Genomic DNA, 1,153,433 nt, shown 5'->3' with positions numbered 1-1,153,433 from the left:
ATCCACCCTTCTTTTACAATTGCTATGGTTACCTGTTCCTGCTCCACCCCTCTCCGCCATGGCCCTGGCTTTGGTCCCCAATTATTGACCCTGGCCAGCCAGAACAGAAGCAGCAGGGACAGCAATGTCCACTACACTTGAAGTGAAAAAAAAAAGAAATTATAAACATGTATTTAGACTAGAGGTGAACTTTTCCCCAGCTCGCTCTCCTTCTGCAGCATCTGTGCACTTGGATCTGTAACTTTTGGACATTTGATATTTGCCCCACCCCCAGTCCCAGAGTACTTATGTATCTATCTTTAAATTGTAAATTACTTATTTATTCATATTGATGCCTGTCTCCCACTCCAGATTCTAAGCTTGTTATGGACTATACTCTCCCAAGCACTTAGTACGGTGTTCTGCACATAGTAAGCACTCAGTAAATACAATTGATTGATTTAAATGATTGAGAGAAAAGGGGATGAACACAGGGTGCAGGAGAAGGGCCAGGAATCCAAGGGGAACAGGGAAGACTGGGATAGGAAGGATGGGTTAGAAGTACTCCATGGAAAATGGCTAAAGAGGAAACCTAAACCTCAATTATTTTAAGAAGTGGTTTCAAGCTGGAGACTACACCCATGTTGAAATATAACTACTTATTTCCTCCCTCATTTATTAGTTGTTTTCATGTTTGCATGTTTTCGCTACCACAGTCAATTCCTTGTTTTTTTCTTTTGTTCCCACTATTTGTAAATAGTTTACGCCTTTTTAGAAATGATATTTAAGTACTTATTCTGTGTCAAACACTGTTTTAAACTCTGACTACATACAAGTTAATCAGGTTGAACACTGTCCCTGTCTTAAGTAAGGCTCACACAGTCTAAGTAGGAGGGAGAACAGGTATTGAATCCCCATTGTACAGTTGAGGAAACTGAGGCACAGGAAAGTACATTGACTTGCCCAAGGTCACAAAACAAGCAACTGGTAGAGCCAAGATTAGAGCCCAGGTCCTCTGACTTCCAGGACTGTGCTTTTTCCACTAGGCCATCACGCTTCTTGTCTCTTCCATTATATTGGAAGATCCTTAGGGCCAGGAGTTAGGTCTTTTGCATCTGATGCACACTCCAAAATGATTAATACAATGTTGTACACAGAGTAGGTTCTCAATAAATGTTATTGGTTGATGGAGGGAGAGATGACCCCACCCCTCAAGACCCTCCAAGCAATAAAACTATATGGTTCTAGGAAATGATAATTTTCATGGAGGTAAGATAGGATTAATTTTGATATTCAGGCTCTTCTAGGCCTCATTTTCTGCTACTGAGAGCTCATTCACCTATCAATCTATGAAACTCAGTGAAAACCTAAAGAGGGCTCAACATTGAATTAAGTGCTTGGGAGAGGCTGCGAGGCCTAATGGATAAAGCATGAGGCTGGTAGTCAGAAGGACCTGGGTTCTAATCCTACTTTCCCCAATTGTGTGAGTTTGGGCTAGTCACCTCAGTCTCCTCTTCTGTAAAATGGGGATTCAGCCCCATGTGAGACATAAACTATGCCCAACCTGATTAGCTTGTTCCTACTCCAGCGCCTGGCATGTAGTAAGCACATAAATACCATTAAAGAAAAAGAAAGCACAACAGCAAGAGGTCTCAAAGAGCTAGTAATTTAATGACAGATCAAAATTATCGACAAAGTGAAAGCAACAGGAATTAGTACAAATATATCAAGATTAAATCATGAATAAATAGTTGAGTGTGGAAGTAAATAAATACATTTTTTGTGAGTGAATACACTGGGTCAGATTAACCCTCCTTTGGGCTCAGTAATAAATGGTTTTGTGGGGCGTATGGGTGGAGTGGATTGCCACTCTGTGCTGTTGCATTGTGCGGTAAGATGACACCATTAGGTTGTGCTGTAAATCATGTTATTTGTTCACACTACCCTATCACCCATTTTTAGATTCCTGAAGGGTTGAAATCTAAGCCGCATGGCCTAGTGGATAGAGCGTGGACTTGGGAGTCAGAAGGACCTGAGTTCCAATCCCAGTTCTGCCACTTTTCTGCTGTGTGACCTTGAGCAAGTTACTTCACTTCTCTGTGCCTCAGTTACCTCATCCGTAAAATCCGTTAAGACTGTGAGCCCTAGGTGGGACAGGGACTGTGTCTAACCTGACTACCTTTTATCTACCCTAGCACTTAGTACAGTGCCTAGCATATAGCAAGCACTTAACAAATACCACAATTATTTTATTACTATGAGGGCCAGGCCAGGAGCTGTCCCTCTGCCCTCACCTCCTCCCCTACCCAGCATTCTCAACAGAAATTTGGATTTTGGATTTGAACCTGAGAATAGGGACAGGGGAAGATCTGACATTGAGATTTGTAGGGATGGAGAAATTACAGTTCCATGGATGTGTTTATCTTCAGCTGTGAGAAAATATATTTTATAGACCTGGTTTTGGGCAGGCTACAATTCATTTCTGGATTTACACAGTCGATACTCAGGATTTATTCAATAATAAACTAGCCTGTCCCTCACTAGCCCTTCGGGGAGCTCTTCTGGGTTGGGACAAGGTAAAGGTGTCATTATGTGTAACTGGGATAGATTTTCACTTCTTTCCACTCTCTCCCCACTTCTCAGTCAGAACCATGTCTGACTGGAAAAAAAATGGAAATCTGGTCCTCAAAGCCCTTTGTTTTGTCTTGACAACTGTCATTCGGATATGTAACAGTTGTGTTTTGTTTTAAATGAATATGATTCAGCCTGGAGACTGATTGATAGGCTAAATTATCTACAGCTGGCATTTCACTCTTCCCTCGCCTTTGAAAGTTTTCAGCCTTTAGATCTGTGACCTCCGAGGAAGTGGAGTGGTGAAGAAATATTCAGGGTGATGAAGCTTTGCATATCTTTAGGCTGTGTTGCCTCAACATTAAATTGCAGATAATAAAGGATGCTTTCTTCCTCTAAGGTAGCTTACCATCTGTGTGCATTTTAATTTCTTTTATCTCAGTTGTTAAGGTGGCAGGATAAGTTCCATCATTTAATTTACTATGGTTTTTCAGGAGTTCCTAACTTCTCTTGGATAATTCACTCCAGGCTTGAATTTTACATTCATGGGTTCCATTTCTCATCTCTCCTAATCCCTCAAGTGTCTCTCTTTGGTGTGTAGGACTTCCCTTTGTAGTTAGTGTGAATTTCACACGTGGCAGGGGTGCAGAAGAGGTTGAGACCTGAACTCCTTTACTTGATGCCCTCCAAGCTATAGAACTGTTTAATTTGAAAAGCAGTGAAATGAGTTTCTAGGCTATCAGTGAGTCTAGTTCTGCAGTAGATTATACCCTAGCTGAAACAATGATCATGAACCATCTTTCCCTCCATCCCTCAGGTGTAAGATGGGCTTTAAGCAAGAAAAAAACACTGATTTAATTATCATGCTGTAAGAAATTTTAGAAGCTAAAGTAAGCACAGGGCACTGTGGACATGCTCCATAAAAGCAGAGAGATATTCTCTGAATATCTCCAAAGGCAACTTAACACATTCCAAAATTAAAATTTACAGGCTAGTTGAAAAGGTATCAAAGTGGCTGGAGTAAAAAAAAACTTTTTGTTTAAGGATATGAACCAAATTTCATTTGAACCGTCTGTTTTCACTTGCCTGTAACTTTCTGAAAATTTTGCCTTTGATCTTAAAAATTTCCATGCTTGGTCTCAGCCCAAGGATGAATCTTCTTTGTTTTCTGGAAAGTTTGAGCAAGATGTGTTCAGCAGCTTTTTAGTCATGAGGGTGAAAATAAAATGACCCTTCATTTTCAGGATAAGTTTGAGGATTATGTTCTGTTCACTGATAAATGGCTTTGAACTTTCTGTGCATTGAATTTCTTTACATATTTAACCCTTATTATTAAAGGTGATTTACAGATAAATTGTGACAGTGACTTGTGTTTGTGGCAAAATTCATTTTTTGAGAGTATTCAGTGCACAATTTCCTCATTGTAAATGTTTGGACAGTAAAGTGATTTCCAGTCAATTTTAGCCTATTTCTATCTCATTCAGTTTCTTCCTAATTCTGTTTCCAAATCTTTACTCAATCTAGTTTTTACAGCTGGGGCAACTTCCCTGTTCCTGCTTGCCCTCTCTCTCTAGATAATAATGATGATGATGTTTATTAAGTACTCTTACTATGTACCAAGCATAGTGAACAGGTTGGACACACTTCCTGTCCCAAACATGGAACATCATCTAAAAGGGAAGTAGAACAACTATTCAATCCCCATTTCATAGATGAGGGAAATGAATCATAGAGATGTTGAGATACTTGCCCAAGGTCACACAGGAGACAAATGGAGGGGACAGGATTAGAACACAGGTCCAAGTCCTTTGCTCTTTCCAATAGTCTACAATCCACCTCCTCATAGATACCATTGCTAAAGTTCTCCCCTTCCACATTTTCCCACTTGCCAATATGTTTCACAACTCATTCCCAACTCTTGAACTCATTCTTATGATTCCTGCTGATTAGGTATTTTTCTGCAGTCTTATCCCTTTCAGATTATAAATTTTAAATATTACTGTTTAACTCACTCCTGAATTCCTGGTATCCTTCCTGTAGGCACTCAATGACTATTTCCTGATTAACTCACCAGTTATTTGGAACTGTGGCTCAGTAGGCAAAGATTCTGCCTCTACAGGATTCTCCTGTGTCATAGCAAACTCTCAGGCTTTCAGCCATAGGGAGCAGATGAAGCACATGGCAGGGAGAGATCTTTGGAACCTTAATTCTGACTAAAGTCACTGTTCTTAGATAAATGGGAACATAAGGATTTAAGAATATGGGTAATGTCATTACTGAGTCTGCCCGGTAGTCTGCTCAGTTCTAATTCCACCTCTGAAAATGGTGACAAGAAGCTTGGTGGAACGATTTGATGGTTGCCTTCTTTACGCAAATCTTTCCAGTACACACAAATGTGTATATAGCAGCATGGCATAGTCGATAGAGCATGGGCCTGGGAATCAAAGCGTCATGGGTCCTAATCCCAGCTTTGCCACTCATCTATTGTGTGATCTTGGACAAATCACTTAACTTCTCTGGGCCTCAGTTACCTCATCTGTGAACTGGGGATTGAGGCTGTGTGCCCCACATGGGACAAGGGACTGTGTTCAACCTGATTGGCTTGAATCCATCCCAGCCCTTAGTACTGTGCTTGGCACATAGTAAGCACTTAAGAAATACCATCATTATTGTTATTATTACCATGCCTGGCATTAAGTAAGCACTTAACAAATACCGTAATTAATATTATTATTATTATTCTTAATGGTGCTTCCTGCTACCCTTTCTCAAGTTTCTGGAATAGCCTCTCCAGTATAGGGAGGGACATATAGATATGCCACATTCCCAGGAACCTCTACAGTCAACGTGAACTTTTGTTGCTTTGGCTTAGATTTATACCCGATTTTTTAAGCCTTGCCCAACAATACATGACTTGTTTCGGTGCTAGGTAATACATTCATTCATTCAATCATATTTATTGAGCGCTTACTGTTTGCAGAGCACTGTACTAAGTGCTTGGGAAGTACAAGTTGGCAACATATACAGATGGTCCCTACCCAACAACGGGCTCACAGTCCTTAAATTGAATTTCATTTGACCCAAAAATATACGCAAAAGGCATTTACAAAACTGAATTTTGAAAAGCCAAGAAAGACATCAATTATAGTTCCCAGAGCACAATGAACTCGCTCCAACTGCACATAGTCCCATTTTTATGTCTCTCCAGGACCACATTGAGGGATTGTGAAGTACTGCGTGCATGCAAAATGACACATTAGCATATTGAAAGCATTTAGGAATCAGGAGGAGACTATGTTTGGAGGGAAAGTTTGAACAAAACACATTCAATTATGCATGACTGAAGAAAACCAATACTTTCCTGGCTTTAAAAAGTAATGAAAGCTAAATGGGATGAGCCCAGCAACACATGGATCAGGTTAAAATTAAGGCTAATATTTAAGAGCTGAACTCTTATTTGAATATCTTGGGCATTTGGAAGAAATTCTATAAATGTACCTAATTATTCCATTGTCTTGTCTTCCATGGGAGATGTGGTGTGAGGGGAGAGGAGGGAACAGGAGTGTGTGTGATAATGTATGGTCACAGCCACTGCTTTGCTTCCAGGAAGGATGCTGCACAGCAGCTTTGGATTTCCAGACCAAAGATAACTTCTCCAGACTCGGTATAGGCCAGTGTCTTCTTCCAGGTGCCCCTAAGTCTTCTTTCACAGGAAACCCCTTCTTCCAGCAGTAACTCTGAGAAAGAGCTTCTTCAACCTAGTCAATGCTTTCTCATCTCTGAACTGGGGAAACTTCAGCTTCCTGGCCTGAAGAGGGGAATCAACCTCATTTATTAATTGATTCAGACACCCAGGGACCAGATATATTAATGGCAAATGGAATTCAGTGTCACATGTAATCGTCTGATTCCTTTTCTCCATATGAGTAAGCCAAGTAACAAAGTAAAATAGCAAGTCCTTGGTGAAGCAGGGAGTAGAACCCAAATCATGGTTTCAGTTGAGAGTCCCTCTCGTGATACTACTACTACTACTAATAATAATAATGATGGCATTTATTAAGCACTTACTATGTGAAATCACTGTTCTAAGCGCTGGGAAGGTTACAAGGTGATCCAAGATCTCCTCCTGTTTGTGGGAGGGGAAGGATGGGCAGCACAGAGAGAAAGGGTCAGTCCCTTATCCAGGGTGAGCATATTTGTTAAATAGGAAGACAAGGACCATATTGGCTCTCAGGGAGTATTTTGGGTGACACTGAAAGGAAGTCTTCAACACCAAAATTATTCTGGAAAAATTGGGCTATCTGGTCACCAAAACTGAAGCAGCACTTTAATAGTGGGAGATGAGGCAGAATATTGGAGGAAATTTGGCAATGACTGGAATAAGTTTTATTACCATCTAAGGGGAGTTGCGTAAGTGGAGCAGATTGAAGCTATAGGCAAATCAATCATAGGTATTTGCTGAGCACTTACTGTGTGCAGAGCACTGTCGTGAGTGCTTGGAAGAGTTCAGTACAACAGAGTTGGCAGACACAGTCCCTGCCCAGAAGGAGCTTAGTCTGGAGGAAATCCAGTAATGGTTCTGCCACCCTCTTTTGTAGGTAGGACATTGTCTCCCAGAGATCTCAGTTCTCATCCTAACATACCTACTGAAAACATATAAAAGGGGTGCTCTCAGTTGGACCAATATCAGAAGAAAAGTTTAAAACACTCCTATACCTGTCCCCAAACTAAGAGACGAAATTGTGTTTGTTACCAAAGGTTCCTGTGATTAACACAGCATAACCACTTGGAAAGGAATAATAAAGGGAATGGTAAGCAGCATTTCCTAATGGAAAGAGCACGGGTCTGGGAGTCAGAGGACCTGGGTTCTAATTCTGGCTCCATCTCATCTGCTGTGTGACCTTGGACAAGTCACTTACCTTCTCGGTGTCTCCACCTTCTAGACTGTGAGCCCGTTGTTGGGTAGGGACTGTCTCTATATGTTGCCGACTTGTACTTCCCAAGCGCTTAATACAGTGCTCTGCACACAGTAAGTGCTCAATAAATACAATTGAATGAATGAATGAATCTGTAAAATGGGGATTTAATGCTCCTCCTTCTAAGTACGACTATGAGCCCTGTGTGGAACAGGGACTGTATCCAAACTGATTATCTTATATCTACCCCAGTGCTTAAAACAGTGTTTGACACAAGGTAAGAGCTTAGCACATACCTTTAAAAAACACAAAAAATTGCTATTTACCCTACTCTAGTGCTCTACAAACCTTTTTACCCTTTGATCCTGGTTCACTAAGTCAATTCCATCATACCTTTGCCCCATAAAGCCTATTGGACATTTGACACTTTATCTGTGCTTTGATGTACAGGTTTGGCATTGTGTCGGTTTGGGAATTGCAGCAGAAATAAGTGGCATTGGAGAAAGAGGTGAAGGTAGAGAGCCTAGGAAGCAAAATAGGTCACTGCGTCTTGTATATATAATTTGGAACTTTGCTGTTACCATCGACACCACACAGCTCTTCACAGCTTTACCCCTGGTTTCTGTGTCTCATGAGAATCTCAGGCCACAGGCAGTAGTATTCACTGGGCTTCATACTGTCCATTTCGACTAGAATTTTGCCTCTGATAGCAGTGACTCTCCTTGACGTAATAATTATGGTACTTGTTAAGCTCTTAATGTATACCAAGCGCTGGGGTAGATACAGATTAATAGTTGGACACAGTCCCTGTCACACATGGGGCTCACAATCTTAATCCCCACCCTACAGATGAGGTAACTGAAGTCCAGAGAAGTTAGGTGACTTGCCCAAGATCACAAAGCACACATGTGGTAGAGTTGGGATAAGAACCCAGGCCCTTCTGACTCCTAGGCCCATGCTTTATCCACTAGGCCATGCTGCATCTCCAACGATCCATCCTCTCCAACGATCCCTCCTCATGGATAAAAATGAACTCTAGCTTTCTCTCTAGTAACCCACTAAGGATCTCTTGTCCATGAATTTGTCCAAACTCCTCTTAAAGCAACCGATATTTCCGACCTGGAGAACATCCCGTGGAAATGAATTCCATATGCCTCCCACCAGCTGGGTGTAAATGTGTTCCATTTATTTCTTTTGAACCTACCACCTTCAAACATCAGTGGTTGCCCCCTCATCCTGGTATTGGGGGATTTGGTGGAAGGTAATTCTGTGCTGACCGTATCCTCACCTTTCATGATGAGAACTGCCGCAATCCCAGCCCCCAGGGATACCAGTTATCCTAACTCCATGCCTGAAGTTAGCTCAGTACTAATGTAGAGAGCAGAAGAGCACTGACTTAATTATTTACACTCTCCCTCTCTCTGCACAGTGTTATCTAAGCCAAGCCAGAAAAAAAAAACCTCATTCAGCAGGAAAAATGTCACCTCCAAAGTGACCTTAGCTTCAATCTTCTGAACACCTCAGTTGGTGTTAGGACCTTTCCGTGGAATAGACCCTGTGTACAGTTTGAAGCCTGCTACATAGGTGAACTTGGAGAGGGCTCCAAAAGAGAACCGTGAAACCTACTTGAAAGTTGTGGGAAGGGAATGTATCTATTAGCTCTGTTATAATGCACTCTCCCAAATACATAGTACAGTGTTCTGAGCACAGTAAGCACTCAATAAATACCACTGATTGATTGAAAGTTGGACAATAGAGCCTATGAGATCGTTTAGCATGGAGTGCAAAATAATTTAATAAAAATCTCCCTTGCCCGAAGGGATGTTGCATGACAGATGGTGATCACCCATTCTCCACTTCCATTAATCCTGGCTCCGCCACTTGTCAGCTGTGTGACTTTGGGCAAGTCAGTTCACTTCTCTGTGCCTCAGTTCCCTCATCTGTAAAATGGGGATGAAAACTGTGAGCCCCACGTGGGACAACCTGATCACCTTGTATCCTCATTAAAAGCAGGAGAAAGAGAAGTGGGATGAAATTTCAGGGAGGGATTTAGATAGAAAAAAAGTTCAAATTTCCCTGGAAGTCCCTGGCATGTATACAGAGAAAAATGGTGAAATCACCTAGATTTTTAAGAAAGGGTAACTATCTATTTCTCTGTATTTCTTTTGGATTTAAGAACAATCCTGAAAGAAGGCTAAATATAGTTCCATCCTGAGACTTATGATTCATGTTATGAGCCCATGAAAATTAGCATTTGGATTCATGTTGGCTAATGGAATCAAAGGAGGTCAATAATAATAATGGTATTTGTAAAGTGCTTATTATGTGCCAGGCACCGTATTAAGTACTAGGGTGGATATAAACAAATCGAGTTAGACACAGTCCCTACTCCATGTGGGGCTCACAGTTTCAATTCCCAATTTACAGATGAGGTAACTGAGGCACAGAGAAGTGAAGTGACTTGCCCAAGGTCACACAGCAGACAAGTGGCAGAGCTGGGACTAGAACCCATGACCTTCTGACTCCCAGGCCCGCCCATGCTCCATTCACTACACCATGTGCTATGACTCAAAGAAAAGAGGATTGTACATATGTAAAAGGATTAATAGATTTAGTGTTAAAGAATGCTTAGAACACACCAACAAATCTATGTTTTCTGAAGCTCCATATTTCCATGAACAGATTAAAGCCAGATATTTAAAAGCTGGGGGCGAAGGGGGGCTCTGTGTGTGTGTGTGTGTGTGTGTGTGTGTGTGTGTGTGTGTGTTGCATGCATATTTGTGCTGAACAAGGATACTTAGAAAATATGGCCCTTATGTCAAAATACTTAATTTAAATTGAAGGATGCAAATATCCACCCCCAAAAGTCTGTTCTCCAGGACAAATTTGTGGATTTTTTTCCCCCTCCATTACCCTTTTGCCTTCATCTGAACCATTTTTAGAATTGATTCAACATAAGTCATATTTGACCCCACAGTCTATTCTTCACCTCCACCATTGTAGCAGTAGAAAAATTCAAAGTTAATTAATTATACAGAGAGGTCACCATTTGAATAAAAAACCTTATTGACATGGTTTCCAAAGAATGCCAAACAGTAGGGCACAAGAAGAATAGTAAGTCTAGCTTTTCTCTGAGAAATGAACCCAGCTTTACTTCCAAAGGGAGTTCAAATGAGAGGGAAAAATAAGACTTAAGGGATGGCATGTAGCTAGGGACTCTGCAGTTAAAAGACTGTAAAAAAATCAAATTTACTTATAATATACCAGATTGACCATGTATCCAGGTCAATTATCAAGTCAATCTTTGCTCATGCAGTCATATATTGAAGGCCTGGGTGCATTCTGCACTTTCAGTGATGTCTAAACAATGTCCCCAACTCACCTGCTATGTCTGCAGTGACAGAGACCTCAGGATCTCAATTTTCCCCACTAATGTGGCCTCAACTGCAGCAGCCTCAGCTCCATCTTCTGCAAGAGCAAGGCCAAAATGACAGTCATTGCCATCCAGACCTAAGAGAATCCCTCTTTTCACCCTCGTAGCCGTTTTGAAGGTGATACCAGAGCCATGGAACAGACTGTAGCATGGGAGGACAGGTGCTGGCCATACCATGTCCCTGTGTGCATGATCCATCCCCCCTTCTCCCTGGGCCTCAGCTCTATGGAGGTGAGGTGGATCATAGTTCCCATGGCATTGGCTTTAGGGAGTGAAACCATTAGCTTTGGCTATAGAACTTTTGGGGTTACACAGAAAGCTGTAGTTAGCCCCCTCTACCTTTTGTGCTGGAAAAGGGCCAGATGTAGAACCATAATGTTGGGTCCACTTCTTGACTTTGTCATCACAGAGCAATTCTTGACTAGCCCCAGTGCCTTCTAGGTACCTGTTTATCTAGTGAGCAACAGACCTAGGCCCGAGGCTCTTCCAGTCCCCAGATCTGGATCCCAGTCAGCATGTAAAGACAGCTGCCTCATTCCTGGTTACCTGGACAACCTAGGGGATGCTCTGAGAATGAAATGGATATCTGAGTTCTGGAGTTGCTGTGGCAGATGAGTAAATTCTGCAGGGCTGGTTCACACATCCCCTTGTGTTACTTACAAGACAGAACCACAGGCTACCATTCCAGCTCTGTTGGTCTGTGCTGGACCAGCACCAAAATCTCCCATGCTCAGCTGATGGCACGGCAGCTGAGGAGATGGTAGATAAGAAGGATACAATATGGCCATGAATGTCAAGTGCCATCTTCCCTTCTCTTTTTATCCCCTATCCTCTTTCCCTCTTGGTCACCTTGACCTGCTCCCTTTATTCATCCCCTTTCTCAGCCCCACAACACTTATATACAGATATGTAATGAATTTATTTATAGTAATGTCTGTCTCCCCCTTTAGACTGCAATCTCTCTGTGGGCAGGGAATGTGTCTGTTTATTGTTATATTGTATTCTCCCAAGCACTTAGTACAGTGCTCTGCAGCACTCAATATTTATTATAGAGAAGCAGCGTGGCTCAGTGGAAGAGAGCCCGGGCTTTGGAGTCAGAGGTCATGGGTTCGAATTCCGGCTCCGCCACATGTCTGCTGTGTGACCTTAGGCAAGTCACTTTACATCTCTGAGCCTCAGTTACCTCATCTGGAAAATGGGGATTAAGACTGTGAGCCCCACGTGGGACGACAATCACCTTGTATCCCCTCCAGCGCTTAGAACAGTGCTCTGCACATAGTAAGCGCTTAACAAATGCCATTATTATTATTATTATAGACAAACTGACTCCTGGTTCTCTTTTTCTCTCCCTCCTTTTACTTCTTCCTCCCCTGTTTATGGCCCCCTTTTTCACTTTCATGGGGATTCTGCTTCTCTTCTTCCTTTAGGTGGGGGAGTATTTGTGGTCTATGTGTCTATTATATGTCTATAGGTTTGTATCACTCTCTTGATCCACTCTAAGAAACCTTTTTCCTAGTTAATGGTATTTATTGAGCGCTTGCTGTGTGCAGAGTACTGTACTAAGAGCTTGGGAGAGTACCTTGCAACAGTGCGTATAGATACGTTCCATGATCACAACGAGCTAAAAGAGCCAAGCTTAATAAGCAAGAACTTAAATGAGAGTAAGGAATAGGGTCAAAGAAACTTCCGCTAACCATCTATTTTTGCCCTGGTTTATTATTGGAATCCCTCAACTTTAATTTATGAATCAATACATTTTGGATCAGTGGCCAAATGTATGAAAATTTTTTGGTGAGATTTATGAATGTGATATAGCTCTCTGGTGATGTTCCTTGCCCTTCTCCTGTATCTGCATTGCTGCAAAGACATCTGTGCTCAGCTACATTTTGGACTAAAGTCACATGATGATCAGGGAGAGGGTGTTTAGCAAAATAGGCTTCTGTAACCTATCTAGAAGGACTCTGGCTAGGATCCTGCCAGGAGTAGAAAACAATGAGATAACTGCGCAGTTTCCGTTTATCAGAGCTCTCACCTTTCTTCTTGAATATGATAATTATGGTGATCTTTGAAATGCTGTGGCATTTCCTCAATGTTCCATATGCTGGGGAAGAGCTCATGCGGAAAATCCTCTCCTTACTTGTAGATTCTCCAGGAATGCCATCTGACCCATGTGTTGTACATTTTCTCACAGGATTGGTTGTAATCTCAACTGCCTCAGAAATAGAAGCAAAGGTTTTGCCTTCTCAAAGGACTGTTGCTAACTAGCTGAGATGTGAGACTTCTGTGGTCAGCACTCCCACTTTAAATAATAATAATAATGATAATGATGGTATTTGTTAAGTGCTTACTACTTGAAAAGTACTGTTCTAAGCACTGGGGGGAACACAAGGTAATCAGGTTGTCCTACTTGGGGCTCATTGTCTTAATCCCCCTTTTGCAGATGAGGTAACTGAGGCCCAGATGAGTTAAGTGACTTGCCCAAAGTCACACAGCTGACAAGCGGCAAAGCCAGGATTAGAACCCATGACCCCTGACTCCCAAGCCCGGGCTCTTGCCACTAAGCCAAGCTGCTTCTCAGGGGAAGGGGAAGGAAGAAACAAGATACTAATCTCCTTTCTCAGAGTCTCTCAGAACAGGGAGCCAGGAATAAGGTATGGGAAGTAGCATGACCTAGTGGAAAGAGCACAGACCTGAGAGTCAGTGGACCTGGGTTCTAATCCCACTTCTACCACTTGTCTGCTGTGTGACCTTGGGCAAGTCACAACTTCTCTGTGCCTAAGTTCCCTCATGTGCAAAATGGGAATTCAATGCCCATCACTTGCCTAGTCAGACTGAGCCCCATGTGAGACTTAATTATCTTGCACCTAAACCCAGCATTTTGAACAGTGCTTGACACTAAGTACTTAACAAATATGACAAATATAATAATTATTAGTATCACTTTCATCATTATTATCATTATCATGATTCCTGTATCAGTAAACTCCTTGTGGGCAGGGCTAGTATCTTATAATTCTGTTTCCCAGGTATTTATTAGTGACTTGGGCTTATTATTGTTGGACCAATTGATGGATTGATTGATCTCAGACCTAACTTAAAAGCTCTCAAACCTCAATTGGCTGAGTCTTCTACTTCATGTTATCCATATAATTCCTGAAGTTAATAACAAAAATAATAACAATAATAATATTGTAATTGGTAAGCATTTACTATGTGCCAGGCACTGTACTAAGCACTATATCAGCAAATCAGGTTGGACACAATCCCCGTCCCACATGGGGCTCACAGTCTCAATCCCCATTTTACAGATGAGGTAAATGAGGCACAGAGAAGTGAAGTGACTTGCCCAAGGTCACACAGCAAACAAATGGCAGAGCTAGGACTAGAACCCATGACCTCCTGACTCCGAGGCCCATGCTCTAGCCACTACGCCATGCTGCTTCTCAGATACTGATTCTCAGATTGATCCCAGATACTCATCATCTTTATTGGTTTGATCAAATTGGATTATGCAAATCAGAGAGAGCCTATTGGAAAGAGTAAAGCACTAGGAGTCAAGAAACCTGAGTTTTAGTTCCCCCGAACCCCTGCCACTTGCCTGCTTTGTATATGACCTTAAGCATGACAGCTACCCTCTCTATGCCTCAGTTTTCTCATCTGTAAAATGGGAATAAGATACTTGCTCTCCTGTATACTGAAAGATCTTTGTGGACAGGGAATTCATTCAGTCATTCATTCAACTGTATATATTGAGTGCTTACTGCCTGCAAAGCACTGTACTAATTGATTGGGAGATTACAATATAACAATAAACAGACACATCCCCTGCCCACAGCGAGCTAACAGCCTAGAGGGGAAGACAGACATTAATATGAATAATAAATTACAGATATGTACATACGTACTGTGGGGCTGGAAGGAGGGATGAATAAAGGATTCCAATTATAGTGTTATGCTGTAACCTCCCAAGTGCTTAGTACTGTGCCCTGCACACAGCAAGCACTCTTAAATGTGATTGATTGATTTTTCTCCTTCCCTCTGAGCCCTTGTTGGCCAAGACAAGGACTGATTTGATTATCTTGTATCTACCAGGAGCTTAGTAACTAGCAAGTATTTAAGAAGCACCAGCCTACATTTATCCAGATCATAACATGTCTAGACTATTAGCTAAAATAATTGAAGATGAAGAAAAAGACATGAGGAGCTCCAAATAACTCATAGGAAATGTGTGTATTTTGAATTTGGTTCACAGTCTAAGGATATGGAGCCATGCAAAAGTTCAGAGTTTCTGTGGAATCACAATGGTTTATTGAAACCTAATGACTTCATTGGTGACTTCTGGAAATTTGGGGTCAGGAAAGAAGCCAAAGGTATTGTCTAGAAGATAGCTAACTAGTATTATGTGCGTGGGTTAATTTAGATGACCAAAAAGCTTGGTTATCCAAACAAAATGTGCTTTGTCCAGATCAGATAGGTCTTTGACCAATTTGGGTTGACTATCCAAGTTCTCCTGGGTAATTTTGTTGTTTTACATCTAAGGTAGCCTGCTTTTAATGGTATTTAAGTGCTATTTGTCAGGCACTTTTTTAAACACTGGGGTAGATACAAGCTAATAAAGTTGGACACAGTCGATTTCCCACGTGCCTCACAGTCTTAACGCCCATTTTACAGATGTGGTAACTTAAGTACAGAGAAGTGAAGTGACTTGCCCAAGTCACACAGCAGACTAGTGATGGATCTGGGATTAGAACCCAAGTCCTTCTGACTCCTACGCCCCTGTTCGTTCCACCAGACTACGCTGCTTCTCTTGGTTCAGATAACTGACCCACTGGATAACCAGCATTCCAGTACCTGACTTTCTTCTGTCTTTATCTGTCTCCCACCACAACTAGGCCATGTGTGACACATGCACCATCTCACAGGGTTCCGCTGCTCCTCAGAAAACAACACTAGGCAGTGAGTCCTCCCTGACTTGGCCAATGAGAGCGATCCTGGGCTGCTTTCAGCTGGATCTTGCTCTTACAAATTTCACCGCCTAAGCAGAACGTTGTTGTTTTGCTCTTTGAAAATATGCAAATTACTTGCACGGGAAGCATGATTAATTTTTCATTAAAATATTTGTTTAAGGACCCAGTTCAAATAACAGTGCCAGGCACTGTTTCTCTTTCACCCCGCCTCACTTCAGAAAAAATGAGTCACTTGTTTAAGTTTCTGAAAGTCAAGGAAGAGAAAATAAACAGATGCCTCAAAGGAAACAGCAAACTGGTATTGTTTTAATCAAAAGCGCAAAGCGAAAAGGGGAAAAGTTGGAGCTAAAGAAAAGCACACTGAAGTTGCAAGTAACCAAGAATCCTTTAAGATTGCTGCAACCCACCTCTCTTCTTATTCTGGAGTGCATTTCCAAAGGGTTCTGCAGGGATTTGAGCATGCAACCTTCACCCACTTGACTGAAAGTCATGTTACACATATCACATTATAGACTTAAAACTTCCATATTAAATGGTAAGTTCCTCAAGGATAGAAACTCTCTTTGTAACATGTCCAGGGCTCGAAATAAAGCCTAGAAGCCATTCCTAGCATCAAATGGCAAGACAAGAATATAAAGGATGAAGTCGTGGAACAATTAGATCACCATCACTGGGGCAAGACTTGCCATAATCAACCTTTTGTTAACTTGTGAAAAACAGGATACCCAAACAGACACTTTAAATTCACCACTGATTTTTTCTTTTAAAAAGTTTTCTCTGCGATCAGTGTTGGATGTGCCCTCTTCTTGGTCCCCATAGAGTAACTGCTTGGGCATTCTCCTGTCATCCATTCTCCTCACATGTCCCATTCAGTGCAGTCATGTTGCAGGGAGCATTGTTTAGCTTTCTATGTGCACACTAACTGATTTGCTGACTGCCTGTCCTCACCTGTTGGATGACAAATGAAGTGGAACCTGGCTGTAGTCATCCAAGCCAACACCATGCAAATGGATGTCCTAACCCAAGGGCCACCCAAGCCCATGTCCCAAGCTTTGAGACTGACTCAGAATCTGGTTTGGGTGTTCGGTATAGTAGTAGCAGTTGTCGTCATAGTAGTATATATTCAATCATATTTATTGAGTGATTACTGTGTACAGAGCATGATACTAAGAGCTTGGAGAGTACAATATAAAAATAAACTGACACCTTCTCTGCCTACAACAAAATTACAATTTAGCAGCAGTAGTAGTAGTTACATTTATTGAGCAGCCCACTTGTTGTAGTGCACTATACAATGCCCACAAGACAGTCTTATTGAAAGTCCATCTCCTCCAAGAGGCCTTCCCTGACTAAGCTCTCCTCTTCTCCCACTCCCTTCTACTTTGCTTCCTTTATTCACCCCATCTCCCAACCCCACAGCACTTACATATATATCTGTAATTTATTTATATTGATGTCCTTCTCCCCCTCTAGATTGTAAGCTTGCTGTAGGCAGGGAACGTGTCTGTTTATTGTTGTATTCTCCAAAGTGCTAAGTACACTGCTTGCTGCACAGAGAGCGCTCAATAAATATGATTGACTGACTGACAGTCCTTTCCCACAAGGAACTTGCTCTCCAAAGTGGGAGACAAAACATAAAATGATTACCAACTAGAGAATTCACAAGTAAATAAGGTGGATGTGTGTGTTTGTGTGTTTGTGGGGTGTAAATAAGTTCATATTTCAGACTGACTTTACCAAAGCAGACACATTTACTCCTATCAGCCAAATGACTTTTGTCTGAGAGAGCTTCCTGCTGACACACATTGTGGTTGGATTGGCAAATGGATTTCTCACTTCATTTTTCCCTTCATTGGAACTATGTCTCCAAATGAACAAGGAGGAATGTAGGCAGGCCAGTGGTATCCTGAGCAACCCTTCAGCAGTCAGTTCTTACTTTTAAATTTTTCTTTCTTTATTCATGGTCTTTATTGAGAATTTGCTTTATAGAAAGCACTGGAGTAAGTGCTGGAGTAAGGTAGCTGGATTATTATCTCAGACCTGTTCCTTGGTGTACAAAAGGCTGACAGTCTAAAATGGGGAGGGGGCAATCAGCGACAAGCATGTAAGCAAGAAGAATGTTATTATCAAGTGCCGTCAAGTTATTTCCAATTTATAGTGACCTTATGGATATATTTTCTCCAGAGTGTCCTGTCTTCTGCCATAACAATAACAGTGTTAACAAATAATGATAATAGTAGCATGGCCTAGTCTTGAAAGCAGCGTGGACTAGTAGGAAGAGCCCAGGCCTGGGGCTCAGAGGACTTAGATTCTAATCCAGGCTCTGCCATTTGTCTGCTGAGTGACCTTGGGCAAATCACTTAACTTTTCTGTGTCTCAGTTGCCTCTTCTGTAAATGGGGAGTGAGGCCTCCCTCTGATTTATACCTGATTATCTTGTTTCTACCCCAGAGTTCTTGGCATGTAGTAAGAGCTTAACAGTTTAAGAGCTCTTTTTTTTTAAAAAAAAAAAAAGAGCTGTCCACCATTACAGTTTGAAGAGTCTTCAGGATTTTCACCACCCTGGCAAGGTTATCTCTAAATCCAACAGAAATAACTTCTGGGTTATGAAACTCCAGATGACTTTGTATCATCTCTTTAATGAGAGCCAACTCCACATCTCAAGGTATGATATGACAGCCCTTTTCTATGACAGCCAATGAGGCTTCTAATCCTTTGGACTATCTGGGAAGACCTTCTGAATCCCAGAGATGGGATGGTGTTGTCACTTTTGAGAGGCTCTAGTTAGACCATATGCCCAGGCCTGAATTCAACCAAGGGCTCAGTGGATCAGAATCCAGGAATAGCATCCAAATTATGTTATGGAAAATGTGCAGGCTGGCTAATGAGTTACAGATACTGGGAGAGACTCTCTATATCCTCAGCCCCACAGCACTTATTCATTCAATCATATTGAGTGCTTACAGTGTGCACAGCACTGTACTAAGCACTTGACATGTGTACATATGACACTTATGTACAGTTATTTTAACTGTTTCCTCCTCTTGACTGTAAGCTACTTATGGGCAGGGAATGTGTTTTCCAACTTTCATACTGTACTCTCCCAAGTGCTCAATACAGTGCTCAATAAATACCATTGAATGATTGATTGATAATAAATACAATTGACAGATTGAGTGATTAATTAGAACACCAGAAGGGAGGAAACAGTCTCTGGGTGAAAACACACCCAAAGTTCCAAGGGGTGGAATAACTTGGTCTGATACTAACTGGGTCTAAAACAAATTGCTGTTTCTATGGCAGCGACTAAAGAGTGTGCCAAAACCCCTCTTATTTTAAACAGAGCCTTAAATTTCACCATACTTAGCTCCCAGTTCAGGGCTTTAGATTTGTTTGGCCTCAACCCAATTAACAGTATCTCAAAGATACATAGGTATGAGTGGTTCAGGCATCAGGAATGAGCCTTCAAGTCAATCAGAAGATTCACAGCTGTTGGCAAAGCCATTTCAATCATGTTACTCCATGATTCTGTTACTCAGAATTTTGCCACTCTGAGTTCTTCATCTTTCCCAGTTCTGGGCCCCAGGTCAGGAGGCCTCAGCCCAGATCATCCCTGAAATAGTGTCCTCTTGTTATTCTTATCGCCTCAAACCCGGGGTCTGCAGTACTCTCAGAAGGCAGGGTTGGGACTAGGCTTAGCTCTGGAGTTTGGCTCTAATTCCCATGGATTCTGGAGAATCCAAAAGAGTCCAGAATCCTTGGGAATTCCTAGGCCGGACCAAGAGAATTCTAGGTCTGACTCCCTGTCCTCCCAAGACAGGGAAACTGGGGATGGGAGGGAGTGTCTTATCCATGCATCCCATTTCAGCCTCACACTTTAGACTGCAAGATCATTGTGGACAGGGAATATTATACTGTATTCATTCAGTTGCATTTATTGAGCACTTACTGTGTGCAGAGCACTGTACTAAGGTCTTGGAAAGTACAATTTGACAACAGAGACAATCGCTACCCAACAACAGGCTCACAGTACAGTACTCTGCACACAGCAAATGCTCAATAAATACAATTGAATGAATGGATGAATGAATCCTTGGGCACCAACTGAACTTTCTCATGGTGGCACTCTCCTTCTCCCTGCATCAGCCCCAGTCTTCAAAGTGTGAGAAAACTGAACTGGAGAGAGAATGAACGAATGGATTAACTTGATCATTTAGGTCCTGGTTACTGTAAATAGATCTGAAACCTAATGTTAAAACAGAAGCGTGGCCTAGTGAAGAGAGCAGAGGCCTGGAAGTCAGAAGGACCTGAGTTCTAATTCTACCTTGTCACATATCTGCTGTGTGGCATTGGGCAAGTCACTAACTTCTCTGTACCTCAGTTACCTCATCTGCAAAATGAGGATTAAGACTGTGAGCCTGCTCTGGGTCAGGGTTATTAATCAATCAGCTAATCTAACCTGATTAATTTGCATCTACCCCAGTGCTTATAGTAAGCGTGTAACAAATATAATAAAAAAAAACTCCTGGCGATCAGTTTCATAGTCTCCTCATCAGCTAGCTCTTTCTTAGCGATCTGCTCTATTCACTTAGTGCTCAGCTTGTGCTCCTCATTCATCCCAAGCTAACCTCTTTGCTGCCCCACCTTCTCAGCTCTATTATTTCTACCCACTTCTCACACTTTTCCTGAGGTAAGGAACTCCTTTCCATCAGGTTCACCAATCCATTTCCTTTCCTTCTCCCAAGGCCCTGAAGGAGTCATTCTCTGAATGATCTTGTACGCCTCTCCTCTCCTTTCCTTCTTGCCCCCTTGAGGTCCTCAATCAATGCTGTTTAGCAATACTGTACTGATACTGGTATTGTCCCAGATATGATGACAGTGTATCTTTTTTGAACAGGAAAATGAGTACCTTAATGACAAGCTGCTTATGGATTTCTAGTCTCCAAAACCCTTCTGGTCCTTTGGCTAGCATAGCAAGTTTCATCAAAGTATTTTGGCAACATTTTATAGATGGTTGAACTGATACCTACACAGATTAAGCAAAATTCCCTCCTCACAGAGGGAACAACCTTGGACTCGATGCTGAATATCTAATTCTAATTTTGTAGTTACATGCATAGAAAATACCCACCACCATCTCTTAGTATTACCACATATGGAGACCAGAGATGCCAGATATTGGAGAGAATGAAATCACATCTTCTTTCTTAATAAGTATACGATTATGTGTAACAGTTTTTAATTAAACTTATTCTAATATGCAGAGAGAGTGCATGCAAAGTGTTAGTCAAATACGTGTATAAGATTCCAGAAATGAGGATAAAATGAAATGATGGCTGCTTTCAATGTACTTAATATAAATGGGTATTTGTTAAGTGCTTCTTAAGTGCCAAGCACTGTGCTAAGCACTGGAGTAGGTACACCATATGTGGTTCAAACACAGTCTCTGTCCCAGATGAGACTCATGGTCTAAGTACGGGGGAGAGCAGGTATTTCACCCCCATTTTACAGATGAGGAAATTAAGGCCTGAAATACTGGTGTGAATTGCCTAAGGTCACACTGCCAGCAAGTGGAAGAGCTGGGATTAAAACCTAAATCACCTTTTAAAAACTTCAATGTAATTATCATCTTTTTAAGATGAGGACAAAGCTTCATTTCTAGTATCTCTTTCAGAATAATGGCATAATTATCTTTCTAAACAGATTGAAAAGTTGGATTTTCAGTTTCACATAAGGTCCTCAAAACTGTGTCCCTCTAATTAAACACATTATCCAGACGTAGATGCTCACAATGTTTTACAAGCTACTACCTTAAAGATATGAATGAAGCAAGCTTGGGGTTGCTCCAATAAAGGGATTCCAGTAAAAAGTCTTGGGATGTCAGCTTCCATGCTAGATAATTGAATTTGGATGCTTTCACATTGCCCACTGGGCTGCAGGTAGCCATTTTATGAAATGGCAGAGACATCATTTTACTTTCCTCAATCTTCATAAAAAGTAAGTATCAGGTGAAATAGCATCCTATAGGAATATCAGGGCTAAAACTACCATTTGGGTGTTGGTTAATTTCCCAATTATGCTTTATGACTGAGCTAAGAAACTATCAACTATACCAACCTCCAGGTGAAACTGCATTTACCTGCCTTATAGTATAGGCTTGAAGAAACTTCTGAAATAATTTTTGACTGCTTCATGGGATCCCTGAGAAAACTGGCTAAAATATAAAAAGTTGTCCTGCCATTATGCCAGACTATCTATCTGTAGAATGCTAAGAAATGGTATTTGTAAACAAAAACAAACCGTGACTATTCTTCTGCCAAATTCTTCAAGTAACCTATGATAGTAGACAGAACTTGTCAAGTGACTCTCAAGTGGGTGTAGTTGCACTTCAGATTTGATGGTTTTCCCCATAATCATTAAGTTAAATTGGGATAAATTAGCACTCACATTTTCTTCAGCATCATATTGGGAAGGGTAATAGTGATAATGCTAATTTTAAATAAAATTCACCCATACATGTCAAAGTGCAGTACCATATTGTTTCAATTTTTTCCATTACAAAATGCATTATTGATAGGATCCAGACCCTGGGCTGCTTTAGTACTTAGGTGTCTAAGCATTTGCTTGGAAGAATTGCCTGTCACTAAAGTGAAAAACCATGTCACTTGTTGGGTCCTCTGGGTGAAAAATAATGCCAAAGTCTTTGGAGACTTTTCAGTTACTTTACAAGTAAACCTTGTCAGTTTTGTACTAAATCTCACTCCAAGCTGGAAAAATGAGTTTCTTGAAATACTTTATGTTTGTGCTTCAAGTTTAAGACAACTGTCTTTGTGGAAAAGTTCTAGAGTTCTGTCAGAACCATATAAACTAAATGTGGAAGACTCAGTCTGAACAGACTCGGTGGGACTCAAAGGAATACTGGAAAGAAATTGAAGAAAGAAATGTAGCATGGAACATTGAACCAACTCAGATATTGTGAATGTGACTATATAAGAAAGCTTACATTCACATAGGCAAAATTGTATAGGCTTTTTTTACTGATAAAATTATATAGTTTATGAATTATATATATGAATTATATGTTTATAATTTTATCAGTAAAAAACCTATACAATTTTTTCTGATGATGAAATTTTAAAATTTAGAGATGTTTGAGCTCATAGAAGCAACATGCCTAGTGACAAGAGCACGGGCTTGGTGGTCAGGGCCCATATCCATTGTCTTCAGTGGAATTGCCCATAATGATTGACAGAGGTCAGCAATGGCCACCTGAGTTGCCCACCTCTTTCCTCTCCTCTGCCCTCCACTGCTGTCTCAATTTGATTAAAATAGCTCTGGCCACATCAGGGAGATAGAGGCAAGTACACACTGGGGAAAGTGGAGTGGCCACATTCCGACTGCCATTGCTCTGGGTCTACTAGAACCTCAATCTGTTCCTGGTAGCAAATTATGGAAACATTCATGCAGGGTATGGAAGAGTAAGGTGGTATTTTGTTGAAAAGTAAAGTAGGAATGGCATTCCAAATGGGGAGCTTTTGATGTGTACATACAAAACTCATGGCACTTAAAAATGTGGCTTAACTATAAAATATTTTTAAATGACCTGCATTCTGGTCTTATTGCATCACTCTTTTGTTTTACCCGTGACTCTCTGGATGGGAAGCGTGACAGAAAAGCCATCTTCTTAACTAAAAGCACCCGTAAATTCCCACAGGGTGTATCACAAACACAACTTTTAGGAGCATCAAGCAGCAGGAGAAAGGAAAAGGGGGAAAAGTGAATTAAACAGTCTCATTTTTTATAAACAGACCATTCAAGTTGGTGTGTGAAGGAAAGGCTGGAGAGAGGAGAAAAAGGAGTGGGAGACATAATGTGAAGCAATATGGCAGAGTGGATAGAGCATGGACCTGGGAGTAAGAAGGTCATGGGTTCTAATCCCAGCTCCACCACTTGTCTGTTGTGTGACCTTGAGCAAGTCACTTCTCTTCTCTGAGACTCAGTTACCTTATCTGTAAAATGGGGATTGAGACTGAGCCCCACATGGGACAGGGACTGTATCCAACCCAATTTTCTTGTATCCATCCTAGCACTTGATGCACATCTTGGCCCATAGTAAGCACTTAAATACCATAATCACTTTTATTATTATTATTCTTACCAACAAGAAGCGTGACCCAAAGTGCATTAGAGAGTATTTAAAAAACAGTGTAAAGAAAATACAGGAGAAAAAAAAGCACAATCCAGCTAAAGGAAAGAACTTAAGTGAGGGGGGTACGTGGGTTATTTTGTAAAAAGGGTGGGAGATTTACCATCTCCAAGAAACAGAGTCTGCTGTGTGACCTTGAGCAAGTCACTTAACTTCTCTGTGCTTCAGTTCCCTCAAGTGTAGACTAGGGATAGTTGTTCTTCCTTTTACTTAGATTGTGAGTCCCATGTAGGACAGGGACTGTGTCCAACCTAATCAAATTGTACCTACAGTGCTTAGAACAGTGTGTTGACACATAATAAGCACTTAAATGCCATATAAAAAAAGGCAGGGAATGCGTTTATCAACTCTATTATATTGTACTCCCAAGCCTTTATTACAGTGTTTTGTGCACAGTATATGTTCAATAGATATGATTGATTGATTGAAAATTGTTCTTTTTTCTTTTGAAAGCTGGAGTAAAAGTGTAATTTAAAAACACTGATTTCAACAACCTAATTCCCTGTTATCTGCTGCCTTCTTCTTCATGTTAGCTGATGATTTTCTTAAATCAATCAGTGGTATTTATTAAGCTTGAGAGAGTACAATAGAATAAAATTCAGTACCTCTTCCCATCCAGGCCTAACCACCAGCAACTTATCTTATCGGTTAATTCATTTGCTATTGATCTTTCTATCCATACATATCATTTTTACAAAGATTGCCATGTTCTTTTACTCATCACCTATTTCGCACTCATCAACCTACGTGTGTTTGTCTTCCCTCATTAGACTGGCAATTTCTCTAGTTTAAGAATCTTGGACATGTTTCTGTATGTCCCCCACCTACATTGTAGTGCTCTGTACACGGTAGTTGTGCAATCAGTCCAATTAATGATGATGCATTTACTGTTTTACGAATAAATATTTCTGGCATTTTGGCCAAAACGTCAGGATGATTCAAACAAACAAACGAAAATCAATGCCAAAGAATCCCTGCAGGGCAGTTTAGTGTTTGCATCTCAAAAGCCAGCCTGCTTCTGTCAGGTCTCATCCAGAGTTACCCCCTGCTTCTGTCCGCACCCAATCTCTTCACTACATCCCCAGATGGGCGCTAAAGGTCACCATCGTCACTCTGTCAGGTGGCGGTGGCAGAGCGATTTCGGCTCCTCAATTTCTCATCCACCACAAAAGAGCTAGAATTCTGCTGAGGTGAACAGGAAATGGGCAGGGGGTGGGGGAGATGATCAAAGACAGATTACTGTTGTTAATGACTTTGTTTGGCCAACAGGGCTTGGCACTGGAGTCCTGATTTCCTTTTTGTGTCCTTGTTGGCAGTTGAATGGGGATTGAAAGTAAACAAGATTTACTTGGTTTGATGAAAATTTCCGACATGATTAATCAACAATTGTTTCTAAGTGCACCAATGAGGACATTCATTTTGTGAGAGTGAGGCTGTTATGATCTTACTGCTCTTCTGAAAGCACCAATTCCACATCCAACACCTTCTGTTGCTGACAGCCTCCACCCTGCTTCGTTTCTTTTCCTCCCAAAGACTGAGGCCAGGGTCCATCTAGTTCCACTGCCTTATTCCAAGACTGCCAGGAAGCAGGTGACTTCCTTTTCCCTCTACACTGTGTCTGTTATATTGTTCTTTCCTAAGCGCTTAGTATAGCACTCTGCATATAGTAATCCTTCAATAAATATGATTGACTGCCTGACTTTCTTTTCCTCTATGTGAGGAATCAGGCAATATGCAAAATGTTAACACTGTACCCCATCTTCCCGGGATCCAGTTTGAAATGGGTGAGAGCTCCATTGTCCTCTAATTTCCTTCCTTGGATCTCTGCTAAGAAGATTGGGAAATCGCTGTGCCCTCTGCTTGCGTGCTGGAGGATACTAGGGAGAGGAGTGTACAAGGTCCCAGCAAACAGAGGCTTAATTATTTACATGTTTCCAACTAGCATTTTTCTCCTAATGTAAGCTGGCAAATTCCCAGAATCTTTGTCTGTTGACTTTATAGAGGAATTCTGTTCTAGAGAATAGTGCTTTCGAAGCATCAGAACTTTGGAGCTCTCAGTACCATACAGTGTTTGAAATTCAGAAGTGAATCAATCAACCATATTTACTGACCACTTACTGTGAGCAGAACACTGTACTAAGCACTTGGGAGAGTACAATAATAATATTGATGGCATTTATTAAGCACTTACTATGAGCAAAGCACTGTTCTAAACGCTGGGAGGGTTACAAGGTGATCAGGTTGTCCCACTGGGAGCTCACAGCTTTCATCCCCATTTTACAGGTGAGGTACCTGAGGCATAGAGAAGTTAAGTGACTTACCCAAAGTCACACTGCTGACAATTGGCAGAGCTGGGATTTGAACCCATGACCTCTGACTCCAAAGCCCGTGCTCTTTCCACTGAGCAACACTGCTGTTACACTATAACAATATAACAGGCACATTCCCTGCCCACAATGAGCTTATGAAGAAATGTACATGGTGTGGATTGAGCCTTATTAATTGTCAGAAATGAAAGAAAAAAACAGTCTAGAGATCATGGAAACAATCAGGTTAGCCCACTGAAAGAAAAGCCTACTTTCAAATGAATATCCAACCTTTACTAACATGGGAATAAGACCACACTCAATTTGTTCCTCAACTTCACGTGCTTTTCTCTTTTATTCCTATAAGGTGTGAAGAAATTAGCTACTTGAGATTTAATTCAGTAAAAACAAATGTTTCTATCTTGGCTCACAGTGGACACTCAACTAGCTCCCAATGCTATGAAGTCTGTTTTCAATAGGCCAATTTAAATCCTCAGTTAATTGTGCCCAAACAACACATAACACAAAAGTGTCATTAATAAAATATTTGATCAGTTTCAGGTTACAATAGATACAATTGACAAATCTGGTATAATAAATCTCTTTTCACCCTTTACATTATGCTGCAGTTATATGGGTGCTTACTCAACATAGCAATACTGACAAAAGATTATTCCCCAGTAATATTAGAAGCAACATGGCCTAGGAGAAAGAGCTCAGGCCTGGTTGGGGGGAGGGGGGTGTCAGAGGATCTGGGTTCTAATCCTGATTCTGCCACTTATCTACTGTGTGACCTGGGGGAAGTCACAATCTTTTGTGCCTCAATTTCTGTAAAATGGAAATGTAATTCCTCTTCTTCCTCCTATTTAGACTGTGAGTTCCATGTGGGGCAGGAACTGTATCCACCCTGATTATTTTGTATCTATCCTAGCACTAAGTACAGTGCTTGGCACAAAATAAAGGCTTAACAAATACCACCCTCCCATCCCACATAAACTAATTTAAAAAAAAGAAGGAAAAAGAGAGCCCAGGCAACTTTCCTCATATTTGTCTGGTAGCTCCATTGACTTAAACAACCAGGAACTAAAGGGTTTCGTTTGTTTATGTGTGTTTTCTGCCTTGCCTTATCTTATCCTCATGTTACAAAAATTCCATGGATGTAATTAGAGTCATACATTAAAGAAGCAGCGTGGTTTAGTGGAAAGAGCATGGGCTTGGGAGTCAGAGGTCCTGGGTTCTAATCCCGGCTCTGCCACTTATCAACTGTGTGACTTTGGGCAAGTCACTTAACTTCTCTGTGCCTCAGTTACCTCATAGCTCCATGTAGGATAACCTGATCTACCCCCAGCATTTAAAACAGCGCTTAACAAATACCATCATCATCATCCATGCTACGAAAAGCACTAAATTATGCTCTGCATACAGTAAACCCTTAATAAATACAATTGAATGAAATTACATTAATGCTGCTATGAAATATTACTTGTATTTTTTTTTCTTTATTTTGAAAGATGTGTATCCTCTGGGCCATATTGGACAAAGGTGTGTTTTTATAGTTTTATAATTTCCAAGGAACATCAAAAAGAACTTCAATGCTCTAAGGAAAATGGTGATTCCAGAGCTGTAGTAGTAGGAGTTGTTCCATTTACTGCAGAAACAGGATCATATTTCTGGTGGATTTAAGACCTTGGTGGAACTTCTTCCCTGTAAATAGGCAGTAGAATGATAAGGGATTGAATATCCCATGTTGTTACAGGTTGTGCAAGGTTATCTAGCAAGAAATGCCAGGAGGTCTCATCAACCTAGTGGCTCTCCAGGTAAGATCTCCTCAGTTTCCCACTGGTTGATCCAGGATATCTTCCTGTGAGAATGCCTGAGATGAAGCACCATGATTAAGTGGTTAAAGAACGAGCCTGGGAGTCAGGAGGACCTGGGTTCTAGTCCCGCCTCTTCCACTTGCCTGTTGTGTGACCTTGGGCAAGTCACTTCACTTCTCTATTCCTGTTAGCTCATCTATAAAATAGGGACTAAGACTGTGAGCCCCCTGTGGGACAGGGACTGTGTCCAACCAAATTACCTTGTATCTGCTCCAGAGTTTAGTAGAGTGCCTGGTACATAGTAAATGCCTAAAAAATACAATTTAAAATATATATGAAAAGTCTAGATAGTTATCTTATGCTAGACTGACAACTGTCCTGTCTCCTAGAGCAAGATTACAACACATTTTTCCACATCATCCAGTATATTTGAATGTTCTTGACAACAAAACATGTGAGACTTAAATTTGATAAACTGAGAATAAAAATAAGACTTACTGAATGGATAGTGAGAATTCTTTTTTTAAGAGTGTAAGCTCTCTGGGAGCAGGGAACATGCCTTGGATTTCTGTTGTACTTTACCAAGGTCTTAGTCAAGTGCATTACACTAAGTGGGATCCGTCAAACTACCAATGCTTAGCTTGTGAGCCTCAAATGGTACCTCATTATCTTGTATCTAACCCAGTGCTTAGTTTCATGCTTGGCACATTTATTTATTTTACTTGTACATATTTATTCTATTTATTTTATTTTGTTAATAAGTTTTGTTTTGTTGTCTGCCTCCCCCTTCTAGACTGTGAGCCCGCTGTTGGGTAGGGACCATCTCTATATGTTTGCCAACTTGTACTTCCTAAGCACTTAGTACAGTGCTCTGCACACAGTAAGCGCTCAATAAATACGACTGAATGAATGAATGAATAATACTACAGTTTTTACCATTACAACTACAGGTAGTCATTTTTGATACATTTCTCTGCTCACGTACCCTGATAAAAGCAGAAGAGCCAGTATCTTGAAAATCTTTATCTCATTTGCCGCATATTATTAGTGAGAGTGCAACATTTTTCCTGTTCTGATCCACATTATATGCTAGACAGGGAAATTGTAGCTTCATCAGATACAGTTTGTGAATGGATAAATTGAGGTGGTGTGGCATAGCTTGGCCAGCAATGAGTTGCTGACCAAATGACAACATTTGGTGTCCAGTTCAATGGTTTAGTACCTTGCCTGCAATGAGCAGTATGTTCTACACTTATAATAATAATAATGATGGCATTTATTAAGGGTTTACTATGTGCAAAGCACTGTTCTAAGTGCTGGGGAGGTTACAAGGTGATCAGGTTGTCCCATGGGGGGGGCTCACAGTCTTCATCCCCATTTTACACTTGAAATTATTAAACAATAAAGGATTAAACAATATTAAACAATTATTAAACAATAAAGGCATTTTAATGGAGAGGTTAAACTGTAATTTGATTAGCTGCCTGGGTTCAGTCAACAGAGTCGATGTCAAAGTGTTTCTTGATGAACAAATTTTCTTTCTCAGTTAAAATGTTGGTGAAATGAAAATCCACGTGGATGAAATTAAGATTCTAACAGAAACCATCTTATCTTACCTTTCCTCATCTTATGAGGAAAACAAGATCTGTGCATAAAAGTCATTAACATTAATGGAAGTCACATACATGTCTTTGAGTTAATGGAATCTACTGGAAGAGTTTAGTAATGATGATTCAGAAAAGGCAAAGAAGTTTTGCTGACTTAGAAATAAACATGGCATGAAACTATCACCTCCTTCCTTTTCCTAACCTTTAGTAAAGCCAGCTATGATGACGTGCTAAAACATTTCTTTGTTTTCTTTTTAGTGCCCTGCTGTCCTCCCAAGATACAACTGGAACCAAGAGTCAACATTCTGTTCCAACAGTTGCCTAAATGTTCTGATCAGATACTTTCCGCAGTTGAAGCAGAGTCGCTGTTTACTTCAAAATGCCTTCCATGAGTCAGAGAAACATGACAGAAATTGCACTGATCAGCTCTGCCCTTACCAGGAGCTAGAAATTCCATCATCTGTGCCAAATAGCTTCATCTCAGACTTGAACTTATGATTCAAGCAGCTATGAGTTCCAATGCTGAGCTCCCCTTTTCTGGATCCAGATGATCCAATTCTGCTTAGTCTCAAGATGGAAAACTGTTTCTCTAAAGAAGGAATTTGTATCAGCAGGGCACTCTTGACAAAAGTGACCCTTGAAATATTCTATGGGTAAATACATAAATCTCCATCACTTGTCCAATTATTTCCTAATCTTGATGATTTTCACCATATCTAGTGTTAGTCTTCAGCTGTGTTATCAGGTAATAATAATAATAATGGCATTTGTTAAGTGCTTACTATGTGTGAAGCACTGTTCTAAGCCCTGGGGTAGATACAAGATAATCAGGTTGTCCCCTATGGGGGTCACAGTCTTAATCCCCATGTTCCAGATGAGGGAACTGAGGCTCAGATAAATTAAGTGGCTTGCCCAAAGTCACACAGCTGACAATTGGCGGAGCCAGGATTAGAACCCATGGCCTCTGACTCCAAAGCCCGGGCTCTTTCCACTGAGCCATGCTGTTTCTCTGGCATTTGTTAATCACTTACTATGTGCCATGCACTGTTCCAAGCGCTGGGGTAGATACAAGGTAATCGGGTTGCCCCACGTGGGGCTCACAGTCTTAATCCCCATTTTACACATAAGATAACTGAGGCTCAGAGAAGTTAAGTGACTTGCCCAAAGTCACCCAGCTGACAAGTGGCAGAGCCGGGATTAAAACTGTTGACCTCTGACTCCCAAGCCCGTGCTCTTTCCACTAAGCCACGCTGCTTCAAAAGAAGAGTGGCTAAATGTGGGGAAATCAGCCACAGAAGTGACTGGGGTTTCTGAACTCAGATTCTGCCAGATCATCTATAGGAAGGTATGCAGCAGAAGAATCCCGTTGCTGGGTAGGGACCGTCTCTATGTTGCCAATTTGTACTTTCCAAGCACTTAGTATAGTGCTCTGCACACAGTAAGCATTCAATAAATAGGATTGAATGAATAAATGGGCCCACATAAGTCTCTCCATTTGACACAAAGTACACCAAAAGTAAAACACGAAATGCCAAGGCAAAGACAATCTTTCAAGAGAATTGTATCCACTAAGGAATTGATATATGGAAATACAATTGTGTTTGATCTCCTCTTTGTAAAAATAGGCTTCCTAAATTGCAGTGTTCTTGGTAAACCTTGAATTAAGGAAAACTCACATTGTATCACACACCTCATGACACCTTAGCGCAACCATTTCTTCTAGTAGTAGTAGTAGTAGCATTTATTTACCACCTACTAGGCATGGAGAATGCAAAATAAATAAGAGACCCTTTCCCTGATAATAAGGAGCTTACACTCTAGTGGGGAAGACAACCATTAAATTATTTACAGTGCAATCAAATTTGAATAATGATTATAATGATGGTATTTATTAAGTGCTTACTATGTGCAAAGCACTATTCTAAGCACTGGATACATATACAAGTATCAAAACTGAGAATGAGTATTGGTAGGTTCATAATGCTAGAGATGGCTGGTACCTTATATATCATAATTAAATGCGGACGTTGTGTTGAAAGAAAACAGTGGACTTTCAGGAGGATTTGGAATACAGGGAGGTTGGTGGTCTAATTGATTTGGTTTTTACATACTACACAGTTAGAAGAACTTTCCCTAATTCTGTGACTGTATTCTAGTTAAAACGTGAAGCGAGAGCACACATAATTTTCAGATTAACTGTATTTATTAAGCCAATGTTAGTACTCCAATCAGTCAGTGGTATTTAATGAGAGCCTACTGTGTGGAGAGTATTGTAGTCTCTGTGAGAGAGATTACATTGTGATTACAAGTATTGTGAGAGTATCAAGAAGCAGCATGATTAAGTGGAAAGAACCCGGGCTTGAGAGTCGGAAGGTCATGGGCTCTAATCCCGGCTCTGCCACTTGTCTGCTGAGTGACCTTGGGCAAGTCACTTCACTTCTCTGTGCCTCAGTTACCTCATCTGTAAAATGGGGATTAAAACTGTGAGCCCCACGTGGGAAAACCCGATTACCTTGTATCTACCCCAGCACTTAGAACAGTGCCTGACACATAGTAAGCGCTAAACAAATACCATAATAATAATAATGATACCATACTATTATTATGGTATTTGTTAAGTGCTTACTATGTGCCAGGCACTGTACAAAGCTCTGGGGTAGATACAAGGTAATTGGGTTGGACACATTCACTGTCCCACATGGGGCTCACAGTCTCAATCCCCATTTTACAGATGAGATCACTGAAGCCCAGAGAAGTGAAGTAACTTGCCAAAGGTCACACAACAGACAAGTGACAGAGCCAGGATTAGAACCCATGATCTTCTGACTCCCGGGCCTGTGCTCTATCCATTGGACCATGCTGCTTCCTGGAAACTTGTATGCTTGTACTAAGCACTTGGTATAATAACTACTATTATTATTATTATTATTGAGAGCCATCAAGTTGTTTCTGCACAGTGCTCTGCACACAGTAAGCACTCAATAAATACGATTGAATGAATTCACAGCAAGTCTATGGATATATTTTCTCCAGAATGTTCTGGCTTCTGCCATTACTGTGCTACCAGTTCTTCTGCTGTCGTTACCGTTTCTATCCATCTAGCTGCTGGTCTGCCTCTTCCACATTTTTCCCTGGGCTTTTCCTAGCATTAGTGTCTTCTCCAGAGAATTAGTGCTCCTGATGATGTGTCCAAAATATACTAATTTAAGTCGTGTAATTTGGCCTTCCAAAGACCACTTTGGCTTAATTTGCTCCCAAACCCATTTGTTTGTTTTTTAGGAAGTCCATGGTATTTACAAAATAATTTCAAAAGAATCTATGCTTTTTCTCTTCTGTTTTTTCACTGATTAAAAAAAAGCTGAATTCAGCTTTTGGATTCATACACTGTCACTGGCAATACCATAAAATTGACAATTTGTATTTTTGTGGCAATTGTTACATCAGAAAAGCATTTGGTAGCATGCCATAAAATTAAGAGATATCAATCCCTGCCCTCAAGGAGCATACAATCCACCCTCAAGGAACATCCAGCATTGCCAGGAAGAAGAGATAGGGGTGAGATGGCAGTTTAGTTGAACACTATGGATCTCACAAACTCTATGTTCCTCAGATTGGTCAATGTTTGTAGCTGTCTAGGTTGAAAGCAAAAGGACAGCTGTAATAAGTTCTGTTTCTAGCATGGAATAAATATTTTCATTGGCTTCGAGAAAACTGTTGCCTGAGATTGTTGTCACAACACCTGCAGATACACCGGGGCCATTATATTTTCATAATAATAATAATGATGCTATTTGTTAAGTGTTTACTATGTGCAAAGCACTGTTCTAAGCGCTGGGGGGGGATACAAGGTGATCAGGTTGTCCCAAGTGGGGCTCATAGTCTTAATCCCCATTTTACAGATGAGGTCACTGAGGCACAGAGAAGTTAAGTGGCTTGCCCAAGGTCACACAGCTAAGTGGCTGAGCCCAGATTCAAACACATGACCTCTGACTCCCAAGACTGCATTCTTTCCAAGGCAGAGCAATGCACTTTATTACAGTTGATAAGACATCTAATTAAAGTGTGAGTCCAGGTGCAAAGAATTTCAGAGAAATGGTCTTTCCAGCTCCTCAAGGACTTCTATATTATGTCCCCAAACTACTAGTGCTCTGCTCACTATAGACATGCAATAATGAAGATGCTGATGCCACTGAGTTGCAAGAGAAGACTGGGAAGTCAGCTCATCTTCTTTGTCTTCATTCAATTGTATTTATTGAGCCCTTAATGTGTGAAGAGCATGGTACTAAGCACTTGGGAGAGTACACTCTAACAATAAGCATACATATTCCCTGCCCACATTGAGTTTACAATCTAGAGGGGAGACAGGCATTAATATAAATTATCTCCATTTCCATTTCCACTTCCACAACGATGAAGTAAAAAAGCTTGTAATTTCCTGGTGTGCTAACTATGCCAAAGCAAAAGTCAGCCACTGGCCTGGAACAACCTCTCTCTTCAAATCAAATAGACAATCACTCTCCCCACCTTCAAAGCCTTATTAAAAGCACATCTCCTCCAAGAGGCCTTCCCTAAGCTTACCTCATTTCCTCTTCTCCAACTCCATTCTGCATCACCCTTGCACTTGGAGTTGCATCCTTTATAAACCCTTCTCTCTTTCCATAGCATTTATGTACATGTGCTTAATTTGGTTATTTATATTCGTGCCCATATTCCCCTCTGGACTGTAAACTCACTGTGGGCCAGACGTGCCTACCAACTCTGTTATTTTGTACCCTCCAAAATGCTTAGTACAGGGTTCTGAGTAGAGTACGGTAAGTGCTCCATACAGTTGATTGATATAAACCATAATTCTTCTTCTATGTCTCCATCACCAAGTGAAATCTCTTCAACTGTATGTCTACATCTTCAAATAATAATGATGGTATTTGTTAAGTGCTTACTATGTGCCAAGCACTGGAGTAGATGCAAGGTGATCAGATTGTTCCACATGGGGCTCACAGTGTTAATCCCCATTTTACAGATGAGGTAACAGGCACAGAGAAGGGAAGTGACTTGCCCAAAGTCACACAGCTAAGGAATGGTGGAGGTGGAATTAGAACCCACAACCTTTGATTCCCAAGCCTGTGCTCTTTCCAGTAAGCCACGCTCTGATCAGCCTCCTCCACCTAACTGATATGATTTCATTTTGCAAAAAAGACATCTCTATAGCATGTCACCAAAATACCTGACTAAAGCATGGATCTCTACTCTATTGTACTATACTCTCCCAAATGTTCAGTACAGTGCCCTGCTCACAATAAGTGCTCAATAAATTCTGCTGATGGAGTTGAATGAAGACCATTCATCTAGATGACAGGAAGCAGTATCATCAATGGATGGACTAATTAATAGGTTCCAAATGCAGCTTCCTAGAACATGGCATAATGAGACAACTAAGCATTCTGTCTCTAGAGGAAACAATTAAAAAAAGTTACAAAGTAGATTTTCTTGCAAAGGTTTTACCCAAGACTTCCAACACTGAAATAATGCTGATTTGAAAAACCAGAAACGCACCTCTGGTTTAGCTTTCATGCAACACTTCTTTTATTGCCAAGAATTCTGAACTTCACAGCAATATAATTCGAATGTCTATCAGACTGTTATGGCTTCCCATACTTCCACCCTCTCAACTTTAAAATGAGTGCTTCCATTCAGGCAAAGTAATCCACTACCACACCAGTTTCTATGCCTTCTCTCCAGTACTCACTCTTCATTTAGTGTTGCCATTTAAGCAAGACTGTCTGACGCATTTCCCATCTGTTTACATCTAAGCATTCACTAGTGGAGAAACCAGGTGTCCTATCTGCATTCACACACACACACACACACACACACACACACACACACACACACACACACACACACACGCCACAAGAATTCTTTAATGAAATATGAAATAAACCAAACTACCAACAGTAATTTATCAGGTGTTGTGTACCTCATCACCTGGAGAAAATTGTTTCAGCATGTGGAACAGATAAGAAACTGTAGGTGCCAAGGTCTCTTTCAGGGGAAAAATCCATCTTAAAACAAAGAGAAAGGGAAAGAGTGTGTACGTGGGTGTGTGTGTGGGGGGGGGGGGGGGGGAGAGAGAGAGAAAGAGAGAGAGAGATGTACAGAGACAAAGGGAGAGACTGAGAGAACTGTTTAATTCCTATTATGGTAATTTACCTGCCCTTTCTTTAGTAGTTGTTTCATTTGCTCTCATTTTCTAAAGGATGGGGTGGAGAAGGGTTTGCAGGATTAAAAAACTACATGATAATCAGTGAAATAAAATGGAACCACATGGGGGAAGAACAGTTTAGATAAGAGACAAAAAACTAAATTGATTCACTGCTCTGTAAGAATGAACTTTAACCTCTCTTTAAATTTCTCTCTGTAGTTCTTCCAAAGTTCCACATTATACCCCCTTGCATTTCCTTTTTATCACTCAGCATACCATTCTTTCCATTGAGAAGGCTTCGAACTGTATATTATATTTGAGTCCCAGTGGAATTCAGAGGCTGCAGAATTCTGGGTGAAGGTTTCTCTCTCCTCTTCCCCTTTGACTCCAAATAATCTCTGAAATTTTTCAAAACTGTAGTGAGGAAGGTCATGGAATGACAGATTTTCTTCAGAGCATGTTGAGCAGCCAAAGGAATCCCTGTGGATTTTTTTTGTTGTTATAAGATCTACTGCAGAAACAGAAGATGGTGATGCAGTTGGTGGAGATTTGGAGCAGTTGGAGTCTGGGGCAGAATACACTTCACACTTTGAGAGGTAGAGTAGCCAGGAAAGTGATGAGGCTGGCTATTTTCAGGTATGTTTCTGACATATAATTTTATTCTGAAATTATGGAAGAAGTTATGTCTTTAATCCTGGTTTAAAGTCGCAAAGGCCCTAGAACCTTGGTAGGATTATTTCTTTGATTACTGATTACAAAGGTGCATGACAGTAATAATGAAGACTTTTATATCAGAAAAGAACACCTGAATTGATGTTTAGCTCCTGAAGAGTTTTAATGACTTCCCACAATTCACCTAAAATGTTTTATAGGTATAAAAAAAGAGAGAAAGCAGTCCTCAGATAGACACACACATTGTGTGCACAATTAGCACTGATGGAAACTATGGAGTACATGTGCATAATTACACTTTGAGATCTATTAATGAATAATGATTTATGTAAGTATCATTTATGTGTATTAAGGTACATATTTTAAAATGCTTTAAAGGACTAAATATGCCTTTTATCTTTCAATTAAGTGTTTCAGTTTCCCCAGAAGAGTAGACAGGGACTTTTTTCAAAAGTGATCCCAAATCAAGATTTATTTTTACAGATTACAGTTTAGCCTATTACATATAGGTCACTTGGAAACCGCGAAGATATACAATTATTGAATTTTTAAAAAATGCTTACAATCATTTTCAGGGATTTAATGATTTTAGGAAAATGTAGGGTCAAACTCCAAAAGGAATATTATCATCATCACTATCTATTGGAGTGCCCTGTTTTAGAAAAGAGGGTTACCCTTTAAAGAAAAGACGTAATCACCATTGGTAAAGACTTTACAGTCTACTGGGGAGAATAGAATGATAAATACTAACAACAGATATGAATAGTACATATGCCCTTTTAAACAAGACTTGCTTAAGATAATTTGGAATCATGGATTGTGGGTCAGAGTTTAGAATGGCAGATAGGAAGCCAATAGGAGGGGATAAATGTAGAAAGTTTCCTGAGGGTGGGCCTTGAATATGCTCTAAAGAAAAAGGATAAAGGGAGAACAGAGAGAGGTAGCCAGAGCAAAAGCTACGGGGGAAAGGAGGGAGAGACCAGAGTGAAGGAGACGGCAAAGATGAGCTGTCAGAAAAGGATTCCTTGTAGGAGGATTTTTAAACACCAGGGTGGGAACCAAGGGTTTACGAGAACTTCCTTCTCTAAAAGCCCTTAAACAGGAAAGAAGTCAATCTGTCTGAGATGGCTTCAGCCCAGAACCTTCCAGTCATAGCATCCATGATTCTTCCACATTAATCCAGGAAAGCAGCAATACACTAAATGCCCAGACAAGTTCCCTGCCCACAAGGAGCTGACTCATCTCCATTCTGTTCTTTGGTAAAGGCTCTCTTGGGAGTAAGGTTATTTTCAGCATATTCAAACCATGACTATTCTCCAGGACATAAACTCTGTATGTCACACAGCATCACATACCTTACTACAATGAAGCAGTGTGGCCTGGGAGCAAAGGACAGAGCATGTGCCTGGGAGTTAGAAGACTTGGGTTAATAATAATAATAATAATAATAATTATGGTATTTGTTAAGAGCTTACTATGTACCAAGCACTGTTCTAAGTGCTGAGGTAGATACAAGGAAATCAGATTGTCCCACGTGGGGCTCACTGTCTTAATCTCCATTTTGCAGATGAGGTAATGGAGGCACAGAGAAGTTAAGTGACTTGTCCAAGGTCACACAGCAGACAAGTGGCAAAGTCACAGTTAGAACGCATGTCCCCTGACGTCCAAGCCCGGGCTTTGCTACGAGGCCATACTGCTTCTCAGTTCTAATTCTGGCTCCACCACTTACCTGTTGTGTGATCTTGGGCAAGTCACTTCCCTTTATGCAATTCAATTTTTTCAACTGGAAAAAGGGGTGATTAGATGTCTGTTCTCCTTCCCCCCTTAGACTATGAGCCCCTTGTGGTACAGATACTGTGTCCAACCTGACTCTCTTGTAATAATGGTGGTTTTTGTTAAGCACTTACTGTGTGCTAAGGACTGTTCTAAGCACTGGGGTAGATACAAGGGGATCAAGTTGTCCCACGTGGGGCTCACAGTCTCAATCCCCATTTTACAGATAAGGTAACTGAGGCACAGAGAATAATAATAATAATGATGGCATTTATTAAGCACTTACTATGTGCAAAGCACTGTTCTAAGTGCTGCGGAGGTTACAAGGTGATCAGGTTGTCCGAGGGGCTCACAATCAGTCCTCATGTTACAGATGAGGTAACAGGCACAGAGAAGTTAAGTGACTTTTCCAAAGTCACACAGCTGACAAGTGGCAGAGGCAGGATTAGAACCCATGACCTCTGACTCCCAAGCCAGGGCTCTTTCCACCAAGCCAGGCTGCTTCTATCCTAGTGCTTAATACAGTGCTTGGCACATAATAAGTGCTAAACAAATGCCGTTATTATACACATATGAGCAGAAGGCATTGTCCTATGTGGATCACGGATGAGTATTCTAATTGGCTCAGAGATGTTTCCCAGGAGGCAAATGATTGAATGGGCTGTGCATAAGCATTTAGTACTATGTTCTGCACCCAATAGTTTCTCACTAAATGCCATTAATGGATTAGCTGATTGATAGTAATCAGGTTCCAGCACTAATCAGTGGAGAAGGCAGAGACAGGGGTAGGAAAGGAACTTGGGGTAAGGAAGAAACGAAGGAAGGGGCACCAAGAACACTGAATATTTTTGTTAGTGTCCTTTAAAGTAGAGGCAGCTAAATTTGTAAAGAAATGAGTAGCTCAATGTTTTTATTTCTTATTTTCTTATAAATCTGCTTTTAAGAGGAAAAATAAGGAACCAAGCTTTCTGTATTGCTAATATCGTCCTTTATTTTCTTCTAAAATAATGCTCAGATATATTCATTTCAGGAAAAAAATTGAAAAAATGCAGGCTTAGCAATGCTTTTACAGCTTTTCAATTAGATTATTCCTTCCCTGCTGTTTATATAATAATCCTTTCAAAGCTTAGAACTTGATCCAATTTATTCTCCATATTCTTTTTCCTCCATCCAAAACAATCTCACTCATTTTTCAATATGGGGCTATTTATGAGTATTTTAAAAGAAAAAAGGGTAAAATAATAATTTGATAAAACCATTCATGAGCATTTATAAAGACCTTCAAAGGTGATTTATAACTAAAAGTTACCACAAATCTTATCTTCAATGGAGTTCCTTTTATAAAAAGGCTCCAAAATGGAATTTAAGCCCTAAAGTAGCTCTGCCCTACTTTCATTATTTAATCACTTATTGGCTGTGGCCAGTTTTCATCTGGTAAAGAAACATATATAGGCAATGAGTGGGAAAAACATTACCAAACATATTGTCAATGCATTTTAGAATAATATCTGAAGACATCTGTGTTTGGCTGGTGCTTGATATTTTCACGGGCCACTTAGAAACAATTTCCACCAAGATTCTTGCACATGAAGGAGGAGATGGAAACTATGTAAACTTGAAGCCCACAAAAAATGGGATATTCTGAATGAAATGGAGCTGTTATCCCTCTCACGTTCAAAGGCCTGCGTCTAAAAGGCTATTTGACCACAGACAGCATTACACTTATTTGGACAACTTAAAGGCAGTTTTTAAAACAAACAAAAAAACCAAAAAACTTTTTCAGAGTCCTTGTGCATCTCAGCCATCTTAATGTCACACAATACCCAGGTAACATCAATGGGATTGGACATTAGTTTTTTGATTTTTTTTTTTCAGTCACAATTCAGAAGCATTATCTCGATGTGGTGCAAACAGAATATATTTCTGGGAGATTTCATACTCATGCAACCCTTTTTATCGACTCAATCTGCCTGATTAATGTCCACCTTCTGGGAGTGTTGGCAACAATTTGTGGCCTCCCTCAAAATTATCAGAAACTATGCTTAATGACCAAATAAAACCTAGTTCAGTAGATAAGTAATTCTAGGGTGATTAACTTATGGTATGTGTTAAGCACATACTGTGTCAAGCCCTGTTCTAAGTGCTGGGGTAGATACAAGTTAATCATTGTCCCACACACGGTCTCACAGTCTCAGTAGGAGGGGAGAACTGGTACTGCATCTTCCTTTTACAGATGAGGAAACTGAGACACAGAGAAGTTTAGTGACTTAACCAAGATCACACTGCAGCCAAGTGGCAGAGCCAAAAGTAGAACCCAAGTCCTATGGCTCCCAAGTCCATCCTTCATCCACTACACCACGTTATTTCTCTTTGAGGTAAACCTGTAATCCCTTTGAGGAGGGTCTGCATTTCTTAATCTAATAATGTATCCTACTGAACCTGGACTATCTTGGTTTAGAATACAGGTAGATGTGTACATTTTAAATGTTCTGGAAAATTAAATGCCTGTTACTGGGGTGTTTGTTAGAAGAGATATTGTCCACAGTAAGCTCAGTCACAATTTTTCTCAGAAGCCAAGGTGTTACATTAAGACCTTGCCAACAGAATATATGTACATAAGATTAAGTACCTAAACTTGCCACCACTAACCTGGAGCTGTCTCCAAAACACTTATTATAGTGGTCAGAACGCAGTATATGCTCAATAAATACCATTACTGATTGATTAACTGATTGATCTATACAACTTGTCTATACAACTGCAGCTCCCTTATCCACAGCTGTCTGCCTGGTCCTTAGGAATACCTTGACGTCGTTTTCTTCTCTCTTTCGTATTCCCAATTTCCAGAATGTCAACAGGGCTGGAATCAATCGACTAAGCAATGTTATTTATTGAGTACCTACTGTTTGCAAGGTACTATACTAAGCACTTAGGTGGGCACCTAGAAGTACAAGATACAATCTCTGTCCAACAAGGGGACTACCGCATAACTGAAGAAAGTCCACGATGCCATCTGAAGAAGAGAGGCACATGGTCACCTCAAGGCTCCTAGCATGTTTTGAAAGCAAGACTAGTAGTTCACTAGTAGTTCTAGATCCAGGAAGATTAGTTTTTTCTGTCCTGGGCAATAGTTGTCATCATCACCATCATCATAATCATTAGTATTTTCTGAGCATCTACTAATATGCATATCTGGGAGTTTTTGTCCTCTTTGGAAGATTGGTGTTAGAGTTAGATTGATTCTGTGAAGATTTGAATCAAAGAAGGGACTTTCCACCAGAACTTATTCCACATGACACTATAGGTCCCTTATTGTCAACATCATAGGCTTTTCTCATCCTATATAGTCTTTTTTTAAAAGATTTGGTTCATCCATTTCCCCGCTATTCAGTTTACACTTGTGTAATCTACCTAAGTCCCCAAACTCACTTTGGAAGAATGGACTATCCCATAATTCACCTTGGCATTTACAAAAACTGAAAGACACACATAGTAAGGGATGTTCTTCAGAGAATGCATCTGCAGGGAAAAGGCATTTGGATAAAATAACTTTGGGGTCATGAATCTATATGGGACAAGCCTAATGCTAAGTGGAGCCTTGTGGAGATGGATACCCAAAGTAATTGCATTTCAAACAAAGGATCACAGATGTTTGATTCTGGGAAAAATGATACAAGGAAGGATCTACATAAACACATTGAAAGATAACATTTTGCTTCAAATTATGTAGCATACACCCATCTCAAGTAGTGTGATCCTTTTTAGAATATTTTCATTTTCAAAAATATTTTCATTTTAGTCCATGTTTTCATCCACCTGACTCTTACTTTATTTTGGACAATTTATAGCTTCCCTTTTCCAGCTGCTTACTATTATCACCTGCGATTGTAATCCCTTCCTTGGCTGCACACATAATCACCCCCTTTATTTAGGAACCTGGATTTTTACCCTTTGATCCCTCAGCTTGTCTTTTGTACCTCAAAGTCTCTTTGTGTCCTACTGTACACCACTTGACGACCTGCTTTCTTTCAGGCCTTCTTTATAGTCTACCCCAAAGCATCTTCTATTGTAAACGATGTTCAAGTTTTTGCTTTCTTGCCTCTAGCTTCCAGGTCCTGTAGCCAAAAATAAAGATGATTTCTCATTCTTCTCTCTCTTTTCTCTTGAAATATTTGTTTGATTAGAGAACGGAACCATTTATAGTCCAGTTAAAAGACATGAAAATTGAAGTGAAATTTGAAGTAAAAAAAATACGGCCAAGACTCTTGAAGAGAGACAGCCTTCCACTTATTTAATGAATAAAGCAATTTCACAAAATTAGCCAACATCCATGAGGCATAACTACTGTGGCTAGTGACCTGGATTTATACAGGACAATCCAGCTTTCAAGTTGCTCACTCTCCCAGCTGGTACATATGTAACTCTTTATGTAACAACTTTATGCACAGTATTCATATTTTCAGCTACCAATATCCCTTCCACATCAGCTTCCACTGATGAGTTTGAAGGGCCAAAAGTGCTGTCTGTATTCAGAGGGATGTGAGAGGAGAACACACTATAACTGGAGCAACTGGGAGGAGTTGGAGGGCAAGGAGAGAGTACATTGGAGAAACAGCAAGCATGACCCTAGAGCCGTTAATAGGAAATCCTGTAAAGTGGCAGAGAAAGTGCTTACCAACTCTGTTATAGTGCTTAGTACAGTGCTCTGAACACAGTAAGTGCTCAATAAATATAACTGATTGATCGAAAAGCATGGGGAAATGTTTATCATTTGCATATCTGGCTGCCCACCCACTTGTATTCTTTAGTTTATTGTTAATGTCTCTGTATGGCTTCCTCTGGGGTTTATCCTTGTTGATGATGTCTGCTAAGAGAATGAGTTCCCAGAGGATGAGTTCCCTTTGACTTGCTAGTACACAAATATTGCACCTGCTACTAACCCAGAGGACAAAATATTTTATATACATCTATGTGCATGATACATTTATTATTTCTTTAAGTATATTTATGTCCATCCCCTCCTCTAGATTGTGAGCTCATTGTAAGCAGGGAATGTGTCTGTTTATTTTTATACTGTACTCTACCAAGTGCTTAGTGCAGTGCTTTGCACACAGTAAGTGCTCAATAACTATTATGGAATGAATGAATTTATATATGTGAAAATATAATTATCATGAATAGAATTTATTCAATATTGAATGTTTGGAGAGCACTGATCCAAGCAAAAGCTTTGAAAGGAATGAGACATAATTAAGAAAAACAGAAAACAATATCAGGTGTTGCAAATAATAATTAAAACAGTTGCAACAGTAGACCATAGTCAGAGTAATGGTGCTATGCTTCCCAGACCCTGTTTCAGCTTTTCTGTACTGTATTATACAATAGTTTGTGTTCCTTTGTGTTTTCTAAATTTTCAGTGTACAATAGCACTGAGGAACAAATGTATAAAACATTTTACTAGTGATGTTCATAACAATAATACTATATTATATATATAAAATAACAATAATGCTATATTTTATATATATATATATATATATATACACATATGTATGTATAGATGAGATGCAGTGTAGTCTTCTGGGAAGAGCATGGCCTGAGAGTTGGGTTCTAATCCCAGCACCACCACTTGTCTGCTGTGTGACTTTGGGCAAGTCACTTAACTTCTCTGTGTCTCAGTTTTCATCTGCAGAATCAGGATTCAATCCTTGTTGTCCCTCCTACTTAAACTGTGAGCCCCATGTGGGACCTGATTATCTTATATTTACAACAGCATTTAGTACAGTGCTTGGCACATAATAAAAACAACACAATTATTATCATTAATATCATTATTATTAATAATGATCTAGGAGTTAGTATTCCAAAGCATTAGTGGAGGTACCTTTAAACCAACCCCACTCTGACCCCTAAATTCCCCTTAAATCAGTGTTACTTCTAATGCAATTTAACCTGAGGTTCTTTATGAACAGAACTCTAATGTGTATATACCAGACACAAAGGTATCCAATGCTATGCATGAAAGACTCAGAACAGTCCAGCAGAAAACCTGATTATCTGATATGAAACTGGATGACTGTCAACCTTATATGTGTGTAGACCACTGATTAGGGCTTCTAATCTTGGAAAGATGAAGGCTGAGAGGAAATATGATTGAACTTCACAAAATCATGAAGGATGTAGGCAGGATGGGAGAGAATTGCTGTTCACCAAAATTGCACAGTATCAGAATGAGGGATACTAATATCTTACTACAACCCCACCCTCACACTTTGCTCTTCTAACACCAACTTATTCACTGGGCTTCAAATCTAGTTTTCTCACCACCAAACCCTTGCTCACATCCTTCCTTCAACCTGGAACTCCCTCCCTCCTCATATCTGAAAGAACACCACAATCCTCAGCTTCAAAGCTATACTAAAATCATATCTCCTCTACGATGTCTTCCCAGACTAATCTCTCTTTTCTTCACCCTATTCATCCTCTCTCTGGGTCATCTAGGTACTTCTTGGGTCTCTATGTCTTAAGCTCTTTGATACCCCACCCAACCCATAACACTTATGACCATATCCTTATTCTGCTGTGTCCCCTACCTGTGATTATTTAATATCTGTCTTCCCTGCTAGATTGTATACTCCTGGTGGGCAGAAATCATGTTTATTTATTCTATTGTACTGCAATCTCTCAAGTGCTTAGAACAGTACCATTGACTGATAGATTGACTGACTGAAATTCAAAGGTAGCAGACAAGATAAACAAAAGACAAAACTTCCTCATTCAGCAAGCAACATATGTGTGGACTAAGTTTCTACAGGAATTTGTTCATGCTGAAAAGTTCAGTAGGTTTAGGAGGGGCTTGGATAAAAAGTGATCAAATTCTGTGAACTCAAATTGGGACAGGGGTTGGAGCCCGGAGATGGGGCTGGAAAGTCAGAAAAATTAGAAAAATAGATGAATAGTCAGAAATGAATAAAATAGACAAAGGCAGTGGCAGAAAAACTAGAAAAGAGAGGGAAAGAGATTGAAAGAGAGAAAAAATAATAGAGAGAAAAGTCAAAGAGAGGTTGGAGACAGAGGGAAGTAACAAAGAGAGAGAAGTTACAGGGGAGGGCCCAAAGAGGCATAAGGAAAGCAGGGACAGAAGAAATAAAGACTAAGAGATAAAACCAAAGGAGATGTAGGGATGATTTGCCCACATACACACTGATACACACACACTCACGCATACAAACATGGGGTCACAGACACAAAGATGTACATAGACATTCACAGATATACACAGGCTTAGACACAAGCATGTGGATGCATAGTGACACAGACACAAGTGTAAATTGCCTCCTGACCATAAGATTGTTGTTAGCAACATATGTGTCTATCAGCTCTATTGTACTGTACTCTCCCAAGTGCTTGGTGGAGTGCTCTACCCATAGTAAGTGCTCAATGAATATGATGGATTGATTTCTCAAGACTATAGTCCTGTCAGCGGGGATCCCTCTTAAAACCGGCAAGTGGAGAAACCCATGTCACTTCCACTCATTTCATGCCCATTAGGTACTCAAAGCTTCCACTTCCCAGCAAATACATGGCACTGCCAGTCAGCCCTTCTACCAGCACAGGCCAAGCAAAAGTTGGGTGTGACCAGCCTGTTGCCCCCAAGGCTAGCTCTTCTGGATGAATGATGGCTGTTTCAGACATGGTTAGATGATGCTTAACCAGCCATTCTATCTCTGGCCCAGAGAGGCAGTTCAAAAAATAGTAGGAATTGAGGCAGCACAGTAGCAGCAATGGCTGCTGCCCCTACTGTCATCTCTTTGCGGAAGAGATTCTCTTCCAACCCACTGGATCTCTCCTTATGAGGCTAGCAGGGAGAGGGTGAAGGAAGGCAGAACAAACCCCCAGAATTGGAAATTATAGTCATCTGTTTTGGCTAGGTTTACAAACAGTCCAAAAATCGATCAGTCAAAATCTATCAGTCTTATTTATTGAGCATTAACCTGCATGAGAAATGTATTAAACTCTTAAGGTTAATCTGCCATGGTCAATCAATTCCTCAGTCATATAGTGAGTGCAGAACACTGTACTAAGTGCTTGGAAGAGTACAATTAAACAGAGTTGGTAGACATGTTCCCTGCCCACAGTGAGTTTACAGTTTAGATGGGGAGACAGACATTAATATATTATAGCTATGTTCAAAAGTGCTGTGGGGCTGAGGAAGGGGTGAATAAAGGGTGCAAACTGAAGTGCAAGGACAAAGCAGAGGGGAGTGGGAGAAGAGAAAATGAGGGCTTAGTCAGGGAAGGCCTCAGATGAAATGTGCTTTTAATAAGATTTTGAAGGTGAGAAGAATTATTTTCTGTCAGATATGAAGAGGAAGAGTGTTCTAGGCGAGAGTCAGATTGTAGGTGAGAGATCAGTAGCGAGATAGATGAGATTGAGGTGCTGTCAGAAGGTTGACGTTAGAGGATTGAAGTGCAGGCTGGGTTGTACTAGGAAATCAGGGACCTAAGATAAGAGGGAGTAAGGTGATTGAGTGCTTTAAAGCCTATGGTAAGGAGTTTCTATTTGATGCAGAGGTAGATGGGAAACCACTGGAGGTTCTTGAGGAGTGGGGAAACATGGACTGAAAGATTTTGTAGAAAAATGATCCAGGAAGCAGAGTGAAGAATGGATTGGACTGGGGAAAGACAGGAGGCAGGGAGGTCAGCAAGGAGGCTGTTATAGTAGTCAATGTGGCGAAGAATAAGTGTTTGGATTAATGTGGTAGCTATATGGATGGTGAGGTTAGGTCAGATTTTAGCGATGTTGTGAAGGTTGAACTGAATGAATTTGGTGACAGATTAAATATGTGGGTTGAATAAGAGGGATGAGTCAAGGATAATGCCAAGGTGATGAGACAGAGAGGATGGTGAGGCTGTCTACAGTGATGGGAGAGTCAGGTGGACGACAGGATTTTGATGGGATGAAGAGGAGTTCTCCTTTGAGGGAAATCGGAATCTACAGGAGGATGGATGTCAAACAAGGAAGCCATCATGTTGCTCCTGTAGCCCCTGTCAGAGTAGTAGTGGTAGTAGGAGTAGGAGTAATTCTAGTTGTAGTATTAGTAGAAGTAGTAGTAGTGTTAGTAGTAGTGATATTTATTAAGTAGCCACTTGGTTAATTGAGGTATTTGATAATTGAGATATTTATTAAAAACTTTCTCTACTAAATGCTGGGGCAGATACAAGATACTCCAGTCGGACACAGTCTCTTCCCCATAGGAATCTCATAGTCTAAGAAGGAGGGAGAACAGGAGTTGAATACCTATTTTACTGTTGGGGAAACTGAGTCACAGGGCAGATAAGTGACTTGTCTAAAGTCATAGAGCAGGCAAGTAGCAGAACTAGGATTAGAACGTAGGTTGTCTGACTCCTGGGACCATGCTCTTTCTATTAGGCCACACTTAGCCCCATCCCTTAAATATTTAAGTACTCAATCCACCACCAAACCACTTATTTTTTTTATGGCATTTATTAAGCGCTTACTATATGCAAAGCACTGTTCTAAGTACTTAATACATAGCACTTATGTACATAGTCTAATACTTGGTCACTTCCCTTATTTATAATTTATTTTAATGTCAGTCTCCTGTTACTAGACCTCAAGGGCAAGGATCTTGTCCACCAACTACATTGTACTAAGTGTGAAATTCAGTGCTCCAAACAAATATTAGTGCTCAATAAATACCATCAATTGACTGACCGATACAGTGTCTTTGAGAAAATTCTTGGGAAACACAAAATGAAAATGTGACATGTTCTCTATGCAAAAGGAGCTTACAGCCTAATTGGAAAAACAGACATAAAAATACTTACAACCAGAGTGTTCAAAATGAAAAATTGAATATAGTTTTTTTCATGGTATTTGTTAATCAATCAATTGTATTTCTTAAGCACTCGTGTGCAGAGCACTGTGCTAAGCACTTGGGAGAGTACACTATAACAGAGTTAATTAATTAATTATGGTATTTGTTAAGCACTTACTATGTGCCAAAGACTGTTCTAAGCACTGGGGTACATACAAAGTAACCAGGTTGTCCCAAGGGGGGGGGGGGGCTCACAATCTTAATCCCCATTTTATAGATGAGGTCACTGAGGCACAGAGAAGTTAAGTGGCTTGCCCAAGGTCACACACCTGACAAGTTGCAGAGCCACTATTAGAACCTATGACCTCTGATTCCCAAGACCATGCTCTTGCCACTAAGCCATGCTGATAGATGCATTCCCTGCAGTGCTCACTGTGTGTCAGGCAACGTACTAAGCACTGGTGTAGATATGGGCTAATCAGGTTAGATACAGTCCCTGACCCATATGGGGCTCACAGTCTTAATCCCCATTTCACAGAAGAGATAACTGAAGCACAGAAAAGTTAAATGATTTGCCCAAGGTCACAGAGCAGGCAAGTGGCAGAATAGGGCTCCTTCTGAATCCTGGGTCTGGGCTCTACCCACTAGATCATGCTGCTTCTCATGTAGTTGAATAAACATGGCTAAATAGAGAGCTGAGAATGGATATAACTAAGTTCATAAGTGCTGGAGTTTCTTCTTAGGTTTATCTGCCTCAGGCAAAACACTGGAGGTAGAAGGATCATTAGTCTGACCCTTGTCTGATAATGTTTATAATCTTAGGGTTCTAAGTGATGATGAGACAGACATTATTGAAAGAAGAGCAATGCTTCAATGTTGGAGTCAAAAATATAGCAGTTTTCTAGCAATTATTACTCCTATAGAGGATTAAAGATACCATCAGCTAAGTCTCGCTAAGTAAGGAATCCTCATTCATTCAATCCTATTTATTGAGCGCTTACTGTGTGCAGAGCACTGTACTAAGTTCTTGGGAAGTATAAGTTGGCAACATATAGAGACGGTCCCTACCCAACAGCGGACTCACAGTCTAGAAGGGGGAGACGGACAACAAAACAAAACATATTAACAAAATAAAATAAATAGAACAGTAAATATGTACAAGTAAAATAAATAGAGTAATAAATCTGTACAAATGTATATACGGGTGCTGTGGGGAGGGGAAGGAGGTAGGGCAGGGGGAGGGGGAGAGGAAGGAGGGGGCTCAGTCTGGGAAGGCTTCCTGGAGGAGATAAAACTATGATACTAGAAATATTCACTAGCGACCTCTCCATGTAGGTTTTCACGTGTAAAATGAGAATAACAATTCTCCTTTCCCCGGCTTTTCCTGCCTGACTGAAAAATGATTTGCGGAGGGAACTTTATGATGTCTAGACAAAAAGGTGCTATTAATTTTGGCTTTATTGCGGACTTAAACTACTGTACTTTAGATGTCTTTGGCACATAGGTCGAGGATTGGCCAAATCATCAGTGATCTAAAAATGTGTTTGGCAAGGGAAAGAGACTTAGTACATTTCTAAAAAGTAATTGTCATTTCTATTTTTGAAAATTTCAACTGTGCAGTCAAAGAAAAGCAAAGGGTTCAGAAAAGTTTTCCAAAAATGGATATTGAGAAAGCATGAGATATTTCCATCTTCACAATCACGTCATCCCACCAACCATTTCATCACTTGGAGGCATATTATACAATTATGCACTATTTATACATTTGACTGCCAATTTTTTTTAAGTATTTGTATCTGCGGTAATAAAATTTTACCTGCTGTACAAAGTTGAAAATTTCTTTCTGCCTGTGAGCTTCCCTGTTGGACTGTAAACTGCTTGAAGGATGGTTATTTCACTCTGCTGGCAGGATCATTTTTCTAAAATTTTTTTTAAAAAATTCAGTACATGTCTCCCCACTCCTCAAAAGACTAGCGATGTTGCCTAGTGGATACAGCATGGTCCTAGGAGTCAGAAGGAACTGGGTTCTATTTCCAACTCCTCCACTTGTCTGCTGTGTGACCCTTGGCAAGTTACTTAATACTGAGAGCCCTATGAGGTACAGGAACTGTGTCCAACCTGAGTAGCTAATATCAGCCCCAGTGCCTTAGTAAGTGCTTAAAGAATACCATAAAAAACCCTCTGAGGATTCCCATCCACCTCTGCTTCCAACAGATAGATCGGTCTACCAGCTGTAATGCACTAAACCAGCTCCCCTTCCTTACCTCACTGATCTCCTAATCCAACCCAGCCCGTGTACTTCACCTCCTTTACTGCCAATTTGATCTCTGTACCTTGATCTGGAATATCTTGCCAACGAACCCTTGCCCACATCTTCCCTCTGGCATGAAACTCCCTCCCCCTTCATAACTGTCAGACTCACATCTCCAAAAGGCCTCTTCCCTGACTAAGCCCTCATTTGTCCTACTGGCCCTCTCTCCTACTTCACCTATACACTTGGATCTGTATCCCTTTAGGACTTGACAATCACCCTACTTCCAGCTTCACAGCATTTGGGTACAAATCCTTATGCTCGCCATTTCCCCCTTCTGTAATGTATTTTACTGTCTCTCTCCCCTTCCAGACTGAAGCAGCATGGCCTGAGGGAAAGACCAAAGGCCCAGGAGTCAGAAAACCTGAGTTCTAATTCTAATTCCAGCTCCACCATATACCTGCTGTGTGTCCTTGGGCAAGTCACTTAACTTCTATGTGTAATTCCCTCATCTGCAGAATGGAGATTCAAATCCATTCTACCCCCCCATTTAGATTGTGAGTCTCATGTGAGACTTAATTATGTTGCATCTACTTCAGTACTTAGTACATATAAATCACTTAAAATCATTATTATTATTCTTGTGCTCCTTGTGAGTATGGATTGTGCTACCAACTCTATTTTATTGTACTCTCCCAAGTGCTTAGTACTGTGCTCTGCACACAGTGAACACTCAATAAATATCATTAATTGATAGAGTGATTCTATTTGTATGGTATTCTGAATTCAATAGGCACTCAAGAACTATAGTTTCTCCTTCTACCTCTCGGGTGAAGTCTGAGCTGAATCAGAAAATTCAAATTCCAGGCCTGTTCCTCCTATAGTTATGTGCCTTAATTTCCCCAATCTGAAAGCAAGATTGATAATAATGATATTACTAATAATATTATGATAATGATGATGAAACTGCTTTTAGCTTCCTTAGAGGTTGCTGCAAAGAGAAATGTAATGAGCTCAGTGCTCTTTGGAAGGTAAGAGCTATACTGTATTTTGTCTATTTTCTCCCCCAAAAATGATTCCTTAAATGGCACACTGCTATTACCTACAGTGCCATTCGTCTTGGCTCAGTAAACTTCTAGTGAACTTGAAGATTCAGGAAATTTTATTACAGTTCTTCGTTATTTATTTTCCAATTAAAAGAATAGAAATTCCATTAACTCATCAAAATTTGAAAAACAAGTCCATTAAGAAGAATATTGGGGGCAGATGTTGCATTTGGAGTGGAGGATGAATATCATTTCCAACTAACTGGAAGCCAGACACTCAAACAGACTCTTCCAATAAGTGGAGTTTCCCCTAATTGCTGATTCTTTTTATTTTTTCACAAGTTCTGCCTTTAAAGGAATGGTGGAGTTACACAATCCCATCAACTGAGTTTGAATTTGAATGTATGGTGGATCTAGTAAGCCAAAAGGGAGCAGTCAGCAGTTTAGTCTTAGAGAAGCAGTAGGAACTAGTGGAAAGAGCAAAGGCCTAGGAATCAGAGGATCTGGGTTCTAATCCCAACTCCACCATTGTCTGCTATGTGACCTTGGATAAACCACTTAATTTCTCTGTGCCTTATGTTCCTCATCTATAAAAGGGGGATTAACTATCTGTTCTTCCTTCTACTTACACTGTAAGATCCAAGTGGGGCAGGAATTGGGTCTGACCTGATTTTCTTATATCTAACCCAGTGCTTAGCACATAATGTTTAACAAATACCACAATCATTATAGATTAAGACCTGGGTTCTAATCCCTTCTCTGCCACTTGTTGGATGTGTGACCTTGGGCAAGTCACTTAACTTTTCTGTGCCTCAGTTATCTCATGTGTGCAATGGGGATTAAGACTGTGTCCAACCTGATTAGCTTGTATCTACCCCAGTGCTTAGTATGGTGCCTGGCACATTATCAATCATTCTATCATATTTATTGAGTCCTTTCTGTGTGTAGAGCACTGTACAAAGCATTTGGGAGAGTATAATGAAACAATATAACAGACACATTCTCTTCCCCCAACGATCTTACAATCTAGAGTCTAATACAGTCTACCATCTAATAAGCACTTCAATACCATTCAAAAAAGAAAAACAAAGAGTAAGTGTGGATCTGGGAGGTGGGATTGTTGGCTTCTCATCCCACCTCTGCTGCTAGCTTGCTTGTCTGGCCTTAAGCAAATCATTTAGCTTTCCTGTGCCTTAGTTTAACTATAAAATGGGAATAATGGTACCTGCCCTTCTTTACCTCACAAGACGTGAGGATAAAATGAAAAACTGATGTTTATATGCCAAGAAACACTGAAAGATCTTTACAAATTCCCAGTGCATCAATTATTATGACAGGGAAAATTCCTCTGGCCTAACCAGTAAGAAATGGGTCATGTTTTTGTTAGTTCATTTCTATAGGGATCTGTCTGATGAATGAAAGAAGATAGATGCAAGACCACCCCTGCTCTATTTAAACATTCTGGCAATGCAGATACTTTAACTTCTCTTTTGGGGATGATCTACAACTGATCTCTACTATTGAGGATGCTTTGCTCAAGGGCAAAGCTTAAAAATTTGCTCCAAACTGAGAGCTCTTTGAGGACTACCGATACAATAATCATGTGGTCAATAGTTAACATGGCAAAAGGTGACTGCACAAAATTTCCAGAAACTGTGTCTTTGGGTTGGATCTTGTTGAATCCTGATCGCCACATTATTCCCAGCTAAGTCCGGATGTTGCTGAAAGCCACATTTCTAAAAATTACAACCACAAGACCTATGTATTGTGCACTCTTGTCAGCGATACAGAGAGACTCTCCCAAGACCCAGGAGGTTTTCCATTTCTGCTTAAGTGGAACTGTGAAATGTGAACGTCTTGACATCATCCTGCAGATATTTCCAACGAGACCCACAGTAGAACTTGAATCACAAAGGAAAGCTGATTCAAGGGATTTACTAGTTCTGAAATCGCTGAGAAAGACTCTTGTGGTTTTGAACTGGTTCCCTGGCAGGAGCATCCTGAGGCTCGGTAATCTCTGGTGGGTTGACAATGCAGAAAGGGAGGTGAGCAGCCACTTGCCTCGGCAAACAGCCTCCCACCTTCAGAGGCAAAACCTTCACATGACTCTCGACACCAAGGGGGCTCTAGAACAATGAGACCCCCCTGAGCCTGCCAGTCCAGAATAACCAGTGGTAACTCAGACAGATCCTTGATGCCCTGAACCAGCAAAGTTGTAGGGCCCACTTTGGAATGTGGCACTGAGGCCAAAAATCACACGGGTCTCTTGGTATGTTGCAACCAAGACCTGGGGTGGACAGCTGTTCCCCAAGCTAAATTGTAGCTGACTTTGTGTCTCCTAATACCTTTTCGTAACCAATACTCAGGATTTAAAATACCTTTCCTTCCTATTCCAAACAATAATCCTCCTCCTCTTTTTTTCCCCTCTTCCTGCTCAACCTTCTTCTCTTCCCCCTTCTTCCTACTCCTCTCCAACCTCTTTCTCCTTCTCTTTTTATTATTCCTTCTCTTTCTTTTCTTCTTCCTCATGGTTGCATCATGCAGCATTCTCAACTTCCAAGATTTTGGAGTTTGAGAACTGGGTTTCTTCCTTTTCAGATAAATATTGTTAAATCCTGCGGCAGAGAAGCAGTGGGGCTTAGTAGATAGAGTATGGGCCCAGAAATAAGAAGCATCTGAGTTCTAATTCTGGCTCCTCCACTTATCTGTGGTGTGACCTTGGGCAAAATACTTAACTTCTCTGCCTCAGTTACCTCATCTATAAAATAGGGATTAAGATCATGAACTCCATGTAGGATAAAGACTGTGTCTAACCTTGCCTTGTATCTAGCTTGTATTTATCCCATGCTTAGTACAGTGCCTGGCACATATTAAGCATTTAACAAATACCTTAAATAATTTGTTAAAAAGTACTTATTGTTTTCATTCATTCATTTACTGGGTGTTAACTGGGTGCCTAGCTCTTACTGTGGATCCCTAGGTCTAAGTGTCCTTAGGTGTGCATTCCTGGTTGTATGTTTGGTCCTTAGTGGCATCTGATAATAATTTGGTTGTGTCTTTCTTATTCCTGCCTTTTGTATTTCACCCATCTCTTGGAAGCCTTGCCCAAATTTGCCTCACTCTCTGTTCACACAGGTCTGCTAAACAGGAAGCTGGCACCAGTGCTCAATTCTGCATTTTAAAATACTGAAGCTCCTCTCAGAGTGTCCATTGGTGTTGTCATTGAATAATGAGAAATAAATGATCCCCTTTTACAACAAGGAGGGAAGAAGTTATTTTACAAGAAACCTAATGTCAAGTTAAAGCTGGTTTAGGACTCCCCTGATGTTCATTTTAAACACACCATTAATTTTCCCAATTTGCCATCTTGCTTTCCTCAATTTTTATAGAGCAAATTCTCTCTGTAGACTCTCCACTTTGAGGTACCTAATTAAAATTCCCCAAATCCCTAAAGATATGACAAATTAATGCAGGCACACTAGTACCAGTTCCTGGGTATTCTGGACTTCATTCAGAACAATGCATGGGGATGAATGCAGGGAAGACTTAAACCTAATACCATGACTATGAATGTTTCTTAAAAGTTTTCAATGAAACTGATACAGTGAGTTCACAGAGTAATTTCCATATAAGAATTTCACAGGGCACACTTGATTAATGCTTGGAGAATCCTATATGAGAAAAGTAAGGCTAGAGGAGGGTATGCTCATTTCACAGAATATGAAACTAAGAAACAGAATGAGTTGATCACTTTTTTTTAATGGTACTTGAGTGTCCACTCTGTGCCAGGCATTCTATTAAGCACTGGGGTAGATATAAGCTAATTGGATAGGGCAGACTCTATGTCCTACATGGGGCTCACAGTCTTAATCCCCAATTTACAGATGAGGTAACAGCAGACAAGTGACACAGCCAGAAATAGAAGTCAGGTCCTACTGACTCCTAGGCCCATGCTCTACTTACTAGACCACATTTCTTCTCACTGATAAAGGTCACTCAATGCAGCCATGGTAGATTCAAGAATTGAGCTCAGCCAGTGCTGCAACACCTTAAACTTCATCATCATCTTAAATTGTGAGGCCCATGTGGGATAGGGTCTGTATTATTATTACCATTACTATTATTGTTTCCTAATCCTTGGAGAAAGTTAGAAGTGTTAGATGGTCCATTTGCTAAGCACTGAATGCTTGTTGAAGAGCGCAATCGTCACATGATTCCATCAAGTACCATCCATATACTGTGCTACCTCCCCTATTTGTAATTGATTTTATTGTCTGCTTTCCCTAGTAGACTTTAAGCTCCTTGAGGGAAGGGATCATGCCTACCAATCCTAGTTAATTGTTCTCTCCCAGGCACACAGTTAACACTCAATTAATACCACTGGTTGATTGACCAGAGAGAGGTAACTGGGCTGGATGGACCATAGTTCTGACCCAATATTGACAATGCTCATAGTCTTAGGTTCTCTAAACAGAGGTTTCAGTTCTTCACCTTTCTACATATTGATTTGTAAAGAATGGTAATAACTTGGCTTTCAGAGAGCCTGATCTCTCTAAAGCAATGTTGCTTTATTTAAGAATGTGGGGACTCCTACTGAGACTCCTACTTTTACCCTCATTTTTGATGATCAATATGTCAACAAATGTTAGTCTGAACTGAAGTATCTTTCTTAAGATAAAAAAAACCCATAAATGTGCAGACTTGACTTTCACCTTGATTCTCTCTGAGCAACAAAGAAATGCAGTATATACAGTTATAGAACCCAGGCTAGGAGAGGGAGTGGATTAATTATTCAGAATATCTCAGGACAGAGTCCCTGAATTGATCTCGATGGCAAGCAGATATTTATTTGAAGACCTTTTAAAATGGGAGAGCACCAGAACCTCGGGGTTAAGACCAAGACTGAGCCCTGTTACTTCCTTGAATTTATAGAGAATTCTAATTTTTCAAAGTCCTTTTACACTCTCCCAACAGCCCAGGGAGACAAGGAGATGCAGACATTAACATTGCCATTTTACAGATAAGGTTACTGAGGCTCAAAGCTGCAAAGTGACTTGAATAACATTAGTGGTTGGAGAGCGGGGGCTAAAACCTAGTCTTCTGACTCCCAAACTCATTCTTTCCCCGAGACCACATTGCCCCTCATTGCTCGACAGACACATAATAATAATAATTATGGTATTTATAAGGGCTTATTACGTTCCAGGCACAGTACTAAGTGCTGGGATGGATGCAAGCAAACTGGGCTGGACATAGTCCTTGTCCCATTTGGGGCTCACAGTCTCAATCCCCATTTTACAGATGAAGTAACTGAGGCACAGAGAAATGAAGTGACTTGCCTAAGGTCACACAGAAGACAGGTGGTAGAATTGGGATTAGAACCCATGGCCTTCTGATTCCCAGGCCTATGCTTTTTCCACCATGCCATGCTGCTTCTCAATCTTGTTGGAGATCCCCACTCAAAATCTCCTCGATGCAGGGGTTAAGGATGATTCTAATTTGTCTCTGATCAAGTCCAAAGTGGTATTTCCAATTTTTTAAAATAATGATGATGATAATTGTAACAACGATAATGAATAGAGTTTGTCAAGCACCAAACTAGGCACGGAAGTAGACAGAGTTTAAGCAGATCAGACAAAGTCTTTGTCCCACATGGGGCTCACAATCTAAGGAGGAGGGAGAACAGGTATATTGCCCACATTTTCATACATGAGGAAACTAGGGCAAAGGGCAGTTAAATAATTTGCCCAAAGCCACACAAAAGCAAGTGGTAGAGCCATAATTAGAACCCAGGTCTGCTGACTCCAAATCCTGTGTCCTTTTCATTAGGCTATGCTGTTTCTCATCTAACACCCACCTACCTAATTCCACCTCTATGAAGATGATACCCAAATCTATATCTCCAGCCCTGATCGATCGCTCTTTCTCTCATCTCTCATTTCCTCCTACCTTCAAGGCGTCTCTAATCGGTTGTCCACCCATCACCTCAAGCTTAACAAGTCCAAAACAGAACTCCATATCTTCCCATTCAAACCCTGTCCTCCTGCAGCTTTCCCATTACTGTAGACGACAGAACCATTCTTCCTTTCTCCCAAGCGCATAACCTTGGCATTGTCATTGACTCCTCACTCTTATTCAACCCACACATTCAATCTGTCACCAAATCCCGTCAGTCCCACCTTCACAACATCACCAAAATCCATGTTTTCCTCTCCATCCAGACTGCTACCATGTTAATACAGTCCCTCATCCTATCCCACTTGGATTTCTGCATCAGCCTCCTTGCTGACCTCCCTACCTCCTGTCTCTCCCCACTCCAGTCTATACTTCACTCTGCTGCCTGGATCATTTTTCTACAAAGATGTTCAGGACATGTCACCCCCCTTCTTAAAAAACTCCAGTTACTGTCCATGCACCTTCGCAACAAAAACTCCTCACCATTGTATTTAAAATACTCAGTCATCTTGCCCCCTCCTATCTCACCTCGCTTCTCTCCTTCTACAAGCCATCCTGTACACTTCACTCCTGTAATGTTGACCTTCTCACCTTGCATTGGTCTCACCTGTCTCACTGCTGACCCCTCACCCACAACCTGCCTCTGGCCTGGAACACCCTCCTTCCTCAAATCCCACAGACATTTAATCTCCTCCACTTCAAAGCTTTATTGAAGCCATATCTCTTCCAAGAGGCCTCCCTTAAGCCCCCCACTCTTTCCCTACTTCCTTGTGTGGCACCCTGACTTTCACCTTTTGTTCTTTCCTATTCCCAGCCCCCCAGCACTTACATACACATCTGTAATTTATTTGCATTAATGTCTGTCTCCCTGATCTAGACTGTAAACTTCTTGTGGGCAGGGAATGTGTCATTTATTGCTGTACTGTCTGCTCTCTAGTGCTTAGTATAGTGCTCTGCACACAGTAAGTGCTCAATAAATACAGTTGAATGAATGAATCTTCTAACAAAGAAAGTAATCTAATCTGGTGGAAGTGGAGGCTGGGATAAGCTTTGTGTACCCCTTTTCCATTAATCAGTGGTATTCATTGGGCATCTAGAGAAGCAGCGTGGCTCAGTGGAAAAAGCATGGGCTCTGGAGTCAGAGGTCATGGGTTCAAATCACAGCTCTGCCAAATGTCAGCTGTGTGACTTTGGGCAAGTCACTTAACTTCTCTGTGCCTCAGTTACCTCATCTGTAAAATGGGGATGAAAACTGTGAGCCCTCCGTGGGGCAACCTGATCACCTTGTGACCTCCCCAGTGCTTAGAACAGTGCTTTGCACGTAGTACAAACACCATCATTATTATTATTATCTATGTGCAAAACACTGTTCTAAGAACTTGAGGCAGTACAACAGAATTAACAGGCATATTCCCTGCCCATAATGACCTTACAAATAACCAAATTGCTATTCATTTATTTGTCCTTTCTAGAGTCACGGGGACTGCATTAATCATTTTGATTATTTGCATTCCTCTGAGACAGTCAACTCCTTCAGGCCAAACACCAAAGCCCACTCAGTCCTGCCCACACACCTCCTCCGGCAGTCCTGAGGTTCACTGCCTCCTGTCCTTTCTGAGTTCATCCCACCACCACCTGCTCATCTTCTGCCCAGCAGCAGCACAGCTGTGTATGTTGGCCTCACAGCCTGTTCCCTCCAAGAATACAACCAAGGTCCACAAATGCACACCAGCCTCTAAGCAGAATCTGCTCTTTTTCCATCTTTTAAATCTTTCTTTCATTCAGTTTTCAATTCAAAAGGCCTATAGTCATCAGAATAATTCATTGACTTTTTCCCTGAGGGCAATAAGCTCAATAGACCATCTTGCCTTCAAAAATAAATCATTATTAGTGGAACACCAGGGGACAGATACTAGTCATTGAGCATCCTGATGATCTGAGTTGCATGAAAACAAACCCAGCAGAGCCCAGGGTGGATTTGCCAACTGGGAAATATGAACAATTGCTGCTTGGAGATAGATCTTGTGGTCAGCCAGCTGGAAGTGAAGCACTTAGTACAGTGCCAAGTGCATAGTATAGCACTCTGCCCAAAGTAAGTGCTCATTAAATAGCACTGTAGATAATGATGAAGTAAAGGGGAGGAATAGAACAGAGAGCAGCAGAAGCTCAATAAAGTGGTCCTCCATGACTCCTCTAAACAATCATGGTCATGAAAATGTGACTACCACCCCAGAACATTCAGTCCAGTCTTAGCAACACTCACCTTGAAGAGAATTTCAGAGATCTGAGTTTTTCTTCCTAGCTCAACTAAACATGCTGACAGACCAGTATCCCTTGCTGTGCCTCAATTTCATTATTTTCCACTGATATTTGATTAGGAAAATTATCCAGCCAGTCTGTTGGTGTTCTCAAACTTATCTCTTCCCTCATTCTTGCTCCTGGCCTTCTCAGCAGTCTTTCCACTGCTGTTTCATTTCATTATTAAAGGAGAAGCTGAGGTTAGATGGAGCTATGGAAACCAAAGGGTTCTTTTGTTTGTTCGAATGGTATTTGTTAAGACCTTGATATTTGCCAGGCAGTATACTAAATGCAAGGGTAGATGCAGGTTAATCAGGTTGAATACAGTCCATATCTCACATAGGGCTCACAGTCTTAATCCCCATTTTACAGATGAGGTGACTGAGGCACAGATGATTTAACTAACTTGCCTAAGGCTACACAGCAGACAAGTGGCAGAGCTGGGGTTAGAATCCAGGTCTTCAGACTCCCAGGCCCATTGTTTATCCAATAGGCCATACTGCTTCCTAAGCTTTGGGTGGGATTTAGGGTAAACCACAAATTGGTATTTATTAAATGCTATTTCATTCTTTTCAAGCAAAAACCTCATAAGGAATGAAGGACAAAGAGGTAAAAGAGAAAAACAGTGGCAGGCACTGCACACATTTAGCTCAACAGATTGAGATATCCCTTTTCATGTAACAGTGTGGCCATGATAGTGTGTCCCATATTGACCTTTTCAGATACACATGAGCAAAAGATGGAAAAGTTAAGAGTGGTTTCTTTCGAAACCCAGCAGCACAGAGGAATGGAGCTGGTTGCATCTCAGAATAGACTGTAAAGGTCTTAACTCGTAAGAGACCAAAGCCATGAGAGGGGGTATGATTCAAAGGTTCAAAATCATGAAACATGCGGTCAAGATGAACACAGAATTGCTGTTGTCTCAGCAGCATAGAATCTAACATTATAACAAGAAGACCACCATCAGATTTTAAGAGGTTCAAAACAAGGAAAAGAAAAAGCTGATTCACAGATCAGATGGCAAGCATATGTGAAGACTGAAAATATCAAAAGGAAAAATTCCAGGATGAGAAGTCCATAGTGGGAAGAAAGTTAAAGATGTTACATTGATCAATCATATTTATTGAGTGCTTACTGTGTTCAGAGCATTGTACTAAGCACTTGGGTAAGTACAATGTAATAGGATAGGTAGATATACTCATAAGAAGCTTAAAGTCCAGAGGGGGAGATAGACAATAATATAAATTAATGAATTATGGATATGTACATATCCATACTGTACTTATGTGCAGTGGGGCTGAGGGTAGGGCAAATAAAGTGTGCAAATCCAGGGGCAAGAGTAATGCAGAAGGGAGTGGGAGAAGAGGAAATAAAGTTTTAGGCAGGGAATGCCTCTTGGAGGAGATGGAGAAGAAAGGGTGGATTTTAGTGGTGCAGTGAAGGTTGAACCATCAGGATTGAAGGCTTGCAGGTTAAATAGAAACATGGACAACCAACTGGTCTATGGTAGCTAAGTAAGGGGAAAAGTTAAGATTGCAAGCACATCAGTTACATGGGGATGAATTTCCAGAAGCGCAACCCATTACGCTGTTTCTCCAAATATCCTGCATTTGTAGCATTTGAGGCAGAATTTGGGCATGTATGGACAATTTGACTGACTTATGCATGTTTATAATGTCTCATGGCTCCTGGGGGGATGCTAATGAGCAATACTGAAAAGTTGAATCAACCTGAGACACTTGATCCATCCTCTATCTGAACTTATAGACTCCACCTGAGCCTTTAAGAGAAGAGTCTGAAAAATCTTCCATGTTATTCATTGGCCAGACATCCATAGTACTTTCCATCAAGGCTTGTTGTCTTAGGCTCTTCCAGGTCTTCCCTGAAAGCACCAACTGACAGCCACCCCTCAGCTGACTAATAGGGAGTTCAGGATTTTAGGGTCTCATTAGTTTACCGTTTTACGTAGAAAGGGTAATTGGAGCAATAAAACAGCTTTGCGGACAACCAGACATGCTGCACCACTGTCCATGGCTATTTCCTGGTCTCACAGAAGCAAAGATTGCAAACACATTGATTGGAGAAACAATCTCTACATCAAGTTGATATCCATACTACAAACAGCAAATAACTCAATTTTTATTTTTCATTCTTGAATTTTAAATCTGGTGAATCTCATAATCTTTATGTCTTGGGATTTGCTCTGGAGTATTTCTTAGACTTGAAAGGAGTCGGTATGTACTACCAGTTTGGGACAGATAAATGTACCCCATGATGGTATATTTGGTCAATTTAACAATGAGGAGTTTTTATTGCTCATGACTATTTATTGACAATCTTACTGTTCTCAGTGAAAATGTCTTCTGCAACTTCGACCCTGATCAAGTCCTCCTCAATGGTTCATAGGCTTTAACTTTTTAAACAAATGCATGCTATAAATGGTAGTAGGTGAATCTATTCATTTAGAAATACAAAAACAAAAATCACTGAAAAGCATAGCCTGCTTAAATTGTCTTTTATTTTCTCCAGGCACTAAGGAAACTCTCCATCTTTTTCTCTCTCATTCATCCTCTATTTCTTCTTCATGGATTTTCTCTATTTTCTCTCTGCATCCTTTGCTCCCTCTCCATCATTTTCTCTATGACAGAAGGACCTAAAGCAGTTATATTAAATATATGTATATATATATATATATATATATATATATATATATATATATATAAAGAAAACCAAGGTAAAAAAAAAAACAGCTAAGTGCTCCAGTCTGTGTTTCATGGAACATCCAAAGAATTGCAGTCACTTCAAAAAGCATGTGGCATTCAGATGGATTTCCAGTGCAGTATCCTTAATGTTAAGCCCATCAGGAGACAGTGTTTAAGACAATACATTCAGAAAATTTCCCTTTCATTAGATTGTTCATGCCTTATATAATTAGAGAAATCTCCAACATGGCCTGGAAAACAAACAAAGGAAAAGGAAAAGGAGTGTTGAAATGTGCCGAACCAGGTTGTCTCTCTTTTTCTCCTCCAGATGACCGTTTTTATGTGCTTTCAAGGTTTTTATTCTTCCGCTGCTCTTGCTTTCAGTGCTGTGGAGCCAGAATTAAGCAGAGAGCTATTTCATAGGGAATGTTTCTCATTTCCTACACAAAGCCAGCAATAAATTGTGACTTCACAGTTAGAACAGCACCAAGGAGTTCAAATTAGATTTGTGTCGTGACAAGTATTACCTTCTTTCTTCCTCTCTCTCTTTTTTTTCCTCCCTCTCTCCCACCATATTCCCCCCACCCCCCACCCCCCAATCTACAACTCTAGAAGATGAAGAGAAGGCTTTATTTGTAATTGTTTTATTTGGTCTAAAATTCATTAGTGCTTATTTTATTAGAGAAACCCACTGGTTTTCACCTATTGCCCTAAGATTCTGCTGTTTCTATCTTCCCTCAAATTAATCCCATGAAGTTGGGAATGCCTCCCACTGGTAAAAAAGAAATTATTTTTCATTTGAACATAGTCCTGAGTTTTAATTTTCATTTACCATCACTGGTATCCCTTTCTAAAGATCCCAAAGCTTATGTTCACCTCAATTTTCATTCCTACTTTGGAAGAGACAAGAAAGCACGTGTACACCTTCTGTGAGGGCTGAAGGACAGAGAAGACAGTCCTGCACCTAGAGACAAAATAATCACATTTCCTTACCATGTGGGAATCATATCTTTAAATGGGGAAATGTGAGGAGCCTTAGGGATGCAAAGATAGCTCTGGGGAACAGGGGAAATAGAAAGGGAACAAGGGAAATGAATGTTTCTGAAGTGAACACTGCATGTTTGAATAAGAATGTGGACTGTCTGAGAGCTCCAAGGTGTGGTCAAAACAGCCACACTGAGGGGTTTTCTGTTCTTTGGGCAAGATATATTCGGGTCTTGGGGAGAAATGGGAGTGTCCCTTCTAGAAAGAGATATGCCTGGCAATAAAGGTAAATCAGCCTCAGAGATCACCTGGGGAAAAATGGGGAACCCAACAAAGAAGAAAGTTAGACCCAGTGAATACCAGGGTCACATCCAATGACCAAACACGTTGCTTATTGAAATGAATGGAGATTCAGCATTGGGTGGAGAGAAAAAGGGAAGAGTGGAAAAATAAGGGTGACATGATGAAGAGTGAAAAACACCTTAGGGACCATAAAACGGTCTCCTGGGACTTAACATGTCTTCTAAATAGCTCACTGGCCTTCTTCGTAATGAACATACCTCACCACATTTGTGGTGCCACCTCAACATCTAAGTCCCTTGGTAACTCATTCCCTTTTATGGTCTTCAAGGGGGGAGATTAAATATCTATAAAAGCCAAAAGTGAAAAGCACCTAAATAAAGAACAGATGCCCCAAAGTAATCCAGGATGAATACACAAAGGAGAGAGAGAGAGAGGTTGAAATCATTCTGGCCCCCCACTATCTGATTCATTTCCCACTAAAGGAGGCTTTCCATTGTCACATGGTAAAGTTTCATCAATGACAATCCACCTTTGTCACTCTAGTTGGCCCAGGGTTTAAAATCCAACTGTGAACCAAAGAACAACTGTTGATATGATTTAGCTGCTTCATAACATGAAGATAGGGACATTTTTGTCACTCCTTAAGAGTAGACACTATTTTCCACAAATCTTTGCAAGGTCCTTAGTTGTTCTAAGTCTGTTAGTAAAAGTGAAGATGAGGCTCATGTTTCACGGAAAAGAAAGCTGACTGTGGAAATGAGTGTAGCAGGATATTCATCTCTGTTGCTGGAAAGAACCCTAAAATCTGAATATTTTCAAAGGAGTACTCCCAGAAACATAGTGACACATCCTGAAACTTGATTTCTCAGTGCCTCAGTTTCCTCATCTGTAAAATGGGAGTTCAGTGATTCTTCTCCCTCCTAGTCTTTGAGCACCATTTGGGGTAGGCTTTCTGACTGAACTGATTATCTTGAATCTAGCCCAGTAGATACAAGCATGTGACACATAGTAAGACCTTAATACCACAATATTAAAATATTGTATGAACAGAAATAATAAATGAAAGACAAATGCCACAGCAAGAACTCTGTATATTTGTAGTCCTTAAAAATCATTTGAGGCCATCAATTGATGTAGGCTCTAGCTGCTATTGAATAACTTTGGCTAACAGGAGAAATGTATTAAAATCTTGAGGCTAACCCAAAGTGATCAATCAATCATATTTGAGCTCTCTGTGCAGAGCACTGAGCTAAGCTCTTGGAAGAGTATAATATTACAGAGTTGGTTCCCTGCCCATAGTGAGCTTACCATCTAGAGGGGTATACAGACATTAATATAAATGAATAAATTACAGATGCTTACATAAATAATGTGAGGCTGAGAGAGGGGTGAATAAAGGGTGTAAATCCAAGTGCAAAGGCAACACAGAAGGGAGTGGGAGAAGAGGAAATGAGGGCTTAGTTAGGGAAGACCTCTTGAAGGAGATGTGCTTTTAATAAGGCTTTGAAGGTGAGGAGAGTGATTGTCCATTGGATATGAAGAAAGTAAGAGATATGAGATCGAAGTACAATGAGTAGGTTTACATTAGAGAAGCCAAGTGTGCAGGCTGGATTGTAGTAGGAAATAATAGAAGGAAGATAGAAGGGGTAAAGTGATTGAGTGCTATAATGTCAATGGTAAGGAATTTCTGTTTGATATGGTGGTGGATGGAGTTTCTTGAGGAGTGAAGAAGTATGCACTGAACAGCTTTATAGAAAAATGATCCAGGCAGCAAAGTATGGACTAGAGTAGGTAAAGACAGGATGCAGGGAGGTAAGCAAGAAAGCTGTTGTGGAAATCAAAGTGGGTTAAGATAAGTGCTTGGATTAATGTGGCAACTGTTTGGGTAAAGAGGAAAGGGTGGATTTTAGCCATGTTGTGAAGGACGAAGTTACAGGATTTGGTGACAGATTAATCAATTTATTTATTGAGAGCTCACTGTGTGCAGAACACTGTACAAGTGTGCAGGAGAGTACAATATAAATAAGTAGGTAGGCACATTCCCTGCCCTCAGTAAGATTACAATATAGAGAGGGATTGACTATGTGGGTTGGGAGAGAAAGGAGTCTCTAGTGAACAATGCACAAGCCTGAGAGTCAGAGGATCTGGATTCTAATCCCAGCTCTGCTACTTGTCCACTGTGTTACTTTGGGCAAGTCACTTCACTTCTCTGAGCCTCAGTTACCTCATCTGTCAAACAGGGATTAAGATTGTGAGTCCCATGTGGAACAACCTGATCACCTTGTACCTACCCCAGCACTTAGAACAGTGCTTGGAACATAGTAAGCACTTAAATACCATCATTATTATTCTCTGCCTCAGTTACACCATCTGTAATATGGGGATTAGTCTTCACCTGAGCACATGGACAAAAAAAATCTCACCACCAGTGTTGTCTCTAAACATGTATATCTGTTTTTTAGCACCTCATGCCTCTATAAACAAAGGAATTCAAGTAATGGGGCCAAATTTATTTTAGGAAACAGATTCAGCCCTAATAGTATTTTACACAGCAGAAACAGAGTAGCCTAGAGGAAAGACCACAAGCCTAGGAGTCAGAAGGACCTAGGTTCTATTCCCGGCTCAGATGCTTGGGCAAATCATTTCACTTCTCTTTGCCTCAGTTATCTCATCTGTAAAATGGGGATTAAGATTGTGAGCCCTATGTGGGACAGGGACTGTGTCCAACTTGAGTATCTTGCATTTACCCCAGAACTTAGTAAAGTGCCTTGTATATACTAAGTGCTTGAATACCATTAAAAAAACCCACTTTAACTATTTTAAAAAAATATACCTTTAGGCATTGGAAAATTGATTATAGTGACTACTTCTAATCATTTTTGTAAAAACCATTACAGGTCTTGGAAAACAGTATTCCTTAAGTCTTCCACTATCTGTGGCTATTATTTATTTATTGTTTTATGAAGCACCCATCCTTGACAGCTGCAGCTCTTAAAATATCAAGCAAAGAGCATTTCTAACATTGAAAACAACAGGATGGAGAAGGGAGGCAATGCAGGAAGAGGAGGGGGAAGAGAATAAAAGGGGTAAGTGAGGAAAATCAAAGAGGGGGTAGTGGAAGAGGAAAAAGAGGTGAAGTGAAGAGAGGGAGCAATAGTAGATTCAGACATTTACTCTTGTAAACAGCCTAACCTCCTGAAATTTTCCCATTTCAAGAATAACAACATAAAATTGTGCCAGTGGAGGGCACAAATTCTTCCACCTGGAGAAATCATCAATGGTTTCAGACTAGGGGAACCTTGCTGTCAGAGTCTTCACCTTTCAATGATGCTCGTTAAGTGGTTACTATGTTCCAAGAACTGTACTAGGAGCTGGGGTAAATACAGGATAATCAGGTGGGACAGTCCCTGTCCCAAATTGGGCTCACAGTCTAAGTAGGAGGGAGTAGGATTTAATCCCCATTTTGCAAATGAGGCACAGAGAAGTTAAGTGACTTGCCCAAGGTGACAAAGCAGAAAAATGCCAAAGCCAAAATTAGGACCTAGGTCTTCTTCCTCCCAGGCCTGTGCTCTATCCCCTAAGTCATGCTGCTTCTCACATCTTCAGTCTGAGGTCTTTCTTCCACTTACCACTGTAGGTTTCATCCCACAGTTGAGGAAACATCATCATCAATGGTCTTTATTGAACACTTACTATGTGCAAAGCACTGTACTGAGCACTTGGGAAAGTTTAATGTAACAGAAGTGGCAAATATATTCCAGTTCAGAAAACACCTTCCGGAGCCCTGCTGGTGAGGCACCAGGTTTTCTTTATTGTATCCTTAGCTTGCCACTTTTCCCTAGCCCCAGCCACTGCTTCTCAACTCCCTCCTCAACCCATACAAACTTCAGGAAGCTGGAAAATCTAGACACATTATTGTCACTGTGGTGAGATAACATTATTACTGGCCCCAATCCCATGGTGACTTGTGGTCATGAAACCCAGAAACTGGTATTCTACTCTGAATACCTTCTACTAGCTAACATTAATGAGCTAGGAACAAACTCCTCCTCCTAACCATCTCTGGTAGTCTTACATATCCTTGCCTTTGATCAGATTATTTCCTAATAAAGAGAGAATTCAGTGATTCTTCACTTTCTAAACTCTTTAAAATCGTGGATAATGGTATCTGCTCCCCATATGCTTCATAGGGCCCTGGTAATGAAAGCTGCTTATATCTGAGGAGCGATGCCAATGAAGATAAAAGACAATATCATTTACAGTAATGTTACCTAGCTTCTGCCATCTCTTAGGGCAAGAATAAATATACAACTAAAAGGAAGGTCAGCATCTTAGACAGTAATGTAAACATGCCAAGTATAGAGAAGCGAATTTACATTATGGTATGTGGTTGTGAAGCATATTTTCAATAGCCATCATGGAAGAAGTAAATAATACTAATAATAAGGTAATAGGATACTGGAAACCTTCACAAAGCCCCCAGATTGCTCCTCAAGCCAACTCAGCACATTTAACTTGTTTATGCTATTAAAATTTCTCAGACATTTCATTCCTTTATGCTACTGTATATCCCTGAAGGATATTATCTCACATTGTTAAATCATGAAAAAACATAATTCATTTTGAAGAAATTACAGCCTAACAGTGAATTACAAATGAAGAAGGAGCATATTTATGGATTCGAATCATGGCACCCTATATATGTTGAAAAGAGTTGGGCATTTGAGTTCATTGGATAAAAGCAGGTCATTTAAACTTTTAGTTTATGGCTTCTTCAGTGCTTCTCCCCACAGTTCTCTCTCTGATTCTTTTTTCCTTGCTCTTAGCACAGGTGATGGACTGCTTGAACAACAGGGAGTAAGTAGAGCAGAATTATATTTAATACACTGAAGGAGGACTCTCCAATCACCTATAGTTTTATGACTCTCCAGTTTTAAAACTCTGGAGATTTCTTGTTTGATCTCCGGTTAATAGCCCACAGGCGCAATTTCAAAAAGCTTTCACCTCTCGCCCTCTTCCTGCTATTCCAGCCGCCATTTACGTAATTCTGTTTCCATGTATCCAATATAACTTTGTTACGGATGTCAGTTTGGGGAAAATTGGAAGTGACCCAAAAAAGATATATATTTAAAAGGACAAAAAACAGAAACGCAAACATCCTATTTTGTTTTATAAAAAAAGGGGCAATTCCAATCCAATAGCTAATTAGTTTTATTTATTTTTTCAATTTCCAGCATTTCATCTGGGAGCACTTTGCAGTAAAGTTAATTGCATGTTTTCCTTTTGTTGTGTGAACTTGTGGGCCAATTTTTTTTCCTCTTCTTTTGTTGTGGTAAGTGTAGATTTCTTCAGAAAGCTCTAACAGTCCATTCCAGCCTGTGAGAAAGATGCCATATCTTTTTGATCAAGAGGTAGATTTGCAATATTCCTGTCAAGGAACAGTGTGGAGGAAGTGGTCATCCTAGTCCTCTAATTCAGCATTTCCTAATTTAGGAGGATAGTTTTTTGTTTTCTGTTTTTGTTTTTGTCTAATAACCTTGTCCTGAATGCTCTGCTCTCCCTGAATCCGACTTCTGGTTTGGTCAGGGCTAGCCCTCAAAGAAATCTTAGCCACACAGCTTACAAGCTGAACTCCAAATTTCTCATTTACCTCACCCGCATATGTTGGGTAGGATCCCTTATTTGGCTTGTTTTTTAGGTGACATGATTGGTCAAATTCCCAGTACAACATGTATAATTCATCTATCACAGAAACACCAAGTCTGTCTACCATACTGTTCAGTCAACAAAATAAAACTTACTCGCATGGGGCAAGCAATAGCCTGCATAAGGAGTCAGGTCTCGAACTGTGACCAGAAGGCTAAGTAATTTAGGATCTGTCAAACAATGAAGTTAAGCTAGTTTTAGAGTTAAGAGCCCCCACTGAGTACAGCATGTCCCTGTCTCCTCAAATCTCAAGATTGTTAGTTTAAGTTCTATGACTAAGGTTTCCAATGTCAAGACCCAAATCAAACCTATTTTCTGAAAAGCTATTTGAAGGATAATTTATTTATAACTAAAGTGATGCCCATTTGGGAGTCAGAGTACATGGAATTTCTATTTAAGGGCTATCAATAAAAATCAATCGTATTTATTGAGCACTTACTTTTGCAAAGCACTGTTCTAAATGCTTTATTGGTGAGGTGAATATCAAATGTCCAAAGGTCACAAATCAAAGTGCATAGGCAATTCAAGAAGGAAGAGTGAGCCAGGGAATTGGGGGCTTAATTAGAGAAGGCCTCTTAGACAAGATGTGATCTTAATAAGTCTTAGAAGGTGGAGAGAATTGTGTTCTGGCATATATAGAGGAAAAGAGAGTTCCAGATTTAGGGAAGGATGTGGGAAAGGGGTTGTTTTTACTGTAAAAAAGAGTTGTTGGACTCCCTGCCCACAAGGAGCTTGCAGCCTAGAGGTGGGGGCAAACCAATATAAGTAAATTATGGATGTGTTCATAAATACTGTGGGGCTGAGAGGTGAATAAAGGGTGCAAATCCAAGTGCAATGACAACACAGAAGAGAGAGGAAATAGAGCAAAATGACAGCTTAGTCAGGAAAGGCCTCTTGGAGGACATGATTTTAGTAAGGCTTTGAAGGTTGGGAGAGTGCTATTCTGTCACACATTGGCAGTGAGGAAGGGGAGGGGAAGGCGTCATTCCAGGCCAGAGGCAGGACATGGGTGAGGGTTTGGAGGTGAGATAGATAAGACTGAGGTATAGTGAGTAGTTTGATGTGATGAGTTGCAATAGGAAATCAGCAAGGTAAGATGGGAGGGGGCAAGGTGACTGAGTGCTTTAAAGCCAGTCGTAAGGATTTTCTGTTTTATGCAAAGATGGATGGGCAACTACTGGAGTTTCTTGAGTAGCGGGGAAGCATGGACTGAATAGTTTTACAGAAAAATTTTCCGGCCAGCTGGATGAACTATGGACTGGAGTGGGGAGAAACGGGAGGCAGGGGCATCAGCAAGGAGGATGATGTAGTAATCAAGGCAGGGTAGGATAAATGCTTGGATTAATATGCTAGCAGTTTGGCTGGAGAGGAAAGGGAAGACTTTAGCAGTGTTATGAAGGTAGAACTGACAGGATTTGGTGACACTGAATATATGAGTTGAATGAGAGATGAGTATCAAGGATAATGTCAAGCTTGCAGGTTTATGAGACAGGGAGGATGGTAACAAGTGACAAGATTCATTTCTGGAGACAACATAATCTTTAAATGAAGGACTTGGTGACAGCACATAGGAGTTCATTTTAAAGAAGTCTTACTCCACAGTGCATAACTACCATGGTTCCTCATCCTTGATATTTCAATACAAACAAGTCATAGACATTATATGCCTCAGAGGACTGAAAGCCTAGGAGAGGGGGCTTTTCGCTTCCCTCTCATGTATTACAATCCATACTTAATAATTATGGCACTTATTAAGTATTTACTGTGTTAAGTGCTTGCATAGATACATGATAATCAGGTTGGGCACAGTCCCTGTCCCACGAGGGGCTCACAGTCTAAGTGGAGGGTGTAGAACTTAATCCCCATTTCTCTAACGAGGAAACTGATGCACAGAGAATTAAGTGACTTGCCCTAAGTCACACAGCAAACCATTAGTAGAGCAAAGATTAGTCTCAATCTTTTTTGCTGGCTCCTCTTTTGCCTCCCACTCCTGTGTGAGTCCTCGAGGCTCAGTTCTAGGTCCCCTTCTATTCTTCACTCCCTTGGAGAACTCATTAACTCCCACGGCTTCAATTACACTATGGGGGTGATTCCTGAATCTACATCTCCTGCCCTGACTTCTCTCCTGCCCTGCAATCTCACATTTCCTCCTGCCTTCAAGAAATATCCACATGGACGTCCCACTGATACCTCAAATTAAACATGTCCAGAGCTGAATTCCTTATCTTCCCACACAAACTATGTCCTCCTCTTGTCTTTCCCATCACTGTTCACAGCACCACCGTCCCCATTATTTCGCAAGCCCATAATCTGGGCATTATCCTCGACTCATCTCTTTCATTCCACCCACATATTGAATCTGTCATCAAACCTTGTCAGTTCTACCTTCGCATTACCAAAATCTGCTCTTTCCTCTCCATCCAAACTATCATGCTAATGCCACATCCTATCCTGACAACTACATCTGCCTCCTGTCTCTTCCCACTCCAATTCATACTTCACTCATTCATTCAGTTGTATTTATTGAGCACTTACTGTGTGCAGAGCATAGTACTAAGCGCTTGGGAAATACAAGTTGGCAACATATAGAGATGGTCCCTACCCAACAATAGGCTCACAGTTTAGAAGGGGGAGACAGACAACAAAACAAAACATGTGGACAGGTGTCAAGTTGTCAGAACAAATAGAATTAAAGCTAAACGCACATCATTAACAAAATAAATAGAATAGTAAATATGTACAAGTAAAATAGAGTAATAAATCTGTACAAACATATATATGGGTACTGTGGGGAGGGGAAGGAGGTAGGGAGGGGGGATGGGGAGGAGGAGAGAAAAAAGGGAGCTCAGTCTGGGAAGGCCTCTTGGAGGAGGTGAGCTCTCAGTAGGGCTTTGAAGGGAGGAAGAGAGCTAGCTTGGCGGATGTGTGGAGGAGTGACAGCTACAATCAATGGTAATTACTGAGCACTTCCTCTGTGTAGGGCACTGAACCGAGCACTTGGGAGAGCACAATACAACAGAACAAGGTTCATTTGTCAACAAAAATGTTCAATACATGTCTCGACACTCCTCAGGAACCTCTAATGGCTGCCCATCCACCTCCAAATCAAAGAGAACCTACTTACCATTGGTTTTAGAACACTCATTCAGCTTGCCCCATCCTACCTCACCTCACTAATCTTCTACTACAGCCCAGCCAGCACACTCCACTCCTCTAGCACCAGTTTACCCACTGTGCCCTGATCTTCTGTATCTCCCCACCACCCCTTTCCTAAGCATGGAACTCCCTCTTCCTCCATATATGCCAGACAACAATTCTCTCCACCTTCTAAGACTTATTAAGGTCACGTCTTGTCCAGGAGGCCTTCCCTGATTATGCTCTCTTTTCCCTGGCTCACTCTTTCTTCTTGCATTGTCCATGCACTTTGATCTGTGCTCTTTGGACATTCACCTCACTTCACCCCCAACCCCACAGAATTTTTATACATATTTTTAGATGATATATTATAAATTACTTATATTAATGTCAAGAGAAGCAGCGTGGCTCAATGGAGAGAGCCCGGGCTTTGGAGTCAGAGGTCGTGAGTTCAAATACCGGCTCTGCCACTTGTCAGCTGTGTGACTTTGGGTGATCTCTTCACTTCTCTGGGCCTCAGTTACCTCATCTGTAAAATGGGGATTAAGACTGTGAGCCCCCCGTGGGACAACCTGATCACCTTGTAACCTCCCCAGCACTTAGAACAGTGCTTTGCATATAGTAAGCGTTTAATAAATGCTATTATTATTTTTATTATTATCCCCTTTCCAGACTGTAAGCTCATTATGGACAGGGCACACGTCTGTTAATTCTGTTGTACTCTCCCAAGCATTTCGTACAGTACATAGTAAGCACTCAATAAATACCATTGATTGAATGATTAGAACCCAGTTCCTCTGACTTCTGGGCCCATGCTCTTTCCACTAGGCCAAGCAGCTTGCTGTGGCCTAGTGGCATTGGTCAGTAGTTGACCAGAACTTAAAGCAGTGACCGGATAATAGTAAGTGCTTAAGAAATACCATTAAAATAATTACCAGAAGCTGTTGCTGGTAGCCGGAGGGCTTTGCTTGGTTGGCTCATGGTTTATTCCCAGAGGACAGGTAGTTCCACCCATCAGAACCAACATCCCATTTTAAGTAGAGTGATAAAGGGATGAGGATGTTGCTCTTGGGGTGGGAGCATTCAAGGATGAGGTTAGGCTGGAAAACTTTTTAGCAGAGATGGTGCCTAGAGCCAGAGAGCCTGAGAGGTACAGCCAGAGACTGAGAACACAGTGACCAAGAGAAAAGGGGTAATCCCCCTCTAGACTGTAAACTCATTATGATCAGGGAGCATGTCTATCAACTCTGTTAAACTGTACTCTCCCAAGTGCTTAGTACAGTACTCTGCACACAGTAAACACTCTATAAATACAATAGATTGATTGAAAAGGAAAAAGAGCCAGAGGCAGTAAGAGGAACAGGAATAGAATCAATCAATAAACCAATGGTCTTTTAAGAGCACTTACTGTGTTCAGAGTACTGTATACTTCGGAGAAGACAATAAAGTTGGTGGACACAGTGCTCACAAGGAGCTGTGGAGGAGCTAACATTATAGTGGATCTTTCAGACAGGTAAACAGAATGATGTGCATACAGAATTAAGAGACTTCCCCAGGTGATGCACATTTATGTATTCTAAATAGCCACATCTATCCACAGATGCCCACTCCACTGTGGCAATGGGATCACCTATCCCCAGTAGCTTTACATACTAGACAGCCAGATTCAACCAGTTAAGGACTCTGAAAAAACTTGAAAGTTTCCAGTGAGGGCTGAAAAGAGCCAAAATGATGATATTTTGGCCTGCTAGCTGTTTGAACCATGTCCTTTCCCCATACTCACCCCCAGTAAAATCACCACTATCCCTTTGCCTTTGTACATAGAATGAAATGTTAGCATCCTGGCACGTGCAAACATGCACATAGAAACATAAAGCCAGAAACACTTTCTAGATGATACTTTGATGTAGGGCAGCCAACAGGAAATTTGGCTATGGTAAGGAAAAGGCATCTGACACCACCACTCCTATTCCCTCCCTCCATTCTCACTGGATCTGTGGCTGGTTGCCCTTGTCCACCTGAAACCAAGGCAAGACAGACTCAGATAAAGCCAAATGGATATGAATGTGAACCTGGCATGACAAGTAAAAAAGCAACATGGCCTAGTGGATAGAACACAGGCCCAGAGGACCTGGGTTCTAATCCCGGCCCCACCACTTGTCTGCTGTCTAACCTTGGGGAAGCCACTTCACTTCTCTCTACCTCAGTTACCTCATCTATAAAATGGGGATTAAAACAGTGTGCCTGATGTGGGACAGGTATTGTGCCCAAACTGATTATCTTATATCTACCCCGACACATAGAATGGTGCTTGACACGTAGTAATTGCTTAATACCATCAGGGAGGACGTTATCAGGGGTGAATTCTTTTCCCCCCTCTAGCAGCTTCTGAAATCTCTCTTCCCTCCTTCTTTTAAGTGTGAGGCTCTCTTGAGTGACTGTCACACTCAGCTACCGCAGTTCCAATTCTCAAGTGTTACCCAACTTAATAATAACAATAATAGTAATAATAATAGTATTTGTTATTCATTCAGTCGTATTTATTGAATGCTTATGGTGTGCAGAGCACTGTATTAAGTGCTTGGGAAGTACAAGTCGGCAACATATAGAGATGGTCCCTACCCAACAATGGGCTCATGGTCTAGAAGGGGGAGACAGACAACAAAACAAAACATGTGGACAGGTGTCAAGTCACCAGAATAAATAAAAATAAATCTAGATACACATCATTAACAAAGTAAATAGAATAGTAAATATGTACAAGGAAAATAGAGTAATAAATCTGTACAAACATATACACAGGTGCTGTGGGGAGGGGAAGGAGGTAGGGCAGTGGGGATGGGGAAGAGGAGAGGAAAAAGGGGGCTCAGTCTGGGCTTTCAGTGTGTCAGGCACTGTACAAGCACTGGAGTGGATTCAAGCAAATTGGGTTGGGCACAGTCCCTGTCCCACATGGGGCTCTTTGTGGGCAAGGAATGTGTCTATCGTTGTATTGTACTCTCTAAAGCTCTGCACACAGCACTCAAATGCTATTGAATGAATCAATGGGGCTCACAATCTCAATCCCCATTTTACAGATGAGGTAACTGAGGCATAGAGAAGTGAAGTGACTTGCCCACAGTTACAAAGCTTGATTTGTTTGTATCCACCCCCGCGCTTAGTATAGTGCCTGACACATAGTAAGCACTTAAACAAAAGCTATTATCATCAGGGTTAGCAATCTTGGTCCCCTCAAAGCACTCAAATTGACCATCTTATTGGAACAATGTGGCACTTAAGGGGCCTAAATCCCTGACAATCATTCCATTTGATTTCTTTCTTGAGCAAGATTAGGCCCCAAATACTGAGTGCTGACACTTTGAAGAAAATCCAAAAGTGTTTTTGAACACTAACCTGGACAAATTAAAGGTTAACTATGTATAAGCGCTTAGTACAGTGCTCTGCACACAGTAAGCGCTCAATAAATGATTGATGATGATGATTCCTTCTTTCAAATGTATTTATTACTCCTCTTACTGCAATTACTACAATCAGCTTTTCTAAATGAAAAACTAGGGAAAATGGGTAACTGAAGTTAGCCCTTTCAGGTGAATCCAGCAAGCCATAGAAATCCAAAAGTTACAAAGTCAAAAGATATTTCCTGAATACTACTGGGGATTCAAAGCCCAGTAATATATGAGAATGAGCATAATACTTGCCTCTAAAGAACTCAAAAATCAAATAAATGATTATTTTCCAGCTGAAAAGACCTAAAGAAAAAAATCCATTGGTGAAGTAAATGACTTAAAAATCCCTTCCAATCTCCTTTTCTTCGATACTAACGTTCTGTATAATCTCTTTCAAAATTACCTAGCATACTTTTCTATCACTTTTTTTTCTTAAGTCAGGGATTTAAGGGCAACACAAACCTGGGTGAGAGGGGAATAAAAAGACATCCTTATCTGTTTATATTATATGGATAGTAGGTCAAAAATAGTTATCAGTTCATTTGGAAATTGAATTTAAAACACCATCAGATGTTCCATTTTTCAGCTGAATAAAACTATATGGATTTCTGGAAAAATATAGATTTAACACCCTTGGAACTGTTACTTTAATATAAGCTTTATATTAAAGAGAGGGATGAATAGGATCAATGTATGGAAAATAAAGGGCTTCCATCCTTACTGCCATGGTATCATCTGCTCTTCCTATAATTTGTTAATAGATTTGTTTAGCTCCAGAGCCATCTCACTTCTCATCAATGCTAATAAGCCTTTAGTCTTTAGTCTTGACGTACTTTAGTACGTCAAGCTTCATACTGAGTTGCTGGTCTACAAAGCCTCTATAAAGTCTATAATGCCAATAAAGGGGTATCCAACTTTCTAAATAGGCTGTTCTCAGTATTTGTAAATATTTTTTGTCTGCCTGTTCACCCCCTTAGATTGTAAACTCCTGAAGAGAAGTAATAATAATAATGCTTACTGTGTGTGAAGCACTGTTCTAAGTGATGTGGGGGATACAAGGTGATCAGGTTGTCCCACGTCAGATGCACAGTCTTAATTCCCATTTTACAGATGAGGTAACTGAGGCTCAGAGAAGTTAAGTGACTTGCCCAAAGTCACACAGCAGACAAGTGGCTTAGAACCCATAACCTCTGACTTCCCAAGCCCGTGCTCTTTCCACTGAGCCACGCTGCTTCTCTAATCATCTTTCTTCTGTTGTGCTCTGCCTGGTCCTTAGTAGGGTGCTTCTACCCTTTAAGAACTTGATATTCACCTCTCCCTAAATACCACAGCACTTTTGTTTTGGTATTTTTTAAGCACTTACTATGTGCCATTCATTCATCTGTTCAATCATAACGAGTGGTTACTGTGTGTAAAATACTGTACTAAGTGCTTGGTAGAGTACAATATAACAAACAGACAAATTCCCTGCCCATAGTGAGATGTCAGGCATTGTACTAAGTGCTGGGGTAGATACAAGCTAATCAGGTTAGATACAGTTAGTATCTACAGTACAATTAGATACAGGTTAGTAACGCTTAGAACAGTGCTTTGCACATAGTTAGCACTGTAATAGAATCCAGATCCTTTTGACTCCCAGTGCCGTACCCTACTAGGCCACGCACCTCTCCATAATTTGTTTTTAATGTTTGTCTCCGCCTCTAGACTGTAAACTCCTTGCAGACATTCAGTGTGTCTCTGTTGTATTGTGGTCTCCCAAGTACCAGTGCTCTGCACACAATAAGTGCTCAATAAATACCAGATGGATTGACTCTCACTCAGTAGGTAGATGAGGATGAATAGAAGGAGGAGGAGGAGAAGAACAAGGAAGCAGACAAAGCTCTTGTCCCACTACCATACTTTCAGTGTATGTGACTATGTGTACAACCAATACAGGTAACAGACTAAATTTCACCCTCAATGATCCAGATATCCTTGCATGAAACAACAAGGTCCAAGAGTTTTTTAGGAGATGCCAAAAATCTGGATAATTTGTATGTATAGGTATACCATCTGGCAAAATTGTATGGTCAGAATATAGCGATATGCAATGACTGATTTCCTCTATAAGTTGGGGCTTTTGCCTTCAGCTAGAGGTCAGCAGCATTAAATATACTGGACACGTTACAGAGAAGAGATACAACAACAGGTCAAGAGGAATATTGTCCTATGACCATGTCTATGAAAAAAGTTTAAAGACTTAAAATCATTTACCCAGAAAAAGTAGAAAAAGAGTATTGAAGAATCTTTAAGGGCAACACCATATGTTTTTAGCAAGAGTAAGGGTCGGTGTGTATTATGTTTGTTATTGTTATATAATGTACAAGACTAAACAGGATGAAATTCATTTAAATTAGACTGAGGGAAGAACTTACTGATTAGAAAGATGAAATACACTGAAACAGACTGTAAATGACACTGAAGAATCCTAACTTGGTGAACATTTTAAAAACAGAAACTACATGGGTGAGTAGGTTATTTGACTTCTTGACATCACTTCCGACCTATTGCTTCCTTAGTAGAAGCAATAGCATTTATTGAGTACTTACTGTGTTCAGCGCACTGTTCTAAGCACCAGGAAAGAATAGCCAGGTGGGAATTAGACCTAGTCCCTGCCCCTCAGAGGGCTCACAATCTACAAATAATTCTTTGATTCATTTTAATACTGAGGAATTGTATGGCTAAAGACTTTCTCAATGATAACAGCAAGTGAGTAGATTTGCTAGTTGAAAACTCATTTGGATTCTTGAGCCAGCTGTGCTGTAGCCATAGCGTATAATATTCTTTATATAGTCCTTCAAGACAAAACACTTCTGAATGGCATGAAGTATAGCCAAAATATGAGCAAATTCCCCCATTATATCAGAATCTCCTGCATAGCAAATCCCCTTATCACATGTGCCAAATATCAGAAGTGTTGCACAAAAGGAAAAATGTGTAGATAGGAATCAATTTCTGTCTCCCTCCTACTACTCCATAGCATTTATGCCTATGCTATAATTTTACTTCTGTTCAATGATATTGAATGCTTACTGTGTGCAAAGCACTGTACTGCACATTTGGGAGAGTACACTATAACTGAGCTAGTATATGAATTCCCTGCCCACAATGAGACGATGTGAAGTCTAGTAAAAAGAGCACGAGTCTGGGAGTCAAAGGAGCTGGGTTCCAATCCCAATTCTGCCACTTGTCTGCTGTATGACCTTGGACAAGTCATTTAACTTCTCTATGCCTCAGTTATCTCAACTGCAAAACGGGGGTTAAGATTGTGAGCCTGATGTGGGACATGGACTGTGTCCAACCTGATTATCTTGAATCTATCCCACTACTTAGTAAAGTGCCTGACACATGGTGAACACTTAAATACCATTAAAATGGACTTTCAATCTAGAGTGGGAGACAAACATTGATGTTAATAAATAATTTATAGATGTGCACATTGGTGCTGTGTGGAGCTGAGGGTGGGGTGACTACCAAATGCCCAAAAGGGGCAGATCCATGTGCAATAGACAGATCCAAGTGTAATTTGCTGTCATGCTTGTGTTATGCTCGTTATATGGTACTCTCCCACGTGCTTAGTACAGTGCTTTGCACCCAGCAAGTTCTCAATAAATATGATTGAAAGAATGCTCTTATTCTACGTCACTGTACATAGTTGTTTGAATATATCTTTTACTATCTTTCCATTAGCAACTCTATTCTACAGAGAAGCAGCATGGCTCAGTGGAAAGAGCACGGGCTTTGGTGTCAGAGGTCATGGGTTCAAATTCCAGCTCTGCCAATTGTCAGCTGTGTGACTTTGGGCAAGTCACTTCACCACTCTGTGCCTCAGTTACCTCATCTGTAAAATGGGGATTAAGACTGTGAGCCCCCTGTGGGACAACCTGATCACCTTGTAACCTCCCCAGCACTTAGAACAGTGCTTTGCACATAGTAAGCACTTAATAAATGCCATTATTATTATTGTTACTGTACTCTCCCTAGCACTTAGCACAGTGCTGTGCACATAGTAAGCACTCAAATACCACTGACTGATTATGCTACAAATTCATTTGTAACTATAACTCCAAATGTTATGCTCTACACAGTCATGTCAGTAAACATCTGCCTGCCCTGGCAGATCTTCAATTTACTGTTTGTGGAGATTTCTCCACATAGGTTGAAATTCTTAATAGCCTCACTTGCATTTCATCCACTATCCAATCTCACATATGCAGCTCTGCCCTCTATATTATCCTTCCCCTACAAAACCCTGTTGACTATCACTTAAAGGCTGTCCTGGGAAAATTTTGAAACATATATAAATGATGCAACATCAGAACTCTGAGTGAAGCTGGTCAGTTTACAGGGCACTAGTCTCCAGCTGGACTTCTAGCTTGCTTTAAGGGCTTGAATTTCCTTTTTCAAACAGAAAATGCTTAGCCATGCTCAGTTTAGATCCCAATCATTCTGTGACTTGTAGTTAGGATGTCACAGAATGAAATTATATCTATGCCAGCTCTTAGTAAAATGCTTGACACAGAGTAAGCACTTAAATATCTTGGCTTCACAGACTCTGTCCTCTCCTGGTTCTCCTCATCTCTTCAGTTGTTCATTCTCAGTCTCTTTTGTGGGCTCCTCCTCCCCCTCCCATTTCCTTACTGTGGGGGTTCCTCAAGGTTTGGTTCTTGGTCCCCTTCTGTTCTCAATCTACACTCACTCCCTTGGTGACCTCATTCGCTCCCACGGCTTCAACTATCATGTCTACACTGATGACACCCAAATCTACATCTCTGCCCCTGCTCTCTCCCCCTCCCTCCAGGCTCGCATCTCCTCCTGCCTTCAGGACATCTTCATCTGGATGTCTGCCCGCCACCTAAAACTCAACATGTCCAAGACTGAACTCCTTGTCTTCCCTCCCAAACCCTGCCCTCTCCCTGACTTTCCCATCACTGTTGACGGCACTACCATTCTTCCCGTCTCACAAGCCTGCAACCTTGGTGTCATCCTCGATCCGCTCTCCCATTCACCCCTCACATCCAAGCCGTCACCAAAACCTGCCGGTCTCAGCTCCACAACATTTCCAAGATCCGCCCTTTCCTCTCCATCCAAACCGCTACCCTGCTCATTCCAGCTCTCATCCTATCCCATCTGGACTACTGTATCAGCCTCCTCTCCGATCTCCCATCCTCTTGTCTCTCCCTGCTTCAATTCATATTTCATGCCGCTGCCCAGATTGTCTTTGTCCAGAAACGCTCTGGGCATGTTACTCCCCTCCTCAAAAATCTCCAGTGGCTACCAATCACCCTACACATCAGGCATAAACTCCTCACCCTCGGCATCAAGGCTCTCCATCACCTCGCCCCCTCCTCCCTCACCTCCTTCTACAGCCCACCCCGCACCCTCTGCTCCTCGGCCACTAATCTCCTCACCGTGCCTCGTTCTCGCCTGTCCCGCCGTCGACCCCCAGCCCACGTCATCCCCCTGGCCTGGAACGCCCTCCCTCCCCACATCCACCAAGCTAGCTCTCTTCCTTCCTTCAAGGACCTACTGAGAGCTCACCTCCTCCAGGAGGTCTTCCCGGACTGAGCTTCCTCTTTCCTCTCCCCCACCTCCCCCTCTCCTTCCCCCACACCTTACCTCCTTCCTTTCCCCACAGCACCTGTATATATGTATATATGTTTGTACATATTTATTACTCTATTTATTTTACTCATACATATCTATTATATTTATTTTATTTTGTTAATGTTTGGTTTTGTTCTCTATCTCCCCCTTCTAGACTGTGAGCCCACTGTTGGGAAGGGACTGTCTGTATATGTTGCCAACTTGGACTTCCCAAGCACTTAGTACAGTGCTCTGCACACAGTAAGCGCTCAATAAATATGATTGATTGTAAAATGGGGATTATGACTGTGAGCCCCATGTGAGACAGGGGCTGGGTCCAACTTGATTAGCATGTAGCTACCCCAGCACTCAGAAGAGTTCCTGGTATAGAGCAAGTGCTTAACAAATACCATAAAAAAAAAGTGGTCAGCAACAATATGGTCAGCTCAATTTACCTTAACTTTCTCTTTGAATCCTTGTCCAAATAAGCTGATTTCCACTCAGAAATATATTTCTGAGTAAATATATTTACTAAGCGCTTAGTACAGTGCTCTGCACACAGTAAGCGCTCAATAAATACGATTGATTGATTTCCTGTTTTTTTCCACCAATTAACAGATTCATCCATAGGAAATCCTAGGTGTTTTCTGCCTACAGTGTTATAGTGTAAACAGTGCCACAGCATGCTCACTATGTTAAGTGCTTACTATGTGCCAGGCACTGTACTAACTGCTGGGGTGCATCCAAGCAAATCAGGGTGGGCACACGCATAGGGCTCACAGTCTTATTCCTCTTTTCACACATGAGGTAACAGGCACAGGGAAGTGAAGTGACTTGCCTAAGGTCACACAGCAGACAAGTGGTGGAGCCAGGATTAAAACTCATGACCTTCTGACGTCCAGGCCCATGCTCTATTCACTATACCATGTAGCTTCCATATCATATCCTATTTGGAAAGACATGCATTGGTAGAGATACTCTCCCAAAATTGGAAGTGTTCACCCCACCACCAACCCACAGTCCTTATGTACATATCTTTACATTATAAATTATTTATTTATATTAATGTCTCTCCATCTAAACTGTAAGCTCATTATGGGCAGGGATCATGTCTGCTAATACTGTTATACTGTACTCTTAAGCTGTGTGACCTTGGGCCAGTCACTTAACTTCTCTATGTCTCAGTTACCTCATCTGTAAAATGGGGATTAAGACTGTGAGCCCCACATGGGACAACAGATGACCTTGTAATCTCCCCAGCGCTTAGAACAGTGCTTTGCATATAGTAAGCACTTAATAAATGTCATTATTATTAATATTATTATCTGCAAAATGGGGAATAAGACTATAAACCCCATGTGAGACAGGGACTGTGTCCAACCCAATTAGCTTGTATCTACCCCAGTGCTTAGAACAGTGCTCTGCATATAGAAAGCCCTCAAATACCAGTGATTGATAAGTTCCTGAAAGCAATTTCCTATCAGTGTTCAATCCAAAGCACTTACTGAACACCTGTATTATGGAAGAGGTGAATGCATTTACTGAAATGCTGCTCTCTCCACCTCCATAACCATCCTGGATTCCTTGCTCCCATCTCTGCTGTTATCAGGCTGCAGGATTTTAAGGAGGACCTTATCACACTGGCTACAGTTGGGGAGAAAACAGGACCCCATCCTCAGTCTGGCAGGAGCTACTCCAGCAGAACTCCTCCACTGATGGAAGACAGAGCCACCGTTGGCCAGCCTCTGCACCAGCTCTAAGCCTTAGGGTGCTAAGCCCTTTCTTGGCAGCTGGGTGGAATGTAAAGTTCTCCCCCGCATCCCACCCTAGTCTCCTGCACTGTAAATTCTCCAGCCCCAAAGAACATAGAATCTGGCTTCAATTGGTCTCTGTTTCTGCCAAAAGCCCTATGGAGGTTTTGTTTTTAAGAATCTTCCAGTGGGCCCATAAGAAAAACAACTCAGAAAGAGTCAGAAACCTGGCCAGAAGATCAGCAAAAAAATGCTATACAATGGAAGCGGTGGAAAGCATATGCCTTCCAGCTGGGGGAATCCAAATACGACAAATTTTATGTTTGCTACACAACCTAACGTACAACTGCAGAGGGAGGAATAAACAACAACTGGGCATTGCATAGTTTGTCAAAGTGGTTGCAGAGCTACTTGGCTCCAGAGAGAATGGGCTGGGTAGAAAGGACCACGGTGAGAAAATTGTCCACTCTCTTGTGTTTCGATAGTCTGTTTTCTACTCTGTGGCTGTTTACCGTCCTGGCTACCTCATCAAAGCAGTGTGGCCTATAGGGAGATGAGAGCATAGTAGGTTGACTCCAACTTAGTGTGAGAGTATATCAGACTGCATGTTGCAACAGATAAAAAGAACCAACCAAAAATAGAAACTTAACTCTCCTATTATGTAAAAAAGCATAAATGCATAGCAATGAGTACCAGGAAGCTCAGAATTAGCACACAAATTCTGTTTTCCATACTCTACACCAGTGCACAGAATTACGAGCAGAACTCTTTTACCCATTAACACTATTATGACCAGCCTGAGACATATGACTGGAAGAGAGGTATTCAGTTAAGTTCGAGATAAATTTTGATTCATTCATAAATGTGAGGTCCAAAATGATAAAAAAAGATACATTGAGGATAGATGTCTAGGAAGCCAACCATCCCACTGGTCCTGCAAACATCCTATTGCTACAGGTGGCAATCAACATATTTACTGGGCACTTACTGCATGCAGGGCACTGTACTAAGCAATTAGGCATGTACAATAAAATAGATTTGGAAGACATTCCCTGGCCTAAATGAACCTAAATTCTAGAGGGCAGAATATTGAGCCTAGTGGGATGTACTATTTTTATGTTCTTATGCTGTTGAAGGAGTGACAGGGTGAAGTCCAATAACAATAATAATAATAATGGTATTTGTTAAGTGCTTACTGTGTGCAAGGCACTGTTCTAAGCACTGGGTAGATACAAGGTGATCAGGTTGCCCCACGTGGAGCTCACAGTCTTAATCTCCATTTTACAGATGGGTAACTGAGGCACTGAGAAGTTAACTGACTTGCCCAAAGTCACACAGCTGACAAGTGGTGGAGCTGGGATTAGAACCTGTGACCTCTGACTCCTAAGCCCTAATATACTTGCTTGCCTACAAGATTTCTGGACTGAATTCCTCCTTTTCTTCTCTTTTATCCTCAAGTATTTATCAGTTACAGGTGCACAATACTTTGAGGCACTAAATACTGTTATGTATGTAAAGACACAGAAGAGAGGAGAGGAAGTGGACAGTTAATTAATCTTGATAGGGTTTATTCTGAGAGTGATCAATTTTCCCTCTGTAATTTAGCTATGGATCACGACCCAGGCTTAGGTCTTATCTGTCTTCTCTTCCCTCTTCCCTTATTCTTAACCACTTCCTCCTTGAAATCTGACCCTCAATTAACTGTAGTGGTGGGGTGAAGCAGACAGAAGTAGGGGAAACAGAAGCAACAAGTCCTAGTGGATAAACCCAGGCCTAGTGGATAGACCCAGTCAGAAGGACATGAGTTCTAATCCCAACTCTGACACTTGACTGCTTTGTGACCTTGGGCAAGTCATTTCATGTTTCTGTGCCTCAGTTACCTTATCTGTAGTGGGGATTAAGACTGTGAGCCCCAAGTGAGACACAGACTCTGTCCCACCTGATTTGCTTGTTTCTATCAATCCTGCACGAGTCTCACAGTTTAAGGAAAACAGGTATTGAATTACTGTTATTATTACACTTAAGTGCTCACTATGTGCCAAACACTGTTCTAAGCATTGGAATAAATGCAAGGTAGTCAGATTGGACAGAGTCCCTGCCCAATATGGAGCTCACAGTCTATGTAAGAGGGAGTAGGTTTGAATCCCAATTTTACAGATGAGGCAACTAAGGTACAAAGAAGTTAAGTATTTGCCCAAAATTACCCTGCACACTCTGCAGGCAATCGGCAGTGGCAGGATTAAAATCCTGTGCTCCTGACTCCCAAGCCCATCCTCTTCCTATTAGGCAATACTGCTTCTCACTTTCAAAAATGTGGGCCACGAATTCTAAACTCTCAGACAGTTATAAAACATACATGATTCGAGTCCTTCCCCTTTAAGATACTCAGGCCCCAGTAAGTATCTTCTAAAGAACCACCCAGATTTTTCTTTGTGTGTTTGATTTGTAAATTTCAAAAACTCATGAAATCTGCTTCTTGGTCAAAAGTATTTAGTGTCAGTATGTCTGTCATTTTCTTTTTCTTAAATTTCATTTCTGCCTTAAGATCTTAACTCTGTTACCTAAATATATTCTGAAATCTTGTAAACAGTGCAAGCCACCTTGCGGAGCAGAAACTGAACCAGTTCTGCTTTAGAGCCAAGTGAGAGATTGAGACGAAAGCAGTGGTTTAGACCGATGATCCCAAGGGTTAAAGGTTGCAGGAATTACAGAACCTGCCTCTTTATAAGTTATTCCCTGTTGCTTCAGCCTAAGAGACAACCATCTCATAAAGTGCTTACATTTGCATCTTGAGTGCAGACTCCAGTGATAGAAATCTGAGTATTTCTGGTAAATGTCCTGTGGGAGAAAATTGGTGGCTTTCTGCTGTCACACTGCCAGTCCACTCTGATGCTTCTGTGCCTCCCAGATTGGATAGACTTAGCTATTGGGTACATGCTCTATTTCATTGTGGTTGTAATCTCAATGTGGCCATTACTTTGATATTGCCAAGTACTATGTATGCTTTGCAATGTTTGGAATTGCAGAGAAACTATATTTGACAAGCACTCAGTCCTTCTAAATTCCCACTCACCTTTTCTTCCTTTGCTGCATCTTTTTCTGTTTCCATCTTTAAATTTTGTTTATCAATAAATGATATTTACTGAGCACTTACTATGTGCAGAGCACTGTACTAAGGTCTTGGGTGAATACAGCACAACAGAGTTGGTAGACACGTTCCCTGTCCAGGAGAAGCTTATAGTCTAGAGGGAGAGACAGACAGTAATATGAATCCCTTTCACTGCTGTGTCTTCCCTCCTTGATCCTGAGTTTATATAACTTTTACCCACTCTATGATTCCTCTTATCTCACCTTTCCCAAAGAAGGGCCTCAGCAATCCCTCATTTAATTGATTATGAATAATAATTTCATTACTATGATTATTAATATTAATAATATTTATTAAGCACTTACTAGATGTCAAGCACTGTACTAAGCACTAGGGTAAATATAAGATAATCAGCTCCCACAAGGGGCTCTGCAGACTAAAGAAGAGGGAGAACAGGTATTGAATCTTCATTTTGCAGATGAGGGAACTGAGGCACAGAGAAGTTAATTGACTTGTCCAAGGTCACACAGCAGGCATAGGGCAGAGGCAGGATTAGAACCCAGATCCTCTGACCCAGATCCAGGGTCTTTCCACTAGGTCATGCTGCTTCCCAATGGAGAGAAACTATAATCAATAAGGTACCTTTGATCAGATTCTCTCTTCCATGGATTGTTATTGTCCGACTTCTGTCTGCCTGAAGACAGCACCCACTTGGAACCAAAGACTTTCCAGAGGGCAAGACACTCAGCAAAGTGTTAATGCTTGTACATGATTTGAGTAAAAGTGGTCTCAGCCATGGGACCAGGTGGCAGGGTTATGAACTGCCAAAACTGAACTATCCCATGTCCTGCACACATTAAGCATGGAATAATAATAATTATTAATAAAATAATCATTTTAATATTTAAGCACTTACTATGTGCCAAGGCCTGGGGCAAATGTAATATTGGACACAGTTCCTTTTCCACATGGGGTTTATATCTATAAAGGAGGGAGATCAGGGATCAAATCCCCATTTTACGGAGGAGGAAATGTGGAGACAGAGAAGTTACTTGCCCAAGGAGCAAACAACTGATGGAGCTGGAATTAAAATTCAGACCCGCTAAGTCCCAAGCCTGCCTGTGGTTTATACATTAGGTCACACTGCTTCATAATCTTGATTCATTCAATTTTATTTATTAAGCGCTTACTGTGTGCAAAGCACTGTCCTAAGCACTTGGGAGAGTACAATATAACACACACATTCCTGCCCACCATGAGCTCACAGTCTAGAGGGGGAGACAGATTAATTGAGTCTAATTGTTAATATTCATGATTTCCTCTTGTTAATTTTCAGTTTCTTACCACTCTCCCTTTATGCTGGGTTATTTGGTAAGCACCAGTAACTCATGTTTCCATTTAATAATAGTAATGATGATGATGATGGCATTTATTAAGCACTTACTATGTGCAAAGCACTGTTCTAAGCTCTGGGGAGGTTACAAGGTGCTCAGGTTGTCCCACAGGAGGCTCACAGTATTCATCCCCATTTTACAGATGAGGCAACTGAGGACCAGAGAAGTTAAGTGACTTGACCAAAGTCACATAGCTGACAATTGGTGGAGCTGGGATTTGAGCCCATGACCTCTGACTCCAAAGCCCGTGCTCTTTCCACTGAGCCACGGTGCATTTCTGCAGTGTCATGACTTAGTACTAATCATTCTTGATAAAATAAATTTATTCTTAATAAACAGTAATGGCTGCTATTACCTGCATGCTGGGAGGGCACAGAGTAGAACAATTATCTACAATGAGGATCTACCTCTCCTACACCCAAACATGTATTCTCCCTTGGTCCCTACTCTCTGGTCTGAACCTGAAAGCATCCAGAGCAGGTTTGGAGCTATGCAAGCCGAGTGGTCTGTCTAGGGCTGTCAAATGTGTCAATCCACCTCTGGTTAGAGCTCCTTCCAGACAATTGCTGACCATCAGTATCTGAACAGTAGGAGTGATTGAGATGATACAGGACACAGAACCCCATTAACGTCTATGTGCCTCTGTTATCTCATCTGTAAAATGGGGAGTAAAACTATGAGCCCCACATGGAACTGGGACTGTGTCCAACCTTATTAGCTATCTACCTCAGCACTTAGAACAGTGCTTGACAGAGAGTAAGCACTTAAATACCATCATTATCATTATTGGTCCAGGCACTTAGGAGACATGCACGTAAACAACACGTTCTCTCTCATCAGAAGACTACTAATCTAAAGCCTCTCAGGATTCCTAATGAAGCAGAGAGAGTTTCAGAGGTGCAAAGAGCCAGTCTTGCACCTTAAGGGTCAGTTCATGATATTTGTAAGAATGCTAATTGCTCATGTGGGCAGGGAATGTGTCTGCTTATTGTTACATGTACTCTCTCAAGCAGTTAGTATAATGTTCTGCACACAATAGCCCTCAGTAAATACAACTGACTGATTTGGATAATGATTCTCTGGATAAGTAGATCACACACAAACACTCTTTGATGATGCATGGCATAGTGGCTAGAGCACAGGCCTGGGAGTAAGAGGGTTTTGGGTTTTAATCCCAGCTCCATCACTTGTTTGTTGTGTGACCTTGAGCAAGTCACTTTACTTCTCTGGGCCTCAGTTCCCTCATCTGTAAAATGGGGATTGAGACTGAGCCCCACGTGGGACAGGGACTGTGTCCAACCTGATTTGCTTGTATCTACCCCAGTGTTTAGTACAGTGCCTGGCACATAGTAAGCACTTAACAAATGACATAATTATTATTATAAATATATCACCACTATTTATATAGATTAGGATTTCACAACCACAGTAGGTGTCCAACAGAATGTTAAACTAGATCCCTGGTCTGGTAGATCCCTCTTCCGCATCTGTGGATTTGTGACCTACGGATCACACTTGGATCTGTGTCCGTTGGACATCTTTCACTCTACAGGACTAAAGTACATATATTTAAATTTTATATTATAGATTATTTATATTGATGTCTGCCTCCTCTTCTGGACTGTAAACTCGTTGTGGGCAGGAAATGTGTCTTCTAGGTCTGTTGTGTTGTATTCCCTTAAGTGCTTAGTACAGTGTTCTGCAAATAGTACGTGCTTAATAAATACCACTGATTGATTGATACACATTCCTAACAAACACAGGGTAACCTGTCCTTTTAAACTCACTTTCCATAGCAGCTCTTCTTTGAGCACACTCTCTGTAGGATCAAGCCCTGGAAGTTCACCTTGCTGACCTCAGAGTTCCTGGAAAACATTAGCTCCTGCCACGGAGTGCCACACCCCAAGTCCCTTCTGCCCAGGCACATGAGATGGAGAGTCTCTAAGATGACTCTGGAGCTTTTTCCACACTGGGCTAACAGCTTGTCTTTGCCCAAACCCTCCCCCATTATTGGCTGTACTCCAGATAATATCATTAGGTAGATGACTGACACCTGTTGCAAAAGAGCTTTCCCTTTAGGATCTGAAGTGTAAGTGGTTTCTCTGTTCTTAATTATTATTAATTGCATTTAAGTGCTTACTAAGTGTCAGGCATTGTACTATGCACTGGGATAGATACAAGCTAATCAGGTTGGACACAGTCCCTGTCCCACATGGGGCTCACAGTCTAAATCTCAATTTTACAGATGAGGTAACTGAGCCCCAGAGAAATTAAGTGACTTGTACAAGGTCATACAGCAAACATGTGGCAGAATCAGGATTAGAACCCAGATCCTTCTAGCACCCAGGTCTATGCTCTATCCAGTTCTCAATTTCCTATAGGCAAGGCTAGCCAAGCTTCGCCTATATTTTCTCCTGGAAAAAGGCTTATACTTTCTGGATGGGAGCTCCCAACCCCCAACTCTAGTGCCCTTTTCAGAGGTATGCATAGAGGGTATTTTAATGGGATCATAATCAAACAATACATCTGCCTATGGTATTTATCAAATGCTTACTGTATGCAGAACACTGTATTAAGCTCTTGGAAGACTCCATCCGAGTTGGTAGACATGGTACTTGCCCACAAGGAGCTTACCAGTCTAGTAGCATCATCCAGGCTCCAGCAAAATCACCAAAGTGACTCACATACCCGTAATCATTCTCTGTGACCATGCCTTCAGCCCATAGGCCAGGCCAGACATTCAGTATAGCAATCCTGGCGGGTGACTGTAAGCTCGTTATAGGCAGGGAAGGTGTCTGATTGTTGTTATACTGTACTCTCCCAACTGCTCTGCACACACAAATGCTCAATACAATTAATTGATCGACCTCATGAGAGGCAGCCTCACTGTTTTTACTCACAAGCACAGGGAAACAATTGACTCCTTCTGTAACTCTAACAGCCCATTCTATCCCTACCACACAAGGGTCAGACTTTATCCCTCTGCATAACTCTACATTTCCAATCTAACCTCCAAGTGTCCACCACACCTCAGTAAGGCCACGTTTTTTTCCAGAACCATGATTCATCAAAGAATCTGACACCAATAAAAGGTCAATTAAACTAAAATCACACTCCTGACATACACTAAAAACAGCATGCAATGTTCATCATATCAGATTTCCAAAGCACCCTGATTCCATCACCTTGCCCCCTCCTACCTCACCTCCCTTCTCTCCTTCTCCAGCCCAGCCCCCACACTCTGGTGCTAACCTCCTCACTCTGTCTCATTCTCACCTGTCCCAATGTCGACCCCTGGCCTAAGTCCTACCTCTGGCCTGGAATGTCCTCCCTCCACACATCTGCCAAACTAGCTCTCTTCCTTCCTTCAAAGCCCTACAGAGAGCTCACTTCCTCCAGGAGACCTTCCCAAACTGAGCCCCCCATCCTCTGTTTCTCCTCCCCTCCCCATTGCCCCCACTCCCTCCCTCTGCCCTACCTCCTTCCCCTCCCCACAGCACTTGTGTATATTTGTACATATTTATTACTCTTTTATTAATGATGTGTATATATCTATAATTCTATTTCTTTTGATGGTATTGATACCTATTTACTTGTTCTATTTTGCCATCTGTCTCCCCCTTCTAGACTGTAAGCCTGTTTTTGGGCAGGGACTGTCTCTATATGTTGCCGAACTGTACTTTCCAAGGGCTTAGTACAGTGTTCTGCACACAGTAAGTGCTCAATAAATGATTGAATGAAGGATGAATTTGCTGGCCTATTTTTTGAGACCACTTAAAATATGCCAGACACTATACTACATGGTAGCATAGATATAAGAATCAGTTGGACACAGTCCCTGTCCCATATATGGCACAGTCTTAATTCCCTTTTTGCAGATAAGGTAACAGGCACAGAGAAGTGATTTGCCCCAGGCCAAACGGCAGACAAGTGGTTTTGGGATTAGAACCCAGGTCCTCTGACTCCCAGGCTCAAGCTCTTTCCACTAGACCATGCCATTTGTACATTTTCGGTACTTTGCATTCTATAATATTTTTCACCTAGAATGATTCTTAACTCTCATTAATCCCAAATGAGGTAGAAGAGGCTAAACAAAGGCTAACTACTTTTTTGCAGTGGAAAGGAAAAATTAAACCTACATTGAGTACTCTCACTTTACCTATCATTATTACTATTTAGTGAGTTACATAGCACAGAGAGGAATAGCAGTCAGGACTTCTTGCTCTCCTCAGTTGAAATCCCCCAAAGTGACTAAACACTGCATCCTTTGAAGCTTTCCATTTTTATTTATACCTGATTTCTCATGTATTTCCCTGTTCATAATGGTTTCTTCTTCATAGCCTAATCAAGGGGAATCTTTCCTAGAGGCACTCAAGGCACACAAAGTAAAGGCTGAAATAAATTATGTTAAAATGCCCTTTTACTCCCCTTGGCTAGCAGTCACCTAATATCATAAGGTTATGTGCTGTTAAATGTTATAAACTTATAAGGGCTTTTTGACTGATCCAAAAGCCAAAATGAAAAAGTAATCCACCAGAGAAAAACTGCCGATAATTCTCTACTCTAAAATGGGGTAAAATAAATGTGGGTGGTTCCCATCAGAAAGGCCAAACCTGCCTTGTTCAGCAGTATCTTAACTAGTTTTTCAACAGCTCTCTTCCTGCAATCAATAATGGCCAGAATTTTAAGTCATTGTTAAGGAGTTCAGGAAAAAAAAAAACAAAACACAAACATCTGGTTGACAGAGCTGCCAAATGTGCATTCTTTCTTTTCTTTAAGACTCAAAGGAGTCTTCCAGCTCCTTTGTTTTCTGCCTGGAACTTTAGCTGCTGAAGAGCCATAGGGCACTGGTTGAAGAGGATGTTGAATTTAAGGACAGCCAGGTTATTATCTTACACTGTCAAGGTGCATCAGATGCAACTTTCCATTTCCCCTTCTCAAAAAGTAATATTTTGAGGCATCAATTGGTAACTTCAGTTACCTCAATGATAGCATAAAATTCCAAGTGTAAATTATGTCAGTCTAGTGCAGAAAACCTGCAAATATTGAACTAGACTTTAGGGTGTTGCACTTTTGCGTATTTTTTTGGAGGCTGATAGAAAAAAAAAAAGCTGGGACTGGTTTCCGAAATCTCATGTACAATAAGGCAAGACGTTGTATGTTCTCTTAATGCCTGATCTTTCCCTGGTTTAACCCAGGGAAGTTCTCTTCCAAGTTATAATCACACTCTCCTTTTAGAGAATTTCTCTGGCTCTGACACACACACGCATCCAGATTGAAAAGCAGTGTGAAATGCATCCAGGAGATGAGTACGCTTACATTTAGGAAAACTAGGACAAATCTAAAACTATTGAAAGCTTAATGTATTGGATGGATTAAGTGTCTTTTTTTAAATCACAACATTTGGCACTTAAAATTCAAATTCCTCTATTTGATGTTTTACCCCACTCTTTATTCCCCAAATGTGTGTGCGTGAGTGAATCTGCGTTAAAAGTCAGAGAAGAATAGTATTGGCTTTGGGCTTTGCAGAGTGTAGGCAGATGTTGCACAAGGATTTCCCACCCAGCTCTCTCTTTGCACAACCCATCATGACCTGCAGATCCCTGAGAAAAACAGGTTCCTGGGAGAAAATATCCTCACCCACCTCTCAGACAAAGAATCGTTAAGCGCTACTGAATAACCCAATCCAAATTGCAATTACCTAATGCACACCATTGAGCAGGGGACCGAGACTCCCTTTAGGGAAAAAATTTCTATAAGCAATTTAAGAGTCACTCTGGATATCTACCCTTTTAGCCAATATGGTATCAGCCAAGCCTGTGTAGTTAGAGGTTCAGAGAGGTTTCTGGCTGGATTTTTTTTTTTTAATATCCTCATGTGTCTTCATTTTGGCAGATAGGACAACACAAAGCCATCTGCCCTGGCAAACAAAGAAGATGGAAGGAAGCACTCTGCACATAGTCAAACGAGGGGAAGAATTAGGAGCATTGTTCTGGTGGCAGAACAGTGAGGAGACTTTGTAGACTAAGACCACCCTATAAGATGTTAGAAATGCTTACTAAAGGATAACTGATAATGGAATGTCATGGCTGGTGCCAGGTTTTATCATAAGAAAAATAAAGAAATCAAAACGTAGAGCGAGATCAGATAAATGGTAAATTGCAGTTAAAAAAGGAATAACCCAGTAACTTCCCGAGTATTCATTTAGATCCAAGTGACTAATTTTGTGAGATTAATTAATAATATTGTGTCATTTAACCATTTATTATGTGCCTAGTGCAAGAATAGATTCAATCATATCAGATACAGTGCTTGTCTCTCCACGCCATTCACAGTCTACAAAGGAGAAAAAAAAAAGGCATTTAATCCCCATTTTACAGATGAGTAAACTGAGGTATAGAGAAGGTAAATGATTTACCCAGATTCACACAAAAGGCAAGAGAAAGATTCAGGATCATAGCCCAGTTTTCCTGGCTTCGGACCCATGCTCTTTCCCATGGACTACACTGCTTCTCATGCTTGGAAAGGAAATGTGAATTACTGGGGTAATCTATATTTCATGAAAATGAGAGTATGAGTATCTGAATAGAAAAGCCAAGAAACACCTATCAGCTGCTCAAAGGCCTTCAATTGTTGCCCTTCACAGCAAACAAAAACTCCTTACCATTTGCTTCAAACTCTTCACCATCTTTCTCCATTTCACACAGCAACTCTCTTCACCAACTATGCAGCCTCTCACACTTGTCTTCTCTACCAAACTCACCTCCAAGACAGTGGTTTAACCTGCCCCCCTCACCTGCCTCCAACTCTTTGCTCAAGCTGTTCTCCGGAGCCTTAACTGCCCCCTCCCTTCCACACTAAATTTGCCTCACCTGAAAAGCCCTCTAAGCACCCTTCCTCTTTAACTAGGTCTTGCACCCTTCCTCTTTAACTAGGTCTTCCCTGATTAAGTCCCAACACTCTGAGTTGATCACTCCAGCAGCCATTTCTAGCACTTTCTATATTTCTGTAGGTCATAGTTGAATATTTAATTATTATTTATTCTGATTCTACTGTTTGTATTTTTACACCTACTTCCCCCATTAGAATGTAAACTCCTTGGGAGAAGGGAAACTGTTTTGTGCTCCTGTGGATCTTATCTAAATGTTCAACATGGTATATTGCAGTCAGTGGATGCTCAATCAATCAGTGCTATTTATCGAGTGTTTACTATGTACAGAGCACTGTACTAAGCATAATGCTGGGAGAGTACAATGCAACAGGATTGGCAGACACATTCGATGCCCATAATGAGCTTACAGTCTAGATATTAAAGAAATGCCATTACTTACACAGCTGTAATTTACTTATTTATTTATGTATGTTAATGTCTGTCTCCCCCTCTAGACTCTGAGTTCATTGTGGGCAGAGAATGCGTCTATTATTATGTTGTATTCTCCCAAGCACTCAGTACAGTGCTTTGCACACAGTAAGCATTCAATAAATACGAATGAATGAATAAACAGTCAAATTTCCATTCCAGCTGGAATTTCAGTCTTCAGCTGATACATAGTTCACATTCAGACTTTCCTGAAGAAACTACATTGGGCCTCAGGCCTGCCCATATAAGCATGTGGCAAAAATAGAACTTTCTTTAGAAAGATTCAGCTGAGAATAATACCCATTTCCAGCAGAAACACAACCTAAGCCTACAATGTTTTCCAGGAAGCAGAGCTCTAATGTTAAGTTTCTGAGTAATGAAAGTCAAGTCTGTTTTGGAACAATTAGTCAGAGCAAGGGCTACAGAACAATTAAATAAAAAATGAGATTCTTTCCCAGACTTCCCTAAAGTTGCATTTGAAAGCAGATGCAGAGCCTGGAGGGTAAGTCTCTTTTAGTATCTGGTATGCAGAGAGATGGAAAATTCTGGCAACAGATGACTGCTCGAAATGGAAAGCAACAAGGCTAGAAAGGGGTAGTCATGTCAGCAGGGAGCCTACACTGAGTCATTGAGAGTCAAAATGGATCCTGTCAACATAAAATCGACTTCCTAAATGGCCTCACACAATGCTCTAGACTATAACCTCAGGGAGCGGGGAACACGTCTACCAACTCTGCTGTACTGTACTGTCCCAGTTGCTTAGTACAGTGCTCTGTACACAATAAGCACTCAAGAAATACCCCCAGTGATTGATTGAGAACTACAAGATGTAGATGGTCATGGGAGTCAGAGCACACAATATAGTTGACCCTTTCAGTTGGGAGAAGCAGTGTGGCTTAGTGGAAAGAGCCTGGGCTTGGGAGTCAGAGGTTATGGGTTCTAATCCTGGCTCCGCCACTTGTCAGCTGTGTGACTTTGGGCAAGTCACTTCATTTCTCTGTGCCTCAGTTACCTCATCTGGAAAATGGGGATTAAGTCTGTGAGCATGGGACAACCCTATTACCTTGTATCTACTCCAGCACTTAGAATAGTGCTTGACGCATAGTAAGCACTTAACAAATGCCATCATTATTATTTATTATTCAGCCCAATGGCTCCAACTCAACAACAGGAAATATTTGGGGGCAAATTCTCTGTGGGAGCATCAGTGAACTTGTTTCATCCTTCATGAACAAAGCCATCACTCAATCTCATTTACTCAGTGCTTTGCCATGCGCAAAGCACTGTACTAAGCACTTGGGAGAGCACAATATAACAAAATAACAGAGTGGGTAGGCACATTCACTGCCCCCTCTGAGTTTCGAGTTTAGAGCGGGAGACAGACATTAATATAAATCAACGAATTATGGATATGGACATAAGTGCTGTGGGACTGAGGGAGGGGTGAATAAAGGGTGCAAATCAGAGAAATGTAGTAGATCATCCTTCATTCAGAAATTTTGCTTCTAGCAAAATGTGAGTTTTCCAGACAAAAATCTTTCCAGCGCTTTGCATTTTCACCATATTTTTCTAATCCTCTCAAATCCTTTTCATCTCTCCTTTAAACCATGCTTCTCACTCTGCTCTCAAGCCCTGTGAACTGACAGTTCTATTTACCTCCACTGTCACACTCATACCAGTGAGCAGAGTGGCTCAGTGGAAAGAGCCCGGGCTTGGGAGTCAGAGTTCATGGATTCTAACCCCAGCTCCGCCACTTGTCAGCTGTGTGACTTTGGGCAAGTCACTTCACTTCTCTGGACCTCAGTTACCTCATCTGTAAAATGGGGATTAAGACTGTGAGCCCCATGTGGGACAACCTGATTACCTTGTATATCCCCCTGCGCTTAGAACAGTGCTTCACACATAGTAAGCGCTTAACAAATACCATCATTATTATTATTATTATTATTATTATTATTATTATCCATTCCTCTGCCCCTTATGCACTCTTATGCCCTAATCCAATTACTTGCAGATTTATATATCCATTGCTTTTATTATTCAGAGTTCACCTTCACACCCTTTTTACTGTTATACTTTTATCACCTGTGGCAGAGCGTCACTCTCTCCACCTTCAAAGCCTTAGTAAAAGCACATCTCTTCTAATAGGCCTTCCCCAACTAAGCCCTCATTTCCTTTTCTCCCACTCTCTTCTGTATTACCCTTGCACTGGGATTTATTCAGTCCTCAGCCCCTTAACACTTATATACATATCCATTATTTATTTATCTGTCATCTATCTATATTTATTTTTTATTTATGTATATTAAGGTCTTTCTCTCCCTCTAAACTATAAGCGCAATATGGGCAGGGATGTGTCTACCAACTCTGTTATACTGTACTCTCCCAAGTTCTTAGAACAGTGTTCTGTGCCCAGTAGACCCTCAATAAATACAATTACTTGATTGATTGATTGACTAATCAATTTCTGCCTAGGTCTTCCCCATTTGGTTGCAGCTCCTATTGGACAGGAATTGCTTTTTATACTGCTTCTGTATGACCCCAACTGTCAAGTAAAATGTTTTGTTGATAATGATGATGTTGATGATCTCCAAGGGGAGTAAAAATGTAGGCAATTTTTCAAATGTCTTGTTTCCAGACAAACTAGAGAGTAAATCTTAGTTTGCTTATAAAAAAAGTCTTCCCATTTTCTAAGGGAAAGGAAAACAATTCTACACATGCAAGTTCAAAAGTCTAAAAAGACTATCAGGGCGAGGAAACCTGGGTTTATATTTCTAGCTTTGCCATTCATTTATTCATGATACTAGAAAAGGTTTCTCATCTGTATAATGAGGATTAATTGGTTAGAGTCTGAAAAGCAGTTTGAGCTACCTTGGAGAAACACTATACAGAATGTATTTGTTAGAATATTGCAGGAAGACAATTATAATGACCTAGTGGTCTTAGGGATATAAACTCAGGTGACCCTCATGACATAAAACAGCCAGCACAGGAGGCATGATTTGAATTCATCTTTGTGGTTTAATCCCCAGAGTTTGTAAAACACACAATTAAAACACATTACACTAGATTTGTATTTTTGGATTGTGGTCACTCTTCTTTCAAGGCCTCGTTTCAGATATTTCCAATAGTAGGGGCACCATTTTCTTACTTCAGTTTTGGCCTATTTGTTCAAATCTGGAGGCTTTTCTGGAACATTAGCTCTGCAGATGAAGAATGAAATTTTCCACAAACCACATAGAGGAAGATTTTTAAAAACTCATTTAAAGCTCAATGGTTGAAAAATTGCTTTCCCTTTTCAATAACAACCGGTTATTAACTAAACTGTGAAATGTGAAGTCATTTGTTTGAAAAAGAAATAGGAACAATCATTTGTGTCTTTAGGGTCTTTGCTTTTCAGTAAATTGGACAGATTAAATTGCCACATTACGATGGAGGTTTGAAATAAGTCCAATGAATATTTGATTTCTGGGTGAAAATTCCAAGGAAAGACTATAACGCTTGCTCACATACCTGAGTTAAATATGCAGGTATGGAAAGTGATTATTTCCATTGTGAGCTTTGTGAATTTCATTATTATTATCAAATGCCATCGAGTCGTTTCCAATTCATAGGGACTCTATGGATGTATGTTCTCCAGAATATCCTATCTTCTGCCATAATCAGTAACTTGGCTAGTGGATCTTCCCTTATCATTGTTATGGTTTCTATCCATTTAACTGCTGATCTGCCTGCCTCTTCCGTGTATTCCCTGAACTTTGCCTAGCATTAATGTCTTCTCCAGAGAATTAGTCCTCCAGATGATGTGTCCAAAATATGCTAATCTACTTTGAGTCATTTGGCTTTCCAAAGACCATATTGGCTTAATTTTCTCCAAAACCCATTTGTTCATTTTTCGGGCAGTCCATAGTATTCGTGAAAGCCTTCTCCAATACCACATTTCAAAAGAATCGTAATCTGAGCATTCTAGTGTCCTGTAGATGTAAGTTTTCAATTAGCTTTACACTGGGTCTGGAGTTGTTCTTAAATCCTGTACTAAAATGTAATCCAATCATTTGTTTTTTCTCTAAACATGATTTATTATGTAATCACCATACATTCAATGAGGGGGAAAAGTAAATTCAGTTTTCAACCAATCTTGACTCCTCTATCCATTATTTGAAGCTCTGACCATTGTATCCTTCTGGTTTACATTTTGGCAGCAGCTCACTTTGTATTTCTATTTTTATACAATCGTTAGTGTTCACTTTCCCCCAAACTTTTAATAGATTTTCAATTGATTCCTTACACCTTATCCCGAAAGGGCAAGAGATTCTGGAAGCTCCTGGTGTTTCATTAATCAAAGTGCTTTGTGCTTGGCCTTTAAAGCAAATTTTTTGCCGAGGTCTTTCTTTAAATAAACAAAAGTTTACTGGAAGCATGTGCTATTCAGAATTGCAGAGAACTGATTAATAATCTGAGGTTTCGGGTGGTAATGAGTGGGTCAGCTAATCAGCCAGGCCCTGGTTTAACAAATATGAAGCAATCTGGCCATGCATCTGACACCAAGACAGTTCAGTGCCTGCATATAATTTGTTACTCATCTTGGGCAGCCACTGCTGTTTTGGGAGTGGTGTTTGAGCAAATCATGGATTGATGATTTGTAAAAAAATGGCAGGAAATACTGGAAGCAGGATGGCTTTGTGGAAAGAATATGGGCCTGGAAATCAGAGGACCTGGATTCTAATCTTGGCTCTTCCAGTTAATAACTGTGATATTTGTTAAGCGCTTACTATGTGCCAGGCACTGTGTTAATTGTTGGGGCTGGTAATTGTGCTGAACGCAATCCCTGTCCCACACAGGCTCACAGTCTTAATCCTCATTTTCCAGACAAGGTAACAGGCTCAGAGAACCAGGACTAGTACCCTGGACCTTCTGACTCCCAAGCACATGCTCTATCCACTAAGCAATGCTACTTCTCTAGAGAAGCAGCGTGGCTCAGGGGAAAGAGCATAGGCTTTGGAGTCAGAGGTAATGGGTTTGAATCCCAGCTCCACCACTTGTCAACTGTGTGACTTTGGGCAAGTCACTTAACTTCTCTGGGCCTCAGTTACCTCATCTGTAATATGGGGATTAAGACTTTGAGCCCCCTGTGGGACAACCTGATTACCTTGTAACCCCCCAGTGCTTAGAACAGTGTTTGGCATAGTAAGCGCTTAATAAATGCCATTATTATTATCATTATCATTATTATTATTATTTTCTGGTTGCCTGCTATGTGACCCTGGCCAAGTCACTTAACTTCTCTGTGCCTCAGAGTTCCCATCTGTAAAATGGCGATTCAATATCTGATCTCCCTCCTACTTAGACTGTGAGCCCCAAGTGGGACAGAAACTGTGTCTGACCTGATTCACTTCTATGAACCCCAGCACTTAGAACAGAGTTTGAGACACAATAGGTGCTTAAAATTTGTTATTATTGTTGTTATTATTATTGTCATCATCATCATCATCTTGAACCTAATGAAGCTCACTCAGGGTCAGATTATTCTGAAGAGAAGTTCATTCATTCAATCGTATTTATTGAGTGCTTACTGTGTGTAGAGCACTGTACTAAGAGCGTGGAAAGTACAATTTGGCAACAAATAGAAACAATCTCTACCCAACAACGGGTTGAGTTTGCCCATCATCACTGGCAAAGGTGTCTAGTGGACACAGACAAATGCATGCCCAGTCTCCCAAAAGGCACCTGAAAAATTTGGGAATACCATCCCTTTAAATCAATGAATGAATGGTATTTATTAAGTGAATAATGTATGTAGAGCACAGTACAAAGTGTTTGTGAGAATACAATAGAGTTAGTAGACATGATGACTGCCCTAAAATGGCTTACAGTTTGGTGGGGGAAGCAGAGATTAAAATAATTTACAGATGAGAAGAAATCAAAAAAGGGGCTATTTATAAGAGTTAAGTAATAGGGCATGTAAAATACATACAAAGTGCTATGGGAGATTGTGGGTACACAAATTATGATGCAGAGGTGCTGAAGGGGCAGTTGGGGGGATAAAACTCGGGGAGTTAGAAATTAATTATGGAACACCTCCTGGAGAAGATGTGATTTCAGAATAGCTTTGAAGATGGGGAGAGCTGTAGTCCAGCATGTTTGAAGGGGAAGGGAGTTTCAGGGGCTGAAGGTTATGAGTAAGAGATGAGAGGCAAGATCAATCAATCAGTCAATCAATAATAGTGTTTATGATAATGATGGTATTTGTTAAATACTTACTATGTGCCAGGCACTGTTCTAAGTGCTGGGGTAGATACAAGGTAATCCGGTTGTCCCACATGGGGCTCACAGTCTTAATCTCCATTTAACAGATGAGGGACCTGAGGCACAGAGAAGCTAAGAGACTTGTCCTAAATCACACAGTTGACAAGTGGCAGAGCTGGGATTAGAACCCATGATCTCTGAATCCCGTGATCTTTCCATTCCTGTGATTTTTCCACAAAGCCATGCTGCTTCTTCCGCTTTATTGATCCCTGTTCACAAGAACATTTTTTTATGGTATTCGTTAAGCCCTTACTGTGTGCCAGGAACTGTACTTGGCAATAAATTAATCAATCAATGGCATTTATTGAGTGCTTCTTTGATCATAGTGTATGTTGTACACTGTACATACTGTACGCTTGGGAGGGTAATAATAATAATAATAATGATGGCATTTATTAAGTGCTTACTATATGCAAAGCACTGTTCTAAGCGCTGGAGAGGTTACAAGGTGATCAGGTTGTCCCATGGGGGGCTCACAGTCTTCATCCCCATTTTACAGATGAGGTAACTGAGGCACAAAGAAGTTAAGTGACTTGCTCAAAATCACACAGCTGACAATTGGCAGAGCCGGAATTTGAACCCATGACCTCAGACTCCAATATAATAGAATTGGCTGACACTATCCCTGCCCATAATGAGCATATGGTCTAGTGGTGGAGACAGATATTAATATGAAAAACTACATAAAATAAAAATACATAAAATAAATAATATGTAATATGAAGATACATACATAAGTGATGTAGGGTTGGGGGTGGGATAAATATCAAATGTCCAAAGAACCAAGTGCATAGACAATGCAGAAGGGAGATCAAACTGGGGAAAAGGGCTTAATCGGAGAAGGCCTCTTGGAAGAGATGTAACCTTAATAATGCACTGGGCTAGATACAAGACAATCAATTTGGGCTCAGTCCTTGTCCCACATAGGGCTCACAGTCTTAATCCCCATTTTACAGATGAGGTTACTGAGGCACAGAGAAGTGAAATGATTTGCCCAAGTACGCCCAGCAGATAAGTGGCAAAGCCAAGTCTAGAACCCAGGTCTTCTGATTTCTAGGCCCGTGCTCTATCCACTAGGCAAAACTGCTTCTCTGAATCCCAGCAAATCCTTTCTTTCTAGTCCCAGCAAATTGTGTCTTTCACTTGGAGCTTCCCTTAACTTCCCCTCATAAATCTCAGCAAGATATCTATACTAGGAATAATGTTCCACTCCCATATACTCTTACATGCATGATGATTTATTGAACAAGGTATTCCTCCTTCATGGTGGGGGGCAGGAGGGAGGAGAAACTGGGCATGCTACATCTTGGTGCTGCAAGTCAGAGATCCTGGAGTAGAAGAACTATTAGGTCATAGAGTTCTGTCCTCAGGGGTCTGAGCAAGATTCTTTCCAAGAACGAATTAATCAGCTATCAGTCCAGCCCAGTTTTAAATAACAAAAGTGAAGCTGCAGGGGATGTGGAGTAATGGAGAAGAGAAACTAAAGCATCCATCTGGAACAATGTAAGACAGGAACTGAGGGACACATTCAGAAGTGAAAATGCAAGTGGAAATAAATTGATCTCTACATTGAAGGTGTATAGCTGGCTTTAACAGGGGAGAATGTGAAGGAGACTAGGTTTAGGGATGAATGTGGATTCATAAATCCCTTGTTTCACTTAGGAACATTTGCCTGGTGTCATTTCCCATTCCCAGGATGACCCTTTAGGATATGTGTTGGGTTGGAAAACCACTGACTGCTTTGTGTTCAGCCTCACAAGCTGAGACACATTAAGAGCGTTGCTCTCCCAGCATGCTGTGCTTCCTGCTATCACCTCCTGTTGCATGAGCACACTGTCTAACAGAAATGGTCAATAACCTCAAGAATAGCCAAAACCAGAGTTTGGGTTTTTTGAATTCCCTTTGGAATGTTTTAATAAGAGATTATCCCAACCACCATCTGGTTTATCTATAAATCATTTCTCCAGGGACTTATAAGACATCATTTAAAGTGTCCAAGTACAGTTAGTTTTCAGCTATTCTAAATAATGGCCACAAAACAATAGTCATGTTGTGGACCAAAATGCACAGGACCTGACTGAGACCAATGTGTGAGTGTGAAAGGCATTCTGGGCAAATGGTAAGAATAATCCAGGGCCTGACTATGGTTTGTTTTATTTTTATTTATGGTAATTGTTAAAGGATTACTATATGTTATATTGAACTCTCCCAATGCTTAGTACAGTGCCCTGCAATCAGAAATCAGTAAATATGACTGATTGATTGATAGATCAAGCTCTGCTCTAAGCACTGGGGTGGATACAAGTTAATGAGGCTGGATACAGTCAGTCCCTATAGCAAGTGGGGCTCACAGTCTAGGTAGGAGGGAGATTAGCTATTGATTCTCCATTTTGCAGTTGAGGAATGAAGCACAGAGAAGTGAAGTGACTTACAGTAGGCAAATAGTGGAGCTGATATTAGAGCCCAGGTCCTTTGGTTGACAGGCCTGTGCTTTAACCAGACAGTCATAATGCTGCCCCGACTACTGCCAGGTGCTTGGCCTGGACAACTTTCCCTAGCGCATAGAAGGCTGCACTCCCATCCAGTTTTGTCTCCTTGTCACCAATTCCCAGAGGCCTCAAACCTAGGGTCATGGTTTTCCGTTTTATTTTCTTAAATTTTTCATTATTTCTTATACCCTGGTAAGAAAAGGAAAATCCCCAAAAAGAAACTGGAAATTTAGAAGCAGCATCAAGGAGAGCTGTGGGGTCTGTTATCCCTGATGGAATGCAGTCTTCTGCTCCATGAGTAGCCATTTGTACACCCATGGGGAAACATATGATCCATCTCTCAGTGTCACACCTGGAGAATTTCCAGCACTCCACCAGCTTTGACTACAGGAGGGAGAGTTAAGCAGAGGCATACCCATTCCATTCCTACCTTGGGCAGTGGCTAGCGAGTGGAAGGCAATCTGCTACAAATCAAAATTCACCTGTGCTGGGCAGCAGCAGCATGGGAGAGAATCGAAGGCAGAGACTCAAATTTACTGCACGGAAAGAGGCAGTGGTAAACCACTTCTGTATTTTTACCAAGAAAACTCTATGGATACGCTACCAGAATGACTGCAGATGGAAGTGGGACATTCTGGGAGAGATGTATCCATGGTGTCACTATGGATCGGAGACAACTCAACAGCACAAGACAAAGACAAAGTAAATGCATTTACTTTTTGATTATGCATTGCCTCTTCATTCCTTCTAATTACTGGAAGTATGCTTCCTTAACCAGAAACATCTTGAAACCTTATGTCTTGTCATTTTTTTCAACTGCTTTATAATCCTGGATTTTTGATAATACAATAATTTCCTTAGCAACCAATTGTACTATAAACAACAAAGGACGATGACTTCACTTCAGGGCTCAGCACGAACAGAAGCTAGTTTGTTTATTTGGGAATTCACTCCTTTCCAAGCAAAAAAGAAATCTATCACAGTAGCAAAGAAAATATAAAAAATACACTCCTTTCCAAGCAAAAAAGAAATCTATCACAGTAGCAAATAAAATATAAAAAATACCCGGGCAAAAATATTTTATTTTGGTGCCCAATATGTTCTTTTAAAAATCATTCTATTATGAGAATCCAAAAAGAGCAAAATGCAAACAAACAAACAAAAAGCATGGTTTTGTAGGGCTTATTCATGCAGCTTCAGCATTCAATTTTCTGTTTTCATTTCAGGAAGCATAATCACTGACAAAAAATAAATACACTGGGGTGCTGAGGAGCACATGATAACCTAATTTAAATTTTGTGATGAAAAATTCACAAGGGTCATCTGGCTAGGTTGTTTGGCCCAGAACCTCTGAGCCTTAAGGAGATGGTGTGATATAACAGAGCTATCCTACCTTCCCCAACTATCCCAGCTTCAGGTGGGCACTGAATCAGCCCCCTTCAAGCACCCTGAGGGATGTTTGTAGTTAGAAGATCATCCCCTCCTTCTGAGGCCACTCTGACATCTTCTTAGGAAATTGACTTAGTTTGGTGATGAAGGAGTATCAAGTTCCATATCAAGCTACAGGGCATTAAAGCTGTGATGGTGTCCAACATTCTAAATGGGTGTGACCAAGGCCAGATTTCAAGCCCGTTTCGTTCTTGGGCTATTTTTATACATCATACATTATACTGCACATGCTGCTCCCCTCTTCCTTCTGCACTTCAAAACTGCAGCCAGACCTTCTCTAATAATAATAATTGCGGTATTTGTTGAGGACTTATGTGTCAGGCACTGTACTAAGCACTGGAGTGGATACAAGCAAATTGGGTTAGACGCAGTCCCAGTCCCACATGGCATTCACAGTCTCAATCTCTATTTTCCAGATGAGGTAACTGAGGCACAAAGAAGTGAAGTGATTTGCTTAAGGTCACATAGCACACAAGTGGTGGAGTCACCCTCCCCATCTTGACCCTTGCCCAGTGTAGCATCAAACCAAGATCTATGGATCTCACACTCCCACACTCTCACACTCATGTGTGCTCACTAGGGCAGGAAACCCCATTCTGACCCTAGCCACGGGGACCAGGCAGGTGAGAGAGTTAACAAGATGGAGCAAGTATTTGCAAGAGGAGAGTGAACAAGTGAGAAAGAGCACCTATGAGCAAGAGTCAAGGAAATCCCTGCTGGAAAAACCCAAGTCCTCCAAACCTTCCACCATCCCCCATCCATACATGACCTTTCCTCTACTCCAACAGATGTCAACAGGCATTTAGGATGAGGAGGGAAGACAAGGGGATTCTTCCACCATGCCTTATCTGCTGGTTCTGGAGGACATCTAAGCTCCTCTTGTGAGCTGCTTATCTCCCTCCCTCAGGTGGACTAAGATTATTTAAGAGAATTAAGAACTAAGAGTTATCAGTCTGGCCCAGGCAGAAGTTGGCTACCCAGAACAGGTTGCCTCATACCAGGGACTCTGCTCCTAGGAGGATGTGTGCTGGTCATGGTGGAAGAGGCAGAGCAGCCCCTCAGGATCGGAGCTGAGCTCTGAGAGTGCATCTCCACACAATCCCCCACATTGCTCCTTCAACAACCCCCCTGAAATTAAAGGTGGCTGATGAGCACAGACAGAATATTAGTCAACCGAGTTGGGGAGAAGATCAGGAGAAAGAGGATGGCAGGTAAACTCCAGCACCTCCCCATCATTTCTGAAATTGCACAAGATCATTGTGGGCAGGAAACGTGTCTACCGACTCTTTTACATTGTACTCTCCCAAGCGCTTAGAACTCCTTTCTTCAACTCCTTTCTGCATTCCCATGACTTGTACCCTTTACTCATCCCCCCTCTCAGCCCCACAGCACCTATAATAACAATCTTGGTATTTTTTAAGTGCCTACTATGTGCCAGGATATCTGTAATTTATTTATTTATTTATATTTATGACTGTCTCCCTCTACATACTGTAAGCTCGTTATGGGTAGGAAAAGTGTCTGTTATATTGTTATATTGTACTCTCCCAAGTACAGTGCTCTGCACACAGTAAGTCCTCAATAAATGCAATTGATTGACTGACTGCCCTGCACACAGAAAGTTCTCAATTAAATATGATTGATAGATTGGTTGATTGATTGGCCTACTTGAAAATAATAATAATAATGATGGCATTTGTTAAGTGTTTACTATGTGTAAGGCACTGTTCTAAGCACTGGGGAGGATACAAGTGATCAGGTTTTCCCACATTCATGCATTCATTCATTCACTCATATTTATTAAGAATTTACTGTGTGCAGAGCACTGTACTAAGCACTTGGGAAGTACAAGTTGGCAACATATAGAGACAGTCCCTACCCAACAGCAGGCTCACAGTCTAGAAGGGGGAGACAGAGAACAAAATAAAACATATTAACACAATAAAATAAATAGAATAGTAAATATGTACAAGTAAAATAGAGTAATAAAAATATACAAACATATATACAGGTGCTTTGGGGAGGGGAAGGAGGTAGGGTGGGGGGATGGGGAGGGCAAGGAGGGGGAGAAGAAGGAGGGGGCTCGGTCTGGGGCTCACAGTCTTAATTCCCATTTTACAGATGAGGTCACTGAGGCAAAGAGAAGTTAAGTGACTTGCCCAAAGTCACACAGCTGACAAGCAGTGGAACCAGGATTAGAACCCATGATCTAGGACTCCCAAGCCCATGCTCTTTCCACTGAGCCATGCTGCTTCCAATGTCTGGTTTGGGCACCATCTTAGTACAGTAATAATAATTATTATTATTATTATAATTATGGTATTTGTTAAGCACCTACTATGTGCCAAGCACTGTTCTAAGTGCTGGAATAGATATAAGGTAATCAGATTGTCCCAAGTGGGGCTCACAGTCTTAATACCCATTTTACAGATGAGGTAACTGAGGCACAAAGAAGTTAAGTGACTTGCACAAAGTCACAAAGCTGATAAGTGGTGGAGCTGAGATTAGAACCCACGACCTCTGACTCTCAAGCCCAAGCTCTTGCCACTAGGCCACGCTGCTTCACCATATTTGTCCTATGTGGTGGCCCAGGTGATAGGATCAGGAGGTGAGTGATTGTCATCTGAAGTGGGACAAGCTCTAGTTTTGTGTCTCTAGAAAGTATATAGGGCCATCTTTGCCCTGTGGCCTGGGGTTGCCATTCCTAAAACCCTAAAGCCCCTGTATTAATCCAGCCCTGCTCAGACCCCTGGAGGACCGCAGAAGGCACATCCATCTTCTTGAGCTCCATCAGTATTACCTGGGAGCTTTTTTTTAATCAATCAATCAATCAATCAATGGTAGTCATTGAGCACTTATTTTTGGCAGAGCACTGTACTAAGTAGTAATAATTTGTATAATAATAACAATAATGGCATTTATTAAGTGCTTACTGTGTGCAAAGCTCTGTTCAAAGCACTGGGGAGGTTATAAGGTGATCAGGTTGTCCCACGGGGGACTCACAGTCAATCCCCATTTTACAGATAAGGGAACTGAGGCCCAGAGATGTTAAGTGACTTGCCCAAAGTCACACAGCTGACAATTGATGGGGCTGGGATTTGAACCCATGACCACTGACTCGAAAGCCCGCACTCTTTCCATTGAGCCAAGCACTGTATTAGTACAGTACTAGAACAGTACTTAGGAGAATACAACCGAGTTGACAGGTGTGTTCCCCGCCACAAGGAGTCTACAGGAGTAAATTCACTAATTCTGAGCTCTTGAAGCACAATCAGTCATTTAATTTAAGCAACGCTCATGGCAACAGAGCTTCATTGGGCTAGACATGTGAGGAGAGCAGATGACAAATATAACCAAAGAGCAGCTCTATCTTGAACTGAAATTGGGCATAAGCAGACAAAATGGGCAGGAAAATCCTTTAAAGATATCCAGGAGCAAACACAAACAATGAGCACAGCAAAATAATTCTAGAATTCTTTGGGAAAACAATCACAGCAGGAGCCAGTCACATGCTGTGATTAGAAGGATGGCTTTCTTTGAGCAGCAGCTTGAAGAAGATTGAGAGACCAAGAGGAAAATTACAGAATAGTTTTACAAACAGTGACAAACACATCCGCAAGAAAAGCCAGTTGTTGAGTAGGGATTGTCTCTATTTGTTGCCGAATAAATAAGACTCAATCAATCAATCAATCAATCGTATTTATTGAGCGCTTACTGTGTGCAGAGCACTGTACTAAGCGCTTGGGAAGTACAGTTAGCAACATATAGAGACAGTCCCTACCCAACAGTGGGCTCACAGTCTAAAAGAATGAATGAAAAGGAGATAGCTTGCTTACATGCACACAGTGTCTAATGCTTTCATTCAATCAATCATATTTATTGAGTGCTTACTGTGTGCAGAGCACTGTACTAAGTGCTTGGGAAGTACAAGTCGGCCACATCTTCTAGACTGTGAGCCCACTGTTGGGTAGGGACTGTCTCTATATGTCGCCAACTTGTACTCCCCAAGCATTTAGTACAGTGCTCTGCACACAGTAAGCACTCAATAAATACAATTGAATGATTATAGAGACGGTCTCTACCCACATCTCACCCTCAATGACAATTACAGCGTCACCACCCATAAGTCAATTTCAAATTCACAGGGTCACTCTATTTTAATTTCCCTGTTCACTTTAAGTGAGGGAGGAGTTAGTAAAGGTGTCTTTAAAATTCCAAGCAGGCTTCGCAGAGCTTTCATAATAGTGAGCTTTAATAAGGTATGATAACCGATAGAATCTCAACACCACCAAGCACTGTGAGGTAGCACAAGCTTTAGCATGGCAGAGGACCAATTTTACAAGTGCTCAGGGAACAAGGGGCAGCTGTCATTCATCAGTCTTACCCACGATAAAGGGGTAAAATGTTCCGACGAACACACTGCCTTCAATCCCAAAGGGTTGTTCAAAGGACCATTGTCGAGGAACGCAAAATGATAAATCTAGCATGCTCTGAAGCAGTATATAACAAATAAAATCACAAATTCGTTAGTAGGGGAACAGCAGGAAATCTACGGTCTTCGGCTTCAGTCTAACAACTTGGGTAAATTTACTGGCAGGAGGGAAGCTGACATTTGGGCCTTACCAGGTTAAGGGGTAATGCTTAAAGCAGAGCAAGGAGCGAGCCCAAGCTTTTAGGTGTTAATGATTTCCTCAACTATTGCAGGGAAAAAAAAAAACCCTTCAACTCAGGCCTTTTCAGATAAATGGATTGGTTTTGTGTTAAGTTCTATGTTCTTTAACAGTTTGATTAATGATCTGGAAGAGGTAGTAAGCAACACACTAATGAAATTTGCAGATGACATCAGGTTAGAAAGTGTTACACACAAACCAGTCAAGGTAGAGCAATAATACAGTGAATCTCAAGAACATAAAAAACGAAGTTGGTGATTGATAAAACTAACAAAGAATGTGTTTGGACTAAGGGGGATAGCTTTTATATATGCAGTGCCTTTACTACCAGGAGCGCCAGTAGATTGCTTCTCATTTATCACCAGAATAGCTTTATAAAAAAAGTAGATCACCATATCACCCTTGCTGTTGAGTGGGAAACTTAGAATTTAATTGATTTGCTCAGAGTTCTCCAAAATGGAGCTAGGCAGAGAGTCTAAATTTATACACCATCATCATCATCATCATCAACAGATAGCATATGAGAAGCAGCATGGCTTAATGGTTAGGGCACACGCCTGGGAGTCAGGTCATGAGTTCTAATCCCAGCTCCACCACGTCTCCTGTAGGACCTTGGGAAAGTCACTTTGCTTCTCTGGGCATCAGTTACCTCATCTATAAAACGGGGATTGAGACTGTGAGCCCCACATGGGACAGGGACTGTGTCCAACCTGATTTGCTTGTATCCACCCCAGTGCTTAGTACAGTGTCTGGCACATAGCGCTTAACAAATGCCATTATTATTATTATTATTATTATTATTGCATATATTAACTCAGATTCCAATATTTAAACTGCTAATCAGTGTTGAAATGAATCATGTCACTGAGCTACACTCCTTCCTCCTTCATAATGGGGTGGGTATTTGGTGGGGAGAAGGGATAAGTGACTCTCAGCTCAGTAGGAGAGGATCAGGGCTGAGATGACAAACATGTTTGTTAAGCACTTACTATATGCCAAGCACTGTTCTAAGTGCTGGGGGAAATACAAGGTAATCTGGTTGTCCCATGTGAGGCTCACAGTCTTAACCCCCATTTTACAGATGAGGTAACAGAGGCACAGAGAAGTTAAGTGACATGACCAAAGTCACACAGCAGACAAGTGACGGAGGTGGGATTAGAACCCACTACCTCTGACTCCCAAGTCCGGACTCTTTCCACTGAGCCGACTGTGAAACCCTTGTTGGGTAGGAACCATGTCTATATGTTGCCGACTTGCACTTCCCAAGCGCTTAGTACAGTGCTCTGTACACAGTAAGCACTCAATAAATATGATTGAATGAATGAATGTTTGGCAAGTATCATATAGGATAGGCTCTCCAACTGTGTTGCCCTCCAGTCAATCATTTGATGGTATTTACTGAGCACTTACAGTGTGCAGAGCACTGTACTAAGTACTTGGGAGAGCACAATACGACAAAGTTGATAGACATATTCCCTTCCCACAAGGAGTTCACAGTGTAGAGGAAGAAACAGGTAAGGGGCAGTTGCATTAATGGGGAGACAAAACAATTCTAGAGAGCCATATATAATAATGATGTCATTTGTTAAGTGCTTACTATGTGCAAAGCACTGTTCTAAGCACTGGGGGGGGAAGAAAGGTCATCAGGTTGCCCCACGTGGGGCTCACACTCTTAATCTCCATTTTACAGATGAGGTAACTGAGGCTGAAAGAAGTTAAGTGAATTTCCCAAGATCACAGAGAAGACATGTGGCGGAGCTGGTATTAGAACCCATGACCGCTGATTCCCAAGCCCATGCTCTTTCCACTGAGCCACGCTGCTTCTGCCTCCTGAATCAACCCCCTCCCTGACCTCATTGCCTCCCATCTCTCCCCCCTCCAGTATATACTTCATTTCGCCATTCTGATCATTTTCCTAAAAAAAATTCAGTCACTATTTCCCCACTCCTCAAGAACTTCCAGTGGTTTCCCAGTCACCTCCCCATCAAAAAGATACTCCTTGCCATTAGCTTTAAGGCACACAATCAGCTTTCCCCATCCTTCCTTAACTCTCCTACTATAACCCAGGCAACAAATTTCATTCCTCGAAATCTAACTGATTTGCTGTACCTGAATCTCATCTATCTTGCTGCCAACTCTTTGCCCACATTCTTCCTCTGGCTTGAAATTCCCTCTCACTCCTTATCTGACAAAAAAACTCTCTCCCACCTTCAAAAGCCTTCTAAGACTATAGACATATATCCTCTATGAGGCCTTACCAGACCAAGCTCTCAGTTTCCCTACCCTCCCTCCCCACTTAGTCATTTATGTACTCTTATCTGTACCCCTTATGCAGTTGATATTCACCTCACCTTCAGCCCCATAGCACTTAGGTCCATATCATTACATTCTGCCATTTTCCCTCTTTGTAGTTCATTTTAATGTCTGCCTCCCCCTCTAGACCTTTTGGGCAGGGACCTTGCCTGCCAATTGCACTCTCCCAAGCACTTAGTACAGTGCTCTGCACACAGTAAGCACTCAATAAATATCATTGATTGATTCATTTATTGAAAGGAATGTTATTATCATCATTATTATTATTATCATTGTATTTGTTAAGTGCTTACTATGTTCCAGGCACTGTAATAAGCTCTGGGGTGGATATAAGCAATTCAGGTTGCCCACAATCCCTGTTCCCCATGAGGCTCACAGTCTTAATCCCCATTTTACAGATGAGGTAAGTGAGGCACAGAGAAGTTAAGTGATTTACCCAAGTCACACAGCAGACATGTGGCAGAGTCCAGATTAGAACCCAGGTCTTTCTTACTCCCAGGCCTGTGCTCTAACCACTAAACCATGCTGCTTTTCAACATATGAGAAGCTATCAACACCCGAGAAGCAGCATTATCTAGTGGATAGAGGACAGATCTTGGAGTCGGAAGGTCATGGGTTCTAATCCCAGCTCTGCCACTTCTCTGCTGTGTAAACTTGGACAAGATTCTTAACTTCCCTGGGCCCCAGTTCACTTATCTGTAAAGCAGGGATTAAGACTGTGAGCTCCGTGTGGGACAGGGACTGTGTCCAACCTGCTTATCTTGTATCCACCCCAGCACTTAGAAGAATGCCTGGAACATAGTAGGCAGTTAACAAATGCCACAGTTATTATTATCAATCAATCAATCAATTGTATTTATTGAGCGCTTACTTTGTGCAGAGCACTGTACAAAGCGCTTGGGAAGTACAAGTTGGCAACATATAGAGACAGTCCCTACCCAACAGTGGGCTCACAGTCTAAAAGGGGGGAGACAGAGAACAATTACTACAATGACTCACAAACTACTAGCTTCCTTTTATCCCTTAACTCCAAAAACACACCAACTTAGATATACACCAGATCTCATCATCTCTCATCATCATACCATTTCTCAGGTCACCAACTCTGAAATGCCACTCTCGGTCACTTCTAGCCCACCCCATCCCCTGCTATCAAGCATGGCAGTAGAGAAAAGAAAGAAAGGGATGGGGGGGGGGTGGGGATGGAATGGTGCATAAGTGGCACTGGGGAGCAAGGAGGACCCCAACTCATCCCCTTTTCCCAGTGAGTCTTGAGAAAAGGGTGAAGATGAGACCCCATCTAGAGAGAGCAGCAGGGAAGACCATGTCATCTGGGGAGAGACATTTTTCAGAGATGGTGAGGAAGAGCAGTGATTGGGTCAGGTACAGGTCAAGGAGAAAGGGAAGCTTTCCTATGATGGAGTGGAGGCTCCACATGCTGCATCTGGAGAACGCTGTGGGGATGTCCTGCATTTATGTACACATCCATAATTTATTTATTTGTATTAATGCCTGTCTCCCCCTGTAGACTGTAAGCTTATTGTGGGCAGGAGACATGTCTACCAACTCTGTTGTATTGCACTATCTCAAGTGCTTAGTATAGTGGTCTGCACACAATAAGTGCTCAATAAACACCATTGTTGGATTGATAGGTCAGAGTCCTGCATTTTAATACTGGATCCATCAGTTTCCTGCTGTGTGATCCTGAGTGATTCACTCAACTTCTCTGTGCCTCAGTTTCCACATCTGTAAAATGGAGGTTCAATATCTGTTTCTCCACTACTCCCTCTAGACTGTGGGACAGGGACTGAGTCTGATCTGATTGTATTGACATCAACACTTAGCACAGTGCTTGGAACATAATAAGCACTTTAAAATATCATGGGGTCAAAATGGCTAAAGTTTGAAAATCTTTGAAGTAAAGAATAAATTATAGGCATGCACTCCTCTTTCCTCGTCAGTGATCAGATGTTATATGGCACTCCCGAGAAAAGATATCAATGTAAAGAAAAGCTGAGCTGCATTAGACAACATCTTACCTAATGTTTGTTCTAGCCGTTTAGTCCAAAAATTTCTAGTCTCTCCTTCTCCCTCTACACCTGCAAAGATCTCCTCTGGTATTGTTAATCACACAAACGACACCTAATAAACCTGCCCAGGGCCTCCTGCTCTTGAGAACACAGTTGTTTGGGCAGATTTAAAGAGTGATGTCTGCTTGACTGACAGCTGTTACTGCTTTATAGAGAGCAGCATATGTTCACACCATAAAACAGGAACAATAGATTTGAAGAGATTGGTGAGAAAACATGGAGGAGGAGGAAGAGAAGGAAGAGGAAGGGGATAAGGAGAAGGAGGAAGAGATGAGAAGAAAGAAGGGGGGAGGAGGAAGAAGGGGGAGGAGGAAGGGGAGGAGATGGAAGATTAGTTGGAGGAGGAGAAGGAGGAAGAAGAAGAGGAGGAGGAGGTGGTGGAGGAGGAAGAGGGAGAAGAGGAGGATGAAGAAGAGAAGGAGGGGAAGGAGGAGGATGAAGAAAAGAAGGAGGGGAAGGAAGAGGAGGAGGGGAAGAAAAATGAGGAGGGGAAGAAGGAGGAGGAAGGAGAGGAAGAGGAAGAGAAGCAGGAGGAGGAGGAGGAAGAGAAGGAAGGGAAGGAGGAGGAACGAGAGGAGAAATGGAGAACAGTAATGACATCTCTTTAACTCTCCCTGTTATATCTGTATTGCTCCATTTTTCCGAATGATCCTCTAGCAGAAGCTTCGAGTGACTGCCAAATTGTCAACAACAACTCTCTCCTCGACCCCCTCCAGTCTGGCTTCCGTCCCCTTCATTCCACGGAAACTGCGCTCTCAAAGGTCACCAATGACCTCCTGCTTGCCAAATCCAACGGCTCATACTCTGTCCTAATCCTCCTCGACCTCTCAGCTGCCTTTGACACTGTGGACCACCCCCTTCTCCTCAACACGTTATCTGACCTTGGCTTCACAGACTCCGTCCTCTCCTGGTTCTCCTCTTACCTCTCTGGTCGTTCTTTCTCAGTCTCTTTTGCAGGCTCCTCCTCCCCCTCCCATCCTCTTACTGTGGGGGTTCCCCAAGGTTCAGTGCTTGGTCCCCTTCTGTTCTCAATCTACACTCACTCCCTTGGTGACCTCATTCGCTCCCACGGCTTCAACTATCACCTCTACGCTGATGACACCCAGATCTACATCTCTGCCCCTGCTCTCTCCCCCTCCCTCCAGGCTCGCATCTCCTCCTGCCTTCAGGACATCTCCATCTGGATGTCCGCCCGCCACCTAAAGCTCAACATGTCAAAGACTGAGCTCCTTGTCTTCCCTCCCAAACCTTGTCCTCTCCCTGACTTTCCCATCTCTGTTGACGGCACTACCATCCTTCCCGTCTCACAAGCCCGCAAACTTGGTGTCATCCTCGACTCCGCTCTCTCATTCACCCCTCACATCCAAGCCGTCACCAAAACCTGCCGGTCTCAGCTTCGCAACATTGCCAAGATCCGCCCTTTCCTCTCCATCCAAACCGCTACCCTGTTAATTCAAGCTCTCATCCTATCCCGTCTGGACTACTGCACTAGCCTTCTCTCTGATCTCCCATCCTCGTGTCTCTCTCCACTTCAATCCATACTTCATGCTGCTGCCCGGATTATCTTTGTCCAGAAACGCTCTGGACATATCACTCCCCTCCTCAAAAACCTCCAATGGCTACCGATCAATCTGCGCATCAGGCAGAAACTCCTCACCCTGGGCTTCAAGGCTCTCCATCACCTCGCCCCCTCCTACCTCACCTCCCTTCTCTCCTTCTACTGCCCAGCCCGCACCCTCCGCTCCTCCACCACTAATCTCCTCACTGTACCTCGCTCTCGCCTGTCCCGCCATCGACCCCCGGCCCACGTCATCCCCCGGGCCTGGAATGCCCTCCCTCTGCCCATCCGCCAAGCTAGCTCTCTTCCTCCCTTCAAGGCCCTACTAAGAGCTCACCTCCTCCAGGAGGCCTTCCCAGACTGAGCCCCTTCTTTCCTCTCCCCCTCGTCCCCCTCTCCATCCCCGTCTTACCTCCTTCCCTTCCCCACAGCACCTGTATATATGTATATATGGTTGTACATATTTATTACTCTGTTTATTTATTTATTTATTTTACTTGTACATTTCTATCCTACTTATTTTATTTTGTTGGTATGTTTGGTTCTGTTCTCTGTCTCCCCCTTTTAGATTGTGAGCCCACTATCGGGTAGGGACTGTCTCTATGTGATGCCAATTTGTACTTCCCAAGCGCTTAGTACAGTGCTCTGCACATAGTAAGCGCTCAATAAATACGATTGATTGATTGATTGATTGATTGTTAGTTTAGGGAAAACATTTCAGAGAATAATCCTTTAGAATTTATCAAGACCATCATCTGATATGTGAGGCAAATATTTCCCTTGAGCCATTGGAAGCATCTAGGGTCAACAGAAATTTCATACATAAAAAAGAGATGCATGAAAGTAAGTAGAAGAATCTATTATTGCAATGTAACTAATATGGAGGTTTAGAACAGATAGAAATAGAAACTAAAGTAGTAACGATGAATTCATTAAACAGTTCCACGGAGGAATACACTGTTCTAAGCACTAAGGAAAAAGACCCTCATTGTGGGTGGGGAATGTGTCTGTGTATGTTATATTGTACTCTCCCAAGGTCATAGTACAGTGTTTTGCATATAGTAAGCAAGCAATACGTAAGATTGAATGAATGAATGAAATACAAAGTAAACTTTTTCATACATGAATCTCTGGTCCATGGGGGAGTACAACTGGGTTGGGTAGAAGACAGGCAGGTAGGGAAAGGATCATAGAGCAAATTAAAATTAATAACAACAAGAAAGGTCTATCTTTCAGATTTTGAATATTTTTAATTGGAAAATAGCATCATTGAACAACAATGCAAGTGCAATTACATGTAATCTGAGTGTTGATATTGAGTTCAACTCAATGAAACTTGACCTGAGAAGAAATAGGTCGAATGAATGCACATAATAATGATAGTAATGGTATTTGTTAAGCGCTTACTATGTGCCAAGCACTGTTCTAAGCGCTGGGGAGGGGTACAAGGCAATCAGGTTGTTCCACGTGGGGCTCACAGATTTAATCCCTATTTTACAGATGAGATAACTGAGGCACAGAGAAGTTAAGTGACTTGCCCAAAGTCACACAGCTGACAAGTGGCAGAGCAGGGATTAGAACCCGCAACCTCTGACTCCCAAGCCTGGGCTCTTTCCACTGAGTCATGCTGCTTTTCTGAACATGAATAACTACACTTTAGTGTAATCTCTGAGAACAGACAGGGTAGGTTGAGATACTGAACAAGGGCAGAATGTCTCAATCAATCAGTCAATCAATTAACGGTATTTATGGAGCACTTACTGTGTGCAGAGCATTGTACTAATTGTTTGGGAGAATTCAATATAATAGAGTTGGTAAACATGCTCCCTCCCTATAAAGAGTTTACAGTCTCCCCTAGAGAATTGGACAAATTACCGCAATACTGAGCCACTTGAGGAAGCTCCTAGGATGAAGTTCCTGGGCTCCTCAAGGCCATACGTGAAGATAGTGGGGCAGGATCAGAGGCTGGGTTGAGGTGAATTTAAGCAGTAAACTTCTGCTAAATCTCCCTTTGCCAAGCTGTGTATCCTGTCCAACAGACTTTCGGGAAAATTGCCCAATTTTCATAGGGTTTTGCAACCTAAATTGGGGTCTTGGTCTAGTTATTCTTAAATGGAGATGTTTTCTGTATGTATATCTCTGCTCCTCATCCTGCTGCACTGTATTTTGGAAACATGGCCTTATTTTTACAGATAAATTACTGATACGGAAAGTAGCAGAGTATAAAGGATAAGTACTTAAGTGTTGTAGGACTCTGGGTGGGATGAATAGCAAAGTGCTTAAGGGATAAAGACACAAGAGCGTAGATGATGCAGCAGTGTGGCTTAGTGGAAACAGCACGGGCTTGGGAGTCAGAAGATGTGGGTTCTAATCCCAGCTCCACCACTTTGCTGTGTGACCTTGGGCAAGTCATTTAACTTCTCTGTGCCTCAGTTACCTCAAGTGTAAAAAGGGGATTAAATGTGTGAGCCCCATGTGGCACAACCTGATTACCTTGTATTTACTCCAGTGCTTAGAACAGTGCTTGCCACATAGTAAGAGCTTTACAAATGCCATAATAATAATAATAATAATTATTATTATTATTAGAATGGAGGATGGAGAAGGGAACGAGGGCTTAGGCAGGAAGGCCTCTTGGAGAAAATATGGTTTTAGTAGGGCTCTGAAGGTGGGGAACATGGTGGTCTGTTGTATATCAAGGGGGAGGATGTTCCAGACCAGAGGGAGGATGTGGGCCAGGCTTTGGTGGAGAGAAAAATGAGTTCAAGATACAGTGAGTAGGTTGGCAATGGAGGAATAAAGTGTGTGGGCTGGGTTGTAGTAGGAGATTAGCGAGGTAAAATAAGAAGAAGAGAGCTGATTTAGTAATGAGGAGGACTGATTGAGTACTCTTCAATGCTTTTCCATCCAGTTTCCTACCTAATTTTTAATATCACAAGTAACAAGATTTTTATTGGTTCCTTAGGAAAGCTGTGCTAAAATCTTAGACATCACAATTTCAGGAAAACATCGATTGTAGCCTTTTAATCCTAATTATAACTTAGGTTTGCTTTAATAACCTGTATTTGGGGTTTCCTCTACGTACCTATTTATGGATTATGGCCATGGCCTCTTCCCTTATCCCTGAGTGTATATGACTGCTGGAAGTTAGCTCCTTCCAGTTTCTTTACAAATCAGTATACCCCTTTTTCCTGTAATTTGCCTACTCTCTCAAGCACCAGAGTCAACAGCAATGACTCCAAGAGAGGCATAAAGTGGAAAAAACCTGGCTCTGACTCTGGCTCTACTTTCCACTTTTACAGGGAGAGATTTTCTCGGGAGTACCAGCCCTATACCCAGCATGGTTCTTTAAATTGACTGGGGAGTTTTGTGAGGTAAAAGATAGCAGTGGCAGTTGTATTGACTGAATAATGGTCAGCTATAATGAATGCTAAACACTATTGCCTGACCCTGGACCATTCTCCCCAAAGAGCCCTACTAAAAGGGCTTTGAGAGAGTACAATATAATAGAGTTGGTAAACAGGATCCTTGCCCTCAAGGAATTTACAATCTAGTGGTAGAGTTTATGGTATAATGGAAGAGTTTATAATCTAGTGGAAGGGTTTACAGCCTCGTGGAGGAGTTTATAGCCTAGTGGCAGAGTGTACTGTCTAGTGTCAAAGTTTACAATCTAGGGAGATATCTCCAATCTATGGAGGAGTTAACAGTCTAGTAAAGGAGTTTTTAATTTAGTGGAAGGGCTTACAATCCAGGTGCACTCAGAATGTGTCTCTTTTTGTTTCTACTAGTATTTGTTTAGTGCTTACTATGTGCCAGGCACTGTTCTAAGCAGTGGGGTAGATACAACCTAATCAGGTTGAACACAGACCATGCCCACATGGGGCTCACATTATTCCCCAAAGACTCCTTCCCATTTCATTTTTTTTCATTACAAGCTCTTTCCATTGTCCATCAGCTCAGTGGTTGGATGGTGGTCTCCTCTTCCCATTAGGGAGGCCATCAGCTCATGTCTTTCCAGTTGCAAGAAGAGAAGAGACTCTCAGTAGTCCTTCTCCTACCCTTGACCATGTATTCTGGGTCAGGAAGATTTATGCCTGATAATCTGGAGGGTGGTCCAGCACCTTTGTGTAGCTGAATGAACCCCCTTAACAATAATAATTGTGGTACCTGTTATGTGGTTACTCTGTGTCAAACACTCTACTTAGCACCAGGATGTATACAAGACAATCAGACAATAATTAGTGTCCCACAAAGGGCTCACAATCCAAATAGGAGAGAGAACAGGTATTTCACCCCAATTTACAGATGAGGAAACTAAGGCACAGAGATGTTAAGTGACTTGCCCAAGGTCACAGAGTAGGTAAGTGGGAGAGTCAAGATTAGAATCCAGGTCCCCTGATTCCCAGGTCCATGCTTTTTCCAGTAGACCACACTGTTTCTTGAGACAAGCCCACGTAGAGAAGGAGTGTGGTGTAGTGGCGAGAGCATGGGTCCGGGTGTCAGAAGACTGTGAGCCCCATGTGGGACAGAGAATGTGTTCAACCTGATCAACGTGTATCTATCCCATTGCTTAGAACAGTGCTTGGCACATAGTAAACACTTAAGTGCCTTAATAATAATAATAATTATTATTATATTGAAGCTCCTGAGTATTAGTGTAGAAGAGGAGATGTAGAGAAGGAAAGAGAGAAGAGCAATCATATTTATTGAGTGCTTACTGGGTGAAGAGCATTGCATAAAGTGCTTGGGAGAATACAAGGAATCAAAATTGCTCTTAAGAGTGAAGGTGGAACCAGGAAGGCAGTAGATGACAATGATTAGTAGTGTAATGGGTGATTAAGACTGAGGAAAAAGGCTTCAGAAAAGGTCAATAAGGCTCCCTCATTGACCCAGGTGATGGATTTGCAGAGTCTCATTCATTATTGTAAATCTCCCATTAACAATTGATTGAGTTATTAGCTATTGTTAATGACTCTCCATCTGTCTTGGGATGATGAGTCCTTGCTTTCTTCCTGAATGTTATCCCTACCAATAGGCCAGAGTTGAGGGGGAAGAATTTCTCATCCAGATGAGGAGTGGCTGGAAGACGAGTGTGCTCTCTGGCTGCACTCGAGGGTGGCATTTGACAGAGGCAGGGTTTGGAGCACTCATGCCAGCACACAAAGCTTGGGGGCATCATTGTGGGGTGTTTGGGACCCTTCCTCAGCCTGGGGTCCTTGGCTACAGCCCCATGAGCCCCTTCTTGAATCCAGCCCTGACCTCAAAGGAAGACGGGATGGTGTGAAAAATGCACTGAAGGATGAGAATTAGGATAATTCCTCCCTCCATCTTTCCCCAAGAATTGGGGGAAGAGAGGGAAGGTGAGGGTCTTTAGGACAGAGTGGTGAGCAGGTGAAACTCTAGTTTTGATGATGATGAGAAGTCAGTCAGTCAGTCATACTTTTTGAGCACTTACTGTGTGTGTAGAACACTATACAAGCACTTGGGAGAGTGCAGTCTATTGACTTGTTTTGTTTTGTTGTCTGTCTCTCCCGTCTAGCCTGTGAGCCCGTTGTTGGATAAGGATCGTCTCTGTTGCCGAATTGTACTTTCCAAGCACTTAGCACAGTGCTCTGCACACAATAAGCACTCACTAAACTGAATGAATGAATGAATAAAACAGATACATTCCATGCCCACAATGAGCTTACAGTCTTGAGAAGGAGCCACTAGGAACAGGAAAAGAGTGAAGGAGAATTTTCATACAGTGACAATGATGGCAGGAATGGTATTCCATGGGCAATACAAAGATAGGAAAGTAGGATAGGGGACTAGAGAAAGATAGTGTGAAGGGTGGAGACCAGTTTGATGGGAGTGAGCTTTCAGGGAGAGGGTGCTGAGGATGGGTACTTTGGAGAAGCAGTGAAAGAGGACAACAGGGATGTTTGAGCAGAGGTAGAGGTGGGAAGGTTATGTTTACTATTTATTTTGTTAATGATGTGCATATGGCTATAATTCTATTTATTCTGATAGTTTTGACACCTGTCTATATGTTTTGTTGTCTGTCTCCTCCTTCTAGACTGTGAGCCTGTTGTTGGGTAGGGACCGTCTCTATATGTTGCCAGCTTGTACTTGCCAAGCACTTAGTACAGTGCTCTGCACACAGTACGTGCTCAATAAATATGATTGAATGAATGAATGTTAAAATCCCAGGGATTGAGTGAATGTAGCTTCTCAACTTTGTAAGACGGTGAGAGTATGTTGATGTATGATGAAGATGCATGTAATCATCATTTTAAAAATTCAAATTTACATTCATTTCAATGAACAATTAACATTCATTTCAATTAAAATTCATTATATTTTATTTTTGGGTTAATTGTTATATGCTAAATTTATCTGCTTTTTATTTCTCAACAAGGCATGCTACTAAAATAGAAGACATTTCCATTCAATTAATATTCCAAAAATATGCTCCAGCACCACAAAGCAGATTATGCTAAATATGAAAACCCCAATGGGTGTTTTTACTAGGAAAAATCTTTTGCACCTCTTAGAAGATTGGAATTTCTTTCATATGGGTCTAAAAATAAAGAGGGAAATGGCCACTTTTTTTTCAAACATCTACATCTTAAAGGCATTTTTTTTCTTTCTCAAAGCATTTAGAAGTGCAAAAAGTAAACTAAAATTATACCAGTAATCCATGTCTTTATTCAGACATAAAAATGTTTCAGTCATGCAAATAAGACTGTGCTATCTTTGTCTCTGTATAGGTTTCATTTAGAAAATATTCTTATTCTCAGAAGTAACCTTTGTCCCTTAGAAATGTTCTTATCAAAAAAATTCCAGCTCCGCTTTTCACTATGTTGTAGCATTAGCTATTTTACTATACTAAAAAGAAACAGTCTGTCTTTCAACAATAGAAAGGAGCATATAGTTTTACCTTGATTTGTTTTTCTGGAATTTTTCTGGATTATTCCTGTACGCTAATTTCCATAAAGGACTTTTTTTTCCCCAGTTAGAGTTCTTTAAATTATTTTTAGACTTAACTAAACTGGAATTGGACAGAACTTTAAGAGTTAGAGAATTCTGAATTTTTGTTCTGTTTTGAAAATGAAGTAAATGGAATTAGGAATGATTGAAAACAATATGTTCTAAGTATAAAATAGCATTCTTTTGTAAACTAATCAATCAATCACTCAATAATTAGCATTTATTAAACACCTGCTGTATGCAGATCCATGCACTAAGGACTTTGGAGGATATAATAGAAATAAGTACACATGATTACTGCCATCAAGGAGCTTACAATCTTGCAGAGTTATGGACCTGGGGAGATGAGGAAGAGGTTTGCGGGAATTCCCAGCTGATGGTTTCAATTTTGAAAGTAAAGTTTCTGACAAAGTCTTTGGGATGAGAAATGAAAGTGCTTGGGGCTTTCAGGACAGGGTTCAAGATCTCAAATAGTTTGTAAGAACAATGAGTCAGTGAAAAAAGTGAAGTAAGGTTCCTGAGTAGAAGAGCGGGCAGAGTTATAGTAAGTAAAGATGAACTGGAAGTGGCAGAAGTAATGCCTGGATTCCCTCCACCACAGTTGGTGGCCAAAGTGCAGGAGTGAAGTGCATACTGTGGACATGATTCAGGGCTGGGGGTTATTGGTTAGAGATTGACAAAAGGATAGAAAGGTGAGGTAGTTCAATATTTTTTTCTGTACAATAAGTAATCCTTTTAAATATTAGTCTTTGGTAAATTTTATAGTTAATCTTCAAATATTTCCGTCTCTCTTCTGAGGAATATCATTAAATTAGGTTCAATAATACAAATTGAAGGTTATTGTGGTAAATGTGCTCAACCTATCTTGCACAAATATTTTTATGGAATCAAAAATTAATATCATAAATATAATCATGCAAAACTAGTGTGTAACATTTAAAAAATTAATTCCTCAAAGACCTTCACTAGGAGTAAAATTTGCTTCACTATTTCCATGTTAGTTTTCTAATTGGTCACTGGGGTATGTGGGGTCAGTGTTTGTTAATGAAGGACAAAAAGGTCTCTTCAAAAAATGACACCCTAAATCTGGAGTCAAAATTATAGGCTGCAGGGAAGTTCCAGAGATATCCTTTTCCTGCATCAATGTTCCATCCCATTGCAACCATATGACCATCTGATCCTAGTCCTCCCAGCCACTAGGGGACAATTGATTCCACAAATGATTCTTTTTTCATAAACCCAAAAGATGTGAGTCAAGTGACTGTCCATTCAGAGATCATTCATTCATTCATTCATTCATTCATTCATTCAATCATATTTATTGAGTGCTTACTGTATGCAGAGCACTGTACTAAGCACTTGGGAAGTACAAGTTGGCAACATATAGAGACAGTCCCTATCCAACAGTGGGCTCACAGTCTAGAAGGGGGAGATAGAGAACAAAACAAAACATTAACAAAATAAAATAAGTGGAATAAATATGTTCAAGTAAAATAAATAGAGTAATAAATAAGTACAAACATATATACATATATACAGGTGCTGTGGGGAAGGAAAGGAGGTAATATGCGGGGATGAAGAGGGCGAAGGGGGAGAGGAAGGGGGGCTCAGTCTGGGAAGGCCTCCTGGAGGAGGTGAGCTTTCAGTAGGGCCTTGAAGGGAGGAAGAGAGCTAGCTTGGCGGATGTGCAGAGGGAGGGCATTCCAGGCCAGGGGGATGATGTGGGCCGGGGGTCGATGGCAGGACAGGCAAGAACGAGGCATGGTGAGGAGATTAGCAGCAAAGGAGTGGAGGGTGTGGGCTGGGCTGTAGAAGGAGAGAAGGGAGGTGAGTTAGGAGGGGGCGAGGTGATGGAGAGCCTTGAAGCCAAGGGTGAGGAGTTTCTGCCTGATGCATAGGTTGATTGGTAGCCACTGGAGATTTTTGAGGAGGGGAGTAACATGCCCAGAGCATTTCTGGACAAAGGCAATCCGGGCAGCGGAGTGAAGTATGGATTGAAGTGGGGAGAGACAGGAGGATGGGAGATCGGAGAGGACGCTGATACAGTAATCCAGACATGATAGGATGAGAGCTTGAATGAGCAGGATAGTGGTTTGGATGGAGAGGAAAGGGCGGATCTTGGCAATGTTGTGGTGGTGAGACCAGCAGGTTTTGGTGATGGGTTGGATGTGAGGGGTGATCGAGAGAGCGGAGTCAAGGATGACACCAAAGTTGCGGGTTTGTGAGATGGGAAGGGTGGTAGTGCCATCAACAGTAATGGGAAAGTCAGGGAGAGGGCAGGGTTTGGGAGGGAAGACAAGGAGTTCAGTTTTGGACATGTTGAGTTTTAGGTGGCAGGCAGACATCCAGATGGAGATGTCCTGAAGGCAGGAGGAGATGCGACCCTGGAGGGAGGGAGAGAGAGCAGGGGCAGTGATGTAGATTTGGGTGTCATCAGCGTAGAGATGATAGTTGAAGCCGTGGGAGTGAATGAGGTCACCAAGGGAGTGAGTGTAAATCGAGAACAGAAAGGGACCAAGAACTGAACCTTGAGGAACCCCTACAGTAAGGGGATCGGAGGGGGAGGAGGATCCTGCAAAAGAGATTGAGAATGAACGACCAGAGAGATAAGAGGAGAACCAGGAGTCTGTGAAGCCAAGGTTGGATAGTGTGTTGAGGAGAAAGGGGTGGTCCACAGTGTCAAAGGCAGCTGAGAGGTCAAGGAGGATTAGGATAGAGTATGAGCCGTTGGATTTGGCAAGCAGGAGGTCATTGGTGACCTCTGAGAGGGCAGTTTCTGTGGAATGTAGGGGATGGAAGCCAGACTGGAGGGGGTCGAGTCGAGAGTCGGTGTTGAGGAATTCGAGGCAGCACATGTAGACAACTCGTTCAAGGAGTTTGGAAAAGAATGGTAGGAGGGAGATGGGGTGATAACTAGAAGGTGAGGTGGGGTCAAGAGAGGGGGTTTTTTTTAGGATGGGAGAGACCTGGGCATGTTTGAAGGCAGAGGGGAAGGAACCAGTGGAGAGTGAGGGGTTGAAGATGGAAGTTAAGGTGGGGAGAAGGGATGGAGTGAGAGATTTCATGAGATGAGAGGGAATGGGGTCAGAAGCACAGGTGGCCGGAGTGGCAGCACTACTCACTACACTCAGCACTACTACAGATCAATATTCTGAACAGAAAAATTTAAAATCTTAGAGACCCATTTAGAAATGGAGTGATTATTTTTTTATCTTTACAAATACAGAATAAAGGAATATACTTTTTTGGTTTAAAGGATAATTAAAAAGTGTCAGATATCTATCCATATTACAAATGTCAAGATTAACATTCATAACTGGTTTATACATTTATGAGGCACACTCTATTCTTCCTGCTAACCTCATAATTCTGTTGGCACATTGCAGCAATGTACTTTTATTTAGCAGATACATTTCAGAATTTATTATTTTCTATTTAATTTCTATTCATTTCATTTTTATGAACATGAAATAGCTTCTTCTCATAGTGTGTGAAACATAATAATACCTTGTTTTATTAAGAGAGTAATGTTCCTCTTCTGATGTTTCCTTACTCCTATAAAGCACTGCAGCACTGTATGTTGACTGGCTGGCTACAGTGCTTTCAAGCACATAAAATAAATATCAAAATTTATAAGAATCCACTAAATTTTGGGCACACTGAATTGTGTTTTTGGACTGTGCTCTTCTAATCTTTTACTGTAAGACACAATTTTTGCAATCTCATCTGATGCTTTTTTTATAATTAACCTAATCTGAATATCAAAAATTGTAATTGGAGTTCTAAAATTATTTATTGGATGATACTCCCTTATAATAGCAAAACCCAGTAGATTCATTTTGAAGTGGATAGACTACTATTCTTTAAATATTTCAACAATTTTAAATGTTACAAATTAAAACTTCCTTAAAATAAAATTTCCCTCAATCTTTTAAGAATCATTTCTTACTGGTTTCCACTGTAGGTAGGGCATTAACCAGAGTTGGTACCTGGGTGGCAGAAAAGCCTGGGAGGTATCCCCTAGATTAACAAGGATAGAGAGATAAAGGGATATTCAATTCTTTGGGGCCTGGGCACCATCATATGTTCCTGACAGCAATGATAATTGAATCCCACTTTCAAGTTCATAGTAGAATGCATGTCTATTAGCATTCTAATAAAAAATTAAGCATTATGCTAGTCTTCATTTACGTTTAATCCAGCCCTTTCTGAAAATGTTCAGTGGAGAAATTGAAACTCCAGAAAGCTTCAGAATGACATCACTGAACCTATCAATGAGAAAGTCAATTGAAAATCTGTTCTTTCACTTTCATTCTTTCATATTCTCAATAGGCAACTGTTCAAAATCAAGAAGCATATGCTCCAATCACTTTTGAATGCAGAATAATAGACATGTGTATCCTGCTGAAGGGATTAGGAGTATTTAACCTTTGAGAACCATCCTGTTTGCAATCAGCTCTTCCAGAGTGGAAGTTTACTGATACTTGGCCACAGCAGTGAGAAACACATGGAAACTTGTGATTTGAGGCGGAACCCCACTAAAACTTTCAGCAATGATGCATTTGATTTGAAATCAGAAAAGGGTACCTCGCTGGCAAATCCTACCTTTCATCGGTTTAGGTGTGGGAATATTTCTCATTAGGAGGTGAAGCAGGAAAGTTATGGAAGACTTCTTTTTTGATTTTGAGTCAGATCCTCTATTGGATTTGGGGCTCGGGAATCAGGTAGAAACTACTGCAGAGTTCCAAACTCAGCTGGAAAATTTTCCCTATGACTGTCTTCCTCTGTCAGATCCCGGGACTTGTCAATATGTATTCCCTGACAGTCAGATTTCCATGAATGACTTCGACGTCCAGGCGCTACAGTTAGATGGTAGTGCTGAATCGGACAGCTCCTCGTTGCATCAGGACGAGGAGCTAAAGCAGGCCACAGTAGTCCCTGCTCACCCCAGCAAGGTGCAAAGACGCGCTGCGAACATCAGGGAAAGAAAAAGGATGCTCAGTATCAACTCTGCCTTCGAGGAACTCAGGTGCCGCGTCCCAACTTTCCCATACGAAAAGCGCCTGTCCAAAATTGACACCCTTAGGTTAGCAATTGCCTATATTGCCCTGCTCAGTGACATCCTAATCTCAGGCTGCGATCCCAAAGTGTACGTGGAACAGTGCATGAAAAACGGATTTGAAAACCAGAAAAATGCAATCTGGAACACAAGTGGTAAGTGTGTTATTCTAATAACGAAGTGATTTCTGAGACCGGTGGTAAAGATAAGGCTCTGATAGCCGATTGTAGAATGCAATCTTTGTTTTTCACTATTTTACTTAGGGATAGTCACATTATAACAAAATTACGTTGAAATAAAATCAGGTGGAGTAATGAAATAAGAAAAGTATGCTGCAATCTGCATACAATATTACCTCAGTTGTTCTTTTAGTTGTTGGACAGCAGACTGTGAGCCCATTGTTGAGTAGGGATTATCTCTATTTGTGGCCGAATTGTACTTTCCAAGCACTTAGTACAGTGCTCTGCACACAGTATGCGCTCAATAAATACGATTGAATGAATGAATGAATAAATGAATTAAAGTTTTAGCATGGTAAGCAAATAGCTGTAATGGTTTTGCCTTTGGTGTGAAACATTACTTTTTAAATTTTTAGCAAGGATATTTTGAATTTAAATAATATATATGTATATATCATCTATATTTTTCCTAATTTTTAAATTGTTATTTATTTATTGTCTCATTTGTTCAATTAAAAAAACATATTTTATTTTTAAGCACAAAAGCAATGGACACAAAATAATTTTTGGTATCCAATCTACATCAAATGGAAATATAAAAATTCTCAGCCACAGAATAAAATGTTCTTGAAAAGTATTAAATTTGAAAACCTCCTTAACAAATCCATTTAATGAGTTACCTTAATCAAAAGGCCCAGAATTTCAATGACTTCTTTCAAATGGAAAGGGATAGATCAGAAAATTAGAAAAAGCAGTGATAGGCATGAAAGAATTTTATTCATCCAGGCCTATTAGATTTATCAACAGGAGAATAATAGCTAGAAAATTCAAGAAGGTTACTCCACTTAATACTTGATTTAATCTTGTAATAAAAAAATCCACTTGTACTAAATTCCCAGCTGCCTAAAACTTTTAGCTTTTGCGAAATACTGATCTTGAAAGTAACATGAGTAGAATTAGTATCACCTCTTTACTGGGCCTAGAGTTAACAGTTTTTGATTTTTTGTTTTTCTGAAGACCCTCTCCCAGGATGAGATAAATTAATTAAGTTCTTGTATGGATTGCTTCCTTGGATGTCCTGAATGATTAAATTGTTTAATTCATATTGAAATACATTTTAAATGGAGGTATTTGTTTTACTGTTTTATTCCACCATAATTTTACCCTTTCTCCCCCTTCTCCTTGTAGATTTGACAGCCCGCCTGACTTGGATAAAATGGGATTAAAGGATAAATGGTGGAGAAAGAAGGACGGTTTCTCTAAAGCAGGTTGCTCAAGGCAATGGACACCTTACTATAGGGTAGCAGCTGTTACGTTCCCACTACTACAAGTGGAAATCACTGGCATTTCAAATAAGTGCTGAGGTGTGGGTTGGGGAGGATAATTTGTTTTTTTTCACTTGGGAAGAAAAGAAATTCCTTTATGTTTCCCTTTTGTGGTTATTTTTTGGTGTATTTTTCTCTTGCTTTCTGATTACCCTTTCGATCTATTATGCTACAGAGTCATTTTGTAAAATTTAGTAGTGGTGTGGAGCCTGTAATCTGAGGACTTTGACTTTAAAATATACCTATGGTAGGATATTCTCATTTCATAGATGAAAGTTTGGGGACCAAGGTATTTTGAAGGACTCACCCTTGGTATATTGATATGCTTAAACCCAATATTCTCACCCTTTCTGAATTAGACCACTTTTGTCATTATTTTTAAGGTTAGATCACCTTTTGACGTATTTCTAGTCTTGTACGATGAAAAAGTAAGGAAATGTCAGTATAAAAGAAAGAAAATTTGAGAACCTAAAATATTTTCTTTTCCATTTCAAAGTTAAATAATTTACATTATAATTATGTCAATTGTTGACTTAGCATTTATTTCAAGTCTTGAGTTCATGTGCGTGCTTGAGAAAATGAAAATAAGTGTATTTTTCTTCTAAAATGTTTGATAAGGCTCCTGAGAAGAATGTTTAGTTTTATCCTCTTTCTAAAATATATTTTCTACTGAATTATTATAGAAGATAGATCCATATGTACTGAAATAGAAAGTACTCATATTAAGATAAACAACGCAATGAACACCGTATTAAAGAGAAAATGCAAGAGGAAACTTTTTGTGACTATATTAATGTTTCTCTCATATGAATGAGGAAAATAAAGATACTGTAAAATGCAATATTGAGGTTATGAGACTGCAGGCTTCTAGGTATATTGCAGTTAATTCCTAAATTCACTAAAACACTCCATAAAGAATTAGACTAATTCTCTTTTGATGTGCTTTGGAAAGAATGACAGGTAATTCTTTAAGGATAGTGAGTCAATATCTCTCCATCATAGTTTCCAGTAAAAATGGAAATAGGTTCATCTTTAGCAAATAATATGCATTACATCCATAATTCTATTCAACCTTAATAGTTTTACACTTGTTTCTGACAGGCACAGTTGTTCTGTATTTTTATCATGTATTCAAATTTGATGAGGATTTAGTTTTTTTAAAAAAAATATTATTTCTATCAATATTAGTAATTGGGCAAGGGTGTGGTGCAATGTGAAGTACACACAAAAATTTTTCATACAAAGCAAATTTATTATACAGAATATGTTAGAGATACTAATCTTGCCTCAGTGACTCTGTGATCAGTATCTATTTTAGACTTGTTGGCTAGTTTTACTTTCCTTGGTGTTCTCTTTTCCTTTTTTTTACTTTCTTCTGGCTGTTCTAAAGTACACTAATATAGGTAGTAGACTTGGTCCTTGTTCACACACAGACACAGATATCATGCATCAGGCTGAAGTCCTATATGCATCTGGGCTACTGAGCCCTTTAGGAAACTAACTCAGGTTGTATATAGGGCAGAGTAGAGAAGAAATGCAACTTTTAAGGTGAATATAGACTATCCGTCATTACAGTCAATCAATAGTCAACCAACAATCAACAAAGAAACCAATTCCTTACTATGCACAGAGTATCATACCAAGAGCTTGAGGGAGTACAGTACAAGTGAGTTGGTAGAGAAAACCCTGGCCATCGAAGCATTAATCCCTGTTACAAAGATTTCTTCCTTGGGCACTCCTGGGCACTACTCTTCACTCATGAAGCACAATTAAAGGTCATTCAAATAGGATTACAATTGAGTGATGGAGACATATGGAATGATAGAGAAGCAGCATGGCCTAGTGAAAATAGCCAAGGCCCCAGAGTCAGAGGACCTGGGTTCTAATTCCGGCTCCACCACTTACCTGCTCTGTGATTTTGGGATTGTACCCCATATGATTATTTTATATTCGACTCCAGTTCTTTGAAAATGCTTGACACATATTAAGCATTAACAAATATTATTATTATCATTATTATTGTGTGAGCTTGGTCAATGGTGACATAGAAGGGAGAGAGGATTACAGCAGTTCACTGGGATTGGCCCAAGATGCTCCCCTCCTGCTGGGAATAATATATGCTACTATGTGATACAATCAATAAATTTATCAATGACCAAGTTTAGAAGAAGTAAATGTGAGAAAATGGAAAGAGAAAAAAAAATTAGAGAAAGAAAGAGGAGAGTGGAGGAAGATAGAGATTGTGAAGCAATTATTCTTTTGAGAAGATTTAAAAGTTATACTATTAATGGTGAAAGTGAGAAATGAATCTGACATGTTTTCATAGTTAAGACAAAATGAACAAAATGTTTTAAAATTTTTTTTTGGTTCTCTTTGATTTCTGGATTCTAAAGATAAGAATAGTAATACTATTTGTTAAGTGCCAACTATGTGTCAAGCAGTATACTAAATGCTGGGGTAGATGTAATATGATCAGGCCCCAAATGAGGCTCACAGTCTAAGTAGGAGAGAGAAAGAGTAGTGACTTGTCCATAGTTCCACAGCAGACATCTGGCAGATCTGGGATTAAAATCCAGATCCTTTGACTTCCAGGATGGTACTTTTCCCACTAAGTCATGCTGCTTAACTACTGAGAACCAGGATTATTTCTATAATCTATATAATGGCTTTTGTATTTAATCAAAACTGGAAAATTGACCAATATGATTTTTCCCATGATTCCAAATTGGTAAGCACTAAAAGTTTTATAATATTAGTGGGCTAAACTTGGTCCAATGAAAAGCAAAAGGCCTCAGTTCTCCTTCTAAATCCTAAACTCTATGATAATTTGCAAATTCAAACAATTGCTACTTCTGTAATAGTGGATAATAGTTATTAGGTCTAGGCAGTGTTTGAAAAGTGTTTTAAAATCTTTAGAAAACACCTACTCTGATGAAAACAGTAACAGTAGCTCTTTTCAAAATATGGAAAAATGATGCAGTCATTACAAGTCTTTCCAAGTTGGGGTCAGGTGTTTCGTTGTTTGGGAGAGACTGCATCACTCCTTCAGTCTTTTCCTAGTGATCAATACCATCTGTGTAGGAGTTCCAGTGGTTCTTTAAGATACCTAGCATCTGCATTTTCAGTACCAGAGGCTGTAGTAATAATAATGATAATTGTGGTATTTGTTAAGCACTTACTATGTGCCAGACACTGTACTAAATGCTGGGGTGGGTACAAGAAAATTGGGTTGGATGCAGTCCCTACCCCACATGGGGCTCACAGTCTCAACCCTCCATTTTACAGATAACTGAAGCACAGAGAAGTTAAGTGACTTGCCCAGGGTCACACAGCAGAGAAGTGGCTGAGCTAGGATTATTCATTCTTTCATTCAATCATATTGATTGCATGCTTACTGTGTGCAGAGCACTGTACTAAGTGCTTGGGAAGTACAAGTCAGCAACATATAGAGAAGGTCCCTACCTAATAACGGGCTCACAGTCTAGAAGGGGGAGACGGACAACAAAACAAAACATGTAGACGTGTCAAAATTGTCAGAATAAATAGAATTATAGCAATATGAACATCATTAACAAAATAAATAGAATGGTAAAAATGTACAAGTAAAATAAATAGAGTAATAAGTCTGTACAAATATATACAAGTGCTGTGGCGAGGGGAAGAAGGTAGGGTGGGGGGATGGGGAGGAGGAGAGGAAAAAGGTGGCTCAGTCTGGGAAGGCCTCCTGGAGGAGGTGAGCTCTCAGTAGGGTTTTGAAGGGAGGAAGAGAGCTAGTTTGGCAGATGTGTGGAGGGTGGGCATTCCAGGACAGGGAAAGGACATGGGCCAGTGGTCAATGGTGGGACAGGTGAGAAACAGGCACAGTGAGGAGGTCAGTGGCAGAGGAGCAGAGGGTGCAGCCTGGGCTGTAGAAAGAGAGAAGGGAGGTGAGGTAGGAGGGGACGAGGTGATGGAGAGCCTTGAAGCCGAGTGTGAGGAGTTTTTCCTTGATTTGTAGGTTGACAGGCAACCACTGCAGATTTTTGAGGAGAGGCGTGACATGCCCAGAGGATTTCTGTACAAAGATAATCTAGGCAGCAGAGTGAAATATAGACTGAAGCGGGGAGAGACAGGAGGATGGGAGATCAGAGAGGAGGCTGATGCAGTAATCCAGTCGGGATAGGATGAGAGATTGAACCAGCAAGGTAGTGGTTTGGATGCAGAGGAAAGGGTGGATCTTGGCCATGTTGTGGAGGTGAGACTGGCAGGTTTTGGTGATGGATTGGATGTGTGGGGTGAATGAGAGCGGGGAGTCGAGGATGACACCAAGGTTGCAGGCTTGTGAGATGGGAAGGATAGTAGTGCCATCTACAGTGACAGAAAAGTCAGGGAAAGGACAGGGTTTGGGAGGGAAGATAAGGAGTTCAGTCTTGGACGTATTGAATTTTAGATGGCAGGCACACATCCAGATGGAGATGTCCTGAAGGCAGGAGGAGATACGAGTCTGCAAGGAGGGAGAGAGAGCAGGGGAGGAGATGTAGATTTGGGTGTCATCAGTGTAGAGATGATAGTTGAAACTGTGGGAGCGAATGAGTTCAACAGGGGAGTGAGTGTAGATAGAGAACAGAAGGGGACCAAGAACTGACCCTTGAGAAACCCATACAGTAAGGGAATGGGAGGGGGAGGAGGAGCCCGTGAAGGAGACTGAGAAGGAATGGCTGGAGAGATAAGAGGAGAACCAGGAGAGGATGGAGTCTGTGAAGCCAAGGTTGGATAGTGTGTTGAGGAGAAGGGGGTGATCCACAGTGTTGAAGGCAGCTGAGAGTTTGAGGAGGATTAGAATAGAGTAGGAGCCATTGGATTTGGTAAGAAGGAGGTCACAGAACCTTCTGATTCCCAGATCTCTGCTCCATCCACTAGACAACACTACTTCTCAAATAGAAATAGACTGTACAGATAGATCCAATAGCTGTATGTGAAACTAGGTGCAAAAGCACTTTAGTTAGAGCCGCAGACCCCTGATATTGTCAACTGAAAACAATGAAAAGGAAGACACGGCAAAGACATATGATAGCTGCAAGAGGTATTGCTTTTAGAGAAATGAGAGAACCTGGAAGACCAATATTTAAGCCTTCAAAACAAAGCACAAACTTCATCTGTTCTGGGTGTTCCTCTTTTGAAGTAACAAGACGGTGGCTGAAATTGGTAGAATGAATTTTCTGGGGTCTTCCTGTGGAATTCTGCTGTAGGGGGCCATTCAAATTATAACCCAGTCATGTAATTGAATCTCAGAGCTGGCATGTCCCTGTATTCTATGAAAGCAAGAACCAATGTGGCCAAGTGGAAAGAGCGTAGACATGGGAGTCAGAGAACTTGAGTTCTTATCCCAGCTCTGCCACTTGTCTGCTCTGTGACCTTGGGCAGCTCACTTAACTTCACTGCGCTTCAGTTTACTTCATCTATAAAATGGGGATTAAGAATGTGAGCCCCACAAGAGATATGGACTGTGTCCAACCTGATTATCTTGTATCCACCCAACACTTAGTACAGTGCCTAACACACTTAACAAAATACCACTAAAAATGTGATTAATTAAACTATTTGTTTCAATTGGCCGTCTAGTCATTGTTTAAATATCTCCAGGATTTTTTGTATTAGCAGAGTTGGTATTTGAACCTGTTTTCCTTATGGAAAAATATCTTTTACTAATGTGGTCAATCAGTGACATTTATTAAGTGCTTACTGTGCACGGAACACTGTATTAAGTGTTTGTACTTGAAAACGATACAGTTCAGAAAAAGCATCTGATAACAAAACTATCCTGGGAAAAATATAGATACAAGGTTCAGCAGTAGAATGGAAACAAGAGGAATAGAAAATGCTCTTGAGCTCTTTACCTGATTTAGGGTCTGTGGGGATGCACTAATATCTCTCCTTTCTTAGTCTTGGTCTGGTGGAGAGTTTGCCTGCCATGCTGAGATTTTTATTCAGTCAGGCAGAAGAATGAGGTGGATATCACTCTTGTTTGTCCAAGGGAAAAATACTGCCACAGAGGGAGATTATCTCCAAAGCCACTAGAAAGAATCTTAAAGAGGTAGCTCTCACACCTCAATATTGCCAGGCTGTATGATGGCAACTTGAAAATATTCTGTCCTGAAGTGCTAATTGGAAGAAAAAAATAACTGTAGCTTTCTAGTGAGATGATGAAGCAGAGTGGCCTAATGGATAGAGTATGGGTTTGGAAATCAGAAGGACCTAGGTTCTAATCCCAGGTCTGCCATTCGTCTGCTGTGTGACCTTGGGCAAGTCACTTAATTTCTCAATGTCTCATTTGCCTCATCTCTAAAATGGGGAATAAGACTGTGGACCCCATGTGTGGCAGGAACTTTGTCTTATCTGAATAACTTCTATCTACCCCAGGGCTTAGAACAGTGCCTGGCATGTAATAAGTGCTTAATAAGTACTATTATTATTATAATATGCATTTCACTAGGAAAATTAAGACATGTATATTTTGAAACTATTTTTTCAAACAGACACTACTTTCATCCATAAAGACACAACTAGAGAGAGAGCCAGGTTGATTCTGTGACCTTGCCTGCCCAGTCGCAGCACAGACTTTGAGCTCCTTAGCAGGGAATGTGTCTGTTTGTTGTTACATTGTACTCTACCAAGTGGTTAGTATAGTGCTTTGCAAATAGAAAGCACTCAATAAATATGATTGAATAAATGAATGAGAGATGAATCTCACATGCCATGTTTTCATAGCTAATTACAGTACATGTAAAGATTGTCCTTTGCAATACACTCAGTTCTCTGATAATGCATGCTTCCATTACACATTTTTAAGAGATCGCTGTTAGAGAATTAGGGAATATTCTTTTTACACTACTTCCCTGTCTGGATAGATCCCAATACAAAGAAGAAATGTTTGTGTGCCTATAACTACCATTTAAAACGTACATCCTATAACTCAAGTTTACTGAATGCAAGATTATTCAGGAATGTGACCCCTGGATTGCCTGAATTCTCCACTGAGGTTCACCGCCTCAGAGTGACCATGGGACTCTGATCATGCTGAGCTATATTGTTATATTGTACTTTTCCAAGCACTTACAGTAAGTGCTCAATAAGTGTGATTGGCTGACTGAGTGAATACTCCTAACTAGTTAGTCAGTGAGAGATGGCTCTGAGATTTAAATAATTAATTAATTATAGCACTCGAGTATAGTAGTATAGCACTTCCTGTGTGGCAAGCATTGTTCTAAGTGCTGGGGTAGATACATATTAATCATGTTGAACACAGTCTCTCTCTCACATGGGGCTCACAGTCTAAGTAAAAGAGAATATGATTTAATCCCATTTTACAGACAAAGTAATTGACATAGGGAGTTGTTAAGTGGCTTGCCCAAGGCCACATAGCAGACACATGGCAGATCCAGAATTAGAACCCAGGTCCTCTGACTCCTAAACCCATGGTCTTTCCTGTAAGTCATAATGCTCCCACTGGAAAGAGCTTCTCAATGGATATGCCCAATAGACCTGGTCTGGAAGCCTCGTAGCACTAATAATAATACTAATAATTGTGGTATTTGTTAAGCACTTATTATGTACCAGACACTATTCTAAGCACTGGGGTGGATACAAGTAAATTGGTTTGGGCACAGTCCCTGTCCCACATGAGGCTCACAGTCTCAATCCTGATTTTACAGATGAGGTAACTGAGGCACAGAGAACTGAAGTGATTTGTCCTAGGTCATACAGCAGACAAATGGCAGAGCTGGAATTAGAACCCAAGTCATTCATTCATTCATTCATTCATTCAATCACATTTATTGAGCACTTACTGTGTACAGAGCACTATACTAAGTGCTTAGGAAAGTACAATACAGCAATAAACTGTGAGCCTTTGAGCTCCCTGTGGGCAAGAATTGTCAGTCTTTATTGCTGTATTGTATTTTCCCAAATGCTTAGTACAGTGCTCTGCACACTAAGCACTCAATAAATATGACTGAATGAATGAACAGTGACATTCCCTGCCCACAATGATCTTACAGTCTAGAGGGCCTTCTATCTCCCAGGCTTGCGCTCTATCCAGGAGGCAATGCTGCTTTGCTAATCTACTATTATAAACTAAGATATCTAACACAAAATAACATAAGTGACTAATACCAGAAGTGAACCAAGATGTCTGCAGCTCTATCTCTCTTGGAAAGCGAGCCTCTTCCAAGAAATTCCCAGATCAGATACAGGTCAGAAATCCACAGGATCCCAACTCCAGCTTGTGGCCGTATCTGGCTTTCCCTAACCTACTGTCTCTTTCTCTTCTTTTCTCCACTGCAGCAGCTGTTCAAGAGGAACTAGAATTTTTTTTTCCCAGCACACTGGCTTTTTTAACTAGTAAATTCCTCCAACCAGGAGTTCACTAAGAGATGCACAAAATGTTCCCCAATTCCAGGCTGGAGTTTTTTTGGGGCCTTCTGGCAGCATAAGATTCATAATTAAAAACATACCCAGTGTTTCCGGCTAATTTGGTTCCCTGCCAAGACAAATTAGAATGAGTTGCTCTCCCTACCCTGGAGCTAACTCTGCTGACCCTATGGTCTTTTTGAAACCATATACATGCTGCTCACTCATTAGACTTCTAACTTAGGAACAAAAATTGCATCCTCTTTAATAACCATGTGGGGTAGTTTTCTTTTGATAATTAATCCATGTTTTTTTCTCAGTGGAAAGGGGAGAGGGAGAGATCCTTCCTTTATACAGCTGAGGATTTCAGTTCAAGCACCTCTACTCACTGGCCAGAAGACCAAATGGTTCCATCTGAAGCAGTCATTAATCAGTCGTTCAATTGTGCATATCGTGTGTATGCACTGTACTAAGCAATCAATCAATCATATTGACTGAGCACTTACTGTGTACAAAGCACTTTACTAAGTGCTTAGGAGAGTACAATACAACAATAAACATGCACACTCCCTGCCCACAATGAGTTTACAGCCTAGAGTGGGAGAGCTGGTCATCAATACAAATAAATAAATTACAGATATGTACATAAGTGCTGTGGGACTGTGAGGGAGGAAAAACAAAGGGAACAAGTCAGGCAGTGGGTGAAGAGGAAAGAAGGGGCTTAGTCTGGGAAGGCCTTTTGCAGGAAATGCACCATCAGTAAGACTTTGAAGGCAGGAAGAGTAATTGTCTTTCAGATATTAGGAGGGAGGGGTCCTAGGTCAGAGGCAGATGTGGGTCAGGGGTTGGCGGTGAGGCAGGGGAAACTGAAGCACAGTGAGAAGGTTAGCATTAGAAAAGTGAAGTGTGCAGGCTGGGTTGTAGAAAGAGAGTAGCCAAGTGAGGTAGGTGGGGGCAAGGTTCTGGAGTGCTTTAAAGACAATGGTAAGGTTTTTTTGATGCAGAGGTGGAAGGATAACCACTGGAGTTTTTTAAGGAGCAGAGTGACGTATCTTGAACGTTTTTGTAGAAAAATGATCCAGGCAGCAGAGTGAAGTATGGACTGCAGTGGGGAGAGACAGGAGGTTGGGAGGTCAGCAAGGAAGCTGATGTAGTAATCCAGGCAGGATAGGAGGAGTGATTGTATTAATAAAGTAGCAGTTTAGATGGAGAGGAAAGTGTCTTTGGTGGATGGAGAGGAAAGTGCCTTTAGTGTTTCAACAATAATAACTGTGGTATTTGTTAAGTACTCATTATGTGCCAAGCACTGTTCTAAGCACTGGATTAGATACAAAGTAATCCGGATGGACACTGTCCATGTCCCACATGGGACTCACAGTCTCGTGCAATGCCATGCAATCTGAATGCTTCTGATGAAATCATCCAGTCTTCGAGTGACTGTGCATAGGTGGAGAGAGAGAGAGAGAGAGAGAGAGAGAGAGAGAGAGAGAGAGAGGCAAAGAGAGAGAGGTGTAGTGGATAAAACCTGGGGGCTTGGGAGTCAGAAGGTCATGGGTTCTAATCCTGACTCTGCCACTTGTCTGCTGTGTGGCCTTGGGAAAGTCACTTCACTTCTCTGTGCCTCAGTTACTCATCTGTAAAATGGGGATAGAGGCTAAGCCCCACTGGGACAGGGACTGGGCCCAACCCAATTTGATTGTTTCCACCTCAGTGCTTAGTACAGTGCCTGGCAAATAGTAAGCACTTAACAAATACCACAATTATTATTATTGCAGAGAGAGAGAGAGAGAGAGAGCGCAAGCTCTGTTTTGCATTAAAAGATGATGATACTGACATTTTTATTAGAGTGAGGGAGTTAGGTAGATAAGACCAATACAGACATAATTAACAGACCCTTCTACAATATATCTCTCTTTCACACACACAAACACATACACACTGCTCTTCCCAAACATTCTTCTTGAATGTATTTCCTCCTAACTCCCCAGGAAGTTTTGAAGGACACCCTTCAACATTAGAAGGCAGCTGGACTATTTCATTCCCATCATTCTATATCTTCAAGGCTTGGCATTTTACATTTTAATTTTAAGGAGCATTTTCACATATGTCTGTTCTTAGCATCTCCAGGAGTAATGGCATGTTTTTTCGCACAGGCAGGTAAACTGAAGCCCCGAGTGATAAGGCAACTTGCACAGGTCCAGTTACCTAAGCAGAATTAAAATCCCTAAACTCCAGCCTCCCCAGTCTCAAGAGGCAATCTTTCATCCCATCAATGCAGTTGTTCCAGCAAGCATTTTGGCAGAAAGCCAGAGAACTGTTGCCAGGATTCCTGTAGCCTTCAGAAAGAAGTGGTCATATTAGGTAGGAAAACCAAAAGTGTAAGCACCTCAGAGCATGTATAAGCTGTAAGTCTGGTCCAATAAAGAAGCAGATCAGTTTTCCTAAATCTAACATCCAAAGCCTGTTAACTAGGGTATTTGCAATAGAAATATTACTATCTCTTAAAAGCGAGGAAATACAACTGTATCAGTCAATCTAGACTCCTGGAATACATTCAGATAGTGAACTAGTAAACCTCTAACTTCTACTAACTTCGGCTGAACTTTGGAACTCTTGTGCTGGAAGTCAGAGGATCATCATCTGAACCCACTTCCTATGAATTTCCAGATTTTTGAGTCACTACAAAGGAAAAGATTTCAAACCCTGACAAGATAAGAGGAAAGGTGTATTTCATTCATCTGGGCCTCATTTATCTCATCTGTAAAATGGGGATTAAGACTGTGAACTCCAGGTGGAACATGGATTGCGTCTGACATGATGATGATGATGATGATGGCATTTGTTAAGTGCTTACTATGTGCAAAGCACTGTTCTAAGCACTGGGGAGGATACAAGGTGATCAGGTTGTCCCACATGGGGCTAACAATCTTAATCCCCATTTTACAGATGAGGTAACTGAGGCACAGAGAAGTTAAGTGACTTACCCAAAGTCACACAGCTGACAAGTGGTGAATCCAGGATTTGAACCCATGACCTCTGACTCCCAAGCCCATTCTCTTTCCACTGAGCTATGCTGTTTCTCATCATCTTGTATCCATCCCAGTGCTTAATACAGTGCTTGACATATAGTAAGCTCTTAAGAAATATCATTAAAAAAATCAAAACAAAACAAAACAAAAAACCTGTAACTGCAGAAAGGCCACCATAGCACAGCAAGGTCACCACTAAGGTATACTCAGTGCCAGAGACCGAAGCAAATCATTTCTAATAATATCTGCCAATCCTTGCCTTATCTCTCTTGGACTTTCTCAAGATGAAATTAAATCATGCTTCTGATCCCAGGTAAGATAGAAATCTAAATAACTAGATACCTATCATTCAGGCTGGATGACTGCATTTTTCCCATGTAAAATAAGCTCCAAATGGATCAATTCTTCCCCTGAAGCAGGACAGCCTATCTGGAATGTATCCTTGGAAATAGAATTGATATCTTCCACCTGGGGCTCCGAAAGAGAGGAAATTTGTCTATTAAAGAACTCAAATTTGGAGATTTTTTTTTAAATGGCATGTGTTAAGTGCTTACTATGTGCCAGGCACTGTACTAAGCACTGGGGTAGATACAAGCTCACCAGGTTGGATACATGTCCCACATGGGGCTCATAGTCTAAATTCCCACTTTCCAAAGGAGGTAATTGAGGCACAAAGAAGTGAAGTGACTTTCTCAAGGTCATATAGCAGACAGGTGGCAGAGCTGGTATTAGAACCCAGAACTTCTGACTCACTGTCAAGAAATAAAGAGTATGATCATTTGATTCAGCACTTGAAAATCAGCATTTGTAGATCCTCGAGTGCTACAAAAGGGCAAAATGTTCTTTAAACTTGCATGATAACACCATGCCAACAGATATAAATCAAAAGTTATGGAATTTGGCTATTTTTTCTTGATATGAGTAAAAAAAAACAGATGTTTTGATATGACCAGGGTTAAGAGAATGTGCCAATTTAACTGGAGAAATAATTGCAACAGTCACAAAGATCTATGTTGCTTCTAAGTACCTCCATAACCATATCTTTCTTCTCTCTCCTAATAATAATGATTATGGGACTGTAAAGCACTTACTATGTGCCATGCTCTAAACTAAATGCTGGGGTAGAAACAAGTTAATCAGGTTAAATACAGTCCCTGGCCCACACAGCTCAGTCTGTGGAGGGAGGAGGATTTAATTCCCCTTTTAGAGATGTCGGAACTGAGGCACAGAGAAGTTAAGTGATTTTCCCATGGTCACACAGCAGGCAATTGGAGAAGTCAGGATTAGAATACAGGTCCTCTGACTCCTAGACCTGTACTCTTTCCACTAAGTCACACTGCTCTATGCTCTCCTCTTCCACCTTTTCCCCTTCTTCCCACACATAGGAATTGGTCTCATATTCCCTCTACAAAATATTCCCTGGACTTTCCTGAGAAAAGAGAGATGTTGTTGAAGAAGCACAGGCTCTTCTTCCACCCTGAAGCTCTCCCCTCATTCTTCAAAGCCAATTAGAAAAGTGAAGCTGAAAGGAAGGAAATTCTTTTAGTTGCTTGGTCCTTTCTGGCTTCCACCAGTTCCTCCTAATGACTGAATGAGCATAGGACTCCCTGGATTTTCTTGATTCCTGGTAGGCCAATCCAGGCTTGCTCCCTATCGCTTTCATGTTTCCTTCACCTTTCCATCATTTGTCTAGTCTTTTCTCACCATTTTGTTTCTGCTTTTAGGACTGACTTTCTACGTGGTTAGGTCCTGGCCTTGGAATCCCTACCCTTGAAATGTCCGGTTTTTTTTTTCAAATTTCTGCTCAAACTATTACCTCTTAACCTTACCTCATTGATTCTATCAGTCAGTCAATCAATAGTATTCATCAAGTGTGTACAGCAATGAACTAAGTGTTTGAGAGAGTGTAATAAAATTGAGTGTACATGATCCTTGCCCTTAAGTAGTTTACAGTCTATCAGGGGAAAAAGACATATAAATTGTAGCTAGGAAGAAGTAACAGGGTATTTAAGACATGTACATAAGTGCTGTGGGGTGGGATTTGTGTGTACTTAAGGCAGCTGGAGACTACAAAACAAGGTGATTAGAGTTTAATCAGTGCAGGTCTCTTGAAGGAGATGTGATTTTCTAATGGCTTTTACCCTATTGAAGTTCTTTCCCCTTGTTATAAAAACGCAGTCATCTTATTAGGCTCTGTAAATAGAATTTTCAGATAGCTGGTACAGAATGCTCTCATTAAAGCAATAATATTGCAATAAAAAAGAGTGCAGTAATCTAAATTGTTTTTAATGAGGACATCTGAGCTAAACAATCCATCCCACTATCTTCCACAATTTTAATATTGGCAATAATGAGTTCTGTTTGATAAAAGAATGGTCTCTAGTTTAATGCCCAAACCAAAAACACTTCCTTTCCTATTTTTTTAGAATTACATCATCAATACCTATGTTAAACGAACCCTTCAAACGAGCTTAGAAAAAGCTCCCATGGCCTTCCTTCTAAACTTGAAAGGAGTACTTACTTCACAGAGGAGGTATAAAGGTATGTGAAGTAACTCTCTGAAGAATCCCACAGTTCGACACAAGGAAAGTAAAAAAAAAATAATAGCTTCGCATATGTTCAGCCCTTTCTTCCAAATCAGTTGCATGTATTGCCCTCTTGTGGTAACAGATATGCAGCTCAGAGAATAGCAGATGAGATTCTCCTTAGATAGACATGAGAATAAAACAGGTATGTAGTATTCTTCCCTAGTGCTCTGTAAAACATAGCGATTTCTTTAGGAAAAAAGAAATTTTTGTAACATTTATTTATCCATGTTCCATACACACCCACACATTAAAGCAGTTTGCATGCCAAGGTAGAACACTGTTGTTAGAAAAGGAGAATTTGGTTGTAGAATTGGTACTAAGTAGATTCTTGTTCTGTGCCTGGCTTAAGCGGTGATCCACTCTGATATCTTGGGCAATTCCTAGTCTCCCCATCAATGAGATTTGGGATAATCACATCAGCTCCATACATGTTCCAGGCAGTGTCATTACCGGACAATAACTGTCCTAACACCCGGAAAGTATTTTCTAATTTTTGAAAGAAAGATTTTATTCAAATCCTTGGTTAGGATGTAGTGCAGTTTGCTGTACATAGTCACTAAGTCAGAGTGAAGGGAGAGAGGATTCAACAATCTCTGATAATTTTAAGGGGCCAAGTGGTCGCTAAACGTTCTCAGAAAATGTTACAACATAAAGTTCTTTCCTTGCCTTTCGGGGCTCTAGGGATCTTTATCAAAGTAATGAACAATGTTATAACCTAGACTGCAGCTAGGAGGGTTTGCCATTTGAATTTTGGTTCTGACTCATAAGGATTAAAAACCAGATACTGTCATATAATAAGGTTCCTTAAAAGGCTCTGAAAATGCAGAAAACCTCCTTGCCTGCAGAAAAGGCCATTCCCAAATTAGCATTTACCAGAATCTCTAGAGGAAAATAAACTATATGAACTGTAGCAACAATTATTCTGTACGGGAAAATGCCCATGCTATTGAGCTAATCCATGAGTCCATTTGAAGAAAATATCAAATCTGCCCTTGATTATGTTACATGTTTACCATTCACCCTCCTCAGTTTCTTTTATTTCACCTCCTCAGTGAAACTTTTAAGTCATGCTTTGTACTCTCTTAAAGTAATATTCCTAAAATGTTTCTTCCCTTGCATCATATGCTTTGACTAAATGTAAGAGATATAAAAAGGAGAGGTCAAAATAGACTTAAAGAAATTGTGTCTTTTTAAAGTTGTTTCCTTAGACATCTCTTCCACCCTCTCTCCCACCTCTTTAGGATCACTAGCACTTGTCCTTTGACCTGAAATTAAGTTTCTAAAATAACATTACTGTGATACCTACCATACATTTAAAATAAGTGAATGAAATTTTTAGGAAATATAGCTTCCTATGAAACCATTGTGGCTTCAGCTTTTCATTGACTGAAGGCATCATTTCTTTTAAAAAGGCTATAATCAGTAAGGGCACTCAGAACCATAGGTTTTTTTTTTTAAATATAAAGCAGTCATCTGAATCCAGGGGTATGAATATTTTAACTCTAAATATTTAATTCTTATCTCACTGAATTATATTACCCCTTCTTGGGGATTAAAGAACACTATTTCTACTCACAAAAGTGGAAAAAACCTAAGACCTGCAAACCCTGTAGTTACTTAACAGGAGAGAGATGAAATATTTAGATCTATCTTCAGAAAATAATCATGAGGAATATGAAAAGTAATCCCTTTCTTTCTCTTTTATATTATCCCTCTAGCTCTTATGTTCTATTCAGCACAATAGCTTCAGACCCTTAAACCTAATAGGTGGGAAACTAGTTGGTTTTGTAAACATTGGTAGGTTATTTTAATAACGAAGATATGTAAAGTTGGAAAAAGCAAACTAAACATACTTTAATTTTAAAAAAGTTTAATCAAGTTAAATTAAGTTCAGTTCCATTTAAGTAAAACAATTAAATATGCGCTTATTCTTTGCCTTGGTTTTATGAACCAAGTTGACTTTCTTCAGAAAATGAAAGCATGTACAAATGACTTCAATATTAAATAGATTCAATATGAAAAAAAACTATAATACAATGGTCTATGTAATGGGAAAGTTATCTCCATTTCTGGAAAGTATTTCAAATAATATAGAGATTTTAAGTATCATTCATTTTCTCATTTCACAAGACTTTCAAATTATCTGCCTGAAGAATGTCTAAATTACAGTGGTTTCAGTTATATTATTTTTTTAATTGAAAAATATCCAGTAACAACCCCAGATTCCATGGTGAACTTTATATGGGCAATTTTCTAGCTAATAGAATTAGTTTTAACTACCTTAGAATTTATTCTGATTTTGGTTCTTAGAAACCTATGTAGTGCCTAAATTGGAGATTTATTTTTTTTTCCTTTGGAGCACTTAATGAACTACTAAAAATAATAAAATTAACAAGAAGCTGAACATTGCAAGCCAATTTGCATTCAATTAAAACTGAATTTGAAAATGTAATGGGAGAAAATGCAGAAAAGACACTTGAATGATTTTCTTGCTTTGCAAGGTGAGAGTTTAAAGCTGTTTCATTATTAGATTAAATTTAATTTCATGATTAAAAACCAAATAAGAATGATTTAAAATGTATTATATTTGGTAAGTTTTGTTACTTTACCATTGATTTCTATCTCTTGTTCAAAGCATCAGATGTGTTGTGCCTTGAAAAAAGTAGCATTTCCAATCCCTGACTGCATACAGAATATTGCCATATATTCTGCATATATTCTCCCACCACGACTAACTCAGCAGAGATAAAAAGCAAGGTTTCCAAATCCATATTCAATAAAAAGCAGTATGGTTGATGCAGTACACTGATAACCCTAACAAAAATAGTACATTCTGGACTTCTGTGTTTTCGTGAATTTGTCTGGATGCATTAGAAAGGCAACTTTTTTTTTCTTTTCAATGGTAAAATTTTTTCAAGTCAGGGAAAATAAAGTCTGCATTGAATTAGCAGTGGAAAATGGGATGATATCTTTCCAAATCTTCCTAGAGAAGAAAGTTCCTTTTTCCTGAAGTTCTAACATTAGCATATTATCAGAAAATGCTTCAAAAATATGACCAGGTATAGATACAGGAACACTGATTATTTAAATCTAGTTGCAGATGCACAGACTGTGCAGCACCTTAACGTCTGCTATATTTGGAAAATGCTTGCTTTTGCAAGATAAAAGTAGCATTTTCAATCTCCTTTAGACCTAATTGACTACTCTGCAGGTAGATGATCAAATCACTCAGGATATATCTGCTAAATGAATTTTTCTAAATCCAAAATTAGTATTTTTTAAAATATAATATTTAATTTGATAAATCAATTTTTTCACAGAACAATCCTATATTTAAAGTTTCCATTAGACTATTGCATGCACATTGACAGCATCTCAATACGTCAGAAATGAAATGTCATTTGACCGCATTAAAAGCATATCAAAATTTATTCTTAGCAAGATCTTCTGTAATCTTATCTACTGCTATCATTTGTTTTTCAGGTCACAGATTCCTGTAACCATTTAATTTAAAATTAGGTGCTTTGAAAAATCTACAGCTTTAAGAAAAATTAATGAAAGTGGAAAAATAAAAGAAATGGATATCAACTTTTAATTGTCATTGCTATTTGATATTGTTGATTTCTCCATTTCCATTTATTATTCTGGTTTATTACTCTAAACGTTAACTGATTTCTCTGCATTTATCTGCCTCACCTATGCAACTTTGCAAAGCATTCAAAGTTGCTACTGTCCTTTGAAAGAAAGCAAGTTTATGAACTTGTCCGGTTTTATTACAAGGGTTAAGCCTCTGGGCTCAGCTCCAATAGGCTGGCATCTTAGCCCGGCACTTTTTCTGCTTGTAAAATACTGCAGGTGTGTTTATTGTAATCAGTTCTAGCAAAAAGAAACTGGTTGAGAGGTTTAAATATAATTAGCAAGGTCTCTACTCGTTCCTTTAATCAGCACCTCACACCTCACTGTTTAATATAATAGGGAAAGTAAAAATAAACAACAAAGGACTTCCCCTTAAAATTAAAAAAAATCCTGCTGGGTAACAAGAATCAAAACTATTATTATTTAATACAGAGGAATTTCATTTGGTTATACTGAAACTACGTCTTCCCCTGAAGGTTTATTTTTAAGAGTTTTTAAGGGTAAGACTATTTCTCTGGGGAAAAACTAAAGTATTATGCAATGAGTGCTTCATTATTTGCCCCCCAAACTAGCAAGCAACATTTGTCTCAACCCCCACTCCTCTTTACTATAAATAGTTTTTGAAAGCTCTTGTACTTAGTTTTAAAAAAAAACTCCACATGGGAGCCAGTATATCACAAATAACATTTTCCCACACTAAGCAGCTTGACATTTATTAAATTTTAATGTTTTACAAAATTAGCATCAATTTTACACTGATTTCAACTTACTTTGACTTAAAAAAATGTTATTAGCCTCTTAATAGATGATCATATTGTTCAAGCTAGTATTATTCTACTGCGAATCCTATTTTACTGCAGTATTGAACAAGTGAAATATTCTTAATAAAAAAGAAAAGACATATTTTTAGTGCCCTGGTGAATAGGCAACTTCTCTCCATGACCCAACCGCATATTCTATTGTCCCCGACTCCTCAAAAATCTTTCCAAAAAGTGTTAAAGCTTCATTCCTTACAGAGAAGAGAAAGTTAACTTTCCTGCAACATGTTTATTGATACAGAATGTTGGAGACATGACTGACAAGTCTTTGCTTATAATCAAGTCACTTTCTTCGCAAATTTATGGAATGTAGCGTGCCAGAGTTTAAAGGAAAAAAGGCTCTCACCATGGTAACAGCACATGGGGATTGCAGATCATGGATATCCCTCTGGGAATTGGAAGACCAAGAGAATTTTAAGCAATAGCAACTTTGAAAAAACTGCCTCTTTGTTCTGCCAAACATATCTACAAAACCACAACATACTATATAGTATTCTTCTGTGATTTAAAAATAAACACCTTTCAGGACCTGACCAGCATCAACAAATAGCAATGCATTAGGTGGACATAGGAATCTCTAACCCAAGGGTAGAAAATTCCTTTATAAAATAATCTTTCAGTTGGTTTCCTGGGTAAAACGTTGGTTCTCTGGTGCCACTTCTGACTTGTCTCATGTGACCTTTCAGGAGGCATCAAAGGTCTCTGGGCTTACATTTCTCCATCTGTGAAATTATGTGTGATAGCACAGGAAATTTTCATTCTGACAGAGCAGGTCAGGAACAAGGACTTTCCAGATTTATATATTTTTTTTTTCATAGGAACAAACTCGGGAATGGAAAACGTTTTTTCTTCTGTCACAAACTCCTCTCTCAGCACACCTCATTTGCTCCTTAATTAGAAATACATTCTGAATTTAAAAGGAAATAAACTTAAGCGTTAAACAGAACCTCAACAAAACAACAAGCAAACAGTAGAAGCAACAGCACTGCAATTCTCTACCCTTGTTTCAGGCCTGAAGTGAATAGAAGGTGGTGGTTCTGAAAAAAGGCAATTTACAGAAACCAGTGTTCAGAAATACTATAATGTTACTGTATCTAAATACTGCTTATCTGAAAGGTATACTAAGTATTTAATTGTTTTAAACTCAGGTTAAAAAACAGTGTGCCTGAATAATGTGATCAACAGTTAATAGGTTTCCTTCAACACCTCTATGAGGGGACAATGATGTTTTTTATATTGCAAAATCCAAATATCAATGATTTACGTCTCTACTGAAAACCAATTGCCCATTTCAGAATGATTAAGTAAATAGAATATACTGAACAGATCAATTTTGCATTCTTGGTGGGTTTTGCTTCTATTGTTCTCTCCAAAGTGTTTAATGCAGTGCTTTGCACTCTGTAGGGTCTCAACAAATTCCTTGATTGATTAACTGATTGAAGAGTGATTCCTAGTGAGCACTAGTTACTCACAAAGATGTTTTAGGGTCTGTTTGATTAATAAAGAGGGGATAAAGCCAAAGCCCACTAATATTTCCAGTAAGATTTCTGATTCTCCTGCTAATTGTAGGAGGAAAATCACTTTTCATTTCCCAGTCCAAGTTAGCATTTTTGATAGAATAAATTAAGTTATCAAAATAATTATTTTAAGATACTAAAACCAATTTTTAATATGTGAAGTATTACTTGTAAACAAATTTAATCATTTGTATCAAAGATTAATCAGAGTAACTAAAGCAAATGTAACACCTAATGATTTCAAATTAATTTCATAGGAGTTTTGATCTTGTGTGCCAGGATACCAGAATCAGTTTGAATTTATTATTTTATCACAGTCGTTATTATTATTTATTCACTTTATTATTGATCTGCATTTTGGATATATACTGCTATTAATACTTGTTAACTGGGGTAACCACAGATACAAATCTATTATTAGGGCTTCAGGTGGGACTCAACTTCCACATTTTAGACTTATTATAACCCCAATGTAGTATAGAAAGCAAGTTATATCCCACACAGCCACAAAGCATTTCAAGAATAGCTTAGGCCTGCTACAAAAATAAATGGATCCCATTTCAGATCATACAAATAGAAATAATGGTATTTTGAGATTGGACCCATAATGTCAAGCCAATACATTATGTCAAGTTAATAATGGATTCCATTAAAACCTTTGAGGATATACAAGAATCATTTGTTGAGTAACAAATAGTGCCCTAGTCACTGATTCACATTAATAAAACTGACATAAGCGATTTAAAAGGAACCCAAAGCTAGGAAAACCAAGTGCCCTTTAAAGACAGATTTATGAGCATTTAGGAACATTTATGAACATCAACTAAAGTTACCTTGATGGGAAAGCCAATATTTTGCAGGTAAAATGTAGATGGAGGGGAGACTCTTTTATTTTTTGCCCTTTCCTGGAACCCACTCCCCTTTCAAATTTTCCATATCACAGCTCTCCCATTTCAAAAGCTTCCTAAAATCCCACCTCTTCCAAAAATCCTTCCCTAATTAATTCCAAATCCCCAAGTCAGGTGAACCCAGCAGAATTTTTGCTTTTATTGCCAGCCTCAGCTCTTATCTATATGCGTATCCTCAATTGTACATTCAACTCTTTAATCAGCTATTTCATCCTGACATACTAGTGCTACCACCTGTTATATATTCTTGCTGTTCCCAGAATTTTAAATACTTTAATAATTTATGTTTGCCAGTAGTCCTCGGTGGATTGTAAGCCCATTGAGGACAGGAATTGTGTCTTTTGTTCTGTAGTATTTTCCCAAATATTTAGTAGAGTGCTCTGCATTTAGTAAGCCATCAATAAATAGCATTGATTTAGGGTTTCTCAGCATTTTCTCATGTGATTTTATTAAATTGAACCTCTTGACACTTGCATCTCTTTTTTCACTAATTGTGAGCTCCTTGAGGTTAGGCATCATGCACACACCCTCCACTATACTCTCCCAAGTACTTAGCACAGTGCTGTGTACAGAGTAAGCATGCAATAAACACCACTGACTGATTGATTGATTAATTCTAGAACAAATAGAGTAGCTACAGAAACCCCAAAACTAGGGCCAGACAGACAATACCTGCAAGTCATGAAGAGTATAACCAACCAGAACTTGAAACATAAAGCAGTCATCCAAAACAATAAAATTCAATTCATTTTATTATACTTCCACTCTCTTCCGGCTGCCTTAGAGCAAGTATGCCATCCAGTCTCATGTCATGCTATGTATGATCGGCATGACTTTCTGACGTTTCAACACTATCTTATTTTCTTGCATTTCATCAAAGCCATTCTTAGAAATACAGCTCATCATGCTGTATAAAAACAGTTTAGTGCAAATGCATGCTGTGACATCTCCTTTCTGCAGGAGCTTGAGCAAGAAGAGAGACTCCAATACCCCAGTTCCTCCAAGTCCTGAATACTAGATGACTAATTTGAAATTTCACTGCATGCCACTGGACTGCCTTTATTCCAAGAGGCCTTTTCCCAATCACCTTCTAGTGCATCATTGATCTATGTTTGTTAAAATTTGAATATAAGAGAGTCTGCTGATGGTGAACTGTTACTGATGGTAATATTTTACCAGTACCCTTCTTCTGAAGAGCAGTCAGTGGCCTCCAAATATGATCTCTAACAGGACCATGCAACAACTACAGTGCTCTTTTGAAATGTTCTACTGTTCCTCCAATGTTCCTTTAAATGTCCCTCCCCCCCCCCCCACCCCACCCCGTCCAAACACACTTACATTATTCTTAAGCAGAACTATGGAAGATTATAACTCCACCAGCTAAAGATAGAGACTAACCTCTGATATGGATTGAACCTGAGATATGCAGACCAAGCCAGGCTCTCTAGTTATTGGAAGACCTCATCAACTGTGTCCAGTTGGCTTCCCTGATCAATAAATCAATAGTATGCATTGAGCACTTACTGTATGCAGGGCACTATATTAAGTGCTTGGGAGAGTACAAGACAATTAAGTTGGTGATCACTTTCCTGCTCAGCTCTGAAGCAGTCAGCTCATGTTCTCTTGTACACTTTTCTGGAGAGAGGATTCCAACCCCAACCTCACCCTATGTTGATCTCCTGAGGATGCCGAGGAAAACAGAACTCTTTCTTTTATGGTATTTGTTATGCACTTGTTGCAAGCACTGTTCTAAGCTCTGGAATAGAAACAAGTTAATCAGGTTGAAAACAGTCCACGCTCCACATGGTGTTCAAACTCTTAATACCCATTTTACAGATGAGGTATCTGAGGAAAAGACAAGTAAAGTGACTTGCCCAAGGTCCCACAACAGATAAGTGGTGGATCCAGAGTTAGAACCCAGGACTCCTAGTCCTGTTCTACACTGTTTCTTGGCATCTCTTGGAATTTAGTTGTGCCACTATCACAACCAAGGAAGGAGGCCAGTGAAGAATATCATATTGCTGTCTCCTGCAAATGCTGTTTCATTCAGTTATTCAATCGTATATATTGAGCGCTTACTGTGCGCAGAGCACTGTACTAAGTGCTTCCATAGCCATCTTCACTTGGAACAGAATGAGCTTGTGGCCCATCTCAATTTAAACCCCCAGCTTTGGATTCACTGGCCCCCTTCTGTCTCCTCCCTAACCACCTCTGGAGTCTCAGGACTGGGTCATAAAGAAGACTGCTTCTGGCTGCAAAAAAGCCATTAAGAACAACTGGTATGGTATTGTTACTGAATTCAGTTTTCCTTTTGACAGCCAAATGGCACCTGAAAATAACACTGGTGCTCAATGCTTATAGATCAGCTTCTTGAGCTTGTGGGAATTTGTTATTGTATTTGTACACTCCCAAGTGCTTAGTTCAGTGTTCTGCACACAGTAAGCACTCAGTAAATACCATTGATTGATTTTTGGAATTCCATTTAGAATTTTAGATTCTCTAAAAGTTAAATTCATCTGGATAAGATCCTTATTTTCTATTCATTTTTGCCTACCTCCTTTATACTCTTCCCTCTCCCATCTCCTCTCTCATTTGTACAATCTAGCAGTCTATTCAGTGATGAAGAGGAAGATGAAAAAAGAGGAAAAAAGGAAGAAGGGGGAAGGAGGAGGAGAAGTAGAACAAAGAGTGGGACCTCAACTCAGCACCAGGTTTTATCTTGGGGGGCAGTGTGGTCTAATGGGAATTACACAGAACTAGGAATCTGGAAAGCCAACTTCCTATTCCAGCTCAGCTACTGGCCTGCTGTGCGACCTTGGGTAAATCACTTATTGTTCTTGTACCTTAGCTTTTTGACATATATAATGAGGAGAAGATAATTCCCCTCCCACCCTCTTTGATTGCAAACCCTGTGTAGGTCAGGAATTGTGTCCAATCTAATTATCTTGTATCAACCCCAGAAGTTAGCATGTAGTGTGCTCAGTGATTATTCTTATTTCTTTCCTTTCATCCTTTGGAATTTGCCTGACCGGCTAAAAAGGAATCTGGGCTCCTAGCCCCCACAGTCCTGAATTATTCCTCTAAATCTACGCTCTCTTTAAACCTTTGACTAGATATTCATTAAGGGGATATCATTTCCTTGAGTTTCACGTACGTTTTCTTGATTAAAAGGCCTTTCAATGTGATTTATTTTGGGTTATTTGATAACAGGGTCATAGAGCAGTTAGAAGCCTACTTCTTAGAGAAGTCTTACATTATACACTTAAAAAGTAAATGTTTACCCAAAACAGAGCCTCTTTTACTGGAAATATTTTAGCATGTAGAGAATTATTTATGTTAATTTAGGCCACAGCTGTGAGTAGGAAAGTGTCCAGGCGAGCCTTCACCAGTCAAACAGGAGAGTGGAATTGAGAAAAGGAGCACACATACACTCCAAAGATGGATCCTCTTTAAGAAAATTTTATTTTAATGAAAGGTGCCAGGCAAAGGCTGTTATTGTTTGTTGTTTACAGTATTTGTTAAGTACTTTCTAGGTGCCAGGCACTGTACTAAGCACTAGGGTAGATACAAGGTAACTAGGTTTGACACAGCACATATTCCACATGGAGCTCACAGTCTTAATACCCATTTTACAGATGAGGTAACTGAGGCATGGAGAAATTAAGTGACTTGCGCAAGATTACAGCAGACAAGTGGTGGAGTCGGGATTAGAACCCAGGTTCTGACTCCAAGGCCCGTGCTCTATTCACTAGGCCATACTGCTGCTCCAACATTTCTATTCTTTCCTACTAGGATGGTGTCAATTCTCCTGGCACTTGAGAATCTCCACAATGGAGTTTCTGTAACCTTTTGCTTCACCTGCTACACTGGCATACCAAGAAGATAAGATCCTCATGTTTTCCTTAAAGAGGAGGGAGGGAAAGAAACTGGGAGGCAGGGAGGGAGGAAAAGAGAGAGGAATGGAGAAAGAGAGAGAGAGGGAGAGACCATTTTATATTTTAACCCCTAATCAAATGCTTCACAGGCAGGACAAGGTCTCCTTCTCCCAAGTGGTATCTTCAGAAGCAGAGTGGGCTGGTGGATAGAGCACAGGCATGGGAGAAGGAAGGACTTGGGTTCTAGTCCCAGCTCTGCCACTTGTCTGCTGTGTGACCACGGGCAAGTCACTTCACTTCTCTGGTCCTCAATTCCTTCATCTGTACAATGGGGACTAAAACTGTGAGCCTCATGTGGGACAGGAACTGTGTCCAATCTGATTACTTTGTATCTACCCCACCCCTTAGAACAGTGCCTGGCACAGAGAAAGCACTTAACAAATACCACATGGTGGTATGGTGGTCTGTATGGCCTTGTCTGCAAAGTAGGGAGTGGCCAATCAATCAATCAATCACATTTATTGGACACAGGAAAAATTCTGACTAAGCTGCTGTGGGCAAGATAAGGAACATAAACATTGCTTTCTCCTGCTGTTATTTATTTAGAGAATGAAGATCATAATTATTACAAGAAATATTACATTGCGTGACTTTGTGATGGGCTATTTTTTCAAAATTGCCTGTTGTGGAAAGCAGTGTTGTTTGTAGATAATTTGTATTGTTTCTGAAGATGGTCACATTACGGTGGTCAAAAGTAATTGTTATTCATCATAAGTAAACGATTCTGGTTTTCTGCCAGTCTTATGTTCATCTCCAAAACATAATGGTGATTTTCTCCAAAACACAATTATGTGTTTTAATTCTAAGAAAAACAATGAGTTCAAATTAATAAGAAGAGACAGTTACATTCTCTATTTCTATGTCAAAGGAAAAATCTCTATCTCTGACTCACAGTCCCAAACTAGAATTAAACTAAGGCAATGACATAGGTCCTAGGGGTAAAGGCCTTTTAGTTGATGCTTCAAAATCATCTGGTCTTCCTTTTATTAACAGGCTGAGGTAAAGGGCAGTTCCCTAATTTATGCCAATTTTGTCACAGCTAAACATGTGTGAATGTTTTTTTCTTTACTTAAGATAGGAGAGGTGTGGTTAAAAGAAAAAGTCTGCAATTTAAAATAGTCTTAATCCTTGCATTGTTGTAAGTATTAACTTGAAAATCAACTGCCATTTGAGCACAATGAGCCTTCTCAAAGACAACACAGTCCTACCAGTCTATCATTTCTGAGGAAAGTGGAATTCTTCAAAGGAGTGTGCCATATGTTAAATACAGTTTTAAATAAGGTAAAAAAAAACCTAAGAAGCTAAATATGTACCAAACCATTTTTAACACATTATATTAACAAGATGATTTAAGAAGCAGCATGGCATAGTGAGAAGCAGTGTGGCATAGTGGAAACAGCATGTGCTTGGGAGTCAGAGGGCATGGGTTCTAATTCCAACCCCGCCACTTGTCAGCTGTGTGACTTTGGGCAAGTCACTTAACTTTTCTGGGCCTCAGTTACCTCATCTGTAAAATGGGGGTTAAAACTGTGAGCCCCATGTAGGACAACCTGATGACTTTGTATCTACCCCAGCGCTTAGAACAGTGCTTGTCACATAGTAAGCACTGAACAAATACCATCATCATTATTATTATAACAGCATGTCTGAAATCTAATGCCAAGAGAATTTCCATTTTTGGCAGGGTGCACCACTGTGGATGGGCTGAGCAGATTTAACTGCCTCCATCACGGGTATCGTGGAAACTAACTGTTGAAGGAAAGCTGTTGTGTGATTTGTAATTAATTGTTTTATTAATAATTAAAATATCTCAAACTATGATATGACCTTTGGATGCCTTCAGCATCCTGGATTTTGTTTGGAATTCAAGAGACGCATCTTAATTAATCCCTGCTGTGAATGGCTCAATGGGTGGGCTGGTGTTAACCCCATTTTCCAGATGAGGAAAGTCAAGCCCACGATTTACACTGTTAGTGGCAGGGCCAGGAAATAAAAGCCCTAGGTTTCCAAGCTATCACTTGCTTACCTTCTCAACCTATCACTTTATCCCATTGTGACAAAGGGCTAGATCACCACATTCAGAGAGTCCACAGTTTGTCCTAGGAAACCATCCAGAAAGAGAACAATTAATCCTAAGAAAACACCTTCTCCACAAAAAAAAAAAATGGAAGAAATCCACCAAACCACTTCACGTAAGCCAGCAAACCTTAACAATTTTGCTAAGGCTGACCTATGCCAATCTTAATGGGTAACCAAGAGATGAAAGGTTATTGAGGCCTGTTCCCACAAAATCCTGACCCAACACAGATTTGGCAAAAGAAGGAATTCTCTGTTTATTGTTTTACATTTTTGTATATGGCTTCAATTTCCTTCAGCAGATAAAGAACAGCAGTAGCTTGGTACTGGTGATGGTTTTCAGGAGTCCCAGTTGATGGTTGTTTTAAAGAGTGGAGAGTTCTCCGGCACTTGATTCTGAATTAGTCTCCAGGAACTAAATCCACCTCCAACTACATCAAAATCCCCTCATGGTGTTGCTTCTTCCTCTATCAGGTCTGAGGAGAGTATATGTGGAGATTTTGTCCCATTTATGCACAGCTCTTCTGAAAGAAGGAAAGCGGTGTGGCCTAATGGAAAGAGCATGGGCCTGGGAATCAAAGGATGTGGATTCTAAACCCAGTTCTGCTACTTTTTTTTCCAGTGGTATTTGTTAAATACTTACTGTGTGTTGAGCACTGTTCTAAGCACTGGGGTAAACACTAGTCAGTCAGGTTGGAAACCGTCCCTGTCCCAAATTGTGCTGTGTATCCTTGGAAAAGTTACTTAGCTTCTCTATGCTTTAGTTTCCAACTATAATATGGGAATTCAATACCCATTCTCCCACCTACTTAGACTGTGAGCCTCATGTGAGCCCACTGTTGGGTAGGGACTGTCTCTATATGTTGCCAATTTGTACTTCCCAAGCGCTTAGTACAGTGCTCTGCACATAGTAAGCGCTCAATAAATACGATTGATGATGATGATGATGATGATGTAGGACAGGGACTGCGTCCAACCTGGTTAACTTATATCTATCCTAGTGCTTAGAACAGAGCTTGCTACATAGTAAGTGCATAGTGAATGCCATAATTAAAGAAAATTGATTTTTTCCCTATCAAAATTAGTAATCATAATCATCACTTGGTTTAATTATTCCAAAATTTTCTCTGAAGCAGGACTTCAGCCTCTGTGCAGAAGTTGGAAAAAGTTGGGAAATAGGGAGCAAAATAGAACTACTAGTGGGACCCAGTTGATGGAAGAGACTGAGGAATCAATCAATCAATCATATTTATTGAGTGCTTACTTTGTGCAAAGCACTGTACTAAGTGCTTTTGAAGTACAAGTTGGCAACATATAGAGACAGTCCCTACACAACAGTGAGCTCACAGTCTAAAAGGGGGAGACAGAGAACAAAACCAAACATACTAACAAAATGAAATAAATAGAATAGATATGTACAAGCAAAATAAATAAATAAATAAATACAGTAATAAATATGTACAGACATATATACATATATACAGGTGCTGTGGGGAAGGGAAGGAGGTGAGATGGGGGGATGGAGAGGGGGACGAGGGGGAGAGGAAGGAAGGGGCTCAGAAGCCATGGAGCATCATCCCACCACAGAGCAGGGGGTGCCACTAGCCCAACATTTCTGCCATATTTGGAGATGCCTCCAGTCAATCTATCAATCAATCAGTGATATTTGTTGAGTGTTTAATATGTGCAGAGCACTGTACTAAGCATTCAGGAGAGTAAAATATAACAGACTCATCTGCTGTGAGACCTTGGGCAAGTCACATAACTTCTGTGTGCCTCAGTTACCTCATCTGTCAAATGGGGATTAAGACTTTGAGCCCCATGTGGGACAGGGACTGTGTCCAACCTGATTACCTTGTATCTACCTCAGTGCTTAAAATAGTGCTTGTCACACAGTAAGTGCTTAACAAATATTATTATTATTATTTAGGTGCATTCCTTTGCCACAGTGAGTTGAATGTCTAGAGGGAGGGACTGGCATTCATATGAATAAATGATTTAAAGATGTGTACATAGGTGCTGTGGGGCACATGCCAAATGCCTAAAGGGCACAGATCCAAGTGGGTTCCTGCTTAGATGCAGTGTGACTGTGGAGCCTAGGTAGGCAGGAGAGACCCTAGTCAGGACAGGAATGATCAGCACAGACATCAGGGTGAAAAACTTCCATCAAGGCCAGACTATTGTTGCCTCCGGGCCCGGAGTTGCTAAAACACCTCACACTAACTAACTCTTGCCTGTGTTCAGCTACCGTTGCATCAGCCTCATTCTTTAGGTGCTAGAAAAGAATTCTCACCCAGCCAGAGAAATCACCACAGGTGGTAACAGGGGTGCAGCTGAAAGCAGCTATGCTCTGGAGCATATCAATCCATAACATTTATTGAGTGCTTATCATGAGCAGAGCACTGTACTAAACATTTGGGAAAGCTGGTAAACATGATTCTTGCCCACAAGGAGCTTGCTTTCTATAGGGGGAGACAGCTATGCAAATAGAGAAGCAGCATGGCTCAGTGGAAAGAGCACAAGCTTTGGAGTCAGAAGTCATGGGTTCAAATCCCAGCTCTGCCAATTGTCAGCGGTGTGACTTTGGGCAAGTCACTTAATCAATCAATCAATCAATCAATCGTATTTATTGAGTTCTTACTATGTGCAGAGCACTGTACTAAGCGCTTGAGAAGTACAAGTTGGCAACATATAGAGACAGTCCTTACCCAACAGTGGGCTCACAGTCTTAACTTCTCTGTGCCTCAGTTACCTCATCTGTAAAATGAGGATTAAGACTGTGAGCCCCCCGTGGGACAACCTGATCACCTTGTAACCTCCCCAGCACTCAGAACAGTGCTTTGCACATAGTAAGTGCTTAATAAATGCCATTATTATCATTATTATTAAATAAATTATGTAAACTACATGTAAATTTGTTACATTTGAGAAGCAAATGTGGTTCTCATCTGGTGGGTAGAGCACAAGCATGGGAATCAGAAGAACCTATTCTAATCCCAGCTTTGCCACTTGTCTGATGTGTGACCTTGGGCAAGTCACTTAACGTCTCTATGCCTCAGTTAACTTATCTATAAAATAGGGATTAAGTCTGTGAGCCCCAACCGTGTCCAACTTGATTAGTTTGTGTTTACTAAGTGCTTAGTACAGTGAAGCAGTGTGGCTCAGTGGAAAGAGCATGGGCTTTGGAATCAGAGGTCATGGGTTCAAACTGAGGTGCCTCAGTTACCTCATCTGTAAAATGGGGATTAAGACTGTGAGCCCCCCATGGGACAACCTGATCACCTTGTAACCTCCTCTGTGCTTAGAACAGTGCTTAGAGCAGTGCTTTGCACATAGTAAGTGCTTAATAAATGCCATCATTATAAGAAGCAATGTGGCTCAGTGGAAAGAGCCCAGGCTTGGGAGTCAGAGGTCATGAATTCTAATCCCATCTCTGCCACCTGTCAGCTGTGTGACTTTGGGCAAATTGCTTAACTTCTTTGTGCCTCAGTTACCTCATCTGTAAAATGGGGATTAAAATTGTGAGCCCCAGAGGGGACAACCTGATCACCTTGTATCCCCTGCATCACTTAGAACAGTGCTTTGCACATACTAAGCACTTAACAAATACTATTCTTATTATCATTATTATTATTTTTACAGTGTCTGGCACATAGTAAGTACTTAACAAATACCATTTTGAAAAAATGTAGTGTCAAGACATTGTGCACTTAGCCTAATGAGCTCCCCTCTACCTCAACACCATAATCTTCCTTCACTCTCTCTCAGCCCCCTTATCCTTTTTCTCTTTGCCCCCCCCACCCCCCACTTTTCCCTCTCTGTCTTTCTCCAGCTACTTTTATAGATTTGTCTGTTTCAGGGATAATTAATAATGAGAAACACATTGCCATGACTGTGGTATTGGCCATGCAGTCAAGTGGTACATTACTTTAAGTGTTCTTTAAATTCTTCAACATATTTTTTATCCCAGAAAGAGTCAAACTAGATATTAAAATATTAAAAGAGATCTCCATTTTAGGCATCTCTTTTGGTACTTTCCACTAGGGACACTCACAACTACTAGATGGCACCCATAAACTCTTTCACTTGCTGTTGACTGCTTGAATGGAAAAATAAAGTGGGGCAGGGTATCAAAATCCCCCTAATGGTCTAATGAAAACTTCTTTGAGCTAATTGTAGAGGTAAGTTGCACATGTAATTTTGTACTTGTAAATAACTGCTGCTCATTCCAGCTGCCACCCAAAATGTTTGTTAAAAGAAGAGATTTGGAAGCTTAATCATCACTATCCTGGTATTCTTAAAATAAAGAAAACAGGCCCTGAGTAAAATGATTAGAAAATCTTTCCACCTCAAAAGCATTCTGTTCATTTAGTATGCAAATTCTTGCCTTTCTATACAAGTTCAAACACTTTAGCCCCCTAACTGGTGGTGTTTCTTTTAACAAAAAGATTTCAGAAGAGCGATAGCTTGGTATCCTGCTTTTAAAAGGCACTCAGTTCATTCCAGAAGGGGGAAATCTGTCTGTAACCTGCCCTGAGACATTTCACAAGCACTAATCTCCATTTCCAATGAGAACCTGGGATCAAAAATGCAAAATGGCTAAATTTATAAGAGACAATCCTGCAGTTTGAAAGGGTTGTGTAGACTCAACATACCTCTTATCTGTTCTAACACTGCCAATTAACTATTAGCCAATTAATGCTAGTCTTTTTTTGTCATGGTTCAACCCTGAAGACCTGAGAAGCATCAACTCCAGGCACTTACATTTCTATTTCAGTAAAGGCGTATCCTGGAGTGAGCCTCCTAGAGAAGCTAATCTGATAGCAGGTGCTGTGGGTGTGAACCACAGAAGCAACATGACCTGGTGGATAGAGCAGGGGCCTAAGAGTCAGAGTTCCTGGGTTCTAATCCTGACTTTGCCACTTGCCTGCTGTATGACCTTGGGTAAATCACTTAACTTCTATGTACCTCGGTTACCTCATCTGCAAAATGGGGACTAAAACTGTGACCCCTATGTGGGACAGGGACTTGTGTCCAACGTGATTTGACATGTATCTTCCCCGATGCTTAGCACAGTGCCTGGCTCATAGTAAGTGCTTAATGCATATCATAGAAACAAACCAAAAAAACCCGACCAAACAAAAAACATGATACCAGGCACCTCAGTTCCCCACCAGCCTGTTTAGATAAGCGCTGCTCTGAGTCCTCTTCAATGACGTCCAGGGTGGGCATTAATGAGTTGGAACTGAAAAAGACCAAAATGCTGTCTGTGAAATCAGGCAGACCCATAGTTCTCTGGGTTTGCCAGTGTGGCTTCTAAAGTAGGACAACTACTTTATAATTTCCAAATGGAAATCCTGAGTGCAAGGAACAACTCGGCAAATATCTGGGTGGCAGGTGATGATAGCTTTGCCCTGAGCACATTCTGACAAAAGAAGGACTTCTCCTTTAGAAAATTATTTTCTGAACATATGCCTTCCTGTGCTTTCCTGGCTAACGTGCAGCGCACCTAGTTACATCTTAAAGGTGGTAGTAGCAAACTTCACAATGGGGTTCCAAGTCCTGGGCAATAGGTGTGCACCCTGAAACAGGTAACTAGGCCACACAGATTGGGTGGTCTTAAATTGTTCATTTTTCAATAGTCATGCTAAAAGAAAAAAAAGTCTTTAAACTGAAATATCACGAGATTCCTCCCAAAATGGGAAAGGCCCAACAGAGAGGTGACTTTGAATTGAAAAAGCATCATAAATTCCCAAGGACACGATACCCAATTTCTGGCTGATTTACATTTTTCATACCCCTAAAATGAGAAAATGTTCAATTTTCACATCTAAAATGCAATCAGTTATACAAAACAGATTTTTTGTTTATTGTTTGAGCTCCAAAGTAGGACCAGGGGTTCAGAACTCTAAAATCATTACCTCTGCCTGCAGGAGCAGTCACTTTTATGAAGTAATGCTAATGAGTCTTGTCACATTGCTAAGATACAAAATGAAAATGATGAGAGAGAGAATTCATGAGGAATGGCTATTAGATGAGCAGAATTGTCAGGCTACTCATTGGCTGGAGCAGGGTATTCTTGATTGAATCTATCCATTTTCCAACTTTGCAGCTTTGTTTCTTTGCAGCTGGCCTGAGGTTTGTATTTGACTTTATACTTACCAATCAAAGCAAAGCTGGAAAGTACATACTAATTACTAATTTAGATAATAGGTCTCTGCTTTGATGTTTTTCTTCTCCCACAACAATATTTATTGAGGGCTTACTTTGGCCAGAGCACTGTACTAAGCACTTGGGAGAGTATAAAACAGTGGAATTCCACAGTCTGTACCAGTTCTAGCAAATACATGTACAGAACAAGGAAATATTAATGAAATCATGTGCATGCATTGAAGTGGCAGAAATCAATCAACCTATTGTATTCACTGAGCACTTTCTGTGTGAAGAGCACTGTACTAACCACTCGGGAAAGTACAATATAAAAGCGTTGGAAGAAACATTCCCTGGCTACAAGGACCTTACCATCTAGAAGGGGGGAAATATATTAAAATAAACTATAGATATCAATCAGTCGATCAATCAATCACATTTACTGAGTGCTTCCTCCTTGCAGAGCACTGTACTAAGTGCTTGGGTTATAAGCCTAAGTACTGTGGGGCTGAGGGTGAGGTGAATAACGGGTACAAATCCAAATGCAAAGGTGACACAGAAGGGAGAAGAAGTAGAGGATGTAAGGGCTCAGCTGGGGAAGGCCTCTTGGAGAAGATTTGATTTCGATACCTCTTTGAATGTGGGGAGAATGATAATTTGTCATATAAGAAGGGGGTGGGGGTAGTTTCAAGCCAGTGGCAGGACACTAGCAAGCTTGATAGATAAGATCACAGTACAGTGAGTAGATTGGCATTAGAGGAACCAAAGTGAGCTGGCTGGGTTGAAGTAGGAAATTAACGAGGTCAAATAGGAGTGCTGATTTGTACTTCCCAAGCGCTTAGTACAATGCTCTGCACACAGTAAGTGCTCAATAAATATGATTGAATGAATGAATGAATAGAAGTTGTCATAGTGACTGAGTGATTTAAAGCCAATTTTATGGAGTTTCTTTTCGATGCAGAAAGCTCTGTAACTATCCTAGCACCAGAGAGTAGTAATCTCCATTTTAGTTTCAACTCTCTTTAGTATCTGACAAATGATGTTGATCAAACCATTTTAGTTCCTTGGAAAACAGCACTTCACAGTCTTTTTGGCAGTTATCCTTTGGGTGCCTTAATTTATCCATTTAGAAACAGTGATATTGGTCACGAACATCTTTCAGAGTATGTCAAAGGATCCTTGAGGGCAGGGATCCTGTCTACCAATTCAGTGCCCCTGAGCACTTAGTGTAGTGCTCTGCATGCAGTAAGTGCTCAATAAATATGCTTGATTGATTCTGCACACAATAAGCTCTTAATACCTTTGTTTGATTGGTCCAGCTCAAATCCCTCAATCACCATCAGATCCATGGATGAAAGGGTTATTTAAGTAAAAAATATCATTGTTTTCCATAATTAAAAACACTTTTATAGACTGTTGCTTCCTTCCTATTTTGAATAACAAAGAAAATCTGAGATAGAACCACATCTGTTGACTCTTCTCAAATATTTTTGAAAACGGGGTAAAGGGAAAATATGAAACACTAGCAGCATGACGCACAGAGACTGAGAAGACTATTGAAGTTGTTGCCTCGCAGATGGCCAGTGACAAATGGATGAACATGGTTCTATTTCTGCACTTAATTAAATCTAACCAACCAGAGAAGAAGCATTCATTTTCCTCCCAGTTTTGGCAACACTGGGGAACTTGTGCTCCTTGTTCTATAGTCCCACACCTTTCCTCAATCAAATATCAACTCCAAATGGGACCACAGAACTGAGAAGCAGCATGGGCTAGTGAAAAGAGCACGGGATCTGGGAGCCAGAGAACCTGGGTTCTAATCCTGGATCCACCACTTGTCTGCTGTGTGACTTTGGGCAAGTCACTTAACTTATTTGTTCCTCATTGCCTAACCTGGAACTCCCTCTCCCTCATATGGCAGACCGTCACTCTTCCTACTGTCAAAGCATTATTTAAGTCACATCTCCTCCAAAAGCCTTCTCTGATTAAGTCCTCTTTTCCCCAGCTTCTTCTCCCTACCATGGCATCTATAGACATGACCTATTTGAAATTCTTCCCACTCCCAGCCACATAGCACTTATGTACATACCTTTAAATTATAAATTATGTATTTATAATAATGTTTGCCTCCCCCTCTAGACTGTAAGCTCACTGTGGGCAGAGAACATGTTTGCCAACACTGCTGTATTACACCCTCCCAAGTGCTTAGTGCAGTGCTCTTTACACAGTAAGTGCTCAATAAATGCCATTCATTGATTGATTGCTTCATCTGTAAAATGGGGATTAAATCCTTCTCCCTCCAATTTATAGTGTCAACTTATGTGGGAAAGGCACTGTGTCCAAACTGATAAATATGCATCTACTGCAGCACTTAGAATATTGCTTGACACTTAGTAGTGCTTAACAAATACTATGAAAAGACCTACTTAATTATGTCTTAACTAGGAAAAACCTCAGGGAATTGTGACATAATAATATGTCTTCTGTAAAGAGGAATTGTATTTGTTGACCCGGCATAAGGCTTTGAGAAACCAAATCTGCAACAATTTCCAAACTGAGGCAATGCAATGCAGTGATCTTACTGTTTTAGAAAGTGGATCTTTGGGAGAACTAGAATGGAGAGATCATTGCACATTTTCCATCTGCTCAAACATGAAAAAAGAATCCTGTGGTTAATGAGGAATGGGATGTGAGGTCCAAATGATTCTGCAAAATTAGGTATTAGATAATGGTTTTTCTTCTATGTTTTATATTTATGTCAGGTAGGGAATTTTCAAAACATCTAGAATCATGGTTGGAGTTTTTATCAAAATAATCTTGGTGAGGTTTTCTTGTTTTGACTGTAATGTGCTAAGGAGTGGGGGAAGAGGGTTCTCAGAGCAGCTTTAGTAGTTGCACAAACAACATCAGTTGTTAGCAATCATCTCCTCGGAAGACTCCCACACAGGGAAAGTGTTTGCCTACCTGGGAAAAAGTAAAAATTACCAGTGGTCCCATCTAGATGCCATTGAATCCAAAGCCCAGTAAGCTCTAGGAAAAGAGATAAACAGGATGAAGTCTGAATCTCGGTGTGTTGAACCAGGAAGCAGGGAGTCTGGATCAGTGATGGTTTAATAAAACCACATGATGTGCTGAAATAAGCCTAGCAAAAGGCATTGCAAAAAACTATATCAGCATCCTTCTGAAAGATGGAGGCTGTTTAACACTACTGAGGATTTAATCCAGGAAATGTTTCCTTTTGTAACTGGGTTTTGTGGGTAACTTTTTGAGCATCTGGAGGGGGCAGCCAGTTAGATGGGAAATTCTGAAATATCAAAGAGCTCTTGCTGGTTATATGTTCCATAAAACAGAACAAAGATGTGGACTCTCGATTACCAAACTTCTGCTAGTACTGATCCTGGAGAAATGTATTGGCGGGTGTAGGCTACGGATAGGCCTAGGTGACCCCTGAATTGTAGCCAGTAAACTCCTGGAGTGAAAATTGAGGTTGATGAGTTTATTACTCTCTCATTCCATTACAAATGAGGCTAGAAGAGTGAACAGAGCATTATATGCTAAGCCCCACAATGCAGCAGAATTTTTCTTGATACACCCATCTTTTGTCCTCCTATTATTAATCTGAGGATTTTTAGTTTTACTTTTTCAAGCACTTAGTACGGAGCTCTGCACACAGGGAACACTCATTCAATATCATTGATTGATTTAGTTTGACAAATGCAAAACCTTTAACTTAGATTTTACAAAGTTTGGGGAGCAATTTAGGAAGGAAAAACATCTTTTTTCTTAAAGTATGGGGCCAAGATGTGCTGTGAGCATATGAAAACCATTCTCCAACCGGAGCAGACATATTCAACCCACGCGAACAGAAATGATGGTTGGGAAAATCAGGAGACGAGAAAGCGGTAATGAAGCTATTTTCTTGTTACGAACTTAGGTCCAACTAAAATGTCAAAGCTCCTAAAAGGAGCATCTGTCCCAGTGTTTGACAGCTACCATATATCTCTGTGGCTTTCTTCATAGAAATGAAATGAAAATTGGGAGTAATCAAAAAGTAAAACAATATGCTAAAAAAAACTGCATTTCCAATCCTAGAAGAAAAAAGAAACTCAACTAAACCAATGGTACTGGCTAGTTTTTTTCTAAAATTCCATTTATTCATTGAAAATACTGGCTAGTTTTTTTTCTAAAATTCCATTTATTCATTGAAAATGTGGGGACTCACTGTGACTTTTGTTTACGTGCAGGTTATTTCTACTACCTTGAAACAAAGGCATTGCCTTATGTTTTAAGATATCTCAGGTATGGAAGCATTTCCTCCAATTCCAGATATCCACGTTGGCACTTTATCCCAGATTTTGAGGCCTTGAATCCAAAGAGTAAGTAACATAACCTTAGTGACAAGGTCTTAGAGATCAGTGCATTCAGATGTCGCCTGCAGCCATCTGCTGATTCCCTAACTAAACACTCTCCTTGCTAATCCTAGAACCTCTGAACTTCAGAGCCCTTAGAACCACAGCTCCACAATGTTAAAAAAAGGGTCAAAAGTTAAGGAGGTGGAAATGCAGTTTTTTGTGTGTTGACTGAGATATGTGGGGGACAGCAGTGTAACAGGACAGGTGTCCCAGGAAATATATTTTTTTCCCACATATTACTTACCTGCAGGCAGTGGCCAGAACAAAAATAAGTATCACCTGTCCAGTCCAGGGAAGAACATTAGCTAGAGTTGAGATGAAAGTTTTTTTACTTCTATTGTACCCATCTTGGCTGTAGTCTGTGGCTCTTAGTTTAAATTCATTTAAATTACAATCAGGATAATTGTCTTTGGATTCTAAAAATCCAGCCTGATCATTTAGGTGGAAGAAATGACATTTTAGAAGAATACTCAATGTCCATGTGACTCGAACTTCAGGTCACAGATAATTAGTTCATTTGGTTGACTTGATTTTTAAAGAGAACTTCAAATCAAATTACGGCCATTAGGTAAAAGAGGCCATCCTTTACTTCATTCTTTTTTCTTTTACACTTTTGGTCCTTTTGCTCTTGGATTAGCAACAAAGGATACAGTTGACTTTGTTGTAATTACATAAGAAAGCAATTCCCTTGGTACCTTCAGAAACAAATTACCATGTTTAATTTTTGAACTTTAGACTAACATCGTCCTATCTTAATAGGCACATAATCACAGGGATTAGAGCATAGGGCTTCAAATCAGCCATTCAGTAATCAACCACCCCACCATCATCTCCCAAAAAGCAACATTTGGTCTTTTTAAAAAGCAGCACATCTTGTTCCACCAAACCTTAGTGCCCAGGTTTCACATTAATATCACTTTTCTCTAGAATGTCCATCTGAAAGTTATCTGATGTATCAACCACCATTTGTTACTTCTATCCACAAATGGTATGGGCTCAGTTTGCTTTACTTCACCATTTTATCTTATCTACAGTCTGCTTCCTTATCCTTTAAAGCCTAATAAATATTGAAGACTCAGCCATATAATGTCACTCTAAAGGGACAACTGAGCTGTATTTCTTAATAAAGCCCAATTATCTTAAGTATTTAACCACTGTCTAGATAAATGCATAGCATTTCTCCTTTACCTCCTATGCCTCTTGCTTACATTGCCTTCTTCAGGTCTCAAATAACTGTAAATGCAAGACCTGTGTTCTAGTGATACACAGAAGTCCTTTTATCATTTATTATTTTTCTTTCTATTTATTATTACATAATGTTATTATGTATCATTTATATTAATGTCTGTCTCCCCCTCTAGATTGCTAAGCTCCTTGTGGGCAGGGAACTTATCAATCAATCCATCAATCAATTATTGCGTTCAAATCCCGGCTCTGCCAATTGTCAGCTGCGTGACTTTGGGCAAGTCACTTAACTTCTCTGTGCCTCAGTTACCTCATCTGGAAAATGGGGATTAAGACTGTGGGCCCCACATGGGACAACCTGATCACCTTGTATCCTCCCCAGCGCTTAGAACAGTGCTTTCCACATAGTAAGCGCTTAACAAATGCCATCATTATTGTTATTATTATTATCATTGAGTGCTTCATATGTGCAAAGTACTGTGCTAAGTACTTGGGAGAGTACACTGCAACAGAATTAACAGACATGTTCCCTGTATATAACGAGCTTACAGTCTAGAGGGGGAGACAGATATTAATATGATTAAATACATAATTTATAGTCAATAATTTAAAGATCTGTACATATGTGCTGTGGGGTTAGGGGTGGGGAGAATATCAAATGCCCAAAGGTCACAGTTCCAAGTGCATAGATGATGCAAATGGGAGAGTGAGTCGGGGAGAAGAAGACTTAGTTAGGAGAGGCTCTTGGAGGAGATGTGACCTTAACACATCTAGCAATTCTGTACCCTCCCAAGCACTTAGTACAGTGCTCTACACACAGTAAGAGCTCAATAAATATGATTTATTGATTAAATTCTGAGTTCTGAGGGTAAGGAGAGAGCTGTATCTGTATTATATGACCTCTATGACTTATTAAATGGCTTTGACACACTACTTAACCTGTCCATGCCTCTGCTTTCCTAACACTGCTTTCCTCCCATATTTTATTAATGTCAGGGAAATTCAAATGGGTTGGTGGACACTTTACATCTTTTGGGTGCACAATCTAGGCTACTTCCTTTTGCATCTGACCTTAATTAGATATTTTCAAAGTTGTGCTTTCTAGATGTTCTTTGGATTTGAAAAAGATGCTCCTGACCATCATATTAATGTTGGCTGACAATTCTGTCTAAAGTGGGTTTCTGTAATAAGTGTCTCTTGCTACTCTGGATATCTTTGGTCTGGCTTTTATCATCTGCATAAAACCTCTAGTCTAAGATCACTCTATCTCCTCAAACTATTCAAGATCTTAAATATTCTCTAAGAGCCCTTCCTTCCTATACCAATATTATAGTCTTTATGAAATATTGTCCAGAGAATTCCCACACAATGCTGCATCTCCCCAAAATGTGGCTCAGTATGTCTCAATGCCATTTCTTCCCAGATCACGAGCCCTTTCTCTTAAAAAGGTATTGGTCATGTGATTTGACAAATTAACCATGTGCACAGTAATATTTGAATATTCACCCAGTCCATCGCCCACATCCTGCCTCTGTCCTGGAACACCCTCCTTCCTCAAATCCGGCAGACAATTACGCTTCCCACCTCAAAGCCTTATGGAAGGTATAACTTCTCCAAGAGGTCTTCCCAGACTAGGCCCCCCTTTCTTCTTCTCCCACTCCCTTCTGTGTAGCCCTAACTCCCTTTGTTCTTCCCCCCTCCCTTCCCCATAGTACTTATGTACATATCATTAATTTATTTTTTTGTATTGATGCCTGTCTCCCCATTTTAGACTGTATGTTTGTTGCAGGCAGGGAGTGTGTCTGTTAGTTGTATTGTATTTTCCTAAGCACTTAGTACAGTGCTCTGCACACAGTAAGTGCTCAATAAATACAATTGAATGAATGAAAAGTCTTTGGATTTCAAAGTGGCTTGTATACAGGTGATCAAATCATGCCCTGACCAAAGTTTAGATAGATTCCAATTTCCAGACTAGCTACACAATATCCAGGTTTTTTCATTCACATTATTTGGTCACAATTTCCATTCTAATTGATTTGCTAGGAAGTTCTTAGAGAAGCCTTTCTTCAGTAACACCCCTTCCCTTACAGTCCAGAATAGTCAGATGGCAGTGCAATCCTAGCCAGTTCGATTAAATGTCATCCACAAAACAACCAGAAGACTTGTCTGTGAAGTGTCACTGAAGAATCATAATTTCCTTTTACCCAGGGTGCAAGACACTTTTGCAGAAGGTGTTTTTTTCACTGTCTTAGCATGATTATGAGTCAGAACATCAGAGTAGATTTAGAGCTAATCTACGAACACACATAAAGGCACTGAAACACAGTAACTATAATAATTATGGCATTTGTTAAGCACTTACTATGTGCCATTCACTGTACTAAGTGCTGGGGTAGATACAAGTAAATTGGTTTGGACACAATCCCACATGGGGCTCACAGTCTCAATCCCCATTTTACTGATGAGGGAACTGGGGACCAGAGAAGTAAAGTGACTTGGCCAAGGTCACACAGCAGACAACTGGTGGGGCCAGGATTAGAACCCACTACCTTATGGCTCCCAGGCCCATATTCTATCCACTACACCATGCTGCTTCGAAGCAGTTTGTGTCCCTTGTCTTTCTTGATAACCTAATTACCTACCTTGATCTCATCTATCTCACTACCGACATCTCTCCCACATCCTCCCTCTGGCTGGGAATGCCCTCTCTCTTCATATCTGACAGACGATTACTCTCCCCACCTTCAAAGCTTTATTAAAAGCACAACTCCTCAAAGAAACCTCACCCGGCTAAGCCTTCATTTCCTCTTCTCCCACTCCCTTCTTTGCCGCCCTTGCATTTGGATTTGCACCTTTTATTAACGCCTGCTTCAGCCTCACAGCACTTTTGTCCATATCCATAATTTATTTATTTACATTAATGTCTGTATCCCACTTCATACTGTAAGCTCATTGTGGGAAGGGAACATGTCTACCAACTCTGTTGTATTATACTTTCCCAAGCGCTTAGTAGGGAAGCGGCATGGCTTAATGGCAAGAGCAGGGGCTTGGGAGTCAGACATGGGTTCTAATCCCGGCTTCACCACTTTCCTGCTGTGTGACCTTGGGCAACTCACTCAACTTCCCTGTGCCTCAGTTATCTCTTCTGTAAAATGTGGATTAAAACTGTTAACCCCTCGTGGGATAACCTGATTACCTTGTATTTACCCCAGAGCTTAGAACAGTGCTCAGCACATAGTAAGTGCTTAACAAATACCACGATTAAAATTATTATTATTATTATTACAGTGCAAGGTATCCTGAGAGGTACAACTCCAAAGTTCTCTGTGGACTGGAGGAAAGGTGTGGTACCACTTTGGGCCGAGAAGCGAGGAAATTTTGGGGTGCAGCTTGGACTACATGGTGTTGGTATTCATTAAGCGCTTACTATGTACCAAGCACTGTTCTAAGCGCTGGAATAGATACAAGCTAATCAGGTTGGACACAGTCCCTGTCCCATATGGAGCTCACAGTCTTATTCCCCATTTTACAAATGAGGTAATTAAGGCACAGAGAAGTTAAGTGACTGGCCTGAGGTCACACAGCAGACAAATGGTGGAGGTAGAATTAGAACCCAGGTCCTTCTGACTCCCAGGCCCAGATTCTATCCATTAGGCCATGCTGCTTCTCATTAAGTAGGTTCTGGTTCTAGAAGGGATCCATGTATTATTATTTCCTCTAATTATCTGCCCCTTGCACACTAGGCAATATGGAAATAAGCCAATTTTATTTTACTTATTTATGGCTGAAATGAAATTCCCTAGTTGACAGACATCCAGAAACACTTCCTTCCTCCTGTCCCTTCAGAGATTTTGCTAGTGCTTGCAGAACCACTCCAGTCTCCAAGAAGATAATTTAATTTTCTTTGATGTATTTCAATCTCCTCATTTGTTTCAGCTCCATGATCAGATACCCACACTTCTGTGTTTGTACTTAGGGTATTTCTTCTTAGGAGAAGAAATGAGTCAATACTGTTTCCCTCTTCTAGTAGGTTTACCAAACAAAGAATATCTTGTTCTTGGCTCGAATTTGTTGGTCTGATTTCATGGCCCTGTGACCAACATATTCTCAACCTAAATGCACTAAGTTCATTAGTAATCTAGCAATAAAGGCTAGTTCAGCAAAGGCTTTTGATAAACCCTTGCATAAAGAGATCTGTAATTGGTTAGTAGAGGGGAAATTATGGATGGAGAATCAAGCAGAGTGGCCTAGTGGAAAAATCCTGGGCTTGGGAGTCAGAGGACCTGGGTTCTGCCACTTGCCTGCTGTATGAACTTGGCAATTCACTTAACTTCTCTGTGTCTCAGTTTCCTCAACTGTAAAACGGGGATTTCATTCATTCATTCATTCAATTGTATTTATTGAGCACTTACTGTGTGCAGAGCACTGTACTAAGCACTTAGGAAGTACAAGTTGGCAACATATAACGGTCCCTACCCAACAGTGGGCTCACAGTCTAGAAGGGGGAGACAGAGAACAAAACATATTACCAAAATAAAATAAAGAGAATAAATATGTACAAATAAAATAAATAAATAGACTAATAAATACATACAAACTTATATACATGTATACAGGTGCTGTGGGGAGGGGAAGGAGGTAAGGCGGGGGGATGGAGAAGAGGAGGAGGGGGAGAGGAAGGAGGGGGCTCAGTCTGGGAAGGCCTCCTGGAGGAAGTGAGCTCTCAGTAGGGCCTTGAAGGGAGGAAGAGAGCTAACTTGGCAGATGTGCGAAAGGAGGGCATTCCAGGCCAGGGGGATGACGTGGGCCGGGAGCTGATGGTGGTACAGGCGAGAACGAAATCTGCATCTCTGCCCTTGCTCTCTCCCCCTCCTACCAGGCTCGCATCTCCTCCTGCCTTCAGGACATCTCCATCTAGATGTCTGCCCGCCACCTAAAACTCAACATGTCCAAGACTGAACTCCTTGTCTTCCCTCCCAAACCCTGCCCTCTCCCTGACTTTCCCATCACTGTTGACAGCACTACCATCCTTCCTGTCTCATAAGCCCTCAACCTTGGTGTCATCCTGGACTCTGCTCTCTCGTTCACCCCTCACATCCAAGCCGTCACCAAAACCTGCCGGTCTCAGCTCCGCAACATTGCCAAGATCTGCCCTTTCCTCTCCATCCAAACCACTACCCTGCTCATTCAAGCTCTCATCCTATCCCACCTGGACTACTGTATCAGCCTCCTCTCTGATCTCCCATCCTCTTGTCTCTCCCCACTTCAATCCATAGTTCACGCCGCTGCCCAGATTTTCTTTGTCCAGAAATGCTCTGGGCATGTTACTCCCCTCCTCAAAAATCTCCAGTGGCTACCAATCAACCTACGCATCGGGCAGAAACTCCTCACCCTCGGCTTCAAGGCTCTCCATCACCCCACCCCCTCCTACCTTACCTCCCTTCTCTCCTTCTACAGCCCAGCCCACACCCTCCGCTTCTCTGCCACTAATCTCCTCACCGTGCCTCATTCTCGCCTGTCTCATCATCGACCCCCAGCCCACGTAATCCCCCCAGCCTGGAATGCCCTCCCTCCCCACATCCGCCAAGCTAGCTATCTTCCTCCCTTCAAGGCCCTACTGAGAGCTCACCTCCTCCAGGAGGCCTTCCCAGACTGAGCCCCCTCCTTCCTCTCCCTCTACTTCCCCTCTCCATCCCCCCTGCCTTACCTCTTTCCCTTCCCCACAGCACCTGTATATATGTATATATGTTTGTATGTATTTATTACTCTATTTATTTATTTATTTATTTTACTTGTACACATCTATTCTAATTATTTTATTTTGTTAATATGTTTTGTTTTGTTCTCTGTCTCCCCCTTTTAGACTGTGAGCCCACTGTTGGGTAGGGACCGTCTCTATATGTTGCCAACTTGTACTTTCCAAGTGCTTAGTACAGTGCTCTGCACACAGTAAGCACTCAATACATACGATTGATTGATTGATTGAATGAGGCACGGTGAGGAGATTAGCGGCAGAGGAGAGGAGGGTGTGGGCTGCGCTGTAGAAGGAGAGAAGGGAGGTGAGGTAGGAGGGGGCGAGGTGATGGAGAGCCTTGAAGCCGAGGGTGAGGAGTTTCTGCCTGATGCATAAGTTGATTGGTAGCCACTGGAGATTTTTGAGGAGGGGAGTAACATGCCCAGAGCATTTCTGGACAAAGACAATTTGGGCAGCGGCATGAAGTATGGATTGAAGAGGGGAGAGACAGGAGGATGGGAGATCAGAGAGGAGGCTGATACAGTAATCCAGACAGGATAGGATGAGAGCTTGAACAAGCAGGGTAGTGGTTTGGATGGAGAGGAAAGGGCAGATCTTGGCAATGTTGTGGAGCTGAGACTGGCAGGTTTTGGTGACGGCTTGGATGTGAGGGGTGAACGAGAGAGTGGAGTCGAGGATGACACCAAGGTTGCGGGCTTGTGACATGGAAAGGATGGTAGTGCCATCAACAGTGATGGGAAAGTCAGGGAGAGGGCAGGGTTTGGGAGAGAAGACAAGGAGTTCAGTCTTGGACATGTTGAGTTTTAGGTGGCAGGCAGACATCCAGATGGAGATGTCCTGAAGGCAGGAGGAGATGCGAGCCTGGAGTGAGGGGGAGAGAGCAGGGGCAGAGATGCAGATTTGGGTGTCTACAGTGTAGAGATGATAGTTGAAGCCGTGGGAGCGAATGAGGTCACCAAGGGAGTGAGTGTAGATGGAGAACAGAAGGGGACCAAGAACTGAACCTTGAGGAACCCCTACAGTAAGGGGATGGGAGGGGGAGGAGGAGACTGCAAAAGAGACTGAGAATAAACGGCTGGAGAGATAAGAGGAGAACCAGGAGAGGACAGAGTCTGTGAAGCCAACGTTGGATAGCGTGTTGAGGAGAAGGGGGTGGTCCACAGTGTCGAAGGAAGCTGAGAGGTCGAGGAGGATTAGGATAGAGTATCAGCCACTGGATTTGGCAAGCAGGAGGTTCATTGGTGACTTTTGAGAGGGTAGTTTCTGTGGAATGTAGGGGACGGAAGCCAGATTGGAGGGGGTCAAGGAGAGAGTTGGTGGTGTACCTGTTCTCCCTCCTTAAACTGTGAGACCCATGTGGGATAAGTACTGTGTTCAACCTGATTAACTTGTATCTACCTCAGTACTTAGAACAGTGCATAACACATGGTAAGTGCTTAATACATGCCATTTAAAAAAATATCAGACTGTACCTCATTGCCCTCAAGATGGATATCTAGGAAGGCAACCCTAACATTATTTTATCATGTGACCCATTGCTTTTGACCAAACATTAGACCAAATGGGCAATCAATGAAAAACAACAAGGGCACAGCTTATAAGTTTTTATGGTCTTTGGTGGGCTTTCAGGTAAATTGGATTGCTTGTTCAATGTAAGATTTCCATTTGCAAGTGAAGTCAGGTTGGAGGTAGGGGGCAAAGAAAGGAAGGAGAGTATTCTGCAGTCACCAAGATGTATACTTTTTCAACTGTGGTGATAGTTTGGTGGCACTGAGCTATACATGCTCCCCTCTGTGACCAGAAACATATATTGTGAGATGGCTAGCAAGAGGTGGAAGTATAGTCTTTTTCCAAGGAAGCAAAAATCTGAACGGGCCCCTCACTAGCAAACTCTACTTGACTCTTCCCCATTTCATAAGCCACAAGGAGTGTGCCGCACAGGTTGGTCACGTGCTTTTTGCTAAACCCAATGCAAATAATCATTTCACGTAGGTGGGTACGTCATGTCTGGGATAGAAGCATGGACTTCAGCTGTGTCCTAGAAAAGAAATATCTTTAGAGTTTCAGTGGGAGAGGAAAGGGGATGAAACCCCAGTTAACACTGAAAAAAAGCTACCCAAAGGCCAGATGGGAAAGATTCGGTACTCAATTTATTTTCAAAAGAGCAGATGTGGAAGACCTGAACAAGCCTCCCTCAGAAACCTGAGCAAAAGCAACGAGTTTGCCTTATTCAATCAAGTTCAAAAGGAAAAGTTCTCTCTCAATATTCCTTTGTCCAAATGTAGGTTCAGATGGGGGATTTTTAAAGGTGATTTAGTATTTTGAAACAAAGGCAACTTTCCCCTTATTCCTTTCCCTCAGGGAAGATTTGCATTCTGGCTAGGCTAGGCTAGGGACTTTAACTTTCGAAGTAGCTTGTGATATTTACTAAGTGTCCTCCAATCAGTCCTCTCTCAGCCGGGAACAAACAGCCACAAAAACTGCTCACTCCTTTCCTTTCGCTAGTTTTCCAAACCCAGTGCCCTCACATCCATCTCATCCAAGCAAGAATGCCAACCAGATTCCTATCTGTGGAACGGAGTGAACTGTATTCCCATAGTCCACTTCTGCCAATGAATGGGCTGCTTACCTTGTCAGCGTTTTTCTCCAGCATCTCTCCAGCCAAAATAGTAGCCTGCGACCATTCTTGAAGGCATCATTACTTGAGCTGTGATAATAATTATGGTATTTGTTAAGTGCCTATTATGTATTGAGCACTGTTCTAAGTGCTGGGGAAGATGCAAAGTAATCAGGCTGGACACAGTCCAGCATTTCAAATCCCAGTTCTTCCTCCTGAAGTGAAATGAAGACAAGTCGTGACTTTAACAATAGATCAGAGAGCTTATTATTAGCTCAGGTCATGACTCTGGGAGTATTAGTATATTTAGATTCCTCATTTGAAAAAGCTACCACTAGTTTTCACCTCGCCTTTGGTTCCCGCCATAAATAATGTGCAATGAGGTAATGCATATATGCCCGCTAACATTTTTAACTGAATTCTTTATGTTTATCTTCTTTAAAAAAAAGATGATTTAAGGTTAAATTCCTATCTAATCCTCCCACTAATGAGAAAACTTTAAATTTTCCAAGAGAATAGCTGTGGTATTTGTTAAGTGCTTACTACGTGTCAAGCACTGCACTAAAACACTGGGGTAGACACAAAATAACAAATTCAGACACAGCTCCAACCCCACACGGGGCTCACAGCCTATGTGTGGGGATCACAGCTTAAGAATTGTGAAGCAGTGTGGCCTAGTGGAAAGAGGTGGGCCTGAGATTCACAGGACCTGAGTTCTAATTCATTCATTCAATTGTATTTATTGAGTGCTTACTATGTGCAGAGCACTGTACTAAGTGCTACTCTGCTACTTACCTGCTGTGTGACCTTGGGAAAGTCACTTAATTTCTCTGTGACTCAATTAACTTATTTGTAAAATGTGCATTAAATCCTTCTCCTTCATCTTGGACAGTGACTGTCCCATGTAGGACAGGGACTGTGTCCAGCCTGATTACCTTGCAACTTCCCGAGCACTTAGAACAGTGCTCAATACATAGTAGGCATTTAACAAACACCGTAATTATTATCACAGCTCAACTAATGATGCCTTCAAGAATGGTTGCGGGCTACTATTTTGGCTGGAGAGACACTTACTAGCTTCCCAAGTGAGGGGAGAGTTGCCCACAGTGAACCACTTTTCTCCTCCTGACTGCCAGAAGGAGAAGGAGGATGGGCGGCAGTTTGAAATGGAGCTGTTTCCTCTCCCAATAGCTCCTACCTGGGTCCCAGCCCACTTCAGATGCATTCAGCTACACTGCATGACCTGCAGAGATTGTGGACTGTAGCTCTGTCTGGATGAAGTAGGAGAGAGTCTTGGAATTAAGGACTGCAGCCGCTCTACAAATAAACCTGCAAGCTGAATCCAGGCATACACCATAACTTGGAAAGAGCACAAGCCTGGGAGCCAGAGGACCTGGGTTTCAGTTCCAGCTCCACAACTTTTTTTTTTAACGGTATTTCTTAAGCAGTTACCATAGGTCAGACACTATTCTAAGGACTGGGATAGGTACAAGTCAGTCAGTTCAGACACAGACCCTGTCCCACATGGGGCTCCAAGTCCAGGAGGGATTTTTTTTTTTTAAGGCATGGTCCCAGTTCCCGAAGAGGTATGCTCTTTGAAGAAGAGGCATAGGGCTAATTTGTGAAATGTGGGAAAATCGTTTTTGTTGTTATTGTTGCATGACCTTGGGTAAGTCACTTAACTTCTCTGTGCCCCAGCTACCTTATCTGTAAAATGGGGATTAAGACTATGAACCTCATGTGGGACATGGATTGTGTCCAACCTGATTTTCTTGTATCCCCACCAGAATTTAGTACAGTCCCTGGAACATAGTATGTGCATAACAAATACCATTAAAAAGTCCCAAAAAACTTGTTCGCCTTTGTTAATTAATCAATCGATCAGTGATACTTATTCAACACTTACTATGTGCAGAGCTTGAGAGAGTACAGTACAACAGAATTAGTGGACATGTTCCCTGCCCATAACAAGCTAACAGTTGTCCTAACCAAACACTTTACACCCATCACTGATCCTAGTCATTAAGGTTATTGCTGAATGAGAGCCATTGACATAGCCACTAGTCAACCTTTTAGGTGAAATTGATTGAAATAGATGATTAAAAACTTCTGGAGGGCAGGAATCATAGTTACTAATTATATCATTTTCTCTCAGTGCTCAACAAAGTGCTCTGCACATAGTAGGTGCTCAAAATTTTTAGATCTTGGACAAGTTACTTAACTTCTCTGTCCCTCAGTTACCCCATCTGTAAAATGGGAACTAAGACTGTGATCCAAATGTGGGACAGAGACTGTGTCCAAACTGATGTTTGTATCTTCCCAGCATTTAGAACAGTGCTTGTCACCTAGTAAGCACTTAATGAATACCATTATTATTATTTAGATTGAAGAAGGTAATCCAGAAGGCTGAGAGAACTGTCTTATTTGGCTGGTGCAAATTTTGGGGACCAACTCCTGGGTTACTCGTTTTAAGGGATGGAATAACATCTAAAGTACCTCCAATAATGAGAAAAGTCAACCCCTTCAACCATCAAGTTACCTCCAAATAAAATAAAGAAGGAAAATGAAATAGTTTGAATGCCCTTCTTTCCTTAAGAAATAATATTTTCATTTTTGGTATGCCAAACCTTTAGCCACTGTATCCCATTCTGTAACGAATATTCCATATGCAGAAATAGGAAACAAGAGAGAAGAACAGTGGTTCCAATGGAGCCTCACAGACATTCAATTTGGATGGGGAGTTAGTGGTAGGCCAGGATAAATGATCTGTAAGAGAAATGTTGCTTTTGGAATTGTACTTTTGCCTTGATTTCACAAGTACCATTTATTTGTGCATGTGAGCAGGAGGATCAGGAAAGAGGAAACTAAAATATTGATTCTTTGAGCAATACTGTCTGTTCCTGAGCACCTTAGCAAACTTATCAAGGCCTACCAAATCTAAGCCTCCAATTCTAATGCAGCCCTAAACACAGTCAGTAAAGAAAAAGGTACATTGCGTGAGTAAGAATAGATTAATCAAAGAAGTGATTTCCTACAAGGTATGCTGCTCTGCCTGCCACTTCTAAAGATATTAATAGTACACTGTTTAGAAGAAAATGTTGGCCAATTTTTTTGCTTTTGCTAACTTAATTCATATAGCTAGGCTCATTAAAGAAAGGATATGAAGGTAACATTAATTGCAAAAGATTTCAAGTTAGGCAGTTGGTCAAAAACATGGGATGGAATGAAAGAACCAAACATAAAAAAATTTGGGCCATCAGTGGAAATCTCTACCCAGAGTGTGCTTTGAAGGCCAATTTTCCAAAGAAAATTCTCTTTTTGTGGCTGAATCTTTCCAGAATATGATTCCCTTGGATTTGAATGGTGTGTGAAGATGCAGCCATTATCTTGACACTCCAAGGCTTCCATTTCCTTCTGACCCAAGAACCCTGTTCTCTCTACTACTTAGGCTGTGATCCCTATGTCTCATTGGCATATAGTAAGTACCTAAAAATATCACAATTATTATCACTATCGTTATTATTGCTATATGATTATTATTACTAGAAAGCAGCATTGGGCTGGTTGACAGAGAGTAGTAAAGGCTCCGTTCCCTCTATTCACAGTCATCCCAAGTCATCCTAGAACCCAACATGGTCTCTGGCTGATGGTGGGGTAGGAGGAGGAAAGAGCAAGGAAGAGGAGGAAGAAGTTCAGGCTTGCTAAATCCCAGACTGGAGCTGTCAGTGGCTGATTGTCAGGTCAATTAGGAGTATACATTCCCAAGCACCTCAGCTGATTGCTTCACCTCCTTCTAGGGCATAATGGCAATCCCAAGTCCAGGTAGAAAATTCCTCCCCAGTCTCTTCTCTCCTTAGCTGGAGTAATAATAAACCAGATTATCCCTTTTAAGAGAATGTTGAATCAGTGACTTTTATGCAATATGCTTACAGGTTTGATATACATAAACATATGTGACCCTTGCAGGTTTGCCACACTTAAACATATATAGCCCCCACAAAAAAAGGTAACTTTTCCTAACTGAAGAATGAGTAGTTGTAATGTTTCATGTTCTCCTAAAATAATATTTTCAGGATTTTAGGAAGAGAGAGAACACATTGACTCTTTATTGAGTAGAGGAGGAATTGAGGGCGCAGTGGAAGATATAAGGAGGGGGAGAAGGATTCAGTAAGCAGATGGGAGAGGAGAGGTCTGACTATTAGCAATTAGAGGAAAGGACTTTGAATCTGTTGGCCCACCAGCCTTTCTCCCTGCTTGTTCAATAAAGTAAAAATGGAGTAAAAGAGCATGATTGAAGCTTTAGTCTCCACCACTTAGCTTAGGAAAAGTCAATAACTCTTTCCCATTCAGAAAATTAGAGCATTTATTTGGACTTTTCCTACTTCCCAGGAGATTGATGAAATGCTCCCTGAAAAGATCTCTGCTCTCTTTAACACTGAGTTTAGAAGAAATAAAAAAAAAAAAAAACACTCAAGGGAATAGCAGTGTCTGACTGAAGTGACCCTAGTATAACGTTGGATGACAAGTATAGCTAGACTAAACCATATCACCAGAAGCGGTCCCAAGAAAACGCCCTCTTCCTTTTCTCAGCTCAATATACTAGTATAGGAAAGATGGTCACAGCTTTTCATCCTGTAGATACAAGACATTCATGACTGAGGCAATTTCTGCTATGGAAAAAAATACTTGGCACTGAAACTGCCCTTCAAGTGGGAAGTGGGAAGCACATGAATTTCTGCCACAATATCTTCCCTCTTAGACAGTTCCTCCAGGAAGGGTCAGAGTCTAATTCCTTCTGTACAATAAAAATTTTCAATAGCCTTCATTGCCATTCAGAGCACTAGTTATTCTACTTGAGTTATTTGACAAGCACTCACACTTCATATAAATGTAATATATTTCTGTGTGAATATCTTTAGTCCTTTGCTTCCCAAGTTGAGACTGCTGATTGATGTAGTGTCCTATCTGTTTGTGAATGAAAATAAAAAGCCTGTTGCAAGACCAACAAACCTACATTTCAAATAAGACTAATTAGATTTTTATTTGTGATTGGGGCCATTTTATTCTCATATTTCAAACACCTATACTGAATGAACAAAATGACTAACCCCATATTGCAAATGGTGGAAATGTGAGATTCAGAAAATCAATGGCCATTTCAAGATAAAAATTAATCAGTAGTATTTATTAAGCCCTATGTGCAGAATGCTTTAGTAAGGGCTTGGGGGACTATAAAAGTGAGCAGACCTGATCCTTGCCCTCAAAGGGGTATAAGTAGAAAAGTAGCATGGCTTAGTGGATACAGCACGGGCCTGGGAATCAGAAGGACCTGGGTTCTAATCCTGGCTCCACCAAATGTCTACTGTGCGACCTTGGCAAGTCATTAAACTTTTCTGGGCCTCTGTTACCACATCTGTAAAATGCGGATTAAGACTGTGAGCCCCAGGTAGGACAACCTGATTACCTTGTATCTACCCCAGTGCTTAGACCAGTTCTTGGTACACAGTAAGCACTTAACAAATACCATAATTATTAGTATTATTATCATTATATATTTTAGGGCAGTGATACTGGTGGGGGAAGGGAGGGGCAAATAACTAGTTGACTCAGTTGAGCACAGACAAGCCTCTTGAGTGTTGGCTTTTTTTTTAAATTTATTCTCAAATCATCCACCCTCTCTGAAGTACAGGAAAGCTTCATCAAGGATCTGCTGTACTTTCCTAGTTCTCAGTACACTGCTATGCACTCATTAGCTTCTCAATAAATACCACTGATTAATAGCTCACTCTCTTCATGTGAATACAAACATGCATAGGGCCCATGTGACTTGAACATCTATGTCCAGACTATTCCACCAGGGCTAATTGGAATGATTGAATTGTGCTGTACTGTGAGGTTTTAGAAGTATTTTTCCCTTCTCCCCTTTGCCCTCAGTTCTATATACATAATGGAGGTTTCATAAAATACACTGCATTCACTGAAAGTATTTCTTCCAGTTTGTCACATAGTCAGCACTTTCAACCACCATATCACATTGCACAATTTGCTATGTGAATTATGGGAAACTTCCCTTTTCCTCCTAGAGCAGAGGTATAAGTCACTAGTGAAAACAAGCCTAGATGGGCTCACAGGCTGTTCTCTGATGTCATGCTTCTAATATGCAACCGAGTGGAAAGCAGAGAAGCCCTCAAAGTTAGGCAGAAGTGACACATACAGCTATGTTGCTTCTGCAGCATAATCATTCTACCCCAGCTAATTCTAGATGGAAATTCTCTACTCACAACTGATAATGATTGGACCTCACCAATGGCCATCTCTAGCCAAGACACTTTAAGGAAAGTGTCAAAAAGTCATGATGAAAATTAATGTCGATTTCTTTGACTGGACTATCTATGCAGTTGACTCCTGGAAGCAAATTAAGAAGTTAGGGTTTTTTAAGTGGAACAACTAGGGTGATACCAATGGTTTGGAATATTTATAATGGCTCCATCAAGTTGATATTTACATTCACAGAAGATGCTTCTATTAATGGATGAAATTTCACAGCATCTATCTGCCCAGTAATTGCAACAATGGTTGTCAGTCAGACAATGCTAGGGGATTCATTACTTTTAGTCTTTGTCACAGCTTAGTCATGATCTATACACCCACCCTACCTGGGGGACCCAGAAGGTTCTGTTGGGGTCCCCTTCTATTCTTCATCTACACCTTCCCCTGGAGAATTCATTCACTTCAATGACTTTAATTAACAGCTTTATGAGACAATTCCCAAATCTACCACTCCAGCCTTGTCCTCTTTCCTTCTCTACTGCCTCACATTTCCTCCTGCCTTCAGGATAGTTCTACCTGGATGTTCTGCACACACCTCAAAGTTAATTAGACTGTACACTCATTGTGGGCAGGGAATGTGTCCATATATTGTCATATTGTACTCTTCCAAGCGCTTAGCAAGGCCCTGCTGAGAGCTTACCTCCTCCAGGAGGCCTTCCCAGACTGAGCCCCTTCCTTCCTTTCCCCCTCGTCCCCCTCTCCATCCCCCCATCTTACCTCCTTCCCTTCCCCACAGCACCTGTATATATGTATATATGTTTGTACATATGTATTACTCTATTTATTTATTATTTTACTTATACATATCTATCCTATTTATTTTATTTTGTTAGTATGTTTGGTTTTGTTCTCTGTCTCCCCCTTTTAGACTGTGAGCCCACTGTTGGGTAGGGACTGTCTCTATATGTTGCCAATTTGTACTTCCCAAGCGCTTAGTACAGTGCTCTGCACATAGTAAGCGCTCAATAACTACGATTGATGATGATGATGCTTTACACAAAGTGAGCACTCAATAAATATGATTGAATGAATAAATGAATTAATATGTTCAGAACAGAACTCCTCATATTCCTATGCAAACCCTGTCCTCCCCAAGACTTTTCCATTACTGTAGACATCACCACCTTCCCTGTGTCAAAAGCCCATAATTTGAGCATTAATCAAACATGTTTATTGAGCACTGACTGTGTGCAAAATACTCTACTAAACACTTGGGAGAGTACAATATATCAGATTTGGTAGAAATGTTCCCTGACCACATGGAGTTTACAGGCTATAGGGGGAAATAGACATTAAAATAAATTACAGATGTATACATAAATGCAGTGGGACTGAAGGTGGGGTGAATAAAGGGTGTAAGTCCAAGGGCAAGGGTTATGTAGAAGGGAGAGGGAATAAGAGAAATGGGTGATTAGTTGGGGAAGGCCTCTTGGAGAAGATATGATTTTAATAAGGCTTTGAAGGTGGAAAGTGAAATAGTCTATTGGATATCGAGGGGGAAGGAGGTCCAGGCCAGAAGCAGGTTGTGGGCGAGGGGCCAGTGGCAAGAGAGACGAGATTGAGGAGCAGTGAGTAGGTTGCCATTAGAGGAGCAGAATGGCCAGGAAATCAGTGAGGTAAAATAGGAGGAGGTAGGATGGCTGAGGGCTTTAAAATCAATGGTAAGGAGTTCCTGTTTGATGCAAATGTGTATGACCTTCTACTGGAGGTCATTGAGGAGTGGGAAGATGTAGACTAAAGATGTTTTAGAAAAATGATCCAGGCAGCAGATTGAAGTATGGATTAAAGTGGGGAGTGAGGAGTCAGTAAGGTCAGTGTGGAGGCTGAAGCAGTAGCAAGGTGGGATCAATCAATCAATCGCATTTATTGAGCACTTACTGTGTGCAGAGTACTGTACTAAGCACTTGGGAAGTACAAGTTGGCAACATAAGTGCCAGTGCTTGGTTGGGAGTAGTTTGGACGGAGAGGAAAGGGCAGATTTTAGTGATGATGTGAAGGTAGAACTGACAGGATGTGATAACAGATTGAATATGTGGGTCGAATGAAAATGTTGAGTTCAGGATAATGCCAAAGTGATGGGCTTGAGAATCAAGAGGGTGGTGGTGCTGTCTACAGTGATGGGAAAGTAAGAGGGAGGACAGGGTTTGGGTGAGAAGATAAGGAATTCTGTTTTGGACATGTTAAGTTTGTGGTGTCAGCGAGACATCCTAGTAGGGATGTAGTGAAGGCAGGAGGAAATGCAAGGATACAGAGATCAGTCCCCTGAGCATACTAAGCTCTCATTAAATACCACTGATTGCTTGAGTGATTTATGAATTATTTTGAACACAAAATATTCTTATAAAAGGACTTTACTGATTTGGAGTTTTCAAAAAGCTAGCTCTGTTGAGCCAGAGTTGTCTGGCTCAAAAACATCTATTTTTAACAGCTACACTCTTCTTAATAAATAAATTCTTTCTTCATTCCACATTTTGGATAAAATGCTGGAGATCAGTCAATCAATGGTATTTATTGAGTGCTTACTTTGTGCAAAGCACTGTAGTAAGTGCTTGGGAGAATACAATGAGACTGGTAGACATGATCCCTGCCCTCAAGAACCTTACAATCTAGTGGTGGAGACAGACAATAAAATAAATTACAGTTACGGGAAGCAACTGAGTGCAAGGATATGTGCATAAGTGCTGTGAATGTGAGCATGGTGGGAATCTTTAAGTGATCAGCAGGAGAATGCTGGCATGTGTGCTAGAACAGTGCTTAGAGCTTAGAACTGTGCTTGGCACTTTGTAAGGGCTTGACAAAATTAAAATTAAATTATATAGGGGGAGGGAATTTCAGGTAGGAGGGAGGGAGGGAGAAAAGGGTCAACAGAGAGTTAGGCTAGCCACACTAGGACAGTGATCTTGACTCCTCTATGTCATTCAACCCACATATTCAATCCATCACTAAATCCTGTCAGTGCCACCTTCACATCATCACTAAAATCCACCCTTTCCTCTCCATCCAAACTGATACCATGTTAATAATAATAATGGTATTTGTTAAGCCCTTACTATGTGCAAAGCACTGTTCTAAGTGCTTGGGGGATACAAGGTGATCGGGTTGTCCCACTTGGGGCTCACAGTTTTAATCCCCATTTTACAGATGAGAGAACTGAGGCACAGAGAAGTTAAGTGGCTTGCCCAGTGTCACACAGCTGACAAGTGGTGGAGTTGGGATTTGAACCCATTACCTCTGATTCCCAAGCCCGTGCTCTTTCCACGGAGACACTGAACCTCCGGATATATAATATATATATAATCACTCATTGTATCCTGCCTGGATTACTGCATCAACCCTCTTGCTGACCTCCCAGCCTCCTGTCTCCCCCCACTCCAGTCCATACTTCAATCTGCTGACCAGATCATTTTTCTACAGAAACTTTCAGGACCTGTCACCCTGCTCCTCAGAACACTCCAGTGGTTGCCTAACCACCTCCTCATCAAACAAAAACTCCTCACCATTGCCTTTAAAGCACATCTTGCCCTCTCCAACCTCCCCTTGCTTCTCTCCTTCTACAACCCAGCCTACGCACTTCACTCCTCTAGTGCTAACTTTCTCACTGTGCCTCGATCTTGCCTGTCTCACTGCCGACCCTTCGCCCACGTCCTGCCTCTGGCCTTGAATGCCCTCCCTCCTCAAATCTGATAGACAATTACTCTCCCACCCTTCAAAACCTTATTGAAGGCACATCACCTCCAAAAGGTCTTGCCAGACTAAGTGCTGCTGTTCTTCACCTCCCACTCTGGTCTGCATTGCCCTAACTTGCTCCCTTTGCTCTTCCCTCCTCCTTAACTATATATCTGTAATTTTATTTATTTGTATAGATGTCTGTCTCCTCCCCTCTAGATTTTAAAATAGTTGTAGGCAGGGAATGTCACTGTTTATTGTAGTATTGTATTCTCTCAAGCACTTAGTACAGTGCTCTGCACACTGTAAGGGCTCAATAAATATGATTGAATGAATGAATGAATCAGTCGGTGTTACAAAAGCAAAGTGTGTGGATTGGGTTGTAGTAGGAGAGGAGCAGGGATAATCAAGTGAGAGAGGGCTGTTTGGGTGCCTTGAATACAATGGTGCTGAGTTTCTGTCTGATGAGGAGATAAAAAGGCAATCATTGGAAGCACTTGAGTAGAGGGGAGATATGCCCAAAATGCTTTTTGGGAAGTTATTCCAATAGCATGCATCTATCTAGAGAAAATGCAACTGCAATGTCAGTAAAAACAATGTGTGCAACAATCCATCAATGTTATTTATTTGGGTGCATGAGAAGGGGGCTAGTCACAGGAGGCTAGAAGCCACATAGTCTGTGGTTACAGCATGGATATGGGCATCAGAAGCATCTGGGTTTTAATTCCAGCTCTGCCACTTGTCTGTTATGTGACCTTGGGCAAGTAACTTCACCTCTCTGGGCCTTAGTTCCCTCATCAGTAAAATGGGGATTAAGACTGTGAGCTCAATGTGGGACATGGACTGTGTCCAACCTGATTAGCTTGTAGATACCCCAATGCTTAGAACAACACCTGACACATAGTAAGCACTTAAAATAATGCCATTAAAAACAAACAAACAAAAAACTAAAGGGAGGCAAGCATACCCTGGCCAACCATCACAAACCTTTTGCCAGCTGGATCATTTTTTACTTCAGTTTGGGTACTTATCAGAACAAGTCACTGGGAGAATAAATAATAATAATAATAATAATGGCATTTATTAAGCGCTTACTACATGCAAAACACTGTTCTAAGTGCTGGGGAGGTTACAAGGTGATCAGGTTGTCCCTCGGGGGGCTCACAGTCTTAATCCCCATTTTACAGATGAGGTAACTGAGGCACAGAGAAGTTAAGTGACTTGCCCAAAGTTACACAGCTGACAATTGGCTGAGCTGGGTTTTGAACCCATGACCTCTGACTCCAGAGCCTGTGCTCTTTTCACTGAGCCACGCTGCTTCTCTCAGCCACGCTGCTTCTCCCTATCATTAAACTACCACTGTCTCTTGTCTAGCTTCAATTTCCATGGATTTCTAAATAGTATCTGGGAAATCAACCTGACCTGCAATTGAAGGGTTTAAAATACTTCAAACCAGAAGGATTTTAGATGAATTCAAATTATTCAATTTATACTATAAAATCAGTATCGGTAGTACTGAGCATCTACTGCATTAGGTGTTTGGTGAATATAATAAAGAAACAGGACATAAGATTCCCTCAGTGAACTTACCATCCAGTGGAGCAGGCAGACACACTTGGCAGATAGACAATAGGCAAAAAGGGGAGGGGAGACTCAAATCAGAGGTATAAGTAAATAAATAAATACATATGTGAGTACTAAGGTGGCTAAAATGGCATGACTGGAAGGGTATGGAGATTAGTCAGGAAAGGTCCTCCAGAATCAATCATTGCCATTTATTGAGAACTTACTGTGAGTGGAACACTGTACTAAGCATCTAGGAGAGTATAATGAAACAAAGTTGGTAGACGGTTCCCTGCCCATGAGGACCTGACTTTTTAGGAGTATTTTGGAAGGGTGAAGAAAGCTAGGTGAAGGAGGGGTCAGGAGGTTCCACATGTCAGGTGTGAGCAATGGATCTGAGGTAGCACAGTTGAAAGCAAGGGACAGTTAAGAAGTTTGCTTAAGGAGAGAAAGGAGCACAATCTGGGATAGAGCAGGAGAAAAAAGAATAGAGAAGAAGTATGGTCCAGTGGATAAAGAATGAGCCCGGAAATCAGAGAGCATGAGCCTGGGTTTTAATCCTAGCTCTGCCACTTGTCTGTTGTGTGACCTTGGGCAAGTCACTTAAATTCTCTGTGCCTCAGTTCTCTCATCTATAAAATGGGGACTAAGAGTGTGAGCTCCATATGGGACATGGACAGTATCCAACCTGATTATCTTCATTCATTCATTAAATCATATTTATTGAGTGCTTACTGTGAGCAGAGCACTGTACTATGTGCTTGGAAGTCAAAGCCCTACTGAGAGCTCACCTCCTCCAAAAGGCCTTCCCAGACTGAGCCCCCTTTTTCCTCTCCTCCTCCCCATCCCCCCAACCCTACCTCCTTCCCCTCCCTACAGCACCTGTATATATGTTTGTACATATTTATTACTCTATTTATTTTACTTGTACATATTTACCATTCTATTTATTTTGTTAATGATGTGCATTTAGCTTTAATTCTATTTGTTCTGACAACTTGACACCTGTCCACATGTTTTGTTTTGTTGTCTGTCTCCCCCTTCTAGACTGTGAGCCCTTTGTTGGGTAGGAACCGTCCATATATGATGCCAACTTGTACATCCCAAGTGCTTAGTACAGTGCTCTGCACACAGTAAGCACTCAATAAATACGATTGAATGAATGAATGAATGAATGCAATACAACAATTAAGAGAGACAATCTCCGCCCACAACAGGCTTACAGTCTACAGGGGGGAAGACAGACATCAAAACAAGTAAACAGGCATCAATATAAATAAGTAGAATTACAGATATAAGTATATATACCTGAGTCTGGGGCTCCCAGACTGAGCCCCTTCCTTCCTCTCCCCCTCATGCCCCTCTCCATCCCCCCATCTTACCTCCTTCCCTTCCCCACAGCACCTGTATATATGTATATATGTTTGTACATATTTATTACTCTATTTATTTATTTATTTTACTTGTACATATCTATTCTATTTATTTAATTTTGTTAGTATGTTTGGTTTTGTTCTCTGTCTCCCCCTTCTAGACTGTGAGCCCACTGTTGAGTAGGGACTGTCTCTATATGTTGCCAACTTGTACTTCCCAAGCGCTTAGTACAGTGCTCTGCACACAGTAAGCGCTCAATAAATACAATTGATTGATCGATTATATACCTAAGTGCTGTGAGGAGGGGGTGGGGGGAAAGGGAGCGAGTCGAGGTGACACAGGGGAGATGAGGAAAAGGGCTTAGTCTGAGAAGGCCTCTTGAAGGCAATGTACCTTCAATAGGGCTTTTAACGGGGGGAAGAGTGATTGTTCGGCGGACTTGAGGAGGGAGGGCATTCCAGGCCAGAGGTAGGACATGGGCCATGATGGGTCAGAGGAAAGACAGGAGAGATAGAGTGACAGTGAGAAGGTTAGCACCAGAGGAGCGGAATGTACAGACTGGGATGTAGAAGGAGAGCAGGGAGGTGAGGTTAGAAGGGGCAAGGTAATGGAGAGCTTCAAAGCCAATAGTGAGTTTTTGTTTGATTAGCTTGTATCAAATCCAGTGCTTAGTAACAATTACTAGTATATAGTAAGCACTTTAAAAATACCTTAGGAAAAACAAAAGAATGGAGCAGATAGGGAATAGGGAGCCAGCTGATGGAATATCTTGAAGCCAGTGATCAGGGTTCTTACTTTCGATGAGAAGCAATGGGGAGACAGCAAAGATTTTTGAGGAAGAGAGTGAAGTCCTTCTGACACTACTTTGGAAAGACTGGCTTAGGCTGAGCCTAGTTGCTCTAGTTACATCTGTAAAAAGTTATAAAAAAACCCCAAACCCACTAATATCTTTTCTAAAGTATCCTTGCCATTTTTCAGCAAAACAGCTTTCTCATCAAACTAAGAGCTAAGGACTTCTTCGAGCCAATGAGAGGACTCTGGAAAAACGTCCACTTATCTTTCTCAGTGCTTTTTTATTTCAATCAAAAATCAGTTGCAGACAGTTAACTTGTAAGCCTCATATCTGAATGTAGGATCAGAAGACTTAGATTGTCTCTTTCTGTGGAACTCTGAAGAGCTGTTTGGTGGCTGGGACAGAAAGGTTCCTTCCATTCATATTTTTCTAATTCAGAGGTTTGCTTGCCTGCTGTTATGAATGACATTTATTGAGCACCTACTACATGTTTTTTCACCTCATCCAATAATGAACAAACAGCAATCACCTACTACATGTTTTTTCACCTCATCCAATAATGAACAAACAGCAATTCTTATGAAAAATCTTGTTTTCCTAATGAACTGTAATTTTCTGACAATGTTTGGGTGTGGGAAAAGGATATTGGACTTCAGATAAGATGGCATTTATTAAGTGCTTACTATGTGCAAAGCACTGTTCTAAGCGCTGGGGAGTTTACAAGGTGATCAGGTTGTCCCATGGGGGGCTCACAGTCTTCATCCCCATTTTACAGATGAGGGAACTGAGGCCCAGAGAAGTGAAGTGACTTGCCCAAAGTCACACAGCTGACAAGTGGCAGAGCCAGGATTTGAACCCATGACCTCTGGCTCCAAAGCCCGGGCTCTTTCCACTGAACCACGCTGCAACAAGGATCTGTGATATGTAGACATTCTTCAACTTCAGTGCACAAAACAATCAGAATAGCGATAAATCTAATGCTCACCTTGAGGCTGCAATCTGCTTTAATCAAAACTGCAGACCGATGAGGTTCAAAGGCTGCCAAGCATGACCATTAGTGAGAAATAGCAAGCAGGGAGTAGAATAGTCCAAGTGATTTGTAAAGAATTATGAGATGCTGAAACACATTTCCCCAGTGATTTTTAAGCAAAGGGCAGGTATAGGTAGAGTCTCTCTGCAGTAGTTTAAGTAGCCCTGTCAGAGGCAGGAGGTTGCATTAAATGACCCCTGAATACCCCTTCATGCATTATTATAAAAACCATAGTAATAAAGCAGGACTAAATCAAAATAAAGTTATTATTTTGTCACAATTGCCACCAAATTGAATATTTTTCTAAGTACTCTCTTAAACTGATTTATTTTACAGTCTGTCCATCAGAGCCTCTCTCCCCACCTTTTTTTGATGCTAAACAAATAGGAGAAAAAAAATGTTGTTTGAAAAAAATATATGTATTTTTCTAAATAAAAGAGGGCCTGATCTTATCCCCAGAATGAGTTCTCTACGTAGGCAGTCTGAGAAACGGGCTTTATATAAAATGTTCTTGCTTTCATTCAGGAACTAGGGCAGGATAGAAACAGAAAAACACAAACAAAATAGCTTAAAGATTTTCTCTTTTCGAGTGGGCTTTTCAGCTTCAATAAAGTGGCCTAGTTCCTGCCCTGACCAGACATGCTTCCTTGACAGTTCTGTATTAGGCAAGAGCCTAATTGAGACCGGGTCACCTGGGAATATTTTCAAAGGCATCAAAGCCATAAAACTACCTCCAGTCCTAAAACCCAGAGCTAACTGCCAGAGAAAGAAAACACTCTGAGCCACTTCAAACAGGTCATGAAACTTTGGGGTTCACATCTTGAATGACTGTCTTGGTGGAAGCAAGAGGTAACTGACAATAATAACTTGAAACATGCACATTTTCTCTGTATTCAGCTTTCTGCGTCAAAATCCTTCTCCAGCTCCTTCAATTTTGTGACATTTCATTTTTTTTTTCAGCGCGGGGAGGTCACCGTGATATTATCTCTAGTGAGATCTGTGTATGACTGAAAAATCCAAACCACTTAAACCTCAAACACTAAGAAAAAAATCATTTTCTGAGAGGATCACTGAAGAACTTGTCGAGGGGAAAATCAGGAAGCAAATATTTCCCTTTAAACTACGCCTTTGCTTGTGCTTAATACTCTAGGTGACAGAGACATTTCAGAAAACTCCCCAAAATGTCACCTTAAGTATCAATGGAAGGAGCAAAAATCATGAAAAGACTGTCAAAATCCCACCTTAATAGCTGTTCTCCTACTTAGATTTATTTTAAAAAGCTCCCCTTACTTCTATTGCTTCTGCTCCAAAAGCCCTCAGCTGACTTTAATGAGGTGTTATGTGAACAGGTCTAGAAAGAGTGAAACTCCCAGAAAAAGTGTGAATTTTAGACAAATGAATCTGAAGCTTAACAACCTCACTGCAATAATCAGTATGTCTTTTCTAAAAATGTGCATTTAAACCTGTGTCCAGATATATGTAAAATAAAATAAAATCACTCATGCAGATGGCATAACAATTTCACATTTCAATAAAAACAATACTGCATTTTCAATGTCATCATTTTTCAGTATGTAAGATAGAATAATATTTTATTTAATATTTTCTGTATTGGAAAGCCCTTTGGTTTAAATATGGGCATGGATTTTAAAACCAGCTTTAAAAGAAATGGCAGGTTAACCCTTTTCCGGCCCTGCTGTCAAAGGTGGCCACTGTCGTGGATATTTTACCAAGTGATTTTAGAAATATCTTTGTTCCCAGTCTCTGGAGAAATGTGATCTGAGATTTGGATATGAGCTGCTCAAAAAAGTATTTTGCTGCCCTAGTCACCCCTGAGACCTATGTCGACCTCCCCTCAAAGACAGAAGCTTCAGTTCTCACTTTTCATTTTGAGCAGAGGGGAATATTGACGGGTCAAGGTGAGCTGTAGATGGTGGAGAGGAGAGGGACTGGCAGCTGTGGTGGGTGAAATCCCAACAATATGGGCAGAGGTTAGTCTCGGCCCAGCCCATCCCGTCCCTGTCTGAGTCGGATATCTGGGATTCAGGCTGTTGAGAGGGCTGGCCCTGCTACTACCTAACACAAGTGGAGCTGGCTGAAGTGGGATTGCTCTTGCATCATCTCTTCCCTGTTAGCTCCATACTGTTCCCCTGCCTCTAGACTGTAAGCTCAATGTGGACAGGGAGTGTGACTGTTTATTGGTGTATTGTACTCTCCTAAGGACTTAGTATAGTGCTCTGCAAAAAATAAATGCTTAATAAATACAATCGAATGAATGAATGTCTCTTAAGAAGGGTGTGGGCAAGAGACCGGTGGATAGCAACCTTACCTCGAAGCTTCAGTACTCCTCCAAAAGGCCTTCCCTTAGTCCCCCTTTCCCCTTCTCCCACTTCCTCTGCATCGCTTTGACTTGCTCCCTTTATTCATTCCCCCTGTCCCAGCCCTACAACATTTATGTACATATCTGAATTTATTTATATTAATATCTGTCTCCCCCTCTAGTTTGTAAGCCCCTTGTGGGCAAGAATTTGTCTGCTTATTGTTATAATTTACTCTCCCAAGTGCTTAGTACAGTGCTCTGCACACAGTAAGTGCTCCATAAATGTAACTGAATAAATGAGTGAAAAATGCTTTCATTTCTAAAGCCCCAGTTCTGGCAATGAAATTGCTCCTCTTTCCTGCTGGATTTGAGTCTGGTTCCTGGCTTGGCCCTGGATCCTAAAGAAGGTGAGGGCAAGCCTGATGGGGAATGCCAAAAGCAAGAGTCCCCAGAGCCTCAAATTCTGGTCTTGAAGGCCAATATGGATCAGCTAGAAGGTGATGGGCAGCTCTGGAGCAACAGTAGGAAAGAGCCAGGATCCTTAAGGACGAGAGTATTTCTACGGCCAAACAGGATAAGATTTGGGTAGCCCCTGATGGCTCTAGAGAATATCAGACAATGAGTTGCTCGTGACATTGCATACATTAGACCAGGCAAGCAGAGTTCTGGAATGACATTATATGTGCCATTTTGTGACAGTTCACAGTTTTCCTGAATCTGGAGCATTTCCCAGTCTCAAAACCCCTGATCTTCCCTTTCCTACAGAACTATGGCATTCCCTTTCTGGGTTGGTATGAAATCCGGTGCCACTTCCAGGCTACAGAAACTGGGGGCAGGAACAGAGGAGGAGAGAGACAGAGCACTGAAAATTAAAATATCAAGGGAAAAGGCAGCTGTTGCCATATGCAATTCCAGAGATAAAGATAAAGAGAGAGAGAGAGAGAGAGAGAGAGAGAGAGAGAGAGAGAGAGAGACTCAATGCTTGCTGAACTATCCAATATAAAGCCCGTCAGTTGTCGAACTTAGCCAGGTGAAATCCATTCTTAACTGTGCCCAGGGCCAGAGAGGACCTATGGCAAGAAGCAAGGAACTGGAGAGAGGCAGGGCCCAGCACTTAGTACCGTGCTATGAACACAGTAAGCACTCAGTAAATACAATTGATTGACTGACTGACAACGGTTTACCAGGAGAGGAGCAAGACAGAAGTGGAGCCACAGTCTTCTTGGCTGCTTCCCATTCCAAGACACTTGAGGTAGAATGTGTACCCTGCCCCCACAGCTGTCAGTTAACTACATCACCCCCACAGACCTAATTTCAGGAGGCAATCACTATCCCTCTCACCTCCAGGCCCACTGGATTAGAGAGGGCTGAGGGAGACCACTTCACCCCAAAACCCAACGGGGACCTAAAAAGCACCAGTCATGAAGGGAGACAGGGCCAAAAAAAAGCCCACCATCTAGAGAATTTAAGTGGTGGGGCAGTCTTATCTCCAGGTCTGGGATGCAGATACAAAAGCCCTCTGGACACCGTCACTCTCGTTTCTACCAAACTTTCATTTTGAGCTAGATTAAAAGCTTTTTGAGGAGAGAGATGGCGTCTACCAAACTCATTGCTCTGTAATCTCCCAAGTGCTTAGTAAAGTTCTCTACCCTCAGTCAGCATCACAGATCAATAGATTAATTGAGTACTGGGGAAAAAGGTGGGAGGAAAAAGAGCAACAGAGTTAGAGAGATAGACAAATCCAGAGAGAGAGAGAGGAGAGACACTTGTGCAAAACATACCCAGTGGCCCAGAAGGGGTACATTACAGAAGCCCCAACATTAACCTCTGAGCTGTAGCTAAAACTTCCAGTTTAGCCCCACAGCCTGGCTTGCCTTTAGCAATAAGCAGGGCATTAAAAGGCCATGGAAGTCATCCTATGCTCTCTCCTCCTGCCAGCCAGCTCCAAGCAGTGAGGAGAGACGTGAGTGAAGGGTTAACCCAAAACAAAGTTGATGCCCGGGTGTGGCTAGAAAATATAATTTTGACTTCTCCCCTTTGGAGCAACTAAGTATTCCTCTCCCCTTCCCTTCCTCTCCCCCAGCCTGCCAGTTTTCCCCTGCCTTCTTTGAGAAGTGGGTTCACTAGAAATGATCACATCGCTATTGGGAATAGCCCTAATTTTCTCACACAAAGCCCCGTGCTTTGCACTTTAAAGTGTCTCATCTGACAGTGCTGGTGGGAGCTAGATTGGGGTGGGGAAGGGATGAGAGAAGGGAAGAGGAAAAGACTGGCAAACGGGCTTCTACTTCGAGGTGCAATCCCCAGATTTCAGTGAAGTGTAATCCAAAACTGTGAAAGTTTTAGCAGGGGGGATGAAAAAAAAGAAAAAAAAACATCCTCCCACTTGCCTAAGCATCCAATCACAGCAGCGCTCTGCACCTCCCTCACTTCTGACAACTATTTAGCAACTGAGCCCAGCTAGAGTTTCCAAAAAGTTAGAATAACTTCCTCTCTTTAAGACCTCAACTTTTGCACAACCCGTCCTTGAAATAAGAGAAACTTGGAAAACGTTTGGTCAGCAGAACTTCTGTTTTTCCAAAGGATCTGTCTCAGGAATTTAAAATACATTTAGACACACACACACACACACACACACACACACACACACACACACACACGGGAGGGAGAGAGAGAGAGAGAGAGAGAGAGGGAGGAGAGAGAGAGGAAGAGAGAAAGTTTGTCTTAAGTTTCTTCCCCTCCCTCCTTGCAGGAAGAATGGAGGAAAGTTCCAGTTCTCCTGTCTCTCCTGTGGATAGCTTGGGAACCAGCGAAGAGGAGCTCGAGAGACAGCCAAAAAGATTTGGCAGGAAAAGAAGATACAGTAAGAAATCCAGTGAAGATGGCAGCCCCAATCCTGGAAAACGGGGTAAGAAGGCCAGTCCCAGCTCCCAGTCTTATGAAGAACTTCAAAGCCAGAGGATCCTGGCCAATGTCAGGGAGAGGCAGAGGACGCAATCTCTCAATGAAGCATTCGCAGCCCTGAGGAAAATCATCCCCACACTACCCTCGGACAAACTCAGTAAAATTCAGACCCTCAAGCTTGCAGCCAGGTATATAGACTTCCTCTACCAGGTTCTCCAGAGCGACGAAATGGACAATAAGATGACGAGTTGCAGCTATGTAGCCCATGAGAGACTCAGTTATGCCTTTTCTGTGTGGAGGATGGAAGGAGCATGGTCCATGTCGGCATCCCACTAGCCCAGCACCCGATTTCTGGAAGAGTGCAGCTGCCAAAGAGGTAGGCACCCATTTGTTTTTATCTCTCACTCCCCTTAACCTTCCCCCCATCTTTCTTCCATCCAGTATCCTTAGGGAACTGAGGGAGAAAGTGTTCTCTGCAAGGGATTGAAGGGGTCAGATCTACCACAGCAGTTGATGATGGGTGGATTAAGCTCAGGGCACCCAGGCATTTTGGGTGGAGAGAGAATGGCAGGGCTCTAGGCATGAAACATCTCTACAGAGAGGCATGTTTCCAACCAGTTTCCAAGAAAGCTGGCAGGGTTCGAAATTTGGGGTGTAAGTAATTAGTCTAGACACCGGAAGAAAATAGACTTCTCTCCAGAAGCAGGCTGTTTCTCTGATTCTTCAAAGTCACTGAGCTGTCTCCAGGTTCTCCGAATCTGAATGTGATAGAGAATTTGACTTCCCTCCTCTTCTTTAAAACAAAAAGGAAAGAAATTTGATGGTTAGACTCTGGGATCTGCTCCGATTGCTACTGTTATGCTGCTTGCTGCCTTGTATAGGTTTCCTAACCTGAACTATGGTGAGATTCCGCCTGGAAAAACTAGGCAAGGGACAGATCTTTAAAAAGGACAGAGGGCATTTCTTATGGAGCAAGAACTTTTTTTTTCCTTTTCTTCCTTTAAATGGGGAGATAGGGAAAAACAACTAGTAAAACATGCTGACAGGGAGATCTGGAACAGCTGCTCTTTACATCAGAGAGGGTCTGTACCCTGCAAGAATCAGCACCGACTAGGCGGCCCTCAAAGGATTCTTCTTAGTTTTGTTATTTTTTCAAAAGGGGTGTAGTTGGTGCAAGAATTGTTTCTCATGTGGGCATTTGGGATCTTCCTAAAGTCCTGTTCCTACAGCAGATGGGCTGTTTGTGTATGGCTGAGATTCTGTTGGGTCAGTGCCCTGTTCCCCACCCACTTACAAATAAAGATAACGCAAACATTTGTCATGCTGGTAGTGAGTTAGTCCCTCATCCTCCTGAAGTCCATTAACATTAAAGCCAGAATCAGACTCCTAGGGCTTATCCTGCTTTCAAAACACATTTTCTGACTTTATTCGGAGAATTGAATTCTCACTACCTCCCATTTCCCTTGACTGTAAACCATATTCATCTCCTTATCTTCCCTTTAGTGTGTGTGTGTGTGTTTGTGTGTGTGTGTGTGTGTGTGTGTGTGTGTGTGTGTGTGTGTGTGTGTGTGAGCCCTCATATATGTTGGTGTGGAGTATCTGGAAAGTGGGATGGGGGTGGGGTGAGGAGGAACAGAGTGAAGGGTAGATATGCTGATCTAAACAAGAGGAAAGCTTTAAATCAGATCAAAGTCACTACCTTACGGAACTTATTTAACATCTCCTATAAACCCTGAATATTTGAACACAGTTTCAAAGCTCTTAGGGTTTCCCACCCTCATGCTATTCGGGAAAGTCAGACAAGAAAGATCCACAGTTTGGAAACAGGTTTATTGGAAAATGATGGTATTTGGTTGAGATGTGTCCTCGGCATCTTACGGTAGGTGGGAAGGGAGGAAGGAAGGGGAAACACTACCATTTCAAGGTTTCCCTCATACACACTTTGGGTAAAAGGGGCCTCAGGGTGTCCTTTACCCACTAGTACTGGCCAGAATACTTCAAAAGGTCCTTCAGACAAGATTTAACTGTGAAGATACAAATGGCTTATTGTCATCTTCAAAAGGAGTCTCATGATTGAAATGCATACAAGAACGTGACTCAGAACAGGTTAATAGAAAGTCTAGAGAAGTTTGTTTTATTTTTTGTTTTTTTTTAATGGGATATTCTTGCTCCATGTGGTTTAAAAGCTTTTTGGGTACCTTCAAAATGCCTTCGTGACTGTCCGTTCCTTTAGTCAAAAACAAAAGAAATGGAATTATCCTAATTTCTCCAAGGTAAAAGAAGCTGTCACCCCCAAATATGTATCTCTCCTTCTGGCTAATTTGGCTCTTTAAAAATGACAATCTGTAGCTGAAGGGCCCCTAACAGACATTAATTCACCTAGGCATTCTGGAGATTTTGGCTTCTCCTGAAAATCTCTCTGAACAAAGCAATTCTTTCAAAGCAATAAACAGTGACTTCATAAAATTATCATTCCCCATTAAGATAATGATTCAATTAGAAAAAAGGAAGTCGAACTAAATATTTAAACCAAAAATAATCTCCTCGTGGGAATCTCCTCCTGTCTTTGTCAAACAGATGTAAAATGTCCCAAACACATATTTCTCTGGGAATGAAAGTTTAGATTGGCTGAGTACTAAAACACTACAATGGAATAATACATTAATTCTGTTTTTTGTTTCCTAAATTATGAGCTGCCACTAGTTGATTTTCTTTATATATTAGCTTGTGAAAATTCTTCCTAATACAGCAAGCTGTCCAATACATCAGAAGCAAGATGAATCAGGCAAGGCATCTTCTCTTTTTTCTTTAACACACATGCTGTTTCAGAATGTCATCAGAATTATAATTAAAGTTGTCCAGGCAAGAAAACTTTTGAAAGTGAATACTAATAGATATTTCCTTAACATAAGAACTTGGGAGAAAAGATTAGGATTTCATTTGAAAAATGATGGCATTTCAGAGTAAACAAAGACCAGAAACAAAATGCATTTTAGGAAACATACACGCATTTAGCTTATTGGCCAAAGTGTTTCTAGCTGGCTATATTAATAGAGTATATTTTCACACGCCCTTCTAACAAATGTGGTCTATTACCTTCCATTTCTTATTTCATATGTACTGTTTTCTATTTTGTATTCAGCCCTTAAAGCAAATTCTTAAAGCTATTTTCATGCCTTGAAACATAGCATAATTGTACCTTTGAAAATGGCCATAAATGACCATTAAAACCCTGATTAAAACCTACAGTTCTTTTCATCATCAAATTGCTTTTAAGCTCAGAAAGAATGTAGTATGCTATGAGTTTGGTTTTCAATATTAACCCAGATTTCTATGTCCTTATGCATCTGCAAAAGCTTTGTTCCATTCTAAAACATTAACCAAACTGCTTTTTGGTTTGCAGAACAACACAGGAAATGGCTAAACAAATTTGGTACTAATGCTTTACCCAGGCTTTCTTCTTTGGCTAGGATTTTAGAGCAGAAATGGTGGACAAGAAATAACTTTGAATGGTGACTGGAAACTACTTATATTAAAAAACCGCAGTGTTGTAGTAGCAGTAGTAATGGTAGTAGTAATAGTAGGAGTAGCATTGTTAATAGAAAATCAAAGACTTAAGGTCAGGGATGATGCCACCTGAATTTGAAGAACAACAGTGGAGTGATTAGTATTGGTCCAAGGGTAAGAGGTTTTCCAGTGCTGTTCCATGTAATTAAAATGAATGTCTGTACACTACGCAAATCGAGCGGTGTTCGATGAGGTAGTAAACCCAACTAAAGGACATTTTCTGAGAACCTTTGGACCTTTTAGTAGGAAATGTACCATGACCACCCTCTCTCCGAGCCACACCTACAAACCCCTGGATCAAGAAAATTAAAACCTTGAAGGACAGCGTCTCTATTGCTGTATTAAAATGCCAGACCATTTTGGAAAATTTTTTTCCATTCTGTGTTTTAGTATGAACCATGGAAAGAGAGTAAGTCAAGCTTTAATTGAGTGAGGAATGAGAGAAAGAAAGGAATCAAACCTTTTAAAGCAAAAGTGAAGCAGTAATTTGGTTATAAACTCAAACCAGGAAGGTCTGGTTTGGGGCACAACCTTTTTCATTTGAGCTACTGACACTAATAAACCTGAAAAGTCATATTTTTTACTCCAGAGCTGTTAACTCTCATCATTTAGCCTTACACAAATGAGACAGATGCTAGTGTTATTACCAGTGAACCAAATTCCTCTGGTGGGTGTCTTTTCCTTTCAAAGTTTCTTCATTGCTTCTTAAATTTGATCATCTTAGAAAAAGTTTCTTTAGTTACTTCATTCTGGCATTCCTTCTTCATGGCAAATTGTTATATAATAAACTCTTTTATTGGTGTGGCATGCTCCTACTAATCACTTTCTTAATGCATTGTTAATTTAAAACTAAATATTGTATGTACCCATTGTTTCAAAGATAATTTGGAGGCAGGGCTTTTGTCTGTTTTTTTCAAGATTTGAGCTTCACACTAATTCATTGTCACTGGTGTATTTGAAAGTCCTGTAAGCACATTTTAAAATGTCGGTTTATGTTTGTGTCTTTGCCTGGGAAATGATAAATCTGCTGTAAAATATGTACCAAATGCAACACTTTCATATGGGGAAGGGACAAACACCGAAGTCGCCAACTTGTACTTCTCAAGCGCTTAGTACAGTGCTCTGCACACAGTAAGCGCTCAATAAATATGATTGAATAAATGAACGGATGAATGAATGAAGTGAGAATTTAATCGACAAAATCAAATGTGCCCCTGGAAACAATACTGAGTTATAGGATACATAAGTAGAAATAAAGGCAAAATGTGTTTTTACACAAACAAGATGCTTCATTCCAAATCCATACCATTTCTACTGATGTACCTCTGCAAAATAATGCCTCTTTTTTTTAATCAGTTGCATATGACTTGTGGCAATTTTAATACACCCTTGTATGGTAACATTTGAAAAACACCTATAGCAAGCTACTCCCTCCACTGCCCGCCAGCTCAGGAAATATTTCCCAGATGGAAGCTCACCTGAAAAGCTGACATTATATTTGATCTTGGGGTAAATGTCAGTGTATTTCAATTCCCATAAAAAATGTGCACACAACAGTACAGCTTACATGGCTTCATTATTAGGTGGATAAATCAATCTTCAAACTGCAAGAATATTGATTGTTCAATATTTGAGGAAAAGAAAACAAGAAAGGATAAATCGGATCATACAATTTAAAAACTGGATTGTAATAATTTTGTGCAGTTGATATATATGTGTATATATCAATTGGGTGACTGTGTAAAATTATGCAAACACTTAGAAACTTAATTTAGGAATTAAACTTTGAAATCAATTTAGTAGAATTAATATATGTCTAAGTGGTTATGAAGATAGGATACACAGATACTAATAACTCATTTCTCATAACTGATGAAAATTGGGAACTGATGCCTGATGGGATTTTCTCCAGTTGGTTACTTAGTTATATCATCAGGAGAAATAATGGATTGGAAAAGGCTGTGTGGAGGTTCATCCCAGTGGACAGTGGATTAGTCAGTAACAATCCATTTTTCACCCCAAGAGGAGGTTTTGATGTGCTTCACATTTTTTCATCATTCTGTTCTGAAAAGCGGTCCCTAGTTTTCCAAAGTGAACATGGCTCTTTAACATTTTGAATATAATAGAGCCGCACTCAGGAACAACAAGCTGGATCTTTGAAACCAAGGCTGTAGCTACAGGATTGGACCTTCTGTCCCTCTGGGAAATCATTTTCCCTTCAGGCCATGGTCACTAGGTAGCTGGAGCATACAAAACCCAGCTGGAGCTCACTGATCCAACCATAAATCACCATTGAGGTGGCCACACAGAGCTAGTGTCTCCTTCTCACAGATTCAGCGAGTTCATGTGTATTTTGCAGCGGTACTTTCTCTTCATCTGTCCAGTTCTTTGCTCTATCCTCCTCTTCCCCTGTTGTTAATATGAGTCTTATCTTTAAATTTTGGATTGGCTAACATCCTTTGCATTTCTTCCAAAAATACCCTCTTTTTAATCTAAGGAAGTAGAGTAAGGTCTTTGAAATGCTTTCTGTCCCCATCTCTAATGGCAGCTATTCAAAACCAAAGACTAACTACTGACTGTTCAGTCAAAAAAATAGATGCAGTTGGTATCTTCTCGTACATTCAATTCTAATTCCTGTTTCAACACTGTAGGGTTCATGTTAAAAATATGTAAAGCCTTGGTGTGTGTGAGTGTGAAAGTATTTTGATTGCAGTGTTTCAAATGAAACAGTGATTTGCACTCATATAAAGGACTTTGGGAACATAAATCAGAAGTAGTCATGTTGACCAACCCTCGGCTTCCCATTTTCTGTTTTACATGGCAAACTCATTGCAGGAGTTTTTATGTAGAGTATGGGAACCCTAGGCCAGAGAATATTTCCCCCACTGGGTAGTTTGCAAAAATTGGTAGGAGAAAGGAAGTCAGAAACGTGTCTCACTGAAATACGCCTCCCATAGAAAGAAATCGTTTGCAGAAAGGTTTGCTGCACACTGGGCACAGTTAATAGCTTTTCATTGCCCTCGGACTGAAATTCTGTCCCTGCATTTCTGTCGGAGAGCTTGTATGTGTGTGTGGCTCCCACTGAGGTTAAGGAGATTTTTGCCCACTTTGGAGGGAGGCGGGAGGACATCTTGTAAAATAAACAAACTCCCTAAAAGAAAACATCGGCCGGCAGTTTACAGTCTATAATTCTACCACCACAGTAGGTTTCTTTGTGTGTTCTGCTTTGATTTTAAATCTGTAAGTCAAAATGCAGGCAGGCATGCGTATTTTTTTTCCATCAAGAGATCAATTTCCTTCAGGTTGACAAGTTATTTTAAGACATTCACTAAGTAGGTTTGGTGCACAGGATTTGCCAAAGTGATTAGATGTCAAATGTGAGAAGTCCCACTTGTCACTCTAGTAGCCCAGCACTTGTAGTGGGGAAATGCCCATCACCCAATCTTCTTCCTGTTTTCAGGCTTTAAAATCAATGTAGAAAGACAAGGGAGAGACATCTACTTGGTCAATTTGATTTGTATTCATTGGGTTAATGGCAATGAGCTTTACTTTCTAGCTTTAATTGAACATTTAGGATAGTCCTGTATTGGTAATAAACCCCAGGGAAGGCCTTATCAGTTTCTTTTATAGCCGTCCTTTGTATGCAAAAAGGACTCTGCTGACAGTGAAATTTGCCTATTTAAGTTTGAATGAAATTCACCTATAAGTTTGTGTGCTACTTGAGAAGGCCACATTTTGAGTGAACAAAGGTTGTTCCTTGCTGTATTGTTATGATTAGTATTCCGGCATCTGGCTGTTTTCTCTCTTGCCGTCTTGTCCCATTTTTTTGAGAAGCTTTGACTCGAAAAGGGCCTCTCCTCTGCAATTGAACCCCAATTTTTAGCTGGAATGAGCATTTTCTGGGACTTTGTTTTAATCTATCAGTCACTCATATTTATTGAGCCCTTACTGTGTGCAAAGCACTGTACTCAGCACTTGGGGCAATACAGTAAAGTGGAGTTGGTAGAAATGTTCCCTGCCAGTAAGGAGGAGTGAGTCCTTAAAATGTTTCCTCTGTCCTCCTTGCTTTACATTTTCCAAATTCAGCTACATCACAGGAGCTGTTTGGGTACTCTCTGTTGCTCATTCTTCTCACATGTCCCACCTAGCATAGCTGTGCTATGGTGAGCATAGTTTTAATACTTGCAGACCAACTTTGTTCTAGAATTTCACTGTCCTCAATTTTGCCTTACAGTTTGATATTGAGTATGGCCCACAAATGATTCTGGTGGAACTGCTTAGGTAGCCAAATGTGGTGCCTCCTTTAGCTCTCTCACAGTCAAAGAGAAAGTTAGACAACATTTTAGCTCCGTAAACCTTAAGTTTTATCTGGAGTTGTACACCTACACTGCCGTCATCCACCAATTGCCAGTTCCCTAAAGGACGTTCTGGCCTTCTGTTTCCAACTGCCTTGTCTATCTTTGAACTGTTGGTCAGTTTCCTGCTTGGGTAACATAATTCTGTGACAGTTTTTAGCTCTATGTTGTAAATATAAATTTTTGTTCACGTGTATAATCAAGGTATTTTTTAAGTGCTTACTATGCGCCAGATTCTGTACTACGCACTAGAGTAGCTACAAGATAATCCAGTTGGACCCAGTCACTGTTCCACATAGGGCTCACAGTCTTAATCCCCAATTTACAGATGAAGTAACTGAGGCACAGAGAAGTTAAGTGACTTACCCAAGATCATACAGCAGACAAGTGGAGAAGCAGCATGGCTCAGTGGAAAGGGCACGGGCTTTGGAGTCAGAGGTTGTGGGTTCAAATCCCGGCTCCGCCAACTGTCAGCTGTAAAATAGGGATTAAAACTGTGAGCCCCCAGTGGGACAACCTGATCACCTTATAACCTCCCCAGCGCTTAGAACAGTGTTTTACACATAGTAAGTGCTTAACAAATACCATTATTATTATTAAGTGGCAGAGCCATGATTAGAACCCAGGTCCTCTTACTCCCAGGACCATGCTCTTTCCACTAGGCCATGCTGTTTCCCTGGTGCAGGCTGATACATCGGCTTGGTTTTCTTTAGACATCGTCAACCCATAATGCCTGACTGATTCAGTGAAGCGGTTTACAATCAGGTTTTCTTGGGTGTGGGCCTCTAGGGCACTGTCATCTGTATACAGTTATTCTTGAATGACTATTTCCAGGACTTCGAATGATGTACAAAGTCTGTTTTCTTAAGAGATGCCAGGGCTGTGGATGAAAAACAGAATGAAAGGAGGGAGGAGAAAAAGGGGCAGGAGAAAAGCCATAAGGAAAGGACCCATAGAAAATGAAAGAGAGAGATCTGGCACCGCTTAGTTTTGATCAGTTTGTACTGATATTCGGTAAGATATTTCCTTGAAATGAAAATAAACCACCAGTATATGGTTCGGTCCAGATCATAATTTTCAAGTGGTTTTATAAGCTTTTCTCCTTCACCATATCTGTAAATTGTGCTAATTCCCATTTTCCAGTGAAGATTAATTGCTTACCAAAATTTCACTCGTGAAATCTCACAACCCCTGCATCATCCCTTCCCACTCCTCCTTACGCCCTCTCTGATTTTGCTGTCTAGGGACATTTAATTGATTAAAATTTCACCAATTTATTAATATTTTTTCTCCACCTGAGATCATAATTTACCATAAATAATAATAATAATAATGATAGCATTTGTTAAGCACTTACTGTGTGCAAAGCACTGTTCTAAGCACTGGGGAGGCTCCAAGGTGGTCACATTGTCCCATGGAGGGCTCACAGTCTTCATCCCCACTTTAAAGATGAGGGAACTGAGGCTCAGAGAAATGAAGTGACTTGCCCAAAGTCACACAGCTGGCAATTGGCAGAGCTGGGATTTGAACCCCTGACCTCAGACTCCAAAGCCCGTGCTCTTTCCACTGAGCCATGCTGCTTCTCTATGTAGTCATGATGTTCCAAACCAATTGTGATATCATCACACACTGGGTTCTTTGGCTCCAGAAGAGCCAAAATTAAGAATAAGATGAATACAAATCTTATTTTTATGTCATTGTTAATATAATAAAAATAGGAAGCATAATAGGAACTGATGTATTAGCAGATATTTTCCCCTATGCAGAATGTTCAAATTTTCATTTAATACTTAAACTATAGAACCTTGAAAAACTATCTTTCATTATTACAGAATGACATCTTGCCTGTATTAACACCAAATTAGGATTATCTGGTGTCTTTGTACTTGTGTTCCTCTCCCCAACATTAGGTTATAAATTTCTTCCAATGAATTCATAATAATAGTAATAATTATGGTATTTGTTAAGTGCTTACCATGGGACAAGTACTATCCTGTAAATACAAGATAATCAGGTCAGACATACAGACACAGTCCCCCTCTCATATGGGGCTCACAGTCTAAGTAGAAGGGAGAACAGGTATTTTATCCCCATTTTGTAGATGAGGAAACAGGCACAGATCAGTGAAGTGACTTGCCCAAGTGGCAAAGCAGGGATAAGAATCCAGGTCCTTTCAATCCCAGGCCTGTGGTCTTTCTACTAGGCCGACCTGCTTCCCAAATGGCATTTCAAAATGGTTCTTAACTTCCCTGACAAATAAATTGTTCTGCAAAATGACTGATCAATTAGAATTGTGAAAAATTCTTAATTTTTCAATTCATCTTAATTAAATCAATCACTTCCATTTGTTTCTTTTTTTAAAATCCAGGAACTTTAGTCTTCCCCCCTCATCCTAGAGAGTGGTGATGGGCTCCCTTTCCCCCCAAGAAGTGGGTAAAAATATTGCAGCTACGGAAATACAATTTGGCTGGCTGCTGATAAGCAGGGAAACAGTTAAAATTTTCATCAGCTCATCCAACATGCTCTACAAAGACTTGTCCTTCATATACTGCTTGCATATGTGTTTTATATATGCTTTTGCCACATCCTGAATGATCTATACACTGTGGCATCTGAAAGTACTGATTTTGATTTTAAACACTTTGATCATTTCTTGTGTAACCTATTTCCTAAATCTTAAGCAGTTTTTTTAATCAAGTAATCATTAATATTTATACTCACCTCTTTACTTCTATTTCATCCCTAAATTAGGTTTTTATAAAGTAGTATAGGTTTAAGGGTTAATTTTCAATTTACTAAGTTTTGTTCTTTTGAAAATAAAATGTCCTTTCAAGAATACTTTTTTTCATTTTTTAATTGGCATTCATTAAAATGCTTATCAAGTTGGACACAGTCCCTGTCCCACATGAGGCTCAAAGTCTTAATCCACATTTTACAGTTGCGGTAACTGAGGCACAGAAGAGTTAAGAGATTTGTCTAAAGTCTCACAGCAGAAAAGTGGCAGAACTGGGATTAGAACCCAGATCCTTCTAACTTCGAGGCCCACGCTCTATCCACCAGGCCATGCCGTTTCATGACTTTGACCACTATGTGCACTGCTGATTGTGAATTAGAATTGTAGTTCATCACGATTCCCACCAGCTAGATGAGAACAAGAGAACAACGGCACCAAATTTAACCAAGGTCAAGATTTTCAGAAGCAACTGCCTCCTACAAAGTTACTTAAATAATATCAAAAATGAAGCAAAGTATTTCTAGAAAAATATAGAGAGAATATACCGAGACTCCAAGATTCCTTTCCTCCTCCCTTAATTTAAAAGCTAAAGGTACAATCACATAACTACATTTCGCTGAAGAAATCTCCAACTCATTTTAAGAAGCAACTGAGCCCTAGAAAATTTGTAAATGCTCACCCTCAAAATATGTACAGAAAATGTAACTTGGTTCTTCTGCACTGAGAGGAATCAATAAATGTTACTTATCTGTTTCTTTATATTTATATATGAACAGAGGAATTCCTGAGAGCAGTGACCTAAAATTCACTTCTTAAGAGGCAACAAACTTCAAAATGAGTGGACCAGCTTCATAAAATCAAAGCACAACAGCACTTCCCTGAAAATCTCTCCAACACTATTCTCAAAACTCATTTTGATAAAATCAAATAGACGTTTTATACGGAACCAAGCCCATGCTCCTTGACAATAACCATAAACCCAAAAGACTAAAAACTGTTTAACAATTCATCATCATCATCATCAATCATATTTATTGAGCGCTTACTGTGTGCAGAGCACTGTACTAAGCGCTTGGGAAGTACAAGTTGGCAACATATAGAGACAGTCCCTACCCAACAGTGGGCTCACAGTCTAAAGGTGTGGAGAAAATGAATGATTACTATGTTCATAAGCTCTGCATCAATGAATTGTATTGATTGTATTTAATTGTATTTAATGACCTAATTATGCACACTTTAGCCATAAATACTTGCTTGTTATTTTTGAATAGTAATTTAATTGTTGAGGAGCTAAGTATTTAGTGCTAACTTTTCAGGTAGATACAAGATAATCTGATTGGATACAGTCCCTGTCCCACTTGGGGCTCACAATCTGATACTAATTTATAGTTGAAAAATCCATTTCATCCCCTTTCTACAAATTCTAAAATCAATTTGCAAGTTGAAAAACCTTTACAGATTTGACATCTCTTAATGGCACTGACAAGAGCATTTCTCAATCCATGCTAGATTTGGATTTGCTGTAAATAAGGTTTGTCACAATTCAATATGGAAGGGCTGCAAAAGTTAAATAGAACTGATAAGAAAAAGGTGCTTTTACCAGGAGCATTCATCCTTATGTTTGTTTCCTTGATGATCTGGAAGTTTATCTGGTGGATCGATACCACTTGGAATTGTCAAAGGACAGTTTGCCTACCTGCCTGCTCTCTAGGTATGTCACCAAGGTTACCTAAAACTTTCATTCATTCAGTCGTATTTATTGAGCACTTACTGTGGGTAGAGCATGTACTAAGTGCTTGGGAGAGTACAATATAACAATAAACAGACACATTCCCTGCCCCAAACAAGCTTACAGTCTAGAGGGGGAGTAGTAGCTGTAATAGTAGTAGTAGCAGTACCCCTCTGTCTAGACTGTAAACTTGTTGTGGGCAGGGAATGTGTCTATTTATTGTTGTACTATACTCTCCCAAGCGCATAGAACAGTGCTCTGCACACAGCAATCACTCAATAAGTATGATTGAATGAGTGAAAAGTATTTATTAAGCACTTACTAGGTTTAGTGCACTGTGCTAAGTACTGGGAAAGAATATTCAGTTGGGAATTAGACAAGGTATCGGTTCCTTTGATGACTCAAATTTAAAAGGTGCTTGTGGGAAAGGGAATTGTAGCTTGTTAGCGAGACCCCCATATTAATGACAGGTTTCTTATGGCAGGATTGGAGTTTGCAGTCTTTCTGTCCACAACAATATTCCCACTTATCTTGGGCAATTAGGACAAATCTTTCAGGTGAAAAATCCATTTTATTTTCCAAAATGCCACTACTTACTGCCACTATAGCCATTGTCACCCATTTCTGACATCATTTTCTCTTCAGACTCATTGTTAAAGACCAAAATGATTTCATAATCTCTACTCAAATTCTCTCTACCCCCTCCATCTCTCCATTGCTGTATAAACTCTGTTCTTGAGGGGGAGGCAGAGTGGGACAAGCACAAGATGGGTGTTCAATAAATAGTCAAGAAAGAGGCAGAATAGAAAACCCTGAAATTAGGGAAAAGTAAGATGAGGTAAAAGGTTTTTCATGCATACTACCCCTACTTCCACCAGTCAGATCAGAACCTCTCCCTCCCGCTCCTCCAAATCCCTGCCATCCTCCAAAACTGGCCTTAGAACCAAAGTCAAGAGATCTTACCTCTTGATTGTCTCATCTCTCAGCATCATAAGTGTTTCAGAAGTGAAAAGTTATTTGACTCTTTGAAGAAAGAAGTAGCACTCACTGGCAGCATGCTGGATGCTGGATGCCATGCAGTTTTTGCAAATCTACACCATTGAATGGTGCAATTTTTTGCATACCATCAGTCAACGTTGCCAGAAAAGGAAACTTCATCAAAAGATGAGGGGAGAAATGGGGCCAACAAGAACTTTGGGATTGGAGGTATGAAGAGAAATCCAGCCCAGGAGAACTTGGGGAAGGAATTGGAATTATTTTTATTATATTTGTTAAGCACTTAACGATTCACTCATTAACTCAATCATATTTAATGAGTGCGTACTAAGCGCTTGGGAGAGTACAATATAACAATAAACAGACACATTCCCTACCCGTTAAGTGCTTACTATGTGCCAGGCACTGTTCTAAGCACTCGGGTAGATACAAGATAATGATAACAATAATAATAATAATAATGGTATTTGTAAGTTCTTAGTATGTGCCAGGCACTCTACTAAATTCTGTGGTGGATACAAGGAAATTGGATTGGACACAGTCCATCTCCCACGTGGGGATCACAGTCTCAATCCCCATTTTACAGAGGAGGTAATTGAGGCTCGGAGAAGTGAAGTGGCTTGCCCAAGGTCACACAGCAGACAAATGGTGGAGTCGGGATTAGAACCCATGACCTTCTGACTCCCAGAACCACGTGCTATCCACTACATAACGTTGCTTTTATAACCAAGGTGGATGTAGTTCCTGTCCCTCATAGGCTCACAGTCTTAATCTCCATTTTACAGATGTGACAACTGAAGTATGGAGAAGTGACTTGCCCGAAGTCACACAGCAGACAAGTGGCGGAGCTGGGATTAGAACCCAGGTCCTTCTGACTCCCAGGGCTGTATTTTATCCACTAGGCTATGCTGCTTCTCTTTCTAGATATTTTGCCATCCCCAGAACCTCAGGTCTAGATCCTCACTGCTCTGCCTGCTGGCTGACCCTCAGCTAAGTGATGGGTTCCCATCTGTCCTCACTGAACCTAGGGGGGCAGCTGGAGGTGGTCAGAGCTGGGTGTTAGTGTGTCAATCACTGTTCTAAGGACTGGGGTAGATACAATTAATCAGGTTGGGCACAGTTCCTGTTCCACATGAGGATCACAGATTAAGTAGGAGGGAGAACAGGTATTGAATCACCATTTTACGCTTGAGGAAACTGAAGCACAGAAAAGTTAAGTGACTTGCCCAGGGTCACACAGGAAGCAATTGGTAAATCTAGGACTTGAAACACAAGTCCTCTGATTCCCAGGCCCATGGTCTTTCCACTAGACCTCACTGGTTCTCATGAAGTGGGATGGGGAAAGTCCCATCTATCAATCGATCAGTGGTATTTATTGAGCACTTACTGTGTGCAGAGCACCATACTAAGCACTTGGGAAGGTACAATATGACAGAGTTGGTAGACATGTTCCCAACTTGACTCTGAATCTTGACTCTGATGGTCTTTCCCAGTTTCCTTGCCACAGAGCTGTGTGAGGAGAGACTCAGCCAAAGGGCATTCCTACAATTGCTTTCCCCAGCTTGGTGTCACCATCCCTTTTGCACCTTCTCACCTACACCTCCACTAAGATTCTCCAGGTGGTGTTCTTCCCTGCCCCCAGATGTGGTGGTTAAGAAACTCTTGATGCGGGTAGAATAATTTGAGAACCAACAAGCACATTCATGACATTAATAGAACAGATTTTCCTCATTGTTGGTAAGTGAACTGACTCCAAGAAAGGAAGATACTGAATCTGATGGAAATGCTAGAAAATGTACAGTATATTTGAACCACTTTGAATAAAGTAAACCAAGCAGCAGTCTGTGTTCCACTTGCTTGTATCTAATGTGTTTCATGGCTTATGATAGATGTTTCTGCCCTTAGATTTTCAGACTTCGCCCATTTTGAGAAAGGCTTTCAAAGAAGGTAGAAAAATAATTCAATACTATATTTGAGCACTTATTCTGTGGTGAGCACGGAATATCAAGTATCAGATTTATTCTTTCACATGCCTTCATTAGCTCTCAAACATTTGACCAAAATTACCTGAAAATAATTTCATTTCTTAATATGTCACGTTCCACTCCATTTTTTTAGTTGTTTGTTCGTAACTTCTTAGAACATTCTCCCAAGTGTTAGTAGTCTGAAATTTCTCGATTAAAATTGAGCCCTCATTTCAATTCAAGCTTAAATTATTTCTGTAAAATAGATAATATTGAAGAAGAATTCCCATTTCAACTGCTTAAGAAAATATTTTCCAATATGTTCTCTAACTTTGTGGCTACTTCATAACATGTGCTTGTAATTTTCTATACCCTCAAAGCTTCTAAAAGGAAGGACATCTTATTCAAAAAGTATTTCCTTGATGGATCATGAAGTTTCCTTGGTCTATTTCAGGCCATATGCTTCAGCTACTTTTCTGAAGTTTGCTATTTCTGCTCTGTTGCCTATCTGGGATCAGATAATCCTACAGCTCCGTGGTACCGGAGTGAAGGTAGGCTTCCTGTTCGAGGCTCAAAAAGCTTAAGGCATCTTGCTTTCTGTCTCCTAAACAGAGCTACCCCCTTACATCACTGCTTTCCATTTTAAAGTCATTGTCTGTCATATTTACATGCCAGAGTTCTTTTAGGGTGTCAGGCTCTCCTGCACACACACCAAAGGACTCTAGCTAATTAGCACCCATCCTATCTCTGTTTACCCCTTCACTGTCAATGGGAGTTGTTGGGATAGGGGCACTAGGAAAAGCAGCAGAGAGAGCCTGGAGAGAGTTGGAAATGATAAGTTGAGTGTCTCCCTGGTTGAATTGGGCAAATGAGGGAGAAAACGTGAGAGAGAAGCTATGTGATCTAATGGATAGAGCACAGGCCTGGATGTCAAAAGGACCTGGGTTCTAGTCCCAGCTCTGCCACTTGTCTACTATACGACCTTGGGCAAGTCACTCAACTTCTCTGTGCCTCAGTTAGCTCATCTGAAAAATGGGGATGAAGGACTGTGAGGCCTATGTGGGACATGGACTGTGTCCAACCTGATTACCTTGCATGTACTCCAGTTCTTCGAACAGTGCATGGCATATAGTAAGCGCATAACAAATACCATTAAAAAAAGTGACAGAACAGAACTCCCCATTGGTAGGTCTCTCTCTGTACCTCTCCTCTCCATTCACCTTTTCCACCACTGCTCCTATGGCTCCTATCTTGCCAACCACTGTGGCATCTTCTGTGACTCTTCTGTCACCTGAAAGTTCTTTGAGTGATGCTGCAAGCACTGGAGCTCAAACTTCTGGAGGTGAACATTAATGAGTTTGTGCTTAATGTAGCTCTGAGGTGTTAATATAAGTTGTACTTATGCCTCATATTACAGATAGAGGAAACTAAAGACATGAGAGCCAATAAGTCAGTTGGTGTGAATTATCACCTGCTTTGGGTGCAAAGAGCTTGTAGTTGTGTAGTTTAAGCCAAGGTCTTCTAATGAGACTCCCAGTGGAGGGGAGGGGAGAACCAGGTCTCTTGACTTCCAATATGCAAGTCACACTTTCAGATTCTAATGCCTCCATTCTTACTGTTTCCAAATACAGTAAATCCATACATTTATCCATCAATCAATAGTATTTATTGAGCACTTACTGTGTGCAGAACACTGTGCTAAGCACTTGGGAGAGCACACTACAGTAGATTTGGTAGATGTGACCCCAGCCCTTAAGGAAATCTATGAAGAGCAACTGTGGAATTGAGGGTCAGGATATCAAGGGTGGGGAACCAAATTAATTGTAAGGCACTCCTCTCTTGTTTGCTCTTGCTTGGCTTCCTTTCTGCTGACAATTGTCCATCTAAGGGGGCAGTCTAGGTGGTGAGTTGGCTTCTCTAACCATGAGGACCACTTTCTAGCAAGTCACCCTTACTGTAACCCATCTGTGACAAGCCACACTCTGAGTCCAAGAATTGGGGATCAAATTGCAGATGGTGTCCATCTCTATCTTTGGGTAATTCAACATCTTTCAGTTTTGAGTTAACCATTTGTAAAAGCAAAAATCAACTTTACTCAGGACATAAAAAGCCTTCATTCATATATAAAGTCCTTGGAAAGACTTGAATAAAAGGAGCTTGGTAACTTTTTGATATTGTATATCTTACCTGCAGCTGCTGATGGAACACCTGTTAAACAGCATTCTGCTAATGCTTTGCAATATAGAAACACTTAATTCAATTGCATTTCTGGCATGCAGAAGCAGTTAGCCTAAAACCCATATTTTTTTAAGATTAGTTCACCTTTTGCATATGGTTTCATTAGCTACCTGCATCAGCAATGAGTTCTGGAACAACCCACCTGAGGGTCCCTGCCTTCAAGGGCTGAAATGTAATAAATAAGCTTTTAAATATAATCAGTTTGTTCAATCTCCGTGTGACCTTGGTCAAAATCTATCCAGGGTATTTAATGGGATAGGTAGCCAATACATATTTATCTATACCAGTAATCTGGAATATTCTAATAATAATGATAATTGTGTTTATTAAGTAAATGCTCAATAACTACAGTTGGTTGATTATTATGAGACAAACCCTATACTAAGCACAGGAATCGATGCAATATAAGCAGAACAGCCTAAGTGTCCATTCTACAAGGGGCTATACCACCCTTTTTTAGCATCAGGGAAGAATGAGGATAATAGCTAAGTATTGTCTTCAAGCTATGTTGGGGACTTCCAGGGGAGGGGCTTCAGAAGGCAATGCCACTGAATTAAATTTCTACTGGGCAGTACAGGGCACTAAGAGGAGCCCTTGGGAGTGTGAGACCAGAGGCTGGTGTCTTTCTCCCCTGTTTCCACACCTTTTCTTTCTTCATTTTTACCTGCTTCGTCTCCAGTTGTTTTCCCTCAGAATCCTTGAATCCTAGAACTGGAGGCAGGTGAATGCCTACATTATTCAGGACAGATGGTTTTCTAATAAGAACCACAGCAGCTGAGATTTCATAAACTCCCTCATTAGATTACCTTAAGGATCTATCACCTGGACAGTAAAGACAGTTTTCTATGTTCTAACTCAACTCTCTCTCTCTTCCTGCAAATCAAATTCATTTCCTCTTTGGTTGTCTGTGACCATGGGGTCAGGCATCTTCTCACCAAAGCCCTTCATTTATTAGAAGACTTCATTAAATCAATCCCTAGCCTTCTCTTCTTTAGACTTCAATTACCTTGCTTTCTCTATCTGTTCTATGAATGATTATGATTCATCACTCATCTCTTGACTTTCTTTAATTTTTTGCCTGCCTTTCCAGCATGCAGTGGACAAAATTTGACCCAATAAAGTACTCTTTCAACTCATTCACCCATCCTCTACTTCCTCCCACCTCCATCTACTATCCTACCCAATCTCTGGCTCTTTTTGAACTACCTAAGATCTCCAGTTCTGTTGTCAGTCAATCGGTGGTATTTACTGAGTGCTTATTCTATTTGGAGTACTGTGTTAAACAATTGGGAGAGAGTAAGATAGAACAAGTAGACATGATCCCTGGCCTCAAGGAACCTACACTCTAGTGAGGAGTTTACATTCTATCAGGGTCTTCCCATTTTAATAATTCTCTATTCTTTATAGCCCAGTGTAGAACAGGGACTGTGTCCAATCTGATTATCTTGTATCTACCCCAGTACTTAGTACAGTGCTTGGCACTTAACAAAAACACAATTATTATTATTCCTACCTTATCCATCATTTCTTACCAATGTATTTCTCTTCATCTCTACTTGAACAATCTAGTTTGCTATACGGTATCTTTTCATTGTCCAATTTGGACATGACATGATGTAAGAGTTAGGGAACAGGGGTTGTAATGACTGGGTATATGCATGTGTGCTAAGTGAGTTAATACCTATATTTGTGAGTGTGGGTGTGTACTGTGGCTGCTGAGGTTATTTATTTTTCTCTTAAGGTCGGGGGAGGGGGCCAAGAACGGGGTGGAATCCTTAAGTTGTGGTACTGGTGGGGGTTCCTCAAGCTGTACTACCGGCTAATTAATCTTTTTGCTGAGATGAATGCTTAGAGGAAGAGGAATTAAGAAGACAGATGAGAGTAGCAACAGAAACCAGGGCCCTGACTGGAAACAATCCCCTGCTTTTCTCCACCTATTTTGTTTTGTGAGTTCTAGTTCCCTCTAACACCAGTAGCAGTGGTGATGCTTGGTTCCAGCACAACTCTTCACCAGTCTTTGACTACAGCATGCCCCTAGCTGGCCTTCCTTTCTTCTGTAGTTGGTGATCCATAACTCTAGCCTCTTCCCAATATGTCTGCAATATTGGGCTGCTGCTTATGTGAGCCTGGTCCCTTCTTCAGCATGATGATATTGTGGTGGCATGGTAATAAGCCAAATTCAGCCATGTGAGCAGGCAAATGTCAGTTAGTCAATCAATCATATTTATTGAGCACTTACTGTGTGTACAGCACTGCACTAAGTGCTTGTGAGAGTACAATATAATAATATTACAGACACAGTCCCTGCCCACATTTATCCACCAGAGTAGCACAACACTGAAGCAGAGAAGGGAGAAAGAATGAGGCATCACTGAATCTGCCTGCTTTTAAGACAAAATTTAGTCCTTTTAGGGAAGGTATTCAGATTATTCCCCAAACATCCACGAAGGTGAGGAAGGTGACTTCAAGAGAGTGGACTCTCTAGGGTAACCAAAACCCTGGAAGATGGATGAGGAGGTTCCCAGGTAAAGGAAGGATTTAAGGGGCTATGAAAATGAATATTCATTCATTCATTCAATCGTATTTATTGAGCGCTTACTGTGTGCACCGCACTGTACTAAGCGCTTGGAAAGTACAATTCAGCAATAGATGAGACAATCCCTACCCAACAACGGGCTCACAGCCTAGAAGAGGGAGACAGACAACAAAACAATAACATCAATAACATCAAAAAAACAGAATTACAGATATATACAAAGCATTAATAAAATAAATAGAATAAATAAGTACAAATATACACAAGTGCTGTAGGGTGGAGGGGAGATAGAGCAGAGAGAGCGAGTAGGGGTGATGGGGAGGGGAGGAGGAGCAGAGGAAATGGGAGGCGAAACGCTAACTATGAATGGGTAAAGATAAATAGGAAATTACCTAGTGGCTTCAACCCCTACCAATCGATCATATTTACTGAGCACTTTGTGTGCAGAAGAGCACTGTACTAACCTCTAATGCTAGAGTGGTAAAAAGTACTTTAAAATAGGCCACCTTCCTAATAGCAACACTCAACAAATGTTTTGCTTAGGGCAATCGAAAATACCGCTCATCCAGTGTCTCTGCCTTTGCCCCTGTCTTTGATTTAACTCCTTTGCTTTGGTTGGGTGTCATCTCCATTTCTTTCTGCCTTCTGCTGTTGTGTGTGCTAGTTTCAAATAAGTCAGTCAGTCAATGGCAATATGTGTCTGGATGAGAGGCAGGGGAGAGAGAGCAGGAACATTGAGGGTTCAGGAAGGGTTTGAACATAGCTCAAGAAGCCAAGAAGGAAGAATGAAGCATCTAAAGAGGCTAGTGGAAGCTAAATAGAGGAAATAAAATAAAAAAACCCTAGAGAGGGGCAGAACAAGATGGGGGGAGGGGGGAGCTAAGAATATAAGTCTCCTTTACTCTTACAAAAAAAAAAAAGAGATTTCTTTACAGGTTCAGATAATACATGGTTCATATGTTAAAAGATTTTTTTAACATAATTCAGTGATGAACAGAAGTTGGAACCGATTTGAATGAAAAAGGAATCTTCTTTGAAAAAGATGAAGGAGATAAGTACAGTGAGAGAAGAAAGCTCTGTAAATAAAAAAGCAGCCCATCAAAGGTCCTTGAAAACTGCAACAGCACACTTGTAGTGATTACTACAAGGGCCAGGCAGCTGTATCCTCTTTACTAATAAATTATGAACGGGCTGTGAGATTATTAAACTCACTGCTTTAAGGCAGAAAAATGGAAAGTACACCATAGCCACCATCCTATTTCCTCATGTTACTGATCTTGCTTCAGGGGGGCATTTTCACCGCCGAGAAGCAATGTAGTCTAGTGGATAAAGCATGGACCAAAGAGTCAAAAGGTTTTGGGTTCTACTCCCAATCCTGCTACCTGTCTACTGTATGACCTTGAGTAAATCACTTAACTTCTCTATGCCTAGGTTAACTCCTCGGTAAAATAGGGATTAAGACTGTGATTCCCTCGTGGGACATGGACTGTACCTGACCTGAGTAGTTTGTATATACACCAGCACTTAATACAGTGCCTGGCATGTAGTAAGCACTTAACAAATGTCATTAAAAATTTAAATTAAATTAAACAAAAAAAAACCAAGGCACATGTGAATGGCTTTACCTAAAACTCTTTTAGGGCGGGGATCATGTCTATTAACTCTTGCTATACTCCCAAAGAGTAGAGTGCTCTGCTTAAATACTACTGGTTGATTGAAACAAGGCCATGTTATAAGAGGACATTTGCACGTTATGGTTAGTCATTCTCTTTTCAATGTGAAGAAGCATTTTATTGGAGGATTTTGTTAGGTTTTTTGGTTGGTTTTTCTTTTGAGTAGGAGGGAGCTACTTCAGCAAACACTTCACTGTCTTTTGCCTTGAATTAATCTACCAAAAGTATGCAGTTGTGACAGAAGCTCACTTCATTCCCATAAGAAAATCTTTTTATGCTTAGGCTGCACATTATTATGGCCTCTACTCATCACTGACTAGCCAAAGAACTTGGGGTGAAATCTCTCACAATAGGGATGAAACAAGTCAACGTTATTAATCTACAACAATCACCATCCACTTTTATTCTGTAGTGTTTATCTATCTCAGGATCCGGCATTCCTGGCAGTAGCGGCCAAGTTAAAGCCCAGCTGCAGAAATAAATGATTATTGTAAAATTGTCACATACGCACATTCACTTTGAATAGAGCATTATTCATATTTTACAACACACCATCCTTATTTTTCCCAAAGGGGCTATACTTGTTCCATTCTGTTTTTGCTGTGTTTGCCTCTCACCTAAGCTCTTTATTAACTGTTCCAGGTAGCTCATGATAGTCATTCAACATTTCTCTTCATACACTGCCTATATACAGCATCTGAGGTAAAACCAGATGATAAATGAGTGGAGAAAATGGTCTTTATTCTTTTCCAGTCTCCCTTGGCCTAATGAAATAACAGTCAAGAAATTTAGAAGAAAGATGTTGTTTCTTGCCCCAAAGAGTAACCAAATGTATTCCCTGTGCTTGGGGATGGGGGAAGGATGGGAAAGGGAGGAAAGGGACCATGACTATCTATGTCTGTTATCTTATAAACTTAAAATTCCTTCCCAGGGATTCTTCCTGTAGGACTACTGCCAAACGGTAGGCAAAAATCCCAAAGAATTCACTTTATCTGGCAATCTTAAGGGTTGTGGAAACTTAGTCTGCTTTTATAAGAACTTCATATATATATATATATATATATATATATATACACATATATATATATATATATATATAATATTAGGTGCATGCATATAATTATAGATAAGTGTATTCACATATGTCATTAGTCTTTCAGACAGTGGTTGCTCTTGCATAACCTGCATTAAGGAAAACTCAGATAATAGTACACAGCCCATGTCAGATATCCTTTGCATGGTGCACCACTCCTTCTTCTGACAGCCCATCTTTGTGCTAAATCCAGAAAGATGTGCACTCTCAGGAGAACATTCCCTAACTCTGCTGTGCTGCTCAGTTCAAAATGAATAGAGAAAAGATACGTGGCAGAACTTAGTGTATATTTTATCTGTTCTGGCTCATAGATGACATGATGATGTTGGGCTCTTTATCAGTGTTACCAAGCAGGGCTAAGGCTGATGTGTGGCATGTACATGTAAAGATTGCTTTGTGCTTCATTATGAAATTTGTGATCCACAGTTATTGGCACCATTTCTTTCTTGGTGTTCCAATCTTACAAAAGCTTCTGTGGTAAGATGATCCTGGCTCCACCACATGTCTGCTGTGTGACCTTGGGCAAATCACTTAACTTCTCTGTGCCTCAGTTACCTCATCTGTAAAATGAGGATTAAGACTGTGAGCCCTATGTGGGACAACCTGATCACCTGGTATCCCCCCCAGCACTTAGAACAGTGCTTTGCACGTAGTAAGTATTTAACAAAAGCCATTATTATTATTATTATTATTATCTCATCTCTACTTGCAGCGTACCAGTTTGGTGTGTCCTTTGCATTCATCGCTATTCTACAACTGTAGAGATTTTGCCTCATTGGGTCTTGAAAATGTTTCTTCTGTCCACCTTATGGTCTGCTGGAAAATTTTCATCCAGGAACCAGAAAGTTTTGATGCTAACAAGAGTTATATAATTCAAAGACATAGCACATCACTGCCTATATCTGACAATCATCTTATGCATCAGGAGAAAGCAACATTAAATCTGTCTTCAGATCAATTCATAAAATATTCAGGCACACATAATTTTTTCCAACCCACCCAATTTTTTACTACCTCCCTTCCACAACTAATAATGTATCTGCTAGTGGAGGTATTCAGCATGGTAGCATTCTCAAATTCTGGGCCTGTGGTGTCCTAATAATTTTCATATTTGCAACATACATTTTTTCCTTGTATTACAAAACACAGCAAGAAAACCCTTTTGTAGAAAAAGAATAAGAAAATGTACAGAGGAAATCTACATCACTTATGTAAATTTTAAAAAGGCAAAAAACAATAAAGTAGCAGTTTTGTCTCAATGGAAAAGTTTTACGTGCCTTTTCCTCCAAAAATATTGTCCACTGCCAAATAATCCTACATTATAATCTGCATCTGCCACTAAATACAAGGGACATTAATCATTTTTTGGTCCCACAGATCTAAACTACAGCAGTACTGATTTGGAGAGACAAAGAGAAACAAAGCAGTTAAACAGCTTGGTGTTAGTCATTCCAATAAGCTTGTACTTGTTGATTCAGAACTCTACTTGGGGAGCAAAAGCAAATGAAAGTCAGAGCCAATTTCTCTCTGCCTTCTTGCTACTAAAATAAACAAACCAGGAAGGTTTCAATGAGAACAGCAAGAATACCAAAAAGAGAGCCAAGCAGTTCGTTTGACACACTATTTCAAGCCAGCCTTCAAAGAGGGACCCTGAGAGGGGCAAAAACCAAGCCGAGATGAAAGGCATCAGCAGACCCACAAATTAGCAAAGTAGATAGAAAAGACAATGAAGATACAGTGCTTCTCTGTGGATGCCTTTCACTGGGAACCAGTCCAAGGAGTCTAATACCACAAACAGCAGGAAGAGAAGAGCAAAAGGAAGTAACAGAACAAGTTGCTTGGAGTGAGGTGCTGGGGACATGAAGTGTAGTTTGCAGCAATTTGTTTAGCATTTCCCTTTTGCATATGCTAAGTTTCAAATTATGTGGTCATTTGAGCTACAGTCTCTCTCTCTCTCTCTCTCTCTCTCTCTCTCTCTCTTTCACGATAAGCATGGCTCATCTCCCTGCCTCAAACATACACAAAGTTTGAACAAGACATATCTCATATAATCTCAAACCTTTTATTAACTCTGAGGGGGCAGGGGTGGGGGTGAAACCATCTTCCTAAATATTACAGGGAGGGCTGAAAGGAAGAGACAAGTCCAGATTTCTGCTTCCATTTGTTGGCTTTAAAGAAAGTGTCTTAAAATTCTGACCCTATTTCCTTCATATCAGCTGTGATTTTCAGGAAGAGACGTATTCCATTCTCTCTGGCTCCCCTCTCCAGTGAGATACAAAGCGCAGCAGGGGAGGGTGTAGCAGCGGAAGGCCCAGACCCCGAGGGATTCACACAACGAGTGGGAGTTTTTAGGAAGGCCAGCATCTGCTGATCTCAGAGAACAAGCAAGCCAACTCTGAACAAGGATCTCGTGAAGTTCACTTGGGCCAGTGCCACAAGAGGCCTCCTAGAAAAGCAGGATTGAGCCGAAAGGCTGACCACAAACCAGCCAGTCAGGTGAACTTCTCTGAGTGTCCAAAAACATGTGTCAGAGATCCAGAGCACTATTAAGGGGCCACCTTTCTTCCCCTTGAAAATAAGCTGTTAGGGTGAACAGTTGCAGTACACGGGCTATCATTGGAGTCAATACCATATTTGTTACTAGTCTAGAAGCTGTTTCTTAAAGTGCTGGAGAAATATGGAATCTGCTTAAAATGACAGGTCATATGCAGGACTAATAAATACTATGCATTATTTGAAAGCTTCACCCCAGTGAAGCTAAGGCTGTTCAAGCATTTTGTGTATATGACCAGATATATTTTACACATGTGCACAATAAATTTTATCTTTTCTATAGCAAGCAAGTATGTGTGTGTGGGAGGGGAGATCCTCAAATAAGGGAGCTGCTCAAATACTTTAAGGTCAGTATTCACAAACCCTGATCTCCTGTGCATATTGTCACAATGAACCATTTTGATAAACATCTTAGGGATAGGAGGTCTTTAACTCTAGCATGTAATATTGCTAGATTTTGGAAAGGGGAAAGGTTGCTTAAGAGCCTTTGCCTGGAATTTTCAAAGCAGTGGGAGGAGGTAGCATGGTTTAGTATAATAAACAATGGACTGAACATCAGTGGATCCATGTTCTAGTCCCAGCTTAAGTCACTGTGTGACCTTATAATAAGAATAAGAATAATAATCATGCCATTTGTTAAGTGCTTACTATGTGCAAAGCACTGTTCTAAGCGCTGGGGAGGATACAAGGTGATCAGGTTGTCCAACGTGGGGCTCACAGTCTTAATCCCCATTTTACAGATGAGGTAACTGAGACACAGAGAAGTTAAGTGACTTGCCCAAAATCACACAGCTGACAAGTGGTGGAGCGGCATTAGAACCCATGACCTCTGACTTCCAAGCCTGGGCTCTTTCCACTGAGCCACGCTGCTTTCCACGCTGCTTACGAGCCCTGTGTCTGATTAGATAAACTTTTTCCACCCATGATGCTAAGCACATAATAAGCACTTAGTAAATATCACTATTTTTATTCTTTTTTTAATGAATGGGAGAATTAAAACATTTTCATCGAACCATAGACTTTTCGGATATTAGCTAGGTAAATTACCCCAGTACGAAACCCAGGATGGTGAAGGGGAGAAGGGGAAGGAAAGATCATTGCCATCCTCATTGACTTGATTTTCCCGTAATGTTTCCATAATGTTTGTGTGGGAGGAGGACCCCCAAATTTCTGGAAGGAGCTTGCTGCTGCAGCCGGAGCCTTGACTCCTTCATGACTGAGACCAGCTGAATGCTGATGGAGGAATGGGCAGGGAGTCTGTCTCTTAGATTGTTGTATTGTACTCTCCCGAGAGCTTAGTACAGCGATCTGCACACAGTAAGTGCTCAATAAATACAATTGACTGACTGACAGATTGGTCAAGATTCATTTCCCTTTTACCTTTTCAACCCTCTTTTCCAGCCACCTCAACCCTTTCTACCTCCCAGATCCTCCCTGACACACAGACTCACAGAAACATTCCCAACGCAGAGAGAATCAGAATCTGGTTATTGAACAAGCTGACTGAGGTGAAAGCCACCATCAATATTCATTCCTTCATTCATTCAATCGTATTTATTGAGTGCTTACTGTGTGCAGAGCACTGTACTAAGCACTAGGGAAGTACAAGTCGGCAACATACAGAGACAGTGCCTACCCAACAACGGGCTGGCTTTTTGTGGACCCCTTTTCCCAGTGTCTGGGGAAGATTCAGAAAAAGTATAAAATTTGATCTTTGCCCTCTTGAAGCTGAGTATTATAATAATTGTGGTATTTGTTAAGCACTGTGCCAATGCCATTCTAAGTGTTGGTGTAGATACAATACAACCAGATCAGGCACAGTCTCTGTCCCACCTGGGGCTTACAATCAGAATAAGTGTCTATTCTCCATTTTTCAGAGGAAGAAACTGAGGCACAGACAAGTCAACTGACTTGCCCAAGGTCACAGAGTAGACAAGTCGAGGTCCTGTGCTCTTTCCACTAAGCAACACTGCTACCTAATGGGGAGACAATGCAATGTAATTAAGGAAGACAAGGACACATCAATTGGTGATAATAAAGTAGTTTCAAGCAATAGAATGAGTACAAATGATAAACACAGGTGGGTAAATAAATCACTAAGTAAACAGATATACACAGGAATGCTGAGCTGGAGGGGCAAAAGAGAGGCAGGAAGGCTGGAGGATTAATCAGAGCATTCCTCCTGGAAGGGGTAGTCATTTAGAAGAGGTCTGAAAGAAGAGAGGAATATAGTTAGAGTAAGGTAAGAGGAGAGGTCCCTTCAGGCAGTATCCAGGAGAACTAATTTTCTAGAAACCAGAATCAGAAATCAGCAAGCCAGTGGTGGGTCGACAGTGGTGCCATTTCAAATCTGTTATCTTTCTGACCTTGTACTCTGAAGTGAAGAGAAGCAGCCTGGCTTAGTGGAAAGTGCATAGGCTTGGGAGTCAGAGGTCATGAGTTCTAATTCCAGCTCTGCCACTTGTCAGCTGAATGACTTTGAGTGAGTCACTTAACTTCTCTGTGCCTCAGCTCATCTGTGAAATGGGGATTAAGACTGTGAACCCCAATGTGGGACAACCTGATAACCTTGTATCTATCCCAGAACTTTGGACAATGCTTGGCACATAGTAAGTGCTTAACAAATACCATCATTATTATTCTTCCAGATTGTGAGCCCATTGTTGGGTAATGATTGTCTCTACCTGTTGCCTTATTGTATTTTCCAAATGCTTAGGACAGTGCTCTGCACACAGTAAGCACTCAACAAATATGATTGAATGAATGAACTCCCTGCCACTGCAGATGCTGCCACATATGACTGCCTGCTTTATTCCCCAAACCACTCTGTGCCACGATTTCATCCCAGACAGCACTTAGGCCCTCGGTACTCCAGGGTCAGTGCTCACATCCTGTTGGGCTTTTCTTTTCCTGTCACTGAGGGAATTCCAATCCTCATCATGCTGGGTATGTCTCTTATGGGAAATACATCAGTCTCCACTGGTGTAAACCAGACTGAGAGGCCAAGAGCCTCTGTCGGTGTCTGACCAAGTGGACAAACAAGACTGCCCTTCTGTGCTTGACTAAGTGAGATTGTCTATGCAGATGGGTCTACCTGTCTGCATATCTGACTGAGTGACTTTGTGGGAATATCTGTCAGTCTGACTCAGTTGACAGGGAGAGAGTGGGCCTGGCTGAATAACTGGGGAGGAAGGGAAACCTGAAAAGAAGGAGAAGAGTGGAGACCCTGGAGTTAAGGAATGTGGCGGAAGGGCACGTCGGAGGTGAGAACTGAGCTTTAGTGCAGCACTTAGTACAGTGCCTGGTCCATAGTAAGCACTTAACAAATACCGTTAAACAAAGTAAGAGACGGGTGACTGGGAGAAGTACATATCCTGGGGAAAGGCAAAATATGTTCTCCCCCAACTTAGATTGTGAGCCCTAATGGGATAGGGGAGTCTAATCTGATTAACTTGTATCTATCCCAGTACTTAGAACAGTGCTTGACACATAGTAACCGCATAACAATTATTATTATTATGATAATTATTATTATCATCATTTCACTTTGCTGTGTGACCTTGGGCAAGTCACTTCACTTCTCTGGGTCACAGTTACCTCATCTGTAAAATGAGGATTAAGAGTGTGATCCCTATGCGGAACAGGGACTGTGTCCAACCCGATTAACTTTTATCTACCCCAGTGCTTAGAACAGTGCTTGGCACATAGTAAGCACTTAACAAGTATCATAATTACTACTTTTATTTCTGCTAGTATCAAAATCAACATACAAAATAGTTTTACCAAAACATAGTTTATGTACAATTTGGTATTCATCTGAGTGGAAGAGGAAACTTTCTAGGTGTTAATGAAAACAAGAAGTCCCCAAGTGAGGACTTTCTAACACTACCATTCCCATTAGAAGGATCTAGATGCTACATCAGACTATCTAAAATGTAGAAAATAAATGCCAGTGCAATCTTTCCCAAAGCTACTCTCATCAGGCTGACTACACTAGTGCACTCCGATTGCTTAATTTGGTTCCATTATTGTAGATTCTCAGGAAGTGTTTCAAATATTTCAGTATTTGTTCATCAAAGCAATCACCACCTTTCAGCTATGTTATGGCTCTAAGAGCGGTGGGAGTCCCTAAATTTAGAGAAGTTACAAAAGGCAACACAAAAGTCAATTTCTCAGGGCTGAATATCAGTCTGTCATTCTGAGCCTCTCTAGGGTGGCAGGAAGATCATTTAGTCTCTGAATAAGTGACTCAAATTGTCTATCCATCACCATCAGACTGAGTGGAAACATGAGATTCTAAACTGAAAAAAAATACAGACACAAACCCTTGACTGTCTCAAAAGAAGTCAAAAATCCATCTTCCTGGAGACCAATATCATTCACTTCATAAGTCCCTTGAATCCGTTTGATTTAAAATTTGGGAGTTTTATGCTTAAAGCTACAGCTAAATTCTCCATGAAACATCTGTGAAGTTGCCCACTTCGTGCTGTTTCCTATACCATACTTACAGTAGTCAGGCTCTGACCACAGTAGTGATGAATGACATCTGAGAAAGTCTACAGAAGGTAATTTCATTAGCAGGATGTGGGAAGGTGGAAAATTTGGCAAAGGGGCAGTTGGCATACAACAGCATTTTGGTATGGGTGTAAAGTAATGGGCACTTTTTTTGAGGCATGCTTAAACTGCCCTTCTATAGTCATGGCCAACTGCCTCTTTTAGTGTCTCTCTTTTAGGGGGCTAGTACCTCAACCAGATTTTCAGTGATGCTCCCTCAACTCATGTTACAAAGGAGGATGCTAAAGTCTTCAGGAATGTGGAGCAAAAGGAGAAGACACATATTCTCCCCCAGGCTCTTCTTGAACATTTAGTAGCCAGTGACTTAACAAGTATGCAGGTGAGAGAAGGGATATGATTTCCTAAGAAACTTATGTTTTGCTCATACTTAATCTGGCAGTGCCTTTCTGGCTATGATTAAATATGTTGAGTTATGTATTTCTCCTCAGATTTAAGGACCCAGAGGCTACAGAGTGCAGGCACATATGAGCCAAAACTTTCATATAGTTAATATTATTATTAGATCCCTCGTTTGGCCTCATGTGAGTTATGAGCCCAAGGAAGCCAGGCTAAAAATAATATTCTGCTGACACCTGCTGCGTTTTTTTCTGTGTAAATCATTACTTTTGTTTTATTGATTAGGAAATATTTCAGGAAAGAACAGAAAGAACCCTGTAGTTTGGAGAGGGGCTACAACTGCGGGGCAGGAGGGAGAGTTTTATTTTTCTTGGTTTTCTTCCACCTGGTGCAGAATGTTGCTCTGCCTGTGTGTTGGTTACCTAGGAAATAGCTGTCCAAAAACACTTGATTGACTGTGTTGTCAGATTAATGATCAGCACTGTGGGCAGAGTTTCAAGGAGTAGATCATGCGTGATCCACTTAAGAAAAGTAAATGTTGGACAACTTAAAATTGTTTTTTTGAAAGAAGGAAAACTATGGGAAGCACCAGGGAGTAGAAACATTCTTTTGAAAAGTTTATTAAGAAATGAATTTTGTGAGCTCATTTGCTTTTCAGAGGGAAGTGTATCCATCTAGAATGAGGGATTCTTTTTTTGGCTTTGTTTTTTTTAATAAGAGAAGATTGGGTAGAAATATAAAGTAACTTATTTCAGCAGCCAAATTTGAAATGATATCAAACTCCTTGAGGGCAGAGATCATGTCTACTAAGTCTACTGACTCTCCTAAATGCTCAGTACAGTGCTCTGCACAAGTAAGGGCTTTATAATTTCTATTGATTAATTGTGGCATCAAATGGCCACATGGTTTAGGCTCTAAGCTCACCTGTAGATTACACAAGCACAAATCCTGAAGTAGAAAAAGGTGACATTTACTTGGGTAGTTGTATTCTTAAGCCAAAAAGAAATTCTAAAGATTAATTAATGGTATTTGTTGAACACTTACTCTATTCAGAGTACTGTACTAAGCACTTGGGAGAGTATAATACAACAGAATTTGTAGACATGATCCCTACCCACAATGAACTTAAAATTTAGAGGGGGAGAAAACATTAAAGAAATTACAGGTCAGGGAAGCAGCTGAGTTTAAGGAAATGTACATAAGTGCTGTGGGCCAGGGGGTAGGGTGAGGATAAAAGTGCTTAAGGTGTACAGGTGAAAGCAGATAAATGATGAAGGAAGGTGGGCTGATACAGTAGGGAAAAGGAATGTTAGTCAGGGAAGGCTTCTTGGAGGAGTCATGATTTGAATAGGGCTTCAAAAACTAGGAGAGTGATATTCTGTTAGATATAAAGGGAGAGGGAGTTCCAGAAAGGAGGGAGGATGTGAACAAGTGGTCGGCAATGAAATAGAGGAAAAGGAGGATTCCCACCCTGTTTGGAATGGCCCCCACTGCCTCCAGTTTGTGGCCCCCTCCCCCTATTGTGTGGAAGAAGGGAGTGAGACTTTGGGCCCTTCGAATCACCACCACCAAAGCTCTCAGAGTCTCTGCTTCTGTATAACTTCACAATGGTGGCCCTATTCGCTTCCCACTTCATTTCACCATGGAACAATTTCTTGAATACTCTGTTTCCATGCATTCTCATATGACCTTCCCCTCAAAGCAGTAACTTTAATTCTGGTGGATTGGCTGCATTCTAGAACCTCACTGTTGGTAATCCTGTTCTGATATTCAATGTTGCAAGTGTTTCACAGGTCTCCCAGACTCATAAAAAAGTTACACATGCTTGCAATAATTTAGTGGATCTTAGTTCAGTAGAGGTCTGAGCCAATCTCCCTCCAGGCATAATGGACATCTTGAATGTCCCTCCTAAAACTATTATTGGAAAACTATTCTCCAACTTTAAAGCCTTATTAAAAGTCCATCTCCTTTAATAGACCTTCCCTGATTAAGCCCTCAAATCCCCTATTCCCTCTACCTTCTGCAACACCCTTGCACTTCTACCCTTTATTCACCCCACAAAACTTATGTACCATAATTTATTTTAATGCCTGTCTCCCCCTCTAGACTGTAAGTTCCTTGTGGTCAGAGAACATATCTACCAACTCTGTTGTGCTCTCCAAACCACTGAGCACAGTAAACACTTATCAAATGCAATTAATTGATTCACTGATTGATTAACTAGAAAGATTCTGGCATAGCAGTCAGCATTAGATAGCCCAAGCAAAGATTTAGCAGTCTTGTTGGAAATGAAGAGCAATGAAACTTTACAGCAGCTCATCTGGTCTATTCTTTCACCTTTCTTCTCAAAGATGATCATTATAATATCATTGTTGAAGCCTAGGGAGATTTCTTCAGTGTTCCATATGTAAAGGAAGAGCCAGAGCAGATGTCTAAGCAATAAATTCCTGTACTGCCTGTGGTTTCCTGCAGGAATATCACTGGATCAAGTTATTTGCCATTTTTAATGGCTTTGACTGTGAAGGCCTCTCCCTCAGCAGTTGATGTAAAGGCTGGGTCTTCACATTTTGGTAAATTCTCTATGCTTCATTGAGCTCAATCATCATTCTTGAAAGGTGTATTTAGAAGATAATTAGAGGGCTGTTGTCATCTTTGCTGGATTCTCCTCCTTGTCTGTGATTCTGTGATGACAAAAAAGCCCACTTACTCTTAGGAGGCATTATGGGTAGAGTGAATGGGGTGGGATTTTTTTTTTGTAGGATGATTCAGTCTTGTTTTGGTGTCAGTCAGCATTGCCCTAGATTCCTTTACCACTGTCCACATTTGCTGCCTGCCTTCACCTGTATGTTATGTTATAGGCTTCCAAAGGCCTCCTTTTCAACAATTTCATATAGATAAATGTATTGATGATGGACTTCTTAATTGAAAGCAGTTTTCTACCTCTGAGACATTTTTATCAAATCAATTTGGTGCTGTCACCTTACCATATTAAAGCTAGGACCAGCGCCTGGCAGACGGTCTCTAAGAAAAGGACCAATTTACTATTTTTATTGGTATTCTTATCTGGGAGACCTTGCTTGACTGAAGGATTGCTGGGATCTTGAGACTGTAAATTCCTTGGGGTCAGGGAATGTGCCTACCAACTCTGTTATACTGTACTCTCCCAAGCACTTAAAACAGTGCTCTGCACACAGTAAGTGCTCAATAGATTGGATTGATTGACCGATTGATGCTGCTGTGGAACTCCTTAAACTAGGCATCTTTATTCTCTGGGAGTTTGATGTCAGGTAGGTTTGATGGTTTGGATGCTGGCCCACAGTACATTGCTTGTACTGCCAGCATAAGTTAGTATAGAGGAAATGGCTGGTTCATTGGAGTTGCTATCTCATGTGGTAGCAGTGAGGATCAGATAAATACTTTTATTGCATGTTTCTATGGATCTAGTACTGTGCTCTGTGTATAGGAGGTGGACAGTCAATAAATTCTGATGATTGCAGTCTACACAAACAATCTCCTTAAATACATTCTGGAGCCATATTTTCAAGCTATAAAAACTTTGGTCCACAAATGTATTTCCCTTTCCCAGGCTGACCTTATTAAACTGCATGAGTTGCTTGGTAGAACTGTCCAGATGTTGGATGATGGAAAATATGCTAAAACAGGTACATAGCACTTAAATGAGCAAATTTAAAAAAATCAATCAATAGAATGAATGAATTAAACCTTGTGGTGTGCATTATGTTCTAGGAGTCTAATTGGATCCTAATAGAATCAATCAGTCTATCAGTGGTATTTATTGAGTACCTACTGTGTGCCAAACACTCTTCTAGGTGGTTGGGAGAGTACAGTATCATCTAGTGGGTAAATATGAGCCCTGCCCACAACAAAACACTATTGTCTAGATCTTGAATGTTCCTGTAATGTAGTTCTCTTGTTTGGAAGGTAGAATATCAGCTGACAATGGAGCCCTTAGTGTGCATACTACAACTGCTATGTAGTTTTCCAATAACACGTGTCATTCAATGGCTTTTTTCTCCTCTGATGGGCAGTAATGCTATCGGTACACTGAAATCTCCATTAATAACCTATGCTGCTCTCCTATCTTTGGTAGCTTATTCTCGTGTCTCTTGAGCACGACTCAAAGAATATCTGTAGATGCTAACCACGTGAAATTCCCCACTGTAGCACAGGAAAGTTTTTTCCATTCATTCTGAAACCGATACCAGCACTAGTAGCACAGCAGCTATTGGCCTTTTTACTGGATCAGATGATGAGACAGCAACAGTCATTATCCTGGAGGCCAGAGATTTGGGGAGTTGGAAAGTTTTATTTAATTGCTGCAACTGATTGAAAAGTCATCTGTTCAGTGGTTTTGGTAACTGAAAATAAATAAATGAAATGAATTCCCCTGGAGGATTTTGGAAAACAAAATATCTAGGAACAGCAATAGACTCAGTGGGTATGCTAAATATTTCTGAGACTAACACTGAAAGCCTGCAGAATTTTTTCTCATTCTACAAGAAATGCATGTCGTAAATCCACATGGGTGACTTTAGACCAATGTAAAAGTATTGTGCACCTCCTTAGAGACTTGCTGATTCTATAAAATTTGGATCAAGCCACTGAGCATCCATTATTCTAAGCATTTATTATTCATGCTGATGTAAACTTGGGAGGTGGATGTGTGTGCATCCTTTTCAACAATACCTAAAGTGCTCCTATTTGACCTCAGCACCTGCATGAATATACACATTGGAAAAGAATACATCCCTATGTTAATCAAATGAATAACATAGAGGGTCTGTTGATATAGATTCCTTGAACAAGTTTTATCATTATAAATATTGCCACAAAGTCAATCTATCTAAAAAGTACTTGTACCAATTTCACCACTAAGCTTACTTAGTTTTCCAATTTTCATAAATCCTCTTTTCCTCCTACCTCTCCAGTCACTCCTCAGTCTCCTTGCCTGACACTTCTTCCTTACCTTGCCCTTTAACTGTGAAATTTCCTTAAAGTTCAGCTCTGGGTCCTCCATTCCTCTCATTTTGCATTCTGTCAGGAAGTTCATCCATTCACATGCTTTCAACCACTGCCTCTATGCATCTAACTCCAAAATCTGCATCTGCAGCCTTGATCTTGCCCTTGCTCTTCAAATGTGTATTTCTTCCTGCCTTTGGGACATTTCCATCTGGATGACCTGACAGCACCTTAAATTCAATATGGCCAAAACTGAACTCAACTTCCTTCCCCAGCTCTCGCTTATTTGTGTGCCTAATTATCTCATCATCCTCAACAACACTGCTATGCTCCCTCTCCTAGAAGTTTGCAACATTAGTGGCACTGATTCCTCTTTCTCTTTTTCCTCCCACCTTTAGTCTGTCTTGAAGTGCATTTGGTTGGCTCTTTTTAACATTCATGGATCTGCCCCTCCTCTCAGACTCCTTTCAGACTCCTTCTTGTTATGAGCTCTCATCCCCTCCCAACTGCACAACTATTAACAGTGTCCTTACTGTTTCTCATTCCTCTTCAAGCCCTCAGTCTGTTTCATACAGCTGTATTGATCATCTTGGTAAAATACCGACTAAAACACATCACTCTGCTCCTCAAAATTCTCCAATGACCCTCCATTTTTTTGTATATAAAACAAAAACTCTCTACATCCTAGTTTGGGTTCTTTACTCCAAGACATTGTGTCCTAATTTCCCTCAATGCTCTTCTGCCTTCAACCCACTGACTGAAATAGCCTCTCCCCTTAGGTTTGCCAAACCAAATCCCTTATCTCCTTCAAATCCTTCCTAAAACTACACCTGCTCCACTTATTCCTACTTTCCTTGTCATGTCATCTTAACAACCACCCTTAGTAATTGTATGCAGATTATTAGTAATAGTAGTAGTATTAGTATTATACTTTTTACTGTATGTCAAGCACTATTCTAAGTGCTGGAGTAGATACAAGATAATCAGAATGGACACAGTCCCTGCCCCGAATGAGACTTTTAGTCTAAGTAGGAGGGAGTAGGATTTAATCACCATTTTACATATTAGAGAACTGAGGCACATTCATTCACTCATTCATTCAATCATATTTATTGAGCGCTTATTGTGTGCAGAGCATTGTACTAAGCACTTGGAAGTACAAGTCGGCAACATATAGAGATGGTCCCTACCCAACAACGGGCTCAAAGTCTAGAAGGGGGATGGTAAGTGGCTTGCCTGTCACACAGCAGACAAGTGGCAGTGACAATATTAGAAGGCAGTCATATGACTTCTAGGCTCGTGTTCTGTCCACTAAGCCCCGCTGCTTCGCATCTGTCTGTCTGTTCCATTTGTTCATTTTTTTTTTTTTTTGGCCTATCTTCATTTTGCCCAGAGAACCACCAATAGCTTCTCAAATGCCTCCAACTCTGGTCATCAGGGCCACCACCAATGAAGCAGCTTTCTGCCTCTCCCATCTCACTGCTAGGCGGAGTCCTCGAAGCCAACCATGTTGGGCCCTTAAAAGCCTGGGTGCATGTAGCAAACATGTGATATTTTAACCCTAATGTGCAACAAATTTCTCCACCTAGAAAATGGCAAATCTGATTTACTAAAGTATACCAACTCTGCATAATAGCCTTGGGTGTCTGTACACTGGATTGCTACCCTTCCTAACAACCTGACACATTATTAGTGATTCATATGGTTAATATAATAATTATAATGGTATTTGTTAAGTGCTTATTATGTGCCAAGCACTGTTCTAAGCACTTGGGGAGATACAAGGTAATCAGGTTGTCCCATGTGGGGCTCACAGTCTTATTTCCCCTTTTACAGATGAGGTAACTGAGGCACAGAGAAGTTAAGTGACTTGTCCAAAGTCACCCAGCTAATAAGTGGTGGAGCCGGGATCCAAACCCATGACCTCTGACTCCCAAGCCCATGCTCTTGCCACTAGGCCATAATCCTTCTCTAGTTTTCTTGCTACTACTAATATGAATATGAAACAAACTGGGAGACAGATATTTACCCAAATAGGTTCTTTTCATCTAATAAAAAGTCCAAGTAGGGAAAGAGTGGCCTTCATAATACCCTAAAAATTGTCCAACTCAAACAAGTTTTCTTGCATCCAGAGGTAGGTGAATTATTTAATTAGGTTACTGAAGATTTTCTGGAAGAATGGTGTGGATGACCATAGCCATCTTGTTGTCCTCTCAGCCTATTTCCTACTTTCTCCTGCTACCATGAGGCATCACTCACTGCAGAATATGAACTGCAATGGGAAGCAGTGTGATCTAGTGGGAAAGAATCCAGTCTTTGGAGAGGACATGGTTTCTAATCCCAGCTCTGCCACTTGCCTGCTGTGTGACCTTGGACAAGTCACTTAACTTCCTTATTACTCAATCTCCTCATCTGGAGATTCAATATCCATTCTCCCTTTCCTTGAGACTGTAAACCCCATTTGGGACAGTTCTCTTCTATCTACCCAGAGCTTAGTTCAGTGTACGGCACACAGTAAGCACAGTTATTATTACCAACCCCTGTAAATATTTCATTAAAATGTCTTCTGAATTTTCTGGAAGTTGCTTTACCTAGAACACTGATCTGAGAACTTAGAAACCTGGGGGGCCGAGCCAGGGCCAAGGTCAGTCAGCATTCCACATCCCTGGCAGGAGGAGCAGGGAGACACTTAGAAAGCAAAACTAACTGTCACTGTGACATTTCTGGAAGTTTCTTGCACCCCTCCATCAGCAGATCAAGCCATCCAGGACTTTGTCTGGGGAGGGACTGGTTAAGAAGAAAGATTTCTACACTAGAAAATAGTTCCATTCCTTAAATTAATCTCCTCCTCTTTATCCTCTAAGCTGAGGATCTTAACATTCAGTCTTGTCCAGGACCACCAAATTCCTTCACTGTCAGAACATAGTGGGGAAACTCTCTCCTGAGTCTCCAGACAACAGACTCAGGGGACAAAGTTACCCTTTAAAGGAGACTGTCAGAGAGAGTAATAATAGCATTTGTTAAGCACTTACTATTTGTCAAGCACTGTTCTGAGAGCTGAGGTAGATACAAATTAATCAGATTGGACACAGTCCATTTCCCACATGGGGTTCACACTCTTAATCCCCATTTTACAGGTGAAGAAACTGAGGCCCAGAGAAGTGAAGGGACTTGCCCGAGGTCACACAGCAGACAAGTGGTAGAGCTGGGATTCGAACCCAGGTCCTTCTGACTCCCAGGACCATGATCTATCCATTAGGCTATGCTGCTTCTCAAAAAACAGACATGGACAGAAGTTTGTTGGATTGGGAATGAGCGAAAGGTATCATTTGAAGAGTGTAACCAATCAGCCGGATGGGAACTTTGTTGTTGTTAAAATTCACTAGGTAGCAAGTTCCTTGAGGGCAAGGATTGTGTCTTCCAACTCTGTTGTATTGTACTCTATCAAGTGTATAGTACAGTGCCCTACATGCATTAAGTACTCAATAAATTGCCTTGATTGACTGATTGATTGATTGAAGGGCCCACTCCTTCCGGTATTTCAGATCTGTGACATCCCTTCCCATGACACCCTCAGTCCTCAGTGGGACTTTAAAAAAGGCTGACATTCAGCTTGACAAAATGGAACAAAAGCTTGCTCATTCTCCTTCCATATCTGCAAATGAAATGGGTATTTCCCCCCTATTCATTCATTCAGTCGTATTTACTGAGTGCTTACGGTGTGCAGAGCACTGTACTAAGTGCTTAGAAAGTACAGTTCAGCAACAAAGACAGACAATCCCTGCCCACACTGTGCTTGCAGTCACTGCTCACATTAGTAAAAGCAGAGAAGGATTTTCTCTGGTTAGGCTGCTTTTTGCATTCACCTTCAATCTCCAGGAACGGGACATTCAGCCTCCTGAGTAGTTTAGATCTAGGATATAACTAAGATCCCTCTCTCTTACCTTGGTGAGGAAATGACTGAGGTAGTGATTGCAAGTTGATCTTTTAGCGTATTTTCTGGGTAGGAACATTGTTTTCCAAGTCTAAGGGATCTCTTATATTGTTTCCACAATTCAGCATCAACACTTTCATGTGCCTTGAGATCTCCTATGTCAGATATTGATCCTGCTGAGTGAATCTGCCCAGATCCACAATAAGAGCAGTCAGTCAATCAATCATATTTATCGAGCACTTACTGTGTGCAAAGCACTATACTAAGTGCTTGGAAGAGTATGATAGAACAATAAACTTACACATTCCCTGCCTACAAGGGGCTTATGGCCTTATCAGTATTAATTATTTAATGGACAAATTTGCACTGATTATGGTAGCACAGAATTTTTGTTTTTGAATTAGGCTTGGGAGTATGAAAGCAAGTTTGGGGGGCTTGAAACAAAGTGATTGTCTGATTTATTTGTCTATGTCCAAGAGGAGGGTAGATCTTCCAGAAAGAAATATATCTCGCATCTGTTTCCGTGAGCTCCCTGGCAGAAAGTCTTGTTTCACTCTCTCCTATGATGTTGCTTCCTATTGGGCAAGGTCATATTCAACAAGTACAATTTTCTTTTCGGATTAGCAGGTATTTTTGCCATGTAAGGTTGAAATGTTCTGTGACATATTTGCCATTTCCTCTGCATATGGTAGGACTGTGTCCAACCCAATGTGCTTGTATCCACCCCAGCACTTAGTACAGTGTCTGGCACATAGTAAGTGCTTAACAAATGCAGCGTGGCTCAGTGGAAAGAGCCCGGGCTTTGGAGTCAGACATAATGGGTTCAAATCCTGGCTCTGCCAATTGTCAGTTGTGTGACTGTGGGCAAGTCACTTAACTTCTCTGTGCCTCTGTTCCCTCATTTGGAAAATGGGTATTAAGATTGTGAGCCCCATGTGAGACAACTTGATCACCTTGTATCCCCCCAGCACTTAGAACAATGCTTTGCACATAGTAAGCGCTCAACAAATACCATTATTATTATTATTATTATTACTAAATGCCACAGTTATTACCTACCTGCATATGTACAAGTGAAATATGACACAGAAGCTTGGGTACTTTGGTGAGCCCTTTTTGGTCAAAGCAGGCAATTTTTAGGGACAACCCCATTTCGGGATCAGTCCGTGCCTAAATAGGGTTGCTCAGACACCTGGAATGATACCCCCAAACATTTCTGCCTTCACAGTAATAGTAATTGCATTTATTGAGCACCTACAAAGTGCAGCACATATTACTAAGCAGCATGGCTCAATGGAAAGAGCAAGGGCTTGGGAGTCAGAGGTCATGGGTTCAAATCCCAGCTCCACCAACTGTCAGCTATGTGACTTTGGGCAAGTCACTTAAATTCTCTGTGCCTCAGTTACCTCATCTGTAAAATGGGGATGAAGACTGTGAGTCCCACGTGGGACAATCTGATCTGTATCCTCCCCAGCGTTTAAAACGGTGCTTTTCACATAGTATGCACTAAATAAATGCTATCATCATCATCATCATATGGCAGCTACGACAGAATCCCAACACACATTCCTTACCCACAAAACACACTAGAGAAGCAGCATGGGCTTCGGAATCAGAAGAACCTGGGTTCTAATCCCCGCTCTGTCACTTGTCAGCTGTGTGACCTTGAGCAAGTCACTTCATGTCACTGTGCTTCAGTTACCTCATCTGTAAAACAGGGATTAAGACTGTGAGCCCCATGTGGGACAGGAACTGTGTTCAAGCTGATCAGTTTGAATCTACACCAGTGCTTAGTACAGTGCCTGGCACATAGTAAGTGCTTAAAAAATACCATTTAAAAAGGCGGGGGGGGGGGGGTAGAAACAGACATAGAAATCCCAAGTATGCATATATGTAAAAGTGCTGAGAGGTTAAGCATAAATAATGGACACCTGAGTATATATCAATATGTAGATATGTTCTATGGACACTACTTAGTCACCTATTCACTTTATCAATTTCATACTCTTGCCATTATCAGTTGCATCATGCTCTCCTTCTTGCTCCCACTACTTGTAAATAATTTATCTGCACATATGATAAATACTTTTAATTAATAGAATGACCACTGTATAAAACTGGGATCTCTTCCACTGAAGTGGAAGAAGAGGTCCCTCTCCATTTTCGGTGAACCTCACCCCTAAAGAAGGGAAAACTCCATTACCCCACCCTCAGCCCCACAGCAATTAGGAACATATCTATAAATTATATATCATAAATTATTTATATTAACATCTGTCCCCCCCTCTAGACTGCAAGCTTGTTGTGGAAAGAGAAAGTGTCTACCAAACTGTTGTACTGTACGCTCTTAAATTCTTAGTACTCTTCACACTGTAAGCACTCAATAAATAACATTGATTGATTGATTGTTCCATGATTCTGCAGTTCCTGGCCTCTTCCAGTAGCACATTATTTTTATGCCAGAGAGGGGGGAAACTATCCCAGACCTATGCTAAAACTGGCCTCCTTTTTAGCAGGGATAATCTTAATCCTGAGACGTGTGCCCTGATTCTAATCTAGACTAGTTATTTCCCACTGGAGCACTAAATGGCCTCAACAAAACCTTTAATCTCTCTAAATCCAGCACCACCATGTTCTAAAAAATGGGTGACAAGAAAGCCATGGGTCTCTTCTCAAATCAGCACTGAACTGGTCACTTCAGAACAGCCAAGAAAATTAATAGTGTGGAGATCAGATTCCAGTTTTACCTCCCAGTGGCATCTGGGAAAGAGACCAACAAGTTTCTCTCCCCTCTTGCACTCCTGCCAAATAGAAATGTAAAAGTTGTGCCCAGTTTCAGAAGTTTCTGAAACACTTCTAGAGCTTCTAAAAAAATCAAACCACTCATTTGAACCACTAATGAAGAAAAATGGGTAAAATGTGCCAGTCCATCTCTAACATACTTTAGAAAGCCTTCAATCACAGAGCTGTCTTTAAAGGTTTGAAAATGACAGTTCTGACTGAGATTTCAGCAGTGTGGATGATAAGAAGAGTGTGTAACTAACAAGCTCTCCTGTAGTGTGTGCCTGGAACCTTGCTATATGATAATAATAATAATAATGGCATTTATTAAGCACTTACTATGTGCAAAGCACTGTTCTAAGCGCTGGGGAGGATACAGGGTGATCAGGCTGTCCCACGGGGGCACTCACAGTCTTAATCCCCATTTTACAGATGAGGGAACTGAGGCACAGAGAAGTTAAGTGACTTTCCCAAAGTCACCCAGCTGACAAGTGGCGGAGCTAGGATTTGAACCCATGACCTCTGACTCCAATGTCCGGTCTCTTTCCACTGAGCCAGGCTGCTTCCCTGTGATGATAACAGTCATAGGGCCGGTTTCAGACACTAAGCTGCCCTGAGATGGGAAAAAATAATATCTCCCTCCCCCCAGAGCAGCCATGCTAATGTTTGAGGCATAAATAATAATAATAATAATGGTATTTGTTAAGCACTTACTATATGCCAAACACTGTACTAAGTGCTGGGGTAGATACGAGATAATCAGGTTGGACACAGTCCCTGTCCCAGGTAGGACTCACATTCTTAATCCCCATTTTACTGATGAGGGAACTGAGGCACAGAGAAGTTGAGTGACTTGCCCAACGTCACACAGCAGACCAGTCTTTCTGACTCCCAGGTCTGCGATCTATTCACAGGGTGATACTGCTCCTGCATTGTTGGTGTTATGCTAGACATATACCTGTTGAATTTAATATGGCAAGTCCTTCCATGTTCACCTCAATTACTGACCCTAGATAATTTCTTGGTGTAGTAGGAGGGTGGACCTCTCCCTAGCTGCAAGTCCCTGTTAGAACAAGCACTGCTTCCTCCTTGGGCAAAGGAGAGTTGATCCCTATCAAATATTCTACCACGGTTTTCCCCCTTCGAACCGAGTTCTCTGAGGTGGCTGCCACTCTTGCTTAACATCTGAAGGCAGTCCTGAATACCTGCTACCCACAGTGCCTGGGACTTTTCATTCCTGACCCTCGTATTCTCCTTGAAACCTCTTCTTTGAGTAAGGATCCTGTTTCCAAGAGCTGTTCGCAAGCCTGATATGTCTAGCACTGTTGTCTCCCAGATATCCACCGCAACCCCACATTCTTATTTTAACCTTTCAATCTTTCTTTAGTCACTTTTTTGGATAGTTCCTCACTCCAACTCACCACAGATTAGTTACTTGGATCTGGTGTTGTCATCCATTCTCTTCACTTCCTTAATATTAAATATGGCAGTTTGGGAATGCTGTTGGGACTGCTTAAAAACTGGATGTGCCTTGTGTTTTCAAGGATTCAATCAATCAATAGATTGTATTTAATAAGCACTTACTTTGTGGGCAGGGAATGTGTCTGTTTATTGTTACTTTGTACTCTCCCAAGTGCTTTGTCTAATACCATGCACACAATAAGCACTCAATAAATATGTTTGAATGAATGAATATATGCAGAGCACACTACTAAGCAGTTGGAAGAGTTCAATAAGACAAAGTTGGAGGATGTGTTTCCTGACCACAATAAGCTTACAGTCTAGAGGAGGAGACAGACAGTGATATAAATAAACACAGATAAATTAATTGCAAATTGTACACAAGTGTTGAGGGGCTGAGAGAGGGGTGGATATAAAGGGTGCCAATCCTCAGAGTGATGTAGAAGGTCAAATGGTGCAACTATACTATAAATCTTCAGTTAGGCTTGGAGTTTGATGCCAAAATGCTGTCAAACTGTCACTAGCCTTATCGAGTCACTGTCCACTGACATGCGTCCCTTGGTCATGAGCAATATGTTACCTAAGCAGCAGAATTCAGGACTTGGGCTTCTGAACTTGATTATTCATAGGTCTTGCACTGCCTAGTGTATAGGGTACGGACATGGGAGAAACAAGGATCTGGGTTCTAATCCCAGTTCCACCACTTGTCATTCATTCAATTGTATTTATTGAGCGCTTACTGTGTACAGAGCACTGTACTAAGTGCTTGGGAAGTACAAGTTGGCAACATATAGAGATGGTCCCTACCCAACAGAGGGCTCACTTGTCTTTTTTAAGACCTTGGGCAGGTCACTTCACTTCTCTGGGACTCAGTTATCTCATCTGTAAAAGGGGGATTGAGACTGTGAACCCCATTTGGGACAGGTACTATGTCGAACCCAATTTGCTTGTCCACCTCAGGGCTTAGAACAGTGCCAGGCACATAGTAGGGGCTTAGCAAATATCACAGTTATTATTATTATGAATATGAACCCAGAAGCCACCCCTGTTTCACGGGAATGGATTAAATTATGAAATCCTGTAGTTCTGCTGGGCACGGTGATAGCCTCTGAGCTTGTCCTAAGGGTTCATGTCTGGAGTAGCTCAAGTGAAGAATATGAGATGGGGGTAGGGAGAGAGAATATGTTGGGCCTGGTGGTAGTTAAAGAGAAGGCTAGAGCTCATTTTCCCTTTTTCCAGTCTTTTTTTATAGTGTCTGTGTTCATTTTGTTTAGTTTTGTTTTTTATGGCATTTGTTAAGTGCTTACTATGTGTCCAACACTATTCTAAGCTCTGGGATAGGTCGTAGTTAATTAGGCTGGACACAGTGTCTGCACAACATGGGGCTCACTGTCTAAGTAGGAGGGAGAGCAGGTATTTAATCCCCATTTTACAGTTGAGGGAACTGAGGCATAGAGAAGTTAAGTAGCATGCCCAAGGTCACACAGAAAGCAATTGGCAGAGCCAGGATAGAATCCAAGTCCCATGATTTCCAGGCCCATACTCTTTCCACTAGGCCATGCTGCTTCTGCTTTGGTCTGAAGCTAAGAAATTTTAAATGTAACTGTATTTTACAGCCATCTCCTAAAAGTGAAAGCAAAATGTTCAAATGAGGTCCTGTTGTTCCACAACTCAAAGCCTCCATCAAACTCTCCCCCCAAAAAACTTATTTTTAAAATAACTAAAAACAACTAAAAATAGCTAAGTAATCAAAAGAGAACCATGGCCTAGTGGATAGAGCACAGGCCTGGGAGTCAGAAGGAGCTGGGTTCTAATCCTAACTCCACCACTTATTTGCTGAGTCACCTTAGATAAGCCACAATTTATCTATGCCTCAGTTCCCTCATCTGTAAAATGGGGATTAAGACTGAGCCCCATGGGAGATATGGACTGTGTCCAACCGATTCATTCAATAGCATTTACTGAGTGCTTACTGTGTGCAGAGCACTGTACTAAGCACTTAACCTGATTAACTTGACTCCGCTCTCTCATTCACCCCACACATCCAATCCGTCACCAAAACCTGCCGGTCTCACCTCCACAACATCACCAAGATCCGCCCTTTCCTCTCCATCCAAACCGCTACCTTGCTGATTCAATCTCTCATTTTATCCCAACTGGATTACTGCATCAGCCTCCTTTCTGATCTCCCATCCTCCTGTCTCTCTCCACTTCAGTCTATACTTCACTCTGCTGCCCGGATTATCTTTGTACAGAAAGGCTCTGGGCATGTCACTCCCCTTCTCAAAAATTTCCATTGGTTGCCTGTCAACCTTCGAATCAAGCAACAACTCCTCATTTTTGGCTTCAAGAGTCTCCATCACCTCACCCCCTCCTACCTCACCTCCCTTCTCTCCTTCTTCAGCCCAGCCCGCACACTCAGCTCCACTGCCGCTAACCTCCTCACTGTGCCTCATTCTCGTCTGTCCAGGCGTTGACCCCTGGTCCATGTCCTTCCTCTGGCCTGTAATGCCCTCCCTCCACACATCCGCCAAACTAGCTGTCTTCCTCCCTTCAGGGCCCTGCTGAGAGCTCACCTCCTCCAGGAGGCCTTCCCAGACTGAATGCCCCTTTTTCGTCTCCTCTTCCTCCTCCCCTTCCCATCACCCCCCTCCCTCCCTCTGCCCTACCCCCTCCCCTCCCCACAACACTTGTAATTATTTGTACATATTTATTACTCCATTAATTTTATTTGCACGTATTTACTATATTTATTTTATTAATATGTATATAGCTATAACTCTATTTATTCTGATAGTATTGACACCTGTCTACTTGTTTTGTTCTGTTGTCCGTCTCTCCCCTCTAGACTGTGAGCCTGTTGTTGGGTAGGGATTGTTTCTATGTGTTGCCGATTTGTACTTCCCAAGTGCTTAGTACAGTGCTCTGCACATAGTAAGTGCTCAATAAATATGACAATGAATGAATGAACTTGTATCTACCTCAATGTTCAGTACAGTGCTTGGCACACAGCCCAAGTACTTAGTACAGTGCTCTGCACACAGTAAGCTCTCAATAAATACGATTGAATGAATGACAAAAAAGAAAAAACTAACTCTAATAACATTGTTTACATTTTCCTCAAGATTAAGTGTTTCATTAATCCTTAGCTATAGTAAATTTCTGTTCCCAAGTATCACTCCCAAAAGCCAAGGGTAATGAATATTCTGTGAGTTCTTGAAAGAGTATCCCTTTTGAAATCCCACCTGACAAATGTAGCAAAAGTCTCAAATCCTATGCAGGATGGTCATTCAGTGTTCTGATCGTTTGAAACCAAGTCTCAGTCTCCTTGTCACTTTCTAAGAGACTTGAAGGACCTTCAAATCCCTCTGAGCTTCCACTTTGGGAGAAAATGGGGACAGTGTTCACTGGTGTAAAGCTTGGGGTTAATTGAAGGGGCCCTGTATAATTAATGCAAAGTATTTGGACAGGGGAGATTTTTCATCTAGGGATTGTAAATATGAAGCTTCTTTCCCTAGGAAGAATCACCCCTCATGTTGAGAAGAAGCTGGGTAGTTAGAATTCAGTTGGGACAAGCTAAAATCCTCCCCTGAAATTTTTAGCCAGATTTCTTTTTACCACATTCTTCAACTTTAATATGTTCAGTTGATTTAAATTCCACTCACTGTTCCTTTTGCAGCTGCTGGTCTCTTAAGGGCCTTCGTTGGCTTATTTGATATTGAACAGAAAATGTAAGGAAAGAAATAGCAGAATAATAGAGAGAAGAAGGGACAATGCACAGTAGAAATAGTTGACAATTTACCCTCTCTGGTTTGATATCTCTTGATTCTGGTGGAAGCGAAGTAGGTTTTGAGGTTAAAGCACAGGCAGTGGCAGTATTGCTCTCTGAGCAATCTAATTCTTCAAATTTCTACATGGCTGAGGTGAATTAGAGGATATATTTAAGACTGTTTAAATGTTTAAATGTTTGGAGAGCTCATTCATAGAAGGCATTTTGAAGATGTGGTATTTTGCGAAAAAAAAGATGCTTTTAGGAGTGAAAGACTGAAAGGATTGTGCTTTTCCAAGATTTCCTATCGTAAGATGTTCATAATTGTGGTTTTTTTCTCTGTTTGCATCTGCAAGATTTCAATAGTGGATGGTTGATAAGAATTTATTCCATTAAAGCCAGAAAAGCATAAGATATGAGTATCTGGTTTCAGTCTATCCTATCCGCAGCATTTCAACTGATTGATTTTTTTCTCCAACTATGGTTTTCTGAATTCCTCTCTCCTTGCTTCCTCCCTTGAGCAATCTTCCCATTGAACTCTCTGCCGTTAAACAAGAAAGCACCACCAGCAATCAAGGTTTTATCCATTTTCTAGGAAATGTTTATTTTCCATTTATAAATAGAATATGGAATTTATGCAATGAAGCGCATTAGCCCAGAAATGGGCTAATAAACGGCAGCATGACCTCATGGAAAGAGCACCAGATTGGGAGTCAGGAGACTTGGGTTCTAATCCAGCTCTGCCACTTTTCTGCTTCTTAAGTGATTTTGGACAAATCATTTAACTACTCTGCTTCTCTGTTTCCTTATCTGGAAAACTGGGATTAAGTATTTCCTCCTTAGAAAGTGACTCTCAAAGAAGGACAGGGACTACATCTTATCTGATTGTATTGTATCTACCTTGGGGCCTGTCACAGTGTTTGTCACATAGGGAGCTCTTATCAAATACCACAATTGCCCTAATTAGATGGGTTAGTTGTGGCTAAAACAACCATCAGCTGTTTCAGTAGGGGGTCTATAGTCAGACTCCCTTAGCTATTATTCTTCACATTGACCCATATTAAACTTCCTGAAGATGCATTCTCATGCCTAGAGAAGGAGCATGGTCTAGTGGATACAGCACAGGCCTGTGAGCCAGAGGTCATGGGTTCTAATCCTAGCTCTGCCACTTGTCTGCTGTGTGACCTTGGGCAAATCACTTAACTTCTCTGTGCCTCAGTTACCTCATCTGTAAAATGGGGATAGGGACTGTGTCCAACCCAATTTGCTTGTATCCACCCCAGTGCCTGGTTCATAGTAAGCACTTAACAGATACCGTTATTATTATTATTATTATTATTATGCCCAGAGGAGACCCAAATGCCCTCTGAATTTGTTTTTCAGTTTTGCATCTACCAATACTTGGCCTGAGGTTATGGTTTCTATTCTCGCTACATCTAACATGTGGAGACATCAGCAATAGATGCCAAAGTGGTGGTGCTTTAGCCTAACAGTAATGAGAGTCAAAATTCATTGCCCAGGGATCCAGGAGACCAGCAACCAGGGTCTATTTTTACCACCTCTAACAACATGCTTGCAGTCAGTAAATTGTATTTATTGAGCACTTACTGTGTGCAAAGTACTGTACCAGCGCTTAGAACAGTGCTTTGCATATAGTAAGTGCTTAATAAATGCTATTATTATTATTATTATTATTATTATTATTATTATTACTAAGTGCTTGGGAGAGTACAATACAACAATAAACAGGCGCATTCCCCACCCACAATGAGCTTACAATCTGGAGTGGGGCTGGGGAGCTGAAACAGTGAAGAAAAAGAAAATCCATCCCATCACTAAAGAATTGTGTCCCTACTTCCGTTGCTGTTTCATTAATGTGAATGTGATGCTGTTTCATCAATCTCCTTGTGGGCAGGGATTACCTTCACTAACTCTGTTGTATTGCACTTTCCCAGGCACCTAATACAGTGCTGTACCCGGCAGTAAGTGCTCAATAAATACCATGGCTTGATCAATTCATTCATTCATTCAATTGTATTTATTGAGCGCTTACTGTGTGCAGAGCACTGTACTAAGCGCTTGAGAAGTACAAGTCGGCAATATATAGAGATGGTCCCTACCCAACAACAAGCTCACAGTCTAGAAAGGAGAGACAGATAACAAAACAAAACATGTAGACAGGTGTCAAAATCGTCAGAACAAATAGAATTATGGCTATATGCACATCATTAACAAAATAAATAGAATAGTAAATATGTACAAAATGAATACAGTAATAAATCTGTACAAATATATACAAGTGCTGTGGGGAGGCGAAGGAGATATGGCGGGGGGTGGAGAGGAGGAGAAGAAAATGGGGGCTCAGTCTGGGAAGGCCTCCTGGAGGAGGTGAGCTCCCACATATTCTTATATTCTACTATTGATTAATCACCTTCACTAAATATCATCATGTAATTTAGAGATTAGAGAGGAACGTTTTTCTCAAAAAATAGTTAAAATGTAAGACTAACCTAAAGCCCAGATTATTAATGGCTTTCACATGGAGACAGAAAAACACATAAATAAGTATGTTTGAAAGATGAACAGAAAAGCCCCTTTTTTATGGCCTGCCAAGACCTCCTTCAGGGGTCTGTTTCCCCAGTTGCTAGTGAGATGACATTAACACCTGAAGCCATGTAAATAGTCCAGTTCCTCTACTCTGTTTAAGCGCTAATTATGTCTTCAACTTTGGCAGGGGAAACACCAGGAATCTGAACTAGAACTTGGCAAACTGCTCTTTTTCTTTTTTTTAATCCCACACCTTTACAGTTCATCTTTTAAACACATGTGTTTGTGACTTTTAAGTCCACCAGTATTCACTGGTAATCTAAGGAGTTTGGAGTGGGGGCAGAAGGGAATAGAAACCTGTAAGAGTCCCTTTTAAGATGATGATTTAGGGAATATTGATACTATTGAAACAACTATGTTGCTACTCCGATGTTCTAGTTAGTATACATTTCACTTCTAACTAGATAAAATATTCTAAAACTGAACTTCTGCCAATGAATGTATTTGTGAAACCCTATGAACTGTGTGGCATTTAAATCTAAGAATACTGCATTCATTTGAGAAGCAGCATGGCATAGCGGAAAAAGCACGAGCTTGGGAGTCAGAGGTTGTGGGTTCTAATCCCAGCTCTGCCACTGATCAGCTGTGTGACTCTGAACAAGTCACTTAACTTCTCCGTGTCTCAGTTACCTCATCTGTAAAATAGGGATTAAGACTGTGAGCCCCATGTGGGACAACGTGATCACCTTGTATCTACCCCAGTGCTTAGAACAGTGCTCGGCCCATAGTAAACACTTAAATGCCATCATTATTATTATCATTATTATTACCTCAGTGATCTAAAACACAAGACTGTAAGCTCCTTGTGGACAGGGAATGTGTCTGTTTATTGTTAAATTGTACTCTCCCAAGAGCTGAGCATAGTGCTCTGCACCCAGTAAATGCTGAATAAATATAACTGAATGAATGAGCTCTATGTGGGACCTGATTATCTTGTATCGACCCCAGATCTTAGTACAGTGCTTGGCATGTGGAAATAGTAAGCACTTAAATATTATTATCATTACTAGATGATATGTTGCCAACTTGAAATTCCCAAGGGCTTAGTACAATGCTCTGCACACAGTAAGCGCTCAATAAATACGATTGAATGAATGAATAGATAATTTAAACCCTTAGCTCTACTCTTTTTTCTCTACTTGTCCAAAGGAAGGCAAACTTTGGCCTAAAGGAGACTTGTTTGATCTGAGAAGCATTATTGCACAGTGGATAGAGCATGGGCCCGGTAGTCAGAAGTTCATGGGTTCTTCCACTTATCTGCTGTGTGACCTTGGGCAAATCACTTCACCTCTCTGTGCCTCAGTTAACTCATCGTAAAATGGAGATTGAGACTGTAAACTCCATGAGAGACAGGGACTGTGTCCAAGCCGATTTACTTGTGTTCATTCTTTCATTCAATCGTATTTATTGAGTGCTTACTGTGTGCAGAGCACCGTACTAAGCGCTTGGGAAGTACAATTCGGCAACATATAAAGAAAGTCCCTACCCGACAACGGGCTCACAGTCTAGAAGGGGGAGACAGACAACAAAACATGTAGACAGGTGTCAAAATCATCAGAATAAATAGAATTATACCTATATGCACATCCTTAACAAAATAAATAGAATAGTAAATATGTACAAGTAAAATAGACTAATAAATCCATACAAATACATACAAGTGCTGTGGGGAGGGGAAGGAGGTAGGGCAGAGGGGGGCGATGGGGAGGAGGAGAGGAAAAGGGGGCTCAGTCTGGGAAGGCCTCCTGGAGGAAGTATCCACCCCAGCACTTAGTACAGTGCCTGGCACATAGAGCTGAAATGCCACAGTTAAATACCACCGTTATGAAAGATCTCAGTGACAATGTATGAGGTACAAACTTCTCTCCCTCGGCTTCAAGGCTGTCCATCACCTCGCCCCCTCCTACCTCACCTCCCTTCTCTCCTTTTCCAGCCCCTCCCATACCCTCTGCTCCTCTGCCGCTAATCTCCTCACCGTGCCTCGTTCTCGCCTGTCCCGCCGTCGACCCCCCCGCCTACTTCATCCCCCTGGCCTGGAATGCCCTCCCTCCGCACATCTGCCAAGCTAGCTCTCTTCCTCCCTTCAAAGCCCTACTTAGAGCTCACCTCCTCCAGGAGGCCTTCCCAGACTGAGCCCCCTCCTTCCTCTCCCCCTCCTCCCTCTCCCCCTCCTCCTCCGACCCCCCTCCTTCCCCTCCCCACAGCACCTGTATATATGTATATATGTTTGTACGTATTTATTACTCTATTTATTTATTTTATTTGTACATATTTAGTCTATTTATTTTATCTTGTTAATATGTTTTGTTTTGTTCTCTGTCTCCCCCTTCTAGACTGTGAGCCCGCTGTTGGGTAGGGACCATCTCTATATGTTGCCATCTTGTACTTCCCAAGCACTTAGTACAGTGCTCTGCACACAGTAAGCGCTCAATAAATGTGATTGAATGAATGAATGAATGAGGTAGAGGATCTGCACAAAACGCTGAGGAGGGTGGGAAACAGGATTGAGGAACATTTCCTGAATTTCCAGCTGCCCTAGGCTGATTTGAAAAGATAACCACAGAAAGCAAGTTCATTTCAGACACCAGGAAGCTAAGCCTAAGCTCATCACCCAGAGACCAGATATTGTGGGTTTTATTATTGTTTGGGTTTGTACCTTTTGGTGTGAAGTGGTTTGTTATTGAGTTTTCTCCTTTTTTGCTGAGGAGTGTGGGAAGTGAAGTTTGTAGTATCCTTGAGGTATTTCACCCTTCACTTGTGGTGTGGATTTTTCTATGAGTACGATATGAATTCTTTCAGTGAGAATCATGTGCATGATATTCATTTATTCAATTGTATTTACTGAGTACTTAGTACAGAGCACTGTACTAAATATTTGAGAGAGTACAATATAACAATAAATAGACATATTCCCTGCTCACGAAGCACTATATCTTCTTATTGGCGTGTTCAGCTCCTGTACAGCCAATGAGAACAAGTGAATTTCTACCTCTTGGCTTTAAAAAGGTGGCCAAATTCCAGCCAGTGTAAGTCTCAGCATGGAAACTATCCTCAGTGTCTGGTTTTGCCATTCTAAGATCTTAAACTGCAGTTAAAAGTGCAATTCAAGTTTTTTTTAATGAACAGGAAAGCTTCCTTTCAGTTCAGGGTGTAATCGCTGATGAGGTCTGACATTAATGAAACATCAACTATCTGTAATGACTCTACTAGTAACTTGCTCTGTTATGTAAGCCAGGTTGCTTTCTCTGGGATTGTTTTCCCATTCCAGGACATATAGAACAGTCCATTTCATTGGGAAGTGGAAGGCTGCATGAGTTTCTGAGTCTGATGGCCTCTGCTCTGCTGCTCCTTGTGCTTCTCCAATCCAATGCCCACTTCGTTCATTCAATCGTATTTATTGAGCGCTTACTATGTGCAGAGCACTGTACTAAGCACTTGGGAGAGTACAATATAACAATAAACAAACACATTCCTTGCCCTTAATGAGCTTACAGTCTACTCCTGGGAGTTGCCCCTGGACACCCAACCACCCCAGGGTGATTTTTCCACCTGCTCAATCCATCTTAGAGCGTTTGTACAGAAATGCTCTGGGCATGTCACTCCTCTCCGCAAAAACCTCCAGTGGTTGCCTAGCAACTTTTGAATCAAGCAAAAACTCCTCACTCCCGGCTTCAATGCTTTCCATCACCTCACCCACTCCTACCTCACCTCCTTTCTCTCCTTTTACAGTGCTTTGCACATAGTAAGTGCTTAACAAATGCCATCATCATTTTACTGCCCTGCCTGCACACTCTGCTCCTTTGCCGCTAACATCCTCACTGTGCCTCGTTCTCGCCTGTCCCACCATTGATCCCTGGCCCACGTCCTACCTCTGGCCTGGAATGCCATCCCTCCACATATCCAGCAAACTAGTGCTCTTTCTCTCTTCAAAGCCCTACTGAGAGCTCACTCCCTCCGGGAGGCCTTCCCAGACTGAGCCCCCACCTTTTTCCTCTCCTCCTCTTCCCCATCGCCCCCTTCCCTCTGCCCTACCCCCTTCCCCTCCCCACAGCACTTGTGTATATTTGTACATATTTATTACTCTATTTTATTTGTACATATTACTCTATTTTATTAATGATGTGTATAGAGCTATAATTCTTTTTATTCTAATGGTATTGACACCTGTCTACTTGTTTTATTTTGTTGTCTGTCTCCCCCTTCTAGACTGTGAGCCCGTTGTTGGGTAGGGACCATCTCTATATGTTGCTGATTTGTACTTCCCAAGTGCTTAGTACAGTGCTCTGCACACAGTAAGCGCTCAATAAATATGATTGAATGAATCTACTGTGCTCCTAGAAAGGGTCAGAATGGATGGACAGCTGGGAAAGTCATTTGAAACACTGAGCAGGAGAGTTGGGAAGCCTCCAAGGGACTGAGGAATGGGGAATTGCACCCCAGAAGGCTAGAGGAAAAAGAAGGTTCTCTGCTATTTTCTTGCGGGCAGGGATCATGTCTATCAGTTAATCAATTGCATTCACAGAGCACTTACTGTATGTATGGAGCACTGTACTAAGTGATTGGGAAAGTACCATGTGAACTGAATTGTCTGATGTGATCCCTACCTCAGTTTACAGTCTACACCTCTACCAACTCTATTGTATTGTATTCTCCCAAGCACTCAGTACAATTCTCTGCACACAGTAAACATGCAATAAATGCCATTAATTAATTAATTGTCATTTTGTGGTGATGCTTCCCAGAATCAGTGAAAGTTTACTTTTTAAATATTTGCTACCATCCACATGTGAAGCAGTATGGGACTGGGAGTCGGAGGACCCAGTTTCAAATCCTAGTTCTATCTCTTGCCTGCTGTGTGACCTTGGACAAGTCACTTAACTTCCCTGTGCTTCAGTATCATAATCTGTAAAATGGGAATTAATTATTTGTTCTCTGCTCCATTTAGATTGTGAGTACCATGTGTTACAAGGATCATGCCTGACCTGATTATTTTATATCTACCCCCTCCCCCCCTCCCCCCCCCCCGGCCAACCACTTAGTACACTACTTGGCATACAGATTATTTGAGATTACTGTCAGGCTTCATACTCAGATTATATTTTTCAATCAATCAATCATATTTATTAAGTGCTTACTGTGTGCAGAGCACTGTAGTAAGCACTTGGGAAGTACAAGTTGGCAACATATCTTTCATTCTTCAAAAAGTTTAGCAATTACATTACCTTTGGAACCGTAAATTTTCTTCAAGCACATTCAAGCCCCTTTAGTCAGATTCTTATATCTAGAATGAAATGGGAGTAACTTAGAATAGCCTTTAAGATATTATTTTGCATAAAATTCAATTTAATAATAATAATGTTGGTATTTGTTAAGCGCTTACTATGTGTCAAGCACTGTTCTAAGCACTGGGGGGGATACAAAGTAATCAAGGTTGGCCCACATGGAGCTCACAATCTTAATCTCCATTTTACAGATGAGGTCACTGAGGCACAGAGAAGTTAAGTGACTTGTACAAAGTCACACAGCTGACAATTGGCGGAGTCAGTATTTGAACCCATGACCTCTGACTCCAAAGCCCAGGCTCTTTCCACTGACCCACACTGCTTCTCTAATGAATTTGGTTCAAAATTGACCTACCCTCAAAGTCAATTAAGTGTTCCATTAGTGATATTATTTGATGTGACACTAAGGGTTTCTCTTCATTCAATCCACATCCAGGTTCCATTTTTGAGTTTTTATGGGTAAGATTGGGACTGTGAGAATAGGAGACTGTTGTTTTCAAAAATAGCTACAAACTTCAGTTGACAAACAAAATTCTAATAGAAAGAGTTTACATTTTGTTTCCTATTCCAGGGCATCTTGCAAAAAGAGAGAGCATGGAGACTTTTATTCTGAAATTATACATGGAACAAATATTAATTAATTAAATCCTGAAAAAAATATTGTCTGATTGACAGATGCTAAAGCATCTGCAAACCTTAGGAAAGACAGCTGCACCTAGGAGAACTAAATCAACTGATCTGCAGCCTGGCATAGTGGAAAGAACTTGGGCCTGGAAGCCAGAGCATCTGGGTTCTAATTTTGGCTCTGCCACTAACCTGCTGTGTCAGTCAATCATATTTATTCAGTGCTCACTTTGTGCAAAGCATGTACTAAGCACTTGGGTGAGTATGATATAACAATAAACAAACACATTCCCTGCTCACAAAAAGCTTACATGACCTTGGGAAAGTCACTTCACTTTTCAGTGCCTCAGTTATTCTTCAAATGCCATGGAGTAGTTCCGACCTGTAGTGACTCCAAGGACACACCTTCTTCAGAATGTCCCATCTCCTGTCATAAGGTCATTCTGATGTGTGTATCCATATGTACACATTGCATTCTGCAAAATGGGGAGCCAACATCTGTTCACCATCCTGCTTAGACTGTGAGACACATATGGAATAACCAAGTTCCACATGGGTCTCACAGTCTAAATAGGAAGGTGAACAGGTGTTGGCTCCCCATTCCGCAGAATGCAATATGCATATTCAGTGCTTAATTCAGTGCTTGGCACGTAGTAGGCACTTAAATATTATCAAAGATATTATTATTATTGTTATTCTGCAGAATTCTCTGGGGAGACAATGAGTTCTACCAATAAAATGCAACCAAGAAACAATCTCAGCTATTCAGTAACATGGGCAGCCATATATATTAGCAAATCTGTTTCTGGAATGCTTGTTACAGAGGGTGAAAGATTGGCTCCCCAATCATCTGATTTTGTCTACCTACCATATTGGATGTTCCCAAGTACTTAGTACAGTGATCTACACATACTGAGTGCTCAATAAATACCACTGATTGATTCTCCCCCATTCAACATGGCCCCATACAAACCACTGGGACCAGGTCAGACCCAAGTGGATGACCTACTGGGGATCCATAATCCTGGGTTGAGTATCTCCTTAGTCTTAACCGAGTCACTCAACAGTCTCAATGAGGGGCTTCAGGATTTCCTTTCCCATTGGAGGTTCTGAGCTTATGATTCTAGAGTCTTGTGGGTGCAGAATGCTCAGGCAAGTTCCAGTCAATGCAATCTGAAAGCCCCTTGTGAGAAAGGAAGCTGAATTCACCACAGTTTCCTCGGGGATTCTCAGGTCCAGCATCTATCAATGATTCAGTCAATCAACTGTATTTATTGAGTGCTACTGTATGCAGAGGACTGAAGTAATCACTTGGGAGAGTATTGTATAATAGAGATGGTAGACATAAGCCCCATCCACAGTAGATCTTACAGTCTGAAGCAGGGGACAGACATTCAAATAAATTACAGAGAGGAGAAATGGGTATGTACAAAAGTTCTGTGAAGGTTAAGTGGTACAACTCCAAGTCCATAAGCAAACAGGGGAAATGGAGTTTTAGTCAGGGAAGGCCTTTTGGAGAAGATGTGATTTTAGGAGGGTTTTGAAGCTTGGGAGAATGGTGGTCTGTCGGATATGAAGGGGAAGAGATTTCCAGGCCAGAGAGAGAATGCAGGCAAGGGGTCAGTGGTGAGATAGATGAGAATAGGTAGGTTGACATTGGAAGAGCAAAGTGTGAGTTCTGGATTGTAGTAAGAGGTCAGCAAGGTAAAGTTGGAGTGGGAGAGCTAATTGAGTGATTCATTCATTTTGACCCATGTAGGTTTAGTCTTTTTTTTTCAAGGTATTTATTAAGCACTTACTATATGTCAAGCACTGTTCTATGTGCTGGTATAGACACAAGTTTATCCCTGTCTCACATAAGACTCACAGTTAAAGTAAGAGGTAGGGGGCTTGAATCCCTATTTCACAGTTGAGAAAATTGAGGCACAGAGAAGTTAAGTGACTTACCATTTGTAACACAGCAAGTAATTGGCAGAACTAGGATTAGAAATCAGGTACTCTGACTCCCAGGACCATATTCTTTCCATTAGGCCATCCTACTTTTCCCACATAAATTCCTCCAAACACAGGTACTAATCCTGCAGGAGAATTCCACACTGGCCTAGTTCTAGCCAAAAAACTCACCACGGACTGGGGGATTCCTTTATTTTCTGTTTCACAGGGAGGGAAAGCTCCATATAGCCATTGCTTTTTCATCATTGTCATTTTGAATCACCCGAGAGCCGAAGTTTGGTATACTCCTATAGTGGTATTCTATGGTATGGTATTGTATGGTTCTATAAGCAGAATTTCCTCCTGATTTAAACAGCATTATCATAAAAACAGTATTGATAGACATAGCAGAACAAGTCTACTATTAACCTGGGTGTCACACTCACTTTAGGGCACAAATGGACTTTAATAAACTGGACATAATTACAATCTATTTCCCAGCAATAAAGTATTTTTGGAAACTGAAATGGTTCAATAAGACATGTTAGTTAAATCTTCAAGAAGCCAGTGAGTTCTGGAAAGGTTTTATATAAAGCCATATATATATATATATATATATATGAATCCACTTATAGTGGTTTTCCTGTAGCATGAAACAAAAGGAAATAAAGTCAATATTATATTTACCATCCCCACATGAGTTTACTTTATACTTATTTAAAGATGGTTCATTGAGCCTGAAAAAGACACGGTGGCTTTTTTCTTTAGCTTCTCCACTAAGGATGCCAATTTTATTTTTTTTTAGTTTCAGTCCAGCAGTGCCAGTCTATTCTTTTTCCTGCAGCTGAAGGGCCAAAGTTTCTGTCTCAGAGCATGGAATCTAATAAAATCATCTCTCCAGTCCCCACCCCATTTTCATATGGTCCCTCTAGTTGCCAATGGAGAAAAAAAACACATTAGGCTGGATTAATATCACTGGTCTCACCAGGAATGGAATTGCTAATTTTCTTCTATTCCATTATCCGACAAAATACTCACTTCTGAGGAGATGAAGTAGAAATACAGCATATAGGAAAATGCAGATGATCTTATTCATATTAACTCCCTAACATGTATTTAATTAACAGCTGGTTGCAGACCCTAGGTGTGGGTCAGAGAAAACAGAACAAGGGTCTGAAAGTCAGGAAGACCTGGGTTCTATTCCTGACTCTGCCATTTATCTGCTGCGTGACCTTGGGCAAGTCACTTCACTTCTCTGGGCTTCAGTTACCTGTAAAATGAAGATTAATCAATCAATCAATCAATCAATCAATCGTATTTATTGAGCGCTTACTGTTTGCAGAGCACTGTACTAAGCACTTGGGAAGTACAAGTTGGCAACATATAACATATTAAGACTCTGAGCCCCATGTGGGATAGGGACTGTACCCAAACTGGTTTGCTTGTATCTACCCCAGCACTTAGAACAGTGCCTGGCACACAGTATACACTTAAACACCACAATTATTACCATTAGAGAAGCAGCGTGGCTCAGTGGAAAGAGCCCGGGCTTTGGAGTCAGGGGTCATGGGTTCAAATCCTGGCTCCATCACTTGTCAGCTGTGTGACTTTGGGCGAGCCACTTAGCTTCTCTGGGCCTCAGTTCCCTCATCTGTAAAATGGGGAATGAAGACTGTGAGCACCCCGTGGGACAACCTGATCACCTTGTAATCTCTCCAGCGCTTAGAACAGTGCTTTGCACAAAGTAAGCACTTAATAAATGCCATCATCATTATTATTATTATTATTATTAGATCTCACCAACTGGCTGTAATACAAATGAATATAACTGGCAATTGGTCTCTCCTTCTTTTGTGCATACCAGGAAGAAAAATTGAGTAAATATTCTTCCCCACTGGGATATGATCTTAAAGTACTCTTTTTCCATCTTCCCCAGAAACCAGCATAGAAAACTTGAATCATTTTTCTACCTCTCCATTGGGATATTACAGTTACATTTAATTTTATTCTTTTTGCTGAAACAATCAGAATACATGACCACCCAGTTCTATCTCTTTGGCCATGGAGCTAAATACACACACCCTTCCCACTAGATAAACAAGATAGGTTGCATGTGTGCAAAATGTGGAGTAATATAGAGACCACCCTATAGTAAAGAATCTTCTAGCACAGAGCACTTACGTCAGTGACTGATCTGACTGACTTCTGGAAATTTATCCTGTCCTACATAGTAAAGTCACTGTGCCAAAGCAACCTGGAATTTCTACAAGAGATGATTGGGTTTTAGGAGGATGAAGGGGAAACATATCAAAAATAACACCCCTAATAGATATATGAGGAAATGGGTGGAAAGGAATGGTCTAAGCAAAGAAGAGAGGGATGGGGGAAGGCTGAGACTATGAAAGGTTTGTAGGGACTTATTAATCAGTAAATTTGAGGTTCTAAGGACCAGGGTTCTAAGGGCCAGGGAGCCACAAAACAAGTCTCAAGATTGGTGGGTGAAGAAAATGGGAATGGAGTGATTAGAAAGGCAGGTACTATGTCATTTTTAGTAGGATGGATAGCCCACTAATCATCAGCTGATGCTGTGAATCTTCTCTTATTTCTACCAACTGCTGCTTTCAGTTGCACCTAGAAAAGCCAAAGGTGAAGTGGGTTTCTTTGTTGTTGTTCCAAATAGGTTTCACTGAGGTCCCTCTGAGTCATAATCATTTCATCCGTGATTGCTCAGGGAAATTGCCAAAATGACATTAAAATAAATGGGTAGGCAGCAGACGCTGTAATTAACCCAGCTAAAAGGAGTGGGGCCAGGGCAACATAAACCAGAGTAATTTAACACCAGGGATTGGACTACTATCTCTTTTACTCCACTTAGTTTCTGGGTAATTTCGAATACTTTAGCCTCCCAGGCATGTATCACATTTAATTTGGTTTCTCCACACCATCTCCTTTTCATATTAGAGGAAACAGAATTTGAATTCCAAGTACCACAGAGAAAGTGACACCAGGGATGGAAATAGAAATCCTATTCAAATATGGAGCCAATAAGGCCTATTTCTACCTAAACGTGATGGATTGGGATCAGAACCAGACAGGTTTGGCTTTGGAGAGTCTGTCTTGAAGATCTGGGCATCTGAGGCCTGAGACTCATGCTTCTTGACCCCTTATTTCCAAGAGACTTTCAAGTTTCATGGAATCACAGGACAAGCAAGTAAGCAAATGCAAAATTGGTACCAAGAAACCAGGAGCCTTAGGGATCATATGTAGATGCTCTACTGAGTGAACTTCAAGAATAGCTCCAGTTGGACAGTCATTCCCAAAACACTACAGTGTGGCCTAGTGGATAGAGTATGAACCTGGGATTCAGAAGGTCCTGGATTCTAATCCCAACTCTGCCACTTGTCTGCTGTGTGATCTTGGGAAGGTCACTTAACTTCTCTGTGCCTCAATTAATTCATCTGCAAAATGGGGATTGAGACTGTGAACCCCATATGGGACATGGACTTTGTCCAACTTTATTAAATTGTATCTATCCCAGTGTTTAGTAATAATAATAATGGTATTTATTAAGTGCTTACTATGTGTCAAGCACTTTTCTAAGTGCTGGGGTGAATACAGGGTAATCAGTTTGTCCCACGTGGGGCTCACAGTTTTAATCCCCATTTTACAGATGAGGTAACTGTGGCACAGAGAAGTTAAGTGACTTGCCCAAAATCACACAGCAGACAAGTGGCAAAGCCGGGATTAGAACCTACATCCTCTGACTCGTGCTGTTTCCCACTAAGCCATGCTGCTTCTCAGTGCCTGGTGCATAGTAAGCACTTAACAAATGCCATTATTAAATATTACCCTGATTGTCCATTGAATCACCCAGGGTTGATCAATCTGATTGTGAGAAAAATCAGAGTACATCCTCATCCAAAGGGTCCCATGATTGTACTACAGAAATGGGTCATTAGGATAAACCAGGATATAAGGAACACTTTTGCATGCAATTTTTGGATTTTTTTTAAATCCTGAACTGCCTAAAATAATCTAACGAAGATTATTCTAACTAACGAAGAACTGACATAAATGTCCACACCTAGGGAAAGGTAACTAGTTTCTCTCCTAACAGTCTCTTAGACCCTGAGCCCTTTGTGGATTGACTGTGTCAATCTGATTATCCTAAACCTACTCCAGCACTTAATGCATTATGTTTAATACCAGCATTATTACATGGCAATTAATATTCCAAATTGGTTATTTAAATACAAATCATGCAAAGCAACACCAAGGAAATAGATAGAAACATACATTTTCATTCCAATCAGAATGATCCCATGGGTGATATATCTTGTTTCATTTTGCCTTTATTTGCATTGTTGTGAAAAGCCTGCACTGTACCTTAGGTTTGCAAAGAGAATGACGAGAGCTGTTGGAAAGTTCTTCTATTTTACTATTGGGCTCCACCTAGGTTTTTCCCTGGGGAGATCAAAACGAGGGCCTCTTTGCTGCAATACCACAAGCTCTTAGTGAAGGCTAAGGATGCGATGATTTGATTATGGATTCCAGAAGAGGGACCCGAGCCATGAGTGCTGGCAGCTCAGTATTGGGGAAGGGGGTGGAAAAGAATGACAAAGAGGAGTTGCTGACACTAATCACGTCGCATATCAGCAGATGATATAAGGGAAGGAGAAGTGGGTACTGCCGTGTGCTTCTATATTGTGAGCCCATTGTTGAGTTGGGATCGTCTCTATATGTTGCCGCTTTGTACTTCCCAAGCGTTTAGTACAGTGCTCTGCACACAGTAAGCGCTCAATAAATATGATTGAATGAATGAATGAGCACTGTGTTACCCTGCTCTTCCTTTAGAGAAATGGGCTCCTGGCATCAATTCTACCCAGGTGTGTGAAGTTAGGGCATGGAAATCCCACAGTGCAAAGGCAATCAGAAAGCTAAAAATGGGGCTTTACCACTGCAAAATCTATGTATATGATTTCTTCTTACTTGCAGGCATTGCAGCCAAGAATATAGTCTAATCTCAAGTAATCTCATGCCTTTGTGTGGCTCTTTTCACTCTCTTGTTTTCAGATATTATGCAACAGCCACACCCTAAAATACAGCTCAACTGGGGAGTATTAAAATAGTTTCGTGCATGTGAAAGAGTTGTGTAAGCAAGACATGGGTACCCAGTGGGGAGTTGAGGGTTGATGTTTGGGATTAAGAGGAGTCCTGGTGCCCTGCAGCCTTGTGGCTTCTGCTAAGTGGCCAAAAGGGGTCAGAGGTACATGTGGGGACAACAGAGAACATTAATAAGAAATTAAAATAGAACTCAAGCGGCACCAACCAAAGCAGTGTGGCTTAGTGGAAAGAGCACGGGCTTGGAAGTTAGAGGTCGTGGGTTCTAATCCCAGCTCTGCCACTTCTCAGCTGTGTGACTTTGGGCAAGTCACTTAACTTGTCTGTGTCTCAGTTACCTCATCTGTAAAATGGGGATTGAGTCTGTGAGCCCCATTTGGGACAACCCGATTATCTTATATCTACCCAAGCACTTAGAACAGCCCTTGGCATAGAGTAAGTGCTTGACAAATACCTGACCAGCACTGCACTGGCTATCCTCTCCAATTTTTAAGTGTTTAGTACAGTGCTCTGCACACAGTAAGTGCTCAATAAATACGATTGAATGAATGAACCGAGTGGTATAACACCACAGTTACCATAGGGAAATTACTTCAGTGGGCAGACCAGTCTAGCAGGCAGCAATCAGGATAGGAGTTGTTCTCCTTGGGCAAAGCCTTTGCCAAGATCAAGATACCAAGAGGCAAATTTGAAAACAGGCCAGCCCTGTGTAAGACAAACAGATCATTACACAAGATATTGCATAAGATGCACATCAGTATTTTCAGCCACAATCATATATATGAATCAAGTTTCCCCATCAGTAGCCTAATCTTTGGCAGTGAAGGACAGCTTTACATAAATATAAAATCATGCAATATATGGAATTGGGAGATTCAGGTATATTTAAAACTGATGCCACATAACCCTCCCCTAGTTAGTCACAATTTGCTATTTCTTGCCCCCTTAACCCCAAAGAATGAGCTTCTTTCTTGAATGCCATCCCTGCCTCCTCAACTATCCTGTGGGATAATATAAGCCCTAGAAGGTTTAAAAGATTTTGGGAGCCCAAGTCTGTACTAAAGGAAAGAAAGTCTGCCTTCCAAAGGAATTTGGAAAATAATTTGCCCTCAGGAATTCCATGTTGAACTCAGGGAACCTCGGTGTTCTCCTAAGGCACTTAGTACAGTGCCTAACACATAGTAAGCACGTAACAAATACCATAAAAAAGGCACAAGGAGAGCACAAGCCTGAAAATCTTTTCCAACATTGCAGTATGAAAGAGGAAGACAACTACATGAAGACCATTCACAAGTAACTAGTGTTATTATTACTACTACTAATAATAATAATAGTGGTATTTGTTAAGCACTTACTAAGCATCGGGGTGGATACAAGCACATCAGGTTGGACACAGTCCCTGTCCCACATGGGAATCACCTCATCTGTAAAATGGGGATTGAGACTGTAACTGAGGCAGAGAGAAGTGAAGTGACTTGTCCAAGGTCACACAGCATGCAGAAAAGGGACAGAGCTGGGTTTAGAACCCAGGTCCTTCTGATTCCCAGGCCTGTGCTCTATCCACTAGTTCATGAGTTTTGACTAAAAGCCTGAGTGCAGACTGTGTTTACCCAGTTCAGTGTATTGTACTCTCCCAAGGGGGAGTTCAGTGCTCTGTATCCAGTTAGTGCTCAGTGATTGACAGAACACTGTCTAAAGCACTTAGAAAATGTATAAAGAAATGAGATTGATTCCTGCCCTTGAGGAGTTTGTGATCTAATACTTACAGTGGGTGGAGAAAATGGCCAACACAATACTTGAGTCTGGGAGAACCAAGGGGAAAGGGCATAGGCAAGACACTCTGCCAGCCCTGTACTGAAGGTCCTGGGGTCTGTGGCTTCCTAGGGTTTTCAAGGAAAACAGTGGTGAAGCTGGGACTACTGTTACCCTTTTGGGACTGATGATCTAGATGAAATTCTGACCTCCAAATCAACTCATATTTGTGATTTAATCCCTGGCATCCAGACCTATCATCGTGCTAAAGTATTTATCATGGATGCAAATTCTAAGAGCTGTTCACTGGCCTTTTCCTGACTGGCAATTCTAACTGAGGCTCATTAAGCCAAGACCAGAGAACACACATAACAAACCTGTTCCCAAGCTAGTGTGAAATTCTTATCCTTCCAGGCAACTGGGCTGCTGAAAATCACCAGGGAACATTGAAAACAAGCTATCAGCATCATAAGGTCATTCCAAATAGGATTCCTTATTTAACACGAATAGGAGGCAAGCCAGGGGTCAGAAGCGTGACAAATGGAGCTCAAGGAGAAGAGATCAGAGAAGATGGAGCAAGCATGAAACACTGCTCTGATGGTGCTTTTTCTCCTTTTCTCCTTACCCTTCCCACAGCTCTCATCCACTCCCTCCTTCCCCCACCTTTCCTGGTCACAAAGAAAAGAAGGGAAAAAGAATAAGGAGAATAATAAAGAGAAGGGATTTCTGGGAAAATCCCATTTTAAATGATATTTTCTTTTGAATTGAATAATTAATATTTTCTTTTGAATTGAATAATTGATAATTGCAGGCAGGTTGGGGGTAGGGGAGAGAGAGAGAGAGAGAGAGAGAGAGAGAGAGACAGAACATTTAAAAAAGAAAACTCACAAACTGCATTCCCAGCTCCAAATTGCAAAATGTCAAAGGGAGACATAAATAAAGACTTGTTCAGAATCCTAAGCATCTTCCTTATAGGTTCAAATAAAATACACTACAAATTTGACTACAGTTTGACTACAAATTTAACAATCCTTTCTGATCACACAGACTCTCCTCTAGTTTAGCTGGTTTTTTCTTCCTTTAACACTTTGCTCAGATGAGTCAGTTTTTCCTTTCTGCCTCAGCCTAAGGCAAAGCTCTGGTATTTAGTTTTTTTCCCATTATTTCTCTCTCACCTCCAATGTCTAAGTGCATTTTAACTCTAGTATTCGACAGCGCGGTGCCTTGAAGGAGCTCAAAGCATTCTGGGTAGAGGATTGAGCTACATGACACTCATTGACCTTAATGGGTATCACATGGCTGAAGTATCCACATGTTTCTTTGAAAAACCATCCTGGAATATTTTAACTGATTCAGTTTTAGTGAAGTTTTAAAGGCCAGCCCCTAAGAGAAAGATTTCAGTTCTTTTTTTTACCCAGGTGATCTTAACTAATGTTGCCACTGGGCCTACAGCCCTGGAAGGAACTATCCGAAACTCAGTAACAAAGTGGTTACTCTCCGTGTTTTAAGTTTCCAGTCCATTCTTTGTAGCTCATCAAAAAAATAAAGAGTACACTAAACTTTAGAGATACCTATTTTCACCACACCCATTTCTCCTTCCCCACACAGGCTGAAATGCCTTCACAATAGAAGGAAACTGATCCTTTGAAGAGAAAATTTAACAAATTTAGCATATTCTCCTATAAATTGAAGGGGAAAAATAATCTCTACCAGACGTTCAGCTTCTGTTCCTGGATCATTTTCTTAGGGAAATGTGATTTTCTTTTCCCTGCTGAGGGGAAATGTCAGGAATCATGACAGCCTGCCCTTTCCATTCCTCAGAGACCCTTGTCCAAATCTCCTGAATCATTCTGCCCCTCAGTTTACCTATCTGCAGGGCTGTCTTAATGCCCCAGTGAGCCCAGGGCTCATAAATTTTACGGGGCCCTCCAAATGACCTGTGATGTCATTATATCCCACTGCATAAGACTACTGATTTAACTGATTAGAGCCTGGGAGCCAATCCCTCTGCTGCTCCCCTGGCCTCTCTTATAGCCCAGCCTATTGGTAATACCTAGCAGGGCTATTGATATTTTGGGCCTAGGCCAGGGACTTCTTACTCAAGGCCACAGCTGGTCTGGCTCTGCCCATGTGGGCTCCCTTGCAGTAAGGGTTTGGAAGCAGGGATGGGGGCAGCATGGCATAGAAGATAGAGCACACCTAGGAGTCAGAAGGTCATGGATTCTAATTCTGCCTCCTCTACGTGTCTGCTGGGTGTCCTTGGGCAAGTCACTTCACTTCTCTGGGCCTCAGATACCTCACTGGTAAAATGGGGATTGAGACTATGAGTCCCAGATGGGACAGGGACTGTGTCCAATTCGCTTTACTTGTATCCACACCAGCACTTAGTACAGTGCCTGGCATAGAGTAAGCACTTAACAAATACCACAATTATTATCATTATTATTATCATTATTATTATTCTTAGAGAGCAAATGAGGAGTGATCCTCCACCCCTGTTTCTCCACCTGGAAGGCCTGTGGGCTCCCTCCCTTTATCCAATTTACTGGAGCTGAGCTGGAATCTTGAGGGGTGGGTTCTCAGGGCTGCAATTTCCATGTCCTCTTGTGTGCTGCCTCCAGCCACAGGCCAGAGGTGTAGGATGGGGAGGACTCCCGCTGCAGAAGGAGGAGTGATTGGGCAGAGGGATGAGTGCTCCATCTGGCCACTTTAGGCTCGCTTTTGCTGGAGGTAGAGCTGAGTGTCCCCTCTCAGGGTCACACCTGAAGAGTTTCCAGTACTCTACCAAGTCTCAGCTACGGGAGGGAGAGTCAAGCAGAGGCATAGCCATTCCATTACTAGCTTGGCCAGTGGCTAGCAAGTGGAAGGCAATCTGCTACCAGTCAAAACTCAACCATGCTGGGCAGCAGCGACACAGGAGAGAGTCGAGGGCGGAGATTCAAGTTTACTGTGTGGAAGGAGGAAATGGTAAGCCACTTCTGTATTTTTACCAAGAAAACTCTATGGATACACTACCAGAATGATTGCAGATGGAGAGCAGGGCATTCTGAGAGAGATGTGTCTGTGGTGTCGCTATGGATTGGAAATGGCTCGATGGCATAAGACAAGACAAGAGCTGAGTGTGGTGGCAGCTAGTTCAGGGGGAGTCATATTGTTGGGTGTTTGGGGAGCCTTGGTCCCAGCACAGGGAATCCTTGCATTAATCTGGCCAGGTCTATATGGCAAATTACAACAGTAATAAGAATTCTGAACATCCTTTTCAGGGTGCTTATATTCAAGAGATGTTCATGCAGGCTCAAAACAGGACTTAAGAAACATAAGATACTCCTTTTTTGACCCTCTCCCTCATGGCCCGTCTTTACATGATTTTCCTCTTGGCTATTAGTTCAGAAGTTGAGGTGCTCCCTCTCTCTTGCTAAAGATTCTTTCCTTTAACTCTAACTTTCTGATGCACCAGCCCACATTCTTTCTTTCTCCAGGGAGCTCCCATAATCTCCTCTCTTTTTATTCACTGTGTGCTCCTAAATGCTCATTCTCTCAGCTTTGCCAAGCCCTGCTTTTTGTTTTCTCTCTGAGTTGGAACGAAGTATTTAGAGGAGATTTGCATGCCCTAACCCCTTTTCCCATTTTTAGAATCAAACTGGGGAAAAAATCAGAGCACTTACCTTGTTTTTGTTGGGTTTTTTTGTTTTTCTATTTCATTTTCAGTCGCCTCAGTGTTCTTAAATTCTTTCTGAGTCTGAAAACCTGAGTCAGGGAATAGAAAGAGAGCTTGGTGTGTGTTTAGTAGTAGTTACTGAGCCTAGGTGAAATTTAGAAACCTATCAGAAAGTTGATGTTTGAAAATTCAAGTATTTGATGCTCACAGCCTCAGGCAGCTTAAAAGTAAAGCCAGAGTACAATGGACATGAGGCAAGTTCAAGTGGAATTTCTTCTTAGTTATTTAAATGACCCAAAAGACACTCCTGTTGATGGGACATCTAGTATCGTATCAATATTCCTTCATAGTTGTATATAAGCATATGTGCATGTATTTCCTTTCAAAGATGAAGGAACTGAAGGTGAGATAGTAGTCATGCAGGTCACCATTTCTGTCCCCTGTCTTTGCATCCCTGTAGAGAATATCACAAGCTCCTAGCTTTAGCATTGTCCTTGACTAATCTCTCTCATTCCACCCACATATTCAATCTGTCACCAAATCCTGTGAGGTCTACCTTCACAACATTGCCAAAATCTGCTCTCTCCTCTCCATCCAAAACTACTACCAGGCTAAACCTAGCACTTATCCTATCCTGCCTTGACTACTACATCTGCCTCCTCACTGACCATCTGGCCTCGTATCTCTCCGCACTCCAATCCATAATTCACTTTGCTGCATTTTCCAACCAAAATGTTCAGGCCAGCTCTCCCTACTTCTCAAAAACCTCTAATGGCTATCCATCCACCTCCGCCTCAAAGTGAAACTCCCTACCATTGGCTTTAAACCACTCAATCAGCTCACCCCATCTTACGTCACCTCACTGATCATCTACTACAGCCCAGTCCCCACACTCCACTCTTTTAGCCCCCACATACTCACCATGTCTATCTTGCTGATGACCCCTTTCCCACATCCTCCCCCTAGCTTGGAACTCCTCCCCCTCCATGTACACCAGACCACTGCTCTCTCCACCTTCAAAGCATTATTAAGGTCACATCTCCTCCAAGAGGCCTTCCCAACTAAGTCCTCTTTTCCCCAGCACTCTCTCCCTTCTGCATCATCTATGCACTTGATCTGTGACCTTTGGACATTTGATACTTGTCCCACCCCCAACCCCACAGCTTGTTATAGGCAGGGAACTTGTCTGCTACTTCTGTTATACTGTACTCTCCCAAGCACTCAGTACATTGCTCTGTAAATACCATAGATTGAGTCTGCAAAGACAAAACACTATTCCACATTGGGTCTACACAAGATGGTTCTTTGCTGGCCCGAGGTACTTGCCCCATAATATGCACCTCACTATTTTAAAGATGGCTTCCCGGCAACTGTATCTTCACAAAGCCTCCATTGGAGAAGAGCAACCCTCATCCAACAGCTTCCTGCCAGCTTGCTCAGCAGAAAACATGTCCATCAACTCTATTATATTGTAGTCTACCAAGTGCTTAGTTCAGTGCCCTGCACAGAGTAAGTGCTCAAAAAATACTATTGATTGATCGATTGAGTTTTCAGGAGTCTCTCAACAGCCAGTCCACTACTACATCACATTACTTAAGATTTCAATTCACTGTGACTTTAAATGCTTCCTTGTCCACACCTCTCTTTCCCCACTTCACTTCACAAGGCAGCAGCTCCCTGGCTATCCTGCTCTGACTCACTGTCCTACCTTGTTCCTCCAGCACAGCAGTGAGTTGTGAGAATTACTTTAATTCTCTTGAACCCACTGTATTCAAGGACTTCCCAGTTGTTAAATTATCCCATCATTTGATGTTGACTGGATTCATGGGTGGTGATGATGAAACTGCCCTAGAAGCTGGAGGTGTATTTATAGTCAGTCCAGGTCTCACGGTGAAGTAAAAGATTGGACATCCCTCCAGCATCATAGATCTTCATTTGGATGCCACAGTATCACCAAACTTTGCCTGTTTTCATTCTGTTTTCTATTTCTTTGTAACTCCACAGGATACTGGATAGAGCTGTCTAAGCTGTGGAATTTGGAGATGGCATTAAATAGTGTGCTGCTGGTTTAAAGTTTGGTTGTGTGATGGTGTAGGGTATAGGCTCCTATATAATGTTGGCTTTGCAGTACTATGTTTGAGGATTGTCTGAATGGGCACACGGTTTGCAGTACTGGGTCAGTCCATCCACCTGCACCAATAAGATAGAATATCTTCTCTAGCAAAGGTCTCTTTGACAATGAATGAATGAAGCAATCAATCAGTCATATTCATTAAGCACTCACTGTGTGCAGAGCACTGTACTAAGTGCTTGGGAGAGTACAATATAACAGAGTTAGTAGATATCTTCCCTTCACAGAATGAATAATGAAGGTAGCTCTCATGTAATAATGATAATAATAAAAATAATAATAATATTTATTTATATATTCATGTATTTAAAGAAGTGTAATACCATGGTCAGCATCTCTATATGTTTGGTAATAATTAACAATATGGAGGCAAACGTTCACAAGAGGCAGCATGGCCTAGTGGAAAGAGCCATGGACAATAATACAGGAGACCCAGGTCTTCATCCCAATTCTGCCACTATATGTATGTCACTGGGCTGTATGTCACTGGGCAAGTCACCGTCTCTGGGCTCCAGTTTCCCCATCTGTAAAATGGGGATAAGACAGACTGTGAGCCCTGTGTGGGAGAGAGACTGTGTCCGATCTGCTTGTCAGCTGTGTAACTTTGGGCAAGTCACTTAACTTCTGTGTGCCTCAGTTACCTCGTCTGTAAAATGAGAATTAAGACTGTGAGCCCCAGGTGGGACAACCAGATTACCTTATATCTACACCAGCACTTAGAACAGTGCTTGACATATTCATTCATTCATTCAATCGCTTTTATTGAGCACTTACTCTGTGCAGAGCACTGTACTAAGCACTTGGGAAGTACAAGTTGGCAACATATAGAGACAGTCCCTACCCAACAACGGGCTCACAGTCTAGAAGGGGGAGACAGACAGTAAGTGCTTAACAAATACCATCGTCATCATTATCATCATCCAACCTTGTATCTACCTCAACACCTCAAGTGCATCATAACTGTCATAATAATAATAATAATGACATTGACAAATTATAAATGGATCCACTTGGTCCAGTCTCTCCAAAGCCTGGATTTAATGAACATCAAGTAGGACTTGGAGGAGAAGCAAGGAGTAGGAGGATGGAGGATATTAGAATGGGAATGAGCCTTGAAAAGAATTGAAAGTCTTAATTCTGGTATAAACAGAGAGACTTCAGCAGTGGGTACTCAAACCTGTCTGAATTAATTCAAAGAGGAAACTCAGATTGCAGTGTGTATGTTTTACACACCAGAGTCTCCCTCTCATCTGCTCCCATGTTAGTGAACTTTCTTTCTTCTGTACTCATCCTCTCCAAATGACTAAAGCCAAGAACATATCGGATGTGACTCTTTGTAAATCCTGCCCACATCATGGTAGCACTCTCCTTCACCCCCTCCAATGTCAGAATGTGAAGCTCCTCTTTCTTTCTGGCTCCTAATGGCTGCTCATCTGGAGCAGGGATGAGAGGAGAGAGGGATAAGAGGAGGAAGGCAACCTCCAAGCCAGGGATGAGAACGAGAGGTTTGCTGCAAGCAGAACCTACTGCTACATTGCAGAAGCAGGGGAACAAAGAGAGGAGAAAATGAATGAATACCCTTTTACTCCCTAACAATGAAAGGTAGCCAGAACATAGCCTTGTCTGTTTCCTTTTGCTTTGAAAGAAAAGAGAGAACATTAACAGCAATTGGGGTTCAGAGCATTGCCAGTGAAGAGTTAAAGAACAAGTGCCTCTTTTCTGGTCCCCAGTTGACCCTTTTCAAACTCTAGAGCCCAACTAATAGAACAGTGGCAGTAATGGGAGAGGTGATTCCGACTGGGAGTCCCATATGAGATAGGGACTGGGTCCAACCTAATTAACTTGTATCTACCCTAGAGCTTGGAACAGTGTTTGACACATAGTAAGTGCTTAATAAATACCAAAAGAAAACAAATAACCAAACAAAAAGTGATCAGCCTCATTTGAGACATAAAATGAATTTAGAATTGGATGAAACAAAGCTGTATTTGAAGTTGGGGGCAGAGGGGGAGATCTACTTATTTGTTTTTTTTAATGGGGATGACTTTTTTGTAAATGGGTAAGGGGATGGGTATGGACCAGACAAAGGTGGGAAGAAGAGTTTGTTTCTGGAGACCAAACCTAACCTTTTTCTGTGAGAATAGCTGCCCCTTTTCTTTAGATTACCCATGAGCTTCCTTGGCAGACCTCTTCATTAACATCTTCAACACATGTGCAAAGGTAGCGTTATGTGATTGACTCAGGGATACCCTTACCCCATTCACTCCTAGGTCTGGTGCCAAAGTTTTTTTCAGCTGGCTGCACTCTGGGCAGACCACTGTACTATTTGTCAGGATTTACTACACCAAGATGTCTGCAGAAAGACTTAGTCATGCTCTCCACCTCCATCCTTTATGCACGTCAGTCACACATATGCACCTCATACACAAAACTACTCCTCCTTTCAAGTTTGCTACACTCCAAACATTTAAGCCTTTTTAAGTAGTCCTGGGCAGAAAGTCAAATACTGAACTCTTTGTAGAATCTGGTTGTAATTAGGTAATTAATAATAGAGGGAAGAAAAATCTAAATGGAAGCTTTCCTTAGTGGGAGGAAATAATTATATATAGCTTTTGATATATGAGCTGAATCAGCCCTCTAAGGGGAGATATAGTGTCATTCATGAAAGCCAAAAATCATATGGGCTGTCCTACAGACAGAGGTAGGTTTACGAGAGTGAGAGAATCCAGGAACTGGGCAGATACATAGCAACAGGTTCATTTTTCTTCTTGATCTGCAGGCATGAAAACTTCCCTTTATTCCATGACCCCAGCAATGCCTTATGATAGGAGATTAATTCCCTATTGTGGATTCAAACCATCTGGGACTCAAAAATGCACAATATACAAGAGCAGTTCAGCTACCTGAGTCATATTTGCTGGTCTGCCTCTACAGCTATAAGACTGTCAGAAGCAGAAGTTGGAGTAATTGGGCAAGTAGGCAGAAGGCCTGGGTTTTAATCCCAGTTCCACCACTTGCCTGCTGTGTAACTTTGGGCAACTCAGTTTATCTGGGCCTCAATTACCTCATCTGTAAAATGGGGATTAAGACTGTGAGCCCTATGTGGGATATGGATTGTGTCCAACCTGATTATCAATCAGGGGTATTTATTGAGTGCCTAACTATGTGCAGAACACTATTAAGCATTTGGGAGAGTACAATACAACAGAATTAGTGGTTATGATCCCTGCCAATAATGAGTTTATATCTTTTATTTATCCCAGGGCTTAGTACAGTGCCCGACACTTAGAAAGTCCTTAGCAAATACCATTTAAATAAATGTTGTGGTCAGTAGCAGAAGGAGATCAAAAACACCAACAATATATTATTTCCCCAGAAAAGGCAACAGAATTTTAATCTGTGTTGGCTAAATGGGGAAAGCATGTGACCCAGATAAGTGACAGTGTTCTTCTTTGTATTAGGTTGGTCTGTGCCCCAACAGACCTCAGATATCTACTCTGTTCCTGCATCACAAAAGAAAAACCAACTTTAAGTGGGTACCTGAGCCAATATCTTGATAGTCATTCAGTGGAATCAGAATTGGGTACCTAATTCTTTATCTTAGCCAATCATTCAATCAATCAATCAATGGTATTTATTGAGAACTTACTGTATGCAGAGCACTGTACTCTGCACTTGAGAGAGTATGATACAAAAGAGTTGTTAGAAACATTCCCTGCCCGCAGCAAGCTTTCAGGACTAGCCTGAATCAATACAGCCTTTCTCTGGCTTTAAGCTTCATGAAAGTAAGGAATGAACTAACGGGGCCTTGGAAATTATCTACAAGTAGAAGAATGGAGGTGATTTATGGCAGGCATTCAGATTCAGTTTTCCCTGTCCAGAAAGCAAATTAATCCTGCAAGGCTGCCATGGCAACACCTGCTCACTAGGGAAGTGATCTCTTTAATGGGAAATTAAGTTAAAAATCCATCTGAGACTTCTCTAGATAAGGGGTGGGAGTTTGACTTCCATTAATGGCTTTTTTTTAGGCTTTAGAATTATGCTTTAAGTTGTCAGGACTCAGTGGATTTGACTTGGAGCGACGGAATTGGCTCTAGGTCAAAGATTTTAAGCTCAGGTCAGGAAAACCTGTTTTATTTTTGGGAGTTTCAGTTTTACCCCAAACGTCATCAGAAATACACTGGGTAGTACATTGTTGAGGGGCTACTTGGAGTGTAGTGAAAAGCAAAAAGAAATCAGAGAAGCAGCATGGCTCAGTGGAAAGAGCATTGGCTTTGGAGTCAGAGGTCATGGGTTCGAATCCAAGCTCCGCCACATGTCTTCTGTGTGACCTTGGACAAGTTACTTAACTTCTCTGAGCCTCAGTTCCCTCATCTGTAAAATGGGGATTAAGACTGTGAGCCCCCTGTGAGATAACCTGATCACCATGTATCCCCCTCAGTGCTTAGAACAGTGCTTTGCACATAGTAAACGCTTAACAAATACCATCATTATTATTATTATTATTTTCACTAGATTTGCCAAAGACATCCAGTTCTCTCGGTCAATCAATCAATTAATGGGATTTAGTGAGTGCTTACTGCTTGTTGAGCACTGTAATAGGTACTTGGGAGAGTTTAATACAACAGAGTATGTAAACACAATCCCTGACCACAAGGAGCTGACAGACTAGAGGGAAAGGAGAATATTTCCAGTATTTAGTGCAATGCTTTGTACAGTAAGCAATTAATAATGCAAATGAATGAATAAATGAATATTTGCTCAGCTCAGACCAACTTAGACCCAAACTGATATCACAACACACTGACCAACCTAAGAAAGAGATTTAGTTTTCATCCAACATCATTTCAAATTTTTTTTCTGGAAATATTGAAGTGTGGCAGGTCCCATTAATATGATCCCAACGACCTAAAATGGATTCAATTACAGTGGATAGGAATTACAGGAAGCATGCCTCAGCCTTCTTGAAATGATTTCTGAATTCAGAAAGTTGTATCCAAATTTCAGAGAAATCAAAGATTTGACTCCTATGAAGCAGAGGATGGTTGTTGCCTGTCACCCTTCTTAATTCAATTGAGAAAGTCTTCCTAGCAGTCATCCATACTGAGTAGAGGCAATTGTTCTAGAGGGAGATGAGAGAACTAAGTGAAGAGACCCTGGATCAGACATTCCCTACCTACTCTTCCTGCCTTTCTTTACGATCCTCTGGAAATGCAGGCAGGTAGGCTGGGAATGGCTGAAGAAGAAAGAAGTGAGAAGCTATCAGAGCAGACACCAGGTTGTCAATGTTTCTGGCCAGTTCAGGATCTTCCTTCTTCAGCTTCAGCTTGATGAGGGCCAGGGAAGCAGCTTGGCCTAGTGGAAAGAACATGGGCCTGGGAGTGAAATGATATGGGTTTTAAGTCCTAGCTCTGTCAACTGCTTGCTCTGTGACCTTGGGCAAATCACTTAACTTCTCTGTACCTCAGTTATCTCATCTGTAAAGTAGAGGTTAAATCCTCCTCCCTCCAGCTTGGACCTGAGCCCCATGTGAGACAGGGACTGTGACCACCTGATAAATTTGTATTTACCCCGGTGCTTAGAACAGTACTTGCCACATAGTAAGCATTTAAGAAATACTATTTAAAAAGAGGAAACTCCTCTTTCTTATCCCACAATGGTCTCTCTCTCTCTTTCTCTTTATGTAGAGCAGGTAAGAGAACAGGCAAGGACTTACGAAGGCACACAATAATGTAAATATTGTTAGGGTGGAGATAGCCATATAAAACTCCAACCACTCCTAATATGGGTCATAGAAGCAGCCAAGCAACAAAGGAAAACACTTGGATTCAGTACGGGAACAGGAGAACTTGGATTTTGCAAGCCAAAATCCTATCTGATTGTGTGGTCAACCCTATTTGTCTAGGAAAGGATATGTTTAGGTTTGGTTCTGTCATTTTTATGGCAGCATCATATGTCAGATAACATGACTTTCTCAAGGGCAGGTCGCCTTTTATTTCTGTCATATCTTCACAAACACTTGGTACAGTGTTTGGCTCCATTAATGCTCAACAAATGTGTTGAAGATATTAGCAAATGATGGTTAATTATATTATCCAAAGAAATTTGCATAAGCAGCAGTTAGTATTTATATGTAATTTCTCATGACATGGGAGGGATTCTCATAACCTGCAGTGATCTTATTAGTCTGCACACTGTTATCAACAGCATTTTCTCCAAATCTCAAGGACAAATGTGTATGTAATTGGGATGTATTTTGAGCTTAACAAATTGGCTTATAGTATTATTTGCTGCTACAGTGGGAGAATACTGCATGCAGTTTAATACCTAAAACATGACTGCAAACAGGTTGTCAGTTAATAGTCATGGAGAAAATCTTGGTTCAGGTTGTGCTGGTGTAAGTGAGACCAAGAAACTGGAGATTCCAATTCCAAAGTACTTGGAGAAGGTTCAACGATTAAATGATTAAGATGATTAAAAGGTTGGGAAATGAGCCCTGTAAGCAAAAGCCAAGGAATCAGGGTTGTTTAGCCTGGAGAAGCAGAGACAAAGGGAAGTGATAACAGTAATCAAATACATGGAGGAATTTTCTCTGGAAGCTGGTGAGCAGCTGTTCAGCGTATCTAGCAAGGGGAAGGCACAAGGGAAAACCCTGAAACTGCAGCAGGAAGGATTTAGGGTAGATCCTAAATCAGAAAGGGTGCCATGACTTCAAAGGGTGTGAGACACAACCCTGGAAGAAGTCACCAGAATGTGTGAGACTGCATGTACATTTCCTCAAAAGATAGGGAGAGTCCCCATTCTGTTTTTCTTTCCAGTCCTAGTCTTTAAGAACTTCTTCTGCTTATCCAACCTAAACCTTCTCTGGAGGAGGTTATTTTTTTAATGCAACCTGTTTATCTTTTTAATTTAGACAACGATCTTCCCAGAAAAGGTAAATGCAATCCCACCTGTAGTTAGAGGTTTGCCTAGGTGATCTCTCGAGTTCCCTTTCAGCCCTATGGTTTTATGATCTGTATTGCCAAGTTAGCATGCTTTGGTAGAACTGAACTAGTCTTATTTGTATAGGGGAAGAAGAGACTTGGAGCCAATCATTTTCCTTTTGAAGAATCCCTGTGTCTTCAACAGCATTTTCACTGCCAAGGAAATCTGAGTCCGAGTCTAAGGCTGAGCATGAGTTATCAGTGAGCATTGACTCGCCATTGGCAGTAGCTGCAATGATAGCGCATCTACTGTGAGCAGAACACTGTGCTAGGCACTTGAGTACATATGTCAGAAGCAAATACATAGTCCCTACCCTCAAGGAGCTCATAAGTTCCTTATTTAATACTCTCATGATGAGATTCATTATTTGGAAGTACACCCGTGTAAGTTTTATACTATGTGCTTCAGACATTTCCAAAGGGATTAGAAATCTACTCTTGCATTGTACTCTCCCAAATGCTTAGTTCAGTCTTCAGCACACATTAAGCCCTCAGTAAGTACCATTGACTGATGGATTGATTACTCTCGTCATATTCCTAGAATGGTGCCTAAGAAATCCCAGAAATTATGAAAGCTTTCCTTCTCTGAGGATATCTTCCCTCATAGCTTTACCAAAGTGTACTCTCACCCTCTACTAGTAGTACAGGAGAGATCCAGGGTAAGGGAAGAGAACAGTCTGGTCCTGGGGTCATTTTACCTGGGGGAAAGGAAGTCAAGAGATGACTATGAGTGAATCCAAAGGATGAAGTGAATCCAAAGGATGAGAGCAAAAGGTTTGCTTACCAGCTGTTCTACACCTCTACCGTACAGAATGAGAAGAAGCAAATTTACCCTGCAGCAGGGCAAAAGGAGGTTAGGTCAACTGAACAATAAGGTTCGTCCAACGTGTGACTGAATGATCCAAGGATTTTTGCAGGCTCTCCTTGTCTGGTCTGTAAAAAATAAGTTGGATGTGCATGTTGGGTGTGGTTCTGCCTGAAGCCAAGGAATTGCTCTAGATGTCATGAGAGCCCCACCCAACCCAGTGATTACGTCCAGTAGACACGCGTGAAAAAAGCCAAAGTGACTCAGCACTTCAGGTACATGTCCGATCAGAAATTCACCTCTGTCCTTTCTTTCCCCCTTCTTTTCTAGACTGTCCGGTGTGTCTGAGGCTGAAATAGAATTGGGATGAAACCAAGTTTATAGCTTCTAAAACCTTAACAACCTCAAGGAAACTGGTCCAAGGGACCATGCTTGACCTCTCGGCTCTAAACTCACCCAGAGAACTGAGAATGAGTGGAAAATCAGTGCCAAGGCTAACGATCCCAAACTTCACTGCATCTCTCCCAAGAGACATTCCAGAAAAGAGAAGTGATGGACATGTTCGCCTTGGCGGCTGTTGTTGCTGTTGTTATTATTATTGTTCTGGGATTGTTTTTGGAAAATCTTGATTCAGGAACACATTTATGACAAATCTTGGTTTAGGAATTTTCCCCTTTACTGTGTTCTTTTTTAATGTATATTTTTTTAATAAAAATGAATTTTTGTACAGTTCTGTCTTAACTGGACCAAGGCTCTCAGAAAAAAAAAAAAGTGGATCCCCCATTCCTTTCCAAAAGTCCTGCATGATTATTTCAAGTAAGCCTGGAATTCACAATCTCACACCCTCCACTTTTTTTGTTTCCCTCCATGATTTGCTCCGCTCTGCTTTTCCTTTTGGTATTTTCTGTTTCAGTGTATATGTTGCTTATTTGTTTTATTTATTGAGATATTTTAACAAGCTAAGAGACTGCAATGTTGCTGTGTATACTGCTTCTCTTACCTATAATAATAAAAATGTCATGCAACTACCTGTCTTTGTTTCTTGATTTATTTATTTTTTTTCATTTTGTGGAAGAGAGATCATTTGAAAAGTCTAAGCAATGGCCGTAAAGTTTTTGTTTTGTATCTTTTGGGGTGTTACTTTGAATGTGTCTGGAAAACTGGAGTACTTAATTTCAATCTCAATTTCAAGCCTTCAAGATGACTTCAAAGAGCTACAATGTTCCCTATATTGGAAACCTAAAACTTTGAACTTTATTTTAACTGGAAGAATAAAAAAATTTCCCCTGTGCCTCTCCCACGCTACACTACTACTCCTTTCTTCAAAACCTTAAACTTCTAAGGGGAAGCAGTATGGCCAAATGGAAAGAGCAAGAGCCTGGGAGTCAGAGGACCCAGGTTCTAATCCTGGCTCTACCTCTTTCCTGTTGTGTGACCTTGTGCAAGTCACAACTGCTCATTGCCTCAGTTTCCTCTTCTGTAAAATGGGGATTCAGCATCTGTTCTCCTCCTCTAGACTTGTGTGCCCTTTGTGGGACAGGGACTGAGTCCAAACTGATTAACTTTTATCTATGGATTGCTTTGCACATATGAAGTATTTAACAAATGCCATAATAATAATAACGTAAAATTACCTCTTCCAGTGCCTATTAAGCCATAACAATCTATATAGTCTTTCAGGTCAATTATAACTTTTGAAAAACTGGTTATCATGGAGGAACCTCAATGATGATGATGATGATGATGGCATTAGTTAAGCACTTACTAAGTGCAAAGCACTGTTCTAATTGCTGGAGAGGATGCAAGGTGATCACGTTGTCCCAGGTGGGGCTCACAATCTTAATCCCCGTTTTACAAATGAGGCAACTGAGGCACAGAGAAGTTAAGTGACTTGCCCAAAGTCACACAGTTGACAACTGGCGGAGCTGGGGTTTGAACCCATGACCTCTGACTCCCAAGCCTGTGCTCTTTCCACTGAGCCATGCTGCTTCTCTAATGCCAAAGTGAGTAATGATACTGTAACTGAAATTTAGTTATAAAAATGATCAAGATTGGTAAACAAAACCTGAAAGTTGTCTGTAATTGAGGAGAGTAACAAGCAGAAAGGACACCACCATCTTCATAATCAGAACATATTGTAGACATCTCAAGTCAAAGTATTTATTTTAGTAGTGACTCGATGATGATTTTTTTCCCTGCTATTTGAAAAGTTTACTATGTGCCAAGCACTGTATGAAGCAATGGAGTAGATACAAGAAAAGTGGGTTGGATACAGTCCCAGGGATCTAAGGGATTACCCAGGTCAGGCCTAGTGGGAGTTAGGGGACCTGGATTCTAATCCCAGCTCTGCCACTTATCTGCCATGTGACCTTGAGCAAGTCACTTTACTTCTCTGTGCCTCAGCCTTTTTTCATCTGTAAAATGTGGATTGAATATTTGTTCTTGCTCCCCCTTAGACTCTGAGCCCATTTTGGACAGCGAATGAGGCTGATAGCTTATGTTGCATCTATTTCAGCTCTGAGTAAACTACTTGGCCTATAATAAGTTCTTAATGAATACCACTATTATTATTAATACTAATTGTTTATTATCATTTTTACTATGATCAATCCAGGGACTATGCAGGGATATATGATCCAGTCCCAGCTCAGAGGGGAAGTTTAAATACAGCATTGCAAATTGGCATCTTCAGAATGAACCCTTTGAAGATACCCACTTTAGAATTTCAATCCAAAGAATGTTTATCACTTGGCCGAGTTCAATTCAGGGAGCATGCCCCATTGCCATTGCTAGGGCTGTTTTTAATGAGTCTGTAATTCTAAAACACTCAACAAAACAATAGCATTCATGAAAACTGCCCTGTCAGCCTTTAGCAAGATGCAAGGCTGATTATAAGATTTTCTATCAGGGCATTTCAGAAAATCTGGGCAATGCACATGAAGCTAAATGAGATGCAAAAGCCAATGAAATTTGAAAGATATGCTGACAGCCAAGACACCAGAATTTTACATTGCACTGAGAACTACAGTTCAAGCCCAAGGAAAAAATTGTACAAGTGAGCAATGTTGGTGATTACACTCTCTTTTCTGCCTTCAAGGGTGGAAGCAGCTATCTTCCTATTACCATCTAGCTTCCACTGGAGGATAGAAAGAATTGCTCTAGCACACCCGTGCTGGGAAGAAATATTTCAGGTAATGAGTCATAAAAATGCATTTAGTGGTTGGGCCAATGATAGTTCCACTGAAAGTAGAATACCCTGCAGTTCTCCTGAACGAGTGGCATCTGTCTCAGGTAGCTCTACAGGATGCACAGATTTCAAAACATCACCGCCACTTCTCTGCTGTGTGACTTTGGACAAGTCATTACACTTCTCTGTGCCTCAGTTCCCTTTTCTGTAAAATGGAGATTAAGATTATGAGCTCCATGTAGGACAGGGACTGTGTCCAACCTGATTAGCTTGTATGTACCCCAGTGCTTAGGACAGTGCTTGACACATAGTGAGCTCTTAACAAATACCATCAATCATTCATTCATATAAGTAAAAAGACCAAAAAAATCCTGACTTGTCTTCTCTGGTGTTTTTAATATTCACCACCATTTTAGGGTTGATTCCAAAAAAAGAGGCTGGAGAATGTACCCCGACTTTCCATGCAATATAAGATCCCTTCATTTTATACCATTACAATTCTGCATTAGCAAAATACATTCACCCACAAGCATTCTTCCTACTGCTAATGCTGATACTATTAAACTATTATGGAAATATTAATGGACAAATAGGGATAGCCCATTTGCAAGTACTAACTGACACTGTTATTGTTCACATTAACCAGAAAAACAATCCCAATTTCCATGACTTCCAGATCCCCTGGTGTGATTTCTATGACTGCCATGCTACTTTCCATCCCTAGGTACAAGGATCAGTAACTAAGGACCATGGAAGGACAGTTCTTGCCTCTCATCCAATTTGGGAGGCAGAGAGGTCTAACAGCATTCTGCAATCATTCACCTGTACCGAATTTCCACTTCCACAACTAAATTTCTAAGGCACCTTTCCCAGTTCAGCTGCTCTCTCTGATCAGTTCTTCCACATAAAATAGAGGTAGTATCATTTTGAGCACCTCTTCCAGAAACATTATTTGGAATTAACAACTGATGACTAGAAGGAATTAAGCTTCTTGGAGGACTATTAAATGAGTATAAAGCACTGTTCTTTTCAAACCTGGAGTTGGAAAAAACAAAATTTGAATGAACGGGTGTTGATCAAATGATATATACATTATATTAATAATGTGGTAGTATTTAAAGTAGTTACAAAATAATATGCACCTATCTGACCACATTCCTCTAATATGTTATTTTCTTTGCAAGTTTTTAAAAAGCCCTCTATTTATTTTAACCTGAAGAATGTAGCAAGAAATAAAAAAAATTAAACTGATTAAAAATCTTTTCTAAAAGGTAAACGACATATCAGTCTGGGCTTCTGGTTCCGGCAAAACCAAGCATACTATTCCAGGAGGTGAATTTTGTATAGTCACACAAAAATGCAGTTTATAAAATATTTTCCCAGCACATATCCAATGTCATGACTCTTGAGGCTGCTATGACAATGGGATTTAGGTGAACCCCTCCTGATACAATTGCTTAAATCATGAATGGCTTTAGACACAGTTAAATTTACTTTACAGTTTCCAGAAGGAAGTAAGACTGAATAGACAAGTCAACAGTAGTAAATTATTCAGGTTTTTGAGGTGAAAAATACATTTAGACTTCAAGAATCCTCCTAGTCAGGGCAAAAATGTACTTTCGACTTGAAGCACCTGGGTGATTGAGGATAAAGTGTACTTTTTGGCTTCAGTTATCTGTTCATTTTGCTAGTGTAGGCCATACAAGGAGACAGCAGAAAGAAGGACCGCAGGTTTTTCATCTCCGAAAAACTTAGCTTTCATCTGTGAAAAATGTTTTCATCTTGAATTTCGGTAAAGTATCCCAAGAGACATCAGGTCTTGAAATGCATGCAATTTTTTTTTTCATTCTTCTGGACCCAGCCCTGATGATTTGAGGGCTGTGGCCAGCAATGACAAGAGAAGGGCATTTATGAATTGAACATACATCCATAATGTGCAATGTCTGCTTTATTCCAGCTCGACCCCAGCTGTTGATGTTTCAGACATGATATAAAGGTGCCTCCTCCCCTTCCTCCCGTTCCCAGTGGAATCTACATTGAACAGTGGCACCCCAAACATCCTGTATGCTCCTGGTTTTCATTTTCACCTTTGTTATTAATATTCTCATCAGCTATTTAAGTATTTCAACCAATGATTTTATTCTACTTTTTAAGAAAGAGTTCCATTTTCTAAAAGTATGTGAAAGTACTGAGAAAATAGTGCACTATTCTTCCTTCTGAGGGAGCTTCTATGACAGAGAAGTCTTCTGATTATATTTTCCATTATTCCTCTTTACATTTGTCTACAGAAAGCTGCAGAATTGTCAATCTAGTCCCAAGTGGCGCAGAGCATATCAAAAGGCATAAACTGACTTACCTCACTAATCTCCGTCTACAAACCAGACCATACACTTCACTTCTCTAATGTCAAACTAATCACTCACTATACCTGGATCTATGAGGCTCACAATCTACACTAGAGGGGGATTTAATCCCCATTTTACAGATGAGGTAATTGAGGCACAGAGACACTAAGTGGCTTGCCCAAGTGAGTAGACACATGGCCTAGTGTAAAGAAATATGGCTTGGGAGTCAGAGGACCTGGGTTCTAATCATAGCTCTGCCACTTGCCTGCTGTGTGACCTTGGGGAAGTCACTTCACTTCTCTGTGCCTCAGTTACCTCATCTGTAAAATGGGGATTAAATCCACGGACAGTCCACGGATGTGACCAACCTGATTATCTTGTATTTACCCCAGTGCTTAGTACAGTGCCTGGCACAAAAAAAGTGCTAATAAATACAATATTATTTTCTTTAAAAAAAAGTTCTCAGAGATGACAAGCAGCAGAGCCAGGATTAATCAATCAATCAACCAATCAGTTGTATTTATTGAGCACTTACTGTGCGCAGAGCAGTGTACTAAGCACTTGGGAAGTACAAGTTGGCAACATATAGAGACAGTCCCTACCCAATAGTGGACTCACAGTCTAGAATGGGGAGACAGAGAACAAAACCAAACATATTAACAAAATAAAATAAATAGAATAGATATATACAAGTAAAATAAATAAATAGAGTAATAAATATGTACAAACATATATACATATATACAGGTGCTGTGGGGAAGGGAAGGAGGTAAGACTGGGGGGATGGAAAAGGGGACGAGGGGGAGAGGAAGGAGGGGGCTCAGTCTGGGAAGGCCTCCTGGAGGAGGTGAGCTCTCAGCAGGGCCTTGAAGGGAGGAAGAGAACTAGCTTGGCGGATGTTGGGAGGGAGGGCCTTCCAGGCCAGGGGGATGACGTGGGCCAGGGGTTGACGGCGGGACAGGAGAGAACGAGGCATGGTGAGGAGATTAGCGGCAGAGGAGCTGAGGGTGTGGGCTGGGCTGTAGAGGGAGAGAAGGGAGGTGAGGTAGGAGGGGGCGAGGTGTTGGAGGGCCTTGAAGCCGAGGGTGAGGAGTTTCAGCCTGATGCGCAGATTAATTGGTAGCCACTGCAGATTTTTGAGGAGGGGAGTAACATGCCCAGAGCGTTTCTGGACAAAGACAATCTGGGCAGCGGCATGAAGTATGGATTGAAGTGGGGAGAGACACGAGGATGGGAGATCAGAGAGGAGGCTGATGCAGTAGTCCAGACGGGATAGGATGAGAGCTTGAACGAGCAGGGTAGCAGTTTGGATGGAGAGGAAAGGGCGGATCTTGGCAATGTTGCGGAGCTGAGACCAGCAGGTTTTGGTGACGGCTTGGATGTGAGGGGTGAGTGAGAGAGCAGAGTCGAGGATGACACCAAGTTTGCGGGCTTGTGAGACGGGAAGGATGGTAGTGCCATCAACAGTGATGGGAAAGTCAGGGAGAGGGCAGGGTTTGGGAGGGAAGACACAGAGTTCAGTCTTGGACATGTTGAGTTTTAGGTGGCAGGCAGACATCCAGATGGAGATGTCCTGAAGGCAGGAGGAGATGTGAGCCTGGAGGGAGGGGGAGAGAGCAGGGGCAGAGATGTAGATTTGGGTGTCATCAGCGTAGAGATGATAGTTGAAGCCATGGGAGTGAATGAGGTCATCAAGGGAGTGAGTGTAGATCGAGAACAGAAGGGGACCAAGAACTGAACCTTGGGGAACCCCCACCGTAAGAGAATGGGAGGGGGAGGAGGAGCCTGCAAAAGACACTGAGAATGAATGACTGGAGAGATAAGAGGAGAACCAGGAGAGGACAGAGTCTGTGAAGCCAAGGTTGGATAGCGTGTTGAGGAGAAGGGGGTGGTCCACAGTGTTGAAGGCAGCTGAGAGGTCGAGGAGGATTAGGATAGAGTATGAGCCATTGGATTTGGCAAGCAGGAGGTCATTGGTGACCTTAAAGAGGGCAGTTTCCATGGAATGTAGGGGACGGAGGCCAGACTGGAGGGGGTCGAGGAGAGTGTTGAGGAATTTGGTGTTGGTGTTGGTGTTGAGGAATTTGAGACAGCGCGTGTAGATGACTCGTTCAAGGAGTTTGGAAAGGAATGGTAGGAGGGAGATGGGGCGATAACTAGAAGGTGAGGTGGGGTCAAGAGAGGGTTTTTTTTTAGGATGGGAGAGACATGGGCTTGGGGAGAAGGGACGGAGCGAGAGATTTCATGAGATGAGAGGGAATGGGGTCAGAAGCACAGGTGGCCAGAGTAGCACTTGAGAGGAGGGTGGAGAGCTCCTCTGAGGATACTGCTGGGAAGGATGGGAGAGTAGCAGAGAGTGTTGAGAGCCGGGGGGTTGGAGAAGGGGGTGGAGTGACTTTGGGGAGGTCGGACCTGATGGATTTAATTTTATTAATGAAGTAGGAGGCCAGATCATTGGGGGTGAGGGAAGGAGGAGGGGGAGGAACCAGGGGCCTGAGAAGGGAGTTGAATGTACGGAAGAGCTGACGGGGATGATGGGCATGGGTGTCAATAAGGGAGGAGAAATAGTTTTGTCTGGCAGAGGAGAGGGCTGAGTTAAGGCAGGAAAGGATAAACTTTAAGTGAACGAGGTTGGCATGGTGTTTAGACTTTCACCAGCAGCGTTCGGCAGCTCGAGCATAAGAGCGAAGGAGGCGGACAGTGGCAGTGATCCAGGGCTGTGGGTTAGTGGTACGAGAGCGGCGAAGGGAAAGGGGAGCGAGTGAGTCTAGCTGAGTAGAAAGGGTAGAGTTGAGAGCAGTAATCTGATCATCAAGACTGGGTAGAGAGGAGAGGGAGGCAAGGTGGGGTGTGAGGCGCTCAGAAAGATGGATGGGGTCAAGAGAGCAGAGATCTCTGTGAGAGAGTAATATGGATTTACAGGGGAAAGGAGTGTGAGTGAGGAGGCAGGTGAGAAGATTATGATCAGAGAGAGGGATTTCAAAGTTGGTGAGGGTGGACACAGTGCAGCGGTAGGAGATGATGAGGTTGAGGGTATGACCAAGTTGGTGAGTGGGCGAGGTGGGGTGGAGCAAGAGGTTGGCCGCGTCAAGGAGAGATTGAAGGCGGGCGGCAGAGGAGTCATCAGGGATATCCATGTGGATGTTGAAGTCTCTGAGGATCAGAGTGGGCATGGAAAAGGAGAGAAGGAAGGTGAGGAAGGGGTCAAAATCGTCAAAGAATTTGGAGGTGGGGCTGGGGGGGCGGTAGATGATGGCTACAAGAATCTGGAGGGGGTGGTAGAGGCGAATAATGTGGGCTTCAAAGGAAGGGAAGGAAAGGGAAGGGGGAGGAGGGATAGTGTGAAAGCGACATTGTGGGGCGAGAAGGAAACCAACACCTCATCCTTTTTCGGTGAGTCTGGGGGAGTGGGAGAAGAAGAGGCCTCCACTGGAGAGAGCAGCAGAAGAGACCGTGTCGTCCGGAGACAACCATGTTTCAGTTAGGGCGAGGAGGAGTAGGGAGCTGGAAAGGAATAGGTCCAGGCTGAAAGGGATCTTACTTAAAACGGAGCGGGGGTTCCAGAAGCCACACTTGGCAGCAGCTGTCGAGGGAGGGGAGGGAGGGGGAAGCGTGCGAGGGGTGGGGAGGGTTTGGATTGGGATGAGTTGGCAGGGGCCTAGGCGGGGAGAGTGGGAAGAGGGGTGGCGATGGGAAAGGAGAACTGGGATGGGGTGGGGGCGGGGAGGAGGGGAGGGAGGGGGCTGGGTGGGAGGAGTGGAGGATTGGCGCTGGTACAGAGGGATCCTTGGTAGGGGGGGAGGGGGAGTGGTCTTGGTGGGGGAGAGGGAGGGAAAAAGCTGGGTGGGAGAGGGGAAGGGGGAGAACCTAGGTCTTCTGACTCCCAGGCCCATAACAATTCAAATAGGCCTCACTACCTCCCTAATTAATTTGAAAACATTTGGGGAAAATAAGGTAGGCTACAAGTTATTATTGGTATCTTTAATTACTGAATTATTAGAAGACAAGAAATGTCTTCGATAACTTTAGGTGCTGAATAAACAAAAAATGAAGAGAAAGAAAAGTAGGAGATAAAAGGAGATGATAGTGATAAAATGCAGAGATTGGGACGATAAAATAAAAACCCTCTTGATGGATCCTAGACTCTCTGAAGCCGTGCTGTAATTAGCTAAACAAGGAATAAAGAATGCTACGGGAATGGTAATTCCATTTGATGAGGGGCGTTCATCTAACAATCAACACAAAAAAGGGCATCCAACCAAAGCACCCATCCTCTGCTTGAAGCTGCTGCCTGAAAGAAGGAATTTTCTGAGCAAGTGTGAGAAGCTGAGAGGCATAAAAAATCCTTCACTAATTTCATCTGTACCAATTTTGCCATGTCATCATTCACCATGATTTATGATAATTCGCCTTTGAAGGTCAACAGATGTACTTCGGAGGGGAAAATAACCCAAATATAAAGATGTGTTTTATAATCTCTGCTGCTTTAATAAACAATTGACTATTTCTGCCAGAGTTTCATCCAATCCCCCATTTTTCTTCTTTAAATTGTCTTAGAGAAAGTTTGTTTTAGCCTATGAATGCATTTTGGAGAGTGGTAAATGTAGAAAACTATGAGGTCCTTTCCTGTTGTCATTTCAAACCCTGCCAGGGAAAGTTTTATCTTCCCTTCTAAGTAATTTTCAGGACTGTTTAGGTCAAATCAAATATTTGCTAAGCTACAGAATTTAAAATAGTTCAAGACTGCTTACAGAGGACAGAGAGACCTCCCAATTTAACCTATGTAGTGCAATTTAAAAATGGAAATGAGCCTATATTAATGTGAGCTAATTAAAATCGGGGCTGAAATGTGCCTACACCCTACTTTAACAAAGCGTTGTTTCTAGTCATTTTGCAGCAAATTAGATGCATCTCTGCACACGTTGACAAGCCAAATAACGGTTTGGGAGTTTGCCAAGTTCTCAAGACTTGGTACTAGAGGACAAACTAGAGGTCAAGTTACTTGAAGATGAAACAATACAAGACTTTGATCTCCAGAATTCTAGGGGTTTTACTGTTGTGTCTTGTTTGGAGACACTTGCAGGGAGATAATCATCTTCTGACCTTCCTTTGCAGGAAATATGGAAATGAAGGCTGATTTTGTGTGCTGTAGTGCAGAAAGGTTCATTCTTCTTTTAAAATCTTTCAGAGCAGGCAGTAAATAACAGGATTTCTTGTGCCTCTGTTTCTCCTGCTCTTCTCAGCAGGTTAAGAACAAATTGAGGCCCTTGAACTAGGTCTGGCATTAGATTTCTTTATGCTTCTCTGTCTGTGGTGCTGGGTTGTCTATTTAAAATGCTGCTTGCTCATAGCATTAGAGCATCATGACAAATTTGAAATCAGATTGCTTAGATGTGCCTTTGAAGATCCCAAAAGGAAAGATCAGGAAAGAATCCAATTTCTGCTAGAGAGTTGGAGGGTTTTCTAGGATCTCTTCAAAATCCTCTGGTAACACCTGTGAGAAAAGAGGGTTTAGTTATGGAAGGCCTCTTGGAGCAGATGTACCTTCAATAAGGCTTTGAATGGGGAGAGAGTAATTGTCTTTTGGATAATAATAATAATTATTATTATGGTATTTATTAAGCACTTATTATGTACCAGACACTGTACTAAGTGCTGGGGTTGTTACAAGCAAATCAAGTTGTTGGACACAGTCCATGTCCCTCATAGGGCTCACAGTCTCAATCCCCATTTTACAGATGAGGGAACTGAGGCCCAGAGAGGTGAAGTGACTTGCCCAAGGTCACACAAGTGGTGCAGCTAGGATTAGAGCCCATGACCTTCTGAATCCCAGGCCTGTGCTCTATCCACTATGCCATGCTGCTTCTCTGCTACGAAGAGGGAGGGAGTTCCAGGCCAGAGGCAGGACATGGAATAGAGGTTGGAGGCAAGATAGATGAGACTGAGGTACAGCAAGTAAGTTGGCATTAGTGGAATGAAGTGTGCAGAATGGATTGTAGTAGGAGAGTAGTGAGGTGATATAGGAGCCGACAAGGTGATTAAGTGCTTTAAAGCTGATGGTAAGGAGTTTCTGTTTGATGTGGAGGGCAACCACTGGAGGTTCTTGAGGACTGGGGGGACATGGACTAGAGATGGAGAGATCAAGTGTTTTCCAGCTTGGTGGGTTGATGAGATGAGGTGGAGCAGGGAGTCAGAGGATGTGAGGGTTGAGAGGAAGTGGGAAGTGGAATGGTGATTGGGAATGTCCACATGGACCTTGAAGTTCCCAAATATCAATGTAGGGAAGGAGAGAAAGGGAAAGAATGTGTGAAAGGGATCAAAATGGTCGGGAAAGTTGGAAGAGTGCCCTGGGGAAGGTAGAAGACTGTGACTAGTAACTGGTAACTAGACACCCACTCTAACTGGGAAGCTGAGCAAAAGTGAAGCATTGAGAGACTAAAATTACTCACTTAGGGTCATGCCGTTATCCTTCAAATTACTTGTCTCACCAACCAGTGCCACCTCCATACCTTTGAGCATAACAGTTCTCAGTAAAATAGGGAAGAAAGAAGTTATACGGAATTATCCTCCGACATTCAGCCTTCATTTTCTTAATGTAATGAGATCCAATTATTGTATTCAATTTTGATTGTCAGGAAGTTAAACATAACCAAGAGACTTTCTCTGACTAAGCCTTTACTTCCCTGTCCAAGTCTTCCCTTCTATGCTGCCTGCGTACTTGTATATCTTCCTCTAAAACACTTTAATAGTCACAATTCCCCCAGCCCAGAACTTAGGTACTGATCCAATGCTTAGAACAGTGCTTTGCACATAGTAAGCACTTAACAAATACCATCATTATTATTATCATCCATCTGTAATTTATTTCAATGTCTGTCTCCCCTTCTAATCTGTACACTCCTCATGAGCAGGGATAGTCTATACCTATTCTTTTGTATAGCATTCACCCTACTGAATTTTCTGGCATGAAAATTGCCTAAACAGGCAATTATGTTTATCAATACCCAAGTCACTTCTGATTAACCTAACATTCTGTTTCATAAAAAGAATGAAAGTATCAATAGGAAGGAGAAAAATAACCAATATTACCAGCACATCATATACCTTCCATAAAATAAATATGTATTATAAACATATATAGAATACTTACAAGCATAGTGCCTGAAGACATATATACAGATATATGGGTGTATATACACTCAACGTAATGAATAAAGACACCAGAGGTAACTGAGATTTCATTAAATTTTAAACCCAACATTATGTCTGATTCTTCTTGCCTCAGGGAAATCTCGGCTTCCTCCAACATTTGTTCTGCTTCTTTGGATTTCCAGAAAATACAAGTTTTCCTTGAGAAGCTGATTTTATCTCTGCCAGATAAAATGGTTGCCTCAGTCTTTTCCTTTCAGAATGTTTGCTTGAAAGTCTGCCCTGAAGAGTGGATCTGTTGTCACGGAAAATAACACAGAGCTTGAATAATAAAAGCTGTTGCCCTTCTTAACCAGAAATTCCTTTTATTCCTTCCCTAAGTCATATTGTGCCTGTAAACATTACCTCTCTCTGTAGCTCTGATTTCTACTTTTGTTTAAGTGGCTTCTTACATGGGGTGGGTATTGGCGGCCAGGCAGGAGACATATGTGACATTACATGGGTTTCACTAGGCCTGGAGGGTAGCATCAATCGATCAGTCAGTGTTTATTAAGCCCTTACTATGTGCAGAGCACTGTGCTGAACTCTTTGGAGAATGCAATACAACAGAGTGGGTAGGCACATTCTTTGCCCACAACAAGCTTACAGTCTAGAGAGGGAGACAAACATTAATATAAATGAATAATTTAAAATTTATAAATATGTTCATAAATGCTGTCTGGAAAACACCAAATGCCCTAAGATCACGGATCCAAATGTACAGATGATACAGAGGGAAAGGGAACTGGGGAAAAAAGGGCCTAATCTGGGAAGGCCTATTGCATGAAACATTTTGTGAGAGTAGAGCAAGTTTAGGTGATTTTAGAGCATTTCTCCAGGGGGACAACTGATGTCTCTCCACTTTCTCCAGACCCATTGTTTCTCCACCCTGGTCCCTGAGAACTCAAGCACCGCATTTGAGTCATGAAACTCAGGAGCAAGAGCCACAGAAGAGGGAGGCTCAGGGATGAAAATTAAAATTTAGAATACATGAAGGAATCTAGTTCTGAATCTGTACTAGACAGGGGACAGAGTAACTGAAAAACAGAATGTCCACTGTAAAAAGGGATGAATGGACATCCTATTTTGAAAAGAGATTGCCTACTGAAGTCATTTAAAAATAAAATAAGACTGACCCCTACTTTTAGATATAACCGTTACCCAATCCATTTCTTGGGGGAGAAAATGAAACGACTTTTAGAGGTAACACATTCTAGATCTTCCTTACCCATATTAGAGCAGGGAACTTTAGAAAGGCTGCTGAACAAAATAGGTATTAATATCAATGCCATCATCCTGAGACTTTCCATAAATTCCCCCAGATCTTTTCCACTGGGTACTACCAATGACTCCATAGGGAATCAAGGAACAGCATGGCCTAGTGGATAGAGCCCAGGTTTCAGAAGAATTTATAAGTACCTGAGTTTTATTCCCAGCTCCACCATTTGCTATGTTTCCTTGGGCAAATCATTTAACTTCTCTGTGCCTCAGTTACCTCACCTGTAAAATGAAGATTAAAGCTGTGAGTCCCATGAGGAACCTGAATGGTGCCCAACCTGATTGATTGTATCTACCCCAGTGCCTGGCAAATAGTAAGGCTTAACAAATACCATTAAAAAAAGGGACAGCCAGAAATATCGAACCTGCGAACATGCCATTCCTACTGAGCATTAAGTTCTAACACCATATTCTTTGTAGACCCATCTCCTCAGGAGATTGAGATACCATCCATATGATACAATAATAATAATAATAATGGCATTTATTAAGCGCTTACTATGTGCAAAGCACTGTTCTAAGCCGTGGGGAGGTTACAAGGTGATCAGATTGTTCCACGGGGTGCTCACAGTCTTAATCCCCATTTTACAGATGAGGGAACTGAGGCCCAGAGCAGTGAAGTGACTTGCCCAAAGTCACACAGCTGACAATTGGCAGATCCGGGATTTGAACCCATGACCTCTGACTCCAAAGCCCAGGCTCTTTCCATTGAGCCACGCTGCTTCTCATCCGACAATCTGACACCAACCTGGATCACGCCCCAAGAACCAGTCATACGATAATGACAATAATGATAATAGTAATAAAAATTGTGGTGTTTGTTAAGTTCTTACTATGTGCCAGGCACTGCACTAATCATGGAGTAGATGCAAGTTGGAACACAGTCCCTATCCCACATAGGGCTCACAGTCTTAATCCCCATTTTACAGATGACATAACTGAGGCCCAGAAAATCGAATTAATAATAATAATAAAAATAACGGTATTTGTTAAGTGCGTCCTGTGTGTCAAGAACTGTTCTAAGTGCTGGGGTAGGTACAACCTAATCAACTTTAACACAGTCCCTGTCCCACATGGGGTTCACAGTCTTAAACCCCAATTTACAGATAAGAAAAGTTAACTGACTTGCCTAAGGTCACACAGCAGGCAAGTGATGGATCTGGGAATAGGACTCAGGTCATTCTGTCTCCCAGGCCTGTGCTCTATATTTAGGCCATGCTGTTCTCTGAAAGAAGCAGCGTGGCTTAGTGGAAAGAGCATGGGCTTTGGAGTCAGAGGTCATGGGTTTAAACCCCAGCTCCTCCAACTGTCAGCTGTGTGACTTTGGGTAAGTCACTTAGCTTCTCTGTGCCGCAGTTCCCTCATCTGTAAAATGGGGATTAAGACTGTGAGCCACCTGTGGGGCAACTTGATCACCTTGTAACCTCCCCAGCACTTAGAACAGTGTTTGGCACATAGTAAGCACTTAATAAATGCTATTATTATTATTATTATTATTAATGGATGAGATCAACATCACTACACCCCAGTAGAGTCAATTAGGGTTGGGGGCCTTCGTGACTTAGTTTTACTGACGGACTAAACCACAATAGTCAGTATCACAGTAAAAAACATTTATGATCATACAGAAAAACAAGCACAGTGGAAAACACACAGAAAAGCATCAAGCACAAGGGATCCTGCTTCTTTTAAGCCATCAACCCAGTGGCAGTGAGATCCCTGACACTACTTAAGCCCTCAACACAGGGACATTGAGAATTTCTTATCGTGGGATGATCAGTTCCGTTTGGTGTTCAGGTCCTTAATGGGCCAGACCAGCATGGGCATCCCCCTGCCAAGAGATCCCACGGCCCGGGCTGTCCCTGTCTTTGGGGACAGTGAGCAGCCAAGTACGGGTTGAGATCACCATGGGCATCCCCTGTTTAGAAGGTCCCCTTCTGTCCCGGATGTCTCAGTTGTGATTTTGGATAACAGCAAGTAGCAACGACCTGCGTTTCCCCAAGCCTTTTATACTATACTTGTTGACTGTTGCATCAAGCTTCTTCCACCTAATTATCCGAATCAAGCAATCACAGTTTCTTTGTGTTCCATTCTCAGAAGCGGTCTCGCCTGGCTCTCCGAGGGGGTGTCTTCACATGGACCCCTATCTGTCTGGCCAGTTGGGATCATAGGAAGTGATATGCCGAAGGACATTGTTTAACAAGTTTTTAATGCAACGTTCAAACTGCACTCTTGACACTTGCATTCCAGGTCTCCAGGGGATGCGACTGCTTTGCCAGAGACTCCGTACCTCAAGGCTGTAACATGGGTCCACTTCTCCTTGTCCCTGCTAGAAAGGTCAGCTCCGGAGGAAGGGACCCAAAGCAATTTCTGCATTGGACGTGTGGACTGGGAGTGGGAAGGTGGTGAGAGGTGGAAATGGAGCTAAAAAATGCCCTTATGGGAGAGGGAGAAGCAGGAGAGGAGGGAGCCCTGGAAAGTTCCGCTTCCCTCTTCCCCAGCACTGCCCTCTTGTTGCAAGATCTGACATCTTCATATTTTAAATTACTCAATCGTATTTATTAAGCGCTTCCTGCATGCAAAGCACTGACCTAAGCTCTCATGAGAATACAATATAACAATAAACAGATGCATTCCCTGTCCATGATGAGCTGAAGACAACCGATCAGGTGATGATATAAACTTCTCATTTATCAGATCATCTAGAAGGATTTCACCTGATTAATGTACTGTAGCACAAAATGTGCCAATCCATCATGAAACTTGTGGAAGGAATGACCACATAATAAGAATAGCAACTGTGGTATTTGTTTAGCGCTTGCTATGTGCCAGGCACTGTTTTAAGCACTGGGGTAGGTGCAAGATAAGCATTTGGACACAGTTCCTGTCCCACATAAGGCTCCCAGTCTTGATCCCCATTTTACAGATGAGGGAACTGAGGCACAGAAAAGTTAAGTGACTTGCCCAAGGCCACACAGCAGATAAGTGGCAAACGATTCCCACTGACTGTGGTCCCACCTTAGAAATCCATTTCCATTTATTGCCATGCAGCTATGGGCACAGTTCTGATATCCAAACTTCAAGTTCTTTCCCTTGCATTGTCGAATTCCTATGTTTGTACTGAGTGTCTGTTTAGGAGGAGAGCACATATAAGAAATTGATGGAGACATTGCTTATGAGCTGTTGAATCCACTAAAGCTTTCATTCCAATAGCTCCCAATTTGCTCTTCATTGACACCATCCCTAGTGCCTCAGGGGATCAAAACACCTCTGTCAGAGACAGCTCCTAAAGTTAAACAGATTGTACTGTCCCATGACTGAAGAAGCCATATGGATTGAAAAATCATCTGGTATTTTTTATTCTCGAATTCTTTAAGAGAAACTCAGCCAAGCATTCAATAATGATGTGTGGCCTGGTTGGAGAATTTTGAAATGAACAGGAAAAATTCTCCATGAGAACAATCAGACACAATTTGGCCTCTCTTGGAGTGATGGGATTTTGCACTGGATCACAAAATACTTAAATAGCTGACCGGCATGATAAAAATCTCCAATTAGATAGTATCTTTACAGAATTTTAGTCATCAAGAACTGGGTGCATAATGAAGGTGTCAGCCCTCCTGAAGAGACTGCTAACTGGGAAAAGCTTCTCAAGCTTCTTTGACCTAAATTTGGTCCTTGGGAAAGGGAAAAAACGTTGTGAGAACATGCACCAAACTTTGTCAACCCTCTTCTTTTGATATTCATCATTAGCTTCATATGGGTCAGAGACAGAGTCTGAGCTAATTATCTTGTATGTACTCCAGCATTTAGTACAGTGCTTGGCACATAGTAAGTGCTTAATGTGTATTTCTATTAATATCTGCTTCACCCTCTAGACTATAGTATCACTGAGCGGGAACATGTCTACCAAGTGCTTAGTATAGTGTTCTGCACAGTATAAGTGCTCAGTAGAGGCCTTCCGTGATTAAACCCTCTTTTCCTTTTTTTCAGCTCCCTTCCTGCGAAACACTCACTTGTTCCCTTTATTCATCCCCCCTCCCAGACCCATAGCACTTATGTGCATATCTGTAATTAATTTATTTGCATTAATTTCTGCCTCCCTCTCTAGACTGTAAGATCTCTGTGGGAAGGGACTGTGTCTGTTATATTCTACCCTCCCAAATGCTTAGTTCAGTGTTCTGCACACGATAGCACTCAATAAATCTGATTGACTGACTATAAATATGACTGATTGATTGATTTTCCACATTATTCTTAGCTAACTGGGCGTCACTCCAGACCCAGGTAGTGTAGAGCAAGCTGAGCCAGGGTTATTGATGTTCACAGTGTGCAGCAGAGGCAGTAATAATAATAGTAATAATTTTGGTACTTGTTAAGCACTTATTATATGCCAAGCATTGTTCTAAGCACTGGTATAGATACAAGTTAATCAAGTTGGACACAGTCCCTGTCTCACATAGAGCTCACACTCTAAATCCCCATTTTACAGCTGAGGTAACTGAGTCACAGAGAAGTGAAGTGACTTGCCCAAGGTGACTGGAAGCAGGATTAGAACCCAGATCTTCCTGTCTCCCAGCCTGTGCTCTATCCACTAAGCCACAGGACACTGGGCAGGGAGGGGCACAGAGACTTTTCTGTCCCATGGGACTTTTTACAATCCCTGCTGCTACAGATGGAATGTCCTCATGGAATCTATTAGTAGGGGGGAGTCGAGTAACCTTTGCCCTGGTCCTGCAAACCACTGAGGACTAAACTAGCCTCACAGGAGACAGGGCTAGGCTAGGGGTCATATCCTTCTGGAGGGGTCAAGAGGTGGAGTGGGCATCTTATTTTTTTTAATGGTATTTACTAAGCACTTACTATGTGCCAGTCACTGTACTAAGCACTGGGGTAGATACAAGATAATCAGGTTGGACAGTCCCTGTTCCACATTGGACTCACAATCTTAATTCCCATTTCACAGATGATGTAATCAATCAATCAATCAATCAATCGTATTTACTGAGTGCTTACTGTGTGCAGAGCACTGTACTAAGCACTTGGGAAGTACAAGTTGGCAACATATAGAGACAATCCCTACCCAACAGTGGGCTCACAGTCTAAAAGGGGGAGACAGAGAACAAAACCAAACATACTACCAAAAAAAAAATAAATAGAATAGATATGTAGAAGTAAAATAAATAAATAGAGTAATAAATATGTACAAACATATATACATATATACAGGTGCTGTGGGGAAGGGAAGGAGGTAAGATGGGGGGATGGAGAGGGGGGGCGAGGGGGAGAGGAAGGAAGGGGCTCAGTCTGGGAAGGCCTCCTGGAGGAGGTGAGCTCTCAGTAGGGCCTTGAAGGGAGGAAGAGAGCTAGCTTGGCGGATGGGCAGAGGGAGGGCATTCCAGGCCAGGGGGCTGATGTGGGCCGGGGGTCGATGGCAGGACAGGCGAGAACGAGGTACGGTGAGGAGATTAGCGACAGAGGATGTAACTAAGGATCAGAGAATGGCTTGCCCAAGGTCACCCAACAGATTAGTGGCGGAGTGGGATTAGAATCCAGTAACCCTGACTCCCAAACCCATACTCTTTCCACTAGGCCACACAGTTTCTCTTCTCATCTCATCTCCCTATTTTCAATCTCCGGGGGCAGCCACTCCCCTGATGTATCTGGAGTTGGCATTTATGTCTAGTAGCCTTGTACTATACCAAAAATACCTGGGCCAACAGCAACAGTTAATTTCTTCCTACAAATCCATAATTTGGATGACATGCCTTTCAAGAGAGGGACTTCTCAATTTGTTTAGCTGGGAGAGGTACAGTGATTGGACTGACACTTTAGGGAACTGGGCATTTGAGAAAGGATGGTCATTAGTGCCATTTAAAAATAAAAGAGATTAAGATCCATAGCATAGTGGAAAGAGCATAGGTCTGGGAGTGAGGGGAACTGGGTTCTAATCCCAACTCTGCCATTTTCATTCACTCAGTCATATTTATTGAGTGCTTACTGTTTGCAGGGCACTGTACTAAGTCCTTGGAAGCAGCATGGCTCAGTGGAAAGAGCACGGGCTTTGGGGTCAGAGGTCATAGGTTCAAATTCCAGCTTCGCCAACTGTCAACTGTGTGACTTTGGGCAAGTCACTTAACTTCTCTGTGCCTCAGTTGCTTCATCTGTAAAATGGGGATGAAGACTGTGAGCCCCCCGTGGGACAACCTGATCACATTGTAACCTCCCCAGCACTTAGAACAGTGCTTTGCACATAGTAAGCACTTAATAAATGCCATTATTATTATTATTATTATTACAATACAACAATAAACTGACACATTTCCTGCCCACAATGAACACTTGTCTCCTTTGTGACCTTGGGCAAGCCAATTCACATCTCTATGCCTCATTTACCTCATCTGTAAAATGGGGATTAAGACTGCCAGTCCCATGGGGAATGGCAGTAGTAGTAGCTTGTATCTACTCCAGTGCTTCGTACAGTGCCTGGCAGCAGGTAATCACTTAAATACTGTTTTTTAAAGTGGCATCATGCCAGGCATGCAGAGTAGCATGACATCCTTCTTCACATTTGGGATTTCTTGCCTATCTGGGAACCTAGGACCCCATCATAGCATCAGGAAACTTTGCCGCAGGGAATGCTGCACCATTGCTTAGGGAACACACCTAGATGCTCTAGGGCTTCCTGCCCCCTGAGGATCCATCAATCAGCACACCCTGAATCCAGCTTACAGGAAGAGCGAGCTTCAGACTGAGCCATCATGGATGCCAAGACAGAAAAAGTAGACTTAAAAAAGGAATTGCTCCAAAACTAATTAAGAGGAAACTTCCACACGTGAAAAGTCCCTCTAAGCAATCTGAGAGAAGAGGTAGTAGAAGTGGTGCTGGGGACAAGAACAAAGGGGGCATCTGGGAGCAGGGACTGGAGACAATGGATGCTGTGTCATGCAGGGGGTGGGCAAATAATAATAATAATAATGATGACATTTGTTAAGCGCTTACTATGTGCCAAGCACTGTTCTAAGCACTAGAATAGATACAAGGTGATCAGGTTGTCCCACGTGGGGCTCACAGTCTTAGTCCCCATTTTACACATGAGGGAACTGAGGCCCAGAGAAGTCAAGGGACTTGCCTAAATATGACTTGCCCAAGTATTTATGAAATACTTCATAAAGAGAGGATTGTGGAACACACCTAGATCAGTCTGTCGGGTGGAGTCCAGCAGCCCCATCACTTGTGCATAACGAGGTGAGGCAGGGCCTGGCTGTTGGGTAAGAGCTCAGGGACTGACCCAAATAAATGTTTTTATCCCAAGAACCTGACTCCTTGATAGGTTCAGCATTATCTGGCTTCCAGAGCAAAGTATGAACTGAAGAGGAGAGAGACTTGAGGCAGGGAGATCAGAGAGGAGGCTGATGTAGTAGTCAAGGTAAGCTAGGATCAGTGTGGTAGCAGTTTGGATGAAAAGGACAGAACAGATTCTAGTGATGTCGTGCAGATAGACCCAGCAGGATTTGGTGACAGATTGAATATGTGGGTTGAATGAGAGAGATAAGTCAAGGATAATGCCAAGATTATGGGCTTGTGAGAGAGGGCGGAAGGCGGTGTTTTCAGGGAGAGGATAGGGTTTGGATGACAAGTTGGAAAATTTTGTTTCAGACATGTTAAGTCCGAGGAGTCAGTGGGATATCCAAGTAGAGATGCCCCGAAGGCAGGTGGAAATGTATGACTAGTGAGAAGAAGAGAGAGGGGGCTGATGAGGTAGATTTTGAAATCATCTGCATAGAGATGGTAGTTGAAGCTGTGGGAGTGAATGAGTTCTCCAAGGGAGTGGGTGTAGCTGGGAAATAGAAGGAGATCCAGAGCTGAGTCTTGAAGGAACCCCACCCCAGAACCAGTGAGATGGTAGGAGGAGTCAGAGAAAGAGATTGAGAAGGAGTTGCCAGAGATATAGGATAATCAGGAGAGAAGCAGCCTGGCATAGAGGATAGAGCATGGGCTTGGGGATCAGAAGGTCATGTGTTCTAATCCCGGCTCTGCTATTTGCTTGCTGTGTGACCTTGGGCAAATCATTTCACTTCCCTGGGCCTCAGTTACTTCATCTGGAAAATGGGGATTGGGACTGTGAGCCCCACGTGGGCAGGGACTGGGTCCAACCTGATTTGCTTGTATCCACCCCAACGCCTACTACAATGCCTGGCACATAGTATGCACTTAACAAATACCATAAATTATCAGAAGAGGATTGTGTCAATGAAACCAAGGTTAAATAATGTTTTGGAAGAAGTGGGTGGTCCACAGTGTCGAAAGCAACAGAAGGATTGAGAAGGATTTGGCTGGAACAATGACCATTGTAACTGACAAGAAGGTCAGGGGTGACTGTAGAGAAGGTCATTTCTATGGAGCAAAGGGGAAGGAAGCCAGATTGTTGGGATCTGAGGAGAATTTGGAGGAAAGGCAAGTGAGGCAGCAGGTGTAGACAACTTGCTTAAGGAATTTGAAGATGAATGGTAGGAGAGAGAAGATAGGGCAATAACTGGAGGGAGCTCTGCAAAGGGTAAGAACTCAATAAATATGATTGATTGATTAGCTGAGTGATGTCCTATACACCATTTTGTGGAAGTAGCTGAATTTGATAGAGCATAAGGTAACAATAATAACAAAAATGTTATTTAACAAGTGCTTGCTTTATGTCAAGCTCTGCACTAAGTACTGGAGTAATAACAATAATAATGATGGTATTAAGCCCTAACTATGTGCCAAGCACTGTTCTAAGCACTGGGGTAGATACAAGGTAATTTGGTTGTCCCACGTGGGGCTCACAGTCTTAATTCCCATTTTACAGATGAGGTCACTGAGGCACAGAGAAGTTAAGTGACTTGCCCAAAGTCATACAGCTGACAAGTGGCAGAGTCGGGATTAGAACCCATGAACTCTGACTCCCAAGTCCATGCTCTTTCCACTACGCCACACTGGTATATACAACTTAATTAGGTTCCACATGGAGCTCACAGTCTGAATAGGAGGGCCAACAGGTATTGAATACCCATTTTGCAGAAGAGGAAACTGAGGCACAGGAAAGTTAATTGATTTGCCCGAGGATGCACAGCAGACAAATGGTGGAACTGGAATTAGCACTGGGCTCATAGTAAGTGCTTGATATATACCACAATTATTATTCCTTTCTTCCTTTCTCCTTCTTGTTCCATCTGGCTCCTGTGGCTACTACATTCACCAGACACTTCAGCTGTTGCTTTGGTGGCTTCCACATGTAAGATGTTCAGGGGGTGAGTTGGGGCCAACTCACTTAACTCTCTGTATCTCAGTTTTCATAACTACGTCACAGGTGTGTAATGAGGAGGTTGCAAAAAATCTGGAAAAGAGCCAAAGTCTGTGACAGAAATTGGATTCTTTTCTGATCTTTCCCTCTGGGATCTTCAAAGACATCTTTAAGCAATCTGACTTCAAATTTTTCATGATGCTATAAGTTCTGTGAGCAGACAGTGTATCAGATAGATAACCCAACACCACAGAAATAGAAACATAAATAAACCTAATGCCTGACTTGGGTCAGGGGCCTCAATCTGTTCTTAACATGCTGAGAAGAGGAGAAACAGATACACGACAATGCAGTAAGATATAAAAAGAATATTCATTCCCACCCACTGCCTTCCTTAGGCACTGTGTAAAATGGATCATCTACCCTAGCAGAAGCAGCATTGCTTAGTGGATAGAGCACGGGCCTGGGATCCAGAAGGACCTGGGTTCTAATCCTGACTCTGCCACTTGTCTGCTTTGTGACCATGGGCAAGTCACTTAACTTTTGTGTGCCTCAGTTACCTCATTTGTACAATGGGAATTAAGACTGCTAGCTCCATGTTGGACTGAGTCCAACTTGATTAGCTTGCATCTATCCCAGTGCTTAGAACAGTGCTTGACTCATAGTTAGCTCTCAACAAATACCATCATTATTACTATGATTCTTATCTCCCCACCTTTCCCTGAGCAAAGAACACACATGACAGAAGATATTCATATCCAGATGAGAAGGCTCATTCAAAGGTAGTACTCTTGAACCAGGGCAGGTTCACAGAGAGAAGTTTCTTCAACATGGCTTCTCCTCTCCCACACCCAGAGAAGCAGTGTGGCTCAGTGGAAAGACCCCGGGCTTTGGAGTCAGAGGTCATGGGTTCAAATCTGGGCTCTGCCATTTGCCAGCTGTGTGACTTTGGGCAAGTCACTTAACTTCTCTGTGTCTCAGTTACTTCATCTGTAAAATGGGGATTAAGACTGTGAGCCCCCCGTGGGACAACCTGATCACCTTGTAACCTCCCCAGTGCTTAGAACAGTGCTTTGCACATAGTAAGTGCTTAATAAAATGCCATCATTATTATTACTATCCATTACCCACATTGTGCAACATCTTCCCTACCGCTACCAAAGTAATGGAAGTCAGAGAGGAAAAACTCAGTTGGCCATCAGGGGTCATTATGCGATCTACGCATTTGGATGAAATGACTTCCAAATGAATGAATGAATCAATCATATTTATTGAGCATTTACTCCGTAAGTGTTGTATTAAGTGTATTAAGTGCTTGAGAGAGTACAACAGAGTTGGTAGAAACATCCCCTGCCCACAGCGAGCTTCCGGTCTAGTAGGGAAGACAGACGTTAGTATAAATAAATAAATTATGGATATGTACATTAGTGCTTTAGGGCCAAGGGAGGGGTGAATAAAGGGTACAAATCCAAGCGCAAGTATGACGCAGGACACAGTAGGAGAAGAGGAAATGAGGGTTTAGTCAGAAAGACCTCTTAGAGATGTGTTTTTAATAAAGTTTTGAAGGTGGGGAGAGTGATCATCTGTCAGCTATAAAGAGGGGGGGCATTCCAGGCCTGAAGCAGGAGATGGGAGAGAGGTTAGTGGTGAGATAGGTGAGTCCAAGGTACAGTGAGTATGTCGACATTAGAGAAGTTATGTATGAAGTCTTAATTGTAGTAGGAAAGTGGCGAGATAGGTAGGAGGGGGCAAGATGATTAAGTTCTTTAAAACTGATGATAAAGAGTTTCTGTTTGGAGTGGAAGTGGATGAGCAACTACCAGAGGTTCTTGAAAAGTGGGGAAACATGGACTTGATTGTTTTGTAGAAAAATGATCTGGGCAGCAGAGTGAAGTATGGGCTGGAGTGGGTAGAGACAGGAGGCAGGGAGGGCAGCGAGAAAACCGATTCAATAATCAAGGTGAGACAGGAAATCATGCTGAAGACTACATTTTGAGAAGCAATTATATCCCTAACTGACCTTAGCAGCTTTCATAGCTGAAAATCAAACAAATTCAGCAGTGTTAAATGAAATTGTCCTTTGAATTTGAAGATGGCACAACTAATCTCTGTGTGTGTGTGTGTGTGTGTGTGTGTGTGTGTGTGTGTGTATGAAAAGAACCAATGAGCCCTTCCACAGTTGCCTTTTAAATGCTGCTGCACTTTATATTTCCAGCACTAACAGTGGTTTCAATTCCTCTTCCTAGAAACAAAATCTTCCCCAAGACTCTACTCAAGAAGGGCCATCCCCTTCTAATTGTTGCAAAGTAAGTAACCACAGAACTATCCAACTAAACGAGGAAGAGAGCCAGCCAAGCCAAGGGCTCTGCCTTTCTTGGAAATTATCATTATGCTTTAATCAAAGACTTACTTCCATTATTTTGCTGACCCTTCTCCAAACTGCTCTGACCTGAGGACATATGTACTGAGATCCTTTCTTATTCTGTTTTTGGCTGGAGTGCTTCCAACATGACTCACAGCCTGCCTCTCCTCATTAATTAGTGTTCTGGGAATTATGTCGGTCTTTGGGGTAGCCTCCTAAAATTAATAAAAGTGTATCGTACACTTTGAAACACAGTAAAAACAATGGTCCAAGCCAATTCCCTCTGCACTGGCACAAGGGCAATCTGAACTTCGATTCTCTCCAACTCTTTGCTTCTTTTTCTTAATTAGCCAGCAATTCCCCAACCGGAATGGGATTTTCTTCTTCCTGAGATCTGGTTGTTTCCACTTCAGGATTTTTTCCCTGATGATTTGCCTCTTTTTTTTCTCTCATGGACTGTAACATCCCAATTCCCTACATATTACACTCCATCACCCCTCTGCCACACACACACAAAGTCCAAGGCCGTGTGAGTGAGATTACTAGGGCTTTCTCCATTTTCATCAACCAAAAACTGCCTCCTTCCTGACAGATTTCTGCCTGCCTCTGGGAGAGTACAGAGCAATTTGGGTAAATTATCAGAGCACTCGATAGATTGATGTCATTGCTCCCACTGAAGGAATCAAAGTGGGTTTCACTTGGTTCATAAGGTGTGAGTTCACACTTCATAGTCTTAACTCCAGTTGGTAGCCTCTAAAAAACAAATGAACCATGATATTATTGTTATTATTGATAATAATAATAATAATAATAATAATCACAGTTTTTTTCAAATGTTATGTGTCGCCAATTTTACTAAACACTGGAGTTGATAAAATATGAAGAGATACTTTACAAACACTGTCCTACATGGATGTCACAGCTTAAAGCAGGGGACTAGTATTTTCTTCCCATTTTACAAGAGAGGGAACTGAGGCACAAAGATGTCCAGTTCACACAGTAACCAAGTGAACCCAGTATTTGAATCTAGGTGCTCTGTCTGAACCATTCCCTTTCTCTATGCCACACAGCCATTATCATCAAGTTAAATGAATGGCACACTTCTTTCTTACTCCAAAATGAATCCAGACTTGCCTGAGGTCCAGCCTATGTCTATATTCTGATTTGGGTTTGAAATACAGCTTTTGATTATATTTTGTACATGTTTATCTTATTCCATTGCTGATCTATCTACCTATATGTTTTGCTTTTTAGGACTTCAATAGTTCATTGTTTTTGGAGGACATCTTGTAGCTTACTAAAGAAGCTAAAGAGAAGGAAGCAGAAATTTGGTAGTTGTCAAAAGCAATCAAACACCCAGCCATGAGATGCTTTGGAAAGACAAAATCCAGCTAGAATTCAAGAAAAAACTATCAACAAAGAATATACCAGCCACATTGATAGGCCAAAAGTAAAATGGAATAAAAAAACTAACACAGAATCCATATTATTCCACCAGGTCTGGATATTTTAGGCTTAACTGGCAAAGCCTTGACTCCAACCAGAAGGCTTGGATCTGGAAAATAAATGCTTTGACAGATGGAACTGGCTTGATGTGAAGATAAACTTATATACCATCACCCAGGCCAATTTGCTTTTCTCTCTCAAAGTCTTTCTGCTGCCACATAGCCCAGATTCTAGATAAAAAGTTCATTCTGAGAGAGTTTGGATAGCCTCTAAACATACTAATTACACCTGCAAAGACTGATGTGGCCTTCACTGTCTAATTATCTCAATAGGGTGGGTGGAAAAAGAAAGGTAAGCTGTTCAAGAGCCTCCTCTAGACTTTAAACTCCCCCTTTAGACTGTAAGATTGTTTTGGGCAGGGAATGTGTCTGTTTATCATTGTATTGTACTCTCCCAAGGCTTAGTACAGTACTCTGTACATAGTAAGTGCACAATAAATATAATTGAATGAATGAATCTATTATGATAATTCTGTATTCTGTCCTAAAATGTGTATAATGACATACTCTTGGGATTGTATATAGGAAACTGAATTTAAAATAGCCTCTGCCCACAAGGAGCTCATAGTCTGGGACCAGGGGTGGGAGGGGCAGAGGGGGCAGAAAATCAGAGAGGAGACCAACTCAGAAACCATTTCACAATTAACCATTTACCCATTTAGAGAAGCAGCATCGGCCTAGTTGATACAGTGCAGACCTGGGGCTCAGAAGGACTTGGGTTCCAATCCTGGCTTTGTCATTTCTGAGCTTCATGACCTTGGGCAAGCCATTTTACTTCTTTGGGCCTCAGTTAACTCATCTGTAAAATGGGGATTAAGACTGTGAGTCCTATGTGGAACAGGGACTGTGTCCAACCCGATTTGCTTGTATCCACACCAGTGCCTAGTACAGTGCCTAACACGTAGTAAGCACTTAACAAATACCACAATTATTATTGTTATTAGAAGCTGCTTGGTCACATGAATCAAGGCAGTTCTGTGATTTCCCTTTCCCTTTCTCTCTCTTCTCACATCTGTAACAGAAAAATCCCTTATGTAGTGACATTTAGGAAGTTTTCACTTTCTTTTACCCTCCGATCCTTCCGGCAAGTGAAGGTGGCTGACTCTTAGAAGAGTGGAAGAAAGTGGTCAAGGGAAGACATGGTTCAGGCCTCAAAGACTCCATAAAATCCCACCCCGGGGGCCAAGGGCTGGAATCAGGCTCCTTCCTCAACCCACCCTGAGGCCCAATGGGACTATTTTCCCTCCATGCTATGTTCCAAACCAGGTCGAGCAAATTGACTTAATCACCGGCTCCCCTTAATGCTCTGAGCACCAGAGTAGGGCTATACCTAATATTCATTTTTCTCTGAATTTCTAAGGGTCCAGAATTCTTCCTAAGACAGCTATTAGTCAATCACTGACTTTGGGGTTATGGATCAAACACAGTACTTTTGCATTACTCTGCAAGCTTCATTATTGATCAATTAATCAGTCAATGATATTTACTGAATGCATACTTTGTGCAGAGCACTGTACTTGGCACTAAGTGCTTGGGAGAGCCACAATACAACAAAGTTGGTAGATATGGTCCTTACACACAGAGAGCTTACAGTTTAAGGAGGAGACAGTGAATCTATCAATCAATCAATCAATGGTATTTATTGAGTGTTTACCATGTGCAGAACTCTGTAGAAAGTACTTGGGTGAGTACAATATAACAGAATTGGTAGATACGTTCCCTACCCACAAAAATCTTACAGTCTGGGGGGAGACAGACATTAATATAATTAAATTATGGTTGTGTATAAAAGTGCTGAGGGGCTGAGGGAGGGGTGAATAAAGGGTGCAAAATTAAATGCAAGGGCAATGTGGAAGGGAGTGGGAGAAGAGTAAATAAGGGCTTAGCCAGGGAAGGCCTTTTGGAGATTCATTCATTCAATCATATTTATTGAGCACTTACCATGTGCAGAGCACTGTGCTTTTAATAAGGCTCTGAAGGCAGAGAGAATGATCATTTGTCATATGTGAAGCGGGAAGAAATTCTAGGAAAGAGGAAGGACATGGGTGAGAGGTCAGTGGCGAGATAGAGAAGATCAAGGTACAGTGAGTAGGATGGTGATAGAGGAGTGAAGTTTGCGGGCTGGGTTATATTAGAAAATCAAAGAGGTAAGATAAGAGGAGGCAAAGTAATTGAATGTTTTAAAGTATAAGACTGTGAGCCCCACGTGGGATAACCTGATCACCTTGTAACCGCCCAGCGCTTAGAACAGTGCTTTGCAGATAGTAAGCACTTAATAAATGCCATCATCATCATTATATTATTATTATTATTATTACTGAGCGCTTTCGGTAATTCATAAACCGTGATATTTGTTAGGCGCTTAGTAGGTGCTGAGCACTGTTGTAAGCACTGGGAAATCGTCATGACTGAGCATTTTGTAACTCAAAAGCAACCTATTTACTGAGCGCTTTCATAAATCTGTCAAAGCAGCCTATTTACGGAGTGCCCTTAAATCCATCAGATTGTCTTATTTACTGAGTGCTCTCCTAGATTGGTAAAAGCAGCTTATTAACTGAGTGCTTTCATAAATCTGTCAAAGCAGCCTATTTACTAGCGCCCCTAAATCCGTCAGATCGTCTTATTTTCTGAGCGCTCTTCTAAATTGGTGAAAGTGTCCTATTTGCTGAGTGCTTTCGTAACTCCTTAAAATCAGTCTACTGAGCGCACTCAGAAATCCGTCAAATCAGCCTATTTACTGAATGCCCCTAAATCCGTCAGATCATCCTATTTACTGAGCGCTCGTAAATCCATCAGATCCTCCTATTTACTGAGCGCTTTCAGCAATTCGTCAATGGTGGTATTTGTTAAACGCTTACTATATGCTGAGCATTGTTGTAAGTGCTGAAAAATCGTCGACTGAACTCCTTAAAATCAGCCTATTTACTGAGCTCTCCTAAATCCACAAGATCCTTCTATTTACTGAGTGCTTTTGGAAATCTGCCAAATCGTCCTATTTACTGATCGTTCGTGAATCCCTGAAACCATAATGACTGAACGTTTCCGTAACTTTTTAAAATCAGCCTATTTACTGAGCAGTCTCGTAAATCCCTAAAATCAGCCTATTTACTGAACACTCTCATAAGTCCATCAAACTGTCTTATTTACTAAGCGCGCTTGTAAATGCTTTGTTGTCTGTCTCCCCCGTCTAGACTGTGAGCCCGTTGTTGGGTAGGGACCGTCTCTATTATGTTGCCAACTTGTACTTCCCAAGCGCTTTGTACAGTGCTCTGCACACAGTAAGCACTCAATAAATGCGATTGAATGAATGAATGAATAAAGTGAATGGTAAGGAATTTATGTTTGATGCGGAGGTGGATGGGCAACTACTGCAGGTTCTTGAGGAATGGGGAAATATGGACTGAATGGTTTGTAGAAAAATGATCCAGGCAGCAGAGTGAAGACTGGACTGAAGTTGGGAAAAGCAGGAAGTAAGAAGGTCATCAAAGAGTCTGATGCAGTAGTCGCGGCAGGAAAGGATAAGTTCTTGGATCAAATAATTTATAGGTATGTACGTATATGCTGTGGGGCTGACAGTGGGGTGACTATCAAGCATGGCTTAGTGGCTAAGAGCAAGGGCCAGGGAATCAGAAAGATATGGGTTCTAATCCCAGCTCCACCACTTGTCTGCTGTGTGACCTTGGGCAAGTCACTTCACTTCCTCTGTGCCTCAGTTACCTCATCTGTAAAATGGAGATGAAGAGTGTGAGCACCATGCGGGCCAGGGACTGTGTCCAACCTGATGATCTTGTATCTACCTCAAAGCTTAGAACAGTGCTTGGCACATAGTAAGTGCTTGACAAATACCATCATTATCAAGTGTCTAAAGGGTACAGATTCAAGTGCAACGGTGAAGCAGAAGGAAGAAGGAGTAGAGGAAAAGAGGGTTTAGTTGAAGAAGGCCTCTTCAAGGATATGTGATTTTAATAGACCTTTGAAAGTATTTATAACAAATAAATGAGAGACTCTCAGCGAGGCTGAATGAACAACAGCAGCATTGCCAAAGTGATGTTTTCCCTGATGCCTTGGCAAAATTCCTGGGGTCTCGAGTTCTGTGGTCACATATACCCATTCCAAAGAACAGAGGGTGAGGAAATTCTGGCTGTGTGAAGTCTTCTCAACTCTTAGATCAATAATAATAATAGTAATAATGGTCCCTGTTAAGCACTTACTATGTGCCAAGCACTCTTCTAAACCCTGAAGTTTTGATACAAGCTAATCAAGTTGCACACAGTCCCTGTCCCACGTGGGGCTCACAGTCTCCATCCCCATTTTACAGATGAGGTAACTGAAGCACAGAGAAGTAAAGTGACTTGCCCAAGGTCATACAGAAAACAAGTGGAGGAGCCAGGATTAGAACTCATAACCTTCAGATTCCCAGGCCCAAGCTCAATCCACTACAGCATGCTGCTTCTCATGAGAAGCCATGGTTGTGGCTGCAGCTGAACCTGTCATGACTTGAACTCTGACCCTGAAACTTTGCTCTTCTAGCCCACGATACCATGTTGCTTTTGCTGCGTTCATCATTGTCCTTATCTTTTGCATTCTTTTTCCTCTTTTTCATCTTTCCTTTCTCTGTCTTTGCTAACTCTCTCCCCCAGTTCCCCTTATTCTTAGATTGTGAGCCCTTGAGGGCAAGGGTCTCTAAGTCTCATACTAAGCGCTTAGTACAGTGCAAGTGCTTAGTACAGCGCTTTGCACCCAGTAAGCACTCAATAAATACAATTGATTGTATGAAGGAATTTATGTAGGAATGAATCTGCCATCTGTTGTAATCTCCCAAGCGCTTAGGACAGTGTTCTGCACACAGTAAGTGCCCAATAAATACAACTGATTGATTGATTGCGTATTTTCCCCAGTGCTCTTACACATATAATAGACATTTAATAAAAACTATTACTAGTAAGCCCATTGGATCCACTTGCATTTTCATTCATTCATTCATTCATTCGATCGCATTTATTGAGCGCTTACTGTGTGCAGAGCACCGTACCAAGCACTTGGGAAGTACAAATCGGCAACAGTGATGGTCTGCACCCAACAACGAGCTCACAGAGATTCCCTGGAGCTGTGAGTTTTTCTCTCAGTATGCAAACAATCCAGATGTTGACAGCTCAAGACAGTAATTCACTTATAGTTCAACAAAAATGCTTCACTCCCGTTCAGGGGTGGGAATACTAGGTTGTCTTTCTTTTTCTAGTTGTTTTTTTCTAGGTTTTTTTTTTTAGATTCATTCATGGCTTCTTTCTGAAAACAGATTTCACCCACAACACATGGATATATTAACATATATATAACATATTACCTTTTAAAAATCAAAACCAGCCCTGCCACTTGCCTGCTGCATGACCTTGGGTAAGTCACTTAACTTCTCTGAGCCTCAGTTTCCTCATCTGTAAAATGGAAATTATTAAATCCTAGTTCCCTCCTACTTAGACTCTAAGTCTCATGACTGTGTCCCACCAAATTTTTTTGAATCTACACCAGATCTTAGTACAGTCCTTGACACTTAGTAATCACTTGGAAAATACCATTAAAAAAAACCCAGTAAGATGGGTTCGCGAGAGATACGCTACTTTCCTGTGTGGCATTGATGCCATAGGGCCTGACTCTTTTCAAGTGATAGAGCTTCAACAGGTTCTGATACCATTCAGTGATTATAAGAGTAAAAACTCATCCATGTTGAAGTCCATATGAGAGGAGAGGCATGCGAAGGTTTTTGACACACGCTTGATCATTCTTAAGGTCATTCTCTTATATGATAACATCTATGATAACAGAAGAGAGACTAGTGAGGCCTAAATGGGGTGAGGATGGAAGGTCATGCAACTTTAAACAGTTAAATGTTCTTGTTAAGACCATTGCCTACACAATACTCACTCACTCTCTCTCTCTCTCTCTCTCTCTCTCTCTCTCTCTCTCTCTCTCTCTCTCTCTCTCTCTCCCTTTCTCTCTCCCTCTCTCAGTCACTCACTCTTCTGTTAGGAAACATCTTCCCAAACCATCTCCAGATTATTTGAAACTCACAACCAGAATGTAATCAAACTTGACAAAAACAACTCCCAACTAGCCCGCACTACTCTGTTTTGATTTTTCTAAGGGCTGCCCCATAACTGAAATGCTGGCAGCCCTGATTTCTGCGCTTTTTCGGCAATAAAATTCCTTCTTCTTTTCTTTGGTTTCCAGCTGACTAAGATGTTCAAAAAGCGCAATACAAAACACACAACCTCCTCTAAAGAATAAAACAACATTGAAAATCAAGGCTCGGCTTCTCAGCGCCCCAGGAGAGAAGGGTATTTTTGTTCTTCCTGATGTGCTTTCTAACATTCTCTGTTCTCTCCATTCAATCAGCAGATGCCTTTCCCCACACGGAGCTCCGGCTTTAAAGAGTGTTGGCAAGTATCGGGCTTCGGAGAGGAGGAAAAAAAGGGGGAAAATTGGAATTTCCGTGATCTGGACTGAGCAGCCCCCATGGGCCTGAACAGCTCTGAAGTTAAGAGTTCCTCCCCACCTCCCCCCCGGCTCCAGTGGGCCGTGGACTTGGGGGTTTGGAGACGGCATGTGATTTGTGTGGAGTTCTCCGCTCGGCCTTCCTCTCTGTCGTCTCCCTGGAAGGTGGGGCTCTCGATGATGACTCACCTCAGAGAGCCTGTTTACAGAGGCCATCGGTATGGCCACTCGGTAAGAGGCTTTCCCACACAGACAGACAACACCCCCCAGCACACTACTCCTAAATGAAAACATACTTCAAGCTGCGGGCTGAAGAGCCTCTGCTTGCTTCCAGACAGACCCTGCGTTCCAAAGGATGCACTCGGCCCTGGCAGTGCGTGTCGTCCTCTGGCCTAGCCCTGGACAGGCCACGGACAATCTGTCCTTGGAGGTTTCACCTTTGCCTGCACCCCACATAATCAGAGACATTTTATTCAGGCAGAAAGAACAACCACAACAACTAATTTCTTGGCCTTTTTGAGCTACGTGACTAAACAGAAAACAGCCCGTTCTTTACCAGTTGAGATAATCTAACCTTGGCTGGCCGCCCTTTTATCAAGACCAACACACAGCCTCTGATTCAGCCTTCACTGGGGTCACTACTCTGCGATTGAGGGTCATTCATTCATTCAATTGTATTTATTGAGTGCCTACTGTGTGCAGAGCACTCTACTAAGCACTTGGAAAGTACAAGTTGGTGACATATAGAGATGGTCCCTACCCAACAACAGGCTCACAGTCTAGAAGGGGGAGACAGACAGCAATACAAAACATGTGGACAGGTGTTAAGTTAGGACAGGGTCCTGATGCAGTTTATTCCTGCTGGGCCTTCCACAGTCTCTCTGAAACCAATACACTTCCAAGCTCCATCTGTTCATGCACTGTATGAAACTTCAGACTCGTGGCCAGTAAAAGCCACACCCATTTCTCATTTCACTGAAGGAATGGCTTTTGGCCTAAATGAATCCTCATCAGGCTACTACTCAACAATCCGTTAATCAATGTTATTTATTGAGTGCTTACCCTATCCAGAGCACTATACTAAGCACTTGGAAGAGCAGACACATCCCTGGTCTCAAGGAGCTTACAACCTAGAGGGGGAGATTGACATTAAGATAAATTACAGAGAGTTTAAATATATGTATATTAAGTTCTGGGGGGGACGGGCAGAGGGGGGAGTTCCAAAGTGCTTCCAGGGTACAGACTCAAGGGAGAAGGAAATAGGATGAGGATAGGAGAGATGAGCCAGGGAAGGCTTTCTGGAGGAGACGTAATTTTAGTCAGGCTTTGAAGATAAGGAGAATTGGAAAGGATTGATTAATAATAATGATAATAATAATAATAATGGCATTTATTAAGCACTTACTATGTGCCAAGCACTGTTCTAAGCACTGGGGAGGTTACAAGGTGATCAGGTTGTCCCACATGGGGCTCGCAGCCTTAATCCCCATTTTACAGATGGGGTAACTGAGGCACAGAGAAGTTAAGTGACTTGCCCAAAGTCACACAGCTGACAAATGGCGGAGCCAGGATTTGAACCCATGACCTCTGACTCCAAAGCCCGTGATCCTTTCCACTGAGCCACGCTGCTTCTCTAAGCTAATCAGCTGCTTCACGCTGACTAGAGAGGTTTGGGCCCCTTAGAGGTATATAATTTGACATATAAATCCTCAAGCTGTTGGCATCTAACCACAAAAAAATATAGAGACAAAATATGAGAAAACAACACCCCATTAGAAACGAACTATCCAACACAATTTAGGGTGAGCAAGGACCATATTGAAGCCCAGAGGAGGCATAGTAGTCCTTCCTAGAGTCAATCTCCCTTTTCCTTTGTCAAGCAACATAACCTAAGACCTACAAAGCAACTATAGGGACAACAAGGCTCACCAGGGCTATTGAAGAAGAGTGGGCTGCCAGAGGGGACGTTGGTCTAATGGAAAGGACCCTAGGTTGGAAACAGGAAGCTTAAGGTCTTTGTCTCTCTTTGTCACTTACCTGCTGTATAACCTTGGCTTAGTCACAAATTGTCAGAGTCTCGGTTTACCCATCTGCAAAATGGGAATCATAAGTATTCACAAGATAATTGGTTTATCAGAAATGTGCCTGACTTGGGCAAGATATTGTTTTCGTAATATTCAGTTTTAAAATGGCATTGTATCCTTTTAATTGACTCTTCCACCTATAGAATGGAAGTAACCTGATTAGCCTAGAAAGCATTTTAAGGATTGATCCCTTATAGTGACCTAGGGCTGGAAAAGGAGCAAGAGAGAAGAAAAACATATTAAAAATTGTTTCTTTTTTGCCCTTATGTTGAAACTTACATGGTTTCAACTCGAGCAAAAAAAATCAATTGTTATCGTAATGCTTTGATTCCCGACTCTCAAATTACTAATTCAATTGTCATTCATTCATCTCTCTTTTAAAGTTTTCTCTTCCTTCAATCAATCAATCAATCAATCAATCGTACTTATTGAGCGCTTACTATGTGCAGAGCACTGTACTAAGCGCTTGGGAAGTACAAATTGGCATCACATAGAGACAGTCCCTACCCAACAGTGGGCTCACAGTCTAAAAGGGGGAGACAGAGAACAGAACCAAACATACCAACAAAATAAAATAAGTAGGATAGAAATGTACAAGTAAAATAAATAAATAAATAAATAAATAGAGTAATAAATATGTACAACCATATATACATATATACAGGTGCTGTGGGGAAGGGAAGGAGGTAAGATGGGGGGATGGAGAGGGGGACGAGGGGGAGAGGAAGGAAGGGGCTCAGTCTGGGAAGGCCTCCTGGAGGAGGTGAGCTCTCAGCAGGGCCTTGAAGGGAGGAAGAGAGCTAGCTTGGTGGTTGGGCAGGGGGAGGGCATTCCAGGCCCGGGGGATGACGTGGGCTGGGGGTCGATGGCGGGACAGGCAAGAGCGAGGTACAGTGAGGAGATTAGTGGTGGAGGAGCGGTGGGTGCGGGCTGGGCTGGAGAAGGAGAGAAGGGAGGTGAGGTAGGAGGGGGTGAGGTGATGGAGAGCCTTGAAGCCCAGGGTGAGGAGTTTCTGCCTGATGCGCAGATTGATCGGTAGCCATTGGAGGTTTTTGAGGAGGGGAGTAATATGTCCAGAGCGTTTCTGGACAAAGATAATTCGGGCAGCAGCATGAAGTATGGATTGAAGTGGAGAGAGACACGAGGATGGGAGAGCAGAGAGAAGGCTAGTGCAGTAGTCCAGACGGGATAGGATGAGAGCTTGAATTAGCAGGGTAGCGGTTTGGATGGAGAGGAAAGGGCGGATCTTGGCAATGTTGCGGAGCTGAGACCGGCAGGTTTTGGTGACGGCTTGGATGTGAGGGGTGAATGAGAGAGTGGCTTCCTTTGGAAGCCACTCTGCCTCTTCCTCAAAGACAGGTGCCAAATATTTTTCAGATGCCCAAAAATTCTCCTTCTAAGGGTCTCTTTCTCCTCTCTCTGCCAATCATCTTTTCTCTAGAACTAGGAATGTTACTCTGAATCTCTCTGAACCCCGATGGCAATGTTGGTGAGTGTCAAAAGGGCTTATTTTTCTTGCTGCCTCAGATCAACCCAATCTAAGTTCCTCTGTTGTCCAGCTAAGCCATTCGAGAAGCAGCGTGGCTTAGTGGATAAAGCCTGGAAGTCAGAAGGGCCTGGGTTCTAATCGCAGCTCCCCCATATGTCTGCTGTGTGACCTTGGGCAAACCACTTAACTTCTCTGTGCCTCAGTTACCTCACCTGTAAATTAGGGATAGGAGTGTGAGCCCCTTGTAGGGCTGGGACTATGTCCAATCTGATTAATTTATATCTACCCCAGTACATAGAACAGTGGTTGGCACATAGTAGTAAGTGCTTAACAAGTACTATAATTATTGATCCCTTATAGTGACCTAGAGCTGGAAAAGGAGCAAGAGAGAAGAAAAACATATTAAAAATTATTTCTTTTTTGCCCTTATGTTGAAACTTACATGGTTTCAACTCGGGCAAATAAAATCAATTTTTATTGTAATGCTTTGATTCCCAACTCTTAAATTACTAATTCAGTTGTCATTCATTCATCTCTCATTGTCATTCATTGTCATTGTCATTCATTCATCTATTATATTAAATAATAATATAACTATTTTTTCTCTCAATAATTATGGTTATTTATTAAGTTCTTACCATGTTCAAAATACTGGGGTAAACACTGGGGTAGATATAAAACAGTTAGATTAGGCACCGTTCCTGTCCATATGGGGTTCTCAATCTGAGAGAAAGAGAGGCAGGTAACGTCTCCATTTTATAGATGAAGAGACCGAGGCACAGAGAGGTTAAGCTACTTGATCAAGGTCACCCAGCATGTCAGTAGCAAATCTAGGAATCGAAACCTGGGCTCCTGACTCAGTTCCATGCTCTTTTCATTAAACCATGTCACTTCTTCCTCTTCTTCCTCCCAAATGCTCATTCTCAGCACTATTTTGGAGCAAGTCCACATCACCTCGCCCCCTCCTACCTCACCTCCCTTCTCTCCTTCTACAGCCCAGCCTGCACCCTCCGCTCCTCTGCCACTAACTTCCTCACTGTACCTCATTCTTGCCTATCCCACCATCAACCCCTGGCTCATGTCCTCCCTCTGGCCTGTAATGCCCTCCTTTCACATATCTGCCAAGCTAGCTCTCTTCCTCCCTTCAAAGCCCTACTGAGAGCTCACCTCCTCCAGGAGGCCTTCCCAGACTGAGCCCCCTTTTTCCTCTCCTCCTCCCCAGCCCCCCACCCTACCGCCTTCCCCTCCCCACAGCACCTGTATATATGTTTGTACAGATTTATTACTCTATTTATTTTCCCTGTACATATTTACTATTCTATTGATTTTGTTTATGATGTGCATTTAGCTTTAATTCTATTTGTTCTGACAACTTGACAACGGTCTACATGTTTTGTTTTGTTGTCTGTCTCCCCCTTCTAGACTGTGAGCCTGTTGTTGGGTAGGGACCTTCTCTATATGTTGCCAACTTGTACTTCCCAAGCGCTTAGTACAGTGCTCTGCACACAGTAAGCGCTCAATAAATATGATTGAATTAATGAATCCAGGAACTCTAAACCTGCCTAATCAATCAATCAATTGCATTTATTGAGCTCTTACTATATGCAGAGCACTTTACTAAGTTCTTGGGAAAGTATAATACATCAGAGGTGGAAGACACATTCCCTGCCCACAGTGAGTTTACAGTCTAGAGGGAGAGGCAGGCATTAATATAAATAATGCACCATTAAGAAAAAAAAAAAGTCCACCACAAGTAGATTGTAAGCTCATTGAGCACTGGGAATGTTTCCACCAACTCTGTTGTATTGTACTCTCCTAAACACTTAGTACAGTGCTCTGAAAACAGTAAGCACTCAATAAATGTTACTGATTGATTGATTACACAGACCCCCTTAAGGCCAAAACATATGTAACTTTTAAAAGTTTTTGCTCAGCTCATCACCAAAAGCTTAAAGTATCAAATTGCAAGTGATTTTGTACTAGGCAATATACAAAAATCCTGCACATCTTGAGTCAACAATAATAATATATGAGGTACTTGTTAAGGGTTTACTCTGTTCCCAAACACTGTGCAAAGCATTGGGGTACATACAAGTCTCTGCCAGACATGGGGCTCACAGTCTTAGGGGGAGGAAGAACAGGGATTAAATCCCCATTTTAAATTTGAGAAAACTGAGATACAGAATACAGAGATGTTAAGTGACTTGCCCAAGTCACACATCCTTTGTCTTACCATCAGCAACTTACCATCAGCAATAACCTGCCCAAGGAATCAGCTGAATTAGAATCTTACTGAACTTCTACATGGTCTTACTCAGAAATGCTAGAAATTCCTCAAGATCTTCCTTGGGTACACTCCTCTCACATTATACATATATCTAAGAGACAGAGTGGCCTAGTGGAAAGAGCACAGACCTGGGAAGCATGTGACCTGGGTTCTAATTCTGGCTCTGCCATTTGTCTGCTGTGTGACCTTGGGCAATTCACTTCACTTCTCTGTGCTTTGGTTTCTTCATCTATAAAATAAAGATTAAATCCACAACCTAGACTGTGACCTCCATGCGGAACAGGGGTTCTATGCAACTAAATGTATTGTATCTACCCTGGCACTTAGAGCCTTTGAAATATAGTAAATGCTGAACAAATATTAGCATTATCATCATCATCATCATCAATTTTCTTTAAATGTTATTTCTTATGAGTATTTAACCCTATATACGCCGTACAACTTTTAATTTTTTTGAAAAACAGAGAAGAAAACTTCCCCGATGCAGAGGAATGTACTCTCCTAAGCAAGCATTTAGTACAGTGCTTTTAATGCACTAGGCAGTAATTGATTAACTGAGGAAAACAAGGCTATCATTAGTTTAAAGAGTGAAAATTAACTATAGTTTTAATTTTTAAAATGTTTTTCTAGTACTCCTTATTAAGGAAAATTAGTGCCAGGCCTCCTTTGAGTCTGAGGGCCTGGATAAATTGATCTTCTGGCTCACTTCTTGATTGATTATGGCCAAGACTAAGAGATCCTACCATGTCCACTTACATAATAAAAATAATAATTTTGATATTTGTTAAGCACTTACTATGTGACAGGCAGTGTACTAAGCACTGTGGTGAATACAAGCAAATCCAGTTTGACACAGTCCCTGTCCAACATGTGGCTCACAGTCTCAATCCCCATTTTACAAATGAGGTAACTGAGGCCCAGAGAAGTGAAGTGACTTGCCCAAGGTCAAACAGCGGACAAGTGGCAGAGCTGGGATTAGAACTCATGACCTACATATGTGCCTTGTGGACCAAGTGACAAGCATTACCCCACCAATTATTTTGGAGTCAGGTTATGTGGGGAAGAGAGAAAGTTTTTGACATTTGATAGATCAGGCTAGCATTTTGCTGAACACCACAGAGGCCACCATTCTGTTTTCACAAGTTCGGGATCATTGGAGCTGCGCAGTTCTGATAGCTCTGAAGCCATCCATCATTAGATGGATGAGAAGAGTGGGGGATTCCCAACTTGCTCAAACCCCAGATTCTCAAGGGAAACTGCCGTGTTCAGGAGGCAAACAGACTTGTCCAATGCCCCACTACTATTCTAGAACAAGGATGCAACGGTGCTTCTGAGGGAGACTACCTTTTGTCGGTCTAACATCGAAGGCTGCTTCTCATAAAAGCCTACGGGGAAGCCTTCTGAGCTGGATGGAGTCACCCCATAACTAAAGTAGAGCAAGGGCCTAGGACTCAAAGGACTTGGTTTCTAACGCCAACTGTGCCACTTGTCTGCTTTGTGACACTGGGCAAGTCACTTCACTTCTCTAGGCCTAGTACAGTGCCTGGCACACAGTAAGTGTTTAACAAATACCATTATTATTATTATCATTATTATTATTATTATTATTATTATTATTATTCCAGGATCATGAAATATATAGAATTTGAATTCCATATATTTTAGATTGTGAGCACCCCCCTCCTAGATTGTTAGGCCTCTGAGGGACAGGGACAAAGTTTAACCCCCATCTGTGTATCCTCTCCCAGTGCTTAGTACAGTGCTTTATATACAGTAAGTGCTTAATCTCTACTAATGCTATTATCATTGAATCTTCTCTAAAGAAAACAGAAATCTTCCCATTAATTTACAGCAACCTTAGTTGCATCAGACCATCACTCACCCTTGGCACTCACAAACTTTAATTGTATCTTCAGCACTTGTGAATTTCATTTATGTATTTATTCATACAACTATTTATACAGCTGTTTTATCCTTATGTGTTTGTGCTACTTCCTGCTTAAATTTGTTCGTTCTTGGCTTTTGCTCTCTGTAAAACATTTTGAATGTGCCTTCCCTATTCAGTTGTAAGCTCCTCGAAAGCAGGGACAACCAATCTGATGCCAGAGTGGACGAAAGCTGCTTCTGGAAATATAAGACTAAGAGGAAGACCCCAGTTCTTGGCTGCCAGATGAAAGAGGGAAAGACCTCACGATATGAATGGGAAAGATGCTTTATTTTCAAGGTTAAGTGAGGTATCATCAGCAACCAAGGAATTAGACCCTTTAAATCCATTCAAGAAGAAAAAGTTGGCAAAAAGGAAAAGCTTGGAGAAATGCTAACTGCATAGTAGGAACGAATCAATTTTTTTTTTTGGAAAACACATATAATTTCCAAACACTTAATTGGAAACAGCAAAAACTAGTATTAACCATATTTTATCACTTCTACAGACGGCTTCCCTTTTCATTAGGTAGTGGAATTATGAAGGGAGTCTATCTAGAACAGCTGGATGAACCTTTCCAAGTGCTGGGGAATTCATTTAGCAAATATCCTCAGTTCTACCAGAGCACATGTTTTCACTGTGTGTTTTAGAGAGAATTCAACAACAGAATTGTGATTCTGCAACTATGTGGTGTGAGAAGCAGTGGCTGGGTGCCAGCACATAGCATTGGACAATGAATGAATTCTACAGCACAAATTTTCCTTAATGCTAGTTTCAGCGAAAATGTAGCCCCCATGTTATAAGAGGACTGAATGCATATTAATGTCAATATAAATATCCTTCTGGGTTCAAAGAAAACTACTGAAGGTGAAATCAATCAATTTACTGAGTGCTTACTGTGTGCAGAGCAGTGTACTTGGGAGAGTATAATGCAACAGAGTTAGTCGTCATGTTCCACGCACACAACAAGCTTACATGCCACTTGCCTATTGTGTGATCTTGGGAAAGTTACTGAACTTCTCTGGGCCTCAGTTTTCTCATTTGTGAAAAGGGGATCCAAGTTCCTTCTTATTTAGATTGTGAGCCCTATGTGGAACAGGTGCTGAGTTCCATCTGAATAATTTGTTTCTATTCTAATGCTTGGTAAATATTAAGCACTTTATAAAGAACATTATTATTAATATTACATGTTCATTCTCATAGGTCCTCAGATGAGGATGTGAGACAGGAGGAAGTCTGTTTTTTCAGTGTCAGTGATGAGTGGAACTAAGTCAACCACACTCTCACCTGTGGCTCATGAAGTCAACAGTGAAATGGCCGGAGAAAAAGAGGGCCTAGTCTGCCATGATGATGAAGAATATCTCTCTGAGACTGTCTAATAATAATAATTGTGGTACTTGTTAAACACTTATTATGTCCCAAGCACTATTCTAAGTGCTGGGGTAGATGCAAGGTAATTATGTTGGATGCAGTTCCTGTCCCTCACAGGCAGTGGACCTTACTACCTTTTTCCCTGGGTAATAAACTGCAATGAAAATGCATCCTTGATGACGATGATGAATTACTTTCTTGACATCTATACTTGGAGGTCTTGTTGTCACCCCAAACTCAATATATCAGAAACAGAACTTCTTAACTTTCCACCCAAACTCTGTCCTTCCCCAGACTTTCCCATCACTATAGAAGGCACCACCATACTTCCCATCTCAGAAGTCCATAACCTTGGCATTATTCTTGACATTATTCTTGGCATGCTTCTTGACAGAAGCAGCGTGGCTCAGTGGAACGAGCACGGGTTTGGGAGCCAGAGATCATGGGTTCTAATCCCGGCTCCACCACTTATCGGCTGTGTGACTTTGGGCAAGCCACTTAACTTCTCTGTGCCACAATTACCTCATCTGTAAAATGGGAATTAAGACTGTGAGCCCCACGTGGGACAACCTGATCAGCTTATATCCCCCCAGTGCTTAGAACAGTGCTTTGCACATAGTAAGCACTTAACGAATACCATTATTATTATTCTTGACTCCTCTATCTCATTCAACCCACATATTTAATATATCCCTAAATCCTGTCCATTCAACCTCCACAACATTGCTAAAATCCATCCTTTCCTCTCCAACTAAACTGCTATCACCTTAACCCAAGCACTTATCCTATCCCACCTTGATTACTGTATCACCCTCCTTGCTGAACTCCTTGTCTCCTCTCTCCCCAATCAAGTCCATACTTCACACTACTGCCCGGATCATTTTTCTACAAAAACGTTCAGCTCATGTTTACCCACTTCTCAAGAACCTTCAGTGATTGTCTATCCACTTCTACATCCAACAGAAACTCCTTACCATAGACTTTAAATCACCTTACCCCCTCCTATCTCACCTCGCTACTACAACCCAGTCCCCAAATGTACTCACTGTACCTCAATCTCATCTATCTAACTGCTTACCTCTTGCCCACATCCTGCCTCTGGCCTGAACGTTCTCCCTCTTTGTATCCATCAGACAATTACTCTCCCCTTCTTCAAAGCCTTATTGAAGGCACATCTTCTCCAAGAGACCTCCCCTAAGCCCTCTTTTCCTATTCTTCCACTCCCTTCTGCATTTCCCTGACTTGCCTCCTTTATTCATCCCCTCTCCCAGCCCCACAGAGCTTATGTATGTATACATAAGTTATTTATTTATATTAATGTCTGTTTCCCCCATTTGACTGTAAACTCACTGTGGACAGAAAGCGTGTCTGCTGCATTGTTATATTACACTCTTCTAAGTGCCTAGTACAGTGCTCTGCACATAGTAAGTGCTCAATAAATATGATTGATTGATCAACTGATAGAACTAAATTAGGCAGAAAATGACTGAGATTATGTACTGGCCTGCATTTATCAGGACAAATACTCAACTGAGGATCAACTTATGTTGGCAATTTGTACTTCCCAAGTGCTTAGTACAGTGCTCTGCACATAGTAAGCGCTCAATAAATACGATTGATGATGATCTCTATCAGTGACAAAGAGTTTAATTTTCCAATCATAATCCATTTACCAAATACTGGCACTGCTGAGATGAGCAAAACATGATTTTTCTTTCTTCTAATGATAATAATTGTGATATTTGTTAAGTGCTTACTGTGTGCCAAGCACTGTACTATGTACTGGAGTAGATGCAAGACAATCATCAGACTCAATCCCTAGCCCACATGGGGCTCACGGTCTAAGGGAGAAGGAAAACAGGCATTAAATCTCCATTTTATAGATGAGGAAACTGAGGCACAGAGAAGTTAAGTGATCTGCCCAGGGTCACACAGCAAATAAGTGGCAGAGCCAGGATTAGAACCCAAGTCAGCTGACACCCAGGCCCTTGATCTTTCCACATGGCCTCACTGCTTCTTACTAGTAGAAATCATGATAAAAACATTTGTAGAAACCCTTCCAATAACATAACCCTGTTTGGGTTTGATGGGCAGCATTATTAAAGAAATGCCTTTAGACTGTAAATTTGTTATGGGCAGGGAATGTGTTCGTTATATTATTGCATTGTACTCTCTCAAGCACTTAGCACATTGTCCTGTCCTTAGTACAGTATGCACTCGATATAATTGATTGATTGATAGCTGTGTAAGGCTTTGAAACAGGTGACTACCGAGAGATTGCTTTAATACCAGGCTTCATAAAAACCCACCCTCTCATTCTAGGATAATCAGTTGTACATCTATTCTATTTATTTCATTTTGTTAATATGTTTGGTTTTGTTGTCTGTCTCCCCCTTTTAGACTGTGAGCCCACTGTTGGGTAGGGACTGTTTCTATATGTCGCTTGCTTATCTATTCTATTTATTTCATTTTGTTAATATGTTTGGTTTTGTTCTCTGTCTCCCCCTTCTAGACTGTGAGCCCACCGTTGGGTAGGGACTGTCTCTACATGTCACCAGCTTGGACTTCCCAAGCGCTTAGTACAGTGCTCTGCACACAGTAAGCGCTCAATAAATGCGATTGATTGATTGATTGATTGATGTGAAAAATCTTATTATTGGATAGTCTGTCAGACTCCAAAAAAATCAAGAGACTTGGCTTCTTTTCCTGACTTGCAGAAAAGTCTTAGCCATGCTATTTCAGCATTCAATAAAATCAATCACTGGCATTTATTGAGCACTCACTATGTGCATAGGACCCTACTAATCACTTGGGAGAGTTTAATTCAATGGAGTTGATAAAAAACAATCCCTGCCTTTAAGAACCTTACAATCTAGTGTACTAATCGTGGGCAAAGTAAAATTTTCCCATTCTACGTCACTGGGATAATTATGAGAATTATTATTAATAAAAATAATTATAGTAATCATTATTATGGCATTTATTAAGTGTTTACTACTGTCACAAACACTGTAATAAACCCTGGGGTAGATACGAGATAATTAGGTTGGACTCAGACCCTGTCCTATATGGGGATCATTGTTTAAGTAGGAAGGTGTAGGAGTTAATCCCCATTTTACAGATGAGGAAACTGAGGCATGGAGAAGTGAAGTGAATTGCCCAAGGTCACACAGCAGACAAGTGGCAGATTCAAAATTAAAACCCAAGACAACTGACTCTCAGGCCCGGGCTCTTCCTATTAGGCCACAATGCTTCTCTATGAGTGAATAATAATAATTATTATTATTATTTTAACATATATTAAGTGGTTACCATGTGCCAGACACTGTTTAAAGCACTGGGATCATTACAAGCAAATTGGGTTGGACACAGTCCCTGTCCCACACATGGGGCTCACAGTCTTAATTCCCATTTTTCAGATGAGGTAACTGAGACACAGAGAAGTGAAGTGATTTGCCCAAGGTCACCCAGAGGACAAGTGGCAGAGCTGGGATTAGAATGCAGGTCCTTCTGACTCCAAGGCCTATGCTTTATCCACGGGGCCATGCTGAGTGGATTAATTTTCCATTCAAGCGCTTTGTGCTCCTCAGAAATGATCTCTATCATATTACTGGGTGAGCCCTCTCACCACTATTTGGGAAATCAAGATTTTTACTCAGGCTCTAAACAAGACTCGTTCATCATTCTTACGGACAATAGTGAATGCCAGAGGTTGGTTGCACACTGGCATCCAACAGCAATTTGCTTTGTGACTTCACTCCCCACCTTCGACCACGACCCAGGTTTCAGATCAGCAGGATATGTGTTGTCCAAAACCATCAACTCTATTAGGAGAACAGAGCCTTAAACAAGGAAATACCTGAACGCATCTAAGTTTGCTCCAGCTGGGAGCCTCTCACTGAATCACTTACAGTCCGCATCACGGAACTGGTTCAGATGATTTGGCAAAACCTCATCAGGAAAAGTCAAAGGGTCAGTGGGGGAGTGTTGGATGTATATAGAAGAGAGCAAAAGGCTAGAGGTCAGAATTCAGGTGCAATTGCTTGAGTGTGTGTGAACAATTTGCACAGGGTCTGGCTTCAATCAACGCTCCCATTCCCTGTCTCCCTTACAAACACCCCAAATAATCTGCCCTCCCCCACAAAAAGAACAAACTGTTTTGGATCAGATCCTATTTTTTAAATGACCAAAGACCCGATTATTGAATATCCCATTGTTTTTATGTGGATTAGTTTCAAATATTGAAGGAACCAGCAGATGAGAAGGCATGATATATTTTCTTAGGAAATATCCTAACAAAGGCCTGAAACCATGACACTCACACCAGCTGACCCCTTGTGTAAAGATGCAATGAGCCTTTGCTTCTAAAATAATATACAGTAAGTTGTGGGTATTGGCAGCTAGTGGTGCCTGATTATAGGATGGTTTTTGCATGGTCCATTAAATTTCCTTGGTAAAAGATACGAATCCCATATACTCACAGAGAGTGTTCATTTCAATCTTGTCATTGAAATTTGCAAATGTTCCGGTCTGTACGGCCTCACCAAATTGAGGCATTTATTTATTTTAAAACTATCCTTCAAGGAGGAATAAAAGTCAAACCATACTTAGGAAGTTCCATTTGGGTGTCCTTAAATATTCAGCTATAGGGACTATGGATTTCTTGGCCTGAGGGTTTTATTGGGCATATAATTAACTGGATAATCTCCAGATCCAGAGAGAACATTTAGAAAAGCTAGACGTGTTCCAGAGGATAAACAACGCCTTTACTGGGTTGCACCAATGTAAGGCAACTGAAGTCCCTTGGGCAGAATCATCCCAACGAGGAGGGGGAGAGCGGGGGAAGAGGGGAAGGTGAGTACTTCTGTTTCATCCATTAAGGGTCACACTTCAGGCACAGCACCCTATAGTCATCTCCACTGATCCCCAACTACATGGCATAGTAGATAGAACATTGGCCTGGGTGCCAGAAGGTCATGGGTTCTAATTCTGACTCCACCACTTGTCTGCTGTGTGACCTTGGACAAGTCCCTTCACTTTTCTGTTCCTCAGTTACCTCATCTGTAAAATGGGGATTGAGATTGTGAACCCCATTTGGGACAACTACTGTGTCCACCCGATTTGCTTGTATTCACCCCGGCACTTAGTGCACTGCCTGGCACATAGTAAGCACTTAATAAATGTCATTATTATTATTATTATCATCATCATCATTATTATTATTCCATGACAGGGACAAGGACTGTGTCTGACCTGATTATTAAGTATTATTATTGTTATTATTAGGGCATGTGTTAAGTGCTTACTATATGTTGAGTACTGTTCTAAACGCTGGGGTAGATACAAGTTATTCAAGTTAGACATAGTCCCTTTGCCACATGGGGATTCAGAGTCTTAGTTAGAGGGGAAACAGGAATTTAAATCCCCATTTTACAGTTGGGCAAACTGAGGAATAGAGAACTTGAGTGACTTGCCCAAGGTCACACATCAGGCAAGTGACAGAGTGAGGATTAGAACCCAGGTCCTCTGACTCCCAGACTCATGCTCTTTCTATTAAGGCCATGCTGCTTTTTGTATCCACAGTGCTTGGCACTAGGTAAGAGCTTAAAAAATACCACAGTTTTTTCATTATTAGAATTCTCCATAACTGCTGCCAAAGCTATCAATGACTTTGTCCCCCCAGCACCCACCTCACCTGGCTACTTTCCTACTATAACCCACCTACTTACTGTACCTCAGTCTCATCTATCTTATTGCCGACCTCTCGCCCACATCCTGCCTCTGACCTGGAATGCCCTCCTTCTTCATATCCAACAATTAATCTTATGTACATATTGGTAATTTGCTTATATTAATATATTAATATTAATATATTATATTAATATATATTGATATATGTCTTCCCCTCTAGACTGTAAGCTCGCTGTGAGCAGGGAATGTGTCTGTTATATTATTATACTGTTCTCTCCCAAGCACTTAATACAGTGTTCTGCACACAACAACACTTAATACATAGGGTTGATTGATTGAGAGTACAATACAGAATGTAGACACTATCCCTGCCCACAAGCACTTATAGTTTAGAGGAGGAAGACAGACATTAAAACAAATTTCAGCAAGGGAAGCAACTGAGTCACCTGTTACAATATTCACTTTTGTATTGGTCTCTTTTTGGCTACAAAATGTGCTGCCAAATGATGCTTCATGTATCTTCTACAACATTATAATGCCTTTCTTATGTCCTTCAAAAATTTAATCTTCCCAATTATCAGCTGTACTCTTCTTGCAAGTCACATATCACAGCCATAACTCCAAGACCTAAATGCCAGATATTTAAACTTGGAAATATGACGAGCAGTATGGCCTAGTGGAAAGAGCATGAGCCTGGGAATCAAAGGACCTGGGTTCTAATTCTGACTCTACCACCTGCCTGCAATGCGACCTTAACTTCTCTGTGTTTTAGGTACCTCATCTGTAAAATAGGGATTAAGACCATGAGCTCCGTGTGGGACAGACACTGTATTCAATCTGATTTACTTGTATCCACCCCAACACTTGGTACAGTGCCTGGAACATAGTAAGTGCTTAACAAAATACCCTAGTTATTATTATTGTCATTATTAATTAAATGCCATTACTGTAAAATCACTGTGGACAGGGAATGTGTCTACCAACTGGTATTGTATTCCACCAAGAGCTTAGTACAGTGTTCTGCACAGTAAGTGCTCAATAAATACCACTGATTGACCAATCAATGACAAGTAATCAACTACAGAGCAATCATTTTTACCGTCCAATCTCCCTCATCCATAGAGCAACAGAAATTCATTTTGATCCGATGGATCAATGGAACTGTTACACTTCCAATATTTCTTTCCCATAGCAAAAATATTGCTTGACAGTTTTTATTGTTGATTTTCTGCAATTGTATGAAATTTTAGCCCCTTTCACTAGTTACTTAACTAAAAACATTCTTAGTAAACTCTTTCAACTACAAAGGTAACCACCCACACTGATTTGTTTAACATTTACATGAAATCTTTGAACAGTGGGGTCATCTCATTTATTCACTGTGATGCCACCTTAAATCAGAGCTGCTCAAGGAAATTAAAGGATACAGTCTTTGGATGTTAATTTGTCATCCCTTTTCATTTTAGTAAAGAAACTGTATTTCTAAACACATATGTAGCAAGGGTCCGAATATTTATATGAACAGAAACCTTCCCTCTATTTTCTCTATTTAGAGTCTAACCCTGTTACTTATAAGCTCTTCCACTTCCCCTTTCTTCCCTTAGAGCTGAGAGAGCTATAATTCACCCTCCCAGAAGTTTATCCTTTCATCATTCTTTCAAGAAGTTGGCATTTCTCCTTTATTGCGTTTCTACATTTTATTTCTAATGGCCAGGGTCATTCTTCTTCCTACAAAAAATGTTGCAAAACAGTCTACTACAAGGTCCAAGCATGGTTGTACGTTTGAGGAAATGAGGCTCCTTTTGGGAAGGGAACAGGTTTACCAGCTCTGATAATAATAATAATAATAATAATAATAATAATAATAATAAAGAAGGACAAGGAGGATGAGGAGGATGAGGATGAGAAGGGGAAAGAGAAGAAGGGGAAGAGGAAGGATAAGGAGAAGGACAATGACAAGGACTGGGACAAAGACAAGGACAAGGAGGAGAAGGATAAGGAGAAGGAGAAGAAGAAGATGAAGAATAAGAACATGAAGAAGAAAACAAGAAAATTTGTTCAGCATTTATGCATCAACACTGTGCTAAACGCTGGGGTAGATACAAGGTTATCATGTCTAACACAGTTCCTGCTTCACATGGGGCTCACAGTCTAAGTAGAGGGGAGAAGAAGTATTGAATCCCCATTTTACAGATTAGAAAACTGAGGCACAGAGACGTTCAGCGACTAGCCCAAGGTTACCCAGCAAACAAGTAGCAGAGTTGGGATTAGAACCCAGATCCTCTGACTCCCAGGGCCATCTACTTTCCTCTAGGCCTTGCTTTTCCTCTATGGTACTGTGCTCTCCCAAGCACTTAATACAGTGCTCTGCACACAGTAAGCGCTCAATTAATACCATTGATTGACTGATTGATTGATTGATTGAACTGTGGGACTACAGGAAGATATCTCATTCAGTTAGTTTTCAGTAGTGTTGGCAGGGAACCTTCCCCTGTGGAAGGTATTAGCTTATTTGATAATAATGATGGTATTTATTAAGCCCTTACGATGGACTAAGCTCTGGGATTGATACAGGATAATCCTATCAGACACAGACCCTGTTCCATATGGGGCTCATAGGAGAGAGGGAAAACAGTTATTTTACAGTGGAGACAACCCAAGGCACAGAGCTAGACGACTTGCCCAATGTCACCTAGGATATCAGTGTCAGAATCAGGACCAGAACCCAAGTTCTGACTCCCAACATCAAACATATCTGTAACTTATTTTAATGTCTGTCTCCATCTCTAGACTGTAAGCATGGAACAAGTCTACCAACTCTGCTGAACTGTACTCTCCCAAGTGTCTAGTTCAGTGCTCGGTGGATGCTAAATGCTCAAAATACCATAGACTGATTGATATGAGGTCGTGCTTCCATTTTACATTTACACATTGACTTTTGAAATAGGATTTTATTGTATCACATTAGGGTTGTGGTTTAGGCCTTTTGGTGGAACTTTTGCTCTATTTTATGTTTATACCCAATTATAGCCCATAAGTGGAGGAGCTGGTGCCATTGTCTTCAAAGCTGATTTATACCAATGCAGACAAGATTGTGAACCCTGCATAAAATCGCAACAACACATACATGGTCTATCATTATACATGGTTGGTAATAGCTACCATTTTCTCCAAACATCACTATACACCATTAAAACCAAAAAAACAAACAGAAGTGGTTTTACAAGACCACATATATTACTTTGAGGTAGGTGAATGTATCATGACATCTGATTTGGGTTTTTTTCCACTTATGTCTACCCCTACACTGAGTAAGTGCTTAACAAATATCACAATTAATATTACTACTATTTTGAGCATTTTGGAGAGTACAATAGAGTAGCCTTGATCTCTACCCTCAAAGAGCTTACAATCCAGTGGAGTAAGAAGGACATTAAGAATAATTTACAGAGAGCAGAAGGTAGAATGGGGTATGTACATGAATTAATCCAGAAGTAACAGGGTAGATAAGATCTGCATAAATAAGTTCTTTGAGAAGTTGTGAATACAGAGGTACTGAGGTGTCACAGAGGTGCTGAGGTGGCAGTTTTCGGGGATCTTAGCCTGGAGAGGTTAGATATTAATCGGAGAAGACTTTACGATAGGCATATTATTTCAGAAGTGCTTTGAAAATGAGGAGAGCTGACCACTGCTGGATTTGAAGGGAGTTGGAGTTCCAGGTAGGAAAAAAGGAATGAGCAAGAGGTGAGGCGAGGAACAGATATGTTAACCAGGAAAAAACGGGTCACTTTGAGAGGAATGAAGAGTGCAAAGCTGGAATGATTTCCTACTACAACCCAGCCCACACTTTGCTCCTTTAATAATAATAATAATAATGGCATTTGTTAATAATAACAATAATAATAATAATGGCATTTATTAAGAGCTTACTATGTGCAAAGCACTGTTCTAAGTGCTGGGGAGGTTACAAGGTGATCAGGTTGTCCCGGGGGGGCTCACATTTTAATCCTCATTTTACAGATGAGGTAACTGAGGCACAGAACCAATTTAACTAGCAAAGATGAACTTTAACTTTATCCTTAACTTTAACTGCTACTAACTTTAACTTTAACAAACTTTATCTCTTGTTAAGCACTTACTATGTGCAAAGCACTGTTCTAAGTGCTGGGGAGGTTACAAGGTGAACAGGTTGTCCCACGGGGGGCGGTCACAGTCTTAATCCCCACTTTTCAGATGAGGTAACTGAGGCACAGAGAAGTTAAGTGACTTACCCAAAGTCACACAGCTGACAATTGGCAGAGCTGGGATTTGAACCCATGACCTCTGACTCCAATGCCCGTGCTCTTTCCACTGAGTCACGCTACTTCTCTAATGACAGCCTACTCAATGTACCTCAGTTTCGTCTATCTCACCACATACCTTTCACCCACATCCTGACTCTGGCCTGGAACACCCTCCCTCTTCATAACCAACGATCAGTCTCCTCACCTTCGAAGTCTCATTAAAAGCCCATCTCCTCCAAGAAGCCTTCCCAGACTAAACCCTCATTTCCTTTTCTCCCACTCTTTTCTGCATCGCCTTTTGCACTTGGATTTGCACGCATTATTCACTGCTCTCTCAACCCCACAGCACTTATGTACATATCATTAATGTATTTATTTATATTTATGTCTGTCACCTGCTCTAGACTCTAAAGGCAGGGAATGTGCCTATCAACTCTGTTATATTGTATTCTTCCAAGCACTTAGTACAAGTGCGCTGCACACAGGAAGCACTGAATAAATATTATTGATTGATTGATTGGGTGTACTGGGAATAGAGCACATGACCTCTCTAAGAGTTTCTTTTCAGTAAGGTCATCCCCAAGTGGGTTTCCAGGAGTGTCAAATTACAGAGTATGACTGCTCTGACTATTTAACTCTCATTATAATATCTTTCTATGAGCTCTTTTGTGAGCACTATTGGATTATCATGTTGGTACTGCTTACAGTCAGAAGTGAAAGTAAGGTAGAAGGGTCAGGAAAGGGGCAGGGGTGAAAAAACAATGGCCAATGTACCTGTTCCATCTTGAATTATTTCAGAGCAGACACTTTTTGAGTGCTCACTGTGTGGAGAGCACTGTACTAGGCACTTGGGAGAGTTCAGTACAATGAAGTTGATAAAACTGATCCATGTGCCTGAGAAGATTAGTAGAGGAGACAGTCAGGCAGTCAGTCAGTCCATCACATTTATTGAGAGCTTCCTATGTGCAGAGCACTCTACTAACGGCTTGGGAGAATACAATTTAACAATATAACAGACACATACCCTGCCCACAACAAGCTTACAGTCTAGAGGGGAGACAGAAATAAAGGATTTGCAGGAAGGAGGAAGCTGCCAGGTGAGATCCCAGGGTGTCATGCAGCTGGTGGGCCCTTGCCATGAGTCAGCAGGCTCCGGGCAAGGCCTGGCACCATTCAAGAGTGGGAACAGGGGAATGGCAGCCTGTATTTCTGCTATTCATGTTCATTCAGCCCACAGGACTCAACCTCCAACCAGGCTGAACACCTGAGGTATTCTCCTTATCCACACCAGTCCCCAGATTCAGTCAAACTCATCACTGCCACGGTTTGACAGGCCTTTCTTTTCTCCCCCTTCTTTGAAAATGGTATTTGTAAAGCACTTACTATGTTTCAGGCATTGTACTAAGAACTGGGGTAGATACAAGCTAAGCAGGTTGGACACATTTCTGTCTCACATAGGGCTCATGGTCTTAATCCCCATTTAACAGAATGAGGAAACTGAGGCACTGAAAAGTGAAGTGACTTGCCAAAGGTCACACAGCAGACAAGTGGTGGAGCCATAGAACCCAGGTCCTCTGATTCCCAGGCCCATACTCTTTCCACTAAGCCATGCTTCCCATCCCCCCATCACCTGTACAGAGCTCCTGGTCCCATTGGTTTGGCCGGATCTCTTAAATGCCTTTCCCCTCTCTCCCTTTTATTCATTCATTCAATGGTATTTATTAAGCACTTGCTGTGTGAAGAACACTGTACTAAGCGCTTGGGAAAGAAAAATACAACAGTGAACAGCGACAATCCCTGCCCACATTGAGCTGACAATCTAGCAGGACTCCACTTGGACTTTTGGTACCTTCTCTCTTCATGTTGCCACTCCAGAATTTTCCTTGGCTTTAGTACTTCTCTTCTTCTACTTCAGTATGTTGACTGACTTTAGAGATGGATTACAGTTCATTTCAATTTAACATTGGAGCATGACATCGATTTAGCATAGATGATGAAAAACCGTTGAGCATTCAGCACCTTTCTGCTCAATAGAATGTGAGAGAGAACACTTGGAAAGTGAAGTAGGTATTTGCATATCTATACAAAAAACGGATTCCAAAATGTTCATTATTGATCCTTATTTACATTCATACTTGATCCTGTAATTATACTTACTGTGCTTTGCATCACTTCTTAAAAAATGTTCAAATTTTTGTTTCTTCAGAAACCCCCAGTGCATTTTACATTGTGTCTTATGGGGAACTCTACTTAGTTTAACACTCTTCCACTTAACGCTCTATTTTCATGGAACAAATTAAAAGGGGGTATCACATTGCTGAGGGGGGGCAAATTCAAATGAAAACTGTTTTGCCAACTTCCATTCCATTGTTAATGTTTTTCCAGAAAACATAGCTACAGATCCACAAGGTTTCACCTCAACTACTGCCCTCACACCTCTTTTATACCCCTTTCCCTCATTTTCTAGTCCCTCTCACTTGTCCCAAGAATAGACTTGGTGCTGGAGTGCAGCAACTACAGAGGCAGCAGCTGGGGCCAGTGAGAGGCGAATCCACTTCTGTTGATGCTGCTGATCCCAGGAGTTCTTGCAGAGCCTTTTCTGGCTGTGTGAGTGGAGGAGGGGAGGGGGTGTCTGGCAGGGGACTGACAGCAACAGGGGCAGTTCCTCTCCTGGCTGAGCTGTTCAGGGCTCTCCCCCTGCCAACAAGCCCAGAACCTTAGCCCTGGCAGGAACTCTCGATGGCAAACGATTATGGAGGGTAAGCACAGTCTCAGTGGCAAATCGACATCCCCTCCCCCTAGTCCCTGCTCCAAGAATTTATGTTTCAAAACAAAAAGACAATGGAAATGTGTTACCTCAGCCGCTGGAGAATGCTGAGGAACATTTGAAACTCCAAATCGCCTTTTCTTGCTACGGAAAAAGGGAAGATCAGTGACTTCTTTCCAAGTGAAGAGCCGAGACATTCCAGCATTTGGAATTATAGTTCCTGTTATTTCAACAGAGAGCTCTGAGGTTGGGAAATTGAGCAAGGAGGGACAAAAAAACAGATCATGGGAACCCACCCTCTATCTCTTCCAGCTTACGTCCTCTCTAGTAAGATGATAGTGTTTAATGATAATATTTGTGCTATTTGCTAAGCTCTTACTATATGTCATGCACTGTTCTAAGCACTGGGGTAGATACAAGATAATCAGGTTGGAAACACTTCCCATCCCACATAGGGCTTGTAGTCTAAATGAGAGGGAGAGCAGGGATTCAATTCCCATCTAACAGAAGAGGAAAGTGAGACCCAGAGAAGTTAAGTCACTTGCTCAAGGTCACACAGCAGGCAAGTGGCAGAGCTGGGATTAGAATCCAGCTCCTCTGACTTCCAGTCCCATACTCTTTCCACTAGGCCACGCTGCTGCTGGCTATCGTGCCATGCTGTTTCTGGCTATCGTTGTCAGTTTAGCATTGCAAATCTGAGCTATCATCAGCCTCCCAGTTTAGGAAAGAGCATTTAACCCCAGAGTTCTTGGTCAATAAAGCACACCTATTTGTTAACTAGAAGGAAAACCAGTGCGCTAAATGAAAATTTATGTGACAAGTCTTCTGAGCAAGGAGCGGGGGAGGTGATGGGTTTGTTTAAAAGGGAAAACATCTAGCTTTAAACTGACCAGCCACCTTTATGACCCTGATCCTAATGAAGGGGAAAGAATCTTGCTACATAAACATGTCACAGCAGGAGTCTTAATAACTCCATCTCCTGTTACTCTGCAACCCCAGAGATCAGGAGAAAGAAGTAGATCTGATCAGAGAGGGCATAAACTAGAAGAGCAAGAGTTCCAATCGCTTTCTGGAAGAAAAGAGGGATCACTTTGGGTTCAGTTTCCACATTCTTTCTTGCGTTCCTCTTAAGTCTTGAGACATCTGGCTGAGGTAGCGGAAAAATTAATATTCTCATCTTTTCATTGAGGCAAACAGCCTTCTATTGGCAAAGCATTTCATAATTTAGAGGGCCCACCTTTCTCTCTGGCCTTTCCAACCCCAATCCCTGCTCTCAGTTGGGTGCACAATGACAACTCTTTAAAGAAGGAAAATATATCATCCCTCACTCACATTGCTCACCTTAATCAGGGCCTGGAACTTGTAGGAACTGTCAGCAGCCATGTGAAGGAACCAAAACTCTGAAGTCGAAAGTTTTCTTTTAAAAAGATCATGGAAGTTAATATTGGTGAGTCAATAACTTCTGAAAAGAAAAAGCAAACAAATTGTTTCATTATCATTATTATTATTATTATTATTATTAATGGCATTTATTAAGTGTTTACTATGTGCAAAGCACTGTTCTAAGTGCTGGGGAGGCTACAAGGTGATCAGGTTGTCCCATGTGGGGTTCACAGTCTTCATCCCCATTTTCCAGAAGAGGTAACTGAGGCACAGAGAAGTTAAGTGACTTGCCCAAAGTCACACAGCTGACAACTGGCGGAGCTGGGATTTGAACCCATGACCTCTGACTCCAAAGCCCGGGCTCTTTTCCACTGAGCCACGCTGCTTCTCTGGCACTTAACTATGTGCCAGATAAAATGCAAGTACAGCCTCTGTCCCCACATGAGACTCACAGTCTAAGGGAGTTAATATGGAAACAAAGTCTGAATCCCATTTCTTTCTGCATCACCTATGCACTTAGATCTATGCCCTTTAAGCACTTGAGATTTACCCCAGCCTCATCCCCACATCACTTACATACAGACCCGTAATTTGTTCATTTATATGAGTATCTGTCTCCCCCTGTAGACTGTAAGCTCCTTGTGGGCATGGAGTGGGTCTACCAACTCTATTACATTGTATACTTTCCCAAGCGCTTAGCACGGTGCTCTGCACACAGTAAGTGCTCAACAGATATGATTGCATGAATGAATGCACATAGTAAGCAATCAATAAATAAGATTGAATGAATGAATGTGCACAGTAAGTGTTCAATAAATGCCATTAATTGATTTACAGCTTCCTACCCAAAACACTGTATATAATTGAAATAAGGCCAATTAGACTTTCTTTAACTGATTGGGTCTACCCACATGAGGTACAGGCTAGAGAGTCCAGCAACACCAGTAGGTGATAGCTTCTAGTTGTCTTTGGGGGGAGCTACCCTGAACCCAGATATTTCAGGACCCCTTAGTCTCCTTATCTATTCCAGTCATTGTAACTTCTCTGCCCCACCAGTTAGAAAGTCAAAATGAATATGAACTGGTAACTTCATTTGAACTCTACCAGGTACCAATTCTCAAAAAAGTCAGGCAGGAAGAGGGTTAAACTTTATTCCTGTTTTAGGTGATTAATGGCATGTGGGTAGAAGCTCTGAACCATGGTTTACATTTGATAAAATAAATGTGCTAAATGAGTCACCTGGGAACTGGTTAACTATTGTGAACTACCTTTTAAGAGACCAGTGGAAAGCATTCTATCAGGGCAATGTTAGGACAATTGCCCCACTGCTGCTGTCTCTGCAGTTCTCTTATTATAAATAATTCAGCATCCAAAGAGCAGATTTTACTGGATCCCCAGAGAATTCTTAGTCTTGAGGAACTGCGGGATGGGGGATGGGGGTCTATCAGCAGTTATCATCAACTTTAAAAACAGTTCCAAATCCTAAAGAGGACCAGAGTAAGCTTCACCCTGAAACTAAACCATAGCTCATACTCTCCAGGGTGAGGGGAAGAGATGTAGGAGTGGATGGAAGCAGGGTGGAATTAACCTGGATGGAAAGTCGCTTTAAAAATGGGTAGCTCCTCTTCCCATTTCCAGGCAGAAGGTGAGGCTTCCTGGAAACTGGTTTGCCCTAGACTACCAACTCCATTGAATTGTACTCTCCCAAGTGCTCAGTACAGTGCTCTGCATACAATTAGAGCCCAATTAATACCACTGATTGATTGATTCATTGACTGACACCAGCCTATTGTACAAGAAAAATGGTTCCTAACCACTGTGGATTTACTCTGTCCCTCCCTTTCCACAAAAATACAGACAGAAAGAAAAAAAAAGGATCTGGAGGAAATTAACCTCATCACAGGGCCACAACACTACTAATAATGGTTCAGGAAAGACTGACAATTCCGTGGGTGAGGGAGGGAAAGGTGGGGAATGGGAAGGATCTGCCCATGTTGGAACTGGAAAATGTCTCCCGGGAATGGCACTGCCTTTAGAGAACAATGTGATCCTCTCCAGGCCTGAAAGTATTCCCGGATTCCAAGAAGATAAAAAAAATCACGGGGCTTGTATTTCATTTGAGGGTTCACGGTTATTTATTGGAAAAACATCTTCTGTGGCAGGAGGGAAGGCAGCCAGAGTCAGCTCCTCTCTCCTCCCCACCATGTCACAGAGGAAGCTGGCAGACTGCAGCATTCCAGCCCTTTCTTAGATCCTTAAGCAGGTCTTCTTTGCCTGCAAATGGCAGGCTTGCTTGCTCAGGTCAAGCAAAAGGCAGATTTTTCACAGCCCCTGCCTTTTGGAGATCTTCCACTTTCATGCCAAGTTCAGAAGGCCTCCTCTAGGAAAAGGTCCCTTCAATATGAAATGAGGGTGGCTCTTCATCAGGACAATTGCCTGCTCCCACCAGGAAATGACTTTCAAACATATGAAAAGAGCTGTGGGCTGCTTCACATACTCCGGACCCAGGAATATGCTGGTATGTTGTTGTTGCTTTAAAATAATTAGGTTCTTTTAAATAACTTTAGGGACTTTTGACTCTAGGCCTATGTTAAAGTTGGTCTTTGGACTACCAAAGGACATACCAGCCTTCCTGATTCCTTTTTCTAATCCAGGAATGGAATCGGTCCTCCAGCGTCGAAGAAATGTTCACCCTGTCATATTTCACTTGGTGGGTCACATGAGGAGAAAAAGACTTAAAAAAGCTGCTCAACAACTGCTCTGTGGAAAAATGAACAGGGGAATGCTTCACATGGTAGATAAGGAGCAGAAAAAACTCTTAAAAGACTCAATGTAACAACAGAAAACAGATCAGTCTGGCACAGAGCAATCAGAAAACATGTGACCAACGTGGAACAGAGGCTTCAGAAAGATCTTGACACCCAGAAAGAGAAGTGCCAGGGACTGTAGATACTAAAGTAACTGCATCATGGGGCAGTGTGATCTAGTGGAAAAAGCATGGGTCTGGGATTCTTTCAGAGAACCTGGGTTCTAGTTCCAGATTTGTTATTGGTCTACTGTCTGACTTTGGGCAAGTCACTTAACTTCTCTGAACCTTAGTTTCATCATCTATATAATGGGGGTCATCACCTGACTTTCCCCTACTACTGCCCCTTCCTCTCCATCCAAATGGCTACCACACTGATCCAAATATTTAGCATATTCTGTCTTGATTACTGCATGACCTTCTCCCTTTCCTTTCTTCCTCCTAACTCTCCTCTCCAGTCCATACTCTGCTGTCCAGATTATTTTTCTAAAAAAAACAGTCAGCAACTCCCCCACTCCTTGAAAACCTCCAATCATTGTCCATCCATCTCTGAGTCAAATGGAAACTCCCCACCATTGGCACTAAGGCACTTAATCAGCTCTCTTCCTCCTACCTTAACTTCCTGATCCCCTACTACAACCCGACCCTACACTCCGCTCTTCTAATGTAAACCTACTCATTGTACCTCAAACCCATCTTTCTATCTGCCAGCCTCTTGCCCATATCTTCCCTCCCACTTCATATACGGCCGTCTTCCCAACTTCAAAGCCTTATGAAAGTCTTACTAAAGTCTTACATCTCCTGTAAAAGGCATTCTCTAACTAAGCCCTCACTTCCCCTATTTGGCCTCCTTTCTGCATCTGCTATTCACTTGGGTCTGACCCTTTAAGCACTCTGATTTTCACCTACCCCTATAACACATGTACATATCTGTCTGTAATTCATTTTAATGTCTGTCTCCCCCTCTAGTCTGCAAGCTCCTGTGGACAGGGGTTGCGTTTATCAACTCTGTTGAATTGTACTCTCCCAAGTGATTAGCACAGTGCTCTGCACATAGTAGTTACTCAGTATTTGATTTATTGAATGATCATATAGATGTTTTGAAGACAAAAATGAGATAGGTGATGTCATAGCACTGAAGAAAATTTGAAAAGCACTATTTAAATCTCAGGGCAATTCAGGACCACAGTGTGGAAGGATCCATCATTTATATATTTTGTATCTACCCAAGCGCTTAGTAAAATACTTGGAATATAATAATAATAATAACAATAATTGTGGTATTTGTTAAGTGCTTACTACATGCCAGGCACTATATTAAGCACTGGATTGAATACAAGCAAATTGGGTTGGCACAGTACCTGTCCCGCATGGGTCTCGCAATCTCAATCCCTTGTCTACAGATGAGGCAACTGAAGCCCAGGGAAGTGAAGTGACTTAACCAAAGTCACAGAGCAGACAAGTGGCAGAGGCAGAATTAGAACCCATGACCTTCTTGACTCCCAAGTCCATGTTCTATCCACTGTGCTATGCTGCTTCCTTAATAAATACTATTACTATAATTATCATTGTCACTATTACATATTGAACTTGATAGCTGACAAACAGCAATATCTCCCAAGTGTAGCATCAACATTAATCTAAAGGGTATATTATTATGTAATAATAGATTCAAAGAATATATCCAAAGAATCCAGGCACTCTTCTAGGCTCTGGGGTAGATAAAAAGTAATCAGGCTGGACACACTCCATGTTGCAAATAGGCCTCACAGTCTTAATCCAAATTTTGCAGACGAAGTAACTGAAGCACAAAGAAGTTAAATGACTTACCCAAGGTCACATAGCAGAAAAGTGGCAGAGTAGGGATTATAATGATGATGATGATGGTATTTGTTAAGCACCTACTATGTAGCAAGCACTGTTCTAAACGCTGGGGTAGATACAAGGTTATCAGATTGTGCCACGTGGGGCTCACAGTCTTAATGCCCATTTTACAGATGAGGTAACCAAGGCATAGAGAAGTTAACTGACTTGCCCAAAGTCAAACAGCTGACAAGTGGCAGAGCTGGGATTTGAATCCATGACCATTGCTATAGCTCTTTTATTACCAAAGTGCTCTCAAATTAATTCGTTTCAAATCCTCACAACATTCCTGTGAGGTGGGGGAAGAAACAAAGCAGGTATTATTACCCCCATTTACAGATGGATAAACTGAGGTACAGACAAGTGAAGTGAGTCTCCCACGGTCACACAGCAGACTAACGGGACAGGTAGGACTCGAACCTGGGTCCTCCAGCTTCCAGACCCGTGCCCTATCGCTTCCCCATGCCACTTCCCCAGGTCTGTACTTTATCCACTAGGCCACGCTGCTTCCCAATTATAATAATAATGATGGCATTTGTTAAGCACATACTATGTGCCAAGCACTGTTCTAAGTGCTAGGGTAGATATAAGGTAATCAGGCTGTCCCACATGGGGCTCACAGTCTTAAGCCTCATTTTACAGATGAGGTAACTGAGGTACAGAGAAGTTAAGTGGCTTGCCCAAGGTCACACAGCTTACAGGTGGCAGAGTCAAGTTTAGAACCCACATCCTCTCACTTCCAAGCCCATGCTCTGTATGCTAAGCCAAGCTGATTCCCTAATAATGATGATAATAAGAATATTTGTAAGCACTTACTATGTGTCAAGCACTGTTCTAAGTGCTGGGGTAGATACAAATTTTATCAGGTTGGATACAGTCCCTGTCCCACATAGGACTCAGAATTTAGTAACCCTTCACTACTGTGAACAGCAAGTCTTAATCATCTATATATCTTCCACTATAACTATATAGTTCTTCTGGAGTACGGTCATCAGCATGGAGTAGTTCTTAAATGTGTCATCTAAGGATTTGCAATAAAGTCCGTTCTTGTTGAATTGCAAGTTTTTCAGAGGATCAGAACTGTATACTGATACTAACTTCCATAATCTTTATTGAGTCCATGAGCAAGGCTTGTAGCAGAACTGGTTTATGGATGAGTTGATGTCTTGGTTGCTGAAGAAGAAGGGCAGATTATTGGAATACTTTCATATTACATCATCATCATCATCATCATCATCATCAATCGTATTTATTGAGCGCTTACTGTGTGCAGAGCACTGTACTAAGTGCTTCTGTCTTTTACCTTTACCCTCATGTAGAGCCCTCAAGACTGTGAGCTCACTGTGGGCAGGGAATGTGTCTGTTATTGTTATATTATACTCTCCCAAGTTCTTAGTTCAGTGCTCTGCACACTGCAAGCAGTCAATAAATATGACTGACTGACTGACTCTGGTCTTGAATTAGCATGCCACAGCTCCGATTCCTTTTACGCCTCCAGGAAGTAACTAGGGGTCTATATAGAGACGTATGGAGCTCCCATAGCCTCTCTAGAGGATTTCTGCCTTCACACTGGACTAAAGGTGTGAACTTGGAGGCAACCCCAGGTTTTCTTTTCCACAAATGTACAAATCAATGCCACGCAATTTTATGAATAAAATCACAGATGACATTTTAAATTGTGAGTGATCTGAAAATACGTTTTACCTGCTTTCCAAAAAAAAAAGAATTTAAAAATGAGGAAAAAAAGGAGAGAAAAATCACTGGGTAAAAAACATAAAGGAGGCTTTAAAAGGAAGTATATTTTAAGGATTGGCTCACATTTTAAAAATGGGTGTCTCTCTTTTGGTTGTGTTATGACACGGCACTCTTATTCTGTGAAAAGTCTTATAGTGTGCTTTCCATAAAACACATGTCTGGATAATGCTAGTCTGGGCCTAGCAACAGGGCAATTAATTCAATTGTATTTACTGAGTACTTACTGTGTGCAGAGCACTGTACTAAGCGCTTGGGAAGTACAAATCGGCAAGAGATAGAGACGATCCCCACCCAACAATGGGCTCACAGTCTAGAAGGGGGAGACAGACAGCAAAACAGAACAAGTAGACAGGTGTCTTCCTGTTGCCCCCACCCCCCCCAACCCAGCAGGCAGAAGGGCAGGGACACGGACCCCTGAGCAGGCCTCGACCGGACTAAAGACAGAAGGCCCGCCCACCCTCCTCCTCCTCCTCATTCATTCCATCATTCATTCAATCGGCAATACAAGTAAACAAGCAAAATCATAATAAGAAAGTACCTTTCTTTCACATTCCTGGAGTCTATAACCATATTTCCCATCGATTTCATGGGGTTAATCTGTTAAAAATAAATGCAAACGATACTAATTAAACCATCTTCTCCTTATATGAAGAGTACTGATGAGTTTAACTAAATCAGCCTTCACACAAGACCCTGATGGATGATATCAGAGACACAACAGGAAATAGAATTTGTCATAACTTTTAGGTAAGCTTCTGAAGTTCTGTGTGGAGCTTGGATGTCACTGAGCCTGGATTAAGGAGCAGTTAAAGTTAAGGGCATCCACTTGCCAAACCTGTAGTTCGCTGGGTCCCTTCCCTCACACACCCACCACTCACCCACACACTCCCTTCCCCTACCATGCCTAGGATATCTTGAGCCCAGAACAGCAGCTAGGGAAGAGATAACATAAACAGACCCCTAACAGACTGGGAACTGCCGAATCTAATAATAATAATAATAATAACTGTATTATTATGTATTGTGTACTAAGGGCTTTCTCTGTGCCAGGCACTGTTCTAAGCATTGGGGTAGATACAGGGTAATCTTGTTGGTTACAGTCTCAGTCCCTCATGGGACTCACAGTCTTAATCCCCATTTTGCAGATGAGGTAACAGGCACAGAGAAGTGCAGTGATTGCCGAAGATCACACAACAGATGTGCAGAAGACCTGGGATTAGAACCCACATCCTTGGACTCCAAGGCCCATGCTCTTTCCACTAGGCTGCACTGCTACCACTTTGCCCTGTGGTTAAAGTAGCCCTGGATGGAATCAAACTTTAAAAATCCAGTTAAGTTAACTGTGGTCTGTTACACACTTACTGTGTTCCAAACATTGAACTAAGTGCCAAGGTAGAGGCAACGTAATCAGGTTAGACACAGTCCTTGTCTCACATGGGGCTCACAGTCTAAGGGAGAGGGAGAACAGGTACTGAATCCCCCATTTTGCAGATGAGGAAACCGAGGCACAGAGAACTTAAGTGACTTACCCAAAGTCCCAAAGCAGGCGGAGCTGGGGTTACAACCAAGATCCATGCTCCTTTCACTAGGCCAAGGTGCTTCTCAGATTCCAATCTCTTTTTTCACTCCTTTCACAGGCCTACTTTAAGAGACTGAAAGCACCTGAGGAATAAGAACTGAAAGAATCAGAAGTTAAAAATGTGATAGTGACCGGAAGAAAGGAAATGCAATGGGTGGCATAAGTGCCAAACTTTTTGGGAGACCGGTAAGAGCCAAAAGGAATATAGTCATGCACTGTTTCTCAATCAGCAGTCTCCTTAAATAATTTCTTCTCCTGGTTCTCACTCCTGCAATTGGCAAAGCGCAGTAGCAATCACTTCATTCAGTGCTTGTTAGGAAAACTACGTAATTGTAACTGTGCAGTTCGTGTCCAGTTCATATGAAGTCTGTCTGATTTACTCAACCCTGCCAGATGCTTTCCTTTGGTTGCTCTTAAATTAGAAAGGGAGCCAATAGAGATGATGCCATTCAGAAGACTTCTTAAATCATTCATTTTTTCCTTCCTTTTTTAATCTTCTCATTTACTTTTCTTCTTGACTATTTCAGGGTGGTATGAAACTAAGAGAGGAGGTAGACCTTAACAGGACTTCTTGAAAGCTCTTATGAGCTGGCAGGGTTGAAGTAATATTACAATAATTTTTATTGAGTACCGCTTGGGTGCAGTGCACTGTACTTGGGAAATTTGAGACAGGATGTATTACTGGCCTGTGAGAAGCTAACACTTCAATGGGGAAGAATGGGTATATTCTCTACCCTTACCAACTCTGAAATTCTTCTATCCAACCACAACATCATCTGCCTTCTTTCCCTCACACCCACTCCCCACAATCAGTGCTTTGCACATAGTAAAGGCTCAATAAATATGATTAGTAATCGATCCAAAGACCTCCAATCTCTTGTCCCTCTCAATTTTCTAAGTTCAACATACCCCATTTGGCCCCCATGCCCAAACTACCTACTCCACTACTTAAAGACTATTGCTTAGTCTAGATTTCCACATATCAGGCTGACCTGTCTCCCACTGCTGCTCGTGTCTCCCAACCCCACCTCTTCTGAACTCCTTGAAAACTCATTGTCTTGCACTAAAACAATTCACCAACATTTCAGACCACTAGCTGTACTACCCATGCCACTTGGACTACATATTTTTTAATAAACTTTCATCCATAATTCCTCATTAGACTTCTAAGGAAGATTAGAATTCACTTTGAAAAAAGCTTTAGTCTGATTTCTTAATGTGAGCTGCAGTGTAGAGTGAAGGAACTCAGACTGAAAAAAAAGTATTTTGTAACTGGGTCACTGAGTAGATTTTAAAGTGAGCCAACAAGACTCTAATTAAAGGCTTTGACTTGAGCTTCGCAAATATACTGTTTATAGTTCTTCAGAGGAAAATGACTGTAATAACCACCTTTGTAATTTCAAAATTAAGATTACAATCCTCTCTTGCCTCTGCTCCAGAAATTTTTTGTGGTCTGTCGTTAAGCAAAACGTAAAACTCAAAGACAACATGAAAATGATATAAGACAGCCTCTAAAATATATACAGACCATATTTAGCCTGATAGCAGCTGGGAGCACTGTATATAAAGAAATCAATACAATTTTAATTAAAATTATATTGTTAGCTCTAGTTAAAAGTCCACAGAGTGTGTTCAAAACACTAAAGGGGGAATAATGGAACACTTTAATGCTTTCGAAAACTTAAGCAACATAGTTTTCTTCTTTCTATTTATCTGAAATTGAAAAGATTATTATTTTTTGTTCAGTAAACGTCTAGGAGTTTTCAGAGCCATAAATTGGAAAACCCAGAAGGTAGGCAGTCTATGAAATAAGCAAAAAGCAGTACTTCCATCATGGTTTTTTTAAAGTGGCGAGTCGCAGACACAGTCACAGTCCCAGACATTTCTTTTTTGTTGATGTTTAGGCAAGGGGGAGATGATTTGATTTTCAATCGGGGCCTGCTGTGGGAGAGATGGGTTTTTGGTCAGTTGATGCTCAGGGGAAAGAGGAAAGGGAGGAGGAGGAGGAGGAAGAGGAGGAGGAGAGGGAGGAAGAGGAGAAGGAGGAAGAGGAAGAGATGTTGTTTATGTTAATGTCTGTTTTCCCCTCTAGACTGTAAGCTCATTGTGGGCAGGGAACATGTCTACAAACTCTGTTGAACTGTACTCTCCCAAGCAGTTTGTATAGTGCTCTGTACATGGTAAGTGGTCAATAAATACCACTGATTGATTGATTGAGGAGGAGGAGGAAGAGAAGGGAATGGACAAAAAGGAGGAGAAAGAAAATGACATGGAGGAGGAAGAAGAGAAGGAAAGCGACAAAAAAGAAGAGAAAGAGAAAGAGGTTGAGAGGAGGAGGAAGATGAGAAGGTGGAGGAGAAAAAGAAGGAGGAAGAGGAAAAGGAGAAGGAGGAGGAGAAACAGGAGGAGGACGAAGAGGAAGAGGAGGAAGGAGAAGGAGCATGGCCTAGTGATAGAGCATGGGCCTGGGAATGAGAAGGACCTGAGTTCTAATCCCAGCTCTGCCACTTGTACTCTGTGTGACTTTGGGTAAGTTACTTAACTTCTCTATGCCTCAGATACCTCATCTGTAAAATGGTGATTTAGACTGTGAGCCCCATGTGGGACATGGGCTGTGTCCAACCTAATTAGCTTGCATCTACCCCAGCACTTAGTACAGTACCTGACACATAGTAAGCACTTAACAAAAACCATAAAAAAGGGAGGAGGAAGAGGAGGAGGGGGGAAAAGGGTGTTGATGAGAGGGAGGAGGAAGGAAGAGGAAAGAGGAAGGCAGAGGGGGAGAGAGGAGGAGTCTATCCTGACCTACCCAACCACAGAGAGCTTCTTGAAGCACCTTAGGGACAAGTTAAAGCAACATGGCTTGGCTGCTATTCAGCTGGAAATTGTTAAAGTCATTAACCACTGCCTGGAAGGAGATGCAGAGGAGGGAATGGGAAGAGGGAACAAAAGTGATGAGGAAAGGATTTACTAGATAGCGGTGAAGAGAGAATGTGATAGAGAAATGGAAAACAAAAATGTTGACATGGCCTACAGGGTGGAGAGATGGAGTTGGGGAGGCTGGCAGCCAAGGGGCTGAAAGGAAGACATCAGTCTTTTAAGAGAAGCAGCATGGCCTAATGGAAAGATAATGGGCCTGGAAGTCAGAGAATCTGGGTTTTAATCCCAATTTTGCCATTTGCCTGCTGTTTGACCTTGGGCAAGTCATTTACCTCTTTTGTGCTTCAGTTACCTTCTCTGCTGTACAATGGGGATTAAATCTTCCCCTCTCCAACTTGGACTGTGAATCCCATGTGGGACAGAGACTGTGTCCAATCTGATAAACTCCTATCTACCTCAGTGCTAAGAACAGTGCCTGACATGTAAAAAACACTTAACAAGTATCATTTTAAGAGTTATTAAAGAAAAAAGCTACATGGTTTGGCTGTGAATAAAAATCCAGAAAGGGACACAGATTCCTTTCCTGATGGACAAATGAGAAGGTAGTGTTTCTGGCAGAGTTCAGGAACCCTCTGCAAAAGATCAGATAAGTTCATGAGAATGAGCTGGACATGAACTTGACTAAGCAGTTGGCGCTCTTATTCATTCTCTGAATCATGTTTATTGAGTGTTTTTTGTGTGCAAAGCACAGTACTAAGTGCTTGGGAGAGTACAATATAACAATAAGGACACATTCCCTGTACACAATGAGTTTACAGTCTAGAGATGAGCTTAAAGTCTAAAGGCTTTTTATCATTCCTGGTTTCAGTGAAGAGGGTTAGAGAAAGAAGGGGAAGATGCAGAGACAGCAAACTCAAAGTGAGATAGGGTTGACCATCAGGGAATGCTAGAAGTCATATTTTGGAAGAAGTCTGGGGTACTCTAGACTGTAAACTCATTGTGAGCCGGGAATGTATCTACCTACTCTGTTATATTGTTATATTGTATTCTCTCAAGTGCTTAGTACAATGCTGTGCACACGGTAAATGCTCAAAAAATATGACATTGATGGGTGAAATAGATTATTGATTCGAGGGTGTTTATCTAGATTCAAATTATTAAGTTGGTCTTTACCACCATTGCGTAAGGCCTCCAATTTGTAGCTCCATCATCTGGATTAGATTATTTTGTGGGTTAGAAAAATTCAATTTAAAGATTGACAAATTCATAATATTCCTTCATTTTAATATATTTTTATAGGCAGCTAAAAGCTTGCCTGGAAAGCAGTAGAATAAATTCCTTCAAAAAGATGGAATATGAAAAACATAATGCTGTACTGGCCTCCTGGGTTTCTGCTTTTTGTTAGTGCGCTTGTAAAAGAGCGTACCAACTCCTTGGCAGCACTGATGGAACCTGGGTGGTGTGCAACCTATTTAATGAGATCCACCAACTTTAAAAGCAGAACTCTCTGAACTCAGCAAAGATAAACTAGCTGCTGTGGCCATTCATGAGCAACAATAAGGTTTCGGAACATTTTTATTGCTTTGGAACTGGTCCATATGACCTTACTGGGACCTGAATTGAACGCAAATAAGCATTTATGTGGACTAAAAACTCAGTTTCACCTTTTTCGTACAAAAAAAACCCCTCCAGTTTTTCTCAACTAGGAGTAGGAATCACAGACTAAAGCAAGATAGGATGACTGTTTTGACAGGAGGCACTTTCTACACCAAATCCCAAAATAAAACTGAGAGTTTGGCCACTTAAATAGACTGAGTGAAAATACTCTCATTTTCTACACTCAGTGCTGTCCACGTCTGTTCTTAGCAGCACTACAGGGACTAAAACTCTTCCTTTTAGCCTGCTTTCCTAGTTGTTGCTTTTGGCCTTGGAACAGCTAAGTAACAATAATTAGCAGATGGAAAGAGACTAAAGCAAACAACAAATGGTTTAATAAGCCAGAGACAATGTTTTATGGACTTCCACAGTACGCCCACCCCATCTAACTCTCCAGCAGGATGTCAAATGACAACACATTCAAGCGGTGAAACATCAAAATTGGATGAGATCAGACAAGCTCACAAAGGACTTCCTGTTTAGACTTGTAAGGGGATGAAACGATGGTCGCCACCTCTATGCTTGGGCCGAAGGCCTTAGGACAAGGCTTTGGGCCCTCAGCATCATGGTGGTGCCTTTGAAAACTTATCTGGGGACAGTGTGCCTGGAGGGCAAGGGTGGTAGTGATCCAGAGTGCACTAAAACAGGCTAATTTCTGTCCCCCGGCCATTGGGTAGAAGCCAAGGAGGGGCTGAGGAGTTCAGCCTCCAGGCCAGACTGTGACATCATCACATCAAGCTGCTTCCTTGGCATTCAGGCTAGAAAATTGTTTTTCCTTTTCTCCCCCCGCGGATGGTGCCAAGGGTTCACACTTACTGTGATTCTTCCATGAATGCTGCCACTGCCCCCTCAGACAAAGAGGGGAGAGGAGCAGATGGGGAGGAAAACTGGGAGAGATTTGGGGATAGCTTGTAAGGCAGCTGAGACTGGAATCCCACAGAGATCTCTTCTAGATAATGGCAGGAAAACTGTTCCTACTTTGGGGTTGGGAGGTGAACTTGGCTACTGCAAAGATACAGTACCTTTCAGCCTAAGAGTTTGAGGTGTTTTACAACGTTTACAAACACAGAACTATTTTCTCAGCAATCCTGGGATGTTAAGATAAAGAAAATGAGGTTTCGGACGGATAAGGCTCTTGTGTGCTGCAACTAAAGGAAAAACCACCCCTAGAATCCAGGAATATCAATTCCTATTCCAGGATCTCAGTTATTAGGCAAAACTCATCCTATGAAGAGGTCATTATGACATAAAACAAACACACATGTCTGACGTCCCTCTCAGGAGGTGAAAGTTAAAGGAACTCCGATTTAGCCCTTTTGGGGGTGTCATCCCCAGCCGCAAAGAATATTGATCTGAGTAAGCAGTTTTAGGAATGAATTTTGGCTTCTTTCTATAAGGCAACCTGGAAATCTTCAATGCACGAAATGTTTGAAGGGGCAGACATGAGTCAAAGCAGAATGGACATGAAACAGGAAAGCACCTCAGATCCGCATAGCACTTGTTCAGTCAATCAATCAGTCGTATTTGTTGAGCCTCACTGTGTGCAGAGCACTGTACTAAGTGCTTGGGAGAATAAAACGTAATAGAGTTGGTATAATCTCCAGTGCATCACATGGGCATCTAACAGCACTTCTTTGATGAAGGCTCATCTCCTCCAAGAGGCCCTCACTGACTAAGCCCCACTTTCTTCTTCTCACAGTCCCTTCTGTGTCACCCTGATTTACTCCCTTTATTCATCCACCCTCCCAGCCCCACAACCAGCAAGTCACTTAACTTCTCTGTGCCTCAGTTACCTCTTCCGTAAAATGGGAATTAAGACTGTGAGCCCCCTGTGGGACAACCTGATTGCCTTGTATCCTCCCCAGTGCTTAGAACAGTGCTCTGCACATAGTTAGTGCTTAATAAATGTCATCATTATTATTATTACTATTATGTATATAGCTGTAATTTATTTATTGATATTAATGTCTGTCTCCCCTCTAGGCTATAAGCTCACTGTGGACAGGGAAGCAGAGTGCCTTAGTGGAAAGAGCACAGGCTTGGGAGTCAGAGGTCATGGGTTCTAATCCCTGCTCCGCCACTTGTCTGCCATGTGACTTTGGGCAAGTCACTTAACTTCTCTTTGCCTTAGTTACCTCATCTGTAAAATGGGGATTAAGACTGTGAGCCCCATGTGGGGACAACCTGATTACCTTGTATCTACCCCAGAGCTTAGAACAGTGGTTGGCATATGGTAAGTGCTTAACAAATACCATCTTTATTATTATTATTTATTTTTATATTGTATTCTCCCAAATGCATAGCACAGTGCTCTGCACACAGTAAGCACTCAATATATACAATTGAATGAATGAATGAGTCTTCCACACTGCTCCCACCCTTAGTAGATTCCCTAGTCCCTCAGAAATATCAGTCTTGGATTTCCTTCAAGAAAAATGAGGGAGCCTCATGAGGGAGAGAAAGTTTTCTACCTCTGTCATCAATGATTATAGCAGCTGCTCTGGAAACAGTTGCTACTTCAGAACTTTCCTTAGAGATTTAGAATCACAGAGAGGAAAATTACACCCAGGAAAACTGACCTTGAGGGGCCACAGAGAGTTGAAGGTCACTCTGGGTGTAGTGCCCATAATGAGGATCACAGGAAGCATATCATCTTGAGTTACAGAGCCTCCCATCAGGAAAAGAAAAGCAGCATGGCCTAGTAGAAAGAACATGGGCCCGAGAGTCAGAGGACCTGGGTTCTAATTCCAGCTCCACCACTTGCCTTCTGTGTGACCTTGGGTAAGTCACTTAGTTTCTCTGTGCCTCAATTCCCTTATCTGCAAAATGGGGATTCCATAGCTGTGCTCCCTCCAACTTAAAAATGTGAGCCCTACCTGGAACTTGATTATCTTGTAACTATCCTAGCATTTAGTATGGTACTTGGCACAGAGTAAGCGCTTAAATACCATTATTGTTAATATTATCAAAAGTGAAAATAAAAGTAGGTTATCAAGTAGGAATTGGCAACCTCCAGCTTCAAGACCATCTGGCCTGGAACTCCATCCCTTTTTATATCTGAAAGACCAATATTCTCCCCACCTACAAAGCCTTATTAAAACCTTATCTCCTCACCCTTTTGCAACACACTTGCAATTGATTTGTACTCTTTATTTACCCCACCGTCAGCCCCACAGCACTTATGAACATGTCTATAATTTATTTTAATGTTGTTCTCCCCCTCTAGATTATAAACTCCTTATGGGCAGGGAACGTGTCTACCAACTCTGTTGTACTCTCTCATTCACTTAGTACAGTGCTCTGCGCATAGCAAATGCTCAATAAATACCGTTGATTGATTGATTGATCACATACTGCATGCCAGGTGCTGTACTAAGCACTTGAAAGTAAAGCAGATATTGGGGAAAAGTGGTCCATCACATTTTTCTGGAAAGATGTCCCCATCCTGCATATGACCTGCCACAGGGATCCATGTCCAACCGACCATTAGCTGGCCCTGGAGAAATCCAGCACGGGATCAGGGTAACATTTGATAGACATCCAAACCACTTCCCCAGATTGTGATTTGCTGCTCAAATGGAAGAAAGCAACTGGGGACTGTGGATAAAAAAGATACTGTGCATGAGAAAAAGAGGAGCAATCCAGCAGTAAAATAGCATGTGTTTATGTGAACTGGCAAGATTTTGCTCTATTTTTTTAATCCTAAAAATCTATAAAATCATGAGTGATGATTTAGAAGCAAAAATTGTTGCAAGAAAAATTGATTACATAAGAGAGCTGAACATTCCTCAACAAAGTCCCGTGGTCATCATGACTTGAAATTACACAATAGTGACCAGAGTGAATAAACATATTCATCAGCATTTGAATTAAAAGAGGAGAGTCTATGTTAAGGAAAAGATGAAAAGAGGGGGCAAAAATAATGGGGGCAAAAATAATTTTAACTTAAAACCAATTGATCAATCAATATTTATTGAGCACTTACTGTGTACAGAACACTGTACTGAGCACTGCAACTGAACAATAAATGGGAAAAACTTTCAAGTATTTATTTGTAACGGAAATCTTTTTGGTCCTTTCCATACTGGAATGTAAAAGCAAAGAAAAAATGTTTATTTTATGATACTCCAAAATTATTTCTAGACTGCATGCATTTCAGGAGAGTAAGAAGAAAGATTCTTTGGATTGTAAACCCCTTAAGGGCACGGGGCTCCTGTCTAACTCTCCCAAGTGCTTAGCATAGTGGTCTGCACACCTTAGGCACTCAAAAAATCTTTGAATGATGTAGTGCAGAAGGGGATTTGCAAAACAAATGAGCCAATTGTACACAAATAGCCTAGCCTCACTATTCTTATATAAAGGAAAAAAGGTAAGCCCCACCAAGTCCTAGGTGGGCAAATATGAAATGCATCCCTTCCCAAATTCACATCTTATCTTCAGTCTACCAAGATTAATTGGCTTCCTTCAGGATGCAGTGGAAAAGCCTGGTAATGGGAGAGTTTCAGTAGATGCAATTTTTGGACACAGGGCTTCAATGCTGGGATCTGGGCCAGATCCTGGGAGGACATACCCAGCTTCAGAGGCAGTTTACTACACATCTACTGGCTGGACGGGATCGCCAGTGGTGGAGTCTTGGGGCAATTGGCTCACCAGGATTGGTGTCATTTGGCTGAGTGGGACATGCATTCATTTATTCATTTATTCATTCATTCAATCATAGTTATTGAGCTCTTACTGCCTGCAGAGTACTGTTCTAAGTGCTTGGGAGAATACAATACAACAATAAAAGGACACATTCTCTGCCCAAAACAAGCTTACCCATTGGGAGCTGGGGGGTGGGGACTACAAGGGTAGGGTGCCCTCAGCAGTTGTGTCTGAACTGGGAGATGTATGTTTAGCATAGTGGAAACACCACAGGCCTGGGAGTCAGAACGTCATGGGTTCTAATCCCAGCCCTGTCACATGTCTGCTGTGTGGCCTTGGGTGAGTCACTTCACTTCTCTGTGCCTCTGTTACTTCATCTATAAAATGGGGATTAAGCTTGAGCTCCATGTGGGACAGGGACCATGTCCAACCCAATTTGCTTATATCCCCCCCAGTGCCAGGAACATAGTAAGCGCTTAACAAATACCACAATTATTATTATTATGTGGTTCAGGGGACAAAGGAAACGATTATGTCTTTTTTATAGTATTTGTTAAGCACCTACTATGTGCCAGGCACTGTTCTAAGCACTGGGGCAGATACAAGTCTGTCCAGTTGGATAGATTCCCTGTCTCGCATGGGGCTCACAGTCACAATGATGTGGGGCTAAGGTTAAGCATGGTCTCAGCAGTGCAAGTTGATGGTGGACTGATATTCCAAAATGAATGACAGCACTTTAGGGAGGACTTGCTCTCCATGAGAGGAGACTTCATAAGTATTGGGGTGCTGAGGAACGGGCTGCGGGGGGGTAGTGAGGGAGGGACAGGGGTAGAAATGGGCCTTGGATGAGAATGAGTCATTGATGAAGCAGGGATGCATCTTTGAGTTCAGGTAGTGTGACAGAGGACTATCAATCACATAGAGAAGCAGCGTGGCTCAGTGGAAAGAGCATGGGCTTTGGAGTCAGAGGTCATAAGTTCAAATCCCGGTTCTGCCACTTGTCAGCTGTGTGACTTTGGGCAAGTCACTTCACTTCTCTGGGCCTCAGTTACCTCATCTGTAAAATGGGGATTAAGACTGTGAGCCCCCCGTGGGACAACCTTATCACTTTGTAACCTCTCCAGCACTTAGAACAGTGCTTTGCACATAGTAAGTGCTTAATAAATGCCATCATTATTATTATTATTATTATTATGTTTCCCAGCCACACTCACATGCACGGGAAAGCCCTGACTGTCAGTGGGGTCATCTTCCAAAATGAAGGATAATGGTGTGTGTTTCAGTGGTCTGGGGAAGGCTTTAGTAACTCTCCTGGCCAAGTGACTGGATATAATGTGGTGAATCATTTTAAACGCCTATTTAAATGCATTGTGAAGTTGAGAAATGTTTCTGCCTATTGTAGCTGTCAGCAGAGACTTTATAGTACCCGCTATAGTAAGAGTACTCCAATCATCTTTCTAGTCAATGAATAAATTCTTCTTAAAGAGGCAGAAACCAAATTCTGAATTGTCTTTGATTAATGAAGGTGGTCTGGGACTCAAATTTGGAAAGAACTTCTACAATCACAACATAATTGATCTTTCATTGCTCAAGCTGAATATTATTTCTCTCTTTTCCTCATGATTACTTCCTTTCATTTCCTTATAAATTAGGTCTTCTTTTCAAAGATGCTCACTAATTTGCCTAGTGATAGTCCATTTGCCAGGTATGACAGGTGCAAGATAGCTTTTGCTTCCTTTACATAAAATTATTTTACCTATTACCTGTAAGTTTTATTGATTTCTTGGGAAAAAAAACATCACATTTTATCACTGACTTTTCATTATTATTTAGGATGTGGAATGCATCATTTTTGGACAACCAGCTGAATTCTAAATATAAGTAGGATAAGAGGGAGAAGATGTCAGAGAAGATGGAGACCCTTGGTCAGTAGGGAACTTGTCTGCCAATTCTGTTATATTGTACTCTCCAAAGTGTTTAGTGCACACAGACTAATTACGACTGATTGTTGGAGGAGCTGTAGACAAAGAGACGGAAGAATTATTATTTAAAGTTGGCCATTCCCTGTCTCTTCCCCCATCATATGTCAGGAGATCCTCTCCTTTCCATATTTCCATAGACACAATCAAAGTTGAAGTTTCTAAGGAATATACACCACCCCTTGCCTTGGTAGATGAAGAAATCACTGGAGTTGCTAGGAGACCAGCTCTGAAGATGACTGTGAACTTGATAAAGATGGTGAATATTTGTAATGTGGAATGCCTGTTTAAAAAATGGTGGCCAGCCCTTGATTTGATTTGTCACCTGAGTTTTCAAGGTTTAATAAGATACAAAAAATAAAGAGAAAGAAACACTGGATTTCTCTAGAGTTTTGAAAGATTCCAAGTTCTGTACAATGCTTTAAATCCAGTTTCCATATCACAGGATTACAAATTACAATCCATGCAGCATTTTGTGAAAACTGAATGACTAGAGTGAATGAAAGAGGAGCTAGATAAACAAAGACACTTCTCCAGCCATTCTCAATCCTCTCAGAAATCTTAGACACTGGAATTTCATTTTAATATAGAAGCACACAAAAAAAGGAAAAACAGAGTAACTATTCAAGCCTGGATAAACACACAAACTTCCATAAACATACAAACCAACTTCCATAAATGCCCAAAGCTTTATAACAGCAAAAGTCTTGTAGAGTCTGAATATATTGCTTACAGTCCACAACATGGAAGAAGTTGAAGCTTGTTAGGTAGTGACAAAAAGAGAGAAAGAAAGAATAATAATAATAATAATAATAATAATAATAATAATAATAATAATAATAATGGCATTTATTAAGCGCTTACTATGTGCAAAGCACTGTTCTAAGCACTGGGGAGTTACAAGGTGATCAGGTTGTCCCTCTGGGGGCTCACAGTTTTAATCCCCATTTTACAGATGAGGTAACTGAGGCACAGAGAAGTGAAGTGACTTGCCCAAAGTCACACAGCTGACAATTGGCAGAGACTTGGGAGTCGGAGGTCATGAGTTCTAATCCCGGCTCCACCACTTTTCAGCTGTGTTACATTGGGCAAGTCACTTAACTTCTCTGTGCCTCAGTTACCTCATCTGTAAAATGGGGATTAAGACTGTGAGCTCCATGTGGGACAACCAGATTACCTTGTATCCCAAACAGTGCTTGGCACATAGTAAGCACTTTTTTTTGGGGGGGGGGGGGGCGAGCAGCGTGGCTTAGTGGAAAAAGCCCGGGCTTGGGAGTCGGAGGTCATGGGTTCAAATCCCAACTCCACCACTTGTCAGCTGTGTGACTTTGGGCAAGTCACTTAACTTCTCTGTGCCTCAGTTACCTCATCTGTAAAACTGGGATCAAGACTGTGAGCCCCAAGTGGGACAACCTGATAACCTTGTATCTATCCCAGCACATAGAACAGTGCTTGGCATATAGTAAGCACTTAACAAATACCATTATTAGTATTATTATTTCTGAGTGTGAGTACTTGTTTTTCAATGCTAAAGTATGTCATATGACAAACATCTATAACATAGCTAATCAACAGTAGGAACCCATTTATTTAATATTGGGAACTGAGAGTACAATCTATGCTTAGCCAAATGTTTAAATCTCATAATTACATTATCTTATAGCTGTGAACTTATTGAAATCTTTATATACCAAAAAGAAGACTTCTGAAAAGGTTTTAGAACAAACTATATTCCATTCTCATGAGCCCCAAAGCTTCTTCCCTCCTCTCCTCTCTCCTGTCATATCATCTTTAGTATTGCAATATTTTAATATCCCAGACACATTTTCAGTATGCTTCCTACCTCTGCTGATAACACAATGAAATGTTGTTGGAGTGAAGCGTTTCTCACCTGAGCTTCCAGATGCTGTAAAATTCTTGCTTCAACTCTTTCTGTAGAGTGAGGAATTATTTTCCTGGAATTAAATCATCATCATTAAAAACAATTATTGAGCATCTACTGTGTGCAGAACAATGTATTAAGAGCTTGGGAGAGTACAAATGAGTTAAAATATATAATTCTTGTCCTCAATAATTTTACCATCATGTGCAGAAGACAGACACTGAAATCAATGAATTGATCAATCATATTTATTGAGTGTTTACTGTGTGCACAGCACTGTACTAAGCCCTTGGGAGAGTACAATACAACAGAATTGGTATACATGTTCCCTGCCTTCAACAAGCTTACGTAACTAAAGATAGAATGAAGAAGGAGAAGTAGATAAGTCTCTACATAGGTGATTAAATAGTAGGATCCTGCCTATTCATTTCATTAATTCAATTGTATTTATTGAGCATTTACTGTGTGCAGAGCACTGTACTAAGCGCTTGGGAAGTACAAGTTGGCAACATATAGAGACAGTCCCTACCCAACAACAGGCTCACAGTCTAGAAGCCCTATAAATACCACAGGTGGTTGTGAATACACAACTACATAATTAGTACAGAAATGCTGAACTGGTTGTTTGGGGGACACAACCAGAAAGACAAATCAATTAGGGAAGGCTTCCTGCAGGAAATATGATTTTTAAAAATAACATTTTTTGAGCACTTACTATGTGCCAGGTACTAAGTGCTGGGGTAGAAACAAGCTAATCGGGTTGGACACAGTCTATTTCCCACGTGGGACTCACAATCTTAACCCCCATTTTACAGATGAAATAACTGAGGTACAGAGAAGTTAAGTGACTTGCCCAAGGGCACACAACAGACACTTGGCAGAATCAGGATTAGAACCCAGGTCCTCTGACTTCCAGGCCCATTCTTTAGACCACACTGCTCCTCTATTAAGCCACCGTGCTCCTCTATTTCAGAATGACTTTGAAGATGAAGAGAGTAATCTGGCAGATGTGGAGTAGGTAATTTCAAGCAGGAAGAAGGGAAATGAATAAGAGGTCAGAGGTGGAAAAGAGTTGGCTACCTTGCAAGAAATGAAGCCATTGAGATGGGGTGAAATAGGAGAAGAGAGTATAAGTAAGAAGGGGAGAAGAAATTTAATGCTTTAACAATAATAAAAATAATGATGATAATAATAGTGGTATTTATTAAGTACTTACTATGTGCCCAGCACTGTACTAAGCGCTGGATAGATACAGTATAATCAGGTCCCACATGGGGCTCACAATATAAGTATGATGAAGAACGGGTATTGAATCCCTATTTTGCAGATGAGTTAAATAAGGTATAGAGAAGGCATAGAGAAGTGTCTTACCCAAGGTTACACAGCAGACACGTGATAGAGCTAGGATTAGAACCCAGGTCCTCAAACTTCCAGGCCTATGCTCTTTTCCCTTGGCCACTTTCAATCAATCAATCAATCAATCGTATTTATTGAGCGCTTACTATGTGCAGAGCACTGTACTAAGCTCTTGGGAAGTACAAATTGGCAACACATAGAGACAGTCCCTACCCAACAGTGGGCTCACAGTCTAAAAGGGGGAGACAGAGAACAGAACCAAACATACCAACAAAATAAAATAAATAGGATAGAAATGTACAAGTAAAATAAATAAATAAATAAATAAATAAATAAATAGAGTAATAAATATGCTCCCATTTGCTTTGCATGGCCTGGGACTTTGCTTCCCAGGCCATGCTGCTTTTCAATAATCTGGAGTTTCTCCTTGATGCAGAGTGGAATGATCAATTTTTGGCACTATCCTCGACTCATCTGTCTCATTCAACCCACGTATTCAATCTGTCACCAAATCCTGTTGGTTCAATCTTCACGATGTAACTAAAATCTGCGCTTTCTTCCCCATCCAGACTGCTACTACACTGCTCCTTATCCTTTCCCACCTTGACTACTGTATTAATTAATTAATTAATTCGTTCAATCATATTTACTGAGCACTTACTGTATGCAGAGCACTGTACTAAGCGCTTGGGAAGTACAAGTTGGCAACATATAGAGACGATCCCTACCCAACAAGGGGCTCACAGTCTAGAAGGGGGAGACAGACAACAAAACAAAACATGTGGACAGGTGTCAAGTCGACAGAACAAATGGAATTAAAGCTCAATGCACATCATTAACAAAATTAATAGAATAGTAAATATGTACAAGTAAAATGAATAGAGTAATAAATATGTACAAACATATATACAGGTGCTGTGGGGAGGGGAAGGAGGTAGGGCGGGGGGGATGGGGAGGAGAGGAAAAGGGGGCTCAGTCTGGGAAGGCATTCAAATGTATTTATTGAGCATTTACTGTGTGCAGAGCACTGTACTAAATGCTCAGAAGAGTACGACATAACAACAAACAGACACATTCCCTGCCCAGAATGAATTTACAGTCTAGAAGGGGAGACAGACAATAATACAAACAAATAAATAAATTACAGATATGTACATATTGTATCAGCCTTCTCATTGACCTATCTGGTTCCTGTCTCTCCTGATTCCAGTCCATACTTCACCCTGATACCTAGATCATTTTTTTAAAAAGACTGCTCAGTCTGTTTCCCCACTCCTCCAGAACACCTAGTGATTTCCCATCCACCTCCTCATTGAAGAGAAATGCCTTATCTTTAACCTTAAAGCACTCAGATAAGTTGCCTGCTCCTATCTTAACTCACTGATTTCCTATTACAGCCCAAACCACACTTCACTCTATTACAAACCTACTCACTGAGCCTCACCCTTGCACTTGGATTCGTATCCTATATTCACCCCAGCCTCAACCCCAAAACACTCAAGTACATATCTGCAATTCATTTCAATGTCTGCCTCCCTCTCTAGACTGTAAGTTCCTTGTGGGACAGGGAACATATCTACCAATTCTGCCATATGGTATCCTTCCAAGGGTTTAATACAGCGCTTTGCACAAAGTGGTCGATAAACATGATTGACAGATTGAATGATTAGTTGATTGGAGTTATTTGAGGAGTAGATATGGGCAGAATAACTTGTTTTAAAAAGTGATCCAGGCAGCAGAGACAATAAAGGACAAGTTGTCCTTTATGGTATTGTTACACTTGGTACTTGCAGACTGTGAGCCCACTGTTGGTAGGGACTGTCTCTATATGTTGCCAACTTGTACTTCCCAAGCGCTTAGTACAGTGCTCTGCACACAGTAAGCGCTCAATAAATATGATTGATTGATTGATTGATTGATTTGCAGAACCTGGTGATGTGTTTTTTTTTTCCTCTGTGGCTTCTAAAAACCTTTGTTCAAACAATACTCTGCACCTTCTAATTGCAGGATAGCCAGTTCCTGCATGCTTTTATTGCTTTGCCATATTGTTACAGTCAATCAGTGGAATTTACTGAGCCCTTACTGTGTGCAGAGACTGTACTAAGCACTTGAGAAAGTAGCTTACAGACTGCAGGGAGAGAGACATTAAAATATATTAGAAATAGGGAAAATAGTGGAATATAAGCATATTTAAATAAGTATTGAGAGACAGGGGTGAGTACCAGAAGTGATTAAAGGATACAACTGCCATGAGCAGAGTCCATGCAGAAGGTAGGGTGGAAGGGGGAAATAAGGGGCTTGGTCTGGGAAGGCCTCTTAGAGAAGATGTTATTTTAAGGGGTTTTCAAGATGGGGAGAGAGGGGAGCTGCCAGATATGAATGGGGAAGGAATTCCAGGTCCAAAGAGAGACTGTGGACAAGGGGGTAGTAGTGGAATATTTTCTGTCCTGTCTGAGTTTTGTCACTCTACTTCAGCACTTCCTGCAGCAGTTCTCTTGTGGCCATTCATCCTCTTCACATCACCCCCCAAGAGAAACTGAGGTGTGTCAGTCACTTCAGAGCCGGTGGACTGACTTCATTCCAGAATCTCATGGCTTGTAATCCTGCCTTTCCATTTGCTGCACAGTTTGGAATTTAGGAGATAGACCTGCTCAAGAAGCCAATTACTACTACTAATAATAATAACAATAATTGTTAAGCACCTACTATGTGCCAAGCACTGTTCTAAGCACTGGGGTCGATACAAGGTAATCAGGTTGGATACAGTCATTGTTCCACCCAGGGCTCACAGTCTTAATACTCATTTTACAGATGCGGTACCTGAGGCCCAGTGAAGTTAAGTGACTTCCCTAAGGTCATACAGCAGATATGTGGCAGAGTGGGATTAGAACCCAGGTCCTTCTGGCTACCAGTCCCATGCTGTATCCTCTAAGCCATGCTATTCCTGCTTCTCTAAATCTGCCTGTGATAAGTCCAAATCTCCCTAGCATAGAGAAGCAGCATGGCTCAGTGGAAAGATCATGGGTTTGGGAGCCAGAGGTCATGAGTTCTAATCAAAGTCATACTTGTCAGCTGTGTGACTTTGGGAAAGTTACTTAACTTCTCTGAGCCTCAGTTACTTCATCTGTAAAATGGGGAGTAAGACTGTGAGCCCCACATGGGACAAACTGATCACCTTGTATCCCACCAGCACTTAGAACAGTGCTTTGCACATAGTAAGCGCTTAACAAATGCCATTATCATTGTTATTATTATTAAAGATGGTTGGACCCTCTGTGTCTTCTCAGTTTAGTCAACCAGTCAGTGCAAGTTTTATAAACAACAATTTGTTTAACCGATTAAACTATTTACAAGCCAGCCTATGTTCAATTATTTTCTGTTGCTTCCGCCCCATCCTCTTCTCTGTATTCTCTTTAGAGAAGCAGTGTGGCCTAATGTAAACAACAATAACAATAATGGCATTTGTTAAGCATTTACTATATGCAAAGCACTGTTCTAAGTGCTGGGGAGGTTACAAAGTGATCAAGTTGTCCCACGGGGGGCTCACAGTCTTAATCCCCATTTTACAGATGAGGTAACTGAGGCCCAGAGAAGTTAAGTGACTTGCCCAAAGTCACACAGCTGACAATTGACAGAGCTGGGATTTGAACCCATGCCCTCTGACTCCAAAGCCCGGGCTCTTTCCACTGAGCCACGCAAGAGCTTGGGAGTTAGAGGACATAGGTTCTAATTTCAGCTCTGCCACTTGTCTGCTGTGTTACCTCAGGCAAGCCACTTAACTTCTCTGTGCCTTAGTAAGCTCAACTGTAAAATGGGGATTATGACTGTTAGCCCCACGTGGGACAACCTGATTACCTTGTATCTACCCCAGTGCTAAGAATACTGCTTGGCACACAACAAACACTTAACAAATACCATAATTATTGTTATTATTATCTATTTTACAGATGTTACAACTGCTTTGTATGTCTCTCAACCTCTCTGTCAAAAAGGCCCACATGATGTTTCCACTCAGTTGTGATGTCAGGCACTCAGTTGTAGCCCATGCTCATTTACAGGCAGGATAGGGAACTCTCTTGGGGTTCCACACTAGTGCACCCTGAGATTATTGTCACAACCCGAAGATGTGAGAAAGAATCAGCAACCCAGCTAGCCAGACCTATAAACTAAGGCTGGCAGCTGAGGCTTGGAATGGTGCCAGAAGTTTCGCTCTCCATCAGTGATCTCAAGACCCCAAATTAGTAGGTTCCACACACACAGGTTGTTCAGGCATATTCAGGAATAAACAGATAACCAGTGTTTACTTAGGTAAGGAATTAAACAGCTTTAGTAGTTGTAGAACTGAATCTTATCCTTAGTCCAACTCCTTCCCTGGTAGTTTAATTTGCTGACCCTAAGCCTTCCTGGAAAACACTAGCTCCTTACATCTGTTTCACCTGAGAACCACTGTGGCCTAGTGGGAAAAGCATGGGCCTGGGACACAGAGGACCTGAGTTCTAATTCTAGCTCTGCCAATTGTCTGCAGTGTAACCACGAACAAATCACATAACTTGTCTGTATCTCAATTTCCTCACCTGTGAAATGGGGACTAAATACCTGTTCTTACTTTGACTAAGAGTACGAGTCCCATGTGGGACAGGGACTGTGTCTGACTTGATTATCTTGCATCATTCCCAGTGCTTAGTACAGTGTTTGGCACATAGTAAGTGCTTAATAAATGCCATCATTATTATTGTTATTATTTCCTCCAATGACTAATGTAGATTCTCCTCAGCAGGGCCTCAGAGTTTCTGCCCCACTTTCCTAACTCTCCGCCTTGTCCGCATTTCCCTCTGTAATGGGCTGTTTTCCAGCTGATGTGACAAGATGAAGGATTGACATTCTAAGGAAAAGCTTTTCTCCTGGGGACGGGGAAGGGGAGAGAGGGAGAAGAGAGAGAGTGTGTGTTGGGAGAGGAGAGAATGCTAATGAGTGAGCTAATTCCTTGTTCTAGGAGGAGTTGTAGCCTCACCAGTTGAGCTATGATTCACATTTTATTATTCCTTTGAATAGGGGTCAGGTTCAGAGACAGAAGGTGAGACTCAAATGAGCCAGCAATTCTTCTTACTAGAAGTTTGAGTTTACTATTTGGTGGAGAAAAAGTTGTGATTTCAGGGTAAAGTAAGGGTTTGGATTTGGCAGGGAGAGTATCCTTCTCCCTTGTGGCTGAGACCTAATGGAAGTGGTTGAACAGCTGAGCATAATATAGTTTTTGTGAAGAGGCAATGCAGCATCTGAGTGAATAAAGTGATTAGAGCCCACAGTACTTCCCATCAGGAATGGCTTGGTTTGAGTTGGGAGGTATTGATTATGTGCTTACTATCTGTCAACCACTGGAGTAGGGACAAGATAATCAGATTGAGTACAATCCCTGTCCCACATGGGGCTCCCAGTATAAAAAGGAGGGAGAACAGGTATTTAACCCTCATTTTACAGAAGAGGAAACTGAGGCCCAGAGAAGTTAAATTGCCCAAGATGACACAGCTGGTGAGTGGCAGTCAACTTCAAAGCCATAGCCCCTCACCCCCCCAAACACACACACAGCCATAGCCCCTCACCCCCCAAACACACACACACACACACACACACACACACACACACACACACACACACACAGTCTGGTGCCTTTTCCATTAGGCCGCATTACTTCTCTTGGGGGTGTTATCCCCTTCCTTTTCTAAGTTAAAATGCTATAAAAGTAAATGTCCAAGGACATGGATTCTTCTGGTGGTGTTGAGGCCAGAGTGGCTTTGGTGGTATGGTGTCTGAGCAGGCCTATTTAGGTACACACAACCAATCCCTAATTGATGGGGGAGACTAGAAAAGTTACCCCAAAAATTGTTCCTCACTGATCATTAAGGCAGAGGCCAACCTGCCAGGAATGATAATTGAATTCCCACTTTTTGCATAACACTGAACTAAGCACATTGGGAAGTACACAACGTGCAGCAGCATGGTGTAATGGAAAGAGAACTGGCTGGGAGTCAGAAGACCTGGGTTCTCATCCCGCTCTGCCTCTTGCCAGCTGGTGGACCTTGGGCAAGTCCCCTAAATTCTCCGAGTCTCAGTATAATGGGGATGAAATGCCTCTTCTCCCGCCTACTTTGATTGTGAGCCCTATGTAGGACAGGGACTGTGTCTGACCTAATTAACTATATCTGTACCAAAACTTAGAACAGTGCTTGACACTAAAGTGATTAATAAACACCATAATTATTACAACAGCAATAAAAGGTGTGATCCGTATTCTCTAGTAACTACAACCTAGTGAGAAAGACAGGTGTAAAAGTTATTTACAAACAGTGGGAGTGGAAAGATGAAAAAGGATATAACAGATAGGAACCCAAATAGCCTGAGAGGTGGCAACTGGATAAATACTTGAATATGCCATTAAATACACATATATTCATTCATTCTTTCAATCGTATTTATTGAGCGCTTACTGTGTGCACTGTACTGTACTAAGCGCTTGAAAAGTACAATTTGGCAATAGATAAGAGACAATCCTTACCCAACAACGGGCTCACAGTCTAGAAGGGTGAGACAGACAACAAAACAATAACATCAATGACATCAAAATAAATAGAATTACAGATATATACACAGCATTAATAAAATAGACTAATAAATATATACAAATATACACAAGTGCTGTAGGGTGGAGAGGAGATAGAGCAGAGTGAGGGAGTAGGGGCGATGGGGAGGGGAGGAGGAGCAGAGGAAAAGGGAGGCAAAACGCTAGCTATGAATGGGTATATATGCATAAGAGGGTATATATGAGTTTAGTACTTAATTGTCAAGGATCAGCAGGATTGACCTGTGGATAGAGCACAGGCCTAGAAGTCAAAAGGACCTGGATTCTATCCCAGTTCTTCCATTTGTCTGCTGTGTAACCTTGGGCAAGGAAGTTAACTTCTCTGTGCCTCAGTTACCTCATTTGTAAAATGGGGATTAAAACTGTGAACTCCATGTGGGACATGGACTGTGTCCAACTTGATTAACTTGTATCTATCCCAGCGTATAGTATAGTGCCTGGAACATAGTAAGTACTTGACAAATACCATTAAAAAAAGGTATAGTAATACTTTACATACCCACATACATACAGAGGAAAAGAATTGTCAGTCACACATTGGTCCTTTCAGTCATACTTATCCATAAGGCTAGGATCTCATCCTCAGTAGCATCATTTTTTTAATATAAAGGAACTGTGTGTGTGTTTTGCTATGTATTTCATGCACCAATACACACACAGTTATGTGTACATGGAATACAGAGCAAAAATATGGAAACACTTTTCAATTATTAATAATAATAATAGGAAGAATGACCGTTTTTTTTTTAGTGCTTACAATCGTGAGCCCCCTGAAGGACAGGGACTATGACTAATTTCCACCTATGTACTCTTTCCCAGCACTTAGTTTGGGGCCCTTCACACAGAATGTACTTAATGATACTATAACTACTACTGCGTGTCAAGCATGGTACTAAGGGCTAGGGTAGATACAAGATAATCAATTCAGACACAGCTCCTGTCCCATGTGAGGCTCACAGTCTAAAAGGAAGGGAGAAATAAGACACTGAAAAATGAAGTGACTTGCCCATGGTCAGGCAGATAAGTGGTAGAACCACAATTAGGATCCAGGTCCTCTGACTCCCAGGCACACGCTCTTTCCATTAAGCCACGCTGCCTCTCTACAAATGCACACTTGAAAAATGTATTTTGTAAGGGAGCTTCACACAATGTAGATCTCAGCAGACAAGAAAATAGAATTAGTATTAAATGAAATCCTATGAGGAATATGAGCCAGATAATGTGCCTTTCAATAGAGAGGAGCAGTGTGTCATCCAAGACATGAATAAGGCCATTTCCCCAGGGGCTGTAAAAAGAAAAGAACGGCACAGACACACATGTTTTCTCTAGGGTTGTGTATCTTTGTGTGAAAGTTTAAACAAATACATCTTAGATCATTTATCTTCCTCAAAGGAGAATGAATCAGGAAATATCTCCTGGGGAAACTCTAGTTATTCAATTCTATTTTTAAAGATTGGGAAATTATGGTAATCTTCAGTCATCTTCATTGCAAATAGTTTTTAACTTTCCCAGTTAAAACTGTACTACTTTGTTTGTCTCTTTTCAATTTTGCCAAACTTATGTTTTAATTAAACTACATGTTGATTTACACATTTAATATGTATAAATCCTAATATAATTGTAAACCCTCAGCGAATTCTTTGACCTTGTGCTTCCATTATAAAAAATCAAATTCTGCTTTTCCACCATCATTAATCTTTATACCACCCAGAGAGGAACATTTAATGTGCTTATTGGAATGTGAAGCACAAAAAGTGTGAGGCCTTCCTGTAGATCAATAGCAAGGCCACACACCCTACTGGAGGATGCAATTCCCAAATCCCAAACCTAGAGTTGTTGCCCTCCACTAATAATAATAATAATAGTAATAATAACTGTATTTACATAGTGCTTACTACATGCCTAGCAATAATAATAATAATAATTAGCAATTAAGGTACTCGTTAAGCACATACTGTATACCAAGCACTGTCTAAATCCATTGTCTCAAGTTCCACTCCTTCAATTCTCTCCTTGACCCCCGCTAATCTGGCTTTCCTTTCCCTTCACTCCCCAGAAACCACTTAATCAAAGGTCACCAGTAACCTCCTTCTTGCCAAATCCAATGGCCTCCACTCCATCCTAGTCCTCCTCAACCTCTCAGCTACCTTTGACACTGTCGACTACCCCCTTCTCTTGCAAGTATTATCCAAACTTGGGTTCACTGGTACTGTCCTCTCCTGGTTCTCACCCTATTTCTCTGGCTGCTCATTCTTAGTCTCTTTCACAGGCTCCGCTTCCGTCTCCTAACCCCTAACTGTGGATGTCCCTCAAGGTTCAGTTCTAGGTCCCCTTCTATTCTCCATCTACACCCACTTCCTTGGAAAACTCATTGGCTCACCCAGTTTTGGCTATCACCTCTATGCTGATGACACACGAATCTACATCTTCCTCAACAACAACTCTCTCCTCGACCCCCTCCAGTCTGGCTTCCGTCCCCTTCATTCCACGGAAACTGCCCTCTCAAAGGTCACCAATGACCTCCTGCTTGCCAAATCCAACGGCTCATACTCGGTCCTAATCCTCCTCGACCTCTCAGCTGCCTTTGACACTGTGGACCACCCCCTTCTCCTCAACACGTTATCTGACCTTGGCTTCACAGACTCCGTCCTCTCCTGGTTCTCCTCTTATCTCTCCGGTCGTTCTTTCTCAGTCTCTTTTGCAGGCTCCTCCTCCCCCTCCCATCCTCTTACTGTGGGGGTTCCCCAAGGTTCAGTGCTTGGTCCCCTTCTGTTCTCAATCTACACTCACTCCCTTGGTGACCTCATTCGCTCCCACGGCTTCAACTATCATCTCTATGCTGATGACACCCAGATCTACATCTCTGCCCCTGCTCTCTCCCCCTCCCTCCAGGCTCGCATCTCCTCCTGCCTTCAGGACATCTCCATCTGGATGTCCGCCCGCCACCTAAAGCTCAACATGTCGAAGACTGAGCTCCTTGTCTTCCCTCCCAAACCTTGTCCTCTCCCTGACTTTCCCATCTCTGTTGACGGCACTACCATCCTTCCCGTCTCACAAGCCCGCAACCTTGGTGTCATCCTCGACTCCGCTCTCTCATTCACCCCTCACATCCAAGCCGTCACCAAAACCTGCCGGTCTCAGCTCCGCAACATTGCCAAGATCCGCCCTTTCCTCTCCATCCAAACCGCTACCCTGCTCATTCAAGCTCTCATCCTATCCCGTCTGGACTACTGCACTAGCCTTCTCTCTGATCTCCCATCCTCGTGTCTCTCTCCACTTCAATCCATACTTCATGCTGCTGCCCGGATTATCTTTGTCCAGAAACGCTCTGGACATATTACTCCCCTCCTCAAAAACCTCCAATGGCTACCGATCAATCTGCGCATCCGGCAGAAACTCCTTACCCTGGGCTTCAAGGCTGTCCATCACCTCGCCCCCTCCTACCTCACCTCCCTTCTCTCCTTCTACTGCCCAGCCCGCACCCTCCGCTCCTCCACTGCTAATCTCCTCACTGTACCTCGCTCTCGCCTGTCCCGCCATCGACCCCCGGCCCATGTCATCCCCTGGGCCTGGAATGCCCTCCCTCTTCCCATCCGCCAAGCTAGCTCTCTTCCTCCCTTCAAGGCCCTGCTGAGAGCTCACCTCCTCCAGGAGGCCTTCCCAGACTGAGCCCCTTCTTTTCTCTCCCCCTCGTCCCCCTCTCCATCCCCCCGTCTTACCTCCTTCCCTTCCCCACAGCACCTGTATATATGTATATATGGTTGTACATATTTATTACTCTATTTATTTATTTATTTATTTATTTATTTTACTTGTACATTTCTATCCTACTCATTTTATTTTGTTGGTATGTTTGGTTCTGTTCTCTGTCTCCCCCTTTTAGACTGTGAGCCCACTGTTGGGTAGGGACTGTCTCTATGTGATGCCAATTTGTACTTCCCAAGCGCTTAGTACAGTGCTCTGCACATAGTAAGCGCTCAATAAATACGATTGATTGATTGATTGATCTCCAGCCCTTATTTCACTCTCTGTCTCTGCAGTCTCATATTTCCTCCTGCCTTCAAGACATCTCTACTTGGATGTCCTCCCATCACCTCAAACTTAGTATGGCTAAAACTGAAATCTTCCCACCCAAACCCTGTCCTCCTGTCTCACTAGCTGGTAACCTTGGCATTATCCTTGACTCCTCTCTCTCATTCAACCCACATATTCAAGTCACCACTAAATCCTGTCAGTTGTACTTTCACAACATCACTAAAATCCACCCCTTTCTCTCCATCCAAACTGCTACCACATTAATGCAAGCACTTATTCTATCCCAGCTTGATTATTGTATCAGCTTCCTTGCTGACCTCCCTGCCTCTGTCTCTCCCCACTACAGTCCATACTCTGCTGCCTCAATTATTTTCCTTTAAAAATGTTCAAACCATGTTTCCCCACTCCTCAAGAAACTCCAATAGTTGCCCATCCATCTCTGCATCAAACAAAAACTCCTCAGCATTGGTTTTAAAGCACTCAATTATTTTGCCCCCTTCTACCTCACCTCACTACTCTCCTACTACAACCCATTCCACACACTTCATTCCTCTAATGCCGACCTTCTTTCTGTACCTCAATCACATCTATCTCGACGCCAACCACTGGCCCACATCCTACCTCTGGCCTGGAATGCCCTCCCTCCTCATATTGGACAGATAATTGCTCTCCCCTACTTCGAAGCCTTACTGAGGCATGTCTCCTCCAAGAAGCTTCCCTGACTAAGCCCTCCTCTCTTCTTTTCCCATGCCCCTTTAGCATTACCCTGACTTGCTCCCTTCATTCATTCTCCCTCCCAAACCCACAGCACATATCTATATGTCTGTAATTCATTTATTTATTTATGTATATTAATGTCTGCCTCCCCCTCTTGACTGTGAGCTCACTGTGGGCAGGATATGGGTCTGTTTGTTGTTATATTGTACTCTCCCAAAAATTTTGCACACAGTAAGCACTCAATAAATACAATTCATTGGATGAATGAATGAATGAATGAAAGCACTGTTCTAAGCTCTGGGATAGCTACACGTTAATCAGGTTGGACACAGTCACTACCACACATAATGCTCATACTCTTAATCCCCATTTGACAGATGAGGCAACTGAGGCCCAGAGAAGTTAAGTGACTTTCCCAAGGTGGCATAGCATACAAGTGGTGGAGTCAGCCAGGATTAGAACCCAGGTCCTTCTGACTCCTATGTCCATGCTCTAATAATAATAATAATAATAATAATAATAATAATAATAATGACATTTGTTAAGTGCTTACTATGTGCAAAGCACTGTTCTAAGCGCTGGGGAGGATACAAGATGATCAGGTTGTCCCATGTGGGGCTCACAGTCTTAATCCCCATTGTACAGATGAGGTAACTGAGGCACAGAGAAGTTAAGTGACTTGCCCAAAGTCACACAGCTGAGAATTGGCAGAGCCTGGATTTGAACCCATGACCTCTGACTCCCAAGCCCGTGCTCTTGCCACTGAGCCACACTGCTTCTCTGCTTCTCTATCAACTAAACCATGCAAGTGATGGTTTAGATACAAGGTAATTAGGTTAGACATTGTGCCTGTCCCACACAGGGGTCACAGTCCATTATTTATTCACTTTATTTTATTCATTGCATTTTGTTGAACACTGGTGAAAGATACAAATATTATCAATGAGGGATTATTAAAATGATAAATCAAAAAAATTACCAAGCAACATGGACCATAAACGATTTTAAGACCTGCAGTACTTACCTGCTAAAAGAATGGCTTCGGCTATTCACCATTCCAGCAAGTCCATCGCCAGACCAACAGTCACGATGTTTGAAGGTGTTTGGAAAGCATTGCCTCTGTCACTTCACCAAAGCGGATCCTGCTGATGGCGTCATATAATTTTATGAGATTCATGAGGTCTGGGTGTTACCTCCGGAAAATTTTCGATACCTGTCAAGGATCAAGTCTACTTTAGCTGATTTTGAGTTTAAAGGCCTGCAAACTCACACCTCTCCTGACTTTTTTTTATGGCATTTCTTAAGCACTTACTATCGGCCAGGCATTGACCTAAGCACTGGGATAGATACAAGGTAATTGGGTTGGGCATATGCCATGTCCAACATGGGGCTCCCAGACTAAATCCCTATTGTACGGATAGGATAGCTGAGGTACAGAGAAGTGAAGTGACTTGCCCAGTGTCAGAAAGCAGATGTGTCAGAAAGTGTCAGAGCCAGGATTAGAATCCAGGTCCATCTGACTCCCAGGCACGTGCTCTATCCACAAGGCCATGCTTCTTCTGACTTGCTCGTACCTGTGGCAAAGTTAAGACTCAGTTCACTCAGTATTGAGGCGCCCATGAAGTGGGAGCGTGTCAGGCTTGTGAATGAATGAATGACTGCATGAACATCCACCTGTGGTGACGTACCTAGTAGTGTGTTGCAGTCGATCCTGAGGTCTTCTCCATCATTTTCTCCTCCATCCTCCTCTTAGCCCAACCTCCTCCTGCCTTGGCTCCTCCACACCATTCTGTCCTGAGGGAAACACAGTGGCAGGCTGGACGGCCCCTATTTATTGGGAGAAGAAACTAGCTAGAAGATACTGCACACCCACAATTTAGTGGTCCAACCTGTAGACGCTTGCATGGAAGTTCCTAGTCAGTCTGGGTAAGTAGCTTATTTTTGTGAGTCCAGGACAGGTATTGGTGGGTGGTCTGAGGGTGCAGAGCAGGTGGTGTTCAATAATGTCCCCATGCAGTTCTCTAATCTAAGGCCACTTTGATAAATCTTCAATAGTCCTTCAGAAAGGCTTTGATCCCACATATTCCTTATTTTAAGCTGCACATCAGGTGACAAGATTTTGTAGATCTTTGTTTTGATCATAAATAGTTGTAAAAAGACAAAAAAACCCAAAACACTTGTAATTAAATTGCCCTAATTTGATTTTGGAGTTGCCCCATTAACCCTGAGTGTCTTGGCTCACTGATCAGCACAGAAAATGTTTGTTTTAGTTTTTGTCTCATTTTAAAATGGTATTTGTTAAGTACTTACTTTGTACCATGCACTCTCCTAAGCACTGGGGTAGATAAAAGATAATCAGCTTGGACACAATCCTGTTCACAATCCCGTTGTGATGGAGCTCACAATCTAAGTAGGAGGGAGAATAGGCCTGGAATCCTCATTTCACAGTTGAGGTAATTGAGACATCGAGAAATTAAGTCGCACAGCAGACAAGTGGTGGAGCTAGGATTAGAACCCAGATCTTCTCATTCTCAGGCCAGTGCTTGTTCTACTCTGCTTCCACTGCAGGTGACCCTCACCATGTCATGCAGTTGGAATTTCAATAGGGTTTAAAGGAAAATTTTGGGACTTCCAAGTGCCAAACTTTAGTTTCTCCATTGAGCCCTATCGGGGATCAAAAAACCTAACCAGTTTTCATTTCCAAAATGGCCTACCTTCTCTCTATTTCACAACCTGGGTACAGGCAGTTAACCAGTGACAGCAGCTTTAGAGAATACGTCCAGTTTGCACAGTATAGTTACTGCCTTTACACACGAGGAAGAATGAACTGTTACTTTTATCCTGGCCCTATGTACATAGGCTTCTGAAAACATGTACATGTGGTAATGAAAATTTTAATGCCAAGGAGATTGTAATGTACTGTATCATAACAGCAACATCATAACAGCAAAAAGCTCTTGGGGAAAATTCACTAATGCATCAGTTTGGATAAGTATCAGAACCAACAGCAGAGTCTTAAGAATGACGTCTTTCATTTTAAAAGGTGATACTGTTATTAGTGTTACTTTCTATGGGTAGGAATATCTATACACATATATGAAAATGCTTCATGTTCCTACAAATATAGTTTTCCTTATAATTCAGCTTCCTGTTTTTCAATCCTGTAGGGTGTCAGCAACTTGTGGGCGGGAATCATATCTACCAACTTCATTGTATTGTACTTTCCCAAATGCTTAGCTCAGTGCTCTGCACACAATAATCACTCAATAAACACCACTGATTGACTGATTACTTTCACTTGCTTGTAGAGGTCCTAAAAACGGTCTTAGACTGAATTTTTCTTCATTACTGAGGGGGTATAGTTTGAGAAGAATATAACCCATGACTATTTTTCAGCCATTTTTGCCTTGGGTCAGAGTCCAGTAAAAATAAATTTTCTTTCCTTTCAAAGAAAAGAATGTTGAATTAGTGTTAATTGACAATGATGAGGTGTATTTACTGGCAAATAATGACATCTTCCTGAGTGCCTTGCATTGTCATGCATATGTAAATCTTAACTGGATATAACAGAGATATTTTGGGTATTCATTGGTGCACCTTTTCCAACTCAGTGAACTCCCAAACCATAAGATGGTATTTCACGTATGTTACATGAACAACCACCTCATTCCAGTGATTCTCCCACATTTCTTGCTGGTGAAGGAGTCCAGAACTGGCTGGCTTAATCTTTCAAGCCTTCCTCACAATAACAGCCTTAAGCCAAACAGCATACACTGCATTAGCTCAGTCAGGCACAGTCTTTCATGCCCTTCTTCATTTTTTCCTCTTGACTCTCAGTGGAAGAAAATTGGCTCTTGTCTTGATTGTTGCTTTTCAACAGTAATGACAGAAATCAAGAAAGAGATCTCTGCAGGCCCTGCTTTATAGAACAGATTTCCATCATGCCATTAATATTTGGCTTGTTCTCCAGAGTTGAAACCTTATCATTTTTGTCTTTACTCTTACTCTGGGTCATTGTGACCTCTGGCTATTGGCTTTGCCTGGAACCTGTGGTTTACCACTTACGGAGCTGTTCATTTAATCTTCCTCTTTCCCCCTACCCACACCCCATCTGTGTCTAGCCAAGGCCCATACCACTATCTCCTTCAAGCCATCAGATAGGATTCCAATCTAATCAGATAGTTACCCCTTTATCCCTTTAAAATAAATCCAAGTGCCTCTGGAGTGTGTTAGCCCTGTGATGTAATATCTTGGCCCATCATTTGCATGGTTGATTTTTGCCAGTATTAATCCTGTAAACACTTTCAAAAAGTCTCTAAGGGATCCTTAGGGAGGTAGCTTGCAGAGGGGTTTTTTGTGGGTTCTTTTTTTTTTATAAAGCTACTGCAGTCCAGCAAAGTCCCACCCATGCAACTCAGCTCACACCAGCAGCATTGTTCCAACACTGTGGAGGCAGAAAAGCACGACCTGCAAGGTATTGGCTGCAGCTGTGTTTGGAAGCAAATTTTCCTATTGGCTGTAATGCCAAAGCAGAGTCCAGTTGGCTCTCCAACCCGGAAAGAGAAATCCAGGAGGCAGGGTTTCCTCCGTTCTCCCTGAAACAATTAGGAAAAACAAAAGGCCTAACTGGCTCATCCATCATTTGTTTGGATGTGTTGTGCGTTCATCTCAGTGTGGGTGTTTGGTGTCACATGGCAAGAACAGAACTCTGCTAGGGAAGAAGGCCAATCTCCACTGAGGAAAGACCAAAGCCGACAGACTATCCAAAAGTCTCATTCAGGAGATGTAAACAAACAACAATGGGCCTCTTCTGACACTCAATCACACATCCATCATTCTGTTTCTGACCCCTTCTGCAAGAAGGGGGACAAATTATACTGACACCCTTTTGGGGTTCCAATATACACTCACCACAGGAGACTGGAATTTGGATTAAGGCAAAGGAAGCACTCACTACACCGTATTTCCTCAAGAATTTCACTTTCTTGTCAAAAAGGTTCGAAGTCAGGTCATATTTTTTTCCCTTCTTGCTTTGAGCTGACTTTCCAGCTATTCCTTCTCCAAGCTCGGGTACTCTACAGGCCCATGGGGAAAGGTTATTGAAGATTAATTTTCTCCCACCACCCCCACCCTGACATCCCAGGGGGAAAGCAGCCCAGAAAATCAAAGATGATGCACATTTTTAGAAAGGGTGGTAAAGAAGATAAGCAGGCAGCATTTGCTTCGGGTTCATTCATTCACTCAATCAATCATATTTATTGAGCACTTACTGTGTGCAGACCACTGTACTAAGTGCTTGGAAAGTACAAGTCGACAACAGATAGAGACAATCCCTACCCAGCAACGGGTTCCACTTTGGTGTGTCAAGCCAATGCTTCACCTGAATTCCTCTATATGGACAATCCCTGAGAGCCAACCCAAGACACATGCCACTCAAACCCAACTAACCACACCACACCCAACCAATGGCAGGCCTGCAATGTTGATAGGACCTTTCAGATCCCACTTAGCCTCCATTAAATCAATCAATCAATCGTATTTATTGAACATTTATTATGTGCAGAGAACTGTGCTAAGCTCTGAACAGACATGTTCCCTGCCCACAATGAACTTACAGTCTAGAAGGAGCTTAAAAAAGGAATGTTTTGAGGAGTCAACAGGACGTCTAGGTAGAGGTCGCTTCAAGGCAGGAGGATATGCAAGACTGCAGAGGGGAGAGTTCAGAGCTGGAGAGGTAACTTTGGAATCATCTGCATAGAGATTGTAGTTTAAGCCATGGGAGTGCATAAGAGGAGAACCAGGTGAGGACAGTATCAGTGAAGCTAAGGTTGGATAATATTTCAAGGAGAAGGGGTTGGTCCATAGTGTTGAAGGCAGCTGAGAGGTCAAGTAGAATTAGGATGGAGTAGAGGCCATTAAATGTAGCAAGAAGATAGTCACTGGTGACTGTAGAGATAGCAGTTTCCATGGAGATAAAGAGACAGAAGGCAAATGGGAGGGTCGGGGCCATCAAGGAGTCAATTGGAAACATGGAAATGGAGGCAGCAAGTGTGAACAACTCACTCAAGGAGTTTTGAGGGGAACGGCAGGAGGGATATGAGGTGATAACTGGAGCATGTTTGCAAGCACTGGAAAAGAAGTCACTGAAAGTGTGTAGTTGAAGATGGCAGTCAGGGAGAGAAGAAGGGAGAAGGCAAGTTTTTTGATAAGGTATGAAGGTATAGGAACAGAGGTGCAAGTGGAAGGAATAGATTTTGAGAGGAGGTGAGAGATGTCCTCTTGAGATACTGCTGGGAAAACTGGGAGTGTTATAGAGGGTGCAGGAGGAGGGAGGGACTGGAGAGGAATAAGGGAGATTTTAGGGAGATCATGCCAGATGGTTCAGTTTTATCAATAAAGTATGTGGCCAGGTCAATAGGGGGGAAAGATGAAGGGAGCAGGGGGACAGAGAGTTTGATGAGGAAGTTTAGTGTATGGAATGTCCAGGGTGCAGGCAATGGGTATGGAAATCAATAAGGATGGAGGAGTTTTGTTGTCGGCCAGAGGAGAGAGTGGAATTAATACAAACAAGGATGAGTTGTGAAGAGTGAGGTCAGCCGGATGTCTGAATGTCGACTATTGCATTGTACTCTTCCAAGTAGTTAGTTCAGTGCTCTGCACACAGTAAGCACTCAGTATATTCCAGTGACTGACAGATTAATCTCCATGTTACTGATGAACAAATGGAGGCACAGAGAAGTTATGTGACTTCCCAATGTTACACAACAGGCTAGTAGCAGAGGTGGGATTAGAATCTGTGTCTCCTGGATTTCAGTCCTGTGCTCTTAATAGGCAGTACTGCTTACACAATCGATTCTACCCAAATCAAGAAAATAAATGGAATCTGAGCTTCTCTCCTTCAAAAAACCATTTCAGGTGATATTTTTAAAGGTGGATATTCACCTGTTCAGTTTTGAAATAAATATATCTAGAATGTTTCAGTGGTCAAAAGTCTTTGGGCACAGATATCAACTGGAATATATAAGCCTTAAGTTGCACGTTTACTTGTGGAAAAATGGGAAGAAAATACAATTGGCTTGAAAGTCTTGTTTTGTTTCTTCTCTGTCTGACCTAATTATCTTGAATTTACAGCACTTAGTACAGTACTTAGCACATAGTAAGCACTTAACAAATACCACAATTACTATTATTATTACTATTATTATTATTATTGTTATTACTCAGACTATCACTTTTATTTTCTTGCACCAAGAGCAGATGCCAAGGTGATTTAGCACAGGAGAAACTCAAACAATATTAATTAAAGTATGTCAGTACCATTATTAATTAATCAATAGTATTCACTGACCACTTACTCTCTGTAAAGCATTGTTCTAAGGACTTGGGAGAATGCAATGGAGCTGGGAGATATCATCTCTACTCCTTAGAGATTTGCAGTCTAGCAGAGGTGAAAGACACTAAAATAAATTACAGGCATTCATTCATTCATTCAATCGTATTTATTGAGTGCTTACTGTGTGCAGAGCACTGTACTAAGCGCTTGGGAAATACAAGGAAGCAACAGAGTTTAAAGATGTGTATAAAGGGATAATAATAATATCTGTGACCAAATACTGTACTGAGTGCTGGAGTAGGGACAACAGAAGTAGATTGGACAGAGTTCCTGTCCCACATGGGGTTCACATTAGCAGTGCTACTCTCTGCAAGTTGTACTGCTGGGGAAGCGGCATGATATAGTGGATAGAGCACTGGCCTGGGAGTTAGAAGAACCTGGGTTCTAATCCCAGCTCTGCCACTTGTCTGCTATGTAATCTTGGGCAAGCCACTTCACTTCTCTGTGCCTCAGTTACCTCATCTGTAAAATGGGGGTTAAGACTGTGAGCCCCATGTGGGACAGAGACTGTGTCCAATCTGATCAGTTTGTATCTACTCCAGCATTTAGAACAGTGCTTGACACATAGTAAGCACTTAGCAAATACCATCATCATAATCACAATTTGGAGAGGAAGGGGGCTTATAGCTCTTCATCAACAGTTGTTTTTGTATGGTATTTGTTAAGTATTTACTCTATGTCAGGCACTGAACTAAGCACTGGGATAGATACAAGCTAATCAGGTTGGACTCAGTCCCACATAGGGCTCGCAGTCTTTATCCCCATTTTACAGATGAGGTAACTGATGCACAGAGAAGTTAAGTGACTTGCCCAAGGTCACCCAGCAGACAAGTGGTGGAAACAGGATTAGAACCCAGATCCTTCTCACTCCCAGGTCCGTGTTTGATCCACTAGACCACCCCTGCTTCTCACTCTGCACAATGGACCAGATGCATTTCAAGAGGAAAATCTGATTTGCCTAATCTCTTCTGTCTTTGACCCCTCTCAGGTACCCAGGCTTTACAACAAGTAAAAACTCTTCATAATTGGCTTCAAGGCTGTTCATCGCCCCAGCCCACCTTTCATATTTGCTCTCTTCATGGGCTACTCCCCAGGCCACTGTCTTCATTCCTCCAAGGCTGACTTTCTAACTGTACCTCTCTCTCTACTCTCCTACCTCCACTCCCTCGCTCCTGCTGATCCCCTAGCTAGATACTCACTCCTTCCTCAAATCTGACAGACCAGAGCCCTTTCCAGATTCAGAGCTCTTCAGAAATCCCATTCCCCCCCCAAATAAGCCTTCTCCAATTTTCCAGCATCTCAAGTCATCAATACATCTCTAACACTTACAATATGTAATTAATTATACCTAGATAAAAATAATAATTATTAATTATAGTATTTGATAAGCACTTACTATATGCCAGACACTATACTAAGGGCTAGGGTGGATACAAATTAATTGGACCCAGTCCCTGTCCCTCATAAGGTTCACAATCTCAATCCCCATTTTAGAGATGAAGTAACCGAGGCCCAGAAAAGTGAAGTGACTTGGCCAAGGTCACACAGCAAATAAGTGGCAGAACTGATATTGGAACCCATGACCTTGTGAATCCGAGGCTCATGCTCTATCCACTATGCCAGATGTAATACATTCATTCAGTGGAACTACTCTGTTTTAAATGCTTTTTTGTTAGTCTTCCCATTGGAGTATAAATTCATTATGGGAAAGGAATGTGTCACTTCTATGTTTTTGCACTTCTCAAATATGTAGTACAGGGCATTGCACCCAGTGGACACTCAGTAAATATGATTACTATGATCAATCTCTTGATACCATTTATTGAGTGTTGTGTGCAGAGCATTGTACTAAGCACTTGGGGAAGTATAGTACAATAGAGTTGGTGGACATGCTCCCTGTCCTCAAGGAGCTTACAGTCTATGGGGGAACAGTCATTAATATAAATTACAAATGAGCAAAGTGACAGAGTATAGGTTTATGTCCCTAAGAGGGGTGGGGCTGGGGATGGAGTGAGTATTATTGTGCTTAAGGGGTACAAACCCAAGTGCCCAGGTGATGCAACATGTGGGGTGGGGAAATGAGAGGTTAGTCATGGAAGACCTCTTAGAGGAAATGTGGTCTTAGTAGGATTTTAAAGGTGGGTAGAACTTTGATATGTCACAGAAACACTATGGACATGTTACTCCCCTCCTCAAAAATCTCCAGTGGTGCCAGTCAACCTACGCATCAAGCAAAAACTCCTCACTCTTGGCTTCAAGGCTGTCCATCACCTCGCCCCCTCCTACCTCAACTTCCTTCTTTCCTTCTACAGCCCAGATCGCACCCTCCACTCCTCTGCCACTAACCTCCTCACTGTACCTCATTCTCACCTGTCCCGCCATCGACTCCTGGCCCACGTCCTCCTCCTGGCCTGGAATGCCCTCCCTCTGCCCATCCGCCAAGCTAGCTCTCTTCCTCCCTTCAAAGCCCTACTGAGAGCTCACCTCCTCCAAGAGGCCTTCCCAGACTGAGCCCCTTTTTTCCTCTCCTCCTCCACATCCCCCCGCCCTACCTCCTTCCCCTCCCCACAGCACCTGTATATATGCTTGTTCAAATTTATTACTCTATTTATTTTACTTGTACATATTTACTATATTTATTTTGTTAATGATGTGCATCTAGCTTTATTTCTATTTGTTCTGATGACTTAACACCTGTCCACATGTTTTGTTTTGCTGTCTGTCTCCCCCTTCTAGACTGTGAGCCCGTTGTTGGAATAGGGACCGTCTCTGTATGTTGCCAACTTGTACTTCCCAAGCACTTAGTACAGTGCTCTGCACACAGTAAGCGCTCAGTAAATACAATTGAATGAATGAATGAATGAATATGAAGGGTAGGGACTTCCAGACCTAAGCAAGGATGATAGTGTTTAGTACTAATGGGAATACTACTACTATTACTAAAACACATGGTTCTTGTCCTCAAGGAGCTTATAATCTAATGGACTAAATTTTTCTGTGGAAGAGTGACTCTCCTGGAAACAACATGTTCATGTAAAATTAATGAAGGATAAATAAAGGGGTAGCTAGAACCTCTCATCAGGAATTACAGATGCTATTTGAATTTATTCCATTTTTCACAGTCCATAAATTTGATTCCTTTCTCTGTATGCTCTTAAGCAAGTCATTTTAACCTCTCTGAAGCCCAAATGATGAAATCATTTGGCTTACTAACAAATGGAGATGCTGTGTGACATAATGGATCAAGACCTATCATGGAATTAGGAGAGTCAAGCTCTGGCCCCAAAATATTACATCCAATTTTCCTCTCTGGAAAAGTAAAATCCCAAAGACGGTTATTTTTAACTAACCAGCACAGGCGTTTTGCGATCTGCTTCAAATCTAACCAGTTAACCACAGGTCTTGCACTTATGCTTTCGACTGGTTGCATACTTTGACGCGAAGAAGAGTCCTACCTTGCGTTTTAGACTCTTACTAATCATTTCTTCCTTGGGATCGTACAGAGCATGTCTTTAAGGCTGACGTCAACAAACATACCTGCTGATTTAGAAAATGGACCCTGTAGTTTTGATATTGTCAGCTACCCTGATTTTCCAGGCATGAAATCAACAACAATGCTGATTCAAATGTCTCACATCAGCCAAGAAGCACCAGACATTTTGCAATATTATCTGCTCAGCTAGAGCTTCAAATGCAATTCCCAAATGTCAAGTTACAAAATGTCAACCCATTAGCCAGATCTCTTCAGGGTTTCTGTGAAGTGGATCCTGAAAATTTCAGGGGAGAGGGAAGCCATCCACTAACAATTCCAATAGTTTTTCTCCTATAGATTGCATCTTTATGCAGCCACCATATTAACCACTTTACTAGTAGCTTTGAAGATGAGTCATTTTGGCAGCATGGATACTGTTAGCATCAAGAAAAAAATGATGAGTCGGGGGGGAGTTATTTTCACATTTGAAAAAGACACAACTGGCAGTGAAATTCACCCATGAGCATGTGTGTGGTTGAAAAGGCTAATGTGGGACCCATACACTTGGCCATTTTGTGCCCTCCAAAAGGCTATCCCTTCTTACATTGTCATATTTAAGCACTTAGTACAGTGCTCTGCACACAGTTAGCACTCAATAAATACGAATGAATGAATATTTCATCTTTGCAGCACCTGCCACTGTTTTCTCTTTTACCTGACTGCCCATCTGTAATCAGGATTTTGCTCCAAGAGAGTCACTTCTTTCTGGATAGAAGTGCACCATAGTTGTCTAGCCTCAGCAGAGCAGTTTTAGCTAGGATGCAGCGTTGTCTGAAGCTTTGTTTTACTAAGTCTTTAAATCATTTCCTCTACTCTCCTTGCTCTCTCTTTGGGGTTATTGATGGCGGGGTAACTGGGCCTCTCAATCCAATCAATCAGTCAATCAATTGCATTTACTGAGCACTTACTACGTGTAGAGCAATGTACTAAGCTCTTGGGACAATACAACAGAATTAGAAGACATGTTCCCTGTCCATAATGAGCCTATAGTCTAGATTGACAAACGTTAATATGAACGAATAAGTAATTTATAATATATAGAGATATGTACATAACTGCTGTGGGGTTTGGGGTGGGTTCAATATCAAATGTCCAAAGGTCACAGAAGTGCATAGGTGACACAGAAGGGAGAAGGAGCCAGGGAATGGAGGGCTTAATCAGAGAATAATCAAATATTATAATAATAACATTTGTTAAGCACTTACTATGTGCCAAGGATTGTACTAAACACTAAGGTAGATACAAATTGATCATGTCAGAAACAATCCCTGTTTTATCTTGTGGTGTTTGTTAAGCACTTACAATGTGCCAGGCACTGTAGTAAGCACTGGGTTAGATACAAGGTCATCAGGTTGGACATAGTGGACTTCCTACATGGGGCTCAGTATCAATCCTCACTTTACAGTTGAGATAACTGAAACACAGAGAAGTTAAGAAGTTAAGTGACTTGCCCCAGGTCACACAGCAGACATGTGGTGCATTCCACATGAAGTACAACCATTTAAATCTTCATTGAAAGATGATGAAACTGAGGCCCAGAGAAGTTAAGTGACTCGTCCAAGATCACATAGCTGGCAGGTGTCAAAGCCTGGATTAATTAGAACCCTGGTTCGCCGACGCCCATCTTTCATTCATTCATTCAATTGTATTTGTTGAACACTTGCTGTGTGAAGAGCACTGTAGTAAGTGCTTAATAATAACAGCATTAAGTGCTTTCTATGTGCCAAGCACTGTTCTAAGCTCAGGGATCGATACAAGATAATCAGGTTGTTCCACGGGGGGCTCACAGTCTTAATCCCCATTTTACAGATAAGGTAACTGAGGTACAGAGAAGTTAAGTGACTTGCCCAAAGTCACACAGCTGATAAGTGGCAGAGCCTGGCTCTGATTCCCAAGCCCAGGCTCTTTCCACTAAGCCATGCTGCTTCTCCATTAGTCCATACTGCCTTTTCAAATCTCCTGAGATTTTCTGTCTGCATAACTTTCTTTTGGAATAAATCCCATATGCCCACTACCAGCTTAATGAAGTAGCATACCTTCTGGTTTGTTTTCAACCTATAAGCTTCAAAGCATAGTCCTTCATCCTGGTTCTGTGGGGTTTGGTTAAGAACAATTCTATATATGCCCAGTCCACACTCTTCATGATTTGATTTGCTGAAGCGTACATGAAATAACATGATCTAATGTAAAGAGTATGGGCCTGGGAAGCAGAGGACCTGGGTTCTAATTTTGGCTCTTTCATGTGCTTATCATGTCACTTAACTCTAAGTTTCCTCGCATATAACATGGGGATTCAATACCTGTTCTTCATCCTACTCAGACTGTGAGCCCCATGTGGAACAGCATCCCCGTCTGACCTGATACCTGATTATCTCAAATCTACCCCATATCTTATTACAGCATTTGGCATGTAATAATCAATCAATCGTATTTATTGAGCGCTTACTGTGTGCAGAGCACTGTACTAAGCGCTTGGGAAGTACAAGTTGGCAACATATAGAGACAGTCCCTACCCAACAGTGGGCTCACAGTCTAAAAGGGGGAGACAGAGAACAAAACCAAACATATTAACAAAATAAAATAAATAGAATAGATATGTACAAGTAAAATAAATAAATAAATAAATAGAGTAATAAATATGTACAAACATATATACATATATACAGGTGCTGTGGGGAAGGGAAGGAGGTAAGATGGGGGGGATGGAGAGGGGAAGAGCTTAACAAATAGCACAATCATTAACATTAGATTGAATCTTGTTTCTTCTCCATCTTCAGCTTTCCAGACTGAAGAGTCCTAATTTTCCAGTTTCACTTCATATGGAAACTTCTACTTCCCTTTGATATTTGGTAGTTCTTCTTAATACCTTTCCCAACTCTATTTCATTTTTATTTTGCCGTTTCTTTGGCAACAAGAACTTAATAACACATTCTAGTTGGGGATGATCATGGTTTTATATAAAGGTGAAACTGCACTTTTTGTGGTGTTTGATGCCCTTTGGGGTGATGTCCAGCACAGCCTAGTGGAAAGATCACGGGCTTGGGAGTCAGGGGACCTGGGTTCTAATCCCAGCTCTGCTACTTATTGCTGTGTGACCTTGGGCAAATCACTGAACTTCAACTTGCTTCAATCTGCAAAAATGGAAGCAAAACACTTATTCTTCCTCACCCTTAGACTATGGGCCCCTTGTGGGACAAGGACTGTATCTGACCTGATTGTCCTGTACCAAGATCATCAGTGTTTAGTTCAAGGTGTCCCACAGTAAGTGCTTAACAAACAGAATGGCCCAGTGGAAATAGTGAGAACCTGGGAATTAGAGAATCTGAGTTCTAATCCAATCCCTGCTGTGGACCTTGGGCAAGTCACTTAACTTCTCTATGCCTCAGTTTCCTCATCTCTACACTGGGGATTGAATACCTGTCCTCCCTCCTACTCAGATTGTAAACTCCAGGTGGGATAGGGACTGTGTCTAGAGTAATTAAATTGAATCTACCCCAGCTTTTAGAACGGTGAAAAGCAGTATGGCCCAGTGGATAGAGCACAGGCCTAGGAGCCAGAAGGACCTGGGTTCTAATCCCAGTTCTGCCGCTTGTCTGCTGTGTGACCTTAGGCAAGTCACTTCACTTCTTTATGCTTTGTTACTTCATCTGTAAAATGAGGATTAATACTCTGAGCCCCAAGTAGGACAGGGACTCTGCCCAATTCAGTTGGCTTATATCCACCCCAGAGCTTAGTATAGTGCCTGTCACTTAATAAGCTCTTAACAAATACCACAATTATCATTATCATTACTATTATTATCATATACTAAGTTCTTAGAAAATGCGATCATTAACAAATACCGCAATTACTATTCAGATTACTTTTTTATCGTTGCTGCAGATTGATCTAATGATTTTGAAAGAGCATTCAACAATGACAATGAGACCCCTAACCTGATTGGTGACAGTGAAATCCAAACTTGACATCATGCACTTGTACTCTGGTTTGCTATTGTGTTGAACACCCATAGAGTGCACAGTTCTGAGCTAAGCACTATGAAGGGAAACTACAGAGGGCCCTACGCTAAACTAACCAGACACTAAAGAGCCCTAAACAAAAATTAAGACTTCCTATTTTCAGTCTAGTGGGGGCTAGGCACTGCCAGATTGCACATCAAAAAGCTTTCTTTTTCTTACCCTGCAGCAGGAACAAATGCCAGCATGGTTTAACTGGAGAATTTTACAGCACACCATCAGGAATAAATTGCTTAGCAGCTCCAGAACTTCAAACCAGGGCCCAGAAAACAAGGGCTGGGAGGGATTAACACTTGATCCAGTGCATCATGGTGCCAGCTTCTTTTTCAGGAGACCATGAAGGAAAACCAATGAAATTTGCAGATGCATTTAAGGTGACTTACTCTATGTTTCTCCTTCAATCCCTTTCAACTCTAATTGGGGAAACAGGCTATGATCTTGAAGCTCAATCACTTTTAACCCAGAGCATAATGTTCCCAAACTGCACTTCAAATTGATTTACCATTTATAGATAATGCAGGGACCTGGAAGAGGCCAAATTCAAAGATGCTCAGATGAAAGAAAGCACACTCTCCAACTTAATGGGAGCAATTCAAGTTTGACTTCAGCACCCCAGAATTTGGCTAAGTGGAACCTAGATACTAAGCCAAAAAGCAGATACAGCCAAAATGATTTGTTATGCTGTTGAAAGGGACATCATTCAACTACTGCGTTGGAGAGCAGCAGTCCCATAAAGTGGCAAAGACGTATGGGAGCATTAAAATGCCTCATCAGGCACTGAGGAGGGGACCCAAAGGTGGACTATTCAAATGCATTCAGGATTTTAAGGCTTTAATTTTATTCAAAACATATTGATATCATTTCTGAATTGGCCAATCCAATTCTTCTGTGGGCCATGAAATATTGAAACAGCAATGAACAATAAAACCTCATCATACTCCTGCACTTAAAAATTCCTTACCTAACAGAATTTTGTATCAAGTTGAACCTAAATGACCTCTGTCAGTCTGTGTCATCCACAAATGCTGGGCACGGATTCTCCAATCTGTCAGAATGAAAGAAGTATTTCACAAGGGTCCAAAGTGCTGTTCTTCATGATTATCCTCTGGTTTCATGACAAAGATAGTACATCAATGACTTGGTCAAAAGTTGTCCACCATTTGGATGTGATGGTCAAAACAGTTCTGTATTTCAAGCTCTAAAATAACAATAACAATAATAATTATGGTATTTGGAAAGTGCTTACTATGTGCCAGGCACTGTACTAAGCACTGGAGTGGATAAAAGCAAATTGGGTTGGAAACAGCCCCTGTCCCATGTTGGTCTTGTAGTTTCAATCCCCATTTTACAGATGAGGTAACTGAGGCACAGAGAAGTGAAGTGACTTGTTCAAGTCACAAAGCAGAGAAGTGCCAGAGCCAGGATTAGAACCCATGACCTCCTGACTCTCAGGCCTGTGCTCTATCCACTATGCCATGCTGCTTCTTTAAGCTAGTCAAGTCTCTTTATATCGCCCAGCCACTGTATCCCTACATTAGCTGTCTTTAGTATAGGAAATTTCCCCAAGTTGAGTCCTTGGAAAATATTTAGCTGGAGTCTTCCATTTGGGAATAAGCAATGTCCCCACTCTCTCTCCCATCCATCCTCATCCCACTTATATATTCATACTGGAGAGAAGAGCAATTTTTCTCCTCCCCATCATTCTTCCACCAATTAAGCAACCTTACACTGGTCACCTTACGTGGGTTAATAGCTTGGGGTGGCAATGAGAGAGAGTGGCATTGTTAGTCTCATCCCATGAAAGGCCATGTGACCTTGTACAAAAAGCATGGGTCTGACAGTCTCTACCATTAGCCTTGACATTACTTTGGGTAAATCACTTACCTCTCTAATTTCAATGGAGTTACTAATGCCTACTTCTTCCTACATCACAGGGATAGTGTAAGAATAAAATTGAGATAATTATTGAAAAGATTTCTGTGTTAATTGAAAGCATGATATATATTCATTGTATGGTTCTTATTATAAGCACTTAGAACAGTGCTCTGCGTGCAATAAGTGCTCAATAAATAACACTGATGCATGTTTTTTCCCTGGGTATTTAAATGAGGCATAGTTGGTTTCCCCATGGAGCTAGGGGTTAAAATGTTGGGAGGGAGGGCTTATTGTAGATTGGCTTAATGAAATGACTTTGGGTCTAATAATAATGTTAGGTGTGTACTTAGCACCTTCCTTTCCAAGATTTCAAATCATATTTCAGTCCTGACTGAATTAATCTCCATGACATCCTGAAGATTGGCCTGGGGCCGAGAAGACAGATGTGTGGCTTGTAGCCTCCACAATTGATTACATTTGTGATCTTTGCTTGGGTTAGCAACTGCTGATTCTGCCTGTTGCCAGTTCCAACAATACTGCTCTGTCTCTCCTCCAGGAGATGGTTATTGGCTCAGTTCAGCAACCCCCTTGCTAATTCCTGCATAACAGCACTGTTTGATGCTTTCCATCTAGTGATTTATGCCACAGTGCTTAGAGTTCCCTTGTGATGTGTCCACAAAGCATTCTTCAGTCAACCTTGCACATCCTTTGTCTTTCCATTCAAGACTTCATTTTTATGATCCTGCCTTGCCCCTTGATGTCAAGTGATGTCACACAAACAGTTTTCAACCACAAGACAATATTCATCCCATTATACCTTGGCTGGGTGACACTTGCAAGAAGGATGGAGAGCAGCAGGATCCCCAAACGGCTGCTCTTTTGTGAGTTGAACTGGGGAAACACTAGAAAAGGACATCAGAGAAAACACTCTAAAGCCCAGTGGAGCAAAATTGCAAATAATGTGATCTAGCCATGAGTTATTCAGTGACAACAATAAAAGACCGATCAGCCTGGGGACAGATCATTAGAAATGAGGTGATACTCTTAGGATAGAGGTTGTTTCAAGAAGACACAAGAGAAAGAAACAAAAACAGTGCCAGAGACTGTATGTAACAATTGCATCGGTATAGTGATGGACAATTTTTACATGCACGCAATGCGGAAGGGATTGCCATTCATTCATTAGTATTTATTGAACACTAACTGGGTAAATAAGGTGGTCCCTGATCTCCAGAAACTAAAAACCTAATTAGGAAAACAGGTAGACACAAATAGACTACATACAATCTGAACAAGAGAAAAACAGACACACAACTGGTAACAAAAAAGAAAAATGAATTAATAAATGATACAAAATGGTCTTAGCCACACTTGTTCCTCTGTGGAGCCTCATACAATTTTCACCTGCAATAGTGACATCTTTGAGCCTGAAGACTAGCTCCCTAACTATACAATCAATCAATCAAACCAATCATATTTATTAAGTGTTTCCTCTATGTACAGCACCATTCCAAGTGCTTGGAAGAGTACAGTGGATTTAGTAGGTGCCATCCCTGCTCTCAAGAAGCTGCACTCTAGTGGAGGAAACCGACACAAAAATAAGTTACAGCTAGGAGGAAGCAATGGATTACAAAGATATATACAGAAATGCAGTGAGGGGATGTTGAGTCCTGAAATTCTATGATGATACAGGAGTGCGGAAGTGGCAGTGGGGGCTGAAGTAGGGTGGGGAGATGAGAAAATATTCAGGAAAGACCACTTAGATTAGATGTGATTTCAAAAGATCTTAGAAGATGGAGAGGGGAGTCAGAAAGTACCCATCCCTAAGTACCCAGGACTTTACCATATCCTCCTATACTCCAAACTCTGCTCTGGCCGTCACTGAACTGATAACCCTGAGTCATGAGGACCCTGAAATTCTGCTCCTCTAGCCACTCTTAGCCCATATCTCCCTTTTCCTCCCTATCCATACAGAAGGCCATTACTTCTCTGCCCCTGCCTCCCCCTCTCCAATCCAAACCTCACCCTGCCACAAAGGTCATTTCTCCAAAACATCATCCGCTACCCTGCTGCTTCAATCTCTCATCCTATCCTGACTGGATTACTGCATCAGCCTCCTCTCTGATCTCCCATCCTCCTGTCTCTCCCCACTTCAATCTACACTTCATGCTGCTGCCTGGATCATCTTTGTGCAGAAATGCCCTGGGCATGTTACTCCCCTCCTCAAAAATCTCCAATGGCTGCCAATCAATCTGCACATCAGGCAGAAACTCCTCACCCTCGGCTTCAAGGCTGTCCATCACCTCGCCCCCTCCTACCTCACCTCCCTTCTTTCCTTCTACAGCCCAGCCCACACCCTCCGCTCCTCTGCCGCTAATCTCTTCACTGTGCCTCGTTCTCGCCTGTCCCACCATTGACCCCTGTCCCACGTCCTCCCCCTGGCCTGGAATGCCCTACCTCCGCACATCTGCCAAGCTAGCTCGCTTCCTCCCTTCAAAGCCATACTGAGAGCTCACCTCCTCCAGGAGGCCTTCCCAGACTGAGCCCCCTCTTTCCTCTCCCCCTCCCCATCCCCCCCGCCCTACCTCCTTCCCCTCCCCACAGCACCTGCATATATGTTTGTACAGATTTATTACTCTACTTATTTTACTTGTACATATTTACTATTCTATTTATTTTGTATCTGATGGCTTGACACCTGTCCACATGTTTTGTTTTCTTGTCTGTCTCCCCACTCTAGACTGTGAGCCCGTTGTTGGGTAGGGACCGTCTCTATATGTTGCCAACTTGTACTTCCCAAGAACTTAATACAGTGTTCTGCAAACAGTAAGCTCTCAATAAATATAATTGAATGAATGAATGAATTAACACTTATGAACTTATCTATTTAAAATATAATAACAATAATAATGTTTATTAAACACTTTCTATGTGCTGGAGCAATTAGTCTCTGTTCCCCCACAGGGATCAGAATCTAAGAGAGAGCGAGATGCACGTATCTTATCCACCCCCACCATTTGAGAGATGAAGAAACTGTGGAACAAAGAGATTAAGTGACTTACGCAAGATCATCCAATGGGCCAGTGGCAAAAAGGAGGCTCAGACCAGTGTTTCCTGATTACCAGACTCATGCTCAGGGAACAAAAAAATCCCAGCAAAATCTACAGGAAAGACTTAATATGGGTGTGAATTAGAAAAAGGCAGGAAAATGGCAGGGATTGAGTACAAAGGACAAAGCATTACCACTATAGGGCAGAGAGCACATTTGTCTCCATCGAGTCAAGGATCTGAGGGAATTCATCTTGTCTGTTGTGTGACCTTGGGCAAGTTATATTACTTCTCTATGCCTCAGTTACCTCATCTGTAAAATGGGGATTAAGACTGCGAGCCCCATGTGTGACATGGATTGTGTCCAATCTTGAATCTACCCCAGATCTTAATATAGTGCCTGGTTCATAGTAAGCAGTTAACAAACATCAAGTATAATCAATCAGTGGTATTTCGTGAACACTTACTGTGTGCAGAGCACCGAGCTAAGCACTTGGGAGCATATAATACAAAAGAGTTAAAAGAACTTCTCCCTGCCCACAGTGAATTTATAGTGCAGAAATGAGCTTACAGCCTAGAGGACCTACAGGCATTCAGTGATGGATAAATAAATATTTATTTATCTTACTTGTACATATCTATTCTATTTATTTTATTTTGTTAGTATGTTTGGTTTCGTTCTCTGTCTCCCCCTTTTAGACTGTGAGCCCAATGTTGGGTAGGGACTGTCTCTATATGTTGCCAATTTGTACTTCCCAAGCGCTTAGTACAGTGCTCTGCACATAGTAAGCGCTCAATAAATACGATTGATGATGATGGAGTGGTGACAGCCAAAAAGGAGTCAGGTCTGATACTGTAGAGAGGAAGCTTTCGAGTGGGTAGCAAGGAGCTAAAGCAGTCACTTCAGAAGAGTCCTTTTCAGAGAGGATAGTTTCCCTTGGGCTTTTATTTTTGTGGCAGAGAGAAAAAATTGGGATTGCTTTATATCTAGGCCCACAGAGTACAGCTCCTTAATTAGATACAAAAAGGATTTCTTTCACCATAAGGATTTCTTTCTCAGGAAGAAGAAACATTAATTTATTGTGACCCAAAAGCCAAACAGCTCAGGAAACCACTCTCTCTAAACAGTTAATGGCTGCCTAAACCCATTCAGTAAAACACAAACACCTGGACAGTTGGATGGTCTGTACATTCAAAACTCAACTGTATTTAGCACTGGTCATGCCAAGGGAGGCTTGAAATGCCCAAATAAAGACTTAGTCTGGACTTGGAATAGTATGTAAACAAAAGATAGGGTATTTTAGAAAGGGGATGTATTGAGACAAAGCTGGACTGGCTAGCTAAAGAACAATATATTCCTTTATTTGCAAACTTTAAGCTCTTTCATTCATTCATTCAATCGTATTTATTGAGCCCTTACTGTGTGCAGAGCACTGTACTAAGCACTTGGGAAGTACAAGTTGGCAACACATAGAGGTGGTCCAACCCAACAGTGGGCTCACAGTCTAGAAGGGGGAGACAGACAACAAAACAAAACATATTAACAAAATAAAATAAATAGAATAAATATGTACAAATAAAATAGAGTAATAAATACATACAAACATATATACACATATACAGGTGCTGTGGGGAGGGGAAGGAGGTAAGGTGGGGGGGAGGCGGAGGAGGGGGAGAGGAAGAAGGGGGCTCAGTCAGGGAAGGCCTCCTGGAGGAGGTGAGCTCTCAGTAGGGCCTTGAAGGGAGGAAGAGAGCTAGCTTGGTGGATGTGCGGAGGGAGGGCATTCCAGGCCAGGGGGATGACGTGGGCCGGGGGTCGACGGCGGGACAGGCAAGAACGAGGCACGGTGAGGAGGTTAGCATCAGAGGAGCGGAGGGTGCAGGCTGGGCTGGAGAAGGAGAGAAGGGAGGTGTCATAGGAGAGGGCGAGGTGATGGACAGCCTTGAAGCCGAGGATGAGAAGTTTTTGCCTGATGCGTAAGTTGATTGGTAGCCACTGGAAATTTTTGAGGAGAGGAGTAAAATGCCCAGAGTGTTTCTGGACAAAGACAATCTGGGCAGCGGCGTGAAGTATGGATTGAAGTGGGGAGAGACAAGATGATGGGAGATCGGAGAGGAGGCTGATATAGTAATCCAGACGGGATAGGATGACAAGCAGATTGAGACATATCTAATTCAAGAAGTTGGGGGGGGAGGATCTAATGTTGGGTTTCTCTCATCTGAGGGAATGCTTGCACCTCATCTCCTTCTACTTATCTTTCTTAGAGAATCTGAAAGCCACACATATGGCAATAATACCAATGAAAGACTGTTTAAGCAGAAACCCATCAACAAATATGGTGCCCAGGCAGTACCACTCAACTCTTTGGAGGTGTATGAGGATGGTATTAAAAAAGATATTCCTGATATCCTTAGATGGCAACCATTTGGAATCCTCAAATCACTTTATTTTGTAAGTTTAGATAGTTTCATTCTTGGGGTAAAATTAATAGCAGACATGCTGAGGGACACACTGACAATTTCTGTTCAGTGGCTACAAATGACTAAAACCCCCCTTTTTTTCAGGTGTGTTTGTTTAGATATAGATATTTCCCTCTAAGAATTTACAATCAAATGGGTTGGTAGCCTTGAAAAAGGAACTCAGTGTATGTCGGTTCGAAAAACAAATGTCACTGATTTATGGGATTTTATATTAAGACTTTGTGATTTTGTTGATCCATATGGCAAATCTGTGTATGTGGTTGGGATATAAGCAGGTTCCATGTTATACATAAATGCATGTTACATAAAAAGTTTATATACACATTACAGCTTGCATGACTTACGCATACATATGAATTATATATGCTGTAGTATTAGTAGTAGAAGTATTAGTAGTTGTAGCAGTAGTGGTAATAGTAGTAATAGCAGTAGCAGCAGCATTTGAATGCCCATTTAGTGCCCTGTACTAAGGTACTGAAAGTACAGACTGGTGAAATCACATTCCCACCCAACAGGGAGCTAACACCCTTAATGGGGAGAAACAAATGTAAAAATGTTTAGAACCAGAGAAGTAAAAAATAAATAGAACAGACATGTTTGAGAATTAAGGAGGAGGTTCCTAACTGCTGGAGTTGGTTGAAGGGATGATTTGGCTTAGAGTGCTGAGATGTTAACCAGGGAGAGGCTACTGGAGAGGGTAGGATTTTAGAAGGAAAGTAGGGAGAGCTCTGGTCTGTCTGATGAGTGAAGAGAAGGAGCTCCAAGCCAGGGGAACAGCATAATAATAACAATAATAGTAATAATTATGCTATTTGTTAAGTACATACTATGTGTCAGGCACTGTACTAAGCACTGGGGTGGATACAGGCAAATCAGGTTGGACACAGTCCTTTGTCTCACATGGGACTCAAATCCCATTTTATAGATGAGGAAACTGAGGCACAGAGAAGTTAAGTGACTTGCCTAAGGTCACACATCAGACAAGTGGCAGAGCCGGGATTAGAACCCATGAACTTCTGACACCCAGACTTGTGCTCTATCCAATACACCATGCTGCTTCTCATGAGCAAGGGTACAAAGGCAAGAGAATCAAGACTGAAATACAGATAGAAAATTGGCTTGGGAGGAATGAAAAAAGTGCATCGCGGAGCCAGTGGAAGGTTTTGAGGAGAAAAGAGATGTGGGCTGACCAATGCCTTGGGAAGATGATCTATATGTTAGCATGCAGTATTGATTGGAAAGGGGAAAGGCTGGAGGTGGGAGAACCGCAAGAAGGATAATACAGTAGTCTAGCTGTATCAGGGTGAGAGCAGTTTGCATGGAGAGAAGATGAGGATCGGGGAAACATAGCTTGGGACAAACCAGCAGGATTTGGCAGTGGATGTGGGACTTGAGCAATAGCCAAGGTCCAGGATGACGCCAAGGTTGTGGGCTTATGAGATGGGGGTGGTGGTAGTGTCCTTGACATATGTCAAAGTCAGTGATGGGGGTGGCTTTAAGGGGATAGATTTAGTGGGATAGATTTAGGGGATAGACTAGATGGTGAGGCTCGTGTAGGCTCGTGTCTGGCCTGATTAACTTGCATCAGCATTTAGAACAGTTCTCTACGTATAGTAAACACTTAAAAAATGCCAAAACAGTAACAGTACTAGATGAAGAATTTGGTTTTTGACATTTTGAGTTGGAGGGACTGGCAAGACATCCAGGTAGGGATGTTCAAGTAAGATGAGGAAATGCTGGACTGGAGTCAGATGAGAAGTCAGGGCTAGAGAGATTTGGGAGTCGTCTACCACCTAAAGCCATGTGAGTGGGTGAGCTCCCCAAGAAAGTGAGTTTAAAAAAAGAAGAGAGGATCTAACAGACTCCCCACAGTAAGAGGGTGAGAGACAGAAGAGGAGGCAGTGAATGGAACTGAGAAGTGAACAGAAATGTAGGAAGGGAAACAGGATGGAACTATATCAACAAAACTGAGGCCTGAGAGTGTTTCAAGGAAGAGGGTTTGGGTCACTGCATCAAAAGCAATGGAAAGATCAAGGAGGAGGATCAGGATGGGGTATTGAGAGTGAAGCCATTAAGGAAAAGAATATCAGCACATATTAGCTTGATTCCAGAATCTAAAAGTGCAAAAGAAACCAAAACTTCTAAGTTGGTACAATACTCGAAGTTATACCACCTCAAAAGCCAGCAAGGGTGGTACTGAATTTAAGACTCCTGCTAACCTAATTGTTCCAAGTACACGGCTGCAACCCTTTAGGTTTAAAATGAAATAAATCAATTTCCATATTTAATTGGGAAATAGCTTCTGAGTCTGCCCTGTGGTTAGCAATCTGGTCTCTCTATTGTTCCAACCATGACCATGATTAGGCATTAGACACAAGGGATGACAAATTAATTGTGAAGGAACCAACAAAGCGCTATTTGAAGGCTATTGACTTTCATTCAAGTGTGTCAATTAATTTTAATAGGCTTTTCCATAGAACGCGCATCACTGAAGGAGAGGAGAAAAGAAAATTAAAATATGCTCATGAAAAGGTCAGAAAAATTCATTCAATCATATTTATTGAGCACTTACTGTGTGCAGAGCACTGTACTAAGCGCTTGCCCTGTACTAAGCGCTTGCACTAATTGTGACATTTCTGTACTATCCATGCTAAACTCTGACCCTTTTTGCTCACCGCCCATGCCATGTTTCAACTTGTGGGTCCACAGAAGAGAGAAGACAGGATCATTCATGGAGCATGAGTTAAAAGCCAGCATGACCATCCATGAAACTGGAAGTGAGCAATTTCCCAAAGGAATTTTATAGTATCCTGAGGTCAGAGAGGGGTCCCTTTGACCAACCTGGTGGTAGCTCTGTTTTCAGTGTTCTCCACCTATTCAGATCTTAGTTCATATATGGACAGTCCCAGACATAGTAAGTCCAGCTTCCTGGATGTGGTGTTTTTTAACAGGACCATTTTCAGGAGGGTTAGGGTGAGTGATGGCCTCTACCCATTTTTCCTGTTTCAATTCCTGTCAGCCTAGGGTTAATTCAGCTTCCATAATCCCATTCACTTAGAGTAAACTGGGAACCACAACCCTCATCCCCTATGGCTTTGTCCTCCTGACATGCAAGGGCAGAGGGTAAGTCAACTTTCATTAATCAATCTAATTGGGAAGAACGCCACTAAATCATCCCATGCTTCACTATTAACTCTCGTTCTTTCCAGTTTACCCACTGAAGTGGGATCCACTGTAGCTCAAAGGCAGATCTGGGAGGGGAGGGGAAAAACACATTTGCAGTTTTATGTTTCTTCCTGTGCTTTTTTGTTTAAAAAAATAAATAGAACCCGCTCATTTCATCCTTGTCCCCATCTGTTTTCTTTTCTCAGATAAAATCTATTTTCAGCCAAAAGTATGTGCTCCATTTTACCCACAATCAACTCCTCCAAAGTTTGGAAGAGACTTATAACTGTGGGTGGGTTGCAGCTGCAGTACCCTTTTATTCAGCTAACTCAGCATCCACGCATGGGTGTCATTAGAAGTATTTAGGTATTTGGGATGCCTCCTGTTTTTACAGAGCACAGTTTTTTTAAAACTGTGGTTCAAGCGACAGAATGACTTTCCTTTTCCCAGACCCACAGATGCAAGTCCTGTACACATGCCAAGCACCCCCAAAAGGCACTTTCAAACCTTTTAAAACCAGCTTTAACATGTAAATTTGTGGGTCCACCACCATTATGGCCTTCGTTCATACTCCAGAGGGAGAGAAAGCTTTCCATGGCCCTGCGACTGCTTGGTTCTGTCGGCTTGGGGTCTCAGCAAAAACAGACATGTCTTGGCAGTCCATGGCAGCACACCGCTGCCAGGGACTGGCCGAACTCTAGCAGTTTCTTCTGGAACATCCTCTCAGACTTGCCGATTAAGGAGATGGATTTATTTTAGTTGAATCAGAAACCCACCAGAAGCTACTTTCCCTCATCGAGAGTGTGCCAGAAAACAGAGGAGCAAAAGTTCCTGATGCCTTCGAGGCCAGTGGTCAATGAGGGGTTTGAGCATAGTCTTCCCACAAAAAGGTAGCTCATTGAGGGCAGGAAATGTGTCCATTTATTGCTATATTGTACTCTCTCAAGTGCTCAGTACTGTGCTGTGCACACAGTAATCGCTCAATAAATATTATTGAGTGAATGAATGAATGAATGAATGAAGGCGAGAATGCATTATAAGGCTGTCGGAGAACTCCAAGCTTCAGCTGCCCGGAGCAATATGAATGTCTTACCCAAGGAGCATATTTACAACCCCAAGCCCCAGAAGTCCACTAGAGGAGGAAAAATAGGTACAGGTCATTGCTAATTCTGCTTCTCTGCCTTCCACATACCCTAAGTCCCCCAGAATGTCTTTCCCCTTTGTAACCACAATCACCACTTTACAACCTTTGCTCCTATCACCCCACTAAGTCAACAAGGCACGGGGATTATTTCCCTATATGTCTCTCAGTGAGGTTCCCCCAAATCCAGTCAGATTGGATAACAAAGATGAAGCCCAAGCTTCAAACTTACTAATGTGTCACAACACTGTCTGATGTGTGACATTGGGCGGGTCACTTAGTTTCTCTTTGCTTCAGTTACCTCATCTGTAAAATGGGGATTAAGACTGTGAGCCTTCTGTGTGATAGGGACTGTGTCCAATCTGATTAACTTGTATCTACCCTCAACGCTTAGTTCAGTGCCTGATACATAGTAAGCACTTAATAAATGCCATTAAAAAAAACACCTCCAGGTCATTGAGTTGATAGCTTTCACTGATTGAGAAGAACCCTGATATAGAAGAAATAGGAGGATTCTTTCTAGATATGATTTTCAAATAACATAGGGTTAAGCAAGAGAAAAGATGCAGGGAAAAAAATTATGATAGTACAAAACACCTCTTTTAATCAATAGCGAGCAGTGAGGACAGAAGACTTTTCTGAAAGTTGAAGTGACTTACTGTGAGTTTACCCCAAAGGCCAATCAATCACTCGACTAGGTGCTTGACGTTTGAGAAGACGGTTTATCCCTGAGCGTGAAACCAAGAGAAATTGATGCATGAAATAACGAAAACCACAGTACTCACTTGCCATGAACCAGATCTTTCATTTTACTTTTATTCTTCCCAAGACACATAGTTCAACTTTATGGGGGTCCCAGGGAGAATGTGAATCTGAATCAAACTGATATTAAAAAATATTGGCAGGGTTTATAGAACGCTAGTAAAATATTGGGGAAGAATAAAAATAATGAGGGATTTAAACAACAAATAAAAGGATGGAATTGGAGAAAGAGGCTGTTCTAAATTACAAAGACTCAACGTCATCCACCCTCACTCTATAATGCTCTGGGGTAACTGAAAAGGGGCAACAGACTCTAGTAGTCAGTATCATACAAGGTGGTTGAGATTTCCCCCAGGCTTTAAGGGACTGTGACTGTAAGAAGTTGGGATTAACCAAAAACTCTTTACAACTGAGAATAGCCTCACCATTCTCTCATTGTACACTTCTGATGCGAACTTGGTATTTTTCTATTGTTTTATACACACCCACATGCAAAATCATTTGCACCATTCTTTGACACCCTAGAATCCATCACAATTCACATCCAAGAGAGAGGGTAACCAGAATGCCAATTTGCCTGGAGGCGCCCTTCGTTATCCTTTCAATATAGACAAATTAACATTTCAAGTTGCTGCCAAAGCTCCATTTCACCAATTCTTTCCCATTGTCTTCTCCAGAAAGTGGAGTAACAAGTGTTTTCTATGCAGTGGTGCGATACAAGTGGAACCAGATGTTTTACTAAAACCCAAGTTACAGCAGGCAACACCCTCCCTACCTCAACCCCCCCACCCTAGACAGCTGCCATTACTCTTCTCTGCCAATTCTCATAGCTTTGCCTGGAGTCGCCTGACTCCCACAGTGCTTGCGGGGAAACCATCAGTATTAATTATTCTGGGCATGCTAGGCCCACTTAAGATGGAAGCAGCATGGCTCAGTGGAAAGAGCCGGGGCTTTGGAGTCAGAGGTCATGGGTTCGAATCCTGGCTCCACCACAAGTCTGCTTTGTGACCTTGGGCAAGTCACTTAACTTCTCTGTGCCTCAGTTACCTCATCTGTAAAAATGGGGATTAAGATTGTAAGCCCCACGTGGGACAACTTGATCACATTGTATCCCCCCAGTGCTTAGAACAGTGCTTTGCACATAGTAAGTGCTTAACAAATGCTATTATTATTATTATTATTATTATTTGTCAGATTGGGACTTCAGACCCAGGATGCTCAAATGGGGACTCCTGGAGACAAGGACAGACCAGGGTATTCTGGGGCCCATTTCATGGTCCTGATTCTCTCTTTAAGGCACTTTCCTCCCCCACCATTATTATTATCATTACTATCACTATTACTATTATTATTATTATATGTTAAGCACTTACTATGTGTCAAGCACTTTCCTAAATGCTGAGCTAGATTCTAGTTAATTATCTCAGTCCCTGTCCCACATGGGGCTCCACGTTTATGTAGGGGGTAGAGGTATTTAATCCCCATTTTACAGGTGAAGAAACTAAGGCACAAAGAAGTTAAATGACTTGTCCAAGTCACACAGCAAGTGACTGGCAGAGCTGGAATTAGAACACAGGTCCTTTGACTCCTAGGACCATGCTCTTTCTCACCATCTTTGTTATTCTTTCTTCCTCCCACCTTGGACCAGGAGAGCAGAACTCACCTTTTTGTACTCTAGACAAACTGTGTTTGCATCTCTGAAGCAAAGGTGTCACATGCCCAAAGCGGTCCTGGGTTGAGAGGGAATCACAGGATCTATCCTCTCTTGCTTCTCATTTATAGAGCTGCTGTCTGTCTGTCTGTCTGTCTGTCTGTCTGTCTGTCTGTCTCTCTCTTCATCCTTGGATTGGGTGATTCCTGAGGGCTAGGGGTCATTTTTTTCCCTATGACTGCAATCTCCCTAGTGCTTCCTTCTGTGATTTATGGCAGTAAATACCTAGCAAGATTGATGTTTTACCAGAGCTCAGGTCAGAACTCATGAGAGAAAAGTTGGGTACCTGTGAGAAGTTTTGGTACAATATTTGGAGAAATAAAATATTAAAATTAAGGTCTAGAATTTTGTGTATGAAATAATCTTCTATGATCCTTCCATAATTATAGCTCCACGATTTTAAAAAACCCACATTTTTATTGCATTATTGCTCTTAATGGTTGCCACTACAGAATTACTGATTTTATTGCAGCACCCACATAGTCATCTTCATCCCTTCAAAGAATATTTCAGAATTCCCAAATTCTAAAATCTTTTTTTCCACTATATAACATGAGAGGGGGGCTTTGGATCGCACTAGACCATAAAGATTAAAGCATTGGTAAAGGTCACTGGAGGATGTGGGTTGGACTGGAAAGAAGGAAAAAGAGGGAGAAAGAAAAAAGGAATGAAAGGGAAAAGATGGAAGGTAATAAAGGAAAAGGGAGGAAGGAAGGAGCAAGGGAGAAAGCAGGAAAGGGAAAGAAAGATAGACTACTCCTGCAAATAACTTCAGGATTTGGGTTGAATGTTGAGGAGGACAGAGGTGCAAGGTGATTGGGGAACAAATTATCAAAAAACAACAAAAAAAAAACCCCAGTACTCCCAGAAAGCATCATATCTCCTTCAGGAATTACACCTCACCCTCTTTCCCTCCCAGTCTTATAGCTGTGAAGCAGAGCAGCTGTGAAACACGGAGCTAGGTACCTGAGTTCAAGAATGAGGCTTGAAGAGCTCAGTATTACATGGTTACATAAGCACACTGGATCTCTCAGACAGTATTTGTCTATGAGAAAAGTTCAGAAAATGCTGTTTCCTCCTTTGTCTCCTTTCTCAGGGTGAAAACACTTTACACATATTTGCACATTGCAGTGACTTCCAAAAAATCAATTTGATTAGGTTAATAATGTGTGAAAGTATCTTTCACAGTTGATCTAAAGGGACAGAAAGCATCTCGTGGTGAAGCAACATTGATTCAAGCCTGGAAATGCGGTTCTACCTTCCCCGGGGGCAGATTAGACATTTCGTTTATAAAGCAGTTCTTTACAGAGCATTAGGCAGCAGGGCCATTTCTGGTCTGGAACTGTGGTATATTATCCATAGATCAGTTTATCAGACTGCAAGAACACAGAAGTCGGTTTCATTAGCATCTCAAATACAAGCCCGAATCCACACACCAGCAGAGGTCCTGGGGCAGGCCTCAAGATCATTAGACAGGCGAGGCAGGGTGCTGCAAAATAGCTAATTTTGTTCTCCATCTAATAAATTAATTGAAAAATTATGTCCCGAGAATGTGCAAATGACTCCAGTATGGGTCTTGATTGTAAGCCGTTTCTTCTACTTCACAGTCTTTCCGGCTAGGATGCTATTTCATGCTCCACACGGGAGTTCGGTCTTCTTGGCTCTCAAGGGACCTCTAAAATTAACACTGTGTAGAAATGAGACATGGGCTGAAAAAGAAAAAGAAATTATGGGTTATTTCAAATTGCCCATTGCATTCTGAAGTTTAGTTTTTTTGTTTTGGATTTTTTTTTAATTTCGTGCATTTGAAGAAATGTTTGAGACAGATTCTGCTCCTTAGGGAGAAATTATTCTGATTCTAGTTCAGTGATTATTTGCAACTTGGCAAAAATCCCTCTAGCTTTAGATCTATTGATTAAAACCCATTAAGAATGATGGGTTTTGATGCTATGAATATCTTCAATGGTAATGGTGTCCTGAAGAACATTTGATATGAGTTACAGGGATTAAGGAGCAACTGCTTTTCTAAAAGATCTTTTCCTTTGTTATTTATACATGACCTATCCTCAGCCTCCATAAAAACACAGAGCTTTCTGTTCCACTTTTTCTTCGGTTCTTTCAGAGCCACATCACATCCTGGTGAAACACAGGGAGCACTAAAAAATTGGGGAAGCATGAGAGGGAAGAGAAAGCTTTGACTCTTTTGGGTTACATAAACCAAAAACTCTTGAGTTTCATTCCTACAGCAAAGAAAAGAAAATCTTGGAAAGTAAATGCTTCCCAGCCAGATAGAAATGCTGTATTTTATTCCCTGTTAATTCATAATGAATAAAAGACAAATGATCATATGTTAAAGCTCTGCTCTCCACTCTGGATCCTATAGGCCATAAGGTCATGTACCAGCCCATTCTTTGCAAATATTACAAACAACCAAAGGTCTCCAATGGTGATCCAATCATGAATGTGGTCCCTAAATTCTTCTACACAGCACACGGTCCAGTGAAAAGGCAAGGTGATACAAAATTAAATGGAAGATTAGTTCGTACTTGGGAGACAATAGAATTTGATTCTAATAAGGCATTATTAGATCAAACTGAAGTGCTGAGAACAAGTATAATGTCCAAAATTCTGTATGGCCATTACTATATGAGCCAGACCTGACTTCTAAAGCAGTTCAATCAATGACTCATATAAGACATGCTCAAACATCAAACGTCAAATCAGGATCACAAAAACTGAAGGCCTGAAATCCAGTCAGTCCAGTAGCATCACAGCGATGCTCAGCATAGCTTAACTTCACTGGGGGCACAGCATCTGCTCAGCAGCACTACTTCTCTTTTATTGACACCCACGCTGATTCATTCGTTCAATCATATTTGTTGAGCACTTACTGTGTGCAGAGCACTGTACTAAGCACTTGGAAAGTACAATTTAGCAACAGAGACAATCTCTACCCAACAACAGGCTAATTTTTCCAGACCTTCACCTCCTTAATGAAGCCCCCAGTACACCAACCTCTACCCTCTCTTACCCTGGTGACCTTGCCAACTACTTTGAACTAAATAATGATTACAACAAAAATAATGACAATAATAATTGTGGTATTTGTTAAGCACTTACCATGTACCAATAGAATGGGCTTTGGAGTCAGAGGTCATGGGTTCAAATCCCAGCTCTGCCAATTGTCAGCTGTGTAACTTTGGGCAAGTCATTTCATTTCTCTGTTCCTCAGTTCTCTCATCTGTAAAATGGGGATGAAGACTGTGAGCCCCTCATGGGACAATCTGATCACCTTGTAACCTCCCCAGCGCTTAGAACAGTGCTTTGCACATAGTAAGCACTTAATAAATGTCATCATTATTATTACCAAGCTCTGTACTGAGTGCTGGGATAGACACAAGATAACCAGGTTAGACACAGTCCCTGTATCACATAGGTCTCCCAGTCTGAACAGGCATCAAAAACCCATTTTACAGATGAGGAAATTGAAGCATAGAGAAGTTAAGTGATTTGCCCAAGGTTGTACAGCAGGCATGTGACAGAGCTGTGATTAGAACTCAGGTCCTCTGGCTTCTCAACCCGAGCTCTTTCCACTAGGTCATGCTGCTTCAGTTCAGACATGAGCACTCCCGCCCCAGCCTAAATCTACCACCCACTCAGGTCAATTATAATGAGGATTGGAAAGAGGTAGAGCGAGGGAGGGGAAATCTTCAAGGAAGTAATGGTACATTACTTTGCAATTTCCTAGTCTAGATCAATGTATACATATGAAAATTATATTTGAATGATGACTTTCTTAAGGGCACGTGGGAAAGATCATGTGCAAAAAGGTCAGATGTTGATAAAAGTAAATAAGACATTCAGGTTTTCAACGGAAAATGTTTGATTAAAATAATAATAATAATAATAATAATAGCATTTGTTAAGCACTTACTACGTGCCAAGGACTGTTCTAAGTGCTAGGGGGGATACAAGGTAATCAGGAAGTTAAGTGACTTGCCCAAAGTCACACAGCTGAAAAGTGGTGGAGATGGGATTAGAACCCATGACCTTTGAATCCCAGCTCCACCACTTGCCTGCTGTGTGATCTTTGGCAAATCACTTAACTTCTCCGTGCCTTAGGTATCTCAAATGGGGATGAAGACTGTAAGCCCCATAGGGGACAGGGACTATGTCCAACCTAATTAACTTGTATCTGCAGAAGCAGCGTGGCTCAATGGAAAGAGCACAGGATTGGGAGTCAGAGGTCATGGGTTCTAATCCCATCTCCACCACTTTTCAGCTGTATGACTTTGGGCAAGTCATTTCACTTCTCTGTGTCTCAATTACCTCATCTGGAAAATGGGGATTAAGACTGTGAGCCCCGTGTGGGACAACCTGATCACCTTGTATCTCCACCAGCACTTAGAACAGTGCTTGGCACATAGTAAGCACTTAACAAATACCAAAATTATTATTATTATTGTATCTGCCCCAGTGCTTAGAACAAATCTTTGTACATAGTAAGCGCTTAACAAGTACCGTTATTATTATTATTGTTATTCCCATGTTAAAGATGAGAGGACTGTGGCACAGAGAAATTAAGTGACTTGCCCAAGGTCACACAAGCAAATGGAGGAGCTGGGTTTATCATCATCATCATCATCAATCGTATTTATTGAGCGCTTACTATGTGCAGAGCACTGTACTAAGCGCTTGGGAAGTACAAATTGGCAACATATAGAGACAGTCCCTACCCAACAGTGGGCTCACAGTCTAAAAGGGGGAGACAGAGAACAGAACCAAACATACCAACAAAATAAAATAAATAGGATAGAAATGTACAAGTAAAATAAATAAATAAATAGAGTAATAAATATGTACAACCATATATACATATATACAGGTGCTGTGGGGAAGGGAAGGAGGTAAGATGGGGGGATGGAGAGGGGGGCGAGGGGGAGAGGAAGGAAGGGGCTCAGTCTGGGAAGGCCTCCTGGAGGAGGTGAGCTCTCAGCAGGGCCTTGAAGGGAGGAAGAGAGCTAGCTTGGCGGATGGGCAGAGGGAGGGCATTCCAGGCCCGGGGGATGACGTGGGCCGGGGGTCGATGGCGGGACAGGTGAGAACGAGGCCCGGTGAGGAGATTAGCGGCAGAGGAGCGGAGGGTGCGGGCTGGGCTGGAGAAGGAGAGAAGGGAGGTGAGGTAGGAGGGGGCGAGGTGATGGAGAGCCTTGAAGCCCAGGGTGAGGAGTTTCTGCCTGATGCGCAGATTGATTGGTAGCCACTGGAGATTTTTGAGGAGGGGAGTGATATGCCCAGAGCATTTCTGGACAAAGATAATCCGGGCAGCAGCATGAAGTATGGATTGAAGTGGAGAGAGACACGAGGATGGGAGATCAGAGAGAAGGCTGATGCAGTAGTCCAGACGGGATAGGATGAGAGCTTGAATGAGCAGGGTAGCGGTTGGGATGGAGAGGAAAGGGCGGATCTTGGCAATGTTGTGGAGCTGAGACTGGCAGGTTTTGGTCACGGCTTGGATGTGAGGGGTGAATGAGAGAGCGGAGTCGAGGATGACACCAAGTTTGCGGGCTTGTGAGACGGGAAGGATGGTAGTGCCGTCAACAGAGATAGGAAAGTCAGGGAGAGGGCAAGGTTTGGGAGGGAAGACAAGGAGTTCAGTCTTCGACATGTTGAGCTTTAGGTGGCGGGCAGACATCCAAATGGAGATGTCCTGAAGGCAGGAGGAGATGCGAACCTGGAGAGAGGGGGAGAGAGCAGGGGCGGAGATGTAGATCTGGGTGTCATCAGCGTAGAGATGGGGTTTACACCCCAAGGTCTCCTGACTCCCCATCCTTTTTTCTTTCCACTAGACCACACTGCTTCTCCAAAGCAACATGGTCAAAAAATTCTTTTCCTAAATATCTCATATAGTGTTCAGCCTATTAAAGGTACACAATAAATGCAGTCACTGCTGTCAACCAGAAAGTGATATTCATGTTTCTTGACCATGAAATATTCACCAGAGCGTTTCACTTCACATGGGTGGTTGCAGACACCTTTGCCAATTGTTATGCATTGATTAGTGATGGGTTTTTCAAAGAAGATATGAAAGACATCTGTGTACAAAATAATCACCTTTATATAGTCCCTCCTCCATAAGATTTGCCCTACGATACTGGGACAGGACCTGAACACAGAACTTGCACAATCAATATTGCAAATAATGAAAATCTGTTGATGATGAAATTACTTTTGGGGATAAGCTCTTAGTAGGCTAGAAGATTTGAACATATCATCATTACCAAGTACTTACAAAAAAATCACTGGGTTCTAGTGCTGTTCTAGACCTGCCATTTACATTTCAGCCACTTCCTAACTGATCCTGGGGACTACTGTTTTAGACTATCATCATTTTTCTATTTATCAGGTATACAACAAAGTCCATGAAGCTCAACACCTGCGGTTCAGAAAACAAGTTTAACTTCTGAATGGAGTTGATTCTCAGAACTGAAAGTTTTCCTAGATTTCACCATTTGAGGGACACAAATGTTCTCTGATGTCTCACTGTGAAAAATAACCAGATTCCTTTTCCCCACAGGTCCTGAATTAAATTGATAATTTTGGATGGACACATCCTGTTCACTCTAAACTATCGTGAGGAAGAAAATTTAAGAACTTCCATGGTAACTGTGATCCTGTAGTCTAAGCTTAGAAAAAAAGCATAAGAATCCTGAAAAATACCTTTTTTTCACATTGGGCTGACAAACTATGGCAAGAATGTTGAGCTTGTTTCATATATATTATTCTTCCCTGAGAACTTCTGCGTATGATTAGTTATTACTGAGCTGGTGTTTATAAATCTATAGTTATTTATAACATTGGTCATGTGGCAGAAGTTACTACGAGTCTCAGTGGGTAGAATATAGAACATTCATTTATTACAGGGGGAGTAGTATAGTCCTTATAGAAAGCCAAGCCAGAGGCAGTCATTCTGAATTCTCACTTGGCTCAGCATTTGCCAGTTCTGTGGTACAGTAACTAACTTTCAACTCAATTTGATCATATTTGTTGAGCACTTACTGTGTGTAAAGCACCGTACTAAGCGCTTGGGAGGGTACAATATAACAGCAATCAGACACATTCCTGCCCACAGTGAATTCACAGTCTAGAGGGGGAGACAGACATTAATAGAAATAAATAAATAAATTACAGCTATATACATGTGTGCTGTGGGGATGGGAAGGAGGATGAATGAAGGAGCAAGTAAGAGCAGTAGAGAGGGAGTGGGAGAAGAGGAGAGGAGGGCATAGTCAGGGAAGGCTTCTTGGAAGACATGTGCCTTCAATAAGATTTTGAAGTGGGGAGAGCAATTATCTGTCAGATATGAGGAGGGAGGGCATTCCAGGCCAGAGGTAGGATGTGTGCGAGAGGTCAGTGGCGAGATAGATAAGATCGAGGTACAGTGAGGTTAACATTGGAGGAACAAAGTTTGTGGATTGGGTTATAGTAGGAGAGTAGAGGTGAGGTAGGAGGGGGCAAGGTGATGAAATGCTTTGAAGTTAATTGTGAGAAATTTTTGCTTGATGTGGATATGGATGGGCAACCACTGGAGTTTCTAGAGGAGCAGGGAAACATGGTCTCAATGTTTTTGAAGGAAAATGATTTGGGCAGCAGAATGAAGTACGGACCGCAGCTTGGAAGAGGGTCCCAAAGGCCTCCAAAAGGCCCTGGTTTCCTGGAAATTCCAAGAGAGGCTCATGGAAGCCTGACCCCATGCGTGCTAGGTGGGCAAGATGCATCCAGGCTGCTGCTAAAGGCCCAGCCAACAATACTCCACCTGTAATTGTCCCCAAGCGCCTTCCAGGGAGAGAGAAGAAAGAACTTGCTCCCACCTATCAACCCACTCCACATCTAAGCTCTTGCTCCTAGGAAGAATGGTGCCAGATTGTCCCTAATGGGACACTGTAGAGATCCTCCTGAGAGGAGTTCAAGCTGGGGGACTTGGAGAGAACTTGTGGCACTGCACAAACCATTAGCATTCCTTCCCACAGGTCCTCCTACATTAAGTCTAGGGACCGAGGCTCATCCGCCACTCCAGAGAGAATGGATTGGGCATTCTGTTGAACTTTTGAATATCATCACTCCATGAGATTTTTCTTGTAATTTTCTATTGTGAGAAGATTCCTTCCTCACAAAGATGAAATCGCTGATTAAAAGGTTCAGAAACTTTTCAGTTCAGAAAAAGTCAGTTTGCTAAGCCAAAAAGTTTTTTAATGCTTTCCAAAGATATAAATGTCTTCATTTCAATGGGATGGGAGACTCCATCAGACCTCTCCCAGGATTCTAGCTCCTTAGAGAAATGCTAGGATTCTTAGACCCTTTATAACTTAGTCCCCTAGCCTACGTTCCATCCCACATCCTATCATTAGACATTCTTGTGCCTTTCCTTCTCTCAACAAATGGCTCTCGAGTGTGTTCAAACCATCTCAGTAAAAAAAAAATGCATTTGGCTGGCAGTAGTTGTTGGACAACACATCCAAATTCAAATTCATTTGATGAGGCAGATTTTTTTCCAAAGGCAGATCCTCCAAATTTCCTTTGGCTTTTTCCCTTTTATCCTTTTGCCAGCCTCTCCTACCAAAATACCTTGCCATAGAGTAATGGTGATAACGTACCTCACTTGCAATTTAATTTCTTTTTCTTTTCTGTCTACTTTTCCTTCTATCATCATCATCACCACCATTATCCACCACCAACATTTACTGTACTCAAAACTTAGAAATTTAAACAGCAGAAGAATAAGACACAATCCCTGTCCTTGACAGGGTTACAATCTAATAAGAAAATAACACCACTTTGAATGTGAATAGTGCTTTGGTCTTTCTAAAGACACTTTCACATCTCATTTTCCACCTCATAATATTAATGTGATGTAGGGAGAGGAAGATATTATCCCCATTTCACAGATGTGAAAACTAAGGCCCAGAGGGGTTAAATGATTTATCCAAGATTGTCCAATCCATCAATCAGTGGTATTTATTGAGTACTTACTGTGTGTGGAGAACTGTACTAATCCCTTGGGAGAATACAAGATGACAGAGTTGGTAGACATCATCCTGCCCACATCAAGCTTAGTCAAGAGGGGAAGACAGACACTAATATAAATAAGTAAATGTAAGTTATTTGAGGCTGATGGAGGGGTGAATATCAAGTGCTTCACAGTTGCAGATTCTAAAGCATAGATGCTGCAGAAAGGAAAAGGAATGGGGGAGAAGAGGGCTTAATTGGGGAAGGCCTCTTGGAGGAGTGTGACCTTAGTGATGATTTGAAGGTGCAGAGAATGTGGTCTGGCATATGGGGATGGGGAGGGAGTTCCAGGCCAGAGCCAAAATGTGGGAAAGGGGTTTTAAATGAGATAGATGAGATCAAGGCCCAGTGAGCAAGTTGGCTCCAGAGGAACAAACTGTGCAGGTTGGGCTGAGGTAGCTGAGGTAGGAGGGGATGTGCTGATTGAGTCCTTTAAAGCCTGTGGCAAAGAGTTTCTGTTGGATGAGGAGGTGAATGGACAAGCACTGGAGGTTCTTGAGGAGTGAAGAGACATGTACTAGACTGTGAGCCCACTGTTGGGTTGGGACCGTCTCTATATGTTGCCAACTTGTACTTCCCAAGTGCTTAGTACAGTGCTCTGCACACAGTAACCGCTCAACAAATACGATTGAATGAATTGAATGAATGAATGAATGAACATTTTTGTAGAAAAATGATCCCAGCAGCAGAGCGAAGCCTGGACTAGAGTGGAGAGAGACAGGTGGCAGAGAGGTCAGGGACTGAGTTGGACTCTAGTTCCAATTACCCTGACTTCTAGATCCGTGTTCCGTCCACAAAGCTGCACTGCCAGCCTTCCAATTATTTTAGATTTATTTTGATTGACCTGGGGCACAATTAGTTCTGCATATACATCAAATTCAAAAGCAGCAAACCACTTCTTTCTCTGAAACCATGACTGTAATACTGTCTTCATAAAATGTAATAGCTCTAAGTGTTATTTCCTTTTCCTTGCCTCTTGCTCATTCTCCTGACCCACCAGCTGTTTTCTTTTTCTTTTTCTCTTTTTGACTCGGTCTTTTGCCAGTGTCTTCAGAAATAGACTGTCTGGTTATTCTGGTCTAATTCTTTCTTGTCTTTCAGTTTCTTACCTGGCTATCAATTTCCTATTAGAGTTCTAGTCCCCACTGTGAATAATGTTCTCAGAACTTGAATAAACATCACTCGCTGAAAACCTGCTGTGTATTGTCTTCTTCAGATCCAGGTTCCCCAAAGTAAACAATGTGATCTTCCAGCCTCTCCAGTGCCATCTGCCATTTCTATCTGGGTGACCAAACTGCCCGTAAGTCTCTTTTCCTCCCCTTCTCCTTTCTGGCTCAGCTTTGAGCCTCATCCATCAGTTCCCACCCCTTGTCTTTGCCATATTATTCCCATAAATACTTTTGCCATTTATTTTCAGTACTGCTAAGGGCCCTGAATTCCTCACGTTCTCCCTTTCCCTTTTCTTAAATAAAAGTCAATAATCCATGAGCTTGGACTTTGTTAAAGGTCCTGGCAGAGATTTTTAATACAATATGGGGAAAAGGGGAAATGATAGTTGCTTTTTTTCCCATAAAATCCCAATTGCAACTATCCCAGCATTCTCTTCCCTTGGAAACTCTGTGATACTATCAAATTCCTTGGCCATTATTTTTGACTCTGCAACCTAGATTTCTCCTTTTGTCAAGAGTTCCTTATACCTCCTTCCTTTATAGCCTGCTGCCCTCTTTTTTTATGATGTCCTCTCCCATTATTTCTAACTTATCTCTTGATCTTCTCTTAGCCTCTGTATTTATCCCTCGATACAGGGCAAATGCCCCCCCCCCCCCCCCCCCGGCTTCCTCAACACCCCCTCCTAACTTGACTGGACATTCCCTAAAAGGAAAATTGAATTCCTCTTGCATGCTCTTCCTTCTCACTACAGAACCTCAGTGATTTTCTGTACTTGTTCTTCAGTCTTTATCATTTAATTTCCTCTTTTACTTCTGTCCTCTTAGTATGTCTTGTAGACCCCTTTTCAGCTCCAAATATGGGTTTTGTTCTTTCAACTGCCCTCTACATTGTCTTTCTGTCTTTCAGCATCTCTTCTCATCCTAGAATCCTTAATAGGAAACAGCATTTCCTTCCCTTTGGACCCACTTCCCCCTGCAGACCTGGACCTCAGCTCTATCTATCTTCAAGATCCTGGGTGAGGGGCATGTGGGTCATCCCTGCTGCCTCTATTTCCTCCACCCCTTGCCCCTTCTGTTCCTGGGCATGGAGAAAATATGCCTTCCTTGGCCCACACATCTCAGAAAATATTGTTTAATTCAGACATTTATTACTTCTGTCCTAAAACAAGAGTATTTACTGAACACCAGCTAAGAGCAGAACACTGTACTAAACACCTGGAAGCATACATTGGCAATTAAAGCCCAGTTCCTACTCTCAAGGGGTTTATAATTTAATGTCCTGCATGCTGTTGTGTAACATCTCTTCATGCCTTGGAGCATTTAAGCTGGAAACACACTATCCCTAAATCCATGCTAAATCCTGGTTTATGGCAGGTGTGTGCCTACCCAATATCTGTAGAAATATTGTCCTTCTCCCAGAGGAAGACCTTTAGGTGTATGTAGTTTGCCAGCCTTCCACAGTCTAATCTTACACTTTAGTCCCTTGTCCACAGCCTTGGCTGGTTTCTAAGGCTCTGCAGAGCCTCTCAGCCATAGAACGATGTCGCCTCTAGCAACCATTTCTTTTCTAAATAATACATAAACAATCTTTATCCTTGGCCTGCTCTGTGGTATGACTGTAAAGTCACGCCAACAGGCCCTTTTTTAATTTCAGATATTTCTTCCAAAATACATCATACGTTGTCCAACTCCAAAAGCTTATGTCATACGCTTTCATCCCCGGTATCTGAATCATGGCAGAATGTCTCTCAACACCATCCCAATGGGATTTAATAGTCAAGGTTCCCATAGCCCGATCACTATGGGGGACTTAACTGATCTCCCTTTGAAGTCTTACTCTGACAGCCTGTCCAAGGCAGGTTGTTGAGTGGTTCTCCTTTCTGCCACCTTCCCCTCAGTGGCTCTGCCCCCCATCTTTTCCCATCCTTGCATACCTTTCCTCCTCCTATTTAATTGTCTATCTCTCCCTCTAGACTGTAAGCTCACTGTGGGCAGAGCACAATGCCTACCAATTCTATTAGACTGTACTCTCCCAAGAGCTTAGTACAGGGCTCTGCATTAAGAGGTTCATCTGACACCCAAACAGCTCCAAAAAGGCTACCTCTCCTTTGGTTCTCCAAGCCACATGGTGTTTCTTTATTTCATATGGCTGCTTTCAGATAATAGAACGTGACCATTGTAGCCGTTGTTAGAGGTTGGAGGAAATCAGCGCTGGACATAGAACTGGACAGAAAGTCCCTGACTACTCTCATGGGAAAGAAGCCAACCCGAGTCCTTCAAAAGGTCACCCCAGAATTTGGTAATAATTTGGTGGCTCAGTTTGCATAGGACTCAACAGCCATCTTGCTGTCCTTTCCTTCTATTCCTTCACAGATGGCTTCTACCAAGACTCCTTTCCTACTTCCTGCCATCCTCCTCCATCCTTCCTCCTCCATATCTGTTGGGCACTGCCAAAATTTGGTGACACCAGAGGAAAGCAACTCCAGACTCTGATCCCTCTCTCATTCCTTTATGTGCCGAGCTCTGCTCTTCCTCTTTCTCCAACAACTGTTTCAACTTCTTCCTCATTATCCTTTACCTCATCCTCTCACTCTTCTCCTGGGAAGCAAATAGGTACTCACAGAAGGTGAAGGGCTTTTTTTCAGTGTCAGAGGGATAGCAGGATTGGGGGCTCTATTACCATGACTTGGTTTTAACAAGTACTTCTGAGTCCTTACTCTGTGCCAAGCACTGGGCGAAACATTTGAGGGGGATGAAAAAGTAATAAAATATACCCATCTTCAACTGCAGTATTTAGTTCAATGATTGGCATATAGCAAGCACTTAGTACCACAATTACTACCTTGTAGCCAACGAGAAAGGGATCTCTCATATCCTTATCTTGCCTCCAGCTTGCTCACCCATTACTCTCAGAAATAGAGTGGTCTAGGGAAGCAACATGGCCTAATGGAAAGAGCATAGGCCTCAGAGTTGGAGGACCTGGGTTCTAATCCTGGTTCTGCCACTTGCTTGCTGTGCGACCTTGGACTAGTCACTTAACTTCTCTGTGTCTCAGTTTCCTCATCTGTAAACTGTGGATTCAGTACGTGTCCTCCCTCCCACTTAGATTATGAGCCCCATGTGGGACAGGGACTGTTTTCAACCTGATTACCTTGTATCTAGCCCAGACCTTAGTCCAGTACTTGGCACATAGTAAGTGCTTAAAGAATACCATTATCATCATCATGACATCTTTTCACTCCCCTTCCCTCCACTGACTTCTGTTTTTGCTCTAAGTCTCTCTCATAAGGATACACCCTGCCCCACCTACAGTCAACTTGTCCTAGCTTAGCACTGGCTTTCGAATATGCAAAAACAATTAAACCCTGAGCATTTCTCTCTAAACTATGAATCTCTGGGAAACAAGAACTGAAAATATGCTTCAGCCCTTCTTCCAATTCAAAAGACCAGTGCCTGTTGTTGAAGCAACAACCCCTGCTATTTTCAGCTTTCTTTCTATTTTATTTATGGTATTTGTTAAGTGCTTACTATGTGTGAAACACTGTTCTAGCGATTGGAATATGAACAAGTTAATCAGGTCATACACTGTCTCTGTTCTGCACGAGGCTCACAGTCTAAATAGGAGGGAGAATAGGTATTTAATCTCCATTTTACAGTTGAGGAAACTGAGGCACAGAAAAGTTAAGAGCCTGGCCCAAGATCATGCAGCAGGCCACTAAGTGGCAGAGCCTAGATTAGAACCCACATCCTCTGACTCCAGGCCAATGCTCCTTCTATTACGCCACACTGCTTGACTGGATACTTCTGTTTTGGGGGTACCTCCAATGCTCCTGGAAAGCAGCTGACAATCAGGCAGGTTCCTGGGCCTGTGAGGAACTCAAAGTCTCCAGCTCCTAGGAAATAAGGTAAATCGATCAATTTTTCAATGGTATTTATTAAGTATGTACAGTATGCAGCACTGTTATTAAGGGTTTGGGAGAAAAGCAGCATGACCTAGTGGAAAGAGCGAGGGCTTGGGAATCAGAGGACCTGGGTTCTAATCCTAACTCTGCCAGTTAGTAGTCTGCTGTGTGACCTTGGGCAAGTCACTTAACTTCTCTGTGCCTCAGTTTTTTCATCTGCAAAATGGGGGTTCAGTGCCTGTTCTCCCTCCTACTTGGACTGTGAGCCCCAAGTGGGGACAGAGGCTGTGTTTGAACTGCTTAACTAGTAACTATCCCAGCACTTAGAGCAGTGCTGGACAACAAGTAAAGTGCTTAAGAAATGCCATAGTTATTATGACAATAAATCAGATTGGTAGACATAGTACCTGCCCACAAGGGTCAATCAATCAATCATATTTTTGAGTGTTCTCTGTGTGCAGAGCACTGTTCTGGACACTTGGGAGGGTACAATATAACAATATATCAGAGTTGGTAAACATGTTCCCTGCCCACAACGAGCTTACCATCTACAGCTTACAGTCTACAGACTCATCCAAAGAGATTTCAGTCACCTGTACAGAGTGTGACTGACCCTCCATTTGCTGCATCCAAAATGAAATAGATGAGCAAGCTGCTATCCTACTGTGAAAGACGGGTCAATTCTGAAAGGTGTATCTCCAGACTGTTGAGCACTATGCAAACTGAGCCATCGAGTTTTTACCAAGTTTTGGGATGATCCTTTTAAGGGCTCAGGTTAGCTTCTTTCCTGTGAGAGTAGCCAGGGACGTTCTGTCCAGTTCTATGTCTAGCCTGGATTTCCTCCAGCCTCTAACAATGGCTATGATTGTCAAGTTCTATTATTTGAAAGCAGCCTTATGAAATAAAGAGATGCCATGTGGCTTGGAGAACCAAAGGAAAGGTAGGCTACAAGCCCACTGCATCTCCCCCCATTAGGCAAGGTGGGAATCATCATCAATCGTATTTATTGAGCGCTTACTATGTGCAGAGCACTGTACTAAGCGCTTGGGAAGTACAAATTGGCAACATATAGAGACAGTCCCTACCCAACAGTGGGCTCACAGTCTTTCCTTGTGGTGGATTACCTCCTTACAAATGCTCAAAGACTCTCCCATTATTTATTTCCTCATCGCCCACAGTAAATCACCACACAATCATCGGTGCTGCTCCTTTTTGAGCTCACCTGGAGTATGAACAAGGCTAAGAACCATCTCTTTGCTTCTATTCACAAAGTCACGTTGGATTTGTCAGGCCTGGAAGCCTGACCAGCCCCTCGCTATTCCCCACATTCTCCCACTAAGCAGACCAAAAAAACTGTTCTTTTGGGTTCTCAGCAACAACGTATGGCAGTTGGACACATTTCGGTTACACTTCAGCATCCAAGGAGAAAGAATGAAGACATTCGTCAGCTGTGTGGTCTGAATTGATTTTCAAAGGGCAGAGCAACAGGGGATCAAACATGCACTACTGCTCGCAGTTTCCATACAAGAGTCCTTCAAGTCCCCTGGAAAAGCAGAACACATTTTTGGCACGAGCCTAAAAATGACCCCCTGCGTGTATACGCACATATGTATATACACACACACACACACAGAAGTAGGTCAACTTCCAATTCCTTTCTTTACAGCTCTGAGAATACGCTCACCAAACACAAATTGTTGATCTGTTGCCAGATTTAATCCTCACTGAATAGCACGCAGAACATAAAGGAGACAGTCGGCCTTCTGGCAGCCATCTAGAGCTTACGTTGGTCACTTTCAAATGACAGGGAGTTGCCTTTTCCTCTGATGGGGCAAATAACGCAGCCCAGGTTTGGGGAATGGCAGCCCATGGAGATAAGAGGGAGATGGGGTGTTCGAGAAATAGCCTGCAGACCGTGATTTATGGCCTTGGATTATTTTCCTTGGGATTAATCAATTTCTGGCTATAAAAATTCCATGACTAAACAAGCAGTTACTGACCTACTTCATTTCACAGAGAGATCCAAACTCTACTGCCAGAGTTACTTTGATTAACCGTTTTGGAACCAGGAAGCATATTTCTTCCACTTAGTGTCGGTAAGTGGGTGCTACCACCTTCATCATCATCGTCAGTGGTATTTATTGAGTGCTTACTATGTGCAGAGCACTGTGCTAAGCCCTTGGGTGAGTACACTACAAGAGAATTGTCAGACATGTTCCCTGCCCACAATGAGCTTAAAGACTAGAAGGGGAGGCAATGTGTGTACATCTCGTTCCAGTTCTGTCACCCAGGTGGGGAAGAAAATTAGCAGGCCCGCTGCGACCAACGACAGTTGTAGGGATTGAATGCTGGAAGAGCAAGGCCACTGCTGTTGTAGTGACTGAATTTGCGAAGGAAAAAGTTGTTGCAGCAAAAACACAAAGATCAGTCAATGGTATTCATTGAGCAGTTACTCTGTGCACAGCACTGTACTAAGGATTTGGGTGAGTTGACTACAAATAGAGTTGGTAGAGCTGGTATTTGCCCACAGGGAGCTAGTAGGGGAGACAAACATTCAAATCCATGGCAGATAGGGAAATGGCAGAGCATAAGGATTGGTACATGAGTGCTTCAAGGCTGGGACTGGGGTGAGTATCAAAATGCTTTAGGGGTACAGGCCCAAGTGCTTCAGCAATGCAGAAGGGAAGGCAAATGGTGAGGGAAATGAGGGGCTAGTCTGGAAAGACTAACTAGACTGTGAGTTCCCTTTAGGCAGTGAGCTCACTGTGGGCAGGGAATACGTCTGTTTATTGTTATATTGTCCTCTCTCAAGCAATTAGTACAGCACTCTGCACACAGTAAGCATTCAATAAATACAACTGAATTAACTGGAATGAATGAAAGCCTCTTGGAGGAAATGCGGTTGCAGTTGGGCTTTGATGAGGGGGAGAGTGCTGGGTGTGAAGTGGGAGGGGGTTCCAGGCTGAAGGAAAGACATGGGTAAGAGGACATTTGTGAGACAAATCAATCAATCAATCAATCAATCGTATTTATTGAGCACTTACTGTGTGCAGAGCACTGTACTAAGCGCTTGGGAAGTACAAGTTGGCAACATATAGAGACAGTCCCTACCCAACAGTGGGCTCACAGTCTAAAAATGAGATCGAGATACAGTGAGCAGGTTAGCTCACTCAGCTTCTGATTCTCTAGGTACTTTAAAAGCACAAGAGATTTCCCCACCTGGCTGTTTTGGAAAGCAAATCACTTCCTGCTTTTTGAGAGTTCACCCCAAGTTTTAAGTTGGCCTATTCCACAGTCATTCATTTGGAACGAACTCCAATGGACAGGTGCGTGTGCTCCCTCAAGTAGAACACCAATGCAGCCAACTGCTTTGTGATGTTGGGGTTTGGACAGGGAGAGCAGGGCTGGCCGATCCCAGCTAGAGTACTACCATCAGCTGGGCTTCCAATGGTGGGTGTTTTGGAGTGGAATGACTTGCTGATATCACAGCTTCAATTCTGAAATGGTTCCAGCCTGACCTGTCACTTTCTGGGGCCCCAAAAGGACTCCCTTTTTCACCCTCCAATTGATGGCCCCGGGAGTGGCACCTCCACTTCCCTCGCTCGAAGCCCTGACTTCCCCTCCCATATGCCAACACTGACCGGGGACTCAGGAAGAAAACTTCCACCAGGTTCCCGTGGAGTAAGCAATGATTTCTCAGCAGTTGTGGCTAAGCCGTCACACCTTGGAAAACTTCTTAAGATGTTATTCATACATTCATTCATTCAATCGCATTTATTTATTGAGCACCTACTGTGTGCAGAGCACTGTACTAAGCACTTGGGAAGAGTACACCATAACAACAGATACATTCCTTGCCTACAGTGAGCTTACAGTCAATAAGGGGAGACAGACATTAATATAAATAAATGAATTATGGATACGTACGAAAAGTGTGGCTGGGAGGGGGGATGAATAAAGGCAGCAAGTCAGGCCGATGCAGAGGGGAGTGGAAAGAGAGGAAAGGAGGGCTTAGTCAGGAAAGACCTCTTAGAGAAAATGTGCCTTTAATTAATTCATTCATTCATTCAATCGTATTTATTGAGTGCAGAACATTGTACTAAGCGCTTGAGAAGTACAAGTTGGCAACATAAAGAGATGGTCCCTACCCAACAACAGGCTCACAGTCTAGAAGGGTGAGACAGACAACAAAACAAAACATGCTACAGGTGTCAAGTCGTCAGAACAAATAGAATTAAAGCTAAATGCACATCATTAACAACATTAATAAGGCTTTGAAGGTGGGGAGAATAACCATCTGTCGGTTAGCAACTATGAAGTAGCATGGCCTAGTGGAAAGTCAGATGACCTGGGTTAATAGCAATTATAATAATAATTATGATATCTGTTAAGTGCTTACTTTGCGCCTAGCACTGTTCTAAGCACTGGGGTAGATGTGAGGTAATCAAGTTGTCCCATGTGGGGCTCACAGTCTTAATCTCCATTTTACAGATGAGGTAACTGAGGCACAGAGAAGTTAAGTGGCTTGCCCAAGATCACACAGCAGACAAGTGACAGAGCTGGGATTGGAACCCAAATCCTCTGATTTTTCCACCAAGTCATGCTGCTTCTCTAATCCTGATCTGGGCTCTACCACTTGTCTTCTGGGTGACTTAACTTCTCCCTTCCTTACCTGGTTATCTTGTATCTACTCCAACACGTAGTGCTTGGCACATAGTAAGCTCTTAACAAATGCCACACACATTATTATTATTATTATTATTATTATAATGGTGGCTCATCTTGTTTACACTAACATTCTCTTTGGCTACTTTTTCCTGTTGATATAACAGAACAGAAACTTCCCATTAAAAAGCTTCCATGATTTTCAAAATTTTCTAGTGTTGATTTAGGATTTTGTAACAACAAGCAATAGGCTAGCATATTAGAGGGATAAAATTATCCACAAATATTCATCTGCAACTCCTCATACCTGGGATCAATCGCTTTGAGATCTGTTGGCCTCCAAAATAGTAATAATAATAATTAATAATAATAATAACAATAATAATGGTATTTGTTAAGCGCTATGTGCCAAGCACTGTTCTGAGCACTGGGGTAGATACAAGGTAATCAGGTTGTCCCACGTGGGGCTTGCAGTCTTAATCCCCATTTGACAGATGAAGGAACTGAGGCTCAGAGAAGTGAAATGGCTTGCCCAAGGTCACACAACAGACAAATGTTGGAGCCTGAATTAGAACCCTCAACCTCCGACTCCCAAGCCCGGGTTCTTGCCACTAAGCCATGCTGCTTCTCTAAAACAGTGAAAGGATCTCAGTCTTTCCAATATTTATTCAGCTTCCCAGACAGAATGTGAAAACCGAGCATTTGCTTCGCTCTCCCAATGTCTTTTCTTTCCTGCTCTAGGAATCTAAGTCAGTGCAAATTAGCAAGGCCTAAGTAAAGAATGACTAGAGGTTAAAACAAGTTTCTTAAGGGGGCAGAAATGAAAAGAATAGAAGAAAAATCTTTGCTCCTGAAATGGAGAATGTTTAAAATGCTTATCTCCTACTTATTAGGTCTGATTTGTAAATGAAGAAATCAGTTGAAAGAATAGCATATTAAAAGTTTTGCTAACTTCAGTTGATTGTTCTAAAGTGAGGGCAAACAAAACCTTTAATAGGCCATCCTGCATTGTTTGGCACACTCCAGTGGGATTTGGATGAGAGGCATGTAAGGAATGACTAAGAGAGATGTTAGATAGTTCATCCATAATTATTTGCAAAGTGGTCAAGCGTATACTACTATTACATGCCTTATTGAAGGTATGTCTCCTCCAAGGGGCCAACCCAGATTAGCCACCCTCGCTTTTCTCTTCTCCCACTCCCTTCTGCATCACCCTGACTTGCTCCCTTCATTCATCGCCCCCTTCCAGCTCTACAGCACTTATGTACATATCTGCAATTTATTTACTTGTATTGATGTCTGTCTCCCCCTTCTAGACTGTAAGCTCGTTGTGGGCAGGGAATGTGTCCGCTTATTCTTGTATTGTACTTTTGCAAGCATTTAGTACAGTGCTCTGCACACAGTAAGTGCTCAAATGAATGAATGAACATTATATCCATTAAATTTGGAACTGTGAGCTCCTTGAGGGCAGGGATTGTGTCTATAAATTATATCGTACTCTCCCAACTGCTCACTATCCTCTGCACAAAGAAAGAGCTCAAAAAAAACCTCACTGAATGATGATTCCTCCAAGTATCGACAAGGTCCTTCCAAGCAAGGCTGTGTGTGCACGCAAGCACACACACACACACTCTCTCCCTCTCTTGCAGGCAATCTAAAGGAGTCTTTGTTTAAGGCACAATGGGTAAGGATTGCAACAGGAAGACAAGTTTTGAACGATGATTCAGAAAGATGACCCGAGCAGCAGACGGAGGATGGACTGAAGCAGGGAGAAGCTGGAGGCAGGGAGACCAGCCAGGAAGCTGATAAAATCGTCCAATTGTGCTATGATAAGTGCTTGAACCAGGGTAGTGGCTGAACGTCAATCACTAACCTGATGACATCAGCTGATTCACAGCCAACCCTAGGGGAGGAATTGGACAAGGCATTGGGAGCTAGATAAGTTTATATAAAACAGAGCTTGGGAGGAGGAAAAAAGACCACGCCTGCTCCCAGAAGAGAAAGAAGTTTATAATGGGCTTTTCATCAGGATGGTTGGGTTTCTTCAGAGTGAAATACCAAGAAAGGACTTGTGGTATTTGTCAAGTGCTTACGGAGTGCCAAGCTCAGTATTGAGAATTTGGGTAGATTTAAGATAATCAGGTTGGACACAGTCCCCGTCCCTTGTGCTGTTCACAGTCTAAGTAGGAGGGAGAACAACGTGGCCTAGTGGATAGAGCGCATGACTGGGAGCCAGAAGGACCTGGTTCTAAATCCTGGACTGTCATTTTCCTGCTGTGTGACCTCGGGCAAGTCATTTCACTTCTCTAGACCTCAGTTACCTCATCTGTAAAATATGAGGATTAAGGCTGTGAGCCCCATGTAGGACAGGGACTGTATCCAATCTGATTAGCTTCTATTTACCCCAGTGCTTAGTACAGTGCCTGGTACATAGTAAGCACTTAAATCGCATAAAAAAAACAGTATAGGCTGTGGAAAGAGCATGGGCCCGGGTGTCAGTGTGCATGGTTCCTAATCCTGGCTCTGCCACTTGTCCACTGTGTGACCTTGGGCAAGTCACATAACTTCTTTGTACCTCTGTTACCTCATCTGTAACTTGGGGATTAAGAATGTGAGCCCCATGAGGGACATCTCTGTCCACCTTGATTATACTAGTTACTATACTATACTAGCATTGTATACTATACAATGCTTGGCACATTGTATGTGCTTAAACAAATACTATCAAAAACAAACAGATATTGAATCCCCATTTCACAGATAAGTTGGGGAAAGCTTCTTGGAGGAGATGTACCTCCAGTATGGCTTTGAAGGCGGGGAGAGTAATCATCTGTTGGAAATAAAGGAGGAGGGTGTTCCAGCTCAGAGGCAGGATGTGGGCCAAAGGTCAGCTGCAAGATAGATGAGATACAGTCAGTAGGTTGGCATTAGAGCGGCAAAGTGTGCAGGCTGGGTTGTAGTAGGAAAACAACAAGGTAAGGTAGGAGGAGGCAAGGTGATGCCGATGAAAAGGAGTTTCTGTATGATGTAGAGGTGGATGGGCAGCCACTGGAATTCTCTGAGGAGTGGGAAAACATGGACTGAACGTTTTCGTAGAAAAACGATCCCTGCAGCAAAGTGCGGACTGGAGGAGGGAGAGATAGGAAGCAGCTGGGAGGTCAGCAAGGAGGCTGATACAGTAGTCAAGGTGGGATAGGATAGCACTTGGATTAACATGGTATGCTCTGAGGGAGGGGTTCAAATGGGGTGTCCTAGTTCTTAGATGCCTAGTTCAATCATATCTGAGTGTTTACTGTGTGCAAAGCATTTGGGAGAGTACACTATAACAATAAGCAGACACATTTCCTGCCCACAACAAGCTTACAGTCCAGAGGTGATACAAGTCCTATATTACCTGCATATATGTATATGTTTGTACGTATTTACTACTCTATTTTTATTTATTTATTTTATTTGTACATATTTATTCTATTTATTTTATTTTGTTAATATGTTTTGTTTTGTACTTATTTATTACTCTATTTTATTTATTTATTTAATTTGTACATATTTATTCTATTTATTTTATTTTGTTCATATGTTTTGTTTTGTTCTCCGTCTCCCCCTTCTAGACTGTGAGACCGCTGTTGGGTAGGGACCGTCTCTAGATGTTGCCAACTTGTACTTCCCAAGTGCTTAGTACAGTGCTGTGCACACAGTAAGCGCTCAATAAATATGATTGAATGAATGAACATGGTAGTCCCCTGGGTGGAGAGGATAGGGCTGATTCTAGCGATGTTGTGTAGGTTGAACGGACAGGATTTTGTGACAGACTATTTGGGTTGAATAAGAGAGATGAGGTGAGGTTACGGGCTTACAATAATAATGATAATGATGGCATTTATTAAGTGCTTACTATGTGCAAAGCACTTTTCTAAGTGCTGGGGAGGTTACAAGGTGATCAGGTTGTCCCACGGGGGGCTCACAGTCTTAATCCCCATTTTACAGATGAGGTAACTGAGGCACAGAGAAGTTAAGTGACTTGCCCATAGTCACACAGCTGACAATTGGCAGAGCCGGGATTTGAACCCATGACCTCCGACTCCAAAGCCCGGGCTCTTTCCACTGAGCCATGTAGTGCTGTCTACAGTGACTGGAAAGTCATGGCGAGGACAAGGTTTGGGTGAGAAAATAAGGAGTTCTGTTTTGGACATGTTAATTGTAGGTGCCAGTGGGACATCCACATAGTGATAACCTGAAGGCAAGCAGAAATGCAAGAAAGAGTGATCAGGAGTGGAGATAGAGATTTGGGAATCATCCACATAAAGATGGTAGTTGAAGCCATGGGAGCAAATAAATTCTCCAAGGGAGCGGTTGCAGATGGAGAATAGAGGACTCAGAACTGAGCCTTGCGGGACTCTCACAGTTAGGGGGTGAGAGGAAGAGAAGGAGCCTAGAAAGATACTGAGAATGAATGGCCAGAAAAATAGGAGGAGAACCAGAGAGGACAGTGTCAGTGAAGCCAAGGTTGGATCATGTCTCCAGAAGAAGGGGGTGGTTGACAGTGTCAGAGGCAGCTGAGGGGTTGAGGAGGATTAGGACAAAATAAAAGCTCTTGGATCTGGCAAAAAGGAGATCATTTATGACCATTGAGAGGGCAATTTCTGTGGGGTGAGTGTGGTGGAAGCAAGATTGTAGGTGGTCAACAAATGAAATTAAGGTGAGGAAGTGGAGACAGCAGGTGTAGACAACTTGCTCAAGTACTTTGGAGAGGAATAGTAAGAGGAAGATGGAGTGATAACTGGAGGGAACCTTGGGGTCACAGGAGGTTTTCTTTGGAATAGGGGAGACAAGAGCATGTTTGAAAACAGAGGAGAAAAGGCCATTGGAAAGGAAACATTCAAAGATGGTAGTCAGGGAGGTAAAAGGAAAGGGGGCAAGTGCTTTGTCAAAGTGCAAAGGGATGTGGTCAGAGGTGCAGGTGGAGGGAGAGAAGGCAGGGGATCTCCTCTTGAGATACTGCTGGGAAAGATGGGAGCATTGAAGAAAGGGCAATACAAGTGAGGGACTGGAGAGGAGCAGGGGTGATTTTAGGGAGATAACACCTGATAGTTTCAATTACCTCAATAAAGTTTGTGGCCAGGTGATTATGGGCAAGAGATGGGGAGGCAGAGGGGTAAGGGGTTTAAGGAGGGAGTTAAACATCTGGAACAACTGGTGAGGGCAATGGCATGGGAGTCAATAAAGATGGAAAAATAATTTTACTGGGCAGAGGAGAAGGCGGAGTAAAAGCACGCGAGGATGAACTTGAGGTGACCAAGGTTGGCCTGACATCTGGATTTGCAGCAGCAGCGCTCTGTGGCTCATGGACAGGAATAAAGGAAGCAGATTGTGGGCTAGTGGTATGAGATCAATGAAGGGATACGGGAGCAAGTGAGTTGGGTTCAGTAGAGAAGCAGCGTGGTTTAGTGGAAAGAGTACGGGCTTGGGAGTCTGAGGACATGGGTTCTAATCCCATATCTGCCACTTGTCTGCTACATAATCTTGGGCGAGTCACTTAACTTCTCTGTGCCTCAGTTACTTCATCTGTAAAATGGGGATTAAAAGTGTGAGCCCCACGTGGGACAACCTGATTACCCTGCATCCACCCCCGTGCTTAGAACAGTGCTTGGCACATAATTAGCACTTAACAAATACCATAATCATTATCATTATTATTAGAGAGGGTGGTGTTGAGGACATCAATTTGGTCATCAAGGGAAGGTAGTTTGGTTGTGGAGACTAAATGGGGCACGATGACTTGAGAAAACGGCATGGAGTCCAAAGATCTGAGGTCTCTGCGGGGAAAGTGGACAGATTTCCAGGCACAGAATGTGTGGGACAGAAGGCAGGAGAGGAGATTGTGGTCAGCTAGAGGGATTTCAGAGTTGTTGAGAGTAGAGATTGTACAGTGACATCTGATTGTATTTGGGTGACAGGGAATTGAACCTGTCAGTTTTGGACCTATGGGTCAGGTTTGGGGAATGAGGAAATGGGGAAATGGGGATGGAAATTAGTAATGGGGACAAAAAAATCTGAGGATGATTTGGATAAAAAGGAGCCATTGTCACACAGCAGTGGAATGTATGGCCGATAAAGTCAGGATTAGAAGAGACACCAGAGCTACTTTAGGGTTTTATTCCAGTTAAGAGAGTAGAAAAAGCCCGCTCTTTTATCTTACTGCATAACACCAACCCATTCTATGTTCCTCAATCTCACCTGTTATACTCTCCCAAGTGCTTAGTACAATGTTCTGCACACAGAAATGAATAACACTGATTGACTGCAGTTGACTCCTCCTGCATGCCTGTATCTCTTTCCCACTTCATATCCAAAAGATCACCACTTTCCCCATCTTCAAGACCCCTTCCTCCAGGAAGCCATCCCTTACTATTCTCTTCTCCTCACCCTTTCTGCATCACCTATACACTGAGCCCAGACCCCTAAGCACTTTGCTACTCACCCCACTCTCACACCACACAATTTTTGTACTTCTCCTTACACTCTGTTACCTCCCCTAGCTATAATCTGTTTTAAAGGTTGACTCCCTCACTAGATTGTAAACTCAATGAGAGCAGAAATCATGTCTACCTACTCCGTTAAATTCTCCCAAGCACTTAGTACAGTGCTCTGCATACAGTAACTGCTCAATAAATACAATTGTTGATTGAAAGGGCAAGGGACTCTGGTGTCAGGAGACCTGGATTTAAATCCCAGCCCTGTTACTGCCCTGCTGTGAAAGTCAGTTAACCTCCCTACTCTCCTTACCCCTGTGTGAGGCAGGAACTGTATTTAATCTGATTATGATTTATCTACTCCAATGCCTAGCACACAGTAAGTGCTTAGTAAATACCATAATTAACCTAGAGAATTGACATCAAAGATACAAAAAAAATCCCTGGAAATATGAGTATATGAACTCTGGTAGCTAGTCAAACTTAACCTTGGGGAAATCTCAGTGGGCGTACGCCAAATCCCCTTTTTCCTTTCATGCCACCTGTGAACCCCCAGAGGATGGCAATGCACCTTGAGGACAGAATTGCATAAGTGAATACCTTAATTTTGAAGTTTTATGGGTAATAACCCAATGACCACCTTCCAAAATTAATCCTTCATTGTGACAGGATTGATCAATATTTTTCCAGTAAACTGGCTTGTTCCAAGGAGAAATAAAAACAGAAACAGCCCCAGGTTTGACTAACAATAAATATGTCAGCACAATAGGACACAATCTTGGTATGTGAATGGAGGGCGGAGGGTCAGTCCTACCACAGGTAAACTTCAGCAACAGAGGCATCTTGCAGGCAAGGTAAATGTAGACATGAATCAGTGTTCAGAAGGAAGGGCAAAACTAATTATTGGCTGCATAAAGGGGTCAGGCCAAGGAGCCTTTGACAAAAAAACTTAAGAAATGTTAAAATCCTGAAATCTACTGGATATTTTATACTATGTCTAGTATTCTGTGATCACTTGCAAGGATAGAATCAGGAAGATGATGCTTTGGTGGATTTTAATCTTCAATTTTTCAGCTAAACAGGGTTGATAAACATTCATTGTAAGAAGGTCACCTATTCTACAGCAGAAACCCTTTGGCTGTTTCTAAAAGAAAACTAGAGACCTGGAAGTTTAAAAGAATCAATTTAACCTTGTATATTGAACAACTGAATGTAGAGCTATTTACATAGTTCACCTTTCCAAGAAATAAACCCCACTTTATTTCTCCCATGAGGCTGGAATTTCAGGAGAAGCGTATTCAAATTCACTGCTTCCAAATACCCAAAGTAGAATCTCTGTGTGATCAAAATTAAGTTCAAGTACCAGCAAAAAACAAGAGTTTGACTGCATACATTTAATGAGATGAATTACCTTCATAAATATTGCTAATGATCTTCCAAACAGGCTCACTCAGACATTTCAACAGACAGCTTAAACGCTTCCTTCACACAGTGAAAAGTCAGGGATGTTTTCCCACTATTATTTCAGAGTGAACAAGAATGGAATGGAAGGCTGTATGCTCCATTAAAAAATGAATCCATAAACGAAATGCAGGTTGTACTAAGGTGAAAACGAGAGCAATTTCTAAGACCAAAGAGACAAAGGCATTAGGATGGCCTGAACATTTCTGTATTAGCAAAGGCTAGTCTTTGATATCAATCTATGGGTGAAATGCAATTGTTTAGACAGATTCTTCTCTCGATGTATATTTTAAACATTCCCAAAGATAACAAAGGCTTTATCTCTGAAATTCTAAAGTTGAGCAGGGTGAGTCTTTAGACTGTCCGACCATTTCAATTATGATTTGCAAGACAGACATGAGAAAGTATCCACAGTGTTTGCGGGGGGTAGGGGAAGGGTAGAGAGCAGCTCTGAATCGATGTCATTAGCCCCCAGATTGCTTGGAAATCAATCAGACAAATTTCACTTTGCTCTTAAATACCAGTCCCCACAGCCTACCCAACGAGCTCAGCATAATAAATCAACAGATGAAGAAAATCACTAAAAGAAACAATGGTGGTACTATAATTAACTTTTTCTTTTTATTTACACCACAAGAATAACAGGTTGTCATAATGTGGTACAAAATACTGGACTCCTAATAAGGTTGAAATAGAAGTCGGTACTGTCAGAGAAAGACACCATTGGCCAGTGAAAAATAAACCAAAAACAAAAACTAGAATGAGAAAACAAAAAAAAAACAAACTAAATTTTCCAACTCCACCGAGCGAAGGAAAGGACCATCAGAAAAGTTCAGCACTTAAAGTCGGGTCCAAATGATAAGAGTGAAATTGTGTCTAAATTACAGAATAAACTGGTAGCTGCTACCAATGGTGAGACCATACTGAGCATGTATAGGTATAAAGTAGAATATAATATAGTTACAACATTTGATACTACATATCTGTAATAAGCTCTTGGGTGAATAATGTTTCGACCCCCCTGCCCTTTATATATATATATTATATATATATAAGTTTGTCATCCTCATAAATTGGAAAATAGCGCCTCCACTATGGAGCACACAAAAAAAGTTAGATTTATTTTCTTTCAATAGGATACTTTTTAATCAATATCAAAGACAAAGTGAAGCTGGACTGAGAACAAGCTCAGCTTCATAACAATGAAGAAACATTTTTTTTTCCTTTCGATGCAAAGTATATTTTTAAACCACAGTGCTTGCACAGTACACGACTGCTTATTTTAAAGTGAAATCTATCAATACATCATCTAAAAGTAATTAAAAAAGTTAACACAGCTGTGCTGAAAGGTTAACTCTTTAAAGTCCATGTCATTTTTCATCCGAACGAACTATTACAATCGCTGACAAAGGGTGTGCCCACCTTACCCCCACTTAAAAGAAATTAAAAGGAAAAAAACCCAAAAAAACCCTCAAAAATCATTTTCAAAGACACAGGCAGTTTACTTTTTGTGTTCTGCGTAGTTTCCCTAAAACACTGTTTCCACATAAATACAATAAACTCTATTATTGGTATGTCACAAGTGCTAGATAAACTTTTTTTCTTAAAATGACAAATGTTTAAGTAGTCCTTTTTCTTTTTTCTTACAATAAAAAGCAGATTTCTTAAGAATAATTTCAGTAAGACGCAAACTTTTTTTCCCCCACTCTCCTTCCATGTTTTGTTTGACAGAAAATGTTCCACCTCTGTATCTGCAGATGCTATGAGAGGAAAAAGAAACAGGTCTTTTTTTCTTTCCCAAAGCTGCCAAGTTTGGCGTGCAAAATCTGTATACAATATAAAGACATGCCAACCTTACAGACCATGCAACCTCAAGGTGTAGGAAACTTAAAAAAATATATTCATATATATTTATATATATATTTATATATATATCAATGCCCGTAAAACATGTGGGCCCAAGGTTTACAAAAGGAAGGATGGAATGAATACATGACTGTGACTAATAAAAAAAGGAATGTTTCGTATCGAAAACAACAACAACAACAACAACAAAATCTCAGCTGCTAGTACTGGGTACCGCGAAACTCAGACTTGTTTGTTTCAGACCATGAAGATATTCCTTCCTTCACAAACGGCTAAAAGAAAATCAAAATGGCAGGGCGGCCCTTGTTAAACAGACCCCACTGAACCCAGAGTGCCTAGAAATGGGGCCTATTTCCAAATGGGCCAGCTGGATTGTGAAGGGGCCACCCCAATGGCTTAGGAGCTGGACTGAGAAGCAGCTGCGGAGGTCTTTGCTGGTGGAGCTCAGGCACATCATGGAGGTTCAACACGCTTGGGCTCCAAAGGGTGGCTTTCTGAAAGGGAAACGGTGGCAGGTGGCCACTAGCTGCTTGAGCACATCCTACTAGCTGCTCCCGAGGGTGTCCACAGTGTTGCCCTCTAAGCACGAGGGCTTGCTCTGTGAGCGCGGCCGCCCAAGGTCAGGCAGGGCTCTGGCAACCTTTCCAAAGGTGGCAGAGAGGCAACTGGGTAAGGAAGGAGAGCGATTCATCCAAAGAGCAGTGGTCCCCACAATGAAGAGCTGGGGGAATCCCCCCCACCCCGTCACGTTTCGGCACCAGATATGGCCACACGTCGGGAGGGAGCGCTCGGCTTGAAAGGCCATTAAAAAAGAAAACCGTGACACGAGAAGGCCTTACCAATTTCTACCCTTCTGGAGCGGGTGACCAGTGAAAGATGACACGTCTCTAAAGGTCCTCGGACTGACAACAAAATTCTGCTAAATGAGTCGAACACACTGAATCTGAAAGTAACATGGCACCAGAAAGGCCCAGTTTTTCCCAAGTATCGCAAGCATGCAAGCCCACTCAGCTCGGCAAGCAACCGCTTTCACCGAAGGAAGAACGTGGAGCGGAGACTGATTTTCCTACTGTGATCAGTATCAGGCTGAATTACAGAGAATGATATGAGAAAGTCTCCAAGAAATGTGGGCTCTGCATATTTTCTACAGAACTGGGCAAAAATTTCATTGGCAGAAATCAAAGGATCCCACAGTGAATTGAAGTTTAGACCTATAGCAGCAAAGTCAGACATCTACAGAGAAATTTCATCTTTGTGCTCAACTCTTGCTGTTGTGGAAATGTTAGACCCAGTGAATTAGGAATTTACACGTTTTGGGGTTCGCGAAAACTCAATGCAAGTAGTGTCTATCTGAAAACACCGCCATACGGACCAAAAAACCAAAGCTCAACAATCACTTTGAAAATGGGTTTCAAATGGAAAGAAAACTTGACATCTATTCCTGCAAAATAAGTTATTGGTAAGTGACCCTGTCAGTTGTAACAAAAAGGCAATAAAAAGAATCCAAAAATAAAACGTAGAAAATAAAACAAAGGATTCTGTTCATTCAGATGAGGGCTCTGTACTATCCTACTTTGTATTGGAAGGGTCTCTGTGTCCCTTAGGTCTGCTGAAGTCACCTAGTGTAAAATTGAGCATCTGCTGCTGCCTTTTTAGAGAGGGCTCAAGCCATTGGTAGTAGGAAAAAACCTCAACAGGAAGAGGAGATAAACTATGGATCCCCTTTCAATGGTGATATTCTTATGAACCATTATCTCCCAAGGTCTTTGGGGAAAGAAAGATTGGCTTCTATCTTGACAATGGTATCTGGGGAAGAAGTTTTCAGATGATTTTTGTTAACGCTAGTTGCCCAATATTGTCTGGCAAGCCTTCCACAGTGCAGCTACAAAATGCCATATATAATCCTCATCACAATCTAAACGGAGGATATAATACATCACCCATTGTAATACTACTATGTTAAGGTAAGAAAACTCCTTACTTCTTTATATAGCTACTATAACAGAACATAGGAATTATACAATCATTGGTATCATTATACAAAAGAGACCATCAGATCCCCCTTTTCATTAAATGCTCACTTTCTGAAAATAAACTCTGACAAACTGCAACAGTTCTTTACGCCTGCAGAAAGCTGTTCACTGTACAAAAAAGAAACTAATAAAAAACTTAAAAAAGTTTAAAAAAATGTACAAGCAAAAATTAAGGAAGGAAAGGGGGGTTTAGATCATATTGCCATTCAGGAAAAAAGAACTGTCAAATGGAAAATAAATGTATAATTCACAGAAACAAGGTTTGCTCAGGATCTTTCTGGTGAAGTATCAATACAAAAAAAAAAATCAACTGCAAATTTATATTCCTTGCTATAAAAACTCATTTGTGTGTGAGGAAGTTTCCATTAGAAAAGAAATCAAACTAGAAACTTTAAATTAAAATACATACTTCTAGGGTAGTTGCCCAGTGGCTAATGTGTTGGCGATCTGAAAGCTTTCCAATCCATAGTTCAAAAATACTCTCAAGTTTCCAACTAGATCCCCCTCCAAAAACACCTTTACATTCCAATTCTCAAATAAGTCACTCACTAGGGACCTCTCAATGGTTACTTTTACAGTCTGCATTTATTATATATATTTTTCTATAAATGCATTATAAATATTTTATCAAGATTTCATAAGAATCAAGTTTCTAAGCTTGGAATACATTTGGAATATACATTATACATATATATATATTTATACCTAAAATTTAAGCAATACCTCATGCTAATTGCTTTTAATAAAAAGCATTCCAATCTTAAAACTGCAAGTGTGCCTATTACATGCTTCAACAACCAAATTGATAGGTTCAACTGCTATATAACGTAGGAGAGAAAACACTTTAGAGTTGTCTTAAATTTGCTGAACTTCAAACACCCAACAGTATTTGCCACTTTGTTGGCAACTACCTCCATTTTTTTTGTCAAACAGCAATAAAACAAAATGGAAAAATCCAAACTCGGAGACGACTTTGGAGAAGCTCCAGCCGGCGCCTGCTTTCATTGATCATGGCAGCACAAGCCGAAGACTCTTCCTTGCTGATGGCAGTTCTTGGCTTCACCAGCCCAGGGAAAATCTTTCCCAAACTCCTGCTGTTTATTTTTTCTTAAGGCATTGTTCCTCAAACTCCAGAAAAAACAGCCCCGTGGAATCCATCAGATCATTAAAAAAAAGGCACAAACTCTCAACCTCAGATGGCTTTGAGAAACTAAAGCCGACTCTTCTCGGGCTATCTTTTATTTTCTTCTATAAAAAAAGATTAGTCTTCTTTTCCCCTCTCCCCATTAAAAATACACCATTGTACATTGTCATGGTTTCAAAGAGAACGTCTGTGACCCACAGGCTGGGTGAGAGCCATAAAAACAGAAAAAAGAAAAGAAAAACCCAACGAACACGCTACAAGATGAGTCGAGTGGTTCAAACGGAGATTGTGGAATTGTGGGTAATCAAACTTTAAGCACCAGTTTTAATCAAGTTTGTTTTTGTGTTATTAGATCTTTGATTTTCCTTTTTCTTTTCTGTTTGTTTTTGTAAAATTTGGCAACTCTGCCAAAGACTTCACTCTCTCCTTATGGTGTCCCATTTGGGGACAGCTAAGAGTGCTCAGCTTTTCATGTTCGTCTTATGAGATTTTGCTCTTCACCACCATTTGTTTCATTTTATATGTTATATACTGTGTGTGTGTGTGTGTGTGTGTGTGTTTGTGTGTATGTGTGTGTTTGCAGAAAGACTTTTCCATTTGCGTTGTTTTACACCTGGTTGTCCTTTTGTATTCTGGAAGAACACCATGACAGGACGCAGGAGTAACATGAGAAATTTTCTTGGCAGAACTCCAAGACAAAGACGAACAAACAAGAGAACGGCAGCTTCAAGATGGATGCTACAGGGGTGGCTCCTCCTCCATTGGTTCTTCATCGGGTCTGCAAGTGGTTTCCCAAAGATGGGAGACAGAAAGCCATTTGGAAAGGAGGGGGTGGAGGGAAGAGAGAAGGATGAAGGGGAAAGCAGTAAAAGGAGAGAAACATGATACAAATTTGGGTTACAGGAAATACATTGGGAACAGTCATTTTACACATTTCTCTTTCCTGATCAAACATATTTTGATGAAATAGCTACCACCCAAATCGCTCACCCTCCTCTCTTCCTTCCCTCTCCCTCCTGCACTGCTCGGAACTAAGTCAATCTGTTAGGGATTAAACTTTCTTCCAAATATTTCTAAGGGTTTGTCACAACTGGAAATAGTTAGCCAGGCCTGCCTCTGTTTTCTAAGATATCGAAGTTGTTACCCCACAGAGCAACCACCCTTTCCAGGCAGATATTAGCTGTTTCGGCCTGGAGACGCTACAGCGCTCACTCAACTATGATGGGAAAAGTATTGCTTGCACTGATGAAATTGGCCTCACTAGGATGAAACTGAGTGACCGTCACAAGACAAAGGCACTGGATCCACTGCAGAAATAGTTATCTTGAAAATCTCTTAGATATAATTCCAATAACAAAGAAAATGGAGAAAGGATTTAGGTGGTAATGCTGTCTTCCACTGCTCCGAAGGGTTGACGCACAGCCTAGTTGCTTTCAGCTAATATACAGCATGGTGCTACTGGGGGCATCCTTCTAAAGCTTACTAAGGTGAATAAAGTTGGAGGAAAATGGAGGCACTCACCTCTTTTCAGCTTGCTTAACACCGACTGACAGCGAGGCCATAGCAGTTACAGTCTCAGCCTCTTCATTCTCACATTTCTGAGCCTCAATTAGGGAATATCCCACTGTTGAGGAAAAGCGCTGCAGTGAACGCCAGTACTTGCCTAGAAGACACACAACCACAACAAGAAAACACAGTCAGGTCTGATTCTTCACTTTCACAATTTCTCTCTTACTGATGCCTGGCTAGGACAGACTGCCTCCCTTAGGCCATTACTTCTTCAAGCAAGTCCTCAATTTGAGATGATCAGATTCCCATTTTAAAAATCAGTATGGAAACACTAGTAGTATTAGTGTTTATTAAGTGCCTGCTGCATGCACTAAGCACTGGGAAAAACTGCACAGGTGGAAATTGCAAGGTGAGAAGCAATGCTATCTATTGGATAGAGCTTGGGCTTGGGAGTCAGAAGGACCTGTGTTCTAATCCAGGTTCTGCCACTTGCCTGTTGTTTGACCTTGGACAAGTCACTTAACTTCTCTGTGCCTCAGTTCCCTCATCTGTAAATGAGGATTAAAGTTATAAGCCTCATATGGGGCAGGGATTGTGTCCAACCTGAATAGCTTGTATTTAGTACAGTGCCTGACACAAAGTAAACACTTAATAAATACCATTAAAAAAACAGACAAGGTCCTTGTCCCTCAGGAGGCTCACAACCATTAACTGCCCCCCCAAAAAACACCCAACAATGCCCCCCTGCCAAAAAAAACCTGTTGTTTGAATGAATGGTAATTTACCTGTTAATCCCCAACCCTATAAGTCATGTCTCAAATTGTTTCAGGATACAGAGATATAAATAAAAGAAAAAACATATTTTAAAAGTGTAAGGTTCTGAGACTAGTTCCTGTTTTCATCATAACTTTCCCCAAAGTGTGTAAAAAATAACCAAAAAAAGGAATGAGAAAGGAGAAAACAGTTTCTATACCCTTAAGGCTAGAGCTTATTGTGACAAATCCAAAACGTCCAAGAGATGGCAGGAGATACTAAGGAACTGCGAGTAAAAAATTGGCATTGAACTAGCAAAACTTAAACGAACAATCAATAGTACTTATTTAGGGCTTGTTCTGCACAGAGTGCTGCACAAAGTGCTTGGGAAAGTACAATACACTTTGTAGACAGGATTTAACAGGGACATGACTGGTGTGGAGAGGAGGGGGCATCTTGGACTATTTTCAGAATTAAGGGATTTATCCCCTTAAATTAACTGGGCTATTCTGAAATGCAAACTCATGGCTAATAATAATTGTGGTATTTATTAAGTGCTTACTATGTACCAGGCACTGTACTAAGCACTGGGATAAAAGCAAATCGGGTTGGATACAGTCCCTGTCCCACGTGGGCCTCACAGCATCAATCCCCATTTTACAGATGAGGTAACTGAGGCACAAAGAAGTGAAGTGACTTGCCCAAGGCCATGCAGCGGATAAGTGGTGGAGCCTGGATTAGAACTCATGACCTTTTGATCCCAGGCCTGTGCTTTATCCACTATGCCATGAAATTAGAGTTAGGTAATACAGCTTTTGGGGGCAGAGAAGAGGAAAGAGAGGGTGAAGAGTTGTTCCCCTACTGCTTCACTCAGGCATTCAGTATTACCCCCTAAGCACTTAGGTCCTCCCCACCTCCCTGCACACCTACAGATGCTTGCATTCAGTTGCTTCCCTTACCTGTAATTTATCTTCATGTCTATCTCCCTCATTAGACTGCACGCTTCCTGTGGGCAGGGATCATGTCCACCAACTGTATTGGATTCTCCCAAGTGCTTATAGTGCACAAAGTAAGCACTCAATAAATACTGTTGATTGACTGATTGAGTGATTGGAGAAGGAGGAGGGGTAGAAAAATGAACTACTTCTAGGGTATAATATTTCATCAAGTAGCTGCTAAACATTTAAAGTCCTCTAGTTTTTCCATGTAGTGGAATCTTACACCAGGAAGTACGGCATTCTTTTAGTCATCCCTCTTGAAAATTAATGTGTATATATATGATATGGAGCGTTTAATGAAGAATGGAATTAGAAATCTATAACCAGAAAGGTCAATCAGAAGGCATGATTCCATCTTGCCCTCCCTAAACAAGGCTAATAATCATTATTATTATGATGATATTTGTTAAATATTTACTATGTATTCTAAGCATTGGGGGAGATCCAAGTTAACAGGTAGGACATGGGGCTCTCCTATACGGGGCTCACAGTCTAAATAGTAGGGAATACAGGCCAATTGCGCTCTCATTTTACCGATGAGGAAACAAACACAGAGATGGAAAGTGAATTGCCCAAGATCATGCAGTGGACAACTGGCTGAGTCTGGATTAGAACTCAGGTCCTCTGAATCCCAGGCCTGTGCTCTTTCCACTATACCACAATGCTTCACAGTTTCACCTCAGGACACAGGAGCTCACAACAGTGATGGTGCGAGCGGAGCGGGTGGAATTACGACTTTTAGAAAATCTAACCTTGACCCCTTTAATCCACTGCAGCCATATAGCAGTGCCAAACTTCTGTCTTTTCGCTAGAACACCTTGGTTCCTCACCTAATTACTCGGTTGCAATATATTTCATACTTAATACCTACATACCTTCTTCATCCATTCTTCAGTTGTCCTTTCCACCTTTCCCTACACACATCACTACCATCATCTACTCCTCATTTCTCACTCCCTTCCTGATCGATCAATCCATCAATGGTATTTATTGAGAGCTTACTATGTGCAGAGCACTGTTCTAAGCACTTCGGAGAGTACAACAAAAATAACAGAAACATTCCCTGACCATAATGAGCTTACAGTCTAGGGTCTACAGTCCTGATCCCACCTTCTGCTCTCCCTTGGCCTCTTCTCACTCTATTTCCAGCCCAAATATCAATGTAATGAACTTACAATGCAGTGAATTTACTTTTGAAAATGAAAAAGTGTGATTGCGAGTGACTACACTTCCAGACCTGTATCTGCAACTGAGAACTTTCTGTTTTTGAACCACAAGCTTTGAGAAAAAAAGACCATATCTTGGCTAAACTTGACCTAGTGTTAGATCAGGGCCAGGAAGGTTATGAAAAGGCACTGCATGGTTTTTAAGTAGGGGAAAAGTAATAACTATCCAGCTTTTGCACCATGAGATTGAAAGTGGGGCCACTTGACTGTATAACCCCAACCTAGGACTGAACGAGATTCCCAAGCCAAGTAATGACCAAAATTCGAATTTAATCGGTACTACAATTAGAAAACACAGCAACAGAAAACTGCAAAAGTTGAGGTTTATTAGGTAATAGTTAAAGTCACTGAGATTCACAGCTGCAAGGGCCAACCCTGAGGTCTGAATACTAGAAATCAGGTACCATGTGCTGTGCCATGCAGCTCCTCACTAGCTTTCCTTGAAGAAATGGATGAAAAAGGGCCTAGTCTAAAATAATCCCTAAATTATCTCACCCTATCCTTTCCTTTTACGCCAGGTATAGCATGTTCTGAAATTCCACATGGAAATCTTATACTGCAGTCTTAGCAAAGAGCTCATCTCCAAGCACCAAGCAGACCTGCACAAAAAATTACAAATCCCTGAATTCCTCTACACATATTCCTTAGGAGACCTGGCTCTGCCTCCATGGGTTGGGGGTTTTCATGCAGGGAATGTGTCTGTTATTAGTGTTGTGTTATACTCTCCCAAGAGCTTAGTACAGTGCTCTGCACACAGTAAGTGTTCAATAAATACGACTGATTGATTGATTGACTGATTAGTCAGTTTCCTCCCACAGTGTTCCAATGTCTTCTGGGAAGTGTTGGCAAAATAAGCTCAGGTTCCCTACCTACAACCCTTCCACAAGTCCTAATTCAAAAGGATTTTAAAGCACCCTGTTCAAGCTGTAGCCTTGCTCTCTACCATTTTTGCAAAAGTCAGCCTGCCAAGAGAGGAGTCACCTTGTCAGCATATTGCAACTGTTTGGACTCTGACTTTAAGATGGAACCACAAAGTGATAATCAAACCAACTTGGAGTAGATCTAAGTTGGATCTGTGCTTCTGACCCCATTCCCTCTCATCTCATGAAATCTCTCGCTCCATCCCTTCTCCCCTCCTTAACTTCCATCTTCAACCGCTCACTCTCCACTTGTTCCTTCCCCTCTGCCTTCAAACATGCCCATGTCTCTCCCATCCTAAAAAAACCCTCTCGACCCCATCTCCCTCCTACCATTCCTTTCCAAACTCTTTGAACGAGTTGTCTACAAGCTCTGCCTCGAATTCCTCAACACCAACTCTCTCCTCAACCCCCTCCAGTCTGGCTTCTGTCCCCTACATTCCACGGAAACTGCCCTCTCAAAGGTCACCAATGACCTCCTGCTTGCCAAATCCAACGGCTCATACTCTATCCTAATGCTCCTCGACCTCTCAGCTGCCTTCGACACTGTGGACCACCCCCTTCTCCTCAACACGCTATCCGACCTTGGCTTCACAGACTCCGTCCTCTCCTGGTTCTCCTCTTATCTCTCCGGTCATTCATTCTCAGTCTCTTTTGCAGGCTCCTCCTCCCCCTCCCATTACTCTCACTGTGGGGGTTCCCCAAGGTTCAGTTCTTGGTCCCCTTCTGTTCTCGATCTACACTCACTCCCTTGGTGACCTCATTCGCTCCCATGGCTTCAACTATCATCTCTACGCTGATGACACCCAGATCTACATCTCTGCCCCTGCTCTCTCCCCCTCCCTCCAGGCTCGCATCTCCTCCTGCCTTCAGGACATCTCTATCTGGATGTCTGCCCACCACCTAAAACTCAACATGTCCAAGACTGAACTCCTTGTCTTCCCTCCCAAACCCTGCCCTCTCCCTGACTTTCCCATCACTGTTGACTGAACTCCCATCCTTCCCGTCTCACAAGCCCGCAATCTTGGTGTCATCCTCGACTCCGCTCTCTCGTTCCCCCTCACATCCAAGCCTTCACCAAATCCTGCCGGTCTCAGCTCCGCAACATTGCCAAGATCCGCCCTTTCCTCTCATCCAAACCGCTACCCTGCTTGTTCAAGCTCTCATCCTATCCCATCTGGACTACTGCATCAGCCTTCTCTCTGATCTCCCATCCTCATATCTCTCCCCACTTCAATCCATACTTCATGCTGCTGCCCGGATTGTCTTTGTCCAGAAACGCTCCGGGCATGTTACTCCCCTCCTCAAAAATCTCCAGTGGCTACCAATCAACCTGCACATCAGGCAGAAACTCCTCACCCTCGGCTTCAAGGCTGTCCATCCCCTCGCCCCCTCCTACCTCACCTCCCTTCTCTCCTTCTACAGCCCAGCCTGCACCCTCCACTCCTCTGCCGCTAATCTCGTCACTGTGCCTCGTTCTCGCCTGTCCCGCCATCGACCCCCGGCCCACGTCATCCCCCGGGCCTGGAATGCCCTCCCTCTGTCCATCCGCCAAGCTAGCTCTCTTCCTCCCTTCAAGGCCCTACTGAGAGCTCACCTCCTCCAGGAGGCCTTCCTAGACTGAGCCCTTTCCTTCCTCTCCCCCTCGTCCCCCTCTCCACCCCCACTGTCTTACCTCCTTCCCTTCCCCACAGCACCTGTTATATGTATATATGTTTGTACATATTTATTACTCTATTTATTTTACTTGTACATATCTAGTCCATTTATTTTATTTTGTTAATATGTTTGGTTTTGTTCTCTGTCTCCCCCTTCTAGACTGTGAGCCCACTGTTGGGTAGGGACTGTCTCTATATGTTGCCAACTTGTACTTCCCAAGCGCTTAGTACAGTGCTCTGCACACATTAAGCGCTCAATAAATACGATTGATTGATTGATTGGGTCCAAATGGGCCTTGTGCAGTTTCTTTCAAGTAACTATTCCAGGGACCCAGGGATACAAGTGCCAAAGGGAATTTGCTGGGAAGAACTTGGAGCCAATATATACTCACTGTGGATTTCAATGACTTTTTCCATTGAGTGGACTGCGTTCTCATTTGATCTTTGTTGTAAAACCTTTTCTGGGAGAGGATCAAGCTGGGGAAACAGGAATATCACAAAGATTTTTAAGATCATTTCAACAAGTTGTTCTTGAGGAGCAGCTCTTCAATCACTTTTCTTTTCTAAATACATATGGTGATCTGTAGTGAAATTAATTAGTGCTTAACACTTGCTGCTTTGTATTATAAGCACACAACTCTTTAAACTGATACTGGATTTATTATCATTCCTCTTTTAATTTCTTTTGGATTACAGTAACAGTCTAGAGATGGAAAATCATACGAAGAAATCCCTATATAAATACACACTAAAAACAGAAACTATATGCTACTATATTTAACCAAGGGAATGAAAAGAAAAAAAAATAGATAACATCATCACATGTCAATTAAGATCACGTTGAGCACTTCCACCTGACTGTTTGGGGAAAAGCCTTAAAAGTCTGTTACGATGGAATGTCACAAATGATTTTCTATCTGCCTTCTTTCAGAGGTTTCATAAATAATGTACTATTGGCACAAACTATTTCACCAGACCAGAAAGTAACTAATTTAATTCTTTAATTTAACAAAGTGATTGCTCCAATAAATAACTGGACAATTTAATGTTTCAGACACTGGGAAACTTTTCTCCTCCTTGTCATCTCTTTAGTTAACTACAAACTGGGATGAGACCTCATCATCAGTGTCATAAAGGTAACTCAGGACAAGCTATTTTTTAAAAACACAGATTAAGAATCTGAGACAGGTACAGGAAAATGAGCTGTTTTTATTGAGCTGCAATCCATGATCTACAATTAAACTATGAACAAAGGGGTAACACAAGTACAGGGACAACTACTGTGCTTACACACTGAAAATTCATAGCAATTACACAATAGTCAAGTCACATTTCCTCAGGGAAAAAACCCCCACCAAAGTCCTCTTTAAAAAGTTATTGTCTGTCAAGGTTTCTGTTTTCAATTTTCAAACTAGAAAACAAAAATTTAAAATGCTATAAACCAGATAAAACAAATTGAGCTATAGCTCATTTATTTAGCTGTTTGCAATAATTTTCACTTTCATAGTATCACAGTTTAGAGAAGATCAGATACTTTGCATCCTCTTATAAATTCTTTTTGGCCTTATATAAACACTCTTGTGAAAATAAGGCATGTTTAGTTCTATATCATTTAAAAGAATTTGAAATAAATCCTCTGTGACCCATCCAAGCCTACACAAAATACAAGAACACCATGATAAGAACATCCAAATCCAGTTTCAGGTACAACAGCTTTGCTTGCTCCCTTAAAACAGGAAATGTGGATGTCCTGTTTTAAGAAATAGTTTAAGAAATAGTTGACACAATATCTTTCATAGCAGACCTCAGACATCCACAGCAACAAATAAGACTCCCTGTCATTAAGATAAAATATCCATCTCCCATTTTTAGCCTCAGCCTGTCAGTGCATAACAAGTCCCTGTTCCGGGGAATGACTATTAAGGCCTTCAGGAACTATAATTTTTGTGTGTATGGACCAACAAAATTCCACAAGACTTGCTCCATTGGTTTTCTACTCAGCGTGCTCCAAAGTGGAGAGGGGATGGAGGGAGGGGGCAGGGGGAGTGCAAACTATATAAAGAATTTGAGGCGGGGAAAAAAAAAGCTAAACTCCTTCTTGATTACATTTCCTTCTGTTTTCTGGAATACATTTTCCTCTTGTTAGATAAAAAGACAGCCCAAACTGTTCACTGTAAAGGAATTCAAAACTTTCAAAATGAGAAGCATGCCTTGCATATGCCAACCCTGGAAAGGTTGATCTATTTAACTCCAGTGTCATAGGGACAGGAAAGAAGAAAGCATGTAGGAAGAAAGTCAAGTTAGCAAAGTAAAATGCTTTAGAAAAACATAATTTTTGTTTTTATTAATTGTGCAGATGAACACCGGAGAAAAAGAAAGAGATGGGTTTTCAAACATGACACAGTTTTAGAGATAAGCAGTCTGAAGTCCAGATGTTAAATGACAGTGTGAAGTACCAGAAATCCAGTTTGCATCATACTTAGCTCCTTCAATTTCTACCCAAAGGGAATGAAGGAACAATTTGAATAATAAGAATTTCAAATAACCTTTCTCCAAGTACATTCACATTGTCATTTTGGGTTTGGGGAGTCAGGGAAATGAGGTTGCATCTATTTAAGGAACAAAATTTTAAAGATGAGAAATCCTTCCCCCATTGCCAAATGTAGAACAAATGTACTTCGGCAGAGGTGTTTGTTCAGACAAAGGAAAATGCGGCTACCAACACAAAAGTCTTCCTGACCAACTTGTCCTGCCAAAGCCAGGATCAGCAACATCTAGCTTTCAGCCTCTGGACAGTCACAAATGTGTATTAGACTGTTTTAAATGGACCTCTGCTCTTGATCAGGAAAGCAACTAATCAAAAGCTGCATTATCTTGTCTAACTAATAAAATAATTGAGGCACGTTGATGAACGCATTCAGAGCTAAGCATACTGGGCTCTGTCCAAACTGAGCTGGAAATCAGCATTCTAAAAGAATCTAATAAAAATGCATTTTTTAACATGCTGCAATTTATTCATTAAATGCTCTACTTGTGTCATCACTACTCAAACTACTCAGATTTTTTTTCAGTGTGTCACACAATGTACTAATATTTTCCATAATCTTTATTTCTAAGGCACCTAAATAGTTCTAATAAGAATTAGACTGTGAGCCCGCTGTTGGGTAGGGACTGTCTCTATGTGTTGCCAACTTGTACTTCCCAAGCGCTTAGTACAGTGCTCTGCACACAGTAAGCGCTCAATAAATACGATTGATTGATTGATTGAATTATAAAGATATTAGACAAAAGAAACAGAGTTTCAAAATGGGAGAGGGAAAGAGGACACAGGGAGGGGATACTGTAATGAAAATTTTGGAATGATTGGTCTAGAGCTTGTTGTGGGAAGGGAACATGTCAACCAACTTTGTTATATTATACTCTCCCAAGTGCTTACAGTACGTGCGCTCCACATACTGTAAAAGCTCGATAAATACCACTGACTGACTAAAAGAGCATAAAAAAATTTCTTCTTGCCCAAATTAAATCCTTCATGTGTAATTTAAATTGGCCATTTCTAATAGCATGCTTTTGTCATCATTAATATCAATCCCGTGAAAATTTTCTGTATCTCCCTTCAAGGAGCTCAAACGAAAATAAAATACCATTTGACTCTCGAGAGGAATGTGGAGAAATTGGAAGAACTCCAGATAAAAGCAACATAAATGATTAAAGGGCTGGGAAAATGCAACCTCTGAGGATCCATGGGTATTGTGCCTAGAAGAAAAGGCTGAGGGGTGAATTAATACCTGTCTTCAAGTATTTGGAGGGTTATTTTATGGGGTGGGGGAGGAGTTGGGGGTGGTGGTGGTGGTGACCAGCTGTTCTACATCTCCAGAGAGTGCAGGAGATTAACTTGAAGCAAGGAAGATTTAAGTTAGAAATATGGAAGAACTTCTCACAGTTACGATAATTATACACTGGGACAAGCTACCTTAGGAGTTGTGTCAGTTATAAGAATGGAATCAGAAACCATGAAATGCAAAGATCCCTGTTACTTATGGCAGGGGATTAGATGGGGTAGCCTTTCAGGTCCCACCCAACGCTAAGACTCTGTTTTTAGACATAAGCTCTATGGATACTCCAAAAAGTCCCGAAATTTTGTACAATACTAGTATGATTCCTGTTTTACAGATGAGCAAGCCAAAGCCAGAAAAAGGAAGTCATATACGATTTTAGTGGTTATATTTGCAAGTTACTCTATTTTGAACTCTGGGATTTTAAGAACACTGGCACTGATGCAGTTACTTCAACAACAGAGAAACTGGAAGACAGAGTACAATGGCATAAGCTTGGATAGATCTCATGAGAGAAAGAGACATGGACAGAGAGAGAGAGACATAGCGATAGAGGGTCACAGAAAGTGAGAAGGGAGGATTCAAGCCTGGAACATACCCAATATTGGAGAGAAGGTAGATTAAAAAAAAACAAAGCCACTGAGCTCTGCATTCATTCATTCATTCAATAGTATTTATTGAGTGCTTACAGTGTGCACAGCACTGTACTACTAAGCGCTTGTGAAGCACAAATCAGCAATATCTAGAGGCGGTCCCTACCCAACAACAGGCTTAGTAGGTGGCAGACATCAGGCAATATGAAATCAATCATATTCGATCATATTTACTGAGCACTTATCGTGTACAGAACACTGTACTGAGTGCTTGGGAGAAAACAGTAAAACAGTTGTTAGGTTAATTAATTAATTAATTATTTTTGTTATTTTTTAAGTGCTTAATTTGTTACAGGCACTGTACTAAATGCTGGGGTGAATACGAGCAAATCAGGTTGGACACAGTCCCTGCCCAACATGAGGCTCAGTCGCAATCCTCACTTTACAGATGAGGTAACTGAGGCCCAAAGAAGTGAAGTGACTTGTCCAAGATCACACAGCAGACAAGTGGCAGAGTCGGAATTAGAACCCATGACCAGGACTGAAACATCAAGCTACGGAATAAAGCAACGAGAGGGGGAAAAACATCAATATAACTTGTCAGAATCTCACGAGAGTAGGGTAGAAATATAATCTTCTGTGAAACAGAACGAGACACTGACAGTGTTACAGAGAGAGAAGAAAGAGGCAGGGAAAATGCAAGAGTAACAACAGAAAGTTAGACATACACCTAGACAGTTGAGCTGCAGCTAAAACCATCAATGTTAACCTCACACAGCCTCTGCTAAATTTACATGAGTATCAAAATAATAACTCCACAGTAAAGTGCAGAAGATGATATAGTAGGTATCTGCCTTCAATCAATGGTCATTTATTGAGTGCTTATTTTGTAGAGAAGCGGCTCAGTGGAAAGAGCATGGGCTTTGGAGTCAGAGGTCATGGGTTCAAATCCCGGCCCCGCCAACTGTCAGCTGTGTGACTTTGGGCAAGTCACTTAACTTCTCTGGGCCTCAGTTCCCTCATCTGTAAAATGGGGATTAAGACTGTGAGCCCCCCGTGGGACGACCTGATCTCCTTGTAACCTCCCCAGCGCTTAGAACAGTGCTTTGCACATAGTAAGTGCTTAACAAATGCCATTATTATTATTATTATTATGTACAGAAAATTGTACTAAGCAGTTGGAAGAGTACAACAGAAATAGACATATTCCCTGCCCATTACGTGCTAACACTAAACGTGACCCGCAGTGAAGTAAAATGCTATAGAAGACAGCACTTGTTCTGGCTATCGATGAATCAAGTTGATATCAGGTCTGGTTATACGACATTCACACTCACAAATTAGTCTCCTGTGCAAAATTTCCTATATGATAGAGATAGGAAGCCTTAGGGGCTGCCCTCCAGTTGCTTAGGTAATTCACTTCCTATAATGTCTATTGTTTTACTGTCTATTACTTTAAGAGAAATTAGTTTCACACCCAGAACCATAGTCACTGATAAATTTCCTATTAAACTTTATCATAGTATCGCACATTTAAATAAAACACAGCTTTCTCTGAGGCATATTCTTTCTTAAATACGGCCACAGGTAACTCAAACTGAAGCTACTATTTTGAAGTCTTTAATATTTGGGAACAACCTGGTTTTCAGATGGTGATTTCCTGACACGTGTACATGCTTAAAACTAAAGTTTTAATCTCAGTCGGTGTACGTGGATACCCTTGTGAGGCCAGCACTTTTTTCCCCTCCTCATTTCCTATTTCACCATATAATTTAGTCATCTCTCTTGAGTTAGCAAATTTCCCCTCGAGCGTATTGCTGTCCACAGCTGGTTGCCCATGTGTGTGTGCATGCAAAATTGTCCAACACACTGTATATCAAACTTCATCAAAGGACCCGCAGGACAGAGAAATGGTGATTCAATCCAACTTCCTTGCACTAAAAAGATTTTTATAAAAGTGCCTGATAAAAGTAGTGCTTCCTGCTTTTTGATGTAAGTAAAAAGAACGTTTTCATGTGAGAGGACTGGTCAGATAGCAAGTGTATATCAAAAGCAAGAGGCGGTTCTCAAGAAAGCTCAGTTCTCTATAGTCAGTTAAAAATTATGAGAATTGAAAACTTTTAAAAATTGCTCGGTTACATAAACCAGTTGTCATTTTGCAAAGTAGAGGATTAAAAAGTTGGTTGACTTTAGGAAAAAAGATGGAGAAAATATTTAGGATGCATTTAAATGTGACTGATCTCTTACTTTACGGTACTTAGGAATGCAAGAGGGTTATCAAATAGCTTATCTTTAAAGACTGAGTGTGATCTGGATCTTTTTGTCACCTATAAACTATATTCAGTTACCTCATCTGTAAGATTGGGACTCAGACTCTGAACCCCATGTGGGACATGAACTGTGTCCATCCTGATTAGCTTTTATCTACCCTAGAGCTTGGTACAGTGTATGGCACATAGTAAGCACTTAAACAAATGCCAAAAAATACTGTATTTAATTTTATGGTCACTGGGCCTTGGAAACAAAAGGGTGCTATTTAATCAGTCAGTTGTCCTGACTGTGCCCCACAGCACTTACGTATATATGTACATATCTATAATTCTACTTATTTATATTGATACCTGTTTACTTGTGTTGGTGTCTGTCTCCCCCGCTCTACACTGTAAGCCCATTGTGGGCAGGGATTGTCTCTCTTTATTGCCATATTGTACTTTCCAAGCGCTTAGTACAGTGCTCTGCACACAGTAAGCACTCAATAAATACTATTGAATGAATGAATTCAAATGATCTTCATAAATATCAAACATTTTGATTCACCACCTTTCCTTCTGCTTTTAACTCAAGATGGAGAATGGCTATTCATAGTACCTTTTCTTTATTCTACTTAAAATGTTGGTATGTAATGGCTTGTAATGACCCTTCCTGACTTGTTGGGGTCTTCAGTCATTCACTAAGCCATTAGAAAGGCAATTCTCTTTCCAGTTCAGATAGGAGAGGGTGTTTCAGTTTTTTTCCCAAGCCTCCTCTTGTCCTGGAGAAAAAACCTGAGACTGGTATGGAATTATATGTGGTCACCAGATCACCAGGACAATATTCAAAATTCATTTACTTTCATATTATCAACTAAATTTCCAAGTCAGCAATTTTGAGGTCAACTTCTCCATGAACAATGAAATAAATGATGTGTGGTGTTAGTGTATGTGTGACTATATATGGAGAAAGAGAGAGAGAGAAAGAGAAAGCAAGAGGGAGAAACAGAGAGAAAGGAGAGGGAAAGTACAATCAATCAATCAATCAATCGTATTTATTGAGCGCTTACTGTGTGCAGAGCACTGTACTAAGCGCTTGGGAAGTACAAGTTGGCAACATATAGAGACAGTCCCTACCCAACAGTGGGCTCACAGTCTAAAACGGGGAGACAGAGAACAAAACCAAACATACTAACAAAATAAAATAAATAGAATAGATATGTACAAGATAAATAAATAAATAGAATAATAAATATGTACAAACATATATACAGGTGCTGTGGGGAAGGGAAGGAGGTAAGATGAGGGGGATGGAGAGGGGGAGGAGGGGGAGAGGAAGGAAGGGGCTCAGTCTGGGAAGGCCTCCTGGAGGAGGTGAGCTCTCAGTAGGGCCTTGTAAGGGCTACAAGCATACTTTCCTCTGATTCATAAGTTTTTATGCCTTTCTTACATTCCTTCTCTCCTTCTCCATCCCTACACTAGCCCCCAGGAACTTCAAAATCCATGTGGATATTCCCAACAACTTCCCAGCTGCCTGCTTCCTCTCAATCCTCACCTCTGCTGAACTCTTGTTCCACCCATCTCACTCATTCACCAATGTGGAAACATGCTTGATCTCATTATCTAGCATCATGGTACAATCTCTAACTTTGCCAACTCTGAAATTCCACTCTCTGACCACAACCTCCTCACCTGCTTTCTCTCCCACACACTCCCTGAAAAACTGTCCTCTCCTGACACAGAGACCTATCATCTCTTGACCCCCCTCCAGTTATCCCAAGTCATGCTGCCCCATTTGGGCTTCCTATATAACCACCCCTCTCCTGAGGCACAATTCCTCCCTTTCCACTGAACTCAACTCCTTTGCACCCCTGTTCTCCCATTGATCTCACACAACAACTTGCAGTCCTGGTTCACATTCATAGTTTGCTTCTACTACTTTCGCACATGTGCTGCTGGTGAAAATCCAGACATGAGGCCGACCTTATCCATTTCAAACATCCACACCTGCTGCCCTCTCCTTTTCCAGCAACAATACTTCACCTCCCTTGATTGCCCACTGCTAGCACCAATTGTTTCTGACTCTCAGGTCCCTCCTTGAACTCCAGTTCCCTTCCCTCCCATTTCTCTTGCCCCTGATGACCTTGCCATCTATTTTACTGACTATATTGAAACCATTAGGAATGATCTCCCTAAAATCTTTCCAGCACCTCCCCAGTCCCACGTCCCTCCTGCTCCTCCATCTACTTTTCCATCCTTCCCAGCTGTCTCTCAGTCTTTCGAGACGTGATCCCCTGACTCCATTTGAAATCTGTCCCCTCCACCTGTGCCTCTGACCCCATCCCTCTGCACCTTATTGAAAGACTTGACCCATCTACTTTCTTTCCTGCATGACTCATCTTCAAGAGCTCATTCTTCGAAGGTTCCTTACCCTCCGCTTTCAAGCAGGCCCACATATTCCCTACACTAAAAAAAACCCCAAAACACTCTCATAATCTCACTTCGCCTGCCAGTTATCTCCCTATCTCCTTTTCAGCATTCCTTTCCAAACATCTTGCACAAGGTGTTTACATATTCTGTCTCTACCATGTCTTCTCCATCAAGTTTGACCCACTGCAATCTGACTTCTGCCCCTTCCACTCCCCAGAACTCCACTCCACTGCACTCTTCAAAGTCACCAATGGTCCTTCTTGCCAAATCCAATAGACTCCACCTTCATCCTAATTCTCCTTGACCTCTCAGCAGTCTTTGACACTTATGGACTCCCCCAGTTTCCTGAAAACACTATCAAACCCTGGTTTCAATGACACTGTCCACTCCTCATTCTTCTCCTACCTCCCTAACTGATCCTCCTTGGTCTCTTTCTCCTGCTCCTCTTCTGCCTCATCCCACATGGGGATCAGTTCTGGGTCCCCTTCTGTTCTCCAGTTACATACACTCTCCTGGAGAACTAATTTGCTCCCACAGCTTCAATTACCACCTATGCTATGATTCCCAAGTTAACCTCTCCAGGCCTGACCTCTCTCCCTCTTTGCAATTTCACATTCCTCTTTCACTATGTTCCATCAACACCTCAAACTTAACATGCTCAAAACAGAACCCATCTTCCAACCTAAACTCTCTCCTCCCTGTGCCTTTCCCATTACTGCTGACAGCACCACTACTCTCTGTTTCGCAAGCTTGCAACTGTGGCATTATACTTGATTCACTTCCCTCCTTCTGCCTGCATATTCAGTCAGTCACCAAATCCTGTTGTTTCTACCTTCACAGCTCTAGAATCCTCTCCTTCCTCTACAGTCAACCAAGCTAGTCCAAGCACTAAGCTCTACTAAAAATCACACTTAGCTGAAGACACCTTCCCTGGCTTGGGTATGTGTCAAGCACTATTCTAAGCACTGGGGTGTAGATACATGTTAGGCAGAATACAGGTCCTGTCCCACATAGGGCTCAGAGTCTCAATACGAGGAAGAACAAGAATTGAATCCCCATTTTGAAGTTAAGAAAATGAGGCACGAGAAGTTAAGCGATTTGCCCAGGGCCATAGCAGGCAAGTGGCAGAGCAGGGATTAGAACCCAAGTCCTCTAGCTCCCAGGCTCATGCTTTATCTACTAGGCCACACTGCTCCCCTGGTCATGTTGCTTATGCACTTGGACCTGAACCCCTTAGGAACCTGATATTCACCCCACCCCCAGCCCCACATAACTTATGTATATATCCTTATATTCTCCCATTCCCACTTGGTAATTATTTTAATATCCATCTCCCCCTCAAGACTATGAGCTATTTAGGGCAGGGAACATGTTTAGCAACTCTGCTGAACTGTTCTGTCCCAAGCACCTATAAGAGTGCTTGGCACACAGCAAACACTCAGTAAATACCATTGATGATTGACTGATGTCACAGTCCACCTTGACTACTGAATTGGCCTCTTTGCTGACTTCCCCGCCTCCAATCTTTTCCCTCTGCAGTTCATACTCTATTCCGTGGCCCATATTTTTCTAAAATTTCATTCCATGCAGATTTCTCCTCTCATTGTACCCATCCATCTCTGCATCATACAGAATTTCCTCACCATCTGCCTTAAGGCACTCGGTCAGCAGTTAAAGTACCCATCTCATTCTACAATTCCACTATTGGAAATGCTAATAATGGCCCAAAGCCCAGAACTGTCAATAGTTTGCCTACCAATGCATCTGCAGAACTCACCCTTGATGGTGTGAGGTTATTCTACCAAGTGGCCTATCTCAAACACCCTTATTTAACGTCTCTTGTCTGAAGAAGGACATCTTTGGTAAAAAGGTGCCACTTTTTCAGTGACGTCAGAAAGAAATTATTTGGCTTTAGTGCACTTTCATTGCTCTCAGGTGGTTACTGTCATACTGTCAGTACGTAGACAACCTCACAAACATCCACTGAAATTTCTGTAGCACAGAAAATGTCTTCAAAGGGATGAATGAAAATGCTGAAAAAAAAACCCTCAGGCACTTAAGCTCCCAAGACGTCACATGGAAGAATAATTTTGCATAATGATTCCTTCCTCCACAGTGAACCAATAGAGAACACCTTCAAAACACGAGCACATCAAATCCTATTCTGAAAATACAGCACACATAATATCTGCTAACAACTGACAATCACTTGTGCTCATTTTTCTATAATTGGCATATCTTCCCAAATGTACATAATCTCTCCAGCCCCAGAAGGGGGTGGAGCAAGGAGCATTAAAAGCAGACGGGGACATAAAGATAAAATAAAATTTACACACGTTTAGAAAGAGACTAATCATTGAAGGCAAAGGTGCCCTTTCATGATTTTAGCTCTTTAGAAGGGCTGGGGAGTTTGCAGCACCTTGAACTTGTCAATGTAAAGCCATCCATAATGTCTTTTATTGTCTTTATACCTCGTTTCCCAGCAAAGCAGAAACACATGCTTCAGACGCATCGCAAATAGCTGTCAGGTCATGACCTCCTTCAAGGGCCAGAACAATCCGGCCGCCAGCCAATCCCATCAGCTGCTTCGTCAGGTACCCAAAACCTGGAATGGGGAAACAGGAAATGCAAGAGGAGGGCAAAGGTTGGCAGCTGAAACAGACTCTTGGCAGAAGATCAAAGCATTGTAAAAAGGTATTACATCATATTAAAAAAGCCACAAGGGGTTTGGGAGGACTAAACACATAATAGAAGCCAGGCTTCATTTTAATAAATTCATTTCAGAATTTCAGTTCTACATCCCCTTTTGATCTGTTTAAATGTAAGAATTATTGTTTGCACTAGCTGGAGTTTTACCCAAGTAGCTAATAATTAGTTTGGGGGACATTGTGCCAAAGCTAAAAAGGAATAATTTATGTTCTTTCACACCTAAACTTAATTAAAAGTAAGAAGGAAACAAACACTAGGCATGTTGTGTCTGCTTCTGTTGGTTTGTGAAAGCTGAATGACAACATTCCACAGGTATTTCATAGCTGACACTTAATAAAATAACGGTCTCTGAAATACATGGCATACGACAAAAACCCCAGAGCCAAAGGACTTTGATCGTAAGATACACTGAATATGAAAGGCTACCATTTTCAGTAAATGGCACAAAGGGATTCAATGACTCTCTGCAGATTCACATTTCGGATTCAAATACAATGTTTCAAGGCCAGCTTTGATCAACAACTTTACCTTGAGTCCTGAAACAATCCAGCAAGTGGAAGAAACATTCCTTAATGTCTAATTATCTTCTTTAGTTCAATTATTTACTTTAAGAATTCTATATGATTGGGAGTGATAAGTGGCTTAATATACACTCTACTTTTCTCTACTTACATAAATGCTATAAGTGTTTTCCCTTTCTACTATTTACTGTCTCCGCTTCCCTAAAATCTTTAATATATTCATCCTTAAGCCTTCCATGGAAACAAAAGCAGAAAGCTCAATCCTTAGTTGTGGCAGATTTCATCTGATTTTAGACATTTGATTTTTTTTTTCTATCCTTTTTCAACTTAGTGTTCCCAAAGAGTAATTGCTAAGGTCTCAGCTGAAAAGGAGTGATTTCTGATTCATCCTTTGGAGATGAACAGCCAACAGAAACTGACTCTTTCAAATGAGAAACAATATTTTCAAAAGGAAAGAAGCATTATCTACTATGGTGGCCTAATGGAAAGAGTACAGGCCTGGCTGTCAGAGGACCTGGGTTCTAACCTTGGCTCTGCTCTTGCCTGCTATGTGTCCCTTTGGGCAAGTCACTTAACTCCTCCGTGCCTCAGTTCCATCATCTGTAAAATGGGGATTTACTACCTGTTCTACCTCCTACTTAAACTGTGAAACAGGGACTGCATCTGATCTGATTACCTTGTATCTACTACAGTGTTTGTATCTACCGCTCCACAAATATTAAAATTATTATGCTGTCAATATTACTTGGTTAAATCTCATAAACTTGATTTGGCATTTTTTTCCCCCTCAGTTATAGGAAAGGCCTGTCAGATAACCAAGACTTTTGCTGCACCTCACCATTCTGCAGCACCATAATAGAGGTATGAAAAATTTGGTGAGTAATCAATAGTTACCCTAAAACTTGCCCCTCACCTTTCACAGGTATTGAAGGCAGTGGATACCTAACTCTTGGCCCTGCCTACATTTTCTCTGCAGATATCTGGAAAGTTGTCAGTTGTCCATTGTAAGTTAACTTTTCTGTGCCTCAATTACCTCATCTGTAAAATGGGGATTGAGACTGTGAGCCTGTGTGGAACAAGGACTGTGTCCAAACCAATTTGCTTGTATCCACCCCAGTGCTTAGTACATGCCTGGCACACAGTAAGCACTTAAAAAATACCACTACTACTACTAATAATAATGACAATTTTATTCATCTTCTGTGAAAGATGGACAGAGCATATTTCAAAACCTACTGTCGATAACAGGCTTATTCACTGGCTGCAATGAAGTTGCTTTATTTAACATTTATACCTTCATTAAAAAAAATCAAATTGAAGAATGGAAAATTATGAGAACTGTACTTTCCACATTGGTACAGCCACCAAAAAATAAAATAAAAGATTTAAGAGAATGGTCACGAAATACACATTCACAAGAGGGTTAAGATTAAATGCGAACATTATAATGAGATTAAAATACAACTCACACTTTGCTGATAGATTATAGCCTCCAAGAGGCGTAGGATGGCCTTCTACTGCATCAAAGCCAGAAGATACCAGCACCACATCAGGGGCAAACTCGTTAGCGATTGGCATTACTACCGTTCTGCAACATACAAAAATGGAAGGCACATTACTTTGTCTGCCTTCTATATACATATGAACACATACAGGGAGATACCTGAGTTCTAGAATAATATTCGTTGGTCATTAATCAAGCTGACTCCTTCCCCCTTTAATTCCTGTCAACGTTAGAGGGCCTGAATGAGAAACAACGCGTTGGAATTTCAACATCTTTTGGTTCAATTACTTTAACCTCCCCTCCCTCCCCCCAGCAAAAAACAGCAGTTAATCAATCAGTGGTATGCACTGAGAACTTACTATGTGCAGAGAACGTACTATGTGTACTAAGTGCTTGGGAGAGTACAATACAACAGAATTATCAGACACATTCCCTGCCCATAATGAGCTTACAGTCTAGGAACCCAGGCTAGTGTATGGTTAATTTTAAAAATTCATTAAAAATTGACATCTCAGCATACATAATTCTATTTGTTCTAAATTTAGGGTGACCCGTCAATTTTTTTTGATGTGATATAGGACCTCTTTGTTACTGTGCTGCACTGGGGGGAAGAAACTGAGGGGAGAAAAATGGGAAGGGCACTTGGTAGACCCTGTAACTAACTGGAAAACCCATCAATTAATGACCTCACTACGTGGCACTTGTCTCCTCACTGTGGCAAAATGTTGCTTCTAATTCTCTCCACAAGCCTCTCCAGCCTCTGCAAAGGCACTTATTTTTTCCATCCTGCAGTTTTCATTAACCATAATTAAAGACTGGCAAGGTCATGGAGCACACAGGCACTCCCCTATGCAAAGCTGTGTGCGGTTGTTAGGGGAGGTGGAACCACCGTGTTAATTTTCGTCTAACCACTGTTCTTTTAGAAAACAAAGTGTCTGAAACTGTAGAAAATGGTAAAAAGATCATCAACGCGTTGCCCAGAAACAAAACAGTCTCTGGAACTGATGATAAATATACATGCTTCAAGGTGCATGGGTTCTAATCCCGACTCTGCCATTTGTCTGTTGTGTGACCTTGGGTGAGTCACATGGGTACAGGTACTGGGTCCGACCTGATTGCTTGTATCACCCCAGTGCTTAGTACAGTTCCTGGCACATAGTAAGCACTTAACAAATATCATAATAACGACAATAATAATTATTATTTTTAACACCTGTTAAAAACATAAAGCCTCCAAATCAATCCAGTTTTCTATCTATATGCAAGGCTGAAATGTTCTATTCCTGAAATAAAAGAAGCTCAGATTTTTATTACTAATAGATTAACTGACAATATAATTTAAGGAGAGGCAGTGTTGGGGAGAAAGAAAAAGAAGAAATCTATGTGGGTGATTGAAATAGAAGTACCAGTATGAACAAGAGACACCAAGAGGCACATAACTATCTTTACCGTGAGGAAAATGCATTAGAAATTTTCCTTTAAAGGGAAAAAAAAAAACCCAACCCAAAGCAACAGCATGATTTCTCAGGAAAAGCCTCAAAGATACATGTAATAAACCCTAGGTTATTAATGAGTATTTACAATAAGCTATATATCACATCTATGTCTACAGAGAAAGAAATCACTATAAGAAAACTAAATTTTCTAATTTTTATCCATTATTAACTTTAGTCGATACTTATATACAAGTTAAGAGAAATATCCTCTCTCCCAACAAAAAATCCCCAAACCAAAACCCCTTATCCATTCAAAGAAAGATAAATGGTACCTGTGATTGTATCAAACATCCCTTATGATGTTAGGACCATGACTTAGATGTCACCTTATTTATCACTTTTAGCATTTGTAAATGCTATTTGTTAAGCACCAACTATGCCTCAAGCACTGTTCTGAGCACTGCAGCGAGCTTTACCCCAGCCAGACGGCTCACGCTGACCGAAGAGCCCCACATGGGAAAGGGAATGTGTCCAACTCAATTTGCTTGTATCCACTCCAGGGCTTAGTACAGTGCTTGGCACAGAGTTAGTGCTTAACAAATAGCATTTAAAGGTGCACCATTTCATCAACATGAAAAACAGAAACACATACGCTGCAGAAATAGACTAGGGCCAGAAAAAACAACAATATTCACATTTTAAAACTCAAATTCTTTGGGTACCACTAACCACACAGGATGGTTACCATTATTATCTCCACTATGATTATTATTATTAATTGCATTTGTTGTGTACTTTGTGCAATGGTTACAAGTTTTCAAAAGGAGTATATTAGTAAAAAAATTATGAAAATGATTTTGCCTTTCTTCAAACAGCCATTAGATTTTAAGACTGTGTCTTTACTTCTATTGTACTCTCTCACTCTTTTAATACAGTGTGCTGCACGCAGGAAATACTCAATATGTACCATTGACCGACTGACTGACCAACTGTCTTGAAGGAGGAACATGGCTTATAATATGGGAATTAATGGGCTTGCTTTAATATCTTGGTGAAGAATGTCATCTGAAGGACATTTTATTTTCTTATAACGTAGAGGTTGAGATCTTGCAATTCAACCATTTCACTGGACACTGCAGCATGCTTTACCCCAACCTGATGGCTTACGCTAACTGAAGGGCCCCACATGGGACAGGGACTGTGTCCAACTCAATTTGCTTGCATCCACTCCAGTGCTTAGTACAGTGCTTGGCACAGAATAAGTGCTTAACAAATACCATCATTTATTATTATTACGAATGCTCCCTAATTCTCTAACAGAGTTAAAGTGAAAACAAGTAGTAAAAAACATGTGCTATGGCAGAACTGGATGCATACAAAGTCCACTCAATGGGAATTCTGCCACAGCAAGAATATAATCCCCAAAAAGAATGATAGAAAGAATACAAGAAAAAGGACCTTGGACTGATCCTTCAGAAATTTAGAACGTAAAATGTGTCCCCTAATTCCTGCCAGTGTATCTAGTACTTACCTCAATTTCTGCTGGAGCAATACATCACAGTTATTTTTACATTATAGAGTTGAAACACCATTATTCACAGTTCTTTCTGCACATGGACAATTTTTTATATGGCCATTCCCAATTATAACATTCATCATCTTCTACTGCTCTTTCTCTGTTGCACCAAGTGGTGTTACAGTGCTCTCTCATATATCTAGAAAACACTGCAAAGGGTACCCTGGCTTGAGCAATCAATCAGTGGTATTTATTGAGCACTTAATGTGCTTCAAAGCACTGTACTAAGTGCTTGGGAAAGTACCATATAACAGAGATGGTAGATGAAGTCCCTCCCCAAGAAGAGTTTAAAGTCTACTGGGGGAGTCAGACTCTCAAATAGATTAGGGATAGGTGAATTAGTAAGGTATAAAAATATGGTACAGGAGCTCTATGGGGCTGGGGTGAATATCAGAGCACTTCCTTTCTCCTCCTTTAGAAGCATTTCTACTAATTTAGAGTGACTGAAGTCCATTTCAATTTTGCAATAGATAATGACAAGTACATTTAGCACATGAAGGGAGATCTGTTAGCAGTAAGTGGCTTCTTGCCCAATAGTATGTGAAATACTATTTAAAAGTTAAATATGATATTTACATATACACACAAAATTTAATTCAAAAGTCTTTGAATATTGGTATGTCTTTACCTTGTTATTGGATCTAGACTATACACTTGTGTCTAAACTGTAAGCTTGTTATGGGTAGGGAAAGTGTCTGCTAATTCTGTTGTACTCTCCCAAGCACTTAGTATAATGTTCTGCACATAGCAAGTGCTCAAAAAATACCACTGATTGATCGATTGATTGTAACTATTACTTTTATCAGTGTTTAACAAAATTGTTTAGGCCTATCAAATCTCAGAAGTGCATTAATGCATTTTACATTTTTTTATGGGATCTGTTAAGCACTTATTATGTGCTAGGCCCTGTACTAAGCACCGGGGTAGATACAAGATGATCAGTTTGGAAACAGTCTACGTCCCACATGGAGCTCATAATCTTAATCCCCATTTTACAGATGAGGTAACTGAGTTGCAGAAAAGTCAAGATCACACAGCAGATAAGTGGCAGAGCCAAGATAAGAACCCAGGTTCTTCTGAATCCCAGGCCCGTGCTCTAGCCACTAGGCCATGCTGCTTCTCGCTTGTTTACATGACTTCTTTGGAAAATCATAATTTGTTTAGAGCTCAATAGCTTAACATGTTATTTTCAAGGAACCATTTATGAGCCCTAACAGGAGTTCAGCAGTACTCTGAGTTCTGCCATAACGTGTGGTGAAGCAGAGTGGCCTATTGGACAAAGGGTGGGCCTGGGACTCAAAAGTACCTGGGTTCTAATCCTGGCTCTGCCACTTGTCTGTTTTATGACCTTGGGCAAGTCATTTCACTTCTCTGTGTCTCAGTTACCTTCTTATCTGTAAAATGGAGATTGAGACTGTGAGCCCTATGTGGAACAGGGACTGTGTCCAATCTGATTATCTTGCCTCTACAGCGTGGCTCAGTGGAAAGAGCACGGGCTTGGGAGTCAGAGGACGTGGGTGCTAATCCTGGCTCCACCACTTGTCTGCTGTGTGGCCTTGGGCAAGTCACTTAACTTCTCTGTGCCTCAGGTCCCTCATCTGTAAAATGTGTATTAAGACTGTGAGCCCCACGTGGGACAACCTGATTACCCTGTATCTACCCCAGCGCTTAGAAAAGTGCTCGGCACATAGTAAGCATTTAACAAATACCATAATTATTAATTATTATTATTATTAGTGCTTAGTACAGTGCCTGAAACATAGTAAGCATTAACAAATACCATAAAAAAGTGTTTCAGAAGAACATAGTTAAGGGATTAGGGAATGTTCTTCTGACATTATGAACCTTCATTCATTCAATTGTATTTACTGAGTGCTTACTGTGTGTAGAGCACTGTACTAAGTGCTTGGGAAGTACAAGTCGGCAACATATAGAGACGGTCCCTACCTGACAATGGGCTCACAGTCTAGAAGGGGGAGACAGACAACAAAACAAAACATGCAGACAGGCGTCAAAACTGTCAGAATAAATAGAATTATAGCTATATGCACATCATTAACAAAATAGAGTAGCAAATAAGTACAAGTAAAATAAATAGAGTAATAAATCTGTACAAATACATGCAAGTGCTGTGGGGAGGGAAAGGAGGTAGGACGGGGGGGATGGGGAGGAGGAGAGGAAAAAGGGGGCTCAGTCTGGGAAGGCCTCCTGGAGGAGGTGAGCTCTCAGTAGGGCTTTGAAGTGAGGAAGAGAGCTAGTTTGGCGATGTGTGGAGGGATGGCATTCCAGTCCAGGGGAAGGACGAGGGCCGGGGGTCGACGGCGGGACAGGCGAGAACGAGGCACAGTGAGGATGCAAAGTACTACGATGTTGGAAGAAATTATTTGCATTCAAGCATTCAGGGTCAAAATGAGAGAGTACTAACAAACACATTTTCATGGGGTTTTCCACGAATGGCATCTCCACTAGGCTGAAGTAGGTGCACTGTAGGGCAATGAAATCTCTTAACATGAATACAATGGAAAGTATTTTGAAAATTCCAAAACATACCTATTTAAAGCAAAAGCAACTTGCGATAACAGTTAAAACTGGTTTTTGGTTTTTAAATTCCATCAAGAAGTACCCATATTGAGGTACTCTTTTCTAGGGTATTGTAGAAGCAGATTTTTTTTAATGGCATTTGTTAAGCGCTTACTATGTGTCCAACACTGTTGTAAATACTGGGGTAGATAAAAGTGAATTAGGTTGAATACAGTCCTTGTCCTGCATGGGGCTCATAATCTAAGAAGGAGGGAGTACAGGAGAACTGAAGCATGGATAAGTGAAGTGACTGGCCCAAGGTCACAAAGGAAGCATTTGCAGAGCCAGAATTAGAACCCAAGTTCTCTACCTCCCAAGCCCACGCTCTTTCCACTACGCCACGCTGCTTCTCCGATGGGTGAATGAGCCAAAAACAGTCATTTTTTTTTTACTTTCTTGGAACAGTCTGTCTCGTAATCTGACACAAACGTGGTTAGTCACTTTAGAAAAAGCAGCCATTTGATTTTGCTGGTCGTATGAAAAAAACTGAATGAACAATTTCCTTTCAAAGTTATGGATCACAATCCAAACTGAATCGGTGCTGATTTTTACTATACTGCCTAAAGCTCTCAACTAGTTTTGTAATTCCAGAAAGATATTTTAATTTTATCAAACTGTAGATATTGCCATAGAAAATTATCCTCCAGACTGAGTATAACAGATGAAGCCATGCTTTTGGCTGGAGATTTTAAAACCGACAGATCTTTTCAATGAACCTCACAAGCAGTTTGCATGGAAATAACCTCATTCACAAAGAACTTCAGAAGCAGTTTCAAAGCATACTCTCTGCTTTAAAGTATGCTGTGCTATTTAAGTTCTAACCAAATGAAAATTGCTAAATCATCATTTTAAACTGAAGAATGAAACAACTGCAGAGGCAAAAATCGATAGCCCAGTACATATTGTCTCATAAGAGAAGCAGCATGGCTCAGTGGAAAGAGCAAAGGCTTTGGAGTCAGAGGTCATGGGTTCAAATCCCGGCTCCGCCACTTGTCAGCTGTGTGACTTTGGGCAAGTCACTTCACTTCTCTGTGCCTCAGTTACCTCATCTGTAAAATGGGGATTAAGATTGTGAGCCCCACGTGGGACAACCTGATGACCTTGTATCCCCCAGCGCTTAGAACAGTGCTTTGCACATAGTAAGCGCTTAACAAATACCATTATTATTATTATTATAAGAGCCAATCATACCAAAATTTAAAACACAATTAAAACCTGTGTGCAAATTGGTCCATCAAAGGTGATATTAAGCAGGAAAAACCATGAGGCCCGTACAACTTTTTCATTATATGATTATATTTGTTAAGCGCTTACCACGTGCCAAACACTGTATTGAGCACTGGGGTAGATAAAAGATAATTCAGTCAGAACAGTTCCTGTCCCACATTGGGCTCACAGTCCAAGTAGGAGAGAGAGCAGGTGTTTTGGGGAACCCTCTGAATAGTTAATTCCAAACATTTATTGTAGTTCAGTAAATATAAAATAGAAATATGAAAACAACTCTCTAGTTAGCTCCAAAGATTTAAGTACAAGAGAGTTACAAGTCCCCCTCTAGTGTCATAAAAAGTATGTGCATTCAGAAAATAACATATAATAATAAAAAAGAAGTTTTGTATTTATACAGTAAAAATAATTAAATATTAATCTCAAAAGAGTTTAAAAGGCTGATACAAAGCTTGAGTACTAAATTTGTTTTAAGACTGGCAAATTTATGTTTTTGAAACAATTTATCTTTTTTAAAGTTAAAAAACAAATCACCACCTAGTTTTGTCTTCCATAAAGCTAAACATTAGGACATCCTGGTTGTAGGCTAATTAAGCCTTCCCTGTAGGGTTAAGATCTATTCAGAATTCTCCTTGGATCATGGAGACTTAGTCAAGAAAAATAAAAATAACAGGTCCCAGGATTGTGACATTTCAGATTTCAGGCTGTACTGGGAAATCACAGGGCAAGAACTGGATTTAATATTTTTTGAAGAGGTATTAAAATATTTTCTGTGAGGATATAAAGTTTGAGTGTGCAAAACCCTTCACAAAGTCTTTTGCTCTTATTCACATATTTGAGGAGAGAGTGCTGTTTCAGGCCACCTCTGTGAACGTTAGTTCACAATCCAACTAAACCCTTTTGGGCTTTGGGAAGTGATAATATCTCATAAATCGAAGATGAGATTAGAGGCTGGCATGATTTATAAACTAGTCTCTTCTAGACTGTGAGCCCGTTGTTGGGTAGGTACCGTCTCTATATGTTGCCAACTTGTACTTCCCAACCACTTAGTACAGTGCTCTGCACACAGTAAGCGCTCAATAAATACGATTGAATGAATGAATGAGTTCGTTGGTATGACCATTAATTTGAACTGAATGTGGTTTGAAAGACTGATGCATGACTTACACGGTACTTACATGGAAAGATTGAATCATGCTGAGATCTTAGACAGTGCCTATTTCTGTTTTCACGCTTGCCTTTGGAGTTTTCTCATCTTCTTGAAGGAGAAGAACCCTTCTAACCTCTGCCCACCAGGTAGATCTCTGCTGTAGTTGTCTCCCTATGGCCCATTGCTCCGTTGCACTGTTCAAAACTCTGCTTCGCTAAATCTTTCAATTGTGTATTCTGCCCTCTTAACTTGCAGTTACCCCCTTTTGATCAGTCAATGAGATTTATTGAGTGCACACTGTTTTCAGAGCACTGCACTAAGCACATGGGAAAGTACAATACAACAGACTTGGTAGACTCAATCCCCACCAACAAAGGACTTACAGTCCTTTGAGAAGCAGCATGGTATAGTGGATAGGGCACAGGCCTGGGAATCAGAAGGTCACGGGTTCTAATCCTGGCTCTGCCACTTGTCTGCTGAGTGACCTTGGGCAAGTCACTTCACCTCTCTGTGCCTCAGTTACCTCATCTGTAAAATGGGGATTAAGACTGTAAGCCCTACTCGGGACAGGGACCAATATTCTACCCAATTTGCTTCTATTCATCCCAGCGCTTAGTATAGTGCATGGAACATAGTAAGCGCTTAACAAATACTACAATTATTATTACTATTACTAGAGCTTTTAGCTGAGCAAACAACAGCCACTCAGGATACTGAAGTCATCCTTTTTAAAAAAAATGTGTCAGTCACTGTACTAAGCACTGGGATAGGTGTAAGATAGTCAGGTTGGACACAGTCCTTGTCCCTGTCCCAGTGATCCATTCTGATCACAAGTTATTTTAGTTAGAAAAAAAAATCAGCTATTATTTAAAGTAGTCAAGTTAATGCTATTACCCTTTGGTTCCAACGAGGGGATAAAGAAGACAAGGCAGCAGATTCTAGTTTAGTAAAATCCACCCAACATGGTGGCGTCTCAGAGCCACAGTGAAGACACCTCATTCCACTATACACTGGCCTAGCAGCACAGCCACTTGAATTGCAGAGCACAATTTCTGGAGAGCATTTACTACACGAAGCTAATAAAATGTACCTTTGAAAGCCACACATCATTTCTACTGTATAAATTATGGGGGAAAAAGCTAATCTTTTACAGCCACAACTGTACCTAAATAGCATGCTTGGCTTTACAGTTGTTACTATGCCATGGGCCTTTTAGAAAGGTAAAGCTGGCCTCTTAAAGTAGTTCCATAATAATGGTAATATGCAAAATGAAAACACACCAATTTAAGAACATGAAAAAGAGAAAGGAGGAAGAGGAAGCTATATAATGCAGGAGTTCACAATATTAGTACAACACGGTTAACCCCAAAGTCACGGCTATAAATGCGGAGATCACTATTAAACATTACCACTTTTTTATATCTACAAATGCTCCATTGTGAATGCACCTACAGACTGAATTGCTGTGTGACATAAGACATCATATTAAATAAAGAGGCTCAATATCAGCATTTCACATGGTATTTACTCTATACTAACAGTGGGGATTTAGGTACAATCTTTCTATTTTTTATTCAAATTTTCTTTCAGTCAGGCTTGTGCCATATAATTAAATGTAACCATGCCAGCTTTTATTAAGAGTGTATGTGAACTGGAACTTTCCTTCTGCCTATAAACAACAGATGCTGTTCTACACAGAGAGTTTTACAACAGTTTGTTGCCATAGGCACCCAACAACAACAAAGGATAGTAATCACAGCCTTTTGATAATTTCAGGAATTTCTTTGGTTAGATGCCATAGTCTTTATACATTCATACACTGGGGTTAACATATTTCCCGATAATCTCTGAGATCTGTCATACCTAAATACTTCGGCAGTGAGTTCAGACACAGAACACTCATGGAGCAAATGGTCGGCTGAATTTTAATGTTTTGCGATCTAAAACAGGCATCTTTTCAGATGAAAGCCATAGTGCCCTAGACCAGGGCTCAGCATTCTTTGACAAAACAAATCAGCTGGGTTGGGAGAAGCAACCCGTTAGTGGTTAAAACAACACTTTTTTCCCCCAAAAGATCTTAACACTGTCGTGCTCACCAATTTTGAAACCGAGTTTAAAAACTACAGCCTTCTGAAATTCCCTCTCTTATGGATTTGAGCCTTCAGATAGTGTCTGCACAAACTCCAGAGTAAGGGTACTTACTACAATTAGAACTCTTTGATTTCCAGCTCTCATTTTTAATTTCTGAATATGACCAAGACTTTGGGGCAAGAACTCTTCAGAAGGAAAGAAACCATTCATTCATTCATTCAATCATATTAATTGAGTGCTACTGTGTGCAGAGCACTGTACTAAGCGCTTGGGAAGTACAAGTCGGCAACATATAGCGACGGTCCCTACCCAACAACGGGCTCACAGTCTAGAAGGGGGAGACAGACAACAAAACAAAACACATGTAGACAGGTGTCAAAGTCGTCAGAACAAATAGAATTAAGAGCCTTGAAGAAAAGGGCAGAGAAACTACAACAGTGAACACAGGACCCTCATGATGAAACATATTCTACATAGAACTAAAAGAACCGGAAAAAAGTCCTCATATTCAAACTGTATCAAAAGTCCTGGAAATGAATCTCTGTTTATTCCATTTATAGGAAGAAGGCTCATTCATAAAAAGATTTGTTACCTCTTGATGCCACATGGCTCCATTAAAGCCACATTTCACCTGCCTATGCTTGGGTCTGAGTTAAAATGTAAAAGATGAAATATTCTCCTCTTTTGTTTTCATTAGCTCAGGGAAATAGGATGGGCCTGCCACTCGCAACTAGCCAAGGTATAATAAGGGTTAAGAAAAATATATCATTATCTCCCTGCCTTGCTCAAAGAGTTTTCACTGATTCCCCTGCAAACTTCAAAGCCTCACAGTTCAGTATCTGGACTGGTTTGAATTAAAGTTCAGGTTTCTACTGCAAGTTTCCAAGTTCATGGTGAAAGTGCCTGCTGCTTCTGGATTTCATTAAGGCCAATTTTCTTATCTTTTCTTCATCTCCGGCTTGATCCTTGGCAAATGCAACATGGCATCTGATGGGATGGAATAACAAGGTGCTGCCTTTAAGGCATGTATTGTCTCAGGGGGCTCACAAAAAGAGGACAATGAGGAAGAAGGGGGGAGAAAGGGATATATGACCCATTCTCATCACTGCTCTAACTCAGAGGGGACTATAAATTGTAAACTTCAAAGTGTTATTTTACATTCAAATCAATAAAAAAAAGAATGAGAAATTTGTGTTTCAAAAAGCTGGCTGAGATTTAAGAAGTTCACTTGACAAGGCATCATTATGAACAAACCTGGCAGAAGATGGAAAAAACATTTCAAGACGGACTTACGGACTAGAGATTCACTAGAAGGCAGGGCTCCCCAAATGAAGAGCAGTTGAGTGAATTTAACTATGACATCTGTAATTTAGCTGGCTTTTCCATACAGTGGCAAAGGTACAGCTTTGCTCCAGGAGCATAAAAGTTAAGACTTTGTTAAAGCATGGAAAGATCCATCAAAAATATTTATTCTTCCTTTAAAAACTGGACAATCACTAGCAATTTTTCCTTATTATCAACCTCAAAATACAGGATGCATTAAAATTCTATTCTCATGGAAGAGTTATCTTGATTTGATTTAATTCTTTTTTTTGGATAATTAAATGAGTGCCAAAAGATCACAGAGGATTACATGCATGAACTGATACAGGTATGCAAGTGCATAAGCCAGGCAAAGTGAACAGACTTTTAAAACATCCGACCAAAAAAAAAAAAAAAGTTGTTTTATCTTCGCCTCAGCAGATAAATCCAGGGAGATCTGTGAAAGCCCAGAATGAGGAAGTGCTTATCTTTCAAAATGAGTCAAATTACTCACACCCAAGGATGGAGTTTGATCGAGCTTTGAGCAAATTCACTTACTGCCACTTTGGGTAACTGAAATCCTAATTTGTGCAACTGAATAATTAATTTTAAGGAGAGGATCAAATTGGGGGAAATTAAAAAGGGATTACTATTTCTCCTTGATTGAAAAGCTGCAATGGGATTTCACAAAATGATATTCTTACAAATATAGCAAGTTTTCAAATATTTTTAAGATTTACCTTTACACGCCAAGGTACTCAATGTCCCTTGCTGTCGCCTCATTGCTGTCAACCCCTTGCTCAAACTCTCTTTTCTGCCTAAACGCCCTTCCCCTATATATCTGATAGCCCACAACTTTCCTCACCTACTATCATACCACCTCCTGGAAGCCTATCTGGACCTAGTTCTCATCTCTCTAGTTTATTTTTCCTCCCTACAGCCTCTCCCTTGTACTTAGTCCCACTTTCTAGCGCTTAAGTACTCCCTATCCCATCCCTATCCCCAGAGCACTAATGTACCTAGTCTTATTCACACTCTTTGAGGGCAGGGATCATGTCTACGAACCTTACTGAACTCTCCAAGAGCTTAGCACACTGCTCTGCATAAAGTAAGCACTCAATAAATACCACTGATTGATGGCAACAGCCCCAAATTCATTTAGCCTGATCAGAGGACAGTGCTGAAAATGGCCACAAGAGGAAGAATTAAAATAAAAATCCTAAAGATGAACAGCAGTTTGATCTGAATACACAATGACCTGGTTTCCCAAAGTTATGAAGAACAAACTGTCTCCCAAATCACTAGTTTCTTTTTCTATATCTTCTAACTTTGCCTACAAAACTTCACCTACAAACTGAGAAACAAAAAGAAAAGGATGTTTTTAAAGCAGCTTTTTAGCTGTTCTAGATTTCACGTAGAACATGGGTAACGAAAATGGAACTCAGGGAGGAAGGGGGTGCCGCTAAATTGCTTACAACTTCACAATGCTTTGCCATCAAGTCATATAAATTATGAAAGTATTTACTGAGAAGCAGTGTGGCCTAGTGGAAAGAGCACAGGCCTGTGTCACAGGACCTGGGTTCTAGTCTCAGTTCAGTTACTGGACTCTTCTGGTGCTGTCACCCCTTCCCCACTTCCACGAACTGCAGAACGCCAGACAGAAGATGACCTCCCTCAACCAACACTGCTTCATTTCCAACCAGCCCACTTTGAGCACTGGGTAAACAAACTCATAAATATGTACATGTTAAAAGGGGAAATGATGACTATGAATTACTGAGAAGGGGAAAATGAATCACAGCCAAAGGCTGTTGAGATTTGATTCATTCCATCCTACAAAACTCGAGTGTTACCTGAAAGCTGTTAAGTACTCGGCATCTCCCATTGGTGGATCAAGGCCACCAGTAAAAGCCATATTGACATTGAAGCCAACGCCTGGTCCTGTGCCAACCTAAAAAAGCGAGAGGAAGAAAAAACGAAGTATTATAAATATGTGGGCCCTTCAGTCAGCCAAATTTTTAAAAATCAGATTACAAACCTATTTCTGAGAAAGTCCTATGATTAATCGGCCCCAATATACAGACATTTCTCTTTTTTCCAAGAAATCCCTAGAAAAACAGTTTTGTAAGTTGCCTGTTATTCTTCTTCATCTCATATTCATGCAATTAAAATGAGTCATGATGAACAAATGTTTACTGAGCAGCTCCGGGCTGAATGGCACTGTACCAGACACTCTGCAGTTTACCAAGTTGAATCTGACATGGTGCCTGGCAAATGTTATCAACGAATCTGAAACAAGAGCGTGGGGAGGGAAAGGGTGGAAGGGGTGGGGGGATGCTTAGACATTTTGCCCGAAGATTTCTCAAAAGTTTACGTTCTTCCTTACTTTTCTGTCAAAAATAGGACCCAGTGGTTAATGGTATAGTACAGCAGCTTGCAGCAGATCCTCCTTCCCTGAAAAGCCAAAGGATGATTGCCCTTTTGCTCGAAGTGAGAGCTCCTTCTGCTGGAGGTACGGACAAACTGGACGAAAACCCACGCAGCTACCACACTGCGTGGCAGAAACTGGCTTTGGGTTGCTGATTTTGCACCTGAACCACTTGATTTGTAATGTTAAAAATTCACAAACACTGAGGATCTCACTGTGAGCAGTTTGGGGGGGGGGGCGGGGAGGAGTCAAAAAATTTAAAAGTTTACCTTTTCAAAATTTTTGAAAACTGGTATTGCAACCATACACACGTTACCGTGCAGTTGTCACAGAAAAGGATTGAGGGATATGGCTTCTGATTCTGCCTCACATACACAGGAAAGCTCACCTGATGGGTGGGCAAAATGTTGACTCACCAGCTGTAAGCCTGGTGGGCAGGGAATGTGTTTACCATCTCTTTTGTACTGTACGCTCCCAAGCTCCTCCATTAGACTGTAAGCTTGTCCCCCTTTTAAATTGTACACTCCTTACAATCAATCATATTTATTGAGCACTCACTCTGTGAAGGGCACTGTACTAAGCGATTTGGAGGGTACAATAATAGTAATAATAATAATAATAATGACAATGACATTTATTAAGCGCTTACTATGTGCAAAGCACTGTTCTAAACGCTGGTGAGGTTACAAAGTGATCAGGTTGTCCCATGGGGGGGCTCACAGTCTTAATCCCCATTTTACAGATGAGGTAACTGAAGCCCAGAGAAGTTCAGTGACTTGCCCAAAGTCACACAGCTGACAATTGGCAGAGCTGGGATTTGAACCCATGACCTCTGACTCCAAAGCCCGGGCTCTTTCCACTGAGCCACGCAGCTTCTCTAATATAACACACACATTCCTTGTATTATGTGTATTACACATTGTAAGCTCACTGCCCACAAATAAGCCTGCAGTCTAGAGGGGGAGGCAGATACAGTTATACATAAATAAATTACAGATATGTACCTAAGTGCTGTGGGGCTGTGAGGGAGGTGGGGATGAATAAAGGGAGCAAGTCAGGGTGACACAGAAGGGTGTGGGAAAAGAGGAAATGAGGGCTTAGTTAGGGAAGGCCTCTTGGAGGAGATGTGCCTTCAATAAGGCTTTGAAAGTTGGGAGAGTCACTGTCTGTAGGATGGGAAAAGGGAGGGCTTTCCAGGCCAGAGGCAAGACATGGGTGAGGGGTCGGCGGCCAAATAGATGAGATCAAAGTACAGAGAATAAGCTGGCATTAGAGGAAAAAAGTGCAGTCTGGGCTGTAGTAGGAGTAGGGAGGTGAGGTAGGAGGGACAATGTGCTTGAGTGCTTTAAAGTCGATGGTAAGGAGCTTCTGTTGGATGCAGAGGTGGGTGGGCAACCACTGGAGATTCTTGAACAGTGAGGAAACGTGCACTGAATGTTTTTGTAGAAAAATGATCTGGGCAGCAGAAGGAAATGTGGACTGCAGTGAGGAGAGACAGGAGGTAGGGAGGTCAGCAAGGAAGCACATACAGCAATCAAGGTGGGATCAGATAAATTCTTGGATTAAAGTGATAGCAGTTTGGATGGAGAGGAAAGGGTGGATTTTAGCGATGTTATGAAGGTTGAACCGACAGGACTTAGTGAGAAATTGAATATGTGGGTTAAATGAGAGAGAGGAATCAAGGATCAATCAATCAATCGTATTTATTGAGCGCTTACTGTGTGCAGAGCACTGTACTAAGCGCTCGGGGAGTACAAGTTGGCAACATATAGAGACAGTCCCTACCCAACAGTGGGCTCACAGTCTAAAATAACACCAAGGTTATGGGCTCGTGAGACAGGAAGGATGGTGGTGCTGTCTAAAGTCATGGGAATACCGGGGGGAGACAGGGTTTGGATGGAGAGATAAGGAATTCTGTTTCGGATATGCTAAGTTTGAGGTAACGGCAGGACATCCAAGTTGAGATGTCTTGAAGGCAGGAGGAAGTGCAAGACTGCAGACAGGGAGAGAGATCAGGGCTGGAGAGGTGGTATTTGAAGCTCATTATGGGCAGGAAATGCATCTACAGACACTGTTATATTGTACTCTTTCAAGCACTTAGTATAGTGCTTTGCACACAGCAAGTGCTCCATAAATACGCCTGATGGATTGAAGCACTTAGTACAGGGCTCTGAACGCACTGAGTGCTCAATAAATAACACTGATTGATTAATTAACTGGTGGAATTTGAATCATGTATGTACGTACTTCTCAGAAAATGGTTTGCTTTTTGCTAGAGTACTGCATTTCAGCATAAAAGCCTCCCTAAATGCAGCACTCCAGGATCAAAAAACCAATGCATTAACTCCAAGAGTGCTTGTTTGAGTGGGGAATACAGGGTTTAGGAGGGTTGATAAGAAAGCTTTCCCCATTATTTCCCATAAACAAGAGTTCACAAATGCCAACTTGGCTAATAACAAGCACATCTTTGCCACTGAAGGACAACTGTATTCTTGGTTTGTCACCTCCGCATACTGCAAAAATGTGGCATTACCTTAAGATGACACCCCACAACTCTCAACATTGAAAAGAAGGTTAAAGATGAAATATCAAGCAATTGTAAATGGGAAGCAATGCCTGTAAATAAAAGAGCTTTTAATAAATGTAAAAACAGATGCCCCTATACTGTGTCCATTCTTTATATTTTTTCTACCAAGTCTGCAAATCATGATGCAAAGAAGCAACGCTTTGTAGCCAACACCACTCCATTTTGATCTACAGGCCCCTCACCTTCTCCAGCAATCTTCGGAATCTCTGTTAATTAATAATAATAATAATAATAATAATGGCATTTGTTAAGCACCTACTATGTGCAACACACTGTTCTAAGCGCTGGGGAGGATACAAGGTGATCAGGTTGTCCCACGTGGGGCTCACAGTGTTAGTCCCCATTATACAGATGCAGGAACTGAGGCATATATAGTATATATTTGTACAGATGTATTACTCTATTTTACTTGTACATATTTACTACTCTATTTTATTAATGATGTGCATATAGCTCTAATTCTGTTTATTCTGACGGTTTTGACACCTGTCTACATGTTTTGTTGTCTGTCTCCCCCTTCTAGACTGTGAGCCCGTTTTTGGGTAGGGACCGTCTCTATATGTTGCTGACTTGTACTTCCCAAGCGCTTAGTACAGTGCTCTGCACACAGTAAGCGCTCAATAAATACGATTGAATGAATGAATGAATGAACAGAGAAGTTAAGTGACTTGCCCAAAGTCACACAGCTGTGAATTCTAACTTGTGAACATTTGCCAGAGCAGGACTTCTTGGAATGGAAAAATTCCCTGTGCCAGATTACAAAGAGAACAAACCTGAATACATACAGACACTCTTACCTCGTCAGGTGATCCGCTCCCTGGGAAGAAGTTCCCATCATCATAGCGATGTAGTGAAATATAAAGAACGTTAGGGTCATTGTAAAAAGCTTGTTGAGTACCATTCCCATGGTGCACATCCTTGAAGAACAGAAATAACAAAACATGGTAGAGATTAGGAGGCTGTTGGTCTTGGTTCAGAGGTTTTATATTTCATGAATTGTGGATTCTTCTATCACAGTTCCCCAACTGTGAAGAGGATAACATTAATAAGTAATAATACGGAAATAGCAATAACCATTCGTCTATTCTGGTGCCTACACAGGGCCCCTGAGGAGGCGGTTCAGTGGTGAGGGGTTTGAAAGAAGCGGGGTAAACCACTGTGTTCCTGAAGGCCTGGGGAAGTGGCAGAGCCTCGTTGCTTTCCTTGATTCCTTGCTGCTGACAGGCTCCAAAGTGAGCCGGCAGGGTTCTTGGTTCAGCCTTGATCTCTAGACATAAATCTGAGTCACCACATGAGTGTTCTTGAAGCTGTCAGTGCCATCCTGCTTCAAACTTAGAAGTAAATACAGGGGTGTGCAGCTAAACGCTACTTTCCTAAACTGTCCTGATGAATCAAGATCATTTCCATTTTTATCATTCATTTCGTTAATAATAATAATAACATACTTGTTAAGGGCTATGTGCCAAAGACTATGCTAAGCCCAGGAGTAGATACAATATAAGCAGATCACATAGTCCCCGTGAACTGAAAACTAGAAAAATGCTCAATCCTTCTCAAATTGTCATTAAACAAGCAATAATAATAAATAATAATAATAGTAATTACAATAATAGTGGTACTTAAGTACTATTCATCAAGAAGTGGCATCAAGCAGTGTTCCAAGCGCTAGGGTGGATACAGTACAATCTGATCTGACACTCCCTGACCGACACTGAGGTCAAACCTAGGAATAGGGAGAACAGGCATTTAATCCCCATTTTAATGAGGAAACCAAGGCACAGAGAAGTCAAGTGTCTTGACAAAACACACACAGCAGCAAGTGGTAGAGACAAGATTAGAACTCAGACTTCTTGACTCCCAGGCTTTTTCCACTAAAAAAGGAATGTGTCTGCTTAATTCTGTTTTACCGTTCTCTCCCAAGTGCTTAGTATAGTGCTCTGCACATAGTAAGCACTCAATAAATACCATTGACTGATTGGTAGAGGAAGAGTTCCAGAAAGGTCACAGAATATCCCAGAAAATTGGCTGATTTTCCATTTTGTTCCAACCCCCAAATCTCTGGTAGGCATGCCATATCTGATCCAGGACCAGGCAGCAGGAGGGAGTACGCAGTTTAAGCCTCTTCCCTGTGCCTTAACCTTTTATTTGACCTTCATATCCTACCAATGGTTCAGCCCCAGGAAAGGGGTCTCCTGGGGAAACGAGGTCTCCCTCCTTGACACCTCTTGATTAACATGGAGCAGAGTGTGAAGGTGTCTTTGTGTTCATATTGGGTTTAATCAGTGAGTTTTCACCAAGGAGGAAGATGTAGGATTTAGTCGTGGGTCTGGCTACAAAAGGTGGTAGAAAGTCAGTCCTCTTTGGACCCACAACCACTACGTAAAACAAACCTTCATTCCATTTTTTTTTCTTCAATGACTCCCCCTGTCCTCGACCTCTTTGCTAATAAGGACCAGGGTGAAGTGCTGATACACAGAATTTATTATTAAGCGCTTATTATGTGCCAAGCACTGTTCTAAGCGAGGTTACAAGGTGAACAGGTTGGCCCACATGGGGCTCATAATCTTAATCCCCATTTTACAGATGAGGTAACTGAGGCACAGAGAAGTTAAGTGCCTTGCCCAAAGTCATACAGCTGACAAGTGGCGGGGCTGGGATTTGAATCCATGACCTCTGACTCCAAAGCCCGGGCTTTTTCCAGTGAGCCACGCTGCTTCTTTAGACATCCCAGTATGTTCATTTTACTTTTGTATGCCACCCTTCTCACTACCTTCAACTGCCATTTCCATTATTGAATCTTAACTGCCAAGACTCTGTTAGGGTCATTCAAGAACAGTGAACTAGCTCCATCTGGGCAACAGGGAAACCGTAAGCAAGATAAACCACTTTTTTTGGTTTTTAATGTGTTCACTACCCAAGAAAAGGGGGCTTTCTTGGGTAGTGGAGCTCTCTTGCTCCTGCCTTCCTCATTGGCAACCTCATCAGAATGATATGAAGAATGGACTTTTATATTCTTTAGGCTTTTAATTTTTCTACCTATTCCTTCATTCTCTAAGAGTACCAACTTCATGTCATACTGCTTATAACTGCTGGACCAGATGATGATGATGACAGAAGCAGCTTGACCTAGTGGAAAGATCACGGGCCTGGGAGTAAGAGGACTTGGGTTCTAATCTTGGCTTTGCCACTGGCCGGCTGTGTGACCTGGGCAACTCACTTAACTTCTCTGTACCTCAGTTTCCTCATCTGTAAAATGTGGATTTGATACCTGTTTTCCCTCCCCTTTAGATTGTGAGCCCTACGTAGGACAAGGACTGTGTCTGACCTGATCATCTTGTATCTACCCAAGCACTCAGTACAGTGTTTGGCATATAATAACCATTTAACAAATACCGTTATCATAATCAGTCATTGCCCAGAAGGGATGGCATCACTTGTAGCGATATATATAGAGAAGCAGCGTGGCTCAGTGGAAAGAGCACGGGCTTTGGAGTCAGAGGTCATGGGTTCAAATCCTGCCTCCGCTAATTGTCAGCTGTGTGACTTCGGACAAGCCACTTATCTTCTCTGTGCCTCAGTTCCCTCATCTGTAAAACGGGGATTAAGATTGTGAGCCCCACGTGGGACAACCTGATCACCTTGTATCCACCCAGCGCTTAGAACAGTGCTTTGCACATAGTAAGCGTTTAAAAAATACCATTATTATTATTACACCTGTATATATGTATTTATTACTCTTTTTATTTTACTTGTACATATCTATTCTATTTATTTTATTTTGTTAATATGTTTTGTTTTGTTCTCTGTCTCCCCCTTCTAGACTGTGAGCCCGCTGTTGGGTAGGGACCGTCTCTATATGTTGCCAACTTGTACTTCCCAAGCGCTTAGTACAGTGCTCTGCACACAGTAAGCACTCAATAAATACGATTGATTGATTGTAGTGGCAGCTTGTGTGTAAGCTCACCATGGGCAAGAAACATGTCTGCCAACTGTGTTGTATTGTACTTTCCCAAATATTGAGTACAGTGCTCTGAACAGAGTAAGTGCTCAGTAAATATGATTGGTTGGTGCCAGAAGGGATGGCTCAGTGAATGGTGATGGATGTGTCTTGTTTTTTGGGGTTTTTTTCCTGATTGAAGCAGTGGTGGTTGTGGGCTGGGAATAGGGAGGTGGTTTTATAGTTGGGCACTTGCTGAAGCAATGAGAAGCAGCATGGAATACAGTATATAGCATGGCCTGAGAGTCACAAGACTATGGGTTCTAATCCCGGCTCTGCCACTCTGCTATGTGACCTTGGGCAAGTCACTTCTCTTCTCTGTGCTTCAGTTCCCTCATCTGTAAAATGAGGGCTCACAGTCTCAAAAATGAGGATTGAGACTGTGAGCCCCACATGGAACAGGGACTGTATCCAATTTGATTTGCTTGTATAATAATAATAATACAGTGCCTGGCACACAGTAAGAGCTTAACAAATACCATCATAATTATTATTACTTGCTAGGAACAGTGAAAACAGTGATTATCTGGGGATGCTGCACTGACTACTGAAAACACCACCCTTGTCTGCATGCACCTTATTCTGATACACCTGCCACTTTCCAGCTCCAGTCCGTCTCTTGATTGTAAGCTCCTTGAGGGCAAGGGACATGTCTACCAATTCTGTTTTATTGTACTCTCCCAAGCACATAGTACAGTGTTCTGCACAGTAAGTGCTCAATAAGTATGACTGAGTGATTGTGTGGAACACAACTTTATATAGATTACTACTGCTAACCTGTTACTGTGCCTTAGTACAGTGCTCTTCATATAGTATTTATTATTTATTTATTTATTTTACTTGTACATATCTATCCTATTTATTTTATTTTGTTGGTATGTTTGGTTTTGTTCTCTGTCTCCCCCTTTTAGACTGTGAGCCCACTGTTGGGTAGGGACTGTCTCTATGTGTTGCCAATTTGTACTTCCCAAGCACTTAGTACAGTGTTCTGCACATAGTAAGCGCTCAATAAATACGATTGATTGATTGATTGATAGTAGGCACTCAATAAATACCACTGATTGACTAAGGAATAGTTTGAACAGGACTAAACTACTACACAACCCTTCCACACTCTGATGGCAACAGCTTAAAGAGCCAAACAGGGCATCTTTGGCTGTGATCTAATTGGCCAGATCACTATAAAAGTCTGACAATATTGATGAATTTCTGATTTGTTTAAAAGTTCCCAGACCCCTGTTCTATTGGGAGTTTCAGATGCTTTCATAACGTCTTCAAATACAGAACAAGTGGATTCTGTGCCTGTCAGGCTGTAGTAATTATTCTGGCTGTGTTGTGTTTTGTTTCAAAGTTACACTGTTGTACCAGGAGTGAATGGTTAATGACATTCTTCTAATAATTATAACAATGATAACTGTGGTATTTGTTAGTGGTTACTATGAGCCAAGCACTGTACTAAGTGCTGGGATAGATACAAGTTTAACAGGTTGGGCACAGTCCCTGTCCCACATGGGGCTCACAGTCTTGATCCCCATTTTACAGATGAGGGAACTGAGACCTACAGAAATGAAGTGATTTGCCCAAGGTCACAGAACAGACAAGTGGGGGATGCAGAATTAGAACTCATGACCTTCTGACTGCTAGGCCCATGCTCTATCAATTATCTATCCATAAGCGCTTAGTACAGTGCTCTGCATACAGTAAGCGCTCAATAAATACGATTGAATGAATGAATGAATTATGCTGTGCTGCTTCTCTGCAACATAATAATAATAATAATGATAGCATTTATTAAGCGCTAACTATGTGCAAAGCACTGTTCTAAACGCTGGGGAGATTACAAGGCAATCAGGTTGTCCCACAGGGGGCTCACAGTCTTAATCCCCATTTTACAGATGAGGGAACTGAGGCACAGAGAAGTGAAGTGACTTGCCCAAAGTCACACAGCTGACAAGTGGCGGAGCCGGGATTCGAACCCATGACCTCTGACTCCAACGCCCGGGCTCTTTCCACTGAGCTACGCTGCTTCTCAACATGTCCAGAAGGATGCTGATTTCAAGTTGAGAGCGGTAAAACAGTCTATTAGTTTCTCTAGTCAGCTTTCACCTTCCTTCTTGAAGTTGGGATTCTGATTCTGAAGTCTTCTGGCACTTCTTCAACATTCTGCATGAGGCTGGCTACCAGGTTTGTGATGGCAGAATACGGAAAGCTAAGGGCAACCTATCGCTGCTACTGGAAAACAAATCCCGCTGAGAGGGAGACACCATGGATCCACATCACAGAAGCAGCGTGGTTCAGTGGAAAGAGCCCGGGCTTGGGAGTCAGAGGTCATGGGTTCTAATCCCAGCTCTGCCACTTGTCAGCTGTGTGACTTTGGGCAAGTCACTTGGCTTCTCTGTGCCTCAGTTACCTCATCTGTATAATGGGGATTAAGACTTTGAGCCCCATGTGGGACAACCTGATTACCTTGTACTACCCCCCAGCACTTAGAACAGTGCTTGATAGTAAGCGCTCAACAAATGCCATCGTTATTATCATAGTCGAGGCACAGATGGCAATAATATGTCAATGATCTTCTGTACCCGCCTTTCACTACTGAGGATGTTTTCCTATGATGCAAAGAGGAGCTATGAACCTCCCAAAAGGAGAAATCAGGCCTTGGGTACAACTTTTAGTGGAAAGACACTTTCTCAGAGTAAGACGAGAAAAACTGTAAAACTTGTTGAACTGCTGGCATCCTGCAGAAACCTTAAAGCAAAGAGGAGCTAATGCTTCAGTGTTTGCACAGATATCTGCCAGTTATCTTTGAAGCTTGAAATGTTTCTAAAATGCAGGAGTAAATGTCACGACATAAAACCAGCAGGGGAGGCACAGATTGATGAATAGTAAAACTGCAGTGAGGAGTGCCACCTGCTCATGATTTTTAGGTTCTCATACCCCGAAGATGCCAAGATGGTTCCAGGAAGCCCAAAGAACAAATCTCTGACTCCAAAATGTCCTTTGGGAGTCAATCTTCCCTACAAATCTACTTGGTAGCCCTAATTAAGCATCTGCTTAAACAGTGATGCCAGACTAGCTTTAACTTTGTTAACAAAAGTGTTCCACTCACCCAGTCGACTATAAGGATCTTGCTAACATTCAGTCTCTGCTGGAGAAGTTTAGCTGCAATCGCCACGGAATTAAAATAGCAGAAGCCCCTGGAAATAAATATTTGGAGAGGCACACAAAAAATAGAAGGGTTAGCCTTAGTTTGAACATACTCTCTAGTGGAATTATCACATGCCTTGCCACTCAATAGGTAAAGGTTTCTGTGGCTTTCACCCTCAGCTAACAATGGGTACAAATGAGATCAGCCTCATGGAATTGTCTTCTTCAGCAACTGAAGCTAGGAGTCGTCGTCTCATTGCTTCTGTCCCGATTCTGATGGATTCTGCAGGCTGTAGCCTCTTTGTGGACAGGGAAATGTGTCTGTTATATTGTTGGGTTATACTCTCCCAAGCTCTTAGTACAGTGCCCTGCACACAGTAAGTGCTCAATAAATACAACTGATTGACTGACTGCCATTGGCTTTCTGGGGCAGGGCCCCTACTGCATACCACCAGTAGAGAGGTCATGAATTTCCATGTTGTTCATCAAACTGCAAAGTTACATTTCTTAGGCATATTCCCTAAGGAGCTATGACTTTCTAGGGATAAACCTGTGAATTAACTGTAAATTTGAAAAAAGAAAAGAAAAGCCACCCACACCAAAGGCCTTTCTCAGAAAGTTGTATCCATTGTTGACACTTGTAGGGTAAAAAAGCTAACTGGAGCCCTCCTGCCACACCTTGGCCAAGGCACCTGACAATTCCAAGGTCTCGGTCATCCCTTCCAGCAGCGAAAAGTCTATGGCAAGTGGCTTCCTTGTCCTTTCTCATTTGGGCTGGAAGTGACTGTATTCTCTGCCTAGATAGTTCTGGCTGTGACATGCAAAGACACCAACTCTGCTTAACAGAAAATAAAAATCCCCACACTGAACTAGGTCCCAAACTGACTGGCCTTTGAAAAGGACAGTAAATATGCTTTTAGTGAGAGTCCCAAGGTATTTAGGCCTGGTTCTTCCCCACTCATCTACCACATACCACCACTCTCCCCATCTTCAAAGCCTTCCTAAAATCACATTTCCTTCAAGGGGTATTTCCCAAATAAAGCCCTCATTTCCCCTACTCCATCTCCTTTTTGAGTTGCCTATGCACTTGAATCTATACTCTTTATGCCCTTGATATTCACTTCCCCCTCGGGCCACAGCTACATATTCATAATTTACTTATATTAATGTCTGTCTCCCCCTCTAGACTGTAAGCTGCTGTGGGCTGGGAACTTGTCTACCAACTCTGCTATGTTGTACTCTTCCAAGTTCTTAGAACAGTGCTCTGCACACAGTAAACACTCAATTAATACTGTTGATTAACTGATTATGAGGTCCTCTATACCAATTCTCAAGGGGATGACAGTGCTCTACTTCAACAAACAGAACTGGACTTAGGGATTTGACCTAAGCACATCTGCTACGATGCTCCAGACCTTTGCAGAGTAGCATTTTATACCACCCTTTTTTAATGCAGTCTCTGACTCCCACCCCAACAGATCAGAAGCAAGATCATAGTGGTTGTTTGGGAAAAAATCAATAAACATATTGTATTTAGGGTGTAGACAGAGAGAAAGGAAGGCAGGTTCTTGCCCTTTTACATCCTAAATATAAAGGTATACACATATATATACCTAATATGGGAACAGCCTTTGAAATACATAATCAAAGTAAAACCCTAAAAAGAGAAAGGCAGTCTTCAATGTTTTATAAATGGTGACTGAAAAGGTTACTGAAGGACAAAGCCAAAAATTTGTTTTACAGTTCCCAAGCAAAGAAGCTGTCAGCGTGATTTTCACCTTGGGAAGATATGCTATTAAGGGGTACATAGCAGTTCTTTTCAAAAACAAGAAGCCACCTAACTTGACAACCAGCCTATCCCTTTGCCTATCCCTTTCACAGTTCTCTTCCTCCTCTCAATATCCATCCACTTGTAGGTGGGGCGGTAGAGCCATGCTTCAGCCTAATTTATCAACACCATCAATATTTATTGAGCACCCATTTAATGGACAACCCAGCATAACTCTGTGCATTATATGGATGGATTTTCAAAATATAGGAAATGGTGAAATACCACATTTAAGTGTTTAGAATGGAAAACACAATCCTCTAAATTTTTAAATCTAGAGACAATCTACTACACACTGAAGAATATGAAAATGATAGAACACTTTCTCTCCTTTTAATCACCTTAATTGTTAGATGAGCTCATTAAAAGCATGAGCTTATACTTACATTGGTGTACTTTCTTCCGCATGATGACCTGGAGGCCGAACTACAGCAAAGCCATTCTAGAAAAGGGAGGGTAATTTTGAACAGATTAGAAGATCTTTGAAAAGACTGTGCCTCCTATATTATTTAGAGGATCAAGTACCATAAAAGATAGTGTACTCTAATATTTCTTTCTAGAAATTTGACAGGAATGCTAGATTCCTACACTTTTTGGGGTGTACATGACCACACACAATGACATTTTTCAGTTTTCAGTTTCCTAAATGACAAGGAAAATTTGCATCTGATTCTGTCTAAGAAATCCATGTGATCAGAGATATGGCAAAGATAAAAAGGGATCTAGCACAAGAGCCAAAGCAAAAAGAATGAACTGATCCAATGTCCTCTATATTGTACAACTAAATCACCAAGACCCCTATAAGCCCTGGATTCTCTCAACCTGGGCAAACACCCCTGGCACCAGAGCCAAAAGGTCACAGAGCCTGGGATACAGAGGAGAGAACAAAGGTGGATTGCTAAAATTGTTTGTGGATGCAGATTGTCCTCAATGCCTTTTGTGTCTGCCTTTTCAATGGGTGTTTCTTGACTTTCTTAATGGCACCAATAGTTTTCAGGAGGTGGGTGTCTAAAGAATATAAACTGACTCCAGGCTAGGCCTCTGATTAGACTTATTAGTTCAAGGTCTAGAAAAGAAATGATCCTTTTGACCCAAGCAGTTTGTCCTAAATAGAGCTGAGTTTTTCCTTTGGACTGACAGTGACCTGGGAATACACTGTTTCGTATGAACCAGTTCTGCTGCTGAATGAAGGTCTTCCTAATCTTTCCATTTTCATCCTTTATAATAATAATAATAGTGGCATTTATTAAGCGCTTACTATGTGCAAAGCACTGTTCTAAGCACTGAGGTAGATACAAGGTCATCAGGTTATCCCACGTGGGGCTTACAGTCTCAATGCCCATTTTACAGATGAGGTAGCTGAGGCACAGAGAAGTAAAGTGACTTGCCCAAATCACACAGCTGACAAGTGGCAGAGCCGGGATTTGAACCCACGACCTCTGACTCTAAAGCCCGGGCTCTTTCCACTGAGCCACGCTGCTTCCCACGCTGCTTATGCACTGAGGTGCATAAGTCCCTTTGGGGTTCCTGATTTACATCCCAGGGTCTTAACAGGATTAGTCTACGACTTGGTAAACACAATGTAGTAGCTTTGTTTCTAGAACTGAAAAAATACATTACTTTTTATTTCCTTCTGAAGTAGCGAGTTGGCAATATTTCTTTCCCATCCTTCAGGAACAAACGTTGAGAGTTTCTGAGGTCCAGAGATGCATTCAGGGACATACAGGTGGTTAAGGGACCAACATTAATTGATCTTTGTATCTTGGAAATGACCCAGCAGTTTTGCCAACATTCCTTTCCTACTTGGCTACCTACATAAGATCTTTGTTCTTGAACATTGAGTGGATAATCAGTACTCAACCACTGGGCAGATTCCACAATGACCCTCCATCCAGAGGTGAAGGAGAACCAAACTCAAGTCTCACAGTCCAGATATGACCCGCTACATACCTCAAATTGCCACAAGGTAAATTTGAGGCACCAGGAGAAAAGTTCACACAGACAAATGGATAAGGGACATGATGCCATTCCTACACTAACCTTCAGCTCTCCAGTGGCCACTTTGAAGACAAGCTCCACGACGCAGCCTACTGCCAAGCGCGCGGCCCCAGATGAATGCACTTCATTCCATATGGTGTCACTGTCCACCTGAAGAGAGAGAGCAAGCACCTTAAATCCATCATCTCGAATGTGAGCAACGGAATGCAAATGAGAAGCTAACGCTTTCAAGTCAGCTCACAGGAGCTCTGATTAAGCCCTTCCTCCCTCAGGAAACAATTTCAAATCCTTGGCAAGTAAGGTCCACTAATCAATCAATGGTATTTATTAAGTGCTAACTCTGTTCAGAGCTTCGTGTTAACTGCTTGAGAGAATACAATAGAACAGAGTTGGTAGACACCTTCCCTAGTGGATACAGCATGAGACTGGGAGTCAGAAGGGCCTGTGTTCCAATCCTGGCTCCGCCACTTGTCTGCTATGTGACCTTGTGCACGTCAATTAACAGCTCTGTGACCTTGTGCAAGTCACTTAACAGCTCTGTGACTCAGTTTCCTCATCAGTAAAATGGCGATTAAGACTGTGAGCCCTACGTGGGACAGGGATTGGGTCCAACTCAATTATCTTGAATCTACTCCAGCATTTAGAACAGTGCCTGACACACAGTAAGCGCTTAACAAATATCATAACTGCAACTACGGCTGCCCACAATGAGTCTACAGTATAGAGTCTACAGTCCGAATTAAAATGTAAAATTAAAAAGCAAAAAAACACAGTGAAGCCAAGGTACAAAGGGGGAGTAAAGGAACGAGATGTCTAAATGGCAAATAACCCACTAGTACTTTTATCCCTCATTAGGGAACAGGACTCTGGTACTTCTCAATTTCTTAAAGCCTGAAATAGGCCATGCCAAGAGAGTAAACTATATTAAGGCTTGGCTGCACTTTTCACATAAAAAAGAAAGACCCAGATCCTGCAGACTGCAATTAAAAGCTGCAGGGGAACAACACCAAGCAGAAAAACGCACATGAAATTATTACTCAAGGTCTGACAGGCTAAGCTAACAATGACTTCAACATTTAAAGTGCTGTCTGCACTGCATTTTAATTACAGCCTCCACTTTTGGACAGCGAAAAGATCAAATTCCATTGAGAAATGGTGAGATGGAAATGAAATGTGGAGGAGGTGGGGGGAGAAACAGACATTTTTTAGGAAATTCCTTGATTCTCCATTATCCAAGATCATATCCTAATTTCAGCAAAAAGTCTGAAATGTTTGTTTTTCCCAAGTCAACCATTTAAATTTGGACATGATGAAATTACCTTTCCTTTTTTACTACAAGAAGACACTGAACAAAAGCAAACTGACGGGGGAGCTCCTGAGAAAAAGTCTACAGAATTCGATTTTCTCTGAAAAAGCAAAAAATAAGAACGCCCTTTGAACCAAAATCCTTACTCTGTCACATAAGACCTTTACTTCAAGGAGAATCTTGATGAAAGCAGTTCTCCCTGAAGCAACAATCAAGGAATCTCATTATAACAGGAAGATCTTTATTTTATATCAACTGTTGATGAAATGATGTTGGAGAATTGTTGACATTACAGGTAAAACCCAAGCCATATTTGGGGGAGAAAAAAAACCACTACTTTTATGTGATTGAAAAGAAAAAGTACAAAGAAATAATAATAATAGTATTTAAGCGTTTCCACTATACTAAACACTGTACTAAGTACTGGGGTGGATACAGATAATCAGGTCCCACAAAGGGGTCGCATTCTATATAAGAGAGAGAACAGGTATTGAGTCCCCATTTTGAAGATGAGGGAACTGAGGTACAGAGCAATTAACTGACTTGACCAAGGTCACACTGCAGGAAAATGGTGGATCTGGGACTAGAACCCATACTTTCAGACTTCCACTAACAAGGCCATGCTATTTCCCAACGTGTGCTGCACAATGTTGCCCCCCACAATTGCCACCAGAGAACTTTTGTCCCTCATAACACTGAACATGGATCCCCTGTACTTTTCTCATAAAGGGGAAAGGAGGAAATAAGACAGGGGCGATAGCTTGGATGGGTACTTTAGAGGGAGCTACCAGAAAGCTGAAAGGTGATGATAGCTGTCCAGGGAGGCAGTGCTTGGAACAGCAGTGGGAGCTGGCTTTCTTTCAGGGAGAATCGGGGTATTTGCTTGAGCAGTATTCTAAGGGTGTAAATGAATGGCATAAGGGAAGACCTTCAAGAAACAGCACGGCAGAGGCAACAGTGGAGTTGTGGGAGTATCAAACAGCAGTGTGACCCTTGAGAGTTGTTCCTGCAGGCAAGGCCCCCTTTTTTTTTTAATGGCAGTTTTAATTGCTTACTATTTGTCAGTTACTACACTAAACGCTGGGGTAGATACAAGCTAATCAGGTTAGACACAGTCCATGTTCCACATGGGGCTCACAGTCCTAATCCCCCCTTTATAGATGAGGTAACTGAGGCCCAGAGAAATTAAGTGACTTGCCCAAGCTCACACAGCAGACAAGTGGCAGAGCTGGGATTAGAACCCAGGTCCTTCTGATTCCTATCCACTAGGCAACACTGCTTCTCAACTTTATGTACCACCTTCACCTAATGTACATTTCCACAACTCAAGAGTCTCTTCTCAGATCCATCTGCCTCATTCTCAAACGCAACAAAATGTGGTGTTAACCTCTATAAACTCCTACAGAAGTGAATTTTACCCACTGGGTTCTCAGTAATTGACATTATTACTAGTACTACCATACAGAACATGTGGTGTTACTTTAAAGTCAGTCTTTCCTCTTATGGAGCAGGTAAAGACTAGCTATGATCAGATACAGTATATTTTCAGAAGTCACCACAAACCTTTTTTTTTTTTTTAAAGCCACTGTCTAACAGTTACCCTAATTTCTCCTCCTTCCCTGGCCTAATCTGGTATCTACCCCAAAGTTTATAACATAATCAGTGCATAAGTCTCTCTAGACTGTGATCTCGTTATAAGCAGGGAATATGACTACCAACTTTCTTATACTGAACTCTCCCAAGTGCTTGGTATAGTGCTCTGCACACAGTAAGTGCTCAATAAATACAAACTGATTGACTGAAGTATTTAATAAATGCTGATCATATCACAGGATGCCCAAAGTCAGGGGAGATCAGAATAAATTAACCACTAAACATCATCTCTCAAACTCAGGCAAATTGTGTGAATCAAAAATGACTGGAGTCAAGAGGATGCATTTAAAGTCCTGTTTTTAGGCAGAAAATTACATAATGCTCTTTTCCGTTCTATAGCAGGAGCTCCCAAAGAATATTTTGTTGTGGTCACTATAATTCTTTGGTGGTTGCACCTTTTTCAAATTAGGCCAAGAATGACAAACAGGTTTAAGTTGTTAGGTAAATAGGAGCTTCAAAAATGTATGAAAATGCCATTTTAATTAAGAACATTGATTACTTTAAATATTTTCCTTATTTGATTTTGTTGCTGACTATCCCAAAATTATCCAGTGTTCACCTTGGAGAACCAAAAGTTACAAACTCTTAAAGCATTTGGAAGCCTTGAGCACTTACACATTGTCGCAATGATAACAACAACAATAATAATAATATTTGTTAAGCAGGAACTGTGCCAGGAACTGTACTACTTGATGGGGCAGAGGGGAGCAATATGGCCTAGTGGAAAGAGCATGGCCCTGGGAGTGAGAGGACCTGGGTTCTAATCCCAGCTCTGCCATTTGTCTGCTGTGTTCTGTGCCTCAGTTATCACACCTTTAAAATGGGGAGTAAGATTGTGAGCCCCATGTGGGACAGGGACTGTGTCTAACCTGATTAGGCTGCATCAATCCCACTGCTTAGCACAGTATTTGGTACACAGTAAGTGCTTAACAAATACTATTTTAAAATATCAGTTAGGGTACATTTCCTGTCCCACAGTAAGAGGGACAACAGGTATTTCAACGTCATTTGAAGGAACTGAGGCACAAAGTAGTTAAGTGACTTGTCCAAAGTCATGCTTCAGTCAAGTGGCAGTATCCAAAACACTTTCTAGTAGTATCCGGGGAACTATAAGGAGCTGGATTAACTCTTTCTGATTCCAACTACTAGGCTATAACATGCAATCAAACAGAAGCTACTAAATAGTACCCCAGTGATCTGAGACAGATAATAAATTCCCAAAAGGCGAGCTCACAATCAAAGAGTAGCTTGCCTTGTGGTTCAGGAATCATTGTGATTTTGAAATAATACTTAATTTGCCAAGGAGAAGGGGGAAGGAGAGAAGAAGGACAGGGCAGGGGTGGGAGGAGATGATGAAAGGATGGGTGACTTTCCCAAGATATGAGTAACTAGAGAGGAGCCCATGAATCCAGCCTCAAAAGTCCAGGCCCAGTTATGCTATCCTTGAGAAGTTAATTCTTTTCCCCAATACTATGAAGAGGTAACTTGGGGTGAAGTCTTTCCTAGAGTTCTTTGTTCCATTTTTGAAAGAGTTTTTGTTCCCCAAACTCTGCCCAGGTGAGGAAAAAAAAGTCAACAATAACTACAGGGGGCAGGATGGGATAACCTCCTTAGGGTTCTTTCGAGATTTGTTTCCTTTTCCTTTTGCTAAATATTTCATGACCCCCAAAAATATACTCCCAATGGGCCCTGTCTATTTATATTAAGAAACTGATGGTCCAAAAAGAGAGTTATATTTTTGGGAGTTGGGGTGCAGAGAGCTGTGTAAGAGAGAGATTAGCCTTCTGCATAGATAGCACATCTTGTATTGGGATGATTAAAATGAAAACATTTTTCTGAGGCAGCTAAGAGTTCCATCACACTTTATTCTTTGGAGCAAGAGAGGCAACTAAGTAACCATCGAATGGATAATAATCTAAAGTGAACCAAAGAGGAAAGAAGCAGTTCTGCTGATGGTCATTATGATTATGGAGGAGGGAAAACACAAGCAGAACACTCTTTTTTTTTTTTTAAAATGGAAAATTTTGGTCACGGCTCTGCATTTTAAAGCAATAGAAAAGATGCCGCTTATAAATAACACAACTATCAATGTTAACATACAGATATGGTTTTAGTTCATATTCAATCAATATTTATTGAGCATTTACTGTGTGCAAAGCACTGTACTAAGTGCTAGTATGTACCTCAGTACCTGCACCAGACCTACTGGAACTAGATGAGTGGATCTAGAACTACCTGAGACAGATAATTAATTCATTCAATCGTATTTATTGAGCGCTTACTGTGTGCAAAGCATTGTACTGAATGCTTGGGAGAGTACAATACAACAATGAACAAACACATTCGCTGCCCACAATGAAATATTTCATTTAAACAGCCCTCAACACTAAAGAATGAAAGAAGAGCATGGCAAAAAATGACTTCTGCAAATATTGTAGGGAGTAAAGGTACAACAAAAGTCAGCCTTTTTTGTGTTTCCAATCGTAATGTAACACTTTTGAGACTGCCCTTGGCTCAGCCACGATCCCTCCTACTTAGCATTCAGCTTTCATTTGCAAATTATAAATTCTGCTTTGAATGGCATGCCTGTCTGCAGGGCAGTGTAAATCCAAACCTTTTCAAGTCTAGCCAAAAATTTGCCATGAATTAAGAGATTGCAGCCTATTTACAATACAACATAAAATAATGCTAAGAGTGCTTGGTGGTGGTACGAATAAATGTCGTTTATTCTTTTTCTGACGGGATAATTTTCAAAGCAACGATTTTGTAAAGACTCAGGAAGAAAACAATTTTGTTTCATTTCCATAACAGAATCCAGACCTTTGGTTTCAACCTCACAATCTATAATTATGTATAAAAACTACCACTGTGAAGTTTCAAATACAATGGTTTTTGTTGTCTCTTCTCATTCTTGTCCCCTTCTTTTCTCCTAAATTATTTTCTGCAGCGTGTCTCCCTATGCAGAATCCTTTATTACCCGCAGATTGGCTTGAAAGAACCTTAGGCTCTCCTTCACATTTCAATTTATTGTATTCTTGTAGGGCGTGTGTGTGTGTGTGTGGGGTGTATGTGTGTGTGTTTCCCTTCATTTAAGATGATGTGAGCCAGGGGAAAAAAATCCTTTCCTTATTAATGTGCAATTCTGACTGTTGATAACGGATCTTTGGCTCGTATGATGGATGGGTGGATGCTATCCTAACATCCATGTCAGAAGAAGTTAATGGCTGAAGACTGCAACTTGGATGATATCCTCTCAAAATACTTAACCCAATCAATGGCCTCTATTGAGCCCCTACTGTGTGCAGAGCACTGTACTAAGCACTTTGGGAGAATACCATATAACAGAGTTGGTAGACACATTCCCTCCCCACAAAGAGCCTGTAGTGTAGAGCTGAGTCCACTTGATCGGGGCTGGGTTTGTATGGTCTAATTACAGGATGTTAAACATGGTTCATCAATCCTAACTGTATTAACAAACTGTTCTGCCACAGTGTGAATTAGAAATTCTGACATTATCAGAGGAGTTGATACCTGCCCCGGATAAGCAAAACCAAAAAAGGCCAATTCTCAATGGTGTAAATGTATTTAACTGCTCCGTATGCTTTACCGAATTTGGAAACACTTGTCTATAAGCTGTAGTTAATATAAGCAGCTGAAAGTCTCAATCTGAGAAACAAGTATTTGGTTTCTGAAGAGCTAGGGACAATGCACACTGGTCTACAGCGGGGAGAGTTTCCTACAAAAGAAAGACGAACAACAGCTAGTGCTCAAAACAGTTAAAACTCTCACACATCTTTTGAAGAAACACATGCGAAGCTGTCAGTGCAACCCCCAACCCAGCCGGACCCTGTTTATGGAAAACATCTGGTTGCAATTATCTGCTCAGTGGAAAGCAAAGCAACAATTTTTGTTACCACTGGGTCTCTGAGAACAAACAGGACATTATTTACACATTAAAGAAAATACTTACTCCAACACCACCACAAGGGAGCCTTACAAAAACTGATGTTAAAGAACCTGTATGGAAAAAAAAGGTGAGCAGTCATCAAAAAGGTAAAGTTCACAAACGTTTCACCGATTTCATCCTAACAGAGAAATTATCTGAACAGATGAGTTTTTTTCTGATTTCCCTTCAATATGCACAGAGAAAAGCAAAAAAAATCCCATTTTAACATTTAGTCACAAACTATAGACAAAGTAAAAACATTCCCACTGTACATAATTCCTTCATTTTGGTTAGTAAATCAAAACACAAAACCCTGGGGTAGTAACAGCATTTTACTGACTACAAATGATGGGTCTATGAAAGTTGAAAATTTATTCACCATTGAATTCCTAATTATATAACACAGGCCTCAAAAGAGCACCTAAATTCTTTAAATAACACAAGGAAAACTGAACTATCACTACGATTGAATAAATGGCTGTCAGGTTCTATTTCGCTTTACAGACATGCAAAGGATAGGTAGTTTACAGAAATGGAAAAATGGGACACAATTCAGTTTTCACTTGGAGAAAATTATGGCTTAAAGACCAAGAAAAATGAAGGAGGTAAAAGACTAGTGAAGTAACAAAAACAGCAGATCAAGTATTCATGTCCTAACATAAGTAACATCTTCATGATTCCTTAAGAAGGCAAGTAACCTCTCCTCAAATATACATTGAGTTGGTTCAACATAGTGCTCTAAGGGTGTTATCCACTTGCTAAGTGGATCACACACACAAAAAAATATTGGATACATATGGGTAAAATTAAAAATATCTAGAGAAAAAGAATTGCCATTAGTAAATGAGAAAAAATTACACATTAAAGGTTTTATCAAACTAGAGTGCTATTCTATTCACAGTACAATAGTAAAGAACCAAATCTCATTCTCTACTAAGACCTACTACTTAGTAATCATAGTAATTTGCAGGGCCCCTCTTATAAGGACTCAGAGAACAATGAAAAATTACTGATGAGCACATCTGTATTCACATTTATGCAAATACTCATGCTTATAAATATAAACAGGCATATTCCCTTTATTATATCAGCTCAAGACTGCTACATTCTAAGCCACCTTGTTAGCCTTGGCTTAATTTTTCAAAAAGCTGGACAATATTTTCGATGACAATGAACTCTAAATTACTTAAACACTTTAAATAGCTTTCTGTGTTATCCATTATGCAATTTCTGAATTAGCACAAATACAGAGAAACATGTTTGCGAGACACAGTGCACTACTAGGTGATGAGATACTCGTTAGTAATGGCAAATTTAGCTGAAATATTGAAGTCTTTCAGACAACAGCACATTAACTTTCCCTACAGTGAGAGGGAGGTTAATGCTATGGGAATAATAATCTGTCCTGCAGTCACGTTCATCCTTTGATTAAAACCATATGAAATCATTTAGATGGATATATTAGGAGGCTTCTCGTCGTATTTCAAACTGACTTTTCACATATTCCTAACGTGATTCTTCCAAAAGCGCAGTGTCATCACCACACATTTGCTCGGTCTGGGAAACTATTTCAAGGGTCTCCAATTTTTGAGAGACTCAATACCAAGATATGCTGGTGGTCTTCCTTGGACTAAGTGTGATGTGATTCAGGGTAGGGGTGGTAGACAGTGGAAACATCCAAATTATTGCCATCAGCTAGAGAAGGACAGGTACCACTTCAGTGCCAGTGATACTGCAAACCCCCTGTGGTATCCACAGCACCTGTATATATGTTTGTACGTATTTATTACTCTATTTATTTATTTTACTTGTACATATCTATTCTATTTATTTTATTTTGTTAGTATGTTTGGTTTTGTTCTCTGTCTCCCCCTTTTAGACTGTGAGCCCACTGTTGGGTAGGGACTGTCTCTGTATGTTGCCAACTTGTACTTCCCAAGCGCTTAGTACAGTGCTCTGCACACAGTAAGCGCTCAATAAATACGATTGATGATGATGAGGATCAGAGCATCTCCATATGCAAGGTGGTTGCCACAAGAGTCCCTCCTGAGGGCTGTCACCAAGACGTACGGGCTGGAGCTCCCTACTGCAATCCAAGTTCCCTGGATGCTGGACTGGGTGACCACAGTGGGTCACCATGTCGCCAGCCAGTCGATCGTATTTATTGAGCGCTTACTGTGTGTAGAGCACTGTACTAAGTGCTTGAGAGACTATGAAATAACAATAAACAGACATATTGCCTGCCCCCAATGAGTTTACAGTCTAGAGGGGACTTTACAGCCAGTCGCGTGGCGCAGTGGAAAGAGCATGGGCTTTGGAGTCAGAGGTCATGGGTTCAAATCCTGGTTCCGCCACTTGTCAGTTGTGTGCCTTTGGGCTAGTCACTTAACTTCTCTGTGCCTCAGTTACCTCATCTGTAAAATGGGGATTAAGACTGAGCCCCACGTGGGACAACCTGATCACCTTGTAACCTCCCAGTGCTTAGAACAGTGCTTTACACATAGTTAGTGCTTAAGAAATGTCGTTATTATTATTATTATTAATAACCCCTAGGAAGTTGTGAAATTGCTCTGGTAGTTGGAACTCTGTTTGCAAGGCTAATTATAAAGAGTGTGTAATGACTGCTGGTGGAGGTGGGGCATTCTGGGAGAGAATGGAGTCCAGGGAGTTGGACTGGGTCAGAAAGATTCAATAGCATAAAACAAGCCAAATCTACGGCTAACTTTTATATGACCCAATGGGTTGTAAGTACAATACACTTTTATGTTAAAAACCCAATTCAGAGTAAAGTACCTGGGATTATTTGTATTTTTAATATATATATAAGAAGGTTTCATTCTTTAAAATTAAACTACAAAATTTTTTTTATTATCATTATTTTGTTCTTAAGGGGATTTCCCAGTCCAGTAGCAACCTGCAAAGCTAGCTTCCCACGGGAGGAAGTGACACTAGGGCCACTTGAGTTGGTGGCAAGCAACAGGGAGATGTTGGATAGGAATGGCTGCTGCCCAAATTGACAATAGGCATCTCCCTCAGGTCAGGAAAGGGGTGAGGAGAGCAGAAGGTACTGCACCTTGAAGCAGCAGCAGTCACTACCATTAGATGATGATGATGATAATAATAATAATAATAATAATAGTGGTATTTTTAAGCACGTACTATGTGCCAGGCAGTGTACTAAGTGCTAGGGTGGATACAAGCAAATCGGGTTGGACACAGTCCCTGTCCCACATAAGAATAATAATAATAATAATAATAATAATAATAATAATAATAATAATAGCATTTGTTAAGCACTTACTATGTGCAAAGCACTGTTCTAAGTGCTGGGGGAATACAAGGCGATCAGGTTGTCCCACGTGGGGCTCACAGTCAATCCCCATTTTACAGATGAGGTAACTGAGGCTCAGAGAAGTTAAGTGACTTGCCCAAGGTCACACAACAGACGTGGCGGAGCTAAAATTTGAACCCATGACCTCTGGCTCCAAAGCCCGTGCTCTTACCACTGAGCCACGCTGCTTCCTCATGGGGCTCACCTTCTTAATCCCCATTTCAGAGATGAGGTAACTGAGGCACAGAGATGTCAAAGGACTTGCTCAAGGTCGCACAGCAGACAAGTGGCGGAGCCAAGGTCAGGAACCATGTCCTTCTGGCTCCTAGGCCTGTGCTTCATGGTGAAATCATAAGTTTTAATTTTATCAGTCTAGTGGTATGAAATGGCTAGGTGCAGGGAGAGAGTGTTAATGGAAAGCATGGAGGTTCCAGCCGGCTGGCCGGGTGGTTTCTCAATCAATCAATCAATCAATCGTATTTATTGAGCGCACTCGTGGATCTCCTGTCCTCCTTTGCCACCCCCATGCTGTAAGCACAGCATGGGCAGAGACTGTCTCTCTTTAGTGCTGAACTGTACTTTCCAAGCATTTAATACAGTGTTATGCACACAGTAAGTGCTCAATAAATACAACTGAATAAATGAATTAATTTGTTTTTACTTCTTTGCAAAACTGGCTGGCCATGTCTTCAAATAAGAAAAGGACTCACCAATCACCATACATAAATAACTCTTGTGTTGGACTCCTTTGTTGCAGTTTTAAATGGCAAAGCCGTAGCTTTTTATTAGTTCAACAAATGGTCATTATCTTGCCAGTCTCCAAACAGCTTCTGACATAGTTAAGGACTAAATTCTTCCAAGTTTTTCTTCCTCAGGTGTCATTTATTCATCCCAGCTTTAATGGTTAACTAATTAGGTTATATATCAAAGTGGGTTTACCTATACATTTACGATTATATTCCTCTCTGACTGTTTTCAAAGGGGAAGTTCTAGGAGATGATTAGAATTACCTATCAGCATGAATCCCCGAATAAAGCAGGAGTGAGTGGTTATTTTCCCTAATGAGTAAGAAATTAGTCCACTTGCTGTGATTTTTGTGGCTGCTTTTACTTCAAATGAGTTTGAATTAAGTTTAATGGGTTTCCTCACAAAGCTTGAAGTACAAACTGCCATCAATATTTTTTTATTCAGACAGTTGTTTAAGAAGTTACATAGGGCTTACCCCCAGGCAATATGTTTTGTTTTGTTGTCTGTCTCCCCCTTCTAGACTGTGAGCCCACTGTTGGGTACGGACTGTCTCTATATGTTGCCAACTTGTACTTCCCAAGCGCTTAGTACAGTGCTCTGAACACAGTAAATGCTCAATAACTACGACTGAATGAATGCATGAATGCAAAAACGAATGTTAGTTTTTGTCCTGTTTTCACCAGAAAATTTCAAACTCTTACAGTCAAGTAAAGGTAAAACACCAACAGTTTAAGAACAACCAACCAGTCACAACCATGCAACACTTGACTGAGCGAGAAAGAGAGACTTCACTACATTTTTTAAGTATACATGGCTGTCCTTCGTTTTCAGAAGAGACACCACTGATGGTGAAATTCACCTGAGAGAGAGAGAGAGAGAGAGAGAGAGAGAGAGAGAGTGTGTGTGTGTGTGTGCGAGTGTGTGGCTGTTAAAGGCTAATGCAGGACCCACAGTTCAGGACACACTGGGTTCACAAAAAGGTTGTAACGTATTGTGTTGATATATTTATTTTCTATGCAGCATAGTGTCAAACAGCTTTGGCTCAAACTGTACATTAAATCTCACAGATTAGGCTTCCTGAATCCTACAATGCTTTCAATGGGAAACAGTTTTTATTTGTAAAGACGAACTCTCTCAGTTATATTACAACTGCCAAACAATGGATGAACTTGACAAAAGGATATTTCAATTAGTTAAAGATAAACAGAGTGGAAGTCAAGGTTTCTTTTAGAGAGTCTAATCTCACGGATCCCCTCTCAGGACTGTACCTGGAGAGTTTCCAGGACTCTACCAGTCTTGGCTATGGGAGGGAGAGTCAAGCAGAGACATCTCCATCCCCCCCCATCTTACCTCCTTCCCTTCCCCACTTGTATATATGTATATATGTTTGTATATATTTATTACTCTATTTATTTTACTTGTACATATCTATTCTATTTATTTTATTTTATTACTATGTTTGGTTTTGTTCTCTGTCTCCCCCTTTTAGACTGTGAGCCCACTGTTGGGTAGGGACTGTCTCTATATGTTGCCAACTTGTACTTCCCAAGCGCTTAGTACAGTGCTCTGCACACAGTAAGTGCTCAATAAATACGATTGATGATGATGATGATACCCATTCCATTAATAGCTTGAGAAGCGGCTAGTAAATGGAAGGCAATCTGCCACAAGTCAAAACTCACCTGTGCTAGGCAGCAGTGGCATAGGAGAGAGTCGAGGGCAGAGACTCAAGTTTACTGTGTGGAAGGAGGCAATGGTAAACTACTTATGTATTTTTACTGAGACAACGCTATGGATGCACTACCAGAATGATTGCAGATGGAGGTGGGCATTCTGGGAGAGAGGTGTCCTTGGAGTCATTCATTCATTCATTCATTCAATCGTATTTGTTGAGCGCTTACTGTGTGCAGAGCACTGGACTAAGCGCTTGGGAAGTACAAGTTGGCAACATATAAAGTCATTATGGGTCAGAGACAAGTCGACAGCATAAGACAAGACAACCTCACAGAAGATAACCAAGTAAGCCCCACCCACTGATTTCAATGCTGGAAGGAAACACTGTTCAGTTTCTCTAGGAAACACCTAGATTTCGTACTGAGGAGTTGCTTGAGAGACTTGATTGTCCTAAAACAATTTAACGAGCAAGGAATAACTAACTAACTACTAACTACTAACTAACTACCTTTATGGATGGGCAAAAGTTTTCGGTTCCAAACCCAGGACAACGTAAAAATGCCTTGCAAAAATGGTCCCACTAAGTGTTCAGTGGAAGCACTACTTATGGGAAACCCAAGTTATAAGATACTTATGGAATTACAATTCAATCATAGTAAATATTAAGTGTTAAATAAATAGCTCAAGGCTTGGTGGAAAACAGACTACATTCAAACTGATGAAATCCAAAAAAGCTGGAGGTTGATCAGGTCAAGGGTGTATCTACTTCTTACATATAAAGAGACAAAAGCAAACCCTTAAAAATGACCATTTATCTGGTTTGTAATGCATCCAGGCCCTTGGTTTCTTCTTAGTAATCATAATAGTGGTATTCATTATGCATTTTTTTATCAATCATATTTATGGAGCACTTACTATGTGCAGAGCACTGTACTAAGCGCTTGGGAAGTACAAATTGGCAACATATAGAGACAGTCCCTACCCAACATTGGGCTCACAGTCTAAAAGGGGGAGACAGAGAACAAAACCAAACATACTAACAAAATAAAATAAATAGAAATATGTACAATGTGCCAAGGATGCAAACACTGTACTAGGTGCTGAGATAATTACAAGCTATTCAGGTCAGAAAGTCACCTCCCTCCCATGACCAGATTTCTGGCCTAGTTCCTGCTCATTAGTACCTTCACTGGAGTGAAGGGCGAGGAAACAAATGGTGAAACTCAACAAGTTAGGTTGTACTTCCCAAGTGCTTAGTACAGTGCTTAGTATGAGCGCACATAGTAAGTGCTCAATAAATACGATTGATGATGATGCTACTTGTTTGGAACTGATATCAAAGGTTTGATGCAGGGAAGGTGAGAAGAAGGCCTATGGAAGTTATACTTCAAACCTAATTTTTGCAACTATCCGTGAATTTCATTTCCCATGCTACCCGTTTCTCCCAAAGCCGCATGGAAGACTGAAAGCTGAAAGGGTTTGAAGCATCTTCTTTAACCTTCAGATCATTAAAAAAAGTTGAAAGAATCTTCAAAATTATATTTCCAAACAGAATGTCTTCGAATGTGTAAAAGACTAAGTTGGGATAGATAATGACTGCAATTTAATCACTGCCTCCTAGTCCAACATACATGACATGCTATTCAGGTCCAAACAGACTACAATTCCAACTATTAAATGATCAACAACTCCAGTGCTTAGAACAGTGCTTGGCACATAGTAAGTGCTTAACAAATACCATCATTATTATCATTATAATTAATAGTGCTAATATTCACACCATTCGTATCACCCAGTGGTGGAAACCTAATGGTTAGCAATAGGTTAACTACAACCCAAGGACTGGAGAGTGTGATCTCCTCCCTCCCCCCTCGCAGTACCTAGAAGTTTCTTACTGTCCAGTTTCTGTCTGTTCAAGGGGTTTGTGCCATAAAGCAGGGTATGGGCTTCAGAGTGAACCGTCTGTAACTCTTCCAGAGTTGCCTTTCTTCCACGAATACACTGTAAGATGCAAGGGGAAAGAAAGGACAAATTAGTAACTTTAAATTGGTCAAAAGAAAGAGAAAGCTTTCTTTCGTAGACAAAGGAAATCAAGCACATCACTGGCTCTAGCGTCAATTTACTGTCCCTAGATGTTGTCTGTCTGGCTGTCAATCCTTGCCCACATGCTCCCTCTGGCCTGGAGCTCCCTCCTCCTTCATCCCTTCAGATCTGACAGATCATCATTCTCCCCACCTCAGAAGCCTTACTACAATCACATCTCCCCAAAGAGGCCTTCCCCAAGTTAGCCCTCATTTCTCCTACTCCCACTCCCTTCTGTGTCATTTAAGCACTTGAATCTCTACCCTTTAAGCACTGGATAGTCACCTCACTCTCAGCCCCAAAGCACTTATGTACATCTTTATTTATTTTAAAGTCTGTCACCCCCTTCTAGATGGTGAGCTCCCTGAGGGCAAGGAACGTGTTTACCAACTCTGTGGTATAGTAATCTCTCACGCTTTGTAAGGTGTTCAGCACATATTCACTCATTCATTCTTTATATTGTATTTACTGAACGTTTACTGTGTGTGCAGAGCACCCTACTATGCATTTGGGAGGGAGTACAATATAACAATAAACAGACATATTCCCTAACCATGAGCATACAGTCTTGAGGGGGAGACATATTAATATAAATAAGCACGGTAAGCACCCAATAAGTACCACTGATTGTTTGATCACACATACCCCACACAATGAAATGCTGACTTTTAGCCCCCAAAATATGTTTAAAAGTCATCTGAAATGACCACTCTGAAAAATGTTTTATTTCCTCTAAAGATCAACTGATTTGGCAACACAGTGAACATTTCAAACTTTACAATTCAAACTTCCAGGGGCAACTCGGGAAATTTCCAATTGCTAGTCTCTTAGCACAGCACTGATCTTTAGGCTTCATTCACACCACACTACCAGGAATTAAAAAGTATTACTCATCCAACTATTAACTAGGACAGCGAACCTGTACAAAACAAGCATTCTCAAAAATTAGCAAGGCTTTTGCAAATTTTAAGGAAGTTGGAAACTTGGTTCAGATAACTATTCTGAATGTTCATCCAAGTCTCTCTGGTCTGGAAATTCTTCAATTGAAGACTCTTGGGTTGTTTCCAGATCTGCCAGGTCCCGGCTATTCCAGAAAAAACAACACACAAATTCCAATTCTTCCAGTGGATCTGCTTCCAGTTGGCCTTTTAAAAAATTCAGTGACAATTTTTTAAAGAAATTTAACCCAATTTTCCCCCAAAATCCAAAAACAATCTGACTTATAAGGTTGTTTTTACCCAAACATAGGGGTATTACTAAATAGGAAACTTTTAAATGATTTTCAAATGTTAGTAAAACACTACTTGTGATCCAAATTGTTCTACTACTATCGATCACCTGAACCCCACGAATGCTTTATAAGAAAATGCTACCAATGCCTCCCACCTCAAACATTTCTGCTTAAAGAAGGCTGCTAATTTATTTTCCTTATTTTTTTTTGGAAGGCGGGAGCTCAATGGTAAAGTGAGAGACAGGACTGCATCTAATTGATTAAAAAAAGGACCACGGTTTGCACATCACTGACCATCTGGGATAAATCCAAAGCAGGTTGCTTGAAAAAAAATCACAGAATCTGCCTGGGTCTTAATGGGTCTAAAGATACCTGATAAAATAGCCAGCAAAAATTAAAATTCAATAGCACTATCATGGAAAAGTGCTTAAAAGTGAGTTACAATGAAGGATGGGCCCTCAATAAATTCTACTTATACCATTGAAGAACTTCTGCAGTGTAAGGGGGATTTTACAGCAAAAGACAATACACAGACTACCCTATTCCTGAAGATCTTTAAAAATAAAGCAGATGAGCATCTGTATCTCATAATTCAAGTGCACCTCTACCTGGTGACTGAGGTCCAGCTTAATGACCTCTAGTGCCTGCTACCCTAACCCTAACCCCCACCCTTACCCCCTGAAAGCTTTAGCATTCTTTGATCCCATGATTTGGAATTTTTCACATGACTTCAAATCCTTAAAACTCTCAACTTCAGGTCTGTACCATTACAACTGGGACAATCCATGCATATGTCTAACAGTCAAAAACATTTCTGAGGTAGAAACAAAATACTAGACTACAGGACAAAACAGGCTTTGAGGCTTTTATACTCATAGAAAATAGCTACAAGCAAGATCTGGAGGCCAAGGATATCACACATGGGCATGCTGTTTCCTTTTTACCCCAAATGCTCTAAGATCTAGACAAGGAAGGACAATTCTGTGGGAGATTAGAGAGGCTTGGGGGCAGCTGTTGGTGGGGAGTGCTCTAGAAGTGGTCACACGGCCAGCTCCTACACTATTATACAAAAATTTTAATTGACACAGTTTAGACAAAATCAACAACAAACATTTCAGATTTATCAAGGTCCAATTAGAAATGGAAAAAAAAATGCTTTCTAGTGCCACTTCCTGTCCTAAAGACCTGGACCATAATCAAAGTAAGAGCCAAAACTGTCCAATCCTTCTCCACTACCCCCTTTTTAGCCCCTCACTTCCTCAATACTTTTCATCCTTTGGAACCGAGACATGAAACTTCCTGGAGCAAAATCCATGGCTATTTATTTAAAGGGGACAAAATCAACTCAAATCAAATCCCTATGAAGTAAAAAAACTCATTAATTCCCTCCCCACATCTTTCTCTACTTAAAAACGCCTTTTCCCTCTTAGAATCTCTCTTCAACTTTCCCTAGATCATTCTTGTTTGCAAATCAATTTTGTACTTTCATTAGTAATAACATGACTAGTGCACAGCCTGGTCTAATGGAATAATGGGTTGTCATTAAAAGGTCTGATGAGATTATTCCTAAATAACGAAGTGAAATGGTAACATCTCTCCATCCTCTAGTAAAACCTAAACGGGAAAGTCCAAAGCCCAAAAAATGCATAATTAATTTTGCATCCTCTAACCCTGTAGTTTCAAGGTCTCAGGGTAATCATATGAGGATAATAACTCCTAGTAATATTTATGATGGTCTTCACGGGAAATGCCTAGCTGTTCACAAGGGGGAAAATGAAGTCTAAAAAAGTCACTAAACAGTTGGCAGTAGGCATAACTCTGAACAGGTTATTTCCACACGTCGCTTCACAATCTTTTCACAATCTATTCTCCTGTTTGTAACAAGGACCCATCAATTTGACCATTAATTTTTTTTTAAAAAAAATACATCACCAAATAAAACTCAAAAGTAGAATTTCTGCAAGCAATCAAATTATCCCGTAATTGGATGCCAAACATTCCCAAATCCATGCACCTGCAGAGGGAACTCGTCTACCAATTCTGTTACATCTTACTCTCCCAAATGCTTAGTACAGTGCTCTGCACACAATAAGCACTCAGTAAATACAATTGACAGAGTCTCTGTGCCATACGGTCAACAGCTCCCAACACAGCTTCTGAGAAATGGGTCTGCAGAGCTATGAGATATAGCTATCAGGTTGGGATAAAGAGGATTATCATCGGGAGTCAATTTTAAAGCCCACTGCAGGCTTATGGGAAACCCAAATATACTCACCAGAACTAACCCAGTAATTGCTCCCAATGTTTTAACATGATTTCCCTTTTTCTTGGAATCTCTGTGCTCATTTATATTTGATCTTCTTTTGACAACTTAAACTCTAACCACCTATTATCATCTCCAGATTCCAAATTACTTCCTAGATGCCAGATTTGACCTTTTCATTTCAAGATTTAGCTTTCTTAGCCTCTGATTAATTGGTTCTTTATTCTGACATATATAAGTGGCCTTGATACCCATCTATCCCCCACTTTTAAACATATGTATTCTCCCTCCATGTAAGACTGCCATCTTTGAACAAAGTGTCTCCTTTTCTTTCCATTCAGAGGGAACACAAAGGTAAATTCCTTTATTTTTCTGACTATCCTGTTCTTATCCATCTGGTTAATTTTGTATAAGTCACCACACCTCTATGGCCCAAAAATGTTCTTCTGAAGAAGAGGAGGAGGCGGAAGAAGAGACAGTGCCAAGTGATGTCATTCAATGTAATGGGCATTTCAAAAGCAAATAAAATGAAAAACCTTATGCGTATAGATCATTTTTCAGGATGCAGAGGTAAGAAAAGTAAACAGTTACGGCTAAGGGAAACAAACAATGAGGATCAAAATAAAATCCATATCAGAACTGGAATCTGCATATGTTAAAGCTCTCAACAGCTTCAAATTTATGGCTAGCCGCAGAAATATTAAGATCAACTTACTATTTTTCATTTAACGCTATCTAAATTACAAATGTACACACAATTTTCTGTTCACAAAACTCCAGCCGGTAACACTGCTCAATGCAGAGTAGGAAAGTTTGCACTAGGGCAATGCTGCCCCCATGTGGGTATATCCTCCTGTTCAGAAAGTTATATTTTTCAGAAGAACCACAATGACTGTTTAAAGCCAGCTTACCCACCAATTTCAGATACTTAGTTCAGCAGCAGCAAAAAGATAATCAACACTGCTGAAAATAGTTTCTGTTCATTAGTGCTTTGCTTTCGGATCACACCAAGGGGCACTGAGGAGGGATTCAAATCCTCAACCTTTCCCTTTAAAATGGTAGGGTGGCTTAAAGAGTGGCCAAAGCAAGGGTCCAAAGCCCTCTGGCTACTTTGGAATACTAGAAAGAGGCAGAATTAAAGGTGCTTTAGTAAGGAGCATAAGAGCATAGAGCAGAGGCCCACAGGGGATGTTCAAATGCAAAAGATAGCTTGTACCTCCCAAGCGCTGAGTACAGTGCTCTGCACACAGTAAGCGTTCAATAAATACGATTGAATGAATGAATGAATAAGATCCACTCTTCAATCTCCAGGGACAATTACTAATAAACCAAGGGTACTGAGAAGGTAGTGAGTTGTTTTCCAAAGAACCTTTGAACCACTGAGTATTCAGAGTATTACTGGCAGAGAAAGACTGTGGTTTTATCTGCTGCCCTTTTCCTATTCAAAAAATAGCTTCATACCTCATTCTCGCCTGTCCCACCGTCGACCCCCGGCCCACGTCCTCCCCCTGGCCTGGAATGCCCTCCCTCTGCCCATCCAAGCTCTCTTCCTCCCTTCAAAGCCCTACTGAGAGCTCACCTCCTCCAGGAGGCCTTCCCAGACTGACCCCCCTTTTTCCTCTCCTCCTCCCCATCCTCCCTCTGTCCTACCTCCTTTCCCTCCCCACAGCACTTGTACATATTTGAACAGATTTATTACTCTATTTTACTTGTACATATTTACTACTCTATTTTGTTAATGAAGTGCATATAGCTATAAGTCTATTTATTCTGACGATTTTGACACCTGTCTACATGTTTTGTTTTGGTGTCTGTCTCCCCCTTCCAGACTGTGAGCCCACTGTTGGGTAGGGACCGTCTCTATATGTTGCCAACTTGTACTTCGCAAGCACTTAGTACAGTGCTCTGCACACAGTACGCGCTCAATAAATACAACTGAATGAATGAATAGTCTACATGCCAACTCTCTCAGGTCATGAAATATGGCTTCCACCTTACAGATAAGGAAACTGAGGTTGGTTAGTTAAGTCCTGAAAGGTGTCTGGACAAGAGCCAGAAACAGAGCACGGCCATTCCCTGTTCTAAATAGAAGAATGGCAGAAAGAGCTGAATAATTTTTTTAATGCTTCAAATAACATCAGATTCAAAAAACTGATCTAATATCCCACCTTGACAAGGTATTCACTTCAATATTCATGCAGCATGCTAAATGTTTATATCGACAGACTTAATTTTTACCGTGTTTCTGTGCAGCCACTGAGGTTGGGAAGCAACTGTGACCCTTTTACCTAATATCAAAGTATCAAAGGAACTTTCAGCCAGTAGTAGCTGCCCCCACCCTAATGTTCAGTCCTGGCTGCCTACTTCTCTCCCATCATGAGGGCCAATCACAACAAAAACTCCCAATGGGCAATACAGGAAGGAAGGAAAACCAATTTAATAACTACCTTTTTGCATTACCTAGGTGGGAATGACAGATTTGTATGATCCAAGACTTTTGACATCACTGCCAGATTCAAATCATGATACTTTTAAATTAAAAAAAAATAAACTACACTTTGGCAAAGCACTTCAAACTGTTTCATAATAGGCTGGAATGATAAAAAGGCTGAGTTACTAATTTCTATGATAAAAATTATGTAATGGTTAAGCTAGAAGTGTGGGCCATCTGATTAAAGGTTTACTAGTACTACATGCAATCAATTAGAAACCCACATATGGCTCAGATAAATTTTGCCCAGACCATTTTTGGCAGGAATATGGATATTAAAATTCTAGCCCACATTGGTTACCAGTAAGAGAAGCAGTCAAATAAGCAGGTGAATCTGGAATACATTCTGCCCATTTATCCCACCTATGTTTCAGGAAGGTTATTATCAACATCACAATCATCATCATTATATTATTAATAATGGTAATATTCATTCAATCATATTTACTGAGCACTTACTGTGTGCAGAGCATTGCACTAAGCCCTTGGAAACATACAACAATAAACAGATACATTCCCTGCCCACAACAAGTTAATAGTAACAATAATGATAGTGGTATTTGGGAAGTGCTTACTCTGTGCTAAGCAGTGTACTGTGCTGTAATAGGTATAACATAATCAAGGCAGACACTGTCTCTGTCCCATATGAGGTCACAGGATAAGCAGGAGAAAGAACAGGGTTTTCATCCTCATTTTATAGATGAAGAACCGAGGCACAGAGAAGTTAAGTGATCTGCCCAAAGTCAAACAGTGGGCAAATGGAAGTGTGGGATTAGAACCTAGGCCCTCTGACTTCTCGAGCCTATGCTCTTTCCACTAGGCTATGCTGCTTAAGAGACATAGATAAGGGCTCAAAGCTGGCTGCATTAAGAGAGAAAAAAATGCCAGTTAAGAAAAAAAGACTCTCATTGTCCCCTGTCCACTTTACTTCCTATTACCCGGGGGTTCCCATTACCTCACACTTGCCGCGGAGGCCAGTCTCCTGAAGCCGGGACCAAACGCTCTGAATTCGACCAGCATGTTCAGGATGGCTATTGGTGTTTCCACAGGTACACTGGTGTTTCAGCATCAAGGTGTCATAAACAAGACCTGCAGCAGAAATTAGAAGATTGGTCACAGTAAGGGAAACTCATTAGGGAAACCCAGAAAAACATATGTGCTTTTTCACGCACTTCCTTCCTTACAAAAACAGCAACCGTTTTGCCTATCCCACAGGCTTTGAAATTCTACAAGTATGACTACCTAGAAATGAAGAGGATGGTATGTTCATATAATGTTATATAGAGATTGGGGAAAACTCATTTGAAAAATAAAGAAATCACTTCATCCCACTAAAGAGAGAAACCATAAAACTGACCAGTAGCTGAAATAAATGAAAGCTGTGAGAAGGATGATTTAAGCTGTTCTGTGTGAGGAGAGAAAGTGAAGGAAAAAAGCAGGCTTCAGTCTCTTGAAGTTCCTGTAGAGAGCTACTACCATCGGTGCTTCTCTGTCCACGTTCAGAAGGGAAAGAGGTAAAACCCCACCCAAACAGGGTATTTTAACGGTAAAGATCAGTGAATAAAGTACACAAATCACACAATAGTTGGGAACATTTGTGTGTGAAAATTGTCACCAATGTGTGACCAATGAATTAGTGAAGTAACCCAGTTGGTTGATTCTGTTCACAGATTCTCTGAGTCAGTGAAGGCATTAGAAGAAGAGGAAATGAAGGTATTGGAAAAGATGAAAGATAGAGATCAATTAATCAATCAATCGTATTTATTGCGTGCTTACTGTGTGCAGGGCAATGTACTAAGTGCTTAGGAGATTACAACACAACAATAAAATAGACACATTCCGTACCCAAAATGAACTTACAGTCTAGAGGGGGAGACAGCCATAAATGTAAATAAATAAATTATAGATATGTGCATAATCTCTGTGGGGCTGGGCGGCGGGGGAAGGGGTTGAATAAAGGAAGCAAGTCAGGGCAACGCAGATGGGAGTGGAAATGAAAAAAATGAGGGCTTAGTTAGGGAAGGCTTCTTGGAGGGGATATGCCTTCAGTAAGGCTCAAAACCTCAACAGTCAAAGGAAAGAACTGGATTAAAAATATAGTAAGAGTTAAAACGATGGTTTTAAATTTTGGATAAATCCAGAGCAGTTATAAGACAGAAGAAGTGGGCTCTACTATCTCCCTCGGGTAAGGAGATGTAAACAGACCCTTGAACATTTTCCTTTTACTATTTCTAGAATAAATTTCACTTCAAATGTGGTTTCAGAATTTCAGCCCTAAAATAATGCCCTTGAATAAATCTAAAATGTGTAAACCTGGAGTTTTGAAAGTAGAGATTTGAATATACTAAAGAATATTTGCTCCCTCAAGATTTTTTTACAAATTATAGCACCTACAGCGAAAACAGCCACATGAAAGAAAAATGCTTCAGGTCCACAGAATGTGATTTTAGGGTGTGTGCATATAAAATGTAAGAATCTCATGTGGGTGGGAGTTCATTTTAGTTACAAGATTAAATTTAAAAAAAAACCAAGGTTTAAAATCAAATTTGCCAGACCAGAATACATCAACTACATAAGCAATATTGAAAGAGATCTGGCTATATACACTTGCATTAGATATTAAGTACAACTAATAACAATAATCGTGGTGCTTAAAGCAAGTTTTGACTTCTTTAAAGAATTTGATGTAAGTGCACAAGTGACACCAAGATGGCACTTGCTGGAGAGGGAGAAAAATGAAGCAGCAAAATTATGGGATCCATTTGTAACAAGGGGCAGTAAAATTGCTTGCAAACAATATTCATTGTCAGGATTACTCTCAACACCATCACAACAATCAATATAGATAAGGTGGAAAATGAGCATAATGCATAATGTGTTTCTATTAATGTAAATTTGAAAGAGAGTTCATATTAATGACATCAGTGAAATAAAGTGTTTCCCTTAGGAATATCAAGATCATTCTCTCTGACACACAATTCTGTTGCTTAAAGCAGTAAAAATGATCTACAGGAAAAGCAGTGTTTTACTAAAGTAAAACATACATAGTTCTGAAGATGATCTGGTTTCTAAATGGCATGATCAAAGCCATGAAAAATGATTAATCCCCATGACCAGATGGCATTCCTGTAGAAATCTACAAGCTAAAAGGGGTTTTATGGCTTAGACATCTACATTAGCTTCTCCTCAACATATGGAACACAGAAGATAAGCCAAAGGACTTCAAATATGTCACCATGACCATCAGCTTCAAAAAGAAAGAAGAGAGAGCTGTTCCTGGGCACTCCTAAGGTTTCTCACTACCCTCAATCAATCAATTAATCTATAGTATTGACTGCTTACCAGGTGCAGAGCCCTGTACTGACTGCTTGGGGGAATACAATAGAGTTGACAGACACCTTCCCTAATAATAATAACTACAGTACTTGTTGAGCCCTTACTATGTGCCAAGCACTGTTCTAAACACTGGGGTAAATACAAGTCAATCAGGTACTCTCCCATACAGTATTATGTGAACCTTGTGAGCAGAGAACATGTCTATGAACTCTGTTGTATTGTACACTCCCAACTGCTTAGTGTTGCACGTGGAACAGTAAATACCATTGATTGAAACCATGAATACTCCTTAAATCACAAAGTGACTTCAGACCAAAATACAGCATTGCAGATATGATCTTTTCAGCAAAAAACAGATTCAGGGGAGCCCTGGGATGTCTATGCCAAATTCCCAGAATTGACCATTAGCAGACTTGCAGATTAAGCAAACCTGGCTACTCTGAGTACACCAAGATATTTAGGCTACTCCTCACCAATAAGGCTTGCCTTCTCAGAGTTGAAGGTGCTTTTTCCTTAGCACCATTGGAGTAGAGGTATCAGAAAAAGCTCTGTTCAACCTATTGAAGTAGGTGAGATTTAGGTGGAAACAAGAGACCTGGAACACAGTATACTCCTGATCCTCTGGGAAATCCTTCCAACAAAAGACTACACATATCATATTATCATGTAAACTCTTTAAGAAACTCATCCTGGGGATGTTCCGAAGGCATATTTGCAAAAAGTCAGGAGATAATTATAAAATGCTGGCTATATTGTCTAGGCCTGAAAATAGCCCTGATGAAAACTGAGATTAGGTACAAAAGTACACCAAGGAAATACAACAGAACCATAGACTTTTGGGCAGTATTAAGGTTACTACTACTAATAATAAAAATAATGATGATGATGGTGGTATTTATTAAGTGCTTACTATGTGCCAAGCCCTGTCCTACGCACTAATGCTGTGACACAAGAAAAGCAGTACCCAATAGCGCCCAGATGGACAGAGAAACGGAAAACAGAATTAAGAAAGCTAATCTGTGGAAACCAAACATACCCCCAAATCTGGCTTCATGAACAGTTCTTTCAGTGTTGCCTGTTAATCAGTTTCACATCAAATAGTTATTGCTAACATTTATTAAGTACTTATCAATAAGGAAAGCAGTGTGTTAAGAGCCTGCTTAATTAATTATTAATTATTAAGGTTAATTATAAGAAAATCAATTGAGATGTGATACCAGACTCACTAGGGCTCACAACTGGAGGACTGGCATGCAAAACAATAAGTATTTGGCCTAAAAACAATTCAAACAAATTAAAAGCACACAATAAAAATATTAATTGTAAAGTATATGTTAGCTAACCACTATTTGGAGTGGGTGGACTTCAGATCTCTCACAACACTAGGCTGATCAATCATTTGGGATACAAATCGTGAAGGTCTTCTACCCACTCTGTAAAATGGCAAAAGAAGACGGCTAATGACGCGACCCTAAAACAGTGTCCATTTCCTAACACTGAGGCTACACTTAATGTAACACAGGTCACTTTATGAAACATTAGGTGAATGGATGATAGCAGGATTCCCAAGTAGATTTGGTAAGATGAACTGAAATGGGAATTGCAGAGATAGTAGAGCAAGCACTTTAAAGACAGACTGAAGAACAGTCTCATTCTGGGAGATGAGATCAGCAAACAGACCAGCCTGGCCCATGTAAACACAACAGAGTTTGCTCTCCTTGGCAAAATTGGAGATTAAGAGACAAATATGAAAGCAGAAACAGGTCCTACAGTAGGTAAATGGATCAGGGTGGCAAAACATAATCTTTACTTGCCCACAGTGAGGAACAGCGTGCTAGTTATGAATAGGCTGCTCTCAGTGGTTGGATCTCTTACAGTCAGGAGTGTCATTTTTGAAGACCGAACAGTTCTATGACTTTTATGATGATATCTACAAATCTTTTAAAGTAGGAATTCTACATTGTTGAGTCAAACAGGCTTTAAAATGAAACACCTGGAGTGCAAAGTTATTAGGAGTTACCTGTTTTCTACCTGTGTGAAAAAAATCATCTTACGTTACAAACCAGGAGAGCAATGCTTCTCTCTTAAAGGAAATAAGCACTCTCTTCGGAAAGAATGAGTCCTTTCATAACGATGCAAAATCACCCACATAATTAAATTCCACAGGGGGTCAGTGAGGCTGGATTTGAAAAAGTCTATATAACATCATAATAGCTAATATTTTTAGCTAAGCAAATTAAGAAAAAAACAAGATATCTATAGCTCACTGAATAGTAAGTTGTAAGTTATAGTCACCTGGGGAGGGGTTATGGGTGGGAGGAAGTTTTTCTTTACTTCCACTGGCAGCAATATTACTCATCCAGGTACATTCAAGAGAGTCACCTCAGCCTACTGCTGAAATACCAGGATGTTAACTGAATGGTTATTAATCAAATTGAATTTAACATACCTTTAGCCTTCTTAGATGGTGAATTAGCTAGGTTTTGTGGAACGTTCAGAATCACATTGGCCCTTGAACTGAATTGAAGTGGCTCGCATGGTGCATTGAAATATTTGATTAGATCTCAATAGGGAGGACAATGATGTGGTATACAACAGTGATGGGGAAGACTCAAAAAAGACAGGGTTTGGGTGGGAAGATAAGGAGTTCTGTTTTGGATATGTTTAGTTTGAGATGTTAGTGGGACAGCTAAATAGAGATGTCCTGAACGCAGGAGGAAATGCGAGACTGCAGAGAAGGAGACAGATGGGAGAGGTAAATTTGGGAACCATCTGCCTACAAATGGTAGCTGAAGCCGTGGGAGTGAATGAGCTCTCCGAGGAACTGGATGTAGATGGAGGATAGAAGGGTCGACACAGCATTGAGCATTCAGGAATGAACTACTGAATGTGCCTGGAATTACAACTGCATATACGTGACGTTTGGGCCCCAGAAGCTCCTGTGGTAGAGGCGAGGGGACCCGAGGAAGAAGAAACACTGTACACCAGACAGAGGTATTCTGACCACTGCCACTGGGCTGAGGCCTTTAGAACACCTCCTCTATGCCAATCCTCACACGTACGCACGTGTGAGCACACACACATCCCTTCCTACTCCCAAAAGGAAGAGATATTACCTGTTGTGAACCTTGGTTTAGTGGGTGGCTCCTGTACAGACATGGGAAAAGTAGCAGACGCAGGAGAAGACTGTGCACGGGACAGAGGCCGGTGACTGCCGAAGGAAACAGGGATTCCTGCTGCTTCCATCGATGCCTGGTAGTTTCTCAACTGGTGGATCCGTTGCTGTTCCAGTAAAAGCGCTTGCTGTTCATGGGGGACAAGGAACATCAGGTGAAACTTCTGTGTGATTTATTTCAATGAAATGAGACCAGGTCAACCTGTCTTGCTGAACCAATAATGTTATTTATTAAGCATTTTCCAAGTACCAAGTGCTGGGGTAGATACAGGACAATGAGATCAGACAACACAGTTCCTGTCATACAGGGGGGTTCATAAACTAAAATATAGGGAGAGTAGGCATCTTGTCTCCATTTGATGAGTGAGGAAATTGGGACAGGGAGAAGTTAAGTGACTCGTTCAAGGCCGCTCAGCAGGCCGGTGACAGAGCTGGGACTAGAACTGGAATAAAAGCATGGCAGCCAGTATTTTATGTTGACAGGGGGAGGAGATGAAATAGGTTTATAAAAAACCAGTTATACATCACTCGTCTCTTTTACACATGCATGCTGTATGCAGGTAAATATCTATGATCTGAGTAATGATGTCAGTGGGCTGACATCCCCACTATTTGTTAAGAAACTAGGACAGTAAACAGGAACAAAACAATAGCTGGTTGGATATATGCTTTTATTCTAATCTGCATTCATTTTTAAAAGCAATGTACATTTTTCATTTTATTACTCAGATAGCTTTTGTTGCTCAGTTCAATGACAGGTGTCCGATCAATCAAGAATTCAAAGGAGCACTCAAAGAAAAATAAACAAGTCTGATGCCAACTCTCTCAAACGTGATGTGTTTGAAATTAAAATCTTTATGGCACCTCTATAAATGATGGTTTGACTTCCAGATTCGATTGCTCTGTACATGGGAAGGATGTGAACTTAACAAAGAACAGGGGGATCTGTCTTTATGCAGTACTGATCTCCAGCAGGCATCCTCTGCCACTAGACAAATCTCTGCCACCTAAAATAGAGGTGAGAGGGTTAAGAACTCTCTCTGTTGACGAAGATTCCATTCTGTTTCCACAAGTGAGTTAAGAAAGGGCAGGAACTGCAAGGAAGCCCCAACTCACTTGGGAACACTGGTGATGTCCACTGTAATCACCTATCAGCTCCTGCTTAGGGGGAGTTCACCAGCCCATAGCTCACTAGAGAGGGAGGGAGAGGAGGAAAGAAGGAAAGCCAAAGATGAACTATTATTTCCATAGCTCTTTCTTTCCCGTGCTGCTTTAGGAGCCACCAATTTGTACCTTTCTTCGTATTAAATACATCTGAAGAACTACTTATGATGAGAGGGTTCTCCCTAGATGTCTTTTTGCCTGATGAATAGATATCCCACTTAATGCTACTTCTGCAAATTACTAAAAGCACTGCCTGGAAAGTTTCTCCATGTGGAGACTGCTGTGTTTTTGTTATACCCAGAGGACACTGAAATCAAGGGTTTCTAACCGTTGCATCATGCTGAAAATATAGCTGAACACTCTCTATTTCCCATAAGTGATCTATAGTCGTCACTTTGCAATTACCAGTTCTCAATGAGAGATGTGAAAGGCCCTCATGCAATTACTGTACTTAAATATACATCTTCAAAACTCCATACATGCACTTTGCATTTGTGAAGCCCCTTTTCCAAAGAACTTAAAGTGCTCTAAAGGCATGGCTTCTTCCTGGGAAGCACTGTAAATCCCATTTTGTGAGTTTGGATTCTTAGTTTCTTGCTCAGATTCCCTCAGAATTTGGGTTTTTGGCAATAAAACTAAAACCCAAGCTTTCAGCCATGATGTCTAGTACTAAATCAACTAGACAAAGCTATTTTAGGCTAATCTACATAATGGAAACCAACTAACACAAAGGCCTACTCTTGTGATTTCCTTTCTTGACAATGTAAAATCTAATTACTTCTGAAGCTTAAGAATTTCTGCTACGTAGAATTCAATACAATATAGCTCATTTTTACTATTGTCAGAACAAACTCTTTTTGGAGCACTTTACACATCTTTACCCATTCCTCAGCATTAAGAGAGAAAAATGTATGAGTGTTTGTGTGTATATATAATCTATGGAAGGGCATTTTTTCCAGTAAGGATAAGACCACATGACAGGATTTTTCAGCCAGCTGATTTTCTGGTAGAGGGTCATTTTAGCATTCCCCAGAGAACAGAAAATCTGCTCTCCTGACTGGGATGCATTCTAGGTAAAAGCAATCCCAATCCACTTCCCCTGCTCTCAGGTGGCTTTCAAGAACATCTAGACTCTTGAAGACAGGTACATGTTGGGTGGTTCATTTGTGTCCTGGATCTCAAACATCTCCAACTTTCATACAGTCAAAATGCCTTCCGTTCCACTCCACAACCCCCTACCTTCCCAGTTTACTGGCTATGTGAATTTTTCCTCACTCAGCCTGGGCTTGCAGGGATAGGAAAAAGTTGTCTGGGTCCCATTTCTGACCAAAGAAGACTTAAGGAGATAACATCAACCAGATTAAAATCATCCCACATGACTTTCTTTCTTCCAGACCTCCGCCCCAAACACCCCCTGGCAAAAATCCGTGATCTGAACTAGGTGCCCAAAATGATCAGAACCAGATCAAAGAGTTTACTTTAAGTGAGTGTGCATGATAATAATAATAATGGCATTTATTAAGCGCTTACTATGTGCAAAGCACTGTTCTAAGCACTGGGGAGGTTACAAGGTGATCAGGTTATCCCACAGAGGCTCACAGTCTTCATCCCCATTTTACAGATGAGATAACTGAGGCCCAGAGAAGTTAAGTGACTTGCCCAAAGTCACACAGCTTAGAACTGGCGGAGCTGAGATTTGAACCCATGACCTCTGACTCCAAAGCCCGGGCTCTTTCCATTGAGCCATGCTGCTTCTCTGCAAAATGGGGATTATGAGTGTGAGCTCATGTGGAACAGGTGTCTGTGTCCAACCTGATTAACTTGTATCTACCCCAGTGCTTAGAACAGTGCTTGGCACACAGTAAGTGCTTAACAAGTACCATAATTGTTTATTATTATTATTACTCTTCATTAAATTGTATTTATACATTATTAGAATGCTGTGGAAGAATCGGGATACATTCTTTCAACTTGATGCACGTCAGTACATAGTGTTCAAAGAACATAGTGTTCAAAGAAACAGCGATGTTCAGATGCATAGTTTCAATCAAAGCTTGAACACTATAATGGAAGTATAAAACAATAATATAATGGAACATGAAGGTCTTCAAGCAGCCACGCTACTTCTCAGCATGATGTTAACAGCCCCAAAGACATTAGGCTGACAGTTGCGTTATCACTGGCAGTTGCAGTATTAGACCCATTTTTTTGCTGCTCTGCTCTGGTGTCTTAAATGATCCCCCTCCCTCCCATTCATTCTGTGAGAAACTGCACCTGTCTGAAGAGTAGTTCTTGTTCGGCTTGTCTCTGCCCTTGCTCCACCTCCTGGGGCAGTTCCGTGTCCTCCTCGTCACTCTCAATAGGCTCTTGCTTCACTTGCACTATGTTGGCTAACGCCTGGGCCTCCTTCTGGTTGGGAATCCGGTCAGAGTACGGCTCCTCCAAAAGTGCCTGGTGTTCCCGGAGCTCCTCCTCAGTCTCCTCGGGGTGACTTTCATGCTGGCGGGATGGTTCATTTGCTTTGGGTATCATCTGAAAACATCCCGGAGGTTAACCGATAAACAAGGTGCAGCAAGCCACAACGGATAACAAAGGTTTCCGAAAGAATGACGGCTTAATAATGGATTAAAAAATACAGACATTGGAATTTCTTAAATGGAACTGTGGCAGGAATTTCCATTTCCACATTAAATCAATTTACACTCTTATGGTAACTGAAAATTTAGCAACGTTCTCTCTGGGTTTCACCTGAAGCCAGAATTCATAACTGAGATGGGACTAACCCACCCTTGCTTACAACTTTAATTTCCTCACATTTTAGAGTGAGTCGATGGCTTGCAAAAGCAGTCAGGCAAATGAACACGAACACACGGTTCAAACGACCTTACTCAGAACAGGTCTTTTCATAAAAATTTAAAATGATAGTAGAACTGATTTCTTCCATCCACAAAAGTTCATAACCTCCTGAGTATTCAGAAAATGAGGAAGAAGAGATTAATAATTTCCTGTGGGCTGTTCTGATCTCTTCACAAAGCTAGGAAAACACTGTGCTTCAAATTTAATTGTAACCTGGAATTCCATGTTAAGAAATCAAATCTTAGATTTGTCATTACCTTTCAGTGTGATGTCAACAAGCCACATGACTTCCTTAAATGTGTTTCTTCATGCAGAAGACTCATTAGTCCTGACCTCTCTCCTCCTCTGCAATCTTGTATTTCTACCTGCTACCCGATCATTTCTACCTGAATGTCTCGCCACACTCCAGCTCAGAATTTCCAAAACTGAACTCCCCATCTTCTCTCCACCCATTCCAAATCCTCTCCTCCACCTAACTTTCCCTTCACCATTGACAACACCACTATCCTCCCTGCCTCTCCCACCTTGCCAATATCCTTTGACTCTCCTGGTTTTCAGCCTCTTCTGCGGTCTGTGTCCAAATCTTGTCTATCTTTCCTGCACAACATTTCCAGGATTTGCTCCTTCCTCTCCATCCAAACTGTTACAGTGCAGGTCCAGGCACTTATCAGATCCTGACTTGACTAAGGTCTCAGCTTACTTGCTGACCTCCCTGCCTCCAGTTTGTCCCCATTCCTGCTCTGTGCCCAGATCAATTTCCTAGAATGTCTGTCTGCACAGATCTCCCCATTCATCAAATACCACAAGTGGCTGCCCATTTGTATCTGTATGAAACGGAAATTTCTGACCATTCACTTCAAAGCATTCACCCAATTCTTTCATTCCTATTTTCCATCCTCTAGGTCTACTGCAATCCAGTTTGCATTCTTCATTCTTCTCCAGTTGACTCACTGTACCTCATTCTCATCTCTCCTGGCTCACACCCTTCCCCCTTGTCCGAACTCCCTTCCCTGTTGTAGCTAACAACAGTCTGGCGCTCTTCTCATCTTCACAGCCCTTCTGAAGTCACATCTCTTTCCTGGAGGCCCGCTCTGCTTAGTTTCTAGTCAACCCACCTTGTAGTCCCACAACTGCCACTTCATCACTTCTGTGCCACCTAACACTTTCTCAACCTCCCAAAGTTCTTAAGTACATACCCCACTAAAGAACTGATGCATACATATATTTCCTTTTTCCTTCTTCCTCCTATCCATATGCAGTTTGTTAGTGTCTCTGTCTCTGCTGCTAGATTGTAAGTTCTTTGAGGGCAGGCCCAGTAGGTACTCAATACATTAATTTTGATTAACAGGGATAAAATATTAATATGGGCTACAATTACCTGTCAAATGACAAATGATGTTGGGAGTCTACAGTGCCTGTAACCCAGGTACATTCACCAAAACATGGGAACCAGAGGGCAAGGTTCCTGGTAAAGATGCCAAGTTGTGTCAGCATACTCCTGAGACCAGTGAAGCAGTACTGGATCCCTGCCCCTCTCAAACACCTTTGGATAAGGCCTGCGATGTAGGTTTTGGAATCCAGAATTGATCCTACAAGTGGAGGCAGGAAGGCCAGCAGTTGGGGTAAGCTTTACTACCACTATTTAGGGGTGTGTGTCAGTACTCCCGAGAGTACTCCCTTACTACGGCACCAGGTCAGAAGCCCGCACCTCAGAGGCAATCTCCACATATCATCTCTGCTAAGGCCCATGCCACACGGCTGGGCTCCTGCCACTGCCTCTGACGCCAATCAGAGGGAAGAGACAGTAGGGTGACAAGGCCACTCCAATGGGTTCAGAAAGGTAATGCAAATGGAAACAGCATTTGCGCTGTGGTTTTAGCTTCCACCGGGAGGATGTTCCAGGACTCACTCCTTTCCTTGGGGCCCCAGTGAAATGACATCTTTGGTTGCTGAAGCCTGATTTAGGCTGAGAGAAAACAAGCTCTTGGAATGGGGAAAATAAGCAAGTGTTCTGTATGCTTCCCAAAGAAACAATTCTCTTCTGAATCATTCTTGAGTTTAAAAATTATTTTACTTTCAAGAACAGGGCATCTGCACAGATAAATTGTTTTTCCCTGTGGGATGAAAAACTTCCAATTCAGTTAAAGTAGCATGAACATTACCTGACTCACACAGGAAAGAAGCCAGTGAAGATTCCTTAAGGTGCATACGCTATCAAGGACAACCATTTCATTAATCATAGACACCGTTTTTGGATTTTATAAAACCAAATAATGGTGAAGGAAGAGATAGGTTAGAAGAAATGTCTGGAGGATGAAAAGTAAAGAAGAAAAAGAAGAGGATGCGAAAAAAGGAGGCAGGAGAACAGAGAAAGGTTCAAATGCTAAAAGAGAGAGAGACATAAGAAGGGAAAGATTTTTAAAAAAACCCAACATTCCCCAAATGTCCTCACTGAGTTCAATGTCAGAAAAATGTGAGATTTTGTGCCACAAATACCAGAAATGAGTATTAAAATCAGTATTAAAATATCCAAAAGTCTTGTTAAAGATTGGCAAGGACATTACAAAGCAAGAAAGGAGACGTTGCATTTCCCAGGAAGCAGGCCAAATTCCCAGAGTTTTCTTGTGGGACTAGGGACGAGTGGGTGAAGAAACAAAATTCCTTTCTCTCTTCTCCTGGTGGTCTAAATCTTAGTTTGCAATCTTTAATCTTCATTTGCATTTACGTTCTTGCATTATTTTCAATTGTATTTACAATTGTATAAGCAGAAATGTGTAATCAGAATATTTTAGTTCATTAAAGGCTTCAGGCAGAATTCCCAATAAGATTCTGGTCAGATTCTACCTCTCGTTCATTCCTGTAGAAAACCTGCTCTTGTGGGTAGCGCCTATCTAATATTTCATCTCTTACTTCCATTTGGGCCACTTCAGGGGAGTGCTGGAAGGACTATATGTCACAGCTGCTCAAAGAGCATTGCTATTTAGTCCTATTCAGCTCTGCCCAGACTGAAAATATCCTAGACCAAGGATTGAAAGTGTTTACAAAGGCACTAGGATTCCTATTCTCTTTCATACTCTGTGAATCTGTCTCTCTGCCTTGCTCTCCATCATATGCACCCCCAAAGCCACACCAAAACACACATTCTGACTGTGTTTATTAACACTGGCTAGATTTATTTCACTCTATGGCGAAAGATTTATTTTTCTAGGAGATTTGGAACTAGATAGTCAATTTTATATGGTATGTATTTAAGGAAACCAAAATCCATGGTAGTAGACAGTCTGAGACACAATGGCCATAGGAAATTTAAAATGAACATTACTTAGGAGGCAGAAGATACAAAATGTGACCAACACATGCCTCCCAGGCTTTTAATGTCCCCTTCACCAACTTTTAAAGTTTCACAGTCGAGAAGAGAGATTCAAAACTGGTCCCTGGGTTTCTTTCAAATGCTTCCCTCGATACCTTATGTCTACTAATAAAAAATACACTGTATTTATGTAAGTCAAGCTATTAAAATTATTTTAGTATCTTCCGGATATGTGACACCAAAGAGAAGGCTTTAGTATATTTGAAAATACAAATGTTGCACCAGAGAATGGGATAACAGGGAATGCCACCTGGAAACAGATAAGAAGAAGAACAGACAATATTGAGAAGGAAGCAGATAGAACAGAGTTACAATGCTGGTAAATCAGCTTTAGACGTTCTATCTGCTTTGCTAGAACTGTGATTTTTATTTCACATTATCTTCGTCGGATTGGCTTGAATGGCATTTTTTCCTTGCTGGTGCTTTGCGTTTTTGACACGATCTATCCAGAGATATGACTGCATTCTTATAAACCTTTACAATGAATAAATTTGGAAAAATGTACACTGTGAAGCATAAGCATATCAACACTAATAATTCTGACTGCTGACAAGAACATACAAACAAGAGAAAGTCACCAGATTCAGGAGTTTCAAAATACCCTTCCAAAGAGGATCTTTGGTTTACCTGTTACAGAATAGTTCTGAAAACTAAACTTGTTTTCCATACAATTTATGCTCTGATCCTTATAAATGATAATACCCTTTCCTAACCAGGTCTCAAGGGTAAAAATGGTCCTGAAGGTACTAGATGGCCCGGAACTCCTGCAGCAATTGGGGTTCGAAAGGCCCTTACTGGGAGTCCCCTTGGGATAAGGAAATTGGTTACTGACACTCATCTCACTCTCTGTGTGTGGCTCAGTGAATCTTTGCTCTATGCCTATTTCAAAACAGGTGGAAGGGAGATCAAGTGAGGGATGTGTACCATGAATTCAGCCTCTATATATTTTATAGATATTTTATTTTATATTTCCCCTGCATTGCCCATAAGAGAAATAGCAGGGAACTACCCAGCTTTACTGGGGTTTGCTCTTCTAACTTCTCCCTCCTTCTGTAGATATTCAACATGAATTAACTGTGGGGCGGGGAAAGTGCCCCAAAAATAACAGTATTACAATTTTCAATCACAATGAAGAGTTCATTTTCAAATGTATACCGTTCTGCCCCTTTCTATCACTCCCAACCCCCTCTGCATTAAGGCTGCAATTTTACTTATTAAATCAGAAAGAGATTATTTCTAGGACGTATAAGTCAAAATTGTGCTAGTTTCAGCCTTAGGGGTACTCTTTGTGCTATTGTCATCACTTAATTAGGTTTTCATGAGGTATGGGTGAGTTAAGTCATTTGCCCAAGGTCACAGAAGGTAAGTGGTAGAAACAGGATAAATCAATCAACTAATGGTATTTATTGAGTGTCTGCTGTGTGCTGAGCACTTAACTAAGTGCTTGGGAGAGTACAACACAGTTGGTAATCACCTTGCCCACCCACAATGAGCTTACAGTGTAAAAGGGGATGCAGGCATGGATACAAATAAATAGATATTTACATATGTACTTTGGGGTTGAGGGTGGGGTGAATACCAAATGCCCAAAGGCCACAGCCCCAAGGGCACAGACAATGCAGAAGGGAGAGGGGCCAAGGAAAAAAGGGTTTAATGGGGAAGGGCATCTTGGAGGAGATGTGACCTTAATACGGCTTTTAAAGTGGGGAGAGTGGTGGTCTGGCATACATGGAGTGGGAGGGAGTTCCAGGCCAGACGGACAGCAGTGAGACAGACAAGGTAAGGGCAGAGTGAGCAAGCTTGTGCATGAGGAGTTGTGTGAGCAGAGTTATATTACGTGACCAATGAGGTAAGGTAGGAGGATGCAAGCTGATTGAGTGCTTTAAAGCTAATGATAAGGAGTCTCTGTTTGATGCAGAAATGGATGTGCAACCACTGGAGTTTCTTGAGTGGGGACACATGGATTGAACCTTTTTTTGAAAAATAATCTGGGCAGTAGAGTGGAGTATGGATTGGAGTAGGGAGAGACAGGAGGCAGAGAGATCAACAAGGGGGCAGATGCAATAGTCAGGGTGGGACAGGATAAGTGCATGGATCAAATAAACAGCCGTTTGGATGGAGAGGAAAAGCTGGATTTTAGCCTGTTGCAAAGGTAGAACCGATAGGATTTGGTGAGAGACTGAATATGTGGGTTGAATGAGAGGGATGAGTTGAGGACAACGCCAAGGTTATGGACTTGTGAGACAGGAAGGATGGTGGTATTTTTTACAGTAATGGGAAAGACATGGAAGAACAGGGTTTGGATAGGAAGATAAATTTTATTTTGGATATCCTTAGTTTGAGGTGGGCAGAGAATGTGTCTGTTTATTGTTGTGCTCTATCAAGTGCTTAGTACAGTACTCTGCACAGAGTAAGCACTCAATAAATATGATCGAATGAATGAATGAGGTATTGGTGGAACAACCTGAAGGGAGGAGGAAATGCAAGGATGCAGAAAAGGAGAAACATCAGGGCTGGAGATGTAGATTTGGGAATCATCCGCCTTGAGATGGTAGTTGATTTAATGGAAGCAAATGAATTTGCCAAGGGAGTGGGTGTATTTGGAGAATAGAAGGAGACCCAGAACTGAGCCTTGAGGGACCCCCACTGTCAGAGAGTGGGAAGCAGAGGAAGAACCTGTGAAAGAGACTGAAAATGAAAAGTAAGAGAGAAAGGAGAACTAAGGGAGGACAGTGTCAGTGAAGATAAAGTTGGATATACTTTCAGGAGAAGGGGGCAGCTGAGAGGTCTAGAAGGATTAGGATTAGGGATTTTAACTCAAGTCCTCTGACAACCAGGCCATGCTGCTTCTCAATAACCCTTTGACTGACATTCTGGCTAGATGAATGAAGCCTAGCTTTTAGGCTTTTCCAAAAATGCTATGAAGAAACACAACACGCTGGAAATGGGTATCATGCTGCGGAATTCTGACATCACTCCTACCAAGCAAGTACAAGGTTTGGACTACCACTACAAAATAACAGCTTTGAGGAAAGCAAGTTGAAAGCAAGTGGAAAGCTAGTTGTGCTGCCAACGGTTCCTCGGTATTTCTCTTTCTGGTCTTCCCTCCCTCACCCAATTGCTCTTTCCCCTTAGCTTTCTCCAGAGACCCTTTTCTTACTATCCCAAAGCCTGTTGAGGGAGTAAAGTGCTTAGTACAAGCACTTAATACAGTGCTTTGCACACTGTAGGCGCTCAATAAACATGATTGAATGGACTGAATGAATGAAGCAGGCTCAATCATTTCTCCCAACAGGGAGTGAAACTTTTCAGGGACCTCGTCTTGGCTGTGGAGGCCGACCAAGACCTATCTGAACAGGAACATGCACTTACAAGAGATCCATTTCATGTTGGAGGCTGTATCTTGATCCTTGGTTGGGACAGAGGCTGCATGGTTGACACAAGACTGACTTTGTGGAACTCAGTAATCAAGGCTGGAATCATCTCTTACCATTACCAAAGTCAAAGGCATCCCTTCACATTCTGTTCTCTCAATTTGTTTTTTTGCTCCTATCCAAGATATTTAAGATGTGTCTTAGAAAGTCTGACACACCTGGGTGGTTTAGAAAAGGGCTGGAATATACATATTTGTGGGGTTTTTTTAAGTTAATCAAGAATATCTGGTTTCAGCTCTGGGCTTTCCTGCATCCCATACAAGAAAATCTCAAAACACCCCTGTTTTCCAAGAAACCATTTTTTTTTTCTAGTCAGCTTTTGGACGTTGTCCTATGAGATGAAACTGCCAACACTCACAAGGTTAGTTTGATTTCAAGCATTTTACCTCATTACGTTAATTCATTAAATAAATGGAATTTATTCTAATTGAGCCAACTGAATTTGACCCTTATTCCCTGCATAAGTCTGTCACCACAATTTTGATTGCAAACCACTGAAATGGGCAACATCTTACTCCAACTCCCTGAGAAGAGCTGAATGAAAAAGAGTTTGATGAGGCAAAAGGATCTGCTCAGCCCTAAGGATGCAGAGCCATGCTTGGGATTTCTGCTCTGGTCCTGCCTACCTCCTGGTGGAGCAGACTCCAGAGACCAGATTTGTTCTGGGACTACTGTGAATTTGGACTTGCTTTCCTTACTTTAGAGCCAGAACTCCTGCTCTGCTCTAGAAGTGACTCTTTAAACTAGGGATGACCCAGGGCCAGATCAAATAACTCACTGAATTTACAATGCAGGGTGAGGTGAGAACAGGATGGGAAAGCCAGCAGGAGGGATGTGAAGAAAGAGAAGTTGGGTAGGGGTGGGGGCGGTACCAGATATGGGAGACAAGGTGTAGGCTAACAAACCTCTAATCCCACAGAATTCTCTTCCACTTGATCCCACATTCAGGAGTTAGAACAGGCTGCCTTCCCCTCAGACACACAAAGGCATTGGCAGTTGCGATCTTTCAAATCAAACCAATACACCACTGAACTGCAATTTACTTACTAACGAAAAGAACAGTACCTACTGACGTGCTCTAACAATTCTGATTTGGTACTTTGCTTCACGAGGCACATTTGGCGGGAGCTAAAGAAAATTACCACGGCAACGGCAGCTCCACACCACATCAATGCACTAGCCTGAATGAAGTCCAGGATTGGCATACACACAGCGCAGTGGCAAGTTTCCAGAAGTACAAGATTGACGTCAGTGGCTTGTGCAATCACCCCATCTTAGCGCTGGTCTATAAACAAAGTTCTTGTGTGTCCCTCTGTCCTCCACTTTTAAATTGTGCTTCTGGTTCTCACTGGAAGGGTTGTATTCAGCCACTACACAATTAGGCAAATGCCTCTCCTAGTTGTTGTGCTTTCCTCAGACAAATGGCACCACAAAAAATATCTGTTGTAAATGAAACCACAGAAATTTGCTTCCTTATTTTCATTCAAAGGCTGCACTTGATGGACATTTCTGCATCAGCGGTTTCTCCAAAAAGAAAAAGAAAAAACAAACGTACCATCCACTTTCAGAAGTACAGGTATTCTGGGAATGTATTCTTAAGTGAGAAGCCAACCACAGCACAAAAATCAACCCAAATTTGATAGAGAGATTATAGATAGTTGTGATCAGAAAGATTAAAAAGAAAAGGAAAATAAACATTTTGAGTTCAATTTTTAGATTACAGAACTGGGGTTTTTAAAACTTGCCACTCAGGGATTGTATCCGATGTTCAACTCCTGATGGGCATGTAGCAAAATTTTGGGATGGAACCTATCATCTTTCAAATCACTTTTTAAGTTTTTCTACTTCAGAAAGTGTAATGATTACTCTCACTGGTGTAGAATACACTTCACAGGATTCTCTTAAGGTTAAAAAAAAGACTGATATGGTATAAACAGGTTTCTACTTGAAACCGGCTCAGACAGGTTTCCTAGGGTGAAATACAGAGGGCCACAATTGTGATAAATCACATTTGCCCCACAAAGGTATCTGAGTCAAAAGGCTGAGCAGCTAAAATCTCTGTAGATCATTATCTCCGCTGAATTACCAGGGAAATGCATTTGTATAAACACTTCAATCATCTGTCTTTTTGCTACTGTAAATCAATCACATACATAAGAGGGAGATTATCTATTCTGTAAAACTGCACCTTTCATGTGCATGCCTCCCAGGGATAAATGTACAGGCACATTTCCTCTGCCAAGGCTTTCCCGAGATGCCGTACTACTAAAATTACTATAAGAACTTTTTAAGGTGAATAAGATGAGAAAATTTAAACGTTCATTAGAAAAATGATTGTACCAGCTTTCCTAAACCTTTGGGAGGAAGATATGATTGAAGAGCACATCCCTTTGTGTCATAAAGTTGCCTCCAATGGTAATTATCGAAGAGCAATTCAAGAACCCTACTAAGAACTCATGGAAAGCTCTTGAGGGCAGAGTCTAGACACAGTCCCCCGTCTGCAGCCGAGCCTAGCCTCTCATCCCAACCCTCACGGCCATTGGGTCCCAGCTCACTGCAGTTAAATTTCTTGGTTTGGGTATAAGGGTGGAAGTGCAAAAGGCATGCACTGTGCTGGATGCTACTTGGTGACTGCTTGCCTGGCCCTCATGTGTAGTCAGTCACTCAATTGTATTTACTGAGTGCTTACTGTGTGTACAGCACTGTACTAAGTGCTTGGAGTAGTACAATATAACAAGACAGCAGACACATTTCCTGCCCACAAGGAGCTTAGCTCAGGGCCATGACCCCCAAGGTCAAACTCAGGAGTTGCATCATCTTCCACAATGCCCCAGGGCCTCAAACCACATGGAGTCCTAAACCCCATGACACCTGGACTCCCTTCAGCACCTGCTCCAGCCCGGAAGGACTCATATGCTCACAGGAGGGTGAGGACTTAACTTGGAAAGCACTGGGAAGGCCATGGCCAAGGCAGCGGGTGTTACTTCTGCCTGTGACTGTTGAACTGAGCTGCGGAGAGTCAAACGCTCCTACGATCCTCCAGCCTCAGTGCGCCACTGGTCCTGCCATACTTAACATCGTCCTTGTCTTTGCTACGTTTGTTTTCATCTTTCCTCTGTATCTACACCCAAGCCCCTACTCCCCTTTCCTCTTAGGTTGTGAGGAAGATAGGAATGATCCCTTGAGGGCTACGGACCATGTCTCTGTCTCATCTGTGTACTTCTTTCCCAGCTCTTGGCTCACAGTAATAAACACTGGGCCAACTCCTGGATGGTTGAGGAAAAATTCCACGTCATTTAGGCCTATATATCTTGTCGACTAATCCCAGGTTCCCTCCCACACCAAGCACATCAGTTTCACAGTATCCAGAACCCCGGGCCGCTCCCTCACACCTCCACAAATGGAAATTCACAAGCCGCAGTCCCTCGGTCCACTCTATCTCAAGAAACTGACGTCTTGCTACCAAGGCAGGTGTCAGCCTGGAGATGCCATACTCACCGACCTTGTTTTCCTTGGGCCATTCCCTGTGCCAACCCTGAAACTCAACACTTTAGTCTCCCCAATGTCTCTGCATCTGGTTCTCTAACTGGGTATCTGGGTATCTGTCTTTATGGGTATACATGCATATGCCTGTCTCTATGATGTCACTTATTGGTGCCTCTGGAAAACTATTCAATATTTATTGCTGTGCCAACAACACACAAAGACTAAGATGAGAGAGATTAGTACATAATGGTTCCTGCACCCAATTCCAATGTTTGATTACAAAACCAGCACCTTAAATTATACCGGTACACTTCCCCCCCGGCACCTGAATCGTGAAGACTATATTGTTCCTTTATAGCAAATGCATATTTATTTGGCTTCCAAAATCTTCAGGAAAGCAGATCTAAACTTGAAGAGCATAGTGGAGTCTATTTGACACCCAACTTGTTTTCCCCTTGTAAATATTTTTTTTTTGACATATCCAACCCAGGAACACAGGGAACTATGTGGCTCAGTGGAAAGAGCCCGAGCTTGGGAGGCAGAGGTCATGGATTCTAATCCCGGCTCCGCCATTTGTCAGCTGTGTGGCTTTGGGCAACTCGCTTAACTTCTCTGTTCCTCAGTTGCCTCATCTGTAAAATGGGGATTAAGACCATGAGCCCCATGTGGGACAACCTGATAATCTGGTAACCCCCCAGCGCTTAGAACAGTGCTTGACACAAAGTAAGCGCTTAACAAGGAGCTTATTATTATTATTACAAACAAATCAAGCCCTGGTCAGTGCCTTCTGAGTTTTCGAGCTGTGTTGCATTGTATCCCGGAGCCAGCATAGTGGTTGCTGTGCAGGAGTTCCCTCACACGTACTCAGTTCTGGCAATCCCTTCAAACATGACAGGTAACGGTTGCACTGTGTGTTTTTTTTTGTTGTTTTTTTTTTCCATTTGCTATTTACTGAGCACCCATCTGCCATCAGATAAACTGATGTTGGCAGGAGGACACGTTAAAAACTGCAAGACCAAATCTTCTCCCCCGACCCTCCATTCATTCAATTAATAGTATTTATTGAGTGCTTACTGTGTGCAAAGCACTGTACTGAGCCCTTGGGAGAGTATAATACAACAATTAACGAACACATTCCCTGATGACAACGAGCCCACAGTCTATTGAGGGACAGAGACGTTAATAAAAATAAATAAATAAATAAATAAAAAATTACAGGTATATACATAAGTACCACGGGGCCGGGAGTGGGGATGAATAAAGGCAGCAAGTTAAGGTGAGGCAGAAGGAAGTGTGAGAAGAGGAGAGGAGGGCATCATCATCATCATCAATCGTATTTATTGAGCGCTTACTGTGTGCAGAGCACTGTACTAAGCGCTTGGGAAGTACAAGTTGGCAACATATAGAGACAGTCCCTACCCAACAGTGGGCTCACAGTCTAAAAGGGGGAGACAGAGAACAAAACCAAACATACCAACAAAACAAAACAAATAGAATAGATATGTACAAGTAAAATAGAGTAACAAATATGTACAAACATATATACTTGTGCATAGATACGCACAAGTAAAATAGAGTAATAAATATGTACAAACATATATACTCGTCCCCCTCCTCATCCCCCCGTCTTACCTCCTTCCCTTCCCCACAGCACCTGTATGTTTGTACATATTTATTACTGTATTCATAAATTATCTTACTTGTACACATCCATTCTACCTATTTCACTCTGCTAGTATGTTTGGTTTTGTACAAATATATATATATATATATATACAATATATATGCAATATACAATACAATAAATACAATATATATATAATATACACTATATATACATATATATATACATATATATCTATATATATAGATATATATAGATATATATATATACAGGAGAACAGGGAGGGAAAGGCCAAGTCAAGGCCGGGGGTCACCGGGGCCTGAGGGACAGGATGGGGGTCGCCACCACCACCATACTTCATCAGGGAAGGCTTCTTGGAGGAGATGTTGTTTTCCAACAACAAAAGATCCACCACCAACAACAAAACACAGGTTCACACACAATTTCCACTGACTGCTGGGCGAGCAAACCTACCTTGTTAATGTGCAGTTGCTGTTGCTGGAACTGCTGTTTGTGTTTCTCCAGGAACTGCTGATGCTGCTGTTGGATCACTAGCTGCTGCAGAGCCTGGGCATTCTGGGGCAGGGGAGCAGACTGGGTGCGCCCCAGTGGGCGATGCTGCCGCAGCTTGTGTATTGACGGGGACACTCGATCGGCGCCAACCAGAGTCTGTGCGTGGAGGGGCAACGCTCCCAGGCCTGAAAGATACCAGTCTGAAGATAATATGGAGGAAAAAACAGCAGAGAAGGAAAAAAAAAGGAAGAAAAAGAGGAAGGGAGAAAATGGCTGTTCAGTAACTGATGGTGACAATCGTTTCCGTCTTTTAAGTCGGCACCGTTTTCATTGGCGGCTGAAGGAGTTGTCCTTGGAAATAAGGAGTTGTCGGTAGGTTCAATCAGTAAATGGCTTTTATTGAGCGCTTACTACGTGGAAAGCACCGGAACTAAGCGCTTGGGGGAGTACAACAGAACTAGTGGACTAATGTCCTACCCATATCGAGCTCACTATCTAGAGGACTCACTGTTTAGGTCAGACTTACAACTTTAGCACTGAAAGTCAGGCTGCAGGTTGCTAGAAGACTGCATGCTTGGGGTGGGGATGAAAAATTCGAGAGTTTTAGGTTTTACTTGCCTATGTGCAACTGGGCAAACTGGTGATGATCAGAAGTCCCTTTCTGACAGGCCCTGGAGTCCTCTAAGATCTCTGAGAAAGGCCACAGACTATCTAATACCTGCCATCACATATGGCATCAACATCACTTTTGGAGGCAATCTCTGGGGAGTGGCTGCGTTGGGAGGTGAAGCCATCGTAGGTGGGACTACTCACAATTAAATGCCGAGGACCTATTCTGGGAGCAAGAAGAATGAAGCCTGGAAGCATCTGTTCCCCCATTCAGCTAGAGCAAGGGTGGGCGAGACATGATTCAAAGGCCAAATCCAACCAAATGCCAGAGATCTCGTCCGTCTGTCTTTGAAAAAATTGCTTCCAGCCACAGTGGCTTCAACCGCAGTGGCGCTAAACAAGGCTGCTGTGGACACGTTGCACAGCCTTCCAGCATGCAATGACTGAGAAAAGTGGCATGATGGAAGTCAGCGAGGAGATCTGAGGCTGCCCCCATAAAGGCAGGGGTTGGCCTGGGTGGAAATGGCTACCCTGTCAGACCAGAGACACTACAAAAAGGGACAATCAATCCATCAGCAGTATTCACTGAGCGTCAATTGTGAACAAGATCATGACATTAAGAGATACAAGGGGGTACATGAGAGGTAGATATCACAATCCTGTTCCTGTCAGAGTTCCTGTTCCTTGTCTTATGCCGTTGAGACGTCTCCGATCCATAGCAACTCCCTGGACACATCTCTCTGAGAACGCCCCACCTCCATCTGCAACCATTCTGGTAGTGTATCCCTAGAGTTTTCCTCCATCTGCAACCATTCTGGTAGTGTATCCCTAGAGTTTTCCTGATTAAAAAAAATGGAAGTGGTTTTACCATTGCCTTCTTCCACGCAGTAAACTTAAGTCTCCTCCCTCGACTCTCTCCCATGCTGCTGATGCCCAGCACAGGTGAGTTTTGACTTGTAGCAGATTGCCTTTCACTCGCTAGTCACTGCCCAAGCTAGGAATAGAACGGATAGGCCTCTGCTTTACTCTCCCTCCCGTAGCTTGGACTAGAATGGATAAGCCTCTGCTTTACTCTCCCACCCGTAGCCGAGAGTGGTAGAGTACTGAAAACTCTCCAGGTGCGATCTTGAGAGGCAGTCCTATAATAATAATAATAATAATTAAGGTATTTGTTAAGTGCTTACTATGTAATAGACACTGTTCTAAGCGCTGGGGTGGATACAAGCCAATTGGGTTGGACACAGTCCCTGTCCCATGTGGGGCTCATATTCTCAATCCCCATTTTGCAGATGAGGTTACTGAGGCACAGAGATTGAAGTAACTTGCCCAAGGTCACACAGCAGACAAGTGGCAGTGCTGGGATTAGAACCCAGGACCTTCTGATTCCACTATGCCACGCTGCTTCTCTAAGGGCAGGTCAACATAATTGTTACCTCCTGCTTTAGAGTATGCCCTGATTCTGGGTGGCCCCAAGAATGCCCATTTCTTTGAGCAAAAGTGGAAAAGAGAATAAAATGTTTATTGTGGTTTCTAAGCCACCCTTGAAAGTAATAGTGTTTCCTGAAGCTAGTATGATCATTGTTGAAGTAATAAAAAGCAAGAGCTGGAATTCTTCTTTCAGTCTCTCTTCCTCCACTACAAAACAAACAAGAATCATTTCCAATACACAAAACGCCCCTCTAAAAAGTCCACAACAATTTTTTCTCCCAGCTTCTATTTCTCTGGGGAGGCCAGAGCTCCTTCATTCAATCTATCAATAGTATTTGAGTACTTACTGTGTGCAGAACACTGTACTAAGCATTTGGGTGAGTGCAACACAACAACTGGTAGACATGTTCCCTGCCCACAAAGAGCCCACAGTCAAGAGGATTTATTAATGTTTGGTTGTCAGATGTACGAAATGCACAATAATGAAGAGGTAAATGCATATCTACTCAAATATCTAAGTTAAGATAAATATGAAAGTCCGAGAACATGACTGTATCTAAAATAGTTTGTTTATAACTACATTCTTAGAAAATGTGCCTGTATTATGCGGTTTATTTTCTCATAGACTTACATGTTATAAATTGGGAGCTGTTTCAAAACCTCTGAAAAGCAAATATGAAATTCCTTTATATATGATGCATTATGTTAAGCATCACTAAATGATTACAGGAATTCAAAGCACAACACCACAACTTTAATAGCATGATCATTACCGCAAGAGGCTGAAAAAAACAGAAGTGGATTTTCAGCCTCTTGCAGTTTTCCTTCATAAAGTCCCTTGGTGCAGGTCAACTTCTTCTGAGCACCTCCTCACATCTTCGAATTCTTCTCTCCATCAGGGTTTTCTGCCATCATTTTTATAAGTGCGTCTGCTTTTTAAAAATTGGATAACTGGCTTCTTAATCACCACATTTCAGCTGGTCACTGTGTGGCCATAAACTCTTCATCAATTTTAGTCATCTTGACATGATGCAATGGATGTCTGAGGTATCAAACAGCAACGGCTGAGTCTATATCGAGGCTATATTGGCTAAGGCAGCTCAGGTGAGTGAAGACCTCCAGGGAAGGCAAGTCAGTGGTCAGTAATATATATCAAGTGTCTTTTGTACGCACAGCTCTGCACAAAGTGCTTGGGAGAGTTCAACAGAAGCAATAGTAGACCAGGGCAACATGAAACATTCTGGGGGAGGCTGCTTATTTCTACCAAGAGAGTAAGTCTAGGGAAACTGAGGGACCCAGAGCAAGGAAGGGACCTGGGAAACCTGGCCCCTAGTTAGACATGCCCTGTACACATGGGGCTACGGGAATTTAAGCTACAACAATATGCCCTTCAATGACTCTTCCCACCACACTGTCAAGTGAACCAATTGGAAGTCCTGAGGATCTCTCCCCCAGCCCCTGCAGCACCCAAGGCCTTTTCCAGCATGCCCTGCACAAGCAGGACTGAGGGGGATCTATTCTGCAGTGACATAAGGCCTCTACACATTTAATAATAATAGTAATAATATTTGTTAAGCACTTACTATGTGCCAGGCACTGTACTAAGTGCTGGGGTGGATACAAGCAAATCAGGTTAAAGACCTGAATTCACCTTTGAGAACTGTGTGAAGGTTTGACTGTGATTGGGCATTCGAGGACCTGGAAGACAGCACACAGAAGTGTCTGATGGTGACCTTTAGCAATGAATCAAAGGTATTAATTGAGTGCTTACTGTATGCAGAGCATTGTACAAAATGCTTGGGAGAGTACAGTACAATGGTTGGTAGAAACTTTCCTTGCCCACAAGGGACAAGTCTAGAGTGGGAGACAGATATTGAAATATATTATGGATATGCACTTTATCAGCTGTGGGGCTGAAGATGGGGTGAATATCAAATGTTTACATGGTACAGGTCCAAGTGCATAGGTGTTGCACAAGAGAGAGCGATGAGGGAAGCAGTGTGGCCTAGTGGATAGAGCAAGGGCCTGGGATTCAGAACGACCTGGGTTCTAATCCCAGCTCCACCACTTGTCTGATGTGTGACCTTGGGCAGATCACTTACCTTCTCTGTGCCTCAGTTACCTCATCTGTAAAATGAGGGTTACAACTGTGGGCCCTATGTGGAATACGGACTGTGTCCAACCTGATTACCATGTATTTACCCCAGTGCTTAGTATAGTGTCTAGTGCAATCAATGGTACTTACTGAGTGCTCAGACCACTGCACTAGGTTGTTGGGAGGGTACAACAGAATTGGTAGACAGAATCCCTGACAACCAGGAGTATACGGCGGAAAGAAGAAACCTCTCCCAGTCACAGCACACCTTTACTGATTTGGGATAGACCTGTTTCTCAGGAAGGATCAACTGGCCAAGGTGATTCTTGAATAGGGGGAGATCAGAGAACTGATTAAGTGCCAGACAGCACAGCTTTTATAGTACTATCTCCTGAATGGTAGAGCTACAAGGAGCAAATACAGTGAGGCAGGAAAGACAGAAAAGATTCAAATCACAACTTTAAACCAGTGCAGCAGATTTATATACCTCAATATGTTCATGGGCCATCAATATGCCAGCATCCTGAATTAAACTGACACCACTTTTCTATAACCAACATTTACTTTGTATGTACTGGCATCATCATATATAAAATGTGGCTGGTAGAACGAGCTTTGAGAAAATTCATTTGCTTTAGCTATGAGCAGCAAAGTTTCACATTGGAGAAAGCAAAAACAAGTGAACATTAAATAATAAAAAGAGAATAAGCACCATAAAGATTTGGAATGGAGAGAGCTAGTCTGGAGCATGATTAATGCTCTACAAAACTCTATCAGGATAGCTGAATGGAACTTGAACTTGGAAACATAGCCCAAACGGAACTTGGGATTCTATGATATGACATCAAATCCAATAAGCATGTTTACTGATATTTCAGCTGACAGAGAGATCACCCCTCACTAACACCATTAGATTTACACTGAGCTTTTCCTCTAAGAACTCAGAGGGCTTTTACGTCTGCTACTGCATTGTGAAGAAATCCCTCTTACTTTTCAGGTGGAAAAGCAGAGGAAGAAAGTGACTTAATCCATTAGTGGTATTTATTCAGTGCTTATTCTGTGCCAAGCATTGTACTAATAATTTTGTTATTTGCTAAGTGCCTACCAAGTGCCAGGCACTGTACTAAGCGGTGGGATGGATAGAAGCAAATGGGGTTGGACACGGTTCCTGCCCCACATGGGGCTTTCAGTCTTGACCCACATTTTACAGATGAAGTAACTGGGGCACAGAGAAGTTCTATGACTTGTCCAAGGTCACACAGAAGAAAAGTGGCGGAGCTGGTATTAGTACCCAGGTCCTTCTGACGCCCAGGCCTGTGCTCTATCCACTAGGCTATGCTGTTTCTCTAAGCACTTGGGAGTGCACAAGAGTTAGTAGACATGATCCCTGTTCTCAAAAAGCTTACCCACCTTGTGCTTGATTAACCACCTCTCGACAATTACGCACACAAAACAGAACTGGAGAGAGACATATAAAAGTCAGTGACTCTCAACTTTGCACAATAAGCCAGGGGCAGAGCCTGAAATGGAATTCAGTTTAGATGGAAGCCAACCAGGGCTGTAGGTGTGGCCAATTAAGGCTTCCCTACTGCAGGGTGCCTATAAATAGAAAAGCCCACTGTCCCTGCTGCTAGAAAACTGAGGAAACATAGTCCTGTTCCTGCTGCTGATGCTACAACCATCCTACTATTCAGGCAAAACAGGCTTTGCTTGGGCCTCGAGAAATAGCTCCACTTGCTGCCTGTCTTTTCCCATCATTAGTTTCTACCAACCCTGTAATACTGTACTCTCCCAAGCACTTAATACAGTGCTCTGCACACAGTAAGCTCTCCATAGCTATGATTGATTGATCGATCAAATAATGGAGGGAAGGAAAGGGAAAGCTAGTGGCTTCACAATGGGAGTTTCCAAGCTTCCCAGTGTACTTGCTCCGAGCCTGGATTCCAGCAATGTGGACCTCCTCAGATCAGCACCAAATACATTCTTCTTGGGAATTCTTCCTGGAAGGGAGTTCATATCTCCCAAAATGGGTCTCCTCAAGTCCTCCTACCCCAATACATATTTTGGCTTTGGACCCCTAGAGTGACCCACTATGGTAGCATCGATGGGTAGAGCAACAGGGGTTACCCCTGCAACTACGGGGGAAAAAAGATCTCCCCGCAAACTCTTGCACTGCTGAGGTAATGAGCAGAAGTAGCAGAAGGCACCTCTTATATAGAGGTCCTTAGGGCGGGACAGGGATATCTTTTCTATTTTGAACTCTCCAAACCTTCAGCACTACACTCTATACTTAGTAGGCCCTCAAATACTACGGACTGATTAACTGGTGGGGATCCTGGCCCCTACAGTTGCTTGGAGGAGATTAAGAGCTTGCAGAAAAGTAAGCACAAGTTGATATATTGCTGCCACCAGCACAGTTCTTTCATTCCCCTAGCCCAGTACTCAGATACAATAATAATAATAATAATAATGTTAATAATACTTATTAAGCACTTACTATGTGTCCAGCACTGAACTAAGTGTTGGGCAGATACAAGATGATCAGGTTGGACACAGTCCATCCAACATGGGCTCAGAGTCCAAGTAGTATACTCTAGAACTTTGATCTAGGGAAGGGATCTGCTTATTTTGCTCTAAGGAGTATGCTATAAGCTTTCCTAGCTTAGCAAGAGAGAAGCAGAATGATTATATTTTTGCCTGGAATGTGGTTCCAATGTGAAAAAACAGCTTAAATGGCAAATACAACATAATGAAATGTAGTCAGATGAAGAAGAAAGTTTACAGCCTCCATGTAATAGCTTCACCTCTCCACAAAATACATTATTTATGTTAATTTCAAGGGTTCTATTATAGTCCCAGCTGAGAACAACAACAAAATCATCACGCTATTAATAGCAGAAAAGTTATATTGCTCCATGTTACCAAGGAAAAACAGAGAAATTCCAGGTAAACCAAGCTTCTGGCATTTTCATGAATTAACATTCAGCATCTCTCTGCTTCAAGAAAGAAAACAAAAGTAGTTTCATTTTTTAAATCTATTCTACTGCCAAAAGAAATCCACACAAGCAAGAATAGGTACTTGGGATTAGAGAAGGGATTTAGAAGTAGGAATGACTCTGGTTCTTGAGATTTTTACTGCATCATTATCCTCTATTTGAGGTGACCCTGGGAGGGTCACAATGGGAAAAACACACATGGGGTGTGGAAACGGCAACATTTTGTGGCATTTTGGAAGTTTATGGTCTGCTTCAGAACACCCTTCTCTAAGGCTACGGGGAAAAATAAAGGAGCTCAGGGATAAAAGAACAGGCAGAATACTGGAGAGTGTGATGAGGCCAAAGATGTTTGGACTAATGATCCATCTTTTGTTCATGTTTGTGTCCAGGCCAATTCAAAGTCCATGGTTATTTCCAGGAAATGTGGGTAACAGGTCTCACTAGAACCAACAGTGAGTGAGACCCTGGTTATCCCTCTATCTAGAGACAGCTTCAAGTGAACCAGAAGAGGTCCAGAATGAGACGCCAGCGTGGCCCAGTGGATAGAGCATGGGCCTGGGAGACAGAAGGACCCGGGTTCTAATCCCAACTCCGCCACTTGTCTGCTGTGTGACCTCAGGCAATCACTTCACTTCTCTGGGCCCTCATCCGTAATGGTGGTTAAGACTGTGAGTCCCATGTAGGACACGGACTGTATCAACCTGATTAGTTTGTATCTATGGCTTAGAACAGTGCTGGGCACCTAGTAAGTGCTTAACAAATACCATTAGAAAAGGTCTGCAGGCTCTGGATGGTTGAAATCACTGCTCAGGTACTATGGGGACTCAACAGCTGATGAGAGCTGTTGATGGGAGGAGAGAAGAGGGGTCACCTCTATGGAAGATGGCTGACTGACGGCCAACACTAACCAATCAATCATATTTACTGAGCAATGCACTAAGCACTTGGGAGAGCACAATACAACCGAGTTGGTAGACATGTTCCCTGCCTGAAAGGAGCTTAGAGTCTACAGGAGGAGCTTACTGTCTGGGCAGTGCACCACTCTGGCTCTTTTGGAAACTGAAGTCAGAAAATGGTCTTGTAAGGGAAAGACCCTGCACTTAGTTCAGGAGAGGAGGGAACAAGGGTAACCAATGTCAGTCTTAGGAAGAAGAAGCAAGTGGACTCTGCTTTGTATATGGGAGTCAATGGCATCAATCTGCTGCCTGAGTTGAGTCACTGTACCCTGAATGGGGAAGGAGAGGGAGCGGGCAGGATTGGATGCAAAATAACAAAATTGGAAAGACTCATCATGCCTGATGACTACTACCCAATACTAATCATCCAGAGCTTATCAAGCTTTATTTAAGCTCTAGCACTGAAGGGAAAGGAGGCCAGGCTTCAGGATGTGTTTTTGGCAATCCTTCCATTGGAGGGGAAGGGAATCTACAGGGATGAAACACCCTTAAGACAGAGTGCTGGTTGTTTGAAGAGTCTAAAATAATGTTTCCTCAATGATGGAGTAATCATCATGAAAGAAAATCCCTTTGACCAGGAAACAATCCCTCTCATGAAGAGAAGAATATAGCATTGGGAGCAGATTTGCTAATTTAATCGGAGGGGCTTTACATTAGGCATGGTTGAAAATTCAGGGAATACAGGCACGATATCCCTGAGAACTGAAAAGGGGAAACTGCAGTGCTCTTTGTTAAAAAAAAAAGAAAGAATGGTATGATTAGAGAAATATGAGACTGACCATTCCTTCCACCCTGTATGCCTGCAAAGATGGTCCCTTGAGGTGGTGCAGCATTTGTTACCCAGAGTTTCCTGGTGCCATTTTGGTTTCTCCCACTTCGCACTGTGATCTCTAATAGCTGAATGGTAAACTGGTCTGCCTTCTATTGCTGTCTCCCAGCTGCTGCCAGGTAAAGAATATCATCTATGGTTTAGTTCAGCTGAGTCTTTAAAATGTCTCTTCTGTCCATCCTGCTTAGTGTTTCCAATTCAGCTCACCATGTAACAGCTGTCTGAGTATCCTGCTGATATTCATTTTCCTTCTCCAATCTACCCAGCGAAGAAACAATGCAAAGGGCATTGCTTCGGAGCTGGTGAATAAACTGCATTTCAGAACTTCATGGTGATACAGCTGATTTTCGACCTTTGCCATCTGTATTATTACACAATGTTAGTTCCACGTAGCAAAAGTTAGCAGCAGCATTCAGCCCTGTCAGTGGAGAACCTTAATTATATGTTGAATTTATGAAGGTGCAGGCTGGCGCGCTGCTTCATTTTTTTTTCAGGTAACTGTTAGTCCAGAGCACTTTGCTGACACTGAAAAGTGATTCACACAAATCTCTGTACCTTTATGTGTTTAACTTATGAAGCCCAACCACCAGGATATACTTGCTTCTGTTTGACTGATCAAGGACTTTGGATCCTGCATTGAGCCTACTGAGTTGGAAGAGTTTCAGAGTGTTGAATTTAATTCTAACTCCAGGTTCCAGAAAACCTAACATGTCCTCAATCACTGGAGGACCAAATACATTGAACAAGATTTATTTATTTCATCAGTAATTGGGAAGGGATCCTCCAAGGCCCCGGCAAATCTGATGTAACCACCCATACTACTGTGAAATAATCCAAAGATCTTGATAAATTTTTTGGAGTAAAGTTCTTGACACACTCAGCTCTGGCAGAGCTTGTGCTTTCACTAGGTGTTTTGGCTTAGGAATTAGGGAATGTTCTTCCAACAACACAAACCTGCTTGGATACAGCATGCCACAATATCAGAAAACTCAGTTTATATGAACATGCACGGTGAATACGGGAGTGTGTTGCAACAAGTTTTCCTCAGTGTGGTGTTTTGCAGGAATGTGACTCTTGCATTACTGAAAATATGGGTGCAGGGTTTTTTTTTTAGTCAATCAATTGTATTTATTGAGTGCTTACTCTGTGCCGAGTATTGTATTAAGCACTTGAGTTATATTGTCCATAGTACTTCTAATGACTGGGGTAGGAACAAGTTAATTAGGTTGGAAACCGTTCCTATCCTTCTTGGAGCTCACAGTCTAAGTAGGAGGGAGAACAGGTATTTAATCCCCATTTGAGGAAACTGAGGCACAGAGAAGTTACGAGAGTTGCCTATGGTCACATAGCAAGTAATTGGCAGAGCCAGGATTAGAACCCAGGTCTTCTGACTCCCAGACACATGCTCTTTCCACTAGGCCATGCTGCTGACTACTGCATCTGCCTCCTCACTGACCTCCCTGCCTTTTGTTTCTCCCCATTACAATCCACACTTTGCTGCACGGATCATTTTTCTTAAAAAAAAAAATGCTCAGTCGGTATCTCCCCACTCCTCAAGAACCTCCAATCATCATCATCATCATCAATCGTATTTATTGAGCGCTTACTGTGTGCAGAGCACTGTACTAAGCGCTTGGGAAGTACAAACTGGCAACATATAGAGACGGTCCAATGCCTGCTTATCCACCTCCGTGAACAGAAACTCCTTACCATCAGCTCTGAAGCACTCAATCAGCTCACCCTATTCTACCTCACCTCACTGATCTCCTACTACAACCCAGCCTGCACACTTAACTCCTCTAGCACCAGCTTATTCACTGTGCCCCTATTTTGACTATCTCACGGCCGACCACTTTCCCGAATAATAATAATAATCATTGTATTTGTTAAATGCTTACTCTGTGCCAAGCACTGTTCTAAGCGCTGGGGTAGATATGGGGTAATCAGGTTGTCCCATGTAGGGCTCACAGTCTTCATCTCTATTTTTTTTTTTTTACAGATGAGGTAACTGAGGCACAGAGAAGTTAAGTGGCTTGCCCAAGGTCACACAGCAGACAAGTGGCAGAGCCAGGATTAGAACCCATGTCCTCTGACTCCCAAGCTCATGCTCTAACCACTAAGCTTCTCTATCATCCCTCTGGCCTGGAACTCCCTCCCCGTCCATACACACCAGACTACCACTCTACCCACCTATGAAAAGCAGCCTGGCTCAATGGAAAGAGCACGGACTTGGGAGTCAGAGGTCACGGGTTCAAATCCCTGCTCCTCCAATTGTCAGCTGTGTGACTTTGGGCAAGTCACTTAACTTCTCTGTGCCTTAGTTCCCTCATCTGTAAAATGGGGACTAAGACTGTGAGCCCCACGTGGGACAACCTCATCACCGTGTATCCCCCCAGCACTTAGAACAGTGCTTTGCACATGGTAAGCGTTTAACAAATACCATTATCATTATTATTATTATAAAGCATTTTTAAGGTCACATCTCCTCCAAGAGGCCTTCCTGATTAAGCCCTCTTTTCCCCAGCTCACTCCCCCCTTATGCCTGGTATATGCACTTGAATCCATGCCCTTCAACATCACAACATGGATGTGCATATCTTTAAATTATATATTATAAATTACTCATTTATATTAATGCCTATCTCCCCCTCTAGACTGTAGGCTCTCTGTGGGCAGGGAACACGTCTGCTTATTCTGTTGTATTTTACTCTCCTAAGCACTTAGTATGGTGTAAGCTTTCAGGAGAAAAAAAATCCAGAGGCTGCTTGTTCTTTTTAGTTCTCCAAGTTTAAGCAACCAAGCCACTTTGACCGTTCAAGTAGCTGATTTGTAAAGCACATGCATGAAGAGGGAAAGAGAAGAAGAGGAAAAAAAAGTGATTAATGGGAACATGTGAACAGGAATGAGAGAGGCTGCAAGAAAGCAGCATGGCCCAATGGAAACACCACAGGACTGGGAGTCAGTGGGCCTGGGTTTTAATCCCGGCTCTGCCAAATGCTTGCTGTGTGACCTTGGGTAAGTAACATAACTTCTCTGTGCCTCAGTTCTCCTGCTCGCTCTCCTACTTAGACTGTGAATCCCACGCGGGACAGGAACTGTGTCCACACTAATTAACGTGTATCTACCCCAGCACTTAGCATGGTGTTTGACACATAGCAAGCACCTAACAAATATCATAAAAAATAAATGTTTGGCAGTGTCATCCCTAGCTTTCAAGTGCTACTGTAGTTCTGGAATTGCAAATGGTTTAACTCTCCCAAGCACTTAGTACAGTGATCTGTGTGGCACAGTGGAAACAGCCCGGGCTTTGGAGTCAGAGGTCATGGGTTTGAATCCTGACTCCGCCAATTGCCAGCTGTGTGACTTTGGGCAAGTCACTTAGCTTCTCTGTGCCTCAGTTACCTCATCTGTAAAATCAGGATTAAGACTGAGGCCCCGTGGGACAACCAGATCACCTTGTAACCTCCTCAGCGCTTAGAACAGTGCTTTGCACATAGTAAGCACTTAATAAATGGCATTATTATCTGCACCCACACTTTGAGTGTTTGCAGGAAGTTTATGGTCTAGTGTGTAGCTTAAGACCTGCTAAGGGCCATGTCTAACCTGCAACACTCTGAAGAATGATAATGTAGTTAAGGCTATTTGCACTTTGGAGAAGGCTAGAGGAAGTTTTGCCTCTCCTCACTTAGACTTAGTCTTGGGAGATTTGAATTTAACATGATTAATGCTTCTGGATATTGGACCACTTGAACATTGAAGAGTGTCACTGCACTGTTCATAATTACCATTCAAATTAGAGAAAACTGAGGTTAAAGTTAGGTCCAAAATTTCTGGGACATGAAACCTAAAGATTCAGAATCTTTTTCATGCTTCTGGAGTGATCTACCCTGCTGGCCTAACACTGAGAATAACAACCTTCACTTAAAATAGGAATCAGAAGCGAAAGTAATATCCTAGGCCATTTCGAAAATTCAAAATAGGGGCAAAACTGCTCATCTTGGTGGATTACTTTGGGAACAGTAACAACCCAAAGCATTAAAAAAAATCAAAACCTGGTTATATGGCAAGCTATAGTAAGAACATAAGGAGCTAAGAATACTCCTGAAAGGCAACCTTGTCAAAGGTGCTATTTCTAACCAACCTGCTTCCCAGGCCACTTTCTAAATTCTTATTTTTCTGGAGAAAAAAAGTGTGCCAGAGAATTAGCAGCACAACCATAGCACTAAGGGGAGAATTTTCCTTTGTACTGGCTAGATTTCTCTATTTTTCATGAACTGGGGTGGGCAATGAATTGGCAGCTTGCCTGGAACATAAGGAAATTCTATATTCAAGTCCTGCTTTGGCATGGCTTGCAATGCAGTCCTCAGCAAGTCACCTAACCTGCTGTCACTGCCTTAGAGAAAACAAGCCTACAATAATAATAATAATAATAATGTTGGTATTTGTTAAGCGCTTACTATGTGCCAAGCACTGTTCTAAGCGATGGGGTAGAGACAAGGTAATCAGGTTGTCCCACGTGGGGCTCACAGTCTTCATCCCCATTTTACAGATGAGGGAACTGAGGCCCAGAGAATGGAAGTGACTTGACTAAGGTCACACAGCTGACAAGTGGCAGAGCCGGGATTAGAACCCATGACCTCTGGTTCCCCAGCCCGTGCTCTTTCCACTGAGCCACGCTACTTCTATAAGTGCTAAGCAGTGTTATCCCTAATATTCAGGTGCTGCTGTAGTTCTACAATTTCAAATTGTTTAACTCTCCCAAGCGCTTGGTATACTACTCTGAACACAGTAAGTGCTCAATAAATATCACTGATTGATTGATTTAACTTTAGAATGGATGTTTCCTGAGTAGCAGAATTTAAACCACAACAAAAGCCATATTATCCATGTCTGGCTACACTTCAGGAACAAAATTCCATAAGATAAGCTGCAAAGGAGAAATAACCAACATGGATTAAGTGTGCCAACTGGTATCTGACATTTATCATTACGGAGTGTGCTTCTATTAAAACAAGATAGAGTATTTAGAGTGCTCTATCTAATTTGGATTGATCCTACACCTATCTGCAGTCACGTCCAATTAACAGTTGTCAGTTTTCTCATCTCTAAAATAAAAGTCTAACTTACTGACAATGATGAGACAAGTAACTAGTGGGCATCCTGAAAACAAAGAAAATAATATGATTTTCACCAATGCAGTCAATAGTCATCGAAGCAGTGATTCTTCATGACTAAGAGTCAGGCACATCCATCTGGATAATTAAATACTTACGGAGCAGAAATGATTCTATTGCATCTTGAATTTCTTGGAGGCTGTTTACAAAAGTTACTTAAACTTTGCAGCCGTAAATTCAATGCAAATGTCAAGAAATAATGTCCTCCAACTTCCTTAGAAAAAAATGAGTACTTGATTCTTTCACCTCAGCTGAACAACAGAAAACTTAAAACAAAGATATAACTCGAGGGTCAATATAGCTATAAATTTACTTTACCCTCTTAATGGATTTCCAGTAAGGAACTAAGGAATCCTTATGAGTCCACTATATAGCTGGATTTGATAGGATGGGAGAGGTTTTTTTGATGATTTCAAATAATGAATGCCATATGTTTACCTAACTTTGAAATCCTACATTTAATTTTGGTGATACTGTTATCATTTATACAGTTACATCAGTGTACTGATGATGAAACTAAACCACCCAACCCACCTAGTCATATAATTCTTCCCCTTCGCTGACTCTGCAACAACTTGTGCATGATATGTGAACCAACTTGAGGTGCATTTGTTACTTTTCTTTTTACTAAAAGTATCTTAATCTTAATAGGAATATCAGGGTTTTACAGCTAAAATAGTTCCTCTTTAAAAGTTATGTAGTTGGTGTCCTCAGGGTGTTTAATCTCCCTGTTTAATAACCCCTGTTTCACTTCTGAACATAACTTTATACTCTATTGCTTCTCCTATCTGTATTTTATTTTTGTGTTTTCCTCCCCCAGATGATTATAAACTCTTTAAAGGCAGAGATCCTGTCTACTAACTCTAATGTACTCTCTCAAATGCTCAGTACAGTTGTTCAAACTAAGGGCTCAATATATATTACTGATTGATCACCTTCCACGACTTAAATTTAATCACTTATGTTAAATCAATCAATCAATCAATCGTATTTCTTGAGCGCTTACTGTGTGCAGAGCACTGTACTAAGCGCTTGGGAAGTACAAGTTAAAGAATGGCACAGACTCACAAGGAAAATGTCATTACTGCAGGGCCTAAGGCTTTCCACAATTCAGAATTTCTCCTGGAAGAAAATTTTTCCCCAAAGCTTCATGGGACACTATGGGCCCCAATTTGATATTGGCTGGCAGTTCATTATGACACACACAGCTACTGTTTTTAATAATGATGGCATTTGTTAAGCACTTACTATGTGCAAAGCACTGTTCTAAGTGCTGGGAGGATACAATAATAATGATGGCACTTATTAAGCGCTTACTATGTGCAAACCACTGTCCTAAGCGCTGGGGAGTTTACAAGGTAATCAGCATGGGGCTCACAGTCTTAATCCCCATTTTACAGATGAGGTAACTGAGGCACAGAGAAGTTAAATGACTTGCCCAAAGTCACGCAGCTGGTAAGTAGCGGAGCTGGGATCAGAACCCATGAGCTCTTACTCTCAAGCCCGTGCTCTTTGCACTGAGCCACGCTGTTTGTGGAGCCATGTGCCACAGGACCTGCCTTCAAACATCCTTAGAATCCAGGTATCAGCCCAACCTGTTTATTGATAAATTCAGGCTTTTTTTTTTTTTTTTTAGCAACCTATCTCTGTCTTTGCACAGGCCTCAAAACATCTTTCAGAAGCCAGGGAGACCAAGGCCTCAAAACAACAACCCTCAGAAGCAGTCTGGCTGAGTGGACAGAGCATGGAACTGAGAGTCAGAAGGAATGGGGTTCTAATCCTGGCTTGCCACTTGGCTCCTGTGTGACTTTGGACAAGTCGCTTAACTTCTCTGTGCCTTAGTTACTTCATCTATAAAATGGGGATTAAGATAGTGAGTCCCACGTGGAACAAGGATTGTGTCCAACCTGATTAGCTTGTATCTAGCCCAGCACTTGCCTGGCACATAGTAAGCACTTAACAAATACCATGAAAAAAGAAGAAACCAAGTAGATCAACGTCTAAAAACAACTCTCAGAAGGCAGGTAGGCCTATGTGGGGAAAAGGAGAGAAGAAAGGGAAAGGGAGATCACTGGAGAAGCACCAGGCAATCAGAAGCTTCAATTCCATCAGGCAGATTCTCAGGCCAGTCGGGAAGACACAATTCATTCATAAATTCATTCATTCAATCACATTTACTGAGCGCTTACTGTGTGCACAGCACTGTACTAAGCGCTTGGGAAGTACAAGTTGGCAACATATAGAAACGGTCCCTACCCAACAACGGGCTCACAGTCACAGTCTACGTATTCCCTTTGCAAGCCTTGGACACCACTGGAAAGAGAAGTACACAGTCTGAGAGTGAGTGAGCCCAGGTTTTCTGGCGTGAGAACCACAAAGTTTTAGCAGCTCCTAAGCCTCAGATGCTCTAAAAGAAGAAGATGATAACATTTAGGGAAGCAGTGTGGTCTAGTGGAAAGAGCACAGGACTGGAAGTCGGGAGACTGTGAGCCTGCTGTTGGGTAGGGACTGTCTCTATACATTGCCAACTTGTACTCCCCAAGCGCTTAGTACAGTGCTCTGCACATAGTAAGCGCTCAATAAATATGATTGAATGAGTGAATAAATGAATGAGACCTGAGTTCTAATACCAGTTCCACCACTTGACTGCTGGCTGACTTTTAGCAGTTCAACTTAGTTTTCTGGGCCTTGTTTTCCCTTATCTGTAAAATGGGGATTTAAAATCTGTTCTCCCTCTCCCTTAAGCTGTGGGCCCCATATGGGATAGGAACTCTGATCCGATTGCACGGTAGCTACCTCAGAGCTTTGTAGAGTGCCTGCCACATTGTAAGCTCCTACCAAATACAACTATTATTATGAAAAAAGTTACCTAATGGATGAGCAGCACCTTCGGCATTTACCTTTTCCCAGACAGACGAATTGTAACTACCTCATGGGCAGGGCCTGTCTTCAATTTACAAATGTTTTTTGTAACCTCCTGAGTATCCGGTAGAGAACTCTGCACAGAGTAGGTTTTCAACAAATATTAGGAATACAATAAATCCATAAAAAAAAATCAAATACACCCAACTGCCAAGTTGCATCTAAAAAGTACTAGAACCAGATCTCCTTGTAAGGTGGGTAAGAACCAAGTTGTTTTAGAGCCATTAAGATGGATTCCATAAGGTAATATTTAAATAAATTGCCCGAGAGTCTCCAGCCATTCTGAAGTCAATATCAGGATTCCTTTCATGCTGTCTCCAGCATTATTTACAATTGATGGAACTCTGCACAAAAGTTAAATAACAGAGCAATATGGAGCTTCAAGACATATAAGATCGGCTTAACGCTCACCTGTGACTAAGGGGGTTTGTGCGGCTGGCTGTTCCAGTAAGACCATATGTTGCAGAAGAGGGTTGTGTGCCGTTCCCCCATCCCTCTCCAACGTCGTAGTGCTCAAGTAAGGAGTGAGGTGGGTGCCGGGAAAGAGGGAGATCCGCTGCTGTAGGGCTGGAATAGCAAGTCTCTCGGCTTCCTGCTGTCCTGATCCCCCCTGGAAGAGTACAACCGGTAACGTACACAGTTTACAGATGACAAAAGCACAACGTAGCTTAAGGACCCCATGATATAATACTTACACTGGATGGGCCAGTGGCAGGCAGTCCTAATGTTATGTTGGGCAAGGAGGGCGATGTGTAAAGGGGAAGTTGTGTTACTGAGCCTTCACGATTCACAAGTCTGTGAGCCAAACTGGTCTGGAAAGAGAATGTAAGACCACTGTTACCACACTAGCCAACGATGATGCGTAATTCATTAAACTCCAAAAAAAAGCAAGCTCTTTTGGAAGGAACAAAAACCTAAAAGAAAATATTGAAGTCTATGTTGCACTGAATTGTGAAACTGTCAGAGCAAAAATAGATTTTGTAATTGCTAAACAAATGCTAGTACAAACGGAAAATGTTTGCCTCGAGGAGATTAGTCGATTCACAAACTATTAAAACAATAGGATAAGGCTTTCAGGAAACTCCTTAAAAATTACCCAGTGAAAGCTTAGTTATATGGCATTCTTAGGGAATAGATAGTGACAGCTAATCAAATATTTTGGTTATCTAGGGGTCAGGGATGACCAACAGAGCATTTGCCATAATCACTCAGGAGACTCAAGTAACTGGTCTGTACGGGCAAAAGTTGTTTATGGAGAAAATTAAGATAAAGCCTCAGTTTGCTGACTGACTGAGATTTGAAGTTTTGGCAATCAGATTTGCAGAGAGTTCATGCAAAGGCTCCAGGGTAACTGCATGCCCACTGGGGAGAACTAACATTGTAAATTCCTTCTCCACAAGGGATTAACCAAATGTTCCCACATAGGAGTACCTTGATATACAAGACGCCTGATAACAAAGCTTACATGGCTTCTGGCTGCATAAAATGACAAATCAAGGCATAAATCAACAGGGAAGTTGGAGCGGAGGGATTTAACTCCAACACCTGGAGATTTGGGATGAAAGGAAACTGAGAAAGGTGAGTTTGGCTTTTTGTCAAAAAATTAACCCATTGTATTTATGGAGCACTTGATGTACTAAGTGCATGGGAACAGTATAATGCAACAGAATTGGTAGACACATTCCTCTCCCACTGTCTTTTAATAAGGTAATGGAGTCATTCCATTACCAGTCAGCAGCATGGCTCAATGGAAAGAGCACGGGCTTTGGAGTCAGAGGTCACGGGTTCAAATCCCAGCTCTGCCAATTGTCAGCTGTGTGACCTTCGGCAAGTCACTTAGCTTCTCTGTGCCTCAGTTACCTCATCTGTAAAATGGGGATTAAGACTGTGAGCCCCAAGTGGGACAATCTGATCCCCTTGTATCCTCCCCAGCGCTTAGAACAGTGCTTTGCACATAGTAAGCGCTTAACAAATGCCATCATTATTATTATTATTCCAGTTCTTCCAAAATGAGGCTCACAGTTGGTCAACCAAATTAACATTAGGAGGAGCTCCCATATAGGCTCTGTTCCTAGATTTGTTGATTACAAGGTTTGCCCCGGTAAACTGAACATATCGACACCTTCACCATCAACAACAGTCCTTAGCATATGTGGGTAAAGCCACATGTTAAATCATCTGGCCAAACTGTGGGTTTGAAGCTGGCGTGAGGTCAGACCCAACATCTCATAGTGACCCACCCGAGGTCAGAGTGCCAAGAGACTGTGTTTGTTGTTGAATGTTACTATTGCGGTGGTGCTCTATTGAATGTAAGCTTCCCTCCGCACATCCGCCAAGCTAGCTCTCCTCCTCCCTTCAAAGCCCTACTGAGAGCTCACCTCCTCTAGGAGGCCTTCCCAGACTGAGTCCCCTTTTTCCTCTCCTCCTCCCCATCCCCCCCACCTTACCTCCTTTCCCCTCCCCACAGCACCTGTATATATGTTTGTACAGATTTATTACTCTATTTTCCTTGTACATATTTACAATTCTATTTATTTTGTTAATGATGTGCATCTAGCATTATTTCTATTTATTCTGATGACTTGACACCTGTCCACATGTTTGGTTTTGTTGTCTGTCTCCCCCTTCTAGACTGTGAGCCCGTTGTTGGGTAGGGACTATCTGTATATGTTGCCAACTTGTAATTCCCAAGTGCTTAGTATAGTGCTCTGCACACAGTAAGCGCTCAATAAATATGACTGAATGAATTAATTAATTAATGAAAGTAAGCCACAAAAACACTTAAGAGGAGGAGGAGGGAGAGGTGGAACAGTTAACAAAACATTGTTGCCTGAATTTTGGTCCCTTGATGCCCACAGTGATAGAAACCAATAAGATTAAAGCCTAGGGCTTTACTGAGAGCTCACCTCCTCCAGGAGGCCTTCCCAGACTGAGCCCCTTCCTTCCTCTTCCCCTCGTCCCCCTCTCCATCCCCCCATCTTACCTCCTTCCCTTCCCCACAGCACCTGTATATATGTTTGTATATATTTATTACTCTATTTATTTATTTATTTAACTAGTACATATCTATTCTATTTATTTTATTTTGTTAGTATGTTTGGTTTTGTTCTCTGTCTCCCCCTTTTAGACTGTGAGCCCACTGTTGGGTAGGGACTGTCTCTATATGTTGCCAACTTGTACTTCCCAAGTGCTTAGTACAGTGCTCTGTACAAAGTAAGCACTCAATAAATACGATTGATTGATTGATTGATTAGGGCGACGGATTTCAGGTTGGATATCTATCAATCTATCCCTTGCATTTTTCCCCTGCTACCTACTTCTTTTAGTATTTGTTCTGTTCTGCCCAATTTACATTTAGTGTTTAGAATCTGGCTACTAAGGCAATCATGTGCTAATTTACGAAGTCATCTTACCAAAAAAGAGGCTCAATATTTAAGAGCTGTGCTTCTTGAAATGGAAGTGAAAGCCTTGTGTAGATTTGTTAGGTTCGAAGAAACATTTGCGAAATACCCCAACAGCTACACTGAAGTTTTCAAGCTCCATGTGTTTGCACTTCAAGGGTAAAACCCCAAACGACCCAAGTTACTCTGAAGACATGCCTTGTCTTTTCTGAACACAACAAAGCTTCAAAAAGAGACTTCTATCTAGGGATCATTTAGACAAATACTCACCTGACTACCTTCCTACTCTGGTAAAAAATAGTTTCTATAAACATCAGAATATAAGAAATGATTTTATGGGGTGAAGACAATGTCCCACCCAACTGAGCACTCTGTTTCTGCCATCAATTGTGTTTACTGAGCACTTACTATGTGTAAGGCACTGTATTAAGCACTGGTAATAGGAGCAGAACACTTGGAAAAATTGTAATTGTCTACTATGGACTCTTCAATCGTGAATTTGCCTAAACTCTCCTTGTGCTATTAATATTTCAGCCTGCGCCACTTCCTATACTAATAAACATATACAGAATCTGGATATAATTACATTCGCATACTCTCAGCAGAATTTGGTGAACAATAATTCTATGTTCACTTCAATTCTATACTTTATGATTTTGAAAACTTTCAATCATGTCTTCTACCTTTCACAACTGAAATTCTTCCTCAAAGTATTTCATATCCTGATCATTTTTGCTGCCCTTCTCTTTACCTTCTCCAGCTCCATTTTAAACTCTCATGGCCCAATATAAATGTTTAAACTCTGGAAGCTGCCACTCTCAAGTTCCCAGGCTGGTCTATCAGTTTTCTTCATTACCTTGAGTTTCCCCAAGACATGAACTAGAAAATTGCCATTGTAACCCCTTCTGGGAGTTTATATTTGTTTATGTATATTTGAATGATAGGAAATTAGGTCCAGGTTCAATCCAGGAAGTGGTGTACACACGTGCATTTTGTACATAACATTACTTATTATAATGTGGATAAAGCTTAAAAAAATAGCAGTCACTTCTGTAGGCATCATGAGCAAGGTTTACAATATATATATGCTCCTCTTCTAGGTTGTTGTGGGCAGGGAACATGTCTGTACTGTACTGTACTCTTCCAAGTTTAGTATAGTGCACTGCACATAGTAAGCTCTCTATAAATACCAGTGATGATTGATGATGTCCCTGGGGATAACTGAAGACAATGTTAACAATACACTTGTGATAAAGCAAAATAAATATCAGTAAGAAAAGCAAAGATTCAGAAATACTCGCAGATATTCCCCAAGTGGAAAAATGCTCTTGGAGCAAAGATGACTTGGAGCATTATGAAGGTGCAGATTCTTTCAAGTGCCATTTGAATGGAGAAAGAATATGGCTCAAAAAGTGTATTACAAATTATTGTAATAGTAAAGTGCCTGAAGCCCTGGTTGGAAAAAAAAATAATGTCTTTGTTCTTACTGAAATGTAGGATGGTTCCATTCTACATCTGTAAAGTCTTTTTCTGAAAAAAAAATCACCTGTGGCAAGGTGATAGATTTTATTTCAGTATCATTTTGAAATATATACACCTTTCAGGTTTTATTCTCACACCATGAAAGTAAAAGAAACCCACATTTTTCATCCTCTTTTACTGAAATCAAAGTGCACCCCTCACACACACAATTCTCAGGTTTTTCTTCACAGGATGTGTAGACATGTAGAGCCACATGTCTAGAAATGTTCTTAGAAATCTTAAATACAATTTAAAAATCAGGAAGCCTTGAAAAAATCAATCTAAAAACGTGGAGGGAAATTAGGGTGACAGAACAAAGCAACTTTACTATCCATTATAATGAAACTGACACCAACTGCTGAGGATTAAATTGTGCAATTCTCTAATTCTGTTACAAGATTACACTGCCTGATTAATAGGCAAAGCCTGTTTTCACTTGACCCATTTTTACTTTGACTGGAGTCAGTCAGTGCCTCTCTCCATTGTATATATGCCCACAGGATAAATAATTGGGAATCCTCGCATTTGAACGCTAAGCAAAGATAAATTCCCTGACTGAAATGTAAACAGTCCTCTGGTGGGCCTTACCTTTTTGATAGGAATTTACTGAAGTTTATTGCAACCAAGCTGCTTATTGATATGCAAAAACTAAGGCATATAGCTCTACACCTTATTTTCTAACCCTCTTATTCAGAGACTAAAAGTAATTTCAGACAGTGATTCTAAAAAAGCCCACTACCAGAGACATTAACTCCCAGCTTTGTCTGAGATAATGAATGTTATCCGAGGTGTCCACTTACCAAGAATTTTAGTTTTCCTGAATTTGTTCACAAGTACCTCCAGACTAATTTCACTTTTATACATGGGCCAAATTCACTACTTCTTTCTTGTGAAGTACAACTAAATAAATGATGAGATCAACATCTACTGACAATCAACAGCTTGTATTTAGCACTTATATGTAAAACCCTGTATTCTAAGTACTTGGGAGAATACTCAGGATCCCTGCTCTCACGGAGTTTACAATCCAGTGGGCGAAAAAGACAGGTAGGAAGAAACAAAAAAAAACTGTGCACTAAAGGAGTGTGAGTACTCAAGTGCTTAAGTGACAGAGAAGGGGCAGTTGGGGAGGAAACAGGATAGGAAAGTGAGAGTTTAATAAGGGAATAGTAATAATTTAATAGGAGTTTAATAAGGGAATGCTTCTGGAAGAGATGTGATTTCTGAAGGGCTTTGAGGGCATGAGAACTGTAGTCTCCCAGATGCTAAGAGGGAAATCTGGGGAGAAGACAGGGAATGAGCAATTAACTGATTGGTGGCAGAAGAGAAAAGAACTAGGTACAGTAAGTAGATCAGAGACGAATGAAATGTGAGAGCTGGGGTGTGGTGAGACGAGAGAGGAAAAGTAAAGGGGAGACAGCTGCCTTAATGCTTAGGGTTAGGAGTTTCTGTTTGAAACAGAGAGGAAAGGGCAACTATTTGACAGTTTCTGACGAGTGGGGAGGGAAGTGCAGAATGGTGTTTTAGAAAAATGATTTAATGATTTATACATTATAAATCAGTTATTTATTCATGTTTATGTCTGTCTCCTCCTCTAGACTGTAAGCTCGTTATGGGCAGGGAATGTGCCTGCTAATTTTGTTGTATTGTACTCTCCCAAGTGCTTTGTACACTGCTCTGCAAACAGTAAGTGCTCAATAAATTTGACTGACTGATTGACTGACATAGAGGAAGAGTCGGGGAAAAAGACTGAGAAGGATCAGCCAGACAGATAGGAAGAGAACCAGGAAAGGACAGTGTCGGAAAAACACATGGTTACACGGTATTTCCAGAGAAGCAATCCACATTGTCAGGAGCAACAAAGACGTCAAAGAGGATTAGTACAGAGTAGAATCAGTTAGTCCTCTCTCAGGGTCGCACCTGGAGAGTTTCCAGTACTCTACCAGTCTCAACTATGGGAGGGAGAGTCAAGCAGAGGCATATCTATTCCATCCCCAGCTTAGGCAGTGGCTAGAGAGTGGAAGGCAATCGGCTACAAGTCAAGGCTCCCCAGTGCTGGGCAGCAGTGACATGGGAGAGAGTCAAGGGTGGAGACTCAAGTTTACTCCATGTAAGGAGGCAATGGTAAAGCATTTCGGTATCTTTACCAAGAAAACTCTATGGACACACTACCAGAACAATTGCAGATGAAGGTGGGGCGTTCTGGGAGAGATTTGTTCACGGCGTCACTATGAGTCGGAGATGACTCAACAGCATAAGACAAGACAAGAATCACTTAGAGTTGGCAAAGAGGTCATCACTGAGGAGAGCTGCCTCAGTGTAATGTGCACATAAAACAGTATTCTGCAACCTTTGTTATGCTGATGATAATACCCTACTATGAGATAAAGAAAAAGATTTGAAGGGCTTATTATTAAAAGCTAAGGAACAGAGCAAAAAGATGGGCCTGCATTTGAATGTGAAGAAAGCAAATATCATGAAAACTGGAAGTTTTAACACATTCATAGCAGATGGAGAGAAGACTGAGATAGTTGACAATTTTTCTTTTCTGGGATCGATAATCAATAATAAAGGAACTAGTAGTCAAGAAATATGCTGAAGATTAATGTAAGACAGATTTGCTATGAAGAGCCTGGAAAAATCATGAAATGCACTGATGTACCATTGCCATAAAAATACAAATTGTCAATTCTTTGGTGTTCCCGGTAACAATGTATGGATCTGAAAGCTGGGCAGCTAAAAACAGGATAGATAGATCATTGATTCTTTAGAAATCTGGGATAAATATATTATACTCCAGTGCTTAGAACAGTGCTTGGCACATTTTAAGTGCTTAACAAGTACCATAATTTCTATTATTATCATTATTTCATGAACAAAGACTGCCCAAAAGTCACCTACACTGACATTAGGGTGGAGAGATAGGATAATAATAATAATAATGATGGCATTTATTAAGCACTTACTATGTGCAAAACACTGTTCTAAGCGCTTAGGGAGGTTACAAGGTGATCAGGTTGTCCCACGGGGGCTCACAGTCTTAATTCCCATTTTGTAACTGAAGCACAGAGAAATTAAGTGACTTGCCCAAAGTCACACAGCTGACAATTGGCGGAGCTGGAATTTGAACCCATGACCTCTGACTCCAAAGCCCGTGCTCTTTCCACTGAGCCACGCTACTTCTATAGGAAGAATCCAAGACAGGGATTCGGGAAAACCCAGGTTGTAGACCCAGCTCCACCACGTCTCTACTGTGTGACTCTGAGAAACTCATGGACTTTCCCCCTCTAGACAGTAAGCTCCTTGTGGGCAGGAAACATGTCTACCAAATCTATCATACTGTACTCTCCCCAGCGCTTACCACCGTGCTCTGCATCCATTAAGAACTCAATAAATATGATGGGAAACAGCCTGGCCCAAAATACAGTCCATTATTTAGATGGAAAAGTGGATGTCAAGAGGGTCACAACAGGTGTTCAAAGTTGAGAATAGTATCTTATCGATCAGTGGTATTAATTGAGAACTTACTATATGCTCTATAGATAAGAACCTTCTGACTCCCGGGCCTGTGCTCTATCCACTAGGCCTTCTAGACTGTGAGCCCACTGTTGGGTAGGGATTGTCTCTATATGTTGCCAACTTGTACTTCCCAAGCGCTTAGTACAGTGCTTTGCACACAGTAAGCGCTCAATAAATACGATTGATGATGATGATTGATGATGATATGCAGAGCACTGTACTAAGCATGTGGGAGAGCACAATGTAACAGAATCCTATGATTCCCAAACAGTTGTTTTTGCTCAGGTGAAGTTGGAGTCTGATGTTAAAATTGCTTCCTTCAAATTTGGGGAGGAGATTGAGGTTTCTAAACTGGGATTATTTCTTTCCAGATAATGTGTTCAATCCCGGTCATGTCACATACATATCCTTCTGCTGTCCGCGGCATAGGAACCCGTTCTGCTTTATCTTCCACACCTGGCAGAGGACGTGAAAGTGGGCTCTAAAAATGACGCGGAAAGTGGCTAGGCAGTGGTGTTCAAGTCCCAGCTAAAAGATGGCCTACCAACCAAGGCGCCTAAGCACAGAACCCCATGCCACTTGAGGCAGGAAATTGGGGTCATCTGGGCTAGAAGATGGTCCCTACCTGCTAAGAGAGCCAAGAAGGCCACTTTCAAAGCGCTTAGTACAGTGCTCTGCACACAGTAAGCGCTCAATAAATACGATTGATTGATTTCAAAGCCACTCAGAACTAAGGAGTAGAATGGCACAGCAGAAGCAAAGGAATGGAACTCCTCTGATCCTTCTTGCTCCAGTGCCCTCTCTCCCCACTCACAAATGTCCGTGCCAAGACTTCCCAGAAAGAATTTCAGAAGCCAGCTGGCCTCCTGTCTCAAAATGATATAGTCTGGAACAGTGCCCAGCAATGGCACATAGTAAGCACTTAACAAATACCATCATTATTAATAATGCTTATTTTCACTGTGTGTTTGGGGCAGAGAAGCAGCGTGGCTTCTGCTGTGTGACCCTGGGTAAGTCACTTAACTTCTCTGGGCTTCAGTTACCTCATCTGTAAAATTAATAATAATAATAATAATGACATTTATTAAGCACTTACTATGTGCAAAGCACTGTTCTAAGTGCTGGGGAGGTTACAAGGTGACCAGGTTGTCCCACGGGGGGCTCACAGTCATTATCCCCATTTTACAGATGAGGTAACTGGGGCCCAGAGAAGTTTAGTGACTTGCCCAATGTCACACAGCTGACAATTGGTGGAGCTGAGATTTGAACCCATGACCTCTGACTCCAAAGCCCAGGCTCTTTCCATTGAGCCATGCTGCGTCTCTGCAAAATGGGGATTATGAGTGTGAGCTCACGTGGAACAGGTGACTGTGTCCAACTTGATTAACTTGTATCTACCCCAGTGCTTAGAACAGTGCTTGGCACACAGTACATGCTTAACAAGTACCATAATTGTTTATTATTATTATTACTCTTCATTAAATTGTATTTATACATTATTAGAATGCTGTGGAAGAATCGGGATACATTCTTTCAACTTGATGCATGTCAGTACATAGTGTTCAAAGATGCACAGTTTCAATCAAAGCTTGAGCACTATAATGGAAGTATAAAACAATAATATAATAGAACATGAAGGTCTCCAAGGAACACAATCCTTATGTTATCAAACTGACTGTGCAACTGTAGGCAGGGTTTGTGTCTGCTTATAGTTATACTGTACTCTCCCAAGCACTTAATACAGTGTTCTGTATACAGTAAATGCTTAATAAATATGCCTGAATGAAACCACTGTTACATATAGATGTCATGCAGACTGAATTTGCAAAACTGCAATGAAAAACTGTGGAAAATATTAACTGGCCAGGGTGCACCTGAGAGTCAGTCTTCAAAAGCATTCTGCTTTTGCTTTGTGGTTTCAAAGCATTAAAATCAATCAGTTGCATTTATTAATTTATTTATACTAATGACCGTCTCCCCCTCTAGGCTGAAAGCATGTTGAGGGCGAGGAACGTGACTACCAACCCTATTGTATTGTACTCTCCCAAGCACTTAGTACAGTGCCCTGAACATAGTAAGCACTCATTAAGCACTCATTAAGTAAGCACTCAGTAAGCATACCATTAACTGAATAATTAAGCATTTCCTGGGTGCAAAGCCCAGAGCTAAACGTTTGAGAGAGTACAATACAATGAAATAGATGCTATCCCTGCCCACAAGGAGTTTATATTTTGTACCAAAACTATTATTACAATTTTAAAGTACAGACCAGCTGAGGCACCCCTCTCCCTGTGAGGTTCATCTCTGACTCCCAAGCAATACTTCCTGGTATGATGATGATGGTATTTGTTAAGCACCTACTATATGCCAAGCACTGTTCTAAGTGCTGGGGTAGATACAAGGTAATCAGGTTGTCCCACGTGGGGCTCACAGTCTTATCTTAGTCCCCATTTTACAGATGAGGGAACTGAGGCACAGAGAAGTTAAGTAACTTGACCAAGGTCACACAGCAGACAAGTGGCGGAGCCGGGATTAGAACCCATGACCTCTGACACCCAAGCCTGTGCCATTTTCGCTAAACCACACTGCATCTCGTTAATGGGAGGATGGGGTGGGGTGCTCCAGCTGCCACTACTGGCTATGTTGGTATTCACAGTATGAGGACCGCTAGCCTAGAGGCAGGAGCAGAAGAGGTTCAATTCACTATTTATCCTCCCAATGGAGCCCCCAAATTGTCAGGGTGTTAGGGTAATCGTCAATCGTATTTATTGAGCGCTTACTGTGTGCACAGCACTGTACTATGCGTAAGGGTAATGGCTTCAGCTGCATCCCTAGCAGTTCAGAAGTTGAAACAAATGGTATACCTTGCTGAACTCACAAAAAATTTGCCATATAAAGGTCTCTAACCGGCTGTCACTTTACCTCACCTCATCTGGCCGAATATATTTTAGGCTTAATGTCTCTGCTAGCTCTGTGTGAGCAAGCCAACCTGAAATATATACACTGGGCCAAATACCAAGTACACCACTATCTGTGGAAAATGCCTCCAATAAACTTGGTTTAAAGGTCATCGGCTATAGTTCCATAAATGACTACAAGTCTTATATTTTCAAATCCGTATTATTACCCACGTTCTATTAGATTTTTCTAAAGGCCAGACTTCAACCTCAAAGTTTCTTGCAAGTGAGCATTACATGTGGGATTTGAATGAAACAACCTTGAATATCACTTGAAGGGTTTGAAGATTATAAGACATTGTAAGGTGAATATAACGTGTTTAGTATATTATTTATTTCTGTACATACTGTTCTGCGGCTGTTTTCTGGTGATATTAAATAAGCATTATTGTTACTAATCTTGGAGGCTGGATTGATTCACTGAAAAGTAACTTGTAGATCCCCAATGGATAGTCTGCTGATTAATAGGCATACAGATGATTACAGAGAAAGAAAAATCTAATAAGGACCACAATCATATTGGTGAAGGATAAAATAAAGGACGAGACTAAATGCATCTTATTTTGTGCTATATAAATGATGCTTGGTTGCTGTGTTAGAAATACCATGGTCATGTGCAAAATATTTCTCCATATGAGGACTACTGGTTTGAAATTTATCCCAGACTTTTAGAAACAGAAATGTTATTCTGCTGTACCCCAGTTAGCATTCTTAATTGGTTCCCTGGAAATAGAGCACTAAGCAAAAGAGTGCTAAATGTAATTTCCCATAGGAAATATATAATGTACATTAATGCATTAGTGGGATCGAAAATTGGCCAAAACAATACATTAGGAAGCAATGATAAAATAGACTACAATTATACAATCAAATAAAAATGTAAATATGAATCAATGATGAAAGACATTGAATTTGATTTTTTTGGTGAACAGATGTATATAGAATACTTAATTTTCAAGGTATTATAAGCACTTTGCTAATTGATTGCTGATAGACCAGAGATGTTATCAATGCTACACTGAAATGGGCTTTAATTGCTCTATTCAAGTCAGTCAAAATATTTCAAAGGAGGAGGGGGAAAAGTGCTTAAGTCAAGGTCAATTTAGCGGTGTTATCTAAGAGGGGGAAAAGTGCTTAAGTCAAGGTCAATTTAGCAGTGTTATCTGAGAGAGAGAGAGAGAGAGAGAGAGAGAGAGAGAGAGAGAGAGAGAGAGAGAGAGAGAGAGCGCATCCTATGTGAGACAACATGGAAAGTAATACCAGGATTAAAATTCAAATGGGGTATAGAGAAAGAGAGATATCACAAAAGAACCTTAAAAGAAGGGTGTTATAATGGGGACTTGCTGTTGGAGAAGAGAAAAGAGGACCACCAACCTCTGCTTGAATACTTGTGACAGATCCAGCAATTCCATTCTCATTGCTGATATTATTGGAACTGTTGTTGGGAGAACTGGGACCAGACCCAGGAGCGCTATTGCAGGCAGAATCTGAAAAAGTCACAAATAAAAGGTATGATCAGAGACATTAAAAAACACTACAAAGAGCCAGGATGTTTGAGCAAAAGAAAGGGGCTAATAAAAAATTGGCAGCACATAGACTACATGTGACTTAAACAAGTCCATTCTTCATATTTTCTTTTGAATATTAAAAATATTGAAGTTTTGTTTATTACATATTTTTAAAGTTTCCAAAATAGCATAGGAAAACTTGTAATGGGTGCGAATAAACCTCTCCACCAGCTGTGTCCTGCTTACTTACCTTCCCACTCTCTAGACTTACTATATTCCAGCTTGCACTCTTCACTCCTAATTACATTTTGGTCTCAACTCTTCTGATTCTGACCCACTATGCATACTCTTCCCTACAGTGCATGATACCAAAACCCAACATCAAATCTGCCAAACCACATCCCTCTTCCACCTTCAAAGCCTGCCTAAAATGCCACCTCAATCACAGGGTCATCCTCCCTAATGATGCTATCCCCACAACCACACAGCTCTCATATGCATATCAGTTTCCTCATTCTTTTTTTGCCTGTTTTGCTTTGGCTAGCTGTAGTTATGCTTTCTCTTTTTCCTACTGTATGCTTGAAATCTGTGTCTGTCTGTCCCTTTAGAGTCTAAATCCCTTGGGGACAGGGATCATTTCTTCTACTTCTCTTAATTCCTTAGGACAGTGCTCTCCACAAAATATATGTCTGTTAAGCAGTACTAATAATTAGAGTAATGATGATAATGAGAATGCCAAGAGTTTTAATAACTTAACCACTGATTTGTTCTTCAAAATATTCTTACAGGCCTCATTTTAGCTGCCCCCATTTATTGAATTTCCACTTCAAGATCTTCTCTCAAGCACTTACTAGTATCCAAGTGCTTACTGTAGCAGAGCATTGTACTAGGCACATGGGTGAGTACAATATTTGTTTCCTTATTATGGCATTTGTTAGGCATTTACTATGTGTCAAGAATTCTTCTAAACGTTGCGGTAGATACAAGTTATTAGGTTGGATGCAGTCACTGTCCCATCTGGGGCTCACAGTGTAAATATGGGGGAGGACAAGAATTGACTCCTCATTTTACAGTTAAGGAAACTGGGGCAGAAGAAGGTAAGTGGCTTGCCCAAAGTCACACAGGAGACAATTGGCAGAGCTGGGATTAGAAACCAGACCCTTTTACTCCCATGCCTGTGCTCTTTCCACCAGACCACGCTGCTTCCATGGAATTAACGATCATGTGCCCTGCCCTTGAGGAGGTCACAATCTAATGAAAAGCTTGGCAAATATCACAAAAAAAAAATATTACAGTCATTGAAAGGTTGTAAAGAAAGATTTGACAATAGATTAACAACAGTATGGATAAACTGAGTCACTGTAAACAGGATCTCAAGTACATTCTGTTGTCAGAAATAACCAATTCAAGATAAACCTGGATAAACTATGAACACTGAAGTTGAATTACATCCTTTCATTTGTTTACGTAGTTGCCTTTTTTTTTAAGAAAAGTTACTTTTATTTCTAAGTGATACCCTGACACTGGTTGTCTAGGTATTCATGGTTTAGGGAGTGTCCTTCTCTCAAAGTGCACCTGTCTGGGTGGAAGGGCATGTGATTTCAAGGAAAAAAAACCACAGCTGTGTGTAAGGGTAGGTATCATAGCACAATTTTACCTTGACGCAATTTTTTTTAAGACTACAACTCCCACGTTTACAGAGGACTCACTGTAAGTCTTTTATACAAATAAACGTCATTGCCTTTCTACATAATCACATTCAAAGAGATCCCTTTAAAATCTAAACAACAGTTATCTCTGGATTGCAGAAGAATAGCAAAATCACAGTACCACTCATTCAGAATTGGTCAATTGATCAGATAGTTTACGTAGATTTAGGTGAGCAGCAATACCCAAAATATGTTGAGTCTGACTAATGTAGCTAACCTTGAATCTATCATAGCTTTTACTTCTTGACATGACACATTTGAAGATCACTGAATACTCTAAAGCCACTGACAAAACTGCCTGAAACTCACCACTATTATTTCCTATGACTAGGAAAGTTTTTAAAACACCTGCACCTACTTATAATAATAATAATATTGGTATTTGTTAAGCACTTACTACATGCCAAGCACTGTTCTAAGTGCTGGGGTGGATACAAGGTAACCAGGTTGTCCCACGTGGGGCTCACAGTCTTCATCCCCATTTTACAGATGAGGGAACTGAGGCCCAGAAGTTAAGTGACTTGCCCAAGGTCACACAGCTGACAAGTGGCGGAGCCTGGATTAGAACCCATGACCTCTGGCTCCCCAGCCCGTGCTCTTTCCACTGAGCCACACTGATGCTCTAATCGAATCTGGTCCACCTGCAGCCAGACACATTTTCTGTACAACTAAACTAAGCAGTGCCTTGAATTTGTTCCTCAAATCTACCAAACAGAATGTGTGTATTTAATAGAAGTTACAGCAATAAGGCAAAATTTACGGCTAAAGAAAATTATAGAAAAAATCCATACATTGTGTCTTCAGTTATTATTCAATTACACTTTACATCTCATCAACAAGGATCCAGCCAGTTTCAGTAGGATTCAACCTGAGTTCTGTGGGGAGCTGAAATTACACACTGGTGGGTAGGTTCTCCCATTTTATAACATCCCCCTACATATATGTGTGATGCTGCCCTTTGCCCGAGTACTCTGGTGATGAATGTGGTCCTCTCTGACTCTAGCCGTATAAACACTGGAACTAAATATGGATCCACATGTTCTTTTAATCATAGAATCCAATTGATTACTCTCATAAACGGAGCAGAGGAAAAGAAGATGTAGTGTTTCACCCAACAAAATGAAATTAGTAATAATAGTGGCAACACTTCAGTGTTTACTAACTGTCAAGCACCGTACTAAGCCCTGATATAGTACGTCCAAGACAATCAGGTCAGACGCAGCCCCTGTCCCTCATCGGGATCTCAGTCTAAGTAGCAGGGGAAGAAGTATTGAATCCCCATTTAATAAATGAGGAAATTGAGGCACAGAGAAGGTAAGTGACTTGCCCACTGTCACCAGCAAGCAAACGGCGGAGCTGGGATTAAAACTCAGATCTTCACTCCCAGGCCCATGCTATTTCTGTGAGATCACACTGCACTAGTTTATAAAAGAAAACGAAGAAGCCTTGCTGGTAGCCAAATAGAAGGTATGGGATCCTCAGCACCAAATCAGTTTGTCTAAAATGACTGCCCTTTAGAAGCCTGCTTCGCCCCTTCACAAATCATGAAGAGAAAACTCTGACATGAGCTTTGTCTCTCTGAAGTTCTTCCACATTAAACACTTGAATTTCTGCAGCCTGAAACACACTTCATATTTTTAGCGTTTTTCCATTTCTACTGTAACATTCAGGGACAAATTTCAGCAATCATTTTGTCCCGGTGTCACTTTAAAATGGTGACCACTACCTCCTTATTTGATATTAGCATCATGATAGTGGGGGAGAACAAATAGAAATGATATGGAGACTAGAACAAACGATTCCAGTGTATGCTCCACTTTCCTGAATTTATATATTTTCACCTCTAGATGGTGCTCAATAATAAACATCATGGTAATATTTTTTTTGCTATGTTCAAGCTGAGAAACAGGATATTAACAAAAAGATGAAATTCTATACAGTTCTCTCAGTCAAAATCCCTCCTAAAGGCAATTACCTAATGGGCAATGAAGGTCAAAAGAAGGCCAGAAAAAAATTCCCTTCTGAAACTACCTTTTCCAAGGAAATCATATTAAAGACGTATGGCTTTCAAAACCTTCCTCACCTCCAGAACTATAGATTCATTTTGAGAAATTTCATCAACTTGAGGCTGAATATGAACACTTGCAACAATACTGAAGCACTTCACTGTATCCACAGCTTCAGCTGACTAATACAGTCAGCAGTCCAAACTTGGGAAAATCAACTGCTTGGGAAACTTTGGACTTTACTGAAAAGATCTCTGCCAACTCAGTTGTCTACAGAGAAGAAGGTCTAAACAGTTTCAATGTAGACTACTCAGCCTTCAAAGAATCAAAAAGGTCACGCCCACCCTTTCTGCTGAACATTATAAGGGGGAAGGAGGAGAGATCCAGACTAAAGAATTTTCAGAGCTAAAAGTCATTTTTGTCTTTTTCCCGGGAAGCCTCACAGAGAATCTGGTAGGCAGGTGGTATGATTTCAGTTTCTTATCTAACATACCTGTGACATCCAATGGACGCTTTTTAAGAGCAGTAACCACTGGGCCATCTTTCCTGCGTAACAGGGGGCTGCTCCGTCTTTCAGCAACTTTCTGCTTTAGCCTGGATCGTAATTTCAGATTGGGTTCAGAGGCTGCACAAAAAGGAGATGTCATTACTGCCATGCAAACACAGTTTGGTTCAATATCATCTTATTTGCGGTTTCCCTTTAAAGATATACACTGGATAAATATTAGCTTAACACGGATGCAATCCACTGGAGTGTGAAGGAAAGCATTCACAGGGTCTATGGAAATGAAGTATTATCAGTCTACTTCTTCAGCCAAGAGTAATGAATAAAAAGTATGATGCCTTTGGCATCTCTCCTATGCACACAGTGGCATGTGTGACTTAATAGTGTCATCACAAAATAAGGCAGCTATCACATTTACCAATTAAACAGAAACCAATGCCTTGGTGGATTTACTGCAAGCTTGCAAGAGTTAGTTTAATCTGTAGGATCTGAAAGAGATAGCACAAAGAGGGTGTTTTCAAAGCTCTGTCACTGGCTGAAACACCACTAAAATACCCACCTACAACTTCAGAATCCTTCATAAGTGTTCACTGCTAGGAACTTAGAATACTGGGTCCTTTTCTAGTATGAAGATTACCTAAAGTTATTCATCCTCTCAAATGTGAGCAACAAAGTACTTCAACGATGCTTTATTCAAGAACACTGAAGAGAATGGCAAAATTATATTCTTGGGAGAAGAGGATGTCTTAACTAAACATAAATTAGCCACTTCCTTACAAAACAGAAGAATACCACCCATAGGTGAAGGTTATACTGATGGAGAAGAATCCCACAAAGGGAAGATTGTTAATTGAGTCTTGAGTTTACTTGACTGCTTTCAAGCTTCTAACACTTCGCAGATTTGCAAATTCATGGGACTATTAACAGCGCTGCTGTCTTTAATTTTTTTGCAAAGGCAGTCCGTGACACTCTCCAGAAAGAAGCAATGCAATCTTCATGCCTTTTTCAAAATCAGAATTAAGAAAGCGTTAGAATCGTAGGTGATTAGTATAGGTGTATTCCCCGTTAAGACTGTTTTGGCTAACAAGGAACTGTGGCTAAAATCTGGAGTATCCAAAGAGCAAAAATGGATACATTTTTAACTAAAGGCTTTAAAAATCTTTGGTATGGAAGAAAAAAGCTGTTTTCCCCACAAGCAATAGAAAGAGAAGGAAAAACTGTCTTTCTAAATTTAGTTTTAAAGGTGATAAAAAATGGTAAGAAAAGTGTCAGACTTACCAAGATATTCAAAACACATTCGGGAAGGGCATAGCATTTACATATAAAATGCAAGAAGAATGAATTCAAATCTGTTGTTTGCCAGGCCAACACAACTAGAGACTGGAAGGATTGCATTACAAATGGGCTCTTTCCTGTGGTTAAAATGAAGCAGACTCATTTCTGTCTTAAGAGAAAGGCCTCTCAACATTATTTCAAAAATTGATCAATAGGCATGGGAACAGTCCCGTCTTCCTGACACATGCCTCATTGTTAAGGCAGACACTTCTAGCCTATTTCCATTTAAAATAAGTGTTTTTCATCAATAATTCATTGGGTGTTCAGGTAAACTCTGAAGCCCATATCAAAAAGCACTGATTTCCATATACGGTATTTGAGTCCAGAGCATATACCCAGGTCTATTCAATGGAGGTGTTCTTCACAGCTGGAATTAACATTTGTTTCCTGATCAAAAATATTTTAAAAGATTACATTTCAGCAAAGATTACATTTCTTTTGTGTTTTCTTGATGCGTTTTTTTTTTTTTTTTTATCAGGCAAAGAGCAAGCCGCAGAGCACTTTTGATCCATAGGCAAAAAGCTGGATGTTTTGATTTAAAATACAGTTCACAGCCACTTCGTTTTCTGAAATAATCACCTCTGTGGGAAGCCTCTTCTCTTTTTCCTTCTACATTTACCATCTTACTGGGCTCAAGCACTCTCATGGCTTTTTTCATTACCTGTACCCAATAATCTTATTACTCATCTTATTACCAGGGTTCCCATTTTTCAGGTGGCCTCAAACTGGATATTCTGTCTCCAGCTTAAACTCAATATCCTCAGGTTTGCATTTCACACTTCTCTGTCATGTGTCCTCCACAAACTCTTCATCCCTCAGTCAGCTGCCAAGTCTCACTGCTTCCTTCGACACAACATAATTCATAGCTCTCCAATCTTCTTTATCTCCACTGCTTAATTCCTTATCCAGTCCTCGCTTACTTCACTCTTAGATTCTCATAATCTCTCCCTGTTGGACTCATTCAACAGTGGATGTATAATCAGATGGATCTGCTTTCCTTCCCTGTTAAACTAGGAAGTTCCTTGAAGGCGGTATTAATGTCGATCTTCCCCTCTAGACTATAGGTTCACTGTGGGCAGTGTACGGATCTACCAATGCTCTTGCAGTGTACTCTCCCAAGCGCTTAGCACAGTGCTTTGCACACAGTTTAAACAATCAATAAGTACCACAGAGGATATACCGCTTGATGTCTCCCAGAGGCATGGTACAATGCTCTTCACACAACGGGTGCTCAATGAATACTGTTGGAGATGAATATGGTTCTGAGTCTCCAGCTGGTCCCCCCTCCAAAATATTCTGCACTCTACAATTAAAATTGGCTTCTCAGCCCAATTTCAGTTGCAGTGTGTGGAATATTTTGATGCTTAAACCTTCTTGGGATGAACCCCCATTTTCACCTAGATAAGATACCAGGTTGTGTCTGTTGCCTTCAAAGCTCTGCATCTCCAGGTCTCTGCCTGACTGCTTTTATCTCCCCATTATACACCAGGCCACACTTGCTTTTCAAACCTAGCTTGCTTTCCCAAAGCCCCCATTAACTGGTCCTTCCTCTCCTGCCATCAAATCCTTGTCTATGCTGACAAAGCATGGTACAACCTCCTTGTTCTTATAATCATCATAATAATAATGATGGTGCTTACTATGTGGCAAGCACTGTTCTAAGTGCTGGGGAGGTTACAAGGTGATCAGGTTGTCCCACGTGGGGCTCACAGTCGTAATCCCCATTTTACAGATGAGGTAACTGAGGCACAGAGAAGTTAAGTGACTTGCCCAAAGTCACACAGTTGATGAGTGGCAGAGCCGGGATTAGAACCCACCACCTCAGAACTTCCAAGCCCATACTCTTTCCACTAAGCCATGTTGCTTCTCATTTTTATCATACAACCTCCTCCACCCCCACACCTTTTAACTGGCACTCCACATCCCAAATCTGTCATGAAGTTTTCACTGACTGACATCATTCTTTTCCAGTTTGCCAGTATAATTCATGACAGACTTCTCAATGCACATTTGGATTTAGTAGTGCAGTACTGCTCTGCACACAGTAAGTGCTCAATAAATAAGATTCAATGAATGAATACACTTATGAAAACTGTCTGCTGTGATCTGTTTTAGACTCTAAGCTCCTTAAGGGCAGGGGAAATATTTGTTCCTTCATATATCTAGTGCAGTTTTAGGTACATTGTAGGCTTTCAAATATATATCGACTTATCACTGACAATTTTGAACACTGAATTGGAATACAGTTAATAAAGTACAAAAATAACCCATATCCTGAAGCTATCACTAAAGAAAATTCTCAAGCTTCACAAGAATGAACAAAGGATTTAAAACATATATTCTTTTCTTGTTTCCAAGCATAAAATCCTTCCGAACTGTGAAATATCATTTGGATAACTCTAACTCTAACCACAATTCCTGGATGTTTTTCTAGAATATGCTATCATTCCAAAGAGGCCTAAGGAATGGCAAATCAAGACATTTCTAATCTGTTCCACTGCCTCTTCATTTTTGTATATTTCACAAGAGGCTAACAGAGTCTTAATAAAATGAGTTAAACAGCCCTTAAAACTATACACTTATCTACAATTCTAAACACTAGCAGGCTTACTTTCTGAAGATTTTAGATAAATGCTCTTCAAACATGCTTGGGGCTTTAAACCCTTCTAGCTGTCTGACCAAAGCTACAAAACAAACCCCCCCCCCCCCCACAAAAAAATAAAGTAAAAACCCATTTTGAAAGACATCTTCACCAAATGTGTCACTCAGCTAGTTCAACAATCAAAGTAAAACAGGTGTCACGTACTTGGGGCTCAATTTAATTTAACAATAATTTCCTTCCTGGAAGTCAACAGACACTCATCCTTACATGTGGCCGCAAGGGTAAATTGTTGTTAACAGTGAATAGGTTTAATGTCATTTAAAGTAATTGTGAGTCAATTCACAGAAACTGTGCATTGAAAAAGCCCAATGCTCAAGAATCGGAAGAATGATAATGTACTGTAATGAAATGCTGGATGCCTGTTAATTTAGAAACTAAGGTAGTCTGTTCATTCGGAGGGAACACTTGGTAATTGAGGATAATTTTCCTTAAAAGCAATGAGGTGAATTACAACTCAGATAAGACAGATAAGACTTTCCTAGTCCTAATTACTTTAGAATTGCCACCATCCCATCACATCAGGGTTGGAACGGCCAGCCACCAAGCACACAAACCAAGGGGACTGGTAGTAGCAGTGCCTCTATGTTCCTGCTACTGCCCACTTTCATCCTCCACCTTGTTCTGTCACACAAGTAGCTCTTGGGAAGGTGAAGGAAAGTGGTGTGGGAGCTCAGACTTCCAATGGGAAAAGGTGGCCGGGCTTGGAAGTCAGAGGGCATGGGTTCTAATCCCGGCTCCACCACTCGTCTGCTGTGTGACCTTGGGCAAATCACTTAACTTCTCTGTGACTCCATTCCCTCATTTGTAAAATGGGGATTGCGACTGTGAGCCCCACATGGGACAATCTGATTACTTTGTGTCTACCCCAGTGCTTAGAATAGTGCTTGGCACGGAGTAAGCACTTAACATATACCATAATAATAATAATAACTCAGGACAAGTTCCAGAACCTTCCTTGGCACCATGATTACTTCCATACTGCCCAACACCTAACAACAATAATAATAATTGCGATATCTGTTAAGTGCTTACACTATGTGCCTAGCATGCTGTCAAGGCCTAAGGTAGATAAAGGATAATCCGATCTGGCACAGTCCCTGTCACGCATGTGGCTCACAGTCTAATGGGGAGGAAGGAGGGACATTTAATACCTATTTTATAGTTGAGAAAACTACGGGTCAGAGAAGTTAAGTTACTTGCCTAAGGACACACAGCAGGCAAATGGTGGAACTGGAGTTAAAAGTGAGGATTTTGGACTTCCAGTGCTGTGCTTTTCCCGCCAGGCCAGCTGTTTCTCTAATAATTCATTTGGAATGATTTATCATCTTCTTCCCTCTTCTTCATCCAATATATTTTATTCACAGATCTGGCATATGATTTCATTTTTTGTGAGGGTGAGGCAACAACTTTAAAATATTCAGGAGTTTTGGAACTTACACCACATACTTCTTCACATTCTTTTCTACAGTTTAGAGGGAAAATAATCAAATACATTTGCCATGGACAGCAAACCCAAGCTCCATTTAAAAGCAATGTTTTGGTAGGTTCATCTTATTAGTTGTTTTTCTATTAGCCCCAAACACATGTGATGCAGCTTCTTTCCCCTCTTAATAGGATGAAAAATGTAAATGAGCAAGGCAAACATGTACTGAAATTGATCACCTCTATGGAGAGATTTTTTTTAAAAAAATAGATGAATTTAACATGTCAACTTAAAAAAGTGACCAAATATTTTTTCTTTCCATATATTATGGGCTGTTTTTCACAGCATAAAGAGAGGAAACATGTAAAAGGCCTAATCAGTAAATCAAGGCTATTTATTGAGCACTTACTGTATGCTGATCACTGTACTAGGCACTTGGGAGAGGACACTTCAGTAGTTGGTATTCTATTTATTTTATTAATGATGTGTATATATCAATAATTCTATTTATTTATATTGATGCTATTAATGCCTATTTAATTGTTTTGTTGTCTGTCTCCCCCATTCTAGACTGTGGAACCTGCTGTTGGGTAGGGATTGTCTCTGTTGCTGAATTGTTCTTTCCAAGCGCTTAGTACAGTGCTCTACACACAGTAGGCGCTCAGTAAATATGACTGAATGAATAAAAGTTGGTAGACACATTCTCTGCCCACAAAGAGCTCACAATCTACAGCTGTGGGGGTGATTAGAAGCATGAAGCAAACCCTGATTAAGTGAGGACAATCACGTAATCCTCTTCTTATTTTTGCTGGATGAAAACAAGGAAATGAAAAGTCCTATAATTTAATCATGATTGCTTTTGTGAGATGCATGCCTTGTCCGGAGATAGGTGTGCCCAAATTACTTAAATAAGATGAAAGCCACTTACAATGCCTCATGACCTCATCTTTTCAAAGACACTCGTCTTTGGGAAACACAGCGGCTTCAATTCTGGGAGCAACATCCAGAGGAACAGCCCAGTCAGAAACCCTGAGGATGCCCAAAGAGCAGAGCACCTGTCAGAAATGGCGCTCTGGCCCCGCATTCCTGGTTTCAATTCAACCCAGGCCTGGGTCGCCCCTCTTCATGAGTTTCAAGGCCATTTCTGGCTCCGGCCAGCTCCCACACCTCCTCTGCTGGGATCCTTTGCCTTGGGTCGTTGAAGGCTCTGAGACGCAACTGCAGTTGTCTTTCAACAGTCCTAGTCCTAACTCTAATCCTGCTTCCCAAGTTTGGCCACTGCTAGAAGCCAGCAGTCTGTGGAGTGTCTGAAGTTTCTGAAGATGGCTCCAGGCCCTAAATGTGAGGCCCTGCCCCCTCGAAACCTGCACAGGCATCAGGACTATTGAAAATGAACCCAGCCAGTTCCAGGGAGGGAGACCAAACTTGATAGTCACTCTTTCGAGGAAATCAATGTGACCCTCAGGAAATCGAGAAAATATTCTATCCCTCTCCCTTCTCTTCCCTATCTCTGTTATCTATCAATCTGTTGCGCTTGTGACCCTCCAAACTAGTAGCTACCACCTGTGATGAAGATGGGAGATGGCATGAGGCTGAGGTATGAGACCAGTTGACTTTCCAAAGGCCATGAAATGAGAGTGACTTTTTATCTAGACTATAAGCCTGTTGTTGGTAGGGAATGTGTCTACCAGCACTGCTATACTATACTCTCCAAAGTGCTTAGTACACTGCTCTGCACACAATAAGGGCTCAATACATAAAACTGATTGATTGATCACTGAAACAGAGGACATTTGGAATGGATTTTTCCATGTCTTTTTTCCTTTATTTGCCTTGATTTCAGAACAGCGTTGAACACCTGGTTATGCCAATCCCTGTACAAAAATATACTCAGTTCTCATATAATTTAGGAATTACATTCTCGACCAATCCTGCCTAAAGAAAACTTGGGAGCTGTGGTATTTGTTTTTTTTGACATGCAAAGACGCAGACAACCATTACTTCTGACAACAGACTATGTTCTATCCAGGTTGACAAGGGATAATAATAATAATAATGATGGCATTTATTAAGCACTTACTATGTGCCAAGCACTGTTCTAAGCACTGGGGAGGTACAGGGTGATCAGATTGTCCCACGGGGGGCTCACAGTCTTAATCCCCATTTTACAGATGAGGTAACTGAGGCACAGAGAAGTTAAGTGACTTGTCCAAAGTCACACTGCTGACAATTGGCGGAGCTGGAATTTGAACCCATGACCTCTGACTCCAAAGCCCATGCTCTTTCCATTGAGCCACGCTGGAATAATGTTACCTAAGAGCCTTCTTTTCAAAACACACAGTGAAAATGTACATCATGGAAGAACTGAGTAAAGAGAACACATATATCACCTTTTTTGTTAATGCAGGCTATGACTTTGACTACTTTACGTATTTCTCACTAGCTGCAAGAATTTCTGCTGCAGTTCAGATGAAGGAATTGGGAACAAGAGACTCAGAATGCAGAAGTCTCAGTTTTTGACCCTGTCAACTGAGAGAACATGTGAATGGGGCAACAAAGACCCTTTCTTGAACTGGACTGACATTCTCAACAGCAGGAAATTCAATGATTCTTTCAAAATTCATTCCTACTCTATGCTAAAGATTCAATTCACTCTATGTCCACTTCACTGCATTTTTCAGAAAATAAGCCTTAAGGTATTAGATTAATCAAAACCGGTGAGAGAAATCTTATTTGTTTATTGATCAATTACGCCAAATACTTTGTCATAGAATCATATTTACTTTTAACACAGTGAGCTTTCATATGATTTTGCTCATTGCAAACCTATACCAGAATCTTACAGCATTTCTGTAGGACTCCAAAACAGCATGGTGACATTGTACATATTGACTTCACCTGTATTAAATACCCCTTTGATAGTCACATACTCTTTCTGTCACACAAAATCATATCACAAAATGAATAGATTAAGAAAAAGAGTCACCAAAAAGAAAAAAAAAATGGATCATAGCTCTAATGAAACAATGGGCAAATGCTGTTTTGTACCAGAACACTTAATTTTTAAATGGCCATACAGAACTGAAGGAAGGTTCTTCTCCAACTCCCAAGAGGGCATTAGTAGCAATTAATAGGAAAGATTCCAAAACTTTCAGAGTTATCTAACAAGAAAAAATTCCAAGAACATGTCACCCATAGCTCTACCTGGCCAAAAAAGATGGAAAGAACTAGAGACTATCAACAGAAGAGATGGATCAATAGGTTTTAAGGAAGGTTTCAGAGAAAAACAGGAAGCAATCATCATGATTAGAGAAATGAATGGACTTATTTAATCAATCTTCAGCTTTGGCAACTGCACTGGTGACTGAAAAGAAAAACAGCAGCAGTCATTGTTGTGATAGGCTCCTCAAGGGAGCCAACGGTGTTTATCTTGGTTCTGTTGTTTTAAAAATACACCCCTTTCAGGAAACACTGGTGGGAGAAGTTTACCTTGCTCCATCCTAAAAATCAGCGTACATTATCTTCCATTTCCTAACATCTTAAGGATAAATCTCTGGCTTTAAACTGTAAGGCACTCAACTTGCAAAACAACAGTTTAAGAGCGAAACCAGTCGGAAAGTTGGGTATGCTGACAAAGCGAGTCCAACGGTGGAAACTGAAAGCATTAAGCTGACTGCATAGGAAATTGCAGATGCCGTCAAAGGCTGGCTCGCAGAAAAGCAGAATCAGGCAGTCCTCCACCACATTCGAAAACAGCTGTTGGGCACAGGTCTGCTGTTAGGCAAAACAACTTTAAAACACGTATGAGGCGAGGATGGCTCTTTCCAGTGAAGTACCACGGGATACTTCAAATTCTTGCCCGGCTTCCCTAGCAGAGTTAGCAAATACGCCGGAAATCAACACCACTGGAATCAGACTCCACAGTGGTTTCAAGCTCCAGCAGGAATAGGGCTTAAAATGCCATCTTAGAGGAATCAAAAACTTTCGGGCCCTACATGGGACTAAGAATTCCATTTTTTCTTGTTTCTTCTCACTAGGAAAAAAGTGTGTGTGTGTGTGTGTGTGTGTGTGTGTGTGTGTGTGTGTACACACACCCACCCACACCCATGCACAAGATACTTGGAGAAGAGTGAAATTTTTTCCTAAACATTTGGTATTTGAATACTTCAACCACATGAAAGGCAAAGTTAAAGTGTCCAGCATTATGAAAAATAACCGTATGGATGATGACATTGCAAGAGTTAAATCTTACCCTTTAGAAACTGTTGAATATCCATGGCTGAAATTTATTAATTCAACATATAAAATGCTTAACACTAATATGTACTCTATGTTTTGTTTTGTTTCTTTAATTGCCTTGCTGAATACAAACAGAAATAAAAATGTAACCAACTCGTTAACCTTGATTTCTTTTGCTGGTCCCTATCAGAGATGGTGAGTGTACTTGTTGAACTTAAGTTATAGCTAATGAAAGATGGTGCTGTCTTAGATACTGTTAATAATATTTGTACAGAGGCAGTTACAAAACAGTGACTAGACCCAGAGATCAATGGTCACAGTTAAAGAATATCATCGCCCTAAAATCTGGTTTTAATTGGGGTCTCTAATGAGCGTAAACTAAATTGATATTAGGTTAATGATAACATTAATTTATTTGGTTATGCCTAATCCTGCATACCAACATGTGCGACATTTCCACTGATATGCACTGTGCTAATGAAATCATTTTAGTGAGCCGTCCCACTAGTGTGAGCAACATAATTATATCCAGCATGGCTCAGTGGAAAGAGCACGGGCTTGGGAGTCAGAGGTCATGGGTTCTAATCCTGGCTCCGCCACATGCCTGCTGTGTGACCTTGGTCAAGTCACTTAACTTCTCTGAGCCTCAGTTACCTCATCTGTAAAATGGGGATTAAGACTGTGAGCCCCACGTGGGACAACCTGATCACCTTGTATTCCCCCCACCCCAGAACTTAGAACAGCGCTTTACAAATGCCATCATTATTATTATTATTACATCCAAGACTGTAATTCCTAGGGTTTAGTAATGGTAATGTGAGCAACAGGCATGAATCCTGTGTAAGCAATGAATAGTGAAGACCCTGGTCTACTAGTTGGAAGTAGGGCTGAAAAGTATACATACTGAAGAAGTTACAGTTAGGAACAGTAATAGAAAGATTTCCAAAACACTTATAATAATAATAATAATAATGATGATGATAATAATAATAATAATAATAATAATAATAGTATTTGTTAAGCACTTACTGAGTGCCAGGCACTGTTCTAAGCGCTGGTGTAGATACAGCAAATCAGGTTGGACACAGCCCCTGTCCAATGTGGGGCTCACAGTCTCAATCCCCATTTTCCGGATGAGGTAACTGAGGCCCAGAGAAGTGAAGTGACTTGCCCAACGTCACACAGCAGACACGTGACAGAGCTGGGATGTTTTGTTTTGTTGTCTGTCTCCCCCTTCTAGGCTGTGAGCCCGTTGATGGGTAGGGTCCGTGTCTATATGTTGCCGAAATGTACTTCCCAAGCGCTTACTACAGTGCTCTGCACACAATAAGAGCTCAATAAATAAGATTGAATGAATGAATGAACCCATGAACCTCTGACCCCCAGGCTCATACTCCATTTACTACGCCATGCAGCATTATAAGGTAATATGAAGTTGTTTTTTTTCCTGTCTTAGTGAGGAGGTAGAGAATGGCATGGAGGGGAAAGTGTGAGGATGAACAACAAAAACAAAAAAAGCCTGAAAAGTAGCCAGAGAACTGACTGTAAGATTGTTGTGGGCAGGGAACGTGTCTACCAACTCTGTTATATTGTACTCTTCCAAGCTCTTAGTACAGTGCTCTACACATACTCAGTGCTAAATAAATGATTAATTTGACCGCTACAGTGGACATAATTAAAAAATCAACAATTCCAAGGAGTCTAACAGTAAAATAATTTTATGCAGAAATGGAACACCCAGATTAAATGAGCAGATTAATCTTTTTCTTCAAAAAACAATGAAAACAAATCTGAGAATAAAGCACATAGCTTTAAGAGGCAAGGGCTGCACTAATGGCTTGCTGTTAGTGTTTACTGGTTCACGCACTTTTATTTTCCAGGAACGCTTTGGTAGAAATTATTTATGATATTATTATGTGCTTCTTTTCTAAAGATGCCAATTTTTGTGTCTCTCTGACTGAAAAATGAAAAAGAGTAGAGAAAGCAAAGTCTATTTTTCTTGGTTTCACAAGTCAAAGTGTTCAGGATAAAATGAAGAGTAGAGGAGGAACATCACTTTCCAAAGAGGCAATTTTCTTGGGTTTACCCATTTCAAATCAGTGTGTCTCATTCAGTTAATTGACAGAATTTACTAAGTGCTTACTCTGGGCCAAGCACTGTACTGAGTTCCTGAAACAAAAGTACAAAAAAGTAGAAATGATCCCTGCCCTTAAGGGGTATGCAATCCAGCTTGCAATGTGCTTCTCAGCCTTAGTCAACTGTAACAATTTCTTCTTTGAATTGCACATTTCATTTTTTTTCAGTATATTTACAAAATGATCTTACTTTGTTACAAGTGCCAAACTAATTTATTTCATCACCATTATTGGTACCCCTTAGTTTGAAGTCTGAAAGGAAGCTTATTCGATTTTAGCGTATTATCAATGGGACTTTAATAAAACAGAACAAAACTGTAGTCATAGCAATCTCTTTCTAGAGGTCTTTGAATTGCTTTTCTCAAGCCTGCTCTCAATGGATCTGACAAGCTGGGATTTGTTTTAGGCAGAATGTTCAGTTAGTTTGAAAAGAGGCACAGTAAGCCATGAATTTGTCTTTTCAGCTAATGAACATTTTGTTGGGAAATGCTTTTTTTAAATTAAATGATCATCAATGAATTCCCTCCAGAAATACAAAGATTTTTGGCCTTACAATGACTATGGAAACAATGAAGAAACAAAACTCAAAATGAATTTTAATGGAGTTTATGAACCATCAATTCACAAGTGAAATTGAGAGGAACTGGGCAGGATTCCATCTGGGATGATAGAAGGATGATGGATCACTTTCACGCACCTACTTTTATACATTTATAATCGCTTTACTTTGTCCAATTTCCCTCAACTACTTTCAGACTCAGGTTCCCTATGAAAATGTTTTAAATTCACTACTTTGCAATAGTTACAAATGCCTTTATCCAAAGGCTGCAGGAGTAAGTTAAAAGAACCACTTTAATTTGTGTAAGATGTTTATGTCAATCAATGGGATTTATTGAGGGCTTACTGTATGCAGAGCACTGTACTAAGCACTTGGGAGAGTACAATACATGTTCTCTGCCCACAACAGGCTTACAGTCTAGATGGGGAGACAGACATTAATATAAATAAATTATAAATTATGGATCTGTATACAAGTGCTGTGGGGCTGAGGAAGAGGTGAATAAAGGGTGCCAATCCAAGTGCAAGGACAATAGAGGAGGAAGTGGGATAAGAGGAAATGAGGGGTTAGTGGGGGAAGGTCTCTCAGAGGAGATGTTATTTTACTAAGGCCTTGAAAGTAGGGAGAGTGATCGTCTGTCAGATGCGAAGGGGGAGAGAGTTCCAGGCCAGAGGCAGAATGTGAGCAAAAGGTTGGTGGCGAAGTAGACAAGATCGAGATACAGTGAGTAAGTTGGCATTTATGGGAGCCAAGTGTGCGGGCTGGGTTGTATTAGGAAATCAGGGTGCTAGGTATGAGAGGGCAAGGTGTTCGAGTGCTTCAAAGCCTTGGTAAAGAGTTTCTGTTTGGTGCGGAGGTGTATGGGCAATCCTGGAGGTTCTCGAGGAGTGGGGAAACAAGCACCGAATACATACTTAACACCTTGCACACAGTAGTCATTTAACGAATACTACTGACTGATTGAAGAATGACGATTTCTCAATTAAAAAAAAGAATCAAATGGAGTAAAACTTGGAAAAGTGAATGTACCAATGTGAAGTTAGATGACTAAGGATGCCTATTTTTAGGTGCTAGAATGAATGCTGTTTTTCTAAACATGAAAGAAGTTATTTATTGTGATGAGGCCCACTGTGGTCTTTCCCGTGTTTGTAATGACTCTTCTCCGTGCAACTAAAAAGTCTCGGAAACTCTTCAGAATGCTATTTTGCTATATCTAATAAAGGTCTTGTTGCAAAGTGAAAGAAGAAAATGCAAACCCATTTTGGATCCATTGCGTACCACATTTCTAGAAACACAGAATAAATTTGTAGCAATATGCACTAAATACCAGGTCCTGTGATCAAAACAGAGGAGTCTTGCGGGGCACACAGCCAAGGTGGGATTACTTATGTATCTACATAAATATTATCATTGCTTAAGCAACAATCTTTTAGAAACTTAATTTTGCATAGAGCTGGCTGGTTTTCATGCATTCACATTTCTTTCCAGGTTAATCATGACACCAATAACCTCCCATTCAAAGTCTATTCTCATTGCTGATTGCAATTAACTTTTCTACTCATATACTATGAGATTTATTTTTCTGAACAAATTATTTGAGTTAAATATGTGGTTTTCCAGTACCAAGCCTCAAAATATGCAGGGGGCATTTATTTATATATACCTTTACATTGAATAACATTCAGCTGAAGGAGTTTTTTTAACTCATTAGTTAATTACTGGGGAAAACCTATGCCTCACTCTAGAAGAATTAAAGCTCTTAGAGGTACTTATTTACTTTCATATTTCTGCTTACATCCCGTACCTCCCATATGTTCTAAACATTGCTCAGCACACTGCGGATTGTCCAAAATTGTTACTACTCATTCTGGGGAGAGGATTCACAATTCAATATTCTGAAAGGGGAAGTCAACAAGAGCTGAAAGTAGCCTGATTTGTAAACCAGGCAAATCCAAATTTTTAATAGAATTTATATTCAAATTAGGAGACATTACCAGAAAATTAGTGTCATCATCCCTAAAAACTGAGATTAAGTTGCAGTGTCTGAAAGTCAATTTTTGATATGCTAATTTGCCTATTAAGTCGACTACTCAAAGACTGAATTTTTTTGGGTTTCAAATGTCATTTGAAAGATGTAATCTAGTTTAGAAAAGCCTTCTTTAGAAAGAGCACAGTTCTTTAACTTATATATTTAACCTAGTTGACAAAAATATGCTGCATAGAGTTTCTGCATGTAGAGAACAGCTGCCAGCTGTCATAATAATTTATTACCCACACTTTGCATGAAATACTCTGATGTTGATATTTTCTTTTCTAAAAAGCACAAATCCAAATGCTTATGCATGAAGAATGATTTACATATATGCATCTGAAAGAACATTCCAGCTATAATAAAGACATTAAACCATCAATGAGCAGGAGAATTTCACACAACACAGAACATGTGTACGGGGGAAGGGGGAGGAAAATCAGGAAGGCACAGCAGCTTAGAATCTTCAAAGTCAAAACTCACAGAAGAAAACAATACCAAGGGGAAGAAGGTTCCTTAGAGATAGACATTTTGAAAAATGACATATTTGACTTATGTCAGGTTTTTTTTTTTAATTGAAGCTAATCTAGTTTTGCCAGCAACACATCCCAGCTGGTAAATCTAAAGTACCTCACACTCGAAGCTACCATATGAGCTAACCCCACCAAAAAAACACTATAGCCCATTGCTGTTGTGCCTTATAGTTGTCATTTATTGCACACTAAGGCAGGGAAGACAATTTTTCTTCTCAGACTCTGAGACAGGAATTGACCGTAAAAACAATTTTAATTATTTGCACCCTAAGTGCCACTGCCTTTGAGAGTACCTGTTCCAGTCTTTTTTGTTTGTTTGTGTTTTTATGGTATTTGTGATGTGCTTACTATGTGCCAGGCACTGTACTAAGTACTGGGGCAGATACAAGCTAGTTGCTAATCAGGTTGTATACAGTCCATGTCCCACTTGGGGCTCACAGTCTAACTGCCATTTTACAGATGAGGGAAATGAGGCACAGGGAAGTGAAGTGACTTGCCCAAGGTCACAAAGTAAACAAGTGGCAGATCCAGGATTAGAACTCAGGTCCTTCTGACTCCCAGGCTTGTGCTCTATCCACTAGGCCCCACCTAGATATACAGCATGTGCAAGACCCTCTCTCTCAAGCCCTGAAGTAAAACCACAATTGGGCTTCCGGAAATTTAATCATGAGATGCAATCCATGAATTTACATTCAAGTTTTTACCAAATATACAGCAATGGCAAGAGTTCATAATTTGATCAATAGATGTGGTTTTAAGTCTTTATTCTAAGCTTTCCAAAATAATGTACATAGTTATTCTTTAATGAACAAAATCATTTTTTATCCCCCAATAAAACAAATGAGGGGGCGGCCTAATATATGGGAATATTTCTTTCCCCGAAGGCAGAAAATCAAAGTTATAACACAAGGGTACAGATGGCTCAGTGTATGCACTGGATATACACCAATATCCAAGTGGGACTAGATGTTTGCAAGCCACATGTGCAAGACGATCCTAGAAACAAAATGCAACCATATGGTCCTTGCAAAAAAATGAAATGAACAAAAAGGGATTTACAAATTCAGTGCTAATACATAAGAACTGCAGTCTAGAAAGATCACTAGTCATATAATTGCCTGCAGTAACCCAGAAGTGCCTCATCGATACTAGTCTATCTTACCTCCTTCCCTTCCCCACAGCACCTGTATATATGTATATATGTCTGTACATATTTATTACTCTATTTATTCATTTATTTATTTTACTTGTACATATCTATTCTATTTATTTTATTCTGTTAGTATGTTTGGTTTTGTTCTCTGTCTCCCCCTTTTAGACTATGAGACCACTGCTGGGTAGGGACTGTCTCTATATGTTGCCATCTTGTACTTCCCAAGCGCTTAGTACAATGCTCTGCACACAGTAAGTGCTCAATAAATACGATTGATTGATTGATTGATTCTTTCTGATGCTCTGTGGTAAGCCCTCAATAAATATGATTGAATGAATGGTGGCGGGAGCTGCAGTAGTGGAAGAAACTTCCACAGACCCATCGGAGCACAGGTTGGGGAAAAGGACGGAGAAGCAGCGTGGCTCAGTGGAAAGAGCACGGGCTTTGGAGTCAGAGGTCATGGGTTCAAATTCTGGCTCCACCAAATGTCAGCTGTGTGACTTTGGGCAAGTCACTTAACTTCTCTGGGCCTCAGTTGCCTCATCTGTAAAATGGGGATGAAGACTGTGAGCCCCCCATGGGACAACCTGATCACCTTGTAACCTCCCCAGTGCTTAGAACAGTGCTCTGCACATAGTAAGCGCTTAATAAATGCCTTTTAAAAAAAAGACTCAGTGAAAGAACTAGCACTAAGGAATCTGGTTCTACTGGTATCTCTCTGCGCCCCCTCCCAATTCCATCATTCATCCATTCAATCGTATTTATTGAGATCTTACTGTGTGCAGAGCACCGTACTAAGTGCTTGGGAGAATATATTATAACAATAAACAGACACATTCCCTGCCCGCAACAAGCTCACGGTCGAGAGGAGGGGAGACAGACATTAATAAAAATACATAAATTACAGATATGTACATAAGGGCTGTGGGGCTGGGAGTGGGGAAGAATAAAGGGAGCAAGTCAGGGTGATGCAGAAGGAAGTGGGAGCAGAGGAAAGGGGGGGCTTAGTCAGGAAAGGCCTCTTGGAGGAGATGTGCCTTCATTAAGGCTTTGAAGTGAGGGAGAGTAATTGTCTATTGGATTTGAGGAGGGAGGGTGCTCCAGGCCAGAGGTATTCCCTCTCGTACAACTAGTGTGAGACACTCCATGGGCAATGGGGAAGGCCAAGTTTCACCCCAACCTGAGCAGCTCCTCCCTGAATCTTCCCTGAGCTGTGCCTCTTTGATTTTCTTCTCCAAAATGGTAGGAGCAGGAAAGATGCTGAGTGGAAATTCTTAACCCATAAGCAGGAGATTCTGATACCCACCCTATAGTCTTACTGTGTTAATACAATCAATTTTACCATACTTACAGGCTATGTAATTACAATACAGGCTAACAAAGAAGCAGTACCTCCAGGCACTATTTTCAGTTGAGTGTTGCACCTTGTGTTGCACAGGACACACGAAAATAATCTCTTTTCCACATAAGTTCATCATTTTAAAAATAAAATTTGGCTCGCATAAAGAAATTATGGTCTAAATGTAGGAACCAGCTATGTATTTCCTCTCTCAATCATTAACACGGTAAAGATGGATCATTTGGGTGATGTCATGTGCAAGACTGGTAGAAGACGACTGAGTTAATAAATGTCACAAAGCTATTTTTGCACTGTGCCAGAAGATAACAAATGTATCCATGACCAACCTGTTTTTCTAAGAGGAAAGTCATCTTTGGAGTCATACATTCCCAGCACGGGGTGATTGTAGGTGGCGGACACTCCACTTTGTGGGGGAGAGCTCTGGTCCAGGGAACTGTGCTGAGTTTTCCTACACAGGAAAAAGCAGAGACAGAGAACATGTAACTTAAGAACAGTCAGAAAATGTCAAGAAGGCTTCTATTTAGAATAAGGTCACTGGATAAGTTATTTTGATTAGTAGTCCCAGCAAATTTTCTCTTTTTGAAATGCAGGCCCGGCCCTAAAACCCAAATATATAGCTGGTTCTTGCTTCCGCATGAGGAGGAAAGGACGAATATTCTTGCAGTCACTGCCACCACTCCGAGATCTGAACTAGGTGTCCGAGATTAGTAGGGAATGAAGGAGGATGTTAGAGATTAGTAGGGAATGAAGGAGGATGTTAGCACATGCACGCTGGTGAGTCTCTAAGTTGTCTCTCTCTTAGATTTTGGTATCTAATGCCAGTCTAGCTGCCCTCTCTCATAGCACCCCAATGGCAGCTTGCAGCTTTGCTCCTACCCAGTGGCTTACACAACCTGTTCTCTGGACTAATTACCAGAAATAGTGCCCATCCTACCCTTTTTTCTAATAAGACTGACCCTCCATACTTATGGGTCTTCAAGGAGAGCCACCTCGAGGAGGAGTTGAGTGGGGATGGGAGGGAGGGGGATCTGAGAAGACATTTAAAAAACAGTGGATGGTACCTAAGCTAGGAGGAATAAGATTGGCTAGGGAGGGATGAAGCGGTGGAGAAAAGGGAGGGCAGTCGGGCAGGCTTGTAACATTTTGGGCTGTCAGTACATTAAAAGAAAAAGAAAGATCAAAAGCCCACTTAATAATAATAATGATAATAATAATGGTATTTGTTAAGTGCTTACTATGTGTCACTCACTGTTATAAGCACTGGTGTGGATATAACACACCAGTTATATGTTACTGTGTGTTACACAGTCCCTGTCCCACCTGGGGCTTGCAGTCTTCATCCCCATTTTACAGAGAAGTTAAGTGACTTGCCCAAGGTCATGCAGCAGACAAGTAGCGGAGCTGGGATTAGAACACAAGTCCTTCTGACTCCCAAGCCTGTGCTCTAGCCACTAAGCTACACTGCTTGATCAAAGGAAATTTTGCACATGAACATTTTGAGCATGGAGTGAGATACTGGACTTCAGGCAGGCTATGACTCCAGTAGTCCAAGTTACCCAGTTAATAATCCTTAGCTCTCCCTTCTTTTCTTTCAATTTATTTACTCAATCAGTGGTACTTATTGAGTGCTTGCGGTATGCAGAGAACTAAATTCAGTACCTGGAAGAGAGTACAATGCAACAGCCCTAAATTAATTACACAGAGAACCTAACAAGCATAACCTTTCCCTACAACTCTCCAGACACAAGACTTGCAAAATGTTTAAATTTCAGGGGATATGGTAAAATTCCAAAGTCCCTAAAAGTGTCATAAGTGGGCTTTGCAGGTCCTTCTCCTTACCTCTTCAATAGTCTCCAGCACACAGGGGTATTTGAAGAAGTGTGGTCTAATGAACAGAGCACAGGCATGAGAGTCAGAAGTACTGGGTTCTAATCCCAGTACTGCCACTTGTCTGCTATGTGACCTTGGGCAAGTCGCTTCACTTCTTTCGATCTCAGAGTCCTCATCTGTAAAATGGGAATTCAATACCACTTCTTCCTTCTTAGACTGTAAGCCCCGTAGGGGTCGGGTCAGGTACAGAGCTTAGTACGGTGCCTGAAATATACTAAGCACTTAACAATTATCATTATTATTATTATTGTTAATAACATGGAGAAACACATCTATTAAGCTCACTTCCTGTATAAAGCTCAGTTATTGAACTTGGTCTCCTTTGCCTTCCATTTTGACTGTGATTCAGATCGAGCTTTTCAAATTCATCAGGAAGGATGCTGTAAAAGGGTGAAGAGATTCTGCAGAGAGGGTCAACGGAAGGAACCTGAGAGAGTGTGTGTGTTGGGTGCTGGGGTGGTTAGAGGGTTGGTGTCACAGCATGGACTCATTAAAGGTGGTACCGTGGGCAGCAATATGGGTATTTACAAATGTCATGCAAAGTTAGTGGTCTCTTTTGCTCTGAAAGTTAGCTATAAATTGCACTAAACATGTTCAGACTGAGATGCAATGCATTCTCCACACACCTTAAATGTATTTTGATGTACATAATCTACTTAATGACCTAAAACAAATTTGCCAATTTACTTAGGCTGTTTATTTGAACATGCAAAATGCCAAACACACACACACACACCTGCAGTTATCTGAATTGAATACGTGATTCCTTAACGCAGTGCAGGTGCACATTTAAGCAGTATCAGGCAACTTAAATACACTGATGTATATTTATTATATATATAGTATATATAAAGAGAGACAGAGAAAGAAACAAGGGGAGAGGGAGAAAGCAAGCACACATATGTGCCTTCGTATTTGAATATGATGATTCCGAGGCAATCTTAGACGCTCATATGTACATATGGTGGAAAGAGTCTATGTATATCTATTGCCCATCCATTCCAAAAGATGTAAATGTATATACAGACTGTCTATTTTGCTGATGCATTTGCCACCTGCAACTCCTGATACTATGCTGTAACCTAACTACTGGTCACCTAGTCTTCCAAGTCACTCCTCTCTGGACTTCAGCATACCAGACTGGTCTACACGTTGCAGTTGTTTCCCGACAATCGGGCTGGCTGACATGCTACTTTGTTTGGGTTGATGGCAGAAATGTTTGTCTTGTTCTCCCTGCTTGCAGATGCCTTCTGTCAAAGAAAGACAAATGGAGAAAGCATTCTTTTCAAACTTGGGAAGCTTGTGGCTGTGACCTCCCTCAGTGCTATAGGACCTTGCATTCATTCATTCAATCAATCGTATTTATTGAGCACTTACTGTGTGCAAAGCACTCCACTAAGCATTTGGGAGAGTAAATATAACAACAAAAAGACACAAACCTGCCCACAATGACAGGCTGGAAGCCCTATTCCCTGCCAGGCTGGTGGTGGGCAGAGACTGAATCACACTTGGTTCAGAGGCCCCTTAAATCTAGGGCTCTGGATTGACCACCAAGGACCAATGCCCACTCAGTGGAACCTACTGAACCCATGAGAGGCTGTGTTGGTTTGTAACTAAGGACTGTTTGCCTGGACCAGTGAGGAGACAAAGGTATCCCTCTCCCACATGTATTTATTTACTTGTCTTAATATTGTCTTCTTGGTTGGTTAGACCCTGTTGCTTATTGCTGTTAATCAATCAAGCAATCACATCTCCTCCAAGAATCCTTCCCTAAGCCCTCCTCTGCTCTTCTACTCCCTTCTGCACCCCTCTTAGTTGCCCCTTCATTCATCCTCCCTCCCCTTTGTATATATCTGTAATTTATCTATTTACTTATTTATATTAATGTCTGTCTCCCCCTCTAGACTGCGAGCTCATTTTGGACAGGAATGTGTCTGTTGTTATATTGCACTCTCCCAAGTGCTTAGTAAAGTGCTTAGCACACAGTAAGTGCTCAATACATATGATTAAATGAATGAATGAGTAGTATTTACTGAGGGCTTACTGTATGCAGAGCACTGTATTAAGCACTTGGGAGAGTACAAAATAACTGAGTTGGTACAGGTGTTCTCCTCTATACTGTGCAGGTCACTGTGGTTAGGGAACAACTCTACCAACTCGGTTATACTGCACGCTCCCAAGCACTTAGAACAGTGCTCTGCACACAGTTAAGCACTCAATAAGTGCCACTGATTGATTGAGGTGCTCTTCAATCCATTGCTATCTCTGCCTTTAACTTAAAATGTAATCCCCATGTACCACATGGTCGCTGCTTGGCACATCATAAGCACTTAAGAAATACCAGAAACACCAATCAGGGCTTATTTTACTTTACTAGCCTCACTACTTGGAAATCTCATCATCCATTCTTATATGCCCTGTTCAATGAAACTGAGTTGCTGTGGGCATTGCCTCGGTGTTGCTGGATCTGCCTTACCACTGATTCTGAGTGTGGTTTGTAGGTGATGTTAAGAAACTGCTCAAATACCTGACTTGCCTCTTGGGGAGGACCAGAATTCCTGGCCAAGGAGATATCCCAGTTTCGTAGACCTTCAGTTTGGAAAGAGGTTCAGTGGTACAGACAATATATCTTCTCAGCCTCCCAGAGGACATATTTACCCTCCTTTGTTGTTGTTTTTTTCTTTTTGTACTACTTTATGTGTGCACTGTAGGGGATTGTCTAAATACAGAATACAGTAATAGTGTTAGGCTTGGTATCGCCAGTGAAAATATTTGGTTGTCTGCCGGGCTTTCCTGTGGAAGACTGGTGCTCTGTTCTCTTCAATCAATCAATGTTATTTATTGAGTGCTTACTGTGAGTAAAGCACTCTACTAAGCACTTGCAATACAACAGAGTTGGTAGACATGTTCCCTGCACAGGTGTATTGTCAGTTCCCAACACGTTCCAGAACCTTGGGGAAGTGGCCCATAATTAGCTGTGTGAGTTCTTACATAGACTGTTGAGGGCAGGGAACGTGACCACCAATTCTGTTGTACTGCACTCCCCCAAACGCGTTCTGCACACAGTAAGCACTCAATAAATATCAGTGACTGATATGGCTTTAATGCACTGTCATCAACATGTACCTGGATTACTGCCTCAAAAGATGTTCAGTGATGCTCTTGACCTGTTGAGGTTGAAGGTTTTCTATGTCACTGGAAAGGTATTCTGCCACCAGTGTCATACCTTAGGGTCTGCCACAATTCTTTTTCTCGTACATTTTAAGCGGAAGACGGTGTTGGTGATTCAGGCAAATGCTTGGTACACTGGCTTTCACGGACAACCATTACTCTTTACTTTCTAACCCCCTGGGGTGTAATGACTATTTTTCCCTATGTTTCCGCATTACTGCCCTCTCTTACACTGCAATTTCTCATGATGATCAGCCTGCCACAAGTCTGTCCAGATCTTTGTAGATTTTTTTCTTTCTCTGTCACTATCCATTAGTGTTGAGACCCATGTTTTTTTATGACAGAACAGAGCAATTTTACTACACAAGCTGGCGCAGAATCATCAGTCGGTCATTTTGTGTCCTTGGGCAGGTTTGGGAGGCTCGAAAACCATCTGATGCAAGTCCAATGCTTGAATGATGTCACTCTAGAGAGGGCAGATATCTCTAAAAGAAGGTTTACTCCATACCTGTCTTTGAGAGTGATCCATTATTAGCAAACTTGATTTTGCTTAGTGCTATGATGCCAATTCCAAATCTGGCTAACTCTGGAAGACTGCCAATATCCTTGCAGTGTAGCACCCATGATGCAATGGCTACTTTCTTTCTAGTTGTACTTGAAGGCTCACAGAACCACACCAAATGACCACCCTACTTAAGCTTCTTTGTTCAGAAACAACAAATAGTAAAGAATAATAGGATTGCAAAACATCTTAGCATCCACTCTTTAAGAGACTACTCTTAAAGAGACTAGAGTTCCCCCAAGAACTCTACAGTTCTCTGTACGCATTAGTTGCTCATGATGATAAGGACAAAGAAAAACTTCAAATACTTTGCCTCAATTTCAAAAATAATTTGGAAATATTTTAGGTTGCTTTTTTCTATATTTGTAGAAAGGGCACACAAACTGACCTGGAAAACCATGAGTAAGGACTTACTTTACTAAGTCAATCAAAGAATAAGGCTAAAAAAAAATTAAAACTTTCTGACAAAAATGGCATCCTTTAAATACACGACAGCTTTTCTCTTCCTGATTCTATCATCTCCTAGTGCCTTCATTATTAAAAATCTGGGATTCACCATACCTTAAATTTCCTTAAGGAGATTAAAGCACATGCTGGCATCATTTAGGCATCTGGCATGAAATCGGATACTGTTTAATTGTTTTGACGGCTCACAGAACAGCTGTCCTACCATGTTTTCTCAAAGTGAGAATCCTGTGTGCTAATAACAGTCAGTTTGTTTCACCCATCTAGGAAGTATCCTGAGGTGAACATCTGACAATCAGAAGAATTGAAGGGGCAATTAGTATAATTGTTCTAACCTATTCTAAAGGAAACAGCACATCTGAGGAAATCCCAGACAGAAAACTGACTCCCTGACTAGCCTCCCTTAACTACAAATAGGGCACAAATCAAAGAAGTACAAGAGTTATCTAACTGGACAAAGTATGGGGTAACGCCTTATATCCATCTTCCATCCACTTTTTGGAGAACTCAAGGAGCAATACTGTTTCCAGCCAACATCTCACCACCCAACCTTTCCTACCTAAATGTCATGATTAAAACAAAAAGAAACACAAAACCCTGAAAATCTCTTTTGGCACTGCTTTATCTGACTGAACCTGTCAATTCAACAAAGGATCTACCTCAGATCCTTAAGTAACAACAGGCAATCCCTTTCCTACTGATTAAGAATCAAAATATCCGTTTTTATTCATTAAATAGTACCTCCAACATAATAAAGAATTAATACTACTTAGCACTAACACAGCTCTTTAAAGACCATAACACTTTATAAACATTACCTAATTAGCCTTAAGAACTACATCAAATTTAAGAAAGATATTTAGATAAAACAAGAGTGGGTATTTCTGGTAACAACGTGTCTCAAAGCTAAAGATATATGCTACTTTTACTTCTGTTATTATTCATAATATTTTCTTATATTAAGTAAATACCCAAAGAATTGAGAAGCAGTATGGACTAGTGCAAAGTACACAGGCCCGGGAGTCAGAGGATCTGAGTTTTAATTCCAGTTCTGCTATTTGTCTGCTGTGTGACCTTGGGTGAATCATTTCACTTCTCTGTGTCTCAGTTCCCTCATCTGCAAAATGGGGATTCAATACCTTTTCTCCCTCCTACAAGGCCTGTTATTCCCATGTGGGTCAGGGACTATGTCCAACCTGATTATCTTGTATTTACCCCAGCAATTAGTACATTGCTTGGTACATAGTATATAATTTATTTATAATAATAATATTGATGGCATTTGTTAAGCGCTTACTATGTCCCAGGCACTGTACTAAGTTCTGGGCAATTTATGATTTATGATGTATTTATATCAATGTCTGTCTCCCCCTCTAGACTGTAAGCTCTTTGTGGACAGGGCTGTGTCTGTTTCCTGCTATATTGTACTCTCCTAAGCACTTAGTACAGTGCTCTGCACACAGTTAGTGCTCAATAAATACAAGTGAATGAATGAACATATGTGATAAGCTATTATTATTATTATTATTCTATATTTGAACTGTCTGTAAGTGAAGAGAAGTCCATAATAGCATCATTTAATGCCATCACCACCAAAGAGCCATGGAAAATGGTAAAGTTTCTTTCTGTGTTGCAATATCTACCAAGGTCTGCAGATATTAAAGGCCCCAGGTTATGATGTCCAAGTCAGAATTACATGGGCCTTGTCTGATTATTTCAATCAATCAATCAATCGTATTTACTGAGCACTAACTGTGTGCAGAGCACTGTACTAAGCGCTTGGGAAGTACAAGTTGGCAACATATAGAGACAGTCCCTACCCAACAGTGGGCTCACAGTCTAGCAGTTTCCCCACTGCTCACTGAGTAGAGCAGGGTGACTCAATCATTGCAGCCAGGCTTAAGCAACATGAAAGCTAAAAGCTGGTGTCAATATGATGATGGTATTTGTTAAGCGCTTACTACGTGCAAAGCACTGTTCTAAGCACTGGGGAGGGTGATCACCCTGTAGGGTGATCAGATTGTCCCACGGGGGGCTTACAGTTTTAATCCCCATTTTACAGATGAGGTAACTGAGGCACAGAGAAGTTAAGTGAGTTGCCCAAGGTCACACAGCTGACCGTTGGCAGAGTCGGGATTTGAACCCATGACCTCTGACTCCAAAGCCCGGGCTCTTTCCACCGAGCCACGATATGATTCCAACCCTCCTCCTACTCAAAAGTCTAAGAACATTGTTAAGAGTACTTGCGGCACTCATAAAAGAGTTCCTCTACAAACCATTTTTAAAGCACAATACAGTAATATTTACAGGGTGCTTACTGTGTACAGAGCATTGTACTAAGCATTCGGGAGAGTATGATACAATAAGAATGCAGACATTTGATTATAAATGTGTTTTTTAAGAACAATAATAATAGTGGTATATGTTAAGTGCCTTACAATGTGCCAGACACTGTACTAAGTGCTGGGGTCGATATAAACTAAACAGGTTGGACACATTCCCTGCCCCACATGGGGCTCACAGTCCCATCGCCATTTTTTACAGATGAGGTAACTGAGGCACAGGGAAGTGAAGTCACTTGCCCAAGGTCACACAGCAGACAAGTGGAGGAGTCAGGATTAGAACCCATGACCTTCTGACACCCAGGCCTGTGCTCTATCCACTATGTCATGCTGCTTCTCTGAATTAGCCAAATGCTACAGACTGACCATTAGCCTCTACGAAGACCCACCTATAAGCGACAAACCCTGCACAGAGCCATCGTTCTCCAGCCACAGATTCATTCATTCAATCATATTTATTGAGCGCTTACTGTGTGCACCGCACTGTACTAAGCGCTTGGAAAGTACAATTTGGCAATAGATAAGAGACAATCCCTACCCAACAACGGGCTCACAGTTTAGAAGGGGGAGACAGACAACAAAACAATAACATCAATAACATCGAAAAAAATAGAATTACAGATATATACAAAGCATTAATAAATAGAATAAATATGTACAAATATACACAAGTGCTGTAGGGTGGAGAGGAGATAGAGCAGAGCGAGGGAGCAGGGGCGATGGGGAGGGGAGGAGGAGCAGAGGAAAAGGGAGGCGAAATGCTAGCTATGAATGGGTAAAGATAAATAGGAAATTACCTAGTGGCTTCAACCCCTACCAATCGATCATATTTACTGAGCACTTTGTGTGCAGAAGAGCACTGTACTAACCTCTAATGCTAGAGTGGTAAAAAGTACTTTAAAATAGGTCACCTTCCTAACGGCAACACTCAACAAATGTTTTGCTTAGGGCAATCGAAAATACCGCTCATCCAGTGTCTCTGCCTTTGCCCCTGTCTTCGATTTAACTCCTTTGCTTTGGCTGGGTGTCATCTCCATTTCTTTCTGCCTTCTGCTGTTGTGTGTGCTAGTTTCAAATAAGTCAGTCAGTCAATGGTCACAGCAGAATGCTATCACTGAATTCTTCTACCTAGGCAACACAATATCAAATGACAGACGACTACACGAATTGATAGCAAACCCCATCAAGAAGGCTAGGCTGTCCTTTGGCATTCTGACGGAGTGTGGGGTCCACCCAAGATGAGGGTTTACAGAGCAGTTGTAATGTTTAACCTTAACACTGCTGCTTCTTTGAGAAGCAGCACAGCCTAAAAGAAGCAGCACGGATCTCGGGGTCAGAAGGACCTGGATTCTCATCTCGGCTCCACCGTTTGTCTGCTTCGTGACTTTGGGCAAGTCACTTCACTTCTCTGTGCCTCAGTTACCTCATCTGTAAAATGGAGACTGAGACTTTGAGCCCCACAGGGGACAAGTGATTAGCCTGTATCTAGCCCGACACTTAGACTGTGAGCCCACTGTTGGGTAGGGCCTGTCTCTATATGTTGCCAACTTGTACTTCCCAAGCGCTTAGTACAGTGCTCTGCACACAGTAAGCGCTCAATAAATATGATTGATGATGAAGGTACATAGTAAGTGCTTAAGAAATACTATAGAACTACTCTGACTTGTAAAGCAGTTCCATCACCACAACTAGCTGTGGGCCATACTTAACGTCAAATACCAAGGCATAATCACAGACAATAATAATAAATAGATAATGACGGCATTTGTTAAGCGCTTACTATGTGCAAAGCACTGTTCTAAGCACTGGGGGGGATAGGAGGTGATCAGGTTGTCCCACGTGGGGCTCACAGTTTTAATCCCCATTTTACAGATGAGGGAACTGAGAAGTTAAGTGACTTGCCCAGAGTCACACAGCTGATAAGTGGCGGAGCCGGGATTTGAACCCATGACCTCTGACTCCAAAGCCCGGGCTCTTTCTACTGAGCTAGTCAGTTCACGAGCATCAACAAATGGCTTAGTATGTTTGGTTTTGTTCTCTGTCTCCCCCTTCTAGACTGTGAGCCCACTATTGGGTAGGGACTGTCTCTATATGTTGCCAGCTTGTACTTCCCTGCTCTGCATACAGTAAGCGCTCAATAAATATGATTGATTGATTGATTGATTAGTGCAGCAGAGTTTATAAAAAAAGGAAAACGAACCAATAAGAGCCAAGATGACTGTGTGACTTCTCCTGGTGCCTGCCACATACCCATCATGGTTCCCTGCTCCCAAAATGCCCTGTGTACTGCCAGCAATGTGCCTAACTCTCTCCCCACACAACAGCCACATCATCCATCCCAGTGCCTGCTGTCCCTCACATCATAGCTTCCAAGGCCTATGGCATATGTATATATGCTTGTACATATTTATTACTCTATTTATTTATTTATGTTACTTGTACATATCTATTCTATTTATTTTATTTTGTTAGTATGTTTGGTTTTGTTCTCTGTCTCCCCCTTTTAGACTGTGAGCCCACTGTTGGGTAGGGACTGTCTCTATATGTTGCCAACTTGCACTTCCCAAGCGCTTAGTACAGTGCTCTGCACACAGTAAGCGCTCAATAAATACGATTGATGATGATGACGATGATATGTTGCCAACTTGCACTTCCCAAGCGCTTAGTACAGTGCTCTGCACACAGTAAGCGCTCAATAAATACGATTGATTGATTGATTGATTGGTCCTCCTGTACCTTACAGAAGCAGCATGGCAGAGTGGAAAGAGTACGGGCCTGAGAGTCAGAGGTTCTGAGTTCTAATCCCGGCTCCACCACGTACCTGCTGTGTGAACTTGGGCAAGTGACTTAACTTCTCAGTGCCTCAGTTACCTCATCCGCAAAATGGGGATTAAGACTGTGAGCCCTCTGTGTCCACCCGATTATCTTGCTTGGCAGATAGTAAGCACTTTAACAAGTACCATTATTATTACTCTTATTCTTATTATTACCTCCTGGCTCACCTCCATGTCACTGAGGAACCTCCACCCCAACCCACCCTACACCACACCAGAGGGACAGAGAAAAGGAGTCACAGCCTGAAGCTGCTTCCACAAAATTTTGGGAAGATCATGGGGTTCGCTGCTCTAGCAATCAATGAGGTCAAGGCTGTGAAAGCGGCATGGCTCAGTGGAAAGACCACGGGCTTGGGAGTCAGAGGACAAATCCCAGCTCCGCCACTTGTCTGCTGGGTGACCTTAGGCAAGTCACTTAATTTCTCTGTGCCTCAGTTACCTCATCTGTAACATGGGGATTAAAAGTTTCAGCCCCAACAGTGCTCTGCACATAGTAAGCGCTCAATAAATACGATTGATGATGATGATGATGATGTGAGACAATCTGATTACCCTGGATTTACCCCAGTGCTTAGAACAGTACTTGGCACATAGTAAGTGCTTAACAAATACCATTATTATTATTATTATTATTATTAGTATTATTATTATTATCCTAAACTGTGAGGACCTGGAATTCTGTTCCTTTAGCCACAACACCCTAGAGATTTTTTTTTCTGTCTTCATTTTTTTAGTGTTTTTGTTCCCTATCTCCCTACTTGTCTGTCACCAATCCCCTCTCTTCCTCTTTATTTTTTAGACTGTGAGACCCCCAAGAAGCAGGGGCGATGTCTAATTTCCATCTGTATATTCGCTCCCAGCATTAGTATAGTGTTCTGCACACAGTAAGTGTTTAAAGAACATTATTTCCACTACCATTATTGCTACTACTATTGACAGGCGTCACAAACAGCTTTTGAGCGAAACCGAAAGGGGCCTGAAATAAGGGCAGAAGAACTGCTTCTCCTTACATCACAGAGCTGTCATGCGGGTAAAATTACAAGATTAATATGAAAGCACATGGGAAAACAAAACTGGAAAGCAAATTCAAGGCAATATAGGAGTCATGACTATTTTCATATAGTATATTTGTTATGTGAGAAGCAGCATAGCCTACTTGATAGAGCATGGGCCTGGGATCCAGAGGGTTCTGGGTTCTAATCCCAGCTTCGCCACTTGTCTGCTGTGTGACCTTGGACAAGTCACTTAACTTCTCTGGGCCACAATTCCCTCATCTGTAAAATGGGGATTAAGACTGTAAGCCCCGTGGATGGGACAGGGACTGCGTTCAACCCAATTATTTTGTATCTAACCCAATGCTTAGAACAGGGCCTGGCACATAGTAAGTGCTTAACAAATACCATTGTTATTATTTGTTAAGCGCCTACTATGTGCAAAGCACTGTTCTAAGCACTGGGGAGGATACAAGGCAAGCAGGTTGACCCACATGGGGCTCACAGTCTTCATCCCCATTTTACAGATGAGGGAACTGAGGCCCAGAAGTGAAGTGACTTGCCCAAGGTCACACAGCAGACATGTGTCAGAGTCAGGATTCAAACCCATGACCTCTGACTCCAAAGCCCGTGCTCTTTCCACTGAGCCACGATGCTTCTTATTTGTTACAATGGATATAGTCCCCATTCCACATGAGGCTCACAGTCTTAATCCCCACTTCAGAGACGGGGTAACTGAGACCCAGAGAAGTAAACTGACTTGCCCAAGGTCACACAGCAGGTAAATGGCAGAGCCGGGATCAGAACCCAGGTCCTTCGGACTCCCAGGTCTGTGCTCTATTCACTTGGTCACGCTGCTTTTATAAATTCTCATTAATTTGGCTATCATTCATCGATATGGTGGATAGAGGAGGGGAGACAAACATTAATATAAATAAATAAATTACAGATATGTACATGAGTGCTGTGGGCTAGGGAGGAGGGATGAATAAAAGGAGCAAGTCAGGGTGATACAGAAGGGAGTGGGAGAAGAGCTCTCTTCCTCCCTTCAAGGCCCTGCTGAGAGCTCACCTCCTCCAGGAGGCCTTCCCAGACTGAGCCCCTTCCTTCCTCTCCCCCTCGTCCCCCTCTCCATCCCCCCCATCTTACCTCTTTCCCTTCCCCACAGCACCTGTATATATGTATATATGTTTGTACATATTTATTACTCTATTTATTTATTTATTTATTTTACTTGTACATAGCTATTCTATTTATTTTATTTTGTTAGTCTGTTTGGTTTTGTTCTCTGTCTCCCCCTTTTAGACTGTGAGCCCACTGTTGGGTAGGGACTGTCTCTATATGTTGCCAATTTGTACTTCCCAAGCGCTTAGTACAGTGCTCTGCACATAGTAAGCGCTCAATAAATACGATTGATGATGATGATGATGATTACCCACGTCCTTCCTGCTGCTAGGGATGGGATGGACACACAAGAAGCCAAGAGGTTCCTGGCTCTGGCCATGAAAGTCAGAGCACTGATCACTGCTTGTGCAGCAAACACAGCTTGGGAATGCCAAACTTGCTTCACACCATGAGGGATATTCCTTGATTTGGGGTAATTCATTGCATTTTTGTTACTGTTGTTGTTATCGTTGTTCACGATAGAGAGAGTGAGCTGGAAAATTGAGTATTTATCATACTGGGTTGAAGGTGCCAGCAGATCACCAAGACACAAATATTCAGAGATAGGATATTCAAGATAATAAAGCAGATGAGAGGCCACAGTCAGAGACAGACTTGAGAGGCATCAAAGCAGTGTGGCCTCATGGATACAGTACGGTGCCTGGGGGTCAGAAGGACCTGGGTTCTAATCCCAGCTCTCCCACTTGCCTGTTGCATGACCTTGGGCAAGTCACTTCACTTCTCTGGGCATCAGTTACCTCATCTGTAAACTGGGGATTAAGACTGTAAGCCCCAAATGGGACACAGACTGTGTCCAAACTGATTAGCTTGCATCCACCCCAGTTTTCAGTACAGTACCTGACACATAGTAAGCAGTTAACAAATACCATTAAAAAGAAAAGAGAAAAAAAAGAATGTAGGAAAGACAGTGGTACAAATGCTCTGCCTGGTCATTTTTTAAATAACTGTACCATATATGCTAAATATTTTTAAGTTTACATTAATTAAACTTCACTCATTCAATTACTTCTCTAACTTCTAGACTCATCTGAAAATTGTAACTTGGATGGCAATTCATGTGGACCACTGAAAGCCGAGGGAGGATAAATGACCTTGAAGGAAGGTTCATTAGGCAGAAATTCTGCACTAGAGCATGGACTTCCTCTCAAGATTGCAACTGGAAGGTTTCCAGTACTCTATCAGAGAAGCAGCATGGCTCAGTGAAAAGGGCACGGGCTTTGGAGTCAGAGGTCATGGGTTCGAATCCTGCCTCCACCACAAGTCTGCTGTGTGACCTTGGGCAAGTCACTTCACTTCTCTGAGCCTCAGTTACCTCATCTGTAAAAATGGGGATTAAGACTGTGAGCCCCACGTGGGACAACTTGATCACACTGTATCCCCCCCAGCGCTTAGAAGAGTGCTTTGCACATAGCAAGCGCTTAACAAATGCCATCATTATTATTATTATTATTATCAGTCTCAGCTACAGGAGGGAGAGTCAAGCAGAGGCATATCCATTTCACTCCTAGCTTGGGTAGTGACTAGCAAGTGGAAGGCAATCTGCAATATTTATTTATTTATTTTACGTGTACATATCTATTCTATTTATTTTATTTTGTTAGTATGCTTGGTTTTGTTCTCTGTCTCCCCCTTTTAGACTGTGAGCCCACTGTTGGGTAGGGACTGTCTCTATATGTTGCCAATTTGTACTTCCCAAGCGCTTAGTACAGTGCTCTGCACATAGTAAGCGCTCAATAAATACGATTGATTGATTGATTGCTACAAATCAAAACTCACCTGTGCTGGGCAGTAGTGGCATGGGAGAGAGTCGAGAGTTGAGGGCAGAGACTCAAGTTTACTGCATGGAAGGAGGCAACGGTAAACCACGTTCGCATTTTTACCATGAAATCTCTATGGATTCGCTACCAGAACGATTGCAGATAGCGGTGGGGCATTCTCGGAGAGATGTGTCCATGGAGTCGCTATGGGTTGGAGATGACTCCACGGCGTAAGAAAAAACCCCTGGAAATGCTCAACCAGGAGATTTTCAAGAAGCCCGGTAATAATAACAATAATGAATAATTATGGTACTTGTTAAGCGCTTACTATGTGCCGAGCTCTGTTCTAAGCGCTGGGATAAATACAAGTTCATCAGGTTGGACACAATCTCGGTCCCACATGGGGCTCATATTCTTATCCCCATTATACAGGGCTCATACTCTTATCCCCATTCTACAGGTGAGCTAACTGAGGCTCAGAGAAGCGCAGTGACTTGCCCAAGGTCACATGGTGGAGGCAGGATTAGAACCCAGGTCCTTCTGACTCCCAAGTCCATGCTCTATCCACCTAGCCACACTGCTCCCATTCCTGGGGTTGTGGCACTAACCCCTGAACTATTTCAAAGGCAGGAAAAGACAGCTAATACAAAATCTGGTCCTCACAGAAATGTGATTTGAAGAATTGGTTGGTTAAGACAAACTAAGTGGAACATATTAATGGAAGGGAAATCAATGTCTTGTAAAAATAATGGTGGTATTTATTAAGCACTTACTATGTGCCATATTTATTACTCTACTTATTTATTTATTTTATTTGTACATATCTATTCTATTTTATTTTGTTAGTATGTTTGGTTTTGTTCTCTGTCTCCCCCTTTTAGACTGTGAGCCCACTGTTGGGTAGGGACTGTCTCTATATGTTGCCAATTTGTACTTCCCAAGCGCTTAGTACAGTGCTCTGCACATAGTAAGCGCTCAATAAATACGATTGATGATGATGATGATGGTGATGTGCCAAGCACTGTTTTAAGCACTGGGGTGGATACAAGGTAATCAGGTTGTCCCATGTGGGACTCACAGTCTTAATCCTCATTTTACAGATAAGGTCACTGAGGCACAGAGAAGTTAGGTGGCTTGCCCAAGGTCATATAGCAGACAAGTGACGGAGCCAGGACTAGAACTCATGACTTTATGACTCACTCAATCAATCAATCGTATTTATTGAGCGCTTACTGTGTGCAGAGCACTGTACTAAGCGCTTGGGAAGTACAAGTTGGCAACATATAGAGACAGTCCCTACCCAACAGTGGTCTCACAGTCTACAAGGGGCTCACAGTCTAGAAGGGCTCCCAGGCCCGTGGTCTATCCACGCTGTCATGCTGCTTCTACGAGGAAACAGACACATTGTTAGAGGAAACAGACACATTGTTAAGGTGCGAAATCATAGTTGGAGGTGAAACTACCGGATTTCTCTTCCATAACCTGAGGGGTTGAGCACAGTGGCATCTAGGCTGCACCATTTTTCAGCTTTTGCTGAGCTCTTCCCACTGGACCACCACGACCATTCTACACGGCAGTCAACTAGTGGTATTTATTGAGCACTTACTGTGTGCAGGATGCTGTACTAAATGCTTGGGAGAATACAATTAGGTGGACATAATCCAAGTACTTAAATGTGCACAGTGAACACACACTATAAATACCACTGATGGACTGATGGATCCCTGCCCACCTATAAGGAATTTACAGAGTCTAGTGGTTGCTTAACTTTAAACTTGTTATGGGCAGGGAACTTGTCTGCTAACTCTGTTGTTATTGCACTCTCCCAAGCTTCCAATACAGTGCTCCCCATATAGCGAGCACTCAATAAATACCACTAATTGATATTGTAATCTACAATAGTTGTCACACTTTTCATTCGGAAAACACAAACTTTTGAGAACCTTGTTCCCATCTGCCCTTCCCACACAAGCTCAGAGCATTTCTCAAAACCTCGACCCTTCTAAAGACAACCCCTAAAATTCCCAACACATCTCATTTCTCTTTGGCATTTCTCTTCCGCCACCATTCTCCTCCAATATTGACCATCAACCTAGAAATTTTCTATAATTCCTTCAATTTCTTCAGAAGTCACTCCAGCTATTTATTTTTCTGATTGGTAAAATGTGTGCAAATGTTTCCAGTGGCTGCTGTTTCCAGGAAAAATAATTAAAATGCTCTTAAAAATGTGAGTATATATTAAATGATTCTCTCCTGTTTTCTAAAACCTAGTAATATTTTAATCCTCTCTAATCAACCAATACAATAGTATTAAACAGAGCATTGTGCAAGTGCTAGGGAGAGTGTGATAGTTAGAAAGTATGATCCCTACTCTCAAGGAGTTTACAATCACTACTTCTATAATTACTACTATTAACTTTTAAGTAAGTATTTTAAAATATCTGCCAGGGGTTTAACATCTAAATTAGAATAAACACAAACGCAATGCATGGAAGGGTTTCAATATTTGTGAGTTTCACATAGGAATTACATGAGGGCCCGCTTTGAAGTCCAAGCATACTATAATGTTAACTTTGAATCTACACGCTTTATACTTTCAATTCCTTCTCTAAATCAACCTTTTACTCAAGGATTATGCCATGAATGGTGTAGACTGAGTGAACCTCTCTCTTTCTCTCTCCTTCCCCTTTCACTGTTCAACAGATTTCTTCTGCTATGCTTCAGAAATCAATAAATATGACTGATTTAATATATTCTTCTTTTTATAGTATTTTTCAGTGCTTACTATTTATCCAGCACTGTTCGAGCACTGGAGTGGATACAAGTTAATCTAGTCAGACACAGTCCCTGTCCTACATGGGTCTCACAATCTAAGGGCACCATAAAAAGGGATAAATATAATTTGAAAATTAATCTTTACCCCTGCATAGTGGGGGAGGGGTGTGTGGACGGGAGGCTCAGAGAATGGATGAAATACATATTTATAATAAATAAATAAATAATAAATAAATAAAATATTTATTTTATTTTGTTAGTATGTTTGGTTTTTTTTTTCTCTCTGTCTCCCCCTTTTAGACTGTGAGCCCAATGTTGGGTAGGGACTGTCTCTATATGTTGCCAGTTTGTACTTCCCAAGCGCTTCGTACAGTGCTCTGCACATAGTAAGCGCTCAATAAATATGATTGATTGATTGATTAACACAAGGAAAATGATCAAGTGGGTATTTAAAAAATATTATGACGCTATTCTTGGTCATATTAATAAAGTAACTTCAGTCAAAGTACACTGGTGACCCACATTTCTTCACCTTCAAAATCACCTAAACACACACTCTTGTTAAAATAGAAAGCTGATTTTCTGAACATCTTATGCAAACTCCCTTTACTTGTTAATTCATGGGAATCAATCAATGATACTGATTGAGCACTTACGGTGTGCAAAGCACTGTACTAAGAACTTGGGTGAGTACAATATAACAGAGTTGGTAGACAGGTTCCCAGCCCACATAGAGTTTATGGTCTAGAGGGAATGACTGGGAAAAGCAACCAGTTTACTGATAACGCAGGGGCTGAATTTTTAGTAATAATAACAATGACAATGATAATATTCATTGAGTACTTGCTAGATTTAAGCACTGCACTAAGCCCTGGGGTGGGTATGATTCTACTGAATGAGGCAGTCTGTCCCACATGGGGTTCACAATCTGAAAGGTAGGGAGAGCTTTATTTTGCAGAAAGAAAAACTCATATTGTAGCACTCTGTCCAATACTTCCTCCGACACAACACTACACTGTGCTCAGGCAGGTTCAAGCTGTCGGAAGAATGTTCTCTACTCCAACCACCGGGTTTAGCCAAAACGCACAGTGAAAACACAGGCTTTGGCAAAACTTAGTGCAATTACTTCCTACCTCTCCCCACAATGGCTGAGGCTCCTGAGGAGTTAGTGTGAGATGGCTGATAGCTCAAACACAATTCTTCCTAGCTGCCTTTCAATGCCCTGGATTTGAAGTTAAGGAGATTGCATTTGGCTGGGAAAGTTATTATTTTTCTTAAAAACCACCAAATCCAATCTTCCCTTATTTATTTTCCAGGAGCCACGGGAATTCCAGGAATATAAAACAAGTCTCAATACGTGGAGGGTAATATGATGTAGCACACTTCCTCCTCATTCACCACTGGAAAAATGCCATGATGGACCAGGTCACTAGAGATGGAAGAATCTGACTACAAGGAGGCTCTGGGACCTGGACTCCTATTTAGGTCCTATTTGTAGGCCCGAGTTGAGGACTCTGATCCACATTCTTCCATTCAGCACTGACATTTCCAGTGTCCTCTTTATTGTTCTTGATCTTTGAAACAGAGCTCAGAAAAGATCCTCACCTATCAAGCCCAATGACAATGAGGCCTGTTAGCTGACCTGACCGTGGCAATTCAGGCACCTCATCTAATGGAGGGCTGGGGAAGAGGGTGGGAGGACTAGAAAAATACTAACAACAATAATGATAAGAATAACAATGGTGGTATTTGTAAAGTGCTTATTACATGGTACATATAATGAAGACGATGATAATAATAATGATAACTGCGATATTTGTTAAGTAGTAATAATATTAATAATTATGATGGTATTTGTTAAGTGCTTACTACGTGCCAGACACTGTACTAGGAGCTGGGGCGGATATGCGCAAATCGAGTTGGACAAAGTCCCTGTCCAACTTGGGGCTCACAATCTCAATCCCCACTTTACAGATGAGGGAACTGAGGCACAGAGAAGTGAAGTGATTTAACCAAGATCACACAGCAGACAAATGGTGGAGCTGAAATTAGAACCCATGACCTTCTGACTCCCGGGCCTGTGCTCTATCCACTATGCCTTCTAGACTGTGAGCCCACTGTTGGGTAGGGACTGTCTCTATATGTTGCCAACTTGTACTTCCCAAGCGCTTACTACAGTGCTCTGCACACAGCGCTCAATAAATACGATTGATTGACTGATTGATGCCATGCTGCTTACTATGTTCCAAATATAGTACTAAGTGCTGGGGGAGGTAAAAGATAATCAGATTAGACATAGTCTCTCTCCTACATGGGGCTCACAGTTTAAGGCAGAGGAAACATAGGTACCCTGATTTTACAAATGGGGAAACTGAGGCATAGAGAAGTGAAGTGACTTGCCCAAGGTCATACAGCAGACAAGCGGGTGAGCCGAGAGTAGAAACCAGGCCCCCTGACTCCAGGCCTCTTCTGTTTCCATAAGGCCACGCTGCTTCCCTGAAATGCATGTTTGTCCCACTTTTTTTACCTAACTTACCGTATAACCCAGCCTGGTGCTATTAAATCGGACTCGGCATTTCACACTCTCCTCTGCCCCCTCCCACTTGCCAGCAAAGGAAACAAAGGTGGCACCAGCCTAGAACCACTTACCCATACCAGTAGCGAGGATCGCTGGAAATGCAATGATTCAGATTCCTGTGTGCCAGGGCTTTCTTTTTATTGAGGACAAACTCTTGCAACTTCATTTTGACTTCTGTGCTTGCTACAGCGCCTGAAAAATGGGAGGGGGGTTGGGGAGGGAAAGAAAGAAAGTCATTCAGCTATTCCACTGGATGAACATAGCCATTCAGGGAAACACAGGTCTCGATTCCCAAAGTGAAGCAAAATGATTAAAACAATTTGCATCTAATAGAGCCCTCTTCAGACCACATGAAAGCTTTCTCAAAGAATAGAGGGGAAAAGAGCAGGAAGAGTCTTTAATAAGAGGCCTCCTTAACATGAGATATTCACATAATTGCACACTGTTTTAAAATGCTGATTTAATCAGTATGAAGACTTACCTTACAGAGAACCTATTTCTAAAGAGGGTCTTTATTCTTCCATAAAAAAATACTTTCAAAAATGCACTGGTGAATTCACAATCTTGCTTCAAAGGAAGGTATAACTAAAAAGAGGGTTTTGTGGTCACTCTAGAGCTGCACTTACAACTAAATGAGAGAGAAATGAAATTATCCTCCACAGGTAGACAACTTGGAAAGCACTGCACTATGGCAGTATTTCTATTCAGAAAGAACAGACTTTCCGCAGAAGTCTAGGATCTGTTAATTCCAACCGGAGAAACTTCAGCACTCTTTAGTAATTTCAAAGCAGGGCTTTTAACTGGCAAACGTGTAACTTCTGTCCACTATCTAATCTATTATAGAAGTGTTTGTTTTACTGTGCTAGAGTAAGAAAATTAAGATGGTAAAGGCAGATTCAAATAGTACCTTTAGTGGAATAGAGCCCAGGAAGTTTGATGGTCCGTTGGAGAGCTTAGTCAACATATGGTGCTATATTTGTAGGACAACCCAAGAGCAATCCAAGGAAAATATGGTACAATTAGATTTGCAGTAGTAAAAGGAGGAAATGTACGTGATAAGACATGGCAGCATGAGCTTTTATCTGGATACCATTTGGTGAGCTGAAGAAAATAACCTTTTACTGCTTCAAAAGGAAACACTCTCCCATTGTTATCCCTACATCGTCTATCAAGTTAAAAATACCAATGTTACAGAGAGCTTTGCAATTTAGTTATTCAGTAGTGAGCCAGGTTTCTCCCTTCACCACCAGACTAGAGGGAGAGGCTGGGAAATTACATTCCCAGAAAACCTAATTTGCCAAGATGTATTTTTAGAAACATGTACTGTTAGGAAGCAGGAGTGGAAGGCAAAAGTTGATCAAATAAGCACTGTGGCGGTCCCCTGGGGACAGCCCTCTGGACAGAATATAGTCGCAGCTTTCCCAGGTCCTGCATGGATGGATGGATGGATGGATGGATGGAGATGAGTTTACAGGAGGGAAGTGCAGGAGAATGAACACTCACTTGCTCATCACCCTTTGCACCTGACCCCTTCTGTAACATCAGCCCTGACCACACAAGGGCATAAAATGGAAGACAGAACACACATTATGTGGAAACACATCCCACTAAACCCAGATTCATTTTAAATGAGGCATTAAAAGACAGTTACTTGAACTAAAAGAACTGGTAATATTCTTAAATTCACCTTTGTTACAGGACCATCATGTACAAAGCAGATGAACCTAAGGAACATCATTACTAGTTCAGAACGATGTTCCATCTGGCAAAGTATTCCATCTCTGACAGTAAAAAAAACGATACTTAAATCAATGGTGGAATGATTTCCCTCCTTGACAGCCATACTGAAGACACATAAGGTATGCACCATCTAAAAATTTCTTACTTCCATATCTTGAATCCCATATGCTTACCACCCATCGTGTGGCCTAGAATTTCCATTTCAGGTTTCGACCCTAACACCCCTCATTCAGGTTTGTGGCACTTGATGATCACCATCTCCCTCTCTCCACATCCTTTATGATTTTGTAAACTTCAATCTCACCCACCCTGACTAGATTGTGAGCTCCTTGGGGGCAGGGATCTTGTCTACCAACTCTGTTGTATGGTACTCTCCCAAGAGCTGAGTACTTGGGATTGATTCAGCCCAAGTACTTGGGATTGATTCATCTTTCCACACTGAAGTGTTCTAACCCTTTCAGTCTATATATTCCCTCAAAGCTGAAGCGCAAAAGCAATCAAAATTCTCTTTGCTTCCCTTGCCAGTAATAAAAGTACAGTGACAGGAGAATAATGTTTTTTCTGCCCCTAATGTTACCCTGTTCATGTATCACTAGCCTTTTCTCCGCTACGCCAGCACTTGAACGCAGGCTGGTTTTATTCCCCTTTGTAGAAAAACACCCAATAGAGGCCCATCCTTGCCTAAAGACTCAGGGTTTCAACTACAGTATCACCGTTAAAACAATTAGTTTGTACACATTCCCACAGGTGGGTTATACTGGGCTCATGAGACATAGCAGGGATGAACACACTTCATTGTGACGTTGATATCACTCTGCAATTTATTAAAATTTTCTCTAAAAATGCACTGAAACCCAGTCAGGCTGAATCAATAAAGACGTGTAGCTTGAAAGCAATGGCTTTGAATTGGATTATCTGTCGTACTTGTTCCACTGAGCACTCAAAATTTATCTGCAGGGTTTTGCATCTCTATGAGTTTTATTCAGTTTTTCAATTCCGCCCACATCCGAAGAAGGTATGACTGTACAGATGTGACAAATAAAAAAATTACTCCCACAAACATGTGCCGAACATGTAGGTCATTTGTAAATGAAATAGGTTCTTTTCCTTATGTACTTTACATATTATCTGTAAAATGAATTGCACTTTAAAAATAAGGCAATATGTTAATACAATTAAATAAGAAATTAGAGGGTTAAGATTTCATATTCTCTCTCCTCTTTCCTCCCTGATTTTCCTAAAAAAGACTTTAACAATGAATCTAAAGAGTGGTGAATAGTCACAATGAAATCAAGTAAATTATTATGGCTGACATATTCAAGACTTTAGTATGTTCAGACTGGCATCAAATTCTAAGAATTTGGTGTAGCATTAAATAAACCATTAAACTTTCTGTCCCAAGATAGGAGAAAGCTAAAAAAATTCCTTCAGAAGGAATATGGGGTTGCACATTTGTCTATTTTATTATTTTTAGTTATATATGTTATAAAGTGGAATTTATTTCAAAATGATAAATTAGTATTTTGCACTTTTATTAAATCAATCAATGTTATTTATTAAGCACTTACTCTGTGCAGAGCACTGTTCTAGGAACTTGGGAAAGTACAATCCAACAGAATTGGTAGACATGACTCCGGCTCACGAGAAGATTACAGTTTACAGGGGGAGACAGTTATTATAGTATATTATGGATAGGGGAAATGCTAGGGATACTATAAGAATACTGGGGTATCAAAGTGCTTAAGGGGCACACAGCCAAGTTCTTAGTTGACTCAGAGGGGAGAAAGGACAGGGGAAATAAAGTGCTTAGTCTGGGAAAGCCAACTGAAGGAAATGTGATTTTAGGAGGGGTTTGAATGTGGGGAGAGTGGTGGATTGTCAGATATGAAGGCAGGGGGGACTTCCAGGCCTAAGGTAGAACGTTTTCAAGGGATTGGTGGTGAGATACATGAGTTTGAGATACATTCATTCATTCAATCATATTTATTGAGCACTTACTGTGTGCAGAGCACTGTACTAAGCACTTAAATTGAGTAGGTTAGCATTAGAGAAGCAAAGTGTGTTGCCTGTGCTATGGTAGGAGATCAGTGAAGCTAGGTAGGACTGGGCGAGATGATTGAGTACCTTATAGCTGATGGTCAAGAGTTTCTGTTTCATGGGGAGGTGGCTGGGCAACCACTGGAGGTTTCTGAGGAATGGCGATCTATCGACTGAACAGTTTTTTTTTTTTCAGAAAAAGTGATCCAGAAAGCAGAGAGAAGTATTGACTGGAGAAAGGAGAGGGAGGAGGCAGGGAAGTCATCAAGGAAGCTGATGCAATAATCAAGGTGGGAAATGATGAGTGCTTGGACCAGAATGGTAGCAGTCTGAATGGAGAGGAAAGGGTGGAGATGATGGTAAGGTAAAACTGACAGGGTTAGTACAGTGCTCTGCACACAGTAAGCGCTCAATAAATACGATTGATGATGATAACACACTGAATGTGTGGGGGAATGAGAAAGCGAAGTCAAGAATAACTCCAAGTCTTTGGACTAGCAAGATGGGGAGGATGTCAAGGCTGTCTACAGTGACAGGAAAGTCAAGGGGAGGGCCAGGTTTGGAGTGGGAAGATGAGGAGTTCTATTTTACACATGATACGTTTGAGTGTCAGCTAGACATCAAGGTAGAGATGTCTTGAAGGCAGGAGGAAAATGTGAAAATGCTGAGGAGAGAGGTCAGGGTTGGAGATGGATTTAATCATCTGAATAGTCATTCATTCAATCGTATTTATTGAGCGCTTACTTTGTGCAGAGCACTGTACTAAGTGCTTGGGAAGTATAAGTCAACAACATATAGACACGATCCCAACCCAACAACAGGCTCACAGTCTAGAAGGGGGAGACAGACAATAAAGCAAAACATGTAGACAGGCGTCAAAATCATCAGAACAAATAGAATTATAGCTATGGAGAGGGGAGTTGAAGTCGTGGGCCAAGGTGAACTGAGAGGGTGAAATAACCAGGGAAATGGGGTTTAATCAGGGAATGCCTCTTAAATGCAGTAGATACTTAGAAGGGTTTTTGAAGGTGGGGAGGGATGTGCACTGCTGAATTTGAGGAGGAAGAAAGGTCTACGTAATAGCAAGTTGTGAGCAGTGGATCAAAGATAAATGATTTCTAAGACAGGAACAGTCAGAAGGTTGATTTGGGAGTAGCTGGGATGTAGAAGAGAGCAAATAGGCAAGAGTCAATCAATCTACAGGATTTACTGAGTACTATGAGAGTACAACAGAGCTAGTAGACATGAACTCTGTCCTGAACGATCTTATTTATAATCTAACAGGTGGAACAGACATTAAAATACATTTCTGGGGTGGGAGTGGCATCAAAAATTAAAGAAATATACTTTAGGGCTTGGGGTCAAAGTTGGCAGTTGAGGAGAGCACTTTAGTGGGAAAAGGAAAGAGCAGCCACTTTGAGTAATCCATATAATCTTTTAAGATTATTTGAAGAGCTGGAGGTAGGATAGACTGAAGGAGGAAGAAATTTGGGACAGAAAGACTCAATAACTAGTTATTCATGCCCCTGGAGGGCATGAATACTGAACATATATAACTCAGCTAAAGGAGTATGAATTATCACCTCTTCCCTAGCAGTAAACCCTTGTGATCTCCTAGTAAAAGATAACACATTACCTAATTTTCATTGCGCTTCAAAAAAGCTGATCCTCCAGAGTGAATAGATGACCTCAGTATCCAAAACAAGCAGAATTCACCTGAACAATTTAGAGACTAACGATTTAAGTATTAGAGATCAAATGTAAGAGAAAAAATGTTTTATCATGTCTACAATTACTATAAAGCTTGTCCTTTGGATTATAAAATGATCTGCCAGATATAACATTGTTTTCTATGAAACAATTGAGCAGTAGTATTTATTAAGCACTTACTGTGTGCAGAGCACTGTACCAAGCACTTAGGAGAGTACAAGACAACAGAGTTGGTAGAAATATTTCCTACCCACTAGGATCTTACAGTCTACAGGGGGAGACAGACAATAAAATAAATTAGGGATATACAGTTCTGTGCTGTGGGGCTGAGGGTGGAGTGAATATCAAGTCCTTAAGGTGTACAGATCCAAGAGAACAGGTGATGCAGAAGGAAGAGGGAGTTGGGGAAATGAGGGTTTAGTTGGGGAAGGGTTCTTGGAGGAGACGTGACTTTATTAAGGCTTTGAAGGTGGGGAAAGTGGGGGTCTATCATAGCTAAAGTGGAAGGGAGTTCCAAGCCAGAGAGAGGACATAGGCAAGAAGCTGGAAGCAAGGTAGACAAGAAAGAGGAAAAGTGAGTAGGTTAGCATTAGAGGAGTCAAACGTGCAGGCTGGGATGTAGTAAGAAACAGGGAGGTAAGATAAGAGAAGGTGAGCTGATTGAGTACTTTAAAGCGGGAGATCAGGAGTTTTTGTTTGCTGCAGAGGTGGATGGTGATCCACTGGAAATTCTTGAGGAAAAGGGAGTTGTGGACTGAACACTTTTATAGAAAAGTGAGCCAGGCAGCACAGTGAAGTAAGGACTGGAGTGGGGAGAAACTGGAGGTAGAGAGGTCAGTGAGGAATCCGATGTTGTAATAATAATAATGTTGGTACTTAGTAAGCACTTACTATGTGCCAAGCACTGTTCTAAGCACTGGGGTAGATACAAGGTTATTAGGTTGTCCCATCTGGAGCTCACAGTCTTGATCCCCATTTTACAGATGAGGTAATTGAAGCATAGAGAAGTAAAGTGACTTGCCTAAAGTCACACAGCTGACAAGTGGCAGTGCCTCTGACTCCCAAGCCCAGACTTTTTCCACTAAGCCACGCTGCAGTCAAGGAAGGATATAAGTGCTTAGCTCAGCACCGTAGCAGCTTGGATGGAGAAGAATGGGTAGATTTCAGCAATGCTGTGAAGGCAGAACTGACAGGATTTAGTGACAGATTGACTATGTGGGTTGAATGAGAGAGCTGTGTCGAGGATAGTGCCAAGGTAATGGACTTGTGAGACAGGGAGGATGGTGGTGCTATCTTCAGGGCTGGGAAAGTCAGGTAGAGAACAGGGTTTGGGTGTGAAGATGGAGTTCTGTTTTGGATATATTACGTTTGAGGGGATGGCAGGCACTAAATGCCTGCTAAGTGACCCAGGGCAAGTCCCTTAATTTTTCTGTGCCTCAGTGGGCTTCTCTATAAAATGCAGATAAAGTAGCTGTCTTTCCTCTCAGACTGCAATCCCCACGTTGAGCAGAGACTGTGTCCAATCTGGTAATCTTGTATCTACTCCAGAGCTTCACATGGTCCTTGGCACATAGTAAGCACTTAACAAATGCCACAATAATAATGGTTATTATTGTCCATGATAGACTGGGTATTCTATTCTGTCCAGAAACTCTAACTATTCTCCCTCCTGCTTATACTGTGAGCTCCATATGGGACAGGGACTGTGTCTGACCTGATTAACTTGTACCCAGGGCTTAGATGACTGCTTGAAAAATAGTAAGGACTTAACAAATACCATTTACAAACAATAACAACAACAACAATGAAAAAAACCAACTTTGGAGAGGGTAGATGCTGTGCTGTGCTATATACTTGGGCTTAAATGACAGAGCATGGCACACAAGTGTGAAGCCACGCACAAGCAAGCAAGAAAGAAAAATGGGCAATCACCACAATGGGAGAGGAAAGCTTCCCTCCTCATTTTATATGCAAGTAAGTTTCCCCATGCCTGCTCCTTCACCATGTGAGAATTTGGACCCTGGGTCATGTTCACCTAGTCTTCAAGGCTACTTAGTAGTCCTCCTCACACAATGAGCACTCAATAAATATCACTGATTGAATGACCACGTTATGCAACACTCAAAATCCATTTAAAAGGACTGCTGTCAAATGATCAAAGCAGCTCAAAGCTCAACTCAAACGACAACTTAGATTTCCTCCTCTTTAATTACAAGATGGCTCAGTTTGCTTTTTATCTCCTAACCCAGCTCCTACATAGTCCCCGTGCCTGGTGAAAAGTCATAAAAGAAAGCATCAACAGAGAGAAGGCACTTCTGGGAGCCCCAAAGTGCCATTTGAAGAACGGGCATAAAGCAGAAAACAAGTTTAGGCTCTTTGCCTAAACTTCATTGTCCCAAAACCTAGGCAGGAAAGCTACTTACTTTCTTTCCCTTTCTCTTTGTTTTTGAGCTGCTGTAACTTCTGTTCTCTATGCTGCTTCTCTAGCTCCTGCTCCTGGCGATGCTGTTCCAGTTTCCTCTGATGTTCCAGAAGCTCCTGCTGATGTTTCATGGCTAACATTTCCTGTTGCTGCTGTTGGGAGGGGAGGAGGAGAAGAGGAGAAAAAGGGCATTAGTGGAGCAGATAACTTTTACCAAATAAAGTCTCTAAAATGAGACTACCAAATGTCCCAAAATGCCACCAACTCATGGAAGATCAGATCTCATTCACCCAAAACCACGATTAAACTTAAACCATAGAAATGGTGGTACTTGTTAAGCACTTACTATGTGCCAGACACTGTACTAAGTGCTGGGGAGGATACAGGCAAATCGGGATGGACACAGTCTCTATATCACATGGGGTTCACAGTCAAAACCTTTTCACAGATGAGGTAACTGAAGAAGAGAGAAGTGAAGCTACTTGCCCAAGATCACAGAGCGGTCATGTGGTGGAACCAGAATTAGAACCCAAGTCCTTCTCACTTCCAGGCCCATATTCTACTCTCTGGGCCAAGCCTTCTGGGTTGCCTCTGTGGCCATTAGTTAAAATCAGATGCCTTACTTGGGCTAAAATGGTTATAACAAGCTGATTTCGTGAGTCTCCTATCGCCAACTGTTCCATAATCTGTGGCCCAGACTGTATTCCACTAGCAATCTCACCCTATAAAGATGTAACACCATGTTTCCCACTGACCCTCTTAAATGCCAGAATTAGATAGGAAATAATTCTAAATCTGAATGCAGCATGGCCTAGTGGAAAGAGCAGGGGCCTGGGACTCAGAGGACTGGGTTCTAATCTTGGCTCTGCCACTGACCTGCTGTGTGACCACGGGCAAATCACTTCACTTCTCTGTGCCTCAGTTCCCTCACTTGGAAAATGGAGATTCAAGATCTTTTCTCCCTCCTACTTTGACTTGTGAGCCCCACTTGGGACCTGATTATCTTGTCTCTACCCAGCACTTAGTACAGTGCTTGTCACATAGTAAGCATTTAACAAATACTTGTAAGCACTACTGCACACCTTAATAAAATAGCAAACTTTTTGTTCATTACCCAAGCCCTTAAAGTCGCTGTAAACTTCCTGCTACTGAAAGTATACTTACAACTTACGTTCAATTAACTCTCCTCTACTGAAGGTTTTTTGCTACACACTTCAGACAAGAATTAGGGAAATATTCTTCACATAGCACATGTGTGTTGTGATAGAACATTGTGCTGTGTCAGAAGAAACAGCTATGCAGAGGTGTGTAGCATCAGTCATGGCAAAAGTATGACAGTGTGACTTTTCGTCAATATGGGGTTCTTCAAAAAATGCAACTTTCTATGTTCTGAGAGAACTGACTGAACTAGCTGGAGAATAAACATAAATTTAGAGGTTTTGAATGGTAAAATCAAAATTGGAACCTGTGACAAAATTAAGCTTAAACACATCTTCCATTGCAAAACTATTAAAAATAACTCTACAGCCTTTTGAGCTGATTATCATTAAGATGACTACACGTCGTCATATCAATAGCCTCACCTAAGGGAACAAAGGCTATTTAATATTCAAGAACATTTTTTCTTTTAAGCATCTTCTGAATTTTGTAGGAAACATTGACCAATTTCCAAAAAACATACTGCTTTGATACCACAACTCTTTGGTGAGTCTGGAGTTGAACTTCTCAAAATATTCTTGGGGAGTGATTAATGAGTTCCCTTAAGAGGCTTACGTTCACTCCTATTTGGAATTGCTCATTACAACTTTTGTGCCCTACCGTGAGCTAACCCCAGGCACAACTCCTGTACAAACAGATGGGATGAGGGTCTCACATTCCACAGTTTTCCCATGCCCGTTTGCCATGGGAAAACAGGATATGGACCACAGACTTTTGTTACCAACACAAGCAAAGAAGGGCATTTTCCACTACACTGCTTTGAATAGACCGTAAGCTCATTGTGAGCAGGGGATGTGTATGTTTATTGATATCCTGTATTCTCCCAATCAGTTCAGTGCTCTGCACACAGTAAACAATAAATAAGACTGAATGACTATAATAATAATAATAATAATAATAATGGTATTTGTTAAGCGCTTACTATGTGCCAAGCACTGTTATAAGCAATGGGGGAGATACAAAGTTATCAGGTTGTCCCAGGTGGGGCTCACAGTCTTAATCCCCATTTTACAGATGAGGTCACTGAGGCACAGAGAAGTTAAGTGACTTGCCCAAAGTCACACAGCTGACAAGTGGCGGAGCTGGGATTAGTACCCACGACATCTGACTCCCAAGCCCACGCTCTTTCCACTAAGCCACATTACTCTCCTAAGTGCTTAGTACAGTGCTCTGCATGCAGTAAGTGCTCAATAAATACGATTGACTGAACTCCCAGCAGCCACGTCATGTCCCTCTGCTTTCTGAAGCACTCCCTTGAGGAGGGTAGACTGGAGAGAAGATGAAGGGTGGAAATACACCAGGACAACTGGGATTTGTAGGCTTGAATTGCCTGTGGTCTCCAGCTGGTTGGCTAAGTTCAGCCGTTCTGCTGCTCCAGATCAGGGCCTAATTGGCAACAATCAATCAATCAATCATACTTATTGAGCGCTTACTTTGTGCAGAGCACTGTACTAAGCGCTTGGGAAGTACAAGTTGGCAACAGAGACCCTCTAGATATATTTCTCCAGAACGTCCTTCGCTCTTCTGTAATTGTTCTGGGTTGAATATCCATAGAGTTTTCTTGGTTAAAAAAAAAATAGGGAAGTGGTTTACCATTGCCACCTTCTGCACAGTAAAAACTTAAGTCTCTACCACTTTCTTCGATCACCATTTAGATGATTTGATCAACTGTTCTGACTCGTTCCCATGCCACTGCTGCCCAGCATGGGTGAATCGATTTTGTCCGATGCTTCAGTTTGGACCTTTCCATTATAGGTAACCCTGGGGAGAGAATCTCTCTCAAAGGCAGAGCTCTAAGCTTCATTGGTGTATTAAACTCTCCTGCCACAATAAAGCGTTGATTCAAAGGTTTGTGGTACTGTCGCAAGAGGGTGGGGAAATGACAAGGGAAAGGAAAGAGGGTGATGAGGGAATGGGGAAATGAAGAAGAGAGAGGGGGAAGCGAAGAGCACTTAGTACAGTGCTCTGCACACAGTAAGCGCTCAATAAATACAACTGATGATGAAGAGGAGGGAAAGGGGAGGGGGAGGCGAGGGAAAGGTTGGGGGAAACCAGGGAAAGGGGAGGGAGGATGGGAGAAAGAGGAAGATAAGGGAGACTGGAGGGGGGAAATGAGGGTAAGGGAAGGGAGACACAATAATAAGGGAAGAGGGGAGAAAGAGGGAGCCAGGCAAGAGAAAGGGGAAGGGAGGAAAAGGGAAAGGGGAGGGTAGGATGAAGGGGAGACCAGACTCTAAGCCAGGAAGGGCAGCTTTTTTTGTTGCTGTTTTTTAATGGTATTTGTTAAGCACTTACTATATGCCAGGCACAGTACTAAGTGCTGGAATAGATACAAGATAATCAGGTTGGACACAGACTATGTCCCACACAGGGGGAAAGTATTAAATTCCACTTTACAGATGATGTAACTGAGGCACAGAGAAATTAAGCGACTTGCCCAAGGTCACACAGCAGACAAGGGGCAAGTCAGGATTAGAACCCATGTCCTCTGACTCCCAAGCCCGTGCTCATTCCACTAGGCCACGCTGCTTCTCCTAATTTACAATAAGCAGAGGTGAAGATCAAAAAAATTATTCACTACACTGAGATTGGCTTCGTCCTCACCACTCTGACCCATGAAAGGGTGGAGGACATAAAATTCAGTTATGCTCATCCAACACATAACATTTAATCAATCAATCAATTGTATTTATTGAGCGCTTACTGTGTGCCGAGCACTGTACTAAGCGCTTGGGAAGTACAAGTTGGCAACATATTAGAGACAGTCCCTACCCAACAGTGGGCTCACAGTCTAGAAGGGGGAGAAAGAGAACAAAACCAAACATACTAACAAAATAAAATAAATGGAATAGATATCTACAAGTAAAATAAATACAGTAATAAATATGTACAAACATATATACATATATACAAGTATACAAACTGGTGGCAAGAAGAGAGCTCAATGAGAATAAAAGATTAAGCCCTTAAGACATATTGAGGCATTTGAAACAATTTCTTGTTTTCAAATCCAATGGCTATGTTTTGGCAGCATTTATATTTTTGGCCACTTTTATTTCTGTTCTTGGAAAATTAAAATATTGGGGACAGTTTTTTAAAATGAGCTATGAAAGTCATGTAGGAGAAAAAGAGTCAGAACCAGTCCTAATATGCATCGCGTTATTCCATATTGAGCGTGTTATTTATGTTTTCACTTAGAAATAAGCAGACTGTTCTCTCCATCGTCAGTCTCCTAAGCTTGTTTATCTCTTGCTCTGTTCCTGGCAATGATTTCATCATTAGAGATATTTTAGAAAACACTGCCTCTCCATTAATAAAGTGCAAACTGAACAGGAAAGTTGACAAGGAGATGGATGCATGTGAAATTCTGCTTGAAGTAACTTCTTGTTAAAAGAGTCATTTCTTATGTTATGCTAATCATTGCAAACTATAACTGGTGAAATATTGGAATTTTGTAAAAACAAGACAGTTTTAAATAGTGTCATTAAAAAGAGAGTAAGTGAGTATTTCACTATGCTTGAGTGGTCCCATAAATGACACCTGGGGGAGAATCATTACTTCAGTTGTTTTTACTGAGCACTTACTATATGCAAAGAACTGTACTAAACACTTGAGATTAAGATGAGAATACTGCTATCTGGAAAACTGCAACAATATTCCTTATTAATGCTAACGTGGAACAAAATGCCATGCAATAATGGTAATGGTGGGGGGGGAAGGGGGGGGGAGAGAGTTGAGTAGAGAAGAGCCATTGTGGTCAGAGGCTTGTAAGCTATGCAATCAAAAAGCAGCATGGTCTAGTGGATAAAGCAAGGGCCTAGGAGTCAGAAGGACCTGGGTTCTAATTCCGCCTCCACCACGTGTCTGCTATGTGACCTCAGGCAAGTCACTTTACTTCTCTGGGCCTCAGTTACCTCATTTGTAAAATGAGGATTAAACCTGTGAGCCCCATATGAGACATGGACTGTGTCCAACCTGATTAGCTTATATTCATTCAATCGTATTTATTGAGCGCTTACTGTGTGCAGAGCACACTTTAGTCTGGTTAAGAGTCTAAACCCCGTATTCTGGAATACTGCTATTTCCAGGTCCCTTTTCCAGTATTATCCTTTCCTCCCTCTGTCTGCCCAGATCCCATCAGTTCCCAAATGACAGGGATGCTGCTTGCCAATGGCCTCAAGTGATGCCTCTGCATCAGACAGAAACTCCTTACCATCGATTTTAAAGCACTCCATCACCTTGTCCCCTCCTATCTTACCTCACTGATTTCCTACCACAATACAGCACGCTCACTTCGCACCTCAATGCCAACTTACTCACTCTACCTCAACCTCGCTCATTGTGGGCAGGGAATGTCATTGTTTATTTTTGTATTGCTCTTTCCTAAGCACTTACAGTGCTCTGCACACAGTAAGTGCTTAATAAGTGTACTAAGTGCTTATCTACTCCAGTGCTCAGAACAGTGTCTGGAACATAGTAAGTGCTTAAAAAATACCATAAAAAAAATCAATCAATCGTACTTATTGAATGCTTATGCTGTGCAACAAATTGTACTAAGCGCTTGGGAGAGTACAGTATAACAGAGTTGATTTACACACAGTAGGCACTCAATAAATACCTTTGATCGAGGCTGGAGAAGTTGGTGGGAGAGCAGCAGGAAGACCGAGTTAGAGAGCAGCAATTCACACTTGGGCCTCTCCTTCAAGACCTCCCTCCTCTACCATTCTTGCTCCACTGACGCAATAGTTAACGCAGGATGAACAGTTTCTCACTCATAATAGCAATTAAACCTGTCTGCATTTTGTTTTGCCAATCAATGATATTCCTTGAGGCCTTACTATGTGCAGTCCACAGTACTAAGCACTTGGGAAAATATAACATCCATTATTGGGTAGGGACCATCTCTGTCTGTTGCCGAATTATACTTTCCAAGTGCTTAGTACAGTGCTCTGCACACAGTAAGTGCTCAATAAATACAATTGAATGAATGAATGATTAACACGACCTAGTTGGTAGACATATTCCCTGTCCACAACAAGTTTACAGTCTAGAGCCACATCATTTCTGGACAACACACATATCTTTCTTAAAAATAAAGAAAAATACTCTGAGATCTCATGTACATCATTATAAGTAAGGTATTGGTTAAGTGCTGTGTCAAGCACTGTTCTAAATCACGTACATGATTTCAGTTTCAAAGCTACACGTTCGCTAATCATCGGAAATTCAAGCAGAGCTTAACAGAAAACTATCAGAATACTGATGCAACAACTATTTGCAAATATCTCAAAAAATGCGTAAAAGTAAAAATACAAAGTCACTACTCTACTCCCTTAAGTTGGATCTTGCAAGTGACCACAAGTCTGGTTAAGAGTCTAAACCCACTATTCTGGCATACTGCTATTTCCAGATCCCTTTTCCAGTATTATCCTTTCCTCCCTCCGTCTGCCCAGATCCCATCAGTTCCCAACTGACAGGGATGCTGCTTGCCAATGGCCTCAAGTGATGCCTCTGCATCAAACAGAAACTCCTTACCATCAATTTTAAAGCACTCCATCACCTTGTCCCCTCCTATCTTACCTCACTGATTTCCTACCACAATACAGCACACTCACTTCGCACCTCAACACCAACTTACTCACTTTACCTCAACCTCGCTCACTGTGGGCAGGGAATGTCATTGTTTATTGTTGTATTGCTCTTTCCTAAGCACTTACAGTGCTCTGCACACAGTAAGTGCTTAATAAATATGATTGAATGAATAACTATCACTGCCACCGACCCTCTGCCCATGTCCTGACTCTGGCCTAGACCCCCCTCTCACTTCAAATCCATCAGCCCACCACTCTCGCCACCTTCAAAGCCTTATTAAAATCGCATTTCCTCCAAGAGGCCTTCCCCGACTAAGCCATTTCTCCTTCTCCCATTCCCTCACATTTGGATTTGCAACCTTTATTCAACCCCTCCTCCTTTATTCCCCTCCTCCCCATCCCCACCCCCCCACCTTACCTCTTTCCCCTCCCCACAGCACCTGTATATACGTATATATGTTTGCACATATTTATTACTCTATTTATTTATTTTACTTGTACATATTTATTCTATTTATTTTATTTTGTTAATATGTTTTGTTTTATTGTCTGTCTCCCCCTTCTAGACTGTGAGCCCGCTGTTGGGTAGGGACCGTCTCTATATGTTGCCAACTTGTACCTCCCAAGTGCTTAGTACAGTGCTCTGCACACAGTAAGCGCTCAATAAATACGACTGAATGAATGAATGAATGAACCCACCTTCAGCCCCACAGCACTTAAGTATATATCCACAATTTATTTTAATGACTGTCTCCCCTTCTAGACTGTAAGCTCCTTGTGGGCACAGAACGTGTCTACCAACTCTGTTACACTGTACTCTTTCAAGCACTTAGTACGGTGCTTTGTCCAGAGTAAGCACTTGATAAATACAACTGACTGATTTACAACATCTGAAAGACTGAGTGAAAAATGTTTTTCATGCTAATATGAATGTAGGACAAAGGACAGAGGGAAGGTAGCTCTGACAACAGTATAGTGTACTAGATCTCTGTTACTATGGAAAAAATATGCAAACCTGAAAAGTGTGAGGCCCTAACCTATTCTGTTAAAATGGGTTTTTATAGAATTTCTATGCAACTCTCCAAGACTTTCAGGATGGTGACATTTTCTCAAAGTGGAGGAAAAATTAAATCATGTAATGGTTAAAAAGAGGTTCAAAGTGTGGATTCCAAATACAGAGCTGGTAAAGTCCTACTCTGATTTGATATTATGATTAATTCCAAAAGATATTGTACTCTGAGGCCTGGACTGTGGGAAATAACAGGGGTATTCTATTCACAAGGGTGCAGCAAGAAGTGTTTGAGCAAGATGTTTTTGCCAAAATAAATGTTGGTAAATATTTATCACGATAGAGATTCCTGCATATGCTTAATGTCAGTGCCTCCACTATTTATGAAAACAGCACAAATGCCTAACTGTACCTGTAAGTTAATGCTTCTGGGGCTGCACTGGCATACATTAATGCTAATAAAAGAACTCAGGAGAACATAAAGGATTTAATGCCATGTATCACTTCGGAGTCAAAGGCAAAGAGAAACCGTACAGTGACTCATAATTAATGAACTGACCTCATTATACACATCCTCACCCTTCTACTGACCTCTGGCCTTCCCTCCTTGTCGGTCTTCATCCCTCCACCCTTTACCTTGCCCTGTCCTCCTTTAAGAACTTTCAATTCAGGACTCTTTTCAACATAGCTTCACCACATTCCACAAAGAATGCTCATTTCAAATAGAACCCAGAAAGGGATCTGGATGGAATCTTTCAATTAGCATTAAGAAGACTGGAAAAAAGAAACAAAAAGAACAACGGACACTAATAATTACAATTCACAGTGATGATTAAATTGCCGGAGGAATACAGTGGAGCCTAAATGTAACTAGCAATTATGTGTCAAATAAAGGCTTTGCTTACCAAAAAAAAAAAGCCACTAACCTACCAGTAAACATTGTGTGACTTCTCTACTTCACAATTAGAAAGGAATGATATGTGAATAAACAGGAAAACAATACAATAAAGTTTGGGCTAACTTGTATAAAGCAAAAGAGCCCCAAATCCCATTATTTCTTAGATTTATATTGTGATGACATTAAAAAAACTAAAGGGTCTTTTTGCCATCAACGGTCTATTTCCATTTGGCAGGACTTTATTTCCAAAATCTCCACCATGACACGATCACACCCCCCTCTTTGCTCCTTGCCCCTGTGAAGAGAAGCCAAATACATACTTAGGGAGAACAAATGTTAACTAGGAAGTGCTTAGCACAGGGCTCTGCACACAGTAAGCACTCAATCAATACTTTAAGAAAAGACAGACTGGAGAGACTCCGGGCTGCAGTTTGACTCTCCATGATTCTGAACTTCTGCAGAGGAGCCAGGTGTGTTGAGTTGACCTTTGCTTTCTATGTAGGATGACTGCAGAATGGAACAAAAGTACTTAAAGAACAAGTAGAAATCCTGACTAGAATCAGAATATCCTTCGGGCCATAAGCATGAAAGGTAAGTGTCAAAGGGAAAAAAGGAATTGAAAATCTTTTCCGTGTTTCACTCCTCAGCAGTGAGAATGAAGGATAATATTCGGGGGATTTGAATTACATCAGCCCAGAGGCTAAGCTCAGACAACCCTGAACTCTAGTAGTTTGCAAACTATCCTTTAAGTCTGAGGAAGTCACCTCTAACCCCTCAGTGCCAATTTCTTCATAGACTCTTATTAGAACAAGTGGGGGTGTTTATTTTTACTAGTCAAGAATAAGGGAATTAAAAACAAAACACCTGCCCTAAGCCTTCACACCATAGTATTAATTTTAAGACCAATTAAGAAAATGAATCTGAGTTGTGGTTCTTCGAAAAAAAAATCACTATGTCATCTAAAGACAGCTGCAGTTACAAGAGAGGTTTCGAAGGTTTTGTCCTTGGTACCTGGCCACTTGAAAATTACTAATTGAGTATGATGACAAAAAAAGCAGCTGATATTGAACATGAGGGAGACAAAAACAGCTGAGCTCCATAAGGCTGGTGAATCTTTGCTCCCCAGGTCTCAGCAGAACTTCCATCTCAACAAGCAGCAGATGGGAGCACACTATACACAAGCAGACATATTAGCAAGCATAAAAACAATATCCATGACTTTGCACATCAGTTCCTACTTCTATGCACCTGTAGGTCTTCATTTTCTCAGGCCTGCAACAGTTCTTGGTTTTGGCCGATTCAGCAAAGAGGTACATTTTTAAAGAATATTTAGTGGTACACTTTGTAGAGAAGCAGTGTGACCTAGGAATAGAGTATGGGCCTACAAGTCACTTCACTTTTCTGGGCTGCAGTTACCTCATCTGTAAAATGGGGATTAAGACTGTGAGCCCCATGTGGGACATGGACTGTGTCCAACCTTATTAGCTTATAACCACCCCAGAGCTTAGTACAGTGCTTGACACAGTAAGGGCTTAACAAATGCCATTTTTCTTTTTTTTAATAAAAGGTTTTCTAGCCAGTTTATTTAATGGAAAAAAAACATTCCGGATAATAAACTAAACATTAGCAAACTATCATTGGTAAGGAAGGAATGGGTAACCAGTCAGTCATTAAGTTAATAGTATTTATTGAGCGCTTACTGTGAGGAGTAAGTAACCACCATGGAGCACACACACACTGGAGAAGAATCACCCTCGATAGTCGGCCCAGAGGATGGTGGGCAAACTGTCCTCCTGGTACTGTGGGTTGTGGCACCGGTAGGATGCCAGGCATCCCACATAAATAGGAATGTCTCATCTCACCAGATGGCAGATGCTGTTCCAGAGTTTCACGTCTTGGGATGGGCCTTGGGGGTGCCTCCTGTCAACTCTACTTCTCCATGTGACATAGTGTCACCTGCTCCTCCCCTCTCCTGTCCTCAGTGATATCTCAGTCTCCCTCTCCTATGCCGTATTTGCCTCAGCCTTGGCTCACGAGTTGATGGTGGGAGAACAGACAGCTTTAATATTGCCATAGACAGTGACAAAATTCCCCCAACTGCGGTAGAAACAGCGGCTTTTGATCTGGGGTCAGAAACTGGGAACCGGAGTTAGCTCACCCTCTATCCATGTACTTGACGGCTCCTGTCTAAATGGCAGAGCAACAAAAAGACTGCCGTGCCTCCTTTGAAGACAACATCAGACTTTTTCTGTAGCAGGTTTTCCACCATAAAAATGGAAACCTTTTGCTCAGGGTTATTTTCACTTAAGTCTACAAGTAGGCAAGCAGCAAATCTCTGGCTGGGGTTTTTAAGTAGTTCTGAGATCGGAAGTTGCCAATGGACCTGAAAAATGAATTGAGAAGGGCCTAATAAAGGCAGTAAAACTTTCTTTTAACTGTGAGGCTCTAATCAGCACTCAATGTAAAGCTTGATATTCCAAGAGAACAGGGAGTTGATAAGCGCAATGAGCGTAAAGATTGCTCTCAGAATGATCTTTCCAAGTTGAAAAGCTCTAAACTGTATTTAGCAGAGTTTAATTCAAGCAATGACTGATGTAAGGAAAACCCTTTCAAACATCAAACACTGGGTAGTTACTGGTAGGACAGCAAGATACCAGTGGTCATTTGTTATAGTAAAAGTCTAGAAAAGCTTCCTTACAGATCACTGCTCTCGATAGGCTAATTTCACTAGCAAGCCTTGGAGATTCTAATGAGCAAGGAAACGACCAAAATCTAGACAGCAGGAGGCAGAAAAGGGAAGCAGGACGGTCTTGCTAATGGACTAACTGGTTAATTAGCTCCTGAATAATTACGCTGGCTCTAGAGGGATGAGTGCAGACTGATTTTCAAAGCTTCAAAATGTACCTGCTAAAGAAATTCAATGGGAGCCAGTAAGCGTCCTCTAGACTGCAAGCTCATTGTGGGCAGGGAATGGGCCTGTTATATTGTTGTGTTATATTCCCCCAAGTGCTTAGCACAGCGTTTGGCACACAGTCTCGTCATCTCTTATGCCATCGAGTCATTTCCAACCCATACCAATATTGCGGACACATCTCTCCCAGAACAACCCGCTCTTTATCTGCATTCATTCTGGTAGTGTATCCATAGAGTTTTCTTGGTAAAAGTACATAAGTGGTTTTCCACTGTCTTTTTCCATATAGTCAACTTGAGTCTCCACCCTCGACTCTCTCCCATGCGGCTGCTGCCCAGCACAGGTGAGTTTTGACTTGAAGCAGATTGCCTTCTACTCGCTAGTCACTGCCCAAGCTAGGTATGGAATGGGTAAGGCCTCTGCTTGACTCTCCCTCCCGTCGCCCAGATCTGGAGTACTGGAACCTCTCCAGGTGCGATCTTGAGAGGGGAAATATATTTGGAGGTGGTCGTATATCCAATTAGCAAGTGAACCAATTAAACGAACCTGTGTATAATGCCAAGTTCTAGATCTGTGCACATATATAAGATAGGCGTTGCTATTCTGAATTATATGGAAATAGGCATGTAGTGCAGGAAGGACATTATTATAATAAATAGCCTTTTATCCTTAAATACAAAGGAAACAGAATTTGAAAAGTTGTACAAATGCCGCCCACAATGCTCAGCCACTGTATTAATTTGATCGCTTATTTATTACTTAACTTCTGTAATCTGTTAGTCACTGCTGCAAGGACATGGAGCAATACACCAATTTGTTTTACCTTTTTGAGTCTTGAGCCTTGCAAACTCAAATTCTTGAAGCCCTATCAATTTGTTTTTAATATTTACTATGAGTCGGTTCTCATTACAGTGTATCTATTAATCTTGGAAAAATTAATGATCTTTTCTAGTTAAGGCTCTTTATTTTAAGATGAACAGACTTGAAAAAAGTTTCACAGTCACTCAGTAATAGGTAGGTATTCAAATTCTGACCACACAATGAGACACACCTTGAAAAATAAATTTGAGGCTCTGTCGTTTGAATGGGAAATACGTAAAAGAAAGAAACCAGGGTTACGATAAGGTCTGGCCAGTTCACATTTCCTGGCCCTGGCTCTTGTGCGACGTTTCACAGTATTTCGACAAATTTCTCTATTACAGCATGCCCACTGTTACTTTCAATCAATCCATCAATTATATTTATTAAGCACTTACTGGGTGCAGAGCACTGAACTAAGTATTTGGGAGAGTATAATACAGCAGAGTTGGTAGGCATGCTCCCTGCCTTCAAGAAGCTTAGAGTACAGAAGGGGAGACAGACAATGAAATAAATTATGAATATATACATGAGTTTTGTGGAGCTGAGGGAGGGGTGACTATCAAGTAATAATAATAATTATGGCATCTGTTAAGCACTTACTATATGTTGGGCACTGTACTAAATGCTGGAGGTATCTACCCCAGTGCTAAGTACAGTGCCTGGTACTTAAATATCATGATTATCATGATGATGCTTATTTCTTCTAGACTGTGAGCCCGTCTTCTAGACTGTGAGCCCATTGTTGGGTAGGGACCGTCTCTATATGTTGCTGACTTATACTTCCCAAGCACATAGTACAGTGCTCTGCACACAGTAAGCACTCAATAAATACGACTGAATGAATGAATGAATGAATAAGCACTAGGGTCGATACAAGCAAATTGGGTTGGACACAGTCCCTGTCCCATATGGGGCTTATAGTGTCAATCCCCACTGAGGCTACTGAGACCCACAGAAGTAAAGTGACTTGCCCATGGTCACACAGCAGACAAGTGGCAGCGTGGCTCAGTGGAAAGAGCCCGGGCTTCGGAGTCAGAGGTCATGGGTTCGAATCCCGACTCCGCCACATGTCTGCTGTGTGACCTTGGGCAAGTCACTTAACTTCTCTGAGCCTCAGTTCCCTCATCTGGAAAATGGGGATTAAGACTGTGAGCCCCACGTGGGACAACCTGATCACCTTGTATCCCCCCCAGCGCTTAGAACAGTGCTCTGCACATAGTAAGTGCTTAACAAATGCCATTATAAAAGTGGCAGTGCTGGGATTAGAACCCATAACCTTCTGACTCCCGAGCCCGTGCTCTATCCACTATGCCACACTGCTTTTAAAAGGTACAAATCCAAGTACTAGGCCGATACATAAGGGAGAGGGAGTAGGGGAAATGAGGGCTTAGCTGGGGAAGGCTTCTTGGAGGGGATGGGTTTTTATAAGACTTTGAAGGTGGGAAGAGTGCTGGTCCTTCAGATATGAAAAGGGAAGGAGTTCCATGCCAGGGGCAGTATGTGGGCAAGGAGCTGGGGAGAGACAGATGAGATGGAGGTACAGTGAGTAAGTTGGCATTAGAGGAGCAATTTGAGCACATTGGGTTGTAGTAGAAAATCAGCAAGTTGAGGGAGGTGGGGAAGAGAGGTCGGAGTGTTTAAAAGCTAACGGCAAAGTGCTTCTGCTTGACGTGGAGGTGGATGGGCAACCACTGGAGGTTCTTGACAAGTGGGAATGTAAGCTTCTTGCGGGCAAGGATCATATCCGCTAACTCTATTATGCTTAGTACAGTTCTTGGCACAAAGAAAGTGTTCAGTAAATATCATCATCATCATCATCAATCATATTTATTGAGCGCTTACTATGTGCAGAGCACTGTACTAAGCACTTGGGAAATACAAATTGGCAACACCTCCTCCAGGAGGCCTCCCCAGACTGAGCCCCCTTTTTCCTCTCCTCCTTCCCCCCCGACAGCACTTGTATATATTTGTACAGATTTATCACTCTGCTTTACTTGTACATATTTATTATTCTATTTATTTTGTTAATGATGTGTATATAGCTTTTATTCTATTTGTTATGATGATTTTGACACTTGTCTGCATGTTTTGTTTTGTTGTCTGTCTCCCCCTTCTAGACTGTGAGCCGACTTGTAATTCCCAAGCGCTTAGTACAGTGCTCTGCACACAGTAAGCGCTCAATAAATACTATTGAATGAATGAATGGATGGATGAATGAATGAATGAATGATCTGGGCAGCAGAATGAAGTATGGACTGGAGTGGGGAGAGACACGAAACAAGGAGATTGGCAAGGAGGAAGATGGAATAGTGAAGGTGGGACAGGGTAAGTGCTTGGATCAGAATAGTAGCAGTTTGAATAGAAAGGAAGTGGTAGATTTTACTGATGTTGCGAAGGGAAAACCAAAAGAATTTAGTGACAGATTTGAACACGTGGGTTGAATGAACATGTGGGTTGAATGACAGAGGTGAGTCGAGGAGGATGCCAACATTACGGGCTTGTGAAACAGGGAGGATGGTACTGCTCTTCAGCGATGGGAAAGTCAGGGGGAAGACAGGATTTGGGTGTGAAAATGAGGAGTTCTGTTTTCAACATGTTTTGTTTGAAGTGTCAGGAGGACATACAAATAGAGATGTTCTGAAGGCAGGGGGAAATACAAGACTCCACAGAAGGAGAAAGTTCAGGACTGAAGATGTACATTTGGGAATCATCCATATAGAGATGGTAGTTGAAGCCAGGGGAGCAATGATTTCTTCAAAGGAGTGAGTGAAAATGGAGAATAGAAGGGGACCTAGAATTGAGCCTTGAGGGACTCCCACAATAAAGGGATGGGAGTTAGAGAAGGAGCCTGCTAAAGAGATTGAGAAAAAGAAGCCAGAGAGATAGAAGGAGAACCAGAAGAGGGAGGGTCAGTGAAGTCAAGGTTGGATAATGTTTCTAGTATTAGGGGATGGTCTGCCAATTTGAAGGCAGCTGAGATGTTGAGGAGGATTAGGAGGGAGTAGAAACCTATGGATTTGGCAAAGAGATCACTGGTGAACTTTGAGGGGCACCTTTCCTGGAGTGAAGGGGACAGAAGCCAGATTGGATCCTCCAGAAAACACGCAACAACATAAGTCCCTCTTAACTGTAGGTCCCCCTGCACAAAACAGAAATGGTGTAGCAATGAAACATATAGTAGGGGTGGCTGAAACCCAGTGTCTCCTTTCTCCTATGGTTCCAGGGTTCTTAATTGCAGCCACTGTCAACAGTTCTTCTGCCTGTAGAGCTTCTGGAATATGGAGGCCTAGGGTACCTATCTGTTTCCCATACAGTTTTACTCAGACTGCAAATCCCAGAAATACTTGGGACACAGAATTTCCCAACCTCTGCTCACACTGAATTGAAAATTGATTCTTTCCAAAACAATACAGATGAGGCGACAATTCTCCCCAACACACACACTCTGAGCCTTATCTCATCATCCTTCTCTAGCAGTTCTGGACTTATCTCCACCCTCCTTAATGCTCAAGTACATGTCTACTCAGTGTATTTCTTTTAACAACTCTGGTTGCAACTATTTTTTATATTTATCTCTCTCAAAGTGCAAGGTCTTTGAGACAAGAAATGTGTTATTTCATTATTCTGGGCTTCACAGGCGCCCAGTACAGTGCACCACACCAACTGGACGCTCACTAAATGCTACTGCTAACTACTACAGTGGAAAAGTACAACTAGGAGGGTAGCAACTTTTCCCACAGATTTCAATCTTTAGACATCTTTAGCATATTACCCCTGTTCCAAATCTCCTGCCCTTTGGGAACAGGGAATGATTAAAAAGTTTTAGTAAGTATCAAGTGCAAGGAACCATCATCATGATAACTTTCAGGTGAATTATTGGCTACCTAGAAAAATCTTGAAAATTCATTCACTGGGAATCCACTTTAAAGTTCATGTGAGAAAAAAAATTCCATTGATGCTAAAAGTCATCTTCATACACAGATTATTCCAACACTGTAAACTGTACTTTTTAATACACTTCTAATACTTGTTTAGAGGTTTATGGGCATCTTGAGATCATAGAAATATCCAGGAAACATTTTCAAAAGTAAACAATGCAAAATGACTGCTGGGTGAAGAGGGTGCGAGTCAGGGTATTTAGAACAACTGCACTTTAGGTGTTTCCAAACAGCAATTAGCACTTATAAAAAGGATTACATCACTCCTCTGATCATTAAACTATGACCTGAGTGAAACATTAACATTTCTTTTAAAACTTAATACTAAGGTTTTAATTGCATTTTATAGCTACTGCAGTAAACTTATCTAGCTTTGATTGTGTGTATCAGGATAAATCACAAATATTTCCAAAGAGAAAACAAGACCTTTTAAAAACTACTTAGGAGGATAACTTACAAAAAAGAAAAAAAAAGATCAAAACCCAGGTAGGAAGCGCATGGGAAAGTTATCTACAGTATATTTGGTCAATCTCAAAAAATCATTCATTCATTCATTCAATCAATCGTATTTATTGAGCGCTTTACTATGTACAGAGCACTGTACTAAGCACTTGGGAAGTACAAGTTGGCAACATATAGAGACGGTCCCTACGCAACAGTGGGCTCACAGTCTAGAAGCGGGAGACAGAGAACAAAACAAAACATATTAACAAAATAAAATAAATAGAATAAATATGTACAAATAAAATAAATAAATAAAATCATGACACAATTTGTTCCATAATTCTAAACAAATTTACTGAAGACACAAAAGCTACTGCACAACCGGATGTCCAGAAGACTTAGAAATGGCCATGCCCTATTGTTTTTATGGCATTTAATAGGCACTTACTATGTGCCAGACACTGTACTAAGTGCTGGGGTAGATACAAGATAATCAGGTTGGACACAGTCCACGTCTCACATGGGGGCTCACAAACTTAATCCTCATTTTATAGATGAGATTACTGAGGCAGAGAGAAGTTAAGTGACTTGCTCAAGGTCACACAGCAGACAAGTGGTGGAGCCGGGATTAGAACCAAGGTCGTCCTCAACTACCAGGCCAGTGCTTTATCCAGTAGGCCAAGCTGCTCCCCCAACACCCTTGATGTCTGTCCCCCAAGCAGCATGGCCTAGTGGCAAGAACACAGGCTTGGGAGTCAGAGGATCTGGGTTCTAATGTCGGCTCTGCCACTTGTCTGCTAAATGACCTTGGGCAAGTCATTTAACTTCTCTGTGCCTCAGTTACCTCATCTGTAAAATGGGGTTTAAGACTGTGAGCCCCACGTGGGACAACCTGATTACCCTGTATCTACCCCAGTGTTCAGAACAGTGCTTGGCATGTAGTATCATCATCAATCGTATTTATTGAGAGCTTACGGTGTGCTGAGCACTGTACTAAGCGCTTGGGAAGTACAAGTTGGCAACATATAGAGACAGTCCCTACCCAACAGTGGGCACTTAAATACCATAATTATTATTTTCTTTTGACTTCCATGCTGTTCCACTGGACTCTGCCCTTACCCCCTTCTAGTACAGCCCTAGCCTGCTGAGGTGTCACATGCTTTTGTAAGATTTGTACCCAAGAGAACAAGCAGGTGAGTATAATAACTAAATATTATCAGTATGACATTTGTTAACAGCTTACTATGTGCCAAACACTAAGCACTGGGATAGATACAAGATACTCAGGTCAGATACAGCCTTTGCCTCACATGGGGCTAAGCGTCTAAATAGGAGGTAGAACAGGTATTAAATCAGTATTTTACAGATGAGGAAACTGAGACAAGGGGCAGAACTGGGACTGGAACCCAGGTCCTCTGACTCCCAATCCAGTGCACCTTTCACAAGGCCAATGTATTACTTTCCTACCTAGCAAAGCTATGATGTGCTGAGCATTGACTTCTGGCTGATAACCGGTTGAAATGATCCAAATGTCAATGCCATCACAGACCTAAAGCTGGCATTTAGCAAATATAATCAATCAATTGTATTTACTGAGTGCTTACTGTGTGCAGAGCACTGTACTAAGCACTTGGGAAGCACAAGTTGGCAACATATAGAGACAGTCCCTACCCAACAGTGGGCTCACAGTCTAAAAGTGTATAAAAACTCGAATTGTGACCTTGAAAGATAAAAAGCCAGGAAATTTGGATCCAGGCAGGCCTGATCCTGACTTCACACAAGTGTTTCAGAGACTTTGATCTGATTATTTGGTCCCCAGTATATGGTAAAACAAAAGGTTACCGATCTACCGAGGGGGTTGTAAGTGTACTTTTGAGGTGCCAAAAGTATTTGAGGCTCTCTTTTTAATTAAAAGTGGATTTTAAAAGCCTGGACTGCAAAAGGAAAACTTAATTCAGCTTCCAGTTACGTGAACTGAAGGGAGAGGAAAAGCAGGGATAACAAATGCACAGATACAGCGAAAGCCTTATTTCAGCCTCATCCACCAGTCTCTTCCCCATCTGAACATCACTGAGCCTTGCCTACCAAGGAGCTGAACTGACAGATTTAAGTTTCATGTCCTCTCCTTCCTGCTCACCCTTTCCTAGTGTGGCGATAACACAAGAAAAGTAAAATGGAGTGGAGCAGATGAAGTCCTCTTGGCGCTTTCCCCTGCCCACTTTCCTTGAACAGTGCTTTGCACATAGTAAGCGCTCAATAAATACGATTGATTCAAAGCCCTACTGAGCGCTCACCTCCTCCAAGAGGCCTTCCCACACTGAGCCCACTTTTTCCTCTCCTCCTCCCCATCAACCAGCCGCTCACGAAAGAAGATGCGCAAGGATGACACGCAAATGCATGAAGCGTTCTGTATTTTCCGCCAAGCTGGCTCTCTTCCTCCCTTCAAAGCCCTACTGAGAGCTCACCTCCTCCAAGAGGCCTTCCCACACTGATCCCCCTTTTTCCTCTCCTCCTCCTCCCCCTCTCCATCCGTATATATGTTTGTACGTATTTATTACTCTATTTGTTGATTTATTTTACTTGTACATATCTATTCGATCTATTTTATTCTGTTAATATGTTTTGTTCCATCTCCCCCTTCTAGACTGTGAGCCCACTGTTGGGTAGGGACCGTCTCTATGTGCTGCCAAATTGTACTTCCCAAGCGCTTAGTACAGTGCTCTGCACACAGTAAGCGCTCAATAAATACGATTGAATGAATGAATGAATGAATGATGAGTTAGCTGGAAGCCGGCAGGACATGTGGACAGTCCAAACCACAGTTTCACTGAGCCACTGCAGGAGATTATACTTGTAGACTCACTGCCAAGTACCCCATTTGCCACCTTATATCAAAAGTCACAAGAGATAGTAGAGGCAGGAGAATCTTACTGCTCGGTTGACATTTGTTAACACCAACCCATTTAATATGCATGCAGAGAAATTTTAAAACTTGGGTTAATGTTACATAAATACACTTTTTTTTCCATTTCTCAATAACTTTTTAGTGCTTTCCTAAAAGTAAAGAGGGGCAAAACATATTTGTGCACAGCACACTTCTTCCCAGCATTTTTTTTTTAATGGAACAGTTTCCTCACCACAACCTGTCCAAACCGACAGAATCGTATTTTCTCTAGCCTCAAAGCGCTACTCATTACGGTGCCCAGTTTTCACCGCCCTGGCAAAGGCCAAGAACACTAACGACCCATCTTCCCCCTTACTCAGGCACATTACTTTGTAAAGTTTAAAATGAAAATAAAACATCTAGGATTTAAGTGCATTCTTGGAAGAATGTATGAAAATTTTAAAGGCCTGATGTGTTTAGTACAGAATACTGAAATACTGTATTACCTGAAGGAAAACGGCTGTGAAACACCTCTTTTTCATCACAGAATTGAACAGGGAATCTATGCTTGTTAAACTGACAGGAGCAGCAGCCATAACAGCCAATATTCCGAGCTTCTTAGAGAAGGGATTTATGCAGAAACAAATGGTCTTTCTAAATGTTGTCTCATTCATTCTTCTTTGTGATAAGCAGAGGGCAGGCAGAACTGCCCCCGTTAAAGAGACGCTTTTGTTTTTTAAAACTTAACAGGACCAGTAAATAAAAACTGACCAGGCAGATCTTGACATTAGGTCTCTTCCACTGGATTACAGGGGCCTCAGTTCTTTGGACTCAGATGGGGAAAAAAATGATTTCCTGATGGAACCTTTTAGATACTTTCAACTTCGTCAGCTAGCATGACACAAAATAAGTGCTCTCTAGTTCAGTCAGTCAATCCACAGCATCTCCTGAGAACTGGAAGAAAGACTTGTGCTTGGTGCATGTATGAGAGAGGGAAGGGAAGAGGGTGGGCTTCAGAAGCTGGATTCACACAATGCAAACTCCTCACCACTGGAGCTCTGGGTCACCATCATCATCATCAATCGTATTTATTGAGCACTTACTATGTGCAGAGCACTGTACTAAGCACTTGGGAAGTACAAATTGGCAACATACAGAGACAGTCCCTACCCAACAGTGGGCTCACAGTCTAAAAGGGGGAGACAGAGAACAAAACCAAACATACTAACAAAATAAAATAAATAGAATAGACATGTACAAATAAAATAAATAAATAACAGAGTAATAAATATGTACAAACATATATACATATATACAGGTGCTGTGGGGAAGGGAAGGAGGTAAGATGGGGGGATGGAGAGGGGGACGAGGGGGAGAGGAAGGAGGGGTCCACTAGGACCCCTGGTTCTTTCCAACTCCACCAGCCCTGAGTGGGAGGACCTTTAATGCTTCCAGGAGCCCTGAACGAACAGGAGCTACCTCCACAATACTGAGGAAGCTGGGGAAAGGGGGGCAGGTTTTCAACCGGGACAGATTTGGCCTGAAGCAGTGAGGCGCCCAAAGAATGTTCTCTGCTTGATTGCACGCTCCTTAAGGTCAGAGATCGTATCTACTAACTCTAGCATACTTTCCCAAGGGCTTGGTACAGAGCACTGCATGGAACAAGAGTTCAATAAATGGCATCGATTGACCGACTGATATTTATGACGTGTTGAATGTCCATTGTGCCCCATTTAGCTTCCGAGCCCCGTGTGGGCCAGGAACTGTGTCTGAGCTGAGTCTCTCACGGCATCACCTCAGCACGGAGGAAACTGCTTGACAAAGTACACCGCAAGTGCTTGGCATAAAGCAAGCGCTTAACAAATCAATCAATCGTATATATTGAGCGCTTACTGTGTGCAGAGCACTGTACTAAGCGCTTGGGAAGTACAAGTTGGCAACATATAGAGACAGTCCCTACCCAACAGTGGGCTCACAGTCTAGAAGACATAAACACCCTCATTATCATTATTATTTACAAATGACATTATTATTATTATTATTATTATTATTATTATTATTATTATTATTCTTACTGTTCATAACATTGTTCATGTGAGAAAAATCAAGAACACAATCTAAGTGGCCTAGAAGACAGAGCTTGGGCCTGGGCGGCAGAAGGACTTGGGTTCTAATCCCAGCTCCACCATTCGTCTTCTGTGTGATCTTGGGCAAGTCAGTTCACTTGACTGTGCCTCAGTTCCCTCATCTGTAAAATGGGGATTAAGACTTTGAGCTCCACTTGGGACAAAGACTGGTTCAACCTGATTTCCTTTTATCCACCCCAGTGCTTAGAACATTGCATGGCACACAGTAAGTACTTAACAAATACCAAAATTATTATCATTATTATTATTATTATTGAGCATTTACTTTCTGTAGAGCACTGTCATAAGCTCTTGGGAGAAGATTATTATCATTATTATTATTATTATTGAGCATTTACTTTCTGTAGAGCACTGTAATAAGCTCTTGGAAGAATACACTAAAACAGCAGGTAAACATGCCTCAAGGAGTTTATAGTCTAGAGGGGAAGAGAGACATTATAATAAATCACGATATATATATGAATTCCTCTGTCATACCATAACTTTTCACTTTGTGGTTGCCCTGTTCCTCACTGACTACACTTCTAAATTTATTGAAACCTTTCAGGTGACTAGCCCATCAACAAAACTGCCAAATAACGAAGCTCACTTATTTAACTGTGATTTTGAGGGACCCATTTAATTAGAAAGTGATACAGAGAAAAATATTTTTCATGATCAAGATTTTGAATTCAGCACTACCATGGTGTGGCCATAACTATAAACATTTTATGACATTTGCAAAGAGAGTCTTAATTCTAATCACATTTGATTATTATTATTATTTGTTGAGTGCTTACTATTTGTCAAGCACTGCTCTAAGTACTTGAAGTTGTAGGGATATTTAGGAATGTAGGACTATTGAGAAGCAGCATGGCTTAGTCATCATCATCATCATCAATCGTATTTATTGAGCGCTTACTGTGTGCACAGCACTGTACTAAGCGCTTGGGAAGTACAAATTGGCAACATATAGAGACAGTCCCTACCCAACAGTGGGCTCACAGTCTAAAAGTCTAAGTATATGTATATACTTAGAGAAGCAGCGTGGCTCAGTGGAAAGAGAGTGGGCTTGGGAGTCAGAGGTCATGTGTTTGAATCCCAGCTCCACCACTTGTCAGCTGTGTGCCCTTGGGCAAGCCACTTAACTTCTCTGTGCCTCAGTTACCTCATCTGTAAAATGGGGATTAAGACTGTGAGCCCCACGTGGGACAACCTGATCACCTGTATCCCCCCAGCACTTACAACAGTGCTTCACACATAGTAAGCACTTAACAAATACTATTATTATTATTATATTAGTGCTGGGACGCTGGGGATCGAGTGAATATCAAGTGTTTAAGGGGCACAGAACCAAATGCATAGGTGATCTAGAAGGGAGGGTGAATAGGGGAGATAAGAGTTTAACAAATTGGCAACATATAGAGACAGTCTCTACCCAACAGTGGGCTCACAGTCTAAAAGGGGGAGACAAAACCAAACATACTAACAAAATAAAATATATAGAATATTTATATATATATATATAAAAATATTTATACATATATAATATATATAAATAGAATATTAATGGCAAGAATATGGGCTTGGGAATCAGAGGACAGAGGTTCTAATCCCGGCTCCTCCAGTTGTCTGCTCTGTGACTTTGGGCAAGTCACTTTACTTCTCAGTGCCTTAGTTACCTCATCTGTAAAATGGGAATTACAAGGGTGAGCCCTATGTGAATCAGGGACTGTGTCCAACCTGATTACCTTAAATCTACCTCAGTGCTTAGAACAGTGCTTGGCACATAGTAAGTGCTTAACAAATACCATTATTATTATTAAATGCTGACTTTCTAGAAGCTTAGTACAGTGCTTAGCAGCTTAGTACAGTGCTCTGTTCACAGTAAGTGCTCATTACCACTAAATGATTGATAAAAACTTTTGATAGTTATCATACTATTTCCACTTAATCTCTAACACCATTAAGCTGAGGCCAATACATATACTCCCTCACTCTCTTCTTACATTTCTCCATACCCAAGAGTCCCTCATATATTCATGCTAACTTGTCTAATCTCAGAGTAGGAAGCAACACTAAATAATTAAAATGTACCCCACTTGGAACACTTAATTCATGACTAATGCCCTCAGAGGGCCTCACAATTCACTTTAACACTCCAGCTGCATTTTATTCATCATTTTTTAGAGTAACCTGGATATCTGGTCTCAAAAAATCTTCCATATTTTACCTGTCTTTGCAATTTGTTTTCTCAATGCATTTACACTGATATGCAATTTAAAAGATTCCAAGTTTGCAAATTTATCATTTGCTCTAGACAGACTGTCTGCAATAATTAATTATCTCCCTGGAGCATAACGTAACTTATCATAAAACTGTAATGCAAAAAAGTAACCTTTGTAATCGAGGAGGTGTGTCACAAATTATTAATTGGCTTATGGTCAGTTTCTGAAAGCAGACACCCTCCAATCTACACAATTTATATCAGAAATACTTGACTGGTGAGCTGATGAGATGTAGAGGCACCATCTTTGTAACCATTCAAAAGCTATGACTTTTGTTTTCCTCTTTGATGATACAGGCGTATCCCACAGTATAGCAATGATATGTTCCTCAAAAATGTGACTCTACAGTGAATGGCTGCATTGTGAGGTGTGTCTTTCCATCCACTTTTTTTTTATTATTGTTTGTTCCCGACCCAACCCTGACACAATGACCAGGCCCTTGCGGGAAGTAAAAATTACACTATAAATACCTCCTGCCATCCCTCATCCCATGCCTTCCCTTTACATTCCTAGGGACTTTCCTGTCCTCTTGTACTTCCCCAATTTGCCCCCTCTTCCCCTAAGCAGCCTGGCTCAGTGGAAAAAGCATGGGCTTTGGAGTCAGAGGTCATGGGTTCTAATCCCGGCTCTGCCACTTGTCCGCTGTGTGACTTTGGGCAAGTCACTTAACTTCCCTGTGCCTCAGTTCCCTCATCTGTAAAACGGGGATTAAGACTGTGAGCCCCACGTGGGACAACCTGACCACCTTGTAAACTCCCCAGCGCTTGGAACAGTGCTTTGCACATAGTAAGCGCTTAATAAATACCATTATTATTATTATTATTATTACTTCCATCTTAAGACTCCAAGTTTTTTCAAACTTTCTTCACGGAAAGATTGATGATGATGAGGAACAGCTTCTGTTGGCTTGAGTGGCTCACTTGGGTCGCCCCTCCTCTCCTGACTTCTGGCCTCCAGCCAGTCAGGGGAAAGGAACTGGGTGGGATTGGGGGTGAAGAGGAGCCGGGGGGTGGTGGAGACATGACTGTGCTATTAGCTATGTCCCACAACTGCAGCTGTTGCTCCCATCCTATTCCTATAACTGGGATGGGGAGGTGCTTTCTTATTGTAAGACAACTGGTGATGGGCATAGCACTTGGCAGAGGGGTGGGCAAAAACGTGTTCGATCTGTCTGTGCAGGTGGAAGAACAGGTAGAAATAATGCTGGGAATTTGTGGCTTTCTCTGGTAGCGGGGATGGCGTGAGTGGGTTTAAACTGGTTTACATATTATGGTATTTGTTAAGCGCTTACTATATACCAGTCACCGGGGTAGATACAAGCTAATCAGCTTGGACACAATCCATGTCCCACATGTGGCTCACAGTCTTAATCCCCATTTTACAGATGAGGTAACTGAGGCACAGGGATGTGACATGAATTAATAATACTATGGTATCTGTTAATATATGTATTAACAGATACAGATATATACAGGTATATATGTATATACCTGTGTATATGTTTATACATATTTATTACTCTATTTATTTATTTATTTTATTTGTACTTATTTATTCTATTTATTTTATTTTGTTAATATGTTTTGTTTTGTTCTCTGTCTCCCCCTTCTAGACTGTGAGCCCACTGTTGGGTAGGGACCGTCTCTATATGTTGCCAACTTGTACTTCCCAAGCACTTAGTACAGTGCTCTGCACACAGTAAGTGCTCAATGAATACGATTGGATGAATGAATGAATGAATGTTACGCACTTACTAAGTGCCAATCACCGTACTAAGTGTTGGGATAGATACAAGATCATCAGGTCCCACATGGGGCTCACGGTCTAAGTAGGAAGGGGAACAGGTAGGAATCCCCAGTTTGCAGATGAGGCAACTGAGGTACCGAGAAGTGAAGTGACTTGCCCAGGGTCACACAGCAGACTTGGGGCGGGGCCGGGATTACCCGAGGCCACTAGTTTAAAGGACTGGAGAGGGAGAAGAGAGAGAAGGGAGGGACGGAGTTCAGGGTGCAGAGGGCTGGACAGAAAAACTGCCTGAACAGGAGAGAGTGGGAAGGGAGAAAGGCAAGGAGAGGAGGCAGGGAGGGAATTGGCTATAAGGCAGTGATTGGACATTCCTTTGGGGCCTGGGTCCAGGGTATTGGGGCAATTAGTGTTGGATGTACCTCCACGTTGTACTATTGTGGTGGTGGTGTTGGGGGGGGGGGTTGTGGCACATAACCAGGAACATGCCTGAATGTCTAAATATGCATTTCACTTAACCCAATGTAGAAGAGTCTGCAGAGATTTCACTTTCTCTATTAGAATCAAAATACCACATACATGGGGGCTCTATCAATCAACACTTTTCATCCTTTATAATATTCCTCCCCAAACCTCTACATCGCTTTTCTGTTTTTCGAAAGCAAGTGCTTAAATGTCTTATTTTTCAGTGTGATATCTGTAACGCACTTTCCAATGAAGCGAAACAGGCTCTATCTCATTTGCTCCCATGGTTTCAATTATCATCACTACACAGATGATTTCCTAATCTACTTCTTCTGCACAGGCCTCTCCTCTCCTCTGCAGTCTCACGTTTCCTTCTGCCTTCTCTACTTGAATGACCCGCTGACACCTCAAATTTAACATATCCAAAACAGAATTCATCATCTTTCCACCCAAACCCTGTCCTCCCCATGACTTTCCTATCGCTGTAGAAAACACCACTATCTTCGCTGTGTCATAAGCCCATCACTTTAGTATTATCCTTGACTCATCTCTCTTATCCAATGTGCATATTCAGTCTGTCACCAACACCGCTACAATCTTCCCCTTTGTCCACTCCAATTGTTAACACCCTGATCCAAATTCCACCTTGACTACTGCATCAGCCTTTTTGCTGACTTTCCTGCCTCCTGTCTCTCCCTTCTTTCATTCAATTGAATTTATTGAATGCTTACTAATTTACTGAGCACTGTACTAAGTGCTCAGGAGCGTACAATGTAACAATAAACAGAAACAATTCCTTCCCACAGCAAGCTCACAATCTCCAGTCCATAATTCACTCTGCTGTCCAGATTATTTTTATATGAAAGAAAGCTCAGTTCCTATCTCCCCACTCCTCAAAATCCTCCAATGGTTTCCCACTCATCTCTGTGTCAAATAGAAACTCCTTATCATCTACTTTAAAGCACTCAGTCAGTTTGCTCCTTCCAACCTTACCTCACTGACCTCCTACTACAGCCAACCAGCACACTTCACTCCTCTAAAACCAATCTACTCTCTGTACCTCAATCTCATTTATTATAACAATAATAATAATAATAATGGTATTTGTTAAGCGCTTACTATGTGTGAAGCACTATTCTAAGAGCTGGGGGGAATACAAGGTGATCAGGTTGTCCCACGTGGGGCTCACAGTCTTAATCCTATTTTACAGATGAGGGGAACAGGGGCCCAGAGAAGTTAAGTGACTTGCCCAAAGCCACACAGCTGGCAAGCGGAGGAGTCGTGATTGGTACCCAATCAGAAGTCTGGCTGACTTCTAATCAGCCAGTCGTGATTAGAACCTCTGGCTCCCAAGCCCGTGCTCTTTCCACTGAGTCACGCTGCTTCTCTGATCCCTGGCCCACATCCTCCCTCTGGCCTGGAATTCCCTTCTTTCTCATATCCAACAGACCATTAAAATCGTCTCTCCTCTAAGAGGCCTTCCCTGATTAAAGCCTCATTCCCTAAGTCCTCCCTTCTGTGTTTATGCACTTGAGTCTGTACCCTTTAAGGATTTGGATATTCATCCCTTTCCCACAGCACTTAAAGTACATACCCTTTCTTTTAATGCCTGCCTCCTCTCACTAATCTTCAAGGTTTTTGCTCTAGTCTTCAAGTACTTAGTACAGTGCTCGCCACCCAGTAAGTGCTCAATGAATACCACTGATCGAGCTGGTCTCTTAAATCACCTTATTTCTGTTTCAATCTATTTCTACACCATCTGCCTACCTCTTTCCCTTTCAATCTAAATTTACAATTGCTCTTACTGTATTTCATGCTGATTCAGATATTTTAATCCATGCATATTCAAGTCTCCTACCAACATTCTTCCATTGGGGCACCCCGATTCAAGAGATCATCAATATACTTTTTGTAATGACTATTTCTTCAGGTATTTGTTGTATTCTTTCATGGAAGACTTCAGCGGCGAACCAACCTAAAAGTTAATCTTGTAAAAGAATGATCTCCCAAATGCAGTGACTGGCCACATTCAGATCCCTAGGTTCAGCTAATATCTGCCACGACCTTGAAAATGCATCTGAAGAGGAACAGTATTTGGCTCCAACTAACTAACGTTAATGTTAATGGTACATTCCTTTCAATGTGTATTACCAACTGTAATCTTTTTGAGCTTAACTTTGTAGCTGGTGCATGGCAGTATAACATCCTTGTACCTTCAGTTACCTCTCATTCTCACCATCTTGCATTTCCATTAGCTTTCTCTTGCAATGTATACACTCTTAATTAACCCAAGTGCTAAACACGTTGGCAAACCTAAAGTTGTTTCACTCTCACTTCACAATAATATGCTGCAAAATTTGCTTCTTATTGTAAAATTGTTTTGGTTTATACAAGAATGCTCTGTTGGAATACTGGTTCCAGTATATGAGAGGAATGTTCACTCTGAACATTTGGATAATTTCAGTTTTATTTCTAACCTGTGCTCAAGCTACTATTCAATCAATGGTATTTACTGAGCGCTTACTGTGTGCAGAGTACTGTACTAAGCACTTGGTAGAGGACAGCACAACAAGAGGTGGTAGACATGTTTCCTTCCCACAATGAGTTTACAGTCTACAGGGGACTAAGGAGTTTATCCCACTAAAAGGATATCAATTCCATTTAGTTTTCTACTGCAATCTGGACTGTTTCCATTAGATTTCATATTTCCTATTATCAAGTCTAATTGTAGATATCTGCAAATGTCTGGTTTCTTGTTCATTTAAGTTGCCTAAGTGTGATACAGGCATTTTAAATGATGGTATATGATGCTTCCTTTCAGTCCCAGTATTCTTTTCTATCGTAACAAATTGATGTAAAATGAGTACCTGGATTTTCATTCAATCGTATTTACTGAGCACATACTGTGTGCAGAGCAGAGTTAACTGATTTTCCACATGCTGGAAATTCTAGGGGTTGAGAACTCCTGCCTCACATTTTTTGCAATTACTGTCACTACCATTCTTCCCTTATTGTCACATTTCCTAATTTGATCATCTCAACCAAATTCTGTTTTTCTCTGCCACATAAGTATCTTTTGTTGATTCACCAACTGCCGGCTAATGGATTGATCTGGTAGTTGATGTACTTAAATTATTTTCGCTGAATTCTATTCACTAATTTCCAGGAAATGTTTCAGTTATGTCCACATTTCTTAATTAAAGCACTATTTCATCTCTAATGAAGAAATATGCCAGGGACCAACAATTACAATGCCTGATTTAAAATTGAGAGCTTGACTTTTATAGCTGTATAGGTCATTTAATTCTCTATCCTTTTTTTAAAGGTATTTGTTAAATGCTTGCTATGTGCCAGGCACTATACTAAGCACTGGAGTCGATACAAGCTAATCAGGTTGGATGCAGTCCATGAGATGATAACGATGATGAAGGCTGCATTTATTAAGTGCTTACTACATGCTAAGCACTGTTCTAAGTACTGGGGTAGACAAGGTAATCAGGTTGTCTCACATGGGGCTCACAGTTTCAATCCCCATTTTACAAATGAGGTACTTCAACACAGAGAAGTGAAATGACTTGACCAAGGTCATACAGCAGACAAATGATGGATCTGGATTAGCACTCATGTCCTTCTGACTCCTGGGCCCCTGCTCTAACCACTAGACCACACTGTTTCTGAATTCATTCATTCATTCATTCAATCAATCGTATTTATTGAGCGCTTACTGTGTACACACTACTGTACTAAGAGCTTGGGAAGTACAAATCGGCAACATACAGAGATGGCCCCTACCCAACAATGGGCTTACAGTCTAGAAGGGGGAGACAGACAACAAAACAAAACAAATACACAGGTGTCAATATCAGAATAAATAGAATTATAGCTATATACACATAATTAATAAAACAGAGTAATAAATATGCACAAATATACACAAGTGCCGTGGGGAGGGGAAGGGGGGTGATGGGGAGGGAAGGAGGATAAGAGGAAAAGGGAGGGCTCAGTCTGGGAAGGCTTCCTGGAGGAAGGGACCTGTCAGTAGGGCTTTGATGGAAGGAAGACAGCTAGTTTGGCAGATGTGTGGAGGGAGGGCATTCCAGGCCAGGGGGAGGACGTCGGCCAGGGGTTGATGGTGAGACAGGCAAGTGAGGAGGTTAGCGGCAGAGGAGCAGTGTGTGCAGGCTGAGCTGAATTGGAAAGAAGGGAGGTGAGGTAGGAGGGGGTGAGGTGATGGAGAGCTTTGAAGCTGAGAGTGAGGAGTTTTTGCTTCATGCAAAGGTTGATAGGCAACCACTGAGAAGGGGAGTGACATGTCCAGAGTGTTTCTGTAGAAAGATAATCCGGATAGCAGAGTGAAGAATGGACTGAAGCGGGGAGAGACAGGAGAATGGGAGATCAGAAAGAAGGCTGATGCAGTAATCCAGTCGGGATAGGATGAGAGATTGAACCAGCAAGGTAGCAGTTTGGATGGAGAGAAAAGAGTGGATCTTCTCGATGTTGTGAAGGTGAGATTGGCAGGTTTTGGTAACGGATTGGATGTGTGGGGTGAATGAGAGAGCGGAGTCGAGGATGACACCAAGGTTGCGGCCTTGTGAGACAGGAAGGATGGTAGTGCCGTCTACAGTGATGGGAAAGTCAGGGAGAGGACAGGGTTTGGGAGGTAAGATAAGGAGTTCAGTCTTGGACATGCAGAGCTTTAGGTGGTGGGTGGAGATCCAGGTGGAAATGTCCTGAAGGCAGGAGGAGATATGAGCCTGGAGGGAGGAAGGGAGAACAGGGGAGGAGATGTAGAATTGGGTGACATCTGCGTAGAGATGATAGTTGAAGCCGTGGGAGCGAATGAGTTCACCAAGGGAGTGAGTGTAGATGGAGAACACAAGGGGATCAAGAACTGACCCTTGAGGAACCCCTACAGTAAGGGGATGGGAGGGGGAGGAGGAGCCCACGAAGGAGACTGAGAACGTATGGCCAGAGGGATAAGAGGAGAACCAGGAGAGGACAGAGTCCGCGAAGCCAAGGTTGGATAAAGTGCTGAGGAGAAGGGGATGGCGAACAGTGTCGAAGGCATGATATCTTACATACAGAGTTAAATCTCTCCATCACTTCGTTGTCCTTTAATAGATAGTAACCCTAAAATCTCAGAAATACTATTATTAAGTGATGAAAGTTAGTAAATGTCAGGCAGTGAGGCCTTTTAGATTTAGTTTCATTTGCTCTCTAGGAGAAGCAAAACTCTCAAAATAAGTTTCTCCCAGTTATGAGAATCATAAATTATCAGTTTCAAATTTCTAGGTGCTTTTAGCTAATTGATGTCTAAATGGACCTCTCCTCCCACTTCAACGTCCTATTCTATTTTCAATTTTCTCCTGGTGCAAAGGTACATGAGTAGAGAAGCCTAGGAAAGAGCAAGGGCTGAGGAGTCAGAGGCCATGGGTTCAAATCCTAGCTCTGCCAAATGACAACTGTGTGACTTTGGGCAAGTCACTTAACTCCTCTGGGCCTCAGTTACTTCATCTATAAAATGGCAATTCAATACCTGATCTCCTTCCTACATAGATTGTGAGCCCTGGGTGGGACAGGGATTGAGTTGACCCGGCAGTCTTGTATTTTTCCCCATGTTTAGAACAGTGCTTGAAATATAGTATGTGATTAATTTATATTAGTATTAGTACTGCTATTATTATGACTCTTAAATCTCTGCTGGTAATCCAACCTGTATAGGGCCTAACCTTCCATCAGAAAAATTCGATTCTAGTCTATATTTCTTCCTTGAAAAAATTCAGCCCTCTCATCAGAGGGTTCATTTCAAAGAAGAGATGGCACATTCAAAGCAATCTAATTGGGCCCCACCCCTGCTAATGGGAGCATTGGCTGGTTAATCATCACTGAAGGAGAGAGAGAAAAACAGCTCTACAGATGAACCGGGCTTAGCAGGTTGTAACTAAATATTCCCAGAGCACAAGGGCTGCCTCAGCATTGCTCACCCAACATGTCAAACAGTTTCTTGGAACTCAATACCTTATTTTTGGACCGCTGCACTCTATGTAACGTGGCCAAAGCTTGCGAGGTTGCTTCTTTTAGAGGCCTCATTAAGGGTCAGAAGAGCTTAGGTCACACTGATATTTAAGCAATGAGATGCAGAGTGTAACTATTATGCAAAAGGACATTTATGATGCACTCCAAGCTATTATAGTATTAAGAAACAACAGGGTGTATTTTGCTGGTTCATTAACACATGACTCAGGTGAAACACAAGGCCTTGGGCAGTATGGCCTCATCCACCCATGACAGGTACTAATAGGCCATTAAAAAATAGGCCTTATTTCAATTTTACAACCTAAAAAGGGAAAAAGAGAGCATAGGCAGCATGAGAAGCAGCATGGCCTAGTGGAAAGTGCATGGCCCGGGAGCCGGATGACCTGGGTTCTAATCCCAGCTCTGCCAATTGCTTGCTGTGTGACCTTAGGCATATCAATCCACTTCTCTGTGCCTCAGTTTTCTCAACTGTAAAATGGGGTTTCAGTCCTACTCCCTCCTACTTAGACTGCAAGTCCCATGTGAGACAGGGACTGTGTCCAACCCTCATAACCCTGCATCTACCCAGGCACTTAAAACAGCGCTTGACACATAGGAAGCGCTTAAAAATGCCATAAAACAATTTTTAAAGCCAATTTTGGGGGATTTTAAAAACCATTCCCTTTCCACACCTACTCCTCCTCCTTCCATCAAAATGTAAATGTAATGATTATGAACCAGCCTATACAAGGAAAGTCTTTATATACCACCTAACATTTCCATGTAACTGGACACAATGCTGGCCAATTAAATATTGTATATTATATATTTGATTAAATATGGGTAAATGCAATTTTCCCCCCAAAAGTTATTATTAAACATATTATCAGATGCTCACATAAAGATAAATTCTCTGCTCAAGATAAAGATAGGTTCTCTGCACTATATATGAGGAAGAGAAAACTAGCATTTTTTTTTCCTAAACCAAATGTACATAGGGGTATTTGGAATGGGAATTTAGCTAGAGAGCTTTAGTCTGAGAACAGAATATGACTTCTCGGCCAGTAAGTAGTCCGATGGAGGAGTGTCAGGGCAAATTTCCAAGAGAAAAGCAATCACTGAAAACAGGATCTGAACAAGGGACTGAAACTTGAATTTGTGGTGGGTTTTAGACTGTGAGCCCACTGTTGGGTAGGGACTGTCTCTATATGTTGCCAATTTGTACTTCCCAAGTGCTTAGTACAGTGCTCTGCACATAGTAAGCGCTCAATAAATACGATTGATGATGATGATGGTGGGAGCCATAAAAATAGTCACAGCAATGTGAACCTATAGCTAGGCTGAGTAGAAAGCCAAGAAGTGAAGGGATGAACCAACAGGTAGACACCTCCCTTTTTTTAACTAGGTAATAACAATAATAATAATAATGATGGCATTTATTAAGCGCTTACTATGTGCAAAGCACTGTAACTACTGAATGTCTACTAAGGGCAAACCACTGCACTAAGCACTTAGGAGAAACAGATGACAAAATCAGCCTCCTTTCTGACCTCCCAACCTCCTGTCTCTCCCCGCTTCAGTCCATACTTAATTCTGCTGCCCAGATTATCTTTCTACAGAAACACTATGCCCTCCCTCCTGCATAATAATAATAATAATGATGGTATTTTTTAAGCGCTTACTATGTGCAAAGCACTGTTCTAAGCGCTGGGGTAGATACAAGGTAATCAGGTTGTCCCATATGGGGCTCACAGCCTTAATCCCCATTTGATAGATGAGGTAACTGAAGCACACAGAATTTAAGTAACTTTCCCAAAGTCACACAGCTGATAAGTGGCAGAGCCGGGATTAGAACCCATGACCTCTGACTCCCAAGCCCGGGCTCTTTCCACTAAGCCATGCAAATCCCCTCTTCAAAGCCCTACTGAAGACTTGCCTCCTCCAGGAGGCCTTCCCAGACTAAACCCCCCTTTCCTCAGCTCCCCCTCCCCACCCCACAGCACTTGTGTATGTATGTACCTATCTATAATTCTATTTATTTATATTAATGCCTGTTTACTTGTTTTGATGCCTGTCTCTCCCCTTCTAGACTGTAAGCCTGGTGTGGGTAGGGATTGCCTCTCTTTATTGCTTGAATTGTACTTTCCAAGCGTTTAGTACAGTGCTCTGCACACAGTAAGTGCTCAATAAATACAATTGCATGAATGAATGAAAATATATTAGAAACAAGATACACAACTCCTGCCCTAAAGGAACTTATAGTCAAATAAAAGGAAATTTGTTCTGGAAGAAGAAACTGGAAAATGTCTTCTCAATTGGCAATGAGAGGTTCAAGAGATGTTTCTACAATAAGCCTTAGACAAAAAGTCTATCCGTTACCATTTCCATTTCCCACTAGACATAAACTTTCGACATGGACATGACCCCCAAAAAACAATTTTCAGATCCAACTCAGATAATCAGTGCGGCCTAGTGGACAGACCATGGGCCTGGGTTCTAATCCCGGCTCCACCACTTGTTTATGTTACCCTGGGCAAGTCACTTCACTCCAGTGTGCCTCAGTTACTGCATCTGTAAAATGGGGATTAAAACTACGAGCTCCATGTGGGACATGGACTGTGTCCAACCTGATTATCGTGTATCTATCTCAGTGCTTAGTACAGGGCCTGGCACACAGTAAGTGCCTAACAAGTACATTTAAAAAAAAATCAATTAGAAGTAACCCCAAAATGGATCTGGACCAGTCTCTCAAAGGCATTATCAACTGGTCTGCTCAGATGTAATCAATCAATCAATCAATCATATTTAGTGAGCACTTACTGTGTGCAGAGCATTGTACTAAGCACTTGGGAAGTACAAGGCAGCTGGAGGAGAACTACAGAAAGACTCAGCGAAGAATGTAGTTTATTTGTCTAATTAGGTGTAGGAGATATAGGTTACTATTTTGATATGGAAAGCCAGGGAAATCCCAAACTCTCCTTAGTCTACATTCTAAAGATGGTACGGTTGAAGATGTGAACCAATGAGCTGGGAGTTAGGAAACCTGAGAATTTTACTCCCCATTAAAATATTATCCTCACTCAATGACAATAGGGGAATTACGTCTTCCTCACAATTCTTTATTACTGTCCCAGTAAAGCTACGGCTAAGTAATGGTACGTAGACATTGTGGATGCTTTTGGATTTCATTCATCCTATTCTTTTATTGTCACAAATGATTAATAATAATAATAATGATAGCATTTATTAAATGTTTACTATGTGCAAAGTACTGTTCTAAGCGCTGGGGAGGTTACAAGGTGATCAGGTTGTCCCACGGGGGGCTCAGTCCTAATCCTCATTTTACAGATGAGGTAACAGGCCCAGAGAAGTTAAGTGACTTGCCCAAAGTCACACAGCTGGCAATTGGCGGAGTCGGCACTTGAACCCATGACCACTGACTCCAAAGTCCGTGCTCTTTCCACTGCGCCACGTTGTCAGGCTTCACGATCAGTTCCACCAGGAAATCACTCAAATCAATGAAAAAGGTGTAGTTGCCATTTCACGCCCGTTTAGAGTACATCTAATGACTTGACTGAGTTCTGATGACTTGACACCTGTCCCCATATTTTGTTTTGTTGCCTGTCTCCCCCTTCTAGACTGTGAGCCCGCTGTTGGATAGGGACCGTCTCTATATGTTGCCAACTTGTACTTTCCAAGCGCTTAATACAGTGCTCTGTGCACAGTAAGCGCTCAATAAATACGACTGAATGAATGAATCTAAACTGTAAGCTCCTCATGGGCAGGGAAAATGTCTACCAATGCTGTACTCTCCCAAGCGCTCAGTACAGTGCTCTGCACACAGAAAGTGCTTAATAAATATGACTGACTGGTTTTGGGAAGAACACATGTGCTGTGAGGAAACTAGTTTCCGACAGGACTTATATATGGAGGAATAGATTTTTGTTAGAACTATTGTTCTGGGCAATGCTATGCAAGAGGAAATAATTTGGGGTTGGGGAGAGAGGATGAACTAGGGATGACTGTTAAAGCAAAACCAGCCAAAGATAAGCCAACTGTATAAAGACAATTATGTGTACATTCACATAAACACACCCATATTCTGTTCAAATGCTTCCCTCATATTAGCTACCATTTTATCTGTGCCCCAGGGAGGTGAAGAGCTAAAGGAATAGGAGCATGGGATAGAAAATACATTTTAAAACACAAAATATATGCTTACCGCGCTAGTGTTATGAATGAAAAATAATGGATCTCATTTCCATGAAACATGCTGATAAAATCATTTTTAACTAATAATTACATTTTAGGCTACAAATTCAATACAGCTATAACAATACTCGCCCTAGCATATCTATCATGAGAATAGCACAGCATTATTTATGTTTATTTTGTATACTCAATTCCTAAAACGTTGCGCTTCCAGAGTTCGAGGAGGAAATAAAGAAAACTTGCAATGATTTAAACAGGGCCAGACAGGGAAAGATATTGGAAAATCGGGATACAAAGGAAAATCAGAGAAAGGAAATGTGAGAGAGGAAAATACAAAAATGAAGCAGAGTAGAAGAGGGCAGCAAATTCATGTGACATAGGGAAACTGGGGGGGGATACATACATACATAAAAGACTCAGAGATGAGCGAGAGATTGTAGGAGGGTGCAAAATGAGAGCAAGAGGGTGAGTCAGAAAGAAAGAAATAAAGAAAGGGAGAGAGGAAGAAAGACAGAGAGCAAGTGACAAGAACTCCTCACATTTTGGTCCACATCACCCAATGGTCCTTCACTCTGCTTTGGTTTCCCTGCTAAAAATACACATACTTTCTTATACCTTCTCCGTTCTTCCCTCTTTTCCTCCCTTAGGCCCCGCTTTCTTCCCTCTCCCCCATCCTTCTCTCCCGTCCTTTCTTCTTCCCCTTCCAACCTCACGCTGTCTCAAAAAAAAATGGCATTTGAATGTAGAATTGTTCAAATCATAACCTTATATATCAATCAATGGTATTTATTGAGTGCTTTCTGGATGCACTTGGGAGAGTACAGCAATTAGTCTATTCCCTGGCCTCAAGGAGCTTACAGCCTATATATGATTGAAAGGGGAGTGGTTGAGTGCTTTCTGGATGCAAAGCACTGTGCTAAGCACATGGGAGACTACAACAATTATTCTATTCCCTGGCCTCAAGGAGCTTACAGTCTATATATGATTGAAAGGGGAGTGGCCATTCTCCCCCATGTAGTTGGTTACAACTTATGGAGATCGCACCACCTGGTTCTAAACCTGAGCAGGTGGATGTGTATCAGCAACAAGAAAACTGGGAGCAGAAGTGTGGCCTAATCAATCAATCAATCGTATTTATTGAGCGCTTACTGAGTGCAGAGCACTGTACTAAGCGCTTGGGAAGTACAAGTTGGCAACGTAATGGAAAGAGCATGGCCATGTGAAAGAGCATGGGCATGTGAGTCAGAAACAGCATGGGGCACAGTGGATAGAGCCCAGGACTAGGAGTCAGAAGGTCATGGGTTCTAGTCCCAACTCCGGCACTTGTCTACTGTGTGGCCTTGGGCAAGCCACTTCACTTATCTGTGCATCAATTACCTTTACCTCATCTGTAAAATGTGGATTAAGACCATGAGTGCTAGATGGGACAGGGACTCTGTCCACCCCAGTGCTTAGTACCACAGTAAGTGCTTAACAAATACTATTATTATTATATCATCATCATCACCAATCGTATTTATTGAGCGCTTACTGTGTGCAGAGCACTGTACTAAGCGCTTGGGAAGTACAAGTTGGCAACATATAGAGACAGTCCCTACCCAACAGTGGGCTCACAGTCTAAAAGGGGGAGACAGAGAACAAAACCAAGCATACTAACAAAATAAAATAAATAGAATAGACATGTACAAGCAAAATAAATAAATAAATAAATAGAGTAATAAATATGTACAAATATATATACATATATACAGGTGCTGTGGGGAAGGGAAGGAGGTAAGATGGGGGGCAGGAGAGGGGGACGAGGGGGACGAGGGGGTATTATATAACTGGGTTCTAATCCAGGCTCTGTCTTGTCTGTTGTGTGACCCTGGGCAAGTCAGTTAACTTCTCTGCGCCTCAATTTCCTCAACTGTAAAATGGGAATCAAATACCTGTTCTCCCCATTACTTAGCCTGTGAACCAAACGTGGGACTGGGACTGTGTCCAACCTGATTAACTTGTCTCTACCCCAGTGTTTAGAGCAGAGCTTGACCCACAGTAAGCGCTTAACAAATACCATAATGATAATGATGATGACGATAAAACTTCCTTAAAAATAGTTCTGCAATTCAACCTTTATATTTAATCAGAATGTTCTTCACTGAGTGAGATTAAGAAAAGATTTTCTGCACTTGATAATGTAGTGCTTTTTTAAAGTGCTGAGTTCAATTCACTAGCTTGCTTACATCATAAAGTTGGGATATGAAGAACCCCAAAACAAGAATTTTTTTTAAAAAAGGTGACCAAAATGAAATGGAGGCTAGGCTATAAGAACACAAAAGAATTATAAACAGATGTGCCAGTCACCTGCTTATATTTATATTTATTTCAACAAGACAGCTTTTTGCCAAATTCTTTCAATATGGCTAATTACTTTTATGTAGGTAATAAATCATTTCTCCAGGAGAGATGAAATGATTCTGCAACCAATAATCAGCTGAAAATGACTAAGAGTTTGTCATTAACTCTCCCCAAAACCCCACAACTAAATTGCTTTTCTAAAAGAGGAAAAAAAATGAAATGGTCAAAGTTGTAGTATGCACACTAAAAAAAGAGTAGAAATCTTCTCAAATGGGTCCAAACACACTAGACGTTGCCTATAAGCTGCATTACACTTACCCACATACTTTCCTCCACCACATAATTGCCCCACCCCAATATTTTGAGAAGAAAATAAAGTACTATTTATTGTACTACATAATTGTATGCAATGATAGTTCCAGGCCAGAGTAGGAGGGCCAGACGGGTAAGAGCAGGTGAGAACAGAAAGGGTGGACAGAGTGAATTCAATGAGTGTCTTTTCATTCATTCATTCATTCATTCATTCAATCGTATTTACTGAGCGCTTACTATGTGCAGAGCACTGTACTAAGCGCTTGGGAAGTACAAGTTGGCAACATACACTCACTCACTCTACACTCACTCCCTTGGTAACCTCATTCACTCCCACGGCTTCAACTATCATCTCTACGCTGATGACACCCAGATCTACATCTCTGCCCCTGCTCTCTCCCCCTCTCTCCAGGCTCGCAGCTTCTCCTGCCTTCAGGACATTTCCATCTGGATGTCTGCCTGCCACCTAAAACTCAACATGTCCAAGACTGAACACCTTGTCTTCCCTCCCAAACCCTGCCCTCTCCCTTTCCCATCTCTGTTGACGGCACTACCATACTTCCCGTCTCACAAGCCCGCAGCCTTGGTGTCATCCTCGACTCGGTTCTCTCATTCACCCCACACATCCAATCCGTCACCAAAACCTGCTGGTCTCACCTCCACAACATCACCCAGATACTGCCTTTTCCTCTCCATCCAAACCGCTACCCTGCTGGTTCAATCTCTCATCCTATCCCGACTGGATTACTGCATTACTCCTCTCTGATCTCCCATCCTCCTGTCTCTCCCCACTTCAATCCATACTTTAAGCTGCTACCCGGATCATCTTTGTGCAGAAGCGCTCTGGGCATGTCACTCGCCTCCTCGAAAATCTCCAGTGGTTGCCTACCAACCTTCGAATCAAGCAAAAACTCCTCACTTTCGGCTTCAAGGCTGTCCATCACCTCGCCCCCTCCCACCTCACCTCCCTTCTTTCCTTCTACAGCCCAGCCTGAACTCTCCACTCCTCTGTCGCTAACCTCCTCACTGTGCCTCGTTCTCGCCTGTCCCACCGTCGACCCCCGGCTCACGTTCTCCCCCTGGCCTGGAATGCCCTCCCTCCGCACATCCGCCAAGCTCGCTCTCTTCCTCCCTTCAAAGCCCTACTGAGAGCTCACCTCCTCCAGGAGGCCTTTCCAGACTGAGCTCCCTCCTTCCTCTCCCACTCGTCCCCCTCCCCATCCCCCCACCTTACCTCCTTCCCCTCCCCACAGCACCTGAATATATGTTTGCACATATTTATTACTCTATTTTACTTGTACATATTTACTATTCTATTTATTTTATTTTGTTAACATGTTTTGTTATCTGTCTCCCCCTTCTAGACTGTGAGCCTGCTGTTGGGTAGGGACCATCCCTATATGTTGCCAACTTGAACTTCCCAAGTGCTCAGTACAGTGCTCTGCACACAGTAAGCGCTCAATAAATATGATTGAATGAATGAACACTGCTTTGTACATAGTAAGTGCTTAACAAATACCATTATTATTATTATTATTAAGTGCCACCTTCCTTTCCTGCCTCTCCTCTCCTCCTTTTTTTCCTCTCTTTCCCCCTGCTCCTCTTACTGCTAGACTTAATTCCCAATTTTAAAACCCCACTTTGTTTTAAGCTTGCAAGAATTATTCAAAAGGGTAGGGTACTTTTGTGAGTAAATATGGCATGTATTAATAAATAAAATCAATATCATCTGGAGAGTAGAGCCTCCAATTCATTCTATACCTGGAGTCCTGGAAGGCCTAGGTCTAACCCAGTCAGTAAATTATGTTTGGGTATGGGAAATTTCAGAGCTCCTAAAGAAACAGAGAAACATTTCAGAGCTCCTAAAGAAATAGAGAAACCTCAGGACCTAGACTAGGTGACTGCACCTTGTTCCTTCATTGGTCACCATTTCCCATAGGCAACTGAAGCATCGGCCAAACAAACCGGCTGATAGCTCACTTTTTGAGGATGCTGCAGTATACACAAGGTAGTTCTGAGTGCTGCCTCATCTTAGATGGGGAGAAGTGCCAAACTCCACTACAACCCCTGAGGTGAAACCACTTCTGATTTGGTCCCACTCATTTCCAGCGTGGAAACACCACATCTAAATAAGTAGATAACTGATAACTGGGTCAGGCATACGTGTGGATCAGGCTAATCCTGGATCTCTTTCCCATATAGATCTCTGCGATGAATCCTAGCCACAGTCTTCCTGGCCTAAACTGAGTCCCAGGACTCAGTATTTGTTAAGCGCTTACTTATGTGTCTGTTTATTGTAGTACTGCACTCTCCGAAATGCTGGTTAAAGGAAAGAGGAATTGGTAGAAGACATGAGCACTGCTTGCTGTACCTAAATTACCTAAACCAGAAAATGCTCATCCCAATGGGTGTCAAGTGGCTATTTTTCATGACATGATTCCCAGGTCCTTTCTAGAATCTGGAAAAAGGTAAATCTCATTAACATGATATGAGCACTGCTTGCTGTACCTAAATTACCTAAACCAGAAAATGCTCATCCCAGTGGGTGTCAAGTGGCTATTTTTCATGACATGATTCCCAGGTCCTTTCTAGAATCTGGAAAAAGGTAAATCTCATTAACATGACACCACTGCCAGCTAAACCAATTAGGAGAGAGCTGGGCTCAAGAGACCCACGGACGTGAGAAGATGGTGGAAATTTCAGGCAAAAACCAGGTATTTCATGTGGATGCCCTAAAATGGGATAATAATCAGCAGCATTGTCAAACACCCAAGATTGATTTGGGATAAGAGTAAGAAGCAAACTACCATTCCTTTATTAAAGCAGTGACAGCCAATAATAGGAACAATACTCCTCTACCAACCTATACCCATCCACAGGGGTACAGTAGTAAACTTTTTATTTTAAAGGATAAGATGTCCGCTTCTTGGTCCCTTTAGGAAATAGCTGTAAGTCAATAGAAATGAAATTCACTCTGCCAGTAGCAGAAAATTACCTGAAATAACTTGCAGGAGAGCAGAAGCTGCTCAATGAGCGACCTTGTAACTTGGAACTGGCAAAGACTTGCTTTCTCCAACGTACTTTGGCACTATGTCCGTATCACACTGAAAACAGCTCCAACCCATTTCCCTGTCTCCTCCTCAACCTCACAACACACACTCACACACTCTCACTCACTCACTCTGTGTCCACATGGCCAAAAGGGAACAGTGTGAGCCAAAGGACCTTGGCTAGAAGATTGCCCAATTCCGGAGCGAAAAATCCAAAATGATTCAGGAAGGCCACCTACACAGAGACGAGGGAATTTTCTTCTTGGCAGACAGTGAGTAGGCACAAAGTTTAGTGAGATTTCTAACCGATCACAAAACAAATCGACAACGGCGCTCTATATTTCTAGTTAGCTCTTTGGAGTTTCTGGGGCACAAACCAATGCAGGCGATTCTGACAGGAACGGAGAGGCATCTCTGGGTGTCTTATCCACAATTTGAATCTGAGCCTTTGTCATACTAACTGAGGTGTTGTTCATTGTGGTTTCTCCTTGTTTATACCCCTTCCCACCCTCCCACTTCAGTTCACCATGCAGCAGCTCTGCAGTGAGGATTGCTTTGTGTGCCAGGCACTATTCATAGTGCTGGGGTAGATACAGGGGTAATCAGGCCGGACACAGTCTCTGTTCCACATAGGGCTCACAGTCTAAATCCCCATTTTACAGATGAGGTAATTGAGGCACAGAAACGTTAAAGTGACATGCCCAAACTCACACAGCAGACAAGTGGCAGAGCCGAGACTAAAACTCAGGTTCTTGTGGCTGCCAGGCCTGTGCTCTGTCAATCAATCAATCAATCGTATTTATTGAGCGCTTACTGTGTGCAGAGCACTGTACTAAGCGCTTGGGAAGTACAGGTTGGCAACATATAGAGACAGTCCCTTCCCAACAGTGGGCCCACACTGCTTTTCATAGGCAGGGAACGTGTCTACCAACTCTATTATACTGTACCCTCTCACGCACTTAGTACAGTGCTCTGCACACAGAAAGAGTTCAATATGACTGACTGATTGAATTCCACGACGCTTCCTGTTGGTGAAACTGCCTTGCCTTTAGACGTTAAAAATATTGAAACTGCCGCCAAAACTGAACGTGATATCTGGGATAAATCCAGGTCTCCAGCTGTAAAAATGGTTCCATGGTACACCTGCTCTATAAGACCTTCAGTTGGGCTTAAAGTTTAAGAGCCCCAGTGGCACTATGCTTTGACTGCCTTGGGTTAGCCTCAGTGATTTGGTTTTTTGTTCTCTTACCCATCTTTCCATCTTGGACAATGAGCTGCCAAAGTTGAATTCTTTGCCAGCATTCAACAACACGGCACCAATGGAGAGCCACAGTTGTATGTGCAGTTTAGCCAGATACAGGTTGGTACATAACCTTAGTCTTCATCACGCTATTTGTCGATCCAGAATCAGTGCTCTGTTGACACTGATGATGATGATCATCATCAGTGGTGTTTATTACACTTACTACGGGCAGAGCAGTGCACTAAGCGCTTGAGAAAGTGCAAAGCAACAGAGATGGCATACACATTCCCTGCCCATAACAAGCTTACAGTCTAGATGGGGAGACAGACATCAATATAAGAAGCAGCATCCAGTAGTGGATAAAGCAGGAGCCTGGGAGTCGGAAGTCATGGGTTTTAATGCTGACTTTGGCACTTGTTTGCTGTGTGACCCTGGGCAAGTCACTTAATTTCCCTGTGCCCTCTGTTACCTCATCTGTAAAATGGGGATTGAGACTGTGAGCCCCGAGTGGGACAGGGACTGGGTTTAACCTGATTTGCTGTGTAGCCACCGCAGCGCTCAGTACAGTGCCTAGCAGACATCTTAATGATCCTAAAAGAGTCTGAACTCTAGGGGGATTCAGGCCAGCTATTATCTAAGCACACCTGTATAAAGCGCTCTATAGACTTGGCTTTTCGTAAAAATAGGAACAGCCTTGCATTCACATCTAGAATAACCAAGCGCTACTCTAGCTCCTCCCAGCTCAAGATCCCATTCAATGAGGTTGGTCTTTGTTCCCATCAGCCAAAATAGTTTGAGCATTTGTAGCAGCAGAGCCCGTCCAACTTTTAAAAATTGCCTTCTCGCTGTCCGTCCACCTTGGTCTGAGTGGCTCCTCTCACTTTAACTGCTAGGGTATCCGGGTCTAGACCATAGAAACCCATACATGCTCAATTTAATATTCCATAGCACTCCGGGACCTGTCAATACTGATGTCCTTGAATGTGGGGAATTCGTTTTTCTTTAATGGTACTTGTTAAGCACTTTCTATGTGTCAAGCACTATTCTAAGCGCTGGGAAAAATACAAGTTAATCAAGTTGGACACAGTCCCTGTCCAAGAATGAGGCTCACAGTTTAAGTAGGAGGGAGTAGAATTTAATCCCCATTTTTACAGATGAGATAATTAAGGCACAGAGAAGTTAAGTGACTTGCTCAAGGTCCAACAGCAGTCACGTGGCTGAGCTGAGATTAGAAGCTGGTCCTCTGACTCTTAGGCCTGTGCTCTTTCCACCAGGCCTCACTGCTTCTCACCACCATTTCTCCATCCTCAGGTTTTCACAGTCACTGAGAAGAAAGGATAAGGTGGATAATCCTGGAATGGTATCCCAAGTTCTGGACATCGGCAGAAAATGATCTGGTCATTCTCAACTTCAGCTTCCCAGCTTTGGTTTTTGATCCAAAGAGAAATGCTATCACCATTAGACACCAAATTCCACATGGGTACTTATGCTCAGTACTTAGACTTTGCCCACTAAAGTTGCTATTCATGAGCAATACTTTAAAATGGAGTGTGGTAATGCTGAATCCTTTTAGCTATTTTTTTCCACCACAATGCAGTTGGCATTTCAAGAAGGGTGAAATAATTGCTTATTTACTTCACAGCAGTACCAACGGGGATTCATTTATTAAGCACTCTAAAAGCCTTTTCAAAAAGGTGGTACCAAAATGCGATCATTAATGAACTATTACATAATGCAAGCGTTCTCTTCTTGGAGTAATCCATTTTATAAGAAGCTGTAACTAAATGAAAACAACTTCTACCGTATCTGTTCCCTGTAGTGAAGAAGGGAGTACCTGGATCCCATGCAGTAAAGATTATCAAGTTGGCTTGCAACTTGAATTAATTGCCTTTTAGCAGTCATTCATTCATTCAATTGTATTTATTGAGCGCTTTAGCAGTCATTAGCAGCTTGGTTCCAGGGCATCTCAGCACACTGCCAATGTGGCAAATGGGGGGTGGGGGGTGGGGAGGAGGAGTTATATCAATCACTCAATCGTATTTATTCAGCGCTTACTGTGTGCAGAGCGCTGTACTAAGTGCTTGGGAGAGAACAGTACAACAGAGTTGGTATACACATTCCCTGCCCACAGCGAGCTTACAGTCTCAAAGGAGATAAATAAATTACAGATAAGTACATAAGTGGTGTGGGGCTGAGGGCGGGGTGAATAAAGGGAGTAAATCAGGATTAATAGAAGGGAGTGGGAAAAGAGAAAATGACAGTTTAGGGAAGACCTCTTGGAAGAGATGTGTCTTCAAAAAGCCCTGAAGGTGGGTAATATGACCTCCTTGGTATATGCACATATTGGTTCTGAGCCCACTGTTGGGTAGGGACAGTCTCTATATGTTGCCACCTTGTACTTCCCAAGCGCTTAGTACAGTGCTCTGCACACAGTAAGCGCTCAATAAATACGACTGATTGATTGATTGATCTCCGAAGTTCAGAGAACCTCTAGAAGCCCCGCTCCCAAGTTTCCGCCCCATCCTGTTCCCAAGTTCCCATCCTCTTAGTGAGGCCCACAAGGAACAGGGACCGTGCCTGATTCCCACCTCTGTATCCTATCCCAGCAATTAATACGGTGTTCGACGTACAGTAGGTGCTTGATAAATACAAATACTACTACTCTAAATGAAGGGATCAGGGAACACTGCCTGAATGGAGTCTCTAGGAGTCAACTGGGAAACAAGCTGACGAGGTACACTCCTAGACACTCAAATGCTCTCCTGTTCCCTTTCTTGCCTTATGATGAAGGTTATAACAAAGTAACAAAACGCTAAAATTAAAATTCAAATGTATCAAATGATGCACTGGGCAGAACAGGGAATGTGTCTGTTGCTATATTGTACTCTCTCAAGTACTTATTACAGTGCTTTGGACGCAGTAAGCGCTCAATAAATATGATTGAATGAATGAAAGGTGCTCAGTTAAAATACCCTGGAATGACTTTCAATCTCAACAGGGAGTTGACGATCAACAGAAAATTTTGAGTTCTACACAGCATCAGCAATAGCCCACAGTGGCAGCATTCTCTACGATAAATGATATCACTATTATACACCGACCAGTTTTGGGAAACAATGTTTTGAAGATTCAGAGTTTATATATACACAGTTCCTTATTGAGTAAATATTTAATTGCTTAGGGGATACTTTAAACTGATGACAGAATTTGGTCTTAAATGCTGAAGTGAACTTACTTCCACCACCAACACTGATATGAACACTGTGTCCAAATCAGAGTGTTAAAGACACTGCATTATGCTGTACCAAAGTCAACTCTCTATAGAACGTGTCAATTCCCAAAATGAGCACCTCAAAAACAAGTGAAAAGCAGTGTAGCCTAATGGATGGAGCACAGACCTGAGAGTCAGAAGGACCTGGGTTCTAATCCCGGCTCTGCCACTTGTTCACTGTATGGCCTTGGGCATGTAACCCTATATACTTTGTATAATAATAATAATAATAATTATGGTATTTATTAAGTGCTTACTATGTGCCAGGCACTGTACTCAGCACTGGGGTGGATACAAGCAAACTGGGTTGTATCCTGGGTTGAGTCCCTGTTCCACATGGGGCTTATGGTCTCTATCCCCATTTTACAGATGAGGTAACTGAGGCACAGAGAAGTGAAGTGACTTGCCCTGGGTCACATGGCAGACAAGTGGTAGAGCCAGGATTAGAACCCACATCCTCTGACTCCCATGCTCTATCCACTAAGCCATATTTACCTGAGTGATCAGTACAGTGCTTGGCAGATAGTAACTGCTTAATACCATAAAAAACTGAAAATAACATTGTGTTATATTACTATAAGATATAGGCAAATTGATTTTATTATTACCCTTAACTTTTTCAGTGCATTTTTTCTAAGGCAGTTGGTTAGACTCACATATATTGTCTCATATTTCTTCAGCTCATACATGTGAAGGAGAGGACAGGGATTATCCCCAAGATGCAGAGAAATTCAGTGGTTTGCTCAAAGTCATAAAAGTCAGGTTAATGAGAAATCAGTCTTATTAATTTCTTCTTGGGTGCAATTTCCCAAAATTGCGCCAACCCACTGATCAATACAAATGATGTGTAGTCCCTCTCAAAAGGGATAGCAATACTTGGTACTCCATTGTTCTGAGAAGTTACATATCAGTAACCAAAGGAGGAGCTGGGATTCAGAGGATTCTGGGGACTTGCTGATCTAATTCCCTGCTGCTGCTCACATATGGTGTGAATATAGGCAAAACCTTCAATGGCCACATACACACACACACACGCACACACACACACAAAAAGAACTAAAAACTCACAGAAATGCTCTATATTTCCAGCTGAAAATGGATGCTGACAAATGAGGATGTCATGAGGATGCTGACAAAGTAAAGGGAAACATTGTGACACTCGGTTACCTGGCTTCTTGGGTGTCCGCACATTGTCTCCTACTCAATTGGAAGAGTATCAAAATCTTATTCTTTTATGGAAACCAATATGGCCTAACAGGACTCAGCAGACACCAAAGCAAGCGGTCCTATTGGGACGGGCCTAGATGCTGACAGAGAGCACGTTGCTTGCTTGTGTGACTATCAAGAGTAATTGCCCCACAAAGAACTTAGACAATAATGGCCAAGATTCGATTCCCAGACTATATGAGGCTTTGGGGTTGTTTTGGTGTGGTCTGCAAGGCTTTTGGGTCCTGCCAATGAATGTCGCACTCTGGCCAAACCAATGCGGCTTGCGGTGGAGTGACCAAAGGTCTTTAAAGGTTGTTCTTATGGTGTGCCGCATTAGTCTACAATGCTTCAATTTTCATTTGCAACTTCGGCAGTTGTGCTTCTGGTAGGGCACTGAGGTTCGGTCTTCAAAAAGAAGAACTGTGGACTTCGGGAATACATTTGGGGTGGGGGCCATTTACCTGGAGCCAACAGGGTCCCCTTTCTAAATGTAGTACCACTTTCCAGGAGGAAGGTTTCAAAAGGTTGTCATGAGAGCCAGCCAGTGTGGGTTACATTTCTGGATAGCACCCATTACCTTTCAACACACTACCCCCTCCTATAAACGGGCTCATAAACTTTGGAAAGAAGCCTACTGCGGGTCCAGAATCCCTGAAATGAGCCTAGATAAAAATCCAGTGCTCTCCAACACTGGTCTTTCATGCCCTCTTCAATGACGTGAAAACCCCATGAGCATTCGTTTTCAATTAATCCCCGCACTCACAGTCTCGCCTTCCCACTCTGCCGCCGTAAGTCTTCCTTTCATCTGAAGCCTCCCCACTGAAGGGTAGAAATGCATTCCCTCCCAATCGCTCAGAAAAGCTTTCCAGCCACTTACTTTTATGTGTTCATGAAGCTGAGCCTCGTGCTGGCGAGAAAGCTGCTCATGCTGCCTCTGGAACTCTGCGATGAGGATCTGCCTCTGGATCTGCTGCTTCTGCTTCAGGGCAAGAAGCTCTTGCTGGAGCTGCTGCTCTCGGAGCGTGGGTTCACTCCCCGGCATGGAAAACTGGTGGTCCAAACGGAGGTCCATGGGCACGGCAGAGGGTGCGACTTGCAAGGGCAGGGCTGTGGTCACGTCCACTGCGACACGGGAAACAAAGACAGAAGCAAAGTCAAGCGACTGGGCTGCGATCTCAACTTCCACGGCCCTAGGAATCACAGGATCCACCAGACTCACCTTTGGACTACCAACTTCACGGAATACACATGCAATTGGATCATTTGGGATTCAAAAATCAACCTCAATGCTAGAAACTAAATAATAAGAAGAAATAACTGTGGTATTCGTAATGTGCTTACTACATATCAGGCACTGTACCAAGCACTGGGGTGGATACAAGCAAATCGGGTTGGACACAGTTTCTGCCCCACGTGGGGCTCACAGGGGTCCACAGTCTCAATCCCCATGTTACAGATGAGATAACTGAGGCATAGAGAAGTGAAGTGACTTGCCCATAGTCACATGGGCACAACTGGCAGAGCCAATGAAAGTTATAGCAAAGTAACAAAATGCTAAAATCAAAATTCAAATGTAGAAAAGGATGTACTGGGCAGGGCAGGGAATGTGTCTGTTTGTTGTTATAGTGTACTCTCCCAAGCACTTATTACAGTGCTTTGCATGCAGTAAGCGCTCAATAAATACGACAATGAATGAATGGTGCTCAGTTACAATACCCTGGAATGATTTTCAGAGGCAGTAATAGGACCCCATGACCATCTGACTCCCACACTCATGCTCTATCCACTATGCCAAGCTGCTTCTCATATACTTGACCTGATCGATGGGAGGTGGAAAGGAGGAAGGTTAATTATTTTCAAATGGGAAAGCTTTGGCACTTAATTCAAATGAGCTTGTCACCTTGTACATGAACATAAGCGTCGAAATGAGAAGTCAACTTGCCCCTGCCTCTGCTCTGAAATTCTCTTTCTTCCTAACTCTCATTTTTAAACCGAAATAATTCATTCATTCAACTTTATTTATTGAGCACATACTGTGTGCAGAGCACTGTATTAGTACTTGGGAAAGTACAATACAACAGTAAACAGTCACATTCCCTGACCACAATGAGCTTACAGTTTAGAAGCGGGGAGACAGACATCAATACAAATAAATAAAATTACAAACATGTACATACGTGCAAAAGGTACAAAAGGCACAAAATATTGACAAATAAAAGGCTCGACAGATGAGGTGAGGTAAAGGAAGGTGGTAGCTGAAACTCAATTTTAGAAATGCAAGGTTAAGCTCAATAAAAAGTGAAGATACTCAAGAGTTACCTCTATCAGCAAGTAGAACAGTTTGTGCCCCAGAAGTGGTCTAAACGGAATTTGAAAGCTAAAAATCCGTTGCCATAGTGAAGCGAGCGTCCTCTTTGAAAACATGTTTACCAGAACACAGCCCAATAAAATTATCTAACACTCTTCTCCAAAAGAGCATGCATTAGAGGCTATACTTTGAGGGGGCTTGGCATTTTCTTTACAAACAAATGTAGTTCAAAAGCTACAAGAGATTTTTGACTAGAAAGAAACAGAATTTTAATAAGACTGTTTACGCTTTCAATAACCACATGGTGCAGATATAAAATTGAAAAACCAATCAGGTATTTGGGTCAGGTTTGAACTTCTAGCATAATAACCCAGTGAGTGCAAAGACAGGGCAAAACAATCCTTAGAAGAGAATTCAGAGAAAACTTACCATCCTATTCAAAAGTTCACTTTGTTTTCTTTTATAATATTTATAGGTTTGATTTTCATTTTGATTTATTACATGATACTATTGCCAGGTTTAGACTACAGGAAATTACAACAATGTTAAATTCAAATCACATGGAATTGTCTTAAATACTTCTGTTCCTCTAACCTCTCTGAGCTGATTTAATACAGTTTGATAGTGTTATTCAGACATTTTCCAGACCCAATAATGAACAGTTTTGCTTTATTTTTTCCAAACACCACCACCAATTCAGCTATCATCACTTCCCTCAAAGAATTTACCATTTACCATTGACCCAAAATCAAAACGGATCCCCTAGATCGGCATTTTGGGGCATGATACTTCTGATAAGTAACAGAATGTGCTTTATTGAAGTAATGCAGGTTTAACTCTTCTACAGAAATTTGGCTGGGAGAAGTAAAGGCATGTAAGGCCATATAAGAACCATAGCTCTACAGGCTTTTTGATAAATTAGATTCACAGCTGTGCTGTTACACAATTAATCAATTAATATTTATTGAATAACTTATAGGCACAACGTGCTATACTATTCTACCTACCAAATTAGTGATATGCAAAAATAAAATCTTATATAGAAAATATATTTTTGCATTCCATTAGTTTCGAAGTGTGTATATACACACACTCTCTCTCAGCAAGGTTTGAAGGCTTGGACGGTTTTCAATGATGCTCTCATGAAAAACATGACTACAATATACTGCAGTTGGCAAGTACAGAAGGGTTTCTAGTTCAAAGAATATTAGGGTGAAACCTATTTCTAATCATATTTAAACTTCAAATGGTTACAGGAGAAAATTCTAGATGTCCTTTAGAGAAAACAATTGTAACTAATTATATTAAAAATAGAAATTTGAGGCTAAATTTTTATACTAAGTTTTATAACAAGGCACTTTTAAAGTTAAGGATTTTGACTTCAAACATTTAACAATTTGTCCCCAATGATAAAGGTAAAGTAATTCATGCTTTGAACTATTTTTCCAATAACACAAGAAAATGATATCCTATTCTCCAATAAAAGTTCTGAGGTATGACAGAAAAGTTTAAGAGCTTTCAAAATGATATGGCGATATGCAAAGCAAAATCACATATTTCTGTTTTTGAGCATGACAAATCATGAGGGAGAAATAGATGCACATGGGTGCTTCAGTTTTTACTAATTAAACTGAGATGGTTTCATTTATCTCTGAAAGCCTGAGTCAGAGATAATCAAGAAAAAAAGTCCAAATTATTAATTCATTCATTCAATCGTTTTATTGAGCACTTACTGTGTGCAGAGCACTGTACTAAGCACTTGGGAAGTACAAGTCGGCAACATATAGGGACGGTCCCTACCCAACAACGGGCTCACAGTCTAGAAGGGGGAGACAGACAACAAAACAAAACATGTGGACAGGTGTCAAAATCGTCAGAACAAATAGAATTATAGCTGTATGCACATCATTAACAAAATAAATAGAATAGTAAATATTTACAAGTAAAATATAGTAGTAAATCAGTACAAATATATACAAATGCTGTGGGGAGGGGAAGGAGGTAGGGCAGAGTGGGGGGATGGGGAGGAAGAGAGGAAAAGGGGCTCAGTCTGGGAAGGCCTCCTGGAGGAGGTGAGCTCTCAGTAGGGCTTTGAAGGGAGGAAGAGAGCTAGCTTGGCGGATGTGTGGAGGGAGGGCACTCCAGGCCAGGGGAAGGACGTGGGCTGGAGGTCGACGGCGGGACAGGCGAGAATGAGGTACAGTGAGGAAGTTAGCGGCAGAGGAGCAGAGGGTGCAGGCTGGGCTGGAGAAGGAGAGAAGGGAGGTGAGGTAGGAGGGGGCGAGGTGATGGACAGCCTTGAAGCCGAGAGGGAGGAGTTTTTGCTTGATTCGTAGGTTGACAGGCAACCACTGGAGATTTTTGAGGAGGGGAGTAACATGCACAGAGCGTTTCTGTACAAAGGTAATCCGGACAGCAGAGAGAAGTATAGACTGAAGCGGGGAGAGACAGGAGGATGGGAGACCAGAGAGGAGGCTGATGCAGTAATCCAGTCGGGATAGGATGAGAGATTGAACCAACAAGGTAGTGGTTTGGATGGAGAGGAAAGGGCGGATCTTGGCGATGTTGTCGAGGTGAGACCAGCAGGTTTTGGTGACGGATTGGATGTGTGGGGTGAATGAAAGAGTGGAGTCGAGGATGACACCAAGGCTGTGGCCTTGTGAGACGGGAAGGATGGTAGTGCCGTCTACAGTGATGGGAAAGTCAGGGAGAGGACAGGGTTTGGGATGGAAGATAAGGAGTTCTGTCTTGGACATATTGAGTTTTAGATGGAGGGCAGACATCCAGATGGAGATGTCCTGAAGGCAGGAGGAGATAACGAGCCTGGAGGAAGGAAGAGAGAGCAGGGGCAGAGATGTAGATTTGGGTGTCATCAGTGTAGAGATGACAGTTGAAGCCGTAGGAGCGAATGAGTTCACCAAAGGAGTGAGTGTAGATAGAAGACAGAAGGGGACCAAGAACTGACCCTTGAGGAAGCCCTACAGTAAGGGGATGGGAGGGGGAGGAGGAGCCCTCAAAGAAGACTGAGAATGAATGGCCGGAGAGATAAGAGGGGAACCAGGGGAAGATGGAGTTTGTGAAGCCAAGGTTGGATAACGTGCTGAGGAGAAGGGGGTGAACCACAGTGTCGAAGGCAGCTGAGTGGTCAAGGAGGATTAGGATAGAGTAGGAGCCATTGGATTTGGCAAGAAGGAGGTCACTGGTGACCTTTGAGATGGCTGTTGCGGTGAAGTGTAGTGGACGGAAGCCAGATTGGAGGGGGTCAAGGAGAGAGTTGGTGTGAGAAATTCGAGGCAGCGAGTGTAGATGACTCGTTCTAGGAGTTTGGAAAGGAAGGGTAGGAGGGACATAGGGCGGTAACTAGAAAGGTGATTACTAGAAATATGTACAAGTAAAATCAACAGAGTAATAAATATGTACAAATTTATACAAGTGCTGTGGGGAGGGGAAGGAGATAGGGCGGGGGGGGCGATGTGGAGGGGACGACTTGCTCTAGGAGTCTGGAAAGGAAGGGTAGGAGGGAGATTAATTAATTAATTAATAATGGCATTTATTAAGCGCTTACTATGTGCAAAGCACTGTTCTAAGCACTGGGGAGGTTACAAGGTGATCAGGTTGTCCCACGTGGGGCTCACAGTCTTAATCCCCATTTTACAGATGAGGTAAATGAGGCACAGAGAAGTTAAGTGACTTGCCCAAAGTCACACAGTTTTAAATCCTGTTTTGTTTTTAGAATTTGGAAGCACCGCGTTGTAACATGCATCTTTTTTATGAAATCAATCATTGGTATTTATAAACACTTAATATGTGCAAACCACTGTACTAAGTGCTTGAGAACATACAATCAAGTCAATATTTATCCATTTGAAGAAATTCTATTCATAGTAAATAAAAGGATTTAGTACAGACTTGAGAATTCAGGGGTACTAAGCAAGGAACCCTTCAAATTGGATTAAAATGGGAATTAAAAACAGCAAGAAACTCTGGTACGGGGCATAAACACATATACAATCTCCCGTTCACCATGTGTGGCCCTCCCCTTCAGCTCCTAAGAAAATCTTAGCAGGTGTAACACTCTAGACTGTAAACTTGTTGTGGGCAGGGAATGTGTCTACCAACTTTGTGTATTGTACTCTCTGAAGCACTTAGTACAGTGCTTGGGAGAGATTGATTGATTGATTACAGTGCTCTACACACAGTAAGCCCTCGATAAATACCACTGATGATGAGTTGACAGCTACCTGAAATGAAATTTTAATAACTGATATTCAAAGAAAATAAACATTAGGTTTCATATAAAAGCTTTCAAGACAACTTACAGGGGTAAAACTGCAATATTCAAGTTTTATGGTGTCAAAAAGAAGGAGATAAAGTCATCCTACGTATTTAACACTCAATATTCCAAAGAACAGAAGAAATGTCTAAAGCAAGGAAAGGCCCATTGACTAGGAGGATTCTTTTTGCAGCCTAATTCAGAACTTTTCCTAAATCTCTGTAGCTGTAAACCAAGCATTTTCCTTTCCTAGCACATTTTATCATATTTTTGCCCCTTAAATAGTGTCAGGCAAGCAGCCCACCCATCAGTCAGCAGGATGTGCTGAGCACTTACCAAGTAAAGATTATGGCACTGAGCATGGTCTGGAAGATTGTTCTGGCCCAGAACTCCCTCCCCCTCCAAATACACCAGATCACCACTCTCCCCACCTTCAAAGCCTTATTAAAATCACATCTCTTCCAAGAGGTCTTCCCTGATTAAGCCCTCTTTCCCCCAACTCCTTCTTCCTTCCGTGTTATCTATGCGCTTGGATCTGTAATAATAATAATCATTATTATGGGATTTGTTAAGCGCTTCCTATATGCCAAACAGGGTTGGATACAAGCAAATTATGTACCCTCTGGGCACTTGTTATTCACCCCACCCTCCATCTCATCACTATATATATATATATATATATATATAGTAGATATATAGTATAGTAGATATACTTACTTATCAACACTAATGTCTGTCTCCCCCTCTACACTGTAAGCTCTTTGTGGGCAGGGAACATGTCTACCAACTCTGTTGTATTCTCCCAAGTGCTTAGTACAGTGCATTGCAGTAAGCAGTCAGTAAATACCATTGATTGATTGATTGGAAAGGAAGAACCAGATGACCCCTGCCCTTGATGACAAAACTGAATGGGAAGTCAGGACCAAATACAGCAAACGGTGCGGTAGCGAAGCAGTGTGGCCTAGAGGAGGGAGGATGGGCCTTGGGAGTCAGAAAGCCTGGGTTCTAATTCCGGCTCTGCCAATTACTTGCTGTGTGACCTTGGGTAAGTCACTTAAAGTCTCTGTGCCTCAGTTTCCTCAACTGCATTCATTCAAACGTATTTATTGAACACTTACTATGTGCAGAGCACTGTACTAAGCACTTGGAAAGTAAAATAGGCAACAGATAGAGACAATCCATACCCAATAAGAGGACTAGAAGTCTAGAACTGTAAAAGGGGGAATATCTGTTCACCCTGCTACTCAGACTGTGAGCCTCACTTGAGACAGGGACTGTGTCTGACCTAATCAATTTGTACCTATGAGAACACTGTTTGACACATAGTACTACTAATAATAAGGGCATTTGTTAAACGCTTACTATGTGCCAAGCACTGTTCTAAGCACTAGGATAGTTACAAGGTAATCAGACTGTCCCACGTGGGGCTCACAGTCTTAACCCCCATTTTACAGATGAGGTAACTGAGGCCCGGAGGAGTTAAGTGACTTGCCCAAGATCACACAGCAGACGAGTGGCAGCGCTGGGATGAGGAACCCACAACCTTGGATTCGCAAGCCTGTGCCATTTCCACCTGCTTCTCAGCACAACACATACTATAAAAATACACAAATGTACAAGCCGATAGAAAGAACAAATAATGTAGGTTCAGATAGAGTTAAAACAACAAAAGGCAAATCCAAGGGACAGAGATCAGCGGGGGAGGGAGAGGAAGACCCACTTAGGAAGCAACCTCCATCTCATTTCAGCACTGGAGCCCCAAGTAAGGGAAGCAAGAACATGGTCCTACTAGGCAGGTACAAAATTTTCCAACCTCCAAAGGAGCTGGGGAAGGGAAAACCCAGATCTGGAAGATGGATATGCGGAGAGGAACCCCGCTCCCACAGATCAGAGTAAGATAATGTTGGATGTAGTGAAAAGTGGAAAGTTCGGGAAGGGTTGTCTCCAGCTCCTGTGAGGGTGTGGGTGGGTTGGTGTATGGAGGGGGGTGGGCGGGGGGGAATCTCACTTTTTCCCTGTTTCCTTCCACCTGTCTTCTGTCCACCTGTCTTCCGCACCCTGACTGGCAAAAAGAATATACATTCCTGCTCGTTCTTTCTGCTTAGGAAAAGCAGGCTTATGGACAGACCCAAAATCTCCTGTCCACTGTGGTGTTGTATATGTGGTCTGTTCTGGAAAAGAGTGTGATGAAGCCTGTTAAGACAAGAGTCAGCTGGTGGCAAATCTTGGAACCTATGGAAAAAAAAAATGAGACTGGAACTGTGTCTCATTTACTTGTTTTGTACCAACCTCCACGATTATTCATTCATTCACTCAATCGTATTTATTGAGCGCTTACTGTGTGCACAGCACTGTACTAAGCGCTTGGAAAGTCCAATTTGGCAACAAATAGAGACAATCCCTACCCAACAATGGGCTCACAGTCTAGAAGGGGGGAGACAGACAACAAACTAAGTAGACAAGCATCAGTAGGATCGATATTAATAAATATAATTACAGATATATACACATCATTAACAAAATAAATATAATAATAAATATGTGCAGATATACACAAATGCTGTGGGGTGGGGGGGCAGAGAAGAGGGAAGGAGTAGGGGTGATGGGGAAGGGAGGAGTAGCAAAGGAAAAGGAGGGCTCAGTCTGGGAAGGCCTCCTGGAGGAGGTGAGCTTTTAGTAGGGCTTTGAAGGGGGAAAGTGTGCTAGTTTGGTAGATATGAGGAGGGAGGGCAATCCAGACCAGAGGTAGGACGTGGGCCAGGGGTGGACAATGGGACAGGAGAGAATGAGGCACAGTGAGGAGGTTAGTGGCAGAGGAGCGGGGAGTGCAGGCTGGGCTGGAGAAGGAGAGAAGGGAGGTGAGGTTGGAGGGGGAGAGGTGATGGAGAACTTTGAAGCACTGTTCTTGACGTAGAGAAAGGGTTAACAATTACCACAACCAATCAATGTCAATAGATGTCACTTACTTTCTTCAGAGCACTGTACTAAGTGCCCAGGAGAGCACAGTACCAGAGAGTTGGTAGACAAGACCCCCGTCCTCAGGCATTATTACTACTCTTATTTGTTGAGAGCGACTTTAGGCGAACATGACTTTGAGAAAGGGATTGAAGTGACTTGACTGAGTGGAGGAAGAAGCCGTGTTGAGTGTGTAGGATAGATGGGCGCAGGAAGAAGCCGTGTTGAGTGTGTAGGACAGATGGGCGCAGAGAGAAGCTAAGTGGGGAGAACAGCAACCTAGGCACAAAGTGGCAGAGGTGCTCAATTTTATCGGTGGAAATTTATATTTCATTAATAAATGAAAGCTACCACTAGTTCACCTCCTGTCCTAATTTGTTCTACTGTAAATAGGGGCCCCAGGGCAAAGGATTCAGAGGCTCCAGGTTTACGCATGTACCCCTGAATGAAATAAAGTTTTAGGAGGCTGACTGCCTGGGGGGTAGTGTACTGAGGAAAGTATAGGAATGGGCCTTCATGGGGAAAGAGCTCCCTAAGGGGTAAGGGAGGCCTGGAGGTCAGAACTACCCGGGTACTCATCCTGGCTCCGCCACTTGGCCTGCTGTGCAACTTTGGGTGAGTCACAACTTCTCTGTGCCTCAGTTCCCTCATCTGTAAAATGGAAATTAAGACTGTGAGCCCTAAGTGGGACATGGACTGTGTCCAATTTGATTAGCTTGCATCTGCTCCACAGCTTAACGCAGTGCCTGGCATATAGTAAGTTCTTAATAAATACTATTGAAAGAAAAGGGGGTGAGGGGCGTGGAGAACAGGTATTTCATCCCCATTTTACCCTCTAGACTGTAAGCTCGTGGTGGGCAGGGAACATGTGATCACAGGGAAGCAGCATGGTGTAGTGGATACAGCACAGGCCTGCGAGTCAGAAGGCTATGGGTTCTAATCCTGGCTCTGCCACTTGCCTGTTGTGTGATCCTGGGCAAGTCATTTCACTTCTCTGTGCCTCAGTTACCTCATCTGCAAAGTTGGACAAAGGACTGTATACAACCCAATTTGCTTGTAACCACCCCAGTGCTTAGTACACTGCCTGGCACATACTAAGCGCTTAACAAATACCATTATCCCAGAGCTTAGAACAGTGTTTGGCACATAGTAGGCGCTTAACAAATACCATCATCATTATTATTATTTCCCTACTGACAGCTCACCTCTCCAGACTGAGCACCCATTTCCTCTGCTCCTTCTCCCCTCACCACTGCCCCTACTCCCTCCCTCTTCCAGTCACAATGTTCAATAGCTCCGATGATATTTATTCTTGTCCTTGTCTTTTTACTTTTTTTAAAAAAATCATTTCACCTTCTCTTATGTGTTCACTGCTAACTTTCCCCCACTTTATTCTTCGACTGATCCCCTTAAGGACCAAGAACCATGTCTGGTTTTCCTCTGTGTATGCATTCCTGGTGCATAGTCCAGTGCTTTATACACACTAGGCACTTACTAATGATACTTGTTATTCGCTTACTATGTGCCAGGCACTGTACTAAACGCTGGAGTACATACAAGGTAATCAGATTCCTGGCCCACTCAGGGCTCACAGCCTTAATCCCCATTTTACAGATGAGGTAACTGAGGCCCAGAGAAGTTTAGTGACTTGCTCAAGGTCACACAGCAGGCAAGTGACAGAGCTGCGATTAGAACTCAGGTCCTGCTGAGGCTGAGGCCCATGCTCTACCCACTAAGCCACACTGCTTCTCTCTACTACTACTGCTACTACAGGGAAGTAGCCCTGGGAGCTTTTAAAAGGAGGAAAATATGATTTTCAAAATTTTGCCTCCTCAGGCCAATACTCTACAGCTCAACACACTGGGAAGCAGCATACCTAGTAGAAAGAGCGCAGGCCTGGATGTCAGAGGACTTTAGGCTCAAATCCTGGCTCTGCCACTTGTCTGCTGTGTGATCCTGGGCAAATCAGTAACTTCTCTGTGCCTCAGTTACCTCCTCTTTAAAATGGGGATTAATACCATGAAACCCAGCGGGGACAGCGGCCGTGTCCAACTCAATTAGCTTGTGTTTACCCCACTGCTTAGTTCAGTGACTGGCATACAGTAAGTACAGTCCCAGACTGAGCCCCTTCCTTCCTCTCCCCCTCATCCCCCGCTCCATCCCCGCATCTTACCTCCTTCCCTTCCCCACAGCACCTGTATATATGTATATATGGTTGTACATATTTCTTACTCTATTTATTTATTTATTTATTTATTTTACTTGTACATTTCTATCCTATTTATTTTATTTTGTTGGTATGTTTGGTTCTGTTCTCTGTCTCCCCCTTTTAGACTGTGAGCCCGCTGTTAGGTAGGGACTGTCTCTATGTGTTGCCAATTTGTACTTCCCAAGCGCTTAGTATAGTGCTCTGCACATAGTAAGTGCTCAATAAATACGATTGATTGATTGATTGATTGCTTAACAAATACCATTAAACAATACCAATGGCCAAGCAATTTTTAAATTGGATGACTGTATAGGTTTGTTCAGTCCCCCCACCACCTCCTTGCCCTCCCCACAGCACCGGGTATATATGTTTGTACAGATTTTTTACTCTATTTATTTTACTTGTACATATTTACTATTCTATTTATTTTGTCAATGATGTGCATCTAGCTTTGCTTCTATTTATTCTGATGACTTGACACCTGACCACAGGTTTGGTTTTGTTGTCTGTCTCCCCCCCTAGACTGTGAGCCCGTTGTTGGGTAGGAACCGTCTCTATACGTTGCCGACTTGTACTTCCCAAGCACTTAGTATAGTGCTCTGCACACAGTAAGCGCTCAATAAAGACGATTGAATGAATGAATGAATCTAAAACCATATAAACAGAGTACTACATTTCTCCTCTATCTTGTGTAATAAAAAGATCACCTTATGCATAAAAAAGATTCAGAACAACCCCTTCCTTCATGCTATACACTGAAAGGATGTGATAAGATAAAATAAGTGATTTTTAACAACTGAAGATACACTGCACTATTGCTTAAAGCATGTAAGACTATTCCTGGTACTGCCAAGTTGTGGTGAGTTTAAACGTTCCCTTTCTCTGTTTTCCATGGCTACAAAATTCCTTTTACACAAGTTGCATGTACAAATAGTCCACAGCTTTCATAGTTTCTTAAGCAAACTCTGCTAATATCGTCTCCATAAATAATGTCATGAGGAAAAGGCTATATAAAATCTCTCAAAAATGTCCCTATACAAGTACCATGAAATTTTCAGTCCATCTTCTAATGCACTATTAAGGTATTTTGTGCTTAGAAAAAGTTTTCAAAGTTTTTCTTTCCTTTACAGTGAAGTTTCATACTCGGAAGTCACCCAATCTTACTGCACATCCATTTCCACCATCACTTGGGACAGAAAGGAAGGGAATACAGCTAGGTCATTCACCGTCCCATCCAGAGAAATGAATTCCGAACCATCACATTTCTGTATTTGTAAAGAATAGAGAAGCAGCATGGCTCAGTGGAAAGAGCATGGGCTTTGGAGGCAGAGGTCACGGGTTCAAATCCCGCCTCTGCCAATTGTCAGCTGTGTAACTTTGGGCAAGTCACTTAACTTCTCTGTGCCTCAGTTCCCTCATCTGTAAAATGGGGATGAAGACTGTGAGCCCCACAGGGGACAACCTGATCACCTTGTATCCCCCCAGCACTTAGAACAGTGCTTTGCACATAGTAAGCGCTTAACAAATACCATTATTATTATTATTATAATGATCCCACCTAATCCATGTCAGAATGACCATTATGACATGCAAATGAAAAAAATACAAAACAAGAGCAAAACTAGATTACATGTGAGCCCCCCTCATATTCCAAACATACTGCATGCAGCCTGCACAGCCCTGAGCCAATTTAGCCACTTCGATTGCAGTAACTTGAGAGAAGCCAAGGCGCTGAATGCACAAAGAGTCTCCTTCCAAGGCACACCATATCTCATTATTCAAGGAGATCTGAATCATCACTCATCCAGCCCATTATAAACACTGTGAAAACAGCCCGGCAAGTGTCCTTGAAACAAACGACAGCAGATTTTCATCCAATGCATTGTTTAATGGATGGAGGCTAGTTATCTTCCATTATGCTTTTTCTGTGGAGCAATTCAAACTCCATTGAAAATACTTCTCTGGAGTCAGAAGTCTTTAACTGAGCCCAGCTTAATCCCATTGCCTCTGTTAAAAATTCAATAAATTACCCACATGGCAGCCAAACAATTAACCTTGGAGCACTGTGGAAATACACAAACGTTCAACATTTAAAACTAATGCCATCTCAAAAGTCTAGTAAAACAACAAAATGAATGAATTTCCATACAAATATGCCAATGATGGATACCAGAGTGCTTACGGTTCAACGTGGAGATGGTAAGAGAGGAGATTGGCAGGAAGAGGGATGGTACTTCGATACCAGTCGCTGAGGTTACAGTCTGCATATTTTACAAAAAAACGAGTTCAGTGGAGAGCTGTAAGGGAGCATTCGGGAGAAATAGCTGAGCTTTTTACAGCTGTTTGCCTCCACTCTGGTTGCTTCATCAACACAATCCGCTGTTGGATGTCCTAAAGACAAACCCAAAAAGCCACTCCAAATATGCTAGAAAATCATAATGGGTGCTGGGAATTGCATAACCTTCATAAATCTACTCTACTCTTGGAAGCAGCATGGAGTAGAGAAAAGCAGCATGGGCCTGAGGGTCATAGGACCTGGATTCTCAGCCCAGTTCTGCCACTTGCTTGTAGTGTGAGCATCTCTGTGCCTCAATTCATCGATCAATCAATTGTATTTATTGAATGCTTATTATGTGTAGAGTACTAAACCAAGCACTTGGGAGAGTACAATACAACATAATTAGCCTCAGTTTCCATGTTCTGTGAAATGGGGATTAAGTCCCCATTCCCTCTTCCCCTCCGACTCTGTGTCCCATTTGGGCCGGGGACTGTGACTCACGTGACCACCCTGCACCTACCCCAGTGCTTAATAAAGTGCTCGGTGCACAGTAAGTGCTCAACAATGCCACAGTCATTAATTCTTCAATAGAAGGAGGATTCTGGTTGGTTGTGGGAAATTTCGGCACAGGTCAAGATTATCCGATCAATCAGCACTTGACGTGCTACTACTAAGCGGGGAGGGTGGAGAAACAATGTTGCCTGGGGAGGAGGACCAGGAGAGGGCCAGTTTTAACAGAATAATCAATCAATTGGGCAATGGTATTTATTGAGAGCTTACTATGTGCAGAGCATTGCACTGAGTGCTTGGAAGAGTACAACACAACAGAATTAGGGGACACATTCCCTGCCCATAACGAGCTTACCGTCTAGAGACATGGCAGGAGAGGTGGATAGACCTGCGGACCAGGGTTATTCACAGTCAGGGTTTTTCACTCTCCCAACTGCCTCTCTCCCCGCCCCCCACACAATCCCCAATCCCCAATCAGTCAATCAATCAATCAGTCGTATTTATTGAGCACTTACTGTGTGCAGAGCACTGTACTAAGCGCTTGGGAAGTACAAGTTGGCAACATATAGAGACAGTCCCTACCCAACAGTGGGCTCAACTCTTTCTGACCCCTCTGCCACCCTCCTCCAACTTCCGCTGCTGCATCGTCGCCGACCCCGGCCACTGGATGGGGGGCCTTTGGATGATTTCAAACAAAAAAACCTAAATGATAGTGCATAAGGAGACCTTTCTCCAGTGGTACTGGAGAAACTCGCCTCTCCAACGCACAACATGCCAAACAAAGGGGAAGTCAAGTGGTGGGTGGGGAAATCAACACAAATGTTCAAAAGCCCATCCAAGTGTAGCAGCTGCACAGATCATAACCACAATTCCCATTCATTATAGCCGCTAACTGGTGCGTCAAACATGGCTTGTACTATTTCTGTATCAAAAACTACTTGAGTCCCCCAACAGAAGCTGCGAGTGCCTCTGACCCACAGCATCCTCCTAGAAACAATAAAACCTTCTCTCCTTAAAGAATACAGCATCAAAACAAAAGAGCCTGTATTCTCATGAATATTTTATGGTAGACTAGAAAATTGCTTTTATAAGTTCTGCCTTGAGAACATATTAATACAATCAGATTCATGACGTTAGCAAAGGCACAAAGGCTATATTCAGGGTTTAATGAGAAATGCCAACCTCGTAAATTAGAAGGCAAGATCTCAATCACAAATAAAAAAAAAAACTTGTTATGTTCCCCACATTTTTTAACCATCACTGAAAATAAATGCTTATTAAGGAGAACACTATTTTTCCATTAGACCTGAATAGACTTGTTCAACCACTTTCATGTCACTATTACTTCACCAAGATACAAAATGAAAATAATTATTCTCCCGTCCCCTGTTCTCCCCTACAAAAAAGGTTTATAGTTGCATCAAGCAAGGTGTTTGTTGAGCAAAATTAAATATCCATATCATTATGCAATGGCTTCTCCATTATAGTATCATTTCACTGAAATTTTCCTTTAAAAATATTTACTTTTAAAAAAATTGGGAATACCTAGCTTTAAAAAAAATCATTCAGAATTTAAGTTATTTAATGGTTTCACTTACAACCACTTTATGTGCCTATTTTCTCTAAGATTTTCATAATATAGAGAGGCTCCTGAAAACCAATCAAGGTCAACAGGTTCAGTTTCTTTATTTCCAAAATGAAATACATTTCCCTGAATGTTTTCCTTCTCAATAAAAAATTTGGGTGAGGGAGAAAAAAGAGAGTGTGGAAATGGGAAAAGACACAGGATCGTTCAAATAAAAAATGAAAGGCACACTGCTGCGAATGATTTTATTTAAAAAATAAAACAAAAACCCTTTTCCTTAGTACCAACTCCAAGTGCAGAATATATTAAATTTGTTCTTTATTTGTGAGTTACCTGCATACATACTCTATTTATTAACAATTTTATATCTGCTTTCCCTATTAAGTGTAAGCTACTTATGGACACATACCATGTGCCTCCCAAGTGTCCAATATTTTTAGACACTTTTAGACTGTGAGCCCACTGTTGGGTAGGGACTGTCTCTATATGTTGCCAATTTGTACTTCCCAAGCGCTTAGTACAGTGCTCTGCACATAGTAAGCGCTCAATAAATATGATTGACTGATTGATTAATACAGTGGACAACACCAAGTGAGCACTCAATAAATGTCACTACTACTACTTCTAGTCCTACTATTACCACTAAACAAATTCCAGTGAATCCAGAAAGGATCAAGCCACTTCTACACCCATTCTGGCCCTTCTACTCTTCACTTGTAGGAAAAGAGAAGTCATGCTAATATCGGTCATTAACGAGAAATACCTTTAAATAGAGTTTCTGCTCTAGGACTGACAAGGCATAGTCCACACAGGACAGGGCATGTTTTGGGAAGTAGAAGGTGGGCTCTAACAACAGCAAAGAGAATTCAATGAAAACCTGATACGACTGAATATCATACACTGTGTGAAGCAGCTTGGCCTAGTGGAAAGAGCCTAGGTTTGAGGTCAGAAGATCTGGGTTCTAATCCCTGCTCTGGTTCTTACCTGCTATTTGACCTAGGGCAACTCAGGTTCTCTGTGCCTCAGTTCACTCATCTGCAAAATGGGGGTTCAATACCTGTTCTCCCTCCTGCTTGGAGGAGGGACCTGATTATCTTGTCTGTTCCCTGGTGCTTAGCATGTCATAAGCACTTAAATTCCAGAGTTGTTACATGTCCTTTCCCTAGCCTGGAACTCCCTCCTTATCTATATATGCCAGACTATCACTCTCTCCTACCTCTCAGAGTCGCACCTGGACATTTTCCAGTACTCTACCAGTCTCGATTATGGGAGGGTGGAGACAGATTTACTGGGTGGAAGGAGGCAATAGTAAACTGCTTTCATATTTTTTACCAAGAAAACTCTATGGATACCCTACCAGAATGACTGCAGATGGAGGTGGGGTGTTCTGGAAGAGATGTGTCCATGGCATCGCTATGGATCGGACACGACTCGACAGCATAAGACAACCACCACTCTCTCCACCTTCAAAGTCTTCTTATTAAGGTCACATCTCCAAGAGGCCTTACCGATTAAGCCCTCCTTACCCCAGCTTTCTCACCCTTCCGTGTCCTTTAAGCACTTGGATCTGTGACCTTTGGGCATCTGATATTCTCCTCCACCCTTAACCCCACAGCACTTATATATTATACATGTATATGCAATACATATTATAAATTATTTATTAATATTGATTTATGTCTCCTCTAGACTGTGGGCAGGGAGTGTGTCTACAGCTCTGTTATACTGCACTCTCTTAAACACTTGGTAAAGTGCTCTGCACATAGTAAGTACTCAATAAATACCATTGATGACGATGATGAAGTAGTTGTTTTAAAACCACTATTGTTTTATATGGAATCCCATACTTCCTCAAAGACTTTATACTTGCAAAGTTATTTAATTTAAAGGCCATATGCAGTACAAGGAAAATGAACTGAATCTTCTCTCCAGTATTTTCTATGTGAACACAGTGAGGAATATAATCTCTTTGATTGACATATTTGAATTTAAGCAAACTGTGCTTTCCAAATACTAATCAACATTCACTCTGTGCCTCCACACTTTCTCTTCTCACGTGATTTAGGTTATGTTCCTGACCAATGGGGGGATCTTTTCTAATTATTGCCATGCTAGCTTTGCCCTTCTAATTAACTGTGCCAATAGCCCACTGTTCTTTCCTAAAACACTCATTCTCTGTGCCTTTCACATAAATGCATGAACACACAACCACACACACACACACTCTCTCTCTCTCTTTCTCTCTCTTTCTCTCTCTCTCTCTCAACCTAGTTCAGCACCTGGAGTGTTCCACTTTTCTCTAGAGACAGAAACAAAACATATTACTGTACCATATCACAAGAGTCATGTTTTTATGTTGCTATCCAAATGACAAAGACCGATAACTATTTTTTGATGCAGCTGTATAAGCACACAAAAAAGCCTCCCAGCAGAATAATTTTCAGCCACTTTCATTTCCAGAAATAGAAACAGCATTATGTGTGTCAAGGTGTTTTATTTCACTGCCTATTTTCCTTAAAGCCAACCCGCTGTCCTTTCAGATTCATGTTACCCAGAGTCCAAATGCAGCACACACTCTGTGGAAAAAGGATTTCTTGCTGTTGGAAATTCGGGCACACACTGTACGTACATACTCAATAACCATGACACCTCAAATCTAAACCCAGCACCAATTTAGTACAAATCAGCAGCAGTCTGCGGTAAAAACCAGTTCCACAGATCCAAGATATCTACTGCTGCAGAGAGAAGTTTTCAACCACTGTTGAGGCATTCCCGACTTTTATGCAGGGGTGGGGAAAAACACACACAAAAACCCCCACCAGAACACTTTTTCAGGACTTCTGCTAGTATGTCCCACAAGGCTTATCAGCACTGAAGAAAACTAGACCAATCATTTATTTAAAATACTGGGCTGTTCAGAAGAGTTCAGTGTCCATTTGAGGTCATCTTTTCATTGTCTACACTTTAGTAAATGTTAAAACTCACCAAAATACTAAGAGGCAGTGAGATCAGGGTTACTTATAGAACTAAGCTTCTGCAGTATATGCCTGGAATGCCGACAAACAGGGATGGGTTTTCCAAGAAATGGGACCAACGCAAACCCAGGAACCAAAATTCTAGGAGAACTTAGATCCCAAGGCAAATAAGCAGAAAAAGGTAACATTTCCTTGGCCTTACAATTTTATACTGAAACACAACCATAAACAAAGCCAATATATGTAGATAGGAATCAAAGAATCAAATGCCTGTTTTAGAACAGACTTGAAAAGTACACTAAACTAGAAATAGCACGGGGCTAAAACAAGGTTTATTGTGTTTGTCAATGGGAATTGTTAATGTTTGTATATTGATGGAAAACTGTTGCCCTAGACAGTAAAATGACACCATGGAAACCAGTTTTAAGAGAGTACTTTTCTCAGAAGAAATATATCCATTTAGCCCTGGAAACCGAATTTCTATTTCTATCCTCATCGATCCATAGAGGAAAAAAAAAATCTTTAAAATATTTAGGTTCATTAGGTCTGTGAGAAAGACTGTTAGTTTAGTAGTTTTAAAATAATACCAAAGGGATCTCCAGTCCTCAACATCTGCTATTGGTGTATAATTCTGAAATGAAAGATCACTAAAAAATTCAGAAGGAGCCACACTGTATATACCCAAGAGAATGCATGCATATGAAATGTCCAGACACCTGAGCAACAGCTAAGAGTCGGGTATTACGGTCAAATATACACTTTGAAGTGATGAGAGAGCCTTATTCCAAATCAAGCCAGGATTCCATAAAATCATGGTTTAGGTTTAAAATAGTAAAAATGCAAAACCGCTTCAACTAACCTGATGTGAACAGACTTGCAGGATATCAAAGGCTGCCTTCTACAGCAGAAGCACCTTACATACTTCGGTGTCCTAGGCAAAAGTGGCTAAAAGACTAAAATGATAAACTTTCCCGAAAGGCAGTTTTAAGGTTTAGTACAATGGCTTTATTGCTGCGAACATAAACTCTCTTTGAATGCACTACAGAGTTTTCTGGGTGAATGCATATGCAACTTTGGCCCTCCTCTCCCAAGCACTTCCCTGTCCCCAATAAACATCGGCTCAGAATTGTGAACAACCGCCAAACCCCAATGCAACTAGGAAGTGCGACAGTCTTTGGTCATGAAGAAATTGAATGCAGATTGAATTGGAAAGGAATTTCATTATTCTCACACCCACTGAGAGGCTTTGAAAGAAGTGCTTAACTCTCAGTCTTGTGGATGGGCAACAGATGGCTTGGAGTTTTTAATGACAGTAATCTATCATTCTCGTTTAAAAAGAAACTTCCCTTTTCATAACAAAAAAAGACAGAGCAAAACAAGTGCCAGGATCACAAAGAAAAAAGGATCAAAACAGCAGTTACTGTACCACATGTTATAGAAAATTCCTTTTCAGATCACAACACACAATGAAGATGTATTTCAATTCATCATACATTCCAATGAAGAGGCAAGGACCACAAAATGAAAGATTTTTTTTCATAGAGGGAGGTCAAAATATACCTCAGGTTGCTTGATCTTTGTATCCCAGGCACCAAATCCTTTCCATCCATGCCCCATCATAAAGGGACATAAATAATTTCATAATTTAAAAGAAGGCTCTTATGGGCTTGATAAATTGAATCACATTTATGCATGGAAAATTTTCTCAGAGCAGGAAATCTTTATAGAAACAAATAGGTCATTAACTATGGCTAAGGGATCAATCGCTTATGCCTTATTTTTCAATGGACCAAGGGTATTCCAGAATGAGAAAACTGAAACTCCAAAAACACATAAGCTACACCTTTCCAAAAATGTGAATCCAGATTTGCACACTATCAATAGGAAAGCTCTCAGAGTCAAATTGTAATACAGGACTATAAGAACATTGATCGGTCATGAATCCTCATCTAAATTCCTATTCTATTTGCCATGCATCACTGAAAATCCCTTCTTTATTAAAGAGAGGTTAAAAAAAAGAGGGGAACAAATTATTGGGCAGTATTAACAAACCCTGAATCAAAATGGAATTCTTAATAACTTCAGGTAATACTAATGGGACTGCAAAACATTTTAGCTCTATAATGCTGCATGGAAATTACAGTAAATCCATTTTCTAATTTTGGTTGGTGAACAAACGCAGCCTTTCATTTCCCCAGTGCATACACTAGAGAACCCAGTTGAGAGTTTTGGTTTTTTGAAGGAAATGAAAAGCTCTTTTATGGGGGGGGGCAAAGAGGGGGAGGGGTGAGGGGAAGAGAGAGGGCGAGGGGAAGGGATCACATAGATTGAACAGCATTTAATCATATGCATCTAGAATAGTTGAGAATAAATACATTTGAATATAATTTTAAATTCATGAGTACTTCTTCAAGGTATGGCTATTAATCAACTGTGAATTACAGGTTTATTTTTACAAACACGCCAAGGTGGCAACTGATGCTTCTTGAATGAACTCTTCTCAATTGGTGCAGTTTGTGAAAATGGGGAATGGTAATAACTAGAGTGGATGCAAATACTGCTTCAGGCTGGACAAGCTTTTCTTTGGCCCCTATGTATGCCCTCATCTCTGAGAGGTAGCTGCTGACATTAGAGCGATCTTTCACACATGCAGAACACACACACACAAGCAGCACTCAACATTTCCTGGAAAATTTCTGCATAGCAATCAAAGACTAAAGAAAAAAATTTACACATTTTTTTTTAATGGTATTTGTTAAGCCTTGCTCTAAGTGCTGGGGTAGATGCAAGATAATCACGTTGGACATAGTCCCTGTCCCAAATAGGGCTCAAAGTCTTAACCCCCATTTTGCAGATGAGGGAAGTGAGGCAGAGAGAAGTGAAGTGACTTGTCCAAGGTCACACAGCAGACAAGTGGCAGAGTCAGGATTAGAACCCAGGGCCTTCCTACTCCCTGGCCCATGCTCTATCCACTAGGCAACACTGCTTCGGCCCACAGGTAATGGTCTTCAAGGATTTCACAGTCTCTCAGGCAGAGAACCGGCATCAGTAGGGCTAGAAAGTACACACAGAAATGTCTGGTGACATCTCCTAACAGAAGTACAACCGGCATTACCTCCTTGAGTAAATACGAAATGCTTGAGCCTTACTAGTCTCTCAGAGAGGAAATTTTGGTGATTGCCAGTGAATGCATCTTGAAATGTTAAATAAATACCTTTTCTGATGTTCCTGTGGCAGTTTACAAAAGGAAATTGCGGGCAAATACAAGGAGCTATGTTTAAAGTAACGGAAAGTTTACCGCTCCCTAAAAAAATCCCAGCTGCTTTAAAATAATATTCGCTCTCGAAGTCTGTTATCTGCTAGGCACACCTCTGAACACTGACTACAACATTCTTCTTGCTGAAGACGATACACATTACATGCTCCACTTAGAAAAATGTGCATCAACTCTGCCAATAGCTTGATAACTCTTTGCCCTGATCTTTTATGTCATTTTTGTGTTTTTGTTGTTTGAGCCTTCTTTATATCCATTGCCCACTCCTTCTCTCCTTCCTCATTCTGACACTGTCCCTTGGGGGTCAGAAATCATGTCTAAGTTTCACCTGTGTATTTTTCCCCCCCAGGGCCTGCAGTACGGTGCTCTGCACAAAGTAAGCACTTACTAAATAACATTACTACTACTATCATTATCGTTCACCAAGACCTCATGTCTAAAATACAGGCACCCTTGATCTCCCATTCGCTCAGTTATTAGGAAAAATAGCAAATGGCACTTGTTAAGCCGACTTGCTTTGTCAGCATTGTGTTGCCGACTTGTACTTCCCAAGCGCTTAGTACAGTGCTCTGCACACAGTAAGCGCTCAATAAATACGATTGATTGATTGATTAAGCACTTACTATGTGCCAAGCACTTTATTAAGTGCTGACGCAGATACAAGAAAATCAGATGGGTCACATTCCTTGTTCCACATGGGGCTCACAGTATAAGAATGAGGGAGAACAGGAATTGAACCTCCATTTTACAGTTGAGGAAACTAAGGGACAAATAATAATAATAATAATAACGATGGTATTTGTTAAGTGATTACTATGTGCAAAGCACTATTATAAGCACTGGGGAGGTTACAAGGTGATCAGGTTGTCCCACAGGGGGCTCACAGTTTTAATCTCCATTTTACAGATGAGGTAACTGAGGCACAGAGAAGTTAAGTGACTTGCCCAAAGTCACACAGTAAGCATGAGATGGAACTGATAATAGAACCCAAGTCCTCTGACACCCTGACCTGTGCTCTTTCCACTAGGCCAGGCTGCTTCTTGGGCTACATGAATTTTGAGGCCCATGTAGACATCAAACCCGGTAAACGCTTAGCCCACACAGACATCAAATCCACGCTGAGAAGCAGCGTGGCCTAGTGGATGAAGCACAGGCCTCGGAGTCAGAAAGACCTGGGTTCTAATTCCGGCTCCATCACGTGTCTGCTGTGTCACCTGGGGCAAGTCACTTCAGTGCCTCAGTTATCTCATCTGTAAAATGGAGATTAAGTGTGTGAGCCTCATGTGGGACAGGGTCTGTGTCCAACTTAACTTGCACGTACCTTAGTGCTTAGAAAAGTGCTTGGCACATGATAAGCACTTAACAAGTACCATAATTATTATAATTTAATGGGACCTGAGAGAGCACTTGATGAAGTGGAACAAAACATGGAACTGCTGTTTGGGAAATTAACAAAGGACATCTCGGATTCTCCCCTCTTCTTCTACCCATTATGTTTAATTACAACAGGGGACTGCTAACTGTTAGAGTACATATTATGCACCATATGCACAACAGCAGCTCTTCAGACAGTATTTGTTTTGCTCTTTGCTTCATAAAGACACAGAGAAAAATAGGACTTTGTCAGACAAAAATATGGTATTGAATTTTACATCTAAGAAATGGGGTCACTAATAAAAAGAGGCTCCAAGAAAACTGTGTTACCAAGAGGGGAACAAATGAAATAAAGCAGCAAGGGACCATCTTTCAACATACTTCACTCACTTCATTAGTGGCATTAAGCCTCTGATCATGTGTGTGGATGAACAATAATTTGAAAGTTTTGGCTACGTGGATATTTTGACAGAATTTGAATATAATTTAGGTTGGAACGAGATATGATTTAGGCCTCATCTCATTATGTTCTTGTTTTGAAGTGCTTGGCTTCAACTGAAGAGATCTGAAGGTCTAAATTTTGAAATTTTGAAAATGGCAGAGATTAGCTATTGCAATATGGAGATAAAATCCATCTTTCTCGAAAGAGCTGATATATTTTCATTTTCTGGGGACAGAATCTGATGGCAGCGCTGTTCTCCAAATAGAGCTGAAATGCACAGTCTTTTTCAGAATTCAACATATCCTGATCAAATGCCAACATGCCACTCAATAATAATCAGCAATTAATAAAGAATATATAAATATGGGATACTGGAAAAATGCCTTACGATTTCACAGCATCTTTTTAACTATCTTCCAGAGGAAAGGTGAGAGCTTACTGTGCTATCATGGCATTTCACTGCCTCTCAGATCCCAGCAAAGCCATTCAGGGCTGGCTAATGAACTTTTATTCATACACTTATTCATTCATTCTATTCAATCAATAAATTTGAGTGCTTACTGTGTGCAGACCACTGTACTAAGTGTTTGGGAGAGCATAATACAACAATAAACAGACACATTCCCTGCCCACAATGAGCTTACAATCCAGAGGTGGGGGGTGGGTGGGAGGGTGTCACAGGATCACACCGTATGTTCAGGTTGTAATACTGCACAGTAGGCATGAGCATTATTATATATCAAATCCAGCATGGGTCAAAAAAAATATCATTATGACTTCCAGAGGCTCACATCTGAAAGGTAAGTCTTTTAACTACTGAAAACATTTGACTGCACTGAATGTGCCAAGTGCCCAAGATTGCTCTATGATTACACTGCCAGCATGTCAATGGTGATAGTGCCTTCTATTACCCTTTTCCCATCAGAGTGAAGCGGTAAAGCACATCTAGTCTTATTCCATTAATTCAACAGGGAAAAAGGAAAATGGAAAGGAGATAGCTGACCAGCACAGAGGCCCTGGGGGGAACAGGGACTGACTTCCATCTGGGTAGGCCCAGATTTCTCTAACATTTCAGCTCTCAAATTTCACAGCTCTGAGTCATCCAGTATCCCAAAAGGCATTCCTGATTGATCATTTGAGGAGCTTAAACCTATCAAGTCTTTCAAATCAATGGGTTTTTTTTCTCTCTCCATTTGTATACACACACACACACACACACACACACACACACACACAGAGTTATAACAGTATATATTCAGTAAGAATTGTGAAAACATCCCTAGCTTGCAAGCCACTCCCTGCCCTTGTAGTGACCATGAAAGAACACAGTGGTGGAAGCAGAAGGTTGAGTAATAATAATAATAACAATAATAGCAATATTGGTATTTGTTAAGCACTTACTATGTGCCAAGCACTGTTCTAAGTGCTGGGGTAGATAAAAGGTAATCAGGTTGTCCCATGTGGGGCTCACAGTCTTCAACCTCATTTTACAGATGAGGTAACTGAGATACAAAATAGTTAAGTGACTTGCCCAAGGTCACACAGCTGACAAGCGGTGGAGCTGGGAACTGGGCCGGCAAAGTCCCCCAGCACTCTAGGGTATCTAGTCCAAATATCCCAGGAGATTATAGGTCATAAACTGGGCACAAATTTGGCGAACTTCAGCCCAGACATGAAAGTCCAAGCATTCTGAGATTTGTAGGCAACACTGCCATCTGCCCTGTCTCTGAAACCCACAACCTCGGTATTATTCTTAATTCCTGCCCCTCATTTAACTCTCGCATTTAGTTCGTCGTTAAATCCCTTCGGTTTTTCCTCCAAGACATTTCCCGGATCCGCCCCTTCTTCTATCCAAACAACCAAAAACAACCAGAATGGTGGTCCACATACTTGTCATGTGCCAGCTTGGATATGGCAAGCAATCAACAACACTTCTTTCAATATAAACTCACACACTCATCCACATGCCCACTTTGCTTTCCCTCCTATCTGAACTGATTTTGTGTCTGATTCCCCAAATAAACGGCCACTCCCTGAAGGGCAGGGGACAGGCCAACCAACTCTGTTTTACTCTCCTGAAAACTTAGCACAATACTATGCACACAGTAGGCACTTGACAGAAGGGACTGTAAGCTCCTTGAGGGCAGGGAATGTGTCTACCAACTGCTACTTTGTACTCTTCCAATGTTTAGTACAGTGCTCTCAGAGTAAATGCTCAATAAATACAATTGATTGGCACTCAAAAAATTATTCTGATTGGCTGACTGATAGAATAGTAAACCCAAGATGCTGAGGAGCTGAATATTGTTTACCCAACCCCTCTTGAACATGCTGATTTTTTTCAGCACATATGACTTCATCGGATACCAGATTCATTCATTCATTCATTCAATCATATTTATTGAGGGCTTACTGTGTGTAGAACACTGTACTAAGTGCTTGGGAAAATAAAATATAGAAATAAACAGACACAAAGAACTTACAGTCTAGGGTGGAGACAGACATTAATAACGATAATTACATAATATAAATAAATAAACTACCTGTATCAACACAAGCGCTGTGGGACTGGGGGCACGATGAATAAAGGGAGCAAGTCAGGGTGATGCAGAAGGGAGTGGGAGAAGAGGAAAGGTGGGTTTAGTCAGGGAAGGCCTCTTAGAGGAGATGTGCCTTCAGTAAGGCTTTGAAGGTGGGGAGAGTAATTGTCGGCCTGGAACTCCCTCCCTCATTATATCTGACTGAGGAAGGACGTGGGCGAGAGGTTGGCGGTGAGATAGATGAGATAGATTCCTCGGCCTTACCTCCTCCATTATGAAAAAGTGTTTCCGTTAGTTTGGACAAACTGCCTTCAAGCTTCAATGAGTGTTCCATAGCCCTGATGAGGAGGGATATTTACTCTGCCCCGGCACATCAATCTTCTGTCCTCCAAGCCTTCAATTCTCCAGAATGTGAAGAATCCCAATCGTTTCCATTTATTTCTACGTGAAAATCTGCTTAATATCCCTGGCCATTTTAGTTGCCCTTCTCCAGAGCTTCTCTGCAGCAACCAGAATCAGATGCAGGACTACTGATCCAGATACCCCACAGCTTCATGTACTGTCACAAAGATACTTTTTGTTTTGTTTTCCATGTCCTCCCTCGTGATTCCACGATTCTGTTGGCCTTTTTAGCTGACACTGCACAAACCTGGTTAGTATCTTTTCATTGAAGTGGAACAGCCCATCACCTTAGCAAGCAAATATTCATAAACTTTTCAAGTTACACAGCATTAAGAAACCTTCACTCCCCACACCACGGAATAATAATCATTTTGAAATGAAAATCCATTAGCTATCGTTTTAGAGAAAGGACTGAAATTAAGCTGAACAAAGCACTGTAACAGAAAGTTTAATTCTGGAGCTCACAGGAAATATTACTTTTACTCTTCAAGACTGCCAAGTAGCATGAACTTAGCCTATGAATCAATCAATTACTCAACCAGTGGAATATACTGAGGAGTTTACTGTGTGCAGAGCACTATACTAAGTGCTTGGAGAGTAAAATAGAATAGAGTTGGTACACATGCTCCCTGCCCACAAGGAATTTACAGTCTAGAAAGGGAGACAGACATTAAAAGAAATTACGGATATGTACACAGAGAAGCAGTGTGGCAGAGTCTGGAGGAACTGGTTTCTAATCCAACTCCATCATTTGTCTGTCTTGTGGCCTCGGGCAGGCCACTTCACTTCTCTGTGCTTCAGTTACTTTCTCTGTAAAATAAGGAGTTAAGACTCTGACTCTATCCAACCTGATTAGGTTGTATCCACTCCAGTGCTTAGTACAGTGCCTGGCATACAGTAAGCACTTAACGAATACCATAAATAAACAATAAATTAATTCATTCAATCGTATTTATTGAACACTTCCCGTGTGCAGAGCACAGTACTAAGCGCTTGGGAGAGTACAATACAACAATGAACAGACACATTCCTGTCCATAATGAGCTTACAGTAATACATAAGTGCAGTGGGGTTGAGAGTGGGGTGCATATCAATGCTTAAAGGTAACAGATCCAAGCACAGAGGTGATAAAATAGGGAGAGGGAGTGGGGGAAATGAGAGCTTAATCGGGGAAGGCCTCCTGGGGGAGATATGATTTTAGTAAGGCTCTGAAGGTAGAGTGGTGGTCTGATGTATATGAAGGGGGAGAGAATTTCAAGCCAGAGGGAGGATCTGGGCAAAGGGGCGGCAACGAGACAGACGAGACTGAGGTAGAGTGTGTAGGTTGGCGAGAGGAGTGTGTGCAAGCTGTATTGTAGTAGGAAATCAGCCTAACACACCATTCCTCTGGGAGAAACTTCCTATCATGAAGTGATATGGCTAAACTCATCTTGATCCCTGCTCTTCACCCCCACCACCAACTTCTTCGCACTACTGCAATGCTAGTGGCAAATGTACTTGCCAGCTCCAGGCAATTGAATTCTGCCAATTCAGCAAGTCAGCTATACTGAACTACAAATCAGTCACTAATCAGAGCAATATGATGAAATGCAGAACGAACCAATCCCAAACCAAACAAAATGACCCTCACATGCAAATGAGTTGACGTCACACAAATATTACACTGATTGTACCATGGTTTCCTCCATTATCAGGAATACGCCAGAATAACTATAGTGGGGTCGGGAAAAAGTTAGGATCACCTTTAACAGGATCTGAGTTGATGGATATAATGTTCTGGGATGTGAGAAAACCATCAGTGTCCTGTCATTTATGTATACACCATAGTCGCCTTTCCACTGAGGAGGGAAGCATAAAGGTTACCAGGCTACTTCTAACATGAGCAGAAGAAGGTGCTGAGACGTGTCAATGATCATGCATATTCAGAGGAACCAGACAGCATGAATCAGAGAAGGCTAGCAACTCCAGTTTGGGATTGGAGAGGGGAGGGGACACGGGAGAATCTGCAAACCCAAGAATCTGGAATCCCTTCTCTGCAGGTAATTGGGAAGGAAACAGAAGATAACATCACCCTTCAACTAGTCTGGGTCTGAGAGATGAGGAAGACTACTGGCTAGGGCATGCTGAAAGGCCCTGAAACCAGTTCTTCTAAACAGTCTTAACAAAACTTCCCAAGACTTGCCTCAGGTGCTTTCCATTCTATCTTCTTTTTCTGTCTTCTTCAAAGGATTGAAGACATGGCCCCCATGAAGGGAAAATATTGCTCATATTCTGGAGAGGATAATGAGGGTGAGGAACCAGAAGATTATGATCGAACACAGAACCTGTGAGGAAAGAAACGCCATAGCGTTTCTGTAGTAAAAGATGCAGGCAGAAATCAGCTTTGGGGAAGTTGCTTCCCTGCCTGGGACAACAGGAGCACCTACTTTTTCATTCAATTGTATTTACGAAGCACTTACTGTGTGCACAGCACTGTACTAAGCGCTTGGGAGAATACAATAGAACAATAAACAAACACATTCCCTGCCCACAATGAGTTTCAACAGAAAAAAAAACAATTTGAAAGCCAGTTGAAATGGAAAGGAACTAAAGCATGTCTCCACAATCAAGAGTGTTAAGTAGTATGGTCCAGTGGAACAAGCACAGTCCTGGGAGTCAGAGGAGCTGGGTTCTAATCTCAGCTCTGCCACAGGTTTACTGTGTGAACTTGGTCATATCCTTAACTTCTCTGTGCTGCAGGTTTCTCATCTGTAAAATGGGGATTAAGACTGTAACCTCATGTGGGACTGGAACTGTGTCCAACCCGATTATCTTGTTTCTACGCCAGCATTTAGAACAGTGCCTGGCACATAGTAAGCGCTTAACAGAGCACTTAAATACCAAATAACACAAGGCTGGGAGATGGAGGACCTGGGTTCTAATCCCAGCTCTGCCACTTGCCTGCTCTATAACAATGAGGCACAGTTCTTTGTGCATTAAGTTCCTCATCTGTAAAATGGGGATTAAATAACTGATCTCTCTTTTACTTAGACTGGGAGCCCTGGGTCCGAGAGGAACTGTGTTTGACCTAATTATCGTATATCTGCTTCAGCCCTTAGAACAATGTTTGGCACACAACGAATACTATTATTATTATCTCTGCGAGGAAGAATAAGAAGTCCTGCATCACCCAGACTTTTAGCAACAAAATTAAAGAAAGCAGCAAGGGGACTAGTGGAGTTGAATATTTACAGTAATTATCTGGGTCTGTAAACATTATAGATTTGTATAAATACTGTGAGTTGGCTCTAGCAAAGACAGTGATACAATGTTTGAAGCCAAATATACTCAAGTAAAAGTTCATTACCACATGTCCAAGACTGAACTCCTTATCTTCCCTCCCAAACCCTGCCCTCTCCCTGACTTTCCCATCACTGTTGACAGCACTACCATTCTTCCTGTCTCACAAGCCCGCAACCTTGGTGTCATCCTCGACTCCGCTCTCTCGTTCACCCCTCACATCCAATCCGTCACCAAATCCTGTCGGTCTCACCTCCGCAACATCGCCAAGATCCGCCCTTTCCTCTCCGTCCAAACCGCTACCCTGCTCGTTCAATCTCTCATCCTATACCGACTGGATAACTGTATCAGCCTCCTCTCTGATCTCCCATCCTCCTGACTCTCCCCACTTCAATCCATACTTCACGCCGCTGCCCGGATCGTCTTTGTGCAGAAACGCTCTGGGCATGTTACTACCCATCTCAAAAATCTCCAGTGGCTACCAATCAACCTACGCATCAGGCAGAAACTCCTCACCCTGGGCTTCAAGGCTCTCCATCCCCTCGCCCCCTCCTACCTCACCTCCCTTCTCTCCTTCTACAGCCCAGCCCGCACCCTCTGCTCCTCTGCCGCTAATCTCCCAAGTGCTTCCCAAGCGCTTAGTACAGTGCTCTGCACACAGTAAGCGCTCAATAAATACGACTGAATGAATGAATGAAAGATGGCCCCCAAAATGAACATTTTACACAAACCACTTTTATCCATGGAAATTATCAAAGAACAGCTTCCAAAGATTACAGATGATGATGATGAAATGAAAAATACTAGAAGAGTTAACAAGAGACTATAATAACCAGTTGAACATAGCCAGTCTGAAGGCAGTACTTCAGAGGGTCTTAGGACTTGACAAGCAGGTGCAGGAGTGTTGAAGAAGAGAATAAATGAATGTGCTCCCTCAACTTCCAGGTAGCAACTGAACTGGTTCAGAGATCTTTCGATGACTTGGGTCCAACTTTCTGTTATTTTCAAAGCCTTTTAAATTCTCCTGCAGACACAAAAGTGGCTTTTTTAAGCCACTTTCAGAAAATTACATTTATCAGGATTATATATTTTGTTTGGGATTATACACAGACACAACCTACCATGGCAGATTATGTACTTTGTTTGGGATTATACACAGACACAACCTACAATGGAGGAAGTTTCCTCAATGTCAATATTTCCAACATAATTAATCAATAGTATTTATTGAGCATTTACCTTGTGCAGAACACTGTACTAAGTGCTTGGGAGAGCACAATACAGAGTTGGTAGACATGTCTCCTGCCCACAATGAGCTAACATAATGCAATCATTAAGATTATGCTAGAGGAATAACCCTGGTTAATATCAACACACTAATTTTTATTTTTTTCCAATTAAATCTGGAGATAGTTATCCCCCAAAAACCTGATGCAAAATGATTAATACTAGTTGAGGATGCTGATGTTATATCTAAACTCAGTAACTTTCACTAGGCTTTAAGGAAACTGGCATTTAATTGCTGGACATATTAAGAAAAATAAAAGGCATTCTTCCACACAACTCTAAATGTTCAGGAGAAAACGGGGATTTTAAAAATAATTTTCAATACTATTCAAATAGGATATTTTTCATACCTGTCTGGCCATAAAAACAGCCACCAAATTTAAAAATTAAAAATCAGTAGGCAAAGTAGCATATCATGTCATATTGTGTTTTATTTAATTGACACCTACTCAATTCTGTATCCTAAAATTAACACATCAACTGGTGTAACAACTGAGATGACAAAGTAATTAATGAATAATGCTACTTCATGAATCATTGTCTTTTATGCCTCAATCTGGATGGGGAAAGCCGCACTGTTAGTGGAAATATTTCATTCATTCATTCAATTGTATTTATTGAGCGCTTACTGTGTGCAGAGCACTGTACTAAGCTCCTGGGAAGTACAAGTTGGCAACATATAGAGACAGTCCCTACCCAACAGCGGGCTCACAGTCTAAAAGCGGGAGACAGACAACAAAACAACACATATTAACAAAATAAAATAAATAGAATAGTAAACATGTACAAGTAAAATAAATAGAGTAATAAATCTGTACAAACATATATACAGGTGCTGTGGGGAGGGGAAGGAGGTAGGGCAGGGGGGATGGAGAAGGGAAGGACGGGGAGAGGAAGGAGGGAGCTCAATCTGGGAAGGCCTCCTGGAGGAGGTGGGCTCTCAGTAGGGCTTTGAAGGGAGGAAGAGAGCTAGCTGGGCAGATGTGCGGAGGGAGGGCGTTCCAGGCCAGGGGAAGGATGTGGGCCGGGGGTCGACAGTGGGACATGCAAGAACGAAGCACAGTGAGGAGGTCAGCGGCAGAGGAGTGGAGGGTGCGGGCTGGGCTGGAGAAGGAAAGAAGGGAGGTGAGGTAGGAGGGGGCGAGGTGATGGACAGCCTTGAAGCCGAGAGTGAGGAGTTTTTGCCTGATGCATAGGTTGATTGGTAGCCACTGGAGACTTTTGAGGAGGGGAGCAACATGCCCAGAGCGTTTCTGCACAAAGATGATCCGGGCAGCAGCGTGAAGTATAGATTGAAGTGGGGAGAGACAGGAGGACGGGAGATCAGAGAGGAGGCTGAGGCATAGGATGAGAGACTGAACCAGCACGGTAGTGGTTTGGACGGAGAGGAATAGTGCTTGGGTATTCTGAATATTCCCCGATCAGATTATTAATGAGCACAAAGGAATCAATAGGCATCAAATTTTCCCCTCATAAGATTAAGGAAACTTCAATGGAATCTGCATCTAAAATGTAGCCTAGCCCTTTCCTATTCATTCATGGAGAAAGCTGACTACATATGAAGGAAAGGGACTGTCTGAGCACTGAGATGAAACCTAAAATCCCCAGTGGCTCACTTTCTTAAACTAATTCCTTTGCTGAATCCTCCCCATAGTCTAGGCAATCATTCAATGGCTATAACCGCTTAAATCAACCAGTTGTACTTATTCAGCACCTGCTGTGTGCTCAGCACTATACTAAGCACTTGGGAAAGTGCAACATAATAAGAGTTGGTAGACATGCTCCATGCCCACAAGGAGCTTCCAGTTTAGATTTCAAGTGGTTTGGTTAATTTCTAATCGTGCTAAGTAACTCCACCAAGATACATCAAATAGTCAGGTGTCATACTATGCTGCCTCAAGGACTTTCATAAATAGACTTGTGGGTATATATGTGCCTATACAAAGAACAGTGCTCCAGCGTGTGAAGATGAGACTGCTGATGGTGAGATTTAATCACTAAGTGTGGGAGCCACTGATAAGAGCAAGACTTAACTAGCAAGGCCTTCCATATTGTGGGTCCGTAAAGATCTCTCCTTGTCATCTTTCCTGCTTCCTTTTGGGGGTCCAATATTCTTGAAATGCAGTGTTAAAAAGATTCACCCCATTTCTAATCGCTGCTCGCCACTGACGTTCTATGTTCTGGTGATATCTCCTAGCTATGTTATTTCATGTGACATTTTGCCCCACTGCGCCTTGAAAGTGTCTCTTCCCTCTCTAGGCTTCCCCACTTCAGCTCCCTACAGAAAGAGTGTGTGGGTATCCTGCTGAAACATATTTTCATCACTATCACGCTCAATAAAGGTGTGAAAAAAGAATTGCTTTGAAGTTAATGGGCAGCAAGTTTGCCAGGATTTCATGCCTTGTGCTGCTATTTTGGCATTTTAAGAATCATAATTAGGTACTGTTGAAAGAACTGCTCTAGAAGTTAAATACGGTCTTTCAGAGTAAATTCAGGCCTCACAGTTGTAGAAAAAGCTGTACACATTTGTTCACATTTTATAAAACTTATATGTACATGCACACACATGATCTAAATGACGGCCTATGACTAATTAATGGTACTTATTGAGTGCTCACTATGTACAGAGTGCTGTATTAAGCACTTGGGAGGGTATACAACAGAAATAGAAGGCATGTTCCCTGCCCATAATGAGTTTACAGACTAGCAATCACGTTGACTAAACAAAATGGTTAATCAATTTCAAAGACACACATCTGCTCCTTCGTGAGAGCGAAAAATTTCAGAATAAAATTAATGAATTATCTTAGTTCCTTAAAAAAGGCGAGGGGAATGAGCATGAGCCTGGGAGTTGGAGGACCTGGGATCTAATGCTGGCTCTGCCACCTGCCTGCTGCATAAACTTGTGCAAGTCACTTAATTTCTCCATGCCTCAGTTCCTCATCTGTAAAATGGGGATAAAGTACCTGTTCTCCCTTCCCTTTAGACTGTGAGTTCCATGTGGGACAGGGACTCTGACTTGATTAGACTGTATCGATCCCTCACTTAGTACAGTGCTTAGCATATAGTAAATGCTTAACAAAGACTATGATTATAATTCTTTCACATGGAAAGATGTTAGTAATCTTTTAACTGTTCACTGAAATGTACTAATAAAGATAAAATGTTTAACAGACAACTTTTAAAATACATTGTGAATAAAAGAATGCAACTTTGGCTCAGCACTTTTAGTCCAGCAATAGGACTGCAGGAGCAGCACTGCCCAACATATTGGTAAAATAACAATAAAGCACATATAATAGTTGTATTTGGTAAGCACTTGCTCTGTGCTAGGTACTGTACTAAGTGCTGGGTAGATGCAAAATAATTAGGTTGGACACAGACCTTGTCCCGCCTGGGGCTCACAGTTTAAGTAGGAGAGAGAACAGGTGTTGAACCCCATTTTACAAATGGGGAAACTATGGCAGACAAGGGAAGTAACTTGCCAATAGTCACACAGAAGCAAGAGACAGAGACAGGATTAGAACTCAGGACTCCCGGGCCCGTGCTCTATCCACTAGGCCACAAACCGACTGGCAAATGAAGAGGAGCCATGAGTGACTGGCAAGCTGCAACTCAGCTATCCCAGCTATAAGGAAGAAATTACTAAGGAAAAGCTGTTTCATTCATTTTTGTTGTCATCTCTTCAAAATAACTCAGAACTCTACCATTGAGCTCTGCAGTCAAATACTTCATCAAACCCTTAACAATCAAACCTGAATCATGGCAAGGTAGACTTTTTTTGGTACTTGTTAAGCATTTACTATATGACAGGCACTGTACTAAGCACTGGGGAAGTTACAAGATCATCAGTTTGGACACAGTCCGTGTCCCAAATGGGACTCACAACCTTTATCCCCATATTCCATATGAGGTAACTAAGGTACAGAAATGAAATGACTTGCTCAAGGTCAAAGAGCAGACAAATGGTGGAGCTGGGATTATTCATTCATTCAATTGTATTCATTGAGAGCTTACTGTGTGCAGAGCACTGTACTAAGCACTTGGGAAGTACAAGTTGGCAACATATAGAGACGGTCCCTACCCAACAGTGGGCTCACAGTCTAGAAGGGAGAGACAGAGAACAAAACAAAACACATTAACAAAATAAAATAAATAGAATAAATATGTACAAATAAAATAAATAGAGTAATAAATACATACGAACATATATACCTATATATAGGTGCTGTGGGGAGGGGAAGGAGGTAAGGTGGGGGGGATGGAGAGGGGGAGGAGGAGGAGAGGAAGGAGGGAGCTCAGTCTGGGAAGGCCCCTTGGAGGAGGTTAGTATTTTGTTAGTATGTTTGGTTTGGTCCTCTGTCTCCCCCTTTTAGACTGTGAGCCCACTGTTGGGTAGGGACCATCTCTATATGTTGCCAATTTGTACTTCCCAAGCGCTTAGTACAGTGCTCTGCACATAGTAAGCACTCAATAAATACGATTGATGATGATGATGAGGTAAGCTCTCAGTAGGGCCTTGAAGGGAGGAAGAGAGCTAGCTTGGCGGATGGGCAGAGGGAGGGCATTCCAGGCCCGGGGGAGGACGTGGGCCGGGGGTCGACAGCGGGACAGGCGAGAACGAGGCACGGTGAGGAGATTAGCGTCAGAGGAGCGGAGGGTGCGGGCTGGGCTGGAGAAGGAGAAAAGGGAGGTGAGGTAGAAGGGGCCGAGGTGATGGACAGCCGTAAAGCTGAGGGTGAGGAGTGTCTGCCTGATGCGTAGGTTGACTGGTAGCCACTGGAGATTGTTGAGGAGGGGAGTAACATGCCCAGAGCGTTTCTGGACAAAGACAGTCTGGGTAGCGGCGTGAAGTATGGATTGAAGAGGGGAGAGACAGGAGGATGGGAGATTGGAGAGGAGGCTGATACAGTAATCCAGAAGGGATAGGATGAGAGCTTGAATGAGCAGGGTAGCGGTTTGGATGGAGAGGAAAGGGCGGATCTTGGTAATGTTACGGAGGTGAGACCGGCAGGTTTTGGTGACGGCTTGGATGTGATTAGAACCCATGTCCTCTGATTCCCAGGCCCACGCTCTAGCCACTACACCACGCTGTTTCTCAGCCTTAGATGACGGAGATTTGCATAACGTGAGAATACAACCCCTTTCCCAAAATCATTTTATGCAATACACTAATCCATGTGGGACAGTTTCTGCCCGGATGCATATGCTCCATCTAAGGGGGTAGTTATATTACAGAGGAGCAGGCGCTGAGTGATATATGGTGCTACAACACAAACCACTTCCCCTTTGTTTATGTCACTCATACTCTACTGACAATGTCCATCAGATACAAGAGGGAGGGAGAGAAAAAAACAGGAGAATGGGAGAGAGAAAGGGAAAGAGGAGAGACAGAAAAGAAAAAAGGTGAGAGAGAAGGTAAAAGAGATCTGGAGAAAGTGTCCTCATTGCCTTGAGTTTAAAGGCAACTCTGCTGGTGAGATTTCATCTCTGTGTATGCGTGCAGCCACAGAAAAACATGCTCTTCCATACGACAATGATATGGAAGAACAGTCAGGTCCCTTTTCTGGCCCTTTCCATAGTGGAGGTGAGTTGTGCATCCCTAAAAATGGAAGCTCAAAAATGAAAGTTTCTGATTCCTCAGGGCAACAGAAAGACCTACAGGGGGTCTGTACCCTCCAGAAGACTTTACTGTAAGGGTAGAGAAACGCTGTGGTCTAGTGGATAGACACCAGGTCTGAGAGTCAGAAGGATCTGGATTCTAATCTTGGCTCCACCACTCATCTGCTGTGTGACCCTGGGCAAGTCGTTTCACTTCTCTGTGCCTCAGTTACCTAGTCTGGAAAATGGGGATAAAGACTGTGAGCCCCACGTGGGACAGGGATGGTGTCCAACCAGATTAGCCTGAATCTACCCCAGAGCTTAATACAGTGCCCAGCACATATTAAGCGCTTAACAAATACAATTAAAAAAAAAATGGTTGGGGAGAAAAGGAGGAAGGCAAACCCACCAAAGCCACCTCATCTTTGGCATGAAAAACAGTGAAAACAAAAGCCACATACAAAAAGCATTTCTATCTGGGTACAGGAGGATGGGCTAAAGGACCTCACGGGTCTCTAGTTGACCGTTACATATATGATTCTCTAATCTTAAACTCAGCTTCACTCCGAGACTTGACCTCACAATAGAAAGACTGTATTGACACAAATCCAGATGTGACATTATCCACAATGGTGCTTACTAATCATTCAGCTTTCTTTAACTTCTTTCAAACACACCTGTTCTGGGCCACTTCTGTATTTTCATCTTTTTCTCAGTTCAACGGATCAAAATGGAACTCTACTAAAATTGCTAAAACTCCGTGTGGCAAGACTTCTTTTTTGTCAAGAGCACAGCAAGAGATCCGTTCCCATCTGTAGGACATAGAAGTCAACTTCTCTGAAACATGCCAAGGAAGAAAAAGATGCGCTGATTTGTTGTTTACCCAAGTGAAGTGCTTTTTGTTTGCTTTCTTTGGGAGAAAATTTCTTGAGAGCATTCTGCCCCGATAAAACTCCTGCTTTTAAAAAGAATTTCATGACTTTGCTGGACCCAGCTTTCAGACAGACTCAAGGATACTGTGGGAGGAAGGATTTGAACAGGGACAGCAAGGGGCAGTAAGCGCTTGTGGGCAGGGAATCTTTCTACCAACTCCTTTACCCTGTCCTCTCCCACACATTTAGTACGGTGCTCTGCACAAAGTAAGCGCTCAATGAATACCACTGATTGACTGATCAAGGCCAGGGGCAGGGGCAACAATTCCTGTTTGCTTGAACCGCTCCCCAGCTCCTGCACCCATTCCAACCACAATTGTGGCTCCTCTGCTTGCTCCTATCCCACACTCTGCAGCCACTATTCATTCATTCATTCAATTGTATTTACTGAGAATTTACTGTGTGGAGAGCACTGTACTAAGCTCTTGGGAGAATGCACCATCTCACCACTGCTGCTCTTCCCTCCCACACCCTTGTCCTCAAGTTGTACTGATGGCCTCCAAGTCCTAGCTCCCTACCACCTCCAACCTACTCTTCTTCACATTAATCCCTGTTTTAACTAATTCGGTAGTAGCGGTAGCTCCTCTTTTTTTTTTTAAATACTATTTAAGTGCTTACTACGTGCAGACACTGTATTAAGCGCTGGGGTCGATTCAAGCTAATTAGGTTGGACCCAGTCCAGTGGGGCTCACGGCCTTAATCCCCATTTTACAGATGAGGGAACTGAGACCCAGAGAAGGAGCCAAGTGGCAGAGCCGGGATTAGAACCGAATCCTCTGATTTCCCGGCCCGTGCTCTATCCACTAGGAAATGTTACTTTCTCTTCTTCACCACTCTTCTACCTTATCCCAACTCTAGCTTTTCCCCCTATTAGTTCCAGCCAGTTTCTGCCTGGGAGTCTTCCCTGAGCCAATCCCAGCATTTGGAGATGGCAACCCAGACAGGAACTCCTAAGGGAGAGAGAGATGAACTGATCAATAGGTGGACAGACTCTCGCATACTGAATCAAACTAGGTATAAGCAAGATGTCGTTGTTTGGAAAAAGGGGCCCCATGGACACCCACTGTCAGCAGAATTAAAAGTTCTTCATATAACAGAAAGGTCTTTGCTTGCAAAAATCCCCGAGTTTGGATGCAATATAGCTACACAGAATCTTGGAAAAAATAAAGTTTCAAGAACTGCCCCTTTACTTTCAGATGCTTGCTGGAAATGCCATAGCATTTTCCTCCAAAAAATGTTTATTGAAAGGTATCATTATAAAAATTGAACCTACCTAGCCACACTGTTTACTTAGTGGTGGCTACCGTGCATTCCCGAATGGGTAGGGAAGGTATGGAGCTGAATACAGAAAAGCCAAGCCTTGGGCAGTGGATCATGGAGGAAAGAATCCACTCTGTTTGAAGTGGGGGGCAGGGGTGAGGGGGAAGGGAGGTTTAAACCTCACTACTTAACAGTCTGGAGTCTAAACCAGGGACAGCATTTTGTGAAAAGCTCATCTAAACCCTTCTATCTCGGCAGTCTGCAGCGGCGGCTCATCTTCAAAGTCAATCCAGAGTCAATTTCACAATAGCAAATCAGAAAGTGAAGTGGCAAAAATAATCCGCTGCAGAAAATAGAAGTCATGGAAATGCGAGTCCAAGATTGTAATGCTTGTGATGTGCCCTTAGATTGAAATTCTGCAAAAGCCAAAAATCCGCATCAGGCTGTGCCCAAGTCCCATGTGAACGGGGCTCAGACCCCCCAACCCAACAACCAGCCATGCCAATCTGACCTTGGAAGATGATGATGATGAAGGAATTGTTGTGTCTGACTGTGCAGCCCCAGCCACACTTGGAACGCCCTCCCGCCTCATATCCGACAACTACTCTCCCCCATTTCAAAGCCTTATTGGAGGCACAGTTCCTCCAAAAGGCCTTTCCTAAGCTCTCCTTTCCTCATCTCCCCATCCCTTCTCAGTCCCACAGCAATTAAGTACACATCTGCAATTCATTGATTTATATTAATGCCTGTCTCCCCCTCTAGACTGTAAGCTCATTGTGGACAGGGAATGTGTCTGCTTATTGTTGCATTGCATTCTCCCAAACACTTAATACAGTGCTCCGCACAAAGTAAGCACTCAATAAATACGATTGAATGAATGAATGAAAATGCGTGGTCAGCACCACCAACCACCATGATTTCCAACCTCAAACCAAGGACAGAGAGAGAGAGAAGTGGGTAAGTGAGAAGAAGAATGGCTCAGTGGAAGGAGCACGGGCTTGGGAGTCAGAGGTCATGGGTTCTAATCCCGGATCCGCCACTTGTCAGCTGTGTGACTTTGGGCAAGTCACTTAACTTCTCTGGGCATCAGTTCCTTCATCTGGAAAATGGGGATTAAGACTGTGAGCCCCACGTGGGACAACCTTGATTACCCTGTATCCCCCCAGCACTTAGAACAGTGCATGGCATATAGTAAGCACTTAACAAATACCAACATTATTATTATTATTAAGTGAGCTAAAGTCCCTCTTTAGCCAGGAACAAGTCTGGACAAGACTCTGCCACAAGCAAGGCTCAGTTATGACCTGCAACACTTTCTACAATAAATACACAGGTATGCTATTCTCTTGTTAACAAGCAACTCTGACCAGTGTTTGTGCATCTAGTTGCTCTTTGTAGGTCTGCTTTGCTCTGGACTCCCACATATATTTGCTCAAAATGAGCCGCTCCGTGCCCAACTGCATTCCATGCATTATTTTAAAAGTCAAGATTAAGGCATGGGATCTTATGATAAGTGGGAAGAAGACTATCAGAGAGAAGAAATGCCACAGTGGGTGAGACCAAGGGCCCATATAACCCATTATTCTGACTCCAACAGGGGCACCAGAAGACAATGATGGAGAGAATAATGATGGCTCCCCTCCCTGTTATATTCCAAATCATGAGAGGCTGTGTGGCCTAATGGAAAGAGCATGCGACTGTGCGTTGGGAGATCCGGGTTCCAGTGCTAGTCACATACCTCCTGTGTGACCTCGGGCAAGTAATTTAACCACTCAGTCCCCAGTTTCCTCATCTATAAAATGGGTATAAGATACAGCCTCTCCCTATCTCTTAGACTGTGAGCCTTGTGAGGGGGGAAAGGGATTATGTCCGATCTAATTACCTTGTATCTACCCAGCATTCAGTACAGTGCTTGGCATATAAGTATTTAATAGTATCATCATTATTATAACACCCATACATTTTTGTTTTAAAAGCCCATCATGATCATAAATGTGGGATGTGGAATTTTTTCAGCAATAACTGTGTTTGCCTAGTTCTCACCTTCATGATTTTGAAAATTTCAGATGCTTAGCCTTCATCTTTCTGCATCATCAAATCAATAGCATTTATTGAGCACCCTACTAGGCACTTGGAAGAATTCAACAGAGTCAGCAGACCTGAAACCTGCCCTCAAAGAGTATGTAATATTCCTTAATTGAAGAGTATACATTTGTACATCCTATCATTCAGTCGTATTTATTGAGCGCTTACTGTGTGCTATCCTCATATGGACCTCACCCCAAACATCCTAACTATCTTTCTCTTTCATTTCTCCATCTCTCCTTTGTCTTTCCTGAGTCAGAACTGCATCCAGAGTTCCGGGTATGCCTTTTTAAAAAAGACTTTACGTTTTTGCCTGCTACTGCAGGTTGAACCAATAATCGCAATGATCCAAATACTTCACAACCTATTTTATGAATCATGACTGGTAAACCAGAGCTTATCATTTATCATAGTTTAGATTATTTTTTCCCTAGGTGAATTACCTGGCCTTGCTCACATTAAAGCTCACCTGCTTGTTTTCTGGCTGCTGCTTCACCTTTAAGAGTTATTCCTGCAATTGATCCAATCAGCATTATGTGTCACAACCCAGAAAAGTTTAGTGTTAGCCATAAACCTGGAGATTTCTACACTTTCCATCTTCCAAAATGCTGAGGAAAATGTTAAGTACAACTATTCCTGCCAGGGAAGGACCCCACTATAAAGGTTTCCCCAATAAGAAAAACTGCCCTTTATCCATCATTTTTGTTCCCATCTTCTTGATGATGATGATGATGGCATTTATTAAGCACTTACTATGTGCAAAGCACTGTTCTAAGCACTGGGGAGGTTACAAGGTGATCAGGTTGTCCCACGGGGGGCTCAAAGCCTTAATCCCCATTTTACAGATGAGGGAACTGGGGCACAGAGAAGTTAAGTGACTTGCCCAAAGTCACACAGCTGACAACTGGCAGAGTCAGAATTTGAACCCATGACCTCTGACTCCAAAGCCTGGGCTTTTTCCACTGAGCCACGCTGCTTCTTGTCACTTTTCCAATCCTCTGAACATTTCCTTTCACCCTATGATTACTCCATTTTCACTGAAGAGTTAGCTACAAAGAACAAGACCTCTGTGCAGTTTCACCAAAAGCATTTGAAACCATTTGTTGATCTTGCCTTCATCCTCTATGGTACAAAGTCATTAAGCTGCCCAGCTTTTGCAACTACTGAATGGTGGGTGGGTTGGCTAATGCTCCTACAGTGGCTGAAGTCCTGCCTGTTTCATTCACCAGAGGGAAACTTGGGTTTAATTCCATTTATTTTTGGTCGCCTGCAGCACCCAAGAGAGAACCAGGAACTGGTATAAAATCTACTTTCTCTGCTTCAGAGACAGTCTCCCCATTCAACAAACTGTCAGTGCAATCAAGAGCCCCGGAGATAATTTTCCACAAGCTGGTAATCATGGATGTCTCTGTGCTAAAGAATGCATAAAAAACCTACTGAATGAAAAAAACGGTTACTTTACAGAAAAGGAAGAATGTCTTGGGGTTGCTCGATGGAGTTTTCCGTTGTAGGTGACAGATGCTTAATTAAGCTCCTTGAGGGTAGGGATCACATCTACTTACTCTACTGTACTCTTCCAAGCGCTTAATACAGTGCTCTTTCCAGAGTAGGTGCCCAATGAAGATCACTGACTGATTTAATGATAAGTCTCAGTCCAGTCGCAAAGACTGTCCAATCCAACAACTCCACAGCAGTGATTGCCACATTGTCAACAGGATTTACTGAGCATCTACTGTGTGCAGACTCTGTAACAGACGGCTGGGGGGCATTCATCCAACTAGGAGTAACAGCCATTGCCCTCAAGGAGCTTAACATCAAATGGGGAGAAATATGGACCCAAACTGAAATTATACAGCGGGGACAAAAGTGTAAAAGCACTGATTCAAAATGATGAACACTAATAAAAACAAAATTAAAGGCAATTGAATAAATAAGTAGTAGAAAGTGTGTTAAGGTAGCTAATGAAATGATATGACCAGGTGGGTGGGGATGAGGTATTATTTGACTTTAGTGGGAGGGGATTAGCCTCTTGAGCGAAGTGGATTGTTATGGGACACTGAAAATGGGAAGGGAGGTAGTTTGGCATACTTTGACGGGAGGAGGGATTCGATGCAGGGGAAAGGCAGTGTTGTACTCAAATCCCTTTAAGGCTGCAGGCGTTTTGCCCACAATCAATCCAATTTCATTACAATCATCTCCAAGCCACACTTAATAGAAAAGAGCAAGAAAGGATCTCCAACGATCAAGGCCGTGTATCCGGCCACTCCACCAGTAAAGAAATCACGCTAACTACATCTCAGTTCTACTGAACCGGATTGGAGTCAAGAACAAGTGAGACGGTGCCTAAGATTCTTAAGCAGGGACTCTTTACACAGACTGGGTAGAGGCAATGTTTCCAAGATAATAAATAATAATAATAATAATGGTGGTATTTATTAAGCGCTTACAATGCGCAAAGCACTGTTCTAAGCACTGGGGAGGTTACAAGGTGATCAGGTTGTCCCACGGGGGGCTCACAGTCTTAATCCCCATTTTACAGATGAGATAACTGAAGCCCAGAGAAGTCAAGTGACTTGACTAAAGTCACACAGCTGACAAGTGGCGGGGGCAGGATTAGAACCCATGACCTCTGACTCCAAAGTCCGTGCTCTTGCCACTCAGCCACACTGCTTCTCTGTGTGGATACTACTCTTACGTGACTTCAAACCACTCAAAACAGCTGCAGAATCCAGGGAAATACCACCGGCGGATAGTCACTTTTCAAGTCACTCTATCAGAGATACACCATGCCATTTGACAATGACAATAAAAATAATAATAATGGTATTTGTTAAGTGCTTACTCTGTACCAGGCACTGTACTAAGCCCTGGGATGGATACAGGCAAATTGGGTTGGACAAGGAAGTTTCTCAAAAACTGGGCATCTCATAGAAAAACAATATTCCCACATTCACCATTTTACTTATGATGACTCCCCATTAGAAAATTATTTTCCATTTGAATATTCCCAAAAGACTACTATCTACTTTGGTGTTCCAACAAATTTCAATTAACTGCAAAATAAACTGCATTATATTGCAGGTTCTTGGAGCGCATGGACATCTCTTTTGTTTGGTTATACTCTCCAAAACACTTAGAACAGTGTTCTTCGCACTGCAGAGCCCAATAATAATAATAATAATAATAATAATAATAATGATAATAATGGCATTTATTAAGCGCTTACTATGTGCAAAGCATTGTTCTAAGCGCTGGGAGGTTACAAGGTGATCAGGTTGTCCCAAAGGGGGCTCACAGTCTTCATCCCCCTTTTACAGATGAGGTAACTGAGGCACAGAGAAGTTAAGTGACTTGCCCAAAGTCACACAGCTGACAATTGGCAGAGCGGGGATTTGAACCCACGACCTCTGACTCCAAAGCCCGTGCTCTTTCCACTGAGCCACGCTGCTTCTCTAATAAATAAATACCATTGTTAATTTGAACCCAAACCACTAACTTCTCTTTCTTGATATTTTTTAAAAACAGACTGGTATAGGGCTTAAGAGAACACCAAGAGACCTGACCTATTATAATATTCATAAAGTACTCTGAAAAATGCTGCTTGCTTCCTTTTAACCAATTTTTTTTTTTTTTTTGCTTCTGTGGAAGGCATCGCCTGCCTCTAGATAGATCCATGAAATCAGCTTAGTTTCTTGCACTTCACTATTTTTAGCCCAGACAGAAATGGCAAAGGATATTTATGCTCCCAGGGTTTCTGACGAGAAGCGAGGTAGGAGACATTTTGTGGCTTTTTCCAATTAAAGGGTCAGGATACTCACTGCAAGCTACAGGTCTGGGGTCCAAAAGAGGCGAAAGGCAGAAACCTTCGTTGGCGTTCTGTTTTTGTGCTCCTAACACTGACATTTAACACCTTAGGAATATGAAGAAGAGGAAAAATAACTACAGGGTAGTGCTAACAAAGCATTCCTTTCACCTACAGAGACCCACACTGTAATCTGGGTTAAGCCACAAGCAAAATGAATTTGATGACCTTTAATTGAGTTCTTGGTGAACACTTTTCCGCATCAAAAACCACCTCAAGATTTGGCACCAACTAGCTCCACTGGAAATCTTGGGAAGGCCAAGAAACTGGACCGATAAAGAGAGGAGACCACAAGAGGCCAGGAGAGGGGGAGGCTGGGTCATCATCAATCGTATTTATTGAGCGCTTACTGTGTGCAGAGCACTGTACTAAGCGCTTGGGAAGTACAAGTTGGCAACATATAGTACAAGTTGGCAACATATTGCTGGGTCAGTAGCCAGCAGTAGCCACTCCTCCGGGGTGTGTTCCTGGCCACTTCCATGAGAAACAAACTGAATGGCCCCTCAATGCTAACTTCTTTTCTGAGTTTTCTATTATTACCCCTCACTAACTCTTCCTCTTATTTAAAAGCTATAGCTGTAGGTGACAAAAGCCTTTCCCAGTTCTCCACTGAACAGTGCACTCAGGCAAAGGAAAATAGGAAGAACAACGAGGTGCCATAATACACAGATATCACTGCCCAAAGATACTCTTCTGGGACTGAAAGTCATTATGATTTACACACTTCTAATGCAAAGATACAGCATTGCTAAAGTTAAAAAAAATCAAAATCATAAGGGTCTAGGCACACTCCAGCAGATCTCAAGAAGGCAAACTTTGATATAAAGAAAATTTCTTCCCAAAGTCAAAATAACCTATTATGGGAGAGGAAAATAATCCTGCCTCTGAATTTTTACAGTAATTTATTGAATAACTGTCTCATTTTCAATCCCCTGACTCAGCAACTGTGAGCCCACTGTTGGGTAGGGACTGTCTCTATATGTTGCCAACTTGTACTTCCCAAGCGCTTAGTACAGTGCACTGCACACAGTAAGCGCTCAATAAATACGATTGATGATGATGATGAAGTCTACTGCCTCAGAATGACAGTGATCGCTTCTACAGATAAGACACTGTTCACAAGCATTCCTTGGAATGAAGGATGAAACACAGGAATTAAAAGGTTTAAAAGAAAAATCACCCTGTTGGTGAGGCAGAGTCTGCTTCTGACTAACAAATGTTTTTATAAGCTACACGCCATTTGGTTGTCCTTTCTGTGAAAAGGGTAAAAATTAAATTATAACCATTTCTGACACTATGGAAACTGGGATAGTTTCTCAGAGGGGAAGTTAAAAAGGTTATTTCTCCCCAGATTGTTTCTTAATAACTTAACCGAGTAAGGTAACTTTATTTACAAGTTTGTTACCGCTTCAATACTCAAGACTTTCCCTTCAACTCCCTGAAAAAAAAAGTGTGTACATACAGATTCAAGTGATTGTCAATCGAGGCCAAATGGAGTGGAAAGAGAGCCAAAAGCCGGACTCCTTAGGCACAGCTCCCTGCTTCTTCAGTGGCCAATCTTGCTCCTACTGCCTGAGGCCTATTGGAAGGCAACACAACTCCACTGTTTTGTAGGAACTGTAGGACAAACTGTAGTGTAACAAAACACTGTTTTGTTTTGTACTATGCCACGCTCTCGAGACAGCGCAAACCTAAAACAAGCCCACACCTCCAACCTCCAGGGGTAAGCTAGGTATCCCTGGTCTCTCCCTTTCAAATCTGAGCACAGTAGGCACGTCTGGACAGAGAGGGATGAGGGGCTCACCTGAACACAGGTTAGAGAAAAGACGGCAGAAGACTACCTAAGGTGATAATAATAACAATGATGGCATTTGTTAAGCGCTTACTATGTGCAAAGCACTGTACTAAGCGCTGGGGAGGTAACAAGGTGATCAGGCTGTCCCACAGGGGGCTCACAGTCTTAATTCCCATTTTACAGATAAGGTAACTGAGGCACAGAGAAGTTAAGTGACTTGCCCAAGGTCACACAGCTGACAATTGGCGGAGCCAGGATTTGAACCCATGACCTCTGACTCCAAAGCCCGGGCTCTTTCCACTGAGCCACGCTGCTTCTCAATAATGATGCCTCCTTACCATGTACTCTACCTGCTCAGCATCATTCCAACTCCTACTAATCCCTCCCAATCCCCACTTGTTCCAGTAAAAGGAATTTGTTACTTTAACTCCCGTATATGACGAAGAACTCAACAGGTTCTTCATTCATTCATTCATTTCACCCTATTTATTGAAAGCCTACTGTGTGCAGAGCACCGTACTAAGCATTTGGGAGATTATGATACAACAATAAACAGACACATTCCCTGCCCACAACGCACTTACAGTCTAGAGGGGATACAGCCATTCATATAAAGAAATAAATGACAGATATGTACACAAATGCTGTGGGGCTGGGAGAGGGGAAGAAAAAAGAGAGCAAGTCAGGGCAACACAGAAGGAGTTCCCTTCCCCACAGCACCCGTATATATGTTTGTACATATTTATTACTCTATTTATTTTACTTGTACACATCTTTTCTATTTATTTTATTTTGTTGGCATGTTTGGTTTTGTTCTCTGTCTCCCCCTCTTAGACTGTGAGCCCACTGTTGGGTAGGGACTGTCTCTATATGTTGCCAACTTGTACTTCCCAAGCGCTTAGTACAGTGCTCTGCACACAGTAAGTGCTCAATAAATACGACTGATTGATTGAGTGGGAGAAGGGGGGTGGGGGGGCTTAGTTTGGGAAGGCCTCTTGGGAAAGATGTGCCTTCAATAAGGTTTTGAAGGGGCGGAGAGTAATTGTCTGCCAGAGTCATTCATTCATTCATTCAATCGTATTTATTGAGCACTGTACTAAGCACTTGGGAAGTATAAGTTGGCAACGTATAATTTGGCCGGTTTTAAGGAAGGAGGGTGTTCCACGCCAGAGGAAGGTCGTGGGTGAGGGGTCGGTGTCAAGATAGGCGAGATTGAGGCACAGAGAGAAGGTTACCTCTAGAAGGAGGGAAAGGAGGAATCAAGGTGGTGGACTGCTTTAAAGCCAAGGGTGAGAAGTTTTTGTTTGATACGGAAGTGGATGGGCAACCACTGGAGTTTTTTGAGGAGTGAGACAACATGTCCTGAACGTTTTTGCAGAAAAAGGATCCAGGCAGTAGAATGAAGTATGGACTGGAGTGGGGAGAGAGGGAGAGACAGGAGGCTGGGAGGTCAGCAAGGAGGCTGGTGCAATAATCCCAGCAGGATAGGATGAGTGATTGAACAGTTTGGATGGAGAGGAATTAATTAGGAGCTTTGGAAGAGTAGAAGTATGATCTTGGGGTGTGCCATCTTGGTGCAGCAAGGCAACCCCAGAAATGAGTGTGAAACCTAATTCCAATTTCCTTGACTCTCAGGGCAACCTGACAATATTATTTTAATGGATTCGTTACGCATAAATTCCCGCAACGCAGCTGGAGCCGATAGAGCCCAGAGTAGTCAAACATCTGCTCCTTTACCTCCAAGACCTCAACATAACTCAAGTGTTAGTACTGCCCTTCCCCACCCTTTCCCCCCACACAACCAAATGCACACACATTTTTTCCTCAACTCTGAATTCTTTTTTTTTCCATATTTTTAAACCCTTTTTCATGTTCCTACTTTGTTCAACATCCCTCAAGAAGATAACTGTCTTCTGGAAGTGCTTACAAGCTCATATTGAGCAAGAGCTGGAAACACAGTTAGTACTTGGTAACTTGGCTTTTGAACAGAGCTCAAATGTACTTCCTGGAATTTATAAATAGAACCATGCATTTCATCTTTAAAAAGTGCAAAGCATATTGGATTCATGCTTAGGGCTCTCAGAGATGCATACAGTTAAAAACTGAGGACAAACAAAAGGAAGTAATCTTACAGGTCAGGAAATCTCTTTGCTCACCTTTAAGGTTGTGCAATTAATTTAAATACCAAGTGAGCAAATTCTGTTAATTACAAAAAACGAGGAAAACACCACTGTTCAACATTCTTGTGAGTGGATTGTGTTTACCACCCACAACACCACTACAGGAAAGCAGTTACTACAATGAAAATATTCTTAATCACTATAGCTCATGTGGCCATCCCACAATTGGGCTTTCTGACAGAGGAGGTGAAAAACAAACAGGAGACCAAAAAAAGAGAGCAGGGAAAGTCACTAGAAAGAGTCAAAAAAACCAAAATGGGAAATATAAAATTCTGAAAACAAAAAGTAAATTGAATTTACTGCTCTTCATACTCACAGACATCATTTTTTCTTTAGTTTCACCAGTTAGAAGGTAGTAAGGACAAAATGCCAACTGTGTATAATTGAGCCCAGAATCAATCAATCAATCAATCAAATCAATCATATTTATTGAGCGCTTACTGTGTGCAGAGCACTGTACTAAGCGCTTCGGAAGTACAAGTTGGCAACATATAGAGACAGAACAACAATCTCCTAAACTGCAACTGCTCTTTACTATTTAAAGATTCTGAGAAAGAACTTACTCAGAGACCCACAAACAGGCTGCATTTGTAAAGCCACACTGAGCACCTTTTCCATCTGATTGACAGAAACTGTGGCAAACTTCCATAAAAATGATACAGACAGACAGGGGAGCAACTTTAATGAAGATTAACTAAATTTCTCCCAACATCAATTAATACAAATGTGGCAATTTCTCCCTATCTACGCTCTAACAAGCTTTTTAAAAAAAACCTTAAGCTTCAGAAACTCCCACTCCTCCATCAGAAGGAAAAAAAATTAATTTACATTTCTGATGAATTGATTCACAGGAGAAAAGATCATTTAATTTAATGAAGATATACTTTGTTGTCTCTCCCTGGCATTAAGTACATTTTTTTTCTCCAAACATGTAATTAAAAACAATTAACATGATTCACCGGGTGAAATTTAAAGCGGGGGACAACCAAGTCTGCAGTCGTGGAGCCTAGTTCTGCCATGTCCCTGCTCCAATAATGTTCTTGAAACAAACAGAATAATGATAATAATAATAATGGCGTTTATTAAGCGCTTACTGTGTGCACAGCACTGTTCTAAGCGCTGGGGAGGTTACGAGGTGATCAGGTTGGCCCACGTGGGGCTCACAGTCTTAATCCCCGTTTTACAGATGAGGTAACTGAGGCCCAGAGAAGTTAAGTGACTTGCCCAAAGTCACACAGCTGACAATTGGCGGAGCCGGGATTTGAACCCATGACCTCTGATTCCAAAGCCCGGGCTCTTTTCCACTTAGCCTCGCTGCTAGAAGTCTAGCAGGCCCAAGTGCACCATGTGGGACTGACCAGTCTGAGAAATAAGCAGGGCCTCAGCCCTCTACTCGTTGTGGGCGGGGAATGTGTCCTTCAAGGCCCTACTGAGAGCTCACCTCCTCCAGGAGGCCTTCCTAGACTGAGCCCCTTCCTTCCTCTCCCCCTCGTCCCGCTCTCCATCCCCCCATCTAATCTCCTTCCCGTCCCCACAGCACCTGTATATATATATATATGTTTGTACATACTTATTACTCTATTTATTTATACATTTTACCTGTACATATCTATTCTATTTATTTTATTTTGTTAGTATGATTGGTTTTGTTCTCTGTCTCCCCCTTTTAGGCTGTGAGCCCACTGTTGGGTAGGGACTGTCTCTATATGTTGCCAACTTGTACTTCCCAAGCGCTTAGTACAGTGCTCTGCACACAGTAAGCGCTCAATAAATGACTGATTGATTAATTGATTGATTGTTATATTGTTATACTGTACTCTCCCAAGTGCTTAGAACAGTGCTCTGCACACAGGAAGCAATCAATAAATAAGACTAACTGACTGACAGCCATCCAATTCAGAGTCCTCTAGGCCCCTGCCCTGGCATTTTGTTCTGTCCTACGATAGCTCTGCTCCTTAGGGATCCACAAGCCGGGAGCTAAAAACAATTTAAAAGGCATGGCTGGGTAGAGGCTGTACAAATAGCGTATTTCTGACAATACTGCTGTTTGCTGTTGTACTGTACTCTCCCAAGAGCTTTGTATGGTAAGAGAAAAGCAGTATAGAGAAACAGCATGGCTCAGTGGAAAGAGCACAGGCTTGGGAGCCAGAGGTCATGGGTTCTAATCCTGCCTCCGCCACTTGTCAGCTGTGTGACTTTGGGCAAGTCACTTAACTTCTCTGGGCCTCAGTTACTTCATCTGTAAAACTGGGATTAAAACTGTGAGCCCCACATGGGACAACCTGATCACCCTGTATCCCCCCCTCAGCCCTTAGAACAGTGCTTCGCACATAGGAAGTGCTTAACAAATACCATTATTATTATGAGCCCACTGTTGGGTAGGGACTGTCTCTACATGTTGCCAATTTGTACTTCCCAAGCGCTTAGTACAGTGCTCTGCACACAGTAAGCGCTCAATAAATACGATTGATGATGATGATGATTATAGTACTCTGCACATACTAAACGCTCAATAAATATGACAATGAATGAATGAATGAACTCTGTATCCAAATGGCTCCATCAGACACAAGTTGAAGCTGGCTATCTGTGGGAATGACACACAAATTTCTGTGCTTCCTTCGTATCTCCTAATCAAAGGGGTCTTATTACTATTTTTGATAAGAACAATAATAATAATAGTATTTTTTAAGCACTTAGTGTCAAGCACTGTTCTAAGCACTGGGGTACAAACAAGATAATCATCGAGCGTGGGCCTAGGCGTCAGAAAGACCTGGGCTCTAATCCAGGCTTTGCCACTTGTCTGCTGTGTGACCTGGGGAAAGTCACCTCACTTCACTGTGCCTCAGTTACTTCATCTGTAAAATGGGGAATAAGACTGAGCCCTATATGAGACAGAGACTGTGTCCAACCTGATAAGCTTGTATCTACCCCAGGGCTTAGTGCAGTGCCTGGCACATGGTAAATGCTTAACAAATACCATTAAAAAAAAGACATAGTCCCTGCCCAACACGGGCCTCACAGTAGGAAAGAGAACAGGGACTGAGTCCTCATTCTACAGATGAGGCAACTGAGACCCAGAGAAGTTAAATGATTTGCCCAAAGTTATACAGCAAGCAAGTGGCAGAGGTGGGATTAGAACCCAGGTCCTCTGACCCCAAGACTCGGGCTCTTTCAACTAGGCAACACTGCTCACAGTGTAATGGCAAAACCCGATAAACTAAGTCTCATAGTAATCAATTTATGAAAGCAGGTGGTGAGAGTGTAGAATCAAACTACTCACACATCAATCCTCCTCTATCAATCAGTCAATCAATTCAGCAATGGTACTTGTGCTTACTACTACATAATAGAATCGATCTCAGGAAGCAGGAACGTTTGTGGATAAACGATCAACACAATCATATTTATTGAGGACTTAAGAGCACTGCCCTAAGTGCTTGGGAGAGTACAACAGAGTTGGTAGACATGTTCCCTGCCCACAATGACCTTACAGTCTAGAAGGGGAGACGGACCTTAATATAAATGAATTACAAATTTGAACTTACATTCTTTGGGGCTGAGAGAAGGGTGAATAAAGGTGAAAATTCAAGTGCAAGGGTGACACAGCAGGGAGAGGGAGAAGAGGAAATGAAGGCTTAGTCAGGGAAGGCCACTTTCGGGTCCCGCAGGACACTCAACTGAGAACATCGAGGGGATGCTGAGAGAACAGGGGTGGGGGCAGGTAATGGCTCACCTGGTGGCAGACTGCCAACTAGATAAGAGCACAAACCCTATTGGGTCTGATCTAATTATCTTGAATCTACCCCAGAACTTAGTACAGTGCTTGCTACATATTATCAATCGATTGTTGACATTTATTGAGCACTCACTGTGTGCAGAGCACCTTACTAAGTGCTCAGCAAAGTACAATATACTTGAGTTGGTAATAATAGGGATAGTCTCTATCTGTTGCCAAATTGTACTTTCCAAGAGCTTAGTACAGTGCTCTGCACACAGTAAGTGCTCAATGAATACGACTGACTGAATGAATGAATCAATAATAATCATTCTGGTACTTATTAAGTGCTTACTATGTGCCAGGCACTGTACTAAGCACAGGGGCGGGTACAAGGAAATCAGTCCCTATCCGACATAGGGCTCATGGTCTTAAAACCCCCATTTTACAGATGAGGTAAGTCAGGCACAGAGAAGTGAAGTGACTTTCCCAAGGCCACACAGCAGACAAGTGGCAGAGCTGGGATTAGAACGCATGACCTTCTGACTCCCAGCCCTAATAATAATAATAATAATTATGGCATTTATTAAGGGCTTACTACGTGCAAAGCACTGTTCTAAGCGCTGGGAGGTTACAAGGTGATCAGGTTGCCCCACGGGGACCTCACAGTCTTAAACCCCATTTTACAGATGAGGTAACTGAGGCACAGAGAAGTTAAGTGACTTGCCCAAAGTCACACAGCTGGCAATTGGCGGAGCCGGGATTTGAACCCATGACCTCTGACTCCAAAGCCCATGCTCTTTCCATTGAGCTATGCTGCTTCCCTAGAGCCCTGTGCTCTATCCACTACACCATGCTGCTTCCCAATAATTCTGGTATTTGATAAGCGCTTACTATGTGCCATGCACTGTACTAAGCGTGAGTGAGTAGAAGCAAATCGGTTGGCCACAGTCCCTGCCCTACATGGGACTCCCAGTCTTTAAAGGAGTTTCTGCTTGGCGTGGAGTTGAATGGGCAACCATTTGAGGTTCTTGAGAAGGGGGGAAACATGGACTGAACGTTTTTGTAGGAAAAAAAAAGATCCAGGCAGCCAAGTGAAGTATGGAGTGAGGTGGGGAGAGACAGGAGGCAGCAGGAAGGTTAGCAAGGAGACTGATCCATTAATCAAGGCGGGATAGGATAAGTGCTTGGATTCACGCGGCAGCAGTTTGAATAGAGTGGAGAGGGCAGATTTTAGCAAAGCTGTGAAGGATGAACTGTCAGAATCTAGTGATAGATTGATTATGTACTATATAAACTATTATTTTTATTATTATGATTATTACTATTATGCTGTAGGTACTACGTGTTTCCCAAGCCAGTGAATTCTTTGACAACTTCATAAACCTAAGCAAACCTACCTCCCCAATTAAAAGCTTCCTTCCTTCTTTACTCTAACTTGCTCTTTCTTGTCCAAATAGCCAACAATAAAGATTCAACAAAAAATAATAACCTATTCTCTAATATCTGAGGAAAAATGCAACTCCACACCCTCTAACCATTCTAAAAGTGGAGTCAAAGCTACCAGATTCAATACTGACCTATTACATTACACTGGATACTGGCTTGTGAATAATTTGATTACCCCAAACACCTTAGCAATTATATATACAATTTTTATATAGGCTCTGCGCACAGTAAGCATTCAATAAATATGACTGATTGAATGAATATGTGTATATTATATATATGTATACCAATTGGTATTTACTGAGTGCTTTCTATGTACAGACACTGTACTAAGTGCTTGGGAGAGTACAACAGAATTGGTAGACATATTCCCTGCCCACATGGAGCTTCGAGTTTAGAGGTGCAGAAAGACAATAATATGAATAAAATATGGATATGTATATAACTGCTGTGGGGGTAAGGGTGGTGTGTAGATCCAAGTGTATATGCAATGCAGAAGCAAGAGATAATCAAGCAGAAGAGGACTTAATCAGGGAAGGCCTCAGAGATATGACCTTAATAAGGCTTTGAAGGTGGGGAGCGTGGTAGTCATCATATATCAATCAATGGCATTTATTGAGCACTTACTAGGTGCAGAGTACTGTACTAAGCACTTGGGAGCTTACAACAGAATTAGCAGACATATTCCCTGCCCATAATGAGCTTACAGTTTAGAGATGAAGGCATGGAGGTGGTTCCAGGCCAGAAGGAGGACGTGGGAAAAGGGTTGGTAACAAGATAGATGACATTAGGGCACAATGACCAAGCTGGTGCTAGAGGAGTAAAGTGTGCAGGGTATATATATAGTAATTTTCAACTAGCACACTTTGTATACTTCACAATGTGTTATTGGCTTCCAAAAAGCATTTTGACAGTCACCCCACCCGCAGCCCGTATGTACCACACCTTCATACTCTGCCACTTCCCCTATCTGTAATTTATTTTCATGTCTGTCTTCCCCTCTTGACAGTAAATTCCTTGAGGGCAGGGATCATAGCTAGGACCTCTACTGTACTGTACTGTACTTCTCCCAAGAACAGAAAACAGTCCTCTGCACCCCGTAAGTGCTCAATACATACAATTCATTGATTTTTGATTTATATAACAGAGGCAATTTGTTATAGAATATACCTTCCATCTTTAAAGTATCCCTGACCCACCCTTCACCCTGCTGCTTTTTATAGGTGCGAAATTATGAAATAGTAGGGATTAATTCCTCCCACAATTCAGCTGCTAATTTGTTCTAACCATGAAAAAGTAAGAACAGGATGGGAAATTCCTAGCGTTTTCCTAGACTTTTTGAAGAAGCTTTTTTATGTGCCATTTAAAGCTTTCATAAGCACAGGCATTTTATTAGCACAACATGACTCCTAAGTATATAAACCAAAGCTGATAGTAAAGGAAAAACATAGATAAAATATAAAAAAAGATTTCTAGCCAAAGATGATGAAATACCTTGTATACAAATTCCTGGATAACATTTCTGGCCTTTCAAAGACAGTTCCTAGTAGGAACATAAATTTCTGAAATAAATGAAAATTATGTTTTGTGTTCTAAATAATTGTTTATGAGAACAAAAAAATGAATAAGATATCAAGTCACTGTTCTTTTGCTTTGGCCACTCTACATTTTACTCACCATATCCTAGTACTTTTAACCATGTCTTTCTAGCACCTCTCTGAATTTGCCAAATCTTTGTGTTATAAATTAGAATTTGGCAGGCTTCCTTTTGGATCAAAATACAGATCACCCCAACTAGATAGTGCCATTTTCTCCTCTGCAAAAAAGTGTTCATTCTGCAAACACTTTTCAGGCAACTACAACGGGTCTTTAATACCCTGAAATGAACAAATGTTTCAGCCCTCTGACTATTCATATTCATTTCTTCAGGCCAGAGAGTAAGCTGTTCATAATTCTGTGGGCCTATAATAACAACGATATTAAACTTAATGGTGTGGAACAACTTCTGATAAATATAAATAACCTAAACAATCTAATTTCCACCGAAAGCTCTTTATCTTTTGCTCCCTCGAGCACTGGAAAAGTTAACGTAGACTGATTAGGAAAATGGGCCCGGGTTACAGAGCCACATTAAGAAATTGGATAGGGAAAGATGATTGCACAAGTAAAATGGGAGCATTCCATCGCTAACCGGCAATGTGGCAAAGTGATTGAACTAAATATGGCACCGGATCAGGCGTTTTTTGTCAAATCGCCGTAGGGGGTCCAGTAAGGGCCAATGCTAATTCTCTCCCAACCTTGCTCTCAACCTTTTCCACATGCTCACAAACGTCTACAACATTTCTTTCCCAACAATGAATCTTTGTACATCCTCCCAGAGACAGACCTGCAAATCTGTAGTCCTAGTTCAGATCATACCAATGAGAATACAGAGTCTTCCTTTGGAATCCACTGTGTAGAAGATTTTGATCCAATAGTTAGCAGTTGTAGGGCACATACACATCAAGTTTCATCTCTGACTGTGGAGTGTTTCACTGAATTGCTCTCCTGGGCAGTCATTTAAAAATGCTGGGCTCTGTTCTTCCAGCACCTAAGTCACTGTCTGGGAGTAAGTGGGTAGGGAATAGTTAGGGTGGTACTCAAGCTATCAGATGGTTCAGAGGTGGTCCAGTGGAATTAATGTACCTCTTAAGCACCTGCTGTACTAACACCAAACAGTTTGGGGGAAGCAGCAATGTAAAGGGCGCAGGCGTGGGAATCAGAGGACCTGGCCACTTATCCCTTCAAGGCCCTGCTGAGAGCTCACCTCCTCCAGGAGGCCTTCCCAGACTGAGCCCCTTCCTTCCTCTCCCCCCTCGTCCCCCTCTCCATCCCCCCATCTTACCTCCTTCCCTTCCCCACAGCACCTGTATATATGTATATATGTTTGTACATATTTTTTTACTCTATTTATTTATTTATTTATTTTATTTGTACATATCTATTCTATTTATTTTATTTTGTTAGTATGTTTGGTTTTGTTCTCTGTCTCCCCCTTTTAGACTGTGAGCCCACTGTTGGGTAGGGACTGTCTCTATATGTTGCCAATTTGTACTTCCCAAGCGCTTAGTACAGTGCTCTGCACATAGCAAGTGCTCAATAAATACGATTGATGATGATGATGATGATCTGCTGGGTCACCTCCAGCAAGTCACTTACCTAAACTTCTCTGCACCTAACCTTCCTCATCTGTAAAATGGGGATTCGATACATCTTCTCCCTCGTACTCATACTTTAGGTCCTATGTAGGACAGAGTCTGTGTCTGGCCAGATGCTCTTGTATTCACCCTAGTGCCTAGTTCAGTGTTTGGCACATAGTAAGCACTTAGCAATTACCACAGTTATCATTATTATAATTAATAAGCTCTGCAGCTAATATATTATATATGTAGATGCAGTGACTACCAGTTAAACACAGTCATGGACACTGATCTCAAGTTGTCTTTAGTTTTAAGAGAAGAGGCAGTATAAATGAATGCATATAAAGGAAATCACTTTAAGCAAACACTCTTCTCAAAGTGATATACTTTACTGCTGGCTTCAGAGAAGGGATAAGAGGAGATCCAAAAGTTGGAACATCTCCCTAGGCTTTTCTCCTTGTCTTGGGGCTACAGTTCATCATCTCCAATGCCCTTTTGATGGGGTCAGTTGGACTTTTCAAGGGAAACATGTTTATCATGAGATTTCTTTCCTCATCTTAAATTTACCTGGGAGTTCAGAGGCTATACTTTCCAAAGCCACCATAGCCAGAAGAGACTGCTTTAACTTTCAATCAACCAATCAATGGTACTAATTGAGCACTTTGTGCAGAGCACTGTACTAAGCGCTTGGTAGAGTAGAATACAACAGAGTTAGCAGACACACTCCCTGCCCACATCAAGCTAACAGTCTAGTCTACAGTCAATCAATGGTATTTATTGAGCACTTACTGTGTGTAGAGCACTGTACAATAGTAAATGTTGGCGACAGCACAATACAACAAAGTTGGTAGATACATATCCTGCCCACAATGAGCCTGCACTATCCAAAAAAAAAAAAACCCAAAATGAATCCAGGCTTTTAATTAATATTTTTAAATCAATTTGTGAAAGAGTTTCAAATAAGTGTCAAGAATTGCTATGATGAAAAGTAATTTAATAAACTAATTGATAATGCGCTGTGTCACTGAATATTAGGTCATGAAAGCTCTCTCTACCAATACAAAAACCTTAATGTTTGCATATACACTAGACTTCCTCTCAGAAAAATGTCCCAAGAGGTTCTGCAGGTTTCAGTCTATGGCTAACCTCAAACAGTTCCTGTTTCTAAATTCAAGAGGCACTGCAAGAAATGCTTTTAATCCCTGCAGTGGTGAAGAAATCAAACAAGCTTCTTAGACTGAGGAGACAAAGAATTGCAGCTAAGGCCCGACATCAACTTTAGTTCTTTTGGAGACGCTGTTCCATTTTAACATATTTTCTTCCCCTTCAAACACGTGAACATTTGCCCTTTTTTTAAGCTGCATTTCCCAGGCAGCACTGTAAACCCTTGGAAAGATAAAGGAGTTTAGAATTCATTCAGAGGCACTTGTTCTCATCTCTATCTAATTTATGTACTTAGGCCAAATTACACTAGCTGTCCTTCAAAGTCTAAAAATGGCCCTGCAGAGAGTGAGATTGATAGCGCATATGAAGCCTGATGTGTAGCCGACTACTTCTTCCATAACAAGAGTACGTAGAAGAGATGACCCCTTGCCATTTTGTTTCTTCCTCTGTGCTGTGATCTTCTCAAAGCTCCTGTTCTACTCATCACCCCATCTCTGGCTACAAGCCAACCCATCCTCCACTGCTATCTCCTAGCAGACCACAGGTACACCACATTACTAGGTTTTGTTTCATTCAATCAAGGGAATTTATTGAGTGCTTAATGTGTACAGAGTACTACGCTAAGTGCTTGGGAGAGTACACTCCAAGACAGTTGGTAGACACGATCCTTGCCCACAAAGACTTCAGATTTCAGAGAGGATGAAATACATTAAAATAAGTTGCTGCAGAAAGGAGAAACGTCAGACTATAGATACATGCACAGGTGCTGTGGGGCCCAGGGTAGGGTGACCATCGAAGTGATTAAGCAGTATTTTGTCGAAAATATTCCTTCTACCTTCCACATTTATGGTTGCCCTGTTTTGGGATTGCCATTCAGAGGTGTTTGGCTGTAAAAACACCACCATCATTTGGTTCGGTGCTAGTGGGTGAATGGGCATTTCAGAACTTCATTGTTTATGTTTCTGCCTTACTTTCTGATTTTAAATATAGAACATATGTGGCACTGAGGAGCTCATCTAGCCTGATGTAGCTACTGTATCCTCCAAGCACTTAGTATAGTGCACTGCAAACAGTAAACACTCAATAAATGCAACTGAGGACTCAAGTTTATGAAAACTCATACCAAATTTCACACCTATGCTACATCAACACCAAACACCTGCACAGAACTGTTTCTTCCAACACTGCAATGTACTACATCCTGGTAAGCTTTGTCAATTGTTGTCTAATTCCACAATTGTAGTTTATCCAAAAGGCATAATGTAAACAGGTGTTCTTGAAGAACAACTGCTTCAGATAAGACTAGATTAAATTTCAGGTATTTTGATAACAAAATTGAATTTGGTTAGCTTGCCCAGATACTTAAGTGAAATTCTTCTGGTGCCTGAAAGTTTTATTTATAATTATGTGAGCTAATCTCCAATCAGGTTCAGTTTGCATAACAGAATTTAAGATTATCATCTTTCCGTTATAACCCCCTGAAACACACAAGATTGAAAATGGACTATTAATAGTATATTATGTAATGTATTTAAAGGCTTCATACTTTTGGTTTGTGCTGCAGGTGAGTTCCTTAATTAGGAGCAATTTCTTCAATGTTTCATCTAGATATCATTGACTAGCCTTATAATTGATGAAACCCAAGCTGAAACTAGCTGCTTACTTAACAAGATGCAACCCACACCAAAAATATGAAACCTTAATTACAGTTGTGAAAATACTCACAACAGGTGTATATTTGAGAATGCATGTGTGTGAAAAAAGGAAGCATATATGCATCCGTTTAAAAGCAGCTCCATAGAGACAAACTAGATCCCTTCCAAACAACCTAACACTAGCCTATTACGGACTGAAATTGAATTCCTGTTCCACCTCTTAAGATATCTGTGGTGAATACAGAAATGCTAACATGCTTTGTTTTCCAATTGCTCCTTCTGATTACAAAGAAAGAAGTATATGTTTTCAAGTGCAGTGGGCTCTTGGAAAGCTGGGAAGTGTTTTCCATGCCCACCTTCTTGATCAGTTTGTTTTTGTTTTTAAGAAAAAGACAATTAGTCCTCATTTTGTATGATGGTACATATGGCTCCATATGTAACTTCTGAGTTTAATTATATAGCTACTCCACAGATCCGCCAAGCTAGCTCTCTTCCTCCCTTCAAGGCCCTACTGAGAGCTCACCTCCTCCAGGAGGCCTTCCCAGACTGAGCCCCCTCCTTCCTCTCCCCCTCGTCCCCCTCTCCATCCCCCTGTCTTACCTCCTTCCCTTCCCCACAGCACCTGTATATATGTATATATGTTTGGACATATTTATTACTCTATTTATTTATTTATTTTACTTGTACATATCTATTCTATTTATTTTATTTTGTTAATATGTTTGGTTTTGTTCTCTGTCTCCCCCTTCTAGACTGTGAGCCCACTGTTGGGTAGGGACCGTCTCTATATGTTGCCAACTTGTATTTCCCAAGCGCTTAGTACAGTGCTCTGCACACGGTAAGCGCTCAATAAATACGATTGATTGATTGATTGATATTCTATAAATAGGCTGCTAAATGTTAGTCCTAAAGTGTGAAAGATACTGGGTACTTCAAGACGTAATTACAAGGGCCAATATTCTAAAGTAACAGAATGCAGATTAGTCTGTGTTCCCAATCAATACTGCAATAATAATAATAATAATAATAATAATAACAATAATGATAACTATTATTATTATTATTATTATGGTAATTGTTACCTGCTTACGATGTGTAAGGCACAGTACAAAGCGCTGGGATGGGTTGGACACAGTCCCTGTCCCATGTGGAGCTCACAATCTCAATCCCCAATTTTCTGGATGAGGTAACTGAGGCATAGAGAAGTTACGTGACTTGCCCAAGGTCACACAGCACACAAGTGGTGGAGCCAGGATTAGAACCCATGACCTTCTGACTCCCAGGACCATGTTTTATCCATGATGCCATGCTGCTTCTGTAGGCAGTTGAGGGTAATTTTTTAAAACTTTCCAACCAACGTCTTGCCAGACATTATTTTACAAAGGTATGTAGAGATGAAGAGGCTGTTGTAGCTTTAAAATCTCCCAGTTTAACTCAACATTTTGTATTGATTTGCGATTTTAAAGGACTCATTCAGAAATGACCAAAATAATCTCTTCATATTTATGAAACAGGAAGACTACTTCAGGCTTAAGGGTTAAATTTTGTCAATCTCTGCTACTGCATTTGAAGCATATAAGTACTGTCAGAGCTTATACTTGGGGATGAAGGAATAACTGTAGTTGTTTTCCAAAAGTCAAACTGAGCCACCCATAGGCTTTAAAAATCAATCAATCGATTATAATCATTGAACACGTACTGTGTGCAGAGTACTGTACTAAGAGAGTAAAATATAACAATAAAACAGACACATTCCCTGTCTACAGCAAACTTACAGTCTAGAAGGGGAGACAGACATTAGTATAAATAAATAAATTAAGGATATGTACACAAGTGCTGTGGGGCTGAGGGACAGAAGAGAGTGGGTACAAAGGGAGCAAATCATGGTGAGGCAGAAGGAAGTGGGAGAAGAAAAAATGAAGGTTTAGTAGGGAAAGACCTCTTGGAAGCCTTCACGGTAAGTATAAACTGTCCTGCAATTCTATAACTGAGTCCTTGATAGTAATAGGCATTATAGGGAGAGTGGAATATGGAAGAAAGAGTCACATATAAGTATTTTTGGCACATCTTTTCTTTATCTGAAAGAAATGTAGTCTCTCCCAAGTGTGCTCCTTATACCAACAAATCATTGGTCAAAGAATAAAAAGGCTGTCATAACATGGTTATGAGGAAACAGAACCAAGTAGAACTAAGTTGCCTAATAGATCTCCCTTCTGAAATCAAAATTATGTCCTTAAAAAAAATCAGTCCAAGACCAACTCCTCTGAAAAATTAATCACCTATTTTCAGTTCACAATACAAGAATGCTACTTTTAGAAAAGCTAGAGGCATTAAGAACCATTTACTGATTAAAGATGCCAATGATTCTTTAAATTTCTCTTCACACGTTCAAGTTTTTCATCACCTCCTCCATATCTAAGGATAAAAGCAAAGTACAAATTCTGCATATTCAGAGCTTTTCTAATCACACTACATTTACTGATGTGAAAATGTGAATTTGAAATCTTTGCTCATTTTTTTTTCATTTTGGCACAGGCATGAGATATATATATATATATATGACTGATGGTGGTTGGCTGCTGAGGGGGGTGTGAATTAATAGCCAGCACAAAAAAATTCCTGGGTGTTTTCTTTCCAAAAGGCAGGACAGATGAGACAGTCTCTTTAAGTCTTTTCTAATGCTATGTTTCTATGACTTAAAACACTCCAGTCATGAAGTCCTGATACGGAAGCTACTTCATTATAAAAGACCCAGATAGGAAGAAAGTCAAAGGCTGAATTTACCCTGCAATGAAAACTCACCCAAGGGGGAACTGGCATGTTTGTGAAGGAAGTTTCTAACCAGTATCCAGAGTCTGTCTTTGGACAGCAAAAACAAGTGGTGATGTGACCCTCCCAGAATCCTAAACAGGAGCAAGATTAACTTTGACCTCCAGCCCTTTTGATTTTTTGATTTATTGGAAATTAAATCTAATTGTTACAGAAAGCAAGGAAATTTTGCTACATTTGAGATATTTGTATGTGTGCATATATATATATATATATATATATATATATCAATCAATCAATCGTATTTATTGAGCGCTTACTATGTGCAGAGCACTGTACTAAGCGCTTGGGAAGTACAAATTGGCATCACATAGAGACAGTCCCTACCCAACAGTGGGCTCACAGTCTAAAAGGGGGAGACAGAGAACAGAACCAAACATACCAACAAAATAAAATAAGTAGGATAGAAATGTACAAGTAAAATAAATAAATAAATAAATAGAGTAATAAATATGAAAGCACATATATATATATATATATGTGCTTTCAGCTGGATAACTTGAAATGACTGATTTATTTCCATTTGGAAATGTACCATTTTCATGTCCAAACTTGTAGGCCTACCATTTGAATGAAATTTTCACTCTCCTAGGCATTTTAAAATGAACAATTGAAAAACCATGATTTGCAGGTGGAAAAGTGGAGTCCAATATCACCCAACCTCAGTGGAGAGATGATCAAAGCTGATATGTAGTGAAATTTGCTGAGTTTAACGGAGCCACAAAAAACTACCAGAGAACATCTTCAGTCCCCTTCAGAGGTATTTTTCCCCCCCTGAAATCGCTTTTAAAGTTACTTTAAAATCTCATTCACCTTGAAGGCAGGGGCACTTATGCAGTAGCCTAATGGAGAGGGAGAGGACATAGAATAAAGTGCCAGCCTGCTCAAATCTCCAAGAAGCTAATTATGGAGTCACTTGGAACGAGGAGGCTGGCTCAGCTTGAGAGGCAAGAAATAATCTCGATTGTTTTTAAGAGGCTTTATGAACCAGGTTTCAGAGAGAAAGTCAGCCCCTCCCCCAAAATTGTATAGCAAAGAGGCAGGAGAGAATGGATGGTGTGAATAACTCAAGAGCATGCACTCCAAGATGATGGAAAATCCGGTGCAAATATATTCTGTAGCATCATTTTTAATTCAAAGGACACAGAGATGGACAAAAAGGGGGTGAAAATCAAGGCTTTCACTTTCATATTAAATGGGTTTCTTGTTTTAACTAATAAAGCATAACTAACTGAACTGTATGAAATTGCCTACCTACCAACCTCACCACTACCGATCTCAGAGTTTTCCATTTCCAGGAGTATAATGTGTTGAGTGCAACCCTATTTGCAACAGGGAACAGCGAGAAAAGTAGAACTGATCGATGGTGGGATAATTAGTGCCAGTCTGCACAATTGTGCAACCTTAAGTAAAAGCTTTTATGTTAAAGGAACACGTTTCCCATGGTGCATGTTGGAGTTATTCCCGCAAATTATAGACATCATCTTGTTTTCATATTTCTAAGAGTTCAGAAATTGCTTAAGATTACTTTCAATTGTTACAAAATGAGCAATAAAATGTGCAGTGACAGGAAGACTACTTTACATAAAAGTATTTCTACTCTGGCATCATAAACATGGCTTTTAAAAGAAATGATTTTCTTATTAGTGTTAAAACTTACTGTATGTTCTGAGATTTACATCTCTGCGTAGACTATTCAGCACCATATTTTTGAGAACTGAAATTTTAAATAGCTGAAATAATGGGTTGATAAAGGAAATTGCACAACCTACACACTGTGGCATATATACACAAAACATACTTATGTAACACTATCATCTTTGTACTTATAGGCAGGGGAAAAAAAACCTTACATCTACTTACCAAGTGTTTTGTGCCTCATCCTTATTTAAATTTCCTCAACACAAAGCATGACACCTAACGCTATGAATATGGGTAAGAACTGCTGGGCGAAAGCACTAGCTCCTTCTTTTCCAATAAGAACCTAGTTGCAAAGAGGTAATTAAGTGATTTTGTTAAGCTTACACTGTAAATTTAGTGAAGCAGCTAGCAGAAGGACCCCACCACCCAACCTATTAACTCTAATTCAGCACATTTACCAGCCAAATTCAGAGCCGGAGAGACAGAGAGAAAGAAGGGGAAAATGTTCCAGTCAAAGCCCCATTGTGGGTGTGGTGTATTAAATGCTCTAGCCTTCTGAAGAGATGCCAGAATACATTCATAATGCGTCCATTTTTGCTAAGATGTACCCACATGCACTGCTTCATCCTCAGGATTCCCAATTCCTCATCCCAATTCCCAATCTTGCACTACCATGCAAGACTACTGGAAATAGCCAACCACAATAGCACCCCACTTTTATCCATTTTTGGAAGACACTATGAGAGGCCTAAACAGTATGCCCATCCTTTGGCCTCGGACGGGTTTCACTCAAATACAATGTTTGAATTACAGTAAGAAGTTGCTCTTCAAATAAAAACAAAACCCTAGGGAAACAAACTGTGAAAGAAAACAAAAATCAGGAGCAACGTTCATTTATTATAACCTACTCCAAATTTCTCTTCTTTTCACCTTAACCCCAAAATGTGCTGGAGATGCTCAAGTGAATGGATGAGATGGAGAGGATTTTAAAGGCGGGACTGAAGGGACATGAAAGAAATATGCATCCCTTCTAGATTAAGGGTCTTGTGAGCCGGGAACGTGCCTGCCAATTTTGTCATATTGTACTCTCCCAAGCGCTTCGTACAGTGCTGTGCACACAGTAAGCACTCAACTGACTCTTTAAGCCGCATTCACACTTGACTGGGAACTTCACCATCAATGGTGTCTTCTTTGAATACAAAAAGACAACTCTATATATTAAATATATGAAGGTCTGGTCAGGTGTCCTTGATAAAAGCTAGCGAATCATTGTACTTGGTGAGAAACACAGCTTACCTTATAAAGGCTTTGTCCTTGTTCATAGGTTGAATTTATTTCTTTCAAAAGACAATAGAGAGAGTGAGAATCCCTCTAGACTGTTAGCCCCATATGGGCAGAGAACGTGTCTGCTAATTCTGCTGTATTGTTCTCTCCCAAGCACTTTGTGCAGTGCTCTGCACTTAGAAAGCACTCAATAAATACCACTGATTGACTGATTGATAAGAATGTCCAATGATGCCAAAGTTAAAAGGATTCCATTTTGTTTGCTTCCATGTTGTGAGTCAGCATTATCGAGCATCTGGTGCAACATGAAGGGAGCAGAGCGTGAAGGTAAATACCACTGAACCATTAATAGGGAGGCCAGACCAACCCTCAAAACACAATGTTTGACACAAATTAAGTGCTTAACAAATACCATAAAACAAACAAACACGGCCACTTCAAGCTTCTTCAGCTGTTACCCCAACAAAACAAAAGAAAGACATCCTGTCCTAGAAAGGTTTCACTCAGTATAAGCTGATGGAAAAAAAAAAGGAAGGGGGTTAGTCAAGAGAATACTTCCACTTTATCAAAGCACTTTATGAAGTCAATTTTTTTTTTCTTCAATTAGACCATGCTGCCCATAAGACCCATTCATTTCTGCACTCAATTACCGGAGATAAAGTGTTCGCAGCGATTGAAGTTACATACACAATAGCATCAACTCAGAGGCACAATAGTGCCAACATCTTTTAATCAACAATTGAAATGCCATTCTCTCTGAGCAAAAGATCAGCCTTTTCCTTTTAGGTGGAGAGCATCCCATCCCTTAACGGAATCACATGAGGCAGAATATTCAACGGGTCTTTTTTCCTGGCATCGCAGCACACAACACACTGAATGGTTTTTCACTTACCAGTACTAGGCATGTGGTTCACTCGGGGTGGATTTAGCAGCTCTACTGGCTGGTCTCGGCCAGAAAGTCCATCTGGAGAACAGAAAAAAGCATTTGGCTTCATGAGTGGCTGGCAGCCCAGTGAAAATATTTCAGAATGATAATTTACTAGAAGCAACTTCTATCAAATGAAGGAAAAAAAAAAGTGTCCTAACTATTTTTAAGCACAGACATAGTCAGTCAGCAGCGAAGTTCTATTTCTGGTTGCCCAACCAGAAGATAAAAGATCTATTTTACAGAAAATTCACAAAGAGTGAGCTATCTTAAAATCCACATTTTCTTCCCAGCAGAATCTCGCCTTGTTATTTTGGACTGGCTTGTGTGCTGCACCACATGTGACACCTCCATGTGCTTGTCAGGTGTCCAAAGGCAGTCAATCTTACTGCAAAAGCTACAATAAATAAACCAGCTCATAACAAAAATGACACAGATATCCATCTTCTTCCCACTTAATGACAATATGGTGGAGTCGCTTACAAAAATTCAGCTCTGTGAGGCAAACTAAAAGCAGCTAGGGTACGTGAGCAAGATGGTATAAGAGCACTGTGGGGAGATTCAAGTGCATCCAGAACAATGGTTTCTGACTGCTTTTCTTTTGCAAATTTTCTATTCAACTGCTTATGGTAAATGTTTCTCTCTGGCTCCTGCAGCTAGTTGGATGAATCCAAAATTGCTACCAGGCCCATGACAATGCTGGTATGTGTTAAGTGCTTGCTGTGTGTCAAGCACTGTTCTAAGCGCTAGGGTAGATACAAGATAGTTATGTCGGACACCGGCTGTGACTCTCATTGGGCTCACAGTCAATGAAAGGCATATAGAGGCTACAGTTAAAATGTGCAGCATGCAGTGAGATGGGCATCAAAAAGACTTTGCCAAGTGGTGTCTGATTCCTCAAAGTGCCAACAAAGCATTGGCAATACTTGCAGTTGTCACCAGTTTCCTTTATGATTCAATTCTGGGAAATCAGAGTGTTGCCCTTGTGGAGGCTATTCATTACAGATGCTGATGGTCCCATAATTTTTATTCTCTGATTAGCAGGGGGGGACCATGCTTCTGAGAAAACATCCTTCAATCAAACTAGACTCATTTCACTGCTTCTCTTCAATCTTGGGAACTTTATTCTGCAACATCTCGGTGAAGATCATTTTCATTTGTTCACGAGACTCAATCACTTCAACTACACACACATGCAACAAATTTCAGCTCATTTAAAAAATATTTTGATTTATAATATAGAAGGATTACCGAGAAATGAAAACAAACTTATAAACCAACCACTATTACCGAAATAGATGCAAGAAAAAATTAACAGCAAAATCACTTATATTTTAGAGAATTATTCAAGTACGGCTAAAGTGAAGGTATCAGAATTGGAAAAAGATACATAAGGGAACACCAACACTGCTGACAATTTGGTGAAACTTGGATTAAAAGTTTTAATTTAACCAATTAGGATTTCAGAAAGTTAAAAGACTGAAAAAAACCCCTTAAAACAATGTAATACCATTGAAAAAACTGTGAAATGTCACTGCCTAATTCAATATTTTCCAGTTTATAGCATTCATAAAATTCCTTCCCTTATAAAATTGCATGAGGAAAATCTCCTGGTATTACTTTCTGTAGAATTCTTTTGCATCTTCTGCAAATGGTCTCCTTCTGCTAGTCAAATATAATCCCAAACTGAGCCAGTAGGACGAAGTTCAGTTTATCACACAATTTTGGCATTCATCAGTGGTTAATGTGTAGCCATGGCAATTTCATCTTTAATAGATCCAGTAAGCAAAGCACTTATTTCTACACCCAATCTGCCTGGGAAGAGACAACCATTTCTACATCATTCGGTCCAGGCAGAAGGCCGCCATCGATGAAATAACAGGGTCCGGGTCATTTAGCGTTTCAGAATTGTCCAAGAAAATTATGGAATGTTTGCTTTTTTGTGTGTCCCTCACATTTGGCCTGTGAATCTGGGTGGGTCTACAACTGTTCACCTTTTACACATTTTTGAGAGCGAAAATCTAGTTAGAATGTCAAGCTTTACCATGTGCAGTGGCTGAGGAGGGTTTATTAATGCCTCAGGCAAAACAGTGTGCTTTTTCTTTTTTTTTATTAAAGGGAGCAAGGGTCACACCTGCAAGAGTCATCTCTACCACAAACAGGTGGTTCTCCTCAAGAAACACAATAACTGATAAAATGCCCAAAACAGTTAGGTGTTTAAAAAAGATACTGAAAGGAACCACAACAAATTAAGTGAGAGTCAGGTGGGGCAGAGGAGCAAAGACCTAGAAAGTTGAATTATGAAATTCCTTTCCTCCCCTCCTCCCCAGTTGCGTCCCACCAACGACATATTATCAGCTTGTAGCTGGTTTATAATAGATTTTAATTAGTCAAAGCACCTGGCAGGATTGGCCAGAATGTGTGGGTCCTCCACGGCTCTAAAAGATTGGATTTAATTTGAGATAGTAGCTGGGAATGATTGGGGGGGGGCGGGGTGAGGGGAGGAGAATTTAAAAACAAACTAACAGGGCACTGCATGGGCAGCAAACCTGAATCATTCCCTCCCCAGTGAAGGCTGCAGTGATCAAAATTACCTGCAGTTACTCTTACTAATCAGTACTAAAATACTACGGGGTTTTGGGGGGTTTTTTTAATGGTATTTGTTAAGGGCTCACTATGTTTCAGGCAGTATACTAAGCACTGGGGTAGATCCGAACCAATCAGATTGGACATCCCCCCATCCCACATGAGGCTCACAGTCTTAATCCCCATTTTACAGATGAGGTACCTGAGGCACAGAGAAGTGAAGTGACTAGCCCAAGGTCACACAGCCACCAAGTGGTGAAGCCGTTAAGGCATGGGACACCCATAGCCCTCTACCCTGCCCTCACAAAGTCTCAAATATCACTTGATGATCAAAAAAAAAATGAAAACCTCTCCTTCTGTTAGCGTCCAGATTAAATGACTAGGTTAGGAAATTACATTTAATAAAGCTACTTCTCCCTGACTTTGATACTTTTTGATGCTTCATTATAATAATAATAATAATGGTATTTATTAAGCGCTTACTATGTGCAAAGCACTGTTCTAAGCGCTCATTTCTCTTCCCTTTATCCTTAACCCATTAAAAGAGAAGAAAGATGGAAACTTCTCCAACAACTCAGGGTGACTTGTGTTTCAGGTAAATAACCAGAGAGTTCAGTTTGGGAACAAATGACTGGATCTGGTGGAATGGGAGTCTGGCAGGCTGGCTCAGCATGATCTTCACCAAGCTAGTTTAATCCCTCGGAACTCTTCATTTCTTTCCTTCAGGGTTGTCTACTAACACACTGTAGTCTCCCAAGTGCCTAAGCAGGTGCTTTGCACGCAGTAAGAGCTCAATAAATATGACTGTATGACTCTTGACTGTAAACTCGCTGTGGGCAGGGAATGTCTGTGATATTGTTACATTGTACTGTAACACATTCAAATGCTTAGTACAGTGCACACAGTAAGTGCACAATAAATATGATTGACTGACTGACTAATTCACGGGACACTGTGAGAAGAGCCAACCAAGAATCTCCATGCTCAACCCCAGTGCCCCCTCTCCTCGCCAAGCAGCATGAAGTCTTTTCCCCCATGGGGAGACTCTGACTCCTGGATCACTATGTCTTCTTTCCCACCTGAAGCCTTCCCCAACGTCAACTCCTGGCAGTTTTGAATTGCACCAAGGACACCAGCCTCTGGCATGAATCTGGGGCACTGTCCACTCCTGCTCGAGTTGGTTCAAATCAGGGACTCTCACAGTTGCCTCAGAAATTTCAATGAACCCCAGAATTCCCACGTCCAAATTTCTATCAGGCTATGGATTCATGTGGAATGTTCGTCTACGCACTCTTGGCAGATAAAGGAAAAAAGGGGTGACTGCCCTAAAAACTCCCTATTCCTCTCCAACCCATCCTTCCTCCTGCCCCTTCTTCAATTCTCCCATCTTTTCCAGCAGTATTTTAATAGGCGATCTGCCTTTTCTCAAAATCCATCCCCTCCACCTGAGCATCCAATTCCACTCCTTCAGACCTTATCAGAGTGCTCGCCCCCCCCATTCTTACCTCCGTGATTGCCAACTTCGACCATTCACTCTCCAATGGCTTCTTCCCCACTGCTTTCAAATATTCTCATGCCTCCCCTATCCTAATTAAATCCTAATTTAATTCTCATGTCTCCCCTATCTCTCCTAACCCTGTCTTGACATCATGGCTACTTCCACCTGTCACCCCATCTCCCGCCTATCATCCTTTCCAAACTCCTTGAGTGAGCTATCAACACTCATCTCCTCCAATTCTCCCCTTGACCCCCTCCAATCTGGCTTTCACTCCCTTCACTCCACAGAAACTGCCTCTCAAAGGTCACCAATGAGCTCCTTCTTGCTAAATCCAATGATCTCTACTCCATCCTAATCCTCCTCGACCTCTCAGCTGCCTTCGGCAGTCCTGGAAAAATTATCCGATCTTGGCTTCACTGACACTTTCCTCTCCTGATTTTCCTCCTATCCCTCTGGCAGCTCATAATCAGACTCTTTTGCAGGCTCCGCCCCTGCTTCCCACCCCTTAACTGTCAGGAGCTTCTCAAGACTCAATTCTAGGTCCCAGTCTTTTCTCCCATCTACACTTACTCCCTTAGAAACCTCATTTTGCTCCTATGGTTTCAATTACCATCTGTATGTGGTTGATTCCCAACTGTACATCTCCAGCCCTGATCTCTCTTCCTCTGCAGTCTTGGATGTCCTCCTGCCTTCGGGAAATCTCGCCAACTGTCTCGTCAATACCTCAAAAGTCCAAAACAGAACTCCTCATATTCCCCCCCAAACCCTGTCTGCCCCATGACTCTCCCATTACTGTGGACAGCGCTATCATCCTCCGTGTCTCATTAGCCCATAACCTTGATGTTATCCTCGTCTCATCTCTTTCATTCAACCCAAATATTCAATTTGCCACTGATTTTTTTATATGGTATTTATTAAGCGCTTACTACGTGCGAGGCACTTCCATCCTTCCTCCTGGGGTAGATACAAGTAAATCGGGTTGGACACAATCCCTGTCCCACTTGGGGCTCACAGTCTCAATCCCCACTTTACAGATGAGGTAACTGAGGCACAGTTAAGTGACTTGCCCAAGGTCACACAACAGATAAGTGACGGAGACAGGATTCTGTTCTTCAGGATTCTGTTAGTTCAACCTTCACAACACTGCTAAAATCTGTTCTTTCCTCTTCATCTAAACTGCTATGTTAATACAAGCACTTACCCTAATAATAAATAATAATAATAATGACATTTATTAAGCGCTTACCATATGCAAAGCACTGTTCTAAGTGCTGGGGAGGTTACAAGGTGTCCCACGGGGGGCTCACAGTCTTAACCCCCATTTTACAGATGAGGGAACTGAGGTACAGGGAAGTTAAGTGACTTGCCCAAAGTCATACAGCTGACAATTGGAGGAGCTGGGATTTGAACCCGTGAATCCAAAGCCCACGCTCTTTCCACTGAGCCACGCTGCTTCTCACTAATCCACCTTAAATACCACACCAGCCTCCTTGTTGACCTCCCAACTCCCACTCCACTCCATACTTAATAATAATTATTATTATGGTTTTTGTTCAGCACTTACTATGTGCTAGGCATTGTTCTAAGCGCTGGGGTAGAGATAAGACAACTGGGTTGGACACAGCTCTGTACCACACGGGGCTCACAGTCTTAATCTTCACTTTACAGATGAGGTAACTGAGGCATAGAGAAGTTAAGTGACTTGCCCAAGGTCACACAACAGACAATGGCAGAGCCGCAATTAGAACCCATGACCTTCTTACTCCCAGGCCAGTGCTCTATCCACTAGGCCATGCTGCCTCTGCTGCCCAGATCATTTTTCTACAAAAAAGTTCAGTCCATGTTTCCACACTCCTCAAGACCCTACAGTGGCTTCCCGTCCACCTCCGCATTAAACAGAAACTCCTTACCAACGGCATTAAAGCACTAAATCACCTTGGCCCCCTCCTACGTTGCCTCCCTGATTTCCGACAACAACCCAGCCCGGATACTCTGTTCCTTTTAATGCCAACTTATTCACTGTACCTCAATCTTGCCTATTTCGCTGCCGACCCCTTGTCTACATCCTCCCTTTGGCCTGGAATGCCCCCCTCTTCATATCTGATAGACAATCCCTCTCCCCACTTGCAAAAACTGATTAAAAGCAAATCTCCTCCAAGAGGCCTTCCCCAACTACCACCTCATTTCTTCTTATCCCACTTCCTTCTGTATCATCCTTGCACTAGGATTTGCACCCTTAATTTACCCCTCCCTCAGTCCCTAAGCACTTATGTACATTCCCATAAATGACATTTATATTACTGTCTTTCTCGCTCTCTAGACTATAAACCCATTGTAGGCAGGGAATGTGTCTTCCAACTCTGTTATAGTATACTCTCCCAAGAGCTTAGTACGGTGCTCTGCACACAGAAAGTGCTCAACCAATACGACTGAATGATTGATTGGGTGAAAACTGAAAAAACAAAAATAAAGGAGGAGCAGAATTTCCGAACTTATTTTCTCCTATCAGTCTCTTCGATCGGACATAAACACTGGGACTTGCTTTCGACTGAAAACCAACACATGGGGATGATGATGATCTGTGAAGGAACAAGGCTTCTTTCATTCTGAGACTGAAAAACAATTGTGGCTTGTTCCAGATATTGTCATCCCTTCATCACCCCAAGCATTAGACAAAAGTTCTTTTAGCTAAGAATAAACACAATGCTAAAGGCTGAGATCATGAGCCATCTACCCTATGGGCCCGCTTGCTTACAAAAATGAAAAGCTGCTGAGATATTTACATTTTAAAATGATTTCAACTGCAGTCTTTCCACCCTATTTAGGCAACAGTAGAGACACACAAGACCACCACTCAACACACCAATCTTCCTCTTTTCCTGACACTGAAGAGTCTCAAAGTATAAAAATGGGCCCAGAACATGAACTTGCCACAGTGCAATAAGCAACTTTTCTCTTAAGGCCTTGACCCTTTATGCCAGCTGCCTGTAGTCTTCACAAATGTTGCTGAGGCAGAGGCACACTAAACCACAAACATAACAAAGGAACCATCCAATAATTAGGTGGCCTCTAAGACCACACATTCCATTCCCCACCTTCCCCTCAAAAAGTATAAATCAACATTATCCAAAAGACAAGGCTAAGTGACTAAAAGCGCTTAGGTGTCCAACCCGATTTGCTTGTATCCACCCCAGTGCTCAGTACAGTGCCTGGCACATAGGAAGTGCACAACAAATGCTACTATTACTGTTAAAATGGACAAATGATTAACAGAAGCAAAAGCAACACTAATACCAGATGGTAATGAATATCCACTACTGGAGATGATGGTTCTTTGAAAGAAATGTTCCAGAGATGCCTTTGTAAAAAAAAAATACATAAATACAAAATAATAATCACTGAACGAAAACAGTACATGACTAGGGACAGCCTTGGGTTTGCAACTCAGTATTTTGGAGGCATCAATAATATCCAAAAAACTGGAAATATAAAGGTGTCTAAGAACAGGAAATTCCCCTTCCAGCCCATTCCATCCAGGCCCTGGAAGATACCAATTCTGAAATATGGTAGGATGCTATCTATCACCGACTCCATCACCGACTCCACTTCAAACCCTGAGTCCTCACATGTGAGCGGAAAGGACAGAAGCTGGCTGCAGCCTCCCAGGCCAGAGCACAAGTCCCAGGGTGTTGTCTCCAGACCTTAAGCTCATCCTTATCTCATCCTTACCTCTCTTACCTGTCCGGGCCTTTCATTCTCAGTCTCTTTTGTGCGCTCCTCCTCCCCCTCCCATCCCCTTACTGTAGGGGTTCCTCAAGGGTCAGTTCCTGGTCCCCTTCTGTTCTCTATCTACACTCACTCCCTCGGTGAACTCATTTGCTCCCACGGATTCAACTATCATCTCTACGATGATGACACCCAAATCTACATCTCTGCCCCTGCTCTCTCTCCCTCCCTTCAGGCTCGTGTCTCCTCCTGCCTTCAAGACATCTCCATCTGGATGTCTGCCCGCCATCGAAAACTCAATATGTCCAAGACTGAACTCCTTATCTTTCCTCCCAAACCCTGCCCTCACCCTGACTTTCCCATCACTGTTGACAGCACTACCACCCTTTCCGTCTCACAAGCCCGCAGCCTTGGTGTCATCCTCGACTCCGCTCTCTCATTCACCCCACACATCCAATCCATCACCAAAACCTGCCGGTCTCACCTCCGCAACATCACCAAGATCCACCCTTTCCTCTCCATCCAAACCGCTACACTGCTGGTTCAATCTCTCATCCTATCCCGACTGGATTACTGCATCAGTCTCCTCTCTGTTCTCCCAACCTCCTGTCTCTCTCCACTTCAGTCTATACTTCACGCTGCTGCCCGGATCATCTTTGTGCAGAAACACTCTGGGCATGTTATTCCCCTCCTCAAAAATCTCCAGTGGCTACCAATCAACGTACACATCAGGCAAAAACTCCTCACTCTCGGCTTCAAGGCTGTCCATCCCCTCGCCCCCTCCTACCTCACCTCCCTTCTCTCCTTCTACAGCCCAGCCTGAACTCTCCACTCCTCTGCCGCTAACCTCCTCACTGTGCCTCGTTCTCGCCTGTCCCGCCGTCGACCCCCGGCCCACGTCCTCCCCCTGGCCTGGAATGCCCTCCCTCCACACATCCACCAAGCTAGCTCTCTTCCTCCCTTCAAAACCCTACTGAGAGCTCACCTCCTCCAGGAGGCCTTCCCAGACTGAGCTCCCTCCTTCCTCTTCCCCTTGTCCCCCCTCCATCCCCACCCTACCTCCTTCCCCTCCCTACAGCACCTGTATGTTTTTACAGATTTATTACTCTATTTTACTTGTACATATTTATTATTCTATTTATTTTATTTTGTTAATATGTTTTGTTGTCTGTCTCCCCCTTCTAGACTGTAAGCCCGCTGTTGGGTAGGGACCGTCTCTATATGTTGCCAACTTGTACTTCCCAAGTGCTTAGTACAGCGCTCTGCACACAGTAAGCGCTCAATAAATACGACTGAATGAATGAATGAATCCTCTAGACTGTAAACTCATGGTGGGCAGGGAACGTGTCTCATTCATTCAATCATATTTATTGAGCGCTTACTGTGTGCAGAGCACTGTACTAAGAGCTTGGGAAGTACAAGTCGGCAACATACAGAGATGGTCCCTAACCAAGAATGGGCTCACAGTCTAGAAGGGGGAGAGAGACAACGGAACAAAATACTCTCTTGTATTGCTCTTGTCTCTTGTATTGCTGTGTTGTAATCTCTCAAGTGCTCAGTACAGTGCTCTGCACATGATAAGCACTCAATAAATACCACTGACTAGCTGATTATTCCAAGTGGGAGCGGGCCAGACAGACAAACTGAAGCCTATCTTCACACCCATTCAATTGTATTTTTTTCAGCCCAAGGATGGCCCTGTCTTGGAGCCGCAAAATACTGGGGCTTTTCTTGCTGCTGTTGAATTGTTATTTTTCACTGATTTTGCCCTTTATCTCTTTTCTGGTGGTTCTCTATTTTCCCCCTTTCCTCCACCCTCAGATTAAGAGCCCTGCTACAGGCCAAACTCTTTTTCTGAATCAGTATCCTAATACCTTTCTCACCACCTGGCGCATCTAGCACACAGTAGGTTCTAATGAATAAAAACAGGCCAACACTTTTATGACTGCCAGTTGATTTCACAGACCAAAACAGTGGCCTGACTGTCAACAATCAGTAAATACCAGTGACGATCTGAAGGTACAAAAACTTTGCTCTTAGCACTAATCAGGGGCTTCAGACTATTATTATTATTACTAATGTCATTAATAATAATAATTACTGTGTACTCAATGTGTTTTAATGTATGCCAAGAACTTCACTAAATGCTGCGGTAGATATGATATTAGCACATCACACGCAGTCTCTGTCTCACCAGAAGCTCACCGCTTAAGGGATAAGGCGGGCAGATATCTTATTCTCATTTTATAGACGAGGAAACTGAAGTATACAGAAGTCAAGGGACTTGTCTAAGGTTACCCAAGAAGCAGATGACAGAGCCAGGATTAGAACCCAGGTCTCAGAAAACATGTCTTCAAGCTTCCTCTTACCTCTACTCGACCCGATTCAAATCAATCCACAATAAGCCCTGAAAACCTGAGGGTGAGAATAATTTTTTACCCATGTTCACAGCAGCGACACAGCATTGGGTAAGACCTTCCCAATCCATACAGCCTAGGATATATATGTGATGTAAAGTGTCAGGATAGCTCAATATTGGCTGATAGACACTTCTGCCTCTCAGGTATCCTGTCCACTGTGCACATAATTCATACACATACAATGCTATAGAGACACAATAACAAGCACAATAGTAAGCAGATATATTCTTTGAGATGAAAGCCAACAATAGGAGGAAAGACAAAGCAGAAATTTTGCCATCGCATGACCAGGCAAGGAAACACCCTAGCCGGTAAGTAAATTCAATACATTAGGAGGAAAACAAAGCCCCTCCAATATATCCTTAGATTAATGGCAGTCACCCTTCTATTCAGAGTAAAAGTGAACATGATCCGGGCTTGGAACAAGGTTAATTTCTGCTCTCCGTCCCTAAAAATCATTTCCAAAAAACAGTTTACATAACCTACGGGTATGTGGGCAAATGAAACAGGATAGAAACCCCACCTACATTTGCAATATGAATCTTATCCCAAAGTACCCAGAAAGATCAATCAAAAATAATATTCCCAGAGATGTGCCAGGACCACATCCCAAAACAACCACCCATCTGTTTTCATCAGTTGACAATCCAAAAACTGATCTGCCTTGGGAAATCAGGGTTCAGCTGCACGACAGAGTTATCAAACAGAGCTTTGTCTTGGGACCAAACATTGCCATTAGATCCAAAGCTCAGGACTATTCTCTAAAGTAAAGAAGCCACACGGCAATTTTGCACTCCAGTGGCCATCTGCAGACAGATCCACAGATTGGTAAACTCTATAAATCCATAATGGCACAGAGTCCAGTTCATGCAAATAATAATAATTTTGATGATAATAACTGTGGTATTTGTTAAGTGCTTACTATGTGCCAGGCACTGTTCTATGTGCCAGAGTAGATACAAGCTAATCAGCGTGGCTGAATGGAAACAGCCCGGGCTTTGGAGTCAGAGGTCATGGGTTCAAGTCCCGGCTCCGCCACTTGTCAGCTGTGTGACTTTGGGCAAGTCACTTAACTTCTCTGGGCCTCAATTCCCTCATCTGTAAAATGGGGATTAAGATTGTGGGCCTTCCGTGGGACAACCCCTTGTAACCTCCCCAGCGCTTAGAACAGTGCTTTGCACACAGTAAGCGCTTAATAAATACTATTATTATTATTATTATTACAGTCCCTGTCCCACATAGGGCTCACAGCTTTACAGATGAGGGAACTGAGGCTCAGAGAAGTGAAGTGACTTGCCCAAGGTCACAGAGCAGACAAGTGGCAGGGCAGGGATTGGAACCCAGGTGCTTCTGACTCTTAGACCCGTTTCTCTATCCACTTCGACCACACTGCTTCTCCCCCACCAGACTGTGAGCCCACTGCGGGCAGGGATTGTCTCTCTTTATTACTGCATTGTACTTTCCAATCTCTCAGTACAGTGCTCTGCACACAGTAAGCACTCAGTAAATACAATTAAATGAACGAATGAAAGAAAGACATTCAGGTTTTGGAAAGCTTGGCTCCAAGTTGGCTGCCGCCAACCAACAGCATTCATTTCAACAGTAAACCCGATCTCTGAAAAATAAAAGCAGTAAGTTATCGCTTACCCCTTCTCTGCAAGGATGCTCCCGAGCGATACACAGCTTCCTCAGAGCAGCTCAGTCAAGGTGTCTAGTACAGAGTAAGAAAGCTGCTCCAGGGACTTTTAATATTTGGTTTAGTTGGGCCCTGCCTCATTTATGAAATGACCGTGCAGCTGCGTTGGGTATGTAAACGACACAGACTTACAAGAAATGTATCTCAACTACCCGTCTGCACCCCAGAATCGGATGGTGTCTGACCAACGGCATAGTTGATTCCAGATGTCACCCACACCACAAACTGAACACTTCACATCGCTTTCAGCCGCATGGAAACTGCCTCCTCCAACTTGTAAAAGGCAGGAAATAGTTTGGCTTCGGGATGAAATAATGATCTGCAAATTTACAACCTCAACCTAGTGGTTTCGTGTTCTCAGAAGAGAATGGTAAAAGTGTGAATGCACCCTTTCGAAAAACTCGTATTCTGCAATTATGTCAAGTTAGTTCTTCAAGTTTCCCTGTGGGGAAAAATAAAAATCTGAGATGAGCCAGTGTTCAAAACAGCGAGGGGGAAATGTGTTGACTAAGGCTGATTAGTTGAAATACAAGAGTATCACCGTTGTGCAACCTCTGACGTGGGAGTGATGTCCCTAATGAAGTCAATGGGCTTGAAGCTTTCCAGAACTTTCCTTGCCTGGCTAGGAGGAACGAAATAGAGGGGGGAATTTTTCTTGTACTTGGCTCAAAAATAATGCCCATGTAACAAAGACCCAACACCAACAATGGTGAAGCAGAAAGTTCCCTTAAGTCCTGCCTGGGGAAATCACATGACTTGAGCATGGTGACAAATCTGAGGATGATGTGCCATGAGTAAAAGGCAGAAGATAGGAAAACCAATCAGGACACTCATGGTGTCAAGAGAGAAAATGGAATCAATCAATCAATCAATCAATCGTATTTATTGAGCGCTTACTGTGTGCAGAGCACTGTACTAAGCGCTTGGGAAGTACAAGTTGGCAACGTATAGAGACAATCCCTACCCAACAGTGGGCTCACAGTCTAAAAGGGGGAGAATGAAAAAACAAAGACAATACATTAAACCTAAGTGCTTGATTGTATTCTGAAAACATCATAAAACTGCAACCACCACTTTCCTTGAGCTGAGGACAGTTAATCAGACCCAAAATAAATCCTGAACCATTCAAGATTGAAGACAATTACAGAAATGGGGGGGAGGGGGGGCAATCTACCACAAGTCTAAAATGGAAAGCAAAGTGAAGATAAATCAATCAGCGATATTTATTGAGCACCTGGAAGACTACTATACAATAGGGTAGGTAGACCCAATCCCTGCCCTCAAGGAGCAAGTTAAAATCATTCATATTTACAGCATGACGAAGAGTGGGGAGTCAAAACATTTCTAGCTTCAATGGGAGGACTGTGAAGCAAGTTAAAACAGTTGAGAACAATAAACATCATAAAATATTTCCAGGAAAACAGATGAAAACGTAACTCAAGAACAGCTAAGGCCCTTTTCACTCCCCCTATAAATCAACAGAATTACCCCTTCCTACAATGAAGAAATACATTTTCCATAAATTACCACCTGTGAGGTCACGGCTGTTCTGTGCCACAGGTGACTAGAAGACCTCTCATTTCTGACAGCTTATTCTCACATGCAGCAATGTCACTGCCCTTTCGGTGCGCGCAATTCCTACCCCATTTATTTCCATAAAATTAACAGATTTAATTACAAGACTGGTCCCTCAGTGCAGATTTTCCCCAACTCCAGTATTCCACCAATCTAAAAGTATTAATAGATTTAATTACAAGACTGGTCCCTCAGTCCAGATTTTCCCCAACTCCAGTATTCCACCAATCTAAAAGTAGTTTGGAGGCTGAGAAAAGTAATTAGAGAAACTCCTTTTTTATGCAATTTTTAAGACAGGCAATAGGAAAGGTTGTCTTCTCTTTCATCCCACCCCAAAATGATTGCGTGTGTGTGCCCATGCATATGTGCGGGTGTACATATATGTGCTCAAGACACTACCTGACAATAAGCTTAGAAAGAAGGGCAACACTTGTAGGACGAATAACCAGTTATGGAGTGGATATCCAACCCTCAAGTAGACTATCAATTAAAGGTATTTACTGAGAATTTACTACGTGCAGAGCACACGCTTGAGAGAGTATACTGCAACAGAATTGGTAAATTCCCTGCCCACATTACAGCCTAGAGGGGTAGACAGCCATTGATATAAATAAATAAATTACAGATAAATACATAAGGCCTGTGGGGCTAAGTTTGGGGTGAATACTGAGTGCTTGGACTAGATAATGAAGGAGAATTTCCAGAGTGAGGCATTGAGCAGACCTTCTTGAGAGTGTGTTCCCTCTTCAGGGCAGAAACCACCATGGGTTGGATTTGCAATCAGAGAAGCGGCGTGGCTTAGCGGAAAGGGCTAGGAAATCAGAGGTTGTGGGTTCTAATCCTGCCTCCACCACTTATCAGCTGTGTGACTTTGGGCAAGTCACTTAACTTCTCTGTGCCTCAGTTCCCTCGTCTGTAAAATGGGGATTAAGACTGTGAGCCCACATGGGCCACCCCGATTAACTTGTTTCTACTCCAGCACTTAGAACAAGTGCTTGGCACGTAGTAAGCACTGAACAAATACCACTGTTATTATGGAGAAGCAGTGTGGGTCAGTGGAAAGAGTACGGGCTTGGGAGTCAGACGTCATGGGTTCTAAACTCGGCTCCGCCACTTGTCAGGTGTGTGACCTTGTTCAAGTCACTTCACTTCTCTATGCCTCAGTTACCTCACCTGTAAAATGAGGATTAAGACTGTGAGCCCCATGTGGGACAACCCGATCACCTTGTATCCTCCCCTAGCACTTAGAATAGTGCTTCGCACATAGTAAGCGCTTAACAAATACCATTATTATTATTATTATTGCTATATTATTTGCAATCAGACAATAACAACAAGCAGTGTGCTCTATTGATTAAAGCATGGTCCTGGGACCAGGGTTCTAAATCCCGGCTCTGACACTTGTGTGCTATGCGACCTCGGGCAAGTCACTTCACTTCTCTGGGCCTCAGTTACCTCATCTGGAAAATGGGGGTTAAGACTGTGAGCCCCATGTGGGACATGGATTGTATCCAACTTGATTAGCGTGTACCTACCCCATAGCTTAGAACAGTGTCTGACACACTGTAAGCGCTTAACAAACGCCATAAAAAAATTAGACCAGACAAATCACCCCAGAAGCAGATCTGTTGACACCATGTCTACTCAATCAATCGTATTTATTGAGCGCTTACTGTGTGCAGAGCACTGTACTAAGCGCTTGGGAAGTACAAGTTGGCAACATATAGAGACGGTCCCTACCCAACAGTGGGCTCACAGTCTAGAAGACTCCCTTTACTTCCATTCATTCACTCATTCAATCGTATTTATTGAGCACTTACTGTGTGCAGAGCATTGTACTAAGTGCTTGGAAAGCACAATTCAGCAACAGAGACAATCCCTGCCCACAAGGGGCTCACAGTCTAGAAGGGGGGAGACAGGCATTAAAACAAATGACCAGGCATCAACAGCATCAATATAAATAAATAGAATCATAGATATGTACACATCATTAATATAAATAACAAAGGCCTTACAACAGTGAGCTATAATATACAGATAAATCTACAGAGATTTAGGGCAGAATCATCACAAGAGTGCTACTAGGAGATTTGGAGACTTTATATGGAAATGATGTTCAAACACATAAAAAAAAGTTGTTTAGACCACACAGGATTAGCCATCTATGCAGTAATGATCAATTTTTGCTCGGTCCATATGAAGTCATTATCAGCATGGACTTCTCTGCACCTTCTCTGCACCAAAAAAGGGAAAAATATCTTGGCACATCTAAGCATTCATCATCATCAATCGTATTTATTGAGCGCTTACTGTGTGCACAGCACTGTACTAAGCGCTTGCATTGGCAAATAATTAGCTATAACACAGTGTGGTAAAGAGATTTGAATGATGAACGGATAACATGGAGCAGGGTGCTGGACCGCTCAACGCCTGACACACTCAAAGCTTACACTAACAACACAACTATGACACTGAAAAGTGACCACCAACTACCAAGACAGCGCAATATTAAACACCTGGAGAATCAAGACACCTGTGAAAAGCTCTAGAAGACTGTTAAAGAGGCCACAATCTCCAACATGTACCTCTGTGACATTATTATTATTCATTATATCGTATTTATTGAGCGCTCCCTGTGTGCACCGCACTGTACTAAGCGCTTGGAAAGTACAATTTGGCAATAGATAAGAGACAATCCCTACACAACAACGGGCTCACAGTCTACCATCTAGCCGGTAGTCTTTACGTTACTGGGCATGGCTAAGCAGCGTGGCTCAGTGGAAAGAGCCTGGGCTTTGGAGTCAGAGGTCGTGGGTTCAAATCCCGCCTCTGCCAATGGCCAGCTGGGTGACTTTGGGCAAGTCACTTCACTTCTCTGGGCCTCAGTTACCTCATCTGTAAAATGGGGATTAAGACTGTGAGCCCCCCGTGGGACAACCGGATCACCTTGTAACCTCCCCAGCGCTTAGAACAGTGCTTTGCCCATAGTAAGTGCTTAATAAATGTTATTATTATTATTATTTTTATTGGTTAGTGGAAGCCAAGACTAGTTCAAGGAAAATGGCTCAGAATTCTCGAAGGAAAACAATGAATGTGTTGCAACATTTCACCTATATGACAGGAAAGTCAAATTAACCGAAAAATGTGTAACAGAAGGTGTGAAAGGCCAAAATTTAAGTGGGCCTCATCATATACTTGAGAAGCAGCATAGCCTAGTGGATAGAGCTTGGGCCTGGGAGACAGAAGGTCATGGGTTCTAATCCCAGCTCCACCACTTGTCTGCTGTGTGACCTCGGGCAAGTCACTTCACTTCTCTGTGCTTCCGTTATCTCATCTGTAAAATGGGGACGGGGACTGTGAGCCCCCACATGCGACAGGGACTGTGTCCAACCCAATTTGCTTGTATCCACCCCAGCCTTTTAGACTGTGAGCCCACTCTTTTAGACTGTGAGCCCACTGTTGGGTAGGGACTGTCTCTATATGTTGCCAATTTGTACTTCCCAAGCGCTTAGTACAGTGCTCTGCACATAGTAGGCGCTCAATAAATACGATTGATGATTACAGTGCCTGACACATAGTAAGCACTTAACAAATACCATAATTATCATATATTTGTAAGCAGTCCTAAGAAGATGATAGCAAACTTGGACCTTCTGAACAAACTTATTACAATCACAGATAAGGAGAAGCAGCGTGGCTTAGTGGATACAGCCCAGGGCTGGGAGTCAGAAGGACCTGGGTTCTAATTCCAGCTCCACCACATGTCTGCTGTATGACCTTGGTCAAGTCACTTCACTTCTCTGGATAATAATAATGATAATAATAATAATGATGGCATTTGTTAAGCGCTTACTATGTGCAAAGCACTGTAAGCACTCAATAAATACAATTGATTGATTGATTGTTCTAGGCGTGGGCACTGTTCTAAGCGCTAGGCACTGTTCTAAGCGCTGGTCTCAGTTATCTCATCTGTAAAATGGGGATTAAGAGTGTGAGCCCCATGTGGGACATGGACTGTGTCCAACCTGATTAACTTGTATCTACCCCAGCACTTAGAACAGTGCTTGACACATAGTAAGAGCTTAACGAATGCCATCATTTTTATTATTATATGTATACATATAAAGACACAACACACACACACACACAACACAGTCCTCTATACTCTGCTCTAGACTGCCTTCTAGACTCTAAGTTCCTGGTGGACAAGGAACACATATACCACTTCTGTTGTAGTGTATTCTCCCAAGCGCTTAGTACAGTGCTCTGCACACAGTACGCACTCAATCCGAACCACTGACTGATAAATGAGAGCGCCACTTCACTTCTCTGTGCCTCAATTACCTCACCTGTAAAATGGTCATTAAATCATCCCTCTGATTTAGACTGAGCCCCGTGTGGAACAGGAACCTTGCCCCTACCTGATTATCTTGAATCTACCCCAAAGTTTAGAACAGTCCCTGGTACATACCAAAGGCTGAGCAAGATGATGATGACAGCGGTATTTGTTAAGCGCTTACTATGTGCAAAGCACTGTTCTAAGCGCTGGGGAGGTTACAAGGTGATCAGGTTGTCTCACGGGGGCTTACGGTTTTAATCCCCATTTTACAGATGAGGTTAACTGAGGCACAGAGAAGTGAAGTGACTTGCCCAAAGTCACACAGCTGACAGCTGGCGGAGCTGGGATGAAACTACTGGCAATGAGGTTCTATTTACCCATGCAACTGTAGCTGAATAGATCAATGAGGGTTCAATACATCTCCCTTTAATGTTTATATGTATGGATAAATCCTTGGTGCACTGATAGGTTGCATTTTGGGCCTGATTCTTTTCTCACCTCTGCCTCATTACATCCCAATCTCCACAAAGCCTCTGTTCTACGAGAGCTGCCCATCTCTCGATTTCTGCAATCTAGGATGGTCTCCCCACCGTTGTACTCTCTCAACGGTCCATTGTTACATTGCATTATTTGAGGATATGCTTACTATGCCTTTAAATCATTTTCCCCACCCTTTCCCAGTTCCCTGTATTGCTTCCCAATACAGCATCCGATTGGGTAATCTGCTTTTATCATCATCATCATCATCATCATCATCAATCGTATTTATTGAGCGCTTACTATGTGCAGAGCACTGTACTAAGCGCTTGGGAAGTACAAATTGGCAACATATAGAGACAGTCCCTACCCAACAGTGGGCTCACAGTCTAAAAGAGTGGGTTCACAGTCTAAAATCCATTCTCTCGCATTTACCATCCAGCCGAGCTGTTACTATATTACTTTATTATTAATAATAATAATAATAGTGGTATTTGTTAAGCACTTACTTGCCAAGCACTGAGTGAAATGCTGGGGTAGTCACAAGATAATCCCTGTCCTACACAGGGTTCACAGCACTTAGAGCAGTGCTTTGCACATAGTAAGCGCTTAATAAATGCCATAAAAAAAGGTGAGGGCTGCTCACTGTGGGCAGGAAATGTCACTACTTATCATTGTACTGTACTTTCCCAAGCTCTTAGTACAATATGCATACTGCACACAGTATGCGCTCAATAAATACGATTGAAGGAAGGAATGAATGAATGAAAGGCAAGGTATTTAATCTCCGTTATACGGATGAAGACACTGAGAGACCAAGAACCTTAGTGATTTGCCCAGGGCCCTCGGCAAATAGCAAATCCGGGATTTGACAGTACAGAGGGGGAGGCACATATTACAGCAGATTAGGGAGAGGGTAAATAGTAAAGTATAAAAATATAAATAATATTTAAATATTTGGGGGCTGGTGTGGTTATCAAAGTGCTTAGCTGAAATTGAGGGTTAGGAAGTTAAGAGAGACAAAGGGCTAAATCTGAGAAGGCCTCTTGGAGGAGATGTGATTTTAGGAGGGCTTTGAATATGGGGAAACTGTAAGATATGAAAGGGGAGGAACGTCCAAATCTGAGCGAGAACGTGGGCAAGGGGCCTGTGGTGAGATAAACAAGCTCGAGGTACAGAGAGTAAGCTGAGAGAGGAGTGGAGTGTGTGGGTTGGGTTGGAGTTCAGTGATATTAGATAATAATAATTATTATGATATTTGTTAAGCGCTTACTATGCACCAGGCACGGTACTAAGCACTGGGATAGATGCAAGCAACTCAGATTGGACATAGACCCTTGTCCCACATGGGGCCCACAGTCTCAATCCCCATTTTACAGATGAGGTAACTGAGGCACAGAGAAGGTAAATGACTTCCTCAAGGCCACACAGCAGACAAGTGGCAGAGCATGGATTAGAACGCATGATCTTCTGAATCCCAGGCCCCTGCTCTACCCACTATACCATGCTTCTTAATTCATTCATTCAATTGTATTTATTGAGCGCTTACTGTGCACAAAGCACTGTACTAAGTGCTTGGGAGAGCTCAGTATAACAACAGACACATTGGGCAAGTCACTTAAATTTTCAGTGCCTCAGTTACCTCACCTGTAAAATGAGGAATAATGTGAGTTGTATGTGGGAAAAGGACTGTGTCCAACCTGATTAGCTTGTATCTACCCCAGTGCTTAATACAGTGCCTGGCATGAATGGAGAAGCAGTGTGGCTTAGTGGAAAAAGCCTGGGCTCGGGAATCAGAGGACTAGGGTTCTAATCCCGGCTCCACAACTTGTCTGCTGTGTGACCTTGGGCAAGTCGCTTCACTTCTCTGGGCCTCAGTTACCTCATCTGTAAAACGGGGATTAGGGCTCTGAGCCCCATTTGGGATAGGGGCTGTGTCCAACTTGATTAGCTTGGATCTACCCTAGTGCTTAGAACAGTGCTTGGCACATAATAAGCACTTAATAAATACCATATTATTATTATTATTATTATTGATGAAAGCGCCTAACAAATACCATTAAAAAAAACACCCGGCCGGCAGCTGGACACACCAAGAAGCAGGACAGGAGTGTTCAAAGAGGCCGCAGAGAGACGGAGTCACCCACCCACTCCCCATCCACATAAGGATGGGCCCAGCCTTCACCAAACTTTCCTGTGGGCAGGGAACCAACTCTACTATATTGTATCCTCCCAAGAGCTCAGTACAGTGCTCTGCACACAATAAGTGCTCAATAAATACCATTAATTGATTGACTGACATCAACCTATGGATTTTGGGAAAGCATGGTGCCCAGGCAACAGTTGCCAAAGCTATGCGTTGCTGAAGAAAACCTCTGCCTGTGGGCATGGTTTATGGATGCACGCGGGAATGTAACTTCCATTTTATTCAGAGTTACTGTCAGACCCTGGCATTATGCTGAATCTGTAAATCAATTCCTAATCTTTTGCCCATCACCTTGCGTACATTCCTCACAAGCAGAGTCATCTGCTTGTTTCAGTTCCTAGATCACTCTTTCTGGGACTTGTGATCTACTCTCCCGTCTAGACTGAAAGTTTGTTGTGGGCAGGGAATATGTCTGCTTATTGTGTGGTCTCCCAAGCGCTTAGTACAGTGCTCTGCACACGGTAAGTGCTCAATAAAAATGATTGAATGAAGGAATAAATTGTGATGCTACCTGAAGACTGCTAAACAGAAAGAGCTTACCACTGGATCAAATGTATATCCTTGACTGTAAGCTCATTATGGAATGTATCTGCTAATTATGGTGTATTGTACTCTCCCAAGCACTTAGTACAGTGCTCTGCACATAGTAAGGGTTCAATAAATATCACTGACATCTCGCCTCCCGCAGACAGATCTCTAAATCAGAGGCTGCTGCCTCAAAAGGGCTGCTATATGGATGTCTTACGAGGTCTTTTCCTCAGCTCTCCATCCCGTCCACATCACCTCGACTCCCTCCTTTGCCCTTCACTGCCCTCCCCCCCCGCTCCATGCCCCATAGCACTTATGTACATGTGCATATATCTATAATTATACTTATTTATATTGATGCCTGTTTACTTCTTTTGACATCTGTCTTCCCCCATTCTAGACTGTAAGGCCGGTGTGGGCAGGGACTGTCTCTATTGCTGAATTGTACTTTCCAAGTGCTTAGCACTGTGCTCTGCACACAAGCAAGCACTCAATAAATACGACAATGAATGACTCTTCAAATAAGTCTAAAACTAAAGCCTCATCTTTCCTCTTAAACCCATTCCTCCACCAAACTCTCTCATCACAACTGACAACTTAATACTTCCCTATCTCCACAGCCCACAAGCTGGCTATTATCCTTGACCCCTTGATCTCTTTCAACCTCTTATCCCATTCAGTCGCTAAATCCTCTTTTTCTTCCACAAAATCTATTGGACCAATCCTTTCCTCTTCATTCAAATGGCCACAGCCCTGGTCCAGGTTTGCATCGTATCCTTCTCGGTCACTTCTTCCAGGGAATTATTTTTGGTATTCCCTCCAACCTCTGCCCCCTTGTTAATTTGGACCCTTAGGGCATGGCTAATGTCTTCCATTACTATGGTGCTTTCCCAAGACCTTGGTATAGTGCTCTGCACACACTACTCTGCTCTCTTTCAATAAGACTGATAGATTGCTCTAGATCTGTTCACTCTATACAGTAATATTAGAGGATGCAACAAGAAACCTAGACGCTGGTAGCTAGGTTCCAGGCCTCTGAGAAACTCTGCCAACTCAATGCTACAAGCATCTCTGAAAGCCCTCAAGGCAGACTTTGATAAATTGCCATAAGCAGATGAACGAACCCACACTCAAGATGACACGCAGAACAGGACAGAGGAATGTTTTTCAACTCAGTCTGGCACAAGGGACAGACAACAAGTCTGAGAAAAACTGATATAATGCATAAGGCTTCACCACAGAAACTCCACCCAATTAAAGATTTCCAATGAAAACTCAAAACAGAAAGCTATAACATAATTCTGCTATCTAAACAGCGTACTAGGCTGTGAAGCAACACTCTGCAGCAAGGAAGCTGAAAATTGAATCATCATCATCATCAATCGTATTTATTGAGCGCTTACTATGTGCAGAGCACTGTACTAAGGCCGTCCCCTCCTTTGGAAGAATGCCGGTGAAGTGGCTTTCGATCAAACTACACATTTAACCGAATTATACTACTGCCACACTCATCTGGCTTACAAGAGCTAGTACCATCACAAAACCCACATGTCAGTCAGGCTCAACATTATTATTTGTAATCTCTGTCTTGACACAAAGTCCGTCTCCTATCAAAGCAACGTCACTGGGGAAGACATGTGAGACTGTGAGCCCACTGTTGGGTAGGGACCGTCTCTATATGTTGCCAACTTGTACTTCCCAAGCGCTTAGTACAGTGCTCTGCACACAGTAAGCGCTCAATAAATACGATTGAATGAATGAATGAATGAATGTGAGGACAATGGGTACCAGCAGGACACCCAGACAACTGCTGTCGGCTGAACAGTAATGGACGACCAGAAGAAAAGCAGAGGGAAAACTTTACAGAAGATAAAAAGCCCAGTGTCATATGATATGGCATTACAACTAGGGGCTGCAGGCCATTGCAGTCTGGTATGCTGCATTCCAGAGGGGCAGATAGAGCTGGGAGAAGATCAAGAGACAAAGATAAAAAACATAATCAGCACCTAGTGCCGCAAACAGCAAATACGACAGCACAAAAGATAATCCTGTGGGTGCCTGTTGCGGTGGGGACTTTCAGTGACACACTGGCCTCTTCTGCCACACAAGCATCCACTGGTAAATGCCACATTGAATCATTTTCAAGTACTAAGGATAACTCTCTCTCTCTCCATATTTATCTATCTATATATATATACACTAATATATTTAAATATTTGCAAAAGAAAAGGGACCAAAAACTTATCATGCAACATTTCTGGTCTTTGGGGTTTTCCACTGTAGAACTTTAAACTTTCCAAGAACTACCCACTTTGCAAAATAAAAGGTTAAATTTGCATAATGCCATAACCCTAGTAAACAATCAAAATTAGCTGCCTAGATCCTCTCCAGAATTTCAGAGGCCCATTCCATTTCTTGTAATTTCGGAAATTATTAAGAATTGTAATAACAATGATGTAAATTAGACTGGAAGCTCATTATGGGCAGAGAAGGTATCTGCCCACTTTGTTACACTGTACTCTCCCAAGAACTTAGGATATTGCTCTGCATACAGTAGGCACTCAATAAGTACCACTGATTGACTGATGTGGCTTTTAAGTGCTTACTATGCACCAAGCACTATACTAAGAAGCAGCATGGCTTAGTGGAAAGAGCACGGGCTTGGGAGTCAAAGGTCATGGGTTCTAATCCCAGTTCCACCACTTGTCAGCTCTGTGACTTTGGGCAAGTCACTTAGCTTCTCTGTTCCTCAGTTACCTCATCTGTAAAATGGGGATTAAGACTGTGAGCCCCACATGGGACAACCCGATTGCCTTGTATCTATCCTAGCGCTTAGAACAGTGCTTGGCACATGGTAAATGCTTAACAGATGCCATAATTATTATTACTATTATTACGAAGTAGAGATGATACAATCAGAGCAGACACGCTCCCCATACCACATGGGGATCTTGGTCAAAGGGCAGAGCGAATGGGTATGTAATCCCCATTTTACAGAAGAGAAAACTGAAGCACAGACCAGTTAAGGGATACATAGCAGACAAGTGGTGGAGCCGAAATTAGTACCCAGGTCTCCTGGATTCTAGATCTGCACTCTTTGCTCTAGGTCACACTGCTTCTCCAATCAATCAATCAATCAATCAATGGTATTCATTGAACACTTACTGTGTGAATGATCCACAACACTGCTTTACTTACTTAGAAGGATGCTCAAGAGAGGTAGTCACTATTCATAAACCAAGTCTCGGAAAATCTAGGTCCACTAATCATTTGATACATACAAGCAAATAGCATTACAACTTTCTACGATATTCAGAAAACGTAGATTCTGCTTTCTCTACGGAATATCTAATAATCCCAATGGAAAAATAAGGTAATACAGGCTTGGGAAATCATGATTAGTGCTATAATTACATATCTATTCTATTTATTTTATTATACATATCTATTCTATTTGTTTTATTTTGTTAGTATGTTACATATCTATTCTATTTATTCTATTTATTTTATTTTGTTAGTATGTTTGGTTTTGTTCTCTGTCTCCCCCTTTTAGACTGTGAGCCCACTGTTGGGTAGGGACTGTCTCTATATGTTGCCAGTTTGTACTTCCCAAGCGCTTAGTACAGTGCTCTGCACACAGTAAGCGCTCAATAAATACAATTGATGATGATGATGATGATGATGATAAGGCAATTAGGAAAAGTTAAGCCCATTGTTGGGTAGGAATTGTCTCTATTTGTTGCTGAATTGTACTTTCCAGACACTTAGTACAGTGCTCTGCACACAGTAAGCGCTCAACAAATATGACTGAATGAATGAATGAACCAACTTATGTGAAGTTTCAATTAGCCTGGAGTCCATGCCCCACCTAAAAATGGTCCCTTACAGGGTTGGAAAGTTCTGGTGCAAATGAAAGGAGTTACCCTAAGCTCCCCCTCTAGACTGTAAGCTCATTGTGGGTAGGGACTGTGTCTGTTTATTGTTATCATCAATCGTATTTATTGTGTGCAGAGCACTGTACTAAGCGCGTGGGAAGTACAAGTTGGCAACATATAGAGACAGTCCCTACCCAACAGTGGGCTCACAGTCTAAAAGGTTGTTATACCGTACTCTCTCAAGGGCTTAGTATAGTGTTCTGCACACACCAAGTGCTCAATAAATATGACTGACTCACTCTTCTGGTAGGTTCACTTGAAAAAATCCAGAGATTTTACTCAACCCTATAGTTCACAAAAAGAGAGACAGCCAAATTCCCAGGAAACCGGGTGGACTTTTGACCCGTTAAACCTTCTGAGACCAAGTGTTCAGCATGTATTACTGGGAAGGATTCAGCAATTGGATATCTGTGGGGAATTAAAAACATATGTGCCACTTAACAGAAATAGAATCTGGCCCATCAAAAGTTCCTGAATTACATTTTAATGCTCTCCCTCACATATGCTCTATACCAGAGTGAATTAAAATGAAATTAGTAACGAGAAGAGTAATTACAATGAATGTATTATTTATCTGCTTCTTTACTTGAAGTTTATACGGGGGAAATAATTAAACATTTACAAGTGTGAAAGCAATTAAAAAAGGGCAGCGATATATTATTTGCTTCTAAACCTACGAAAGAACACACTCCGTGCATGTTTCCATTCTAATTTGTCTGCACTCGAGATGCTATTTTTAGAAATCTCTCTGGACTGCACTGTAGCACTGCAAGTACTGTAATGGCATTTTAATTAGCTGGGGGAGGGGAGAGATGTGTCGAGCATCCAAGAGAGAAGAAGTCTTACAGAATGAGAGCACCCTTCACTTCCTTCTCACAATTTGATTTACAACAATTACCAACAAGAAACACCAATTATACATTCAACTGGAATTGACTGTATAATGCTTACGTGGGATTTTTACAGTAGTCTGTTTCAAGACTGCAGGGCTCAGCTGAAAAATAACAATTTGCTGTAATCAACTATTTCAAGTGTGTGACAGTCCTCGTCATTTGGAAATCGGGGGGGCGGGGGGGGCGGTTAATAGGAAATTATGGTCAACAACATATGAATGTTAATATGGTGATTTGGCTTTAAAATTCTAGAACTCTTGAGGAATTTGTGATCCTGGCTAGTAGTTTCAGTAACAAACCTGAACACTGAAACTATTGTAATTATTTTAGAAAAGTATATTGACCACCGGAGTTATGTTAGACATCGGATCCAACCAAAACAAGTGTTCTTCAAAAGACAACTCCATTAGAAAAACAAACCACCAAACACTTTTGACCAAACTCCAACTCTAATGCCATTCTGCCTTCCTAAAGCAGCCCACTGAATAGAGACACTTCCGTGATTAACTTAAATTCCAGTGAACTGCAGTGAGAATAAAATGACTTGGGCAGTACGAGGGACTTTGCGAGAGGACCCCGATTCCGTTCATTTACTAAAGTCCTCAGTTCTGGAAAGATGGTTTTCGCCAAGCAGAAGGCCAAAAGCATCCTGTCCTTCAGGGTCAGCCACCTTCTCACAATAGGCTCATTTAGGAAGAGTAAGTTCCAACTTTGCTCCTAAGGAACCATTCATATTCCCCAAATGTGTTCAACTGCTCCAAAATTCTCTTTGGTTTTTCCACAGAGTTTTCCTGGGCTTCCTACTACACATGTCCAACCTTCCTAGCCAAGCTCAACTCCCGCTCCCTACAGGATACCGCACATCTTAGAAATTGCTGGTAGCAAATATACCCCAAATTCCATGAGAAACAAACTGAACTGACAATCAGGTTTAATGATCTTTAGTGAATTTTTCCTCCTTCCTGTGACAATTCTCCTAGGGTCTGGGCATTTAGAAAATCCTTATTATTTCTGTGGTTGATCAGAATATTCCTCTCCATAAAGGAAAACGGGCTGGCACAAGATCCAACTTGTACTTCCCAAGTGCTCTGCACACAGTAAGCGCTCAATAAATATGACTGAATAAATGAATATAGTTAATTCCCTAAAGTTTTAACATTTAACTGTCCCTTTTGTTTTTCCTCTTAGTACTCATTTGGCACCTACAGTTTTGGGGCACTCTCTTTGGTATCTAACCACCTCTCCATTCCCACGCCAGTTTCCTCCTCCTCAAGCCCAACATCAGATTCTTTAACATTCATAATCCATTACGGGAAGACTCTTCTTGATCATTATCCTCCCATTCCACAAAGAACTGCCTGCCCCAGGCTCAGGTTTTCTTTATGATACATTTCCTGTTCTGAATTCCCACATAGGACCCTCCTGCTTGGTAGCTTTCCCCTCCGAGAGCGACATGTAGTAGTAAAGTCGACAGCACGGACTAGAGTCAGAGGAGTCAGAAGGACCTGGTTCTAATCCTGGCTCTGCCACTTGTCTGCTGTGTGACCTGAAGCAAGTCACTTCACTTCCCTGGGCCTTTCCAGGGCTTCGTACAGTGCCTGGCATATAGTAAGCACTTAAATACTATCATTATTATCAATGTAATTTCTTCATTGCAGAGCAGAAAATTGCCCTCAAGACCATCCCCTTGAATTCCAGAGGACCCACTCATTGGTCAACAGTGCTCCAATTCATTGACTTTCCCAGAATAACAATAATAATGGCATTTATTAAGCGCTTACTATGTGCAAAGCACTGTTCTAAGCGCTGGGGAGGTTACAAGGTGATCAGGTTGTCCCACGGGGGGCTCACAGTCTTAATCCCCATTTTACAGATGAAGGAACTGAGGCCCAGAGAAGTTAAGTGACTTGCCCAAAGTCACACAGCTGACAATTGGCGGAGCCGGGATTTGAACCCATGACCTCTGACTTCAAAGCCCGCGCTCTTTCCACTGAGCCACGCTGCTTCTCTTCCCGCTGCAAGAGTTGGACTTTCTTCCTTTAAAGATCGAGCCTTTACACTACTCCCCCCTCTCCAAAAGAGCTTAAAAACAAAAGCCCTCCCCAACTTTCAAATAATAATAATTACAGTATTTGTTATGCACTTACTAAGGGCTGGGGTGGATACAAGCAAATTGGGTTGGACACAGTCCCTGTCCCATATGGGGCTCACAGTCTCAATCCCCATTTGACCCTGAGGTAACTGAGGCACAGAGAAATTGTCATCATCATCATCAATCGTATTTATTGAGCGCTTACTGTGTGCACAGCACTGTACTAAGCGCTTGGGAAGTACAAGTTGGCAACATATAGAGACAGTCCCTACCCAATAGTGGGCTCACAGTCTAAAAGGACTGTGAGTGACTTGCCCAAGGTCACACAGCAGACAAGTGGCAAGGCCGGGATTAGAACCCATAACCTTCTGACTCCCAAGCCCGTGCTCTAGCCACTACCCCATAAACCCAACAGGAATGTGCAAACTTGGAAAGGACTCGTTCTCGCCTGTCCCGCCATCGACCCCCGGCCCGCGTCATCCCCCGGGCCTGGAATGCCCTCCCTCTGCCCATCCGCCAAGCTAGCTCTCTTCCTCCCTTCAAGGCCCTGCTGAGAGCTCACCTCCTCCAGGAGGCCTTCCCAGACTGAGCCCCTTCCTTCCTCTCCCCCTCGTCCCCCTCTCTATCCCCCCCATCTTACCTCCTTCCCTTTCCCACAGCACCTGTATATATGTATATATGTTAGTATATATTTATTACTCTATTTATTTTATTTGTACATATCTATTCTATTTATTTTATTTTGTTAGTATGCTTGGTTTTGTTCTCTGTCTCCCCCTTTTAGACTGTAAGCCCACCGTTGGGTAGGGACTGTCTCTATGTGTTGCCAATTTGTACTTCCCAAGCGCTTAGTACAGTGCTCTGCACATAGTAAGCATTCAATAAATACGATTGATGATGATGATGACGATGACTCCATCTCTTTGAATTAAGCCCCTTCCTCCAGTAGAAAAGAAATCCATCACAAAACAGGTTGACTATCTTGAACGATGACACCTCTCTGTTTTGAATTCCAACCAAGTCCCCAAACTGGGAAACTAAGGGTGAATATGTTGAGGGCCTTAAAATGTCTCCTCTACTTCCACTTTCCCTCTCCCAACTCCATCTTCTGGCTTCGCCTCAAAGGCACAGCAGCAGCAATGGGCATTCACAGAAGACAAGTGAGAACTGAGGCGGCCGCCTGAAGATTGTAAGCTCTCTGAGGGCCGGCCCCCTGGCCTTACGTTTTACCTGGTACAGGACTCTGTCAATAATTGCTGACAACAGTGATGATGAAGTCTCCATGACGCCATGGATCAGGATGAGATAAAGGCATCCATCCCCCAAGGAAAAGCGGGGCTTAGTGGACAAAGCATGGGTCTGGGAATCAGAGGACCTGGGTTCTGATGCCAGCTCCGCCACTTGACTGTCGTGTGACCTTGGGCAAGTCATTTTACTTCTCATTTACTTTCATTCATTCATTCAATCGTATTTATTGAGCGCTTACTGTGTGCAGAGCACTGTACTAAGCGCTTGGGAAGTACAAGTCGGCAACAGATAGAGACGATCCCTACCCAACAACGGGCTCACAGGCTAGAAGGGGGAGACGGACAACAAAACAAAACATGAGGACAGGTGTCAAGTCACCAGAATAAATAAAAATAAAGCTAGATGTCCTGCCCGAGGAGAAACTCTCCCTGCCACAAGACTCTAAGCTCCCATATATACATATATATACCTTGTCCCACAGCCTACGTACTATGTAGGGGGGAGAATAGGTATTCAATCCCCCTTTTAGAGTTGAGGAAATAGAGGCAGAGAAGAGTTAAATGACTTACCCAAGGTCTTTCAGCAGCCAAGTGGCTGAGCCAGAATTAGGACCCCAGTTCATTCATTCATTCATTCATTCATTCGTATTTATTGAGTGCTTACTGTGTGCAGAGCACTGCACTAAGCGTTTGGGAAGTCTCAGTTCTCTCATTTGTAAAATGGGGCTAAAGCTGTGAGCCCCATGTCCCCATGAGGGACATGGGCTACGTTCAACCTGATTATCTTGTATCTACCCTAACTCTTAGTACAGTGCTTGGCACATAGTAAGCGCTTAACATATACCATTTAAAGTTTCACATGCCGTTGGCCAGGTAGCTACCTTAAAGGCTGCTCCAAAGTTTTGGTAGCAGGTATGGTCTCTTGTTTTCTTCGTTATCGGCTCTCCAGTGTGTTTTAAAGTCAAATAGGGCCTCAGTTCCCTCATCTGGAAAATGGGGATGAAGACTGTGAGCCCCCCTGTGGGACAACCTGATCACCTTGTAACCTCCCCAGCGCTTGGAACAAAGCTTTGCACATAGTAAGCGCTTAATACATGCCATTATTATTATTATTATTGTTATTATTATTAAGCACTTCTAGACTGTGAGCCCACTGTTGGGTAGGGACCATCTCTATATGTTACCAACTTGGACTTCCCAAGCGCTTAGTACAGTGCTCTGCACACAGTAAGCGCTCAATAAATATGACTGACTGACTGACTGACTGACTGACTGAATGAATGAATGAAATAACACTTTTAAAAGCGACCTGATCTGTTCCTGCTTTCAGCCCCAGGGAACTGCAGGCAAGATGTATTGCAGGAAAGCCCTTCAGTACTGGATTCCTTTCTTTCTTTTAACTTAGATTAGAGGCTTCAGTCACGGTGGGAAGTTCATCTTTCCAAACTTTTCCCTGTAACCTCGGTGAATGTTTCACACTGCTAATATAAAGGACCCCCTTCCCCAAACCAGGAAAACTCCCATATCTGCCTCAGATGAGGAGCATTTCCGAGGAAAACCTCAACGCCCTTCTCTCCTAACCCTTGTGGCTGTAACATCAATGGACTAAAATCTTTGTTTAACAAAGACCTCTATATTAGGAGTGAAGGGGAATTCTGGTGTGGATCTAAGCCTCGGTAACTTTATGTGGCCCAGAGGCAGCCAAGGGGGGAGGAATGGGACAGACCCCACCAAGACTCTCCAGCCCTAAGATGGAGCCACTACTGTCATTCCCCAATTCAGAACTCTGCTCATGAGGGAGTCCTTCTGCACAAACCAGAAGCTTTGGGGAAGCAGTGTGGCCTAGTGGATAGAGAATGGGCCTGGGTGTCAGAGAAACTGGGTTCTAGTCTTGTCTGCTGTATGACCCTGGGCAAGTCATTTCACTTCTCACCTTAGAGTCATCTCATGAACTTACAATTTATGTGAGCTAGCTCTCTTCCTCCCTTCAAGGCCCTACTGAGAGCTCACCTCCTCCAGGAGGCCTTCCCAGACTGAGCCCCTTCCTTCCTCTCCCCCTCGTCCCCCTCTCCATCCCCCCATCTTACCTCCTTCCCTTCCCCACAGCACCTGTATATATGTATATATGTTTGTACATATTTATTACTCTATTTATTTATTTATTTATTTTACTTGTACATAGCTATTCTATTTATTTTATTTTGTTAGTATGTTTGGTTTTGTTCTCTGTCTCCCCCTTATAGACTGTGAGCCCACTGTTGGGTAGGGACTGTCTCTATATGTTGCCAATTTGTACTTCCCAAGCGCTTAGTACAGTGCTCTGCACATAGTAAGCGCTCAATAAATATGATTGATGATGATGATATCTGTAGCTGATCCCAGACTGAGCCCCCTCCTTCCTCTCCCCCTCCTCCCCACCTTACCTCCTTCCCCTCCCTACAGCACCTGTATATATATTTGTACATATTTATTACTCTATTTTACTTGTACATAGTCACCATTCTATTCATTTCATTTTGTTAACAAGTTTTGTTTTGTTGTCTGTCTCCCCCTTCTAGACTGTGAGCCCGCTGTTGGGTAGGGACCGTCTCTATATGTTGCCAACTTGTACTTCTGAAGCACTTAGTACAGTGCACTGAACACTGTAAGCGCTCAATAAATACAACTGAATGAATGAATGAATTTTCATATCTCTCTCCCTCTCTAGACTGTAAGCTCTTAGTGGTCAGGGAACCTATCTGCCAACTTTGCTGTATTGTAACAACAACAACAATAACGGCATTTATTAAGCGCTTACTATGTGCAAAGCACTGTTGTAGCGCTGGAGAGGCCACAAGGTGATCAGGTTGTCCCACAGGGGGCTCACAGTCTGAATTCCCATTTTACAGATGAGGCAATTGAGGCACAGAGAAGTGAAGTGACTTGTCCAAAGTCACACAGCCGACAATTGGCAATTGACAATTGTACTCTTCCAAGTGCTTAGTACAGTGCTCTGAACACAGTAAGCACTCAGTAAATACTACTGATTGACTGAGAATTTTGCCAATGAAGCCCTCCCTTCTGCACCGCCTTTATACTTGGGTCTGTTACTCTTAAGCACTTGGATATCCACCAATCTCAAAGGATTCATGAACATATCTACCTGAAATGTGCTTTAATGCCTGTTTCCCCCTGTAATCTGTAAACACCCTGTAGGCAGGGATCGTCTATCCACTCTTTTGCATTTTAATTTCATAAGCACGTAGTATGGTGCTCTGCACACAGTGAGCACTCAATAAATACCAAAGTGATTGACTGAAAAAGTGAAAAGAGGACTAAGTTGGGGATGGGAGGGGTGGGCTGGGAAGAGAGGTGGACAACCCAGGATAAATGATCAGCCTTGAGAAATCTAACTGAAACCTAAGAGAAATCCACATATAAAAGGGGAAGGGGGGGGAGAAGCAACATTTTAACTTACAATTTTGACATGTCAAAATTGGGCACCCTTTGATCTACCACTACCTGAAGAACGAATTGTTCCAGGCCTGCAAAGGATTAGAGCAAATTATCATTTCATTTCTATCATTTCATTTCTAGACTGTGAGCCCACTGTTGGGTAGGGACTGTCTCTATATGTTGCCAACTTGTACTTCCCAAGCGCTTAGTACAGTGCTCTGCACACAGTAAGCGCTCAATAAATACGATTGATTGATTGATTTCATTCATGTTAATCAGCCACTTCTTTCATGGCACCTCGATATGGCTAGCAGTTGAAAATGAGCACTGCTCATTCATACATCGACTGTTGACAACTCCTACAGTTAAGCTCTAAGAAAAAAGATAACTAAAATACTACTAACTCTGGTTTTACTAATCTATTAATGCATTTTATTAAAGAAATTAATGAACTGACCATTCATTTTATTGTCGAGTCCTTGCTCTGTCCTTACTAGAGGCATCAGTAACAATATTAAATTCACATTTGCGTTCCTAGTGGCTCTTCAGCTGTTTCTCATTCAGGTGTCCTCTCTATGAACCTTTGATCCACCTGCTATGGAATTTCAAGAAGAAATTCTGTGAAGATTGGTTTCTCTCTTCTGCCATCAGAATTTGCATTAGTTATGCAAGGATCTTATATTTCAGTGGAAACGAGTACATTTTCAGATTTTTCTTTGGGGTGAGAAAGTAGCTCCTTTCAAGGGATTTATTTTGCCAGGAGTTACTCACAGATGTGATTTCAAATTCCTGGAGTGGAGAATGCAGTGAGTTCACTTGCAGACCTTGCAGCATCAAACCCATACAAGTACAAGGATACATGGATTTTTGGAACATGACGTGCCAGTAAAAGGGCAAAGAAATCTAACTGAAAATTAAAAGTAGCTGTCTGCTCTCGTCCACAGGATCCTGTTCCAGGGTGAAAATTACAATTCATATTCTGATGGAAAACACCTTTCAGATGTGCACAGAAATGTACGTGTCTAATTTATGTGCATACTTGTAATTTCTTTATATTGTTTGTCTCTCCCTCCAGAGTGTAAGCTTGTTGCGGTCAAGGGAATGTGTCCATTTATGGTTATACTGTACTCGGTACAGTGCTCGGAACACAATAAGTGCTCAATAAATATGATCAACTGACTGACTTTCTTTTCAGGAAGGAAAAAGAGACTAAGAGGTACAAATTATCAATAAAAGACTTGCTTGTCCCAATAGCAGAATTTCACAGGTAGTTTGAGTAATTTCCTTCAACTAAAATCTTGTTAATGGACTATCCTCTAGTCGAGACTGCTCAGTGAGGGAGTTAATACCAGGGAAGGGGACCAAGTGCAATGATCTCAGGATATTCCATCCGGATAACTCATTTTCATGTGATTGTGTTAAGTTACTGTGACATCCTATTGTGAGCTCCTCCTGTACACTGTAAGCCCCTTCTGGGCAGGGATCACATCTCCCAGGTCTATTATATTGTACTTTTTCAAGTGCTTAGTACGGCGCTCTGCACACAGGAGGTGCTCAATAAGTACCACTGGTTAATTGATTGACACTCTCCACGTAGGTTAAATTTATTTCTTTTAGCATTTGTTAAGTGCTTGCTACGTGCCAGGCACTGTATTAAGTGCTGGGATAAATCATCATCATCAATCGTATTTATTGAGCGCTTACTATGTGCAGAGCACTGTACTAACTGCTTGGGAAGTACAAATTGGCAACATATAGAGACAGTCCCTACTCAACAGTGGGCTCACAGTCTAAAAGGATAAATAAAGGATAAAAGCTAATCAGGTTGGACACGCTCCCTGTCCCATGTGGGGCTTGCAGTTTTAACCCCCATTTTACAGATGAGGAAACTGAGGCACAGAGAAGCCGAGTGACTCGCCCAAGGTCACACAGCAGACAAGTGGCGGTGTCAGGATTAGGATACAGGTCCTTCCCAAGCCCATGCTCTATCCACTAGGCCATGCTGCTTCTCGAGAAATCTTAATCAGGGCCCTTCTGGATCAGCTACTCAACAATACCATTGATTGAACATTGGCAGAATGCTTCAAACCACAGAGTGGCACGGCAGACATGATCTCTGAAGCATATCAAATACAGGACAAGGGCAGGGAATAGCTCCAAAACCCCTAAAAGGTTCTCCTGGACCTTACGAAAGCATTTCCCGCCATCAGTAGATCTAGAGTCTGGAAACTGCTTAGCAATGTAGTTCCCTAGAAAAGCCTGAAAAGTCTGTCTGAAACTACTTCACGACAGCATGGCTGGTTGAATCAGAATCAGGGTGCCCTGTCCAAAAAATAAACCTATCATCAGTGCGATAAAGCGGAGCTTCTTAATGGGCTCGGTCCCTTTCAATTTATTCTACATGACCTTATTGGAAAATGAAGTGAGACACAGATGCAAGTGTTCGAGTACACTTCCACTCAATCAATGTGAGCACATTTTGGGCAGGAAATTTGTCTGTTTGTTGTAGTGTACTCTCCCAAGCGATTAGTACAGTGCTTTGCACACAGTAAGTGCTCAACAAATACACCTGAATGGCCTTTATTGAGTGCTTGCTACATGCCTGGGAGTCGGAAGGTCATGGGTTCTATCCCAGCTCTGCCACTCGTCTGTTGTGTGACCTTGGGCAAATCACCTTCACTTCCCTAGGCCTCAGTTACCTTGTTTGTAAAAATGCAGATTGAAACTGTGAGCCCCACATGGGACAAGGGACTCTGTCCAACACAATTTGCGTGTATCCACCCCAGCACTTAGAATAGTGCCCGGCACATAGTAAGCACTTAATAAGTACCATAATTATTATTATTACAACACTCCTTAAGCACCTCAACTGGATTAGAGCACCATCCAAAGTCCTAGAAACAGTCATTCAAGAATCACGCTTTGCAGGTGAGAGCACCCAACAGACCCACACCCAAAATGACATCCAAATGATTATAAGCTGTGTCACTGAATCAGCCAGGGATTTAATGATGGCATTTATTCTTATTTTTTGATGGCATTTATTAAGCGCTTACTACGTGCAAAGCACTGTTCTAAGTGCTGGGGAAGTTACAAGGCGATCAGGTTGTCCCTCAGGGGGCTCACAGTCTTAATCCCCATTTTACAGATGAGGTAACTGAGGCACAGAGAAGTGAAGTGACTTGCCCAAAGTCACAGCTGACAATTGGCAGAGCCAGGATCTGAACCCATGACCTCTGACTCCAAAGCCCGGGCTCTTTCCACTGAGCCACGCTGCTTCTCTTATTAAGCGCTTACTATGTGCAAAGCACTGTTCTAAGCGCTGGGGAGGTTACAAGGTGATCAGGTTGTCCCACGAGGGGCTTCACAGTCTTAATCCCCATTTTATAGATGAGGTAACTGAGGCACAGAGAAGTTAAGTGGCTTGCCCAAAGGCACACAGCTGACAATCGGCGGTGCTGGGATTTGAACCCGTGACCACTGACTCCAAAGCCCGGGCTCTTTCCACTGAGGCACGCTGCTTCTCTAAGGGATTTGTGTTGACAATAATGCACGAAGGAAACCGAAGTGACAAATCAGGCTGCACCAATCAATAATCGATATTGGCAACACAGAGCTAAACACTGTCAGAGAATCTGGCTACGTAGGCAGTCCACTGACCATTCATTCATTCAATCGTATTTATTGAGCGCTTACTGTGTGCAGAGCACTGTACTAAGCGCTTGGGAAGTACAAATTGGCAGCATAGACCAGCGATCCATTAACAAACAAGTAACTAAGTAAACCAAATTACGAAGTTTGCATATCCTTTTGGAGACTGTCAAAGAGAATGTAGTAGCACTCAATAAATATGATTGAATGAATGAATGACTGATTGTGTGGTATTAAGCAGCAGTCCAAACTAAAGGTCTAAGGGCTGTAGTATGGGTCCAAACTTCTTTACTTTAGAGAAGCAGCGTGGCTCAGTGGAAAGAGCCTGGGCTTTGGAGTCAGAGGTCATGGGTTCAAATCCCGGCTCTGCCCACTGTCAGCTGTTTGACTTTGGGCAAGTCACTTAACTTCTCTGGGCCTCAGTTACCTCATCTGGAAAATGGGGATTAAAGCTGTGAGCCCCCCTTGGGACAACCTGATCACCTTGTAACCCCCCCCAGCGCTTAGAACAGTGCTTTGCACATAGTAAGCGCTTAACAAATACCATCATTGTTATTATTATTATTTACAGCTGTGACAACCGGCTTCTCTGGAGATGCCAGCTCCAACACGCTGAGCAGTGGTATCAGCATCCGTTACAGGCCATATTAAACATCGGATGGCAGGACAGGAACACAAACAATGAAGTTGAGAATCAATCAATCAATCAATCAATCGTATTTATTGAGCGCTTACTATGTGCAGAGCACTGTACTAAGCGCTTGGGAAGTACAAATTGGAATCAGCGTGGCTTAGTAGAAGGAGCACAGTCCTGGGAGTCGGAGGACTTGGGTTCTAATCTTAGCTCCGCCACTCGTCTGCTGTGTGACCTTGGGCGCTGCACTTTACTTCTCTGGGCACAGTAACCTCATCTGTAAAATGAGGATTATGACTGTGAGCCCCTCGTGGGAGATGGACTGTTTCCAACCTGATTACTTTGTATCTACACCATCATCATCATCATCATCAATCGTATTTATTGAGCGCTTACTGTGTGCAGAGCACTGTACTAAGCGCTTGGGAAGTCCAAGTTGGCAACATATAGAGACGGTCCCTACCCAACAGTGGGCTCACAGTCTAAAAGGGGGAGACAGAGAACAAAACCAAACATACTATCATCATCAATCGTATTTATTGAGTGCTTACTGTGTGCAGAGCACTGTACTAAGCGCTTAAAAAAATAAAATAAATAGAATAGATATGTACAAGTAAAATAAATAGAGTAATAAATATGTACAAACATATATACACATACAGGTGCTGTGGGGAAGGGAAGGAGGTAAGATGGGGGGGATGGAGAGGGGGACGAGGGGGAGAGGAAGGATACACCAGTAATGTATCTACTATGTGCATTGCCTGGCACATAGTAGGCACTTAACAAAAAAAAATACTGGGATGGAATCAATTTCCTAGCATTGAAGCTTTGCTCTCCGCAACCTTAGCTGCTGTGGGTGGGCCACTGGAGAACGCAAAACAGCAGGATGCCCAAGCAACTGCTGGATGATAAACAGAAGTTGGGAAACTGAAAGTAAAAAGGCCAGAGGAAATAATTTAAGAATACAATTAAACAAAACCTCAGGCAATGCTGTCTCCTAGGTGAACACTGGGAATTATGTGCTGGAGACACTCCAGCACGGTAGATTGCAACCATGAAAGGAGTAGCTCTGTTGGAACAGAAGCTCAGTGTGGGTTAGGAAGCAAGAAGGCAAAGATGAAAACAGTGCTAAGAGCTGCAAGCCACAGGCAAAACTACACAACCAGGATCGTCCTACTGGATAAAACATGGGCCTGGGAATCAGAAGGACCCATGTTCTAATCCCAGCTCTGCCACTCGTCTGCTGTGTGACCTCTGACAAGTCGCTTAACTCCTCTGGGCCTCAGTAACCTCACCTGTAAAATGGGGATTAAGACTGTAAGTCCCAGGTGGGACAGGGACTGTGTCCAACCTGATTAGCTTGTATCTACCCCAGGGCTGAGAACAGTGCTTGACACACAGTAAGCACTTAGTAAATAACATCATTATTATTATCATTATCAGCCATTTGTGTGCACAAATGTAGCCGGGACTGTGAGTCTCATACTGGACTTTCCAGTGACAGACCCATCCAAAAGTGAATTTTATCACTAGAAGAAGGACAGTCTATTGACTGTAAACTCACTGCCTAGACTGTAAGATCACAGTGGGCAGGGAAATGTTTCCTTTACACTGTACTTTACCAAGCGCCTAGTATAGTGCTCTGCACACAGTAAGTGCTCAGTAAACACGATTGACTGCCACTACTCGGGTAGAAAGGGCATCCATATATACCCTGTGACAATGAGCGGGTCAGCGCTCTTTAACCAAAAGACAGAAACAATTCAGAGATTAACCTAATGCATTAAAGTTTCTTTCTACAAGAGCACCGCCATCCCCAGCTTGATTCTGGAATCATAATTCCCAACTTGATTCAAGAAACAGTGTTTCTGGACTATCCCAGAAGAGGCCAACTAATTTTCATTTCATTTGACATGGTGGCGATTTTCCAAATTACCACTCAAAGCGTGGGCCAGTTTTATTTAAAGGGCAACAGTTTTCTGAAGTAAGTTTTCAACTGGAAAGATTATTAATGTGACCCTCCATTTCTTGATTTTTCTCACAATTTTTTCTCTGCCACCCACTCAATTGATCAGGTGACAATCAATGAATGGTATTTACTGAGAGCTTACTGTGTGCAAAGCACTTTACTAAGTGCTTGGGAATGTACAAGAAAGTTCACATAAGCAATCAAATCATTTATTAAGGATTATTGGGTTCAGAACACTGTACTAAGCACTTGGGCGGGTACAATATAGTCAAGTTGGTAGACATCTTCCCTCCCCACAAGGAGTTCACAGTCTAGAGAAGTAGCGTGGCTCAGTGATAAGAGCACGGGCTTTGGAGTCGGGGGGCATGGGTTCAAATTCTGGCTCCGCCAATTGTCAGCTGTGTGACTTTGGGCAAGTCACTTAACTTCTCTATGCCTCAGTTACCTCATCTGTAAAATGGGGATTGACTGTGAGGCCCCCGTGGGACAACCTGATCACTTTGTAGCCTCCGCAGCACTTAGAACAGTGCTCTGCACTTAGTAAGCGCTTAATGAATGCCATTATTATTATTATTATTATTGAGGAGGAGACAGACATTAAAATAAATTACAGATATGTACATGGGGTTGAGGGTAGGATGAATAAAGGGCACAAATCCAAGTGCAACAGGAACACAGAAGGGAAAGAGAGTAGGGCAAATGAGAGTTTAGTCAGGGAAGACTTCTTGGAGACGTGGTTTTACTAAGGCTTTGAAGACAGGGAGAGGGAACATCTGTCGATGTGAAGGGAGAGGGAATTTCAGGCCAGATGCAGGTCATGGGCAATGGGCTGGTATTCGAGGAGTGTGAATGTGCTGGTTGTAGTAGGAAATCAGCAAGGTAAGATATGAGGGGGCAAGGCGATTGAGTGCTTTAAATGTGGAGGTGAATGGATAACCACTGGAGGTTCTTGAGGAGTGGGAAAATATGGGCTGAATGTTCTTTTAGAAAAATGATCCGGGCAGAAAAGTGAAGAGCAGACTGAAGTAGGAAGAGCCAGGAGTCAGGGAGGTCAGCGAGGAGGCTGATGCAGTACTCATGGAGGGAAATTAGAAGTGTTTGGAGCAGCACAGTAGCGGCTTGGTTGTAGACAAAAGGGCAGATCTTGGCAATGTTGTGAAGGTTAAACCAACAGGATCTGGTGACATTGAATATATGGGCTGAATCAGAGCGAGGAATCAAGGATAACATCAAGGTTATGGGCTTGCAAGACAGGGAGGATGGCGGTGCTAAGTGTTGGGAAAGTGGGGGGAAGGACAGGGTTTGAATGGGAAGATGAAGAGTTCTGTTTGGATATTTTAAATTTGAGGTATCATCAGGACACCCAAGTAGAGATGTACGTAACTGCAAAGAAAGAGAAAGATCAGGGCTGGAGATGTAGATTTGGGAGGCACCTGCATACAGACGGCAGTAGAAGCCATGAGAGTGAATGTGTTCTCCAAGGGTGTGGGTGCAAATGGAGACTAGAAGGGGTCCCAGAACTGAGCCTTGACGGCCTCCCACAGTTTTAGGATGGAAGGGAGAGGAGAAACTCGTGAATGAGACTGAAAATGAGTGTCCAGAGAGATAGGAGAACCAGGAGAGGACAGTGTCAGTGAAGTCAAGGTTAGACAATGTTTCTAGAGAAGGGGGGTGGTCCACAGTGTTGAAGGCAGCTGAGAGGTTGAGGAGGATTAGGATGGAGTAGAAGCCATTGGATTTGGCAAGAAGATCACTGGTAACCTTTGAGAGAGTGATTTCCATGGAGTGAAGGGAGCAGAAGCCAGATTGGAGAGGGTCAAGGAGACAATTAGAAGAGATGACGTTGAGGCAGCATGTGTAGAGAACTCGCTCAAGGAGCATGGAGAGGAATGATAGGAGGGAGATGGGGCAATAACTGGAGAGAGCTGGGGGTCAGTGGAGGGATTTTTTTTTAGGATAGGGGATACATGAACTTGTTTGACAGCAGTGGGGAAGAAGCCAGTGGAGAGTGAACAATTGAAGATGGTGGTACGTGAGGGAAGAAGGGAAGGGGCAAGTGTTCTGATAAGCTGTGAAGGCATGGGGACAGAGGCACAAGTGGAAGGGATGGATTTTGAGAAGAGGCAGAAGATCTCTTGAGATACTGCTGGGATAGGTGGGAGAGTCAAAGAAGGGGCACAAGGATGGAGGAACTAGAGAGGAGCAGAAGAGGTTTTACGAAGAGCAACACCGATGACTTCGAATTTTCTCAACAAAGTATGTGGACAGATGATTAGGGGCAAGAGATGTGGTGGGGAGGCATGAAGTTTGAGGAGGGAGTTAACCTTCTGAAATAACTGGCCAGGGCAATGGGCAGGAGGGTCAATAAGGATGGAGTAATGATGCTGCCGGGCAGAGGACAGGGAGGAGTTAAAAGAGGCAAGGATGATTTTGAGATGGATGAGGTCAGCCCGATACCTGGATTTCCACCAGCAGCGCTCTGCAGTTCATGCACAGGAGCAAAGGAAGCACACTCTGCAAGTGATCCAGGGCTGTGGGGTTAGTGGTACCAGATTGAAGGAGGGATTGGGGAGGTTTGAGTACAATACAGTAGAGAGGATGTTGTTCAGGGTTTTAATTTGTGCATCAAGCGAAGGTAGTGGGTAAGCCCTGCCCACAAGAAGCTTCCAGTTAGTCCACCACTATTTATAATGAGGTGCAATGGCAATGGCTGCATGGGGCCAACCCTTAATAAAAAGATTTAGTCATGGAATCTACCCTACCTGGTGGTTTTAATGGCCTCTCTGGGGGTTAGTGCATGACTGCATGGAGACTTTGACAAGAAAACATTTGGTCTTAAGCCTTGAAAGTATTATGTTAAGACAAAAATTTCCTGGGGGGTGGGGTCCTCTCTCAGAGACCTTTTTGCCCATTTTCAGGTGATTTGGCAGATTTCCCAGACTGAGCCCCCCCCTTTACCTCTGATCCTCCTCCCATCCCCATCACCCCCACTCCCTCCTCTGCCCTACCCTTTCCCCTCCCCACGGCACTTGCATATATTTGTACATATTTATTACTCTATTTTATTAATGATGTGTATATATCTATAATTCTATTCATCTATTTTGATGGTATTGACGCCTGTCTACTTGTTTTGTTTTGTTGTCTGTCTCCCCATTCTAAACTGTGGGCCCGCTGTTGGGTAGGGATTGTCTCTATCTGTTGCTGAATTGTACTTTCCAAGCGCTTAGTACAGTGCTCTGCACACAGTAAGTGTTCAATAAATACGACTGAATGAATGATAGGTCCCTTTCCCTCTCTTCTAAAATCTAAAGACTAAAGTTGCCAAGTAAGGACAGGTAGCCCTGACTCTGACACTGCCTACTAACCAGCAAAGCTTGGCTAAACAGGCTCAGCAGTTTATAAACAATTTAGTTAAAAAGGAAAAATTTTCCCATTTTTGCTTGAGAAAACAGTATTAGTCTCCAGCTAGCAAGAATGTTCTTCCTGAAAGGATTTTCATCTGTACTGTGGAAAGAGCATAATTGCAGTGAGTCATTCAAAGCTGTTTTGTGTCGCTGCTAGTAGTGTGGGAGTTGAAAAATAACCTTTGAGGTAAAAAAAAAAAAATACAGTAGATTACTTAAACTGGGGACCGTATATAAACCAGGATACATCAGCAGCTGAATAGGAACATTTCACAAAATACACAAAATAAATCTGAAGTATCATTATGACTCACATAGTAGTCTCTTCTGCAGTTTCTTTCAACTTTAATTAGGTAACCATTGAGAGAAATTTGGTTATTTTGCACTCGGTTTAGGATCGTTCCTGGCATCTGGCTATAAATATGCTTCATTTTTTCCCATTTTGCTTCCTTCTTAAATTTCTTCAGCCTTGCTCTAGTTTGCAAGCGTCTAGAACGCTAAAGGTCAATCATTCAAAATTGCACCTCTTTGCCTTTTCCAGGAGCCAGTAAGACCAGCCATTACAAAATATCAGAAAGCCTGGTTTTGTTACTTTTCAAGTTTGTACAAGCACTACTCCTTGTAGCAGGGAATATGTCTACCAACTGGTTGTGCTGTATTCTCCAAAGCGCTTAGTACAGTGCTCTCCATGCACAAAGCACTCAGTAAATACCACCGATTGATTGGTGGGGAGGAAAAGCAAGTAGCTTTTTGATGGTTAGGCCTCACATGTAGATTCCTACTTTGCTGGGTAAGGTGGAAGTTTAGGAACACAGTTAATAATAATAATAATATTGGTAGTTGTTAAGCGCTTACTATGTGCAAAGCACTGTTCTAAGCGCTGGGGTAGATACAAGGTAATCAGGTTGTCCCACGGGGGGCTCACAGTCTCAATCCCTAATTTCCAGATGAGGGAACTGAGGCCCAGAGAAGTGACTTGCCTGAAGTCACACAGCTGACAAGTGACGGAGCTGGGATTTGAACTCACCACCTCCGACTCCAAAGCCCAGGCTCTTTCCACTGAGCCACGCTGCTTCTTGATTATTTTCTAATCTCGTTTCCATTGTCAGCCCCAATCAAATGTCTCCTCTAACAATTTAATGGCAGGGATAGTAGGAACAATAACTGCGGTATTTGTTAAGTGCTTACAGTGTGCGAGGCACCGTACTAAGCACTGGGGTGGATACAAGCTAGTCAAGCTGGAGACAGTCTCCATCTCCCGAGGAGCTCACAGTCTCAATCCCCATTTTACAGATGAGGTAACTGAGGTCCAGAGTAGTGAAGTTACTCATCTCAGGTCACACAGCTGAAAAGTGCCAATGCCAGGATTCCCAGAGCAGTGTTCTCTCCACCATGCCAAAATGGACCGACAGCCACCTGAGCCCCCGGGACGCACGAGTGGTAGCGCTCTTGGAGAAGTGATCTTGTCCCTATTTTGAATTCAGCCAAGGATGCATCGGTAAACTTAATTATGTAATTTATTGAGATTGATGTCTGTCTCCCCCTCTAGACTATATGCTCAATGTGGGCAGTGAATGTGTCTGTGTATTGTTCTCTCCCAAGCGCTTAGTACAGTGCTCTGCACACAGTAAGCGCTCAATAATTACCATTGACTGACTTATTTGAAACTAGCACACACAACAGCAGAAGGCAGAAAGCAATGGAGAGGACACTCAACCAAAGCAAAGGAGTTCAATCAAAGACAGGGGCAAAGGCAGAGACACTGGATGAGCGGTATTTTCGATTGCCCTAAGCAAAACATTTGTTGAGTGTTGCTATTAGGAAGGTGACCTATTTTAAAGCACTTTTTACCACTCTAGCATTAGAGGTTAGTACAGTGCTCTTCTGCACACAAAGTGCTCAGTAAATATGATCGATCGGTAGGGGTTGAAGCCACTAGGTAATTTCCTATTTATCTTTACCCATTCATAGCTAGTGTTTCGCCTCCCTTTTCCTCTGCTCCTCCTCCCCTCCCCATCGCCCCCGCTCCCTCGCTCTGCTCTATCTCCTCTCCACCCTACAGCACTTGTGTATATTTGTACATATTTATTCTATTTATTTTATTAATACTTTGTATATATCTGTAATTCTATTTTTTTGATGTTATTGATGTTATTGTTTTGTTGTCTGTCTCCCTCTTCTAGACTGTGAGCCCGTTGTTGGGTAGGGATTCTCTCTTATCTATTGACAAACTGTACTTTCCAAGCACTTAGTACAGTGCGGTGCACACAGCAAGCGCTCAATAAATACGATTGAATGAATGAATGAATGAATGAGAGTCGGGAAACAAGGCTCCCCTGCTGAAATGGAGGCCTCATCTCCCTTTCTTGACTAACTCATTTACCCTGGGGGCAGGGGCAGGTGGGCACAAAGCTGAATGGGACTGAGGTCAGACTGTCCCCCACTCCTCTGCAGCTCCCAATTCCTGACAGAGACTAAGGGGGCACCAAGGCCGGCCTTCAGCCAGATATCAGCTTTTTGACCCACCTTCCTTCTCTCAATCAATCAGTCATATTTATTGAGCGCTTACTGTTTGCAGAGACTGTACTTGGAAGAGTACGATAAGTCAGAGTCGGTAGACGCGTTCCCTGCCCACAAAGGGGGACCCTATGAAGTGATAAACATTCCCAGACTGACCCCCTTCCTTCCTCTCCCCCTCGTCCCCCTCTCCATCCCCCCCATCTTACCTCCTTCCCTTCCCCACAGCACATGTATATATGTTTGTACATATTTATTACTCTATTTATTTTACTTGTACATATCTATTCTATTTATTTTATTTTGTTAGTAAGTTTGGTTTTGTTCTCTGTCTCCCCCTTCTAGACTGTGAGCCCACTGTTGGGTAGGGACTGTCTCTATATGTTGCCAGCTTGTACTTCCCAAGTGCTCAGTACAGTGCTCTGCACACAGTAAGCACTCAATTGATTATCAACCCTAATTGTCCGTCTCCCCCTCTAGACTGTAAGCTTGCTGTGGGCCGGGAACGTGTCAGCTTACTGTCATATTTTATTCTCCCAGGCACTTAGTACGGTGCTCCGAACACAGTAAGCACCCAGAATAGATGATTGAATTGAATGAATGAATATCTGCCTCGCAGGAGGTTGAAAAAAAAAAATCAACTACTATCTGAGTCATTGCGGACACAATAGATGGGTAAAAATCTCAGGGCCGTTTTTTCTTTTTTATGGTATCATCTAGTGGATAGAGTCTGGGCCTGGGAGCCAGAAGGACCTGGGTTCTAATCCTGACTCTGCCAGCTGTCCACTGTGTGACCTTGGGCAAGTCACTAACTTCTCTGGGCCTCAGTTCCCTCGTCTGTAAAATGGGGATTAGGATTCTGAGCCCTAGGTGGGACAGGGGCTGTGTTTGACCTGATTAACTTGTATGTACCCCAGCACTTAGAACAGTCCTGGCACATAATAAGCACTTAAGAAATACCATAAAAAAACAGACAGACCCGGAAGTGGGGAAAGTGAAACTACCGAAAGAGATGCTTGAAGAACAGATGTTTCAACACTAATAATAATAATAATAATAATAATAATGGCATTTATGAAGCGCTTATTATGTGCAAAGCACTGTTCTAAGCGCTGGGGAGGTTACAAGATGATCAGGTTGTCCCACGGGGGGCTCACAGTTTTAATCCCCATTTTACAGATTAGGTAACTGAGGCACAGAGAAGTTAAGTGACCTGCCCAAAGTCACCCAGCTGGCAACTGGCAGAGCCAGGATTTGAACCCATGACCTCTGACTCTAAAGCCCAGGTTCTTTTCCACCGAGCCACGCTGCTACTCTTCCTCCTACTCAGACTGTGAACTGCATAGGGGACCTAATTGTCTCGAATCTACCCCAGTGCTTAGTACAGTGTTTCACGCATAGTAAGCTCTTAACGAATACCACAATTAGTACTACTATTATTTTGTAGTTTGCTATGAATTTGCTCACTACTTTTAAAGTATCAGTCAAAAGTATTTGAGTGCTCACTGTGTACAAAGCACGATACTAATGGTAAAGCTCCTTGTGGACAGGGATCTTCTCTACCAACTCTGATGGACTGAACTCTCCCAAATGCCCTCCACGGAGTAAGTGTTCAATAAACCCCAATGATTGATGGATCGAATGACTAGTACAGAATTCCTCTTCACAGCTCTAAGGTCTGGGAGCCGGGGACGAGCGAGGGAACAAGGACCTCCTGGTTGCTATGAATATCTCAAGTTACCTCAGGAAGAAAACCCAGATGAGCGTGGAGAATGATTTTGTCCTTCAACAGCCTGGCGAAGGGAAGGTTAGTCACTGAGGCACGGAGTCGGATCACGCACCCGGCTGAAGAGACCACCACCCCAAATTGGAGCTTTCCAAGATAGAAACTGGAAGTTGCAGCCGGGTGGGGCTTTGAAGGAGCGAATTACTAAACTGGATTGGAAAACGGAGCAGGGCGGCATGTTAGAACAGTGAGAACCTACCTCCGGCTGGCCCAACCACCGGGAATCTGCAGTGACCTGGGGAGCCCTTCCCTAGTTGCTCCCAGAGATTCCCAGTCTTGGCTCCCGGTGAAAGCTCGGGGAGGTTAGGAAGCACCTGGAGGTGGGTGGCCACTTTCAATGACTGCACAGAGTTTATAGCACCGGGAGGGCAGGGGTCATGGGAGTAGCATCCAGGAACAGATGTGTTGCTCTCCTGGAAGCCCACACCATCCTCAGACTACGTGCAGGGAGGGAAGCCGGCACACGCCCTCAATGGCACTCCACGTGCCCCAGGGTGAACTGCGGTACGAGGACCAAAAAGAGAAATATGGCCCGATGAAGACAGTGTAGGACCTGGGTTCTAATCCCAGCTCTGCCAACTGCTTGCTGTGTGATCTTGGACAAGTCACTTCACTTCCCTGTGCCTCAGTTTCCTCGACTATAAAATGGGGATACCAGTTCTCCCTTCTACTTGGGCTGGGGGCCCCACGTGGGACGGGGGCTGCGTCCAACCTAACTTGTACCCACCCCAGCGCTTAGAACAGTGTTTGACAAGTAGTACAGACTTAACAAATGCCAGTAAAAAAACTGGAGGCTGGCCGAAGATCGAGAAGATAGGTGGTCCCTCTAGACTGTAAGCTCCTTTTGGTCAGGGAACATGTCTACCAACTATGTCATACTGTACTCTTAAGCAGGTAATATAGTCCTCTGCAGACAGAGAGCCCTCAATAAATACTGCTGATGATAGAGAAGGACCCACTCCCTTTATTAATCCTCCCTCCCAGCCCACAGCACCTATGTATACATACTGTAATTTACTTATATTAATGTCTATCTCTTATTCATTCAATCGCATTTATTAAGCACTTACTGCACTGTACTAAGCACTTGGCTAAGCCCTCTAGACTGTAAGCTCACTGTGGGCAGGTAATGTGTCTATTTATTGTTGTATCGTATTCTTCCAAGTGCTCTGCATACGGTAAGTGCTCAATAAATACAACTGAATGACTGGATGAATGAAAGGGTCCCTTCGCCCCCAGAGGTGAAATGCCCCCTTCTACTGAGTTCTGCTCTTGTTGCGGCCCCCAACCTAAATAAGTTGGATCATCTGAACCTACATCAAGAGCTACAAGTGAATCAAAAACATGACCTCTATGAAAAATTGCTTTATGGATATGTTAAGTGTCGTTGTCTCCTTTGTTTCCACCAGCATTCATTCATTCATTCAATCATATTTATTGAGCGCTTACTGTGTGCAGAGCACTGCACTAAGCGCTTGGGAAGTACAAGTTGGCAACATATAGAGACGGTCCAGCGGGCTCACAGTGTAGAAGGGGGAGACAGACAACAAAACATATTAACAAAATAAAATAAATAGAATAGTAAATATATACAAGTAAAATAAATAGAGTAATAAATCTGTACAAACATATATACAGGTGCTGTGGGGAGGGGAAGAGGTAGGGCAGGGGGTTGAGGGGGGAGAGGAAGGAGGGTGCTCAGTCTGGGAAGGCCTCCTGGAGGAGGTGAGATCTCAGTAGGGCTTTGAAGGGAGGAAGAGAGCTAGCTTGGCGGATGTGTGGAGGGAGGGCATTCCAGGCCAGAAGTAGGACGTGGGCCAGGGGTCGACGGCGGGACAGGCGAGAACGAGGGACAGTGAGGAGGTTAGCGGCAGAGGAGCGGAGGGTGCGGGCTGGGCTGGAGAAGGAAAGAAGGGAGGTGAGGTAGGAGGGGGCGAGGTGATGGAGAGCCTTGAAGCCGAGAGGGTGGAGTTTTTGCCTGATGCGTAGGTTGATTGGTAGCCACTGGAGATTTTTGAGGAGGGGAGTAACATGACCAGAGTGTTTCTGAACAAAGATGACCCAGGCAGCAGCGTGAAGTATGGATTGAAGAGGGGAGAGACAGAAGGATGGGAGATCAGAGAGGAGCCTGATGCAGTAATCCAGTCGGGACAGGATGAGAGATTGAACCAGCATGGTAGCGGTTTGGATGGAGAGGAAAGGGCGGATCTTGGCGATGCTGCGGAGGTGAGACTGGCAGGTTTTGGTGACGGATTGGATATGAGGGGTGAACGAAAGAGCAGAGTCGAGGATCACCACGGTTGCGGGCTTGTGAGACGGGAAGGATGGTAGTGCCGCCAACAGTGATGGGAAAGTCAGGGAGAGGGCAGGGTTTGGGAGGGAAGATAAGAAATTCAGTCTTGGACATATTGAGTTTTAGATGGCGGGCAGACATCCAGATGGAGATGTCTGGAAGGCAGGAGGAGACACGAGCCTGAAGGGAGGGAGAGAGAGCAGGGGCAGAGATGTAGATTTGGGTGTCATCAGCATAGAGATGATAGTTGAAGCCGTGGGAGTGAATGAGTTCACCAAGGGAGTGAGTGTAGATAGAGAACAGAAGGGGACCAAGAACTGACCCTTGAAGTACCCCTACTGTAAGGGGATGGGAGGGGGAGGAGGAGCCTGCAAAAGAGACTGAGAATGAACGGCCGGAGAGATAAGAGGAGAACCAGGAGAGGATGGAGTCTGTGAAGCCAAGGTTGGATGGCATGTTGAGGAGAAGGGGAGAGAAGTTGGAAACGATCCAGTGACCGGGTCCAAGACAGAGGTCATCGCATTATCTGATCTTGGGGCTATCCACTTTCAGATAACCAAGGTGTGAGAGAAATGAAAACCAAACACAAAACTGGTCATTAAAATGATCCCTACTGTTAACAACTGAAATTGAAAAAGGATTTCTTTCCTCCCTCCTGGCATTAGATAGTAGCAATTCAGAACTGTCCAGTCTGAGGTCAGAGTATCAACCCACTGGAAAAAAAAAGGAAATAAAGAGGATGTGGCTAGCCTAAACTCAACAGATTCCAGTTACTGCTGGTCAGGCAAAGAAATTTTGGAATTATAGAACGGGCTGCCCTGACACTGCAGCAGAAAGCAATATAAGCAAAGACATTTTTTTACTGGTCTTATACACCTACCAAACTTAAGTGTCCATGTATATTTGGGGAATTTGATGGAATGATGATAAAAACCTTAAGACTGTATGATTACAATGCTACTCAACCAGGGTGTGCAGGGTGGATGGATCACCAAGAAATTTATAAATCCATGACACTATAAATTATACCAGGACAGCCATGGTAGCCTACAATCTTAGAATGGCCTTCAAAAGATTTCCACCTGGCCTGCTGACTAGGAGGAATCCAAACTCTGTCCCTCCTCTCCTCCTTCCCCTCCCTGCCTCTGGCCCCAATTCAAACTCCCCTTCTCCTACCAGGTAGCCAAAAGTGAAGAAAGGTGGCCAGTGACAATTAAGCAAAGACTCCATTGGGCTTAGTATTTCCAGATATTTGCCACTTGGCCAAGAAACAGAGTAGTCACTGAGAACAGGTGACAAGTCTGTATGATGCCAGGGGCCATCAGCATTGTTGGGTACCCAAGGGCAGAGCTAGATCGGGTCCCCTCACTGACCTCAATAGCTCAGTTCTCCCCTTTCCAATCATCATCATCATCATCAATCGTATTTATTGAGCACTTACTGTGTGCAGAGCACTATACTAAGCGCAATCCTCCTGCCTCCTATTGCTGCTGACCAATCTTCATGCCGTCGTCTCTCAGGAATAGGACCTGGGCCACCACCTTGTGTCATGACACAAATAAAGGCACGGGAACAGAGGGGCAGAACTGGGAGCACCCCTTCCTGCCAGTTTGATCAACCTCAGTTCTGCCGGTGCAATGTCCAAAACAGTTCTTTCTGTTCCCTCACGTTCTTGGGTGCGGGGAGGCTCTACTCCACCGAAAGCAACAAAGTTGCCAGCATTAAAAAAGGGAGCTGAGCTCAGAGATATCAGGAATAGCTACGATCTGAGGCACCTCTGAAGGCCCTGGAAAGGGGAGGTGTGGGGAATTTGGCAGGGATCTCACGCATCTACAATGACCTCTCAACAGAAAACACTGACATTGGAGTCAATGATTAGTTTCTATGGAGGTTCAATCAATCAATCAATCAATCATATTTATTGAGCGCTTACTGTGTGCAGAGCACTGTACTAAGCACTTGGGAAGTACAAGTTGGAAACATATACAGTCCCTACCCAACAGTGGGCTCACAGTCTAGAAGGGGGAGACAGACAACAAAACCAAACATATTAACAAAATTAAAAAAGGTTCAGCAACAAGTAGCTCTTTACACTTTTTTTTCCAATGGTATTTGTTAAGCGCTTAGTTACTATGCATCAGGCACTGCACTAAACACTGAGGAGGATAACAGTTTATCAGGTATGGGATGGCCCAGGCCCATAAGGCTCACAGTCCCCATTTTATAGATGAAGTCACTGAGGCACAGAAAAGTTAAGTGACTTGCCCGAGGTCGCACGGCAGATAAGTGGCAGAGCCGGGATTAGAACTCAGGTCCTTCTGACTCACAGGCCTGGGCTCTATCCATTAGACCACACTGCTTCTCACCTGAACTAAAAACGGCATTCTGGCTGGTTATTTTATACTGACAAGACGGCTTTGTTCGGGAACCCTTGCCCGTTTGAAATTCTGGTTCAACAACATAACAACAGAGAAGAACTAAAACTTCGTTGGACAATCCCAGGTGTCAAATTAAGGATGCAGTCAAAGCTCAATAGTGATGCCGTGGTAACTTCAGGTGCTTGCCTTAACTCGCAGGATTCTGCAGAGAACATTGACACAGTGAAACCATCACGGGAGCTAAAATGGATTTTTTTTATCAGCCTGAGATCAGTCATTACTAAATACAAGCTTCACAAGCTTGTTGAAATATTCACACCATTAAAGGGCCACCAGAATTGATATCCAGCTCACAGTTTTCCTTTCGACAGCCACACAAAACATTTGGAGCTACTTGAAGAAAACCATAAGAAAAGATGTTGCCATTATATTGTGTTCCTGGGCAAGTAGAAAATGAAATTAAAGGCAATTTACTCTAAATGATCAGTATAGACATCAACTGAGAAGCATGGTGGGCCCGGTGGGAAAAGCTCAGAACTTGGAGTCGGGAGATCTGGGTTTTAATCCCAGTTCTGTCACATGCCCGTTGTGTGACGTTGGACAAGTCACTTAGCTTCTGTGTGCCTCAGTTTCCTCACCTGTAAAACGGGGATTCAATAGCTCTTGTTCTCTCTCTTAGATTGTGAGCCCCACATGAGACTGAGGTACGTTTAATATATTCTCTACCCCAATGCTTGGCTTATAGCACGGTCTTAAAGAATATCACAATTATTATTACTGTCCATCCATCAATCAGTAGTATTTATTTAGCACTTACTGTGTGCAGAGTACTGCACTAAGTACTTGGGAGAGTACAATAAAGTTGGTAGATATGATGCCTGCTCACAATCTAGAGAGGGAAATGGACATTGAAAGAAATTTCACATAGGGCACAGCATAATCAATCAATCAATCAATCAATCAATCGTATTTATTGAGCGCTTACTGTGTGCAGAGCACTGTACTAAGCGCTTGGGAAGTACAAGTTGGCAACATATAGAGACGGTCCCTACCCAACAGTGGGCTCACAGTCTAAAAGTCTAAGTATATGTATATACTTAGAGAAGCAGCATGGCTCAGTGGAAAGAGAGTGGGCTTGGGAGTCAGAGGTCATGTGTTTGAATCCCAGCTCCACCACTTGTCAGCTGTGTGCCCTTGGGCAAGCCACTTAACTTCTCTGTGCCTCAGTTACCTCATCTGTAAAATGGGGATTAAGACTGTGAGCCCCACGTGGGACAACCTGATCCCCTTGTATCCCCCCAGCACTTACAACAGTGCTTCACACATAGTAAGCACTTAACAAATACTATTATTATTATTATATTAGTGCTGGGACGCTGGGGATCGAGTGAATATCAAGTGTTTAAGAGGCACAGACCCAAATGCATAGGAGATCTAGAAGGGAGGGTGAATAGGGGAGATAAGAGTTTAGTTAGGGAAGCTGCTTGGAGGTGTGATTTTCTTTCCCAAATTAAGGTATTTAAATGTTCATCCAGGCTGCTTAGAAGGGTGGCTCCTATATTTTAAGTAAAACTCAAAACCTACATTGTGGGTTTTTCACTAAGTGTTAAAAAAAGGGCAACATCAGACAAAATCCAAAGACGGTGGTATCTCTTAATAAGGGTCAAACGAATCTTGGAATGAAAGAGCTTCTGTTGGCCGGAGGGTGCGTTCCCCTTACTTTCTATTCAATCGAAATTTCAGATGGCCACGCTTGCCCTCACCACCCTCCCCCCTTACGTACTACATTCCTAAAACACATTTCTCATGAAACAAGTGGAACATTCCATCCTTTCTTGACATTTCAATGAGCCCGGGGTTCGAACTGGAAATAGAATCTCCGATTCTTCATTTCAGAATACAGTATACGGATTTAAGAAGATTGCATACAATACAATGAATTAGCTGTTTTGTGTACGGAGGAATAAAAAGGCAAAAATAACTATGCAAATTGCATGTAAAGCTATTGCTGGAATCAATCTGTTCCGCAAAACACTTTAAGAAATAGTTACTTTCAACATTAACAAAATTAGCCTCAGTTGAGCCTTCCCACACATAATTCAGTACTCACAAACAGAAGGAAAAAAAGTGGATGGATGTTTTTATCTGAATAAAGTATAGCAATAGCTGTGCATACTGTTGCTAATGTACCTCAATAGGTTCCTGTGGGACTAAACTTCTTTTTATGGTATTTGTTAAGTGATTACATGTGCCAGGCAATGTACTAAGTATATTAAGGGAACCAGGTTGGACACAGTCCCTGAAATGCATAAGACTCATAGTCATAATCCCTATTTTACAGATAAGGTAACAGGCACAGAGAAGTTAAGTGACTTGTCTGAGGTCACCCAGCAGACAAGTGGCAGAGCCGGAATTAGAACCCAGGTCTTTCTTATTCCCAGGCCCATACTCTAAACACTAGACTGTGCTGCTTCTTGCTGGTAATAAAGTGGCATGATGCTTTAAGAGGATTTAGAAAAGTACATCAATGCTCTCCAAAGGGCTTCCCCAAAACAAAAACTACAAAAGGACAGTGCTCTCATAACAGCTGCAAAGTAGCAGAGATAGTATTTATTGAGCATCCACTTGATGCAATGCACTGTAATAAACACTCAGGTAAGTAGAAAGGCACACAAGACATTTTCCCCACCCACAAGAACAGAAAAGTATAAGGCAAACCTCCAATACTGGAAACACTGTGTATTCTAACAACATCGTACTGTCTTTCTATAGACAATCTCACTTGTTCCTTCTTCCCATTATGATCCAACTTCTCTTTCATCTAGACACCCACTCAGTAAATCCTTCATACTGTAGAACTAGTCATAAATCTCTAAATCTGAAAAATTTAATTGACTTTATACAGGCTCTAATACCCGTTTCATTTAGAAGAGCTCGTGCATAAAATCCATGTAGCAGTAAGAGTATTTATTGAGTACCCGTTGAGTGCGATGCACTCTTTTGAGCATTTGAGAACTACTAAAGAATGAAGTGACACTCTCCTTGCTCACATCTGGTTTACACCTTAAAATTGTGTCTACTACAACATGCTCTCCCCTGCTTAGCACTTACAAGCTGGATGTTATCAAATCCCAGGCCATGGACCAGGGTTATTTATTGTTATTATCAGATACAATCTATTATTGTATATAACATACAATAATAATATAATATATCATTATATTATTATATAACATATTATTATAAGTATTATTATAATACACAATACATCATAATATAATAATATATTATTATATACTAATTATATATTTTACATATAATATTAATATACAATATAATGATATTATATTATCATATACTATGCATTATATGCTAATATGTTATTACATAATATATTATTATTTAATATAATTATTTAATGCCGTATATTATTATGATAATAATTATATGTGATATATTATTATAACATAATAATATATTATTATAGTATATTTTATTATATCATGCCATTATGTTATTATATATTATTTATTATATATTATATTATATACTATGCTATATATATTATTATTATACTATTATATTATTATATTATATTATTATATACTAATAGTGGTATTTGTTAAGTGCTTATTATGTGCCAAGCACAGTACCAAACACCAGGGCCGAGAGCAGATAATCAGGTTCCATGTGGGGCTCTCAGGAGAAGTAGGAGGGAGAACAGGAACTGAATCACCATTTTGCACATGAGGGAACCAAGGTACAGAGAAGCTACGTCGCTTGCCCCAGGTCACACAGCAGACAAGTGGCAGAGCCAGAATTAGAACCCAGATCCTCTTACTCTCCATCCATGCTCTTTTCACTAGCTAGACCATAACCTCATTCCAGGCAGGGAATGTGTCTACCAACTCTGTTGCATGGTACTCTCCCAAGTGTTTAGTACAGTGCTCTGCACATAATAAACTCTCAATAGATGTCACTGATGATGACGACGATGATGATGATGATGATGATAAGTGAGTCTCTAGGGTAGTTAACTAAAATGAATAGGAAATTCATCTATTTAAAAGACTGAGTGAGGATACTGAATTGATCCGTTTGGTATTTCCTTTTCATTGAACGTAATGGGATTTGACGCATATATATATATATATATATATATATATATATATATATATATATTTTTTTTTTTTTTTAATTATACCTCATCTTGGTCACCCACCAGTGATCTATTTCTTGTGCACCTCTCTGGCCATTTGAGGAAGCAGTTCAATTCTGACCTTCCCAGTCCCCATCATCTTACTGAGGGAGAAACCCCCTAAATTGGCCTTCTCCAAACACTTCAGAATACTATTTAATGGAAAATTTAATGAGGACTTAGGTGGCAGGAGACAACAAACCTTACGGTATATTAATGAAAAGTGATAAACGACGGCTAACACAGAAGTTAGCCAAGTTGAGACGTTACCATTCTCAAAACAAAAGCATAAATAAAAATGGCAAGTGTGGCCTCATAATTATCTGAAAAGTTGTTGGCTTGACCAGAGGGCTTAACACTTTCTCCAATGCTAGTCATAACGCAGTGACTATACCTGTCTAAGTAGTGTTTTAACCAGTACAATGACTCTGAATTTACCTTCTGAACTGCATCCCAAGGTTTCTGAGGAAATATCCTTCAGGGAGTAAGCAGTAGCTGAGAGAACCAAAGGCAGCTAGCGAGCTCTGATAACAAGCCAATTAGAATTTTAAGCCTCCCACTTACTGATTGGTAATCAAAACACGGGGTAAATGAACATAAGCTAAGAACATAAAAACCACAATTTCTGGGACAGGCCATTTGTCCAGCCAACCAAGTATTCCATCTCCAACAGAGGCTGGGAAGAGAAAAATGGGGTGATGGTTAACCCTTTTGAATAATTACATTAATGTTATCAAGTATTTCTTCCAGCATCCCTAATTTTCCCTCTACATCCCTATTTCTGGCCTTCTTCCATCCTTCTCAGTCTTTCATAAGCTCCTCCTCTACCTACCACCCCTTTACTGCTCTCAAGAGTGCTGGGTCCCTTTTTATTCTCCCTCGGAGAACTCATTCACCCACTGTTTCAACACCATCTCAATGTGAATGACTTCCAAATTTATAATAATAATAATAATGTTGGTATTTGTTGAATGCTTACTATGTGCCAAACACTACGGGGTAGATACAAGGTAATCAGGTTATCCCACGTGGGGTTATCAGTCTTCAACCCCATTTTACAGATGAGGTAACAGGCACAGAGAAGTTAAGTGCCTTGCCCAAGGTCACACAGCTGACAAGTGGCAGAGCCAGGATTAGAACCCGTGACCTCTGACTCCCAAGCCCGTGCTCTATTAAGCCACGCTGCTTCTCTGATACAAATTTATCTTGTATCAACTTAAGTGCTTAGTTTAAAAAAAGCGCTTTACTAAGCGCTGGGGTGCATACAACCAAATTGGGTTGGATACGGTCCTTGTCCCAAGTGGGGCTCACAGTCTCAATACTCATTTTACAAATGAGGTAACTGAGGCACAGAGAGGGGAAGTGACTTGGCACAGTGCTTGGCCCAAAGTAAGCACTTAACAAGCACCATTAAAAAAACAGCATGGCCCTCCAACAAAGAGACGAGTTCGAGATACAGTTTTAAGGTCACCTTGAGAGGGGCAAAGAGAGCGAGCCAGGGAGTAGCAGATGAAGACACTGGATACATAAAATGGAGAGGGTTGGTTTGGAGCCCTGAAGTTGAGTATGATGATTTTTGTTTGATGTGGGATGGGGTGGGAAGATAGTGGAAAGTTTAGAGGAATGTTAAGATGGGGGGAAAAACGACACTCCAAAAAGATGATCCATGCAGACCATGAGAATTGGGAGATGGGCGGTTCCAACTTAGACCTATGAGTTGACGTGCCAGTGACGCATCCAGGTGCAGGAAAGAAGAGTTGCAAGACTGTAGGTTATATGTGAAGGCAAGAAAAAGAGGCGGTATTGGAAGTCGTGCACGTGGGGATGACAGCTGAAGTCACAAGAGCTCTCTTTGCCCCTCTCAAGGTGACCTTAAAACGGTATCTCGATCTTGTCTCTTTGTTGGAGGGCCATGCTATTGTTTTAATGGTGCTTGTTAAGTGCTTACTCTGGGCCAAGCACTGTGCCAAGTCACTTCCCCTCTCTGTGAGTGTAGACATCATATAGATCCAGAACAAAGCCACCCACTGGACGAGGATGCGAGGCAGAAGAGGAGCCAGTGAGTGAAACTGAGAAGGAGAGATCGGGGGTAGGGGGAGTAGGTGAATACCGTGACAGCAAAATAGAGGCCCGGTAGTATTTTGAAGAGGAGGTAGAGCTTCACAGTGTCAAAAGCCACTGAGAGGTTAAGGCACGTCAAAGTGGCCTTCTCACTTCCTCCAACCTGCAGAAGAATGAAGTAGCACAGACTTCCCAGTGCCATTTCGACTGGTCTAGCATCAACCGGAGGTAGTCAAATACTACAATCTGTCGGAGGTATTTACTGAGCATTCACTGTGTGCAGAACTCTGCTTTAAGCACTTGGAAGAGAACAATCCCTATGCAAATGAGGAAACTGAGGCACAGAGAAATTCGGTGACTTGTTTTAGGTCACAGAGCTGAGGTGAGAACCCACGTCCCCTGAGCATAAAGCACTCTTCGAAACAAAGGAGACACAGGCACCATCATCAGCAAATATCATATCACCCAAGTCGAGGATCACAAACAGCAAATGTCATATATCCAAAGTCAAAATGAACAAATTAAAGTTGTCAATTTACCTTTACTCCACAAACCACTGACAACTGCCAACACCAATCTAGGTTTCTAAAAATACCCAGTGTGACCACATAGTTTTTCATCTTCTCTCTCATTAGCACAGAGGGACAAATATTTGCTCCCAGGGGTGATGAAGTTCACTTCCTTAACTTCAAAGAAAAAATACGGATCTCTGTCCTTTTCTATCACTTTTACTTTATGTCTTCACCAATACACTGAAAACAGCCTATTTCTAACAGCCAGAAATAAATAAAAAATAAATAATTTGCCCCCAAATGCACCATACACCCACACACAAAAATACACTTCTCCCACTCTGGCTTCTATCAATACGGTCAACTCCCCTTTTCCTCCTCCCATGCCCCCCACCCCCCAAAAAAAAACAAAACCCACAGCTGGCTAAAGGAGAAAAACCTCTCTTTTATTTGCCTTGTAATAATGATTGTGGTATTTGTTGAGCACTTACTGTGTGCCAAGCACTATACTAAGCACTGGGATGGATAAAAGCCAACTGGGTTGGATACAGTCCCTGTCCCACATGGAGCCTCAATCCCCATTTTACAGATGAGGTAACTGTGAATAAGGGACACAGCAATGTAATCTCCGAAGAGCATTTAGAAGTCCATAAAAAAAGGCAAAGATGGCCACATTGACAGAGTCTTTCTTCTTCCCTATTTTTTTCAACAAACATGTATCTCTCTTCCAAAGAGGGAGATCTTTATATCTGAAGGTGGTTTTCATCCGGTAGAATACATCATTGTACAGGGTAATACTGAGTATTCAATCATTCAATCATATTTATTGAGCACTTACTGTGTGCAGAGCACTGTACGAAGCGCTTGGAAAGTACAATTCGAATAATGATAGTATTTTTTAAGCGTTTACTATTTGCCAAGCACTGTTCAAAGCGCTGGGGTAGATACAAGGTATGCAGGTTGTCCCACATGGGGCTCACAGTCTTAATCCCCATTTGACAGATGAGGTAACTGAGATACACAGAAGCTAAGTGACTTGCCCAGTCACACAGCTGACAAGTGGCGGAGCCAGGATTAGAACCCACGACCTCTGACTCTCAAGCCTGGGCTCTTTCCACTAAGCCACACTGCTCCTCATTAAGCCACGCTGCTTTTAAGCCATGTTGCTTCTGGTCGCAGGATGCAGTGCCCTGTAATAAGCACCTGAAAACTACAAAACAAGTAACATTACCTGCCCACAAGGAGCTTACACTTTTACAGGGGAGACAGATAGTAAAAAAAGGTTTGTTTGGAAGGAATACAGAGCAAAGGTTGGGAGTAGTGAGTGCGAGGGCTGGTGGCGAGTTTTGAAGTCAAAAGGCAGTTTTTTCTTGGTGCTGAAATAAACTGGAAGACTTTGAGGAAGGGTGAGAGCAGAATGACATTTTTAGGAAATAACTGCCAAAGGACAAAAAATTCTCAAATCTCGCTCCTGAAAGAATTCTCCCAGTCTGTAGATAAGTATTCATTAGCTCAGCATTGCACAATAAGCAGAGACAGTTCATAAATGACACTGTGGACACCAGTATCCTTGAGCAGCTGACATAACTTAAGAGGTCAAAATATTAAGAAGTGAAAACAGAAAGGAAGTGTATTTGACCGAAATCCATGTTCCGCTGACGAGAGGATAAGATAGAGCGAACTCCCTTTGACTCCCACCCCTACAATTCGTCTTTGCCAAAGACAGAAACCCAATATCAATGGGGAACCTTGGTGGCATTTCTTAAAATTAGCATTTTCTCTGGGTGCGCTGAAAGTGACATGCATATTTCCAAGATCCACTGGAGAACTCCCCTCTCTCAGCCCCACAGCACTTACGTACATATCTGTAATTTATTTTTATTAATGTCTGTCTCCAACTCTAGACTGTGCTCTCTTTGTGGGCAGGGAATGTCTGTTTATCGTTATATTATACTCTCCCAAGCAATCTGCACACAGTAAGTGCTCAATAAATATGACCGACTGACTTTAGAATTCACTTTTATACACCCATAGTACAATTTAACCTTCCAACTTGCTCTCACTTCACTGCATTCAGCGTCAGTAATGCCAATTTATTCAAAGCATTTTCTAAAAGACTAAAACCACCCCATATTGGGATTTTTGATTTCAACTCCATGAATTAGAAGCTTTGAATGGCAAATGCCAGTATTATATCAGTGGCCACTGAGAAGCAATTATTTAAGCAGAACAAAATTAACTCTGAAAGCATCTAAAAATGATGGGCAAATGGCAATGTTTTTCTCCACTTAGAGCAAGTTCTGGCCAGCTGTCAGTATCAAAATGACAATTCATTCTTGAAACTCTAATAGTGAAACTTCTACCTGAATTGGTGCTTCTCACTGATTGAAAGTTGTAGCATTATACTTTGTGTCAGCAGGGTTTTATCCTAGCCTTTGTTGAACAAAAGGCAACCGTAGCCAAATTAGAGCCCCACAATATGTCTAGTTTTTGCAATTTTAAATATTTCACTATGAATGTAGTCTATGGCACAGAAAATGAGAGTTTCCCAAGCAGTTCCAAAACAGTCTATAAAAATGGATGTCACTTACGAAGGCAAATCCAGCGGAATGGTTTAAAGGGGAGTGAAGGGTTTTACGGAGCCCTGAAATACTACTGGAGTAAGTGCTCAAGCCTTTAAAATGGCAAAAAAACAACTGACAAGGACATGTGGGAGCCACTTCTGTTGTTGAAAAAATGTCCACTCCGATTGTTTGTACCAGCTCAAGCTCGAGGCTGGCGATTCCTGGTGTGCTGTCGGAAGCCTACATAACCAGAAGGAATTGGACAAATCCATGTATTTACTGCAGGAGTGACAAGAGTGTTACATTGGCTCCAAAGCTGTTAATTAGTTGCATTTACTGAGTGCTTATTGTATGTAGGGCACTGTACTAAGTGCCTGAGAGAGTACTATATAACTATAGTCAAACAAATTCTCAGCCCACAATGGGCTCACAGTCTAAAGGGGGAGACAGACATTAATATAAATACACAAATTACAGATATAACCATCATCATCATTATTATTATGGTATTTTTAAGCACATACTATGTGCGAAGCACTGTGATGGATATAAGTAAATTGGGTTGGATACAGTCCCTTGTCCCATGTGGAGCTCACAGTCTCAATCATTCATTCATTCATTCATTGTCGTATTTATTGAGCGCTTACTGTGTGCAGAGCACTGTACTAAGCGCTTGGGAAGTACAAGTTGGCAACATATAGAGACGGTCCCTACCCAACAGCGGGCTCATTCCCAGTCTATGAACATCTTATTATTTTCAAATGGCAGAGAAGTGGATGAGACCAAAAGACTATCTCAGATTTCAGTGTTGTACTGCGAAGTGATTGGAAGTGTCTTATTTAGTCACGTAAATGCTCCACTTGTGGCATAATTTTTCTAACACTTAAGCAGGAGTGAGGCCACGATGTGGGTCATATAAGAATTAAATCTAATAATCAGGGAAAGAGGAGCAAAAAGAAGAAAAAAGGAGGAGGAGAGAAGGAAGAGAAAGGTAAGAGGACACTTGGGGACCACCCAGCTTACTTCATTTCTACTCTCCCAAGGAGATCACAGCAAAAGGCCATCAACTTTTAGACTGTGAGCCCACTGTTGGGTAATCCTCATTTTACAGATGAGGTAACTGACGCACAGAGAAGTGAAGTGATTTGCCCAAGGTCACACAGCAGACAAGCGGCAGAGCCAGAATTAGAACCCATGACCTTTTGGCTCCCAGTCCCGTGCTCTATCCACTATGCCATGCTGCATCTCTTGTACACTCATTCATTCAATTGCATTTATTGAGTGCTTACTGTGTGCAGAGCACTGTACTAAGTGCTTGTACATAATATGTATATGTAATATATACATATTATGTAGATATGTAGATATGTACATAAGTGCTGTGGGGCTGTGAATAAAGGGAGCCAAGTCAGGGTGATACAGAAGGGAATGGGAGAAGAGAAAATGAGGGCTTAGTCAGGGAAGGCCTCTTGGAGGATTGTGCCTTCAATAAGGCTTTGACGGTGAGGAGAGTAATTAATTGTATGTCAGATATGAAAAGGGAGGGCATTCTGGGCTAGAAGCAGGACACAGGAGAGAGGAGAGTGGAAAAATATATGAGATTGAGTTACAGTGAGCAGGTTGACATTAGAGAATCAAGAGCTGGGTTGTAGTAGGAGAGCAGCGAAGTGAAGTAGGAGAGGGCAAGGTAATTAAGTCCTTTAAAGCCGACGTTAAGGAGTGGTGGAGGTGGATAATAATAATAATAATGACATTTATTAAGCACTTACTATGTGCAAAGCACTGTCCTAAGCGCTGGGGAGGTTACAAGGTGATCAGGTTGTCCCCCGGGGGGGCTCCCAGTCTTAATCCCCATTTTACAGATGAGCTAACTGAGGCCCAGCGAAGTGAAGTGACTTGTCCAAAGTCACACAGCTGGCAAGTGGTGGCGCCGGGATTTGAACCCATGACCTCTGACTCCCAAGCCCGTGCTCTTTCCACTGAGCCACGCTGCTTCTCCACTGGAGGTTCCTGAGGAGTGGGGAAACGGGGACTGAAGAATTTTGTAGAAAAATGATCCAGGCAGCAGAATGGTAATAATAATAATAATGATAATTGTGGCATTTGTTAAGTGCTTACTATGTGCCAGGCACTGTACTAAAAGCACTGGGGCAGATGCAAGGTAATCAGGGTGGATACAGTCCCTGTCATACATGGGGCACTATCTTAATAGTCCCTGTCATACATAGTACAGTGCTCTGCACACAGTAAGCGCTCAACAAATACGATTGAATGAATGAATGAATGAATACATGGGGCACTATCCCCATTTTACGGATGAGGTGACTGAGGCACAGAGAAATTAAATGACTTGTCCAAGGTCCCACAGCAGGCACGTGGCAGAGCCGGGATTAAAGTGAAGTACGGACTGGACTGGGGAGAAACAGGAGGCAAGGAGGTCAACAGGGAGGCTGATACAGATGTGGAGGGAAGGGAAAGCTTTAGTGCTAACCCCTTGTCTGACACCGCACATACGCACACAACCATTTCTTCCTTCCTCTGCCACATCACGCTGAACCCGGACAGACACAAGTGGTTGGAAGAAAACTGCCTGGTGCTGTCGTCACTGAAGGGAACACACACGTTCTGGCAGATCTGACTGACTCGCCTGCAGCAACAAGCAGTTGTGCGATTTGTGCGGGCGACCCAATACGGAAGGCATCAAAGGGAGTTAACACACTCACCACTGGCTTCACCTCGTCAAGCAAAAAGCAGAGGATGGAGGAGATACGGCCCACTTCAAGAGCCTTTTCGCCAGACTGGGAGGTTGCTGGTATTTGAAGCGTGTTGGTTCCAGCAAGAACTGGACTAACAACTCATCAATCCTACTTTAAATACACACAAAACTCTCTCCAGAAAATGACTGACTGCAATCACTGAACTGAATATGGAATATTCTAAATGTGTTCCCCTTGATTCTGCATTTACATGTTTGAGGGCCTTTTCTTGGAAATCAGCTCAGCTTGTGCAAAGCAACTCTTTGTTGCAAATAATCGGCAAAAGATTGCTTATCCTGTACTACGTTCAGAAATTAGATAAGAGTCACCAACTCCTGCAAAAGGGCAAACTGTTCCATGCAAATCCTTTGCAAAGGCTCTCTATTAATGCAAATATTATGTTTGTCTTTTAATGCAAACAGCATCTGTTTTCACAATAAACGCCATTACTCGGAGTTGATCTGTGCTTCTCAGTGTGTTCCAGCTGCAATCTTGGTGTTTTGAACAGATTTCCACAGAGCCAGTGCGGAAGAGAAGAGTCCATTGAAAGCAAACGAGAGGGCAGGCAAGCGTGACAGCCCTGCATCTTCATTTGAAAGATCTAGAAGCTCTGCTTTGTGTCAGAGCAAATTTGAGGCTGCGTCCTGGATTCACTAAGGGGCTCTGGAAAAGAAGGAAATCAAAGATTCCAGGCACAAATATACGATTTTTACCTAGAGGGGCATTTTCGTTTTCAGCTGAAACTCATTTTGCTAAGAGTTGCTGCAATTATCAGCAAAAAAACCCTCCACCCCTACCCAGACACTGTGGTTTGAATTTTTCCAGTTAAATACATCCCTAACGCTGCCACACCCATGTAGAACACATATTTACGTTAACACTAAAGTACCCCTGCAAAAAAAACAATTAAACAGAAAGATAACACAATAGCAAAAATATGAGAGGCTGCAAGCAGGAAGTCAAATCTGTTATGAGTAGTAGAATTATTTTCTATTTTCAGCTGCTTTGCAGACTCAATTTTCCTTTTAAATGTGTTGTACTCACACAAGTCCAGAATACTCAGATATTGAAATGAAAGTGCAGAGCCCCAGCGTCATCTACACATCCTTTGTTATCACTTCTTCAATCGGGAGAGGGGGGAAGGAAAAACCACCACCTTGAAGATGGACTGCTTCTTCCTCAAAATAAAGTAAAAATTCATGAAATGGTCTCGTTTCTAGACTGTGAGCCTGCTGTTGGGTAGGGACTGTCTCTATGTGTTGCCCACTTGTACTTCCCAAGCGCTTAGAACAGTGCTCTGCACACAGTAAGCGCTCAATAAATACAATTGATTGATTGATTTTACCCTGAAAGGCAGGTTAACACAATTTCAGTACTTATAGCCTTATAAAGAATGGCTCAAAGATATGGGCGCGCTTTCTTTCAGAGCGGTCTTTCCTTATCACTTGTAGGGGGTTATGGAGAAGCAGTTTCACAGAAAGCCAATTTCTGGGATCAAGTCTTCCAGATGTAGAGCACTGGGGTTGCTGCGATAACCCCTGATGACCTGCGATGACCGACGACCTCCCTCATCTGCCTCTGCCCTGCTCTGAGGCTTCTGCCGTTTTCCATCTCAAACTGTCGAGTTACGTGGAGGGCAACTGTGCATTTGTGTTTTGTTTTCCGTTTTTTTCCATTCGCTTTTCCTCTGGTTCTGGCAAGAAACTGAAAACCTTTAACTAAGCCACTCTGAGCGTCAGTCATATTTGTAGAGTGCTTACTGTGTACTAAATGCTTGGAAAAGTACAATATAACAACAGACACAGTCCCTGCCCACAACAAGCTCACATTCAACAGCAATTTATGCAATGGGTGAGGGCCCAGAGGCACCTGCTGCTATTGAGGCGACACAGACGATCTGTTCTGTGACCAGAGGTCGCACCTATTTTCCCCACGGGCCATAGTGCAACGCGTACCCACTGGGGCTTGGGGCAACGAGGCGAGAGCATGGGAATGGTTCAGCGCACACCATCACCGCTACTGCTACAACCAATGAAGCACAATGTCCTGTGGTGCTGAGGTTACCTTTCCCCTCTTAACCACTGGTGTCTGCCAAATGAGAAAGGGCCAGAAAAGGTGTTTTACTGTATTTTCATAGCAAAGTATACAACTATGCACGAGAATCTCTCCACACTCATGAATATGGTTACGCCGTTAATAGTTATCTATGAATCGAGAATAATTCGACCTTGAGCAATGGAAAAATTGCTAATTCAGTCACACGAAGCCTCATGACTTTTTCCCTCTAACTTGCAAGTGGTTTTTTTTTTCCAGGTAAACCACATAATAATAATTATTATTGCATTTATTAATTAACCCCAGCGCTGGGGTTGATACAGGTTTATGAGATTGGATGTGGACCCTGTTTGTTTTTTGTTTTGCTTTTTTAAATTAATGGCATTTGTTAAGAGCTTACGACGTGCCAGGTACTGCACTAAGTGCTGGGGTACATAGAAGACAGTTGGGTTGGACACAGTCCCTGTCCCACATGCGGTTCACGGTCTTAATCCCGATTTTACAGATGAAGTAATTGAGGCCCAGAGAAATTAAGTGCCTTTCCCAAGGTCACACAGAGTACATACCGTGGAACCGGGATGAGAACCCAGGTCCTGCTGACTCCAAGGACCACACTTTATCCACTAGGCCATGCTGCTTTTCCAGTTCCAACTGGAACTCACAATATTTTTTATTCCCATCTTTTAGATGAGAAACCTAAGGCCCAGAGAGGTTAAGTGACTTGTCCCAGGTCACACAGGAGGCCCGTGGTAGACCTGGGGACTCAGAGCCAGGTGTTCTAACTCCCAGTCTTATGCTCTGTCCCCTCGGTCACAGGGGAGTGGGTGTGGTCCTAACAGGAATCTTTAGATTTTTATAAATGTTTCAAATTGTTTCCATCACTGAATGAAAAAACAATGTGTCTGGGGGAACAAGGCTGGCCAAACGTTTTTTGCAAATCTTTCCACTGGCTAATTGTGCCCCCTCTCCTTCCCCTGTTGCAGGAAGATTTCCTACTGGCCAGAAACTCCTTCCGTGTCTGAGCGGCAGAAATGTTAACAAAAATATTTGGGCAGTGAAAACTGCCGTGACACTTCCAAAACTGTGATTCTGGCAAAATTCAGGGGCCACCCTGGTGATCCAGTTCATTCTGGCCTTTCATTCATTCATTCAATCGTATTTGTTGAGCGCTTACTGTGTGCAGAGCACTGTACTAAGCGCTTGGGAAATTGGCAACATATAGAGACGGTCCCTACCCAACAGCGGGCTCACAGTCTAGAAGTCCCACAGGGAGCTCACAATCCCCATTTTGCAGACGAGGGAACTGAGGCACAGAGAAGTGAAGTGACTTGCCCAAAGTCACCCAGCTGACAACTGGCACAGCCGGCATTCGAACCCATGACCTCTGACTCCAAAGCCCGGGCTCCGTCCACTGAGCCACGCACTTCGCAAGAGGTTATGGGGACTCAGAGTTAAGACCTGCAAGCCTTTGTCACCTCCTCCAAAACTGAGAGCAAACGTTAAATGTTAAAAAATCAAATAAAATAAGGTTCCTAAACTTTACAAATTTCTCTGGCAAAATCTTGACTTCATCCATTTTATTCCCAAGGAAACCTGTCATCCTGCATTTGCCAAACACATGCTTGTGCTGTGCCTTGCACATTTACAGTGCTCAAGCGCTTAGTACAGTGCTCTGCACATAGTAAGCGCTCAATACAATTGATGATGATTTACAGACTACAAAATAACCTAAATGTTTAGCTCCCGAACACTTGCTTTTCGATTCACTATACTAGTTTTCCCAAACAATAATAATCCAAGAGCCAAATCCCTCCCGTGCATTTGCGGCTTTTTTGCTTCCCAGGATCTCAAAGCCAAAAACCTTCCTTTAATTTTTCTCACAGTAAGCAATGGTTCATAGATCACTAGTCACCAACCATGATCACTCAGAAGTTTTCTACCGCATAATTTCATCATCCCTTAACCCAAAATAACTTTAATAAATTGGGTTTAGAGCGACTTAATGAAAAACTCCCTGCAACACTATAGCTCCAAAGTCTTTTTATTTTGCTATGACTGTAACTACGTCAAGGCTATTCATCCCATTCGGAGCCCTCAAACCTCTAATTTGTGATCTATGCCACACAATCGTATTAATTTTGAAGTATTTGTAAGATTTAGAGGCTCCACGGCATTTAAAGGGCCTTTCTCCAGTAGATGTCACTGCTACCAGCAGATATAGAAAAATTTTCTAGTAGTCCCCCGTGACTCAGTCACACTCCAGGAAATTTCAAAGTCCCCTTACCCCCTAGGCAGCCCACATTTGCCTTTCATACACTTATTTTTCTTGATTTCTGATTCAAAACAGGCCCTCTGGATTTTTTAAAAAAGCGGCAATATTATTCAGCCAATTTGTGAATTTAAATGGACGGGGGAAAGCAATCTGCGAAGAGCAAGCAAAGACGATAGATGACCCTTAATGAATTTTTAAAACCGGAGAAAGGTGGCCGACCATCAAAATTAAGGTGGATGATGATGAAATGGTATCCTTTGAGGGAGAAGACAAATCCGGGTATGGGTGTGCCTTGGAGGCAACTGAGAGCAGATCCCAAAAATATCATCTCACATGCGCTTAACTCATATCCAGAGACAGTAAAGAACCTCACACTAAGTTCTATCAGGTCAAACAACAGATTACAAGAAAGCTGTCCACAGCCTTGTCAAGCTAACAAAAATTCATAATTTACTCTGAATACTATAGAAACCCACTGGAGCACTACAGAAGAGTAGTGAAGAAGTAGTATAACAATTCCATAGATATCTAAATTGGAAACCTGGACACCTGAAAATGAGTACGAAGGGATCAACCTTAAGGAATAATGCCGTGATGCTTCGAGTGAATCGTATATATCCAGGACAGAAAAACAGCATAACTGGAAAGAGCTAAATACTCCACAAATCTGACAACTTTCATTCATTCATTCAATTGTATTTATTGAGCGCTGTGTGCACAGCACTGTACTAAGCGCTTGGAAAGTACAATTCGGGAACGGATAAAGACAATCCCTACACAACAACGGGCTCACTGTCTAGAAGGGGGAAATGACAGCATTTGTTAAGCGCTTACTGTGTGTGAAGCACTGTTCTAAGCACTGGAGTAGATACAAGTTAATCACATTGGACAACGAGTACTATCACTTCAAATTTCACAACTGATACTCATCAGAAGCAGCGTGGCTCAGTGGAAAGAGCACGGACTTTGGAGTCAGAGGTCATGGGTTCAAATCCCGGCTCTGCCAACTGTCAGCTGTGTGACTTTGGGCAAGTCACTTAACTTCTCTGGGCCTCAGTTACCTCATCTGTAAAATGGGGATTAAGACTGTGAGCCCCCCATGGGACAACCTGATCACTTTGTAACCTCCCCAGTGCTTAGAACAGTGCTTTGCACATAGTAAGCGCTTAATAAATGCCAACATCATCATTATTATTATTATTATTATTATCATCAGGGGACAGAGTAATGATGCAAACATACCTGGGTAGATTTTTTTTACTTCCAGCAAAGGTCTGATGTCTGTAAGGATTTCTGTTTATGTTCATACTTTAAACACTAGGTGCCAACATGATGAAATTTTCTTTCCCCAAAAAAACATGACATACCAGTAATCACTTCCCCTCCCCTAAAAGCATCAGTCATAGAAAGGGATTAGCAAGTCCATTAAAAGAGTAAAATGCCCACTGCTGTTAGGAAACTCACCCAAGAGAGCCGCTAAGACTTCTCAATCATCTTTTCAGAGCAAATGACACCATTCTCCTTACATAAGAGACCAAACAAACCTTAGCTAAAATAAAATCTCACATGGCGGAAATGAGCAATGAACGAACCAGCCAACAGACTACAAATTTGGATGAAGAAAGTGAAGATCAGTGGCTGTTCTATGAAGATTTAGCCTCAGGATGGACAGAAATACCACCCCAATCATTATGCCAATCAGTACACCAGGGTAGGCATGAGTAAGTAATTAAAAGGGCAAGCTAACACTGAAAGTCACCTCATGAACCTCGAAAGGAGAGTGGAAGACTGAAAGATACCTAATCACCCCCCAACCCGGTGTCAATCTCTAGCATTTTTGTCCACCTTTCCTTATATGCCGGTCGTCAACACCACCCTTGTCGTTCTTAGATCGTTAGCCCCTTGGGGCCAGGCATCAGACCTATATCTTGTCTGTATTTCTTCCTTGGGGTTTAGTACAGTACTTCGAACACAACAGCACTAGATAAATGCTATTACTACCACCACTACCGACGGACGGCGAGTTGAAATGAGGAACCGAAAACAGAGAGGACAGAAGAAACATTTTAAAGACACAGTGAAGCAAAAATCTCAGATGGTATGACCTAGTTATGGGCAGCTGGGCGACAGTGGCAGAGGACAGACCTGCCTGGAGTGCAATTTTGAAAGGGGATGACTTGGAGGAAAGACTTTAAAAAGTTCATGACAAAGGGGGGAAAACTACAATAGGTACAAGTTCTGTGAGTAACATATGCAAAAGCATAGCACGGAACCATCTTTATACGAGCATGACTTTTAGACCGAAAGCTCCCTTGTGGGTAGGGAACGTGACTAATAATTCTACTATACTGTACTCTCCTAAGCGCTCAGTACATTCATTCATTCAATCGCATTTATTGAGCGCTTACTGTGTGCAGAGCACTGTACTAAGCGCTTGGGAAGGACAAGCTGGCAACATATATATATAGTTATATATATAGTTTTATATATATATACAGCAACATATATATTGGCAACATATATATATATATTGTTACCTATATATAGTTATATATATATATATATATATATTACAGAGCTCTGCACACAGTAAATGCTCAATAAATACTACTGATTGACTGGTGATGTGTAACGGATTGTCAATCCCTCATCAGCTGTTCCAGCTGTATTCTTACACAGTGATAAAAGTCTTATCATCAGTAGCATTATCTTCAAACCCAAAAGGACAGATATAGCTACACACACACACACACACACACACACACACACACACACACACACACTTACCAACAACACAATATCCACTACCTCACTTTTCCCCTAAAGAGCTCAAACGAGTTTAGAGATTATTTTTCTGTATTGTTTTAAATGCAAATAATCCTGGCCCCGATTTATTCCCATTTTGAACAGGGAGAGTTCAGCGACTTTCCCAAAATAACAAGGTCAAGGACAGAATCTGAGTCTCGTCTCCAGGCCAACACCTCATTCGCCGTCTCTTGCACACCTACGTGATTTTCCTTACGAGACACAGCAGAACACTCCATCCAGCAAGAGTAATTTTTTGTGCCTCACCAGCCTGTACTCCCTCATTCCTTCCTGTGAAAAGAAATCTAACCATGTCAACTGTCTGAACCTTGGAATCGACAGCAGAAAATTGCTCTGATTCAGCTGCACGGTGACAAAGCAGGAAGGGAACACAGGCTAGTCTCTTGAAACACACTTCCCACATATATCTTCTAAAACCAAAAGAGTATAGCTACTGTCCAATTAAAATCAATCAATCAATAGTATTTATTGAGCGCTTACTGTGTGCAGAGCACTGTACTAAGCGCTTGGGAAGTACAAGTTGGCAACATATAGAGACAGTCCCTACCCAACAGTGGGCTCACAGTCTAAGAGGGGGAGACAGAACAAAACCAAACATACTAACAAAATAAATAGAATAGATATGTACAAGTAAAATAGAATAATAAATATGTACAAACATATATACATATACACAGGTGCTGTGGGGAAGGGAAGGAGGTAAAGCAGGGGGGGATGGAGAGGGGGATGAGGGGGAGAGGAAGGAAGGGGCTCAGTCTGGGAAGGCCTCCTGGCCTCAAGGCAGGGTTACCATACACCATGACAGAATGCACATTATTTTATACTGTGGTGTTTCTCTAGAGGAAAGCTGATTTTCCATTAGGCTGGATAAAATTTTAGTAGGATTACAAAAATATTGGTTTAATATCAGCAGCCCAAATAACATGCCACAGCAACAGAGTAGCAATTTCATTCTCAGAGGAATTAGCAATGGAAGAAACCCATAAGAACCTAAAAATAATTAGGGTTGGGGGGGAGAGAAGAGGTGCTTCGGAAAAAGTATAGATTAAAATCTAATTAGAAGTAGATTAGAATCTTCTCCTATCACTTCTATCCTTGCCTGACAATGTCAGATATGAGTTAATGCTGTTATCTTGGTGATATTTATCTGAACAATGTTCTGTTCCAGAATTTGGAGCAACACAGTGCGTACCTGGCAATCTCATCACACAATCACCATCTCCGAAACCACACCCCAGAAAATTGAAGGCACAAGTAACAAATCAGCACAGGTGGAAGGAGGCATAAACTAGTCCACTCTGTCCCTATTTAAGGGAGGTACTGGGCTACTTAGTCATTCTGAGAGGGGAAATAAAAACACCTTTGTAATTGGAGCCAAAAGGCCATTTGAGGTTGATTTTTCCTCAAAGGAAAACCTTCTGAGTAATAATAAGAATTTTAAAATTATATTCCAATACCACAATACGGTTATTACATAATAAGGCTCAAACCACAACAACAATTTTACATTAAAAAAAAAGTGAGTCCTCTTTTCTCAACAGAAAATACTGTTTTTATTTTTACTCAGTTTCCTTGGACAGCCACAGATAAATCACCGAATGTATTTAAGTCCTAAATTTAAATTATTCTCTTATAACCATTTGAAGGAGAATCGCAAATTAGAGACTGGAGGACTAAAACATGATCCTATGTCCATATGCAGTCTCTCACAGCGATAAGGAAAATGTTTCCTGCACTAGACCAAAAAGTACTCTCCAGTCCAAGGATGTACTGGTGCATATTATTTTTAATGTATTTTGGAAAAACCAGGAAAAGCTTTCCAAGAAAGTATTAAATACCACACCAAATTATATAATTAAAGAACAAAATACAAAAGAAATTTTTAACAGAAGCCTCTGTGGCATCAAATTATAATGGTAATGCTTATGAGGCAATATCAAGACTATTTATTGCAAGCAATACAGTGAAGTGCCATTTGTATCACTGGTTAGCCCTTAAGTAATAATAATACTGGTATTTGTTAAGCGCTATGTGCCAAGCACTGTTCTAAGCACTGGGGTTACCTACAAGGTAATCAGGTTGTCCCACATGGGGTTCACGGCCTTAATCTCCATTTTACAGATGAGGTAACAAGCACAGAGAAGCTAAGTGACTTGCCCAAAGTCACACAGCTGATAAGTGGCAGAGTAGAGATTAGAACTCAAGACCTTTGACTCCCAAGACCATGTTCTTTCCACTAAGCCATGCTGCTTCACAAGTATCAAGTATCAATGAGCTCAAAGTCTTTCCTGACAGAAAAACGTACAAGCTGTTCTCCATAAAATGGGGAGGGGATGAAAAAGAACTAAAAGAGGGAGGGAGAAATAAAACAAGGGTATGGCAAAGGGAAAGGAAGGAACAAAGAGAAGAACAGAGAAGCAATGTGGTCTAGCAGAAAGAGAACAGTTCTGGGAGTCGGAGGCCCTGGGTTCTAATCCCAGCTCCACACCTGTCTGCTGTGTGACCCTGAAAAGTCACAACTTCCTGGAGCTTCAGTTACCCCATCTGTGAAATGGGGATTAAGACTGTCAGCCCCATATGGGGGTGGGACTGTGTCCAACCTGATTATCTTGTATCTACCCCAGTGCCTTCCATTTAATAAATTAATAAATGTGGACAGATGTGGACATAAGTGGTGTGGGGCTGGGAGGGAGGATGAATAAAGGGAGCAAGTCAGGGCAATGCAGAAGGGAGTGGGAGAAGAGGAAAGGAGGGTTTAAGTCAAGGAAGGCCTCTTGGAGGAGGTGTGCCTTTAATCATGCTTTGAAGGTGAGGAGAGTCTGTCCATTAGGAAGAGGGAGGGCATTCCAGGCCAGAAGGCACTGGAAAAGCATGCATGCGTGAGAATTAGTCACGGACCCAAGCTCTCAGGAGTCTCAAGATTTAGGAATAAAGCGGGGAAGGGGTCTGGGAAAAGGTACATAAGGAAATATAAGGGCAATAAGAGCACAAGAACTAAGAGACATTGACAGGCATGAATAAAAAAATAAAAAATAAATAAAATTTGAAAAGCAGTTGGGTGCTTTGGCGAAGAGACCAGAGTTTCGGGGAGTTAATAGTAGTACTAGTTGTAGTAATCGTATTAATTAAGCAATTGTTGTGTGCAGAGCATTTTGTAAGTGCCTGGAGAAAATACACAGGTCCTCACATCTGCCAAACTAGCACACTTCCCCCCTTCAAAGCCCTACTGAAAGCTCACCTCCTCCAGGATGCCTTCCCAGGCTGAGCCCTCCTTTGCCTCTGCTCCTCTTCCCCTTCCCATCGCCCCGACTCCCTCTGCTCTACCCCGTCTTCCCGCCCCACAGCACTTGTGTGTGTGTGTGTGTGTGTGTGTGTGTGTGTATATATATATGTACATATTTATTATTCTAAGTACATATCTGTTCTATTTATTTTATTTTGTTAGTATGTTTGGTTTTGTTCTCTGTCTCCCTCTTTTAGACTGTGAGCCCACTGTTGGGTAGGGCCTGTCTCTATATGTTGCCAACTTGTACTTCCCAACCGCTTAGTACAGTGCTCTGCACACAGTAAGTGCTCAATAAATATGATTGATGATTTATTTTATTAATGATGTGTATGTATCTATAATTCTGTTTATTTATATTGATGCTACTGATGCCTGTTAACTTGTTTCGTCTTGTCTGTCTCTTCCCTTCTAGACTGTGAGCCCATTGTTGGGTAGGGATGGTCTCTGTTGCTGAATTGCACTTTCCAAGCACTTAGTACAATGCTCTGCACACAGTAAGCGCTCAATAAATAAGACTGAATGAATAAATGAATTTATACCTCAGAGACAGAGGTACAAAATCTCAAGCAGTTTCAGCACAAAATCAAGCAGAAACAGGAGGGCCAGAAAGCAGCTCTTCTTGGGAGCTGTTGGAGGCAGGAATCAACAGGAGAAATCTGAGGAGTTGGTGGCTGCAGTGGATGTAATCACTAAAAACTTATTTCCACCCAACGTTTTTACTTGGCTCCACCGTGGCACTAGTTACCTAGAGGCCTCACTGCTGTAGTCACCACCACCACAGCTAAAAATGAGATTCTCATCTGTCCTGCTGGAACCGAGTCGCGTATCAACCAACCAATGGTATTTATTAAGCACTTACTGTGTGCAGAGCACTGTACTAAGTTGGTGGACACGTTCCCTATTCGCAGGAAGCGAGCAGTCTAGAGGGGGAGACGGACATTAAAATAAATTACCAATACATCCCTAAGTCTGTGGGGTAGATATAAAGTGCATATGTAGACACATTTATACACAACAGCCTGGGCATCCACACAGAGAAAACTAGAGGATTCAGTAATTATAAAATTCAAGACTCCTGCCACTTTTATGGTCTATCGCCTTCTCCGCTTCCCACCCCCCGGCCACCCCACCCACGGTTTCATCAGCCTTCTGGCCTCCCTTCAACTTGTGTCCTCCCAATGATTCTACTCTCCCTTCATCTGTTGCTCAAAAACCCCCTTAATCCCCTTCCAGTGCTCTTACTCCCAACCCCCCACTCACCCTTTTTGGTTCCACTTTGGCAAGCCTTATCTTCAAAAGTCACTTGCTGGATGCTGAGGAGGCAGCTGGGTATCTTATAGCCCCGAGGTGGGAAGTGGAGGAGGAGACAGGGAGTTGTCTCAGACAGCTCGATATAAATTCAGCCAATATTCAAGACTAGAATTGTAATGATATCCCAAGCAGGCTTCGGGCAGCTCCAACCAGACCTGGAATTTTGTAACACAAGCGGCTTGACTTTTCTCTAGACTGTAAACTCGTTTTGGGCAGGGGACGTGTCTGCTAATTTTCTTGTACTGTCCCCTCCAAAGCGCTTAGAACAGTGCTCTGCACATAGTAAATGCTCATATACCATTAATTGATTAACTGAGCTCAAACAGGGGTTACGCCTCAGGAGTTGTTCAAAATAGGGTGTCCTTGATGTGTTCCATTAGTACACACTACATTATACTCTAGTTGGCAAATCTGAATCGATAAATCTTGGTTTCCCCCCTGCTGCAATTTATATTGATGACTGTGCTAGACCCTTTGTGGAGCAGACCCTTTGTCTGAGAAGCAGCATGGCCTAGTGGACAATAATAATAATAATAATAATAATAATAATGATATTGTTAAGCGCTTTCTATGTGCAAAGCACTGTTCTAAGCACTGGGGGGGGGGGTACAAGGTGATCAGGTTATCCACCCGTGGGGCTCACAGTCTTCATCCCCATTTTACAGATGAAGGACAGTGGCCAGGGGGTCAGAAGGACCTGGGTTCTAATCCTGGCTCCATCACCTATCTGCTGTGTGACCCTGGGCAAATCACTTTATTTCTCTGTGCATCTGCAAAATTGGGATTAAGATTGTGAGCCCCACATGGGAGAGGGATTGTATCCAACCTGATTAGCTTGTATCTAGCCTTGTGCTTAGAACAGTGACTGGCACAATAGTAAGTGCTTAACAACTATCATTTAAAAAGATGTGTTAATGAAGATCTATGGCAGTCACTCAGATGCAAAGACGCTAATGTGGAAAAAAGATGGGTCCATCTATTGCCCTCATGGTGAAACATGAAACTACTTGAGGATAATTTAGGGAAATTCTAAACTTGTTCTGTACATAAAGGAACATACTACACCATGTTTATCATACACCTATCAGTCAGAGGCAGAGAAGGGCGACAATTTTTTTTTTTAACAGGGAGACAAGTTAGCATTGAAAGAGCGTGTGCCAATTATTCACCAATGATCCCCACGCGAAAAATAGAGAGGAATTTTTAACCAGCTTCACGGATAAGGAAACTTTTAGGAGGTTTCACTCTAACACCCATGCCAGCGCTTCCCTCAACATTTAGTGGCATTTAAAGGGCAAGAAATGGACATACAGACTGCCTGAATGAACTGCACCATTAATGGGTGAGCTGGAGAAGTAGCTCCATTCCCTCACTCTTCTTGAATTTTTTTGGGGGGTGGGGGGGAGGAGCCTTCCTCTCCTCCAAGAGGCCTTCCCAGATTAAGCCCCTCTTTTCCTCATCTCCCAATCCCTTCTGTTACCCTGACTTGCTCCCTTTGCTCTTCCTCCCTTTCCCAGCCTGACAGCTCTTATTTATCTCTGTCATTTTATCTAGTTGTATTGATGTCTATTTATCTGCATTGATATCTGTTCCCCCCCCCCCCCCCCATCTAGACTATGAGCATGTTGTGGGCAGGGACTGTCACTCTTTATTGTGGTGCTGTACTTTCCCAAGAGCTTAGTACAGTGCTCTGCACACAGTAAGAGCTTAATAAATACGACTGAATAATACACTGTGCCAGGAAAAGTACTAAGTGCTGTGGTAGATACAAGCTAATCAGGTTGGACCAGTCCCTGTCCCTCCTGGGGCTCCCAATTTTACAGATGAGGTAACTGAGGAACAGAGAAGTTACGTGACTTGCCCAAGGTCACAAAGCAGACAAGTGGCCGAGCTGGGATTCAGTGCTCCCCTACTTTAAGTCATCGCCATGTTCCCTGGGTTCACTAAACAAATCCATTTTTACAAAATCTTTTACACTCCCAGTCAAATACTGCCCCGCCCCCGGCCCACTGCCGCTTTCCCCAGCCCCATAGTTTTTTTTCTTCAGGAAAGCAGATTCCATTTGTGTTCTTCAGCTTCCCCCCATTTCCAAAGGCAGACCTGGAGGAGCCTTGGGCAGGAAGCCCAACCCAGAAAAACACCTGTTGCTTATCATAACTCATCCAGAGAGAGCATGGGTCAGGTTCATTTCCAGGGCCAGTTTGGGGATGTGAATCTGTTCTAAAGCCTTTCCAAGGAGCCTCAGTTTCCATCTGGGAGAAGCAAGTCAGGCACTTAGTACACTGCTCTGCCCATAGTAAGTGTTCAATACATACCACTGATCGATTTTTTTTAAAGTCATATGAAAAGTTGAAATTCCAAATATTGCTTCAATCTAGTCCTTGGGCCCCAGAACACACAATGCTTTAAAGCCATGATAGTTCTTTGATCTTGGAAAGTTGGCTATCTCAGCCCACAGAGAACAATACTAGCTACAGTAAGCCCACTGTCCCCTTGAAAAGAGAAGGGGAGGGAAGAGTCCTCTTTGAGGAGGGGTCAAAAGGAAGACTTCTCCCTCTCCTTCTCTGTTCAAATTGGTCTGTTCCAAATGCTGAGAATAATAATAATAATAATAATAATGATGGTATTTAATAAGCACTTACTACGTGCTTATTAAAGCACATCCCCCCATCTTACCTCCTTCCCTTCCCCACAGCACCTGTATATATGTATATATGTTTGTAAATATTTATTACTCTATTTATTTATTTTACTTGTACATATCTATTCTATTTATTTTATTTTGTTTGTATGTTTGGTTTTGTTCTCTGTCTCCCCCTTTTAGACTGTGAGCCCACTGTTGGGTAGGGACTGTCTCTATATGTTGCCAACTTGTACTTCCCAAGCGCTTAGTACAGTGGTCTGCACACAGTAAGCGCTCAGTAAATACGATTGATGATGATGATGATGTGCAAAGCACTGTTCTAAGCGCTGGGGGGATACAAGGTGATCAGGTTGTCCCACACGGGGCTCCCAGTCTTAATCCCCATTTTCCCGATGAGGTAACTGAGGCCCAGAGAAGTTAAGAGGCTTGCCCAAAGGTCTCACAGCTGACAAGTGGTGGAGCCAGGATTCAAACCCATGACCTCTGACTCCCAAGCCTTCGCTCTTTCCACTGAGTCACTGTGCTTCTCTAATCAGAGAAGAACCGCAGAGAAGAAGAGAACCACTCCTTCCCCATCCTGCATCAAACATGGGTGAAACACCCACTTCCACTGCATAGGCTTCCCATCTCCTGGGGCAGAGATGGCCAGGCTAGGAAGGCGTTCCCACTCCCCTTTCCAAATGGTGCTACACTCCCCCCTTCAAGTGCTCCTGTAGGACTTCGAGTGGAAGGCAATCTGCTACAAGTCAAAATTCACCTGTGCTGGGCAGCAGTGGCATGGGAAAGAGTTAAGGGAGGTGACTCGAGTTAACTGTGGGGAAGGAGGCAATGGTAAACCACTTCCATATTCTTACCAAGAAAACCCTATGGATACACTACCAGAATGACTGCAGATGGAGGTTGGGCGTTCTGGGAGAGATGTGTCCATTGCGTTGCTATGGATAAGAGAAGACTCGAGGCATAAGACAAGGCAATGCTTGTTATGTTATGTGCCAAGCCCTATAATCGGGTAAATTCAAGATAATCAGGTCACACACAGCCCCTACTGCACACAGGGCTCACGGTCTAAGTAGGAGGGAGTAGGATTAAATTCCCATTTTACAGACGAAATACAAGACAGAGCCATTGAGAGACTTGCCTAGGGTCACACAGCAGATAAGTGGCAGACTGGGGATTAGGACCCAGATTCCCCAATTCCCAGACCCCTGTCTGGAGATGGATGGATGCTCAAGCCATGATTTACATGACTTGGAACTGTACCTGGGCTGAGTTTTAGATTCCCAGCACACCTCTCAGAAACCTGCCAATGTGAAAGTCTGAGCAGGACCCAGCTCTCCAGAACACATTATTATTATTATTATTATTATTATTATTATTATTATTATTATTATTATTATTATTATTATTTGCTGTCGAGTCATTTCTGGTTCATAGTGACTTCATGGATGTACTTTCTTTAGAACGTCCTGTCCTCTGCCATACCAGAACACTTAACCCTGTATAATCAATCAATCAAAAGTATTTATTAAGTGCTTACTACTTGCAGAGAGCTTGTTGTGGGCAGGTAACGTATCTGTTATATTGTTGCACTGTATCTCCCAAGCACTTAGTACAGTGCTCTGCACACAGTAGGCGCTTAAATATGACTAAGTGCTTGGGAGAGTACAACACAACGGAATTAGCACGGTGTTCATTTAACCAAGGAAAACCGAGGCCAATTAATGGCAGAGGAAGGGGAAGTAGCGAGGTCTAGTGGAAAGAGCACGTGCCTGGGAGTCAGAGGACCTGAGTTCTAATCCTGGCTCTGCCACTTGTCTGCTGCGTGACCTTGGACACGTCACTTAACATCCGTGTCCAACCCGATTTGCCTGTATCCAGCCCAGTGCTTAGTATAGTGCCTGACCCAAAATAAACACCTAACAAATACCGCAATTATTATTATTTTAGAAGAGCTTCAAGTAGGTTACGCTTGAACCGGAAAAGGATTTCTCTTGCCACACTATAGGAGTTGGCTGTTCTTTTTCACGAATAGTTTTTACAGAAATGTCACTTTTCCTGAAGTGAAGGAGGACAGGTGGGGTGCAATCCCAGTCCCTTCCAGACTGTGAACCCACTGTTGGGCAGGGACCGTCTCTATATGTTGCCAACTTGTACTTCCCAAGCGCTTAGTACAGTGCTCTGCACACAGTAAGCGCTCAATAAATACGACTGAATGAATGAATGAATGTCCCACATGGGGATCGCAGTCTAAATAGGAGGGAGAACAGGTATCGAATCCCCATTTTACAGAGGAGTCGGCCAGTTAATCATATTTACTTAGTGTTTACTATGTGCAGAGCACAGTGCTAAGTGCTTGGGAGAGTACAATACGACAATATAACAGACACATTCTCTGCCCACAACGAGCTTAAAGTCCAGAGGAGCTAAATGAGGCACCATGGAAGTAACGTGACTTGCCCAGAGTCCCACAGCAGGCAAGTGGCAGAGCTGGAATTAGAACTCAGGTCCTCCGACTCCCAAGCCTGTGCTCTTTCCACTAGACTTCGCTACTTCCCCTTCCTCTGCCGTCCGGCCCTTATCAATGCGTAAGCCTGTTTTTCGGAGGCTCCAAATCAGCGCTGCGTTTTTAGACTCAAACTTTTCCAGAAAGGTTTCTGCGGGACAGTAACAGAGTGTGCTGACTTCCCAAACACTTCAGCACGCAAATTTAAACAGCAATCATCTGATAACGGTTACCGGAAAGGCAATACACACTACAGTAGCTATAGAGAGTTGGGACGCACAAGTTACTAGCCACAAGCAGGAAATTTAAAACCACAGCTAAATAAAACTTATTCAAGAGTGAAGCTTTAACCAGTGCAATGAAGCAACTTCAAAACAGGCAAAGGAAGTGCCTTCACCCGTAGGAATCAAAGAGCCGTCCACCTGACCAACATACAATGCTCGGCCTTCCACTAAAGTTTCCTTTTTTTCCATCACATTACTGAAAGTAAAATGGATTTTTCTCATGCCAAGCTACTAATTCTGCAAGTATGCGTCACGTATCATTCTTGCAATTTCAGTATCACCCGCTCGAAAGGTAACAGTGTGTTGGCTGCCAAATTTAAATGCAAATTACATTTCATTTATTTCTCGCTTGAGCTATTCCCCTATCTAATTTTTGATAGTATTTCCTTTTTATAGATCACCCCCAGAGCCCTTCATGTGAGAGGGGTGTATCAGAATGAAGGCTTAGGCTTTAGTTAATATGCTTTCAAGATTCTCTCATTCAAGATTCTCTTACCGTTCCTAAAATCGGTTGCAAAATAACACACCAAACACAATGCATCAACAGATTTAAGTCTCTTGATAAGTTACCATAAATGTTTTGGAACGCTGATCTAAACTGGGAGGTCTGTTGATGGATGCAATTAACTAAGGGACAAGGAGTCCACACTAGCTCACAATAGTTTTTGTTTTCCCTTAATAACTTAATCCCAAGGCTGGGATACTTTTTCCTACAGAAAATTCCATTCTTGGCAAACCTATCTTCTAGACTATAAGCTTGTTGTGGGCAGGGAATGTGTTTATTGTTATGCTGTACTCTCCCAAGCGCTTAGTTCAGTGCTCTGCACACAGGAAGTGCTCAACATATGTGACTGACTGACCTGAGTGGAAATCTCAGAATATGAATGGGATTGACAATTTTAGAGGGATTTACCATAAGTAACATTCCCCCTCACCTCTAGCCCCCCTCCCCTCATCCACCTCTGGTCCACCCCAAGACGACCGCTGTCAGCATTCTTGTCTGTGCACAAAATTCCAGTTTCTGCAAGCCCCTAAACCTCTGCCAACAATTCACTATCACCGCGAGTGGAAAAAAAAAATCATTCCCCCACACCCCGCCAAAGCTATCTCATCCTGTCTTCACGGCATCCAAGGTAAGAATAAAAGAACAGATGTTACTATTCCCTTTTTACAGAGGGAGCCTTGAAATACGGAGAGATGAAGTGACTTGCGCAGAAGGCCGGTGGCACAACTGGAACTCGAACCCAGGTCTCCAAGAATAAAAGAACAGATGTTACTATTCCCTTTTTACAGAGGAAGCCTTGAAATACGGAGAGATGAAGTGACTCGCACAGAAGGCCGGTGGCACAACTGGAACTCGAACCCAGGTCTCCTGACTCTTGGCCCCAGAGAAGCAGCATGGCTTAGTGAATACAGCAAGTCACTGGGCAAGTCACTTTAGTGCCTCAATTGCTTATCTGTAAAATGGGGATTAAGACTATGGGCCCTAGGTGGGACAGGGACAGTGTCCAACCCAATTACCTTGAATCTACCCCAGTGCTTATTACAGTACCTGGCACATAGTAAGCGCTAAACAAATGACAATTATCATTATTATTATATGATCTTCACTACACCACAGTCCTGCAGTCACCTATTCCGAGACACCTCTTCTCTTCCCCTCAACCAACATTATGAGTACAGTTAAGAAGGAGGAAAAAAAAATCCCTAAAAGAATAAACCCAACAGAGTTTAGCTAGTAGTGCTAATGGTATTTACTAAGCACCTAGTAAGAGTAATGCGATCATAGTTTGTCACCACCTGCGTTCCCTGTTCACAGCAGCTACAGTTGGGATGTCTCAAGAAATGAAATCGTGTAAAATTATATTGATCTTATTACAGAAACCTGCATATCTTGATCGCAGCATCAACCAAATGTAAATATTTAGTCCAGATCATCACTGCACCTGGATGCTTCACGGAATACAGTATTAAAGTAACACCACAGAGCAGAGTTATCGATCAAATAACCTTTCAGACCGGAAAAGGCCACCATTAAGTCAGCTGAGGGGAGACCGGGATGGGGAGAGTGGAACACGGCATAGTTTATAGAGCAGGTGACAGCGGAGCTCATTAACGCAAACTCCTCCTATGTCCCGATCGCTAGTGCTCACTGGGCCAACTACCCACCTAGTCGGCATTCTCACTTTGTTTGCTCTCAGTCCCTCCCTGCTACTCATCTCTCAAGTGAAACCAAAGAAAGTTGTTAGATGGTTTCCACCTCTTGTTCACACGCACCCTCCTGTCTGGAACTCCCTCCCACTTCATTTTTTTGCTAACCGCAGCTCTCCCCGACTTTGAAGGCCCTTCTGACATCACAGGTCTAGGAAGCCTCCCCAGTTAGACTCGGTTTCTCACATTGAATCTCCCCAACTGCCTCACACTAGGCGCTCATCACTCCTAAACCCCCAAAGCATTAGGAATATACCGTTACATTCTAATCCTTCCTCTGATCTAGAATTTATTTTATCAATCAATCAATGGTATTTATTGAGCACTTCCTCTGTGCAGAGCACTGACCAAAGGGTGTGGAAGACTATAATAATAATAATGATAATAATAATAATAATTATGGTACTTGTTAAGTGCTTACTAGGTGCCAAGTACTGTTCTAAGCACTGGGGTAGATACAAGGCAATCAGGTTGTCCCACGTGGGGCTCACAGTCTTATTCTCCTGTATATATGTTTGTACATATTTATTACTCCATTTATTTATTTATTGTGCTTGGACATATCTATTCTATTTATTTTATTCTGTTAGTATGTTTGGTTTTGTCTCCCCCTTTTAGACGGTGAGCCCACTGTTGGGTAGGGACTGTCTCTATATGTTGCAAATTTGTACTTCCCAAGCGCTTAGTACAGTGCTCTGCATACAGTAAGCGCTCAATAAATACGATTGATGATGATGATGATGATGATTCTCCATTTTACAGATGAGGTAACTGAGGCACAGAGAAGTTACGTGGCTTGCCCAAGGTCACACAGCGGACAAGTGACGGAGCCGAGATTAGAACCGCGTCCTCTGACACACAAGCCCGTGCTTTTTCCGCTAAGCCACACTGGGTACGCTATAACAGAGTTGGTAGACCCGGTCCCTCCACTCGAGCAAATTTATTGAGCATTTAATGGGTACGCCTTGTCTGCCCTGAGAATTATTTTACTTGTACATATTTATTCTATTTATTTTATTTGGTTTATATGTTTTGTTTTGTTGTCTGTCTCCCCTTTCTAGACTGTGAGCCCGCTGTTGGGTAGGGACCGTCTCTATATGTTGCAAACTTGTACTTCCCAAGCATTTAGTACAGTGCTCTGCATACAGTAAGCGCTCAATAAATACGACTGAATGAAAGAATGAACGAGGAGCACTGTACTAAGTGCTTGGGAGAATACAAAATAACAAAATTGGTAGACACGTTCCCTGCTCCAGCCTATTGTTGGGTAGGGACCGTTTCTATATGTTGCCGACTTGTACTGCCCAAGCATTTAGTACAGTGCTCTGCACACAGTAAGTGCTCAATAAATACAACTGGATGAATGAACGACCTTACGGGCTCAATTATGGCCTAGCAGAAATTGCCCAGGCCTGGAAATAAGAGGACCGGGGTTCTGATCTCAGTTCTGCTGTGTGACCTTCAGAGAAGTCACAACTTCTCTGGCCCTCGATTCCCTCATCTGGAAAATGGGGATTCAATAACTGCTCTCCCTCCTTCTTAGACTCTGAGTCCCATGTGGGCAGGGACTGTTTATCTTGTAAATATTCTGTGCCATAGTACAGTACCTGGCTCATAATAATAAGTATCATGACCAAAAAAAAAGAGTTTCTTCCTACCTGCCCAAGTTCTCAGCCTGGTTGGGGGTGGATGGGGTTCTACTTGAGCAATTTCTGGTTGCTCAACCCTCTCCCCCGCCCTCCCCCCAAACACCGCGATTGCCTACATTTTTACTTTCATGTTTCGGCCTTGCAAAACACCACTGACATTTCAATTACGAGCTTTCAAGTGGCTTCCCGATCTCAAATCCGGGACCCCTAGAATAATACTTGTCTAACAATTAAGTACCAAGAAATAATTCATTTCTTATAATGTGCACTTCCTGCTGATAAAATACTAATAAAAGGTAACTGAACATCCGTATTTGTCGGCAAAGTCAAAAGTTCACCAACATGCACCTTCAGCTATAAATTTTTACTCACTCCTGGTAAATTCCCCATCATGGAACTTGCTAAAATTTATTTATACCTGCGGTATTAAGCGCTTACTATCATCAATCGTATTTATTGAGCGCTTACTGTGTGCAGAGCACTGGACTAAGCGCTTGGGAAGTACAAGTTGGCAACATATAGAGACAGTCCCTACCCAACAGTGGGCTACTATGTGCCAGGCAATGTACTAAGCACTGGGGTGGATACAGGCTAATCAGGTTGGACCCAGTCACCGTCCCACATACGGCTCACAGTTTTATTCCCCATTTTGCAAATGAAGAAACTGAGGCACAGATATGTTAAGGTACTTGCCCAAGGTCACACAGTGAGAAATCTGGCCCACAAACCTCAACCTCCTGATCTGTCTTCTCTCCCCTCCTCCCAAAACAGTTCTCTCAACAAGAGACCTCCCCTCTCCATCTATTCCCAGGCAATCATGACCCACTTTCACGCATTCATTCATTCAATCGTATTTATTGGGCGCTTACTGTGTGCAGAGCACTGTACTAAGCGCTTGGGAAGTACAAGTTGGCAACATATAGAGACGGTCCCTACCCAACAACGGGCTCACAGTCTAAACTCCCTACCTAAGCTCTCCTTTCTTGATGCACAAAGCCACTCCGTCAAACCTAACCCTCACTCCCCCCACACACCCCACCTCTGCCCAAATGGTTTAAAGCTTATTGTTTAGAGGTTTAATGGACTGGACCCCCATGCTGAGACTTTTAAAGATTTTGGAGCATCCAATCGATCAAAGCAGTGGTATTTATTGAGGGCTCACTGCGCGCCGAGTACTGCTCTGCTAAGTGCTTGGGAGAGTATAATACAACGGAGTTGGTGGACTTACTCCCTGCCCACTGGGGAAGCTTACAGTCCAGAGGGGGTGACATCTGTTAAAATGATTTACAGCTACACACGTGTGTTTTTGGGCTGAATGTGGGGTAAATACCCAGTGCTTAAAGGGTACACAGTTTCCCTCCTCTAAGCACTTCCAGTGGGACACCTAGTTTTGATGCCCTGTGTAGCCTACAGTGCTCTGCACACAGTAAGCGCTCAATAAATACGATTGATTGATTCTTTAGAGAATCCTTTCAGACTATAGGAGATCAAAAGTTTGACAGGAGTACTGACAGTGCTCATGGCTTACAGATGGGGTCCAAGGAAGCACAAATTTCAAAAAAGGCATGACATTTGTGGCCTCCTGGGAGACAACAGTGACGCCCAAACCAACCTGGCATGCAGTAATCAATCAATCAATCGTATTTATTGAGCGCTTACTGTGTGCAGAGCACTGTACTAAGCACTTGGGAAGTACAAGTTGGCAACATACAGAGATGGTCCCTACCCAACAGCAGGCTCACAGTCTAGATGGGATGTCTCCGTGATCAGAGAATTCAAGCAGATCAAGAGTCTAAGGAGGACAGGAGAAATCAGCACCAGGCACAACTGTAACTGCACACCAAAGGATAATCAAGAAGTGCACGTAGTTTCTGTTTGTCTTTTCTGCTGGGCTTGCCCCCAGAAAGAATGTGTCTTTATTTTAACCCCTAAAAACCTGTTATATCTCATTTAGCTGAAAGGGGGAGGGAGGCGTCAAAAAAGAGACAGCAGGGAAAAACCCAAGCAGTGCAAAAATTGGTCCTCGATTGTTTGGCAACAGTAAAATTGACTGGTGGGAAATACCAGACATACGTTAGTGGTGGCTTTCAAAATTACCCCCCAAAAGCCAATCTAATTGTAGTAGACCTTGCTGAAGCAGCCAGGTGATACTAAGAACTTTGGTGCCAGGGAAAATTAATAGGAAACCCCGCAACTGAGTGGTACTCAAAAATAAGTCAAGGAAATTTGAAAATTGGGTTATGCTCCATTTCCTCCTCTTCGTCACGAGCACAAGTCAACGGCACTGGTGAGAAAAATCAAGTGCAACTTAATGCAAAACTGGGCTTGACAATCACAAGAACATCTCAACTGTGTTTTCAAGTTTACACACAGCAATATTTATTGGAATGAACGGCAGTTTCAGATGTCATTTTCACTGGTGCATGTATGCAAATCATCCAAATAAAAACACTACACCCCAAAGCCCTTCACTGTGACTGACTGATTGACTGTATGCAAAGTCCAGCCCTCATATCACGGGAACACAGCCGAAGCAATAAGAAATATGCCTGGGTCTGTTGCAGGCTGGTATAGGACAGGCTGGCTAACATTACACTCGGCCACACTGCAGATTTTCAGGTTAAGAACATCTACTTAATACCCTGTGGCTCAGTGGAAAGGGCCCGGGCTTTGGAGTCAGAGGTCAGGGGTTCAAATCCCAGCTCCACCAATTGTCAGCTGTGTGACTTTGGGCAAGTCACAACTTCTCTGTGCCTCAGTTACCTCATCTGTAAAATGGGGATTAAGACTCTGAGCCCTATGTGGGACAACCTGATCACCCTGTAGCCTCCGCCCCAGCACTCAGAACAGTGCTCTCTTCCTCCCTTCAAGGCCCTGCTGAGAGCTCACCTCCTCCAGGAGGCCTTCCCAGACTGGGCCCCTTCCTTCCTCTCCCCCTCGTCCCCCTCTCCATCCCCCCCATCTTACCTCCTTCCCTTCCCCACAGCACCTGTATATATGTATATATGCTTGCACATATTTTTTACTCTATTTATTTATTTATTTTATTTGTACATATCTATTCTATTTATTTTATTTTGTTAGTATGTTTGGTTTTGTTCTCTGTCTCCCCCTTTTAGACTGTGAGCCCACTGTTGGGTAGGGACTGTCTCCATACGTTGCCAATTTGTACTTCCCAAGCGCTTAGTACAGTGCTCTGCACATAGTAAGCGCTCAGTAAATACGATTGATGATGATGATGCTTTGCACATAGTAGGTGCTTAACAAATGCCATCATCATCATTATTATTATTATTACTTGCTGATCACCCTTTAAGGAAGACCTCGAATTTATTTCGCTCAGTAGTCTAAGAAGCAGCATGGCCTAATGGAAAGAGGATAGGCCTGGGGGACAGAAGACCTGGGCCTGACTCCTGTGTCCCCCATTCACCTGCTGGGTGCCCTTGCAAAAGTCACTTAACTTCTCTCTGTCTCCGCTGCCTCATCAGTTCTCCCTCCTGCTTCAGCCTCATGTGGGACAAGGACTCTGACTTGATTTTCTTTTATCTTCCCCAGCGCTTAGTACACAGTAAACCCTTCAGTTCCACCGTAATTATCATTATTATTATGATTATTAGGTTTTCCTAGGACTGAAGGCAGGAGGTAGCTCCCAAAAGACTGGGTCACACAGACGTGCGCCACCTTGACAAAGGCACCAGCCACTTGGTTAATCTCCCCCCTCGCCTGCCCAGATCACTATTTAAGTTGTTGGCACACATCTCTACATTCCTCAAAAACTCCAAATGGTGGCCTATCTATCTCCACATCAAGGAGATACTCTGAGCTACTGGCTTTAAAGCACTCCCTGCATGGCACGGTGGAGAGAGCATGGGCCTGGGAATCAGAAGATCATGGGTTCTAATCCTGGCTCTGCCACTTGTCTGTTGTGTGACCTTGCGAAAGTCACTTCACTTCTCTTAGCCTCAGTAAACTCACCTCTTAAACGGGGACTGAGATTGTGAGCCCCCACGTGGGACAGGGACTGTGTCCAACCCAATTTGCTTGTATCCATTCCAGCGCTTAGTACAGTGCCTGGCACATAGTAAGTGCTTAACAAATACCATTTTTATTATTATTATCATCCACTGTCTTCTCTCACTACATCCCAGCTCGCACTCTTTGTTCCTCTCAAGATAATCAAACGTATTCACTGAGTGCTTACTATATGCAGAGCACTGTACAAAGCACTTGGGAGAGTAAAATACAACAGAGTTGGCAGAAATATTTCCTGCCCACAACAAATTAATCCGATCACTGTGTTTCTTTCTCAAAATCTCTGGCCACTGGCTACCTGTCATTCCTTCAATTCCAGCTGGAACTCCCTTCTCTTACATTATTACTATTATTATTATCATCATTTTTATTAGTTAAGTGCTTAGCATCAAGCACTGTAGTTAGTACAACACAGGAGAACTGGTAAAGAAATTATCTAATCCAGCCAACTGATCCTCTAGACTGTCTGCTTATTATGGGCAGGGAATGTGTCTGCTAATTCTGTTATATTGTACTCTTCCAAGCACTTAGTATAGTGCTCGGCACATAGTAAATGCTCAGTATGATTGATTAACGATCCAACTTCAAGCTTTCTTTCTGATGCTTCACAGCCAGTAACGCACATCTCTTCTAACGGCATATTTCCTACCCAGAGAAAAATGATCTCTCTTTAATATTACTCAATTTGGTCTACAAAATTTGTCAAACCATTCATGGGTTGGGGGCTGGGGAGGGGGTTGTCAATCTGCTGTGATGATTCACATGTAATTACCAACATTAGCTCACTCCCCAAGAGGGCTCCAGCCAAAAACTTGTGAACAACATAATGAAAAATAAATGGTAATAAAATAACTCTTCCCCTTTCCACCTCTCCCCCATGCCAAAAAAGCTCTATTTTTCCTGAGAAATATTCCATTTAGACATTTTCCCCTGGACACATAATTTAAACCAATTGTAGAAAAATTGAATTCAGTAGTTAGAGTTCTTGAGAAGACAATAAAAGAAGCACTCTAACCCTAAAAGCCTTTAGCGTTCTGGCAGTAATCACAGATGAGACACCTATGATAAACCATCAGTTATCAACACGAACAGACAACTTTCCACTGTTTTAACAATTTACTTCAAACCCGATTCTTTGCTTCTGGAAATCAGGGCAGATTGGTGGGGGTTTTTTTTCAAGCTGGTTGTCAATTGTTGGAGGGTCACTATGGAGGCAGGGCCTGAAAGATTAATCTGCAGACTGCAGTAAACCTAGTACAGTGCTCTGCACACAGTAAGCGCTCAATAAATACGATTAATGATGATGATAATGGGGGGAGGAGGGGGAGAGCCCTCCCAACAATAAACTCTTTCAGCCTTTAAAAGGTGTTTCAAGACAACTGTCCTTAGCCTCCTCCCCAACTGTCACCTCTGCTCTTTCACCTATGACTGTCCCCAGGGCCACATTCTTCACTGTCACCATCCTGTTCCCAATAAACTCCCTTCTTCCACTTTCTTCCAAAAAAACAGCCCTCCTACTCAGCCCCAAGATTCAAACCTCCTGGTTCTCCCCCATTGGTCATGGGAGGAAAAAAAGGACCAAGGCTCTTCGATTCCAACGTGGCCAGAGTACCCTCATGGAGCCACCTTTGGAGAATACAAATGCTCAGGGCAGCAAGCTACTTGTAGTAATCGATAACAACAACTGCGGTATTTGTTAAGAGCTTACTATGTGTCAGGCCCTGTACTAAGTCTGGGGTGGATACAAGCAAATCGGGTTGGACACAGTCCCCGTCCCACATGGGGCTCACAGTCTTAATCCCCATTTTACAGATGAGGTAACTGAGGCACAGAAGTGAAGCGACACACAGCAGACAATTCATTCACTCGTTCGTTCAATCGTATTCATTGAGCACTTACTGTGTACAGAGCACTGTACTGAGCACTTGGGAGAGTACAAACTAACAATGAACAGACACACTCCCCACCCACAACCAGTTTACAGAGGGAGACACTGATATTAACGGCGGATCCGGGATGAGAACCCAGGTCCTTCGGACTCTCAGGTGCTCTAACCACTCGACCACGCTGCTTCTCTAGTTGCTAGAGCCTCGATCGGCTGCTGCTGCTGTCAAGCCTGTCAACGGCTTTTTTTACAACAAGGTGTAGGAACCTTGCTGAGTCTTGCGCTTCTCCCGTATCTGCTGTGGCTTATGATTCTGGGAGCACTTAGTTAAACTAAGTTAAACTGAGGTTGAATTTGGGGTGGGGGAGAGACGAGTCTTTCTTGCCCCTCCTGTATGCCTTCCTGCACCTGCCAACCCCAGGTGTGAGCACCAGGCCGCAGGTCTGCTTCCCATCCCCATCTCTCAGCACAGATTAGTAGGGGAGGGAAAAACAGCCCCTGAGCGGGTGATATCAGAGTCTGAGGAGAAAAACAAACTATCACCCTCTTCTCAAGAGAATGGAAGGTCCTGCACTCCATTTGCTGTGAGTGTGTATAGATCAAGCAGAACAACTGAGAGGGGATAAAATGATTCTAGACTGTAAGCCCCTTCTACACTGTGAGCTCCTTGTGGGCAGGGAATGTGTCTAATTGCTATATTGTACTCTCCCAAGAGCTCAGTACAGTGCTTTGCACACTGTAAGTACTCAATAAATACAATAGAATGAATGAATGAATGGAGAGATGGGGAAGGGAGAATCAGTCCTGCAGATACCTTCAACCTGTACTTCCCAAGCGCTTAGTACAGTGCTCTGCACACCGTAAGCGCTCAATAAATACGGTTGACTGATTGATTGATTCAGGGGGATAGGCAAACAAAAGCATCTCTGAACCACTGCTATTTTCCCACATAAGAAAAGGAGTAAAATAATCAACAGAGCTGCAAATAGAGCCCAGGAGTCTGAGTGTGACTAATTTTCTGAGAAACAATACTCATAACCAGAAGATTACAACACTAGATACAAAATGTGCAGCCATCGCTGACAGTCACACAAATACATCCTGTTTTCATGAGAATATATGACCTTCTTAGTACTAATTAAGAAAAGAAAATGCAGTAATCTTTTCTATGGTATTTGTTAAGCACTTACTATGTTTCAAACACTATTCTAAGCACTAAGCATTAATTCAGTCCCTGTCCGGTATGGGGCTCAAAGTCTAAATAGGAGGGAGAACATGGATGACCATTTTATAGTTGAGGAAACTGAGGCACACAGTAGTTTTAAGTGACTTGCCCAAGGGCACACAGCAAACTACCGTTTGCAAGCAAATGGCTTAAAAATATCTTTAAGCGTAGCTGAAAGGTGACAGTGGCGGATTCAACTAGGGTCCCAAGCCCACCGAGAATTAACTGGAGAGACTTTCTGCTGAATGGCTCGGGTTTCCCCATGCGGCCCCGGGGGAGTCATGCCACTGTCACGGACCCCCATCACCCGGCCTTCGCCCACACACGACCTTCTTGGGGTGAAAGTGGGGCTTCCAAAGGTCAGGGTGCAAGCCTGACGCTTCTTCCACCGATTCTGGTACCTACCTATGGAGATGGCCTTGCTGGAGAAAGTGCCTGGGTCGCTGCAGAGCTCTGTGGGACTGCCAGGAAAAAAATAATCACTTCGCTGCATTGAGCTGGGTTAGTGTGGATGCAATAATTAGGGTACTATTTTATGATGGTGTACACACACACACACAACTTTAGTTTCTTGTCTTCTATTATAAGACTAGTTAGATGTTTGTGCCACCATATTCACCACCTACTAGATTCATTCATTCATTCAATTGCATTTATTGAGCACTTACTATGTGCGAACCACTGCACTAAGCGCTTGGGAGAGTATAATATAGCAATAAACAGACACATCCTCTGCCTGTAACGAGCTTATAGTTTAGAGGGGAAGGAGACAGCCAAATGAAAATTCAATCAGATGAACTAGATGAAAAAAAAAAAGCTAGATGAAAAATTGAGAGATTTTAATTGTGGAAGCCACCGGGCTAGCTCACTGGTTTCCACTGCTGGCAAGTGGCTAGTCCAAGAGTCATTCTGAATGGCAAATGAAAATAACATCATCAACTACATATTTCCCTTGACCTTGATTTGGCTTCAGTTTTATGCACGGCATACCCGATATGATATTTCTAATCAAGACAGAGGAAGGGGAAGCGGCATTCATTCATTCCATCGTATTTATTGAGCGCTTACTGTGTGCAGAGCACTGTACTAAGCACTCGGGAAGTACAAGTCAGCAACATACAGAGACGGCCCCTGCCCAACAACGGGCTCACAGTCTAGAAGGGGGAGACTGACAACAAAACAAAACATGTAGGTAGCGGCACATGACTTTTATACCATATCGCTAGACGGCTGAGATATATTTGACGCCAGTAGTTGAACAGGGCTTGGGTGAGTTCTAGGCAATTTAGGCCGCTCTGAAGAGTTCAACAAGTTCTTAAGACTTTATCCTAACAGAAGCACTAGTCCAGCCGGCTAGAAGGAGCCTGTTCTGACCCTTTCTCCATCACCATTCGAATTAAATATGTCAACGTTTAAACTGTTATGCTTGAAAATGCAACAGAACGTGAGTCTGATCTCCTGGGAGCCCCCTTCCACCGCAAGAGGTTCTCAGTACCATCAAAAGTCTGAGACACTCATTCGATAACTGCTGTACAGCGATGACTGGGCTCCAGAGGAAGATACAGGAAAAAAACAGGCAAGTGATTATGAATCACTTTATCGCGTCAGCACCGTGTTTTAATCCCAAAGTGAGTCGGGAGGTGAACATGGCTACATATGAGATTTTCACTGGCAACAAGGAACTTAAAAGTTAACGACAGTTGTGGCTATTCCACGGAATAGAATGTGAAATCAAGAGGGGCAGGATGTCTTTTGAGAACTTGATAGGAAACTGTGTTATAAGAGTGTACCTAGCTCCACAGGAGAGGAAAGAGCTACAAAACCTATCCCAGAAGGCACGTCCAGCTCTTACAGTAGTTTCATCAGTGTCAGCATGGCCTAGTGGAAACAACACGGGCCTGGGACTCAAAGGAACTGGGTTCTAATCCTGCCTCTGCCACTTACCTGCTCTCTGTGACCCTGGGCAAGTACTTCACTTCTCTGGGCCTCAGTTCCCTCATCTGCCAAATGGGAATTCAGTACCTGTTCTCTTTCCTAACAGACTGCGAGCCCCATGGGGGATCTGATTATCTTGCACCTTCCCCAGCCCTTACTATAGTGCTTGGTACACAGTAAGTACTTAATAAATACCGCAATTATTATTATGATTATCATCAGTATTAACTATGAGCCACCTTCAACATCAATTGGAAAAACGGGCTGATCTTCACTAGCATTTACCGAGCATCTACTACATGTAGAGCACTGTACTAGGCATTTGTGAGCAAAGAAAGGAGATGATGATGATGATGACGATGATGACGATGGTATTTGTTAAGCGCTTACTATGTGCAAAGCACTGTTCTAAGCGCTGGGGAGGTTACAAGGTGATCAGGTGACATGATCCCTGCCCTCCAGGATTTTAAAAACTAGTGGGGTAAGATAGGCTGTCACAGATATTACCCATACAATGGAACTGTAAGGGAAAACAAAGATCCAATTGGTAACAGCAAAAGATACAATTGATAACCAAAAAGAATAAAGGAATGAATGATTGAAAGAATAGGTAGAACAAACTGTTTTTAACAAGGTGGCTGATGGGATCATGGGATTAGGTCTTGGAACCAGTCAGTTTAACAATTTGGCTGGCACATAGTAACCGCTTAACAAATACCACTATTATTATTATTATTATTATTAATACATCACTCTCCAGTTTAGCTGGGTGAGATATGTGAAGAAATCAGAAGATATCAGGATGCCCAATCAATCAATAGCTATTTATCGAGTTTACTATGTGCAGAGCTCCGCTCCAAGTACTTGGGAGAATTATAAAAGAGTTAGGAGACAATATCTATGCCCTTAAAAGAGCTTCCACTGTAGCAGGGGTGGCGAACACTAAAATGAATTACAGATAGGGGGAAGAAATGTAGTATAAAGATGCATACATAATCAATTACTGGCATTTGTTGAGCACTTACTGTGCGCAGAGCACTGTACTAAGCGCTTGTGAGTTGGTAGACACGCGCCCGCCCTTAAGTTTACCGTCTAGAGGGTATAAGTGCAATGTCGGTGTGGGGTTGGTGAGTAGCCAAGTGTTTAGATGTCAAAGAAGTGCTGGGGTGGAGTACTGGGGGAAATAGGGTGAGGCTTCCTGGAGGAGATGTGATTGCCAACTTGTACTTCCCAAGTGCTTAGTACAGTGCTCTGCACACAGTAAGCGCTCAATAAATATGATTGATTGATTTCAGAAGGACTTTGAAGTTGGGGAGATCAGGGGTCTGTCAGATGTGAAGCGGGGGGTGCTCCAGGCAAGAGGAAGGGCATGAGCAATCCCCCCCGCCTTACCTCCTTCCCTTCCCTACAGCACCTGTATATATGTATATATGTTTGTATGTATTTATTACTCTATTTTATTTGTACATATTTATTCTATTTATTTTATTAATATGTTTTGTTTTGTTCTCTGTCTCCCCCTTCTAGACTGTGAGCCCACTGTTGGGTAGGGACCGTCTCTATATGTTGCCAACTTGTACTTCCCAAGCGCTTAGTACAGCGCTCTGCACACAGTAAGCGCTCAATAAATATGACAATGAATGAATGAATGAATGTGAGCAAGACAGAAAGGGCATTAGAAAGAGAGGGCACGAGAAAGAGAGAGAGGGCACGAGCAAGACAGAAAGGGAAAGAGAAGCACTATGGTCTAATGGATAGAGCACAGGCCCAGGAGTCGGAAGGACCTGGATACGAATCCTGGCTCTGCCACTTGCACTCCATGTGACCATGGGTAAGCAACTTAAGTTCTCTGTACCTCAGTTACCTCATCTGTAAAATGGGGATTAAGACTGTGAGCCCCATGTGGGACGTGGACGGTGTCCAACCTGATTAGAGAAGCAGTGTGGTTCAGTGGAAAGAGCATGACCTTGGGAGTCGGAGGTCATGGGTTCAAATCCCGACCCTGCCAATTGTCAGCTGTGTGACCTTGGGCAAGTCACAACTTCTCTGGGCCTCAGTTTCCTCATCTGTAAATGGGAATTAAGACTGTGAGTCCCACGTGGGACAACCTGATCACCTTGTATCCTCTCCAGCGCTTAGAACAGTCCCTAGTTAGTCTTGTCTCCTAACTCTTTTATATCCTCCCAAGTACTTAGAAGGGAACTCTGCACATAGTAAACTCGATAAATAACTATTGATTGATTAGGCATCCTGATATCTTTGCACATAGCAAGCACTTAACAAATGCCATTATTATTATTGTTATTACTATTAGCTTGCAACTACTCCAGTGCTTAGTACAGTGCCTGGCACATAGGGAGCACTTAAATACCATTACAAAAGAAAAAAAAAGAAGAAGGGGGACATGAGCAAGAAGTAGGGGGGAAATTGATGAAAATGAGATACAGTGAGTTGGTTGCTTTGAGTGGAATGAAGCAGGTGAACTCAGTGTTGTGGGAAAGGAGAAAGGCTAAGTGCCCGGGGGATGGAGGGTGGCGGTTGACTAAGTAGCTTAAAGCCAACAGTCAGGAGCTTCGGCTTGATGTGGAGAGGAATGGGCAGCTGCTGCAGGATTTGAAGAAATGGGGAGATATGCAGAAAATTATGTTTCGGGAAAAACGATCAGGGCAGCAAAGTGAAGTCTGGATTGGAGAGGGGTGAGGCTGGAGGTAGGGTGATCTGCAAATAAACTGACGCAGTCATCAGTTTGGGATAATGACACGGGTTTGAACCAGCGGGTTGGATTCTGGAGATGCTGTGAAGAACCAACCAACAGGATCTGGTGACTGACTGAATATGCAGGTGGAAAGGGAGACATGAGTCAAGTACTTCTGTATGAGGAACAAATGCAAGCAGGAATGCAACATAGCTTCGTGGCAAAAACGCAGGACTGATGATGATTACAGTACTTGTTAAGCTCTTACTATATGTCAAGCACTGGGACACTGGACACCGGGGTTCTAGTGGCCCTACCACTAGCCTGCTTGGTGACCTTGGGCAAACTGCTTAACCTCTCTGTGCCTCCGTTTCTTCTTCTGTAAAACGGGAGTAAGATTCCTGCTCCATCTATCTCCTGCGGGGAAGAGACTGTGCTCTGATCTGCTTATCTCGCACCTATCCCAATATTTATCACACAGTGCTGTACGATCACTGAGGATTGAGTCTCCCATCACGGATGAGGAGCAAGCCTCAGATGAGTCACTGAAACTTTCAAAACCCAGATTCAACCCGAAATAACAGATTACAGTGCTAGTGTTTTTTTGCAGCGATGTTCCCATTCTCTCACTCCTGCCAGATGTGCTCCCATTGAGGCAGAGGGTGAGACAAGCAAGTAGGAGGGGCCCAGGGACAGCACCTTGTGATTCATTCAATTGTATTTACTGAGCGCTTCCCGTGAGCAGAGCACTGTACTAAGCGCTGGGGATAGTACAATACAGCAATAAACACATTCCCTGCCCACAGGCAGCTTACAGTCTAGAGGGGGGGATGTGCATGCGACAAGCTTACACATATAAACCAACTTCAGCCCATGTGACCACAACAGAGTGCCGATACTGAGTGGTGGAACCTTCGACCAGCAGTCAGTCAGTTGATTGCATTTACTGAGCACTTACTGTGTGCAGAGCACTGTACTAAGCACTTGGGAGAGTAGAATAAAGCAATATAACAGACATATTCCCCACTCTCAACATCTGAGGTCTTCCAGCCCAATAAGAGCAGTTTATTTCAGGTTTCCCGCTGACCCTTTCTACTACATAATGATGGTATTTGTTAAGCGCTTACTTTGTGCCAAGCATTGTTCTAAGCGCTGGGGGAGGTACAAGGTAATCATGTTATCCCACGTGATGATGATGATGATGATGATGGCATTTGTTAAGCGCTTACTATGTGCAAAGCACTGTTCTAAGCGCTGGGGGAGGTTACAAGGTGATCAAGTTGTCCCGCAGGGGGCTCACAGTTTTAATCCCCATTTCACAGATGAGGTAACTGAGGCACAGAGAAGTGAAGTGACTTGCCCAAAGTCACACAGCTGACAGTTGGCAGAGCCGGGATTTGAACCCATGATTTCTGACTCCAAAGCCCGTGCTCTTTCCACTGAGCCACGCTGCTTCTCCACGTGGGGCTCACAGTCTTAATCCCCATTTTACAGATGAGGTAACTGAAGCACAGAGAAGTTAAGTGACTTGCCCAAGGTCACACAGCAGACAAACGGCAGAGCCAGGATTAGAACCCATGACCTCTGATTCCCAAGCCCAGGCTCTTTCCATTGAGCCATGCTGCTTCTCTGAGCCATGTGAGATTCAAGGATTGTCTCTTATTTGTTGCTGAATCGTACTTCCCAAGTGCTTAGTTCACTGCTCTGCACACAGTAAGCGCTCAATAAATACAGTTGAATGAATGAATTCACTCTGTTTATGGTTCTTCAGTTAGAAACCTGAGCGGCTGAGGTCCCAGCCCCAGCGGGCCCTCCCCAACTTCTGGCTGTGGGCCACTTAACAAGGGCTTAATAAAACCCAAACCTAATAAACCTTTTAACAACAGAGTCTGGCAGAGTCTTGATGAGCTGAAGCAGAGAACATCAATGACACCCAGGAGATGGATCAGTTTGGCAAGCAAGAGCTGTCTCCTCCAGGAAAAACTTGATGAAGTTCAGGATACCAAGAAGATTCAAAACCGGCAAGGGACACCGCGGATGGCAAATGACTGTCTTTTCACCCACTAAGCGAGGCATGAATTGTTAGACATATGTTAAGTCCTTTCACCCACAACCATTTGTGTGTGGCTTTGCTCTCACCATCAAATAAAATAAATAAAATATTTATCCATCAAATAAAATCACTATCAAATAAAAAACGTATCTATATAACACATGCGCTTAAACACACACACACACACACACACACACACGAGTTTATGTCTAAGATGATGATGGTATTTGTCATGTGCTATTATACTATGCACCAGACACTGTTCTAAGCACTGGGGAAGATACAAGCTAATCACGTCAGACACGGTCCCTGTCCCATTTGGGGCTCACAGTTTCAATCCCCATTTTACAGATGAGGTAACTGAAGCATAGAGAAGTGAAGCAATTTGCCCAAGGTCCCACAGCAGATAGGTGGCAGAGCCAGGGTTAAAACCAAGATCCTTCTGACTGCCAAGCCCATGCCCTATCCACTAGGCCATGCTGCTTCTCATAAGATAATAATAATAATGGCATTTGTTAAGCGCTTACTATATGCCAAGCACTGTTCTAAGCGCCGGATGTCAACACAACTAGCAAGGTTTCACTGCAATGGTCAGAATACCTAAATTACCCAGCCAAAATAGCCTACTAAGTTTTCCACTACACACTTTCAACTTTTAAACAGCTGCATGAAGTTGAATTTCAACTTAAAAGGGGGGAATTCCATATATTAATAATCAAAAGGCATTCTCTTCTACAGAATTTCCATTTTCTAACCCTTTAATCTCCCTTGTCATCATCATCATCAATCGTATTTATTGAGCGCTTACTTTGTGCAGAGCACTGTACTAAGTGCTTGGGAAGTACAAATTGGCAACATATAGAGACAGTCCCTACCCAACAGTGGGCTCACAGTCTAAAAGGGGGAGACAGAGAACAAAACCAAACATACTAACAAAATAAAATAAATAGAACAGATATGTACAAGTAAAATAAATAAATAAATAAATAGGGTAATAAATATGCACACACATATATACATATATACAGCACTGATGTACATATCTGCAACAATCATTTATATTAATGTCTGTCTTCCTCTCTTAACTGCAAGCTCTAGTGGGTAAGGAATGTGTCTGTTTATCATTATAAAGTACTTTACCAAGCACCTAGTACAGTGATCTGCACACAGTAAGAACTCAATAAATTCCATTGAATTAATGAATAAATGATCTGGATTTTTGCCGACCTCCGCTGTCTCTGGTCACACAGCAGACGAGTGGCCCAACTGGGATTATAACTCAGCCCCGCTGCTGAGGAAGGAAGGAGGGCAGCGGGTAGGGGAACCCTGGAGGGGGTGGGACCTGCCGTTGAGAAGCAGTGTGGCCTACTGGAGTCATAAATTCTAATCCTGGCTCCGTCATCTGCTGTGTGACCTTCGGCAAGTCACTTCACTGGGCCTTGGTTACCTCATCTGTCGAATGGGAATTGAGAAGGTGAGTCCCTTGTGGGACAGGGATTGTGTCCAACCCAATTTGCTTGTATCCACCCCAGCACTTGGTACAGTGTCTGGCAAAGAGTAAGCTCTCAAAAAATACCATTACTACTGTTGTTATTGTTATTATTATTATAAGAGCAGAGCTGGCTTCAGGAATTTGATCACTCTAAGGTGAGGAAAAAATCCCCCCCCCCCTCTTCCCACTGCCTATGGCATCAATAGTGTCGTTATGCAAGAGCACCCTGTGACACATAGCGACGGTACATGGATGGCTGCCGAAGTCCCCCAAACTAAAGGGTTTCTCCAGGGTTGGAGGGCATATCTATTCTATTTATTTTATTTTGTTAGTATGTTTGGTTTTGTTCTCTGTCTCCCCCTTTTAGACTGCGAGCCCACTGTTGGGTAGGGACTGTCTCTATATGTTGCCAACTTGTACTTCCCAAGCGCTTAGTACAGTGCTCTGCGCACAGTAAGCGCTCAATAAATACGATTGATGATGATGATGATGATAGGGGGTGGTCTCACCCCTCTCCCAGCCAGAACCCTGTGAACAACGGCGCTTCTTCCAATTTGGGAAGAGGGAAGCAGGGAGCTTTCAGATTTTCAACCATTCCCCTGTGGGCCGGTGTTTCCTAAGGCAGCTGCCTCACTCACCATCTTTACTGGCCCTCGGCCAGAGCGCCCCAGATCATATTCAATCATTCATTCAATCATATTTATTGAGCGCTTACTGTGTGCAGAGCACTGTACTAAGCGCTTGGGAAGTACAAATTGGCAGCATATATAGAGATGGTCCCTACCCAACAACGGGCTCATAGTCTAGAAGGGGGAGACAGACAACAAAACGAAACATGTGGACAGGTGTCAGGTCGTCAGAAGAAATAGAAATAAAGTTAGATGCACGTCATTAACAAAATAAATAGAATAGTAAACATGTACAAGTAAAATAGAGTAATAAATCTGCACAAACATATATACAGGTGCTGTGGGGAGGGAAAGGAGGTAGGGCAGGGGGATGGAGAGGAGGAGAGGAAAAATGGGGCTCAGTCTGGGAATGGCCCAGCAAGGAGGAGGTAATGATGAGCTGAGCAATCGGCCAAAGTACATTGTTGGGTAGGGACTGTTGGGTAGGGACTGTCTCTATGTGTTGCCAATTTGTACTTCCCAAGCGCTTAGTACAGTGCTCTGCACATAGTAAGCGCTCAATAAATACGATTGATTGATTGTTGGCTATGTTAGGTGCACAGCAACACTACAGAGGAGCTGCATCTCAGCAGTTTGGCCTAGTGGAAAGAGCACAGGCCAGAGAGTCACCCGGGTTCTAATCCCAGATTTGCCATTTGTCTGCCGTGTGACCTTGGGCAAATCACTTCACTTCTCTGGGCCTCAGTTCCCTCATTTGCAAAATGGGGATTCAATATCTACTACTACTACTACTAATAATAATAATGGCATTTATTAAGCGCTTACTATGTGCAAAGCACTGTTCTAAGCGCTGGGGAGGTTACAAGATGATCAGGTTGTCCGACGGGGGGCTCACAGTTTTAATCCACATTTTACAGATTAGGTAACTGAGGCACAGAGAAGTTAAGTGACCTGCCCAAAGTCACCCAGCTGGCAATTGGCAGAGCCAGGATTTGAACCCATGACCTCTGACTCTAAAGCCCAGGCTCTTACGCTGCTACTCTTCCTCCTACTCAGACTGTGAACTGCATAGGGGACCTAATTGTCTCGAACCCACCCCAGTGCTTAGTACAGTGTTTGACACATAGTACGCTCTTAACGAATACCACAAGTAGTACTGTTATTATTTTGTAGTTTGCTATGAATTTGCTCACTACTTTTAAAGTATCAGTCAAAAGTATGAGTGCTCACTGTGTACAAAGCACGATACTAAGCTCACTACATTTTAAGTATCAGTCAATAGTATCTGAGTACTCACTGTGTACAAAGCACTATGAAATAAGCCCTTAGGAGAGTACAGAGTTGGTAAACACATTCTCTGCCCAGATCAAGCTTGCGGTCTAGAAAACGAAGTAACACTAAATAGTTAAAAATGCAATATGCGTGCACACAATTAAAAGCAAAAAAGAATTGAATTGAGATTTTTGTTTCAACTTTTATCCTGGAATCTAAACCTCCCAAGAATGAGCTCATTTTTACCGCTGTGCAAACTGTCCCTGCAGACCCTCCTACAGAATCACTTCCAAAGTGGATTTGTTGGGGCATGAGGGAAAGAGAGTGACTAGGAAATATAATTTCCCCAGTTCTATGGAGAATTCCATTTTAGCAAACCCTCCCTCCCTCCTGCCATCCTTAAGAACGTGAGAAAGAAAAGATCTGAGGGAAACTGAATCCCACCACATACACACAAACATCAATGAAAACTATTTTCAAAATGGACTATAGGTTAAAGCCTTGGAATGTCTTGCTTGTTTTCCTTCAAGGGATTTGCTCAGATTCCACAGGGCAAAAAGCAAATCATTCCTCCCTCTCCTTGTAGCAAACGGAGGTTTGACTGAGAAATGCGAAGCTTTCATGGGAAATGACTATCTTATAACCGGTTACAGGCATGAAGGATATAGTTCTTAAGAGGAAAGTCACTTAAGTCAATATCTAGAAAGCCACGGATCACCCCGAAAAGAGAAACAATACAGCAACAGCATTTCAGGGACTAAACTAGTGATCATTGCAGAATTTAGGTTCAAATCAACATTTTTCCCAACCTTCCATCCTAGTGGCAAATATTAATTTACTTTGCAATTTCTGAGCTACAAAAGTCAAATCCACAACACTATTCTTAAGGGGGAAAAGTTAAGACAGATATATCAGATAAAAATCCCTTTTTACATTTACATTTGAACCTTGTGTTTACTTCAGATGTATGGGATGACTCCTGAAGGAATGACCCTGAATTTGTTTAACAGTCATACCAGAAACGATTTTTTCCTTTAAAAAAAAAGCGGGGGGCCAATTTTTTAAAAAAAGTTATGGGGGTATTACTTTTTAATTAGCTAGTTTCAACCAAAAGAAAGCTTTTAAACACACCACATGCCCCTACGTGATTTTGAGACAGGGAACCTCAATCAGTAAGTCTGTTTTTAATTGTAAACATTACTACTAGTGTAAATATGTGCCGCTAGCCACAGGGTTATACATAGGAAACCGTTAATGGTTGTGACCCTTATCATGCAGCTATAATTAGCCTGCCATATAGCAACCTGGGTGATAAACTGGAGGAGTTGGTGGGGTTGGGGGGTGGGCAGGGAGTTTAACTGCATGCAATTCCTCTGGAACTGCATGCAATTCCTCTGGAATTGCAATGAAGGCTCCAGAAAAATCTGCTTGAAACATTTTCCCTGGCAGGCACCACCGGACTCTGGATTCCAAGCTATTAGCAAAGCCTCACTCCCTCTCGCTCTCTCTTACATGTGGTTTGATTGACGCAAATCAAGAGTCGAGCAAATGATTCATAATTGTCAGAGCATAGCACTTACACAAAAATGGCATGGGGACAAACTCGCTGATTCACTGAAAAATGCAACAGGCACTGTGATAGCTATCAGATCTGAACTTTCACATACATACAGAAGGATCCTCTTAACACGAGCCTTTCTTTTGTTCGTCGGTGGAGAACGGAGTCAAGGTTAGGATGCTGGTGGCCAAAAGGTCACATTAGCGCCCTGACTCAAAAAATGTGTTGTGGCATAAAAATGCTCACGACCTCTCTCCACCTCCTACCCTCTCGTACGTATCCATGCCGGCTCTTAGTATGTACCAAATACAAATCTAGATTTACTGGAGATGAACTTCTCAACCAAGAGGGCCTGAATCCAGTATAAATAACGGCTATTTTTCACTCTGTTCTCAAAGGAAGGCTACAATTCTCCTAAAAAGTCAAGAGACTTCAATGTATGGAACATCTCCCTACCAATGATAACCTAATAGGCAGGTGTGTCAAACCCCTCATGCAGTTCCAGGCAGAGGCAGGCAGCATCCAGGACAAAACCTTCATAATAATAATGATATTTGTTCAGCGCTTACTATGTGCCAAGCACTGTTCAAAGCACTGGGATAGATACAGGGTTATCGGGTTGTCCCACGTCGGGCTCACAGTCTTAATCCCCATTTTACAGATGAGGTAACAGGCACAGAGAAATTAAGTGACTTGCCCAAAGTCACACAGCTCGTAAGTGGTGGAGGCGGGATTCGAACCCACGGCCTCTGACTCCCAAGCCCGAGCTCTTTCCACTAAGCCACGCTGCTTCTCTATCTCCTCATACCAGAGGCTAACTAAGGGGATAAAGGGCATTGAAAGAAGGCACCATATTGGGCCAGCAATCCTATAGAATGGTACCGAATTATTCACATTCTTTGGCTCCATACCACTTTCACATTCAAGGTGTGAACTGCCTTAATTAGCCAGAGGCACCACAATGAATGACAACAATTAAAAGCCAGTAAAGCGTAATTTGGGCCTCCCACAATGATATAATTTACCACATTACATCGAGACACTGCAAATCCTTTGGCAGCTGTCACGTGACACATTGATCCCTGAGTGAAATGCAAAGCTATTTCAAAAGCAGATTTAGTAAGACTTCTTATGCTTTAAAAAGGCATATTGATTCCGCTGTGCATTACTGTAAGACTTCCAGTTGGATGCAAGTATTCTATTTCAGTGTATTACCATAATCACTTAGGTAAACCTTAGCCACTTAAAAAAGAAAAGATGAAGCATAAGTCTAGTCCATTTCGGAGGGCACTTGGGTGTACATGATACCTTTGATCAAAATTAATTTTTGACTACATCTATTACCACTCGACTGGGAATGAAATGAAGTCTGCATTTAGCACACCCAGTCCCTTAGCTGGGAAAACATATGGTTGTTGGACTAAAGTCATTTTAGAAATTGAAGCTGGTATTACATGGGTCAGAACTTAAAAGGTCACTTTAGTAACGGGCCTCCATCCACTTCTACTTTTGCCAAACCTTAGTTGATATTACGCAGTTTCTTAGGAGTACTGACACCCTTGTGTTCAACTTCAATTACTTGAAACGTTTCACTTTTTTTAAAAAAAGAGGCATTGCAACATACTTGAATCTTTTAAAATGGGGAAGAATCGCGTACAATATTGGCTCGATTGTCGCCAACTGGTTTCTACTAATTCTAAGACAAACAACCAGTGTTGTTTATTGAGCCCTTACTGTGAGCAGGGCACTGTATGGAGTGCTTGGGAGAGTGCAATACAACAGAGTGGGTAGACACGTTCCCTGCCCACAAAGAGGTTACCAGTCTAGAGTCAGCGCTTAAAACAGTGCTTTGCACATAGTAAGCGCTTAATAAATGCCATTATTATTATTATTATTATTATTATTAGAGGAGTACCATGGCGTGGTGGGTAGGACACGAGCCTGGGGGTCAGAAGGTCATGGGTCCTAATCCTGGGTCCGCCACTTGTCTGCTGTGTGACCTTGGGCAAATCACTTCACTTCTCTGGGCCTTAGTTACCTCATCTGTAAAACGGATTGAGACTGTGAACACAACATGGGAAAGGCACTGTGACCAACTAGATTTGCTTGTATCCACCCCAGCACTTAGTACAGTGCCTGCCATCCAGTAAGCGGTTAACAAATAGCATTATTATTATATTACCCTTCTCAGATAAAGTATAGGCATATAAAGGGGCTTCTACGTGGTGAGTAGAAAATAACTGGGAGCAGGAGGTCTTTGCGGAATGCTTCGCCATCACACCGTAATCTGCACATGTTATACCGTAGTGCCCCAAGCACTTCGTATAGTGCTCTGGAGAAGCGATGTGGCCTAATGGTTAGAGCACGGGCACGTAGTCAGAATCCTGGCTCTGCCATTTGTCTGCTGTGTGACCTTGGCCAAGTCACTTCACTTCTTGGGGCCTCAGTTACCTCATCTGTAAATTGGGGATTAAGTATGCGAGTCCCATGAGGGACAGGGGCTGTGTCCAACCTGATTAGCTTGTAGCTATGCCAAGTCTTAGTACAGTGCTTGGAACATACTAAGTTCTTAATAAATACCATTAAAAAAAAGCAATAATGCTCAACATAGCCATCAATAAAATGAAAGACTCTGAATCAACCCCCCCTTCATTTTGGACAGTCATGGGCTGGGAAAGTGGTCACTAAGACAGTTACTGGATAGCCAGACAACTTCACCCTTTGAAATCCATGGGAGCACTGAAACCAAAAAGCAGGAACATTCAGATTTTTTTTTAATGCCAAAATCGAAATTCTCCCTAACCCAACTCCTCCTAGGCGGTATTCTACAGGCTAGGCGGTATTCTACAGGCTGATAATTGTGGAAAGTGAAATTAAAAAACAAACCCCTCACCTCACAAAAAGGCATACATAGTTGGTAAAAGAATGTCCCTGCACACCTGAAAAAAAGGCCAAAACGCTTCCACTAGATTTCTGCATACTTTGTTATTTCATGAACAACCTGCAGAAAACCGAGAATGATCAACCAGACTTTAAAGGCACTTATGAAATTTCACCGCTATCCCCTTGACTGTCTAAACTGCACTGAAAATCCTGATTCCACTACCCTAGCAGTCCTTCCCGACATTATTTAGGTGGCAATTTAGCTGTCTCAAACCCATCATTCATATACAGGAATTTGTGAATGGATGCAAAACTGGGAGTTTCCTATCACTTTAATGCTTCTTACACTTCATCCTATCCTAAAGGGAGAACTCTTATCTGCTGGACTCAAAACACACCTGATTTGTAAATGAGTGAAAAGTCAAAATTGGTGAGCATTTAATCCTACCTGAAACCACCACATTCAGCAGTGGAAGGCTGAGAAGAGTGGCAGCTGACATCAAACTAAAACAAGTAGATAAACCCAAACCAGCATCAGGTAATAGTGTTTTTGTTTGAACTCAATATTTGTTTAGTCCCTGCTAATCCCTAAGTGCATTTTAAAGGGTGAAGACTTGTAAATATCAACACTGAAAGCTATAACAAAATGGATAAGAATCTAAAGGACTGGAATCAATATAAAGTCAGCTATGTTACTGAGAGTACATAGCATTGGGCTGATACAGCAATGTCATTTGCATTCAGCAATCCCTGGATCAATAGTCTCGGGGACTTGTAATCATGTCTGTAAACCCTTTGTGATGGAAGCATTTGCCAGTGGACTGAAAGCGTATTCTGGCCCTGGTTTCCTGGTTCTTGGCTGCCGTCTCAAACATTGCAGCATTCAATAGGTTGGACAAGATTGGATGTGTCACAAATCCTTCACTGTTGATGGAAAAAGGGTTTATGTCGCCACTAACCCCTCTCCCAGGTCCTGTCTCTGGCCTGCGTCACCCTTCCTCCTCAAATCTGACAGACAATTACTCTCCCCACCTTTCAAAGTCTTATTGAAGGCACATCTCCTCCGAGAGATCTTCCCTGACTAAGCCCTCCTTTCCTCTTCTCCTGCTACCTTCTGCGTTGCCCTGACTCATTCCCCTCAGTCATCCCCCCAGAACTTATGTACATATCAGTAATTTAATTATAATTAATGTCTGTCTCCCCTTCTAGACTGTAAATCAATCGATTGTATTTATTGAGCGCTTACTGTGTGCAGAGCACTGCACTAAGCGCTTGGGAAGTACAAGTTGGCAACATATAGAGACAGTCCCTACCCAACAGTGGGCTCACAGTCTAAAAAACTGTAAACTCGTTGTGGGCAAGGAACATATCTGTTATTTGTTATATTGTACTCTCCCAAGCTCTTAGTACAGTGCTCTGCACTCTGTAAGTGCTCAATAATTATGACTGAATGAATAAATTAGTCAATTAATTTAGACAAGTCACTGCGACTTTGATTTAACTGGCCACTCTGTCAAGGGGTTTCCTTAGAATCTTGGGGAGATTTCTCAGGTAGCTAAATCAATAATAATAATAATAATGGCATTTGTTAAGCGCTTACTATGTGCAGAGCAGCGTTATAAGCGCTGGGGAGAGTACAGGGCAACAGAGTTAGCAGACACCTCCTCTGCCCTCAATGACCTTAACCACCGCCAATGTCCAAGTCCCTTGTTTAGGAGATTTCAGAGACCTGACGATGGGTTGGTTCGTTGGTCTATGAAAAAAGCACTGAACTCTTGGAGTTGTTCCATGCATTGCTCCTGTAATCTATCTCTCCGCACTGATCGTGCCTGCTCTGCTGCACTTTGATCCGAAGTCAAATTACTATCTGGGTAATTCATCAGTCAACCATCCAGAAGGATTGGGGCTGTGATCACCCTTGAAGTTATCATATAGTCGGCTCTCTCATCTTTCCTTTTTGAAGGCAGGGATTATAACGGGGTCTTTGAAGCCCTGACTCATTTGCTCAGATGGCATATGTTCGGGAAAAGCTCACACAAATTCCATGCCCTGGGAAACAACCAGAGATTTTTACTGGCAAACCAGAACTTAATGCTGTCACTGAATTCTGCTACCCCGACAGCCCAATATGCAAGATGCCTGAATAGATGCCAATCTTCTCTCTGTACCTCGATCTTTACTACTTCACCACTGATCCCTTGGCCATGTCCTCCCTCTGGCCTGGAACTCCCTCCCTCTAAATATCTCACAGTCTATCAGTCTCCCAACCTTCAAAACTCTCCTAAAATCATATCTTTTCCAAGAGGTCTCTCCTAAGCCCTCACTTCCCCTTCCTGTCCCTTCCTCTGCATTACCTAGGCACTTGAGTGTGTGCCCCTTAAGCACTTCGATACTCACCCCAGCCCCACAGCATTTATGTATCTATCCTTATGCTCTAGTACTTCCCCTACCCGGTACATATTTTAATATCTGTCTCAAAAAGACTCTAAGCTCCCGGTGGACAGGGATCCTATCATTTCTATTGTACTGTACTTTTCCCAAGTGCTTAGTACAATGTTCTGTACACAGTAAGAACTCAATAAATACAACTGATTGAGTAAAAGAGTGAAGCTGAAGGGTCAGTTCTTGGTCTACCCTTCTGTTCTCTATCTACACTCACTCCCTTGGTGAACTCATTCACTCCGACGGCTTCAACTATCATCTCTACGCTGATGACACCCAAATCTACATCTCTGCCCCTGCTCTCTCCCCCTCCCTCCAGGCTCGCATCTCCTCCTGCCTTCGGAACATCTCCATCTGGATGTCTGCCCGCCATCTAAAACTCAACATGTCCAAGACTGAACTCCTTGTCTTCCCTCCCAAACCCTGCCCTCTCGCTGACTTTCCCAACACTGTTGACGGCACTTCCATCCTTCCCATCTCACAAGCCCGCAACCTTGGTGTCATCCTTGACTCTGCTCTCTCGTTCACCCCTCACATCCAATCCGTCACCAAAACCTGTCAGTCTCACCTCCACAACATTGCCAAGATCTGCCCTTTCCTCTCCATCCAAACCGCTACCCTGCTCGTTCAATCGCTCATCCGATCCCAACTGGATGACTGCATCAGCCTCCTCTCCGATCTCCCATCCTCCTGTCTCCCCCCACTTCAATCCATACTTCACGCCTCTGCCCGAATCATCTTTATGCAGAAATGCTCTGGGCATGTCACGCCCCTCCTCAAAAATCTCCAGTGGCTACCAATCAACCTACGCGTCAGGCAAAAACTCCTCACCCTGGGCTTCAAGGCTGTCCATCCCCTCGCCCCCTCCTACCTCACCTCCCTTCACTCCTTCTACAGCCCAGCCCGCACCCTCCGCTCCTCTGCCGCTAATCTCCTCACTGTGCCTCGTTCTCACCTGTCCCGCCGTCGACCCCCGGCCCACTTCATCCCCCTGGCCTGGAATGCCCTCCCTCCGCACATCCGCCAAGCTAGCTCTCTTCCTTCAAAGCTCTACTGAGAGCTCACCTCCTCCAGGAGGCCTTCCCAGACTGAGCCCCCTCCTTCCTCTCCCCCTACTTCCCCTCCCCATCCCCCCGCCTTACCTCCTTCCCATCCCCACAGCACCTGTATATATGTATATATGTTTGTACCTATTTATTACTCTGTTTATTTATTTTACTTGTACATATTTATTCTATTTATTTTATTTGGTTTATATGTTTTGTTCTGTTGTCTGTCTCCCCCTTCTAGACTGTGAGCCCGCTGTTGGGTAGGGACCATCTCTATATGTTGCCAACTTGTACTTCCCAAGCGCTTAGTACAGTGCTCTGCACACAGTAAGCGCTCAATAAATATGACAATGAATGAATGAAGCTAGATAGGTAGTGTGGCTCAGGGGAGGCCCCAGAGGGAGTTTGGTAACAGGGTACCACTTCAGACCATATTTAAGTCTTACAAAACTGTGGTGAGATGAACCATGATGATGATGACTGTGAGCCCACTGTTGGGTAGGGACTGTCTCTATGTGTTGCCAATTTGTACTTCCCAAGAGCTTAGTACAGTGCTCTGCACATAGTAAGCGCTCAATAAATACGATTGATGATGATGATGATGACAACAATAATATTTATTATGAACTTACTATGTGCCAGGCACTGTTCTATACAATAAACATTGGGGCAAATACATGTTAATCCTCTAGACTGTACGCTCACTGTGGGCAGAGACTGTGTCTGTTATACTGTCGTTTGTACTCTCCCAAGCGCTTAGTACACTGCCCTGTATACAGTGAGCACTTAATAAATACGACTGGTAGAATGGTTAGTCAATCAGGACCAGTTTCTCTTTCACAGGTAAGTCACAAGAATACATATTGAATCCCCATTTTACAAGTAAGGAAACTAAGGCACCAAGAAGTTGGGTGATTGTCCCAGGGACATACATATAGCAGGCAAGTGGCAGAGCTGGGGTTAGAACTCAGGTCTTCTGGGTCCTAGATCGGTGCCACTTCCCCTAGATCGCATTGCTTCTCTAATAACACCTGAACCTACTACAGAAGACACATCCAGCTTCTCAAAGAGTTGTATAGCTCCAAAGCTCAAACAGGACAAGTTTACCAGTGCATCACGACTGAGACACACACAATTTCACTGGATGAGACAGGTGACTTGACCAGGTAAAGTACTTAAGTGCTTAGTACAGTGCTTTACACACAGTAAGCACTCAATAAATACGACTGAATGAAAGAAGAGGAAGCAAGCAGCTGTTCGGTATGATCTGAAGTGGGATATAGTCAAACACTGAGGGCAGAACAAATATTTTAAACACAGTAAATCAGTTTCAAAAAAAATATGGTGGCGTACCCTACTGTTAAAAGTCAATAGCCAGCAGAAGTGGCAGGCTGGTAGGAGGTAATCTGGAAAGGAGCTGCTATCCTTAGGCTGAGACTTTGGGGAGACAAAGTAGAGGAGTAGTGTTGCCTAATGGGTAGAGCACAAGACTGGGAGTCAGAAGGACCTGGGTTCTAATCCTGACTCCAGCACTTGTCTGCTGAGTGACCTTGGGCAAGATAATTCACTTCTCTGTGCCTCAGTCACCTCATCTGTAAAATGGGAATTAAGGCTGTGAGCCCAATGGTGGGCAGGGACTATGTCCTTCTAGACTGTGAGCCTGCTGCTGGCTAGGGACCATCTCTATATGTTGCCAACTTGTACTTCCCAAGTGCTAAGTAAGTACTCAATAAATACGACTGAATGAATGAATGAATGAATGAATGAATGTCCAATCTGATTAGCTAGTATCTACCCCAGCACTTATTACAGTGACTGGCTCACAGTAAGAGCTTAACAAACACCATTAAAAAAAATGTTAAATTCAGCAGGAGGAGCCATTAAAGGCATTAAAGTGGCAAAGGGCAAGGGAATGTCCAGTGTTACACAGGCATTCACGGACAACAAGCTATCATATGCGGGGTCAACCCTTTCAATAAAGGGAGAATCAATCAATCAATCGTATTTATTGAGCGCTTGATTGATTGATTGACGAATGAATGAAATGACCCTTCTGCTAACTGTCCTATAAGAGGAGCTTCAGATTGCAGTGAGTTCATCTACATGATTCCTGAATATACAGAAAAGACAGACATACATAAATTACCCAACAATACATCTCTCCTACTCTACTTTGTGCGGGGAAAGAATTAGGCCAGGGGCTAATTAGCCCATCATTCACCACCTCATTCGGGACCTAGTGGATTTAGAGTTCAGGGTTGAAGCTACTATCCAATTTGAAGGATTAAGTGCAAAAAAGTCTTAGTTTTGTTCACTTCTCCATGCTGATGTATTGAGATTGTAACAATAATTGCATACAGCACCCTGATGAGTAGCAATGACATAATCTCACTGCAACATACGTCTTGAAATGATACAATTGCTTTACAAAGGAGAGAGGCCCCTGCTAAGAGTTGGTTGACACGATGACTGAACTTCATTTCCTTTCAGACTGTCACCTTTTCACATCTTAACATTATGAAGTGCTGCTGAGGGAATAATAAAAATTAAACGGAGTAGAATGGAGGCGCCTATCGAATGTCTCTCAACTATGAAAAAGTTTAATATTTCCCAGTAGAAATGAAAAAAGAAATGAAACGATTGCCAAGATTAGACTCCAAACTGCAATATTTTATATACATCTACCTAGTTTAGCAATCACAACTTTCTCAAACACAGATGTACCCTTCATGCTACTTTTACACACCAATTCACTTCTCTCACGGTTGGAAATCTCAAATTGCTACCAATTAAAGTGTTTTCTATCATCATCATACTGAAAAGGCATGCACCAACCTGTTTTACTCAGGACAAACAAACATTAAGACTCTAAAAGGAACGGTTTCAAGACCTGTCCTCAGGCTTCATTCACATGTCTGGAGGAGTTTCAAGCAAATATCCAGGGTGTTGGGATGCAAATAAATTATGATGCTGGGACAACAAAGAGGAATGGAACAATATGCCAAGAGAGTATTTTCTAATTATGATTAAAAAATCACTGATTTTCAAAGATTCATCAACATATTAGACACTTGGTATTGTAATCAATTAATCAACAGTAGTCACTGAGCACTAACTCCATGCAGAGCACTGTACTAATCATTGGGGAGAGTACTAAACAGTTAGTAAATATGATCCCTGACCTCAAGAAGATGAAAATCCAGTGGGAACTAGTTGGAACTAGTCAGTCACCACCTACGCTGGTCCAGTCAAAAGGAATGCTGATTTCTTTCACTTTACTATTCGTGGGGAATAGATAGTTGGAAAAAAAAATGTACCAACCCAACAAATATGTTGTTTGTTTTAGCAAGGTCACCTCAAATATTTCCCCCTGCTGATTCAAAGAAAATTCAGACACCCACCAATTTCCAAAAACATTAGTGTGAACCCAGAAATGTAATCTCCCACTTTAAAAAAGAAATCCCAGTGTGGAGCAAGGAATCCATTCTTCAGGAATCCACATTTCTCCATAGAGTTTTAAAATACCCTCAGTTCCATCACAATGAGTCCTCTCATTATATATTTTGGCTAGAACATGATGGAGAATTAGGGAACCTCCTAAAGACAAGCAAGAGCAAGGGCCTGGGCGTCGGAAGGACCTGGGTGCTAATCCCACTCCGCCACTTTTCTGCTGTGTGACTAAATCACTTCATTTCCCTGGGCTTCAGTTGACTAATCTGTAAAATGGGGATTGCATCGTACTCCGCCCTAATTAGACTGTGAGCACCGTGTGAGACGGGGACTGTGTCCAACCTGGTATTCTATGTACTCCAGCGCTTAGTACAGTGCTTGGCACACCATGAGCCCTTATCAAGTACCATAATCTCCTCTTCTTTTGGATAAATCAGTATGTCCAGCACAGACGAGCGAGTACTACAATGTAAGGGTCTCAAAGATGCAATCCCCATATCTGAGAACTGGTGGTATAGTACTTACTGTACAAGCATGACAAGAGCATCACACACACACACTTATACACACACACACTTCAGCATACAAACACTTTTTTCAGTTTAAGACGTATGGGCTTTAAAAAATAATCAGAAAAAACCCTTTGTCCCTGGAATGGATGAAAAAAAAATGGAATTTTCAGAGAAAAAACTAAAGTCTAGAGAATGCATTATACAAGTTGTGTATATTTTATCAATTAGCTTGTCCCAGCTAAGCAAGCGTCCACTCTGCACCCATTCACTAGGCCACTCCCTTCAACTCTGGCCAAAGGAAAATTCAGCTGTGGTCTGCAAACAAGGGATCACTTCTTGGTTTGTTAGCTGTGTGAGGGAGAGCAAGAGATTGCTGAACAGGACACGTTAGGCAAATGTCTGCAAGCACCAACAGCTGGAAGACCGAATACCTTCTCTTAAAATAGAAAGGGCTTCTGGGGGCCGGGAGGCCGGGAAGGGCTAACAGGAAACAGGGTTGGTTGCTGGGGGAGAGGGTTTATATAAGATGATGGAGCAAGAGGATTTCAAAGAAAACTGCCATTTCATTATACTAAACAAATTTAATTTCCCTCTCTCAAACTTTGGCTTTAAGGCACACCAGTAACACCCAATTAGGGCCTAAACCCCGTTAAACGCTTTTGGCTTAATGCATAAAAACAGCTTTAAATGACAACCTACAATTAACACTGGAGCAATTATCTTCCTAATTTAGGTTAATTTCGACTTCATTGACAGAGTTGACAGGCTTTTGTGGGGGGGTACAATGTGGTTTCTGTATTGCTTTGAGGTGGGGCTCTTTGTTGTTGTTTTAGAGGGCCTTGGATGTGATATACTGTAATTATTACTTCAACTTCCCTTCAATAAAACTTTTTCAAATACTCTGTTCGGTGACTATTCCACTTCAATTCACAGTTTTCAATACGGTTATCTTTTATAAGTTCCATTTGCACAAAAATAGAACCTTTGTTCTTAAGAGTTCATCTGTCCCTGCTCCTTGTTCCTTTGTCTGTGACATCACAGTTGACTGATCTAGTAAAGATTCTGCTGTTTGAAACAGCAACTATTGTGATGTCAGAAGATTAAAATCCAACTGTGAAATAAGGAGGAAAGGGTGAACTCAGAGATTCTAGCTTCATGCTAAAATCCCAGCAAAGACTTGAGGAAAATATAAATTATACTCTACAAGCAGAACTGTCTCAGTGCAATGTCTATTTTTAATGTTTTACAAACCACATCAATGAATCTGAGATGAAAACATCTCTGAATAATTCCATTAAGTAGTATTAGATGGTTTATCAGTAAATAGTCTATTTACATACTTTACAGTAAATAGAACTTCAGTTAATGTCACTAGACTTGGAAAATGATCAGACATACGTTATCAGCAATTCTCTCTCAAAGTGTCCTAAGTTTTTCCTAATAAACCATGGTGAATTCAAAAGTTAGAAGGGAGACACAACTAAGCAAGTAGACAATGCTTAGATGTCTGTACTTTGTGATGTGAGACAAATTCCTCTAGAATAACTCTTTGTCATGACTATGGGGGTTACCTGTGATAAAGATTTTTATAATCCTCATTTTACAAGTAGCTAAGTGAACAGAATCAACAAATACAGGTAAAGGATCCTTAAAAAAAGATGCTTTCACACCTTATGACTAATGAGAGATTAGTTTCTAGTTCCCGTAATAAAGGATTTCATAAACCCTTGGATTAAAGGAGGTCTTCTAAATTGCTGAAAAATATTTAATATTCAACTTGGTACCACAACGAAAAGACTCACAGCAAATAAATTTTACAATCCAAGATGAGCGACAGATAATCCCACGGCGGAAAATTCCATTTTAAGAATGCTTTAATTCGAAGCTATCTGTAGCCATTCTAAAAACTGATTTTTAAGTAGACAGGTCCCTTTAAAAGAATGACAACTGAAGAGCAGCTTTGTCCTTAAAAGAAGCCTAACCAACACACTGACTATAACCAGAAACCTTCGACAATATCGGGGGAGAGGGGGGAATGCTCTTGCTTATACCAGCAAAGCAATAAAAACAGAACTCCATTAGCTCCTATATTTCTAAATTAATCTTGAATACAGGTCTGGATAAAAAAATCCTTCTGACAGCTGTATTTCCTGAACATCTTCCAATAAGAAAAAAAAAAATCCACCCTTACCTAGCTTTCCAGGCGGCAGGATTGCCAGCTGCTGGCTTTCTTTTCCCCCTCCCAGTTTGATAGCAGCTGTTATATTGACAAACCCATTTTTATCATGGGAGCGTCTAGTGGAGTGCAAATGAATCAGAAGCAACTGTTCCTTCTAATCCGAGGCTGTCGCGATCCATTACCGTGAAAACAAATCACTCCATTCTCTGCAGCAGCATACACCTTGAACTGTTTCATCGCTATAAATAGCACAAGCACTGCACACTGCCATGCCCGCTCAATGCTGAGAACTCAAAAGCTGGGCTTTAAGGAGCTGGGGGACTCGCTACAATCCTCCCAGAATAATGGCAGGCACGCAGAGTGGCACATCCCCTCCACTCTTACGGGAAAAATGTTGACCTTGAGGAGAGCACGCCACTAATGACTGGATAAAAACATGACCACCCCCAGGTCTATTATGCGAGTGGGAAGCATGGCTCGCTACTCTAACTGGGATGCCGGGCCTAGCGACTTACGCTTTGAGCGCTCCAATTTCCCCTAAAAATGAGTTCTGGCTGAATTCACCCAAGAGAAGCACCCATTCATTCATTCAATCGTATTTATTGAGCGCTTACTGTGTGCACCGCACTGTACGAAGCGCTTGGAAAGTACAATTTGGCAATAGATAAGAGACAAGCCCTACACAACAACGGGCTCACCGTCTAGAAGGGGGAGACAGACAACAAAACAATGACATCAAAAAAATAGAATTAATCAATCAGTCAATCAATCGTATTTATTGAGCGCTTACTATGTGCAGAGCACTGTACTAAGCGCTTGGGAAGTACAAATTGGCAACACATAGAGACAGTCCCTACCCAACAGTGGGCTCACAGTCTAAAAGGGGGATTATAATAGGAATAATGATGGCATTTATTATGTGCTTACTATGTGCAAAGCACTGTTCTAAGCACTGGGGAGGCTACAAGGTGATCAGGTTGCCCCATGGGGGGCTCACAGTCTTAATCCCCATTTTCCTGATGAGGTAACTGAGGCACAGAGAAGTTAAGTGACTTGCCCAAAGTCACACAGCTGGCAATTGGCGGAGCGGCATTTGAACCCATGACCTCTGACTCCAAAGCTTGTGCTCTTTTCCACTGAGCCACGCTGCTTCTCTAAGCAGATATACACATATTACATGTGTAATTATTACACATAATTACAGATATATACACAGCATTAATAAAATAAATAGAATAAATATGTACAAATATACACAAGTGCTGTAGGGTGGAGAGGAGATTGAGCAGAGAGAGCGAGTGGGGGTGATGGGGAGGGGAGGAGGAGCAGAGGAAAAGGGAGGCGAAACGCTAGCTGTGAATGGGTAAAGATAAATAGGAAATTACCTAGTGGCTTCAACCCCTACCAATCGATCATATTTACTGAGCACTTTGTGCGCGGAAGACCACTGTACTACCCAGAGGAACTGGGTAAAATTGTATGGCCTTCCCAATCGTAATCCAAATGTGGGTACAGATGTGTGATCAGCAGCGTGGCTCAGGGAAGCAGCACGGCTCAGTGGAAAGAACACAGGCTTTGCAGTCGGGGGGGTCTTGGGTTCAAATCCCAGCTCTGCTAACTGTCAGCTGTGTGACTTTGGGCAAGTTCACAACTTCTCTGGGCCTCAGTTAACTCATCTGTAAAATGGGGATTAAGACTGTGAGCCCCCCCCGTGGGACAACCGGATCTCCTTGCAACCTCCCCAGAGCTTAGGACAGTGCTTTGCACATAGTAAATGCTTAATAAATGCCATCACTATTATTATTATTATCATCATCTTTAGAGGGTTTAATCATAGACTCAAGAGCCTAAAGAAGCAGGGTGGCCTAAGCACCGTTGCTTAGTTGGTACAGTGGGTACAGAGAAGCAGCGTGGCTCAGTGGAAAGAGTACGGGCTTTGGAGTCAGAGGTCATGGGTTCGAATCCCAGATCCACCGCAAGTCTGCTGTGTGACCTTGGGCAAGTCACTTAACTTCTCTGAGCCTCAGTTACCTCATCTGTAAAAATGGGGATTGAGACTGTGAGCCCCACGTGGGGCACCTTGATCACATTGTATCCCCCCAGCGCTTTGCACATAGTAAGCGCTTAACAAATGTCATCATTATTATTATTATTACAGCATGTGCCTGGGAGTCTGGGTTCTAGTCCCAGCTCTGCCAAGTGTTTGCTGGGCAACCTTGGGCAAGTCACTTAACCTCTCTGGGACACAGTTACCTCATCTCTAGAATGGGGATTAAGAGTGTGAGCCCCATGGGGGGCAGGGACTGTGTCCAATCTGATTAATTTGTATCTCCCAACACCTGGAACAGGGCTTGGTACATTATCTATTTTGATGTTACTGATGTTATTGTTTTGTTGTCTGTCTCCCCCTTCTAGACTGTGAGCCCATTGTTGGGTAGGAATTGTCTCCATCTGTTGCCGAACTATACTTTCTAAGCGCTTAGTACAACGCAGTGCACACAGTAAGCGCTCAATACGATTGAATGAATGAATATGAAGTGCTTAACAAGTACCGTAATTTATTATTATTATTATGGGACTGGGAGTCAGAGGACCTCGGTTTTAATCCCTGTTCAATCATGTGTCTGCCGGGTGACTTTGGGCAAGTTACTTAACTTCTCTGGGCCTCGGTTACTTCATCTGTAAAATGGGGAATCAATCAATCAATCGTATTTACTGAGCGCTTACTGTGTGCAGAGCACTGTACTAAGCGCCTGGGAAGTACAAGCTGGCAACATATAGAGACAGTCCCTACCCAACAGTGGGCTCACAGTCTAGAAGTCAATCCTACTCCCTCCTACTTAGACTGTGAGCTTCGGGGACTGTGCCCAACCTGATTAACTTATATCTACTCTAGTGCCTAGAACAGTGCTTGGCACATAGCAAGCACTTAACAAGTACCATAATTATTAATTATTATTATTTTGAGCCTAGAAAGGGCTAGGTTGTCTGCTTCACCCGCCTCTACGGTCTACCCCTCGAAAACCTAGACACATGGGAACCTGGGTTTCAAATATAAACCACGGAGAATTCAGAGCATCCCTCAGCAATCCACTCTAGAGTTCAACAACCTGCACTGCCAAAAAAAATCTTTCTTTTGTCTTAGTTTGTGAAACAGCGTGGCCTAGTTAGTGGAAAAAGCAAAAGCTGGAGGAAATGAGCACCAAATCCCAGGCTCTGTCATTTGCTTGCTGTATGACCTTGGGCAAATCACTTGTCCATACCTGTTTCCTCATCTGTAGAATGGGGATTAGATAGCTGTGCTCCCTCCTACTTAGACCTTGTAACCCTAGCATTTAGTACAGTGTCTGGCAGATAGTTGGTGCTGAGAGCTCACCTCCTCCAGGAGGCCTTCCCAGACTGAGCCCCTTCCTTCCTCTCCCCCTCGTCCCCCTCTCCATCCCCCCCATCTTACCTCCTTCCCTTCCCCACAGCACCTGTATATATGTATATGTGTTTGTACATATTTATTACTCTATTTATTTATTTATTTATTTATTTATTTATTTATTTATTTATTTATTTATTTTACTTGTGCATATCTATTCTATTTATTTTACTTTGTTAGTATGTTTGGTTTTGTTCTCTGTCTCCCCCTTTTAGACTGTGAGCCCACTGTTGGGTAGGGACTGTCTCTATATGTTGCCAATTTGTACTTCCCAAGCGCTTAGTACAGTGCTCTGCACATAGTAAGCGCTCAATAAATACGATTGATGATGATGATGATGATGAAAAAGGCCACAATTACTATTATTGCCATTTTGATCCTCCTCTTCCATTCTTAGTGAGCTGGAGAATACCTAGGCACCTCCTAAATATGATAGTGCTCTGCACATGGTAAGTACTCAATAAATACAATTGAATGAATGATAGTGCTGCACATGCAATAATTGCAAGGTGTTGTGATTCCCTAGTTCTCTTCTCTACGTGAAATCAACAACAGCAGAATGTTGGCTTCCTTTAATTTTCTATTCCATATCCTATCATCCAATCTTTTGATTACCTTAGAGCCTTTATCTTGAACTGTCCCTAAACTCTCCGCATCATTCAAACATTGGGGGTTCCAGAATAGGGCAAGATAATATAACCAAATATATTTAAGCTCAGTTCTGCCGGGGTATGTTTTCACAGTTTGGCTAGAATGGACCTGGGTTCTAATCTCCGCTCCATCCCATGTTGCCTGCATGACCTTGGGCAGTCACTTAATTTCCCTGTGCCTCAGTTACTTTATCTATTAAATGGGGATTAAGACTAAGAGCCCCAAGTGGGACATGGACTGTGTCCAATCTAATTAGCTTGTATTTACCCCAGTGCTTAGTACAGTGCCTGACACACAGTAAGCGCTTAACAAATACCACGAAAAAAATATGATTCAGCAAAATTGGGGGACGTTATTTGGACAAAAGGCACCTGCTGGACACAGCATATCACAAGATATGATTGTGTGCATGCACACGGTATCGGAAACAACGCTCACCAACAGCTAGATTATGAGCTCCTTGAGGGTAAGGATCATGTCTACTAAACTCAACTGCACTCTTCCAAGTATATACACAGAACAGTTCTCTGCACACAAGCCTTAAATACCTACAAGGGATCAACTGACCATGTGAACCTTCCTTAATGACAATCCTGCGTGAACACAACCCCTACGTTAAAAGAGAACTGGTGTAAACTGAAAGAAATCTTTGCAAATTCTCCTTGCTACAAGCTAATACCTTAATATATTCGTTTTGGTTTCAAGCTTGCATCTTTTAACCGTCTTACGTTGCTAACCTGTTCCATTTCTTTTCCCTTATTCAGCTAGATTTTCACAGATTACTCACTTGTCATCTTTTGTGCAGTTGGCTTTTTCTTTCTGACCCTTTTTTTATGTTTGAAGATAAGTAAACTCAGGAACACAACTGAAATGATCAGCAATTGGTAACTACCACTCTCTTCAATTAACACGGCACGGTACTACTCACTTACCTAAATGCCTTTTAAAAGCTGAAAGCTGAAACGGCCTGCTCTTTTGCAGGCAATACTTTGGTTTTGAGGCACACTACTTACTAGTGACTCACCAACCCTTCTCCAAAACTCAGAATAATTCCACTTGGCTATTCACCCAATAAGCAGTACAACTTCAAAGCAGCATGGTCTAGTGGTTAGAGCATGGGCCTGGGCATCAGAAAGCCCTGGGTTCTAATCCCGGCTTCGCCACTTGTCTGCTGAGTGACCTTGGGCAAGTCGCTTCACTTCTCTGTGCCTCAGTTGCCTCATCTGTAAAATAGGGATTAAGAGTCTGGGCTCCTTGCAGGACAGGGACTATATACAACCTGACAGCCCTTGAACAACCCTGTAACTATCCTTGCACTTGGTACAGTGCCTGACACACAGTAAGCGCTTAACAAATACTAGTGAGAGAGAAACTTCCATTTACGGAGTCTTCGCTTATCAGTATCTCCGTTCTACCCAGATCATTTTTGGCTCAGCATACAGTAATGTTCCGAAATTACGCTAAATCCAGTAGCCCTTACTCAATCAATCAATCAATCGTATTTATTGAGCGCTTACTGTGTGCAGAGCACTGTACTAAGTGCTTGGGAAGTACATGTTGGCAACATATAGAGACAGTCCCTACCCAACAGTGGGCTCACAGTCTAAAAGGGGAGACAGAAAACAAAACCAAACATACAACAAAATAAAATAAACAGAATAGATATGTAAAGGTAAAATAAATAAATAAATAAATAAATAATAGAGTAATAAATATGTACAAACACATACACATATATACAGGTGCTGTGGCGAAGGTTAGGAGGTGAGATGGGGGGATGGAGAGGGGGTGGGCCACTCTTCTCCTAGAAATACTATCTAACCTCGGCTCTGTTATCCTGTACTCTCCGAAGCTATTAGCACAGCGCTCGGCACACAGTAAGACTGTGAGCCCGTTTCTAGACTGTGAGCCCGCTGTTGGGTAGGAACCGTCTCTATATGTTGCCAACTTGTACTTCCCAAGCGCTTAGTACAGTGCTCTGCACACAGTAAGCGCTCAATAAATATGACTGAATGAATGAATGACTGCTTGATTCCTATCTAACTTCACTAACCTCCCCTTCTCATCTTCCACTACAACCCAGCCAGCACACTTCGCTCCTCTAACACCGACTGATTATTATACTTGGATCTCATCTGTCTCGCCAAGTCCCACTGCTGGCGTCCTCCCTCCGTCCTGGAACTCCTCCTCGTCCTTTCATATCTGACAGACCACCACTCTCCCCGTCTTCCAAGCCTTACTACAATCACGTCTCCCCCTTTCCCCTTTTAGACTGTGAGCCCGCTGTTGGGTAGGGACTGTCTCTATATGTTGCCAATTTGTACTTCCCAAGTGCTTAGTACAGTGCTCTGCACATAGTAAGCGCTCAATAAATACGATTGATTGACTGATTGATTTCCCCACCGATGCGCCATCTCTTCTGCATCACCGATGCAGCTGTGTCTGTACCCCGTAAGCATTTTCATATTCACCCCACCCTTAGCCCCTCAGCACTTATGTAACATATACGCAAATTCTATTTCCCCTACCTTTATTTTAATGTCTGCCTCCTCCACTGGACTGCAATTTCCCTTTTTTTAATAGTACTATATGCTCATTTCGTGCCAGGCACTCACCAAGCGCTAGGGTAGATACAACATAACCAGATGAAGGGAGGAAGATTTAATCCCCATTTTACGGGTGGGGTATTCAAGGCATAGAGAAGTTAAGAGACTTGTCCAAGGTCACAAAGCAGACAAGTGGATGAGCTGGCACAATAACTCAGGTCTGTTGGGTAGGGACCGTCTCTATATGTTGCCAACCTGTACTTCCCAAGCGCCTAGTACACTGCTCAGCACACAGTAAGCGCTCAATAAATACGATTGATTGATTGATTCTGACTCCAAGGCCCGAGCTCTTTCCACTAGGCCACACCACTGTCCCCCAACAGACTCACTGTGGGCAGGGAATGTGTTAGTTATTTTCTAACTCTTTACATATTGCTTGGATCCAAGAAGCAGTGTGGCTCAGTGGCAAGAGCCCAGGCTTTGGAGTCAGAGGTCACGGGTTCAAATCCCGGCTCCGCCAATTGTCAGCTGTGTGACTTTGGGCAAGTCACTTCACTCCTCTGGGCCTCAGTTACCTCATCTGTAAAATGGGGATTAAGACTGTGAGCCCCCGCCGTGGGACAACCTGATCACCTTGTATCCTCCCCAGTGCTTAGAACGGTGCTTTGCACATAGGAAGCGCTTAACAAATGCCATCATTATACTGAGACTGTAAACCCGTTGTGGGCAGGGATTGTCTCTCTTCATTGATGTACTTTCCAAGCGCTTAGTACAGTGCTCTGCACACTGAATGACTGAAAAAAAAATATATATATATATATATCATATTTACTGAGCGCTTACTTTTGCAAAGCACTATACGAAGCGCTTGGGAGAGTACAATATAACAGACACATTCCTGCCCATAACGAACTCACAGTCCAGATTTACTGTACTCTCCCAAGAGCTCAGTACAGTGCTCTGCATAATGTGAGTGCTCAATAAATACAACTGACTGCTTCTTGACAGCAGGAATCATGTCTGCCAAATCCATTATACTGTCCCCTCCCTAGTGCTTAACACAGTGCACTGCACATAGTAATACCACTGACAGCCTTCATTTCCTTTTCTCTCTCTCCCTTCTGCATCACCCTGACTTGTTCCCTTTATTCACCACCTCAAAGCTCAACAGCACTTACAAATATATATCCATAATTTCTTAATATTAATGTCCGCCTCCCCCTCAAGACTGTAAGCTTGTTGTGGGCAGGGAAAATGTGTGTTATAGTGTTGTGTTGTACTCTCCCCAGCACTTAGTACAGTGCTATGCGCACAGTAAGCGCTCAATAAATATGATTGCTTGACTGTGTTTGCACCCATTACTTGTGTGTGCACGGTTGGGATTCAGCCTAGATTACTGGATAGATAGTTTTCCTCAAAGTCTAATGTGTGCAGAGTACTGTACTAAGCTCTTGGGAGAGTATAAGAGTTAGCAGACATAATCTTGGCCCTTAAGGAACTAAGAGAAGGCAATGGGAAACGCTCAAATCATTTTCAGAGAGCATAAAGAAAAAAAGGTGAGTGCTTAGGTGATAGAGTACGTACAAAAGTGCTACAGATAGTTGGTGCAAAAGTGTTGGGGTGCTAGTTGCGGGAATAAAATTGTATAACGCTCATATGACATAACTTTTCTACTGTTTCCTTTTACAGTAGAGTCTGATTGGTTTTCTGCATTGTTTAGATGATGCCCAAGACCCACGCCATGTGGATAATAACTACGTTTCTGTTGTAACTACAAAATAAAACTCCTAAAAAGATTCCTTTTTTCACGTCATAAGCATGATGGTCAGGCCACACGCGTCAGTTTTGCAATATGGTACTGCAGGCCTCATATGACACTGAGATGAAGCAATCTATGCCTTCTTACAATAGTTAACCAAAACTTTAAATTAACAGGAAAAAAAACCCAACTCAAGTATTGCTCACTAGGAGTTTGCCTTTCACAGAGCTCTGCCACTTACTCATGTGACATTTACTTTAGATTCCAATAGCTGAAAAACTTTCATCGGATCCCTTCTGAACCACTGGTATTTAAAAATAAAAAAAAGTGCTTTCATTTACTCATCTTCAAACATTTGACAGTTCCTTCTGGTAAGAATTCATCCAGGAGTAAATCCAGGGTTAGGCAGACCACGACATTCAAAGCAAGGCCCACGGCTCTGTACTGAAAACGGGGGTTTTTTTGCCATTCATACACTGAAACTCTTTTTATCTTTGCGGGGGAATAAGAGAAAGTATAGACAAGGCCAACTTCATCCACGTAACCAGCTACACAGCTCAAATCAGTACCAAACGCTGAAAAATGTAGTCCTGAATATATGTACACAAAATAGAATAAATATAACCAGTTCGATTAGAATACTTATTTTCAAGTTTGGATATAACTATAACACGATGAAAAAATTTGGGAACATCGTTTTTACAACGCAAACCTGTTCCGGCATCACGAGTCGGCAAAGTCAGTTTGGTGTGGGGAGAAATAGCCGTGTGCATACGTGTGGCACTGATCAAGATGTGATGCAGCACGGTATGGTGGATAGAGCACGGACCTGGGTTCTAATCCTGGCTCCACCACTTGCACGCTGTGTGACCCTGGGCAAATCATTTCACTTCTCTGGGCCTCAGTTACCTCATCTGGAAAATGGGGGTTGAGACAAGGTGATCCGGTTGTCCCCCGTGGGGCTCATCAATGAATATGACTGAATGAATGAATGAATTTATTTTACTTGTATATATTTATTCTATTTATTTTATTTGGTTTATATGTTTTGTTCTCTGTCTCCCCCTTCTAGACTGTGAGCCCGCTGGTGGGTAGGGACCGTCTCTATATGTTGCCAACTTGTACCTCCCAAGCGCTTAGTACAGTGCTCTGCACACAGTAAGCGCTCAATAAATATGATTGAATGAATGAATGAGACTGTGAGCCCCACATGGGACAGGGACTGTGTCCAACCCAATTTGCTTGTATTCACCTCAGTGCTTAGTTCAGTGCCTGGCACATAGTAAGCACTTAATACCACAATTATTACTATTATTATTAAACTTCCCAGCCTCTGCACCTCACCCTTACTGTACTGTATATAGCACTCTGTGCTTCTTTGAATTTTTGCAGATTTACAATGTTTACTACAGTAAAATAGCAATTATTAGCCAGAGTGCAGAGCATTCTGCTAGTGTTGGGCAGAACACCAAATTATTTTTTTGGGGGGTACTTGTTAGGCTCTTACTGTGTGCCAGGCACTGTATTAAGTGCTGAGGTAGATACAACTAATCAGGTTGGACACAGTCTATATCCCACATGGGGCTCCCAGTCTTTATCCCCATTTTACAGATGAGGTAACAGGCATGGAGAAGTGGAAGTGACTTACCCAAGGTCACACAGCAGACAAGTGGAGGAGCCGGGATGGGAACACAGGGCCTTCTGACTCCCAGTCCCACGCTCTATCCACTAGACCATGGTAATTATGTTGCCAACTTGTACTTCCCAAGCGCTTAGTACAGTGCCCTGCACACAGTAAGCGCTCAATAAATACGATTGATGATGATGATGATGATAATTACAGTGCTATGTTCACACTACTTACCTCATTTGTTCCCATGAATCGACGACTATTATAAAGTCATGATTCCCCAAACATAAGATTCTTTAAGACATCCTCATGAGGTATGATTCCCAGCACATACAAATTCCAGGACTGCAAGGAAAAGGACGTCGATATCACTGGGAATGGCCTACTGGCCTAACAGGAAGAATAATAATGATGGCATTTATTAAGCGCTTACTACGCGCAAAGCCCTGTTCTAAGCGCTGGGGAGGTTACAAGGTGACCAGGTTGTCCCACGGGGGCTCACAGTCTTCATCCCCATTTAACAGATGAGGTGACTGAGGCACAGAGAAGTGAAGTGACTTGCCCAAAGTCACACAGCTGACAGCTGGTGGAGCCAGGATTTGAACCCATGACATCTAACTCCAAAGCCCATGCTCTTTCCACTGAGCCATGCTGCTTCTCTAGGAAGAATCCAAGACAGGGATTCGGGAAAACCCAGGTTGTAGACCCAGCTCCACCATGTGCCTGCTGTGTGACTCTGGGAAACTCACTGACTCTCCCCCTCTAGATAGTAAGCTCCTTGTGGGCAGGAAACATATCTATCAAATCTATCATACTGTACTCTCCCCAGCATGTACTACTGTGCTCTGCACCCATTAAGCACTCAATAAATATGATTGATTGAGCTCTTTAGGCCTTGGTTTCCTCTTCTGTAAAACAAGGAAAAAAAACCACCTGTCTCCCCCACCCCGCCTAGGACTGCTAGCCCATGTACGACAGGGACCATGTCATCTGATTACCTTGCATCTGGCACAGTGCTTGGCCCACAGTAAGTTTTTATGAGTCAGTCAACTGTATTTATTGAGCACTTACTGCGTGCAGAGCAATGTAAGAATAATAATAATAATAATGATGGCATTTGTTAAGCACTTACTATGTGCAAAGCACTGTTCTAAGTGCTGGGGGGGGATATAATGTGATCAAGTTGTCCCATGTGGGGCTCACAGTCTTAATCCCCATTTTTACAGATGAGGTAACTGAGGCTCAGAGAAGTTAAGTGACTTGCCCAAGGCCACACAGCAGACTTGTGGTGGAGCCTGGATTCGAACCCATGACCTCTGACTCCAAAACCCATGCTCTTTCCACTGAGCCACGCTGCTGAGCACTTGGTTGAGTACAATATAACAATATAACAGACACATTCCTTGCCCACAGTGAGCTTAGTCTAGAGGGCAGAACCACTTTTATTCATTCACTCAGTCATATTTATTGAGCACTTACTGGGTGCAGAGCACTGTACCAAGCACTTGGGAGAGTACAATATAACCATGAACAGACACATTCCCTGCCCACAAGGAGCTTACAATCTAGAGAGAAGCAGCGTGGCTCAGTGGCAAGAGCCTGGGATTTGGAGTCGGAGGTCATGGGTTCAAATCCCGGCTCTGCCAATTGTAACTGTGTGACTTTGGGCAAGTCACTTCACTTCTCTGGGCCTCAGTGACCTCATCTGTAAAATGGGGTTGAAGATTGTGAGCCCCCCATGGGACAACCTGATCACTTTGTAACCTCCCCAGCGCTTAGAACAGTGCTCTGCACATAGCACGCGCTTAATAAATGCCATCATTAGAGAGCAGAACCACTTTTATTCATTCACTCAGTCATATTTATTGAGCACTTACTGGGTGCAGAGCACTGTATTAAACACTTGGGAGAGTACATTATAACAATAAACCGACATTCCCTACCCACAACAAGCTTACAATCTAGAGGGGGAGTCAGCCATTAATACTGATAAATAAATTACAGAAATGCACATAAGTGCTGTGGGGCTTGGGGGGGGATGAATAAAGGGAGCAAGTCAGGGCGATACATCATCATCATCAATTGTATTTATTGAGCGCTTACTGTGTGCAGAGCACTGTACTAAGCGCTTGGGAAGTAAAAGTTGGCAACATATAGAGACAGTCCCTACCCAACAGTGGGCTCACAGACTGAAAAGGGGAGACCGGGAACAAAACCAAACATACTAACAAAATAAAATAAATAGAATAGATATGTACAAGTAAAATAAATGAATAAATAAATAGAGTAACAAATATGTACAAAAATATATACAGGTGCTGTGGGGAAGGGAAGGAGGTAATAATGTTGGTATTTGTTAAGCGCTTACTATGTGCAAAGCACTGTTCTAAGTGCTGGGGTAGATACAAGGTAATCAGGTTGTCCCACGTGGGGCTCACAGCCTTCATCCCCATTTTACAGATGAGGGAACTGAGGCCCAGAGAAGTGAAGTGACTTGCCCAAAGTCACACAGCTGACAAGTGGTGGGGCCGGGATTTGAATCCACGACCTCTGACTCCAAAGCCCGGGCTCTTTCCACTGAGCCACGCTGCCTCTCTACACAGAAGGGAGTGGAAGAAGAGAAAAGGAGGGCTTAGTCAGGGAAGGACTCTTGGAGATGGGCCTTCACTAAGTTTTTGAAGGTGGGGAAAGTAATTTGTCTGTTGGTTATGAAAAGGGAGAGTGTTCCAGGACAGAGGCGGGACGCGGATGAGAGGCCGGCGGCGAGACAGAGGTACAGTGAGAAGGTTAGGGTTAGAGGAGCGAAGTTTGAGGGCTGGGTTGTAGTAGGAGAATAGCAAAGTCAGGTAAGAAGAGGCAAGGTGACTGAGTGCTTTGAAGCCAATGGTGAGGAGCTTTTGTTTGATGCAGAGGTGGATGGGCAACTACTGGGGTTTTCTGAGGAGTGGGGAAACATGCCCTGAATGTTTCTGCAGAAAAATCATCTGGGCAGCAGACTGAAATACGGACAGGAGTGGGGAGAGATACAGGGCAGGGAGGTCAGCAAGGAGGCTGATGTAGTCATCGAGGTGGTTACTAACATCTATTAATAGAGTCATCTGGGACTGTGAGGAGGAAAAGAGAGGGAAATGGTGAGAAGAAGAGAAGGGCTAAAAGAGGGGTAAGGGAAGAGAAGGACCAATTCAATTAGAGACTTTCCAATGCATAAACCAGACTGTCAACATCAGCATTTCAAAGGAGGCAAGCCAGATGGTGATTAGGCCTGAGCTTGTACAGAAGCCAGTAATTATGGTCCTAACCCTAGTTGTACTCACCCCATTGGAGAGTGAGAGAACATTAATGGGCTGTCCCCATCTACTTTCTTTCCCGCAGGATGGAAATTCAGTGTGAAAATCACAGTACTTTTTTCTACATTAGAAGGAAGGGTACCAAAGAAGCAGTTGGCAAGGAGCCCCCATCCATGCTTCTTATCCACCCTGGGCAGGACTGGCAGGCAATGGACAACAATTAAAACTGTAAGCCCCCTGTGAGACAACCTGATCATCTTGTAACCTCCCTAGCGCTTAGAACAGTGCTTTGCACATAGTAAGCGCTTAACAAATACCATCGTCATTGTCATCATCAACAATGAGGTATGTCTCTGGTGAGGATTGGGAGGAGCTAAGAGTAAAACTGGGAGAAGAGTGCACTGCTCACTCACCAAGAGTAAAACTGGGAGAAGAGTGCACTGCTCACTCACCCTTCCATCCAATTTATAAGTTGATTTACTTAGGTCATCAGTAGGAAATAGGAAATAGAAAATACCAGTGGTTCCTCCATCCTGGCCTGTCTCTCTAACTCCCCTTTGGGGAATCCCAGTAGGAAGTAATGACTGTCAGCGTGCTACTACCAGGCTACGGGAAGCAGTGTGACCTAATGGAAAGTGTGTGGACTTGAAGTCGGTAGCTCTGGGTTCTAATTCCGCCTCTGCCACCTGCCTGCTGTATGACCTCGGCAAGTCACTTCACTTCTCTGTGACTCAGTTTCTCACTGTAAGGTAATAATAATAATAATGGCATTTATTAAGCGCTTACTATGTGCAAAGCACTGTTCCAAGCGCTGTGGAGGATACAAGGTGATCAGGTTGTCCCACGTGGGGCTCACAGTCTTAATTCCCATTTTACAGATAAGGTAACTGAGGCACAGAGAAGTTACGTGACTCGCCCAAAGTCACACAGCTGACAACTGGCGGAGCCGGGATTTGAACCCTTGACCTCTGACTCCAAAGCCCAGGCTCTTTCCACTGGTGGGATGGGGGGATTCAATACTTAAACTGTGAGCCCTTTGTGGACAGGTTCTGTGTCCAACCGGTTACCTGCTATCTACCCCAGCGTTTAGAACAGTGCTTGACACATAGTAAGCACTTAACAAATACCATTAAGAAGATAAATGAAAAATAAAAAGCCTGGGCTTGGGCTAGCAGCACGGCCTAGTGGATACAGCACAGACTTGGGAGTCAGAAGGACCTGGGTTCCAATGCCGGCTGCTCCACTTGTCTGCTTTGTGACCTTGGGTAAGTCACTTCACTTCTCTAGGCCTCAGTCCCCTCATCTGTAAAATGGGGATTAAATCCTCCGCCCTCCAATTTAGACTGGTAGTCCGATGTGGGACGGCAATTGAGTCCAACCTGATTATCCTGTATTTACCCCAATGCTTAGAACAGTGCCTGACACACAGTAAGTGCCGAACCAATACCATAAAAACTCAATGCTTAGCACAGTGCTTGGTACAGAGTAAACACTTAACACATACCGGCATAATAATCATAATAAGTGCAACCTCTCCTTTCTTTCCTTTAAAAGTATCAGATGAGCTCCCCCCCCAAGAATTTAATCTTGACCAGAACATCAGTTTGATCTGTACTTGTGATATAACAAAACAAGGGACACACACACACATACACAATCCTCACCTAAACAAATAAAAACAGTTGCTACCACTTTTTTATTATTAAGTGATAAACACAATCTTCTAGCAAGCTTGAAACTGGGGAACGATACTCTTGCCCAACAGATTAAACAAAAACTATTCTTCTGTTGTTCTCCTCTAACGTTGGGGCTGTGTTCATGGGGATCGTTCCTGATATGCGAAAAATTACAATGTATTGACTCACTGAAAATTAATGAGATGGGGATAGGTGATTTGAAGATATCACCATGATCCACATTTTTTGATGCAAATTTTTATACTTCTGTCATGTACACCACTAGCAAAACGCTTTACGTGCTTGCTGCTAATTTCTATTTTACTGAATTTTATATAAATGGTAAAGTTTCCAAATATATACAGAACAATTCATTAAAAAGCTGAGGATGAAGCTACGAAGCATCATGGCATCGTGTCTTAACCAACATTCCATACATGTGCACAGTGATTTCTTCTTTCATTTAGAAAGTTTATAGGCTTATTTTGTGTATTTAGGGTTGCTAGTCTTCTACCGTTAGTCTCCTCAAGGACAGGGACTTCAAGATACGTAAAGCAGGATGCTGTACAGGAAAAATGCTCAAAAAATACCTATATTAGGCCTTTCAGCTATTTCCATGCATATTAGCTTGTGGAGGGCAAGGGATGTGCCTGCATATTGTTATTTTGTACCTTAGTACAGTGTTCTGCACACAGTAAGTGCTCAATAAATACAAATGAATGAACAGAACTTCTTCCAGAGGATTGGCAAGAGAAATGAAAAGAAATGCAACTCTCAAATCAGTTGCATTTGCTACTTTTTGGAAGCTCTGATTTTTGAAAAAGTTTGGTGTACAAGTAGATTGAAACTGTTGGTTAAAATGAGGCACTAGGATAATTTTGGACTATTTCAATTATCTACAATATCTTGATCAGGCATTCCTGAGGATATTAGAGGGCTCCAAAATTGTCAAACTGCCTTTTCGCCCCTACAGAAGGCTAAATCTAAGGCAAGCTTAAAGAATATCTTGAAAGCCATTTTCAAACCATTCTCCTCACCCCCACAAACTCATCCTAAAACACAGACAGCCAATTTGCATTTTCTCTTCCCCCAGCATACAAAAATATGGTTTGAAACTACACGAGATGTCGTCTCAAAAGGAAAGTCTGAGAAAATGAAAAAGTGAAAATAAGGGGTTGAAATGGAAATGGCTCTTTCAGTGTATGTTTGTGGTGGCCGTGAGGTCAATCCCTTTGGCAGAGGAACCAGGAAGTCTGCAACTCAGATTTCCCAGGATGTGAGGGGGCTAAGTCTCGTCTCGGGATCTGCTTAAAAAACAAGAATGGCATTTTCCTTTAAAACACGGCTCTGCATTTTATCTTCCACTCAGTCACAAATAAAAGTTTAAAGTGTCCCATGTGGTCTGCATTTCTTTTTAGTCTATTGTTTTTGGTTGGAATTTCAGGTAAAAGTAATTATTCTTCCTCACTGGATGTGAATTTAAAAAAAAAACAGAATAAGCCAGCTGACCTCCTTCAAGTCCTATCTTGATTTTTCTTTCCGTTAATATACATACATGACCTAGGAAATGTGCTTGGCTGATGATGATGGTAGAGTAATCTATATTAAACATACACACCCATACATATATATATATATATATATACACACACACACATAAAATAAACTTCACAATGGAAGTAATCAGTCACTGTGGTTAAAATATGCCTCAGAGTAGCCCAGAACGATCACTGCAAATCAGTCTACAAACCACAATTACATCAGCACCTTTTTGCGTTAAGTCCAACCAGTCACAGAGCCAGTACTAGTATTTATGCTTTGCCAAAACAGAAACCACAAAAACTGAGGCTTAAACAAAGATCTGAAAAGGAACCAAAATTCTCAGAAAAAAACCCACTCTCTGGCCTAATAAAAGGCCATCCTAGATGACTACTTTTAGCAAAGTGGCAACTCTGGATTGTGAATAGATAGCAAAGAGGAAAAGGAGGATATCCTACAGAGCTACACTTGGGTTTCCCGAAGGAAAACCCTCAGGCATCGGACAACACAAGCCTGGAAGGCCAAGTTTCGCTAGCTCGTTTTGGGCAGGGAACATGTCTGCTCATTCTGTTGAATTATACTTTCCCACGCGCTTAATGCAATGCTCTACACGTTGTAAGCGTTCAAATAACATTGTTTGAAACTGAAAAGAGAATAGTTTGTAGCCTGTTTCTCCAAGAGATCACCTCCTCCAAAACGGGGGTTGGAGAGAAGCTGAAGGCTAAGCATGGCTGAGTCTGAGTTCCCCCAACAGTTTCAGCTGCACAACGTCTTTTGGATCTTCAAGTTCTGAGAAAACCACCGCTGTATGGGTCGAAACGGACATTTCTCCCCAGTCGTAACGATTCTTCTTCCCACTAAAACTGTGCCCAATTCCACATCCTCTACAGGGAGAGGATAGAACATCTCGAGTCCTCTAAAGAACAACTGTGACGGATGGCCTAAGGCTGTTCTTTTAAAAACTCGGTTATAAAGCACCATTTTCTCTGGAATTTTAATTGTGTACAAATGTCTTCAACAGAAAAACAAAAAAACAAATCTCACTGGATCTTAAAAGGTTTCCCTGGACCGGAGCTCATCCCACGCTAAGAGATATGTTAGTGCTTTTCCAATTTTCTAGGCTCCAAACTTCATTATCATTAGCAACAGCATTATTGTGGGCACATACAATAGAAGAAAAGGACAAGGCTCTTATCCTTGAAAAGCATACAGTCCAATGAGGGACACAATTGGATGCAGACTGTTCAGGAGGAGAGGAAGAGCTTATAAAACAAATAAAAAAAAAAAGAGCAAACAACTTCATCCATTAATAATGAATTTAACACTTCAGGATTATCATACCTATTGAGAAGATATGCCTGGAAAGTTGAGATTCATCAGGTTTCTCTCTTGGGTGACTTTTAGGGGATCTCCAAGAGCTGAGCTGTTGCAACATGATTTACAGGCAGAGAAACGGGAAATGAAGAATACAGACAACATAAGGACACTTCCCTAGTGTCCTCACAGAAGGCCAATAGTCCCATTTGAGAAAATTGATCAACGGTATTTATTGAGCGCTCGCTATGTTCCGAGCACTGTACTAAGCTCTTGGGAAAGTTAAATGCTAGAGGTTTGGTAGACACGATCCCTGCCCTCAAGGAGTTTACAGTCCAATGGGCACATCTAGAATGCACAGGAAAGTGTGCTGAATGCAAAATGTCACTGTTTATTACTGTATTGTACTTTCCCAAGCGCTTTGTCCCGTAATCTGCACACAGTAAGCGCACAATAAATTGAATGAACTAAATGAACGTTCCTGCAGGTTTGGCCACTGGCACGGCTGCCAATGCAACAGCTACTCAATAAGCTACAAAGGGGAGGGAACGATATAGATAATAATAATGGCATTTATTAAACGCTTACTATGTGCAAAGCACTGACCGTTCAAGAAGTCGCAGCCTAGAAAGGGATTTTATGTTTTCCACCACTGTGTCACCAATGTGCAATGCGGTGCTCATGAGATCCTCTGATGTGAGAATCAAGATCAACGGGACTAAGAAATTGAGTTCAGAAAGGAAGTTTCTGCATCAAACAGAAATCCCTGAATGCCGGCTTTAAGTTTTCATCAGCAATCTCCCTCTGACTTCTAATAATGATGGCATTTATTAAGCGCTTACTTTGTGCCAAGCACTGTTCTAAGCGCTGGGGAGGTTACAAGGTGATGAGGTTGTCCCTTGGGGGGCGCACAGTCTTAATCCCCATTTTACAGAGGAGGGAACTGAGGCCCGGAGAAGTGAAGTGACTTGCCCAAAGTCACACCGCTGACAAGTGGCAGAGCCGGGATTTGAACCCACGACCTCTGACTCCCAAGCCCGGGCTCTTTCCACTGAGCCACGCTGCTTCTGACTTATCCATCTCTTCTCCTCCACCCCAGCTCGCACTCTTCTTCTCTCCCAAGCTCACACTCTCCTTGTGCTTCGTTCCCGACTCTCTCGTGTCCGACCACTCACTCTCATCCTTACTCCTGGCAGGAATTCCCTCGCCCTTTAAATCCCACTTCCTTTAGGAGGCTTTCCTCACTCAACTTTCCTTCGAGCAGCATGGCGGCAGCATAGCGTGGTGAAAAAAAAACACGGGCTTGGGAGTCAGAATAATAATAATAATGATGATGATGGCATTTATTCATTCATTCAATCGTATTTATTGAGCGCTTACTGTGTGCAGAGCACTGTACTAAGCGCTTGGGAATTACAAGTTGGCAACATGTAGAGACGGTCCCTACCCACAGCGGGCTCACAGTCTAGAAGGGGGAGACAGACAACAAAACAAAACATATTAACAAAATAAAATCAATAGAATAAATATGTACAAATAAAATAGAGTAATAAACACGTACAAACATATATACATTTATTAAGCGGTAATTATGTGCAAAGCACCGTTCTAAGCACTGGGGAGGTTACAAGGTGATCAGGTTGTCCCACGGGGGGCTCACAGTTTTAATCCCCGTTTTACAGATGAGGTAACTGAGGCACAGAGAAGTTACGTGACTTGCCCAAAGTCACACAGCTGAAAATTGGCAGAGCCGGGATTTGAACCCCTGACCTCTGACTCCAAATCCCGGGCTCTTTCCACTGAGCCACGCTAATACCAGCTCCGTCACTTGTCTGCTATGTGGCCTTGGGAAGGTCACTTCACTTCTCTGTGCCTCAGTTTCTTCATCTTAAAATGGGGATTGAGACTGTGAGCCCCACAGATGACAAAGGTCTGTGTCCAACCTGATTTGCTTGTATCGACCCCAGTGAAGCAGCATGGCTCAGTGGAAAGAGCCCGGGCTTGGGAATTGGAGGTCATGGGTTCAAATCCCAGCTCCGCCAATTGTCAGCTGTGTGACTTTGGGCAAGTCACTTAACTTCTCTGTGCCCCAGTTCCCTCATCTGAAAAATGGGGATTAAGACTGTGAGACCAATGTGGGACAACTTGATCACCTTGTATCCTCCCCAGTGCTTAGAACAGTGCTTTGCACATTAAAAGCGCTTAACAAATACCATAATTATTATTATTATTACTATTCTCCCCGAGTCACATCCTCTCCTATTCCATCTCAACACATTCATACTCACAACCACCCATAGAACTCTTGTACATAAAATAATTCTATTTATTATGGCTATAATTCTGTTTACTCTGACAGTTTTGACACCTGTGTACATGTTTTGTTTTGTTGTCTGTCTCCCCTTTCTAGACTGTGAGTCCGTAGTTGGGTAGGGACCATCTCTATATGTTGCCAACTTGTACTTCCCAAACATTTAGTACAGTGCTCTGCACACAGTAAGCGCTCAATAAATATGATGGAATGAATGAATAAAGGGCCAAGGGTGGTTTTGAGTGTGAATGGGTTAAGAGTATATAAATCAATAAGTGGATATTTCATTTGATCTCTTCTCCCTGCTTATGAATTGAGATCTCCTCTTCCAGTAGATCTTAAGCTCCTTGTGAACGGGGCTCATGTCTTCTCTTATTGCACTCGCTCAAGCACAGAGAATCAATCAATCAATCAATCATATTTATTGAGCGCTTACTGTGTGCAGAGCACTGTACTAAGCGCTTGGGAAGTACAAGTTGGCAACATATAGAGACAGTCCCTACCCAACAGTGGGTTCACAGTCTAAAAGAGAAGGAGCTCAATAAATACAGTTGAATGCTTTGACTAAAGAGGAGCTGTAATTAGCTCCCACATCACGCCACAAGGTCCTTGCACACCTGCATTTGATGTGATCTGTTGACATCCCAAGAGAAAAAGGGATGGAGAAACAGTCTTATTTTTCTGTGAAATCCCAATTAATTCCAAAAGGGGAGGGAAGGGACTCTGTTCTCCCTCCTTTAAATCCCCACAGGGCTTGCTAGAGCACTTGGTACATAAGCAGAGTACTCAATAAATGTTGTTGACTAAATTGATGACAGAGAAAGTATCAACTTGGCTTTTGGTTACTAAAACGATTATTTCTCGAACAGTGGAATTTAGAGTACACGAAGACTCGCACCCCATCAATCCTACAGACGGTTCCTGGTTTTGCTTCTAGAAACACGAGATCTCCTGAAGGACCAAAATCACAAGATCTTGCAGGCGGCTACGACACATGACTTTTCAGCATAGTCGCCCTCTCCATCTCTCTCTCTCTCTCTCCTCCTAACTTGCTCACCATATCCGACTAAGGGTTTTCTGAATTAAAGCAGCCACCTCTCTTCAAACAGGTTGTGGGAATAAAATCAGTTTATGGCTTCATGTTAAATACAGCTCACGTTAATAAAAGGGCTTTATAATATTCCATGAAAATGCTCAATTTGTCTTGATAAAATTACTACTGCCGGCTTTTGGGATTTTCTATTTAAAGACTACCCTTCTCCACTTCTCACCTAAAAAATCTCAATTGTCATAGACCAGGCCTGTTCCTTCTCAGTTTACAACTGGAAAGAACATCAGACAATAAGATGTTTTTGGTCATTTACTCCTTTGGCAGGAGGCAACTCACTGCCAGCCATAGAAATCTCGGTACAGAAGCAGGTACATGTCGTTACAATGGTCAGGACAACAGGTCCTATAATTGATCTGAACAATTAAAGGAAAATACTAAAAGAGTCCAGTTTCTCCCAGCAACCTTAGAAGGGCTTTATGTACCTCAGAGCATCTATGAAAGGATCACGTTTAAGAAAGAAAGCAGTCAGGTTTTCTCCACGCATTTTTCCCTACACAGACACGCAGGTTTTACGAGGCTTTACTGTTTGTAGAGAAGTTAATATCTGCAAGTAAGAGCTTCAATCTAACCAAACTTATTCCAAGTTACCGGGAAGCACGTTTCCATTTCAGTTTCTCTGCATGAAAAAGACAAAAATCTTTACCTCTGCCGTCCTCCATCTTGATGAATTTTGCACCGTGTCAAAATTCTGGTTGGGTCCATTAGACAAATTAGAGCCTTTTTAAGAAAGCCCAGTTTTCATGTTTTCATCTCTGCTTCAACTTTCAGAGAAAAGACAAGATTTATTGGGGCAGCTCAGAAAACCATCCCCCAGTAGGCAAGGTCAAGAAACTTAAGGGCCAGAAGACCATGGAGCTGGCTGCTAGAAATATCTGTAGGTTGGGGATTTGGGGATGCTGCCATAGTCTGGAACCAAACACTAGGCCTGAAGTGGAGAATCACCTCTTCAGGAACTGGTATTATTCCTTTACTTTTCTATTTTTATCGCTCTTGATTCTTGTTCTCTGTTGTCTGTTCTTTGGCTATCAGGTATTTCTCTTTCTAAATGGCTGTTTTAACCCACCAAGCTTGCGACAATCAGTGGTATTTACTGATCACTTCCTATGTGCAGAGCACTATACTAAGTACATGGGAGAGCACAGTACGACAGAATTAGTAGGCATGTTTCCTGCCCCCAGTGAGCTTTTTTTTAATGGTATTTTTAAGCGCTTACTATGTGCTAAGCACTGTTCTAACCACTGGGGTAGATACAACGTAATCAGGTTGCACACGGTCCTTGTCCCACATGGGGCTCACAGTCCTAATCCCTGTTTTATAGACGAGGTAACTGAGGCACAGAGAAGTCATGTAACTTAGTAATAATAATACTAATGATGGTATTAGTTAAGGGCTTATTACGTGCCAAGCAGTGTTCTACGCGCTGGGGTCGAGACAAGGTAATCAGGTTGTCCCACGGGGGGCTCACAGTCTTAATCCCCATTTTACAGACGAGGTAACTGAAGCACGGAAGTTACGTGACTTGCCCAAAGTCACCAAGCCGACAAGTGGCGGAACCAGGATTAGAACCCTTGACCTCTGACTCTCAAACCCGGGCTTTTTCCACTAAGCCCTGCCGCTTCTCCAAGGTCCCCCTTGCCCAAGGTCCGCCAGCAGACAAGTGGCAGAGCTGGTAGCACAGTCTAGAGGGGGAACAGAAATTAATATAAATAATTTATAATATACAGTTCACAGATATGTACATAAGTGTTGTGGGGTTGAGAGTGGAGCAAATATCACATAACCAAATGTCAGTGATCCAAGTGCACAAACGCTGCAGAAGGGAGAGAGAGAGATGGGAAAAAGAGGGCTTAATTGAGAAAGGCCTCTTGAGGAGACGTGACTTTTATTAGTGATTTGAAGGTGGGGAGAGCAGTGGTCTGGCATGAATATACGGGGTGGAAGTGCCAGGCTAGGGGAAGGACGTAGAAAAGAGGCCAGCTTCAAGACAGATCATCATCATCATCAATCGTATTTATTGAGCACTTACTATGTGCAGAGCACTGTACTAAGCACTTGGGAAGTACAAATTGGCAACATATAGAGACAGTCCCTACCCAACAGTGGGCTCACAGTCTAAAAGGGGGAGACAGAGAACAAAACCAAACATACTAACAAAATAAAATAAATAGAATAGATATGTACAAATAAATTAAATAAATAAATAAATAGAGTAAAAAAATATGTACAAGCATATATATATATATATATACAGGTGCTGTGGGGAAGGGAGGGAGGTAAGATGGGGGGATGGAGAGGGGGACGAGGGGGAGAGGAAGGAAGGGGCTCAGTCTGGGAAGGCCTCCTGGAGGAGGTGAGCTCTCAGTAGGGTCTTGAAGGGAGGAAGAGAGCTAGCTTGGCGGATGGGCAGAGGGAGGGCATTCCAGGCCCGGGGGATGACGTGGGCCGGGGGTCAATGGGGTCGACAGATGAGATCGAGGAACCTGGCGCTAGAGAACCGAAGCGTGTGGGCCACGTTGTTCGCTTCCCTGAGCTTCAGTCATCTCATCTGCAAAATGGGAATTATGACTGTGAGCCCCACACGGGACAAGCACTGAGTCCAACCTCATTATCTTGTATCTACCCCAGAGCTTAGTAGAGTGCCTGGTCCATAGTAAGCACTTAGCAAATACTGTTAAAAAACTGAAAAATAAAATGGTTCTAGCAGCTCAGGGCACTTTCCCCTTGCTCAGCATCCCTGAACTCTAGGAAATGCACCATTGAGGCAGTCAGGCGAGTAGGCAGGGCACTGAATGGTAAACCCAAAAATTCAGTCAGGCCAAAGTGCTCCATGCGGAAATGGCATTCCTCCCAACCCTGACCTTTCAGGAACTCTATCAATCAGTTCCCCACTAATTGTACTACACTATGAATGCATTTCTTGCACATTTACTGTGTTAGCCTTTAACATTGTAAGCTGGAAGGCATCAACTTAATTCACTTTATTTTTAGCACTTCTCCAAGCACTTAATGGTTTTAATACATTTAATACATTCACCACATATTCCATTTTAGGTGGACTATTCCTTTCATCCCATATCTCCATATTGTTTAAAAGTGTTTTGTTCTGGGTTCCCAAACACATCCCTTTAAAAAAAAAAAAGTAGCTTGCCTCCTTCATCCAAAGGTGGAGAATCAATCAATCAATCGTATTTATTGAGCGCTTACTGTATGCAGAGCACTGTACTAAGCCCTTGGGAAGTACAAGTTGGCAACATATAGAGACAGTCCCTACCGAACAGTGGGCTCACAGTCTAGAATAACAAACAATAACTACGCTGCAGAGCCATGAGGATAAGCTTGAGGACAAATAGGAGTGAAATCAATCAATGGCATTTACTAAGCCCTTTACTAAGCCCTTGCTGGGTGCAGAACACTGTACTAAGCGCTTGGGACCAAACAATACAATAGAGTTGGTAGACATGATTACTGACCTCAAGGAATTTACAATCTAGTGGGAGAGTATTCCTCCCCAAAAACAAAGCCTCTCCCCCCAAAAATATCACCTCACAGTCACCAGTTTTTCTATTCCAAATTTTCTACTCTATTTTCCCCTACTGCCAATTATTGCTTATTTTTGCTCCTCATGCTTTAGAGTGACCCAGAATAATAACTTTGGTGGGGAGGAAAGAAGGAGGGGAAGAAATCACAAAACTGAAAGATGTTTTACTTTTCAGTACTTGACAAAACATCTAACTGTGAACCTGGGTTCAAGTCCATACATCAGTTATCATTTACACTGAAAGACCCCTTAGTACCACGGCTTAATATATTCATTTAATTCCATTTTCTACAAAAGAAGCCAAGGCTGAGGGGAACCAAGAACATCCGTCTTTTAGTTTTCGACTACCTGATGCTTTGTTCCTTTACCACTATTATGAAACACTTACTTGCAGTAGAGATTACCCTTTATTCTAGTTTCTATTTATTTTGTTAGCATGTTTGGTTTTGTTCTCCGTCTCCCCCTTTTAGACTGTGAGCCCACTGTTGGGTAGGGACTGTCTCTATATGCTGCCAACTTGTACTTCCCAAGCGCTTAGTACAGTGCTCTGCACACAGTAAGCGCTCAATAAATACGATTGATTGATTGATTAATAATGATGATAATAATAATAGTATCTCTTAAGCACTTACTATTTGCCAGGCACTGTACTAAGCACTGGGGTAGATACAAGCTAATCAGGTTGGACACAGTCCCTGTCCTACATGGGGCTGATAGTCTTAATCCCCATTTTACAGATGAGGTAACTGAGGCACACAGAAGTGAAGTGACTTGCCCCAGGTCACACAGCAGACAAGTGGCAGAGTCAGAATTAGAACCCAGGCCCTTCTGACTTCCAGCCCTGTGCGCTATCCATTTAGCCACACTGATTCTTAAGCAAATACTAATTGTTCCAACTACCCATACCAGCCAATTGGATTTTGTGAGCTTGTAAATCACCCATCGTTTATTCCCTTTTACCCTCTTAACCAAATGCTGCGGTCCTCATCCTGTTTAAGATATTCATGACCTTAATGGTCCATGTAGGGTACTGATTTTCTTCTGCACTGCTGTAATTAGGCTTCCAGAGCAATGGCCCACATGAGTATAGACCGATGTAGCTCGTCACTTCCAAACCAGCTCAGGATTCCTTTAGCTTCAGCAAGACCATTTTTGAAAAGCATGGTCAGGGAAAAGATTTTAAAAGGAAATCTAATAAGAACTCAGAGGTGTTGGCGACACGTTCTATACACTATAATCGATTGAGTACAGACCACTTCCTCCCCTTTTTTTTTTAACTTGCCCATAAAGATTGCAATTGTTTTTGACTAATGTGTCATTTTAGAATATTTTTCTTGGTTTAGAAGTGAATGAAGTCCTTAGGAATTTGTTTCTAGGAGGTATAAAATGTCAATGTTCACGGTGGCATTCCTAAGATGATTAAGAGGAAACTCAAGTGATCAACCTATACTTACAGTGCAACAGATACCTAATCTGTAATAAGCAATGATGAGTAACCCCTTTCCTTCTGGCATCAAAAGAGTTAACCAGAGATCAGTTGGAAAACCAAGATGGCACCAGAACCTGATTAGTACATTGATAAATTATCCAGTTTCCTTCCAAAGCAGTCAGTTACTATCACCTTCCCTCCCATCACTGAGGGTCCCTGTTCCCCAAAATAATAATAATAACGGTATTTGTTTAGCACCTACTACGTGTCAGACCCTGTGCTAAGCTCTGGGGTGAATACAACCCAATTGGATGAGACACGGTCCCTATCCCGCAAGGGGCGACCAATCTTAATTCCCATTTTACAGATGAGGTAACCGAGGCACAGAGAAGTGAAGTCACTTGCCCAAGGCCACAAAGCAGACAAGTGGCCGAGCCAGGATTAGAACCCACGACCTTCTGATTCCCAGGCCCATGCTCTATCCAGTCAGTCAGGAAATCGTATTTATTGAGCGCTTACTGTGTGCAGAGCTCTGTACTAAGCACTTGGGAGAGTACAATATAACAATAAGCAGACACATTCCCTGCCCACAAAGAGCTTACAGTCTAGGCTCCATGCACACCCCGACTGAGCCCCCTTTTTCCTCTCCTCCTCCCCATCCCCCTCGCCCTACGTCCTTCCCCTCCCCACAGCACCTGTATATATGTTTGTACAGCTTTATTACTCTATTTTACTTGTACATATTTACTATTCTATTTATTTTGTTAATGATGTGCATCTAGCTTTATTTCTATTTATTCTGATGACTTGACACCTGTCCACATGTTTTGTTTTGTTGTCTGTCTCCCCCTTCTAGACTGTGAGCTCGTTGTTGGGTAGGGGCCGTTTCTATATGTTGCCAACTTGTACTTCCCAAGCGCTTAGTACAGTGCGCTGCACACAGTAAGCACTCAATAAATACAACAATGAATGAATGAATGAATGGAAACAAAATGCATTATCGCATGCTTTCAGACCTGTCTGCCGCAAGCAAGACAAACAAGCGGAGTAATTGCCACCTTCCCTCCCGCCCTGCGAGCCCTTGCCCCCCTCCTCGCTTTGTGAGCTCTGAGCCACGGGGGATATAAGCGGCTGCTGTGCGGAAGGTGATAGTAACTCACTGCTTTGGAAGGAAACTGGATAATTTATCAATTTATCAATGTATTAATCAGGTTCTGGTGCCATCTTGGGACCGTCTGTATATGTCGCCAAATACGATTGAATGAATGAACAAAATGAACATAGCGCAGCAGAGGCATGCTGGGCCTATAACCCAGAGGTCGATGGATCAAAACCATCCTCTGTTACTTCCATTTTCAGCGCTTAGAACAGTGCTTTGCACATGGTAAGCACTTCACAAACACCATCATTATTATTATCGTTATTAACAAATACCATGGGGCCGGGGACATTCATCGCTTCTGAAGAATAAACTCCATAAATTTCTCTAGCCCACCAAACTTTACTAAGACAGGAAAGAGGCAAGAGACAAGGTAATTTTAAAGTATTGAATACTTCCCCGCTTCACATTTGGGATTGAATCAGATCCCAGACAGTAAAATGGCACTTTCAGAAATGAGTTTCTGAAGTTTTCAAGGAGCAGCCGTGGCCAAGTGGAAAGAAAACAGACCTGAGAGTCATAGGACCTGGATGCTAATCTTGGCTCTGTCACTTGCCTGCTGTCATTTCATTTCTTTGCCTCAGTTTCCTCACTTGCAAAATGGGGATACAATATCTGTTCTCCCTCCTACTTAGACTGTGAGCCCTGGGTGGGCCGGGGACTGTGTCCAACCTGATTAACTTGTACCTACCCCAACAATCAGAACAGCACTTCACTCATAGGAAGCGCTTAACCAATGCCCATAATTATTATACCTGGGTATACCATGAGTTTAATGGCTACTTCTGCACCAGCTAAATGGAAAGGGAAGCAGTATGGCTGAGATCACATGTCAAAGGAAACCAAACTTTCAAAATATTAGTTCAGGGTGGGTATTTTTTATATGCTGCCTCCTAGTCAAGAGCTTTCTGTGAAGCAATTTTGTAGAGAAGCCTGCCAAGAAACCTCTGCCCTGCCCTTAAGACTGTTTGCGGGGTGGGGGGTTGCGGGGGGAGGAGGTAAGGGGAGAGAGCCGAAGACGAGGGGACGGAGAAGGGTCAGACCTCTCCCTGGTGTCGTTCCCGCCATCGTCCTCCCCATTTCGGCCCAAGAAAAGGTATTTGGACGGCGAGAAAACGCAGGAGGTGTTCCTAACTCAGAGGCAGACAAAATACTGCAACGTGATTTGAGCCTTCAATTGAAAACTGATTTGGAAACTGGAGCTGAGCGTTCTGTGCAAGCAAAGAGGCACAGAGAGCAAGAGATGGATACCAAATGTATTTTTAAATGCCATGAATACTTCAAGAGTTTCTGCTAGGTTTTTAATAGCCTGTTTAAAAAAAAAAAAAAATGCACTACCAAAATTTGTGCTGAAGCCCCAGTACCATTTTCTCAGGGATTCACCCGGTTCAGAGTGGTTTTCCGAGGACTATACGCCCTGGTAGCAATGGAGACAGAAGGGCAGAGCTCAGCGCACAGAGGCAGCATGGCCTAGTGAATAGAGCACAGGCTTTGGTGTCAGAAGGACCTGCTCTCTAATCCCATCTCCATCACTTGTCTGCTGTGTGACCGTGGACAAATCACTTCATTTCTCTATACCTCAGTTACCTCATCTGTAAAATGGGGACGACGACTGTGAGCCTCATGTAGGAGAGGGACTTGTGTCCAACCTGATTAGCTTGAATCTAAGCAGCGTGGCTCAGTGGAAAAAGCACGGGCTTTGGAGTCAGAGGTCAGGGGTTCAAATCCCGGCTACGCCAATTGTCAGCTGTGTGACTTTGGGCAAGTCACTTAATCAATCAATCAATCAATTGTATTTATTGAGTGCTTACTGTGTGCAGAGCACTGTACTAAGCGCTTGGGAAGTACAAGTTGGCAACATAAAATATTTGTGGTAGGATCATTTCTTTTCCCCTCCATTGTGCTCTCTCAACCCTTAGTACAGTGTTCTGCACACAGTAGGTGCTCAGTACAGATGAGCATGGCATATGGCATGGGGAGGCACTGCCCTTTAAACCAGTTCTGAGAAGAAAGCAGCATCTAACTCATTCAGTTCAATTTTGCTGGCCTCCTGCTCAAACCATGTCTTACTAGAATGAAACATAACACAAAATTCCCCTTGTTTATGGCATTGTGGTAAAAATGCATTATTCCGAGATTTGTAAATACAGAAATAGCAATATATATTAAAAAGATTGGGTATCCAAGTACCGAGTCTGGCAGTCTTTATTCTCTCAGAATCGTATACAGTGTAAAGATTTAGTGTATTTTAAAAAAAAACTTTCAAACCAGCTCCCTTGTTTTTTTGTAAGTCTCCATATAATAATAATAATAATAATAATAATAATGCCATTTGTTAAGCGCTTACAACGTGCAAAGCACCGTTCTAAGTGCTGGGGGGGATACAAGGTGATCAGGTTGTCCCACATGGGGCTCACAGTCTTAATCCCCATTTTATAGTTGAGGTAACTGAGGCTCAGAGAAGTTAAGTGACTTGCCCAAGGTCACACAGCAGACATGTGGTGGAGTCGGGATTGGAACCCATGACCTCTGGCTCCCAAGCCCGTGCTCTTTCCACTGAGCCATGCTGCTTCTCAAACCTCTTATAAGGGTTTGGGCATCCTTATGTAGGGAACACGATTTAGGATGCTGCTGCTCTTTCTGCTAATCAGATGGAGATTTCAAATCATCTCTGATTATCATTCACATTCCTAAATAGCTAATTAATACATTTAACATGCCAAATGGGATAAAAGAAGCTTGACCAACAACAAAATACTTTGACTAATCTTTCTTCTGGGGCTTCAGCATCCCTCCTTCCAAATGTGCATTGATTGTCATAATTCTTAATATTCTCTTCTTGGAACCCTTTTGACAAATCCTTAATATGATATGTCCCTACCACCTGCCACGGTTCATGCTATGCTTTTACCGTGGTGTGGGAGTAAAACAGCCAAAGGAGGTAAACATCTGCTGGGGCTATGCCGTGAGGGGTAAATGTGTCTGACCACAGAATTGCTGTGTGACCTTGGACAAATCATCATCATCATCAATCGTATTTATTGAGCGCTTACTATGTGCAGAGCACTGTACGAAGCGCTTGGGAAGTACAAATTGGCAACATATAGAGACAGTCCCTACCCAACAGTGGGCTCACAGTCTAAAAGGGGGAGACAGAGAACAAAACCAAACATACTAACAAAATAAAATAAATAGAATAGATATGTACAAATAAATTAAATAAATACATAGAGTAAAAAAAAAATATGTACAAACATACATACATATATGCAGGTGCTGTGGGGAAGGGAGGGAGGTAAGATGGGGGGATGGAGAGGGGGAGGAGGGGGAGAGGAAGGAAGGAGCTCAGTCTGGGAAGGCCTCCTGGAGGAGGTGAGCTCTCAGCAGGGCCTTGAAGGGAGGAAGAGAGCTAGCTTGGCGGATGGGCAGAGGGAGGGCATTCCAGGCCCGGGGGATGACGGGGGCCGGGGGTCGATGGCGGGACAGGCGAGGAGATCAGCGGTGGAGGAGCGGAGGGTGCCTCAGTTCCCTACACTCTCCTACTTAGGCTGTGGAATCTCGTATCTGCTCCCTTGCTTTAATGCAGTGCTTGGCAAATCAAATAGTAAGCACTTAGGTGCCGTAATAACTAGAACTCTAAGCTCCTCATTGGCAGGGATCCTGTCTACCAACTCTCCCAGGCTACTAAGACCTTGCTTGGCCCATGGTGAACACACAAATACCACTGACGGCTTACTTGTCTCACTGGATGCCTTCCCAGACTGAGCCCCTTCCTTCCTCTCCCCCTCGTCCCCCTCTGCATCCCCCCATCTTACCTCCTTCCCTTCCCCACAGCACCTGTATATATGTTTGTACATATTTATTACTCTATTTTAATTGTACATATCTATTCTATTTATTTTATTTTGTTAGTATGTTTGGTTTTGTTCTCTTTCTCCCCCTTTTAGACTGTGAGCCCACTGTTGGGTAGGGACTGTCTCTATATGCTGCCAATTTGTACTTCCCAAGTGCTTAGTACAGTGCTCTGCACATAGTAAGCGCTCAATAAATACGATTGATGATGATGATGATGATGATGATGATTTAGGGCATTTTGCGTGGTAGAGGCACACAGCCCAAACACTGAAAATAGTTGGCCAAGATCGGACCGGTTACCAAGGTGGCAACTGCCCGCTGGTCCGTGGCGTTGTGGTGCAGCATCACTATTCTGCTGCTTTCACTTTGGCCAAAAGTGTGTTCCCTACTTGCACTTTTTGCACGCACCTCACAGAGGGCTGCACCTCTGTCCACACTGCCTTAGTAATAATAATAATAATAATAATAATAATAATAATAATAATAATAGCATTTATTAAGCACTTACTATCATCATCATCATCATCAATCGCATTTATTGAGCGCTTACTGTGTGCAGAGCACTGTACTAAGCGCTTGGGAAGTACAATTTGGCAACATATAGAGACAGTCCCTACCCAACAGTGGGCTCACAGTCTAAAAGGGGGAGACAGAGAACAAAACCAAACATACTAACAAAATAAAATAAATAGAATACATATGTACAAGTAAAATAAATAGAGTAATAAATATGTACAAACATATATACATATATACACTATGTGTAAAGCACTGTTCTAAGCGGGAACAGTGGGGAGGTTACAAGGTGATCAGGTTGTCCCACTGGGGGCTCAGAGTCCCCATTTAACAGATGAGGTCACTGAGGCACAGAGAAGTTACGTGACTTGCCCGAAGTCACGCAGCTGACAAGCATGGCTCAGTGGAAAGAGCATGGGCTTGGGATTCAGAGGTCATGTGTTCCAATCCAGGCTCTGCCCATTGCCAGCTGTGTGACCTTGGGCAAGTCACTTAACTTCTCTGTGCCTCAGTTACCTCATCTGGAAAATAGGGATTAAAACTGTGAGCCCCACCTGGGACACCCTGATCACCTTGTATCCTCCCCAGCGCTTAGAACAGTGCTTTGCATGCACACAGTAAGCACTTAACCAAAGCCATCATTATTATTATTATAAGTGGCAGAGCCTGGATTTGAACCTATGACCTCTGACTCCAAAGCCTGTGCTCTTTCCACTGAGCCACACTGCTTCTAGTAGTCACAGGGCTTAGTAGAGTGTCTGGCACATAGTAAGCACTGTGCCTCCTATACTGTGAGTCCATTTTTTTTTGTTTTTTGGGGGGTTTTTTTTAGCATTTGTTAAGCGCTTACTATGTGCAAAGCACTGTTCTAAGCGCTGGGGGGGATACAATGTGATCAAGTTGTCCCACGTGGGGCTCACAGTTTTAATCCCCATTTTTACAGATGAGGTAACTGAGGCTCAGAGAAGTTAAGTGACTTGCCCAAGGTCACACAGCAGACTTGTGGTGGAGCCGGGATTGGGTAGGTACTGTCTCTGTTGTGGAATTATACTTTCCAAGCACTTAGTACAGTGTTCTGCACACAGTCAGCGCTCAGTAAATACGAATGAATGAATGGATGACTAGCTACATTTAGAAAAACAGAGATGTCTTTATACTCAGTTAAAACTCGGAATAAGATATGCATATTAAAAGAGATCAGGAGAATGGCTTCCTCAAATAATCCAACTCTGTCCATGCCAAGAAGAAAATATAACAAAGGGATTACGAAGAGAATATGCGACTCTGGCCTCTCAAGGTCAAAACCAGAAGAAAACAAACTAAGCAAACCCCAGCAATAATGATAACATTAGAGATTAAAGAGCTAAAAATACTTACCACAAACTGGTCATAATATATGGCACATATGTCAAGGAAGTTGAGTTTCATGATTGCTCATACATTTTCCTACGAAAATATTAACGGTGTTTTTAATACATTATTTATCCTATGTAAAGATGTTATAAGGAAAGTTAAAGGTACTTCAACATTTTTATTTTCTAGACCCTTTAACTGTCCAAATTAGTAGGGGAAAAAATGAGAGAGTTCTGTGAATTGGCAGCAAACCAGAAATCTTAAGATATTATAAGGAAAGTTAAAGGTACTTCAACATTTTTATTTTCTAGACCCTGTAACTGTCCAAATTAGTAGGGGAAAAAATGAGAGAGTTCTGTGAATTGGCAGCAAACCAGAAATCTCAAGAACTAGAAAAGCAGTGTTTTGGGTCATACTTCAATATTTATTAGAATTTTACATGTCCAGCCTAGTTTCTTTTAGGCCTAGCCAAGTTGTTCTCAGGCTCTAGGCCAGCGGGCATGTACTAATTTGCAAGTCTGTATTACAGAGTCAAAGAAAAAAAACAGGATCAAGTTCAATTTTGTCAACTCAACACCAACAGACATCAGGTTTTTCAGGCAGGCCAGGTAATGTCTAAATGTGGATATTCCCGCCTTTGCTAACTTTCATTAGCAAAGAGTAGAGGAAAAAGCAGAGAATATGGATGGTGCGGATGGAAGGTGAATCCATATTAAATCCACTGACCCATATTAAGTGAATCTCATAGTATGCAAGAAAACTTGGACTTAACTCTTGCACTTGGATTTGTACCCGTTAAATGCTCAATACTCCCCCGCACCCTCAGCCCTACAACACTTACCTAAATACCCACAATTTATTTTAATGTCTGTCTCCCCCTCTAGACTCTAAGCTCCTGGTGGGCAGGGAACAGGTCTCCGAACTCCAAGTGCTTAGTATAGTGCTTTGCACACAGTAAGTGCGTAATAATAATGACAATTGTGGATTTTTTGAAGTGTTTACTAAGTGCCAGACACTGTATTCTCTATACGTTGCCAATTTGTACTTCCCAAGCGCTTAGTACAGTGCTCTGCACATAGTAAGCGCTCAATAAATACGATTGATGATGATGATGATGATGATGTATTAAGGGCTGGGGTGCTTACAGGATAATCAGGTTGGACACAGTCCCTGTCCCACACCAGGCTCACAATCTTAATCCTCATTTTACAGATGAGGAAGCTGAGGCACAGAGCAGCTAAGTGACTTACCCACGGTCACACAGCAGTCAAGTGGCAGAGGAGGGATTAGAACCCAGGTCCTTTGACTCCTAGGCCTGTGTTCTCGCCACTAGGCCAAGCTAAACACCTTTAGTTGCCATTTGACTACATAATACCATCAGATTGTACCTGATTGCCGGGGCATTTCAGAGTATATTTTGGCATCGGGACCATGAACTAATTGAAAACAAACGCCCGATGTTCTTCATATTAGAAAGAACCAGAGACAGGCTCTGCGAACTGCATTTTACAGAGGCAATTCCAAAGTACACAAGGACATCAACACGTCCCTGATGTCTCTCGGTGAAAATAAGTTGCCCCGTCTTTTGCGCAAACGTCAGTCCGGTCAACACTATGACAAATGGGTACACAGACCCTATCACAGGCTGACGTCAATGTCCCAGCGAACTAATCAAAGTACAGGCGCCTCTGAATCGCAACCCTCAACTATTTTTAAATCTAGATAAAATTCAGTATTACGTTAGCTCTTGAGGAAACGCTGGGACTCTCACCAATGCTCGCGTCTGCGCGCGCGCACACACACACGGTACCTCAAAAGGAATGCATTACATCTCTAGAGTAGTTTAGAACAAAATAAAAACACAAATGGGCACTGTGATGCTGTAAATCCTGAAAAAGAGATTCTTTCTTGAGGTACGTGCTCATTTAAAGACATTTGCATCCAGAAAAATGGGTAACTGATGTAGCTATTGACCCCTATAACTATACACGGCATACCTACCATAATTTTCCAATTTAAAATAAGAAGCACATCGCTTCTATGCGGAGTAAAAACGGTTCTAGGCCCCGCATCAAACTCCACACCCAACATGCCCAATTTAAAAGTGCAACCGTTCTGTTTTCTACATGAAACAGCTTTAATCTATTTATAAGCTATTCTCTGTAGACATGTCACTTGGCTTTAAATAAACTGAAGCTTTAATGACCACCGTCTTGGATATCTTTCACCTCACAAGCAATAAAACACTAACATCAAGCAGCCACCAGTAATAATAATAATAGTAATAATAATAATAATAATAATAATAATAATGGCACTTATTAAGTGCTTACTATGTGCAAAGCACTGTTCTAAGCGCTGGGGAGGTTACAAGGTGATCAGGTTGTCCCACGTGGGGCTCACAGCCAATCCCCATTTTCCAGATGAGGTAACTGAGGCACAGAGAAGTTAAGTGACTTGCCCAAAGCCGGGATTTGAACCCATGACCTCAAACTCCAAAGCCCGGGCTCTTTCCACTGAGCCACGCTGCTTCAGTCCACCAGTCTGGACTGAAGTTAATTTCTTCTCAAAGTTCACCGCGGGCAGGGAATGTTCCTGCTTATTGTTATATTTTACTCTCCCAAGCACTTAGTACATTGCTTTGCACACAGTGGGCACTCAATAAATACAACTGAATGAACTGGTTTTTTTTTTTAAAAAAAAAAACCTGCTTCCATCTCTTACAGTTGTTTTACTATTTGTCCCTTTGACAATACGAGTTAGTCCAAGGGGTCTGCTGGGTGACCACCAAGTGCCTCAAGAGTGCTGTAGAAATTATGTGGGAAGCGCTGTACTAAGCACTGGGGTAGATACAAGATAAGCAGGTCCCACATGGGGCTCCGGTATAAGTAGGAGGAAGAACAGGGATTTGAATCCCTCGCCTGCAGATGCGTGGCTCAGTGGAAAGAGCCTGGGCTTTAGAGCCAGAGGTCACGGGTTCAAATCCCGGCTCCACCAACTGTCAGCTGTGTGACCTCGGGCAAGTCACTTCACTTCTCTGGGCCTCAGTTACCTTATCTGTAAAAGCAGCTTGGCTCCGTGGAAAGAGCACGGGCTTTGGAGCCAGAGGTCATGGGTTCGAATTCCGACTCCGCCACATGTCTGCTGTGTGATCTTGGGCAAGTCGCTTAACTTCTCTGGGCCTCAGTTACCTCATAGGTAAAATGGGGATTAAGACTGTTAGCCCCACGTGGGACAACCTGATCACCCTGTATCCTCCCCAGCGCTTAGAACAGTGTTTTGCACACAGTATATATGTATATACCTGTATATATGTATATATGTTTGTATTTTACTCTATTTATTTATTTATTTATTTTATTTGTACATGCCTATTCTATTTATTTTATTTTGTTAGTATGTTTGGTTTTGTTCTCTGTCTCCCCCTTTTAGACTGTGAGCCCACTGTTGGGTAGGGACTGTCTCTGTATGTTGCCAATTTGTACTTCCCAAGCGCTTAGTACAGTGCTCTGCACATAGTAAGCGCTCAATAAATACGATTGATGATGATAGTAAACGCTTAATAAATGCCAATTATTATTATTATTATTATTATAAAATGGGGATTAAGACTGTGAGCCCCCCAGGGGCAACCTGATCACCTTGTAACCTCCCCAGCGCTTAGAACAGTGCTCTGCACATAGTAAGCGCTTAATAAATGCCATTATTATTATTCTTATTAACAGACATGGAGAAGTGAAGTGTTTTGCCCACGGTCACATAGCAGGAAAGTGGCAGAGCTGGGATTAGAACACAGGTCCTCTGAGTCCCACGCCCGTGCTCCATCGACGAGGCCGCGTTGGTACTGAGAGGGCTCTGGAGTAAGAACGAGACCTGATCAATCACTGCTTTAGGAAGGAAGGAATTTAAACCAGCGTGGCTCAGTGGAAAGAGCACGGGCTTGGGAGTCGGAGGTCACGGGTTCAAATCCCAGCTCCGCCGACTGTCAGCTGTGTGACTTTGGGCAAGCCACTTCACTTCTCTGGGCCTCAGTTACCTCGTCTGTAAAATGGGGATTAAGACTGTGAGCCCCCCGTGGGACAACCTGATCACCTTGTAACCTCCCCAGACCTTAGAACAGTGCTTGGCACATAGTAAGCGCTTAATAAATGCCATCATCATTATTATTAAAGATGAAAACAACACATACTAAAACCGCATCATAAGGACTGATAAAATCCCACACATAAACTTTATTATAAAGGTATCCAAAATGTAGGATGTGGGATAACGAGTTTGCTTGTTTATAAGGACTAGGCTTTTAAAATATTATAGGTTAAGTCTTGGACTAAGATCCATGAAATCAGGGTGACAGTTCTGGCTATCCCCCACTGACCCCGTGGGAGACCTTGAGCAACTCATAACCTCTAGGCCTTAGGCTTCCTAATGTGTAAAACAGAGATAATAATAATAATAATAATAATAATAATAATGACATTAAGCACTTACTATCATCATCAATCGTATTTATTGAGCGCTTACTATGTGCAAAGCACTATTCTAAGTGCTGGGGCGGTTACAAGGTGATCAGGTTGTCCCACAGGGGGCTCACAGTCTTCATCCCCATTTTCTAGATGAGGTAACTGAGGCCCAGAGAAGTTAAGTGACTTGCCCAAAGCCACACAGCTGACAATTGGCAGAGCTGGGATAGAACGTGTCCTGTACCTACCTCACGGGAATGTTTTGAGGATTAATTGAGCAATCTCTCCTACAAGGCAGGTGCTCTATAAACACACACACACACAGGCAGTTGAACTTTTTCCTTTATTTGTCCTGGTTTCTACTTTCATTTCCCCACCTTTTTCTCCCCACAAATGTGACGGCTGAAGTTTCCAAGCAACAGACACTCCAGGATTTGACCCCAAATTCCCTCAGTCTCATTCCTAACATCCTTCTAGACCCCAGCATCCGACTTTTGAAGAAAGCAACTGTGTTTTCAGTGCTCATTATAAACAATGAAGTGAAATTTTGGCACAAATGTCATCTCAAAGGACCACCAGGTGCCGAAGCTTCTCTTGGGTCACAAGATCATCTGACTCCAGTTTAGCCAATGATGCCCAAATTACAAATCAATAGAATGATTGTGCAACACTATTTCAGATCTCGTAATTCTTAGCCAACCAGAATGCATTTAGCAGCCAAAATACAAGGAATCTGAACTATGTACAAATGTGTGTATTTTTTTTTAATGCGCTTGGTAAATGCTTACTATTTGCCAGGCACTGGACTAAGTGCTGGGGTAAATATAAGCTAATTAGGCTGGAAACAGTTCATGTCTCTCATGGGGCTCACAGTCTGAGACCCCATTTTACAGATGAGGTAACTGAGGCATAGAGAAGTTGAGTGATTTGCCCAAGATGACGAAGCATACAAGTGGCAGAGAAGGAATTGGAACACAGGTCCTCTGACTTCCATGCCCATACTCCTCCTGCTAGGCCACCCTGGAATACCTATTAACTTCTTAGCGTTTAAAAAGCATCTACAGAAGGAAACTAACCCTAACCACCCTGGAATACCTATTAACTTCTTAGCGTTTAAAAAGCACCTACAGAAGGAAACTTTTCTTGCAATAGTAACTTAAAGTTAAATCTTTAGTAGGTACAAGGTAGTAGGTACAATCTAAAGTAGGTAGAAGAACGGGGAAAACATCCTCCCGCCTCATCACTAGATTTTGCTTTGCAGAGACGAGAGGAAGGGAAAAGTAGTGGACCAAACATAAGGAACCCAAACCTTTAATCTTAGTTAAAAAGGCTTGGTGTTATGCTGCAAATTATGTACGCTCATCCTCTAAACTGTAAGGTCCTTGTGGGCAAGGAACGTGTCTGCTAATCTTGTTGTACTATACTCTCCCAAGCCCTTAATACAGTGCTCTGCACATAGTAAGCGCTAATGATCGATTATCCTTCAGTTTCTCATCTGTAAAAAAAGAGCACCTGGTTCATATTCAACCTCCCAGGGACTTAACAAAGAACACCACAAGGAATCTATCAAAAGGCTATGGAGGAGGTGAACTTTCTGCAATATAAGTGACAATCTCAAAGAACACCACAAGGAATCTATCAAAAGGCTACGGAGGAGGTGAACTTTCTGCAATATAAGTGACAATCTCCTGTCTAGCCACATAGTCTATTTCTCCACCCTATTTTCCAGAATTTAACCAGGATGCACCATTAAAGAACACTGAATTGTAAACTTCCAAGCATTGGTTCTATAAAAGCAGAATATAGTCTGCTTTTGGTGCATACATTTTTGTTCCAAAAACCAGAAGCTCTGTGTTCAAAAGTGCTTGAAAATGAATGAGCTTTTAAGTACTCAAATGAAAATGAAAGCGTGGTCCATTCATTCATTTTTCATTCAATCGTATTTATTGAGTGCTTACTGTGTGCAGAGCACTGTACTAAGCGCTTGGGAAGTACAAGTCGGCAACACATACAGTTCCACGATACTAGATACTATATTTACTTGCTTAACTGCCTCCACTGCAGAATTTCCCCCCTCTGAATTTTGAGGAAGTAGTAAAGATTAATTTTTGTACCATAAAATTATAAGTAGTTGGAGCAGCAGTATTTATTGAGTGACCGTTTGGTATGAAACACTATACTGGTTACTTGATAGCGTAGTGATGGTGGTGTGTCCTGGGAGAAGAGGAGGTGAAGAGTCAGAATGTGATAATGCAGTATAGCCATGCTTCTGCCAGGGGAGAAGGTTTTTTCTCTGAAACAGACACACTCTGAGGAGGAAGAAGATGTGTGATCACCCTGTAACCTCCCCAGCGCTTAGAATAGTGCTTTGCACATAGTAAGCGCTTAATAAATGCCATTATTATTATTATTATTATTATTATTATTATTATTATGTGTGTGTAGTGGTGGGGAGGGGGAGGGAGGGGTTAATTCATCAAGTCTTTATTAGATCAGATTTATTATTCTAGACTGTGAGCCCGCTGTCGGGTAGGGACCGACTCTAGATGTTGCCAACTTGGACTTCCCAAGCGCTTAGTCCAGTGCTCTGCACACAGTAAGCGCTCAATAAATACGATTGAATGAATGAATGAATTTATTACTCTATTTTACTTGTACATATTTACTATTCTATTTATTTTTTTAATATGTTTTGTTTCGTTGTCCGCCTCCCTCTTCTAGACTGTGAGCCCGCTGTCGGGTAGGGACCGTCTCTAGATGTGGCCACCTTGGACTTCCCAAGCGCTTAGGCCAGTGCTCTGCACACAGTAAGCACTCAATAAATACGATTGAATGAGTGAATGAATTTATTACTCTATTTTACTTGTACATATTTACTACTCTATTTATTTTTTTAATACGTTTTGTTTTGTTGTCCGTCTCCCCCTTCTAGACTGTGAGCCCGCTGTCGGGTAGGGACCGTCTCTAGATGTGGCCACCCTGGACTTCCCAAGCGCTTAGGCCAGTGCTCTGCACACAGTAAGTGCTCAATAAATACGATTGAATGAATGAATGAATTTATTACTCTATTTTACTTGTACATATTTACTATTCTATTTATTTTTTTAATACATTTTGTTTCGTTGTCCGCCTCCCCCTTCTAGACTGTGAGCCCGCTGTCGGGTAGGGACCGTCCCTATATGTTGCCAACTTGGACTTCCCAAGCGCTTAGTCCAGTGCTCTGCACACAGTAAGCGCTCAATAAATACGACTGAATGAATGAATGAATTTATTACTCTATTTTACTTGTACATATTTACTATTCTATTTATTTTTTTAATACGTTTTGTTTCGTTGTCCGCCTCCCCCTTCTAGACTGTGAGCCCGCTGTCGGGTAGGGACCGTCTCTAGATGTGGCCACCTTGGACTTCCCAAGCGCTTAGTCCAGTGCTCTGCACACAGTAAGCCCTCAATAAATACGACTGAATGAGTGAATGAATTTATTACTCTATTTTACTTGTACATATTTACTGCTCTATTTATTTTTTTAATATGTTTTGTTTTGTTGTCCGTCTCCCCCTTCTAGACTGTGAGCCCGCTGTCGGGTAGGGACCGTCTCTAGATGTGGCCAACTTGGACTTCCCAAGCACTTAGTCCAGTGCTCTGCACACAGTAAGCGCTCAATAAATATGAATGAATGAATGAATTTATTACTCTATTTTATTTGTACATATTTGCTATTCTATTTATTTTTTTAATACGTTTTGTTTCGTTGTCCGCCTCCCCCTTCTAGACTGTGAGCCCGCTGTCGGGTAGGGCCCGTCTCTAGATGTGGCCACCTTGGACTTCCCAAGCGCTTAGTCCAGTGCTCTGCACACAGTAAGCGCTCAATAAATACGAATGAATGAATTTATTACTCTATTTCACTTGTACATATTTACTACTCTATTTATTTTTTTAACATGTTTTGCTTTGTTGTCCGTCTCCCCCTTCTAGACTGTGAGCCCGCTGTCGGGTAGGGACCGTCTCTAGATGTGGCCACCTTGGACTTCCCAAGCGCTTAGTCCAGTGCTCTGCACACAGTAAGCACTCAATAAATACGAATGAATGAATGAATGAATGAATGAATGAATGAATGCAGCACTTGCAGGATGCAATACAAGAGGCGCAATCTACAAGAGGCACAATCTCACCTACCCTCTTAGCTTTCTATTCTTTCCTTCTCACCTCCTTCCTCTTTTCTCCCCCCTCTCCAATTCCCCTTATTGTCAGGCTTAATTTTTAGGCTGAATTCTTCGGATCATTTTTCTATAAAAAAGTTCAGTCCACATTCTCCACTCCTCCAGGGCCTCCGGTGGTTGCCCATCCACCTCCGCACCAAACAGAAATTCCTTACCTTCGGATTTAAAGCAGTCAATCAGCTCAATCCCTCCTATCTCACTTCACTGGGCTCCTACTACAGCCCAGCCTGCACACTGAGCTTCTCTGGCACCATGTGGCTCAGAGTGCCCCAATCTCTATAAGAGAAGTAGCGTGGCTCAGTAGAAAGAGCGCCGGCTTGTTAAGTCATAGGTCAGGGGTTCAAATCCTGCCTCCACCAAGTGATTTTTGCTTCACTTCGGCGTGGCTCAGAGGAAAGAGCGCGGGCTTTGGAGTCGGAGGTCATGGGTTCAAATCCCAGCTCCGCCAGTTGTCAGCTGTGGGACTTTGGGCAAGTCACTTCACTTTAGAGAAGCAGCGTGGCTCAGTGGAAAGAGCACGGGCTTTGGAGTCAGGCGTCGTGGGTTCGAATCCCGACTCCACCGCAAGTCTGCTGTGTGGCCTTGGGCAAGTCACTTAACTTCTCTGAGCCTCAGTTGCCTCATCTGTCAAAATGGGGATTCAGACTGTGAGCCCCACGTGGGACAACTTGATCACCTTGTATCCCCCCAGTGCTTAGAACAGTGCTTTGTACATAGTAAGCACTTAACAAATGCCATCATTATTAAGCGCTTAGTACAGTGCTCTGCACACAGTAAGCGCTCAATAAATACGATTGATGATGATCTACCTCACTGCCAACCCCTTTCCCACACCCTCCCCTAGTCTGGAACTTCCTCCCCCTCCATATACACCAGACCCCCACTCTCCCCACCTTCAGACCTCTTTCTCCGGCTCCTCCTCCCTTTCGCATCGCCTATGCACCTGGATCTGTATTCTCTGAACATCTGCTATGGACTCCACCCTCAGCCCCATATCTACTTATTATTATTACATTATTTAAATTAATGTCTGTCTCCCACTGCCACACTGTGAGTTGCTTGTGAGCAGGAAACCCACCTACCAACTGAGAAGCAGTGTGGCCTAATGGATAGAGCACGGGCCAAGAGTCAGAAGGACCCGGTTCTTCTAATCCCAGTCCACCACTTGTCTGCTGTGTGACCTTAGTCAAGTCACTTCACTTCTTTGTGCCTCAGTTAACTGTGAGCCCATCTATTCTATTTATTTTATATCTATTCTATTTATTTTATTTTGTTAGTACGTTTGGTTTTGTTCTCTGTCTCCCCCTTTTAGACTGTGAGCCCACTGTTGGGTAGGGACTGTCTCTATATGTTGCCAACTTGTACTTCCCAAGCGCTTAGTACAGTGCTCTGCACACAGTAAGCGCTCAATAAATACAATTGATGATGATGATGACTGTCTCTATATGTTGCCAACTTGTACTTCCCAAGCGCTTAGTACAGTGCTCTGCACACAGTTATTGCTCAATAAATACAATTGATTGATTGATTAACAACTGAAAAATGAGGGTTAAGACTGAGTCTCATGTGGGACATGGACTATGTCCAACCTGATTAGTTTGTATCTACCCCAACACTTAGTACAGAGCCTGGCATATAACTTAAATACAATAAACAACAACAGCAGCACTCTGTTGTATTCTTCCAGGTGCTTAGTACAGTGCTCTGCACAGTAAACACTCAATAAATACCACTGCTTGACTGAAATGGTTACTCTTCAACAATGGCTCCAACTCTGTTTGAATTAAACAGAACTTCTATGAAAAAATATACATGTACTACATAGAAATATATAAGTATTCAGAGAACTAGCATGGCCTAGGGGAAACAGCACAGGCCTTGGAGTCGGAGGATGTGGGTTCTAATCCTAGTTCTGCCACTTCATCATCAATCGCATTTATTGAGCGCTTACTGTGTGCAGAGCACTGTACTAAGCGCTTACCTGTCTGCTGTGTGTGCAAGTCACTTAATTTCTCTGAAGTTCAGTTACTTTATCTGCAAAATGGGGATTCAAACTGTGAGTTCTTTGTGGGACAGGGACTGTATCCAACCCGAATTACCTTGTTCCTACCCCAGTGCTTAGTACGGTGCCGGGGACGTAGTAAGCCCTTAAGTACCATTAAAAATAGTAATTACGGTAGTCAAACTGACCAATAGCAAAAATCTCTGGTCTCCATTGTGTGTCAGGGCTCAACTTGGATTTTTGGTAAACTTCACTCTCTCAGGACTTTGGTCCGTCTAAGAATGCTTGGATAATAACGAAGCCCTCTTTTCACAAGTGATGATCAGCTCCCAGTCCTAAAGCTGGGAGGATAAGCTACAGCTCTTGGCAACATTTTCCAAGAGGAAATTTTCCCTAAAGTTCATTCAAGTGCTGGCAATGCTATGTGTGACTTCAAATCAGCCCACCTACATCCTTAGGCTGTGTGGTTAGCAATCCATAATCAAATTAGCACGTTCACCAACATCTTCTTGGTTCCGCACAGGGAAGATCAAAATAGTTTTATCTAGTCAACTTTTTGGGAATGTGAAAAATAGCAAAGTCCCACTAAAAATAAGCCACAGGGAGCTGGCTGTGGGGAGGAGCGAAACAAACATTTTTAACAAGACTAGACTATGAAACCATTGTCCAGGTCGCCGGTCCATAGCTGTCAGCGAGAGTGCAATGAGACATGATCTTTAGTGCCCGTCTATTGCTAGGATAAATGCCTCCGTATTTCAGAATACAGTTTAACGGTGCAATAAATGTGTGCAGTCACTGTTACAAGCTTCAAATGGTCATTAAAGAATACAACAAATTAATCTTTTGATAAGACAAGGGCAAATACACAAGAAATCAGCTCCTACAGACAGCTCTAGCACACTTTTAAGAGGGTTTGGGAAGATTCAGCATTGAAGCTCACTTATCAAAAAGAATATCCATGATATATCAAGCACCCAAATATTCCTGAATCACAGATTTTTCCCTCCAACCAAATGCAAGGTCAAGTTCATCTCCAGATTGTGATTCCTATCTTCAACCATGCTTTACAGGTAGAAGACTATATCTTCTTCGGGAGTCCAGAACAATCTCACGTTGCACTTTTTTTTTTTAAATCATTTGCTCACTTTACCATCCGAATTTGAAACATATTCCAAGCTGATTTTAGGCAACATGAAACTAGAGACACATCACAATGCCGGACAGAATTACCTGAAGGATTGAATGAAGAGTTCAGAGAGAAACACGATTCCCATGAAGAAAATTCAAATCTACAAAATTAATTTCTGTGGCCTTTACCTTCTGCTAAGTCGTCTGCGTAGATCCGAAAAACCTCAAAGTGCCCTTCCAATCCAAACAAACGGGGCTTTCTATATCGGAGAAGGCAGAGAGCATTTACTCCGCCGTGCTCATGGATGAAGAATTCTAATGCTCCACCCTGACATCTGGTTTCGATTTCATTTCCATTTGGTCTGATTACATAACAAGTAGATGATGTGCAGGATCCACACAGGAGTTCCAACTCAATACTTACAAAGATCACTCAATAGTGTTGTTTACATTCTTACCCACCGAATCCTTCACCAAAAACATAAGCACAGAAGCTGCGTCATTTTTTTAATGGTATTTACTAAGCTCTTATTATGTGCCTGGCACTGTACTAAGCGCCAGGGTAGATACAAGTTAATAATCAGATTGGACAAAACCAATTAATCAACTGTACTGAGTGCTTACTATGTGCAAAGTACTATGTGCACTCTACTAAGGCCATGGTGAATATGATATAACAAAGTTGGTACACATAAAACATAATCCAGGTCCCATGTGGGGCTCACAGTCCTAATCCCCATTTTATAGATGATTTAACTGAGGCACAGTGAAGTTAAGTGACGTACCCAAGGCCATACGGCAAACATCTCTGCCCCTGCTCTCTCTCTCTCTCTCTCTTCAGGCTCGCATCTCCTCCTGCCTTCAGGACATCTCCATCTGGATGTCCGCCCGCCATCTAAAACTCAGTATGTCCAAGACTGAACTCCTTACCTTCCCTCCCAAACCCTGCCCCCTCCCTGACTTTCCCGTCACTGTAGACGGCACTACCATCCTTCCCGTCTCACGAGCCCGCAACCTTGGTGTCATCCTTGACTCTGCTCTCTCGTTCATCCCCCACATCCAATCCATCACCAAAACCTGCCAGTCTCACCTCCACAACATCACCAAGATCCGCCCTTTCCTCTCCATCCAAACCGCTACCTTGCTGGTTCAATCTCTCATCCTATCCCGACTGTATTACTGAATCGGCCTCCTCTCTTATCTCCCATCCTCCTGTCTCTCCCCACTTCAGTCTATACTTCATTCTGCTGCCCGGATCATCTCTGTGCAGAAACGCTCTGGGCATGTTACTCCCCTCCTCAAATATCTCCAGTAGCTGCCCGTCAACCTACGCAACAAGCAAAAACTCCTCACTCTTGGCTTCAAGGCTGTCCATCCCCTCGCCCCCTCCTACCTCACCTCCCTTCTTTCCTTCTACAGCCCAGCCCGCACCCTCCGCTCCTCTGCCGCTAACCTCCTCACTGTGCCTCGTTCCTGCCTGACATAAAATTCCACATTAACCAAAAGGGAAGCACAATTTGACATAAAGAAATAGGTTGTCCCACTCACCACTTCGACAAAGGTTCGGGTGGCATTCCATGTGTTGGAGATTTATGAAAGGGTTCCAAGCGCAATTTGCAGGGTGGATTAAAAAATACAGCACTCTATGAATACAAACCTTTTTGCATTTCTAATTTCCAAATTTCCCCTTCATTTGGCTTTAAAATACAACCCTATGAAATCTATAAACAATACTCTGAACACTGAATATTGTGTAGTGGTTAAAATCAAAAGGGAAATCTTATTTTAGCTGGAGCACTTCTATAATTATAACTAAAGATGTCGCCATCTGCTTTACTGAGTGTGCTCCAGAAGCACCCAGACTGAATTAACAAGACAGCTCTTCAAATCACCCTTATGTGCATATTAATTAATCGGGCAAATGAAACCTTGCTTGACCCTTCTTAAATAAAACCTCCATTTTGGGTCAGGAGGCAGAAAACTTTGGTGGACTGAAAAGGTAACAGTCCATTTAATCAAACAGCCTTTGTAGCTTCCACTTAGGTGACTTCAGCTAAGAAGATATAGGAAAGCCACAAAACTTTGCAATAAATTAGATTTGTTCTGAAGAGTCTGAAAGAGGAATAAACGGTGCTGCATAGTTACTTTTCATCTGTTAAGTATTTCCACTTTTAACAAAACAGAGCGCTTTAAATCCAAAGCTCTGCTTACGCTTTCCACTGAATACCAAAATTCGGTCACTAGCAGCTGTACTGAAACCTGAGCTGGGAAGGCCATTCTTCAAAGAGGACTAGCACCCCAGATCATGAAACATGGGGTCATTTTCAGTATCAGCTCGCTGCTGGATCTTTCCTAGCCTCCGAACTGGCCCAAAAGCCGTGGAGATGGGAGAGTTTCCTGTCCAGATAGACAGCCCCACTCCCAAAAGAGGCCCCCACACTGGCCCTGAACCAGCTTACCTTCACTGACTTCCAAAGCTCGAGCAGGACTGAACTTGCCTTTCTCTCTCCGTTCCCTTTGAAATTCAGGTGAGTGGGACACTTCCCTCACTCTTTCCCCTGATGCCGGGACACCTGCACGCCCGATAAAATGATAATAATAATAATGGCATTTATTAAGCGCTTACTGTGTGGAAAGCACTGGCGCTGGGGAAGTTACAAGGTGATCAGGTTGTCCCAAGGGGGCTCACAGTCTTAATCCCCATTTTACAGATGAGGTAACCGAGGCCCAGAGAAGTTAAGTGACTTGCCCAAAGTCACACAGCTGACAAATGGCCGTGCTCTTTCCGCTGAGCCACGCTGCTTCTCTCATGGAAGAAAGAAGTACGTAGCCTGGTGGGAAGAGCATGGAGTTGGGATTCGGGAGTCCCAAATCCTAGACTTGGCTCCACCACCTGACTGCTTTGCGACTTGAGGCAAATCACAAAGCCTCTCTAGGCCTCAGTTTCCTCAGCTGTACAGCAGGGATAAAATCCTATCTACCCCAGAGCTTACTGCAGTGCCTGGAACATAGTAAGCACTTAAATATGACAGTTTTCGTTACAGCTCCTTCTCCACTATTGCTTTCTCTAATGCCTACTATCTTGCTGCAGTTTAGTCATTAAGTTGGGCTTCTGGTATATCAAATGTATCTCATATTTTCATCCTTAGATCTGCTTTTATTGCCGACTTGCTAGTCAAGGTAAAAGGGAACTAAAAATACTAGTTTGGAAAAAAAAAAAAGGATAACACCACAAAAGAATTCATTCTTACGGGGAAAATAAATGATACTTCAGACAAGAAGAAATTTAACGAGGACGTACAATGCGACAGAGTGCAGGTACTGTATCTTTTCAAACGACTTCTGACCCCTGACACCAGATGTATCGTCACTAAAAAAAAAAAACAAAGAAAATTTGGAAGTGCCGGTGAAAACGTTGACATCTTTCACCGGTTCCCCTGGATTTACTTGTCTAGCTAAACCAGGCAGCCCTTTTCCTTTTGAGCTTCTGAAGGAAGGTGACCTGAGAGCATCAGGGAGTAGACATCAGACAGTTCAACTGGCACATCCTGTATTCTCCTCTGAAGAATCTTGGTTGTTTGAAGATAAAGAGCCACACTGACACAACAAAAAATGCTTTCTCCAAGCAAATCCTAGGGGATACCATTTTTGATGAGGTGACAGGGACTTTACCAACCTAAAATTGAAGGGTCACCTTATTTTTGCCTCAAACAGGAAAACTCAGCCTTCTATTTTCTGAGTAAACACACACACTCACACGCACAAACACAGCCTTCCCCCTCAGTGGATGGGAAACATGGAACAGATTGTTCGCCAAACCAGGCATAAGGGAAAAGCAACCAATCAAGAAATGCACAGGATAACGTTTCAGAAATCACAGAGTGGATTTTACCCAAAAGCCTAATTGCTTCTAATAGTCAGGAAAAATAAATCCACTGGAGCACAGGGCCCTGTACGGGTGTGAAGGCCCAGCTAAGGGCTTCCTCTAATTAATTCAGCTGTGGCTTCCGGCACTTTGCCAAAATGAATCAATCATACAGGGTCAAGGGAGCTTGATTTCTTGTTGCAAATTTATTTTTCAGGCTTGGCTTCAAAACTGCCTATCGTTCACTCGAGAGATGAGAATTTTTTTTTTAATCCTCCAACTATGATATACCCTAACCCTGGACACTGGCAGTACTACAGAAAAAGAAGGTACGGTGGGGTCAAATTTAAGAATTGCGGGTGGGGGGTGGGGAGAGAGGCAGTGAGGGGGGTGAGAGTCCTTCCTGTCCCAATAAGACAGTCTTGATAAAGCTACCAAATCCTGAATTTTTCAAAAGCCTTCCAGAGGAGCAAGGCTGCAGCCCCTTTGAATGGTTGCCTGGATGTCTGAGGAGTGAACAGGCAGAAAGGACCCCAGGAGAAGCTACAAACCCCATAATGTTCTCTACTACTACAAAAATCCCCCTTTTCAAGACCAACAAATTCAACTTATATATGAATTGTGGTTCCTGGGGGTGAAGGGCAGATGGGAGAAAAGTGGAGGAAGAAAAAAACAAGAGGAATTACCCGGGCCCAGACCCTAAACAATGGGTTTGGCTTTGTGCCACACCTGGATTCTACAAGACAAGATTTTATTTTTTGGAATGGTATTCGTTAAGCACTTACTATGTGTCAAACACTGTTTTAAGCACTTGGATAGATAAAAGATAATCAAGTTCGACACAGTTCATGTCCCAACATAGAGCTCACAGTCTTAATCTCCAATTTACAGATGAGGTAACTGAGGCACAGAAGTTAAGTGACATACTTAACGATCATATCTACACTGATGACACCCAAATCTACATCTCCACCCCTGTTCTCTCTCCCTCCCTGCAGGCTTGTATCTCCTCCTGCCTTCAGGACATCTCCCTCTGGATGTCTGCCCACCATCTAAAATTCAGTATGTCCAAGACTGAACTCCTTATCTTCCCTCCCAAACCCTGCCCTCTCCCTGACTTTCCCGTCACTGTAGACGGCACTGCCATCCTTCCCGTCTCACAAGCCCGCAACCTTGGTGTTATCCTCAACTCCGCTCTCTCATTCACCCCACACATCCAATCCGTCACCAAAACCTGTCGGTCTCACCTCCAAGACATCGCCAAGATCCGCCCTTTTCCTCTCCATCAAACCACTACCTTGCTGGTTCAGTCTCTCATCCTATCCCGACTGGATTACTGCATCAGCCTTCTCTCTTATCTCCCATCCTCCTGTCTCTCCCCACTTCAGTCTGTACTTCACTCTGCTGCCCAGATTATCTCTGCTCAGGGAATGTCACTCCTCTCCTCTAAAATCTCCAGTGGTTGCCTATCAACCTTTAAATCAAGCAAAAACTCCTCACTCTCGGCTTCAAAGCTCTTCATCACCTCACCCCTTCCTATCTTACCTCCCTTCTCACCTTCTCCAGCCCAGCCTGCACACTCCGTTCCTCTGCCACTAACCTCCTCACCGTGCCTCGTTCTCGCCTGTCCCACCGTCGACCCCCAGCCCATTCCTTCCCTGGCCTGGAATGCCCACCCTCCACACATCCACCAAACTAGCTCTCTTCCTCCCTTCGAAGCCCTATTGAGAGCTCACCTCCACCAGGAGGCCTTCCCGGACTGAGCCCCCCCATTTTTCCTCCCTTCCTCCTCTTCCCCATCGCCCCCCTCTCTCCCTCTACCCTGCCCCTTGCCCCTCCCCACAGCACTTGTGTATATTTGTACACACTTATTACTCTATTTTATTAATGATGTGTATATAACTATAATTCTATTTATTCTGATGGTATTGACACCTGTCTACTTGTTTTGTTGTCTGTGTTCCCCTTCTAGCTGTGAGCCCGTTGTTGGGTAGGGACCGTTTCTATATGTTGCCGATTTGTACTTCCCAAACGTGTAGTGCAGTTGCTCTGCACACAGTAAGTGCTCAATAAATATGATTGAATGAATTAATGAATGAATGCCCAAGGTCACACAGCAGAAAAGTAGTGGACCTTCTTTAAATCCATGAAGGATCGTACAGGGTGATGCACTTCCTTCCTCTGTTGACCTCTTTCCCATCCTATATCAATCAACGGATTGTCCTGGGCTTTGGTTTAACTGACGTTTTCCGTGGAGTATTGCAATATGAATAGAACGGCAACTGTGGTATTTAAATGCTTACTATGCGTCCAGCACTGTACTAAGCACTTGGGTAGACACAAGGTAATCAAGTTTGACAAAGTCCCTCACCCATATGGGGCTCCCAATCTAAGTGGGAGGGAGAACATACTATGGTGTAGAGTGAACAAACCAATTCTGATCAATATTAGACTCACCCTCTAGATTGTAAGCTTGTTATGGGCATGGAACAGGTCTGCTAATTTCGTTGCATGGCGTTCTCCCAAGGCGCTTAGAACAATGCTCTGCACATGATAAATGCTTAATAAATACCACTGATTGGTTGGTACCAACCCGTTTATACAGCAATGATCCCCCCTCAACTCTGTCCAATTCCACACTACCAAAAAGGTCCATTTCAGAAATGTCATGATTTCGTACACTGTCAGATTCCTACTATCATGGCTTTTCCCCAGGGGAATGTCCACCGAAGAACAGGGATGACTGCTAAAAGCTTGAGCAGAACCAGAAGGGGAAAACCAGCCATGGACTTTAGAGTTAGAATTAAGCTTTCAATTCCTCTCTCCCTGGCATCATGATATTACGCTACCAAGTTGCCAGACGGGAGAGGAAGTGAGCTTGGGGAGGGAGGCATAAGGATCCCAGGACCATACTGTACCATGGCTCATTTAACCTTCTAGCAATAAGTCCACAAATTTCCCTTTGGGGCAGTGCTTTGAAAATTCCTGGACTTTCACTGCAGGGTTGAGAGGGTAAGGGTAAGGATTCAACTTAATGGGAATGCCTTTTGCCTATCTTCCCTCCTGCTCAGTGACAACTGTCCTAGCCGCCCACTTATTATTCAAGATCTAGATGCACAATTGTCCATTCCACAGTGATAAGGAAATTCATGCATAATGCAGAAACATTATTTTGGCTACCGCAATCCTTTATCAGAGTTTAAACGAGTAGCTAAATCAATTTGACCAACTCCTCCTATCTCTGCCTATCCTGCTGGAGATGAAAATGACCAGGTAAAGGTCAAGAAAGTAGAAGCAAAAAAGGAAGAGAAGTTAAGGGTCTGGTTAATCCCCTAATTGGATATTTAGTCCCTGAATAACAGATTTAGCCATCTTCCACATATTCATATCGCACTTCTGAGGAGGATGTGAAACTTCAGTATGATGTAATAAGCACATGAGCGCCAAGCTGTGGAGTTTGTTTCTGATGGTACCCACTTAGCCTCTTGGATCCCATCCTTTTAATGGTTCTGAAACACTTTATAAATGGACTACTTCGATGAATAAACAAAAAACAAAACCCTCCTCCTCCCCTCCCTGACATTCTGGTTAACTAGAATCAATAAATCAATGGTATCTATTGACCCCTTACTATTTGCAATGCACTGTACTAAGCACAACAGAATTAGCAGGCACTTTCCCAGCATCAAACTCGAACCAACAATTGAGAGTGGAGAAATAATCGTGTCAAAATCAATTACAAGCTATGTGAGGTGCACTCTTTTTCACCACATTCAAAGAAGTGGCTCTTTTGAAAATGGGTATTTATTGGATTTCAAGCACAATATGCCTGAAACAAATATTTACGTAGATGAAACGCTGTCAGTTAAGAATGCCTGCATAATTTCATACCCTAAATGAGTGTTACTTCCATAGCACAACTTGAGAAGCAGCGTGGCTCAACGGAAAGAGCCCGGGCTTGGGAGTCAGAGGTCACGGGTTCAAATCCCGGCTCTGCCAATTGTTAGCTGTGTGACTTTGGGCAAGTCACTTAACTTCTCTGGGCCTCAGCTACCTCATCTGTAAAATGGGGATTAAGACTGTGAGCCCCCTGTGGGACAACCTGATCACCTTGTAACCTACCCAGCGCTTGGAACAGTGCTTTGCACATAGTAAGTGCTTAATAAATGCCATCATTATTATTATTATTATTATTATTATTATTGAGCAGTTACTGTTTGCAGAGCACTGTACTAAGTACAGAGTATTTACTTACCAGTAAATAAGTACTTACTACAGAGCACTGTACTAAGAAGCAGCGTGGCTCAGTGGAAAGAGCCTGGGCTTTGGAGTTAGAGATCATGGGTTCGAATCCCAGCTCCTCCATGTGTCTGCTGTGTGACCTTGGGCAAGTCACTTAACTTCTCTGCGCCTCAGTTACCTCATCTGTAAAATGGGGATTAAGACTGTGAGCCCCACGTGGGACAACCTGATCACCTTGCATCCCCCCCAGTGCTTAGAACAGTGCTTTGCACATAGTAAGCGCTTAACAAATGCCATCATTATTATTATTATTACTAAACACTTGGGAGAATACAATAAAATGATAAACTGACACATTCCCTGCCCACAAGGAGCTTACAGTCAACCACACATATAAGGAAAAGAAATAAATTGGGTAAGCCACAATAATCACCCATTACCATCATCAATCGTATTTATTGAGCGCTTACTGTGTGCAGAGCACTGTACTAAGCGCTTGGGAAGTACAAGTTGGCAACATATAGAGACAGTCCCTATCCAATAGTGGGCTCAGAGTCTAAAAGAGGTTACCAAACCTCTCAGGGTCACATGTGGAGAGATCTAGTACTCTACCAGTCTTGATTAAGGGAGGGAGAGTCAAGCAGAGGCATATCCATTCCATTCCTAGTTTGGCCAGTGGCTAGCGAGTGGAAGGCAATCTGTTCCAAGGCAAAACTCGCCTGTGCTGGGCAGCAGCGGCATGGGAGACAGTCGAGGGCAGAGACTGTGGGAAGGAGGCAATTCTAAACCACTTCCGTATTTTTACAAATAAAACTCTATGCATACACAACCAAAACGACTGCACATGGAGGTGGGACATCCTGGGAGAGATGTGTCCATGGCATCACTATGGGTCAGACAAGACTCGACATCATAAGACATCATAAGACAAACTCAGGCCCATTCTCAAATTAATTTATGTAGCTTCATTAAGTTACAGAAATCCTATTAAAAATGTCTAACCCTGTTCCACTGCTTTGAGGAATTTGGGATGACAAGCATCACGGTTATCAGAGTTTCTATTTTCTCAACCGCTGTTTTAGGCCAATGGGTCTCAAACATTTTCACTACACAACATTCTGAAAGTTTGTGACACTCCATAGCTTAAATCAGGCTTCCGCCATCAAGAAAACAAAAAGATAAAGTCTGGAAAGATTTCCTTACCACGGGGAACAGCAATGGCAGGATCTTCCACACAGGGTGGGTCTAACTGGAGTGGAAGCATAAGAGGGTGAGGCAAGTACAAAGGGCAACTAGTTCCCCTCAAAACTGTGAGCTCGTTGTGGGCAGCAATGTGTCCGTTTATTGTTATATTGTACTCTCCCAAGTGCTTACTATAGTGCTTTGCACACATTAAGTGCTCAATAAATATGAACACAGATGGAGTTAGAGGATCTGCATTCTAATCCTACCTCCACTACTTGCCTCCACTTTGAACAAGTCACACAACTTCTCTGTGTTCGCTTTCCTCATCTATAAAATGGCGATTAAATAGCTGTTTTCCCTCCATCTGCAGGCTATGAACTCCATGTGGGACAGGGACTGAGTCCAACATGATTATCTTGTATCTACCCCGGCACTTAGTAAAGTTCTTGGCACAGAGTCAGTGCTTAAGCAAATATCACAATTATTATTTATTACCACACAGCAGCAAACAGTTAACAAATTAGATTTAGGCCTGTAGGAATGAAGCCAGACTAAGCATGTGTGGTGGGGCCGGAGGGAAAGAGCGAAATGGGAGAGACACCTCCAAGCTTCACGATAAATAGACACCCATGTGGGAAGGAGGCAGAAAGAAGGTAAAACACACTCCTTTCATTCAACTTATTTATTATCTCTGGCATAAAGGTCTGTTTGGAGGTGAAGCTAAAGCTAGGCTTTTGAATAATCTTATAGTTCAGTTATCCACACTATACTCGCCCCCATCAGCCTGGATAATTGAAGGTTCTCCGTTGAAGGAAATGAACAGACCCACACCTCAAGGTGGAAAAACCATTCAACAGAACAGCACAGATGCAACCAGTAAATAAGACGTCCCGAGAAAAACAGCACAAGGAAGACCAAAGAGCCTGAAACCTTCCAAAACAAACTGGTGATGCTGAAACTTTTTGAGCAACTCCAGTAAAACCTCCAAAGCAGCTGCTCCTGAGGAGCAGCATGGCCTAGTGGATAGAGCACGGGCCTGGGATTCAGAAGGACCTGAGTTCTAATCCCGGCTCTGTGACTTGTCTGCTGTGTGACCTTGGGCAAGTCACTTAATTTCTCTGTGCCTCAGTTTCCTCATCTGTAAATTGGGGATTAAGACTGTAAGCCCCATATGGTACATGGACTGTGTCCAACTTGATGAGCTTGTATCTACCCCAGCACTTAGAACAGTACCTGGCACAGAGTAAGCATTTAAATACAAAAAAAATCCCCCAAAAAACAAAACAAAACAAAAGAAGATGTCACAGGGCTCATCTTTGACACCCCCATACCCAGAGCTCCACGGACAAGGACAACCAGACTGAGAAACCATTCCCCCGCCCTGCCCCGAGCCCATTCCCCACCCCCATCCCTCACCAAGAACAGAGAAAAACCACCCTAATCAGGAAGGGAAGAGGGATTTGACCCTTCTTTTCCAGTTTTATGATTCTGTTTCCAGTCTTTGCATTTCAAGGGCAACCTCGAAAGTCCAGGAAAACCAGACTGTCAACTCTCCAACCCAGATGAATGTGCACGGGAGCATTGCTACCCATCAGAATATTATCATACCATGCAATCACGCCAACATCCAGCCATGACATCACTCCAACATGAACAATCCTACACTAATAGAGCAGTAGGCTGACAACCCAATGGCCTAAAATGAGATGCCTCTAAAATGGCAAAAAGGAAAAGAAACCAAAGGAGACTTTTACTCCATCAGTATACAGACCCGGCAACACAGCACCGCACCTCACCGGCGCTAGAGGAAGCCACAATTCGCTGCCAGGGCTTTCAGAACGCTTCTCACAAACAGGAAAGGGCAAAAGTCCCTCCAGCTACAGATGGGAATATTGAGGAAAAAATAGTAAATGAATTGCCCTCAGTCACCCAATTAAGAGCAACTGCTCTCAAACTAACTGCTGGCTTTGGAATTGCCCCAAGGGGCTGAATAGGGACTGGCTAGGTCGGAGGCTTCTTTTTGCATCTCCACCATAAGTGGAGACCAGGGCAGATTTATTAGCTAGGTGAGAGGAGATGAGTGGGGACAGCACAATATCCTCCTCTCAATCAATCAATCATATTTATTGAGCGCTTTACTGTGTGCAGAGCACTGTACTAAGCACTTGGGAAGTACAAGTTGGCAACATATAGAGACGGTCCCTACCCAACAGTGGGCTCACAGTCTAGAAGACTCTCAATCTATCGATCATATTTATTGAGCACTACTGTGTACACCGTACCAAGCACTTGGGAGAGTACAATAAAAGAGAGTTGCTAGACATGTTCCCTGCCTACAAGGAGATTATAGTCCTGAGAGGATCTTACAGTCTCTTTCCAAGACTTCCTGAAGTGGCCGATTGATACGGAGGCCTCAGGAATGTTAACACTGAGAGTTGGCCACTCCTTGCTTCAGCCGGAGTACCAGAAGCAAAACTTGATGGAATTTAAGGCTCCTTCCTCAGCAGAATTCTATTTCCTATAGAAGATGTGCAGCGGGTCATGCAAAAGAATAACCTTAGCATTATCCTAGACTCATCTCTCTCCTTCAACCCGCATATTCCAATCTGTCACCAAATCCCATCAGTTCTACCTTCGCAATGTCTCTAGGATCTCTAGAATCCACCCCTTTCCACCCAAACTGCGCTTCTCCTGTACCACCTCGACTACTGCATCAGCTTCCTCACTTACCTCTCTGCCTTCCAGTCTCTCCCCACTTCAGTCCGTACTTCAGTGGGCTGCTGGAATTATTTTTCCAAAAGAAGTTCAGTCCACATCTCCCCCATCCTCAAAAAACCTCCAATGGTCATTCATCCATCTCCACATCAAGCAGAAACTCCTTATCAATGGTTTTAAGGGACTCAATCAGCTTGTCCCTTCCTTCCTTACCCCGCTGCTCTCCTACCACAACCTAGCCTGGAGAGTTTGCTCCTCTATTGCCAGTCTCATCCATGTCACTGCCAACTCCTTGCTCACATCCTCCCTCTGGCCTAGAACTCCTTCCCACTCCATGTATGACCGACCATCACTGTCTCCATCTTCAAAGCCCTACTGAAATCATCGAATCCTTTATTCAATTCTCCTATTTTTGCCCTCCTTTCTGCACCAAGTATTCACTTGGGTGTGTAACCCTTGAGCACTTTAATAGTCACACAACCCCCAGACCCACAGCACTTTCTCCCTTATACTTTGTTCTTGCCCAATCTACAGTTTATTTTAAAATCTGTCTCCCCGACTAGCCTGTAAGCTCCCTGAAGACAGGGATCAAGCCTATTAACTTTATTGTATTAAACTCTCACAAGCGCTTTAGTACAGTGCTCTGCATACAGTAAGTGCTCAGTGATCGTCTGAAGAATGATATTCCAGAAGTTTGACAGCAACCCATGAAGACCTAAAACCAATGTCTTTTTTCCGGGACCGAGAGATTTGGATTTTTATGTGCCTTTAAAGATCTTACTTGCCTCAACATGTACTGCCTGATGGCAAGGTGCTGATTTTGCCATTTTCAAACCTCATAATCACAGTCCACTGAAATAAAACAAGAAAGGAAACTGGTGGGTGTGTGAGAGGCATTCAGCAGGCTGCATTCCAAGGTAAAATATCCAAATTGGGTCCAAAAGGCTTCGAGGTTTGAAGGGTCTGGACAAGAATTCTAGGGAAGGTATTCTGGAGGAGGAAAGATGTACCTGGAGGGAGAAGGAATTCTTGAGATATTAATGACGGCCCCTCAAACTAAATCAGGATTCTTCAGCAGTGCAAATATTAGGGAGAAGTAGGTGGCTTAATTGACTTGTATGGCCTAAATGTTGCTAGAATAGGAAAGGAACACACTGGGGCACTAATTATGCTTGTGCATTGATTGGAAGAGTTCTAATTCCATTCAGCAGAGGCCAGGCACACCCATAGGGACAAATACAACTAAAGATTTTATCAGCTAACATTTTTCTAGCACCTTCCATCCAAAGTGTTTTGCAGATTTGAGATACTGGAGTTAATCTTTTCACCATCACTGCTGATGCCAATCTTTAGTTGTGGCTTAACAGGAATGTAGCTATTCTTACATGAATAAATTAACTTTGATACAGCAGAAAGGGACGGTATTGGGGAACTGATAGAGCAAACTATCAATGTGAACATCTATTAATACTAAGTACAGGGTGACTCTCTCCATTTTATAGCTTATTAAAATATGGGAACACAAGCGATCTTTAAGAAAGACTTGGGAAATACACATCTGTGGAATTGGGTCTCACACCCACATGCTCACTGACTGCTCTCAATCTCCCCCTCAAACAAGAAATACACCGATAAAGTCATTTTTTTTTTCCTAATGGTTTGGATGATACGTTCCTTGGCCTAAACCTGAGGGCATTGTCTTTCTATAAAAGTATGTCCTCACCACGCCAGCATTTTACAATGTACTGTGCTCCGGATTATTCTACATGAATACAAATGTGTACCTTGGTATCCATGTACAGTACAGTTAAACAATACAGAATCAAATTACTTAACCTGAGCCAAGTTTTCAACATTGGCTACTATTTTTAAATGATAAAAGTGTGGACACATATCTCTTGCAATTTTATTTTCAGACAGCAATGTGGCAAAATGTTTGCAAGGAATTTAGGCCCCTAGGTTGGATTATTGGTCAAGTGTAGTTGCTTTTTTCCCCTCTCACTGACAAGCAGGTATAAAAAGGAAAATCTCCTTAGAAACCTATGAAAGACAAAAATAGATGATTATGCTTTTAATCAAGCTCTTTAATTACTGAAGCTTTCATAAAGTTTTGTAACCATTTCATTAATAATGGGCAATATGTTATCATTGTATACGATGAAAGGAAACAGCCTGACTAGTAAATAAAGTCTTAGCTCAGTCTAATGGAATTAGATTCAAAAGTTTAATTCTGCAGTCTCTGATAATGTCATTGTAATGTTTAAAACCCAAAATAGTTTGAGAAATTACATTTTTGCATGTCATTCCCATATTCTGAGGTGTTTGTTTTTTTCAAGCCTGTGGGGAAATGTTATAACTGCAGGGGTATGTCCGAATTAGGTAAATGGAAAAAAAAAAAAAAAGGTAAAAGTTTTGCTGGGTGAATTTTTCAATTAAAAAAGATAAGTGGGCAAAATTACTCTGTAGCATTTCCTTTACCGAAGCACTAAACAAATCTGAAAAATGTCTATTTGTCTGAGAAACTTTTTCATAATTACCCTGACAAAAATATATATAGTCAAAGTATTCAAAACCTGAAAAACAGGTATTAGCCTATAAAGCCAGAGGAAATTCAGCCTAATATTCACCTGAACTCATTACTATCCAATGCATTTATTAGGCATTTAATCAATCAATCAATCAATCGTATTTATTGAGCGCTTACTGTGTGCAGAGCACTGTACTAAGCGCTTGGGAAGTACAAGTTGGCAACATATAGAGACAGTCCCTACCCAATAGTGGGTTCACAGTCTAAAAGGGGGAGACAGAGAACAAAACCAAACATACTAACAAAATAAAATAAATAGAACAGATATGTACAAGTAAAATAGAGTAATAAATATGTACAAACATATATACATATATACTGTTATGGCACTGGCTTGGTGGAGAATACGGCAGGTAGAACAAACAAGAGCCCTCTCCTCTAAAACAGGGTGCCAAACTCATGGTGGTGGGTCATTTTCGGCACGTAAAAACCCCTCTCTCTCTCACTGGCAGAACCATTTCCAAATTGTAAAAATCTGCCCACCCATTTCTCCTAGATTTGTGTTGTTGCAAATTCCCATGTTAATTCCCAGCGCTTAGAACAGTGCATGGCACATAGTAAGTGCTTGACAAATACCATCATTATTATTATGATGTTAAGTTAACACTGTAGTAGTCATGCATACAAGCACATGCACTTCTTACAACACCCGTGTCCTGTGTTCAGTCTGGTTGTCCCTAACTCTCCAATACCATTCTAGCCAAAATCCATCTTGGACACAACTTGGCATTTTTTATTTTAGAACTATAGATCCACTCACTCATCACTTTGGCTCTTACTGGGGCATTGTATATGTTCTAAATTTTTTTCTACGTTGTTGATCTTTATTTTTTTTAGACTGAAAGCTCCAGAAATCAGGTCTGTTTTAACTTGCTTTACACAAGCAATCAATGGTATTTACTGAGTGCTTACTGTGCACAGAGCACTGTCCTAAGCACTTGGGAGAGTACAATACAACAGAGTTGGAAGACCTGTTCCTTGCCCACGATGAGCAAACAGTCTTGAGGGAACCTACAGTCTACACAATACCCCAAACAGTATCATGAACAAGTGAGGGGGAATTAAATGCTATCTGATGGCGGGGCAAGGAATGAATGCTACTTCCAACAACCGGTTCCATTTTACTTTGGGGTAGGGGAAGAAGAAAGAGGAGGAAGAAAAGGGGAAAAGGCAGCAAACTGGCTTGTACTTTTTTCCAGTGTGCCTCTTTGAAGTTGATCTCAGACTCCCACTTGTGCAGGGGAGATTCTGACCTCTTCAGCTGGGCTTCAACAGCAAAACACAACAAGGCATATTCCCTGCCCACAAGAAGCTCATAATCTCTTGCAGGAGACCGAGAAAATCATTTACATACAGTGGAAGCAAGAGGATACAAGGGAAAGTGGCCCTCAAATATACCAACTCTGCTATATTAAACTCTCCCAAGCACTTAGTGCTCTGCCCACAGGTGGCATGCAATAAATACAGATGATTGATTGATTGATTGAAATATCTGACTCTTGGCTGGCTTAAAAACTGGCACATGAGTACCCGAGTACTTAAAAATCAGGTCTGTTTTGATATGTTGCCAATTTGTACTTCCCAAGCGCTTAGTACAGTGCTCTGCACACAGTAAGCACTCAATAAATACGATTGATGATGATGATGATGATGAGGGATACACTGGCGTAGTGAATGAAGTTTAGTTTCCTGAAGAGGAAAGATTAGTAGTGCAAGACAAAGCTATATCCTTCAGTCACTTCAAGACAGCGTTAAGGATAAATCCTTTAACCTAGATCTCCAACCTCTGCTATTGCTAGATCTCCGCTCCTCTGCCCCTAACCTCCTCACTGTGCCTCGTTCTCGCCTGTCCCGCCGTCAACCCCCGGCCCACGTCCTCCCCCTGGCCTGGCATGCCCTCCCTCTGCCCATCCGCCAAGCTCGCTCTCTTCCTCCCTTCAAAGCCCTACTGAGAGCTCACCTCCTCCAGGAGGCCTTCCCAGACTGAGCCCCCTTTTTCCTCTCCTCCTCCCCATCCCTCCTGCCCTACCTCCTTCCCCTCCCCACAGCACCTGTATATATGCTTGTACAGATTTATTACTCTATTTTATTTGTACATATTTACTATTCTATTTATTTTGTTAATGATGTGCTTCTAGCTTTACATATATATACATATTTTTCTCTTTATTGTTCTTAGCTATCAATCTATGTCTGATTCATCCACTCAATTGTAAACTCCTCAATGACAAGAATCATTCCTTATGTTTCTTTTGGATGTTCCCTAAGCACCTAGTACAGCGCTCAGCACATAATAGGTGCTTGGGAAATGCTGTTAATAATGATCATTTTTGTTGATTATCATTATTAGTAGTAGTAGCCCCCTTTTTCCTCCCCTCTTCCCCATCTCCCTGCCCTAACTCCTTCCCCTCTCCACAACACCTGTATATATGTTTGTGCAGATTTATTACTCTATTTATTTTACTTGTACATATTTACTATTTGTTAATGATGTGCTTCTAGCTTTACTTCTATTTATTCTGAAGACTTGACACCTGTCCACCTGTTTTGTTTTGTTGTCTGTCTCCTCCTCCTAGACTGTGAGCCCGTTGTTGGGTAGGGACCGTCTCTATAGGTTGCCAACTTGTACTTCCCAAGCGCTTAGTACAGTGCTCTGCACACAGTAAGCGCCCAATAAATACAATTGAATGAATGAGTGAATATTGTTCTATGCTCCATTCTAGCTATGCTACCCTGTTTGTTTATCACTGAACTTACCTGTCCATTGCCCAGGGCTGTTTATGGTCTTTTCATCTCTTCAGATCTGCTTGCTTTCCCCCACTGGACTGTAAGCAGCTACCAGGGTAGTAATCACCTTTTATACTTCTTATGAATGTCCTCCGAATGCTCTCTGTACAGTGCTCTACGCATAGTAGGCGCTTAACACAACACTGTCAATAGTGATGACAATGATGACTGATCACAAAGAACCACAGGCAGATCTCTCAGCCAGAAGCAGTGTGGTTCAGTGGAAAGAGCACAGGCTTGGGAGTCAGAGGTCATGGGTTCTAATCCTGGCTCCGCCACTTGTCAGCTGTGTAACTTTAGGCAAGTCACTTAACTTCTCTGTGCCTCAGTTCCCTCATCTGTAAAAATGGGGACTAAGACTGTGAGCCCCACGTGGGCCAACCTGATCACCTTGTATCCTCCCCAGCGCTTACAACAGTGCCTTGCACTTAGTATGTGCTTAACAAATACCATCATTATAATTATTATTGTTATTCTCTTCTGTGACCTTGGGCAAGTCAACTTCTCTGTGTCTCAGTTTCCCCATCTATAAAATGGGGATTAAATCCTACTCCCTCTGACCTAAACAGTGAGCCCTATGTGGGACAGGAACTGTGTTCAATCAGATAACCTTGTATCTACCCCCAGCTACTTAGAACAGTGCTTGACTCAAAGTAAGCACTTAATTACTATAACAGAAACAGAAAAACCAAAACCTATGATCACATGTGAAAGTTTGATGGAATCAGGAAGAATGCCTACAGTTTCTGATGCCTAATCGAGCACCTAGGAAGGAAAAATCTGATTCAAGTCTGCCCAGTCCCACTACACCCCCTTTCAGGCCACCCCACTACTTTCTCCTCCTCCTATTTATCTTGTGAATAATTAGGGCAGACTTGAAATTGAAAAAAAAAAAAAAAAGCCACGGTCCAAAAAACACACAGGATGGATCTAGAGCTAAGTGTTTGCATTGACGATATTACAAGGTGTTAAAACCACACCAGGACAGTAAAAAAATGGGTGGTAAGTCACATCATCAGTTCCACGGACTGCTCTGGCTGGAGAGAAAGATGTTACAGAGGAGAAGAGAAGGCTTTTTATGCAGTTTATTTTCAAATGCCCCTGGGCTTCCTCAGAGGAGCTGCAGTTTAATGTCTTTTCTACAAAGGAAAAGGATTTACATGTGTCAGGGTCTCTCAAGTTCCATTCCAAAACTCAGAAACCATCTAGAGAAGAGGGTGAGGACAGTCTTGAGAGAAGGGAGGTGTGTAGGACTGTGGGAAACACAATCCTATTGCCTGTCGTATTCACACAGGGCCCGATTCCTGTGCTTTCCATCACAGCAGGATGAGGACAAGGCAGCAATGTGAGGTCCAGCCTCCCCAAAGTCAGGCCACAACCTCCATCCCGTGCCAAAAATCTGTGTATTTTTCCCAGTGCTCAGCACACAGTAGGTGCTTACACACTCTCACTACCACAGGTGCCCATTCCCTGTGGATGACTGGGGGCAGTCACTCCCACGGTGTTTTGACGTTTATGTATATATGTTTGTACATATTTATTACTCTATTTATTTATTTATTTATTTTACTTGTACATATCTATTCTATTTATTTTATTTTGTTAGTATGTTTGGTTTTGTTCTCTGTCTCCCCCTTTTAGACTGTGAGCCCGTTGTTGGGTAGGGACTGTCTCTATATGTTGCCAACTTGTACTTCCCAAGCGCTTAGTACAGTGCTCTGCACACAGTAAGCGCTCAATAAATACGATTGATTGATTGATTGATTTGACCTGGAAACCCCAGCCTTGCTCATCCCAGGCCTCTGAGAAGATCTGAGAGGTTTCCAATCAGTTCTAAAAAGTTCTGGTGGTTTTCTTGCCTATTGTTTTTCATTTGAAGCAGCGTGGCTCAGTGGAACGAGCACGGGCTTTGGAGTCAGAGGTCATGGGTTCAAATCCCAGCTCCGCCAACTGTCAGCTGTGTGACTTTGGGCAAGTCACTTAACTTCTCTGGGCCTCAGTTCCCTCATCTGTAAAATGGTGGCTAAAACTGTGAGCCCCCCGTGGGACAAACTGATCACCTTGTAACCTTCCCAGGAGCTTAGAACAGTGCTTTGCACATAGAAACCCTTAACAAATACCATCATCATCATTATTATTTTTTAAATGGTATTTGTTACATGCTTACTAGGTGCCAGGCACTGTACTAAGTGCTGGGGTAGATTTAAGTTAATCAGGTTGGACACAGTCCCTGACCCAGGTGAGGCTCACAGTCTTAATTCCCATTTTACAGATGAGGGAACCAAGGTACTGAAAAGCTAAGTGACTTGTCCGAAGTCACACAGCAGACAAATGACGGAGCCAAGATTAGGACCCAGGTCCTTCTGACTTCCAGGCAAGAGCCCTATCTACTAGGCCATGCTCCTTCTCTATTAGCTCTGCAAAGCCTGTCACGTTCCCCGATACCCATGCCCCCTTCTCACTCCCACTCAGAAAATGAAGTCAGCCTCTATGATTACTACTTCAAAAAAAAAAAACCAAAAAACAAGTTGCCCTCAATGAAACGCAAGGCACATGATTTCACCCCAGGCAGACCAGGAAAGGAGCAGCCTGATTCAGGTGAAGGGTTCGAAGTCACGAAAGTCTCTACCTTGGGCATTTCTGATTCACTCACTCATTCAGTCGTATTTATTGAGCGCTTACTGTGTGCAGAGCACTATAAAGTACAATTCAGCTACAGATAGAGACAATCCCTACCCAATAAGGGGCTCACAGTCTAGATAACAGGCTAAAGTGTTGGTCGTCAAGTGATCATCAAGCAGTTGCCTCTCCCATTAAAGTATTGCAAGGCATAAAGGGATGCTGACTCTCTGGGAAGAAAGATTGTGGGAAACAGTGTGCTCCAGTAGATAGAGCATGGGCCTCCGAGTCAGAAGGCCCGGCTTCTTAATCCCGGCTCCACTACTTGCTTGCTGTGTGACCTTGGGCATGTAATTTCACTTCTCTGTGTTTCAGTTCCCTCAACTGTACAGTGGGGATTAAGACAGTGAGCTCCATGTGGGACATGGGCTGTGTCCAACTTCATTAGCTTATATCTACCCCAGCCCTGGTACAGTGTCTATCACATAGTAAACACTTAACAAATATTATTAAAAAAAAGACTAGTGACAGCAGCATACCCCACAGTGGCAGAAAGAAGCCAAAGGAATAGGGCTTTATTAAAGGTTTGCCCAAGATAAAGCGGATTTCCACAGCTTTAAAAATGAAGGAACAGATAGCTCTGTTTGAAGTGTCCTCCATTTGGAAGCCGGCTTAGATTAGCAGGTTAACGGCAATAATTTAGGGCATTGTAAAAGCTTCAGGAACTTTAAAGGCATTGGATACACAAAACAAATTCCTAGCTTCTCCGAAAATCCAGGTCACCAAACTAGTCTTTCTGGATGGTGGAAAACAGAGCAAATGCATTTCTATATACGTGATATACTGCTCAATTTGTGGTGCAAGAGTTGTTTCGAGCAATTGGAAATAATAGGAATGTTGGTTAAGGTGGCAGAGTTAAAAATTTGCACTAGTTAGACAGTAAAACGTTACACAGTCTTATATGCTAGCCCATGCATCTCAAGCCCCGGGACAACCTCAGCGGTCCCTTGCCTTCCCTTCTAGACTGTAAGCTCGTTGTGGGCAGGGAATGTGTCTGTTTACTGTTCCAGTGTACTCTCCCAAGAGCTTAGTACAGTGCTTTGCACCCAGTAAACGTTCAATAAATACACCTGACTGACTTCCCCTCAGCCGAAACTGAAGCTAGATCAAGCCAGGAAACTCTAGTCAATGCACAGCTTTGCAATCTAAAACGGACAACTTCCAACGAACTGTACAGGGATAATTTCATGCACTCTACTCAAAGACACAGAACTACATTTCAAATCCTATTTGACCCCTGGGGTTGGAATAATAGCCACAATTACCTGGATTAGCCCTCCTGAGAGGAAGGAAAAGGAATTCGTGACATACACGTGGGCCGTGTTGAAATGCCAAAAGAACCCAGTCTGGTATTTACAGATGTGTCCCACGTGAAGGCTGGCTGTGGTACAACATACCTCTGCCAAATGATGTTGACAGAAACATTTGTGCAACTGTTTTCTGAAACAGAAAAGGGAGGCTCCAAAACAGAAATCATCAAGAGGGACAACTCTCAAAAATTAGGCTTTTAATGTCGATGGAACCCAATGATAATGCTATAGCTGTTTCTTTGGATGCCAACAGACTCCAGATTATATCCTATCGGTCTATAAAATGCATTTGTTCACTTTGGCAATTAGGAGGTGTTGCGGAAGAAGGGTCAAGTAGACAGTTGCCCTAATTGAAAGATTCAGACACATCTCTTGGGCAGAGATAAACTTCTTCTCGGGGCTAAGGCTGGATTCAGGCTTGGGCAGTCAAGAACGGCAGGTGAGAAGCTTTTTGGATTTTTTTTATGGTATTTGTTAAATGCTTACACTGTGCCAGACACTGTACTAAGAGCTGGGGTACATACAAGATAAGCAGCTTGGGCACAGTCCCTGTCCCTTGTGGGGCTCATAAGTCTTATCATAAGATGAGGTAGGTAAGAGGAAGAGAGAATTGAAGTGACTTGCCCAAGGTCACACAGGAGACAAGAGACAGAGCTGGGATTAGAACCCAGGTCCTTCTGTTTCCCAGGACTGTGCTCTGTCCACTAGGCCACACTCAGGCAGAAAGAAACACCCCCAGAAAAGGGTAATAACGAAAATAATCATTGTTAAGCACTTAGTTCTGTACTGGGGTAAATACGAGTTAATCAGGTTGGTAGACCTTTGTCCCAGATAGGCCTCACATAATAAGTCAAAGGAGATCAGGTAGTCCAGTGCTTAGAACAGTGCTCTGCACATAGTAAGCACTTAAACACCAAAATTCTTATTATTACTAGTAAAAGGAGACCATTTTACAGATGAGGAAACTGAAGCATAATCAATTGGATTTATTGAGCACCTACTGGGTGCAGAGTACTGTACTACGCACTTGGGAGAGTACAATATAACAATATAACAGAGTTGGTAGACATTACCTGCCCGCAATGAGCTTATAATTTAGAGGGAGAGACCGACAGAAGTATAAACTACGGATACATAAGTGCTGTGATGTGAAGAAGTGACTTGCCCAAGGTCACCAGCAGGCAAGGGGTAGAGGAAGAGCTTAGTACAGTGCTCTGCACACAGTAAATGTTCAATAAATACGATTGAATGAATGATTAGAACACAGATCCTCTGATTTTCACTAGGTTACGCTGCTCCTAGCAGGTTGTCAACATCTTCAGTACTTAAGGAGTACTTATTGGGAGCAGAGCATTTAATGGAAGAAGTTATGGTCCCTGGCCTGAAGGAGAGGCAAAAAGACACAAACTGTATTACCATTTGGTCTGAGGGACCCTTGCTTGTCCACAACTCCCCTGACTCCCCTACTCTGAAGGATGTGAGAGTTCAAAGCTGGCAATAAGTCAAGCTACATAAACATACACCTGTGTGGGTCCCCTCCAAATTAGCAGCCCAACTGCTACAGAAAGACTTCAACAGCTATTAAATTTCACACCAGAGGGTGTAAAGATAAGGATCAAGGCAACGTGGGTTATCAGAGAGAGAGAGAGAGAAAAGAGACCTTCATGTCTGTTGATGTGGTACAACGGCAAACGCCTGGTATAGACAGTTAACTGAAACTTAATGTCTTGAGCTCCTCTTTGTAGAAAGCTAAATGAACTGTCATCAGATTCATCCTTTTATAAATTGGAAAAAAAGCACACAGGAAAAAATGGTAGATTTCATCAATCAATCGTAGTTATTGAGCGCTTACTGTGTGCAGAGCACTGTACTAAGCGCTTGGGAAGTACAAGTTGGCAACATATAGAGACAGTCCCTACCCAACAGTGGGCTCACAGTCATCAAAAGGATACTACGACAAGGAATACAATTCCAAAGGAGAGACTGAGGCAGCACTCTGAAAAATTCCAAAACTTAGCCTGCTATGGCAGAGATAAAGTTTCCTTTCATTTCAATTTCAAGTGAAAAAAACACAAAAAATGACATTTCTCTAAACCTAAAGCAGATCTCTGCCACAGCCAAAGGCCAGATAAATACGCAAGGAAATTTGTTTTTTATATCTTACATATTTTTGATAGAGCCCTCAACTCAAAGGAGAAAAGGAAACTATTTAAATACATCTTTCCACATGCCATAACCCAATGCAGCTCCAGGTTTTCCAATTCCCTGAGCCAAGAAGAAGTTTTAAACTGCTGCGCAAAGGGTGGAAGCAGCTAAGCAACTGCACGGGAATGTTAGGAACTAAACTCCAAACAGTACACTGTACCCACTGTACCAACATTTACCAAGGCATTTCTATTTACTGCATATCACATTCTCTCTCTAGAGACGACCCACAAGTTCTTTACCAGACATAGGCGGGGAAACCGCTGAGGCTAGAACAATGACTACTGTGTGCCGGTAACACTTCATGAGGGGTTTTATTGGGAGAAGATGGGCTTACAATTTATTCAAACTGAAACAGAAAGGGGAAATTTTGTAGAGTGTAAGACGTGAAAGCAGCCACACACCCTTATTTCTTCATTATCCCCAAGAGATCCTCGAATTCAAACCGCTGCCTTGAAAGAATGGATCCTTCAACAGCATTTTAATCCATTCTCAAAACGACGGCCTCTAAACCTCTTCCCTCTACCAATACAGTCTAAATAAACCCACAGATGCAAACACTTTTAGAGGATGAGTTTTATCAAGCTGATTTGTCAGTATCGATATTTTTTTCCTGGAAAAGAAAGGATTGGAGCAGGAAGGACTTTTTTTTTTTTAATGGGGGAGTGAGAGGGAAAGAGGCAGGAGACTAGAGAGTCAAAGACGATGGAGATGGTAGAGGAGGAAGTAAAAGAGTTGAGAAAGGGGAGACAGACGAGAAGGAGAAAACAGAGAAGGAACAGAAGAGGAGGTAAGGAAAAGAGAGAAAGGGACAGGAATGTAAATTCCTTGTGGATAGGGAATGGTTCACCACCTGTTACACTGTACTCTCCCAATCACCTAGTACAGTGCTCTGCACACAGGAAATGCTCAATAAATGTGACTGATTGAACATGAGAGGGCATTTGAGTCCATGCCTATCTTATTCTGTACTGCACCGACCCTAGTACTTAACACAGTGCTCTTTACGCAGTAGATGCTCAAATAATTAGCTTAGCCTCCTTTCTGCAGTCACCTTCTACTTTTGAACTACCATCTCATAGCTTGTCCTCCCTAGGCTATGGGGCTGGGCCAAAGGCAGTCAGTCATTCACTCATTCAATCATATTTATTGAGTACTTACTGTGTGAAGAGCACTGTACCAAGCGCTTGGGAAGTACAAGTTGGCAACATATAGAGACGGTCCCTACCCAACAGCGGGCTCACAGTCTAGAAGCGGGAGACAGACAACAAAACATATTAACAAAATAAAATAAATAGAATATGTACAAATAAGAGTAATAAATACGTACAAACATATATACATATATACAGGTGCTGTGGGGAGGGGAAGGAGGTAAGGCAGGGGGGATGGGGAGGGGGAGGAGGGGGAGAGGAAGGAGGGGGCTCAGTCTGGGAAGGCCTCCTGGAGGAGGTGAGCTCTCAGTAGGGCTTTAAAGGGAGGAAGAGAGCTAGCTTGGCGGATGTGCGGAGGGAGGGTATTCCAGGACAGGGGGAGGATGTGGGCTGGGGGTCGACGGCGGGACAGGTGAGAACGAGGCACGGTGAGGAGATTAGCGGCAAAGGAGCAGAGGGTGCGGGCTGGGCTGGAGAAGGAGAGAAGGGAGGTGAGGTAGGAGGGGGCGAGGGGATGGACAGCCTTGAAGCCGAGGATGAGGAGTTTCTGCCTGATGCGTAGGTTGATTGGTAGCCACTGGAGACTTCTGAGGAGGGGAGTAACATGCCCAGAGTGTTTCTGGACAAAGAGGATCCGGGTAGCGGCGTGAAGTATGGATTGAAGTGGGGTCCCGTGCCCTATGCCCGGCCCATGAAAGGAGTAAATGGTTACAGCTCCGGCTTGGCTGGATTGTGTCCTCAATCCCGCTGCTGCTTACCGATGATGGCAGAAAGAGGGTGGATCTTGGTGGCAGTAGACTGGCTCTATGCCATTGGGCTGAGAGTAGCCTCTAGCCCCACCTCACAACCCAGAGAGATCCATTACAAGCCGCAGTGCAGCCGCCATCTCCGCTCTTCCTCCAGTCCTTCTCCAGCCCCAAGGGTGAGGGTAGGTAAGAACGGCTTCCCGTTCTCCCCATAAAGCTGTGGGGATGGAGTTGATGGCCTTTTCAATCAATTGCATTTATTGAGCGCTTACTGTGTGCAGAGCACTGTACTAAGCGCTTGGGAAGTACAAGCTGGCAACATATAGAGACAGTCCCTACCCAACAGTGGGCTCACAGTCTAAAAGTTGATGGCCTTTTGCTGTGATCTCCTTGGAGGAGTAGAAATGAAGTAAGCTGGGTGGTCTCCAAGTGTCCTCTTACCTTTCTCTTCCTTCTCTCCTCCTCCTTTTTTCTTCTTTTTGCTCCTCTTTCCCTGATTACTAGATTTATTTCTTATATGACTCACATCATGGCCTCACTCCTGCTTAAGTGTTAGAAAACTTATGCCACAAGTGGAGCATTTATGTGACTAAATAAGACATTTCCAATCACTTCGCAGTACAACACTGAAATCTGAGATAGTCTTTTGGTCTCATCCACTTCTCTGCCATTTGAAAATAATAAGATGTTCATAGATTGGGAATGAGCAACACAGAGGTAGGGGTGGTAGACTAATGAACTTTACATAACTCAAATGGGTATTTGTACCACTTCTCCACTTAGGCAAACAACTCAAATCCTTAATTCTGCCGACAAATCATCTATAGAGGAGTAGCGTAGCCTAGTGGAAAGAGCATAGACCCGGGAGTCAGAGGACTTGGGTTCTAATCCCACCTCCACCACTAGTCTGCTGTGTGACCATGGGAAAATCACCTAACCTCTCTGTGCCTCATTTCCTCTGTAATAAGGCAATTCACTGCCTGTTCTCCCCCTAATTTAGACTATGGGCCCATATGGGACGGGGACTGTGAGCAAACTGATTAATTTGCATTTACCCCACCACTCAGAACACTGCGTGACACAAAGCAAGTGCTTAACACAATAATCATAACAATAATACAATGTCTAAGGAAGGTCTTCTTAAGCAGTTACAAATCAAAGAAGATTTCCATGAAGTGCTCCCTTTGCTTTTTAATGGGCTGATTACCTAATAAATCTAAAAAGTAAAAATGGTTTCTCATTACAATTCCTAGATTCACTAGGCCTCACTGCTTCTCCACTATGACCTTTGACTCTCATTTTGTGCTTGGCAGGGCACAAATCCTACTTCATAATTAAGCCATAGCGATCTTTTGCATGTATTTATTACTCTATTTTACTTGTACATATTCTATTTTATTTTGTCAATATGTTTTGTTCTCTGTCTCCCCCTTCTAGACTGTGAGCCCACTTTTGGGTAGGGACCGTCTCTATGTGTTGCCAACTTGTACTTCCCAAGCGCTTAGTACAGTGCTCTGCACACAGTAAGCGCTCAATAAATACGATTGAATGAATGAATGAATTAAAATACAAAAAAAAATTGCTGTATTTGATCCACCAAAGGGTTAAAATCCAATGATGTCTTTGAAGACTGGTAATTCATTCAAGCTATCTACCAGATTTCCTTCTCCCCACATCACGTAGCATTCGGGATGCAAAATATGTCAGGGGAAATGGTCGCACACCCAGCAAATACAATTGAATGGATTTCAGAGACTGGTACAGGAGAAGCCACAGTCTTTTAAGTCAATTTTTTTTAGGAAAGGTATAGAAAAGGGAAGAACTAGGGAAACACTGGGATTTCACTTCCAAAGTCCTGAGGCGAAAGGCACAAATGAAACTATGTTGTGGAACAAGACCAACCACATCAATTAGGAATGGTTTGTAACTATTTACACTTGTTCTGGAATAACAAGATTTTACTCATAATGATTAACAGCGTATTACTTTGTCCTCATAGCTAGTCAGCCTGGGGTAGTGGTGTAAGTTGTGGACTGGAGACCCCTCTACCACCCTCCCTGCCCCCAGACAAACACACACACACACACACACACACACACACACACACTTCCCCCTACAACCACCACAACCACCGCGCCCCCAACTCTCTGACCTTGCAAATTTATCCACCTTGAGTCTCCGGATTCCCATTTGTAAAATGGACAATAATAATAATCTGCCATTTATCTAACTAGGGTTCTTCAGGGATTAGGAGACCATCAGTAAAATACAATAAATATTACTTCCACATCAGGATCATTCTTGGAGAATCTCAGATTCTGATTAAGAGGTACGGAAATGAGATGCCAACCTTGAACTAGAGAACACGCTGAACAACTACCGCTTTACAGGACCCTAAAAGAAAGTCTTAACAAGTACATAAAAGAAAATGCTTCCACTTGCCTGAATGGTTACAGAACACCTATGGACAGGCACAAATATTCCTGGCCATCTAGATACAGTATTCAAATAGCTATATTGGGAAAGAAATTCCAGTCTAGTCCTAAAATGTTTGTGTATAGACATACACACACAAAACAGTTCTCAATTATGCTAGCATATATATATGATATATATTTAGCATATATATCCATATATGCTAAACTGAGTTTATAGAACTACTACTTTCCACCTCCCTGTACATGCCAAAAATACTTTATCAACAGTTATCCTCTTCTGGAGCTTTGGAGCAAGCAACCTCTGGCCTACTTCCAGGAACGGTGGAGTCTGGCTTTGTGTTTATGTTTGATCCAGACGACCAGCGGTTCATGACGATTTATTGACGCAAGAGCTACCCCACACTGCACGCCAGAAATTAATCAGAGGAGGAGGAGGAATTCTTTTCAAGCAACCACTGGGCGGTTGCTGACCTGTATTAAAGGCTAAATGTGTAAGCTGAGCTACTACGGGATGAGAGCCATGAGGCAGCAGCAAACTTAGAGCTCAGAAACAATAAAAATTAGGCACAAATGTGCAGAGACAAATAGTACAGTCAAGGAAGAAAAAGAGCATTTCACAGTACAATTTACAAAACCCAGATGGATGAGATAAATTCTAAATTGATAACCCAGTTGATCCCCTCCTCGGTGTAATAATAATAATGATGATGGCATTTATTAAGCACTTACTATGTGCAAAGCACTGGGGAGGTTACAAGGTGATCAGGTTGTCCCACAGAGGCTCACAGTCCCCATTTTCCAGATGAGGTAACTGAAGCCCAGAGAAGTTAAGTGACCTGCCCAAAGTCACACAGCTGACAACTGGCAGAGCCGGGATTTGAACCCATGACCCCTGACTCCAAAGCCCGGGCTCTTTCCACTGAGCCACACTGCTTCTCGTGTACCGACCGGAGTTTAATTGTGTTTGGTTCTCACACGCAACTCCTGATGGTGTTGGTTTCACTGATATTTCACCTGCTACCTGTCTTTGGCATCTGTCTTTATTCATTCAGATAGGGCAAAAGACGTGAAAGTGGTGTGGCCAAGTGAAAAAAGATTGGGGCTGGGACCCGGGTTCTAATGCTGGCTCTGCCACTTTGTTGTCTGACCTTCGGTAAGTCACTCCTCTGCCTCACTTCCCGAAGTAAAATGGGAACTAAGACTGAACCCCAGGTGGAAAATGGACTGTGTGCAACCTCATTATCTTGTAACCACCCCAGCGCTTAGGACAGTGCCTACCACATAGCAAGCATTTAGCGAATACCACTGAAAAAAAGTCTAGCTAGTGAAAATAATAATTATGGCATTTGTTAAGCCCTTTCTATGTGTCAAGTACTGTACTAAGAACTAGAGTAGACACAGCCCCTGCCCACAACGGAGTCACAAGCCTAAATAGGAGAGAGAATGGGGATTGAATCCCCATTTTACAGATGAGGAAACTGCCACAGAGAACATAAGTAATGCCTAGTCTACAGTTCTTCTTGCTTGTGGAAATGTCCCTGCTGCCAGCTAACAGGGGAGAAATAAATAATAATGGCATTTATTAAGCGCTTTCCATGTGCAAAGCACTGTTCTAAGCGCTGGGGAGGTGACAAGGTGATCAGGTTGTCCCCCAGGGGGCTCACAGTTTTAATCCCCATTTTACAGATGAGGGAACTGAGGCCCAGAGAAGTGAAGTGACTTGCCCAAAGCCACACAGCTGACAGTTGGCGAAGCCGGGATTTGAACCCATGACCTCTGACTCCAAAGCCCGGGCTCTTTCCACTGAGCCACGCCACTTCTCTGAAATAAATGCCTCAAATATGCCAGAACATTGCTTCCCAGCCTGATCTGGGGATATTTAGGGGATCTTCTCCAACTCCCACAGACATCAACTGACTAGACTTTTAGACTGTGAGCCCACTCAGACTGTGAGCCCACTGCTGGGTAGGGACTGCCTCTATATGTTGCCAACTTGTACTTCCCAAGCGCTTAGTACAGTGCTCTGCACACAGTAAGCACTCAATAAATACGATTGATTGATTGATTGATTGATTGACTAGAAGATGGCTACCCACGTGGCAAGAAGGGAGGATTCAATCAAATCAATCAATGGTTTTTATTGAGCACTTACTGCATGAAGAGCACTATACTAAGCATTTGGAACAGCACAATATCATTGGTCGAAGCGATACCTGCCCACAAGGAGCTCACAGTCTACAGGACTTCTTTTATGGTATTTATTAAAGGGCCTACTATGTGCTAGGCAATGCACTAAGCACTGAGGTACATACAAGACGATCAGGTTGGACACAGTCCCTGTCCCACATGGGGCCCAGTCTTAGTCCTCATTTAACAGCTGAACTCCTTCCCCTCCCCACTGCACTTGTATATATTTGTACAGATTTATTACTCTATTTTACTTGTACATATTTACTATTCTATTTATTTTGTTAATGATGTGCAGATAGATATAATTCTATTTGTTCTGATGATTTTGACACCTGTCTACATGTCTTGTCGTCTGTCTCCCCCTCCTACGCTGTGAGCCCGTTGCTGGGTAGGGACCGTCTCTATATGTGGCTGACTTGTACTTCTCAAGCGCTAAGTACAGTGCTCTGCACACAGTAAGCGCTCAATAAATATGATTGAATCAATTACTTCATTTATTCAATCATGAGACACAGATAAGCCAAGTGACTTGTCCAAGGTCACACAGCAGACACATGGCAGAGCTGGCATTAGAACCCAGGTCCCCTGATTCAGGGGGCCCCTGCTCTTTCCACTAGGCCATGGTGTTTCTCACACAATGCTGTAAGGAATATTCTGATGAGAGAGGAATAAGGGCTGCCAGACATCAAGGGAAGGAGTGTTTTAGAGAGAAGGGTGGTGAGAACCCCTTTAGGATGTGCCTTCATCCTCAAGTTGTTTTCTTTTCACCTGGCCCCTGCAGACAGGAAGCGTGATAAATAAAAGAGGCCGCACCGAACCGTTTGACTACATCTGTATTTAAGAAAAAAAAATGTCAATTGTGAAATACAGTTGTAACTATAATCAGACTGAGAAGCTTACCTCTATACTTCCTGGTGGTGTCATTCACATCACTCTATTCTGCATTTTTAAATCAAACCCCTGAGAAAAACTAAGACTCAAAATTCAGGTACTTCACACTCAGAAAGACGGGGTGAAATGTCACATGTATAAAAAAAAATTTCTGCACCCCTGCAGTGCAAAGAGAAGTGATTCTGTTCAGTTACTTAGTGCTGCATAATCACCTTATAAAAGTCTAAATATAATTGCTATGACAGCAGCTTAACTCTGGAGAGATATTTTAGACTACATCTAAAACATGGCCAGTAGTCATTCCACTGGAACATGCCGATCAATAAAGACCTGTAAAGCTAATGTTAAATATAAGCCACACAGACTGGGGAAAGCAGGAGAACAGGAAACAGAGTTATTTCATATTCATTCAATCGTATTTATTGAGCGCTTACTGTGTGCACCGCACTGTACTAAGCGCTTGGAAAGTACAATTTGGCAATAGATAAGAGACAATCCCTACACAACAACGGGCTCACAGTCTAGAAGGGGGAGACAGACAACAAAACCATAACATCAATAACATCAAAAAAATAGAATTAGATATATACAAAGCATTAATAAAATAAATAGAATAATAAATATGTACAAATATACACAAATGCTGTAGGGTGGAGAGGAGATAGAGCAGAGCGAGGGAGTGGGAGGGACGGGGAGGGGAGGAGGAGTAGAGGAAAAGGGAGGTGAAACGCCAGCTATGAATGGGTAAAGATAAATAGGAAATTACCTAGTGGCTTCAACCCCTACCAATCGATCATATTTACTGAGCACTTTGTGTGCAGAAGAGCACTGTACTAACCTCTAATGCTACAGTGGTAAAAAGTACTTTAAAATAGGCCACCTTCCTAATAGCAACACTCAACAGATGTTTTGCTTAGGGCAATCGAAAATACCGCTCATCCAGTGTCTCTGCCTTTGCCCCTGTCTTTGATTGAACTCCTTTGCTTTGGTTGGGTGTCATCTCCATTTCTTTCTGCCTTCTGCTGTTGTGTGTGCTAGTTTCAAATAAGTCAGTCAGTGGTAATTATTGAGCGCTTACTGTGTGCAGAGCATTGTACTAAGCGCTTGGGAGAGTACAATACAACGATATACAGACACATTCACTGCCCACATTGAGCATATAGTCTAGTGGGGGAGACAGACATCAATATCAATAAATTACAAAATTAAGTTTACCGATGCATCCTTGGCTGAACTCAAAGTAGGGACAAGATCACTTTTCCAAGAGCGTTACCACTCGTGTGTCCCGGGGGTGATGGGAGTTCTCCCTCAGAAGTCCAAGGTCCAAATGAAGACTCCCGCAAGTCCCGTGGTGTTTTAGCTACCGGGCAGCAGCCCTCCTTCAAAAAATAAGGGCGCTGGACGAGGTGAAGGAGAAACTCAATCCGCCTGGGCCTGATTGATGGTATTTACAGAGCACTTACTATGTTCAGGGCACTGTACTAAGCGCTAAGGAAAGTACAGTCCAACAGAATTGGCAGACATGTTCCCAGCCCACAATAAGCTCGTGGGATTCAGCTTCGTGCCGGTCCAACTGGGCCCTGCTACTTCTGTACAGGCTGTGTAATCCCCCACTAGTGACCGTATCTTCTACTTTGATTGAATTCATTCAATCATATTTATTGAGCGCTTACTGCGTGCAGAGCACTCTACTAATAATAATAATAATGATGGTATTTGTTAAGCGCTTACTATGTGCCATGCACTGTTCTAAGAGCTTGGACAGTACAATTCAGCAACAGAGACAATCCCTGCCCACACCGGGCTTACAGTCTAGAAGGATGTCATGTTGCTTTGAAGCACAAGCGACTCTGAGGAGCCCCTCGTACGGAGCCAGAGGGTATTCCAATTTGGCTCTAACCATTTTTATGATGGAAGAGGTTGGGAAATAATTTCTCCTCTGCTTCCAAATCCACTTTTATCTAGCTTCCCTTTTACCTTCCTGGCATTGAGGTGCTCCTTATAAGGCCCACTCTTGTTCTAACTGTGGAAGCGGCAGCAGGGAAGTTTAAATCTACAGGTTATTCTGGGCCTAAGGCCTAATGTAATTTCCCAGATGCAGGCTATTTCCTAGGATTGTCATCCAACCCCGTCACACATCTTTACACTCTACCATTTCCCTTACCTGTAAATTCATTTTAATGTCTGTCTCACCCTCTGTACGCTAAGCTCCTGTGGACAAGGATCACGTCCCCCAAGCACTTTATATATTTGGAGACTATGTGCTCCAAAAATAGATTTATATTAATGTGTATCTCCCCTTCTAGATTGTAAGCTTGCTCTGGGAAGGGAACACGCCTAACTCTCCCAAGCACTTAGTACAGTGCTCTGCACATAGCGCTTAGTACAGTGCTCTGCACACAGTAAGTGCTCAATAAATACGACTGAATGAATGAATAGCACAGCACCTGTATATATGTATATATGTTTGTACATATTTATTTCTCTATTTATTTTACTTGTACATATCTATTCTATTTATTTTATTTTCTTTGTTTGGTTTTGCTCTCTGTCTCCCCATTTTAGACTGTGAGCCCACTATTGGGTAGAGACTGTCTCTATATGTTTCCAACTTGTACTTCCCAAGTGCTTAGTACAGTGCTCTGCACACAGTAAGCGCTCAATAAATATGATTGATGATGATGATAGTAGGTGCTCAATAAATACCATTGATAATAATGAAATACCATTAAGTGTTGGCTCTCTTGGACAAGTGGGATGTGAGGCGCCCAGCTTTACTCAGATCCTGAATATTGTTTTTTTTAGATTCACGTCAGAAATGAGGCACACATCATTTTCTCTTCTTAACCCATTTAACTCTACTAGATGAAGTTAGCAAACTGACTTATGCAGGACGCTTTCTTAGCACAAGTCTAGAAAGTTCCTAGCTCTGTGAGCCCACTGTTGGGTAGGGACTGGCTCTATATGTTGCCAACTTGTACTTCCCAAGCGCTTAGTACAGTGCTCTGCACACAGTAAGCGCTCAATAAATACGATTGATTGATTGATATTACATCTAAATACATTCGCAAAAATGCTCCCAAGATCCTAGTACAGTGCTCCTCAAACAGTCGAAGATCAAATACAGATAGTTATTGTTATACAGTACTCTCCCAAGCACTTAGTACAGTGCTCTGCACACAGTAAGAGCTCAATAAATACAACTGAATGAACTGAATGAATGATGGAGAGGGACTGTGGAACCCAGAGGCTTAGCTTGGCCTGAGCAGGACTCCAGGCCAACTATTAAATAAAAATAATACAACCTGATCTTTTTCAGGAAATTATCACTAATAAGATTTTGCCTGTAATTTAGTTTTTGATGAGGCGTCTTCGCTTTCGACAAAGGATTTTCAACAACTGTTAATATTTTAACCGCATTATCGTATCCACACAGTCTCCTTATAACACGCGGGTTGTGATCTTCCAGAACCCTGAATTTAGGAAAACTGGCATTGTAGCACTCACCCTTTGTCTGACTTCTGAGAGAGAACTCCCAGCACTGCCCGGGGTATATGAGGGGTAACGCTCTTGGAAAAGTGATCTTGTCTCTACTTTGAGTTCAGCCAAGGATGAGTGGGTAATCCTAGTTATGTAATTTATGTAATCAATCAATCAATCAATCATATTTATTGAGCGCTTACTATGTGCAGAGCACTGTACTAAGCGCTTGGGAAGTACAAATTGGCATCACATAGAGACAGTCCCTACCCAACAGTGGGCTCACAGTCTAAAAGGGGGAGACAGAGAACAGAACCAAACATACCAACAAAATAAAATAAGTAGGATAGAAATGTACAAGTAAAATAAATAAATAAATAAATAGAGTGATAAATATGTACAACCATATATACATATATACAGGTGCTGTGGGGAAGGGAAGGAGGTAAGACGGGGGGATGGAGGGGGGACGAGGGGGAGAGGAAAGAAGGGGCTCAGTCTGGGAAGGCCTCCTGGAGGAGGTGAGCTCTCAGCAGGGCCTTGAAGGGAGGAAGAGAGCTAGCTTGGCGGAGGGGCAGAGGGAGGGCATTCCAGGCCCGGGGGATGACGTGGGCCAGGGGTCGATGGCGGGACAGGTGAGAACGAGGTACGGTGAGAAGATTAGCGGCGGAGGAGCGGAGGGTGCGGACTGGGCTGTAGAAGGAGAGAAGGGAGGTGAGGTAGGAGGGGGCGAGGGCATGGACAGCCTTGAAGTCCAGGGTGAGGAGTTTCTGCCTGATGTGCAGATTGATCGGTAGCCACTGGAGGTTTTTGAGGAGGGGAGTAATATGTCCAGAGCGTTTCTGGACAAAGATAATCCGGGCAGCAGCATGAAGTATGGATTGAAGTGGAGAGAGACACGAGGATGGGAGATCAGAGAGAAGGCTGGTGTAGTAGTCCAGACGGGATAGGATGAGAGCTTGAACGAGCAGGGTAGCGGTTGGGATGGAGAGGAAAGGGCGGACCTTGGCAACGTTGCGGAGCTGAGACCGGCAGGTTTTGGTGACGGCTTGGATGTGAGGGGTGAATGAGAGAGCGGAGTCGAGGATGACACCAAGGTTGCGGGCTTGTGAGACGGGAAGGATGGTAGTGCCGTCAACAGAGATGGGAAAGTCAGGGAGAGGACAAGGTTTGGGAGGGAAGACAAGGAGCTCAGTCTTCGACATGTTGAGCTTTAGGTGGCGGGCGGACATCCAGATGGAGATTTCCTGAAGGCAGGAGGAGATGCGAGCCTGGAGGGAGGGGGAGAGAGCAGGGGCAGAGATGTAGATCTGGGTGTCATCAGCGTAGAGATGATAGGGAGCAAATTAGGTCACCAAGGGAGTGAGTGCAGATTGAGAACAGAAGGGGACCAAGCATGGAACCTTGGGGAACCCCCACAGTAAGGGGATGGGAGGGGGAGGAGGAGCCTGCAAAAGAGACTGAGAAAGAACGACCGGAGAGATAAGAGGAGAACCAGGAGAGGACGGAGTCTGTGAAGCCAAGGTCAGATAACGTGTTGAGGAGAAGGGGGTGGTCCACAGTGTCAAAGGCAGCTGAGAGGTCGAGGAGGATTAGGACAGAGTATGAGCCGCTGGATTTGGCAAGCAGGAGGTCATTGGTGACCTTTGAGAGCGCAGTTTCCGTGGAATGAAGGGGACGGAAGCCAGACTGGAGGGGGTCGAGGAGAGAGTTGTTGTTGAGGAATTCTAGGCAGCGCGTGTAGACAACTCGTTCAAGGAGTTTGGAAAGGAATGGTAGGAGGGATATGGGACGATAACTAGAAGGTGAGGTGGGGTCAAGAGAGGGTTTTTTTAGGATGGGAGAGACATGGGCATGTTTGAAGGCAGAGGGGAAGGAACCAGTGGAGAGTGAGCGGTTGAAGATGGAAGTTAAGGAGGGGAGAAGGGATGGAGCGAGAGATTTCATAAGATGAGAGGGAATGGGGTCAGAAGCACAGGTGGCCGGAGTAGCACTTGAGAGGAGGGAGGAGAGTTCCTCTGAAGATACCGCTGGGAAGGATGGGAGAGTAGCAGAGAGTGTTGAGAGCCGGGGGGTTGGAGAAAGGGGGGAAGAGACTTTAGGGAGGTCGGACCTGATGGATTTAATTTTGTTAATGAAGTAGGAGGCCAGATCGTTGGGGGTGAGGGAAGGAGGAGGGGGAGGAACCGGGGGCCTGAGAAGGGAGTTGAATGTATGGAAGAGCTGGCGGGGGTGATGGGCATGGGTGTCAATAAGGGAGGAGAAATAGTTTTGTCTGTATTTATTTACATTAATGTCTGTCTCCTCTAGACAGTAAGCCCGTTGTGGGCAGGGAATCAATCAATCGCATTTATTGAGCACTTACTGTGTGCAAAGCACCGTACTAAGCGCTTGGGAAGTACAAGTTGGCAAGTTGAGAATGTGTCTATTATTGAGTGTATCAATTTACTCATTCAACTGTATTTAGTAAGCACTTATTGTGCGCAGAGCACTGTACTAAGCACTTAGGAAAGTATAATACAATAAAGAGCAACAATCCCTGCCCACAATGAGCTCACAATATGGAGGGATAGAACTCGCCCGAGCGCTTAATACAGTGCTCTGCAAACAGTCAGCACTGAATAAATATAACTGAATGAATGAATGAATGAATGAATGAATGAATGAGTGACTTGGCAAACATGCAGATGATCCTTTATCCTGACACCGCGCTGCACCGAACTCAGGCATGTCGTCCCCATTCTGGCATCATGGAAACATGCATTCCTACAGAACTTCGTGTCCCGCTGACAGACATCCCCCGTCATCCCCTCCACTTCTCTAAATCCATTTTCATCTCAATATAGAGGCAGTCCCTCTAGACTGTAAGCTTGTTGCGGGCAGGGAATGTGTCTGTTTATTGTTGCGCTGTACTCTCCCAAGCACCAGGCACAGTAACTGCTCAATAAATATGACTGACTGACCCTTCCCAACTTGCTTCTTTCCAAATAAATGAAATCCTCTATTTCTGAACCCAAATCCCTATGCCAATTCTATCCTTAATCAATAATCAAGAGGGTACTTCAATAAAGATCTCTGAGGCCAGCATGAGTTCTGTTCTGACAAAACTATCATGAAACTGTACACTGTTGATGGTCTCAAAAAGAAATACTATTCCACCCTCCTAAAGGCATAAGAAAACTGTTATTTTACATTCCCTAAGAGGCTTTCTCTCTATCACGGTGCAGTTTTTCAGGGGATACTTAGTGCCACAAATGCAAGACACCCTCCCTACCCTCTATGCACACACACACACACACACACACACACAAACACACAGAGAGAGAGAGAGAGAGAGACAGAGAGAGAGAGAGTTGGGAAGTCAGGGTGTCAGAGAACTACATTCTTTTAGAATTAGGTCTCTCTCTCTCTCTCAGTCTATTTTAAATACCCTGAATAGGATTTGGGGGTACTTTATTGAGGCCAGCCTCCTGGAGTGACAGGTGGCAATAATCCAGGGCTCTAACTGGGTGGTCAGGCTATGCTTCTAGAACACTCACTTATTAACAGGTTTTTTTTTTTTTTGCTTTCACCGTAAGTGCTATATGAAATCTGCTCCTCCAGAAAGGGGACTCATAAAAAAAAAATGGTAGGTCTTTAACAACAACCTCCAGGCACTGAGCAGAAATTCGGTTTGGGGATTTATTTATTATCATCCTCAACAAAACTCTACGCTTCCCTCCTCCTTCTACCCCAGCCCGCTCTGCGCCAAAATTCTATACACAAATCTATTCAAAATTTATTAAAATTGATCTAGGCTAAAACTCTTTTGAAAGATCGAGAAAATGAAATACTTACGACAGGTCAGTTAATTCCCTTCTTGGATTCATTCACTAGAACTAACAGGCACTAGCCTGCTGCTCTTACCGAACAGCTGGTTGTCATACAAACAGCAAGAGGGATTAAAGTAAACAGGAATTCTCCCCAGACACTTTCATAGGGTTCACATGGCAAGTTAGCTACACGCCTCTGGTTCAATTAATATTTACTTCGGCCAAAAGCAAAAAAAAACAATTCTCATTTATAAATTCATTCTTTGCCCTCAGACACCAGTGAGGTCAACCCAACTTACAATATTCAAATGAACCACGTCACAGGGATGACCGCTGCATTACAAATTCACTCTAATTCTGAGATTCCCTTTTTTCAGCATTAGGCAGGACACGCAGGAATGGCTCGTTAGAGGAACCGAACAAAGACAAAATTTGGCAGGAGGAGAAAAACAGGCCAGCTCTTGAGCCTTTCGGTTTCTGGTGGCAGCATGGTGAAGCAATCAGATGGGCTTGTTGCTGGGTTTTTTTGTTTTGTTTTCCTCTCCTAGTCTGTGGTTCTCCATTTTCTTTGTGCTCCTTGCTTGGTTCAAAGAGTGTGTAAGTAACACAGCATCTACATATGTACAAAAGACAGATTTTCGCACTTCAGCATATGGTGACACAAAAAAGGACACTCACCTCTAAAGGTCCCTGATCTTGAGTGACTTAGCTTTCCAGGAACAGAGGGAGCTCAAGAGAGACAAACTGGCAGTTGGGAGAGGACTGCGAACCAGCCTTGAACTGAATAAATTTACAGAGCTGGATGGCTTCCAGACTCTGGACATGTTTTGGAAAATTAGAAGAACAAGGGATTCCTGCTTATTTTTGTACCCTCCTATCTCTGAGGTAGCAAGTTGAGGCCCTTGGAGATTTCCAATTCTGGGGCTAGACATTTTTGCAGATCAAACATTAAAGGATTAAAAAAAAAGAAGGGGGGAAAGGGTGGAGAGCAGGGAATGGGGACACAATGTTTATTCCATTGGAAGGATTGGGAGAGATGGTTAAATTGCCGAAGATGAAGCATTTTTCACAAGTTCTTACAGCTGAAGGTCAGAGATTAGAATCAGAGTCTGGTAAGAAAGGTCCCATAATGAAAAAAAAAATCTCACCAGAATTTCAAAATTCGGGTCCAGAGCAAGGAGAAACTGAATTTCAAAATGATTTCTAAAACTAGTTGAGGGGATGAAGTCTCCCTCAGGAATGATAGGCCCGACACTAAAGGCCCGAAAAACTGGCCAGAAGGATCGATCACTGAGCTGATGGAACTCTCTCTCTCTTGATCCTTCCAGTCGTTTTCCTTCTGGGACTCAGAGTGCAACAAGTGAGGTGAAGAGAGGGGTTTCATGGGCACTTCGCAATGTGTCACGTTAGCCAGATACAGGCAGAAATAGGACCAGAATTCAGGTTTTCTGATTCCCAGAGCAATGCTAATTCCACTGAATCGACGGCAGGGTTTATAGTTCAGCTAAACCATGTTTTATCCTTGTCAGGTTAAGAGTGGATTTTTTAGAGGTCTCAGCCTCACCAATAACAACACCTTTCCGGGCAGGGCTAAGGTACACTACCTTCTGAAAATAACTCAAAAGCATTTTGGAGATCATATAGTTATTTACCTCTTTGCTCCTTGTTTGACAGTCAAAGCTGGATCATTTAAAGATCCACAGATTCAAAAAATGAAATTGCCGGACTAGGGACTGACAAAAACTATTACTGTGCAATGAAGATAGGTTGAAGAACACTGACCCTCTCCGAGTAATCAAATTGTGTCATATTAACATTATGGTTTTAAAGTCACATTCCCTCCCCTTGTCAAAAAACAAACGCCCGAAATCCTAATTTAAAATATCCCCTCCTACCCCCTCAAAAAAATTCAGCACTTGAGTGGCTATGACCCATTAAAATCCTCTTCAGGAAGAGAATCAATCTGACTCCATAAGAACTGAAGGGCACTGAAAAATTAACAAACATCTACCAATCGATGAGAAGTATTTATTGAGCACCTTTTATACGGGGAGCACTGTACTAAGCAAGCACTTGTGGGCGTGCAACAGAAATAGTACACGGGATCCCTGCCCTCAGGGGTTTTACAATCTAGGGGGGGGAGACAGACACTAAAATAAAGCACCGCTAGAAGGAAGATGGAAAAATGAGATATGTACACAAGTTAGTGCTTAAGTAATTGGCTATGAAAGAAACCTACAAAAATGCCACAGAAGGCTGTACTTAAATGTGTAGGTGGCACACAAGTGCTGAACAAACAGTGGGAGGGGGATATATGCAGGGCAGATGAGAAATTATTCAGAAAAGGCCTTCTGAGGATGTGATTTTAGAAGGGCTTTGAAAATGGGGAGAGCTATGGTCTGTTGAGTTGGAAATGGCACGAGTTTCAGGCAGAGAGAGGAAGGAGAGAATGCAAGAGGGCCACCCTACTAATCTCAAAACACAAATGACTCACAGACTCTCAAGCAATACTAGCACTTATAATTTCTACTGTATTTATAAAGCGCTTGCTGTGTGCCCAGAAATGTAGCAGGCACTGGGACAGACTATGCAGTTGGGAATTAGGCACGGCCCCTCTCCAAGGCGGGAGCAGAGATGCCATGGTGGGAGCTAGGAGGAATTACTAGGCAAAATGTGTGAACCTATCTACTGAGGCCTTCAGGACATGATTTTCTTCCTTCCTCGACAGAAGGACTCAACTAGCTCAGCATGGAGAAATCAAAATGGCAGCTTGGGCTAAGTTGACAGCTGCTGCTTGCTCGGTAGAACGGGCTGGACCCGAGAAATCCTTGAACAGGATTTAAGGCCATCTGCCCAGAGGACAACAACACCCTTTGATGGCTACCAGACTCAAACAGGTTCAGGATAAACAGAATGAGGGGACTGAAACCACCGTTAACTTGATTAAGAAACTTCAAAACTCCAGTCAGCATAATCAATCAATATTTAATACCTACGGCATATTCTAGGGACTGTACAAAATACACAAAGCCACAGTCAGTTGCCTCATCATCCGGGATCATCATTTCTAATGAAACTAATACTTCTTCCTTCCCCTCCTTCCCTACACTACTCAAAGCATCCTTTTATCCATCAGTATCTGTAACGCCAAAAAAGAGCGTAAACCAAACCCACCCTCGCCATTTAACAAAGTGAGCCTGAAATTCACCAACACTACTAGTATCATGCAACAGGGTAATACGGAAGAAAAGCTGTGACTGAAGCGATTCCAGAGCAGATGTGTTCTGTAAGCAGGGTTGAATAGAATCTGCAGGTGCACAGTCAAAGGAAAACTTAGGGGTGCGACACATAAAATAACAGCAACTGTGTTTTCACTCGATACATCCGTGTGCTGAAAGGTAAGAAATGAGGTTTTGGGAATATGCAAAACCTGCTTTTTGGTTTTAGAATAAATCTCTTTGAACCAGAGGATCCTACAAACAGGCAAGTAAATGGCCAATACGTTTCCAGAAGAAAAAAAAATCCTCCCCTTTTTATACGAGAGACTCAAAATGGCTTGAAGCAGTCATTATAAATGCTAGGAAGTTCAACTGTGGTAAGAATCTCTCTTCCTACAATTTGCAACAGCAGTTTCATCCATCAGTTCTTGAGGAATTACTTTCACTTCAGCAGAGTAAAAATCAATTTTCTACAATGGATTACAGATTAAATTGATGCCCAATCATGAGAGAAATCAATCTCTTTGCCACCCTACCCGAGTCAAAATGGGATCATTAGTTATAATACATTTGTTAGCTCTCTTGGTTTTACTACTCATATATCAGCAACAACTATATAAGAAGAAAAAGAAGTCCCTTCAATTCCAATCACAAAAGTTTGTCCACTGCTATTTCATGACTGTGCTTACAGAGTCAATGCTAGATGTCCCCCCAAAAATGTACAATACAATCTAGTTGAATCTTCCAAGAACAAAGTTCTTGTTTAAGTTTATATTCACCCAGGCCTTGGACAGTAAGAAAGGATTACATTTGATTGTTTCCCTCCCCGCCAACCTCAATCAAGCTAACTTCTGTTGAAACAAAAATAGTTGGAATGAAATGGAGAGAGAGGCAGACAGGAGAACCATTTAAAAGGTGTCAGATTTTGAACAATAACTGCAGTCCATGAGTTACTAAAGGACGTTCAGGGTGTAATGGGGAAAGATGGGTGAGTTGGACAGGGGTCAGAGAAACAGGCTTGTCTTTACATATCATGACATTTTATGTCAACTGACCAACAGCTATCATTTTGAATTGTGGGAAAGTCACATTTTGGAGAGGGCTTGCCTAAAAATAATCTTCTCAGAGTCTTTTTTACTTCTTCATTAATAACATTACATACAGTTGAACACAGCATACCGAGTGCTTACACTTGGCAGAGTTCTTTATGAAATGTTTAGGAGAGAACAACAGAGTTTGTAGGTAGGATACCTGTTCTCAAGGAGCTGCCAAAGGCAGATGATGATGAAGATGATGGCGATGGTATTTGCTAAGCGCTTACTATGTGCAAAGCACTGTTCTAAGTGCTGGGGAGGTTACAAGGTGATCAGGTTGTCTCACAGGAGGCTTACAGTTTTAATCCCCATTTTACAGATGAGGTAACAGGCACAGAGAAGTTAAGTGGCTTGCCCAAAATCACACAGCTGACAGTTGGCGGAGCTGGGATTTGAACCCATGACCTCTGACTCCAAAGCCCTTCCACTGCACCACGCTGCAGATGTTTCTAATGTTTTAATGGACTAGGTAAAAAATACACACAAAAACAAAATAATAACCCATATCAATTTTTTGCACACTTTGTGTATACAGAGCACTGTACTAAGCACTTGGAAGAGTACAGTATAAGACAGCTGGTAGACATGTTCCCTGCCCACAAGGAGCTCAGAGTTTAGCAGGTGAAAGAGATGTTAAAATAGATTACAGATATGTATGTTGTGGGGCTGAGGGTGGGATGAACAAGAGGTACAAATTCAAGTGCAGAAGGGAGAGGGAGTGATCAATTAATCGTATTTATTGAGCACTTACTGTGTGCACAAGAAAGTAGAGAGTAGGAGAGGGAGAAGCAGCATTGCCTAGGGGAAAGAGCAGGGGCTTGGGGGTCCGAGGACCTGGTTTCTAATCCCTGCTCCACCACTTGTCTGCTGTGTTGCCTCGGGCATGTCACCTAGCTTTTCTGTGCCTCAATTTTCTCATCTACAAAATGGGGATTCAATACCTGTTCTCTCTCCTATTTACACGGTGACCCCCGTGTGGGACCTAATTATCTGTATCTACCCCGGCGCTTAGTACAGTGCTTGACACATAGTAAGTTCTCAAATACCACAAATATTATTATTATTGTTATTATTATTGGAAATGTGGGCTTAGTCAGGGAAGGCCTCTTGGAGGAGATGTGATTTTAACAAGATTTTGAAGGTGGGGAGAGTGATCGCCTGTCAGATATGAAGGAGGAGGGAGCTCCAAGCTGGGGATAGGATGTGGACGAAGGGTCAGTGGCAAAGTAGATGAGATTGAGGTAAAGTGAGAAGGTTGGAGAAACCTATGGTCTGGATTGTAGTGGGAAATCAGTGAGGTACGAAAGGAGGGGGCAAGGTGAATGACGCATCTCTCCAAATGGAATAGTTTTAGAAATTACAGCTAATAGACTCAGCTCTTCTAAAAGCTACCTCTTGATATCTCCAAATGTACATCTCCCTAATAAGGTAGGTCCTTAAAGCAACCAATTCTGGCAAGCAAACACTCCACAAATGTACAATGGCTTAACAAACATTTCACTAAAGTGAACTGATGCCTCTTCAGGAAAAGGGCCACTCACATAACTTAATCAATTCCATTGGTTGCGGGATTGAGGATAAGCTCCAAAATATCAGATTTTTAAGATCGCCTACCATTAATATTCATAAATGAGAAGAGCAATGAGTAAAGATAGCAGAACAAAAGAGCTTTCCTGGAAAAAGATGAATGCATTGAAAAAGAGAAATAGTTACCTCCAATTAAAACCTACTTAGAGAGGCCTCAATTTTTACCAGAAAAAGTCATTTCCAGCATGCAGAAATATATTCAAAAGAAACAGATGCAACGGAACAGTCTTCTATCTAGTGTTAAGAAACATATTTTTACGTCTCATTGAACCGTACAATGGGAAGGTTCAGTGGCTTCCTCTCCTTGGTTAGATAATATGTCATAAGAAAGTACTTTATTAATCAGCACAACACACAAGTTGCCAACTCATACTGCTACTGCTCCGCAATTATGACCCCCACCCTCCTCTCGCTCCTCCCCCGGCGACTGTTCCACATGCCAGGTCTGCACTGAAAGGTTTTTAATGATCCTCATACGTAATTTTCTAAATCAAATACACGGTTCATTCTTAAATCTCAATATCGTTAATCATCCAACATTCAGCATTTCAGAACTTGAAAATTTGCATCTCTACATTATCTCTGTAAAAGGACAAGAATGCATATGTTCCTCAAACCATACAAGTTGTCAAGGAAAATTGCCGACACAAAACATCAATGCTTCATTGACAGTGAATATTCCTAGCTCTTTATAATGTCTTCATGATTTAAGAGACAAAAAACAACTCAAATGAGTGTTCCTTTTTTAAGTTGTAAAATAAGTCATTTTGTCTATATGATTTGCAGAACAAACCTTTGCTGATTAAGATGCAAAGATAATGACAGCATCAAGAAGCTGGAATAGTAAACTTCAAAAGCCAATAATTTTTAAGTGATGGAGGAAGAGTATTTAAAAGATTTGAAAGGATAGATACTTAAGCCAGATCGGATGTAGCATTAGTAAAATGTGCAATGTTATCTTTGAAACTAGACTTCCCTTCAGAAAGTTAGAATTAGAGTCATTTTTCTTTGGTACAGAAAAATTAGGATTTCAAATTATGAGTTGTTGATTTAATGCAATTCAAAAGATAAACTCCTTGCATTGTTTCCCTGACTCAGAAGCCAACAACTCACTGAAGTCTTGACTTAATGCTGAGCAACAGTAAGAACATTGTATATATATGTATATATGTTTGTACATATTTATTACTCTACTTATTTATTTTACTTGTACATACCTATTCTATTTATTTTATGTTGTTAATATGTTCGGTTTTGTTCTCTGTCTCCCCCTTCTAGATTGTGAGCCCACTGTTGGGCAGAGACTGTCTCTGTATGTTGCCAACCTGTACTTCCCAAGTGCTTAGTACAGTGTTCTGCACACAATAAGTGCTCAATAAATACAATTGATTGATTGATTGAACATTGTGCCAGTACTGTTAGTGGGACCCCAGAAACTTGTGAGGATAATAATAATAATAATAATAATAATTATGGTATTGGTTTAGCACTTGCTATGTGCCAGACATTGTTCTAAGCTCTGGGGTGGACACAGGGAAATCAGGTTGGACACAGTCCCTGTCCCAAGTGGGGCTCACAGTCTCAATCCTTATTTTACAGATAAGTGAGGCCCAGAGAAGTGAAGTGACTCGCCCAAGGTCACACAGCAGACAAGTGACAGAGACAGGATTAGAACCCATGACCTTCTGACTCCTGGGCCCTTGCTCTATCCATTAAGCCAATGCAGAAAGTCGACCCGCCAAATCAGTTGCAAAATAGATGGTCTATCTCCAGGTCTCTTGGATTTCGGCCTCCCATTCGGTGTTTGCGGAAAACTTTTAGTTTTCTTTAGACAAAAAATATCTTTCAGCATTTCAGTTTTCTTTTGCTACATCACGGGTCTCAAAGTCCACTGGCATTTTCCTCCTGCAAGATAAATTCTGTTTTAAAATAAGTTCACCATGGCAACCAAACAGGTTGAAGAAATCTAAAGGGCTTCCTGGGTAAACACGGGGACTAGTGGGGACTACTGGATAAAGTCCCAAGACTAGGGTTTGAGTTCCTGCAGGAACTCAGTGAAGAGAAGTCCCTCACCTCTGCTCTTATACATGGAGAAAATAAAAGTCACACCTACGTGTCAGCCTAAAAATACTGCCAGCAGAACAGCAAGATCCTAAGCCAGGAAAAGGGGAGTGAAAGGAAGAGAATTCGGTTTTGCTTTTTAATAAAGGGTCACCTGGCTCTGCCACTCCCACTCAGCTATTTAGAAAAATTCAGTCTGAGTGTCCAGGACTAGAGTTACTGAGAAATCATATCCTCCTATCCCAGAACTCCCTAACAGTTCCAGGGTCTTCTAGTAAAACTGGGAGGGGATGGGAAGGCTGATTTACACCCAAGATTATTTTATATTTAGAAAGCAAGACTGCAGTCAACTCTCTGAATTTGAGAGATCAAGATGACCTATTTACTGCCAAGACAAAGAGATCAAAATAGAAATTACTAAAATTTCTGATGCTCAGAACAGGCCCTCTCTCTTTTTTTTTTTGCCATTTCCAGCAAGGAAACTTATGTTTAAGCAAACCGTTATCTAAACTTGCCCGAGGACACCTAATCCCCTGGATGACCCAGACCCAGAAACCCAATCTAGGAAGCAGTTCAACTTACTTGTTTGCACTACTAGCTAAGAAAACTTATTTGTGGGTTGTTTGTTTAAACAAACAAACAAAAAAAAACACAGGGGGAAGAAAATTAACCACGGATTTTAATAGACGTGCTTCCCACTAAAAAGATACAAGTGGCAGAAATTCACTTCAAGCCTGAAAAATGAAGACAGGCCTACAGCAGTCCTACAGGGAATTGCACAACCGCCCAACACTTCAACTGGTCACCCTCTTGGAGGAGTTGCCCATCATGTGCTTTCCGAGATCATCGTGACTACAAAAATAAAAGTTTAAAACTTAGCACTGATACACAGCTGAGGTTTATGGGGTTTTTTTATTCTGGCTTTCCTGCAAATAAAAATATTATGGGGGGGGGGGGGGGGGGGAGTACCCTTCTACATCAACTTATGAATGTCCCAAAGAACAAAAGGTATCCCTAGCTCTCCCTGAGTGGTCTGGAAACGGGGCTATTCCCTTGCAGACTCCTTGGCAGAACCTTCCTTCCTAAATAATGCCACCAATAAATTTAACAAGCCATGTACCATATATCCTTTAAAAAGAGGCCACCATTAATTTAGCTCAGCACAGGCTTGGGTTGGCCTGCAGACCCCAGATTGGGCAAGCCAAGCCAGACACACAAAAAGGGAAGACTACACTAAGTTCCAGTCAGGTTCAGACTCCATCTCCAACTCTGGGGACGTTGAGGGTGAGGAGAAGAAAAGGAATTAAATTTACCTAAACCCTGAGAGGACTGTAGAGTCCCTCCAAGTTAAGAAGCTACTCTTAAAACCAATATAGAAAGTGCCTTAACATAACAAGGTGTGCTACAGCGCATTCTGGGGTATGAAGCTTCTAGAAGGCACTGGAAAAAGCCCACTTCTCCTGGCATTTATGGGAAATGCGCCTGCCCAAGAGCTCATTAGAACAGTCAGGGTTAATTATTTTTTTTTTTTGTCTTAAAGCTAGTTCCAGAATAACCACCTCGAATTTGCTAGGGCGAGCTTTAGGACTGTCAAGGTGGCAAGGTTTAGGTATTTTGAAATTCCTAGGGATTTTGTTGCCTGAGCAGGCTGGCGACAGACAAGCAAGAACTGACTTCATAGGAATAAAATGCTCATCAATCTGATTTTGCTGCTGACAACATGGTCCAGGAAGAGAGCCTGGAAAAGGCAATATGCAGTTGCACTGCACTCCCCTGCTACACCTAGCCGTCTATTCCGTACCTCACAGATACAAGTCAATGGAACCCACCCTCCCGGCCAGGGCAGCCTTCCCAGAGCCTCAATTTCAAGAAAAGTCATACAGATCCCAAAGCTTTGGGACAAGAGCTGAGCACTGTATTCAGAGAGCAAAGAGCTTGTATCTGGCCCAAGTCCAAACTCTCTTCCAGTTGTGGGGAAGAGAAGGTGCAGAGGAAGGAGAAGAGGGTAGGAAGAGAGGAAAGAAGGGTAGAGGAGGAACTTGAGGTTCACCTGCTGGGCTGCTATAGATTACTGTCCATTGCAACCGAAAACTCTTCAGGTTCAGGTGACCCTAGCCTACGGTTTAGCCAAAACAGGAAGGGCTGGGGAGGAAGAAGGAATGATAGAGGGGCTTATGGTCACCCAGACCTGGGTTTAGGCCCATTCACGACTAATTTTCAAGCTTCTTTGATTCCTCTTCAAAGAGTGAAAACCACGCCCATATAAATCCATTCTAACACGTTTCTGCACATCCCCATAGTGGAATGCTTTCGGGGTGTTCTGGGGAGAAGATGAGTGAGAGAGAGAGAGAGAGAGAGAGAGACAGAGAGAGAGAGAGACAGAGAGAGGATTTTATCATGCCGTTCATTCCTACTACTATCAAAGGAAGCTTTCTTTCCTTGCAGAACTCGCCCTGAGTCTTCCCCTAGGCTGCACACATCATTAGGAACAGTCATTTGGAGCAATAAAACCAAAACAGTTAGGCGGCCTTTACGTCAGAGACCCAGGGCCTGGCTTTGGCAAAGTTCAGGAAAGAACAGCAATAAAATCATAATGCATACCTCGCCCAACACCAGGGAGAAGTGTTTAAAGAAAAACAGGCAAAATGAAAGGGGGCCAAACGGGGAAGGAGAAGACTGTGTAATCAAATATCATCACGGGGGATGACTAGATTACAAAGTACAGTTAAAAGGAACAGGGCAAAACTGAAGTCAAGCCCTAACTTCAAATGGGAGGAAGGAAGGGAGGGAGGGGAGAGAGAAAAAGTAAGAGAGAGAGAGAGAGAGAGAGAGAGAGAGAGAGAGAGAGAGAGAGAGAAAGAAAGAAAGAAAGAAAGAAAGAAAGAAAGAAAGAAAGAAAGAAAGAAAGAAAGAAAGAAAGAAAGAAAGAAAAGATGAAAGGAAGAAGATGAAAGGAAAAGGGGAAGGGGAAGGGGAAGAGGAAAGGGAAGGAAAGGAAAAGGAAAAGGACTAGCTGAGACTCATGACATTTTAGCCATGGTGCAGGAGGGGAAGGGGGTTCGAAGAGTTGGGCAGGAGGTAAGGCAAGTAGGAAAGAAGATGGGGGCGAGGAGAGCTCCAGCCTGGAAAGAAAGCATGAGGTGATCTGGGCATGTGTGAATGGACAAGGGAGATGAGCAGGGAGTGACATGAGTGAGAGGTGAAAGGATGGAAGAACTTAAGGCTTGAGTAGATGAAGTGACTATGAACTAGAGAAGGTACTTCCTTTTGGAATAATAATAATAATAAAGGCATTTATTAAGCACTTACTATGTGTAAAGCACTGTTCTAAGCACTGGGGGGGGATACAAGGTGATCAGGTTGTCCCACGTGGGGCTCATGGTCTTAATCCCCATTTTATAGATGAGGTAACTGAGGCAAAGAGAAGTTAAGTGACTTGCCCAATCAATTCAGAAGCCCAGAAATGTGACCTGAGACAGAGATTTTGCCATTCAGCTCTAAACCAAGAACTGGCATTTGCCTCAAATGAATTTTTCAGAAGAAAGCTCCATCTTAGCAGTGGTGTTTGGGGCTGAACAACCTAGAAGAGGGGCAGGCACCAAACAATCAACAGTATTTCTTGACTACCTACTGTGTGCAGAGTACTGTGCAGAAATCGAGAAGCAGCATGGCACGGTGGATAGAGCATGGGCCTAAGAGTCAGAAGGTCATGGGTTCTATTACGGCTCCACCACTTGTCTGTTGTGTGACCTTCGGCAAGTCACTTCTCTGTGCCTCAGTTACCTCATCTGTAAAATGAGGGTTGAGACTGTGAGCCCCACGTGGGACAGGGGCTGTGTCCAGCCCAATTGGCTTGTACCCACTCCAGCACTTAGTACGGTGCCTGGCACATAGTAAGCACTAACAAATATACCACAATTGTTATTATAATTATTATCCCTCCAGACTGTAAGCTCATCCCTCTAAGCTGTAAGCTCATAGTGGGCAGGGGATGCCACTGTTTATTGCGGTATTGTACTTTCCCCAAGGCCAGCTCTGCACACGCTAAGTGCGGAATAAATATAATTGAATGCATGAATTATTACTTTTACTAAGCATTTGGGAAAACGCCACTCCCTCTGTCTCTGAAAATACCCTGCTGCCAAACCAGGTGCCCATTTCTTTCCCCACCTGAGACACCTCCATGGGCAGCAGGAGCACAGGGCTTGGCTGCCAGGCCCCCATGGGATCCCAGCCTCTCAGAGAGGTAATATGAGGGGAGCCTTCACCAACGGGGAGGCACTCTGGGCCTCCCCCCGGGATGGAGAACTAGAAAGCGATAACAATAATTGTGCTATTTGCCAAGCGTTTACTCCAGGCCAAGTATATATATATATATATATATATATATATATATATATATATATATATATATATATATATATAATGGCATTTGTTAAGCGCTTACTATGTGCAAAGCGCTGTTGTAAGTGCTGGAGAGGTTACAAGGTGATCAGGTTGTCCCACGGGGGGCTCACAGTCTTAATCCCCATTTTTACAGTTGAGGGAACTGAGGCTCAGAGAAGTTAAGCGACTTGCCCAAGGTCACACAGCAGACTTGTGGTGGAGCCGGCATTCAAACCCACGACCTCTGACTCCAAAGCCCGGGCTCTTTCCACTGAGCCACGCTGCTTCTCACTACATAAAAGGCACAGTACTAAGTGCTGGTGGAGTGTTTGGCACGTAGTAAGTGCTTGACAAAAAAAGAAAATACATTCAACAATTCCTAGTCTGAAAATAAAAGTAGCTGTGATCCTAGCTGTGCCGTGTGAGGCCATGGGGGAGATACAATACGATCAGATCAGACTCAGTCCCTGTCCCACGTGGGGCTCAGAGTCTCAATCCCCATTTTACAGACGAGGAGACTGAGGCCCAGAGAAGCGAAGTGACTTGCCCAAGGTCACACAGCTGGTAAGTGGCAGAGTCGTGACTGGAACTCAAAACTCGACTCCGATTCCCATGCTCTGTCCGCTGAAAGATGCTGCTTCTCGAGGGGAATAGAAAATGGTGCACGGGTGATGCCCAGCTTCTCCCAAGTTTGACACCGAAAGAGAATGGATGCTGGGGGTGGAGAGGGGCTCTCTCGGTCAGGGGTTCACAGATATGCCTGTATATATACCTGTATATATGTATATATGGTTGTACATATTTATTACGCTATTTATTTATTTATTTATTTATTTATCTTACTTGTACATTTCTATCCTATTTATTTTATTTTGTTGGTATGTTTGGTTCTGTTCTCTGTCTCCCCCTTTTAGACTGTGAGCCCACTGTTGGGTAGGGACTGTCTCTATGTGTTGCCAATTTGTACTTCCCAAGCGCTTAGTACAGTGTTCTGCACATAGTAAGCGCTCAATAAATACGATTGATTGATTGATTGATTGATATGCAGAGCTCCTTCAGTGATGCTTTCATTTCAGTTTGAAGTCTATTGTGCCACACAAGCCCCGGGGAACCCATGATGCTACTCAAGTCCCCTCCAGCCCACTCCAGCCCCAGAAGCTGCAAGGCCGGCAAAGTCCCCCAACGGTGCTTAGTTCATTTACTTCTAATTCCCAGCAACAACAGTTCGCAGAATCCCAAGATCCAAACTGCCAGGGGCCGATCATTAGGGTCCTACTGTAGAACCACCCAGACAATAAACACAGGCATAAACCAATGAATAAAATGAGCAATTTTTCCAATGGTGAAGCAGATTTTATTAAGAAGAGCCATTCTGGCTCCAGAAAAAAAAAGGGGGGGGGCACTTACTTGTATAGTAAAATCCTCAAGGCCAAATTACCAATAACGAGGGCACTTCATTTCCAGCTTAATCCAATTTTACCCAAAATTCCCAGACTCAACACAACGTCTCCTTTTTTTTATTTGCACCAAAATTCTGGGCCTATCCTTTTTAGAAGTTTGTTGAGAAAATTGGACACATTTAATGAGCTCTGCAACAGACTAGCAGGTATCTGAAGATATATAACTTCAGATACGAGGCACAGCTTGAGTTTCTGACTGAAAAGAGGATCCCAGCTCCACCAATTGTCAGCTGTGTGACTTTGGGCAAGTCACTTAACTTCTCTGTGCCTCAGTTACCTCATCTGTAAAATGGGGATTAAGACTGTGAGCCCCACGTGGGACAACCTCCCCAGCGGTTAGAACAGTGCTTTGCACATAGTAAGCACTTAATAAATGCCATCATTATTATTATTATTATCCAAAGACTCTACCCTGGGGAAGAAGGAGGACCCAAATATCTTCTCTATTACCAGTTCATTTGCACTTAGTACCCACAAACTGACCTCCTACATTAAAATGAAATCTTGTATCTAATCAGAAATTATGCTTTTTATTGCACTGGCATACTTACTTTTGTAGTAATTTTTCCTCCAGACTATAAGCTTTTTGTGGGCAGGGAACATGGCTACTAACTCTTTTATATTGTACTCTCTCATGCTTAGCACAGTGCTCTGCATACAGTAAGCACTCAATGAATACTATTGATAATGAACTCTAATAAATTACCAGGAATTTATGTTTACCCAGATGATGCAGTTAGAAATCCCCAATGGAGATTCTAATATCTTCTGTTCATGACTAAACCAAATGCCGTCTTTCCCATGGCTTGCTTCTTGGTCAATTTCTAACCAGGACCAAAAAAATTGTGTCAAAGCACAATCTTATCATTCAAGTTAGTCCTATGGGTAAAGTGTTCAGGGCTAATTTACCTTTATGTTCTTTCTGAAACATAAGATACTACTGCGTTAACAGAAATGAAGGGGAAACTGAGACAAAAGTGTGGGTGTTTTTTGGGGGGGGGTTTGGGCTTGAAGACAGAACTGAAGATAAACAGTGCATCCCAAGACTTTCAGGAAGTCAGGAGATCATCTGGCCAGTGAAATTAAAGGCTTCCCTTATCAGATGAATTTATCTGGCAGATTAAAGGAAGACTTTTCTACCTGAAATACTGAAATATTTCTGGGAGTTTACAAAGAACCCAGCTAAGGATTCTTGGTCTTTCAATCCAGCATCTTTAGAAGTATCCTTGGGCTTCTCTCACCATAGTCATTTGATGCTTTGCAGTTGCATTTACATTTCTAATGTGGGGGAGAGGTGGGGGCTTCCTGCATTTGCAGATTGCATTTGGAGGAAATTCTGTGGTGCTCTAAAAGCTGTTCTGATCTTCATGATTACTACGAGGTCAGGGCTCTGTGAACCAAGCAGAATACACCTGGAAAGGTCTATCAAATTACATACAGCTTCTCAAAGAAGAGATTGGCAGTTTCCAGACCACATGAAGAGACAAATCTGCCCAGCATTCAGTTTCATTTAACATATCTGAAAATGTGATGGCCTCATCACAGGATCAGAAACAATCTGCATTTTATTTCAAACATATGCCAGACATGCATACTGAATCAACACACATGCCTAAATGTTAAATGGCAGTTTTGGTCTGCCCATCCCCTACCTGAAAAAATCCCATCATCATCTGAGGGTAGGAGGAACAGAGAGGAAGGGAAAGAAAATAGGAAAATCGGTTCACTTTAAGAAAATATTTCAGCGAATTTTGGAAGCTGAGGAAAAAAAAGCCCTATTAGACCAAGCACCCAATCAATTTCACAGCCCTCGATACTGACGGCTACTATGAACCCCCCTCCACTTCCACCCCCAACTAAGATCACCATTAGAAGTAGCTCGATTGGCTCCTAGGGGATTACATTCTTTTAGAAATATTCAAATTTTTCAATCATCTCCTTAGAATTTGGAGGGGGAGATTATATAAAATATCCGCAGCCAGCATTATCAAAAATTAAAATTAGTTACAAAACAGCAGTGCTGTCCAACATTGGGATGGTAGGCACATTTCTATACACCCACCCTTCTGAAAGGAGAAGCATAAATTGTGGAGTTCTACACAGAATGGTTCCAGATCCACTTCTAACACTGGGAATATGCAGTAAAATCTCCAGTTTTTTGCACACTGCACCAAACTCTATCTGCTGTTGAGATGATGGTTAATAAATGGCGGGAAGACATCAAAAAGCTGAGCAAATGGGCAAAAAAGTGACAGGTGAGAGTCAACATGAGCATGGGTTAAATAATGGCACCTATGGGAGACATAAACCTACAAAATATAATAATTCTGGTATTTTTTAAGCGCTTACTAAGTGCCAAGCGCTGTACTAAGCACTGGGGTAGATACAAGATCACCGGATCCCACATTGGGCTCACAGTCTAAGTAGAAGGGAGAACAGGTACTGAATCCCCATTTTGCAGATGAAGGAGATGAGGCACAGAAAAGTGAAGTGACTTGCCCAAGGTCACAGAGCAGACAAGCGGTGGAGTTTGGATTAGAACCCAGGTCCCAAGTCCAAGATGATGGACTCTGAGTGATCAGTCATGACTCAACCATAAAGGCCAACAGAACTGCAGGCATCAAGAGGAAGGACTTGGAAAACAAAGTCAAAAAATCAAGTTTTGCCTCTATAAGAAATGAGGATTCAGCTGCAACTGATGTAGCTCTGTTCACCACAAGTTCTAAAAGAGAAGCAGGTACAAAGGGTCCCAATTCCAAAGGAACCACCATTTCCATGGGAGTGGGCACTGAAAGGGAAAAGATATTCACTTCACCCCTACAGTTTTGAGGAGGGATGTGAGGGAAAAGGAGAGAGGAAATGGGTAACGGGAGCTATGAGAGCGGGATGAGGTCCAAAAATGGAACCGAGATGGCCAAAATTTTCCTTACACCTTGCAGTTCCCAGACATAGGTAGATCCCTTGGCTGGTATTCCAGACACTTACCTGCCTAGAAAGCCTAAAGGACTCTGGGAAATGAGCAAGGAACCCCAGGAACAAACTCAGAATTCCCACTGCCCCCGATGTGGATCCTCTTGGCACCTGTATATATGTTTGTACATATTTATTATTCTATTTATTTATTTATTTATCTTGCACATATCTATTCTATTTATTTTGTTAGTATGTTTGGTTTTGTTGTCTGTCTCCCCCTTCTAGACTGTGAGCCCGCTGTTGGGTAGGGACTGTCTCCATGTGTTGCCGACTTGTACTTCTCAGGCGCTTAGTACACTGCTCTGCACACAGTAAGCGCTCAATAAATACAATTGATTGATTGGCACTGACTGATTCTTCCAGGTGCTGGGTAATCCCTTTGAGCTCCAAAGCCAGCCAAGGGTTTTTTGAGGTTTTTCTGTTCTCCCATTAGAGGCCAAAGGTGAAAAAGTCCTTTGAGTCACACACTCTGAGCATCTGCCACACCTCACAAAGCTCCACCCTCCAACTCCCTCCCAGGTTCAATTCAGCAGTCAAAAAGCCGGCATCCTTTCAGAGAAGAGCATCTGAAATGATCATGGGGAGAGACCGGCTTCTGTCTGCATGGAGACTGAAAAAATGGGCACTCCAATCAGAAATGACAGAGCTGACAGAGAGCATCAGTGAGGTTTTCAAAACCCTGACGCAGAAGAGAGGACAAAAATAAGTGTCATTCACCAAATCCCAAAACAAGAGGACTAGGAGATACTAATCAAAGCCTGAAAGCGATGGCCCGAGAGAATATGGAATTCATCACCACAAAAAGTTATGCGGACAGAAAATAAGTATATCAGGCTCAGGAAATGTCTGGATAAATTCGGCGTTCATAATGGTAGATATGTTATATGTTCCTCAAGTGCATACTTTAATGGTGAGTTCCCCATGCACCTAGTGCACTGCTCTGGACAGGGTGATTAAGAAATAGTATTTACGATGCTGGGAAAATGAGCGGCACCAGAAGAAGGGTTTAGATTTAATTCACTGACACAAGGTCCAAGACAGAATTCATCCACTGGTGTGGCTACCCATTTTTTGGAGAACCACGATGAATGCCAAGAGAACAACCGTTTAACTATTCAGACCTGGTTCTACTGTTGAAGGAAAAAGTACCGGGCTGGAAGAACCACTGCTCTGACCCAATAAAAGTTTTGCTTACGGAGTATGCCAATCTGCTAACGAGCCAGATCCCCTTCTGGGAGCTGGTTTAAAACAATTCTTAGATGTACTGATATGGTCAAAGAGCAAAAGAAAATCAACGTCATCTGCATAGTTAAGTAACCCCTCATGATACAATGAAGATAAACGTGAATTAGAAAATCATTTTCACTTTTGCATTTAAAGTGAAACGGCTATCGGTAGAGTTAGTGCAACATTAATTTTTATACTATTTATGGGCTGTGCTTAGAAGAACAGAAGCAGTCACTGAGTTACTCACTAGAATATGGTGAAATGATACGAAGTGAATGTGTGGGGAACGTGCAATTCTACAAGTGGCTTTGGATTGTTTGAAAGTTAATTTTAACTTGTCCATTTCACAGTAATAGGGTGAGTGTGCCTGAAACATTTGAAAGCTATCATTAGCAAAAAATCAATGGGTAGAAACTCCATGCATCAACCCACTAGAATAATTAATTTCTTACTTATATCTGCATAAATTTTTAGACAACCCAAGATTCACTACACAACATTGAAAATCTTGACTGAGGGGAAATCTCACTCCTATGAGAACTGTAAATTTCAAAGTATTTCTCAAAACAATTGTTTTTTCAAAATTCACTATTCATTACATCTCATCCAAGCAGACTGAAGCAGACACTATTCCATCATGACAAAAATGTTGATCAAATGAAGTTTCTAATAACCAACTGGAAAAAATTAGAGGTAGTTCATCCCAATTATTTTTAAAATAACAGAAACAAGTGGATCTGTACTCTTGGAAATGTGTGAAGGAGAAAGACAGAAGACACTCTGCAAATTAGAGAACAACATGTACCTTTTAAATCTCCTTGGAAAAGCAACAGAATGTTTCATTGCAATTCTATCATTGGGTAACCTGATTGGAAAGGCTACTTTCCATAATTACAAACTGGTCTTTAGATTTAATCTATACCAGACATGATTTAAAAAAACTGTTTTCCAGCATGGTTAGCCCAGTCAGCGACTCACAACCTGAATTAATGTACATCCCCAAGCCTACAAAAAAAAAAGTCACGATCAATCAATGGCTTTTTTCCCCACCTTTTACTATGATTACAAATCCATTTTTTCCACTAGCATTCATTCACTTAAACACAATATGTACAGATGTGATGCTTGGTTTCTTTAAACGTGAAAAAGCCTCAAGCAGGCAGCAAGCAAGCCACCCTCATGTTCACTTTTCACTTGCAAAGCCTTCTAGTCAGACTTTTGCCAGAAGAATGAAGAAATGCTTTGTGCTTACCTGGATGGCTTTGGGAGCTCATTGCTAGAACTGTCTACTCCTTTGATTCAAAACGGATCAAAATTTCCACACAAACCACAGCTCCAAAAAGCTCCAATGCCCCACCAATACATAAAAGTACAGAAAAGTGGGGAGGGGGCTTAGGTCAAAACCGCCTGGTAGACTCCAAGTCACATGGACATTGTCTTGTAAACAAAGTAATCCGAAAAGGATAGCAGTGTATCTTCAGCTGGGCTTCAGAAATACAAACCTGTGATAAGAAAAAAAAAAATTAGTTGGAGATAATTGTATCAGACTATCGAAATGTTGCAATAATCAATGTTTTACATTAAAGAGAAATTTAAAAGTTCTGTAATATTCCTAAGCACAATGGAAAAATACACACATATTTGGGGACAGGAGTTCAGAAAAATATATTAGAGATTTTCCATACAACACTTACTGTTTAAAAGGACACATACTCTAGATGCCAATTTTTCATTTTGAGTTTGGGTAGATTTTGAAGGGGGGGGATGGGAGGTGATGAGACTGGGGGCAGGGGGGAGAGGAGCCAGGTTCAAAGACCTAATATGTCAGAAAACCAACATTTGAGTCATTCCAACCATGACTGAAAACTTTCAGGGCTTGTCAGTGACCTGAGATAAGCAAGGTTGCGAGTTCAACTTTCAAGAAGCTTGGGGAGGTAATCACCAGGGGGCCAGAGATTACTCAAAACCCAAAACAAAGCAAAACAACAACTAAAAAACCCAGCCCCTGAGTTGCACATGACATCGCGCGTTTTCCACGGTACGCTGTGTGAAGTAATTAAGCCAATGTGGCCACCATTTTGCAGAATTCAATTCTATTCAGCCAGAATCTGAAATTATTTATTCCCAGCTTCAACACTCAAGTATTTATTTTTATCCAATTGCATATTCAATTTTTTATCTTAACTACTTCACATGTAAATATTTCAGGTCTGTCTCTCCCATTAGAGTGCAAGCAACAATCACTTCTTAGATTTGTACTTCCCAAGGAGTTAGTATAGTGCTTTGCACCAAATGGATACTCAATAAAGAGTGGAAATAATCACTACGGGGCCAGAGATGACACTCAAAAACAAAAACCAAACCAAAACAAAAACCAGCCCCTGAGATGCGCCTGACATCACACGTTTTCCACGGTACACTGTGTGAAGTAATTAATGCACTGCATACAATAAGCACTCAATAAATGACTGAATGAATGAATACTACTATAGGCATACTCTAGGAGCCTTCTGTAATACATTCTTCAAAAATGGGCATGTTTTGTGGACCATCTTATTATAAGAAATTTTCCCTACTAGAATTAAATGTAATTTGTTAGTTTTCTGCTCCGGACATGACAACCGACTCCTACAGGTAATTAGAGACACACACTGGAGAGGCCTCTCCACCACCCTTCTCTCCCGGTCCCTTCCCCCATTTATTCCTAGATTTTTGCTGAGCCGGTCAATCCCAAATTCATCCCCTTCCACCCCGTCTCCCCAGCTCCTATTGGGATCCCCCTCCAGGTGGTCAGACACCTGGGTCCCAGCCCTGAAATCCATTTGGCCCAGTTGCCTCACTGCTGTCTGTCCAGCTCCAATCCCGATCCCTTGGTGGATGGGTTCCACTGACTTTGCAGTGGCCACCCCTGGGTACCTACTCCAGTCCCACTAAATCCCGGGGTCCCTAAGAACTCCAATCCTCTAGCACAGCTGCCGATAATCCCATGCTCCAACCTCCTCTCTCCTCCCTTCCCTCCCTGGACCGCAGGGATTAGCCACAACCCTGTCTCCATGCAAGCTCCCGTGGCAGACCAACAGGAGCATGAAGCAAAGGAAGTTTATCAACATGGCTTCATAGAGGCACCAGGCCTCATTTGGTTTTTCTTATTTATTTTCTTTTAAATGAAGGGAAATAAGAAAGGGGCCGACATAAGGAGGACTGCTCACAACAGGGCAGAACAGGAATGGGTGGAAAGGAAACTGATTTTCTGGCAGCTACTGAACGTAAGGTGGAATAGGGCTTCTGGATCCGGGGCGATATCAGGATGAATCAATCAATGGAATTTTCTGACCAATTACCATGTGCAGAACATTGTACTAAGTGTTTGGGAGAGTACAATGGAGAAAGCCACAGATCACCAGACTTTATATATTGTGGCCATTTGAAACCAGGGTACATCTATACTACCAATCAGCTTGAACCTAGAACGTTTCCCCAAAAGGACCAATCCCCACCCCCTCAACCTCCAGAGACAGGTGTTTCCCTCTAGGTCCACGTGAACACGTATGCTTAATCAAAGTTTTAGAACTCAGTGGCAGGAGCCTGTGTGTAGAAAGAAAGTATATCAGTTATAAAACCACCCAGTACCAAGATGGTGCCAAGACACTGGCCAACTGAAAATGGAATAAACAGCCCCCCGAGCAATCTCCCCAATGGACCCCACATCTACGATCCAGATGACAATACGGGCAAGAGTCTTGGACAGCAGCCTTCTTTCACACCACTCAGACTTTTAATCTGACAATCATTTCCTTCTGGTATAAATTATGAATCCTTGGCGAGCCCAGAAGGGAGACAGATTTTGGCAGGGTCTTTTCGGGGAGGGGAGGTGCCTTTCAAGCCCTGGGATTTCTCCAGTTGTATTTATCTAGATAGGGAGAAAGAGAAAGAGAGTGAGAGAGACAGAAAGAGAAAGAGAGAGAAGAATAAAGAAAGAGAAAAAGAGAAAGAGGGAGAGAGAGGAGAGAGAGAGCGCAAGCACATGAGAGAGAGCAAGAATAAGGAGCGAGTGAGCACATTCCTCCCTGACATCTTCACTGCCTCTGAAATCCCTCTTGCATATTCTAGTCTCAAAATACGATACATTAGTATCTCCCTGAAGGTATATGTAAAAGCCCTTTTGGGGGGAAAAAAACGATTTGAAAGTTAATAAACCACACATGCTCGTTGTGAGCAAGAAATATGTCTTACAACCCTGCTGTATTGTACTCTCCCATGCACTTAGTACAGTGTTCTCCACACAGTAAGCGCTCAATAAATACCACTGATTGATTATGGTCATCCAAAAAAGTTTAGACCAATTTTCTAATCCCCAAAACAAGAACCATTCACCCGCAAGCCAAAGTTAGATAAATCCCCCTAAACCTCCAGGTGCTTGAAAGCCTATCTCCAGTCATTTACAGCAATAAAACCTAGTCTATGCAGCCACAGACTAGATCTTATTAAACTTGTCTGGCTTGTTTCAATCTTTTTTTGTTTGTTTGTTTGGTCATTAGCCATGTTTTGATGGGGTTGCAAGGAGGCAGCAGTTTTCCAAGAAGATACAGAGGCTTACTTTGAATAAGTTTATTTAAGGAAAATCTAAAAATTTTTCAATTTCTAATGGATTTTCAACAATACTTTACACACTAATAAAATGGGTTGTGGCTCCAAAAAGGAAAATCGCATATTACTAAATGGAGTCAAAGCTTTTACATAAATTAGTTTCATGAATTCAACTAGTGAGAAATACATACAGTCAAGAGTGAAATGTCATTCATGTCTGCTGTGTGAGCTTGGGCAAGTCACTTAACTTCTCTGTGCCTCTGTTCCCTCATTTGTAAAATGGTGATTAAGACTGTGAGCCCCATGTGGGGCAGGGACAGTGTCCAACCTGATTATCTTGTATCTACCCCAATACTTAGAACAGTGCTTGGCACATAGTAGGTGCTTAACAAATACCATAATTATTAGTGTTATTACTCATAAAAATCACACGAAATGACTTCCGACTAAGAGGCTCAACCTGTCTTCATTACCCTCACCACTATCTATGACACATGGTAGTCACATTCTTCAGACTATTTGAGAACTAATTTCTTTCACCTTCTCATATATTTAGGAGCTAACTTTTTGAGTGCGGTGCACCCAGTAAGCGCTCAATAAATACGATATAATGAATAATGAATTTGCTTCTCTGGAAATAAAAACCCTGTTTCCCCCATCAACTCCCTTTAAGATACCACCAGACCTGCTTCCCCACTGCAGCTGGTCCTTGAAATGTCAATGCCATCCTTCCCCACCTCATTGTAGAAAGCAAATCATCATCATCATCAATCGTATTTATTGAGCGCTTACTGTGTGCAGAGCACTGTACTAAGCGCTTGGGAAGTACAAGTTTGCAACATACAGAGACAGTCCCTACCCAACAGTGGGCTCACAGTCTAAAAGGGGGAGACAGAGAACAAAACCAAACATACTAACAAAATAAAATAAATCGAATAGATATGTACAAGTAAAATAAATAAATAAATAAATCCGTGACATTTTATTGAGCACTATCCACTGAACTAACCGCCTGACAGAGTGCAAGAACAGTAGGTACCAAGAAGCAGCACGGCATAGTGGATAAAGCACGGGCCCGGGAGTGAGAATGTCATGGGTTCTAATCCCAGCTCTGCTACTTGTCTGCTGTGTGACCTTGGACAAGACACTTCACTCCTCCATGCCTCAGTTTCCTCATCTGTAAAATGGGGATCAAGACTGTCCACATGGGACAGGCGCTGTGTCCAACCTCAGCTGGCTATAATCCATCCTAGAGCTTAGTACAGCGTCTGGCACATAGTAAGTGCTTAACAAATACCATTGTATCATAATTATTATTATTATTATTATTAAGGTGCAGGTTTCCTGCCCTCAGGGAGTTTACATTCTAACAGAGAGACAGACAAAAATTGTAAGCTCCTTAGAGGCAGGGATGATGTGTCTACCAATTCCACTGTAGTACACTACTCTCCCAAGTGCTTAGTGTAGTGCTCTGCAAACAGTAAGCCCTCAATAGATACTACGGTTGTATGAATGATTTACAAATCATGAAAGTCAGTAGAGGAATAAATATTGAGCAGAAAGCAGAAGAGGCTTACTAGCATGAAAGAGCTGAACAAATCCTTGAACGCATCAACACAAACTATAATTAACCAGAAATATACACCCAGTTTGGGGATAGGATTCAAGTACTTAAGTGCTATGGTGGAGTCTGGAGTGTTGGGAAGTCTTCCTGGAGGAAGAGGGAGTTTAACAGGACTTTTAGACTGTGAGCCCACTGTTGGGTAGGGACTGTCTCTATATGTTGCCAATTTGTACTTCCCAAGCGCTTAGTACAGTGCTCTGCACATAGTAAGCGCTCAATAAATACGATTGATGATGATGACTTTAAAGATGGGGAGACCAGCTATCTGCGGGGTTTGAGGAATGGGAGGAAGGAAGGAGGAAGTTCCCAAACTTTCCAATCGATCATATTTATTGAGCACTTACTGTGAGCAGGGCACTGTACTAAACGCTTGGGACAGTACAACGCAGCAATAAAACAGACACATTCCCTGCCCACAAAGAGCTTAAAGGTAGAGGGATGAACTTAGTCTAGCATTCAAACTAGACAAAGTTACAGATCCCAACGGGCCTTCATTCCACTTTACCATTAAACTCCTACATACAAATCTTTTCAAAAAGGTGGGCGGATGGCGGGGGGGGCGGAGGTCTTGCTTCTCTGAAATCATCAAACCTTATGGTTTTCCCCGACTATATTGGATGGCTAGGAATCAAGTGGGGACAGGTGACCTTTTTTTTTTTCCAATGGTATTTGTTTAGTGCTTACTACATGCCAGGCACTGTACTAAGCACTAGGGTAGATACAAAACAATCAGGTTGGACACAGTCCATGTCCCCCATGGGACTCACCTCTTTACTCCATTTTACAGATCATCATCATCATCAATCGTATTTATTGAGCGCTTACTATGTGCAGAGCACTGTACTAAGCGCTTGGGAAGTACAAATTGGCAACATATAGAGACAGTCCCTACCCAACAGTGGGCTCACAGTCTAAAAGGGGGAGACAGAGAACAAAACCAAACATATTAACAAAATAAAATAAATAGAATAGATATGTACAAATAAAATAAATAGAGTAATAAATATGTACAAACATATATACATATATACAGGTGCTGTGGGGAAGGCAAGGAGGTAAGATGGGGGGATGGAGAGAGGGATGAGGGGGATGGGAAGGAAGATGAGGTAACAGTCACGGAGAAGTAAAGTGACTTGCCCAAGGCCATACAGCAGACACGTGGCACAGCTGGGATTAGAACCCAGGTCCTCTGAGCCCCCAAAGCCCGTGTTTTTTTTTTCCACTAGGCCACGCTGCTTGTCTGGCTATATGAGTTAGCAAGATTAGGACACAAACAGAGAACTAACTAATCTAGCAGATTTTCTAGTTTTAATGAAATGAAAAAGGCAAATGAGCCAATGTATAGGTCCTCTTTAACATTCTTAACAGTGCCTGCCTACCTGTCACGCTAGGAGCAATCAGCAAACATTATGAGACACAATGTCTGCCAACACCTACGTTCATCTTCTGACAGACACTTGTAGAAAGAGGGGGCCAGTAAGTGTTGACTGCTTTTGGACATAGAGTTATCAATCAATCAATCGTATTTATTGAGTGCTTACTGTATGCAGAGCACTGTACTAAGCGCTTGGGATGTACAAGTTGGCAAAATATAGAGACAGTCCTTACCCAACAGTGGGTTCACAGTCTAGAAGGGGGAGACAGAGAACAAAACCAAACATATTAACAAAATAAAATAGAATAGATAAGTACAAGTAAAATAAATAGAGTAATAAATATGTACAAGCATATATACAGGTATATGATACAATTCTTTAATTTTTAAAGTCTTAACCTTACCTTTTTCTTTAATTGACACATTAAAAAAATGTTATGAGCAAGATGCGCTTAGAACAGTGCTTTGCACATAGTAATCGCTTGATAAATGCCATCATTATTATTATTATTCACGGGTTTTTTGCCTGAATCATAAGGTTACAATCCTATATCAATCGTACAACCTTGTTCTTATTACTTAGAAGTTGTCGTAATTAGCCTTCTACCATCTGCTTCAAGTAGCCAGGACCAGGAAGAGCGCTACTGTTTTGGCTCAGAAATCCCTATCGGGGCTGAGAGTGGTCAGGAAAGGTCACGTGTCAATCCTCGGGGAGCAGGGGCAGCCTTGGTTGCTGGGCCAGTTTGGGATAAGTGGCCCAGGACAGGGACTGGAGTCCACGTGAGACCGCTGTCGCTTCCTGCAGTCACCTTCCCTGTCGGGTTGGAGCTCCGCTTCTGGGGGACCGCCACGGGAACCCAGTACCAGGAGCGGGTGTCGGTCTGGCAAATAAAGGAGAATGGTTCTGGGGCGGGAGGGAGGGGGGTGTGCCCGGGCTCCAGAGGGGCATCACAGGTTCTAGAGATGGCAGTGTGAACGCCCGCAGGCTAGCCCGCACCCTAAGATGTGGGGGCTACTGGGCCAGCCACAACGGGTTTGCCATGCCATCTCCACGCCACGCCAGACTGATCCCCCCTTTCTCCTAGACTGTGAGCCCGCTGTTGGGTAGGGACTGTCTCTATGTGTTGCCGACTTGTACTTCCCAAGCGCTTAGTACAGTGCTCTGCACACAGTAAGCGCTCAATAAGATTGATTGATTCTCCCCATCCCCTCCACCCTACTTCCTTCCCCTCCCCACAGCACCTGTATATAGGTACAGATTTATTACTCTATTTATTCCACTTGTACATATTTACTATTCTATTTATTTCGTTAATGATGTGCTTCTATTTATTTTGTTAATATGTTTTGTTTTGTTGTCTGTCTCCTCCTTCTAGACTATGAGCCCACTATTGGGTAGGGACCGTCTCTATATGTTGCCAATTTGTACTTCCCAAGTGCTTAGTACAGTGCTCTGCACACAGTAAGCGCTCAATAAATACAACTGGATGGGTAGGGACTGTCTCTATATGATGCCAATTTGTACTTCCCAAGCGCTTAGTACAGTGCTCTGCACGCAGTAAGCGCTCAATAAATACGATTGAATGAATGACAACAGATATCTGCATTCCTTGTCAATTCACTTACCTTGTAACGGGAGAGCAATACCTCTTGAAAGACTGGAAATCGCTGACAATAAGAGAGGTCTACTACTAACATGCCAAGTTACCCAAATTCACTAGAAACCAGACTAACAGCTAATCAAACTGTCAAGGCTGCTTTCTCAGGAAGAGACCACCCAAGTTTGAATATTATCCTACTTTTCTTTCCCCAATTATGCAAATCAGCCTGTTTCAGATAACCGACCTTCGGATAATTAGCTTTCCAATGTACTTCGTTGAACTGAGTTGTCGTTACCGTCAGTATTTAGGGAATGCCTATGTGGGCACAGCATTATATTAAGCATTTTAGAGAGTAGAACAGAATTAGTAGACATGATCTCTGGTCTCAAGAAGCTTTCATTCTAGAGAGTGACTTTAACATTTCTAAGCTGCTGGCATTTGAAATGACACCAAAGAGTTTAAAACCAATTAAGATGGTTAGGAAAGGTTTGGTGCCCATGTGTCTTTTAGCATTACTGGGAACAGCAGTAATTTTTTTATGGTATTAGTTAAGCACTTACTACGGGTCAAGCACTGTTCTAAGCGATGGGGTAGATACAAGTGAATTAGGTTGGACACAGTCCTCGTCCCACAAGGGGCTCACAATTTAAGTAAGAAAGAAAATCCTAGAGAGAACACTAATTGAAACTCGACCTTCCCACTAACTTGCTGCCCAAACCACAAAACCTGTCCCTCAGCTACATTACCTTACCCTTAAACTAAAGCTGGATGCACCACTAACTCACAAAAAGTAACATTACCAGCTTTTGGAAAACAGAACTTCTCAATGGCAATAAAGTTTCAGTCATTAAAGAGAAGTCCTCAGTTCACAACTGGAAAGAGGGGGATAGTTTCACTCTGTGTCCATCTGAGTACTTCAAAGCTCACTACCAAATGCTGAGGGTAAGTAAACGGAAAGCAGTATTAGAGCCCAGCATAGACAAATGGCCATCGTGCTCGACTTGGAAACTACAACTAAAGGAAGTCTACACACAGGGGAAGAGTAAGGAAGAAAAGAGGAACTGTAGGATTTCCGAGAAGCAGCGAGATTGCTTCCACCTCCCGGAGAAATCTGGGCCCCCGAGGCCTTTCTACAGATTAAATGGTTTTCCCCATTCCCTACGAGCTTTAAATAGGCATAAGGGATTGAAAAACTTTGAACATTCCGTCCTACAGTTTAATAGCTTCTCTTTGAATGTCCAGAGCTTTTGGTTACGGGCAAATCAATAACTTTAGATTAAGGGCTCAGATTAGATGAAGGACTGAGCTACAGCAAAATAATTGTTCCTTTCATCAGCTAAAGAAAATAACTTTTCAAGAGGAGGTCCAGGTTGTCGGTCCAGTTGATCTGACTTTAATTGCAAAATGCTGGGCCACTAGTGGGTGAATTTCAAAGCCCAAAGCACGACTAGGAAGTGACAGCAAAAGACTAGGGATGTGGCTTATCTGGGTATGTGGCCGCTGCAAGGAAAACACAATGGAATATAAAACCACTCTTAAGAAGTGACTTCCTCTCACAAAGAACAAAAGCCTGTCCTCATCACACACTAATTAAACCATGAAGTGACTGGGAAAGCACTCTTATAATACTGCAGTCATAAACAAGGGCACAGATATATAGCTACAATATTTGAAATCCTGAATCCTTACCAGTTGAGGACAAGGAGAACTACATCATGTCCATACATCATGTCATGTCATGTCCATACTTCCCAAGCGCTTAGTACAGTGCTCTGCACATAGTAAGCGCTCAATAAATACAATTGATTGATTGATTGGAAGAGTTTTCATCCAATGTTTCCACCTGGCCCGTCAATTGCTTCCATTTAGTGCCCACTCCCAGCAATGTTTGATTTATGGTATTTGTTAAGCGCTTACTATGTATCACAAGCTACTCTAAGCGCTGGGGTAGGAACAAGTGAATTAAGTCAGACACATGCACCCAATCAATCACTGGTATTTGCTGAACATTTACTCTGTGCAGGACATTGTATTAAGCACTTGGGACAGTACATTACAACAGAGTTTACACACATGCTCCCTGCAACAAGCAGCTTACTTCTCATCACAACCCAGCTTGGCAAGTCAGCATATGTAAGAAAAACAGATGAGCAGGATAACCAAACACCTGCTGAACACAGAATTCCTCCCTTCCTCCCTTCAAGGCCCTGCTGAGAGCTCACCTCCTCCAGGAGGCCTTCCCAGACTGAGCCCCTTCCTTCCTCGCCCCCTCGTCCCCCTCTCCATCCCCCCCCATCTTACCTCCTTCCCTTCCCCACAGCACCTGTATATATATATATATATATGTTTGTACATATTTTTTACTCTATTTATTTATTTATTTTATTTGTTCATATCTATTCTATTTATTTTATTTTGTTAGTATATTTGGTTTTGTTCTCTGTCTCCCCCTTTTAGACTGTGAACCCACTGTCGGGTAGGGACTGTCTCTATTTGTTGCCAATTTGTACTTCCCAAGCGCTTAGTACAGTGCTCTGCACATAGTAAGCGCTCAATAAATACGATTGATGATGATGATGATAATTGAAATACGGCACATGCAGACCAGGAGAGGACAAGAAGCATTTTTAAGACTAGACTGTATGCTCCTTAAGGGTAGAGATCATGCCTATACACTCCCAAGCGCTTAGTCCAGTGCTCTGCACACAGTAAATGTTCAATAAATACCACTGACTGATCGATTGATGAGGCAGTGAATTGTTGGCAGATGGCTGCACACAGGTGAAGCAGGACGCCTGACAACTGGGAGGAGATACTCTCCTTACGTGGGGTGCAGAAAGACATAGAGCAAAGAAGCAGAACTGAAAACAGCACCAGGTGCTGCAGATTTCAAATCCAGTAGTGCAGTCACTGGCTAGGTTTTATTTGCATCCAGGGGAGAGTGAATTGTCAGTTGTACATTGGTCTGCCTATACTGGGGGAAGGAGGGGGTGAAATGCGTCCACTGACCAGATCTGGGCAGCTAGGATAATCAGAGAAGCACAGCTGTCATGTTCCCCTGGGAGTTCTACTTGCCTCCAAGCAGGAAGCAGCATGGCCTAATGGTTAGAGCAAAGGCCTGCGAGTCAGAAGGTCATGGGTTCTAATCTTGGCTCCGCCACTTGCCTCCTGTGTGGTCTTGGGTAAGTCACTTCACTTCTCTGGGCCTCAGTTCCCTCATCTGTAAAATCAGGATTAAGACCGTGAGCCCCATGTGGGACAGGGACTACGTTCAATGCGACCTGCTTGTAATAATAATGATGGCATTTGTTAAGCGCTTACTATGTGCAAGGCACTGTTCTAAGTGCTGGGGAGGATACAAGGTGATCAGGTTGTCCCACGTGGGGCTCGCAGTCTTAATCCCCATTTTACAGAAGAGGTAACTGAGGCCCAGAGAAGGTAAGTGACTTGCCCGAAGTCACAAAGCTGACAAGTGGTGGAGCCAGGATTAAAACCCATGAGTTCTGGCTCCCAAGCCCGTGCTCTTTGCACTGAGCCACGCTGCTTCTTGGCGCTTCGTATAGTGTCTGGCACACACTACGTGTTTAAGACACACTACAGTTATTATTATTAGGTCGCAGCTTGGGTCAGTAGCCCCCATGCTACTGCTCTTGGGACGGCAGGATGCTGGGGTTGCTAACTGCATGCACCCTCACCACTGGTTTAGAGCAAACTTGCACTTTCACACACTAAACCTCTCTTTTTTCCTGTCTCACCCTACCCACCAGGAGGATTTTGCAGAAGAATGTCCCTGAAACTTTCAAAAGTGGTTCTTCAGCCAAAACAACAGCCCACTACTGGTCTAGGCCTTCCTTCATTGATGGACCAACAAACAAAAACTCACTTCAAAGCACTCGATCACCTTGCCCCCTCCTACCTCACCTTGCTACTCTCCTACTACAAATCAGACCACACATTTCATTCCTCTAATTCTCACTGTACCTCAATTTCCTCTATCTTGCCACCGACCTCTCACCACATCCCACCTCTGCTCTGTAACACCCTCCCTGCTCATATCTGACAGATAATTGTTCTCTCTACTTCAAAGCCTTATTGAAGGCATATCTCCTCCAAGAAACCTTCCCTGACTAAGCCCTCCTCTCTTCTCCCACTCCCTTCTCCGTCACCCTGACTCGCTCCCTCCATATGTGAAGCAGCGTGGCTTAGTGGAAAGAACAAGGGCTTTGTAGTCAGAGGACGTGGGTTCTAATCACATAATCACAGCTCTGCCACTTGTCTGTTGTGTGACAACTTCTCTTTGCCTCAGTTACCTCATCTGTAAAATGGGGATTAAAAGTGTGAGCCCCAAACTGGACAAGTTTATTACCCTATATCTACTCCAGCGCTTAACAAATACCATAATAATAATTATTATTATTATTATTATTCATCCTCCCTCCCAAGCCCACAGTACATATGTAAATACCTGTAATTTATTTATTTACTTATGTATATTAATGCCTGTCTCCCTCTATAGATTGTGAGCTTCTTGTGGGCAGCAAATGTGCCTGCTTGTTGTTGGACTGTACTCTCCCAAGGGTTTAGTACAGTGCTTTGCACATAGTAAGCACTCAAATACGACTGAATAAGATTGAACGGATAAGATCACCAGTAGTGCGCACACACACACACCCCAACCCCGCCACCCACCCATCCCTTAGGTGTGATGCAGGATTAATTTTTCCCATTTTGCAGATGAGAAAGCCAAGGCAGAGTTTTGAGAAGACTTGAACCTGACGAGTTGTGGCAAGGCTGGTACTGGAATGCCAGACAGAGTTATGGACAAGGAGTCAGAAACTAAGTACCATTTAAAGCACCAAATACTTGCCCAAGTGGTGAAAAATTTGGACCCGGACACTCTTATTTTAAGTTTTTGACTGTACTGAGAAGGAAAGTCTTGTTACAGACGCATAATCATTTCTTGGAAGAATTTGAGACTGACATCAGCTGACAATTAAAGTAAAATACCTACCTGCCGGCTGAGGCCTAGACCAAAGCACTAGCTGCAGGCATAAGGGTGCTTTCTTCTTCTGCCCGATTTCTTTACCCACTTCTAACTTGGCATTCCCCCAGTTCCTCTCACTTTCATCCACTTATTGGGATAACAATAATGGTGATATTTGTTTAGCGCTTACTTTGTGCCAAGCACTTTTTCTTAAGTACCGGGGTAGATACAAGCTAATCAGGTTGGACCCAGTCCCTGTCCCACCTGGGGCTCCACAGTCTTAATCCCCATTTTACAGATGAAGTAAATGAGGCACTGAAAAGTGATTTACCCAAGGTCACACAGCTGACAAATGGCGGAGCCAGAATTAGAACCCAGGTCCTTCTGACTCCCATGTCCACGCACTATCCATTGGGCCATGGGATGAATTTTAACTTTCCCCATGAAAACCTGCTCAGCCAGTGCAGGTGTAACTTGACTTTGTGGGAATAAACAATATAGTCCTCATTGCCACATTCATTCTTTCAATCGTATTTATTGAGTGCTTACTGTGTGCAGAGCACTGTACTAAGCGCTTGGAAAATATAAGTCAGCAACATATAGAGACGGTCCCTACCCAACAACGGGCTCACAGTCTAGAAGGGGGAGACAGACAACAAAAACAAAACATGTAGACAGGTGTCAAAATCATCAGAATAGAATTAAAGCTGTGTGTACATCATTAACAGAATAAATAGAATAGTAAATATGTACAAGTAAAATAGAGTAATAAAACTTTACAAATATATACAAGTGCTGTGGGGAGGGGAAGGCGGTAAGGCAGGGGGGACGGGGAGGAGGAGAGGAAAAAGGGGGCTCAATCTGGGAAGGCCTCCTGGAGGAGGTGAGCTTTCAGTAGGGCTTTGAAGGGAGGAAGAGAGCTAGCTTGGCGGATGTGTGGAGGGAGGGCATTCCAGGCCAGGGGGAGGACATGGGCCGGGGGTCGATGGTGGGACAGGAGAGAATGAGGCACAGTGAGGAGGTGAGCGGCAGAGGAGCGGAGGGTGCGGGCTGGGCTGGAGAAGGAGAGAAGGGAGGTGAGGTAGGAGGGGGCGAGGGGATGGACAGCCTTGAAGCCAAAAGTGAGGAGTTTTTGCTTGATTCGTAGGTTGACAGGCAGCCACTGGAGATTTTTGAGGAGGGGAGTAACGTGCCCAGAGCGTTTCTGTACAGAGATAATCTGGGCAGCAGAATGAAGTATAGACTGAAGTGGAGAGAGACAGGAGGATGGAAGATCAGAGAGGAGGCTGATGAAGTAATCCAGTCGGGATAGGATGAGAGATTGAACCAGCAAGGTAGCAGTTTGGATGGAGAGGAAAGGGTGGATCTTGGCAATGTTGTGGAGGTGAGACCGGCAGGTTTTGGTGACAGATTGGATGTGTGGGGTGAACGAGAGAGAGGAGTTGAGGATGACGCCAAGGTTGCGGGCTTGCGAGATGGGAAGGATGGTAGTGCCGTCTACAGTGACGGGAAAGTCTGGGAGAGGGCAGGGATCCTCTTAAACACACCGTTCTTTGGGTTTTCAATATCACGTCATTTCACCTTCATTTGAAGGTTTCCCTGCCCATAAGATCTGGACCTTCCATAGGGCCCAATTCCTTCTTCCATCTGTATTTCAAATCTACGTTAACAGTGCCTGCATGTGTCAGCCAACCCACCTTGAGGAGTCCTGAAAATGGAGACGCTTGTGAGGAATTTGTCTGGTGCTGTTCTCAGAATGCTGAAAAGCATCACTCACCTGGCTGGTGGAAATTTAAAATATTTATACCGTCACAGGAGTACGCTCTGCAGTAAAATCACTACACTGAGCTGAAGAAATAAGCCACTGCTCAGAGGATACCGTCGGGCAGCAACGCAAATGCAACAAAATGCTCGTGCCATCTGAATAGGTGAAGGAGGCGGCGGCAGACCGGAGCTAGGGCAACGCTTCAGGCATCAGAACATGGGGATGGCTTGGACAGACAAGGCTCTGCTTTGGAAGCCCAGAACCCCTAGCTCCACTTACGGGCCCACTCCAGTTTATTCCACTAAGGATCCCATCTCAGGCCACCCACTCAGAAGCCGGTCCCCACTGTCCAGATGGATTGGTAGCAATGTGGTGAGCGGTGCAGTGCAGACACTACAGAATCGAGCAAACTCCAGAACAAATCGGAAAGAGTCCACGTGACAGGGAAAATAAGACACAACCCAAACGGAGCGTTTTTCAGAACTCCGGTATGAACATCCGCTGGACTATACGCTCGTTATGGGCAGAGAATGGGTCCGCTAATTTTGTTATATTTGACACTGTCGACCGCCCCCTTCTCCTGGAAACATTGTCCAACCTTGGCTATACTGACACCGTCCTCTCCTGGTTCTCCTCCTTTCTGGCCGTTCGTCCGAAATCTCTTTCTCGGGCTCCTCCTCTGCTTCCCTTCCCTAACTGTGGATGTCCCTCACGGTTTAGGTCTGGGTCCCTTTCTGTTCTCCATCTACATCCACTCCCTTGGAGGACTCATTCACTCACATGGCTTCAACTACCACCTCTATGCGGATGATTCCCAAATCTACATCTCCAGCTCTGATCTCTCTTCCTCTCTGCAGTTTCGCTTTTCCTTCAAGACTTCACTACTTAGATGTCCCACTGCCCCACCGGCACCTCAAACTTAACATGTCCACAACAGAACTCATCTTTCCACCCAAACCCTGTCCTTCCCCTGACTTTTCAATCACGTAGACAGCACCACCATCCTTCCTGTCTCACAAGCCCATATCCTTGGCATTAACCTTGACTCTTCTCTCCCTCTCAACCCACATATTCAATCTATCACTAAATCCTTTCAGTTCAACCTTCACAACATTGCTAAAATTCACCCTTTCCTCTCCATGCAAACTGCTGCCACATTAATCCATGCACTTCTTTTATCCAGCCTTGACTACTGTAGCAGCCTCCTTGCTGACCTCCCAGCCCCTTGATTCTTCCCACCCCAGCCCATACTTCACTCTGCTGCCTGGATCATTTTTCTACAAAAACACTCAGGCCATGTTTCTCCACTCCTTAAGAATCTCCAGTGGTTGCTAATCCACTGTTTGATGCCCAGCGGATGGGCATCAAACAGAAACTCCTTACCACCGATTTTAAAGCATTCACTCACCTTACCCCTCCTACCTCACCTTGCTAGTCTCCTATTACAATCCAGCCTACACTCTTTGCTCTTTTAATGCAAATATACTCACTGTACCTCAATCTCCTCTATCTCGCCACTGACCTCTCGCCCACATCCTGCCTTTGGCCTGGAACTCACTCCCTTTTCATACCTGGCAGGGACTTACTCTCCCCATCTTCAAAACCTTTTTGAAGGCACATCTCCTCCAAGAAGCCTTCCCTAAGCCCTCATTACCTCTTCTCCACTCCTTTCAGTCCCCCTGACTTGCTCCCTTTACTCACCAACTCCGCACCCCGAGCCCCACAGCAGTATGTACATATTTGTGATTTGTTTATATTAACATCTTTTTGCTGCCCTAAACTGTAAGCTCATTGTGCGCAGGGAATGTGTCTGTTACATTATTTTGTACTCTCCCAAGTACTTCGTACAGTGCTCTGCACACAGTAGGTGCTCAAAAAATACGATTCTCTCCCAAGTGCTTAGTACAGTGCTCTGCATGTAGTAAGTGCTCAATACACTGAATGATTGACTGATTGAACATCCTATCACTTGTCATTAGCTGGTTGGTGAGGCATATATTGCTAGGGCCTGTATGACTTTCCCCTTCCCCTTTACTGATTTTTTTTCCTTCCTCTTGTTTCCCTGGCCCCTGCAAACTGATGTCAATTTGGCTATGTACAACCTCAGCTGGTTCTTCAGTGATTTCGAAGTTGTAGAGCCCACAGTAAACACTGAGTTAACTCACCCTCCTCCACCTGCCATTTCCCCTCATCATTTTATGCACACACACACACACACACACACACACACACACACACACACACACATACACTCACCCCCACCTTGGGTCTAATAAGAAAGAAAGCTTGGGCAGATGAGAAAGAAACAGAGGAGGGTGGGGAAATGGCAACCCAAAACTTTGCAAGGGAAAAAGAAGGGAAGCCTGCACAAGGAGACTGGGGAAGCTGATGGGGTCGGTAGAAGAGGCACAAAAAACAAGCAGGGTGGCAGCCTTCAGGATGGCCTGGAATGTTGGAAAGATGAAAAGGGGAAGCCATAAAACTGGAGACTACAGTCTTGGCAGGATGTAACTGGAGAATGGACAAGAAGTTTGGCTATATGAATAGCGGAGGGAGGGGTCTCCTGTTTTAAGCATTATTGGGGGGCGAGGAGAAGGAAAGAGAAACAACAACATCAGTATTTTGTATGGAACTATTATCACATTGAGGCTCTTCAGGATCCAGCTAGGCATTTCAAAACAGAAAACATCTTCTCTTGAAAGGAAACTTCATGGGATTAAAAAGAAACAAAAAAAAACCCTACACCTACCAGAATAATGTAGCAACTAAGGAGGATACAAATAACGCTGGCACTTTTCCTGCCCACATACTTGAGATTTTGCTGGGAGACTAGGCTTTTAGACGAAATGATCAAAAATTATTGGCCCCGAGCTGTGCCTGACCCATCTGGTCTACTGGCAAAAATAAAATAGCTCGGTACACTGCATTTGTGTTATCAATCACTGCTAATTACTTCATTAACTGAGAACGGGAAGGTATTGATTTTTTTTAAGAACAAAGTGCTTGCTTTGAGCTAATACATTCTTTCAACTTTAAAGGCAGAAGTCCATTTGATTGTTATCTGCAGTACCGGGTTCAAATGATTCTTCGCACTAAATTCTGAATTGTTTTAGCTACCCAATACTGTCCGGCATCACAAACACCAGATGTGGAGGGCTCCACACAGCTATTTAGAGGGAGCAGGGCCAGAAGGTGGAGCCTCCTCCTTCCACTTATCTCTTCCCAGCTCCAGCATTTGCTCTCCCGCCTTGCCTTTGTTGTTGACAATTTTACTGAGCATCCAGAGAGTGTCCATCTCCTCTCCAAGTAACAGAGGGACCAGAACATCCTGTTTCTGTGTGCTCTGTCAGAACTCGCACATGCAAAACTTGGAAGGTTCAAGTCCTGTTCTTCACACCGCTGCCTTACAAACCAATGGTATTTATTGAGCGCTTATCATATGGAGAGCACTGGACTAAGCACTTGGGAGAGTACAATATGGCAGAGCTGGCAGACCCAATTCCTGCCCTCAAGGGACTTACAATCTGCAGACCCAATTCCTGTAAATCCAAAGGGATTTACAATCTAGCTGGATTATAATCTAGTGATGAGAATTCACCCAAAACACCGTTAGCCGCCTACAGGCTTTCCTTGAAAATGTGGGTGCACTGTGAACCACCACAGCGTGGAATAGGGATTTTCATCTATTTAAAGGTGCTTTGCTAGTTTTCTGTTCCGGACATGGCAGCTGAAACCCTACAAGTAATCAACTGACTGCATTTATTGAGCGTGGAACGCTGTACTTTTAGACTGTGAGCCCACTGTTGGGTAGGGACTGTCTCCATATGTTGCCAACTTGTACTTCCCAAGCGCTAAGTACAGTGCTCTGCACACAGTAAGTGCTTAATAAATACGATTGATTGATTGTACTAAGCACTAATTACTACAGGTAACTACAGAATACATCGTAGATCTTTCGCTGCCACTCCTCTACCCTTTTCCCTTCCCTCTGCTGTTCCTACAGACTTTTCTGACACCCTCATACACCCTGATTCCATCCCTCTCCACCCACCTCCCCTCCTGGTGGTTGGACACCTAGATCCCGACCCTAAATTTGGTGGGTCCAGGTGCCTTGATGCTCTCTGTCCATGTCCGATTTCCACCCCCGGGCATCCAGGCTGCACGAACTCTGCCGCCAGTTCTCCAGGTCCCTGTCCGGCCCCCACTGGTCCCCGGGCCCGCCAATCCCAATCCCTTCCAATCCTCTAGTTAAGCCACCAACATTCCCACCCTACACCCGTCTTCTCCTTCTCATAGCTTGCAGTTGTCATTCACATGCCCTGCTTCGGGGCCTGCTGGCTGCTGTTACAGATCATCAGGGCTGGAAGAGAGGTGAGTCCGTGAGGGGGACTGGGGATTCTGGAGTCAGTCAGTCAATCTTATTTATTGATATTCCTGTGTACAGAGCACTGTACTAAACTCTTGGGATGGGAGGGAAAGACCAAGTTAAGGGTTTGGATGGGGAGGAAAACTGCTCAGTAACAGGGCAAAGTCAAACAGAACAGTATGAGTGGAAGGGAACTCAATTCGCTCCACTGACTAGACGTAATGACAGATGGGGTTTTCAGATCCTAGGCTATATCTTCATTTAAGGAGCAGTGGTCTTCTAAAGGTGCTCAGCAAACCAATTCAGTGTTCAGTCATTGAATTTTACATATCCCTGAATGTTATGTAATGTGATCATCCAGAGCCAGTTCACCTGCAGCCTGGAAGCCAGAGGAGCTGGGATGGAATTCCAGCTCTGCTACTTGTCAGCTGTGTGATCTTGGTCAAGTCACTTCACTTTTCTGTGCCTCAGTTTCCTCATCTGTAAAATGTGGATATAAAATCTATTCTCCTTTGTACTAAGACCGTGAGCCCTATGTGGAACAGGGGACTGTGTCTGATCTAATTATCTCATATCTAGCCTGCATTTAGTACAGTGCTTGCTACATAGTAAGTGGTGCTTAATGAATACCATAATAATTATTATTATTAGTGCAGTACTAGCACCTCCTGAGGACAGTACATTAAACTAAATGCTTGGGAGAGAAGGTCAGAAACAAAAGACCTATCCCTTCCCTACAAGGAGTTCCCACTCTAAAGGGGGAGACAGACATACAATGATGGATAAATAGTGTAATCGGACTAAATCAATCAATCAATCAATCAATCGTATTTATTGAGCGCTTACTATGTGCAGAGCACTGTACTAAGCGCTTGGGAAGTACAAATTGGCATCACATAGAGACAGTCCCTACCCGATAGTGGGCTCACAGTCTAAAAGGGGGAGACAGAGAACAGAACCAAACATACCAACAAAATAAAATAAGTAGGATAGAAATGTACAAGTAAAATAAATAAATAAATAAATAAACAGAGTAATAAATATGTACAACCATATATACATATATACAGGTGCTGTGGGGAGGGGAAGGCGGTAAGGTGGGGGGATGGAGAGGGGGACGAGGGGGAGAGGAAAGAAGGGGCTCAGTCTGGGAAGGCCTCCTGGAGGAGGTGAGCTCTCAGCAGGGCCTTGAAGGGAGGAAGAGAGCTAGCTTGGCGGATGGGCAGAGGGAGGGCATTCCAGGCCCGGGGGATGACGTGGGCCGGGGGTCGATGGCGGGACAGGCGAGAACGAGGTACGGTGAGGAGATTAGCGGCGGAGGAGCGGAGGGTGCGGGCTGGGCTGGAGAAGGAGAGAAGGGAGGTGAGGTAGGAGGGGGCGAGGTGATGGACAGCCTTGAAGCCCAGGGTGAGGAGTTTCTGCCTGATGCGCAGATTGATCGGTAGCCATTGGAGGTTTTTGAGGAGGGGAGTGATATGTCCAGAGCGTTTCTGGACAAAGATAATCCGGGCAGCAGCATGAAGTATGGATTGAAGTGGAGAGAGACACGAGGACAAGTGGAGGACAAGTGGAGAGAGACTAAATCAATTTGAACATCAATCAATCAATTGTATTTATTGAGCGCTTACAGTGTGCTTACAGTGTGCAGAGCACTATACTAAGCGCTTGGGAAGTACAAGTTGGCAACATATACAGACAGTCCCTACCCAACAGTGGGCTCACAGTCTAGAAGGGGGAAATAAGTATACATTTTCCTCAATGAAAATACATCACTATAGTGAAGTCAAATGGTTAACAGAGTCACTATATATCTGAGCTGATTAGTGTGTGTGTGTGTGTGTGTGTGTGTGTGTGTGTCTTTTTCTTGATTTTTTTGGTGACTCAATGGTATTTATTGAGTGCTTACTCTGTGCTGATCACTGTACTATGCACTTAGGAGAGTATAATATGGCAAAGTTGGCAGACACACTCCTTGCCCACAAGGAGCTTATACTGAACATGGAATTGGTTTGCTGAGCACTTTCCTTTCTGGCCTCCTACAGCCCCATCTGCTAATAAGAAAGAGTCCATCAATCAATCAAAGTAGGGTGTCTGATACTGTCCCGGGGCTATGATTACTAAGTTTGGAAACCCTCTCAAAGGGCTGAAAGGGGAAAAAATTTGCAAGATCATAAAAGGCTTATGCAAACACACAGTGATAAGAAACTGGAGAACAAATGAACCCCAAAACAACCTGTGAAAGCCAAGAGCTCTCCACATTGATGGAAGCTTCACACAGCCCCAGCTGGGTCTCAATACTGACCAGCATCGCTAGGCCGTTCAGATTAGCTAAGTGAAATGAAAAGGCAGAGGGCAGTTTAGCCCTTAAAGTCCTTATGAGACTTTGCTCTTACTTTATAATCATTTCAGAAGGGGAATCTTGTCCAGAGCCTGGATCCCAGCAAAGAACAAACCTATAAATGCTCATTTTAATTCAGCCACCTAGCTTCTGCCCTGACCCCACCCTCCCTCCCAGCTACAACCACTAAATCACCATTCCCTTTCTCCATCCTTTCACCCCTATAATGCTTCCATCATTGAAATGCGGAACCTAGAGACAGCACTTATGATTAGAAGGCACACTCCAAGCCAGCCAAAATTCATTAAATACCAACGAAACTAAGAGTAGTTAGATGTAGCAAAGCAGCGTGACCTAGTGAATAAAGCCCAGGCCTTGAGAGATAAGGACCTGGGTTCTAATCCCAGCTCCTCCACTTGTCAGCTGTGTGACTTTGGGCAGGTCACTTAACTTCTCTGTGCCTCAGTTCCCTCATCTGCAAAATGGGGATGAAGACTGTGGAGCCCTACATGGGACAACCTGATTACCTTGTATCCCCCCCCAGCGCTTAGAACAGTGCTTTGCACATAGTAAGCGCTTAACAAATGCCATCATTATTATTATTAGTGGAAAGAGTCAGGGGATCTGGGTTCCAATTCCAGCTCCTCCACCTGTCCGCTGGGAGAAGCTCGATGACTCATTTAAACTCTCGTTTCCTCATCTGTAAAATGGGGATTCAATTCTTGTTCTCCCTTCCTCTTAGACTGTGAGCCCCATAAGGGACAGGGACAGGTTCCAACATGAGTATTCCCCTGTGCTCAGTAGTGGCACATAGAAAGTGCTTAACAAATGCTACTACTATTATTGTTACCATTATCATTATTATTATTATTATTATTATTATTATTATTATTATTACTGTAGCAGAGAGACTCCATGATTAGGACAGTGGTGGGAAGGAACTAGGATGTACCTGGCCCACAAGGAGGATGAAAATCAGATAAGCAAAGGTTAAAGGGAAGAGGAAAGGACAGGGTGGGAAGATGGGGAGTTCAATTCGGGACATAATACACCTGATTTGCTGGCAAGATATCCCTTTAGAGACGTCTTGGTGGCAGTGAATTGATAAATGGTGTTTACTAAATGCTTACTGTGTGTAGAGCACTGTGATATGTTACTGGGAAAAAAATCAACAGATGGTAGAAGCAAAAAAAGAACTTACATTCTGAAGACAGACAGCAAAACAGATTAGGGATAAAGAAAATAGTAGAATAAAAGAATACTTACATAAATTCTATGAGGCTGGGGTGAGTACCTAAGTGCTTAAAGGGTACATAGCCAAATGCAGAGTTAACCCAGAGAGGAAGGTGGATAGGGAAGACAGAAGGTTTAGTAAGGGATGGTCTCTTGGAGATGTGATTTTAGGACGGTTCTGAAGGTGGGGACAGGCAGGAGGAAGTATGAGAGACAGATTGGGGCCGGAGAAGTAGTACAGGCTTGTTTAAACCCAGATGTCAGATAGAGCGGTTTCTCTTACACCTTTGCCTCAGCATCCGGCAGCTCTGGAAACTTCTAGTTTAGCAGAATCTAGATTTTAGCTGCTGCCCCGGGCAACAGAATAATAATAATAATGGTGACGATTAGTATTTGTTAAGTGCTTACTATTTGCCAAGCACTGTTCTAAGCACTGGCACAGATGCAAGGTAATCAGGTTGTCCCACGTGGGGCTCACAGTCTTAATCCTTATTTTACAGAGGAGGTAACTGGGGCACAGAGAAGTTAAGCGACTTGTCCAAACCCACACAGCTGACGAATATCAGAGCCGGGACTAGAACCCTTGACCTCTGACTCCCAAGCCTGTGTGCTTTCCACTGAGCCACGAAGCTTCTCAGAAGCAACAGCCAGACAAAAGCAGGCAGTGTATGTCCAGGTAAACTGCATCTATAGATTTCCTTCTTTTTCCTTCTTTTTTAATAAAAACTATATTTCTTAAGCACTTAGTATGTGCAAGGCACTGTAACTAAGCAGCTCTTTCTACTAGACCATGCTGCGTCTCCCCTGTTCCTACTGTAAGAAAACAATCTGGGTTTGCCATTTTCCCCCATTAGACTGTAAACTCCTTGAAAGCCGGAAGCAAATCCCTTCCACTTAATGAAGACTCCCAAACACCTAAAACAACGCTCTACCCACTAGAATTATGATAAACCCAGCAGTTCAAACATTCAGCTAAAAGTATATTTCTTCCTGGGTCCCTGATGGGTTGGGGGGAGTGGGGGAAGGTCCCATCAAATTTCAAATTGCTCTGGCTTCCACACACCCAAGGAAGGGTCTTATAAAGGTAGTAGCCACTAGACTTCACTTGGAAAACCTATTTATATTGGCAACTGTCTCAGACAGTGCCATTTTTAGATTCCTCCAAGTTATACTCCAGTGATCTGACCAACATTTAGTGTGACAGTGGAACTGAAACAGATTCAACTGAAAAGTGGCATGGCCTAGTGGAAAGGGAAAGAGGCTGGAAATCAGAGGTCCCGGGTTCTAGTTCTGACTCTGCCACTTGCCTGATGTGTGACCTTGGACTTCTCTAAGCCTCAGTTGCCTCATCTGCAAAATCATCATCATCAATCGTATTTATTGAGTGCTTACTGTGTGCAGAGCACTGTACTAAGCGCTTGGGAAGTACAAGTTGGCAACATATAGAGACAGTCCCTACCCAACATGAAGATTCAACACGAGTCTTCCCTCCTACTTAGTCTATGAGCCCCATGTGGAACAGGGACTGTGTCTGGCTTGATTACCTTGTACCTAACTCGTCCTTTACTACAGTGCTTGACACACAGAACATGCTTAACACACATCACAAATTATTATTACCATTAACCAACTTCACCAGTGATGGGCCAAATGTAGTACTGAAATCTCATCTTTAGTTGACTCTGACGTCTTCCTATTCCCCACCTCACGTCCTTGGAAACTGCCTAGTAAGCACGGGCTTGATTGATACCATTTTCTAATTTCCTTCCTACATGTCTGTCACTTGACAATAATGCTGATTTGTTGATTGAGTCCCATGGCAGTTTTCAGGGAGGTGTCATCAATTTTCTGAAGAGTGACCAGGCTATTTCAACTCACAAGAAACTGAAAAACGTTCTGCTGAATCAACGGGACGCCTATAACGTGCGACAAGTCCACGGTTCACTAATAACAGCCTCAAAAACTCTGGGACAGCTCAAACTTCTGAAGTGAATTTTTTGCCCACAAAACTGAGACGTATCCAATAACCAGATTCCTCATTGATATATAAAACAGACTAAATACAATAGCCTTGGACCTTTATTCACCTGGCCAGTAAGTCCTGGGAAATATCATGGGCTCACTGTTCCTAATGAAGCATTCTATTATGAATATAAGAGTGAATCAGAAGTACTAACACTGGTAAACTTCCCTGATTTTGAGGGGAAACTGCTTTTCTTTGAAGTTTCACCCTCAAGGGTAAAGTCAACATGTCAATTAAAACACATGTTCCACATGAGAATGATCGTTTTCATCATCTTCATCAATATAACTGATGAACTGGACACATGGACTGTGTCCATGTGTGAAGCACTGTACTAAGCACTTAGAAGAATTACAACAACAGCACACAGTCAGATCTGTCATAATGAACATTCTCGATACACATTTTGACTAAATGTCATGAGAAAATTGGAAATTGTTCATCCAACAACACGAGCCTGCCTGGATAGAGTGCACTATCATGTTGGAATCAATCAATCATTATTTACTGAGAGCTAGTTGGAAGAAATAATCTGTAAATGTACCCATTGTGGGATTACTGCCCTCGAGTGAGAATTCTGACATTACAGGAGAACTGGGTGTACGGCAAGGACCAAGTACTGATCTAGGATTGTGTCACTCTCTTTGGTCAGGTCTGGAGAGGAAGGAGAGAGGTCTTCCTACTATTGTTTGAAGAAAGGAATGATCTTTTCTGAATAGACTTTGTAAAGGACCTAAACTAGAACCATGTGCATGAGAAAGCTAAAGAAAAAGTATTTGATGTTGCTGCTCTCCCATTCCAGTTAACTATAATAACTGTGATCTTTGTTAAGGCTACATCCCAAGGACTGGGGTAGATACAAGACAATCAGGTCGGACAGAGTTCCTGGCCCACTTTCCCGCACCTCTTATATGCTGAAAAACAATCAAATATCTCTGAAAAGCAACGTGACCTCATGAAAAGAGTACATCCTGGGAGTCAGAAGACCTGGGTTCTAATTCCGGCTCCGCCACATGCTTGCTACATGAGATGTTTGGTATGTCACAACTTCTTTATGCTTCAGTGACCTTATCTGTAAAATGGAAAAATAATACCATGAGCCCCATGTGGGACATGGACACTGTGTCCAAACTGACTAGCTTGTACCTTACCAGTGCTTAGAACAGTGCCTGGCACATAGTAAGTGCTTAACAAATGCCACTTTTAAAAAAAATAAAACATATCCCATCATTTAGACACAAAGTTTGTTCCTCAAAGAGGGTTCAATGCTGCACACTCTGACCATATACTGCACCCATCATTTAAACAAAAAGGTTGTTCCTCATCATCATCAATCGTATTTATTGAGCGCTTACTGTGTGCAGAGCACTGTACTAAGCGCTTGGGAAGTATAAATTGGCAACACATAGAGACAGTCCCTACCCAACAGTGGGCTCACAGTCTAAAAGGGGGAGACAGAGAATAAAACCAAACATACTAACAAAATAAAATAAATAGAATAGATATGTACAAATAAAATAAATGAATAGAGTAATAAATATGTACAAACATATATATATATATATATATATATAGGTGCTGTGGGGAAGGAAAGGAGGTAAGATGAGGAGGATGGAGAGTGGGACGAGGGGGAGAGGAAGGAAGGGGCTCAGTCTGGGAAGGCTGCACACTCTGACCATATACTGCACCCATCATTTAAACAAAAAGTTTGTTCCTCAAGGAGTGATCAGTGCTACATACTCTGATCATACATTGCACAATTTTTATTTTCAGTAGGTGACATTTGTAAAAGTGAGAGCAGAGCACCGAGGAACTGTTTTGGCAAGTCAAGCCATTATATCCCCTGACACCCGACAGCCATATATTCAATCATTCATTCAACTGCATTTACTGAGCGTACTGTGTGTACATCACTGTACTACTCACTTGGGAGAGTAGTACAATACCACAATAGACACATTTCCTGCCCAAAATAAGCTTACAGTTTAGAGGAGGAGAGACAGACATTAATATACATTAATTAGAGATGTATATAAGTACTGTGGGGCCAGGAGGGGGCAAGAGCAAATGAAAACCTTGTCCATTTAAGTATAAACATTCAATTAGCAGACATAGTCAAATGGGTTTTTACCTAATTGCAGCAAGAACTAATAATAATAATAATAACAAAGGGGTGTCTATGCACTGTACTAAGCACTGGGACAGATACAAATTAATCAGGAAGGACACAGAGCTTGTCCCACACAGGGCTCACAGTCTAAGTAGGAGGGGGTAGGATTTAATCCACATCTTACAGATGAAGTAACTGAGGCACAGAGAAGTTAAGTGACTTACCCAAGTTCACACAGCAGACGTGGCAGAGCCGGGATTAGAACCCTGGTCCTCTGAACCCCAGGCCCATGCGCTTTCCACTAGGTCATGCTGCTTCATGAAATATTGATTTCGAGGGGAAACTGCTTTTCTTTGAAGTTTCACCCTCAAGGGTAAAGTCAACAACATGTCAATTAAAACACATGTTCCACATGAGAATCATCTTTTTCATCATCTTCATCAATATTATTATGTGTGAAGCACAGTACTAAGCACTTAGAAGAATTACAACAAATTCAAGACCTATGATCACTGCCCACTAAGAGCTCCCAATCTAATGGGATGGATAGATAGAAAAATAACTATTTACAAATAATGGGAGCAGGAGAAAGGACAAGACATAAGAGGAAGTAGTGCGATTGTATCAGGATAAAAAAGCTGAATACACTATACAAAATATATATAAGTATGTAAGGGTTGAGACTATATGGGAATACATAAAAACTAAGAGTGAGGATAACCTGCTGAGGCTGGGTGTGATACATATGTGTAATTAATTTATATTAATATCTGTCTCCTGCTCTAGACTGAAAGCTTCTTGTGGGCAGTGAATGTGTCTGTTTATTGTTATACTGTACTCTCCCAAACGCTAAGAACAGTGCTCTGCACACAGTAAGCGTTCAATAAATACAACTGACGAATGAAGTATGATTTAATCAAGGAACGCAGCCAAGAAGAGGTGAGATTTTTAACTAGTGATCTCTCCCAGACAAATTTCAGTGGGCCACAGAACAACTCAAGGGATGGGAAAGTGATACATATTTGTAATTAATTTATATTAATATCTGTCTCCTGCTCTAGACTGAAAGCTCCTTGTGGGCAGTGAATGCATCTGTTTATTGTTATATTGTACCCTCCCAAACGCTAAGTTCAGTGCTCTGCACACAGTAAGCGTTCAAAACAACTGATGAATGAAGTATGATTTAATCAAGGAACGCAGCCAAGAAGAGGTGAGATTTTTAACTAGTGATCTCTCCCAGACAAGTTTCAGTGGGCCACAGAACAACTCAAGGGATGGGAAAGTGTTTGTTTAATGCAAGACACAATCCCCCATGTGTCCAAAGATTTGTATTTACAAGCGATCTAATTACCTAGGCTTGGCGGAAATTCCTGGGTTGTATACAGGTACCCATGCCCATCTCTACCCCCTGCTCTTCTCTCAACTTTCCCCCAACCAACGGTACTGATTGAGCACTTAATGTGGGCAGAGCACCGTACTAAGCACCTGAGAGAGTATACCAGAGTTGCTAGACATGTTCCCTGTCCCCACAAGGAAGCTTAAAGTCTAGCAAAGTAGTCCCTCTATCAATGGCATTTACTGAATGCTTACTAAGTGCAAAGTGCTAATGCTTCCTAAGCATTTGGGAGAGTACAACCCAACAGAATTGGCAGATATGAAAGCCCACTGTTGGGTAGGGACTGTCTCTATATGTTGCCAACTTGTACTTCCCAAGCGCTTAGTACAGTGCTCTGCACACAGTAAGCGCTCAATAAATATGATTGATGATGATGATGATATGTTCCCTGTCCGTAACGAGCTTACAGCCTCAGTAAGTTTGACTCTCCTCGGGAGGCAACTCTGTCACTCTCCTCCCCCCTCGTTGTCCAGGCTCTTGGTCATCAGCTTTCAACAATCAATAGTATTTATTGAGCACTCACTACGTGCACAGCACTGAACCAAGTGCTTGAGAGCCCCTCCTTTTTTCTTCTCCCACTCCCTTCTGCATCACCTGGACTTACTCCCTTTGTTATTCCCCTCTACCAGCCCTGTAGCATTTATGTACACATCTGTAATTTATTTATTTGTACTGATGTCTGTCTCCCCACTTCTTGACTGTAAGCTCATTGTAGGTAGGGAATGTGTTTACTGTTGTATTGTTCTCTCCTCAGCATACAGTAAGCACTTAATAAATACAATTAAATGAATGAATACAGCCTTCCTCGTTTCCTCTTCCTTTACCCTTCCTCCCTCCCAACATCTGACCCTTCCTCTCCCATGACCCAGTCCATCCAACCTACAGTGCAGGATGGGCACCATCTCCAAGCCACTAAGAGCCATCAGACTGTAAACTCGTTATGGGCAGGGACTGTGCCTGCTAATTCTGCTGGATTATTTTAGTACAGCGCTCTGCTCATAGTAAATGCTCAATACATGCCATTGATCGAAGGAAATCCTGCCAGAAACACTGATAACTTTACATATTCATTCATTCATTCAATCGTATTTATTGAGCGCTTACTGTGTGCAGAGCACTGTACTGAGCGCTTGGAAAGTACAAGTTGGCAACATATAGAGACAGTCCCTACCCAACAGTGGGCTCACAGTCTAGAAGGGGGAGACAAAGAACAAAACAAAACACATTAACAAAATAAAATAAACAGAATAAACATGTACAAATAGAGTAATATGTCATAGAGTACATATGTCATCATCGGATGACATGAGAGAAGCAGCATGGCCTAGTGGATACAGCACAGGCTTGGGAGTCAGAAGGACCTGGTTCTAATCCCAGCTCTGCCGCTTGTTTCCTGGGTGATCTTGGGAAAGTCACCTCACTCCTCTGTGCCTCAGTTCCCTCCTCTGTAAAATGGGGATTAAGACTGTGAGAACCATGTGGGACCTCGTCTGTACTCCAGCGCTCAGAAGAGTGCTTGACACATAGTAAGCACCTAACAAATACCATCATTATTATCAGTGGATGGTATTTACAACATCGCTCAGTAAGCCCTTGGGCATTTAACTCCTCCAAGTTCCTGCAACCCCCATAGGCTCTATGTACTAATCTTTTAAATTCAACTGCCTCCACCTATCTGTGATTTATTTTGATATCTGCTCCCCAGTCAGACCATAAGATTCCTGAGGGCAAGAAATGTGTCTACTAGTTCTACTGCACTCTCCCACCTACCCAGTTCAGTGCCCTGCACTGAACAAAAGCTCAAAAACTATTGATTGATTGAAAGATTAGAAACCAATAAAAAAGCTGCCATCCACATTCTTCCTCCCCAAGTTTAATTCTGACCAGCATGCTGAAGACTCATAGCTTCAAAACAGCATACAGTGTACTTAATACTTAAAGACTCTGATAGAAATACATACAACACATACTTTGGGGGCCTTGAAGTGTCCTGGGAATAAACTGCCAAGCAAAGCAGGAGGGTGAAAGAAAAGCACAATATATTTTTTTTTCCATTCTTCCCTATTCCTAGAACCAGCTCACAGATTAAAGTAATCATTATGAACTTGGAAGATCAACTGGCTCATCTCAGACCTAGACTCTACTCGATTGAAGAAAGAATCCTGAAAAAGCTTCTTGCCAATTTCTCTCATTGTAATTCACAATTATTTCATTCATTCAATCGTATTTAGTGAGTGCTTATTGTGTGCAGAGCACTGCACTAAGCGCTTGGGAAGTACAAGTTTGCAACATATAGAGACGGTCACTACCCAACAGCAGGCTCACAGTCTAGAAGGAGGAGACAGACAACAAAACATATAAACCAAATAAAATCAATAGAATAAATATGTACAAGTAAAATAGAGTAATAAATATGTACAAACATATATACATATATACAGGTGCTGTGGGGAGGGGAAGGAGGTAAGGTGGGAGGGATGGGGAGGAGGGGGAGGGGAAGGGGGGAGAGGAAGGAGGGGGCTTAGTCTGGGAAGGCCTCCTGGAGGAGGTGAGCTCTCAGTAGGGCTTTGAAGGGAGGAAGAGAGCTAGCTTGGGGGATGTGCGGAGGGAGGGCATTCCAGGCCAGGGGGAGGACGTGGGCCGGGGGTCGATGGCGGGACAGGCGAGAATGAGGCCTAGCGGTGAGGAGATTAGCGGCCAAGGAGCAGAGGGTGCGGGCTGGGCTGTAGAAGGAGAGAAGGGAGGTGAGGTAAGAGGGGGCGAGGGGATGGACAGCTTTGAAGCCCAGGGTGAGGAGTTTCTGCCTGATGCATAGGTTGATTGGTAGCCACTGGAGATTTTTGAGGAGGGGAGTAACATGCCCAGAGCGTTTCTGCACAAAGACAATCCGGGCAGCGGCGGAAAGTATGGATTGAAGTGGGGAGAGACAGGAGGATGGGAGATCGGAGAGGAGGCTGATGCAGTAATCCAGTCGGGATAGGATGAGAGCTTGAACGAGTAGGGCAGCGGTTTGGATGGAGTGGAAAGGGCGGATCTTGGTGATTTTGCGGAGGTGAGACTGGCAGGATTTGGTGACAGATTGGATGTGAGGGGTGAACTAGAGAGCGGAGTCAAGGATGACACCAAGGTTGCAGGCCTGTGAGACGGGAAGGATGGTAGTGCCGTCAACAGTGATGGGAAAGTCAGGGAGAGGGCAGGGTTTGGGAGGGAACATAAGGAGCTCAGCCTTGGACATGTTGAGTTTTAGATGGCGGGCAGACATCCAGAGGGAGATGTCCTGAAGGCAGGAGGAGATACGAGCCTGCAGGGAGGGAGACAGAGCAGGGGCAGAGATGTAGATTTGGGTGTCATCAGCGTAGAGATGATAGTTGAAGCCGTGGGAGCGAATGAGGTCACCAAGGGAGTGAGTGCACATAGAGAACAGAAAGGGACCGAGAACTGACCCTTGAGGAACCCCTACAGTAAGGGGATGGAAGGGGGAGGAGGAGCCCGCAAAAGAGACTGAGAGTGAATGGCTGGACAGATAAGAGGAGAACTAAGAGAGGACAGAGTCTGTGAAGCCAAGGTTGGATAGCGTGTTGAGGAGAAGGGGGTGGTCCACAGTGTCAAAGGCAGCTGAGAGGTCGAGGAGGATTAGGACAGAGTAGGAGCCGTTGGATTTGGCAAGCAGGAGGTCATCGGTGACCTTTGAGAGGGCAGTTTCCGTGGAATGTAAGGGACAGAAGCCAGATTGGAGGGGGTCGAGGAGAGAGTTGTCGTTGCAGAATTCGAGGCAGCGCACCGTAGACGACACATTTCAGGAAAGTCTCTGGCGATACCTTTAACTTCCTAAAGGCAGGCAGGACAAATTCAACCACACGGACCTGAACCTTCACACTAAATTGATAGCCCATCATTCCCCGAGAGTATTCTTAAATGTTACTCATGCCAGAGTTCCACCACTCAAGTTTATACCGTGTATTTACTGGACAGGAACTTTCATTCATTCAATCGTATTTACTGAGTGCTTACTGTGTGCAAAGCACTGTACTAAACACTTGGGAGAGTATACTATAACAACAGATACAGAGAACAGAAACATGCTCTCAAGAGCACTTTACAAATCGCTCCTGCTCAGAAAAACTCTGTGTTCAATAAACAGTGGCAAATTTATATTTTTAGAATATAAGCTACTTAACAAAGGCCATCAAGACATTTGGAAAAAATAACCACAAACGGTTAAATTTCCACATTCAAGGGGATAGCTTTCCACTAGGTGAAGGCTAACGCTACACGTAGCTTTCAGAAAGTCATGCACCACACTGAAAAATTATATTTTTTCCACGTTTGTTAAGACTCTGAAAGATGGGTGGTAATAAAATACAGGCTGCAGATGGTATATTTTATGATAATTTTACTGTCACCAGGAACATGTGATTAATATGGAATGTTATGATGAAGAAAATATAACCTAACAATTGAGATTAACAACTGCTGTAACACTTAGTTGCCTCCGTATGACAACAATGAAAATATATAGCTAGTTATGCTACATTACCGAAAACAAATGACTCCTTAGGACTTTCTTCTAGCATCCTCCAAAATTGAAATTTACATCACAGGAATATCCTTTCTTATTATGTAGTCCCCACAACACAAATATGTGTCTTTGTTATCTCTGGCTGCGTTTATATGCAGAGCATGTTCCAGCTAGGAAAATGTAGTTTCTGAGGAATTGAAACCAATTTTCCAACGTAAAAGGAACGAGCTGCAGAAAGGGAAGGAGAAAGGTGAAGACCACGAAGGTTTACTTTGTTCACATGGTAATGGTAAATCAAATTTAAGGTCCTCTCCCAGCCCCAAACAGGTAAATAATGTATGTGACTGGTGGCGCTGAGTGTTTTCAAAATGATTCTGGTGTTTAAGTTATAAGAGCATAGCCGTGGAACTGAATCAATCTTAGTCAAAGTGAAGTGTTAGTTCTTTCCACGAAAAGAAATACTAAGAGAACTAGCAGTCGACCTTAAGGATAAGATTGCTTCCATTGAAGCGTATGCTCGAGAATTTATGAGACTCACTTTGAAAAGACATGTAATCTTTATTGCTCTAATTCACATTTACCAATACTATGCAAAACACCTACTCACTTCTGTTTAAAACTAATGCCTACAGCACAACATGCTGCTATCAGTGGGTATTCAAACTCTCTTAAAGCCCAATTCAGTGGGACAAAAATGCACCTGCCAGAACAGAATCACTAAGGTGAAGTAGGCCAGTTCTGCACTCATGAAGTCAGATATCTCAATACTCCTCATCCAAATCAACCACAGTGCAAAGGTGCACAAACAGGAGCTGATAGCACAAGCTATGCGGCAGCGTGCTCCCACGTAACAGATTAAAATTAGGCACTCTAATTACTAAACTGTCAGTGCAGAAACGGACTACCCGGTCAAAATAAACCGGAGAATTGGAGGATGCCTGAATTTCCTTCATTTACTGAATCCAATTCAGTTGCTCTACAACACTCAGGGTTAGTCATGCACGAGCGCATGCTTGCATCCCAGGCGGAAACGAGAAATCATTTGTACCCCCCTTCAAACGCAGAACATATATACATAAAGATATCATTGCTACATTCCTCCTAATAAGAGCAAACCTGGGAATTTTCTTGAAGTACGGATATGCTTTTCTGCAATGTGCAGAATCCTAGCTTCCTCCTGAATGATATTATTTTTTTAAATACAGAGCAGACCTGATAGCATGAACTTGACATCATCTGCCAACTGTGAATTTACCCGAGGCTTTTCTGAATTTAGGCTAAGTTCAACACTTTGAATTGAGAGCTTTGATATTAAGTACCTTGTCATTCATTCACCCCTACCTTCCCCAGTACCCCCAGAACTTACGTACATACCCAATCTGTAATTTATTTTAATATCTGTCTCCCCCTTTAGTTTGTAAGTTCTTTGTGGGTAGGGATGGTGTCTATTTTCTCAATTGAATTGCACACTTCCAAGTGCTTAGTCAAGCTCTGCACACTTTGTACTTCCCAAGCGCTTAGTACAGTGCTCTGCACATAGTAAGCACTTGATAAATACGATTGATGATGATGATGATGCACACTCTACATGCTCAATAACTACCACTGATTATAAGCTCATTATGGGCAGGGAACATGTCTGGTAATTAATAATGATGGTATTTGTGAAGCACTTACTATGTGCCAGGCACTGTACTACTACTAAGCACTGGGGTGGACACACACAATTCTGTTGTATGGTACTTTCCCAGGGGCTTATAACGGTGCTGTGCCTTCCCAAGAGCTTACTATGTGTCAAACACTGTTCTAGACACTGGGGTAGATACAAGTTAATCAGGTTGGACATAGTTCATGTCTTGCTTGGGGCTCATACCTTTTAGACTGTGAGCCCACTGCTGGGTAGGGACTGTCTCTATATGTTACCAACTTGTACTTCCCAAGTGCTTAGTCCAGTGCTCTGCACACAGTAAGCGCTCAATAAATACGACTGATGATGATGAGTAGGATGGAGTAGGATTTAATCTCTATTTTACGGTTGAAGAAAATGAGGCACTGAGAAGTCCAGTGACTTTTTTTTTTATAGTATTTGTTAAGTGCTTACCATGTGCCAGGCACTGTTCTAAGCACTGGGGTAGACATAAGGTACTCAGGTTGGACACAGTCCCGGCCCCGCATGGGGCTCAGAGCTTGAATCCCCGTTTTACAGATGAGGGAACTGAAGCACAGAGAAGTGAAGTGACTTGCCCAAGGTCACGCAGCAGACAGGTGGCAGAGCCGGGATTTGAACCCAGGTCCTTCTGACACCCAAGCCCGTGCTCTACCCACTAGGCCACGCTGCTTCATATGGCAGGGGAGGGCATTCTCGCAGAACCCTCTAGACTGTAAGTTCATTGTGGGCAGAGAATGTGTCTGTAACAGTGTACTCTCCCAAGCATGTATTACAGTGCTCTGCACACAGTAAGCGCTTAATAAATATGATTGACTGACTGAGAACTCAGCATGAAGGAAGACTCGCCCTGTAGCGGTCAGCACATCCAATGTTGAGCACAACTGCATCCTCTGACACCCCGGGACACCTAATCCAGACAGGCTTTGCGTCGTCAGAAGAGCATTCCCCGATTCTGCCGTCACATTCTAGTCAAAGCGCGTGCTGAAAGCACGCATTTTGGCGAGTGTGTTGATATTTTCAGCCTGCATAATTGCTTACATATGTTTCCCACCTGCTGTATGAATTAGTGTTTCCATTTGTTTGTTTTGAACCTTCAGGCATCAGTGGGTGCCTCTTGTCATGTTGTGGGATTTGGTTAATGACAATTCTGTGTTCCCCCTGCCTGTACTTTCCATGAATTTGTGAGCTCCCATCGCGGGCCACCATTCATTCTTCCAGTGTGAAGAGTCCTCACCTTTTCGGTCTGTCTTCACACGGAAACTGGTGCCCGTCGTTGTACGTTTTCCCACTCTCTTCGGTCCTACAACCCAGCAACCAAAACTGGATGCAATGTTCCAGGAGCAGATGTAGCGTGGTTTTATGTAACAGCGAAGCTCGACTTTGGTGCTTTCTTTTCTGAGCTCTTCCTGATGACTCTCCGGCATTTTGTGGGCCCTTTTGGCTATTATTACCCACTGGACTGAAGATTCGAGAGCACGGTCAATAATGACCGCGAGATGTCTGGGTCCGGTTTCTAACAGACAGCTCAGAGCCCGTTCTCCCATAGCCGGAGTTTGGATTCTCTGTCCCTGTACCCCTCCTCTGCCCCATCTCTGGCACTGAAGCACCCGGACCACTTTTCTGTCCACTCCCTCAACTTCAGGAGGTTTTCCTGCAGTTTGCCACCACCGGCACGGCAATTCATCACCCAGAAGAACGCAGCGTCCCCTACAAGGACTGCACAGCACACTCCCTCTTCCATAACATTTCTGAAGAGATGAAATAAAACCGGCCCTAGTGCCAAATCCTGGGAGACCCCACCATTTTCCCTTTTCCATCCAGAGAAGAGGCCTGTTATCTCTACTCCGGCCTAGCTGCTAGCCAATTTTCTGTCTCTGACAGAACATTCCCTCCGATCCATGATTACTCAAGGGTTTTTAAAAGCCTTCGAACCTTGGAACCTCGTCAAAGGCCTTTTGAAAATATAAATGTATTCTGTCCACTGATTTCCCTCTAGCCACAGGCTGGCTGAACCCTTCAAAGGACTCCCAGGAGATGAGTGAGGCACAATTTCCCTTCAGAGAAGCCACGTTGCCTTCCCCCCCAACGGGATGTGTTTGTCTAGATGCTCACTGATATTACACTTGAAGACTCGCCCAGTTTGCCAAGCAGAGAAGTGAGGCTCACAAGTCTCTAATTCCCCATGTCATCTCTGGAACCTTCCTCAGAGACAGACATTAAGCTGGCAGTGAGCCCGATCACTCAGTAGAGCGGCTGCCAGTAATGATAGGTTATATAATCTCATCAGGAGTCCTACAACTTACGCAGTTTATCCATTTGTTTACAACATCCTGTGTGGTTAACACTATTTAATCCAATTCCTCTGACCTGTCTACTTAAATAAAAAAAAAAAAAGAAAGCGGCATATAACTTGATCATTCAGTAATGGGTAACTTCCTAAAATCTTTCTCGGTGAGCAAAGTACAGACCTCTGCTGCCTTCCCAATCTGCTGGACTACTCTGCCTTTGGAGGAACCATGACTGCCCTTATGTGCTGATGAACTTCTTCCACAGTTCCTCGATAAACTCACCTTTAGACAAACAGCCTCTTCCAGAGAAAATAATCAGAAAGAGAGAAGTGTTCACTGATGCTCTTGTAGACACTTTAAACTTTAAGCACATTATGGGCAGGGAGCATGTCTACCAACTCTGTTGTACTGTACCTTCCCAAGTGCTCAGTCCACTGCTCTGCACAAGCATTCAAATTCCACGGATTGACCGACTGATCCTGAGTCCTGGATAAGCCACATTCCAATTAAAATAACCTCCAGATCTTTTAAGGCAGCTGCAAAACTTGAATCAGAACAAGGGGGAACTTTCCTCTGGGAGGAGTTATCTCTCTTAGGACAATGATCGCTTCTTGTTCTGTCCCAAACATCTAACCCCAAATGTGGCGAGAGTGAAGAAAACCAGACACCAGAATACCCACTCCAGAAGAGAGCAGGGAGAGGGATGAAATTCCCCATTATAAACAGGATTATAATATTTTACTTTCCCAAGTACCTAGTACAGTGCTCTGCTCACAGTAAGTGCTCAAGAAAAATCATATTTATGTGCACTTACTGTGTGCAGAGCACTGAACTGTAATACAATAAATGCAACTGACTGAAGTGCTACAAGAGAGTACAGACAACCAATCTGTTTCCTTCATCACTGGCCTGAATGATCCTAGGTGGTCTGAATGTCACTAAACTTTGTCCCTATTACCGTGCAAATCTAGGCATTTTAGTACAATCAATGCTATTTATTGTGTGCCTACTATGTGCACAGCATTGTACTAAACTCTTGGAGAGTATGATGCAATAAAGTCGGTAGACAAAATCCCATCAACGAGCTTAGAGTCTAGAGAGGGAGACAGGCAATAAAATAAATTACAGATAGAAATGGCAGAATATAAGATATGTGCATCAGTGCTGGAGGGCTCATTCATTCAATCGTATTTATTGAGCGCTTACTGTATGCAGAGCACTGTACTAAGCGCTTGGGAAGTACACGTTGGCAAGTTGGGTAGGGACTGTCTCTATGTGTTGCCGACTTTTACTTCCCAAGCGCTTAGTACAGTGCTCTGCACACAGAAAGCGCTCAATACGATTGATTGATATAGAGATGGTCCCTACCCAACAGCGGGCTCACAGTCTAGAAGGGGGAGACAGACAAAAAACACATTAACAAAATAAAATAAATAGAATAAATATGTACAAGTAAAATAGAGTGATAAATACATACAAACCTATATATATATATATACAGGGCTGGAATGAGTATGTCCCCAAGAGCATAGGAAATGTAGTGGGAAGTGTGAATAGGATGGGGGAAATGAGGGGTTAGTGAGGGAAGACCCCTCGGAGGAAACGTGATTTTAGTAGGGCTTTAAAGACGGGAAGAGTAGTAGTCTGTCAGATTATACAGTGGGAAGGAGTTCCAAGCCAGAGGGATGACATGGGCAAAGGGCTGGTGGCAAGACATTTTAATTAAATGCATTTTCCTCTCTGTCTCCCCCTCTAATCTGTAAGATCCTTGGGGGCAGGGAAAGTATCTACCAACTCTGTTTTATTGTACTCTCCCACACATTTGTACATTGCCCTGCACACAGTAAATGTCTTGGATTAACAGATGAGACTGAGGTACAGTGAGTAGGCTGGTGTTAAAGGAGTGAAGGGTGCAGACTGGGTTGTAGTAGATTAGTGAAACAAGGGAGGAGGGTAATCGATCGCATTTATTGAGCACTTACTGTGAGCGAGCACTGAACTAAGCACATGGGAGAGTACAACAGAGCTGGTAGACACAGTCTTTGCCTAGAATTAGCTTAGCACCTTTACTCCCCTAAAACTGCTCTCTCCAAGGTCACTGCCAAAGAGTGAAGACTGAACTGACTGATGTCCAAGACTGAACTATATGTCCAAGACTGAACTCCTTATCTTCCCTCCCAAACCCTGCCCTCTCCCTAACTTTTCCATCACTGTAGACGGCACTACCATCCTTCCCGTCTCACAAGCCCGCAACCTTGGTGTCATCCTCGACTTCGCTCTCTCGTTCACCCCTCACATCCAATCCGTCACCAAAACCTGCCAGTCGCTCCTCCACAACATCGCCAAGATCCGCCCTTTGCTCTCCATCCAAACCACTACCCTGCTGGTTCAATCTCTCATCCGATCCCAACTGGATTACTGCATCAGCCTCCTCTCCGATCTCCCATCCTCCTGTCTCTCCCCACTTCAATCTGTACTTCACGCTGCTGCCCGGATCATCTTTGTGCAGAAACACTCTGGGCATGTTACTCCCCTCCTCAAAAATCTCCAGTGGCTACCAGTCAGCCTACGCATCAGGCAAAAACTCCTCACCCTGGGCTTCAGGGCTGTCCATCACCTCGCCCCCTCCTACCTCACCTCCCTTCTCTCCTTCTCCAGCCCAGCCCGCACCCTCCACTCCTCTGCCACTAACCTCCTCACTGTGCCTCGTTCTCGCCGGTCCCGCCGTCGACCCCCGGCCCACTTCCTCCCCCTGGCCTGGAATGCCCTCCCTCCGCACATCTGCCAAGCTAGCTCTCTTCCTCCCTTCAAAGCCCTACTGAGAGCTCACCTCCTCCAGGAGGCCTTCCCAGACTGAGCCCCTTCTTCCCTCTCCTCCCCGCCCAACCTCTTCCCCTCCCCACAGCACTTGTATATACATTTGTACAGATTTATTACTCTAGTTTACTTGTACATATTTTACTATTCTATTTATTTTGTTAATGATGTGCATCTAGCTTTACTTCTATTTATTCTGATGACTTGACACCTGTCCACATGTTTTGTTGTCTGTCTCCCCCTTCTAGACTGTGAGCCCCTTGTTGGGTAGGGACCGTCTCTATATGTTGCCAACTTGTACTTCCCAAGTGCTTAGTACAGTGCTCTGCACACGGTAAGCGCTCAATAAATATAAATGAATGAATGAAAGAGAAGCACCGTGGCTCAGTGGAAAGAGCCCGGGTTTGGGAGTCGGAGGTCATGGGTTCTAATCCCGGCTCCGCCACTCGTCAGCTGTGTGACCTTGGGCAAGTCACTTAACTTCTCTGTACCTCAGTTACCTCAACTGTAAAACAGGGAATAAGACTGTGAGCCCTCCACAGGAAAACCTAATTACCTTGTATCTCCCCCAGGGCTTAGAACAGTGCTTGGCACATGGTAAGCACTTAAATACCATTGTTATCATTATTATTATTATTATTATTATTAAAGAAGGATGTACTCTATTCCACCCTAATCCTCCTAGACCCGTCACCATCCTTTGACACTGTGGACCACCCCCTGCTCCTGGAAACACCTATCTTTGGTTTCATTAATACTGTCCTCTCCTGGTTCTACTCCTATCTCTCTGGCTACTCTTTTACCACTTCCTGCCGTGCCTCACCCTCGGGGAGGTGGGTGTGGGTGTTGTGGGGGGGTCTCTCCAAATTCAGTCTGGGTTCCCTTCTATTCCTCATCTACACCCACTCCCTTGGAAAACTCAATCATTCCCCCAGCTTCAACTAACATCTCTATGTGAATGATTCCCAAATCTACATCTCCAGGCCTGACCTTTCTCCTTCTCTGCAGTCTCTCATTTCCTCTTGCCTTCAGGTAGGGGTAGAGATGTCCTGGACACCTCAAACGCACCTTGTCCACAACAGAAATCCTCATTTTCCCTCCCAAGTCTTCTCCTCCTCTCAACTCTCCCATCACTGTTGGCAAACCCATCAATGTCCTCGTATCACAAGCCCCTTTCTCTCCATCCCAACTGCTACCCACGCTGGTCCAGGCACTTGTCATATCCCACCTCAACTACTGCATCACCCTGCTTGCTGACCTCCCTGGCTCCAGCCTCTCCCCTCTCCAGTTCATAGTTCAATCTGCTTTCCAGATTATTTTTCTAGAAAAATCCTTCTGTACATACCTCCCTACTCCTCAAAAACCTTCAATGGATGACCATATGACCTTCAACAGAAACTCATCGCTGGCTTTAAAGCAATCAGCTCTCTCCCTTCTACTCAGCCTTGCTCCTATGCCATTACAACCCAGAACACACACTTTGTCCCCCTACCCACCAACCTTTCCATTCATTCATTCGTATTTATTGATCGCTTATTGTGTGCACACCACTGTACTAAGCACTTGGGAAGTACAAGTTGGCAACATATAGAGACGGTTCCTACCCAACAGTGGGCTCACAGTCTAGAAGGGGGAGACAGAGAACAAAACAAAATTAACAAAATAAAATATTTTATTATTTTTCATTATATATTATTACAGCCTGCTAACTGTGCCTCAATCATCTCTTTCACCGATGACCTTTTTGCTCGTGCTCTCTCCTGCCTCCCTCCCCTTTCATATCCAACAGACCACCACTCTCCCCACCTTCAAAGCCCTATTAAAATAGTATCTTCTGACTAATCTCTCATCACCCCACCCTATTCTCCCTCCTGCATCACCTACATACTTAAATCCACACCCAGCTAAGCACTTTGATGCTCACCCCACCTGCTACAGCACTCCTGAACATATCCTTATTCTCTGTTGCTTCCCCTACCTGTAATTTATTTTAAATGCCTGTCTCCCCGACTAAATGGTCAACTCATTTATTCTCCCAGGCACTTGGTATATTGATCAGTAAATGCCACTGATTGATAAATCTAGACCTCAGATACTTCCCTCCTTCATATTCACTGGTCCTGGGCATCTAAGGTCTTGATTTTAATCAACCAGTGGCATATGCATATTGCCTATCTCTCTCTCTGTCTCTCTCTCCATATATATATATGGAGACTGTGAGCCCACTGTTGGGTAGGGACTGTCTCTATATGTTGCCAACTTGTACTTCCCAAGCGCTTAGTACAGTGCTCTGCACACAGTAAGTGCTCAATAAATACGATTGATTGATATATATAAATAATGGAACCAGAAGTTCCAAAAATCTCAGAAATAGAGGCAAATCCTGTGATTATAACAGTCTGAAAAATCAGAACAAGAGTATATGCATTCTCAACATGCAGAGCCAACTTCCTTGGAAGATCCAGAGGTTACTGTTAGCCTGTGTGCCATAGCTTAAAGTTAACTTCTGTGACCTCTTGCATCTAAAGGCACTGACTTCCAAAATTTGCAAGAATTTTACATCACAATTACTCGTTAAGCATTTCCATTGTGTATTCCTAACCTTTTACTCCCTCTTGAAGCCCTCGGGGCCCTCTCCTCTGACCTCACAAACTAGTCTGTGGAAAAAATGGAAACCATTAGGCAATAGCTACCCAAAGCTCCCTTCTCACCTCCTTAACTCTCCCCTGCCCCTACATCTGCTCTCTCATCACCTCCCCTGAAGTCACAGAAGATCTCCCACCTGCTTTCCAAAACCTACTCTCTCTACCTTGCCTCTGACTTCATCCCATCTCACCTAAAAATATCTGCACACACTCTGCCATCTTCAACCTATCCTTGATGGTTGGGATACGGTTCTGTTCTGATACGGTTTCAGATACGGTTACTGTCTCCCTTAAAAAAAAAAAAAAGCCTCTTTCAATCCCTCTGCACTCTGAGATAATTGACCCACCTCCCTGCCCCCCTTTCCTGTCCAAACTTCTGGGATGGGCTGCATACGTTTTCTGATAGCACTCCATTAGCACTCTTCCAACTCTCTTCTTAGCCTTCTGCAATCTGGTGTCTACCCGGCTCACTAGACTGTACTTTCCTAGGTCAAAGATCTTGCTTCAAATTAAAGGCATTAAATACAATGCCTTTAATCCATCCTAATCCTCCTTGACCTTTCAGCCTTCTTTGAAACCGTGAACCATTCACCCTCCCACACTATCTAATAGTGGCTTCCCTGAACCAGTTCTTTCCTGGTTTACTTCCCACCTCTCTGGCCATTCTCTCTTTTGCCTCTCACTCCCAAAGGTGGGTGTCCTTCCACCCTGTTGTGAGTCCCCCTAGTTGTTTCACTTTACCCTCACTCCCTAAGGGAGCTCAGCAGCTCCCAAGGCTTTATTCGCTCATTCATTCAATCGTATTTATTGAGCGCTTATTGTGTGCAGAGCACTGTACTAAGCCCTTGGGAAGTACAGTTGGCAACATATAGAGATGGTCCCTACCCAACAACGGGCTCACAGTCTAGAAGGGGGAGACAGACAACAAAACAAAACATGTGGACTGGTGTCAAGTCGTCAGGATAAATAGAAATAAAGCAAGATGCACATCATTACCTTTAGCTATCACCTCTACATGGCTGACTCAATAAAGATGACTTAGAGAAGCAGCATGGCTTAGTGGAGAGAGCACCGGCCTGGGATTCACAAGGACCAGGGTTCTAATCCTGGCTCCGCCACAAGTCTGCTGTGGGATGCTGGGCAAGCCAATTCACTTCTCTGAGCCTCAGTGACCTCATCTGTAAAGTGGGGATTAAAACTGTGAGCCCCATGTCGGACAGAGACTGTGTCCAACCTGATTGATTTGTATCTGTCTCAGTGCTTAGAACAGTGGTTGGCACATAGTAAGCACTTAACAAGTACTATGATTATTATTACTATTCCCAAATTGATCTTGGTAGCCCTGACCTCTCCATCTGTAATCTCACATTTTCTCCTGAATGAAAGATGCTTCCATACGGATGTCCTGCCGGCACCTCAAGCTCCACATGTCAAAAACTAAACTTCTCATCTTTTCTCCTAAATGCTCACCTCCAGCTAAATCTCCCACCAGTGCTGACCATACCACCTTTTGTCCCATTACCAAAGCCTACGATCCTGGCTTTATCATTGATTCCTCATTCTCTTTCAAGGCTCATCTCCAGTGTGTTGTTGTGCAGGAAAAACTGACGGGATTGAACAACATTTCCTGGAGGAGAAGCAGCGTGGCTCACTGGAAAGAGCACGGGCTTTGGAGTCAGAGGTCATGGGTTCGAATCCCGGCTCCGCCACATGTCTGCTGTGTGACCTTGGGCAAGTCACTTAACTTCTCTGAGCCTCAGTTCCCTCATCTGTAAAATGGGGATTAAGACTGTGAGCCCCACGTGGGACAACTTGATCACCTTGTATCCCCCCCAGCGCTTAGAAGAGTGCTCTGCACATAGTAAGCGCTTAACAAATGCCATCATTATTATTATTATTATTATATAGCCTTTCCTCTCCATCCAAATGATCACCACCCCGGTACAGGAACTTGCCATATCAGTCAGTTGCATTTACTGTGTGCTTACTAAGTGCAGAACACTGTACTAAGCACTTGGGAGAGCACAATACAACAGAATTAGCAGAAAGATTCCCTGCCCGCCAAAAGCTTACAGTCTGGAGAAGACAGACATTACTATGAATACCTAATTTATAATACATAGCATAGTACTCATCAACCTTCTCACTGGTCTCCCTACCTCCGTCTTCTCCCCCTTATCCCACCTACGCTTCACTTTGATCAAGCATCCAGAATGTGGTTCTACATACAGAGAAGCAGCAAGGCCTAGTGGAAAGAGCCTGGGCATCAGAGGACCTGGGTTCTAATCCTGACTCTCCTCCTTGTCTGCTGTATGACCTTGGGTAAGTCACTTCACTTCCCTGTGACTCAGTTTCCTCATTTGTAAAATGGGGATCCAACAACGGCTCTCCCTCCAACTTACACTGCGAGCCCCCTATGAAACAGGAACTGTGCCCAACCTGATTAACTTGTACCTACCCCAACACTTAGAACAGTGCTTTACGCACAGTAAGTGCTTGACAAATTCTACTGTTATTAATGTCTGTCCATTCCTCAGAAACCTCTGATGATTACCTATTCATCTTTGCACCAAGCATCCTGCTCCTAAGGCACTTCATCGGCTCTTTCCCTCTTGCCCATCTCCAGTTTGCACTCTCCTTTCCTCCCAAAGATACCTTTTCACTGTATTTCATACTAATTTCTCCCACCCAGGCTCCTGCCTAGAAAGTCCCTTCCCCTTTAAATCTGCCAGACCAAGTTTCCCCATATTTTCAAAACCCTTCTCAACCCCCAGAGTCTCCACGTGGCTCTCCCCAGATGAACTTTTCTTCTCTCCATGTCCCGTCCTCCCTCCTGTCACCTCAGCACTTCTGCACAACTTTGGAGGGATGGGAAGCATGACCGTGTCATCATCTAAGTTAGGTGGAGAAGAAAATTTAGAAGGGAAAATGAGGAGCTCAAGTTTTGGAGCTGCTGAGTCCGAGGAGGTGGCAAAATAAGTAGCATTGTCCAGGAGGTGATTGGGAGAACAACAGAGTTACAATAGCGTTCAATCAATCAAGCAATGGTGTTTATTTTGCGTTATGTGCAAGGCACTGTACTAAGCACTTGGGAGAGTACGACACAACTAAATTAGCAGACATCTTTCTGCCCACAAGGAGCTCACAGCCTACAGCTGGTAGATAAGTTCCCCGCCCACAGGGAGTTTATAGGCTAGAAGTTTGGCTGTGTTTGCAAGAGGAAAGGATGGTCTACAGTGCCTAAGACTATTAGGAAGTAGTAGAGTTCATTACAGTTGGAAAGAAGATGATTGCTGGTGACCTTGGAAAGGGCACAATACTAGTTGAGCATTTCTTCCTACTATCTGCCAAGTATTTTACATCTCTCTCCCCAACCAGATAGAAGACTTGTTGTGGACAGGGATCCAATCTTCTTCTGTTGTTTTCCTTCAAGCATTCAGTATAGTGCACTTACACAGGATGTGCTCAATATATGAAACTGGTTGATTACTATGAACAATAGTAATAATTGTGGTGCCTGTTAAGCACTTATTGTCTACCAGGCACTGCCTCCCTTCAAGGCCCTACTGAGAGCTCACCTCCTCCAGGAGGCCTTCCCAGACTGAGCCCCTTCCTTCCTCTCCCCCTTGTCCCCCTCTCCATCCCCCCCTTCTTACCTCCTTCCCTTCCCCACAGCACCTGTATATATGTATATATGTTTGTACATATTACTCTATTTATTTATTTATTTTACTTGTACATATCTATTCTATTTATTTTATTTTGTTAGTATGTTTGGTTTTGTTCTCTGTCTTCCCCTTTTAGACTGTGAGCCCACTGTTGGGTAGGGACCGTCTCTGTATGTTGCCAATTTGTACTTCCCAAGCGCTTAGTACAGTGCTCTGCACATAGTAAGCGCTCAATAAATACAATTGATGATGATAAGTGCTGGGGTGGATACAGGCAAATTGGGTTGGGCACAGGCCCGGTCCCACATAGGGCTCACAATGATGACGATGATGATGGCATTTGTTAAGCGCTTACTACGTGCAAAGCACTGTTCTAAGCACTGGGGGAGGTTACAAGGTGATCAAGTTGTCCCACAGGGGGTTCACAGTTTTAATCCCCATTTCACAGATGAGGTAACTGAGGCACAGAGAAGTGAAGTGACTTGCCCGAAGTCACACAGCTGACAGTTGGCAGAGCCGGGATTTGAACCCACGACCTCTGACTCCAAAGCCCGTGCTCTTTTCCACTGAGCCACGCCGCTTCTCCGAAAGATGAGGGAACGGAAGTACAGGGATGTGAGGTGACTTGTCCAGGGAACAAAGCAGACAAAAGGCAGAGGACAGATTAGAACCCAGGTCCTTCTGACTCCCAAGCCCGTGCTCTAGCCACTAGACCCCGCTGCTGCCCTAACTGATTGAGAAGCACAGAAAATAGTTCTTGACCTGCAAGGGATTCACACTCTAAATGGGAGAGGCCAGATTTTTGAAGGCAAGATGACACTGAAAATACAATTCGGAAGTCACTGCAGTCCACTGAGCAGACACTTCGACCCAGCACCTCAGGAGGCCCAGAATAAGACTGTGCACGGGGCTCTCGGAGAGATATTTAGGAATGTGACTCCCCAGCTGGCTCCATACCGGGGAAGGAGGCAAGCTATCAGAGAAGGGACAATAATGACGCTGTCAACTGCACTTGACAACGGGAAAACTGAGTTGTGTTTCCTACACATCTCCAAGCGTCCACCAGTCCCCTCCTCTTTCAGTGTCTTTAGACTGGTGTCTCACTAAACCACCCTTCCTCCCCCCTCGACCCCCGGGGTGGATCCTCTCCATTTCAGACTGGCAGATAATCTGGCCTTTCCGTGCAAGTATTCAAAACGAATCACCAGGGCCCTGGAATTTAAACAAATGATAACATTGTAAGTATAAGGAAACAAATTCCTGGAGGAAAACCTTTAAGCATGCCAGATCAGCTTCTCAGTCGTAACTACTTTGCTTTCATAAGAAAAATATTTACAGTCTAGAAGAGAGAAGTAACACCTCATATGGCAATACTGGGAATGCAAGCCTCATTGATACCTGGCACTCTATAAAACCCCAGGCTCCTTTAAAGAGCCAATGCTCAAAAGGTTCCTGTATTTGGAAAGAGAGTGAGAAAAATGTTAAAGATATACTTATTGAAAAAAAAAAACAAAACTCTTCCTAAGTCAAACAAAAAGAAAAAACTAGATGTAAGGATTATATAATCAATTAAAAATGACACTGGGAGGAGGATATGATATTTCATTACGAGCACTCGAAGAAACAAACTTATTCCCTCACAAGTGATAGGTGGTTGCAATTAGGTGCAATGATTTTGTTCAGTGTAAATAAATGTACTGAGGTTTGGGACCTCTCTCTCTCTATCTCTCTCTCACACGCACACACACACACACACACACACACACTGTCTTATACCTTCAAATAGAATCAATTCAATTTAAACCTGCTCACCAATGTATACAAAATCGGAGCAGTCCCCCCTTTAACCTGCTAGACCATTATAACTCTGCCTTTTCAGCCTGGCTCACCCAAGCCATCATCACCACCAATCGCATTTATTGAGCGCTTACGGTGTGCAGAGCACTGTACTAAGCGCTCGGGAAGTACAAGTTGGCAACATATAGAGACAGTCCCTACCCAACAGTGGGCTCACAGTCTAAAAAGCCAGATCCCCAAACTCCAAAACACAGAAACAAAAGTTACCCAAAATCCCTAAGGTGGGAAAGGAGCTATGCAAAGACCAGGCCTATTTCATTGGAGTTACGCAGTTCACTGTAGATAAAGTATTTCAGAGCCTCAAAGGCAGGAACTGTGTCTTTTCCTTCTACTGCATACTTCCAAATGCTTACTACAGTGCTCGGCACACAAGCGGGCATCCAAAAGATATCGTTGATGGTGATCACCGATGCCGGTCTTTGTAAATTAAACTGATTATGCAGGACCGAAGTAGGGAGGAGCCTCCAAGTCCACCATCTCTGCCATTCAACTGCCCAGCACTTCCAGAACCATGGAGAAAAGGAACACTCAAGCTAAGTGGTTTATCACAGTCTCAATTCATTCATTCATTCAATCAATCGTATTTATTGAGCACTTACTGCAGGCAGAGCACTGTACTAAGTGCTCGGGAAGTACAAGTCGGCAACATATAGAGACGGCCCCTACCCAACAATGGGCTCACAGTCTAGAAGGGGGAGACAGGCAAAACAAAACATGTAGATGGGTGTCAAAATCGTCAGAACAAATAGAATTAAAGCTATATACACATCATTAACAAAATAGAACAGTAAATATGCACAAGTAACATACATAGAGTGGTAAATCTGTACAAATCTATAGAAGCGCTGCGGGAAGGGGAAGGAGGTAGGGCAGGGGGGATGGGGAGGAGGAGAGGGAAAAGGGGGCTCAGTCTGGGAAGGCCTCCTGGAGGAGGTGAGCTCTCTCAAGAACCGGTATTTACTGAACACTTTCTCTGTGCTGAGAACTGTACTAAGCATGATAGAGTTACCGGATATGATCCTTGCCTGCAATAAGCTTACATGCTAGTGGGGGGCGGGGAGGGAGACAGACATTAAAATAAATGAGAAGGGGGAAGCAACAGGGCATGGCTCAGTGGAAAGAGCACGGGCTTTGAAGTCAGAGGTCGTGGGTTCAAATACAGGCTCTGCCAATTGTCAGCTGTGTGGCTTTGGTCAAGTCACTTAACTTTTCTGTGCCTCAGTTACCTCTTCTGTAAAATGGGGATTAAGACTATGAGCCCCCTGTGGGACAACCTGATCACCTTGTAACCTCCCCAGTGCTTGCACATAGTAAGTGCTTAATAAATGCAAAAAAAGCACCAGAGTTTAAAGGCATGTACTTAAGTACTATAGGAGTGGGGAAGATGAATAAAACAGGATTATATTTCCAATTGCTCACGGCAGGCTCTATGGACACAGTAGGTCCATTAGCACATCAGCCAGTCAACTCAGCAACAGTAATAATACCTGTTAAGTGATTACTATGTGCCAAGCATTCTGCTATATGCTGGGGAAGATACAATCAGGTCAGTCAACTCAAATTCAGTGATGCGCGTGCATCAAAATTACAAATCTCCCAGTCACCGCTAACTCACATGCTCTAACTTTGGCTCATCATCCCTACCCCGTGCCTAAATGTCAAGGCTACTTTGAAGAAACTCTCTAAAACATAGCCCTGACCTTCTGAATGTACCGATTCCACAACTGCAGGAATGCAGCAGTTTTTTGGTACAGCGTGTTTCCAGCTCAGCAACAAGCATCCGATATCCACCATCTCACCCCTCCCCGCTGCAGGACAACAAATTAACAATGTGCCCTTTTCCTTTTATTTCCCTCCTCCCACCTTCCAAGAGAGGAAGAAAGAAAGAAAAAAAACTTGAGAAATTTCCTCCCTTTCCCTGCACTACATAGGGGCAATTCAGGAAAAACCACAAATACCAACTGCTCAAAGAATTGGAAAAAACACACACAAGAAGACCTCTTGCAACAAATACATCGGCAGAATTTTCCCCCACAGATGAGATTTCCTGCCAAGATGCCACGCAACAGGTCTGGGATGCCAAGCCCAGGGCTTCAAGCCACCCTGAGGAGGAACCTGTCCAAAACCGTAGGAAGAAACAGTTCTGAGGTAGACAATATGGCCTTTTCAACTCCCTATTCCCTTCCGATGATCTCCGAAACACTGCTGCTTCAACCTACTCTGGATCTGAGCTCACATTTTGCACTTTCACACAGGAGGGCTCTTGCCTTTGGAATAGCAAATCAACTCTGAACGGGCCTCCTGCTGACAGGAGAGATTGGAAGTTTCTCGTTCCACCCAAAGTTGAGAACTGGAAACCTGGAAGGTCCTGGATTTTGCCAGGAACTTTATTATAAACTACAATTTGTGATCCTCAGGGTGTTCGCTGCCCTCCTGGTGATTCCCTCTACTGCTAGGAATTCTCCAGGCTGGGGCAACTAAAAGAAATTATTTGCACGAGGGCATTCTGATGGAGTTGCGAGGGACAAGAAAGAGAACCAAGAATTTAGGCACTGTAGAGGATTTAATAAATTTCATCTCACATCTCATAATTTGAATAGGCAAATAAAATGAATATTCTCAAGCCTTTTAGAGACCTTCAAACCAATAAAGCGGAAGTATTCAAGATCCAGCTAATCTGCCCAAAATGAAAATTCTACAGTTTTTTTGGGGGGGAACTTCCAGGGTGGCAAAGAAGCATTTTCAAAAGGGGGTTGAAAATCATTAGCTAATTTTCCTCAGAAAAGAAGATACCCCTTAATTTGTCAGCAGGAACAGTGGAACAGTTTCCCTTCTGAAGATGATCGAGGGAGGGACTCCTTGGATAGCTCCATCTTCCCACCCGCTCTCCGGCACAACCTGGAAGCTTCTAGAAATTCAGTGCATGTCCAGTCCTGAGGTTTCCCACAGAGCTTCCACCTCTCCCAAGGTCGGGGGGGGACTGTGGAACAGATGATAACAAGCACTATATTCATTCATTCATTCATTCAATCGTATTTATTGAGCGCTTACTGTGTGCAGAGCACTGTACTAAGCGCTTGGGAAGTACAAGTTGGCAACATATAGAGACGGTCCCTACCCAACAGTGGGCTCACAGTCTACTTTGCCCATGGTTAAGTGTCTAGACCCCAAGGAAGGAGGCGTCAATAAATATTACGACTGAATCGTCTCTGCTTACTCTACTGGTGTTGTGTTGTTGGTTATTAATGATAATAATGGCAATTGTTAAGTGCTTACTATGTACCAAGCACTGTTCTAAGCGCTGAGGGGATATACCAGGTGATCAAGATGTCCCCTGTGGGGCTCACAGTCTTCCTCCCCATTTGACAGATGAGGGAACTGAGGCCCAGGAAGGTGAAGTGACCAGCCCAAAGTCACCCAGCTGACAAGCGGCGGAGGTGGGATTTGAACCCACAACTTCTGACTCCCAAGCCCGGGCTCTTGCCACTGAGCCACGCTGCTTCTCTAATAATAATAGTAATAATAATCATGATACTTTGCCCACAGTTCAATTAAGTGTCTGGACCCTAAGGAAGGAGGCGTCAATAAATATTACTACTCTGAATCGTCTCTGCTTTCTCTACTGGAGTTGTGTTATTGGTTATTACTAATAATAATGGTATTTGTCAAGCGCTTACTACATACCAAGCACTGGTCTAAGCGCTGAGGGGGGATAGAGGGTAATCAGATTGTCCCCCGTGGGGCTCACAGTCTTCCTCCCTCTTTGACAGATGAGGGAACTGAGGCCCAGAAAATATATCTGGAATATATCAGATATATCTGATATATCTGAAATATATCAGAAAAATATCACTATAATAATAATAATAATAAAATAATAATGTCATTTGTTAAGCGCTTACTATGTGCAAAGCACTGTTCTATGCTTGGCTTTGATTTCAAGTCTGCCCAGGACGGATTCATCCTTCCTCTAGGTACAAAGGTGGACTCGCTTGAATCTTGCCGTGCTGAGCCCCATGACGATGGGGTGCTATCAGCTCAGGAAAATCTTAAAAGAGCCGACCTTCACTCATTCCTCACTTAGAAGTCAATCCATTCAGGCTGTTGCTCGGGGCCCCTCTGTAAGAGAAGCAGCATTGTCGAGTGGCAAGAGCACTGGCTTGGGAGTCAACGGGCGTGGGTTCTAATTCCGGCTCCGCCATTCGTCTGCTGTGTGACCTTGGGCATATCACTTAACTTCTCTGTGCTTCAGTTACCTCATCTGTAAAATGGGAATTAAGGCTGTGAGCCCCACATGGGACAACCTTATTACCTTGGATCTACCCCAGGGCTTAGAACGGTGCTTGGCACCTCATAAACTCTTAACAAATACCATTATTATCATTATTATTATTATCATTATTATTATTACCAAAAGCACACACTCCAGAGCGGCCCGTCTTACTCACGTGAGATGTCCCTGGCCCTAGGGGCCTCATCAGGCACGAAGCACACATTGCATAAGACTGCCTTGATGTACATTTCCCTGATGGTCCTGCCTCCGAAGGATTAGGTAAATCAGACAGATCTGCTCTGGTCTCTTGGGTAAATCACTCCACACAACATACAGAAGGAAACTTTGATGGCAAGACTAGAAGAAAAAAAAAGTTTTTTTTATAAAAAAAAAAAAGACAGGAAACACAGAAACCAGGCCAGACCACCATTTAAACTCTCCAGCAGCCTTCTCCCATCTTCAATTTGACAAAAGCTTTTAAGTACGGTGGGAGCCTTAAATCTACCTTTCCTAACACCTGGGAATCCTTTCTTTTTCCTCCTTTAAATTCCTAACTTTCCAAAGTTGACACAACCCTATAACTTAGTTTGCTATATTTTCTATATATACATATATATACACACACATACTATATACACTGCATATAGTGAGTGTATATGTAGTGTGTGTATATAGATACACAGCATTTATAGATAGAGTGTATATAGTGTCTATGTATAAACACAGACATATACACCACACACACACACACACACACACGCACAGTGCACTTATCCTATACTTTTATGCCAAGTAAACCAATCCCACATATTCAACGACTCACTTATTACTTGGCTACACTGCAGTATTTGGTAATACCCGAACTGGCAATTCTATATTTTACAGGAAGCCATGCCAAAACAATTTTTTAAAGTCAGCTTTCTGAGCATCACAAGAAGAGCTTGTCTTCAGAAGTTGAAAACAGAAATGCTCTAACAAATATCAACACACAAACCAGATGACTGCGCAGTTCCCAGGAGAAAATGTAATTCCGTAACAGTTTGAACAACACTCCCACTTTGAACGCCGGTTCAGGCTTTCCTACGATAGAACTAATTGATTGTTTCAGGCTTAAACATCAATCCAACAAAAGCATCTGAATTGCATAAAATCAAATGCTTTATAAACAATACCGAACCAGTAGAGCACAACAGTAACATTTTCAAACGGGGATGTTTCTTCTGTGAACCATATCGGTGTCCCACACTCGAAGGACAATGTTAACTAAGAAACATTAATTTGCGTAAAAATGATATTACCTTAAGGTGTGAATGGAAAACTCCCTTTTAAAGAGAACAAAGACCTTTTTTATGGCATGTGTTAAGCGCTTACTATGTGCCAGGTACAGTTCTGAGCATTGGGGTGGACAAGGTAATCAGGCTGGACACAGTCCTTGCCCCATGTGGGGCTTGCAGTTTTAATCCCCATTTTACAGATGAGGTAACAGGTATAGAGAAGTGAAGTGACTTGCCCAAGGTCACACAGCAGGCAAGTGGCAGAGCGGGGATTGATTAGAACCCAGGTCTTTCTGACTCCCAAAGGGGGGTGCAGCATTCTGAACACACCATGGTGTGGGAACACAGCACACAACAGCAGCCAAAACAAAGGGCCTGAGGTACCAACACGGCAGCTCCCAACAACGCATTCGCTCCCACGGCTTCATTAATAATAATAATAATGATAATAATAATAATAATAATGGCATTTGTTAAGCACTTACTATGTGCAAAGCACTGTTCTAAGCACTGGGGAGGATACAAGGTGATTAAGTTGTGATACAAGGTGATTAAGTTGTCCCACGTGGGGCTCACAGTCAATCCCCATTTTACAGGTGAGGTAACTGAGGCTCAGAGAAGTTAAGTGACTTGCCCAAGCTCACACAGCAGACACGTGGCGGAGCCGGGACTCGAACCCCTGACCTCTGACTCCAAAGCCCGTGCTCTTTCCACTGAGCCACGCTGCTTCATTCATTCTTTCATTCAGTCGTATTTATTGAGCGCTTACTGTGTGCAGAGCACTGTACTAAGCGCTTAGGAAGTACAAGTTGGCAACACAGTGTGGCCTCGTGGATGGAGCAAGGGCCTGAGAGTCAGAAGGACCGGGGTTCTAGTCCCGGCTCTGCCACTTGCCTGCTGTGTGACCTTGGACAAGTCACTTCACTTCTCTGTGTCTCAGTTCACCTCTTCTGTAAAATAGGAAATTAAGACTCTGAGCCCTATGTGGGATACGGACTGTGTCCAACCTGATTACCTTGTATCTATCCCAGCGCTTAGAACAGCAGCTGGCACATAGTAAGCACTTAACAAATACCATTTAAACAATGAATAAGAAACTACCATCTCTATACTTGGGCAAGTCACTTAACTTCTCTGAGCCTTAGTTCCTTCATCTGTAAAATGGGGATTAAGATTGTGAGCCCCACATGGGACAACCTGATCACCTTGTATCCCCCCAGCGCTTAGAACAGTGCTTTGCACATAGTAAGCGCTTAACAAATGCCGTCATTATTATTATTATTATTATTATCATTATTACTATTATTATTATACAGATGCCTTCCAAATCAACCTCTCTCCTCCGCAGTCTGGCTTTTCCTCCTGCCTTCGGGGCATCTTTATTTGGGATATCCCGCTGGCACCTCAAAGTTCGTGTATCCAAAACAGAACTCATCTTCCCACCAAAACCCTGTCCTTCCCAAGACTCTCCCATCACTGTAGACAGCACCACAATCCTCCCTTCCTCACGAGCACTTAACCATGGCATTATCCTTGGCACAGTGAATCAATCAATGGTATTTCCTGAGCACTTACTGTGTGCCGAGCACCGTACTAAGCATTCGGGAAAATACAGAACAGAGTTCGGTATACATAATCCCCGCCCAAAGACGCTCGACAACCCGGATATTCAGTTGGTCACCCACAGCTGGCGATGGCTCAGTGGGAAGAGCCCGGGCTTTGGAGTCAGAGGTCATGGGTTCGAATCCCGGCTCCGCCACACGTCTGCTGTGTGACCCTGGGCAAGTCACTTCACTTCTCTGAGCCTCAGTGACCTCATCTGTAAAATGGGGATGAAGACTGGGAGCCCCACGTGGGACAACCTGATCACCTTGTATCCCCCCAGCGCTTAGAACAGTGCTTTGCACATAGTAAGCGCTCAATAAATACGATTGAATGAATGAATGAATGAATGATTTTACCTTCACATTATCTCTGGTATTTCTTGAGCACTTACTGTGTGCCGAGCACCGTACTAAGCATTCGGGAAAATACAGAACAGAGTTCGGTATACATAATCCCTGCCCACAAGACGCTCGACAACCCGGATATTCCGTTGGTCACCCACAGCTGGCGATTTTACCTTCGCATTATCTCTAACTTCCACCCCTTCTTCTCCATCGAAACTGCTACCATGCTGACCCAAACTCTTATCACACACTTCCCCGACGACTCCATCTGCCTCCTGCTTCTCCCCACTCAATCAAATCAATCGTATTTACTGAGCGCTTACTGTGTGCAGAGCACTGTACTAAGCGCTTGGGAAGTACAAGTCGGCAACACATAGAGACGGTCCCTACCCAACAGCGGGCTCACAGTCTAGAAGGGGGAGACAGAGAACAAAACCAAACATACTAACAAAATAAAATAAACAGAATTAGATATGTACAAGATAGAGTAATAAATATGTACAAACATATATACATATATACAGGGAGTGTATATATATATATATACACATATATACACACACACACACACACACACACACTCTCCCATCCATACCTCATTCTGCAGCCCAGATCAATTTTTCAAAAAAAAAGTTTTGCACACAACTTGCCAGTGCCAATGGTTGTCCCTCCACCTTCACATCCAACAGAAACTCCTTCCCCTAGCTTCAAGGCACTCAATCAGCTCTTCCCCTTCTATGGAGAAGCAGCGTGGCTCACTGGAAAGAGCCCGGGCTTTGGAGTCAGAGGTCATGGGTTCAAATCCCGGCTCTGCCAATTGTCAGCTGTGTGACCCTGGGCAAGTCACTTCACATCTCTGGGCCCCAGTTCCCTCATCTGTAAAATGGGGATTAAGACTGTGAGCCCCCCGTGGGACAACCTGATCACCTTGGAAACTCCCCAGCGCTTAGAACAGTGCTTTGCACATAGTAAGCGCTTAATAAATGCCATTATTATTATTATTATTATTACTTAACCTCATTCCTCTTCCAAATGCAACCTAGCCCGCACATTTCAATTCTACACCCTTCAATCCTCTAACACCAGCCTACTTAGTGAGCCTCCATATCCTCTCTCTCGCCACCAAACCCTCGCCCACATCCACCCTCCGATGTTCATCTCCAACAGACCACCACTCTCCCCCTCTTCCAAGCCCTATTAAAACCGTACCTCCTCCAGGATGTCTTCCGTGACTAATCTTTCATTTTGCCACCCTATTCCCCCGAATCAGTCTAGGCTGTACAAAGAGGACTTTGAACGAGAAGCAATGTGGCCTAGTGGACAGAGCACAGGCTTGGAAGTCAGAAGACCGGGGTTCTAATCCCGGCTCTGCCACTTGGCTGCTGTGTGACTCCGGGCAAGTCACTCAACTTCTCCGTGCCTCAGTTACCTCATCTGTAAAATGGGAATTAAGACTGTGAGCCCCATGTGGGCCAGAGACTGTGTCCCACCCGATTACTTCGTATCTACCCCAGCACTTAGTACAGGACCTGGCCTGTAGGAAGCACATAATAAAAAAAAAAAAGTGTTGCCGCGTGGGTGATGTAATATATATATTTGCACAGATTTACTACTCTATTTTATTAGTACACATTTACTATTCTATTTATTTTGTTAATGATGTACATTTAGCTTTAATTCTATCTGTCCACATGTTTTGTTTTGTTGTCTGTCTCCCCCTTCTAGACTGTGAGCCCGTTGTTGGGTAGGGACCGTCCCTATATGTTGCCAACTTGTACTTCCCAAGCGCTTAGTACAGTGCTCTGCACACAGTAAGCACTCAATAAATACGATTGAATGAATGAATGAACCCAGGCACTTAGGTCCATGCCCTTCTAAATACTCTGATACTCTGCCCAACCCCCAGCCTGATAACATTGATGCACAAATCCTTATACTCTGCTCCTCCCCCTCTTTGTAATTCATCTCATTGTCTGTCTCCCCCTCTAGAATGGAAGCTCCTTGAGGGCAGGGGTCTTATCTACCAGTTCAACTGTAGTGTACTCTCCCAAGCATTTACTAACACACACAGCCCGGGCCAGGACGCAAAAGTGGCAAGAGAGGAGGAGAAACACCGGCGATTACTTTTTCCGACCTCTTCCCCACCATCTTCCTTCCATTCCCTCAATGCTCAACCCCAAGTTCACCCTCAAGCTCAAAATGAAGAGTTCACAACCCTGACAGCACTCCCGCAAGTCAACCTACATGCAACACACTTGAGCATGTGCACGCGTGTGCACGCACACACACACATACACACACGCAGCATGGCCTAGTAGACAGAGCGCGGGCACGGGGGTCAGAAGGACCTGAGTTCTAATCCCAGCCTTGCCACTTATCCGCTGTGTGATCCTGAGCAAATCACTTCACTTCTCTGTGCCTCCTCATCTGCAAAATGGGGATTAAGACTGTGAGACCCATATGGAACAGGGAATGTGTCGGACCCGATGGTCTGGTATCTACCCCAGATCTCAATATGTGCCTGGCAAATAGTAAGTGCTTAAATACTATTAAAAATAAATAATAAAAATAACAATACTGTTCACCAAGAGAGCTGCGTTTCAAAGAATTTGGCCCTCACATCCTTAATTTGCCATCCATACATTACTACACACTCAGTCTGTGCTTGCGACATTCACAGAAGATCCTGCTCACCTGGGGCTCACTGCAGGGAAAGAAAATACACTAAGCTCTCCTACAGCACTGTGACTGTGTTCTCACCCAACCCCATGTTAGGGAGAACGCAGTGCAGATTGCACCGCACAGCCTACATCACACAAACCACGTGGCACAACCATCTGTACCGACACCACATCGTGCTGTATCCAGACACACACTGTGGGGAAAAACGTCCCCTAATTTTATCATCGTGCTGTAGCCAAAATGTGTAGTGAAGGCATGTGTTGTGGCAAGATTGAATTTTGGGAAGTTTTCAAGCCCAGATGCACAACTGTCGGAGAAACGTTCCAAGTGTGCCACCGTGACCTAACCAAAACACGTGGTGCAAGCATGTGCGTTGCGGCAAAATTGGGTACTGGAGATTTTCAAGGCCAGGAGTTGGTTTAGGAACCGGTGACATGGTAACCAAAATTCACTATACACCTCAGACTGCCTCTAGTCTGTAAGCGTGTTATGGGCAGAGAACAGGTCTGTTAATTCTGCCGTATTGTAATAATAATAATAATAATAATAATAATGGCATTTATTAAGCGCTTACTATGTACAAAGCACTGTTCTAAGCGCTGGGGAGGCTACAAGATTATCAGGTTGTCCCTCATGGGGCTCACAGTCTCAGTCCCCATTTTATAGATGAGGTAACTGAGGCACAGAGAAGTGAAGTGACTTGACCAAAGTCAAACCCATGACCTCTGACTCCAAAGCCCGGGCTCTTTCCTACTGAGCCACGCTTGTACTTTCCCAAGTGCTTAGTACAGTGCTCTGCAGATAGTAAGGGCTCAACAAATACCGTTGATTTACTAACCTCAAAAAAGGTTGGAAGCCTCACCATCCCTTTGACTGAACGAGCAGGCACAGGACCCACATTTGGAATCTGTTGGAATGGTCGTGTCAGTACATCCAATTTGGAATCAGGATGTCTTAACTGGGAATGATGATTTCTTAACTACGGACTGCGAGTTCATTATGGGAAGGGAACGTGCCTACCGACTGTTATACTGTACTCTCCCAAGCGCTTAATACAATGTTCTGCACCGAGTAAGTGCTCAATAAATACGACTGATTGATGATTGACAGGTTCCATGAAAGTTAGACTTCTTCACCAATTCATACACGTATCCTATAAACTCCAATCCAGTGTTCTGTCAAATAGAGAGAAAGCCTTACAAGATATCAAACTTGACAGAGTAACCAGCTCCAAACACAAGAAAACCACATGAAGACAAAGAAAAACATGACAGCTAGAATACACCTGAGGCCCTGTGTTGGGTCAGCAGATTCTACAACCCACCGAAGCAAGAAGGGAAAGGGAGAAGAAAAGAAGTTCCTCGCTGAACTCTCTGCCCCGAGGAACCTTGAAAAAAGAAACCAATTTACGAACCAAAAAGAGCTCTTTTCCAAGAGTCAAAACACACTTCCCTTTTCAAACCCTAGCAGGGGTCTCTGACCAGCAGAATCGGTAGAAACGGCCAAGCAGACCTTCCAGTAATGCCGGTAAACTTTAATTAATTTTCAAAAAGCGTTCAAGTGACAGATATTAACAATTTTTTAACGCATTCAGGCCACTTGAAACACAATTTAGACTAAAAGGACCTACAGGAAGGCCAATTCCTCTGCCACACATTTAAGCTAGTGAGAGCATAAATCCCCAAAATCCTCCAACTTCACAGAATCACACAAGTTTCACTGCCCAGGTCTAGGAGAGGCTGCAGGTTATGCCTCAAGAGGAGAAACAACACGGACTAGTGGCATGAACACAGGCCGGAGAGTCAGAGGACCTGGGTTCTAATCCCCACTCCTCAACACGTCTGCCTTGTGTCTTTGGGCAAATCTCTTAACTTCTTGGTGCCTCAGTTACCTCATCTGTAAAATGAGAATTAAAGCAATGAGCCCCACCTGGGACATCAATAATAATAATAATAATAATTATTATTATTATATAATAATAATGATCAATCAATCAATTGTATTTATTGAGCGCTTACTGTGTGCAGAGCACTATACTAAGCGCTTGGGAAGTACAAGTTGGCAACATATAGAGACAGTCCCTACCCAACAGTGGGCTCACAGTCTAAAAGACTTCACCCAAGAGACACTGTGGCATAAAGGACTTTGGATTCGAGATTAGAATTTCTTGTCTGGTTGGATTATGGAGACACATTATTAACAGAAGGTGCTGAATCTAGCATCTTTAGCAATTTTAAAAAACTGAATACATGACTAAAGAAGGTCTAGAGGCTTAGATGCGAGCACCATAGGCAAATCGACACTCATGAATAGATTTTATGAAGTGTAGTCATCAAACACTTCATCTTACCTCAAGAATCGAGTCAATAGAAGCAACTGGATGCAACATGATGAAAAATATGGACATGGACTGTATCCAACTTGATTAGTTAGTACCTACCCCAGCTTTCAATAGAGTGCCTGCCACAGGTGCTTAACAAATACCATTAAAAACAAACAAAAAAAAGGAGCACCAAGAAGCGGAACTTCTCAAGCCTGATCAAAAGAGTGATGGCAAACATCTGGAAGAGCTGGATAAGGGTGAAAGAAGGTTGACCTTTTCCAAGAGAAGAAGCAAAGCGAGAGCAACTGTTTCTACCAGGGTCAAAAAGGAGGAGAAAAGGGACTCTAAATCCAGCCAAGCCAAGACCAGCACAGAACATGGAAGCTTCAGCCTAGAAAGTGGAACTGGTGAGAATTCAAACCAGCTTCACCTTCCTAACAGCTTGATAGGAGGGGAAAAAAAACAAAACAACAACAACAAAAAAACCAGTCGGGCACTCTACTGAACTTGGTCTAAAGCTTATCTTCTTTCCAGCCCCCTTACCATTCTCCCTTTCTGATGTGCAGTCAGAGGAGGAGCTGGAGTCATTCCACGCCATTACGTCCAACTTTTTTCTAACAACTCAAGGATCCGCTTGCTGCTCTCCTGGGGCTGTGCTGTTTTTAAGGAGACAAAGCTGCTGACGTCCTTACACTCGCTGGAAGACGAGACAGACTCCCAGTAGTCACTTCAAGTCTTCAGCTGATCCCGTCGTTCCCTCCCCTCAGCTCAGAAGCTCCTTGCCTACTTTCCCCAGGTTACAAATGCACCGAACAAAAAAAATATGCTCTACAGACACAAAACTGTCACCAGCGTGTGTGTGTGTATATAGAGATGTTTAGACATGTTTGTTTTGGGTATTTGTTAAGTGCTTACTATGTATCCAAACACTGTTCTAAAAGCCAGGGTAGGTACAAGTTAATTAAGTCGGACACAGTCCCTGTCCCACAAGGGGCTCACAGTCTACATAGGAGGGAGAACAGGTAATCTCCATTTTACAGTTGAGGAAACAGGCACAGAGAAGTTAAGCGACTTGCCCAAGGTCACAAAGCAGACAAATGGCAGAGCTGGGATTAATAATAACAATGATGGCATTTATTAAGCGCTTACTATGTGCAAAGCACTGTTCTAAGCGCTGGGGAGGTTACAAGGTGATCAGGTTGTCCCTTGGGGAGCTCACACTCTTAATCCCCATTTTACCGATGAGGTAACTGAGGCACAGAGAAGTTAAGTGACTTGCCCAATGTCACACAGCTGACAATTGGCGGAGCCGGGATTTGAATCCCTGCCCACTGACTCCAAAGCCCGTGCTCTTCCCACTAGGTCTTCCCGCTCCCATAGCTAAAGCTGTCTTTCCTAGTCGAAGATGTCCCGACTGACGGTGAGATCCTAGTCGTGCATGTAAATGTGTCAGGGATCATTTCTATAGTATGTAACTACAGAAGTGAGATCGAAAGTGTAAAGAGACATATCTATTCTATTTATTTTATTTTGTTAGTATGTTTGGTTTTGTTCTCTGTCTCCCCCTTTTAGACTGTGAGCCCACTGTTGGGTAGGGACTGTCTCTATATGTTGCCAACTTGTACTTCCCAAGCGCTCAATAAGCGCTCAATAAATACAATTGATTGATTGATTGACTGAAAAAAGACCGACATGGGACCGACCTTCGTTCCCACACTGTTTAGAAGTACGGAGCTTTGATGCTGTAGTGGGACGGTTACTCTTCGGGGCCGGTCCCTGTTCTTCCCTCTGCCTCCTTTGGTTCCAGGCTCCCGAAGCCTCTGCTCCAGGAGAGCGAGGATGGTCCCGATTTCAGCCCGCCAGGCCGGCCGAGCTGCTGCCGGGGTCTTGCAACGGCCCACCGTCCGGCGGGGCATTTGTCGCTGAGCCAGGCCTCTATCAATCATATTTATTTATTTATTGAGCGCTTACTGTGTGCAGAGCACTGTACTAAGCGCTTGGGAAGTACAAGTTGGCAACATATAGAGACAGTCCCTACCCAACAGTGGGCTCACAGTCTCTACTCTCCGGGAGGGTGTGTTCTGGTTGACAATGAAAAGCACCTTCCTGGAATGCAAGCCAAAGCTTTATGGCCTTAGGAAAGGGCCTGCTGGGATGAAGATGCGCACTGGGGTGCCAGCTCAAAATGTTTTCACCTCTCAACTCCCCTCCCCTTTTTTAAAAAAAATGGTATTTACTAATGATGATATTTGTTGAGCGCTTATCCTGTGTCCAGCACTGTTCTTAGTGCTGGGGAAGACACAAGATAATCGGGTTGGACACAATCCCTGCCCCACATGGAGCTCACAGTCTTGATCTCCATTTTACGGATGAGGTAACTGAGGTATAGAGAAGTAAAAGTGATTTGCCCAAGGCCACACAGCGGACAAGTCCCAGGGCCATAATTAGAACCCAGGCCTGTGTTCTATCCACTAAGCCATGCTGCTTCTGTATTTGGTAAGCACTTACTGTGTGTCATTCATTCAATCGTATTTATTGAGCGCTTACTGTGTGCAGAGTATACTAAGCGCTTGGGAAGTACAAGTTGGCAACATATAGAGACGGTCCCTACCCAACAGTGGGCTCACAGTCTAGAAGGGGGAGACGGAGAACAAAACAAAACATATTAACAAAATAAACAGAATATGTACAAGTAAAATAAAAAGAGTAATAAATATGTACAAACATATATACAGGTGCTGTGGGGAAGGGAAGGAGGTAAGGTGGGGGGGATGGAGAGAGGGAGGAGGGGGAGTGTCACGCACTATACTAAGCACTGGAGTTGATACCTGCCAATAATAATAATAATGTTGGTATTTGTTAAGCGCTTACTATGTGCCAAGCACTGTTCTAAGCGCTGGGGTAGATACAAAGTGATCAGGTTGCCCCACGTGGGGCTCAGAGTCTTCATCCCCATTTTACAGAGGAGGGAACTGAGGCCCAGAGAAGTGAAGTGACTTGCCCAAAGTCACACAGCCGACAAGTGGCAGGGCCGGGATTCGAACCCACGACCTCTGACTCCAAAGCCCGGGCTCTTTCCACTGAGCCACGCTGCAATCAGTTTGGCCAGAGTCCACGTCCCATACGGGGTTCAGAGGTCTCCAAGCCCCAAGTTTACAGGTGAGCTGAGGCCCAGAGAAGTAAAGTGACTTCCCCAAGGCCACGCAGTGGACAAATGGTGAAAACAGAATTAGGACTCAGGTTCCATGCTACTTGTCCCATCTGGCAACCATCTGGGTTGCCATTAACCCTAGCAGCAGCCTAGCACGGTGCCAACAGCGAGGCCCAGTGACCCAACAAAGAGCTCACTTGGGCCACTCCACTTTCTTCCAGACACCGAAAGGGAAATGCTGGAAGGGATTTCCCTTCGTCTCTCCAACGAAAAGGCACAGTGGCTGGAGGAAGGCAAGGCGACAGGGGGAAAAAAAAAAGAAAAAAAAAAGAGGTGAGCACATCCACCCCTGCCTCCTCCGGGGCCACCAGTCACCATTCGCTTCCCTCCAGGGAAAAGCAGGGCTGGGATCTTTCACCAGCTGATTCTGGTGTAAAGTGCTCTTAGTACAGTGCTCTGCACATAGTAAGCGCTCAATAAATACGATTGATGATGATGATGATGATGGTGTTCCTCTGCTAGAGAGAAAGAGTGGGCACTTCCTCAGGTCCCCAGTAAGGAAGAAGAACAGTAGAGGAACTAAGCTGGGGAATGCCAGGGAGCAGAGTTCATTCATTCAGCCGTATTTATTGAGCACTTACTATGTGCAGAACACTGTACTAAGCGTTTGGAAAGTACAATACAGCATGGACCTGAATAGGAAAAAAAAAGAGGAGACGGAGAGACGGTGGAAAAGAGATAATAATAATAATGGCATTTGTTAAGCGCTTACTATATGCAGAGCACTGTTCTAAGCACTGGGGGGGGATACAAGGTGATCAAGCTGTCCCATGTGGGGCTCACAGTCTTAATCCCCATTTTACAGATGAGGTAACAGGCACAGAGGAGTTAAGTGACCTGCCCAAGCTCACACAGCAGACATGGGGCGGAGCTGAGATTCGAACCCATGACCTCGGACTCCAAAGCCCGGGCTCTTTCCACTGAGCCACGCTGCTTCTCTAAGAGGGCAGGGCAGTGGGGAAAAAAAGACAGAGGCTTAAGAGGACAGAGGGGCCGGCCGTGGAGGGAGGGAAAGGGCCGCAAGACGGGGGTGAAACTGGAAGGCAACGGAAAGGGCAGACGAGGAGGTGGATACGGAATTCCAGGAATAGGAAAAGGAGCCAGACGGTGGACGAAAGGAGGTCAAAAGGGCCGGAGACAGGAACGGGGGGGCTGAAGAGACCTGCAGAAGAATCAATCAATCGTATTTATTGAGCGCTTACTATGTGCAGAGCACATATGTGCTTACTATGTGCAGAGAAGAATTGAGACCTATGTGGATGAAAGACGAGTGCGATGAAGCAGTTATAAGGAGATGGCGGAAAGAGAGGTGACAAAGTTCCTACTCACCGGGAGAAGCACCAGAATTTCCACTCGCATAAAGGGACTAACAAAACTCAAGACAAAGTGTTTATAAGACCTCTCTCCCTCATGACAGCGGCTGCAAAATAGTGTCATCTGCCCCTCTTTTTCACAGGCAGTGGACTTCCCCACATAAACTGCATCAAGAATCAATACACCGCTCTTGGCTTTTGCCAGGGGCCACCGCCACAGCCGTTTTCAATAGAATAGTATGGATGAATTCTAGAAGAGTGGGGAAATTCTCCTGCTTTGGAAATTGAGGCACAAAGTCTTATTTCCTTCAGTGCCACCCCCCCCCCCCCCCCAACATCAAAGGGATGGAAATTCAAAGCCATTCATGCTTTGAAACCTCACAAAGAAGTTGAAAAATGCAAGCCAATTGCCGGCCATAAATATGCGGCAGTTAAGGAGGGAAAAAAAAAAAGTTATAATAAAATTAAACGTAGAAACCCCTGAGATCAGAGTTCCACTGGCAATCAAGGGGACACTCTTGTCAAGGAAAAGGTTCCCGGCCAGTGAAACAGGAGGACAAACATTCTGCTCCATATGTTACCAATCACATGGCCTGAATTCCTTGGGTTTTTGTCGATTTCCCAGTGTTTAGCTATTGACCCCCTTTAAGAACCACGACATCTTGAAATTTCATTATGCGAACCTTTCATGCTGCCGACTTTCAAAATCATCTCCTCCTCAGGTCTGTGTGACCACATCTGCTCTGTGTCTGTCACCTTGTTCATCAATCGGCGGTATTTCTTGGGCACTTACTATGTGCAGGGCGCTGTATTAACGGTTTGGGAAAGCACACTGGAATGCCTGTCCACTTGCTTTGTTTTGATTTGGTCTGTCTCCCGCCTTCTAGACTGTGAAGAATAATAATAATACTGATATTTGTTAAGCGCTTACTATGTGCCAAGCACTGTTCTAAGCGCTGGGGAGGTTACAAGGGGATCAGGTTGTCCCACGGGGGGGCTCACAGTCTTCACCCCCATTTTACAGATGAGGTAACTGAGGCACAGAGAAGTGAAGTGACTTGCCCGAAGTCACACAGCTGACCAGTGGCAGAGCCGGGACTTGAACCCATGACCTCTGACTCCAAAGCCAGGGCTCTTTCCACTGAGGCGTAGTTGGGTAGGGCCCGTCTCTATATGTTGCCAACTTGTACTTCCCAAGCGCTTAGTACAGTGCTCTGCACACAGTAAGCGCTCAATAAATACGATTGATTGATTGATTGATTGATTTCTTGCCAGTCGATTCCCCCACCTAACACCATGCAGGGCAGTCATGCTGAGTTCTCACTTAGCTGGAGGAAGATCATTAACTCTAAAGAGGCCGGTGTGATGTTTGCCCCCTAGGTAAGAGTTACACCTACTTTCTGGCTCCCGCATGTTCACTTTAAGGAAGGATTAGGAGCTGAAAAAATCACAGCCTAGAAGAGAATGAGATATTAAAGTCTTAAATTGTAAGAGACATGAAAATACTTCCTCCCCTCCCACATACATCTCAGCTATTCGGGGGTGGGGGAGGGATCATAAAAACTCAAGGCAGCAGTCGGTCTTAAAAAAAAAAAAAAAACCCAAAAATTGGCAATATTCACTTTAGGGTAACATACTCCTGAAAAGCATCCCTCTTTCCCCACCCCCTCACCCCACCCCAAGAAAAAAGAAAAAGTTTAGATCTTAAATCATACAGTTATCTTTAGCTCTTAAAAAAAAAAATCACAACTGCTGAAACTTCGAACTGGGTGGCATTTTACATTTCCAATTATAATTGAGTGAATGTGTTGCCATAGCTACTGCAAAATTCTGCAATAATTTTGTTGCCTTGTAATTGCAGCGCTGTGTATATTTGTATACAAGCAGCTGATCTTTTTAATTCAATGTCCCCTTCAATCTGAGACTTTGAAACCACAACAGAAACTCTGAATTTGAAAACCCTAAAACAATGCATGAAATTATCGGGGGAAAAAAAAAAAAGTTAAGACACCGAGCAAAAAAAATTTTTAAAAAAGGGGGGTGAAAAGAAAAGACAACTGCCAGAAAGAATAAAAATGCCACTGCAGAGATGACCGTCCCCGGGTCTTGCTGTTTACTTTAAATGATGGCTCTGTTTTCTTTATGCAGTTGGATGCTGGAGATGGCTTCGGGTCACAACACAAAAGAAGTTGGGGGCAGGAGATAAAGGAAAAGAGCAACAATAAGCACTTCTACAGCATGGCAGTAGTTTCCTTCTCTAAGCAACTGGGTGAGCCTCTACGGTACCGCAATTATGATTTTGTTAAGAAAGTCATTAGTTTAAAAATACCTTCCATCTCGTTCCTGTAAGGCTTTATTTGAAAACTGTGTCACAGCAGGTCAATTTACAGCACGCAATAGAGGGAAAAAACGCTCTTGATCAGCCACTGCAAGTTATTACGAATTGTTGCTGTGCCTTAAGAAAGTACAAGAGGTTCTCCTCCGCCCCCCCTCAAAACCTCGGTCCTTTCCAACCGATCCATAAGGCCCCCACAGTTCCAACAAGTCGTACAATCGAGTGTCGGATAGAAGAGATAATTTGCTTATAATTTCATGTTGCCTTTTGGCCAAGTCGGGGAAATTCGGATCATAATATCCGAGCAGGAGCCCCGAGCAGCATCCCTGGGCTGAGAAAATCCTGCAAAAGAAACCCACACGTAACCGCTTGGCAACGCTTCCCTCCTCCCCGGTAGGGACGGATACGATGGAGATGAAATGGGATACACAACATCACAAACTGGGGTACCGCTCGACAACTGGGCGCTTGGCGGATGAAACTTCCAGAGCTCCCAGCGTCGACCAAACGGATCCCGGGATAAGATTCCTGAATCCCACCGGTCCTCAGGCTCCGTTCGCCAGCTTTTGGAGGATTTCAGCGGGACCTCGCCCGCTCCTTCTGCGGGGAGCTTTATTTAGCTTTTCTGTTCAAGCAGAATTGGGAATCAAAACCGCATTTTATAACTGTGCTTAACTCCCTCCCACTCCCCCTCAAAAAAAAGAAGGGAAAAAAAAAAACCCACGACTCCACTTACACCTAGAATTTTAAAATCTGCATATTCACTCTTTTACCCACATTTTTCTATACTTCACGGTCCACGGCAGCTAGTTTGAGAGGTGTGCCGGTCTCGGAAAAATGAAAGGAAATAAAAAAAAAAAAGAGAAATCTTCTTTCTACGAGCTACTCCTCTGCAGTCTGGACTGTCACAACATTTACCTCCTTTTTGCAGAGGAAAGGACTAAAAACATCATTCCGACCCCCAGCCTCCTCCTACAGGACTGTTTCTGGTGCAAAACCCAGTCAACTATTATCACCGTCATCATCATCATGTGTCCGCATCTACATGTCTGGGATTTACGGCCAAACCGATTCCATTAGCAACTGTTTAACAGGAAAAACACGGAAATAGTCTTATTACAAAATTAGTAATAAGAGTAATAAAATCACAGCTGGGGGTCAAGATCGCATATTGTCGAGACTCCAACAGAGGGCTGCTGATTTAATTTTTAAATTGCTCAGTTATAAACTCCCTGAGGAGAGGGATTATATTATCTATTTTATGATGTTTTTAACTGTATTGCATTTCACCTGCTGGCGCGGTCCTCGGAGCGCCTGGCCCCCGGGGAAGGGGAGGTGGAGGGTTGGACGCATGCATGGATGGATGGATGGAAGCATGCATGTCAGTATGGATGGATGGATAGAAGCATGCATGTACGGATGGATAGAAGCATGTGGGGATGGATGGAAGTATGTATGTAAGGATGGAGGGATGCATGTAAGTATGGACGGATGGATAGAAGCATGTGTGGATGGATGGATGGATGGAAGCATGTATGTAAGGATGGAGGGATGCATGTAAGTATGGATGGATGGATAGAAGCATGCATGGACGGATGGATAGAAGCATGTGTGGATGGATGGAAGTATGTATGTAAGAATGGAGGGATGCATGTAAGTATGGACGGATGGATAGAAGCATGTGTGGATGGATGGATGGATGGAAGTATGTATGTAAGGATAAAAGGATACATGTAAGGATGGAAGGATGCACGTAAGTATGGACAGATGGATAGAAGCATGTGTGGATGGATGGAAGTATGTATGTATGGGTGGAGGGATGCACCTAAGTATGGATGGATGGATAGAAGCATGTGTGGATGGATGGATGGAAACATGTGAGCCCGCTGTTGGGTAGGGACCGTCTCTATATGTTGCCAACTTGTACTTCCCAAGCGCTTAGTACGGTGCTCTGCACACAGTAAGCACTCAATAAATATGATTGAATGAATGAATGTGTGGATGGATGGGTGCATGCATGTTTCATGTATGCGTGGACGGGTGCATGGACGCTTCATGTATGGATAGACACATGTTTTGGGGGCGTGTGTTTTGTGTATGGATGGATGGATGAAGGCACGCATGGATGGGTGTATGCATGCATGCGTGTGCATGCATGCGTGTATGGACGGATACATGCACGCGTGAACGGACGGATACACGCGTGCATGTACGGATACACGCACGCATGTACGTACGGATACATGCGTGCACGTACGGGATACACGCATGCATGTACGTACGGATACATGCATGCGTGTACGTACGGATACATGCACGCACGTACGGGATACATGCACGCATGTACGTACGGATACATGCATGCACGTACGGGATACACGCATGCATATACGTACGGATACACGCATGCATGTACGTACGGATACACGCATGCATGTACGTACGGATACATGCATGCGTGTACGTACGGATACATGCATGCACGCACGGGATACATGCATGCGTGTGCGTACGGATACATGCATGCACGTACGTACGGCTACACGCATGCACGTACGTACGGATACATGCATGCACGTACGGGATACATGCATGCGTGTACGTACGGATCCACGCACGCATGTACGTACGGATACATGCATGCACGTACGGGATACACGCATGCATGTACGCACGGATACACGCGTGCATGTACGTACGCGCAGCACCGAGGCGGGGGGGAAAGCAAAGGGAGAAGGAGGGCGCTTTAAATCCCCTGGTTAACCGGAGAACGGGAAGGAACGAGTGAAGAAAGAGAAAGGAAACGCAGGGGAGCGAGTCGAGGAGGGGAGAGGGAAAAGCGAGGAGGGAAGGGCGGCAAGGGCCCCGAGGGGGGGGACCGGGCTTACCCCGGGGGCGGCGGTCGGGGCTGTCCCGGGCCCGGCTCAGGGCGCCTGCGGGCGGAGCCGCGGCCACCGCTCAGCCCCCAGCGGCGGCGGCGGCGGCGGCGGCGGCAGCATGGTGCGCTCCGGGCCCCGGGGGCACCGGGCGAGCAGAACGGGCGAGCGGGCGAGCGGAACGGGCGAGCCGAGCGGCGCCGACCCCGCCGCCCACCCTCCTCATTCACAAAAAATTGACCCACGTTGAACCATGATGCTGCTCCCCCAGGCCGCCCGCCCATAGGCCCCCGCGCCCGTCCGTCACCGGACCAGGCCCCGCCCCCCGCCCCCCCCCGGCGCCGGGCACTCCGCTCCCATTGGCCCCCGCCCCTCCCCCGGGGGGCGCTCGGCCAGTGCGGCTCGGGCCCGCCCCCCGCGCCCGCCCATTGGCTGCGAGGGGAGGGGGCACCGCCCACCCGAGGCCCCGCCCTCCCAGCGCCGACCAATCGGAGGGGGCGGCCGGGAGACGAACGGAGGCGCGGGCTCCGATTGGCTAGGGGGGGCTGCCCGTCTGGGGAGGGGGGCGGGAGAGCCGCCGCCCAGCGCGCCACACCCCCCGCGCGCCGCACTCCCCTCCCCTCCCCGCCGGGCCCGAAGAGGACCCGAAGAGGACCCGAAGAGGACCCGAAGCGGTCCCGAAGCGGGCCGGCCACTGACCTGCCGCCGGAGGAGTCGGGGGGCCGCCGTCCCGTCAGCCCCGCGCGGCTGCCGCCATTTTGGGGGTGGGCGCCAGGGGACGTCACGTGGTGGGGCCATTTTCCCCGCCCTCCCTCCGTCCCCCCTGGCGCGGGGGCGGAAGCTATTTATAGCGCGGCCGCCGGGGGCATTCATTCATTCATTCACTCGTGCATTCATTCTTTCACGAATGCATTCATTCATTCACTCACACTTATGGAGCGCCTCCTGTGTGCGGAGCACCGGACTAAGCGCTTGGGACGTCCAAGTCGGCCACACACACGGAGACGGTCCCTACCCCATAACGGGCCCACAGTCTAGAAGGGGGAGACGGACAACAAAACAAAACACGCGGACAGGTGTCAAAGTCGTCAGAACAAATAGAATTAAAGCTAAATTCAATCAATCAATCAATCGTATTTATTGAGCGCTGACTGGGTGCAGAGCACTGGACTAAGCGCTTGGGACGTCCAAGTCGGCCACATACGGAGACGGTCCCTACCCCGTAACGGGCCCACAGTCTAGAAGGGGGAGACGGACAATGAAACAAAACACGTGGACAGGTGTCAAAGTCGTCAGAATAAAAAGAATTAAAGCTAAATTCAATCGTATTTATTGAGCGCTGACTGTGTACAGAGCACTGGACTAAGCGCTTGGGACGTCCAAGTCGGCCACACACGGAGACGGTCCCTACCCCATAACGGGCTCACAGTCTAGAAGGGGGAGACGGACAATGAAACAAAACACGTAGACAGGTGTCAAAGTCGTCAGAACAAATAGAATTAAAGCTAAATTCAATCGTATTTATTGAGCGCTGACTGGGTGCAAAGCACTGGACTAAGCGCTTGGGACGTCCAAGTCGGCCACATACGGAGACGGTCCCTACCCCATAACGGGCCCACAGTCTACAAGGGGTAGACGGACAACAAAACGAAACACGTAGACAGGTGTCAAAGTCGTCAGAACAAATAGAATTAAAGCTAAATTCAATCAATCAATCAATCGTATTTATTGAGCGCTTACTGTGTGCAGAGCACTGGACTAAGCGCTTGGGAAGTACATAAGCGCTTGGGAAGTACAATCGTATTTATTAATAATAATAGTATTCGTTAAGCGCTTACTATGTGCAAAGCACTGTTCTAAGCGCTCGGGAGGTTACAAGGTGATCAGGTTGTCCCACGGGGGGCTCACAGTCTTAGTCCCCATTTTACAGATGAGGGAACTGAGGCACAGAGAAGTGATTTGCCCAAAGGCACACAGCTGACAAGTGGCAGAGCAGGGATTTGAACCCATGACCTCTGACTCCCAAGCCCGGGCTCTTTCCACTGAGCCACGTTGAGCGCTTCCTGTGTGCAGAGCACTGAACTAAGCGCTTGGGAAGGACAAGTCGGCCACACATGGAGACGGTCCCTACCCCCTAACGGGCCCACAGTCTAGAAGGGGGAGACGGACAACAAAACAAAACACGTAGACAGGTGTCAAAGTCGTCAGAACAAATAGAATTAAAGCTAAATTCAATCGTGTTTATTGAGCGCTGACTGTGTGCAGAGCACTGGACTAAGCGCTTGGGAAGTCCAAGTCGGCCACATACGGAGACGGTCCCTACCCCGTAACGGGCCCACAGTCTAGAAGGGGGAGACGGACAACAAAACAAAACACGCGGACAGGTGTCAAAGTCGTCAGAACAAATAGAATTAAAGCTAAATTCAATCAATCATATTTATTGAGCACTTACTGTGTGCAGAGCACTGGACTAAGCGCTTGGGAAGTACATAAGCGCTTGGGAAGTACAATCATATTTATTAATAATAATAGTATTCGTTAAGTGCTTACTATGTGCAAAGCACTGTTCTAAGCGCTCGGGAGGTTACAAGGTGATCAGGTTGTCCCACAGAGGGCTCACAGTCTTAGTCCCCATTTTACAGATGAGGGAACTGAGGCACAGAGAAGTGATTTGCCCAAAGGCACACAGCTGACAAGTGGCAGAGCAGGGATTTGAACCCATGACCTCTGACTCCCAAGCCCGGGCTCTTTCCACTGAGCCGCGCTGAGCGCTTCCTGTGTGCAGAGCACTGGACTAAGCGCTTGGGATGTCCAAGTTGGCCACACACGGAGACGGTCCCTACCCCATAACAGGCTCACAGTCTAGAAGGGGGAGATGGACGACAAAACAAAACACGTGGACAGGTGTCAAAGTCGTCAGAATAAATAGAATTAAAGCTAAATTCAATCGTATTTATTGAGCTCTTCCCGTGTGCAGAGCACTGGACTAAGCGCTTGGGATGTCCAAGTTGGCCACACACGGAGACGGTCCCTACCCCATAACAGGCTCACAGTCTAGAAGGGGGAGATGGACGACAAAACAAAACACGTAGACAGGTGTCAAAGTCATCAGAACAAATAGAATTAAAGCTAAATTCAATCGTGTTTATTGAGCGCTGACTGTGTGCAGAGCACTGGACTAAGCGCTTGGGAAGGACATGTTGGCAACATCTAGAGACGGTCCCTACCCAACAGCGGGCTCACAGTCTAGAAGGGGGAGACGGACAACAAAACTAAACATATTAACAAAATAAAATAAATAGAAAAAATATGTACAAGTAAAATAAATAGAGTAATAAATACGTACAAACATATATACGTATATACAGGTGCTGTGGGGAGGGGAGGGAAGGGGGAGAGGAAGGAGGGGGCTCAGTCTGGGAAGGCCTCCTGGAGCTAAATGCACATTATTGACAAAATAAATGGTTAATATGTACAAGTAAAATAAATAGAGTAATAAATCTGTACGGCCTGGCAGTGGAAAGAGCACAGGCTTTGGAATCAGAGGTCATAGGTTCAAATCCTGACTACACCATTTGTCAGCTGTGTGAGTTTGGGCAAGTCACTTAACTTCTCTGGGCCTCAATTACCTCATCTGTAAAATGGGGATTAAGACTGTGAGCCCCACGTGGGCCAACCTGATCACCTTGTAACCTCCCCAGCGCTTAGAACAGTGCTCTGCACATCGTAAGCGCTTAATAAATGCCATTATTATTATTCATTCATTGATTCATTCAATCGTATTCATTGAGCGCTTACTGTGTGCAGAGCACTGTACTAAGCTCTTGGGAAGTACAAGTTGGCAACATAACTTATTATTATTATACAAGTGCTGTGGGGAGGGGAAGGAGGTAAGGCCAGGGAGGATGGAGAGGAGGGTCGGACGGCGGCCTCTGCTCCCGGCCCGCAGCGCGCAGCCTGGGGTTGGTCGCCTTGTCCCCTTATGGACTTTCCTGCACCCCCTCACAGTCATTCTCTCCTCGCCCTCAGAGCCATCATCTCCTCATCCCCTTACGGGCTTCATCCCCTCACAGCCTTTCCCTCGTCCTGTCATTGCCATCCACTCATCCCCTCACAGCCATCATCCCCTCACGGCTGTCCCCTCGTCCCCTCGTGGCTGTCGTCCCCTCATCCTCTCACGGCCTTTCCCTTTTCCCCTCATGGCCGTCGTCCCCTCACAGCCATCTCCCTCTCACAGCCATCGTCTCCTCATCCTCTCACAGCCTTTCCCTCGTCCCCTCATGGCCATCTCCCCCTCACGGCCGTTGTTCCCTCATCCCTTCACGGCCATTGTCCCCTCAAGGCCTTTCCCTCGCCCCCTCATGGCCATCTCGCCCTCAGAGCCGTCGTCTCCTCATCCCCTTACAGGCTTCATCCCCTCACAGCCTTTTCCTCGTTCTGTCTTTGCCATCCACTCATCCCCTCACAGCCATCATCACCTCAAGGCCTTTCCCTCATCCCCTCACGGCTGTCCCCTCGTCCCCTCATGGCTGTCGTCCCCTCATCCTCTCACGGCCTTTCCCTTGTCCCCTCATGGCCGTTGTCCCCTCACAGCCATCTCCCTCTCATAGCCATCGTCTCCTCATCCTCTCACGGCCTTTCCCTCCTCCCCTCATGGCCATCTCCCCCTCACGGCCATCGTCCCCTTGTCCTCTCATGGCCTTTCCCTCATCCCCTCACGGCCGTCGTCCTCTCACGGCCACCTCCCCCTCACAGCCGTCATCTCCTCATCCTCTCAGGGCCTTTCCCTCATCCTCTCACAGCCATCGTCTCCTCATCCTCTCACGGCCTTTCCCTCGTCCCCTCACGGCCATCTCCCCCTCACAGCCATCGTCCCCTCGTCCTCTCACGGCCTTTCCCTCATCCCCTCATGGCCTTCGTCCCCTCACGGCCATCTCCCCCTCACAGCCGTCGTCTCCTCATCCCCTCACGGCCTTTCCCTCATCCCCTCACAGCCATCTCCCCCTCACGGCCATTGTCCCCTTGCCGTCTCACGACCTTTCCCTCGTCCCCTCACGGTCATCTCCCCCTCACAGCCTTCATCTCCTCATTTCCCCCTCACAGCTGTCGTCCCCTCACGGGCTTCGTTCCGTCACAGCCGTCGTCCACTCACGGCCTTTCCCTCAACCTGTCATCGCCATCCACTCATCCCCTCACAGCCGTTGTCACCTCAAGACCTTTCCCTCATCCCCTCACGGCTGTCGTCCCCTCATCCCCGATGGCCGTCCCCTCGCCCTCGAGGTCTTTCCCTCGTCCACTCACGGCCGTCATCCCCTCATCCTCTCACAGTCCTTACCTCGTCCCCTCACAGCCATCGTCCCCTCACAGCCATCTCCCCCTTACAGCCGCCGTCCCCTCACAGCCTTTCCCTAGTCCTGTCATTGCCATCCACTCATCCCCTCACAACCATCGTCACCTCAAGGCCTTTCCCTCGTCCCCTCTCGGCCATTGTCCCCTCATCCCCTCACAGCTGTACCCTTGTCTCCTCATAGCCATCCCCCCTCACAGCCATCATCCCCTCACCCTCTCATGTTCATCGTCCCCTTAAGGCCTTTCCCTCGTCCCCTCCACAGCTGTCCCCTCATGGCCATCCCCCCCCCCCCCCCGCCCACAGCCGTCATCCCCTCGTGACGAGAGAAGCAGCATGGCTTAGTGGAAGGATCCCGGGCTTGGAAGTCAGAGGTCGTGGGTTTTAATCCCTGCTCCGCCACTTGTCAGCTGTGTGACTTTGGGCAAGTCACTTCACTTCTCTGGGCCTCAGTTACTTCATCTGTAAAATGGGGATTAAGACTGTGAACCCCACACGGGACAATCTGATTACCTTGATCCGCCCAGTGCTTAGAACAGTGCTTGGCACATAGTAAGTGCTTAACCAATACCATCGTAATTATTATTATGGCTTTTTCCTCGTCCCCTCATGGCCTTTGCCTCATCCCCTCACGGCTGTCATCCCCTCATAGCCATCTTCTCTCCTCACCCCCCACCCGCCCAGCCATTATCCCCTCATCTCTCCCAGCCTTCATTCCCTCACAGCCATCGACCCTCATGGCCTTTCCCTTATCTTGTCACGGCCATCCACTCATCCCCTCGCAGCCATCGTCCCCTCAAAGCCTTTCTCTCACCCTCTCATGGCCTCCCCCCGCCCCCACAGCCGTCGTCCCCTCACCCCCTCACGGCCTTCGTCCCCTCAGCCTTTCCCTCGTCTTGTCATGGCCATCCACTCGTCCCCTCACAGCCATCACCCCCTCCCAGCCTTTCTCTCGTCCCCTCATGTCCATCCCCCTCTCCCCCCCAAAAGCCATCAATCCATCGTCTCCTCACAGCCTTTCCTTCGTCCCCCCCATGGCCATCCCACCCCCTCACAACTGTCGTCCCTTCATCCCCTCCTGGCCACCAGCCGCCCCCATGAGACGGGCCTGAGGAAGATGGTCGCCTCTTCTAATCATAATAACAGTGGTACTTAAGCGCTTACTATGTGCCAAGCACTGTTCTAAACACTGGAGTAGATACAAGGTAGTCAGGTTGTCCCACTTGGGGCTCACGGTCTTAATCCCCGTTTTACAGATGTGGGAATTGAGGCACAGAGAAGCGAAGTGACCTGCCCAAGGGCACACAGCGGACAAGTGGCAGATCCGGGATTAACTCCCAAGCCCATGCTCTTTCCACTAGACCACACTGCTTCTCCCCTCTTCTCCCCATGCCTCAGGTTGGGGAAGTTGCCCCTTACTGTGAGCCCACTGTTGGGTAGGGACCGTCTCTATATGTTGCCAACTTGTACTTCCCAAGCGCTTAGTACAGTGCTCTGCACACAGTAAGCGCTCAATAAATACGATTGATTGATTGATTGATTGATTTCAGGGACCCCTGGCCAAGCTGCCAGCCTCAGTGGCCCTCACCACCAATTCCCCTCCTCAGCCGTCGCCACTCCCGCTCCACGCCCCCATGGAGTGGGATGAAAGCTGTGGGCCTCTTTATTATCCTTGGCGGCGTTTAAATGCCGGGTAGCAAGCACTGTGCTAAGCGCTCGGGTAAAGAGGAGAGAATCAGGTTGGTTCCAGTCCCATACAGCTCAGAGGAGTTAAGCAGCATGGCGCAGTGAATAGAGCACGGGCTCAGGAGTCAGAAGGTCATTAGTTCTGATCCCAGTTCCACCACATGTCTGCTTTGTGGCCTTGAAGTCACTTCACTTCCCTCGGCCTCAGTTACCTCATCTGGAAAATGGGTATTAAGACTGTGATCCCCATGTGGACTGCGTCCAACTTGATCACCTTGCATCTACCCCAGCGCTTAGAACAGTGCTTGGCAGATAGGAAGCAGTTAACAAATAACATAATTATTAATTATTATTAACCGTCTTGCCCAAGGCACAGCCGGCGAGCGGCCAAGTGGGGATTAGAATCTGGGTTCCCTCCCAGCCCTTTGCTCTTCCCACCAGGCAATGCCGCATTTTATGTCTCCTCCCCACCTTGGAGGAGAAAAGCTGGGCCAAAAGCCATGTTTTCTGCGGTGTTCTCTTTCTCGATTTAGAAGAGGATGAATACTGCCTTACAAGTTCTCTTTCCCAGCTGTCTCCCGCCTACTCGTCAAACCCAACTGTCCCTACCTGTCCCTTGGAACTCCCTCACGTCTTTAAAACCCTTGCTAACAGCCTCTCTCCTGTCTTCCCTTAGTATAGTGGCCCAGCGCTTAGTACAGTGCCTGGCACATAGTAAGCGATACCATAATTATCAACAAGCACAAATTTCTCGACTATTGAAATAGCCTCGTGACTCCCCTTCCCTTAGACTTTGAGGTACAGGGACAGTCTGACCTGATTATCCCGTATCCAGTCCAGTGCTTTGTACAGTACTTGGTGCATAGCAGGCACTTGGATTTTTTTTTTTAACTTCACCACCCCCTCCAGTTATTGAACCATCTCTCTGTTTCCCTTCCTGTCCAAACTCCTTCAATGGTCGCTCTAACCTGCTGCTTCCTCGCCCTCTCCACTAAGTATTCAAAACTCCTGAAATCTGAATTTTGACCCCTTTAGTCTGAGATTACGTGCATCGAAGTCTCCAGTGATTACCTGGCTAAATCGAATAGTTTCTCTTTTGACGCTATTGACCGCTCTTCCTGGAAACTTTTTCTATTCTTAGTTTTACCTATACAATATGCTTCTGATTCTCTTCCTAATCTGACCGCTTTTCAGTTTACTCTGCAGGCTTTTTTTCCCTTAATGCAAACCGGGACTTTCCCTCACAGCTCTGTTCTGATCTTCTATGACAAATTCATTAAGGTAGCTAATCCATTCATGTGAAGTGCCCACACCTCGATGCTATGTATATATCTGTAATTCATTTATTTATTTATCTATTTATATTAATGTCTGCCTCTAGATAGTGAGCTCTTTGTAGGCAAGAATGTGTCTGTTATATTGTACTCTCCCAAGTGCTTTGTACAGTGCTTTGCACACAGTAAGCACTCAATAAATACGAATGAATGAATGAATGATGCTGAAACTTCAAAATCTACATTTCCGGCTCCGATCTCTCATTTACTTTAACAATTTAGTGTCTTCTGTCTCTGGGACATTATCACGTGGATGCCCAATTGGCACTTTAAACTCAGTATTCCCAGTTCCGCAGTACCACATGCTTTAATCATGCCATTTGGACCTAGCAAAGTGGAAAGGTTAAGGAATGTTCTTCCCACCACCTATGTCTGCTCTGGAATAGCACAATGTACAAACTGATGCAAGTAAATTCAAACAATAGTGGTCATGGGTGAGACTGTTGGTGCAAATAAAATACTGCTACATTTCCCTCCTCTGCCTCAGCCTACTGTACTGTACCCGTACCATACTTTGTGCTTCATAACATCACAGTCTTTAATATCAGTAAAATAACAATGAGTAGCAATGGTGTAAAGTGTAATGTTACTGTCAGAAGCCTAAGGCAGGAGATTGAAAGAAGGCCTTTTTAGGTGTAAACACTAAGCTAGGACTGAAATATTCGAAGGAAACTAGGAGAAATGCAAGATTCAAAACTCCAGCCAGGTTCCTGCTGAGAGCTGATCTCATCAGTAAAATAGGGATTAAATCCTCCTACCTCCCATTTGCACTTTGATTGATTTGTAGTTCTAATAATAATGATGATGATACTTGTTAAGCACTTATTATTTGCTGAACACTACACAAAGCACGGGTAGTTACAAGCCCCTGTCCCACGTGGTACTCAGTCTAAATAGGAGAGAGTAGAATTTAATCCCCACTTTATAGATAAGGAAACTGAGGCACAAAGAAGTAAGTGCTTAGTACAGTGCTCTGCACACAGTAAGCGCTCAATACGATTGAATGAATAAAGACTTGCCCAAGGTCACACAATCAATCAATCAATGGTATTTATTGAGCACTTACTATGTGCCAACCACTACACTGAGCACTTGTACAACAGGGTTGAAAGATACGTTCCTTGCCCACAAGGAATTTACAGTCTAGAGGGGGAGACAGACATTAAAATAAATTAGACATATATACATAAATGTTGCGGGGCTGAGTATGGGGTCAATATCAAGTGTTTCAAGGGGTGCATAGGCAACAAAGAAGAGAGAGAGAGTAAGGGAAATAAGGGCTTTGTCAAGGAAGGCTTCTTGGAGGAGATGTAATTTTAATACATCTTTGACGGTAGTGAGATTGATTGTATGTCGTATGTGGAGAGGAAAGGAGTTCCAGGCCAGATAGAAGATGTGGGCAAGGGGATGGTAGTGAGATAGACGAGATCAAGATAGAGTGAATAGGTTGGCATTAGAGGAGTGAAACATTCATTCATTCATGCAATCATATTTATTGAGTACTTACTGTGTGCAGAGCACCATACGAAGCACATGGAAAGTACAATTCAGCAATAAAGAGAGACAATCCCTGTCCACACCGGGCTTACAGTCTAGAAGGGGGGGAGAGAGAATCAAAACAAATAAACAGTTATCAATATAAATACATAGAATTTTAGATATATACATATATACATAAGTGCCGTGGGGCAGGGGGAGTGGGAGAAGAGCAAAGAGATTGAGTCGAGGTGATGCAGAAGGGAGGGGGAGCTGAGAAAAGGGGGGCTTAGTCTGGGAAGGCCTCTTGGAGGAGGTGCACCTTCAGTAGGGCTTTGAAGGGGGGAAAATTGATTTTCTGGTGGATTTGAGGAGGGAGGGTGTTCCATGCCATAGGTAGAACGTGGGCCAGGGGTCAATGATGGGCAGGCGAGAACGAGTCACAAGGAGAAAGTTAGCACCAGAGGAGCAGACTGTGCTGGCTGGGGTACAGAAGGAGAGAAGTGAGGTGAGATAAGAATGGGCAAGGTGACAGAGAGCTCTGAAGCCAGTAGTGAGCAGTTTTTGTTTGATACAGAGGTTGATAGGCAATCACTGGAGATTTTTGAGGAGGGGCATGACATTCATTCATTCAATCGTATTTATTGAGCGCTTACTGTTCGCAAAGCACTGTACTAAGCACTTGGGAAGTACAAGCCCACAACATAGAGAGACGGTCCCTACCCAACAACGGGCTCACACGCCCTGAGCTTTTCTGTAGAAAGATGATCCAGGCAGTAGAGTGAAGTTTGGACTGAAGTGGAGAGAGGCAGGAGGTTGGGAGGTCTGAAAGGAGGCTGATGCAGTCGGGATAGGACGAGTGATTGTACCAACATGGTAGCACTTTGGATGGAGAGAAAAGGGCAGATCTTGGCGATGTTGTGGAGGTGAGACCGGCAGGATTTGATGACGGATTGGATGTGTGGGGTGAATGAGAGAGCGGAGTCAAGGATGACACCAAGGTTATGGGCTTGTGAGACGGAAAGGATGGTTGTGCCGGCCACAGTGATGGAAAGTTCGGGAGAGGACAGGGTTTGGGAGGGAACATAAGGAGCTCTGACTTGCACGTGTTGAGTTTTAGGTGGCAGGAGGACATCCAGGTGGAGATGTCTTGAAGTCAGGAGGAGATACAAACCTGGAGGGAGGGAGAGAGACCAGGGGAGGAGATACAGATTCGGGTGTCATCCACATAGAGATGTTAGTTGAAGCCATGGGAGCGAATGAGTTCTCCAAGGGAGTGAGTGTAGTTGGAAAATAAAAGGGGACCATGAACTGAACCTTGAGGGACCCCCTACAGTTAGGGGATGGGATGGGGAGGAGGAGCCTCCAAAGGAGACTGAGAGTAAGTGGCCAGAGAGATAAGAGGAGAACCAGGAGAGGATGGAGTCAGTGAAGCCAAGATTGGGTAATGTATTGAGGAGATGGGGATGGTCCACAGTGTCAAAGGCAGCTGAGAGGTCGAGGAGGTTTAGGATGAAGTAGGAGCCGTTGGATTTGGCAAGAAGGAGGTCATTGGTGACCTTTGAGAGGGTGGTTTCAGTGGAGTGAAGGGGGCAGAAGCCAGATAGGAGGGGGTCCAGGAGAGAGTTGTAGGAGAGGAATTTGAGGCAGCAAGTGTAGACAACTCGCTCAAGGAGTTTGGAAAGGAAGGGTAAGAGGGAGATGGGGTGATAACTGGAGGGGATTGTGGGGTCAAGAGAGGGTTTTTTTTTTAGGATGGGGGAGGTGTGTGCATGTTTGAAGGCAGTGGGGAAGAAGCCATTGGAGAGTGAGCAGTTGAAGATGGTAATTAAAGAGGGAAGGAGCGAGAGTTTTTATAAGGTGCAAAGGAATGGGGTCCGGTGCACATGTGGAGGGGGTGGCACTTGAGAGGAGGCAGGAGAGCTCCTCTGAAGATACTGCTGGGAAGGATGGGAAAGGTGAAAAGGGGGCTGAGAGGAGGGGGGCTGGAGGAGGGGGAGGGGGGATTTGGGGGAGCTCAGACCTGATGGTGTTAATTTTCTTAATGAAGTAGATGCCCCAATTGTTGAGGGCGAGGGATGGGTGGTGGGAGAGTAGAGAGGGAGGGCCTGAGGAGGGGGTTAAATGTCCAGAACAACTGACAAGGGTGATGGGCATGCATGTCAATAAGGGAAGAGAAATAGGTTTGCTGGCCAGAGTTAAGGCAAGAAAGGACAAACTTGAAGTGGACAAGTTCGGCCTGTTGTATAGATTCCCACCAGCAGCATTCAGTGGCCCGAGCATAAGAGCGAAGGAAGAGGACAGTGCAGGTGATCCAGGGCTGTGAGTTAGTGGTGTGAGAGCGGCGAAGGGTTAGGGGAGCAAATGAGTTGAGTAGAGAGGGTGGTGTTGAGAGCATCTATTTGGTCATCAAGAGTGGGAAGAATGGGTAGGGAGGCTAGGTGGGGTGTGATGCGCTGAGAGAGATGGATAGGGTCTAGGAACATGTGGGCTAGGTTGTAGTAGGAGATCAGAGAGGTAAGGAAGGAAGGACCGAGCTGATTGAGTGCTTTAAAATTGATGGTAAGGAATTTCTGTTTGATGCAGAAGTGGATGGGCAACCACTGAAGGTTCTTGAGGAGTGGACGAATTTTTCTTTTTAGAAAAATGATCTGGGTAACAGATTTTTTTTGATGGCATTTATTAAGCGCTTACTATGTGCAAAGCACTGTTCTAAGAGCGGAGGAGGTTACAAGGTGATCAGGTTGTCCCACAAGGGGCTCACAGCCTTCATCCCCATTTTACAGATGAGGGAACTGAGGCCCAGAAAAGTCAACTGACTTGCCCAAAGTCACACAGCTGATAATTGGCAGAGCTGGGATTTGAACCCATGACCTCTGACTCCAAAGCCCGTGCTCTTTTCCAATGAGCCACACTGCTTCTCTGAAGATTAAAGTATGGACTGGAGTGGAGAGAGGCAGAAGGCAGGGAGGTCAGTGAGGAGGCTGATGCAGTAGTCAAGGTGGGATATAAGTGCTTGGATCAGCATAGCGGCAGTTTGGATGGATAGGAAAGAGCAGATTTTAGAGATGCGAAGGTAGAACCAATAGGATTTGATTACATATAGACTGTGGTTGAGTGAGAGAGACAGTGCTCTGCAAACAGTAAGCGCTCAATAAATACGATTGATGATGATGATGATTCACGGATAATGCCAAGATTATGGACTTGTGAAATAGGGAGGACAGTGGTGTTGACTTCAGCAGCATGGCTTAGTGGAAAGAGCACGAGCTTCGGAGTCCAAGGACATGGTTTCTAATCCCAGCTCCGCCGTCTTTCTGCTGTGCGACCTTGGACAAGCCACTTCAATCAATCAATCAATCAATCAATCATATTTATTGAGCGCTTACTATGTGCAGAGCACTGTACTAAGCGCTTGGGAAGTACAAATTGGCATCACATAGAGACAGTCCCTACCCAACAGTGGGCTCACAGTCTAAAAGGGGGAGACAGAGAACAGAACCAAACATACCAACAAAATAAAATAAGTAGGATAGAAATGTACAGGTAAAATAAATAAATAAATAAATAGAGTAATAAATATGTACAACCATATATACATATATACAGGTGCTGTGGGGAAGGGAAGGAGGTAAGACGGGGGGATGGAGAGGGGGATGAGGGGGAGAGGAAAGAAGGGGCTCAGTCTGGGAAGGCCTCCTGGAGGAGGTGAGCTCTCAGCAGGGCCTTGAAGGGAGGAAGAGAGCTAGCTTGGCGGAGGGGCAGAGGGAGGGCATTCCAGGCCCGGGGGATGACGTGAGCCGGGGGTCGACGGCGGGACAGGCGAGAGCGAGGTACGGTGAGGAGATTAGCGGTGGAGGAGCGGAGGGTGCGGGCTGGGCAGTAGAAGGAGAGAAGGGAGGTGAGGTAGGAGGGGGCGAGGTGATGGAGAGCCTTGAAGCCCAGGGTGAGGAGTTTCTGCCTGATGCGCAGATTGATCGGTAACCATTGGAGGTTTTTGAGGAGGGGAGTAATATGCCCAGAGCGTTTCTGGACAAAGATAATCCGGGCAGCAGCATGAAGTATGGATTGAAGTGGAGAGAGACACGAGGATGGGAGATCAGAGAGAAGGCTGGTGCAGTAGTCCAGACGGGATAGGATGAGAGCTTGAATTAGCAGGGTAGCGGTTTGGATGGAGAGGAAAGGGCGGATCTTGGCAATGTTGCGGAGCTGAGACCGGCAGGTTTTGGTGACGGCTTGGATGTGAGGGGTGAATGAGAGAGCGGAGTCGAGGATGACACCAAGGTTGCGGGCTTGTGAGACGGGAAGGATGGTAGTGCCGTCAACAGAGATGGGAAAGTCAGGGAGAGGGCAAGGTTTGGGAGGGAAGACAAGGAGCTCAGTCTTCGACATGTTGAGCTTTAGGTGGCGGGCGGACATCCAGATGGAGATGTCCTGAAGGCAGGAGGAGATGCGAGCCTGGAGGGAGGGGGAGAGAGCAGGGGCAGAGATGTAGATCTGGGTGTCATCAGCGTAGATATGTACAAGTAAAATAATAATCACTTCTCAGTGCCTCAGTTACCTCATCTGTAAAATGGTGAGACCCACGTGGGGCAATCTGATTACCTTATATCTACCCCAGTGCTTAGAACAGTGCTTGGCACAGAGTAAATCCTTAACAAATACCATTATTATTATTATTATTTATTATTTACAGTGCTGGGAAAGACAGACGGGGGAGACAGGGTTTGGGTGGGAAGCTGGGGAGCTGTTTTGGATCATCAACATGTATCTTGGAATTGGCTGTGGAGTTTCTGGCCTCACCCCAAGAGCCTGCTGTTGGGGAGAGGAGCCCTCGGAGCAGTGGCGGTGATGCTGGAGGAAGAAGGGGAAATAGCCCCACAGGGATAATGAGAGAAACCATGTAGGACTTGGGGGTTCAATTCACATCTCTCCATTCCTCAGAAACCTTCAGTGGTTGCCCAACCACTTCCACAGCATACAGGAACTCCTTACCGGTGGCTTTAAAGCACTCAATCACCCCTCCTCCTGCTATCTTACCTCACTGACTTCCTTCTACAATCCAGACCACACGCTTCATTCTTCATTCATTCGATTGTATTTATTGAGCGCTTACTGTGTGCAGAGCACTGTACTAAGTGTTTGGGAAGTACAAGCTGGCAACATATCGAGATGGTTCCTACCCAACAAGGGGCTCACAGTCTAGGGGGGGAGGCAGACAACAAAGCAAAACATGTGGACAGGTGTCAAGCCATCAGAATAAATAGAAGTAAAGCTAGATGCACATCATTAACAAAATAAATAGAATAGTAAATGTGTACAAGTAAAATAAATAGAGTAATAAATCTGTACAAACTCCTCACCCTGGGCTTCAAGGCTGTCCATCCCCTCGCCCCCTCCTACCTCACCTCCCTTCTCTCCTTCTACAGCCCAGCCCACACCCTCCACACCTCTGCCGCTAATCTCCCCACCATGCCTCATTCTCGCCTGTCCCGCCATCGACCCCCGGACCACATCATCCCCCGGGCCTGGAATGGCCTCCCTCTGCCCATCCGCCAAGCTAGCTCTCTTCCTCCCTTCAAGGCCCTACTGAAAGCTCACCTCCTCCAGGAGGCCTTCCCAGACTGAGCCCCTTCCTTCCTCTCCCCCTCATCCCGCTCTCCATCCCCCCCATCTTACCTCCTTCCCTTCCCCACAGCACCTGTATATATGTATATACGTTTGTACGTATTTATTACTCTATTTATTTATTTATTTATTTATTTTACTTGTACATATCTATTCTATTTATTTTGTTTTGTTAGCATGTTTGGTTTTGTTCTCTGTCTCCCCCTTTTAGACTGTGAGCCCACTGTTGGGTAGGGACTGTCTCTATATGTTGCCAACTTGTACTTCCCAAGCGCTTAGTACGGTGCTCTGCACACAGTAAGTGCTCAATAAATACGATTGATTGATTGATTGATTGATTGATTGATTGATTAGGGTGGGGGGATGGGGAGGGGGAGAGGAAAGAGGGGGCTCAGTCTGGGAAAACCAATCTACTCATTATACCTTGATCTCATCTATCTCACCACCGACCCCTAACCCATGCCCTCCCTCGGGTCTGAAACTCCCTCTCCCTTCATTTAGGACAGACCACCACTCTTCCCACCTTCAAAACCTTACTAAAATCACATCTCCTCCAAAAGGCCTCTCCCCAGTAAACCCTCGTTTCCCCTACTCCCTCCCCTTCCTGTGCCACCTGTGCATTCAGACCTATATCTTTTAAGCACTCGATATTCACCCCACTCTCAGCCCCACAGCACTTATGCATACAACCCTAATTTACTTTAATGTCTGTCTCCTCTTCTAGACTGCAAGCTCCTAACTCTGTTATATTGTAGTCTAGAGAAGTACTAGAAGTACTAGTATTGTACTAGAGAAGCAGCGTGGCTCAGTGGAACGAGCATGGGCTTGGGAGTTCTACTCCCGGCTCCGCCACTTGTCAGCTGTGTGACCGTGGGCAAGTCATTTCACTTCTCTGGGCCTCAATTCCCTCATCTGGAAAATGGGGATTAAGACTGTGAGCCCCATGTGGGACAACCTGACTAACTTGTATCCCCCCAGGGCTTAGAACAGAGCTTGGCACATAGTAAGCGTTTAACAAATGCCATTATTATTATTATTGTTATTATTATTACTCTCCCAAGAGCTTAGTACAGTGTTGGGCATGCAGTAAGTACTCAAAAAATACCACTGATTAATTGATTGGAGGTGCACATTATAAACGATAAATACCCATGATTGATTGATTGATTGATTTAGGGGCCACAGCCTGCTACCAGAAGCCAGAAAGAAAAATCCTGGCTCCACCTTCCTTTGACTGTGGGCAAGTCACTTCACTTCTCTGGGCCTCAATTCCCTCATCTGGAAAATGGGGATTAAGACTGTGAGCCCCATGTGGGACAACCTGACTAACTTGTATCCCCCCAGGGCTTAGAACAGTGCTTGGCACATAGTAAGTGTTTAACAAATGCCATTATTATTATTATTATTATTACTCTCCCAAGAGCTTAGTACAGTGCTGGGCATGCAGGAAGTACTCAATAAATACCACTGATTGATTGATTGGAGGTGCACATTATAAACAATAAATAAACATGATTGATTGATTGATTGGCTCAGGGACCACAGCCTGCTACCAGAAGCTAGAAAGAAAAATCTTGGCTCCACCTTTCTGTGACTGTGGGCAAGTCACTTCACTTCTCTGGGCCTCAATTCCCTCATCTGGAAAATGGGGATTAAGACTGTGAGCCCCATGTGGGACAACCTGACTAACTTGCATCCCCCTAGGGCTTAGAACAGTGCTTGGCATATAGTAAGTGTTTAACAAATGTCATTATTATTATTATTATTGTTATTACTCTCCCAAGAGCTTAGTACAGTGTTGGGCATGCAGTAAGTACTCAATAAATACCACTGATTGATTGATTGGAGGTGCACATTATAAACAATAAATACCCATGATTGATTGATTGATTGACTTAGGGGCCATAGCCTGCTACCAGAAGCCAGAAAGAAAAATCTTGGCTCCACCTTTCTGCCTCCAAGGGGCAAGGTGGAAGTTATTGGTTTTGTTTCCTCGCCACCAATCACCCGGGGCAGTGTTTCCTCTCATGCTCCCCTACCCATACCCCAAATTGGGGCCACTGTCACTAAGTGTAAGTAGATTAAAACTCTGTCTAGTCAATGTGACTTAGAGAAGCCAAATGTACGGGTTGGTCATTTTTCCTCTGAACACACTTTATTGAAAACCTACAGTTCCACGGTCACGTTCTGAAGTCTCAAAACCTTTACCTTGCCTTTTTCGTCCTGACCATGACATCTTCCCAAGTCTACATCATCCCAACTAATATCTCTCCTTATAAAAAAAGACCCGAATAGTAAAGTGTATTTGCCCATCAACCCACTCCAAATTCATTTATTCAGTCAGTTGAATTAGGCTGAAACATAGTCCCGAGGTTTTCAAGCTTAATGCACTTAGCATTTGACAAATTATGCAGTACTTTTTCCTCTAATAACTGTGTGGAAAAATGCACAGTGATTCGAATTCAACTAATTCCCCAAATCAATACCTGGTAGCAAGTGTAATGGACTGGCTAGTCCAGGATGCTGCAGAAACGTCTAGATCCCTAAATTGAAGTCTCGAAAACAAGCGGGCTGCCAGCTCTTCCAGGCCTTTCCCAGAAGGAAGGGCATTGACCTAACATGCCAATCACTCACCTGATGATAACAGCTAGAGCCCAGCCAATTCAAAGAAGGAATCGAGCAAAAAGGAAAGGTCCCAGGAGGGAGGAAAAAGGATAGATGGCCCGGCAGTTGGGGGGTCTCTGACCTGCCTCCGGACCAGAAAGACTAAAAAAGACTCCGGACTTTAGCCTAATTGAGGGCAGGGAAGGAATCTGTGGATGATTTGCCCACAGGACAGTCCACTAAGGGAAGTGTAGAAGCATTTTGGGGAGCTTGGCATTTCCACGTTAAAGGTAAGAAATAATGCAAGACGATAGGAAGTGTGTATTTTTTCGATCAATCAGTGGTGTCTATTGATTGCTTACTGGGTAAAGAGCATTGTACCAAGTGCTTGGGAAGAGTTCGGTGCAATACAGTTGGTAGACACAATCCCTGACTACAAGGAGCTTACAGTCTCAGATATGGTTTTAAGATTCCACCTGAACAAGTGACTGCGGATGTCGGAAATCTCCACACCAAATATGAATTATTGTTTAAGGGCTTAGATGGATGCACCAAGTAAATACTGGTGATGTCTTAGCACTCAACAAGAGTACCTGTATATTTTGTAAGTTGTAAAACCCTGTTAACTCAGAGAGCTAAATATTGTAGAGAGGGAACTTCCTTTCCAATTGCAGCTGTTTACCCCACTGGGGCCAGACAGGTTAGCGGAACTTGAAAGTTTCCTCGGCCTTTCAAGAGACTAAGTCTAAAACACCCAGGATGGTGCCACCAGTTTATTTGAAAATTCTTGGATTCTTTCCATCTGAGTCATGTGTGATGAAGTGGCAAAATATGGAAGTATTGAGAGCATCCTCTCTGGCTGTGAAACAGTGCTCACGAAAAGACTCTTAGTGTCACATCTGATGAGGCAGTCAGTCTTTGGGAGTCAGAGGTCGTGGGTTCTAATCCCGGCTCCGCCACTTGTCAGCTGTGTGACTTTGGGCACGTCACTTCACTTCTCTATGCCTCAGTTACCTCATCTGTAAATTGGGGATTAAGACTGGGAGCCCCACACGGGACAACTTCATAACCTTGTATCTCCCCCAGCACTTCAAACAATGCTTGGCACATAGTAAGCGCTTAACAAATACCATTATTATTATTATCATTATTATTAGTGTTATTATTACTAGGCAGCTTCTGAATGCAAACCTAATGGAGGGGAGGGAAGGGCAATGGGAGAATGAGAAGTAGATCTGATTTCTTCGGACAGATCCTGAACTAAGCAGCAGGAGGGCAGCAAGGAGGGCATGCCCCAACTTGTCTTTAATTCTTTGGGTCTCAATGACCCTCCACTGGCTGTGCCCAGGAAAAGGACGAGGACGCAGTGCTCTCTGCTGCTGTTGATAATAACAAGGATGGTATTTGTTAATCATTTACTGTGTGTGAAGCATTGTAGGAAGCACTGGGGTAGATACAAAATAATCAGGTCGGATACAGCTCCTTGCCCCACATTGGCTCGCACAGTCTAAACAGGAGGGAGAAAAGGTATGGAATCCCCATTTTACAGATGAGAAAACTGATGCCCAAAGAAGTTAAGTGATTTGTCCACGGTCACACACAGCAGGCAAATGGCAAATCTGGGTTTAATAAGACCCCAGGCACATGTTCTTTCCACTAGGCCACGCATCCTCTCTCAGATTGTTCTGTGACCGCAGCCTGCATCAGTTCTCCCTACCAGCCCTCCGACAAAGTGGTCAAGAGCGTTTTGAGTGATATAAAGTAAACCATCGTCACTACTGTAAAAACAACTCAAGCATGTATTCTGTAAGCAGGAGGATATATCTTCGCCCTCTTAATCCTTGGTGCCTGAGAAATGCTCAGCAAAATGGCTAGGGACCAAAAAATGCTCATTTTTGTTTTTTCATCCATCAGATTTGCAAGAGAGTCCTCAAAGGCACTTACGTTAATGGGCAGAGGCTTACTGATGGCATCGGCATCTTTAAACCAAAGGACAACTCTATTGAGTGCAAAGCAAATTACTAAATGCTTGAGAGAGTGCAACAGAAGCGAGGCACATATTCCTGCCTTCAAGGAGTTTATCATCTAATGAGGGAGATCAACAAAATTTATAGAAGCAGCGTGGCTCAGAGGAAAGAGCACGGGCTTTGGAGTCAGGTCATGGGTTCAAATCCCGGCTCTGCCAATTGCCAGCTGTGTGACTTTGGGCAAGTCACAACTTTTCTGTGCCTCAGTTACCACTTCTGTAAAATGGGGATTAAGACTGTGAGCCCCCCGCGGGACAACCTGATCACCTTGTAACCTCCCCAGTGCTTAGAACTGTGCTTTGCATATAGTAAGTGCTTAATAAATCCCATTATTATTATTATTATAGACTGTAAGCTCATTGTGGGCAGGGAATGCCTCTGTTATATTGTAATGGTGTATTCTCCCAAGCCCTTAGTATAGGGCTCTGCACACATTAAGTGCTCAATAAGTACAATCGACTGACTGACTGACTGACTAAATAGTAGGAGTAGGAAGAACCAGTATATCCTCTAAATTTTAAGCTCATCGTGCAGGGAACATCTTTGATGCAAAATATATATATATATATATATGCACAATAAATAATATATATATGTCCTAGTGATTAAAGCATGGGCCTGGGAGTTGGAAAGACCTGGGTTCTAATTCCAGCTCCACTACTTGTACCTTGGGCAAGTCACTTAACTTATCTGTGCCTCAGTTTCCTCATCTGTATGCATATACATTTATTAAGCGCTTACTATGTGACGGGCACTGTACTAAACACTGGCACAGATACAACCTAATCAATTTAGACACAGTCTATGTCCCACGTAGGACTCGCCATCTTAATCCTCATTTTACAGATGAGGTAATTGAAGCACAGAGAAGGTATGAGCTGGGATCGACAGAAGTTCATTAGGCTGGACACGGTCACTGTCCCTTATGGGGATCACAGTCTAAATAAGAGGGAGAAGAGGGGAACTGAGGCACAGAAAAGTTAAAAGTGCCTTACCCAACGTCACACAGTAAGCATTTGACAGAGCAGGAATTATTCATTCATTCATTCAACCGCATCTATTGAGAGCTTATTGTGTTAGAACACTGTACTAAGTGCTTGGGAGAGTACAATACAACAGTAAATGGGCCAATTCCCTGCCCAAAACAAGCTTACAGTCTAGAGGGGGAAATACATTAATATAGATAAATAAATTACACATATGTACATAAGTGTTGTGGGGCTGAGAGAGGGGATGAATAAAGGGAGCAAGCCAGGGTGATGCAGAAGGGAGTGGGAGAAGAGGAAAGGAGGGCTTAGCCAGGGAAGGCCTCTTGAAAGAGATGTGCCTTCAATAAGGCTTTGAAGAGGGGGAGAGTAATTATCCATTGCATTTGAGGATGGGGGGGGGTGGTGTTCTGAGCCAGAGAGAGGACATGGGAGAGAGGTCAGTGGCAAGATAAGCGAGATTGAGGTACAATGAGAAGGTTAGCACTAGAGGAGTGAAGTGTGCGGGCTGGTTTGTAGTAGGAGAGTAGCGAGGTGAGGTAGGAGCGGGCAAGGTGATGGAATGCTTTAAAGCTGATGGTGAAGAGCTTTTTGATTGACATGGAGGTGAATGAACTCTGTGTATTGTACTCTCAGTCCTTAGTACGGTGTTCTGCACAAATAAGCACTCAATAAATATGATTGATTGAATAATAATAATAATAATGATGGCATTTATTAAGCGCTTACTATGTGCAAAGCACTGTTCTAAGCTCTGGGAAGGTTACAAGGTGATTAGGTTGTCCCACGGGGGGCTCACAATCTTAATCCCCATTTTACAGTTGAGGTAACTGAGGCCCAGAGAAGTGAAGTGACTTGCCCAAAGTCACACAGCTGACAATTGGTGGAGCCGGGATTCGAACCCGTGAACTCTGACTCCAAAGCCCGGGCTCTTTCCACTGAGCCACGCTGCTTCCCCGAGCCACGCTGCTTCCCCTGAATCATTCCCCTTGAATGATGAAGCATCACAAAGAGCAGCATGACATAGTGGATAGAGAACGGGCCTGGGAATCAGAAGGTCATGGGTTCTAATTCCGGCTCTGCCACTTGCCTGCTGTGTGATCTTAGGCAAGACACTTCACTTCTCTGTGCCTCAGTTACCTCATCTCTAAAATGGGGAATAAGATTGTGAGCCCCCCTTCTAGACTGTGAACCCGCTGTTGGGTAGGGACCGTCTCTATATGTTGCCAACTTGTACTTCCCAAGCCCTTAGTACAGTGCTCTGCACACAGTAAGCGCTCAATAAATATGATTGAATGAATGAATGAATGAATGACAGGGACTGTGTCCAACCCGATTTGCTTGTATCCACCCCAGTGCTTAGTACAGTGCCTGGCACATAGTAAGCACTTAACAAATACCATAATTATTATTATTATCATCTGAAAATCCATTGGCCATTTTCGGAGATACGATAGCCTTGATGAGCTATTGGTACAAGAAATGTGGAATTAGTAATGTGGAAAAAAAAGTAGACTACGTGGAAGAAGGACATTTTCTCTTTTGTAAGAGGTGGATGGAGATTTTGATGAAAGGGGAGTAGTGTTAAATAATTCAGAATAAAGTCTCAGGGCAGGTCCCAGAGTTTTGACAGGCCAAGAGGCCCGGAATCCCTCCGGGCCAATCTGGAAGTGGGGTGGCTAGAGTGTGGAATTCTCTATCACTGCAGGAGTTACGTTCCTAACATTGTTCTCAGTTCGGTCTGGAGAGAGAGTGATTAGGGAGTGAACATACTGGAACAGCAAGTACTTCCACTCTGGAAGCCACCCTGCCTCCCTCTGCCTGGGGTCCTGAAATATTGGCTTATATATATATATATATATATATATACACGTATATATCTGTATATATGTATATATGTTTGTACATATTTATTACTCTATTTATTTATTTATTTATTTTATTTGTACATATCTATTCTATTTATTTTATTTTGTTAGTATGTTTGGTTTTGTTCTCTGTCTCCCCCTTTTAGACTGTGAGCCCACTGTTGGGTAGGGACCGTCTCTATATGTTGCCAATTTGTACTTCCCAAGCGCTTAGTACAGCACATAGTAAGCACTCAATAAATACGATTGATGATGATGATGATGATGATTGGCTTGACCGGGGCCTCCAAGGTCGGAGAGTGAGAGGGGACAGAGAAGGGGCTCTGCTGCTTATCAAGGCGGACCGAAGCCCCAGAAAAGGTAGCGCTGGACCGCTCAGCACCCCCCAGCCCACTCGAGCTCCGAGTACTGTTAACGCGAACTGAGGCTCAGTGAAAAACCTACTGATGGAAGGGACCCGTTGTTGGGTCTCTATATGTTGCCGACTTGTACTTCCCAAGCGCTTAGTACAGTGCTCTGCACACAGTAAGTGCTCAGTAAATACGATTGATTGAATGAATGAATGAATGAATGTGAAATAATAACTTTTGAGAAGAGCCAATCCTTTTGCTTACATTAAAAATCTATATTCAGAGACGGTTGGAGACTTTATTGTATGGAAGCTGTTTTGTTTGGGTTGCTTTAAAAATTATTCCAGTTAGGGTTAAAATGACTACTTTCCCAGCCCCTGGCCCAAGCCAATTGACAGTGCATCTTGCAGCCCCTTCTACTCTATCTCTATCTCTACTCTATTCTATTTATTTTGTTAATGATGTGCATCTAGCTTTACTTCTATTTATTCTGACGACTTGACACCTGTCCACATGTTTTGTTCTGTGCTTCTAGACTGTGAGCCCACTGTTGGGTAAGGACCGTCTCTATATGTTGCCAACTTGTACTTCCCAAGCACTTAGTACAGTGCTCTGCACACAGTAAGCGCTCAATAAATACAATTGATTGATTGATTGATTTCTTTCATGTAGAAATGGTGGAATTGCAGTTCTTCGACTTCATGGCATTCATACATGCCACACTTGGAGAGAAAAATGGTTCCTCTAGCCCAATCTACTTCCTCCAACAGTAGCACTGAAGGACAGACTTCTGAGTGTTAAGTTTGCGGAGTATTAAGGTAGAGAAGCAGCGTGACTTAGTGGAAAGAAAGTGGGCTTGGAAGTCAGAGGATGTGAGTTCCAATCCTGGCTCTTCCACTCTGTGCCTCAGTTACCTCATCTGTAAAATGAGGATTAAGCCTGTGAGCCCCACGCGGGACAACCTGATTACCTTGTATCCACCCCAGCACTTAGAACAGTGCTTGACACATAGTAAGTGCTTAACACATGCAATTATTATTATTATCTACATCCATTCTCAAGGTTGGGGTTGCACCTTCTAATAAGCGCCAAGTTTCCCTTTTAATAATCCATGAGCATATTATCACTCAGGACTACTTTGTTGAGCCAACTGGCATGTCTATCCTGTCCCTCTAGCTTTCCCACTTTTTCCCTCTGGCAACTCTTTATGGACTTCTCATCTGTTCATTTATCCCAGGGTTTGTAGAACCTAATTAATTTTGGACCTACACAACTTCTTCTGGGAATAAATTCCATGTGGTCACCCCACGGGATGAAAACTTTTTCCTTTTGCTAGAATGCACCACTTTCAAATCTCAAAGGAGGCTTCTTAGTCTGGCATTATGGGACTTTATGAACAATGAAGGCAGGCCATTGACACTTTTGTTAAAGGGGAGTTCTTTAGTTTTAAAGAAGTTTCAATTCATTGAATGTAAATTTTAACTGTCTGGAAATCCCAGCAGTCCTAGAACTTATGGGACTACTGATTCCTAAATATCACATTGTAAGTCAAACTGAATCAAAGCATATTTTCCTATAGGAATTATGTTAGGAATTGGGAATGCCTTTCTGTACCAGAAACATCTCCAGGACTTGATTTTCTCTCATTAGTCATTATTGAGGGTAAATAGAAGCTAAACCACAGTCAAATGTAAGCCTTATGAATGCTGATCTGAAATAGATGAGCTGAAGTAAAATTTCTGTTCATTACTAGTATGTCGAGGATTGACTGTAAACTGCTTGCTATAACTAAGGAAAAACTTGATTATAAGGTAATTCACTGGGGGAAGGATTGATCATTGATTCATGTGAAGTTACATTTTCTTCCTGAAGCTGTCATTCCTGGGTTGATTTTTCCTGCTTCCTTCTCTATTTGGCTTGTTTTGTTGTTTTTATGACATTTTTGAATGCTTACTGCGGGTCCAGAACTGTTCTAAGCACTGGGGTAGATACACATTTATCAGATTGGACACAGTCCCTATCCCACATTCATTCATTCATTCAATCATATTTATTGAGCACTTACTGTGTGCAGAGCACTGTACTAAGTGCTTGGGAAGTACAAGTTGGCAACATATAAAGATGGTCCCTACCCAACAATGGGCTCACACATGGGGTTCACAGTCTAAGTGGGAGGAAGTAGGATTTAATCCCCACTTTACAGTTAAGGAAACTGAGTCACAGAGAAACTAAGCAATTTGCCCAAGGTCACGCAGCAAGCAGTTGGCAGAACCAGGACTAGAACCCAGGTCCCTTGACTCTCAAGTCCATGCCCTTTCCACTAGGTCACACTGCTTCTTGCTTCTCCTTCCTCAATTGCTGGAGGAGTGAGGTTAGAGTAATTTAATATCCTAATATTTACTGATGTGCAATAAAAATGAAGCATTTCCTAATTGTTTCATTTACTGGAGTTGGAGTCTTAGCAGGCTCTTCTAAGCAGATCCGTGAAAATGAGGGCCACTCAAGACATTCCCATTTCAATGATATCAGCCTTTTATGTCAAATGAAGCCCAAAACTAGGGGACTTTGCCTTGTAACATTTTTATATACATTCTCAGCAATTTTGAAGAAAGTTGAACTTCAATTCCCAAAAGACCAATCTTCAGTGGATTAAGTGACTCTAGGGACTAACGATTTTCTTTTGGGAAACAGAATTCAAAGGGGAATAAGGAATATGAAGGGAGAACTGACTATATCCAGACTGGAAGAGTTTTGAAGCAAAAATTCTCCCCCCACAATCTTCCAGATCTGTGTTCCATTTTCTCCATATTTCCCCATTGGACACTAGTTTCACATCCTGGAATTCACATAGTATAAGGAAAATTAATTATCTATCCTCAAATGACTTGGTATGCATGTGGAAGACGAGAGATAAACACATTAAATATATATATATATGTACATATATATATATATATATCAAACACTTGTACATATATTTACATGATTAAACATAAATTAATGTAAACAGAAACAAGTACACTCAAGAAGTTTTGAGTGGAAAATCTGAGATTTCCATCATCGTCATTTTAGGCTGCATATTTTCAAATTATCTGTTTATTAAAATTCAGAAATCTTTGGCTTCACCAAAGTAATCACTTGTGCTGGGCCTAAACATTTAAATTATTGGAATTATTGAGGATTCCAAAACATTCTTTAAATTCAAAGAATTTAAGTTCCTCTCAATATTACCGGCAAAAATACATGTTTATTTAGGCCTCTATTACCTGGGTAATTTTCAAATATAAAGGTATTTGTTCTATATTTGCCCACTAGTTATTAAGGCTGCTTTTTTCTTAAATTTCAGTTTTGCCTAGTTAATGATGTCTCCGGACGCTTTCTCAGGAGAGATAAATATAAACACTGCTACTTTGATGAGGTCATAATATTGTGGCATTTGTGTTTGCTTTGAGGGAATTATTTTCTTTTCTTCTTTAAATCTCCAGAGCTTCCAGGAAGAAAAAGAGAAATCAGTTCCGTTCCTTTATCGTTCCCAGAATCATGCTTTCTGGTGGTAATTAAAACTGGGTCTTGAAGAGAGGTATGTGAAATGTAAATGTAGGAATCAAAACAGTTTTCCAAACGGGTATTATTTTTATCAGATGGTGTGGTTGGCAGTGATATGCATTTGTTTATCTACCCCAGAGGCCTTCTCATGTAGAATTGAACAGAGATTGGCTTAGTTACCCTTCTCATCCAATACAGACCAAAAAAAAAAAAATTCCCAGAAAAAAAAAATAGCAACACAGTGTAGTCATCCCCACTTTCAGATTTATAAACTCACTTTGAGCCATAGACTGAGACTGAAATAATATCTAATAATAATAATAATGGTATTTGTTAAGCACTTACTATGTACCAAGCACTGTTCTAAGCACTGGAGGGAGATACAAGGTATAATAATAATAATAATAATAATAATAATAATAATAATAATAATAATAGCATTTATTAAGCACTTACTATGTGCAAAGCACTGTTCTAAGCACTGGGGCTGTTACAAGGTGATCAGGTTGTCCCACAGGGGGCTCACAGTTTTCATCCCCATTTTACAGATGAGGTCACTGAGGCCCAGAGAAGTTAAGTGACTTGCCCAAGGTCACACAGCAGACATGTGGCGGAGACGGGATTCGAACCCATGACCTCTGACTCCAAAGCCCGTGCTCTTTCCTGGTATCTGGGGTAGGTACAAGGTAATCAGGTTGTCCCATGTGGGGCACACAGTCTTAATCCACATTATACAGATGAGGTAACTGAGGCACAGAGAAGTTAAGTGACTTGTCCAAAGTCACACAGCTGGCAAATGGCAGAGCAAGGATTAGAACCCATGACCTCTGACTCCCAAACCCGTGCTCTTTCCACTAAGCCATGCTGCTTCTCATGTTCCCTCACATCTATGTTCCTTCCCCAGCACACAGTACAATGTTTTGCACAATGCAACTACTACTACTACTACTAATAGTAATAATAATAATGATGATTGTGGCATTTGTTCAGCACTTGCTATGTGCCTAGCATTGTACTAAGTGTCGGAATAAGGACAAGATAATTAGATCTGACATAGTCCCTGTCCCACATGGGGCTCCAAATCTACAGGGGAGGGAAAATAGATATTACATCCTCATTTTACACAGGAGGAAACTGAAGCCCAGAGAAGTGTAGTGATTTGCCCAAGGTCACACACCACACAAGTTGCAATGCTGAGATTGGAACTCCCTGGCCTGTGCTTTTTCCCCTGGGCCATACTGCTTCTTCATAAATGATGTTTTGATGGAGTGTTTCTTTAAAAAAAATTATATTTATGAAGAGCTTACTGTATGCCAGGCACTTTACTAAATGCTGCAGTACATACAGGGTAAACAAGTTGGACACAGGCAATATCCCTCATGGGACTCAAAGTTTTAATCCCCATTTTCCAGATGAGATGACTTGCCCGAGGTAAGATGGCCTACAAGTGGTGAAGCTGGGATTAGAACCCAGGTTCCCTTCCCCCTAAACCACACTGCAATTTGTAGGACTAATATTTTTTTAACATTTTACAAACATCAACTTGTCAATCTTTACAGGATGCTGGTTACTTCCTAGTTGAAATGTTGTTGGAATGGAAACACTGAAACAGGTTTCCCTCTAGACTGCAAGCACCTTGGCAGGGATTGTGTCAACTAACTCTGTTGTATCAATCAATCCATCAATCAATCACATTTATTGAATTCTTACTGTATGCAGAGCACCATACTAAGCACTTGAGAGAGTACAATAAAACAGAGTTGGTAGACACATAAGAATAATAATGACATTTGTTAAATGCTTACTATGTGCAAAGCACGGTTCTAAGCGCTGGGGAGGATACAAGGTGGTCAGATTGTCCCACATGGGGCTCACAAACTTCATCCCCATTTTACAGATGAGGTAACTGAGGCCCAGAGAAGTTAAGTGACTTGCCCAAAGTCACACAGCTGACAACTGGCCGAGCGGGAACTGTCCACAGTGAATTTGCAGTCTTGACCGGGAGACAGACATTAGTATAAATTAATAAATTACGAGTGTGCGCATACGTGCTGTGGGTCTGAGGGTGGGGTGAATACCAAATGCCCAGAGGATACAGATTCAAGGTCATAGATGATACAGAAGAGAGAAGGAGTCGGGGAAATAAGGCTTACTCAAGGAGGAGATGTGACTTTAATAAGGCTTTGAAGGTGAGGAGAGTGGTGGTCTGGCATAGTCGGAGGGAGAAGAAGTTCCAAGCCAGAGGGAGGATGTGGGAAAGGAGTCAGTGGTGAGATAGTTGGTGTTTCCAACTTGTACTTCCCAAGCGCTTAGTACAATGCTCTGCACACAGTAAGCGCTCAATAAATACGATTCATGACAGGTGTGATGGAGGCACAGTGAGCAAGCTAGTGTTGGAGGAGCGAAGTGTGTATGTCGGGCTTTAGTAGAACAGTGAGGGGAGGTAAGAGGGGGAGAGCTTATTCAGTGTTTCAAAGTCGATGGTAAGGAGTTTCTGTTTTTATGTGGATGTGGATGGGCAAACACTGGAGGTTCTAGAGGAGTGAGGAGACGTGGACTGAACGTTTTTTAGAAAAATGATCTGGGCAGCAGAGGAATCAATCAACCCATTGTATTTGCGGATGAGGTGAAAAATGAGTGCAATTCCAAGTACAGGGGTGGCACAGAAGAAGGGTGATGAGTGAAGTACGGACTGCAGTGGGGAGAGACAGGAGACAGAGAAATCAACAAGAAGGCTGATGCAGTGGTCAAGGCAGGGTAGAATAAGTACTTGGATCAGTGTAGTAGAATGGATGGAGAGGAAATGGTAGATTTTAGTGCTGTTATTAAGGTAGAACTGACAGGATTTGGCAACAGATTGAATATGTCCGTTGCATGAAAGAGATGAGTTAAGGAAAATGTCAAGGTTATGAGCTTGTGAGATAGGAAGGATAGTGGTATTATCTATGGCACAGGCAGGGGGAGGACAGTGTTTGTGTGGGAAGCTAAGGAGTTCTGTTTTGGACATGTTTAGTTGGAGGCATCACTCGGACATCCAGAAAGAGATGTCCCGAAGGCTGGAGGAAATGTAAGACTGCAGAGAAGGAGGGAGGACAGGGCTGAGGAGGTAAATTTGGAAATCAACTACGTAAAGATGGTAGCCATAGGATCAAATGGAGTGGGTGTAGTGGGAGAGTAGAAGGGGACCCAGAACTGAGCCTTGAGAGACCCTTGCTGTCAGAGTGGGAGGCGGAGGAGGAGACTGCAAAAGAGATTGAGAAGGAGCAGGCAGAGAGACAGGAGGAGAACCAGGGTAGGACTGCGTTAGTGAAGCCAAGGTTGGATATTGTTTCAAGGAGAAGGGGATGGCTGACAAGGTCAAAGGCAGCTGAGAGATCTAGGTAGATTAGGATGCTGTAGAGGCCATTGGATTTGGCGAGAAGAAGGTCAGAGAGAGGGCATTTTCTGTGGAATGAAGGAGGTGGAAACCAGAATGGAAGAGATCAAGGAAAGAACTGAAAGAGAGGAAGTGGAAACCGCTGGTGTGAACAATTCTCTCCAGGAGTTTGGAGAAGAGTAGGAAGGAGATTCTCGCCTGTCCCGCCATCAACCCCCGGCCGTCATCCCCCAGGCCTGGAATGCCCTCCCTCTGCCCATCCGCCAAGCTAGCTCTCTTCCTCCCTTCAAGGCCCTACTGAGAGCTCACCTCCTCCAGGAGGCCTTCCCAGACTGAGCCCCTTCCTTCCTCTCCCCCTCATCCCCCTCTCCATCCCCCACATCTTACCTCCTTCCCTTCCCCACAGCACCTGTATATACGTATATATGTTTGTACATATTTATTACTCTATTTATTTATTTTACTTGTACATATCTATTCTATTTATTTTGTTTTGTTAGTATGTTTGGTTTTGTCCTCTGTCTCCCCCTTCTAGACTGTGAGCCCACTGTTGGGTAGGGACCGTCTCTAAATGTTGTCAATTTGAACTTCCCGAGCGCTTAGTACAGTGCTCTGCACACAGTAAGCGCTCAATAAATACGATCGATTGATTGATTGATTGATAGAGATGGGGGTGACACCTGGAGGGAGCTGTGGGGTCACTAGGGAGTTTTTTTCTTTAAGAAAGGGGATTGTGCTCTCCCAACCACTTAGTACAATACTCTGTACCCAGTAAGTGTTCAATAAATACCACTGATTAAAAGCATGACAGAAAAGGATTTACCCACTACACAGAACTAGTAGGGAAACTGGAAGTAGAAGCTAGAATTCCTGTCTCACAGTCCTACAGAATAAATACTTTTAATACTCAAAATCTAATATTCCTTGTTGAGGTATTTATTGCGTTTCTGATCAATCTTTATGTGTTTAGAGATCCCTTGTTAGTTTTATATCCTGCTTATAAAATTTCACTTGATTAGCAATGAAAGTTAATACACCAGATGGTCAAACTTGTAAAGTACAAATATTACCCTATCGATGCTATCTTCAAGTGCTCCGGGATATTTTTTTTATGTCAGTACAAAATTCTTAAATTACAGAGAAATTCTATAAAAATAAAATAGTGGTCATGGGCGGTAATAGGAGGTAATAATTGCCCACTCGGCTCCTGCCACAGACCATCCCAGTGGAAGCCCCAGCTCCTGCAGAAGGGGGGGATAGGCAGAAAGTGTGGGGACCAGAGCCCCTAAAAAGAAGATCAAAAAGTCTAGGTCCAACAGAACTGCCATTCGTTTAGACCAGTCACCCTGCTGCTGCTGCTGCTGATGATTTGTACTTCCCAAGCGCTTAGTACAGTGCTCTGCACATAGTAAGCGCTCAATAAATGCGATTGATGATGATGCGGACCACCCCACGCCTTTGAATACTAGGGGACTGTAGCAGTTGTAACTAAAGAACCTATTTTTTTGGTATTTGTTAAGTTGTTCCTATGTGCCAGGCACTTTACTAAGTGATGAGGTAGACACAAACTAATCAGGTGGGACACAGTAATTGTCCCCTAGGGGACTCGGAATCACATTCCCTATTTTATAGACGAGGTAACTGAAGAAAAGGGAGTTGCCTAAGGTCACATGACAGACAAGTGGCGGAACTGGATTCAGAACCGAGGTCCTTCTGACTCCCAAGCCTGTGCTCTATCCACTAGGCCCCGCTGCTTCTCAGTCTTGTCCGAAACAGGGAGAAGTATGGTTTCGCCTTCAAGAGTTGTTTCTTTATTCATAGTAGAAATCGGTATCTTGGTTTGTTTAATTTATAACTTCATTTTGATCTTAAATTCGCTCCACTAACTCTTACAGGGAGGATGATTAAGGTACGATTCTTGTTTACTAATTGAAAGTATTTAATTTACTAATTAAATATGTCCAAGACTGAACTCCTTATCTTCTCTCCCAAACTCTGTCCTCTCCCTGACTTTCCCGTCACTGTAGACGGCACTACCATCCTTCCCGTTTCACAAGCCTGCAACCTTGGTGAGCCCCTTTTTCCTCTCCTCCTCCTCCTCTCCATCTCCCCTGCTCTACCTCCTACCTCCTTCCCCTACCCACGGCACCTGTATATATTTGTACAGATTTATTTCTCTATTAATTTTACTTGTGCTTATTTACTATTCTATTTATTTTGTTAATGATGTGCATGTAGCTATGATTCTATTTGTTCTGAAGATTTTAACACCTGTCTACATGTTTTGTTTTGTTGTCTCTCCTCCTCCTCTCCATCTCCCCTGCTCTACCTCCTACCTCCTACCCCTCCCCACAGCACTTGTATACATTTGTACAGATTTATTTCTCTATTAATTTTACTAGTACATATTTACTATTCTATTTATTTTGTTAATGATGTGCACGTAGCTTTGATTCTATTTGTTCTGAAGATTTTGACACCTGTCTACATGTTTTGTTTTGTTGTCTGTCTCCCCCTTCTAGACTGTGAGCCCATTGTTGGGTAGGGACCGTCTCTATATGTTGCTGACTTGTACTTCCCAAGCGCTTAATACAGTGCTCTGCACACATTAAGCGCTCAATAAATATGATTGAATGAATGAATGAAAAGTGGGTGCTAATTAAATAAATAGATTTAAATGCGAAGATTGTGAATTTGGGTTCACTCAAATCACAGCAGAAATATTTGCTCAGTATTTGCTTAAAGGCTTCAGAATTCCAACAAGAATCTAGCCTTTTCATTCAGGTACTAAGTGGAAAAACTAATTGTTTACGAATTGTTCTCCACCCACTTAGATCTTGTTCTAATTGGACTGTTACGTTTTGTCCCCAAGAAACAATTTCTTAATGAATGTACTTCTATTAGAAAATGATAAGAATCTTCCTCAACTATAACACCGTAAGTTAAAGACATAGTACTACAATAACCCTCAACAAGAGTTTCCTTTTCTTATGAGAAAACATTAGAGCAGCTTCTAACTTCATTATTCAAACATTATGAGGAGTCATTGAATGAAACCAATGTTTCTCCCTAGTTGGTTAGGAAACTCGACAGAATTTCAAAGGCATTTAGAAACTCTGGTTTTGATTCTAAGAAATTGGCTTGGTTCTTTAATAAAGGAGATCCAAAGAATTTTTTAAAAATCATTTTGTCTACTGTGATGCATTATTATTAGCCAACATATTATTCTTATTATTATTTATACTTTGTCAGGATTATTAGTGACAAGCCTTAGAGATCCAAACCACTTGAAACCAACATAATTTGGTTACTAGGATTCTTATTCTTTCCAAAAACCTTCATGCAATGCATTTCAGTGGAGAATGTTGGCAAGAATACTTGATTGAAAGAAAAGATTCCCTCAGTGGTGTTAGATAGGCATTTTAAAGAAAAGAACCTTCCTAGTTTGGGATTAGTATCATAAAACCAGATGAATTAGACCTCCAGGGTTTTTCTGGGAAATCTTTTCTGGTTAAATGATGGATGAATAACCACTTAAAAAATGAAGAATAAATTAATCCTCAATAGCCAGGAAAGATGAGTTGTGAGGAATTTTTCAATCATGGTTAGAAATACTAATCGGCCCACACAATCACAATATTTAAAATGTCGCCACTGTCCTATGAGTGGTGATATTATAAATGATATGATATAAAGGAATGAATTATTTCAATACTTCTCAATATGATTACTCTATTTCCATGGGAAAAAAAACCCACTGTTGTATTGATACATTTCTATTCTTGGCTAATCATTTTTTAAATGGCATTTATTAAGTGCTTACTATGTGCAAAGCACTGTTCTAAGCGCTGGGGAGGTTACAAGGTGATCAGGTTGTCCCACGGGGGGCTCACAGTCTTCATCCCCATTTTACAGATGAGAGAACTGAGGCCCAGAGAAGTTAAGTGACTCCCCAAAGTCACACAGCTGACAATTGGCAGAGCTGCGATTCGAACCCATGACCTCTGACTCCAAAGTCCGTGCTCTTTCCACTGAGCCACGCTGCTTCTCCTTTAGTCCCAAGGTATTTAAATTAGAGTTAAAACAAGTGTGGTAAAAAATGCAACTTTTCTGTATTCACAGGAGCCCTCTATAGGGAAAAACAAGCTGTTTTGCTGTCTATGTTAAAGCAAAGAAAAACGGTTTTGATGTCATAAAATGGTTCACTTAATCACGAGGTTCTTTTGTGCTTCTGAATTATATTATTTCACAGTATCCTTTTTGCCTTTTTATACTGTGGAACAAAACATTTTATGTTGCTATAGTTTATAAATTGAACCCATTAGAAGATTCATTTACTTTATTCTTCCCCTCTCCCTCCAACACTCCTCACCCCAAACCTTACAATTTAACAACAGGCATTTTATCCCTTCAAAGCAATGGCAGTAACAAGAATAATCAAATGATCTTTCTTTTTATTAAAATTGAAAACACTTTCAGCTCCTGAATATTACCACCAATTCGAATCATGTAAAGTCTCTTTCCCTCTTATGTAGGCAGAGGCCTCATGGCATTCTTGGGGAATAATTCACACGTAAAGAAGAGACCCTTTAAAAGTACTGTCGGTGTTTCATAAACAAGAGTGTTTCAGAAAAGCAAAGGGTTAGGTCTTTAAAATCCTTGTAGCAATTGCCTGACTATTCCAAAGTGATTCGGATTAACCCTATAATTATTGCATAAACAAAATAATATGACATTTGCTTTTACATTTTTCAGTTTTATTTTTTTCCACAAAAGTATCCTAGAAAGAGACATTTGGAAATTTATATTTGGGGCCCAGGACCACATGACATTCAGAGAACATTTTTGTTAAATATAATTAATATATCCTTGAATATTTTCTTTTTACCATGAAAAAGACACTTCAATTTTTCATCCTAGATGTAGATCATTATGCCTAATATTCTTCTGACATTTCAAATGTGTTTCCTCCTATTTGGAGTTTAGACATTGGTCATAAGATAGAAGCTAATTACTACCAAAATCTTCTATATCATTGCTAAAGGATCATTCTGGAAGGGAAATTAATGGCTCTTATAACACGATTCATTCATTTTTAATATACTAAGCTTAATAGAAAATCTCCTTAACCGTACTGTTTTGAAAGCAGGGAGGCCGAGTCTCTGAAGCTCATTATTCTCCTTTTCAAACTGCAAGGAAAAGCAAGACTGTGCTCAGCAGCTGGGGAAAATGTGTGAGTGTTCAGTGTGTATTTTTATGGGGAGACAAAGAAAAAAATGCTTTTTTTTTTTTTGGTGTGGGCTTTTGCCTGGGGAGGGGTAGGGAGGAATTTATAATGCAGAAAATAACAAATTAGAGTGGAAAGGAGTGTAGAAAAAGAAAACTGCATAAGAGGATGGGTTATATTTCCAATAAAAATATATATGATCTGGCCCCTGGGTGTTGGTTTTAAGTGAAGATATTGACTTTCAGCTGAATGAAGAGAGAACATCTTTCTACTGAAATATTGATAGTAGATTACACTAAACCACAAACTATCTCCATAAAGTACATCATTTCTAATCCTAATGGTGTTTTCTTTCCTTGGAATGATTGCTACATTCATGATATGATGGCTTTATTCTGTCTTGGGGAAAAACTTTTTACCATACAGCTAAATTAACTTGTCAAAAGGCTTCAAACTTCGGAAGCTTTTACAGTTCAATTCAGTGTTATTATTCAGGATTGAATGGGAAGGCCATGGACTGTAAAAGCTTGCAAAAAATAAATTTCCCAGGCACTCATAGACTGAGTGAAATACCTTTTGTTCACGTTGTATATCTTCATTGGAGAGTCTCAGAATAGTTGTATTTTGCCTATAAATCCTTATTCTTTCTTACCGAGAAAGACGAGGTGTGATTTTTGTCTGCTGCCCTTGTTGTTGCCATCCCTTTGCGTCTGCTTGCTTGATAACAATTCATTTCTACCAAACAAAGTACGTTGGCGATCTCTCAAAAAAAGGTATGTGTTTGTGTTTGTGTGTGCGTGTGTGTGTGTGAGCTGCTACAGAGAAAATAAAAGCTCACAGCTCTCAGAATGAGCCATTTATTTCCGAATTACCTCTGCTTTTCAACCGGCTCACAACAGGCTTGCTAGCCAATTACAGCTTACAGCAAACTGTTGCAACACATCACACAGGTAGCATCTGTAAATAGGAGTGAAACAAGAGAGGGAAGAAAAACAGTGGTTGGATCTATGACTGAGTTTAGGTTATTTGGAAAGAGGTTGGGGTAAAATGGACGCTTTAAGTTGGGCTGCAATTAACACCCAACTCATGTTTCCTTGGCCTAAAAATCGTTAGGCAATGGGCCTAATAAAGTCCGACTTTCCTTTTTACTGTTGGATTTGCACAGAAATGCCTGCTTGTAGTAGCACACTGGCGGGGCATGTGGCTACTGGCCGATGCTACTTTCTCAGTCTAGTAATAAGGCAGTGCCGAGTGGAATTGTAAAAAAATGGGTGGGCTGGGGATTTGATGTTTTAACATCTTTTCAAGACTAGTCCAGTGGTTAATTTCTTGAGGGCAGGGGATAAGTCTTTTCTAGGACGTAGGATGCTTAGTACATTCAATATTGTGCCTTGCGTTCAGAAAGCACATGAAGTTGTGTAGCTGCGGATGTGAGGCAAGTTAAGTTGAGGCAAGCATAAATGAGCTAAAAAGGATTTATAATGATGATAATTACGATATTTGTTCAGTGCTTACTATGTGCCAGGCACTGTACTAAGCATTGGAGATATTGTACTAAGCGCTATATACTGTACGTATCTTCCTGTATCAAAACTCAGCTTGAAATGAGTCACTAAGCCCATGAAATTAATCAATCGATCAGCGGTATTTATTGAGTGCTTACTGTGTGCAGAACACAGTAAAACAGAGCTGGTAGATATGCTCCCTGCCCACAATGAGCTTACAATCTAGAGGGGGCAACAGATCATCTCCATCACCTCGCCCCCTCCTACCTCACCTCCCTTCTCTCCTTCTCCAGCCCAGCCCACACCCTCCGCTCCTCTGCCGCTAACCTCCTCACCGTACCTTGTTCTCGCCTGTCCCGCCGTCGACCCCCGGCCCACATCCTCCCCCTGGCCTGGAATGCCCTCCCTCCACACATCTGCCAAGCTAGCTCTCTTCCTCCCTTCAAAGCCCTAGTGAGAGCTCACCTCCTCCAGGAGGCCTTCCCAGACTGAGCCCCCTTTTTCTTCTCCTCCTTCCCATTCCCCTCCCTACCTCCTTCCCCTCCCCACGGCACTTGTATATATATTTATACAGATTTATTACTCTATTTTACTTGTACATATTTACTATTTATTTTGTTAATGATGTGCATCTAGCTTTAATTCTATTTGTTCTGACGATTTTGACACCTGTCTACATGTTTTGTTTTGTTGTCTGTCTCCCCCTTCTAGACTGTGAGCCCGTTGTCGGGTAGGGACTGTCTCTATATGTTGCCGACTTGTACTTCCCAAGCACTTAGTACAGTGCTCTGCACACTGTAAGCGCTCAATAAATACAATTGAATGAATGAATGAATGAACTGACATTAATATAAATAAATAATTTATAATGTGTAATTTATAGATATGTAAGGGGAAAGAACCATGTACTTTATAATGTAGTTCTCTCTCTCATACAATGCTACATACTGCCAGTATCTCAAGAATGAAGCAACACTAGTAATAAAAGTCAGACCAAGATGGAAAGAGTGTCAGGTATTTGAGAGGAATGTTCTGGTTAAGAGTATCAAATACAGCTCTGAAGTCAATAAAGAGAAGAGAAGAAACCAGTGTTAAACAAGAAAAGATGGTCACTGGCTATATATAAAAGAGAAGCTGAATCTTTGTCCAAAGGGCGAAAGCCAGGTCCAGCCTACTGTAAAATTACTGGGCAGAAAGTTGGGTGTCAAGATAGAATCAATACATATTCCAGTGAATTGCCAAGGGCATTCAAGAGAATGGATGGGAGAGGAAATCAGAAAGCAACACAGGAGAATGTATGTGTTCACAGAAAATTCATCAGTTAATCAAATTTATTGAGCACTTGCTCTGTGCAGAGCACTGTACTAAGCAGTAGGGAGGGTACAATATAACAGAGTTGGAAGATATGTTCCCCGCCTACAAGGAGCATACAGTATAGGCGGGGAGACAGACATTGAAATAAATAAGGATATATACATAAGTGCTGTGGGCCAGAGGGTGGGTTGAATAAAGGGTACAAATCCCAGTCCCGGTGGGGTTACAGAAGGGAGAGGGAATAGGAGAAATGAGGGCTTAATCAGGGAAGGCCTCTTGGAGGAGTTGTGTTTTTAATAGGGCTCTGAAGGAAGACGAAAGGGTCATTTGGGAAGCATCAAAGGAGGTTTACTGGTTCAGAAATACATGGAAGAAGTCAGTTGATAAATTAAAGGAGAGGATACCGAGGTGGTATATCAGGATAAACCGGAGAGAAGGTGGAAAGAGTGTTAACAGTGGAGCTCTCAAACCAAGAATCTTGTAGATTAAGCTGAAATATTGTTGTTGCAATCCCTAATAAACTCTCTCTCACACACAGAGAAAACCATGTCCCTCAGGCTTACCAAGTAAGATGTGAAGGGCTGTATTGCGGAATTAGAAAAGAATTGACTGGCAGCCAAGAAAGCAGGAGAAAGAATGTTGTTCGGGCTCAAGTCTCTTAATACCATACTGCTTATCTTGTAAGTAGCCAACCATTGTGCCAACATAATGCCACAAAATGTGGCAGCTGAAAGGCGGTGTGCTCTGGGCATTTGCTTAGGGACTTCCTGAGTGATAATTGGAGGTTTGAAAGGTACCTTATGGAATAGCAAATTTGTGAACATTTCAGCCATTTCTGTCAAGGCGAGAGAAATTCTAACTAGTTGCTGCAGAACAACAATTTGCCGAAACACCGATGAAAGAGGCCTACTTTCTAAAGCTCTGCTTATCATGTGCTCAGAACATGTTCGGAACAACAGCTGGTGCAACAGGGCTAACCTCACCAAGCAGATGTTGTGTTGACTTTCTCTCATTAGATTCTGATAATAATGTCAGATGCCTTTGTCTATCCACTGGAGACTGGTACAGCAATACCAACCAAGAATTGTTTTCTATGGCTAATACTGTTTTATTTCAGGGACCTGCATAGGAAGCAGCATAGCCTAGTGAATAGAGCTTGGAGTCAGAAGAATCTGGATTCTAATACTGGCTTCTCCTCTTTTTGGCTGTGTGACCTTGGGCAAATCACTAAAAAGTCTCAGTGCCTGAGTTACTTCACCTGTAAAATGGGGATTAAGAATGTGAGCCCCAAGTGGGGCAGGGACTGCATCCAACCTGATTAGCTTGTATCTATGTCAGTGCTTAGGACGGTGCCTGGCATATAATAAGCGCTTAACAAATACCAGAAAAAAACTGGAAAGGCATTCAGAATCTAGGCCTTAGTGATGTTAGAAATCACAGTACTAAGAGAGTGGGGCTAGATCAGCTGGAGCTCCTCTAAACTGTAAGTTTATTGTGGGTAGGGAACTTGCCTACAAACTCTGTTGTTTTGTTCTCTCCTAAGTGCTCAGTACAGTGCTTTGCACATAGTAAGTGCTCGGTAAATACCACTGATTGATTGGCGTGCCCCACGCACCCATTTCTAATAATAATAATAGTAATAGCATTTATTAAGCACTTACTATGTGCAAAGCACTGTTCTTAGCGCTGGGGAGGTTACAAGGTGATCAGGTTGTCCCATGGGGGGCTCACAGTCTTAATTCCTATTTTACAGATGAGGTAACGGAGGCATAGAGAAGTTAAGTGACTTGCCCAAACTCACACAGCTGACAATTGGTGGAGCCGGGATTTGAACCCCTGACCTCTGACTCCAAAGCCCGTGCTCTTTCCACTGAGCCACGCTAACATTTGAGTTTCAGTTAATTGGAGAAAAGTGAATCAGCTCCTCTCTAACCTTGCTCTCTTCCTACTACATTCCTGTTTGCATTCCTCACTCCTCTTTACTGTACCGTCGACCTCTGCTCACACCCACAGCTGCTTAAAACTCCTTCCCCTTCCACATTCAACAGCCCACTGTTCTCCCCATCCTCGAGGCCCTTCTGAAATCGCTTCTCCTCCAGGAAAGCCTGCTCTTATTAATCTCCCATCTTGGCCTGGTGGATAGAACATGGGGGAGTTAGAAGGGCACAGATTCTAATCCTGGCTCCACTCCCTGCTTACTGTATGACCTTAGGAGAATTTCTTCACTTCTCTGTGCCTCCGTTACCTCATCTGTAAAATGGACATTAAATCCTAGAGTGTGAGCCCCATATAGGACAGGGACTTTGTCCAACCTGATTGCCTTGTAGCCACCCCTGCACTTGGTACAGTGGTTGGCTCGTAGTAAGTGCTTAACAAATACCATGATAAGGATGATGATTATTATCGTTATCTGATTCAGCACAGCTGCAGCTCCAAGGTCCTGACCCTGGCTCTTACAAAGTCCCTACTTGTGTCCTGAGGACCCCCAGCCCGCCCTCGAGCTGCAAAGACTCCAGCGTATGCTCCACCCCCACTCACGCTGCAGAGCCCCCAACCCCTGCTTGCCCATGGCTACCTTCCATTCTGTCTGCGGCCATCACAGACCCAGATGGCTCCTTGAAGACCCGAATCCTCTGCCACTAGCCTCCTCATTGTGCTTCATTCTCGCCTGTCCCACCGTCGACCCCCGGCCCACGTCCTCCCCCTGGCCTGGAATGCCCTCCCTCCACACATCCACCAAGCTAGCTCTCTTCCTCCCTTCAAGGCCCTACTGAGAGCTCACCTCCTCCAGGAGGCCTTCCCAAACTAAGCCCCCCCTTTTCCTCTCCTCCTCCTTCTCCCCTCCCCAACGCCCACCTCCCTCCCTCTGCCCTTCCCCCTTCCCCACAGCACTTGCATATATTTGTACATATTCATTACTCTATTTTATTAATGATACGTAATAACTATAATTCTATTTATTCAATTGGTATTGACACCGGTCTACTTGGGGTTTTTTTTGTCTGTCTCCCCCTTCTAGACTGTGAGCCCGTCGTTAGGGAGAGACTGTCCCCCTTTTAGACTGTGAGCCCACTGTTGGGTAGGGACTTTCCCTATATGTTGCCAACTTGTACTTCCAAAGCGCTTAGTACAGTGCTCTGCACACAGTAAGCGCTCAATAAATACGATTGATGATGATGTTGCCGATTTGTGCTTCCCAAGTGTACAGTGCTCTGCACACAGTAAGCGCTCAATAAATATGATTGAATGAATGAATGAATGAATTTTACAGATGTGGTAACTGTGGCCCAGGGAAGTGAAGGGACTTGCCCAAGGTCACACAGCAAACAGGTGGTGGAGCTGGGATGAGAGCCCATGACCTTTTGACACCCAGGCTCAACTTACACTACTCCCATTCATAATATCTGCTACCCCAACCAACATCCACCCCCCCGCCCCCATTCGTAGTAATAATAATAATAATTGTGGTATTTGTTAAATGCTTACTATGTGACAGGCACTGTACTAAGCTCTGGGGTAGGTGCAAGTTCATCTGGGTGGACACAGTCCTTGTCCCCTGTGAGGATCATAGTCCTTAATCTCCATTTACAGATGAAGAAACAAAGGAACAGAGAGAAGCAGCATGGCTCAGTGGAAAGAGCCCGGGCTTGGGAGTCAGAGGTCATGGGTTCAAATCCCAGCTCCACCAATTGTCAGCTGGGTGACTTTGGGCAAGTCGCTTAACTTCTCTGGACCTCAGTTACCTCATCTGTAAACTGGGGATGAAGACTCTGAGCACTACGTGGGACAACCTGATCACTTTGTAACCTCCCCAGTGCTTATAACAGTGCTTTGCACATAGTAAGCACTTAATAAATGCCATTATTATTATTATTACTACCCAAAGTCACATAGCAGATGAACAGTGGAGTTGGGATTAAAACCCAGATCCTTCCGAGTCCCGGGCCTGGGCTCTATCTGCTAGATCATAGTGCTTCTCTACTGTGAAGTCTCCTTTCTCAGTTTGTGCTGCAATCCCCAGTCCATTTAGTATTCATCGGAGTCTCAGGCCCAGCTGTTAGGGGGCAAGGCTTGGTGAAGTGGGCTTGTTATGCTCCTTCCTGGCCCACAAAATATGGGTGAAATTAGTGGCAGCTTCCCCACAGTGGCAGGTCCGTGAGGTTACTGGCCCCCCAGCCCAAAGGGAGTGGGCAGCTGCATCCTGAATCCTGGCCTGCTCTAGCTAAATTTGGCCCAAGACTCATGAATCTTGTTTAATTTTCTAACCCCCCCCCACCTACAAGATTTACGGTCTTGGGTCAAACTCAATCACCCTAGTTCCATTTAACAATTCAGGTGATTGAAGTCATGGCTAGAGAACTAAAAAAAAAATGGCATTGTAGCTTAAATTATTTTCTGGCCTATGAAGTGATGGTCTTTACTCTTTGGTCCTTAATATAGACAAAAGCCTAATTAATTCAGAGGCATTCTTGGTGAAAGAAGAAGTATTTAGCCCCTTATAACTAGAAACCAATGAATAATCATTTATCTTAGAGAGCAGCAAGTACAGTATGAATCCAAGTGGGAAACTAAAACCAGTGCCTTCAGCTGACAAAGTTTTTCCGTTCATTATTTTTTTAATGTTATTTGTTAAGCGCTTACTGCATCATCAATCGTATTTACTGAGCGCTTACTATGTGCAGAGCACTGTACTAAGCGCTTGTACTGCATGTCAAGTACTGTTCTAAGCAATGCAATAGATAGAAGTTAATCAAATGGAACATGGCCCCTCACTGGGCTCATAGTCTAAATAGGAGGGAGGACTTGCATTTCCTCTAAAGATGAAGTAAATGAGGCCCAGAGAAGTTAAGTGACTTCATCAAGGTCACACAGCAGGCAAGTAGAATAGCCGGGTTTAGAACCCCTGTCTTCGGATTTCCAGGCCCATGCTCTTTATTATTGTTCTCCCAGTAAATTTTTGAAAGAGGCTCTGAAAAATAAGTTTTTCCAGCATTTTTCCCAGGAAAAGAAATTCTTTAATACCAGGGCCAAATAGCTCAGGATTCCCAGTTCATATCTGAGTAGATCTTTCCACATTCAGTTGGCACAGACTCTTTATCTCTCCATCTCATCAGTTTTCATCCTGATTCCAATCTCTCCTAACAAAATCAACTGTGGCTGTAATTAGCCTGTAATTCCTGCTAATTTCACGAACATTCATTCTGTAAATGGCTATCACACAGTGTCTTTTTCTCTCCTTTGATGTACTACATATATCTATGAATGGTAAGCAAACAGCATCTCATTTTTTCTGGATCATTACTTCACAAAATTATCCAACCCCAGAGAACCAGGCATAGATTGGAAGGAGATACGTAATGGTAACGTGTTGTAATAAGCAGCTTCTTTTTTCAGGTAGTGGTTTCAGTTACAAGTGAATAGCAAAGATCTCTCACAAATGAAGATTTCATTATCTCCAGATACACGTGCTGTTTACTGAAATGTTTTCAATTCATGCCAACTGATGTGAAAGCTCCACATTTCATCCTCCAGCCATTCATTCTGGAAGAGATTATTTTTTAGGTTAGAAATCGTCTCCCTAATCAGAAGAAGTGGTACCAACAAAGTGGCAGTTTCAAATATGAACGTAGGAAAAAATCAGTTTATAGCACTTCCACTGGTGTCTTTCTTGAACTGCTCATATCAGTCATGGACTGTTTAGTCCTTATCAAAATAAATGAGGTTTATTTGCCATAACTAAAATTAAACCCTACCACCTAATTAACAATGTAATTTCATGATGCCATGGTCTTTAAAGCATCTTACTCCAGATTAATTTCTTAAATGGCAAAATTTTTCCCTCCATTTGCAGCTTGCTGAGTTTTCAGTGAAGAAATACAAAATAGCTTTTAAGATAAGGAGAAAAAAACGTCTAATCAGAATGATTTTTGTTTGGATTTCCTTGGCTTTGGATAGTATCATTCATCTGCATTAAATTTCAGATTTCCTTTTTCCCTGACATGGCCTGTGAATCTGAAGCAAAGGTTTCCCTGGCTTAGTGCTGCTCACTTTACTTATCCATGCTATCTACAGCTGCTTGTTGTGTGTTTATTTTCGTCATATTTTTCGAAGAACCATTTCTACCCTAAAGTAAACAAACATAATGGAACAGCTGCAGCTGATAAAACTCATAGGCATAATCATCACCCTCTTGTAGAGATCTTGTTGTTGCAGATTTAATTTTGCGCTTTCCTGTAAAAGAAACTCTTGATTCACAATCGGTATGATCAGTTGGATGGGCAGCGAATGTGAAATTGTTTGCTTCTATGTGACAGGCATAGATAGAATTTGTGAAGTATTTCCCTCTTATTTTTTAAAGAGTTAACTTTAAAGATAATGTAAGCGTAAGACTGGCTTGAGCTAGGTAGAGCTTTGATAATAGCTCTTCCAATGCCTAGCATCTTACCTTCATGGGCATTACCTTAAATGTATTTCCTCTACAAGTGTATTTTTCAATGTAGAACCTGGTTTTGATTTCAGATAAGTCTAATTGATGTGTATAAATCTATATTGATGTATATGCCATATTAAACAGACCTTCCTTTTCCATTGTCATGAAAAGGGTAGGATGTTTAAGCTTTATGACTGAGGCAATAATTAGAGTTTCTGAAATCGATCTGGAAAACTTAGTATATGTAGTGGGAGGTTGGAGTCAGCGGTGGGGCAGGGGGGGAAATGAGTTTCTTCAAAAAATTAAAGCCCCTCAGGGAGAGGTTCAAACTGGGGCAAGAAGGATGAAGTCCATTTTCCACTGGATTGAGACTAAGAGGTGTATAGTCTAGCCCAAGGCCCTTCAGGGAGCAGATATGTGAGTTGGTCAGTTGTATTTATTGAGTGCTTACTGTGTGCATTCATTCATTCAATCGTATTTATTGAGCTCTTACTGTGTGCAGAGCACTGTACTAAGCGCTCGGGAAGTACAAGTTGGCAATGTATAGAGATGGTCCCTACCCAACAATGGGCTCACAGTCTAGAGGAGAGCACTGTACTTATCGCTTTAGAGAATACAATAATAATAAACAGAAATGTTCCCTGCCCACAACAAGCTTACAGTCTAGAGGGCCCTGGATTGTCATAGGAATTCTGGCCTACACCTGGGCTCAACCAGAAGTCCCAGGACAAATTGGGTTCTGGATCCAAAATCCAATTTACAGAGTGACCTCAGAATTTCCTCCAATTTCAGGAGGTCTTGCTGTGAGGCCACACTCTTGAGGATGAGCTATATAGAACCCACTTAACTTCAGCCACTTGATGGTATTTATTATTTACCCACCATATGTCCGAGACTGGGTTGAGTGACAGTAGGGATAGGGTAAGTGAAGTATGATTTGCGTCTGTACATGACCTTCGATACCCATTTTCAGTCTTGTCCCACCAACTAAGAGTTCATTCACTATCACTTCAAATCACCCTCTATTACCACCCAAGGAAACAGTTTGGTTTGGTTAGATAGCTAGCCAATGGGGATTTGTTATTTTTCCTATGCAATTTCAAATATAGTGAAATTCCAGGCCTCAAAGGTGAAAGGAATGTCTCCTAATCTCCAAATATCATACCTTCTTCTGAAAAAGCAGCAGAAGCAGTTCGGCCTAGTGGATTGAGCAGGAGCTCAAGAGTCAGAAGGACCTGGGTTCTAATCCCGGCTTCACCACTCATCTGCTCTGAGACCTTGGGCAAGTTACTTCACTTCTCCGTGCCTCAATTCCCTCATCTGTAAAATAGGGATTAAGATTGTGAGCCCCATGAGGGACATGGACTATGTCCCATCTGATTAATAATAATAATAATAATAATAATAATAATGGCATTTATTAAGCACTTACTATGTGCAAAGCACTGTTCTAAGCACTGGGAGGTTACAAGATGATCAGGGTGTCCCACGGGGGGCTCATAGTCTTCATCCCCATTTTACAGATGAGGTAACTGAGGCCCAGAGACGTTAAGTGACTTGCCCAAAGTCACACAGCTGACAACTGGCAGGGTCAGGATTTGAACCCATGACCTCTGACTCCAAAGCCCGTGCTCTTTCTATTCCACTGAGCCATGCTGCTTTGTATCTTTATATCTATCGCAGTGCTTAGAACTGGCACATAGTAAGTGCTTAACAAATACCATAAAAAAGTAACCCAGAAAGAGACTCGTTATAAACACAACTTCAACTGTTATGGGAATTAAAAAAAGACCTCCAAACTCCCCAGAGACACAGGCTTTGTGGTACATTTCAAGACACACTTACTGAAGAAACAAATTGAGTTTTTTTAAAAAAATCTATCGTGGGTAAAATAGAACTGAGATCATTTTCTTTGTTCCTACAGAGACTTTGTGGCTGAAGGCAAATTATCTTCTCACTTGGACCATCCAACCTTCTTTAAAATTACTCAAAATTGCACATGCACCTGTAAGGTTAAGTTCTGTCATATGGCAAATAAGCGATGCTTAGCACTGCAAAACTGCGGTTGGATAAGATTCCCTGAGGAGAATACGGAGAGGCTCTGTCCTCACTCTCATACCCCATTAACAAAGTTAAAGGAAGTTAGACCTTCATCATAGGGATCAAACTGATGTTTGCTTAATCTCAGAGTCCTATTTGCATACTCACCTCAGTTTTGAGGTGAAGACAATCAATCAATCGTATTTATTGAGCACTTACTGCGTGCAGAGCACTGTACTAAGCGCTTGGGAAGTACAAGTTGGCAACATATAGAGACAGTCCCTACCCAAAAGTGGGCTCACAGTCTAGAAGACAAGAAGTGAAGTGGGGCAGGAGCTATAAAATTAAAATAGGAAAGAAGAAATTACAGAAAAAATACAAGTAGAAAACCACACTTCAGAGAAATGTGGTTCATCTAATCTGAATAATAGAGATTGGAACAATGATACTCAGGGACAGTTTTGATGTAGTCAGGATTGTTCCCCCAACTCATTCTAGCTTTCCCACCTTATGGCAATGTTTTGCCACCTTCTCTTCCTCTTCCTATTTCTCCTTCTCCTCCTCTTTTGTCTTCATTTCCCCCTCACCATGCCCTTCTCACACCTGGGCTTGAGCCTCAAGTTTCTCTCTTTTTCTTTTTCTTTTTTTTAATGGTATTTGTTAAGTGCTTATTATGTACCAGACACTGCACTAAGTCCTAAGGTAGATATAAACTAATTAGGTTGGACACAGTCCATGACCTACCTGGGGCTCACAGTCTTAATCATCATTTTACAGATGAGGTAACTGAGACATAGAGAAGTGAAGTGACTTACCCAAGGTCACACAACCAACATGCGGCAGAACCAGGATTAGAACCCGGGTCCTTTTGAATTCCAGGCCCATGGCCTATCCACTAGGCCGTGCTGCTTCTCTATTTTCCTTTCCTCTTCCTTCACCCTATTCGGTTCATTTCATCTCCTTCCTCCTCCTTCGGCAGTACAGCTATCTCAGAATAGTCATTACTTAAAAAAGGAGCTTACTCTGTTTTATGACCAAAGATCTTGTGCTTGCAATCACAACCATTAGCCTTAGAGCACATCGGTCTCCTTACATCAGCTGACCCAAGTGCTGGTGGCAGCAGAAAAAGTGGAGCCAGCAGCGACTGTAATTACAGGTGGAAGTCTTCCCTGGATAAATGTTGCCAATTTGTACTTCCCAAGCTCTTAGTACAGTGCTCTGCACATAGTAAGCGCTCAATAAATACGATTGATGATGATGATAATGATAAATGCATTCACGGTGGCCATATTTGAGAACCACTGTGATTTCCACCTCTTATGAGGCCCACCATAAATAGCCTCCTCCTACGTCTTCCATTAGCTTTAGTGAGAATTTCATAATTCTGAGAAACACCAAGGATTGGAGATTGAGGTCCAGTGTAACTATAAGGCCACCCAGTTCATTGCGATCTTAATGCTTTTCTTTTCTGTAATTCTCTCTATTTGAAAAGTTCAAAGTCAAATCAAGAGAATGCTACTTGTAACTGGCAAATTCATGGAAACCAGCTAAAATGTTCTCTCAACTTATCCTCCATTTAACATTTCCATGTGGAAAACCTATTCTAGTACTGTATTCACAAATGCAGTGTTTCCACTTAAAAATGTGTTACCATTTGTTTCGGTTTTCTTTCCTGGTCCTTTAGAAAATGTCAGAGAAAGGTTTGACTACGTACTAATAGAGTTTATATATTCAAACTGGTATTTCAGAAACATATTAACTGGGCTAATGAGTTAAACAAAACCCAGATATTGAAAAATAATGGGGTTAGAGCCACGTTTATGAACCACCAAATAAAGATATAACATCATTAGGTAACACTGATCTTACACTGCTGCTACTGAAAAGAGTCTGAGGATATTCTCGGAAAATTGTGAGAATCCAGTATTCCACTCGCCTACTGTTGCCATACTTTCTCATAATGGCACTGAGATGTTTCCAGGCATATATTAGGTAGCTTTGCAAATCATTTTGAAGACATATTTGACACCAAAATTATAAATTCATTGGCAAGTGGCAACTCCCGTTCTCTCCCACTATCCTCACTGCTTACTATTAGTTCCCACTCTTTTTTTATTATTATTACTCTGATGGTATTTGCTAAGCACTGATTATGTGCCAGGCACTGTACTAAAGCACTGGAGCAGATGCAAGTTAATCAGTTAGGACACAGTCCTGTCCTAAACAGGGCTCACAGTCTTAATTTCCATTTTTCAGATGAGGTAACTGAGGCACAGATAAGTGAAGTGACTTGCCCAAGGTCACACAGCAGACAGGTGGCAGAGCCAGGATTAGAACCAAGGTCTTTCTGATTCCCAGGCTCATGCTTTATCCACTAGGCAATGCTACTTCTCATAAACATTCAACATATAGAGAAGCAGCATCACTCAGTGGAAAGAGCACAGGCTTTGGAGTCAGAGGTCACGGGTTCAAATTCCGGCTCTGCCAATTGCCAGCTATGTGACTTTGGGCAAGTCACTTACTTCTCTGTGCCTCAGTTACCTCATCTGTAAAAGGGGATTAAGACTGTGAGCTCCTCGTGGGACAACCTGATCACCTTGTAACCTCCCCAGTGCTTAGAATAGTGCTTCGCACACAGTAAGCGCTTAATAAATGATATCATTATTATTATTATTATATAGATCATTTCTCTCCATCAGGCTGGGCAAACTTCCATAACTATAAGCCTCTCAATGGGATGTTAAAGGGCGGGATTTGAGAGGGTTAGGACTTCTGGATGCCCACACCATTTAAGGACTGGTGATTTGAGCCCACTGTTGGGTAGGGACTGTCTCTATATGTTGCCAACTTGTACTTCCCAAGTGCTTAGTACAGTGCTCTGCACACAGTAAGCGCTCAATAAATATGATTGATGATGATGATGATATTCAATGGGGTGTAATAGGGAGTGAGATAAAAGATGGGAATAAAGGGGCTACCACCACACCTGTCCTGCCCTCACCCAGAAAAGAGCACCTTCCCTGAAAGCCACCAAGAGAATGCTTTGGGGCCTTCTCTGTTGGTTTGACCCTGAGCAGTGATGAGGAAACAAGCATCTTCATACAGCTTGCCCCTGAGGCCAGATTCATTTATTCATTCAATTATATTTATTGAGAGCTTACTGTGTGCAGAGCACTGTACTAAGCTCTTGGAAAGTACAGTTCAGCAATAAAGAGAGACAATCCCTGCCCACACCAAGCTTACAGTCTAGAAGGGGGAAGACAGACATCAAAGCAAGTAAAACAAGGCATCAATATAAATAAATAGAATTATAGATATATATATATATATATATACATCAAAGAAAGTAAGCAGGCATCAATATAAATAAAAGAATTATAGATATGTATGTATATACATTAGTGGTTTTGGGAAGGGGAGAAGGGAGGAAGAACAAAAGGAAGCGAGTTGAGGTGACGCCGAATGGAGGGGGAGCTAAGGAAAAGGGGGACTTAGTCTGGGAAGGCCTCTTGGAGGAGGTGGGCCTTCAGTAGGGCTTTGAATGGGGGAGAGTGATTGTTTGGTGGATTTGAGGAGGTAGGGCATTCCAGGCCAGAGGTAGTACGTGGGCCAGGAGTCAATGGCAGGACAGGCAAGATCGAGGTACAGTGAGAAGGTTAGCACCAGAGAAGCAGAGTGTGTGGGCTAGGGTGTTGGTAGAGAAAAGGGAGGTGAGGTAAGAACATCAATGAAAAGCAAACAAGAATGCAATCAGGAGAAGAATAACTAATTCAGTTTCTCCTAAGACTGATTTCTTTCAGGACGTAGGAAAAGGATCTGGCTTTGGAGTCTTTATTTTGTTTGAATTTCAATGGATTAGTCATCTGCTAATGAGTTTAGCAGTGAGCCAAATGGACAGAGGTACCTACTATTCCATTGACTTGGGATTCCACTGACAGACATCAAGGGCACCATCTCACTTCAGCCTGGGTCTCTAAATAATGACTAATTAAAATACAGTCCTCTCTCAGGATAGCACCTGGAGATTTTCCAGTACTCTACCAGTCTCAGCTAAGGGAAGGAGAGTGAAGAGGAGGCATACCCATTCCATTCCCAGCTTGGGAAGTGGCTAGAGAGTGGAAGGCAATCTGCTACAAGTCAAAACTCTTCTGTGCTGGGCAGCAGCAGCATGGGAGAGAGTAGAGGGCAGAGACTCAGGTTTATTGCGTGGAAGAAGGCAGTGGTAAACAACTTCTGTATTTTCACCAAAAAATCTCTATAGGTACATTACCACGATTATTGTAGATGGAGGAGGGGCGCTCTGGGAGAGATCTGTCCATGGAGTAGCTATGGGGCGGAGATGACTCGACAGCCTAATAATACAAGGCAAGAATACGGTAGAAACCCATTATCTGGACCACTCGATCTGCGCCTGTCTGAAATGCCACGCAGCAACCCTCCCTTCCAACAACAGCATTGCTAGCAGGCCCCGCTAATTTAGATAACTGGCTTTCAGTTCCATTCCCTAAACTTTCTCTTCTTGGAGTTTCTGAGCAACAACCTGGAATGCATTTTTCATTTAAACTGATCAACAATCCACATAGAACCAGAAGCTAAATTGGAAGCACGAAAAAATGAAACAGAGTGTGGCCCATTTTAAGTTTACCTGTCCCTTCTCTCTTCACTCTTCTCCATCCCCCAGAAAAAAAGGAATAAAAAGATTCAGAAACAAAGACAATACAAACAAAATGAGTAATTCAACGTCGAAAAAAACAAGAATCTGTTGGGGATTAGGGATGGTTGGTATTAGGCCAGAACTAATATAAACCGTCACCTAAACTCAATCCAAACTGGAATTTGAGGTTTGTAAGACTTCAGCTTATTTTTTGAAATCATGTTTCATTTTTCAACCCCCTGCCGGTTCTGACTAGCTAAGAAGCAGAGTTGCCAAAGAGGCAAAAATCCATTTCTTATGAGAGTCTTAGCTCAAATTTACAGCTCGAAAAGTCTCAGATATGGTTACAATAAACAACCGAGTGGGAATGTAGCAGAGTTCAGGGTCCAGTTTGGGGCTTTCCAATTTAAGCACAAGGTGGAGAAGGGATTGACAGCCTGGAAAATGTGGCTGAGACCACTGGGATTATTTAGCGTATCATGGGTTCTAATCCAAGCTCTGCCACTTGTCTGCTGTGTGACCTTGAGAAAATCACTTCACTTCTCTGGGCCTCATTTACCTTGTCTGCAAAATGGGGATTGAGACTGTGAGCCCTACGTGGGACAGGGACTGTGTCCAACCCAATTTGCTTGTACCTCCCCAGCACTTAGTACAGTGCCTGGTACATAGAAAGTGCTTAACAAACACCATTACTGTTATTATTAGTATTAAGAGAAGAGGTGAGTGGCTCAACAATGATCTGCAAATGCACGGAGATACTTAAGAGAGAGGAATTATGAGCAGGTATTTTTTGAGAACAGTCCAAGAGAGAATAAATTAAAATTTGGAGGTAGAGAGAAGAGATAGTGGCATGGGTGAAATGCATTTTTGGAAGATGTTTGGGGCTTTATACCATATGGAACAAATTTAGCAGTAAGCACCAACTTAGCATTAGCGGAGACTGTATCCTGCAGGCAAAATTTTGTAGTCGCTGGTCCCACTGATGAACTCAACCCAGAAACTGGGAGAAGCACATCCAAACGTCAGATGAAACGAATGTTAGGGTTTTCCAATCTGCCAATCCTGACCCTTTTTGAGCTGTTTCAATGGATGGTTTTAGGACAGCTTCCAGAGTCCTGGTTGCCAAAGTAGGTGGAGGTGGGGGAAAAGGAAGGCAGGAGCGCAGACCAGCAAGCACCCCTAGGCAAAACCTAGAGAAGCAGCGAGGTCTAGTGAATAGAGCACAGGCCTGGGGGTCAGAAGGACCTAGAGCTCTGCCCCATGTCTGCTGTGAGAACTTGGGCACGTCATTCAACTTCTCTGTGCCTCAGTTGCCTCATCTGTAAAGTGGGGATTAATTCTGTGAATCCTATATAGGACATGGACTGCATCTAACCTGATTGGCTTGTATCTATACCAGTGTTTGGGACCTAGTAAACGTTTAGCAAATACCATTGAAAAAAGAGGGTTGTGAATTGAATAAATTCCAAGGGTAATTAGGAGACATGAAAGGGGATTCACTCTCACAGGAAACCTACCCTATTTACAGATGCTCAATCTACGGCCTTTTGTCTCCATTAATAAATACCATGATTAACTAATTGTGACAAAAAATTGCTGTAACAAATTCTTCCATCATTAACTGTTTGACAAATCAGCTGGGTAACACCCAGCAGAATCCATGAAATATTCTAAAACCTGCCTTGAGGTTTTCTCTCGCGCATTCTCCACAGTCTCTGGACACCTCAAAGAATCTTTTCACAGCCCTGCATGGGATAGCAGAAGGAAATTTTCGTTCATTATTTCTTCTATTTTAGATAGTGTTATTTTACTAACAGATTCATAGGGACAGAAACAACATGGTCTAGTGGATAGAGCATGGGCGCGGCAGTCAGAAAGACCTGTGTTCTAACCCCAGTCTGCCACGTGTCTGCTGTGTGATTCACTCAACTTCTTAAGTTAAGAAGTCACTTAACTTCTCTGTGCCTCAGTTAGCTCATCTGTAAAATGGGGATAAGACTTGTGAACCCTATGAGGGACCTGGACTGTGACCAACCTGATTAGCTTGTATCTACCCCTGTGCTTAGTACAGTGCCTGGCACATAGTGAGTGCTTAACAAATACCATAAAAAATGAAGATTTAACTTCTCCCTCATCCTACATGTTTCTCCTATGGCTTGACAGCATCTGTGGTTTTCAGGAGTGATTGCAATACCTGACTTCGGAAGACTGCAACACTGAATGGCTCAGAAGATCGATACAGCAATGATGCTTTTCAACTCTGGGTTGTTATTTTGAATGGACCCAAATATGTCTGAATTATAATTCATAATGATTTAAGGTAAGTTAAGTTTATTCATCTAACCTGTATCTATCTCATTTACTAGAGTTGCTGTTTCCAAATTGACCTCACAAACATTGACCCGGGAATCTAAGAGGTATATCTAGTGGGCTTAAATTTCAAAATGGAAATTTGTGAGCCAACTTGGAGAAATTAAAAACAAAATAGTACAAAGATACCTCCGTTGTTTTTCTGATTATGGGTGAATTTGGAGCTCAGGACAGGTAGAAGGAAGAAAAGAGCCTGTCAAAGTCCTATTACTTCCCCATTTTTTGGCCTTTAACAATAATAATGATGATATTTGTTAAGTGCTTACTATGTGCCAAGCCCTGGTTTTGCTGATGTAGATACAAGACCATCAGGTTGGACACAGTCCCTGTTCCACATGGGGCTCACGGTCTTAATCCCCATTTTACAGGTGAGGTAATTGAGGCATAGAGAAGTGAAGTGACTTGCCCCAGGCCATAAAGCAGACAAGTAGGGGAACTGGGATTAAAACCCAGATACTTCTGACTCCCAGGGCCATGCTCTTATCCTCTAAGCCATGCCACTTCCTGAGTTGAATGTTAAGGTTGAAGAATGGTCAAGATTGGACTCTTCATAGGGTAAGTAGAGCAACAACTTCAAGGCTCCAGGGCCTCTCAGCTTTACTAACTCATTTAATGGCCTCTGGCATTCAGAGGCTCTGTTTACTCCCCAGTAGTCTGGCACTGAGAAGCCTGAGATGTTTGGGAAATGCTCCCACTGGGGAATAGCTCCAAAATCCAATTTTCTGGATTCAGGACTTGGGAAATGTACATTGGAAACAGGTGGCCTCCAAACTCATCCTCGGCCCCCAGACTAGTTGGGACCTTAACCCCACATTTCTCTGTTCTCATATCTGATACCTAATTCTATAGAGCAGGGCTTAGCAACGCATGTCTCCCAAGCTATAAATGGCTCTTCTTGCCCCTCCGAATGTCACTCTTGAGCAGATGCCCGCTGCACAGGAGTACTGCCCCTACAGACTCAGGACCCTGAAGACCATGTCATTAGCTTCACTCTCCCAGCTAGTCAGAAAGCAGCTGGCCCACTCCATCCTTTTGAGACTGAAAGGGAGAGTCAAGATGGTGGCTCCACTTGTTACCTCTCTGGGGGCCTGTTTGAGTGCCCACCTGACCCAGTAATGATCAATCAATCAATCAATTAATCAATCAATCATATTTATTGAGCGCTTACTGTGTGCAGAGCACTGTACCAAACGCTTGGGAAGTACAAGTTGGCAACATATAGAGGCAGTCCCTACCCAACAGTGGGCTCACAGTCTAAAAGGGGGAGACAGAGAACAAAACCAAACATACTAACAAAATAAAATAAATAGAATAGATATGTACAAGTAAAATAAATAGAGTAATAAATATGTACAAACATATATACATATATACAGGTGCTGTGGGGAAGGGAAGGAGGTAAAATGGAGGGGATGGAGAGGGGGATGAGGGGGAGAGGAAGGAAGGGGCTCAGTCTGGGAAGGCCTCCTGGAGGATGGTGTTTCCACCATCCTCACCCAATGACAAGAGGAGCGGGAGCTCCTGGGCAAACAGCAGCATGCCGAGGTGATCCAGGCAAGATAATAATAATAATGATGGCATTTGCTAAGCGCTTACTATGTGCCAAATACTGTTCTAAGCACCGGGGGGATATAAGGCGATCAGGTTGTACCCCATGGGGCTCACAGTCTTAATCCCCATTTTACAGATGAGGTAACTGAGGCCCAGAGAAGTGAAATGACTTGCCCAGAGTCACACAGCTGACAAATGGCTGAGCTGGGATTAGAACCCATGACCTATGACTCCCAAATCCATGCTCTTTCCACTGAGCCACGCTGCTTCTCGGCATGCTGCCGTTTGCACAGGAGCTCCAGCTCCCCTTTCCATTGGGTGAGGATGGTGGAAACACCATCATTACTGGGTCAGGTGGGCACTCCAACGGACCCCCAGAGAGGCAACAAGTGGAGCCACCATCTTGACTCTCCCTTTCTGGCTCAAAAGGATGGGGTGGGTCGGCTGCAAGATGGACAAGGAGTAGGACTTCTCGCTCCACTAGGTACTGGGGGCAAGAGCAGTAAGGGTGCCAAGGGCAAAAGACTTATGATAATAATTGTGTTATTTGTTAAGCGCTTACTATGTGCCAGGCACTGCACTAAGGGCTTGGGTGGATGCAAGCAAATCGGGTTGGAAACAGTGCCTGACCCATGTGAGGCTCGCAGTATCAAACCCCATTTTATAGATGAGGTAACTGAGACCCAGAGACGTGAAGTGACTTCCCTAAAGTCACACAGCAGACGAGTGGTGGAGCCGGGATTAGAACCCATGATCTTCTGATTCCCAGGCCCGTGTTCTTTCCACTACATCTGCTGCTGATGGCAGTGGTGTGTTGCACATTAGGCAGGGCTGTACCAGAGCTGGGGACAAGGCCATCTCCATAGAACATGCCATGGGAATATTTTGCATTCTTCAAGGGCCTTCTTCCTCCCTCTTTCCTTCTTTCTCTATCCCCTTTCTCTTTTCTTTCCCTTTCTCTCGCTCACATTCTCTTTCTTTTTCTCAATTTTTCTTTGTCTTTCTTCTCTCCACTTTTTTCTTTCCTTCTCACATTTCCCTCTCCTCCTCTTCTGTTTAAATCATAGAATCGCCTCTTGGCACACCAATTGCTCAGAGGTTTCAATTTGTTCAACTCTCCTGCCCACTACAGGGACTGTGATTAATTCCCACTTCTGTATTCTCTCCCCATACTTAATATATTTTCATTCATTCATTCATTCATTCATTCATTCATTCAATCGTATTTATTGAGTGTTTACTGTGTGCAGAGCGCTGTACTAAGCGCTTGGGAAGTACAAATCGGCAACATATAGAGAGGGTCCCTACCCAACAACGGGCTTACAGTCTAGAAGGGGGAGACAGACAACAAAACAAAACATGTAGACAGGTGTCAAAATTGTCAGAACAAATAGAATTATAGCTATATGCACATCAATAATTATTTTATTTTGTTAGTATGTTTGGTTTGGTTTTGTTCTCTGTCTCCCCCTTTTAGACTGTGAGCCCACTGTTGGGTAGGGACTGTCTCTACATGTTGCCAACTTGTACTTCCCAAGCGCTTAGTACAGTGCTCTGCACACAGTAAGCGCTCAATAAATACGATTGATGATGATGAATAACAAAATAAATAGAATAGTAAATATGTACAAGTAAAATAAATAGAGTAATAAATCTGTACAAATATATACAAGTGCTGTGGGGAGGGGAAGGAGGTAGGGCGGGGGAGGAAAACTGTGTGTGTGTGTGTGTGTGTGTGTGTGTGTGTGCACGTGCATGTGTGTGTACATATCTAATCTAAAACAGTAGATTTTTTTCCCAAAGGTGGTTTTTAATTGTGTACACTCAAAAAGTAAACATAAAGGTGCTTTCCTCTGCTATGGACCAATGAGTTACCTTTTGAGAAAGCAGAAGACAGAAGTGGCAGATTTTAATACCTAAAAAGCCACTGTGTCAGCTCAACTGCACAAATTCAAACAGCTTTTAACATTGAAAAGAGCAATGTGAAGAATTTGAGAGTGATCTTTCCTTTGATCACAGAGGAAAAAACGTTTAAGAAGCTATTTTCATAGTGCTCCCAATAGCAGAAACCAGCAGTACGTAGCTTGAGAAATTGACATGACAGTGCCTCACTGTTTGTAGCATCATCTTTGAAAATGAAGTATATTCATAAATAATGCCATCTTTAATATAGTGCTCTGCACATGGTAAGCACTTAATAAATACTATTACTACTAAAGGTTGTTGGCTCTTGTTCTAGAGGGAGATGCTCTGAGCTAGTTTTCCCCTGGGCAAAACTGGCAAGGTAGTCCTATTGCGGTAAATAGCCTGATGGCTGAAGTGAAGAACTCTAGGGAAGCTCTATCATGTTGTCTGACAGGATGCTGAGTGAACAATCAAAGGTTGGTTTCCCACCTAGCCCTTGACTAAGTCAGTTAGTACCGTGCCCTACTCTTGTCTGAGGTAACCCCAGTGGGAGATGGGAATAATGGGAATTAATGGGCCTTGGCACAGTTCTGAAACTGGTTTGACTGGGCCAGGCCAGAATTACCAGGGAGGAAGTCTTCAACCTCACTCAGTTTGGACCCAAACCCCTAGGACTGGGCTGCAATTGAACCAGTCTCTGATTAGAAAATAAACTGTGTCATTCATCTGCCATCCACCCAATGGATCTGGCTCCATTCCAATCCATCTGTTTCCCACTCTATAACGCCCAGGGCCTACATCATCTCTTCCTCTCCACCTACTCCCACCACCCACTCCCACCCACCTTCCTTTCCTTACTTTCCTCAGCTTCAAGGCACATCGATTTTGCTACAACACTTTACCCTGGTCCCCTTAAACTCTAGGTAAGTGAGACTACCAAGAAAGTGCCACTCAATGCTCCTGAAAGTTAAAAAGTGAGGTTAGTCTATTTAATCAATTAACTTGCCTTTAAGATCTGTCTGGAGGTTCATTTCACTTAGGCTTCCAAACAGGCAGATGGTAAAGACTGTAGTTCCCTTGGTGCATGCTTAAGTAACAAAATGGTGGTCACAGTTTGCACAAGGACTTTTTTTCCCCTTGGGGAAAAGTAGGGAGAGTCATCCTCCACCCATACCTTTTTTATTTATTATTTTGGTCCTTTTGGAAATTGTTCTTCTCCTTCTCTCCATGATTCCAAGGTATTTTTCCATTAAAAAAGTATAGTCTTTCCCTCTCTGTATGTTTGATCCTCGTAATACACAGAAAGAAGCAAATTCACCACCCACAGGTCCCTGAGAGTTTAGACAAAGGAGGATAGGGTTGGATAGAGGAAGGATCCTGAAGGAGAGAGTTTAGAAATTGAGGGAGATTTGTGGGCCGGCACCTGGAGGAGAGGGGCATCTTGCGGGGCAAGGTAACCTCGGGGTCAGGGATTTGCCAGCAAAGCAGGCTCTCACATTCTCCTGCCCTGGCTCCTATTCTAATTACTGTAGAAGAAAAAAACAAAATGACATTTGTCTTTCGCCATAAAAAATGGTTCAAAGCAGAGGCTGCAAAGTAGTGGAGGAGCATCACCCTGACTAGCTCCCCTTATTCATCCCCCCTCCCAGCCCCACAGCACTAACGTATCTATCTGCAATTTATTTGTTTATATTAATGTTTGTCTCCCCCTCTAGACTGTAAGCTCATCATGGGCAGGGAATGTCTCTGTTATACTGTACTTTCCCAATGCTTAGTACAGTGCTCTGCACACAATAAGCACCAAATAAATACAATCGACTTACTGACTATGAGGATATACTTTCCAACTTTGGTGGGAGGTAGGCCCTGGGGTTGGTCTTTTCAAATCAGTCAGTCACCTAGTCAATCAATTCATGGTATTCATCGAGCATCTACTCTGTGAGAGGGCCGTACTAAGTGCTTAGGAAAGTACCATTGAGTTAGTAGGTATGATCCTTGCCTTCCAGGAGCTTGCAATCCTGTGGCAGGGAACCAGAGAAACAGAGACTGAGGCTGCAGGGCAATGAGAGAAAGTCTGGGGTCTATTTCAGGTTCTAGTGGAAATGAGAAGGGGTCCTCTTGAACTCTTTATTGAGGCTGTATGAAAGGCGGATTTGCTCGCAACACTCCTTTTCAAGCTGTGTTTTTAGACTGTGAGCCCACTGTTGGGTAGGGACTGTCTCTATATGTTGCCAATTTGTTCTTTCCAAGCGCTTAGTACAGTGCTCTGCACATAGTAAGCGCTCAATAAATACGATTGATGATGATGATGATGTGTGTGGTGTTAGGCTGCCAGCACAAATTTAGGGAGGCAGGGATACTCTTGAGAGGTGCCTACAATTGTTTACAGTCAGTTAGTCAATCATATTTACTGAGCACTTACTGTGTGCAGACCACTGAACTAAGCACTTGGGAGAGTACAATATAAACCAGGCACACACCCTGCCCACAACAAGTTTACAGTCTAGAAGTAGGTTATCCTTGTTCTGAGTCCCTGTCTAGAAAACTTCCCCTCCAGAAACCTGGTCCTTTGAACCCCAGTGACTTGGCTTAAGTTCCTGAAACTTTCCTCCCCAAGACACTCATTTATTATCATATTTCTTCTAAATAACACTAATTATTTAATTTAGTACTTGATCATTGATTTTGATAATGTGTAAAACCTGGTGCTAGGCCCCAGGAGTCATTCAGAAGAAGTAGCCATAACTATGTCAGCCAGTCTGGATGGCCCCCACTCTTAGGAGAATCAATCCATCAATCATATTTAACTAAGCACTTACTGTGTGTCAAACACTTTCACTGCACTTGGGAGAGTACGATATGATAGAGTTGGTTGACATGGTTCCTGCCCACAGAGAGCTGGGAGCTTACATTTTAGACTGTGAGCCCACTGTTGGGTAGGGACTATCTCTATATGTTGCCAACTTGTACTTCCCAAGCGCTTAGTACAGTGCTCTGCACACAGTAAGTGCTCAATAAATACGATTGATTGATTGATTGATTACATTCTAGAGGGGGCTTACAATCTGGAGGGGGAGGAAGCTGGAGAATCACTCCATGGCACCCACCTCTGAGGGAAGTCTAAATAGTTAGCTGGGACAATTGGAGAGAAGAACTGGGGAGGAAGTAGGGAGTCCATACAGTTGGAGAAAAAAAATCTCTGGCCACCTTGAAGGCAAGAGGAGTCCATACAGTTGAGGAAAAAGATCTCTGGCCACCTTGAAGGCAGGAGATTGCTAACTGTGTGGCTTTAAGAACAGGACAGGGGGAAAGCCTATGCTGTGACCCTGAATAGCCACAGTGGACAGGGAGGAAGCCGAGGGGATCCCAGATTAATGTTAGGAGGGAGACCCTTGGAAGGTAGGAGTTCAGAGTTAGGACTCGGGAGGGGCTAGGCTCCTTCCCCTGAAGGGAAGAAAGGACACTGAGAGATTCTGCTTCTGAACAACTCAGAGAGAGTGAGACTGAAACCTGGGATGCCCCCAGAGAAAAGGGGGAAGGACCAGGGGAAAGTGAGCCCAGGGACACCTTCAGGGAAGTACAGAGGGTCTTGGTGGGGAAAGTATTAGATCTAGGGGAAGGTGGTTTGAATCGGAATTCTCTTCACTGTTACCAAATCATTAAGCAATGTTAAAATCTCAGTACTTGGTGTCTGCCTGCAGTAGGGTGTGGATAAGTATCTCTGGGTGTCAGGGAGACACATGGAGCTGGGCAACTGCAGGAGAGGCAGGGAGCGCTTTCTCTGTAAAATAACAATTGTAATGATGTTTGTTACGTGCTTACTATGTATCAGGCACTATACTAAGCCCTGGGGACAGAGTCCCTGTCCCACGTGGGGCTCACAGTCTCAATCCCCATTTTATAGTTGAGGTAGCTGTGGCAAAGAGAAATGAAGTGACTTGCCTAAGGCCACACAGCGGACAAGTGGTGGAGGCAGAATTAGAACCCATGACCTTCTGTCCCCCAGGCCCATGCTCTGTCCACTACACCACGCTTCCTGCAGCCAGCTCTGTGATGGAGGCGGTAGGCTTGTCCCTGACCACCCTTTCACCTCTGGGGAGATGTCTGGGCTCCAGTTAAAGGGTGGTAGTAGAGAGAGTGGTGGAGGGACTTGGGGAGCCTTGAGGAGAAAAGGCCCCCAAAACCTGCCTTAGAAGAACAGGAAGACTGCAGGGCTTTAGGGCCCAGCAGAGGCTGACAGGGATGCAGGAGCTTCTAAAGTGACTCTGGGGGCTTGTTCAGCCCGGATTTAGGGCTGAGAACCTCCAATAATGTCACAGTAATGATCTCTGTCCTGGAGGAGCTTCGAGTTTAACAGGGGAGGCAATAAACACAAATCGATGAATAAAGCATGGCTCAAAACGAGAGACTAGATATAAAGAGTAAGCACCAGTGAATAAATACATAAATAAGTATACAATTCTTATTCCCTTTAGCAGATGGCAAGATTGAGACACAGACAGCTGACACGATTTGCCCTAAGGTACATGACAAATCATTAGCAGAGTTGGAATCAGGAAACAAAATCCAGGCCTTCTGCTTGCCAGTCTCAGGTTAACAAAACTAAACCACCCTGCCTGAGCAAATTGCACATGGCAGGAGATGTCAATCAAGAAGAGTCATTGAAGTGACCCCTCTTCCAATGCCCAAAGAATGATCTTTAGTAAGAAAAAAGATGCAGAAGGCACTATTATAATTCACAAAATTGAAAACATTTTACGGTGCTTCTAAGCTGAAGTGCACACAGGCCTAATTAATTACAGATAGTTTTATGTCAAGGCTGTGAGAGTGGAATTCACAGCTCCAATAGGACTTTGAGAACATTTTGAGATTGGAGCAGTTGCAGGGGTCATTGTGTGAGCTTAGCCCAGGCGTGGCCAAAACGCAGCTCAGGAAACATCATTGCTTCACATGTGGGGCTGCTTGCAGTGAAAGGTTAGGGGACATATGCTTTTTTATGGTATTTGTTAAGTACTTATAATATTCCAGACACTGAACTAAGCGCTGGGATAGATACAAGCTAATCAGGTTGGACACAGTTCCTGTTCCACATGGGGCTCCAAGTCTAAATCTTCATCAATCAATCAATCAATCAATCAATCAATCGTATTTATTGAGTGCTTACTGTGTGCAGAGCACTGTACTAAGCGCTTGGGAAGTACAAGTTGGCAACATACAGAGACAGTCCCTACCCAACAGTGGGCTCACAGTCTAAAAGGGGGAGACAGAGAACAAAACCAAACAAACAGAATAAAATAAATAGAATAGATATGTACAAGTAAAATAAATAAATAAGTAGAGTAATAAATATGTACAAACATATATACATATATACAGGTGCTGTGGGGAAGGGAAGGAGGTAAGATGGGGGGATGGAGTGGGGGACGAGGGGGAGAGGAAGGAAGGGGCTCAGTCTGGGAAGGCCTCCTGGAGGAGGTGAGCTCTCAGTAGGGCCTTGAAGGGAGGAAGAGAGCTAGCTTGGCGGATGGGCAGAGGGAGGGCATTCCAGGCCCGGGGGATGACGTGGGCCGGGGGTCGATTTTACAGATGAGGTAACTGAGGCCCAGAGAAGGGAAGTGAATTTGCCCTAGGTACACCACAGTTAAGCGGCTGTCCGTCTCCCTCTCTAGATTGTAAGCCCGTTGTGGGCAGGTAATGTGTCTGTTTATTGTTACAGTGTACTCTTCCAAGTGCTTAGTATAGTGCTTTGCACACAGTAAGTGCTCAGTAAATACAATTGAATGAATGAATGAAAGTGGCAGAGCCAGGATTAGAACCCAGATCCTTGTGACTGCCAGGCTGGTGTTCGATCCACTAGGCCATGCTGCTTTTCCTAGGTTGGGCTGCTTCTCCCTGCTTTATTACTATTTCTCCGCTGTGGTGGTGTGGTGGAACGCCTGTTGTCCACCACTCCCTGACACTTCCACCCCATGGAAACGCCTGCTCTTTGCCACTCCCTACCCCTCTCCTCTCTCCAACTCCCACCCCTGTCCACCATGACCTGCTTGCCCTCCCCGTCCCTAGAAACATCTCCTTTCCACCACTCCCTGCCCCCATTCTCCCTTAGGAATGCCTGCTTTCCTCCACTCCCTGCCATTTTCCCCAAACCTTTCCCTGGAAACACCTGCTCTCTCTGCCATTCCTTGTTAGCTCCTTCTATCTCTAAAATGCCTCCTTGCCATTCTGGGTAAAGGAATTTTTATTCATCTGTGCCTCCCAGTGATATTATATCTTTTGCTTAGAGCTCTTCTGCTTACGAGACTTGGCTAACACTTGTTTAGCTAATGGGAGCTAGAAGATCTGTGTTCTAATCCCCGCTCCATCACTTGTCTGCTGTGCAACCTTGTGCCTCCATTTCCTCATCTGTAAAATGGGGATTAAGTCATCATTCTCCCTCAGACTGTGAGCCCCATGTATGACAGGAACTGAATCCGATCTGATCGGATTGGAGTGTAACTACTCCTGTGTTTAGTACAGCACTTGGCACATAGTAAGGGCTTACCAAGTATCACGATTATTATTATTATAATTGTTGTTATTGTTATTACTATACATTCTGCTGAGATACAAGTAAACAACGTTGAAAAATTTAAGAAGTGTCTTGAACTCTTTGGAAAAAAAAGACAAAAGATGCTATTTAGTTGTAAATCTGAGAGACAAAGAGAAAGGAATCTGGAGATTAGACTAAACAGCCCATAAACTTCACATCTAGATACTTAACTGTGCTTCACAATCTATCCAAAGAAGGGACGTGTCCAAGTATTGATTTCATCTTTCAAGCAATAAATACTGAAAATCATTTTGCTTTCTTTAGGGGAGGAGAAGGGAGTTTAAAAAGGAAGGAAGTCCATTTTATTCTGGGTAATTTCCCTCAGAAAACTTTTTAAGTGTCAGGAAATGTGGGACTAAATGGCCTAATTCAAAACTTTTTAGAGAATTGGGTATTGAAAGGCTGAGCATCCATGTTATCTTAGCATAGTGTTTTGTGCCTGATTTCCTTGGAGATTTTCTTTAATGACAGTAAAAAAAAATAGAGAAAGCAAAGAAAAACAAGGACATGGGAGAAAAGGAAAATCCTGTCACTGAAATCACATGCAATCCTTGAGACGTTTCACTCAATGCCTACTTCTGAAGCTTTTAATTTGCAGCTGCATGGGGCGTATTTGCTGAGGCTCTGCAATCCAAAACCCTTCAGAAGACTAAGTACTGCATGTGTGTGGAATTTGCTATGCTGGATAACTCATCTATGAGCTTTAAAAGGTATTTTAGCATAATTCAGCCTATGAAAGATGATGCTGTTGAGAAGGAAGTCTTCTATCCACAGAATTAACAAAGCATGGGGAAACTTCCCCTTTCTATGTTTTGGTTTGAAATGGGGCCTTAAGACCCACTGCGTATTATGGTCACAGGCAACAAAATCACCTAGGCAAATGGAAGCAGCGGGGCCCAGTAAAAAGAGCGTAGGACTGGGCATGAGAGGACCTGGGTTCTAATTCCAGCTCCATCAGTTGCCTGCTGTGTGACCTTGGGCAAGTCATTGAACTTCTCAGGACCTCATTTGCCTCATCTGCGAAATGAGGATTGAGTATCTGTTCTTCCTCCCATATAGACTCTGAGTCCCATGTGGGACAGGGACTGTATCCCACTAACCAATTTGCATCTACGCAAGCGCTTTAAACAGTGCTTGACACATACCATAAAAAAAAAACATAAAAAAAGCATGTAACACTCCTTGACCTGCTTTGGCCCTAGCTAGAAGACATCACTTATGAAGTGGCCAATGAAACCCATTCAATGGATGGTGTCCTTGCTATAACGTCTGAACCAAGTTTCAAAGAGCATCTGTGATGTGATGATTTTTAATAAGAATTTCTCTCTAATACCTAGGCTGAAACTTGCAAGTCCCATCAGATACTTAACATGTTAACTGGCCAACATCTTGCGTGGGTTTTAACTTGTTACTAAATTTGCTGCCTCCTACTGCCCCGAAACACACCATTATCCTTATCGAATCTTGGTGTATTGGTTCAGGGTTGATTGGAAGAAAACTCAGCTGCTTTTATTATTCCCTGAAGTAATAATAACAATATCATAATAGTGGAAATTGCTAAGCTCTTACTAAGCACTCTACTAAGGGCTGGGATAGATTCAAGATAATCAGGTTGGACGTAGTCCCTGTCTCAGATGGGGCTCACAGTATAGGAAGCAAGGAGAGCAGGAGTTGAATCCCCATTTTATAGATGAGGAAACAGGTGAACAGAGATGTTAAGTGACTTGTCCAGAGTCATAGAGCCACCAAGTGTTCGAGCCAGGATTAGAACCCAGGTCCTCTGACTCCCATGTCTGTGCTCTTTTCCCTGGGCCATACTGAAGTATCATAAAATCATGGAGTGAGTGTGCTTTTAGAGCAGTGGGAATCACACTGGATCATCTAATCAATCAATCAATCAATCAATCAATTGTATTTACTGAGTGCTTACTGTGTGCAGAGCACTGTACTAAGCACTTGGGAAGTACAAGTTGGCAACATATAGAGACAGTCCCTACCCAACAGTGGGCTCACAGTCTAAAAGAGGGAGACAGAGAACAAAACCAAACATACTAACAAAATAAAATAAATAGAATAGATATGTACAAGTAAAATAAATAAATAAATAGAGTAATAAATATGTAAACAAAGGGGGAATCTGTCCAATAATTTTAAACTTCCAAGAAGAAGATTTCAGATGCTTCCTAAGGAACTCAATCTATGGTTTAACAGTCCTTACTGGCAAGTAATTTATTTCCTTACACTTAACCTAAATCCATCATAATGCCAATGGTCTATTTACTCTCGTTCTGGGCTCCATGAAATGGAAAACATTTTTTTTTTTGTTTTTATGGTATTTGTTAAGTGCTTACTATGTGCCAGGCACTATAAGCAGTGGGATAGATGCTAGCTAGTCAGGTTAGACACAGTCCATGTCCCACCTCTAGACTTTAAGCTCATCCTCAAGACTGTAAGCTCATTGTGGGCAGGAAATGTGTCTATTTATTGTTATATTGTACTCTCCCAAATGCTTAGTACAGTGCTTTGCATACAATAAGCACTCAATAAATACGATTGGATGAATGAATAAATGAATGAACATGGGGCTCACAGCATTAATAGCTATTTTACAGTTGAGGTAACTGAGGCCCAGAGAAGTGAAGTGACTTACCCCAGGTCACACACTTGACAAGTGGCAGAGCTGGGACTAGAACCCAGGTCCCAACTCTCAGGTCCATGCTCATTCCACTAGGCCATGCTGCTTCTCTCAACCATCAACCTCCAAAAATTAATTCTTTATTCCTTTTAAGACCAGTCTTGTTCAATATTCAGAGTTGTCTTCTAGTGCTGATGGTAATTAGGGCCAACAGAGGTTTACCACACTACCATAAGGTCATTTCTTTCTTCCCTAAACATAATATCCCATTCTCCTCTTTAGGAACCGCATTTTGCTGCTTCTGATTACTTTTCTCAATCAGCAAGTTTATGTTAAATCCTAATCCTTCAGGGTGCTGATTACATCTCCCAGTGTCAGGTCCTCCGTTTCTCATTTTGGAAGAACAGGAATTTTTCCAGTCCTTAAATCAACAGCAGTCAGATTGGGGTCCCCTTGGTGGTTAAGAGCCCTACTTTAGTGGCCAGCAGATTGCAGTGCTGTCTCCGAATTCCCAGCTCTGGCTCTTTCCCCCGTAGTTGTGGTTGCTGTGGGAAACCTCGGTTCCAGTCCCACAGCCGCGCGCAGTAGTGGGCTGGATGGGAAATTCGCTACAGCTCCTTCCCCTCGAATGGAGAAGGGCCTAGGGGGGCTACTGATTTCTCACCTGGAGGTCTCCCTGAAGTGCTGGGGTTCCCTCAGTTGGGTCCAGTAATTGTGGGAAATTTACTTTAGATGAAAGTCACTTCATTTCTCTGGGCCTCAGTTACCTAATCTGCAAAATGGGGATTAGTGCTGTGAGCCCCACATGGGGCATGGACTGTGCCCAACCTGATTAGCTTGTATCTATCTCTGTGCTTAGTACAGTGCTTGGCAGATAGTAAGTGCTTAACAAATACTATTGTATTTATTCATGTATATATGTATATATACATATAAACATATACAAATATCTCACCAGTTCAGCATTAAAGTCTACAGGATCTGTGCACATTAAGATTTACTGGATTAGGATCCCACAAGGGAAAGCAATCACACCTGGTATTGATAATAACAACACCTTGTATTTAAGAAATGTTTTCATTTTTTCCAAAACACTTCCATGTCAGTCAGCTGGTTTTATCCTTGCAACATCCCTATTTGATAATGAAAGGATGATATGATTATGCCCATTTTACAGATGAGGAAACTGATGCCCAGAGAGATTAAGTGGCTTGCCCAATGTCACCCAGGAGGTGACTGGCCAGTGTGACCGGACTGAGACCCAGGTCTCCTGGTCCCCAGCCTCTTGCTCTTTCCACTAGATCAGGAACGGTCAGGATGGAAGAATTGAAGAGCTGCAAACTGAGAATGTAATATAGGTGAGGACTATTGATTTTTAAAAAATCTGTTAACCGGAATGATGAACAGGTGTTCCCTGGTGTGGGGGTGGTGAGTGGCAGAGACTGGTGGTAGGGACGAGGGGGTAGCAAGTAAGAGACAGCAGTGGCAGAGGCTGGAGTGAGGGTCAGTCACTGCACCTTGTCCTTGTTCAGGCCACCGTGGGCAGGGACCTGCAACAGTGAAAGAGCAAGAAAAGCAACACACTGCAGCCCAGTGCCATGTCAAAATCATAAGCAATAAAGCACATGGTAGTTAGCTCTTCACCATGAACCGCAGGAGGCTTGGAAGCCTCAGACTGTCCACCCCTGCACTAAGGCCCTGTTTCCTCCCACCTCCACAGACTCCTCATCACCACACTTGCTGCGGTCCATTGTGGATTATTCTCCTGGGATTACAAAAACAAGAAGTTTCAGATGGCTAAGTAAAATGAAAGCCTCAATTTTTGTTTTGCCTACAACTCTGAAATTATAATCCTCCATTTGTAAATAATAAAAAAGTCATGTTCTTTGTTCCCACTAAAATGATAAACATTAAATTGTGGCATAAAAGCTCACGTTCGTAGCTAAATTTTAAATCACTAAAAAGCAAGGGAGTCTTCCAGATAGTGAAAATTTTGGTTGTGTTCATTGTAGTGAACGTTTTAATTCATCTAACTTTTGCTACTTCCTACTTTTACTAGCCTCTCTCTAGAACTATGTGGTCCCATGGACCACTTGAAACGTTTGATATCTGCAGGGACACGTGTTAAACTTTTCAAGACAGCTTTTGAAGGAACAGTGTGAGTCCAGTCACTAGGAGAAGAGAGATAAGGCAGAGGGAGCTGGGAACTACAGGAGGAAGGAAAGGCAGCAGGGAGAGACTTGCACAAGAGATTGGGCCAAGAAGGAAGAGACATCGGCAGTGCATTTTCAGATCTCTGTAGGATAGAGCAAGGAGATGGCTGGGTGGGAAACTGCGGTAAGAAATCCTGAGCTACTTGAAACAATTTAGTGAGCAACACATTAGTCACAAATTACAGGCTGGGATCCAATGCTTCAGGGTATTAGTATCCAACTTGTATAATGCAGCAAATTTTCAGGCAGGATCCCGAATTTTAGATTTGAAGCTCCATTAGCTTTTAAATCTGGAAGATGATTGTTCAGCAAGATGCTGGAAAAAACAAAGGCCTCAAACACTCTTTCCTTTTAGTAATAATAATAATGATGGTATTTGTTAAGGGCTTACTATGTGCAAAGAACTCCTCTCCTGCAGCCGCTAGCCGTACTTCATGAATTGATCATTGTTCTAAGCTCTGGGGTAGATACAAGGTTATCAGGTTGTCCCACAGGGGCTCACAGTCTTAGTCCCCATTTTACAGATGAGGTAACTGAGCCATAGAGAAGTTAAGTGACTTACCCAAAGTCACACAGCTGACAAGTGGAGGAGCCGGGATTCAAACCCTTGACCTCTGACTCCAGAGCCCATGCTCTTACCACTAAGCCTTGCTTCTTCTCTCTTTCGTAGAGTTAAAGTAGAGTTTAGAAGAGTTAAAGTAAACCATATATGGGTACGTACATAATAATTATGCACATATCTGTAATTTATTTATTTATTTTTATTAAGTTCTGTCATCTGTCTCCTCCTCTAGGCTGTAAACTCAGTGTGGGCAGGGAAACGTGCCTATCAAATCTGATATATTGCATTCTCCCAAGTGCTTAGCAAAGTGCTCTGCATATAATAAGTGCTCAGTAAATATGATTGAATGAATGGAAAATAGGCATAGGTAAAGTATGAAAATACTTGAACAATTAAGGACACCAAAGAGAAGATCGATGGGAGAATACTATTCCAGAGGGTGTTCATTTATGCCATGCATGTATCCATCCCCCCTGTTTCTAGGGTGCAGCTGCAATTTGTGTAGATGTCGTAATGAGTCATCTAGGTAGGTGGAGAAATGGTCAATTGGTCAGTGTGGGCATTCGCGAGATGGTATTTGTCTTGACTCATGCTGTCGAGTCGTCTCTGACCCATAGCGATGCCATGGACACGTCTCTCCCAGAACACCCCACTCTCCCTCTGCAATCGTTCTGGTCATACATCCATAGAGTTTTCTTGGTAAAAATACAGAAGTGGTTTTCCATTGCCGTTTTCCATGCAGTAACCTCAAGTTTCCACCCTCGACTCTCTCCCATGCCGCTGCTGCCCAGCATGGGTAAGTTTTGATTTGTAGCAGATTGCCTTCCACTCGCTAGCCACTGGCCAAGCTAGGAAAGGATATGCCTCTGCTTGATTCTCCCTCCCGTAGTCGAGACTGGTAGAGTCCTGGAAACTCTCCAGGTGCGACTCTGAGAGGGGTATGAGAGACGGTATACTTAAGCAGAATTTAGGAAGCTTCAGTTTATGCTTACAGCACATTCGCCGATGCTGCAAATGCATTCCAGAGTATTTCAGCAGATCCTCCAGACTTCAACCCATTCCTTTTTGTAATTATACATTTTGCCCCCAATCCCAGGCTGATGAGGAATAGAAAATGCAAAGCATTCATTTAAATCAATCTAACTTCCCTGTGTTAGTTAATCCCAAATAATGAAAATGAAGATAATATTGAGCTTGCAATATTAATCAAAACCCGCATTTTAAATTTGATATGAATTTTCAATCTGAAAGAGCACCGTCATAATTCATCATCATTATCATCACCAGGAGTACTTACTGAGTGCCTACTGGGTACACAGCACAGAACTAATTGCTTAGGGTGCATCCAAGAGAAGTGTGAGATGTGATCCCTGGTCTTGAGGTGTTTACAATCTAATGAGGAAGACAAGAGCGTGAGAATAGATATGAAGACCAAACATAAGAGGATATGTAAATGAATAAAAGATAAATAGGTAGAAAATGCTTAAGAGTGCCGAGTTGGTTGAGAAGATCAGAGTGGACAGTTGATCGTACTTGATTTTTTTCTTGGAACTGGGAGAAAGATTTAGTGAACAGGTCTTCAGCCTGTGTGGGCCAGTGACACTTAAATAAGCACATATGCAGACTGATGGGCTTGGCTTCAAAGCCTCTCCTCAGTTGAATCCAGAACTAAGTGTAGTGGAAGGGCAGCGGAAATTCTAGGTTCCTCTCCTGAAGCCCTAGCCATACTTCATGAATTGATCATTGATAAATCAAGAGAAAAGCAAAATATCCAGAAAACCCCTACAACACACGGCATCAATGAGATAATGAAAGCCTCCCTTCCAACCCCGGGGGGATGGAGAATTCAGGCTCAGACGTCGGAAATGACTCTGCTGCTCAATTTTAACTTCATATTCTTGACTGAGATTGCCTCATCCATTAGAAAAAAAGATTGAAGAGTTTGGGAAACACTTTCTCCCCTGACAGCATCACTTGGAGGAATGAATTTGCTGCCTTAGTGACAGCTTATGACTGTGAGTTCATTCATGGATCTCTCACTTTCCAGAGGTAGAAAATACTTGGGCATGACATCATGGAGGTTGGAGTCTGCTTAGGTAGTATTTGGAGTGGTAATAATATCGATCAAGCAATCAATAAATCAATGGTATTTATTGAAAGTTTACTATGTGCAGAGCACTGTACCAAGCAGTTGGGAGAGTACAAAAGAGTCGGCAGACACATCTCTGCCCACAACGAGCTTACAGTCTAGAGGGAGCTTACAATGTAGAGACGTTGGCTTCGAATGTCCCCTCACTGGAAGCAACATGGCCTAGTGGATAAACCACTGGGAGTCAGAGGATTGGGTTCTACTCCTGGCTTTGCAACTTGCCTGCTGTGTGACTTAGGGCAAGTCACATAACTTCTCTGTGCCTCAGTTTCCACAAATGCAAAATGAGGATTCAATACCTACTCTCCTTATAAAAATAATAATAATAATGGCATATATTAAATGCTTACTATGTGCAAAGCACTGTTCTAATCCTTCCTATTTGACTGTGAGCCTCTTGAAAGACAGGGCCTGTATCCAACCTGATTGACTTGTATCTATCCCAGCACTTAGAACCCTGCTTGACACAAAGTAAGCACTAAACAAATACCATAAACAAAAGTTCTTGGAAGTCTGTTTGAACTCAAATCCCTCAAATCAACTGGGAAGCAGCATAGCTTAGTGGATAGAGAATGGGCCCGGGAGTAAGAAGGACTTGGGTTCTAATCTAGGCTCTGCCACTTTGCTGTGTAACCTTGGGCCAGTCATTTCACTTCTCTGCGCCTCAGTTCCCTCATCTGTAAAATGGGGATTAAGACTGTGGGTCCAATATGGGACAGGGACTGTGTCCAACCTGATTTGCTTGTATTCTGCGCCAGCGCTAGTGTAGTGCTGGGCACATAGTAAACACTTAACAAATGCCATTATTATTATTGCTATTAAATTATCTAGAAAGTGAGACAAACAATTCACACTATCCCTTTCCCACCTATTGTTATGCTGCTTAACATCCAAAGGTGGTATAGCTGCAACTTGAGATCAAGTATAATTAGTGATAGTATGGTTTAGTAGAAACCACATGGGACTGAGAGTCTAGGAAACTCATGTTCAAGTCTAATTTCTGCCCCTCATTTGCCAACTGTGTGAACTCAGACAAGTCACTTAAACTACTCTGGACTTCAGTTTCCTCATCGGTGAAATAGGGATAAAATAGATCTTTAGCCTCATGTGGGACCAGAACTATGTTTGCATAGTGTATTTATCCCAGTGCTAAGCACATAGCGAGTATTGAATAATTCCATACTATTATTATTATTAGAGATATTTATGGTGGGGTTGGGTGGAGGGCGGATTAAAATGTGCAAATGTGAAATGGTCTTATAGAGATAAAAAGTACAGAAAAATTAGCACAAAGAAGAACTTATCACTTGCCAGCCTTCCACTCTGTCAGATTTTTTTTACTGCTCTGACCAGTCTCAGGCTTTGCCAGAGCTTTATGGATTAACAGAAGAAAAAAAGCAGGCTTTTAAGAACCATTTATGAAACATCCCTGGAAGTAATTATCTAATTTTGATATTCCAAGCAAATTGGCAAAAAACCACAATAATAACAAAATGTAATACCTATAAACCATGGGTTTTAGAGTAATGCAGAACTGCTAGGCTCTTTAAAGTTCTAAGATGCTTCCTATGCTGTGCACAATGGAAGCAACTTCTTATTCAAAGACGATATTATTTATTTATTCACTTTACTTCAATTGCTCCCTATGCAGTCAGAACTCTGGGCAGAGTAACATGGTTTAAAACACACAATTAAAAGTATAACATTAATTTTTAAAATCATTTCAAAACCAGCAAATGCCAGACAAATGACCATTTGGAAAAACTAGCTTAAAAAATATCATTTTGAACTGAGGGTCAAGAATTTGGATTTTGCTGGGCCAAAGGGAAAAGCCTGAGTACCATAAAAAACCACCTCTGGTGGTTCCTCAGTCAAAAAACTTCACCACCAAGAACAAAGTCCCAATAAACACCCAACTACTGACTTTTTTGCTCCTGCCACCATGATGAGGAGTATATTGGGAGGGAAAGAGGAGAGGCTGGCTTCAGAAATGAATTCTTTTGAGTTCTATTCATTCATTCATTCCAATCATATTCATTGAGCACTTACTGTGTGCACAGCACTGTACTAAGCACTTGGAGACTACAATACAACAATAAACAGACACTTTCCCTGCTTGGTAATAAGGGAGGTGCTTAGGGCACCCATTCTTTAAGGTCACTAAGTGACCATTTAGCAAATTGCAGCAAATAGAAAATCAGAAGGGTCACCAGGTTCTTTATGGGCTCAATTTGGTGTGAAAATGACTTCATTTTCCAGTTGGGCTGTTGCCTGGATTAGCACTTCTGAACAAAGAAGAAGAATTCACTCTTTGGTCCATTAGTATTCCAAAATACCTGTTAAGACTATCCTCACTCTTTCCTGGGTTTCATCCCAACTCATACAACCAAAGTAAATCAGGAGTCTTCTTGGCCAATCATTCATTCATTCAGTCAATCGTATTTATTGGGTGCTTACTGTGTGCAGAGCACTGTACTAAGCACTTGATAATAATAATAATGATATTTGTTAAGCACTTACTACATGAAAAGCACTGTTCTAAGCCCTGGGGGGATACAAGGCGATCAGGTTGTCCCACGTGGGGCTCACAATCTCATTCCCCATTTTCCAGATGAGGTAACTGAGGCCTAGAGAAGTTAAGTGACTTGCCCAAAGTCACACAGCCGACAAGTGGCAGAGCCAGGATTAGAACCCATGACCTCTGGCTCCCAAGCGAGGGCTCTCCCCCATTTTAAACACAGTCTCTCCTACCCCCGTGGGGCTGAAAACAAATCAATTCAGCATATCTAAAAAGAGGACACAACTCTACTGCACCTTATGCCCCATCCCAAGGGTAAGCCTCAGATGGGTACTGGTGAAGTCTGCCCCTTTCCTTCCCTGGAGTGTTTTCACCCCTTGCTACACTCTGCCCTTTCTCCAGCTGGCACTTTCAGGACCTGTATATATGTATATATGTTTGTACATATTTATTACTCTATTTATTTATTTATCTTACTTGTACATATCTATTCTATTTATTTTATTTTGTTAGTATGTTTGGTTTTGTTCTCTCTCTCCCCCTTCTAGACTGTGAGCCCGCTGTTGGGTAGGGACTGTCTCTATGTGTTGCCGACTTGTACTTCCCAAGCCGCTTAGTACAGTGCTCTGCACACAGTAAGCGCTCAATAAATACGATTGATTGATTGATTGATTGATTGACCTGTATATATGTATATATGTTTGTACATACTTATTACTCTATTTGTTTATTTATCTTACTTGTACATATCTATTCTATTTATTTTATTTTGTTAGTATGTTTGGTTTTGTTCTCTCTCTCCCCCTTCTAGACTGTGAGCCCGCTGTTGGGTAGGGACTGTCTCTATGTGTTGCCGACTTGTACTTCCCAAGTGCTTAGTACAGTGCTCTGCACATAGCAAGCGCTCAATAAATACGATTGATTGATTGATTGATTGACTGTTACCAAACAGACAGACAAACAGACAGGCCTGTGGCCTGGAGGAAGAGTGAACTGGTGACCCTTTCTCACAGGTGCCAGTTTCCCTTCATGGTCTTGAGAGTAATAAGGATGCAGAGGGTGGTCTTAAGAGCATGGGATGGTGCGGGGCCTAAGGAAATCTCAGTTTTCCCGGTGGTTAAAGAATCTTCTGTCACTCTACTGTGTCGGGGATAAAGATTCCTAACATTAAGGAAAACTGGGGGACTTTTCTTCTAACGGTCATTGTGTTCACTTTGACAAGCCTCAAGGCAATGCTGTTTCATCCGGGACAGATCGGAATGGCAGTAGAAATCTGTGACATATGATTCCTGACTCTGGCATTGAGATGCCTTTGAACAAAATAGTCCCACTAGATTGCAAGCTCTTTGAGGAGGGATCATGTCGGCTAACTTTATTGTATGCTCTCAAGTGCTTAGTACAGTGCTATGTGTGCAGTAGTCTCTCAAAAAGAAAAAAAAAGAAAAAAAATCCTACTGACTGATTGAAGAAAGCAAAAAAATGATTTGAGGCTTCCTTTGAGAAATAAGGCTTAAAGAACCTCGGAAAGTAAAATAAAAATTCCACTGAATGCTGTTCTCATTCATCCAGGGACAATTTTGCCTTGAAGATCCAATTATATTAGTGAGGTCTAACAATAAATTGCCCCCAAAATAACCACTCTCAAAAGACTGTGGAAAGTGCCCCTACTGCAAGAAGTTTCATGTCTACGAGCTCTAGTGCACTTTCTTAGTACAGTGCTATGCACAAAGTAAGCACTGAAATACTGTTGATTTAAAAGAGACCAAGTTTGGTGTTGTCTTTTCTGCAGGCGAGCCGCTTTCACTGGCCTCTCCCTTACCCTCTGACATTTTGTCTGCTTGTTGTCCTCTTTCTTTGCTGCATCCTGGATTTGGGCTTTTATAAAGGCATTTGTTAAGTGCTTACTCTGTGCCAAGCACTGTTCTAAGAAATGGAGTAGATACAATTTAATCAGGTTGGGTAGGACATAGTCCCTGTCCCACATGAACTCATAGTCTAAGCAGGAAGGAGTAGGATTTTATCCCTATTTTACAGAAGGGGAAATTGAGGCACAGAGAAGTTAAGTGGCTTACCCTAGGCCATACAACAGACACGTGGCAGAGCTGGGATTAGAACCCAGGTCCTCTGACTCTCAGGCCGATGTCCTTTCCACTAGGCCAGGTTACTTTTCACTAGACCACACTGCTACTTTTCTGGTCTTCCCTCACTGCCCACAGGTAGCTTGGGCAGAGTAATCAATTTGCCATTGATTCTAGTAGAGAAAGACTCAAATGGAAACTCAGAGTAAGATTCTCTCTAAAATAATCCTTCCCACCACAAGATTCCCACCCAAAGAATCAAGTGAGAGATAAGAAAAAATGAGAAATTTAAATCCTATCCCAAATGAGGTAGGTACAGATCCAGAGAAAGTTCCACCACTTTCTGCTGCGTGACCTTGGGGAAATCACTTAACTTCTCTGTTCCTCAGTTACCACCTCTGTAAAATGGGGATTAATACTGTGAGCCCTCTGTGGGACATGGACTCTGTCCAACCCGATTAGTTTGTATCTATCCCGCTGCTTAGTACGATGCTTAGCACATTGTAAGTGCTTAATAAATGCCACAAAAAATGAGTGACTGATTTTGAAGATAAAGAGCAGAGAAGACATCACTTCTTACTAGTCAGCCAGTATAGTCATCCTTTCATGGTTGTGTGGATAATCTTTTAATCTTCTAAAAGCAAACAAGCTAGAACACGTGTCCTAGGAATTCCTGTAATTGAGTTTATCTTTTACATTTTGCCTCCACAGAGAACCCTAAATTCTGAGTATGTTGTGAACATGCAAGTAAATATTAAGCCAAGACATACAAAATGTCTGATAAATCACCTTAGTAATTAAATCATTATGTATTCCATTTTTGTTTTCAAATAACCTCTTTTTCAGGATTTTAGTCTTGGTACTAAAAAATACTGTCAATCTTTCATCTTCCATCTTCTTCCTCTATCATCTCTAAAGGTGTCACTCGGGAATATTATCCCTGAGACCATTTTCTGGGAGATGATGCAAGCATTTCAGATATTTGGTCAATCTCTTCAAACAGAAGATTGCTTAGACCATATAACGTGGGCCATTAAAGAAGTCTTATCTTGTTAAGAAATCCAGGGTTGATACTGAGAAGCAGTGTGGCTTAGTGGATAGAGCTCGGGCCAGTGAGTCAGAAGGACCTGGGTTCTAATTCCGGCTCCATCACATGTCTGCTGTGTGACCTCGGACAAGTCACAACTTCTCTGGGCCTCATTTTCCTCATCTGTAAAGTGGGGATTAAGACTGTGAACCCTATGTGGGACAGGGACTGTGTCCAACCTGATTAACTTGTATCTATCCCAGTGCTTTGAACAATGCTTGGCATATAGTAAATACTTAACAAGTACCATAATTATTATCATTATTACTCTATGTGTGGAACTGTGGGTTTCTTTAGAGTTCCAGGGAAGCAATGTACATATACCATGTGAAATCCCAGATTCCACATACAGCATATGATAAGAGAGTCCTAGGGAATTCAATAATTCAAGAAGATAGTTTCATTTCAGCCACTGTTGGTTTAAACCTTCTCCTTTAGTTATGATGAATAATTTTGAGGCTAACCCATCTTCTTAAATCTGAGATTCAAGAGCATTTTTAGGTTTATTGGATGAAAACAGCCAAGCAAGAGGAGTTAATAGAAGTTTCTCTCTTGGTTCAAGCAGATCAAGTAATATCCTGTGGTAAATCTTTACCACATTGGTCACAGCAAGATTCTTTGGTCCAAAGTGTATCTGCTTTTAGTTCCTGTCTCTGATTATGCTTTTATCTTGCAGATCAGCAGAACAGGCTTCTCAACATTTTTCAGGCTTATCAGTACTATCAGATTGATCACTAAACTCAACTTTAAATGAGGAGGCAGTGTGGTCCTGAACAAAGCTCTGATCTAAGACTCAAAATAACTAAGTTACAAGCTATGTCTGCTTGAGGCAAATCCAGTGGCAGCCTGGAAACATCTTAAGGATTCCTCTTGCATTTCAAAAGTTGTAACAGCATCTGACTCATTAGTTAATGCAGAATAGGAGAACTGGTTACCAGTCCCTCTAATCATTATTCAGCATGGTTGAGTTGAGTTGGTGGAGATTGTATTTTTGCTGTGAGAGAGCATCCAAATATGAGCCACGTAATGATTTCAGGAATCCAGCTTTTTTTTTTTAACAGTATTTGTTAGATGCTTTTGTGCTGGGGTAGATACAAGCTTCCTGTCCCACATGGGGCTCACAGTCTTAATCCCCAATTTCAGATGAGGTAACTGAGGCATAGAGAAGTTAAGTGACTTGCTCAAGGTCACACAGCAGACAAGGTGCAGAGCCGGATTCTCTGATTCCCAGGCCCATGTTCTTTCCACTAGGTCACACTGCTTTTCACCATTACTTAGGATTACCGGTAGCCCTTGAATTGCACCCTGAGACTCCCACGAAGCTATTCAGGACTGCAGTGCCTTTGGGGTTAAGAAGATGGGACGATCTGAAGTGCTTTGTGTTAATCCTAGGGCAGAGTTTCTAGGGAGCATTCAGAGGCAAGACTAATACCACCCATGCCTTCAAACCTTGTCCACATCACACAATCCCTGCTAATATCAGATCGCCGTTAACATTAGCTCCGCTCTGCTTCAGACCCAGTGTAGACTTTTCTACCCATTAATTCCCTTCCCCTGGCTCACACTGTGGCCTAGCTTCTGCTAGTCCAGTCACTGACGATAGGATACTGGACTACCCAATTTACCTCTACTGACTATAGTAAAGGGGATATCTATCCATCCCGCCCTAACTTACAATGGTGTGGTGAAAGTAAATGAAAATGAATTTAAACACCGAGAGTTTCTTGGAAGAAAGCTACGGTATAAATGCAATGTCACTAGTACAATAATAAATTTAACCTTGGGTGTAAAGTTTCTCAGTTCTCTGAATGCTCATTGTTTCTCAAAAGGAAGCTGTTCTAATAATAATAATGATGGCATTTATTAAGCGCTTACTATGTGCAAAGCACTGTTCTAAGTGCTGGGGACTTTACAAGGTGATCAGGTTGTCCCACATGGGGCTCACAGTCTTCATCCCCATTTTACAGATGAGGGAACTGAGGCACAGAGAAGTTAAGTGACTTGCCCGAAGTAACACAGCTGACAAGTGGCAGAGCCTGGATTTGAACCGATGACCTCTGACTCCAAAGCCCGGGCTCTTTCCACTGAGCCACACTGCTTCCCATAAGCTGTCCTATGCTTAGTATCAACTTCATTTATAATAACAATGTAATAGCTTAATGTCATTAACATTAACAAGCTTGGAATATGGAATCAGGAGCTTACTACAGTAGGGAGAGGAGGGCACATAGGCTGTAGGACTACATCCATAGAGTTGTATTCAGTGACTAAGGATCAATAATAATAAGAATGATATTTGTTAAGCACTTACTATGTGTCAAACACTGTTCTAAGCACTAGGGTAGGTACAAGCCAATTAGGTTGGATGCAGTCCCTGTCCCACATGGGGCTCACAGTCTTAATCTTCATTATTCAGATGAGGTAACTGAGGCAGAGAGAAACAAAGTGATTTGCCCAAGGTTGCACGGCGGGTAAGTGGCGAAGGTGGGAATCCAAGTCCTTCTGACTCCCAGGGCCCTGCTCTTTCCACTAGGCCAAACCTGGAGGAATTGAGTTGAGTGAGTTGAATTCCTAGAACTTGGGGTCCACATTACTTGACATTCCTATCAGAAATGTGTTGGAATGATGGAATTTCACTTTGCCAGAATTTACTGAACACTCCTGAGTACCGAGTCCAGGTGCTTCGCACTATTCCGGGTGCTTGGACACTGTACTGAGTGCTTGAATTGAGAGGCTGTTCATGACATTTGTTGATAATAGCAAGTTGGGCGGGCTTCCAGAGAGTGATCTCATCAAAAGAAAGATATGATCTGTTCAAAAGATGATAGTGCCCACCAGGGACGAGCGCATAGCAGTATATTCTGCTAAAAGAAAAAAAACTACCTTCATCCATTCGAGATGGGAAATGTTGGAAAACTTGGGAGTGGTTTGATGAACTCTAAGATGAGCTCATAGTGTCTCTCACAAAATCCAGATCAGACTTAGTGATAAAATCGATTTCAGAACTTGTCTGATCACTCAGAATGACTCACTGATGTGTCTGATCTGTACCCCTGGGGTGAGACTGTGACTGTGACTGTGTTAGACTGTGAGCCCACTGTTGGGTAGGGACTGTCTCTATATGTTGCCAACTTGTACTTCCCAAGCGCTTAGTACAGTGCTCTGCACACAGTAAGCGGTCAATAAATACGATTGATGATGATGATGATGATGACTGCCCCCAAAATGGCCTCTGGTGCAGTGATTGCTAGGTAATTTGTCTGCAGGTGTTGGATGCTAGGCAACACCCCAGATGCTTCCCCATCCCCATTAGATTATATACTCCCTGAGGACAAGAATGATCTATTTCTTCCCCAAGGGCCAATACTATGTATACAGGAAGTGTTTGATCAATAGTGTTGATGTTAACAGTGAATACTAAAATGGGGTTCCATGGTGACCCAAACTGTTTATTCATCCACAGGAAAGAGACTACAGAGAAAATCCCGCAACCACTGTTATGTTTCCAACTTGTACTTCCCAAGCGCTTAGTACAGTGCTCTGCACACAGTAAGCGCTCAATAAATACGATTGATTGATTGACTGGGAAGGGGAGAGAGCTAAAGGGAAGCAGCACGGCCTAGTGGATAGAGCACGGGCCTGGACGTCAGAAGGACCTGGGTTCCAATCCTGACTCTGACACGTGTTTGCTGTGTGACCTTAGGTAAGTCACTTCACTTCTCTGGACCTCAGTCACCTCATCTGTAAAATGAGGATTAAGATTGTGAGTCCCGCGTGGGACAGGGACTGTGTCCAACAGCAACACATAGTAAGTGCTTAACTGTACCACAGCACCTGTATATATGTATATATGTATACATATATGTATATATGTTTGTACATATTTATTACTCTATTTATTTATTTATTTATTTATTTTACCTGTACATATCTATTCTATTTATTTTATTTTGTTGTATGTTTGGTTTTGTTCTCTGTCTCCCCCTTTTAGACTGTGAGCCCACTGTTGGGTAGGAACTGTCTCTATATGTTGCCAACTTGTACTTCCCGAGCTCTTAGTACAGTGCTCTGCACACAGTAAGTGCTCAATAAATACAATTGATTGATTGATTAACAAATGCCATTATTATTATTAGTATTATTATTAGTAGCGGTGGTAGTAAAGGCAGCTGTGCTGAATCTAGTTGGTAACAGGCTGAATATGAAAGTTGGTGGAGCAGTGACGACATAAATGTAGTGTGGCTCAGTGGAAAGAGCACAGGCTGTGGAGTCAGAGGTCATGTGTTCAAATCCTGGCTCTGCCAACTGTCAGCTCTGTGACTTTGGGCAAGTCACTTAACTTCTCTGTGCCTCAGTTACCTCATCTGGAAAATGGGGATTAAAACTGTGAGCCTCCCCGTAGGACAACCTGATCACCTTGTAACCTTCCCAGCGCTTAGAACAGTGCTTTGCACATACTAAGCTCTTAACAAATACCATCATTATTATTATTATTATTATATACATAATGGTCACAGCCCAAGACAAACTTGATCCATTGTTCCTCTCCTGTTGGAAAATTTAGGGATAGCAGAAGGAAATATATGCAGGACGCAGGTGGACAGAACAACAAATTGGAGATAGGGGTAATGAGTTCTAATATCGGTACTGGCCTGATTTGCTGTTTGACCACTGAACAGTTCTTTACGACTTCAACTTTTTAAATTCATATAACTACGAGGTTGAGTTTTGCAATACTGTACAGAACTCTGTAGATACAAATTGTCAAACATATGTTGACCAACAACAGTTAGATTTGTGGGCAGTGGACATATCTACCAACTCTGTTATGTTGTTCTTTCCCAAGTGCTTAGTACAGTGCTCTGCACACAGTAAGCTCTCAACAAATACAACTGACTGATTGATTTATGCACCGGGTACATTGTGAGATACAACACTTTTCTAAAACATCATTCTGCACACATCTCTCTACTACTCAGAAGTCTCCAAAGACTGCTCATTCAAGGAGAAACCCCCGAAAATTGGCTTTAAGGCCTTCAGTCAGCTCTCTCCCTCACTTTTCCTACTATGCTCCACCTCTTTTACTTCATTTCCCTCAATCGATCAGTCAATATCAACGTATCAACCCACTCACTGTGCCTCATTCTCATCTCGAGAAACAGCGTGGCTCAGTGGAAAGAGCCCGGGCTGGGGAGTCAGAGGTCGTGGGTTCTAATCCTGCTCCTCCACTTAGCTGTGCGACTTTGGGCAAGTCATTTAACTCTCTGTGCCTCCGTTCCCTCATCTGTAAAATGGGAATGAAGACTGTGAGCCCCACGTGGGACAATCTGATTACCTTGTATCTACCCCAGTGCTCAGAATAGTGCTTGGCATATCGGAAGCACTTAACAAATACCAACATTATTATTATTATTATTATCTCTTTCCCACTCCTGACCTCTTGCGCACACCCTCTCTTCTGCCAGCACATCATCCTCATTCACATCCAACAGACCACAGCTCTACCCCATCTTCAAAGCCCTTCTGAAATCACATCTCCTTCAAGAGGCCTTCCCTGATCAAATCACTGGCCCTTCTTACAAGCACTTGCATATGTTTACCCGCTAGCCCCTGTCGACCAGTGGTATTTATTGAACAACTGTTCTTTGCAGAGCACTGTACTAAGTCCTTGGGAAAATGCAATGCAACAGAGTTAGTAGATGCAATTCCTCTCCACAAGGCATTTGCAATCTACAGGTATAGCCTACCTCTCCCCATTATATACATGTCTTTATAGTTTCTGTTGTACTCCTCTCTGTAATTTATTTTACTGTTTGTCTCCCCTCCTAGATCCCTTGAGGCCAGGGATCACGTCTACTGATTCTACTGTGCTCTCCCAAGTGCTTAGGGTGATGCTCTGCACACAGTAGGTGCTCAGCACATAATAATCAATCAAGTGCATTGATTGAGTGTTGTGTGCACCGTACTAAGCACTTGGGAGAGTACAATATAACAGACTTGGTAGGCAAGATATAACAGAGTTGGTAGACAAGTTTCCTGGCCACTGAGATCTTACAGTCTAGAGAGAGAGAGAGAGCCATTAATATAAATAAATAAATTATGGATTTGTACATAAGTGCTTTGGGGCTGAGGGCGGGGTGAATAAAAGATGCAAATTCAAGTGCTGGGTGATGCACAAGGGAGCGGGAGAAGAGGAAATGTGAGCTTAGTTGGTGAAGGCCTCATGGAGGAGATGTGATTTTAATAAGGATTCGAAGGTGAGGGGAGTGATTATATGTTGGGTAGAATAGTAATAATGACAATAGTGGTATTTTTTAAGTGCTTACTATGTGCCAAGCACTGTTGTAAGCAATGGGGTGGATGCAAGCTAATCGGGCTGGACAAATTCCCTGTCCCACATGGGGCTCACAGTCTTAATCTCCATTTCACAAACGAGGAGACTGAGGAAAAGAGAAGTGAAGTGATTTGCCCAAAGTCAAATTGCAGACAAGTAGTGGAGCTGGGATTAGGACCCAGGTCCTTCTGATGCCCAGGACCGTGCTCTATCCTTGAGGCCACACTGAGGGGGTTCCAAGCTAGAGGAAAGATGTGGGATGTCAGCTGTGAGATAGATGAGATTGAGGTACAGTGAGCAGGTTGATATGTTAACATTGATTAATCAATTGATCGATCGACAGCATAGAGGATTTGATGAATGAACATTAGATTTCTTCAGAAACATATCAATTTCTCACAGATTCTTTCCCAACCATGATTCGCTTCACTCCCTAGCGAGACAGGCCACTGCGTGGCATACAAATTTTCCCTTTTAATAATAATAATGGCATTTATTAAGCACTTACTATGTGCAAAGCACTGTTCTAAGCGCTGGGGAGGTTACAAGGTGATCAGGTTGTCCCACGGGGGCTCACAATCTTAATCCCCATTTTCCAGATGAGGTAACTGAGGCCCAAAGAAGTTAAGTGACTTGCCCAAAGTCACACAGCTGACAATCGGCAGAGTCGGGATTTGAACCCACGAACTCTGACTCCAAAGCCCGGGCTCTTTCCACTGAGCCATGCTGCTTCCCCTTTTGCAGAATAAGTTGCCTGACCCATAGCTGTTTTTTCTTTCTTCTTCTGGGACAATGGTACTCCTTCTCCAGCAGATGTCCATGGGATTAGACCAGAATTTATCTGGGAACCCTTTTCCTCTCTGGACCCAAAAGGGTCAGTCTGGGATCTACATTAGACATAAGGCTGGTAAGGCTGTCAGTTTGGGTAGCTGACAAGGCCCGAACTGAAAAAAAAAAAAGTCTATAAACTTCCCTCGGTTGGAATTAAAAGTGGGGTTTTGTTTAGATTATTCCTCCCAGAGGAAATGAAAACCTTTAAAGGCTAAGGTGGAAAAATCTCCTTGCAGCTGTGAAAATACTCAAAGGGCTCGATTCTCCTCTCCGCCTATGCGTGAAATTCCCATTAACATTCGTGGAAATTTTGTCGCACTTTGAGAAGAGAACATACTGTTATTCTGAAATACAGAGACAGGAGACCAGCTTGAGTGGCAGTTTTAGGTTTCCCTGCTTACAGTAAAAGCAGCAGGACACGCAATGAGTCCTAAAGCTCCGACAATGTTTTACATTTCCCCATGGATTATTAAAATAGGCAGCTAATATCAATACGCTTCTTTCACCTTTCCATTTTCCTAAACATTCATGCAATGATACCACCAGGCAGCAGTTAAAACATTTATAGAGAAGAATCTCATTTCAAGGGTGTGATAACTGTTTCATTTTATTAATTTACCATTCTTCACGGACCTTGCAAAACCAGGACATTGATTCGTAAACCTTCAAAAACATCATTTTGGTCTCTGAACGCTTGTACATAGAAACCTGAAATCAAATGGATACAGTCAGTTACCCAATTTTCCTGGGATATATCCAGTGTGGAAAGTTTGACGTTTTGAAAGGTCTTGCTTCTCTATTAAAATATAATCTTATATATGTACGTTTTCTCCGCAGTTAATCCACTGAGGCCGTTCTTCCACAGCATGCATGTAGCATGTGCACACACACACACAAACACATATGCGCACACACACACAAACACATACACATGCACACACCCTTGTGGACCCCACACACTCATCCGCATTGAGGTCAGAGCACTCAGAAAAAATCTTTAACGACATAAATCCGGTGGCACGAAGTTTTAACCTGGTGCCCAAGGGGTAGCACCTGAGTAAAGGCAAGACTGACTTGTCGACCAGAAAGCATCATCAACGGAGAAGTGAGATTTCAGGAGGTAAGATCGAGCTTCCAGACCTTCCAAAGCTTCCAGAAATTTCTGAGCTTGACTCTGAATTTTTCCAGGCTCCAGGGATGAACCGAGATGCGGTGGGACTGCACTGGTCCAAATAGGGCAGGGCAGCCAGGGCCTCAGGCCTTGGGGCTGCATCTGCAGGAAGACGTGACCACAACTGAGCAGTTATGCTCTGCCTACAAAATCTCTTTCCCCCTCCCAACAGCGCAAACCCTTCCCTACCCCTCAAATAGTCTTAGAATTCAAAAGATGATCATATTTTCCTTCGCTGATCAGGGATTACAACCCTCCAGAAGAGGTCAACCTGGGGTATGATAATCCCTGTAGGCTCTTTAAAGTTATGAACAGGGATATTTACTGATATGGATTTCTAACTGTCCATTTTTTTCAAAGATGCCACTATTCATTCATTCAATTGTATTTATTAAGCATTTACTGTGTGCAGAGCACTGTACTAAGCGCTTATGACATTCCCTGCCCACAGTGAGCTCACAGTCTGGGATGGGGAGGAGAGAGAGACATCAATACAAATAAATAAAATTACAGATATATACATAAGTGCGGCGGGGCTGGAGGGTTGCCGGTTGGAGGATGCTGAAATCCTATCCATGTGTGTGGGTGTGACTGAAAAGATGTGTAATCCACTCCACATTATGTGCAAGAACCAATAGATCCTTGCTGAGTTGAATGAAGTGTTTGCTCCTTGCGGTGTCCGATGTTGGATATGAATTGCCTTTTGGAGTGGCGATCTTCACAGAACCTTTGCCCAGGGTGAAGTAACCCTGTTCCCAGTTGTTGGCTACAAAACTGGTCTGTCTGTGTCTGAAGTTCACTATAAGGCAGAGATCAAGAACAGATAATGAAAACAGAGAAGCAGTGTGGCCTAGTGGAAAGAGCATGGGCTTGGGAATCAGAGGACCTGAGTTCTAATTCCGCTCCACCACATATCTGCTGAGTGATCTTGGGCAAGTCACTTCTTTTCTCTGTGCTTCAGCTACCTCATCTGTACAATGGGGATTAAATCCTACTCCTTCCTATTTAGACTTAAAGCTCCATGTGGGACGTTGCTAAAATCCGACTTTTCCTCTCCATCCCAATGGCTACCATGTTAATCCAAGTATTTATCCTATCCTGCCTTGACTATTATATCAACCTCCTTGCTGACATCCCTGCCTCCTGCCTTTCCCCACTCTGGTCCATACTTCTTTCTGTTGTTCAGAGCCCCTTGTTGGGTAGGGATTGTCTCTGTTGCCAGATTGTACTTTCCAAGTGCTTAGTACAGTGCTCTGCACACAGTAAGTGCTCAATAAATATGACTGAATGAATGATTGAATGAGTTTTTCTACAAAAACGTTGAGTCCATGTTTCTCCACTCCACAAGAACCTCCAGTGGTTGCCCATCCAACTCCGCATCAAACAGAAACGCCTTACCATTGGCTTTAAAGCACTCAATCACCTTTCCCCATCCTACCTCACCTCATTAGACTCCTACTATAATACAGCCCACACACTTAACTCCTCTAATACTAGCCTATTCACTGTTACCTCAATCTCATGTATCTCACTACCAACCTCTCGCCCATGACCTGCCTCTGACCTGGAATGTCTTCCCTATTCATATCCACCAGAAAATTACTCTCTCCACCTTCAAAGCCTTATGGAAGCCACATCTCCTCCGAGAGACCTTTGTGACTAGGCCCTCATTTCCTCTTTTCCCACTCCCTCTGCATCACCGTGACTTGCTCCTTTTATTCAACCACATTGCCCTGCAGCTCCGCGGCACTTCTGTACATGTCCATAATTGATTTATTTATATTAATGTCCGTCTCCCTCTCTAGACGGTGTAAGCCCATTGTGGACAAGGAATATATCTGTCATATTGCTCTGAGGTACTCTCCCAAGCACTTAGTACAGTACTCTGGACACAGTCAGCTCTCAATAAATGTGACTGATCGTTTACTGTGAGCAGAGTACTGTACTGAGTGCTAGGAGAGAATACAACAGGTGGGATTTAGATTTTGGTAAGCTCTGCTAGTTTTTTTCAGTGTGATCCTTTCCATATTAAGCTTCCTGTGCCTCAATTTTCCCATCTGTAATATAGGGATAGTAATAATAATAATAGTGATGACAGTCATTAAACCCTTTCCATTTATTTATTAAACCCTTCTTTGTAAAATGGGGGTAAAGTAGTAACTCTCCCTCTTCAGTTGTGAACTTCAAGGACTGTGTTTGGTCTGATTATCTTATATCTCCACATACATACATGCATATATCATTTGCATCTGAATGTAATGCATGTGATCTGAAATTCCACTGATGTGTTAAAGTTCTCGAGACAAACTCTTGCACATTCAGATCTACCTTCACAACATCTCTTCGGTCTCCTTTCTCCTGTTCAGTCCATGCTTCACTATGCTGCCTTGATCGTTGTTCGAAAAAATCATTCTGCGCTTCTTTCTCCAGTGCTCAAAGACTTCCAGTGGTTGCCCATCTATCTCCTCATCAAGCAGAAACTCCTCACCATCAGATTCAAGACAATCGGTTCTCCCCCCCTTAATCAATCAGGTGTATTTATTGAGTTCTTGATGTGTGCAGAGCACTGTACTAAGCACTTAGGAGAGTACAAGATGACAATAAAACAGGCACGTTCCCTACCCATAACGAGCTTACAGTCTCCCTTACTTATTCTTGCTTCTCTCCCACTACAACCCAACCTGCACACTTCATTCCTCTAATACCAATCGACTCATTGTCCCTTGCTCTCCCTTCACCCACCCTCTCTCCTTCCTGAAACTCCCTCACCCTCTATATTCAACAGACACCCACTTTCCCAATCTTCAAAGCCCTAATAAAATCCTGTTTCTTCCAGGAAGCCCTCCCTGACTAACCTCTCATATTCTCATCCTATTTTCCTTCTGTGTCACCTATGAACTTTTATTCATACTTCCTAACACTTTGATATTCACCCCATCCACTCCCCCAGAGCACTAAAGTACATATCCATATCCCCTGTCTCTAATTGATTTTATTACATCTCCCCCATTAGACTGTAAGCTTCTTCTGGGCAGAGATTATGTCTCCCAATTATATTTCACTCTCCCAAGTGCTTAGTACAGCACTCTGCACTTAGTGAGCATTCAGTAAATAATGAAGACTGATTGCCTATCTGAAAGCATGGTAGACCTCTTCTGTGACCTCTGTCAATCAATCAATCAATCGTATTTATTGAGCGCTTACTGTGTGCAGAGCACTGTACTAAGCGCTTGGGAAGTACAAGTTGGCAACATATAGGGACAGTCCCACTACGTCCATTCCATGGGCAACATTCACATTGTTCTGGTCTCTCACTGATGAAGAGTCAGCAGAATAGAGCCAAAAGTTTTCATGGAACTTTAATTCAGGGTTGGAGGAGACGAGAAAGATACAGACTACTTCAATGGTGATGGTTTGCACTAAGCTATCGACATTCTCTTGCCGGGAACCTCCAAAAAACTTGGTGGCATGCAAGGCGCGATGGCTGGCAGGGGTAATGGATGTGGTCTGTGGTCACAGAACAGTCATCATCAACAAACACTGCTCTGCCGTCAGCCCTCTCATAAACTATTGAACACAAGGGCACCAAGGGGGGCTTTAAGCAGAGTTGGGAAAATGGGGGGAAGGGATAAGGGGGGGATCTTTTCTGCTTTCTGAATCGATCAATTGCTCAAGCAAGCAAGCAATCGATCGTGTTTATTGAGTGCTTTAGTAGGAAACCAAATTTAAGACCAAAGCAAATAGAAATCCATAAATAAAAATGTAGGAGCATAAAGAAGTCGCCGCTTTTATGCCAGGGGAAATGTTTTATTTACTAATTTGCTTTTCTTTAAGAAAAGTTCCTCTTGGATCCTGGGCTTCCTGGCTTTGTGTCAGCCCTCCTCTTTCGTACCCCCTGCATTTAAGAATGATGACAGCCCTGTTAAGGGGCTCTCTTCACCCCCTGACTGCCCACCAGGATTTAGGATAAATCCCACCAGCTCTGCACTTGCTAGACTGTAAACTCTGATGGGCAGGGAACGTTTCTGCCAATTCTATTGGATTGTACTCTCCCAAGCGCTTAGTACAATGCTCTGCATCTGCACATAGTAAGAACTCAATAAATCAATCAGTCATATTTTAATCAATCACCTTTATTCATTCATTCATTCATTCAATCGTATTTATTGAGTGCTTATTGTGTGGAGAGCACTGTACTAAATGCTTGGAAAGTACAATTCAGCAATAGAGACAACCCCTACCCAACAATGGGCTCACAGTCTAGAAGTGGGGAGACAGACAGCAAAGCTATTACTGAGCTTATTGAGCTCTTGTTGAGCTTATTGAGTGCTTATTGAGCTCTTACTGTGTATCAATAATGGAATGATGGTATCAATAGATACCACTGATTGATTGATTGAAGAACCTTTCTGTTTCTCTCTCAGTGGCTCAGAGAGTGGCCAATGCAGTCACAAACAAGGCTACCTAATAGGGTAAACTGAATGGATCTGGTTCTTATCCCCAGTCCTTTAATTAGGGTCCAACCCCTCTCTAGAAATGTGGCTCCTTGGCTCCCAAATCCATGAAGCAGGCTAGAATCCTAAAATTTCAAGTCTGCTATCTTGGCAGAATGTAACCAAATCTCAGTACTATTAGGATAATGAATATTTGGTCCTAAAAATATTTGACCCTAAAAGACCCCGGTTTAATTGATGAAGGAGTTTCTGTTCAGTGATAATCTATTTATAAAACCATTCCATTTTAGGAGCTGTGGCTTTCCTTTCCACCAATTAACATCTCTTAATAAAATTTCAAGGCAGAAATACACCTGGCAGTGGAGGGGAAGAAGGGTAAATTTGATTTGGCTGACCTTGGGAGGTTGAAATTTGAAATCCGTAATGCATTTCACTAACGTCCTTAGAATTATGAAGCATCCTCTGTCTTTCTGAGCAGAGCCAGCTTAATTTTGACCATCATAAATGGCTGAATCCTGCAGCTCTCTTGCCAATCTAAGCATGTAGTAGTGAGTTCTTAACACAGCTCCAATACTTCGGGAGCTTTCATCCACCTTGGGTTTTCACCATGCAGCCTGAATGCATTCAGCATAGAGGGTGAAAGCTGCCATTCACCTACCAATGAATTTTTATTTCTATAAAATTTTGATTCAAATTCTTCCTACAAAGGGCGGACAAGAAAGTAAATGAGACCCATAGCTTAAAAGGACAATGTCGAGTAATCCTTTCAACAGTTCTAGGTTTCTTAGCCTTCATTATTTGTAATGGTCGCTGAAAAGCTGCAAAATAATGGTTTTCCCTCTACTGATTTTGTTCTTTTCCACTTAGCAAATATTGATTTTTCCCCCGCACTGTTCTGAATGGAACCCAAATTAACAGGCTGCTTTTGTTTAATACAAAGAACAAAAACTTGAGTTTAGAGAGTTCTTGTCATGCCAAAACATCTGGGCAAGACACAGATGTCAACAGAGTGCTATGAATAGTGTTCTTTAGTTAAATGCTTCTGTCAGATCAGTAGGGGGAGTGAAAACATTGCATTTTCATGGGTCCTACGATCTTTTAAAGGTTATGACTTTTGTCGTTTTAAAAATAACCCCAATGGTCAATCAATCAATCAATCAATCAATCGATAATATTTATTGAGTGCTTACTATGTGCAGAGCAATAGTCTCAGAATTCAGGATTCCCCACACAATAATAAAAATGGTATTTATTAAGTGCTTACTATGAGCCAAGCACTGTTCTAAGCACGGGGGTAGATACAAGTTATTCAGGTTGGACACGGTCCCTGTCCCACATGGGTCTCAAAGTCTTAATCCCCATTTTATAGATGGGGTAATTGAGTCCCAGGGAAGGGAAGTGACTTGCCCCAGGTCACACACAGTAGGCAAGTGGCAGAGCTGAGATTAGAACCCAGGTCTTTCTGATTCCCAGGCCTATTCTCTATCCACTAAGCCATTCTGCTTCTCACGTGGCCTAGTGAAAAGAACATGGAGGAAGTAGCAGGAAAACTGTGTTCTAGCCCTGGCTCTGCTAAGTGATCTTGTATATGTCACTTTACATCTCTAGGCCTCAGCTTCCTCCTCTATAAAATGGGGACAAGATAGATTGTAAGCCCCGGGTCTCCTCTCAGGGTCGCACCTGGAGAGTTTCCAGAACTCTACCAGTCTCGACTACGGGAGGGAGAGTGAAGCAGAGGCAGTGTGGCCTAGTGGAAAGAGCACAGGCTTGGAAGTCAGAGGTCATCGGTTCTAATCCTGACTCTGCCACTAATCAGCTGTGTGACTTTAGGCAAGTGGAAAGAGCCCGGGCTTGGGAGTCAGAGATCATGGGTTCTAATCCCAGCTTCCAGACTTGTCTGCTGTGTGACCATGGGCAAGTCACTTAACTTCTCTGTGCAAGTGACTTGACTTCTCTGGGCCTCAGTTCCCTCATCTGTAAAATGGGGATTGAGACTGTGAGCCCCACGTGGGACAACCTGATCACCTTGTAACCTCCCCAGCGCTTAGAACAGTGCTTTGCACATAGTAAGCGCTTAACAAATGCCATCATCATCATCATCATCTATTCTCAATGTGGGCAGTGAATGTGTCTGTATACTGTTGCACTGTACTCTCCCAAGCGCTTAGTACAATGCTCTGCACACAGTAAGCGCTCAATAATTACCATTGACTGACTGAAACTAGCACACACAACAGCAGAAGGCAGAAAGAAATGGAGATGACATCCAACCAAAGCAAAGGAGTTAAATCAAAGCCAGGGGCAAAGGCAGAGACACTGGATAAGCGGTATTTTCGATTGCCCTAAGCAAAACATCTGTTGAGTGTTGCTATTAGGAAGGTGACCTATTTTAAAGTACTTTTTACCTCTCGAGCATTAGAGGTTAGTACAGTGCTCTTCTGCACACAAAGTGCTCAGTAAATATGATCGATTGGTAGGCGTTGAAGCCACTAGGTAATTTCCTATTTATCTTTACCCATTCATAGCTAGCGTTTCGCCTCCCTTTTCCTCTGCTCCTCCTCCCCTCCCCATCGCCCCCGCTCCCTCGCTCTGCTCTATCTCCTCTCCACCCTACAGCACTTGTGTATATTTGTACATATTTATTATTCTATTTATTTTATTAATGTTGTGTAAATATATATATTTCTATTTATTTTAATGTTATTGATGTTATTGTTTTGTCGTCTGTCTCCCCCTTCTAGACTGTGAGCCCGTTGTTGGGTAGGGATTGTCTCTTATCTATTGCCAAATTGTACTTCCCAATCGCTTAGTACAGTGCAGTGCACACAGCAAGAGCTCAATAAATACGATTGAATGAATGAATGAATGAATGAATGAATGAATCTATTCCAGTAGTTACTGCAGTGTTTGGCACATAATAAGCACTTAACGCATACCATCATTGGTATTATTACTTGTAACAAGAAAGCTACTTCTATTCTAAGTGCCACCCTTCAACTCTTTGCCCTCCCTCATATGGATAGGGCACAGGCCTGGGATCAGAAGGTCATGGGTTCTAATCCTGTGTCCGCTACGTGTCTGCTGTATGACCTTGGGCAAGTCACTTCACTTCTCTGCTCCTCAGTTCCCTCATCGGTAAAATGGGGATGAAGACTCTGAGCCCTGTTTGGGACAGGGACTGTGTCCAACCCAATTATCTCATATCTACTCCAGAGCTTAAACAGTGCTTGGCATATAATAAGCACTTAACAAATACCATAATCATCATCTTCTCCAAGAAGCCTTCCCTGACTAAGCCCTCATTTCCTCTTCTTCCACTCCTTTCAGCATCACCCTGATTCACTTCCTTTATTCACCCTGCCCTCAGCCTCATAGCACTTTTGTACATACATGTAGTTTATTTGTTTATATTAATGTCTTTTTCCCTCTCATTGTGAGCAGAACGTGTCTACCTGCTGTTATATCATTATGTTGTACTCTGTTGTAGTACACTCTGTGCACTCTCCCAGATGCTTAGTTCAGTGCGTGGCACACAGTAAGTGCTCAGTAAATACAATGGATTGATTGATTGATTGACTTTGGATCATTTTGGATGTGGAGTCAATACTAGTAAGTTTAGTTTTCAAATTAACTTTGTATTGCTGCTACTAGTGGTGGGTAATACGTATCTGTAATTTATTTATATTAGTGTCTGTCTCCCACTCTACACTGTGAGCTCATTGTGGGCAGGGAATGTGTCTATTTATTGTTATATTGTATTCTCCCAAGCACTTGGTGCAGTTCTTTTGTACACAGTAAGCGTTCAATAAATATAATTGGATGAATGAATGCATGAAATAATGAGTGAATGGGTAGTATGGACTGCCCTAATTGCTAGTGTGTTTCTGTCCTGGGGTTCACTGTTGGAAATGTCAGATGTGGGGGCCTTCTATAAATTGGCAATCTTACTGGGGGCTGAATGAGGACTTCTTATTCTGAACCGTTGGTCACTCTGCTCTTTTGTCATCATCTGTGCCATGGACGTTTCCACTTTCAAATGAAGTTTCTCTCCTTGGCTATCCCTGATGTTCTTAGGCAGACTATGAGTCTCTCTGGGGAAACTGATACACTTAGAATTAATACTCTGATGGCTGATGAATTGAGAAGGGTTCACTTTTATTATTAATATACACACAGAAGAGACTGCAGGAAGCCAGGGAGATCAAGAGGCAAAGCAAGCTAAGAGGCAAATGCATTGACACAGCAAAGGATGATCTTTACTTGCTCAACCAATCAGTCAATCAAGAACATTTCTTGAGCACTAACTGTGTGCAGAACACTGTACTAAGCGCTTATGTGGAATGGACTGTCAGCCAATGCTAGACCTAGCATGAGGCCTATGTAGGACAGAGATTGGGTCCACCCCGATTATCTTGTATCTACCCTGGTGCTAAAAACAGTGCCTGGTGCATAGTAAGTACTTAACAAATATTCCTATTATTATTATTGAGTCAGACCTGTATCCATGGAAAAAAAAATCACACTATCAGTATCTCTATCAGTAATGTCATCTTCAAAATAAAGGGCAGCCATATTACATGTCTCTATGCCCAGATAACATGAATATGTATGTAGCTCTTTTTCAAGTTTGAAGAAGAAATTAAGGAAATGACATCTGTTCCCACGATTGTGGGTGTGACCGATGAGCTTTTTTCACATACACGTGGAAAAATCATTCTTTCCTTTCCTAGTGTATTTGCCACCTGCAGTTCCAAGCACTCATTTCCATTCTGCTTCTCATTTTCATGATCTTTTAAAAATCAATCACATTTCTAGATTGTGTAGACTATATCTAGTCTGTATCTACATCTCTAGATTGTAAGCCCATTATGGGCAGGGAATGTGTCTGCTAATTCTGTGGTATTGTGCTCTCCCAAGCATTTACTATAGTGCTGTGCACAGAGTAAGTGCTCAATAAATACCACTGATTGATTGATTGATTGATTGAGCCCTTCTGTGAATTGTAAACTGCTTGGGTGCAGGGATCACTTCTACCAACTGTGCCATATTGTACTTTCTCAAGCACTTAGTACAATGCTCTGAACATAGAAAGCACTTAATAAATACCATTGATTGATTGAAGAGCACTGAACCAAGTACCGTACTTGGGATTGTACAACAGAGGTAAGGTGCTTACCATCTAATCTAGGGAGACAGGCAGATACAAAATTGTTTATCATAGGATGAAAAAGATATAAAACTGTTTATAACAGGAGACTGGAAAGATGAATAAGTGAATAAATAAGTGCTTAAATAGTAGATTCTGTAAATCTATATGTACAAAAGTTCTACGGGTGGTTAATTGCCATGACTGTCTCTATATGTTGCCAGTTTGTACTTCCCAAGCGCTTAGTACAGTGCTCTGCACATAGTAAGCGCTCAATAAATACGATTGATGATGATGATGATGAGTTTTGTGCTTGATGTAGTGGGAAATAGGCAGTGTTTGGATGCTTTTGAGTAGAGAGGAGAGAGACATGAGCAGAATCAGGTTTTTAAAGATGATCTGGGATATGCAGTGTAGTATAGGCTAAATAAAAATAATGATGGCATTTGTTAAGTGCTTACTATGTGCTAAGCACTGTTCTAAATGCTGGGGTAGATATAAGGTAATCAGGTTGCCCCACGTGGAGCTTACAGTCTTAATCCCCATTTTACAGATGAGGTAACTGAGGCACAGAGAAGTTAAGTGACTTGTCCAAAGTCGCACAGCTGACAAGTGGCGGAGCCAGGATTAGAACCCATGATCTCTGACTCCCAAGCCTGTGCTCTTTCCACTAAGCCAAGAGGATGGAGGCAGGGGAACCCAGGGAAGACTGATACAGTAGTTTAATCAAGAGTTAATGATAGTTTCTACAAGGGTGGCACATTCAAGAAATATTCTGAAAAGTATGCAATACTACATGAATTTGCCATTCTCTTCTTCAGAAGAGCAAGCCTGCTCCTTTTTGCTAATTACCAGATTGGTCTCACTCCTGCTACTCTGTCTTTGGGGCCCACAGCTCTGCTGTATCATTTTATTTGTGCTTCGTTATATCTGTTAAATAGTTATTCTGCCCTGTAGAGTGCATTTTTTTTATTGCTATTTATCAGTTTCCTTGAGTGTCTTGCACAGTAAAAACCAATCTGGGATGAGACTTGCCATGTTTTATGACTAGTAGACTGATTTATTTCTAAGATCTCCTTGTTGGTGTCCTTGTCTTTCCTATTTATGGCACATCAGAGTTGCAAGTAGAATTAAGGAATGCGGTAGTAAAAACAATAAAACACCATATCTATGAGTCACGCCCCTGATTATAGATTTGTATCTTTATGATTGTTTGTTTGTGTCTGCACGGGGCAAAAATGTTATTAAATAAAACAAATTCCCCAAATGCATGTTCCTTAGTGGTGCAATCATTTTCCATTTTGTTTTCAAAAACACCGGACCCAAAGAAATGCCATGCTGGCTCTAGCCATTTGTCCACCCAGTCTGCGGTTCCAACTCCAATAAAGCTCAAGGGAGGAAAATAATGGAATGGTTACTTTCCATTCACATGGTTACAGATGAACCTTCTAAAATCCTTACCCTTTCCCTGCAAGAAACTCATTACAGGTATATCATCTGTGATTCATCAGTTACCTCAGGAAGTGAACGGGCATTAAATATTAGAAAACTTCTTCCTAGGCTTTCTAATATTTTATTTCTAGTCGCTTCCTCAGGTAATTGAATTGGCTAACTCTCTGCTTGGTAAAGAAGTGTTTCTTTCTGCTTGTCTTGAGCTTTCCAGTGCTAAACTTCAGTGGGTGCCTCCAGCCCTGACATTATGGGAAGGTGTAAAAGGGAGGTAGTGGTGACACTGGTGGCCCTGGGCAAGCTGGCATTCAGTTGTCTTGGTTTGTGTGGAGAAAGCTCTACTTCTTACACCAGACTGAGCCCAGTGGGAGACTTGGGTCCCACATCTAAAGCCTCCTTAGTGCCATTCATTCATTTGACTTGCCAACTTTATTCATCCCCCCTCCCAGCCTCATGGCACTTATGTACATAGCTGTAATTTATTTATTCATATTAATGTCCGTCTCCCCATCTAGACTGTAAGCACCCTGTGGGCAGGGAATATGTCTATTTATTGTTATATTGTACTCCCTCAAGCTCTTTGTCCAGTGCTCTGCCCGCAGAAAGTGCTCAATAAATATGACTGACCGACTGAGACTGGGTGGTTAAAGAATGGAGCCACTTTGGGAGCAGGAATTTCTTCTATTTGAACCTTCTTTCCCTCAACTCACTCTGACTGGATAGTGCCACTTTCTTAGGGCCACCGAACTGCTTCCCCTGGCCACTAAAACCATCTTTGGGAGCCCATACAAGTTTTCTTTCTTGCCCCAGACAGTAAGGTGCCTCATTTCAGTGCCATTCATTTATTGAGCGTTTTCTGTGTGTAGAGCACTGTACTAGGGATTTGTGAGTACAATACAACAGAGCTGGTAGCCATGATCCTTGCTCACAAGGAGCTCGAGAAGCAGCGTGCTTAGTGGAAAGAGCCCGGGCTTGGAAATCAGAGGATATGGGTTCTAATCCTGGCTCCACCACTCACCTGCTGTGTGACCTTGGGCAAGTCACTTCACTTCTCTGGGCCTCAGTTACCTCATCTGTAAAATGGGGATGAAGAATGTGAGCCCCATGTGGGACAACCCGATTACCTCTTTTATCTACTCCAGTGCTGAGAACAGTCTTGGCACATAGTAAGCACTTAACAAATACAATAATAATAATAATAGTAATAATAATAATAATAATAATAATAATAGGGAACTGCTTCCTGGGGATGTTCTGAGCAGCCCCATCAGGAGGCTGGGAATAGCTTCCAAATACCCAGCTGGAAATTCTACCTTCCTTTCTGATTCACTCTATTCCCACCTGCCCACAAAGCTACCTCTAGAGGTGGCAACAGATGGGCTTTCTGCTCCCACATCTCCCTTCTTTTATATGGGATTGGCCACTGAGGAAAATAATGGTCTCTTCCCTCCATTGCTCAAAGGTTCCTCTTTTCCAGTTCATTTGACTTATCTACCACCTTCCCTCTCCTAGCCAGTAATAAGTCCCAAAGAAATCACCCCCTGACCCCGCCGCCCCAACCCTGGCATCCTTAGGTTGATGACAGTCCACGTCTGCCTCAGTGAGAAGGCCAGAGATGTTTGGGTGGGAGAACAGGCTAGGGAACTTAATATTGAATTTGTTTCCCTCCAAAGAAAACTGGATCCTAATTTAGACTAAACCTTAAATAGTCCACTATTGTTTTAAGAACCTCCTAGGCACAGAGAAGTGGCTTGGCCTAGTAGAAAGAGCATGGGCTTGCGAGTCAGATGACCAGGTTCTAATGCTGTCTCTGCCATAGGTCTGCTGCATGACTTTGGGCAAATCACTTAACTTCTCTGTGCCTCAGTTATCGCATCTGAAAAATGGGGATTAAATCCTACTCCCTCCTACTTAGACTGTGAGCCCCATGTGAGACAGGAACTGTGTCCAAACTCATTAACTTGTATCTATCCCAGTGCTTAGAATAGTGCTTGGCACGTAATAAACATTTAACAAATACAATAATCATTACTATTAACTATTATCACAAGTGTAATTTGAGCCTGAACCATGCTTGAGGAATTGAATTCAGTATTTTTAAGCGACTGTAATTCACTGTACCTGGAGCAAAGGTCTTTGCACTCTGCTGTATATGAGGATTCAATACCTGGTCTTAGTACAGTGCTTTGCACAAAGTAAGTGCTCAATAAACACGGTTGAATGAATGAATGGTCTTCCTTCTACTTAGACTGTGAGGCCCATATGGGGCAGGGATTTCATCCGAACTAATTAACTTGAATCTACCCCATATCTTAGAACAGTGCTTGACACATCATAAGCACTTGGTAAATATAAGAAAAATATTAGTAATAACAATAATAATAATAATAAAATACCATTCAGGAATCAGAGAAGGATGAGACATAGCCCAGCAGTCTTTGATTATGTTTATGTGAAGTTTTATTCTATAGGGCTAGCACGTTGACAGTGGTTAATCTTTGAGTGTAACGATTTAAGAGAGATATGAGAAAGAACTGTTAGAGATGGTTATTTATTTCTATCATCTGGTGGTTACTCTTTCCTTCCTTGAGGTCCGTAAAATGGGAGAGCTGTTTCTAGGTGTTGGATGGTTGGTGTTTAGTCCCGTCCAGAGACAGGGGATACATTAGATGGCTTCTCCAGGTATCTCCATTATCTCACATTATAGCTTGATAGGACACATGAGATTCTGTCAAGACTGAAATGGTCCATTTTGGCATGTGAATGCACAGCAAATTGCTTCAAATGATTAAGACGCGAGAAGCTTTCTCCAAACTGACTCAGAGAGTGTTCCTAAAAAGGATTCCAGATTGTTTAATGGGTAGGCCGATGCATAACTGCTATGATACAAACACCAAAGGAAGTTCTTTGGTGGGATGTGTGGCACCTTATGCTGTAACATTTAGTGTATAAAAAGGATAGCACACTTGGAACTGCAATTCCAGCTATGAGAACTCTATTCATCCTAATTGGCTCCCGAATTAAACTACTGAAATGAGGGTGTATCGCTGAGAGAGAGCTCTATAATGGCAGAAGAACATTTTAATAAAACTGGGTGACTAGATTTAATATTTACATATCCAAACAGGTGGGTCATTATTTGAATTGCTTTAAAGGTACGTGGAAACCAAACCTGAAATAAAGTGGCATAGTAGTGAGTATTTGGTAGGAAGAACACGATGCAGCCCAGCAGTCAGAGATGGGGTGACTTCTTAGAGCAAAGGTTTTGAGAACAACATATCAGGAAGGAGAAATGAAAACAGGGCTAGGCAGCAGAGCAGAGAGGGGTGATGTTTCCATACACATGATGTGGAAAGTTTCTTCTTCAAGGTCTCAGACTCTCTACTTTTGTCTCTCATTGTCTGTCTCTACACACACATACACAAACACAAATACAGAACTTGGGGTTTATACTATCACTGGATTGTTGCTCTAAACAGCCTCTGCTATTAGTCATTCAGTGGCATTTATTAATAATGGCATTTATTAAGCACTTACTATGTGCAAAGCACTGTTCTAAGTGCTGGGGAGGTTACAAGGTGATCAGGTTGTCCCACAGGGGGTTCAAAGTCCTATGCTATGGGTTCTGGACTGCCCGGGCAGATGCCAGACAAGTGTCAACCTTAGCTTAAGCCCTGAACTGTGCTTGAGCTTGAGAACTAATAGTAATAATAAAATAATATTTGTGGTATTTGCTAAATGCTTGGAGAAGCAGTGTGGTCTAGCAGATAGTTGGTCAATCGGTCAATTGCATTATTGAGCGCTTACTGTGTGCGGAGCTCTTTACTAAGCACCCGGGGCCATACAATATAACAGACACAAATCCTGCACACAGTCTTACAGCCTAGAAGGGGATAGAGCACCAGCCTGGGACTTAGAGGACTTGGGTTCTAATCCCGGCTCTGCCACTTGTCTGCTGTGTGACCTTGGGCAAGTCACAACTTCTCTGGGCCTCAATGACCTCATTTGTAAAATGGGCTGTGAGACCCATGCGGGACGAGGACCGGGTCCAACCCAATTATATCTACCCCAGGGCTTAGTACAGTCCTTGACATGCAGTAAGCGCTTAACAACTGCCGTTTTTTAAAAGTGCTTACTATGTGCCAAACACTGGGATAGATACATTACAATCAGATCAGACACAGTCTCTGTCCCACATACGACCTACGGCTCAAGAGGGAAGGAGAGTGGAATTTCATCCCCATTTCACAGCTGAAAAAACCGAGGCTCAGAGAAGTTAAGTGACTTGCCCAAGGTCACACAGCTGATTTTTTACTATATTTATTCTACTTGTACATATTTACTATTCTATTTATTTTGTCAATGAGGTGCATCTAGCTTTACTTCTATTTATTCTGATGACTTGACACCTGACCACATGTTTTGTTTTATTGTGCATCTCCCCCTTCTAGACTGTAAGCCCGTTGTTGGGTAGGAACCGTCTCTATATGTTGCCAACTTGTACTTCCCAAGCGCTTAGTACAGTGCTCTGCACACAGTAAGTGCTCTATAAATACGATTGAATGAATTGAATGAATGGAGGCATAATGAATATTTCATCATTAGTGAATACTAATTAATTTTAGTGTTTTACAGAATTTTATTTCAGAAATGTGCTGAAATGTTTCTACCAAGTAAATACAGTGGGTGGCTGTCTGTTCACCCTGACTACATCCATCAGCTGATCAGTGTTGTGTTTTTATTAGGGAAAGTCAGAATACGTTTAGTGGTAAATCAGCAGATACTTGAAGAAAGGTTGACTATTCCCAGATAAATTATTTTCTTTTTCCTCATTTTCACAGATTTCTTGAATTTTTATCTTTTATCTCCTTGTTTTCATAACTTTCCCATTTCCTTTGATGACATCCCCTTCCTTCCTCTCCCCCTTGTCCCCCTCTCCATCCCCCCATCTTAACTCCTTCCCTTCCCCACTGCACCTGTATATATGTATATATGTTTGTACATCAATCAATCAATCAATCAATCAATCGTATTTATTGAGCGCTTACTATGTGCAGAGCACTGTACTAAGCGCTTGGGAAGTACAAATTGGCATCACATAGAGACAGTCCCTACCCAACAGTGGGCTCACAGTCTAAAAGGGGGAGACAGAGAACAGAACCAAACATACCAACAAAATAAAATAAATAGGATAGAAATGTACAAGTAAAATAAATAAATAGAGTAATAAATATGTACAACCATATATACATATATACAGGTGCTGTGGGGAAGGGAAGGAGGTAAGACGGGGGGGGTGGAGAGGGGGACGAGGGGGAGAGGAAAGAAGGGGCTCAGTCTGGGAAGGTCTCCTGGAGGAGGTGAGCTCTCAGCAGAGCCTTGAAGGGAGGAAGAGAGCTAGCTTGGCGGAGGGGCAGAGGGAGGGCATTCCAGGCCCGGGGGATGACGTAGGCCGGGGGTCGATGGCGGGACAGGCGAGAGCGAGGTACAGTGAGGAGATTAGTGGTGGAGGAGCGGAGGGTGCGGGCTGGGCAGTAGAAGGAGAGAAGGGAGGTGAGGTAGGAGGGGGTGAGGTGATGGACAGCCTTGAAGCCCAGGGTGAGGAGTTTCTGCCTGATGCGCAGATTGATCGGTAGCCATTGGAGGTTTTTGAGGAGGGGAGTAATATGTCCAGAGCGTTTCTGGACAAAGATAATCCGGGCAGCAGCATGAAGTATGGATTGAAGTGGAGAGAGACACGAGGATGGGAGATCAGAGAGAAGGCTAGTGCAGTAGTCCAGACGGGATAGGATGAGAGCTTGAATTAGCAGGGTAGCGGTTTGGATGGAGAGGAAAGGGCGGATCTTGGCAACGTTGCGGAGCTGAGACCGGCAGGTTTTGGTGACGGCTTGGATGTGAGGGGTGAATGAGAGAGCGGAGTCGAGGATGACACCAAGGTTGCGGGCTTGTGAGACGGGAAGGATGGTAGTGCCGTCAACAGAGATGGGAAAGTCAGGGAGAGGACAAGGTTTGGGAGGGAAGATAAGGAGCTCAGTCTTCGACATGCTGAGCTTTAGGTGGCGGGCGGACATCCAGATGGAGATGTCCTGAAGGCAGGAGGAGATGCGAGCCTGGAGGGAGGGGGAGAGAGCAGGGGCAGAGATGTAGATCTGGGTGTCATCAGCGTAGAGATGATAGTTGAAGCCGTGGGAGCGAATGAGGTCACCAAGGGAGTGAGTGTATATTGAGAATATTTGAGTACATATTTGTTACTGTATTTATTTCTTTATATTACTTGTACATATCTATTCTATTTATTTTATTTTGTTAGTATGTTTGGTTTTGTTGTCTGTCTCCCCCTTTTAGACTGTGAGCCCACTGTTGGGTAGGGACTGTCTCTATATGTTGCCAACTTGTACTTCCCAAGCGCTTAGTACAGTGCTCTGCACACAGTAAGCGCTCAATAAATACGACTGATGATGATGATGATGATGATGATGACATCACCACCTTCCCTATGACTGAAGCATACAATCAAAGAATCACCCTTGATTCCTTAAGGTCATTTTGCTCTTACTGCTAAATCCAAACTACTGCTAAAATCTGCTGATTTTTCCTTAAAAATATTTGGCGGATCTGCTTTCTCCTCTCTACTGATACAGCCTCTACCCTTATTCACATGTTCATCATAGCAAGATTAGAGTATTGAAATGGGCTTCTTGCTTCTTTCCTGGCCTCCAGACACTCTCCACTCCAGGCTGTTCTCCGAACTACTGCCTGGATCATCTTCCGGAAGCAAAAGTCAGCATATGTCTCCCTTCTATTTAAACTTTTCCAGTGACTGCACATCTCCTTCGGTGTCAAGCAAAAATACTTCTCATTTTTTCCTCTTTCCCGGTTCTTTCTCCTGTTCCCATTTCTGCTCCTGCCCCTCCCACTTCCCACTGGGCCCATCTCCGAGTTCATCAGAGTGTTTGGCCGGGACTCAGACAGAGGCAATTTCTGCTTAATCTATAAAGGGGGGAAGATACCATTATGTTAGCCCCCCTTTCTGAAGGCTTCTGAGACTGTGAGCAGAGGAACCACTCTGCCTCCCCTCTTCCAGCAGTTCCTCTCAATCCCCTTCCACATTGTTACAGGTTTCCACTCTCCCTATTGAGAAGCAGCATGGCATAGTGGTTAGATCACGGGCTTGGGAATCAGAAGGTCATGGGTTCTTATTCTGGCTTTGTCATTTGATTGCTCTGTGGCCTTGGGCATGTCACTTAATTTCTCTGTGCCTCGGTTTTCTCATCTGCAAAATGGGGGTTAAGACTATGAGCCCTATGTGGGACAAAGACTGTGTCCAATCCTATTATCTTGGATCTAATCCAGCACTTAGAATGGTGCTTGGCGTGTAGTAAGTGCTTAACAAATACCATTGCGTTGTATGTATTACATGTGTTTTAATGGTATTTATTAAGCGCTTACTATGTGCCAAGCACTGTCCTAAGCACTGCAGTAGATACGAGTTAAACAGATTGGACATAGTCCCTGTCCCATATGGGACTCACAGTCTTAATCCCCATTTTTACGGATTGAGGTAACTGAGGTACAGGGAAGTTAAGTGACTCACCAAAGGTCACATAGCAGACAAGTGGAGGAGGTAGAACTAGAACCCTTGTCCTTATGACTTCTAGCCCATCCACTAGGCTACACTTTGCATGTCCCGGACTTTGCTTAGACACCGATTTACTGTGTGTGACCAGTTCTGAACCTCAAATCCCATGCATTGAGCATTGTTTATTTTGCAACAAAGTCAGGCATTTGGAACAAAGCGATTTGGAAGGTTGCTTGGGGAGAGGCTTTGATTTCAGAGTAAGCTTTAGGTGCATAAAGAAAAAGTGGCATTACCAATTAGCAGGATGGGAAGGAGAGCAAACTGCCCAGAAAATGGAAAACATTCCACCACATCCCCCCGCCCCCAGTCTCTACACTCTGTGGAGAAGTCAATGCAAATGGTCTCCACAACAACACTGAAATCACTTGGACTCCTTCGTCATACTATTTCTAAAGTCTGAAGAACACCTGCTGGGTGTAATTAATATTCCTACTCCTACACTCACCATTACTCTTGACAGTCAAAATTAAAACGTGAGATTCTCTTCATTCAGCCCCAACCCACGGGACTTGGATAGCACGGGGAAATGCTAATAAAATGGAAGATTTGTAAGATTGGCATTCAGCAAGGCAAAGTGGAGTTCTCATTCAACTATCCTGGTGGAGAATGCATCACTCACCTCATTCTGATTGGGTGCTTGGCAATGGGACTGTTTTAACCTGCTCTGGAGGGAAGGGACGGCATATTGCTAACCCAGAACCTTCTTTTGAGATAACTTACTCTGGCCGAGGATGCCAATCTCCTCTGTAGTCTGACTCGAACCACTCAGAGTTGCTATGGGCACTGCTACTAGGAACTGGAGATGAGAGGGAAGTAAAATAGCGGTGCCAGAACCTTCAAAACTAAGCTACTTATTACACTGTATGTTTTTGCTTTAAATTACCTTCCACCGTTAGATCATGTTTTATTCCCATTCTAACAACTGTTGACAGACAAGTTAATTCATGTATTTAAACAGATATTTAGCAACTAGCAGAAGAGTCAGCTAAAAATAGGTCATCTTTCTAAGCAGGCTGTTTAACATCAGGCTTGGGCTGAGAGTTATTAAAATGCAAACAGGGCCGCCATTATCAGTTGAAATTAACGTTAGTGCCTCTATAAAAGAAAACTCACATATCTTTTCGGTGTGTTTGGCCTGCTTAATGCATACCGACCCAGTAAGTGACACATGAATCAGAAAGCTCAGCAGTGTATCCTTAGAGTTGAGATTCCAGTGACAAAAACACCAAGACATTTTACAAGTAATTTGCAACCACCGTAAATGAAATTTAGTCACGCATGTCCGGATGAAGGATCTGACTTAATTCAACACATAATAGAACCACCACCTCGAATGGACTTAACAGAGATGGGGAGCAGGAGATCTAATTCCGGGTTCCAGTTGCAGCTTTGCCACAGACATGCTTGGTAACCCAGGGGATTTCCCTTAATCTCATCATGCATCTATTTACTTGTCTTCCGACAAAGACTATTCCACTACTGATGAAGACTAGCTGACAAAGAATGATTGTGTTGGGTGAATACACACCACTCTGAAAGCCTCCAGTGCAACGCTAGGCAAGTGCTTAGGTGGGTTCCTATTCTGAGCAGACTTTTAGCTGTTCTTAAGCGTTGCCTCTGGTCCTGACACCCTCTGGGTTGCCAAGCTGAGTTACTGCAATATGTCATCTTCATTACCCTTCTTGATTCCCCAAATTCCTCTGCCCCTGCTGCTAATATCTGCCACTTTTAAAAAATAGAATTTATTAAGCGCTTACTATGTGCAAAGCACTGTTCTAAGCGCTAGGGAGGTTACATGTTGATCAGGTTGTCCCACGGGGGGCTCATTTTACAGATGAGGTAACTGAGGCACAGAAAAGTTAAGCGACTTGCCCAAAATCACACAGCTGACAATTGGCGGAGCCGGGATTTGAACCCCTGACCTCTGACTCCAAAGCCCGGGCTCTTTCCACTGAGCCACGCTGCTTCTCTACTTCCAGCTGCCACCTTCGCCCTCCGGTCCTGGGAAGGATGGAAGTTGAGGCCGTTGGCTAGCAGAATGGGCAACTGAGATGGGAGGCCCAAAATAACAAAATACAGTGAAACAAACAAAACATGGAACTGCCCCCCGCCCAATGAGGAACCGACTTGTTTCCTTTCTCTGAAAAAGTCAGATCTCAAGACACATTGTAAATTATGAATCCTCATCTAATATTCTGGAACTTAAATCAGATCATATCAGGGTGCTTTCCAGTGGAAAATCAGAGCGCTTGAGGATGTGGTATCAGCTGAGAGAAAGAAGTGCAATTGGCAGGGCGACCAGAGTATACTCTTCAAAAGCTTTACATGCGGCTGCCCTCGGTGCCAGCAAGGGTTGATTTAAATCATTCTTTAAGCTTTTTACTGACGCTGGTTTGGGGAGGGCTGGTCTGCTAAGAAAAGCCAATTCCAATAGGTTCTCTTTATCTCCTGGTGGGCTAGGTGGGAAGGGAACAAAAGGACCCGTGGTAGAGGAATGGTGCTCAACTTTTCCTCTGGACCACAGGGAGAGGAGGGGACAAGCCCGTGTCAATATCCCCTGGACAGAGAAGGAAGTGGCGTGAGGAGTTAGACTGACTCTCCTGGAATTTGAAGAAAGAGAAGGACTTGGAGGAAATGAATTTGTCAAGGACCTCCGCTACTTCAGACAGGTTTTGGACAAACCCTTGCACTTCTGGATGCTTTGCCAAACCTCAACTCTTTGAAACCCTTCCTCCCCACAGTTTAAACATGCGTTTTGTGACTTAGATACTTGTTTTGGAAGTTCAAGTTGTGCTGCTGCCCATGATGCAGAGTCTGGGAGAAGGACACAGAGAAGCAGCATAGCCTAGTGGATAGAGCACGGGCCTGGGAGTAAGAAGGACCTGAGTTCTAATCCCAGTACCACAACCTATCTGCTGAGTGACCATGGGCAAGTCACTTCACTTCTTTGGGGCTCAGATCTGTAAAATGAGGCCTAAGACTGGGAGCCCTACATAGGACATGGACTGTGTCCAACCTGATTAGCTTGTACTTACCCAGCACTTATTACGGTGCCTGGCCCGTAGTAAGTGCTTAACAAATGCCATTAACAAAAAATTCCCACAGACCCACCAAGTGCTCAGTGAATCCTACTCAGTATTGAGTGACCCGGGTGTTCTCTGAATTAAGCCACAGAGCTTCAGACGTTTCTGCAACGTTGCATTATTTTTGACAAAGCAATGCCATGCAGTGGCAAAGCACCACAGTTCAAAAAAAGGGAAAAGTAGAAGATGCCTCTAAACCAGTAAAGAGATTTGGGAAATTCGATAAAGTGATCTGCTATGAGGCTGATAGGGCGGGATCATTATCCTTTAAATTCACCAGCATGTACAAAATAATCTGGAAGGCATCAACTCCAATGAGCCCACATGAAGAATTAACTCTTGTAGGATAACATGTAGAACATTCCAGTTCCCTCATCTTTTGAGGAAAATAAATCTTGCATGAGAGGAGAGAGGGGTTCCCAAATATTGTGCTCTCCCAAGCACTTAGCACAGTACTCAGCACACAATAACTGCTTAATAAATATGATTGATCCACTGAATGTGAAATGCTGTAATAAACACTTCATTCAATCCTTTAATCATATTTATTGAGTGCTTACTGTATATGTTGTACCGTAATAACACTTGAACGAGTCATCTACACGTGCTGCCTTGATTTCTTCAATGCCAACTCTCTCCTCGACCCCCTCCAATCTGGCTTCTGTCCCCTACATTCCACGGAAACTGCCCTCTCAAAGGTCACCAATGACCTCCTGCTTGCCAAATCCAACGGCTCATACTCTATCCTAATCCTCCTCGACCTCTCAGCTGCCTTCGACACTGTGGACCACCCCCTTCTCCTCAACACGCTATCCAACCTTGGCTTCACGGACTCCGTCCTCTCCTGGTTCCCCTCTTATCTCTCAAGCTGTTCATTCTCAGTCTCTTTTGCAGGCCCCTCCTCCCCCTCCCATCCCCTTACTGTGGGTGTTCCTCAAGGTTCAGTTTTTGGTCCCCTTCTGTTCTCGATCTACACATCTACACTCACTCCCTTGGTGACCTCATTCTCTCCCACGGCTTCAACTATCATCTCTATGCTGATGACACCCAAATCTTCATCTCTGCCCCTGCTCTCTCCCCCTCCCTCCAGGCTCGCATCTCCTCCTGCCTTCAGGACATCTCCATCTGGATGTCTGCCCGCCATCTAAAACTCAACATGTCCAAGACTGAACTCCTTGTCTTCCCTCCCAAACCCTGCCCTCTCCCTGACTTTCCCATCACTGTTGATGGCACTACCATCCTTCCCGTCTCACAAGCCTGCAACCTTGGTGTCATCCTCGACTTCGCCCTCTCGTTCACCCCTCACATCCAAGCCGTCACCAAAACCTGCCGGTCTCACCTCCGCAACATTGCCAAGATCTGCCCTTTCCTCTCCGTCCAAGCCGCTACCCTGCTCATTCAAGCTCTCATCCTATCCTGTCTGGATTACTGTATCAGCCTCCTCTCTGATCTCCCATCCTCCTGTCTCTCCCCTCTTCAATCCATACTTCATGCCGCTGCCCGGATTGTCTTTGTCCTGAAACACTCTGGGCATGTTACTCCCCTCCTCAAAAATCTCCAGTGGCTACCAATCAACCTACATATCAGGCAGAAACTCCTCACCCTGGGCTTGAAGGCTGTCCATCACCTCACCCCCTCCTACCTCACCTCCCTTCTCTCCTTCTCCAGCCCAGCCCGCACCCTCCGCTCCTCTGCCGCTAATCTCCTCACCGTGCCTCGTTCTTGCCTGTCCCACCGTCGACCCCTGGCCCACGTCCTCCCCCGGGCCTGGAATGCCCTCCCTCCGCACATCTGCCAAGCTAGCTCTCTTCCTCCCTTCAAGGCCCTACTGAGAGCTCACCTCCTCCAGGAGGCCTTCCCACACTGAGCCCCCTCCTTCCTTTCCTCCTCCCCCCCCATCACCCCAATCTTACCTCCTTCCCCTGCCCACAGCACCTGTATATATGTATATGTTTGTATGAATTTTTTACTCTATTTTATTTGTGCATATTTATTCTATTTATTTTATTTTGTTAATATGTTTTGTTTTGTTCTCTGTCTCCCCCTTCTAGACTGTGAGCCCATTGTCTGGTAGGGACTGTCTCTATATGTTGCCAACTTGTACTTCCCAAGTGCTTAGTACAGTACTCTGCACACAGTGAGGGCTCAATAAATATGATTGTATGAATGAATAACACTGTACTGAGCACTTGCAGGAGTACAATATCACAATAAACAGACACTTTCCTTGTCCACAACAAGCTTACAGTCTTGAGAAATTACAACAGGAGCAAAACACATGTTTCCTGCCCACAACAAACTTCCAATCAAAAGGGGGAGTCAGACAAACCAGTATTAGCTACAAATAGGGGGAATAGGAGGAAGAGCAAGTGGCCTAGTGGAAAGAGCTTGGAATTGGGAATCAGGAGGTCCAGATTTAGATCCTATCTCCACCACCAGCCTAATATGTGACCTTGGGAAGTCACTTCACCTCTCTGTGCCTCATTTTCCTCATCTGTAAATTAGAGATGAGGTTGATCGTGAGACCTGAGTGGGATTGAGACTGTGTCTGATCCCATAATTTTGTATAAGTGCTCAGTTAATATACTAGTTATAATTATGAAAATAGGTAGATGTGTGAATGAATGATATTTAGTGAGCCAAACTGGATGCCAGCATGAAATGTAAGCAGAAATCATGGACTGTGCAATTGGGTATATACATATATACACAAATCCCATTCTATATATAGAGGTATGAGTAATGATTATTTTGAAAATGGATGGTTTTATTCTACTTTTAATGAGCAGCAAGTTTCAGAGATGGATATAAGAGGAGAGAAAATGTCAACAGGATCTGTGAATTGAATAGCTGAGAGAAAAGGGGTTAAAAGGTGAAGAATCAGAAGAAACAATAAGAATGGAAAGAAGGGAGGCCTAATAGAAACAGGACAGACCTAGGAGTCAGAGGACCTGGGTTCTAATCCCAGTTCCTCCACTTACCGGCTGTATGACCTTGGGGGAGTTTACTTAACTTCTCTGTGCCTCAGTTCTCCCTCCTGCTTAGACTGTGAGCTCCAAGTTGGATAGGGACAGAGTCTGATCTGATTGATTTGTATCTACCCCAGTGCATAGAACAGTGCTTGACACAAAATAAGAGGTAAACAAATATCACAAAAAAAGAAAAGAAAAGGAGAATCAGTTGTGGGGAGCGAACACGTCTACCATCTGTAATATTGCACTCTCCCAGGTGCTTAGTATAGTGCTCTGCATAAAGTATCACTGTAAATGCTCAATAAATACAATTGATTGATTGATTGAGGAAAAGGGTGGGTTTGTGAGGAGGGAGAAAGTTGGAAGCCGTAGCAGAGAGTAGGGGTGGATAGAGTTTTGGAATAGCAAGAACTCTAAAATGAGTATTTCGCTTGCCATTTTCCAGGTGTGCTTTATACAGTGCCCTTGGCATAGCTTCTGTTCACATCACTTAAATGTTGCATCCTCCCAATGAGGCACATCATGTAAATCCAGAGGAGAGGCAAAAAACAAATTAGAATTTCCTGGGATTCTAAGAATTTCCATTTTGCTTTTGAATGGTATGTTACCTGCTAATGAATGGCACTTCTCAAAATTTTACCCTGATGAGGATAACTTAACTGCAGGCCTCCCCCTTCAATTAAAGCCCCAGTCCAGAGATGAGAAGTTGAAGTAAGTTGTCAGAGTCTAAACAGCAGCAGCAGCAAAAGGAGGAAAATTGGCATTTTAGAGCACTCTGAGGTAGGCCAGGCAGCATAGCTGTTATCTATGGGGAGTCAGAAATATTATGGGGTTCAGTTGTCAAGTTCTATTGCTTTCTTTCTTGTGTTTTATTTATTCTTTACATGGAGCGATTCCCTCAGTATTATAGGTGCTATAAATGATCCATTTGTGATGCATTGCTTTTTGCTGATGGAAGGTGGATCAAGTCAGCTGAACTTGCAGAATGAGTTGCAGGTGGCTTTATTTGTTTCTTTCCCTTTTCTTTCCAAGCAAAACAGGATAAACACTTTCAAGCGGCCTCCAAAGTCTTCTAAATGGAGAGTCTCAGTTTGTGTACCCAGTCCAGTCAAGAACCTGCTACGGGCTAATAGGCTTGAACTTAATGGGAGCCGGCAGGAGAGGCGGAGAAATCCAGGGTATATTGCCATGACGATTCAAATTGTTTGAACCTTATTTTACTTCTGTTGCTGTGCAGACCTAATCACTCACATAAAGGGCATTTCAGTAACAGTGCTAGGTATGAAGGAAAACACAGCCAGGATGCAGGAGGGACAACTGTGGCTTTTTATCCTCATTAAACCGTCAGAAAGGAGTAAATTAAAATGAATTTTATGAATTTTTGTGCTTTCCTGGAAGGTTAGTAAAAGCCCACATAAGGCTATTTGTTTGAGCTCTGTAGTCCCTTTTAAATTAATCTTTCATGGTCAATTTCAATTTAATTCTATTATACTTGAGGATCTCTATCCACTACCTGTAGTGGCTGATTTAACCCCTGCCATTGCCAGCAATTTGTAATCAAGGAGCGAGGCTAATTAAAGTGAAGGCTTTTGTTTGGAAGAAGGAGGGTGGGTTGAGCTGGAAATTCTAGAAGGATTGCATTCTTTTTGCAAACATAAGTTGTTGTTTTTTTGGACAACTGATCCCTGAATTTTCCATAAATGCTGTTTACTTAAATCTGGTTCATACATACAGAAGTTTCCTTTTATGCCATTACAATAGCAGTGATCATTTCTCTCATTTTGCAAATGTCAGAGTGCTAATTATTTGTAGCAGGAATCTGCTCTGCACCAATCAGTGAGCAAACAAAAGAGGAAATAAACAGCATGGCAAAATTTGACAATTTTACTGTCCCTGAAGGCAGGATGGTCTAGGGGAAACCCAGTATTAAGAGATTGTATTTAGGTGATCTAGTTTCAATTCTCAGATCTGAATCTGATCAATCCCCTGCTCTTTTTCTCTCTGCCTTATTATTTTACCATCGTAGATTGTGAATAATCTCATTCACTGAACGCTTCAATCCCAGGGCTCTTATTAAGACCGCTACTTGTTTGTAAAGTATTTAATCACCATTAGTCAGATATTAGAGAGCTCGTTGTGGTTCTTGGCACTATGTGAGAGGAAGAAATGGTCCCTGTATCAGAGTATTTGCCCAATGAAGGGGGAGACACGGTAGACATATAACATAACTGCAAATGCAAGTGTATGCATATTTACACTTGCACACACAAAAGTAAATGCATCTCAGTTTACAAAAACATACGTGGAAGGTATCGTGGAACTGGTTTTTGAGCTGTTTTTTGGAGGTGAGTTTTGATCTATATTCTGAATTTCCCTTCAGAAGGGTAGATGGCCTGAGGAAGTAAAATACTAAAGATTCAAGTTTCAAGGGCTCTGTCACCAGTCAAGGATAATCCTGAACAAGGAGTGGGATTATACTTTGGATTTAGGCACCAAAACTTAATTAAGGTCTTCAAACCTCCCCAAATAGCAGGACAGGTAGATGCTCCAAATTTGAATTCATCTATTCTCTTAATGGTTCCTGATGCTCTCTTTGATTTTGTGATACAACTATTTTCTCATCTTTCTCACTTGTGAGTCGGAATATGGTTTTGGAAGTTTTCTTCAGGTGGCATCTAGCTTATTTCCTCCCCTCTACCCCCAAAGAAACTTCTGTGTTAAAGTCAGCCACCTATTTCCCATTCAGAACTCCCTAATTTAAATTAGTTTTTAGTGATATTTAAGCTGGAAGGCACAAATATCATCTAAGAACTCTGTTTACGTGATATCCATCGACCATTTAATTACATAGTAATTACAATGTAGTGGCAGAGTAATTACATGGTAAGTACCATATCATTATTCATGATTACTTCTGTCATTTTAAGCACAATGCAGAGTACATGACAATTGCTTTTGGACCTTCTAAGTGCAATTGCATAGTGATCTTCAACAGCCTGTAATTATCAAGAAGTAATATGTTATTTACCACGTAAGTAAACACTATAAATTGGCATTTATAAAATAAGAAGGATAGAGGGTACGATTGACTAATAAAGTTTCCTATCAATGCAAGAATAGATGGGAGCCCCACATCATCATCATTGTCATCATCATTAGTATTTTTTGGGAGCCCTTAATATGCTGAGTACAGTACTAAGATTTCACAATTAAACATTAAAATAAAAAATGTATGTGCTCCCTTGATCTGAAGAGTTTCAATCTAATGGGGGGGACAGGCAGATGCATAGTATGCATGCATTAGAAATGAGGGAAAATCCAGATACAAGTGGTAAGGATAAAAATAATAAAAAAGGAATAAATTTAAGGAAATAAACCAGCATATGCATGTGTGACTAAGGGTCATGGAGGGAATGCCTCCTGGAGGAAGAGACTTTTATGAGGCCTTAGAAAGAATGGAGAGAGCTCCATGCAGAAGGAAGAGGGGGTGCAATGGGTAGAGATGGGACAGTCAAGAAGGAGATGCAATTAGGAGTTTTCCCCCCTACTAAGGTTAACAATAATAAGTAATAATTGTGGTATGTGTTATTAATTGATAAAAATAATTTGAGTGCTTACTGTGTGCAGAGCACTGAACTACAGGCTTGCAAACATACAGAAGGGTTGGTAGACATGATCTCTACATGCCAACAGCTTAACAGTGTAGTGGGCGAGACAGAGATTGGAATAAATTACAGGTAAAGGAAAAAACTGAGTATATGGTTATGGGCATAAGTGCTGTTTTGGTCAGGGAGAGTACGTAAGTACACATAGATGGAAATAAGTGAATGGGAGAGGTAGTAGGGATGAAAAATAGGATGGAGGATTGAAAACCTAGTCATGGAATGCTTCATGGAGGAAAAGTGATTTTAGAAAGGCTTTGAAGATGGAGAGAGTGCTGTTCTGTTTGACATAGAGGAAGGAAAGGCAAAAAGTCGATGGTGGGTGATGCAAGAATATGGGACAGTGTATTGGTTGGTATTGGTTAAGTGTGTGGGTTGCTTTTTAGTGGGAGAGGAGCAAGGGTAAATAAGGAGGAGAGAGCTGATTGGGTGCTTTGAATCCCATGGTGAGGTGCTTCTCCTTAATGTGAAGGTGGGCAATCATTGGAGGAACTTGAATCAGTCAGTGCATCTATCAATGATATTTATTCAAGTGTTTAGTACAGTGCTTACAGTATACAGTAAGCGCTCAATAAATACAATTGAATGAATGAATTGAGCACTTACTCTGTGCTGAGCACACAGTGGAATGCTAGAAGCGGGGAGATGTGCACAGCATGGGTAATACAGAAAAGTAGGGACTGGGGAGGGGAGAGGTTGGAGGCAGGAAGGTCAGCAAGGAGGTGCTGAGGTTGGAGGCAGGATATGACAAAATAGTTGAATTGATGTGGTAGCAGTCTGAACGGAGAATGAGAGGTGAATTCTGGAGATATAAAGATAGAAGTGGCAAGATTTAGTGACTTACTGAATAAATGGTTTGAAGAAGAAAGATGAGTCAAGGATAATACCCCGGTTGTGAACTTGAGACAGGAAGGATAATGGTTTTGTCAAGAGGGATTGGAAAGTCACGGGGAGGAGCGAGCTTGGGAGGGAAGATGAGAAGTTCCATTTTGGACCTGAGCTTGAGACAATACAGAATATCCAGGTAAAGATGTCCTGAAGGCAAGAGGAAATGTGAGATTGCAGAGAGGGAGAGAGGTCAGGGCTGGAGATGAAAATTTTGTAGTCATCAGTGTAAAAATGGTAATTGAGGCTATGGGAATGGGTGTAAATGGAAAATAGAAGGGAAATCAGAACCAAGCTCTGAAGGACCCACCACCTAATGAGGGAGCAACTGGAAAAAAAAACCTGAAAAGGACCAGCTAGACTAGTAGAAGGAGAACCAGGAGAGGACTCCATTAGTGGACCCAAGGCTCAATAGTGTTTCCAAGAGAAGAGGGCAGGCCATGGCGTAAGGGCAACTGAGAGGTCAAGGAGAATTAAAATGGAGTAGAGTCTGTTGGAATGGGTAGGGAGGTTGACACTGATAACTTTGGAGAGAGTAGTTTCAGTCTGGTGGTGGGGTTGGAAGGCCAGATTGAAATGGGTTGAAAAAGGATCTGGAGGAGAGGAAACAACAGGAATAATAGGAGGGAGATTGAGTGATAGCTGGAAGGAGAGGTGAGATTTAGGGAGGGTTTTAAATGTTAACTGTGTAATAAGCGCTGTACTTACTACTGGAGTGATAATTAGGTGAGATACAATCCATGTCCCACATGAGGCTCACAGTCCATGCAGATGAATAATGATAATGACGATGGTATTTGTTAAGCACTTACTATGTGCCAAACACTGTTCTAAGCACTGGGGTAAGTACAAGGTAATCAGGTTGTTCCACGTGGGGCTCATAGTCTTAATCCCCATTTTCCAGATGAGGTAACTGAGGCACAGAAAAGTTAAGTGACTTGGCCAAAGTCACACAGCTGACAAGTGGTGGAGCCGGGATTAGAACCCATGACCCCTATTTCCCAAGCCCTTGATCTTTCCACTGTCACATTGTTTCTCACAACCCAGCCCCACAAACCATTTTGTTATAAGTAATTTGATATTAGTCTCTATTAGATCTATAGTATTCCATAGTTGAAGGCTCTAAAGTAGGGCCAGGGCCCTGGCCCTAATTGCGGGAACAGCAATGTTTTTAATGGTATTTTTAAGCTATGTGCCAAAAAATGCTGCGGTAGATGCAAGCTAATCTGGTTGGTCACGGTCCATGTCCCACATGGGGCTCACAGTCCTAATACCCGTTTTACAGATGAGGTAACTGTGAGGCACAGAGAAGTGAAGTGACTTGCCCAAGGTCACACAGGAGACAAGTGGCAGAGCTGAGATTAGAACCTATGTCCTTCTGATTCCCAGGCCCATTTTCTATCCACTGGGCCACTCTGTTTCCAATTTTTACATTTTAACTGGGAATGTTTGCGAAAAAAAGAGTAGAATTATGGAAGGTTCTAGGCACATTGTCCTGACCTTTCTCCAGCAGCTCTTGGATAGGCCAAAAATATCAGCAGTGCAAGATGAAGAGGAGTGTGAGTACCAGCATCATAACTTGTGTTCGTATATAGAATCTTTCCATAAGGAGTTTACGGCATTTCACAGAAATCAATCATTTCAGCCCGTTACCGTGAGGTAAGCAAGAAACACACGGGCATTATCCTTGTTTGAAAGGTGGAAAAATGAATGCTTGGAGCGGTTAAATAACTTTCCCCAGGAAACATAGCTAATTGATGGTGGACCTTAGACTAATTTCCAAGCTCAGTCTGTTGCTCAGTTTAAGCTGCTTTGAAATAGAACTGTGTGGCATTTCCCCTCAGTTTTTTATTCTTGAGTCTTAAAGCACTATATATGGGATGGTTCTCATGAGATATGAAACTTGTCGGTCATGGGACTTATGCCATACCGTTGCAATTTATTCATGCAATAAAAACTACTCTCAATGTAAAGTTTTGCCAGAGCGGCCTTCTTTCTCTATCCTCAATTTGGATGTTCGAAGGGCTTTCAATCCTAGAAATTTCTTCAGTTCCATTTAAAACTTTAATGTCTGTCTTATAGGCAATTGGTTTATGTTTTCAGTTTGTTGCTTTCTAGTGCCGCAAAGCACTGTGAAATGCTGAGGAAAAAGAAACTTGTATTATTTGCGCTGAGGTGTAGATTTCTACTTGAACCGCATCTACTTCAAAAGGAGCAGACACCATAACCCAAGCTAAAGTTGAAGTTGAAAGGCAGTTTCAGTGGATTGTGTGACAAAGAATCCTTTAGACCTCTGCAGCTATATATATCTGAGCCTTTTGAAATTGGGAAGAAAATTTCTGAATATAAAATTTAGATTAAAAAAAAACTTTGAAAAGTTATTTTCTTTAAAACCTATTTATTTACAAAAATATAGTATCCTTGTAAAAAATTTTGATTGTAATTTAAAGTCCTGTTTTATAAACTTGTTCTCCAGGGCTAAGTCTCTTTCACCAACAGACTTAGTATCCATCCCCAGGCATTTTTCTCAGTTCACCACAGGCTCTGTATAGAACATGTATTACCAGACTAAGAACCCAGGGGTTTTGATGCAGTTAAACATACTCAGGGTTCACAGAAAATCAAATCCCCTGTAAAAATAGAACAAAGAAGAAATAGAGAGGAGCTATGGGAGAAAGAAGTTGAAAAGGAGTTTCAAAGTGGTATTTTCAAGGCAGAAGCCTGCAAAGGAAAGGAAGAAGAAAGCAGAGGGAAAAGAGAATGAGAAGGAAAGATGCTTGGATAGAATTTATGTAAATTTGTCCTGATCGGTTTTCTGATTTTTTTAGGTTTTCTAGAGATGTGGACACATGAGCTAAATTGCATGGTTGGCCCAACTTTTGAATGTACTTGTACCTTTTACGGGCTATTGATTTCTAAGAGGATTCAAATTCTATAAGTTGAAAACTGCCCTTACTTAAATAATTGCAAATGGGAAGGCAAGGCAGAAGTTTCTTTCAATCTCTGCTTTGGCTCAACTTTACGGTGGTCTGATATCCTGACCAAAATGGGATGGACATGGTTTCAAGTGTTCCCCCCATTCCCCAAAATGGCCAAAGGCGAACCCATCAGGGTCCCACTTTTGGCTTAGTGGTGGGACAGAGTCTCTCAGCTGTGGTGGTTGTGAAGCATTACTGCTGCTAGGACTGGATGGCAGAGCCAATGGAGCTGACTGCCTGGCCCCCAGATCCCCCCGGCTCCTGCCTATTATGTGTTTGGCCAAGGAAGGGCCAGTTTTGTTGAGGCTAGGAGTTCGGGTGGTGACAGCAGAAGGAGGACAATAGCAAAAGGCAGCTCTATGAATCTCTCTTCTGCTGCTCATTCCCCAATCCTTCTCTCTCCCCTCTTCCCTCCTTCTACCTGTTACCTGTTCTTTCACCTACTCCTTGTCCTTCCTCCCTGCTCTCCCACTCAGTTGCTTATTAATGAATTCCCTACTGGTACATATTTTTAATGTTTTTCTTCCTGGTTGAATGTAAGGTTCTGGGAGGTAGGGAAGAGGTCACTTTGGCTGTTCTTTCCAAAGGACTTAGTACAGAGCATTGTACCCAATAGAAGCAGCTGGGTTAATGCATAGAACAGTGGCCTGGGAGTTGGAAGAACCTGGGTTTTAATCCCAGCTCTACCAGTTTTCTGCTATATGACCTTGGGCAAGTCACTTAACTTCTCTGTGCCTTGGTTACCTCATCTGTAAAATGAGGATTAAGACTGTGAGCCCAAGCGCTTGACACACAGTAAACACTTAACAAATACAATCATCAATATCACCAATAAAAGCCATTCCTATAGAACTACTTCTTCTGTGTTTTCTTTCGGTCTCTCCCTCCTTCTCATCTCTCTGATTAGCAACCTGATTCTCACCTCTGCTTCTCTGTCTCTCTCCCCTCTTGTTTGCCAGTCCCACACCTCAGAGGCCTCAATTGTCCCACCTCCAGGGGGATTCTGGCCACCTTATTAAGATCTTTAAGGCCAGAATCTTGCTTGCAAATCATTGAGAGTTTCAAGGGTGCAGGCCCTAATCTGTCCACCTCAGGAGGACACAACCATCTTGCCAGGCAATTTGAGAGATGGGCCAGAAGTGTTAGGTCTTTCCCAGGAGGGGAGTGATGAAGGTATGATTTAGCTCAGGTTCCCTTAGGTCCTCTTGGAGCATAGTTGATTTCTCAAGCTTCCAGTGGACTAGGCTAACCCAAGATAGGAGAAGAAACATGTCTAATTCCTACTTGTGTATTCTCTCCCAAGTGCTTAGTACAGTGCTCTGCACACAGTAAGTACTTAATAAATACTGTTACTACTACTATGGTAGCAGATCTCTGATTTCTCCCTCCCCACCCACAACATCATTAGCCCTATAGCTGTGATATGGGTAGCAGGATCACATTATTCACCCTTTCACTTTGGGTTTTCCCTTTGTGGGAATTCCTGCTAATATTCTCCAGTCCTTTTCTTCCACCAGACTCTCTCAGTATTCCCTCTCCTCCCCAACCCCACCAGCCCTCAGGTACTCAAACCATAGCTATCAGAGGAGTTAAAATGAAGGGGCTGGGTTGTTATTTTAGCAGAAGGGGCTTAACATGATTATTTAATGTCTTAGACTACCTTTGTATACCATATTTTCATGGCACATAGAGCTGTGAGTAATTGACATCAGTGAATGGTGCGTGTCCCCAAGGAACAATTCCAATCAAAGAACTCCATGCTCCTGTGGTCAAAAGTGCAGGGCCTTGTCCCCTGGAGTGTGACTTCCCCATTGGATTGTGAGCTTCTTGAAGACAGGAAGATGTTTTTTACTTTTATTGTACTCTTCCAAGTGCCCAGAACAGTGCTTTGCAGACAGTAAGGTCACAGTGAATACCAATGATTGATTTTTTTCCATCCCCTAAAGAAGTTCCCTGACAGTTGATTGAAATAAAAACTACAGGAAAATGCATCTCTTAAGAAAATGGTTGGACTGACCTATGTCAAGATGAAAAACGCTTTTCACTCTTCTTAAGGTGAGATGAGTGAAGCACTTAATTGTATTAATAGTAATTACATTTAGTTAAATCAGGATACAGGAGAGGCTAGTAAAGATAATGTAAGTCATTCAGTAGCACTTAAGGATCAGAGGCTTGTGTTATGTTAGGTTACTTAGTGTCTCCAGTGGCTACCAATCAACCTACGCATCAGGCAAAAACTCCTCACCCTCGGCTTCAAGGCTGTCCATCACCTTGTCCCCTCCTACCTCACCTCCCTTCTCTCCTTCTCCAGCCCAGCCCGCACCCTCCGCTCCTCTGCCGCTAATCTCCTCACTGTGCCTCGTTCTCGCCTGTCCTCCGGCCCACGTCCTCCCCTTGGCCTGGAATGCCCTCCCTCCACACATCCTTCAAGCTAGCTCTCTTCCTCCCTTCAAAGCCCTACTGAGACCTCACCTCCTCCAGGAGGCCTTCCCAGACTGAGCCCCCTCCTTCCTCTCCCCCTCCTCCCCCTCCCCATCTCCCCACCTTACCTCCTTCCCCTCCCCACAGCACCTGTATATATGTATATATGTTTGTACGTATTTATTACTCTATTTTACTTGTACACATTTATTCTATTTATTTTATTTTGTTAATATGTTTTGTTTTGTTTGTCTCCCCCTTCTAGACTGTGAGCCTGCTGTTGGGTAGGGACTGTCTCTACATGTTGCCAACTTGTACTTTCCAAGCACTTAGTACAGTGCTCTGCACACAGTAAGTGCTCAATAAATACGATTGAATGAATGAATGAATGAATGATTAGCACTACCTTCTGGTAAGATGGCCAATTTCAACTGTCTCTCACTTAACATAGGCTCTCCAAGAATACTGATTTTTCCCCTATCTAAACTAAGAACACTTTTTCCTACAATGTAGTTTATGCTTTGACATAACAACATCTTTACAGATAATGTGCTTTATGGACAGTATAAACATTTTCTTAATCTTCTTTTGGTTATTTATATATGAGCACAATTCCCAAGGAAATTCATGGTGTTCATGTTTGTCCCATGATCCACCCATTGTAGAAAATTCTGAATAAGGATTCTTGAGATCAAGGAAAATGTATTTGCAAATTATTACATCTGTAGACCTAAAAAACACCATGTTTGTACTTGAGCTTTTGGTGATTGCTGTTGGCTTAAAGTATTCTTTTTTATGAAAGTGACAGATGAAAATTGTTGTTTGATTTTTTTGATACAGCAGAAGTAATCCCATATTCCTTCATCAGAAGCAGCCATCCTTGAAATGTTTTATTTGGAGGTTAGATGTCTGTGAATAAGTCGATTGAGGATGGCAAAAGATAAGCTTTGAAAATGTTATCTAATGGGTCAGTGACCAAAAGATCACTACTTCATAGGTCTACTTTTAGGCATTCAAAGCTCCCTATACATTCAGACTATTACTAATAATCCTCAGGTTACTGGAACAAGAGGGTGAAAATTTCAGAAATGACTCCTCTGCAGAAAGTTATTTTCTTCTTCTTGCTGGCCAAAGTAAATGGTATTGACTTACAGGGCAAAAAGGATGCTATCATCATCACCAACCCACATGATTGTAATAGTGATTATCCCAGTTAAGCACTTCCATTGTGAGAGAGGGATTCTATAGAGAATGCTTTATGTCCCTTTTTAAATGAGGGATTGTATTCTTTAGCTATTTAATTTAATTGTGGCATTTATTTCTGAACACATAACCTGAAGCCAGTGAGCAATGAGTTTGCTTTAATAAATAATTATTGATTGACATACTTTTGGACAAATTGGACTACTGTGCTTTGATGAAGCTGATTCCGACAATCAGCTTGATTGATCTAGTTTCCTCAGTGGATTTGTCTGAGTGAGAAGCACATCTTTCATGACCACAGTTAGTAGAAACACCTATTTGATCTTTGCACTAAAAATAAATAGTCCGAAACATCTGCGCTCACAATTTGCCAGCTATAGATTTATAGCAATGTATTTGTACTATTGCAGATTTGCATGCATAGGTTCTCTGAAAGACTTAATGTAATAATGGCAGCATTTGTTAAGCTCTTACTATGTGCCAAGCACTTTTCTAAGTGCTGGAGGAGATACAAGGCTATCAAGTTGTCCCTAGTGGGGCTCGCAGTCTTAATCCCCATTTTACAGATGAGGCAACGAGAAATTAAGTGACTTGCCCAAAGTCACACAGCTAAGTGGCAGAGCCAGGATTAGAACACACAACCTCTGACCCCCAAGCCCACGCTCTTTCTATTAAGCCACGCTGCTTCTATAAACTGCTTACACTGTATTTTAAAAAATAAATGGACTGCTTATTAGGCCTGTTATCTCTCTGGAAAGACTGCATTTTTACAAGCTATATACAGAAGATATGCTATCATCAAACTAATTGACCTCCATATACAATGACATAGTATTGGGAGTTAACCCAAGCTCATAGATGACACAGAGGGCAAAACAAGTAGAAGAAGTGAGGGCTATGTCAAGGAAGGCCTCTTGAAGGAGACATGATTTTAGTAGGACTTCAAAGACAAATGATATTGAAGAATCATCCAAAATTCTTAAATGTCTCCGATTTAACAGTTTCAAGTACAGGGGCAGTTTGGCTTATATGTGAGGCTCAGAATGGCATTGGGTAAAGCACAAATCAGTTCTCAAACTTAATAATCCAGAAGAGTCTACAGCCTTGATTCCGGCAATCTGGATCTTGATTCTTTTATATTTCTGGAGATTTGGTTTCTATGTGTATCTATACTAGTGATTAGATGTGACTCTAACTAGGTTTCTCCAGATTTTAGCTTCTCAAAGGCAGAATTTTTTGTGGTTCTCTGACAAGAATGTTGTGAGAGTCAATGAATGAAGGTAACCAAGCGTGTGTTGCCCCTATAAATTATTTTTGTTGCAGGTATTGATTACGTGGGCCCAAGTGATTACTTTCTAAAAATTCTCCAAAATCTCCTCACCCAAGAAATCATAGAAAATGAATAATTGAAAATATAAATGCTCCAACTGTTTCAATTCGTATTGAAAGGAGAACAAAGTGAGAGAGTTATAAAGAGTAAATACTAGAAATTAATTCACTTTGGAATAATGCATTTCCTTTATGGGTGGTCTTGACAGAGGTTATTTTTGAAAAATCCAGGAATTGCTGCATTTCAAAAAGATTTATGGAGGAAGTAATTCTTATAGAAAAAAGTAATGGGATTTACAAAGGCAAAATGCAATTTTCAGATAAATAAAAATGTAAGCTTTTCTCTGTGACTCTAGAATTCAGAGAAGTTGAAAAGTATTCAAGTGGTCTAGATGTTTCCAGAATGGCAGAGGTCAGTGGAATAACGGCCAGTTTTGGATTTAGGAACTATAAAGCTGTAGGCAAGACCAATGATGGGTTATTCCGATGGTCCATGCAGTCCCATTACTGCATCTCGTAATAGTAACAAAATGCTTCTTGGAACTCTTTGGCATTCATTCTAATGGTTATTGGTGGTACATCTCTAACTATCCCTCTAGAACCATATTATGGACTTCTAGCCCATGGATGATGATAATAATAATCATAGTTATGGTATTTGCTAAGTGCTTACTATTTGCCAGACACTGTACTAAGTGCTGGGGTAGCTACAAGCAAATCATGTTGGACACAGTCCCTGTCCCATGTGAGGCTCACAGTTTCAACCCCCATTTTGCAGATGAAGGTAACTGAGGCCCAAAGAAGTAAAGTGACTTGCTCAAAGTCATCCAAAATAAAAGTGGTGGAGACAGGATTAGAACCCATGACCTTCTGAAACCCAGACCCATACACTATCCACTACGCCATGCTGGACAAAAGTGTTTTAACGTCCTTTTGAGTTTTCCATCTTCAAGTATCAGTGGATGCTCCCTTATCCTGGTGCTGAGGGATCTGGTGAACAGCAAATGTTGGGTAGGGACTGTCTCTATGTGTTGCCAACTTGTACTTCCCAAGCGCTTAGTACAGTGCTCTGCACACAGTAAGCGCTCAATAAATACGATTGATTGATTATTACACTGCATAAGGATTTTAACTCTCTACTTGGACAGGGACTCATTCTTTATCCTCATAACGTCTAAGTTTAAGTTCTTCGGAATCACTGACTCCCTGGAAACAAAAGTAGCATGGCCTAGTGGATAGAGTATTTATTCATTCATTCAATCATATTTATTGAGAGCTTACTGTATTGAAAGCACTTTATTAGGTGCTTGGAGGAGAGTACAATATAACGTTAAACAGATACTTTCCCTGCTCACAATGAGCTTATAGTCTAGGGAGACAGGGAATCAGAGGCTGTGGGTTCTAATCCCAGCTCTGTCACTTGTCTCCTATGGGACCTTGGACAAGTCACTTAACTTTTCTGTACCTCAGTTTTCCCACCTGTAAAATGAAAATCAATACCTGTTCCCCCTCCTACTTTGATTTTGAGCTCCATGTGGGACAGGGACTGTGTCCAATCTGATTATCTTCTATTTACCCCAGCACTCAGTACAGTGCTTGGAACTTAACAAATACCACAATTTATTCTTATTCTTATTAGAAGCCTTGTTGGTTGGCTTGATTCATGATGAGGAGGATTTGACTTTACAAATACTTTCCCAAGTCTGAATGGTTTATTCGTCAGTCATCATCATCATCATCATCAATCGTATTTATTGAGCGCTTACTATGTGCAGAGCACTGTACTAAGCGCTTGGGAAGTACAAATTGGCAACATATAGAGACAGTCCCTACCCAACAGTGGGCTCACAGTCTAAAAGGGGGAGACAGAGAACAAAACCAAACTTACTAACAAAATAAAATAAATAGAATAGATATGTACAAGTAGAATAAATAAATAATTTATTTTATGCAGTGATCTTTGCCTGCTGGAAACTCTTCTCTCCTGCCAGATTTGCAGAACCTGAGAGAGTGGGTTAGGATGGTACCATGGGGTAATTTTCAGCTTGTTGCATGAAATCCATGAATGACTCTATCAGACCAAATTAGATGTATGAAAAACTGTGCTGGTGTCCATCTTCTTATATGACTGTGAGACCACAGCTCACCTTAGAAGGTGGATCCAGCACCTCCAATAGTCTTTTCATCATCACTAGCATCATGACTAGCCACACTCAACCTCACCATTGGCTTTAAAGCACTCCATTGCCTTGTCCCCCCACCTCACCTCACTACTCATCTCACAAGCCCAGCCCATACATTTCATTCCTCTAATACTAACCTTTTCATTGGACTTCAATCTCAACTATCTCGCTGCCAACTTCTCGCTCGTGTCCTGCCTCTGTCCTGGAACCCCCTCCCTCTTCATATCTGACAGACAATTACGTTCCCCCACTTCAAAGCCTTATTGAAGGCACAACTCCTCCAAGAGGCCTTCCCTGATTAAGCCCTCCTTTCCTCTTCTCCCACTTCTTTCTGTGTCACCCTGACTTGCTCCCTTTATTCATTCCCCCTTCCAGCCCCACAGCATTTATGTACATATCTGTAGTTTATTTATTTTGTATTAGTGTCTCTCTCCTCTAGACTGTAGGCTCATTGCGGAAAGGGAATACGCCTATTTATTCTTATTTTGTACTACAGTGCTCTGCACACAGTAAGTGCTCAATAAATATGACTAACTGACCAACTGACTAAAATGGCAAGGCAGGATTAGTAACAACGAGATACAACCAGTTCTCTGAAAACACAGGGGTTAAACTCTTGAAAAATCCTGCTTTAACAATCAACCGTGCTTTAATGCTCACCTGTTGTAATGCACCAAGCATGTGTGCTGCACGCTTGGCTCACAAAACGTTTCTTCTGGCACTGCAGCATGCTGTTTCCAAACAGACCAGTTATCAGATACACACTCTAGCCAAGATATGTATTGAAAACCCAGAACTGGGTATACTAATGGAACGAAGCCAGTTCACCAGTACTGAGGCAAAACTCATCACCATACAGCTTTCTTGGGTGAATTATGTGAGGAGAATTCACATTAGCAAAATACTGTTGCTGTAGCTTGAGCTGAAATTGGTCATAAACAGAAAAGGCAGGTCAGATGGTATGAAGACACAGAGAAGCACAGTCTCAAACAGTGTGGTCTAGCAGAAGACTGCTGGGAAACCACAGCAGGAGACAGCCCAGCCTGGTAGCAGTAATCAAAGAGAGAGGTTGCTCTTCTTAAGCAGAGATTCTGGGGACACTGGGAGATAAAGTAACAGTTTTGAAATGAGAAAGACTCTGCAAGTGGCAACTGCGGCAGCTCTGCAAAGAACAGACTTTGCAGGTGCTTAATGTAGAATGGATTATCATCTGGGCAAAACGTTTTTGAGCCACAACCTCACAATTAGATAGGATCTCACGGTCAGTACTATCACCTCAGAATTCAAAGGGCAGCCAAACACATTTCTGGTTTACCAACATGGCTTTTTTGTTGGACTCCATTACAGTAGTGCGATTTATGTAAGAGTTTTGAGGAAAACGTGATGCTTTATTAATGGAGATGTATCTGTCCGGTGGGTTTTAATCAGACTTTAACTGTCTCTATCCTTCAGGGCATACAGCCAGCTGCTCTCCATGAATCTTCATCTTTGAGAGGTGGCAGAACATTAGACTGAACATCAAGGGACACAGATTCTACCCTCAGATCTAAACTTAGCTATATCTAGGATCTTGGGCAAGTCACTTATCTTCTCTGGGCATTCATTTGCCGTAAGGGAAATGGGAAACCTACCTTCAGCTCCCTACCTACTTCAAAGAAATGCTGGGAATGAAATCAAATCTGTAACACTCCTTGGAAATAGGTGCAAAAGAAGTAAAAAGGCATTAGGAAAGAAATCTAATTATTTCATGCTTTCCTACGGTAGGTAGAGGAGGCAGAGATTTTTACATACCTTTGCACAGAAATGACTTCAACGCAAAGTAAACATCCCTCCAATAAAAAAAGTTTTCATATTTAGAATATCATTCCCCTGCCAAAAAAAAAGCACTATTTTGTCAACATATTTTAATTACCACTCCCCATTTCTCTGAGGCAGAGCTCTTTGAACTCTGTTACCTGGAAGGTGAAAGCAAGGCAAATTTAGGTTTGTATTGGTTGTCAGAATTTTAAATCTTTTGGGCTGCCAGTACCCTGGATTCTTATAACAATAATAATAATTAAAATAATAATAATGATAACAATGGCATTTGTTAAGCACTTATATGCTAAGTGCTGTACTAATTGCTCCGCTCCTCTACCGCTAATCTCCTCACTGTGCCTCGTTCTCGCCTGTCCCGCCATCGACCCCCGGCACACCTCCTCCCCCTGGCCTGGAATGCCTTCCCTCTGCCCATCCGCCAAGCTAGTTCTCTTCCTCCCTTCAAAGCCCTACTGAGAGCTCACCTCCTCCAGGAGGCCTTCCCAGACTGAGCCCCCTCCTTCCTCTCCCCCTACTCCCCCTCCCCATCCTCCCACCTTACCTCCTTCCCCACAGCACCTGTATATATGTATACATGTTTGTACATATTTATTACTCTATTTTACTTGTACATATTTATTCTATTTATTCTATTTGGTTTATATGTTTTGTTTTGTTGTCTGTCACCCCCTTCTAGACTGTGAGCCCGCTGTTGGGTAGGGACCGTCTCTATATGTTGCAAACTTGTACTTCCCAAGCGCTTAGTACAGTGCTCTGCACACAGTAAGTGCTCAATAAATACGATTGAATGAATGAATGAATTGCTGGGATAGATACAAGATAATCACGTCCCACTTGGGTCTCACATTCTTAGTAGGCAGGAGAACAGGTATTGGATCCCCATTTTGCAGATGAGGAAACTAAGGCATAGAGAAGTTAAGTGACTTGCCCATGGTCACACAGCAGGAACGTGGTGGAGTCAGGATTAGAATCCAGGTCCTCTGACTCCCAGCCCCATACAGTTTTCACTAGACCACGCAACATTTATTTTCAATGTTGTAGGTCTCCAACTCATGCAGCATTGTTGAACAGCTTTTTAAGAACAAATGCTTTTGCTTGTGATGGAATCTGAACAACAGTCATTACAGAGCTTAATTAATTTTCAATTAAACCTGGAAACATGGCCAATGTTTTCCACTCAGTTTTCAAAACAAAATTGAAATAATTATTTTTTTAAAAATTCCCAAATCATCGATCACAAAAATAGTCAATTCAGGATACAGAAATCATTGAGAAAATTTTTTTCCCTTGTTCCTTCTCCTCACTGATGATTATGGAGCTTTGCAGATGTCCTATAAACAAACATGTTCACATTTCTTCTTGAACTGCCAGTGCATTTGCTCTCTCCCATTTAAAAAGGAGTAAGAATAATAGCCCCCCATCAGGGTCACACCTGGAAAGTTTCCAGTTCTCTACCAGTCTCGGTTACTGGAGGGAGAGTCAAGCAGAGGTCTATCCCTTCCTTTCCTAGCTTGGGCAGTGGCTAATGAGTGGAAGGCAATCTGCTACAAGTCAAAACTCACCTGTGCTGGGCAGCAGCAGCACGGGAGAGAGTCGAGGGGGGAGATTTAGGTTTATTCTTAGTACAGTGCTCTGCACACAGTAAGCCCTCAATAAATACGATTGAATGAATGGTAAATGACCTCCGTATTTTTACCGAGAAAACTCTATGGATACACTAGAAGAACAGTTGCAGTTGGGGAGCCGGATGCTTTCGGAGAGATGTGTCTGGGAAGTCACTATGGGTCGGAAACAACTCGACGGCATAAGACAAGACAAGAAGAATAATAGCAACTCCAAAATCCATGGCCAGAGGCTGGTCTACACTTAAAGCTAAAGGGTAATTGTGTAAACAACAGTGTCTGATTTAAAGGTGTTATAGGAAAATCAGGCACATTCTAATAAGGGGAATCAAGGTCTTCATACATTATTTATGTATATTTATTTTATTTTGTTAGTATGTTTGGTTTTGTTCTCTGTCTCCCCCTTTTAGACTGTGAGCCCACTGTTGGGTAGGGACTGTCTCTATATGTTGCCAATTTGTACTTCCCAAGCGCTTAGTACAGTGCTCTGCACATAGTAAGTGCTCAATAAATACAATTGATGATGATGATTATTTAGTCATATGAAAAGAAACACTCTCCCAAATGCCTAGTACAGTTCTCAGCACACAGTCAGGACACAATAAATGCCACCGGTCGATTGATTGAAACACTGTCCTATTCTATTTGTGGCTGCTTGCTAGTTGTAGTGGGATCCATGCACCCCTCTGGGACTTTTCAATCTGCCTTGCCCTCTGGCAAACAATTTCACTAATGTCGCTCAACTGATGGCTGATGTGACCATGACACTTTTTATAGAGAATGTGAAGAAGGCTACTCACAGGGATTAAACCTGTCCGGGCCAAATATATTTATTCTTCGAAAGCCAAATTAATATATGCTAAAGTCAAGGGTTTGGGGCAGCCTTGGAGATGGAGGCAGAGGGATGGGGCTGTGCAGATATGACTTATGCCTCTACTGCCAAGTGTACTGGCTCTACCTCTGAGGCTGCCCCAGGAGCTGTGACATCAGCACTTTAAGACTCATTGAATTTCAGGCTTATCTAACTTATCTAACATCAGGCTTGTCCCTGTGCTCTTGCATCCCCTGAAGCCTTGGTTGGTTTAAGGACAGTGCCTAGACAGATCTTGGCATCAAACTGAAACTCCTTATCATCACCATTAAAAGTACTCAATCACCTTCTCCCCTCCTATCTTACCTCACTGTTTTCCTACTACAGCCCAGCTCGCTCACTTCACTGTTTTAATGTCAATCTACTCTTCGTACTTAGATCTTGTCTACCTCACTAAAGACCCCTTACCAACTTCCTCCTTTGGGCTGGAGCTCCCTCCCTGTTCATTTGCAATAGACCACCACTTTCCCCACCTTTGAAGCCTTATTAAGATCACATCTCCCCCAAGAGGTCTTCCCTAAGTCCTCATATCCCCTACTCCCTTTTTCTTCTGCATCATCCTTGCACTTGGATTTTTACTCTTTAAGCACTTACCCCACCCCACCCTCTGTCTGACTGCACCTATGTGCATATCTGTAATTTATTTTACTGTCTGTCACACCCTCTAAATAGTAAGCTCCTTTTGGGCAGGAACTATGTCTATCAACTCTGTTATATTGTACTCTCCCAAGCACTTAGATACAGTGTTTTGTACACAGGAGTCACTCAATGAATACCACTAACTGATAGATAGAGTTCAACACATGAAGGAAGGGTTGTGTGGAGGACACACAAGGACATCAACACTTCTGGGGAAGCACCTGCCAATCAAGTAGCCTGGCATAGTGGATAGAGCATGGGCCTGAGTGTCAGAGGGTCACGGCTTCAAACTCTGGCTCTACCACTAGTCTACCGTGAGACCTTAAGCAAGTCATTTCACTTCTCTGGGCCTCAGTTCCCTCATCTGTAAAATGAGGATTGAGACCATGAGCCACATGTGGGACAGGGACTATGGCCAACTAGATTTCTTTGTATTCACCCCAGCACTTAGTATACTGCCTGGCATATAACAAATACCACAGTTATTATTATTTGGTGGACTTTTGGTCCAATCAGGAGACCCACATGAGGACACAGCCTTCCCAGGAGTACTACATAGTTTAATTTTGCCCTTTCAGTAGTAATGATAATAATAATGGTAATAATAAAGTTATCCATGAAGCAGTCAATCATATTTATTGACTGCTTACTGTGTTCAGAGCACTGTACTTTCTGTGTGCCAATCACTGTACTAATTACTGCGGTAAATACAAGATAAGTTTGGACACAATCCCTGTCTCACATGGGGTTCATAGTCCAAGTAGGAGGGAGAATAAAAAAAATTTCCCTATTGTAAAGAGGTTAATAAATCAGAAAGCATCAGGATTTCTATGCCTCCATTGGAATCAATAAAATGAATCCAACCTGCTATAAGATTTGCCCCTTTACAGGAGCTATTGGTGCATTTCAAGCAAACTGAACATTCAACAATGTGTCAGGCTAAAAAAAAAGAGAAAAAAAGCAAAGTGACGGTATTGAAGGCCACAGGGAAAACAATTTCCTTTTTCCTCTACAAGCTACAACATCGAAACAAAGCCATCGGCAGAAAGCAGATTATATGGATTTGCTGGGGAGGGAAAGGAAATCTTTGAGAGGTCTCCAGGGAATGAAAAAACAATATAGACAATCAGAATAAGAAAGATGAAAGCATAAATTCAAGATAATGATCATCTGTCCCAAAGAGTAGAAGGATTCTGAGAAAGTAGCTAGACAATAGGGCATAGGATTGCATTTTAGCGTGTGGATAGTTATCTAGTGGCTGTGTTTTCATGGGGCAAGCCAAGCACAGCTTGAGAAAATTACAAGGATTCTGCCTGCATCTTAATGAGGCTAACGATATCAAGCTCGTTAGCCAGGTAGCATTAAAAGGATTGGATAGTCGCACTTTTTTCTGCAATTCAGTCAGGGAGGGCTGATAAGGGAAGGTGAAGTTCAAGCGCACAGTACAGTTTTCATAAGCCTGCATCCTAGATCGTGTCCCCTGTTACCTTGGACTCATAGAATATTTTTATTTTTCCAAAGTGCTTTCCTGTTAATTACCCTCACAAAATCCCAGTGAAGTAGGGGAGGGTGATTATCCTCATTTCCCAAAAAAGGAGTTTTGAGTCCCAGAGAGGTTAAGTGACTTCTCTGGAGTCACACAGTAAACCAGGATCAGAGATGGGATTAGAATCCAGATCCTCTGACTCCCAGATATGTGATTTTTTTTCTTTTTTCACACAACTTTCTTATGAGGTCACAAATCCAATTGATTGACAGTTGCCTCTGGCAGGTTCCCTTGTTCCTCCTCATTCTACCACTGATTTGTTCAGATTCTCAGGACTGCCCTGAAGGAGCTCTGGCAGAGCAAGGTGAGTTGGGGAGGAAATTCTGTCCTTCAAACAGACAGACTTTCTTGTGGCAGCATTTGCAGGGTGAGATCCCCAACAACTGAGGCTAACAGTTTGGGGTTCAAAAAGAATTTGTCTTCACGACATGGTCCCCACTAGGATTAGATGGGCACTAAACTTGAGGTACCCCATAAGAAGAGTCCTTATTTGTATTAATGTCTGTCCTCCCCCCTCTAGACAGCTTGTTATGGGCAGGGAATGTGTCTGTTCATTGTTATATTGCACTCTCCCAAGCTCTTAGTTAAGTGCTCTGCATACAGTAAACACTCAATAAACAGGATTGATCGACTTAATGACTGACTACTTTTGAAAGGAAAATCCTTTTTGAAACCTCACTGACCTCTCAGATATGGCCAGTATTTCCTAAAACGTGGAGCCTGGGGAGCCTGAGAAAGTGAATGACCTAGCAATAAAGAGACATTTCAGTGTGAAAATAGAATGAAGCTTCCCAAGCCCTTGTCAGTTGCCAAAGGTAGTGTTTGTAAGGTAGCCATGAGGAATACTGAGCTCATTTTAATGATTCCAGGTAATAATAATAATAATGGTATTTGTTAAGCCCTTACTATGGGCCAGGCACTATCCTAAGTGCTGGGATGGATACAAGCAAATCAGGTTGGACACAGTCCATGTCCCACGTGGGGCTCACAGTCTTAATCCCCATTTTACAGATGAGGTAACTGAGGCACAGGGAAGTGAAGTGACTTGCCCAAGCCCACACAGCAGACAAGTGGCAGAGTCAGGATTAGAACCCATGACCTTCTGACTCTCAGGCCTGTGCTCTGTCCACTACACCATGCTGATCCCCGATGACAATGGAGACCTCTGGTAGGTGATAAACCTTGTGGAAAGAACACAGAGCTGGGAGTCAGAGGACCTAAATTCAAATTCAAGTGACTTTGGGCAAGTCACTTGAAATCCCTGGGCCTCAGTTTTCTCATCTGTAAAATGGGGGTTCAATACCTGTTCTCCCTCCTACTTAGACTATGAGACCCATGTAAGACAGGGCTTGTGTCTGTTATGATTATCTTGGATCTACTCTAGTGCTTAGGACAGTGCTTATGTATCTAGTGCTTGGCTAACAACAACAATAATAATCATGATATTTGTTAAGCATTTACTGCGCACTACGCACCGTACTAAGTGCTGGGGTAAGTAGAAGATAATCAGATAAAAAACAGTCCCTGTCCCACACAGGGCTTACAGTCTAGGGTGTAGGGAGGATAAGTTTTGAATCCCCATTTTACAGCTGAGAAAGTGAGGCAGAGAGAAGTGATTTGCTCAAGGTCATACAGCAGGCAAGTGGTGGAAGCAGGATTCCACCATAAATCCTCTGAATCTCAGCCCTGGGCTTTTTCTATGTGAGGCTCACAGTCTTCATCCCCCATTTTACGGATGAGGTAACGGAGGCCCAGAGAAGTAAAGTGACTTGCCCACAGTCACACAGCAGACCAGTGGTGGAGCCGGGATTAGAACCCTGTCTCTCACGCCCATGCTCTTTCCAATAGGCTATGTTTCTTCCTCTTGCCCTTTTCCCTGCCTCTTCTCTCCCTTTTCCTTTTATTCTTTCGTTCATTCATTCAATCGTATTTATTGAGTGCTTACTGTGTGCAGAGCACTGTACTAAGCGCTTGGGAAGTACAAGTTGGCAACATATAGAGACGGTCCCTACCCAACAGCAGGCTCACAGTCTAGAAGGGGGAGACAGAAAACAAAACAAAACATGTGAACAGGTGTCAAGTATTCTTCTCCCACACCCTCTTGCATTACTCTGCCCACAGCCCCCTTGAGCCCACTATCGGCCCTTTCTAATCCATCCTCTATTTGTAAATATTTTTATGTCATCTATAAGCATCTTGTGGGCAGGGGACACGTCTTATGCATCTGTTGTGCTTTCCTAAGGACCTAATACCATGGGGGACTCAGTAAATTCCACTCCTCCTCCTCCTATTACCGCTACCACTACCTAGTGTAGGGCCTAGCCCTAGGGAGAATCCAAACATCATTGGTCTTGTATAATCAAAGAAGGGGTGTGTGGTGTGTGTGTGTGTGTGTATATATATGCGTGAGCTCACAAGTGTGGGTTTGTCTAGAAGAGGAATGTCTGTCTGGTGTATGTTAAGATTTGCTAAGGTCTTAAGTTATTTAGAGTTGTTTGGCTGTGATGTCAAGTTACAATATGATTAAATAATTCTCTTCTGCAATTCCAGTCCCATGACCCCGAGAGATTTATATAGAAACAGGACCTGGACTTCTTTAAGTGTTCATCTACTCTCCATTTGCAATCAATATCTTCTGTTTGTCATATCATTTTCATCTCCACAGCAACTAATTTTGATGTGAAAAGAAGGATCATGCTTTGAGGCAGGTAATAAACAGTAAGAGTAAGTGAAGCCTCAGAAAATGAAGATCCTGCTTCTTCTCTCATTGCCACCATAATGGCCTGCTTCATTTTTTTGGCTAGGTCATTTTCAGTCTAGAGAACAGACTGGCAGGGCACCTTGTCCAGCCTCTCCTGAGAAGCAGTGTGGCCTAGGGGAAAGATATGGGCCTGGGAGTTAGAGGACCTGGGTTCTAATCCTGGCTCTGCCACTTGTCTGCTGTGTGACCTTGGGTGAGCCATTTCACTTCTGTGTGTCTCAGTTTCCTTATCTGTAAAATAGGGAATAAGACCATGAGCCCCGTGTGGGATGTGGACTGTGTCCAACCTAATTTGTATCTATCCCAGTTCTTAGTGCAGTCCCTGGCACATAGTAAGCACTAAAAAAAAATCATTTTAACCCCCCACAAAAAAACAGTGTGCTATGCCAGAGTCCTTTTTTGCACAGTTTCTTTCTCTGTTCATGAATCAACTTTCCAGGTTCAGTCCCAACTTGTTCTCATTCAGTGTAGCCGGACACGGAGAGCAGGAGAAAGGACAGGAAACAACACAACAGAGTGTGTGTGTGGTGGGGGGCAAGAGGGATTAGGTCTAAAGACAGAGGAAAAGGAGCTTCCTGGATTGGGGAGTTCCCTACAGGGGTAAAGACATATAACATCAGCGTGGGAGAGTCTTGAAAGAGTCTGATTAGTACAGTAACTCGGCAGGAGCAAATTATGTGGGGAGGAGCATAGCAGAAGAGAGTGGATAGGTAAGACAGAGCTGGGGAAGGGTCTTAAGGCCAATAGTTTGGGAGGGAGAGCAGTTAGCTGGAGAGGAATGGATAGCCACACAGGCCCTGCTGGCCTCCCCTGGCTCTCCACAGCTAGCTCTCTCCCTGGTGGGAATGGCAAGGCCCATATTTATTGGTCCCGAATCCCGATTCACAGCCAATATCCTTACTGCAACTCCTGCAGAGGATATTAAAGTGATTAGAAACTTCACCCCAGATTTCTCCACCACAGGAGACAGTACTCCTTATCACTTCGCAGGTAAGGAGACTGATGCTAGGATAGGTTAAATTGCTGAATCAAAGCCACAGTGAGGGTGCGAAAACCAGAAGTACAACTGAAGCCGTCTGCCGGACCACAGTTCTCCCCACTGGAAAACCCTTCTGAAATCACATCTCTGCCAGGAGTCATCTCCAATTCATTAGGAGCAGCATGGCCTCGCGGAAAAAGCACAGGCCAGAGAGTCACAGGATTTGGGTTCTAAATCCAGCTCAGCCATGTGCCTGCTATGTGACTTTGAAAAAGTCATTTAACTTCTTTGTCTCTCAGTTCCCTCATCTGCAAAATGGGGATTGAATATCTCTCTCTCTCTCCCACTTAGACTGTGGGCATTGCGTGGGACAGGAAATATGTCCAGCCAGATTATCTTGCATCTTCTCCAGCACTTAGGACAGTGCTTGACACATAGTAAGCACTTACAAACACAATTATTATTTTCTTTCCATTCCCCAGTTTTATCCCCCAACTACCATCTTAGTTTTTAGTTTCAACCATGCACTTGGTTACTCATTACTGCATCCAACACATTTGTATGTCAGTCAATCAATCAAACATATTTACTGAGCACTTACTGAGCACAGAGCACCGTAGTAAGTGCTTTGGAGAGTACTATATAACAGAGTTGGTAAGCACGTTTCCTGTCCACATTAAGCCTTCACTCAAGACCCTAATATTGCAGTATCACATAAGCATTTTTTTCCATTGGTAAATTATTTTAGCTCTGTTCCGCCCCCAGCCCTGACTAAATTGTAAACTCTTCAAGGGCAGGGATCCTGTCTAGTAATTCTATTGAAGCCTCCCCAGCACTTAGTACATTCCTGCGCATGGAAGGTGTTCAATAATAATAATGATGGTATTTGTTAAGTGCTTTATATTTGCCAACCACTATACTAAGCACTGGGGTAGATAAAAGAAAATCAGGTCTGACACTGTCCCCACCCCCTCAATGGGCTCACAGTCTAAGTAGAAGGGAAAACAGATAATTCACACCCATTTTAGAGGTGAGCAAACTAAGGAATGGAGAAGTGACATGCGTTGCCCAAGGTCTCAATGCAGGCAAGTGGCAGAGCCAAGATTAGAACCCAGGTCTCCTGACTCCCAGACTTGTTCTCTGTCCACTAGGCCACACGACTTCTCTCTAGGCCACGATGCTTCTTCAAATGCTATTGATTGGCTAGACGAGTTCATTTTGGCATGGGAATGCTCACCTCCTCCAGGAGGCCTTCCCAGACTGAGCCCCCTCCTTCCTCTCCCCCTCCTCATCCCCCCCGCCCTACCTCCTTCCCCTCCCCACAGCACCTGTATAGATGTTTGTATAGTTTTATTACTCTATTTATTTTACTTATACATATTTACTATTCTATTTATTCTGTTAATGATGTGCATCTAGCTTTACTTCTATTTATTCTGATGACTGGACACCTGTCCACATGTTTTGTTTTGTTGTCTGTCTCCCCCTTCTAGACTGTGAGCCTGTTGTTGGGTAGGGACCGTCTCTATATGTTGCCAACTTGTACTTCCCAAGCGCTTAGTACAGTGCTCTGCAACAGTAAGCACTCAATAAATACAATTCTGTGTCCAACCTGAGTGCCTTGTATCTGCTGCAGTGCTTAGAACAGTGCTTGGCACATAGTAAGTACTTAACAAATACCATTATTATTATTATTGCTATTATTGAAGGAAATGTTTCCCTTCCCATGAAGTTTTAGCAGCTCACTGGCAGACGTCTGTTTAAAACAAGGTCACACTCCTTTCTGTCCCATCTCAGTCCGCAGCCCAACTTCACAGAGATCCCAGCAATGTCACCATGGGGCTTGCATTTCCATTTTACATTCCATCAGTAAAACCAGTGGCAGGTTGGTTGAAACTGCATCAGGGAAATTCAGAATGGAAGACTGAAAATATTTTACTTATACAAAAATTTATATAGACAAACCCGGAGGATGTTAAAATGAAGAGCCCACATTTAAGGCTGAAGATAAGAAATGAAAAAAATGCCTCCGTGATCAGATTCTGGTGTTATATATAGGATATCATATCCATGTATCATCTTGGCGAGACAAGCCTTACTCAAAAATACATACTGTTTTTTAGGAATCAAGTGGTATGGAGAAGTGAGGCATCCATTTTTAGATCTTCAGACAAGTGTGCTTTATGATAATCGAGACTAGTCAGTCACATATCTTTTCTTCAGCAGAGTTCAAAGCACTGTTGCATAGCTCATTTATTCACCCAGTGGCTCACTGAGACAGGAAAGGCAGGTATCATATTTCTTTTTCAAAACCCCTGAGGCATAGCATATTCCCTACCAATTTAAAGCCTTTCTGAGACAGTGTTGCTAAGGAATTTGCCAAAAGTCACAAAGCGAGAAGACAATGGCAAAGCAAAGACTAGAATTCACATGCCTTGACTCCTCTTCTGGTTCTCTATCCATTACACAACATTATTGCTTCATTCTGTCCAGAATAAAGTGTCTTGCTAAATTTATTCTGTTTTCTTTTTTGGTTTTTGACTTCCTCCTTACAAGATACTTCCAAAGAATTCTTTCAGTTCTTGTTTTTTTTTTTTTAATGCAACATTCTGTGTTTTCATAAAAGCCACATTCCCCCAGTGTTATTCTATATCACAGTTTGGGGGCCAGATCGAGTTTTTAAAAGCATTTGGCATGATGAAGCATTACATGTGGCTCAGTGAAAACAGCAATATGCAGCGATTCAAAAAGATGTCACTCTAAGTTAGGTACAAAACGTGATCAGCCTTAATTATTGTACAACACGAGCGCCAAATATAGATACTGTGGGAAATTAGAGGAATGTTTTTAACTTCCGCAGTTATCTGTCACCACACACTTCCCCTTCAGGACTTGATTTTCAATGGCTCCTAAACTGCAAGCTAATTGAGATCATCATCCCAGCGATGTAATAAAAATGCAGTTCCTTAGATGTTCTGATCGGGCCTTGAGCAGGTTGACTTCTGGATCCTCAGTTCTCTTCCTGGATGGTTTTGGTACCCAAAGCACCAGCTTTAATTATTCTGAAGCTTTTCCTTCTACTAGCTGGGTCCCACAGATTTCTAGGTGGCAATTGGGTGCTGTTGCCTTCTTGACTTTGCCTCCTTTTTCAAAAGAGTCTGATATATTGCAAGACCGTTCAGTAAGTCACACAGCCCTTCCTAGAGTCACACCAACATACTGGCCTTCCTTGTTCTCAGAGCCATTGGCAATGTTAGGAAAAGTTGCAGCAAGAAGAAGATCTTGTGGGAGACTTGCATTTTCCAGTTTCTAGGGATATGGAAGGATCTGGAGGGAATTTTCTAAGCTTTGACCCACCGAGAGGAAGAAACACAAGATGAATATTTGAATCTCTAACAACTGTGGAAGGAATTTGGTGAGCTCCCCCAGCCAACCAAGACTCCAAGAGTTCACCATCAATTGCTCCATTGGTGCTTACCATTCAGCGGCAAGAGCTGCCTCTTCTCGGAGCTGCCCATTCCTCAGAGAGGACTAAAAGATTTGAAATGAGGTGAGCACTGGTTAGTCGTTTTTCCCCAAGGAAGGTCTCGCTTTCTCTCTAAATATGTGTAGTTATCCTTCATCTTGGGAAGTAGTACTTCTGACTATCCTCTCTATGCCTGCAAAAGTGGCTGAAAAGACCAATGCAAGATCAAGATTCACTTCCTTATCATAAGCATCTAAAAATAGAGATTTGCCGCACTAATGGATTGCCTATTTCTATTTTTGTGCTTGTCTTTTGGTATTCCAACCACCATGAAACTTTTGCTCTAAGAGGGCAGCCCTTCTTTCCACGTGGCGTAGGAGCTCCCTCCCCCTCCATAGACACCAGACCACCACACTCTCCACCTTCAAAGCATTATTAAGGTCACACCTCCTCCAAGACGCCTTCTCTGATTAAGACCTCTTTTCATCAGCTTGCTCTCCCTTCTGTGTTGTCTATGCATTCGGATCTGTGACCTTTAGATATTCTCTCATCCCCAACCCCACGGCACTTGTGTACATATCTTTAAATTATATATTATAAATTATTTGTTCATATTAATGTCTTTCTCCCCCTGTATATTGTAAGCTCAATATAGGCAAGGAATGTATCTGCTAATTCTGTTGCATTGTACTCTCCCAAGTGCTTGGTAAGTGCTCTGCACAAGTAAGCATTTAATAAATACAATTGACTGATGGATTGATTGAACTATGACCTGATGATCTTGTATCTACTCCTGTACTTAGTATGGTGTGTAGCACATAGTAAGAACCCGACAATTATTGCCATTATTATTATCATCATCATCATCTGCACACAGTAAGAGCTCCATAAATACGATTGATTGATTGATTTATCATCATTCCTCCAAATGCTGTTTAGCAGGCTGGCCGACTGCATTGGTCTCTTAACCGTCCATTGTAATTTCACATTGCTTGAGGCAGTGCCTTACTGTGTCTTTAAGTCATTTATTCTGGGCTCTCTGCTTATGTGTGTCACCTTTCAGTTTGCCATGCTGTCATCCATTTTCCTCAGATGTGCCACCCAGTGAAATTGTATTACTCTGAGGACTACTTCAGTGCTGGTAAACTGACTGCCTTCCAAGACCTTGTTGTTGGCAATTTTGTTCTGGAATTTGACATTGAATCTCATTCGCTAGTAAACAATGGTGAAACTGCTTAAAAAACTGGGTAGGTCACCTGTAGTAGGTTGAGGTCTCAAAACTATTTAGACAGCTTTATAGAAATATAAACTTTTATAGTGTTATGTGGAGCTTGATGTCTCACTATTGCCACATTTTGTCTGACAATCTGCCGAAAATCATGCTGGCCTTATTCAATGCCATTTCTAATTGCTGTAGAGTGACCTGCCAGGTAGAGGAATCCAGTGGCACTATCAATCTTGTGCTGTCTGTGAAGATGTTTGGTTGTCTGTAGAGTTTTCCACATGTAGGCTGGTGTATAACTTCAGACTTCAGACTTTCTTCAGACTTATTAGCAGTTTCTAAGCAAATGTGTCTTTCCTGAGAAATTTGCCAAGTCCTCTGAGATATTCCCATTGAGTGTGGAGGGTTGAATTGGAGTTGAAGGTTTTCTGTCTGAACCTTTCCCCTTCACCATTGGATTGAAGCAGAGTTGTATGGCAGGCCCAGTCCTGTTCAACCTATAATCTACCACAGTGCTCAAAGATGCAATAAGGGACCTGAATCTGGAGTTGAAGTACACCTCCGATGTGCTGGGAAACTCTTTAAACTCAACTAGTTATGAACATTATGAAAATAAAAATAACATGCTAATGATAATAACAGCAGTAAATTGTTTTTTGTATGGTGCTTTTCTTTTTCCAAAGCACTTTTGCATCGGATATCTCTTTAATCCTCACAACATCCTTGTGAAGCAGAGGGAAGCGGTCCATAGAGAGTCATCCAGGAACTGCTGCATACTGATGACTATTCTCAGGAGGCCCTTGTACTAGAAGATACTAGGAGATCAGAAAATTATCCTGAATCCCTTTACAGATTTGGCACAGTGCTTTGACCTGACAATAAAGCTTCTCCCTACCATCTAGTGACAGAAAATGTGTCTTCCAAGGCCTGTGATTCTCTAAGAACGTTAAGAAATTTTCCCTATCTTCTGGAACCAGTCACCTACACATCCACCACTTTCATTTTCTCTTCACCAACCCTCCTCTTGACCATTTTTAGATGGACATTTGACCAGAACTCCACCAAAACTGAGCTCAGAAAGGTCAGTAATCAATCAATTGTATTTATTGAGCACTTAATGTATGCAGAGCACCGACAAAGTGCTCAAACGAGCTCTCTGTAGGCAAGTTATTAGGGCTAGGCTTCAACCTATCCTCCTTGTCCTCTCCATTTCTTTTGACATTATGGACTGCTCCTCCTCCTCAACTATCAGACCCTAGTTTTTCTGACATGGTACTAAAGTGGTCATTTTCCTACCTCTCTGACCACTCCTTCTCAGTTTTGTCCTTTGGCTCCTCTTCTGCCTCTCATCCTCTTACACTGAGGGCCTGCCTTGAAGCTCAATTCTGGGTCCCCTACCCTTTTTGAACTTCACTTTCTGGAAATCTCATCCCTCCCATATGGTTTCAGCTCCCATATCTATACAAACAACTCCCAAACCTATCTCTCTATTCTTGATGTCTCATCAAACCAACAGCTTTTTTGTAAACAGTATTTTTTAAGCACTTACTATGTGCCAGACAGTGCACTAAGCACTGGGGTAGATACAAACTGATCAGGTTGAACACAGTCCCTGTCTCACCTGGGGCTCGCAGTCTTAATCCCCGTTATAACTGAGGCACAGAGAAACAAAGTGACTTGTCCAAAGTCACATAACCAACAAGCGGAGGACCCAGGATAAGAACGAGTTCTTCATATTTTCTCACCTCCAGGACATTTCTTCCAGGATATCCCACCAACACCTTAAACTTAACATGCCTAAACTCCAACGACTCATCTCCCCATGAACCTACTCCTCTAACCCACTCCTCCTTGAAATTTTTCCATCTCTAGGGATGACACCACCGTCCTCCTTATCCCAGAAGTCTGTACCTTTCATTGTCTGGACTCCTCATTGTCTTTCAATTCTTCCATTTGATCTCCTGCCAAATCCTGCCTGTTCTTCCTTAATAACATCTCCCAGATCTGCCCTTTCCTGTCCAGCCAAACAGCTATCACCCTGCTCTAGTCATAACATGGCTAGATTATTGCATCACCTTCCCTGCTATTCTCTTTGACCCTAGCCTCTCCCACTCCATTCTCTACTGTCTGCTCTTGCACTGATGGTCTTCCTGGAACCTCACTTGGCACATAATCTCTCCACTCCTCAAAATGGGCCACTGATTTCCCACGTCCTTCCGCATCAAGCAAAAACTCCTCCTGCTCCACTGACTCCCCTAATCATATGTCTCTCCTCTCTTCACTCCGCGTGGCTCAGTGGAAAAAGCATGGGCTTTGGAGTCAGAGGTCATGGGTTCAAATCCCGCTCTGCCAGTTGTCAGCTGTGTGACTTTAGGCAAGTCACTTAACTTCTCTGGGCCTCAGTTACCTCATCTGTAAATTGGGGATTAAGACTGTGAGCCCCCCGTGGGACAACCTGATCACCTTGTAACCTCCCCAGCGCTTAGAACAGTGCTTTGCACATAGTAAGTGCTTAATAAATGCCATTATTATTATTATTATTATTAATAATAATAATAATCCCCAGCATGTTTCTTCATTCCTCTCTCTCATTCTTCATTCTCTCATTCGTTTCAAGGTAATCTTCTAACTATGCCTTGCTCTCCCATATCCAACCCATCAACCATGCCATTGCCCTGATCTGGAACACCCTCCCTCCCCAAATCCAACAGACTCCAGCCCAGCCCACATTCAGAGTCCTCCTAAAATCTCACCTCCTCCAACAAGCCTTCCCCGATTAGTCCCTAGCATTCCACATGCTATCGCCAGCATGGATGCGTCTAAATTCCACCAGTCCCCAGCACTCTTGTATGTGTGATATTCAATGGTGCATTCTATTACTTACTTTGATTACTGTATTTGTAAACATTTTATGAGGGCTTCCCAAGATAGAGCAAGCTCCTTGCGGACAGGTAAGGGGCTGCTTCTGCTACTTCTCTGTTTTGTACCCCCAAAGCACTTCATACAGTGCCCTGCACCCAGTGACCATTTTGTAAATATAAATATTATTACTACTACAACTAGTTTGCATGTGCCTTTGAAAACATTAGACTTTGTTTGGGGACTCTCTCTCTTTAAACAGTGTGACCAGAAGCTGTAGAGGAGTATGTGCATAGCCAAGATTAATATATCCCAAGAACCCCGCCCCAAAACAATCAGCTCTCAAAATACATAGAAGAAAGAGGAAGTATCCAGTGGTTAGAGCTGAATGATTATTTGCTCACTGGCTGACACTGCAAATCACTCTCCTTTGGGTGCTTCACTTTTTCCTTTTGCAAAAGCAGAGACAGATAGTTGCCAATCACCCTTACCCACAGGAATGTCCTGACAATGAGGGAGCTGTTTTCAGGAAATCACAGGTCTTCGGGTAAAAGGCATGAAGAAATTACAGAGTAGCGTCACAGTGTAAATAAAATCACAGGGGGAATGTAAATATTTTATTGTGTGGGATGTAATTTGTATTTTCTTTTAATTTGGGCTGAATGAACATATACAGGCCCCTTAGAGATCCACAGAGGGTCACCTAACTTCCACTTCATACTGTTACCTGTAAGTAACATAGTGATCCTTTGAGGAACAGAAAAGTATAACCCCCAAGGCCTAACTGCTGTTGGTCACATTCTCCCCTCAGCTGAATGTTTTTGTAAGACCAAATACTCAGTCCATTTCTGAGAATTTGGCTGACACTCTTAACTTTCTGCTGTGGCTTGCAATTCAGCCTAACCCTTTCCATGGGATAAATTTCATATCAAATCTTATGCTTCCTGGGAACAGAGAACATGTCTACTAACTGTGTTGCACTGTACTTTCCCAAGCACATAACACAGTGCTCTGCCCACAAAAAGGACTTGATAGATAGATTGATTGATTTTGGTGATATCTGCAGTTTTTAAATTCCTAAAATAATATGAAAAACAAGTAAAAGGAGAGGGGTAAAAGGGGCGCCCTCAAACACCATTTGAATTTTTTTAACGGTATTTGTTAAGCATACTATGTGCCAGGCACTGCATTAAGTGATAGGGTAGATAAAAGCTAATCAAGTTGGACACAGGTCATGTCCCACGTGGGATACACAGTTCTAGCCCCCATCAGATGAGGTAACTTAGGTACCAAGAAGCGAAGTGGTTTGCCCAAGGTCACATAGCAGACAAGTGATGGAGCAGGGATTAGCCTCTGATTCCCAGGCTTGAGCAGTTTCCACTAGGCCATGCTGCTTCTCTAATTTTGGAAGTTTCATCAGAGGAATTTTAAAACAAAATACATCAGTTAATAAACAAAGACCTTATAAGCACCAACAGTTGCTTGGGGGCTTGAGGTAAAGAGAAGACATGGTCCCTGTCCTAATGGAGTTTATAATCTAATAGGAGTGGATCCCAATCTCTTCAATCTAATAATAGTAATGGAAATTGTGGCATTTGTTGAGTGCTTTGTGCCTGGCACTGTACTAAGTGCTGGGGTGAATACAAACAAATAGGGTTGGACACAGTCCCTGTCCCACATGGGGCTCACAGTCTTAATCCCCATTGATAAATGAGGTAGCTGAGGCACAGAGAAGTTAAGAGACTTGCCCAGGGTCACAAAGCAGACAAGTGGCAGAGCCGGGATTAGAACCCAGAGCCTTCTGACTCACAGGCCTGTGTTTTATCCACTAGGCCATGACGCTACTTAACCGACTTGTATCCTTAAAAACAGAATCACGCCAACAAGATTAGGAATGAGCCACAGTCTGAGAAACTGAGTTCTGGATCCTGATTACAAATAATCAGGTGATCAGACACCTGACTATCTCCATTTTGAAAATGGCTAGTTGAGCAGCTGCTGCCAATAAAAAGAAGCTGGGATTTCCCTCAACTTTCAGGGTGGAAGAGGACTGAACTGTGAGGTCTAGGTGGTTTTCCATAGAGGAAACACCACTGACCTGCCAGTCTTCAGGCAGGCTCCCATGATTCTTTTACTATTGGGATACCTAATTTCCCGCTCTGTAAAACTCAAACTAAATCCCACTTGAAATGTGTGTTAGTTTGTTGGTTCACCGTATTGTAGCAATTTCCATAAAATTAATCAGTTTCCCATCTGAATCTGTCAATGGAGTGGTTTCCTATGTAGAGAAGGCCTAGAAAAATCTCACTGTGGATCAGTTTTAGCTTTCTCCCAACCTTTTTATGATGATTTAAGCCCTTGGAATTGCCTTGGCAACCTTACAGATAAACATTGGCTTTCTAGGAAGCTGCATCTTATGTGGACTGGGTATGAGTTCTTTCATAACTTGGGTGTAATGCACAAGGACATGGCTACATTGCCTTTGGGGCCTACTTTACAACAGCTGGCAAGTAATCCAGTGCTTAGAACAGCTCCTGACACATATTAAGCACTTAGCAATTTCCATAATAATAATCTGATCGGAGATGGTTTTAGGGGAAAGTCAAAAGAGACCATCACTTCATCTGCATTTCTACTGCCCAAGTGGCTCTAATATCTGGGTACTGGCTAAGCCTGACAAACAAATACATTCTTGCTTGTGTCAGCCTTCTCCACTCCGTGTAAATTCCATGGTGAGGGTAGAACTGGGATAAATCAATTCCTGCAGTAGAGATTTAGGTTAGGCCTCTGCTAGTTGTCTGCTGTGTGACCTTGGGCAAGTCACTTTACTTCTCTTTGCCTCAGTGACCTCATCTGTGAAATGGGGATTGAGACTGTGAGCTCCATGTGGGAGAGGGACTATGTCCAATCTGATTTACTTGAATCCACCCCAGCGCTTAGTACAGTGGCTGGCATATAGTAAGTGCTTAACAAATGCCACAATTATTATTATTATTATTATCAGGAAAAACCTTCCAACTTTCATAAGAGTGGTTAGGCTTTAGAATACATTATAGAGGAAGGTTGTACAAATCTTTCTGTAGAGCTATCTAAGGAAAGAATAGGCAGCCATCTGCTTAGACTGTTTGTTCCTTGAGAGGCAGAGACTGTCCAGTCTGCTTATTATGAATTTACCCCAGAGCTTAGTAAAGTGCCTGGAACACAATAAGTGCTTAACAAATACTGTAATTATTATCATTATCATCTGTTTACCTGTTTGGAATCATTTAGGTGTAGGCAAATGAATGGGTCAGTTGATTTCTGGAGATTCCTTCTAGTCCAATTATTTTATTTTCTCTCTGTCTCCTCCCAGTCGCTCTGTCCCTCGCTCTCTTGCTCTTTCTCTCTCTGTATCTTTTTCTCCCTCTGTCTCTGTCTCTTTTTCTCCTTTCAATAGATAGAGTTACTGGACTGGGGACTAAATGCAGGCCCATGGGGGTAATAGATTCAGAATGATAAGTGCTGAAAATGATCCAGGAAATTGGCCTTTTCAGCTTTATCTTCATTTGCCAGAAAATGTTGCCCTTCTCACCCTAAGCATCTCACTAGATGCCGAAAATCTGAAGCCCTAATATAGTGGATAGTAATTATTCTAAATTAAGCAAGAAAACACATTTTAGATAGTTTTTCCCATCTGTTTCATTTGGAGTATCTGCTGTTTATGGTGAGTCATTTCTTCAGCACATGATCCTGACCACTTTGAAAATTTCATATTGAATCTTCACTTTTCTTTTGTCTGGATGGATTCTCTCAGTAGCCCAGTGGCCAAAGGCTTTGAAACAAAGAAGTTACCAAAATGTTCATTCAACATTACATCCACGTTTCTTTTGCTTTCCACAGTGGAAAATTCAATTCAGTGACCAATTCCAGCTCAGCAGGTGATTCCTGACAAAGAAATTCTTTACGGGATGTCAAATTTCTGGTGGGAGGTGAAACTCAGAAATGATTTAAGCCCGTATGGTGGCAGTGAGTAGGTTTAAACCAGTTGTGGGACCTGCAGTATGTACTCAAGGGAGTGAAATGGTGTTTTCCAGGAAGAGGGAAGTGGTCAAATTTGATCTTTGTGGGAGTGCTAATGGCAGCTGGTATTGCTGACACATCTCTTTCTCGAGATTGGGTTTGGGGACATATTTTCTTGACTTCTAGAACTGGGACAGGCTAAAATCCTTTTTTCCCCCCTAGGAAAAAGTTATTTACTCCTGCGGTCTTAGAAATAATAGTAATGGCAGAGGGCACTGAAGGGCATAAAGTCAACAGTCAACTTAGGTTAACAGCATGTTGCCCGGTCATTAATCAATCAATCAATCATATTTATTGAGCGCTTACTGTGTGCAGAGCACTGTACTAAGTGCTTGGGAAGTACAAGTTGGCAACATATAGAGACGGTCCCTACCAAACAGTGGGCTCACAGTCTAGAAGGGGGTGACAGAGAACAAAACCAAACATATTAACAAAATGAAATAAATAGAATAGATATGTACAAGTAAAATAAATAAATAGAGTAATAAATAAGTACAAATATATATACATATATACAGGTGCTGTGGGGAAGGGAAGGAGGTAAGGCGGGGGGGATGGAGAGGGGGAAGAGGTGGGGAGGAAGGACTCTCATCAGTCGTTAGTGATGAGATCATTCCTCCTCAAAATTCAAATGGTGGTTTTCCTTCATGAAAATGAGGAGCCTATTACAATAAATGGAGAGATTCAAGCAAAATGTAAACAGGTACTCTGAAGGACTTTGGGATTTTTGTCATGCACAACCATCTTGATCATTAATACTCTCTATACTCTAGTCCTCCTTTCAAGAGAGGTGAGGATTGCTGTTTTAACATGGGTGAATGGATTATGAAATTGAACAATTGAGTTTAGAAAAAAATACCCTCAAAACAAACTCATTTTCAAAAAGAACCCAAATTAAATTTAAGACATATCCTGTTATTAAAGACTTTAGAGTTGAAAAGAGTTTATATTTATATTATAAATACAAATATAAATACATGGGGTAAATCTATTTTGAGGGAGAGAGAGGTTGAGAGAGAGAGAGGAAGGTAAGGGAGAGAGGAGAAAGAGGAAAAAGAGAAGGAGGAAATAGAGAGAGACGAATAAGGACAGAGGGAGAGATCAAAAGAGAGAGGGGAATAGAGAAAGAGAGAGCACATATTGTCTTTCAGGTATGAAGATGACACTCTGGATGGTAAGATTTAATCAGTAGGTATCATATGGTTGGTTAGGCTGGTTTATAATCTACAATTCCTTCCACACTGTAATGATAATAATTGTAGTACTCGTTAAGTGCTTGCTATATGCCAAGCATTGAGCCAAGCACTGGGGTAGATACAAAATTATTAGGTCCCACAGTCTAAGTAGGAGGAATAATAGGTATTGAATCCATGTTTTTGCAGATGAGGGAACTGAGACACAGAGTAGTTAAGCAAATTGCCCAAGGTGCCATAGTGGGTAACTAGCAGAGTCAGGATTAGAACCCAGGTCCTCTGACTTCTAAGCCCTTGTTCTTTCCACTAGGCCATGCTGCTTTCCTGTAAAGATTGACTCTTGCTGAACTCTTAGCTTCAGTAACCCACACTGTCTGGCACCATTTTTGTTTCCCCTTCTTCGTGCCATGATCTTCTTGAAGCCCCCATTCTGAGTTCCAACATTTTTCATTTCTGCAGGCCAAACTTCTCTGGCTTCTACTATTTCCTTCCAGCTGTCTGCTGCTCTGTCACATTGGTGGAACTTTAACTTCAACCTGTCTTTAAAGCAGTTCTTCCGTTTACGGTTTACTTTCTTGTTTACCATTTCCCCATTTCATTTCATCACAGAGCAGCTGTATGGGTGTCCTGTGTCATCCATTCTCCTCACATGTCCTGTCCAGAGAAGGTGTGATATGACAAGAATTACTTCAGTGCGTCTGATGGCATCGGCAAACAGAGCTCTGGAGATTGCTTAATAAATTTGGCTGCTCTGAGGAGTCCTCTAAAATTCTGAGATGGGTTAATGACAGTATGATTGAGCATGTTAGAGCACTGTCTGATCCATGGACAATGGTGTGAAACGGGGATGTGTGGAAGGCTCCTGCCTCTTCAAATTACATTAAGCAGTCATGCTGGGGGGTATGGCAAGGGTCTGTCTGCCGCCATTAGGACACATTTATTGACAACTCCTAAACTATTGTCACTGCCCGGCCTAGGAGTTGTCATTCAAGGATTGGTACAGGTAGATGACAAGATGGTAGATGGTAGAAGGTAGGTGGAACAGGTAGAGGTACAAGAACCTGAGAAGACAGGGAAAATGATGCAAAACTGCTTTGCTGAAGCAGCCAGGCGGTATGAAGCCCGTGACAAGCAAGAAGAAAGCTGAAGAAATGTATCAGTCCACATTTGAGAGACCCTGCACAGAGCCAAAGATCTATAATGGCCAAACAGCTAAATGCAATGTTAGCAGTGTGGACTAGCAGAAAGAGCACCGGCCTGAGAACTTGAAGGCCTGGATTCTAATCCCGGCTCTGCCATTTGCCTGCTGTGCAACCTTGGGCAATTTACTAAACTTCTTGGTGCCTCAGTTTCCTCATCGGTAAAATGGAGCTTCACTACCTGTTCTCCCTCCCCCTTATAATAATAATGATGATGGCATTTGTTGAGCACTTACCATGTGCCGAGCACTGTTCTAAGCGCCGGGGGGAGATACAAGGTGATCAAGTTGTCCCACGTGGGGCTCACAGTCGTAATCCCCATTTTACAGATGAGGGAACTGAGGCCCAGAGAAGTGAAGTGACTTGCCCAAGGCCACACAGCAGACATGTGGCGGAGCCGGGATTCGAAGCCATGACCTCTGGCTCCAAAGCCCGGGCTCTTTCCCACTGAGCCACGCTGCTTCAGTAGAGACTCACGTCGGGCAGATGAGTGAGTCCAATCTGATTGTCTTGTATCTGTTTAACAAATACCATTATTATTATAAGAAATGGAAAATGGGGTAACTGTCTAGGAGCTGAGCTTTGGGCAGATTAAGATGCCAAGAAGGAGTAAAGGAAAACAGTGTACCAAGTCCTACAGTAAGCAAATGTAACTGGGCAGAAAGGAGCAATCTCCAATACACACAGTGTGGAAGGATTGTTAGACATGCACATGCATCTATTAAAAAAATCTCACTAGAGGAAAAAGCGAAGGGTGACAGACGGTTCAGAGAAGCAGCATGGCTCAGTGGAAAGAGCACGGGCTTTGGAGTCAGAGGTCATGGGTTCAAATCCCAGCTCCATCAGCTGTCAGCTGTGTGACTTTGGGGAAGTCACTTCTCTTCTCTGTGCCTCAGTTACCTCATCTGTAAAATGGGGATTAAGACTGTGAGCCCCCCGGGGGACAACCTGATCACCTTGTAATCTCCCCAGATCTTAGAACAGTGCTGTGCACATAGTAAGCACTTAATAAATGCCATTATTATTATTATTATGACAATTGATATCACAGAAGGCCCCTATCTCACAGTTTCCTCCAGGCTTCCTATCACCACTGGTGGAGAGAGAATTCTGAGCTTGATGGGCCATTGGTCTGGGAAATCAATAATTTTGTCTCTGTTTTTAATAACAGCCCTGCATCAACCCTGTCCATTTTACAGGGGTGAGGATAACCAATGGCCCAGTGATCGATTAGGGTCCATCAGGGCCCATCCAGCCCCTGAACTCCCTAGGGAAGATGAGGGCTTGATTCCCACCTACCTCGTTATCCCCTGCCATTGTGCACCCAAGGGACCCCAACTTGGCAGAGCCCAAGCCATCCTAGGCCTCTGATCCCAAATAAAGCTTTCTGGCCCCAGAGGCTGCCATCTCTGACTCAAAACCCATATCCTTGAAGCTCTTCAAGTACAGCGGGGCTCAGTGGAAAGAGCACGGGCTTTGGAGTCAGGGGTCATGAGTTCAAATCCCGGCTCCACTGACTGTCAGCAGTGTGACTTTGGGCAAGTCACTTAACTTCTCTGTGCCTCAGTTACTTCAGCTGTAAAATGGGGATTAAGACTGTGAGCCCCCCCAAGGGACAACCTGATCACCTTGTAATCTCCCCAGCACTTAGAACAGTGCTTTGCACATAGTAAGCACTTAATAAATGCCATCATCATCATCAGTATTATTATTATTAGGAGTAATCGGAAGGAAAACCCTTTATATGCCCTTTCAAGGGCTCATTTTTATTTTCCATCTTTAGTCTCCTTTCCATTTTCTTGTCTGAATTCAGGAGTCTGGACACCTGGAAGATTTAATTTGCCTCAATAGCTAAATGTTGTCCAGACCAACAGCTCGCCTTAAATTCTTAAACCTGTAACAAAATTGAACGTGCCACAGAAAATCTAATATTTAGCCACTACTTTAATCTTGGTGAGATTCAATTTACTCACTGGCTGTTCTTTGCTTGAACCCCGTTTATGCAGTCTCTACTGACAACATTCATGAGAATGCTAATATTTCATAGCAGCATTGTTTAACATCCCTAAAAGTTTCCCCTTGTCATGCTATGAGTGCTTTGCAAACAGACGGGCATATATTTAGTTCCCATAAATATAGGTTTGGTTCTTGTTAGGGCCCTGAAACACAACATGTCTAAATTAAAGGGCTACAATGGGGTTTAAATATATAATGGCACAAAACTAGAGGCTCTGGTCCAGAAGACTGCTTTAGGAATAAATGTTTTAAATGTTTACCTAGTAACCGAGACCAAGCCATCAGGGGTTGAAGCTACGAAGGGGTGAACTGATGGAGAAGGATCATTTTTCTTTCCTAATCCCAAACCAAAACACTCCGGGGGGTGGAAATTCTTGCTCAACACAGAAAAGAAATTCCATGTAGTTTTTTCTCCCATTTCTAATGGGTTCTAGCAAACTCATAGAGTCTCTTTAGGAGGTGTCTTCCTAGGAACTTCACAATTCCCAACCCCTAACGCTCATGCTCACACATCCTTGTCACTGAACAGTAACCTAAAGGAACTCTCCTTTCATGAGGAAAAGTATGTCAGGTCTTATTTGGGTTTGGAAAGGATACCACAAGAAAGATCTTTCTTGAAAGAGGAAGGAAAGGCA

At 42.3% G+C, this 1,153,433-nt stretch overlaps 2 protein-coding genes, 1 long non-coding RNA gene and 3 other non-coding genes across 11 annotated transcripts; 3 read left to right on the top strand and 3 right to left on the bottom strand.

Moving 5' to 3' along the window:
* The first annotated feature begins 104,462 nt into the window (after positions 1 to 104,462).
* Positions 104,463 to 104,600, top strand: LOC119931131. The gene has a single exon (XR_005451990.1). It is a non-coding gene; the product is annotated as a small nucleolar RNA SNORA7 (small nucleolar RNA).
* Positions 104,601 to 196,541: 91,941 nt separating this feature from the next.
* Positions 196,542 to 275,934, top strand: TWIST2 (twist family bHLH transcription factor 2). The gene is made up of 2 exons (XM_038749347.1): positions 196,542 to 197,113; positions 275,237 to 275,934. The coding sequence occupies exon 1, from the start codon at positions 196,591 to 196,593 to the stop codon at positions 197,071 to 197,073; it is 483 nt and encodes a 160-aa protein (XP_038605275.1). The 5' UTR covers positions 196,542 to 196,590; the 3' UTR covers positions 197,074 to 197,113; positions 275,237 to 275,934.
* A 145,560-nt stretch (positions 275,935 to 421,494) lies between these two features.
* On the bottom strand, positions 421,495 to 932,136 carry HDAC4 (histone deacetylase 4). 6 transcript variants are annotated; one of them, XM_038748724.1, is made up of 27 exons: positions 931,905 to 932,136; positions 928,105 to 928,125; positions 713,706 to 713,777; positions 647,366 to 647,610; positions 598,462 to 598,612; positions 590,623 to 590,743; positions 570,327 to 570,448; positions 552,561 to 552,692; positions 548,219 to 548,331; positions 536,142 to 536,258; positions 535,858 to 536,056; positions 518,399 to 518,637; positions 505,429 to 505,686; positions 501,932 to 502,118; positions 496,435 to 496,568; positions 489,293 to 489,413; positions 481,685 to 481,731; positions 474,798 to 474,905; positions 473,144 to 473,199; positions 470,892 to 470,979; positions 464,583 to 464,702; positions 460,624 to 460,721; positions 447,377 to 447,495; positions 445,149 to 445,282; positions 433,962 to 434,046; positions 428,030 to 428,171; positions 421,495 to 427,286 (listed from the first exon to the last, which is right to left on the bottom strand). In XM_038748724.1, exons 1-27 carry the CDS (start codon positions 931,924 to 931,926, stop codon positions 427,247 to 427,249), a joined length of 3,291 nt encoding a protein of 1,096 aa, XP_038604652.1. In that variant the 5' UTR covers positions 931,927 to 932,136; the 3' UTR covers positions 421,495 to 427,246. The 6 variants fall into 6 exon arrangements, with proteins under 6 accessions (XP_038604652.1, XP_038604654.1, XP_038604653.1 ...); XM_038748726.1 differs by having other exon boundaries at positions 489,308 to 489,413; XM_038748725.1 differs by having other exon boundaries at positions 518,399 to 518,622.
* Positions 883,040 to 883,176, top strand: LOC119931163. The gene has a single exon (XR_005452020.1). It is a non-coding gene; the product is annotated as a small nucleolar RNA SNORA7 (small nucleolar RNA).
* A 139,646-nt stretch (positions 932,137 to 1,071,782) lies between the features above and the next one.
* LOC119931152 lies at positions 1,071,783 to 1,071,915 on the bottom strand. The gene has a single exon (XR_005452009.1). It is a non-coding gene; the product is annotated as a small nucleolar RNA SNORA7 (small nucleolar RNA).
* A 54,398-nt stretch (positions 1,071,916 to 1,126,313) lies between these two features.
* Positions 1,126,314 to 1,128,367, bottom strand: LOC119930399. Its single transcript, XR_005451828.1, has 3 exons — positions 1,128,340 to 1,128,367; positions 1,127,209 to 1,127,279; positions 1,126,314 to 1,126,367 (listed from the first exon to the last, which is right to left on the bottom strand). It is a non-coding gene; the product is annotated as an uncharacterized LOC119930399 (long non-coding RNA).
* Between the last annotated feature and the right edge of the window lie 25,066 nt (positions 1,128,368 to 1,153,433).

The sequence above is a fragment of the Tachyglossus aculeatus genome, chromosome 7 (genome assembly GCF_015852505.1).
Source record: "Tachyglossus aculeatus isolate mTacAcu1 chromosome 7, mTacAcu1.pri, whole genome shotgun sequence".
Classification (NCBI taxonomy): domain Eukaryota; kingdom Metazoa; phylum Chordata; class Mammalia; order Monotremata; family Tachyglossidae; genus Tachyglossus; species Tachyglossus aculeatus.
Note: the sequence above shows the minus strand (reverse complement) of the source record. Positions and strands in the feature narration are given on the sequence as shown.

Bases quoted from the DNA above. Each gene is read 5' to 3' on its own strand.
- HDAC4 (XM_038748724.1), bottom strand. From the start codon at position 931,926: ATGAGCTCCCAAAGCCATCCAG. The intron at 598,613-647,365 runs GTAAGTGGCTGG...CCCTCCCAACAG, and splicing joins AGCTTCATGAACACATAAAA to CAGCAACAGGAAATGTTAGC. The intron at 460,722-464,582 runs GTAAGAGTGTCT...TCGCTTTTTTAG, and splicing joins GGAGCGGATCACCTGACGAG to GTTGGCACAGGACCAGGCGT.
- TWIST2 (XM_038749347.1), top strand. From the start codon at position 196,591: ATGGAGGAAAGTTCCAGTTCTCCTGTCTCTCCTGTGGATAGCTTGGGA.